The sequence below is a fragment of the Elephas maximus genome, chromosome 20 (genome assembly GCF_024166365.1).
Source record: "Elephas maximus indicus isolate mEleMax1 chromosome 20, mEleMax1 primary haplotype, whole genome shotgun sequence".
Lineage (NCBI taxonomy): Eukaryota > Metazoa > Chordata > Mammalia > Proboscidea > Elephantidae > Elephas > Elephas maximus.
This window is the reverse complement of record NC_064838.1, coordinates 54,890,432-56,043,864: the sequence shown is the minus strand read 5'-3', so window position 1 is coordinate 56,043,864 and position 1,153,433 is coordinate 54,890,432. Positions and strand designations below refer to the sequence as shown.

At 43.0% G+C, this 1,153,433-nt stretch overlaps 14 protein-coding genes and 1 long non-coding RNA gene across 39 annotated transcripts; 5 read left to right on the top strand and 10 right to left on the bottom strand.

Annotated features, from left to right (window-relative positions):
• Positions 1 to 60: 60 nt before the first annotated feature.
• On the bottom strand, positions 61 to 1,458 carry IQCF3 (IQ motif containing F3). Its single transcript, XM_049862073.1, has 3 exons — positions 1,441 to 1,458; positions 1,240 to 1,290; positions 61 to 450 (listed from the first exon to the last, which is right to left on the bottom strand). The coding sequence occupies exons 1-3, from the start codon at positions 1,456 to 1,458 to the stop codon at positions 61 to 63; spliced, it is 459 nt and encodes a 152-aa protein (XP_049718030.1).
• A 21,770-nt stretch (positions 1,459 to 23,228) lies between these two features.
• LOC126063636 (IQ domain-containing protein F5-like) lies at positions 23,229 to 52,379 on the bottom strand. The gene is made up of 3 exons (XM_049862072.1): positions 52,212 to 52,379; positions 24,678 to 24,785; positions 23,229 to 23,687 (listed from the first exon to the last, which is right to left on the bottom strand). The coding sequence occupies exons 1-3, from the start codon at positions 52,377 to 52,379 to the stop codon at positions 23,229 to 23,231; spliced, it is 735 nt and encodes a 244-aa protein (XP_049718029.1).
• A 14,931-nt stretch (positions 52,380 to 67,310) lies between these two features.
• On the top strand, positions 67,311 to 67,908 carry IQCF6 (IQ motif containing F6). Of its 2 annotated transcripts, none has more exons than XM_049863563.1 (2): positions 67,311 to 67,325; positions 67,540 to 67,908. In XM_049863563.1, the coding sequence occupies exons 1-2, from the start codon at positions 67,311 to 67,313 to the stop codon at positions 67,906 to 67,908; spliced, it is 384 nt and encodes a 127-aa protein (XP_049719520.1). The 2 variants fall into 2 exon arrangements, with proteins under 2 accessions (XP_049719520.1, XP_049719519.1); XM_049863562.1 differs by having other exon boundaries at positions 67,311 to 67,382.
• A 77,042-nt stretch (positions 67,909 to 144,950) lies between these two features.
• GRM2 (glutamate metabotropic receptor 2) lies at positions 144,951 to 155,965 on the bottom strand. The gene is made up of 6 exons (XM_049862387.1): positions 155,892 to 155,965; positions 153,631 to 154,213; positions 150,352 to 151,189; positions 147,728 to 148,803; positions 145,615 to 145,795; positions 144,951 to 145,367 (listed from the first exon to the last, which is right to left on the bottom strand). The coding sequence occupies exons 2-6, from the start codon at positions 154,075 to 154,077 to the stop codon at positions 145,294 to 145,296; spliced, it is 2,616 nt and encodes an 871-aa protein (XP_049718344.1). The 5' UTR covers positions 154,078 to 154,213; positions 155,892 to 155,965; the 3' UTR covers positions 144,951 to 145,293.
• Positions 155,966 to 158,728: 2,763 nt separating this feature from the next.
• TEX264 (testis expressed 264, ER-phagy receptor) lies at positions 158,729 to 196,219 on the bottom strand. Of its 2 annotated transcripts, XM_049862499.1 has the most exons (6): positions 196,122 to 196,219; positions 195,122 to 195,188; positions 192,351 to 192,642; positions 176,010 to 176,231; positions 162,812 to 162,980; positions 158,729 to 159,311 (listed from the first exon to the last, which is right to left on the bottom strand). In XM_049862499.1, exons 3-6 carry the CDS (start codon positions 192,606 to 192,608, stop codon positions 159,022 to 159,024), a joined length of 939 nt encoding a protein of 312 aa, XP_049718456.1. In that variant the 5' UTR covers positions 192,609 to 192,642; positions 195,122 to 195,188; positions 196,122 to 196,219; the 3' UTR covers positions 158,729 to 159,021. The 2 variants fall into 2 exon arrangements, with proteins under 2 accessions (XP_049718456.1, XP_049718457.1); XM_049862500.1 differs by lacking the exon at positions 196,122 to 196,219 and having other exon boundaries at positions 195,122 to 196,110.
• Positions 196,220 to 203,350: 7,131 nt separating this feature from the next.
• Positions 203,351 to 330,695, bottom strand: RAD54L2 (RAD54 like 2). Of its 3 annotated transcripts, none has more exons than XM_049861906.1 (23): positions 330,479 to 330,695; positions 327,846 to 327,985; positions 282,240 to 282,432; positions 230,293 to 230,494; positions 229,224 to 229,363; positions 228,646 to 228,762; positions 228,119 to 228,345; positions 227,104 to 227,286; positions 226,827 to 226,960; positions 225,337 to 225,533; positions 223,965 to 224,307; positions 221,900 to 222,077; positions 220,432 to 220,683; positions 220,094 to 220,212; positions 218,577 to 218,695; positions 214,699 to 214,798; positions 213,812 to 214,017; positions 213,055 to 213,227; positions 212,360 to 212,556; positions 210,257 to 210,456; positions 209,031 to 209,120; positions 206,977 to 207,069; positions 203,351 to 204,741 (listed from the first exon to the last, which is right to left on the bottom strand). In XM_049861906.1, exons 3-23 carry the CDS (start codon positions 282,376 to 282,378, stop codon positions 203,747 to 203,749), a joined length of 4,404 nt encoding a protein of 1,467 aa, XP_049717863.1. In that variant the 5' UTR covers positions 282,379 to 282,432; positions 327,846 to 327,985; positions 330,479 to 330,695; the 3' UTR covers positions 203,351 to 203,746. The 3 variants fall into 3 exon arrangements, with proteins under 3 accessions (XP_049717863.1, XP_049717862.1, XP_049717861.1); XM_049861905.1 differs by lacking the exon at positions 327,846 to 327,985 and adding an exon at positions 299,766 to 299,886; XM_049861904.1 differs by lacking the exon at positions 327,846 to 327,985.
• A 33,435-nt stretch (positions 330,696 to 364,130) lies between these two features.
• Positions 364,131 to 459,231, top strand: DCAF1 (DDB1 and CUL4 associated factor 1). Of its 8 annotated transcripts, XM_049861734.1 has the most exons (25): positions 364,225 to 364,416; positions 379,941 to 380,065; positions 382,633 to 382,750; positions 399,541 to 399,617; positions 402,130 to 402,203; positions 404,494 to 404,607; positions 409,425 to 409,562; positions 410,580 to 411,092; positions 411,399 to 411,500; positions 422,492 to 422,650; positions 423,943 to 424,122; positions 424,625 to 424,834; positions 427,399 to 427,568; positions 430,321 to 430,445; positions 431,380 to 432,643; positions 433,173 to 433,371; positions 435,080 to 435,162; positions 435,696 to 435,780; positions 438,283 to 438,516; positions 439,142 to 439,235; positions 439,626 to 439,730; positions 440,128 to 440,201; positions 440,742 to 440,843; positions 452,497 to 452,749; positions 457,670 to 459,225. In XM_049861734.1, the coding sequence occupies exons 2-25, from the start codon at positions 380,029 to 380,031 to the stop codon at positions 457,726 to 457,728; spliced, it is 4,569 nt and encodes a 1,522-aa protein (XP_049717691.1). In that variant the 5' UTR covers positions 364,225 to 364,416; positions 379,941 to 380,028; the 3' UTR covers positions 457,729 to 459,225. The 8 variants fall into 8 exon arrangements, with proteins under 8 accessions (XP_049717689.1, XP_049717691.1, XP_049717686.1 ...); XM_049861729.1 differs by having other exon boundaries at positions 452,497 to 459,231; XM_049861730.1 differs by lacking the exon at positions 364,225 to 364,416 and adding an exon at positions 364,846 to 365,152 and having other exon boundaries at positions 452,497 to 459,231.
• A 2,966-nt stretch (positions 459,232 to 462,197) lies between these two features.
• Positions 462,198 to 467,534, bottom strand: RBM15B (RNA binding motif protein 15B). The gene has a single exon (XM_049861738.1). It carries the CDS (start codon positions 465,199 to 465,201, stop codon positions 462,523 to 462,525), a length of 2,679 nt encoding a protein of 892 aa, XP_049717695.1. The 5' UTR covers positions 465,202 to 467,534; the 3' UTR covers positions 462,198 to 462,522.
• Positions 467,535 to 467,621: 87 nt separating this feature from the next.
• Positions 467,622 to 471,191, bottom strand: MANF (mesencephalic astrocyte derived neurotrophic factor). Its single transcript, XM_049861739.1, has 4 exons — positions 471,037 to 471,191; positions 470,286 to 470,413; positions 469,355 to 469,496; positions 467,622 to 468,054 (listed from the first exon to the last, which is right to left on the bottom strand). The coding sequence occupies exons 1-4, from the start codon at positions 471,119 to 471,121 to the stop codon at positions 467,870 to 467,872; spliced, it is 540 nt and encodes a 179-aa protein (XP_049717696.1). The 5' UTR covers positions 471,122 to 471,191; the 3' UTR covers positions 467,622 to 467,869.
• Positions 471,192 to 473,899: 2,708 nt separating this feature from the next.
• DOCK3 (dedicator of cytokinesis 3) lies at positions 473,900 to 1,021,535 on the bottom strand. 6 transcript variants are annotated; one of them, XM_049861907.1, is made up of 54 exons: positions 1,021,455 to 1,021,535; positions 911,671 to 911,754; positions 853,563 to 853,603; positions 842,420 to 842,475; positions 800,256 to 800,352; positions 712,980 to 713,128; positions 699,387 to 699,471; positions 691,280 to 691,321; positions 690,523 to 690,677; positions 650,572 to 650,653; positions 642,259 to 642,319; positions 640,876 to 641,023; positions 609,585 to 609,673; positions 604,673 to 604,798; positions 594,564 to 594,688; positions 592,887 to 593,049; positions 592,263 to 592,369; positions 591,566 to 591,737; positions 591,079 to 591,176; positions 587,028 to 587,111; positions 585,907 to 586,007; positions 584,717 to 584,798; positions 561,642 to 561,812; positions 557,435 to 557,627; positions 554,293 to 554,420; positions 552,123 to 552,269; positions 549,605 to 549,703; positions 539,586 to 539,680; positions 537,641 to 537,716; positions 537,161 to 537,261; positions 536,849 to 536,907; positions 534,442 to 534,590; positions 518,357 to 518,442; positions 515,921 to 515,947; positions 515,690 to 515,785; positions 510,776 to 510,836; positions 510,160 to 510,253; positions 506,901 to 507,049; positions 502,423 to 502,509; positions 500,932 to 501,036; positions 497,120 to 497,261; positions 495,936 to 496,102; positions 495,696 to 495,782; positions 495,053 to 495,232; positions 494,343 to 494,426; positions 494,110 to 494,226; positions 491,636 to 491,757; positions 490,309 to 490,447; positions 489,644 to 489,791; positions 482,145 to 482,263; positions 480,920 to 481,007; positions 477,119 to 477,241; positions 476,465 to 476,544; positions 473,900 to 475,738 (listed from the first exon to the last, which is right to left on the bottom strand). In XM_049861907.1, exons 1-54 carry the CDS (start codon positions 1,021,489 to 1,021,491, stop codon positions 475,229 to 475,231), a joined length of 6,213 nt encoding a protein of 2,070 aa, XP_049717864.1. In that variant the 5' UTR covers positions 1,021,492 to 1,021,535; the 3' UTR covers positions 473,900 to 475,228. The 6 variants fall into 6 exon arrangements, with proteins under 6 accessions (XP_049717864.1, XP_049717865.1, XP_049717867.1 ...); XM_049861908.1 differs by having other exon boundaries at positions 482,145 to 482,245; XM_049861910.1 differs by having other exon boundaries at positions 552,165 to 552,269.
• LOC126063564 (uncharacterized) lies at positions 552,213 to 594,524 on the top strand. Its single transcript, XR_007514391.1, has 4 exons — positions 552,213 to 552,446; positions 580,009 to 580,167; positions 585,918 to 586,100; positions 593,919 to 594,524. It is a non-coding gene; the product is annotated as an uncharacterized LOC126063564 (long non-coding RNA).
• A 35,081-nt stretch (positions 1,021,536 to 1,056,616) lies between the features above and the next one.
• MAPKAPK3 (MAPK activated protein kinase 3) lies at positions 1,056,617 to 1,089,580 on the bottom strand. Its single transcript, XM_049862723.1, has 11 exons — positions 1,089,466 to 1,089,580; positions 1,088,933 to 1,089,209; positions 1,065,523 to 1,065,662; positions 1,064,276 to 1,064,340; positions 1,063,743 to 1,063,822; positions 1,061,828 to 1,061,951; positions 1,060,589 to 1,060,664; positions 1,060,117 to 1,060,241; positions 1,059,072 to 1,059,157; positions 1,058,702 to 1,058,782; positions 1,056,617 to 1,058,028 (listed from the first exon to the last, which is right to left on the bottom strand). Exons 2-11 carry the CDS (start codon positions 1,089,155 to 1,089,157, stop codon positions 1,057,876 to 1,057,878), a joined length of 1,155 nt encoding a protein of 384 aa, XP_049718680.1. The 5' UTR covers positions 1,089,158 to 1,089,209; positions 1,089,466 to 1,089,580; the 3' UTR covers positions 1,056,617 to 1,057,875.
• Positions 1,089,581 to 1,096,147: 6,567 nt separating this feature from the next.
• Positions 1,096,148 to 1,101,978, top strand: CISH (cytokine inducible SH2 containing protein). The gene is made up of 3 exons (XM_049863108.1): positions 1,096,148 to 1,096,371; positions 1,099,948 to 1,100,171; positions 1,100,396 to 1,101,978. Exons 1-3 carry the CDS (start codon positions 1,096,352 to 1,096,354, stop codon positions 1,100,926 to 1,100,928), a joined length of 777 nt encoding a protein of 258 aa, XP_049719065.1. The 5' UTR covers positions 1,096,148 to 1,096,351; the 3' UTR covers positions 1,100,929 to 1,101,978.
• A 26,422-nt stretch (positions 1,101,979 to 1,128,400) lies between these two features.
• HEMK1 (HemK methyltransferase family member 1) lies at positions 1,128,401 to 1,138,784 on the bottom strand. 6 transcript variants are annotated; one of them, XM_049862856.1, is made up of 11 exons: positions 1,138,357 to 1,138,784; positions 1,136,921 to 1,137,318; positions 1,136,444 to 1,136,535; positions 1,136,096 to 1,136,189; positions 1,131,728 to 1,131,862; positions 1,131,347 to 1,131,411; positions 1,131,038 to 1,131,087; positions 1,130,337 to 1,130,445; positions 1,129,482 to 1,129,577; positions 1,129,194 to 1,129,307; positions 1,128,401 to 1,129,025 (listed from the first exon to the last, which is right to left on the bottom strand). In XM_049862856.1, the coding sequence occupies exons 2-11, from the start codon at positions 1,137,146 to 1,137,148 to the stop codon at positions 1,128,965 to 1,128,967; spliced, it is 1,044 nt and encodes a 347-aa protein (XP_049718813.1). In that variant the 5' UTR covers positions 1,137,149 to 1,137,318; positions 1,138,357 to 1,138,784; the 3' UTR covers positions 1,128,401 to 1,128,964. The 6 variants fall into 6 exon arrangements, with proteins under 6 accessions (XP_049718813.1, XP_049718816.1, XP_049718814.1 ...); XM_049862859.1 differs by having other exon boundaries at positions 1,138,361 to 1,138,784; XM_049862857.1 differs by lacking the exon at positions 1,138,357 to 1,138,784 and having other exon boundaries at positions 1,136,921 to 1,138,350.
• A 1,199-nt stretch (positions 1,138,785 to 1,139,983) lies between these two features.
• C20H3orf18 (chromosome 20 C3orf18 homolog) lies at positions 1,139,984 to 1,148,015 on the top strand. Of its 4 annotated transcripts, none has more exons than XM_049863078.1 (5): positions 1,139,984 to 1,142,571; positions 1,142,750 to 1,142,899; positions 1,145,523 to 1,145,548; positions 1,146,226 to 1,146,373; positions 1,147,594 to 1,148,015. In XM_049863078.1, the coding sequence occupies exons 1-5, from the start codon at positions 1,142,338 to 1,142,340 to the stop codon at positions 1,147,672 to 1,147,674; spliced, it is 639 nt and encodes a 212-aa protein (XP_049719035.1). In that variant the 5' UTR covers positions 1,139,984 to 1,142,337; the 3' UTR covers positions 1,147,675 to 1,148,015. The 4 variants fall into 4 exon arrangements, with proteins under 4 accessions (XP_049719035.1, XP_049719034.1, XP_049719037.1 ...); XM_049863077.1 differs by lacking the exon at positions 1,147,594 to 1,148,015 and having other exon boundaries at positions 1,139,984 to 1,140,386; positions 1,142,200 to 1,142,571; positions 1,146,226 to 1,147,574; XM_049863080.1 differs by lacking the exon at positions 1,142,750 to 1,142,899.
• The last annotated feature ends 5,418 nt before the right edge of the window (positions 1,148,016 to 1,153,433 follow it).

Below are 1,153,433 nucleotides of genomic sequence, written 5' to 3'. Positions count from 1 at the left end.
ACACAAAACCCGGTCAGACATTTATTGAGGCAGGGAGCCCATTCACCACTCTGTAGGCCTTCAGGCTGATAAGATTTCGATGTGGAACTCCAGCTGTTTGGATGAGACTTCCTTGTCTACCTGTAAACGGTCATTGGTCTGGAAGGTGAGGCAGCTCTTTGGCTCCTGAATCATGTAGACAGCCTTGCTCATTTGGCAGTAGCATTGTTGGCACCTACACATGCGGACCCAGGACTGCAGCTTGACTGCTGCCTGCTCTTGGATTACATAGGCCTTCAACAGCTTATGCAGTTGCTCATGCACCTGCCTCAGCCTGAGCGTCCTCCACCAGCACTGAATCATCCAGGCCCTGAGGGCAGCCACCAGCAGGGTCCGACGCACCAGGGTGCCACGCCACCAGGCCTGGATCTTCCTGGCCGCCCTTTCTCTCTGGAGTTTTGCACGAAGCAACTGGCCAAGCAAAGCAGAGACTCACAATGAATTTTTCACCATCAACCGCAGCCCCAGGGTCTGCCACAAAGGGGCTCTGATCCTCAATCTTAACAGTCAGCATTCATACCCACGTGGTTCTGAGGACCCAGGAGACCCAGGTGGGGTTTTGTCTATGCTACCGTCTTGTCCGTGACCATGGACACATCCACTCACCCTCTGAGTTGCAGTCTCCTTGTCTATAAAAAGGGGATATGTTTGCCCTGTGGACCTCACAGGCGCACAAAACCAGGTGAAGCACTTTCTGTTCCAGACAACTGGACGTGGGTATGAGGAACCAATGGGGTCCCTATAGGTCCACTAACCGCTCCACTCTTGCAATGCTCCCATACTTATGAGGACAGTCATCTTCATTTATGACCTGAATCTCAGCCTACATTTCAGCCCATGATGCTGCCTTCTTTTGTAAGTGGTGCCAGAGCCCTTTGGGGTCCTCCCCACCTCACATTTTTTTTATTTCCACCACTTACCTCTCAGCCATTCTCATGTGGTTCTAAGCCCAGGCCACCCCTTCTCCAACATCCCATTTTCCACTGTGCTGTGTCCCACCTCCTGTGTGGCCTGTCTGCACACTGATTCCGAGCCTCTCCACACCTAACTCAGCTCACCCAGATGGGGACAGGGTTACTGAGACAGGAGAGCAACACTGCACTGTCCCCTGTAGAACCTGAGAGGGATCCTTCCTTCCAGGGACCCTGGAATCAGAGGATCAAAGATTTTTGGGTTTTGCACATTCCAGGGCCCACCTACCTTCAGCCTCTCTCTCTCTAGGGCATCTGTATCTGGACCAGGCCTAGATTTCTGCAATCAGAATGTAGGGGAGAACATAGGTGGGGACTATCTTCTGTGCCCAGTCCCCACAGCCCCAGCTCCCCATTCTTTCCTTGGGTCCTATGAAGTTGTTAGAGTTCCCACTGTCATAGGGCAACTTCCCACCCTTCTGAGTCTTACACAACATTTACTGCCCATGGTTTGGGGACAGTGATTCAGGTGTTCACAAGCCCTTTGGTTGCTGCTCCTCCAGCCCTGGGAGGGGCAGAATGATGATGGAAGAGGAGACAACCATGATGTCACAAGGGCATCTGTGACCAGGGACCAGGTTGCCCACTCCAGCCTCAAAGTTGTTGGATCAAGAGGAAACACCTGTCCATTTCCTTCCTGCCAGTAAAGCGCTAGAGCCCTCAGTGGAACCATAGTCCCTGTGAGACTTTCTTGCCCCGAGGATGACCTCTTGTCTGGCCTGCCCCAGGACCTTCCTGTCATCCACCACTGAGGACAGTAGTTCCTGCCATGCAGAGGAGAGTGCATAGGGCTTCCCACTGCACTGGCTCCTGTGGGCACCCCCCCCCACCCCATCACCATGCTCTCCTGCCTTCTTTGCTACGGTTTCTGTTCCCAGGGAGTGGGAAAGCAGCTCTTTTAATGGAGATCAGTGTGCTTGTGGAGGGTGAGCAAAGAAGCTGAGGAAGGGTCAAGATGGGGGTACCTCAGTCAATTTCACTCTCTCCTGCCACTGTAACACCCTGTCTTTCTGTGGCTTTTTGGAGGCAATTAACTTACCATCATGGATTGAATTATGTCCCCCCAAAAATATGAGTATCAACTTGGTTATGCTATGATTCCCAATATTGTGCAGTTGTCTTCCATTTTGTGATTAGAATTTTATGTTGGGAGGGTTAGGGTGGGATTGTAACACCACCTTTACTCTGGTCACCTCCCTGATCCAGAGTAAAGGGAGTTTCCCTGGGGTGTGGCCTATACCACCTTTTATCTCTCAGGAAAGGGAAGTAAGCAGAGAGTTGGGGACATCATACCACCAAGAAAGCAGTACCAGGAATAGAGCGTGTCCTTTGGACCCGGGGTCCCTGTGCCTGAGAAGCTCTTTGACCAAGGGAAGACTGATGAGAAGGCCAAAACAGAGAGAAAGCCTTCCCATGGAGCTGACACCCTGAATTTGGACTTTGAGCCTACTTAACTGGGAAGAAATAAATTTCCCTTTGTTAAAGCCATCCACTTGTGGTATTTCTGTTATAGAAGCACTAGATGACTAAGACACTTACCAATACATGATCCTTAAAACAAACCCTTCTAACCCTGTATCTGAAATTCAGTGGAGTGGAGAAATTTTTCAAACTTACATCATTGTGTATGAGATGGTGCCCCTCTCCAGGGTAGACACTTCTGGTGTTGGCACCTGACTTATGGAGCACAGGGAAGCTGGTAGGACAAGAGTGAGAGAGAGAGTGTTGGAAGATGGTGATTGGCAGAGAGCAGAGGTCAGTTCATGTGCAATGTGTTTGTTGGCAGGGGCACTGGGACCTTGGGATCAAGATGCCCTCCGACAAGCCTAAGTTGAAGGAGCACCACCAGCGGAATGCAGGAGAGCTCACAATTCCTAGAGGCCAGAAACTGTGCTACCTGCTCCCTCTCCCTCTCCCTCTCCTGTTGCGCCTGTCTCCTACCTTTGCTTCTCTCTGTCTCTGCAGAGTATCTCCTTAAGGTCCTGTGTGCACGAGACTGAAAATGGCCATCCCAGCCATGGTGTCAGCATATCCTAGCTTCAGCAACACCTGCCAATTCGATCAGCATTGCTGACGCAAAGGCCCGGAGGAGCAAGAGGAGTCTGGTTGGCCCAGGACAGGCTCTAGATTAGAGAGCTGAGGGCCCAGCCTGGTGGTGGATGTGGAGAATGGAAGCACCGCTCTCAGAAAAGCCAGGCCTTTGGGCAGCATGTGCACCCATATGGTGACTTCTATTTCTACTCTTTGGCCACCTGTCTCCACACATGTCTTCTTCCCACGACCCAATGTTCCACCAGGAGTGTTCTCAGCCCCTGCTCATAGGGAGACTCCTAACATCACATCCTGTTGCCTCAAGACGTGGCATCAGGGGTTGCCAGTCTGGGCAATGCCCTTTTCTCCTCTAGTTCTCTTATCAGTTCCTTATCTAGTTGCCCAAGGGTAACTCCTCACCACCTTGCAGCTTGAGACCAAATGGAACATTCTTCTGCCATTAACATGTCAGTCATACAAGGAATGAGAAAAACAGAATCTGACATACAAGGAGTGAGAAAAACACCTATTTAGAAGAGGGTGAGAATGCAAGAAGTTGGCAGGGCAGAGCCATGGTGGGGTCTAGGGCACATGTAGGAGACACTGTAGAATCTGCGGATCTCTCATCATGGGAGACACCAGAGGTGCATGTGTCTTCAGGCTGAAACCAGACACAGATCAATGCCACTAGGCACAGAGGACTGGAAAGGCCTGTTACGGATTGAATTGTGTCCTCCCCAAATTTGTGATGTAAATTCTAACCTCTATGCCTGTGGTTATAATCTCATTTGGGAATGGGTTTTCTTTGTTATGTTAATGAGGCAGGGTTGAGTCAATCTCTCTTGAGATATAAAAGAGATTACACAAGCAAAAAGGAAAAGCAAAGATGGGGGATGTTAGATGTCACACCATATGACGATCACCCAGAAGCAAAAGCTCAAAGAGACAAGGACTTTCCTCCAGAGCTGACAGAGAAAGCCTTCCCCTAGGGTTGGCACCCTGAATTTGGACTTCTAGCTTCATCAACTGTGAGAAAATAAAATTTTGTTTTTTAAAGCCCCCAATTTGTTATATTTCTGTTATACCAGCACTAGGGAACTAAGACAGGCCCCATGGCCTGGGACAGGAAAAACAGGGGTCTTCCTAGGAGAGAGAGCTTCACCTGGGTCTCTTTGTTTGTTTTTATTTATTTGTTTCCATATACATGAGTCCATGTTTTAAATCCACCACCTGCCTATCAGTTTGTTGTACTGTGGTGACTCGTGAGTTGCTTGCAATTCTGGAAGCTATGCTGCCAGTATTTCAAATACTAGCTGGCCACTGAGGGTAGACAGGTTTCAGCAGAGCTTTTAGACTAAGACTAGGAAGAAAGGCCTGGTGATTCATTTCCAAAAATTAGCCAACCATATGAATCTCACAGTTATGTTTTTGTTAGGTGCCACCAAGTTGGTTCCTACTCATAGTGACCCTATGTACCACAGAATGAAACACTGCCTGGTCCTGCACCACCCTTACAATTATTGCTATGCTTGAGCCCATTGTTGCAGCCACTGTGTCAGTCTACCTCGTTGAGGGTTGTACTTCTTCCAAGATAGATTTGTTTCGTTCTTTTGGCAGTCCGTGGTATATTCAATATTCTTTGCCAACACCACAATTCAAAGGTGTCAATTCTTCTGTCTTCCTTCTTCATTGTCCAGCTTTCACATGCATATGATGCGACTGAAAATACCATGGCTTGGGTCAGGCGCACCTTAGTCTTCAAGGTGACATCCCTCCATTTCCAACTTTAAAAAGATCCTTTTGCAGCAGATTTACCCAAATGCAATGCGTCTTTTAATTTCTTGACTGCTGCTTCCATGGCTGTCAATTGTGGATCCAAGTAAAATCAAATCCTTGAAAACTTCAATCTTTTCTCCTTTTATCATGATTCTGCTTATTGGCCCAGTTGTGAGGATTTTTGTTTTCTTTATGTTGAGGTGCAATCCATACCAAAGGCTGTGGTCTTTGATCTTCATTAGTAAGTGCTTCAAGCCCTTTTCACTTTCAGCAAGCAAGGTTGTGTCATTTGCATAATGCAGGTTGTTAAAGAGTCTTCCTCCAATCCTGATGCCCCATTATTCTTCACACAGTCCAGCTTCTTGGATTATTTGCTCACAGTTATAAATACTTCTTAAATATAACCAAATACCTTGAGGGACTACATTTCTGGATTTGAAAGATTAGGACGATAGCCTCGTGGGACTTCTTGGTCACTTGGCATAAAATAGTTCATAAAATTATGTCCTGGATTGGTGAATAGTGTCTGGGATCTTAAAAACTTGCAAGTGTCCATCTAAGATACAATTATGTTTCTTTTTTTTTTTACTCATCCGGAGCAAGAGAAAGAAGGAAATCAAAGACTCAAAGAAGAAATTACTGTATTTTTATGCAAATAACTCATGCCATATGTGTTTCTTTGCCACTCGTGCCCTCCCCCCTTGAGGTATTTTCATAATCACACTAAGCTTTTTTTTTTTTTACAGCAACATCTAAAAAAAACTGGCATAGTGGTGCTTATGAAAATACCTCGTGGAGGAGGATGTGGTTAGCAAACAAACATAAAAGGCACACATTTTTTGTGTAAAAGTACGGTAGTCTACAACGCAAATAGTCTACACAAACCACATCCTCATTTATCCTTAGACCAGAAGAACTAGATGGCACCTAACTACCATTCTAATCAGGGTCACAATAGGTGGACCTTGGTAGAATGGGAGAAAAATGTACAACAGAACCTCAAATTCCTTTAAAAAACAAAAAACAGACTTACTGGACTGGTTCAGATTGGAGGACTCCCTGATACTATTGCCCTGAGATACTCTTTAAACCTTGAGCTGAAACAAATCCTTAAGGTCACCTTGTAGCCAAATAACAAATTGGCTCAAAAAATAATGAATATCACCCGTAAGTACTTTTAAAAATCACCTATATGAGACCAAACAGTCAAGAACTACTTTAAAACAAAGGTGAGAAACAGGGAAACTAGATTAATAAAAATGAAACACGCAAAATGGAAATAATGAGAATGTTCAAGCATTGAGAAGAAAGCAATCAATGCCACTAAACAACTTGTGTATAAACTCTTGATGGGAACCTAAACTTGTGTAAACCTTCACCAAGAACACAATAAAGTATTATTAAAAAAAAAAAAAAGCCCTTATGAATCACTACAGGACATTGTCTGACTCTTGCTTCGGATACTTCACGAGGAGAGATAAATTCCCAGAGGAGGACATCACGGATGGTGAAGTAGAGGTGAGGGAGACCGTTGGTGAGATGGATTAGCCCAATAGTTATTGCAAGGATAGATTCAAACATGCTGGTGATCACGAAAATGGCTCAGGACCAGGCAACGATTTGTTCTGTTGTACATAAGGTCACCATGAGTCAGAGTTGACTCAACAGCAGCTAATAATAACATATTTTAAAGAGTCAATTAGTTATTCTGGCTTGTTTAAAAGCCAGCCATCTTTAGCAATCCCCACCGCATTTCCCAGCAACGTCCATTTTTCTGTCCCTGTGCATCTGTCAGTTTGTCATACTGTGGTGGCTTGCATGATGCTGTGATGCTGGAAGCTATGCCACTGGTATTTTGAATACCAGCAGGGTGACCCATGGTGGACAGGTTTGAGCAGAGCTTCCTTCCAGACTAAGACAGACTAAGAAGAAGGACCTGGTGGTCTACTTCAGAAAACATTGGCAGCAGAACATCCTCTGGTATAGTGCCAGAAGATGAACTCCTCAGGTTGGAAGGAACACAAAATACGACTGGGAAAGAGTCATCTCCTCAAAGTAGAGTTGACCTTAATGTCTCGGATGCAGTCAAGCTTTCAGGACCTTCATTTACTGAAGTGGCACAACTCAAAATGAGAAGAAACAGCTGCAAACATCCATTAATAATCAGAACATGGAATGTACTAAGTATGAATCTAGGAAAATCGGAAGTTATCAAAAATGAAATGGACCACAAAAAGATAGGTATATATGCTAGATATTAGTGAGCTGAAACGGACTGGTATTGGCCATTTTGAATCAGATAATCATATGGTCTTCTATACCGGGAATGACAATTGAAGAGGAATGGTGTCACATTCAACATTAAAAAGCACATTTCAAGATCTATCCTGAAGTACAATGTTGCCAGTGATAGGATAATATCCATATGCCTACAAGGAAGACAGGTTAATAAGACCATTATTCAAATTTACACACCAACCACTAATACCAAAGATGAGGAATTGAAGATTTTTATCAACTTCTCAGTCTGCAATTGATCAAAGATGCAATCAAGATGCACTGATAATTACTGATGATTGAAATGTGAAAGCTAGAAACAAAGAAGGATTGTTAGTTGGAAAATATGACCTTGATGACAGAAACGATGCTGGAGATCGCATGGTAGAATTTTACAAGGCCAACGGCTTCATTGGAAATACTTTTTTTCAACAACATAAACTGGGATTATACATGTGGGCCTCACCAGTTGGAATACACAGGAATGAAACTGACTACGTCTGTGGAAAAAGACTATAGAGAAGCTCATTATAATCAGTCAGAACAAGGCCAGGGGCCAACTGTGGAACAGACCATCAATTGCTCATATGCAAGTTCAAGTTGAAGGTGAAGAAAATTAGAACAAGTTCGCAAAAGCCAAAATATGACCTTGAGTATGTCCCACCTGAATCTAGAGGCAATCTGTAGAATAGATTTGATGCATTGAACACTAGTGACTGAAGACCAGGCGAGTTGTGGAATGACATCAAGGATATCATATGTGAAGAAAACAAAAGATCATTAAAAAGGCAGAAAAGAAAGAATAGACCAAAATGGATATCAGAAGAGACTTCTACATTTGATCTTGAATGTCAAGTAGCTAAAGCAAATGGAAGATTTGATGATGTAAAAGAACTGAACAGAAAATTTCAAAGGGCAACTTGAGAAGACAAAGTATTATAATGAAATGTACAAAGACCTAGAGTTAGAAAGCCAAAAGGGAAGAACACACTCGGCATTTTTTTAAACTGAAAAGTGAAGAGAAAATTCAAGTTTTGAGTTGCAATATTGAAGGATTCAACTGGGAAAATATCGAAACCACACAAGAAGCATCAAAAGAAGATGGAAGGAATACATAGAGTCACTGCACCAAAAAGAGTTGGTTGACTTTCAACCATTTCAGGAGATAGCATATGATCAAGAACTGACGGTACTGAAGGAAGAAGTCCAAGCTGCGCTGAAGGGAATGGCAAAAAATAGGCTCCAGAAATTGACAGAATAACAAATGAAATGTTTTAACAAACAGATACAGTGCTAGAAGTGCTTACTCATCTATGCCAAGAAATTTGGAAGACACCTCCTGGCCAAGTGACTGAAACAGATTCATACTTGTGCCCATTCCAAAGAAAAGTGATCCAACAGAATGCAGAAATTTTCAAACAATATTGATAATATCATGCACAAGTAAAATTTTGCTAAGAAGCATTCAAAAGCAGTTGCAGCTGTACATCAACAGGAAACTGCCAGAAATTTAATCCAGATTCAGAAGAGGACATGGAATGAAGTACATCATTGCTGATGTCAGATGGATCTTGACTGAATGCAGAAAATACTAGAAAGATGTTTACCTCTGTTTTATTGACTATGCAAAAACATTTGTCTATGTGAATCATAACAAACTGTGGATAACATTGCAAAGAATGGGAATTCCAGGACACTTAACTGTGCTCCTGAGGAACCTGTGCATAGACCAAGAGACCGTTGTTCAAACAGAACAAGGGAATAGTAAAATGGCTTAAATGCCCATGGAAGCAGCAGTGAAGAACTCAAATGACATATTGCACTGGGCAAATCTGCTGCAAAAAGACCTCTTTCAAGTGTTAAAAAACAAAGATGCCACTTGGGGACTAAGGTGTGCCTGACCCAAACCATGGTATTTTCAGTCATTTCATACGCATGTGAAAGCTGGACAATGAATAAGGAAGATCGAAGAAGAATTGATGCCTTCAAATTATGGTGTTGGCAAAGAATACTGAATATGCCACGAACTGCCAGGAGAACAAACAAATCTGTCTTGGAAGAAGTACAGCCAGAATGTTCCTTAGAAGTAGGGATGACAAGACCTCATCTCATGTACTTTGGACATGTTATCAGGAGGGACCAGTTCCTGGAGAAGGACATTATGCTTGGTAAAGCAGAGGGTCAGTGAAAAAGAGGAAGACCTTCAACCCTCAATGAGATGGATTGACATAGTGGCAGCAACAATGAACTCAAACATAGCAATGATTGTGAGGATGGCACAGGACGGGGCAGTGTTTCATTCTGTGGTACATAGGGTTGCTATGAGTTGGAACCAACTCTACAGCACCTAACAACAACAACCACAACCAACTCTATGAAGAGTTGGGTAAAGTGTGACCATCACCTCTTTCAATGCCTCCGTCTCAGGGTATTATCCATCAGCCTTTCAGGGAAGTTTTCTGCCAAAAAGTCTTCAACAATTTTCTCTGTATTTTATGTTATCCCTCCCTGTTCTGGTACTCCAATCACTTGTAGGTTATTTCTCTTGATAGAGACCCACATGATTCTTAAGGTTTCTTGTTTTTTTAAATTCTTTTATTTGATTTTTCTTCAAATATATTGGTGCTAAGTGCTTTATCTTCAAGGCCACCAATTCTGCCTTCCACTTTCTCAATTCTGCTCCTCTGACTTTCTATTGAGTTGTCTAATTCTGTAATTTTATTGTTAATCTTCTGAATTTCTGGCTGCTGTCTCTCTATGGATTCTTGCAGCTTATTAAATTTTTCATTATATTCTTGAATAAGCTTTTTAATTTCTTCAACTGTTTTATCTGTGTGTTCCTTGGCTTGTTCTGCATATTGCCTGATCTCCTTCCTGATGTCTTGAAGAGTTCTGTACATTAATCTTTTGAATTCTGCATCCAGTAACTCTAGGAAGGCACCTTCATCCAGAAGATCCTTTGATTCTCTGTTTTGAGAGCTTGTCGAAGTGATCATGGTCTGTTTCTTTATGTGGTTTGATACTGACTGTTGTCTCCAAGCCACCTATAAGTTATTGTATTAGTTTATTTTATGTTTGCTTACTGTATCCTAGTTTCTTGCTTTGTTTTGTTTTGATATACCCAAATGGGTTGCTTGAGTGAGCTAGCTTGATTATTTTCACCTTTGGAGCTTGGACGTCCTGTAACCAGATGGCTAGAGCTATTATCAAGTATATGAGCTTATGAGTCCATTCACTTTTCTTGTGTGGATTCAGCTCAGGTGTCCAGGTAGCTGGTCATAAAGTGTGTGGTACAGGCTCTGTCCTACAGTCTTAGAGGGGCAGGGGTGTTTGGTGCAGGTACCAGTATCTGGTTGCAGCAGGGGGTCACGCTCTGAACAAGGCAGGGGGTTGAGAACTGTCCCCCGAGTGTCTCTGAGGAAAGCACGTCCCTGATCCCTAAAGTGTACAGGTGGGTGGGTTCTGCAGATGGACCATGGGCACCCAATGCTTTTAGTTGTAAGGACTGGGAGGTACCTGTTATCCTTGGACTCCTTTTGTGGGTGGCTGGGTGCCCTGAGTGGAGCCACCAGTCCTTATGCCTCTTACGTGGGTAGGTGAGGACCCTGTTTAATAGGCAAAGCAGTACCAAATTATCAAACACCCACCTCTTCACCACACAACTTAAACAGTTGCAGTCTGCCAGCAAGGGCCTATTCTTCTGAAATAGGCCCACACAGGTCCATTCAGGGGGGAAAGGTATTCAAAGTCCATGGACCATTTATGCCTGGACAGAAGCTGCTTCTATCCTGAGTTCCCAGGTTAGTGGAGCAGGCAAATTATCTTTTCCCCCTGTTGTGAATTTGTTCCTTCTCCAAGTCCAGGAATATGCCTCAGGGTGCTCAAATGGACCTATCTCAGGCCCAGGGAAATCAACAGCCACTGAAGCCAGCTTGGGGGCGGGGAACCTGGTAAAATATACTCAAATACTTAGCTTTTACCAAGAGCGCCATTCTTCTCTGGTTCCGGAGGTGTGAGTAGGCTGTGCAGCTGGCTGCTTCACTCTAAGGAAACTGCGGCTGAATGCTACCACCAACCTGCCGCAGCTGCTTCCAGGAATGGTGCCTGAGGGATCCCAGCGATTCAGGTCTGGCAACTCCTCTCTGCTTCTGAACTGTCTCTCTCGCCCCCTGCCACTCAGTCCATTTTCTAACTTTGCCTTTGAAGTTCAGGGCTCCTAGCTTGTCATAAATATAATTGTTTCACTTGATTTTTTGGGTCTTTGTTGTAAGAGGGATCGTCAGAAGCTAGTTTGTTCTGTAAGCCTTCATCTAAAGTACAATAATAAATAAATAAAAATTAAAAAACCAAACAATAGTTTAGGTTAACTAGTAAAGAATGTCTGCCTTGAGCATGGTGCTCTTTTAAGACATATCTACATGGGATCAAGGAAACCCCGGTGGCATAGTGGTTAAGAGCTACAGCTGCTAACCAAAATGTCCATGATTTGAATCCACCAGGCGCTTCTTGGAAACTCTATGGGGCAATTCTACTCTGTGCTATAGGGTCACTATGAGTAGGAACTGACTCAACAGCAACGTGTTTGGTGGTTTTATATGGGATCAAATTGACAACAACTTGAAAGATAAGAAACTTAGGGAGCACTGAGATTATGTTAATGGGGGAGGGAAAACTCGGAAAAGGAGAGTAGGAATGGTTGCACAACTTGACAAATGTAATCAAAGCCACTGAATTGTACGTGTAGAAATTGTTGAATTGATATACGTTCTGCTGTGTATATTCACAACAAAAATAAATTATACGTAAGAAAAGAAGTTAAGTTCTGATCATGCTGCAACATGAATTGAATCTTGAAAACATTATGCTAAGTGAAATAAGTCAGACACAAAAGAACAGGTATCATATGATTCTACTTACCTGAAATATCTAAAATAGGCAAATGCATAGAGACAGAAAGTAGATTAGAGGTTACCAGGGCCTGGAGGTAGGGGGAATGGGCAATTTTTGTCTGGTTTCTGTTGGAGTGATGAGAAAGTTTTGGAAATAGTCATGATGGTTGTACAACATTGTAAATGTAATTAATATCACTGGATTAAAAAAAAAACCAGCGCCGTCAAGTCGATTCGGACTCATAGCGACCCTATAGGACAGGGTAGAACTGCCCCATAGAGTTTCCAAGGAGCACCTGGCGGATTCAAACTGCCAACCCTTTGGTTAGCAGCCATAGCACTTAATCACTACACCACCAGCGTTTCCATCACTGGATTGTACACTTGAAAATGGCAAATTTTACATTATTATACTACTTTATCACAATAAAAAATAAACAAACAAAAATGACCTCCATTTGTCTTGGATATAACAGAGATCTTTGTACTAGGATTTGTGGCATTAGAGGTGCTAGGGGAAGAATGAAAGTCCCTGTGCCCCAAAGGCACAGGGAAGGAGCCCACATGTGGAGCCCAGAGAAATTGGGTGCTAGGGCCCAGGAAGGAGGGAGACCCAAACAGTGGGGAGGCCCAGGGTCTGGGGGTGTTGGCAGACCTGGCAACACAGGGTGAACGGCCTGGGGCAAGTATGGTGGGGGTGAGATGAGGTAAGGGACACAGCACAGGGAACGAGATACAAAGGCCCCTCAGGGCCACCATAGCTGACCCCCAGCTGCAGAGGTGCCAGCACTCTGGGGTCTCTCTCCATCTCCCCCCACCCTTCATCCTCTACCACTTTTCCTGGAGTTCCCCCTAGAGGTTCTCAGTATACGATTCAGGGAGGAGTGGGAAGGAGAGCAGAATGGAGGGGGCTGTGAGCATCTTAATGAGATCAGCACTCTCCATATGCCTTCAGTTCAACAGCCAGCAGAAAAGCATGTCTCCTGGGAGTGGGCTGTGCTAAGAAGGATCCTCCCCATTAGTCCCTGCCTCCTTCATTTTTTCTGCCCCTGCCCCCACATGCCAGGTAGGTGACCCTCAAATGCTGATCTTGGCACAGCTGTGCTCCCAGCAACCCCGCTAGGGGTGATTTGGTGGATCTGCACCCTGGGAAATCCCAAACCCCCTATTATAGATCTCCACTGTGGGACTATCAGATGCTATTTTAGTCACCTGTTTGCTGACCGGCTCTTCCTTTACTGGCTCCTGAGGGCAGGGCCTGAGCATTTTTCGTGTTTGTGACCCCAGAGGCTGCACAGAACTGGGGCATAATGACAAATAATTGCTCGTTGAATGAATGAATGCAATATCCACCCCTGGCCCTCTTCTCTGGGAAGACCTGAAGTCCTCAGGGCCTGAGACCCTTCTCTCCATTCCTGGCAACAGATTCTGTCATTCCCTTCCCTCCACCCTCTTTCTCAGTAGGGATTGAGGGTGGACATGGGCTGGAGCTGAAAGTCCCCAGGTCTGATGTGAGGATGCAGGCACACTTTGGTGCTGGGGGAGAGGTTGTGACACTAGAAAAGCAGAGGAAGAAAAGGAAGAAGAAACCTGCGGGAGAGAGGAGAGAGGGGAAACCTGGGGACTTGGGGGCCTGAGAGAGAAATGTGGGGAGCAGGAGAAAGAAACCAAGACAATGTGGTTTTTCTAGGCTTCAGACAGTGGCAGCCCTGAACCTTCGGGATCTCCCCACTAAAGAGTATGGGCCCTCTCTTCTACCTGCAAATGTCCACAGCCCCAACCAGGAGGTCTTGGCATGTGGATTTTGAGAATGAATCCAAGACCCTTGAGTGGCCCAGCTGGGATCCACTGCTTCAGGGCTGTGGGTGGAGTGGCTGCCCACAAGAGACCCTTCCCTCTCTCCTTCCTGGTGATCCCAGCCCCACCCTGTCCCACTGAAGCCTCAGCAAATCCTACAAGGATTTTTGGAGCTGGGATCGCCCTTCAGAGTTGTTCCAAACTGAGGTGAGGGGACCTGGCCTTGGTAGCTGCCCAGGGCTTCGACTGGTTCATTCCAGTTCCAACCCCTGCTGATAATTTGCATTTCCACCCTTAGATATACTGAATCAGAATCTACATTTTAACAAGATTCCCAGGTGATTCTTATGTATAATAAATTTTGAGAACCACTGCTCTGCTAGCGGAGCCCTGGTGGCACATTCAGCTGCTAACCAAAAGGTCAACAGTTCGAATCTACCAGCCACTTCTTGGAACCCTTATGTGGCAGTTCTACTCTGTTCTATAGGGTAGTTATGAATTAGAATCAGCTCTGTGGCAATGGGTTTGATTTTTGGGCGGCTCTACTAGTGGTTCTTGGAAACCCTGGTGGCTAGTGGTTAAGAGTTTGGCTGCTATCCAAAAAAGGTCGGCAGTTTGAATTCACCAGGCACTCCTTGGAAATCCTACGGGGCAGTTTTACTCTGTCCTATAGAATCACTATGAGTCGGAATTGACTCGATGGCAACAGGTTTTTTTTTTGGTACTAGTGTTTCTTGGAAGCCCTGTTGGCATAGTGGTTAGGTGCTATGACTGCTAACCAAAAGGCTGGCAGTTTGAATCCAGCAGGCACTCCTTGGGAACTCTATTGGGCAGTTCTACTCTGTCCTATAGGGTCATTATGAGTCAGAATTGACTCGATGGCAACGAGTTTGGTTTTTTTTTTTCTTTTTGGGTTTAGAGGTTTTCAGAATTGTTCCCTAACCAACAGCATTAGCACCACCTGGGAACTTGCCAGAAATGCAAATTTTCAGCAGGGGTTTGAACCAGAATGAACCATTCAAAGCTCTGAGGCTGTCCCTTAGAAGAGAACACAACCTGGTCAAGTCTCTTTCCTGTTGCCAAAGGCACTTCCCAATATGAGACACAGTTGTGATCCAGCAGCACCCAATACTCCCAACAGCTGTTAGTCATAAAGAAGGGATCTGGACAAAGCACCATATATCCACTACTGTCCATCCCTTTATACCACTCAGATTCACCAGCTTTCCATAGTAAGTTTCTCCCATCTGGCATCAGCTTCTTCAAGATTTTGGTTGGCCTTGTTTCCTGGGAAAACTTAAAAGAGAAGGGTCAGAGAGACATATTACAGAACCTCATGCTACAATTGATCTTGAGGCCATTACACCCCTTTTCTTCTTCTTCCACCACCCTTTCCAGATTCCCTCACCCTCTACTAGCATCTTTGCTGATCTAGCTGTTTGACTTGGGGGCAAGTGGGTGACACAAACCCTCATCCCACAGGATCTGATTCCATGGTTACTGTGCACTTCTCTGCACATGATTGCTGTGGTTGCTGTACTTGTTCATCTATCCTTACACCTGGGCAGGGGAGCTCCAAGAGATGTCCCAGTGAATTACCTGAGCAGCATTCATAGTCTGTATCAGCCCGCATAGTGTGTATAAGCAGCCCCACCTCCTCCTGATAATCAGGGTTAATTACACCTGCCATTTTTGCATTACACCCCCTTTCATTGCTTGCTTTTCTCTTGGCACAAGCAGTCTGTAGTGACCAGTTGGCAGCCATAACTTGAAGTTCAATGGGACTCTTACTATGTTCCCTGATGAATGTGTTCCCTCTCTAGAAACCAGGAGCTTTAGCGAGACAGACTGAAATTGTGAGGATGGAAAACACAAATTCCCCCGAAGAGGTACCTGGGGCGAACAGTAAGCAGGAATATTACCACTTGCACACATTGGTTCCAAGACCCATGTCTTCTACTTATTACAGACTCAGCAACATGTAATGGGCATTAATTTAGGGTGATTTAGGATAGCAGAAGAGGACATGGAACCAGGGATATCATTGCTGATGTCAGATGGATCCTGGTTGAAAGCAGAGAATACCCTACCAGAAGGATGTTTACCTGTGTTTTATTGACTATCCAAAGGCGTTCAACTGTGTGGATCATAACAAATTATGGATAACATTGTGAAGAATGGGATTTCTAGAACACTTCATTGTGTTCATGAGAAACCTGTACATAGATCAAGAGGCAGTTGTTCGGACAGAACAAGGGGATATTATGTGGTTTAAAGTCAGGAAAGGTGTGCATGAGGGTTGTATCCTTTCACTATACTTATTCAATCTGTATGCTGAGCAGATAATCTGAGAAGGTGGACTATATGAAGAAGAATGGGGCATCAGGATTGGAGGAAGACTCATTAACAACCTGTGTTATACAGATGACACAACACTGCTTGCTGAAAGTGAAGCGGACTTGAAGCACTTACTGATGAAGATCAAAGATCACAGCCTTCCATATGGATTACACCTCAACATAAAGAAAACAAAGATCATCAGAACTGAACCAATAAGCAACATCATGATAAACGGAGAAAAGATTGAAGTTGTCAAGGATTTCATTTTACTTGGATCCACAATCAATACCCAAGAAAGCAGCAGTCAAGAAATCAAAAGATGCATTGCATTGCGCAAATCTGCTGCAACGGACCTCTTTAAAGTGTTGAAAAGCAAAGATGTCACCTTCACGACTAAACTGTGCCTGACCCAAGTCATGGTATTTTCAATCACCTCATACGCATGTGAAAGCTGGGCAAGGAATAAAGAAGACCGAAAAAGAATTGACTCCTCTAAATTGTGGTGTTGGTGAAGAATATTGAATATACCATGGACTGCCAAAAGAACAAACAAATCTGTCTTGGAGGAAGTACAACCAGAATGCTCCTTAGAAGCAAGGATGGCAAGACTGCGTCTTACATACTTTGGACATGTCAGGAGGGATCAGTCCCTGGAGAAGGGCACCATACTTGGTAAAGCAGAGGGCCAGTGAAAAAGAGAAAGACTCTGAACCAGATGGACTGACACAGTGGCTGCAACAATGGGCTCAAGACTCGGTCACTCTGATGATGAAGTCCTGGGCCTGGCCCTCAGCTTTCTCTGCCCTTTAATAACAACAATTGTGAACATGGTGCAGGACCAGGCAGTGTTTCGTTCTGGGGTACAGTGGGTGGCTGTGAGTTGGAACAGACTCGACAGCACCTAACAACAACAACAACAGGGTAGCATCCCATTCTGTAGAGTCTCAACTTTAAGCTGGTACCTCAGCTGTATCTTCATATGGCCTGTCAATGTCTTTATCACATAAATAATATTTTCATATATGAAGGAAGGATGCTGGTGCCACAGTGGTGGATTGCTTGAGAGTCTCGGCTACCTGCCTATATAATTTACTTCTTCAGTTTCCTGCTGTCCCAGTTGCTATCAATGGGTTTAGGGAGAGGTGTCATACTTCTTCAGACTCATAGGGTTCAGAGAAATCTAGGAATTCAAGATCTGGGGGTCAGGAGGGTGGCATCAACCCAAATGATCTCATCTCATTTGTTAGGATTCCATTCTTTCTCCATCATGGTCCTGATCTTGGCATATCAGACCTGTCTTGGTTGAGAATTTAACCTTCTCAAGAAGTCGGTCACTCTAAAGATTAAGTCCTGGGCCTGGCCCTCACCTTTCTCTGCCCTTCACTTGCAGATGAGAGCTTCTTTATATGCTACCAAGGAGGTCCTCTGGCTTTCACATTTGGATTTCAACTGCCTGTTACTTGACCGTAGTCTTTGTTTTCTTTTCCTATAGCTTCAATAGAACAACAACAACAAAAACCAGTTGCCATTGAATTGATTCCAACTCATAGTGACTCCATGAGTGTTAGAGTAGAACTGTACTTGTCATAGAGTTTTCAATGTCTTATATTTTGGAAGTAGATTGCCAGGCCTTTCTTCTGAGGTGCCTCTGGGTAGTCTCAAATTGCCATCCTTTCAGTTAGCAGCCGAGCGCATTAACCAATAGAGCCTAGCAATAAACGTCCAATCCTTTTGCCATTGTAGTTAATTACCCTCAAGTTCTTTAAGGAGACCTTTTTGCCCTTTGCTTTTGCCTTTTCTTTCCTGAAATGCTGACATGATGGCTAGCTCTCTGGTAGCCATTTTGAGAGTATAAGGACTAGGCTTACATCCCTAGGATGCGGGGTGGGGTAGATGTGGGGAGAGGAGTGAAGAGGTGGGAAGATAGAAGAATATTAGTTCCCTAATGATAATATTAGAAACTCTGGTGGCGTAGTGGTTAAGTGCTATGGCTGCTAACCAAAAGGCTGGCAGTTTGAATCTGACAGGCGCTCCTTGGAAACCCTGGGGGGCAGTTCTACTCTGTCCTGTAGGGTTGCTATGAATCAGAATTGACTCATTGACAATGGGTTTGGATTTTTTTTTTTCTTTAATGATACTGTGGGCTACCACACCAGTTCTGAACTGCCTTCTTCCAGACTTTTTCTACATGAGATAAAAATAATCCTCTAACACTTATACACTGTTGGTGGGAATGTCAAATGGTACAACCACTTTGGAAATCGATGTGGCGTTTCCTTAAAAAGCTAGAAATAGAACTACCATACGATCCAGCAATCCCACTCCTTGGAATATATCCTAGAGAAATAACAGCCTTTACAAGAACAGATATATGCACACCCATGTTTATTGCAGCACTGTTTACAATAGCAAAAAGATGGAAGCAGCCAAGGTGCCCAACAAAGGATGAATGGATAAATAAATTATGGTATATTCACACAATGGAATACTACGTATCGATAAAGAACAGTGAGGAATCTGTGAAACATTTCATAACATGGAGAAACCTGGAAGACATTATGCTGAGTGAAATTAGTCAGTTGCAAAAGGACAGATATTGTATAAGACCACTATTATAAAAACTTGAGAAATAGTTTAAACTGAGAAGAACACATTCTTTTGTGGTTACGAGAGGGGGAAGGGAGGGAGGGTGGGAGAGGGGCAGTCACTAATTAGATGGTAGATAAAAACTACTTTAGGTGAAGGGAAAGACAAGTACAATACAGGGAAGGTCAGCACGATTGGACTAAACCAAAAGCAAAGAAGTTTCCTGAATAAACTGAATGCTTCGAAGGCCAGTGTAGCAGTGGCAGAGGTCTGGGGACCATTGTTTCAGGGGACATCTAAGTCAACTGGCATAATAAAATCTATTAAGAAAACATTCTGCATCCCACTTTGAAGAGTAGCATCTAGGGTCTTAAACGCTAGCAAGCAGCCATCTAAAATGCATCAGTTGGTCTCAACCCACCTGGATCAAAGACGAATGAAGAACACCAAGGACACAAGGCGATTATGAGCCCAAGAGACAGAAAGAGTCACATGAACCAGAGACTACATCAACCTGAGACCAGAAGAACTAGATGGTGCCCCGCTACAACCGATGGCTGCCCTGACAGGGAACACAAGAGAGAACCCCTGAGGGAGCAGGAGAGCAGTGGGATGCAGACCCCAAATTCTCATAAGACCAGACTTAACGGTCTGACTGAGACTGGAGGGACCCTGGTGGTCATGGCCCCCAGACCTTCTGTTGGCCCAGGACAGGAACCATTCCCGAAGCCAACTCTTCCGACATGGATTGGACTGGACAATGGGTTGGAGAGGGATGCTGGTGAGAAGTGAGCTTCTTGGATCAGGTGGACACTTGAGACTATGTTGGCATCTCCTGCCTGGAGGGGAGATGAGAGGGTGGAGGGGGTTAGAAGCTGGCGAAATGGACACGTAAAGAGAGAATGGGGGGAGAGAGCGGGCTGTCTCATTAGGGCAAGAGTAATTGGGAGTGTGTAGCAAGGTGTATATGGGTTTTTGTGTAAGAGACTGACTTGATTTGTAAACTTTCACTTAAAGCACTGTAAAAATTATTAAAAAAATAATAATAATCCTCTAATTTATTTGAGCAACTATTGCCTAGGTTTCCACTGTAGCATCCAAACACAATTCCCAATTGATACAGAAATTACACATCTTTTTTTTCTTCTAATACTTAAAATTAAATATTAACATATATTTTATTTTATAATTTGCTATTAACATCTAGAGCAAACGTCTATCACCTCCCTCTAAATAAGGCAAGAACTTTAGTCCAATTTCCTTCTTCCTCTCACTCCCCCCAATAGCCTCCAATGTTCTTATCATCTTAAGCATTATTTCTAAGTTGATATTAAAATTTTTACAGTCATATCTTGCTTACACTTGAGAATAAATTTTACTGGCTTCTCTACTCATCGCTGCTTCTTGTGTTATTCCCTAGATTGATCTTTCATTGTCACGGAGTTCATTGCCCAGTAAATCTTTCTGGGTGGTAGAGTAAACTTGTGGGTCTTTGATGTATGAAATGATCTTTCCTTTGCTCATACAATTGAACAACATTTTGGGTGAGTTTATAATTCTGTGCTTAAAAAGATATCTCTTCAGAAAGTTGGGGATGCTTCTCCACTCTCTCCTCGCACCCAGTGTTGCTGCTGAGAAAGCTGACGTCATTGTGACATTTGCTCCTTAGTAGGTAAGGTGTTGGCTTTATCTCTTCTTTCAGTGTGTATGCTTTACCTTCATCAGTTATGGGATTGTACTGTGATGTGTTTGGAGATCTGTTTTCCTTTATCTCTGGGGGCAGTTGTGTATTTACAAAGCTCTGGGAAATCCTCTCTCCCCAATGATTTGAGTGTTTCAGCCTCTGTCCTTCCTCTCTCAGGAACACACATTTGATCTACGCTGGAACTTCTGCATCAACGCTCCCTTTGTTTACTTTTTTACTCTTGCCACTTCTCTGCCCTTTTGTGTGCATTTCAGGAGAATTCCTCACGTCAAACTTCCCACTGTTAATCTGCACTTCAGTTATGCCCCTTCTGCTCTTCATCCATCTATTGGGTTTTGATTTTGTTCCTCTCTGAGACGCATTCTTACATCTTTTTAATAACGGCTTGTTCTTCCTCCCTGGAGAAGAGGTCATTGCCTGTCCTTTGAATACACACTTATTAGGCTTCTTTGGCATCGCTGTTAGGGCTCTTCAGTCTTGTTCTTGGCCATCAGAGATTCTGCTTCTTTAGCTCAAGAATTCTTTATCACAGTCTTAGTTGCACACACATTAGTCCTGAGATTTCCGCTCGGCCTGAAATGTGAGTCTCTACCTCTTTCCTGGGGTTACAAGTGGGCACCTAGCTGGCTTCTGAGCATGGGGTTTCCCAGGGAGTGTGGCCTTGCTGAAGCCAGCTCCCTGGGAATTCTTGCACTACAGCTGGTGGCCATGAGACCTTGTATAGACCCTCACACTGCAGGAGGACGAGCCTCCTGTCTCAGCTGGAGCCTAGAGTCATTCCACCAAAAACCCTAGGCCCCTCTCTGCACCACACAAACAATGCAGGGATGATGCCCCATCCAGGACTCCTTAAGGCCCAAGTAGGAGAGGTTCTCTGAGGCATACACCAGGGACGGAAGCACTGGGTCATAAACTATGGTCGATTGTTCTCTGCTATCTCTACACCAGGACTGCCACATACACTTGGCAATCATGTTCTGCACACAGGTGCTTGGACCAGGAAGTGAGTGGGCCCTGAAATCCAGCACAATGCCCCACTGAGCTGTGGGTCTGGACCTGGACTGCACCTTCCCAGAAGAAGAGATGCCTTATTCCAATCTCCCTGAGGTCCCTGTCAGCTGTAAGGGGCTGGGTGGTGCCATTGTAACTTCCCCTGGTTGCCCCAATTCCCCCATCACTCTCTCCTACCCTCCAGTTGGGGTGGAAGGGTATAGCGATTCCCACTGAGTTTATTTCTCTCCAGATTTTGGTGATAACTGTGAGAAGTCTCAGAAAAGGGAGGGTTCACATCATGACTTCTTTAGGATGGGAGCTGGGTCTTCATTTTTTCACTTACAAATTCTGCCTTGAAATCTTATCCAATGGTGCCAGTCTGTTAATATACTTTTTTGCTGACCCTGTTCATCAGGTGACAGTGTTTTCAACTCTTTGCTATTACAAAACCAGGGCTGCCTCTTTTATAGCTTCTTAAATCAGTTTCCTTACGAACACTGCATGATTCAAAACCCAATGTAATATTTTTGTCTTTGTGGCAACAGTATCCCCATTCTGGTACCATTTCTGATTCAGCCAGCTTTTGCAGCATAACAAACAAACTAGAATCTTCAGTGTTGTACAATAATAAGCACTTACTTTGTTGCTGACATGGCTGGCTATTGGTCAGTTGGAGTTCAGGTGAGCTGACTAACACTAAGTGAATTTCATCAGGCATAACAGGGGAGGGTCTGATATGCTCAGCATACCTCTAGGCCAGGAAAACAGGCATGTCTTGAAATAATGTGGCTCAGAATCTCAGAAAGATCCTGTCATTAGGACATGGAAGGACTGAACCAGGAAATATAGTGCTCACACCCATGTGAGACAGAGAGCTGGAGCCTGTCAGGTCCAGAGAGCATCTCAGGAACTCTGCAAGCCAACGGACCACCAGGGCAGAGGGGAGAGGGCAGGACTAGGGCCCAAGGCTTCTGAGCTTTTATACATGATGGGGCAATGTTCCAAGTTGCAGATCCTATCTCCTTTGCCTAGACCAACCTTTTGGATGGGGTGGGCTTGGGGAGAGGATGAGAGAGACAAGGCCAATGCCAACGTGGGACCGTGATGCCTTAGGTCCTGACACTTGCCAGAGAGCTCCAACCAGCATGGGATATGCTTTTCCTCCCCACCCTAACTCCCAAGGAACTGCCCACACTGCCAAGGTTTGAGGAACATGAGTCCCCACTCAGGAGGAAAAGGGACAGGTGAAGTTTGAAGAAGGAGCAAGGACTCCAGCTTATGATCTGTACCACCTTGGAACTAAGGGGTCATATTCCAGTTTGGAGGCTGAGTGTGAGGAAAGCAGCCCCCGAGATGGACAGGAAAGTAGCATCATAGGGTTCCTGTGGGGGGACCCTTAAACCTGTTTCCGTGGGTACAGGTGGGAAGAGAAGCAGGGCCTGAGACACTACACCAGATGGGCAAACGGTAGGGGTGTCACCACACCCCACCCAAGCCCTTATGCAGCACAACTCCAGGGGGCGCCATTTACGTGGACCTCAGGTGAATAAGGACCCCTGGAGTTGGTGGACATGGTAGCCCTGCACTCCCAACACTTCTGCCTATGGCAGACATCACTAGTCAATCATAGCTCCTGCTCATTTTGCACTCAGCTTTCAGAGTCCTTCTCCACAAGGGATTCTGGACAGCCCTTTCCAATTCCTGGTAGCTGGCATGTTAGATGTCAGGCATCTGCCATCATTTTCCTTGACCGGCTGCGGAAACAAGGACCTCCTGGAGCTTGTCAGAAAGAGATCTAGTGACACAGAGTTGGAGCCGACCTGGTCATTCCTTTATTGGGAAGGGAATGCAGTCCGTAATTCGACAAGTCAGTGAGCCCAGAAGGATTTCAAGCCGAAGTTGTAGCTGGTTTGCTGTGAGTTCATAGCTACCCTGGAAATCGCCACGGGTATGGCAATGACGCAACCTCCACCGCCACCGCCAATAGGCCTGGATGATGCGGACAGCGTTGAGCAGGCGGCAGTAACGCCGGCGGATGCACAGCATGCGGAACCAGGCCTGAGCGCTGGTTGCTGCCCGTTCTCGCCGTGCAAAGCACTCCAGCGCCTCCTGCCGCTTCTTGGTCTGTAGCCTCGCCAATGTCTGCCGCCACCAGCACTGAATGATCCAGGCCTGGAGGGCTGCGTGCAGCAGAGTCCGGCGCACCAGGGTGCCGCGCCACCAAGCCTGGATCTTTATGGCTTCCGCCTCATTGTCAGGGGGTTTCTTTTTCTTTTGCGGGGGCTGCAAGGAAAAAGAAGTGACACTCAGGAAATATTCCCCACCCACCTCAGCCCCAGGGTGTGCCAGAAAGGGACCCTGATCTTCTATCAACAATTGCCACTTCCTCTGAAATTCAGGAGCACTCAGCAGGGCACTGACTGGAGCCAGGAGCACAAGCCTCCCTCTACCACTCTCTGGTTCATGGACGTGGATACATTGCCTTGCCCAGTTTTACATGGATCAGGTTGGCCAGTCTACAGCAAGAAAACCATGAACTGTAGGTAGAAGGGTTACCATGTTCCTCTTGGGGTTGCCCACCTTCTTGGGATCCCTGTGGTTTCCCTTCAGACCCCACCCACCTGCTGGAGAAATGGTAGCCTTTGCTCCCACTGCCCTCTCATCCCTGACACCAGCTCAGATCCACAACCTGCTCCCTCCCTCTGCCACGTAATTGTGTTAAAAGTTTCCCTGCTCCATACAGCTTGAGGTCCTTCTTATCTATTTCCAACTTTCACCTTTTTTGATTCTCACATCTTAAACTTCAGTTAACACACACATACACATGTGCAAACACACACACATTGGCCATGCATTCTCCACACACAGCCCTCACCACCCTACTCCTAAACTTTGCATGGTCTGGCTCCCAGTTTTTAGAGTTTCTCCTCCCTACCGCCAACTCTCCATGTCTCAGCACTCACATTTCTCAGACTGAGAAGGAAATGGAAGAAGAGGATACCCAGGGAAGAGTCAATTGCTATTAATTCCAGCTCTGAATAGGAAAGCTATTGGTCTTGGCTGGCTTGGGACATTCTCAATTTATGACTGTTGCTTCTAATAATTAATAGCACCACCATTCACTGGCCAATGGATCTTGGTTTGGGTGATAAACTCCATGATCACTCCATGCTATGGGCCACAGAGAATACAACCCAACATTGATGATGACATCAGTCAGAAAGGTCACAAATCAGGGCTCCCTGTCAACCTTGAGGACATCCACTGACCTACCTTTGGTGGAGGGGGTGGAGGTGGAGGATTTTCCTTCTCTGGTCTTTGCTTCATCACAGTGTTTTCATCAACATTTCTGATTACAATTTCACAGAACTGTCCATCTTTCTGTAATCAGAGTTTAGGGGGGAAGGGTGTGGGTGAGGTTATTCTCTGTACAAACCAGTGCCAAGTTCCCCATATGCTCAGCCTCCTGTCTTGTCCAGAGACTTTAGTTGTAGGGCCCACGTCTGGAGTTAACTGTGGAAATCTGCCCTGCTTTTCCTGCAACTTTGGGTGGACTGGCTGACTCTTACACAAAATCGAATGCCCATGACTTGGGGATGGATGGTTCAAATCCCTTTAGGTCTCCAAACCCCTAAATTGCTCATGGTTAGGGGCAAGACGGCTCCATTGCTCTCAGGTCTGCTCTCCTCCTGTGGCTCCAGCAGGAAGAGCGGAGGAGGGGAGAGAGCTGTGATGTCATAAGAGAAGCTGTGATTGAGGCATCAAGATGGCTTCCAACAGTTGAAATCTTGAGGACAGTGATAATATGGAGGTCTTGTCCATTCTTTTCTACCAGAAATGTCCAAAATTTATCTACAAATGGAGGATGCTGGAAATGTGTTATATATTTTTTGGGGTGGTAAAACAAAAGAACACAGAACAGTAAAAACTCATCAAACTGAACACTTTAATAAAACAGTGAAGAATGAGTTTGCTCTTAATGTCCTGACATGGAAGAGAACTTGAGTAGAGGAACAATATCGTCCCTATCTAGCTATATAATTTATATGAATGTCTTACGAAGGTATTATTTTAATAGATGCAGGGAGAGATTAGAAAGATATAAACAAAAATTTAATGAAACAATATGCGTACCTCACACCATGCACAAAAACTAACTCTAAATGGATCAAAGACGTAAACATAAAGCCTAAAACGATAAAAATCATGGGAGAAAAAACAGGGACAATGCTAGGAGCCCTAATATATGGCATAAACAGTATACAAAACATTACTAACAATGCAGAAGAGCAAATGGATAACTGGGAGCTCCTAAAAATCAAACACCTATGCTCATCTAAAGACTTCACCAAAAGAGCAAAAAGATCGCTTACAGACTGGGAAAAAGTTTTCAGCTATGACATTTCTGATCAGCGCCTGATCTCTAAAATCTACGTGGTACTGCAAAAACTCAACTACGAAAAGACAACCCAATCAAAAAATGGGCAAAAGATATGAACAGGCACTTCACTAAAGAAGACATTCATGTAGCTAACAGATACGTGAGGAAATGCTCACGATCATTAGCCATTAGAGAAATGCAAATCAAAACTACAATGAGAGTCCATCTCACTCCAACAAGGCTGGCATTAATCCAAAAAACACAAAATAATAAATGTTGGAGAGGTTGTGGAGAGACTGGAACACTTCTACACTGCTGGTGGGAATGTAAAATGGTACAACCACTTTGGAAATGGATTTGGTGCTTCCTTAAAAAGGTAGAAATAAAACCACCATACGATCCAGCAATCCCACTCCTTGGAATATATCCTAGAGAAATAAGAGCCTTTACAAAAACAGATATATGCACGCCCATGTTATTGCAGCACTGTTTACAACAGCAAAAAGATGGAAGCAACCAAGGTGCCCAACAAAGGATGAATGGATAAATAAATTATGGTATATTCACACAATGGAATGCTACGCATTGATAAAGAACAGTGACGAATCCGTGAAATATTTCATAACATGGAGGAATCTGGAAGGCATTATGCTAAGTGGAATTAGTCAGTTGCAAAAGGACTAATATTGTATGAGACCACTGTTATAAGAACTGGAGAAATAGTTTAAACAGAGAAGAAAATATTCTTTGATGATTACAAGAGGGGGGAGGGAAGGAGGGAGAGAAAGGGGTTTTCACTAATTAGATAGTAGATAAGAACTATTTTAGGTGAAGGGAAAGACAAAATACAGGAGAGGTCAGAACAGCTGGACTAAACCAAAAGCAAAGAAGTTTCCTGAATAAACTGAATGCTTCCAAGGCCCGCATAGCAGGGGTGGGGGGTTAGGGACCATGGTTTCAGGAGACATCTAAGTCAATTGGCATAATAAAATCTATTAAGAAAACATTCTGCATCCCACTTTGGAGAGTGGCATCTGGGGTCTTAAATGCTAGTAAGTGGCCATCTAAGATGCATCAATCCACCTGGAGCAAAGGAGAATAAAGAACACCAGAGACACAAGGTAGTTATGAGCCCGAGAGACAGAAAGGGCCACATAAAGCAGAGACTACATCATCCTGAGACCAGAGGAACTAGATGGTGCCCAGCTACAACCAATGACTTCTCTGACAGGGAACACAAAAGAGAGCCCCTGAGGGAGCAGGAGAGCTGTGGGATGCAGACCCCATATTCTCGTAAAAAGACCAGACTTAATGGTCTGACTGAGACTAGAAGGACCCAGAAGGCCACAGTCCCCAGTCTGTTAGCCCGAAGCCGGCTCTTTGGACAGGGATTGGACTGGACAGTGGGATAGAAAATGATACTGGTGAGGAGTGGACTTCTTGGATCAAGCGGACACATGAGACTATGGGGACATCTACTGTCTGGAGGGGAGATGTGAAGGTGGAAGGGGTCAGAAGCTTGCCAAATGGACCTGAAAAGAGAGAGTGGAGGGAGTGAGTGTGCTGTCTCATTGTGGGGAGAGCAATTAGGAGTATATAAACCCAACCCAGGAGTATATATATATATATATATATATATATATATATATATATATATATATATATATATATATATATATATATATATATATATATATATAGTGAGGTGTATATAAGTTTTTGCATGAGAGACTGACTTGATTTGTAAACTTTCACTTAAAGCATAATAAAAAATTAAAAAAAAAGAAATAACAGGAAAAAATTTAACAACGATCATCTGACGGCACTGAGTTTCTGAGTATCTCTGATGAGGATAGTGGAATTGGGGGGATAGGGTAAACTACCTCACTGTGGCTGTATCCCCCCATGTCTGGCCCATCCATAGGACACCCAGTTACCAGCTTGCTGGGACAGGAGGACACACACAGGTCAGAAAACCCCATGAGACCCCGACTACCAGCTGGGGCCCCAGCTCAGGCTCAAAAGACCTCAACTGTTCTCCTGTCTTCCTTTGCCGGCAAGGGCCTCAAGGCCACAGTCAAGAAATGGATGAGGGGGTGACCTGGAGCCAAAAAGTCAGTGCTGATCAGAAGGGCTTCTGGCCAAAGCCCAGGGGTAGGTATAAGACCCTGGCTCCCCTCAGAGTCACAGCCCCAGGGACCACTGAGAATAATGTCTAATATATATATGTATATTTGGGAAAATTTGATATTGTGTTTTTTTCCCTAAGAATCTTTATCTGAATATTTAATTAATGCTGAAATGTTTAAGACACAATATATGATGCCTGAAATTTGCTTCAAAATAATCTGGAAGGGGAGCTATTACTGAAACAAAATTGTCCATGAGTTAAGAAATGTTGGAAGGCAGTAAATTTTTTGTGATACATGTACTCACCACAATAAATAAATTAAAAAAAAAAAAAGAGAGAGAGATTGCAGCCAGAAAACCCTATGGAGCACTTCTACTGTGTAACACACAGGGTTGCCTTGAGTTGGAATTGACTCAATGGCAACTAACAACAACTACTCATCATTGCTTCTTGTGTCGTTCTCCTAGATTAGTTTATCCTTGTCATGGAGTTCATTGCTCAGTATGTCTTTCTGAACAGTACAGTAAACTTTCTAGGGTCTTTGGATGCTTGAAATGGCCTTTCATTTGCTTTCATACTTGCTTAAAAAGATATCTCTTCAGAAAGTTAGGGATGCTTCTCCACTCTCTCCTTGTACCCACTGTTGCTGCTGAAAAAACTGATGTCCATCTGGCTTCCTACTTGGTAGGTAAGCTGTTGGTTAAGTATTTTATTTTTATCAGTTGAGGTTGTGCTGCGACATGTTTTGGATTCCATCTGTTTTCATTCATCTTGGCATAGTTGGTCGACTGCCTTAAACTGTAATTCTTTCTAAAGAATCTCTTCAGAAATTCTCTCATCAATGATGGGCAACTGTCTTATCAATGCCTTGAATCATCTTCTTTTTTATAATTTATTTTATTTTGTTGTTGTTATGCATATACCCAGCAGAACATAAACCAATTCAACAATTTCTACAAGTACAATTCAGTGACATTGATTACGTTCTTCAAGTTGTACAACCATTCTCACCCTCCTTTTCTGTTCATGTCTCATGAACATAAACTCACTGCCCCCTAAGTTTCCTATCTAATCTTTCCAGCTGCTGTGGTCACTTTGATCCCATAAAGATGTTCTTTTTTTTTTTAAATGATTTTTATTGTGCTTTAAGTGAAAGTTTACAAATCAAGTCAGTCTCTCACATATAAACTTATATACACCTTACTACATACCCCCACTTGCTCTCCCCGTAATGAGTCAACCAGCTCCCTCCTTCCAGTTTCTCCTTTCTTGACTGTTTTGCCAGTTCCTAACCCCCTCCACCCTCTCATCTCCCCTTCAGGCAGGAGATGCCAACATAGTCTCAAGTGTCCACCTGGTCCAAGAAGCTCACTCCTCATCAGCATCTCTCTCCAACCCATTGTCCAGTCCAATCCATGTCTGATGAGTTGTCTTTGGGAATGGTTCCTGTCCTGGGCCAACAGAAGGTTTGGGGACCATGACCGCCAGGATTCTTTTAGTCTTAGTCAGACCATTAAGTCAGGTCTTTTTATGAGAATTTGGGGTCCGGATCCCACTGTTCTCCTGCTCCCTCAGGAGTTCTCTATTGTGCTCCCTGTCAGGGCAGGCATTGGTTGTGGCTGGGTACCATCTAGTTCTTCTGGTTTCAGGATGATGTAGTCTCTGGTTCATGTGACCCTTTCTGTCTCTTGGGCTCATAATCGCCTTGTGTCCTTGGTGTTCTTCATTCTCCTTTGATCCAGGTGGGTTAAGACCAATTGATGCATCTTAGATGACTGCTTGCTAGCGTTTAAGACCCCAGACGGCACACTTCAAAGTGGGAGACAGAATGTTTTCTTAATAGAATTTATTTTCCCAATTGACTTAGATGTCCCCTGAGGCCATAGTCTCCAAACCCCCACCCCTGCTCCACTGACCTTCGAAGTATTCAGTTTATTCAGGAAACTTCTTTGCTTTTGGTCCAGTCCAGTTGTGCTGACCTTCCCTGTATTGAGTGTTGTCCTTCCCTTCACCTAAAGCAGTTCTTATCTACTATCTAATCAATAAATAACCCTCTCCCACTCTCCCTCCATCCCCTCTCTTGTAACCACAAAAGAATGTGTTCTTCTCAGTTTAAACTATTTCTCAAGATCTTATAATGGTGGTCTTATACAATATTTGTCCTTTTGCATCTGACTAATTTCACTCAGCATAATACCTTCCAGGTTCCTCCATGTTATGAAATGTTTCACAGATTCTTCACTGTTCTTTATTGATGCGTAGTATTCCATTGTGTGAATATACCGTAATTTATTTATCCATTTGTCTGTTGATGGACACCTTGGTTGCTTCCATCTTTTTGCTATTGTAAATAGTGCTGCAATAAACATGGGTGTGCATATATCTGTTCATTTAAAGGTTCTTATTTCTCTAGGATATATGCTGAGGAGTGGGATTTCTGGGTCGTATGGTAGTTCTATTTCTAGCTTTTTAAGGAAACGCCAGATCGATTTTCAAAGTGGTTGTACCATTTTACATTCCCACCAGCAGTGTATAAGTGTTCAATCTCTCCACAGCCTCTCCCACATTTATTATTTTGTGTTTTTTGGATTAATGCCAGCCTTGTTGGAGTGAGATGGAATCTCATCGTAGTTTTAATTTGCATTTCTCTAATGGTTAACGATTGAGCGCATTTCTTCATGTATCTGTTAGCTGCCCGAATATCTTCTTTAGTGAAGTGTGTGTTCATATACTTTGCCCAATTTTTAATTGGATTGTTTATCTTTTTGTCGTTGAGTTTTAGCAGAATCATATAGATTTTAGAGATCAGGTGCTGGTCGGAGATGTCATAGCTGAAAATTTTTTCCCAGTCTGTAGGTGGTCTTTTTACTCTTTTGGTGAAGTCTTAAATGAGCATAGGTGTTTGATTTTTAGGAGCTCCCAGTTATCTGGTTTCTCTTCATCATTTTTGGTAATGTTTTGTATTCTGTTTATGCCTTGTATTAGGGCTTCTAACGTTGTCCCCATTTTTTCTTCCATGATTTTTATCGTTTTAGACTTTATGTTTACATCTTTGATCCATTTGGAGTTAGTTTTTGTGCATGGTGTGAAGTATGGGTCCTGTTTCATTTTTTTGCAAATGGATATCAAGTTATGCCAGCACCATTTGTTAAAAAGACTATCTTTTCCCCAATTAACTGACACTGAGCCTTTGTCAAATATCAGCTACTCATATGTGGATGGATTTATATCTGGATTCTCAATTCTGTTCCATTGGTCTATGGGCCTGTTGTTGTACCAGTACCAGGCTGTTTTGACTACTGTGGCTGTATAATATGTTCTAAAATCAGGTAGAGTGAGGCATCCCACTTTCTACTTCTTTTTCAGCAATGCTTTACTTATCTGGGGCTTCTTTCCCTTCCATATGAAGTTGGTGATTTGTTTCTCCAACACATTAAAAAATGTCATTGGAATTTGGATCAGAAGTGCACTGTATATGTAGATGGCTTTTGGTAGAATAGACATTTTTACTATGTTAAGTCTTCCTGTCCACGAGCAAGGTATGTTTTTCCACTTATGTAGGTCCCTTTTAGTTTCTTGCAGTAGTACTTTGTAGTTTTCTTTGTATAGGTCTTTTACATTTTTAGTAAGATTTATTCCTAAGTATTTTATCTTCTTGGGGGCCACTGTGAATGGTATTGATTTGGTGATTTCCTCTTCGATGTTCTTTTTGTTGATGTAGAGGAATCCAACTGATTTTTGTATGTTTATCTTGTAACCTGAAACTCTGCCAACCTCTTTTATTAGTTTCAGTAGTTTTCTGGTGGATTCGTTGGGGTTTTCTGTGTATAAAATCATGTAATCTGCAAATAGAGATACTTTTACTTCTTTCTTGCCAATCTGGATGACCTTTATTTCTTTGTCTAGCCTAAGTGCTCTGGCTAGGACCTCCAACACAATGTTGAATAAGAGCGGTGATAAAGGGCATCCTTGTCTGGTTCCCGTTCTCAAGGGAAATGCTTTTAGACTCTCTCCATTTAGGATGATGTTGGCTGTTGGCTTTGTATAAATGCCCTTTATTATGTTGAGGGATTTTCCTTCTATTCCTATTTTGCTGAGAGTTTTTATCATGACTGGGTTTTGAACTTTGTCAAATGCCTTTTCTGCATCAGTTGATAAGATCATGTGGTTTTTGTCTTTTGTTTTATTTATATGGTGGATTACATTAATTGTTTTTCTAATATTGAACCAACTTTGCATAAAACTTTGCATACCTGATGTAAATCCCACCTGGTCATGGAGGATTATTTTTTTGATATGTTTTTGAATTCTGTTGGCTAGAATTTTGTTAAGGATTTTTGCATCTATGTTCATGAGGGATATAGGTCTGTAATTTTCTTTTCTTGTGGTGTCTTTACCTGGTTTTGGTATCAGGGATATGCTGGCTTCATAGAATGAGTTAGGTAGTATTCCATCCTTTTCTATGCTTTGAAATACCTTTAGTAGTAGTGGTGTTAACTCTTCTCTGAAAGTTTGGTAGAACTCTGCAGTGAAGCCGTCCGGGCCAGGCCTTTTTTTTTTTTTTGTTGGGGAGTTTTTTGATTACCTTCTCAATCTCTTTTTTCGTTATGGGTCTATTTAGTTGTTCTACTTCTGATTGTGTTAGTTTAGGTAGGTAGTGTGTTTCTAGGAATTCATCCATTTCTTCTAGGTTTTCAAATTTGTTAGAGTACAATTTTTTATAATAATCTGAAATGATTCTTTTAATTTCATTTGGTTCTGTTGTGATGTGGTGCTTCTCGTTTCTTATTCGGGTTATTTGTTTCCTTTCCTGTATTGCTTTAGTCAGTCTAGCCAATGGTTTATCAATTTTGTTAATTTTTTCAAAGAACCAGCTTTTGGCTTTGTTAATTCTTTCAGTTGTTTTTCTGTTCTCTAATTCATTTAATTCTGCTCTAATTTTTATTATTTGTTTTCTTCTGGTGCCTGATGGATTCTTTTGTTGCTCGCTTTCTATTTGTTCAAGCTGTAGGGACAGTTCTCTGATTTTGGCTCTTTCTTCTTTATATATGTGTGCATTTGTCAATATAAATTGACCTCTGAGCACTGCTTTTGCTGTGTCCCAGAGGTTTTGATAGGAAGTGTTTTCATTCTCGTCGCATTCTATGAATTTCTTTATTCCCTCCTTAATGTCTTCTATAACCCAGTCTTTTGAGCAGGATATTGTTCAGTTTCCAAGTATTTGATTTCTTTTCCCTGATTTTTCTGTTATTGATTTCTACTTTTATGGCCTTATGGTCTGAGAAGATGCTTTGTAATATTTCGATGTTTTGGATTCTGCAAAGGTTTGTTTTATGACCTAATATGCGATCTATTCTAGAGAATGTTCCATGTGCACTAGAAAAGAAAGTATAGTTTGGCTGCTGTTGGGTGGAGTGTTCTGTATAAGTCTATGAGATCAAGTTGGTTGATTGTAGCAATTAGATCTTCCATGTCTCTATTGAGCTTCTTAATGGAAGTCCTATCCTTCTCCGAAAGTGGTGTGTTGAAGTCTCCTACCATAATTGTGGAAGTGTCTCACTTTTCAATTCTGTTAAGGTTTGTTTTATGTATCTTGCAGCACTGTTATTGAGTGCATAAATATTTAATATGGTTATATCTTCCTGGTAAATTGTCCCTTTAATCATTACGTAGTGTCCTTCTTTATTCTTTGTGGTGGATTTAACTTTAAAGTCTGTGTTGTCAGAAATTAATATTGCCACTCCTGCTCTTTTTTGATTGTTGTTTGCTTGATATATAATTCCCATCCTTTGAGTTTTAGTTTGTTTGTGTCTCTAAGTCTAAGGTGTGTCTCTTGTAGATAACACACAGACAGATCGTATTTTTTTATCCACTCTGAGACTCTCTGTCTCTTTATTGGTGCAATTAGTCCATTTACATTCAGTGTAATTACCGATAAGTATGAGTTTAGTGCTGTCATTTTGATGCCTTTTTTGTGTGTTGTTAACAATTTCATTTTTCCACTTACTTTTTTATGCTGAGTTTTTCTTTGTAAATTGTGTGTTCCTCATTTTCATAGTAGTTGAATTTATTTTTGCTGAGTTGTTATGTTTTTCTTGGTTTTTATTTTGAGTTATGGAATTGTTAGACCTCTTTGTCGTTATCTTAATATTTACCCCTATTTTTCTAAGTAAAAACCTAACTTGTATTGTCCTATATCACCTCGTTTTCTTCTCCATGTGGAAAATCTATGCCTCCTGTATTTAGTCCCTCTTTTTGGGTTATTATAATCTTTTACATAATGACTTCAATGATTCCCTGTTTTGAGCATGTTTTTCTTCTTTAAATTAATCTTATTTTATTTTTTGTGATTTCCCTATTTGAGTTGATATCAGGATGTTCTGTTCTGTGATCTTGTGTTGTGTTGGTTTCTGATATTATTGGTTTTCTGACAAAAGAATTTCCTTTAGTAATTCTTGTAGCTTTGGTTTGGTTTTTGCAAATTCTCTAAGCTTGTGTTTATCTGTAAATGTTTTAATTTCACCTTCATATTTGATAGAGAGTTTTGCTGGATATATGATTCTTGGCTGACTGTTTTTCCCCTTCAGTGCTCTATATATGTCATCCCATTGCCTTCTTGCCTGGATAGTTTCTGCCAAGTAGTCTGAACTTATTCTTATTGATTCACCTTTGTATGTGACTTTTCTTTTATCCCTGGCTGCTTTTAAAATTTTCTCTTTATCTTTGGTTTTGGCAAGTTTGATGATAATATGCCTTGGTGATTTTCTTTTTGGATCAATCTTGTATGGGGTTCAATGAGCATCTTGGATAGATATCCTTTCATCTTTCGCAATGCCAGGGAAGTTTTCTGCCAACAGATCTTCAACTATTCGCTCTGTATTTTATGTTATCCCTCCCTGTTCTGGAACTCCAATCACATGCATGTTATTCTTCCTGATAGAGTCCCCCATGATTCTTAGGGTTTCTTCATTTTTTAAAATTATTTTATCTGATTTTTCTTCAACTGTCAATTGCCTTATCCTCCACCTCCCCCACTCTGCATTCCAATTCCTCGATTCTGCTCCTCTGACTTCCTGTTGTCTAATTCTGTAATTTTACTGTTAATCTTTTGGATTTCTGAAAGATGTCTCTGTATGGATTCTTGCAGCTGATTAATTTTTCCACTATGTTCTTGAATAACCTTTTTGATTTCTTCAACTGTTTCATCAGAGTGTTCCTTGGCTTTTTCTGTAGATTGTCTTATTTCATTTCTGAGGTCATCCTTGATGTCTTGAAGCATTCTCTATATTAGTTTTTTATATTCTGCATCTGGCAATTCCAGGATTGTATCTTCATTTGGGAAAGATTTTGATTCTTTAATTTGGGGATTTGTAGAAGCAATCATGGTCTGCTTCTTTAAGTGATTTGATATCGACTGCTGTCTCTGAGCCATCTACAACATATTGTAATGATTTATATTTGCTCACTGAGTCTTATCTTCTTGTTTTGTTTTGTTTCAATATACCCAGATGGGCTACTAGATTGCACTGTCTTGATTGTTGTAGCCTTTGAATCACTTATGTCCTATTACCAGCTGGTTTGAGTTGTTACCAGATATATAAGCCTCAGAGTCCATTCACTATTCTTGAATAGAATCAGCTTAGGTGTCCTGATTTTGGGTCACCAAGTGTGTGGTATAGGCTGTCACCTATTAACGTAGAGGAGTAGTGGTGATAGTTGTATGCACCAGATTCTAGTAGCGGCAGGGGGTCACACTCCGAGGAGGGCAGGATGCTGACAGCCTTCCTCCACATGCCAGTGAGGTAGGTATGTCTCTATTCCTAGAGCACTTTCGTAGGTGGGCTCTGCAGCTGTACCTTAGGCACCCAGTGCTTGTACCTCTAAAGATTGGTAGGCGTCACTATCCTCAGACCCCTTTAGCAGGTGCCTAGGTGGTTTGGGTGGAGCTTCAGCCCTCAGTTTCCTGCTGTGGATCAGTGAGGGCTCTGTTTAATAGGTAGAAAGATATCAGGCCTTGAAAACTTGTCTTTCCACTGCTCTGCTAAAACAATTACAATCAGATCTCTATCAGAATTGCCTTTGCATTATAATAGCCACCTTGTTCCCTGTAGGGATGAAAGCCAACGACTATGGATCTCTTATGCTTGTCTGGAGCTGGTTCTGTATTTTTATTCCAGTTTAGGGAAGTCAGGGAAGGATTTTTCTCCCCTGGGCTGTTAATTGCTGCTTCTCTCAGGCCGGGAGAATGGGTTAGGGAAAAAAAAAAAAATCCTGCAGAGTCCTTCGCTCCCTGGCCCAGGAAATTCCAATGTTAATGAAGCCACCTCGGGCAGGGAGGGGAGGGATCAGGTAGGGGAGAGTAGCACAATATAGACAAAGTTTCTCACCTTGCTTTGTGATGACTGTTTTATCTGAGATTCCAGAGGGGTGTGTAGCCTGTGTGCGCCAGCTGGGTAGAGATTACCCCGAGGGTCAGGCCTGTGTCCCATGCTTGCACCGTCTCAGGAAGCCTTGATCAGCTCCTCCGTTCCTAGTCCAAAGCCCAGCACCAAGGTTTTCTGACTGGGATGCTGCACTCCAGGCTCCAAAACCAGTTGCTACTTCTCCGTGATTTCTCCTTCTGTCAGCCGGGTCGTTGTGCAGACTGCGTGTGCTGGCTGGGTTTCCGCCGAGGTTGCTTTAGGTGGCTAGGGCTGCGTCCCATGCTTGCGCCATCTCAGGAAGCCATGCTCAGCTCCTCTGCGCTTAGTCCAAAGCCCGGCGCCAAGGTTTTCTAACTGGGACACTGGCTCTAGGCTCTGAAAACAGTTGCTGCTTCCCCATGGTTGCTCGTTCTCTTGTCAGCCACATCAGTGTGCAGGCTGCTTGCACTGGCTGAGTCTCTACCAAGGTTACTCCAGGGAGTTAGGGGTTAGGGCTACATCCTGTGCTTGCCCTGTCTCAGTAAGCCGTGATCAGCCCCACCACTCTGGCACCTGGGAACCTCAAAGTCTCAAGGCTGTAGCACGGGTCGCCGGTTCCAGAAGCGGCCGCTGCTTTAGGGCACAGCTTTTCACTCCCCTGTCACTCAGGTCAACTCCTTAGTTCTGTGTTTGACGGTCAGGGTTCGTAGATTGTCATGTATGTGATTGATTCACTTGTTTTTTCCGAGTCTTTATTACAAGAGGGGATCTGCAGTAGCTTCTACCTAGTCAGCCATCTTGGCCCTGCCTCTAGATAGTCCTTTTTTTATTCTTTTTGTAGTATTTTATTGAGGTTTTGGTGAAAATTTGCACAAGTCAGGCTCCTCTCTTAGTTATCTAGTGCTGCTATAACAGAAATACCACAAGTGGATGGTTTTAACAAAGAAAAATTTATTCTGTCACAGTTTAGGGGGCTAGAAGTCCAAATTCAGGGTGCCAGCCCCAGGGGAAGACTTTCTCTCTATATTGGCTCTGGGGGAAGGTCCTTGTCATCAATCTTCCCCTGGTCTAGGAGCTTCTCAGCACAGGGACCCTGAGTCCAAAAAACATGCTCTGCTCCCAGCTCTGCTTTCTTGGTGGTAGGAGGTCACTTCCCTTCTCTGCTGGATTCTCTTTTTTATATCTCAAAGGAGACTGACTCAAAATACAACCTAATCCTGTAGATTGAGTCTTGCCTCATTAACATAACTGCCTTTAATCGTGCCTCATTAACATCATAGAGGTAGGATTTATAGCACGTAGGAAAATCACATCAGATCACAAAATGGTGGACAAACACACAATACTGGGAATCATGGCCTAGCCAAGTTGACACACATTTTTGGGGGACACAATTCAATCCATAGCAGGTCCCGTTTGACAATTTCCACACAAATTGTTCAATGATATTAGTTACATTTATCACAAAGTGTCAACATTCTCCTTAATTGTGTTCTCTTTGTTCCATTTCCAGTACTCTAGTTTTCCTGCCCCCTTATCTTCTCATCTTTGCCTTTGAGTAATTGCTGATGTTTTGAACTCACATAGATTATTTTTAAGTAGATCACTGATCTTACAGGTAATATCCCTCATTTTGTGGGTCACTCTGCTATTTCACTAAAAGCCAATCTCAGGGGATAGGCTGGGTTCTAGGTCTAGAGAGTGTCTCAGGGAGATAGCCTCAGGGAGTCCTCTGTTCTCTACTGTTCCAGTTTGTCTGCTTTTTTTGGTTTATTTTTTAAGAATTTGAGTTCCACTTCACATTTTTCTCCCAGTCTATCTGGACTATCTATTGTGACCCCAGTCAGAATGGCCAGTGGTGGTAGCTAGGCACCATCTAGTTCTTCTGGTCTCAGGGTAGATGAGGTTGTGGCCCTTGCAGACTTGTTTCTTCTCTGAGTTTTTGGTTACCTTCTTACTCTTTTGCTCCTGGCTAGTAGAGAGACCTGTAGTTGTGTTTTAGATGGCCACTTGAAAGCTTTCAAGATCCCAAATGCTACTCACTTTATTAGGATGCAGATCATGATTTTTGTGAACTATGTTATGCCAAAAGGGAAGAGCATGCTCAGCATTTCTCAAGCTGAAAGAACTGAAGAAAAAATTCAAGCCTCGAGTTGCAATATTGAAAGATTCTATGGTCAAAATATTGAACTATGCAGGAAGCTTCTAAAGAAGATGGAAGGAGTACACAAAGTCACTCTACTAAAAAGCATTGGGTGACATTCAATCCTTCAGGTGGTAGTGTATGATCAAGAATAGATGGTACTGAAGGAAGAAGTCTAAGCTTCACTGACCCAAAAACACCAAACCCATTGCTGTCAAGTTGATTCCAACACATAGCGACCCTATAGGACAGAGTACAATGGTCCCATAGGGTTTCCAAGGAGTGGCTGGTGGGTTTTAACTGCTGACGTTTTGATTAGCAGCTGAACTGTAACCACTGCACCACCAGGGCTCCACTGAAGGTACTGGAAAAAAACGAGTCTCCAGAAATTGGCAAATACCAATTGAGGTGTTTCAACAAACGAGTGCAATGCTAGAAGCCCTCATTCACTTATATAAGCCAAGAAATATTGAAGACAGCTACCTGGCCAACCAACTGGAAGAGATCCGTATTTGTGACCATTCCAAAGAAAGGTGACCCAACAGAATGTGAAAATTATTGAACAGTACCATTAATGTTACACACAAGTGATGAAGATCATTCAAAAGTGGTTGCAGCATTACCTCAACAGGGAACTGCCACAAATTTAAGCTGGATTCAGAAGAAGACCTGAAACGAGGGATATCATTGCTAATGTCAGATGGATCTTGGCTGAAAGCAGAGAATACCAGAAAGATATTTACTTGTGTTTTATTGGTATTTGACTATACAGATCTTAACAAGTTACGGATAACATTGTGAAGGACGGAATTCCAGAACACTTCATTTTGCTCATCTGGAACCCCTACATAGACCAAGAGACAGTCATTTGAACAGAACAGAACAGAACTGTGTGGCTTAAAGTCAGGAAAGGTGTGCGTCAGGGTTGTATCCTTTCACCATATTTATACAATCTGTATGCTGAGCAAATAATCCGAGAGGCTGGACTATATGAAGAAGAATGGGGCATTAGGCATTAACAACCTGTGATATGCAGATGACACAACCTCGCTTGCTGAAAGTGAAGAGGACTTGGAGCACTTACTGATGAAGATCAAAGACTACAGCCTTCACTATGGATTATACCTCAATGTAAAGAAAACAAAAATCCTCACAAATGGGCCAATAATAAGCATCATAATAAACGGAGAAAAGATTGAAGTTGTCAAGGATTTCATTTTACTTGGCTCCACAATCAACACCCATGGAAGCAACAGTCAAGAAATCAAACGATATATTGCATTGGACAAATCTGCTGCAAATGATCTCTTTCAAGTGTTACAAGGCAAAAATGTCACTTTGAAGACTAGGGTGCACCTGACAAAGCCATGGTATTTTCAATTGCCTCATATGCACGCAAAACCTGGACAGTGAATAAAGAAGTCCAAAGAAGAATTAGTGCATGGCATTGGTGAAGAATATTGACTCTACCATGGACTGCCAGAAGAATGAACAGATCTGTCTTGGAAGAAGTACAGCCAGAATACTCCTTAGTAATAAGGATGGTGAGACTTCATCTCACGTATTTTAGACATGTTATCAAGAGGGAACAGTCCCTGGAGAAGGACATCATGCTGAACCCACCAGCCACTTTGTGAATTAAAGATGTGGCAGTGTGCTTCCATAAAGATTATTGCCTTAGAAACCCTGTGGGGCAGTTCTACTCTGTCTTATAGGGTCGATATGGGTTGGAATCAACTCAGCAGCAATGGGTCTAGATATTCTGTCTGTTCTCACCTATGAACACATCTGTACCTACCTGTATACAATATGTCTATATCCTAGATAGTTCTTAAAAGTGCACAATCCTCAAGGCATTTACCAGTTAAGCTAAACTATAGTTTGGTTTTAAGAAGACTTCAGGGGGATGCTTTTGGTTTAAGGTTTAAAGGTTATCTCAGGGCAATAGCTGCCTTGAATCTTCTTGCTCTTCATTCTCTCTGCTTCCTCTCTCATGAACACACATTCAACCAAGGCTGAAATTTCTGGGTCTATGCTCCATTCTTTTTTTCATCCTTTCCATTTCTCTGTCCTTTTGTGCTGCATGTCAGGAGAGGTCAAACTTGGCTGTCACTAATCTCCACTTTAGTTATGTCCATTCTGCTTTTCAGTCCATCCGTTAGGTTAAAAAAAAAAAAATTGTGGTGAAAATATACACAACAAAACACATCAATTAAACAATTTCTACATGTATAATTCAGCGACATTGATTACATTCTTCAAGTTGTATAATCATTCTCATTATCTTTTTCCAAATTATTCTACTACCATTACAGTAAACTCACTGCCCCCTAAGCAAAAACTCCCCTCACCCTCCTTCCTTCCACCCTTGGTAACCATTAATAATCTTTGGTTTCTAGATTATTTGCTCATTTCATATAAGTGAGATCATACAGTATTTGTCCTTTTGCGACTGATTTTTCACTCAGCATAACGTTTTCAAGGTTCAGCCATGTAGTGGCATGCATCAGAGCTTCATTTCTCTTTATGGCTGAGTAATATTCCACTGTGTGTATATACCCCCATTTTGTTTATCCATTCATCTGTTGATGGGCATTTCGATTGTTTCCACACATCTATTAGGCTTTGATTTTGACAAAAATGTTCCTTTCTAAGATCCATGGATAGCTCTTTTTAATAATGGTTTGTTCTTTGTTTACAGCTGAGAGAATATTAACTTTACTTCTTTAAATTGCCTTCTTAAGTGTTTTCTTTGGCTATTGTCTTCTGCCGTTGAGTTTAGGGATGCTTTTTCATGCTCTTGGTTTTCTCCAAAGCTTGGTGATTCTTAATTGGATGCTTATCTTTGTTTTGAGATTTCTCCTTAACCTGTTGTTGAATGCTAGGTCCCTGATTCCACGGATTGCTAGAGAGGAATGGGGTGGGCTGTCAGGGATTATATGTCAGTGGGGAGTCTCCTGGGCAGGACCCTTTTTGTGCAAGGGTGTCACGTGCCTCCTCAGGCCACTCACAGCTCCTCCTTGGGGACAGGCCCTCTTTTGCCAACTGTGTGGTTCAAATTGAAATAAATAGTTAGCTAAAGCTTGGCAGTTAAAACGTGCCCAGAGGTTCCCTTGAAGACAGGCCTGGTGATCCTGGTGATCTGCTTCTGAAAGGTCACAGCCTTGACAACCCTATGGAGCAGTTCTGCTCTGCACACATGGGGTCTCCATGAGTAGGAATTGACTCAACAGCAACTAACAACATATTCCAACCAGCCACCTTCGGCAGCCCACAACCCCTGCTGCTCCCCAGACCAACCGCTTCCAAGCTTGGAGTGACTATGTGACCAGTCTGCTTTATTATGAGATCTGTTTTTGAGATTTTATTTATTTTTTTCTTTCAGTCTTTTTACATCTGCCTTCTGTATTTTAGGGATTCCACATACTTTATTTAAAATTTTTAAATTTCCACCGAAAGCCCACTTCCTGTATTTTTAGGTACTACTAGGGATCTTTTAAATAAATGTATTCTTTTTCTGTTATTCCTATGAAGTTGTGGTAGGAAAGGAAAGCCTGAGCCCGTCTCAAACATTTTAACCCATTTTCTTACAGGCATTTTCTAAATTTTCTTTGTGGTTACACTCTGTAGAGGTTTGGGATGAAAACGCTGAAGCAGATTTTAACCAGTGACTGGGAATTTTCTTTTGCAGATGGTTTGCCTCTATTTTATTTTTTTAATTATATTTTATTGTGTTTTTGGTGAAGGTTTACAAAGAAATTTCTACACAATTGTTCACTGACATGGGTTACATTTTTCACAATGCGTGACCATTCTCATTATTTCTGTTCTGGTTGTTCTGTTTCTATTTTTCAATAAAAACCCAAAATTTGTTTCCTGTTGTCTTTCTCATCTTTTTCTTTCCTTCCCTTCCTGAACAATTCAGTCCACAAGTCATTAGCTTGGGCAGTGCCACGTGCATGCACCTGGAGGAGGGAGAGCCACAATGGCACAGAGCAGTGTGGATCCCAAGTGGGGTGAGGGAGGTGCCAGCATAGGAGAGCTCCCCAGCATGGGACCTGGACAGGGTGAGAAAGAAACCTACACAGGGGGTCCAAAGTCATACCAGTATTGGGTACTATACCTAGAGCAGGATGAAGAGGGCATGCTTGATGGTGTAGCAAGTCAGAACTTGAGCACAATGAGGAGACTATACATGTAGAATGCAGCCTGACAATTGGTGTCCACTCAAGTTGGGAGAGGAGGCATTAACACAGGACACAGACCAATGTGAGGAGCCAACACTGAAGTGAGGAGTCTGTTCACATATGGGGGCTGCCTGGCACAGTGTTGGAACCCAAGTGGGGTAAAAAAAAGTCATCCACATTATCGCGATGATGACAGAGCCTAAGAAGGGTAAGACAGGGTGTCCACATAAAGGGCCATCTTATATGGGGTGTCAGAGCCCAAGCAGGCTAAAAAGGGTGTCTGCATGGGAATAGAGCAGCAACAATGATGAAGGATTAGTCACATACAGGAGGGATTGATCCAATAAGAAAATTTAATAAGGATAATGAGTCAGGTATCTCATTCTCAGAAATAGGGGTTAGAAATATGCAAAGGAGAAACCTAGAATGAACTCTTTATTTTGGGTTAAGAGATTTCAGTATAGATAGATATAGAAATAAATATTAATGTGTGTGCTTGTGTATATACACAAACATATTCCCTACCTCTGTCTACTGAGAGGGGCTGGGAGCAGCAATGAGCACATCTAGTGCCAGAATTTGACTTCTAAATACCTTTTTCTACTAAAAGGAAAAGGAAGCATGGAGAAATGTTAATTCCTGATCTGGGACAGGGAAGTACAAGGTGAGCCTTTTGTGGCAGAAATCAAGAAGCGCTTTTAAACAGTAAGGGCATTATATCAAAAGAACACAGAAGTCATGGCCCCCAGACCTTTGTTAGCCCAGGACAGGAACCATTCCCAAACCAACTCTTCAGACAGGGATTGGACTGGACAATGGGATAGAAAAAGATGCTGGTGAAGAATGAGCTTCTTGGATCAAGTAGATACTTGAGACTATGTTGGCATCTCCCATCTGGAGGGGAGATGAGAGGGCAGAGAGGGTTAGAAGCTGGCGGAATGGACATGAAAAGAGAGAGTGGAGGGAAGGAGCAGCCTGTTTCATCGGGGGAGAAAAATTAGAAGTATGTAAAAAAAAATATAGCAAGGTGTATATAAATTTTTTTGTATGAGAGACTGATTTGACTTGTAAGCTCTCACTTAAAGCACAATAAAGATTTTAAAAAATTGAATTACTTAGCTGTTAATGTAACAAAGCACATACAGAATTAGTATGCTGAAAATGACAAAACACTGAATAAAAAAAATCAAAGAAGATCTAAATAAATGGAGAGACATACTGTGTTCATAGATTCAAAGACTCATTGTAATGTTTGTTTTTAGGTGTCTTCCAATCGGTTCTGACTCACTGCCATCCCACGTACAACAGAACAAAACACTGCCTGGTCCTGAGCCATCCTCGAAATCATTGTTATTTCTGAGCCCATTGTTATTCTTCAGCCCATTGTTGCAGCCACTGTGTCAATCCCTCTTGTTGAGGATCTTCCTCTCTTTCTTTCTTCTTTTTCATTTCATGATGTCCTTCTCTAGGGACTGGTCTCTCCTGATAACATGTCCAAAGTATGTGAGATGAACTTTAGCTATCTTTGCTTCCAAGGAGCTTTCTGGATATACTTCTTTCAAGACAGATTTGTTCATTCTTCTGGCAGTCCATGGTATATTCAATAGTCTTCACCAACACCATACTTCAAAGGCGTTAAATCTTCCTAAAAACCCAGATTTTTAAAGTTTCCCAGGTCTTCCTAATTCATTCTCCAGCTTCTGTATGCATATGAGGCAATTGAAATTACCACAGATTGGGTCAGGAGCACCTTAGTTCTCAAACAGACATCTTTGCTTTTTAATACTTTAAAGAGGTCTTTTACATCAGATTTGCCCAATGCAATGTGCCTTTTGATTTCTTGACTGCTGCATCCATGGGCGTTGATTGTGGAGCCAAACAAAATGAAATCCTTCACAACTTTGATCTTTTGTCCATTTATCATGATGCTGCTTATTGGCCCAGTTGTGAGGATTTTTGTTTTCTTTACGTTGAGGTGTAATCCTTACTGAAGGCTATAGTCTTTGATCTTCATCAGTAAATGCTTCAAGTTCTCTTCACTTTCAGCAAGCAATGTTGTGTCATCTGCATATCAAAGGTTGTTAACCAGTCTTCCTCCAATCCTGATGAAGCTTTTCAGATTACTTGCTCAGCATACAGATTGAATAAGTATGGTGAAAGTATACAACCCTGACACACACCTTTCCTAATTTTAAACCACAGTTTCCCCTTGTTCTGTCCGGACTCCTGCCTCTTGGTCTTTGTACAGGTTCTTCATGGGCACAATTCAGTGTTCCAGAATTCTCATTCCTTGCAATGTTATCCATAATTTGTTATGATCCATACAGTTGAATGCCTTTGCGTATTCAACAAAACACAAGTAAACATCTTTTTGGTATTCTCTGCTTTCAGCCAGGATCAACCTGACATCAGCAATGATATTGCTCATTCCACGTCCTCTTCTGAATCTGTCTTGAATTTCTGGCAGTTCCCTGTAGATGTACTGCTGCTACCGCTGAAGGTAATTAAAAAACGGTTGCAGCAGTACATTGACTCAGCAGTGGAGAGAAGAAGGCAGGCTGGCTAGGAGGCTCCGGGACTTGAGGAACAATGTGGTGAGTTCTCTGGGTTTTCTTTTTGTCTCATATATCCCAGAATTGGTGCTAAAGAAGCCAGCAACCTGGGAACATCAACAGGCACAGACCAAAAAAACCCCAACAAAAGCCTGCTCTCTAGTTAAAGAACCAGGAGGTGGGGAACCTAACAATACAGAATATTGTTAAACAATAACTGCTCTACTGCAGCCAAACACCACAGAAAATTGCATGGTCCCATCCCCAGCCACGACAGCAAAGGCAAAGTGGGAAGCCTAGACTTCCACCCTCACCAGGCTGTAACGAGGTACCCCAACTCTCCTGTTGACATCGTTTCAGAAAAGACTGAGTGGGGTGCTGTGAAGATCAAGTTTTTTTTTTTTTTTTACAATTTGGGAAGCACCAAGTCTGAAATTAAAAAAGGAAAAAAAAAAAAAAAAAACCATACCTGTTGCCGTTGAGTCTGGGCAAAAAAAAAAAAAACCCAGAAAACTCACTACATCATTCCTCAGGTCCTGAAGATCCTAGCCAGCCTGCACTCTTCTCTCCTTCCTTTCCAATTCTTATTTGGTTCATTTATGGAAGAGAAAGAATTGATTGACTTGACCTTGCTGAGTGCTTAAGTCCGGCAAAGCCCAGGTTTAAACAGCAAAAAAAAAAAATTTTTTTTTTTCCTCCCAGAAGGTAGCATACCCAGGGACTGGTCATGCAGAATTCCAGGCACGGCCACCCTACAGAGCTAGACAGTCAAGTGCAGGCACAGCTCCCACCAGCGATGGGAGGAGTAATAGCTCACAGTGGGGTAGGAGGAGCAGGGAGTTGTTCCCTAAACTCCCGAAGAAGAGGCTCCTTAGAGGAGCTGGGCCCAGTCAAAGACTCCAAGTCCTGGGCCGCACCTTGGCAACCTGCAGCTGCCAATGGTGTTGGGCATCAGACCAGACCCTGGACCCACAAATGTACCACAGCTGCTCTGGAGACCGCCCCCCGCCACACACACACTGAAGGGGCCTGGGGCAAGGGCAATGGTCACCCAGCTGTGAGGCCCAGACAGACCCTTGACATTCACACACCTTCTCAACTGGTCCTCCCACCCTTGTATAGGGCCCACCATCACCAGCCCCTGCGGTGGTCGCAGACCTCAGAGCTCTAAGACGGAGGTTCAGAGACACAGTGAGAATGAGGGACCTTGGGCATAGATGACAAAGCAGAGACTGTGAGAGACCTGGTACAGAGATGGTTAGGACAGAGATACAGAGAGAGAAGGAGACTTAGCAGAGCAGAGACCCATCAGCACCCACCCACGCGAGGCAGGCTCAGCAGTGGGTGGGACAGCCTGTGGGGAGGACAGAAGAGGGGGTCTTGGAGGATGGATGTGTAGCATAGCTGCTTCTGAATATGTGGTAGGATTTAGAGGTCACATTCCCAAACCATACCCTCTAATGGCAGAGGGTCAGCCTTCCCCCCTGCCCCTTAGCCTTCCCTGGGCTCCCTCTTCCCTCCCCAACCGTGTGCCTGGTTCTCCCAGGAAGTGGCCAGCACAGGGGAGGCAAGCCCTGCAGCTCAGCCCCAGGAGAGGGAGGCAGCAGGCCCAGCTGCTGCTCCTCAGCTCCTGCCTCGGCCTCCCCAGGGGCCGGCTGTGGCTGGCTGCTATGCACCCCCATCCGTGAGGCACAGCACTTACCCTGCTGTTGCTCATCTGAGGTGCCCTGTCCTCCTGGCTCCCTGCCACGTGCTGTGGCTGGCCCTGAGGGCTCTGCCAAACCCAGGTCTGTGGAATCCTGGCCTTTCCAGCTGGCCCTGCTGTAGCCAGACTTCCTGGAGAAGCCCAGGCAGGGGCTGCATGAAAATAAAGCCTAGTTTCTACACCCCTTGGGGAGTGAGGCTGGAACAGGCTGTTTATCTCCACAGGCATCTCAGGCAGGCCTGGGGCCTAGGGCCTCTTTTGGAGACAAGGTTTGCCACATCTGCTATTAGGAGCAGAGGCCTAGGGTAGCCTAGGGCCAGGCCTTTATCTATGGGATAGATTGCCCATAAGCCACCATCAGGTATGCTGAGTCTGTGAGTGAGGTAGGTTTTGATATAGCCAGGCCTGTATGCCATGGTGTACTCCATTTCATGGCACCTCTGGCTTGCTGTGGCTTTTTAGATCATACAGATCTGGTAGGAAATAAGAAGGAATCCATTAACATTATCTGGAGTCCTGCATTTAACTGTTTTTTTAAAGCCACATTTGCTCTTGGAGTAGGCCTAAAAATAGCCCCCCAAAAGATATGAACATCAAATTCCTGGAATTTTACCCTATATGCCAAAAGGTGTGATTAAAGACCTAGACAGGAAGAGCTTATCCAGATTATCTAGGTGGGACCTAAATGCAATCACATGTATCTTTATAAAGAGAGGCAAAGGGCGTTTTAAGAGAGACATGCAGAAGAGCAGGTGATGTGAAGATGGAGGCAGAGATGGGAGTGCTGTGACCTCAAGCCAAAGAATGCTGGCAATCATCAGAATGTGGAAGAGGCAAGGAACAGAACCTCCCCTAGAGCCTCTGGAGGGAACATGGCCCTGACCACACCTTGACTTCAGACTTCTGGCCTCCAGGACTACGAGAGGATACATTGCTGTTGTTTAAGCCACCACTTTCATGGTAATTTGCTTTAGCAACCATAGAAACTAATAAACCTCTTAACCTTTAGGTAAGTCAATCCATTCCCTTTTTTTGTTCATGCCAATATAAATCTGGGAACCCTGACTTCGTGTCCTGCATCTGCCACTATCTAGCTAATGATGACCATGGGTACATTCACACTCATCTGAAAATGGAGATACACTTGTCCTGTTCTTCTCATGGGTGCAGGATCTAGGAGAAAGCACATTAGAACCTGAAGGATACCATGTGAGTGTGAGGCCCCTGTTCATGACACCAAGATCCTTCAGGCTTCTTGGAAATTTGGAGACTTGAGTTTGTTTGTTTTTCCCCTGATTTTTTATTCTTTTTTTTTTTAATTTCTGTCCTTATGTCTACTATTGTTCTTTTCCACCTACTTAAATTGCTTTTGTAACTTCTTGAGACAAATAATTAACTCGCTGGTTTTCTAACTTTCTTTCCTAATGTATACATATGAAATAATAAATTCCTCTCTAATCCAGTTTTAGTTGCATCCCCAGTTTTTGATATGTAATGTTTTGCTGTCATTCAGCTCAAAATAGCTTCTTATTATCATTTCAAGTTCTTTCTTTGACCTCTGAGTTATATAGAAGTGTGTTTGCTTCATTTCTAAACATTTGGGAACTTTCTAATTGTCTTATTATTATTGATTTCTGGCTTACTTCAACTGTGGCCAAAGAACGTAATCCGTATGATTTAAATTCTTTGAAGTTTGTTGAGACTTGCTTTATGGCCCAGAATAGGGCCCATTTTGGTAAGTATTCCATATGTTCTTGAAGATAATGTGTATTTTACAATTGTTGGGGGCAATGTTCTATGTGTACTAAATAAGTCAGTGTCGTTAATCACGTTGTTCGAATATTTCATACCCTTACTGATCTTTTGTCTTCTTATTCTATCAGATACTGAGAGAAGTATGTTAAAATCTCCCACTGTAATTTTGGATTTGTCCATTTCTCCTTTTGTCTCTGTCAATTTTTGCTTCTTTTATCCTGGGTCTATGTTATTAGATGCCTACAAATTTAGAATTGTTGTGCCATCCCCGTGAGTGACTATCTATCATTATGAAGCAAGTCTCTTTATTTCTTGATGCTCTTTTCCTTAAAATTAACTGTGTATGATAAAGAGCTACATCAGTTTTCTTTGGTTTACATTTACATGGTTTATAATTTTCGATCTTATGGAATCTCTGTATTTTAGAAGTATCACTTGTAAGCAGCATGTCTTTTTTTTTTTTTAACTCAGTTTGACAATCTTTACCTTTTAAATGAGTGCTAATCCACTTAGATTTAATGTAATTACTAGTATATTAGTGTTTCAATGACTGTCTTACTACTTGCTTTCTACTTCATCTGTTCAGTATTTTTCCCTCTCTCTCCTTCCTTTCCTTCTTTTGGCTTAAGTGTTTTTTTTTTTTTAATTATTTTATTCCTCCCCTTACTCTATTATCTTAGAAGTTAGACATTCTCTTACTATTACAGGTAATCCCCAATTTATGACGTATTCGAGTTATGACAAACTGCACTTAGGGCCATCTGTTTTTTTGTATGTCTTATCATTAGTATTTTGTACTACATACAATGCTGCAGTGAGCAATTTGCTGTTGTTATCATCCTCAGATGTTCACTTGCAGATGTTTATATGTCATGTTTCCAACCCCTGAAGATCGAATTTATAAAGATACTGGTTAAAAAAAAAAAGGCAATAATAATGAAAAAAATAAGGTATTCGACTTATGTCATTATGTCATTGGAAGGATCCCCATTGTAAGCCAGGGACTACCTGTATATTAATTTAGACCAACATTGTCCAATAGAAATATAATGCGAGTCACAAATGTGAGCCACATACGTAATTTTAATTTTTCTAGTAGCTACATTAAAAAAAAACCCAAGTTTCAGAGTCTCTTCTGAAACCCATTTGGTCTTTTCCTTCTTTCCTGCCTTTTTAATGATCTTTTACTTTCTTCATGTAGATTCCTTTGATGTCTTCCCACGACTCTTCCAGTCTTTCGTCATTAGTGTTCAGTGTGTCACATCTTTTCTTGAGATGGGCTCTAGGTTCAGATGGGACGTATTCAAAGCCATGCTTTGGCTGTCGTGGACGTGCTTTTCCTTCAGCTTCAACCTGAGCTTGCACATGGACAAATGATGGTCTGTTTCACAGTCAGCCCCTGGCTTTGTCTTGACTGATAATACCGAGCTTCTCCATCGTCGTTTCTACAGATATAGTCGCTTTGATTCCTGTGTAATCCACTGGGCAAGATCCACATTTATAGTTGGCAATTATGTTGTTGAAAAAAAAAGAGCACAAATTAGATAAAACAAATGGAAAAAATGATGAAGTAAAAGAGTAAAACAGAAGATTTCAAAGGGCAGCTTGAAAAGACACCGTAAAGTATTGTGATGAAATGTGCAAAGATCTAGAGTTAGAAAGCCAAAGGAGAAGAATACAGTCAGCATTTCTAAAGCTGAAACAACCAGAGAGAAAATTCAAGCCTTGAGTCGCATCGCTGAGGGATTCTACGGGTAAACGACTGAATGATGCAGAAAGCATCAAAGAAGATGGAAGGAGTACACAGAGTCACTGCACCAAAAAGAACCGGTTGATGCCCAGACACTTCAGGAGGTAGGATGTGATCGAGAAGCACTGGTAATGAAGGAAGAAGTTCAAGCTTCACTGAGAGCACTGGCAAAACAAAGCTCCAGGAATTGGCGGAATACCAATTGAGATGTTTCAGTAAATGAATGCAACACTGAGAATGTTACTCATCTAAGCCAAGAAATCTGGAAGGCAGCTACCTGGGCAACTGACTGGAAGATATCCATATTTGTGCCTATACCAAAGAAAGGCAATCAAACAAAATGAAGAAATTATTAAACAATATAATTAACATCACATGCAGGAAAAATTTTGCTGAAGGTTAATCAAAACTGACTACAGCTGTATAGCAACAAGGAACTGCCAGAAGTTCAAGCCAGATTCATAAGAGAATGTAAAACGGGATAACATTGCCAGTGTCGGATGAATCTTGGCCAAAAGCAGAGGACAGCAGAAAGATGTTTACCTGTGTTTTATAAACTATGACAGGCATTGAACTGTGTGGATCATAACAAATTATGGATAACGTTACAAAGAATGAAAATTCGAGAACACTAAATTGTGCTCATGCAAAACCCGTACGTGGATCAAGAGGCAGTGATTTGAACAGAACAAGAAGATACTATATGGTTCAAAACGGAAAAAGTTGTGCAGCCGGGTTTTATCCTTTCAATTTACTTATTCAACCTGTATGTTGAACAAATAATCTGAAAAGCTGGAGTACATGAAAAAGAATGTGGCATTAGGATTGAAGAAAGACTCATTAACTACCTATGATATGCACATGACACAACCTTGCTTTCCGAAAGTGAAGGTGACTTAGAGCACTTACTGATGAAGGTAAAAAGCTTTAGCCTTTTGTATGGGTTATGCCTAAAAATGAAGAAAACAAAAATGAAACACTGCCTGGTCCTGTGCCATCCTCATAATTGTTGCTATGTTTGAGCCCATTGTTGCAGCCACTATGTCAATCCATCTCGTTCAGCGTCTTCCTCTTTTTTGCTGACTTTCTGCCTACAAGCTTGATGTCCTTCTCCAGGCATGGTTCCTCCTGATAACATGTCCAAAGTATGTGAGACAAAGTCTCGCCATCCTCACTTCTAAGGAGCATTCTGGCTGTACCTCTTCCAAGACAGTCTTGTTCGTTCTTCTGGCAGTCCATGGCATATTGAATATTCTTTGCCAATACCACAATTCAAGAGCATCAGTTCTTCTTCAGTCTTCCTTATTCATAGTCCAGCTTTCACATGCATATGAGGTGATTGAAAATACCATGACTTGAGTCAGGTGCACCTTAGACCTCAAAGAACAATCAGCAGTCTGTGACAAATGTACAAGAGTCCAACAATAACAGGATGGGGCTAAAGGGGATCATATCAGTGTTCAGAAAATTAACCTTGTTCTGTCATCTTAAGTGAAGACTGTTCCTTTCTGGAGTCAGCAGATGTTGGGAGGCTTTTGAGAGTTTTTAGATTAAGATTCTTTGTTGGTCAGCGGTCAAGTTTAGGGTGGCAGCAGCAACCTGGGTTAAATTGGCCAGATGCCCTGCAGACAAGAGTTGAGAGAGATTAATCTTCCCACCCTCCACCTCTGACCTTCCAGGGTCCAAGGAGATCTCTTCCCACCAGCCAGGGTTGTTCTTCTCCTTCTATAGCCAAAGGATCAGTAAGACCAGGCCCTGCATCAATTGCATCACCCTTTTTCAAATTCTCTCCATATCTTACCCACACCATATGCTCAAACTCGTCCTTGTTTACCTTGTACCGTCCTAGAACACCTCTCACCTCCAGACATGTAGGCCATGCCAGGACCACCTTAGCAGTTGTCACCTCATACTCATGCTCAGACTCTTCCTGAGGAAGTGGTCTCCTGAGAAGGCACGCGGGAGTCATCTTTGGAAGGAGGGAAGCCTGTGGGAAAGGTCTGCTTTTGTCCTTGATTCAAGAGGTCCTTCCTTCTTGCTGGACAATTCTCAACAATTCTGTCTAGAAATTTCACTTTCTGTAGTACCACACTGCTTAATTTAGCTTTCTGACTTCATCCCTTGCTCCTCTCCCCTGCCTTACGCTGCTTGTGCCACACTGGCCTCCTTGGTATTTCTCAAACAGGCCGGCCATGTTCCTGCTTTGGTGCTTTGACACTTGATCATCCCCCAGATGGCTGCATGGCTTCCTCCCTCCTTCCTTCACCTCTCAGTGAAGAGTTTTCTGATCTGCCATATAAAACTGCAGCCTCTTCTCCACCCCAGCATGCCCTTTTTCTTCTTCTCTGCTTGATTTTTCTTCATAGCAAGTATTACCATCTAAGCACTCTCCATATAACCATTCCATATGAGGAGGGAGCTTGCCTACCCTGATAGCCACTGGATTCCCAGCTCCACAATAGTGTGTGGCACATAGCTGGTGCTCCACGAATAAGTATTCAGTGAATGGATTTGGTCCAAGCCAGTTAGAAAATCCCACCCCCCGCTTAGCACAGGCCACTCAAACCCAGACCACGGACAAGTTCCCTTCCCTGGCCACAGCACCTGGTCATGGACTCCAAGCAACACTGAACTCAGAACTTTTGTTCAAAGGTCCGTTCATTTATTCAACAATTATCGAATCGCTACACTGTTCCAGGCCCTGTTATAGGCATTGTCAAAGCAAAGAATGACAGGCAAAGCCACTATGCACTCAGAGGTCACGTTCTGGTGAGGGAGAGAGAGAGAAAATAAATGTGCTTTCTGTGACCTGGGACAGACAAACACTTGTGTTGCTGTAAACTAACAAAGGGGTTTATGGGTCGCACTGTCTAGTTTTGACAATGTTAACCCTCGCCAACATGGGCAGGTGTACTAAAAAGATGCCTGCAAAAAAAAAAACCTAGACTACAATGTTACTGGATTCCTTGGGTGGTGCAAGCAGTGATGCTAGCGGAAAGGTTGGTGGTTCAAGTCCACCCAGAGGCACCTTGGAAGAAAGACCTGGCAATCTACTTCTGAAAATCAGCCATTGAAAACCCTATGGACCACAGTTCTACACTGACTGGCACGGGTTTGCCATGAGTGAGAGTAGACTCAAGGCAACTGGCTAAAATGTTACTAAGCCACTAGCGCAAGCAACCAAAAGAAACAGCGATGCTGATATTTTTCTCACCCCTAGAGGGAGCTCTTCATCAGCCAAATTAAGAGGCCATGGAAGCTGCTTTCAGAAAACAGGTGATTGGAAAGGTTTCATTCTTTTACATGATTTTGTTGTCAAAAATGGATGTGGTTCACTCATAAAAACTCCATTACAAAAGCAACGAGAATGAAAATACTTCCTATCAAAACCTCTGGGACACAGCAAAAGCAGTGCTCAGAGGCCAATTTATATCGATAAATGCACACATACAAAAAGAAGAAAGAGCCAAAATCAGAGAACTGTCCCTACAACTTGAACAAATAGAAAGTGAGCAACAAAAGAATCCATCAGGCACCAGAAGAAAACAAATAATAAAAATTAGAGCTGAACTAAATGAATTAGAGAACAGAAAAACAACTGAAAGAATTAACAAAGCCAAAAGCTGGTTCTTTGAAAAAATTAACAAAATTGATAAACCATTGGCTAGACTGACTAAAGAAATACAAGAAAGGAAACAAATAACCCGAATAAGAAACGAGAAGGACCACATCACAACAGAACCAAATGAAATTAAAAGAATCATTTCAGATTATTATGAAAAATTGTACTCTAACAAATTTGAAAACCTAGAAGAAATGGATGAATTCCTGGAAAAACACTACCTGCCTAAACTAACACATTCAGAAGTTGAACAACTAAATAGACCCATAACAAAAAAAGAGATTGAAACGGTAATCCAAAAACTCCCAACAAAAAAAAGCCCTGGCCCGGATAGCTTCACTGCAGAGTTCTACCAAACTTTCAGAGAAGAGTTAACACCACTACTTCTGAAGGTATTCCAAAGCATAGAAAATGACGGAATACTACCCAACTCATTCTATGAAGCCACCATCTCCCTGATACCAAAACCAGGTAAAGACATTACAAAAAAAGAAAATTATAGACCTATGTCCCTCATGAACTTAGATGCAAAAATCCTCAACAAAATTCTAGCCAATAGAATCCAACAACACATCAAAAAAATAATTCACCATGATCAAGTGGGATTTATACCAGGTATGCAAGGCTGGTTTAATATCAGAAAGACCATTAATGTAATCCATCACATAAATAAAACAAAAGACAAAAACTACATGATCTTATCAATTGATGCAGAAAAGGCATTTGACAAAGTCCAACACCCATTTATGATAAAAACTCTTACCAAAATAGGAATTGAAGGAAAATTCCTCAACATAATAAAGGGCATCTATGCAAAGCCAACAGCCAACATCACTCTAAATGGAGAGAACCTGAAAGCATTTCCCTTGAGAACGGGAACCAGACAAAGATGCCCTTTATCACCGCTCTTATTCAACATTGTGCTGGAAGTCCTAGCCAGGGCAATTAGGCTAGACAAAGAAATAAAAGGTATCCGGATTGGCAAGGAAGAAGTAAAGTTATCACTATTCGCAGATGACATGATCATATACACAGAAAACCCTAAGGAATCCTCCAGAAAACTACTGAAACTAATAGAAGAGTTTGGCAGAGTCTCAGGTTATATGATAAACATACAAAAATCACTTGGATTCCTCTACATCAACAAAAAGAACACTGAAGAGGAAATAACCAAATCAATACCATTCACAGTAGCCCCCAAGAAGATAAGATACTTAGGAATAAATCTTACCAAGGATGTAAAAGACCTATACAAAGAAAACTACAAAGCTCTACTACAAGAAATTCAAAAGGATATACTTAAGTGGAAAAACATACCTTGCTCATGGATAGGAAGACTTAACATAGTAAAAATGTCTATTCTACCAAAAGCCATCTATACATACAATGCACTTCCGATCCAAATTCCAATGTCATATTTTAAGGGGATAGAGAAACAAATCACCAATTTCATATGGAAGGGAAAGAAGCCCCGGAGAAGCAAAGCACTACTGAAAAAGAAGAAGAAAGTGGGAGGCCTCACTTTACCTGATTTCAGAACCTATTATACAGCCACAGTAGTCAAAACAGCCTGGTACTGGTACAACAACAGGCACATAGACCAATGGAACAGAATTGAGAACCCAGACATAGATCCATCCACGTATGAGCAGCTGATATTTGACAAAGGACCAGTGTCAATTAATTGGGGAAAAGAAAGCCTTTTTAACAAATGGTGCTGGCATAACTGGATATTCATTTGCACAAAAATGAAACAGGACCCATACCTTACACCATGCACAAAAACTAACTCCAAGTGGATCAAAGACCTAAACATAAAGACTAAAACGATAAAGATCATGGAAGAAAAAATTGGGACAACCCTAGGAGCCCTAATACAAGGCATAAACAGAATACAAAACATTACCAAAAATGATGAAGAGAAACCTGATAACTGGGAGCTCCTAAAAATCAAACACCTATGCTCATCTAAAGACTTCACCAAAAGAGTAAAAAGACCACCTACAGACTGGGAAAGAATTTTCAGCTATGACATCTCCGACCAGCACCTGATCTCTAAAATCTACATGATTCTGTCAAAAGTCAACCACAAAAAGACAAACAACCCAATCAAAAAGTGGGCAAAGGATATGAACACACATTTCACTAAAGAAGATATTCAGGCAGCCAACAGATACATGAGAAAATGCTCACGATCATTAGCCATTAGAGAAATGCAAATTAAAACTACGATGAGATTCCATCTCACACCAGCAAGGCTGGCATTAATCCAAAAAACACAAAATAATAAATGTTGGAGAGGCTGCGTAGAGATTGAAACTCTTATACACTGCTGGTGGGAATGTAAAATGGTACAACCACTTTGGAAATCTATCTGGCGATATCTTAAACAGTTAGAAATAGAACTACCATACAACCCAGAAATCCCACTCCTGGGAATATACCCTAGAGATACAAGAGCCTTCATACAAACAGATATATGCACACCCATGTTTATTGCAGCTCTGTTTACAATAGCAAAAAGCTGGAAGCAACCAAGGTGTCCATCAACGGATGAATGGGTAAATAAATTGTGGTATATTCACACAATGGAATACTACGCATCGATAAAGAACAGTGACGAATCTCTGAAACATTTCATAACATGGAGGAACCTGGAAGGCATTATGCTGAGCGAAATTAGTCAGAGGCAAAAGGACAAATATTGTATAAGACCACTATTATAAGATCTTGAGTAATAGTAAACCTGAGAAGAACGCATACTTTTGTGGTTACGAGGTGGGGAGGGAGGGAGGGTGGAAGAGGGTTTTTTACTGATTAATCAGTAGATAAGAAATGCTTTAGGTGAAGGGAAAGACAACACTCAATACACGGAAGGTCAGCTCAACTGGACTGGACCAAAAGCAAAGAAATTTCCGGGATAAAATGAAGGCTTCAAAGGTTAGCGGAGCAAGGGCGGGGGTCTGGGGAACATGGTTTGCGGGGACTTCTAAGTCAATTGGCAAAATAATTCTATTATGAAATCATTCTGCATCCCACTTTGAAATGTGGTGTCTGGGGTCTTAAATGCTAACAAGCGGCCATCTAAGATGCATCAATTGGTCTCAACCCACCTGGAGCAAAGGAAAATGAAGAACACCAAGGCCACAAGACAACTAAGAGCCCAAGAGACAGAAAGGGCCACATGAACCAGAGACCTACATCATCCTGAGACCAGAAGAACTAGTTGGTGCCCGGCCACAATCGATGACTGCCCTGACAGGGAGCACAACAGAGGACCCCTGAGGGAGCAGGAGATCAATGGGATACAGACCCCAAATTCTCATAAAAAGACCAAACTTAATGGTCTGACTGAGACTAGAGGAATCCCGGCGGCCATGCTCCCCAGACCTTCTGTCAGCACAGGACAGGAACCATCCCCGAAGACAATTCATCAGGCATGAAAGGGACTGGTCAGCGGGTGGGAGAGAGACGCTGATGAAGAGTGAGCTAATTATATCAGGTGGACACTTGAGATTGTGTTGGCAACTCTTGTCTGGAGGGGGGATGGGAGGATAGAGAGAGAGAGAAGCCGGCAAAATTGTCACGAAAGGAGAGACTGAAAGGGCTGACTCAAGAGGGGGAGACCAAGTGGGAGTAGGGAGTGAGATGTATGTAAACTTATATGTGACAGACTGATTGGATTTGTAAACGTTCACTTGAAGCTTAATAAAAGTTAATAAAAAAAAAAAACTCCATTACATTCACACTTATAACTTGGAAATATAATTCTTTCGCCTACTTATTACTTACGTATCACTCCAAAAAGTTTTATTGGTTTTGGATCCATTTGTTAAAAATATAAAAACACAACACCTTCTGATTGGTTTGCAGAACATCTGATTGTCATTAGGGAATATGGAAATTTCTAGCCACGTTTCAGTAAAAACCTTTGCAGAGTTGGTGGATGCGACTGGAAAGTGAATGCCTAAATTAGGAGGCAGTGCCAGCAATGCTCATCTTCCCTCTGAGCCACAGGTCTTTGTGAGGGTCTTTCCAGCTTTGGCAGCCACTAAAAAACCAATATCAAAGGAAAAGGAACTTAAACTCCAGGTCGTTAGCTCACTGGAGGACAAAGGGTTAAACCAAGACTTTTCAAAATAAACAAACATAAGAAGAAAAAACAATCATCCAATAGAAACACAGGCAGAGGTTCATAGAAAAAGAAACACCAGGGGAGAAGAGGATTCCAAACAGACACAAAGATGCTCAGTTCACTCGTAAAAAAGTTAAAGGTACAGATTGGTGATGACGGCAGGTCCTCTTGTCAAGACAAAGAGAAGCCCTGTGTTGTCGGCCAGAATGTACATTGGCAAAACCTCTTTGACTAGCAATTTGACAACATCCATCAAAACTAAAAATGCACAGACCTCTTGATTCAGCAATTCTACTGGGGGAATTTTTCCTGTAGAAATATTCTAAAATGTTAGCACCCACTTGGCACTAAAGTCAAATTAGGACAACATAACAATAGAAAACTATAGGCCAATCTGACTTACCAATCTAGATGCAAACATTTACAAATCAAATCCAATGATGACTTTGAATAATAATTGAACACATAGGATTTATCCCAGAAGTGCAAGTATATTGGTCATTGTTTTTAACTGCAAAAAAATTAACTGATTTAGATTTATTTAAGCAGAAAATAAATTTACTGAGACAATATTTAGTACCTCATCAAATTTTTAGGAGCCTGGGACCGGGCTCGGAAAATAGGCAGATCAAAGAGAAGCTACATATCCAGAACTGCAGCAAACACTAAGTGCTCCACCAGCTGCACAAAGAATGCTCTCCTCTCCCCGAATCTGTGATTCCACGCTCCAGAATGAAAATCCCTAGTGGGTGCATTTGATTGGGCAAACCTGGTCATGTGTCTACTCCAGCCAGCAGTCAGGGGAGTTGGGAAATGGAGATTCTAGCATTTTCAGCCATACAGTGAGTGGTGGTACAGTGGTTAAGAGCTTGGACGCTAACCAAAAGTGTGGCAGTTTAGATCCACGAGCTGCCTTTTGGAACCCTATGAGGCAGTTCTACCCTGTTCTATTGGGTCGCTATAGGGTTGCAATGAGCCAGAATCCGCTAGACAGCAATGGGTTTGGTTTTTGGTTTTAGCGAGAGGCAGGCTGTCTCCCATCAAGACAGATAAGGGGGAGATTCCCCAAACACAGGGAAGGGACACAGGTGCCAGGCAGCCAAAAATATGGCCAAGGTCCGCCACTATGGAAGGGTAGCGGCGGTTCAGTGGGAGGAGTCTTGACCTCCATGCTGGAGACTTGGGTTTGATTCTCGGATGATGTACCTCATGCGCAGCCACCACCCGTCTATCACTTCAGTGGAGCTTCTAGACTAAGACAAACTAGGAGGAAAGACCTGATGATCTGCTTCTGAAAATTAGCCAATGAAAACCCTATAAATAATGGTCCAGTCCATAATCAATCATGGGGATGGTTTAGGATTGGGCAGGGTTTCGACCCATTGTGTATAAGGTCACAATGAGTCAGGGGTCAATTCAACGGACCACAACTGTGAGGAGCTTCCATAGTAGCAGGTTGACCGAAGTAACTCACAATATTAACAGATCAAAGAGGATAACCATGTAATCCTCTCCACGGTTGTAAAAAGAAAAACATTTCATGAAATTCCTGATTTAAAAAAAAAAAAACATTAACACACCAGAATAAGAGGAAACGTACTTAATTTGAAAGGTTTGTTAAAGTAAACTTATTTACTGCAAACCTCCTCCTTAGGGGGAAAGTATTAGAGGCATTCCTGTTAGAGTCAAAGGGAAGAGCGGTGCCCACCCTGCCCCGTGCTTTGCAACACTGTGCTGGAGTCATTGGCCAACAAAAATAATGGCCAACAAAAAGTAAGAGAAAAAAGAGGAATACCTTTTAGGAAAAAAAAAAACCTACAAAGTTGTCAGTATTTACACTTGATACAGCCATCTAATTTAAAAATCCTAAAGGATCAACTGACAAACTACTAGAATTGTAAAATATAAAGAGAATGTTATTGTAAGAGATTTCAATATCCGTATCCAAGTGAAAGACTACTGTTAAGATGGCAGTACTCCCCATAAAAAAAATAGCACCCTACAAATTCATCGTAATCCCAATAAAAATTCCAACAACACTTTTAGCAAAAATGAACGAGCTGATCCTAAATTTCATATGGAATCGCAAGGGACTCAGAGTAGCCAAAACAATCTTAAAGAAGAAGAACAAAGTTGGGGGGCTCACTTCTTGTTAATCTTGTTAAGATTGTGTGTCAATTTGGCTGGGCCATGATTCTCAGTGTTTTGGCAGTCATATAACATTGTGATCACTTACCCGTTGAGACGCCATACGTGATCACATCTGCTGGGATCTGCTGTGAGTAGCCAATCAGTTGGGAGGGAGTCTCCTTGGGGGTGCGGCCTGCATCGAATATAAGCTAACATTCTGGCAAGGCTCCAGGGCTTTTTGCTTGTGCTGAATCCTGCAGCTGTCTCCTGTTCATCTGACCTCTGGATCTTGGGACTTGAGCTAGCAGCTTACCTGCGGTCCTGCCTGCTGATCTTGGGATTCATTGATCTTTGCAGCTGGTGAGCAAGAGCCCTGCGCTCTGACTTGCTGATCTTAGGTTCTCCAACCCCTGTAGACTTGGGACATTCCAGCCTGCCTTAGTTATCTAGTGCTGCTATAACAGAAATACCACAAGTGGACGGCTTTAACAAAGAGAAATTTATTCTCTCACAATCCAGTAGGCTAGAAGTCTGAATTCAGGATGTCAGCTCCAAGTGAAGGATTTCTCTGTAGGCTCTGGAGGAAGGTCCTTTTCATCAGTCTTTGTCTGCAAGCATCTCAGCACGGGAACTTCACTTCCAAAGGACGCGCTCTGTTCCTGGCGCTGCTTTCTTGGTGGTATGAGCTTCCACTCTCTGCTAGCTTTCCTTTCCTTTTTCTGTCTTTAGAGATAAAAGGTGGTGCAGGCCACACCCCAGGGAAACTCCCTTTACATTGCATGAGGAAAGTGACCTGAGCAAGAGTGTTACATCCCACCCTAATCGTTTTAACCACAGGCAGAGATTATGATTTATAACACATAGGAAAATCACAAAATGGAGGACAACCACACACGGCCTAACCACGTTAATACACACATTTTTTGAGGAACATAATTCAATTCATGACACAGCCTCTACAGTGACGTGAGCCATTTCCTTGATATAAATCTCTCTCTCTCTCTATATATATTTTTATATGCATTACTGATTTTGCCTCTCTAGAGAACCCAGCCTAAGATACCTCTCAATTTTGAAAATTTACTACAAAGTTACAATAATCCAAACAGTGTGGTACGGGCATAAGGAGAGACATATAGATCAAGGGAACTGAGAGTACATACATAAGCCCATACACCTGTGGTCAATTGATTTTTGACAATGGTATCGAGATCATTCAGTCTCTTCAGCAAATGGTGCTGGGGAAACTGAGTAACCACACGCACAAGAATGAAACTGGACTCTTAACTCACACCACATACAAAAATTAATTCAAAACAGATCAAAGACCTAATTTAAAAGCTACAACTATAAAACTCCCAGAAGAAAACAGAGGGAGTAAATCTTTATAAATTTGAATTTGGCAAAAAATATTCTTAGATATGACTCCAAAAATGTGAGAAATAAAAGAAAACAATAGATAAAACAGACTCCATATAAATTTAAAACGTGTTTTAAAGGACACTATCAAGGAAAAAAAAAAAAACCCACAGAATGGGAGAAAATGTTTGCAAAGCACTATCTGATAAGGTTTTAATATCAAGAGTATATAGAGAACTCTTGCAACTCAACAACAAACGACAAACTCAACTAGGAAATGTGCAAAGGACTTGAATAGACATTTCTCCAAAGAAGATATACACATGGCCAATAAGCGCATGAAAATTGCTCAATATTATTGGTCATTACAGAAATGCAAATCAAAACCATGAGATATCACTTCACGGTCACTAGGATGCAGAGAAATTGGAAGTCTCATATATATATTGCTGATGTTGTTGTTAGGTGCCGTTGAGTCAGTTCCAACTCATAGCGACCCTGTGTACAACGGAACGATACAGTGCCCAGTCCTGCGCCATCCTTACAATCGTTGTTATGCTTGAGCCCCTTATTGCTGGTAGGAATGTAAAATGGTGAAGTCACTGTGAAAAACAGTTGGGTGGTTCTTCAAAAATTTAAACATAGAGTTACCGTACAACCTGGCTATTTCACTTCTATGTATGTATATAAAACCAAATCCGTTGCCGTTGAGTCAATTCCGACTCACAGTGACCCTATAGGACAGAGTAGAACTGCCCCATAGCATTTCCAAGGAGCATCTGGTGGATTTGAACTGCTGACCTCTTAGTTACAGCTGTAGCACTTAACCACTAGCCACCAGGGTTTCCATGTATATATGTATGTATGTGTATATATGTATATACTCAAGATAATTGAAAACAGCTGTTGAAACAAAAACTTGTACACAAATGCTCACAGCAGCTTTATTCATAACAGTCAGAAGTGGAAACAACCCAAATACCCATTAACTGATGAATGGATAAACAAAATATAGTATAAACCATACAATAGAATATTATTCCGCCATAAAAAGAATGAAGTACTGATACATGCTATAACATGCGTGAGCCTTGAAAACATTCTCAGTGAAATAAGCCAGGCACAAAAGGCTGCATACTGTATGATTCCATTTATATAAAATGTCCAGAGTAGGTGAATCCATAGAGACAGAAAGCAGATTAGTGGTTACCGTGGCCTGGGAAGGAGGAAGGACTGGGGAGTGACTGCTTAATGGGTACTGGAATCTACCGAAGTAATTCACAACATTGGCAGATGAAAATGTTCTGAATTAGATAGCATTGACGGTTGCACAACATTATGAATGTAATAAAAGCCACTGAATTGTACAATAAAAATGATTAGAACAGTGAATTTTATATTATGTAATTTTACCTCAGTTAAGGAAAAAAGATACACAGGAACACACAAGACAATACTGTGTACTTCTTTGAGTACATGGACATATGTGTCTATAAACGCATGGCTGATTGTCCAGGATCCCCTCCAACCTGGGAGCAGTAATAATGTAGAGGAGGGAATAGGGATCACCAAGAGGGGAAATTTAGTTTTCAATGTATAAATTTTTACAAGGTTATATTTATGTTTTACGTGTTTCATTAAAAATAAATTACTTTTAACAGAAAATTTAAATCAGTATGTGTATGCTTTAAGGTCTGGAGGAATAGGTCTGGGGGCAAATTTCATCAGAGATTCATTTTCTGTCTTATATATTTCTGCATTATTTGAAATTTTAGCCACAGACATGTATTATGCTAATAATCAGAAAAAAATCCAATGAGAAGAAGAGAATAGGAAGCTGTGGAAGGCGAGTGAGGAAATAGAGACCAAGGACCATGGTCTGGCAGAACTGGGTAAGATTCAGGGAATTCGTCTTACTCCTCCCCCCACTTCCATCTACTGACACTTTGTGAATAACTGCAAAATGCTGAACATAAAAGGGGCTGCCAAGGCTTCTCCAGGGACACGTAAAAAGGGTACAAAGCCAGGATATTCCAGCAACTCCCAGTCAGGCCAGAGTGGGGATGGGAGGCGAGGTCCAAGGGGAATGTGGGAACTGGCACCTTGACAATGGAAACTGGCTGGATGGGCTGAGCCCGGAACGCGGGCCGTGCCTACAGCCCCTTCTAAGTGATCCCTTCCATGAAACCCAGAAGACGGGGCTGCAAGTGGACACCTGACTCCATGACTGATGGTTTCATGCAGGGATGAAGACTTTTGAAATGACTGGCACTGCTTACACAGATTGACAGCCATTTAAGGAAGCAACAGAATCCTCTCTCTTTTTAAAAATTGATGAATTAATGAATTTTCCTGAAAATACACACAACAAAATACACACCACTTCACCAATTTCTACTTGTCCAATTCAGTGACACTGATTACATTCAGGTTGTGCCCCCTTCTCAACAACCTTTTCCAAGTGATTTCACCGTCATTGACACAGACTCCCTGCCTCCCTAAGCTTCTCATCTACCCTTCTGAGTTGCTGTCGTCAATTTGATCACATATATAGATAATTCTTTGAAAGAGCATACTATTTAATGCAGACATTCTTTTCTAATTAAGCTAAACTATTCTTTGGTTCAAAGATGACTTCAGGGAATAGTTTTGGTCCAAGGTTTAAAGATTTCCTCAGGGTAATAACTTGGGAGTGGGGGTTATCTAGCCTCAATGGCTCGAAAAAGTCTGGAGAATCCACTCTCTTGAGGGCTTTTAACCTGGCGCAATGAAGGTTGCTTCGTTGACAATGGGGCCAGAACCTGTAACGTGCTCAGATGGACAGTGCCATGGTACCATGGCAATGGTATGAGGCAGCAGGAGCCTTGAATACACATAAACAGGGGCCACACACAGTGTATGGCATCACAAGCAGTGGGCACCCAGCAAGCCCCTGTGCAAAAAAATGAGCAGTAACCTGCATGCTAAAGCCAGAGTCAGAATGGCCTTCCGAATCCCAAAGGACTCCCAGCATCTCTGCATCACCTGAGTCTGCATTTCCAGTTCTAATTCTGAATCCCAGAAATGCAGGCCTTTGTGAGCTCCCAGGAGACCTGCCTGCACAGTCGCTTTCTTACGGCATGGCCGGGCAGATCCAGGTTTTGTGGGACCTGAAGCTTACACAGTTTGGAAGATGGCCAGCTTTAAGAAAAAAGAATACAAAATTACATTTATAAAATTAGGTACTCAAATGCGTATTTATTTAGACTGAGAAAAAGAAATCACATGAAATTGCGAATATTAAAAAGTTGACAGATAAAACCACAAACATAACATAATGTTTATATTAATTAACCGCCTATCACACCTCAATTATATTTTCCTACAGTTTTAGCTGCACAACCTCTGATCGCTTCTTCATGTGATGATTTTGCAGTATCACATCCATAGAAACTTTTATTTATTATTAACACTTGGGAGGCATAAGAAACATGATTTCTCACACTAGCTTACACACTGTTCATAGTAGTTCTACAGGTGTGTGCCCCATAATCACAGGAATTCTGATACATTTACTTCACAGAATTCCTATCCAAAAAAACAGTGTTCATAATTGTACTATTGTATTATTAAGTATTTTGTTGTTATTAGGTGCCATTGAGCCTGTTCCCACTCATAGCAATCCTATGTAGAACAGAACAAAGCACTGCCCAGTCCTGCACAATCTTCACAGTTGTTGTTATGCTTGAGCCCATTGTTGCAACCACTGTGTCAATCCACCTCATTGAAGATATTCCTCTTTTTTGCTGACCTTCTACTTTACCAAGCATGATGCCCTTCTCCAGGGACTGGTCCCTCCTGATAACATGTCCGAAGTATGTGAGACAAAGTCTTACCACCCTTGCTTCTAAAGATCTTTCTGGCTATTCTTCTTCCAAGACAGATTTGTTTGCAGTCGATTGTATATTCAATATTCTTCCCTGACACCCTAATTCAAAGGCACGAATTCTTCTTCGGTCTTCTTTATGCATCGCCCAGCTTTTGCGTGCACATGAGGTAAATGAAAACACCATGGCTTGGATCACAGGCAACATAGAATTATCAAGTATACTCCTGACAAAAAAGAACTTCAATTTTAATCAGGTCTGATAACATGAAGTATTTTCAACCAACTAGCTTCTGGTTCTATACCTCTCAAGCCTTGCTTTTCCTTCCCTGCCTACATATTTCTGGGTCGGACAATGCAGGACATGTTCCTGTCATGATAGCATTTCCGTCCCCACACCTTCTTGTCATGACACAAAGTGAATGAACACAGTAATTGGTGGGAGTACTCTTGGAAGCCATTTCTACAGCAGAATGGCTATCAAGAATGTATCTATCCCCCGAAACTGTCGCCTTGAGATAATCTTTAAGCCTTAAACCAAAAATAACCCCTGAAGCCTTCTTAAAACCAAACAATAGTTTAGCTTAACTACTAAAAAAATGTCTGCCTTGAGCATTGTGCTCTTTTAAGAGCCTCTACGTGGGATCAAAGCAACAATAGAGACTTGAAAGATTAGATAGGAACCTTGGGGGCAGTGAGTTTCTGTTAATGGAAGAGGAACAACTCAGAAAAGGAGGGCGAGAATGGTTGCACAACTTGAAGAATGTAATCAAAGTCACTGAATTGCATATGTAGAAACTGTTGGATTGGTATATGATTTGCTGTGTTATGTTTTCAACAACAACAACAAAACATATATCCACACACACACATATACACATAAGAATGTATCTATCCCCAGAGCCCAGAGGTGACTGTGAACCACATAAATCTATCCCACTAAACCCAGACTAAGTATACCCCAACTCACCTTCCCCTTAGTCACATTCCAAAAGCAGGCTGCAGCCATTCCGCACCACCCGACAGGAGGAGAAGGGCTACGGAGGGAAAAGAGATGGAGGTCCCCTCCAACTGCAGTTAAAACATCTTGCTTTTGCAAATTCTAAGCAAAAACATATGACCTTTTGAACATGCTGCTCGAGCCCCTCCCAGGGCCTCTAACGTTTAAGTGCCAGGAAATCCACACCAGCTATGGGTATCCTAAAAGTAAGAAGTCTTATTGAGGAAAAGCTGCATGGATCTCTCTTCCCTGCAAACAGGAGAAATAGAAAGAAATGACGGAAGTGTGTAGAAGAGAGTAAGTTGTAAGGTAACGGTTGGGCCTGAGAAATAAACTGAAGGCAAGAGATAATGGTAGGCCTTCAAAACGATAATAAAAATAAAAACCAAACTCATTGCTATCGAGTCGATTCCTATTCGTGGTGAACCCACGTGTTACAGAATAGAACTGCTCCATGGGGTTTTCTTGGTTATAATCTTCATGGAAGCAGATTGCCAGGCATTTCTTTCACGGCACCACTAGCTGGGTTTGAACTGCCAACCTTTAAGTTAGTAGATGAGGGCAAACCATTTGCCTCACCCAGGGATAAAAAAAAATAAAGTGATCCGTCAGACACAGTGAAGAGAAAAAAAGATAAGTGGTTAAATGTGGATGGGCAGGACCTGATGAAGTGGTGCCTTGGGTACAGGTGGGTGGGGTCTGATCATGAGGGTGTGGCTAACAGTTGAGGGTGGGGCTAAGACTAGAGTGACCTACCTGATAGATGAGTAGACTCTAAAGACCAGGGCCATGGACACACAAAATGTGAATGAGGCCCTTAGCAAAGGGAGCCAGCCAACAGATAAGGAGCAGAGTCTAAAGGTGAGGGGGGGGATTGGAAATATATTGGAAAGGTCCTAGAAATGAGAGATCAGGGGCACCCGGGCAAAGCCCCCTTTCCTCCCAAGCAGCCAGCAGTGGGGATGGGAGTGGGAGGATGCCCCCTGAGTATCTCCATGTTCTTCCTCCCCCCAATCAGTTAGAGAAGGCAGCCACAAGGATTCAGTCATGGTGGCGTGGCAACATGGTGCGCCGGACGTTACTACACGCAGCACTCAGGGCCTGGGTCATCCAGTGCTGGTGGAGGTCAATGCAGGCCAAGATGTTGGAGCAAAGACGGCGCCTGGCACTGAGACTCTACACCTGCCAGGAGTGGGCGGTGGTGAAGGTGCAGGCACAGGTTCGAATGTGGCAGGCCCGCAGAAGGTTCCTCCAGGCACGCCAGGCGGCCTGCATCATCCAGTCTCACTGGCGCTGGCATGCCAGCCAAACCAGAGGTCTGATCCGGGGCCGCTATGAGGTCAGAGCCAGCCGGCTGGAGCTCGACATCGAAATCCTCATGACCTAGGGGCGCTGGCAGAGCCAAGGAGACTGGATCTCCTGCCCAATAAAGACATTTACTGGCCACAGACTTGCCCACTGGAGATTAGACCCATGGAAGAGGGCTCAGCCCCTAACCTTCCTGCCTCCCACCCAGAAAAAGACCCCCACGTGTGGTCTGGAGCCTCCTTCTCCAGGGCACCCCCCCTAAGGCCCTGCTCCTGGTGGCAGATCTGACCTATTTGGGGTTCAAAAAAGACCCCAGGGCCCAGGCCAGGCTGGGATACCTCAGCCGGCCTGATCCCAGCTCCCTCCACAAGTCAGGATAGGAACTGGGCTTTTTTTTCCTGCAGCCCCTGCCTGGGCTTCTCCACTCAGCGAAGGACACCAGGGAGTCTGGCTGCAGCCAGGGCCAGCTGGGAAGGCCAGGATTCCACAGGCCTGTGCTTGGCAAGGCCCTCAGGGCCAGCCATAGCGCTTGGCAGGGAGCCAGGAGGACAGGGCACCTCACATGAGCAACAACAGGGTAGGCCCTGTGCCTCATGGGGGCAACCAACCACAGCCAGCCTCTGGAGAGGCCAGGGCAGGAGCTGAGGAGCAGCAGCTGGGCCTGCTGCCTCCCTCTCCCGGGCCTGAGCTGCAGGGCTTGCCTCCCCTGTGCTGGCCACTTCCTGGGAGAACCAGGCACAGGGTTGGGGAGGGAAGAGACAGCCCAGGGAAGGCTAGGGGGGAGGGCTGACCTTCTGCCATTGGAGGGCATGGGTTTGGGGGTTTGATCTCTAAATCCTACCACATATTCAGAAGCAGCTATGCTACAAATCCATCCCCCAAGACCGCCTCTTCTGTCCTCCCCACAGGCTGCCCCACCCACTGCTGAGCCTGCCTCTGGTAGGTGGGTGCTGATGGGTCTCTGCTCTGCTGAGTCTCCCTCTGTTTTTGCATCTATGACTTAACCATCTCTGTACCAGGTCTCTCACAGTCTCTGCTTTGTCATCCATTTCCAAGGCCCCTCATTCTCACCTGTGTCCTTCAGATGCTTGTCTCTGAAACTCTATCCCAGAGGTATGAGGTCTGAGACCCTCCCCAGGGGCTGGCAACTGTGGGCTTTGCACAAGGGTGGGAGGACCCTTGCACAGTTGGGGAGGTGTGTGGGGGACCAGGGGTCTGTATGGGCCCCACAGCTCAGTGAGGCTTTTCCCAACCCCAGGTCCCTTTCATGTGTGGTGGTAGGGGGAGAAGGCAGGGAGAGAGTGTCTCCAGAACAGCTGTGGCAGATGTGAGGTCCAGAGTTCAGTCCAAAACCCATCACCTCCAGTAGCTGTAGGTTGCAGTGATACAGCCGGGTACCTGGCCATTTTGACTGGCCTCCGCTCTTGGGGTCACCACGAGTCAGAATCGACTCGGCATCTAACAACAACAATCGTTCTTCCAAGGGACCCCCTTCAGGAGCTTCGGATACAGCTTTCTCCTCCCCTACTCTGAACGGCGGAAGAACAGACCCCTTCCATGGCTGGTGGGGACTGGTAGAACCTGCAGGCTGAACATGACTGGAACGCTGCTCTGTAGATGCCACCCCAGCAGTCGTTTACAACCTGAGCTAGAAGGGGTGAATTCTCTGGTTCTCAATCTACACAGGACATTGGTATTGCCTGCGAAACTAAAAAACACTGATGCCTGGGCCCACCCCAGAGATTTTAGTTTAATTGGGCTGGGGGGAGGTCTGGGCTTCGGGAATCCAGTGTGTGATCAAGGCTTAGGAACCACTGATGTAAGCCCTCCCTAACCCAGACTTTTAGGAGCCCTGGTGGTGCAACGGTTAAGGACTCAGCTGCTAATGAAAAGTTGGCAGTTCAAACCCACCCAGCAGCCTTGTGGAAGAAAGACCTGGTGATCTTTTTCCATAAAGATTAGAGCCAAGAAAACCCTATGGGGCAGTTCTACTTTGTCACATGGGGTCACTATGAGTCGAAATCAATTTGATAGCACCCAAAAACAGCCCAGGTTATACAGCCCCACACACACCTGTGCAGCCCCATCTGGTGATAGTGACATAGAATTCCAAGCTGACACTCATCGAGCACAAGGTCACTCATGCCACAGATAGAGCTGCTTTGGGTCAAAAACCTTTGCAAGCAGGAAGACAGAGTCCCTCTGGTGGATGGGGGCAGAAGGTAGGTGGGGCCTCTTGTTCTAGGTAGACAGAACCCCGGGAAAGATTGTACCTCCTACTAAAGTCACACAGGTGTGAGGAATGAAGACTCAGGGCACAGCCCAAGAAGGCCAAGCTTCATCCAAGGCCTTAGCTGCCACCTGAAAATGTCTCTCCAATCCTCAGTGGTCTGGAGGAACTGGGGAAGGTCCTGGCCTCTGAGTGGTGGGCATTAGAGAGCCCCAAGGCAAAGGAATGGAGGTCTTTAACCTGTCACCAGCTCAGTGGAACCACCCTTCCCTCCTCAGCAGGAATGAAGCTGCAGGTGGGGCTTTCAGAGGCAGACTTGTCAGACCCTCACAGGCCCTCTCTTCTCCTCCCTGCCAGCAATAAGAATCCAGCTGCGTAAGGGACTCTGCTGAGAATGCCTGAACTAAATACTAGAAGTGGGAATGGGGAAGGGGCGCTTGCAGCTTTGGGGCAGGGGTGAGCCTGAGAATGTTCTAGGGGGACCTGGTGTCCCCACTCTTGCTCCTCCCCTAGAAGATATGGTTTTCCTTAAACAAAAAAAAAACCAAACCCATTGCCGTCGAGTCAATTCCAACTCATAGCAACCCTATGGGACAGGTAGAACTGCCCCACAGGGTTTTCAAGGAGCGGCTGGTAGATTGGAACTGTTGACCTTTTGGATAGCAGAAAAACACTTAACCATTGAGCCATCAGGACCCCATGGTGTCCCCAAGCCCAATCAATAAAGAAATGCATTGACCCTCAGACTGGCACAGCCTAGTGGGCCCCTAAGAAAGTAGATGAGGGCCCATTCCCTGAGGTTCCCTTCCACCCATGGAAGACCCCCAGATAGCATCTAGTCTCCCTGTCCCCAGAGTACCCACCCCATGCTCTCAAGCCTTTATCTGATGCATCACCAACCTTATCTCTGATCCTGCAGCTCCAGCATCTCCACCTGCCTGGTCTTCTGCCTCTCTCTCTCCCACATGCCAATTCCAAGATGAGATGGTCACCGACACTGCCCTGCCACACCAGGCTGACCAACATCCCTCCGACCACCTGCACTCTCTCTCTCTTTCACACACAGATACACTCATATTTGTGGAGGGCATGGACCCTCACCACCACCCTACTCCCACACCCACCCTACCAGTGAACTCGAGGGTAGATGCTGCCTGGCATAAAGAAGTCTTTGCTCTGCTTTGGTTCTGGAGATTGAGTTTGTTGAAGTCCACCACAAGTCAGTAGTCTGGAAGCAAGCACTTACATAGAAGAGCTAGAGTGAGTTAAAAGGAAAAAATGTTTTCTGGGCACTTGCCCAAAGCTAGACTTTCATATCAAGTGTCAAGAATGAACTTAGCATAGGATTTGACTCTAAAGAAGTGATCATACGATTTAGTGTCCAAACCCTTTTAAGTGTTGTCTTTGTTATCTAGTGCTGCTGTGACAGAAATACCACAAGTGGATGGCTTTAACAAGCAAGTTTATTCTCTCACAGTCTAGTAGGCTAGAATTCCGAATTCAGGGCACCAGCTCCAGGGTGCAGCTTTCTCTGTCAGCTCTGGGGGAAGGTCCTTGTCATCAATCTTCCCTTGGTCTAGGAGCTTCTCCACACAGGAACCCCAGGTCCAAAAGACATGCTCTGCTCCCAGTGCTCCTTTCTTGGTGATATGAGGTTCCCATGTATCTCTGCTTGCTTCTCTCTTCTATATCTCAAAAGGAATTGGCTTAAGACACAATCTAATTTTTGTAGACTGAGTTCTGCATCATTAACTTAATTTGCCACTAATCCCATCTCATCACATCATAGAGATAAGATTTATAACACATAGAAAATCACATCACATGACAAAATGATAGACATTTCACACAATACTGGGAATCATGACCTAGCCAAGTTGACAGATATTTTGGGGGGACACAATTCAGTCCATGACAAGAGTGAAAGAGGAACTGGTAATAAGTATGTTGGAAACAACAAGCATAAACCAGGACTGACCTTCCTGGACACACTGAGACATATTATCAGTTAATAATAAGCCTTGGTATGCAGAGGATGGCTGAGGGTGCTGGGGGCAGTGGAGGTGGGATATAGAGAATGTTCCAGCCACACAGGAAGAGACAAAAGGCCATCCTGGGAAGGAGCCTAGTATCAGACAGAGGTGTGTGAGGGGCTTATTATACAATTTTCTCCCAGCCTTCCAGTCTTTCCCCTTGGATTACCCCAGCAGGCATAAGGGGGTCTGAGAACATAACCCGGCGAGACTGTGTGGTTCATAGGTGAGAAGTAGCAAAAACTAAGGTAGGTGCGTAGGTGAGTGGGTCTGAGGGCTGCCCCCACTGAGCCCTGCAGAATCCCTCGTAGGGCTGAGAATTAGCCAAGAGTCCCTGGATATGCAAAATGGGGGAAACGAGATGTGTCAAAAGGACTGGTGGTTCTGAGAAGGCCTGAGATGGGGACAAGAAGCCACAGACTATGGGGACCTCATTGCCTGAGGCCAAATCAGGGACCAGGGGCATCACAGCAGTTGGGTCTAGGTTTGTGGGTTGGGAACATGAATGAGTTCAGTTGTGACGGGTAGGCTGGGGGCAACACAGAACCCATGAAAGCAGACAGGAGCAGCTATAAGAACAAACAGAGGACGCCCAGGGACAAAACAGTTCAGGTCATACCACAGAGGAAGCTGAAGCCCAGAGACTGAGTGAGGCACACTTCTTTAATCGACATCTCAGCCAGAAAAGACCAGATGTCCTTTCCTTACAATCAGGACAATATTCAAGCCCTCTCCCCCTCCCAAGAACTTACAGCACCCTTAGGGGAATGGAATGGTAGGGAGAAGACCTTGAAAGACCAAGTATTTATCCTGGAGAGACTGAGTGAACCTCGAGGAAGCTGCAGTAACATGGAAATGAGTAAAATTGAACAAGCAACTCCAAGAACTTCTCTACTATACAGTCAGTATTGGGGCTCTTGAGAAAGATGAGCCCAGTATAGAAGATAAAAGAAGTCTCATTCCGTGCTCTCCACTTTGTTGTGGTCTACTTTACACTGATGTGAGTGATGACCTTGGTTTCTAAATTTTCCTTTTTAAATAAGTAGAGGCAAACCATCCACAGAGCGACAGTCCCAGTTACAGGCTAAATCCCTCTTCAACATTTTTATCCCTAAGCATAAGGAAACTAATCACGAGGAAAACTTCTGGGAAAGTCCATGAGAATCACTCACGATATTATACTGAACACAGGCTCAGGCCAAACTCTATCACTAAAAATTCATGGAAATAATAAAATTCACAGGAAGAATAAAAAATCTTATTTTCACAATGACTCTCTTGATGCATCTCAAGATCCCAGGCACACTCCCACCTCAGGGCCTTGTCTCTGGCTATTCCTTCTGCATGGTACGCACTTCATCTAGAGATTCTCATGGCTCACTCCCTCAAGAGCTTCAAGTCTTTGCTCAAATGTCACCTCAGTGAGGTCAACTTTGACCACCTTATTTAATATTGTCCTTCCCATCTGCCTTTTCCTACTCTGCTTTTCCTTTGTTCTGCAGCAGTTTTTTTACCTTCTAACATACTATACAATTTACTGACTTATTATGTCTATGTTTATTGTCTGTTGCCTCAACTAGAATATTAGCTTCAAGAGGACAAGATTGTTCTGTTCACTAATGTTTTCCAAGTGCCCAAAACAGTGCCTGGCACATAGTACTGTTGTTGTTAGTTGCCATCAAGTTGGCTCCGACTCATGATAACCTTATGTATAACAGAAAAAAATGTTGCCCAGTGCTGCACCATCTCCATCTTTGATATGTTTGATTTCATTATTGTGGTTATTGTGTCAATCCATCCATTGAGGGTTTCCCTCATTTTCACTAACCTTCTACTTTACCAAGCATGATGTTCTTTTCCACCAATTGTTTTTTTTCTGATGACACTTCCAAAGTAAGCAAGACAAGGCCTTGCCATTCTCACTTCTAAGAAGCATTTCAGTCGTATTTCTTCTAACTCTGATTTGTTCATTCTTCTGGAAGTCCATGGTACATTCAATATTCTTTGCCAACATCATGAGAGTAGAGGCTCAGTAAATATTTGTTAACTTAATGGTTGTAAGATTATACATTCAAAATCAAACCAGACAAAAAATCTCAAACAATGTCAGCATGGGAAATTGTTGTGGGGAATGGAGTAAGGACATAAATGCGTGCACATATTCTTGACCAGTTTTGGAGGAAATACAGATACTAATTTGTTCTTAACGTTAATAGCAAAATATAAATTCAGATACATGCTAAATGTTTAAGTGTAGTATGCAAGAGCTTGGATATTGCTTAAAAATAATCCAAAGGAGGAAAGGAAGGGGGGAGGTAATCAAAGAAACATGACTGGCCATGAGTTGGTTATTGTCAAAGCCTGGTGATGACTACTCTCTCTACTTTTAGATATGTTTGAAAGTTTCCATAATCAAAATATAAAAAAAAATCTTAGTGTAAATACTAAAAGAATAAAAATTACTTTAATAACCTCCGTAATAGTTAGGAATTATATTGGGCTGTTAGGAACAGAAACCTGAAAAGTAGTGGCCTAAACAAAATAAAAGTTTTTTCCTCTCTCCTATAAATGAAACAGAGCAATGGGAAGTCCAGGGTTTGGCAGCTGCAAAGTATGTACAGGGTCCCATTTTCTTCCCTCTGTCCATGTTGCATCCCTGGGATGGGGCCCTAGTCCTCATGCTCTCAAGATGACTCCCAGAGCTCCAGTCATCATGTCTACATTTCAGACAAGAAGCGGAAGGGCAAGGAGAGAAACTGCTCATGCCAGCTGAGGTCATTTCTGTTAAAAGTCTTTCCCAAAAGGCTCACTCGCCCAGTGATCTCCACTTATATTTCATTGACTAAAATTGTTACCTGACTCTTCCAGCTACAAGTATGCATATTGCCACCCAGACTAAGCTCTGGCGTATCTGAACAGGCTAGATTCTGTTTCAATACAAACAACTTCCAAATCTCAGTGGCTTAGCCAAAGTGTATTTCTCACTTGCATAGTCTGCTTGGATCCAGACAACTCCCCATGGCAGCACCCCTCCATGTGTTTGCTCAGCATTCCAGGCTGCTCCACTCTCATACTATCTCCATGTGGATATGAGTTCCTGTGTTTGTGTTTGTCATGGCAGGGGAAAGGAAGGCTGGAGAGAGGAGCACCAGCAGTTATAGCCTTTCACCTGGAAGTATCACATTTCTCTCCTGCTCCCACTTTATTGGCTAAATTAAGCATGTAGCTGTGTCTAACTTCAAGGAGGAGGGAAGTGCAATCTTCCCACATGCCTAAAAGGGGAGGAGAACAAGAATATTTGTGAACAGATCAATGTCCCCCACACTATGGTTCTATTTATAAGGTAAAAGAGAGAGTGGCTACTGGGGAGGCAACCAGCAGCTCTGCCACAACTACTAAAACATCAGAGTAAATACATTAAAAAGAAAATTCAATCAATTCAACAGATGCATAAAATAGAAGGAAAAAAATAAGCATAATAGAAAACCCAAAGAGGGAAACAAATTTGTATTAAATGAGGATGAGTGAAATGCATCTATTAACAGAATCTTACACCAAGTGAAAATAAAATCCAATCATTTATAATGGACAGGCTTGAGATAAAAAGAAGCTGGAGTTTGAAATTAAAACAACAGAAAATGATACAGCAGGAGAGAAGCTGGTTGTGTAAAGATACATTTAATATCCTCTCTCCTGAGACCCAAGTAAGACGAAATTAAAGCAATTACCTTCACAAAACAGCTCACAATTGTGAGGAGGGTGGGAGAAAGGCTATCAGTGGCTGAGAAGACCACTATTCTGGAAAAAGGAAAGCAAGAGGAGAGTGGTACCAGAAGAAGCAGGAAAGAGGAAGCTGAATAACAAAGTGCTCAGAGGAGGAGTGACGTCATGGAAAATAATGGAGTAGGAAGCTCTGGGAGTTGGTCCCCCCACTGAAACAACCATTAAGCTGGAAAGGGCAATTAGAATCAACTATTTAGAACTCTGGGGCCTTATCAGACACCTACAGCAACCAGGAGAGTGCTTGATGAAGAGACAGGCTGCCGAACTTCAGTAAGAGAACAGCGTGCACAAAATAGCTGCCATCCACATTCCTCATCACCACAGCTATAGGGACAGAAGCCCACATTCCTAGAGCATCTGGATGGTGCCAGTAATGACCTTGTCCTCCAAAAATTTGGGGCTCTGCATTTTGATCAGTCTGGTGGTTCCCAGGGGGACCAGTGCAGATGCTTGTCTTCGTTTCAGCCTTCTCAGATTGCAGTGGCTTTCTAAATGAATAATTTATTTTATAAGGATCATCACAAAGCTGGTTCCTATGAGGTTAAAGATGTCCCAAATGTCCAGCTTTTCCAAGCTAATGTACCACTCCATCATCTCTAACATCAACTACTATCCTTCCCCTCAGTACTCTCCCTCCTGTCTTTGGGTTTGGTAACTCACTGCAACATCTCACAGAAGTCACAAATGGTGATTACAGTTAAGTGGTTTATTAGGAAACTAACAGAGTACAACTTGGGATCAGGACCCACTTGGAAGTAATGGGAACAACAACTCAGGAGTTTCCTGGTTAAGACAGCTTCTTCTCACCCTGTGCTGCTGGGCCCTACTGGTTCCTGGCTGCCACCAAGCCCTGCTGAGGGCCTTCTTGGGCAAGTATTACACCTCTTTGCTCTGTTGGTTGACAAGCCCCACAACAGCCATTTCATGCTGGTCTACTGATTCCTGCTGTCTCACACTGCCATCTCTCCCTGTCTTCCATTTTACAACTCCTCTCTCTCTCTCCACATCCCACTTTAAGCCTAGTGAGATGGCAAAATTGGCCAATCCCCTTTTTTCTTGTTAGGGTTCCATGTACCTTATTTGCCTGAGCCCACACCCACAAGGGTGTCATGCACCTCATTTACATTATTACAAAACTATCCAATCCCCTCGGTGGGCCACAAGTACGTCATTTGCATAGTCCCACCCAGTCATTTGGTGAGGTTTTCAAAACCATTGCAAGAAAGGCCATGCAAAAGCAATCCATCACACTGCACTGTCCTGGTAGTGTCTACTGGAAACATAGACAACTCTTTTTTTTTTTTTTTTATTCACACATTTAAGGAAAACTCTGTCAGGACACAGGATGGCAACATAGAAAATAAAACAGAACTTCAGTAACCACATACAGCAAGGAATACAGACTTTGCAAAAAAAGTTTGAAAAACTACTATACAAATGGATGACTACAGCCCTCAGCAAGTAACAAAAGAAATCCCTGAGAAGTGGAAAATCTAATTTCCAGAGTTACCACATTATATACTATCTCAATGTCAAGTTATCAAGCAGCATACAAAGTACGTGGAGCATACAAAGAAACAGAAAAGTATGGCTAAACTAATAAAAAAAAAAATTTTTTTTTTTTAATCCCTGAGGAAGCACATATGTTGGAATTACTGGTCAAAGACTTTAAATCAATGGTCTTAAATATGTTCAATGAGCTAAAGGGAACCATGGACAAAGAACTAAAGGAAATCAGGAGAATAATATACAAACAAATAAAGAATGTCAATAAAGAAATAAAAATTCTAAAAAGGAACAAATAGAAATCCTGGAGCTGCAAATCGGTGAAATAAAAATTCACTAGAAGAATTCCATGGCAGATTTGAGTGAGTAGAAGAAAGAATCCATGAACTTGAAGATATGGCAATTGAAATTATCTACCCTGAGGAGCAGAAAGATAAAAATGACAAAGAAAAATGAACAGAACCTTGATGGACTTATGTAACACCACCAAGTTTACTAACATATGAATTTGAGCACCCCAGAAGAAGAGAGTCAAAATGAGACACTATGAAAAATGAACTAAATTAAAAAAAAAAAAAGCGATAGTGTAGGAATTGAAGAACAAATATGTACATTGAACATACATAAAACAAATAGCTAAATGGCAGAAGTAAGTCCTTTCTTATCAATAATTGCAATAAATGTAAATGGATTAAATTTTCTGATTAAAAGACAAAGATTGGCAGGAGAGATTTTAAAAATGATCTATCTATATGGTGTCTGCAAGACACTCACTTTAACTCACTTTAGAAACAAAGACACGAACAGGTTAAAAGTAAAAGGATAGAAAAAGATTTCTTATGAAAATAGTAACCAAAAGATTGATGGAAAGGCTATTTTACTACCAGACACGCTATATTTTAAGTCAAAAGAGGTTACAATAATGTTAGTGGGGGAGAAACAACTCAGAAAAGGAGGGTGAGAATAGTTGCACAACTCAAAGAATGTAACCAATGTCACTGAATTGTACGTGTAGAAATAGTTGAACTGGTGTATATTCTGCTGTATATATTCTCAACAACAACAAAAATAAAATAAATTACTAAAAAAAAAAAAAAAGAGATTCCAAGAGAAAAGAAGGACATTATATACTGGCAAAAATTCAATCCATCAGGAATATATAACAATAATAAACACAGAAGTACCTAGCAACAGAGCCTCAAGATATATGAAGCAAACGCTGACGGAATTGAAGAGAAAACCAGACAGTTTCACAGTAATAGTTGGAGACTTGAATACCCACTTTCAATAATGGAAAAAACAACCAGTCAGAAGATCAGTAAGTATACAGATGACTTGAACAACAGTATAAACCAACTAGACTTAAGACATATTCAGAATACTCCACCCAACAATAGCCTTATTCTAAAGTGTACACGGCACATTCTTCAGGATAAACCACAAAACAAGTCTTAATAAATTTTAAAAGACTGAAATCATATAAAGTATCTTCTCCAACTGCAATGGATTTCAACTAGAAATCAATAACAAAAAGAAACCTGGAAAGCTCACAAATATGTAGAAATTAACAACATACTCTTAAACAACCAATGGGTCAAAGAACAAACTACAAGGGAAATTAGAAAATACTTTAAGACAAATGAAAACAAAAACACGATACACCAAAACTTATGAGATGCAGCCAAAGTAGAGCTCAGAGGGAAATTTATAGCTTTAAATGCCTACATTTAAAAAGTAAAAAAAAAAAAAAAAGGATATAAAATCAATAACCGAAGTTTATACCTTAAGGAATTAGAAAAAGAAGAGCAAATTAAAACGAAAACTAGCAGTAAGAAGTAAATAATAAAGATTAGAGCACAGATAAACAAAATACAGAATAGATAAAAAAAATAGAGAAAATCAACCAACTAAATCTCAATGATGACAAACAAAAAGTTGGTTCTTTGAAAAGATTAACAAAATTGACAAACTTTTAGCTAGATTGTGGAAACCCTGGTGGCCTAGTGGTTAAGTGTCATAGCTGCTAACCAAAAGGTCAACAGTTCAAATCCACCAGGTGCTCCTGGTAACTCTATGGGGGCAGTTCTACTCTGTCCTATAGGGTCGCTGTAAGTTGGAATTGACTCGATGGCAGCAGGTTTGGTTTTTTGGGTTTTTTGTTTGTTCGTTTTTAGCTAGATTGACCAAAAAAGAAAAAGAGGAGATTCAAATTACTCAAATCAGAAATGAAAGAGGAGATAATACCACCAACGTTATAGACATAAAAGGGATTATAAAACAACACTGTGAACACCTGTATGCCAACACACAGAAAAACCTAGGTAAAATGAACAATTTCCTAGAAATGTGCAAACTACCAAAATTGAATGGTGAAGACATAGAGAATCTGAACAAACTCATAACAAGTATGGACATTGAATTAATAATCAAAAAACCTCCCAGAAAATAAAAGTCTAGGATGGGATGGCTTCACTGGTGAATTCTAGCAAATATTTAAAGAATTAGCACCAATCCTATTCAAACTCTTCTAAAAACTGAAGAGAAAGGAATTCTCCATAATTCATTCTACAAGACCAGCATTACACTATACTAAAGCCAGAGAAAGACACTATAAGAAAAGCTACAGATCAATATCCCTAATGAATATAGAAGCCGAAATCCTCAACAAAATACTAGCAAACCAGTATCAGCAGCATATTAAATGGGTTACGCACTGACCAAACGGTATTTGTCCCAGGAATGCAAGAGTGATTTGACATAAGAAAATCAATGTAACCTACATGAACAACTGCCTTCTTTGCCATGAGACCAGAAGAACAGGATGGTGCCCAGCTATTATTACTGAACATTTTGATCAATGATTCTATAGAAGAATCCTGATCAAAGAGGGGAAAATGTAGGATAGAATTTCAAATTCTCATGGAATCCCTAAAACTATTCCCCTGAGACAATCTTTAAACCTTAAACTAAAAATATCCTCTGAAGTCTTCTTAAAACAATAGTTTAGCTTAACCAGTAAAGAATATCTGCCGTGAGCATTGTGCTTTTTTAAGACTTATCTCTATGGAATCAGATCGACAACAGTAACTCTAAATACTAGATAGAAAACATACAGGGGCAGTGAGTTTACTTTAATGGCAGAAGAACAACTCAGAAAAGGAAGATGAGAATGGTTGCATAACTCAAAGAATTTAAGCAATGTCATTGAATTATACATGTAGAAATGGTTGAATTGGTGTATGTTTTGCTGTCTATATTCTCAACAATAAAAATAAATGAATTATTTAAAAAATCAGCATAATATCATCCATTAATAGAAAGAAGGAAAGAAAATGGCCTGATTATGTCAATTGATGCCAAAGAAGCATTTGACAAAATCTAACACCCTTCCATAATAAGAACACTCAATAAACTATGAGTAGAAGGGAACTTCCTCAACATGATAAAGGTATATGAAAAACTCACAGTTAATATCACACTCAGTGGTGAAAGTCTTATTCCCCTAAGATGGAAAACAAGACAAGATGCCTGCTTTCAGCACTTCTATTCAACATAGTACTAAAAGCCCTAGCCAGAGGAATTGGGCCAGAAAAAGAAATAAAAGATATAAAAATTGGAAAGGAATAAATAAGACTATTTCTATGCACAGACGATACGGTCTTATATGTAAAATACCCAAAAAATCCACACACACACACACACACACAAAATTGGAGCTAATTAACAAATTCTGAAAAGTTAAAACCAAAAAAATCACACAAATCAGTTGCATTTCTATACACTACCAATGAACAATTCAAAAAGGGAATTAAGAAAACAAATTCATTTACTATAGTATCAAAAAAAATAAAATACTTAGGAATAAATTTAACCAAGGAAGGGAAACACTTATACACTAGACCTACAACACATTGCTGAAAGAAGTTAAAGAAGACCTAAATAAATGGAATGACACCTTGGATTGGAGGATTTAATATTGTTAAGATAACAGTACTACTCAAAGCGATATACAAATGGAATGTAATTCCAGCCAAAATCTCGATGGCATTTTTTTGCCAAAATGGAAAAATTTATCCTAAAATTCAAATGGAATTTCAAGGGACTGAGAATAGCCAAAACAATCTTGAAAAGAATAAACAGGTGGAAATTCATACTTCCCTATTTCCAAATGTACTACAAATCTACAGTAATCAAAACAGTGTGCTCCTGGCATAAGGAGAGACATAAGACTAATGGAATAGAATTGAGAGTCCAGAAATAAACTACAGTCAATTTTTAAAAAATATTTTTGTTTTTTTTTGTTTTTGGTGAAAGTATATACAGCCAAAGATACACCTGTGGTTAATTTATTTTTGACCAGGGTGCGAGACAATTCAGTTGGAAAAAGCCAGTATCTGTAACAAATGGTGCCGGAACAACTGGATAACCACATGCAAAAGAATAAAATTAGACTTACCTCACGCCAAATACAAAAATTAGCTCAAAATGGGTCAAAGCCCTACATTTAAGAACTAAAACTCTTAGAAGAAAGCATAGGAGAAAGTCTTTATGATCTCAGTAATGGTTTCTTAAATATGACACTAAAAGCATAGACAGCAAAAAAAACATAGATGAGTGGAACTTCATTAAAATTAAAAACTTTTGTGCATCTAAGGACACTATCAAGGCAATGAAAAGACAACCACAAATGGAAGAATATTTTCAAATCATATATCTGATATGGATTTAATATCCAGGTTATATAAGAACCCTTACAACTCAACAAGACCAACAACACAGTTTAAAAATAGGCAAGGTAGGTGAATAGAGATTTCTCCAAAGAAAATATACAATTAGTCAATAAACACATGAAAAGATGCTCAACATTATTAGTCATTAGAGAAATGCAAATCCAAACTACAATGAGATACCACTTCACGCCTACCAGGATGGCTTTAGTTAAAAAAAGAAAGAAAGAAAATGAAGCATTGATAAGGATGGAGAAACTGGAACACTTTTGCACTGCTAATAGGAATGTAAAATGATGCAGCCACTATGGATATTTGGCAGTTCCTGAAAGAGTTAAACATAAAATTACCATAAAAAACAAACAAACAAAAAAACCCAAACCCATTGCTGTCAATTCAATTCTAACTCATAGCGACCATAAAGGACAGAGCAGAACTGCCCCATGGGGTTTCCAAGGTGGGCTGGTAGATTTGAACTGCCGACCGTTTGGTTAGCAGCTGTAGGTCTTAACCACTATGCCACCAGGTTCCCAAAATTACCATATGCCCCAGAAATTCCATGCCTAACTATAAACCCCAAAGACTTGAAAGCAGGGACTCAAACAGATACTTGTACAACAAAGTATATTGCAGCATTATTCACATTAGCCAAAATATGGCAATAGCCCAAGTTTCATCCACAGATAAATGGGTAAACAAAATGTGGTATATCTATATAGTGGAATATTGTTTTTATTGTTAAGTGCCCTCAAGTCAGTTCCAACTCAGAGTGACCCTACGTGCAACAGAATAAAACACTGCCAGGTCCTGCACAATTGCTATGTTTGAGCCCACTGTTGCAGCCACTGTGTCCATCCATCTCATCGAGGGTCATCCTCTTTTTCACTGACCCTCTGCCTTACCAAGCATGACGTCCTTCTCCAGGGACTGGCCCCTCCTGATAACATGTCCAAAGTATGTGAGACAAAATCTCACCATCCTCACATCCAAGTAGCACTATGGCTGTATTTTAGGTATAAAAAGGAATGAAGTTCTGTTACATGCTACAACATGGATGAGCCTTGGAAATGTTATGCCAAGTGAAATAGGCCAGACAAAAAAAAAAAAGCCAGATAGAGTTGGGGCCGAGATGGCTGAATAGCCAGACACTTCCAGCAATCCCTCTTACAACAAAGAACCCAGAAAACAAGCAAACAAACAAGTGAAACGGTTATATTTATGACAAGCTAGGAGCCCTGAACATCAAAGGCAAAGTTACAAAAAAGGAATGAGTGGCCGGGGGAGGGAGAGATGGTCCAGAAGCAGAGGGGAGTTGCCAGACCTGAATCACCAGGATCTCACAGGCACCATTCCTGGGAGAGGCTGTGGCAGGCTGGTAGTAGCGTTCGGCCTCAGTTTCCTCACAAAGAAGCAGCCAGCCACACAGCCTACTCACGCCTCTGGAACCAGAGAAGAACAGCACTCTCGACAAAAGCTAAGTACTTGTGTATATTTTACTATGCTCCCCAACCCCAAGCCAGCTTCAGAGGCTGTTGATTTCCCTGGGCCTGAGATAGGCCCACTGAAGCACCCGGAGCTTTGGAGAAGGAATAAATTCACAACTGGGGGGAAAGATAATTTGTCAGCTCCACTAACCTGGGGAGGTCTGGACAGAAGAGGCTCCTATCCAACCATAAAGAGTCAGCGGACTTTGAATAGCTTTCCCCCCTGCATGAACATGTGTAGGCCTATTTCAGGAGAATAGGCCCTTGTTGGCAGACTGCAACTGTTTCAGCTGTGCTGTGGAGAGATGGGTGTTTGATGATTGACACCTCTTTGCCTATTAAACAGGGTCCTCACCTATCCACGTCAGGGACCTAAGGACTGGTGGCTCCACTCAGGTCACCCAGCCACCCGCGACATGGGTCCAAGGATAATTGGTACCTCTGAGTCCTTACAACCAAAAGCATTGGGTGTCCATGGTCTGTCTGCAGAACCCACCCACCTGTACGCTCTAGGGAAGAGGGATACGCTTTCCTCAGATTCACTTGGGGGATGTTTCTGAGCCCTCTGCCTTGTTCAGAGCGTGACCCCCTGCTGCAACCAGATACCGGCACCTGCACCAATCACCTGGCCCCCTAAGACTGTAGGACAGAGCCTGTGCCACACACTTGATGACCAGCTACCTGGATGCCTGAGCTGAATCCATACAAGAAAAGTGAATGGACTCCTAGACTGATTTACCTGATAACAGCTCTAACCATCTGGTGACAGGACGTCGGATCTTCAAAGGTGAAAACAATCAAGCTAGCTCACTCAAGCAATCTGTTTCGGCATACCAAAACAAAACAAAGCAAGAAGCTAGGATACAGTAAACAAACATAAAATAAACTGGTACAGTAACTTACAGATGGCTCGGAGACAAGAGTCAATATCAAGTCACATTAAGAAACACACCATGATCGCCTCAACAAGCTCTCAAAACAGGGAATCAAAGGATCTTCTGGCTTCCTGGAATTCAAAAGGTTAATATACAGAACTTTTCAAGACATCAGGAAGGTGATCAGGCAATATGCAGAACAAGCCAAGCAACGCACAGATAAAACAGTTGAAGAAATTAAAAAGGCTGTTCAAGAACATAATGAAAAATTTAATCTGATTAAAAGTATCATGGCGAAGATGGCGGACTAGGTAGACGTTACCTCAGATCCCTCTTGCAACAAAGACTCGGAAAAACAAGTGAATCGATCACATACATAACAATCTACGAACCCTGAACAACAAACACAGACTTAGAGACGGAGAACGAACAAATATGGGGAAGCAGCGACTGTTTTCAGAGCCTGGAGCCAGCGTCCCAGTCAGGTAACCTTGGCGCTGGGCTTAGGTCTGGGCCCAGAGGAGCTGATCTCAAAATCTTGTGACGGCGCAAACAAGGGGCGCAGCCCTACCCCCTGAACTGACCCCGGGAGGGGGCCCAGCCAGTCTGCTCAGGGTGGCGTGGCGACGCGGCTGGTGGGAGAAGTCCCCGGGAGGCAGTGACTGGATTTGGAGCCGGGAGCGCAGCGTCCCAGCAGGGGAACCTTGACGCTGGGCTTTGGACTGGCAGTGGAGGATGTGACCACGACTTCAGCGGGCCAGACCCTCGGGGACAATCTCCACACAGCCAGCACACATAGGCGACATGCCCCTCGGGAATCTCAGATAAAATAGTCGTTCCAAGCAAGATAAGCAACTTTGGCTATATTCCGGGGTGTTACTCTCCTGTTTCTCTGAACCCTCCCCCACCCTTCCCAAGCGGCTTCATTAACATTAGAATTTCCTGAGCCAGAGGGAGAACGGCTCCAGCTCCGCGGAGGCTTTGCTTTTTCCTTTTTTTTTTTTTTGGTCTTTTCTTAACCCATTCTTCCGGCCTGAGAGAAGGAACCACAAAAAACCCAGGGACCAAAAATCCATCCCTAATTGGACTAAAAACACAGAACCAGCTGCAGCCAAGCATATATGATCCAAATCTCGGACTTTCATCCTTACAGGGAACATGGTGGCGGTTATAATCCAAAGGCAGTTCTAATAGGGATCTGACTGCATTTTTTTTTTTTAGCGGATATTCTGGAAAAACAGGTTTCCCAGGTCTGATATCTCTGCTTATTCAACAGAGCCCTAACTGACCCACAACAGGGAACTGAGGGCTGAAGCTCCCCCCAGACCACCTAGCCTCTTGCCTTAGGGGCCTAAGGAGAGTGACACCTACCAATCAGTAGAGGTACTTGCATTGGGGGCCTAAGGTATGCTGCAGTGCCCTCCCACCAAGGTGCTACAGGAATAGAGACACACCTACCTCACTGACACTTGGGGGAAGCCTGTCAGCATCCTGCCCCCCCCGGAGGGTGAACCCCAGCTGCTAATAGAATCTGGTGCACACAACTATCACCACTACTTCTCGAGGTGGATCAGTGTTAGGGCGCAGCACACACTTGATGACCCAAAATCAGATTCTACTCAAGAATAGTGAGTAGACTCAGGCATATATATCTGGCATCAGCCCAAACCAGCTGCTAATAGGTCATAAGTAAGTCAAGGGCTACAACAAACAAGACAGCACAATCTAGTAGCCCATCCACGTATATTGAAAGAAAACAAAACAAGATAAGACTCAGTGAGCAATTATAGAATAAACCATTTTTAGTGATGGCTTGGAGACAGCAGTCAATATCAAACCACATAAAGAAGCAGACCATGACAGCTTCTACGACCCCCCAAACAAAAGAATCAAAATCTTTCCCAAATGAAGATACAATCCTGGAATTATCAGATACAGAATTTAAAAAAACTAATTTACAGAATGCTTCAAGACATCAGGGATGACCTCAGAAATGAAATAAGGCAAACTGCAGAAAAAGCCAAGGAACACACTGATAAAAGAGTTGAAGAACTCAAAAAGATTATTCAAGAACATAGTGGAAAAATTAGTAAGTTGCAAGAATCCATAGAGAGACAGCATGTAGAAATCCAAAAGATTAACAATAAAATTACAGGATTAGACAATGCAATAGGAAGTCAGAGGAGCAGACTCAAGCAATTAGAACGAAGACTGGGACATCTGGAGGACCAGGGAATTAACACCAACATAGCTGAAAAAAAATCAGATAAAAGAATTAAAAAAAATGAAGAAACCCTAAGAATCATGTGGGGCTCTATCAAGAAAGATAACTTGAGTGTGATTGGAGTCCCAGAACAGGGAGGGAGCACAGAAAACAGAGAGAAAATAGCTGAAGATCTGCTGACAGAAAACTTCCCTGACATCATGAAAGATGAAAGGATATCTATCCAAGATGCTCATCGAACCCCATTTAAGATTGATCCAAAAAGAAAAACACCAAGACGTATTATCATCAAACTTGCCAAAACCAAAGATAAAGAGAAAATTTTAAAAGCAGCCAGAGATAAAAGAAAGGTCTCCTTCAAGGGGGAATCAATAAGAATAAGTTCAGACTACTCAGCAGAAACCATGCAGGCAAGAAGGCAATGGGATGACGTATACAGAGCACTGAAGGAGAAAAACTGCTAGCCAAAGATCATATATCCAGCAAAACTCTCTCTGAAATATGAAGGCAAAATTAAGATATTTACAGATAAACACAAGCTTAGAGAATTTGCAAAAACCAAACCAAAGCTACAAGAAATACTAAAGGAAATTGTTTGGTCAGAAAACCAATAATATCAGATACCAGCACAACACGAGGTCACAAAACAGAACATCCTGATATCAACTCAAATAGGGAAATCACAAAAACAAATTAAGATTAATTAAAAAAAAAATGCTCATAACAGGGAATCTTTGAAGTCAATACGTAAAAGATCACAATAACCAAAAAGAGGGACTAAATACAGGTGGCATAGAACTGCCATATGGAGAGTGATACAAGGTGATATAGGACAATACAAGTTAGGTTTTTACTTAGAAAAATAGGGGTAAATATTAAGGTAACCACAAAGAGGTATAACAACTCCATAACTCAAGATAAAAGCCAAGAAAAACGTAATGACTCAACAAACATAAAGTCAAACACTATGAAAATAAGGATCTCACAATTTACTAAGAAAAACGTCTCAGCACAAAAAAGTAAGTGGAAAAATGAAATTGTCAACAACACACAAGAAAAAGCATCAAAATGACAACACTAAACACTTATTTATCTATAATTACACTGAATGTAAATGGACTAAATGCACCAATAAAGAGACAGAGAGTCTCGGACTGGATAAAGAAACACGATCTATCTATATGCTGCCTACAAGAGACACACCTTAGACTTAGAGACACAAACAAACTAAAACTCAAAGGATGGAAAAAAATGTATCAAGCAAACAATAAGCAAAAAAGAAGAGGAGTAGCAATATTAATTTCTGACAAAATAGACTTTAGACTTAAATCCACCACAAAGGATAAAGAAGGACACTACATAATGATAAAAGCGACAACTGATCAGGAAGATATAACCATATTAAATATTTATGCACCCAATGACAGGGTTGCAAGATACATAAATCAAATTTTAACAGAACTGAAAAGTGAGATAGACACCTCCACAATTATAGTAGCAGACTTCAACACACCACTTTCGGAGAAGGACAGGACATCCAGTAAGAAGCTCAATAGAGACACGGAAGACCTAATTACAACAATCAACCAACTTGACCTCATTGACTTATACAGAACTCTCCACCCAACTGCTGCAAAGTATACTTTTTTTTCTAGCGCACATGGAACATTCTCTAGAAGAGACCACATATTAGGTCATAAAACAAACCTTTGCAGAATCCAAAACATTGAAATATTACAAAGCATCTTCTCAGACCACAAGGCAATAAAACTAGAAATCAATAACAGAAAAACTAGGGAAAAGAAATCAAATACTTGGAAACTGAACAATACCCTCCTGAAAAAAGACTGGGTTATAGAAGACATCAAGGAGGTAATAAGGAAATTCATAGAATGCAACGAGAATGAAAATACTTCCTATCAAAACCTCTGGGACACAGCAAAAGCAGTGCTCAGAGGCCAATTTATATCGATAAATGCACACATACAAAAAGAAGAAAGAGCCAAAATCAGAGAACTGTCCCTACAACTTGAACAAATAGAAACTGAGCAAGAATCCATCAGGCACCAGAAGAAAACAAATAATAAAAATTAGAGCTGAACTAAATGAATTAGAGAACAGAAAAACAACTGAAAGAATTAACAAAGCCAAAAGCTGGTTCTTTGAAAAAATTAACAAAATTGATAAACCATTGGCTAGACTGACTAAAGCAATACAGGAAAGGAAACAAATAACCCGAATAAGAAACGAGAAGGACCACATCGCAACAGAACAAAATGAAATTAAAAGAATCATTTCAGATTATTATAAAAAATTGTACTCTAACAAATTTGAAAACCTAGAAGAAATGGATGAATTCCTGGAAAAACACTACCTACCTAAACTAACACATTCAGAAGTGGAACAACTAAATAGACCCATAACAAAAAAAGAGATTGAAACGGTAATCCAAAAACTCCCAACAAAAAAAAGCCCTGGCCCGGATGGCTTCACTGCAGAGTTCTACCAAACTTTCAGAGAAGAGTTAACACCACTACTTCTGAAGGTATTCCAAAGCATAGAAAATGACGGAATACTACCCAACTCATTCTATGAAGCCACCATCTCCCTGATACCAAAACCAGGTAAAGACATTACAAAAAAAAGAAAATTATAGACCTATATCCCTCATGAACATAGATGCAAAAATCCTCAACAAAATTCTAGCCAATAGAATTCAACAACATATCAAAAAAATAATTCACCACGACCAAGTGGGATTTATACCAGGTATGCAAGGCTGGTTTAATATCAGAAAAACCATTAATGTAATCCACCACATAAATAAAACAAAAGACAAAAACCACATGATCTTATCAATTGGTGCAGAAAAGGCATTTGACAAACTCCAACACCCATTTATGATAAAAACTCTCACCAAAATAGGAATTGAAGGAAAATTCCTCAACATAATAAAGGGCATCTATGCAAAGCCAACAGCCAACATCACTCTAAATGGAGAGAACCTGAAAGCATTTCCCTTGAGAACGGGAACCAGACAAGGATGCCCTTTATCACCGCTCTTATTCAACATTGTGTTGGAGGTCCTAGCCAGAGCACTTAGGCTAGACAAAGAAATAAAGGGCATCCGGACTGGCAAAGAGGAAGTAAAATTATCTCTATTTGCAGATGACATGATCTTATACACAGAAAACCCCAACAAATCCACCGGAAAACTACTGAAACTAATAGAAGAGTTTGGCAGAGTCTCAGGTTATAAGATAAACATACAAAAATCACTTGGATTCCTCTACATCAACAAAAAAGAACACCGAAGAGGAAATAACCAAATCAATACCATTCACAGTGGCCCCCAAGAAGATAAAATACTTAGGAATAAATCTTACCAAGGATGTAAAAGACCTATACAAAGAAAACTACAAAGCTCTACTCCAAGAAATTCAAAAGGACATACTTAAGTGGAAAAACATACCTTGCTCATGGATAGGAAGACCTAACATAGTAAAAATGTCTATTCTACCAAAAGCCATCTATACATACAATGCACTTCCGATCCAAATTCCAATGTCATTTTTTAAGGTGATAGAGAAACAAATCACCAACTTCATATGGAAGGGAAAGAAGCCTCAGATAAGCAAAGCGTTACTGAAAAAGAAGAAGAAAGTGGGAGGCCTCACTCTACCTGATTTCAGAACCTATTATACAGCCACAGTAGTCAAAACAGCCTGGTATTGGTACAACAACAGGCACATAGACCAGTGGAACAGAATTGAGAACCCAGATATAAATCCATCCACATATGAGCAGCTGATATTTGACAAAGGCTCAGAGTCAGTTAATTGGGGAAAAGATAGTCTTTTAAACAAATGGTGCTGGCATAATTGGATATCCATTTGCAAAAAAATGAAACAGGACCCATACCTCACACCAAGCACAAAAACTAAGTCCAAGTGGATCAAAGACCTAAACATAAAGACTAAAACGATAAGGATCATGGAAGAAAAAAATAGGGACAACCTTAGGAGCCCTAATACAAGGCATAAACAGAATACAAAACATTACCAAAAATGATGAAGAGAAACCCGATAACTGGGAGCTCCTAAAAATCAAACACCTATGCTCATCTAAAGACTTCACCAAAAGAGTAAAAAGACCACCTACAGATTGGGAAAGAATTTTCAGCTATGACATCTCCGACCAGCGCCTGATCTCTAAAATCTATATGATTCTGTCAAAACTCAACCACAAAAAGACAAACAACCCAATCAAGAAGTGGGCAAAGGATATGAACACACACTTCACTAAAGAAGAGATTCAGGCAGCTAACAGATACATGAGAAAATGCTCTCGATCATCAGCCATTAGAGAAATGCAAATTAAAACTATGATGAGATTCCATCTCACTCCAACAAGGCTGGCATTAATCCAAAAAACACAAAATAATAAATGTTGGAGAGGCTGCGGAGAGATGGGAACTCTTATACACTGCTGGTGGGAATGTCAAATGGTACAACCACTTTGGAAATCTATCTGGCGATATCTTAAACAGTTAGAAATAGAACTACCATACAACCCAGAAATCCCACTCCTCGGAATATACCCTAGAGAAATAAGAGCCTTCACACAAACAGATATATGCACACTCATGTTTATTGCAGCTCTGTTTACAATAGCAAAAAGCTGGAAGCAACCAAGGTGTCCATCAACAGATGAATGGTTAAATAAATTGTGGTATATTCACACAATGGAATACTACACATCGATAAAGAACAGTGACGAATCTCTGAAACGTTTCATAACATGGAGGAACCTGGAAGGTATTATGCTGAGCGAAATTAGTCAGAGACAAAAGGACAAATATTGTATAAGACCACTATTATAAGATCTTGAGAAATAGTATAAACTGAGAAGAACACATACTTCTGTGGTTACGGGGGCGGGGGGGGTGGGAGAGGGTTTTTTACTGATTAATCAGTAGATAAGAACTGCTTTAGGTGAAGGGAAGAACAATACTCAGTACATGGAAGGTCAGCTCAACTGGACTGGACAAAAAGCAAAGAAGTTTCCGGGATAAAATGAATGCTTCAAAGGTCAGCGGAGCAAGGGCAGGGGTTTGGGGACCATGGTTTAAGGGGACTTCTAAGTCAATTGGCAAAATAATTCTATTATGAAAACATTCTGCATCCCACTTTAAAATGTGGCGTCTGGGGTCTTAAATGCTAACAAGCGGCCATCTAAGATGCATCAATTGGTCTCAACCCACCTGGAGCAAAGGAGAATGAAGAACACCAAGGTCACACGACAACTATGAGCCTAAGATATAGAAAGGGTCACATGAGCCAGAGAGCTACATCATCCTGAGGCCAGAAGAACTAGTTGGCGCCTGGCCAAAATCGACGACTGCCCTGACAGGGAGCGCAACAGAGAACCCTTGAGGGAGCAGGAGATCAGTGGGATGCAGACCCCAAATTCTCATAAAAAGACCATACTTAATGGTCTGACTGAGACTAGAGGAATCCCGGCGGTCATGGTCCCCAAACATTCTGTTGGCACAGGACAGGAACCATCCCCGGAGACAACTCATCAGACATGAAAGGGACTGGACAGTGGGTAGGTGAGAGATGCTGATGAAGAGTGAGCTAATTATATCAAGTGGTCACTTGAGACTGTGTTGGCATCTCCTGTCTGGAGGGGGGATGGGAGGATAGAGAGAGTTGGAAGCTGGCAAAATTGTCACGAAAGGAGAGACTGAAAGGGCTGACTCGTTAGGGGGAGAGCAAGTGGGAGCATGGAGTAAGGTGTATATAAACTTATATGTGACACTCTGACTTGATTTGTGAACGTTCACTTGAAGCTCAATAAAAGTTAATAAAAAAAAAATTTAATCAGCTGCAAGAATCCATAGACAGCAATCAGAAGATTAACAATAAAATTACAGAATTCCACAACTCAATAGAAAGTCAGAGAAGCAGAAGTGAGCAAGTGAAAGGCAGAATTAGTGAGCTTGAAGATAAGGCATTTGGGACCAATATATTTGAAGAAAAATCAGATAAAAGGATTTTAAAAAATGGAGAAACTTTAAGAATCATGTGGGACTCTATCAAGAGAAATAACCTACGAGTGATTGGTGTTCCAGAATAGGGAGGAATAACAGAAAATACAGAGAGAATTGTTGAGGATTTGTTGGTAGAAAACTTCCCTGATATAGTGAAAGATAAGAAGATATCTGTCCAAGATGCTCATTGAAATCCATATAAAGTAGATTTTAAAAGACGGTCACCAAGACATATTATAATCAAACTTGCCAAAACCAAAGATAAACTTTAAGAGCAGCTAGGGATAAAAGAAAAAGTAACCTACAAATGACAGCCAGAATAAGCTCGGACTACTTGGCAGAAACCATGCAGGCAAGAAGGCAATGGGATGATTTATACAAAGCACTGAAGGAAAAAAATTTCCAGCCAAGAATCATATATCTAGCAAAACTGTGTCTGAAATATGAAGGTGAAATTAGGACATTTCCAGATAAACAGAAGTTTAGATAATTCATAAAAACCAAACCAAAACTACAAGAAATACCAAAGAGAGTTCTTTGGTTAGAAAATCAATAATATCAGGTATCAACCCAAGGCTAGAACACTGTACTGAGCACTCAGAGGTCAACCCAGACAGGGAAATCATGAAAATAAATCAAGACAAAAAAAATGCTCCAAACAGGGAAACAGTCATGTTATTACGTAAAAGAAGACAACATTAAAACAAGAAAGAGAGACTAAGAAATGTAGTCAACATAGATCTTTCAAATGGAGAAGAAGACAAGGCGATACAAAGAAATAAAAGTTAGGTTTAAACTTAGGAAAATAGGGGTAAATATTAAGGTAACCACAAAGGAGACTAACTATCCTACTCATCACAATAAAACATGAGAAAAAAATAGAGAGTCAGGAGAAACAAAATCAACAACAATGAATAAGAGGAAAAGACAATATATAAAGATAAACTACTCAGCACAAAAAATTAAGTGGGAAAAAGAAACTGTCAACAACACACAAAAAAAGATATCAAAATGACAGCACTAAACTCATACCTATCCATAAGTACACTGAATGTAAGTGGACTAAATGCACCAATAAAGAGAAAGAGAGTGGCAGAATGGATAAAAAAACATGACCCATCTATATGCTGCCTACAAGGGACATACCTTAGACTTAGAGACATAGACAAACTAAAACTCAAAGGATGGAAAAACATATATATCAAGCAAACAACAATCAAAAAAGAGCAGGAATGGCAATGTTAATTTCTGACAAAATAGACTTTAAAGTTAAATCCACCACAAAGGATAAGGAAGGACACTATATAATAATTAAAGGGGCAATATACCAGGAGGATATAACCATATTAAATATTTATGCACCCAATGACAGGGCTGCAAGTTAAGTAAAACTACTCTAACAGCGTGGAAAAGTGAGATAGACAGCACCACAATTATAGTAGGAGACTTCAACATTCTACTTTTGGTGAAGGACAGGACATCCAGAAAGAAGCTCAATAAAGACACAGAAGATCTAAATGCCACAATCAACCAACTTGACCTTATAGACATAGATAGAACACTCCACCCAACAGCAGCCAAATTATACTTTCATTTCTAGTGCACATGGAACATTCTCTAGAATAGACGACATATTAGGTCATAAAGCAAGCCTTAGCAGAATCCAAAACATCGAAATATTACAAAGCATCTTCTCAGACCATAAGGCCATAAAACTAGAAATCAATAACCGAAAAAGCAGGGAAAAGAAATCAAACACTTGAAAACTGAATAATACCCTGGTCAAAAAAGACTGGATTATAGAAAACATTAAGGATGGAATAAAGAAATTCATAGAATTCAATGAGAATGAAAACACTTCCTAACAGAACCTTTGGAACATGGTGAAAGCAATGCTCAGAGGTCGATTTATATCAATAAATACACACATCCAAAAAAGGGCCAAAATCGAAGAATTATCCCTACAACTCAAACAAGTAGAAAGAGAGCAACAAAAGAAACCCACAGGCACAAGAAGAAATCAAATAATAAAAATTAGAGCTGAATTAAACGAAATAGAAAACAGAAAAACAATTGAAAGAATTAACAAGACCAAAAGCTGGTTCTTTGAAAAAATTAATAAAATTGATAAACCATTGGCCAAACTGACAAAAGAAAAACAAGACAGGAAGTGAATAACTCAAATAAGAAACGAGATGGGCGATATTACAACTGACCCAACTGAAATGAAAAGAATTCTATCAGATTACTATGAAAAATTGTACTCTAATAAATTAAAAAATCTAGAAGAAATGGATGAATTCCTAGAAACACACTACCTACCTAAAGTATCACAAACAGAGGTAAAACAACTAAATAGACCCATAACAAGAGATTGAAAAGGTAATAAAAAAAACTCCTAACAAAAAAAAGCCCTGGCCCAGATGGCTTCACTGCAGAGTTCTACCAAACCTTCAGAGAAGAGTTAACACCGCTGTTACTAAAGGTATTTCAGAGCATAGAAAACGACGGAATACTCCCAAACTCATTCTATGAAGCCAGCATATCCCTGATACCAAAATTAGATAAAGACACCACAAAAAAAGAGAATTACAGACCTATATCCCTCATGAACTTAGATCTGAAAATAGTCAACAAAATTCTAGCCAATAGGATTCAACAACATATCAAAAAAATAATTCACCATGACCAAGTGGGATTCATACCAGGTATGCAGGGATGGTTCAACATTAGAAAAACAATGAATGTAATCCATCATATAAATAAAAGACAAGAACCACATGATTTTAACAATCGATGCAGAAAAGGCATTTGACAAAGTTCAACACTCATTCATGATAAAAACTCTCAGCAAAATAGGAATAGAAAAAAAATTCCTCAACATAATAAAGGGCATTTATACTAAGCCAACAGCCAACATCATCCTAAAGGGAGAGAGTCTGAAAGCATTCCCCTTGAGACTGGGAACCAGAAAAGGATGCTCTTTATCACCACTCTTATTCAACATTGTGCTGCAGGTCCTAGCCAGAGCAGTTAGGCTAGATAAAGAAATAAAGGGCATCCACATTGGCGAGGAAGAAGTCAAAGTATCTCTATTTGCAAATGACATGATCTCATACACAGAAAACCCTAAAGAATCCTCAAGAAAACTACTGAAACTAAGAGTTCAGTGGAGTATTAGGAAACAAGATAAACATACAAAAATCAGTTGGATTCCTCTACATCAACAAAAAGAACATTGAAGAGGAAATTGCCAAATCAATACTATTTACAGTCACCCCCAAGAAGATAAAATACTTAGGAATAAGTCTTACCAGAGATGTAAAAGACCTATACAAAGAAAACTACAAGACACTATTACAAGAAACCAAAAGAGAACTACGTAAGTGGAAAAACATACCTTGCTCATGGATAGGAAGACTTAACATAGTAAAAATGTCTATTCTACCAAAAGCCATCTATAGATACAATGCAATTCCCATCCAAATTCCAATGACACTTTTTAATGAGTAGGAGAAACAAATCACCAACTTCATATGGAAGGGACAGAGGCCCCAGATAAGTAAAGCATTACTGAAAAAGAATAACAAAGTTGGAGGCCTCACTCTACCTGATTTTAGATCCTTTTATACTGCCACAGTAGTCAAAACAGCCTGGTACTGGTACAACAACAGATACATAGACCAATGGATCAGAATTGAGAATCCAGACATAAAACCATCCACATATGAGCAGCTGACATTTGACAAAGGCCCAAAGTCAGTTAAATGGAAAAAAGACAGTCTGTTTAACAAATGGTGCTGGCATAAGTAGATATCCATCTGCAAAAAAATGAAACAAGACCCATACCTCACACCATGCACAAAAACGAACTCAAAATGGATCAAAGACCTAAATATAAAATCTAAAACGATAAAGGTCATGGAAGAAAAAATAGCGACAACACTAGAAGCCCTAATACATGGCACAAACAGTATACGAAACATTACTAACAATGCGCAAACACCAGAAAAGAAACTAGATAACTGGGAGCTCCTAAAAATCAAACACCTATGCTCATCAACAAAACAGTAAAAAGATTACCTACAGACTGGGAAAAAGTTTTTAGCTATGACATTTCTGATCAGCATCTGATCTCTAAACTGTACATGATATTGCAAAAACTCAACTACAAAAAGATGTATAACCCAATTAAAAAATGGGCAAAAGATATGAACAGGCACTTCACTAAAGAAGACATTCAGGCAGCAAATAGATACATGAAGAAATGCTCACAATTATTAGCCATTTGGGAAATGCAAATCAAAACTACAATGAGATTCCATCACACTCCAACAAGGCTGGCATTAACTCAAAAAACACAAAAAAATAAATGTTGGAGAGGCTGTGGAGAGATTAGAACTCTTATAACACTGCTGGTGGGAATGTAAAATGGTACAACCACTTAGGAAAACGACTTGGTGCTTCCTTAAAAAGCTAGAAATAGAACTGCTATATGATCCAACAATCCCACTCCTTGGAATATATCCTACAGAAATAAGAGCCTTTACACGAACAGATATATGCACACCCATGTTCACTGCAGCACTGTTTACAATAGCAAAAAGATGGAAGCAACCAAGGTGCCCATCAACGGATGAATGGATAAATAAATCATGATATATTCACACAATGGAACACTACGCATCGATGAAGAAAAATGATGAATCCGTGAAACATTTCATAACGTGGAGGGATCCAGAAGGCATTATGCTGAGTGAAATTAGTCAGCTGTAAAAGGACAAATATTGTATAAGACCATTATTATAAGAACTCGAGAAATAGCTTAAACAGAGAAGAAAATATTCTTTGATGGTTATGAGAGGGAGGAGCGCGGAGGAGGGTTTTCACTAACTAGGTAGTAGATAAGAACTATTTTAGGTGAAGGGAAAGACAACACACAATGCAGGAGAGGTCAGCACAAATGGACAAAACCAAAAGCAAAGAAGTCTCTTGAACAAACTGAACACTTTGAAGGCCGGCATAGCAGGGGCAGGGGTTTGGGACCATGGTTTCAGGGGACATCTAAGTCAACTGGCATAATAAAATCTATGAAGAAAACATTCTGCATCCCACTTTGGAGAGTGGCATCTGGGGTCTTAAACGCTGGCAAGCAGCCATCTACGATGCATCAATTGGTCTCAACCCACCTGGAGCTAAGGAGAATGAAGAACACCAAAGACACAAGGTAATTATGAGCCCAAGAGACAGAAAGGGCCACATAAAGCAGAGACTACATCAGCCTGAGACCAGAAGAACTAGATGGTGCCCAGCTACAGCCGATGATGGCTCTGACAGGGAACACAACAGAGAACCCCTGAAGGAGCAGGAGAGCAGTGGGATGCAGACCCCAAATTCTCATAATAAGACCAGATTTAATGGTATGACTGAGACTAGAAGGACCTCAGTGGTCATGGTCCCCAGGCCTTCTGTTAGCCCAAGACAGGAACCATTCCCAAAGCCAACTCTTCAGACAGGGACTGGGCTGGACAATGGGATAGAAAATGATACTGGTGAAGACTGAGCTTCTTCGATCAAGTGGACACATGAGACTATGTTGGCATCTCCTGTCTGGAGGGGAGATGAGAGGGTGGAAGAGATCAGACGCTGGCCGAATAGACCCAAAAAGAGAGAGTGGCGGGACGGAGTGTGGTATCTCATTAGGGGGTGAGCAATTAGGAGTATATAGCGAGGTGTGTATAAATTTTTGTATGAGAGACTGACTTGATTTGTAAACTTTCTCTTAAAGCACAATAAAAATAAAATTAAAAAAAAAAGCCAGATAGTGTATGATTCTCCTTATTTGAAATACCTATGATAGGCAAATTCAGAGAGACAGAAAGCTGATTAGTGGTTACTAAGGCTGGGATGAGGGCAGAATGGGAAATTATTGCTTAATGGTACAGAGGTTTTGTTTGGAGTGATGAAAAACTTTTGGAAATTGATAGTGGCGATAGTTGCAAACATTGTGAATATAAGTAATGCCACTGAATTGTACACTTAAAATTGTTAAAATGGAAAATCTCACATCATATATATATTGCCACAATAAAAAAAAATCTAGATGATATTTTGGTAATGGAAATTTTATTTCCTTTCTTTCTATTTGTGCTTTCTAACTTTAATAAAATAAATAGAATTATGGTACTTATATAATAATTTTGAAAGTGCTCTAATACGCAAAAAGACAATGTGACTCAAATGCAGGCATATGGCTCCAGATCTGGGCTCTTAATGAGTGTGTTAAACTAAACTAACTCTGCAAGGTGACCTGTGGCTGTAGCTGGGAAAAAAAGCCCTAATTTAAGGGAGATTTTGAAGAAGAATAAAGATGTCAGTACTGTTGACATGGCAGTGAAGAGTTTATGCTGAAGGGGGCTGCATGATTTTCCCCCTTTCTGCAGGTGCAGGTTTGAGAGTCCTGGGCTTCCTTTATACAATCATGGCATTTGAAGGAAAGGATTATGGCTTCTTTAGCAATACAATCCTTTAAAACTTTGTAGGCTTCCAGTCTATTTATTTTTGTCAGTTTCACAAGCAAATAACCACAGCTAAAGATATTCCCTAGACAGATTCTTTTTTTTTTTACCTTGGAGTCTCTGGTCTTTTCTGTTATTGGCCTCAGTGCCTATGCCAATTCAGTGGTGATTTAAGGCGGCTACTTTGATTCCATCTGAAACAATAGACATGGGTGGGGAGGCAACACCCTTAATAAATCTCAGTTGTGTGACCAGCTCCCATTGTCCAAGGATTCTTGATACAAGCTTGGGGCCATAGTGTTTCTCCTAGCTACACACACAGAGTAAAACACAGACATAAACACTAATGAGATAAAATGAGCATTGGGGGGGCCCATCCTCATTAATAACTTCATTGGTAAAATGTAAAGAAAAAAAGCATTACACTAGAGGTACTAGGCAGTGTAGTAAAACAGGAAAAATAAATAAATGCTATGAATATTGGAAAGAAAAGTATATTTGCTGACAGTATGACTTGATACCTAGAAAATACAAAGGAATATACTGCTAACTAGTAAGAGAGTTCAGCAAGATGGTCAGATACAATATCAACATAAAAAAGTCAAAGGCTTCTGTGGACATCAACAATGTGCTCTATACATAGTGATATAAAATTTTTAATTATTAATTGAGGTCTCTACTTCCACATACAAGTTACACCAAGACCTACAGTCTCTTAGAAATAATTTACAGTGTGGGCTCTTTGGTAGGCATAATTCTAAGTTGGCTCCCAAGATTCTCATCCCGTTATAAACACACTTTTTCCCAATTATTCAATAAAATACTACTCTAAGTCCTGTCGTGAAGGGGTTTTACAGATGTAATTAAGTTCCCAAATCAGTCGACTTTACGAAAGGAGATTGTCCTGCATAAACCTGACCTAATCAACCGAGCCGTTAAAAATGACCACGCTTTTCCTGAAGAAAGATAGTCAAAGTCAGAGGAGTATTATGGAGAGGACCACATGGCAAGGAAAGTGGGTGGCCTCTAAGATACGAGAGTTGCCCCTTTTGAAAGCCGTTAAGGAAAACAGGACCTCAGTTCTACAACTGCAAGGAACTGAATTCCGCCAACAACCTGAATGAGATCAAGAGCAGACTCTTCTCCAGAGTCTCCAGAAAGGAATTCAGCCTGGTCAACATCTTGATTTCAGCCTTGTAAGACCTTAAGCGGAAAACCTGGACACATCGTGCATAGAAATATGACCTACAAAACTGAGCTAATGAATGGAAGTTTTAAGCTGCTAAATTTGTGGTAATTTGTTACACACAAGTAGAAAACGGTTAAAGACTCTAGAACCAAATTTTCTGAGCACAAAACTAAGTTTCACTACTGACTAGCTAAGTGATCTCGTGCAGGTCACTTAACTTTCATGTGCCTCAGTTTCCCCTTATGTAAAAGGAGGATGATAATTGATCTACTTCATAAACTCATTATGAGGACTATAATAATGCACATAAAATACTTGGAACAGTGTCTGGCACAGAGTAAGTGCTCAAAATATTACCTGTTATTAAATTAGCTGCATGCATTTCCTCAGAAGACAGAATACCAGCAAAGAGCCAAAGAACAAAAAACCAAATACTGGCTTCTAATTTCTAAACTAGTTTCTAGAAGCTCGTGGCAGAGACAAAGTCTTGAAAGCCAAGGCTTTTGATTAGCAAGAGCTATGCTTTTTTAGAGGAAAAAAACCCCAGAATTTTGAGTTTGGAAAAGCTCAGCTCTCAAGGAAGCGAGGACCTAAGCTCATAACATAAATATTAGATGGGAACTCAGAGGGCAAGCTAGCAAGCTTAGCTGAAGTGTGTTCCTGAGAAAGAGGCCTGTGTCCAGCCCATCCTCCACAACAACCATGGGAGGTGGTGAAAACAACCTCTAGACAATTTGGAGAATATTAGAGCAAAAGGCATCGGTGCTATCTTCCTAGATAGGCCCCCAATAAGAAATCAAGATCTCAGTATTTACCATGCTTAGCTAGCAAACAGAGGCAGCAACAATGTAGAAATAAACACATGGTGTGGCCTCAGCAGAGAAGGCCTGGGCCACCCACCTACCCACCCCCACCTCTCTATTCCCTTTCTCCCACCCCTCCCCCCTCCCCCTCGACTCCCTTGGCTCCAGAATGCTGCAAGAGGCATCTAAATGTTTCCCATTCTCTTGAAAGGGATTTTGTGGGGCTCGACACTTAACTACACACGTGAATGTGCAGATACCCAGAAGCCAATGCCGATATTGTGGGGATGTGACCAGCCAACAGCCAGACACTCTTCCCCTCTACCAGGAAGCTGCTTTGGCTCCCAGTACTTGAATGCCAACCTGGGGAGGAACAGGGGGAGGGAAGAAATTCTGAAATGACTGAGAAAAGAAAAAGAAGTGATTGAGGAATTCACTGGGTTAGAATTTTAGCCGAGAGAATATAGAGTTAAACCTGAGATTAAATTTAGTTATGGAAAAAGGAAAAGTGAAGTTTGCTTGTTTGTCTGATTGTTTGAATTGTGGTCTTGAAATAACACCTGCTCTATGTTCATGTATAGCCATGCATTGAAAACAGTCTGGAAAGTACGTGGGAAGCTGTGAAATGCGGTACGCTCTGGGGAGACATCTAGAATTAAGGAGTTCAAGAGACTCTTTAGCTCTATTTGAATTGTTAGACCTCTATGGAAAGAGAAAAAATTTAGGTATTATTTCTAAAATTAAAAATAAGTTATTTAGTAAGTCAGTATCATGAAAAAAATGTTGGAGGAAAATCTTTTAGAGAAAAACAAATGTCAAAGCCAGAAAAATGAAATGCAAAACAACCAAATGCAATAAAGATATGGACCTGTTTGGATCCAGATTTGAACAAACCAACCATAAACAGATATTTTGGGTAAAATCAAGGATATTTGAATATGAACTGTATATTAGATGATATTAAGGAATATTACAATTTTGGAAGAAAACGTTATTGATTTTTAGAGATTCTCACTGAAGTATTTAAGAGTAAAATATCAGAAAATCTAGGGTTTACTTTAAAATACTTCAGCAAAGATATATACACATGAAGCAAATTTGGCAAAATGTTAATTATTAAATGTATATGGTGGGTATATGAGATTCACTCTTCTGTTCTATTTTTACATGTTTGAAATGACCATAATAAAAAAATTTTTAAATTTTATATGAAAGGGAAATGGAAACAGATATGCTTAGTTCAGTCATTCAGCATAACAGCTTTCTTCCCCCAAAGCAATTATAAAGCTGGACAAAACTGTCAAAACAACAATTTCAACACTTTGGAAATTGAACACAGGCATACAACAAACTGAGAAATGTTTATTCAAGAAAACTGCTGAATTTTGGGAAAGAATGGTGTGAATTTGTGCCATTCTTGTTTGGGGCTGCTCCCAAACCAACCCCTCACCTCCTTCACACGCATACTCAGATGTCTGCCATTGTAGTAGCTCGACCACACCAGGACAGATCACAAAAACTAGCAGCTTCACTGCCACTGCCAGCAGGGGTTCACTTGACTTGCAGCACTGTCAGTTAAATTGGTGATCTTGATAGAAAAGGAAGAGGGAAGATCAGTGGCTCTGCTAGCCTGAGGTTGTGATCTTGTTCAGCACAAGCAGCAAACTAGCAGACTAGGAGAAGATCTAACAGGGAATTTTTGAAGGGGAGACTGCCATAAGGAGCTTGATAAGCTCTCCACATATCCCAGGTGGACAGGAGACTATGCATATGTATTGCACAGACTGAAGCAAGCCCAAGCCACCCACACGTCCTTGGCCCGTGGAGCTTATGTGATCATACAGATGATATGCAGGAAAGCCCAGCAGAAAGTAAAATCTTGGGCAGACTTGAAAATGTTATAAAGCTTACACACCCCCAATCCATACATGTCAATCAGCAGAGAGTGGAAGCCTTACTGGCTCCAGGTGTTTGAGCACAAGGCCTGACCAATCTTTGGTTGAACACTAAATTATGGAGACACAAGGGCAGCATCAGATTTAAAAATAAAAATGAGGGGGGAAACCTGAGCAGAGATAACAGTGGCCACATATTCCAGGGGAGACAGGCTTTACGGATTTAGTCCAGGTAAGATACTAAGGATAGTTAACAGCTGAATTCTCATCAGAAGCAATGAAGTCTGCCAATAGTGGATGGCATATTCAAAGAGCTGGAAGAAAGACAGGCAACCAAAAATTCCCTACCCAGTGAAACTATCCTTCACAAATGAAACAAAATAAATATATTCTCAGACAAATGAAAACTGAGAGAATTCGTTGCTATCAGAGCTGATTTACAAGAAATACTAAAGGAAGTCCTTCATGCTGAAAGAAAGTGACACCAGATAGTACACAGACAGGGAACTGCCAGAATTTCAAGCCAAATTCAGAAGAGGACATGAAAGGAGGGATAGCATTGCTGATGCCAAATAGATCTTAGCTGAAAGTAGGGAATACCAGAAAGATGTTTGCCTATGTTTTATTGACTATGCAAAGGCATTTGGCTGTGTGGTCATAACCAATTATGGACATTTTGAAGAATGGGAATTCCAGAACACTTGATTGTGCTCATGCAGAGCCCATACATAAACCAAGAAGCAGTCATTCAAACAGAATAAGGGGACACTGCATGGTTTAAAATCAGGAAAGGTGTGTGTCAGGGTTATATCCTTTCACCATACTTATTCAATCTGTGTGCTGAGCAAATAATCTGAGAAGCTGGACAATCTGAAGAAGAACTAGGCATCAAGATTGGAGGAAGACTTTCTAACAACCTTCGATAAGCAGATGACACAACCTTGCTTGCTGAAAAGCAAAGAGGTCATTAAGGACTTACTGATGAAGATCAAAACTACAGCCTTCAGTAGGGACTGCACCTCAACATAAGGAAAACAAAAATCCTCACAGCTGAAGCAATAAGCAACATCATGACAAACGGAGAAAAGACTGAAGATGTCAAGGATTTCATTTTACTTGGATTCACTGTCAGCGCCCATGGAAGCAGCAGTCAAGAAATCAAACGACGTATTGCATTGGGCAAATCTGCTGCAAAAGACCTCTTTCAAGGTCTGAAAAGCAAAAATACCACTTTGAGGACTAAGGTGCACCTGACCCAAGCCATAGTATTTTCCATCGCCTCACATGCATGCAAAAGCTGGACAGTGGATAAGTGTCTTAGTCATCTAGTGCTGCTATAATAGAAACATCACAAGACAATGGCTTTAACAAAAAGAGAAATGTACTGTCTTACAGTCCAGGAGGCTAACTAACGTCAGCATTCAGCTCCAGGGAAAGTTTTTCTCTCTGTTGGCACTGGAGGAAGGTCCTTGTCATCAATCTCCCCCTGGTCTGAGAACTTCTCAGCACAGGAACCTTGGATCCAAAGGGTACACTCTGCTCCAATATTGCTGTCTTGGTGGTATGAAGTCCCCCCACCTCTTTGCTCACTTCTCTCTTTTATATCTCAAAAGAGATCGATTTAAGATAAAATCTAATCTTGTAGATTGAGTCCTGCCTCATTAACATAACTGCCTCTAATCCTGCCTAGTTAACATCATAGAGGTAGGATTTACAACTCACAGGAAAATCACATCAGATGACAAAATTGTGGACAATCATGCATTACTGGGAATCATGGCCTAGCCAAATTGACACACATTTTGGGGGGACACAATTCAATCCATAACAGTAAGGAAGACCAAGGAAGAATTGATGTATTTGAGTTATACTGTTGGCAAAGACTATTGACTATACCATGGACTGCCAGAAGAATGAACAAATCTATCTTGAAGGGGGTACAGACAGAATGCTGCTTAGAAGCAAGGATGGCTAGACTTTGTCTCACATACTTTGGACACGCTGCTAGGAGGGACCAGTGCCTGGAGAAGAACATCATGCTCGGTAAAACAGAAGGTCAGTGAAAAACAGAAAGATCCTTAATGAGATGCATTGACACAATGGCTGCAAAAATGGGCTTAAACATAGCAATGATTATGAGGATGGTGCAGGCTGAGCAGTGTTTTGTTCTGTTGTACATAGAGTCACTATGAGTTGGAACTGACTGAATAGCACCTAACAAGATACTAAACAAAATAAAGAAGCAAAAATAAAAACATCTTTCAAAGGATAAAGTTAGAATCCAGAGTTGTCAAAATGTCCAGTATTCAACAAAAAATTAGAACACATGCAAAGAAAAAATACTATACTCGGGTAAAAAGCAGTCAATAGAAAGTGTTTCTGAGTGTTCCCAGATTTTGGATTTAGGAAGTTTCAAAGCAACTATTATAAATAGGTTCAAAGAATAAGAGAAACCATGTTTAGGGAATTAAAGGTAAGCATGACAATAATAACAAATAGATAATCTCAATGAAAAGATAAAAAGTTTAAAAAAGTAGAAATTTTGGAGTTGAATAGTACACTAACTGAAGTGAAAAATCTACTGAAGAGGTTCAACAGCAGATTTGAGACAGCAGAAGAATCAGTAAACTTGAAAACAGATTTAAAAGAATTAATCTGATGAACAGAAAGAAAAAAGATTGAAAAGCAGTTAACAAAGTCTCAGAGAACTGAGAAACATCAAGCATACTAAAATATGTGTAATGGGAATTCCAGGAGAAAAGAGCAGAAAATTTTTTGTTAAAAAATAATAGCCGAAAACTTCCCAAATTTTGAGAAAAACATTAATCTACCAATCCTAGATAACACAAGAACACAGGTAGCATAAATACAGAGATCCACACCTAGACACATCACAGTCAAATTGCTGAAAGCAGAAAGAGAAAAATGATTCACCATGTATAGAATAGTTAACAGCTGAATTCTCATCAGAAACAGTAAAGTCCAGACAACAGTGGATGGCATATTCAAAGGGCTGGAAGAAAGACTGTCAACCAAAAATTTTGTATTCACTGAAGCTATCCTTCACAAACGAAAGCAAAATAAACATATTCCCAGCTAAACAAAAACTGAGAGAATTCATTGCTAGCAGAGGTGACTTACAAGAAATACCAAAGGAAGTCCTACATGCTGAAAGGAAGTTACACCAGATAGCAACTCGAATCCACACAAAGAAGGGAAGAATGCTGGAAATGGTAAATATATGAGCAATATAAAAGTTTCTATGAATATATTTTTCTATTAACTTTACTAAAACATGTGAGATTATATAAAGCAATAATAACAATTGCTGTCGATTTTATAATATATATAGATGTAACACAATAATAGCACAGAAGAGAAAAAGAGAAAAAGCATTTATATTGGATAAGAAATTTAAGACAGATGGGCCACAAGGCAAGAGGACTCTGGTGAGAGATGGGACTCAAAGGGCCTGTATTTCCATCCTGGGCTCTGGTCCATTTCTGGTGGAAGGAAAATGGATAGATGTTACTTCCTGCTCCGTGGCACTCATTCTACCAGACTCAATGGTGTGGTAGGTGTAATAACCCCTGTGCCATAATAGTGATTATGATCTCATAGCTCACCTCTCCTTTTCTTTCTGCCTGTGCCAGAACTCTCAGCAACCACATGGGTGTTAGATGTCATTCAGAGACATGACCAGACCTACCAGGGCATTTTCCTCAAGACTGGGGATATCATGTGCCTTCTCAAATCTTGAACAGGTTAGGAAAGAAATCCATAGGAAGTGAAGCACCATGTCTTCTACTCATCCATGTAATGATTACAGAAAAGTAGCCAGTGTATTATGATTAGAAATGAGGATACTGAAGACACAGTCCTATGGCAGTAAGAGTAGGTAAGTATATCCATTGAAACAGAAGTAAAAAATACATGGTGGCTCCACAGAGATAAATAAAATCTTGACTAAGCATGGACCCTTGGTATCCCAGAGCATATAAACCCCCAAAAAACAAACCCATTGCAGTTGAGTCGATTCTGACTCATAGCAACCCTGTAAGACAGAGTAGTACTGCCCCATATGGTTTCCAAGGCCGTAAATCTTTACAGAAGCAGACTGCCACATCTTTCGTCCATGAAGGGGCTGGTGGGTTTGAACCACTGACCTTTTGGTTAGCAGCCAAACACAACCACTGAGCCACCAGGGCTTTTTCCAGGACATATAATCATATCTTTTTGTTAGACCTGGAATCTTCTACAAACAGGAAGCAGCTTAACATTGGCCTCTTGCCTCACACTACTTCTCATCCTCCCCTTTCTAGACTGGGGTAAATATGTCAGATGAGAGATGAAGAATGGATTGTGGGCAGAGGAGCCAGCAAAGTGTGAACAAAGAGTGAGAGATGTAGAAAAGACCAGGGATTAGAAAGAGCTGGATATGGAAGGCCTGGACTAGATATATGTGGTGAAGGAATGAGAGTAAAAGGGTGAGGATCAAGAAAAGAGAATGTGGAAAAAAGAAAGACGCGAAGGCTTCTGGGTGAAGTCTGTGGTGCAGCGTATGGTAAACCACATATCTTGGGCTGGGACTGATTGGGTTAGTCATAAAAGAGCAGCTGCAAATAAGAGGGCTACTTTGTTGGGTAGAGTCTAGAGGAAAGGAGTGTGACCTATAATTATGAAGCCTGGCCCAAGAAAAGTCCTCACATTCATATAGTGTCCTCCAGATCCATGTACCCAAAAGGTAGAACAAGAAAATAAAACTCAGATGACAAGTTGATATACTCACAGTGGAAGAGGAGAGCCCATCCAGGTCTGCTGGCTCCCAGTTAGTGTCCTGATAACTTAGCTGAACTCTACAAGGAAAAATTGACTGTTAAGAGAAAGAATCCAGGCCCTTCCAGGGAGACCTGGGGGCTGATACAGGAAGCGGAATATTCACTGCATGGTTTCTCTTATCTCTGTAGAAGAGAGCACCAAAAGAGCAAGGACAGTACGAAGATACAAGCCTGGTGGTGTGGTACCCTGGTGTGCTGGACACAAGTGCATGCAAATCTCAGGACATGGATCATTCAGGGGTGGTGGTAGTTGATGATGGTGAGACATCTCGAGAAGAGATGGGAGCATCTCTGATTGCATACGTGCAGCAAGAGAGGCCAGAGGTCAAGCTGCAGCAATGGTCCACATATTGGTTCATCCACTGGCAATACTGCCAGGTGCTCAACACCATCTACGTCATCCAGTGCCACTGGCAATGTCACATCTGCCAGACTTTCACTCTCCTCCATTACCACAGTGTGGTCACAGCCACTCCTCTGTAGTTTTGCATTGAGATCATCAACTCCTAAGAGCAGCTGAAAAGGGGCACCGTGTCTTCTGCACCGTTAAAGGTCTAACTTGGTCTGGCGTGACTTAATTCAAGGACTAAGGTATCTCTGGCTCCTCTTCTTACTTGGAAAGGGCTTCAATGTGGACATCCCACTATATCCATTGCTCCTGCTCTCACCTGATGATGGCCCTACGCCACTGAGCCAGTCTCGAAATAAAAATTGAGGTTCCCTCAAGTTCTAATTAATGGCAGAGCCCAAAACACAGTCCCACACTCCCTTTAGCCTCTAGCTGTAGGTAGGTGTGGGGGTACACATATTTCTAAAGTCTATAGACTTCTTGTGTTGCCTGGATGGCCTTTGAAGTCCTGTTCTTCCAGACAGAGGGTGCGGTATCTGAAATACCTGAGAGGTGAAGTATGAGTCTTCTAGAAAACAGTGCATTCCTGGTACATCCCAGGACAAAAGGCAAGCAACTGGTCTTTGTAGAAAGTGGGTAAAGGGTATGTCTTAGGCTGGGTTTTATATATACACATGGGATGTCATAGGACCCAAGAGAAGAGAGGTGCTTTGTTTTGTTTAGGATGGACTGGGCTACAGTAACAAACAGCCTGAAAGTTTCAGTGGCTTTAAACAAAAAAGGTCTATTTCTTGCTCATATTACTTATCCATTTCAGGTCATCTAGGGATCTTCTCCATGTAATCTTCACTCTGGAACCCAGGCTGATTGAAATGTCTTCACCTGGAACATTGCTAGTCATCAAACGTATGTAGTGAAGCATCAACTGGCTCTTAAAGCTTCTGCCTAACAGTAAAACATGTCATTCTGCTCATGTTTCATTGGTCAAAGCAATCATATGGCCAAGATCTCTTCAATGGAGCTGAGAAATATAATGTTCCCCTAAGAGGGAATGGGAAGTGGATATTGGGGAACAGCAATATAATCTACCACCAGATGAAAATTGAATTACAATTACTGACATAGAGAAAGGGCTTGAGACAATCCATTAAATAGAAAAGAAGAATATAAGGAAATAAAGCAACATAAGAAACACTAATACAAATTGGGGACGCACAAAGAAAACTCAGAGGCTGAACATTTTTATCAACCCCTATGAACTGAAGCAGCTTCACCAGCAACACTGGAGAGAATTTAAAGAGACAGATAAACCTCTTTTACTTCTCTTTCTTCATATTGGATCCAGTTCATTTAAAGAAACTCTGTCAGGTCACTGGTTGACCATGAAGATAATGGAACAGACTTCAGTGACTACAGATGATGAAAAATATAGTCTTTATAACAATAGTTTAGAAAAGTCACTGAACAAACAGATGACTTCAGCTTTCATCAAACAAAAATGACAATCCCTGGAGAGAGGGTAGAATCTGATTTACAAAATTAACACATTACACTATTCAAAATATCCAGTTCACAGCGAAAAAAAGGACAAAACATACAAAGAAACAGGAAAGTATGGCCCAGTCACAGGAAAAAAAGAAGTGGAGAGAAACAATTCCCGAGAAAGCAAAGACAATGGACTTAATAGATATATATTTTATTTAACAGTCAAATATGCTCAAAATCTGAAGGAAACCATGGATAAAGAACTAAAAGATATTAGGAGAATTATGTATGAACAAGTAGAGAATATCAATAAAGATAAAAATTATAAAAGGGAACCAAATAGATACTCTGGACCTGAAAAGTAAAATAGCTAAAATAAAAAAAATCCACTAGAGGGTCAACAGCAGATTTGAGCAGGTAGAAGAAATAATCAATGAACTTGAACAATAGTACTATTAAAATTACCCAGCCAGCAGAAGAATGAACATAATAAAGATTAGAGCAGAAATAGAGAAAAGAAAAACGATACAGTTACTGCAAGGCAATGAGTTTCTTGTATATACGGCCTTTCTGGCCTTGGGTTTATAATTCTGCCAAAAATAACTGGTTGAGCCACAGCCTGCCCTGTGATTGCTCTATTTTATACACCTATATGCAAATAGGGTGTGTAAAACCACCGAATAGCATTAAGTGCCCTTGTGGGAACTGGTCAATTAACAATAATACTTCTCAAACTCTTCCAAAAAATAAAAGAGGAAGAAATACTTCCTAAAATTCTATGAAGTCAGCATTACCCTGATATCAAAGCCAGACAAAGACATTACAAGAAAGAAAAATACAGATCAGTATTGATATAGATGCAAAAACCTCAACAAAACAGTAGCAAAGTGAACCCAAAAACCCATTAGAAGAACTATACTCCATAACCAAGTAGAATTTATCCCAGGAATGCAAGGGTGGTTCAATACAAGAAAATCAACCAATGTAATAACACCACATTAGTAAAGGAAAAAAATACATTATCACTTCAATAAAGGCAGAAAAAGCAGTTGACAAAATTCAACGCACTTTCCATGATAAATACACTCAACAAAGTAGAAATAGAAGAGAACTCAAAGAGCATTTAAAAAACCACAACTAACATCATATTCAATTATGATACTTCAGTCTTTACTGAAAGCTTCCTCCCTAAGATCAGGTACAAGATGAGGGTGCTCATCTTCACCACTGTATTTAACATTTTATCGTAAGTCCTAACCAGAGCAATTAGGCAGATATATATGTATATATATGTATGTATGTATGGCCTCAAAATTAGAAAGATGTCACTTTCAGATGATAGATTCTACATAGAAAATCCCATTAAATCTACAACAAAAGCTATTAGAACTAATAAACAAATTCAGCAAAGTTGCAAGGTACAAGATCAATGCACAAAAATCATAGCATTCCAAAAAGGAAATTAAGAAAGTAATTCTATTTACAATAGCATCCAAAATAATAAAATACCTAGGAATAAATTTAACCAAGAAAGTGCAAAACCTGTACACTGAAGACCACAAAACATTGCTGAAAGAAATTAAGAAGTCTTAAATATATGGCAAAACGTTCCATGTTCATAGAATGGAAGACTTAATATTGTCAAGATAGAAATAAACCAAAAAAACCAAACCCGTTGCTTTTGAGTTGATTCTGACTCATAGTGGCCATATAGGACAGAGTAGAACTGCCCCATATGGTTTCCAAGGAGCAGCTGGTGGATTTGAACTGCCAACCTTTTGGCTAGCAGCCAAGCTCTTAATCACTGTGCCACCAGGGCTCCAATACACTCCTCCAAATTAGTCTGCAGGTTCAATGCAATCTCTATCAAAATTTCAATGGTATTTTTGCAGAAATGGAAAAGCTGGTTCTCAAATTCATAAGGAACTACAAGGAGCACTAAACAGCCAAAATAATATTGAAAAAAGAAAAACAAAGTTGGAGAGTTCAAGCTTTCCAATTTTGAAACTTATTACAAAGCTACAGAAGACAAATAATGTGGTACTGGCATGAGGATAGACATATAGACCAGTGGAATAGAATTAAGAATCTAGAAATAAAACCAAACGTTTATGGCCAATTGATTTTCTACAAGGTGCCAAAACCATTCAATGGGAAAAGAAATCTCTTCAATAAATTGGTGCTGGGACTACTGGATTTCCACACACAAAAAGATGAAATTGGACCCCTCCATCACTACATATACAAAAATTAACTCAAAGTGCATCAACAAACTAAATATAAGAGCTAAAACTACAAAACTTTTAGAAAGAAAACATAGAGGTGAATCTTCATGATCTCATATTTGGTCATGGATTGTTAGACTTGACACCAAAAGAAGGAGCAACAAAAGAAAAATAGATAAATAGGACTACTTAAAATAAAAAACTTGTGTGCATCAAAGACATTATCAAGAATGTGAAAAGCCAGCCTATAAAATGGGAGGAAATATTTCCAAATCATATATCTAATAAAGTTGTAATATCAAAAATATATAAAGAATTCTGTTAAATTGACACCCACACAAAAGGCAAACAATCCAATTAAAAACAAGCAAAAGACTTGAACAGACATACCACCAATGAAGATAGTCAAACGGCCAACAGCCACATAAAAAGATGTTCAACATCATAGGTTCTTAAGGAAATGCAAATCAAAACTACAATGGAGATACCACTTCACACCCACCAGGATGACTTTAAAAAAACAGAAAATAACAAGTATTGACGGGGATGTGAAGTTAGTAGAACACTGATACGTTGCTATATTGATGTTGGGAATGTTAAATGGTGTAGTTTCTGTGAAAAACAGTTTGGCAGTTCCTCAAAAAGTTAAAGAATTGTCATATGATGCAGCAATTCCACTCCTAAGAATATACCCAAGAGAAGTGAAAATATATATTCAAACAAACTTGTACATGAATGTTTATAGCAGCATTATTCATAATAGCCAAAAGGTGGAAGCAACCCAAATGCCCTTAAATGGGTGAATGGATAAACAAATTGTTGTATATATATACAGTGAAATATTACTCAGCTATAAAGAAGAATGAAGTTCTGATCCATACTACAATTTGAATGAACCTCAGAAACATTATTCTAGGTGAAATAAGCCAAGCACAAAAGGTCACATATTATATGAATCTCCTTAGATGATATGTTCTGAATATGGAAATCCATAGAAATAGAAAGTAGACTAGTGATTACCAGGGGATAGACAAAGACGATAGTGGGGAGTGATTACTTAACGGGTATAGGACGCTCTCTAGGGTGATAAAAAGTTTTGAAACTAGAGAGAGATAGTGGCTGCACAACATTTTGAATACACTAAATGCCACTGAATTGTACACCTTATAATGGTTACTTGTATGTTATGTGAATTCTATCTCAATAATTTTTTTTAATATATAATACAACAAGATCAAAAGTGCACACAATGTTTTGAGAAATTTTTATATAAATGGGTAACAAGATAAATCCTGATTAAGTTATTGAATTTCTAGAATAAAGAAATAATTCTTTAGCCACCCATGCAGGGAGAAAAAAATCATTTACAGTGTGTTATGGTATGAATTGGGTCCCCAAAAAATGTGTGTCAGCTTTACTAGGCTATGATTTCCAGTATTTTGTGTGATTGCCCACCATTTTGTTATCTGATATGATTTTCCTATGTGTTGTAAATCCTACCTCTATGATGTTAATGAGGCAGGATGAGAGGCGGTTATGGTAATAAAGCAGGACTCAATCTACAAGGTTAGGTTTTGTCTTAAATCAATCTTTTTTTGAGATATAAAAGGGAGAAGCAAATAAAGAGACAGGAGACCTCATACCACCAAGAAAGCAACTCTGGACCCAAGGTTCCTGTGTTCCTAGACCAGGGGAAGATTGATGACAAGGACCTTCCCCCAGAACCAATAGAGAGCCTTCCCCTAGAGCTGGCACCCTGAATTTGGACTTCTAGCCTCCTAAACTGTGAGAGAATAAATTTCTCTTTGTTAAAGCCATCTGCTTGTACTATTTCTGCTATAGCAGCACTAGATAACTAAGATTCAGTGGTTTAGAACAATCAGGGTTCCAGTTCTAGTAAAAGCTATGTAGCTTGTGTCAACTAACTCTCCTGTTTTAACAATTATAAACAGTAGATAAAATTTAAAAAAATAACTGTTAAAAGACACTAGGGAGCAACCAAAAGCAGATAAAAATGAGAGAGAAAACAATCCTGAAAAGAAAAAATTCAAACTACATGAGTGCTACATTTTAGCTGGCTTTTCCATTGAGGACAATTCCCAATTTGCAGAAGCACACAAATGAGAATAGAATTTGGTCAGAAAGCAGCAGTCTTACTGCACTGAGAAGACAGACTTTGGAGTTTGGAGCTGCCAAAGCAGCTGGAAATTGAGAGAGGGAATTCCAGAATGGAAGGAGTGTCCTAAACTGTGCATACAAATTTCCTTGGCTGACTCCTAAATTACACATGTACAAGGAAATACTTCAAAGAACTTAGCAGAAAGTAGCAGTTGGATGACTAAGAGCTCAGCAGAGATTTGAGCAGTTGCGATGGAGAAAGCATTTGGAGTTCAAGTCCAAACAAGCTAGAGAGACTCATTAACATTTTGGCCTTTCCACTGAACCTCAGAAGGACCATGCTTTGAGAATAAGAAGCGCATCCTAAGACCGAGTCTTTTTCAAGTTGAAACAGGGTCATTCTAACAAAGCCTAAAACCAAGCCTCCAGAGAATTAAGGTGATCCACCAGCAATTTACCTGCCTCTCAGATTAAAACTCAATATTCTTCAGAGGAAAATTACATTAATACAGAGTTCCTACAACATATCATCTACAATTTCTAAGATAAAATATAAAAGACATTAAAAAAATCAGGAAAATGTGACCCATAGTAAGAAAATAGTGAATCAATAGAAGCAGACCCTCAGATGACTTAGATGTTGGAATTAGCAGACGAGAACTTTAAACCAGCTAGTATTAATATAAAAAAAAAAAATTATTATTTTTTATATATTAAATAATTTACAGGAAAAGATGACAGAATGATGAATAGCTGGAAACTCTCAACAGAGAAAGGAAACTAAAAATTAACCAAACGAAAATTCTAGAATTGAAAAATAAAACATCAAAAATTAAAAATTCATTGGGTGGGCTAAGCAACAGACTGAATACAGCAGAAGAAAAAAAAAATTAGCTCGAAGACAAATAATTATCAAAATCGCAGCACAGAAAGAAAGAAAAATCACAGAACAGCCCCATGATCTGTGGAATGATATCAAATAAACTAACATATGTTAAGTTGGAGTGCCAGAATGAGAGTAGAGAAGGGGTGAAAGAGATTTTTAAAAATACAATAAATGAAAAATTTCCAAAATTGATGAAATACCTCAAACCACAGACCCAAGAACCACAGTAAGCATTGAGAAGGATAAAGACAGAGATATTATAGCTAGGCACATCACAGTCAAAATGATGACCAAAAATAGAGAGTAAAATTTAAAGACAGCCAGAGAAGAAATACAGAATATATTTAAATTTATGTGGACAACAATAAGAAGTATGGCTGACTTCCCATCAGAGACACTGGAAGACCGAAGACAGTGGAATGGTGTTTTTAAAGTACATAAAGGAAAAAAAAATTCAGCCTAGAATTCTATATCCAGAAAAATATCTTTTCAAAATTAAGGTAAACAAGCAGATGAAAAGGTGCTCAACATCATTAGTCATTACGGAAATGCATATCAAAATCAAAATGAGATACCACTTCACACCCGCTGGGATGACTATTATAAGAAAAGCAGAAACAAAGAACAAAAACCAAGTGTTGGAGAGGATGTGAAGAAATTAGAACCTCACTCCTTGCTGGTAGAAATGTAAAACGGTTAAACCACTGTGGAAAACAGATTGGTGGTTCCTCAAAAAGTTAAATATAGAATTACCATGTTGTTGTTATGAGCTGTCAAGTTGATCTCGACTCATAACTACCCCATGTCATTACCATATAGCCCAGCAATTCTACTCCTAGGTATATACCCCAAAGACTTGAAAGCAGGGACTAAACAGAAACTTGTACATGAATATGTTTGTAGCAGCATTACATATAATAGCTAAAAGGTGGAAACAACCCAAATGTCCATCATCAGATGAATGAATAAACAAGAAACACTGTATCCATACAATGGGATATTATTCAGCCATAAAAAGAAATGAAGTTCTGATATATGCTATGATACAGATGAACCTTGAAAACATCATGTTGAGTGAAATAAGTCAGACTCAGAAGAACACATTATGATTTCACTTATATGAAATATCTAGAACAGCAAATGCATAAAGTCAAAAGTTGATCAGTGGTTACCAGGGAAGAAGGAGGGAAGGAGTTAGTGCTTAAGGGATATTGGGTTTCTGTTTGGGGTAATAAAATTGTTTCTTGGGAAGGGGTAGTGATGACAGTTGCACAACATGGCAAATGTGATTAATGTCACTAAATTGTACACTTAAGATTACATGGTTGAGAGAATAAATTTTTGCGATATATATTTTACCACAATAAAAAATGTAAAGCAAAAAAAAATTAAGGTGAAATAATAATTGGCAGACAAATAAGAGCTGACTTAATTTACTGCTGAAAGAATTTGTCACCAGCGGACCCAAACTCATTGCTGTTGAGTCAATACCGACTCATAACGACTCTACAGGACAGAGTAGAACTGCCTGATAGGGTTTCCAAGGAGTAGCTGATGCCACTTGGTGTGCAGCCAGACTTTTGGTTAGCAGCCAAACACAAATTCACATTACAAGAAATCCCAAAGAATGTTTTTTGGCCACCAGGCTAAAAGGAACTGATCCCAGGTGGAAACCTAAGTTTACAAGGAGGAATGAAGAAGGTAAATATGTGGTTAAACATAAAATAATATTTTATTAATTTTCTTAAAATGTGGTTGACTATTTAAAGCAAAAACAAGTATTGTGGAGTTTATAACATATAGATATAAAAGGTTGACAAAAATAGCACAAGTGCTGAAGGGAGGTAAATAAAATTAGGCTGCTGTAAAAAAAAAATTTTTTTTTTTTAAGGCTGTTACATCAATTTAAGATGGACTGTTCTAAATTAACAATGCATATTGTAATCCCTAGAACAATCTCTTAAAAATAATCGGTAGAAGAGATCAAATTAGATACTAAAATTACTCAATTATCCAAAGAGGGCTACAAAGTAATCAAGAGCAGTTGGAACAAACATAAAACAAATAGCGAGAGGTGGAGCCAAGATGGCAGAATAGACAGACATTTCCGTCGAGCCCTCTTTACAACAAAGACCCAAAAAAACAACTGAAAGGAGTATATTTGTGACAAGCTAGGAGCCCTGAGCATCAAAGGCAAGCTTAGACAAGGAACTGAGGGGCAGGGGGAGGAAGGGGCTATTCAGAAGTTGAGAGGAGTTACTGGACCCGAATTGCAGGGAGCCCTCAGGCACCATTCCTGGAGCAACGGAGGCGGTGGCGGCAGCGGGTTGGTCCTAGCTTTCAGCTGCAATTTCCTCAGGGAGAAGCAGCCAGCCACACAGCCCACTCACACGTCCGGAACCTGAGGAGAACGGCGCTCTCGGCAAAAGCTAAGTACTTCCGTATATTTTACCGTGCCCCCCCACCCCCAAGCCAGCTTCAGTGGCTGAATCCCTGGGCCTGAGATAGACCCTGGTGAGCACCTAGAGCCATCCTCCCGGCCTTGGGGAAGGAAAAAATTTGCAACTGGGGGGAAAAGATAATTTGCTAGCTCCATTAACTGGGGGAGCTCAGGACAGAAGTGACTCCTGTCCAGGCATAAACCGTCCATGGACCTTGAGCACCTTTCTCTTCTGCATGGACCTGTGTGGACCTATTTTGGGAGAATAGGCCCTTGTTGGCAAACTCCAACCATTTCAGCTATTGCAGTGGAGAGGTGGGTGTTTGACGTCTGACATTGCTTTGCCTATTAAACAAGGTCCTCACCTACCCACAACAGGGACCTAAGGACTGGTAGCTCCACTTGGGTCGCCCAGCCATCCGTGACAGGGGTCCAGGGATCACTGGTACCTCCCAGTCCTTACAACAAAAGCTTTGGGTGCCCATGGTTCCTCTGCAAAGCCCACCTACCAGCATGCTCTAGGGAACAGAGATACGTTTTCTTCAGAGACAGTTGGGGGTTGGTTCTCAGACCCCTGCCTTGTTCAGAGCGTGACCCCCTGCTGCAATCAGATATGGGTATATACGCCAATCACCCCTGCCCCTCTAAGACTGTAGGACACAGCCTGTACCACACACTTGACATCAGCTACCCGGAAACCTGAGCTGAATTCATACAAGAAAACTGAATGGATTCCTAGACTGGTATACCTGATAACAGCTCTAGCCAGCTGGGGACAGGACACCAGAGCTCCAAAGGCAAAAATAATCAAGCTAGCTCACTCAAGCAACCCACAGGGGTATACCAAAACAAAACAAAGCAAGCAGCTACGGCACAGTAAGCAAGCATAAACTAATACAATAACTTCTAGATGGCTCGGAGACAACAGTCAATATCAAGTCACATAAAGAAACAGACCATGATCACCTCAACAGGCTCTCAAAACAAAAAATCCAGGGATCTTCTAGATGAAAGTGCATTCCTGGGATTACCAGATGCAGAATACAAAAGTTTAATATACAGAACCCTTCAAGACATCAGGAAGGAAATGAAGCAATACACAGAACAAGTTAAGGAACACACAGATAAAGCAACTGAAGAAATTAGAAAGATTATTCAGGAACATAATGAAAAGTTTAAAAAGCTGGAAAAATCCATAGACAGACAGCAATCAGAAATTCAGAAGATTAACAATAAAATTACAGAATTAGATAACTCAATAGAGGAGCAGAATTGAGCAAGTAGAAGCTAGAATTTCTGAACTCAAAGATAAATCACTTGGCACTAATATATTTGAAGAAAAATCGGATAAAAGAATTCAAAAAAATGAAGAAACCTTAAGAATCATGTGGGACCCTATCAAGAGAAATAACCTATGAGTGATTGGAGTACCAGAACAGGGAGGGATAACAGAAAATACAGAGAAAATTGTTGAAGATTTCTTGGGAGAAAACTTCCCTGACATTGTGAAAGATGAGAAGATATCTATCCAAGATGCTCATCGAACTCCACATAAGGTAGATCTTAAAAGAAAGTCACCAAGACATATTATAATCAAGCTTGCCAAAACCCAAGATAAAGACAGAATTATAACAGCAGCAAGGGATAAAAGAAAAGTCACCTACAAAGGCAAGTCAATAAGAATGAGCTCAGACTACTCAGCAGAAACCATGCAGGCAAGAAGGCAATGGGATGACATATTTAAAAAATTGAAGGAAAAAAATTGCCTGCCAAGAATCATATATCCATCAAAACTGTCTCTTAAATATGAAGGTGCAATTAAGACATTTCCAGATAAACACAAGTTGAGGGAATTTGTAAAAACCAAACCAAAACTACAAGAAATACTAAAGAGAGTTCTTCGGTTAGAAAATCAATAATATCAGGTATCAACCCAAGACTAGAACCCGGGCAGAGCAACCAGAAGTCAACCCAGACAGGGAAATCCAAAAAAAGAAAGCAAGATTAAAAAAAAAAAAAAAAAAAAAGCCCAACGCAGGGTAACAGCAATGTTATTATATAAAAGAAGACAACTTTAAAATAATAAAGAGGGACTGAGAAATGTAATCATACACCTTCCATATGGAGAGGAAGATATGGCGATACAAAGAAATAAAAGTTAGTTTTAAATTTAGAAAAATAGGGGTAAATAAGGTAACTACAAAGGAGACAAACTATCCTGCTCATCAAAATAAAATTCAAGGGAAAAATACAGACTCAGCAGAAACAAAATCAACAACAACAAATATGAGGAAAGGACAATATATAAAGAAAATCTACTCAGCACATAAAATCAAGTGGGAAAAAGAAACTGTCAACACACACAAAAAACATCAAAATGGTAGCACTAAATTCATACCTATCCATAATTACCCCGAATGTAAATGGACTAAATGCACCAATAAAGAGAGAGTGGCAGAATGGATTAAAAAAACAAGATCCATCTCTATGCTGCCTACAAGAAACACACCTTAGACTTAAAGACACAAACAAACTAAAACTCAAAGGATAGGAAAAAAATATATCAAGCAAACAACAATCAAAAAAGATAAAGAGTGGCAATATTAATTTCTGACAAAATAGACTTTAGAGTTAAATCCATCAGAAAGGATAAGGAAGGACACTATATAATGATTAAAGGGACAATACACCAAGAAGATATAACCATATTAAATATTTATGCACCCAATGACAGGGCTGCAAGATACATAAAACAAACTCTATCAGCATTGGAAAGTGAGATAGACAGCTCCACAATAATAGTAGGAGACTTCAACACACACTTTCAGTGAAGGACAGGACACCCAGAAAGAAGCTCGATAAAGACACAGAAGATCTAAATGCCACAATCAACCGACTTGACCTCATAGATGTATACAGAACACTCCACCCAACAGCAACGAACCATACTTTCTTTTCTAGTGCACATGGGACATTCTCTAGAATAGACCACATATTAGGTCATAAAGCAAGGCTTAGCAGAATCCAAAACATTGAAATATTACAAAGCATCTTCTCTGACCATAAGGCCATAAAAATGGAAATCAGTAATAGGAAAAGCAGGGAAAAGAAATCAAACACTTGGAAACTGAACAATACCCTGCTCAAAAAAGACTGGATTATAGAAGACATTAAGGACGGAATAAAGAAATTCAGAGAATCCAATGAGAATGAAAACACTTCCTATCAGAACCTTTGGGACACAGCAAAAGCGGTGCTCAGAGGCCAATTTATATCAATAAATGCACGCATACAAAAAGAAGAAAGGGCCAAAAGCAAAGAATTATCCCTACAACTTGAACAAATAGAAAGAGAGCAACAAAAGAAACCCATAGGCACCAGAAGAATGCAAATAATAAAAATTAGAGCTGAACTAAATGAAATAGAAAACAGAAAAACAATTGAAAGAATTAACAAGACCAAAAGCTAGTTTTTTTTAACAAATCAACAAAGTTGATAAAACACTGGCCAAACTGACAAAAGAAAAATAGGAGAGGAAGCAAATAATCCGAATAAGAAATGAGATGGGTGATATTACAACAGACCCAAATGAAATTGAAAGAATCATATCAGATTACTATGAAAAACTATACTCAAACAAATTTGAAAACCTAGAAGAAATGGATGAATTCCTAGAAACACACTGCCTACCTAAACTAACACAAACAGAGGTAGAACAACTAAATAGACCCATAACAAAAGAAGAGATTGAAAAGGTAATCAAAAAACTCCCAACAAAAAAAAAAAGTCCTAGCCAGGAGGGCTTCACTGCAGAGTTCTACCAAACATTCAGAGAAGAGTTAACACCACTACTACTAAAGGTATTTCAGAGCATAGATAAGGACGGAATACTAACAAACTCATTCTATGAAGCCACCATATCCCTCATACCAAAACCAGGTAAAGACACCACAAAAAAGAAAATTATAGACCTATATCCCTTCTGAATGTAGATACAAAAATCCTCAACAAAATTCTGGCCAATAGAATTCAACAAGATATAAAAAAAATAATTCACCGTGACCAAGTGGGATTCATACCAGGTATGCAGGGATAGTTCAACATTAGAAAAACAATTAATGTAACCCACCACATAAATAAAAAAAAAGGCAAGAATCACATGATTTTATCAATTGATGCAGAAAAGGCATTTGACAAAGCTCAACACTCATTCATGATAAAAACTCTCAGAAAAATAAGAATAGAAGGAAAATTTCTCAATATAATAAAGGGCATTTATACAAAGCCAACAGCCAACATCACCCTAAATGGAGAGAGCCTGAAAACATTCCCACTGATATCAGGAACCAGACAAGGATGCCCTTTATCACCACTCTTATTCAACATTGTGTTGGAAGTCCTAGCCAGAGCAATTAGGCTAGATAAGGAAATAAAGGGCATCCAGACTGGCAAGGAAGAAGTTGAAGTAACTCTATTTGCAGATGACATGATCTTATACACAGAAAACCCTAAGGAATCCTTCAGAAAACTACTGAAACTGATAGAAGAGTTCAGCAGAGTATCAGGATACAAGACAAACATACAAAAATCAGTTGCATTCCTCTACACCAACAAAAAGAACATCCAAGAGGAAATCACCAAATCAATGCCATTTACAGTAGCCCCCAAGCAGATAAAATACTTAGGGATAAATCCTACCAGAGATGTAAAAGACTTATACAAAGAAAACTACAGTACACTTCTGTGAGAAACCAAAAGAGACTTACATAAGTGGAGGAACATGCCTTGCTCGTGGATAGGAAGACTTAGTATTATAAAAATGTCTGTTCTACCAAAAGCAATCTATACATTTAATGCAATTCCGATCCAAATCCCAACGACATTCTTCAATGAGATGGAGAAACAAATCACCAATTTCATACGGAAGGGAAAGAGGCCCTGGATAAATAAGGCATTAATGAAAAAGAAGAACAAAGTGGGATTCCTTACTTTACCTGGTTTTAGAATCTATTAGACCGCCACAGTAGTCAAAACAGCCTAGTACTGGTACAACAACAGATACATAGACCAATGGAACAGAATTGAGAATCCAGACATAAATCCATCCACACAAGAGCAGTTGATATTTGACAAAGGCCCCAAAACAGTTAAATAGGGAAAAGACAGTCTTTTTAACAAATGGTGCTGGCATAACTGGATATCCATCTGCAAAAAAAATGAAACAAGACCCATACCTCACTTCATGCACAAAAACTAACTCAAAATGGATCAAAGACCTAAATATAAAATCTAAAACGATAAACATCATGGAAGAAAAAATAGGGACAATGCTAGGAGCCCTAATACATGTCATAAACAGTATACAAAACATTATAAAGGCTGCAGAAGAAAAACTAGATAACTGGGAGCTCCTAAAAATCAAACGCCTATGCTCATCCAAAGAGTTCACCAAAAGAGTAAAAAGACTACCTACAGACTGGGAAAAAGTTTTTAGCTATGACATTTCTGATCAGCCCCTGATCTCTAAAATCTACATGATACTGTAAAAACTCAACTGCAAAAAGGCAAATAATCCAATTAAAAAATGGGCAAAAGATGTGAATAGATACTTTACTAAAGACGACATTCAGGTAGCTAGCATATGAGAAAATGTTCACGATCATTAACCATTAGAGAAATGCAGATCAAAACTACAATGAGATTTCATTTCACGCCAACAAAAACCAACAAGGCTGGCATTAATCCAAAAAACACAAAATAATAAATGTTGGAGAGGCTGTGGAGAGATTGGAACACTTCTACACTGCTGGTGGGAATGTAAAATGGTACAACCACTTTGGAAATCAATTTGGCGCTTCCTTTAAAAACTAGAAATAGAACTACCATAGGATCCAGCAGTCCCACTCCTTGGAATATATCCTAGAGAAATAACAGCCTTTACACAAACAGATATATGCACACCCATGTTTATTGCAGCACTGTTTACGATAGCAAAAAGATGGAAGCAACCAAGGTGCCCAACAAAGGATGAATGGGTAAATAAATTATGGTATATTCACACAATGGAATACTACACATCGATAAAGAACAATGACGAATCTGTGAAACATTTCATAACATGGAGGAACCTGGAAGGCATTATGCTGAGTGAAATTAGTTGCAAAAGGACAAATATTGTATAAGACCACTATTATAAGAACTTGAGAAATAGTTTAAACTGAGAAGAAAACATTCTTTCATGGTTATGAGAGGGGGGAGGGAGGGAGGGTGGGAGAGGGGCACTCACTAATTAGATAGTAGATAAGAACTACTTTAGGTGAAGGGAAAGACAGCACACAACACAGGGGAGGTCAGCACAATTGGACTAAACCAAAAGCAAAGAAGTGTCCTGAATAAACTGAATGCTTCGAAGGCCAGTGTAGCAGTGGCAGGGGTCTGGGGACCATGGTTTCAGGGGACATCTAAGTCAACTGGCATAATAAAATCTATTAAGAAAACATTCTGCATCCCACTTTGAAGAGTGGCGCCTGGGGTCTTAAACGCTAGCAAGCAGCCATTTAAAATGCATCAATTGGTCTCAACCCACCTGGATCAAAGACGAATGAAGAACACCAAGGACACAAGGTGATTACGAGCCCAAGAGACAGAAAGGGCCACATGAACCAGAGACTACATCATCCTGAGACCAGAAAAACTAGTTGGTGCCCGGCTACAACCAATGCCTGTTCAGACAGGGAACACAACAGAGAACCCCTGAGGGAGCAGAACGAGCAGTGGGATGCAGACCCCAAATTCTCATAAGACCAGACTTAATGGTCTGACTGAGACTAGAGGGACCCCGGTGGTCATGACCCCAGACCTTCTGTTGGCCCAGGACAGGAACCATTCCCGAAGGCAACTCTTCAGACATGGATTGGACTGGACAATGGGTTGGAGAGGGGTGCTGGTGAGGAATGAGCTTCTTGGATCAGGTGGACACTTGAGACTATGTTGGCATCTCCTGCCTAGGGGGGAGATGAGAGGGTGGAGGGGGTTAGAAGCTGGCAAAATGGACGCGAAAAGAGAGAGTGGAGGGAAAGAGCGGGCTGTCTCATTAGGGGGAGAGTAATTGGGAGTGTATAGCAAGGTGTATATGGGTTTTTGTGTGAGAGACTGACTTGATTTGTAAACTTTCACTTAAAGCACAATAAAAATTATTAAAAAAAAATGACAAGATAGTAGACTTACACCCAACAATACCAATAATGATAATAAATATAATAAGACCAAACACGCCAATTAAAACAAAGGAATGTTCAGACTGGTTTGAAAACAGAAAACAAAACAAACAAAAAAGTCAAGACCGACCTATAAGCTGTTTAAAAGAGACACATTTTAAATATAAAGTCACGGATAGATTGAAAGAAAAACAATGGAACAAGATGTACTATATGCCTTAGTTATCTAGTGCTGCATTAACAGAAATACCACAAATAAGTGGCTTTAACAAAGTTATTTTCTCATTGTTTAGAAGTCTGAATTCAGGTGCTGGCTGTAGGGGAAGATTTCTCTGTGTGTTGGCTCTAGAAGAAGGTCTTGTCTCTTTCCAGCTTCTTTTTCTGGGTTCCTTGGAGATCTCATGTATGTAGCGTGGCATCCATCTTCCCTCATCTGTGCCTGCTTGCTTGGTTGCTTGCTCAATCTGTTCTTTTATATCGCAAAAGAGATTGATTTAAGGCATACCCTACACTAATACCACCTCGTTAACCTAACAAAGAAAACCCAAATGGGATTACAACCACAGGTATAGGTGTTAGGATTTACAACACATATTTTTGGAGGACAGGATTTAATCCCTTATACTACTCAATCAATAATCACAAAAAACACATGTGGCAATATTAGTTCAGACAAAGTTGACTTCAAGGCAAGAAGTATTATCAAACTTAATGGTGGACATTTCATAAATGCTAAAAAAGAAAAAAAAGTAATTTCATCAGGAGGACATAACAATCCTAAATACAATCCTAAATGTGTATGCACCTCAGGTCACTGTTGGCGAGCAAGGCTGATTGTTTAGAACAAAAACAAGAACAATATAAACTGGAACCCAGGAAGAGCTCTGTGTCTGAATCTCACCACGTCTAACCAATGACAATCTTCAAAGGGTAGCATCTGCTGCTTTACTTCCACCTCCCAAATCTGTGCAATTTTGCTTTTCACCAACTCTAATCTGGAAGCATAGAGGTAAAGAGGTTCTGGGAAACATAACTCTCAATGAAACTGAGTTGACAGTAGAACAACCCAGCACAGCAAGATTGAGTTAACACTAAAAATCAATCAAGGTAATTCAACAAATCAGTAGAATGAAGAAGAAAAATCATATGATCATCTCAATAGATGCAGAAAAGTATTTGAAAAAAAATCAACACCCCTTAATGATAGAAGATCTCGGCAAACAAGAAATAAAAGGAAACTTCCTTAATCTGATAAAGCGTATCTACAGAAAACCTACAACTAATATCATATTTAAAGGTGAAACATTGAATATTTTCTCTCCAGGATCTAGAGGAAGGCAAGGATATCTACTTTCACCACTTCTATTCAATATTGTACTGAAGGTCCTAGCCAGTGCAGTAAGGCAAGGAAAACAAAAAGGTGTAATAATTAGAAAGAAAGGTAAATATGTCTTTGTTCCAAAACAGCATGACTGTGTACATAGAAAATCATAAAAAATCTACAAAAAAAAAAAAAAAACTCTACGAGAGCTAATAAGTGAATTTAGCATGGTCATGGGATATGTCAATATACAAAAATCAACTATTTTTATGCTCTAGCAAGAAACAACTGAAAGAGAAAATGTAATTTGAATACTCGTTTGCAGTAGTGTGAAAAAAAAAAAAACCTAAGGGTCTCTATGAGTCAGGACCAACTTGATAACAGCTAACAACAAGAAGAATAAATTTAACAAAATATGTACAATACCTCTACCTAAAACTACAAAACATTGCTGAGAGAAATGAAAGATCTAAATAAATGAAAAGACATGCTATATGTGATATTTAAGGTTGTGTGTCAACTTGGCTGGGCCATGATTCCTAGTGGTTTGGCAGTTATAATGTAATTTGGCAGCTGTATAATGAGATCTCCATGATGAGATCTGATATAACGTGATCACAACCATGATGGTATATGCTGTGAACAGCTAAATCAATTGAAAGGGTGTTTCCTTGGAAGTGCAGCCTGCATATATTGGTAGACTTTCTAGCAAGGCTCTTGGGCTTTTGCTCGCTCTGGATCCTGCAGCTGGCTCTTGTTCATCTAACCTCCAGTTCTTGGGACTTGAGCTAGCGCTTACCTGCTGATCTTGGGATTCATCAGTCTCCACAGTCTGTGAGCCAGTGGCCTACTAGTTTATCTGCTGATCTTGGGATTTGTCGGCCTCCCCAACCTGTGAGCCAGAGGTCTGTTGTCTGACTTACTAATCTTGGTTTTGCCAGCCCCCACAGCTACACGAGTCAGGAGAAGCCTCTAGCTTGACCCATGAACTTGGGACTTTCTAGCCTCTACAACAACATGAGCCATTTTCTTAATATATGTATATAAGCAAAGCTGTCGAAGCAGATACTTCACTGGTTTTGCTTCTCTAGAGAACTGAGCCTAAAACGCCATATTCATGGATTGAATCACTTGATATTGTTGAGGCTACAATTTTCCACAAATTAATCTATATACTCAATGCAAACCCAAACAAAATTTCAGCAGATTTTTTTAATTGAAAGGCTGATTATAAAATTTATATTGAATTACAAAAGACCTAGACTACCAAGACAATCTTGAAAAAAAAGCAAGAATAAAGTTGGAGGGTTTACACTATCTGCTCTTAAGATTTACAATAAAGTTGTAGTAATTAAGACAGTATGGTATTTCCCTTTATTAAGATAGACAAGTAGATCAATGAAACAGAAAGTCCAGAAATAGACCAACATTTATGGCCAACTGATTTATGACAAAGGTACCAATACAATTCAAAGGTGGAAAGGAGAGTCTTTTCAACAAATGATGCAGGAACAACTGAATACCCATATGGAGAAAAAAGAATCTTGACTTCTATCTCACATCACACAAAGAAATTAATACAGAAGGAACAAAGACCTAAATGTAAAAACTAGAAGTACAAAGTTTCTAGAAAAAAAAAAAAAGGTGCAAATTTTCATAAACTTGAAGCAAGCAAAGATTTCTTGGACACACATAAAAGGCACTAAAAATAAAACAGTGGTAAATTGGATTTCATAAAAATTAAAGTCTTTACCCATCAAAAGACTGTTAATAAAAGCAAAGCTAAAGATATTTGTTTACAACATATCTGAAAAAGGAGTCATTCTGAATATATAAAGAATTCCTATAAATCAATATTAAAAAGAAAAATAATCCAATATAAATTAGCAAAAGACTTGAACAAATACTTCAAAAAAGAAAATATATGAATAGCTAAAAGGTATAAAATACTCAGTACAGTTGGTGTTAGGTGACGTCCAGTTGATTCCGACTCATATGTACAACAGAACGAAACACTGCCCAGTCCTGTGTCATCCTCACAATAGTTGCTGTGTTTGAGCCCATTGTTGCAGCCACTGTGTTAATCCATCTCTTTCAGGGTCTCCCTCTTTTTCACTGACCCTCTGCTTTACCAAGCATGGTGTCTTTCTCTAGGTGCTGGTACCTCTTGACAATATGTCCAAAGTATGTGAGATGAAGTCTCACCATCCTCGCTTGTAAGGAGCATTCTGGCTGTACTTCTTTCAAGACAGATTTGTTCATTCTTCTGGCAGTCCATGGTATAGTCAATATTCTTCACCAATGCCATAATTCAAAGCCATCAATTCTTCTTCTGTCTTCCTTATTCATTGTCCAGCCTTCGCATGCATATGAGACAACTGAAAAATACCATGGCTTGGGTCACGCCCACCTTAGTCCTCAAAGTGACATCTTTGCTTTTAAACACTTTAAAGAGATCTTTTGCAGCAGATTGCCCGATGCAATATGTCCTTTGATTTCTTGATTGCTGCTTTGATGAGTGTTGACTGTGGATCCAAGTAAAATGAAATCCTTGACAACTTCAATCTTGTCTCCATTTATCACGATGTTGCTTATCGGTCCAGTTGTGAGGATTCTTTTCTTTACGTTGAGATGTAATCCGTACGGAAGGCTGTAGTCTCTGATCTTCATCAGTAAGTGCTTCAAGTTTTCATTTTCAGCAAGCAAGGCTGTATCATCTGAATAATGCAGATGTTAACGAGTCTTCCTCCAATCCTGATGCCTTCATTCTTCTTCAGATAGTTCCGCTTCTCAGGTTATTTGCTCAGCACACACACTGCATAAGTATGGTGAAAGGGTACAACCCTGACACACTCCTCTTCTTTATTTTAAACCACTTGTATCCCCTTGTTCTGTATCATTAGTCACCAGGAAAAAACAAGTTAAAACCACAACGAGATGTCACTACATAGTCACTAGAATTAAAAAGACTGACGAGTAGCGAGGAGGTGGAGTATCTGGAATTCTCACACATGGCTGTAAAATGGGACAGCCACTTGGGAAAAACATTTGGCAATTTCTATTAAAGTTAATTAAAAAAATTGGCCCTTTGACTGAGCCACTGCACTCTTAGGCACTTATTGCAAATAATTAAAAAGCTGTATCCATAAAAAGACTTGTGCAAAAATGTTCATAATAGATACATTTATAATCACTTTAAAAATGGAAACAACCCAAATATACATCAACAGAAGGATGGATAAACAAATTATGGTGCGTTTGTGCAAAGGAATACTACTCAGCAACAAAAAGGAGCAAATATCTGATAGACATATCCACGTAGATTAATCACGTAAACATATTGACAGAAAGAAGCCAGACATATCATATGGTATATGTCAGGAATCATACATTTAAAGCAGTTCATTTATATAAAGTTCTGAAACCTACAAAATTAACCCATGGTGATTGAAATCAGAATAGTGGTTGTCTCTAGGAAGAGGAAGTATTTAATGCAAAGGGGCCTGAGGGAGCTTCAAGAGTGTTGGGAAGTTCTAGATTTGGGTGATGTTTACATTAGTGTATACATTCGTCAAAACTGCATGCTTAAAATCCATGAAGTCTATAAAAACCAGCCAAAACTCTCTTAAGGAAAATGTCAAGAGGCAAACATTCTTGTCATTAATCTGGGTGTGTTCACTTCATGAAAAAATGTATTGAGTTTTACCTTTATGAATTGTATGCATTTATTTGTTGTTGTTGTTGTTGTTAGGTGCTGTCGAGTTGGTTCCGACTCATAGCAACCCTATGCACAACAGAACTAAACACTGCCCAGTCCTGCACCATCCTTAAAATCGTTGTTATGCTTGAGCCCATTGTTGCAGCCACTGTATCAATCCACCTCGTTGAGGGTCTTCCTCTTTTCTGCTGACCCTGTACTCTGCCAAGCATGATATCCTTCTCCAGAGACTGATCCCTCCTGACAACATGTAAAGTATGTAAGACGCAGTCTCTCCATCCTTGCTTCTAAGGAGCATTCTGGTTGTACTTCTTCTAAGACAGATTTGTTCGTTCTTCTGGCAGTCCATGGTATATTCAATATTCTTCACCAACACCACAATTCAAAGGCATCAATTCTCCTTCAGTTTTCCTTATTCATTGTTCAGCTTTCACAAGCATTATGATGCGATTGAAAATACCATGGCTTGGGTCAGGCGCACCTTAGTCTTCAAGGTGACATCTTTGCTCTTCAACACTTTAAAGAGGTCCTTTGCAGCAGATTTACCCTATACAATGTGTCTTTTGATTTCTTGACTGCTGCTTCCATGGCTGTTGATTGTGGATCCAAGTAAAATGAAATCCCTGACAACCTCAGTCTTTTCTCTGTTTGTCGTGATATTGCTCATTGGTCCAGTTGTGAGGATTTTTGTTTTCTTTATGTTGAGGTACAATCCATACTGAAGGCTGTGGTCTTTGATCTTCATTAGTAAGTGCTTCAAGTCCTCTTCACTTTCACTTTCAGCAAGCAACTTTGTTGTTAATGAGTGTTCCTCCAGTCCTGATGCCCCATTCTTCTTCGTATAGTCCAGCTTCTCAGATAATTTGCTCGGCATACAGATTGAATAGGTATGGTGAAAGAATACAACCTTGGCATAAACCTTTCCTGACTTTAAACTATGCAGTATCCCCTTGTTCTGTCCAAACAACTGCCTCTTGACCTATGTAAATGTTCCTGAAGTGTACAATTTAGTGTTCTGGAATTGCCATTCTTCGCAATGTTATCCATAATTTGTTATGATCCACACAGTCGAATGCCTTTGTATAGTCAATCAAACACAGGTAAACATCCTTCTGGTATTCTCTGCTTTCAACCAGGATCCTTCTGACCTCAGCAATGATATCCCTGGTTCCAGGACCTCTCCTGAAACCGGCCTGAATTTCTGGCAGTTCCCTGTCGATATACTGCTGCAGCCATTTTTTTTGAATGATCTTCAGCAAAATTTTGCTTGCACGTGATATTAAAGATATTGTTCTATAATTTCCACATTCAGTTGGATCAGCTTTCTTGGGAATAGGCATAAATATGGATCTCTTCCAGTCAGTTGGCCAGGAAGCTGTCTTCCATATTTCTTGGCATAGACTAGTTAGCACCTCCAGCTCTGCATCTGTTTGTTGAAACATCTCAGTTGATATTCCATCAATTCCTGGAGCCTTGTTTTTCACCAATGCCTTCAGAGCAGCTTGGACTTCTTCCTTTAGTACCATCGGTTCCTGATCATATGCTGAAATGGTTGAACATCGACTAATTCTTTTTGGTATAATGACTCTGTATTTCTTTCATCTTCTTTTGATGCTTCCTGCATCATTTAATATTTTCCCCAAAGAATCCTTCACTATTGCAACTTGAGGCTTGAATTTTTTCTTTAGTTCTTTCAGCCTGAGAAACGCCAAGTGTGTTCTTCCCTTTTGGTTTTCCATTTCCAGCTCTTTGCACCTGTCATAATACTTCACTTTGTCTTCTCGAGCCGCCCTTTGAAATCTTCTATTTAGTTCTTTTACTTCATCAATTCTTCCTTTTGCTTTAGCTGCTCGATGTTTAAGAGCAAGTTTCAGAGTCTCCTCCAACATCCATCTTGGTCTTTTCTTTCTTTCCTGTCTTTTTAATGACCTCTTGCTTTCTTCATGTATGATGTCCTTGATGTCGTTCCACAACTTGTCCAGTCTTGGTCACCAGTGTTCAATGTGTCAAATCTATCCTTCAGATGGTCTCTAAATTCAGGTGGGATATACTCAAGGTCATATTTTGGCTCTCGTGGACTTGCTCGGATTTTCTTCAGTTTCAGTTTGAACTTGCATATGAGCAATTGATGGTCTGTTCCACAGTCGGCCCCTGGCCTTGTTCTGACTGATGATATTGAGCTTTTCCATCATCTCTTTCCACAGATGTAGTCAATTTGATTTCCATGTGTTCCATCTGGTGAGGTCCATGTGTATAGTCACCCTTTATGTTGGTGAAAGAAGGTATTTGCAATGAAGAAGTCGTTGGTCTTGCAAAATTCTATCATTTGATCTCCAGCATTGTTTCTATCACCAAGGCCATATTTTCCAACTACTGATCCTTCTTCCTTGTTTCCAACTTTCACATTATAATCACCAGTAATTATCAATGCATCCTGATTGCATGTTCGATCAATTTCAGACTGCAGCAGCTGATAAAAATCTATTTCCTCATCTTTGGCCCTAGTGGTTGGTGCGTATATTTGAATAATAGTCGTATTAACTGGTCTTCTTTGTAGGCGTATGGATATTATCCTATCACTGACAGCATTATACTTCAGGATAGATCTTTTTGATGATGAATGCAACACCATTCCTCTTCAAGTTGTCATTCCCAGCATAGTAGACTATATGATTGTCCAATTCAAAATGGCCAATACCAGTCCGTTTCAGTTCACTAATGCCTAGGATATCAAAGTTTATGCTTTCCATTTCATTTTTGATGATTTCCAATTTTCCTAGATTCATACTTCGTACATTCCAGGTTCCGATTATTAATGGATATTTGGAGCTGTTTCTTCTCATTTTGAGTCATGCCACATCAGCAAATGAAGGTCCCGAAAGCTTTACTCCATCCACATCACTAAGGTTGACTCTACTTTGAGGAGGCAGCTCTTCCCCAGTCATCTTTTGAGTGCCTTCCAACCTGGTGGGCTCATCTTCCAGCACTATATCAGACAATGTCCCGCTGCTATCCATATGGTTTTCACTGGCTAATACTTTTCAGAAGTAGACTGCCGGGTCCTTCTTCCTAGTCTGTCCCAGTCTGGAAGCTCAGCTGAAACCTGTCTTCCATGGGTGACCCTGCTGGTATCTGAATACTGGTGGCATAGCTTCCAGCATCACAGCAACACACAAGCCCCCACAGTACAACAAACTGACAGACACGTGGGGGATGCATTTATTTATTTAATATAAATTACTTCATTTTTAAAACGGGCATATTTATAGTATGTACCTAATATGGCTGGAAACCCTGGTGGCATAGTGGTTAAGAGTTACCGCTGCTAACCAAAAGGTAGGCAGTTTGAATCCACCAGGCGCTCCTTGGAACTCTATGGGGCAGGTCTACTCTGTCCTATAGGGTCGCTATGGGTAGGAATTGACTGGATGACAATGGGTTTTTAGTATGGCTATTGAATTAAATGAAATAATCTATGCAAAATACAATAACAGTGCCTACTACACAGCACATGCTCCGTAAATGTTAAATGCTATTTAAATTAAAGGAGTAAGAGTGCCTCCCTGGATTTACATTTTATAACTTCTGAATGAACGGAAGGAAAAGGATGGGGTATAGATGAAAAACTATTGTTGTTGATAATTCTAAAAGCTAGTTGATGAATTCATGGAGATACGTATATACATACGTGTGTATATATGTATATATATACACACATACATATATATGCATGTATACATATATATGGGTGAATGTATACATATATATGGGTGCATATATATATATATGTTAGAGTGAATAATATAATATCTTCATGAATCCATCAACCAGCTTTTAAAATTGTCAATACCAGAATTTCATCTCTACTCCCATTCTTTCCCTTACACTCATCCAGAAGTTTTAAAATGTAAATCCGGGGGGGCACTCTTATTCTTTTAATTTAAATATAATGTTGAAGCCCTGGTGGTGCAGTTCTAGTCTGTCCTATAGGGTTGCCATCTTAGGCTGGGTTCCCCAGAGAAGCAAAACCAGTAAAGTGTATAAATATATGTAGAGAGAGAGATTTATAACAAGGAAACAGCTCACTAGATTGTAGAAGCTGAAACGTCCCAAGTCTGTGGATCAGGATAGAGGCTTCTCCTGATCCATGTAGCTGCAGGAGCTGGCGAACCCAAGGTCAGCTGGTTGGAGAGCAGGGCTCTTGCTCACAGGCTGTGAAGGTCAATGAACTCCAACATCAGCAGGCAAGACCATAAGACTTCTGACTCACATAGCTGCAGGGGCTGGCAAACCCAAGATTGGTAAGTCAGAGAGCAGGACTCTTGCTCACGTGCTGTGAAGGTTGACAAATCACAAGATTGGCAGGTAAGCTAGCTCAAGTCCCAAGAACCAGAGGTCAGATGAACAAGAGGCAGCTGCAGGATCCAGAGAGGGCAAAAGCCAGAATGACCACTTATATTTGGGTGCAGGCTACACACCCAATGAAACTCCTTTTCAACTGATTGGCCACTCACAGCAGATCCCATTGTGGGGGTGATCACATGTAAACACTGAGATCCATGGCCCAGCCAAGATGACACACAATCTTAATCATCACAGTTGCTATGAGTTGGAATTGACTTGATGGCACCAAACAACAACAACATATATAATATATATACAGGTTATATATTATATTGTATTATATGTTATAACATTATATATAACCCGTTGCAACTGAGTCGATTCTGACTCATAGCAACACTATAGGACAGAGTGAAACTGCCCCAGAGCATTTCCTAGGCTGTAATCTTTATTGAAGCAGATTCCTACATTCTTCTCCCACAAAATGGCAAGTGGGTTCAAACTGCCAATCTTTCAGTTAGCAGCCAATCGCCTAACCACTATGTAACCAGGGCTCCGTTATATATATGTTGTTGTTAGGTGCTGTCAAGGTGCCATCAGTTCCGATGCATAGAGACCCCTACGCATAACAGAACAAAACACTGCATGGTCCTGTGCCCTCCTCAAAATTGTTACTATGCTTGAGCCCATTGTTGCAGCTGCTGCGTCAATCCATCACATTGAGGGTCTTCCTCTTTTTTGTTGATCCTCTACTTTACCAAGCATGATGTCCTTCCCCAGGAACTGATCCCTCCTGAAAACATGTCCAAAAGACGTGAGAAGTAGTCTCACCATCGTTGCTTCTAAGGAGCATTCTAGTTGTACTTCTTCCAAGACAGATTTGTTCTTTTCTTTTGGCAGTCCATGGTATATTCAATATTCTTCGCCAACACCACAATTCAAAGACGTCAATTCTTCTTCAGTCTTCCTTATTCATTGTCCAGCTTTTGCATGCATATGAAGCAATTGAAAACACCATGGCTTGGGTCAAGTGTACCTCAGTCCTCAAGGTGACATCTTTGCTTTTCAACACTTTAAAGAGGTCTTTTACAGCAGATTTGCCCAATGAAATGCGTCTTTTGATTTCTTAACTGCTGTTTCCATGGGTGTTGATTGTGGATCCAAGTAAAATGAAATTCTTGACAACTTCAATCTTTTCTCCATTTATCATGATGCTGCTTATTGGCCCAGTTGTGAGGATTTTTTGTGTGTGTGTGTGTGTGTTGAGTTGTAATCCATACTGAAGGCTGTGGTCTTTGATCTTCATTAGTAACTGCTTCAAGTCCTCTTCACTTTCAGCAAGCAAGGTTGTGTCATCTGCATAACGTAGGTTGTTAATGAGTGTTCCTCCAATCCTGATGCCCTATTCTTCTTCATATAGTCCATCTTCTCAGATTATGTGCTCAGTATACAGATTGAATTGGTATGGTGAAAGGATACAACCCCAATGCACACCTTTCCTGACTTTAAACCATGCAGTATCCCATTGGCCTGTTGGAAGAGCTGCCTCTTGGTCGATGTACAGATTCCTCATGAGCACAATTAAGTGTTCCAGAATTCCCATTATCTGCACACAGCCAAATGCCTTAGCATAGTCAATAAAACACAGGTGAACATCTTTCCGGTATTCTCTGATTTCAGCCAGGATCCATCTGACATTGGCAATGATATCCTTGGTTCCATGTCCTCTTCTAAATCGGCTTGAATTTCTGACAATTCCCTGTCGATACACTGCTGCAGCTGCTTTTGAATGATCTTCAGCAAATTTTGCTTGCATGTGATATTAATGATATTGTTTGATAATTTCCACATTCGGCTGGATCACCTTTCTTGGGAATAGGCATAAATATGGATCTCTTCCAGTCAGTTGCCCAGGTAGCTATTGTCGAAATTTCTTGGCATTGATGAGTGAGCACTTCCAGCACTGCATTCATTTGTTGAAATATCTCAATTGGTATTCTGTCAATTCCTAGAGCCTTGTTTTTCGCCAATGCCTTCAGTGCAATTTGGACTTTTTCCTTCAGTACCATCAGTTCCTGATCATGTTACCTCCTGAAATGGTTGAACATTAACCAATTCTTTTTGTTATACTGACTCTGCATATTCCTTCCATCTCCTGTTGAGGCTTCCTGCATCATTTAATATTTTCCCTGTAGAATCCTTCAGTATTGCAACTAAAGGCTTGAATTTTTTCTTCAGTTCTTTCAGCTTGAGAAATGCTGAGCATGTTCTTCCCTTTTGGTTTTCTATCTCCAGATCTTTGCACATGTCATCATAATACTTTACTTTGTCTTCGCAACCCAAGCCACCCTTTGAAATCTTCTGGTCAGCCCCTTTACTTCACCGTTTCTTCCTTTTGCTTTAGCTACTTGACATTCAAGAGCAAATTTCAGAGTCTCTTCTGACATCCATTTAAGTCTTTTCTTTCTCTCCTGTCTTTTTAATGACCTCTTGCTTTCTTCATGCATGATGTCCTTAAAGTCATTCCACAACTCATCTGGTCTTTGCTCCTTAGTGTTCAACTCTTCAAATCTATTCTTGAGAGTCTCAAAATTTAGGTGGGATATACTCAAGGTCATACTTTGGCTTTCGTGGACTTGTTCAAATTTCCTTCAGTTTCAACTTGTACTTGCATATGAGTAATTGATGGTCTGATCCACAGTCAGCCCCTGGCCTTGTTCTGACTGATGATATTGAGCTTTTCCATCGTCTCTTTCCACAGATGTAGTCGATTGATTCGTGTATGTTCCATCTGGCAAGGTCCATATGTACAGTTACCATTTATGTTGGTGAAAAAAGGTATTTGCAATGAAAAAGTTGTTGGTCTTGCAAAATTCAATCATGCAATCTCCAGCATCGTTTCTATCACCAAGGCCATGTTTTCCAACTACCGATCCTTCTTTGTTTCCAACTTTTGCACTCCAATCACCAGTAATTATCAGTGCATCTTGATTGCATGTTTGATCAATTTCAGACTGCACAGTTGATAAAAATTTTCAGTTTTTTCATCTTTGGCCTTAGTGGTTGGTGCGTAAATTTGAATAATAGTCGTATTAACTGGTCTTTGTAGGCGTATGGTTATTATCCTATCACTGACAGCATTGTACTTCAGGATAGATCTTGAAATGTTGTTTTTGACGATGACTGTGATGCCATTCCTCTTCAAGTTGTCGTTCCCGGCAGAGTAGACCATACAACTGTCTGATTCTAAATGACCAATACCAGTCCATTTCAGCTCACTAATGCCTAGGATATTGATGTTTATGCATTCCATTTCATTTTTGATGCTTTCCTTTTTCCTAGATTCATACTTCGTACATTCCAGATTCTGATTATTAATGGATATTTGGAGCTGTTTCTTCTCATTTTGAGTCGTGCCACATCAGCAAATAAAGGTCCCAAAAGTTTGACTCCATCCACATCAATAAGGTTGACTCTACTTTGAGGAGGCAGCTCTTCCCCAGTCACATTTTGTGTGCCTTCCAACCGGGCAGGCTCATCTTACGGCACTGTATCAGACAATGTTCTGCTGCTATTCATAAGGTTTTCACTGGCTAATTTTTTTCAGAAGTAGACTGCTGGGTCCTTCTTCCTAGTCTGTCTTAGTCTGAAAGCTTAGCTGAAATCTGTCCACCATAGGTGACCCTGCTGATATTTGAATACCAGTGGCATAGCTTCCAGCATCACAGCAACACAAAGCCCCCAAAGTACGACAAAGTGACGGACACGTGGAGGATTATATATATAGTATATACAATGTTATAACACTTAAATTTCCATAATAAAAAAGGGGAGAAGAGTAAGAATTAGTGGCAAGGAATACTTTTTATTAAGGTGAGTTGTATTAAAATTTGGTAAAATAAACTAATAAAACATAATCTTTGTAATAATATACATAATAACCCATTGTCATCGAGTTGATTCCGACTCATAGTGACCCTACAGAACAGAGTAGAACTGCCCCATAGGGTTTCCAAGGAGGGAAAAGGAACATTCTCAAACATAAAAGAGCTCAGAATATGGAGTCCACGAGATCTTCTCGAAAAAAAACTAATAAAATTCCAACAATCAAAAGATAAATAAAAATTGAGAACTCAGAAAAGGAGAAGCTGAAGAAAAGCATTCGTAATGACCTGTGACCACATTAAATATAGAATGAATATTAAATAAGTAAATGACTGTTATGAAACAGGATTTAAATGTGATAAACTTGATATAAAACTAATAACTAATGCTAAGTCCTCAATTTCTTAGTAAGAAATCAATCAGTATTGTCTAAAATGAAAATGTGATCTTAAAAAAAAATCATAATAATGCTGCAAGACCATCAGACTGAGTTTCAGATTTGGATTGTCAACCAAACTCACAAGACACAATAAATATGGTACGTACATACACGCAATGAAATACTACTCAGCCATAAAGAGAATGAAGTCTTGGTACATGCTATAACATAGATGAACCTTGAAAACAACCATGGATGCTGAGTGAAGTAAGTCAATCACAAAAGGATAAATATTTTATGAAATATTGAGGATAGGCAACTGTATAGAGACCAAAGTTATTAGTGGTTAAAAGGACCTGGGGAAAGGAGGGGAAAGAACTCAATGCTTAGGGCACACTGAGCTTCTTCTGATACGGGTGATCCAAAAATTAGGAAATGGGTAAATGTGATGGCTCAACAACATGATGGGCATATGTTATAATGTCACTGAACTGTACATGTGAAGAATGTTGGAATGGCGAATGTTTTCTTATATATATGTATTTACCATAATAAAAACAAAAAAAGACACAATAGGCTGGCCCAGCACCAAGTTTATTTAGCTTAGAGAAAGATACAGAACAGGGCACACAGCATCCCAGGGGCCTCAGAGATCAGCACACAGCATCACACGTGGCAATCCCTGAGGGATGAGAACCCACCTAAATGTAGACCACAGCACGGACAAGTTGTAAGACCTGAGATCCCTCCGTGTGAATACTGCTAGTCACGAAGCACCTGGGGGGGCCTGCCTAGCCACCGTCGTTGAGTACAGCTGCAGTGCATGGTCGACAGGTTGCAGAGCCAACAAGCCCAAGGACCAGGTGCAGTGTAGGTAGGAACAGGCTTGGATCAACAGCCCCCACAGTTTTCCCTTTGGATGCAGTCTTCTCTTTCATGTTTCAAGAAGGCTGATGAAGGGTCAACCTCGCTTCAGATTCCCTGGGACTGGAGGAATGTTTACCTCTAAATGTCACTCGTCTCTTTCCTTAAACTTGAGGGATCTTTCAGAGGGAAAAAATATCTTTTGTGGTGACGAAATGTATATGAAGTTCAAGAATGTCTTCAGTTTCACTTCAGATTCATTTTCTTCAATTAGATTCAAGCAAAATTAAACCCTTTTCACTAAAAAAATAGACATATGGCACGATCCCATTTTTATTAAAGTATTTCTATCTCTCCTTCTATCTGTAAAAAAATGCATAGAAATATGTCTAGGATGCTGTACCAGAAATGTTAATGATGGTTATATTTGAATGATGGAATTCGAAGTAACACTTTTATTTTCTTTTTTGTACTTTTATGCAATGCTTAAACTGTTTATAGGGAGCATATACTGTTTTCACAGAAAGAATAAAGTCATTTTTCTTTAAAGGAAAAAAAAAGAAAGGAAAAACCAAAACTGACATCTTGAGAAGAGCCCTCAAGATTTCAAGCTGTCTTAATTTACTTGTTCTTCCTGCTCTTCTCTGCTGCCCAAGCCCCCCCAGCTCCCCAAGGCCCCCCATTTCCCCCTTCCCTGCCTCCCTCCCTCCCTCACCCTCCCAGCTTTTCACTTCCCTTTAACCCCCGCCCTGATCTCTCAGTGCAGACCTCTCGCTAGCCTTCAAGGGTAAGGTGAGCTCCTTTCCTTCTTTGGCAGGAGGTTGGGATTGGACATTTTCAGAGGGTTCATGGCCGTCATTGACCCCTCCTCTCCCTCCCACATTCTCCCACACCAGGAGAGGAGGTGAGAGCATCCAGTGTTGGGGAGAGGGAATCATGGGAGAGCCGCAGGTGAATGCGGCGCTTGGGCGAGGTTCAGGTTTACCCACAAGATCCTGGGATGTAGAGGAGCTTGGATATTATTCGCTGTTCCCTGTAATCCCCCAGCTCCACATGAACCTCTTCCCCACCTTTTGCCTCTAACACGTCCACCTTTGCCTAACACATCGACTTCTGCCTGGATTGTGGTAGCTTGTCAATCATCTGCCCCTGGAGAGGGCTCGAATGGGGGATGGCAGTCCTCCTCGGAGCTGCCCTTGTAACATGATAACCCCTTCTTCCCACCCTTCACTCCACACCGCCCTTGTGTTGGGACTGGGGGAATAGTGAACAGAGTGGCCTGACCATTCTCACTCAAGCCACAGGGACTCACTGTAGAGTAAGATAGAGTCAGGCCCACCAGACAAAGTGAGGGCTATCCTGCAGTTTTCACAGGACCAACGCAAGGGATGGGGAAGGAAGGGAAAGAAAACCATGCCCCAGGGTAAACACTAGTTACCAAGTAAAGCAAATTGCTGGTCACACTCACAGACAGTCCATTCAGAGGGATGGGTGGCCCGCCAGGGCGGGAGAGAAACCCAAATGCCTGGGGTTATAGATTGAATTGTGTACCCTAAAAATACACTTTGTAAATTCTGCTATTCCTATGGTCATAACCACATTTGGGAATAGGATTTTCTTTGTTATGTTAATAAGATAGTATTAGTGTAGGGTGTGTCTTGAGTCAATCTCTTTTGAAATATAAAACGAGCAGATTAAGCAAGGAAGCAAAGAAGCACAGTTGGTGGAAGATAGATGCCACGCCACATGAGGATCACCAAGGAGCCAAGAAACAAGCTAAAAAGAGACAAAGACCTTCCCCAGAGCTGACAGAGAGAGAGCCTTCCTCTAGAGCTGGGTGCCCAGAATTCCAACTTCCAGCCTCCTGAACTGTGAGAAAACAAATTTTTGTTTGGTAAAGCCACCTACTTTGTGGTGTTTCTGTTGTAGCAGCACTAAATAACAGAGACACCTGGCTTCTCTGGTTCTCAGTCCCCAGAAGGGGCAAGGCTTTCTCATTGAGGACTCCAAGTCTAACATAAGCAGGGTCAGCCCAGCAGGGATCCCTGACCGCCATCTTCTTCTCAGGCAGAGGTGTCAGGGCTTTGTGGGACTTGGACCGCGGTGTTGGAGAGGAGAGGAGAGGTGAACCCAGGCCACTCAGCACTGGGAGGTGGATGAAGGGGCTGGTGCTGGAGGGACCTGTTGTTAGTAATACGTGGTTGGGCTTAAGAGTTGTGGAGTGAAGGTTGAGAGATGTGTGTACAGAGAGTTAAGGGGGCTAGGATGCCTACAACACTGGGGCAGAGGAGGGGGAATAGGAGTCATGTGATGTGGTGGTGGGAGCAGTGGGCTGAGGAAGATGCTGAGAGGACAAGACAAAAAATGAAGAGGCCCTGTCCCACAAGTGGAGTCCCTGGATGACACAAATGATTAACCCTTGATTACTAACCAAAACGTAGGCAGTTGGAACCCACCCAGAGAAGCCTTGGAAGACAGGCCTGGAGACCTTTCAAAAGGCCACAGCCTTGAAAACCCAATGAAGTAGTTCTGCTCTACATACATGGAGTTACCATGAGTTGGAATTGACTCAACAGCAGTGGGGTTGCTTTTTTTTTTTTTTTGGCCCCACAAGTGAGGAGGGGGCCAGAAGGAAAGGGGGTGTGCTGATAGACGTGAGGAGGGGCCCTTAGGAATTCTTCACTCCCTTCCTAAACCTTCCCTCCAGACTTCTGGGTCCTTTCCCTTGGATGAGCAACAGAGGTGGATCAAGCTTATTCACCAAATAACCTTTGAGACCTGTTAGCTGTGAACCATGTTAATCTCCTACTTAGAAAAAAGAAAAAACTGAAGAAGAGCTGCTTTCTGGGCGTGAGGGAATCAGAGCCCCCTTGGCCTATTCAGGGCTAGGGAGGGTGGGCAAATGTTCCCTCGGTTCAGTTTGGCAAGAAGACCCAGAAAAAAAAGGCCACAGTGGAAGCAGGGGCCAGTGCCACAGGTCCCATAGGGCACAGTGCCCTGGTGTCTGGCCTTCCCTGCCGGCCACACCCAGGCCTGGGTCATTCGGTGCCATAGAGTTAAACCAGAGACCACCCCAATAGGGTTCCCAAAATTAGCAAATGAAAATACAGTATGCTCAGTTAAATTTGAATTTTAGACAGATACATGAACACCAATGTTCACTGCAGCACTATTCACAATTGCCAAAAGGTGGAAACAACCTAAATGCCCATCAACAGCTGAATGGATAAGCAAAATGTGGCATATACATACAATGGAATACTACCTAATCAGTAGGAGAAATGAAGCCTTGATACAAGCTACAGTATGGATGGAGCTTGAAGACATTATGCTGAGTGAAATGTCAATCACAATAGGACAAATATTATATGACCTCGCTTATATAAAAAGACAAGAACAGGCAAAGATATAGAGACCAAGTGTATTAGTGGTTATGGGGGCAGGGTAAGAGGGGTGAAAGGGGACAGCTTATTGCTTACGGAGTAGTGAGTTCTGGTTTACGGATGGTGATGGAAAAATTGCATTGATTAAGGGTCGGGTTGCACAGCCAATTAATGTAACTGCTATCAATAAGTTGTACACTTGTAAAAAATTGAATTGGCAAAAGTTGTGTAATAGATATATTCACAATAATGACAAAAAAGAGCAGCCGCTGAGGCTGCTTATGTACAACCAAACACCTCATGGCATTTGGTTCCTTTGTTTGGCTGTTTAGGGTCATAGTTTCATGGGACAGTCCAGTTAATCGGCCCAGTAACATGTTTAGTGCTTCTGGTTTACTTCCTAGTTCCCTGCCTAAGCCTAGAGTTTTAAAAGCTTGCAAGTGACCATTCAAGATACAACAATTGGTCTCTATTTGCCTGGAGCAACAGATGAAAGAGAGTCAGGAATAGGAGGAAGAGAACTGTCTCCATGAACACCTGCTTCCTTTGCCATGAAACCAGAGGAACCGGATGGTGTCTGGCTACCATTACTGAACATGTTGATCAAAGAGTCTATAGAAGAATCCTGATGAAAAGGGGAAAAATGCAGAGCAGAATTTCAAATTCCTATGGAATCCAGGCTTTCTGGAGCCATAGAGGCTAGAAGAACCCCTGAAACTATTACCCTGGGATGATCTTAAACCAAAAATATCCCCTGAAGTCTTCATGAAACCAAACAATAGTTTAGCTTCACTAGTAAAGAATGTCTGCCTTGAACATTGTGCTCTTTTACGATTTATCTCTATGGAATCAAACTGACAAAGGCGATTAGTTAGGAATCTTGGGGGGCAGTGAGTTTATGCCAATAAGGGAGGAACAACTCAGAAAAGGAGGGTGAGCATGGTTGCACAACTCAAAGAATATTACCAATGTCAATGAATCGTACATGTAGAAACTTGAATTGGTGTATGTTTTGCTGAGTATATTCTCTACAACAAAAATAAATTAAAAAAAAAAAACCCGTTGCCGTCGAGTCGATTCATAAAAAAGAAAAAATTGAATTTTAGATAAGCCAGGAACAATTTTTTAGTTTAAGTATGTCCCAAATATTGCATGGGACATACATATACTAAAAAAATTATTCCATGTTCATATGAAATTGAAAGTTAACTGGGCATCCTGAATTGTATCTGGCAACCCTACAGTGCAAGTGCTGGCTGGGGAGAGGGAACCATCCCTGTGACTTTCTTTTTTCATTTTTGTTTTCATTTGTCTAATTATTAACCCAACTTACACAGCCTTGCCAGCCTTTGGAAACAAATGAGCCCTGCTAACGCAGGTCCTCATCTTTCTGAGATACCACAGTCTGGGGGCTCCCCAGAAGCTGCTTGTTCTTCTATGTAGGTTTGATGTCCACTGCCCTCTAGGCCACATGAGGGTAGCCATTCCCTGGCCTGAGACCTGTGGCCGAGAGCCTGCCTCCGCGCCCTCTACTGGTAAGCCCTAGATTGCAAACATGGGGATACCCAAGGGTGCTGGGCTCCACGCCCCCACCAGGGGACCAGAGCTACTCCAGGGACTGAAGAAAGGTCCCCTTCACCCAATTTATCGCCAGACCTGATAGCAGCTGGCCTCTCCAACTGCCCAGCCTCTGACCTTCCTGCTTCCCCAACCTCCCTCTCAGGAGCTCTTGCTGGCTTTGTTCATTCCATGAGAACAGTCGACCTTTGACCTCGTATCTCTCTTGGCTCCCTCCTCACCAAACGCTCAGCCTGGCTGGGTGCTGACCAGTGGTTCCTCCAAGCACCAGGCAGACCAGCTGCAGAAGAGCCCACGTTCCCAGGGCTCACACAGAATGGACCGCCTTCAGCTACTCTTCCTGCCCCACCCCCCTGCGCCCATGCCATCCCCACTCCCAAGGAAACCTCTCCCCTGAACAGCCGATCTCTGGTGGCTCTTTTAAGGGAGGGTGGTTTATTCATTTTCCATCTCCCTCCCCTCCACCCCGCCCCAGGCAGAAGTGGGTCTGTCCTGGTGGGCTTCAGGAGCCAGCATCCAGCACAGAGCCTGGCACAGGGCATAGTCAATAAGCATGATTGAAGGAAGGTTGGGGGCTGGGGCGGGTGTGAGGGGCCTCCCTGGGTTAAGGGCAAAGAGTGATTTTTTTTAAATAAAGACACTTTATTTACAGATAATACAAAATAAACCACAGGACTGACTACCGTACAGGAGAAGAAAGGGCCACCCACTAATCTCCCCCAATCCCAGAATAACTTATATAAAAATAAAAAAGGCCCTAGAAGGGGGAAGGGGCAGGGCTGGAAGCACCTTTGCTGACTGGGGGTTGGGGCCTGCAGTCCTCGGCCAGAGCGCCCCCTCACCCACCCCACACCCCACTCCAGGGCAGAGAGGACCCTGGCTGCTTCCCTCTGAGCCCTGGGCCAGTGAGGAGGGGACACAGCGGCAAGGGAGGTCAGTGGCCGTGGTAGAGGCCCCAGGACGAGGACCCTGACTTCTGACTCTGAAGGCTGGGGCAGGTAGGTGGGTCATGACTCTGGTGACTGGGTGAGGGGTAGGCATTATTGCAGTGCTTCAGCCAACTTCCTCCTGGCCCTGGACGCGGAAGCTGTCGGCGCAGGGGTGTGGGATCCTCAGAGCGACGAGGTCGTGGAGTCCACCACCTCACGGCCGTTACAAACAGTGGGGACAAACTGGGAGCCACACCCTAGGAGAAGGAAGGTGTGTTTGAGGCCTACCCCAGGTCCTCCATGTAGGGCAGGCAGCAAGAAAGCCGAGCTGCTGAGGGAGGCTTCCTCCCGCCTACTCCTGTCCAGCCTCATCTGGGGTACCACCACCCCACGCCCCAGGCCAAGGAATCTTAGCAAGCTGGGGAGTGCCCCAAAATGCCTGAGGGGCTGGGCAGGGAAAGCGGGGGGGCCTAGGTGGAGGAGGTGCTCAGGACTGACGCTGACCTTGGCTGAGGCTGGATCCGGTCCTGGCGGCGGCGCTGCTGAAGCGGCTGGTGGGCGCACGGTGGCTAACCACGTTTTTCTGCGGCTGGAAGAGGATGATGTGTAGCTTGGGTGCAAACAGGCAGCCAAGTACCACAGAGCCGCTGAGGCTGACCGACACACACATGGTGGTGGTCTGTACCTAAGGGAGGGGGAGCAGGCACCGGTCAAGGATGAGTCTGTGATCCCAAAGGCCAAGGCAGGCAGTGTGGGGCAGGGAGGACTACGGTAAGCACCCAACACTGGGCCCTAGTCCATTTGCCAACCCCCAGAGGATTTCTAGGACGGTCCCGGGGTCAGGCCCAGTGGACCATTTTTCTAGGGAGCCCAGAGTTCCAGCCCCTAGGGGTGAGCAGGCAGGCATGCATGTATGTGCAGGGGCATGGGGGTGTGCAGGTGTGGAAAGCACGCATGGAGGTGCATGTGTATCTGTGTGGGTACATGGGTACACACGCCTATATAGGAGTGGTGTGTGCGGGTGTGTGTGCGCAGGTGCAAGTGTGCAGGGTGTGTGCACATGTGTGCATGTGGAGTGCATGCATGCATGTCTGTGTATGTGTGTGTTCATATACACACAGATGTGTGTGTGCACGCCCATGGGTGGGTACAGTGCATGTGTTTGTGAGTGTGTGTGTGTCTCCTTTGAGTCCTTAGCTGCCTAGGACTGGTATGTAAATCATATGCAAATACAAGCTGAGTCAGAGCAGATTCCCTCCCAGCCCTGGCCTCCACCACAAGGGCAGGTGGCCCAGCAAGTGCAAACAGAGCAGCCAAATCCCTGGCCCCCAGCAATGCACCACCACACCTCTGTCCTGGGGGAAGAGGCCTTTGCAGGGGCTCTCCTCTCACTTTTCCTGCTCCTTTAATTAAGGTTGTCAGTTCAGACCCTGCTCTGCACTCCCAGCTGGGTGACCTTGGGCAAGGGATTGAACCTCCCTGAGTCTCCATTTCTTCGTCTGTAAAATGGGGAGAGCCACAGAGCTTACTCCAGAGTAGTGATGATTGACCAAGATGATCCTCTTATCATCTGGAGTTCAGCTCACCTGTCACCTCCTCAAAGAGGCCTTCTCTGACTGCCCCATCTGAAGCAGCCATTTCCCCTTACAGACCCCATTGAGAAACTCAGTGCCAGCTGGACCTTTGCTTGGAAGCCACCAACTAGGGTACAGTTTTCACCTGCTTTAACCTCCTCAGCACTAACCTGAGACCTCCCCCACCACCCTCCTAACTTCACATTTCCTACTTCCTCTGGCTTCATCTCCCCTCTCCCAAGCTGCCATGTCGCACAAATTCAGGGGGCACTGTGCTGCACTGAACAACTGCAGGGGGCACTGGAGCATGGTGGCCTCCGGAGCTGCGTGGTTTGACAGCCCTGGCATCCTGCTCCACCTTCACCTCTTCCCATCTTCTCGCCACTGTGCCTCTCCTCCCAAACATAGGAGGCCAAAGTAGACCCCTTGCTCTAATCCATCTCCTTATTGGCTGCCCTCCTCCACTTCCTTGACCGTACCTCTTCAAGCCTGCCTGTCCACAGAGCCCAGTTCAAGAACTCCTCTTCCAAAAAGCCCTCCCTGATCCCCTGTGTATACATACCACATAGATACTTACACGCCTCCCTCTTCTGCACTGTCACTGGGGGTCCACCCTTTGTCACCCCAAACCAGTCAACAGCATTTCCTGACTTAACTCTTTAGTTAATCCCCTGGAGACCCCAATCAGCTCGGGAGCTCCCCAAGAGCAAGGGCTCCATCTCCCCTTCCACAGCTGACCCCTCAGTTGAGCAGGACAGCGCCCTTGCTCATTGGAACGTATCTCTGCACCCCCATCTCCTCCCAGCTTAGGGAATGACATCTGAGTCCTGAAATTTCTTCTCAGTTCTCTCTAACTCCTCCACCTCCCTGGCCATTTCCCCAAGCCCCACTCAGCCTCCCACCTTCCCCTGGGGTCCAGTCCCAACTGGGCCACTATAACCTATGTGCTCTGAGTGAGGATTTAACCTGTTGGAGATTGAATGAGACGCCAGGAAGCAAAGTGTTCAGCATCCTGCCCCCTCTCTCCATGGCAGGCGGCTCACCCGGTAGTCACTGGAGGTGACGTAGAAGATGGGCAGGAAGGCAAGCCAGATGATGCAGGTGGTGTACATGGTGAAACCGATGAACTTGGCCTCGTTGAAGTTCTCGGGGCACTTGCGGGTCTTGAAGGCATATAGAGTGCAGAGTGCAATGAGGAACACATTGTAGGCCAGCGAGCCTAGCATGCTTGCATCGCGGTGGTTGCAGCGCAGGGTCACCACCTCCCGCCGCTCAGGGGCTGTCTCCTTCCCCGTGCCCGGGGCCTCCACCACCAGCCAGGCAGCCACAATGAGCAGCTGGCCTGAGATCAGTGCCAAGCAGATGGCCACCTGTGAGGTGGGACTGATGAAGCGTGGCCGCTGGGCACCCTCCCGGGCCCCACCAAAGATGCGTGCAATGCGGTTGGTCTTGGTGAGCAGAGCTGAGTAGCAGACAGAGAAGGCAGTGCCCAAGCCAAGGCGCCGCAAGGTGCACACTGCTGTGGACGGCTTGGCAATGAAGACAAAGGTCATGCAGTAGCAGAGGAAGACACCGCCCAGCAGAATGTAGCAGAGCTCCCGGCCTGAGGCCTTGACCACTGGTGTGGCGTTGTGCCGCACAAAGACACCCAGCACAAAGAGGGTGGTCAGGGCGCCAAGGCAGGCGATGGTGACGGGCCCCACAGCCCAGGCGTCGCCCCAGCGGATATACTCCTCGGGCAGCTCGAAGCAGCCAGTCAGGCTGGCATTGGGCCAGTAGCCCAGGCCACAGTCGGCGCAGGTGAACTCGTCCAGCCGGTACTCATAGGGCTGGCAAGGGATGCAGAGCCAGCAGCAGACCTCGCCTGGCTGCACACTCTTCACCTCGTTCTGTAGGCAGGGCTCGCTGCAGCGAGAGGGGGGCAGGGGGCCGGCCGGGGGTGAGGCCCATGGGATGAGGCTGGTGTCCAGGGTCAGGCCTTCTGCCCAGTAGCCCACCTTCTGGTAGCGATAGCGCCCATTGCCTGCCCGCAAGTAGGTGAAGATGTTGTAGCGGCCAATACCGTCGCCAAAGCGGTCAAAGCGGACCTCACTGTGGGTATCAGTTGGGCGGAAAGGGGCTGGGAGTAGGGGAGGGAAGTGAGAGAAAGTTGAATTAGTGGATTGCTCTGTTGTTACTTCAACCCTTATTCTAACATGGAATCCAAACCCCAGAGCTCATGCCACCACTGGATTTTCTAATCCTCACTCCAAACTAAAGCCGTGCTTGATCCCAGCTGTTTTTCCAAATGAGATGCTATAACAAATTCCTACCACTAAGCCTCAACGTCAAACCCCAAGCCTCACCAACATGACCCCAAATATAAACCCCACCTTAAAGCCAGAAGTCTCCCTAAACCTAATGGCTACACTGATTCCCCAACTGTGCCCCCCTAAACCAAATCTTAGACCTAGTCTCCAACCATTTCCAAGTCAAACACCAACTCAGGTTCCAAACCCTTTCATCACAACACGTATCACAGTCTTCTCCCCAAATTTAATACAGAGACTCCAAGCTAAACCTAGCCTTGGGTTCAGCCTGGTCCCACTTAATCCCATAAATTCCAACCCCAGCTCCAGCCCCCACCATTCCTAACACGGATCCCAGTGAATCCCAACCTCAGCAGTCACCTGCAACCACTGACGTTCACCAGAATGTGTTTAGCAGCTCACAAACCCCATTCACTCCCCAGCCACTCATCCCCTGTGAACCTCATATCTCCCCGCCAAGCTCTGGAGCAAAGGCTACCGTCATCCCGGGTCCCAGTGAGAAATCAGGCTCTGAGCAGGCAGATGATGTGCATGAGGCCCTGTGAGTGAGTGATGTCACTTAGATTCAAAAACCCAGGTCCCCTCCAAGCACTTGCTCTTTCCATCCAACCCCAAAGTGCTCAAAATCCAACTCTAACCCTACCATAAACTCCACCCAAGCCCATCAGACTAAATTTAACTTTGCTCTAACATCAACCAGTCAGACCCCAGACTCCAGCCCTAGCCCCTACCATGACCCTATCATAACTCTGAATGTTAATCTTACTGAAATTATTATTAAGTCTTAGCCCTGGGCCTGTGCTTGCTAGCCCTTCTGAGCTCTTGGCTCCCCCTCCCACTGTTCCCACCGCGACTTCTTCCCGAAGGTGGTGATGATTCTGGGTCATTTTTTTTAAAACTGGAATTTTAATTAAAACAACCTTTGCACTGAGGAAACTGGCCCTCATGAGAGGGAAATCAAGATTAGGAGTAAACATTTTCCCTGGGACTGGAGCGTCATCCTGATGCTCACCCTCAACCCACCCTTATTCTGGCTGTCAGAGAACAGGCTTGTGCTCCCCTGGCCTCTACCCCTGGCGTGATAAGGAGGCAGGAGGGAGAGGGCAAGGCACAAGCAGGAGCCAGAAACCCTGAGTGGCAGGACCAGACCAGATGTCTACTCTCTGAAAGGACCTCAGAAGATTGAGCCCCAGCCATGGCTCCAGTTGGAGCCCTCTCTGCCTGGCCATCCCTGGCCTCCGACACCAGTCCCCTGGGCGAGTCGTACCCTCTCTAGGCTCTGTGGATGGCCATCCTTAGCCAAGTAATGGGACCTAAGCCTCTGCTCCCCCTCCCCCTCCGAGGGCCAGCACCACTACCGTCAAACTTGACATTAAGCACGAAGTCCTTGTAGAGGCGGCGCCCGTTGACAGGCCGCATGGCATCACAGAGGCGGGTTGTGTTGGGGCAGAGTGCATGGTGCATGTTGTGCAGTGCATGGGCCATGGCATACACTGCGTTGACCACGAACATGATCTTGGACTCCTGCTCAAAGGGCACAGCCCGCAGCGAGTGGGCTGCGCAATCCCGCTGTCGGAAGCTGCAGCGGAACCTCTGCTCCCAGAACTCACGAAACCAAGGGTTCCGGCTATTGTTCCAGGGGTCCAGGCTCTGGAAGTAGGAGGCAAAGTCGTTGATGGGGTAGGAAGCCAGCTCGATGGTGATGGCACCCTCGGCAGCCCCCTCGCTGCCTGCCACCACGCTCTCTAGGGCTCCCCAGCCATCACTGGCCACCCAGGTGAAGCTGGCGTTGAGGCGCTGAGTGGCAGCGAGCAGTTCACGGGCATCCTCAGAACGGGTGAACAGGACGGCCACGCGGGCGCTGGGCTTCTGCAGCAGAGCTCGCACCACTCCCTCAAAAGCTGCCCGGCTCATGGCACGGCCTACCTTCTCCGAGGTGGCCACGCAGATGTTTCGGGCACGGGCCTCTAGCTCAAAGGCCTCTATGCCTGTCTCACCGTAGTCCCCCTCAGATGCTACAGTGGACACATAGGTCCAGTTGAAGAAGCGGAGAATCTCTGCCATGGCCTTGGCTTGGAAGAAGTCAGGGGGCACAGTGCGGGCAAAGTAGTCATAGCGTGACTTGTCACTCAGTTTGGCACTGGTGGAGGCGTAGCTGATCTGTGGGATCTGAAATAGCCGGAGGAGGTTGGCCACCTGGGGGAAGTATAGAGAGACCAAAGACCTGAGACCAGGCCAAACACTAGAGACAGATGTGTCCCCTAAGCTAGTGGACCTCTGGGTCAAGGGTCCATGAGGTCAGCCCTGAGGCCACCCTCTCCAAAAAGACCTGCCATCCTGACTTGGTATGTCTTTCCCATGAGAGAAAGGAGTTTTCTATCCCTTCTCAAAGGCTTGGAGGGAGAAGGTCCAGGGCGCAGAGCCTGAGCCTGAGCTACCCCTGAGCTCCTCTGCTGTCCGTCTCCAGGCCCAAGGAAATGGCAAAGGTGGAGCCAAGGGAAGGCTTGACTGCTGGGACAGAGGGAGCTGACATCTGGTTACACAAGGGCAGGAGGAGGCACTCAATGGCTTCTGGGATGATCAGTGCTCTTGTGTTCTCTACCTGTCTGGGGGCAGATAACCCCGAATGATGGGCTGATGGAGAGAGTAGACGGAAAGGACTACCCAGGAAGGGAGACCCAGACATGAGCAGCCCATGGCACTTGGAACCCAAGGACTGGTCTCCTGTGGGTACCAGAGTCTGCAAAAAAAAGGCTTCCTGCTCTACCACCGACTGCCTGGCACCCACCCCCCATCCTCAGGTCTCTGGGGCCCACCCACAGAGATGGGGTCCTGCTAAGGACCTGGTAGGATGGTGGGTGGGCAAGAGCAGGGCATGACCAGTCACACAGGAAAGGGCTAGGTCCTGGATTTGCGGCTGGGAGGACAGGCTCTGACTATGCTGGGCAAGTTAGAAAACTCCTTTGAGCCTCAGTTTCTCATCCCTGCCTCACAAGGCTGCTGAGAGGATGGAAGCAATCATGCACAGTGCCTGGCATATGGAAGATGACAGAGGCATGGGCAAAAAAGAGAGGCAGAAATGGAGGGGAGTCAGTAACGGGCAGGCACAGCCTACAGATGGAGGGCTGGGCCTTGCACATTGACCAGGACAAGGAGAAGGTAGGTCGATCCCCAGGTATGGACCCTGCTACAGGAGATGGGCAGCTGAGGTGGAGGAAGAGGGAGGGCAAGGGGACATAACTGGGCCCCTGGAGAAGAATGCATGGGTCCCTAAAGAGAATTTCTGGGAAAGTGCCCCAGAATCAGCAGGTGGCAGGCCGCCCACCTATCCCTGACCTCTGGGCAGGGCTGCAAATGTCAGTACTGGCACAGCCACACCTGTCCAAAGCTGCTACCTGGCCACCTCCAGTAGCTTGGACTGGCAGGGCAGGTAATTCTTTCCCCTCTCTAGGCCTAAAGCTGACTCCATGGTTCAGACTCCTGCTTCATTTCTCATGAACAAGTGTTCTAAGTCTAGGTCTCTGGCCTTGCCTCTGATGGCAATGCCCTCAGCCAGCCTCCTAAAGGAAACAGGCCCCATCCAAGCTTCTTCTGCACCTCCCCCGCTCCAGGTCTGGCCTCATCTTCCAGCAACCTATGCTGAGCACTGAGCAGGATAAGAGTCTGGGCCTGGAGAGGTGGAGCCCAGACTGAAACGGGCAACCCCACCTGGGCTAAGGTAGCCAGGCAAGCCAGAGAACTGCCTGGGAGTTGCAAAGGGACATCCGCTACAGGGCGCCCTCTGCTGACCCTTTGTGGGAGAGCAGGAGGAGGGGGCCGTCATTGCACATGCAGGGGCTTTAACCCCAGGTCTTAGGGGTTTCTTCCTCACCCCCTCAAATCCTGCACCCCAGGGGCCTTGGGGTAGCCTTCCTCCTTACCCCCATACACACTCGGGTTCCCTTCCTCCTGGGACCCCCACCCCCACCCCTCTGCTTCTCTTCTCTGAACTGCTTCTGGCTTCTATCTGTCCACCCTTCTCCGATCAGGGAAGAGATGATATGATAGATGGGGAGGGCCTTGGCTGAGAGCCCTAGGTTCACATCTCTGCTTTGCCACCACCTTACCACCAAGCCTCTGTCTTCTCGCCTCTAAAATGGGTTAGTAACAACAATAGCAGCTACTATTAAGTCCTTATGACTTGCCAGGCCCTGTTAACATGCTTTACATATATTATTTCATTAAATTTCCACCACGACCCTATGGGTGGAAATATTATAAGTCTCATTTTATAAGGAGGAAACTGAGGCACAATTTGTGAGAACTTACCGGCCTAGAGCCATGCAATTAGTGGGAGGTCAGGATTCAAACCTGGAGTCCTGGCTCCCAAGGCCTAGCTATTAAGCCTTTCAGGGCTATTTAACAGTCAAATAAGAGTAAATAAAAGGGGGGTGGGGGGTGGTCTTCTCACACAGTCTCTAAAAATTGACCCTCATTAAGTGAGGGAGCAATTGCTTACCCTTCTGTAAAAAGCTTCAAAGGAAGCTTCAAGTTCCCCTTCCAGTGCATGGCAGCCTGGGAGACCCTGCTTGTGGGAATTCCGGGCCTCTGCCTCCTGCCTCCCTCCCCAACCCTTGTTCAGGCGGCTGCCACAATACCTGGATGGAGACGTCGCTGTAGGAGCCGCCAATGACACCAGTGATAGCAGTGGGAGCATCGCCATGGGTGGCGTAAGAGCCGTCGGGGCAGATGTGGCGTGAGCCATCACCGCCGCGGCTGAGGGAGGCCCGCACGAAGTCGAGCGCCTGCTCCAGGGCGTATGTGTCCTTGGAGCAGCTGTCGAGGATGTGTGCGCCCAGGCGCACACCAGGCAGCAGGTGCGGGTCGCGGTTGATGCGGTCCAGAGCGAAAAGCATGGCCTCCAGGCGCTGGATGCCGCGATGCTCGTTGACAGGACCGCACTCCTCCGCCGGGCCGCCCTTCTGGTGCACAGGGAACAACCCACCCAGCACCAGGTCCCCCTCCAGTGTCAGCGCCTTCTTGGCTGGGCCCTCAGCCACAGTGCCCCACAGCAGCAGCGCCAGGAGCCCCAGCAACGATCCCATGGCCCAGAAGGGGACAGATGCGTCCAGCAGACCTGGACCTCCACGGGATGAGCGTAGAAGCAGCAAAGGCAAAGAGTGGGGGAAGCAAGGGCCAGGAAAGGACAGGCAGGAAGAGAGATGAGAAGGGGCCCAGCTCCTGCAGAGAGAGAGAAAGACAGACCGGGCGAAGTGGAAACTGACAGCAATTGCACTTTTGACTCTGCCTCCCGCCCCCCACCCCCAGTCCCTTCCCAGGGATTCGGGAGCCAGGGAAAGAGTAGTATCATTAACTAGACTGAGCAGCTCATGGAGCACCTCCAGGGCCTGTCTCTCAGCCCTGACCTGATCTGGGGATGGAGATAAGCCCTGTGCCCATCCTAAACTCAGCAGAGGGGGAGGGAGGCAGGGAGTGGGGGCCAGACAGTGGATGAAAGACCCCAGCCAACATTAAGCCCTCTGTGAATCAAGGGTGTCTGAGATCCTGCACAAAATCCCCAGAACCCCCAAATCAATGCCTTTGCAGCAGAGGCCATATCAAACAAAATTGGGGATCAGTCCCCATCCTGATTTCCAGAGAGGGAGCATTGCTAGCTAAGGACCTATCAGGGAAGAGGGAGGAGAGAATCTCTAAGGGACAGTCTCCAACCCCTGGGGAGACTGAAACCTAAGTAAGCACCAAATGGTCCTAGTCTCTGATTCTTCAAAAGCCATGCCCAGAGCCTCCTGATGAAGGGATGACTACAGACGTTAGGCACTTGGGGGTAAGACAGCAAAGTGCAGAGGATGGCCTCTAGGAGGGATGCCCAATTCGCTACAGGTCCTAAGTCAACAGGGCAAGCAGATGTGAGTAGGGAGAGCGTTTGTGTGGTCAGAATCTCAAAGCGGTGCTGCAGGTGACTTCTGGAGTCCCTAGCTCTATATAGGATGCTGTTCGAGACTTTATGCCTCAGTTTTCTCTTCAGCTGAGTACCAAGCAGAGAAAGACACCATCTCCAATATCCCCATCCTCAGGGCCTGTCCAGTCTGGCCCTGGTCCTCAAAGACACCCTTCCTCCCTCTTCCACTCTGCACCCCCATCATTTTTGCCCCAGTTGCTCTTCCAGACACCGACCCCACACAGGCTCTCACAATCATGCAGGTTTGGAAAGAGGGATGTATATCTTTCCTCAGAATCAAAAAGGAAAGTGAGGCTGAAGAAAAACAAAAAGTAGTTCAAGGGCCCCAGCTCCTGGCCACAGGGACTGGGGCGCCTCACTTAGCCCCCTCAGCTCCTCAGGGCTAATCGTTCTGTTGGTGCCCAGATCAAGGGGGCCCACCGAAAGGAGCCGCTCAACCAGGCAAACAGGAGAGAGGCAGGGATGGAAACCAGCACAGAACGGGACAGAGACAGAGATGGGGCCTGACACCAAAACCGGTCAAGACCACAAGCTCTCCACAGGGGAGGTCTGGTCGGGAGCTCAGAGGCGCAGAAGGGGACAGAACCCGGGAGGCGGACAGACCCGGTGCCAGGGCCACAGAATGCCGGCGGGAAGCAAGGGAAGCCGAGAGGCTGAGACAAAGACTAGGGACACAGACAGAATGACAGTCCAAAAGACCGAGGAGCAGGAAGACCAGGAGGAGTGAGGGAGTGCGATGCAGGGCGCGCTTCCTCTGGGGAAGAAAGGCGGGACGCCCGGGGATGCTTTCTCGCTTCCCGGAGCTCCCGGCGAGCGCCGTCTGGACGCCCCGGCCAGTCCCGGCCCGGGCGCCCCGAAACTCGAGGGCCCGCAGGTCCCCGGGACTCGGGTCTGGACCATAAGGTCGGCTGTAGCCTAGGCACCACCGACTCACCCTACCTGGCGCGCCCGGCTCTGGCGCGGAGAGAAACAGAGGAGCCGGAGGCGCGGGGCTTCGGCTCCGGCTCGCTCGGCGGCTGTGCGCTCTCCGCCCGCTCGCTGGCCCTGCCGCTTTCAATCGCGGCCGCCCCGCCCCCGGCCCCGGCCCACCCCCAGCCCCTCCTTCGCTCCCTCCCCACTCCGGGTCTCCGGCTCCCAACCCGGCCTCCGCCTCCCTCCGGACCCCTCCACCGCCCCTCGCCCCGCGCTTTTCAACCGGTTCCCGCTCTTCGCGGGACCGCCCGGCCCGGAGCTGTCCGCCGCGTGGTGCTGAATCCCCGGGCACTCCTGCTCTGCGCTGGAACTGGTGCCTTGCGGCCCCCTGCACCCCGCGGTCTTCGTCCGGGAGAGCAGCAGGCACGGGGCACTGGGTTGGGAAGGTCGGGGCCACTGAACCCCGGAAGTGCGCACCGTGTTGAGTTCCATCTGTGAGAACAGAAGGGCTGGTCCTAGGGTTGAGGGTTGACATTGGAGGACAGGCAGAGGGGTCATGTGGGAGATAGGTGAGAGCTTAGCCCAAAGCCCGCGAGTCTATCGCTGTCCTTAAATCCATCCTCCCCACCCAAGGACTGCGGCTGGATCCCCGTGCCGGGTCTGGGGTGGGGGCATGTCCTTGCCTCCCTGACCCCTCCCCATCCCCGTGAGAACTGCAGCCTGAGTCGCTAGAAGGAAGGTATTGGGGGGCGGGGTGTCAGAGGATGGTGCCTCCCCTTCCTTCCTGTAGATGACCTTTAAAGCTGCGACCCTCCCCCAACACACCCACCTCGTCCTGACCTCCCTAGCTTGCCCTCCAACCCCACTCTCATGTGCAAAGTGTATTTATGGCAGAGAGGTCAACCTGTGGGGGGGGAGGTGGCAGGGCCAGGGGCTAGGTAAGGTCAACCCTGTGGGACATGTTGGGGTTGGCAGGGGGATCTGCGAGGGGAGGGGCTGGGGAAAGGCTGCTGGAACTAGCTGCTGCGTGGGAGGAAGCCAGGCTGGAGCCAGAGCAGAGGGAGGACAGCTCTGAGAAGACACTCTTGACTCCTCCCTCCCACACTGGGACGGGACGGGGAAGGACTCCCCTGGGCAGGGGACGCTGGGTACTCCAGCTGTAGTGCCAGAATGCTGAAGGATTTGGGAAGGGGACCGCACCTAGATCCAGCCTGAGCCTGTGCTATCTGCCCCCCAGTGTCACACGCACAAGTACTGAGGGGCACAGCATCCTGACGAACAGTCCCCTGGCACTGCCCATTCTTCCACAGGTGTCAGTGGAGCCAAGGCCAGCTCAGATGCATGTTAATGAGCACATGCCAAGCCCAGGCCTCTCAGGCACACACACCCACATGTGCATGCGGCAGCTGGGGGAGGGGGTGACCATCACCAAGGATGAGCTTTTTGCCTGGACAGAGAAACCCAATGCCCCACTGCTCTGGAAAGAATAGCTTTCAAACAAAACAGACACACCAAACACAAACCTGATCGCTAATGGGAGGTGAGGTGACAGCAAGATAAAGGTTCGGAGTTGTCAGACAAGGCTAGGGAGACAGACACGCTGTCTTCCAGCTCTGGCTTGCCACCGGCTGCTCTCCCCTCCCTGGATGGTGCAGAGTGCCACTCCCTCGGGTAAGTGAGTAACGGGCCCCAGCAGCAGAGGGATTGACAGCAGGAGGGTGCCCAGGTTAGAGGAGCGGCTCAGCCATCCCAGCCACGCTCCAGCCCACTCACCGAGGCAGCCTCACAAAAGACACAGGGCTTTATAAACACAGATACGGTTATGCACAGCCCCAGCAAGTGGGCTGCACAATCCCCCCACAGCTCACGGACATGCAGTTAGACACAAACTATACACAGCCACCATTCCCAGCTGTACACACAGACAAGGACATAAATCCAGCCTCACACACATAGCTATACATGTGGACATGGCCACACACACATAGCAGTACACATAAGCACACAACCACATACACAGCTGAACACATGGACACAGCCATAATACATAGCTGTACATGTGGACATGCCCACATACATGGCTGTATACATGGACACAGAGCAACACACACAGCTTTACGTAAGAAAATGCAGCCTCATGCACACAGCTGTAGAGACACAGCCACACACACGTAGCTGCATACAATCAAAGCCACTACAGAGACGCTCCCGACTAGCCAGGTTTACACACCCCTATAACACAACCACACAGATACACAAAGCACAACAACACATGCACATGGCCACACAGCCATGCAGCCACCCACACAGATATCACATCCATCCACAATCACATCCTGCTGTCCACTTGGGCACAGACTCACCCAGAACACGGACGGCAGCCCCAAACATGGCTGCCTGTACTAAATGGAAGAAGACATGTACGTGTGTGCATCACACGTGCAAGAACATGGCACCCACAGGCACAGCAGGGACGTCCTCGACAGCCAGGAAGGTATCGGTTGAGAACCAACACACCGCCACAGACACAAAGGCACTGCTTGGAAGCAGACAATGGCAAGCTGTGAGCTCCCCACTCCTGAGTCCAAGGCCATTCTCCACTCAGCTCTCGCACCCCCTGCCCCTGCCTGCCCTCCAACAGCCCCCAGGGAGCCTCTGGGGCTGCTGCAATGCAGGGGCAGCTGTCAACTGGGGCCACAGAGCAAGGGAGTGGGGCACCCCTTCTCTCCGCCCCCCTACCCCTCAGGCACCTGGCCACATTCCTTCCTCTCCTTGTATTAGGGGGGGCTCCTGCCTGCTCCTGGCTATATGCATAGGATTCCCCAAGGTAGAGCAAACAAATAAATGCACAGCACAGATCCAGGTGAAACAAGAAAACCATCTGCTTTATTCTGAGTCCTGGAAGCTCCATGTGAGTCTGAAAAAACACAACAGGGGCGACAGGCCCCGCGGGCTGGTGCAGAAAATAGCCCTTGGCTCCTTTGGCCCTGGTAGCCAAGAGGGCAGTGAAGAGAAGGCTTAGCTAGAGGCCTGGGGCGGGGAAAGTAGGTCATCCTGGACCCTCGTGCCAGCCCAGGCCCAGGAAGTGAAGGAAGAAGAGGGCTGGAGTCTGTTCAGTTCCTTAGCATTTGCGCCCTGGGAAGGTGTGGGCCTTGGGTTACTCCTCGCCCTTCTCAGGGGTACTTGGCTCCCGGGGCCACTTGTTAGCCCCCAGAGGCTCCACCTCAGGGCCCAGATGTGGCTCCTCCAGGGGGCCCTCGCCCTCCAGGTCCAGCTCCTCAAAGGATGAGCCACTGGCACCTGACTCACTATAGCTATGCTCGCTGCGGGTGTCACCGTCGTCCCAGCAGCGGCTGCTGGCCCCAGGGGACAGTGTGGTGGCTGAAGTCTCCCGGCTGCCAGGCCCCACCTCCAGGCTTACAGAACTCGTGTCACTCGTGTCAGCTCCTGTAGCCAGAAGAGGGAGGGCAGGTTAGCAGGAGCCAGGACCCCCGACCTCCTCCAGGGAGAGGGCAGAGGCCCTTAGGCCAGGCCAGGCCAGCAACTCTGCAGGCGTCAGCTCATGAATAATACAGCTGCCCCAGCTCAGGAGGCTCCTCCCAGCTGCCCTCTCCCCTCTGTTGTGACTGGCTGCAGACAGAGGAGAGGGACACAACAGGGAGAAAGAAAGGGAGGAGGAAGAGATGGTGGCTGCTGTGGGCTCCTCCCCACACCCTGAATTAGCCTCAGCTCCCGGTACTCCCACAAAGCCCCTGCCTCCCCCACACCCCCATCCATTAAGGGCCACTCAGCCCTGAGGTGAAGGGTGGAGAGGAGAACAAAGAGGCCCAAGTAGTGTCCGTACCCGCCCCCCCCCACCACCCAGTTCAGGCTCAGAGGGCGGTGTGTCCATGGCCAGCTACACAGAACACTGCCAGAAGGCGAGAGGACTGGAGAATGGACCAGGAGGCCTGTGGCTATCCCCACCCTGCATGCCGGCTCCCAGGGGAGGAGCCATGTCCAGGAAGTCAGCTGGCCCCTGGCCTGGCCCATTGCAGAGGGGGCCCTCTGAGCCCTCACCTGAGGAAGGGGCTGGAACAGGAGACCCAGGGACAGGAGAAGGGTAGAGAATTCCTGAGAATTGCTCAACCAATCACGAGGAAGGAGGCACTGGAATAAAGAGTGCTGGCCCTTTAAGGGCTTTCTTCTGCTCTGCCTGGGGCAACCAGAGAAGCCCCTACCCACCCACCCCACCCACAGGTGGTTCCTGAGCCACAGGCAGCAGGAGGGGACGTTGAGAGCACACTGCCGCTGGCTGGGGAGTCCCTGGACAGGGCCTGGCCTGCACCTTCTGCCCCCAACACACCCTCAGTTCATCTCCCCCATTCAGGGGTGCTGAATGCTAGTTGGAAGGCGGGAGAGTGGCAAAAAGCTCAGCCTCACTAAGTGTAGGAATCCAGGCTGGGAAGGTTGATGCCCTCTCCCTTCCTGTGCAGAGGGTGGGCAGCTGTTGAACATCACAGAAGGTAAAGGGTGGGACAGCTTCTCCAGCTCCCATCTCCATGGTGATGGAGCCCTGAGCCAGGCACAGCTGGGACTGGGACTGTTTGGCATTTGGATTGGACCCTGGAGTTTCCTTGAGCCTCATCCGTGGCTTGCGGTAGGGTGGGGGAACTTGGGGTCTGCTCCTCCAGTCCCCTCAGTCCTGAGAGAATCTCCTCTGGTCCCTACTGGCAGAGATGAAGTGAGCCCAGGAAGTGCCAATCTGCTGGCCAAGGGCCCTCCTCTTGCTGGGGCCCCAAGAAGGGGGCCAGGGGCATGCAAAGTGGTGGAGACATGTACATGGAAGCCCAGGCTGAGCCTTGGGTTGAGAATGGTCACTCTGACCCTGGGGCAGGACTCCAGTCCCTTGCTCAGTCAACCCTTAAATGATAACCAGGGACCCGAGAACTGCAGGCCTGGAAGGAGGGGGATAGCTTCTCCCTGGCCCCATTGAACTGTCATTTCCTGCCTGATCACCTATCCAAAAGCTCTCCTGGGACCCCATACAGGAACCTGGCTGCCTACCAGCCAGCCACCTCCTCCCACCCAGCTGCTGAACTAGGAATGCTCAGAGGACAGCCCAGGGGTTCCCCTTCAGGTCAGGACCCAGCTAGCTAGGACACACCCTAGGGACATGTAGACACTTCTGACAAAGGGGCCCCTGACAGAGAAGCAGCATCCCTGCAGCCCATCAAGGTCTGCAGAGGAGCAGGTCCTGTGTCTCAGGGGAGAGGACACCAGACAAGGCAGGGCACCACTTCAATCCCCAGGGCTGCTGGAGCAGGGACGTGATACTGCCACCTTCATCCCGGTCCCTCCCTTCCCCTCTGCCCACAGCCGATGCAAGAAGATCAAATATTCATCGCCTCTCTGCAGCTAAATAATACATCAATGTAATAACAGGAGCAAGGCAGCTAATCACCCTCTTTCACCTCCTAGCCCAAGCCGGGGCCCCAGCGGGGAGGCAGGCAGGGACAGGCCAAGCCTTGGGCAGGCCGGGCACCTGCCACACACTGCTGTGCAAGTGGCATGCATCTGGTGGACAGACACTCAGGCCCACCCTGGGTGTCAGGACATATCCCATGAGATGGGCAGACCTCTTGGTCCCCACGCCAGGAGTGGGCGGGTAAGGCTGGTGGGGAGGACAGGCCGAGGAGGTGGGGGTGGGGGTGGGGGGGAGCTGTGGCTGCAGCCAGCTGCAGTGGATGTCAAGCAGTCCTTCAACACCCCTGGCAGGCAGTGTTTGGAAGGAAGGAAGCTGGGTGGGTGGGTCCAGCAGGGGGTGGCAGGCAGCAGAAGGAGGTTGTAGGAAGGTCAAGGCTCACCCCCTTCCTGCCCTGTCTGGGCCTGCTGACCTTGTGCCATGTCCTGTGCCCACAGTAGTGGCACTGAAGAGTGTCTGCCGGGCACAGCCAGGCGGGTGGGAGTAGCCCCATGGAGGTAATTAAGTGGCAGATGAAGTTAACTCTGTTGGACATGGGCCCTAGGGAGTGGTGACTGCCTCCCAATACCTCCCGCCCCTGTTAACACATGCCCCTCTAGGGTGACCTTGGCTGCTGAAGACTGGATGGCCAAGGAAGTCTCCTAAAGGAGGAGGTGAAGGGGGACAGCCCGTCTCCCCCCAGCCCTTACCACTCCCAGAGGTCACGGACCTCAAGGAGTCATACCAGGTTCCATCAGGATGGCCAAGAGTTGGGCTCCCTGGCACCATCTGGGATGTCACCAGCAGGGCCCCTCACTCCTGGGGACAGCCATGAGGTCACAAGAGGTCATAACAATAGCAGACAGGTGGGCTGAGATCAGGCGGGAAACCTGCTGGCCTGCATCCGGGGTATTAAGGCTGCCAGTAGGTAGGCTGGCTCCCCTGGAAGGAGCAGGGGTCTGATCGCCAGACTCACTCTAGGTCAGGCCATTGCCCAGCAGGCTTCACCTGGCTCCCCTCTTTCTGGTATCTGGCTGGGGGCTTGCCCCTGCTTGTACCCATTAGCTTTGACAGGGAGAAAGCAGCTGGCCCTGGGTGGGACCCTACACTGGGACCAGGAGGACACCTTGTTCTTCTCCTTACCTTCTAGATCCAGTGCTAATTTTACTTCCTGATGAGCTCCACTCAAGTGATTCCTTCACTGAGCAGTGTCAGCCTCCCACTCCCTGAGATCTGTGTCTCTAAGGGTGCCCCTGTGGCATCTGAAGAGAACCTGGGCAGGGTCTTTGCATCTGTGTTGCTAGGGGTAATGTGTGTGAATCCACATCTATGTGGCTCCACGCATCTGGGAAGAGATAATTCTGCACGTGGGCCCTAGGAGTAGGTGTGTCTCCTTCTTCCACCTCTGTCAACCCAGACCAAGAGAGGGGCCTCCTCAACCACGCCCCTGGCTCCAGGAGAGGGCTGCAGGCAGGCCCCACCCTCACTCCCCGACCCCCTGTACCTGTGCCATCCGTAGGGATGTCACTAGCCTCCACAGGCCCCCGGCTTTTCCGCTCTGTCTCCTTGACCTCGGGCACATAGAAGTCCCCCTGCCGTGCTAGCGGGCACATGAAATGGATCTGGTCTTGCTGGTAGATCTCCAGCCGGGGGTGAGCACACAGCTTCCGCTCCTAGCCAGAGGGTGGCAAAAGGAAGAATGAATTCTACAGGGCCCCCAGCCCACTTGTCTCTTAGGTGACTCCAGAATCTGTCGACAGCCTCCTCCCTCCGGGGGGACTGGCCCTACCCCCGCCCCCCGCCCCAATCTCTCCCAAGCCCAAACCTCTGCTGAGGAAGCCCACCCAGCGCACCCTAACAGCAGGGCCCCACACTTCAGGGAGCAGTGGTCTGAGGACCCAGGAGTCCTTGGGACAAGACCTAGGGCAGGTGTGAACCCAGAAAACTGCCACTGCTAATTCTATACATATGTCTGTGACTAAAAGGTTATTCCAAAAAGCACTGGTCTCACAGAGGCATTAAGCTTAGCATCCCTGGACCACCCCAGGACAGAGACCCACGACTATGATCCCAGGAGCCTAAGCCAAAGCAAGGTGTGACCTGCCACACTTTCTTTTCCAGTACTCCTTTCTGTGACCTCCTCTCCACCCTGGACAATGCTGACTGACCAACAGATGTCAGAAGAGGCCAGTGCCCTGACCTCTAGCCCCTACCCTTGCTGACATGTTACCGACAGATCCAGGACAGGGGTTCCAGGCCAGCTAAACCTCCCTTCTGCTCCAGGCTTGTACCAGTTTCTGAGGCTATTACATGTGGTTGGTCTTCCCTCTCCTCACACCTGGGCCCAGGGTTTCAGCAGCCCGGCCCCTGGAGCAGCCATAGAGGAGGAGGCCAACCCTGGGCTGAAGAGGCAGGCAGACCAAGTAGGTCTAGCAGTGGGCATTACCCTGACTACCCTCTGGGCTGAAGTACTAGCGTCTAGGGAAGCCCTCGAGTTTTGAGACAGGCATTCCACTCCCCTCTGCCTGGACACAGCCTGATACTCCCCAGCCTGGGGTGTGTGGAGGTGGCACAGAGATGAATGCCAGAGCTGCCCTAGGGCAGGCAGGAGCAACCAGAACGGGGGTCAAGTGTCTCCTGCTTGGAGCCCGCCCTCCTTTCCTGTGATGGAGCGCAATTACCCACTAAGATGACTGTGCGGCTCCTGCCCTGTCAAGGCTCACCCGCCAACCTTCACAACACAGCTATTTATAGCACCCGCCCGGCTCTCACCATGAGCTCTGAAATGAGCCTTCCACTTAGTGGTAATGAAAGACTTATCGCCTGGTGGGGAGAAGCCACTCCAGGCCCTCCACTTGTCTGCCCACCTGGCCAACCTAGGATTAAGGGAACCCCCCAGTTAAAGTGAAGAGGGACAAGAAAAGGAGGCCACAGGGAAAGAGGGAAGGAGGAGTGGGCCCGAGCAGCCAGCTGGAGGGAAGGTTCCTCCAGGAAGCCATGTGGGGTGGAGGGCCTGGCCCCAGGTCTAGCAGCAGCTTGGCCGTAACGCCATGGGTGTCCCAGACAAGGCCTTTCGTCCTCAGTCTGTGTGCTCACTGCAGAGTGGGGTGCCCTAGTCCTGACACCTCCAGGGTCAGTGAAGGAAATCATTTTTTTTTATATAATTTATTTTTGTTGTTGAGAATACACACAGAACATACACCAATGCAGTAATTTCTACATGTACAATCCAGTGACACTGATCACATTCTTCAAGTTGTGCAGCCATTCTCGTTCTCCTTTTCTGAGGTGTTCCTCCCTCATTAACATAAACTCACTGCCCCCCTAAGTTACCTATCTAATCTTTTGAGTCGCTGCTGTCAATTTGATACCATAGGAAGTCATTATTTTTCATGTTTGAAGCCAAGTGTTGTTGCCAACCTGGTACCAGCTCAGGAGTCCACCTCCCCACTCATCAAGGGCAGCTGTAGGGGCCTGGAGTACAACAGACACAGGTGGTTTTTCAACAGCACTTCCTAGCCTCAGGGAAGGGCCAGCCACCCCCAGCTCTTCCCATCTCTGAACACACCGATGGCTGCCTAAGGCTGCCTAGGCTTTTCCACCTACTCTGTGGCTATGTGGATACCCACCCAGCCCTGGCCCAGAGGGGAGGCTAAGCAAGAACACAACATCAGGAAGCAAGAGGTACTCAAGTCTAGGGAGCAGGTAAGAGACGCTGAAACATCAAGACCCCTCTGCTGCCAGCAATTGGGAGCAGGCACCTGCCTGTTTGCTGAACCCCACTCAGCAAACTGGGCCCAGTCACCAGGGCCAGGATCAAGGCAGTTCCCTGAAAAAGGTCCAGGTCCTTCCCTGGTGGCCAGAGGGAACAAAAGGTCCCCTGAATCCAGTCAGAGAATGGCCATCACCAGCATCCCCATGTTCTGGACATTCGAAGGGTCCAAAGGCTGCAGCTGAGCAGCTGTTGGTCACCTGGTGGCCCACCATTTCAGGGCTGTAGATGACGGGCTCTTGAGGATGTTCTAGGGACCAGAGCCTGTGTCCATTCAGAGTCCAGGGATACTGGACTCTAGCACAGCCCCCCGTTGGTGCTCAAGCTACCTCCCCAGCGTCCGTTCTGGATGAACTTGGCAGGAGCAGGATAAGAGGGAGTAGTGCTCTTTCTCCCCTCCCTTTTAGGCCAGGAATCAGGGTGGGTAGCGCTCGGCAGCCACCCTGTGCCACCTGCTCTGACAGCCCCCTCATTGGCAGGCAGGAGGCAGCTCTGCGGCTGCTCTGCGCATCTGCCTCCTCCGGAGAGAGCCCAGCTCTGAAGTTGCCTGGCTGTGGACAGCCCCGTTGCCATGGAAACTGCATCCTCCATCCTTGCCGTTGCCTTCATCTCAAAGCCATCGGGAGAACAGAGGAACGGGGGAAACAGAGGAGGGAGAGAAAACTGTGGCCCGGCTACACAGCCTTTCCTTCCCTGCCCAGCCCTCCCTCCTCACAGCATCCCACACAGGGAGCGCCAGCTGCCTAAGCCTGCCCCCAGGCCCCTGGGAACAGCCTTGTACCCAAGCTCAGCCTCCCTGCTGCCACCTTGGGGCCCCTGACCCCCCCAGTGGACAGGGGCATGGAGCTAATTAAAATCTCATTGACAGTTCAGCCCCAAATCATAACACGTGCCAGTGCCAGGTCCTGACAAAATTCAGACTCAGAGAGAGGGGAGAATGGGCAGGGAGAAGGCAAAGGGGCAAACTTCAGCCCAGGCCTGCAGGCAGGAGAAAGCTTATACTTGACCCTGTACCCCCTCATGGAAGACCTCTCTCCCCTCTCCATGCTCTGCCCACTAGGCAAGAATGGGTCTGGTGGGGGTTTGGGATGGAGGGTGAGGGACAGAACTAGTCATATGCCCTGTCCCTGAGTGATCAGGCAGAGAGGACAAGCCCTTCCCTCCCAGCCAGGTACAGCCTCACAGGGAGGAAGGACAGCCACAGCCAGGTCTCAGGTCATCACTGCACAGAAGGAGCGATGGCCCCAGGGCAGCATGTCGAGGAGGTGGTAAATATTGGAAAATCGTCAGAGGAAGGCAAGGCCAGCTGCCTCTCACTCAGCTAGCCCCAGGGAGCCCTTGGTGAGCCAATGCAGATGGACAAGGACACCAGCTCAATGCCATACTGGGCTGGTACCGCTAAGGGGCTTGAATGGGCCTGGAGTCCTCCCAGCCCTGAGCACACTGCCTCCTACAACCCAGGTAGCCAGGGGCTTGAGGAAGCATTGCTGGGACAGGGGAACCTGTTCTGGCCACTGAAGCCACTGGCCATCTGACAAGGCCAAAGCCCAGAGCAGTTACAGAGACTCAAGGAAACTGTAAGAGTCCTCTCCAAAGTGGGGGAGATGCAGACACCCACAATCCTCCCCACCTAACAGGAAGAAGCCAGAGCAAATCACGCCAAGGTGGTAAGAGGAACTGCTGGAAACTAGACTCAGGAGTTCCAGTCCCTCAGACACACCTCCAGGGCTTCCCTCCCACTACCCTGCACAAAGAAACAGAGGGTGACTTGAGATACTACCCATGATGCAAGTGTTTCCTCGGCCACCAACACTGGCTCACCCACTCAGGGATGCTGGTGGACAAGGGAAGGTGCAGCTCACCAAGATCACACAAGGCTGCCGCAGTGCCACTGCCTTGGCCACCTTGGAAACATACCACACTCCTTCCTTCCCTCAGGCTGAGCTCACCTCCTGGGTGGGGGTGGGGATAAGCATTCAGCCCATAAGCTCAGGGCTCTGCAAAGGGTCAGATCAGTGTGCTAGGCCAAGGTCTCCCCACAGGACCCATGGCGCCTCTGCCAGCTCATCTTACTGAATCAGAAGGAGGTGAGGCAAGAGAGATGAACTGGGCTTGCTCTCAGAGTATCGGCCTGTATCCTGGCTTCACTGGGCGTGGCGCAGGAAGGCAGAAGAGGTCAGGCCCAGGCTGGAGACTGAGTGCAGATCCTGGCTCCAGGCTGCCCAGAGGCTGGGTCTGCTCAGAGCTAGGTGACCTCAAATCCCCAAAGGGAGGGGGCAATGAGTCTGGGCCAAGGACCGGGACACACAACTATACAAGCTCTGCGTCCAGAAAGGGATGAGGTCTGCCCGACCTGTCCCTGTCCCCACCCCACCACAGCCCCTCACCTCCTGCCTCAGGGTGAGGGCCCCTGGACTTCCCTCACCCACCCTGAGCTGCCCAGTCCTACCCATCCCTCCACACTCCAGGCTGGACAGCAGGGCAGCCACCCAGCCAGCAAACAGCTGTTGCATCCCACCCGAGGTGGTGGCCTCTCCTTGCTGGGTGAAGCGAAGCATGCTGATTTTTAATTACACAGATACTGACATGCCTCCGCCTGCACTCGCACAGCGGTCCCTGAGAGTGGGGGCTCAGACCCCCAGGCAGCCGATCTGCTTTGCATGTGCAAAGTGCACGCGGGAGACGGCACAGCAGGGAGGCTGTGGCTAGAACGTAGTATGTTGTTATTATTCTGCCCAGGAACTTCTGTCAACTTCCTTCTCCTGGGCTCCCTCTCTTCCCCATTAGACCTCCCAAAAGCCTTTGGCCCAGAACCAGAGCTTGTCTGTTGGGCAGGCAAAGACAGCACTGGGAGCCACGCAGTGCCAACAGGGAGAGCCTTCAGAGGGGCTGGTGAACACCTCTGGCCTCCTCCCCATATAGGAGGGCCCAAAGCCCTGAGAACAATGGGCAAAGGAGACAGAGAGCAAGAGATGGGGCCACCTGGGAGGGAGAGAGGGAACAGGAGGTGGCAGAGGGCCCCAGGCAGGAGTTCAGAAACTTGGCCTGGCTACTGACAAATGGGTGGCTTCCCTCTGGTCCTCAGTTTCCCCAACTATGAATTAAAGGGGTTGGAACAGATGATCTCAAAAGAAATGAGGAAATGGAAAAGATGAATAAAAACATCAATTATTTAAAAACAGAATGAATGTATGTTTGGAAAACCCAAAAAGAATCAACGATGAAACTATCACAAACACTAAGATCACAAAATCAACAAAAGGCCAGTCCATTTTTCTGTGCAGCAGTCAGCCAGTTAGAAAATATAACAGAAGCAAGAGATGAAGGCCCTCTCAGAGTTGGGTCTAGCCCAGGGCTGGTCTGGGGACTCCACATTCAGGGAACAGAGGAGCCAGGCAGGCTGAGCAGGTTGGGTGGGAGCCTGGGGAAGTCTGCAGTAATGGAAGGTGTGAGGCAGAGCGGGGCGGGAGAGCGGGGTGCTGAGCCTGGCACCCCAGCCTGCTGTGCCTGCTGCTGCCACTGCCTGGGGACTTTTCATTTTCACCTCAGAGCCGGCAGCTCGCCATGCAATTTACACCTCTGCTCATCTCCCTGGCATTACCTAGGCCCTGGCTTCCTGGGTAGCCTATAAGGGGGCCTGGGAGGCAGTTAAGCACCAGGGTTGGCTGTGGCACTGAGAAGCTGGGGGAAAGAGTCCCTTGAATCAGGCGCAGAGGCCACAGGTCCTCAAGTGCCCTGGTGCCAGGTGGCCTGAGAAGCCCCTGACCCAGCAGCCATGCCCAGCCCTTCCTTGCCCCAGACCCAGATGGCCAACCCCAACCCCAGCTCAGCCAGCTCTGGCCTTCCTGGGCCCTCATGGAGCAGGACCAGAGGGCAGGGGAGCACGAGGGTAAGCACCCTATGGGGAAATGGGCTAGAGAACAGGGGAGTCAGCCCCAGGACGCTACCGCTCTCCCTTCCAAACCTGGGGCAGGGAGCCACAGCCCTCCCAGACGGCCCTCCTACCACAGCAGGCTTCTAGCCCACCCCTCTCCTAGGTCCAGCCACTCTTCGTCATGTCTGTGCAGACAAGGACCTTGAGCCCTGTCCGGCTCACAAGCTGACAAAAATGTTGCTGACTGATTGATTATCCAGCAGCAGGAAGGCTGCTCGGTACAGATGGAGCAGTGAAGCCAAGCACCTGGAAGCCAGAGGAGTCCGGAGGTGCCAGAGGGGAAGGACAGGTGGGCAACTGGGAATGGAGAGGTGGGGGGAGGAAAGGATGAGGTGGAAGGTGAAGGCTCTGAATTTCATCTCCCACTGGCCAATCTCTGATGGGCCGCTCCACCCCTCCGGAAAGCCCTTTCCTGTCTTGGAGCCCCAGGTTTCCTGTCTGATAACTCGACAGATAGCCTCTCCTTAGCTGTGGGATCTGCTAAAGGGCAAGGTCCTTCTGTCACCTGCTCAGAATCTCTCCTCCCTCCCTAGCCCCCGGAATCCCAAGCTTTGGGAGAAGAGCAACAGTTCTTGGTAAGTCCCATCTGCCTGAGGACGAAGGCTCCCTCTGGGTTGTTGATGGCTCAATCCTACAGCACTAACCAGACAAGTCTCAGCCTCCAGGGTCCTACAGGGCTGCCAAGCTACGATATCCGAGCTGATATTTCGAGAGTGGTGGCTCCCACGCCCGCCCCAGCAAAGGCTGGCCTTGTGCTTTCAGTCTTGAGAATGGGGGTGGGAGGAGGGAAGCCAGAGAGGCTGGAGAGCAGGTGTGAGTGCCTGGGCCAGCAGAAGGAAGAGGCCTGGGGCCCTCTCCTCAACAGTCATGGGGAGCTCCCTAAGGTGTGCCAGGGAAGCCAAGCCTTGGTACAGTGGGGCGGGGGGGTTAGCTCCTCCTGGCTTGGAGGTATCTGAAGGCTACTCTCAGCTAACTTCTGGTACCCTCTGGCTCCTCTTCCTCCTCTCCCTATGCTTGGGAGTCCTGTTTTGAAGCTCAGGCTGAACACCATCACTCATCTGCTCAGACATTAGCTGTGGTTCCTAGCGCCTGGAGGACCCAACCCAATCTCCCGGGCCTAGATTCAAAGTCATTGATAGCTCCTCCCAACTCTTGCTCTTCTCCTGCCCTGCTGCCACTTTAGATACACAGCCAGGGCCCTCACCAACCCTCTGCTCATGCCAGAGCCTCTGTCTGACCTGCCTTCCCACCTGGTGAATCCTTCAAGGCTGACCCCAAATGCCACCAACTCAGAAAGGCTGCTTTGCCTTTCCCAGTGAATCTATCCCTCCTCTCCCCAGGCATGGTCAAGTCCTGTGGCCGGGGACGATGGGAGTGGAAAGTGTTCTAGGGGCTGTCACTTGGCCCCAGGCTCTGGCAGTGCTGAAGATGCCCTCCTCCCTGTGCCATGGCAGGCCAATTAGCAGGTGGCAACACTGGCACATGAGCCAGTCCTGGAGCTCCAGTGAGGGAAGCCTGGGAATGTAGCTGCCTCCACCTCACTAAAGGTGAGGACATGAGTACCGGGGAGGCACCTGCAGCAGCTGTTTCCTTGCCTGCAACAGCTGCCTAGACCTCCCTTAACAAGGGCTGGTTGGGCAAACAGACAGGCAGGCCCTGCCTCAGTCTCCCAGACTGGCAGCCTATGCTCCCGACTCTGCCCATGAGGGCTGGAGACAAATGGTCAAGTGGGTATTGCTCTACGTGCTGCCATCCCAGACCCACCCAAATTGTGGGCACTACCCCATATTCATGACCAGTGAGTCTCTGTCTCCTGGGCCTGGCCCCACTCATGAAAGGGGCAAAAGGCAGGTAGCTGTCAGAATGATCCTCAGCTCAAGGGGCCCAGTCTGGATTCAGCCACTGCTTCACTCTTTAACCTTGGGTAACCTCCCCTCCCCAGGCCTGTCTCTCGGTTTGTAAAACGATGGGGAAGCTGGCTTTGATTAGGCCCCTCTGACTGCCTCCTCACTGGTTTCCCCCATGACCAGAGTAGTGCTGCAAAGAAGAGGCCGTGGTCAATAACTCTGAATAAGTGACTAGACTGGCAAGGGGGCTCCCCTTATTAAAAACAAAGCTTGGAACACCCTCCCTCATTAGCTCAGCAGATGTGACACGCATGGGGGAGGGGATGATCCCAAATCTCACATTACCCTTAGGGCACCCTCACCTGGGCTCTCACTGCCAAGGCCATGCTGCTCCCCACTGGTGTTCTGGCCCCAGCATGGACTTAGACCCCTCACTGGCTGCCTCGGAGTCAGTGAGGCAGGCTAAGGGGAAACAAACACAGGGGCTAGCTTCTGAAGACCAGGGAAAGGATCCAGGTTCTGACCTGAAGCTGCACGCTTCCTCGGGCCCACAGCTCGGCAGGCGGACCCACTTCCACAGGCCCGATGCTCCTTCGTTCCCAGCTGGCTGCCCCCTAGCACTGCCTCTGATCACCCATCACTCAGGAACTCAGCCTCAACCACCCCAGAGGAGTCTGCACCCTGTGGCTCCCAGGGCTCCCCTCCAAGCCCAGCTTCAGTCAGTCATGCTCCCCCAGACACAACCGCCTCTTCTGGGGGCACCGCGCCTTCCTGTGCCTTCCAGCTCCACTCACTCTGCAGCTGCCACAGCATCCTCAGGCCCTGGGACAGACAAGCAGCTGACTGCCTCTCTCAGGACAGAGGTTTTCAAACCGATTAAGCCCCAAAGCCCTCCTGCAAGCTAAAGCTCGTGAGGTCATCTGGTTTGTACAACCCAGAGGCAGAGCTGTTCTATTTGAAGCAGGTAATGGTCTGAGTGCGGCCCCCACCCCTGGCTGCCGGTCACAGGGGCACCTCAGCAGAGCCTCTAGGCTCCCTCCCCAGCAGTCAGGGGTCCTTGCCCACTTCAAACTCCTGGCATAACAGCCCAAGTCAACCCAGCAGTCTCAGAAACTGCCACCACGGTTCTAGTCACCACCTCACTATACTCCTCTCGGCAACCGCTACCCACTTCGTTCTAGTTCTATGGATAAAGGGCCAGGTCTGGCCTCCAGGGCCTGCCTGCACTCCTAGAGCCTGATGGAGCAGTCGCCACATGGACAATGCCCTACGTCTCCCTGAACATGGGAGAAAATGCCTAAACTGTTTTACAAGAACCCTTCCCTGAAAACTCCCAGAAAGCAAAAACCCCGGTAAGAGGGAATATAGAAAAGATCCTGCATCCTGTTGTGTGAAAAGTCAGGCGTGGGGAGTTTGGCTGAATCAGTCTAACACTCAAACTAACTCCTCCCCCAATTGCTACAGACAGACATGAGCCTGATACCTTGCTCAGGGGACCTTTCACACATGGTCCCCAGGCCTGCCACTGAGTCCTGGCCTGCCCTACATGCCCAGAGCCTTCCCTGGACACTTGCTGAGATTGGTTCCACCCTGAGGTGAATTCCAAGGGCTCTGCAATTGCTCTGAGCTGACATTCAGGTCCTCTCAACTCTGTGACCCTGAAAGCTCAAGGAGCTCAGCTCCCTCCTGCTCCCTCCTGCAGCTGCCAGAAGAGGGCTCCTTCCTGGGGCTTAGGGAATGGTCTCCTTCTGCCCTAGAAGCCACCTCCCGCACCAGTAAAGTGGCCTGACAAAGCTGTGGTATCTTCCATGTAGAACCACAGTCACATAGTACCCAGGACCCTTCATACACACACTGTCCCAGGGTGCTTGGCCTGGGGCCCCTAGTAGTTTATGCAGAGAAAGACAAAGTTCCAGGCCCTGTAGCTCAGTTTGCTGGAGAGCCAGGGGGTGTCATGCAGACCACAAAGCTGGGTTCCAGTCGTCCCTTCCAGAATCCCCACACAGGCTTCTCTTTGGGCTCCTCAAAGTGACACCCCAGGCCACTGATGTCCCATGAGGCCAGCTCTGCCCCAGCTCAGGCACATCTGCAGCTGTAGGCCATTAGCTGCTCCCCACCTCCCCCAGCAAAGCTCTCTGAGGCCCATCACCCCCTCTCCTGGCCCCAGCCTCTGGAGCAGCAGGCAAGCCTGCCAAGCCCTCCCACCCATCCTCCTGGCAGTAGGGCTCCTGGCCTCCCTCACCCCTCCTAAAAAAAAGCTAGCAGCTGCTGTCATTCCATTTGAAGCACCTCCACGGCAGGCCTAGCCTCAGAGCCAGAAAGAGGCGAGAGTGCGCATGCACACACAGTCCGCTAAGGGCAGCCAGCTGTCAGGGCTGGGAGAGTCAGAAGCGCCCAGAGCCTCATTAGCAGCCTCCTTTCTCTGACCCTAGGGCGGTGGGGAAAAGGGCAAGGGTGGGAAGGAGCCTTGTACTCCCTTCTCTCTGACTCCTAGGCTGAGAGGCACAGGGCCAGCCCCCTGTCCACAGCAGGCAGAGACTGGCACACAGAGCCAGCCTCTCTCTCATTGCTTACCCGACTTTGTTTCCCAGGGTACAAGGTTAGTCTAAACACAGGGGCACAGAAGGAGCAGAGGACCCTGGGCCATCCCTCTACTTTGGGCAACCTGGAGTCCCTCGCCCTTGCAGCTGGTGGCCAAGCCCACACAAGCACGCTTCCTAGACATTTGGAGAGAAGCCCCCTGCCTTCCCCCTATATCCCTGGTTTCCTCATCCCAGATACAAAGAGGATGGTACTGTCCCTGCTCCAGCCCCCACCCGAGGAGTCTCAGCCCAGAGCATGGCTGATGGCTCCCACAGGAGGGGGAGGAAGGAGGAAGGGCTTTCATCAAAAAGGTGACGTCAAAACTAGGCAACTTGTGAAGCTGTCAGGGGCCGGGAAATTTGGACAAAGGTGTCTAAAAATAAACCCCTGAAGCCAGGAAAAGGCTTTGGTGGCTGAGTTGTTTGCAGCCACACCACATGTCCATGGTCTGTTCTGAGGTCTGGAACCTGGGAAGTCTCTTCCCAGGGGTCCTCTTCCAGATTGGCCCCTAGGGTTGAGGATGGCACAAATGGGACCCAAGAAAACATACACCAGCCGTTCCTTGGGTGAGATGAGTGAGGCTCACCCTCAGGAGGCATGCTGAGCAGGCCTAGGACACTGAGGTCTCCCTGTCCTCACTGCCAGCCAGCTCCCCCAACTCCTGCCTCACCCTACCCCTCAGCCTCCAGCCCCAACCACACACCCAGGCAAGCACACCCCTGCCCAGCTCCCGTTCTGGCTGCCACCCTTCAGCTCACAAAGGAGACCCGTCTCTGTCCTCTCAGCCCCCTGCCCTCCCTGCCACGACAGCCCTCCCATTTCCAGGTCTTTTCACCCTGTTTCTTCCCTTCCTGTCCTTGGCCACCAAAGCCACAGCTGGTGTTTCAGGCCCTGTCTGAGGTCCCATTTCCATCAAGGCCAGACCCTCTCCCCCAAGCTGGTCTGGAGAACGAAGCCACGAGTCTCCTCCAAGTTCCACAAGCTCCCACCCATTCTTTCTTTTCCTGTTCCCTGACCCCAGCCACGCTGGCCACACCCTCTGCACAGCCCTGCCTGCCACAGGCCATCAACCACCTGCCTGGCCCTAAAGAGACTAGGAGGCTCAGGGCAGCCTCCCAGTTAAATACCAATGCCCACATCCAACCCTTTCTAAACTCCAGACTCTCGGTACACACGTCAGTGTTGACCCCACACCACCACCTGATGTCTCTCATCAGGCAGCTCCACTGACACAGCCCACAGAGCTGATATGCCCTCCAAACCACGTCTTCCCTCAGTTCCCCACATCTCAGTGAAAAGCACCACTACCTGCTTACCCATCTGCTCAGGCCAGAGGGAACTGGAACCTTCTGTGACTCCTCCTGTCCCTCCCCTCCCACAAAATCCAACCCACAAGTCCATCAGCTCTACCCCCAAAACAGATCATTAATCTCCCCACTGTCTGCATCTCTATAGCCACTACACTAGCCCAGCCACCACCATTTGTGGCTAAGATTCACAACAGCCTCCTAAGCACCCTACCCAGCCCCTCTGATTCATAAACCAGGTCCACCCTGGCCAGGGAAGGGGTAGCCCATCTTGTAGAGACGTGGCTTGGATCCTGGTACTTTCCTGGATGGAAACCTACAGTGACTTCCAATGCCCCTCTCCCTGCTCTGCCTACAACCAACTCCCCAAAGGTTCTTTTAGGACTCTGCCTTAGAGGGTCCTCCTCAGAGATGCTACCGATGACCACTCTGTCCAAGCTGGTCCCCCTGGCTTTTCTCACCACTGCATCCTGTTCTCTTCTAGCCTGTCTCCCATTTGTCTGACATCCATTACCTATCTCCACCACCTATTTTATGCCTATTTCACGCACCAAAGTCTCGTTGCGCCCTGCACAACACGTGGCACACAGACATTCAAGTCGAATGAATGAATAAACAATGATTTCCAAGTCCAACCTGAGGTCATTTCCCTGGTACCCAAGTTTACAAAAGGTTTTCAGAGAAGGGATATGCAACAGGGTAAGTTTTTTAAAAAAATCTGTGGACAGAGACCCCCATCAGACCTCCTATAGCTGTCTTTCCTCCTTCCTCTAGGTAGGTCAGGCTGCCAGTGTTACCACTGACCAGGCCAGAAAGTGAAGGAGATAGGGCCTGACATTGCTGCCCTACTCCTGGGTTCAGGGAACAGACCTGGCTCAAGGGCCTCAGGCCCAGGTGCCCTGAGCCCATGCAGCATATGGACACCTAAGACCTGCCTAGCAGCTGAGAGCCTCAGAGCCCTTGCTCTGCAGTCTCCAGCAGGATGGGGACAATGTGGACCTGCCCACCCATCTGAGCACTAAGAATGTCTCAGGTAGAAGACGGCAGGACTGACAAGCCAGCTTTCTGAGCAAGCTCCCTGTGCTCTTACGAGATGCTCTGGGGAGACACAGTAGCCTCTGCTCATCTTCCCAGCTCCACATGCAACTAGTCCATAGGATGCCCAGGGCTCTATCCTCCCCAGGCCTCTTCTCCTCACAGTGTAGGCAGCCTGGGCAGTCCTCCCCAGCTCCCACCTATACACCAGGCCTGTATCTTACCTTGATGTAAGCATCCAGGGCAGGATGGACACGGCGGATAGCCAACCAGATGGACAGGGGGGTGGTGTAGGGGAAGGTAGCTGTCACCACGTGGCTGGGTGCCGGGAAGGAGAACACCTTGAAGCCAAATTTCTGGTAGAGGTGGATGAGCTCAGGGGAGGGCGACTCCTCACCTTCACTCAGGATGCTGCCCACGGCACAGCGGCACTTCTCAGGGGACACCTGGGGAGACAGAGGAGTGTCAGGTTTGGGCAAAGGAAGGGGGTCCCCAGGCCTCTTGCCTCTGTGCCACCTTGGGCCTGGGAGAACCACCAGCTCTGATAGGCCATGCAGGCCTGCATACCAGGACTGAGTAATTTCTCTATGGAAACACGTTCGTGGTCCCTGCCTGAGGCATCCTGCGGCAGGACTCTCATCCAGTTCTTCGTTTATTCCTTCACCAAACATGCTGGAGACCTGGGGGTCATGGCAGGGAATGACCTCGTCCCTGCCCTCCAGGAGCCTGGGTGAGGGAAGGATGAAAAGGACCTTTGAACCCTCATGCCCCCACACATACTCCTACCCCACACAGCCCATCAACAGCATCACTGAGGAGTCCTTCCTACCCAGTGATATGACCCTCTGCCAACCATTACCCCTACTCCCCGCCCCCCCCACCGCCACCCCACAATGCCCATAGGCCAGCTGATCCTCAGGCTTGGATCCATCCCAGCTCTTAGTTCACTTCCCTCCTATCTCCTAAAGGAGAGCAGCCCTCAATGGCACAGAGTAGGTCCCAGCAAAACTGGAAGGCAGGAGCAAGGAAAAGAGCCCAGAGCTCTTCAGGGAAGGAAAAGTGTGTGAGTGGGCTCAACAATGAAATGAAAAAATTTAGGAGAAAAAAAAGTTTGTGTGTGCCTCTCTGATTTTCAGGGATAAAGAGGACCTGGCTGGAGAGGGGTGCTGTTGGGAGCACTGGTCAGGACAAGGGATCACACTGAACTCTGGGTTACTGATGAAACTGCAAGGGCATCCTCCCTCAGTCCCTCAGACAGGGCCAGCCACCATCCCTGGGCCTCCAGACCCCTTCTCTAATCCAAGCCCATCCCAGGCCCTACCCGACACCCAAGTAGCTTCCTGGCTAAGTCTGAGAGCTGGCTTCCCTCCCAGTCTCTCTGGGCCTCTGGCACCTGCACTTCTGCTTCCCTCCTTACCTCCCCGGGCTCCCAGGAGCCAGTGGGCTCCTATGTGAGCCTCCAGTACTTTCCTAGGCCTGACCCAGGCCTGCAAGGCCTAGCACCCACTTCTCCTGGCCTCAGGAAGCCCCAGCGGTTCCCTCTTCCCACTGTGTCCCATGTCAGCCTTCCTGCAGCTTGAGTCTGTGAGAGCGCTCAGGCTGATCCCCCGGAGCACCAGTTCCTGAATCCAGGAGACTCACACAGACCTTGTGCTCTCAGTCCTTGATTTGAGGACCCCTTTCTCTTCTGCCCCCAGGGGCCACTGACCCCTAAATTTAAACAGGTCACTCCCTCTGCCTCCACCTTCTCTTCTCAGCCCACCTTCCCAGCACTATAGTCATTTTTACCTGTTCTCACTTCTGCCCTCCCATTCCATCCCTTTCCAAGGTACTACAGTAATCCCTTCCCAGCCCTGCTCTGCTTCCTCTATCCTGACCAATTTGGCCCTGTCCTTGGAGACACATTTTGCCTGGGACTTGGGCACTAACTGAACCAGTGAGAACCAACTGCCATCAAGTTGACTCCAAGTCATGGTTACCCTATATGTTTCAAAATCAAACTGTGCACCATAGGATTTTCAATGGTTGATTTTCCAGAAAGACTGCCAGAACTTTCTTCCAAGGGCCTCTAGGTGGACTCAAAGCTCCAGCCTTTCAGTTTGTAGCTGAGCACGTTAACCATTTGCACCACCCAGGGACGCCAGGTTCTCAAATCTGCACACCCCCCGGGGTTATCCCCGGCCCCCATTTCTCTTGTCCCCTTCCTGCCCCCTTGAATCCAATGACATCAAGCCTAGTTTAGGGCTTTAGTGGCAGGCAATACGGTACAGTGGTCAGGACCACAACTTCTGGAGAATGGCATGCCTGGATGTGATCCTGGACAAGTCACTTGGCTTCTTGCAGCGTCAGCTCCTTGATATCTACTTACAGAATTGTCATATTAAATGGTGGCACAGTGGTTAACCACTCAGCTGCTAACCAAAAGGTTGGAAGTTTGAATCCACCAGCTGCTCCTTAGAAACCTTATACAGCAGTTCTACCCTGTCCTACAGGGTCACCATGAGTCAGAATTGACCTGATGGCATTAGTCAGTCAGTCAGTACATGAGGGCTCAGCCTGGGTCCAGCACTCAGCAAATGCTCCATGATTGTTGGCAGTCATTGGCAGCCGTGACACAGACCAAATGACTGTCCCTTGGCCTAGAACACCCATCCACCCAAACCTCTGAATAGTCCTCCCTGCCAATCCTTCAGGCTCAAACACCCTCTTAGGGAACCTTTCAGAATGGCCAAGTGATACCTCCCCCCGTCCCCCACACACGTCAACATTTCGCTGTGAACACTCTTGCCCACATCAAGTCTACCTTGCAGCACAGTCACTTACTTCTCTTGGCCTCAAAGCTCCTCCCGCCCCACCCACCCAGAGGGGATAGCTGTAGTACCATCTCTCGTCTCTAGATGGTGCAACTGCCCCACTCACATCCGAAGAAGAGGCTGGACAGATTTGGGGATTGAAAGGAGGTTCTGGCAGGCCTCCCACTGACAGACCAAGGGCAGTCACCCGCCTGCTGCAAAGCCCATCTTCATGTCCCTGACCTTAGCAAGCTGCGCAGTACAGAAGATACATTCAACAGATGTCAGATGGAGAAACAGATGCAGGGCCACCTGGCCTCTCTCCACCCCTCGTCCTGCCTGGGTTCAGGTGACAGAGGCTTTCCCGGGATCACTTCAGCAGTCCTCACGGGGCTCCCAAAAGGCACCAGGAACACACATGATCACTCACACTCCTGCTCAGAACCTCTCAGAAAAAAAAAAAAAAACCCATTGCCATCAAGTCAATTCCGACTCATAGCAACCCTAGAAGACAGAGTAGAACTGCCCCGTTTGGTTTCCAAGGAGTGCCTGTTAGATTCAAACTGCCGACGTTCTGGTTAGCAGCTGTAGCTTTTAACCACTATACCACCAGCGTTTCCCTAGAAACTCTCAATGGGTCCCAATTCACCTTCAAGATGAGACTGAGCTCCCAAGCCTGGCACGTAAGGCCGTCGTAGCAATGGCCCATACAATGCTGCTGGATCTGCCCACACCCTCACCTCGCACTCCCTCTCCACAGCCTCAGACCCCAGCAGGGGCCAGAGCCCAGGTGGGCAGGCGCCCACTGAGCATCTGTGTGGCAGAGGGAGGAACAGATCCAGGCTGTGGCCCAGCCCGCCTTGCCAGCCTCCTCTCCGCCACACCCCTGCAAGCGCCCACATGGAACTATTTGCAGCTTCCCAAACATGCCACGTCCTCCCATGCTTCCTGCCTTTGCGTAAGCTACTTCCTCTGCTCGGAATGTCCTTCTTCACCCTACTCCAGAGTCCCTTCTGCCTGGGAAACTCCTGCTCATCAGCTCAACCCTCCTCCTCAGAGCCTTCTGCTCCTCCCCGCCAAGCAGCCCCTCCTCTCTGATCCCAAATGCCCACACAAGGGAGGTATTGTGCTGCACTGTAATCAATGGCTCCCTTTCAGACTCCAGGCCTCTAGGCAGGAAGGTTCAGGGCTCCCTAGGATGCCCCCCACACAGAAAGTTCTTGGGGTATGCTCAGCAATGGCTCACACATGCACACATGGGTCTTGCGCTGTGAGAAAACCTCGTCTCCTTCCACCTAGAGAACCGGAGGGGCTCTCGTCACAATGGATAGAGGCAGCTAACAAGGAGACGGGACCCTTGGGATCTTAGAGGTTATGTTGGGCACGTCTCCCTTCCTGTCTGAGCAATCCCCAACTACACAGGTGAGGACTAACTGCCCCCCCCCCCCACGCCAGTGACTAAAAGGGAAGCCCAGGAGGTTACTCAGCAACCCCACCACCTGCCAAATAACCCCATGCCAGGCTGGAGCTGGGAGGCAGCTGAACTAGCCACCAGCAAGGAGCTAGGACAGGCTCTAAGATATGCCACAGAGTGGCAAAGCTGGCTCAGGAGCATGAAAAGGCTTCCCTGGACTCCCAGGAGAACACTAAGGCTACCCGTGAGGGAACGGCCTACTGAGGTTGTCAAGGGCCCAGAAGGTGGGGGTATCCTGATAAGACCCTACCCACTCTGGTCTAACGCAATGTTTTAACTTGGCCCTAACCCTGGGATGCCAGCCTGGGCCTCCCGGTTCCATCTGCCTGCTCCCTTTCCTTCCCATTTAGTCATTTTTGGATGGTGCCTGTCATGGATTGAATTATGTCCCCCCAGAAATGTGTGTATCAACTTGGTTAGGCCATGATTCTCAATATTGTGTGGTTGCCCTCCATTCTGTGATTGTAATTTTACGATGAAAGGATTAGGGTGGGATTGTAACACCACCCTTACTCAGGTCACCTCTGTGATCCAAGGTAAAGGGAGTTTACCTGGAGTGTGGCCTGCACCACCTTTTATCTTAAGAGATAAACGGAAAGGGAAGCAAGCAGAGAGTTCAGGGACCTCATACCACCAAGAAAGCAGCACCAGGAGCAGAGCGCGTCCTTTGGACACGGGGTCCTTGTGCCTGAGAAGCTTCTCGACCAGGGGAAGATTGAGGACAAGGATCTTCTCCCTCCAGAACTGAGAGAGAGAAAACGCCTTCCCTGGAGCCGCCACCCTGAATTTGGACTTGTAACCTGCTAGGTTGTGAGAAAATAAATTTCTCTTTGTTAAAACCATCCACCTGTCGTATTTCTGTTATGGCAGCACTAGATAACCAAGACAGTACCTGTGTCCAGAACAAAAGCTGGACCAGAACTAGCAGCAGCAATGATCCTTGCCAGGAAGACAAGGCAGTGGCCAGACCCACCACCACTTTGGGTGAAGGTAAGGGCACGCAGGATCTGCCTTCAGTGCCAGAGTACTAGGAAGGAGATAGGGGCAGGTCAGGCCACAGAGCATCTCCTTCAGGGCTGCAAGGCCCCTCGAGTCCTAGCACTGTGGAAAGGGAGAATCTGCTTAGAACGTGAAGCTTCCAGGTATGAGCTAGTCCTAGGACTGCCCCCGATATCCCTTTCAGAGGGACCTCACAGTGGTCTGCCAGCCCTATCATGTGAGGCTACAGTGGAGAGAGCCACCCGAGGGCCTGCCCACCCAAGAGCTCAGTGAATCCAGGAACTAGACAAGGTCAGTATCTTCAAGGATCCAGGAAGGAGAATGGATATCAGCTGGCACAGACCAAACCTAGCCCTTGGGTTCAGTAGAAATGGCCAGCCCCAGGCCCAGAACCTACATGGACAGCTGCACCACCTGCCAATGCCAGGCCCCAGAGGGCTGCCTTGACCCCCAGCCCACCCAGTCCGGAGCTGCCAAGGTAAGGAGAGAAGTAGGAGTAGTGCCTTCCATTTCCACTGGTGCCCCCCAGGGGAAGGAACAGCTATACGTGCCCATTATTAGCAGGTGGACACCAGGCCTCCTATGTGCTGCAAGTCCAAGCCCTACCTGTCCCCGAGTACCCAAAGACACTGAAGCAGACAGCAGACAGGACAAGAGCCAACAAAGACAGCCAGGCCAGGGGACAGGACCAATAATGCAGGATCAGGAAGAGGGGAGGAGGAGAGGGGCAGCAGTAGGATGCCAACCCCCACAGGGTGGTCTGGGGGATATCTGGGAGCTCCCACCCAAAAGTGTTTCAGGAACCTTCCTCATTCCCCCTGGAAGCATAATCCTAACAGCTGGTATCTGACAAGGTGCTGACCACCTGCCCCAGTTGCTGCCTTCCATTCAGCAGCTCATAAATCCCAACAGGTCTGTGCAGTAGGTCTTGTTATCAAGCCTCTGCCTGAGGTTCAGAGAGCCAAGCCACCCAGCAAAGGTCACACAGCAAGGCAGTGTTGGAGCCACGATTTGAACCCAGGCAGACTGGCTCCAGAGCTGCACCCCACAACTCAGGCCAGTTGGGGCCCCAAGAAATGGGCCTTCCTGGGAATGGGCTGCACGAGGGCTTCTCCCTGCACTGTACCTCCCCACTTGGCCTAGGTGACCTGCAGGAGGCTGGGACTAGGCCGGACACACATGGGCAGGGTTCCTAAAAGTGCGAAGCCCCAGTGGCAGAGGCAGGGTTGGATGCCTAGTGTGTTAAGCACCTACTACGTATCAGGCAGGCACTGAGCCTTATCATTTAGTCCCCTCAAAACCAAAAACCCTGAAGTAGGCATTCTTCTATCCCATTTGACAGATGAGGGGACAGATTATTAGATGCCAAGTGACTCACCCAAGTTCACAGAGCTGGTAAGCAGTGGAGTCTTGATTCACGCCCAGAAGAGCAAATTCAAAGTCCTCTCCTCCCACACCCCATCCCACCTCTCTCCCAAGGGCAGCTCTCGTGGGCAGAGAGGGAACCACCTTTCCAGAGTTGTGCTACATGGTTACCCTAACTCCAGAGCAAAAACCTGACCTCCTCCTGGCAGAAAACAGCCACCAGGGTAATGGAGGAAGGGAATGGCCTGGGTCCTCAGGAAACCTTAGCCCAGTCATCATTCCTACTGCTCTTGTTGGGGGGGGTCACTTCCTCCTGGGAAATCCTACCCCTTTGTCTTGGTTATCCAGTGCTGCTATAACAGAAATACCACAAGTAGATGGTTTTAACAAAGAGGAATTTATTCTCTTACAGTCTGGGAGGCCACAAGTCCAAATTCAGGGTGTCAGCTCCAGGGGAAGGCTTTCTCTCTCTGTAGGCTCTGGGGAAAGGTCCTTGTCATCAATCTTCCCTGGTCCAGGAGCTTCTCAGCACAGGGACCCTGGGTCCAAAGGATGCACGCTATTCTTCTGGTGCTTCTTTCTTGGTGGCTTGAGGTCCCCCTGACTCTCTGCTGGCTTCTCTCTTTTTTTATCTCAAGAGACTTACTTAAGACTCAAGCTAATCTTGTAGACTGAGTCCTGCCTCCACATAACTGCCTCTAATCCTGCCTTATTAACATCACAGAGGTAGGATTTACAACATCCTTCACACCTTCCTGGCCTCTGATCTCCCTGCCTGTGGGGAGCGCAGCAGGGCTCATCTCCATACACAGAGGGGATGGGGGTGGAGCACAGGCCTAAGTCAGAGCTCTCAGCAGATAAGCCTCTACCCCTGTAGACTTAGGGGAGCCTGGGCCTTGGCTCTCATGGACTGAGGGGAAAAAAGGAGCTTCAATGGCAGTCTAGCTTTTGTGACCCCAACAGCTCCTAGCATGTTTTCTCCTTTTTCAAAATGGGCAACTGAGAGCTTAACAGGACTAAAGCCATGATAAACCTGTAAGTTGTTCTTCCTCTGCCTGCCTCCTTCACATACCTCCGTTAATGACTTTGCTCTTTGTTTTAAAACTGATGCAAATAAACTTTTGTTCTGTCTGGACTACCTGTGGCATACAACCTCCACAGGAAAGTTGGAGCCCAGGTATCAGACATCTTTAGCCTAATAAAAAAATGTCTGGTAGGGGACTATGAAGACACTTGTAACCCTTGTAAGATTCTATATAAGCTCTAATATAAAACTGCTCTTTGGGACTCCACAGAGACAGGCTGTGTTGCTGCCGGGTCCCCGGTGATGTATGCATCTCCTTAATAAACTTTCTCACTCCCCCTGACTTGGAGTATGTTTCATTGGTTTGACTGCTCCAGGGCATGGGCCCTCATCAGGTAACAAATTTTTGGCACCCAACGTGGGGCTCAAATTATTCAGGCCCTGGTTCCGTCTCCCTAAGGACCGAGTCCCTGGGATGGACCCGGGAAGAGAGAAGGTGCACCCCTCCTTGAATTGTGGAGCTCTCTCAACCTGTGGTGGCCCAGAGGTCTGGTGACAGGGGAGGACTCCACGGCAGCGAGCTCCAGACAGAAGGAGAAAGTTTCTGTCAGCCATGGTAGGTAACTGGGCATCGAGTGGTAAATCCTCTGTAAAAGCCACAGGGGCATCGGTTCTCACAGACTCCCTCTAAAAACGGGTGACTAGGTCCCATGAGGTTGGACTAGAGACAGGAGAGGTTCCCCGTTGCCAGTGGATACGCAGGACGTAAGGTGCCAGCCAAGAGTCCACTAAGAACTGGACTTATTTAGGATAGGATTCCCTAACTAGGAGACGTCTTAATATTTTGTGTAATCAAGTGTGGTCTGTAAACGGTTCTGGAGATTTTGGTACTACTGTAAAGCTTGATCTGTTCTGTACTGGAACTGACAAGTGAGATAAAACGCTGTATGTGAAATGTTTTATGACTTTATCGCATGGAAAAAGGATAAAGCCTCTGTTTTAGCCCCTCTTGTGCAGGTGAATGATGACAACGAGGTATAAGATGAAGAACCTGAGGATGTTCTTATTCTCCCACCTGGAAAAACTCCATTTGTGACCCCTCCCAGGTGGTATCAAAAGATGAGAATGGGAAGGCCTTGAAGGGGGGGCGGAGGAGGTGGGACAGATACGGTCTCCCCACCCCTTATTAGCAGTGGGCTACAATTCGGCCCAGTTCCCCTGGGGGGGCTTTACCCACTCCAGGGGGTGCCAGTCCCCGCTGCAGAAGGGTCACCTCAGATAATGTGAGTCTATAATCCGTCCCTGGCATCTGAATGCATTTAAGGCCTTTACCAACAGAGATCAGGTAAAGAGGTCGAGAAGAAGAAAGGAAAAGACCAGGACACGAAGAAACTGGCTGCTGTTCTAGGATCATCCGGAGGAAGACAAGGAGACCAAGATAAGGACAGGCCCTGACTAAAAGAAAAACCAAACTGCATTTTGCAAACAGGAGGAACACTGGAAAAATGAGTGCCCCACAAAGAATAGAAAAGGCAGGCAAGATTGAAACAGGGGGAAAGCTTTTTCAAAGAATTACGGAAGAGCAGGAGGAGGACAGTCAGTAGACTTTTTGGTTGATACTGGAGCAGCCTTCTCGGTACTTACCCAGAAGCCTAAAGGGACTGCCTCAGCCAGCAGTACTCAAGTTGTGGGGGTGACTGAAAAAGAGGTGACTAGATCCTTTTTGCGGCCAATAGACTGAAATAAGAGAAACTAAGCTATCTTGCCAGTTTCTACACAAGCCCAAATGCTCAGTCTCACTTTTTGTGACAAGATTTCCTAAGTACATGCTGAAATCTCTTGATAAAAAAAGGCCTGTCTATGACAGTACCACCAGTGAATACCTGGAATGTGGAAACAGCTCTCAGCACTCACCCAGTGCTATCCCACAGTTCAAAGAGTGGTTGATGCTGTGACCCGGTGGGTTTGGGCCAGTGGCTGGCCAGGATAAGCTCAGACTGTCTTCCCTGTGACTATGGAGCTGTTATTCAATGTCATGCCTCCTCAGATTAAACAAACTGAGGCTGCTCACCTGGGGCTGCAGGGACTGACCACCGGATACCTAGAGTGACGACTGTTGCTGGACTGCGAATCCCCATTCAACACTCCCGGTCTCCCGTGAAAAAGACATCAACTGGTGAGTACCGTTTTGTTCAAGATTTGCGGGCTGTAAACAAAGTTGTAAAGACCTTATACCCAGTAGTCCTGAACCATACATGCCTTACTATCAGCCCTTTTACCGTCCAGTACTCAGTTTACTGTTTTGGATTTAAAAGACACTTTCTTTGGAGAGCCAGCTAATCTTTGCTTTCAAATGGAAAAGGGACAAAAGGGAAGAAACAATTCTGTTAGACTGTGTTACTTCCAGGGTTTAAGAACTCTGTCACTATTTCTGGAACAGTGGTGGCCCAAGGTCTAGAGCGATTACCTCCCTTCAGCTGAGGAATATTCCTGCAATATATGGACCTCCTGATAGGGAATAAGTCTGAGAAAGACTCTTACAAATACTGTGACTGTCTTAAATTTTTGGACTGAGTGTCTTTAAGAAAGTTACAAGCTAACCTCTATCAGGCTACCCATGGGGCAGAGAGAGATCCTTTCAAATGCAGTCAATGAGCCTTTTGTGATTTAAAGTCCTGGTTAATCAAAGCCCCAGCCCTGGGGCTGCCAGGTTATCAAAAATCCTTTGAATTATATAAATAAGAGGAGTAGCTGTTGGTATGTTAACTCAGTTCTTGGGACCATGGAGACACCCTGTCGCCCACCTATTTCTCTAAAAATCTGGACACAGTCTCAAAAGGCTGGCCGGCCAGGAGTTGCCACCACTAACATTATCAAAGGTGGCTGAGTTAATTTCTTTGGGACATGATACTATCCTGTTTGTCCCTCATGCAGTGACTGTAGTATTGGAACAAAAAAGACATTTGTGACTCACCTCCAGCCAACTAACAGTGTATCAAATACAGCTTTTGAGAGAAAATCAGATTTAACTTTTGTGAAGTGTTCAAAACTAAACATCGGATGAAATATTTACTGGTGTGTGTAGATTCTTTTTCAAGATGGTTAGAGACTTTTCTCTGCCAGACCAAGATGGCTAGAGCGAGGTACAACAGCTTTCAACTGCTTTAAGAATAAAGTGGCAACTCCACACAACATGGAGACCTCAATCTATCGGAAAAGGGTGAAAGAATGAATCAGACCATAAAACGTCATTTTAGTAAACTGTGCCCTAGATAGACAGATGTTCTGCCATCGGCCCTCCTCTGAGTCTATACTGCACCCTGGGGAAAACTTAAAATCAGTCCTTTTGAGATACTTTATGGGAAATCATATTGTCTCCACCAACTCTCCCCATAATCCTCCACCCAGCCCCTAATGTAATAATGTCTAAATATTCGCTTTCTCTAACCAAAATTCTTTCCCATTTACATCAGACAGAAGTTCCTTCTTGAGATAGCAGTGACCAGGTGCTCCTCCGAAAGTAGAAGGGCCTCCTGTTACAGCCTAAGTGGACTGGACCCTTCACGGCACCACTTAGCACTGGTAAAGCTTGCAGGAGTCAAACCATGGACCCGTTATTCCAAGTCAAGCCTTGCCTGGTCTACAGTGACAAGGAGTAGAAAGCTCAGCCGATCGATGGCCTGAAGTTAAGATTCTCTGGGGTTAAAAAAGTAAAAATGTTTTTAATGCTAGCTTAGATGAGATTACTATTAGGGGCCAGAGAGACTTTTGCCTGGAGAATCTTTGCAACTGAATAAACGTCCCTGGAGCCCTTGTTAAAAGATAAAAATTTTTACATCTATATTGCTAGAGAAGTGTCAAACATTACTGATTTCTGTCTGCCCTGTCTGGACAGAGGGTTGCGTGCCTAACTCGGCCCTCATGTTCTGTCTCATCAAGGTTTGTACTCTTGTACACAGAGTTAATATTCTGATATCTATAGCTGGGGACCTGTAACAAGATTCGTGAACGATTTGATTTTTCTTGACTGTCAGATTTTACCTGCCGTTTTTTTAAAAACCTTATTTATTAGTGGAATTAGATTGGTTGTCACAGGCCTGTTAATCTGTTACCATCTCCAATTTATGCTTATATGTGCGATTACATTCTCTGTCTAACAGATGGCTCAAACCTGTTGCAGGCAGAAGGCACTTTCACCTGAAAGTGTTCTATAAAGAATAGTTTGAAACTCGGGATAGGTGAATATAGTCACCCAAGTTTCAAAGGGGGGAATATGTGACCCCAATACCCCCCAGCATGTTTTCTCCTTTTTCAAAATGGGCAACTGAGAGCTTAACAGGACTAAGGCCATGATAAACCTGTAAGTTGTTCTCCTGCCTGCCTCCTTCACATACCTCCGTTAATGACTTTGTTCTTTGTTTTAAAATTGATGCAAATAAACTTTTGTTCTGTCTGGACTACCTGTGGCATACAACCTCCACAGGAAGGTTGGAGCCCAGGTATCAGACATGTATATCTTTAGCCTAATAAAAAAATGTCTGGCAGGGGACTATGAAGACACTTGTAACCCTTGTAAGATTCTATATAAGCTCTAATATAAAACTGCTCTTTGGGACTCCACAGAGACAGGCTGTGTTGCTGCCGGGTCCCCGGTGATGTATGCATCTCCTTAATAAACTTATGTTTCATTGGTTTGACTGCTCCAGGGCACGGACCCTCATCAGGTAGCACTTTCTAAAGGCAGAATCAAAAGAGGTCTCCAGTCCCCCAGCCACTGCATACGCCCAGGGTAGGCGCTCCCTCCAGGTAGGTGGTAGATGTAATGACAGATTGATGCAGGCCCATCCTGGCCAGGTGAACTGAACTGGCTTCCCTGCCCTTCTTGCCTCAGCCAGGCTCACTGAGAGGGCAGGCGGGCAGGTTGCACAAGCCCCAAACAGCAGTGGAGGTGGTGGCAGCAGAAGGTGGGGTCCACGGGTATGGTGACAATAGCCTGGCCATGAGGGGCTGTCCACAGGCCAGAGAAAGTCAAGAACAAATGAGGAGCTCAGGGCCCTCCCAGCTCGTTCCTGCCCTCCAAGACCCAAGACACCCAGAAGCACCAGGCCCAGGAGGGGGCGCTAAAGTCGCTTTCTGCGCCTCAGACTCCACCTCAGAAACAGGGCTGATGGCAGAGCAGTTTCCCACTCAAGTGGGCATGGGCAGGGCTGAACTGGACCAGAGTGTGTGTGTGCATGTGCAGATCTGTGAAGAAGAAACCACCTGCACTGCATGGATTCTGGGCCCTAGAGCAGAGAAGAACACCTAGGAGATGCTGCCAGATCTGTCCACTTCCTGCCACATGCTTTGTCCCATCCCTCCACCCCCACCAACCATGCCAAGGTCCCCAGGGATGGGCAACGGACTCCTTCCTCCCATCCCACAGGAACAACTTGGCCCAGGCCTTGCAGCCTCTTCCCACACGGGGCTCCAACACATAAGGCTTAGTAGTTTAAGCAGCATCCAATATGAGAGGGTCGACAGCAACCACCACTATCCTGCCTTCTGGTGTGCCCTTTCCTGTACCACTTCCTGGAGTGGGGAGATTCCAGCCCCTCAGCCAGACCAGGTAGGGCCTCAGCAGCCCTCTGCCAGCCACCAGTCTACCCCCTGCCCAGCTGAGGTCAGGTGTGGGGTGTGGCTAGGGAGCTGTCAGGCCATACCTCACGAGGATGGCAGCATCCAAAAACACACAGTCACCACTAACCTGGCCATCGCTACCCCACACTGAGCCTGCAACAGCCTCACTTTCTCTCCATGCTCAGAGAAGCAGATTCTGGCTTCTGTTGTGCTAGGCCGAGGTGGGAGAAGGTGTGCCAATGGGGCACTCTCAACAGCCCAGGTTAAATCCTGTCCCTTCCTTCTGAGAACCAGAATATGCAGTACCCCATGCTGGACACTACAGAGGGAGGCAGCCTAGAGGGCAGAAAGCTTAGGTTCTCAGGCTTCGCCAGGACCAGGATGGGGCCTCTTCTCCAGGCTCTCCTGTCCACAATGTCCCCTGTCCATATCCATATTGAGAGGTCCTGGGGGCTAGGTCCCATGGTCCCTACGACGCCAGAGCCTGGCACAGATTAGGTGCTCAAACAGTTAAACGAAAACAAAACAGCATGCGTGAACTGTGTGAGATTGGTTCTTCACTCCTAAACTTCAGTCTTCTCTATAAAATCTGCAGGGTGGACTCGGAGGCCTTGGGTCCTTGCAGATCAGACAGTCTGTGATAGCCACAAGCACCTGAGGCCTCGGAGTCCGTGGCTCCCTGGATCTTTAAGGATCTACACCAGGCACAGAATGTACTGCCCAGCTCCCAGAGTAGGCGAGGGCCCAAGTGTCTCTGAGCTATCCCAGGTGTTAGGGTGTGGCCCAACCATGAATGGGGACACAGGAATATCCTGGAGTGACCCAAGAATGGGAGGGGCAGGATCACAGGGGCCACCCTGTCCTATTGGTCCATCCTCCTGCCAACTAGATGGCCATAACCAGGCCAAGGATCAGGTCTGGATCACAAGAGCTCAGCCTGATCCCTCAGCACTCCCTAAGATGAGCATTTTTCCACCCTTTTTTGCTGTTGTCAAACATCTGTTGAGGGTCAGGTGGTGGGATGAATGCCTCACCTATGTCACTTCATTTAATCACCAGCCTACCTATGAAAAAAAAAAAAACTTTTTTTTTTTTTTTTGAAGCAGGTATTTTACCACCACTCTGCAGATGAGGAAATGGAGGCTCAGAGAGGTTACATGATGTGCCCAAGGTTACACAGCTGGAGAGTGACAGGATGGAACTGGAACCCAGGACTGGCAACCCTGAGGCTGTGCCCTTAGGCTATGGCCCCTCAGAATGGCAACCAATTCAGGCTGTGCTCAGCCAATCTTGGACACCGAGGGCCCGCCCTGTTGGGTCCTTCACACCTCTGGGGAAGCTGCAGAGTAGGCTTTCTGGAGGCAGGGGCCAAGCCAGGACACCACAGGGAAATTGCCAGACTCAAGGGTCCTCCATCTCACACATCCCTGGATCAGCCTCCAGTGCTGACCCCAGAGTATTCTACTGCCTCGGCCGTTTCCCTCCTGGAATTAGCACCTCCAACCCAAGAGGCAGCATGCTGCTTCAGTAACAGGAAGACATACCAGTGAGGAAAGAGGCAGCCACAAGTATTCTCCTCCCTTCCACTGGGGCCTGGCAGAGGGTTCCTCCTGGGCCAGGTATGGAAGGAGGGACAGAGGAAGGACAGGAACTTATACAACAGACCCCTGCAGGGGTAGGGGTTGGGCATCCGCTCTAGGAACTTCCCACACCCCAGTGCCTGCCCCATCCCACTTGGGCCCCAGTGTTCTTGACTCTATCATCATCACATGACCTCAAAACCTCAGGCAATGTCCACTCACCCCTCAACCAGCCAAATGCTAGCTCCTGACCCCAGCCCACATCACCCCTCACCTGGGCCTGGCCCAATCTCCTGGCCTCTCTGCCTCGTCTCCTCCCCTCCTCCACCTGCTCTCCATTTAGCTTCCTAGAATGAAGGCAGCAAACTGTGCCACACCCTTCTTCCCAATCTGCCAGAGCTCCCCACAGCCTGACCCAGTAAACCATTCTACCTCTTTCTCCACCTGCCACCCATCCACTGGCCACACTTCCCCTGTCACCCCATGTCTCTGGGCCTTTCCTCTTGCAGTTCCCCTAGCAGGCAAAGCAAAATTCCACTCATATGAGAAGGTCCACCTCCTCCCTAACCCTCTCCAGCAGGCTTAAGGCACCATCCCTAAACCCGCAATTCAAAGCTCTGTGGGCACCGAGCAGTGTCTTGGTAGACAATCGACATTTGTGTGGAGCTGACTCGCCAACCACAAGCTGCTTCCTGAGGCCAGGGCCAGGTCTGATCCATCTCTGGAGTGCAGGTGTCACACAGAGTCTGGCACAGAGAGGGAGTCAGTACACCCGTGTTTCAAATGAGTGTCCCAGGGAGGCCTGGGAGGCCAGTGAGCAGTCAGTGGGTGAACTGTAGGGCTTGCCTGCCTGAGTTCTCCAGGCAAATAACCTGGAGCTGGGGATGCCAAATGGATGCTTGGCATGGCTTGGTGCCAGGCTAGGGGCTGGGGCTGGAGAGGTTGAGGAGCCCTTGGCAGAGCTGTGAGCCCATCCTGCCGTGTGCAGCACCACCCCCACAGCATGGCAGGCAGCCACATTGGCGAGCCCTGACTCACTACAGGCTGTAAGTGTAGCCAGACGCCCACAGGGTGCCAGTGATGCTGCTGGGTGAGTCTCTGGCCCCAGCATCCTGGGCATGTGGGCAGCTCCCCAGGGTCCCCTTGCCCTGAGGCTCTCCCCTCGCAACAAGGCACCTTGAGGCCCAAAGAAACACCATATCACGGGGCCAGGGACCACCAGAACAGCTAGAGGTAGGATTCTAAGCCCATGACCAGGTGCTGCCCTCTCAGTCCTCACGGGCCTCCAGTCACAGCAGGAGAGATAAAAACCAAAGACTTGACCCCAAAGACGGCAGAGTCTGAACAACCTGGCTTGGTGCACTGGCCCCAAATAAGGACGGAAGAGAGAAAGACAGCAAGAAAAGGAAACATGGGACCACAGCCCAAGCAGAGACGAGGAACTCACGGTGGTGTGGCTACTGCACTCAGAGGTCCATGGGTAGCCATGAGCCAGGGGAACCAGACCTGCACAGTAACAAGCCAGCACATGGATGCCTGGAGCAGATGCTTAGGCTAAATCTGGAAAGGAACTCGAGCCACATGGTCTGCAGACCCAATTAAAATGTGTTCCCACCTTTTCCTCAGAAACCAAAACTCCCCTCCCCCAACAAGCCCCATCCCAGGTCTGTCCATGGGGTGGAACCCCAGCCCAGGCCCAGAAGGCTCCTTACCATGTGGGGGTTGTCATAGTAGACGGCAATAGAGCGGAGCTTGGGGGAGACGCTGCAGCTCTCGGTGAAAAGGTGCCCAGTCTCGCCATAGGACCCCTTGTGGAACTTGTAGGCCACAGTGACGTTCCGGATAGGGGGTGAGCCAGCACTCACTGCCACCTCAGCCAGCAGCCCTGAGTACCCGGCGAAGGCCAGCAGCGTCAGGAGCAGTAGCAGAGTCAGGGCCCCAATCAGGCCCAGCAGCAGCAAGTCCGACATGGCTCTGGGCCCCCCACGCTGTGCCCCAAGGCAGCTGCAAAGGAGGCAGAGGTGAGAGGAGGCTGGCAGCCTGCTTTAATCAATGCACCCACCTGCCCTTCAGCTGGCTCTGGCCCAGTCTCAGCCCTGCCTTGGGTACTCTGACCCAGGAGGGGAGGGGCCGGAGGTGTTTACACATATAGTGACCTAGAAGAGAGCTACAAAGCAGGACAGAAGCCACAAGCCTCTTTATTTCTTAATCACAATAGTTGAGGCTCTCAGAGCAGCTCTGCCTGTCAGCTGGCAGCCCTGGTCACACCTGGGGAAACTGAGTCATAGATGGGCATAAGGGTGAGTCAGCCAGGAAGCCCTAGACAGCCTCCCCCCAAGATGGGCCAGAGGCCAGACAGCCTGCCTTTTCCCCTATCGCTTCTTTCTACCCACAGCTGAGCCACACTATCAGCCCAGCCTCAAGCTTCATGGACCACTGGCAGAGGTAGGACAGGCTAACTGCCAGGGTCCAAATGCTTATTAACAAAGAAACCATGAACAGCAAGACCCCAGGGGAAAATGAGCCACTGAAAGAGAATTTCATAGGAAACTCTCCTTTGCTAAGCATATTGGCCTGCAGAGACCTTGCTACCCAGCAAGATCATCCATCTGGAACCAGGGGAGACCAGATGGAAACAGCCTCAGCAGCTGGAACAAAGTCCAGCACTAAGCTTCCCATACTTGAGCCACCGGGCTAACAAACTTCATCCCCTTCATTACAGATTGAATTGTGTCCCCCCAAAATATCATTTGGAATCATAACTTCCTTATCTGTGGATGCATTCCCATTAGGAATAGGGTTTTCTTTGTTATGTTAATGAGGTCATATCTGTGTAGGGTGTGTCTTAAACCTAACGACTTTGGAGATATAAAAAGAACAGGCCAATGCAAACAAGGGAAAGATAAGATGCCACACAAAACTGAGGAACAGAAGCTGAAAGAGACAAAGATTATCCCCCAGAGCAGACAGAGAGAGCCTTCCCCTAGAGTTGGTGCCCTGAATTTAGACTTCTGGCCTCCTAAGGTGTGAGAAAATAAATTTCTCTTCCTTAAAGCCATCACTTGTGATATGTCTGGGACAGCAGCACCACCTAGATAACTAAGACAGCAATTTTCCAGCCCACAGAAGATTAGAAGCAGCAAGAAGGAAAGAGGAAAGATACGCAAAGCAGCAACAGTTACCCATAAGAGGCAGAGCAGCTACACAAGTGCAGACCCAGCAACACAACACAGAGCAAGTATACAAGCTACTCAAGGCAGACGGCCCAGCCCTCCACACAGCATGGGGTCAGAGGCCTGAGCCCCTTCCAGAAAACTTGACCCAAGTAGCCCAGGGTGAGGAAAAACACAGCACAGAGAAGAATCTTAGGAGGCAGGGAAACAGGTGAACCACTGGGGAAACATTTTCTTCCCAAGCATTTAAAATTAATATTTAAAATCTAAAAGGTTTTGGAGCTAAAAAGGTTAACACTTCAGCCTTGTGGAAAATTTAGGTCTATGTAATTTGTTTTGCATGGGTTTCTGGGTGTCATAATTTCACGCTAAAAAATTGTCTTTAGCATCATCAATAAGTACACAGTGTTTGCCTCACACAGGCAAAGTAAATTTCTAAACCTTCTTTGGTATCATCACATAGAGGTGCCTCTCATATTTGTCCTCTCAACCATCGGTGCTCCTGCCTGTCAACTTCATTATCCTTTATATACCCACTCCCTGTCCTACTCATTTGCGTTGTTAGTTTCATTCCTGTCTTCTTTGATGATGACACATCTTTCACTGAGCGCTTACTATCTGCCTCTTGCCGGCAAGTCAATTCCGACTCATAGCAATCCTACAGAACAAAGTAGAACTGCACCATAAGAATTCCAAGGAGCAGCTGGTGGATTCAAACTGCCAAACTTTTGGTTAGCAGCTGAGCTCTTAACCACTGTGCCACCAGGGCTCCTGCTATCTGCCAAGCACTGTCTAAATGTCGAAACACAGCCACTTCATTAATCCTCACAGGGATCCAGTGGAGTAGGTACAGGAAATGAGTGGTTAGAAATTAAGAGACGTGCCCAAGGTCACACAAATATTAGAAGAGCCAAATGGATCAAAATGCATGCAATGGGAACCCAGGCAGTCTGACTCCAGGCCCCCATTTCCACTTTTTCCTTCCTTGTGGCAGGGTTCCAGAATGACCCAAGCATTTAAACCATGTTGGACATCTCTGAAGCCAAGGCTAGAAGCTCTCAGCATCTAGGCTCCCACTTGCCCTGGGAGTAACTGATGGACCCTCCTCCCAGCTACACACTTCTTGTCCCCTTAAGGGAACTTAGTTCCTACCTTTCTCTTCCTCTCATGCCCTAACTACTTAGAAAAGGGGAAAAAATCCACCTTGGGGGCCCCAGAGCCTTGGTCAACACATAAAGGAGGAGGAGCAATGTGAATGAATCTCTTCCACATTCAAGAGAAAAGAGAGGAGAAAGGCTAGGGAGGCTCACCCGAAAAGCCAGGTTCCCTTTTAGCAGCTCATGGTGTCCAGTCCTGCAGAGGCCAAGTGCTCCGGTGCTGGGGGCAGAAAGGAACAGTCAGTCAGTGACAACCGACCTCCCCCAGGAATAGCCACTGTGCTGGGCACTATGCCTTGCTTCTCCTTTTTCAGGGAAAGTCCACCGGGGCCTCTACACTGCCCCTCGACCGGTCCTCAGACCCCTTAAGGGGGTCAGGAGACCGAACCAGCCTCATAATGTCAGACTTGTCGTGAAGTCCCTGCTCAGGAAATCCGCAGCCACTCCAACTGGCCCGGAGAAAAAGGCCCACGCTGTGCTTCCTCTCAGGCCTCGGTTTCCCCTCGGGTCCGGTGCAGGCGTCGGGTAGCTCGGTCCCGCGCCAGCTTCCTGGTGCCGCTCACGGGCGCGGCGGCGGGCTCCGCCCTTAAAGGGACCCGCCGCGGAGAAAACTTCGGGGCCAGCGGCGAGCGGGAAGATCGCGACTCCGAGGGGCCGGGGCGGGGATGACGGCGACGCTGCCCCCAAACTCGGCTCCCAGCCCCTGGTCATCCAGCTCCGTCCACTTCAGCCGCGACCTCACGACGCCCCACACACCTCCGCCAACAACTGAAGTAAAGCTAAACTTTGCAGCCCGTGCTGCGAGGCGCGGCCTCTGGTGTCTGGGTCGGAGTTAAAAAGCGCAGCTCATGCCTCAGCTTCCTCCTGCTGCGCGGCCCCGGAGCCAGCCCTGCACCCGCCGCCGAGACAGCGGGAAGAGGGTCCCGAATGGTAGGGGCTGGCCCAAGGTCGCGTCCCAGCCCGGACCCTCGGACCCGGCCGGGACCAGCTGTGAGGCAAGATGAGCTGCAAAGGGCGGTCCGGGCCGCTAGGAACACGGAAGGAGCTCCCGCGGGGGGCCCTGAGACCGCGCCCCGGCGGCCAAGGTCTCCAGGTGCGCCCCGCGCTTAGGGCCGCCGCGGCAGAGACGCCTCCCCTCTGGCCCAGCCCTCACCTCTGCGGCCGCCCGCCGCCGACGCCAACCCGCTCCGGCGGCTCCCGGCTGGGTCGCCGGGCCTGCGCGCGATCGCCGCGCACGCTCGCTCCGCCCCCTCTCACGACGGAACGTGGCCGTGGCCGTGGCCGTGGGCGCGTGCGCCCGGGACCCGGAGGGCGGAGGCCTGCTGGGGCTCCTTTCCATAGCAACCGGCGTGCGCCAATCCCCGGGCGCTGGCAGGGGCGGAGCCCGCCGCGTACCCTCCCGCCTCCAACAAACTTCAGGGTCGCTGGGGGAGGGGGGCGGTGCTCCTTAGCAACAGCGCCCTGGCTTGTGGGTTGGCGGGAGCACCAAGACGAAGATCTGGCCCCAGGAGAGGAGGAAAGTCAGCCCGGTGGTCCGCAGCGGAGGCTAGGGTGAGGAAGCCGGGACCGGGGAGGAGTGTCTGTAGGGGTTGGGGAGGGGCAGCACAGCAGTAAAAGCCTCTTGACATTTGTACTACCCGTGGTCCTGCCATTCGCTCGCCAGGTTCCCGACAGTCCTGGGAACCAGGCAAGGCAGGGCCACTTGCTTCCGTGTTACAGCTGAGGAAGCTGAGGGCCAACCTGGGTTCAGGGAAGACGCTGGTGGACCCAACCTCTGGACAGAGAAATACGGGTTTCCTCCCTCCTTCCCCTCCACTTCCAATCAGAGCACCAAAAAAAAAAAGTTGCCGTCGAGTGGATTCCAACTCATAGTGACCCTATAGGACAGAGTAGAACTGCCTCATAGAGTTTCCAAGGAGTGCCTGGTGGATTCGAACTGCTGACCTTTTGGTTAGCAGCTGTAGCTCTTCACCACCAGGCCACCACGTTCTCCAACCAGAGCACGGGGTGATAGTTCATCCACCCAACACATGTTCAGTGCCACTCCCACCAGCACAGTTCTAGGCGCCGAGGTTACTGAGTGAACAAAACCAAGGCCTTGCTCTCCTGGAGCTCATGTTCCAGGGAGATGACCCTCTTCCAGGCTCCTCCCTTGGTGCCCTGAATTTTGGTCACTTGACCTGGAGGATGGCTGGAGGAGGCTGGTCTGCTCTTCTGGCTTAACGTACTGTAGGTAACTCTCATTTCAGCCTTAAGTTCTTTACAAACACAATCTTCAGCTGTATCTGAGCACTTACAAACTACAAAGCACTCTGCTAGGGCCCCAAAGATAAAACTCAGCCCTCCTGAGTGGCCCAGTCCTGTGGTGGTGGGGGGTTGGGGTGAGGACAGCCATGCTCACAAGCTCAGCCACAAGAAAGGGCCAAGAGCCACCTTGGTGATCTGATGTGGAGCCATGATGTTTGAGAGGGAGATCACTCTGATGGAATATCAGGATGGCAGCCGTGAAAAGAGTCAGATGCCATGAGTTGGGTACATCTTGGGGATCCCCCCCTGCCCCACCACCACTAATGCACTAGCAAGACAGGTGAGGCACTCCTAATCCTGGCTTCCTTTCTATCTCTCTACTTCACATTCTTCCTTCCACAGGCAGGCAAGATTGATCCTTTTCCTCTGGGCAGATTGGGCAGCTGGTCCTTCACAGGCACTCTGGGCTGGGCGGGCATGGTCACGGCAGTTCTGTTTTGCCTGTGAATGTCAGGCACAGGATCAAACCCTTTGGGTGTTCCAGGATGGTGGGCTATAGCCCTTCCTGTGACACAAGGAGGGGCCAGGGCACTGGCTCAGAGATCAACAGCCTCTGCCTGAAGGGTTTGCACATTTAACTCTTCTGCTTCTCAGAAGCTGATGAGCTTTTCTGGGAAACTGTTGTCTGGAGCTGCCCTTTCCTCATCTTGTCCTCTCTGCTCACTTTGTTTAGTCTGGTTGGGGAGCGCCAGCGCCTCCATTAAAAGGGAGTCTGCTTGTGACCAGGGCTGCAGGCCGTCAACCAGCCAGGCATCAACTCAGGCTGCTCCCAACAGTGGAAGCACAGCCCTTGGCAGGATCCTTGTAAGGCCTCGACTGGCCACCAGAAGGCAGCAGGCTACTTTGCAAGGCACTTTCTTCTTCCCCTGTAGTCCAGTAGTTGGAGTTAACTGTCTGCCTCACCCACACTTTACTCCCAGTCTGGTCTCCCAATAGCACAAATTCTCCTCTCATCCCCATGAGCCCAGACTTGGCCTTTGTCTCCTCTTGCCGCCTTCTCTTCAAAGAATCCCCACAGAAACTCTTTAATCCTCCCTTAGTAAATATACAGATAATCTGTTTCCCCAGGGCCTGTCCCATTAAAGGAACTGTTGGGAATGGACTATGCCTTCCCTCCCTTACTCCCCCTACTCTCCAAAGCCTTGGTTAGCTCTCTGTGGGCCAGTGGCTAGATCCTCCATGTTGGATGATAACTGGAGAACACACATGCAGTTTAGATCGCTCTGCAAACCCTGCCACTGGACAATCACAGACACACCACCCCCTGCCCTCTGAAGGCAGTGATGTGCACGTAATGCCCGGACACTCACAGCCCAGCCAGGACTGTGCCTGCAGGACTTGCCAAGGCTGAGGGCCAGCTCACTGCAAGCCACTCTAGCAGGCTTTGCCGTTTCCCCTACAGCCTGGAAATGTGGTCCTCTTCAGGTGATCAAAGGCAGAAAAAGCCTAGTGAATCCCACGGCACCAAAGAGCCTGCCAGCAATGTGCCTTCTCTTCCCACCTATCCTACCCCCCAAGTGTCATCCAGTGCCCACTACGTTCTAAATTATATCCCTTCCACCACCACCCTGCCAAACCACTGCGCAGACAATTCCTTGATCAAACAACGCTGCCTTGAGTTTAAATTTTATTTTACAAAAAGAGAAATAAAGAAAACTGATAGGCAGTTATACTGACTTACAATTGTTCTGTTTGCTTTTTTAAAAAAGTGACATGAAACACAAGTAAAAATAAATACGTCATAGAAACAGCCAGTTGCCCAGTCTCTGGGGCAGGAGCGCCTGCTCTGCCAAGAGAGGAGGGAAGCCCATGATCACACCAGCAGCTGGTACACCCAGCCAAAGACACTCCTCAAAGCTAGGTGCAGGTCCCAGGCCTCAGGGGGCAACCTGAGGAAAGAAGACGGAAAACCAAAGCCAGGTGCCAGGTCCCTAGGCTACCTCATCACCTCCTACTCCTCCTGGCAGCAGTGTGGCCTTAGTGGTTATCCATTGCAACCCCCTCAACACACCTGGACCCCCTTTCCCCTGACACCTATGGAGAGGGAACAGCAGAAAACCAGTCTTGGGCAGGTTGAGGAGATACTCCTGGTGAGTCCCCAGCCCACCCTGAGTAACACAACCAGATAAGTCAGTTTACCCAAGGCGCACGTACGTGTACACACACACACACACACATACACACACACACCGTGTGGGCTAAGCTCTCTTCCAGAGAGGGTCCTGGGTCAGGTCACAGTATGAGGTCCCCTCTTCTGAACATCACCCCGGTAGTGGAAATGGAGAGTACCCAAACCTCCCCAGCCTTCTGCACTGCACTGCACTCTGTGGCCAGCCTGGCTACCCAACACACTGGGTTACTACAGTATCAAATGGACCTGTGAAAGGGCAAAAAGGTAGACTCAGGACCGTAAAGAGCAAAGTTGACACTGCCTACTCAGAAAGTTCATTGTTTTAAGACTCAGCAATTCATAAAAGGCCCAGGGCCAAGGTAGTGGCACAAAACAGACAATAAGGTCACAGAGGAATACACAAGGCAGAAGAGACAGAAAAAGGAGAACAGAGTTGGAAGGTAACTAATGGAGGGCAGGGCATTCTCACAGTCAGGCCATGAGGTACCAATCTCCTGGGAACAGTGAGCAAAGGATTGGAAAATCTCCTAGGGGTCCTTTGTGGGGAGGACCTCTGTTCCTGGGAATTTTGGTGGGTAAGAGCCACTTTGCTGGGTGCACAGGAAGCGATGGCTCAGAAGGGAGAGACTAGTCTCCTGAGAAATCACAGGGAGCTGGAAGGCAGAAGGAAAGGGGCCAAATCCAAGAACACTAGGAATGAGGAATGTGAAGCGTCCAGAAGACCTTCTCTGTGGGATGGGGGACTCAGTTCCAGAGCGAGGCCAGGCTTAAAAAGACTGAGGAGAGGGTCCTACTCTGCTGACCCAGATCACTGAAGCTTGGGTGTGTTTCAACCAATCTGCAAAACTGGACTTTCAATATTACCCCAGCTCTTTGCTTCATGCTCCTGGAGTGGGGAATTTCATATTGAACTGAAATAAGTATATAAAGACTCTACACGTTAATTCCCAGGGAAGAGAATTCCAAGGATGAAATAGATATCCTTAAGTCAGGAGATCATGAGATGAATGCCTAAGAGGCACACTCAAGGGGTAAGGACCTTGCAGATATCCAATCTGAAGGAACAGTTCTGATCCAACGTGGTTCACTTATTTTCTTACTTAAATGGCTACCTTGTCCCTGTCCAAATTATATCCATGAAGACACTAAGAAAAGGAAATCAAGCACTACTACAAATGGTATTCCTAAATCATTCCAATAGTCCTGTGGCCTCTAGGCTGAGAACCTAGGCTAAACCAGATGGATGGGGCTTGAGAGGCCCTTGAAAACAGCCTGTAGAAAACAATAGTGAGGAAAAATGCCTAGGCCTGGTCTTGTGCCTTTTCTCCTATCACCATTCTCCCCTCACTCAGGCCTGGATGGTGGGTGGAAGCCACCACCACGTGTTCCTGATCAAACCTAAAACATGGTTCTTAGGTTCTGAGCCATCTCCTGCTTCCCTCACATACTCGTTCATGTTCGGTGTGCGTGCACATTTGCCTACCAGCACACAGAGACAGCAGAAAAGTCAGGGAAGTGTTTTCAGGTTCATTAAAAAATGAAACAAAAATCCCCAAACATGGAAATAGTAGCACTCCAATATCCCATGTTTCCACACCCCCCCACCTCCCCCCAACCCCGCCGCAACCCCCAGTCTCTCACACACACACACACACACACACACACACACACACACACACACACACAAACTGCATATATCAGAGAAAGCCTTTTCTAGCCAGGTCAGCCTCCCAGAATTATGGCCGCTTCCAAGCTGAAGGAAAACCCAGCCCCTGGAACCACCGGGTATAGAGAGTGGGCCTCTCAGAATACCCATTCACTTCCTGGCAATTTCAAAAGCCCCTCTATGCAGTGACTGGTTTCTGTTCCCTGCTGGGAAGGGTTCTGGATCCTCAGAGCCTGCTGTTATGACTTCCTAGAAGTGAACACAGAAATATCCCTCCTTCCCTTGTTCATACACACACACACACAAACACACATACATACAAACACACACACACACACACCTCTGGGATCCCAGTGTTCCAGGGCCTTAAAGCAGTGTAGTCCAGGTTGTGAGTGTGCTCTGTAGACCAGAGATCCAGACTAGCTCACTGTTATGTACCAGACTAACCCTGAGAGCTCTCCAACTGAATCCCATCACCCTCCATCCTTAGGATGCATCTTAGAAAGAAAGCACTGGTTCAAACTGCTATTTTTTAATTAAACAAGTAATTTGCATAGCTAAACTGTGGATGTAAGGCTTCTATGAGTAGCAGTTAAGGGTCTGACAGGGTGGTTAAGAAAACAGAGAAAGAAAGCTCCGTAAGTTCCACTTTTGGTGTTACTGGACAGCACACAGACACACACGCACACACCCCATCAGCCATCTCCTTGTCTCTTTGGGGACAATATCCCAGGAGTATGTCAAGACCCTCCAACAATACAAACAGGGGCTGGTCAAAGAGCTGTAGAAGCAGCTACTACTGGGTAGGCTGCCTCCTGGGCTGGGAAGGGGCAAGTGCAGCAGCTTCCCAGACAGGTTATCCCCAGTAGGTGGTAAAGCTCTAAAGCCAAACAAACCTTGTTCACCATGAAGCATGCCTGCCGAACAAAGTCTCAGTAGTGGGGCAAGGGCAAGGGAAGAAAGCCAATAGGAAGACAGCCAGTGTTTATGCTTAAGGACTAGATGTCCCACCCCCTGGCATCAACAAGAAAGGGGAGACCCAGAATGACTGATGTGTTAAGAAAAATCAAGACTTAGGGCTCCTACATGTAAAGGGCTCCTCTGTGGAGGATGGAGGTAGCAGACACCAGACACACATCGATCATCTGATAGGCTGGGGAGGCCAAGATATCTTCCAACAGGAAATCAATAGTCTGTTCCCTCAACCCAGTAGATTCCTTTCCCCAGCTTCACTACTAAGTATAGAGAACCTGCCTCTAGGGTTATTCCAGGGATACACAGCTCCAAATTTGTTTTTGTCTTTGTGGGAGGAGCTTCACTCCCACTAACCACCCAGTCCCAGGATTCTCTGATCTTCTTATGAGGCCATCTCCCCAAAACGCAATTGTTTAGTTCAAACTTTGGTCAAATCTAACTTTCTATCCCTAGTCAAGTCATCATCCACCCTAGGTTTTTTTTTTTTACCAGCAGCTATGGGGCCTGGAATATCTTAAAACTTCTCCCCTCCTACCATCCTTACCCCTGATTCGCCGCCCCCCCCACCAAAAAAAGATACATGAAAAATCCAAATAATAAATAATTGTCCATTAGAAATAAATTAACATGGAGCTCTCTAAGAGGGAAAGAGAGGGATAAGGAAAAGCCATCAGGATAGGCAGTTGGGAGTTCAGTTCCATCCCCATGAAGAATGTCTCTTCCAGCTACAACTCCCGGGCACTCACTCACACAGGGCAGTACTCTCCCTCCCGGCCTCCGCACACAGACAATCTCACACCCTGGAAAGGGAGAGCTGCTCAGAGACAGCCACTGGGGAAAGAGACAGAGATTGGTAATGCCCGTTTTCTCTCATGATTTCCTCCAAATTTTAAAATAAATGTGGCTCTGAAAACCAGGGACTTGGGTTAGCTGGGCCTTCTCTTTACTCAACTAGAAGGAAACTTGTGGTTTCCATGGCTCTTCTCCTGGGCTCACCCTGAAGTTCAAACGAATACTTGCCATGAACCACCATGCTCTGATTTCCACTTAAAAAAGATAAACTCATTTTCAAGTTTCCCCCTTAATCCCTCCCCTCCCTCCCCTCCCCTCCCACTTTCTACCCTGGCCTGTTACATACATGTACATACTTACATAAACATACACACACACATGCGCACACACACACAAACACATATACCTGGTCTGCTTCCTTCCCACCCCCTAAATAGACCCCACTTCACATGGAATCTCAGTCTGCTCCCCTGCCCACCCTCTTTCTCCCACCCTCCCTCCCCTCCCCAGGCCAAGCTAAGTCACCCAATAAGGCAGATCTCTCGGGAGAGAATGATTCCAAAGACAGAAATGGGATGTGGGTCTCTACACTCAGATGAGCAAGCAAGCAAGCAGAGAGCGTAAGCAAGGCAGGCAGGAAGAGAGGCAGGCTGCCCTGCCCCGCCCCCGTCACTATTTGGGTCCCTGTTTCCCTGCTATTGCTGCTCTGTTGGGTTTTTGCCTCTTTTGTTAAACAGCAACAGAGTACTGCTACTATGGTCAACCACTCTTCTTTGTCCTCTTCCTTTTTTCCCTTTTCCCTCCTGCCAAGTACCCTATTCTCAGAGCGCAGAGCCCAGATCACTGCCTTCCAGTTTGATGGGCAACCTGCTGAGGACCCCGAGTAAGGTGGGGAGGGGCTCCTCAGCTATTTCCCAGTGACCTCTATCACGTCATCGTCCTTATCCTCATCGTCATTGGAGCTGAACCCCACCTCGGCAACCTCATGAGAATCAAACGGAGGCACCTGGGACCGAAGGAGGCCACCAGCTGAGTAGCCTGCATGTGGGGACATATAGCCTGGGTAGACAGACATGCCCCGCGAAAGACTGCTGGGCAAGACAGGGGAAGGAAAAGGCGCAAACATCCTGGGCTCGGAAAGGAGTGGCTGTGAGAATGGGAGTGAGTAGCTGGGTAGTATCCCTGGCACAGAGGGGTTGAGCATGAAGGAGGGGGTGCTGGCAGTGACTGAGGTAGCCGTGGAAGAGGAACTGACGGGGCCTGCTGGCACCAGAGGGTCAGTAGTCACTGGAAACACCAGGCGAGCATCTGCCAGCAAATTGGACAGCTGGTAGTAGGAGGGAGAACTGCCCATAAATAGGGAGTTCTCCCCAGCCTGGGACGTGAAGGGGGGGGTGAGGTTATGGTTTAAGGAGACGGGTGGCATGGCAAACCCGCCAGAAACTGGATACCCGTGTTCATACGGCTGCACGGGGGCTGGCAGATGGCCCTTCCTGGATCGTCGGCGGACTGACTCCTGGGCAGCAGGTGGTGTGGCCAACTTTCGTTTGTGGCCCCTTAAGTCCAGGACTGAGTGCCTGTCACCACAGGGCTGGCCAGTCATCAGGAGGGAACTATTGAGGCAATGACCCCCAAGTCGAGGCTCAGTCCCAAGAGCTGTCCCCGGACCAGCGCTATTGTCCACCAATTGGGCTGGGGGGCCAGGCAGGGTGGCATTGGTGCCGGGGGAGCTCTGACAGGATTCCCGGGCAGCAGCCACATCTGCATACTGCTGGAGCTCACTGATGATCTCTGGGCTGTCAGGAGAGACGGGCCTGGCCAGCCCCTCAGGGTCTGGGGCTTTGGGTGATGAGGCACTGTGTCTGCCGTTGCTTGTGGAATCACGAGAAGGCCCCTGAGAACCTGGGAACAGAATGTAGATATTAAGTGAGAACCAGAATGGCCAGGGAGAGAAGGAGGATATAGAAAAAAATTCCGTTAAAAAAAAAAATATCCGGTCCTGTGTTCCTCAAAATTCTAGTTTAACATCCAAATAGAACTATCCAATCAATCTTTCACAGTCACAAATAAAGAAATCCTTTCTCAGATTATGCATCTCTTTTTTGATTTAGAAAACACATCTATTCATGGTAAGACTTGTAATTTCTCTGCAGCCCAGTTTCCTGATCTGTCAAACTCCAAGGTCTCTGTGAATGCTGTGAGATGATGGATACGACACGCTAAGAGATCATTCTTTTAACTAGTCAGGCTCTTTCTAGGGGCAGGAGGCGGTGAGTGACCATGGAGAGTGAAAAAGAAAGATGACATGAAAAAGCAGTCCATCCTAGTTTAAAAAACAAACAAAATGGACAGCTATGGAAGACATTTGGGACAAGTGGAGAAATCTGAGCATTGCCTGGATACTAGGTGCTAGGGAGCTGTTGTTTACTTTTTCAGTGTGATAACTGTGTTGTAGTTAGGGGGGAAATGTCCTTAATCATAGGAGATGCAGAGTGCCATAGTATTTAGAGATAAAATGATACGCTGTCTTCAATGTACAAATGGCTCAAACAATAAAAAGGGAGGAAGGGAGAGAGGAGGGAGGCATATGAATTAAAAACGGAAAAATGTTAACAATCATCAGATCTAAGTTCAGGGTATATGGGTGCTCACAGTGCTGTTTTTTCCTCAACTTGTCTGTGTGTAGGGGAATCTCCATTAACTGTAATTGTCTAGCTCTCATACCATGGTGGTGGGAGAATAAATTAGAACCACTACATAGAGAGAAATTTGGCAAGAGTTCCTAACATTGTTAATGTGCTATGTGTATAGCACTCTTGACCTGGAAATCTCACATCTAGGAATTTATGTTATAGAGAGACCCACACGTCTGTGAAACAGTACTGTCAGTAACAGTGGAGTAAAACAATCTAAGTGTCCACCAACAGAGACCTAGCTAAGACATTGTGTTATACCCTTCTACAGCATCCTGTGCAAACCTCCAACGGGGCACATCTAAAAGGATTAAGGAACAAGGACTGAGATATTCTGATGAGTGAAAAAAGGACAAAAAAGTATATTATAGGATGCTACCATTTTTTTTAAAAACACCAAAAAAATTTATGCACACACACATCCCTGTACCACTTATGCAAAAACAAGCTGGTAAGAGCTGTACCTCCAGGGAGGCTCAATGGATGGCTTGGGGTCCCGGTGGGAGGAAAATTTACTTTTCACTTTACCCCCTGTTGTGCCTTTTGAATTTTGAACCATGTACACATTATCCATTCAAAAAATGAATTAATTACCATGGTTTCAGGGGACATCTAAGGCAACTGGCATAATAAAATCTATTAAGAAAACATTCTGCATCCCACTTTGGAGGGTGGCTTCTGGGGTCTTAAACGCTAGCAAGCAGTCATCTAAGATGCATCAATTGGTCTCAACCCACCTGGAGCAAGTAAGAATGAAGAATACCAAAGACACAAGGTAATTATGAGCCCAAGAGACAGAAAGGGCCACGTAAACCAGAGACTATATCAGCCTGAGACCAGAAGAACTAGATGGTGCCCAGCCACAACATATGACTGCCCTGACAGGGAACTCAACAGAGAAACCCTGAGGGAACAGGAGAGCAGTGGGATGCAGACCTCACATTCTCGTAAAAAGACCAGACTTAATGGTCAGAGACTGGGACTGGAGGGACCACGGAAGCTATGGTTCCCTGACTTTCTCTTAGCCCAAGTCACGAACCATTCCCAAAGCTAACTCTTCAGACTGGGATTGGACTGGTGAAGAACTCGCTGCTTGGATAAAGTGGATACATGAGACCGTGTAGGCATCTCCTGTCTGGAGGGGGGTTTAGAGGGCAGAGGGGGCCAGAAGCTACCCAAATGGACATGAGGAGAGAGGGTGGAGGGAAGAACTGTGGTGTCTCTTTGGAGGAAGAGCAATTAGGAGTGTATGGCAAGGTATACGTAAATTTTTATATGAGAGACTGACCCAATTTGTATACTTTTACTTAAAGCACAATAAAAATTAATTAAAAAAAAAAAAAAAAAACCCTATGGATCACAACAACAACAAAATAATTAATTAATTACAAATCAAATAAAAATAATTGCTGTGTAGGTCAATGGAAAGTAGAAATTACCATACCTGAGGCAGCTGTCCGACCATCTTCAGGGGCTTTTGGTTTGCCAGTGGCCCGGACAGCAAAGATCCGCCCATCACTGGTGCGAATATACGTCCCTAAGGAGAAACACGAGGAAACTGCTAGAAGCAGACAGGCAACACAGCCAACCCTGGGAAATTCCAGGCCTGGCACTGTGGCCTGGGACAATGCTATAAAATTAGGTTTCAAGCCCTCTCCCAAAGGTGGAACCTTAATTATTCATTCATTCCACAAACACTGATTGCATGCCTACAATGTACCAGGCACTGGAGGTACAAGAATACACAAGACAGATAAGGACCCTGTCTCCTAGAGCTTAACCTGTAGACGGGAGATAGACGGTTACACTAGAAAACATCGAGAAGGGTTAAATATGATGGAGAAAATAAAGGGAGTGCTGCCAATGAGAGTAAACTGGGCCCTCTGCTCTCAGGTACTCTGGCCCTGCTGCTCCTAAAGATCTTCCTCTGGAACTGGGAGGAAGGAGCCAGATTGTCTCAGTACCCTCTCTGCCACCACAGGAATAATTCAAGACCTGCTTTTCATTCTGACAAGGCACTAACCCACCTTCCCTTAGGTATTGGAGTGTGTCTTTTGATCAATCTCCTGGTGTTTCAGGGCTGCCTCTAGGCCAGAGGTAGGCAAACTTTGTTTTTTTGCTTTATTTTGTTGTTGAGAACATACACAGCGGAACATATACCAATTCAACCGTTTTTATATGTACAATTCAGTGACATTGATTGCATTCTTCGAATTGTGTAACAATTCTCACCCTCCTTTTCTGAGTTGTCCCCCCCATTTATATAAACTCACTGCCCCCTAAGTTTCCTATTTAATTTTTCCAGTCGCTGTTGTCCACTTGATCCCATTTAGATAGATCTTGAAAGAGCACAATGCTCAAGGCAGACATTCTTTACTAGTTAAGCTAAACTATTGTTCAGTTTTACCATGACTTCAGGGGATATTTTTGGTTTAAGGCTTAAAGATTATTTTGGGGCAATAGTTTGTGGGGGTGGGGGGAGGACTGGCAAACTTTGTTTTAAAGGGCCAGATAGCAAATATTTTCAGCTTTGCAGGCCACAGACAATGTATAAATAAATGCGCATGGCTGTGTACCAATAAATCTTTATTTATGGACACTGAAATGTGAATTTCACTTAATTCTTACATGTCACAAAATACTATTCTTTTGAATTTTTTCAACAATTGGAAAATAGAAAAATGATTCTTAGCTCACAGGCTGTTACTATGGGCAATAGGCTGGGTTTGGCCTGTGTGCCATAGTTTGCCAGCCTGGCTCTAGGCTAGGAAGAGCTCAATAAAGGAACTGGTTAAGATCTTCTCCGTGTGTCCTCCTATCCCTGGGCCTAAAGGTTCTTTGCCTCAAGAATGACTAGGGGAAAAATCTCCTTACTAAGCAAAGGGCCTCAGGGAACCTCACAAAGTGATGGGGCTTAAAGGCTGATATGAAAGAAGGGCCTAGCTTGTGTTCTAACACTGTCCATTCCAGGTTTCTCATTCCACTAATCTCATCTTCCTCTAAAAGGAGGCCAAAGGCAGATGTGGACTTTTTAAATTACCACGTTCAAAAATTCTATCATGGAACCAATGTGTACTAATCCATCCACACAGTACAGTTCCTATTTGGGAAACACCCTCCCCCCTTGCAAGCAGGTAAAGATGACACAATAACATACATGTTGGCATATAAGCGATTCCATAGTTCTTGCCCACCAATTTCCATCTTCCTGTGTTCAGCCATCCCCACTCTAAGATTCTCCATAAAACTTATGGGAAGATATAAGAACTCAGGAGCCCTAACTCCCTCTTCTAAGCCACTGACTGATAGCCTTTGGGCCCAACCCAACTCTGCTGCGCAACTAGAAAGGTACTCTTCTCAGGCCTCCCCCACATGTGACATTCGTGTAGTTGATTCCTCTTTCCCCTCTAGCTTGAGCCATACGTATTATTCAGCTTCCCAGATCAGCACTCTCAAGCAAAGGCAGGACGGGAATGGGCCCCTCGGTTAGGCTCTCACCTTTCGTCCCACGTATGATGTGGATACTCTCACCAGCATTAATCCTTGCCTGTACATCTGTGGAGCTGTTTAGTCCGGGAATAACAATATCTAGTGAAGACACAGATCTCCAATTTAGATTACACAGGACCAACTGAAGGAGGGAAAGGAAATACTCTACATCCACTTCAGCTCCTCACTAGTTTCTCTAGAAGCCTCTCAGTAGGCCAGAGGTTCAGACCCAAGACAGGTGAAGAAGGCAGGACCTCTCACAATTGTCTAAACAAAGAATATTATAAAACCAAATAACTTTTAAGAAACCTGATCAGCTTTCTGATTGATATCCCTTGATTTGATGAAAAACACATCGTTTTTGGTTTGGAAATAACTTTAGTTCGAATGATTATTTCTATGTATTTCCTTCTCCCTAAACCACTTGCTCATATCTGCTTCACACCACTTAGGCTCCAAAAACAGCCTCACTCTCTTCCTTGCCGGTGTTCCCGAATGCCTGCCTAAAGAATGATGAGCATTTTCAAGAGTCAGCAGAAAAGTGGGATTAGAAGAGGCTCTCCTTTTCTTTTTATTCATTTCCAATGTTTTATAATGGAAATGAATTATTTTCACACTCAGCAAAATCAATTAAAAGATTTTCATGAAAATTTGCATATCACGAATATTTCTAAATAACAAGATAAAAAACAGGAGCATGAAATGCTTTCCTTCCCAATCACCCTGAGTCACAGAAGCAACCACAGGAGTGGATAGGCTGCTCGGATCTACTGACCCACCTCCAGGCTCTGGGTGGGATGATGCTCAACCCACACCAAACTCACTAAGAAAGAAGCAACTGACATCCAGGTCTTCTAATGACTAGGGAGGTGGATGGCTGGCCTGGCCCCTGTACCCAGCTGACCCCAGTCAGGCAGGGCTCAGAACTTCACGCCGTGTCTACGAGACCTTCTGAGACCAACTGTGTGTCCCAGTAACATTTCTGCAATCCCTGTAGTGCTCAGAGTCTATCCCACACACCACACGCAAGAAAACTTGATTCTGTGTTATTCTGGAACTATTTCACTAAAATGCAAATTCCTCAAGATAGGAATTGCTGTCTTCTCTATTTTTACCTACAGCACCAAGTGTAGTAAGGCCTAGAATGCAAGAAGTATTTAATAAATACTTCCTGAATGAACAAAGGAATTAAAACCAAGACAGTGCCCCTGGAACAGAATCCAGGAGTCCCTGACCTGTTGTGGTGACCACCTTCTGCACGAGGACTCCCGCACGTTGCAGGTAGTTGATCGGGAAGTTCATAGCTGGATTTGTGCTGGAGGCAGAGCTTACACTGCCTCCCAGTGGGACATGCCGAGGCATCATGGGGATGGGGGTGGACTGCACAGGACGCACACTGGCCACAGGCTTTTCATCACTCTTCAGTGCTGGTTGCCTGTGAGAGAAAGACAAGCACACTAAGAGAGATCAGCAGAACGGCCCTCACTTCCCTGTCTCTAAAGGCTATGGAGTCTCTTCAGATTCCCCAGTTTACATCCTTAGTTGCTTCTGAGAAAGGAGAGAGATAGAAGATATCTGCGGAGTCTGGCCAATTCAAAAAAAAAAAAAAAAGACTAGGGGCAGGACCAAGAAAGAAAGGTAGAGTCTAAGTAGAATCCAATGTCTGTGGAATAACAACTTTCTGGAGATGTCAGGAGATATATGCTCCTCTAGAATTTAAACTGTCTACATTAGGAGTCCCTGGGTGGCCCAAACCGTTAAGTGCTCAATCACTAACTGAATGGTTGGCGGTTCAAACCCACTCAGCGATGCCTTGAAAGAAAGGCCAGGTGATCTGCTTCCAAAAGATCACAGCCTTGAAAATCCTCTGGAGAAGCTCTACTCTGCACACACAGGGTGACCATGAGTCGGAACTGACTTGGTGGCAACTAACAACAACAACATTAGGAATTATTAGACCCTGCAGGGAAACCAGGAAGATGCGAACATATGATCAGGAAAGAAAAGTTCTTCAGGCCACAGTGCATGATAAGTTGAAAACAAACGGGTGGAATTTTCCCATTCATTCAAGGAAAAAGGGCCGCATGATGTGTTTGGTGATCTTGAGAGACCTCATATCCCAACATTTTAACCACCTTAACTCTCTCTGCAACCTTAAGTCTCAATAAGTGATGGAAGCACCTCTCTCTCCTCTGCATTAGTTTCATCAGGCTCCCCCTGCCTCCTGCTTGGCCAGTCTTCAGAGGGCCTCTCTGGTCATGACCACCACATAGCAGCAGCCGCCAGAGCACTGTGCACAAAGGCCAGCCTTCTAAACGGCACGGTTCCTCAGCCAGCCTGGGCTCTGGCTCTGCATCCTAGGCCCACATTCTGAAATGTTACACCACGCCAACAACACACTCCTCACTGTAAATTTCACTGTTGATACCTTGAAAAAGCTGCTCCTGACTAAAGATTTTTGAAATCAGGTGTCTATAAGCTTTCTAAAGTCAGCTGACCATTTCTTCCTCAGCTGACTGAAGTCTGGAAGACACTTGACACTTTGCTGTTGCTCTCAGGTTGCCATAGGCCACTTTGGGCAGCCCCCTGGACGCTGTGGACTCTCAAATCCCCAGAGAGGCCAAACAGTCACAGAGAGCTCCACCAGGTCTTTCTGGGTACACGTGAGGACCCCTTCTCACCCAACACTCAGTCAGGCAGCTATCTGGTTATTAAGTGAGAGAGTGAGGGCAGTGAGGCACCTTGTCTCAAAACAAGAAAAAACAAACATAGATAACATCTGTATTTTCTTTTAAAAAGCCCCTCTCCCTACTGCTTTGCAGTCAACTTCCATTCTGTTCAGGTTCTGAACAAATCTAAGAAGCTGTACACAAGAGATGTTCTACCCAGGACTGTGGCACAGTCACAGAGTGAACTCCCATTAGGAGCAGCTGAATTTTCTAACTGCAATCCAAGACCCAGAGAAGACCTGTTTTCACCCTTGAACCTCACTGCTAAGGCAAGGTCTAGGGCCAAGGTACTAGAAGTAGGAGGCAGCTGTGCGGAGGGGCTGGGCCTCTGTGTTTGGGTAAGCTATGTCCCCCCAACCCCCAGGGTCCAGAGGAGTCCTCCCGAGTCACAAGGCCAGCAGCTCACTCCTCCAGCCAGTGCAGTAAAAACCAGAGCCACTTAAAACTCCAGTGATGCTGAATGGCTTCAGTACCTCACCCAAGAACAGGACCTGTTAGTTCACAGCAGCCAAAGCATAAGTTGTAGGCTCTCCTTTTGTTTAAAAAAAAAAAATAGTCCAGAGGTTTGAGCTTGGTCCAGGTGCAGAGCCTCCCCTTTCGGTGACTCACCAGTTTCTTTGACTGAAAGCAGGGATGCTGGTCAGGCTCTGGTCACTGGCGGGGTAATACTGTGCGTATGACGGGCGGGTGTAGGGGACAGATGTGCGTTTGTCTTCCTCATAGCTTTTCTTGGCTGCTTTTTTCTCGGCCTTGGTCAGCTTGTGATCCTTTCGGTTAAGAAGCAATGACTCATGCTCGAAAGGCTCCTGGGGACACATGAGGATGTTGATTTAATTACCAATATTTGTGCCAACATGACTGATGCACAGTGAACTTTACTTTGAAACCAAGAAAAAGATGTCTGCAGTGCTAGCAAAACATCGGCTCAGACACACAAGCAGGTTTCCTTTTTTACTGTTGAGAGCATAATTCACAACGCTAACTTTGTACCAGCTTCAGATAAGCTAAGCCTGCCTTCCATACCCAAAGGATGGGGAAGAGTTCAGAGAAGTAATGAACTGCATTTTCAGGACTTTCCCCTCCATTTCTGCTAGGAAAACTCACACTAGCCAAATTATTCCACATGGCTGAGCTCAGCACTCAGACTTTGTGTGAGGATGGGGGATCAGGGGAAAGGAAAAGAACCAGTTGAGTCCAAGTTGCCTGCATAAAACAAGACCTCAATGGAGGGAAAGGAGTTTGCCAGAGAAGCCTCCTCTGACAGAGAGTGCCCCACTGGGGGCTCCATGACGCCAGGTCTTCACCTTGGTGATGAGGTGAGGGTACTTGAGACAGGCAAGCTGCAGGACTGACTCCTTGATCCCCTTTATGTTCAAGGATGATTGGGGTGCTGGCTCCTTCTCAACAAAGTGTAGTAGGTTCTCCACCTCCTTCCGGGTGAAGTTCAGCATTGGATTCAAATCATCCACTACCCGGTCTAGAAGGCAGAAGACAAGGGAAAGTCAGTAGATGGCAAAGACGACTGCAAAAAACACAAGTACAAAGGTCCGCTGGGCGAAGGGCAGTTTTTGGTGGTCTCTAAACCACCTCAGGGCACCCCATATCAGAATGTCAAAGGCCAGAACTGAGGCCCTGGGGAAATGGAGACATCATTTAAAAAAACCTGCATAACCAGCTTGGCTCTAATCATAAAAGCTGCCTTCAGTAAGTAGAGGTCACCCTCTCTTAAGCACTCACTGAACTCAGAATGGAGCCCTGGTGATGCAGTGGTTAAGAGCTCGGCTACTAACCAAAAGGTCAGCACTTTGAAATAACCAGCCACTCCTTGGAAACCCTATGGGACGGTTCTACTCTATCCTATAGGGCCATTATGAATCAATTTAACAGCAACAGGTTTAGTTTTGTTTTGGGAATCAGAATGAGATGGGAGAACTGCTGACTTTTCATGATTCAAAGCCCTCTGGCCTGTGTTCCCATGTCCTCCCCCCATCCCCTCATTGATACTGTAAGGATGGTAGCCTATATAGATGTGCCTCTCCCTGAGCTAGGACGATGGCCCACCTGACATGCCCTGCTTGGAAATCTGACGGTCATAGATCTTCTTTTCGAGGGTAAAGTCAGCCACAAGACGATAGATGTGACAGGGCTTTTTCTGGCCATAACGGTATACCCGACACACTGCCTGGGCATCATGGCAAGGGTTCCAGGAAGCATCAAACACCACCACTCGATTGGCACCGATAAGATTCACACCCAAGCATCCAGCCCTTTAAGATACAAGTCAACAATCATAGAGCCTTTTGTTTTGAAGATGGTTTTTAAATCGGCTTGCCCACTGTGACTCTTACCCCAACATTACCCTCTTTATCCTGTATGTTCCTCAAGCACTGAGGTGTGCCCTGAAAATCCAACACAGAACTGCCTACCAGCTCGGGAAGAAAACCCACTCTCTGCCTCTCTGTAACAAGTAAGGCCTCACGTCCTAGCCCTACAGCCACTGTCCCTTGGCAAGAAGAAACTTCTGCACACAGGTGATGTTTTTAGTCCAACAGCTTTGGAGAACAACTGGCTCATACCCTGCCAAAGGGACTGTGATGGCAGAATGCAGCATAGGCCTTAGCTGCTTGGCATGAGACAAATAACGCCACCAGGCTTTACAGTTATATTGTTTCCTACTTTTTCAAGCACTTCACGTTCATCACACTGGTCTAAGCTTCAGAACACTCCTGAGAGAAAAGCAAGTTATGCTCATTGTTAATGAAGGTCTCAAAGAACTTCATGCCACTATCACGACTGCCCTTCTAACACAATGGAAACCTCCCTTTGGTCCCCACGCAGAACAGCAGACCTGTTCTGACTGAACTTGGGTAAGTCTTTGGGGTCCCTGCCCATGTGGCCAATTGCCCTGAATACACCCCCTAGGACCTCCCCTTTTGGGTTCCACTCACCTAGTGGAGAGAAGGAACAACCAGGTGGTGAGGTTGCTGGGATCATTGAACTGATTAATGAGTCGCTCCCTCTCAAAGGCAGGGGTGCTACCATCTAACCCTAGGAAGGAAAACCACAAGAAGTGGACAGATGAGGGCGGGGTACACAGCAGTATCATTGGGAAAACGTGCTTTAAAAACAAACAACACACAGTGGGGGGAAGGAGTGTGCTGTCTCATTAGAGGGAGAGCAACTAGGAGTATACAGCAAGGTGTATATAAATTCTTTATGAGACTGACTTGGTTTGCAAACTTTCACTTAAAGCACAATAAAAATAAATAAATAAATAAAACCACAATAAAGCCCACTATAGTGCTCAGGCCTCACCCCAGACATTCCATCAGTCTACACTGAGGTGTAGGCATCAAATACTCTCAGGTCATTCAGATGTGCAACAAGGATTATCGGGTGAGTAGTGGTTAAGTGCTACAGCTGCTAACCGAAAGTTCAGCAGTTCGAATCCACCAGGTGCTCCTTGGAAACTCTATGGAGGAATTCTACTCTGTCCTATAGGGTCACTATGAGTCTGAATCGACTCGACGGCAACAGGTTTGGTTTTTTCGTTTCTTTTTTTTCTCTTCTTCAGTATTTTGGGTCAATTCTAAGGTGAGGGGTCCTAGACTTTACAGTACATAAGAATTACCCACGGAGCTTGGTAAACACTGCCTCAAGGTGATCCCTCTCTCTCAGCCCTGCGGAGTGCACGAGGGCCAAGGGTGTTTGTTTGGTATGGCTGATGTCCCCCCACCAGAAGCGTGCATTTTTAACACACTCTGCTCCAGAGGCCAAAAACTTGCTATAGAGAGATACAAAAGCAATAGCTAGAGAACAGTGGAATGAGACATACGAATAAAAGGAGGAGATCTCAAAAGAGAGAGAAAATAAAGCTGCAGTTAAGAAGCATGAATAAAAGGGGGGCAATATTTGTCTCTGGTGAAGTAGAAAAAATGGCAAAGCTAAGGGCATGAAATATCACATGGAGAAGTGAATTGTTATAGTTGTATTGTTGTTATTAGTTGCTATCCAGTATGCATTCCAACTCATGGTGACCCCACGCATTACAGAGTAGAACTGCTCCATAAGGTTTTCTTGGCTGTAATCTTAACAGAAGCAGATCTCCAGGATTTTCTTCCTTAGTACTGCTAGGTGGGTTAGCTGTAGAGTGCAAAGGGTTTGTGCCACCTAGGGACTTACTACAGGCTCTCTCAGTCAGTACCCCAGTCTACCTTTCCAACATGAGTTCCCACAATTTCTGAACACAGTTCACCAATGACTCACTGGGCAGGCCTAACTGAACACAAGCTCCAGGCCAGACCCTGTCCTGGCAGTCTCCACACCAGTCCCTTGAACCTCCAGCTCTCTAAATCCTTCCTCTAGGCCAGTGGCTGTCAACCAAGGATTATTCTGCCTTCCCCCCAGGAGACATGTGGCAATATCTGTAGCCACAGGGTCACTATGAGTCAGAATTGAGTTGAAGACATTGTTGGTTATTAAATTGGAAGGGACAGGGACCTTTAGTGATTGGAGACCAGGAATGTTGCTAAATATCCTACAACACATAGAACAGCCCCCACAACAAAGACTTATCTAGCCCACATGTCAACAGTGCTAAGGCAAACGTTTCTCAATCTTCTTTTTCATTATTGTGCCCATGGAAGCAGCAGTCAGGAAATCAAACGATGTACTGCACTGGGCAAATCTGTTGCAAAAGACCTCTTTGAAGTGTTAAAAAGCAAAGCTGTCACTTTGAGGACTCAGGTGTGCCTAACCCAAACCATAATATTTTCAGTCGCCTCATATGCATGCAAAAGCTGGACAATGAATAAGAAAGACTGAAGAAGAATTGACATCTTTGAATTACAGTGTTGGTGAAGAATACTGAATATACCATGGACTGCCAGAACAACAAACAAGACTGTCTTGGAAGAAATACAGCCAGAGTGCTCCTTGGAAACAAGCACAGCAAGACTTTGTCTCACATACTTTGGATATGTTATCAGGAGGGATCAGTCCCTGGAGAAGGACATAATGCTTGGTAAAGTAGAGGGTCAGTGGAAAGGAGGAAGACACTCAATGGGATGGACTGACACAGTGGCTGCAACAATGGGCTCAAATATAACAATACTTCTGAGGATGGTGCAGGACTGGGCAGTGTTTCATTCTGTTGTACATAGGGTTGCCGTCAGTTGGAACTGACTCAACAGCACCTAACAGCAACAAGAAACCTTCTTTTAGGTCCTTGGGTGGTGCAAATAGCTTGTGCTCTACGACTAACCTAAAGGTTGGTGGTTTGAGCCTACCCAGTGGGGCCACAGAAGAAAGGCCTGGTGATCTGCTTCTGTAAAGGGTACAGCTAAGAAAACCCTATGGAACGCAGTTGTACTCTGTAACACATGGGGTCGCCATGAGTTGGAATCAACTCGATGGCAACAGGTTTTTTTTTTAAGGAGCCTTTTTAGACACCTTTTTCTCCAATTAAGACAGGTAGCAAAGGCCCTGAGATCGGAGGGTGCCTGTTTGAGGAACAGCAAAGAGACTGGTGTGGTTAGAGGGGAAACACGTAAAAGAGAGATAGGCTGTACTATCAGGGAGGTAATAGGGGGTTGGCTGTGGAACCTAGGGACTTAGTAAGAGGAGGACCAGAGAGGCCCCCAAATCTGCAAACAAAGTAACAAGAAATGGGCCAGGTCACAGAAACAAAGCCATTCCCCAGAACAATGGGCAGGTTATCTAAAAATAGCCCACAAACTTCTTTAAAGTTGCCTTTCAGAAGCAGCTGGAGAAAACCAAACCCAGGGTCATGTGCAGAACATCCACCTGTGACCGCTGTGTGACCTTCCACCAGGGACAGTGAGGGGCTGCAGCCCCAGCCAGGGAATCGGACCTGGGGAGCGAGAGACTGCGCAGGCGCAACACCCCATAATAAGTCCCAATACGAATCCCAGAGGCCTCCGGGACAGGAGCCATCTTGGAAAGCTCCTGCACATGCACCTTAGTTAACATATCCCTGCCTGTATCTCAATAAACGTGAATTTTTTCCTGCCCAAAACTTTAAAAAACCCAGGCCCGTCTTTTGTTCTGTGAGATGAGGGTGAGCGTTGCTCTAGGCCCTCCTGGTCTCCACTTGCAAGCCTCTTCGATAAAGCTTTGCTCATGTGGAAAAATCTACGTGCCTTACCTGCCCATTCTTGACCAGTGGGAGACAAGAACATTATTCCAGTAACACAATCACTGCCCGCCTTGAAATTTTAATAACACAGGTATACTTATATTTTATGTATACCTGTGCCTTATACATAAAAAGAGTTAAGATTCTTTCACATACCCCCTCCTAGAATCAATTCTCACCCCCTTGTGGGCCATATCACCCCACTGAAAATGCATGCTCTCGGCTCTGTGTTCACTCTGGTCGTTCCATCTGGAATGATCTTCTGGCCATACTTGCTCTGTATTATTCAAATTATCTCCATCTTTGTGAGTCTGACTCAAGTCCTGTCTCCTCAGGAAGCCTTCAACCACCCTCACCATGATGATTCTGTCCTCCTTAGAACTCTAATTAGGGCACTGCATCAGTGCCATTCTGTATTTGTCCTCAACTTGTCGCATCTCAGATGAAGACAAGGCCTATGCTTTCCACTTCTCTGTACTCCCCCTATCTCCCCAGGCTCCCCAGCCCCTAGTTCAGTGCCTCGTACACAGCAGCTGGCTCTCAGGATTCCCCGGCTCTGTGGTTTGATGGAGAATGGTGTAGGAGAAGAGAGAAAGAGAGAGAGAAGGAAAGGGAAACCCTTAAGAAGACCTTGCCAAGTCTCCCGGAACAAAGCAGCAATAAACTCACGGAAGTAGCTGACGTTTCGAACCCACTTCTGTGCTCCTTGCCCCTCAGCACCAGGCAGATAGGGTACTTCTCGTTTCCCAAGGAACTCCTCAATGAGAGCCAAAGTGGAAAGGCTCTGGCTGAAAGGGGTAGAAGTAGCTTTTGGTTCAGAAGGCTCCCAGACCCAAGGGAGCCTTGTTCCCCAACAGGCCCACACTCACGTGCAGCAACTGTCAGTGAAAGCTCCCACACCCGACTCCCCTCACAAGGTAACCCACAAAGGGCAACCAAGGCTGTTCTCCCCAGCTCAGAATATGAGCAGAGTTGGCTACATACTTATTACCATCGCCCCCTCTTAAAACATTCTCTAGTCTTTTAATTCCTTGCTTCCTCTATTGAAAAATTCTGGCATTTAGCTCAGTGCACAGTAAGAAATAGCATTTGGCATTAAAAACCAACACCACGTGAATATACAGTTAAGACCTGCAAAAGCCAGGACCTGTATAAGGCAGAAACCTGTCAGAGAAGGAAAAAACGCAAATATTTTCCACTAAAACGAGTGATAAAAAAGTGGTAAGACCGCACCTTGTGAAAGGTGGGAAACATGGAGACCCAGAAAAACAAGGCAGTCCTCCTGTCAAGTTCTGGCTCACACAGGTTTCACTGTACATTAGATCCGGCCATCTTAGGGGTCTTGTTAGAGAGACAGATCACTGGGCTGCTTCCAAATTATGCAGTCAGTCACCCCAGAAGTGATCCGCAAAACCAGGGCAACCCTAGGCTCTCCCCAGTTAGAATCGCTGCTGTCATCTCAAAGTGTGTCGCAAGTGGAAGCCCTCACTCTGAGGCTCCTGAGCTGGGCTCCTGTCACCTAGCTCTCCTTGGAGCTAAATTTGGTCAGAACAAGTTAAGTCATCTCCTTTATGTCTGCTTCCCTGAGAAGTCAGGCCTTGATGAGACTCAAAGCCTCAGCCTGACTGAGAATGTGACTCTGGAACAAATCTCATCACTTAAGTGAGCCTTACATACGAAACTTGGAAGAAAAAAAAAAGTCGCAGGAGGGGAGAAAAACAGATTATAGCAGGGCTCAGCAAAGAGTTCTGTAAAAGGCCAAATTGTAAATATTTTAGGCTTTGCAGACCACATATAGTCTTGATGGCATATTCTTCATTGTGGGTTTTTTTTTTTTAATGTAAAAACTATTCTTAGCTCTCAGGTCAGATCTGGCCTGGGTGATAGTTTGCTGGATTAGACTATGATCTCCTCCTCTAAGACATCCTCCATTTCTAACGTTAGCCAGGGTTCTAAATTGTTCTCTGTGTAGAAACTACATTGGGCAAAGAAACTCCCAGAAAGTGACACAAATGCAAGAAGGTCCTCACAATAAGCACTGGGTTGCAGAGAGAGAGAGAGGGAGAGGGAGAGAGAGGGAGAAGGAGAGAGGAGGGCCGACGTGGCCCTGGTTGATCTCACTCTGGAGGGGTTGTGTCACTGTTTACCATAAGATACACAACCTTACCCGGAACTTCTCCTCCTACCTGAACACCAGGATCTTGTCCCCAAGCTTCACACTTTCCTCAATCAAGTGGAAAAGCAGTACCATCTTGGGAGAATTCTCTAAGACTCCAGTCTGGTAATTTGTCAGAAGGTCCTTGGCCTGCAAGAGAAAACAAGGCAAGCTGGAGCAGGTCCAAGTCCAGATCACTAGAAATAAAATCCTCCCCTCAGGGCAGCAGCTCACCAACCCCCTTTATAGTTCTCTGCAAAGACCTTGGCAGTACAGTGCACTGTACACTCCCCACCCTCTCCCTAGGTAGGCCTCACACTGTCCCTTCCCATCTGTGGTTTATGCCTACAGAAGGCCTGCTCGACTCACCCATTCATACGTGACAATGTTGTTGCCTCGCTCCTGGAAAGGACTGAAGCCGACCCCCTGTAGGAACTTGCTATTGGTTGCCTCTCCCATTGAAGAGGCCAAGGCACTGTCCTCCCCCTTGTTTTTTGTCCCCTGTGATGGGCAGCGGGTGCTGGTCCCTGCTGAGCCAAGCTCTTCCACATCTAGGTCCTGCTCGTTGGCTAGGCTCTCCTTCTGAAGGGCTTCGTAGAGCACATCAGGGTGATTCCAGATCTGAGGCCCAAGGAAAAGCAGAGATGGCACAGGGTAGGGAACACTCCAAGGGTGTCCCAGAGTTTGGAAACATGCACCTGCTCAAGCACACACCTCCCATAGCACATACTATCACATCAGAAATTAAAGTATCTTCAACCCCTTCACAGCCAAAGAGCTTGCACACTTTCTTTCCCCAAATGGCTCTAATCATCATGACACGATGAATGGGAACACTCAGGTGAGGGCCATGCCAGTGGGTTTGGTACATAATCAAAGCGGCTGCATCAGAAGCCTTGCATTCTTATTCAAAGGAGTAAGAAAGCTCATGTTTCACAGGCAGCTACTCAACTATTGAACAAGACCCATCTCTCCCTGCAGATGAAATATATCTCACTTATGGATGACCAACCAAAAGTCATTTCAAAGATTATTCCTGACAGGAGCTGAGAATTACTCATGGTGGGGGTGGGGGGGGGGTGGCATCAGCACTGCAGCACCCTCACAGACCATGTCTGTTTCAACTGCCTAGTCCTGGTCTAGGACTGTGGCTACAACAGAAATATTTTGAAACCTCACCTGTCTCTGGATACACACCTTCAGCTGACTTAGTGAATCCATAGTCAATCAGAACTAAGGCCTAACAGGTGTGCTGAGAGCTCAGCCAGAGGTACCAAGTCAAAGAAACAGATTCCTCAGGAGGCAACAGGAAGCACTTGGCCAGATCAGGCCCAAGTCAGGGTTTATCAGCCTGCTCAGGGGGCTCAAGGGCACTGGGTTTGTTGGTCAGGAGGCTTTGTGCTAAAGACATCTCACTCTTGTCCCCGACACCTGAGTCTTATTGTCCTCAAATCATCTCAAGCAATATGAGGATGAAAGAAATCTCAATCTGATTAAATCTAGAGCTAACTGGGTGCTATCCCTAATAGCCTAAGCTACATATTTCTTGAATCCTTATTATGCTAGCAGTAAAAACTTCTGCTCCACAGTGTTCCTCCATCAGTCCTCTTTTCCAGGCGGAAAATAAAAGATCAAGAAAGGAAGTGTCTTCTCAAGTTTGGGACAGCAAGTTGTACAGCTGAGGTGTACAATTAGAACATCTCTCCCTCAAGCCCCCAGTCCTCCAAGGCAGTGGCTCACTCTCACTTCATACTTCCCTTATCAAAGATAAAGAGCTCCCTCAGCACCATACACTTCCTTAGTTCTCATCTCAGTCTTCCTGGAGGCCCCAACTCACCTTGCAGCACACACAGAAAGCCTTAAGGGGGTTCAGCCCCAGCCAGCCACTGCTACCACAGTCCCGGAACCGGTCCATGAATTGTGTGTACAAGTCTCGCTGGATCTTGGAGAGCCGCACCAGGATCACATTTTCTTCCTTGGCAGGGAGATGAATCTTCAACACAGTGTGGCCTCTCCTACAGATGCAAAGAGGTCAGCAGTGGCAGGCAGTGTGGCCAGGAGGGGTTGATGCAGGATAAAACAGAACCGCTGCACTCCTGCCAAAACATCCCTCTCGATGATTTTAAGGCATATCACAGCCTTGCAATAGTGAAGACTGGTTCAGTAACCACCAAGCAGAAATTGAGCCCATCAACAGATGAATGGATGAAAAAAAAAAACTATGGTAGATACACACGATGGAATACTACTCAATGATAAAGAACAATGATGAATCCGTGAAACACCTCACAACATGGATGAATCTGAAGGGCATTATGCTGAGTAAAGTAAGTCAATCACAAAAGGACAAATGTTATATGAGACCACTATTATAAAAACTCATGAAAAGGTTTACACCCAGAAAGAAACAATCTTTGATTGTTACTAGGGAGAGAAGGGGTGGGGAAGGAAAAACACTAACTAGACAATAGATAAGTGGTAACTTTGGTGAAGGTTAAGACAGTACACAATACTGGGGAAGTCAGCACAACCTGACCAAGGCAAGATCTTGGAAGCTTCTTAGACACATTCGAACTTCCTGAGGGACTGAATTACTGGGCTGTGGGCTAGGGATCATGGTCTTGGGGAATATCTAGCTCAACTGGCATAATGTAGTTTATATAAAGAAAATGTCCTACATTCCACTTTGGTGAGTAGTGTCTGGAGTCTTAAAAGCTTGTAAGCGGCCATCTAAGATACTCCACTGGCCCCACCCAGTCTGGAGCAAGACAGAATGAAGAAAACCAAAGACACAAGGCAAAGATTAGTCCAAAGGACTAACGGACCACATCTACCACAGCCTCCACCAGACTGAGTCCAGCACAACTAGATGGTGCCCAGCTACCATCACCGGCTGCTCTTACAGGGATCACAACAGACAGCCCCAGGCAGAGCTGGAAAAAATGTAGAACAAAATTCTTACTCACGAAAAACAACCAGACTTACTGGTCTTACAGAGACTAGAGAAACCCCTAGAGTATAGACCCCAGACACCCTTTTAACTCAGTACTGAAGTCACTCCTGAGGTTCATCCTTCAGTCAAAGATTAGACAGGCCCATAAAGGGAGAAGAGACTAAATGGGCACACCAGCCCAGGGGCAAGGATGAGAAGGCAGGAGAGGATAGGAAGCTGGTAACTGGGAACCCAAGGTCAAGAAGGAGAGAGTGCTGACATGTTGTGGGGCTGGCAACGAATGTCACAAAACTATGTGTATTAATTGTTTAATGAGAAACTAATTTGCTCTGTAAACCTTCATCTAAAGTACAATGAAATGAATAAATGAAAAGAAGAAGTTGATTATTTTAAGCATGAAGAACTAAAGCAAGGCGACAGACTAATCTGTCCCAGGTCACTGACTGACTGGCAGAAACCAGGGTAACTCCAGGGTCTTGCCTTGATTCAGGGCTGCCTCTGAGCTTTCTCTACAATGCTATCTGAACAAGGTAAGCTGAGGGGACAGTTGTAAACTAGCCTGAGCTACACCTACTGAGATGCTGAAATCTGGTGAGGTCACACTCCCTAGAGCCACCACCTCTATTCTTTCACTGAAGTCAGCAGAATGTTAGCTCTCTCTCTCACTTCGCTCAGCAAGTAAAGCAGGTGTGCCTAGTGACTTCAAAGATTAACTTCTTAGAGAAGCACTTCTAGGTCAAACTTTCAGGGGAATGAAACAGCGGACATCCATCACCTGTTAGCTATTCACACACAGGAAACTTTTACTACTGCCCCACTAGGAAGGGGTCCTCCCATTGTAACAATATCCCTCTCCACCCCCCATCCCCCCACCCCTTATAATAGCCTTGATACGTCCACTGCACTGGGGGCTGAGGATTCAAAATGCAGGGCCCTGAGGATTGCTCACCGCTGCACAAAGCCCTCCAAAAGGCTATGCAGGACATGGCTCCTGTACCGCATGAGACGGACGTCCTGAGGTGTACTGTCAATACATTGTCCATTCAGGATGGGGCGTTCAAACATGTTGCTGAACTCCTGCCGGGTTCCAAGGAAGTCTGGGCGCACAAAATCCACCATGCACCAGTACTCAATGAGGTTGTTCTGCAGGGGGTACCCAGTCAGTACCACCCGGCGGCGAGAGCGAATGTTCTTCAGGGCCTGCGAGGTGCTGGCCTGGCAGTTTTTGATGCGGTGTCCCTCGTCACAGATCACCACATCAGGGCCAGGGCGACATAAGGCCTTCTCAAACTCTAGGGAGGGAAGAGGATCCGGAGTCAGAGGGTAAGAGGGCCTGCTCTTAGTCAATAATATGAGAAGTAGGGGTGCCCTGGAGGAGACAGAAGAAATGAAGGAAGCAGGAAAGCAAGAGTCAGCCCCCAGAGGTGAAAGGGAGCCAACCACACAAGCTCCTGTGCATCTGGTGTGAAGCTAACCTGGACTGTTGACTCTTGCACTAACTACCCCCTTTTTCCTCCTTTCCTTCCCTTACTATCATTATTGTTATTCCTTTTGGCTAAGAGTAAAACTGATTTGAGTTCCTAGGGTTTATACCAACTGGGCAGCAGAGGGGTACCAGCCTAGGATTAAAAATTCATTCCTGGATGAAACCTGATGGGAATAATCCAGACACTTCAGTGGGCTCTCGCCACACCCGAGGGCTGGCTGGTGGGAGCCAGCTAAAGGACAAAGTCTTCCCGCAGTTATTTGTAAGTCATTAATAAATGGCAAATTCATTCCACAGAAGCAAACTAGAACATAGCCTGAGAGATGAAGAGACCTATAAAATGAAACAGCTACTGTGCCCTTAAAAAATTCCTTCCCAAAAGGAGCAAAGGCCCCTTAGAAGAGGAAAGAGAACTAGAACTACACAGGAATGGCTTTGACTAAAAGCAATTGGGATCAACTCTACTCTGTCTTTAGCGATTATAACACTTTAAAAATATTTTCTTAATGTTTTCTCACCACATCTCTAGGAAGTGATAAAGAGAGTGGTTACTCTCCCAGCTGTTTTGTGAGAGAAACTGGGCCAGACTGGCAGGGGAATCTCCCCCAGGCCAGTCCACGGCCCAGCCTAAATGGGGACCCCACTACCTGCAGAGGGAGCAGCATCGCTGAGAGCCAACGGAAGTCATCTCACCCATCCTGGGGACCACAATTTCTGGTTCATGACAACTCACATCAATAAAACATTTCACACCTGACCAGGTACTACTGGTAGGTAGACACTATTTCTTTTTTCCTGAAACGCCCTGACAGCATGCCCAGGATAAGCCGCCCACCTCTCCGAAACTCCTGCTGCCGATCTTCCTCATCCAGATCAATGATGACCGGGTGAGAACGTTTCTTGGTTTTCTTCGGTCTACCTGTGGCAAAGGATTTCTTCAGGGTGAGGAGTCTGTACATTTCATACCCCATCAGCAGCACCCCACCCTCTGACACCCAATCAGCCATCACTTTAGCACGAGCTGCCATTGTCCTGCAAGAGTGAACAGAGACAATTGTGTGATATGTGAGTTCTATCTTGTGAAAGCTGTTTTTTTTTTTTTTTAAAAAAAAAAAGTAAACAGAAAGTATTACTGCTTCTGCTGCTACCCAGGAAGAATTCCTCCTAATCTAAGCTGCGTTGATATGCATTCAGAATTCTTTACTGCCAAAGATGGCATGTAGCAGCCCTCACAGGGCTGGCCAGCTGTCCAGGGACTTTCCCTAGCATCTTAGAGATGCTAACTGCACTGAGGATGGACTGGGTCATGGATGATGGTTAAACACCAAGAAACACAGTAATTCAACCGCACAAGGCAAGTGAAAACGACGACCCTCTTGGATGTACACATATTTAACTACAGTTCTGCATTTGAAGGAGACTTTTGAGTTATTCTTATGATAAACACAAGGTAGTAAGAGAAATGGCGACATTCTGCATTTCACGTGCCCAAGCTCCAGTGAGTATAGAGCCAAGGACACACAGTAAAGGAAGAAGAGCAACAGAAACCAAATGACCCTCTGCACAGTCAGTCCACTCCTAAATAACTGAGCCCTGGCTGTATTAACTGAAAGTGGCCTAACGGTCCCGAAACCTAAGCAAAGCAGAGCAGGTGACCGACAACCTATGAGACCACTCACAGTCTCCTCACTTGGAGGTACATGGCCAAACATCACAAAAGGCAGCCTCTGCAGAAAAGTCTACCTTTTCAACTATCCATGCCAGCTAGGAGAAAGGGTAGCATGCATAGCTGGCTTGGACTAAGAAACAGCTTCAGATTTTTGGAAATCAGGTTGACTTTATGGAATGGAAACATAAATATTTTTATTTAAATCAAAATCAAAAACAAAAACACGATTTGCACCTTCCAAAGTTTGGAAGCTGTACCACTAAAGTCAACTGTAGATCAGTGCTTAAGAGACTAATGATTAGGTTTCTAAGAGAAGAAATATGTAAAAGGTAAAAAGTTAGAAGATGGAAAGTTCCATTCTATCATGCTGAATTTTATTACTATACATGTGGGAAAATGTGACCATGCACATAGATTTTCAGGATATAAAAGCATCTTCAAACAAAACACAAAACATTTCCCGGGCTATATAACTGGCTTTACTGAAAAGCTAGGTAGAGGGAAATAAAAAAGAGCAAGAACAGAGAGAGGGACACGCAAGAAACCAAAAGGAATCTGGGAGGATAGGGCACATACCCCAACAGACCGTCTTGGCATCTGGGTCCCCGATGAAGTCTAAAAGGAAAGGGGCAGAGAGGAGAGGGTGGGCCACCTACTTGTGCTCATCATTCAAGATGTGGACTTTAAAGAACCGGGGCTGAACTTCCTCAGGCTTGTTGTCAGCTGGAAGGGCTTCAGGAGCTGGAAGCCACATGTTGAACTCTGCCAGCCAATTCTGAAGAGTATTCACCTGTCAGAAAGCCACGTCCAAAAAGAGGGTTTTAAGGAACAAACTCAGAGCTGAGCACATAATACTTTTTTTAGCTCCCAGTAAAGGCATCGGCCTAGAGCTCTTCAGGGGGTTTACTAAGTGGAATCTTCCCAAACTCTTACCGGCACAATGGCAAGGACTGTTTTGGCTGGCGTGTGGCGGAAGAGGACATCGATGAAAGAGATCACCTGCAAAGTTTTCCCTAGACCCATGCTGTGGGCTAGGATACAGCCAAAGCCACTGCTGGTCTTAAATCTCTCCAGGGACTCCACGAGGTTATCATACAGGAACCGAATTCCACCAATCTGACAAGGGACAAACACAGACAAATGTCAGAGGGCTGGCAAACACCAGGGCTCTAGATTTACTCTCTTCAGTATTAGTCAGAATCAAGTAAACAAGCAGGCATTGTAACAGACAGCTAGTGTGGACAGCTGCTACAGAAGTTTCCCTGCACCCTAATTGGTCTATTAGATGATGATGGTCTTCTTGGAGAAAACACAGAAAAACACTCACCTCGTACAATATTCCATCTGACGCAAGAATCTACAGTACCAAATTCCTGGCAGCGTCTTTCACTCAGCCTTGGCTTGGCTGCTCTTGACCTTGGGGACCTCATCTCCTCAAGGCCATCCATTCCATGAGGTGCAGTTCTTGTTAGAGTTATTATGTTTAGTCAACCTCTGCCTTCATGGAACTTCCACTCCCTCGTCCTGGTTCCAGGCTCTGGATCAATGCATACTAACTCTGCTCCCTCCTCTCTATTGCAAAGTCCCCTAGACACCTGACTCTCATGTCTCTTCTGGAGCTACAACTTCTTAATCAAAACACTGCACTTGAGAGAGTTATCTCCACCAGCTTACTGATCCCACAGAAGGAGGTTCAAGATTATTAAGCCAAGAAATCCAGAGCCTCCTACATGACAGAGCAAACCTGAGGCTTGTCTCTTCCCTTTCATCAGCCATTCCTACTTGTCAGAAATCTTGAAGTATCAACTGCTAGGGGGAAGGATCAGGCCTTTCCAATAGCTCTAGGTACCAAATAAGTACTTCACAGGCTGTGTTGCTAATAACCACTAGCAGGCAGTGCCCACAGCAGGGGAGCAGAAAGGAAAAGTAGAGTCGAGATTAGTTATACCTGATGAGGCTTCACTGCCCGTGCCAACTGTGGGGCCAGGAAGACATTCTCCTCCTCTGGAGGGTGGTTCAAATTGACAAGGACCCTGCCCAGAGCATCACGCTGGTTTAAGACATCGTTCACATGGGTGCCACCCTTCTCCTCTTCCTCATCCTCCTCACTGACAGACTCACTGCTGTCCACAATGTGCAGTGTGTCCTCATCTCCAGAGCTCAGCTCAATCACCTCTGAGATAGCCAAAAAAAAAAAAAAATTATCCCAAGGAGTAAGGAAAGCATAGAAACTTAAAGTGAGAGCTTGTCATCACTTCCAAAAATTCTGATTTTTACCTTTTCTCTCTTCTAGCTTCAAGACAAGACAAGAGAAAAGCTTCACATTTACTAAAGAGACTCAGGGAAATTTGTGAAAGCCAGACCCTAAACTGAATGAGAAATGGCTAAACTCTTTTCTATTTAAAGGTACAGCTGATCTCTCAGGGCAAGCACTGGGTCAGGAGGAAGAGAGGAACCTCTAGAGCTCGATCTTACCATCTCGACTGCTTTTTTCATCCTCACTGCCACTGCTACTGTCCAAACAAATGACTTCCTGGGCCAAGACCCGAGGAGGCAGCTGGGGACCATCACTTGCTCTTATGACAATTTCTTCTAGAAAAAGAAAGGTAGAAGGGAATGTCGAAAAGACATTTTACTCAAACAGATCTTCCCAAAATGATTCGCCACCCCCTCCTCCTTTGCGGCTCTCATGGGGAATATCCCCTGAGGAGAGAAGCAGAGGCCATCTCAAAAACTGTGGCTCTCTTTCCATATTCCCCTTTTTCTACTGGTTCTTATTTTCTGGTACCCACCTGGCTACTAGGAAAGGTCCCAATCTCTTGGCATATTAAGATCCAAAGTTATGGGAAGAAAATCTAAACAAAAGCAATTTGAGGTGTACATTTTTATCCATCTTAACTTTTAAAATGAAATCCTTCTGATCACATACTCCCGAGAAGCTGAATGACTCTAAAGGATTCCCAAGAGGCCCACAACCTTATCCCAGCTCTGTGTGTGCCAAGGGCCTCTGCCCCATGAAGCACAGGGCCTCTCCTGCCACCTCCACTGCTTACCAGGGAGGAACTCCAGGGGAACGGTGGGAATGGGGGCTGCGTAATCTTTCCTCTGCTGCTCCAGGCGTTTCCTTCTTTCCAACTCTTCCTGCTGTGCTGCTTTGGTAACTGGCTCCAATTGATCCTCCCGGAGCAGCTTTCTAAACACGAGAGTGCACACTTGGGTTCACTTGAGATCTGGGCAAAGTACTGTCAAGTCTAAAGAGGGAAATCACTGTTGCCAAGCTCAGAGTGGGGAGGAGGCAAAGCCCTATTAATCCTTCACACTCTGCAATGAGCAGGAGAAAAAAATGGGACTTCAAGGCACAGGTGGTTCTGGGCTAATACACTTTCTATATTATTTAACCTTCTGATAGATGCCCCTCCCAACCTGTCTCCGCACATAACGTGTCAACGGTAACACAGTTATACATGTGATTTCTAAAGCCGAAATGAATTATTAAAAAAACAGAGTTGTTACATGGGGAAGTAGGGTTATGGGTGATTCTACCTCCTTATTTCCCAAACTTGGGGTAATACTGTCAAGTTATTATGTTAAAAAATAAGTGGGGGCAAAGCGGGGGGAGATAATATCTATCTCCTTCCAACTGCACAAGTTGTTATTTGGCAGAAGGAAGGACTGCTAGACATTCAGGAAGTTAAGGAAGTTCACGTTTGCTCATGTCTTAGCACAAGGAAAAAGCCATCCTTTGGGCCAGACAGTCTCCTGCCATCTGCAGTTGACTGCTAAGATGAGAACTCAGATTACTTTTATCTCTTCTTATTGTAAGACAGAAGGAAAAATACAGGAAGAAACAGAGAGTCTAACCCAGAGCACCCTATCATCCTTGGGTTGCCTCCCAGGGCCTACGGAGAGTAAAACATACCCCTAGTGGTCAAGGGCCACCCACATCCTCCCTGTACCCTCTGACAGCCCAGGCCCACAGCGCTGAGATGCATCTTCACTATTATTGGGGACCCACGGCCTGCACTTTTCTCCTTTGGAAGGAAGACTCTCCTGCTCAACAGTTCTCCTGCTATCAACAGCCTTAAGATGAAGATATTACACCTTTACACACGCAGAGCTTACCGTATGTTTCTCCTCATGTGGGAGGGCTTCTGAGCTCTCTTCTTCTTGGGGTCCTCAGAGGCTAGGCTCTTGCCTTGGTGGCGCCTGAGCAGCTCCGGAGGCTCAGACTGAGATGAGGTAGTTGAAGTGCACCGTGGCGGCTGCTGCCCATCTTCCCCCAGCTGGGCACACTCAGTGCCACACATGCCTTCCAGGGATGGGTCTGAAAAGACAAGGGGAAAGAAATGCCAAGGACCAACTTACTGGGGGTAAAATGAGTTCTGATGTCAGACACACCTGTGTTCAAATCTCACCTACAGACTTACCAGCCGGTGACCTAAGGTATTATTGAAGCCTCTCTGAAACTGAATGGGCTTATTTACAAAATGAGGATAGTGATGCCCACATTTCAGAGCTGTTGTGAGGACTACTTTGCATGCCTAGAACTGAGCCTGAACCCAAGCAGGCCCACAACAATGATACTCATCACTCTTACAATAACTTAGCAGTACCATCAGAGCAAGGAAGCTTCATGTCCTCTGCTTGCTCAACAAGAGACACAGTTGAAACAGCTGGGTTCCCAATACAGCTCGCACTCCTTGTATGCCTCCAGACAAGTCCCTTCACCTTTCTTCTGTAACCAGGGAGAATAATCTCCCTTTCAGCATCTCAAAGCATTCATTTATTCAGCTCACCAATCATTTAATGAGGGTTTACCCATACGGCAAGTGCTACTGTAGATGCTTCAAGGAATATTTATAAGACTTCTTTGCTTCAAGGAGTCTGTGTCCTATTTAGGGAGATAGATCATGTATAAACACAGATACAACAATGCAAGGTGTGTTACAAGAGGGGCAGGCCAAAAGACCTAAAGAGTTTTGAGGTTTGACATCATTTTTCCCACCAGAGGTAATTAGCTAAACCAAGAATAACCGTGTTAGGGTCCCAAGAATATGAGAGACACTACCCATTGGATAATCACACAAGGAATTATATGGGAGGCAAAATGTGAGTTAAACCCTGAAAGATGAGCAGACTGTCTAAAGGTAATGCCTTGGCCTTGAGGGAAAAAAATGGAAGGGATTTCCAGCAGACGAGATGTCATTTGTAGGTAGCATCAACCACCAACAAGGTCTGGGCTGGGGTGGGAGAGGTCCATGTGCATACCATTCTTCTTGAACTGCTAAGCAGTATTCTGTTCACTGGGTGGGCAGGCCTTGACAGCCACACAGACTATAAGCCTGTCCCTAAATCCTCCAGGGCCTCCTAGATGCACAAATCAAAAGGTGTTTTCCAAAGGTAAGAAGAATTCAAAATTAGAATATAAATGTTATAACCAAGATGCCTAGTCAATGCCTTTTGGTTCTCAGGCAAGAAGGAGCCAGGAAGGTTTTCGTTTGTTTTTTAACTGAACTATTGACTTTATTCAGATTTCATCAGTTTTCCACTAATGTCATTTTTCTATTCCAGGATCCAAACCAGGACACCAGGTTGCACTTAGTCATCATGACTCCTTAGCTTCCCTTAATCTGTGGCAGTTTCTCAGTCTTTCTTGTCTTCCATGACTTAGACACATTTTTGAAGACTAGTCAGGAATATCCCCTGAAGTCTTCTTTAAAACAAAACTTTAGCTTAACTAGTAAAGAATGTCTGCCTTGAGCATTATGCTCTTTTAAGAACTATCTATATGGGATCAAACTGACAACAGCAACTCTAAAGTTTAGATAGGAACCTTACAGGGCAGTGAGTTTATGTAAATGCAGGAGGAACAACTCAGAAAAGGAAGGTAAGAACGGTTGCACAACTCAAGAATGTAATCAATGCCAATGAATTGCACATGTTGAATTAGTATATGTTTTGCTATACATATTCTCCATAACAACAACAAAACAAATAAATTATATATATTTTTAAAAGAAGTTCTGGTGAGGCATTTTGTAGAACATCTCTCAATTTGGGCTTGTCTGATGTTTTCTCTCATGGTTAGATTGGGGTTACTTGGACATGTTACCAGGAAAGACCAAGCACTAGAAAAGGACATCATGTTTGGTAAAGTAGAGGATCAGCAAAAATGAGGGAGACACTCATAAGATGAACGGACAACAATCATGAGGATGGTACACGACCGGGCAATGTTTTGCTCTGTTATACATAAGGTTGCCATGAGTTGGAGCCAACTCAACAGCAACTAATAACAACAACAATGGATTTTTTCTTTCTTTTTTTAGAACTAAACTGCCTGTGACGGTTAAGATTGTGTGTCAACTTGGCTGGGCCATGATTCTCAGTGTTTTGGCAGTCTTATGTTGTGATCACTTTCCTGTCGAGATTTGATATGTGATCATCCCCATGATGGCATCTGCTGTGAGTAGCCAATGGGCTGAAAGGGATTTTCCCTGAACATATATATGCCCTGCATCAAATATAAGCGGCTCGGGGGCTTTTTGCTCCTGCTGGATGCTGCAGCTGGCTCCTGTTCGTCTGATCTCCGGTTCTTGGGATTTGAGCCAGCAGCTTGCCTGCAGTCTTGCATGCTGATCCCGGGATTCGTCAATTTTATTAATCCATGCGTGAGCAAGAGCTCTGCTGTCTAACCTTCCGATCTTGGGTTCGCCAGCCCCTGTGGCTACGTGAATCAGAAGAAGCCTCTATCCTGATCCACAAACTTGGGACATTCCAGCCTCTACAACCACGTGCGCCATTTCCTTGATATAAATCTCTCTATATTTATACTCTTTACTGGTGTTGCTTCTCTAGAGAACTTAGTCTAAGGCAGTGTCCTTCTTATCACAGCATATCAGAGGGTACATACATAACGGCAGCATGACCTATCACTGGTGGTGTTAACCTAGATAAGTTGGTTACGGTGGTATCTGCTAGGTTTCTTCACTGTCATTATTTTTCATTTTCCACAGTCTATTCATCAGACCAAGTCACTAAGTCAAGCCCACATTCAGATGAAAGAGAAATAAGCTCCATCTCCTGGAGGTAAGAACATCAAATAATTTCTAGCAGCCTGAGGAGGTGGGCCCAAGATGCTGGAGTAGTCAGATGCTTCCTATGGTCCTTATTATAACAAAGACCCCAAAAAAACAAGTGAATTGATTATATATGACAATCTAGGAGCCCTGAACATCAAAGACAAAGTTGAAGAGTAGGGCTGAGCGGCTGGGGGAGGGATAGACAGTTCAGAAGAAGAGAGGGTTTGCCAGACCTGACCCGGCCAGCACCCTGCAGGCTGGATCGGCCAGCATGCACAGGCTGTGGCAAGCACTACTGCTCAGGACATATTTTCCACACCAGGAGAAACCAAGTCGCAGAGAAACCGCAGAACCAGGGGAAAGCAGCGCTGAATCTGTGAAAGTTAGGTGCAAGGGTCTAACCTACCACATGGGATCAAAAAGAAACCTTCACTCCTCCAGGAAGTACCTCTCTCCCATTTACTCACCACCCCCACTCTGCTCCAGCCAGGTCCAGCTTCAGTAATTTCCATGCCCCCCGAGCCAGAAGTGGACCAGTCATGCACCCTAAGCCATTCTCCTGCCTTTGGAGAAGGAACAAATTAACAAACAAGAAAAAATAATCTGCTAGCTCTGCTAAACCAGGAACTCAGGGCAAGCACAGCCTTTTGCCTAGGCACAGGCAGAAGGGGTCCATGAACTTTGAATGCCTTTCACCCCTGCCTAGATCGGTGTGGGCCCATTTCAACAGCATAGACCCTCATTAGCACAGTACAACATGGTATATACCCAAAGCTTATTTTCAACTGCAATAGCTAAGGGAGAGCGGCGGATTCGTGGCATTGGATACCGCCCTGCCCATTAAGCAGGGTCCTCCCCTACCCACATCAGAGGCCTGAGGACTAGCGGCTCCATTCACTCTATCTAGCCACCCACAACTGGCATACAAGAGTAAGTGGTACCTCCCAGTCCTTACAGCCAACAAATTGGGTGCCCAATGTCCGGCTGCAAAACCCACCCTCCTACGTACTCTAGGAAACAGGGACACACCTTCCACCCAGGCACTCAGGAGCAGCCGTCAGCCCCCTACCACGATCAGAACATAACCCCCTGCTGCAGCCATATATCTGTGCCTACTCCAATCACCCCTACGTAGTCCTTCCCATCTAGGACTACAGGTGAAAGCCTGCACCACACTCAGTGATCGATGACCTGGACACCTGAACTGAATCCAAGCAAGAAAAGTAAACGGACTCCTGGCCTCACATACCTAGTAACAGCTTTAACTACCTGGCGACAGGATGTGAGAGCTTCAAAAACACCAATAATCAAAGCAGCTCACATGACCAGCCTATTTGGGTATATCAAAACAAAACAAGAAGCTAGGACACGGTAAGCAAACATAAAATAAATATAAGAACTTACTGATGGCTCAGAGATAATAAAACCAAAAACCAAACCCAGTGCCACTGAGTCGATTCCAACTCATAGATAATAGTCAATATCAAATCACATGAACAGGCAGGCCATGATGGCTTCAGCAAGTGACCAAAACAAAGAACCAAGAAATCTCCCAGAGAAAGAGAAGGTCTTAAAATTACTAAAGGTAGAATTCAAAAGATTAATATACAGAGCTCTTCACGAGATTAGGCAAAATGCAGACTAAGCCAAGGAACACACAGACAAAGCAACAGAGGAACTTAAGAAGGTTATAAAAGAGCATAATGACAAACTTAACAGGGTGCAAGAATCCACAGAGATGGCAAACAGAAATCCAAAAGATTAACAATAAAATTTCAGAATTAGACAACTCAATGGAAAGTCATAAGAGCAGAATTGAGGCAATGGAAGTCAGAATTAGTGAGAATGAAGAAAAATTCAGATTGAGGAAAAATCAGATAAAAGAATGAAGAAACTAACAATTATGTGGGGCTCTATCAAGAGGAATGACCTATGAGAAATTGGAGTACCAGAACACAGGGGAATAACAGAAAATACACAGAGAATTCTTGAAGATTTGTTGGCAGAAAACATCCCTGGTACCATGAAAGACAAGAAGCTCAATGAACCCCACACAGGGTAGATCCCAAAAGAAAGTCACCAGGACATATTATAATCAAGCTTGGCAAAACCAAAGATAAAGAGAGGATTTTAAGAGTAAAATAGGGATAAATGAAAAGTTATCTACAAAGGAGACTCACTAAGACTAAACTCAGACTACTCAGCAGAAACAACGTAGGCAAGAAGGCAATGGGATGACATATATAAAGACTTGAAGGGAAAAAAGTGCCAGCCGAGAATTATATACCCAGCGAAACTGTCCCTCAAATATCATGGTGAAATTACGGCACTTCCAGATAAACATAAGTTAAGGGAATTTGTAAAAATCAAACCAAAATTAGAAGAAATACTAAAAGGAGTCCTCCAGTTAGAGAATCGATAACATCAGGTAACAACCCAAGACTAGAACACAGGAGAGAACAACCAGATTATCAACCCTGATAGGGAAGTCACAAAAATAAAGCTTAAACACCAAAAACAGGGAAACAGAGACGTCAATATGTAAAAGATAACAACATTAAAACAAAAAATGGGGACTAAATAATGCAGTCATATGGAGAGGAAGTCAAGGCAATATCAAAAAGTAAGAGATTGGTTTAAACTTAGAAAAACAGAGGTAATTATTATGGTAACCACAAAGGAAACTAACAATCCTATACATCAAAATAAAAAACAAAAAAAACATAAAAACTCAGCAAATACAAAATCAGCAACAATGAAAAAGATGAAAAGGGAGGCTAGTTGCTATAAGTCTTGACGAGTGAAGCAGTGAGCTAGCGTCCCCACGGTGAAAGACATACCATGGGTCATCATCCTACGCACCCAACTGCACTCACAAATAACAAATGTGCTATCTCACCAGTCAGTGGCTAAGCTGGGGAATCAGGATGCTGCAGACATTCTGTACTGCTCACCTTCTGAAACTCAGTACGGCTTCCTCCTTGTCCTGTTATCATTCTGGATCCCCTATGGTCCCTTTTCATACTGGTACCAGATTCTAAAACAGCATGGAGTTGGAAACTAATGTTTTCTAAGAGAACGAACAGAGTGTAGGGGATAACACTATGAAAACTGGTGCCACACTGCTGGGGTGGGAACTCCAGTGCTGCCCCTTATTTCACCTTTCTGTTCTTCAATTACAAAAAGGGAATGACAACTCTAGTGGCCTCAAAGCTGCATTAACAATTATATAAGATAGGCTAAATAAAACGCTAAAACAATGCCTGGCACATAGTAAGCACAATATAAAACAGGGTGTTTATACTATGACTACTACTATTCCAGGTAAAAGGCAGAGGTTTGGTTTCTTATACGTATCATCTTCTTTTCTCCTTACAATAACTCTACAAGGTGAGTTTTGTTTCCCTTATTCTAAATACAAGAAACTGAAGTTCTGAAAACTGAAAAAGGCTTGCCCATGGATACATAGGAAATAAGTAGGAGCAGGCAGTTAAGAATATAAACTTGGCAGTCTTGGCTTTGAATCCTGGCTCTGCCACTCCGTGTTCATGGGCTCAACTTCTCTGAGCTATAATTCCCACATCTGTAAAAACAGATTTTAGCACCCGGAGGATACTATTCCTCAAGCCCTGGTAGGCCTAACTCCATGGAACTCTACACTTCCAATCACACCGAACAGCCCAGGAGCACACAGAGCCCCAGAACTCAGTCAACCATGCTGGAAGGCAGTATTTATGTGTGTGGGGAACACAAACTTCGATTATATATTCTAATTGAAGATTAGAAATAAGAAAACAAAGGGGGAATCAGAAATGGCATGTGCAAACTGCATCTTGTTCAGTCACAGACAAGTGTCCCTTACACAGACACACATCACATGAGATTATAGACCACATCTTTATCTTAAACCTCTCCACATGAGACTGCCACAAACCAGACACTTGTTGCCTCTCCTGCTCCCTGCTTGCAGTTGAGCCTAACACACATTTGAGCATCTGCTGTATACCAGGACCTGAGCCAGGGCAAAGTGGCCTGGACCACAAGGGAAGGTTACAGGTATGCAATCTTGTGAGCGGCTACTAGCTAAAGCACTTGGGGAAAGGACACCTAATCCAGCCTCACCTAGGGCTGGGGGTGAGTTGCTTCCTTGGGAAGGGTGAGACTTGGGTTCAGTCTAACAGAATGGATAGAAACCAGCTAGTAAAGGAGGAAGAAACGGAATTCTAGACAGATACAGGAGCACAGGCAAAAGGCACAGAGACTTCAAACAAGGTAGAATGGCTAGGAAAACACATGCAATTGAATATCGGTTAAAAAAATGAAGTAAGCAACACTGCAGCAGGAAGGGCCTTCCCACCTGGCAACCACCTCCCTCTCTCTTCCCAGGAGCCCTTCTTAGGTCTTCTCTGGAGGCTGGCACAGAAGTCAACCCCCATCCCGGGGAAGACTATTTTCAAGGCTTCTTCCTCCTAGCATTCTACATTCCATTGCCCTTGTGTTTGGGGGCAGGGGAAGTAGGAGCAGCTAACATGGTTATCATAAAAGTGTGTCTGTGTGTCCGTTTGTAAGCACACACACTTAGACATGTGGCTGCCCAGGGTGATTCACTCCCTGCAGCAGCACTGGCAGCACCTTCCTCTGCCTTCACACTGAGAGCTCACCGAAGATTTCAAGTAGACAGGCTTTTTGAAAAGCAAAGGGGGAGCGGCCAAGGAAGGCACCAGACAAGGAATGCTTGTGATGGGACACTACAATACCATTAACATGCACAAGAAGTTAAAGCATAACTCTCTGCTCTATTACTACTGGATCCTCAGCCGGCTATTTACAAAAGGCCTCCCAGAAAAAGCAGAGTCCAGGGCACTAAGCATTGGGAATGTGGTATGAGCCTGGGCTCATGGGTGTGTTCCCCCTGCTGAGGAAGAGAAGAGCTGTTACTCACGTGTTCGGCCAGGCATGAGAACTACAAAAGCAGCTACAAAATGGAGCTGGAAGTGTGCTGAGCTGCCCTCCCAAATTCACTACCCTTCTAAAACAGCCCTCTCCAATTTCTGCCTGAAACACTACAGGAAAAAAGCTCAGCAATTCTCTGTTGTCCTTTAGAACTATCATTCCCTTAGGCACCCACCTCTTCAAAGAGCTAATATTTCTATTTCTACATCATTGTCACATAATACTGCAATCACCTTCCTCCTAGCTCAGCCCAGAATTCTTCCCTCCTAAACTGCTAAAAAAAAAAAAAAAAAAAATTCTTTTTTTTTTTTTTTTTAAACTGCTATTGATGAGTCGACTCATGACTCATGGGGGCCCCATGCACAACACAATAAACACTGCCCAGTCCTGCACCATCCCCATGATAAGTTCATTGCAATCCCTAGTGTTTTCGTTGACTGAATTTCAGAAATAAATCACCAGGCCTTTCTTCCTAGCCCATCTTAGTCTGAAAACTCTGTTGAAACCTGTTCAGCATCACAGAAATACACAAACCACCATTGACAGATGGGTGGTGGCTTTGCAAAAGGTGCACTGGGCACAAATCAAACACGGGTCTCTCCCGTGGAAAGTGAGAATGCTACCACTGAAATCACCAATGTTAAAGGAGAGGCCAAATTCCTCCTCCAATAAAAACATCAGGCTAGAAGCAGACTCCCCAAGAGGTGATAAAACCAAAACCAAACCAAAACCCAGTGCTGTCGAGTTGATTCCGACTCATAGTGACCCTAGCCATTACCAAATGGCCATTTCCACCAATACTGCAGCTTGGCCTACACACCAAGTACACTTGGAGTGAGACTGGCACACTTCAGCTTGGTGTTTTGTTGGGTCCTCTGGCCTGGTTCTGATAATGACCTTTGAAACTTTCCTGGCCTTAAGCCCTTTTTTTTTTGCTTGTTTTTGTTTTGTTTTCCTATAACACAAGCAAATTTATTGAGCAACCATTTGAAGAACAGTTGTAGGTGGATAGGACAGAACCAGAGTATAAAGGGCAGGCCTTGAATGTCAGGCTGAGGGGTTTGAACTGTCGGGCCATGGGAACTTATTGTCAACTGTTCTATTTCATTCTTCTGACTTCTGCCTTGCCCGTGTGAGCTGTTCTTGGGAGGAGGAAGAAGAGAACCTGATGGCCTTTCAATATCACAGACAGATTTCACTACGGAACATCCCAAGTTGTGAGACTTGGTATGGGGCTAAATGTGGCCAAGTGTTTAAAAATGATCAGACATAGTAAGCGTATACAATTCCCTAGTTCAAACACAGAGTTCCCCCTATCCTTTATACAGAGATAGAGGTCTAAACCAGCTCCTTATCACCAAGCCATCTTTAAATGAAGCCTCAGCTTCTGGGCCCAACAAAGACCATTTGCTTGTTAAAGTTTTTCCTTTAAGGTTCACTGTCATATAAATCAAGGAGCGCTGGTGGCACAGTGGTAAAGTGCTTGGCTGCTAACCAAAAGGTCAGCGGTTCAAACCTGTCAGCTGCTCTGTGGGAGAAAGATGCAGCAGTCTGCTTTTGTAAAGATTAAAGCCTTGGAAACCCTATGCAGCAGCAGTTCTACTCTGTCTAACAGGGTCACTAAGAGTCAGAATAGACTTGATGGCAATAGGTTTGGTTTGGTTTTGGTCACGTAAGTGAGTGTTTTCCAAGTGCTTCATTGCTGCTTACGAAGTTGCTGGTATCTACGTAACATTTTATGTATCACGCCTTAGTAAACTAACTATTCTTAAAAATAAAACTGTTATTTCAAAAATCCTATAATTATTTTTTCCCTAAGTCAAAATTCACTATGTGCTCTTCTGTACCCTCTGAATACTGAATCACGTGAACTTACAGCTGAATCAAAATAATAAACTTTTTCAAATAATAGCTCTCCTTTCAAATAATATTTCTCCTCCAAATTCTGTAACTCACCAGCAGCCACTGAGGAAAAAAGGCAAAAATGTCAACAAGGAGGTAAAGAGACACGGGCTTTGACAAGTACCTGAGGTAAATTACTGTCTGCACAGCTTAAGAATCAATGGCTATTACTGCTCCATTCAGGATCACAGAATCAGACCGGGTCACAAATACCTGCGAACTTTCTCCTTCACGTGGGCCAGCTGTGAGCAGTCATCACCAGAGTTACATAAACATCAAAGAACACTTACATAAGCTTCTTGGGAGTGAGTTCTGAACACCACCACCACCACCATAAATTCAACTAGACAAATAACTAGCTTTGAAACAAAATCCTCTACATTTCATTCATTGTGGGCACAAGGTACAAATATCTCCAGGGTCCTTTTTTCAGCTGTTCTCTCTTCTTCCTCCACAATCCCATCTGTGTAAATGAAGATCAGTGGATTCCTCACTGTATGCCTCCTGATGTGACAGGATGTTACACACCATAGCCTATGAAGTACACATATCCCACATGTGGAACTGAATCTGAACATGCCTTAAAATCTCATTCTCAGTATACAAAAATACAAGGGACAGAAGATGATATAAAACAAGACCACGGTGATGCAATCAGCAGAATCTAGAATGTGGAAAATCACAGGACAAGTATGGATTTTATTCTTCTATAAATAACTTGAAAGGAAAAAAATAAAATGAAAACAAAGGCAGGAAAGCTTAAAGATAAAAGAGATTTAAAAGACATAGCAACTAAATGTGGACCTTGTAGGGAATGACTGAATTAACAGTAAAAGCAATCTTTAACAGATAATTGGGGATTATCTGCCTATTTGGCTATATTAAGGAATTATTGTTTAAAACATTTAGGTGTGATAATGATATTGTGGGTTTTTTGTTTTGTTTTGTTTTTTAGGTCTTTATATTTTAGAGAATATAGTAAATACACTCCATTTCCAAATAATCCAGGTTTGGAGGGAATACAAACTAGCCCTGTATTCGTAACTACTGAAGGAAGTAATGGGAACACAGGTTTCATTTTACCATTGTCTCTATTTTTTATTATGTTTGAAATTTTCCATAATAAAAAATACACAATATTTTTAATTTTCAAAGTTTTAACAAAAAATAAAATTTAACAGGCGCTAACCTCTAAATGGAAACCCTATGAGAGCCCTGGTGGCACAATGGTTAAGCACAGTGCTGCTAACTGAAAGGTCAGCGGTTTGAACCCACCAGTACCTCCTTGGGAGAAAGATGTGGCAGGCTACATCCATGAGGATTTATAGCCTTAGAAGCCGTATGGGGCAGTTCTACTCTGTCCTATGAATAGATGATTCAGAATCAACTTGAGAGCAACAGGTTTGGTTTAAAGAGCCCTGATGGCACAGTGGTTAAGTGCTTGGCTGCTAGCCAAAAGGTTGGCAGTTCAAACCCACCAGCCACTTCACTCCTTGGAAGAAAGATGTGGCAGTCTGTTTCTGTAAAGATTACAGCCTTGAAAACTCTTACACGGCAACTCTACTCTGTCCTATAGGGTCACTGTGGGTCAGAATCGACTTGACACCGACGGGTTTGGGTTTTTTTTTTTTTACCCTCTAAACTGGAGTCCCTGGGTGGTGCAAACAGTTAAGGGCTCGACTACACATTGGTGGTTCAAGCCCACGCAAGAGGTGCCTCAGAAGTAAGTAAGGCCTGGCGATCTGCTTCCTAAAAGTCACAGCATTGAGAACCCTATGGAGTAATTTACTCTGCACACGTGGGGTTGTCATGAGTCAGAATCAACTCCACGGCAACTAATAAAAACCACCTCTTTACTATTCAGAGCTCAATTTCTACACATTTATTACTACGGTGAAACCTGTGAGCACTGGAACTCAGTGGGACTGCCAAGTTTTCTGCCTTTGACAGGGTGCAGCCTACCACTTTTCTATCACTTTCTATTAGTGGAAAATATTTGAGCTTTCCTTCTCTGACAGGTTTCCATCTTACACAGGTTCCGTCTTTTGCAGGTTTTACCGTATACATTTGTATGTTTTGCATACTGGTAGGAAACCTTGGTGGCGTAGTGGTTAAGTGCTATGGCTGCTAACCAAAGTTCGAATCCACCAGGCGCTCCTTGGAAACTCTATAGGGCAGTTCTACTCTGTCCTATACGGTCGCTATGAGTCGGAATCGACTAGACGGCACTGGGTTTGGTTTTTGGTTTTGGGTATACTGGTAATCAACGAATGCGTATCATTTTGCATCTCCTTTTGGCCACTGGTTACATATAAATATGTATTTGACACAGTTCACATAATTGTCATTTTAATGGCATGTTGTCGATATATTACATATTACTAAGTATAGAATCGCTATGAGTCTGAATCGACTCGATGGCACTGGGTTTGGTTTTGGTTTGGTTTAAGTCATTCGCCTGCTGTTGGACATCTGGGCTCTTTCTTATATTTCATTTGTGTCTATAATGCCACAAATATCTTTGTACAAAGTATTTTCCCTTTTAACTTACTTATTTGTGGTATTATCCACTATAGTTGATAAAAAGCAAAAGAGTTCTAATGCTTAGCTCAGTGATAGGCAAAATTTTTATGTAAAGGGCCAAAGAGTAAATATTTTAGGCTTTGTGAGCCATATGTTCTCTGTTGCAACTACACAATTTTGCCATTGTAGTACAAAAGCAACTATATATAAATGAATAAGTGAATGAGCATGGCTGTGTTTCAATGAAACTTTATTTACAAACACAGGCAGTAGGTCGGATTTGACCTGCAGGCTTTAGCTTATCATCCACTGGTCTAACTTCCACAATAGGGATAAAAACAATTCTATTTTCTCCTACGTTTTCTATACACTGAATAATCAACACTTAACCACTAGCAATGTGTTACTTAATATAACTTACACTTCACAGATATTAATCAAAGAAGCACATAAATAATTGTGAAATTAAAACTGTGATAAAGAAAAGTAAATAGAGTTTTAAGAGCATATCATAGAGAAGACATTTTCTAGCAAGGAAGGTCAGGAAAGCAGAGGAAATAATGATTGAGCAGAGATCTGAAGACTAAACACTGATAACTAGCTGAAAGGGAGAAATAATGACGTTTCCAGTAAACAGATGGACAAATGCTTTGTGGCAGAAGGAGCAAGTAGAGTTCAAGAAACTGAAAAAAGGCTACATCTTCATCTTGTATTCTCCCAATTTTTCAGATGTCAGAAATTGAGAATAAGTTTGAAAAAAATATGGAATGAGAAGGATGAAAATTAGAGCGGGTGCCAGAAGCCTATGATTTATTTGAAGTTAGAACTTTAGACACTGCTGGCAATACCGAATTAGGATGCCAGTAACTTATTAGCTTCAACGTCCTACTGCAGTTTTTTAAAAATATTACTTCAAAAGTTGACTTGGATATTATGCTAGTGAAAGATGCCAGATACAAAAGGCCACACATCGTATGATTCCATTTATATGAAATGTCCAGAACAGGCAAACCCATAGAGACAGCAGATTAGTGGCTGCCAGGGGCTGCAGGAAGTGACTACTTATGTGTATGGGATTTCTTTTAAGGATGATGAAAACTTTCTGGAATTAGACAGTGGTTATGGTTGCACAACCTTGTGAATACACTATAAACCACTGAATTAACTTAGAAACGGTGTATTTTATGGTATGTGTTTTATATTTTAATAAAAAGAAAAACTTTTAAGCTGGCTTAGTGCTTCAGTTTCCAGCTATGATGAAACAGCTTGAGGCAAACCAATGCTTGCATCAAGAACTACAAACATTTTATCGAATAAACCAAAACCAAAACATCTTCTGAAGGCATTAAAGAGCTGCTGAAGCAAATAGGACTTGAAGGAACAAGATCTTAAGAGAAGGGGAAATCACGAAGAGATGAGCCAGCATTCTACGGTCACTTTTTTCCTCTTTTACCAAGTCTGGGTGCTGGGGCAAGAAGTTGAGAATCCAAGACCCCCAAACAGAGGGGTATTACTAACAGGCACAGAAAAGCAGCAGAGCATTCTCCTGTGTGTGTGGTGTAATATACATATAACAAAACATTTGCCATTTTAAGTGTACAATTGAGCGACGTTAATTTTATTTATCATGTTGTGCACCCATCACTATTTATTTCCAAAAGTTTTTCATCACTACAAACAGGAATTCTGTACCCATTAAACCATAACTCCCCATTTTCCCCTCCTCCCAGCCCCTGGTAACCACTAATAAGCTTTTGTCTCTGCGTATTTGCCTATAGGTCATTATGAGTCTGAATCAATGTGACGGCAAGGGGTTTGGTTTTTTCTTTAATTTCACCCAGCATAACGTTTTCAAAGTTCATCCATGTCGTAGCAGGTATCGGAACTCCATTCCTCTTTAGGGCTGAATAATATCCTATTGTATGTAAATATCACATTTTGTTTATCCATTCGTCTGTTGAAGGGCATGGCTGGTTGCACCTTTTTGGCTATTGTAAATAATGCTGCAATGGACATTTGTGTACAAGTATCTGTTTAAGTCCCTGCTTTCAATTCTTTTATGTATACACCTAGGAGTGGAATTCCTGGATCATATGGTAATTCTATGTTTAACTTTTAAAGGAACTGTCAAAGCTTTCTCCACAGAGGCTGTACCATTTTTATATTACCATCAGCAACGCACAAGGGTTTCAATTTTTCCATATCCTCACCAACACTTATTATTTTCCATTGTGTATGTGTGTGTGTGTGTGTGTTAATAACAGCCATTCTAACAGGTGTGAAGTGACATCTCATTATGGTTTTGATTTGCATTTCCCTAATGACTAATGATGCTGAGCAGCTTTTTCTGTGCTTATTGGCTGTTTGTTTATAAGCTTTGGTATAGAAGTATCTATTTGAACCCGTGCTTTCAATTATGTTGGGTATATACCCACAAGAGGATATGACAGTTTCATAGGGCTACCAAGGAGAAAATTAGAGACATGAGGAGTCAAGATCCTGGTGAGAGGGGAAAGGAAGAAGTAAGCCAAAAACTCAGGCTGTTTTCTGCTCAAGTCATTTGCTGCATTCTAAAGCTCAGTCAGGTGGAAGACTAAGAAGTTAAGCAGAAAGCCACTGAAAAGCAGAGCAGATATTTCTGCAATCTCAAGGTGCAGAAAGACAAAGATCAGAATTTAGGATTCACCAGAGTAGACGGGCCAATCAGTTAGGACTTCTGGATGGCTATGTCCTAGTACCAGGGGCGTAGCAGAAGTGGACAAAGCCTTACAGACTATAATCTAGCTTCTATTCAACTTCATTGTGTGAAGGAGCCCCAAAAATCTAGGTGCTTGGCATAAGGGTAGACTTCTGCCAAAGATGTAGGCCACTGTAAGAATGGTGTGGTAGGGGCATCTGACCTCCTCTAACTTCACACACACACACAAAAACCAAACCCATTGCTGTTGAGTTGATTACAACTCATAGGGACCCTACAGGACACAGCAGAACTGTCCGATATGGTTAACTTCACAAAGGGGAGAGAGGATCACCATCACCGTCAACAGCTCCAGGCTGTTGCTTGAGGTGGAGGTCAGATATACTTCCCCTCTCCAAACTTTTTACCCATGCTGACACTAACCATCCCTCCCACAGCACTCTCTACTTTTCTGCCGGGTTTGATAGTTCTTTGCAACGGCCACACAGTACTCAGACAATACTCATGATTATGGGGGTTTATTAGGGAAGTTAACAGGTTACAATTCAGGATCAGAAATGACTCAGGATACAGTTCTTCAATCAGGAGAGCCTCTTCTCAGCCGTGCCCACAAGCAGCCCTCTCTCTCCAGCCCTCGGCGCCTCAGCCCGGCCTCTGCCCTGCTCAGGCAAGTGTTACAAAGCTTTTTAGCTCCACCAGTAAGTGCTCAGAGACATCCCACTCCACCACTAAGCCTTGGCCTGAAGGTATTCGGCTCTCTAGCTCGATGGGTCAGCAAGCCTAGCTCTGCCAAGTGCCTAGAGACACCCCACTCCGCCAGCAAGCCTCCTGCCTGAAGGCACTCAGTTCTCTCGCGCTATGGGTTAAGAAGCCCGCCACACCATCTCCTGACGGTCTCCTGGTTCTGTGCCTCTGCTGCTGCCATTTCTCTGTCACTGCTTCTTGCCGTCTCCAGTATTACAGCTCTCTCTGTCTCCTGGGAGTAGGAGGTTCTCAGCATAGGGATCCTGGTTCCAAAGGATGTGCTCCACTCCTACTCTTCTTTCTTGGTGGTAGTGAAGTCTCCCTCTCTCTGCTCACTTCTCCCTCCTTTTATATTTTCTAAGATAAAAAGCATGACAAGTAAGGGCATGATTTGAATAATGATGTAAGGGTGGTGACTGAGTAAGAGTAGTCACTTGAGTCATACCCTCTAATAAGTTGGTGTCTCAAGATACATCCCACTCTAATCCTGCCTCATTAACACTATGGACAACTAACTCCCAAATGGGGACTATAACCACATGCACAGAGGCTAGGATTTACACACAACACAAAATGAAGGATAATTATATCAGATCACAAGATGGAGGATGACTACATCATTACATAACTGCCGAACTGCATCATTACATAACTGCCAAACCACTGAAAATCACGGCCCAGCCAAGGTGACATACAACCTTAACTATCACAGGTTCCATATAACTTATTTGCATACCAAACCAAAAAAAAAAAAACAAATCCACCGCCATTGGGTTGATTCCAACTCATAGCAACCCTAGAGGACAGAGTAGAACTGCCCCATAGGGTTTCCAAGGAGTGGATGGTGGATTCAAATCGCTGACCTTTTGGTTAGCATCCCAACGCTTAACCACTATGCCATCAGGGCCCACCCAATCATTGTGTGGGAGTCACAAAGACTATGGCTAAAAGGGCCATATTAAGTAATTCACTGCACCTCAGCTGGACTCCATTTTTGTTGTTTACTGCTCATTCTGAGCAGACTCTCAAAAAATCAGCTAGCCAGAATACCTTAGGAGGGCTTTGGGCTCCCCTCCCCTCCCTTCCTCTCACAGCATGCTCCCAGGGAGGCTATTCACTCAGGCTGGTCCTCAAAATATCCACAGATTAACAAGATGTTAACTGACCCAAATTTAATGATTAACAAAACAATGCTTAGGGGATGTTGTCACTGTATGGTGTCTGTTAAAGCATGATTTTGTAAATGTCAACCAATCACAATTTTTCCTTGTAAATTCCTGGATTTTTTGTACTTAAACTCTGTAAAAAATTCCTTGAGCCACAGTACAAAGGGCTGCCTGATTCCTTCAATAAATCTCTTTGCTTTAATTTTGACAGAGACTCCAGTTTGCTCTTTGACAATCCCCAACTGAATTATGCTGATTATCCCCCACTCTATCTGCCTAGAAGAGGAAAGGGAAACTCTCTCTAAAGAGATCATCCATAGACCCTACAATTTTTTTTTATGTAAAATGTCAAGCATTCAATGAAAAATTACCAGGTATAGCAAGAGACAACAGCAAATTATAAAAAACTAGGAGGGAAAAACATACAGCAGAACCAGAACTATTGGTAATCTAAAACCCATTGCCGTAGAGTGGAATTCTCACTCGCAGTGACTCTATAGGACAGAGTAGAACTGCCCCATGGGGTTTCCAAGGTTGTAATCTTCACAGAAGCAGATTGCCATATCTTTCTCCCATGGAGTAGCTATTGGGTTCAAACCGCCACCCTTTTAGTTAGCAGCTGAGTGCTTAGCCAGTGCACCACCAGGGCTCCTATTGGTAATCTACATAATGAAAAATTAACTCTTGATAAAAAGTGTAAGAAAACAAAGAAAGAAATAGAGAAAATAAATGAAGAGATGGAGGATTTCACCAAATAATTAGAATATGAGAAAGAATCAAAGAGAATTTTGAGACAAAATATATAATAACTATAAGCCCTGTGAATGCCAAGTATTTTATTATATATATGTCATAAGACATTATATGTATAACCAAGAAGCCCTGTGAATGCAAGCAAGATAAATACAAAGAAAACATCCCTGGGATATTTCCGCAAAATCACTGAAAACCAAAGATAAAAGAGAGAATCTTAAAAGCAGCCGGAATTAGGGGAGAGCACGTTACCTGCAAAGGAACAGCAATAAAAATGACTTTTGAAAAACGAAAGGCACTAAAAGATAGTGGAAAATCTCCTAAGTACTGGGGCAAGAAAAAACTGCTAATCTAGAATTTTCTATCAGCTAATACAGCCTTCAAAAATGAAGGCAAAATAAAGACATTATCAGACAAACAAAAACACAGAATTTGTTGCCAGAAGACCCACAGTGAAACAAATAGTAAATGGGAGTTTTTCACACAGAATGAAAATGATCTCAGACAGAACACAGGAATACAGGAAGGAATGAAGAACAAAAAGGGTGCAAGTATAAAAAATATAAATATTAACTATAAAAATAAAAACAATAAACCTCATAGCATTTAAAACATGTAGAATTGAAATGCATAAGAACAATAATAATAAAATAAAATACATGAGAATAATGGTGTTAAAGCACTCTAAAGTCCTAATATAGCAGGTGAAGTTAATAAAAGTAATACTTTATATTAGACAAGGATGCATACTGTAATCTAGGATAACCACTAAAAGAATATATAACAAGCTAGTACGAGAAAATGCAATCATTAAAAAAATTTTGATTAATCCAAAAGAAAGCAAGAAAGAAACAAAGATGACACAGAAAAACAGTAAGCTGATAAATTTTAACACAACTATAAAAAAAATTTTTTTTTCAACTATATCAGTAATCAAATTAAATGTAAATGGAATATTCCAATTAAAATGTATCAGACTGAATAAAAAACAAAAGCCAACTATACCTTGCTTGCCAGCAACACAACTTAAATAAAAATATTAAAGTTTGTAAGTAAAAGGGTTGTTGTTGCTAGATGCTGTTGATACAATTTTAACTCCATGTGACAGAGCAGAACTGCCCCAAAGGATTTTCTGGGCTGCAATCTTTATTTTAATCTTTACCAGGTCTTTCACCCATGGAGCCGCTGGGTGGGTTTGAACTGCCAACCTTTTGCTTGGCAGTTGAGCGTTTAACCATTGCGCCACCACCTATAGGACAGAGTAGAACTGCTCCACATGGTTTCCAAGGCTGTAAATCGTTACAGAAGCAGACTACCACATCTTTCTCCCGCAGAGCAGCTGGTGGGTTCAAATCACCAACCCTGTCGTTAGCAGCTGAGCGCTTGACCACTGTACATGCCATCAGGGCTTCCTAGACCTTCCCTAACAAAGTCTGCCACATTCTAATGTCTTCTTTCCTCCAGTTTCCAGTAACATTTCCCTTTAAGTCTTCACTGATAACCTTCACTGATAATAGTCTTTTCAAAGTCCTTCCAGCTTCCACTTGATCCCAAATAAAGGGCCATAGTTTAATTTTTTATTGTGGCAGTATCCCAGGTACCAAATTTTTGTTTCAATTACTATTATTGTATCATATATCACCGCAAACTTAGTGATTTCAAACAACATTCGTTTTATTATCTCTCACAGTTTCTGTGGGTAAGCAATTCAGGAAGGACTCCACTGGTAATCTAACACCTAGGCCATGCATGGTTAGGTTTCTCTTAACTGAATTTTGTCTTGAGTATGAGTCACATTTTCCTGTTTCTTTGTATGTCTAGTGATTTTTCATTAAATAAGGGACTTTGTGAGTAATACATTGTAGAGACTTGGCATTCTGCTATCTTCTTCTGAAGTGTGTTCAATTACTGTTTGGTCACCTTGAACTTGTAAAGCTTTAGTTTTATGCTTTTTTTAATATGAATCTCTGAAAAGCCCAAAGTGTCTCCCAAATCTAATTTGGCAGGAGTCTCTGGGTAGCACAAACAGTTAAGCAATTGGCTACTAACCAAAAGTATGGCAGTTTGAATCCACCCAGAGTACCTCAGAAGAAAGGCCTGGTGATCTGGTTCTGAAGGGTCCTGGCTACAAAAACCTATGGAGCACAGTTCCACTCTTCAACACATACGGTTGCCATGAGTCAGAACCACCTTGATGGCAATCAGTTGGTTGATTTTTGTTTTTAACCTCTAAATTCTGTCTCCCTGAAGATCTTGTAAGGGATTGGTTTTGGGGATTCTACTCTGTCATATGATGATCAAAGAGTAATTGAGCATTTCAGAAGATGATAACAGAATGCTAAGTCTCTACCTTATATTATTCACAAAGTCCATTATTTAATGAAAAATTACTAGACATAAGAAGAAAGAGGAAAATATGACCCATACTTAAGACAAAATTCACATAAGAGAAACCTAACCCTGCATGGCCTAGATGTTAGACTGCCAGCCGAGCCCTTCCTGAATTGTTTACCCACAGAAACTGTGAAAGATAATAAAATGTTGCTTGAAACCACTAAATTTGGAGGTGATATATGACATAACGGAAACCCTGGTGGCGTAGTGGTTAAGTGCTACGGCTGCTAACCAAAGGGTCGGCAGTTCGAATCCACCAGGCGCCCCTTGGAAACTCTGTGGGGCAGTTCTACTCTGTCCTGTAGGGTCACTATGAGTCAGAATCAACTCAACGGCACTGGGTTTATATGACATAACAAAAGTAATCGAAACAAAAATTGGTTCCTGCAGTACTGCCACAATCAGAAATTAAACTATTAAACCAATGGAAGAGAATTGAGAATCCAGGTGTAAATTCATCTACGTACTGTCAGCTGATCTTTGACAAAGGCCCAAAGTCCACTAAATGGGGAAAAAACAGTCTCTTTAACAAATGGTGTTGGCAAAACTGGATGTCCTCTTGTAAAAAAATAAGCAGGACTTATACCTCACACCATACACAAAAATTACTTCAAAATGGACCAAAGACTTAAATATAAAACCTAAAACTATAAAGATCATGGAAGAAAAAATGGACAATGCTAGAGACCCTAACATACAGCATAAACAGAATACAAACTGTAACTAACAATGCACAAACACAAAAAGAGAAACTAGATAACTGGAAGCTCCTAAAAATGAAACACTTATGCTCATTAAAAGACTTCACCAAAAGAGTAAAAAGAGAACCTACAGACTGGGAAAAACAATTTGGCTACAACATATCCAACAAGGGTCTAATCTCTAAAATCTACAAGAGACTGCAACACCTCAACAACAAAAAGACAAATAATCTAATTTAAAAATGGCCAAAGGATGTGAACAGGCACTTCACCAAAGAAGACATCCAGGCAGCTAACAGACACATGAAGAAACACTCCTGATCATTAACCATTAGAGAAATGCAAATCGAAACTACAATGAGATACCATCTCACCCCGACATTACTGGCACTAATCAAAAAAAAAAAACAAAATAACAAGCGTTGGAGAGCTTACAGGGAGATTGGACCTCTTATGCACTGCTGGTGGGAACGTAAAATGGTACAACCACTATGGAAAACAACATGGCACTTCCTTAAAAAGTTAGAAACATAAATATCATACGATTTAGCAATCCCACTCCTAAGAATATATCCTAGAGAAATAAAAGCCATCACGTGAATGGACATATGTACAGTCATGTTCATGGCAGCATTACTCACAATAGCAAAAAGATGGAAACAACTATACTGCCCATCACCAAATGAATGGATAAACAAATTATGGTACATACACACAATGGAACACCACCCAACAATAAAGAACAATGATGAATCCATGAAACATCTCACAACATGGGTGAATCTGGAGGGCATTATGCTGAGTGAAATGAGTCAATCACAAAAGGACAAATACTGTATAAGACCAGTATTATAAAAACTCAAGAAAAGGGTTACACACAGAAAGAAACAATCTTTGATGGTTACAAGGGAGGGGAGGGTTTGGAACAGGAAATCATTAACTAGATAGTAGATAAGAGTATAAGAGTTAACTCTGGTGAAAGGAAAAACACTACACAACTTAGGGGAAGTCAGCACAACTGGACCACTGCAAAGACATAGAAACTTCATAGACATATTCGACCACCCTGAGGGTCTGAGTTATTAGGGCTGAGGGCTGGGGACCATGGTTGCAGGGGTCACCTAGGTCAACTGGCATAACAAAGTTCATAAAGAAAATCTTCTACATCCAACATTGATGAGTAGCTGAGTAGCGTCTAGGGTCTTAAAGCTTGCAAGTGACCATCTAAGATACATCTACTGGTTCCACCCCATCTGGAGCAAAGGAGAATGAAGAAAACCAAAGACACAAGGGAAAGATTAATCCAAAGGACTAACAGACCACAAGCACCACAGCCTCTGCCAGCCTGAGCCTAGAACTAGATGATGCCCAGCTATCACCACCAACCCTGTTGACAGGTATCACAATGGAGGGTCCTAGGCAAGCCGGAGAAAAAGGTAGAACAAAATTCAAATTCACACACACACAAAAAAAACCCAGATATTGGTCTGACAGAGACTGGAAGAACCCCGGAGACTATAGCCTCCGCACACCCTTTAAACTCAGAACTGAAGCTACTCCCAAAGTTCACCCTTCAGCCAAGGAATAGACAGGTCTATAAAACAAACAATAGTACACATAAAGAACACACTTCCGGCTGAGGGCTATGGGGACCATGGTCTCAGGCAACATCTAGCTCAACTGGCATAAAAGAGTTTATATATAAAATGTTCTACATTCTACTTTGGTGAATAGCGTCTGGGGTCTTAAAAGCCTGTGAGCAGCCATCTAGGATACTCCACTAGTCTCACTCCTTCTGGAGCAAGGAAGAATGAAGAAAACTACAGACACAAGGGACAGATTAGTCCAAAGGACTAATGAACCACATCTACCACAGTTCCAACAGACTGAGCCCAGTAAAACTAGATAGTGCCCGGCTATCACCACTGACTGCTCTGACAGGGATCACAATAGAGGGTCCCAGACAGAGCTGGAGAAAAATGTAGAACAAAATTCTAACTCAAAAAGAAAGATCAGATTTGCTGGCCTGACAGAGACTGGAGAAACACTGAGAATATGGTCCCTGGACACCCTTTCAGTTCAGTAACGAGGCCATTCCTGAGGTTCGCCCTTCAGCCAAAGATTGAACAGCCCCATGGAACAAAACAAGACTAAACAGGTGCACCAGCCGTAGGGCAGGAACTGGAAGGTAGGAGGGAACAGGAAAGCTGGTAATAGGGAACTCAGCATTGAGAAGTGAGAGTACTGACATGTCCTCAGGTTCTGAATGTCATACAACGTATGTATTAATTATCTGATGAGAAACTAGTTTGTTCTGTAAAACTTCATCTAAAGTTCAATAAAAAAAGAATGTAGGATGGCGAGGCGGGGCCAAGATGGCGGAACAGCCAGATGCTTCCAGCGATCCCTCTTACAAACAAGACCCGAAAAATCAAGTGAAATGATTATATTTATGACAAGCTAGGAGCCCTGAACATCAAAAGTCAAGTTAGAAAACAGGCTGAGCGGCAGGGGGAGGGAGAGTCGGTTCAAAAGTGGAGAGAAGTTACCGGACCTGAATCGCTGGAATGCCTAAGGCACCATGCCTGGGAGGGGCTGCAGCGGGCTAGTAGTAGCATTCCGCCTTAGTTTCCTCAAGGAGAATCAGCCAGCCACACAGTCTACTAACACCTCCGGACCCAGAGAAGAATGGCGCTCTGAACAAAAGCTAAGTGCTTGTGTATTTTTTTTTACCACGCTCCCCGCCTCCAAGCCAGCTTCAGTGGCCATTGATTTCCCTGGGCCTCTATGCCCCCAGACTTGGAGAAGGAATAAATTCACAGCAGGGGGAAAAGATACTTTGCCAGCTCCACTAACTAGGGGAGCTCAGGACAGAAGCAGCTCCGGTCCAGGCAAAAACAGTCCATGGACTTTGAATACCTTTCCCCCCTGCATGGACCTGTGTGGGCCTATTTCAGGAGAATGGGTCCTTGCTGTCAGACTGCAGCTGTTTAAGCTGTGCAGCGCAGAGGTGAGTGTTTGATATTTGACACCGCTTTGCCTATTAAACAGGGTTCTAACCTGCCCACATCAGGGGTATAAGGACTGGTAGCTCCACTCAGGTTACCCAGCCACCCACAAAAGGGGTCCAAGGGCGACTGGTACCTCCCAGTCCTTACAACCAAAAGCATTGGGTGCCCAAGGTCCATCTGCAGAACCCACCAACCTGTATGCTCTCAGGAACAAGGACATGAACACTTTACTCAGAGACACTTGGGGGACGGTTCTCAGCCCCCTGCCTTGTTCAGAGCGTAATCCCCTACTGCAACCAGATACTGGTACCTACACCAAACACCCCTGCCCCTCTAAGACTATAGGACAGGGCCTGTACCACATACCTGATGACCAGCTACCTGGACACCTGAGCTGAATCCACACAAGAAAAGTGAATGGACTCATAAGCTCTAGCCATCTGGTGACAGGACGTCAGTGCTCCAAAGGCGAAAATAATCAAGCTACCTCACTCAAGCAACCCATCTGGGCATATGAAAACTAAACAAAGCAAGAAACTAGGACACAGTAAGCAATCATAAAATAAACTAATAAATAACTTATAGATGGCTCAGAAACAACAGTCAATATCAAGTCACATAAAGAAACAGACCATAATCACCTCAACAAGCTCTCAGAACAAAGAATCCAGGGATCTTCTAGATGAAAGTATATTCCTGGAATTACCAGAGGCAGAATACAAAAGATTAATATACAGAACCCTTCAAGACATCAGGAAGGAAATGAGGTAATACACACAACAAGCCAAGGAACACACCGATAAAGCAATTGAAGAAATTAAAAAGATTATTCAGGAACATAATGAAAAATTTAATGCGCTGAAAAAATCCAAAGACAGACAGCAATCAGAAATTCAGAAGATTAACAACAAAATTACAGAATTAGACAACTCGATAGAAAGTCAGAGGAGCAGAATCAAGCAAGTGGAAGGCAGAATTGGTGAGCTTGAAGATAAAGCACTTGGCACTAATATATTTGAAGAAAAATCAGACAAAAGAATATTAAAAAAATGAAGAAACCTTAAGAATCATGTGGGACTCTATCAAGAGAAATAACCTACGAGTGATTGGAGTACCAGAACAGGGAGGGATAATAGAAAATACAGAGAGAATTTTTGAAGATTTGTTGGCAGAAAACTTCCCTGATATCATGACAGATGAGAAAATATCAATCCAAAATGCTTATCAAACTCAACATAAGGTAGATTTTAAAAGAAAGTCACCAAGACATATTATAAGCAAACTTGCCAAAACCAAAGATAAAGAGAGGATTTTAAGAGCAGCTAGGGATAAATGAAAACTCACCTACAAACGACAGCCAATAAGAATAAACTCACTCTACTCTGCAGAAACCATGTGGAAAGAAGGCCATGGGATGACTTATATAAAGCACTGAAGGAAAAAAACAACCAGCCAAGAATCATATATCCAGCAAAACTGTCTCTCAAATATGAACGTGAAATTAGGACATTTCCAGATAAACAGAAGTTTAGAGAATTTATAAACACCAAACCAAAACTATAAGAAATACTAAAGGAAGTTCTTTGGGTAGAAAATCAATAATATCAGGTGTCAACCCAAGACTAGAACATGGGACAGAGCAATCAGATGTTAACCCAGACAGGGAAATCACAAAAATAAATCAAGATTAAAAAAAAAAAACACTCAAAACTGAGAAACAGTGATGTCATTATGTAAAAGAAAACAACATTAAAATAATAAAGACGGACTAAGAAATGGAGTCATAGTTCATTCATATGAAGAGGAAGACAAGGCAATATAAACAAATAAAAGTTAGGTTTAAACTTAGAAAAATGGGGGTAAATATTAAGGTAACCACAAAGGAGACTGACTATCCTACTCAACAAAATAAAATACAAGAAAAAAATGAGACTCGGCAGGAAAAAAATCAACAACAACAAAGAAGAGGAAAAGACAATATATAAACTACTCAACACAAAAAATTAAGTGGGAAAAAGAAACTGGCAACAACACACAAAAAAAGACATCAAAATGACAGCACTAAACTCATACCTATCCATAATTACGCTAAATGCTAATGGCCTAAATGCACCAATAAAGAGACAAAGAGGGGCAGAATGGATTAAAAAAAAACACGATCCGTCTATATGCTGCCTACAACAGAAACACCTTAGATATAAAGACACAAACTAAAACCCAAAGGATGGAAAAAATACATATCAGGCAAACAACAATCAAAAAAGAGCTGGAGTGGCAATATTAACTTCTGACAAAATAGGCTTTAAAGTTAAATCCATCACAAAGCATAAGGAAGGACACTATATAATGATTAAAGGGACAGCATACCAGGAGGATATAACCATATTAAATATTTATGCACCCAATGACAGGGCTGCCAGATACATGAAACAAACTCTAACAGCACTCATCAGTGAGATAGACAGCTCCACAATTATAGTAGGAGGCATCAACACACACTTTCAGTGAAGGACAGGACATCCAGAAAGAAGCTCAATAAAGACACAGAAGATCTAAATGTGACGATAACCAACTCAAGCTTATAGGTATATATAGAATACTCCACCCAACAGCTGCCAAGTATACTTTCTTTTCTAGTGGACATGGACACTAAAATAGACCACATATTAGGTTATAAACCAAGCCTTAAGCAGAGTCCAAAACATCAAAATATTACAAAGCATATTCTCTGACCATAAGGCCATAAAAGTAAAAATCAATAACAGGAAAAGCAGAGAAAAGAAATCAAACACTTGGAAACTGAACAATACCCTGCTCAAAAAAGACTGGCTTAGAGAAGACATTAAGGATGGAATAAAGAAATTCAGAGAATCCAATGAGAATGAAAACACTATCAGAACCTTTCGGACACAGCAAAAGCAGTGCTCAGAGGTCAATTTTTAGCAATAAATGCATACATACAAAAAGAAGAAAGGGCCAAAATCAAGGAATTATCCCTACAACTTGAACAAATAGAAAGAGAGAAACTAAAGAAAACTTCCGGCACTAGAAGAAAGGAAATAATAAAAATTTGAGCAAAACTAAATGAAATACAAAACAGAAAAAGAACTGAAAGAGTTAACAAGACCAAAAGCTATTTCTCTGAAAAAATTAAGAAAACTGATAAACCACTGGCCAAACTGACAAAAGAAAAACAGGAGAGGAAGCAAATAACCCGAATAAGAAATGAGATGGGCGATATTATGATAGGACCAAGTGAAATGAAAAGAATCATATCAGATTACTATGAAAAACTGTGCTCTAACAAATTTGAAAAACTAAAAGAAATGGATGAATTCCTACCTACCTAAGCTAACACAAACAGAGGTGGAACAACTAAATAGACCCATAACAAAAGAAGAAATTGAAAAGGTAATCAAAAACTCCCAACAACAACAACAAAAAGCCCTGGCCTAGATGGCTTCACTGCAGAGTTCTACTAAACTTCCAGAGAAAAATTAACCCCACTACTACTAAAGCTATTTCAGAACATAAAAAAGGACGGAATACACCCAAACTCATTCTATGAAGCCAGCATATCCCTGATACCAAAACCAGGTAAAGACACCACAAAAACAGAAAACTATAGACCTATATCCCTTATAAACTTAGATGCAAAAATCCTCAACAAAATTTAGCCAACAGAACTCAATAACGTATCAAAAAAATAATTCACCATGACCAAGTGGGATTCATACCAGGTATGCAGGGATGGTTCAACATTAGAAAAACAATTAATGTAATCCACTATATAAATTAAACAAAAGACAAGAATCACATGATCTTATCAACTGATTCAGAAGAGGCATTAGACAAAGTTCAACACCTATTCTTGATAAAAACTCTCAGCAAAATAGGGATAGAAGGAAAATTCCTCAACATAATAAAGGGCATTTATACAAAACCAACTGAGCCAACATCATCCTAAATGGAGAGAGTCTGAAAGCATTCCCCTTGAGATCAGGAACCAGACAAGGATGCCCTTTATCACCACTCTTATTCAACATTGTGCTGGAAGTCCTAGCCAGAGCAATTAGGCTAGATAAAGAAAGAAAGGGCATCTGGATTGGTAAGGAAGAAGTAAAAAGATCTCTATTTGCAGATGACATGATCTTATACACAGAAAACCCTAAATCATCCTCAAGAAAACTACTGAAGCTAATAGAAGAGTTCAGTAGAGTATCAGGATACAAGGTAAATGTACAAAAATCAGTTGGATTCCTGTACATCAACTAAAAGAACATCGAGAGGAAATCACCAAATCAATACCATTTACCATAGCCCACAAGAAGATAAAATATTTAGGAATAAATCTAACCAGAGACGTAAAAGACCTATACATAGAAAACTACAAAACACTACTACAAGAAACCAAAAGAGACCTACAAAAGTTGAAAAACATACCTTGCTCATGGATAGGAAGACTTAACATTATAAAAATGTCTATTCTACCAAAAGCCCTCTTTAGATACAATGCAATTCCGATCCAAATTTCCAACAACATTTTTTAATGAAATGGAGAAACAAATCGCCAACTTCATAGGGAAGGCAAAAAGGCCCCGGATAAGTAGAGCATTACTGAAAAATAACAAAGTAGGAGGCCAACTCTACCTGATTTTAGAGCATATTATACTGCCACAGTAGTCAAAACAGCCTGGTAGTGGTACAACAGATACACAGACCAATGGAACAGAATTGAGAATCCAGACATAAATCCATCCACGTATGAGCAGGTGATATTTGAGAAAGGCCCAAAGTCTGTAAAATGGGGAAAAGACACTCTCTTCAAAACATGGTGCTGGCATAACTGGATATCCATCTGCAAAAAAATAAAACAAGACCCATACCTCATACCATGTACAAAAATAAACCCAAAATGATCAAAAACCTAAATATAAAATCTAAAACGATAAAGATCATGGAAGAAAAAACAGGAACAATGTCAGGAGCCCTAATACCTGGCATAAACAGTATACAAAACATTACTAACAATGCAGAAGAGAAAATGGATAACTGGGAGCTCCTAAAAATCGAACACCTATGCTCATCCAAAGACTTCACCAAAACAGTAAAAAGATTACCTACAGACTGGGAAAAAGTTTTTAGCTATGGCATTTCCAATCAGTGTCTGATCTCTAAAGTCTACATGATACTTCAAAAACTCAACTACAAAAAGACAAATAACCCAATTAAAAAATGGGCAAAGGATATGAACAGACACTTCACTAAAGAAGACATTCAGGTAGCTAACATACTTGAGGAAATGCTCACGATCATTAGCCATTAGAGAAATACAAATCAAAATTGCAATGATATTCCATCTAACTCCAACAAGGCTGGCATTAATCCAAAAAAAAAAAAAAAAAACACACAAAATAATAAATATTGGAGAGGTTCTGGAGAGACTGGAACACTTATATACCGCTGATGGAAATGTAAAATGGTACAACCACTTTGGAAATCGATTTGGCGCTTCCTTAAAAAACTAGAAATAGAACTACCATAGGATCCTGCAATCCCACTCCTTGGAATATATCCTAGAGAAATAAGAGCCTTTACACGAACAGATATATGCACACCCATGTTCACTGCAGCACTGTTTACAATAGCAAAAAGATGGAAGCAACCAAGGTGCCTATCAATGGACGAACAGATAAATAAATTATGGTATGTCCACACAATGGAATATTACGCATTGATAAAGAACAAAGATGAATCCATGAAACACGTCATAACATGGAGGAATCGGGAAGGCATTATACCGAGTGAAATCAGTCAGCTGCAAAAGGGCAAATATCATATAAGACCACTATTATAAGAACTTGAGAAATAGTTTAAACAGTTGTTGTTGTTGTTAGGTGCGGTCAAGTCGGTTCCGACTCATACTGACCCTATGCACAACAGAACTAAACACTGCCCGGTCCTGCGCCATCCTTACAATCGTTGTTATGCTTGAGCTCATTGTTGCAGCCACTGTGTCAATCCACCTCCTTGAGGGTCTTGCTCTTTTCCGCTGACCCTGTACTCTGACAAGCATGATGTCCTTCTCCAGGAACTGATCCCTCCTGACAACGTGTCCAAAGTATGTTAGATGCAGTCTCACCATCCTTGCTTCTCAGGAGCATTCTGGTTGTACTTCTTCTAAGACAGATCTGTTCATTCTTTTGACAGTCCATGGTATATTCAATATTATTCACCAACACCACAATTCAAAGGCGTCAACTCTTCTTCGGTCTTCCTTATTCATTGTCCAGTTTTCACGTGCATGTGATGTGATTGAAAATACCATGGCTTGGGTCAGGCGCACCTTAGTCTTCAGGGTGACATCTTTGCTCTTCAACGCTTCGAAGAGGTCCTTTGCAGCAGATTTGCCCGATGAAATGTGTCTTTTGATTTCTTGACTGCTGCTTCCATGGCTGTTGATTGTGGATCCAAGTAAAATGAAATCCTTAAACAGAGAAGAGAATATTACAAGAACGGGGAGAGAGGGAGGGAGGGAGAGGGATTTTCACTAATTAGATAGTAGATAAGAACTATTTTAGATGAAGGGAGAGACAACACACAATACAGGAGAGGTCAGGACAAATGGACTAAACCAAAAGCAAGAAAGTTTCCTGAATAAACTGAACGTTTCCAAGGCCAGTGTAGCAGAGGCAGGGGTTTGCGGACCATGGTTTCAGGCAACATCTAAGTCAACTGGCATAATAAAATCTATTAAGAAAACATTCTGCATTCCACTTTGGAGAGTGGCATCTGGGGTCTTAAAAGCTAGCAAGTGGCCATCTAAGATGCATCAATTGGTCTCAACCCACCTGGAGCAAAGGAAAATGAAGAACATCAAAGACACAAGGTAATTATGAGCCCAAGAGGCAGAAAGGGCCACATAAAGCAGAGACTATGTTAGCCTGAGACCAGAAGAAATAGATAGTGCCCGGCTACAACCGATGACTGTCCTGACAGGGAACACAACAGAGAATTCCTGAGGAGCAGGAGAGCAGTGGTATGTAGACCTCAAATTCTTATAAAAAGACCAGACTTAATGGTCTGACTGAGACTAGAAGGACCCCGGAGATCATGGCCCCAGAACTTCTGTTAGTCCAAGACAGGAGCCATTCCCAAAGCCAACGCTTCAGACAGGGATTGGACTGGACTATGGGATAGACAACAATACTGCTGAAGAATGAGCTTTTTGGATCAAGTAGACACATGAGACTATTTTGGCATCTCCTGTCTGAAAGGGAGATGAGAAGGTAGAAGGGGTCAGAAGCTGGCCGAATGGACACGAAAAGAGAGAATGCAGGGAAGGCGTATGCTGTGTCATTAGGGGGAGAGCAAGGAGTACATAAAAACCAAAAAACCAAACTCTCTGCCGTCGAGTGGATTCCGACTCATAGCAACCCTATCTGACAGAGTAGAACTGCCCCATAGAGTTTCCAAGGAGCGCCTGGCGGATTCGACCTGCCGACCTTTCAGTTAGCAGGTGCAGCACTTAGCCACTATGCCACCAGGGTTTCATAGCAAGGTGTTTATAAATTTTTGTATGAGCGTCCAACTTGATTTGTAAACTTTCACTTAAAGCACAGTAAAAACAACAAAAAAGAATGTACTTCTTGTTAAAGCATGTATATGAGACCAATGTGCTAACACCTGCCCAAAAGCAATGACGAGAAGGCAGTAAGGGACAGAAAAAATGGACGGATAGAAACATGTAATTGGGGTGTGGAAGGGGAGAGTGTTGACATATCATAGGGACTGCAACCAATGTCACAAAACAATTTGTGTATAAACTGTTGAATGAGAAGCTAATCTGCTCTGTAAAGTTTCACCTAAAGCACACATACACACAAAGGATAAATATAACAAATGTGCTACTGAAAAAATAAATTAAACTATGGCATTGTATTTGGGATCAAAGAGCAAGTGGAAACTGGAAAGACTGTTATCAGTGAAGATCAGTGAAGGCTTAAAAGGAAATGTTATTGGAAACTGGAGGAAAGGAGACATTATAATGTGGCAGAAAGTTTAGCAACCTTGTCACTTGCAGTAAAACAGAAATCAAATCCAGGGTGGGCCTATAAGATCCTTTGTTTAAAAAAAAAAAAAAAAAAATTTTTTTTTTTTTTTTAAGATCTTAGTAATACTTAAGATAATGTCTTATATAGACTTTTTTTCAAACAGGCAAACGGTCTTCTGAAGATCTTAAATGCATGCCTAACAGATATTCTCTGTTAAACAACAGAGCTTCTAAGATTCTCAGGATACTGTTCCAAAGCACCTCCCAAGAAAGCCAAATAGAAAAAGGATTACCTCAAGGATATGTGTAAGGTATCTAATGAAGTAGACCATATACTGATACATAAGTTTATGCAGGAATTCTATCAACTTGAACGGAAAGAGACAGAAACAGTACAATATGAAAAAAGGGTTTGGACCCTCAAACTTCTATGGGCAGTTCGCAGGCTGAGAAGATGACTCAGCTGTAAACTGACTACTTTTGTGAAAAGGAAGGATTACTCGGAGGGTGGAACTAACAGCCCAGAAGGCAGAGCCAAAAACTTCTGGAGAATCAGTCCCAGTGACCAATACTGAACTCTAATCAAGGAATTAGGAACGTGTGCTCAGCTAGGGATTTCAGAATTGCTATGGACCAATGACTGCTGTGTGCTTCTCATCCTCCCCTACAAACACATCTTTTGAATGGGAGTGACTATCATGCCTGTATCAACATTTTATGTTTGCGGGGGAGTAAGAACAGATAACTTGTCTCTTTGTTTCATAAAGGTTTTCAGATCAAGAAAAGTTGTATTTAGGGACTGAACCCAAGGAACTGTACCTGAGAGCCATATCCACACTTGGATCTGACTTAGATGACAAGACCTTGGACTTTAAGCTGATGCTGTAATGGTGTGAGACTTTGGGAGTTTGGAGGGGAGGAGACAGTATATTATGCATGTGAGAGGGATATGAATTGCTGTGGCTAGAGGGTGAAATGAGACGGGTTGGATTTTCCAAAGATGAATGCAACAATATCTCCAATCCCACATGCTTATTCTAGAGTATGACCTTGACACTCCTCCTATCAAGGAGTGGATTCTCATTTCTGTCCCTTGAATCTAGGTAGGTTTGTGACTTGCCTGTAACCAAAAGAATGAGGCAGAAATGACACAGGGTAACTTCTAAGGCTGGATCATAAAATGAAATGCAGTGTTCATTTTTTGCTACTCTAGTTAGAGGCACTGTCTGACAGCAACATCATGAGAAACCAATAAGCCTAAACCATCCAAAACATTACTGAGATAAATTTAAAAGGATAAAAATCAATAGAGATATGCCATGTTCATGGAATGGAAGACTCAATAATGTTATGATGCCCATTCTCCCTAAATTGATCTAGAGATTTTTCAGATCACAATCAAAACCCCAGGATTTTTTAAAAATACAAATTGACAAGATGCGTCTACAATTTTTATAAAAATGCAAAGGTCTGAGAATAACCAAAATAATTTTGAAAAAGAACACAAAGTTGGACTTGAATACCTCATTCAAGCTACAGTATCACTGTATTACATAAGCATAGACATAGAGATCAATGGAATAGAGTTCAGAAATAGACCAACATTTATGTTCAAATGATTTTTTAAAAAGGTACGAAAATAAATTCCATGAGGAAAGGACAATCTATTCAACCTATCCATCTGCAACAGATATCCACAGAAAAACAATAAAGCTTAACCCTTGCCTCACTCCACTCCATATGCAAACATTAATTCAAAATGGATCAAGGAATTAAATGTAAAATCTAAAACTATAAAATTTCAAGTAGAAAACATGGTAAAAAATATTTGTAACCTTAGGTAGACAAAGATTTCTTAGGTAGGACACAAAAAGCTCAAATCACAAAGGAAAAAGCTGATTAAAATGTGCTTCGTCAAAATCTAAAACTTCTGCTTTTCAAAAGATATTTGTCATGGATTGAATTATGTCCCCCTAAAAATGTGTGTATCAATTTGTCTGGGCCATAATTCCCAGTATTGTGTGGTTGTCCTCCTTTTTGTGATTGTAATTTTAAGTTAAAGAGGATTAGGGTGGAATTGTTAACACCCTTACTTACTGAGGCCACATCCCTGATTCAAGGTAAAGGAGTTTCTCTGGGGTTTGGTCTGCACCATTCTTTCCCTCTCAAGAGATAAAAAGGAAAGGGAAGCAAGCAGAGAGTTGGGGACCTCGTACCACCAAGAAAGAAGCACCTGGAGCAGGGTGCATCCTTAAGACCCAAAGCTCCTGCGCAGAGAAGCTCCTAGTCCAGGGAAGATTGACAAGAAAGACCTTCCTCCAGAGCAGAGAGAGAGAGCAAGCGTGCAAGCCTTCCCCTGGAGCTGATGCCCTGAATTTGGACTTCTAGCCTACTAGATTGTGAGAAAATAAATTTTTCTTTGTTAAAGCCACCCACTTGTGGTATTTCTGTTATAGCTGCACTAGATGCTAAGATAATACTCTTAAGAAAAAAAAAAAAGGGCTGATGGTTATGAGGGTGGGGAGGGAGGGAGTGGGGAGTTAACCAACTAGATAGTAGACCAGTAACATCTTAGGTGAAGGGAAGGGCAACACACAATAAGGGGGAAGTCAGCACAACTGGACTAAACCAAAAGCTAAGAAGTTTCCTGAATACAGCCAAATACTTCGAGGGACAGAGTAGCAGTGGCAGGGGTCTGGGGACATGGTTTCAGGGAACTTCTAGTTCAACTGGCATAACAAAGTGTATTAAGAAAATGTTCTGCATTCCACTTTGGTGAGTGGCGTCTGGGGTCTTAGAAGCTAGCAAGCTAGCAAGCGGCCACCTAAGATGCATCAATTGGTCTCAACCCACCTGGAGCAAAGGAAAATGAAGAACACCAAAGACACAGGAAAATATGAGCCCAAGAGACAGAAAGGGCCACGTAAACCAGAGACTCCATCAGCCTGAGACTGGAAGAACTAGATGGTACCGGGCTACCACCAGACTGCCCTGACAGGGAACACAACAGAGAATCCCTGATGGAGCAGAAAAGTGGGATGCAGATTTTAAATTTTAGTAAAAAGACCAGACTTAATGGTCTGACTGAGACTGGAGAGACCCCAGAGGACATGGACCCCGTACTCTCTGTTAGCCTAAAACTAAAACCATTTCTGAAGCCAACTCTTCAGACAAAGATTAGACTGGACTATAAGACCTATAAGACATAAACTGATACTGGTGAGGTGTGTGCTTCTTAGCTCAGGTAGACACATGAGACTATGTGGGAAGCTCCTGTCCAGTGGTGAGATGAGAAGGCAGAGAGAGACAGAAGCTGGTTGAATGGACACAGGAAATAAAGGGTGGAGAGGAGGAGTGTACTGTCACATTACAGAGAGAGCAACTAGGGTCACATAACAATGTGTATAAGTTTTTGTATGAGAAACTGACTTGAATCGTAAACTTTCACTTAAAGCACAATAAAAAAAGAAAAAAAGACAAGTCATAGTCTTGAAGAAAACATTAGCGATACATATATCTGACAAAAGATTTGTATCTACAATATATAAAAAACTCTTACAACTCGATAAGTTGTTGTTTGTCAAACAACGCAATAAAAAAGAACAAAAGGGGAGGAACACGTACACACACACAAAGACACACAAATGGCCAATTAAAACACATCTTTAAAAACGAGATCTGAGGGCTAGGGGACTACGTAATACCATTCTGACTGACCTGTGAAACAACCGAAGATACGAAGAAAAGAAACAGCCAGCCTTCTACTCAGCTCTCACAGGGAAGGGAAACAACAACAAATCATTTTTAAAAGATGCTGTGCCTGCACAGGACCTCTCAACATCAGCACTATTGACATCTTGGGCTTCATAATTCTTTGCTGGGAGAGGCTGTCCTGTGCACTGTGTTTAGTGGCATTCCTGGCCTCTACCCACTAGAGGCCAGTCGCACCTGCTCAACTGTGACAACCAAAAATTTCTGAAGGTCTCCTGGGGAGCTAAACGACTCCTGATTGAGAACCACTGGTTTTAGCAGAAAGAAAGCTAAAGATAGTAAAGAAACTAAATCATCTGTAAACACAACTACACATCTTTACAACCCATCTGACGTTCTAGCCGTGTGCTACAGACAAATTTAATTTTGACCTTGCTCAGCATCATGATGGAAGATTTTTGGCCATCTCTGCAACCACAGGCAAGAATTACTGAGTTCTCAGCAAACCAGCCACAAAAAAGGAACTTCTGAGCTAAAGGCAAAAAGAAGAAAGACTAAGGCTGGCCCCTTGATAATTTCTGAATGACATGTATGAGAAAATGTGAAGCTAATGCTTGGTTCGACAAGAATCTTACAGATAAGGTAATGTCCAGAAGAATCTCACAAAGTCAAAATAAAAAAAAAAAATAAAGTCAAAGACACTGATGAAAATCATGTTCCAATGTTTAAAATATGCCTATCCTATGTCCTCTTTTTCCCCTCACGATGTAAATTACAATCAAATAATGGAAAAAATATTGCTTAAATTGGCTACAAAACAGGTTTCTTTACAACAAAGAACACCATGAACAAAGTTGAAAGATAAAACAGCCTTTTATATTACAATATAATTAACAAAGGATTAGTACATTCAGAATATCACACAGAACACTTAAAAATCACTTACAAATATGAAAAACATCACTGCAACCTCAAATAGTCAAAACTGACATCACTACTTCAGAAATTTGAATTAATTCTTGTAGTCCCCTATCTCCAATCACTCAACTTCACTATTCCATCAGCCATGAAAAATGGTCAACAAAGCTTGTCTTTGTGACTGCTGAATTACATAACTGTATTTGAATTCCCCCATTCCTTCCATCCCCCAGAATTCCAGAAGCAACCCCACTAGCCATCACCACACATCAAGGAAGGGACGCCCCACTGCCTAGGGAGCAGAAGGTGGAGAAACTGCTGGGTCCTACCTGTGAAACGGCTGCAGCTCATCCAGCAACATGTTGCCTGTGGCACCTGGCAACCTACAGCCAGTTTCCTGGGGGCAGAGCCCTTCCTTTCAGGCTCTGTCAAAGGACTCAAATGACAATGCGCTAGCCACTCTTTCAGGAGCTCCCCTTCCAATTTTACTTCCAAGGGTCTCTTGTCTCTCCAGTAGAGATCTTTTAAAAGGAATGGGATAGGGATCTGAATGAGAAGACAGAAATAATGGAGTGTTTTCTTGCTTATTTCCCTCAGGATGAATGATCCAAACATGGGAGAAATAAAAACGGAATTAAAGACTTAACTATAATTATTCTCGGAACCTTCAGAATCACTAAAGGGCAGTGCTTTCCCCACCTGCCATTCAGCATTGCAGGGAATAAAGTGGTTCCAGGCACCACAGCTGCCTGAGGTTACATAACCAGGGAGAGATGCTAGGGCTGGAGCTGGTACATGGACCGTGTCTATCGGTGCTGGCTTTCCTGCCCTGCTTAGGGGCTCCAATTGGCAGCCTCTCCTGAGGAGGTCCAGAAAGCAATGTGGCATCTCCAGTGAGCCCGGGAGCTGAGAGTTAGAGGACAAACGGGATCTCTGCAAGGATCAAGAAAACCAGCCTGCTGGTAGCCTCTGGGGAGTGTGGCTGCTCAGGAGGGTCAAACCCCACATTGTTGCTGTTCAGTCTTGCCTGTTCTCCCACCTGGAAGCCCATTTTTAATGGTGGCAAAGGTACGAAGTAACATACAAATCTTTTCATAACATACAAACTCCACTAGGGCCCCATGTAAGGATGGCCACAGCAAGCAAGAGGAAAGGAGGACAGCAGAAGTGCTGTCACACGATGCCTTTTAGGCAGGAGGCAAAGGGCAAGAAGAAACATCAACAGTTTATTCTGTCTTTTATGCAAGAGAGAGGACTGGGATACATACACTAAGGTGATAATCTCCAAAATGTTACTATTTTATCGGTTAACCTAAGGACATAGAAGAGAGTAAAACAGGTCCTGAGGACAAAAAACAGCATGCTAGTGGACTGTGGGGGTTAATCAATTTGCTTTACTCTTCCATTTTATTGAACACTTGGAAGCACTGAGCTACTGTTGAAAACAAAACCACAAACTCCCAGAAGGATTCAGTAGCTGGGAAAGGGCTGTGAACATAGACCAGGGTTTCACAAGCAGAGCATCAGGATTCGTAGTAGACATCATGCTGGGAAACACAGGAGGCAAAGGAGAAGTAAGAAGACACCACTGCAAAATCCCAAATGAGAGAGAGTACTGCGATAGCATATGACTTCCCCCATAAGACACACTCAAATATAACTGAAAATTTTAAATGGTCCCTTTGGACCCTTAATGGAGGTAAGAATTTCTGATATGAGAGTAGAGAACAAGGCAGGTGGAAGGGCAGATGCTGAGGAGGACAGGGCTTGAGTATCAGTTCCCAAATGCTGGCCTAACGTGAGCATCACTTAAAGTCATGGCTTTCCGAACTGTCTCACTAAGTGAAATTTTAAGTGTTAACTAAAGGTCTGGAGAGTAAACTCTGGTCAGAGAAAAACAAGTAAAGCCCCTTCTGACTGTCCATATTAAAAATAAAACAACAAACCTTTTCCTGAGGCCACAGAAAATTCAGAGAAAATATGTATCATCTGGGAGCGCAATGCAGCTTACTCTGTGATGGGTTAAAAGAAAACAATGAAAAGAAGAGTGGCTTGAACAGAGAAGAACAAAGTCTCTGAGCTGGAAGAGTCGTCATAGTGGCTTTCCCAAGACCTTGCACACCACAGTGTGGCAACTCCATGCAACCTTGCCAGCCTCAGTCACCACAAAAAGAATCTCATCCTTGCCTGCCCTCCCCTCCCCAGATCCAGTGACAGATTCTGAACCTGAAGAGTATACCAAAGTACTCTGTTACCCCAATCTACATCTCTCCATACCACTGCTACTACCTGGTCTAGATTCCTGCACCAACCTCCCATGGTCTCCCTGACACCTGACTTGTTCCCCCTCCAATCCATACTGCGGACAGAGTGAGCTCTCTGAATCTGAGCATGCCACAATCTTCACCCACCCAGGCTGCTTTAAAGCACTTTAAAGCTATCCCTTCTGCCCTTAGGATAAAATCTAAAATGCTTAAGGCCTTTTCTCACTACTAGCCTCCAGCCTTCTCTCCAGAGGGAGAAACCACCAAGTTCTTCTCGCCATCCACCTCCACCCATACACCCTCTGCTCCAGCCTCAAAAGCTCAGTGCTCTCAAGGGTCTCCAGGCCTTTGCTGATGCTATGTCCCTCTTCGCCCTCCTCTTCATCTAACGGTTAGGTGTTAGATTCTATTAACTTAATTCTAACTCATAGTCTCCTTCAGGTCTCAGCTTTTATAGGTTGTTGTTGTTCTTAGCTGCTGTTGTCGGCCTCCAACTCATGATGGTCCCTGACCTTCATCCAAACCCAGGCACTTCCTGCTTCTGTATTCAAAATGGGTCCAAAGATCACTTGAAGATTTCAGAGGACAATGATTCATAAAACACTTAAAGGTCAACACTTCACGAAAGCTTGTGCGTAACCATGAAGCCAGGGCAGGCATAGCAACTGATAAATAGCTGCAGCTCTAGCCCCAGGTCTGTGGTGACCTCACACCATCCCCAGTCATGTGTTAGGCCACCCAATAACTGCTCCAGTCACTACATCTACTCTCAGGAGAACTAGGGCCCGGCCCACCAGCAACATTTGTTATCCTTCTTCAGAGCTAGATTTACCTTACAAATATTAACTCTGTCTTCAAAACAGCCCTATTAAGTAGACAATGCTATAATTATTTCCACTCTACAGATGAAGAAATATGGTTCATAAAGCTTTAAGTAGTAAAGATAGAAATTGAACCCAGGTGGTTGACCTTTCCCAGAGTCCAAGCTTTTAACCACCACACAGCACTCCATCCACATTGCTCTCATTTCCTTGAAAACTACAGGGAAACAAAATAGAGTTCAAAGACAGACCTATACATGCACAGAGCCTTGGTTTACAACAAAGGGTAAAACAAAAACGCAGTACAGAATGCTAGATCAAATAGAAAAACCACATTAGGGGAGGAAAGGATGAACTTTGACCCCTTCCTCACACCATACAAAAATCAATTCTAGATGGATCACAAACTTAAATGTGAAAAGTAAATAAAACATCAAAGCTTCTATAAGGCAATGAGAGAATATCTTCATGATCATGGGTTAAACAAAGATTTCTTAAACAAGGCACAAAAAGCACTAACCATAAAGGGAAAAAAATGATAAATTTGATTTCATTAAAATTAAAAACATCTATTCATTAAAAACATTAAGAGGGTGAGAAATAAATCAATATAGAGGGAGAAGATATTTGCAATACAAATATCAACAAAAGATTTATGTCCAGATATAAAGAATTCCTACACATCAATAAGAAAAAGACAATGGGCAAAATAAAAAAGCAAAATGGGCAAAAGATGTGTTCAGACACTTCACAAAAATGAAAATGGCCATAAGCATATGGAAAGGGCTCAACATCTTCAGCAGTCAAGGAAATGCAAATTAAACCACAATAAGAAGCCAATACAGATCCTCCAATAGGCCAAAACTACAAAAACTGACAATATCAAGTATGGCACAGATGTGAAGCAACCAGAACTCTCATACACCGCCCCCTAAGGAGTGTGCGCCGGTAAACCACTTTGGAAAACTGTCTGGCAATGTGCACTGAAGCCAACTGAGCTCATGCATATCCTTTGATCTAGCAGTTTCACTCCACAATATGTACATAATCAACAGCAATGAGTGCATATGTACACCAAAAGACTCTTTACAACAGACAAAAACTGGGAGCAACCCAATTACAGTAGAACGGCTCAGTACATTCACACAACAGAATAAACAGAATACTATACAACAATAAACATACCACTGCTAAACACGACGCCACAGATGGACTCCGGTGGCGTAACGATGAGTGAAAGAGATCAACACAAAAGAGCATGTTTATTAATATATGATGTTAAAAAAAAAAAAAAAAAGGGCGGGCAAAACTAATTTATGGTGATTGAAGTCTGAACAATGATTACCTTTTGGAGGGTATTAATTGGAAGGGGAGCATAAGAGAAGCCTCTGGGTTCCTAGAGATGTTTTACACCTTGACCTGAGTGGTGGTAAGATCGGCGCAGTCAGTGTCTACAGGAGCTGTACACTTCAATGTGTGTACTTTAGGTATATAACACTGCAACAAAACGTTTCAAAAAATAAATCGTATTCCTTGGGATTAGGCCATTTTCAAAAACCCCCTAAAAGAGGGTGAGCAGAGTTACCCAAGGAGGCTCCCTGAAATGATGCCCAGCTAACCAGGCAAAAAAAACAAAAAGCTGCTGTCTGGTAAGGCTGCAACAAGCAAGAAGAGATATTTGTAGAAACAGGAAGTAGAGGTAAAGGAATTCATTTACCCAAGAGAAATGAAAGCTCAGGTCCATAGAGAAGCTCGTGCGTGAATGTTCACAGCACCCTTCTCTGTATCAGTCAGGAGAAATGAAAGCTCAGGTCCGAACAGAAGCTCGTGAGTGAATGCTCCCAGCACCCCTCTCTGTGACAGTCAGGAGAAATGAAAGCTCAGGTCCGTACAGAAGCTCGTGAGTGAATGCTCCCAGCACTCCTCTCTGTGACAGTCAGGAGAAATGAAGGCTCAGGTCCGTACAGAAGCTCGTGCGTGAATGCTCACAGCACCCCTCTCTGTAACAGCCAAGAGAAATGAAGGCTCAGGTCCGTACAGAAGCTCGTGCGTGAATGCTCACAGCACCCCTCTCTGTAACAGTCAGGAAATGAGAAGAGCCTCCTCTCGGAAACAAAGGGGGTGGGTCAACGTACTGGAGGTACGTCCACACAACAGATCATTACTTCGTGATGGAAGGGATGAACTACTGAGACACACAACGTACATGAATCTAAAAATAATTACGTCGCGTAAAAGAAGCCAGACCAAAAAAATAAAGAGTGCACACTGTACGGTTCTATGTATATAAAAAGTCTAGAACATACAAACTAAACAGTAACAGCAGCAGAGTGGTCGTTCCCTAGGGTTAGGGGTTAGGTGGCAGGCAGGGGAGGGAAGGACTTCAAAGGGGCATAAGGAAACTTAAGTGGTTACGAGATGTTCATTATCTTGATTTTGATGACGATTTCAGGAATGCATACACAGTGTACAATCATACCTGGAAAAAAACACGGAAAAAGAATAATCAAATAATTTTTAAACACAGTACTCTAACTATACAGGCTCAGTGCGATAAACGTTACTAGGGAAAAAGAGAACTGCACAACAACTTGACCTTTACCTAGTAGATGCATGATCTGTAGTACAACCGGTGCAGTTCTTTGAAACCGTTTGGAGTATATTGTAGACTGAGCAAACGAGTGAATATATTGACGCTGTTCAGAACCAGGTTCTTATTGTGAGAGAAGGGAGATACAGACATGGAATAAGAGAAGGACTGAAATTGAAGGTATTGTTATAACACAGAAATTTTTAAGTAAATGTATTTCCTAGCTCCATCTACCAAAACAGCTTATAATCAATGATACCCCTGTAGTAGTGAACACATGGAGAGACCAGATCTTAGTTTCTAAATACCGTTCCTCACAAAACAGGATTCCTTAGAAAAAAAGGCTGATTCCCAGGTTGGAACAGAGAAAATAGAAGCTAAGCCCAGAACATCTTATTGTGACAGAACAAAGGGAAGTACCCCCAAATTATAAGGGTCATGTCAAACGAACCCAGAATCCAGTTGGAAGGTACTCCCACTAATCAAATCTGGGACAATTTGAGCATCAAAATGAACAATGACCAGAACGGATTCTACCACACTGATGTTTAAAAAAAGAATCCATGAGACCCTATTAACACTTAAAAGAGAAAAACAAAGTGAGGAGGGAAAGCTAATCTTTACAGAAGATGTAAATAAATGTAAGAGAAATATAGACTGAGAAAAATCACCATTTTGCAGCCACCATGTTAATGATTGGTTCAGGCAAGAATCACAAACGGAAGCTGAAACCACTGGCTGAAAGACTGGGGAACAGGATATCAAACCCTACAACATCACCCTGCAGATCACCTATTAATTACGAAATACCTTTTCAACAGAGTAGTAGACATCACCTCAGCCAAACGCTCAAGCTTAGCATCTCCAAGCTGGCACCGCTTCCGATGTAAAGCACTACGTGTCTTCCGATACAGCGCACTAAGGACACAACATCATTTATTCCTGCCCCAAATACTTCCCCTGAGTCTATCATAAGGAAACAACCAGACAATCCCAAATTGAGGAACATTCTGAAAACAAAGCAGAAATTGGTCAGGACTCTTCAAAATGTCAACGCTATGAAGAGAAAAAAAATGCTGAACTATTTTAAAACCAACCAAAAACCAAAACCATTGCTGTCAAGTTGATTGTGACTCATAGTAACCCTACAGGACAGAGAGAACTGCCCCACAGGGTTTCCAAGGAGCGGCTGGTGGATTCAAACTGCTGATCTTTTGGTTAGCAGCCAAGCTCTTAACCACTCCTCCAGCAGGGCTCCATTCTAGAACAGAGGTTGGCAAACTTATTCTTAAATGGCCACAGAGTAAATATTTCAGGCTTTGTGGGTCAAACAGTCTCTGTCACAACTATGCGACAATGCCACTATAACACGAAAGCAGCCACAGACACTGAATAAATGAGTTAACACGGCTATGTTCTAATAAAATTCTATGTACAAAAATTGGCAGCCAGCCCTGTTCTAGAATAAAGGTGACTAAAGAGACATGACAACAAAATGTAATGCATGATCCTTGACTGCATCCTGGATCAGCAAAAAGCAAAAAAACAAAAGTAGCTACAAAAGACATTACTACAGACACCTGGTAAAATCTGAAAAAAATATGAGATAATAATAGTATTATGTCAACGATAAATTTCCTTGTTGTGATAATTATATTGTGGTTATGAAGGAAAATGTCATTTTTCTCAGGAAAGACAAGCTGAATTATTTAGGGGTGAAAAGCCTTAATATATCTGCAATTAACCCTCAAATGGGTAAGAAAAAAAAGTGCAAATGTGTCTGCACATATGTACATGTGTATCTGTACTGTGTGTGTATGGGCGGAGTTAGCGCGCATATGGCAAAATGCCAACTGGTGACGGTGGGTACCAAGTATACAGGTGTTACTGTACTTTCCTTGTAATTTTTCTATAGGTGTGAAGGTTTTTAAAATAAAAGTCGGAAAAATAAAAATAAATAAAATGCCACTAAATTACAAAACAAGTCTGATTTTGAAGAATTTTAAATGCCATGTGCAAAAAAGGATAAGCTGTAGGATTCCAATTTTGTAAAAATATTCATATGCACAGGAAAAAGACTGGAAGCAATACAACAAAATATTGCTCTCTTGCTATCTCTGGCTGATGGAATTATGGGCTTTGTTTTTTTGTTTGTTTTTTTTTCATGGGTTACTTTTGTGTTCTTTACAATTTTCTGTATTTTTCCAACTTTTATTTAATAAGTACATATTACAATCAGAAAGTGGTTGTTAAAATCAACAAGCAGGTTGGTGTTACAGATTTTGAAATATGATCCAAACCCCAGGTACATTCTCCAAAGAAGGATCTGAGACACTAGGAAATCACAAGGTTCATAACATTTACTTGGAACTATTTTTAGAACAGGAAGAAATCTAGGTTCAAAAAAGAAACACATAATGTGTACAGAAAGGTCATAACAAAGGGTGAAAACTATAACCTCCATGACCTTCTGCTGCCTTGTGAGGGGCCCGCAAGTTCCACAGGAAGGAGAAAACTGGCTAGGATTCTCATTAGATTGCTGAAACTAAGCCTTCTCATTGCAATTCTTTATAAAACAAAAACCACCACTGCCCCTGCTTGTCCATGCTATGTGGCCCAAATTGTGGACGGCCTCATTCAGGTAAGGCAAGGGTAGGCTTTATTTTAATTAAGTGATCTTAGTTAAAATTCTAGGGGTTCCCCTATTCTTCTTTCACTTCCAGCTGCTCAGACAGCATGACTTTACCTGCAAACCGCTGGTATTTACCAATGTATCCAGAACTCAGAGCAGGAGTCTGAAATAACACCTATCAGAACCCAGGGAAATAAACCCAAGTTTCCAGGCATATCTCAAAATACTGTCACTGGCCCTATGTGCTAAGGCCCCTGCCTATTTCATCCCAGACTACTCTGCCCTTTGCCCTCTACACTCCAGCCACAATGCCTTCTACCTTCCTGATTTCTTAAACAAGCAAATTTGTTCCCACCGCAGGGCTTTTGCCCTGGCCCTCTCCCTAGAACACTTTACCCCTGATACTTCGTATTGCAAGCAAAGAGGACAAACAGAAGGGAGTCAGAAGAAAAGCAAACTCCCTACAGGAGAGTCAGAGGCCAGGGATAGAATGCAACCAGCTTTCCTTACTCAGAGGTCCAAGCTGAAGGGAGTTAGGCTGAAGCCAAAATTGACATCTATCAACCAAATGTCTAGGAAGTAGGTTCTGGAAAGGACTAAGGATGCCACACACCTACCTCCAATTCCAGAAACCTAGTATCCTTGAGCCCTGGGAGCCCAGTGGTTAAACATTTGGCTGCTAACCAAAAGGTCAGCAGTTTAAATCCACCAGCTGCTCCTTGGAAACCCTGTGGTGCAGTTCTACTGTCCTATAGGGTCACTATGAGTCGGAATCGACTCAACAGCAGCTGGTTTGATTTTTTGTTTTAGTATCCTGATAGGAGCCCTACTGGCACACTGGTTAAGCAATCAGCTGCTAACTGAAAAGTCAGTGGTTCAAACCCATTGGCCACTCTGTGGGAGAAAGATGTGGCAGTCTGCTAACGTAAAGAGTTGGCCTCCGAAACCCTACGGGACAGTTCTGCTCTGTCCCATAGGGTCACCATGAGCTGGAATTGACTTGACGACAATGGGTTTTGGTTTGGTTTTAGAATACTGATATACTATGAAAAACAGACATGGATAAAATGAAGAAAAGAAGACCTATATGTTCTAAAAAGATGTGTGCATCAAGTCAGTCTGTGTCCACACTTTGGTTAACTTAAGCCAGTGCTTCTTCAACTTTTCCAGTGAAAGGACCTAAACACCACAGAAAATGTTCTCGTCCCTTGGTGCTCTCAAGGTACCATCCATAGCACTCAAACCCTACTCTAAAATTTATTTGAAGAAAAATCTCATCTTAAAAATGTGTATGAATTCTAATTTCTATGCCCTAATTTTGGCTACAAAAAAAAAAAAAAAATTTTTTTTTTTAATTCCTTACTAGTTAAAGTGCTGAATTCCCAAATCCTGATAGCATTCCACCAATCTTCCAGTGAAAGTGACACTCCAACAAAGTTGGTTATTCTCATGCTGAAGCTCTGTGAACTCCCCAGTACCTCCTCAAATCAAGGACCCAAATTTGGAAATAAAATGGATATAAAACCCTTGGCAGGCAATCATTCTTATGATCAACGGATTGTTTAAATATGTAGTTTCTGGCTTGAGCTTTGGTTTGTTTTCCAGTAAAATTCCTTTAACTAAAGTCTACCCTTGCCTTACCTGAATGAGGCTGTCCACAATTTGGGCCAAATAGCATGGACAAGCAGGGGCAGTGGTGGCCCTAGGATCCCTGCTAGAGAACCAGTCAAAGACCAGAGAAACCAACACAGGTAAAGAAGAAAAACACCAGAGGGAAAGAAGCAGGGCATCTGACTTTTCCTTGCAAATACTCAGACAAGAGTAAGTATAGCCTAAAAGAAAGCACAAGTGGTAGAGGGAGGGGGAATCTCGTTATTTAAGCTTTATTCTACACCTGGAGAACAACTGAAATTTAGGAGTGAAACCAAGAACTGGATCCATTAATTCAGATGAATGTTAATGAGAAGCGTATGAAGGGCTTGCTAAATATATTCAATTCCAGGAATCTTTCCCCATTTTAGTGCATATCCGGACCAGGCTTAGGCTTCTTCTAGCCATTTTTCTCCCATGACTCCCTGCTACAAGAGGGCAAGAAACTACCTTGGGGAATGATGTTAGTATTTTTGCCGTTTGTACAAATGAACCAACACTTGGTAGTATCTACCAGTCCAGGCTCTCTGTCACCTACAATTGCCGAGGCCATCAAAGGAAGAATCTACCACAGGCTTAAAGAGTGAAGTGGCATCAAGGAAAACAAATGTGCCAATGAACGAGCAAGGTACATCCCTTTATAAGGCAATGAAAACATAAGATTCTGTGACGTAAGACTTAACCCTGACCCAAATCAGCCATGCCACTCTTTCACATCCACTGAAACACACTGTAAGTAACAACTAGAAACAAACACTTTTGGTAAAGGCAAGATTACTCCAGGGGCTGCTTTCATCCAAATGTTTCTAAGTACCTTCTCTGGGGCAAGAGATGGAATCTGAACCTGAGCTAGAAGAAAATACTGAGCCAAAAACACTATTGTATAAGAAAGCCAAATCCAGAGGCATCAGGTTTTGAATCCCCACCTCCAATAACAGACCCCAAAAGTGCTGACACCCAACTTTCTCCCCTATCACAAAGAATCGAGAGAGCCCAGCAGAGACATCAAGAGAAAAGAAAAAGAGGGGAATGAATAGCCAAAGCCAGAATGTCTCACAATGTGCCATGGGCCCCCTACCATGTTATAAACAAAAAATACGCTCTTCTCCCCACTCCCAGGCTGTTCTAAAGACAAATAATGTCAAATAGCCAAAGCCTCCATGTTCTATCATGGCCAGGTCTCAGACTAATATCCCACCAGTCAATGTTCAAAGGTCAGTATCAAGGAGGGGACAACGCCCAACTTATTGTAGCAAAGCCGGCAATATTGTTAACTGTCTCCATTCACTCCCCATCCTGTACTTCCCACCTTTGTAAAGGTTTTTTCATCCTTCCAGGCTTTATTCATTCCCTCTTCAACCTGCCTCACTCCTTGTAAGTCACTAAGTCCTATAAATTCCACTGCAACAAGCTGACCGTTGACTCCTCTGTGGATGTCAACTGCCCTGAACAATTCAGGTCCTCATTACACCACCCCATGGAGTTCTACCACAGACCTAACTGATCTTCCCTGTCTACAGGTCATCTCTTTTCTACACTGACACAGTAACATTCCTAAATCAAAGGCCTGATGAATGCTCCTCAGTAAAAACTTCCAATGAGTCCATGCTGCCTATAAAAACAAATTCTAAAATCCTCCCTAATCCGACCACAAGCAATCACTCCAGTCTTGCTCTGGTCATCATCCTAACGTGCCCAGTGCTACAGCAAATATGGCAGCCCATCATTCTCTAGCATATGCCATACTTTCTCTTCTACTTTGCCTTTATTCATGTTGCTCCCTCTACCTGTCACCCATCGCTGCTTGACAATATCAGCAATTAACTTCCTCCCTCAAAACGCCAGAAAAGAGGGCAGACACATCACAGGCGACGGTGTTTATGGTCTCAGAAGTAACATGAGTTTCAATAAGGAGCACCACCTGGAGAACAAGGCCCAGCTTTGCCACTTTCTTGCTAGGTTACACTTAGCAAGCCCTTCACCTCTCTGAGCCTCAGTTTCCTCATCTGTAAAATGTATCTGCCCTACATAATACACAGGATTATCAAGATAATCGAGTTTAACATAAAAGTGTACCAAAATGCTTGTGAGCGGATGAAGCTAAAGTGGTACTTGGAGGGGAGTGTATAACTTTAAATGCTTATATTAGAAAAAAATTGGCTGAAAATCAGTGAGCTAAGTATCATCTGAAGTTTGAAAGTACAACAAAAGAAACACAAAAGAAGCAGAAGGAATAAAATTATAATGTAGAAATTACAGAGAGAAACACAAAACAGAGGGGATCACAAAAGCCAAAAGGGAGTTCTTTAAAAAAGCTAATAAAAATTGTTCAAATACTTGTGTAAACTATGAGGAAGCAACAAAAAGTAAGCTGTTATTATCCAACAGAGATGTGACTTCAAATAAAAGGGGTTGAAGTAACAGTTTCTTTTATAAAAGGGTTTCTCAATCTCAGCACTGTTGACATTTTGAGCCAGATGATTATTATGAGGTCAATTCTATGCATTGGAAACCCTGGTGGTGCAGCAGTTAAGTGTTCAACTGCAAACTCAAAGGTCAACAGTTTGAATCCTCCAGGCGTTCCTTGGAAACCCTTGGGGCAGTTCTACTCTGTCCTATAGGGTCGCTATGAGTCAGAATCAACTCGATAGTAATGGGGTTTGAATTCTATGCATTGTAGAATGTTTAGCAGCATCCCTGGCTTCTATCTACTAAATGCCTGTAGCACCATCACCCCAGGAGTCATGACAAACAAAAATGTCTTCAGATACTACAAAATGTCCTGAGGGAGGCAAAATCATCAGAACCTCTGATCTAAGAAAACAAAAGGGTCACATCACACTATACCAGATAAGATAGATCATCCATAACTGTTCCTATCTTTAGAATAGCTGGCTATTCTTTCCATTAGGACTGCGGGAGACTAGTAAGCCAAAGCAGCAAAAGCAAGACAGATGAAATTGTGTTTCATCAACAAATGCACAGTGTTCAAGAGGAGAGAACCAGAAAAGCTTTAAGAGCTAAAATAGCGGCAGAGTTGCCACAAGAAGCAGAAGTACCACTTTCATTTCTAGTATAGGGGGAGAAAAAAGTACACAGCTTTAACATAAAAAAATAGTAAAGTATAAAAATGGCCCTTGAGGCCTTAGAAGCTTGCAAGCGGCCATCTAATATACAACAATTGGTCTCTTCCTGTCCGGAGCAAATAAGAGTGAAGAAAACCAAAGGCACAAGGAAACAATTAGTCCAAAGGACTAATGGACCACATGAACCACATCCCCACTAGCCTGAGACCAGAACAGCTAGATGGTGCCCAGCTACCACTACCGACTGCTCTGACCTGGATCACAATAGTGGGTCCTGCACAGAGTGGGAGAAAAATGTAGAACAAAATTCGAATTCATAAATAAGACCTAACTTACGGGTCTAACAGAGGCTGGTGGAACCCAGACTACGGACCTTAGGCACCCTTCAAACTTGGAATTGAACCCACTCCCAGAGACGATATTGTAGCCAAAAAATAGGCTTATAAAGTGAATAATTATACCGAGAGGAATGTGCACATCAGAACAATCAACTATACAAGACTAAAAGGGCACCATTTGCTCAAAAGCAAAGTTCAGAAGGTAGGTAGGGGCAGGAAAGATGGGCAAATGGAAATAGAGAACTCAGGGAGGAAAAGCGAAGAATGCTGGCACATTGAGGGATTGCAACCAATGTCACAAAACAAGCTGTGTATAAACTGTTGATAGGAAACTAATTTGCTCTGTAACTTTCACCTAAATTACAATAGAGTTATTTTAAAAAAAAAAAAGGCCCTTGAGTCAAATTCCAATAAATCAGGTACCCTAGCAAAACAAGAAAAGTGCCTAACAGAACATATTTTTTAAATTACTCTGAACTACATAAGCAATAAAAACAAACCATTTCAAATTAAAACATACATACACATACATATACATATACGTGTATATGTGTGTATGAATATATATATACACACATATATATTTAATCTGGAAATTGTGTAAATAATCTTAAGAAAACCCCTACCTGCACAGCTAAACTTTTCTGAGACAAATCACAATTAAATTCTTGCCATCTCTAAATAAGTAACAGTAAATTCCCCAGAACCATATAATTTTCAAATAATTAAGAATCTGACAAGAAGAAGATTCCAAAAAGCCAAGAGGGAAGACAGTGTGCATATATCCATTGTATTCACCATTAGCATCTAAAATCCAATCTAAACCCCTCAGGAGTTCTACGAATGTCTGAAAATATGATTCTGAGAAGCCAAATGATGAAAAGCAAAAAGTGGTGCAGACACCTGCGGATTCTGACGCCATCTCAGGAATGTGAGAGCCAAGCAGGACAGCCTTATGGTGGGCCCTCACATTTCTACTCATTCTACTCTATAGAAAAACTTTTCTTTACAGAAAGAATTTTATTTTATAGAAGCAGCTAGGAGAAGACCCCAGCTGAATAAGCCAGCAGGGGATAGCAAATGCCGCTGTCAGGGGGAGGAAAAAGTGAAACGGCAATTTTCCTGCCAGAGGTGAACTGGAAATGGGGCAGACACTCCCAGACAGCGTAGAGGAGGGAAAACTGATTCCTGAGTCATGTGGCAGTTATTAGGATGAATGAGAACTGAAGAGAGTAACATCAGCAAGGAAAGAGGATCGATGCTCATCCTCCTGGAACTAGACGACTTCAGGAGTGCACCTTCCTAAGTCCCTTCAAACCCAAGTAATAAAAAAAAAAAAAATTTATAGTGATCTAAAAAAAGGCAGTGTTCAATTCCACTAGGGTAGACTGTTACAAACACACAAAAACTCTATTCTCAGTCATTGGGAAGCTTACAAACAACTAAATCTCATGCCATGCAAGGCCAAAATTGAGAGGCCCTGTGGCCACTTCAGCAGGTTGGGGTAAAGGAGTGGGCAAACCCAGCAAACCAAATAAGAGGAGTCCAGAGGGCTCTACCAGCAATGGCAGTGCAGTCCCCTCCCAGAGAAGTTTATAGTCACGGGAAGGGGCGAGGAGGCAGAGCAGCACTCCAGGAGGTACAGTAAGTTTTCCGGGGTCATGAATCTCTCCCCAGAAAATTCCCTTGGGGACACACACAAAGTCGTGTCATTTCAAGATGCTCACAGACCACTCATGGTTACCCCCCATGCCTACCCATGGCCATCAAGGGTCCACAGCCCCCAGACCACCGGGTCCTACCACGGGGGCAAGTATATTCCATTCTCATGTCTCTGCACATCTGTAAACGTGAGTTAAATGCCAAAGGCCCTTTCAGCACTGAAATAAGGCTTCTGTGAAGGAACAACAACCCCTTCCTGAGAATGAACACGTGAGTTCTTAGTGGATATGTTACCCACCTGTGCCTTCTCACTATGGATGGCCTAAGAAATCCAACTGGAAACACGACACTCTCCAAACAAAACTGCCATTAGAAGAAAAGACAAGGCAGCCTCCGCTGCTCACTAGAGCCACTCACCATCCAACAAATCTTCCTCATCATCCCTGTCGTGCTCCTCCACTGCCACCTCCTCCTCCTCCTCCTCCTCTTCCGCATCCTCCAGCTCCACGTCCGGGTCCAGGTCTGGATCGCTCCCTGAGGCGGATTCGTCTGACATGGCTCCCAGAGGTCCTCAGTGGGCATTACCAACTCATGGTCCACTGTAGGGGTCCTGAGGGGAGGACAAAAGGGGTCAGAATGCCAAGGTTCACTGAAGAATGCAAATCTTCCAAAGAGAAAACGCCCACACTGAATTCCCTGGAGCCTTCCTAGGTAAGGCAAGCTAACCTGATCCAAATCTCAACCTTCCCCACAAGTACACAGACCCTGGGAAATGTTTTGGCAATTCTCTCCCCAGCCCAAGCTTTTCTCAACTGCTTGGACTAGAAAATACCTTAGAGAGACCAAAAAACAATAACAAAACTACATATCTCAGAGTTCTCATTTGTTCAATCCTTCACGCAGTGATTATTTTTATAGATATGCATACATAAAAAAAATACGTATATATAATTGCAGGTGCTGTTCAAGGCTTTGGGAACACAGCAGAAAGCAGTGCTAGGGGGCTGGGAAGTACCAAGAGAGGCTGCTATTTTCTATAAGGGTCAAGGGAGTTCTCACTGAGAAGAGGACAAAAAGGAGTGAGGGAGTCACACAAACGTCCGGAGGAGAGTGTTCCAGGCAGAGCTCTGTACTGGGAGTGGCTGGGAGTGCTCAAGGAATAGGGAATAGGTCCTGCCTGGAGCACTACAAGGAGGACAATCCACTCTCCAAACACTTGAACGAAGGGCTTTCAGTGGGCAGCTGACTATTCACCACACTGTCGCTCCTCCCAAGTATGCGGGGTGGCTAGCCTCAGGCTCACCCCAGTTTGGATTGCCCCTGTGGGAATCTCTACTCTTGGGCCTAGCCCTTCCTCTTGGCCCAATTCCAAATCCATCTCTTCCAAAAAGCCTTTGCCAATTGTCCCAGTCTTCTGGGACCATATTTCCTTGTGGTAGCCCTGCTGACCACACCAACGACCTTCAGTGAAGGCTCCACATGGGCTACCTGGCAAAGTGGTTTGCCTTCTATGGCCTCACCTCCTGCCCCAACATTACAACCCCAGGAGCAGGGACTGTGTTTTTGCATCACTAGAGCTAGGAGGATGCGAATTATTCATTCATTCACTCCCTGATTCGCTGACCTGCTCTGCTATGTGCCAGATGCTATGCTTGATCTAGGCACTAGGGATAAAGATGAATGAAACCAAGTCCTCAAAAAACAAATCACCAACTTCATATGGAAGGGAAAGAAGCCTCGGATAACTAAAGCGTTACTGAAAAGAAGAAGAAAGTGGGAGGCCTCACTCTACCTGATTTTAGAACATACCATACAGCTACAATAGTCAAAACAGCCTGGTACTGGTACAACAACAGGCACATAGACCAATGGAACAGAATTGAGAACCCAGATATAAATCTATCCACATATGAGCAACTGATATTTGGCAAAGGCCCAGTGTCAGTTAATTGGGAAAAAGATAGTCTTTTAAACAAATGGTGCTGGCATAACTGTATATCCATCTGCAAAAAAATGAAACAGGACCCATACCTCACACCATGCACAAAAACTAACTCCAAGTGGATCAAAGACCTAAACATAAAGACTAAAACGATAAAGATCTGGAAGAAAAAATAGGGACAACGTTAGGAGCCCTAATACAAGGCATAAACAGAATACAAAACATTACTAAAAATGACAAAGAGAAAATAGATAACTGGGAGCTCCTAAAAATCAAACACCTATGCTCATCTAAAGACTTCACCAAAAGAGTAAAAAGACCACCTACAGATTGGGAAAGAATTTTCAGCTATGACATCTCCGACCAGCGCCTGATCTCTAAAATCTATATGATTCTGTTAACACTCAACCACAGAACGACAAACAACCCAATCAAAAAGTGGGCAAAGGATATGAACACACACTTCACTAAAGATATTCAGGCAGCTAACAGATACATGAGAAAATGCTCTTGATTATTAGCCATTAGAGAAATGCAAATTAAAACTATGATGAGATTCCATCTCACTCCAACAAGGCTGGCATTCATCCAAAAAACACAAAAGAATAAATGTTGGAGAGGCTGCGGAGAGATGGGAACTCTTATACACTGCTGGTGGGAATGTCAAATGGTACAACCACTTTGGAAATCTATCTGGCGTTTTCTTAAAAAGTTAGAACTACCATACAACCCAGAAATCCCACTTCTCGGAATATACCCTAGAGAAATAAGAGCCTTTGCACGAACAGATATATGCGCACCCATGTTTATTGCAGCACTGTTTAAAATAGCAAAAAGCTGGAAGCAACCAAGGTGTCCATCAATAGGTGAATGGTTAAATAAATTATGGTACATTCACACAATGGAATACTACGCATCGATAAAGAACAGTGACGAATCTGTGAAACATTTCATAACATGGAGGAACCTGGAAGGCATTATGCTGAGTGAAATTAATGAGAGGCAAAAGGACAAATATTGTATAAGACCACTATTATAAGATCTTGAGAAATAGTATAAACTGAGAAGAACACATACTTTTGTGGTTACGAGGGGGGGACGGGGGGTGGGAAAGGGTTATTTACTGATTAGTTAGTAGATAAGAACTACTTTAGGTGAAGGGAAGGACAATACTCAATACATGGAAGGTCAGCTCAACTGGACTGGACCAAAAGCAAAGAAGTTTCCTGGATAAACTGAATGCTTCGAAGGTCAGCAGAGCAAGGGCGGGGGTTTGGGGACTATGGCTTAAGGGGACTTATAAGTCAACTGGCAAAATAATCCTATTATGAAAACATTCTGCATCCCACTTTGAAGTGTGGGGTCTGGGGTCTTAAATGCTAACAAGCGGCCATCTAAGATGCATCAATTGGTCTCAACCCACCTGGAGCAAAGGAGAATGAAGAACACCAAGGTCACACGATAACTATGAGCCCAAGAGACAGAAAGGGCCACATGAACCAGAGACTTACATCATCCTGAGACCAGAAGACTAGATGGTGCCCGGCCACAACCGATGACTGCCCTGACAAGGAGCACAACAGAGAACCCCTGAGGGAGCAGGAGATCAGTGGGAGGCAGACCCCAAATTCTCATAAAAAGACCAGACTTAATGGTCTGACTGAGACTAGAGGAATCCCAGCGGTCATGGTCCCCAAACCTTCTGTTGGCCCAGGACAGGAACCATTCCTGAAGACAACTCATCAGACATGGAAGGGACTAGACAATGGGTTGGAGAGCGATGCTGACAAAGAGTGAGCTACTTTTATCAGGTGGACACTTGAGACTGTGTTGGCATCTCCTATCTGGAGGGGAGATAGGAGGGTAGAGAGGGTTAGAAACTGGCAAAATTGTCACGAAAGGAGAGAATGGAAGGAGGGAGCGGGCTGACTCATTAGGGGGAGAGTAAGTGGCAGTATGGAGTAAGGTGTATATAAGCTTGTATGTGACAGACTGACTTGATTTGTAAACTTTCACTTAAAGCACAATAAAAATTATTAAAAAAAAAACCATTTTCCATACAGTCCACATCTTCAGAGACAAGGATTCTCCCACTATCAGATAATAAAGCAAATTATACAATGCTTGATTTGATCACAAGGGAATCACTTTTCCAGCATTCTCAGAAAAGGAATGTCCCTTCTGTATAGGAGGAACTAAGAAAATAAAATCACACTAAAATAACTAGGTAATTAAGGTCACATTATAGTTCCTGACAGAAACAGAAGGTAGAGTATGTCTCTGTCAACCAGTGCCTCTCTCTCTCTCTCTCTCTCTGTCTCAGCACTTTACTATTAGCTACTACAAAGGTAATTTCTTTCTGAGGGTAAAAAAAAGAGATGGATAGCTATGTGATAAAGTATAGCAAAATGTTACCATGCAGATTCACTGACCGATTCTTTCGATTTTTCTGTATGTTTCGAAGTTTTTATAAGAAAATGTTGGAGGGGCAAGGTAAATAATCTTTTACAAGACAAGCAGTCAATAACAGCAATAATCAAGTCATCCTCAAATTCCTCCCATCTCCCAAAATAAAAACCTAAAGCACAAGCCCCTAATTATTCAACACAAAAACTACCACAAACTGAAATCTTTCATTAAGGCCCATACACAATTTGAACCAACTTCTATATTCTCCTAAACAGAAACAAAGAAAACAAAACATGAAGCAAACTGGATCTTTTAGAGTTTTGAAAAACCAGAACTTAAGTTTAGGACTGCTAAGAGTTAAAATAACAATTTTAAGTGTGTGTGTCCAGATGAGTCAGGTACTTAGCCTCTCAAGACAAGCCAAGCAAAAAATAGCTATGAAATGGCTTAGTAATAAAATTAAAATTTTTGCATTATAACACTTCCAAAAGCATCTGCAAAGGGCATTAAGGCATAAGGGAAGCAAGGCAATCTACAAATACAAGTCAATATTACTAATGCTGGGCTACCTTCACTTAGTGCCAGAGCAGATTGGGAATCTTTGTAGGAATGATTATCTTGTATCTTCGGTTCATTTAGGAGGTTTTAGGAAGGAAATAATAAATCAATTAGATATAAGCAGCTTAACCCAAAACCTAGAAGGCAGAATTTATTTCTAAATATTAGTATGATGATAATTCATCAGCAACTGCTCTGTGTTTGGAAATCAATCTTCATGATTAGCACGGTCCCTCTCTTTCATCATCGCCTGCTTGAGATGAAAGTGTTTTTTGCTTGCTTAGCTGATTACGGAGTGGCTTTTACATAACAATTTTTAATTAGCAAGTACCTTCAAGTCATCTGAATACCAGTCATTCCAGAGAAGAAATTGTGTGGTGGTAGAAGAATGAGAATCACTTAGAGATCAGCAGTTACAAGGAAAAGCCTTCTGAACACCCCTAGGTAACAACATCTTCAAAACCAACCTCAATCCCATGCTCCTGACAGATAGAAGGAAACACCCACCAAACATTGGACAACCACACATATGGTAGTAAAAATACGAGACACATGGGGACAGCCCCCCACTCAAAACCTTTTAAAAAACACAGGGCACTTTAAAATAGTACCCAGACCACCAGATGCCCATAAGAGAGAAGGAGCTGGAAAGGGATGGAGTTCTTAAAGTCCCATCAGATTTGGTCTTCTCTTTCTCTTCTTTCCACAGACCACTAAATTTCTTAAAGATAACAAATTCTTTTCTCAGTTCTTTAGAACCATACCAGCTACTTAGGGGGCAAGATTTGCTGCTAGTGATCTCCTCCAAAAAGGCAGCAAAGGGAGACAGCAGGCGAAAGCTGGCCTTCCGGGCAGCAGCATGGTCAATTACATCCCGCCTTTAAGAGGCTACACTCACACACATGCATATACACACACATGCATATACACACACATGCACACGCATACACAGATACTCCATGTGGGCACAACTTTTCAGAACACAGTAACGGCAGCCCTTGTTCAAGAACTTAGCTCTTAGTAGAAATGTTATACCGAAATGAGGAAAAACATTGATAAAGAAAAAACTACATCTCCCATGTTTGCTCCTCATTCCATGTGAAACACTGCCTCAAACTCTAGCGAAGAGGAGCTCTGCCTCTAATACAGAGAAACCTGGCAAGTAATTATGGGCGTGCCGCACCTTAATGAGGGCTTGTGTTCCTAAGAAGCAAATTCTGGGAATCAAATTCTATTTTAATGAGCCTGAAGAACTAGATATTTAAAGGAACTCTAAGGAGAACCACTCTAAAAAGCAAATATCCAACCCCTAAGTAACATGTTAATATATTGGGTTTGCTAAAAAGAGGCTAAAATTATGAAGAAACCCACAGCCAGTCCCAGTCCAGCTCCTCACAGCAATCTTGAGAGTAAAAGAAAAGGTTGTTCTGTCCTGCTAAATTCAAAACAAAAACACCTATCTGTAGAATTAACCATAAGTTCACAGCCCTTAGAGACACTCCTGGGGGGGAGGGGGCACAGCAGGAAAAAAAATACACACAACCTAGCAAAGTCACTGTTCACAAAGTAGACTCGGATGTGGAGAGACCACACTGAAATCAGACAACCATGGGCACACATAATGCCTCCTTACTGCTGGGCCATTTCAGAGATGGCCTCACAGTCCTCGGCAGCATCCTGATCTTGCCTTTTAAATAAAAGAATTTTTTCCAAATCACCATTTCCTCATTAATTCCAGTGACCTTGAGCAATATTAAATGTCCTCAAATGATCTTAAAGCAATTTCATAGCAAGTGCCATTAAAAAAAAAAAAAAAATTTCCATGAAGAATATAAATGATTCCTGGATTTAAGCTCATTTCCTGGGAGAAAAAAAATCTTTTGAGAACAGGAAAACATTCAGTCTAAAGCTTTGGGCACCACCCCTTCAAAGAAACCCATTAGTCAAAGAATTTATATAATTCAAAGAGAAATGGAGTTCAATCTATACATTGCACTCATTGAGTATCCACAGGATCCTACCGGCCTGCTAAGAGATCCACTAGGGACCTCTAAAGTTATTTCAAAACTCTGTACCTGTGTAAGAGAAACACACTACTCCAATCCCACCAGATGTGTACTTCAAACTTCCATGTAGCCCAAATACCTTTCATTTACCTGTCAAATACTTACAAACACATTTAGATACACGCATAGTAGTCACAGAGCTAGACATAGTTCAACCTATTTCACTTGGAAATATAATAAGACTTTGGAGATATTGAACTTAACACAAAGTAAGGAAGGAAAGGTGGATAAAAACAAGACAATTCTCTCCTAAGAGGCAATGAAGCTGTGCCTGGCCCAAGAAACTGGCACAAACCACAGTGAAGGGCACTGGAGGCAAGAAACCTAAATTCTAGCCACGGTTCTGCGGGTTACCAGTTATGTAACCTTGGACAAGCCAGTTCTCCCTCGGCTTCAACAACCTCTCTTATTTCAGTCAAGATGAGAGATGAGCCTGAGCTAATCTTCAAGATACCTTCACGATTCTAAAATAACAATTCTCATAGTATGGTCTGGGGACCCTTGAGGCCCCTTAAGACCGTTTAAGAGGTCTACAAAATAAAATTCATGCATGAGTTAAAGATCCACTCAAAATGCAGGATCGACTAATAGATTTTCATGTAATGGAGCACAAAATATTTTTGATATAGTTTCAAATTTCATATTGCAATTAACGTTTAAGAAACTACCACTTGCCTGAGTTTTGGTATAGGTAGCAAAGAAAATCCACAATTATTTGAAAAGGCTGAGAAGCTGTATCCTCCAGATACAACTATTGTTTTCTCCTCATCCAGAGCAAAAGAGAAAAAAGGAAACAAAGACTCAGAGAAGAAACTAGTCTGTAGACTATCAGTCTAAACGAACCACGGCCTCATCTACTCTGAGAATAGAAGAGCTAGACAGTGCCTGGCTACCACTCACAACCTTTCTGATTAGGGCCACTATCAATGGATCCTAATAGAAAGAGAGAAAAATGTGGAACAGAAGTCAAATTCTTAAAAGGTCCAGACTTACTGGACCAGTTGAGACTTGAGGACTCCCAAGATTATCACCCTGAGATACTCCATAAATTTTGAACCAAAAACACCCCCTAAGGTTACCTTTCAGCTAAATAAAAGATTGGCTCATAAAATAAAGAATATTATCAGTAAGTACTGTGCACCTTTAAAAAAAATCATCTATATGAGGCCAAACGGTCAACAATTACTCTAAAGGAAAGATAAAAGGGTAAGGGGATAGGGAAACCAGATTACTGGAGGCAAAATATCCGGAAGGGGATTAATGAGAAGGTTAAAACATTGTGAAAAATGTAACCAGTGTCTCTAAACACTATGTGCAATAATTGTTAAACGAGAGCATAACCTGCTGTGTGAACAGGAACCAAAAACAAATATTACTTTTTAAAAAACGGAACAGTTTCATATTATACTCAAATAAAAAATTATAAGAGTAATTTAATATATAAGTGATATGTTGTTGTGTGCCATCAAGTCAATTCCAACTTATAAATACCCTAGAGGAGAGAGTAGAACTGCCCCATAGGGTTTTCTAGTTTGTAATCTTTATAGTCACCACTTGCCTATCAGTGTGTCATATGGTAGTGGCTTGCATGTTGCTGTGATGCTGGAAGCTATGCCCGGTATTTCAAAGACCAGCATGGTCACCCATGGTGGACAGGTTTCAGCAGAGCTTCCAGACTAAATAAGACTAGGAAGAAGGACCTGGTGGTCTACTTCTTAAAAAAATCTGGCCAGCGAAAACCTTATGAACAGCAGTGGAACACTGTCTGATATAATGACAAAAGATGAGCTCATCACTGGAGTCAATTCTGACTCATGCTAAAATTTGGAAGAATTCAGTTACACCAATGAGTTCCATTCAAACACAATCCCTTTCCTCTCAAGGTGGCAACACCGTTCCCTAGAATGCTATGAGGTCAGGATCATAACAAGAACTAGCAGACAAGCTCCTAGGACTAACTGTAGATATCCTCACCATATATGTAAAATTATCCTCTAAGAACTGATTAAAAAAAAGCCCAAGTCACTTCCAACCCACGGTGACCCCACAGGACAGGGAAACCTGGTGGCGCAGTGGTTAGGTGCTACGGCTACTAACCAAAGGGTCAGCAGTTTGAATCCGCCAGGCGCTCCTTGGAAACTCTATGGGGCAGTGCTACTCTATCCTATCGTGTCGCTATGAGTCGGAATCGACTCGACGGCACTGGGTTTGGGTTTGGTTTTTGCAATAGGACAGAGTAGAACTGCCCCACAGGGTTTCCGAGGCTGTAAATCTTTACAGAAGCAGACTGCCACATCCTTCTCCCACATGATTCAGATTAGAGGAGATATAACAACAAAATGCAATGTGTGATCCTAGGTTAGATCCTGTACCTGGGGGAAAAAATATCTATCAAGGCCAGTATTGGGGCTTTAAAGTATTAAAAAGCAAAGATGTCACTTTGAGGACCAAGATGTGCCTGAGCCAAGCCATGGTACTTTCAATTGCATCATATGCATGCAGAAATTGGACAACGAATAACGAAGACTGAAGAACTGATACATCTGAATTATGGTGTTGGTGAAGAATACGAATATACCATGGACTGCCAAAAGAGCGAGTAAGTCTGTCCTGGAAGAAGTACAACCAGAATGTTCCTTAGAAGCAAGGGTGGTGAGGCTTCATCTTACATACTTTGTACACATTATCAGGAAAGACTACTCCCTGGAGAAGCACATCATGTTTGGTAAAGCAGAGGGTCAGGAAAAAAGAGGAAAACCCTCAACAAGATGGAGTGACACAGTGGCTATGACAATGGGCTCAAACAAAGCAACAATGTGAGAATGGCACAGGACCAGGCAGTGTTTTATTCTGTTGTACATCGGTGAGTCAGGACCAACTTGATAGCACCTAACGACAACACTGTATCGGTATTAAATTTCCTGATTTTGATAACTGTTCTGCGGTTATGCAAGAGAATGTCCTTAGGGAATACAAACTGAAGTATTTAGTCACAAAAATAAATAACCTTTTAAAAAACGGTTAGCAAGGAAGAGAATTGGTTCTTCTGTTCCTGGTTCTCCAAAGATTTCAACACTTGAGAAGTACAAAAGTATCTTATTTCAAAGTACAAATCTGAAACATTACCTAACTGACTATTCTCTATAAAAAAAAATTCTCTATAGTTACAGTTAATTAGTAACTAATTAGTAACAAACTCCCTTTCCTTTAAGACACAATGACTTAGGGTTAAAAAGGTTAATTAAGCCTTCCAGCATTCCCCAGCACAGACACTATGCTCTCTTACTAGGGGGAGGGTCTTGCCCCCTCTTTCCCTGGGCCCAACAGGAATTGGAACCATGTCTGAAGTAAAAACCTCACTTGGGGTCTCTCAGGAAGGATCAAGGCCTGATCCATGTGAAACAAATGGTACCCCACAGGGAAGTAGAAATTGGACTCACTTGTGCAGATGTGGCCCAGATCTGAACAGTCTCCTAAGGAGATTTATGTAATTTAATCTAGATTATTTCACTATTACTTTATGGCTAAAGTTATACTAACTTGTCCCCGATTCTGACTTGGGCTCTTTTATACACACACACATGCACCCATGCAGGCAGGCACATGCACTGTAGAAGCAACAGCTTAAGATGTATATCATTCAGAATTATTTTGTGTGCTTGCACTATCTCACATCAGGTCAGCCTATGCATCTCCCTCTAGTCTAATGCTGGACATAAATGCTGAAGAAAACAGTGACATCTGAGTATTAAGAGAGATAAGTGGGAAAGAAAGTATGAGTTCCATGCCATGAAGTCAAGATCAGAAAGAGAACTAGAAGACAAGCTTGACCTAAAGCCAATACAGTGAAGTAGAAAAAAAGGCTTCTTCTTTCAAAGTAATACTCTCTATTAACCCTTCTGGGGAAAAGCATATGGAGTCTGGACAAAGTCCAGGCCATAGATTTTGCAAGTAAGATAAGAGTCTGCAGGAAAACTCCATTTCTGTAAAGAGAAAATAATGGAAGTTAACCCCTGGGAAGAAGGGTCATCTGTCGAAGGCTGGAACATGGCCTGTGTGTGTGACACGCCCAGCCATGCACCTCTCATCACTCTTCAGATAAAGAGGCTAGTCCACGAAAACAAGGCCGAATTTCATCATACCAAATGAGAGGTACAGCAGTCAAAATAATTGACACAGGGCCCTGTTCGCTTAGAAGGTATTGTCAGAGTGGAAGGGACTAGGGGCAAAGGCTGGGATGAACTAAAAGCTTGAGGAAATATTCTGAAGAAAAATGTGTCACTTTGGAGAAAAAAATGATCAAATGGAAAAGCCAACTGTTGCTGTTAGGTGCCATCGGGTCGGTTCCAACTCATAACAACTCTATGTGCTACAGAACAAGACACTTGCCCAGTCCTGTACCATCCTCAAAACTGCTGTTATGCTTGAGCCCATTGTTGTAGCCACTGTGTCAGTCCATCTCGTAAAGGGTCTTCCTCTTTTTCCCTGACCCTCTACTTTACTAAGCATGATGTCCTTCTCCAGGGACTGATCCCTCCTGATGACATGTACAAAATATGTGAGACGCAGCCTCGCCATCCTTGCTTCTAAAGAGCATTCTGGTTGTACTTCTTCCAGGACAGATTTGTTTATTCTTTTGGCAGTCCATGGTATGTATATTCAATATTTTTCACCAACACCACAATTCAAAGGCGTCAACTCTTTTTTGGTCTTCCTTATTCATTGTCCAGCTTTCACATGCATATGATGCGATTGAAAATACCATGGTTTGGGTCAGGCACACCTTAGTCTTCAAGGTGACATCTTTGTTTTTCAACACTTTAAAGAGGTCTTTCACAACTCATCAGACATGAAAGGGACTGGTCAGCGGGTGGGAGAGAGACGCTGATGAAGAGTGAGCTAATTATATCAGGTGGACACTTGAGATTGTGTTGGCAACTCTTGTCTGGAGGGGGGATGGGAGGATAGAGAGAGAGGGAAGCCGGCAAAATTGTCAAGAAAGGAGAGACTGAAAGGGCTGACTCAAGACGGGGAGAGTAAGTGGGAGTAGGGAGTGAGATGTATGTAAACTTATATGTGACAGACTGATTGGATTTGTAAACGTTCACTTGAAGCTTAATAAAAGTTATTATAAAAAAAAAAAAAAAAAAAAAGAGGTCTTTCACAGCAGATTTGCCCGACGCAATGCGTCTTTTGATTTCGTGATTGCTGATTGCACGGGTGTTGATTGTTGATCCAAGTAAAATGAAATCCTTGACAACTTCAATCTTATCTCCATTTATCATGATGCTACTTATTAGTCCAGTTGTAAGGTTTTTTGTTTTCTTTATGTTGAGGTCTAATCCATACTGAAGGCTGTGGTCTTTCATCTTCACCAGTAAGTGCTATAAGTCCTCTTCCCTTTCAGCAAGCAAGGTTGTACCATCTGCATAATGCAGGTTTTTAGTGAGTCTTTCTCTAACCCTGATGCTCCATTCTTCTTCATCCAGTCCACCATTTGTTAAAAAGACTGTCTTTCCCCCATTTAACAGACTTTGGGCCTTTGTCAAGTATCAGCTGCTCGTAGGTGGATGGGTTTATGCCTGGATTCTCAATTCTGTTCCATTGGTCTATGTATCTGTTGCTGTACCAGTACCAGGCTGTTCTGACTACTGTGGCAGTAAGATATGTTCTAAAATAGGGTAGTGTGAGGCCTCCCACTTTGTTCTTCTTTTCAGTAATGCCTTACTTATCCAGGGCCTCTTTCCCTTCCACATGAAGTTGGTGATTTGTTTCTCCATTTCATTAAAAAATGTCATTGGTATATGGATCAGGATTGCATTGTATCTATAGATCGCTTTGGATAGAACAGACATTTGTACAATGTTGAGTCTTCCTATTCATGAGCAAGGTATGTTTTTCGACTTATGTAGGTCTCTTTTGGTTTCTTGCAGTAGCATTTTGTAGTTTTCTTTGTATAGGTCTTTTATGTCTCTGGTTAGATTTATTCCTAAGTATTTTATCTTCTTGGGGGCTATTGTAAATACTATTGATTTGGTGTTCATACAGACTAGCTTCTTGGATTATTTAATCTGCATACAGACTGCCCAAGTATGGTGAAAGTATACAAACCTGATGCACACCTTTCCAGACTTTAAACCACACAGTACCCCCTTGTTCTGTTCGAACAACCACCTTCTGATCTATGTACAGGTTCCTCATGAGCGCAATGAAGTGTTCTGGAATTCCCATTCTTTGCAATGTTATCCATAACTTGTTATGATCCACACAGCTGAATGCCTTTGCACAGTCAATAAAACACAGGTAAACATCTTTCTGATATTCTCTGCTTTCAGCCCGGATCTATCTGACCATCAGCAATGATATCCCTGGTTCCACATCCTCTTCTCAATCTGGCCTGAATTTCTGGCAGTTCCCTGTTGATATACTGCAGCTGCTATTGAATGATCTTCAGCAAAATTCTACTTGCATGTGATATTGATATTGTTCAGTAATTTCCACATTCAGTTGGATCACCTTTCTTGGAAACAGGTATAAACCTGGATCACTTCCAGTCAGTTGGCCAGGTAGCTGTCTTCCAAATTTCTTGGCATAGATGAGTGAGCACTTCCAGTGCTGCATCCGTTTGTTGAAACATCTCAATTGCTAGTCCATCAATTCCTGGAGCCTTGTTTCTCGCCAATGCCTTCAGCGCAGTTTGGACTTCTTCCTTCAGTACCATCAGTTCCAGATCATATGCCACCTCTTGAAATAGCTGAACGTCGACCAATTCTTTTTAGCATAATGATTCTTCATATTCCCTTCCTTCTTCTTTTGATGCTTCCCGTGTGGTTCAATATTTTCTCCATGGAATCCTTCACTACTGCAACTCGAGGCTTGCATTTTTTCTTCAGTTCTTTCAGCTTGAGAAATACCAAGCGTATTCCTCCCTTTTGATTTTCTATCTCCAGTTCTTTGCACATGTCGTTACGATACTTTGTCTTCTCAAGCCACCCTTTGAAATCTTCCGTTCAATTTTTTTACTTCTTCATTTCTGCCTTTTGCTTTAGCTACTCAACATTCAAGAGCAAGTTTCAGAGTCTCTTCTGACATTCATTTTGGTCTTTTCTTTCTTGTCTTTTTAGTGACCTCTTGCCTTCTTCACAGATGATGTCCTTGATGTCATTCCATGACTCATCTGGTCTTTGATCATCAGTGTTCCACACATCAAATCTGTTCTTGAGATGGTCTCTAAATTTAGGTGGGATATACTCAAGGTCATACTTTGGCTCTCATGGACTTGTTCCAATTTTCTTCAGTTTCAACCTGAACTTGCATGTGAGTAACTGATGGTCTGTTCCACGGTTGGCCCCTGACTTTGTTCTGACTGATAATATTGTGCTTTTCCATTGTCTCTTTCCACAGATGTAGTCGATTCGGTTCCTGTGTATTCCAACTGGCAAGGTCCACATGTATAAAATAGCCACTGTTTATGTTAGTGAAGAAAGGTATTTGCAATGAAGAAGTCATTGGTCTTGCAAAATTCTATCATTTGATCTCCGGCACAGTTTCTATCACCAAGGCCGTATTTTCCAACTACCAATCTTTCTTCTTTATTTCCAACTTTCACATTTCAATCACCAGTAATTATCAATGCATCCTGATTGCATGTTTGATCAATTTCAGAATGCAAAATTTGGTAAAAATATTCAATTTCTTCATCTGTGGCCTTAGTGGTTGGTACACAAATTTGAATAATAGTCGTATTAACTGGTCTTCCTTGTAGGTGTATGGATACTATCCTATCACTGACAGCGCTGTACTTCAGGATAGATCTTGAAATGTTTTTTGATGATGAAAAGTCAGAAAGGTTAGCAATTTATTCAACCAGTAAGTCTAATAAGCACTTTCTATGACAAAGACACCATGCCAGGCACTGTGGGGTGGCAAAAAATACATGCTTTAAAGAAGAAAACTCAGCTGTAGAACAAGAAACGATGAGACCACCTGACTCCAAAACAGAAAGAATCAAAAGAAATGTCACTTTAGCCACCAAAGAAGCCTTCATCATTTGAATAAATATCAAATCAAATCTAATTATAATGTAAAGTGATAACAAAATGAAAGACAATGCTAAGGGCCCATCAGGAAATTCACAAAGCGTTTTCTCCCCTGAGTACACTTAACATGTGCCCTGAATATATCCATGCTCTCTCACCTGAGCCCCTGGTGCCCAAGGACATTCACTCACCCTAGTGCAGTTAAGGGTGTAGTCTGGGGCTGCATAGTTTCTCTCTAACCAGGGCAAGGCTGCAACCAGGAATTAAACCCCAATCTCTGCCTCATCAGCACTCACTATGCCAACCTACAACTGCTGGCAACCACTGTCCAAGACAATCTAGTTGACTGAGAGCAAAGAAAAAGGATAGAAGTAGAACTCCTAGAGACGACTGCCAAATCTCAAAGACAGAGACTCCAGGACTGTGTTTGCGGGAGGAGCGTTAATGAAGTTTCAAGCTTCTGGTCAGTCAACAAGTAGTTATTAAACATTCTTGTGACTTATTCTCAAGTGGACATTTCACTGGGGCTGCAGCCAAAATAAAAATGTCTGCCCAAAAAAGGGAAGGGGAGTGAGTGATAGAAAAAGGACAGCACAGGGAGCTAATCCTCCCTCCTGCCCATCACATCACCACAGCAAACAAGACTGAGAAGTGCAACTCACTGTTACGTAACCGTGAAGTTAACAAAAGCCCCAGCTAAGGTGATGGTGGAATCTGCAGGCTGGGGGCTGCCACTTAGCCATGCTAATCCATAAACTGCTAAACACCCTACAGTCATTTCCAGAATCTCCTCCTCACCCCTCCAATTAAAGACAGACCAAAAAACGTGAGCTTCCACAACAAACAATTCTGACAGGATGGGCTCTTCACATTCAAGTGTCCCCATTTTAAAATGTTCCTGTTCTTAATGAAGTTCACATCATTAAGACCTTTTTGCACTAGGTTGGGTGGGAATGAGGGGCAGGCCTCTTAAGATTTCTGCCTTCATATTTAATATCATATAAACTGAACTTCACTCTTTATAATGAATAAAATATAGAGAGTGTAAGAATATATAATTTGAGCTTGACAGGATTCTAACGAATGTCACTTACATAAAAGAATGAAAAGGATCCATGCAGTTTGACAAATGCCTTTAGGGTGGCTGCTTCCCAGATCAAGAACTATGAAATACACCACTTTTCAAATCTCAGGATTAACACAAACCAAGATTAACCATGCCATTTTATGGCTTCCTCACTGATTGCACCTTTACAGAAAAAGCCTCTAAAATTATCATTTGCAAAAGAAACTGTTGACTGAGAGCCAGTACTTAAACATTGGGTGTACCAGAGTCATGAAACACAGTACCAGAAAAAGATTACAGACCAACAGCTCTAGAAACTAACCAGTGAGAAATGACAAGATAGTACCACAATGAACAAGGTATACCTATCAAGTTGGACAAGGATTTCCTGCACCTTGGCAGACTGGAGACCCTGCAAATTCTCCCACTGCAAAACACCTAGAAATGTGAGTAAAATTATAATAAACATCCCGTTTAAATGCACAGCTGGGCTAACAAAAAAAGTAACAAATCCTAAAGGACCAAAGATGAAAAGCAAACAGAAAACACAGACCAATACTCTTGAGAACTGATACTGCAGAAGTCCTAGGGGAAGAGGAGGGTGCCAACCCTGGGAGAGGGGAGAAAACAAGAGACAATGCCTTGGGCCCAAAGAAGCTAAAAAAGTAGGACTGCCACTTCTACATAAAGCCAGGACCTTGAAGAGATACACTCTCATGAAAGAGCAGACTACAAAAAAACCTGCCTATTAACACATAAGACCACAGGAAAGCTTGCATCAACCAAGGCTGAAGGAGGGAAAAAAGGTATTCTATGGGAGTCTGTAACCATGAGTCTGCCTTCAAACCAGTTTAAGCTTAAATTTACACTTACTTACATGATCTGACCATGACTCGTCTGTCAATTTGTCATATTGTGGTAGTTTGCATGCTGTTGTAACGCTGGACGCTATGCCACTGGTATTTCAAATACCAGCAGTGTCAACCGTGGTGGACAGGTTTCAGCAGAGCTTCCAGACTAAAAAAACACTAGGAAGAATGACCTGGAGATCTACTTCTAAAACAACTGGCCAGTGAAAATCTCAGGGACAGCAGCGGAAGACTGTCTGATATAGTCCCGGAAGATGAGTTCCTCAGGTCGGAAGGCACTCAAAATACAACTGGGGAAGAGCTGCCTCTACAAAACAGAGTTGACCACAATTACGTAAACGCAGTAAAGCTTTCAGGACCTTCATTTGCTGATGTGGCACGAGTCAAAATGAGAAGAAACAGCTGCAAACATCCATTAATAATCGGAATACGGAATTTACGAAGTATGAATCTAGGAAAATTAGAAGTCATCAAAAATGAAATGGAATGCTTGAAGATAGATATCCTAGGCATTAGTGAGATGAAATGGACAGGTACTGGCCATTTTGAATTGGACAATCATGTGGTCTACTATGCTGGGAATGACAACTTGAAGAGGAACAGCATCACATTTATTGTCAAAAAGAACATTTCAAGATCTATCCTGAAGTACAACACAGTCAGTGATAGGATGACATCCACAGGCCTGCAAGAAAGACCACTTAATAAGAATACTATTCAAATTTATGCACCAACCACTAATGCCAAATATGAAGAAATTGAATATTTTTACTAACTAATGCAGTCTGAAATTGATCAAACATGCCATCAAGATGCAGTGATAATTCCTGGTGATTAGAATGTGAAAGTTGGAAACAAAGCAGAAGGATCAGTATTTGGAAAATATGGCCTTGGTGGCTGTCTTAGGCTGGGTTCTCTAGAGAGCAAAACCAGTAAAGCATATAAATATACACACAGAGACAGAGATTCACATCAAGGAAATGGCTCACGCAACTGTAGAGGCTGGAAGGTCCCAAGTCCATGGGTCAGGATAGAGGCTTCTCCTGATTTACGTAGCCACAGGGGCAGGCGAACCCAAGATCGGCAGGTCGAACAGCAGTGTTCTTGCTCACAGGCTGTGAAGATCAATGAATCCCGAGATCAGCAGGTAAGCTACGAACTCAAGTCCCGAGAACTCGAGGTCAGACGAACGGGAGCCAGCTGCAGGATCCAGAGCAAACAAAAGCCCACTAGCATTGCCAAGGAAACTCCCTTTCAACTGATTGGCTGCTTACAGCAGATCCCATCATGGAGGTGATCACATTGTATCAAATCTCATGGAAGTGATCATCATCACACAACTACCAAACTACATTAAAACTGCCAAACCACTAGTCCAGCCAAGTTGACAACACGATCCTCACAATCGCAGCAATGGAAATCACGCTAGAGATAGCATGACAGAATTTTGCAAGACCAACCACCTACTTATTGGAAGTATCTTTTTTCAACAACACAAATAGCAACTACACACATGGACCCTGCCAGATGGAATACACAGGAATCGAATCAACTACATCTGTGGAAAGGGATGATGGAGAAGCTCAATATCATCAGCCAGGGGCCAACCAATGGTTCATATGCAAATTCAGGTTGAAGCTGAGGAAAATTAAAACAAGTCCCTGAGAGCCAAGGTATGAACCCATCTGAATTTAGAGACTGTCTTGGTCAATACCACAAGTGGATGGCTTTAACAAAATGAAATTTATTTTCTCACAGTCCAGGAGGTTACCAGGCCAAATTCACAGTGTCGGCTCCAGGGGAAGGCTTTCTCTCTCTGTCGGCTCTGGAGGAAGGTCACTGTCCTCAATCCTCCCATGGTCAAGGAGCTTCTCAGGCGCATAGACCCTGGGCCCAAAGCACATGCTCTGCTCCTGGTGTTGCTTTCTTGGTGGTATGAGGTCCCCAACTTTCTGCTCACTTCCCTTTCATCTCTCGAGAGATAAAAGGTAGTGCAGGCTACACCCCGGGGAAACTCCCTTTACCTTGGATCAGGTGACCTGAGTGAGGGGGGTGTTACAATCCCACCCTAATCCTTTCAACATAAAATTACAATTATAAAATGGAGAACAACCATACAATACTGGAAATCACGGCATAACCAAGTTAGTGCACACATTTCTGGGGGGAACCAATTCAATCCATGACAGAGACCATCTCCGGAATAGATGTGAGGAGGCGGGACCAAGACGGCAGAGTAGTCAGATGCTTCTTACAACAAAGACTGGAAAAACAAGTGAACCGGTTACATATATGACAAGCTAGGAACCCTGAACATCAAAGGCAAAGTTAAGAAATCGGACCGAGTTACGGGGGGATGAAGACGCACGCAGAAGCAGCAAGGAGTTTCCGAGTCGGCGGGAGCACCTCAGTCCCAATTCCCTAGCGTGACTGTGGTGGGGCTGGCAGTGGTGTCCGGGGACACAGCTGCTTCAGCGAAATAAGGGAAGCGAGGTAGCACATGCACCCCTGACCCCCTGGTGCGACCATGGCAGGGCTGGAGGTGGTGTTCAGGATATGACTGCATCAGCGACAGAAGGCACGCAAGGTGGCACAGCCCCAATCCCTGGAGCAACCGCGGGAGGGCCGAGCCAGCACACAGAATCTACACATGCCTTCAGAATCTGAGATAAAACAGCACTCTTGGCACAAGACACGTGATTTTGTCTAATTTACCGCATAGATGTAATAGTTCCTCCTTTTGAAAGAACTCTCTCCCATCTATCTGATCTCTCCTCCCTCTGTCTGAGGCAGCTTCAGTGAGAGTTGATTTTCCTGGGCCTGAGATAGGTCCTGCTGCACTCCCTAAGCCATCCTCCTGGCCTTGGAGAAGGAACAAATTAACAAACGGAAAAAATACTCTGCCAACTCCCCTAATCTGGAAACTCAGAGCAGAAGCAGCTCCTGTCCAGGCACAAGCAGTCCACAGACTTTGTCTTTCATCTCCACATGGATCCAAGTGGCCCCATTACAGCAGATGGTATCTGGCTGTTATACTGCAAGGGCAAATCTGCTTGAGGTCTGACTGTAACTGTTTCAGCTGTGTGGTGGAGAGGTGGATTTTTGATGTGTGATACTGCTCTGCCTATTAAACAGAGCCCTCACCTACCCACGGCAGGGGCCTGGGGACTGGTAGCCCCACTCACGCCACCTAGCGACCCGTGATAGGGGTCCAAGGATAAGTGGTGCCTCCCAGTCCTTACAGTTAAAAGCATTGGGTGCCTATGGTACTGCTGCAGAGCCCACTCATCAGAGAGCTCTAGAGAAAAGGGGCACACCTCCCTCACAGACACTCAGGGGAAGGTTATCAGCCACTTGCCTTCCTCAGAGTGTGACCCCCTGCTGCAACCAGAAATCTGTCCATACACCGGTCACTACTGCTCTTCTAAGATCGTCAGTGAGAGCCTGCACCACACACTAGGTAACCAACTACCTGGACACCTGAGCTGAATCTATACAAGAATAGTGAACGGACTCCTAGGCTCATATACCTGGTAACGGCTCTAGCCATCTGGTGACAAGACATTAAGTGCTTCAAAGGCTCCAATGATCAAGTTAGCTCACTCTAGTAGCCTATTCGGGTATACCAAAATAAAACAAAACAAGAAGCCAGGATACAGTGAGCAAACATAAAATAAATAAATACAATAACTTACAGATGGCTCGGAGACAACAGTCGATATAAAATCACATAAAGAAGCAGACCATGATTGCTTCAACAAACTCCCAAAACAAACAATCAAGGAATCTTCTGGATGAAGATGTATTCCTGGAATTACCAGATGTAGAATACAAAAGATTAATATACAGAACTCTTCAAGACATCAGGAAGGAGATCAGGCAAAACAAAGAACAAGTCAAGGAGCACACAGATAAAGCAGTTGAGGAAATTAAGATTATTCAAGAACATAATGAAAATTTAATAGGCTGCAAGAATTCATGGAGAGACAGCAATCAGAAATTCAGAAGATTAACAAAATTTCAGAATTAGACAACTCAGCAGAAAGTCAGCAGAGTAGAATTGAGGAAATGGAATTCAGAATTAGCGAGACTGAAGATAAAACACTTGGCAACAATATATTCAAAGAAAAATCGGATAAAAGAATTTTTAAAAATGAAGAAACCCTAAAATTCATGTGGGACTCCATCAAGAGAAATAACCTAAAAGTGACTGGAGTACCAGAACAGGGAAGGATAACAGAAAATACAAAGAGAATTGTGGAAGACTTGTTGGCAGAAAACTTCACTGACATCATGAAAGACAAGAAGATCTGTATCCAAGATGCTCATCAAATCCCATACAAGGTAGATTCCAAAAGAAAGTCACCAAGACATATTATAATCAAACTTGCCAAAACCAAAGATAAAGAGAAAATTTTAAGAGCAGCCAGGGATAAACGAAAAGTCACCTACAAAAGACAGTCAATAAGAATAAGCTCAGGCTACTCGGGAGAAACGATGCAGGCAAGATGGCAATGGGATGACATATATAAAGCACTGAAGGAAAAATATTGCCAGCCAAGCATCATATATCCAGCAAAACTGTCTCTCAAATAGGAAGATGAAATTAGGATATTTCCAGATAAACAGAAGTTTAGGGAATTTGCAAGAACCAAAACAAAACTATAAGAAATACTAAAGGGAATTCTCTGGTTAGAGAATCAATAATATCAGATATCAACCCAACACTAGAACACAGGACAGATCAACCAGATATCAACCCAAATAGGGAAATCACAAAAATAAATCAAGACAAAAAAGGGTTCAAAGCAGGGAATCAGTGATGTCATTATGTAAAAGATGACAACATTAAATCACTGAAGAGGGACTAAAGTAGTCATAGATCTTTCACATTGAGAGGAAATCAAGGCAATATAGTTAGATAAAAGTTAGGTTTAAACTTAGAAAAACAGGGGTAAATACTAACAAAACCATAAAGTAGACTAACAATCCTACACATCAAAATAAAATACAAGAAAAACAAAGACTTAGCAAAAACAAAATCAATGACAATGAAAAAGAGGAGCACACAATTTACAAAGAAAAACTACTCAGCATAAAAAATTAAGTGGAAAAAAAAACTGTCAACAACACACAAAAAAGACATCAAAATGACAGCACTAAACTCATACCTATCCATAAGCACAATGAATGTAAATGGACTAAATGCACCAATAAAGAGTTCAAGAGTTGCAGAATAGATTAAAAAAACATGATCTGTCTATTTGTTGCCTCCAAGAGACACACCTTAGATTTAAAGACACAAACTAAAACTAAAAAGATGGGAAAAAATATATCAAGCAAACAACAATCAAAAAAGAGCAGGAGTGCCAATACTAATTTCTTACAAAACATACTTCAAAGTTAAATCTACTACAAAGGATAAGGAAGGACACCATATGATGATTAAAGGGACAATATACCAGGAGGATATTATCATATTAAATATTTATGCACCCAACGACAGGCTTCAAACACCTTTGCTCATCCAAAGACTTCACCAAAAGAGTAAAGACTACCTACAGACTGGGAAAAAGTTTTTAGCTATGACATTTCTGATCAGCATCTGATCTCTAAAATCTATATGATACTGCAAAAACTCAACTACAAAAAGACAAGTAACCCAATTAAAAAATGGGCAAAGAATATGAACAGACACTTCACAATAGAAGACATTCAGGTAGCTAATAGATACACGAGGAAATGCTCACAATCATTAGCCATTACAGGAATGCAACTCAAAACTACAATGAGATTCCATTTCATTCCAACAAGACTGGCATTAATCCAAAAAACCCAAAATAATAAATACTGGAGAGGATGTGGAGAGACTGGAACACTTATATACTGCTGGTCAGAATATAAAATGGTATAACCACTTTGGAAATCAATTTGGCGCTTCCTTAAAAAGCTAGAAATAGAACCACCATACGATCCAGGAATCTCTCTCCTTGGAATACATCCTAGAGGAATAAGAGCCTTTACAAGAACAGATACATGCACACCCGTGTTCACTGCAGCACTGTTTACAATAGCAAAAAGATGGAGGCAACCAAGGTGCCCACGGACAGAAGAATGGATAAATAAATTATGGTATATTCACATAATGGAATACTATGCAAAGATTAAGAACCATGATGAAGCTGTGAAACATTTCATAACATGGAGGAATCTGGAAGGCATTAAGCTGAGTGAAATTAGTCAATTGCAAAAGGGCAAATTTTGCATGAGACCACTACTATAAGAACTCCAGATAAAATTTAAACACAAAAGAAAATACTCTTGGATGGTAACACACGCGAGGAGGGAGGGAGAGGGATATTCACTAACTAGATAGTAGACAAAAAAAATTCTAGGTGAAGGGCCTAAACCAAAAGGAAAGAAGTTTCCTAAACACATCCAAACGCTTCGAAGGCCAGAGTGCAGGGACAGGAGGTTTAGGGACCGTGGTTTCAGGGGACATCTAGGTCAACTGGCATAACAAAATGTATTAAGAAAACATTTTGCATCCCACTTTGGTGAGAGGTGTCTGGGGTCTTACATGCAAGTGGCCATCTAAGATGCATCAACTGGTCTCAACCTACCTGGCGTAAAGGAGAATGAAGAGCACCAAAAACACACGGTAAAGATGAGCCCAAGAGACAGAAAAGGCCACATAAACTGAAGACTCCATCAGCCTGAGACTGGAAGAACTAGATGGTGCCCAGCTACCACTGATCACTGCCCTGACAGGGAACAAAACAAAAATCCCTGATGCAGCAGAACAGTGGAATGCTGATCTCAAATTCTCGTAAAAAGATCAGGCTTTATGGTCTGACTGAGACTGGAGGGACCCTGAGGACCATTGTCCCTGGAACCTTTGTTAGCCCAAGATTGGAACCATTCCCGGAGCCAACTTTACAGACAGGGATTAGACTGGACTGTAAGACAGACAATGATACTGGTAAGGAGTGAGCTTCTTGGCTCAAGCAGACACTTGAGACTAGGTGGGGAACTTCTGACTGGTGGGGAGATGAAAAGAAAAAGGGGGACAGGAGCTGGCTGAATGGACATGGGGAATACAGGGTGGAGAAGAGGAATGTGCTGTCTCATTAAGAGGTGAGCAGCTAGGAGTACATAGCAAGCTGTGTGTAACTCTTGGTATGAGAGACTGACTTGATTTGTAAACTTTCACCTAAAGCACAATAAAAATAAATAGATTTGATGCACTGAACACTACTAACTGAAGACCAAATGAGTTGTGAATGATATCAAGGACATCATACATGAAGAAAGCAAAAGGTCATTAAAATGACAGGAAAGAAAGGAAAGACCAAAATGGATGTCAGAAGAGACTGTGAAACTTGCTCTCAAATGCAGAGTAGCTAAAGAGAATGGAAGAAATGATCAAGTAAAAGAGCTGAACAGAAGTTTCACAGGGCAGCTAGAGAAGACGATAATACTTTAAGTATTATAATGAAATGTGAAAAGACCTGGAGTTAGAAAACCAAAAAGGGAAAATACGCTCAGAGTTTCTCAAGCTGAAAGAACTGAAGAAAAAATTTGAGCCTCAAGTTGCAATACTGAAAGATTCTCTAGGCAAAATATTGAACAACACAGGATGCATCAAAAGAAGATGGAAAGAATACATAGACTCCCTTTACCAAAAAGAAGCTCCAGGAGACAGCATATGACCAAGAACCAATGGTACTGACGGAAAAAGTTCAAGTTGTACTGAAGGCGTTGGCGAAAAACAAGGCACCAGGAATTGATGGAATACCAATTGAAATGTTTCACCAAAGGATGCAATGCTGGAAGCGCTCACTCGTCTATGCCAAGAAATCTGGAAAACAGCTATCTGGTCAACTGACTGGAAGAGATCCAAATTTGTACCCATTCAAAAGAAAGGTGATCCAATGGAATATAGAAATTATCGAACAATATCATTAATATCACATGCAAGTAAATTTTGCTGAAGATCATTCAAAAATGGCTGCAGCAGTATATCAACAGACAAGTGCTAGAAATTCAAGCCAGATTCAGAAGAGGACGTGGAACCAAGGATATCACTGCTGTTCTCTGACAGATCCTGGCCGAAAGCAGAGAATACCACAAAGATGTTTACCTGTGTTTTACTATTTAAAGCCGTTCGATTGTGTGGATGATAGCAAATTATAGATAACATTGTGAAGAATAGGAATTCCAGAACACTTAATTGTGCTCATATAGTCTGAGAAATAAAGAAATTAAGTAAAAATAAAGTGGTTCCAGCCAAGTGATACACCTTTGGTGCTTAGAAGCAAATGCAAAACATCTATGCAAAACACCTCAAACCAGGTCACAAAAGATTCTCTTACAGAAAACCTTGTGAAAGATGAGTTTATAATCCAGAAGTACAAACACCTGAAAGACTAATCAAACATAACCAGGAACTAGCAAGATCAAACCCCCCAAAAGTTCTGATAATAGAAATGTCAGATTAAAGTATATAAACTACATGATTATCTCAAAAGATACAGGAAAGGCTTTGATAAAATTAACAACCTATTCATGATTTTGAAAAAAACGGAAAATAACAAGTGTTGGTGAGGAAGGGAAGAACTGGAACCCTCATCCACTGCTGGTTGTTGCTGTTAGGTACCATGGAGTCGGTTTGGACTCACAGCAGACATTTTACATTGTTGGTGGGAATGTAAAATGGTTCAGCCACAGTGGAAAAAAGTTTAACTGTTCCTCGAAATGTTAAACATAGAATCACCATATGATCCAGCAATTCTACTCCTAGGTATATACCCAAAAGAATTGAAAACAGGGACTCAAAAAAAATGCACATGCATGCGCGTTCACAGCAGCACTATTCACAATAGTCAAAAAGTAGAAACAGCCCAAATGTTCATCACAAGCAAACAAATAAACAAATCGTGGTATATACATACAATGTAATATTATTCAGCCATAAAAAGGAATGAAGTGCTGATACATGTTACAACATGGATGAACCTTGAAAACCTTGTTAGGTACCATCAAGTAGATTCCAGTGCATAGCAACTCTACACACAACAGAACAAAATATTGCTTGAAACATTATGCCGAGTGAAAGAAGTTAGAAACAAAAGGTCACAAATCATGTGATTTCATTTATGTGAAATGTCCTGAATGGTAAAGCCATGAGAGAGAGAGCAGAATGGTGGTTGCCTGGGGCTGAGGGTAAGGAGAGGGCGAGGATCAATGAGCAACTGCTTAATGGCTATGGGGTTTCCCTTGGGGTGAGATCAATATGGTGGTTGCATGGCACATGAATGTACTAAATGCCACTGAACTGTTCACTTTAAAATGGTTAATTTCATGGTAATTTCCTCTCAATAAAAAAATCTAATTTAAAAAATTAAACAAACTCTTAACAAACTAGAAGGAAATTTCATTCACCTGATAAAGGGAGTCTACTAAAAACAGCCACGACACTCAGTATGAAAAGACTGGGATCATACCCTTTAAATTCCAGAACAAGATAAGGTTGCACACTGCTGTTTCTATTAACATCTAGTTAGAGATCATAACCGACAGGTAAGACCAAAAAAAAAAAAATGGGTATAAGGATTGGAACAAACAAAGAAAATTATCAATGGTCAAGGTTTACAAAGATTGTAGTATTTCAACACAGAAAATCTACAGGCAAACTGTTAGAAATAGTGCAGTAAGGTGGTTGGACACAAGATCAGTACACAAAAAGCAATTATATTTCTATATGCAGTCAGTAACTACTTAGAAAGTGTAATTAAAAAGATACTATTTGTAAAAGCTATAACCCCGGTGCCATAGTAGTTAAGTGCTATGGCTGCTAACCAAGAGGTCGGCAGTTCGAATCTGCCAGGCGCTCCTTGGAAACTCTACGGGGCAGTTCTACTCTGTCCTACAGGGTCGCTATGAGTTGGAATCGACTCAACGGCAGTGGGTTTGGTTTTTGTTTTTTTATAATAACTATATGATATCTAGTGATAAATCTAGCAAAATATATTTAAGACTTCTGTGGTGAAAAGTATAAAATTTTATTGAAAGACATGAACCAAAACTAAACCATTGCCATCGAGTCGATTCTGGCTCATAGTGACCCTATAGGACAGACTGGAACTGCCCCATAGAGTTTCCGAGGAGCGCCTGGTGGATTTGAACTGTCGACCTTTTGGTTAGCAGCTGTAGCACTTAACCACTATGCCACCAGGGTTTCCAAGACATGAACAGAGACCTAAATAATCAGAAAAGTGTCACATGTTCATGGATGGGAAGAGATCAGAAACTGTCAATTTCCCCCTATGAATTCAATGCTATACTAATCAAAATCCCAAGACACAAAATGTGTAAACTATACAAAACAGATAAATTTTACATAAACATCAGAAATGAAAATGTCTGCACAAGAGAATACCATAAACAAAAGAAAAAATGATACCACCATCTGGGAGAGGATATCTGTAAGCACAGAACCAATCAAAGGATTAATATCCAAAATATATAAAGAACTACCCAAATGTCTATCAACAGATGAATGGCTAAATAAAATGTACTATATTCATACATACTCACAGGCAATGGGTTTGGTTTTTGTTTTGTTTTATATTCATACAATCGAATGTTATTCAGCCATAAAGAGAAATGAAGTTCTGATACATGCTACATGGATAAACCCTGAAAACATCCTAAGTGAAATAAACCCAACACAACAGGACAAATATTGTATGATCCCACTGGTATGAACTATCTGGAATAGACAAATACATAGAGAAAAAGTTTCTTGGTGGTAACCAGAGGTGAGTAAAGGGAAAAAAAAAAAAAAGGAGGTGCTGTTTAAGGGGCACTGAGTTTCTCTCAGGGGTGGTGAAAAAATGTGCAAACAGCGGTGATGGTTGCACAACATGGTGAAAGTAATGGAAAGTAATGAACGTCACTGACTTCCACAGATAAAAATGGCTGAAATGGCAAATGCTTTATCATATATATATCACCAGAATAAAATTTTTTATATATGTGTAAAAAAAAAATCAGTACGAAAAAGATAAGCCTGGCAGAAAATTAGTCAATGAATATGACAAGGCAATTCATAACAATTGCCTCATCATACAACCCGTTAATTTATGCCAACCCATTAACCTATGGCTGTCAAGTTGATTCTGACTCACAGCGACCCTACAGGACAGCAGGACTGCCCCAGAGGGTTTCCAAAGCTGTAAATCTTTATGGAAGCAGGCTGCCACATCTTTCTCCTGCAGAGCAGCTGGTAGGTTTAAATCACCAACGTTTCCGTTAGCAGCCAAGCATTTAACGCTGTTTCACCAGGGCTCCTTATATATGTGTGAAATAAACAAATAAAAGAAACAATAATTCCCCCCAGTAACACAGTAAATAAAAGTACTAGAAGGCAGTGACCCCCAAAAGTCGTTCTTTGGCATTAAAAATTGGTTCTAGCTCCCTGACAGAAACTTGGATAGATGGAGGCTCACACTATTCCAGCAACCCTTTATCACCTTTGTCAACTACTCAAGACACATGGTTGTGGCATTCTGATCTGCGGAGGCAGAGTCCCACATGAATGCTATGTTTTGTGAATTGTATTACTTCTTAAAATTGTACCACGTCACGCTAGCTCTGACTGGATTTTTTTTTTTTTAAAACAGGAATCAACATTTGATGGACATAAACACAATGTGAAGGAAGCACATCCTTGAAAGGGTGCAACAGAAGGACACCAGGCTTTCCTTCTCTGCTTGTGCTACATACAGCCAGGGGCTACTCCTGGAGAAGACCGGTCCTGTCACCTGCACAAGAAACTGACAGTACTGCTGCTTCAAAGCCTCCTTCCCTCAAAACAGGAGGAGTGGGATCATAGGCCCTGGTATTAAACAACTACATAGACAAAAGGTCCTAATCTCAACCAGGAAAGAATATGAGACACCAGGGAAGTTCAATATTTATACACGTTCCTGAAGCTCGATCCTGGAGACTCATCTAGGCTTCCCAAAAGCATCTGAGGTCTGATGATTAGACTGAGTAGTGTACAGGAGTGAAGGGCCTTGTAGTTCTAATCTCAGCTCTAGACACTGACTTCAGGACTCAGATACCCTACACTGTGCCATCAATAAAATGAGAAGAAATAAGGCTTCTGTTATTTGGATTTGTAGAAAGGCACCAAACACACAATCCTCAAATAAAAAGCTGTCCCATAACAGCATCCTATTATGAACATATAAGAAACATGCACTATGTGCTCCCACAAAGCTGTGACTGCCCCCTCTTCTCTTTTTTTCCCTATTATAATATCACACTTGAGCTAATTTCTTCAATAGGTCATATCTGGTTTAGCCAAGAAGCCAATGTCTACGCTTTGCTGAATCTTAATAATATTAATTAACCCCTTCTTTAGGGGGCCAAAGGCAAGGGCAGATCCCAAGAGCCCCTCCTATAGCTTTCACCCAGCCCCTGTATTTCTCACTCTACAGATAAAATGTTTATATTTGGTTAGGCATCCTGGATAACATCAGACGTAACTCATATCTTCAGTTACATCTAATTGAGGACCCCAAACTTAACACATTCTGTTAACTACGTTAACTGTGGCCCAGAGTGAGGCATTCCTTGTTTTCCTGTGTAAGGCAGAGACAAATTGCTTCACTTCTTTGGAGAAGACACTGCTGGCCTGTGGGTTTCCTGAGGTCTTACCAGGCCCTGGTAGCAGCCTCAAACACTTCAGAAGGCTTATACCCACATAAGCCATTAATACCAGGATAAAGATGCTATACAGCCAGCAGGCTAAAAACCCTGAAAAGCCCACCAGCAACTGAATCAATTATTTGATTTTGTTTTCCAAAAGCTGCCTCCCTCTGAGCTGCCTCTAAACTTGATAGGAAGTAACAGATTTTTAAGGAAGATGTGGATATAACTACAGTGTGTTTAGGGAACTATGTGACAGGAACTTCACTGAACGGAAAGGAATCATGATCTCTGGGGGACAAGCTGATACCTTACCACCTAACGGCTAATCCTCCCACACCTGGGCCTCTTCCAATGTCAGGGAGAATCAACACTTTCATTATTTGCAGACTTAACACTCAGTTAAGACTCACTAGATGTACTACAAAACGCTTACGTACAGAAAACGGTTTAAAAAAAAAAAGAGAGAAATAAACCCTTCTCAGCAAAATGATAAAGCAAACGCTAGGCATTACTACGTTCTAACTGCTGACCCTGATAGTTTTTGATAAACACACTGGGGGGGCGGGGGGGAACCATGACATACAAACCAAGAAGTTCTTTTACTAAAATGCACATTTTCTGTACTCTGACATAAAGAGGCTCTGTGCTCTACGATTGTTCTATGACGCTTCAGAGAAAGTGCAGAAAGCTCTTGCACCATATATGAAACCAAAGCCATCACTTAAGGATCCAGCTTCCGAGGGTACTAGGCAGCAGAGAATACCACACAGCAGCAGAAGTCCCATTAGGAAAAGGAGGAGGAAGATGGTTCTACAAAGACAGCTCTAATGCATCAAGTGCCAAAATCAAAAACACCTCAGGCCCTCTTGTTAACAATAGGTTAACAAGTTACTCCAAGTTGCTTAAATTGACAAAAGACATCACTTCTGCGGAAACTTTGGTGGTCTCTGGAATGTCGGCTTTTCAAAGTCACAGCTCCAAAAATTCAGTTCAGCTCAAGAAAGACTTACTAAACAGTTACTATATATTGAGGACGCAAAAATAAAGAGAAAACACAGGTCAGGTCAGAAAAAGTGTTAAGAGGAGTGATACCCAAAGTGAGTTTTGAAGAAAGACTTGGAGAGAGTTAGGTAATGTAGGGGGCAGAGGGTGGGGGATGCAGAGGTATTGACTGGGGGTGGGTGGTGACTAAAAAAGAGGGAAGGGTTTAAAGATAGAGAATACCATAAACAATGATTCTAAGACATGAAAGAGCAGAATGAGTTTAAGGAAATTCAAGAAGTTTATGTTACTGGAGCATAAAATAGGAAATGTAGAGGAAGTGTAGTAAATGCACCTAGAGAAGCAACAGGGCCAAGATCATGGAGTGTTCTAGATGCACGTTCAAAGAGATCAGATTTTAACCTTCAAAGCAATGACTCTTAACCTTTTTTGAATCACAGATCTTACTGAAAATCTGACAAAAAGTCATAGATTCTTTCTCTAGAAAAATGTGTACACACACACAACCTTTTTCCCTTTATAATTTGGGGATTCACACAACCCCTAAAGTTCAATTATGGGTCCCTGCTATGGAAAAAGTACTTGGTCCCCAGGAGTAAGGACTCGTGCAACCGACTAAGGAAGCCACTGAAGGGTAGAAAAAGCACAGTGACATAAGCAAATCTGTCTTTTATAAAGATCATAACCACTATAGAACGTTAGTTAAAAGCACAGGTGTATACAGTTTCGAACTGAAATCCCAGCTCACTTTGCTGTGTGACCCTGGGCAAGTCACTTAATCTCTCCAGGCCACAGTTGCCTCATCTGTAGAAGAAGTATTAAGCAAGCGGTGAATGAATAGAAATGTGAATTATATTTTCTAGATACATGGCATGTTCTAAATATTCAAAACACGGTCTAAAAAAATTACTGGAAGAAATGTGGATGCTAGAATAAGAGGGTACAGCAAAAAAAGGCCAGTTAACAAGGTGGAGGAAAGGCCAGACTGAGGAACTGTTTTGGAGATAAAATAAACAGGGCAAGTAGAGTACCATTCCTCAAGCCTCAATGAAAGACTAAAAAACACAGGAATGAGGCTTTCCTGACCAGGGCCTGGGGTGCTGCTAACACCTCCTCCCCAGACACCCACCAGGCCACAGACTAGATGGCACACATATCACAGCTTTTACTATCAGCACCAGTGCATATCACAGGGTAGGAGCTCTTTGGTGTCAGAGACCTGGTTTGATGTTACCACTTAACTGGAGCAAGTTACTAAGGTTCTCCTCATCTATACAACTGGGGAAGTGGCACCTCCCTCAGGTGCTGTGAGGGTCTTGAGCCAACATGACCCAGTGTCTTAGTCATCTAGTGCTGCTATAACAGAAATACCACAAGTGGATGGCTTTAACAAAGAGAATTTTACTCTCTCACAGTCCAGTAGGCAAGAAGTCCAAATTCAGGGCGCCAGCTCCAGGAGAAGGCTCTCTCTGTCAGATCTGGAAGAAGTTCCTTGTCATCAGTCTTCTCTTAGTCTGGGGGCATCTCAGCGCAGTAATCTCAGGTCCAAAGGACATGCTCTGCCCCTTGCACTGCTTTCTTGGTGGTATGAGGTCCCCCACTCTCTGCTTGCTTCCCTTTCATCTCTTGAGAGAGAAAAGGTGGTGCAGGCCACACCCCAGGGAAACTCCCTTTACGTTGGATCAGGGATGTGACCTGGTACAATCCCACCCTAATCCTCTCTAACATAAAATTACAATCACAAAATGGAAGACAATCATGGAACACTGGGAATCATGGCGTAACCAAGTTGATACACACATTTTTGGGAGAAATAATTCAATCCATGATACCCATCAACATAATAAACAATGACATGGCCCAACACAAATCCTACATAGTTGTAAAACTTATTGTAATAGCGTCTCTCATGAAAATACTGTACAGCCTTATGGTGGTCCCAGTCCGCATGGAAGCCCTTGCAGCTGACACCGCCCAGCACACATCACTAGGTTGGCTCTCATACAGGCAACCAATATTCCATTTAGGGAGAGCCTGTTCTTATTCCCAATGCGTGTCTAACATCTTCCACCACGATATGTACTATCTGGTTCCTAAACAAATAAAACTGGTTTCAGAGAGCTCATCTCTGGAGAGAGCAGCTAGGATACTATAGTTTTACCCAAAAGTTAAGTAAAAAATTGGCACCAAACCCAGAAAACAGGCATTCCTCCAGACAAAACTGGATAAACCAAGTATACAAAAATGGAGTGGATACAAAAGCGTGGCGGGGGGGTGGGGGGGGGGGACACTGACACAGCCAGAATAACCCAAAGAGAAAGGCCCACCCATAGTCAAGAAGGGAACCAAGTAGGACTCTAGAATGCATTAGTTCAGCTCTGAAGCAATCAAGTGAGGCAGAGTTGCCAAGTGTAAGTTACCAAAGTTACTAAATGTAAACTGTTATCTGGGCCGTAGATATTCCTCTTTATTTAAGCCAAAGGAAAGACTTACGGGTACAGTAAAAGTCAAATGCTCTACCCTCATTGAGATCCCAGATCCCTTCTGAGAGGCTAAGAAGCTGGAAAGAGGTTATCTTGGGAAGAAGAGTATCAGTGGAGCCAAATTTAGACACATTAAATGTGAAAGAGTACCAGGCTCTGCTTCAACAGGCTATTTTGTTGATGCTGCGATTGTTACACAGATTTGATTTCTCATAAGAAATGTACTGAATGTATACTTCACAAGGCATTCTTTGCTACCTCCCACTTACGAATAGGAAGAGAAGTGAACCTTCAAAGAAAACTTACCACAATGCCCTCAGCGTAGAATTGCTCCTTAAGATGTTGCTAATGGCACATAATTTTGATTTTTTTTTTTAAATCAAGCCTTCCTCTAAACATATAAAAAGTTTTTTTTAAACATTTAATCTGAAATATCCACCGCAGAGTCAGTAGACGAAAGGCAAGTCTAATAGGCACCAATGACAGGTGAGACCTGGTCACAAGTCTCTGATGGAGGAATTTGGGCTGAGACTACTGGTTAGGTCAATGAGTGAGTTCTACAAATACTATAAGCAATGTGATAAGTATGATAATATAAATAACTAAGCTTCTACCATCAACTGATGAACAGATAAATATTATGTATTCAAGCAATAAAAAAGGTATGACATTCTAGAAAAGGAAAAAACTACAGAGAATAAAAAGACCAGTGGTTGCCAGGGGCTCAGGGGGAGTGAAGGAAGAATGAGTAGATGAAGTACAGGGCATTTGTAGGGCAGTGAAACTATTCTGTACAATGCTGTAATGATGGACACACGACATCATACATTTGTCAAAACCCATGGGACTGTACAACACAAAGGGTGAACCCTAGTGTAACTATGGACTTTAGTTAATAACGGTGTATCAATATTAGTTCATAAATTGTAACAGAAGTACCACAGGAATGTAAGATGTTAATAATAGGAGAAGCAGCGGCGGGGGGATATGGGAACCGCGTACTTTCTGAACAATTTTTCTGTAAACTTAAAACTGCTCTAAAAAATAATCTATTTTTTAAAAACCCAATCAAATTTTTTAAATGAGCAAATGATCTGAATATGCATTTCTCCAAAGCAATATACAAAAGCACATGAAAAGATGCTTAATATCACTAGTCATTAGTCATTAGAGAAACGCAAATCAAAACTACAATGATGGATCACTTCACACCAACTAGGGTAGGTAGAATCAAAAATATGGAAAATGACAATTGTTGTTAAGGATGTGGGAAATTGGAACTCTCATGTATTGCAACCGCAAGAATGTAAAATAGTGTGGTCCCTCAGGAAAACAGACTAGCAGTTCCTCAAAAAATTAAACAGAGTTACCAAATGACTCAGCAATTCCACCCTTAGGTATGTACCTGAATTGGAAACATATCCACACAAAAACCTGTACTGATGTTAACAGCAGCATTATCCACAGTATGCAAAAAGTGGAAACAACTCAATGTCCACCAATTAATGAATGAATAAACAAAAGGTAGTACAATGGAATACTATTCACCCATTAAAAAGAATGAAGTTCTGATACATGCTACCACATGTATGAACCTTGAAAACTTTATGCTAAGTGAAATAAGCAAGACAAAAGGCCAGATACTGTAGGATTCCATTTACCTGAAACACCCAGAAGAGGAAAATCGGTAGAGACGGAAAGTACGTTAGTGGTTGCCAGGTGAGGAAAAATGGAAAGTGATTGCTAATGGGTATGGGGCTTCTTTTAGGGGTGATGAAAATGTTCTGGAATTAGACAGCTGTGATGGTTGTATGACCTTGTGAATACAATAAAAACCACAGAATTTGTGTACTTTAAAAAGGTGAATTTTATGGTACGTGAATTATATTAATATTGAATGAAATAATAAATAAGGGAGGCAGGTAGAAAGACCAAAAATAAAATACCAAACCCACTGCTGTCGAGTCGACTCTGACTCACAACGACCCTATAGGACAAAGTAGAACTGTCCCACAGGGTTTCCAAGGAACAGCTAATGAATATGAACTGCCGACCTTTTGGTTAGCAGCCGAACACTTAACCACTGCACCATCAGGGCAGAAAGAAAGTTCTAAAAAGAGGACAAAGAAGGAAATAACTTTCCCTGGAAAGGCTGGCAAAGGCTTCCCAGAGGAGGTAACAGACCTAAGTGTTAAAGGACAAATAGCTTTCCTTAAGCAGAAAAAGATGGAGTCATTCAGGGAGGGGGAATGCATTATGCAGAAGTATGGAGCTCCATGGGGCTGAAGGTTGAGGGGTAGGTAAATGAGGGGTTGCCAGAGATGAGAAATGGATAGGCCAGATCCTGATCCTGCAGTACCCTGGAGACCTTGCTAAGGAGTCTAAACTTTATCCTATACAAGGATTGGCAAACAGGTGGCACTTGGCACCACTTCCCTGCCTGTACCTCTGGCAGACGTAACTATCGTGCCTTAGAGCCCTTCCCTGCTGAACACCGAGGTGATCTCAGTAGCTGTCTCCATGCAATGCTCTCCACAGCCAATGTGCCCCCAGTGGGAGCCACTGAAGGATCTCAAGCAGGGAAGTGGTATCATCAGAATTCTCAATTAAAAGAACACTCTGGTGGACCTGTGGAGGCAAGTAGATCAGGTAGGAGACTGTTCTAACAATCTGGGCAATAGATGATGAGACTCTGAACTAAAGTAGTGGCAGTGAGAAGGGAGAAAAGAAGAAACATTAGACACTAAGGAGGTAAAACTGGTAAGACTTCAGTAGCAACTGAAGCCCCACAAAGACACCTTGCTCACCACTATCTCCCCAGCACCGATCACAGTACATGGCACACAGGAGAAATCCACTGCTGTGAAGTCAATTCCAACTCATAGCAACTCTGCAGGACTGAAAAGAACTGCCCCCTAGGGTTTCCACAGAGCAGTTGATGCATCCGAACTGCCAACCTTTTGGTTAGTAGCCAAACTCTTAACAACTACGCCACCAGGGCTCCATAAATATTAACCAAATCACTGAGTGTTTTACCTACATCCTCATACTGAATTTTTGAAATAATAATAACAGTAATATTATCCCCATCTCACAGATAAGGAATCAAAGGTTTAAAGAGGTTAAACGACCTGCCCTAAATATATCCAGCTAGCAGTGGCAGAATTCAATTCTAACCCAGACTTCTAACTCTAGAGTCCAAGCTCTTATCCATGTTTCCAGCTTGAACAATAAGGCAGATATCAGTGTTACTACCTGTGAAATGTCAGAGACAGCTGGAAAATGGATTTGGGTTCAGATTTGGGTGTATCTGCCACATTCAGGTAGGTGGTAGCTAAACCTTAGATACAGAAGTTGCTCAGGGAGTGTGTGTAGTGAGGGAAGGGTAGCCAAGGATGGGCCAACCCATGAGGGTGTAACAAAAAGGAGTCTCCATAAAGAGTAAGAAAAGCAGAGAAAGAACCAGATAGGGGAGTATGCTATTAGGAAAGAATCAGCAACGTGGGCATGATCAAGAGAAATGTCAAGTTCGTCAGGTGCGGAGTTACTGGAGTCACAAAGAAAGACAACACGTAGGGGAGAGATTTTAAAAGGTGCTGAAGGTTTCCTGGTGTTTTCCAAAACTGGCAGAGCATCAGAATCTAAGGAGCTTGTTAAAATAGAGTCTTGGCTCCCACCAATAGTGACCTTGTACAAGTGACTAAGTCTCTTAAAGTCTCTGTTTTCTCAACTGTAAACTGGAAATAATAGCACTGACCTCATAAGATTATAGTGACAACTTTACTACATATACTTTAAAGAAACTCCCCTAGTGACTGTGACACTACGCGTCTGTGACTGGCTTTCAGGAATCACAGCTACAGAAAACATGAAAGGAGTTTGTTTTAGCTGGAAAGGGTGAAAGGCAATCCTTCCCACTACAGAGATGAGAGAATGGAAAAAGGAAAATTGGTTGTCATAATCCAGGACTAGACCTGGAGGGCCTGGGTAAAGAAAAAGGCAAAGAAGCCAGAGAGAATGGAGCAGGTGTTAGGTGTTAACAAGGAAAAATCAACAGCATCTTCTGTTCAAGGAAGGAAAGTATACTTTCCACTAGTCCTCATGGCACACAGAAATGACCAACAGCCAGGGTGAAACGTAGGGTTGTTGGCCTGGTAAAGAGTCCAGGGTTAGAGTTACAGAATTGAGTCATCTGGATAGCCTGAAGCTATGGGAGTAGAAGAGATACAACTCTAAGGACCAAACTAGAAATAAAATCAAGCAGGTAGTGAGGAAACGGTGATAAAATGGCACCTTAGCTAAAAGAGACAGAGAAAGGAAGAAGGCGGCCAGGGGAGCACAACAGGTCCCAGAGTTGAGCAAAGTTACTGTGGTTCTACCTCGTTTGTAGATAAAAACAAAAATGGAAGAGAGGAAAATAGGTGATAGAAGAGGCTAGAAAGAAATTAATTGTTGACTCAAGGTTAAAGAAGAAACAGGGATAGATGGAACCCAAACCGAAAGGATTAACTTGGGAGGGAAAAAAATGAAGATCATCTTTTCTTCTGGGAGGATGAATAAAGAGAAAGTAAAATTCTGAAAATGAAATGCATGAGGAGCCACTTAATGTGACAATTATGGAGGCAGACTCAGGCATTCAACCATGCGCCTTGAAATCCCAGCTTGTCACTGGTCAACCTGGTGACCTGGGGCAAGGCTTTTATCCTGAGGGCTCCAATTTCCTCATCTGTAAACTAGGCTGACAATAATAGTACACCTTACAAGGTTGTTAAGAGACTCACCAGAGTCAATACAATTAAAGTGCTGATGTCTGGGAGTAAGTACACAATATATGAGTAATAATAATAATAATAGGTAAAGTTAATCTCCCTAATAGTTGAGTAATTCTCATAGGTCAACAAAAACATATTAACCTAGCAAAAAAGTTAGAAAGGACATGAAGATAAAATTTTATATATATGTATGTATATATAACCAAGAGAAACAATCAAACCCCCATTGCCATCAAGTCAATTTCAAAGTATAGCGACCCTATAGAACAGAGTAGAACTGCCCCTATAGGGTTTCCAAAGAGCGCCTGGTGGATTCGAACCACCGACCTCTTGGTTAGCAGCCGCAGTTCTTAACCACTATGCCACCAGCAGCCCTGATGGCACAAGGGGTTAAGCATTGGGCTGCTGACCAAAAGGTCTGCAGTTTGAATCCACCAGCCGCTCCTTGGAAACCCTACAGGGCAGTTTTACTCTATCCTATAGGGTTGCTATGAATTGGAATCCACCTGATGGCAATAGGTATGGTACTGTGAGTGGGTGTATACGCACATGCGCATCACATGAAAAGATGCTTATCACCTTAGTAAGAAGTAAATAAAAATGACTTATCTAGGCTTCAAATTGGCAAGACTAAAAATACTGATAACTTTCTGTGCTAGGTAAGTATAAATTAAGAGAACCTTTTGAGAGTAATTTCATAACATCTAGCAAAATTTTAAACATGCATAACCTCTGACACAGAAATTAACTTCTATGAATTTATCCTAACAAGTACACAAACTATACAAAAAATGTATACAATGTATACAAAGAAATACACAAAGATACTTGTAACTTCAAAGAAATGGAAACAAATGTCCATCACCAGGGACTAAATGATGATGCAAATGTACAATATTATGTAAAAAAGGTATGAAAGATATGTGGGTCCTAAAGATGGAAATATGCCCAAGATAAAAGTGAAAAAAAAAAAAAGCAAGTTACCAAAAGTACGTATATCATGGCCCCATTTTTATAAAGAAGAATTATACACACACGCACACCTGTGCTAGTATACACAGTGGAAAAAGTCTAGATAACTACAGACCAAATTCTTAACGACAGTTAACACTGAATTGTGGGATTGTGGGTTTCTTTCACTATTTAAAAATCTCCGAATATTTTACTGTGGCCATATACTATTTGTGTAATCGGGAAAAAAAGTCAAGGACTTTGTAAAGCAAGAAACTCTGAGTCATGAAAACGTGGTGATAGAAAGCAAAATAAGAAAAGATAGGAGCACAAGCCCTAAAGTGAGGTCACAGGTCAAGAATAAGGGAGATGGTGGAACTCTCATCCACTGCAGGCAGGAACGCAAAACTGTACACCCACTGTGGAAGACAGTTTGGCAGTTCCTCAAAAAGTTAAACATAGAACTACCATATGACCAACCCAGTTATTCCACTCGTAGGTATGTGCCCAGGAGACTTGAGAGTAGCAACGCAAACAGGTACTCGTACATCAACGTTCACTGCGGTACTATTCGCAACAGCCAAAAGGTGAAAACAACCCAAGCGGCTATCAACAGATGAACAGATAAGCAAAATGTTGTATAGATATACAAAGGGATATTACTCAGCCATAAAGAGAAATGAGGTCCTGATACATGCCACAATATGGACAAATCTTGAAAACAACCATGGATGGATGCTGCGCAAGGTAAGTCAATTACAAAAGGACAAATATTGTACAACCTCAAGAGATATCTACAATAGGCAAATACATAGAGATCAAAGTTTATTTGTGGTTACCAGGGGCAGAAGGGAGGGAAGGAAGAGGAAGCCACTGTTTAGCAGGCCATTGTTTAACTGAGTATCTGTTAATGGTGACAGAAAATTTGTCAACAGATACGGGTGATGGTTGCACAGCATGGTTAATATAATAACTGTCACCCACTTGTTCGTGTAAAAAATGTTGAGGTGGCAAATGTTCTGTTATTTTTATTGTCATAGGTTGAATTACGTCCCTCCGAAAAAATGTGTGTATCAATTTGGCTGAGCCATGATTCCCAGTATTGTGTTATTTTCCTACACGTTGTAAATCCTGCCTCTATGATGTTAATGAGGGAGGATGGGTGGCAATTGTGTTAGTGAGGCAGGACTCAATCTAAAGATTGGATTGTGGTGTCTTGAGGCAACCTCTTGAGATACAAAAGACTGGAGCAGAGAGACAGGGACCTCATACCACCAAGAAAGCAGCGCCAGGGGCAGAACACATCCTTTGGACCTGGGGTTCCTGTACAAAGAAGCTCCTAGTCCGAGAGAAGATTGATGAGAAGGCCAACGGAGAGAGAAAGCCTTCCCCTGGAGCTGACACCCTAAATTTGGACTTTTAGCCTACTATACTGTGAAAAAATAAACTTCTCTTTGTTAAAGCCATCCACTTGTGGTATTTCTGTTATAGCAGCACTAGATGACTAAGACATATATTTTTACAACTGAAAAAAAAGAAGAATGAGGGAGATGGAAGGCAGATCTGGAGGAAAATGTGAACAAGTCCTGGGAAACATGCAAGTGGCTGCTGTGAGAGGACTAGGACGCTGAGGGGGCAGCACAGGAGCATCCTGAAGGGCAGAGAGGGTGCAACTCAAGTGAGGCAGTGGGAAATGCCAGTATCCAAGACAGTCCATTTTCCTAACTCCTTAAAACACAGAGCAGCCTAGAGGCAGAGAATGCAGCCGGGAAGGAGAATTCCGAGATAGCAACCAGAGAGGGCAAAGTAGAAAGTCGGGCAGGCATCCAAGCCAAGGTGGGGAGGTGGGTGAAACCCTGGGGGAAAGGAAGGTGGAGGGATGGGGGAGACAGTGGAACTGGAGAACACAATGAGAACGAAGAGTCCAAGCTCAGGCTAGAATTACACCAAAAGAATTCTTCTCAAGCTTGCATTTTTCTTCCAATTTCTATACAACATTATGTTAGGAGGAAGACCCCTGTGTGTAATGGCAGTGCATGACACAGATCCTGGGCTTGTGTCCAGTGAGTAGGGGTCACTGGGACTCAATTGCAAAGCCATCTCCACCTGGGGGTACAGAACTCAAATTATAGTAAAAAGACCAGGCTTAGTGGTCTGTCTGAGACTGGAGGGACCCTGACCATCATGGTCCCCAGACCCTTTGTTAGCCCAAGACTGGAACCATTTCCAAAGCCAACTCCTCAGACAGGGATTGGACTGGACTATGGGATTGAAAATGATACTGGTGAGGAGTGAGCTTCTTGGGTCAAGTAGACACATGAGACTAAGTGGGCAGCTCCTGTCTGGAGGTGAGATGAGAAGGCACAGGGGGACAGGAGCTGGTTGAATGGACCGGGGAATACAGGGTGGAGAGAAGGAGTGTGCTGTCATATTGTAGGGAGAGCAACTAGGGTCTCATAACAATGCATGTATAAGTTTTTGTATGAGAAACTGACTTGAATTGTAAACTTTCACTTAAAGCACAATAAAAAAAAAAGGAAAAAAAGAAAGCCATCTCCACCTGGTTCTGGCTCTTTCTCTTGACCACTAAGTGAGCTGCGAGGAGAACAGGGCTCCATCGAGGTCCACCCCCATCCAGCTCTTCCAGGGGAGTTACTGGGCTGCTGTTAACAGAGCAGAGACTCTGCCCCCCATGTGGCTCTTGACCTTCTTTGTGTGCATCCTTTACTGGCCAGAAGCTGGGGAGAAGGGGTGACTGTCACCCCAAACTGAAACCCTAACAATATCCTGTGAGGACATAAAAAGGTCCCTAAACTTAGAATCAAAAAACCTGGTGTCGGGTCCCAGCTTTTCTTCTTATTGGCTTTGTGTACTTGAAATCAAGCCATTTAATCTTTTTGTGTTTGCTTCCTCATCTGTAAAATGGGGATTTTCTTCTGCCTTCCAGAGTTGTTGGGAGGATGAAGTAAATTTATAGGAAAGTTTTATAAACTGTAACATCATGCATATGCAAAGTATAATTATCAGAATAAAGCAAGCATTTTTTTTCATATTCATCGATGGTGCTGTAGAACCATAAGTGGGTGCTGCTGCTGTTGTTGTTAAGCGCTGTTGAGCCAGTTCCGAGTCACAGCAACCCCACAGAACAGAGGAGAACTGCCCCATAGGGTTTCCAAGGAACAGCTGGTGGATTTGAACTGCCAACCTTTTGACTAGCAGCCGAACTCTTAACTGCTACGCCACCAGGGCTCCTCTGGCACTAGTACCTCCAAAAGGCCTGTGCTGGCTAAAACCTTCCATGTTTTTATTTCTTCTCACCTATACTATAACAACAACTTCCTCCTCAACGTCTTGACACTACTCACAAAATGTCTTCAATTTAACAACTGCTGTAAAATTTAAAGCACCTCAATAAAATCTATTAAGAAAATACTCTGCATCCCCACCTTGAAGTGTGGCGTCTGGGGTCTTTAACACTAGCAAGCGGCCATCTAAGATGCATCAATGAGTATCAACCCACCTGGATCAAAGGAGAATGAAGAACACCAAGGACACAAGGTAATTATGAGCCCAGGAGACAGAAAGGGCCACATGAACCAGAGACTACATCATCCTGAGACCAGAAGAACTAGATGGTGCCTGGCTACAACCGATGACTGCCCTGACAGGGAGCACAACAGAGAACCCCTGAGGGAGCAGGAGAGCAGTGGGATGCAGACCCCAAATTCTCATAAAAAGACCAGGCTTAATGGTATGACTGAGACTAGAAGGACCCCTGCGGTCCTGGCCCCCAGACCTTCTGTTGGCCCAGGACAGGAACCATTCCCAAAGCCAACTCTTCAGACATGGATTGGACAGGACAACGGGTTGGAGAGGGATGCTGGTGAGGAGTGAGTTTCCTGGATCAGGTGGACACTTGAGACTATGTTGGCATCTCCTGCCTGGAGGGGAGATGAGAGGGTGGAGGGGGTTAGAAGTTGGCAAAATACACACGAAAACAGAGAGTGGAGGGAGGGACTGGGCTGTCTCTTTGGAGGGAGAGTAATTGGGAGTATATAGCAAGGTGTATTTAAGTTTTTGTATGACAGACTGACTTGATTTGTAAACTTTCACCTAAAGCCCAGCAAATATTATAAAAAAAAAATTTAAGTGCCTTATGCTTTGCCTCAAGGAGCTCTGGTAGCACAAACGGTGAAGCACTCAGCTGCTAACTGAAAGGTTAGCGATTCGAACCCACCCAGTGGCTCTGCGGGCAAAAGACCTGGCAATCTGCTTCCATAAAAATTACAGCCTAGAAAACCCACAGGGCAGTTCTATTTTGTCACATGGGGTCACTATGAGTCAAAATCGACTCGACTGCACCTAACAACAAAATACACTGCCTCAGCTTTCCTTTTTACCTCATATCAATTTTTATCTTTAACCCTAGTACAGTTACTTTTCATGCTTTCCTTTTCTGAAGTCTGCTGTTAGTCACATACCTGAAAGAATAACTGCATTATTACGTAGGCACCTAACCCCTGTCCTTCGATAGGATTCCTATGCGGTCTGATCCACCATGAAAACTAAATCAATGTAATTTGGATAGTGTACTCTCAAGTTATTTTACAACTAAGAAGAACCAAGAAGATGACTAATGAATTGGCACTAGCCTATAAACTTCTGGGTAAATAACAGAACTCACACCCTCCTGACAATTAATTAATTCATCAGTTTCAGTGTTAATACAGATTAGGCCGAGTGGAGAACTGGTTCAGATAACTCTGGAATCACTGGGCTCAAATTCCTGAATAAAGTTTGGGCAAATAATCTTATTTTCTGAATATGATGATATTAAGCCCGGCTGGATCTCCCAAAGATCCACAGCCAGCAAAGGTCACAATATCCTAGTGTTAAATCCATTAACCACTTCCAAGCAGGTGGCAGCTGGCCAGTAGTTGTCTGAAGATACTGTGGCACAAACTGACCAACCAGTCATTCCTCTTCATACATGAGGACAAAGTACTCCGAGCAGTAAATGGCCAATTGAAGATCTAGATAATACCAACCAAGACCTGTCATTCTTTTCTAAAGGAAACTTTGGCAAAACCCAAAGAGAGCAAAACACAGTCTTAAATCACCATAAACATAGGGAATAAGGAACATGTTTTCCCAGCAAAGTAAAGGGCATGGCCTTTAGCAGCCTGGAAATACAAAGGTAGAGGCACTGCTTTAGCTGGGACCACACGAGGCCACAAAGTCAGAGTTCTCATCATGCCACCAGCTCCACCAGGAGTGATCTGTCATTTCACAAGCAGGGATCATTCATTTGTTCACTCAACAAACATTTACTGAGTAGCTTCCTCTGTGCCAGAAATGGTTAGGTGCTGGGATACAGGGATGAACAAGACAAGGTCTTGCCCTCAAGTAGGTCACATGTAGGCATCAAAAACAGACAAAATACCAAAACTCAACAGTACAGTGCAGACTGCAATGGCCATACAAAGGTAAGGCATTCAGCTTACCTGGAGGAAATCAAGGAAGACTTTTAAGAGAAGGTGGTACCTAAAAGCCTGAAAAATTCAAGCGCTGAAGTCAGCCAAAAAGCAGAACAGGGAGGAAAATCCGCAGAAGGAATAGCCTGAGCATGCAAGGACCTTCAACGAATTCACTGAGTGCCAGAGAAATTGCAGTAAAAGAGGGGCTTGAAAGAAAGATACAGAGGGGCTGGACCCTAAGGGTCCTTGTGAGACGCTGGAGCAGAAGCAGGCCAGGATCAAGATGTGCACAGCGTTCTGACGCCAGAAGAATGTTACTTACCCTCAACTGGGGTTAAAAGACCACCCTGAATGGAAGGAGGATTAGGCTAGGGCAAAACTGGAAGAGATTTAGAGGCCAGTTATTTTCAATCACTTCTGGTTCCTACTTATATTTTCCCTTGAATATTAGCGGAAATTTTTTCCTTACAGGGGAATAATAAACTGAACAATTCTATAACAAAGCCTGTGACCCTTCTGTTCATCAAAAACATATCTGAACAGAGTGCTAGACTCTATTAAAGTAGACCAAATTAGAGAAAGACAACAACTTGCTTCAGCACCTGCAGCCTTCCAGCAAGAACAAAGCCAGGTTTCTGAGGCCAACAGGAGAAAGCTAGAAAAATGTCCTATAAGGGGCCACATAGCAGACAATGTTGCCTGGCATACTCCAGCACTCTGTCAACAGGAATGCCCACTCTTCCCAAAACAGTTACCTCCTGGCTTCTCCACAGAAACTTCCACAAAAAAAAAACCTATCAGTGCCAGGAATGACCTTGGACTTTATAGAGTGTGGACTCCTGCCCACCAGGACTGGATAAAGATTACCTTGACAATTCTCTTACCTGTCCAGCCTGCCAGCAAGTACATACAATGCTATTGGTTGTCTTTCTCAACAGACAAGGAAACTGAGCCTCCATATCTCTGCATAGCACCCAGCCATACTACTAGTACGGAGAATAGTGCCCCTATATAATAATACACATGAACTACTAACAACAAGCACTGACCACCCATGAAGGACTAGGCCCTCTACATCCTCTCCAGTCCTCATTACAACCTTGTAAAGAAAGTAGTATTAGCCCCACTTTACAGATTGCAAAAAAAAAAAAAAAAAAAAATTGAGGCTGAGAGACAAACAGCTTATGCAAGGTCAAAAGGTGAGCAAGAGGCAAGAATGAGATGACGCCAAATGCCATGCTATTCCCATTGTACTAGGCACCTCTGAAAATTTTTCTAAAGAAAAAACTTTGAGCCTTCTTTCCAAGAGTTTCTGAAGTTGATCCACTTAACAAAGAGGTAGTCAAAAACATTTGTTTCAGTCATCACCTTGCTTTCAAAGCAACATATGAACCAGTTTTTATTCTTTCTGAATAATCAAATATTTCAGATGGAAATGAGGGCTATCTTAAAGAATATATTTATGATCCAACTGCCTTGATTTTAAATTTCCTCTTTTTTTTTTTTTTGTGCCACGATATATACAAAGAGAGGAGAACAGAACAAAGGACAGAATTTCATTTTACTAGATCAGAACAGATTAACAATTCATGCAAAAAATATTCAGGCTTATATTTGATACATTAAAAATTAAGAGGCAAGGGACTTCAAAGAGACTGAGCCTTACCTCAATCTTATTCCCCCTGCCCATGGGGCCAGCACTCCAAGCCATCAGCAGCCACAGTGAACCAGACAAAGGGGATAAATAATGCCTTCATGCTCCGAAAACCACTGTGGGAAGGGAAGAGTGGTAGCTTCCTGGGGAATCTGAGCACACATACAGTATTTGTAAGTCACTGCTCATCCGGACACAAATAGAAGCAAAATGTTTTACCTTGTAGTTTGTCTACAGGAGTACACGTTAAAGTTAACAGGTGGTGCTTAATTAAAATAATGCAAAAACAATCCCATACCAATGTGAACACACAGTTGTAGCTAAACTTTTCCCATAAATAAAATTTAAAAAACTCTTCCCATAGACACCTGTAATCAATTGTCACTAACGAATACTTAAACAAACAAAAAAATTATTCAACGGTTTAGATTAAAAGCTTGATATTCCTGAATCACTTCTTTCTTCATACTATAGCCACCTCTTAACTAAGAACTACCACGATTAAAATACCAAAAACACCAACACCATGTGGGGTCACCCAGCACAGTGCCTGGCATAATTCAATAGATGTTCATTTCTGAAAGAACGAATGACTTAGAATAGAAAATTTTAAGAGCAAGAGAGAGAAAAGAAAACACTATCCAAGGGAACTAGGTAAATTTTTTTTTCCTAAAGATTAAGAAAAATAAAATAAAACAATTCCTAGAATAACTAGAATGATCAGTACAAGTAGTCAGAACTCCTCTCATTTCTCACCTGAAAATTCCTACCAGACTACAATTAGGCAGTGCCTCCTACCATGCTAAACAAACTCAGAAGGTACAATGATTCTGACAGTTTTTCTTCATGTGGGGCTCCCTTTAATATCTCATCTCCAGACAACACACCAACTTTTGCCTGAATAATACATACAGAACTCTGGCACACAGCTGCAGGCCTGAGCTGGAGTTTCCATGCTGCCTTTCAATGATTCAGATTGTCACAGGAAAACAGTACACAGACAAATTCATTGAAGACAGTTAAGACTTCTGGTGAAGAAAATGTCCTGTGAGTGCTAGCTAGGGGCGCTGAAATGACAGTCACTAAGATTCAACAGACTCAAGATAATCACTTCCTAGCATGAGGAGAAAATGCAGTTTCACAGACTTAGAGATGTAAAGAACTTATAACAACATAAACTGTTAAGGTTTTTATCATTCTCTAGACTTGCACATGGAGCCCTGGTGGCACCGTGGTTAAGTGTGGGGCCGCTAACCAAAACGTCAGCAGTTCAAATCCACCAGCTGCTCCTTGGAAATCCTATGGGGACAGTTCTACTCTGTCCTATAGGGTTGCTATGATTCGACATCAACTGGACAGCAACCAGTTTTGGACACTGGCACATATTAACCAACGACACACAGGTTAGTGAAAACAGGCTTTTAAATCAATTTAGAGTCATAGAATTAGACGGAAAATCCCTAGAATTTACATGTTTTATGGTGTTCGTCTATCATCGCAAACAATAGCCATGGTGCAGAAAAGAAGAATGAGTCATAATTCAAAAACAAAGTAGAAAAAAAGAAATGTAGAGGAAAGCTTTGGATCCAGATATCACAAAGAATTCTTTATTTAAAATATTGTCAATGACAGGTGGCATTCTGACTTGGAGTAAAAAGGAACTGTCTACACTGTCTTCGGCTCAGGAACAAATTCATTCAGCCCCCAAACGCCCCTTTCGGGCCCATCCATTGCACTGCCCAGCACCAACCTAGTCAGCCACATCCACTATCAAGAGGCAGGAATTCTAACAGATCTGAGTCACCCACTCCTCCGCAGTAAGAGGTCATTCTCTATCAGAGAGCCCACTCTGCAAAGTTCCCTTGTTCCTCTCCCAGGCAGCCACCACCATGGCTCACGAAAATCTGATTCCCCAAGCTCAGCAGCCTACCAACTCTCCTCTACACTCCCCAAACCACAACTCCCACCGGCCCCCACTAACGCCAAGGCAGCCAACATTACTCACCGCGACATTCCTATGACCAGTTCCCTGCCTGAGCACCGCTCCACGCCAGGGTGCATCTGGGCCCCAGAGGACCGAGCTCTTTGCCCAACTCTCCCGAGCCCAGCTGAGCTCCTGCCTTTCCAGGAACCAATAATCACCGGTCACCTCAGAGAAGCTGAACTCTCGATGCCTCTTCTCCACACAGCGGACGCCAGCATGCCAAATTCTCAGACCCCAGAAGGACAGAGAGACGCTTCCGATTACCCTTAGGGATCAGACACACAGAGGCCCCTAGAGTCCAATCGCAAGCCCCCCACCCCCACTCCCACCCCGCGCCACGGTCAGCCTCCACGACGCCAGCATCCAGCGCCAAGAGAGCGCACAGCCACCAGATTTAAGTCTCCACGCCCCTACAACTCCCTTCCCGGCCACAAAAATCTCCAATATCAAGCCACCGAGGCCCCGGGGCGAGGCCAAGACCCCCGCCAAGCCTCCAGGCACCGGAGTTGCCCACGTTGGTCCCAGAGCCCCCCGGCCCGGGCCGCCGGGACCCGTGTGCAGCCCCAGGCTGCCGTGCGCCAGGGCCCTGGGCCGCGTCCCCGCTCGGCCCCCATTGTTGCGGGTCCCGACGGCCGGGCGGGGGACGGGTGCCGGCTCTCACCTCCCGCGCCGCGGCTCCGGGTCGCGCCGGACCGGGCAGGGCCGAGCGGCCACGGGTTCCGCTACGCAGACCTCGGCGATGTCCGCGGCAGCGAGGACTAGAGCGGCGGCCGCGGCGGGAAGCAGCCGGCCAGGCCCGGGTGCCGCGGGCTGGCTCCAGCCGATCGTCGGTCTTCTCCGGCGGCGGCGCTCGCAGCCTCCGCTCGCGGTCCGCTCCAGAAAGCGTCCCCCTCCCGGCCCGCGCGGCGGGCCGCCCGGACGGGAACATGCGCCGCGAACAGAAAAGTTCCGCTGCGAGCCTCCTGGAGACCCTTCTTCCCCTGCTCTGGGTAGACCGCGATTCCTCCCAGGGCAGAACCGTATATCTGCTATAGAGGATCGTTTCGAGTGTGAATGCGGCACATAAATCCCAGGCCAGAACCCTCCGGAGAATAGTTGCAAGGATGGGTCCGACAGAATGGGTTTGCACACCGCCAGCCACTAGCAAGACTCCCTGGCCACTAAGTGGTCAGCTAAATCTGGGTTCCTCCGCATCCCCTACTTGATAATATCGGAGAGTTGTTCGAATTAAGATGATGCAAGAGCCTAGCTCAGAGATACGAGGTTCACCATTAGGGCGCGGTCACTGCTGCTGCTGTTAATGATTGCTACTACCACTATAGCCTCCTACAGAGATTGTGGGCAGCCCTCAAGGCCCCCTGAAGTTTTTGCGCACCAAGTAACTAGGTTTTCCGCTCTGCCCGCACCTCCCGTCCTTTTTCCTACTGAACTGAAGCTGTCTCTAGAACGGAAGCAGGGGCCAGAAGAGTCTTCCTTCATCTCTGACGCTTAGGCAGAGAATAAGGATGCAGATTCAAACCCTCTCCTCCCCCAAGTTGAGACTGGCTGCCATGTGGCTTCGGTTCACTGGTGGGAGTTTACTGTGTCCGCTCTGTCTCTCTCTACAGCCCCCGGTTCTCTTCCTTCTCCTCCTCCCAAGAAGCAAATATTGGCGAGATGAAAAGAGTTCAGAAAGGGGATCTTTTTTCTGAAGGTTTCTGTGGTTTTCCTCATAAAATCAAGAGAAAAAAATCCTTTCTCCTCACCACCTCCCTTTTCTTCCGGACACCGGACATGGTTATTTTGGGAACAAATTAGGTTGTAAAAATATAAGTGTGTTCCCAGCTATCAATGGGAATTTGAATCTGCAGAAGGTGCTCCAGAAAGTGTCATAGCTTTCACACGTTCTTAATTTTTCCATTCTCACTTATTCCCTTGGCTTCTGAGACTCAGGAAAGTTCACCTCAATACTCTTTTCGGTTGTCTGAAGCTACCCTCCGAAAGGCTGTGATATCAGTCACTTGTACCTCAGTGAAAGTTTGTCTCTGTCTCTTGCATGCACAATTTATAAGTAGATTTCCATTTGGGATTATCCTTTAGAAGCAGCTCTGTCTATCTAAGGGCAATTTGGTATCTGTCTGGGGAGGGCAGGCTTTATGGTGTAGAAAGTGTGCTCTAAGTCTCTGAAGGCTCTCTCATTCAAGTAAACTTCACCCTGGGCTATTAGAAGGCCAGGGATTCCTCTAAAGTTTGTTTCCCTCAGCATCCTGGGATCAGCTCTCTTAGATTGGGTTCCCTGGGTGAAATACAGAGGGTTGAAGCAGGTTCAGAGGAGAGTCCCAAAGATGACTAAATGAAGGAGAAAAAGACTAAGGAGGTTGCCGAGAGACTGGGGAGGGAAGTCTTGTTTATTCCTGCAAAAGACCCAAGGTACTTGCATGGATATAATCAGCCACCCACACTTACCTTCCTCCCCTGTCACTGAGGTGGGAGCAACAAGGACTGGGCCAGGGCTGACTACCCCAGTGATGGAAGTCTCTTCCATTCCCTCCTCCCAGTAGGCCATTGGCCTCTATGACATCATCACTTCCTTGCCCTCCTGGAGCTCCCCCGACTACTCAGGTGGTGTCATTACTGTCCATGAACCTGAATTCACCTACAAGAAAATAGACCCTATTTGGGGGGCGGGTGGTATCCCTAAGGTGATTTACACATATACTTGCCTATGGATGGCTCTGCCTTCAAGGGAAGAAAACAAAGCTCACCAATGACTAATTAATCAGAAACTAGGACAAGGCCTCTTCATGACCGTGAACTCACACATGGAAAAACACCCTGTGATGGTTAAGGTTGTGTGTCGACTTGGCTGGGTCATGATCCTCAGTGGTTTGGCAGTTATGTAATGATGTAGTTTGGCAGTTATTTAATGATGTAATTTGGCTGTTATGTAATGATGTAGTTATCCTCCATTTTGTGAAATAATGTAATCACTTCCATGATGTGATCAGCCAATCAGTTGCAATGGGAGTGTGTGGCCTGCATTCAATATATATGGACATTTTGGCAAAGCTTGCTGGCTTTTGCTCACTCTGGATCCTGCATCCAGCTCGTCATCATCTGACCTCTGGTTTTTGGAACTTGAACCAGCAGCCTGCCATATTGCCTGCCAATCTTGGGATTCGTCAGCCTCTGTAGCCTGTGAGCCAGCAGCCTGCCATCTGACCTGCCGATCTTGGGCTCATCAGCCCCTGCAGTTGTGTGAGTCAGGAGAAGCCTCCAGCCTGATGTCTGACCCATGGACTTGGAACTTGCCACCGTCTACAACCACATGAACCATTTCCTTCAGATAACTCTTTCTCTATGTGTGTGTGGGTGTGGGTGTGGGTGTGTGGTTTTGCTTCTCTAGAGAACCCACCCTAAGACCCACCCTCTTCCTTTCACCTGTTTCACCTTCTTCTCATTCCACAAGAGTCAGCCCAGCCCTTCCCCTGCCAGCTACACTTCCAGCCCACTCCCACTTCAGAATGCCAAAACCATGTTTACTCTAAATCAGAATCCAAGATGACAGAAGATTGTACTGGTTTCTTCAACAGTCATCCCATTCTTCAGATTTTTTTAAGCTTTCTGCTTGTACACCACTTCTCTAATCACCCAGACTGTAATCTGGAGTGCTTTTTTTTTTTTTAAATCCACTCCAGTGTGTAATGAAGGACTGGCATAATTTCTGTACTATCAAGTACCCCATTAAGCAATTACTACTGAGTACATACCTTGTGCCAGGCACTGTGTGATGCTGGAGAATAGCAGTAAGACATGCCAGGCGTGACTATGAGTATTTTACAGGAATTAACTCATTTAATTCTCACATTGACCCTGTGAGGTCTGCACAATTATCATTCTACTTCAAAGATGGAAAAACTGAGGCTGGGAAGTAACAGGAACAACTCAGGAGACAGGATATAGTACTTCAATCAGGACAGCTTCCAACCAAGACAGCTCTCAGCTCCTTCTCACCCATGCCAGTAGGCAGGCCACCCTTGTAGGCTGGGCTGGCCACACTCTCAGCCTGGCCTCCACTGCCAGGCCTCTGCCCTGCTTGGGCAAGTGTTACAGCTCTTTAATTCCACGGACAAGTGCCTGGAGGAATCCTACTCCATCAGCAAGCCTCCTGTCCAAAGGTGCTCAGCTCTCTCTCTCCATGGACTAGCAAACCTACCACAGCTGCCTTGCTCCATGGGCCAGCAAGCCCACCACAGATGTCCTACACCAGTCTCCTGGTTCCCACAGTCTCACACCACTGCTGCTTATGCTGCTGCTGCACCCTCTCACTACTTTCAGTGTTACAGCTCTCTGTCTCTCCTGGGTCTAGGAGGTTCTCGGCAAAGGGATCCTGGATCCAAAAGACACTCTCTGCTCCAGGTTCTTCCTCTTGATGGTAGTGAGGTCCCCTAAACATCTGTGGGATTCACTCTTTCATAAACCTACTCCTTCCACCAAGACTACAAACTGACCAATACCCATAGTAGGCCACAGTCACCTAAATTTCACGGTAAACTGTCCAATCCCTGCAAGGGTTTTATGCACTTTAGTTGCATAGTAACCTGCCCACTCCCTTTGCAAGATGTGGCCTAGCAAATCATCTTGGAAGAACTACAAACCCAAGGCCAGGAATGCCACATGTAAAGAGGAATCTGTTGCACTGCAAATCATTTCCTAATTCATTCTATGAAGCCAGCATCACCCTGAGGCCAAACCCAGAAAAAAAATGACAACAAAACTACAAATATTCCTTATGAATGTAGATGCAAAAATCCTCAACAAAATAACAGCAAACTGAATCCAGCCATGTATTAACAGGATTATACACCATAACAAAGTGGGTTTTATCTCAGGAACGTAAGTGCGGTTCAACAAATAAAAATCAATCCATGTTATACACCACATTAGTAGAATGAAGGGAAAAAACACACGAGCATCACAATTGATGAAGAAAAAAGATTTGACAAAATCCAACAGCCTTTCATGACAAAAGTGTTCAGCAAACTAAAGATAGAAGAGAACTTTCTTAATATGATAGATTGCATTTATGAAAAACTCACAGCTAACATCATAATGGTGAAAAACTGAAAGCTTTCTCTCTGAGAACAGCAACAAGACAAGGATGTGCGCTTTTACCACTGCTGTTCAACGTTTGTCATGGATTGAATTATGTCCCCCCAAAAATGTGTGTATCAGATCAATAACAGAAAAACTAGGGAAAAGAAATCAAACACTTGGAAAATGAACAACACCCTCCTGAAAAAAGACTGGGTTATAGAAGACATCAAGGAGGGAATAAGGAAATTCATAGAAAGCAACGAGAATGAAAATACTTCCTATCAAAACCTCTGGAACACAGCAAAAGCAGTGCTCAGAGGCCAATTTATATCTATAAATGCACACATACAAAAAGAAGAAAGAGCCAAAAGCAGAGAACTGTCCCTACAACTTGAACAAATAGAAACTGAGCAACAAAAGAATCCATCAGGCACCAGAAGAAAACAAATAATAAAAATTAGAGCTGAACTAAATGAATTAGAGAACAGAAAAACAATTGAAAGAATTAACAAAGCCAAAAGCTGGTTCTTTGAAAAAATTAACAAAATTGATAAACCATTGGCTAGACTGACTAAAGAAATACAGGAAAGGAAACAAATAACCCAAATAAGAAATGAGAAGGACCACGTCACAACAGAACCAAATGAAATTAAAAGAATCATTTCAGATTATTATGAAAAAATGTACTCTAACAAATTTGAAAACCTAGAAGAAATGGATGAATTCCTGGAAAAACACTACCTACCTAAACTAACACATTCAGAAGTTGAACAACTAAATAGACCCATAACAAAAAAAGAGATTGAAACGGTAATCCAAAAACTCCCAACAAAAAAAAGCCCTGGCCCGGACGGCTTCACTGCAGAGTTCTACCAAACTTTCAGAGAAGAGTTAACACCACTACTACTAAAGGTATTCCAAAGCATAGAAAATGACGGAATACTACCCAACTCATTCTATGAAGCCACCATCTCCCTGATACCAAAACCAGGTAAAGACATTACAAATAAAGAAAATTATAGACCTATATCCCTCATGAACATTGATGCAAAAATCCTCAACAAAATTCTAGCCAATAGAATCCAACAACACATCAAAAAAATAATTCACCCTGATCAAGTGGGATTTATACCAGGTATGCAAGGCTGGTTTAATATCAGAAAAACCATTAATGTAATCCATCACATAAATAAAACAAAAGACAAAAACCACATGATCTTATCAATTGATGCAGAAAAGGCATTTGACAAAGTCCAACACCCATCCATGATAAAAACTCTTACCAAAATAGGAATTGAAGGAAAATTCCTCAACATAATAAAGGGCATCTATGCAAAGCCAACAGCCAATATCACTCTAAATGGAGAGAACCTGAAAGCATTTCCCTTGAGAACGGGAACCAGACAAGGATGCCCTTTATCACCGCTCTTATTCAACATCGTGTTGGAAGTCTTAGCCAGGGCAATTAGGCTAGACAAAGAAATAAAAGGTATCCGGATTGGCAAGGAAGAAGTAAAGTTATCACTATTTGCAGATGACATGATTATATACACAGAAAACCCTAAGGAATCCTCCAGAAAACTACTGAAACTAATAGAAGAGTTTGGCAGAGTCTCAGGTTATAAAATAAACATACAAAAATCACTTGGATTCCTCTACATCAACAAAAAGAACACCGAAGAGGAAATAACCAAATTAATACCATTCACAGTAGCCCCCAAGAAGACAAGATACTTAGGAATAAATCTTACCAAGGATGTAAAAGACCTATACAAAGAAAACTACAAAGCTCTACTACAAGAAATTCAAAAGGACATACTTAAGTGGAAAAACATACCCTGCTCATGGATAGGAAGACTTAACATAGTAAAAATGTCTATTCTACCAAAAGCCATCTATACGTTTAACGCACTTCCGATCCAAATTCCAATGTCATATTTTAAGGGGATAGAGAAACAAATCACCAATTTCATATGGAAGGGAAAGAAGCCCCGGATAAGCAAAGCACTACTGAAAAAGAAGAAGAAAGTGGGAGGCCTCACCTTACCTGACTTCAGAACCTATTATACAGCCACAGTAGTCAAAACAGCCTGGTATTGGTACAACAACAGGCACATAGACCAATGGAACAGAATTGAGAACCCAGACATAGATCCATCCACGTATGAGCAGCTGATATTTGACAAAGGACCAGTGTCAATTAACTGGGGAAAAGATAGCCTTTTTAACAAATGGTGCTGGCATAACTGGATATCCATTTGCAAAAAAATGAAACAGGACCCATACCTCACACCATGCACAAAAACTAACTCCAAGTGGATCAAAGACCTAAACATAAAGACTAAAACGATAAAGATCATGGAAGAAAAAATTGGGACAACCCTAGGAGCCCTAATACAAGGTATAAACAGAATACAAAACATTACCAAAAATGATGAAGAGAAACCCGATAACTGGGAGCTCCTAAAAATCAAACACCTATGCTCATCTAAAGACTTCTCCAAAAGAGTAAAAAGACCACCTACAGATTGGGAAAGAATTTTCAGCTATGACATCTCCGACCAGCGCCTGATCTCTAAAATCTACATGATTCTGTCAAAACTCAACCACAAAAAGACAAACAACCCAATCAAGAAGTGGGCAAAGGATATGAACACACATTTCACTAAAGAAGATATTCAGGCAGCCAACAGATACATGAGAAAATGCTCTCGATCATTAGCCATTAGAGAAATGCAAATTAAAACTACGATGAGATTCCATCTCACACCAGCAAGGCTGGCATTAATCCAAAAAACACAAAATAATAAATGTTGGAGAGGCTGCGGAGAGATTGGAACTCTCATACACTGCTGGTGGGAATGTAAAATGGTACAACCACTTTGGAAATCTATCTGGCGATATCTTAAACAGTTAGAAATAGAACTACCATACAACCCAGAAATCCCACTCCTGGGAATATACCCTAGAGATACAAGAGCCTTCATACAAACAGATATATGCACACCCATGTTTATTGCAGCTCTGTTTACAATAGCAAAAAGCTGGAAGCAACCAAGGTGTCCATCAACGGATGAATGGGTAAATAAATTGTGGTATATTCACACAATGGAATACTACGCATCGATAAAGAACAGTGACGAATCTCTGAAACATTTCATAACACGGAGGAACCTGGAAGGCATTATGCTGAGCGAAATGAGTCAGAGGCAAAAGGACAAATATTGTATAAGACCACTATTATAAGATCTTGAGTAATAGTAAACCTGAGAAGAACACATACTTTTGTGGTTACGAGGGGGGGAGGAAGGGAGGGTGGGAGAGGGTTTTTTATTGATTAATCAGTAGACAAGAACTGCTTTAGGTGAAGGGAAAGACAACACTCAATACATGGAAGGTCAGCTCAATTGGACTGGACCAAAAGCAAAGAAGTTTCCGGGATAAAATGAATGCTTCAGAGGTCAGCGGAGCAAGCGCGGGGGTCTGGGGAACACGGTTTGCGGGGACTTCTAAGTCAATTGGCAAAATAATTCTATTATGAAATCATTCTGCATCCCACTTTGAAATGTGGCGTCTGGGGTCTTAAATGCTAACAAGCGGCCATCTAAGATGCAGCAATTGGTCTCAACCCACCTGGAGCAAAGGAAAATGAAGAACACCAAGGCCACAAGACAACTAAGAGCCCAAGAGACAGAAAGGGCCACATGAACCAGAGACCTACATCATCCTGAGACCAGAAGAACTAGTTGGTGCCCGGCCACAATCGATGACTGCCCTGACAGGGAGCACAGCAGAGGACCCCTGAGGGAACAGGAGATCAGTGGGATGCAGACCCCAAATTCTCATAAAAAGACCAAACTTAATGGTCTGACTGAGACTGGAGGAATCCCGGCGGCCATGCTCCCCAGACCTTCAGTTGACACAGGACAGGAACCATCCCCGAAGACAACTCATCAGAAATGAAAGGGACTGGTCAGCGGGTGGGAGAGAGACGCTGATGAAGAGTGAGCTAATTATATCAGGTGGACACTTGAGATTGTGTTGGCAACTCTTGTCTGGAGGGGGGATGGGAGGATAGAGAGAGAGGGAAGCCGGGAAAATTGTCACGAAAGGAGAGACTGAAAGGGCTGACTCAAGAGGGGGAGAGCAAGTGGGAGTAGGGAGTGAGATGTATGTAAACTTATATGTGACAGACTGATTGGATTTGTAAACGTTCACTTGCAGCTTAATAAAAGTTATTAAAAAAAAAAAAGTGTGTATCAATTTGCCCATGACTTCCAGTATTGTGTGGTTATCCTCCATTTTATGATTGTAATTTTATGTTAAAGAGGATTCAGGTGGGATTGTAACACCTTTACTAAGGTCACACCCTTGAGCCTATGTAAAGGGACTTTCCCTGGAGTGTGGCCTGCATCACCTTTTATCTTACAAGAGATAAAAGGAAAGGGAAGCAAGCAGAGAGTTGGGGACCTCACACTACCAAGATAGCAGTGCTGGGAGCACACCACATCCTTTGGACTGGGAGTCCCTGTGCCAAGAAGCTCCTAGTCTGGGGGAAGATTGATGAGAAGGCCAACAGAGAGAAAAAGCCTTCTCTTGGAGCTGACGCCCTGAATTTGGATTTTTAGCCTACTTTACTGTGAAGAAATAAACTTTTCTTTGTTAAAGCCATCCACTTATGGTATTTCCGTTATAGCAGCGCTAGACAACTAAGACAACATTGTATGGGAAGTTCTAGCCAGAGCAATTAGGCAAAAAAATAAATATCAAACCCAAACCAAACTCATTGCCAGTCAAGTTGATTCCAACTTACAGTGACCCCGCAGGACAGAGCAGAACTGCCCTACAGAGTTTCCAAGGCTGTAATCTTTACAGAAACAGACTACCACATTATTCTCTTGCAGAGCACTGGTGGTTCGAACTGCCAACTTTTTGGTTAGCAGCCAATACTTAACCACAGTGCTAGAAGGCCTCTTTAAAAAAAAAAAAAATGCATCTGGATAAGAAAGAAGTAAAAGTCACCACTATTTGCTGATTACATCTTACATATATATTTAAAAAATACAAAAGAATCCACACACAAAAAAAAGATTTTAAGCTAATAAATGAACTCAGCACACTTGCAGGATACAAGATCAGCACACGAAAATCAGCTGCATTTCTAGACACTAGCTATGAACAACCCGAAAACAAAATTTTTTAAAAATTCCATTTGCAATAGCATCTAAAAGGATAAATGCTTGGAGGTAAATTTAACTGTGGAGACAGAAGACTCGAACATTGAAAACTAAAACATTGCTGAAAAAAAGAAAACTGAAATAAATGGCAAGACAACCACTGTTTATGGATTGGAAACTTAATATTGTTAAGATGAAAATACTCCGCAAAGTGATCTACGGGTTCCACACACTCTTCATCAAAATTTGAGCAGCGTTTTTGCAGAAATGGAAAAGTTGATCCTAAAATTCACAAATAAGATACCAAGTGGCCAAAACAATCTTGAAAACGAACAAAGTTGGAGGACTCACACTTTCCAATTTCAAAACTTACCAGAAAGTTACAGTGATCGAAACAGTGTGGTCCTGGCATAAGGATAGACATATAAATCAATGGAATGGAACTGAGAGTCCAGAAATAAACCCATTCATCCACAGTCAATTGATTTCGACAAGGGTGCCAAGACCCTTCAATGGGTAAAAGAATAGTCTTTTCAACAAATAGTGCTGGAACGACCGGATGGCCACACGTAAAAGAATGAAGTTGGACCCTTACTTTATACCACATATAAAAATTAACTCAGAATGGATCAAAGATCTAAATGCAAGAGCTAAAACTGTTAAAAAACAAAAACCATTCTTGTTGATTCAATTCATAGCGACCCTATAGGACAGAGTAGAACTGCCCCATAGGATTTCCAAGGGTGTAAATCTTTATGGAAGCAGATTGCCACGTCTTTCTCCCACATAGTGGCTGGTGGGTTGAAACCACTGACCTTTTGGTTAGCAGCCAAGGGCTTTAACCACTACACTACCAGGGCTCCTCTTAAAAGAAAACATAAGGGTAAATCTTCATAACATTGGATTTGGTAATGATTTTGTAGGTATGACACCAAAAGCACGAGCAACCAAAGGGGAAAAAAAAATAGGTAAACTGGAATTCATCAAAATTAAAAATATTTGTGCATCAAAAAACACTATAAAGAAAGTGAAAAGACCACCCAGAGGATGGAAAAATATTTACAAATCATATATCTCATAAACGTCTAGTGCATATTCAGAATATATGAAGAATTCTCACAACTCAGCAACAAAAAGACAAACAACTCAATTAAAAATGGGCAAAAGACTGGAATAGACATTTCTCCAAGAAAGATATACAAATGGGCGTTAAGCACAAGAAAAAATACTCAGTATCATTGGTCCTTAGGGAAATACAAATGAAAATCACAATGAGGTAGCAGTTCACATCTACTAGGATGGTTACGGTAATAATAATATTATTAGTAATACAGAAAAAAGTGTTGGTGAGGATGTGGAGATTTGGAACCCTTGTATATCACTGGTGCGAATGTAAAATAATGCAGCTGATACGGAAATTAGTTTGGTGATTCCTCAATAAGTTAAACATGGGATTACCATAGGATTGTTGTGTTAGTTGCTGTCAAATCTGTTCTCAGAGCTGCTTCATAGAGTTTTCAAGGCTGTGTGACCTTTACAAAGCAGATCGCCAGACCTAACTTACAAGGCGCCTCTAGGTGGGTTCGAACCGCCAACCTTGTAGCCAGTAATCCAGCACTTAACCGTTTTCACCACTCAGGGACTCCCAGGATTACCATATGACTTATCAATTCCACTCCTGGGTATATATCCAAAAGAATTCAAAACAGGTGGTCAAACAAAAACTTCTACGTGAATGTTCATAGCAGCACTATTCACAATAGCCCAAAGGTAGGAACAACCAATGCTTAGTAATTGATGAATGGACCAAGAAAATGTGTTATATCCCTAGAATTGAATACTATTTTGTCATAAAAAGAAGTGCCATTCCCAAAGACAACTCATCAGACATGAAAGGGACTGGACAGTGGGTAGGAGAGAGATGCTGATGAAGAGTGAGCTAATTATATCAGGTGGACACTTGAGACTGTGTTGGCATCTCCTGTCTGGAGAGGGGATGGGAGGATAGAGAGAGTTGGAAGCTGGCAAAATTGTCACGAAAGGAGAGACTGGAAGGGCTGACTCATTAGGGGGAGAGCAAGTGGGAGTACGGAGTAAGGTGTATGTAAACTTACATGTGACAGTCTGACTTGATTTGTAAACGTTCACTTGAAGCTCAATAAAAGTTAATAAAAAAAAAAAAGTGAAGGATTAATACATGCCACAAGATGGATGAACCTTGAACACATGCTAAGAAGCCAGACACAGAAGGCCACACGTGGCCAAATGATTCCATTTATAGGAACTCTCCAGAATAGGCAAATTGAGATAGACAAAAAGTAGATTAGTGGTTCCCAGGGCTGGAGAAAGTGGGGAATAGAGAATGACTGCTTAACGGGTTTCCTTTTAGGGTGATGAAAATGTTCTGAAAATAGAGGGTGGTGGCGGATGATGGCCACACAACATTGTGAATGTCCTAAAAGCCCCTAATTTTTTAGACTTTAAAATGGCTAAAATGCTACATTTTATGTTACATGTATTTTACCACAGTAAATTAAAAAATAATAATGACATGGTCTATAATGGCAGAAAGAAGGACTCTAGACCTGTGGTGCCAGCTGAGGACAACTGCTCTCTGCTCCAGTGAGCTAGAGAGATTTCTGGCCTTAGAACAGGAGGAAATCATTGAGTACACCTGGTCACAGGGGTGCCCATATGTCTCCTGGGCCTTCACACTTGCACAGGCCCACCACCTGGGTCTCTCTCGTTTCCACCTCCCTCCAGTGACCCTCCCAAGCTGCTTCAACCGAAAGGAATCCAGAGCTTGCCGTGGTCTCTGCTGAGTCAGTTCTCACTCAAGCTCTTCACAGTTCTTCAGTTGTGAACAGTTCTGTACTAGAGGCAGAGAGGCAGCTCCATAGATAGATGCTCACCCAGGCTCTCAGGAAATGGCTCTGGTTCTCTTCAGCCTCTGCCAAGAATCCCTTCCAAAGACGCAACCTTTTAATGCTATAACTGTTAATAAACATGCACAGTACGCCAGCCACTCTGTTGTGTGACTTAGATGCAATCTCTCATTTGCTTACCACAAGTTACCATATCCTTCCTTTTAAAATGCGAAAACTGAGGTTCAGAGAGGTTGAATTGTATCCGATCTCACAGTCAGTAACTTGCGGAGTCAGAATTTGAACCCAGGCCTGAGAATTCAAATATAGTATATATAAATACATTGCACAATGAGAAATTAGGAGCATTTACTTTACCTTAGGGGTAAATAACTGTTATGCTGGTGTTTTTCTGAGAGTAGGCTTCAATGGGCGGGGGGGGGGGGGGAGCTGTGATGTCTTATGTACAAAAGGTGCTCAGTGCTAGTTTTGCCTGAGTAGGGGAGGAGAAACGGTTCCCACTTACAGGGCTCCTAGGTCTGGAAAGAACCTGAGGTGTCTGGAAGGGCCTTTAGCTCCTTCCAAGCAATGAAGTCTCTTTCTGTCCCTCTCCCTTCATCTGGGATGGTATGGAGGGACCAGCTGTACTGACATGCTGTGTGACCTGGGGCAAGTCCCTTAACCACCCTAAATCAGGCTGTTCATCTGTAAAATGGGAGTACTGTGCCTTCCTTTTAGTGGTGACAAAGAAATGGAAAGTGGCTACAAACACTGAGTGTGCTAAATATAAACCCCCCCCCAAAATAAAAACCCGTGCCGTTGAGTCCATTCCAACTCACAGCGACTCTATAGGACAGAATAGAACTGCCCCATAGAGTTTCCAAGGAGCGCCTGGTAGATTCGAACTGCCAACCCTTTGGTTAGCAGCCGTAGCACTTAATCACTACGCCATATACGTGAGGTTTATTTAGTAAAGAAAAAATTCAGCCAACATCATAACTGCTTGAAGTCAATTCCATCGTCTCCTCCTAGAGAAGATTACAGGCTCTTAGTCTCCTCTCTATGAGGTTGGCTGGGGTTTCCCAGCCTCAGCTGCACTTTTGCAATTTTCTTGACTGTATCACCCATATCATTCTTGTTGGAATTGTGTCTGGCTCCTCCAGGTGGGACCAGGTTGGTCCATCTCAGTAGCCCCAAAATCTGGCACAGTGTTGGCTTCCATGAGCATGTATTAAAGACAGTCTTAGGGTTTTGTGTTGCCCACCTCCTTGCCATGAGGGGATTCAGTTTCATTCAACAGATGCTGGGGATTTGTTATGCAAAGACGAAAACCACACAGCCCCTGAGGCTCCTAGGGGAGACAGGCACACAAACATCATTATAACACAGACTCCACTCCTGTGAGAACAGATCAACAGGAATTCAGAGGAGGAAGTATTTGTCTCAGACACTTTAGGGGTCTAGTTCTCCACTCAGCTATGCCTCACCCATTTCCAGGTAGACTCACTCCCCTTTAATATCTAGACCAAAAGTTACCTCCTTTGTGATGCTTCTATGGACCCAAAGGCCTGTCCTTTTTCTGAGCATCCTTGGTACTTCATCCCACAAAAATTTGTTGGGCATGTTCTGTTTTGTCCCTATTGACAGAGTTACATGACTTGGCCTTGTCCTAAGAGTTCTATCCACTGACAGAGGCAGACCAATAGTAGGCAGTTACACCACAAGAGGGAAGCATGGGGTGAATACTCTTGAGAGCTGCAGGAGACATCTTTGGGATCTTCTTAGCCCATATACCCCTTTCCAAAACTGCCCACCCACTTAGGGGTGAAGCCCAGAGATGATGTTTGTGCTAAATCTCAGGCCCCTAGCAGTAGCTGATTGACTCAGGGAGAATACCTGATTACAGATAGGCCAATCAGAATCTCTATCCCAGGAATTTGGAGTCAAGATTCAAAGAGGCAGAGTTGAAGCAGCCAGACAGAGGGCTCTGGGATGAGAGTCCCTGAAGTCCCAGAGAAGAAGGGGAGTGAGGAAAGGACTAGCCTTCTTGTCAAGTCCAAGAAACACCCCCATCTCTCCTTACAATCAATTCCTGGTTTTGCTTAAAGGAGATCCAGGAAGTTTTAGGAATAACTACAACGGTCCTGACTGAGGCAGGAGCAGCCAGATAGGCTCCCAATCTAGACTGAGGTGAAAGGAGGGGAGAGAGCAAGTAGGCTAGGTCATAGGCTGAAGCCTGGAGCAGGACTGAGAATTGGGTCAAGGCTGGACAGGAGGATTCTGAGTAGGAGGAACAGCATAGGCAAAGGCCAAGAGATGGGAACCGCAAGAGTGTGACGGGAAGTGATGAAGCTGGAGAAGTGTGCAGGACTAGGGCCATGTTGAAAGTCTGAGACAACTTGCAATTTAGATGGATCATAAGGACACCAAAAGCGGAGGCCAAGTGATCACACGTAGGGGAGGGATTCAGCAATGGTCCAGGCAGGGGTTGGTTGGTGCTGACCTAAACTAAAGGTGAGAGGACATAGGTGGACAAACGGAGTTAGAGTCATTTAGGAAGTAGCATTGTTAAGTCTTGGTAACTGCAAGTGGGGATAACGGAGGGGGGGTGTCAAGGTTGTCACTCTCCTACCTGGTGGTGCTTTTTGCTGAGAAGGGAACACACCTTGGAAGCAGAGAAGCAGGGCTACAGAGGGCATGCTTGTTTAAAGCCTCATTGTTCAGTGTGGACCAGAGCCAGCAGCTCCAGCCTCCCTTGGGAGCTTGTCAGAAACACAGATGCTCAGGCCCCGACCCAACCATTAGAGTCCCAGAGGCTCTCACTGGCTCAGCAGCTGATGGGCTGCCAGTATCTGTCCCCTTCCTTTGCAGGGGAGCCTCTACTGCCTGAGTCCCTTTGCCCTGCTCTCTACCCAGAGAAAATGATTGCAGGGTCCCTGTCCAGTTTATTCTTTCAGACACCATTAGGAATTTTGAGTCCTTTGGCACCAAAATTTATAACCTGGGGCCCTTGAAGCCCCTGGAAGTGTGTCCAGACATTGGTGGACATGAGCAGTTTTCTGGAGAGAGAATCCATGGGAAAGTAAGGACTGACAGGTAAGAATCACTGGGATCCAGGAAAATGCTTTCAGGACTGGATGTGGGGCTTGCAAACAAAGTGGAGCACTCAATATTGTTTAAATGCAAAGTAACTTTTTTTTCCCTGTAAAAAGCATTAATTTTCTATGTAAACACACCTGGGGTGTGAGAAACGTAGATTTGACCCTTAAAGAGCCACATGTCAACCACCTTGGATGCCCTCATCTTCTAAACAGCCTTTGGGGTCCCAGAGCATATGATAAAGGGTCCCAGCCTTTATCACATTGTGAGGCTGTTTGCATGTCTGTCTCCCGTAGGAGCCTGTGAACCTGAGTCAGGATCCTGTTTCCCGCCCAGCACATGGTGCTCAAATAATGAAGGAATGAAAGGACCAATGAGCAACCAGCAGGGGTGAAATGCCCTGCAGTTCTAAGAAGAGGCTGAGAGAAATCGTAGTCTTGGTTCTTATCATGGTTCCCTCCATCTATTCCTCTCCCATTATTTGCAGCCTACTACCCAAAGTCACTGCCTGCAGGAAGCCTTCCCAGATTATGCTTAGCCACAGAATGTAAGGTCTGAACCTCCAGCTAATTCCTTTTCCCCATCTTCCTTTCACCTGGGGCAGGAGGCAGGGAAAGGGTTCACAATGAAGGCATGAACTGCTTACAAGGGATCTGATGGGGGGAGGGAGAATGGGCAAAGGTTATAGCCTGGTTGCATAGCAATGAGACTTAAAATGGGAAAAGAAATGAGCATGAAAACCTGAAATATGAACAATGAGAGCAACCGAAAGGAAGAGCAGGGGGAGATCAGAGAATAGGAGAGAATTCCTTGGATCCCATGGGAAATGGGACCTCCTGCTTCAGCTTCCCCAACCCCAGGCCCCAAGAAAGGACACTGCTTCCTCACCACTCCCTGGGGCAGGTGTACCAACATACAGGTGGAGGCTGCACTGGCTGCTCCAGCTGCTCCGAGAAGACACTGTCTTCCAAGGTGGCATCTTCATTAAGCTGCTGGGGGGTGCTCCTAGGGAGAAGGGGGAAGGGGTGCTCATAGGCCAAGTGGTCCTGGGGTGCTGGCTGAATACCCCCCTCCTGCCTCCTTTCCTAATGGAGGAGAGAGCAGGGGCTCTGGATTTTGCCCTTGGAGCTGAGTGGCCTTAGGCAACTTATTTAACTCCTCTGAACCTCAGCTTACTCTTCTGTTAAAATGGAGCATGACGTCTACCTGTAGGACTGTTGAGAGGATTCCTTGAAAGGCTGAGCATAGGACCTGGCACAAAGTAGGTACTCAATGCCTGTCAGAAGTCTGGGCTGAGTACAGAACTCTGGTCCGGCAGGGGGGTCAGCAACTGTCACCAGAGCTGGGGCTGCAGAACCTCCAATTAAGCCACGTGGCCGAGTCAGCGACAAAGGCTCTGGTGCCTCAGCATCCTGAGATAAAGAGCTGAGGGGCCTCTTCCCACCATCTCCCTCCCGTGAATGGTGACACAGAAAGAACCACTGGACAGTGATGATTTTGGCATAAAACACGAAAAGCCAACTCATATTGAGCAGTCACCTGGGCCAGGCTGAGCCCTTTACATCCATCAGCTCCTATAATCCTCACAAACCCCATGCAGTTGGCACTATTATCCCTGTATGTCAGTTTTACTTTTCAATACAATTTTATTTTTATCAAAGTAATGCATGCTTAGTGGCTTAAAAGTCAAAGACTACAAAAAAAGTCATATCTGAAAAAATGACTAGGTCTCTTCCTGCTGTCCCCAGCCTTCCTAGCCCCCAGGCCCAGGCCCCAGAGGCAGGGGCATCCTTCTTATTAATCTTCAGTCCCAGGGTGGCCATATCTTTGGTACCAAGGTAATGAACCCTCTTTGTGACAGGAATGTCAAAAGGGACTGGGGACCAAATAGCCCATTTGGGCCAAATGGCCAGATTGGCTGCAGGGTCTGCAGACCCCTTAAGGGTCTAAGAGGGAGCTCAAATAAGACATTTTAAAAGGTGTTTTTAAATCCAATGCTTGCTTCTAGAAGTCCCAAGCAGGATGACGAGAATTAAAGCTCAGCTCAGGTCACTGAGAGGCAAAGCCGCTGGGTGGAGGGAGATTCCAGTTCCGGCTGGTTGCATGGCCTAGGAAAATCTCTTCCCTCTGGACTTGGACGTTTCCATGTGAAAAACACAGAGTTGGACATCTGATCCTTAGGGCCTGTCTGCACTGACAGAATCTGTGCTGATGCTGCTGCCAGCAACCCCATCTCTGGAGTGCTTCTTGTGTGCCAGGTGCTTCCTGGTTGCCCTCCTTGCAGCCACCCTCAAAGTGGGCATTAGTACTCCCATTTTATAGATGAGCAATTGAGGCTTAGAGGAGTTGCCAGGGCCACGCAGCCAGAGAGGGGCAGGGCCAAGATTCTAAGCCAGAGACTCTGGTGCCGGAGAGAAGGCTCCTTCCATTCCCTGTGCTGGCTCCCTGAGTCTGCTGTCCTGTTTTCCTGTAGTGGGTCCCATAGCCTCCAGGAGCAGCAGGACCCAGGTTCCTCATCACCCAGGACCGCAGCCCACTAGGCCCAAAGTTTGGTGATTTGGACCCACCCAGGGGCACCTCAGAAGACAGGCCTGGCCATCTGCTTCTGAGATCACGGCCTTGAAAGTCTTCTGAAGCAGTTCTGCTCTGCACACATGGGGTCGCCATGAGTCAGAATGGACTCAACATCCACCAGTAACAACAACAAAGTGCCACCTCAGTGTGTAGGCCATCATGCCCACATCCTGTTTAATGCCCATCTCTCCTCTTAAACCGGTGCTCTCAGCCTTGGCTGCATATTTGTTACTTGAGGAGCTTTGAAAAACACTCATGCCGGTGCCTGACCTGTAGAGATTCTGATGTCACTAATCTGAGGTGGGAGCCAGGCACTGGTATGTCATATAAGCTCCTCAGGTGATTGTAATGTGGAGCCAGGATTGAGAGCCTTGTGCTAGCCTATCAGTTTAGTGAAGGGCTTTGTGATGGTCTTGTTCATTCACTGTGACTGGCCCTGGGAAATGTTTACGGAGTAAATGAATGAGTGAGTCAGGTGCAATGAGAGGTTGTTTGGGGGTGATATGGGCAGAATGGGCATTTTGAGAGTTTGGTAAGGGCTGAGGTGTCCAGGCTCTGCAGGACCACTTTCAGGGAAAACGTGATCTTGGTCTCCTAGAAAATGTGATCTTGTTCTCCCTAGCAGTTCTCAGGGAAGAAGGGGGAGGCTGCCTAGCTGCCCTGGTTTGGGACAGTTTAAGACAGAGACGGGAGTGAAAGTTCAGTTTCTGTTCACTGCCTTTGTGTTCAATGCCCTTCCTGCTCAGCCCCAGCCCAATCCACACTCCATGTAACTTTAGTCAACAAATTAATGAACCTGACTCCTCATCATCCTGCAGGCCTAGCTCATGATCTACTTTCTCCAGGAAACCTTCCCAGTCTCCTGTTCCGAACTCCCTTAACCTTTAGTCAGTTGATGCCACGCAGCCTGGCACTGGCTTGGTCCTTCAGTGTGATGTCCTGTCTGGGAGTCTCGTCTTTCCAAACAGGCTAATACTCCTAAGACTTGACATTTTGAATGTCTCAAGGTCCATCAATATAATGACCTCACAACTCTGGTTCTACCCCAGGTAGGAGAGGGTGACCTGTTTTCCCATAGGCTGCCATTATCATCATTTGTTGCATCCATCATGTTGAGTTATCATCCCTGTGGGGAGGGCCTCCTTTCTTCCCTCTTAAATAAAGGTGGAATGATGTGGTCAACCACAAGGGTTTTGAAGGACCCAGACTTGGGTAAGAATCCCCATTCCTCTGCCCATCTGTCTGACCTTGGGCACGTCACTTCACATGCTGTAAAATGGGGGTAATTATTATTCCCACCTCAAAGTTGCTGTGAGATTAGAGAAAACACATTTGAAGTGCTTTACATGGGGCCTGGTATAGAACAGGCCCCAGAAAATTAAAGCTATCATGTATTATTTGATTTGTCATTTATGGCAGGTGTTATAATCTGATTTACTTATCTAAGGTGACAAGGTAGGTGGTATTATCCCCATTTTACGTAAGAGGAAACGGAGATTCAGAGGGCTCAGGGGATGTGGCCACATCACCCAGCCAGGAAGAGTGGAGCCAGGGCCAGTTTCCAGCCCCATGCTTACTTCACCCTGTCTTCAGGTTCCTGTTTTCCCCAACAACGTAGTCATGAAGATCAAGTGAAAGGACTCAATAAGGGCACTTGGTTGTTTAAAGCCAAATACCCCAAAGCTAGAAGGTGGGAAGGGTTTGACCCTGCCTTAAAGATCTAGTGTTGCTATAACAGAAATACCACAAGTGCGTGGCTTTAAGAAACAGAAATTTATTTTCTCACAGTTGAGGAGATTGAAGTTTGAGTTCAGGGCACGGATTCTAGGGTAAAGCTTTCTCTTTCTGTCTGCTCTGGAGGAACGTCTTTGTCTTTTTTTGACCTTCTGCTCCGGGGCCATCTTCATGTGGCTTGGTATCTCTCTTCCCCCATCTCTGCTTCTAGCTTGTGTTTCTTTTAAGTCTCAAAAGACAACAACTCAAGATACACACTATGCTAATCCTGCCTTATTAACATAACAAAGACAAGCTGTTCCCAAATGGGATTATAACCACAGGCATAGAGGTTAGGATTTATAACATATTTTTGGGAGGTAGAATTCAATCCATAACAGACCCGCGACTCAAGACTAGGGTGCTTTGCCCTCCCTCCCCGGCCACTGGGGCAAAGCAGCCTTCGTTCTCACTATGGTACAGCACATTTCCCTGTAACCAGGCCCACAGCACTGTTGCTCTGCTCTCCTAAACTTGTCTTCAGAGTAAACCAAGGCCATGATGCTTCTCAGGGATTTTTTTGAAACAAAAAGTCCTGGATTCCAGACCTGCTTGGCTTGTGCGACGGGGAGCCCATCTTGCCCCATGCTCTATATTTTAGGGGGAAAGAAAACAGAGAGTGCAGTCTTTGCTCTGCACCCAGACTTCCCTGGGCATAGGTGAGGCTGTCAGCCCCACAGAATCAAATATGTCCTGCATTTAAAACAAAACACATTGCCATCAAGTCATTTGCGACTCATGGCGACCCCATGTGTTACACAGTAGAATTGCTCCATAGGGTTTTCTTGACTGTAATGTTTACGAAAACAGATTGCAAGGCCTTTCTTTCATGGTGCCTGTGGAGAGCAGACTAGCTGAAAGCAAATGAAGAAGTAAACAACATGTGAAGAAAGGAGATAAAGAAGATGATGCAACCTAGAAGAGAAAAATAACCTTATCAACAGAAGACACCTGCTAAGTCACAAACAAGGACTTATCAATATCAACCAAATGGGTTCAAAGAGCTCCTGCTAAGTCATAAACAAGGACTTATCAGCACCAACCAAAAGGGCTCAGAGAGCCCCAACGTGTATAAAAGAAGGGACACTAAGACTCAGCTTTGCTCGGAGCATATCAGAGCCACCCTCCTTCGGACAGTGGAGAGGTGGTGTGAGACCTCTCACCTGCCAGAGGACTCCCTGTACGAGAGGCTGATCGACTGAGGTCCCAGAGCCAGCTGAGTTTGGAAGTAAGGGCGATTGGCCTTCGAGCCATCCCAGTTTCCACTCAGTCTGAAGGGAAGTCAATCCCTCTGCGACCCTAGCTTGACGAAAGTCTTGCTGAGGTAGAGGCCTGACATAGTGCTCCTGACCCCAATGAGACAACGCGGTCAAGAGTGACGGAAGTTTCTGGACTTTGGACCTTGGACTTTGGATTTTGGAGTTTGTTTGCCATAAGCTTGCCCTTTTGGTGACTGAGGCTCTGTCGTCTGGGGTAGCCAAGAACCTGTGTGCTTAATAATTAATAAAGACTTTGTGGAAAGACACAAATCGTATGGAGTAGTCGGTAGCAACCCTGTCCTCACGACAGTGCCGCCGGGTAGGTTCAAACCATCAACATTTAGATTAATAGTTGAACACAAACCATTTGCACCGCCCAGGGATCACTGCATTGAAAAAAAGTCAAGGACAATCCTAGAGGCTACAAGATTCTTAGAGGAGAATAAGGCAAAGCTGAATGTTACTTGGAGAAAGAGAGTCTCCTGTCTCTTGCCCACTGGATTCAGGTATGGACGGGTGCCTAATGAGTTCCTGACTTGGATGCCCATGTGAGCTGTGGGCCACAGAGCCCTGGATTTCTGATTTCAGAGCCTGAAAAGAAGAGCGAAGTTGGGAGCAGAGGGCCAGGGAGATGTGGGACTGGGGATGCACTGGCTGTTGGAAATAAGCTGAACAGGAACTAGTAACTAGAACTGGCAATTTGAGCAGTACTCTGAGGTGGCCAATAAAACCCGTAAACCTCTCGTTGTCGAGTGGATTCTGGCTGATAGCGATCTTATAAGACAAGGTAGAACTGTCCCATAGGGTTTTGAAGGAGCGGCTGGTAGATTTGAACTGCTGACCTTTTGGTTAACAGCCATAGCACTTAACCACTGTGCCACCAGGGCTCTGAGGTGGCCATTAAATATGCATAAATGCTGGGCATTGTGGTAACAGATTCGTGGTAGGTCAAACCTAGAAAGGTCTGGAAGCCATATGATGCATGGTTTTCAAGCTGAGTTCCTTGGAACCCTAGGGGGTCTTCAGAACTGGTAGGGACCCTAGTATACCATGCCCTCACCTCCAACCCTCTGCATAGCTCTTTTTACCGACTTAATGAACAGGCATATGAGACTTCACTGGAAAAAAAAATTCTGCGGTAAAAAAAGTTACTAATTTGAAAACCAGCCAGCAGAGATCTAATCAAATCATCCTCACGCTAGGCCTGTTCCCATAGCACATCTGCTGGCCCCATAGAGCAGGCAGCAGCAGAAGGCCCTCTGTACAGGCACGGTTTGAATGCAGTCCCACAAAACGGGCAAGACAGGCTCTTGGCTGCAGGCTAAGGCCTCCTTGCATGGGATCACATGGGGGAGGAACCACTCTCAACAGAATAAACAACCCCAAGACCCCCAACTTGCAGACCCTGAGAGATAGTGGGATGCTGCCTTCGCTCAGCTGCCAAAGGCCCTTGTGATCCCCATCTGATCTTACCTTCAGGAAAATGTTGGGCTCTGGACTGGGAGGTAGGGCTCCTGGCTTCCAAGATGCCCCACCCCCTCCTGGGACAACAGCTTTCTCTTTAAGGGAGGCAGCTGGGCAGTCACTCAGTCCCTAGACTGTGGGCCCTTGAGGGCAGAGCCTGTAATCACCTTGGTGTTGTCTCCTCCGTAGCACGAGGCACACGAGGAAAAGGGCCAGGCACAGAGCAGAAGCTCAGAAATCCTTAAATTAAATCACAGCTTTGTTCACTTGTTTTAAAATAAGGCTTCCATCAAGTGGCTCTCCCCATCCCTGACATACACACTGGAACCTTCCATGGTAATGACCAACTTCCCACACTTTTATGGAATGAAGCGTTCTCCTGTTTTCTCTCCTGGGTTGGCTCCTCGGGAGGTGGGAGCCTACATTCTGGAAAGAGTGGGTGCCAGGCACTCCCACTACTTCTCCTGGCATTGTTCTCTCTCTGGGCATCCCAGCAGATGTCTGGGCTGCTTGTCACTGTAGCAGCATTGGTGGCATGTGCTTGCCCAGGAAGCAGGTGGGATGTTCAATAAGTGGTTAATCATGGAGGGATCATAGTGAAGGGAAGAGCTGGTCCCTGCCTCAGAGCCTTAATCCCTTTGCCATGGAACACCCAAAACGTCAGTGATCAGGACCCTTTTATGTATTCAGGCAAGGCAGGGCTCCTCCTTCCTTTCCTCCCTGCTGGGTCACTGGGGATAGGCCCACGGTCAAGGATCACAGCCCCAGGCCCCAACTGTTCTCACTTCCTGGCAATGATGTAGACCTGAGAATCTGTCCTCATCCCCGGATCCCCAGCCCCTACAGCCTGAGGTGGAGGGAAGCTGCTCTCCTTCAGCAAATCCCTCTAGACCCCTTACTCCCCTCAAGAGTCCAGAGGTCAGTCCTGAAGCTGTTTCTCCCCCAAAGTCATGCCCACTGGGCCCTGGTTGCCCTGGTCTTTGGTCCTATAGGGAGGCAGCCGGCATTGTGACTTCATAAACAGCTGTCTCTGACAAGTTTGAGCCCGGTGAAGTAGTAGCTGGGCGGAGGGAGCTTCTGCCAGAAACATCATGTGACTTTTCATAGAGCAACACCTGTACCCCTCAGGGAACGTAGAGGAGCTGCCTCACGGTAAGAGCCCAGAACACCCCTGCCCACCTAGAAAGCCTCTCCTTGATGACTTTGGGTCCCAGGCGTAAGTGGGCACTCCAGGCTATCTCTGGCAATACCTCTCAGCGGTCCAGGCACTCGGCAGCCAGGCTTCGGAGGGTCAGGAGGTGGGTTACTCCAGATGGTGGTGTTGAGTCTATGACCTATAAATTGGGGGTTGGATCAGCATCCCTTATTAGACAAAGTCACAGTGCTCTAGACCCTTTAGAAATGAAAGGATAGAATGGGAAGCTTTATCTGACCTGAATCTCCTAGGTGAGGGTCTGGCCCAGCAGTCCCCAGGGTACCTTCAAATGGATCAGGCCAGAGAGCTCTGAAACCTGCAGAAAGCTGTTGTGGTTTCAGGCATTGCCTAAAAAAACACCCCAGAGTTGTCTGGGAGCTTAGGGGCCGGGCCAGTATGGATTTGCAATCTCAGGAACCTGAGGCAAAGGAGACCAGGGATGGGGTGGGGAAGGGTGAGGAAGCTCAGAATCCCTCAGCTCTCTGTCTGCTGCTCCTTCCTTATCTGTCCTGCACCTGTTTCCCAATCTCTAAGCCTTACCTGGAGCACGACCTCTGAGAGGGCATGGTCCCAGGAGTCACCAAAGATGATGACTGGTGGGCCAGGCGGGGGGATCTGACAGGCACTGGGTTATCTAGAGGCCAGAGTTTGGCCGTCTTTGTGCTTCAGCCTCTGCTTTGTGCTGTACCATCTCCAACCACCCACTCTGACCTCCCCCTCTGGCCTCTACTTGGTCACAACATCGCTGTTCTACCAGAGGTTCCCAAGGAAGTCAGTGTGCTCTGGGCAAAAGTTCTAGATGCAGCCTTGGTCCAGTAGAGAGGCAGGTTCAATAGGTTGGCTTGGGGAGGGCAACACATCTGGCTTCACGTCCCAGGGGCTCCTTGACCTTGACTGCACTTTACCCTCAATCAGCTGTAGCCCACTCAGGCACAAGGAGGCCTCGGAACACAGCCTCCTGCCTCTACCCTCTCACCCATTCAGTTTTCACTTCTCTGCTGGGGTGGAGAGTGGACAGGTGACCTCCAAGAGTGGATACTCTACTACTTGTTATTGCTCCTGAAAATGGTCCTAGAATTTTTCTGGTTATGAGCTTTTTTCTCATTTAAATGTGGAGAGCTTCAGCCCCTACAGCAGCCAGTACCGAGGGCAAAGAGAAACCAGCCAGGACTAAGGTTGTCCTGGACTGACAATAATCAAAATAGGAGTAGCCAGCACTTATCTGGCACTTCCTGTGCGCCAGACCTCAAGCTAAGCACTTTAATGCATTGTCACATTTAATCCTCATAATGCTGGGAAGAAGGTATTCCCATTTTCCAGGCAGAGAAACTGAAGCTCAAGAGAGGTAAAGTAACTAGGCCAAGCATCCACAGGTGGTAAGTGGGGACACCAGTGTTGGGACTCAGGTCTGTTTACCAGCCAGCAAAGCTGGACTCAACTGCTGAGCTGTCTCCTGCTACAAACTCTTCCCAGTAAAAGGAAAAGAAACTATTTTCTCATCCCTGACCATCAGTGCTAGGGTTAAAGAGAAGAGTGTAGAAGGGAGGATTTTCAGCCTGATATCACCCAAATCGGAGCCTTGGTGGTGAAGTGGTTATCAGCTTGGCTGTTAATCAAAAGGTCAGCAGTTCAAATCCACCAGCTGCTCCTTGAAAACCCTATGGGGCAGTTCTACTCTGTCCCACAGGGTCGTTATGAACTGGCATCAACTTGATAACAATGGGATCACCCAGATCATCAGTTTTTGAATAAAGGTGCCTTGACTGCTTGGATTGTCTCATTTGTAATGAGACCCACTGGGAGGTGGCTGTTCTGATTTGCTGCTTTCCATTTTACACATGATTAAAGTGAGGCCCTGGGACCACAGGAGGGGAGTCCTTGGGGTCTGTGGATGAGCAGTGGCTCTGGTAGGGTTGTCACATCAAATACAGGATTCCCAGTTCAATTTGAATTTCAGATAAACAAAATGTTTTTGGTATAAACATGTCCTAATATTGCACGGGCTCCTCACTATTGTTGGGGCTCCAGTATGTTGGAGCTGGGGTAAGGATGAGAACTGCTACCTCATTTCCCACCTGGGCCTCAGGCCCCTCTATGAAGTTGCACCTGTGGGGCAGGAGGCGGACACTGACTTCTGAAGACTGCAGCTACCGTGGCCACTGGGCCAGGCGGGGGTTTAAGCTTTTGCCTCTGCGGAGCCTCAGTCTCTCTCTCTGTAAAATGAGTACAGCCGTAGATGTGGGTGTAGTCAGATAGGAGTGGTTGCTTTGCACACCTCTTGGGGAAGGCCGTAATGTTCCCCCCCTATTTTCTGGGGGGCTGCAGGGGACCCCAAACAGAGGTGGGGCACCAGGTGATTGATGGGGATTTCCTCTTTGTCCAGGCTGGGATCCTCAGAGGCTGTCAGCTCTGAGACTCTTCTTGGCTCCTGTGACACTCCTTGGTGCAGCAGCAGTCTTGTCTAGCCAACAGAGAAATCAGAGTGTTTGTGAGACAGCTGGCCTTGCCTCCCAGCCCCAGGGAGTTACAGGAGGAAGCACAGGAGTTGTTGGGTGGCAGCAGGGTGAGGATGGGTTGGCTAGAGCACCTGGGTTGTGTGAGCCAGGAAGGAGGTGCTGGAAGAGAAGGGATGGGGGTAGGAAGGGAAGGGGAGCAGCCTGGAACCCCAAGAACTTGGCACCAGCAATTTTCCTACCCCAGGGAATGGGCACGCTTGGGGGTAGGGGCAAGTGGAGCCCTAATGCTGGGGCCAGGCTGGGCTGCTCTTGCCCTGTCTTTGAGGCCAAGCAGCCCTGCAAGACAAGGTCCTCACCCATTCGGAGGGGGCTGCTTCCTTCTCAAGTCCACGGAGAACAGGGAGGGCAGAGTCCAGAGACATTCTACCAAAGAGGCCAAAGAATCTCTTTCTCCATGATTCAGGATTGATGTGCCAGAATCAAGCTGGCCATGTGGGCCTGGCCTATCTATGGCTCTATGCTTGCATATACTCAGGTGTGTAAGCCTTGGTCTTGAGCAGCGGTGCCTAGTGCATGTGGGTGCATGGGAGCATGGTGTTGGTGGCCATGTGCATAGGTGGGTTAACGCCTGTCCTGTGAAGGTGTCAGTGATCATGCCTGAAATGTGTGTGTGGTCTGGAAGGCCTGGGTGCTGCCCCTTCTTGGGGGCACCTGCAGGTGTGTGGCTGTAGGGGGCGGTGGTGGGGGGCAGAGGAGGGTAAGGAGCTGCAGGGGTTGCAGGGCAGGGATTCTGCATGAAGTAGCCCTGGACAGCTCCTGCTCCTCTTCCCCAACCTCCTGTGCTCTGGCTTCTCCAAAGTCCTTCCTCAACACCCCGTCACTCCCAGTGCCACCATCTAAGGACCCCAGGCAGGGCTCCTGAGGGGAAGCAGTGCCATCTGGTGGCAGACCAAGGTAGTGGCAGGAAGTGGGTAAGTTGGGACCCCAGGCAGTGAGAAAGTCCATGGTGACAGAGGGAGTGTACGGAAGCCTTGAGTGCTCTGTCCCCATGCATTTTGGAGCCACGGCCCAGGGAAGTATAGCAGGAAAGTTGGCCGAAGAAGTAAAGAGGATGAGAAAAAGTATAGGACCAATAAACCTGGTCTCTATTCCCGGCTCCACTTCTCTGGGCTCAGGTTTCTCATCTATACAGGAGGATTAACCATATCTGGGAACCCTGGTGGGTGTAGTAGTGAAGAGCTATGGCTGGTAACCAAAAGGTCAGTGGTTTGAATCCACCAGGTGCTCCTTGGAAACTCTCTGGGGCAGTTCTACCCCGTCCTATAGGGTAGCTATGAGTTGGAATCGACTCAATGGCAGTGGGTTTGTTTTGTTTTGTGTTGTTTTTTAACCATATTTACCCTGTCTGGTGGTAACAAAGGGTACATGAGACACTGTGGGGGTGGGCCTGCTGTAGGGTCAAAGTAAAAGGCAACCAGTAATCACTTGTGGTTGAGCTGGTTCTGACTCCTGGCAACGCTACGTGTGTCAGAATAGAACTGTGCTCCATAGGGTTTCAATGGCTAATTGTTTGAAAGTAGATCATCAGGAGTTTCTTCTCCTTAAAAAAAAATATTTTATTGTGTTTTAGGTGAGAGTTTACACAGCAAATTAGGTTCTCATTAACAGTTTTTATACAAATTATTCCATGACATTGGTTACAATTTTCACAATCTGTCAGCCTTCTCATTATTCCCTTTCTGTTTGTTCTGTTTCCATTGATCTTGCTTCCCTTCCCCTCCTTGCATTCTCATCTGTGCTTTTGGTTGTGTTGACTGTTTGGTCACATTACTTACAGATGACAGTTTATTTTATAAGCCAATCTATTATTTGGCTGAAAGGTGACCTCCAGGAATGGCAGGCCTATCTTCTGAGGTGCCTCTGGTTGGCCTCGAACCTCCAACCTTTCAGTTACCAGGCAACTGCATTAACTGTTTGCAGCACCCAGGGTCATGGCCATTAGAGATATAGGCAAAGCTCCAGAAACACAGACAGCAGTGAATTTTGGGTGTCGTGGTGGGAGAAAGGATTGCAGAGAGGTGATATTTCTGCACTGTTGCCACTGCACATTCTAGAATCTTGTACCTTGAAGAGCTCTCCAAATTAATTTTTAAGTGAAGGAGAAAGTTCTCTTTTCTAGAAAGAGGGGGATAGGGTTCAGTGGGTGTTATGGACTGAACTGTGTCCTCCAAAAATTCCTGTCAACTTGGCTGGGCCATGATTCCCAGTATTGTGTGGTTGTCCTCCATTATGTGGTCTGATGTAATTATCCTATATGTTGTAAATCCTAACCTCTATCATGTTAACGAGGCAGGATTAGAGGCAGTTACATTAATGATGCAGGACACAATCTACAGGATTAGGTTGTATCTTTAGTCAATCGCTTTTGAGATACAAAAGGGAGGGGTGAGCAGAGGGGAGAGGAATTTCCTACCACCAGAAAGAACAGACAGGAGTGCAGTGTCCTTTGGACACGGGGCTCCTGCACTGAGAAACTCCTAGGCCCAGGGGATGACTGATGACAAGAACCTTCTCCCAGAGCCAACAGAGAGAGAGGCTTTCCCTGGAGCTGATGCCCTGAATTGGGACTTCTAGCCTCCTAAGCTGTGAGAGAACAAATCTATTTGTTAAAACTATCCACTTGTATTTCTGTTATAGCAGCACCAGGTAACTAGACAGAATTTGGCCCTGGGAGTGGGGTGCTGCTCTAACAGATGGCTGAAGTGTGGAAGCAGTTTTGAAACTGTGAATGGGTAGAGGCTGGAAGAGTTTTAAAGTGCCTAATAGCAAAAGCCTAGGTTGACTGTTGGTGAAATTATGGATGTCAGACAACTAGGGTGAGAGCTCAGAAGGAAGAGAGGAAAGCTGTAACACTGGAGATGGCACAGATGGTGAGAAGCAGTAGCAGAGAAACAGCCACAGCAGAACTAGGAAACCGGTGTGAGACGGCGTGTGAGCTGACCCAAGAAGCAAGAAAGCTGAGAGCTTTTGGGTAAGAGATTTCCTGGCAGAGTACGGCACCTCTGGGCACTTGTTGGAGGAGGTAGGCTTTCTGACACACGGAGCGGGTGAGCTGAGTGCCTTTGGGCTTAGGCTTACTGGTGGAGTAGGGTGTCTTGAGGCACTTATTGGTGGAACTAAAGAGCTCTGTAGCACTTGCCCAAGCAGGGCAGAAGACAGGCTGGCCCAAGAGGCCCAAAGTGCTGAGAGGACAAGGAACCAGGAGAAAGAAGCTGAAGAGACAAGGAGGACAGGAAGCAGAGCTGCTTCAGTCTCAAAGGGTGGGGCCACAGCCTCCTAGGTTTCAGAGAGTCAGATCTTCACCAGTTCAGTTCCGGAGAGTGAGGCTGCTGCTCCTCTGTGCTGGGGGATGGGGTGGATCCACTGTCCAAAGCTGAGGGGATGGGGCTGCCATGCCCAAGGGACAGAAGAATGGGGACCGCTGGGTCTGAGGGGGCAGGGTCGCCACTCGGATGGACTAGGAGAATGGGGCCGCCAAAATCCAAGAGAGCAGAGTTGCCGTCCCAGTGGGGCTGAAAAGCAGAGTTGAAGCCCAGGGCTCAGGAGCCTCCACCCAGAATCCAGAAAGTGTGGCCAACACCCAGAGTTTGGAGGGCAGGGTCATTGCCTAAATTGTCCCAGGGAATGGATTATTTTCAAGTCTTGAGAGCTAATGTAATGTGTTCTGATGAGTTTTGGACTTGATTGTTCCCTGTTATCCCTTCCTTCCAATTTATCCCATTTGTAATGGAAATGTCTACCTTGTGCCTGTTCCACTGAGCTTTAGAAGCAGGTAACTTGTATTCTAAATTTCACAGATGAAGGGGAATTTTGCAGAAGATTTTTGGGATAATATGGGGTGAATGTCTTTCACATGTGGCAAGGACATGAATTTTAGGGGGCCAAAGGGTGGAACGTTATGGATTGAATTGTGTTCCCCAAAAATTCACATCAATTTGGCTGGGCCCTGATTCCTGGTATTATGTGGTTGTCTCCAACTTTATGGTCGGATGTAATTATGCTTTGTATTATAAATCCTAAGCTCTATGATGTTAATGAAGCAGGATTAGAGACAATTACGTTAATGAGGCAGGACAAAGTCTATAGTATTAGGTTGTACCTTGAGTCAGTCTCTTTTGAGATATAAGAAGCCAGCAGAGAGGAGAAAGACCTCCTACCACCAAGAAAGAAGACCTGGGAGCAGAGTTCAACCTTTGGACCCATGCTGACAAACTCCTAGATCTAGGGGAAGATTGATGACCAAGAGCTTCACCCAGGGCTGACAGAAAGAGAAAGTCTTTCCGTGGAGCTGGCACCCTCAATTTGACTTCTAGCTTCCTAGACTGTGAGAGAATAAATCTGTTTTTTCAAGCTATCCACCTGTGGTATTTCTGTTATAGCAGCACTAGATAACTAAGACAGTGGGGAATGCAATCACAGGCTGAACATCCAGGCCCTGGCTAGTTATGGGACCTGAGCATGGCAGCAGGCTCACTGTGTCTCCTTTTCTCCATTTAGAAATGCATGGTTAGACCAGGAACTTGCTCAGGACTCCCAGAGAGATAATGAGTTGTGTTGGGCCTTCAGGCTGGACAGGATTTTGTCAGGTGGAGAAACCACTCAACTAAGGAGTTATGTTTATCTTTCATATCCCCAAAGAGGGATCTTTGATTGAGAGTCAGGATTCATTCTGGTTCTACTGTTAAATTTGTTTTGCAATGTTTAGGCAAGCCACTCACCCTCTCTGGGCCTCATTTTTCTCAACTGCAAAATGAAAGAATTGAATGAGATGGCCTCTGAGGTCAGTCCAATCAAAAGTCCTCGGCTTCTGATTTTTCCTTTTCTCTGCCTCACATATAAACCTGGGAATACATATTTATTGACGTCTTGAACAGAAAGATAAAGAGCAAACAAACAAACGAAACAGTGCCTTCTGTTTAATGAGTGCTGTAATTTCTGGTATTTATTCTTGCAAGAAATATTTTCTTAGATCCTGGTATGTTCTAGGTATGATGGGGGGAAATGGGACAGAGGCTATACTGACACACAGAGTAGAATATAAAACACAGGAGACGTTGGGGGAGTGAGCAGCCATCTCAGATTGGAGGAGAAAATAAAGGAAGAAAATAGCTACTGAATGAAGCCTTTAAGGACAGGTGGAATTTTTTTAAAGACATTACAAAGGATACATAAAAAATTTCTTGCATTAAAAGGACAAACAATACAGAAGTACATGTAGTAAAATACACAAGTCCCCTTCACTTTTTCCCATCTGTAAAAATGGCACGGCCATGGCACCTCCTCTAACTTCACAAGGTCAAAGGAGTATCATGATCAACAGCCCAAGGCTGATTTCCTACGAGGCAGGGTCAGGCATGCTTCCTCTCTCTGCCGTCTTTACCTCTGACAGCATTCTCTACTTCTCTGCTGGATGCAATAATTCATTGTAATGGCCATACAGAACGCACAGACGATACTCACGATTATGAGGTTTATTAGGGAAGCAACAGGTTACAATTCAGGTCCAGGAACGCTCAGGATATAGTTCTTCCATCAAGACAGCCTCTTCTCAGCCATGCTCCCAGGCATGCCTCTCTCTGGTTCCCTCACCTCTTTCCTGCTTGGGCAAGTGTTAAAAAGATCTTTTAGCTCTGCTGTTAAGTGCCCTGAGGCACCCCACTCCTCCAAGAGGCCTCCATGGGTAGGTGCTTAGCTCTAGCTCTGTGGATCAGCAAACCTAGCTCTACCAAGTGTCTGGAGGCACCCTACTCTTCCAACAAGCCTCCTGCCTGAAGGTGCTCAGCTTTCTCCATCCGTGGGCTGGAAAGTCCACTGCACCGTCTCCTGCTGCCTTTTCTCTGCCACCACTTCTTACCATCTTCAGCGTTATAGCTCTTTATCTTTCTTGGTCACCTGGTTCTACAAGTTTCTCAGTGCAGAGGTCCTGGGTCCAAAGGACGCGCTCCGCTCCTGGTTCTTCTTCCTTGGTGGTGGTGAGAGCCTCTCTTCCCACCTGTGGGATGGCTCATTTTAAGCCTAGCGGGATGGCAAAGCCGATCAATCCCCTTGGTCAGCCACAATTACCTTATTTGCACAGTCCCAACCAATCACTTGGGTGGGAGTTATAGGACCATGGTGAGGAAGGCCACGCTAAAGCGGTCTTTGCACTGCACTATCCCTAGGGATAATCACCGTTAAACATTTTGGCACATGTCCTTCTTAATCCCTTTCCTATACACTTATATACAAAAGTCTACATTACACGTTTAGGATTTTTTATAAAACATATATATGAAATCATGAGGAATTATCCACCTTGCTTTGTTTACTTACACTAGGTTTTGGACATCCCTCCAGTCAGTAGTACCTTGTCTATTTTAAACAGCACATGTTTCTATAGGGTGGCGTTTCAGAAGCAGAACAGTGGGGTCATGGGGTACCTGCGACTTAAATTTTGATAGGCAAATTTTGATAAAATCCAACCCAACCCATGGTTCTTGAGTCGATTTTGATTCATAACGAACTTACAGGACAGAGTAAAACTGCCTCATAGGGTTTCCAAGCCTGTAAATCTTTACCGAAGCAGACTGCCACATCGTTCTGCCGGGGAGCAGCTGGTGGGTTCCAACTGCCGACTTTTGCTTAGCAGCGGCACTCTTAACCACTGGGCCGCCAAGACTCCTTCAAATTTTGATACTACTGAATGACCTTTGGTCGAATGCCAGCATCCCCAAATACTGGGGGTCGTTTGTGCTTTGTAGTCAAAGGAACTCTGAGACCATGACTCACGAGACCTAGTTCAGCACCCTGAGCCTCAGTTTCTCCATCTGTAAAAGGGGATGTTCTACCAGGTCTCTGAGCTCCTTCGGTGACTGGAATTTACATGAAGTTCTGGGGTTGACCATTGACCCATCACCACGTAATTACTGAACCGTACACAAGGAAACCCTGGTGGCGTAGTGGTTAAGGGCTGTGGCTGCTAACCAAAAGGTCAGCAGTTCGAATCCACCAGCCGCTCCTTGGAAACCCTATGGAGCAGTTCTACTCTGCCCTATAGGGTCGTTATGAGCGGGAATCGATCGACAGCGATGGGTTTAGTTTTGGTTTTACCGTACATAAGGTGCTGAGAACTGCGAAAGTATCAAGCTGTCACAGCCTTGCCTTGCCGGACGGTCCTTCACTTCACTTCCGCCTTCCCCAGACGCCAATGAGTCCACAGCAGTTCCTGCCTACAGTAAAAACTACAAATCCCAGAAAGCAATGTCACTGTGCGTCAATCAGGATGGGTGGGCCGCGCCCCTAAAAGCAGAACTACATTTCCCAGGCGGCCTCGGGACCCGCCGATTTTCCTCTGCTTGCGTTGCGTTAGCGTTCTCCCGCCCCTTATCCGCGAGCCTGGCGCCAACTCGGCGCGCGCGCGGGGTACGTAGCCAGCGAGTGACGTATAATATGTGGGCCGCTCAGGAGCCGTGGTCGCGCTGTGTGTGTCTGTGTGTGTGTGTGTGTGTGTGTGTGTGTGTGTGTGTGAGTGAGGGAGAGTGTGAGTGCGGGACTTGAGGCGGTGCGTGTGTGAACTGTGGCCGCTGGCGGGGTCAGGCGGGAGCGGCGGAGCCGCCCGGGAAGGTAAGTGAGGAAGGGAGGGATACGGCTCTCCCAGAGAGGGGCGGAGAGACAGGACGCGCGGGCGGGAGAGTGGGCGCCGGGCTGGGGGAGGGGCGGCACCTGCCTGGGCCGCGGGCGGGGAGGGGGCGGGCCGGCGGAGAGGCTGGGCCCAGGGCTTGACAGTCCCTTTTTCTCCTCTTGATTCTTGACCCGGGGGCGGGGCCTCCATAGTCTTCCTCTAGTCCCCAAAAGAAGCTTCCCGAGAGTACTTTTCCGCCCGGAATAGGGGGCAGGGGCATGCCCGCCCCTACCTGGAGAAGGGGCGCCGCTCATTCCCTTCATCACCTTTTTTCTCAGTCTTCCCAGCCTTCGTTCCGTACGGGCCGGGGGTCTCCATCTCCCCTGCCGTACGGCGGCCCCCTTCCCGGACGGTGTCTCCGCCTCCAGTCCCAGTCACCTGGGCGGTCTCTCCCTCCCTCGGCCTCGTGCCACCTCCCCTTCCGCCCGCCCTGCTCTCGGACGGGGCGGGGGGCGGGGCTTTCCGGGCATTCCTCTCACTCCAGCGGTGGAGGGGAGGGGCCTGGAGAGGTGTGCGGGTCCCTCAGCGTGGGGCCGACTTTCCGGCAGCCTGTTTCCGGGTTTACAGTTTTCGACAGGGTGTCAGAGGTGTTCGCTTAGCTCTTTTCTTTCTAAACGCTCTCCGTCTCGCTTCCTCTTACTGCGGTAGTAGCGCTCTGGGTTCCCATTTGTTGAGAAAGTAGGTTTGGAGTGTTTGTAGTACTTTTTGAGCCCCAAATGGCTCGTCTTTGTCTGCTTTGTGTTGGTCTCAGTCTTTCGTACTTTATCTTTTCATTGAAACATTTTAATTAGCCTACATGTTTTAATTATTAATTCATGTAGCAGCATCTTCCTGTTCTAAACGCTTCTTTAATGTACAGGTTGAAGGGTTCATTGGTAGTAAAAACCACTGCCGTCACCCTGTCATTTGCAGGCGTTTACCTTTAAGGTTTGTGAAGCGTGTATATTTAGACTCTTTAATTAGAAATTGATTTGATATTTTTCTACTTGATGTTGTCAAGATTTGGCTTTGTACGTAGCAGTATTCATTACCCACTTTCGAGTGGCGATAAATTTTTGGATGTTGAGATAATAAGGAGTCCTGGTTGCACAGTAATTAAGCTCTGTGCTGCAAATTGAAGGTCGGAAGTTCGAACCCACCAGCCACCAGGGGCTCCTCAAGAGCAGAGAGTCAGCTCCCGTGAAGATTACAGCCTAGGAAACCCTATGGGCCAGTTCTGCTGTGTTCTATAGGGTCTCTGTGAGTCTGACTCGACGGCACACGACAAGAAAAGAGATAATAGACACAGAATTGGTGGGAGTTTAACGGAGTCATCTTACGCTCAACATCTCTTGGGTAGTTGCTGAATAGTGTTTTACTGTTCTACCTGTTGTATAGCTGTTTAAATAGGGGAGGAATCTGGTAGAATGAACCACTCGTTAATTTGAAGTGGTTGGAGTTGGTTTATTGCCAATTTTCTTGTGTTGTTTTTGTAAAGGAGATGGTCATGGACGGTACTAAATAGGTTATATGTTCTCGTATTTTAATAGTAATTATTCCGTAAATTTTTACTTGAAGCTCTAAACTTGGATTCCCCCCCTCCCCCACAGATGGTTGTTTCAGTATTGTAACGTTTTAAGGGACCTGTCTTTAACATGAGGAGCCTAGTGGACAGTGGTTAAAGCGCTTGGTTGCCAACCAAAAGGTTGGAGGTTGCAACCCACCACCACTTCATCAGCTGCTCTGTGGGAGAAAATGTGGCAGTCTGTGTCCATAATGATTTATAGCCTTGGAAAACCCCGTGGGCAGTTCTACTCTGTCCTATATGGTTGCTGTGACTCCATGACAGTGGATTTAGTTTTTTTGGTTTTGTCTTTAATATGGACTTTATTTTTGGCTTTGGGATAGTTTCTGCAGAATAGGCATTTGCTATTGTGTATTAGAACTAAGAACAGATTTTATGGTTATATTAAAAAGTTACTGAAGGTTATAGTGGGAAAAAGGTAGAGCTGGAGTAAAAAGTGAAAAAATCTCTCTCCTACCTTTATCACCCAGAAAGTTACCTGCCAGAAGAGTAATAGATACAATTAGTTTCCTTATTCTTCCAGGGGCCTTTTATCCTAGAAGGAAGAGAGACAGGTAGGTAGATGTAGATATACACTTGTACACACACCCACCTTTCTCATTCACAATGATAGCATCCATGGGTAGCGCATGTGATTAAGCACTCAGGTACAGTGTTAGCTGAAAGGTTGGCCGTTCAAATCCAACCAGAGGCACCTCAGAAGGCAGGCCTGGTAATGCGCTTCCAAAGGTCACAGCCTTGAAAACCTTACGGAGCAGTTCTACTCTGCGTACATGGGGTTGCCGTGAGTCCGAATTGACTCGATGGCAACTAACAACAAATATGTTTATAGAGTTCTGCCCCTTGCTTTCCTCTCTTGACATGTGTTTGAGAGTTGATCCAATTCAGGAAAGAAAATGCTGCTTAGTTTTTTCCAACTTTTTACTGAGAAAAATTTCAAACATACAGGAAAGTTAAAGAATAGTAAAATGAATACATTTCTACCCATCCAGATTTTTATTTATGTACTGTATTTTTTTTTTTTAAATGTGTTTTCAGTGAAGGTTTACACAGCAATTTAGGTTCCCATTCAACAGTTTTTGCACAAGTTGTTCAGTAACATTGCTTATGTTCTTGACAATGTGTGAACATTCTCTTTTCCTTCTGGTTGTTCCCTTTCTGTTTATTTAGTTTTCCTGCCCCCTTACATTCTTATCTTTGTTTTAAAGTAATTGTTGACCTTTGGTCTTATATAGGTGATTTTTTTAAAGGAGTATAGTGCTTACGGGTGGTAGTCATTATCTTTTTGAGCCAGTTTATTATTTAGCTATAAGGTGACCTCAGGTTAATTTCAGTTCAAGGTTTGCAGAGTATCTTAGGGCAGTAGTCTCAGAGAGTCCTCCAATCTCAATGAATCTAGTAGGTCTGGCTTTTGTTTCCTTTTTTGTAGGAATTTGGGGTTCTGTTTCACATTTCTCTCTATTCTACCAGGGTGCATCTATTGTGGCACCTATAAGAATGGTTGGCAGGGTAGTAGCCAGGCACCATCTTCTGGTCTCAGGGTGGATGAGGCCATGGTTTGCGTAGACTATCCTGTAGACTAGTTTCTTCTTGAGTCTTTGGTTTCCTTCTTTCTCTTTTGCTCTGAATAGAGACAAATAGTTGTATCTTAGATGGCCTCTCACAGACTTTTAAGACCCCAGACACTACTCACGAAACTAGATGACATAAGTTTATGAACTGTATTATGCCAATTGACTGAGATGATGTTCCCTGAGACTGTAGTCCTAATTCTTCAAACCCAGAAATCCAGTCACGCGAGTTGTTTGGTTATGTTTAAGGAGTATCCATAACTGTGCCCCCTAGGTACTTTATTATATATGTGAGTATATGTGCGTACAGTCAGATACATTTACATATGTGTATATCTGTATATACATACCTGTACACATGTATATGCCTACATACATGCATATATATATTTGCACATACATTTTTTGGTTGTTTTTGCCGTTGTTTCAAAATTGTATATGCCATGGCAGTTACCAGCGGGTTCTTTTTTTTTCTTATACTTTTTAGTGACATCATTTACCTTCATCAAGCTGTGTACACTTCACCCTCATTTGGTGTTATATATTGTTTTTATATGGTGCTTTAAGAAATTATAATCTTAGACATACTCATGTAGGTTTACATGCACTGCATGACCACACTAAGAATAGAAGCTCTAAACATTAAATAAAATACAAGTTTCGTATCCACAAATACAAGTGAAAGATAAATTCACTTAATGGCAGGTAAGCATCTGTTTCATTCTCAGTGCTGCACTAAGTCATGTAGGTTTTTTTTTTTTAAAACCCTTTCCATTTTACAGATAAGGAAATTAAGATTTGGAGAGGTTAACTTGACCAAGCTTTTAGAACCACTTCAGCAGAGCTGGGATTTGAATCCTTGAAAGTCTTTTCTACTGAGTACCAATTGCTTGTTCTTGGGGACCTTTCTGAGCCCCAGTTTTTTTCTCTGTAAAAAAGGGCAGTGTGGTTGTGAAAATTCAGAATAATGTAAGTTACTTAGCCCAATGTCTGTCACATACGGGGTATTTTCTGTTGTTGTTGCTGTTGCATTAGCTCCAGCTCATGGCAACCTTGTCTGGAGGTATGTTTGAATTCGTTGTTGCGGCTGTTAATGTCAAGATATTCACTAATTGGTAACTTATGTGTCACTACATGCCATTTAAAGAACTCGCTTTAAACATAGTGAGTTGAGTAATGCACCCTCATTGTCTTGTGCATAACAAGATGGCTGCACCCTTTACATTTTGTGTTATTAATAGTCTTTCATTGATAGTAAAGTGAATTAGCATTGATGCTGTATTTTCTCTGGGCATGTGGTTATTCCCAAAATTATAATTATTTTCAGGAATAGATTAATTGGAAGTTCTGAGAGTGATACTGGAAGTACATATGTGTTTGTAAATTGAAATTTAAAATTTTAGTATTTTAATGCCCCGCAGTTAACCTTTATTAGAGGTAGCATTTTCTTTAAATTTTGCCTTTATGTGCTCCGCTAAACTGAATACCTAAATTATCCAAGAGACACTCCCTTTTGTACCTTTTTTGTGCCTTTAAAAAAAAATTGAGGTAAAATTCACTTAACATAAAATTAACCACTTTAAAGTATACAATTCAGTGGCATTTAATACTTTCAGTGTTGTGCAACTGTCACCACTATTTAGTTCCAAGATGTTCTTATCCCCGAAAAGGAAACCTTTTACCTATTAAGTAGTTGCTCTTCATTTGCCATGCTGTCCCCGTCTCACCTCCCAATCTGTGGTCTGTTTATGAATTTACCTGTTTTGGTTATTTCATGTAAGTGAAATACTATATGTGACCTTTTGTATCTGTCTTTTTTCACTTGACATAATGTTTTCAAGGTTTCATCCACGTTGTAGCCCGGATTAGTATTTCATTCCTTTTGGTTATTGAATAATACTCCATTGTGGGATACACCACATTTTGTTCATACATTCATCAGTGGATGGACGTTTAGGTTGTTTTGACTATTGTGAATAGTGCTGCTGTGAACGTTTCTGTACAAGTGTTTGAATACTTGTTTTTAGTTTTTTGGGTGTATACCTAGAGGTGGAATTGCTGGGTCATGTAGTAATTCTGGAAGCCCTGGTGGCGCCGTGGTTAAGTGCTGCGGCTGCTAACCAAAAGGTTGGCAGTTCGAATCTGCCTAGGTGCTCCTTGGAAACTCTATGGGCAGTTCTACTCTGTCCTATAGAGTCGGTATGAGTCGGAATCGACTCGATGGCAGTGGGTTTGGTTTTTTTTGGTTTAGTAGCAATGTACATTCCGGTTTCTCCACATTTTCCTTAACATTGGTTATTTTCTTCTGTTTTTGATTATAGCTATCCTAGTGAGTCTCTGGGTGGCTCAAATGGTTAAGCATTCAGTTACTAACTGAAAGGTGATTCGAGTCTACCTAGAGGTGCATCAGAAGAAAGGCCTGGCAACCTACTTCTGAAAGATCACAGACATTGGAAAAAAACCTACGGAGCACAGTTCCACTCTGAAACACATGGAATTGCCATGAGTCAGAATAACTCATCAACGGCAACTGGTTTTTGGTTTTAGCGGGTGCGAAGTGGTATCTCACTGTGGTTTTGGTTTGCATTTCTCTAATGATTAATGATGTTGAATGTCTTTGCATGTGCTTATTGGCCATCTGTATATCTTTTTTTGAAAAAAATGTGTTCAAGTCTTTTGCCTGTTTTTATGGGCTTGTTAGTCTTTGTTGTGTTGTAGGAGTTCTCTGAATATATCTGGATATTAAATTCTTATCAGATAATATGATTTGCAGATATTTTCACCCTCTCCGTAGGTATCCCATTTTCACTTTCTTGCTAGTGCCCTCTGATGCAAATTTTTTTTTAATAATTTTTATTGAGCTTTAAGTGAACGTCCACAAATCAAGTCAGTCTGTCACGTATAAGCTTATATACACCTTACTCCATACTCCCACTTACTCTCCGCCAATGAGTCAGCTCGCTCCCTCCTTCCAGTCTCTCCTTTCATGACAATTTTGTCAGTTTCTAACCCTCTCTACCCTCCTATCTCCCCTCCAGACAGGAGATGCCAAGACAGTCTCAAGTGTCTACCTGACACAAGTAGCTCACTCTTCGTCTGCATCTCTCTCCAACCCATTGTCCAGTCCCTTCCATGTCTGATGAGTTGTCTTCAGGAATGGTTCCTGTCCTGGGCCAACAGAAGGTTTGGGGACCATGACCGCCGGGATTCCTCTAGTCTCAGTCAGACCACTAAGTCTGGTCTTTTTATGAGAATTTGGGATCTGCATCCCACTGATCTCCTGCTCCCTCAGGGGTTCTCTGTTGTGCTCCCTGTCAGGGCAGTCATCGGTTGTGGCCGGCCACCATCTAGTTCTTCTGGTCTCAGGATGATGTAAGTTTCTGGTTCATGTGGCCCTTTCTGTCTCTTGATGCAAATTTTTAAAAAATTTCGGTGAAGTCCAATTTATTTTTTCTTTTGTTGGCTGTGCTTTTGGTGTCTTATCCAAGAATCTCTTGCAAAATCCTAGGTCATAAAGATTTACCCCTATGTTTTCTTCTAAGATTTTTGTAGTTTTAGCTCATACATTTAGGGCCTTGATCCATTTTGAGATAATATTTTATATATAGTGTGAGGTAGGGGTCCAACTTCATTGTTTTGAAAGTGGATATCTGGTTGTCCGAACACCATTTTTTGAAGAGACTATTCTTTCCCCATTGAACGATCTTGGCACCCTTGTTGGAAATCAGTTGGATTTATTTCTGGACTTGAAATGCTATTCCATTGGCCTATGTGTATCCGTATTTACACAAGTACCATACTTTTGATTACTGTAGCTTTGTGGTAAGTTTTGAAATTGGAAAGTGTGAGTTCTCCAACTTTTTCTTCTTTTTCAAGATTGTTTTGGCTATTTAGGGTCCCTTGCAATTCCATATGGATTTTAGGATCAGTGTTTCCATTTCTGCAAAAAGGTTGTTGAGATTTTGATAGTGATTGCATTGATTCCGTCCATCCCTCGGGGAATATTGCCATCTTAGTAATACTGAATCTTCCTATTGTATGAATACAGAATATTTTTCCATTTATTGACCAAAACGAAACCCAGTGCCGCTGAGTTGATTCCGACTCACAGCAAACCTATAGGACAGAGCAGAAGTGCCCCATAGAATTTCCATGGAGCGCCTGGCGGATTCGAACTGTTGACCCTTTGGTTAGCAGCTATAGCACTTAACCACTATGCCAACAGGGTTCCTCCATTTATTGAAATCATCTTTAATTTCTTTCAGCATTGTTTTGAAGTTTTCAGTAAAACTAGTAACAGCAAAATTAATCTCAGAAAATGCATCCTAGAGGAAGAGAGAACTTTACAGGAGGAAGGGTGGCTTGTGTTTTTATTCCTAAGTATTTTATTCTTTTAGACTGTGAATTGAATGTTCTTAATTCAGTTTTTGGATTGTTCATTGTTAATGTATACGAATGCAGGGTTTTTTTTTTTTTTTTTATGTTGGTCTTGTATCCTGCAACTTTGCTAAATATGTTTATTAGCTCTTTTTTTTGTATATTCCTTAGGATGTCTTATATATAGGATCATGTCATAAAGGTAATTTTACTTCTTTTCCAGTTTGGATGCTTTTTATTTCCTTTTCTTATCTAAGGCAAGGGAAACTTAGAAATTATACCACAAGCACAAGCACCAAAAGGAAAAAAAAAAAAAAGTTAAACTAGACTTCATAAAGATTAAAACCTTTTTGTATTTAGCTCTGGCTAGAACCTCCAGTACAATGTTGAATAAACCAAAAAAACCAAACCTGTTGCCATCAAGTTGATTCCGACTCATAGTGATTATAGGACAGGTTAGAACTGTCCCCCATGGGGTTTCCGAGGAGTGGCAGGTAGATTCGAACTGCCAACCTTTTGGTTAGCAGCTGAACTCTTAACCATGGGGCCACCAGGGCACCGCAGTGTTGAATAGCAGTGGCAAAAGCGAGCATCCTTGTCTTGTTCCTGATTTTAGGGGAAAACTTTCACCATTGATTATGATGTTAGTTGTGGGCGTTTCATAAATGCCCTTTATCATGTCAAGGAAGTTCCCTTCTATTCCTAGGGAATGTATTCTTTTCCAACACACATAAAAGGGTGTTGAGGTTTGTCAAATGGTTTTTTCTGCATCAATTAAGATGATCATGTTTTTTTTCCCCTTCATTCTATTAGTGTGATGTATTATATTGATTTTTATATGTTGAGCTACCCGTGCATTCCTGGGTTGAATCTCACTTTATAATGGTGCATAATCCTCTTAATGGGCCGCTAGTTTGCTGGTATTTGTTGAGAATTTTTGCATGTATGTTCATAAGGGATTTTTGTAGTTTTCTTGTGATGTCAGTCTGGCTTTGGTATCAGGGTAATGCTGGCTGCATAGAATGAATTATGACATATTTTCTCCTTTTCTAATTTTTGGAGGAGTTTGAGAAGGATTGGAGTAAATTATTCTTAAAAAGTTTGGTAGAATTCACCAGTAAAGCCTCCCTTCCTCTTGCAGAGTTCTCTCTTCCTCTAGGTCGTGTTTTATGAGATTAATTTTGCTGTTACCATATGTTACTACCTTCCCCAGCCTCTAGATCTTTTAGTTTAGCATGAAATTGTATTATTGTTGAAAAAATTTGAGTTACTCTCCCCTCCTCACCTTCGTCATCCCCACTCTTCCCATTTTGGACAAAATTGGCGAATACCCATGGTTTTGGGACCACATGTACATGATGAACATTTTAGAACAATGCCAGTGGTTTTGCTGTCTGATTAGTCTTGGGTGCCCTTTGAAGAAGAAATGGTGTCCATGGTTCAGAAAAATTACAATCTTTGCATGCATGTAAAGAGTCTGGATCATAGAGGCATTTTAAATCTTCAGAGAGAGGTATAAAGAGTATCATTCTTTGTCTTTGTTGTGATGTCAGGCTGACCAGTTGCCACCCTCCTTTCCAGTATTTTGGCTTTGATTGCTAAGGGAGGAGTTGAACCAGAAGGAATACAGTAATTTCTAAATAAGTTGCAGACTCCCTATTGAGACTGGTAAATACCATGTCCTATTGACACTGATATTTTGATTGGCTTAACTTCCCTACCACTACAGGTTATAGCTTATGAGGACTTAAGATGCTTTGGAGTAAACTTGGTATATTGTTTGGAGAAATAAGAATAGTATTTGAGAACATAGATTAGTGTGACTGGATAACAAAGATAGCTGCTGTAATGTTTCAAACCTTTCGGGATATGAAAGAGCAGAAATAATTAAAAAATATTAACTAAAATTTTATTAAAGAAATTCTGTTGAAGGATGCCCTGGTTTGAAAAGTTTTTTGTGGATGGGCTATGATTTATAAATTTTAAAGTATTTTATAGTATTTAAAGTGTTAGAATTCTGTCAGATGCTTTGAAATAAATTCCCAATTCTAGGTGACAAATGCTTTTCCTATCAATAAATGTGTAGAGTGAGTCCAGTAATACATAATTTGAAGCATAGAGTAAGTTATACTAGAGAGGCAGCCAGGGCTTTGGAATTTTTTTAAATTTAATTTTGTGATCAATTTGCTTTATAGCCTTAAGCAGGCCATCTATAAGTTTCTTATCATGTGAATCTTTGCTGGCCCCTGATCAACTAGATAAGGGGGACAGAACACCCAGACTCTTTGTCCGTGGTTAAGGTGGTTAGTTACACAGTATTAACATTTTACATTATTATATGTTTGTTACAGTTGATGAGCCCAAATTGATAGAAACCTTGGTGATGTGGTGGTTAAGAGCTATGGCTGCTAACCAAAAGGTCGGCAGTTCTAATTAATCAGGCGTTCCTTGGAAACCCTATGGGGCAGTTCTGCTCTATCCTATATGGTCTCTATGAGTCGGAATCGACTTGATGGCAACAAGTTTTTTGGTTTATTGGTAGATTATCATTAAAATCAGTACTTCACTCAGATTTCCTTAGTTTTTATCTGATGTCCTTTTTCTGTTCCAGGCTGTTATCCAGGATGCCATATTACATTAATTCTCATGTTTCCTTAGGCTCCTCTTAGCTGTGACAGTTTCTTAGACTTCCCTTGTTTTTGATGACCTTGAGAGTTTTGAGGAGTACTGGGGAACTGTTTTTTAGAATATCCCTGCATTGGGATTTGTCTGATGTTTTTCTTGTAATTAAGACTAGGATTATGTGTTTTTTGGGGAGGAAGACCACAGAAGTAAAGTGCCATTCTTTTTATTTATTTATTTATTGTGTTTTAAGTGAAAGTTTACAATTCAAGTCAGTCTCATACAAAAACTTATACACACCTTGTTATGTAACCGTAGGTGCCTCCCCCCAATGTGATAGCACATTCCGCCTTTCTACACTGTGTTCCCCGTGTCCATTCAACCAGCTCCTGTTCCCCTCTACCTTCTCATCTTGCCTCCAGACAGGAGCTGCCCACATAGTCTCATGTGTGTACTTGACCCAAGAAGCTCACTCCTCACCAGTATCAATTTCTGTCTTATACTCCAGTTCAATCCCTAGCCGAAGAGTTGGATTTGGGAATGGTTCCAGTCTTGGGCTAACAGAGGGTCTGGGGGGTCATGACCTCTGGGGTCCCTCCAGTCTCAGACTGTTAAGACTGGTATTTTTACTAGAATCTGAGGTCTGCATCCCACCGTTTTTCTCCATCACGGATTCTCTGTTGTGTTCCCTGTCAGGACAGTAATCAGTGGTAGCCGGGTACCATCTAGTTCTTCTGGTCTCAGGCTTATGGAGTCTCTGTTTTATGTGGCCCTTTTAAAGTGTCATTCTTGTCACATTGAATCAAGGGTACGTGCTATCAACATGACTTATCACTTTTTTAAAATAATTTTTATTGTGCTTTAAGTGAAAGTTTACAAATCAAGTCAGTCCCTCACACAAAAACCCATATACACCTTGCTGCACGCTCCCAATTACTCTCCCCTGAATGAGGCAGCCCGCTCTCTCCCTACCCTCTGTCTTTTCGTGTCCGTTTCGCCAGCTTCTAACCCCCTCCACCTTCTCATCTCCCCTCCAGGCAGGAGATGCCAACATAGTCTCAAGTGTCCACCTGATCCAAGAAGCTCACTCCTCACCAGCATCCCTCTCCAACCCATTGTCCAGTCCAATCCATGTCTGAAGAGTTGGCTTTGGGAATGGTTTCCTGTCCTGGGCCAACAGAAGGTCTGGGGCCATGACCACCGGGGTCCTTCTAGTCTCAGACCATTTAAGTCTGGTCTTTTTACTTGAATTTGACATCTGCATCCCACTGCTCTCCTGCTCCCTCAGGGGTTCTCTGTTGTGCTCCCTGTCAGGGCAGTCATCGGTTGTGGCCGGGCACCATCTAGTTCTTCTGGTCTCAGGATGATGTAAGTCTCTAGTTCATGTGGCCCTTTCTGTCTCTTGGGCTCATAATTATCTTGTGACCTTGGTGTTCTTCATTCTCCTTTGCTCCAGGTGGGTTGAGACCAATTGATGCATCTTAGATGGCGGCTTGTTAGCATTTAAGACCCCAGATGCCACACTTCAAAATGGGATGCAGAATGTTTTCTTAATAGAATTTATTTTGCCAGTTGACTTAGATGTCCCCTGAAGCCATAGTCCCCAAACCCCCGCCCTTGTTCCGCTGACCTTCGAAGCATTCAGTTTATCCAGGAAACTTCTTTGCTTTTGGTCCAGTCCAGTTGAGCTGACCTTCCCTGTATTGAGTGTTGTCCTTCCTTTCATCTAAAGTAGTTCTTATCTACTATCTAACCAGTAAATAACCCTCTCCCACCCCCCCTCCCTCCCCCCTCTCGTAACCACAAAAGAATGTGTTCTTCTCAGTTTAAACTGTTTCTCAAGATCTTATAATAGTGGTCTTATACAGTGTTTGTCCTTTTGCATCTGACTAATTTGACTCAGCATAATGCCTTCCAGATTCCTCCATGTTATGAAATGTTTCACAGATTCGTCACTGTTCTTTATCGATGCGTAGTATTCCATTGTGTGAATATACCATAATCTATTTATCCATTCATCTGTTGATGGACACCTTGGTTGCTTCCAGCTGTTTGCTATTATAAACAGTGCTGCAGTAAACATAGATGTGCGTATATCTGTTCGTGTAAAAGCTCTTATTTCTCTAGGATATATTCCAAGGAGTGGGGTTGCTGGATCGTATGGTAGTTCTAGTTTTAGCTTTTTAAGGAAGCGCCAAATCGATTTCCAAAGTGGTTGTACCTTTTGATGTTCCCACCTACAGTGTATAAATGTTCCAATCTCTCCACAGCCTCTCCAACACTTATTATTTTGTGTTTTTTGGATTAATGCCAGCCTTGTTGGAGTGAGATGAAATCTCATTGTAGTTTTGATCTGCGTTTCTCTAATAGCTAATGATAGTGAACGTTTCCTCATATATTTGTTAGCTACCTGAATGTCTTCTTTAGTCAAGTGTCTATTGATATCTTTTGTCTATTTTTTAATTGGGCTATTTGTCTTTTTGTAATTGAGTTTTTGCAGTATCATGTGGATTTTAGAGATCAGGCGCTGATCAGAAATGTCATAGCTAAAAACTTTTTCCCAGTCTGTAGGTAGTTTTTTTACTCTTTTGGTGAACTCTTTGGATGAGCATAGGTGTTTGATTTTTAGGAGCTCCCAGTTATCTAGTTTTTCTTCTGCATTCTTAATAATGTTTGGTATACTCTTTATGCTATGTATTAGGGCTCCTAACATTGTCCCTATTTTTTCTTCCATGGTCTTTATCGTTTTATATTTTATATTTAGGTCTTTGATCCGTTTTGAGTTGGTTTTTGTGCATGGAGTGAGGTATGGGTCTTGTTTCATTTTTTTTGCAGGTGGATATCCAGTTATGCCAGCACCATTTGCTAAAAAGACTGTCTTTTCCCCCATTTAACTGTTTTTGGGCCTTTGTCAAATATCAACTGCTCATGTGTGGATGGATTTATGTCTGGATTCTCAATTCTGTTCCATTGGTCCATGTATCTGTTGTTGTACCAGTACCAGGCTGTTTTGACTACTGTGGCGGTCTAATAGATTCTAAAATCAGGTAAAGTAAGGCCTCCCACTTTGTTCTTCTTTTTCAGTAATGCCTTATTTACCCGGGGCCTCTTTCCCTTCCATATGAAGTTGGTGATTTGTTTCTCCATCTCATTAAAGAATGTCATTGGGATTTGGATCAGAATTGCATTAAATGTATAGATAGCTTTTGCTAGAATAGACATTTTTATAATGTTAAGTCTTCCTTTCCACGAGCAAGGTATGTTCTTCCACTTATGTAAGTCTCTTTTGGTTTCTTGCATAAGGGTATGTAGTTTTCTTTGTGTAAGTCTTCTACATCTCTGGTAAGATTTATTCCTAAGTATTTTCTTGGGGGCTACTGTAAATGGCATTGATTTGGTGATTTCCTCTTGGATGTTCTTTTTGTTGGTGTAGAGGTATCCAACTGATTTTTGTATGTTTATCTTGTATCCCGATACTCTGCTGAACTCTTCTATTAGTTTCAGTAGTTTTCTTGAGGAGGCTTATCACTCTTGATGTTCACCTTGATCACCTGACTGAAATAGTGTTTGCCGGGTTTCTTCCCTATAAAGTTGTGAATGTTGGCACCTTTTCTCCCCCTTTGCGTGGCTGTGCTCTTTGAAAGGATGTCACTATGTGCAGCCCTTGCTTAGAGGCCACAGTTATGCTCCATTTCCTGGAAGTTAGAGCTTCACCTCTTCATCCCTGATTTTCTTCCTAGTTTACCTTCCACCAGGCTAATTTGAGTGTGGATCTTGGTGAATTTTTCTCCTTTGTTGTGCCCCTGTGGAGAGCTTTGCAGTTTTTCTGGCAAATAGCGTATTAATGGATTCTCAGGTATTTTCCCTCCTTTTTGCCCTGTGGAGAGGCACTGCCATTTGTATCTGGTTGATAATTTGGAAAGGCATGTACTTACTGCTCTGTTTCTGCCCTGGTAGTGCAGTGGTTAAGCACTCAGCTGCTAACTGCAAAGGTTGATGGTTTGAACCCACCAGCTGCTCTGCAGGAGAAAAGACCTGGCGATCAGCTCCCATAAATTAAAAAACTAAACCTGTTGCCGCAGTGTCGATTCTGACTCATAGAGATCCTATAGGACAAAGTAGAACTGCCCCGTAGGGTTTCCAAGGCTGCATATCTTTATGGAAGCAGACCATAATGTCTTTCTCCTGAGGAGTGTGCTGATGGCTTTGAACCACCAACCTTTCAGTTAGCAGCTGAGCTGTTTAGCTACTGTGCCATCAGGGCTCCTGCTGTAAGACTACAGCCTGGAAAACCCTGTGGGGCAGTTCTACTCTGTCCTATAGGGTTGTTATGAGTTGGAATCGACTTGACAGCACGTAGCAACAACTGTCTTTGTCTTAGAATTTAGGTGTATTTAGAACTATCACTTGCCCTCAGTCATTTCTAAGGGTTGAAATGACTTTTTAAATTGAACACGTTAAAATTAGAATCGCCTTTCCACGTGCTACTCTGATTTGGCATACCTCAGATTTACACATTCAAGCTCTAGAAATCAAACCCTGCAGAATGAGGAGCCTTCATTTCTTTCTGTGGATCCTCATTAGGAATCTTTGGACTGCTGTCTTTTCTTACCTGTCACAGCTTCTTTGGACCCACCTGCTTTTGCTTAGGTTGAGAATGTGCAGGTATGAGATGGCGATGAAGTTTTATATGTATTTTTTAATTGTGCTTTAGATGAAAGTTTATAGTTCAAGTTAATTTCTCATACAAAAATTTGTACACATATTGTTATGTGACCCTAGTTGCAATCCCTGTAATGTGACAGCACACTCCTGTTTTCCACCCTTGGTTTTCCGTGTTCATTTAACCAGCTCCTTTCCCTTTCTGCCCTCTCATCCTGCCTCCAAAGAGGAGCTGCCCATTTAGTCTTGTGTATCTACCTGAACTAAGAATAAAAAGCACACTCTTCACGAGTATTTTATGTTTTATAGTCCAGTCTAGTCTTTGTCTGAAGAGTTGGTTTCAGGAATGGTTTTAGTTCTGGGCTAACAGATATGTGTATGTTTCTTGTATCTGAATTTAATACTTCATGGTAAGATTACATTTAAAACGGACGTCTATTCTGCTTACCTCAAATTTTGTTTTCGTTGTTGTGTGCTGTTGAGTTGATTCTGACTCATAGCAACCCTATATGACCCCATAGGGTTTTCTAGTCTGTAATCTTTATGGGAGCAGATCGCCAGGTCTTTTCTTCCACGGAGCGTCTAGAAGGTTCACACTGCCCATCTCTCAGTTAATAGCTGAGCGCTTAACCAACTTCTTTTTACTTTTTCCATCACTTGTTTGCTAAAGTTGACTGCTATTGAGTCGATCCCGACTCCTAGTGACCCTGTAGGACAGAGTGGAACTGCCCTGTGGGATATCCAAGGCTATAATCTTTATGGAAGCAGACTGCCACATCTCCCGAGGAGCAGCTGGTGAGTTTGAAACACCGACCTTTCGGTTAGCAGACAATTACTTTAACCATGGAGCCACCAGGGCTCCGTCTAAAAAGCTGCCTGACAGTGATGCTGATCCTGTGATACTGCATCCAGTCTTGGTAATGCTCAGTGTTTACAGAGATTAATCTTCAGAAGATCCGAGTTCGTTGCTATTCAGGTAAACAGTTTATAATCTTTATTAGGGAAGGAAGCCCAGTGCATGCCACAAAGACTTTCTGCGTTATGTTTTTCCTAAGTTTATTTAATGTATCATGTTGGTATACTTTACAATAAAGAAAAATGTTGCTATAATATAAATTTTACCATGTATGTTAAGTATTTTTATCCTGGCAGTAGACATTTTGTACTGCTTTTTACGCAAATAGTTTAAAGGCACTGACATGCTCAATTTTCATTACTCTCATTGTATTCCTCTAAGTGGCTTTAAGTCCCTGGGTGGTGCAAACGGTTAAGCGCTCAACTACTAGTTTAAAGGTTGGCGGTTCGAACCTACCTAGCGATGCCTTGGAACACAGGCCTGGTGATGTGCTTTGGATAGGTCACAGACTTGGAAACCCTGTGGAGCAGTTCTGCTCTGCACACATGGGGTCGCCATTAGTTGCAATCAACTCCAAGGCAACTAACGACAAGAAGTGGCTTTTAGTCCTATGTGTTTGTAGCTAGGTTAGACCTTTGCTGTCTCTACTGTTGGTTGACAGAGAAAAGGACTAGAATCTAACCTCCTGGTTTCTGGTTTAGTATTCCTTTCATTGGGCCCTGTTGTTCTTTCAGAAATTACAAAAACAAAACAAAGCTTCCCAAGTTTAATTATTCTTGCTGCTTAGGTGTTTGAATGAGTAAGTAAGTGGAAGCATCTCCTCTTAGGGCTAAGGAAACTAGCTGCGTGGTATTATGTACACAGTAATTAGTGAGATAACTTTTAGTGGTGATCACTTTTATGGCTGTTCAAGAGCTTATGTGAAGCAATGACTCCTCAGTAGCAGTGAGCACACCTAGCACCCAGATCTTGATTTCTAATGCCATTCCCCAATAAAAGGAACTAGGGCTCCTTGGAGAAATAACTGATTCTAGGGCTTGGGCAGGGGAGATATAATATGAGCCTGAAACCAGAAGCATTCCTGGAATAAGGAAGTGCTCAAAAAACAAAAGGATGGAGCATTTCAAAGGGACGCAGGAGCCAACCCAAAAGAGCTCTCAGTGACCAAAACTGGAACAATTTAAGCAACAAATGAAGTATTGGATTGTAACCCAAAGTATAAAATAAATATGAGTCTGTATTTGTATATGTAAATGACTAAATAAGTAGTTAAATGGGGGAGCAGAGACAGACCTTCCTTAAGGAATAATACCAAGTAATAGATGTACGTACTTACCGCTCCCCCCCGCCCCCATAAATAAACTTAAGCCCCTTGTCCCCCCCAACTTCTGCCCTGGTTGGCTAAATTTAGTGACTCGCTTCCTAAGAATATAGTAAGGAAAGGGGAAAATAGTAACTTTACGGGGGAGAAAGACCTGCCAAAGTGATCAAGGTCGCCAGTGGTGTCATGTAATATGTATCCTGTGATGCAGTGGTTAAAGGCATTTCGCCTTCATTGTATTCTTTCTGAAATCTTATAATCCCAGTCTTTGTCATGAGATAAACATCAAACAGACAGACTGGGGGACTTTCTACAGGATTACCTGGTTTGTATTCCTCAAGACTGTCAAGGTCATGAAAAATAAAGAAAGATTCAAAAACTGTCACAGACCAGTGGACACTAAGGAGACATGACAACTAAATGCAGTATAATATCCTGGATGAGATCCTGGAACAGAAAAAGAATATTAATGGAAAAATTGGTGAAATCTGAATCAAGTTTGGAATTTTGAGAACAAAAGGTTTTTTGCCCCATTTCGTGTTAAAAAATGATAGCCTTGAAGTTTTGGGCCTCAGAGGTCTTCAAAACCAGGGTTTTATTGTATTTTCATAGGTATGTGTGTTTTTGAGGGAAGAAACCCATACTCAAACCACATCCATTGCTATCGAGTTGATTTTGACTGATAGTGACCCTATAGGACAGAGTAGAACTGCCGCGTAGGGTTTCCAAGGCTGCAATGTTTATAGAAGCTGACTGCCACATTTTTCTTCTACAGGGCAGCTGGTGGGTTTGAACTGCTGACCTTTTGGTTAGCAGCCGAGCGCTTAACCACTGTGCCATGAAAGAGGCTTCCTAGTATGGCTTTTGTCTTATTCTCAAAGGGGTTCCTGGTCCTAGAAAAGTTAAGACTCACCAGTTTGATGCAGCTCCCTGCCTCATTTGACAGTTGAGGAAACAGGCTCAACTTTCTCATCATGACTTGATGACTATCCAGGCTCCCAATCCAGGATTTCCTACTGTACACAAATAAAATTACCTAGCGGGTTCACAGGTTAAATTTCCTTGTGTTTGAATTATTTCCCTTGCTTGCTTATCCCCTTTCTCCCCACTTCTCACTTTTCCTTTTGCAGGAAGTATGTCAGATAATTGCGTGAGTTCATTTACTGTTAATTTTTGTTTTCTTAGGTCAAGCCATGACTACAGTAGCGGTACATGTGGACTCCAAAGCCGAGCTGACTACCCTGTTGGAGCAGTGGGAAAAAGAACATGGCAGTGGGCAGGACATGGTCCCTATCCTTACTCGGTATGAACAATTAAGGTCTTTTTTTGTTTGTTGTTTTAAACTAGTTTTAAAACAAAAATTGATATGGGGAATGATATAGGAACATTTTTACCTAGACTGTCAGTAAATTCTAAATCTGTTTTTCTTCTCTTAGAACTAGTCTTTATCTCCCTTCTCAGGCCCTTTGTCCTTGGTCTCCTTGGTAGGTTCTTCTCATGCCTGTCTCTTAAAGGTTGGTGTTCCAGGATTTTGTTCGTGTTTTTCTTCACCCCGTATATTCTACCTAGACATGCATCCCTATTTATGGTTTCAACCATCATTCTTATGCTAACTTCCAAGCTCTGTTTCTACCTGAAACTGCTTTTTATTTTTGATTTCAGACCCATTTCTCAGCTGTATGGTGTACATCTTTACCTGGCTATTCCAGAGACACCTGAAAACGTGTCCAAAATAGAGCTTATCGTTATCTTCTTCTTTACCTCCTTCCTGACCCCGAGCTTGTGCTTTTTGTATTTCCTGCTTTGTTGTAAATGGTTTTAAGTGAAGAAACTGAAAACTGTCCTCTCTGATGTTCACCCCCACCAACATGGTGTCAGTTACCAAGCTGTGGATTTCTGCTTCTTCCTCTTCCCTCTTTCCCATCCTCACTGCCACTTCCTTCTTTAGTCTTGATCATGTCTCGACTGGCCCGTTAGGCAGTGTGCCTTATCCCTGTCTCCAGTTTACCTTCTTCTAATCTATTCTCTCCCTTGCTGAAAGATTCATCTTTCTCATGTACATCTTTCTCATGTCTCTGCTCACAATTCTTCCCTGGCTATGTGTTTCTAAGAGTAAAATATAATCTTATTAATGTGGCCTTTGAGGCTGTTTATGATTTTGCCTCTACCTTTTTCTGCCTTATGGTGTTGGTCTTCTTCAGGATGGAATAGCACCATATTTTCTAATGTCTGTATACCTTTGCACTCACTGTTGCTTTGGCCTGAAATGCCTTACTTTGGCATATCTACCTGGCAGGCTCTCGTCCCTTCAAGAAGTAGTTCTGTAAAACCTTCCCTGACTTCGACTTCCCTAGATAAAACGTTTCTAGTCCCTTGGACATTTTTTTTTAATGCTTTTATCAGTCATATATATGTGTATCTGTGTGTGTGTGTCTGTGTATATAATACTGTGATTGTCTTTTTATATCTGTCTTCCCTCCCTCTTTAAAGGCAGGGACTTCATGTTTTTATTGGTACATCCTCAGACAATACCTTGACTGCTACCTGATACATAGTAATTACATGGTACGTTTTTATTGAATTGAGCCTGTTAAGAAGGAGAGAAAGTGAAAAGTAAAGGTGGGAGAGAAAAACCATGAATTTGGATGTTAGAAGTCCAAATTCATGGTTTTTCTAAGGAGGAAGTCACTGGGACATAGAGATTTTTAACGTACAATCGTTGATGTCATAACAGTGAAAAGACCTTATTTAAGCAGTGATCTGTTTAGGAATAAAGAGAACTATGGTTTTATGAAAGTTTAGGGAGGGATAATGCTTTATTCATAATTGCTCTTGATATATGGGGAACATGTAAAAGTACAGTGGTTTTTTAGGGACAGGATTATTGCTGACTGGTAGAAACTGTCTTTTAGTTTATAGAGGAAGTGGAGATTAAGAACATTTAACACAAGATACTTGAAATGTCACCACAGTGAATTAAAGAATCTAAATATTTTGCAGTTAATATGTGGATTATTGATGTAACTGTGAAAGGAGAGGGTCATAAATGGGGATGAGTTCAATTGTTTAAGAAATATTTTTGAGCATTTATTTTACTAAATAAATTCAGTGTTCATTTTTCAAGCCTATTTTACATTTATTATCATATTTGATCCTCGACTTTTTCAGTATGCTGTGATATTCAGTAGTGCAAAGCCTGAAATACAGGGGTGCTGTAAAAACGGTGTGGCGGTGGGTCTGACCTCCAATCTCATGAGGGGGAGAGAGAATCGTTAGCAGCATCAACAGCCCAAGGCTGATTCCTGTGAGGCCGAGGTCAGGCATGCCTTCACCCTGCAAACTTTTTCCAATTCTGACACCGTCCCTCCCATGGCACTGCTCTGCTGTGTTTGGCAATTTGTTGTAATGGCCATATAGAACTCTCAAACCATGCTCATGTTTATGAGGTTTATTAGGGCAGTAACAGGTTACAATTCAGGTTCAGGAATGCTCAAGGTACGATTCTTTGATCAGGACAGCCCCTTCTCAGCTGCGTCCAAAGGCAGGACTCTCCCTGACCCTTGGCCCCTCGGCCCCTCAGCCTGTTCTCTGCCCTGCTTGAGCAGATGTTACAAAGCTCTTTAGCTCTGCCAATAAGTGTCTGGAGGCACCCCATTCTGCCACCAAGCCTCAGTCTGAAGGTACTCAGCTTTCTCACTCTGTGGGCTGGGAAGCCCACTATGCTATCTCCTGCCAGTTTCCTGGTTCTGCTGCTGACGTTTCCCTGCCACTGCTCCTCACTGTCTCCGGTGTTACAGCTCTCCCTCTCTGTTCTGGCTCTTCTGTCTCTGCTTCCTCTCTCTGTCTTCCATGTTACAGCTCCTCTCTTGGTCTCCTGGTTCTAGGAGCTTCTCAGTGCAGGGCTCCTGGGTCTAAAGGACAGTGTCCGCTCCTGCCTCTTCTTTCTTGATGGTTGTGAGACCTTCCCTTCCTACCTCTGGAATGACTCATTTTAAGCTTAGCAGGATGGCAAAACTGACCAATCTCCTCGTTAGGGTTCCATACACCTTATTTGCATGGCCCCACCTCCACAATTATTACTTATGTTATTAGCAAGCTATCCAGTCCCCTTGGTGAGCCACAAGTACCTCATTTGCATAGTCACTCCCAGTCATTTGGTGGGAGTTACAAAGACTATGCCTAGAAGAGCCGTATTAAGTATCTGCACTGCAGATACAGTCCTCAAGGAGATAACCAATGAGACTAGCAAATAAACAATGGGGAGTAGTCAAAAACAATATAGTGCTAAATCAGACAGAATGGTTTGTAAATATTATAGAAGTTATAAGAATGAAAAGAACTTGAATGAGTCAGCTTCTTTTATTTACTCAACAACTACTTGAGTTCCTCTTATGTGTCAGAGCTGTACCAGGTAGGCACTTCTCTTTTGTGAACCTTTGTTTCTGAAATTTGTCTCCAAAAGTATCACTGAAGGCTACAGCGTTAAAAGATAGCCATTCTCAGAGCTGCTTGCAAAAGACTGCGTAGCCAGGCAGTGGAGAGCTAAAGTCAGAACCCTGGGGTTTGACGCTATTTCCAGTGAGCTTTCTCTACAGTATGCGGTGAAGGTTCCTTGGAAGAGGAACTTGAAGGATCACAGGATATAGCTTGATGAAAAACAGAAAAAGGCGGGGTGGGGAGGAGAGGTAGTGAAAAAAAAGTGTGACTGCAAAAGGCATGGAGGGGAGAAGGATTTATTTTACTCAGCATAAAGTTTTCAAGTTTCGTGCATGTCATAGCATGTATCAAAACTTCATTTCTCTTTATGGCTGAATAATAGCCTGTCATATGGATATACCATATGTTGTTTTATCCATTCATTTGTTAGTGGACACTTGGATGGTTTCTACCTTTTGTCTATTGTGAATAATGCTGCAGTGAATACTGGTATACAAGTATCTGTGTCTCTGTGCTTAAGTCTTTTGGATACAAACTAGGAGTGGAATTGCTGGGTCACATGGTAATTCTATGTTTAACTTTTTGAAGAACCGCCAAACAGTTCTCCACAATGGCTGCACCATTTTACATTCCCATGGGCAGTGGATGACTGTTTCAGTTTTCCACATCCTTGTCAACATTTATTTTCCATTTTCCCGATAGTTGTCACCCTAGTCAGTATGATGTGATTTGCATTTCTCTCATGACTCAGCATCTTTTCACGAGTATATTGGCCATTTGTATCTTTGGGGAAATGTCTATTCAAGTCCTTTGTTTTTTAATTCATTGATTTATCTTTTTGTTGTTGAGTTATAGGAGTTCTTTATATATTCTGGATATTAAGCCCTTATCAGATACATGGTTACCAAATATTTTTCCCATTCTGTGGCTTATCTCCTCACTTTCTTGATAAAGGCTGTTGTTGCAAAATGTTTTTAATTTTGATTAAGTCCAAATTACTTATTTTTTCTTTTGTTGCTACATGCTTTTGGTGTCATATCTAAGAATCCATTGTCAAAAACAAGGTCTTTGAAGGTTTACCCCTGTTTTCTTCTGAAAGTTTTATAGTTTTAGTTTTTATATTTAGGTCATTGATCCATTTTGAGTTAATTCTCCTGTACGGTGTAAGTTATGGATCCAACTTCTGTGTGAATATCCCGTTGTTCCAGCATCGTTTGTGGAAGAGGTTGTTCTTTCCCTAGTGAACGGACTTGGTGCCCTTGTTGAAAATCACATGGCCATAGGTTTCTGGGTTTATTTCACACTCTCAATTCTGTTCCATTGGTTTATATATATTCTTTTTTTTTTTTTTCCTCATACTAGTACCACACTGTTTTTATTGTAGCTTTATAGTATGTTTTGAAATTGGGAAGTGTGAGTCTTCCTTCTCTTTCAAAATTGTTTTCGCTATTTTTAATTGATCCTCTATTAACTTTTGATTTGATTATATGCAGAGGGACTGGCTTTGAGACAAGCTGCGTCAGCTTAACCCAGGTTCTGTGGGTGTTGTTGTTTTTTTTTTAAATTATTGAGGCATAACTTACATGCTGTAAAATACTCAGCCTGATAGTCTTTTTAAACCACCACCCAGATCAATTTATAGAATTTGAGCACCACCTTCAGAAGGCTCCCTGCTGCCCCACCCCAGTTAATATCCACCGCAAAGTAGTTGTTTTTCTATTTGTTTTTGACTCCCAGCATTCAATAATGGTAACATTAACGCCTAAATAGCTCTCATGTGCCAGGAACTGTTCTAACCATGGTACATATATTAATTAGTTCAAACTTCAAAGAAACCCTATAAGGTAGGGACTGTTATCCTTTTTTTTTTTTTAAATAAATGATGCACAGAGAGGTTAAGTAACTTGCCCAAAGTCACAGTTAGTGGAAGAACTGTGATTTGAGCCCTGTCGATCTGGCTCCAGAATCCATATTTTTAACTTCTACCGTGCTTAGTTTCAACTGAGGATACTAATAGATCTTATAATACGTAATTGTAAATACATTTTTGTGTGCTTGCCCTCTGTGGCAAAGAGAATTATTTCAGAGTTTGGAGGGAAAAGAAGAGGAAGCACAAATAGTTTAAAGGCTTGATGAGAAAAATATGAGCAGAATGGGTCAGGAATTTTTGCAGGAACCCTTAAGACCAGGCAGTAGGGTTTTGTGAAAATAAAGTATATAGGAGAATTTGACTTGGACAGGACAGAGTATGTTAGATGTTGGAGAGCGTGATAGTCGTGGGTTTGATTGTTGTTATTATAGATTAAAATGTCAATCTTATCTAAAGCACTTGTTTCAAAAAAGAATGCATGACCAGAAGAACTAGAAGATACCCGCCTATCATCACCAACTGCTGACAGGGATCACAATAAAGGGTCCTGGATAGAGCTAGAGAAAAATGTAGAACAAAATTCAAATTCACAGAAAAAGACAAGACTTACTAGTCTGCTGGTCTGACGAGACTAGAGGAACCCCCCAAAGACTCTGGCCCCCCGACACCCTGCTAACTCAGAACTGAAGCCACTCCCAAAGTTCAAAGATTAATCTTTCAGCTAAAGATTAGACAGGCCTATAAAACAAATAATAATACATAAGGAATGTGCCTCTTAGGTCAGTCATATGTATGGGACCAAATGGGCAACGCCTGCCCAAAAGCAAAGATGAGAAGGCAGGAAGGGACAGGAAACCTGGATGAATGGACACGGAACCTGGAGTGTAAAGGGAGAAGGGGAGCTGCTGACACATTGTGGGGATTGCACCCAGTGTCACGAAACAATTTAGGTAAACGTTTTTGAATGAGAGACTTATTTGCTTGGTAAACTTTTACCTAAAACATAGTAAAATAATTTAGAGAATACATGAGAAAAAGGAACTGTTGTTATGTGCAGCAAAATGTATGACTGAAAACATGCTAAGTGAAAGAAGCAGCACATAGAAGAATATATATTATTCCATTTATTTGAAATTCTAGAACAGACAGAATTAATCTGTAGTGAGAGAAAGCAGATGAGTGGTTGCCTGGGGCAGGGGTAGGGGAGATTGACTTCAGAGGGGGCAGGGGAACTTTTTGGGGTGGTGAAAATGTTCTATATCTTGATTCAGGTGGTGGTTATGGGAGGTATACATGGATAAGCGCTGGGAAACTAACATAAAGGTTGGTGGTCCAAACCCACCTGGAGGCCTCAAGGTCTGCTTCCGGGTCACAGCCATGAAAACCCTATGGAGTGCAATTCTACTCCATACACGTGGGGTCGCCATGAGTTGGAATCGGCTCAAAGGTAGCTGGTGCTAACATTTATTAAAACTCATTAAATAGTTCACTTTAACTAAAATGGCTTCATTTCATTTTATATAAATTTTACCTCAAAACATTAATTAAAAAAAAGAAAAGGAATTTATGGTCATTACAGAAAAAGAACACAGAGAAATATAAAACAATGGAATAACCTAAAATAACCACTGCTTTTAAGACAGGCTGTCTTTTTAATTACTACATTGCTTTCCTCATTAAATGTTCTTGACTACTGACTGAGATTATGTGATTTCAAACCTTAATTTGAGTGACTATATTGGCAGGAGTGTGTGTGTGGGGGGGGGCAGGGAGTTGATAATTTCCAGTCATCCCCCCTTCAGGTTTTAGAAGTCTTTTAATACCCTTTTTAAATTTTTTGAAAAGCAATATACAGACCTGGTTTTAAAAAGTCAAATAGTACCTCAAAGCTTTTAATGAGAGATAGCTCCTTACTTCATCTGTCTCTGATACCCCCTCTCCAACTCTCTTAGAATAGGGAGAGAGGTTGCAGATAATTTTATTTCTAATTACATACGTACATTTGGTTTTTGTTGTTGGTTTTAATTAAGACATAATTCACATGTTACAAAATTCACCCATTTATAGTGTACAATTCGGTGTTTTTTAGTATATTCATGAGGTTGTGCAACCATCCTCACTATCTAGTTCCAGAACATTTTCATCACCTCAAAAAGAAACTCTGTGTCCATTAACGGCCACTCCCCATTATCCTCTTCTTCAAACCCCTGGCAACCATTCATCTATTTCCTCTCTCTCTTTGTCTTTTCTGGACATTTCATATAAATGGAATCATGTAATATGTGGCCTTTTGTGTCTGACTGCTTATATTTATAATGTTTTCAGGTTCATCCATGTTGTAGCATGTATCAGTACTTCATTCTTTTTACACCTGAACATCTGGGTTGTTTCCACTCTTTTGCTATTATGAATAATTCTGCTGTGAATATTTGTTAAAAGTATTTGTGTGAATATGTTTTCAATTCCGGTATATACCTAGGGGTAGAATTGCTGAATCCTATGGTAACTCTAAGTTTTTGAGGAACTGCCAGACTTTCCCAAAGCAACTGTACCATTGTACGTTCCCACTGGCAATGTATGAGAGTTCTGGTTTCTCCACATACTTGACAACATTTGTTATTGTCCATCTTTTTGATTCTATTTACCCTAGTGGGTGTGAAGTGATACCTTATTATGGTTTTGATTTACATTTCCCCAATGATTGATTAATCCAAGAAGCTGGACTCTATAAAGAAGAATGGGGCATCAGGATTGGAGGAAGACTCATTAATAACCTGCGTTATGCAGATGACACAACCTTGCTTGCTGGAAGTGAAGAGGACTTGAAGCACTTACTGATGAAGATCAAAGACCACAGCCTTTAGAATGGATTACCCCTCAACAAAAAGAAAACAAAAATCCTCGCAACTGGACCAGTAAGCAGCGTCGTGATAAATGGGGAAAAGATTGAAGTTGTCAAGGATTTCATTTTACTTGGATCCATGGTCAAGACCCATGGAAGCAGCAGTCAGGAAATCAAAAGACGCATTGCATTGGGCAAATCTGCAGCAAAAGACCTCTTTAAAGTGTTGAAAAGCAAAGATGTCACCTTGAAGACTAAGGTGTGCCTGACACAAGCCATGGTGTTTTCAATCACATCATATGTCTGGGAAAGCTGGACAGTGAATAAGGAAGACTGAAGAAGAATTGATGAGTTTGAATTGTGGTGTTGGTGAAGAATATTGAATATACATACCATGGACTGCCAAAAGAACGAACAAATCTGTCTTGGAAGAAGTACAACCAGAATGCTCCTTAGAAGCAAAGATGGCGAGACTATGTCTCACAATCTTTGGACATGTTGTCAGGAGGAATCATTTCCTGGAGAAGGACATCATGCTTGGTAAAGCGGAGGGTTAGAGAAAAAGAGAAAGACCCTCAATGAGATGTATTGACACAGTGGCTGCAACAGTAGGCTCAAGCATAGCAATAATTAAGAGGATGGCGCAGGACCGGGCAGTGTTTCATTCTGTTGTGCATAGGGTCGCTATGAGTGGGAACTGAGTCAACAGTGCCTAACAACAGCAGCGACTAATTGTGTTGTACATCTTTTCATGTTTGTTGCCCTTTGTATATTGCTTTGGAGAAGTGTCTATTCAAATCATTTGTCCATTAAAAAAAATTTTTTTTAATAGACTATTTTCTAGAGTAGTTTCATGTTTACAGAAAAATTGTTCAGAAAGTACACAGTTCCCGTATGTCCCCTCTCCCCCCGCCGCCCCGTGCACACAGTTTCTCCTATTGTTAACATCTTGCATTCCTGTGGTGTAATTGTTACAATTGATGAACTAATATTGATACATTATTATTAACTTAAGTCCATAGTTTACATTAGGGTTCAGGCTTTGTAATGTACAGTCCCATGGGTTTTACAAATGCGCAGTGTCATGTGTCTACCAAGACAGTATCATACAGAATAGTGTTTTTGCCCTAAAAATGCCCTGTGCTCTATCTATTCATCCCTGTCAGTACCCCTGAGCCCATGGCAACCACTGATATTTTTACTATTTCCATAGTTTTGCCTTGTTTCAGAATGTCATATATTGGAATCATGCAGTATGTAGCTTTTTCAGACTGACTTCTTCTACTTAGCAATATGCATTTTAAGGTTCCCCCATGCAGGAAACTGCCAGACTGTCTTCCAAAGTAGCTGTATCATTTTGCATCCCCACCAGCAATGAATGAGAATTTCTGTTGTTCCGCATTCTTGCCAGCATTGGGTGTTGTCAGTGTCTGATACCCTTTTAACTCAGTACTGAAGTCAGTCCTGAATTTCACCCTTCAGCTAAAGATTAGATGGGCCTATGAAACAAAGAATAACACGCGTAGTTCAGCTGTATGATACAAGACTAAATGCGCATAGCAGCCCAAAAACAAAGAGAAGAAGGCAGGAAGGGACAGGAAAACTGGACAAATGGAAATGGGGAACCCAAGGCCAAGAAGGGGAGAATGTTGACACGTCATAGGGTTGGCAACCAGTGTCACAAAACAATTTGTATATTTTTTAATGAGAAACTAATTTGCTCTGTAATCTTTCACTAAAGCACACAAAAAGAAAAAACTAAAAACATGTTCCAGAGGACACAGGAAAGTGACGAGACAGTTAACAAAATGCAAGAAAATATGTACAAATCAATACCTGATAAGAGATTAGTATCCAGAATATATAAAATCACTTATAGTTCAACAATAAAAAGACTAACTCAGGAAATTTATTTTTATTAAGATGCCAGTTCTTCCTGAAACTATTACCCTGAGATAATCTTTAAACCTTGAGCTAAAAATATCCCCTGAAGTCTTCTTAAAACTTAACAATAGTTTAGCTTAACTAGTAAAAAAATGTCTGCCTTGAGCATTATGCTCTTTTAAAAACTAAAATCAAACTCACCACAGAAACTCGAAAGATTAGATTGGAACCTTAGGGGACAGTGAATTTGTTAATGGAAGAGGAACAACCCGGAAAAGAGGGGTGAGAATGGTTACACAACTTGAAGATTGCAATCAGCGTCACTAACCAGTATATGTATAAACTGTTGAATTGGTGTGTTTTGCTGTGTATATTCTCAACAACAAAATAAAAGTATATTAAAAAAAAGATGTCATTTCTTCCAGATGGTCTATGGATTCAGTGCAATTCCAATGAGAATCCCATCATGCTATTTTGTGGGTATCGATAAATTGATTCTAAAGTTATACGGAAAGGCAAAACACCCCAGAATAGCCAACAGGAAAGAACAGAGTTGGAGAACTGACACTACCCAACCTCAAGGCTTACCCTGTACTATAAAGCTGTAGTAATCAAGACAGTGTAGTGTTAGTCAAGGAATGGACAACAGATCAGTAGAATAGGGAGCCCAGAAATAGACTCACAAAAAATAGTCAACTGATCTTGGACAAAGTAGCAAAGGCAACTGAATGGAGAAAAGCTAGTCTTCTCAACAAATGGTGCTGGGCGTCCACACGCAAAGAAAAAATGGGTCTAGACACAGAGTTTACATCTTTTACAAAAATAAACTCGAAATGGGTCATAGACATAAATATAAAACAAAAACTATACAACCTCTAGAAGATAACAGGAAAAAATCTCGGTGATCTTGGTTTTGGTTTTGATCTGATTTCTCTAATGGCCAGTGATCACGAGCATTTCCTCACGTGTCTTTTAGCTGCCTTAATGTCTTCTTTGGTGAAGTGTCTGTTAGCATCCTTTGTCCATTTTTTAGTTGGATTATTTGTCTTTTTGTTGTAGAGGTGTTAGATTTTCATATAGATTTTAGAGATTGTACCTTTTTGGATGTGTCATAGCCAAAAATTTTTTCCCAGTCTGTAGGTTCTCTTTTTACTCTTTTGGTGAAGACTTCTGATGAGCATAAATGTTTACTTTTTAGAAGATCCTGGTTATCTAGCTTGTCTTCTGGTATTTGTGTATTGTTGGTTATGGTTTGTACCCTATTTATGCTGTATATTAGGGCCCCTAATGTTGACCCTATTTTTTCTTCCATGATATTTATAGTTTTTGGTTTTTTATTTAGTCTTTGAACGATTTTGAATTAGTTTTTGTGTATGGTGTAAGGTAGGGGCTCTCTTTCATTTTTTTTACAGATGAACATCCAGTTTTGCCTGCACCATTTCTTCAGAAGGTTGTCTTTTTCCCATTTAATGGACCTTGAGCTTTTGTCAAAGATTGGGTGATCGTAGGTAGACAGATTTACATCTAGGTTCTTATTCTGTTCCATTGGTCAATGTGTTGGTCGTTGTACCAGTACCAGGCTGTTTTGACTATCACAGCTGTATAGTGTGTTCTGAGGTCAAGATGTTTGTAGTTTTGATGAAGTTCAATTTATCTGTTTTCCTTTTCTTGATTGTGCTTTTGATGCTGTTTCTAAGAATCCTTTAGCCAAACCAGGGGTCATAAAGATTTACTGATTTGTTTTATTTGAAGAGTTTTATAGTTTTAGCTCTTAAATTTAGTGCTTTGACCCATTTTGAGTTAATTTCTGTGTACTGGGTTTTCGCCCATAACACCCCACGTAAATAATGTGCACACATAAATAACGCCTACCCGTGTAACGTGCACAGCATGCGAGGAAAATAATACATGAGGGGGTTGTGTAGCTGGTAAAAAAATATGTATTGTGTGCATTTTTTGTGTAAAAATAAGGTATAGTGTGAGGTAGGGGTACAACTTCGTTGTTTTGGAAGCGGATATCACCATTTATTGAAGAGAGTAGTCTTTCGCCATGAATGGACTTGATACCCTTGTCAAAAATCAGTTGACCATAAATGTAAGAGTTTATTTCTGGATTTTCAGTGCTATTCCATTGGTTTATGTTTATCCTTATGCCAGTATCATACTGTTTCAAACTCCTTCTAGCAGTTTCTTCTGGTGCTTAATGCCTTATTTCAAAACAGTATGCTTTTCTTCCTTTTTTTGATTAATGTTGAACATTATCATCGGATGGACTGCTGTAGGAGATCTATTTCTCCTACCCCTGTTCTCCAGCGTAGTTATCACAAATTTCGTTTTAAATCAATAAAACATAGGCATTGTTTAATATGGATCCAAATTATTAAGTCAGATTCCATTCCTGTACCACCTTTCATTCTTCTAGAATTTAAATTATGCTTTTTATTCATTTGCATATTTTTCTACAACCTTCTTACTGACTCTTTTCACATTGTCCATTAGCATTGTGGAAACTCTGGTGGCGTAGTGGTGAAGAGGTATGACTCCTAACCAGAAGGTTGGCAGTTCGAATCCACCAGGTGCTCCTTGGAAACTCTTTGGGGCAGTTCTGCTCTGTCCTTTAGGGTCTCTGTTGGGATCGACTCGATGGCAATGGGTTTTTTTTAGTAGCATTGTGAAACACCTCAGAATATTATTTTTCTCATGTTAAATCACCTTAAATATTTATCAGTGTTATTTTTCCTGGAGATATCCCTTCTGGAGCCCTCTGTCCTCATCCAGTCTGCTCTGGTTGCTCTCCAGGCCTGCTTTATAGCTGTCATCCTGAGATGGCGAGGTGTCTTTTCACCTTTCCGCTGTTTTGGGTCTCTTATTTCTTGGATCTCATATCTTTCTCTTCCTTTCTTTGACACTCAAATGTTTTGTGGAAGCATGTTGTTGTTGTTAGGTGCCGTCGAGTGGGTTCCGACTCATGGTGACCCTGTGCACGACAGCATGAAACGCTGCCCGGTCCTGCGCCATCCTTAGAATCGTTGTTAAGCATATCTCTAGTAATTTCCAGAGAAAGGGTGGTTGGGAGGTAAATATTTTGAGACCCTGCAGGGTTGAAAATGACTTCAGCTTACCCTTACTCTTAATTGATATCTGGCTTAGTGTAAAATTACAAGTTGAAAATAATTTTTTTTCAGGTAATAGAAGGTATTGCTCCAGTGTCTTCTGTGCTGCCATTGAGAAGTCTATTGTTGTATTAATTCTCTGAGCTTTTATATATGGCTTCGGTAGAAGAATCCCCCAAATTCCTTCCTGGTAGGGTATATATCTGGCAGTTTTGGAACTTTACCTATATAGTTGGCTAGAGTTTTTGTTCAATATGTATGCTTTCATTTAGTTTCTTATGTTTTAGTAAGGACAGTTTCTCCCATTGTGCCTGGTATCCCTGGATCTAGAGCCTCTCTTGTCCAGTTTCTTTTCTGAGTAACCCTCTAGTCTATTGCTGTATGTTCCTTGTAGACTTGCGGTCAGTCCCCTTTTTTCAGCCCTGCACCTCGTTCCCTCCTTTTGTAGTTCCTGAACCTCAGCCTGTTAGGGCCACTGTGGCCTGAACTAGCTTGATTCCTGTTGGTACCACCTTTCAAGCATTTAGTGTACAGCTTTCTCAGCTTTGCTGACTCTTCCATCCACTTTGCAGCTTCCAAAATTTTGGCGACATCTCTTATCTATCCTGAATTTATCTTTTAGATTTACTCTTATTTTAGGGGAATTTTGGGAGAGAATAGAGATAAAATCTGATGTTCACTCTGCCTTGTTGAACTGGAGAGCCTTTTAAATAACTCCTTTAGCTTTGGTGTTTATGCTGCTTGGAAGGAGCTGTTTGCTTTGTTTAGTATTCATACCTATTACTGTTCCATGATAAAGGGTGGATCAAGTAGCATCCCTTTTACCTTTTGTCCCTTTGTGGTGAAAAGAATATACTTTCTAAGTTTTGAGGCCGAGGCCTTGTTTTTAGAGGAACCAGAGGCTAGGAAAGGCGCCCTAGTGGTACAGTGGTTGAAGTGCCCAGCTGCCATCCTAAAGGTCGGTGGTTGAAACCACCAGCCGCTCCACAGGGAAAAGACGTGCTAGTTTGCTTCCATAAAGATTTACAACCTTGGAAACCCTATGGGGCAGTTATACTCTGTCCCAGGGGGTCCACTATGAGTCGGAGTTGACTCGATGGCATAACCGGTTGTTTTAGTTATCTAGTGCTGCATAACAGAAGTACCACAAGTGGTTGGCATTAACAAAGAGAAATTGATTCTCTCACAGTCTAGTAGGCTAGAAGTCCAAATTCAGGGTGCCAGCTCCAGGGGGAGGCTTTCTGTCTCTCTTGGCTCTGGGGGAAGGTCCTTGTCATCAATCTTCCCCTGGTCTAGGAGCTTCTCAGGTGCAGCGACTCTGGGTCCAAAGTATGTGCTCTGTTCTCAGCGTGGCTTTTTTAAAAAAAAATTTTTTTTTGTACTTTAAATGAAGGTTTACAGAACAAACTAGTTTCTCATTAAACAGTCAGTACACACATTGTTCTATGACATGTCAACACTCTCCCTTTGCAACCTTGGGTTCCTTATTACCAGCTTGTCTGTTCCCTCCTGCCTCCAAGTACCTGCCTCTGGGCTGGTGTGCCAGTTTAGTCTCATTTTGTTTTATGGGCCTGTCTAATCTTTGGCTAAAGGGTGAACCTCAGGAGTGACTTCGTTACTGAGCTGAAAGGGTGTCCGAGGGAGCTAGCTACTTTCTTGATGGTATGAAGTCCCCCTGTCTCTACTCACTTCTCTCTTTTATATCTCAAAAGAGATTGACTTAACACAAAACCTAATCACTTAAATTGAGTCCTGCCTCATTAACATCATAGATGTAGGATTTACAACACATAGGAAAATCACATCATATGACAAAATGGTGGACAGTCACACAGTACCTGGGAATCATGGCCTAGCCAAGTTGATACACATTTTGGGGGGGGTCATAATTCAATCCATAACACAGGTTAAACAGGAAGAGGCTAGGAGAGAGTGCAGAGGAGAAACTGGACATACTGAAATATGCCTTCATGAAGACAGACCATTCAGGTTCTTGGGCTGAGTATAGGTGAATGTAGCGTTTTGAGGCTAGGCATTACTTGATGAGCCCTAGTTAGAACCATGTCTTGGCAGAGTGAGAGTGTTTTACAGTTGTCTGTGCTTGTTTATGGTCTGCAGTGAAGTTCTGAGATGGAACAAACTTGTTGTAGCTAATTTTCTTCTACCCCCCCCTTTTTTTTTAGCTTACTTTCTTCTCAAAGTCAGTAAAATATTAGATGGGTGCTGATATCTGGTACAGGGAGGACAAATGTTTAAGCACTGGACTACTAACCAAAAAGTTGGTGGCTTAAACTCACCCAAAGGGCCCCTTGGAAGACAGGCCTAGTGATCTGCTTCTGAAAGGTCACAGCCCTAAAAACCCTGTGGAGTGAAGCTTTACTTTGCACACTTGGGGTCACCGTGAGTCAGAATCGACTTGACAGCAGCTAACAACAACATCAACATATGGTACATTCTAAACGAGGAGAAATGTTATTCTTTCCTAATTTGTTAATTAAAAATTAAATACATTGTTTTATCATTTATCATTCCTGTAGGGTTGCTATGAGTTGAAATTGACTCATGGAAATATTTTTATTTTTTTTGTTCCTTTGCATCAGTATGCTTTGTCAAACAAATGACTCCTTATGAAGGGACAGGACAGACTTCATACTTTGCATAGGTTGTTGCTTTCTCTCTACTTGGGACACACTTTCTGACATAGAAGATTACTGGTTTTGGGTATTTTCTCCTTTCCTTGTACTCCCTGCTAGGGTTGCTTTCTGTCCTTCTGCCTCATTGCTACTTTTACCGTTGGTAGTTAAGTGCTCTCTGTGTGAGTGTGTTGACTCTAAAGAAGGCAAAAAAAAAAAAAAAAAAAAAATTTTTTTTTTTTGTATTTATTATTTCAGTATTTCTATATTTAAGAGGAAATAAATGTCAAACATACCATTACAGTTTTGGTGAGCCTGTTCTTTTATTTACTCAACATCTTTATCGAGCATTTTCTGTATGCCACACCCTTTCCTAGGTGCTGGGGATGTATCCATGAAGAAGACAGACTAGGTCCTTGCTCTTGTGGAGCTTATTTTACAGTGGGGTTGGGGGCAGAACAGTGAACAAGTAAGCAAATTCATATAGTAATTTCAGATATTGATAAGTGCTCTGAAAAGAAAAAAAAAAAAACCAAAAAATCAATCAGCCGACCAACCCTCTGTGTCAGAAAACATGTCCCTAGTAGAGAGAGAACAGTGAGGATAATAAGCCAGAGAGTGAGTCAGGAGAAGGCCTAGCTGTGGGGAGAACGTTATAGGCCAAGGTAATAGCACACAGGAAGGCCCTGAAGCAGGAATGCACTTGGGCTGTTTGAAGAGCAGAGAAGGCTGTGATTGAAGCTTTTAATGAAGGAGGGACAGAGGTGAAAGCAGTGATCAGAGGAGCAGGCAGAAGCCAAATTGTTGGGGCCCTGTACCTCATAGTAATCACTTGAATTTAATTCAAGTCATTGTGGTAAGTCATTGAAGTTGGAGAATGAATTGTGTCACGTCAAGCATGGAAGCAGGAAGTAAGGAGACCAGTAGTCCAGGTAATTGGTAATGGTAGTCTGAAAAAGGGTAGGAGAGGTCAGGAAGTGAAGTGAGTCAGGAGGTGTTTTGTGGGTAGAGCTAATAGAAAATGTTACGGTGGATGAGGAGAAAAAGGAGATTTTAATGATGACTCCTAAGCTTTTGGCTTAAGCCTAGGAGGGGATGTTGGTGCTGTTTTTTGAGGCAGGGAAGGTAACGAGAAGAATGGGATTGGGAGTGGAAATTGTTTTACGAGATGGTTGCTTAGCTCTCTGTTTATCAGGAAAAAACCCTTTTCTAAACTGTTTGCTTTTATTTTACACCTATGAATTGACTGTTATAGATGGTAGTGCATTTTTTGTATGCTTGTCCAGAGTTGACCCTTTCTTCCCTTTGTGCTAGGATGTCTGAATTGATTGAAAAAGAAACTGAAGAATATCGTAAGGGGGATCCAGACCCGTTTGATGATCGTCATCCTGGTAAGACCTATGTATTTTTAAGCTTGGATCTTTTTTTTTTTTTTCAAAAGTAAATTGCTAAAAGGAATATTTTTCAATTGAAATAGTATCTTTTCATAGTAAGTTTTAAGATATTTGTTAAAATATTGTCCAAGGTGGGGTCAATGAGGAAAAATAAATTCATGGAAATTTGAAATATTTACAGATCAAATAGAACAGACCTAACTTAAAGGAACTAAATTAATTAGGTGTACCTTAGATGGGTCAGAATCAACTTGACGGCAACTGGTGAAAAAAAAACAAAACCTTAACTGACTCAGTGGTATAAATAAAAATCAAAGACTTGAAAAGAAAAAAATATCCTCCTTTTCTGACTTTTTAAACCACGAAGGTGTTTTCCTCTTTCTAACAATGATAACTGTTCTTACTTTACTGATGGGAAAATTTGGTCGAGAATGCATTAAGTGGCTTGCGTTATCATTGAGTTTGTACTTGGAACCTGGGATAATAAATAGACTTCTTGATGTCTGAGCTAATTTAATAAAAGCCATGACAACTCAGCCTTTTTAGGCATGGAAGTTGATATACTACAGGACTATATAGAACTTGAGACTTTGCGATTTTATGTTCTGTCTAAGATAGATAGGGCTCAAGCGTAACAACAATTGTGAGGATGGAGCAGGACTGGGCAGTGTTTGTTTCTGTTATATACTATGTCTTGAAACTGACTTGACAGCCCCTAACAACAACAACAGCAATGAGGTAGATTGGAGCCCTGGTGGTGTAGTGGTTAAGAGCTCTGCTGTTAACCAAAATGTTGGCAGTTCAGATCCACCGGCCGCTCCTTGGAAACCCTGTGGGGCAGTTCTGCTCTGTCCTGTAAGGTTGGTATGAGTCGAAACCAGCTCGACGGCACCTAAAAACAACAACAAGGTAGATTACCAGTGTCAGAGCTTAAGTCACGTATAAGACCGCCAAAAAAAAAAAAAAACCAAACCTGTTGCCGTTGAGTGTATTTCAACTCTTAGCGACCCTGTAGGACAGAGTAGAACTGCCCCATAGAGTTACTACCCATATAGGGCCACGTTGCATGTAAACTCTCTAGCTAAAAGCAGTCCTTTGTGGAGAGAGTAGTCTGAAATTTTGTGTGTCAATAATGAGGATGAGTGGGAATTATAAAAATAAGAATGTTGTGTACTCACCTCAGTGTTCTAAGTTTTATTCTATTTCTTGGACTTCTGTTCTCAGATGTAAGTAAGCTAGTCATTTCAAATTGAGTGTCTAACAGTTTGTGATGTTAGCTGCTGCTTTTGTCCTAGACATTCCTACTTGTGACTTCAGAGGAGTACCTATTTAACCCACATCTTTGTTAAGGGCAATCAGAGCATGAAGTACAAAAGTGGATGTGGGAAAAAAGTTAATGCAGAATCCATGAAAAGAATTAAAAGGGAGATGAGTATGCTTAGTGATGTTGCCTTGGAAAGGATGAAATGGAAACGAGCAAGAAGGGAGAGACAGAATGATACACCTTTTTTCAGTAGAAATTTAAGAACAATTTTTTTTCCTCTTTACCTCTTCAGGCAATACTTGCCATTGGCATACTTTCTATTAGTAAAATAGGGCCTCAGTTTAATCATTTATGAAAATATGAAGGTAATCTAAGGTCCTGGTTTATTTTTATGATCCCATTTCTCTAAATTCTGTTAGTTACTTTGCTGTACTAATTATAACGTGGTGAAAACTTCCTATCAGCAGCTCACATTTTTTTCTTCATCCTAAATTGTTTCCTTTGACTGAATTTGCCCCTCTGATCTTCTGAAAGGAAATGCAGTAAAATAATTCATATCTCTTTAAAAACAAACCAATAATTCTCCAATTATTAACCAATCATTTTACTGTACAATGAGTAGATCCTGGGTCCCTGACCTCCTGTCTTTCCCCCGGAGCCTAGGAGTTAAAATGGTCCAGGTTACTGTATCTTCAGGGTTGGTGATTGCTTAGTGGGATTTTCCCCCTACCTGGATCTCCTTGCCGGTTTGAGGATACATGTCTGCTGTTGTTGTCATTGTAGCTGAAAGAGAGATTAGACTTGGAGACTATCTTCTTCAGGCCACCCATCAAAGGCAGCATTCTTCCTGCCCTTCTCTGTTTGGCTGGGAAGTCAGGGTTTTTCTGTTTCTTAGGCTCTTTCGTGATTCTTTTGTAGACCTTGTAGACCATTGATGATGCTAGTCTGGGTTCAGTGCTCCTTTAATTTAGCATCACTATATAGGCCTTTTTTTTTTTTTATATATAGGCCATATGCTAGGTGATGGGAAAGTTAGAGAGCAGTTTTTATAAGGCAACTTTTAATGTTAAAGAATGCTTCTTATGAGATCTATTCCATTAAAAGATTCTATCCTTTGTTCCTGTTTGTTTTTGCTGGCATTTTAATAGTACTCATAACAACCTAGGTGTCTTTCCAGGTCTTGAGTTGTTTGACTGGGATGACTCACTCATTCCTCTGTTTGTTCTTCCCCTCTTCTTTTGGTAGGTCGAGCTGATCCAGAGTGTATGCTGGGCCATTTGCTGAGAATACTCTTCAAGAACGATGATTTCATGAATGCAGTAGGTTTTACTTCGTACTTGTCTTCAGAGATGCTGTACCTTTATTGTTTTTTGTAAATAGTTTGCTTTCTCCTAAGGCCTTGGCAAAGTTGGGGGTAGAGTTGGTAATTTTTTTATTAGGTTTTGGTTTAATTGAAATAAAAGTAATCATGGGCTTCTTTCTTGCCAAAGTCCTGCTTGTGGCCAGGGTGTTTTCTTTTTGCTGCATGCTTTTAGTTGAAAATTAACGAGGGCTCCCAAGGCATCTTTGCTCATTCTTGGGCAAGAATGTTTTGAGTTTGGGAATATAGGAATCCTCTTGGGTTCCTGAATGAAAAAATAAGAGTGATGCGTATAACATGATTCTGCACTGACACTGTGGTGTGTGTATTGGGCAAGCGGAGGGATAGAAAGATGCCTGGGGATGTTGTGAGGAATAAATTATGAGAGTATATATGTATGTAGTTTACGCATATGTGTATATATAGCACCCAACAGCTCCTGTGCATAACGGTTGCTCAATAAATGGTGACTCTTGGTTTGTTTTTGGAGGCAGAATGGCATGGTGGTTGAGAGCATGGGCTTTTTGGGGTCCATTGTTTTGTGTTTGAATCCAACTCTGTCGTTTCAATGACAGTTTGACTTTTGGAGAAGTAACTTAAGCCTCCCCAAGCCTTATTTTCTGTAAGCCTTATTTTCCTCACTTATAAAATGGGGAAAACAGTACTTACCTCAAAATGTTTTTGTAATTGTTGAATGGAATTAAGCATGAGAAGTGCTTGGCACAGAGCCTGGCATATAACAAGGGCTCAGTAAGTATTAGCTGTTATTATTATCTGTCTTGTATTGATCCCCAGTTTTGTTTCTTTATCATAGATGTCTCTTTTCAGCTTCAGATCACCTCTGGCTGTCTTTTAGACATTTCCACCTGGATATTCCCCCCGCCCCACACAAAAAAAACCTGTTACTGTTAGGTTGATTCTGACTCATAGCAACTCTATAGGACAGTAGAACTGCCCCATAGATTTTCCAAGGAGCACCTGCTGGATTCAAACTTTTGGTTAGCAGCCATAGCTCTTAACTACTATACCACCAGGGTTTCTGAATATCAGTGGGATATCCCCCACAGGCATCTTGAATACCACATGTCTAAAATGGACTCATTGTTGGCCCCCAGATCTCTTTTTCTTGTTCTCTAGCTCAGTAATGATGTCCTTGTCTAGCCAGCTAGAAATTATTCTTTACTTCTTTGTGTTCTCTCCTCCAGTAAACTTACAGGTCTTAAAATTCACTTGCCCTTAAACCTCATAAATCACTGTACTCTCTATTCTTGTTGTTAGACCTTAGTTTAGCCACTACCATTTTTCACCTGGTTACCGCCTTTTAACTGGTTTCTCTTCCTCTTGTCTTCCTCCAATCCAGTTTTCATTTCATAGCCCAGAAAGCTTTCTAAAATGCAAAAACTGATTGTGGCGCTCTCATGCTTAAAATCTGTAAATGGTTTCCCATTGTCCTCAGGGTTTAAGTTCCTTAGGTTGTCACGTAAACTGATTTTTCTCGGGCCTTTCTTCTCTCCAGCTTCAGTTCTTGCCCTTTGGCCTTCCCCTCCTTCCTTCCCACTCCTCCTTAGCTACTTCCTACTTGCCTTTTACTTGTATCTCGGAATCCCTTCTTCCGTAAAGCCTTCTCTCTTTCCTCTGCAGGGGCTTGTGTGACCTCTGAGGGGCTTCCATACACACTGTACTTATGATATTATCTGTTTTCTCAACTGTCTCCTCTGTTGAGTTAATCATTCTGTGTCTTACTCACTGCTGTATACCAGTTGGAGAACACAGCACTGCTTATAGAGAGATTCAGCAATTATTAGATGAGTGCCAAAAGGAAAGTTTTATTAATGCATTTTTCTATGATTTAAAAAAAAATACATACTTTGAATTTTTTTCTTAACCCATGTCAGGAACTGGGGCTTATCTCACCACGTTGAATCTTTCTGAAAAAGTGTATGTATGCAAGGGTGGAGGGTGAATTCTTTGTGATACCCTTATTTGAGTTTTAATTTCAGTGGTTGTTGAGTTGTTGTTTTGGGGGGATTTAGTCTTAAGGCTGCAGAAGAAACTATGTATGATATTAACATGGCTTAGCAGGATCATAAATATTTATAATAGTTAAAGGTTTAATTAGTAATTGTGAAGTACAGACTTGTCTTATAACTCTTTAAGAAAGCAGTGGGGGTGTATTAAAGATTTATTAGACTTCATTAATTTGACTAGATTGGATTTCGGAACAGAAGTATTCCTCTTTCTCTGTACAGTTGGTGAATGCATATGTGATGACAAGCAGAGAGCCCCCTCTAAATACTGCAGCTTGTAGACTCCTACTGGACATCATGCCAGGGCTGGAAACTGCTGTTGTCTTTCAAGAAAAGGTACTTACTAAAAAGGATAGTCATCATTTTACTTTCTAATTGAATGGGGTATCTGTTTGATGTTTTTTTGTTATCAAATTGTAGTTTTTTCTTATTACAATAGAAATATATATGTAGAAATTTAAGAAATCCAGACAAGCAATAAGAAAATGCAAATATTACTATTTTAATGAGTCGTTTCTGCTTGGGCGCTATATAGTATTTTTAAAAATCTTAGAATCATATCGTGGTGCAACGGATCACTTTTATATGGCCATTCTAGCCATGGTCTTATAACTCCCACCAAAAGATTGGACGGGACTGTGCAAATAAGGTGCTTGTGGCCCACCAGGGGGATTGGACAGCTTGCTAATAATACAAATAAGGTGCGTGGCACCCTTGTCGGGGTGGGGCTGTGCAAATAAGATATATGGAACCCTGACTAGGGCATTCGTCAGTTTTGCCATCCCGCTAGGCTTAAAATGAGCTATCCCAGAGGTGAACAGGGGGACCTTGGCACCACTAAGAGGAAGAGCCGGGAGCAGAGTGCATCCTTTGAACCTGGGGTCCCTGCACTGAGAACCTCCTAGACCCAGACCCAAGAGACAGAGAGAGGGAGCTGTAACACTGGAGACGATGAGTATCAGTGGCAGGGAAACGGTGGCAGCAGGACCAGGATACTGGTGCGTGATGCACAATGGGCTTCCCAGTCCACAGAGTGAGGTGGTTACAGTGGGTGTGCCAACCCATAGAATGAGAGAGCTGAGCACTTTTGGTGGAGTAGGGTGCCTCTGGGCACTTATTGGTGAGCTAAAGAGCTTTGTAACACTTGCCCGAGCATGGCAGCGGCCGGACTGAGGGGCCAAGGGCCAGAGAGAGGCTCACCTGCGGGCACGGCTGAGAAGAGGCCGTCCTGATCAAAGAACTGCATCCTGCGTCGTTCCTAATCCTGAATTGTAACCTGTTACTTCCCTGATAAATGCCATAGCTGTGAGTAGGGTCTGAGTTCTGCGTGGCCATTGCACTGGATTATCGAACCTAGCAGAGCAGTAAGAGAGTGCCATGGGAAGGACCACTGGTGTCAGAATTGGTAAAAAAGGCTTACAGGGTGGAGGTATGTCTGACCGCCACCTCATGGGAACCAGCCTTGGGCTGTCAGTGCTGATAATGGTTATCCTCCTCCCTGGCAAAGTTAGATGAGGAGGTCTGATGCCTGTGCTGCAATTTTTACGCAGAGGTTTTTAGGTGAATTTATGGCCTCATCTGTACTTGTACTCTTAGTGGTGAGTGATCTTTCCCAATGATGAAGGACTTTCTGCTCTTTGGGGAAACCCATTCTATTTTTGGTGGTATTTAATACTCAGTCAGCTAATATTTGAAGACCTGTTTTGTACTATGTTCAGTGCTAGATGCTGGGCATATTTTGTCAGCAGAATGAGGGCTTATATGTAAGTATGCATTTGGGAATAGGCAGACAAAAGTAAATTAATAATTTCAAATAATAAGTGGAATGAAGACAAGAAAAAAATAGTTTGATGGTGACGGTGTATTTCAACTGCCAAAAATAAATTGCTCTGTTTTTAGAAGTAATATAAATATTTTGTCTCTTAGCTTTAAGATTTTTTCAGTGTAAATTGAGTATGCCACACAACTCACTTTATTTTTAAAGATAATAAAAATTTAGTCTTTGAAAACATTCTGGAAGTCTTAATATAGTTTATGAACCAAATGAAAGATCTGGAAATAGATTTTCATTTAACTTTTGATTAAATTCATGTTAACTTTTCCTATAGAATTGTACCGTGTAAGGTATTTTTTTTTTTTGGAATTACATTATAATTTATGCTATAATTTGTAGTATTAAAAGCAAGCTAAATTTAAAAATCTCCAATTAGCTGTCACTGGGGAGCCAAAATACTCTATATTCTTGTCAAAAATATTTCAATATGACTTGAAAATCATGATGATAAAAGAAGCAGTTATAGCAGTATATTTGTATCCGCAAGGTTTATAGAAGGCTGCAGATGACTTCACTGTGCTTTGTGAACATTTCCTGTTTGTCATTGTAGGAGAACAGTCTTTGATATCCTTATAAGTTTAGTTTTTGTATATCTGGAACGAAGCGAATTCCCTTTGGAGGTCAGGAAACACTAAGGGACATTTTGAATAATAAAGCTTTCTGTAAGAATAGTTCTATCATTTCTTAATGATTTTAAGTCTCTTTTTGAAGTCAGTAGTTGACAAGCATCCTAACTTGTATTGATGAATTAAGGTGGGAGATAGTGCCTTATTTAAGAATAATCGTGTATCAGATTGGAAATAAAATTGCCTTGAACCTAATATAGTAAAGCACAGATTATAAACTTCGTTGGCATTGTGATAGCATTGGATCCCGTGAGGATCTTTACTCTTCAGAGGTATCCTCTGGCAATTTTTTTTATATGAGTCAATATTCTTTAAAAAAGAATTTAATCATAGCTTTTAAATTAATGAGTCAGAAATCATTATTTCTGGACAAATTGGTACTGGTGTTTCACAAAGCTAGGGAGAAGACTCATTGTTTTAGAGCAGTGTTGCTGAAATTTTGTGACCCACAGTAACATCTGATATTTTTTTATATTGCAACCTAGTCCATACATTGTATTTGTGGGAAAAAAAAGTTTCTTCAAACAGACTTGTGTGGTACAGTCCGATATTTTCTATTTCATTTTTATTTTAGAGCTGATTGCAATTCGCTAAATCGATTTTACTCTAATTGTTTTAGAAAGTTACTGACTTGTACTTTCAGAGATACTTTATTAAGCTTCAGATATTACTTTTATTTAAAATTATTTGGCTGTGTAGTTTCTTCATTATGTTAAGTATGCTGTAGAGCTGAGCGCTTTATCTGAATATTGTTTAGGTACTAGGTTTTTCATAATGTGAAGTTGATCAGTGTATGCTGTTAATCCAGTCAGATCAGGGCTATTACAGATTTACTTATCTGCTTGAATATGTTTCTCTTTGAGATTGCCTTGATTCTTTATAGTTTCAAAACGTTTTCTTCAGGTGGTAATTAAAAAAAGTTTGGAATGGAAATATAAAAGAGAATGTCTCCATGACCCTAGGAAGAATTTATTAAGATATAAAATATATAAACTACAAAAAAATTGTTAAATATGGTTACATAAAAACTAGGAGTTTACACCTCCCTAAAGGCCCTGGCAAAAGACGTGAATGTTTCACAGAATCTTGACTGGTCAGCAAACACAAAGAATGCCAAACCTCATTAGTAAGCAAAGAATTGAAATTAGATGAAATACCGTTTTTGCACCATGAGACTGCAAAAAATAAAAAGTCTGATAGTGGTCTGTTGTTGGCAAAGGTGTGGAAAAATGTGAACGTTTATTCACTGTTGGTAAAAATGAATTGTTGCAGTCACTTTGGAAAATAGTGTGGCCTCATCTAGTAAAGCTGAGCATGAACATATCCTACGATGTAGCAGTTCCATTTCCCTTAATCTACCTTAGGAACATGCTTGCACAAGAGTAGTTTACAAGGTGATTGTTGGATAAGCCAACAAAATTGTGGCAGCAGGGTTTGGAGGTGAAGAGCATTGGAGGTAGACTGCTTAAAGCCAGACCCGTGCTTTGCCAGTTAACTAGTTTTGTGACCTTGAACAAGTTACTTAACCTCATTGTGCCTCAGTTTTCTCATCTGCAAATAATAGTACTTACCCAATCATATAAGATCCTTGGGTGGCGCAGGTGGTTTGCACTTGACTCCCAGTGGCAGCATGGAGGAAAGACCTGGCTACCTACTTATTTAAGATTAACCAAAACCAAACCAAACCCACAGATGCTGAGTTGATGCGACTCATAGCACCCTATAGGACAAAGTAGAACTGCCGCATAGGGTTTCCAAGGAGCGCCTGGTGGATTTGAACTGCCAGCCTTTTGGTTAGCAGCCGTTGCTCTTAACTATTATGCCGCCAGGGTTTCCTCTTTAAGATGACGGCCATTGCAGACCCTAAGGAGCAAAGTTCTACTCTGACACACATGGGTTGTTGTGAGTTGGATCTGACTCGAAGACAGTGGATTTTTTTTTTTTTTAACCCGATCATATAGATTGTTACGAGGAGTAAATAAATGAGTATTTGTAAAGGCTGTTTTATGTTAAGTGCTATTTAAGTGTGACAACTACATGCAACAATAAAAAAAACAAGTTGCAGAAAAATATATACAATATCACTCATTTTATACAGTTAAAAAAATATATCACTTAACAATAGTTCAACAAGAAAATTGTTTGGGGAGGGAGGAGGCAGGCGGCGGTGGTGGTGGAGCATGCGGGAGATTCTGTTGAAGTTGGGTGATGGATTGTAGGTGAATTTTTATTTTCTTTGGACCATACATATTTAGATGTGTTATATTTCATAATAAAAATTAATTAAAAATAAGTTTGGGACATGTTGTGGAGTTAAATACTTCTTTGAAAGAGGGCTTCTTAGAGCATTAATGTCAACTGCATTGTGAACTTCCAAGAGGGCTATGGAAGTTTTAGTGCTCCCTAGTTAGTTGGCCATGGAAGCTTTTGGGTCTTAAGATCTAAACCTGAAAACCAAACCAAACCTGTTACTGTTGAGTTGATTCCAAGCATAGCGACCTTATAGGTCAGAGTACAACTGCCCCATAGGGTTTCCAGGGAGGAGCTGGTGGATTTGAACTGCCAACCTTTTGGTTAACATTTTTTATTATGAGCAATGTTAAGGTATTTTATAAAAAAAAAAAAATTTTTTTTTTTTAATTATGAAAAAGGGGCTTTTTCGGAATTGTACTATTTCATTTCCTTTATTACAGGAAGGAATTGTTGAAAATCTTTTCAAATGGGCCCGAGAGGCTGATCAGCCATTGAGGACATATTCTACTGGACTATTAGGAGGTGCTATGGAAAATCAAGACATTGCTGCCAATTACAGGGATGAAAATTCACAGCTGGTGAGGACCATGTTTGAATGACATTTTGCATAGGCTGGGAGAGTATTAACAGGTTCTTTCTTGTTATCTGACTGAGTCAGAATCAAGGTAGATCCTATTTGTTACCTTGTACTGGAGCGTAGTTATAATTTTAACATTTCAAGATTTTCATAAGGGTTTTGTTTTTACTTTTTAATTTAAAAATATCTGTTTTGCATCTTGCTAAAGATCATGACAGTTTGTGTCAGATACAGAATAGTAGTGTTCCCTGTGTCTCATTTCCTCTCTTCCCCTGCAACATTTGTATTACAAAAATTTTCAGACATACAGCAAAGTTGAGAGAATTTTACAGTGAACATCTCTGTGTACATCACTTAAATTGATCATGAACATTCTAGTATGCTTACTTTATTACATATCCACCCAGCTGCCCTTCCTTCTGTCCAGCTACCATTCCATCTTTTTTTTTTTATTTGGATGAATTTCAAAGTAAATTATAGATATAGTCTCTCTCTATTCTTAAAAATAAGCACAATGCCACCTTTTAGGGTTTGCTGAAAAGTAAGTACTTAAGAGAAAAAGCTAAGAATAAATGATGTACTTGAAAAATATATAATTATATATAATATAGAAGACAATATCTAACAAAATACAACTTAAAACAAATACAAGTTTGAGAAATCTTCATGTTTGGCTTTCAGAGACACTTTTTAAAGATCATGACTATATCTAGTGTCTGCCTGTTCAGGTGTGATGATTAACCCACCTTGATCTGAACAGATTAGTTAGATTAGTTGTAAATGATGTTTATATGTACAAATCTGCTTTGGATTCTCTGGAAATTTTTACGGGGAATAAGACTTTTAGCCTTGCATATTTCATCAAGCTATAGGAATCAAGTCAATATATTTATCACATTCTTATTACCAGGCATTGGGCTAAGTTCATGAATACACAGTTCTCCTTCAGTGGAAATAAGAATTATTTAAATTAAGACATGGAAAAGACAACCCTTCTTACTCCAGTATCTTTTGATAGGTGGCAATAGTGCTTCGAAGACTGAGGGAACTACAGCTTCAAGAAGTGGCTTTGCGGCAAGAAAACAAGCGTCCCAGCCCACGAAAGCTCTCCTCTGAACCCCTTTTGCCTCTGGATGAGGAAGCTGTGGATATGGACTATGGAGACATGGCAGTAGATGTAGTGGATGGCGAACAAGAGGAAGCCTCTGGAGACATGGAGATCTCTTTTCATCTTGATTCAGGCCACAAGACCAGTAGCAGAGTAAACTCAGCAACCAAACCTGAGGAAGGAGGATTGAGGAAAAACAAGTCAGCAAAACAGGGAGACAGAGAGAGCTTTAGGAAGGCTAAGCAAAAGTTGGGTTTCTCATCTTCTGATCCAGATCGCATGTTTGTTGAGTTGTCTAATAGCAGCTGGTCAGAGATGTCTCCCTGGGTGATTGGCACAAATTATACCCTTTACCCTATGACTCCTGCTATTGAGCAGCGACTCATTCTCCAATATTTGACTCCTCTAGGAGAATATCAGGAGGTAAGCTTATTGAGAAGAGTACTGTTCACACTTGGGGACTTTTGTGTTTATGTCTGGGGTACTCTGTGGTAGCATTTTATATATTGATTATGTTCTTACCCTAGTACAGAAAAGTGTTGGCTCCCAACTGATGTAATCTTAACTAGGTTTCGTCTGATAAAGCCTATTTGATCAGAGTGTGTTCATGTTTATCTTCATAAGGAAAGAGGAGAAGAGGTGCCTCATTTCTTTAATCTTCTCATAGAAAGGATTTGGGAATGTGAAAATAAGCCAAAATTTAAGACTTGTTTTTGGTGTTCATTCTAGTTGCTCCCCATATTCATGCAACTTGGATCACGAGAGCTGATGATGTTCTATATTGACCTGAAACAAACTAACGATGTCCTCCTTACTTTTGAGGCACTCAAGGTAAATGTCTTAAAAATATTGGGTTGCTGAGAATTTTGTGTGTTTTGGTATAGCATCTCTGGGTTTTATTGCTCAGGGCATTTCTATTGCCAGAGGAGTCAGAATAGTAACAAACAAAAACTTCTTAGAAGAGATGAGATTACCAAATACCTCCACAGAAGTTTAGGGGTCAATCCTAAAGGACTGAATGTCGAGGTAGAAAGTAGAGATAGCTTTGGGATTGGCCTCAGTTATCCCTGGATGAGGCAGACTGCTAATGCATTTGCCTGGTAACCAAAAGGTTGGAGATTTGAGTCTGTTCAGAGGTGCCTCAGAAGAAAGGCCTGGTGTTCTACTTGCAAAAAATCAGCCATTTGAGACCCCTGCAGAGCGCAATTCTACTCTGGCACACGTGGGGTCACCAGGAGTTGGAGCCAACTCAATGGCAACTTTTTTTTTTTTTTTTTTAATGTCATACTGCTTTTAAATATCCCCCTGTCAGGCAACGACACTTTTGTTCTAAACTCTTAACTATTAATACGTAAATACTGTATGATGTTAGATGATCTGGGGCAAACAAAATATAAACCAGAAAATAAGTAAAGAAATAGGCGGACTACAACTCAGTAGAGATAAATGATTTCCTAGGTTGCAAAGGGCCTGACCACAGGAGGGCAGGCAATTCTGTCCCATGAAGTACATGCCTATCAATGGCAATTAAGATAATCTGAGTGGAAAGAGATAAGTTGGATGAATAACACTGTGGCTGTCTTACAGTTGTACCCAACAGGTGACTGTTGGAAAAAGTACCATAATGAGATGTTGTTGTTAGGTGCCGCTGAGTCGGTTCTGACTAATAGCAACCCAGGTACCCCATAGAACGAGACACTGTTCAATTCTGTGCCATCCTCATAATTGTTGTTATGTGTGAGCCCGTTGTTGCAGCTACTGTGCCAATCCATCTCACTGAGGATCTTCCTCTTTTTTGCTGACCCTCTACCAAGCATGATGTCCTTCTCCAGGGATTGATATACTAGAGTACAATTTTTCATAGTATTCTGTTATGATTCTTTTAATTTCAGTTGGATCTGTTGTGGTATCGCCCATCTCATTTCTTATTCAGGTTATTTGCTTCCTCTCCTGTTTTTCTGTTGTCAGTTTGGCCAGTGATTTATTGATTTTGTTGATGTTTTCACAGAACCAGTTTTTGGTCTTGTTAACTCTTTCAGTTGTTTTTTCTTTTATTTATTTCAGCTCTAATTTTTATTATTTCCTTCTGGTGCCCATGGGCTTCTTTTGCTGCTTTCTTTTTGTTCGAGTTGTAGGGTTAATGTTTTGATTTTGGTCCTTTCTTCTTTTTGGATGTGTGCATATATTGCTATAAATTGATCTCTGTGCACTGCTTTTGCTGTGTCCCAAAGGTTTTGGTAGAATGTGTTTTCATTCTCATTTGGTTCTGTGAATTTCTTTAGTCTGTCCTTGATTTCTCCTATAACCCAGTAGTTTTTGAGCAGGGTATTGTTCAGTTCCCATGTATTTGGTTATTTTTCTTTGCTTTTTCTGTTACTGATTCCTACGTTTATGGCTTTATGGTCAAAAAAGATGCTTTGTAATATTTTGATGTTTTGGATTCTGTGAAGGGTTGCTTTGTGGCCTAATATGTGGTCTATTCTGGAGGATGGACCATTGCGTGTTAGAAAGTATGCTTGGCTGCTGTGGGTGGAGTATTCTGTATATGTCTATGAGATCAAGTAGGTTGGTTGATTGTGGCATTTAGATCTTCCGTGTCTTTATTGAACTTCTTTCTGGATGTTCTGCACTTCACCGAAAGTGGTTTGTTGAAATCTCCTACTATTATTGTGGAGCTGTCTTTTTCTCTTTTCAGTGCTTTTTGTGTTTGCTTTGCGTATTTTGGAGCCCTGTTATTGGGAGCGTAAATATTTATTAAGGTTATGTTCTCCTGGTGTATTGACTGTTTAGTCATCATGTAGTGTCCCTTTATCCTTTGTGGTGGATTTTGCTTTGAAGTCTGTTTTGTCAGAGATTACTATTGCCACTCTTGCTCTTTTTTGGTTGTTGTTTACTTGACATATTTTTTTTCCATCCTTTGAGTTTGTTTGTGTCTTTTCAGCCTAAGGTGTGTCTCGTCTTTTCAGCATATAGATGGATCATGTTTTTTAATTCATTCTAACACTTGTCTCTTTATTGGTGTGTTTAGTCCATTTACATTCAGTGTAATTATTGATAGGTGAGTTTAGCGCTGTCATTTTGATGTCCTTTTTTGTGTGTGTGTGGTTGACAGTATCATTGTTCCACTTAATTTTCTGTGCTGAGTCGTTCTTCTTCATGTATTTTCTTTTTGCCTTTTTCGTTGTTGCTTTGTATTTGCTGAGTCTTTATGTTTTTCTTGTTTTCTATTTTCACGTATAGGATTGTTAGTTTCCTTTGTGGGTACCTTAATATTTACCTCTATTTTTCTTACATTTAAACCAATCTTTTATTTCTTGATATTGCTTTGACTTCTTCTCCATATGATAGGTCTATGAGTACATTATTTAGTCCCTGTTTTTTGTGTTAGTGTTGTCATCTTTTACATATCAACATCTCTGTTTCCCTATTTTCAGGGTCTAATCTTTGATTTATTTTTGTGACTTCCTTATCTGGGCTGATAACTGGTTCTGTCCTGTGTTCTAGTCTTGGGTTGTTATCTGATGTTATTGATTTTCCAACTGGAGGACTCCCGTTAGTATTTCTTGTAATTTTGGTTTGGTTTTTACAAATTCCCTTAACTTGTGTTTATCTGGAAATGCCCTAATTTCACTGTCATATTTGAGAGACAGTTTTGCTGAATATATAATTCTTGGCTGGCAATTTTTTCCGTTCAAGGCTTTATTTATGTAATCCCATTGCCTTCTTGCCTGCGTCGTTTCTGCTGAGTAGTGCTTAGTTTTACTGACTCTCCTTTGTAGGTGACTTTTTGATATCCCTAGCCACCCTTAAAATTCTCTCTTCATCTTTGGTTTTGGTAAGTTCGATTATAATATGTCTTGGTGACTTTATTTTGGGATTTACCCTGTGTGGGGTTTGATGATCTTCTTGGATAGATCTCTTCTTATCTTTCATGGTATGAGGGAAGTTTTCTGCCAACAAATCTTCAACAATTGTTTCTGTGTTTTCTGTTACCCCTAGTTCTGGTATTCCAATCACTTGTAGGCTATTCCTCTTAATAGAGTCCCACATAATTCTTAGGGTTTCTTCATTTTTTAAAAAGTTCTTTTCTGATTTTTCCTCAAATAAATTGGTGTCAAGTGCTTTATCTTCAAGCTCACTAATTCTGACTTCCATTGCCTCAGTTCTGCTCCTGTGACTTTTTGTTGAGTTGTCTAAATCTGAAATTTTACTGTTAATCTTTTGGATTTCTGTTTGCTCTCTATGGATTCTTGCAGCCTGTTGAATTTTTCATTATGCTCTTGTATAACCTTCTTAATTTCCTCTTTTGCTTTGTTTGCTTGTTCCTTGGCTTGGTCTGCGTTTTGCCGGATCTCCTTTGTGATCTCTTGAAGAGCTCTGTGTATTAGCCTTTTGAATTCTACCTCCAGTAATTCCAAGACCATATCTTCCTCCGGAAGGCTTCTTGGTTTTTTGTTTGGTCGCTTGCTGAAGCTGTCGTGGTCTGCCTGTTTATGTAATTTGATATTGACTGTTGTCTCCGAGCCATCTGGGTTAATTTTTTTGAATCTCAACTGCTTAGAACAGGGACTGGCATATGGGGGGCAGTCAACAAATAGTCTTTTAATAATTAAAGAATCACCTTAATGCTTGTGGATTGAACTGTTGAAATAAGACTTTTTATGAAAAACTGATGTTACAGAGCTTTCACTACTAGGTTAAAGTTTAGTTTTAAAATGAAATTTCAATTTAAAAAGGAAAAAAGCACGAGGAAGCCAAACTTTCAGTGATGTCCTGAGCATTCAGACGTCAGGGAAGAATGAATGAATATAAAACAAGCAAAAATTAATAAAAACTAAAAATACAATGCAAAAATGAAGTTATTTTATTTTTTCAAATTGTATGTCATACGTATGATTGGATTACTAGTGTCTGTTTCTCTGTTTTATTTCCTTTTGAAAATGTTATACAAATAACACCAACTTACAAAAAATAAGATCTGATAAAGCTTTTTTCACATACTGGTCTGGATTAAGGAGTCCTCTGTGTGGTCGAGGGCACTGGGTTGAGTGGTGCTAATGGTTAATGCATGAAGCTGTTATCTGCAAGGTTGGAGGTTTGATTCCACCCAGAGACACCTCAAAAGAAAGGCCAGGTGGTCTCTTTGTAAAAAATCAGCCATCGAAAACCCTGTGGAGCTCAGTTCTACTCTGACATACGTGGGATCACCATGAGTGGGAATCAACCTGACAACAACTGGCTTTGGGTGGGCTAAATATGTTCTGTGGATTGTTGAAGTTATCTTATGGTAAGCGTGATTGTGAATGTTATTTTGTTTTGGGTTTCCAAGATTGTTACGATGTTGTTCATGTTATACATTTTCTTAAAAAGTAATTTTAATTTCTTTGTCTCTGAATGGTACTTTTTTCAACAGTCACCTGTTTGGTTGAACTGTATGATAGTCACAGTGTTATTCATTCAACTTACCTCTCTCTGTTTCGATTACCTTAGTTTTCATTACCTAAGTCTTGTGGGCTAGGCTTACCTTCTCTCCTATGTTTAGCTCCTTTGTAACCTAAGAAATCCTCGATCGAGTTTGTGTCTGCCTGCTATTTCTTTACTCATTTCCTGTTTTTTATTTTCCCTTTGCCAAACTGCTTATTTTTCTACCACCTGACAACCATATTTTTGCCTTCATTCTTTGGTGAACATTTTTTAATGCTTTCTATGAGCTGGGTATTTTGTTTAGGTGTTAAGGATACAAAGATGCCAATAAGTAAACACTGTAGTTATACAGTTCTAGCCAACAGGTAACTATTGACAAATAAGTCTTTGCCCTTTATGATTTGGTTAAGAGAGACAGACGAGTAAACTTATGATTTCTTTTAAATGTTACAGATTTTGTGAAAGAAGCATGGAGGCACCAAGGAGGGAGTATGGTCTTATTCTTCCTGAGAGATGGTAGTTTCCAGATAGGATTTCATAGAAGAGATAATGCATTCTGGGCTTTTAAAGTCAGAATTTCATTATTGATATTTCAGAGCATCACTGTCTAATAAAACTTTCAGTGGTGATGGAAATGTCCAGTACAGTGGCTTCTAGCCATATGTGGTTGTTGAGCACTTAAAATGTGGCTAGTGCCACTGAGGAACTGAGTTTTTAGTTTAATTAGCCACACGTGGCCAGTGATAACTACATTGGACAGCACAGTTCCAGAATATATTTAAATGAAATAGAAATGAGGAAATTTACCTTTCATCCCCAAGAAATTTTAAGTTTGGAGGAGGTCAGACATGCATTGGAGGAACCTGTGTCCCTCAGTGTGGGATGCTTTGTGTGTGTGTGTGTGTAAGCTCATGGTTATACTTTGAACTGTAGGATGAAGGTGGAGGTCAGAGCTATCTCCAGTGTCCAGAAGTATTGTTTTCAGATGTAGCATTTGGTCCTGAACATGACACAGTGGAAGAAGAAATCGGAGCTCTTGCTATTTCTATAGGTTTTTGTGTGGGGAATTATAATGGGTGCCATTATTCAACTGTTCCCATTCAAAGTCCTATAAGGGATTAAAGAAAATGAAGTAAGGATAAACAGGGGGAAAAAATCACAAAAGAGATTCTTTTTTATAGGGAAATAAAAGTGTAGAAAGATATGTGTACCATTTTCTTCAAAAGGAAACTCATTGCATAGGAGAAAGTACAGATGTCGAAGCTAGTAGAAACAAAACAGGTTAAAATAGTAAATTCAGGAGGAAGTAGACCTTAATATAGAAATACAAAATAAGGAGAGAAAACATGTAGAATCTTTGCGCACAGGAGTGAGGTGAGCTGGGATGTAGGGGGTATTGAGCCAGGTAGAATTAAGGTTCTCAGTAAAGATTGAGCCTGCTTCTCCATTTCTCCACCTATCCATCCCAGTAGTGGAACTCTGCTACTTTATGGTAATGACATAATGAGAAAAATCACATGCAGTGTTAGAGGGGAACCACACATGGTTTAGCTGCTGCTTGGAGGAAGGACAGAGTGGAAGTGTGGGAGAGGCCTGTATAACAGACAATGAGTAATGAGGGAAGAGATTTGAATTAGAATTATTAGAATTAACCTGAGTGTGGGCGTTGAGAGAACTTCTGAAGAGGGCATATACCTGTTGCTTTTGCCAGTGATCTTGAATGAGATATGTATAGGTGTCAAATCATGTAGTTGCCAATCTGTGTTGTCTGTACCTTGAGTCTGAGTCACTACCAGGAAGATACCTTGGTGTGGGAAACAGGAGGGGGAGCTCTAGCTCTAGCTTTCTGAAGCCCAGTCCACATTGGCTTGGATGCAGAGTCATCCAGCAGCCTGTGCCGTACGCTGAACTCCCTGCCCCTTCATTGCCCAGGAGAGCGGGTCCATCAAGAGAGAGTACAGGGAGTTGAACAGGATATTAACAAAACTTAAAATATCAAAAACTTTTTTTTTTAAATATTTTTATTGTGCTTTAAGTGAAAGTTTACAAATCGTCACTCATTCATACAAAACCTTATATACACCTTGCTATATACTCGTAGTTACTCTCCCACTAATGAGACAGCACACGTCTCTGCGCCCTGTATTTCCGTGTCCATTCAGCCAGCTTCTGTCCCCCTCGGCCTTCACATCTCCCCTCCAGACAGGAGCAGCCCACATAGTCTCATGTGTCTACTTGATCCAAGAAGCCCACTCCTCACCAGTATCATTTTCTGTCTTATAGTCCAGTCCAATCCCTGGCTGAAGAGTTGGCTTTGGGAATGGTTCCTGTCTTGGGCAAACAGGAGGTCTGGGGACCATGACCTCCCGGGTCCTTCTAGTCTCAGTCAGACCATTAAGTCTGGTCTTTTTGTGAGGATTTGAGGCCTGCATCCCATTGCTCTCCTGCTCCTTCAGGGATTCTCTGTTGTGTTCCCTGTCATGGCAGTCATTGATGGTAGCCAGGTACCATCCAGTTCTTCTGGTTTCAGGCTGATATAGTCTCTGATTTATGTGACCCATTCTGACTCTTGGGCTCATACTTACCTTGTGTCTTCGGTGTCCTTCATTCTCCTTTGCTCCAGGTGGGTTGAGACTAATTGTTGCATCTTATATGGCCACTTGCTAGCTTTTAAGACCCTAGATGCCACTCTTCAAAATGGGATGCAGAATATGTTCTTAATAGATTTTATTATGCCAGTTGACCTAGATGTCCCCTGAAACCCTGGTCCCTAAACCCCTGCCCCTGCTACACTGGCCTTCAAAGGATTCGGTTTATTCAGGAAACTTCTCTGCTTTTGGTTTAGTCCAGTTGTGCTGACCTCTCTTATGTTGTGTGTTCTTCCCTTCACCTAAATTAGTTCTTGTCTACTATCTAATTAGTGAATCCCCTTCCCTCTCTACCTCCCTCCCCTCCTTGTAATCATCAAAGAATATTTTCTTCTCTGTTTAAACTGTTTCTCCAGTTCTTATAATAGTGGTCTTATACAGTATTTGTCCTTTGCAACTGACTGATTTCACTCAGCATAATTCCTCCATGTTACGAAACGTTTCACGGATTCGTCATTGTTTTTTATTGATGCGTAGTATTCCATTGTGTGAATATACCATAATTTATTTATCCATTTATCCGTTGATGGGCACCTTGGTTGCTTCCATCTTTTTGCCATTATAAACAGTGCTGCAGTGAACATGGGTGTGCATATATCTGTTCGTGTAAAGGCTTTTATTTCTCTAGGATATATTCCAAGGAGTGGGATCGCTGGATCGTATGGTAGTTCTAGTTTTTTAAGGAAGTGCCAAATTGATTTCCAAAGTGGTTGTACCATTCTACATTCCCGCCAGCAGTATGTAAGTGTTCCAGTCTCTCCACAACCTCTCTGACATTTATTATTTTATGCTTTTTGGATTAATGCCTTGTTGGAGTGAGGTGGAACCTCATTGTAGTTTTGATTTGCATTTCTCTAATGGCTAATGATCGTGAGTGTTTCTTCATGTATCAGGTAGCTACTTGAATGTCTTCTTTAGTGAAGTGCCTGTTCATATCCTTTGCGCATTTTTTAATTGAGTTATTTGTCTTCTTGTTGTTGAGTTTTTGCGGTAACATGTAGATTTTAGAGATCAGATGCTGATCAGAAATGTCATAGCTAAAAACTTTTTCCCAGTCTGTAGGTAGTCTTTTTTACTCTTTTGGTGAAGTCTTTGGATGAGCATAGGTGTTTGACTTTTAGGAGCTCCCAGTTATCTAATTTCTCTTTTGCTGTTTGTACTGTTTTAGTAATACTTTTTTGTACTGTTTATGCCATGTGTTAGGGTTCCTAACATTGTCCCTGTTTTTTCTTCCATGATCTTTATCATTTTATATTTTATATTTAGGTCTTTGATCCATTTTGAGTTGGTTTTTGTGCATGGTGTGAGGTATGGGTCTTGTTTCATTTTTTTGCAGGTGGATACCCACTTATGCCAGCACCATTTGTTAAAGAGACTGTCTTTTCCCCCATTTAACTGACTTTGGGCCTTGTCAAATATCAGCTGCTCATGTGTGGATGGATTTATGTCTGGATTCTCAATTCTGTTCCATTGGTCTATGTATCTTCTGTTGTACCAGTACCAGGCTGTTTTGACTACTGTGGTGGTATAATAGGTTCTAAAATCAGGTAGTGTGAGGCCTCCCACTTTGTTCTTTTTTTTCCTGTAATGCTTTACTTATCCGGGGCCTCTTTCCCTTCCATATGAAATTGGTGATTTGTTTCTCCATCTCATTAAAAAACATCACTGGTATTTGCATCGGGATCTATAGATGGCTTTGGGCAGAATAGACATTTTCACAATGTTAAGTCTTCTTATCCATGAGCAAGGAATGTTTTTCCACTTATGTAGGTCTCTTTTGGTTTCTTGCAGTAGTGTCTTATAATTTTCTTTGTATAGGTCTTTTATAACTCTGGTTAGATTTATTCCTAAGTATTTTATCTTCTTAGGGGCTATTGTAAATGGTATAGATCCGGTGATTTCTTCTTCGTTGCTCTCTTTGTTGGTGTAGAGGAATCTGACTGATTGATGTATGTTTATCTTGTATCATGATACTCTGCTGAACTCTTCTATTAATTTCAGTAGTTTTCTTGAGGATTCTTTAGGTTTTTCTGTCTATAAGATCACGTCATCTGCAAACAGAGATACTTTTACTTCTTCTTTGCCAGTTTGGATCCCCTTTATTTCTTCATCTAGCCTAATTGCTCTGGCTAGGATCTCCAGCACAATGTTGAATAAGAGTGGTGATAAAGGGCATCGTTGTCTGGTTCCTGTTCTCAATGGGAATAGTTTCAGTCTCCTTTTAAGATGATGTTGGCTGTTGGCTTTTTATAAATGCCCTTAATAATGTTCAGGAATTTTCCTTCTATTCCTATTTTGCTGAGAGTTTTTATCACGAATGGGTGTTGGACTTTGTCAAATGCCTTTTCTGCATCAGTTCATAAGATCATGTGGTTCTTGTCTTTTGTTTTATTTATATGATGGATTACATCGATTGTTTTTCTACTGTTCAACCATCCCTGCATACCTGGTATGAATCCCACTTGGTCGTGATGAATTGTTTTTTTAATATGTTGTTGAATCCTATTGGCTGGAATTTTGTTGAGGATTTTTGTGTGTAAGTTCATGAGGGATATAGGTCTGTAATTTTCTTTTTTTGTAGTGTCTTTACCTGGTTTTGGTATCAGGGGTATGCTGGCTTTATAGAATGAGCTTGGGAGCATTCCATCCTTTTCTGTGCCCTGAAATGCCTTTAGTAGTAATGGTGTTAACTTTCCTCTGAAAGTTTGATAGAATTCTCCAGTGAAGCTGTGAGGGCTAGGGCTTTTCTTTGTTGGGAGTTTTCTGATTACTTTTTCAATCTCTTGTTTTATTATCGGTTTATTTAGTTGTTATGCCTCTATTTGTGTTAGTTTAGGTAGGTAGTGTGTTTCTAGAAATTTGTCCATTTCCTCTAGTTTTTCAAATTTGTTAGAGTACAACTTTTCATAGTACTCTGTTAGCGATTCTTTTAATTTCAGTTGGGTCTGTTGTGATATCACCCATCTCATTTCTTATTCGGGTTATTTGCTTCCTCTCCTGTTTTTCTTTTGTCAGTCTGGCCCATGGTTTATGGATTTTGTTAATCTTTTCAAAGAACCAGCTTTTGGTCTTGTTGACTCTTTCAGTTGTTTTTCTGTTTCATTTAATTCTGCTCTGATTTTTCTTATTTGCTTTCTTCTGGTACCTGAAGATTTCTTTTATTGCTGTCTATTTGTTCAAGTTGTAGGGATAATTCTTTGAAAATATAAAAAACTTTTGAAGGTCTTTTTAAAATACTTTCTGGTTAGAGTTTACTAATTTTGAGAATTTGCTGAAGATTGTTCTTTTGAGATATATTGACGGTCAATTTAAAATAAGGCACACTTGAACACTTCATGAGTTGATGAGTCAGTCACTGACTGAGCCAAAGCTAGAACATAGAGCTGATTATGTTAAACGGATTAACATGGGAAGGTTGATTAAAATCCCTTTAGGGATGCTATGTAATAATAACATGGTTGTGGGATTATATCCTTACTTACAGCAGTATTTTTTATTTTTGCTCACCTTCATGAAAGCCTTTGGGGATGGGAGGGAAGAGAGGAAGGAATGTTACAGAATCTCTGGCTTTGGATTTTTTTTTTCTTTTCTTTTTTTCCCTTGAGTGTTACTGATTTTGTTCTTGGACGAGGCGGGTGGTTGTCTGCTTCAGAGAACTCGTTGTATGTAATAGCTTAATTTAATATTTTGAGAAGAGGTTTTGTGATTGTTCTAAATTGTTCCATAGTAACTTGTGTCTTCTTTGTTTAGCACCTAGCATCTCTTCTGCTCCATAACAAGTTTGCCACAGAATTTGTTGCTCATGGTGGAGTACAGAAATTACTGGAAATCCCTCGGCCTTCTATGGCTGCGACTGGTGTATCCATGTGCTTGTATTACCTGTCCTACAATCAGGATGCCATGGAAAGAGTAAGTCTAGTCCATTCAGGAGTGTGGGAGTGGGGGTGGAGCGGGGGTGGTCTCTTTAAAAGAGTATATTCACAGAATTAACTTTTGGGTAAGAAAAACACCAGTAGTCAAAGGAGTAAATTACAGTGCAAGAGCAAGGAGCACAAAAGCCTGGTCTTCACAAAGCATTCTAAAAATTTTAAATTGTTTTGAAAAGGTTTTGTTTTGTTTCTGATGCTACAGGAAAAATGCAGGATGAATTGAGGTCTAGGAGCTTTATTTAGTTGTTGCTATTTTTGTTGCATTAGAATGAATCCATCAGGCACTTTTCAGATGTTCTGTAGTGGAATTATATTTTATATTTTTTAAGTCAATCTATTGTAAAATCATCAACAAATGCTTTGTGTGTTAACAAATAGTTTGTGGTGGAGGTAGTAAAATCATTCCAGCTGTTCTCAGGGCTATAGAGTCTCACCCATTTGGTTCTCCTGTTCTAGTCCAGTTGAGTCTTTTTTATATTTAGTAATTTTTAAAAAAAGTATAAGTGGGTTATCCATTTGAAAACTAACAGACCCTTGGGGATCCCTAGGGATGCCTTGTCATTTCTATGCCTGGACCATTTTTCTAATGTTGTCTGTGTGGCATAGCTTTTCTGGTAGAGGGAAGATGGCAAGTGCTTCTTGAGGTACGTCTTCATCTTTGCTTATTTGTCAATAAGATTGATAGTAATTAAAAAAAAATTTTTTTTTCCTTTCTGAGTTCAATGTTATGCTAGGGTAGGTAATCTTTTGAGAATAGTCAACTAATTTTTTTGTGTGTGTACATAACTAATTATGGCTAAGATACAGAAAAATGTCCTAAGCTGACTTGGAGAATGCTTTACAACTTATTGTCTGACCCACAGTGGACATCAAAGAGCATGTAAATGATTTGGTAAGCAACTGGATACTGACCTTCTAGACTTTAGGATGAGACTCAGCCACTTCTATCACCCTTTCCTCTCTGAGCCTCTTCCTCATCTGTTAAATGAGAATCCTTTGGCACAGAGCCATTGTATCAAATCATGTAAATATTTGTAGAAACTGGCACCCATTAAGTATAGGTTGAACTTCAGTATTTATCTAAATTTTAGTTGCTTTCAGGTTTGGAATGTGTTCTGAAATTTCATTTGTAGCTTAAACTTATTAAACTTTGAATGATTTGATTAGAATGATCAGTGTATTCTGCAAAAGTATCTACACTGGTGAATTTTTTATCTCTCTTAAAGGTTCTTTTGCCCAACATTTAAAAAAATTCTTTTTTATTTTTTGCAGGTTTGCATGCACCCCCACAATGTTCTGTCTGATGTGGTGAACTACACCCTGTGGTTAATGGAGTGTTCTCATGCCTCAGGGTGCTGCCATGCTACCATGTTTTTCTCAATTTGCTTCTCCTTTCGGGCAGTCTTGGAGCTCTTTGACCGCTATGATGGTCTTCGTCGTCTAGTGAACTTGGTGAGCTTCTTTCTGTGGCTTCTCCTTGTGAGGAGTAGGGACCCTGCTTGTATTGGCAGCACATCACTGAAGAGAGAAAGCTCTTCCTGGAAGCATTGTCGTGATCACTTTTTGTGGATGAAGTCTTTTTTCCCCTTTCATTCACAAGTTTCTTTTAAGTGGTTAGGGAACTCTGTGCCACGATAGATGTGCCTTGGATATTGCAATCTTGTAGAAGGAATTGCTGTGGAGAATCTGAATCTTTCCAAAAACACCAGTTTCATGCGTGTATATATTCCAACATGAACTGAAAGCTGTGTGATTTTTCAGTATGGGTTTAATATTTTCCATGCATATGTCTACTGTTAGCATGTTATACAGATGTACTTTGATGTTTGTCAGTCTTACTGAGCATGAAAGTTTACCAAAACCTTTTCCCCTTTTATTTCCTCCTTTTACTTCTTTCTTCCTGCTTGTTCTTTTGTCCCCTTTTGCCGCATTCTTTTTGCCTCTTTCTTAACAGATAAGTACTTTGGAGATTTTAAATTTGGAAGATCAGGGTGCCCTTCTGAGTGACGATGAAATATTTGCTAGCCGCCAAACTGGGAAACATACTTGCATGGCCTTGCGCAAGTACTTTGAGGCTCACCTGGCCATTAAATTGGAGCAAGTGAAGCAGTCGCTTCAGAGGACTGAAGGTGGTATTCTTGTCCATCCTCAACCCCCGTATAAGGTGAGTGGAACATGTCTTAAACGGGAAAGTTCTGTTAACACTCTCTGTAGCATCTCAGGCCTGAAACTCACTTTCAGGATATACATTGTTGGGTTATACTTGTCCTGTGTGGAGGCAGAACAATGAAAACTGGACTTAATAGGTGAATTTCAAGGACTTAACTTTGCTCACAGTTGTAACTTGCTATTTCTTTTCTCTGCAATACTAGAGCTAAGTTTAACTGAAGTGTGTAAATGAGAGTTTTAAGAAAAGTGCTAGATGTCCTGCCTTCTTCGGTGTGGGATTTCTTTTCTGAAAGAGTATGTCTACAACTCCACTTCTTTTTCATATTTATTTTATTTTTGATGAAAATATATACACAACAAAACATACACCCATTCAACAGTTTCTGCCTGTACAGTTCAGTGACATTGGTTACATTCTTCACGTTCTTTACCCAGATTATTTCATCACCATCAACCTTGCCTCCAGACCAAATCCAAACCCACTGCCATTGAGTCGATTCAGGCTCATAGTGACCCCATAGGGTTTCCGGTGCTGTAAATCTTTACTGAAGCATACTGCCACATTCTTCTCTCATGGAGCTGCTGGTGGTTTCAAACTGCTGACCTTTCAGTTAGCAGTCAAGTGCTTTAACCACTGTGACCGGGGCTCCTTAACCTTGCCTCACTGCCCCCTAAACTTCTTATCTATGTTTTCGAGTTACTGTTGTCAGTTAGATCTCATATAGATAATTCTTTAAAGAAGCAAAATGCTCAAGGGAAACATTTTTTTACTAATTTAGCTAAATTGTTGTTTGGTTTAAAGATAACTTCAGGGATAATTTCTGTTCAGGGCTTAAAGGTTATCTCAGGGCAATAGATTCAGAGCTTTCTACAGTCTCAGTGGGTTCAGTAAGTCTGGATTCCATAGGAATATGAAATTTACTTCTACCTTTTTTTCCCTTTTGATCAGGATCTTCGGTGCAGTGAATTACTTAATATGGCCCTTCTGGCCATGCATGGTCTTGTGACTCCTACAAAATGATTGGGTGGGACTATGCAAATAAGATTCTTGTTTCCCACCAAGGGGATTGGATAGAATTGCTGATAATGCAGATAAGGTACATGGAATCCTTTGGGGGTGGGACCATGCAAATAAGTTGTATGGAACCCTAACGAGGGGATTGGTCAGTTTTGCCATCCAGCTAGACTTAAAAGAGAGCCAATCCCAGAGCAGAGGAGGACCTCACTACCACCAAGAAGGAAGAGCTAGGAGTGGAGCACGTCCTTTGGACCCAGGATCCCTGCTCTGAGAACCTCCTAGATCCAGGAGACAGAGAGAAAGAGAGAGCTGTAACACCAGAGACGGCAAGAGACAATGAGAAGCACTGGCCGAGAAACGGCAGCAGCAAAGGCAGCAGAATCAGGAGACCAGCAGGAGACGGTGGAGCAGGCTTCCCGACCCACTGAGCAAGAAAGCTGAGCACCTTTGGGGAGGAGGCTTGCTGGTGGAGTGAGATGCCTCTGGGCACTTATTGGTGGAGCTAAAAAGCTTTGTAACACTTACCTGAGCAGCACAGAGACCGGGTTGGCTTGGCCCATGGGGCCAAAGGCCAGGGAGAGGCCTGCCTGTGGGCATAGCTGATAAGAGGCTGTCCTGATCCAAAAACTGTATCCTGAGTTGTTTCTGATTCTGGGTTGTAACCCTAAGCCCTTGAAGCAAGAAAACTAATCCCATGAGGTGTTTGGTTATACCTAAGTAGTATCAACATCCTTTGTTTTTTTAGGTTTTGTTGTTGCAATTGTTGCTGCTGTAAAATTACATGTAACACAACATTTGCCATTTTGCCCTTTTTCTGATACAGTGTTTAGTGATCTCAGTTACATTGGTCAAGTTATATAACCATTGTTCTTAATGGATTTCAGTTTTCCCATCACCATAGACAGAAACTCACTACTTCCCAGAGAATGATTCCCTCTCCCTTCCCTCTCCTGTTCCTGCTAACCACTGATAACCCTTGGTCTCTCTATATTTATATTTTCTTGTAATTTCATATAAGTGAGATTGTACAGTATTTGTTCTTTTGTGATTGACTTACTTTAGTCAGCATGATGTCTTTGAGGTCCATCTATGTCGTAGCATGTATCAGGACTTCATTTCTCTTTTTGGCTGAGTACGTAGTATTCCATTGTATGTATGTACCACATTTTGTGTATACATTCATCTGTTGGTGGGTACAACTCCACTTTTCTATCTTTTTTTAACTTAATATGTTTTGGGATCAAAATCATATATGTATCTGTATGGTTTAAAAATCACAAATTAAAAAAACCAATATGGATCAATAAGTTGAACACTATTCCCTTTTGGGGCAAAATGTAATGCGAGTCTAGTTATAAATAAAATAAAAGATTGAACATTATATATTCATTATTTCATATGTAGGCTATTGACTCAAGTATTGTGGTATTTAAAAGCTGTTATTACTTAGCTTTTTTAAAAACCCGTTGCCCAGTGAACCATGCTAGGGAAGATAGCAGGTAGATGATAGAGTATTTAATACTATATATCTCTCCTTACAGGCATGTTCGTATACTCATGAACAGATTGTGGAAATGATGGAATTTTTGATAGAATATGGCCCAGCACAGTTATATTGGGAACCAGCTGAAGTCTTCCTCAAACTTTCTTGCGTGCAACTCTTGTTGCAGCTTATTTCTATTGCCTGCAATTGGAAGACCTATTATGCAAGGTGGGACCGGAGAGAGATTGCAGATGAAGCTAGATCCTGCTTTTTGCTAAAGTTGATGTTGGTTTGCACATGGTGTATGCTGAACAGTTATTGCTTTAACTGACATTTTGGGCTTGAATCTGAGAAACTAGATTAAACATGATAATACCTTTCTAATTTACCAGGGCGCCTGTTCATATTTATGGTCTTGGTAGTTGTAAATACTGCACGGTAGGCCAGGATCAACATCAGTACTCTCAGAGAGGTTTCCATAATTTACAGGGCCAAGGCTGCGCAGCTGGGGTTGGTGTCTTGTCTTAAGACTGGAGTCCAGTATTCTTTGATACCTAGGTTTGAAATGTCTCCCTAGTATTTGATAACCAGATATAATTTATCTTACTTTCATAAAAAACTGTGTATTTGCTTTTGGAATTCAATACGCTGTTATGATTATTACAGTTCAGTTAAAAGGCAGTCAGGGTAGAGCCGGACGAGGCTCAGAAAAGGGCAGCTGATGTAATCAAGAGGTTGGATGGCCTCTATTTGAGGATCAGATAAACAGAATGAAGACTATGTTTTGGGAAAGATGGGATCTGAAGAGAAGATAGTAACAGTTTATAAACAGCTGTTCTTGACCTTCTCTTCTTACCCACTCACTGCCATAAAGACAAGAGGGGCTTTTTTGAGGGTGAATATAGCTTGTTTGCTAAGTCCCAGGATATTAAATCTTGGGGGGTATTTTGGGGGCAGGTTTTCAATTTTTCTTTTTGGTCCCAGGACCCTTTATTGTATGAAAACTTGTTGACAACCACAAAAAGCTTTTGTTTTTGTGTTATAGTTATTGGTATTTACCATATTAGAAATTAAAACAGAGAAAAATTTTAAAATATTTACCAATTCATTTAAAAATAATATGAACCCATCGCATGTTAGCATTTTTTGTGTTAGCAAATTTCCAAAACGAAAATCAGATGATTTTAGCAAATTTTTAAAATGCCTGGCTTAAAATCTCCTATCTGCTTTTGCATTCAGTCTGTTGTGTCTTCATTCATCACGTAGCCTCTGGAAAACTCCGCTATACACTTGTGAGAGGATGACAGTGAGAAAGGAAAATAACCTCTTAGTGTTACTGTGAAAATTCTTATTACCTCACAGGAGCTTCTGACCACACTTTGAGAACTGCTGTTTTAGAGTATTGAAAAGAAGTAGGTTATTATATTTACTTGGAGAACTTTGCTTAAAAGGTGATGAAAGCTCAAAAGATAACTAGGAAAGGTATAAATACATTTTTGACTGATAAATTTATATTTAGATTACTAAGAAAATATAAATATATTTGGAATATGTCCTTTTGTTTAAAAGTTTATTTTTTAAAAATTAATAAATGTGTGTTTCTGCTTTAGAGTATACAGAAACTTGAGAAAATTACTTAGACACTGCTCATTTCCTCCCAGTCTTTTTTCTAATTCATGTGACTGTTCTTAATTGAGATAATACTATTTAATCAACTTCATCTTTTTAATGAAGTATTTCAAAATACAAAAAGGTATACAGAATAAGGTAACAACTACTCTGTACCCAAGGTTAACCAGGGTTGGCATTTTGCTGTATTTGCTTCTTCCTCAGCGTCTTCCCGTCCCTGCCTCCCAGAGCACTAACCACTCTCCTCAGTTTGGAGGGCATTCTCTCCATCCATGCCCTGCGGTTGTATGTGTCCAGAAACAGTTATATAGAGCTGTTTCGTATGTTTTTATATAAATATTATCCTGTATGCAGCTTTTGCAGCTTTGTTTTTTTCACCCTGTTTTTGAGATTTATACTTGTGTGCTATTCATTTAAACTGCTGTGTTTCTAGACTGTGGTTTATCTGTTCCCCTGTTGATGGACATTTAGTGTTTTTTTTTTTTTTTTTGCTATTGAAGAAATGGTATCACAGACCTCCTTTTGGAATCTCTCTCAAGGATATGACCTAGAAGCCGGCTTATAGAGTGTCTGCATTTCTCCTTTATTGGATATTTGCCAAATTGCTTGTAAAATAATCATACTGTTTTCTTTTCCCACCAGCACTGTGTGGGAGTTTTCATTTCTCTCCCTACTTGTCAATACTTGGTATTGTCAGATTTTTAGTTTTACGTCTTATATTTTTATTTCATTAATGTATTTTGATTGAACCTTTTCCCTTGTCCTTTAAACAGTTGTCAGTGGCTGCAGAGTAGCTCATCATATGAGTGTATCATAATTTAACACAGTTATTCCTGTTGGCTGTGTAGGTTTTCTAATCCTTTTGCTGTTTTAAATGATGTGGTAATAGACATCTCAATACATAAGTACTTGTTTGTACTACGGACTATTTCCTTAGGGGACCTATTCCTAGAGGTGAATTCCTGGGCCTGGGGTTATGAATGTTTTAAGAATCTTGATTCCTATTTCCAGATTATTTTCTAAAACGGGCATTCTGATTTCTGTTCCCCAAAAACACTTGAGAGCATTCGTCTCTACAAAACCTCATCAGCACTGGGGATTATCTTTTTTTTTTTGAATCTTAGCAGTTTGGTAGGTAGAAAATTCATTGCTCAGTTTTTTTGCTCTGTTTTTTAAAACTAATGTCATTGTGACTTCCAAATCCTCTCTTGCTGCCATGGCTGGGGACAGAGCTGCACAGGCAGTGGTTCTGATCCATTGTATTTTGTTTTTTGTGTTTTTTTTAAAGACTATTGTTGTTTCTTGTGACTGTTCCCTAGTTTCACTTTGACTAATTCTTCTTCCTGTCCAGGAATGACACTGTGCGCTTTGCTTTAGATGTCCTGGCTATCCTCACGGTAGTCCCCAAAATCCAGCTCCAGCTGGCAGAATCAGTGGACGTGCTGGATGAGGCTGGCTCTACTGTCTCCACTGTAGGTAGGTTGTACCTTGCAGTTTTTGTTGTTGCTTGGTTTGGGTTTGTTTTCCTTTGCTGTCTAGTTTTGGCTACTTACCTGATATAATTTTGCCATGTTAGAACAGAAGTAGCAGAGGAGGGTACCTTGTCTCTGCCTTGTAAATGGTGTCATACAGTTTTATATAAGGGAGTCGTGCAAGTAAGCGCCAGTTTTCTGAGTGGTATAGATATTTCTGCTATGATGGTACACGTGCATTCTTGAAAACCTCACACTCTGCAGGGTCTTGCACTAAAAATAAGGTTTATTGGAAAAATGGGTTGGGGCAGACAGTCAGAATCTTAACACGAGTTTGTAACCTGAGCACTAAACAACAACAGGAGTAGGCAAGCAGCTCAGAATGGGTAGAGGCTCCGTACACAGAAACAGAAGGAAAACTGGCAGTGTTTTATTTAGAGCAGGAATGGTGTGGGCTGCTGCTGAGGGAGCATGGGACGAGGTGTGACTGGCTATGCGTCCTGAGTGCACCACTCTGGGGAGGAGCCCTAAGGTGCAGACGCCTGGCTTTAATTTTAATATGTAGTGGAAAGGGTTCCTGTTGCCACTGCAGCAGTCAAGCTGAGGGTCTCTTCCTAAGTAAGGTTTTTATTCCCATTACTTGTGTTCTCCTTACCTAGGAAAAATTGCTCAGGAACCGTGGTGACTTCCACATAATACTGACATCATTCTCCCGTTTAACAACTGCATATGAGGTGATGTGTTGTAAAGATACAGTGTAGTGGAACTGATTGTATTTTATACAGACAGTTCCTTGCACTTTTTTAAAAAAATGAGATAGTTTTCTTGTAAATAGAACAAAACGAATAGAACTCCAAATTTCGACTCTGGGACATGTGGTGAAGTTGGCCATTCATTTTATGAGGAATAACATAAAAATTATTGTTTTTTCCCAATAGGTATCAGCATTATTTTGGGAGTGGCTGAGGGTGAATTCTTTATCCACGATGCTGAAATTCAGAAGTCAGCACTTCAGATTATCATCAATTGTGTGTGTGGCCCAGATAACCGAATCTCCAGCATTGGCAAGTTTATCTCTGGAACACCTCGACGAAAGCTGCCTCAGACTCCCAAAAGCAGTGAGCACACCCTGGCTAAGATGTGGAACGTGGTCCAGTCCAACAATGGCATCAAGGTGCTTCTGTCTTTACTGTCCATCAAGATGCCCATCACAGATGCAGACCAGATCCGGGCCCTGGCCTGCAAGGCCCTAGTGGGCCTGTCTCGCAGTAGCACTGTCCGGCAGATCATCAGCAAACTGCCCCTTTTCAGCAGCTGCCAGATCCAGCAGCTGATGAAGGAGCCTGTGCTGCAGGACAAGCGCAGTGACCATGTCAAGTTTTGCAAGTATGCAGCTGAGCTCATTGAACGGGTATCGGGAAAGCCACTTCTCATTGGCACCGATGTGTCCCTGGCACGACTGCAGAAAGCAGATGTTGTCGCTCAGTCAAGGATCTCCTTCCCTGAGAAAGAGCTGCTTCTGTTGATACGAAACCATCTCATTTCTAAAGGGCTCGGAGAGACAGCAACCGTGCTGACGAAAGAGGCGGACTTGCCTATGACTGCTGCCTCCCATTCCTCTGCCTTCACTCCAGTCACTACTGCTGCTTCCCCTGTCTCTCTTCCCCGAACTCCTCGCATTGCCAATGGCATTGCAACCCGACTGAGTGGCCACGCTGCTGTGGTCCCTTCTGCTGTCCCTGCCCCCGCTGCCCACCCTCAGCCACGGCCCCCTCAGAGTTCATTAGCTCTGCCTGGCCCATCTTATGCAGGCAGTTCCCCTTTGATTGGCAGGATCAGTTTTATCAGAGAGAGGCCGTCGCCCTGTAATGGCAGGAAAATCAGAGTGTTGCGGCAGAAGTCGGACCATGGCGCCTATAGCCAAAGCCCAGCCATAAAAAAGCAGTTGGACAGACATCTTCCTTCCCCCCCCACACTGGACAGTATCATCACAGAGTATCTTAGAGAGCAGCATGCCCGCTGTAAGAACCCAGTTGCCACCTGCCCACCTTTCTCTCTCTTTACTCCTCACCAGTGTCCTGAGCCAAAACAGAGGCGGCAAGCGCCAATAAACTTTACCTCAAGGCTAACCCGCAGGGCATCATTTCCAAAGTATGGAGGGGTGGATGGCGGATGCTTTGATAGGCACCTTATCTTTAGCAGGTAAGGAGAGGCCTCCTTATGCCCTGTGAATTAGAATGACTTTTGTATTTAAATCTGTGTTTGGGCAGTTTCAGCATAGAGTGATTAGTTTGGAAAGCTGTTTATTGGCCTGCAGCAATTGGCCTGATTGTTAGTTTGTGTGATTACATGAACAATGTAAGTGTACCCCTTTTGTCCACCATGGGTTCCTTGTATGTGTGTTGACACTACTGATAGGATATTCTGTGTACTTGTACAACTCTGTCTTCTAGAGTCCATTCAGCAGCTGTTCCTAACAAGGCTCCTAGTTCCTCTTCTCATTCTCTACAGATCTTACAAAAAGATCATAGAACCACAAGTTTTAAACATGGAAATTGTTTTTGTTGTGTTTTTCTCTCATTTGAAATGAAAACGGACCACTGAAGATCACTGTGGTGTTTTGTAAGAACTCATTTAAAACAAATGCTCTATTTTTCTCTCATCCTTCTAGCAAAGTTAGCTTTTTCTGAGCCCCTGCGCATTCTTTGTCTGTAATTCTTTTCTTGCCTAGGTTCCGTCCTATTTCAGTATTCCGGGAAGCCAATGAAGATGAGAGTGGCTTCACCTGCTGTGCGTTCTCAGCACGGGAGAGGTTCCTGATGCTTGGCACCTGCACGGGACAGCTGAAGCTCTATAATGTGTTTAGTGGACAGGAGGAGGCCAGCTATAATTGTCACAACTCGGCCATCACACACCTTGAACCTTCCAGGGTAAGGGCCTTCTTAGGTCACCCTTCATTTTTCTAAGGCAAGTAGGTAAGCTGTAGGTCCATGAGCTGGCTGCCTTGTTTTTGTAGATAAAGTTTTATTGGAACACAGCCATGCTTATATGTTTATAAGTATGCTCATACTTCTGTGGGTGCTTCCACACTAAAACTGCAGAGATGAGTAACCACAACGGATACCATGTGGCCCGCAAAGCCTGAAATATATACTATCTGGCCCCTTAGGTTTGCCAGCACCTGGAGATACACAGACAGACACATACACATATGTCTATGTCTATATGTATACATACTTGTTTTGTTTTTGGTGTCTAAAGAAATAATTTATAAGGATCAGCACAAAGCTGGTTCCTATGAGGCGGAGGTTAGAGATGTCCCAAATGTCCAGCCTTTCCAAGCTGCTGCACCACTCCATCATCTCTCATATCAACTACTCCCTCTCCCGCCAGCACTCCCTCCAGTCTTTGGGTTCCCTCATTCACTGCAGCAGCTCATAAAACTCAGGAGCTGTATAAAGGAATGGGTCACGAGACTGTGGAGGCTGGAGGCTGGCAACTCCCAAATCCCTGGGTCAGACATAGGCTTCTCCCAGCACTGGTGGCTGCAGAGGCTGACGAACCCAAACCGGCAGTTCAGACTATGGACTGCTCACTCACCAGGCAGCAGAAACTGGCAGATCAGGTCAGATGATGGAGGCCAACGAATCCCAGAATCAGCAGGTCAAACAGCAGGCTTCTGGCTGAGGTACCAGGAACCGGAGGTGAGTTGATCAGATGCAGAGAAAGAGAGCCTTGCCAGGACACACACATATATCTTAGATACAGGCCATAACCCAGGGAAGGGTGTAGCTTTAGTAAGGGCGGGACTTGCATCATGCCCTCCTGCAAGACACGCTCTGTAGCTGTCCTGCCTTGTCAACATGTAGAGGTCAGGATCCACAACACATAAAATGTAGGACAGCTATACAATATTGGGAATCATGGCCTAGCCAAGTCGACATACAGCATCAACCATCACAGGTTCCATATACCTTATTTGCATAGTCCCACTCACTTGTTAGGCATGAGTCACAAAGACCGTGGCTTTAAGAGCCATATTAGGAAATTCATTGCACTGCAGTATCGTAAAAAAGAGATCTCAAAGTACTGTGAAGTTTTGGGGAGACAGGTGTTCATGTGATTTCACCGGGTCATAGTTTATGGGTACTGTTCTCCAGATGGAACTGACATCTTAGTTATTTTTAAATGTCAGGACTAGGTGACAAGGATAATTTTTTTGATTATTGGGCTTTGTTTTGAAAAACAGAGTACTCAGTTAGAAAGTTTAACAAATGTTTTTACTTGACTGATACGTCAGATATGGGAGACTGAAGAATATGGTTAAATATTAAGAAAGGAACCATCTTTGACATCTTTCCAAGTTTTTTTTCCCACTGCCCTGAAACGATGGTATTTGATGTTACTGCTAGTTCAGGAGGATTTATTACTCTTTTAAATTCAGCCGTTTTCTAGGATACTGTAGGGATAGTGTACTTAAAGCCTAGCTGCTTTTGACCGTTTCTGCATTCCTGGGAATTTTCCTGTCTTCTCTGTAACGGTATTTTTTATGTGTTTATCTTTAAATGCTGGTGGCAGATAGCAACATCTGCATGTATGTAAACACATGGTTACCTACCTTAGACCTTCTTCTTTTAGGATGGGTCCTTGCTGCTGACATCTGCTACTTGGAGCCAGCCTCTGTCTGCACTTTGGGGAATGAAATCAGTATTTGATATGAAGTATGTATCTGCTTTTCCAGTCTAGTCCTGCTTTGTTTTATTCACTTAAACTTGTAGTTCCCTTTATCCCATTCTTAGAGCCTTTGGAGAAATGAGGAATACTGTAAGTTATTAGTAACTTCTCCCTTATCTCAGGCTTATGTTTAATAAGATTTTATCTTTCTTAATTCCTAAATATTCTTACCAGGTGTAAGAATATTTAGTCCTATTGTGCAGCAGACCCTTCAGTAATCCAAAAGGAAACATCTGTGTATTGTCTCATCTTCACGTACCACACCTGCGCTCTTTCCTGGGGCGTATTTCAAAGTCACTTGTGCCCTATTAGCCATTTCTGTAACCAAGTAATTCCTGTTTGTTCTCTTGGGTCTGCTTGGACAAACTGAGGAAGGCAGTTTTCCTTTTAATCTTAAGGGTACCTTTTTCCTATCTGTGATCTGGTGATCTTCAGGTGAGCATTTTTGGGCAAGAGCATTTTCAGTCAGTTGAAGGAGTATGTTCTGAAAGCCTTTAGTATTTCTGTTGTTTGTCCATAGGCATTCCTTCACGGAAGATCACTATGTTGAGTTCAGTAAGCATTCTCAGGATCGGGTCATAGGCACAAAAGGGGACATTGCCCACGTAAGTACTTAAGAATCCACTGCGTTCAAGCTGATTATGTCATTTGTTCACACCGAGTCTTCTGGATTGTGAATGTTAGGGCATAAGTCAATGATATTACCTCCAGTTAGAGTCCAGAAGGGTGATAAGGTAGTTCTGAGCTATACAGGAAAGATGTAAAAGGGCTGAACATGAACTTAATCTGGCAATTTGAGAAAGATGTTATTAGAACAACAGGTATTTTCAGCACATACAAATTTTAGATGAAATAAAGCACCTGCCTTTATGGACCCTCACTGTGGGAGACAGACAATAAAGGAGCAAATATGTGGTATGTCTGGTGGTAAGTGCTGCAGAGAAAAAGAAAGCAGGGTAAGAGATAGGAGATGCTTGATGGTGGTGGGGACTTCTGTTTTCTCTAGGAGAATCAGCCTCAGCAGATTGGGTAACATTTAAGCAGAACCTGAAGGGAATGTGGGTGTCGTGCAGATACCTGGGGAAAGAGTGTTCCCTGGCAGAGGGATTAGCAAGGGAAGAGCCCTTGTTTGGGATGTGAGAGGGAGAGGAGAGGAGGGTAAGGGCTGAGTCAGTGAGGGGACCATCTCAGGTAGTATCTTGCTGGCTGTGGTAGGACCTTTGCTTTTCTTCAGAGTGAGATGAAGCCACTGGAGGGTGAGTAGAGGATACATGACTGGATGTAAAGTTCTTATAGTATGACTGTACTGGGAGAGAGGCAAGAGCAGGCCATCCAATTAGGAAGGTGCTGTGTCAGCCCAGTGCCGGTGGTGATAGGACTGCACCCGGTGGGCATGGTGGAGGCGATGAGAAGTGACGGGGCTGGGCTCTATGGTTTTGGAGCCATGAAGCTTGAGATTCTATTAGACATGCAGGCAGGGAATGGGCAGTTAAATATACAAATTGGGAGTTCAGGAGAGCATTCTAGGATGGGAGATAGGAAAATGGGAGCTTCCCACATGTTGATCCAGGTGAACCTGAGTGAGATCACCAAGGAGGCTAGAGAAGAGAAAAAGTATGGGGATGGAGCTCTGGCTTGTACCAATATTTAGAAGTTGCTAAGTGAGGAGGGACTTGGAAAGAAGGGGAAGGAGAATGGCCAGTAAGACAGGAAGAGACGCCAGGAGAAAGCGACTCCCTAGGAGCCAAGTGAAGACTGTTTGGAGGGAGCGTGACTAGGTCAGAAGCTGCTGACGAGACCTGAGAGGTGGGCTTTGATTTAGCCAACCCGGATGTCGGCGTTAACCACGCCAGGAGCTAGTTCTGTGGAGCTGATCAGAGTGGTTTCATGAGAGAACAGAGGAGAGAAGTAGAGACAGTCAGTATAGACAACTGTTTTGAAGTGTTTCGTTGAAAAATGAAGGAGAGAAGTGGGGTTGTAGCTGGAAGGGGGGAGATATGGGGTGGCGAAGGGAGAATCTCCCCATAACTTTTCACTTGAAAATGTTAAAATGTACCAAAAAGTTGAAAGAATAGTACATATATTCATCATTTAGATTTCATCAGTTAATATTTCCCATATTTTCTTTCTGTGTAAATGTATTTTGAGTCATTGGAACGTAAGTTGCAAACACTGTATTTTTATCCCTAAGTCCTATAGCATATATCTTCTTATAATAAACATTTTATTACATAATCACACTACTGTTACCAAATTTAAGAAAATTTATAGTAATTCCCTAACATCATCTAATAATCCAGTCCCTATTCATTTTTCCCAGTTGTTCCTGATGTGTTTGGTTTCAAATGTTTTTTTTTTTTTTTTGAACCAGGATCCAGCCAAGCTTCACATATTGCATTGGGTTGTTATGTCTCACTAATGTTTTAAAGCCAAGAACCATTTCTTCAGTTTTCATGACATTGACTTTTGAAGAGACCAGGCTAGTTGTCTTGTCCCATGATCTGAATTTGTTTCCTTGTGGTGTCTCCTTACTTGTTCCTTTATAAAAGGAAGATCCTTTTAAAGATTGGAAATATTACAGCATGTCTGTAAGCTGATGGGAAAGATCTGGTCTCTGCATGGGCTACACAGTGTAGATTTCAGAAACTTTGAGTCCTGGGGGGTAACATACAGACATTGGGAGATTTTAAAGAGCAAAGGGTATCTAATTGATCCCCCTGCTCCCTTAAAAGTACCCCTTAATGAGTATTCTGTGGGTAATCGTTGATTGAACTGTATGGAGAATTTCTCAGTTTTAATCTTAAAACATTTCCTGTTTCTGGAAAAGGGGAGGGGAAGAGAAGGTTTTCTTGTCCTTATCACTGACTCACTTCTCATTTTCTTACTTGTGGGAGAGGGAGTTTTCAAACCTTGAATGGGAACCAAAGCACTTAAATTTTGCTTAGATAGGTGTGGTCTTCCTGCTTTCCTGTTACTTTAGAATATTAGGGCTTTGTTAATTTTGGGGAGACTTGGAAAGCACGGGAGAGAGATTTTACTAGCTTCTCTTTGAATGTCACCAGATGCATTGGTCTGATTTTTCTCTTCCCACCCCTTCTTCTCTAAAGATTTATGATATTCAGACTGGCAACAAGCTGTTGACTCTGTTTAACCCAGATCTTGCCAACAACTACAAGAGGAACTGTGCCACCTTTAATCCTACAGATGATCTTGTCTTAAATGATGGCGTCCTCTGGGATGTCCGCTCTGCACAGGCCATCCACAAGTTTGACAAGTTCAACATGAACATCAGTGGTGTTTTCCATCCCAATGGTCTGGAAGTCATCATTAATACTGAGATTGTATCCTTTATACTCATGTCTGTCTTTCAGTTGGTTATCTGTTTTATTAAAAAAAAAAAAAAATTTTTTTTTTTAATTTGTTTTATCTTCCACCAATACTTGGTTAAAGTATCCACACAGGTGCCTTCTCTTTTGGAAGAGAAGAGTTTATGAATCTCCAGTGGACTCTTGTGGGCTACAATCCTAATGGTAGATTGTAATGATAACGGTGTGCACATTTTCTCTGTATTGGGAACAATGACCAAAACTTCTGCCCCTTCCCCGCCTTCCCAAGTAGTGAATTGAATTTTACTTATTTTCAGAAGGCTTTTACTTTGCTTTATAGAAATCAGTTGCTAGAAATCAGGGTAAAATGAAGGGCTACCATCCAGAGGAGGGGAGCTCAAGTAGCTTTTGTGTATCTGAGGGTCCAGTAGGATATTTTCTGGGACATTATTCAGTAATATGTGTTCTGTATGCTTTTGTTTTACCTTGATCTCATCAGCTTTTCTGTCTCTTGAATGAAGAGCCTGTACTGATCAGCATCAGTACCTAGTAGGAAAAATAAAGTGATATTTCAGCATTTCCCTCATGAGGTCAGTTAAGAAGTTTTGGGTAAAATGTTTCCTTGACCCCTGCCCCCTAGTGGGACCTCCGCACTTTCCATCTTCTACACACAGTTCCTGCTCTGGATCAGTGCCGCGTGGTGTTCAACCACACAGGGACAGTCATGTACGGGGGTAATCAGCCTTTTACTTTTCTTCGTTATTCTCCCTTCCTCTTTTCCCCTCTCACTTAATTTTGATATTTTTTTGGAAATATGTCACTTTTGAGTTGGAAAGAAAGATAAAATGATTGTACAAATGGTGACAGAAGAGAAGATGAAAATGTTTAAACCTTCAGCTGTAATAGTGGTTAGGAGCTGGATGACAGGTGGAGGTTCCTGTTTGCCACGATCACAGGGATATGTAGGGAGAGTGCTTTGGGGAACTAACTAGATGCAGAGTGAATTTATTGCATGGAAACTCACCAAGTCTTGATTGGCCATTAACAGTTTCTGCAGTTGTAAATAGGGGATGTTTCAGATTCTAATAGTATTTTGTCCCCCCATCCCTCTCCCCCTCAACTAGCTATGTTGCAGGCAGACGATGAAGATGACTTAATGGAAGAGAGGATGAAGAGCCCTTTTGGATCATCCTTCCGAACATTTAATGCAACTGACTACAAACCTATAGGTGAGCATGAAGGGGCAGACATTGATCATTGTGTCATGTTTGGTGTTCCTTATTTAAGCTCCTCTTTTATTTTCTGTGAGGAAACCCTAGTGGCATAGTGGTTAAGAGCTACGACTGCTAACCAAAAGGTTGGCAGCTCAGATCCACCAGGCACTCTTTGGAAACTCTATGAGGCAGTTTTACTCTGTCCTCAAGGGTTGCTATGAGTCGTAATTGACTCAACGGCAACAGGTTTGGTTTTGGTTTTTATTTTCTGAGAGGACTGCAGTGTGCATTGAAAAGCAGAGAAATTATGGAAGTAGTTATGAAAAACCACTTAGAATTCCTTTAGAGGAAAAGAAAGCTTTAAGGTCACAACAATGGTCCAGTTTCAAGTCTTGGCACATCTATTTTCCAGCCACCATTGATGTGAAGCGGAATATCTTTGACCTGTGCACAGACACCAAAGACTGCTATCTCGCTGTCATTGAGGTAAAGGGTGTTTGTAGAAGCCCTGCTCTTCAGTTCTGATGTTCAGAATCATTTTCAAATTGTACTATAGTCATTTTGTCTGGTATAAGACATGCTCTAAAGTCGATACATTCCTGATGGTAGATTATTGTGACGATAGCCTACCCATTTGATGGGGTTTGGGAAATACAAAGAACAGCAGAAATAGCAAGAAAGTCCCAATATAAGACAGCTTGGAGTGGCCCATAACGTCCTGTTACCCTGGACTCACTGCCATCCCTGTATCAGAGGAGTCCGTCTCTCGCCAGAGCAGGACACGTGTGGGTTCCCAGGATGGTGGTCTTTCTTGTGCCTCTCTCTCCACTGCCCAAACCCTCTCATCCTGTTTTTCTTTCCCTCTCTGTGTCCTGGGCACAACATTTTCAGAATCAGCTCAAGAATTTGGGGTATCAGAAGCTTTAAAAGTTTCAGGGTCAAGGTTCGTGGGTCTCAGTCAGCTGAGGTGTGGCTGCGGGCCTTCTGAAAGCTAAGTGGTCCTGGGCACTGGGTGTTCTATTTCAGAATCAAGGCAGCATGGACGCCCTGAACATGGACACAGTGTGCAGGCTGTATGAAGTGGGCAGGCAGCGTCTGGCAGAAGATGAAGACGAAGAGGAGGACCAGGTCAGTGGTTTTGGAGATTGCTTTCTGCTGTGTTTATGATGTTCTTCTGCTCTCGCTATTGGGGTTTTCTAAGATTAGCCTTTGCTACTTGCTGCTGTATTTTGAAGGCTTGTCATGTGCCCTTGATCACTGAAACTCACCGTCACCCAATTTTAGAACATTTCTGTCACCCCAAAAAGTTCTCTTTATCCATTTGCAGTCGCTCCCATTCCCAGCTCCAGGTCCAGGCAACTACTAATCTACTTCCTGTGGTAGAGAGAAATTTTGAGTTTTTTGAGAATTTAAACATTTATAAAATCTGGGTAGATAGTATGATGTTCCAGTCTTAGCTTTTTCTTTTTTGTCTTAGTTATATAGTGCTACTATAACAGAAATACCATGACCAGGTGGCTTTAATAAACAGAAATTTATTTTCTCACAGTTTAGGAGGCTAGAAGTCCAAATTCAGGATGCTGGCTCTAGGGGAAGGCTGTTTTTCTCTTTTGGCTCTGGAGGAAAGTCTTTGAGCTTCTGCTGCTTGGGCAATCTTTATGTGACTTGGCATCTCTTTTCCCCCATCAGTGTTTGTTCCACTTGCTTGTTTAATCTCTCTTATGTCTCAAAAGAGATTGACTCAAGACACACACTACACTAATCATGCCTCGTTAACATAACAAAGACAACCCATTCCCCAATGGGATTATAACCACAGGCATAAAACCAAAAAAAAAAAAAAAAATCCAAACTCGGTGCCCTGGAGTTGATTCTGTTCCATAGCGATCCTATAGGGCAGAGTAGAACTGCTCCCTAGGGTTTCCAAGGAGTGCCTGGTGGGTTTGAACTGCTGATCTTGTTGGTTAGCAGCTGTAGCTCTTAACCACTATGCCACCAGGGTTTCTAAAACACAGGCATAGGGGCTAGGATTTATAACATGTATTTTTTTGGGACACAATTCGATGCATAACATTCCACCCTTTGGCCCCCCCCCATTCATGTCTTTGCCACATGTAAAATACATTTTACCGTTATCACATCATTCATCTCCGAGTTCATCTGAATCATCTGAATCAAATATGGGTGAGACGTTAAGTGCATTCTGTCTGAGGCAAACTACTTAACCTATGAACCTGTGAAATCAAGGATACAAGTTATCTTTCTAAAGTACAATGGCGAACAGGCACAAGGTAGACATTTTCATTACAAATGGAATAAATTGGAGGGAAAGAAGGGATAAAGGACACCAAACAAGTTCAAAACCCGGCAGAACAATTTACATTGTCTCTCAGGGCTTGAAAATAATCCTCATTCTCTGAGACCATCTAGGCAATGGCCCTGCCCTCCAGACTCTGAGGGTTGGCCATGCTTTCTGGATTCTGGGTAGAGGCCTCTGAGCCCCAGGCTTCAGTTCCACCTTCCAGGCCCACTGGGACATCAACTCTGTTCTCTTGGCTTTTGGTGGCCCTGTTCTCCTAGTCCATCTGTGTGGCGACCCCACCCCCTCAGCAAGCCCTGTTCTTTTACCTGTTGGGCATGGCAGCCCCACCCCCTCAGCTTTCCCATTCTCTTGGCCAAACTGAATGGCAGCCCCAGAACCCAGTTGGTGAAGATCTGACTCTGAAACCTAGGAGGCTATGGCTCTACCCTTTGAGATTCCAGAGGTCATGGCCCCACCCTTTGAGACCGAGGCAACTCTGCTTCCCTTGCTCCTTCCAGTAGTTCTGCTGATCTCTGTGTCGTTCCAGGGATGGTCCTGTCCTTTTTTTGGAGGGCAGCAGGTGTAGCTCCCTTGACCTTTTTCCTGCCTGTAGAATTCCAAGAGGCAGACAGCACTCTTTCTTTTCATTCTTTCTCTTCCCCTTCAGTCTAAGCTGATGGGTTTTCTGTTATAATAGTTGGTAAGTCTATCAGTCACAGGCTTAATCTCTTTAACAAAAGATTGTGTAGCCATGTCCTTGGTGAACATTATAGGACATGTGTCCTTAGCTTGTACAACAGAATTTTCACTTTGTACAGTTCATTTTTTTTTTTTTTGCACAAGTAATTTTTAAGTCCATCTCTTTGCTTTGGCATTTTACTATAAGCAGCAAGAGGAAACCACGCAACCCCTTTAAGATCTTGCTTAGAAACCGCCTCATCTAAATATCCAAGTTCATCCCTTAAAAGTTCTACCTTCCACCAAACATTTGAACACTGTTTAGACAAGTTCTTTGCCACTGCGTAAAAAGCATCATCCAGTCACATGGTTTGGGATCTGTCTTCCCCCATCAGTGCTTCTCTCGCTTGTTTAATCTCTTTTATATTTCAAAAGACATTGACTCAAGACACAGCCTACACTAGTCCTGCCTCATTAACATAACACAGACAATACATTGTCCCAAATGGGATTATAACCACAGGCGTAGAGGCTAGGATTTATAACACATTATTTTGTGGTGGGGGGACACATGTAATCCGTAACACTGTCAATAAACCAAAAACCAAGCGCATTGCCATTGAGTCAATTCTGACTCATAGCGACCCTATAGGACCGAGTAGAACTGCTCCTCAGGGTTTTCAAGGAGCGCCTGGTGGATTCAAACTACCGACCTTTTAGTTAGCAGCCATAGCACTTAACCAGTATGCCACTAGGGTTCCTAACTTTCAATAGGGGATTTTAATTGTGGTCATCTTACACTAGGCGCTTGCTTGTGTGGTATATCAGTATTGGTTCTGAAGAGTTTCTCAGTCTGCTGAGTGGTTGCCCTCACCCACATTCTTTTTCTGAGAGTACATTCTCCAGGCCGGATTCTTTTGTCTTGTTTTCTGAGAAATAGTTATTGCTGAGTGAGTAATATAAAGTTGAAAATGAATGTGATTAAGATCTGATTTTTTTTTTTTGTTTTAGATATTAAAGCAGGTAAAATGTCGTTTTTCCTAGATCTTGGTTTCATGTCCCATCCCCTCGCCCCCACTATGGTGTTGTTTAGCCTTGGTGTTCCGTCTCCTCTTTAAGGGCACAGAGATGCTCTGGGTGATGGGGGTGCGGGGATGGCACTGTGAGATGAGAGGGGGCTTCTCTCTGCTGCCATTGCCACAGCCTTGCCCTGCCCTGGTAAATGTCTCAATTGTTAGGGCCGGTGGAATAGCTTCTGTTAGCATTCTTCCCAAACAGCTTGTACTTAAAATTTGAAAGAATTCTTTAAAGACGCAAAGAAAATTGTAATTTTGTAAACATTATTGGATGCTAGTCTAAATACTATGGGCAAAATAGGACTTGGTACTGAGTAAGCAAGGGTGTTTTGTTGTACCACTTTGAGATTCAGAAGTGTGTCACATTGCCTAGCTTTCCAGGTCATGGGCATTTCGTTTATCCTCTAAGTGGAGTCTGCCTTGAATACTGTGTCACCTGGGATCAGAAAGATAAAACAGACTCAGCTAAAAATCACTGTGTGTGCTTTCTTGGTCACTACTGTTCCTGCTATGTTCCCACTGGCTAAGCGTGCGTTTTATTAGAGCTCAAAGATTGCTCGACCCCCAGAAACGGGTTTCTGAGCAGAGTGAGGAAGGAGAGCCTCTTTGTACGTACGTGGGGTAGATGGCCACCATCAGCTTGGCTGCTTCCTGACCTAGAAGCCCTGTGTCACTCCTTCTGTCCGAGGGAGGGCACTTTCCCAGTCCCCTCTCCTCCCTGCACACACATGGACGAGGCTAGGAATGGTCCTTGTTGAATACCATGGGAATATTATTTTGTAAAGAACTTTATTGAAAACGGTATTCTCTGTGCCATACTTTTTTAAATACCATCTTTATGATAAAGAACAATTAGCCTCTGGAGTTTGAGATCAGATGCCCCCAAGGATTTCCTAGTGCAGAAGAACTGTCAGTGATGCTTTTCAGGGGGATGGCCTGGAGGGGCTCGGAGTCTCCTTGGCGTCAGGGTGAGAGGAGCTGGCAGTGGTTAAAGCTCACCTATGTTAGGAGATATGGGTAAGAGGGAGGGGTCTTCAGATGCCTTTCAGATGGATACTTGATATCTTTGCTTCATTTGTGATGTGGATTTCAATGTTGTCTTGAGTGCTTAACTTATTGTTTAGCTTGTACATGTTGCTAGTCTTTTTATACCAGAGCTCACAAGTGGTATTAGATTCTCCAAACTTTATCTGGTTGTCTTGGGTGGGCTTCTTACTAGTAAGTATCTCTTATTCTTGTTTCCTTATAATACCTTAGATACACCCCTCCCACTTTAAATGTATACTCTTTTCTGCTTTAGCTGCTGTGCAACAAGATGTAGTTTATCTGTGAGTAGGTCTAGAAGGCGTAGTTGTCAAACCCTTTGTACCTTACACTGGTACAGGCGGCTACAGACCATCCCATCCTCCATGGGTTCACTCATCAGTACTGGGCTTCACTTCTGTCTCAGGCTTCTCAGATGTTACATGTTGACCTGTAAATCTGGAGGAAAGTGGATTTATTTTATTAACACTGTTAGCGTCTTCTCCCAGATCCTGGCAGTTTACGAGGCAGTAGGGAGCAGTCGTCTTGGGTAACCACCACCGGGCTCCGTGTGATGCCTGATGTCCATCTTTGAGGGGAGGTCAAAAAAAGGAAAGCTAAGATTTTGGGAGGTGGAAGGCTCTTCTGTGGGTTGGCCTCGTTCTTCCTGCATACGTGGAGCGAATGGTGAGAGCGAAGGCTGGAGATGGGTGGCTGGCTGTGGAAGCAGGGGACCAGTGGAGCAAACAAGGTCAGTGCTCCTCTTCCATCAGTTCCCTGCCTCCATGGTTTTCTGTTTAACTTTCCCTTTGAGTAGTTAGGGGAGAAAGATACTAAGGGTTAGGGAGGTGGTTAGAACTTCTGACTCTTTGGTATAGGAAGAAAAAACATGGCTATGTCAGGATGGACTGCCAAGACTGAGAGGCTCAGCAGGGCCCCACTAGGTGGCTCTGGGGTACAGTCTACAGAAGAGCCTAAAAGCTCTCTAGCTCTGACAGGACTAGATGTCCAGTTGGATCTGCACTGTGGGTAACTTAGTATTGCTTCCTGATTACTCAGGATCCAGGCACACTCTTCCTGCAGCAGTGACCCCACAGTCCTCTGGTCACTGGGTACATGTCATGTTTGGAGGACACCCATTAGAGAACCGCTCGTACACTCAAGCTCCTGCATTTCCAGTCTTCATTTAGAGATCTTTCAGGTGGTATAATGCTATATCTATTTAAGTAAGTCTCCGTTGTAACCTTAATTCTGTTGGTTTCCATGCCCTCCCTGAATCCTGCAGTGGTGTTTGCCGTATTTATTATTCCCATCTGATTCCTCCACACTGCCTCTTTCTGTGCCAGTTTGATTTTTTTTCTTAGTCTTCTTTGTATGCTCCACCTGATTTTAAAACCAGATACTTTTCATTTTCATATGAATCATTTGTTATTCAGAGTTTTTTCCTAGTTTAGATATCTGCTCTGAGGTCTTCTCAGATGTTCCAGGTATGTCCTGCATGGCCAGGGATGCAGGTACCTGTGACCAACACCTTTGAATCTGCCTTTTCACTTCAGCAAAATAAACTCAGAAGTCTAAGTGGTCAGCCACCATTTGATCAAATGGTGCAGCGTAAAGTGTCAGCATAAATGATTATTATTTATTTACTTAAGCAGGTTTATTGAGATATAATTTATACTCCTTAACAATGGATGTCTTTTGTTTGCCCTTGTGTTTAAATAAACTTGGAGAGCAACAGGAAGGAACTGTAGCATTATATTGGTGAATGAACCGTACCCAGTGTATTTGACAGCCACGAATATTTGGTCTGCTGGTTTGCCTGCCTTCAGACATTTGATGTTAGCAGAGCTAAGCCAATCACCTGTCAAAACTCCTATACATTGCAATTTAGTATATCCATGTGTTATTTTTAGAAATCACTTCAGTCAACTTTGATGTTGGCTTTTAGGAAAATGGAAAAGCCAAAGATTAATTGATCACTGTCCCCAGATTTTGAAAAGCCGTACCTTTCAATTAGTTAAATTTATAAAAACCTCAACAAGGGAATAATGCTGTCTTTTCTCCACTCCATTGTGGAATCTGGGACACACTATATGCTGTGCTTCCTGTGTGTTCTCCATTGCCTAGCAGCTGGGAGGCGTCTTCACTGATGACACACCTACTGTGTGTCTGCTCAATGCTGAATGTGGTGACTCCCAAGAGTCCCTTGTTTTTCCCCATAAAATTAAAAATGTGTATGAGTTACAGTCTGCCAGTGACAAGAGAAAAATACAAGTTTTATGATCCTGAAATGAACCTATACCTTTTAAAAAATTTTTTATTTTTGTTGTTGAGAATATACACAGCAGAACATACACCAGTTCAACAATTTTTACATGTACAATTCAGTGACATTGATTACACTCAAGCTGTGCAACCATTCTTAACCCTTTTTTTCTGAGTTGTTCCTCTCCCATTAACATAAACTCACTGCCCCTTAAGTTTCCTATCTAATCTTTAGGGTTGCTGTTGTCAGTTTGATCCCATAGAGAAAGTTCTTAAGAACCTATAGTTTTAAAGACAGTTAACACCAGAAACGAGTTAAAAGGAGAAGCAGGAGTTTAAATTTTGCAAAAGATGACATGTTGAAGTGTTAAGACAGTAGGTTCAGGTTTGAATTAACTTTTTTTTTTTTTTCTTTAAAAGCTCTCCCAGTTTTTAGATTCTGCTCTTAAAGTATGACTAGAATTGGGTTTCCTAAGAGATCGGTCATATTTTTGAAGAAAATATAGACTAAAGGCTGTTTCTCTTGAAAAACAGATATGTATTCAGGAAGAATTTTGAATGATCCAGGAAATGCTCCACTGATTTAAAAAAATCAAATGCCTGTCATAAAATAAATCTTGAATTATCTACGGGGAAAGCATATAGGAGTCATTCTGTTGAAGTCCTAAAGAACAAGACAATTTGGTGTAGCAGAGAAGGTCAGAGGGAATGCTTGGATTTACCTTTTTGGTTTTGTCATCAGTTTACACCTCTGTGGACAGGAGCGTGTTGTTACAGAAAGTAGAACTTCAGAACTGGCAGGTACTTTAGGGCTTATCTTGTCCTGGAGCTCTTATGGGGGGTACACTTCGCAATTCCTGAGGAACCTTTCCAGAATCCGCTTGTGTGTGAGCGTGATCTGTGAAGATGCTGCTTCTATCAGTCGGACCCTGGATGAGATTTAGGCACGTGTGTTTGGAAAAAAAAAAGTTTTTGCTGTTGATTCTGATAGTCATATCTGATTAAGAGCCACTTACTTAATTAGACCACCTCATTTAACAAGAGATTGCAATTCAGAGAAGTTGGCATATGATAGATGTTCAGTAAATAGTCGTTGCTTTGTTCTAATTCTTAACGTGGGCAGCAGTAGAGAGCCCCTGTGGACTTCTTATCCAGGATGGCTCAAGACCATAGAAAGTTGGAGAGACTAGAGGTTGGCAGAGAAGGGACCTGGGAAAGAGCATCAGGAATTCCAGATATGTGGGACGTAACAGTTGATTGGATGTGAAGCCGTGGAAATAGGAGAAGGGAAAGATAGTTTTGAGCTTTTGACTTGGTAACTAGGGGAAGTGTGGGAGAGTTTCTAGGTTTAAGGGTGGTTTGAGTTCGGTTGTGGAATTACAGAGTTTTGAACTCTGTGGAACAGATGGATAAAACCAGTTGCCACTGAGGCGACTCCGACTCACGGCAACCCTGTGTGTGTCTCCACTGTGCTCCACAGGGTTTCCAGTGGCCGATTTTTCAGAAGTAGATCACCAGCCCTTTCTTCTGAGGAGCCTCTGGGTGGATTTGAACCACCAATCTTTTGGTTAGGAGCTGAACAGGCTAACTGTTTGCACCATCCAGGGACATAGAACTTTCTACTAATGAGACTTCAAGGTTTATGAATGAGAGGAAATACGAAGGCAGAAATAAAAGTTGGAGGAAGCCCTGTGCCTAGAGGAGATGAACAGGAAGAGACCAAGGAAGGCTCAGGCAGCAGCACAGTGTGGAAGCCGGGGTTGCTTGGTGTCAGTCGCTGCAGAGAGCCACAGAAGAGGAGAAGTAGCAAGAGTCCTCGGGGTGGCCATTCAGGACTTCATATTTCTTTAGGAGGGGTTCTGTAATTGTACTAATAAACACTTGTTGAACCTTACTATATGCCAGGCACTTCCCAAAGATCTCATATACACATATGTACACCCATTTTTTCCCCTTTATGTCTCAGCAGCAACCCCATGAGGCTAAATAAATTGCCTAAGGTCAATGACAGTGCTGTCAGAGTTTGGGTTCAGCTTAGGCAGCCCGGCTCTGGGGCACATGCCCGTGACTGCTGCACTGTGGAGAGTGGTGTGGGCAGAAGCCATGCTGCCAAGTGTTAGAGGAAGGGAGTGTGGGCGAGTGAGGCCCTCAATGCCAGGAATAGGGCTTAGGCCACACTCCTCAAAACTCGATAGGTGGAAGGAATTGGCAGTTTGTGTAGATTGAAAAGGTGTTAGTTTTGTATAGGAGCCAGTAGAGAGAGAGGGTGCATGGAGTGGAGACAAGGAGGGTGGGTGCACCTGTGGTAATGAGGTCCCATGGTGGACTGAGGTCTAGAGCAGGAGGGATGTCCTCCTCAGCCAGAGGTGACATCAGGGCAGCCGAGGGAGCTCATGCCAGCTCACCTGACCTCTATAAAGGCGAGTGCTGGTCCATCTGCAGGGATTTGGGCCTTTAGGTAATGGTGAAATCAGCTTAAGGTAGAGTGGAGGTGAGTAAGTGACATTTGTCACTAGAGAATCTTAAATACGCACTACACAGTGCTCAGCCCAGTGTGTCACAAACAGAACAAACGTGGAAACTGTTTCGAACAGAGCTGGCTGTGTGAGTAGCTCACCACAGCTTTGCCAGGCGGATGGTTCACACCGTGGTGCCTCTAACGCACTAGTTAGTACAGATGTGGGACATGGTGGTTAACAGTTGTGATAGATAAATGGAAATTTATTTGTTGTTTTAATTTAAAATGGCCCTGCCCTAAATTCCTCCAATTTAATTCTTAGAGAATTAGAAATAAAAAACAAAACAATATTCCTAGGTCCAAAACATCATCTAAATAGTGCTGGAGTTTAGTCAGGATTCTAGCAAAATTTGTTTCATTACATCATTGTTCTTACCCTTTCTGGCCTCTCATGGACGCTTTACTCTTTAGATGCGGAGGAGAGGGGCTCATGCTGCCAACCAGGTAGTTGAACCAGGAGAGAATGCTCCTAAAATTGTCTCCTGCAGTGTCTTTTGCGCTGAACCACAGGATTAGATTCTACCACAGCATTTTGGACAGGTCTTGTGAACCTCCGCTTCGTGATCAGGCTTCAGATTTAAAATTTAGGAAGTGAGTTTATGGCTGTATCCATGTGTGGTGTAGTTGTGGTAAACCAGCACTGGCCACGAAGCACTGAGTATAGATGGGGATGTGATGGGCTCCCCTTGGGGTTCGGGTGGCTCTTTCCTTCCTACTCATTTTCCCTCCCCGTCCCGATCACATACAGTGTCCTCACAGCCGTCCTGGGTGAATACACATACAACTGTGTCTTCTGCTACAAGAGTAGAATAAAGGTTAGGTCTGTAGGCTGCTGGAAGAATTTGGAATGGTATCTGTAGTTCAAAGCTTAGACCCTGGTTGACCTATTTTCCAGAATTGCTCTTAATTTTTTCTCAGTTCTCCTGCATCAGCTAAGTTTGATGTTTTTAGAAATGAAAGAGAACTGGTTAATAAATGTTTGAACAGACATTGGTTTTTTACATACTCACTCAACTATGGAGCTTTAAAAGGTGTGATCTTACCTTTTCAGTGTAATAGTTATACTCCATAAAGGCTTAAGTGACACAGGGCCCTGGATACTCCCTTCTTTAATGTATGTACTTGTTTTTAATGGTGGTACTTTGTTAATGGATTAGAGCTAATTAAAAAACCCGTTGCCGTCAAGTCAAATCCAACTCCTAGCAGCCCTACAGCACTGCCCTGTAGGGCTTCCGAGGCTGTAAGCCTTTATGGGAGCAGATTGCCATGTCTTTTTCCCACAGAGTGGCTGGTGGGTTTTAACTGCCGACCTTTTGGTTAGCAGCTGAGCGCTCTAACCATTTTGCAACGAGGGCCCCCTTATAGCTAATTAGGGCGTGAAAATATTCCTGAAAAAAAAGGGCAGAAGTTGTAATCTGATAAGCAGTGATTTTGGATTCTTCTCCCTGAATTTTGTGTGCACCGATGTGCCTGTAGGGGCTGTGAGTCTGCCCCGCCTCGCTTTCTCGCTGCTGCCTCCCAGCACTCTCAGCTCCTTCCCTGTGGGCCGTGGAGAGGTGAAGGCTGTGGAACCGCAGTCTCAAGCCATTGTACACACAGGCCCCCACAAAACCTGGCACAGACCTTATATACACACCTGTGCCAGCATTAGGAGTACTTTGTGTTTAAAGTGGTCAGTTTTTCCCGTATAGCTGCTAGAAATTGTTGGGAAGATCTTAAGTCATGCCTGGATAAAAGTGTCTAAAGGGGATTCTACAATTATCAAAAGTCCATGAAGCAGAGGTGCTTTCCCGGATGAGGCAGATTCCGTCACAGCTGGAGAAAACAGTGGCTGGTCAGCGCCAACGTTTGTTTTTTAAGCAAGTGGCAGGCGGTAACAGCTCCCCCTCCTCTGCTTTTTTTAAATTGACAGTGGTTTTTTTCTATCTTGAATTTTAGTGGGCTGGTGTATTAAATAAAGTTCTATCTTACTGTAGCAGGAATTGGATTCCTTTTACTTTGGCAAGGCTCAGTTGACGTTTGATCAGAGGATAAGTGATTGAATATTGATCACGCTTAACTGGGGGATCCTGTCATCTTTATCAAAGCCGTGAGGTATCTTTGTGCCCTATCCCACTTAGAGGGAAACAGTTTGGATTCTAGTGGAAAGTTGAAATCTGTGGGAAGATGTCAGAATGTATCGTTTACAAAGCCCAGAGTACCTAGAGCCAAGTACTTCCTTGGTTGTCTGGTAGCTTTCCTGCCTTTGGGAAGTTCTCTTAAAATGGAAGGATGGACAATTTCTAGCATACCTTTTTTTGTGGCTTGGAACAGAAAATGTGGCTCTTAGTGTTTATATTGTAAAGTCTGTTTTGGTGCAGTGCTCATATCATTGATGCTTATGGTAGTGGTGTCAGGGGTTTACTACTTCTGTGGTTACAGGAGCTTGAAGGACTTAGAGCTGATGATCCAGCAGCTGTGTTCTTCAGTTTTGTTAAAGCTTTGCTTTTTAGATTCCCGGTAGAAGCTTTTGCTGTAGCAGTTCCACTGATTTCACTTGCTTTGGTTGATGCAGGAGAGAAAGGAGAGCCCTCACGGGTTCGTTGTTACTTAACTTGGAACCTACAATATTGATGGCAGAGACCTGTGTTTTTGAAGCAACTTGTCTGCTTCCTGGGACAAGGGCTGCCTGAGCAGTGTTCGCTTTGGGAAAGACCAGTAATCCTTATTTGAGGGGTGCTCTGACTGTCCTGGGGGACACGTGTGCTTGTCTTAGCCATCACTGACAAGTCCACCGGCCTGTGAAGTCTGTGCTAACTTCAGGTTACCGCCCTCTTTACTGACGCATCTCTCCCCTATCCTTTTGGGAAAGACTCACCATGTGGCCCTTGTGGTGAGGCTTCCCTTTGTGTCCTGATGGGCCTCACACTTTCTCACCAGGAAGAGGAAGAGCAGGAGGAGGAAGATGATGATGAAGATGATGACGACACTGACGATCTCGATGAGCTTGACACTGACCAGCTGCTGGAGGCAGAGTTGGAGGAAGACGACAACAACGAGAATGCAGGGGAAGATGGGGACAATGACTTCTCTCCTTCTGATGAGGAGCTAGCAAACCTGCTGGAGGAGGGAGAGGACGGGGAGGACGAGGACTCTGATGCAGACGAGGAGGTGGAACTGATCCTGGGGGACAGTAAGTACAGGGCGGACCACCGGGCCAAGCCTGGGCAGCGCCTGGGAGAGGTCTCTTCTGTTGGGCCAGCCCAACCCAGAGGGCAGCACAGCAGGGTTCTGTGCCCCTGGCCGAGGACTTTCCACCCCTTGCGCCTTGAGGAAAAAGAGACTTATCTTTGATCCTTTGCTTGCCTGGCAGATGTGTAACCAACTGGCTGTCATCTGTTATATTTGGAGTTAGGGGGTGGGCAGACTTCTTTTACAAAGGGCCAAGCAGTAAAATTGTAGGCTTTGCAGGCCATATGGTCTCTGTTGCAGCTACTCAGTTCTGCTGATGTCGCACAAGAGCCGCCATAGACGATAAGGAAATGAGTGAATGTGGCTGTGTGGCAGTGAAATCTTTACAAGAACAGGCGGCAGGCTCGATTTGGGCCTTGGGCCATAGTTTGCCAATCCCTGGTATATAGGCTTTGCTTTAGAATGGATGGCCAAAGTGTAGTTCTCCCCCAGGGGCAGAGCAGCAATCAGCCGGGTGTTCCTTACGGCCATTGGACCTCGTCCGTTCTAAAGTGATGCAGAAATAAAGCCCCTCTTTTGGAGGCGTCCTTTCCTGTCTGCTTGTGGCTAATCCCTCTTAAAAGCCGGGAGACAAGTGTTTCTCTTTGGTTTCTGTTTTGGCCACTTCCTTTTTTTTCTGCTGCTTTCTTACTCCACGTTATGGAGCACAAGCCTCCAGTTTCTATAGTAATTTCACATCAGGACAGGTTTGACTGTTCCGTGGCTCTGACTTTGCTCGTGACCCTGAGTAAACGAGCGACTAGACCTGAGGCCGCTTGCTCTGCAGCTGCACCTTACCCATCTCAAGAGGACCTGTCGCTAGCGACAGACTCCTGGCCACTCTGGGTCTGCTTCCACCTGGTGTTGCCCTGCCTGATGGGAATAATCCCCCGGATAAAAAGCTCGCCAGTTTTCCTGTGGCTAACCCAGCCACCATCTAACCACCAGGGCAGGTACTGTGTCTAAAACGGTAGTCACTGACCACAGGTAGCTACTTAAATTAACTGAATTAAAAATTCGGTTCCTTATTTTCAAGACCATATTTCAAATGCTCAGTAGCCACACGTGGCTGCCATATATCAGATATAGAACATTTCCATCATCACAGAAAGTCCTGTTTTACTGGAGTATGCCCACTGAACGCCAAGCCTCTTCGTAATGGATGCTTTTTTAAAACAAAATTGTGGTAAAATATATATAACAAATTTATAATTTTAACTATACAATTCACTGGCATTAGTTACAGTCACAATATTGTGTGACCATCACCGCTGTCTATTTCCAAACTTTTCATCACCCCAAACAGCAGCTCTGTATCCAATAACTGCCCATTCCCCCGTTCCCCCAGCCCCTGTGACCACTAACCTACTTTCTATCTCTAGTAATTTTTCTGGACATTTAATAGAATCGTACAACATGAGGCCTTTTTGTGTCTGGCTTATTTCACTTAGCGTAATGTAATGTTTTTAAGGTTCATCCATATCATAGCATGTTACCAATCAGTACTTTGTTTTTACAGCCAAATAATATTCTCTTCTGTGTATGTACCACATTTTGTTTATCCATCCATCTGTTGATGGCCATTTTGGGTGGTTTTCTCTCTTGGTGGGGGGAGAAAGTATATGTGTGTGTGTATGGTGGAAGGAGGGCAGGTGGCAGTGTGTATTAAAGAAATGTGTGTGTGTGTGTGTGTATGTGTATATGTATATATAGAAACCCTGTGGCGAGGTGGTTAAGAGCTACGGCTGCTAACCAAAAGGTCAGCGAATCCACCAGGAGCTCCATGGAAACGTATGGGGCAGTTCTGCTCTTCCCTGTAGGGTCACTATGAGTCGACAGCAGTGGTTTTTTAATACATATGAAAGAGTTTCCTATTCCACAGTAACCTGAGTCCATTTTCTTGGGTTAAATCTTACACATGCTTCCAGCCCTCCAACCTGATGGCTGGCTGGCCTAGGGGAGGCTTTCTTACATTAGGTCCTCTTTCCAAAGTTGTTTTCTGAAGATGCTCTGTGGATGTGGGGGATAGTGCCTCATAGCTGCCATCTACTGTTCATCTGCTTCTATACTTGGAGTAGGACTTGCCTTATTTCAAGCCACAGTCATAGAGGCTAAGGGGCAAGGGACAGCTACAGTACAGGTGCAAATAACAGGCCAGGTTTTACTAAGGCTTTTTGTCATATGTGAGTAGTGAGATGAGGGTCATAACGTCTACCTCCCTTAGTTACAGAGGTCGGTAAGCTGGTCAGGAGGGGCGACCACCTGCAGGCCAGCCTGGGGTGGGGCCCCTGATGCAAGAGCGTTGCTCTCATTTTTCATTCTTAATTTGAGTATAAAGCCACCAAATCTGGATTCGTTCTAGAAAACTACAGCCTCCTTTTAACCTTCACCTTTAGCTTAGGAAATTGCCTCTCTCAAGCCCAAGAAGCAGTCTGGGAAACTTTGAATTCTATCAGTCATGAGAATGCTGCGGCTTTAACTTGGGTGGCAATCTTTATGCTGTGAAAATGCCTAGTAGATGACCACTTAGTGACATTTCAGCTTGGACCCCAGCGTTCAGGTGGAGACGTAAAGGTGGAGCTGCAGTGTCAACTCCACCACTCTGTGCTTAGGGGAGATGGGCAGCAGCTCTGCACAGCAGACAGAACGTTCTCTGCACCCTTGGCTTGCTAGTAGGTCTCAGGAATCCTCTGGAGTCATAGCTCTTAACCTTATTGGGGTTATGGGCCCCTTTTAGGATATGATGAAAGCCTTAGATTACAGAAGACCATGCCCACGTGCCTGTAGATCACTTTGCGTGGGGCACAAGGGCTCCAGGTGCTGACCCCACCCTAGGAAGAGAAACAGCTTGACTCTAAAGTGTTTGTTTCTCCATTCCAGTTTAAAAATAAAAAGAAAAAAAACCTGTTAAATGCCACAACACATTAAACCCTTCAGGGATTATTTCAACCTAGACTACTTTTGCCTCAAAGGGCCTGGGATTGGGTCTCTTTAGCACTTGGAGGATGACACAAAAGGCTAGTTAGGAAGCCAGAGAAAGGAGTCCTACCGCCTGTCCACTGGAGGGACGTCAGTACCCAAGCCCTGAGGGCTCTCTCTCAAATTGAGCCTGGCAGTTATTTGCTTAAAGAAGATTGTGCTGTGACCCTCATTAAGCTGCATTCACAGCCCTTAGATGTGATGCAGAGCTGCTAAGACACTTAGCTCTTAAACCGAAGCAGCTATGGTCAGACACGGCTCAGGCCGGTGGGTCTGCCGTAGACAACCGGGGAGCCTCAGGACCTGTGCTGCGCTCGGCTCTGGGCAGGAGCCACCCCTTCCCCCACTGGCGCTTCCTCTTAGAGGTCTTGAAGCGGAACGCTGGTGATGTGTAGTTGGTATCAGCTTTGTCATGCCCTTGTTTGTTCTTTGGTTTCTTCATGCTGTCCTCTCATCCCTCCCCAATAGCCAGGCTGTGCTTGTGCCCATTTAGTCACAGGAACGGTGGTTTTTTCCAGGCATCTCATTTGCTTACTTTCAGGACTTTATGTCACTGCGATGGTTTTCTTGGCTTTACCTTCACCACTTCTATTTTCTTCCTAAAGGAGAAGGTAGTGAATGAAGGGAAAGTTGATGAACACGCATCACTCTTCCTTGTCTTTGCTGAGTTCGTTCTCTCAGGTGCCTGGGAAAGGCTGATGAGGGTCTTTGGTGCTAGTGGCTGCCCCTTCCTGCAGGGGAGCCCCAGAGCCTGTGGGCCTTTGCAAGGCTGCAGCTCAAGGTTTGTTCACCCACTTTGTTGGGGACCTTATTAAAATCCACATTCACAGCTTCTTGGGTTATGAGTAACTAGAGTGGACACCATAGCCTTTCTCTTTCACGCAGCAAATATTGAAGTCTTATGAGCTAGGCACCATGTTTCTCATCCTAGTCAGCCACACATGATGTCAAAACCAAAAACCAAACCCACTGCCGTCGAGTCGATTCCGACTCATAGCGACCCTATAGGACAGGGTACAAGTGCCCCGTAGAGTTTCCAAGGAGTGCCTGGTAGATTCGAACTGCTGACCTTTTGGTTAGCAGCCGTAGCACTTAACCACCACGCCACCAGGGTTTCCACACATGATGTAGCGACCTCATTTTGAGGATTCTTTTTGCTACCACCTAGTTTTAACCTTTAATAGGTCCTTCCAGAGGTTAATGCGTTCCGTTCACTGCCTGAGGCAGATGGCCAAGCAGAGGGCTTCTCGTGTGGCAGGCACGGTGCCCCTTCCAGAACGGCTTGGCTGCTCCCTGCTGGCCTCCCTCCCACAGAAGAGTTTCTGGACAACTCCTCTGTGATGTGGCTGCCAGCTGGCCAGTACCTTTCTGGAAATGTATTCCCTGCAGGTTCCATTCAGGAATAACACAGGCATGAATCCAAGGTGGACTGTATGGCTGCCTTTGTGAGGTCTTCTAAGGAATGGAGAAAGGAATGGCTGAGGAGCTTAAGACAAGACAAACTCTCACCCTTGCTTTGGCCCAGCTGTCTTATTCCATGAGGTCAGGCAGGCCTGACTGACTCCAGAGGCCCAGGGTGCTCACTGCTGCCCTCAGCAGCCATTCTGAGCAGGCGGTCCAGGTCCCAGCAGGTGTCGCAGGCAGGAAGAAGAGCCTCCAGGAGGCAGAGGGCACCACGCCCAGGCCCTTTGAAAGGTAAGCGCAGGCAGTCCCAGGGGCGACCACCGGTACCAGCAACAGGTATAGTCTCCAGGGCCAGCTCCACAGAGTTAATTGGTGTGTTTTCTTCTTTCTGGAAGCTGGTAATTAACCTTGCCCAGGCCTAAGTGTGTGCGGGTGCTTCCTTTCTGAGAGCATCCCTTCAGCCTAGTGCCTAACCTCTCTCTCTCCTCCTACCTTTCAGCTGACAGCTCTGACAACTCCGATTTGGAAGATGATATCATCTTATCTCTGAACGAGTGAGGCCATCACCACATGGAAGAGTCTTCACAGGCGGGGAAACTGAGTCAAGTGAATTCAGAACACCTCCCCTTCCCTTCCCTCAGGGGTGTCTGTCTTTTAAGGAACTGCACACCCTGAATTCAGATGCTTCTGGCTTACAGAGTCTCATTTGAATCTGAGGGTCCTTCCAAAAACAGTACCACCACAAAAAGACAACAGGGTTAGGCCCTATTCTGCTTCACCGCCCCTGCTAGGATGGACATACACTTCCTCAAGGGAAAAAAAAAAAAAAGGAAACATGTCTCTGGGGCTATTTCACAATATATTTTCTTTGTATAATGTTCTTTACTTAAAGAACAAGAAATAGTTTTTTAAAAAACGTAAAAAAAAAAAAAAAAGCATTTATAACTGAGGGCATGAACTTATATCCACCAGGTCTCATCCCTACACTTCATTTTTTTGGCGGAGAAAATGATGTCTAAAGAACAAGAGGCATTTTTACATATTTAAAGGAAAAGGAAAATCGTGGTTTCTTAAATTGATAAGGATTAAGACTATTTTATTATAAATATAATATATGATTTTTTTTAACCTGTCTGGTTGCCTCACACACTGTCAGGTTAATTTGTCTTCCTTCCTGCAGAGGTGGGAGAAAGGCAGTGCTGTTTGCCGAGTGAATGCATCAATTCAGCCACCTTCACGGCTCGGGGGCGGCAAGGTCATTGTGGATATTGGTTTTGTGGAGTTGAGGGAACTTAGGAGATATAAGTTCACTCCCTCTATTTTTCTTTGATTCAGTTTTTCAAAAATCTTTTTTTCTTCCCTTTCTCCCCAATGTGGAAATTACAAATCAAAGGCCTTTTTCTTTAATGTAAAGTGTATTTATTTAAAAAAAAAAAACAAAAAAACAAAAAAACAAAATAAACTACAAGTCTGTCTTTGTTTATGGCCTTTCCCTGTTCTCTTTTACCAAAGGGGTGTGGCCTCTCCACGGAGTGTCCGGCCAGGCAAGAGAGCCGCCTGCCAAGAGGGCCGACCAGGAGGGGAATGTGTTCTGCCCAAATAAAGCCTCGGGGAGAACAGCAGCGGGGTCAGTGTTTGCCCTTGGTTGGTCTGCAGCTCTCCCTCTGGGAGTGCCTGCCTTAGGAGACGCTGTCAGAGAGCAGCCTATGGGGCTGAGGGAGGCGCCCAGCGCTTTGTGCACTGTGGACGCATCCCTCTAGCCCCACGTTCTGAAGCGAGGTGGCAGCTCCTGAGTACAGATTGGGTGGAGCTCTGGACTAAAGGGCTGGCAAAGCTAAGCAGTGAAAGCATTTTGGCCGTCCGTTTGTTGGGGTGACTGTCCTTACTAACAGTGGACTTGAGCAGTTGTCCAGTCCTGGAAGTTTAGGGGCTGACTGGCAGTTCCGGACCACCCGGAGGTGCCTTGGAAAGGCAGGCCTGGTGACCTGCTTCCGAAAGGTCACAGCCTTCAAAGTCCTATGGAGCACAGTTCTACTCTGCACACATGGCTCACCATAAGTTAGAATTGACTTGATGGCAACTAACAACAGGGCCTAGTCAGGCTGTGTTGCAGAAAAATACTTCAGAGGACTCAAAAATTGGCCTGTGGCTAAACTGCTACCGCTGGGTAAGCACCAGAGCTCCCACCTTTTCACTCAGCCCACCTTACCCCTTTCCTTCCCACGGTAGATGTCAGACCCTAGTCTCTGATTTTTCCCCCCAAGTAACAGCTTCTCCATCTCTGTTACAGCGCTATAGAGAGAAATCTGTTTCCTGAAAGATGGGACAAATTTGCTGGTTATGAAGTAAACAAGACAGCTAAAACTCTCCAGGGGTTGGTAAAAGCTCTGCTGGGCTAGGAGCACCACAGGCTCATCATCTGCACTCAAATGGGCCTGTGTCACACACGTACCTCCTGGCCCTCTAGAGAACACAGGTCTCTGCTCTGAAGCCGCTTCACGCCTTAATTTAAATGGGTAGTTAACACCTAACCAGGGGGATAGTCTGACTGCTGGTACCAAATGTGTTACAAGAAATCAGGTGAAAAGTCTAGCAGTAGTCAGAGAAAGCACTGGACTGTTCTCAACTCTCTGAACTCTGCCCAGACCCCTTGGGAGCCCTGACGGGGCCTCCAATAGGAATGCAGAATTCTGGTTGACTTGACAACACACCCTGAGGAGAGGGTCCTAAGAGACTAAGAACACATCCAGCCCTATTCCTTATTCTTAACAAGGCTCAAAATCTGGCTCAATTAAGAAGAAACACGTCAAATAGTAGGAAACCACCAATGAGGGTAATTTCCCTGGGGAGTGCCTTTTTGTCTCTAAGCAACCTCAGTTAGGAGCGGACCCCCAGGTGGAAGCACTGGATACGGTTAAATAGCTTCCTCCTGGGGGCAGCTTCAGATCTGCCGGCAGGGCCTTGGCCACCACCTTTCTGAGGTGGTCACAGAGCCTGCTGCTGTGTCTTAAGATCAGAAGGTTGGAAGTGTCTGAGAACAGGGCACTGTGCGCCAGCCTAGTTGGAACCCACCCCTGAGAATTTGCATTTCTAACAAATTTTCAAGGAGTTATACATAAGAATCACCTGAGGGTCTTGTTAAACTGTATACTGATTCAGTATATCTGGGGTGGAAACAATATCTCAGCAGGGGTTTGAACCAGAACCAACCAGTTCAAAGCCCTGGTTGTAAAGAGGGTCCAGGGAAGAGAAGAAGGTCACATAGTGGGATGTGGCTCTTTGAGGCCAAGAGGGCACTGTCCCTGTACGGAGGAAGGGTCTTCTCTAACCAGCAGCTCAGAGAAGTTTTAAACATAACGTGCTGCCAAGGCGGCTCTGGTTGATTTGTTGATCTGCCATCTCGCACCTCATTTTAGATGAGACCTATTGCTGAGGTCTCCGGCAGTTAACCGTGGCCCTGGGAGGGCGCAGGTGTGGCTCTGCGGTGCCCCCTGACTTGCTTAGATCCCGGGCAGCTGCGGCCACAGCTCAGGTAGAAACAGGCGAATAAAGATGCTAAGGCTTTCTTGCAGTAACGTAATGTGCTTGTTCTCTTGTGTGTGCCAGCTGAAGCTCAGTGAGCAGTGCTTCCCCTGTCCCTCCCCCACACAGCCCAAGTCTCATCTCTAAATGATACAGCGGGTGCCCCCACCCCCATACAGCCCGCAGAGCCCCAGCTCACAGCTCACAAAGGGGCTGTCAAAACACCCCGGCCGATCATGTGTTGAGGAGGGGGAGGCAGGGCCAGCAGAACCTCAAGTTCCTGGTCACTCGGGGGCTGCTTACAGCAGTCAACAAGCAGGGACCCATTTCTCCTACTGGAGCTTCCATTTTCCTCAGCCCTGACAACAGTCTCTTTTGGAACATCCAAGGTGCCACACAAACATTCTGAAGAATGGTACTTGGGCCGTGTTCTATGGCCGCAATCACTGTATGGCTCTGGTTTCCCTCCCTGTCCACGCACTGCTGGCCCAGCCAGAGACAAGCAAAGAACAGAACTAAAGACCCCTTTCCCCTGCGAGAGGATGGCTCCACATCCCTCCCCAGCTTGGCTTGAATGACTTCAAGCTCTAGACCTGCCCAACACAGTGGCAGCTGTGACCACACTCCCTGCAGAGAAAGCCTGTCCTCCCATCGGTCCCCACTCCTGTTAGGGCAAAAGGCCTGGGCCTATGCTCTTTGCACTGGGAAACTGCTGTTATCCCAGTCATCAAATCAGCATCCTAACTCACTGCACTCCCCTGTGCCATCACTGAAGTACTTCAATCCTCGGGCCTCAGTGGGCCCCACAAAGCTCTAGGTGTGACTGTGGGCACAGGCTACCGAGCCAAAAAAGAGCCAACATTTACAAACGTCTGGGTAAAGCAGTTCAAGAATTAGGTAATGAAGGCCGCCCCACCTTCCCAGTACTCCCCTCAGACCCCCACTCCAGACTCTGGTGTCTGACGCAGCTATGTCTCCAACATGGGGGTATCCCTGGGCTGAATAAGGGCTAGAAGGGAGGCTGACCAAGAGGAGAGGGAGTCCCAGGCAGGCCTGTGGCACAAAGACCCCTTGGCACTGATACTGTACTGCTCTTCCTGCCTCTGCAAGACAACTGCCAAAGACCAACTGCTTTCAAACAGCCCTTAAGATGGGACGTTTTGTGTGACAGCTACAGCTCAAACCAAAGGACACACACGTTTAGGGCAGGAAAACACACCTACCAGTAACTGCTGGTGTCACACCCCAGGCTCACCCCTTTCCTCTGCACCGGCTCTACTCTGCTGCTGCTGGTGTAGGTGGGTCCAGAGCCCTAAATGAAGCCCATCCGCCCACAGCAAAGATGAAAAACGAGTACAGCCCTGCCTCAGCCCCAGAGTGAGGGGCCGAGAGCCCCCTGTGCGCAGGACTTCTGGAAAGAGAAGTGGAGCAGCTGCGTGCACGCGGGGGAGGGGGGCAGTTGTTCTTTGAGAAGAAACTTGATTAAACCAGGACTCTGGACAGAATTAAAAATCCATCCTCTGACAAAGGCTTTACTGACAACTTTCCATACAGTTAGTCAAAATATAAAAAAATACAGAACACAGCAGACAGAATCTCATACACTAGAAATCAATGTAACAGGCGTCCCTTCTCATGGCTGTGAAACAAAACAAAGCCCACAAATTCAGTTTTGGTGGTGAACTGGACCTCTGCCCCCTCCCCCCCCCAGATGAACCAAAATAACCCCGGAGAGAATGTAAATCTAGGGTGTAGGGCAGGGAGAGGATGAGACATGAAAATAACTGCTTCTGTGACATAAACATGGGAGTTGGAAAAGACAGGTCTGGGCTAGGCAGCGTCTCTTACTATAACTATCACCATGTGTTCTTCTTCTAGTTTGCCCAGTGTCCTCAGTGCTGACTGGAGGTACTGCTGTGAGAAGTCGCAGGGTGGGAAGGCATAGAGCATGCCTGTGCTGTCTCTGCCCTTGGACCCACCCACTGGCAGGCTGATCACCCCTGCGGCCTGCTTCTGTTTCAAGTAGGAGACCAGGTTCCTGAGAAGCCGCCTCTGTAGGCCTGGCTCCACCGTGGGGAGCCCCTCAGTGCCAGGCCCACCGGGGGCTGCCTGGGTGGCTAGGAGCACCGCATAGCCATTGGGGCTCCCCTGCTTGATGCGACGCGTGACCTCGTCAAGCTTGGGCTGGTCCAGTCGAAGGCGCTGGGCGATCTTTAGCTGGGTCAGCTTACTCCCAGAAGTGTGGTCTTTGAGGAGGCCGCTGATGACCCCCTGGTCCCCCTCTAGGATGTGCATAGATGTTGGGAAGCAGCTGTTTTTCAACACAAGAAGCCCATTCCAACCCAACTGTAGTGTCTGGGCATACTCTGAAAGATTCTTAAGCTTTTTGGTCTCATGTTTTGGCTCTTCCAGCGGCTTGGGCTCAGCCTCGGTGGTCCGATGATTGCGCTCGCTGTCTCTGGCCTTCTTCCCGTGGGAAGAGTCTGGAGCCTCGTGGTGGTGGTGGTGGCTCCGCTCCTCAGCCCCATGCCTGCTGTTGCTGAGCGAGTTGCTGCTGGATTCCTTGGTCCCTTCGCCGGAGTGGTTCTCTTTGCGGCTGCGCTCAGGGGTGCGCTCAGAGCCTCGCTCCAACTGCTGCCCACCGCCCTTGGTCCTGCTCCGTTCCTCATAGGGGGAGTGGGTTGTACGCCCTCGGTCGCTGGAAAGGCTCCTGCGCTTCCGCCTCTCTTCCCAGGGCTTGGGCATGCCCCGGTCCCCATCTCCTCCCCAGCGCTCCCCACTCCGGCTGCGCACTGAGCGGCTGTAGCCCTCCAGGCTGTTTCGGCGATCCGAGCTTTTACTGGGGCTAGTCCAGTCCCCTTCCAAAAAGGTCCGGTCTCGGTCTGAGTAGAGGAGGTGCGGGGGGGTCCTATCCCGAACCCTCAGGTCAGGATCCAGAGTTCGATGCCGGGTGTATCCATCCGGCAGGAGCTCATAATGCACAGGCAGTGGTGAGGGCTGGTACTGCTGGGGATACCGGGGCTCCTCTGCTTTGGCAAAATCCACGCGGAGCCTGCGGTCTGGCCCACCCAAGGGAAAGCCCCTCATTTTAGCACAGGCTGCCTGGGCTGCATCCAAGCTCTCATACTGAATATAGGCAAAGCTGTCTCCCTTGACATGATCGATGGTCCGAATGCTTCCAAAGCGATCAAACTCCCGGGCCAGAGCAGCCAGTGAGGTGTTAGGTCCCAGGCCACCCACCCAGAGGCGAGTGGTAGGGTTGGCCTTGCCATAGCCTATCTTAATGGGGTTGCGGCCAATAACCCGGCCCGACATGGCCACCTTAGCCCTGTGGGCCATGTCCAGGTTCTGGAACTTGAGGAAAGCATAGGCACCACCCTGGCCACGCGCAGGCCTCTTGATGACCACCTCCTCAATGATACCATATTTCTCGAAGGCGCGCCGCAGCTCCACCTCCGACACGCTATGGTCCAGGTTCCCAATGAAGAGATTGCGAGTTGCCCGCTGGTCGTCCTCGGGCATCAGGTCCTCCTCGCACACTGCGGGGTAGCCGTAAGGGCGCCCACGGTCGTCATACAGCCCGTAGTAGTCCAGGGCTCGCTCGCGGGAGAGTCCTATGGCAGCGGCAGCGGCAGCAGCATCCAGGGCGAAGGCCGCGGCAGCGTGGCGAGCTCGGGGTTCCCGTAGTGGCGGGGCAGCTACAGGGGACAAGGAACGCTGCTTGTACTGGTAGCCTCCGTGCAGTGGCAGGTAGCCCAGGGGGTCAGCTGGCGCGGGTGGCCCTGGGGGCGGCGTGGAGGCAGCGGCGCTGCTGCTGCTGCTTCGCCGGCTGCTCCCACCGCCGCCGCCGCGAAGGTACACGGGCTCCACCTTGAGCGGGCGGTCGTAGAGCAGCAACTGGCGGGCCAGGGCGTGCTGGCGGGCCTCGCGGGCGTCCTGTGGGTGCCGGAAGTTCACGTAAGCCACACGGCCCAGCTCGGGCGTGTGCGACAGGCGCAGGCTGATCTCGCCGAAGCGCTTGAACTGATGGAAGAGCCGGTCCTCGAGGTGCTCGGCGGGCAGCGCGGGACTCAGGCTGCTGATGAGTAGCGTCTTGTACTCGGGCGCGGCCGCCGACGAGCCGGGGCCCGCAGGCTCCGCTCCAGGCGGTGGCGGAGGCGGTGGCAGCGGGGACGCGCGGGGTGACGCGCCCGAGGCTCCCGGGTCCCCGGAGGCCTTGCCGCCGCGCCCCCCGCCGCCGGCGCCCGAGCTGGAGGAGCGGCCGCTGCTCGCACGGTGATTCACGTCCCCCGCGCCGCGGCCGTCGCGATGTCCGCCCCCTCCGCCGCCGCTGCCGCGGGGCTTGTCGCGGGCCCGCGCCGGAACGGGGTGCTTGGCGCCGCCCGAGGCCTTGTGCGCCGCCCGCCGCCCGCCCGCCTCCGCTTCCCGCTCGCGCTCCCGCGGTCGCTTGGCCGACGATGACGAGCCGCGCCCGCTCGGGCTCGAGTCTCGCTCGCTCTGCCGCTTCATGGCGCTGGCGCTGCAGGCGGGCGGGCGGCCCGCAGCCCCTTCACAGCGGCGGCGGCGGAGGCTGAGGAGGAAGCGCCCCCGGCGCCGCCATCTTGGACAAAAGGACTCGCTGCGGCGGTGGCGGCGGGGCGGGGCGGGAGAGGCACCGAGGGGCTGGACGTTGCGTTATCAGGCCGCGCCGGCAGCGTCACGTGACCTCATGGCGGGCGGGGAGGAAGCCGCGCCGGGCGTGCGTCATCAGGCGACGTCGTCTGTACCACGTGACCCCCGCGGCCAGTGGGTAAGCGGGGTCCAGGAGCGCGCTCTGGCGCCACCACGCGGCCGAGACTGGGGCTACCTAGAGCGATCAGAGCCGTGGAGACAGTCGGGCTGACTCGCTCCGCCTTGAGTCCCAGAGAATCCGGCCGGACGTCGGCCTCACATGTCGCGCCGGGTCTGGTCTCCTGTCGCCGGCGCTGATTGGAGCATGAGTGGCAGCCTCCGTGGGTGCTGGATTCCGGGGCCTTGACCTAGCAGACTCTTTACGTGGTGGTCCCGAATTCCGGGACTAGGCTTGAAAAAAAGGCCGCCCCTAATCCCCGTCACGGTGACTTCTGCCCACCCAGGTGTCCAGGTTGACAGCCCGAGGGCTGACGCATACCCTTACCCAGAAGGAGCCCACAGCCTACATCCTGCGCACTCAGGTTCACCTGCAGCGCTTTCAGGAATGGTCATGTGGCCCATGGCTGTGGCTGCAGGAGGCAAGGCCGGTCTTGAGTTCAGGCATAGAAACCACAGACCCACAAACCTTCGTTTCACTGATCGAAATAAACTCTTTGGCGTCACTGGGCCCCACCCTTTGCTTTGGGCCTCCCGGCAGACAAAGAGCTAAAAAGGCAAGGCTACCCTGAGCCTAAAAACAGGAGCCTCGCCAAACCTGCAGGGAGTTCCAGCACTTGGCAGAGCCTTCTGTCCTGACTTCACCTGGCCCGTGCCCTCCTGTCCACCTTGTAGGGCAGAGCCTCTTTTCCTTCCCTTGTGCCCAAGCCCATTGGGAAAGCTTTCATTCTCCAGGAATTGTTGCTGGAGCTATCGCTGAACCTGACGCAGCCTCAGCCACAGAAACTGTGGTATGAGGAAACTTGCACTTCAGGCTTTCCCTCTTTCCCAACCAGAAAGCAGCCTCTGGAGTGGCTGATGGGGAAAGTAGGGGATGGGGGTAGGAGCAGGACACCTTTAGTGGTGCATAGTCTCTTAATACCTGCTTCCAAAAAGAGCGACACCAACATTCTCCACAAATAACCCTGGGGCCTGTGAGGCTCCGTTTTCTGTTCCCATATTCAGTGTGGCCTGGAGGACACGGAGGCTGCAGGCACACATCAGATCTGGGGTGGTGGCCTAAGACAAGTCCACCAGCTACAGCCACACTTTCCCAGCACCTCTGGGGGGCTGGGGACACTTACTGTGCTAGTCAGACCTCAACAGCCCATGTAATTCCCCCAAACAGGGGGATCTGGGCCCTGAGAAGTGCCTTAACTTTCCCTTCCTCTCACATGTGCCATTGCAGAGCTACAAAATGTGGGAGGTGTACTGCCAAGCAGTAAGAAGCACCCTTCAAGCAAACTGAACTTAGACACCAAAGACCTCATTTCTTGGAAAGCACTGCTTCTTATTCTCTCTTCAGGCATTCTCTACAGCAGCAGAGGTGCCTCCACTGAGCCAAGCTCATGCTGGCAGCTGGGTTTCCTAAGTGCCAACCCCACACAGACAGCAGCTAAAAAACCATACTCCAGGGGACACCATGAGGGCAAGTCCTCAGAATCTCAACTGTTAAACAAGGCAAAAGGCAGCTGCCCACTGCCTCTGTTCAAATCAATCTCCGCAGGTCTTGCAAAATCCCAGTTAGGCATCAGAGGCTTGGAACTGGCACCAGACCACAGACCCGGACAAGCACGTTCGTGGCCAGCCCAAGAGTACCTTTAGGAATGTCAGTACTGAATAGACGGCGTTCGAAGTCACCATCAGAGAAAACCAAACTCCAAGTACCCTCCAGCCTGCTCATACTGAACCCAATGCAAACCCCCTCCTATGTTCATCACACTCATTTCTCCCCTCCCCACTCCCGCACCCTCCCAGCAACAGCTGTGCAGCCTCCAGCCCCTCTCATTGGGTAAAACACTGGGAGGTGGGGTGCCAAGCCCAGCCTCCTCCCCAGGCTCCATTTAGCTGGGAGGGGGCCTGCTACCCTCCAGTCCTTCAAGACCCAACACATGTCAGCTGGCCTCAGCCCATGTCCTGCCTTGGTGCTTCCAACACTGGTTAGTGGTTGAGGAACAGGTGGGAATATATTAGAAAATTTTTGGCAAACTGGAAAGCATCTGCTGGCGAGGTCCTCATTATGGAGTGAAGCCCTACTTCAATATTCGCGTTAATTCTCCAAGAACTAGAAATTTTTTTCCTTTAATAAAAAAATCCCAGACACACTTTCAAGTCCTAGAGTAAACCAGCAACAGAATGAAGTGAATCCCCCCACAGGGGTGCTGTCGAGCCAGCATCATCAGGAAAGCTCCAGGCTTCATACCTGACATTGTCAGGAGCCCGATTAAAAAATAAATTACAAAAAGGCTGCTTGGGAAGAGACAGAGGAACTGTTTTTTTCTCCCCTCCAGTGCAGCAGGGGTCAGGCAGACTACAAATCAGTCCGTGAACTGGCTGCCTTGGGGGCGTATTTAGGCATTAGTTCGTTAATCTTCCGGATATAGTCGGACTTTTCTGCACAGCCTTTGCACGTCTCCCCCCAGTCGTCCAGGATCTTTTTCAGCTCTTTAACTCGGAGCTTCTTCAGGTCCGCTGTGCTCAGGTCGATCTGCTTGTCTGGAGGAGAGAGCAGGGAGAGTGACCGGCTGGTGAGAGTGGCCACTACCCCACAGTAGTCCCAGGTCAGGTCATTCCTGCAAGGCCAACCTATCCCTTAGAACATGCGGCCCTCCTGGTTTGTAGGGGGAGAGAGATTCCCAGACACATACAGGTGTGTCAGTGCCCACTGCCCCTGAGAGAAGAGGCTCAGGCCCCTTCATCAGGAAGGCTGGCCTCATGTCGCAGCGTCCACCAGACACGCAGTGTTGCCAGGGACAGGGATGGAGGCTACACGGTCCTTACAGGAGGAGCACGGCTCCCACCCCAAGTGCCTCTCACAGTCACAGGAGAGATCAAGTCTCTGCAGAATGGCAGTACCAAGCTATGATGGAGCAGGTAGCTCTCCTAGCCCTGATTTCCCAACATCAGTCTGGTTAGGCCCTTGAGGCAGGAGCTATTCTCCATGACTGCTGTGTCCACGACCCAGATGGACCTCTACCAGGATGACTCTCAGGACCAGGCATCCCTGACACAAGCAGGTAAACACAGACCCATGGACGTTCAAGTCATAATAAAATATGTTGGCGCCGTCACAGAAGAGGACAACTATCCTTGGCTCTGACTCTTTCATACTCAAACACAGGCCTGGCTATGTTTGTGCAACCAGACTGACTCAACAAGAGATGCTGTGGTTCCCCCACTCTTGGGCTTGCCATGCCTGTGTGGACAAGAACAATGGGTCTTCAGCTCATGTTCCTTCTCTGATCAAAAATCTCTAATGGTCCCTACTTCACTCAGACTTGAAGCCCAAATCCTTTCAGACCTGCTCACTCATCTGTCACCCCACTTTGATCCGCTAACTAGCCTCATGCTAATCCCACACCTCCTTCAGAGCTTTGCCGAAATGTCACCTCCTCACTGACATCCTGCTGTGATGAACAGATCACCTCCCTCCCCCAGCATTTAGCACCATCTATGTTTTTTTTTATGGTGGTACAAACGGTTAACACGCTCGGCTGCTAACTGAAAGGCTGAAGGTTTGAGTCTACCTAGAGGTGCACTGGAAGAAAGGCCTGGTGATCTACTTCTGAAAAACAAGCCACTGAAAACCCTAGAACGCAGTTCTACTCTGACACACATGAGATTGCCATGAGTCGGGTCAACTCGATGGCAGCTGGTTTACATGTTTACCATACCGTATAACCCACTCACCATGGCTCTAGTTTATGATGTGCCCCCTCAACTACAAAGTAACTCAACGAGACCTGGCTGCAGAAGCTGTGCAGTGTTTGTTAAATAAGGCCGGGAAAGCACTCACCATACTTCAGCTCGCAGATCTGGCTGTCTTTCTTCTTGAGCTTCTCACAGATCTTCTCCACAGGGATGTGGTGGGCTAGGGGCTTAGACACCTCATTGATGATCTTGGTGGCTGCATCATCCGTTGCCCCTATGTAGTAACACTGCAGCAAGAAAGGACAACAGCCTTCAGGAGATGTCACATGAGAGCCATCTCCTCCAGAACATTTTCCTTCTCTGCCAGGGCCTCATTTCCTGGTGCCTGCCTGCACTGGCACTCAGATGCAAGCCAGTATAAACTCCAGACTCTTAACACCTGTTTGGTCCCAGACCTGATGGCCACCGGATGAGCTTAAAAGTCACCAGGGTTCAAACTTTTTAACAGACAAACCACATGCTACCCAAAAATAAATAAGTAAATAAAGCTACAAAAGCCACTGCTTCACTAGGGGCCCTTGCTCTCAGTTTGGGCCTGGCTGACCCTGTTTACACCTCATTACCTTCTCCTTCCATCCTCACACATGGTAAGCCCATTCTGGCCTCTGGGCACTGGCAATGACTGTTCCCTCTGCCTGAGATGCTCTTCCCCAACTTCAATGATGAGCCTTCCTCAGAGAGCTACTTCTTGACCACTCTGTTTAAATCAGTACCACCCCCTCCACTGTACCACCTGGGTCCATTCTCTTCATGGCATCCAGCCCAGTCATTGTTTGTCTGTCCAACTGTCATCTCTCCCCCAGTAATCTCAGTGACCAGCACATAGTGGGTGCTCAGTAAATACTAAGAGGAGAAGATATCTCAACGGCAGAATACACTTCAGAAAGTGCTTGGGTTCTGTGTTCTGACAGACAGCTCTCCTAGCACACAGGTGGGTGGGGCCTTCTCAAGAGGCCTGTGAAGCCAAGGGTTAAACAGGGGCCAGGACCAGCTTGGGAGGGTCACCAGCTACTCACCAATCGGTTTTCTTTCCCTCTTGCTTCACGGCAGAAACTGATAAGTTCTTTTTCAATAGTGGCTGGTGAAAATGCAACATCTTTGTTTTTCAGATCCTGGTAAAATCTTCCCAGATAAGAAATGCAAACTGGAAAAAAAAAAGGGAAGGGAGATGCTCAGCAACCACCAAGGGCACCCCCATCCACCAACAAGTAACTGTCAGCAATTCTAATGGGAGGCACGGAGATGAATCACTAGAGGTTCGTGTTTCTATCACCGAGTTTTCTCAGGTGGACAGAGTCCGGCTCGAAGTTGCTGGGGTTCCCTGATCCACCTGGGGCATGTGGGGTACGATCACCATCCCAATGACCCACAAACGATCTATGACCTCATAAACGGACAGGCTGGAGGCCAAGAAGAAAAACGATCTTGATGCATCTTATTTCCAAATACAACACCGAACCCCGTAGTGCAGCTTCCTGACCCCAACTCACGGGGCCCCGACTCGGGAGTAGCCGCTCCCGAGAGCATCTGACCAGTGATGGGAAGGACAAGAACTCCAGCGTTATTGGAATTTCAAGCCAAGTTTTCAGGGCTATCTAGTCCCAACTTTTGGCCGTCGGACCAATCAATGTTCTGTAGGCCCGGGAGTGTCTGCCCCTCCTCGGGTGGACCTCGCAGGGATCGGCCGCCCCCGCCCCTTCAATGGTCTTGTTGGTGTCGGGGCCGCCGCTAGGCTGGACACGCCGCGCGGACTCGACCCCGCCGCACCTTCGCAGTCTCCGGGCCGCAGCGCCCCGCTGCCCGGCAGCACGCTCAGAGCCAGCGCCACCGCCAGCCCGTGCGTGGCCCACATCCTCCGCCTTCGTTGCCACCACTGCCGCCGCCGCTGCCCGACTAACCGCGCCCGCTGCGCTGCGCTGCGCTGCGCTGCACCGCCTCCAGGTCCCGGCCGCGCGCCGCGGCTCCCCATTGGTGGGTGGCCATCGCGCCCTCCCACACGCCGCGCTCCCATTGGCCCAAGGGCCTCGGAGCCCAGACGGTCGGCTCCACGCTACCCTTCCCCATTGGTTGGCAGCGCCGCCCGCCCTAGGCCCAAGACAGTTGTCCGCCGCTGATTGAACCAGGGTCTTCCGCAGGAAGCAGCGGCGGAGGCGGCGGAAGTGGGATGAGCCGCCATTTTGGACAGGGGCAGTGGCCTTACCGGCAACCGGGCGTTCCGGGCGGAAGTGGGATTTTGTGCCGCCCAGTGCATGCTGAATTGGGCTCTGCCCTGGGCTCTAACCTCGCCCTAAAAACTTCGGGAATTTCCTCGCCCAGGGCCCAGACTCACGGAAGGCTCAATAGGCTTCGTTCCTTTTTTTTAAACAAGCACGTGAGCGGAGGAATCAGCCTTTGAGTAGCAGCTGGGGGGCAGAGGGGGGGGATCAAACACCTGAGCCATTTCCGGATTTCCCCACCAGCCTCAGGGTTCCACCTGCTTTACGCCCGGGTGACCTGGGCCCTCCTTGCATGGCCGAAAGAGACCTTCTTCTGCGGGAGGACCTCCGCTCGAGAGGGCTGTGGACTCGCTAACCTCCGGGCTGCCGTCCTTGAGCTATGAGGGAAGCGCCTGAGCCCGTGCTACGTGACGAGGCTTTGGGGGTCAGAGAACCAGCCTGCCTCAGATGGGAGAGGTCCGGGAACCTTAGAAGTATGTCCCCACTCTCGGAAAAAAAACCAAAAACGAAACCCACTGCCGTCGAGTCGATCCCGACTCATAGCGATCCTATAGGACAGGATAGAACTGCCCCATACAGTTTCCAAGGACCGCCTGGCGATTTGAACTGCCTACCTCTTGGTTAGCAGCGGTAGCACTTAACCACTACGTCACCTTGGAAGAGGTCCCTATTTCCCCACAAGCCGGGAAGCGTAGTCGAAATCTCTGGTCCGCCTCCAGCTTCCCAGCTAAGCTCTTAGGGCCTCTGGCTGCCCATAGTGCCTCCAGAGTAGGGGCCTGTGGGTTCCCCAAAGAAGCCTTGAAGGGTGTTTCCTCTGTGGCCGCCCTCATTTCAAATCCAAGGCAAGGCAGGATGCAGAAGGGACATGTGCGTAGTGCTGAAAGGGCTTGGAGCCCAGTACAAGGGCTGGAGGGGCACCTGCGCTCTTCCAGTCAGTGAATTCAGTGGATCGGTATCAGGTATTCATCTTTAATTCACATCACAGCAGTCAAGGGAGTGGGGAAAAACCAGGTGGCAGATATTTACATCTAAAATTCACATACTTACTTGTTGGCTTTAGAACATGCTACCACAATATATACAGTCAAACACCTCTTGGGACACGTACAAATTTTTTTCTTTTAAATTTGCTTTCTGGTACAGGTAAGATCATTTTAAAATCACTTTTTCTTTAAACATGAATACACAAAAGAAATGGTTAGTTTTCTTGTTTTAAATAAGCACAGAATGCCAGAGGTTAAAAACACGTTTATAGGGCTGAATACCAATTGGACATCACACTCTATACATTTTTTGCTCAAATTCCTGTACAAATACACAGCATTCAAATAAGTATTTACAGGTAAGCTTGAAAGAGTGAAAATCAGTATTTCACAATCTTTTCAAAGGAGTCCCATCTCTGGCCTCCCACTTTCCCCAAACTGGCTGATTCTCCAACAAAAGGGATTTGGAATGTGCCCTTTTCATCTGGTTAGGGAAAATGAAGAGGGAAAGCACAGACCTGTCTCACCTTCCAAAAGCAAGGACAATCTCACACTCTCCTCACTACCCTGCCCCCCTACCCCAACCCCCACCCCCACACCACCAAGTGGAGCCAGGGATGGCTGCCTTGTCTGGGGACAGAGGTTCAGACTCAGCAACCCTATAGGACAGAGTAGAACTAACTGCTCCATAAGGTTTCCAAGGAGAGCCTGGTGGATTTGAGCTGCCCACCTTTTGGTTAGCAGCCAAACTCTTAACTGCTCTGCCACGGCTATGCCACTAGGGTTTCCAAGGTGCCTTCAAATCTAAACATGCCTTCCTACGCAAGGATCAGGTTTGAAGCTGGCCCCAGGCCTCTTAACACTTGTGAACACCAGATGGTCCAGGGACTGAAGCTTGCAGATGAATCTAGGCTTAGAAGCAGGCCTGCCTCCGGGTTCAGGGGCTGCCATGATTGATCCATACCCTCAACAATCTCCTGCCCCACTCTGCCTGGAGTAATCCTTCTAGTGTCAGAAAAGGACCCACGCTGGTGATAAACACCCCTAGGTGCCCTGAAGGGAGCACAGCCCTCCGTCTTTCCCAGGAAGTTACTTGCTAGCATTCTTGTTAAACAAACTGGTGTTTGTTTATAAGAGAAAAACACCCTGACCATGGCTTTTTCTGTTTGGAAAGAGGGGGGTTGTGGGGAAAGGATGCGGGGTAAAGGCCCAGAGCCCAGCCATGGAGGTCTGACAGGCCAGCAGAAGAGGAATTAGGGGGCAACATGCCTGCACAACAAGAAGGCAGTCTTAAAATAACCATCCAAGGCCCTGGCTCACACTAACATGAACTCAAGCAAATGAAAGAAAAAAATATTTTGTAGATTTTTTTTTTAAAGTAACCTAGAAGCACCCTGGTAAAATACTACTACTACACCCACCCAGCCCCTACACCCTCAAATAATAAACCCAGAGGAAAATCAGTGCCCTGACCTGAAAACGTTTCCTATAAAGATACCACTGCATTCTGCCCAACAGACTGGGGAGGCTGGAGAAATTTCCCACTTGCCCACCCTAACCCTGAGTGGTGGTCCCCACAGGCCTGGAGCAGGGCGCTACACTTGGCCACTTGGGAGATGACAATCCTACCTGTGTGGCCCTCTGCTTCCAAAAGGAGCGGCTCACTCCACCCTCCTCATCCAGGAGCTTGCCAAACGTGACCACATGTCCTCAGGCCAGGAAGCCTCGGAGGTAGTGCTGAAAATCCCTGATTGTGGAGCTGGGTGACAGGCATTCTGACCACTTCTGAAAGCTCAGAGGATTTCTGGCCCTTGCAATACCTCAGCTTCACTGCTACACCAGTCTGTCCCTCAACAGGTAGCCTCTTGGGCTCTGGGGAGGGGCCCAGGTTCCCCCAGAAGGAAGATGGCTGGGGGAGCCCCTCTGTCCTCTGCACTCCCCTCTGAGGCCCCCGAGGGTAGAAGCTATCCTTGCAGATCCATTCACCATGGGGGCTCCTGCGGGTCGTGAGATGTACTGAGAGTGGGAGGGAGCAAATGGTCAAAAATAAAAGTGATGGAGAGAACAATCCAAGGCGGCGGAGGAGACAGGGTTGGCCCACAGAAGCCTGGCAGTGTGCCCCGGGCTTAGGGCTGGGCCAGGTCACACACCTGGGCTGGCAGGTTGGCTGGCCAGCCCCGTGGTCACACACTCCTGGACTGGAAGAGTGGGCAAGTGGGCAGGTATTTGTGCAAAACAGCTTGCAGCCCCTCATCCACTCATGACATGTAGTCCTGGGAGTCCTAGCAATCCCTGAATGCAATCATGAGCTTTTCTGTCCACACAGCAAAGAAAGAGGTCCTAGTGCAATTTCCATTCTGTGCATGTCTACCCTGGAGGGAGGGCCTGGGCTCCTGCCCTGGGGGCCCTGCAATGCTGCAAAGCGATTTTGTCTGTGCAATATCTCTGTATAACTCCATGTGGTCTGCAACTGCAGGAGGAAAGCATCTACTGCACGAAGGAAAGAAAGGAAAACCCAGAGAAATGGAAATGTAGAAAAGGAAATAAAAAGAGAAGCCACAACCCTCATGCTGCTGCGGCCTCTGGACATGGCAACACACGAGTTCACGGCAGTAGAACGGAGACAGGGTGGTTCTCTCCTGAGTGCCAGGCCTCTCTGGCTCCCTGGGGTGAAGGGGCAGTGGCGGACTTGCTTTTCAAACCTGGAGTGGTTGGGCCAGCTGCTCACTGAGGGTGGCGTCTCAGCCACCTCCCTGCCCCTCACTGTTCCCCTCGGCTGTGCTCCCAGGCCATACGTGCCTGCTCCTCCTTGATGCTCCCAGGAGGCAGCGAGGCCTTGCGGTGCAGGGCCCGAGGCCTTTCGGCCTCTTCGCGCAGTAGCATGCCCTCATCGTGCTCCAGGGCTGGCAGGCGGGGATGGTAGGGCTTGGGTGGCAGCGCAGGTGGGTCCATGGGGTCCTGAGGGATGACGCACCCCGGGGCTGAGTGGCTTCGGCATGGCTGGGCCTTGATGGAGTCCAGGACGGCGGACTCGGAGAGGCTGTAGTGGACGGGGAGGTAGGGTGGCTCGAGATCTTCATCAGCATTCCATGCCTGGCTTGGCATGGAGTCCATGGTGTCGATGCGAGCTGGGGCCTCCGAGGAATGCCCAAAGTTACTCTCGCTCAAGGAGGACACGCCGCTGCTGGCACTGCCAGACAGCGTAGAGTTGCTGCCATCCAGGCCAGACTGGGGGCTTGTGGGGGAGGCCGGGATAGGGTGGAGAGGAGACTGTGCAAAGGAAAGGGTGGGCATGTTAGAATACCTCCCCCCAGATAGGCCGACTGGCCCACCATGTGAAGGGAAGGCCGAGAGTCTGCTGCTTACTAAACTTGAAAATAACCCTCATCAACAGAATGTTCTTCAGCAGTGACCCCAAGCCTGCACCCCACCTTCACCAACCCGCAAGCCAATGGAGCCTCAGAATCATATGCGTTTCTGTGGGGGCCCTGGGGACTGAGGAAGGGTTGGGTGGTCAGGCCAGCTAGAACCCTGTTGGGACCCTGGTGGGCCAGATGAATGCATTCCGCTGATAAAATCTGTGATAAAGGCAGTCTTTCCATATTTGCAGACAAATTAACAGGCAGGACTTAAGGTTTTCTCTCATAAAGCTTTGGTGTCTGATGCGTCTATGCTCTATTACCCACCACAGGTGTGTCTACCTACGGTGTCAGCCAAGAGCCCCCAGGCTTCCCAGTGCTTGTTGCCCACGCACTCTTGGCACTGTGTGGTGCTGTGTCTAGGGCCCTCCGATCCCTCTGTCCCCACTGCAGGGAGAGAATGTGTCACACAGAGGATGCAGTGGTCACCCCCAGCTTCTGCCAGGCCGGGCCCTCAGGGACAGAGGAGCCGCAGGGGAGGGGGCTCAGGCCCCTTCTGCAGACCCAGGGAATGATTCTAGAGCAGATGAGATGATTCATCTCATAGCCTGGGGGGGCCATCACTTCTCTACATTACCTTTCGCAGGGTCCGGGCAGGGAGGGCAGGTGGGGTGTCACCCAAGGGGTGGTGGAAGGCGTCAAAATGTAGGTAATGACCTGCAAAGGGAATAGAACAGAGCCTCATCTGGGGACCCTTAGCTGCGGGCTCTCGGGCTGCACGCCATCACCATCTTGCTGAGCCAACTGGACAGGCCTGGGAGAGTCTCTTGGGGATGCCTCAGCATTGAGGGCCACAGAAAAACCTCTTTTTACATTGAAGTTCTCCAAAACACAAGCTGCTGGGTTAAAAGACACCCAGAGATCACAAAGTTCGAGTGCATCAGGGCCTGTGGAACAACAGGCTGCAGGCAGTGGCAGCTCTCCAGCCCACTGCTGGGTGATGACAGACCGGGGAGCATCGGGCCTGGCACAGGCCAGTCATCATTTCCACCGTCTTCAGCCTCCCCGAAGTCTCAGATTGGGATGTCCTTGCCGAGCTAACCTGCTGTACTCAGAAACCTCACTGACCCCAGAGCCCAGCAGGATCCTTCCTGCGGTGAGGACGTTTGTTCCTTGTCTGAGTCAGCCCAGAGAATGGCCCATCTTCTCAGCCTGGATGACTGCCGCCCTTGCCCCTGAGCAGAGTCTGAGACCAGGGACTATCTGGGGGACCCACTGGAGGTCTCCTTACCATGCGGCAGGCTTCGGGGAGGTACTGGGGGGGCCAGGATGTGCCCCACATGGGCAGACAGGAAGGGCTGGGCCTCTCGAGCTCCGCTATCCAGGCTCCAGCTGCTGGGGGCTGCTGGCACCACTGAAGGGTGGAAACAGATGGCATGAAGAAGGGAGGTTACTTCTTGAGAAGCTCATCCTACGGCCTGTGGCTTCTCCAGGTATGCACCATGTACCCAGCACACATGGAAGTGGCATGCCGACCCCTGGGACTAAAAGCACTGGCCAAGCAAGGCGCTGTGGCCCAAGGACAGGAGAGTGGCCAGAGATGGAAGCAGCTCAAGAAGACGGCAACAGACAGAGTTAGCTGTTGTCTGAAGAGTATTTGGGATGAGGCAAGCTGAGAAAAAGTGCAGCATGGCGTGAACATCTGCAGCTTCCAGGGCTTGCCAGTAGGAAAGAAGAAGAAACAGAAGAGGAGAGAAGAGGAAACAGGAGAGGAGAGGATAGGAAAGCAGAACAGACTGATGAGACCCAGAGAATAGAGACAGGATGGGCCAGAAAGTGGCTGACTGAAGTCAAGAGCCAGGGCTCTCTACTGCCTAGGCCCAGTTGGAAACACAGGGAGGAGGGTAGGTGGGGCAGGGAGATGGAGGCAGAGACTCCCTCCTTCCAGAACTGGGTGCATGGCCAGGAAGTGGGCAGGAGCTCTCCCTAAAATTGGGCCCCCTGTGGGAATGGGCAAGCTTGGGCCATCTCCATTATTCCCCCACCTCCTGGATGGGTTTCGGATGCACAAGAGGTTTTTCTATGTGAGAACTGGGGTTCAAAGTACCCACTGGAGGAAAGTGTATAAAGCCCAGGCATTGCAGTCCAGGTCCAGCTGGACCCACTGGCCCACTGCTTCCCAAGAATAGGGAGGGCTCAGGCCCCCATGTGTTTTGGGCATCCAGAGAAGCCCAGTTCAGGGTACCCACATGTCATGGATGCAGACTAGAGTGCGTCCTAGGCTAAGGGAGGAGTCCGGTGCTGAATCAGCCCTAGCTGGGATGAACAACTTTGCAGGAGGAGAGAGGAGAAAAGGAATGGCTGGACCTTGGGGTCTGAGGGTGCCCCTCTGCAGAAGCAGCAGGGGACATGTGAATTCTGTGGGCCAACCCCTCCTAGAGGATGAATGCCACCAAGAAATATGTTCTTCTCAGGGCAGTCAGCAGCACAGAGGACGCTCACAACCCAGGTGCTAGCCACTGGCATTGTTCTAAAACAGTTGTAGCTAAAGTGACCTTGAGTAGCGAGGGTTTGGGTTCTTCCTGGTCTAGGCACTGAGTGAGGAATGCAGGTCCTAATGCGACCTGGGAGGCTCCAGAAGGGAAAGAGCTGGAGTCTGACCGTCAAGGAGGATGAGGTCAGGAGGGGCTGGGACCGTGTGGTCCAGGGATAAAGAGGTGACATCCACCTTCCTCTTCATTGGCCAGGAACTGGCATGGGCTTACAGCAGAGCACAGGGCAAACCTCAACTAAATAAACATTCTCTGTTCTAAGGAGGATTGCCCAGTCTCATGGTATGGTTGATGGCTGGTGGCAGGAGGGAGAAGCGTGACAGTGACTAGGTAGACAGGCACTCAGCTGTTGCTTGAAGGGAGGAAGGAATTCTGAATCTCTGGTGAGCATCAGGTAGGTTCCACCAAATGGCCTCAAGAGAGCCTGAGCTACTCCGAAAACTGAGGCCGAATCTCACTCAGGCTCTCTCCAAGATGTGGCATGAGCTTGTGGGTCCTCTGCACTGAGGCACCCTCTACCCACAAAAAGCCACCAAATCTCAGGAAATGAGCAGCTTGGAAGTGAGGCTGGGCAGCTTCCCTCGCTCAAGATCTCAGAGGCACTGGAAGAACTGCAGGGCTATAAAAGCTCACCCACAAGGGCCCAAAGGAACTTGAGAGCAGGAAGGCTATGGGGAAAGAAGTCTGGTCAAGGCTGCAACAGTTTCCAAAAGGGCTCCTGCCTGAGCCACTTCATGTGAATCATTCTGCAGTCTGATGTTTCTGATCAGTGAGACCAGTAGACCCTTGCCATGCGGCACACATGCACTGAGGCCAGTGGGGACTCTCAAGAAGGAACTTATTCTGGAAGAAGAAGCACAATCCCCACTGTGTCCTGTCTGCATTCCCGTGTTAGCAGCTATCTATCACTGGCCTGGGGTCCCCAGTGCACAGTCCACAGCCCTGAGGGCAGGCTTGCCTGTCTGGGAGTCACTGCATGGCAAAGAGAGAGAGCTGCAAGTGAAGAGGGGGGCCCTCGTGAGACTCAGTAACCTGATGGACAAGAGAATGGTGACGAGTACATACAGTTCCTGCCCTGGAAAATCCAGGTAGAGACTTAAGGGATTAGCACTCTGGCCTAGGTGTTCCTACTGGGTACAAGTATAATTTGCTGCCCACTAAACACAGCCTTTCGGAGTAGACATGCTTGGTCTGGGCTCAGCCTCTGTCCTGAGACTACCTCTTTACTCCCCACACCTGAGGGTGGGCATGTCCAGCTTCTTGCTGCAGCCTGGCTGAGGCCTGAAGCTCTTCTGTATCCAGCTGATGTAGGGTCCTGCTCTGGCCACCAGCACCCATCCTCAGCTCTGAGCCGATTTGGGCTCTTGGCTAGTTCTGAGGATGCTCCACATGTCAGAAAGAAAAAGGCCACTGTGGATTCTAGCCCTTGAGGGTCACAGGTGCAGGGGTCCAAGCAAACCGCATGTTTCTGGGATGTGCAGCCTTGAGTCTAGAAAGGCTTCTTCAGCCAGAATCTCCAGGCCCTTTTGTGGCTGAGCACCTGGTGCCAATGCTCACTAGGCACTGAGGCTGTGAACCCAGTGTTTGGTCTCCTTATAGAGGACACAAAGGTTTGTCTTCCACGATGAGCAAGCGAGGAGCAATGACAGTGCAGACTGTAGACAGCACTTGGTGAGGTGGTGCAATGACAACATTGATGATAACTCTGGAGGGCCATTTTCTAATGGACTAGGGGGCAGCAGGCTGTATGAGTGGGGACTGAGTTGCCCTAAACTCCAACAGGAGGAGGACAGGCGAGGTGAACCTCTGGGGAGATACAGGGTCAGGTTTCACATGGGAGGAAGGGTCAGCACAGTACTCATTAGGTATTACTCTGTGTGGAAATTCACTCAGGTCTCCATATTGGCAGCTTCAGGCCAGGGTCACAGGTTGGAGCCTGCTTCTTCCATCGGCTTGCAGAAGCAGAACACAGGGCACAACCACTCTCCATGGAGCCCGTTTTCTAAGGGGGACTGGCCAGTCTGTGCTGTGGTTGATGGCCTTGCAATGCAGAAGACGGACTCACAGCAGCTGCTGGCCAGAGTGACTATGGGAGGACTGGACCCAGGGCTTCCTTTGGAGACGACTGTCTTTGGAAATTCAGTTGGCCCTGTTTTGAGCTCCTACGAGAGGTCCCTGAGGGACCAAAGGGGTCACAGGGTCTGCTGCCCAGGGGAGTAGTAGCCACAGTTTGCACACAGCAGCCCAAGTTTCCATAAATTTGAGCTCAGGGTAGGTGGCAACTGACACCTCTCTGAAGGGTGGCTCTGTGGAGGGAGAGATCCGGACAAACTATGAGATCCAAGCCTAGCACCAAGTCAGATGTAGGTTAAGCAGTGAGCACAGGGATCAGTCAGGACTCTGGACAGACAGACAGACTCTGGTGTTGGAATGTGGCTCAGCCCTGGCCAGCTGGTGCTCAGAGATAAGAGTCAGACCCTCAGGATGGGGACTGACATGGGAGAGTACACCTTGAGGGAGGGCGGGGTAGAGAACAGTACCTTTTTCGGCCACAGACAGATTGGGATCACTGCAGGGTTTGCAGGCTCCGACCACTTGCTGGAACAGTGCCCGCTGGAAATTTGGCAGCTGAAGGAAGGTGACAAATGCAAAAGAGGGTGAAAATGACCAGTTATATCTTGGGAGCACAGTTTTGTGGGCCCTAGGAGCATGGGGGAAATCAAAGCAGTGGTATGGTTCATGCGAGCTCCACCCCAGCCCTAGGGAAGCCCATCACAGGGGTCTGGCTCAGAGTGTCTCCCTGTGCACTTTAAGCCTTTGTGGCACGTTCTCCAGTGTCTGGCTGGGCTTCGGGCTGCCCTGTGCAGGGCCCAAGAAAGAGGACAGAGGCACCTCAGAGTGTCCAACTGTCTGCCAGGGAGGCCCACTGCCTCCTTCTGTCCTGCCAGGGAGACCCACTAGCAGAAAGGATCTAGGGAGCCCCTTCATCCATGAACACTGACAGATTCAGCCTCCTAGAGAGGCCCCCACATAGGCCCACATTAGCAGAGGGTAGGGGAAAAGGCAGCACCCAGGCCTAGCATTACAGACAGGACCTGCTGTCCTAACAGGCACCTGCCAAGCAGCCCTATTCCCTCAGCATGGCAAGGCTGATGGCACAGAGGGGCTAGATAACAGTCACTTGGAGATGATTTACATGGACTCTGATATAGGCACGGGGCAGAATGGACAGGGGAGGGAGTTAATCCCTGCAGCTTTTTGCTCAAGTCCCCCAGGGAGGGTATTTAGAGAGCTGTGTAAATGGTGGAGGGCAGCCCCAGCAGGTAGTGAAGGCTTTAGGTGGGTGGATGGATAAGAGAGGCAGAGCTTGCCCCAGTGAGGATGCCCCTCACACACACAGGGAGGAAGGACATCCTCTAAACCCATGTCCACCACTGTCCTCTTGGGAGGCTGCAAAAAAGCAATGTTCTCTGCCAGACTGTTTTTAGGCATGAGGAGCTAGGAGGCTGGTCAGAAGGACAGGCAGTCACACAGCACTGGTGGTTCCAACCCTGCTGCCATTCTGCCCACACCTGCACTTCGTCAAGATCACTGGTCCTCAGACTGACTGCCATCCCCATCCAGGAGCCCAGCAGCCTGCTCAGGGAACTTATGGCACAATTAGGGAGGCACTTAGGATAATGCTGAAGGCCTCGCAAGTGCAATGAGGGAAACCCAGGGCAACACACTTGCAGCAGAGAGCAGTCGATAGGGTGGGTCCACTACCTGTCCATTCTCCAGGATGGCAGCTGGATACATGGCACTGCTTGGGCGGTCCCGGTGTGTGGGCAGCAGTAACATCATTTCTCGGGCATGGCGGTACTTATCTGGCAGAGAGGGAGAGCCTGTAACCAAGTGAGAACAATCACGCACAGATGACAAGCCACAGATGGTGGGCCAAGTGGGCAAGTGTCCTTAGGGCTGGGGAACCGGAGTAGGTGTCCCCTCGCAGCTGGGGGGAGATGAGCTCAGCAAGCACAAAAGGAATGAGGCAGAGAGCCTGGTGGGTAGATGGTGGTGGTGGCAGCACCTCGCGTCCCAGCCAAGGCAGATACACGGAAGGCCGGGGCACTGCAGACCCACTGACAGAGTGCCCTCACCACACCCAGAGGCAGAGTTGAGGACTGGTTCCAGGACCCTAGAGGTCCCCTGAGTCCAGCACTCTCATGAAATGGGTTTGGCCTGGCTGCCGGGCTCTCTCAGGGGCCCAGGCATAGGCACAGGCTAGCCTGCAATGGAGCCATCACACACAGATACTCAGATAACAGTCACGAGGCTCTTACTTGACACACTGTCTCCGCGCACTTACCTTATCTCCTGACACCATTAGCCCTGTGCTCAGCTGGCCCCTTACGACCCTCTTCTCAGAGGTTTCTCCCTCCCAGGTACTAGGCTCCTGGCAGCTGGCCTCTGCCTTCCTGGCTGTCCTACTGTTGCAGCCCTGGAATCAGGCTGGCTGGGGGCTAGGGCCTTGCACACAGGGCCTCTCTGGAATTTTGTCCTCTGAGACTTGCTCTTCAGTGAACTCAGGGGTCTTGGAGCTAATCTGGGCGTCATAGGACGTTAACACAGGATCTTCAGTCAATTTGTTCCATGCTCTTCTCTTGTGAGGTCTCTGTGGTCATCTCCCTTGCGCAGAGGTGCTGTTATGGAGGCCAGACCATGTCAGACGTGGGGTGGCCTAGTCCCCATTAATGCAGGCCAGGGACCTGATAACCTGTGGTCTTTGAGGGAGCCTTCCAAAGAAACAATGAGAATAACCTGCTGGCTTCCCTGGGGAAATGGTTAATTTGGAAGACCTTCCAAATGTGCACCGCTCATTGTACCAGACACTAGCGTGTCCATGAGAAACCACTGGGGGCATCTGGACCCCTCACAGAAGGGTCATCTGGAACACAATGCCCTCTACTTGTCCAGGGATAGCCCTTGGCTGGCATGAGAGGTTTGAAACCCTCTCTGTGGTGTGGCCGAAATGAAGCTGGAAGGTCAAGACCAGCCCATGAGCTCTAGCTGAGAGGTAAATCTGCAGCCCCTGGAGGCTTTTTGTCACTGATGTCCACGGTCTCTGGAACTTTCCTTTGAATATGTGATGCAGCCACAAAGCACAGCTAAAAAAAAGGTCTCCTTCAGCCAGTTTTCCCCAAGTGTCCTTAAGAAATTTTCCTTGTACTCATTTTGGTCCAAGAATATGAGGCTTAAATACTTTGAAAAAGTCAGAGTAAGAAACACCAATAAAGCTGTTATTATTTATGTAACTTCTTCCACAGCTAGTCTGAATGGTCTTGTTTGCAGAACCGGAGGGCTGGCTTTAAGACATTTAAAAAAGTCTTTCATTAATAAGAGAATGATTTTTAAAACACTGGGCCTGAATTGCTACTCTGTGGTGATTTTACTGATTTCAACGTTCTCTTTTAGAACCTGTATTCTAAGGCCATCTAAATAAGATGGCCACATAAAGAAGGAGGAGAAATATTTTCTAATCCCACTGATTTCTATAGTGCCTTCTCAGCCAGGAATTCAGATTGCTCCCTGAGCTCCGCCTCCCACAGCTCTGGGCAGGGCGACCTTCTGCTCAGAGACATGGTGCCTTTATATCAACTCGCTTACATCAAACTCCTACTGAATGCCCACACCAGGACAGCATATGGCTGGAATCTTTTATACTGCCTTGCTCAGGCTGGCCTTGGTCTCTGACCTCACGGAGCTCACAGCCTGGCTCACAAGCCAACTCAAATCTGTACACTCAATATCCTGATCTGTGTTGGACTATGATGGAGGGACCACAGCTTACAGGCCCTAGTCGAGGCCCAAGGGCTCCACTGAGGGTTAGGATCCATGTCTTGGGGACCCCTCTGGTGTTATAACAAAGGGGTGCTTCGAGCTACGACTGAGTTTTCCAACTCTACCACCTCACTTCCCTTCCACTGCCCTCTGCACTGGGCAGCCAATCCCACAATAGGAGAGGGTGATGGCTACTTTTTTTTTTTTGAAGGCTACTTTTCATGAAAACATTTAAACACCGCAAGGGCCCCAAATGAGGAGAAACAGCTGCAAACATCCATTAATAATCAGAATGTGGAATGTGCGAAGTATGAATCTAGGAAAATTGGAAACTGTCAAAAATGAAATGGTACACATAGAACATCAATATCTTAGGCATTAGTGAGCTGAAATGGACCAGTATTGGCCATTCTTAATCGGACAGTCATATGGTCTACTATGTTGGGAACGGCAACTTGAAGAGGAATGGAGTTGCATTCATCTTCAGAAAGAACATTTCAAGATCTACCTTGAAATACAATGCTGTCAGTAATAGGATAATATCCATACGCATAAAAGGAAGACCATTAATACAACTATTATTCAAATTTACACACCAACCACTAAGGGCAAATATGAAGAAATTGAAGATTTTTACCAACTTCTGTAGTCTGAAATTGATCGAACATGCGATCAGGAAGTATTGATAATTATTGGTGATTGGAATGCGAAAGTTAGAAACAAAGAGGGAGGATTGGTAGTTGGAAAATATGGCCTCGGTGATAAAAACTATGCCGGAGATCGCAGGGTAGAATTTTGTAAGACCAACGACTTCTTCATTGAAAACACCTTTTTTCAACAGCATAAACGGTGACTACACACATGGACTTTTTTTTGATACACATGGACCACACCAGATGTCATACACAGGAATCAAATCTACTATATCTGTGGAAAAAGACAATGGAAAAGCTCAAAATCATCAGTCAAAATCAAAATCATCAAGCAAGGCCTGCAGCTGACTGCAGAACATACCATCAATTGCTCATATACAAGTTCAAGCTGGATAACAGTGTAAAGAATGGGAATTTCAGAACTTAACTGTGCTCATGCGGAACCTGTACATAGACAGTCATTCAAACAGAACAAGGGGATACTGCATGGTTTAGAGTCAGGAAAGGTGTGAGTCAACGTTGTATCCTTTTACCATACTTAATGTGTATGCTAAGCTGGACTATATAAAGAATGGGGCACCAGGATTGGAGGAAGACTCATTAACAACCTGGGATATGCAGATGACATAATCTTACTTGCACTTACTAATGAAGATCAAAGATGAAAGCCTTCAGTATGAATTCCACCTCAACAAAAAACAAAAATCCTCACAACTGGACCAATAAGCAACATCTTGTTAAACAGAGAAAAGACTGAAGTTGTCAAGGATTTCATTTTACTTGGACCTACAATCAACACCCACTGAAGAAGTTGAGAAATCAAAGGATGCATTGCATTGGGCAAATCTGCTGCAAATGACCTCTTTGAAGTGTTAAAAAGCAAAGACGTCACCTTGAAGACTAAGGTGCTCCTGACACAAGCCATGGTATTTTCAGTCTCCTTATATGCACGTGAAAGATGGACAATGAACAAGGAAGATGGAAGAAGAATCAGTGCCTTTGAATTATGGTGTTGGCAGAGAATACTGAATATACAATGGAGTGCCAAAAGAACGAAGAGATCTGTCTTGGAAGAAATACAGCTAGAATGCTCCTCAGAAACAAGGATGGCAAGACTCCGTCTCTCATACTTTCATACTTTGAACATGTTACCAGCAGGGATCAGTCCCTGGAAAAGGACATCATGCTTAGTAAAGTAGCGGGTCAGCAAAAAAGAGGAAAACCCTCGATACAGTGGTTGCAACAATGAGCTTGAGCATAACAATGATTGTGAGGATGGCACAGGACTGGGCAGTGTTTCGTTCTGTTGTACACAGGGTTGCTATGATTTGGAACCCACTTGAAGGCACCTAACAGCAACAACCACAGGGCTTCTGTGTTCACTGAAGTTTTGAACTGCTTGAGTTGTAGCCTGGTAAACTCCAGGGAGGCTGAGCCACAGCATGACTGAGCTACGCGAAAGGATCGTTCAAAATTCCTATTTCCTAGTTCCAATCAGCCTTTAGACCACCAGAGGGAGCTGCCGACCTAAAAGAGTTTAGATTGAGCCTTGCAGGTCATTGATCTCAGTTTTCCAAAGCAAAAGGAACCAATGGTCAATGGGTATGACAAGGAAAGACTTGGTCTCATGACCACTCCTGGGAGTGGAGGAAGTGACACCAGTACAAAGGACCCCTCTCCAGATCAACTTCTCCATGAAAGCCTTCCCCTCACCTGCCCTACCAGACCTCAAACTCCAAGAGTGGACTGCTCCTCCCCTCTGTGACCCTAAGCATCAACTACTGCATCTCCCACATTCACCTGAAAATGTCAGTCTTCCTGTGTGCTGCTGTGCCACAGCATTTTATGTTTTCTCATAGGGCCTGACACTGTGCTTGACAGACAGATGTTGGGCCCTCAGCTTTCTCCAGATGGGCCTGTACTCAGATTACATGGATGTTGTGGCCTGGAAGTGACTTTCTGCTCTTTCTAATTGCCTCTGCCCTTGTCACCATTCTCTGCTCTGGGACCCAGCTCTATTTTACCATTTTGTTTACTTTTGCCCTGAATGTCTACCCCAGAAAGGGAAGGGACTTCTTTCAGCCTTCCTCTACATGGCATTGTAGAGTCTGGCCATTGTGGTAGCTTGTCTCCAAAGACAGGGATCATCAATGCCTTCCTTCCCATAAAGCTCATGCCATTCCCTTCATCGTGAGGCAGATTCTCATTCCCCTCCCTGGAGTCTGGGTTGGCCTTAGCTACTGACTAGCCAATAGAATGTGGGAAAAGGGACATTCTGGGACTTGCAAAGCCAGGTAATAAAAGCCTTGCAGCTTCTGTCGGGGTCTCTTGGAATGCCTGCTCTGAGGAAAATCAGCTGCCATGCTCTGAGAAGCCCAAGCCACATGGAAAGGCCATATATGTAGGTGCTCAGGTTGACAGCCCCAGCTGAGCTCCTGGTCGACAGCTCCTCAACTGCCAGCCATGTGACTGAGCTATCTTGGATGTCCAGCTCAGTAGAGCTTTTAGATGGTTCCAGCCCCAACAGATGCATGACTGCAAGTTCATGAAACTCCAGGTGAGAATTGCCCAGTGAGCCTCGTTAACCTACAGAATAGTGAGAGATATACTAAATTGTTTTCAACCACTACGTTTTGGGGTGGTTTATTATGTAGCAACAGATAACTGGAAGGGCCATTAACCATGCCATTGGAAATAGAGGGGTTGCTACCAAACCAGGACAAAATCATTTCTCTCTGTTGTGCTTCCTGAGGCAGAAGTCACGTGGATTCTTCGCTAAACACTCAACAAATGTTTGATGAGTGAATAAATCAGTAAATGGATAGCAGGAAGGACAAAGGTGGTCACAGTTAGTCTGTGAAGTACCTGACAGCAGGGCCTGCTTGTTCCTCATCTTTGTTTCCTCCAGGGCACTGAGAACCAGGCACAGCCTAGAGAAAGCATCTAAGAAGTGTCAGGGTGGAATTTAGTTAAAATGTCCATCTTCGCTGCCCCTGTCTTTATCAGCAATCATGATTCAGAGATGTCTTCAGTAAGAATACCCAGATAAAGACTTCAACATGGCTGAGCATATCTTAGAGAGATGCTGTATCAGAAAAATGAAACAGACTGGATTACAAAATCTGTTTCTGCAGCTCTATTCAGGAGCATTTACCTGAAAACACTGCAAATGCCAACCTCCACTACATCCTTCACAGCTAACTCCCCAGGAACTCCTTCCTTTTTATTCCCAAAGCCATCCCTCTCGACCTCTTTCTAACACAAATCCCTGTTCCTTCTCTATATTTGCAGCCTTCACATATTGACAAATCTTCAGCAAGTACCAATTTGCTGGTTCATTTGTCTTCTTGAACCCTTCAGTAGAAACGCCTATTCCCAAATGCTGGCTCCCCTTTCCCGAATGCCACAGTCCATGTTAGGAAGGCAGCATGGGTAATGGGATGGGCATCGGACTGCGGGCTGATGAGTGTAATGCTATGTACTCCAAATCCAGTTTAGCCACAGACTGGCTTAACCTGAGTCAATTCCGACTCACAGCGACCCTACAGGTCAGAGCAGAACTGCCCCATAGGGTTTCCAAAGAGCAGTTGGTGAATTCAAATTGCCAACCTTTTGCTTAGCAGCCCAGCTCTTAACTACTGTGCCACCAGGGCTCCACAGCCTGGCTAGGTGGCCTTAAAGTCTCTCTCACTGGACCTGTTTCCCACATGGAAATGAGGGGCTGGGCTGGATCCTTCAGGGGAGAGTCTGTGACTGTGCCTGTTGCAACCTCACCCCTCTTCCCTCGACCCTCAGCCTAGGCTTCTCCCAGGTGGCCACTCATCTCTCCACCATGCCACAGTGCCCGTTCTCTCCATCACTGCTACTCTGGGCCTTATAGGTGTGTGTGTGTTTCAGAGAAGGAGCTTTTCTTTCCTTAAGGACCCTCTGAGTCACAGTGTGTGGTATTTCTCTTTGTCTTCATAATGATGAGAAGAACAACGAGGAGACTGCTCCTCCCCCCTGAAGCCTGGATGCAATGGCCAATGCTGGCAAGCTCAAACCACTCTCTCCTGTTACCTTCCTGCAGAGCCAACCCTGGGAAGCATTAGATCTTTGTTACCAGGATTAATTTCCATTCCACTGCAAGTGTTTCTATCTGAACAGACAGAGAATCAAATTCCACTGCAGGAACTAGGATCAGAATGTGAAAAAGATGCCAGCTCTCAGAGAACAATATTTATTCAATTGAATAAGAAATCAAGCAGTAATTGGCAAAGTAAGTAGCTTTCTACAGAGTCTTCTGTCCTAATTTAGCTTTTCCCAACTGGAGAAGGTTGTTTCGGTTGTTGTTATTGTTTTAGGGTAACATTTTTCAGGGTTAATTTTAGCTTTCAAATTTACTTTTCATATTCTGTCATCATGCTTGATTCCTCAAGACAAAAGACTCACTTTTTGTCCTAATTTTGACCTTTATTCTTGCAAACATTTCAATGGGAAAGAAGTGAGGTTTCTCCCAGGCTGTGTGTCCTCTTACTGAGGTGGAGATATGATAGCTGGTATCTAAAAAAACTGGGTTTTTTTTTTCTTATCTAGGCACAGCTCCAACCGCTGCTCAGTGCAGGGTCTGAAGCCAGCCAGAGAGAGATATGGAGGCAGGTACTGTCAAGTTCCTTAGTGCCGAAAGCACAGGTGAGCATTCTTTAAGTCGTGGGCCACTCTCAAAGGTACAGCCACAGGTGAGAGGAGGGTGAGTGGGGCTCACAAGGCCCTCTCCTGTCCCCTCTGCAAGCTCTGCCCTGCCATCCTTACCTCGGGCACTGGAAGGGGCAGAGGTAATCATCTGAGATGGTGCTGAGTGAGTGGAACTCAGGCTGGAGGAAGAAGGGCTTGCCTGGGATGAGGACAGAACAGATACGTTGGTGACTGAGCCCTGGTACCTGGGGTTGGGATACACGAGCTGCAAAGGGAAAAAAGTCAGCAGGACAGAGGTATGAGTGGCCAGGACTCTAGAGCTGGCTCAGAGTCTGCTTCTTCATGCTCCGAAGTGCCCAGACCTGGTGTCTCATGCTACACCCTGGGCCCTGGTAGAGGCCAGCCTGATGGCCAGCACAAGCGGTCACCTCCCCCACCCACACAGGCCATGGCTGTTGGGTGGGCCCTGCTGATGGTGCTCATGGAGGAAGCAGGACTCAGCTGTTACAACTGCCAGACAAGAGGGCCATCTGGCAGAGGAGCTTTCCCAAGGGATTTCAGAGAGCAGCCAGGGCTGCAACTGAGTTCCCTTCTTGGGAGTAAGGCCTGGGAACGGACACTTGCGGTAGTGTGGAGGTTTGCTAGTTCCAGTAGGGAGTATTCTGCATTCAGGGACTAGAGTACTAGGCAGCACTGCCAACCGTCTGACCAGAGCAGCCAGCATAAAGGCGAGTCCTCCAGGCCTGGTACCCTGGCCCATTCTCCTTGGACAGCTTTGGTACCTGCATGTGGTGGTACAGGTCCTCGGGAGCCTCGCCCATGGTGTTGTCGCCCAGCATCACCATGTTTCCCGCTTCACTAGATGCATGTGAAGAGAGAGAGGATGATGAATGGCGTCCTGTTCCCATCAAGTTCATGGGGCTGCAAGCAAGAGAGAATAGGCGAGAGTCAGGCCTGGAGCAGAGACACCATGCTGGGTGGTGGGGCACAGTGGAAGGCAATGTGTGAAAAAGTCATTCCCAGCCTCAGACACAAATCGTTTGGAGGGTTCCTGGCCAATGCTCAGGCCCATCTGAGCCCTGGAGCAGTTCTGAGCATCACCCTGCTGCTTGGGGGCCCCTGTTCTAGGAGGGTCAATGATGGCTGGACTGGCATGGCCTCTACCTGGAGTTAAATGGTACATGGCCACTCAGTCTCACTCAAACCATCAGCAGTTTCTGAGAAGGAATGAAAGAGAGATACGCTGAACCAGGTCAAGGATCTCAGGTCTTCCTTGCTATGGGCTGTCAGTCTGAGTCAGTGCCCGTACCCGGCCCACACCATGATAGGATCTGCTCCTAGGTCAGAGGGGAAGCTATCAAAATAGCTGGCTGTGAACTATCTGCGGGCTTCCTTCCACATCTGTAGCCAAAGGCTTACCAACAGCTCTCCTCTGCCTGTCAATAGCAGGTAGCCCCTCATTCATTCATTCTTTCTCATGTAGTGAGTGGCCACTCTGTACCGACTTGCTGCTCACAATGGACAATAAACCCAAGTGAGGGGCTCCCCTCAGTGGCCTTCTCCCCTGGCCTGGCCTTTACTGAGTCCAGAGCAGCCATACTTGGATGCCTATATTACCAGATTGTCCTTTTTCTTAAAACCTTCCTCAAGACCAAAAGCCTAAAAGGACAAGGCACATTCAGAGCTGGTTCTGGCCCCCTCCCAGGCCCTGGAATCCTGAGCCTTAACCACTCGGCTCTATGCACAATGCTGACCAGGCTGGCTTGCTCACATCTGGAAGCTTCTGCAAATGTCAGTTACTCTCCCTGGATCTCCATCATGTTCCTAATCCGAACTCTTCTCTGCCTTACAAACTTCTACTTTTCTTTCAAGACTTACTCCAAATGGCCCGTTTCCACAATACCATGTGTACCCTTCTGTCACCCAGACTAGTGGCTGGCTGGATGTAGAGTGTGAGTCCTGTGGCAGGAGTTGGGTAAGTGTTTGCTGTGTGCAGTAAGAGGGCACTTGAGTGAATACACACAGCGCTATATAGGACTTCCGTACTCTGACCCTTGACAGTCAGACTTACCTCTGTGGAGGGGACCCTCCCTAGTTCTGAGGCCGTACCTGTGCCGGTGGGTCATTTTGATGCTCTCAGGGCTCATGGGACTATGGGATGCCAGAACATTTCCCCGCGGGGTGCTGGTGCCTGAGCATGCAGGACTTAGCTTGTCCAAACCTGGAAATTCCTGTTAAGAAATAAACGTCCCTTCAACAGAAAGTAAAGAATAAATATGTAATTAAAGGGCAGGAGGGAAGAACTGGCTGGTGGGAGAAAATCTAAATGGAAAAAAAAAAGAACCATATACTGTTGGCTGAACCTGAACTGCTAACTTCTTTTGGGCAATGACCCCTTCACAACTGAAACACCCTTCTAACCACACAGTGGAGCCTAGACCAGAGGCCATGGGGCCCTGAGCTGACCCATCAAGAGAAGCTGAAGTTGGTCTGAGCTCACAGGAATGCTGTCTATAGGCTCCCTCACTGCGGAATAGGTAGAACAAGAATCAGAAAGCAGGAGAAGAAGGGCTGATTGTCTCCTGTCAATCAGTGCCATCTCTTACATAAGGCTTGGGCTGGGTTTTACTGGATTGCTAAATGGCCCAGCTCTGAGTGACCTGGGTTGATTTGACTGTGGCACAGTCTATGGGGAGATAAGATGCAAAAACCTGGTGTCAGTAATTGAAAAGGAGCACAGTTCTATTTTAGCATAATTAAACTCTTATAAAGTACACAGATTTCTTGGCAGAAACTTCTGATTTCACGCCCTTCTGGGTGACAACAGGTTGGTTTATGTTCCTGTTTGCAACTCTGAGGAAAGGAAACACAACTGTCCACGTTTCCTCAAGTCCTTCACAATCCTAAGTGCACTGGGGCTGTTTCTGCATTGGTCGTTGGTCTGAAGAAGCAGCAGGTTTTCCACCCCCTTCTTTCAAAGCAGGAGGAGGGCTCAAATGTCCTTCTACAGCCAGAGAGGAGGCCTCCATGTGTGCACACTGGAGATCTCCATGTGAGTGGATGAACCTTTGTCCTAACTGTCTGCCTGGGAGGGAACCTTTGCAGCAGCCAGGTTCTAACCGGCCTGGGCCACCTACTGTGACAGGAAGCTGCAGAGAACAGGGATCAGACAAGCACTGAGCTCTCACCTAACTACCAGTAGGAGGCGCAGTGGCATGAGAGATAGTCAGATTCGGTGACATTACCCAGGTTCTTCACTAAATGGATACGCTAATTTTAAGAGGAAACCTAAGACTTTGCTGGCATGTTTCACCTTGACGTACTATGGGGGAATCGTTACAGAAGGGTGAAATGTCTCCACCTTTCAAACTACAGACAAGCTCCTCTCTGTCTTTACTTTTCAGGCTGTCCACACTTGTGGAAACTGGCCAACATCTATACTGGGGGCCTGGAGATGACTAGAACCTCTAGCATCCAACAACAAGGCAGGTCAGCCCAAAAGAGGTCAGGCTTCTGAGCCTGTGTGGTCCAGACTCCACAGAGTCTCTGTGGCCAGTGGCCATCCCTGAAGGAGAATTTCATGTCCAATAGCCTGGCCCAGCATGGGACAGCTCTATTCCCTTGCCTGCTTGCCATTTCTACCCACTGGTCATGGGAAATGAGGAGAGGGCTTTGTCTGGGTGCTAAGTGGCAGGAAGTAACTGGGCTTACAGCCCTTGAGGCCTGGGAGCCAGCTGGTTTAGCAGGAAGACTTCTCTAGAAAATACTTGGAGTCAGCCCTATGGCTGTAAATGGGGTTAGAGTATGTGAACAGGGGGCTCAGGACCACTTAAACCCTATTCTCAGCCAGTCTGCATTGTGTGCAAGACCCCCCCTCCCAGGGGGGAGGGCAGGAATTTGTCTTGGCATATAGGCTCTCCCTGTGTGCTTAAGTCCTTGGGCCAAATCCTGCTGTGGATGCCTCAGAGCAAGCAGGTTTTCCACCCCACCAAGTCAGGGAGATCTTCTGGGGCCTGGATCAGGCCTGGAACCTGTCTGATCCCTCAAAGAGCAACCAACATCGAAGTACTGAACACCCTAGGCCTTCTCTGATATGAGCCCGGGGTTACCAGACATGTTGGAGGAAGTTGGGTGGAAGAGGGTGGGAGGAAGAAAGGGAGTTAGAGGAGAAGGGTGAAGAGATGGGAAAGAGAAAGGAGAAGAGAGTATGAAGAGGGAGAGATGGGAAGGAAGGAGACGAGGAGAAAGACATGGGTCAGGTCATGCTTTATCTCTCTAGGCTTCTGGGATAAAAAATACCCCCAAGAGGTCCCTTTACGTGGGCTATAAATTTTAGCTCTTTTCTTCCTCATGTGCCTTGAAACATGTTCTTGTTCCTTGAATCTGACTCTTCCTCAGACAGGGAGTGAGGGACAGTTATCTGTTCCCTGGATACAGCACCCACCCTGCCTCCTGCCCCTCTGTGGCAGGGAATAGCTTCTCCTTCCCATGCCCTGCAACACTTTTCTTTGGTTTGTTGCACGGGTCTGGAGGGAGTGATGCCTGGTTGTAACACAGTGCGGGCAGGACAGGGATCAGCTTACATGGTAGAGGCTGGACCGCATCATCTGAAACTGATCAATCAGCTTCTTATGCAGAGGCCGCATTTCTGGGTGCACAAACTTCTCATGTACTGCCAGCCCGATGCCAAGGATGTGGACCTAGCAGGGTAAGAGGTTAACTCTGTTAACTGGGCAGCAGCCAGAGAACAGCAGGTATTCTACAGTGCACGGCCTTCGCCGCCTGGTCCCTGGCCTCCAGGCTGTGTAAGATGTACCTGCTCCTGCATGAGCTCCTTGAGCTGAGCGATCTTCTCGGCGTCTCCTGGGTGCTTGGTGATGTAATCTTTATCAAAGAAGGCCTGTGAGAGGAAAGGCTGAGTCAGGCAGACTTCACGGGCTACTACTTAGATGGGGCCTAGGAGACTTGAGTACGAAGGGGCTGCCTCCTGACAAGAGTACACACTAGCACACCCCTAGCCTGTTTGAACCTTCTGCAATCAGAGCTGTGCTTTTTGTGGCTGAGAAGGACTGAAGGTGGCTGAGTCATCTAAGCCTAGATGCTTGTCCCAGTCCCTCATGGGGCCTGGATGGCCCGGGTAGGGCAGACAGAGCTGGTGGCCTGGGAATGAGGGCTGGCCTCTTAGCTAGCCCACAATTCGCTTCCCACAAAGGGCTGGCAGGGCTCCAGGGTTCCCCTTGGAGGTCACTAACACCCTCCCATAATTAGATGGATTACCCAGCTGTTATAGTGTTCAGAAAACAAAAAGGAAGAAAAGACCCCCACCAGAGAGCTATGGTACAGAAATCACGAGTGGCAGGGAGACTGGGCCTTATCCAAAGCCATCCAAAGTTGGCCAAGCCACGGCGAGGAGAAGGCAAGTTGGGAAGGCTTGTGGGGAGGAGGCTGGAGTCTCAAAAGAGGAACTTGAGAACAGCCTTCCCAGCCAGGCTCCCTGAATAGGTTGGGTCCAGGGCTCCAGCTCACCTCCTGGTAGCGCGCAATGCCCCCATTGACGGCTGCATCGATGACACCATTCAGGCACATGCTGAGTAGGTTGATGTTGCTGTGTACCTGCTTGTGCTGATACTGGCTAATCAGGGCCCGCAGCTCCTGGTTCTTATTCTCAACCACTTGGATGGCATTCTCCAGAGGGCTCACCTCCACCTGGGGGCACACAGCACACGGTGTCAACCCAGGGATGACGACAACTGCTTATGACATTCCTGAAAGCAAAGATCTAAGGCTTCGATGCTAAATCTTCTTCCTTGTTCCTGTGGACCTGAGACTCCCTGGGCCCTTTCTACTTTTCTGACTTGTAGGCACATGGAAGTGCAGCAAACTGTGAAGAGCACCAGTTCTGAAGTCAGAGAGCTCTGGCTTCCCGAACCTCAGAACTAGTTTTCCTCATTTGTAAAATGGGAGATTAAAAATACTTGCCTTCAGGGGTGTTGTGTGGATTAAATGAGAGAAGATACACAAAGCCCCCAGCATAGCACTAGTGTGTGGGAGTCTAGGCCAGACAGGTAGCCCAAGATCTCTTTCGTTCTTCAGTCCTTAGAGAGGGGTCCCCAGAGCTCGGGCTGCGGGAGCAGCTGTGAAGCTCAGCCCTAGCCAAGATGCATCTCACCAGTTCCCTCCGCTCCACTTCGAACCATCGAGAGATGCCAGGTAAGCTGTGGGTCAGGGTCAGTGTGGTGCGCTCGATCCACAGGCTCTGCAGGGAGGGCACAGGCAGGTGCAGGCTGTTAGGTAAATTCCAGCACATCCCACCTGCCTGAGGGATGCTACAGTGATAACTTCCTGAGAATGTGGGGCTTGCCCTGGGGCTTGCTGTGGGCACAGCCTCTACTTTCCTCAATTTGCTCACCTTGAATTCATTCTCCTTGTCCTTTGGGCCTTTGTGAAAAGGCCTGTCATACCGGAATTTCCTCACATTGTTGACACGGTAGAAGCTTTTGACACGATCAGGGACCCTATCCATGTGCAGAACATCCACATAATCGGGAATGGGCGTCACTGCATAGATCTGCAAGTCTGGGCAGGAAGTGAAGGGAAAACCCAGACTTGCCAAAGAGAAGGATGCTGATTGGCTGGCCTCTGCTGACTTCACAAGGGAGAGAAGAGCACCATAGCCCTTGTTTCCTCCTGGCAGCAATAGGTGAGGCAGGGGTATCTCGAGGGCAGATCAGACCCAAGCACAGTTAGACCAAATCTCCCCATTCTATTCCCGCCAACCCCACTCCAGTAGTGAGTGTCTTGAGCACTCAGCCAAGGTGAGATGTCAACCATCAAGTGTTCTCCAGTACCCTTTTAACAAAGAAGGGGAGGAGGTCAGGAGAATGTGGATCCTAGCCCAAAGAAGTGAGAGGAGGTTGCAAGGGACTGGGCCTGCCCACTGTATTTACTGCAAAGCAACCTTTTAATAAAATACTATTTGGAGTCTTTGTGAAGACAGCAGATGGGTGTCTGCTTGTCCTCACCTCTCTGGAACAACTTTGTCACAGTCATGGCAAGTGCCATTTGGTCTCCAAGGAGACTGTGAGAGGAGGTGAGGGGCAGGCATTCAGACTCAGAAGTGCCACCAAGATCACAGGCAGTCACCATTCCCCCAGCCTTCATCCCTGGGCTCTGCCCCAGTCTACCTGACAAAGACTAGAGACAATAACAGTATACAGGAGAATGGAGCAGGGTACTGATGGGATCCCTGTGGCAAGAGCCCTGGTTTGACTCCTATTCACAATGACTGCTCCCAGCTGGCTGGACAGGCCTCTCAAAGGGCTGCGTGGGGCTAAACTGCTGGTAGCAGTCAGCCCGAGTGACGGTCTCAGCCTTGCCAGTAACTAGGCCGCCCAAGGCTAAGGGCATGCTACTGCCTCTATGAGGCATGAATGCCTTGTGAAGTGTGGGCTCTGTAATGAGGACACATTCTGGCTTAGGATTTATGGGTGGTGCCTAGCCTGTAAGGCTGACGACATGGCTGGGGGTAGCTGGCTAGGTGGGCTTCTTCTCCCAGGGCCCAGACCCCCTCCCCCACTGAATGTCAAAAGATACACTGGGCGTCGCACTGAAGGATGGCGTCATCAGGGTGGTTGGGGTGCTGCATGGCGACGGCCTGTGGGAACTCACTGAGCATCCTCTGCTGGAAGGCCTCCAGCCGCTCGTAGTCATGGCCTCGGCACACATACTCTTTGTTCTGCCACAAACACGAAAGCATGCTCTACACTTTGCCCCACAGCTCCCCATTTCCTCAGGGGAGTCAACAGTTGCTCACCCCACAGATACCCTAGGAGCTCCCTCCATACTAGGCCCTATGGCAGGCATGGGGCACAGTCCTCAGTGGCTGCCCCGCGGGAAATGATGCTGGAGAAGGGGAACTGCACTGTGTGGCAGCCACGGGGTGGGGTGCAGGCTGCAGGGAAGCTCAGAGGTGGTCGAGGCACGTCGTCTAGGAAGGGATGTAAGGTGGGGGTGGGATTTTGGGAAAAGCCATGCTTGAAAAGAGTCCTGAAAGGACAACCTGGGTTAGCTTGGTAGAGAAGAGTGGGCAAGGGCAATTCAGGTGGGTGCAGTAACAACCAGGGCGGCAATGCCAGGACAGGAAAAGGTGCAGTTGGGGAGAAGGTGCGTGTGGAGAACTGGTAGAAGGATGGCTAAAGAGGACTGTGAGGCTAACCACAGAGATATTGTGCGCCAAAGAGTGATTTCCATGAGTCCTGTGGAATAATTTTACGCAGGGGAGTGCTCAGGTGCGTGTTTTTGAAGAATCACTTTTGTCAGCTGGGAAAAACAGCCTAAATATTGCCCAGAACCAAGCAGGCATTAGGTAATTGGTTAGTGCATTAATAAGTCCCCTTGGCAACAAATTCCTTGGCAAATGTGTCAACAGAACATGCTGACATCATTCTAACTAAACATTAAAGCCTTGCTTTACTTCACATTTGGTGTGGATTAGGTCTCAGTTTTTCTCTTTGTGGAATGAAGTCATGACAAGGTATCCCCAATCTTGCTGCTCTGCCTGCCTCACAGATGGACCTGAGTGCGTGGCTAGAGGAAATCCCTCTGAAGCCTGCTGGTGACATCTGTCTGTCTGCCCAGCTGCCTCACCAGTCACTGTGACATAGTAGTGTCAGCATTGGCAGCCCCTTCTAACATGTCTTCAGAAGGGGGATAGAGAGGCTCCACAGGGCCAGCTGTATGTTTTCCAGGACAGGGCTGATCACAGCCAGGCCTCAGAGGACTCCAACCTTCTCAGGAATAGGATTTCCGCCCTCTTCCTATGGGAGAACTTGGCTAAGCTGTGCCACAGTTGGGATGGGTCAGAATGGAAGGGCAAGACCAGAGGGAAGTCAAGGTTGACAGGACCAGGCTCTCCAGTGTAACAGAGCACTTGAGTCAAAGGACAGACATTTCTCAGGTCTCTGCTTGATAAGCAGCACTGGCCAAGAAGGTAATTGTGAAGAACATGCTTTTTGTGTTCACTCATATATACACAGCCCTCACTAGTGTCTGTTCATGGATCAAATGAAGAGAAATAGAAATGCCCCTAAGAAGGGAGGGCCGTATGTTTTTCTCTCCAGGCAGATTAGTAGATAATCGCATTTGTGAGGGGAGGCAGGCAGATGGTCCAGAGAAACCAAGCTGACAGAGCTAAAGTAATAGATGGCCTGCATACTCAGGGATGGTGAGGGAGTAGCCTAGCCTTCTGGGGAAGGCCCAGCAGAAGGTAGGCACACAGCACTGACCTTGAAGCTGGCTGTTGGGCTCACCTTCACCTGGACGAGGGTCCCAGCACACCACAAGAGACAGATCTGGCTGCCACTGCTTTGTACTTTGACCTTGCCATCTATAAGGCAAACAACTGCCCCTGACTGGGACTTATTCCATTTCCCACAGATGAATCCAGAAAGGCAACGAACGGAAGGTAACATGTGGTCAGACAGGGGGATCTGTATGCACAAGTCACAGCTGCCAGAGGCTGCTCCTTGTATGGAGATGAGGAGGGACAATTCCTAGTACCCTTGTTATTCCTCTTCCATTCCCGAAGCCCCTTAAAACCACGTTTGAACATTCAGACTGTTACCTGTGAGCAATGCCTATCAGGTTCTACTTGTCCGAAAGCTCTGAGAGCTCTGAGACACTGATGTACCTTGATGTGAGCATGAGGAGTAAGGACTGGGCTGGACCAGGAAGGAGTGCTCCTGCTTGGAGGGGACAGAAACAGAGACCTGGCTTTGTAATATCCAAAATAATGATGTTGTTGAGTAAAAATCTAGCTTATGGTGTACAAACTGTTGGACGAGACAAGGAGAGTAAAATGACAATAAAGATAAAATGAGAAAGGAGCAAGTTACAGGGCAGAATCATTAGTCTGACGAACGACTTTCTAGAGATGCTTCTGATTTCTAATTCTCATACAATTCCTTACTCCTCTTCTGCTGCCCTTTACCTCTGTTGCTGTTTTATGATCTCTGCTGATGAGGCTGGTCAACATGTCACTTCTGAAATGCCTGGGCTGGTTGGCTACTACAGAATGAAGTAGGCCCAGTTCTCCTGACAAAGTTCCTCTACTACTTTCCATTCTGGTACTAACAACACCCCTCTGGAGTACAACTAGACCTAACTGGGGTCACAATTAGGCAGAGTGTGCTTGCTGTCCCTGTCAGCAGCACTAGTTCTCACACAAATCATTTTTCCTTTTAGCCAAGGATGATTACTGCTAGGAGAAGGGCACGATGACCTGCCTTACATTTGAAATGTGGTTAGCCTGGACTCTGTTGCTAGCAGACCAGCTTTACTGAAGGAGTCATTAAACCCAGTTGACCCTCAATGTGATAAGAAGCTTGTATTGCTCATTGGATAAAGCAATTTCTCCAAAAAGATGGGATCCCAGCATATCATAGGGGTCCCTATGAATGTTCCCAGCAGCTCCCTTAGACATGTTAACGCTGCTCATAGCTTTAATAAGAAACTGCAACTGGGAACAATCAGAACTCCTCATAGGTCTCAACTGTAGCCCTAGGGACCCTTCACACACAGTGGCATTTAGGTCATCTGAGAACAATGCCCTCTGGGCTCCAGCCTACAGGCCCAGCCTAACTCCTCCCAGAGCCTCTAAAATGTGCTGAATGAAGAAGAAAATCACTACAGTTTGGCTGATGTCAGTTCATCATGCTCAGCCATTCCTTCCACTCTGCTTACATCTCAGCCAAGCCTTCCAGGAAATAAATGGTGTAGAGAATTGGCTGTTGCCATCCTGAGTCAGAGAACTGACTTCTTAGAGGCTTTTCCTGCTTGGCAGCCCCTGCAGAGATCCAGGGGCCAAGTGGACTGGCCTCTGTTTTCTCTTAAGCCAGCAGCTCTCCACCCTGGTGGTGCAGTGTGCAGTATGACCAGGAGGAGAACCACTGTCTTAGATGACAAACCCCAACAGCCAGCCTACTGTTCAGGTCAGGGCTGTGCTGGCACCCAGTCTGGCTGAGAATAGCCATGATGGAGGATTCTAGGCACTGGTGGCAGAAACTAGAAGGTTTCTAAACATACCTGTGGGGCATTCTCAGACTCTGATCACTTCCTGCAGGAACTCAGTTGATTTGGTAAGAAGCCCTCTCCCCCCGCCATCCCTAGTAGCTACAGAATAATACAACATTAAAAAAAAGTCTAAGGTTGGCAGCCTGTTCAGTCAAATAAAGTCATCTGTTGACTGATTAGTCCTTTGAAAAGAAATATTCAGTAGAATAAGCAAAAAGGCAGAGAGAGAAAGAAGGAAGCAGGGAGGGAGGGGGAGAACATGAACAAACACAGGATATAAATAAATTTTGTGTAAAATATGATGTAAGTTTTCATGGCTGTCTGAATGGACTCACCCGAAGGAAGAAGGGAAATTTCCTGCCATAGAAGCCGACACGAAAGAACTCAGGCTCCAGGCGCTGCTGCTCCATGATGTTGTCATAGTAGCTGGCTTCCATTTTCTGTGAATGAGAAAGGCAGTTGCCTTTAGGTTGGCTTGACTATTGTTGGCATCCAAAGCAAGTTCTCCTACTCCCAAGCGGTCACTGTCTTCTGGAAAGGGATCATGGTAACTAGATAAGAAGGAAGTGAGCTCCTAGCCATGATCAGCCTTTGTTCAGGAAGCCGCATCATGGAAGAGGAAGCCCGCCTTCTCCATCACCATCTGACAGTGGGATTGGGAAAAACTGCCTGCTGTAACTGAGTCCAGCTGCTTGACTATCCTTCCCAGTGGGTGGACCAACCCCTGTTCCTGGGGCCACATGTTTACATGGACTTTTTCTGCCCAGGGATTCCTGGGTTTGACTGACACTCACTACATGGGTTGACTCCTGGCTAGTATTGTTTGTAGCTGGCTAACGGCAATTCTCAGCTCCAGTGTGCATCAGTCCAACTGCATCTGCTCTTGCTCATCAACATATGACTAAAGATACTAACGGCCTGAGTGAGGAGGGCTCCTTTGCCAGCATCACTGGTACTGGTCCCAGTTTTTAGCTTTGAGAATAAACTAATATCCATGATGCCTGGCGTTATCAGGGTAGGTAAGTTTTTCAGTCTTGACTGACTTAGCTTCTGGTTCAGAAAAACTCTCTGAAACTTTGGGAAGTTTCTACTGCATTCAATCAAGCCAGCCTGCCAGGAAGCAGCAGTCTCCAAAGACTGGTCAAGAAGCTACTTCTAGAGGTCCATACCTGTCATCTAGGTACAAATTCAAATCACTGATCAGGGAACAGAGGACAGTTAGCCACATAGACGAGGGTGCAGGGGGAGGGTCAGCTGAGGCTGCTGAGCTCTCGGCCAATGAATTCAGCAGCTGTTATGATTTTGAATATCGCACCAGCAACCAGAAATAAATTTGGTGGAGACCTTCAAAGTCTAGGGGACATTTGGCTTATCTTTTGAATATTTTGCTTCAATGAAGCAAGGAAAAGGTGCTTTAAAGTAACCACAAGCCAAAGCAGGGAAAGCTCTAATAGTTTTTTTAGTGAAGTGTCCCTGAACAAAGCCATGTAAGAAAAAATGAAGACATGATGTTGAGCTTCATGATGTCACCTCTTTCTTGAACACACCTCCCTCCCATCCTATCCTGCCTATGCTGGCTCTCCCTTCCCTGGGCACCAGCAACTCTTGGAGTCTAGATTATATAACTCTTTGGCAGGCGTGTGTTTTGGTTCCTTAGCCAGACCATAAGTGCCTTGAGGGCAGGAACCTTAGTCTCTGCTTCTGCTGTACAACCCACAGCACTAAACCAAAGGCTGGGCCTATCGTGAATGCTCATTCAGAAACTGATGCCAGGAAGGCCTGGCACCTTGCAGCAGGGCTGGGGTGGGGGAAGGGGCAAGGCTCACCCGGATCCAGCTGAGGCTCTGATAATCGTAGAGGCTCTCGTACTGACATGCCAGCTCCCTGCACAGTGGAATCCCAAACTCCCAGCTCTGTGTCATAAACAGGAACAAGGCTTCAGCACCTCAGGCATCCTCAGAATGGCACAAGCCCACATCAAACACAGGAGAGGACATAATAAAAGGCCTCCTGCTAGCTCCAACTCACATCACAAAGAACAAATGCTCAAAATCAATTTGTGGAGTATGACATCCAGAACTATGGTCATCTAACTGAAGGCACATCTTTTAGGGCTCTGTTCAAAAGTCTCCACCTCTAAGAGCCCTCCCTGACCACCTCTCTGCCCCACTGCTCTGAACTTGTCTTATCTAAAAAAAAAAATTTTTTTTGTTGTCTCAGTCTCAAGGAGATAATCAACTACATGAGGGTAGGAACCCTGTTCATTTTATTTACTTTATCCTCAAAGCCTAGAGCAGTACCAGGCATGTAACAAGTACTCAATAAAGATTTATTTAAATCTTTATTAATTTAATGAGTTAATAAAGGAGATGCTGACCTCTAAGCTAAGACCACCTGATTTCAAAAACAGGTCTGGAGACCAAGCAGGAAGTGACTACTCAAGGACTTGGTAGCAGGCCTGGCAAATGTCCTTTTTGGAAAGATTCAAACCTTAAACTAGGCTTCAGAAGATCTTTGCCTAGTTAGATCCCAGGCTGCTTCTGTGGTGTGGTGTCTGTTATGGCAACAGGCCCAGCCTAGGGCTTTCTGGGGAGAGTTGCAGTAGCCTTCATTAAGGGACAGTATGGCCCATTTCCTTCTTCTCTTAACTTAGTGCCTTTTCTCTTGGTTAGATTTGGAATCATCAGTTTACTTGATATTGTCCCTCCAGCTTTTAAATAATAATTATTACTATTATTATAGGGAATCTCAATCATATAGAAAAATAGAGAGAACAGAAGAATGACCCATCACCCAGCCTCAACAATGACCAATTCATGGCCAATCCTGCTTGTATCATTCATACCCTACCCACTGGCTGGCCTCACAGTTTTTGAAGCAAATCTCAGATATAATTTCCCCCATAAATTTTTCCACGTGAATCTTTAAAAGGACTATAATTTTAAAAATACTGTTTGAGATAGCATCAGGGAAAAGGACAACATTGTTTCATTTGTGACTGTTTTTTCTCAAAAAGAGCATATTATTTCCATCCTCTGAAGAAATTAGTGCCATATGGATTGAAACTGCAGGACCAATTAAAAAGATTGAAACAAACCAAGGAAAATTTTAAATATGTAGACCCTGATTCCCTGGCCCAACACAATGCCCCTGCCTCAGTCAGCTGGAAAGGATCTTGCCTCCCCGCATTGTCACCTTTCAAGGAAGCACACATCAGTCCCCTCTCCTGCTCCTAGTGCTGCTTGGGCAGGTTTCAGCTTAAGAACCCATAACAGGGTCTGCCTGGCAGGCAGTCTGCGGGGGCTGGCTAAGCAGCTGAGCTCTGTGCAACTTCCGGCCAGCCTGCCAAGAGCTGCCCCATGGGGGACTGTTCATTTAGGTTATGAGGGCCCCATGTGCAGCGAAAAGCACTCCGCCTGCCAACAGCAACTCCCAGTATAAACGTGTCTTCTCTCCCATTGGGATCAATGCTTATGTCTTGCTGGCATCACTGCCCTAACTTGCAGGGCCTTCCCAAATTATCTTTAGAGTGAGCCAGGACCAAGAGTTTTAAGACACTCTGCCTGCCTTGAGGGGTTGTGCTGGAACACTGGTGGGACTGGGGCTTTGAGAGCTGCCTCTGCACACAGGTGAAGAATGTGCTGCAGATACAATGCATCCCCATCTGTAGCTTCTCCTTCTTTCAAGCAGGAGGCAGAGCCAGCTCTCACACTCCTTACCAGTGTCTGAAATCCCACAACTCCTATCAGCTCTGGCAGATGAAGGCTTTGACATCTTTGTCACACGCTCTCTACCCTCCCTCCCCCATAGGGATGGTACAAAAGTTGCATTGACTTAGGGATCACTCTAATCGGAAGGCAAAGATTTGGGACTCTAGTTTGCAGTCTTTGTACCTCTGCATGTTTACAGCATATTGGAAGCAACAGACTTGGCATTCCTTCAAAGGAATGTGGGCCACAGAAAACTCAGGCAGGGAGCCCAAGCCCACCCCCACAGAGAAGGCTGGTCTAGCACTTAGGGTCTGTATTCCGGGTGAACACAGGCCTCTGTTCCACCTTCCCTCTAGTCTGCCATGCGAAGAAAGACCACCTTCCATCCGTGCTCCTCTCCCTCCTTCTCTCAACTCTTACTGGGCCACCCCCCGTTTTTCTGGAGTTTCTCTTCCTCCTTGTCTGGCCCGGGATAGTTGACCCTCTGTCGACCGAAGCCCAGCCCACCTCAGAGCAGGTTCCTAGATTAACCACTGGAGAGAGAAGAAAATGGCCTAGTTGAACTTCCAACCAATCCTTTTGTGTATCCCGGTAATGAACATGGAACCAAAGTTGACTGAGTCATCAATCTGTTTAAGGCAGACAATACAGATTTTGGGGAGTGTGTGAAGGAAAAGCCAGGAGTCTGGCTTCTGGAGCAGGTTGTTCTAGCAGTGTTGAGAGCTAGAACACCTTTACCTGTCCTTCCCCTAAATCTTCTCCTTTCTGCCTTCCTCCTGCTGCCAAAGTAGCTTTTCTCTTGACATCAAGTATTCCTGCCCTACAGGAGCACTTTTCTTCAGCAACCAGATTTTGCCTTCCTGGAGCCATTAGAAAACCCTGAATCCTTTCAAGAACTGGTTAGTCTTACCCACTGGTTCCACTGGGTGCTGAGGCATGGGAACAGATTTGAACCTTCTGTATGAGCCCAAGAGAGTAAAAAAAGAGTACATCTGATAAATGCCCCTGTGAGGATGAGCTCATATGAAGTGGCTCAGTGAGTGGTCTGTACTCAGCACAGAACACGCTCCCCCCAGCAATTACAGCAAAGGCAGGGTTGCTAGAAGGAGTGGGAAGATTCCAAAAAGGTGGCCTATGGGGCTTCCCAGTCCTTCTCCCCTTCCTGCCCACTACAACACTTAAGGAGGCTCTGTGTTTCACTTCCTAGTCTATAAAATGGAAACTATCAAAGTTTAAATCTGCTTTTGTAAGCACTACCATAGTGTGGGATGAGGAGAGGGCCATTAACACTCACAGGTCCCATTGGCAGGCTCAATCATTCTGTATTTGTGCCCATGGAAAGAAAAGAGGAAAATGAGTACATTACAATCACTCATGCACCCTCACATTAGGCTTATGTCCTTCCCTCTGAGCTGGGATGGCTTGCTGGGCATGTGTGTGAGTGGCAGCTCTGGGATGGGCTATGTGCCAGGAAGACTGGCTTACAAGTATGCTGGCAGAAGGCCCTAGATTAGGCCCTGGTCCAGTAAGGGGAGGAGGATTTGGGCTGTGTTGGGGATACATCATGTGTGGCTGCTGAGAGCTAAGCATTGGGCCTCTCTTCTGGCCTAAGTTACAAGAGAGCTCCAGCAGTTTGGGAAGGTTCTTGGTTACCAGTGGCATTCCCTGCATGAGTGAATGTTAAGTTTTCCACGTGGGTGTTTTTGACAAACACAGAAGCCTCCTGTGTTATGTAAAACTGAAGATGGTTTTCTGATTTATGGGCACAAGTCATTAATGATTAAATCTTCCTTTTTTAAGATGAAAAAACTCACTTTGTAAAACCAGTTTCCATCCATTTGAGTCCAGGGCTCAGTTATTACAGTTCCCTGAATGACCCTACTTCAGCTTTTTCAAATCTGTTCAAAAGCTGGATGATGAGAGAATGGTGTCACCAAGTTATACAAGCCCCAGCCTTTCCAGTGCATGGGCCACACCCAGTTCTAGATGGTCAGAGGCCCCCAGAGGAGCACTCCCAGAGATGAGAATGAAGCCGCTGGGGAGCTCCAAGGAAGCCTGCACCAATGCTGACAATACCTGCCAGTCCCACAGAGGGGCTGCTGATGGAGAGTAATTCCAATGACAGAAGCCCAGGCTGTTTGGAGAGGAAGGGAAACCCGGGACAAGAGCACATACCAGTGAGAGGCAGTAGAAGCCTCCTTGTGCCTACGGCTAAAATTCACTAATTTTAACAGCTCGCATCTTCTATGGCAGCTTAGAAAGCACATCATCTTTAATTCTTTAATTCTAATAAATACAAACAGGGCCCCAGAAGCCCCTTCTGTAAGAGTATTAGCATTTATAGATGGGCAAAGCTGGTATGTGGGGCTGCTTCTCTCACCCCTGATCTAGAACCAGCTTCCAAGCCACAGAATTATGCTGCTGCTTCTTTTCTCTCCAGAGAAAATCATTCTGCCTCCGAAACCGATGCTCATACATGTGGTACCTACCCACTCACTGCCCCCCACGCCCTCTCTACAGCTGCTGTCATCCCTATAGTGTCAAGATGCCATGTGTCATGGCAAAAGCTGAGGGACACGCCTAATGACACCCACCTTGCCTTTGTTGAAGTAGTGGATGATCTTCCGGCACAGTCCCTCTTTCCGCTGCCACTCTGTCTGAGATGGGTAGTGGAGGAATTCTCGTAGCGGCCGGTCCTCCCACTGTAGCAGCTCACAGTAGAGGAGCAGGGTGAATGCAGCCTCTGTGGGGACAGGCAGTGTGGAGGCCCAAGGGCTCCCCCTCAGGGGCCCAGGAACAGCCTAGTGCCAGAAGACCGGGCTGAGCAGTATGCCAGGGAAAGGTGTGTGCAGCCCAGATCAAGGACACTGGATACCAAAGTTGAGTGAGGGGAGACGCACAGAGAGACGGTGGGGCTGCCCAGCCAGCAATAACCCTTGTCCACAGCACAAAGGAGCCAAAGATCCAGGTAGACACCTCCCCCCACCCCTGTGGTCTGGTTAACTGTTATGGGCTCCAGATAAATAACAGCCCAGCTACCAGGGCATCTACACGATCACTTCTACAAGGGTGCACAGGTTGCCTTGCCTTCGGAAACACTCTCCCATGAGAGACAGCTCTAGGGTTCCGTTTTCCTCATCTCTATCAATACTAAGAGGCACTAGAGCGGTATGAATCGTGGCAACTGCCTGATGGGCCTGAAGGAAACTAAGTTGATGTTGGACCCAGAGTGGAAGCCTGGCAATGCCTTACTCTATGTGTGGAACAATTAGAGCGGGTTACACAAAAAAAACAACAGCTAAATGCAGTGGCTCTCTAAATTCCAAGAGATGAGTCACACGAATTACAGCAGCTGCCCAGGGTCCTCATTACACAGTCTGTTCTTTCCTGTTCTACTTGCTCATTTTTAGTAGGCATCTCCTACTGGCAAATTAATTAGTTCTAGCTTCTGCCTGGCCTTCAAGATCCTACTCAAACCTGCTCTCTGTGACTATGAAGAGTCTAATTTCTAATTATTTCGTGACCCACTTCCAGTTTTAGCCAGGCCTACTTGCTTGTGGCCACTTTCCAGGCTCCCCGTTCTGGCCTCTCTGCCTGTGCCCTCACCACTGGATCCTCCTGCCCAGTGAGGCACACGCCTCCTCACCAGATCCAGGAAGCCCTTTCTCTCTGCGGACAAGCTCCTGTGGCCGTCAGGGCCTCCCTTGGGAACGTAGGGCATCACGTGAAATCTTTTTTCCCCTACCTGTATTCTTTTCAGATGTCATTCCCAGGGCCACCAGAGACGAGGTTCAGCACCTGCTCTCTGTCCAAATCTCTGACCCAGCCTCTCAGTCATAGCCCATTCTTCCAGGAGTTTAGCAAATGCCTTTACTGATATATGGAATTTATCAAAGTCTCGCTCTTTTCTGCTCTCTCAGAGGGTTGCTGAGATTATGGGTAGAAGTAGGGAATTGCAGACTCAGTCCAGTCATGTTAGATTTAATTCTTGCCAAGCTGTGCTATCAGAAAGAGTGGTATCTGTGCCAAAGACTCTCTAAGATCTGGAGATAAGGAAGGAGATTCTTTGTTTCTATAAGCCCATCTAATTGGAGTAATGTTTGAGGACAAAGATAGCCTGATTCCTGGTCTATCACAAATTATATCACAAATCAAGGGCTAAAAAACAGTGGCTGGTCACCACAGGGAGAAGGTAGGTTTTTTTTTTTTTTTAATTTTTATTGTGCTTTTAAGTGAAAGTTTACAAATCAAGTCGGGCTCTTACATAAAAATTTATAAACACCTTGCTATATACTTCCTAATTGTTCTCCCCCTAATAAGACAGCACAATCTTTCCCTCCACTCTCTCTTTTCATGTCCATTCAGCCAGCTTCTGACCCTCTCTACCCTTTCATCTCCCCTCCAGACAGGAGATGCCAACATAGTCTCATGTGTCTACTTGAGCCAAGAAGGTCATTCTTTATCAGTATCATCGTCTATCCCATAGTCCAGTCCAATCTCTGTCTGAAGAGTTAGCTTTAGGAATGGTTCCTGTCTTGGGCTAACAGAAGGTCTGGGGACCATGACCTCCAGGGTCATTCTAGTCTCAGTTAGACCATTAAGTCTGGTCTTTTTATGAGAATTTGGGGTCTGCATCTCACTGCTCCCCTGATCCCTCAGGGGTTCTTTGTTGTGTTCCCTGTCATGGCAGTCATTGGTTGTAGCCGGGCCCTATTTAGTTCTTCTGGTCTCAGGCTGATGTAGTCTCTGCTTTATGTGGCCCTTTCTGTCTCTTGGGCTCATAATTACCTTGTGTCTTTGGTGTTTTTCACCCTCCTTTGCTCCAGGTGGGTTGAGACTAATTGATGCATCTTAGATGGCTGCTTGCTAGTGTTTAAGATCCCAGACACCATTCTCCAAAGTGGGATGCAGAATGTTTTCTTAATAGATTTTATTATGCCAATTGACTTAAATGTCCCCTGAAACCATGGTCCCCAAACCCCTGCCCCTGCCACACTGGCCTTCGAAGTGTTCAGTTTATTCAGGAAACTTCTTTGTTTTTGCTTAAATCCAGTTGTGCTGACCTTGTCTGTATTGTCTGTTGTCTTTCCTTCACCTAAAGTAGGTCTTATCTACTATCTAATTAGTGAAAACTCCTCTCCCTCCCTCCCTCCCCTCCTCATAACCATCAAAGAGTATTCTTGAGAAGGTAGGTATTTTTGATGCACTACAGTACAAGGTGATCAGGCAGGACACACATGCATGTACACACACCCCTGAATCAGAGTGGCTCTCAGTAAACAGAGCATGACAAGCACTTTGGAATGCTTTTAAATTTGTTCTAGTTAGAGAAAGGCCTTAGTAATAGATGACATAGTAACTACAATTAAACGGTACCCATCTCCTGTCAAAACCCCCAATGAACACTCTCCATTGGGAGCTCAGTCTGAGGCTGCTGTGCAGTTGCCAGGGAATAGCCTAGGCGGCAAGGTAAGTCTGCCAGGGAGTTCCGGAAGCTCTAGAGTCAGGGATAATCCTGTATTACAGTATCACTTAGTTCAGGCTTTAAAGGTCCTAGGAAAGGCTCTGTTCCTGAGAAGTGACTGTGAGCTCAGGATGTCCTGAACCTCAGAGGGGTGGATGGGAGGGAAGGAGAGTAGAATAGCCTCAGGCAGCAGAGGACAAGTGAAAGTTTTGCCTGCTTTCTGTCCACATGCCACAAAGGAGTTGAGGAAAAGGAACGAGGTGACGGGGGCAGCAGGGGCTCCAGCACTCTAATGGGATGTTGCAGGCATCACTCAGAGCCTTTCTCTGCCTGCTGTACATACCCCTCCAGTCTGCCCTCAGGGGCAGGGGTGCCCCCCCTCCACTCACCTGTGTAGTTTTCAGCCTGCAAGTGCATGTCACAAAGCTTATGGATATAGCGGATATACATCTCTTCTTTGTTAATCTCAGATTTGTAAAAGTTCTGCAAGGGAGAGAAGGAAAAATATAAATATGAGACAGGCTGCCACCTTTAGAGGTCACTTACTTGAGCTCTGGGCAACTGGCCAAATCCCTGGGTGTGCCTGGCAGGAGATGGAGGCCAGAAAGAGAAGACAGTGCCAGAAAGAGAAATGACCAGTCAAAAGAAATACGTGCTGGGTTGGAATCACTGGCAGATCCGTGGGAGCTCTGAGTGGTGGGAAAGACGAAGGGCACCAGGTATACCAGGGATCAGGGCAGATGGGAACTAAAAGACATCAAGGTCAGTGGGACCTTGCCAAGAGGCCAGGCTAGAGCTCTGCTCAAAGAGAAGCTCATTTTATTCCTTTCCCAAGGGGAAATGTATCTGATGAGGTGCAGGCCTCCAAGGTATCTGTAACAGAGCTGATGTCCTGGCTCAAACCCTTAGGCAGTTGCAGGCATGTACTGATGAAAGGCCAAGCCAATCACAGTGCAGGACAGAAACCAGTCCACTGGGTAGATGGAAGAGCCCATGTCCTCTCACCATCAGGTTAACTGTGCAGCCGATCTTCTTATTCTCTGTTTCCTCTCCTTTCATGCAGTCCCTGGAAGGGAGAGCACAGAATGAGGATCCCATGATGTGAAGAGGTACCCCTGGGACAACAGAGCTGCAGTATCACTAGGGTGCTAGAATAACTGCACCCTAGGCAAGGATGCCCACCAACGGGAACTAGCTTCAAGATCCTGTGATCACAAAACCCCACAGAATGGCCCACATGCTCACACCCTACTTGGCATTTCTCCTCTGGAGCCTCCTCTCACCAGTCGCAGTGAGTCTGGAGCTTCCTTCTGATTCTGGGGCAGCTTTAGCAAGGGCTGAGCTGCATTCATGTCGAGAAGGGTCTGAGCATGGGAGGGGTCAGAAATGGCCTGTGAGACACAGGACAATGGCAACACCGAGAACTGATCCTTCCCAAGGAAGAGAAGGGGGCTGGTCAGAGCCAAACTCCTCTGGGAGGGAGCAGAAGCCTGACACAAGGAGATGAAGGAGAATGAGAACCACGTGTGAACTGAGCAAGAAGCCTCCTATACACACAACTAGCCAGAATCCCAACTGCCTTCTGTCTCTCCTTTCATGGCACCCCACATTGCTCTGGAGAAGATACAGTTCCTTGTGAAACAGTCTGTTAGCAGCTCAGGAAAAAAGCTACAGTAGGGAGTTTTCACCCTGCGAGGGTCAGAGTGGAGAGAATGTCTCTGGCTTTGCTTTACAGACAGTCAAAGGGCCCAGTGAAGAGTGGCAGAGCTGGGAGTCAGGAGCCCTAGGCCAAGTCTCCTAGCCTCTGGATGGTCATTTGACAAACCCAGCTCCCCCCACCTTCCCAGCTGCACCCCAGCACACAGAGGGGGACTCTGAGGTGACTTACTAGAAGTGGGATACTGAAAACCCACACCACTCTCACGGCACTCTGCAAAGCCAGGTGTCCTTCCTATGATGGTCTACTGTCAGAGTTGGCAGCTCTGTGGGTTTGGAACCAAAGCCCTCCTTTCTGGGGTTTACCACACCAGCACATTTACCCCACAAGGAATTTGAGCCCTTTGCAGACAGACGTCCTGAACATGCCTCTGCAGAACCTGTCTTTTAGTATTAGGAGAGTCAGGAAATTGCTGTGATTTTTTAAAGAGTAAACCTAGGGGCCACATGGCCAATTAGTTCTAAGCAACTCACAGGGTAGTAGGAGGCCTCTGTCCCTCCAATAAGCGACTCCAGGGAGGGCAGCGAGGTCTTATCTACCCATGTTGGCATGCAGTGGTTTGTATTTTCTAGAAAGCATCTAAAATGTTCACCAGGCATCACCTTCTGTTTGACCATAACCAGAACTTCACAACCCAATCAATTAAGCAGAAAAGCACTGGCTTTGACACTTTTTTTTCAGGGGCATTCCTACACACCTTTGTTCCACAAATGCCTCTCCCACGCACTGCTAACGGCAGACTCCACAAACACCTCTCCCATGAGCTGCTAACAGCCAACTCACTTCTCTGCGAAATTTTTACATCAGTTTTGAGTGGTTACTCAACAGAGAAGATGCTCCTTACAGCCTCTCACTGGGCACGGTCATTGTTCTCCTTTTTGCTCCTTCTTTGGAACATTGGCAGGGAAGACTCTTTTTTTTTAAAGCTAAAAGGAAGTTTTATTCTGCATATATTCAAAAAGGCTAAAGTGGGAAAATGGACAAGCATGCTGCTATAACCATGTAGGGAATACTCTTCTTAAAGAGGCATCTGAAGCATCCTACCTACGTGTGTATACTGAGTTGGATGTGGCCCAGACTAGTGGCCTGACAGCCCTCAGTACAACTGGGGGGCCTGGGAAAGGAAGGCTCTACAACCTCGCCTCTTCCAGGTGGAGGTCCCACTTAGAGCCTTGAGGCCTTGGCACCCGTAGCAATGTCCCTGTCTGTTCCAGGATATTAAGAAAGCCCTTCTAAGGGCTCTACTTCCTAATCTCGGAAATACAGTTGCTACCAATAAGCATCGTATACCTGTCTGGAATTAACAGGAAATTTAACATTGCCAGGTCCTCGGTGTCAGTCTAAAATTCAGTCTCATACTGTAGCTTTGGGTCATTTTGGTCATTCTGGAGTATAGCCTATTAATTATTTTCAGTTGAGATGTATATATATATTTTATCTTTCAAAAAGTATTTTCTTATTTTTTGTTGCTTATAATTTTAACTTTTTAAATTGTACTTTAGATGAAGGTTTACAGAACAAAGTAGCTTCTCATCAAACAGTCTGTACACACACTGTTCTATGACATTGACTAACAACCCCCACGACATGTCAACACTCTCCCCTCTCAACCCTGGGTTCCCCATTACTAGCTTTCCTGTTCCGTCCTGCCTTCCAGTCCCTGCCCCAAGGCTGGTATGCCCCTTCAGTCTTGCTTTGTTCCATGGGCCTGTCCAATCTTGGCTGAAGGGTGAACCTCAGGAGTGGTCTCATTACTGAGCTGAAAGGGTGTCCGGGGGCTATACTCTCAGGGTTTCTCTAGCCTCTGTCGAGCCAGCAGGTCTGGTCTTTCTTTTTGAGTTAGAATTTTGTTCTGCATTTTTCTCCAGCTCTGTCCAAGACCCTCTATTGTGATCCCTGTCAGAGCAGTCAGTGGTGGTAGCTTGGCACCGTCTCGTTGTTCTGGACTCGGTCTGGTGGAGGCTGTGGTAGACGTGGTCCATTAGTCCTTTGGACTAATCTTTCCCTTGTATCTTTAGTTTTCTTCATTCTTCCTTGTTCCCGAAGGGGTGAGACCAGTGGTTAAATTCTTGAACTAAACTGCATTGGGGTAGAGGAAGAGACTTACTTGGTTTCTGTATGGTCTCCCTAGTAAGTTCATCCAATCAATCAATATTTACTGATGCCCACCAGGGGCTAGGCCCCATGCAAGGGACAGAGAGATAAGGACAAGTTCCCTGCCCTAAGGGAGGTGATTTTCTTCTGTCAGAGAGACAGAGAGGTAACAAATGATCATCATCCAAGAAGACATATGCTCTGAAATAGGAGTGCCCAGAGACCCAGATAAGCTCACAATGGGGAAAGCCTTGCTGATGGTGGTAGACTGGAAAGCCAGTCTTGGATGGACACACAGCATGTAGAGATGCCTGAAGGGAAAAATATGAGTGGTAACAGTGTGCCTAAGAAGACTGGGCATGGCTCTTGAGTCAGAAAGACCTGGGTTCAGTCTTGGCAATGGCACTTTCTATTTGTGTTTCCTCATTGGTAAAAACAAGCACAACTGTGTAGGGCTGTTTATGGAATTAGAGATATTGTATATAAAGCACATGATACATAGTAGAGTCTCAATAGATGGGAGCCATCATTTGTTTCCTCTCATGTTAACAAGGAGCTATGCTGTGAGCGTGGGGTGCAGGGTGTGGCCTTCAAGGGCTGGCAGGAGATATGGCTTAAAAAGGAAGGTAAAGGCCAGTTTATGAAGGGTCTTTGATGCCATGTGAGGAGTTTGGAATTTGTTTTGTAGGTACCATCACTGAGACAAGAAATGGAGAAGGAAATTAATTTTGGCCATGAGTTTGAGTTGGTTGTGTAACATCCCAGTAGAGGAATCAAACAGGCAAGCAGAACCAGGTCTTGGAACCTAAGAAATTAAATTCTGCTCTTTCTGGTAGGCCACAGAAAATGAAGGCAACCTTTCTTTAGTAAATGTTGCAGTAAGGATGAGGTGCAGGTCTTTGCCTACCTCCCTGCTCTGTCTAATGGCAGGTGCAGGGGAGGCTGGAGACATGATATGAGCAAAGGAGTTTCCTGCTCTAAAAGGGGCCCCAGAGGGCCATCTGTGACTTTGTAAGGTCTGGGAAAGATGGGCTGAAGTTTGCACAAGCACAACTGTGCTACAGGAAGGAGGGATGCTCAAGATGTGAGCACATTTCTCAGAAACTCCATTTCTATGTCTGGGCTGGTACACTGGACCCCAGAGTCTTCTATATAGCAAAAGTCTTGGCATAGTAGCAACTGTAGGTGGCCTAAACACCCTCATCTCCTGATGCACAGGCTGAGGAGGCTTTCCCTTGGGGTTTGCACTTCTTGTGGCAAAGAGGAGACAACTATTGCTTGGGGCTGGGTTTTATGTCTTTATCCTTCTTCTTTATTCCTTATCACCTTCTTCCAGGCTCCCAAAGGGCACCCTTGGCTACCACCTGGACCCTACTGAGAGGGCAACTAAGGTTTCAGTGGCAGCTTCATTGTCATGTTTGGGCTACTCAAAATCTACAATATGACTGGGAAGGCAGGCTTACATGAAGAAAAAAAAAAAAAAAAAGAACAACCCTCTAATTCCACGTTAACTCTCAGACTGACCACAGCATAAAGATCTATGCCCATACCAGCTGCTTCCTCTAATCACTCATGGCCAGGCCCAGGGAAATAAACAGACTTTAGACAAAGAATGGAGGCATGGAAAAGTGGGATCCTCAGTCCCTGGAAAAGTCAACTGAAAGTTCTCCTGGAGGTCACATTCTTTACAAGGTGACATGTCCCTGCCCATACGTCACATGGCTGAGGAAAGTCTGCACTAAGGACCTGCACCTGTCCCTTGTCTTGCTCTAGAGACAGCTTTTCTTTTCCTCCTTGCTGTGCCTATTCCTCTGAGCCTTGCCCCGTCTGGATGGAAAGCCAGATGGCTGCATATTTCTAGACGCTTACTGGGTGTGTGTCTGCATCTTGAGGTAGGGAATCCCAGGCAGCCCCAGTCCACCTCTGGCAGAAGGCTCTCTCATTCTCTCTCCTCGGCCATCAGCAGATTCCTAATGACTCAATACTCACTTCCGGGAACAGTCCTTTCCCTGAAGGGTGTACGGTCTCAGTTTTAAGGCCAGAGCATGCCCTTGCTTGGGAGAGTATCCTTAACAGAGAGGAGGCTGGGTAGATGCCTGAAGAGATACCTGTAGTCAAGAAGGCGTTCCATGAGGCGGGTGACTGAGGTCACAAAGGAAATGCCGGTCTCACGCCATGTTTCCTGTTCAACCTTCTCCAGCAGGCTATTGGTGAAGGGTTGAGGGAAGCAAACACAATTCATGAGTCTTCCCTGGGCATGTGAGTGAAGTCCCAGTCCCAGAGCCCATGGGGGCTGTGATGGGTCTGGAGATAGTAGAATCACCACACTGCAGTCTTACCTGGGGTAGGGCCCAAACAGCTGGGTTCTACTCCATGCAGCAGAAAGCAAAGACAAGGAAATTACTGAACTGACAGCAACAAATAGAAATGTCTCCCACTGTCCTGTGCAAGCTCCTAAGGATGCCATTGTGCTGGAGGAGGGATTTCAATGTCCCAGCTCTCTTAGGCATACACTGTTCTGAAAGAATGCTGAGTAAGAGCCCACTGAGGGGTAGGCCTGGCTTTGGCAACTGGCTGACTGTCTCTACCACTGTTCAGAGCCATCCTCAACAAACACACAAACCAACCTCTTCAGACAAACTAAGGAAGAAACCCCCACTGACCTGGGGGGCCCACCACAAGTGGCAGTGAGAATCCAGGAGCTGCACCTGGCCATACCTATTGTCAAAGGATGCTCCCACTCAAAATGTGCCAGTGCCAAGGGCTAAATGTCCAGGGCTTTTTCTCACTTGCCAGGCCTATGCTCCTGGCACCTCTGGGCAGCCTTCAGTTTCTTCAAAGAGCCTGGTTTCTGAGCTCCTCTGCCTTCCTACAGGTCTTTTGTTGGGGGTGATAACTCTTTCTGTTTGCTCCAGTCATGGGCCCAGGTCTCATTCCACGCAACTCTGTTCCTGATTCCTTTTCATACTCTTCCTTGAGCTTCTCCCTAGGTCCATGACAGCCACCTAGAGTGGCAAGCCCAGAAGCACCAGGGACTCACACCATAGCGTAGCTGCTGTTAATGCTGCTGCTATGATGACAACTGTTGCCCTGCACAGAGCATCCTGTCTGGGCCAGGGCTTCTGGGAAAGTGAGCGCTTCCTACATGACCTGCAACTGTGGCCTCTGAACTGTGTGAATAAACTCACTGCAAAGAAACTCAAGTGTGTTCTGCAGAGCTCTGGTGTCATGGAGGACAGGGAGAGGTGTTCTGTAAACAAACAAGCATGGGAAATGGTGCTCATTACACCCTCCTTTTGGAAACTTTTCATATCCATTCACACATAAAAGCCTTTGAGAAGTCCTATCATAAAGAGGCTTGCTCAGTTTTGTCTGAGTCTTTTCTATACTAATTAGCCCATGAGCCTCTCTTTTCTTCCCCAGTATACCTACAAACATCTACCTCAAAACACGAAATGGCTTCATGTTACCAACAGCTCTCAGTTCTCAGACTGATCTTTGAAGAGTTTATGAAACACTATTTGGTCAGGTAATTAGGAATTCCAGGCTATTTTTGTACTTTTTCTATTGTAGCAATGTCATTTGTTACTGGCTAAGGAAGAGATTTCTCTGCCTTATTTCCACGGTTAGAAACAACCTCAGCTAAAACAGAAATATTAAAGGCTGGATTTATTTTTCACAAATTATTACAAGTATTTAAATTTCAAATAAATTCACATTTTATTGTGTGACTCATCGAGGGACAAAGTGGGGATAGAATGGCTGAAAGTTCTCTCTCTTGAAGCCTCCTAGAGCTGCCTCTTACCGGTTGCCTGACTGAAGGCATGCCAACACTTCTGTGAGCTCAGTTTCATCACCTCTAAAATGGGAATGAGGATAACCTTTGCTTTTCCCTGCTCACAGGTGTTTGTGAGGATCAAATAAAATAAGACATGTTAAAACATTTTGTACTTTGTAAAGTTCTAAGCAAATGTAAAGCATCATTACTAGAAAATACATTATAGGTTTGTCTTCAAAATGGCATTAAAACAAAGAAAATCTCAAAGCTAGAAATGGTGAGTGAGATGGGAGGGGACTCTAGTGCCATAAATGTCTCAAAATTTCATTTTTTAGGAAAATAACATACTAACATCAGTATCTACCTAGAACCATGGCTACACTGAGTCCCTCTCTTAACTTTGCCCTGTGACAAGTCTTTTGAGGTTTCCTGGCCCCCATAAACCAGATAGGGGCCTTGGAAATGTGGCCCTGGGAGAATCCTTGGTGTCATTCAGTACAACAACCCCATTTTACCAACAGGGAAGCTGAGGCCTGGAGAGGGGGCTTGACTTGTTTCAGAGCCCATGGCAGTGTTTTTCAAGCTGACTGTGCTGTCTTACACAGCAGGGCAAATAGGAGGCTCACTTTCAGAAGAAGATTTACATTTTTTTCCCCAAGAAATGCCAGCATTGAACCCTAAACTGGTTGAGTCTCCATCCATCCCAACTGGAGGTAGTGCATGCTATGAAGACACATGACGATCCTCTTCCTGTCAGCAAGTCTAGGAGCTCAGAGTTATTACCTCTTTCAACCTCTTCAGCTTTCTATGGAGATCCCTGAAAGCCTTGATGTAAGGCACCATTTTCTTGTCAACACAAGGTGAATACTGCTACTCCCAGGAACAACCCAGGTCTCTTCTGATACCTGCCCAGTGCAGGTATCACCCCACCCTTCACTGGCCCTCTTCCCCCACTCTCCAGCCCTTGCATGGGGCCCCAGGGCCTAGAGCAGCTTACAGCAGGCCAAAGAGCTCCCTGTAGCTCTCGTCGCCTTTCCCTTCCGAAACCATGCTGTCCAGCTTGTCAATCAGCTCGGCCTCCACCTAGAGGGAAGAAGAGACTTGGTAAACCCCAGCCACCCTCAGAGGAAGCATCGGAAATCCCGCCCCTGCGACGGGTGAGGATGGTGGGGAGCTGCTCCAGAGGGCAGGGGATTTCCTGCATCTTGGTGTGCTTCCTAGTTTTGTCCTGGCTCCAGATAAATTTCAGGGAAGAAAGATCTTACCTATAGCACCAAGAAACCACAACCGAAAATCAGAGGTAGGGCCTACAAGTATCAGATCTCCTTCTCCCAATCTAAGGCAAAAGGTAAGGATTCCCTGGAGAGGAAAGTATTTTAGATCCGAAAGAGGACTTTGTCAAGTGTGTTTCTTTTTTAAAATTATTGATTCAAAAGTTTTGTATGTATAATATGCATTTGGTTAGAACTCTGCCCTCTTGACAACCAGTCACACAGGAAGCTTGCTGGGGGACTGGTTCTTACTCTAATGGCTGGCATTAGTCTGGGTGGAACGAGATACAAGTGTCTCCTTCAAGAGCACAGACTCCGCCGATCCTGCCCTGTCCCGTTGCTTGTTATTGAATTCTCAATAACACATTTGTTCCTACTCCACGGACCTGTAACGGCATTCAGCAGTGCTCAGCCACTTTTCTAACAGGCCTCATTGGATTTACTTTGAGGTGAGAAATTAGTTGTAAGTTATGTGAGATAAAATCTTTTTAACCTTTCTTTAGCCTTTAAAATGTGGTATTGTGAATTATTTATACAGATAATATAATAAAAAACACAGCATGGCTGCATTTAATAACAGCTATGATAGAAGCATTTTCTCACACCACATAGGGCCAAAGAATCCTAAGGCAAAGAAATAATACAAAGGATAACTGAATTAGGAAATTCACTGAAGGCAGTAAGGGTCTCTGAAGTCCCATCAGGAAAAAATGAGAACAGATGAGTAAATATGACCCTTTTTATAGTGGTCTGCTACATGGCCAGGGTGGGGACCAGAGGTGGATTATCCAATAGGCAAGGTAAGCATGGGCTTACTTGTGCTTATTTACTAATCTGTAGTGTACAATTTCACATGGGTTTCACCACATGTGTTAGTCATCTAGTGCTCCCATAACAGAAATACCACAAGTGGATGGCTTTAACAAAGAGAAATTTATTTTCTCACAGTCTAGTAGGTTACAAGTCCAATTTCAGGGTGCTGGCTCCACGCGAAGGCTTTCCCTCTCTGTTAGCTCTGGAGGAAGGTCCTTGTCTTCAATCATCCCCGGGGCAAGAAGCTTCTCAGGCATAGGGACCCGGGCCCAAAGGATGTGCTCTGCTCCTGGTGCTGCTTTCTTGGTGGTATGAGGCCCCCAACTCTCTGTTTGTTTCCCTTTCCTTTTATCTCTTGAGAGATAAAAGGTGGTGCAGGCCACACCCCAGGGAAACTCCCTTTACCTTGGCTCGGGGAGGTGACCTAAGTAAGGATGGTGTTACAATCCCACCCTAATCCTCTTTAATATACAATTACAATCACAAAATGGAGGACAACCACAGAATACTGGGAATCGTGGCCTAATCAAATTGATAAAAACATTTTTTGGGGGACATAATTCAATCCATGCTACTACATCTTTGATGTGGGGAAAAATAGGTGAAATTGTGCACTATAGATCAGTAAGTAAGCACGAGTAAGCCTGAGCCTACCTTGCTTACTGGGTCATTGTTCCTGTCAGGGATTGCAAAATTGAAGAGGCTTTGTTTCTGTAGGAAGGTGCTGTGGAACTGGGAGAGAGACAAATGCTAGCCACATGAGCAGCATCTTGGTGTGGTAAAAAAATGTGAAACTGTTCACTACAGATGATCTGGTAAACAAGGTAAGCACCGTGCTTACCTTGCCTATTATGGTGCTTACCTTGCCTATTATGGTGCTTACCTTGCTTACTGGATAATCTATCCCTGGTGGGGACCATTAACACACCATTTACTGTCTGACCTGGTAAGTCAGCTGCTTAAATACATATACTTCAGAGGAAATACAAAGTCTGAGGCCAAGGGTCCTTAGAGATGGATGCAATTGTGCTCTCTGTATTGAGAAGATGCATCAGCGAGGACTTTTGCGGAGTTGTGTGAAGTCAGATGGAGCTGAGCCTAAAAGTCTAGAAAATAAGGTGCCTCACTCCCAGTTTAGAGCTCATTCCACCATGCTGGGTCAAACAGCTGGCCACAAACCTCCAAAGGAAGAAGGACCTGATTATAACAAGGGATTTCGCTTCACATATGTAGGTGCAGGTAATTTGTGGTACCCAAGACAGAACGCAGGTGGAGAGAGAACTTGGAGCACAGAATACAACAGTGCAGACAGGGGTGGAGCAGTCTACTGGAGACCGAAATGTTCTCAATGTGGGTTCCTGGGCCAGTAGCATCAGACTCACTAGACATCTTATAAAAATGTAAATTCTCAGCCCCCTGGCCTACAAAATCAGAAACTGGGTTGGGGAACGGCTGTCATCTGTGTTTTAACAAGCCCTTCAAGTGATTCTGATGCCTTCTCAAATGTAAGAACCAAGTGATTCTGATGCCTTCTTAATGTAAGATCCACTGTACTAGGCAAAGGAGCTAGTGATGGGAGAATATGGGGACATCACTTCATCCCTCTTACAGTACTGAAAAAAGAATAGGTTATTAGGAGAAACTGAGAAATTTAAAAGAAAAAAAAAAGGACCCTGAGGATTGCTGTTAGGTGCTGTCAAGTCAGTTCTGACTCACAGCGACCCCATGAACAACAGAACGAAACACTGCCTAGTCCTGCACTATCCTCACAATTGTTGTTATGTTTGAGCACATTGTTGCAACCACTGTGTCTATCCACCTTGTTGAGGGTCTTCTTCTTTTTCGCTGATCTTCTACTTTATCAAGCACAATATTCCTCTCCAGGGACTGGTCCTTCCTGATAACACGTCCAAAGTACCTGAGACAAAGTCTTGCCATCCTCACTTCTAAGGAACATTCTGGCTATACCTTTTCCAAGACAGATTTGTTTGTTCTTCTGGCAGTCCATGGTAGATTCAAAATTCTTCACCAACACTGTAATTCAAAGGTGTCATTTCTTCTTCCGTCTTCCTTATTCATTGTCCAGTCTTTGCATGCATATGAGGTGACTGAAAATACCGTGGCTTGGGTTAGGCACACCTTAGTCCTCAAAGTGACATCTTTGCTTTTTTTTTTTTTTTAAATAATTTTTATTGTGCTTTAAGTGAAAGCTTACAAATCAAGTCAGTCTGTCACATATAAGCTTATATACACCTTACTCCATACTCCCACTTACTCCCCCCAATGAGTCAGCCCGCTCCCTCCTTCCAGTCTCTCCTTTCGTGACGATTTTGCCAGTTTCTAACCTTCTCTACCCTCCTATCTCCCCTCCAGACAGGAGATGCCAACGCAGTCTCAAGTGTCCACCTGACACAAGTAGCTCACTCTTCGTCAGCATCTCTCTCCAACCCATTGTCCATTCCCTTCCATGTCTGATGAGTTGTCCTTCAGGAATGGTTCCTGTCCTGGGCCAACAGAAGGTTTGGGGACCATGACCGCCGGGATTCCTCTAGTCTCAGTCAGACCATTAAGTCTGTTTTTTTTTTTATGAGAATTTGGGTCTGCATCCCACTGTTCTCCTGCTCCCTCAGGGCTTCTCTGTTGTGCTCCCTGTCAGGGCAGTCATCGGTTGTGGACGGGCACCATCTAGTTCTTCTGGTCTCAGGATGATGTAAGTCTCTGCTTCATGTGGCCCTTTCTGTCTCTTGGGCTCATAGTTATCGTGTGACCTTGGTGTTCTTCATTCTCCTTTGATCCAGGTGGGTTGAGACCAATTGATGCATCTTAGATGGCCGCTTGTTAGCATTTAAGACCCCAGATGCCACATTTCAAAGTGGGATGTAGAATGTTTTCAAAATAGAATTATTTTGCCAGTTGACTTAGAAGTTCCCTTAAGCCATAGTCCCCAAACCCCCGCCCTTGCTCCGCTGACCTTCGAAACATTCAGTGTATCCCGGAAACTTCTTTGCTTTTGGTCCAGTCCAGTTGAGCTGACCTTCCATGTATTGAGTATTGTCCTTCCCCTCACCTGAAGTAGTTCTTACCTACTAACTTATCAGTAAATAACCCTCTCCCACCTTCTCTCCCTTCCCCCCTCGTAACCACAAAAGTATGTGTTCTTCTCAGTTTATACTATTTCTCAAGATCTTATAATAGTGGTCTTATACAATATTTGTCCTTTTGCCTCTCATTAATTTCACTCAGCATAATGCCTTCCAGGTTCCTCCATGTTATGAAATGATTCACAGATTCGTCACTGTTCTTTATCGATGCGTAGTATTCCATTGTGTGAATATACTATAACTTATTTAACCATTCATCTGCTGATGGACACCTTGGTTGCTTCCAGCTTTTTGCTATTGTAAACAGAGCTGCAATAAACATGGGTGTGCATATATCTGTTCGTGTAAAGGCTCTTATTCCTCTAGGGTATATTCCGAGGAGTGGGATTTCTGGGTTGTATGGTAGTTCTATTTCTAACTTTTTAAGAAAACGCCAGATAGATTTCCAAAGTGGTTGTACCATTTTACATTCCCACCAGCAGCATATAAGAGTTCCAATCTCCGCAGCCTCTCCAACATTTATTCTTTTGTGTTTTTTGGATTAATGCCAGCCTTTTTTTTTTTTGTTGGAGTGAGATGGAATCTCATCGTAGTTTTAATTTGCATTTCTCTAATGGCTAATGATCGAGAGCATTTTCTCATGTATCTGTTAAAAAAAAAAAAGCAATTTTTTTTTTTGTACCTGCCTGAATATCTTCTTTAGTGAAGTGCATGTTCATATCCTTTGCCCACTTTTTGATTGGGTTGTCTTTTTGTGGTTGAATTTTAACAGAATCATGTAGATTTTAGAGATCAGGTGCTGGTCGGAGATGTCATAGCTGAAAATTCTTTCCCAATCTGTAGGTGGACTTTTTACTCTTTTGGTAAAGTCTTTAGATGAGCATAGGTGTTGGATTTTTAGGAGCTCCCAGTTATCTGGTTTCTCTTCGTCATTTTTGGTAATGTTTTGTATTCTGTTTATGCCTTGTATTAGGGCTCCTAACATTGTCCCTATTTTTTCTTCCATGATCTTTATCGTTTTAGTCCTTATGTTTTGGTCTTTGATCCACTTGGAGTTAGTTTTTGTGCATGGTGTGAGGTATGGGTCCTCTTTCATTTTTTTGCAAATGGATATCCAGTTATGCCAGCACCATTTGTTAAAAAGACTATCTTTTTCCCAATTAACTGACACTGGGCCTTTGTCAAATAATCAGCTGCTCATATGTGGATGGATTTATATCTGGGTTCTCAAATCTGGTCCATTGGTCTATGTGCCTGTAGTTGTACCAGTACCAGGCTGTTTTGACTACTGTGGCTGTATAATATGTTCTAAAATCAGGTGGAGTGAGGCCTCCCACTTTGTTCTTCTTTTTCAGTAATGCTTTACTTATCCGGGGCTTCTTTCCCTTCCATGTGAAGTTGTTGATTTGTTTCTCCATCACATTAAAAAATGTCATTGGGATTTGGATCAGAAGTGCATTGTATGTATAGATGGCTTTTGGTAGAATAGACATTTTTACTACGTTAAGTCTTCCTATCTATGAGCAAGGTATGTTTTTCCACTTATGTAGGTCCTTTTTAGTTCCCTGCAGTAGTACTTTGTAGTTTTCTTTGTATAGGTCTTTTACATCTTTGGTAAGATTTATTCCTAAGTATTTTATCTTCTTGGGGGCTACTGTGAATGGTATTGATTTGGTGATTTCCTCTTCGATGTTCTTTTTGATGATGTAGAGGAATCCAAGTGATTTTTGTATGTTTATCTTATAACCTGACACTCTGCCAAACTCTTCTATTAGTTTCAGTAGTTTTCTGGTGGATTCCTTAGGGTTTTCTGTGTATAAGATCATGTCATCTGCAAATAGAGATCTTTTTTACTTCTTCCTTACCAATCTGGATGCCCTTTATTTCTTTATCTAGCCTAATGGCTCTGGCTAGGACCTCCAGCACAATGTTGAATAAGAGCGGTGATAAAGGGCATCCTTGTCTGGTTCCTGTTCTCAAGGGAAATGTTTTCAGACTCTCTCCATTTAGGATAATGTTGGCTGTTGGCTTTGTATAAATGCCCTTTATTATGTTGAGGAATTTTCCTTTTATTCCTATTTTGCTTAGAGTTTTTATCATAAATGGGTGTTGGACTTTGTCAAATGCCTTTTCTGCATCAATTGATAAGATCATGTGGTTTTTGTCTTTTGTTTTATTTATATGGTGGATTACATTAATGGTTTTTCTAATATTAAACCAGCATTGCATACCTGGTATAAATCCCACTTGGTCATGGTGGATTATTTTTTTGATCTGTTGTTGAATTCTATTGGCTAGAATTTTGTTGAGGATTTTTGCATCTATGTTCATGAGGGATATAGGTCTGTAATTTTCTTTTTTTTGTGGTGTCTTTCCCTGGTTTTGGTATCAAGGATATGGTGGCTTCATAGAATGAGTTGGGTAGTATTCCGTCATTTTCTATGCTTTGAAATACCTTTAGTAATAGTGGTGTTAACTCTTCTCTAAAAGTTTGGTAGAACTCTGCAGTAAAGCCGTCCGGGCCAGGGCTTTTTTTTTTGGGAGTTTTTTGATTACGTTTTCAATCTCTTTTTTTGTTATGGGTCTATTTAGTTGTTCTACTTCTGATTGTGTTAGTTTAGGTAGGTAGTGTTTTTCTAGGAATTCATCCATTTCTTCTAGGTTTGCAAATTTGTTAAGAGTACAATTTTTTGTAATAATCTGATATGATTCTTTTAATTTCAGTTGGGTCTGTTGTGATGTGGCCCATCTCCTTTCTTATTCAGGTTATTTGTTTCCTTTCCTGTATTTCTTTAGTCAGTCTGGCCAAGGGTTTATCAATTTTGTTAATTTTTTCAAAGAACTAGCTTTTGGCTTTGTTAATTCTTTGAATTGTTTTTCTGTTCTCTAATTCATTTAGTTCAGCTCTAATTTTTATTATTTGTTTTCTTCTGGTGCCTGATGGATTCTTTTGTTGCTCGCTTTCTATTTGTTCAAGTTGTAGGGACAGTTCTCTGATTTTGGCTCTTTCTTCTTTATGTATGTTTGCATTTATCGATATAAATTGGCCTCTGAGCATTGCTTTTGCTGTGTCCCAGAGGTTTTGATAGGAAGTGTTTTCATTCTTGTTGCATTCTATGAATTTCTTTATTCCCTCCTTAATGTCTTCTATAACCCAGTCTTTTTTCAGCAGGGTATTGTTCAGTTTCCTAGTATTTGATTTCTTTTCCCTGATTTTTCTGTTATTGATTTCCACTTTTATGGCCTTGTGGTCTGAGAAGATGCTTTGTAATATTTCGATGTTTTGGATTCTGCAAAGGTTTGTTTTATGACCTAATATGTGGTCTATTCTAGAGAATGTTCCATGTGTGCTAGAAAAAAAAGTATACTTTGCAGTTGTTGGGTGGAGTGTTCTGTATAAGTCTATGAAGTCAAGTTGGTTGACTGTAGCAATTAGGTCTTCCGTGTCTCTATCGAGCTTCTTACTGGAAGTCCTGTCCTTCTCCAAAAGTGGTGTGTTGAAGTCTCCTACTATAATTGTGGAGGTGTCTATCTCACTTTTCAGTTCTGTTAAAGTTTGTTTTATGTATCTTGTAGCCCTGTCATTGGGTGCATAAATATTTAATATGGTTATATCTTCCTGGTCTACTGTCCGTTTAATCATTATGTAGTGTCCTTCTTTATCCTTTGTGGTGGATTTAACTTTAAAGTCTATTTTGTCAGAAATTAATATTGCTACTCCTGCTCTTTTTTGCTTGTTGTTTGCTTGATATATTTTTTTCCATCCTTTGAGTTTTAGTTTGTTTGTGTCTCTAAGTCTAAGGTGTGTCTCTTGTAGACAGCATATAGATGGATCGTGTTTCTTTATCCAGTCTGAGACTCTCTGTCTCTTTATTGGTGCATTTAGTCCATTTACATTCAGTGTAATTATAGATAAGTATGTGTTTAGTGCTGTCATTTTGATGCCTTTTTGTGTGTGTTGTTGACAATTTCATTTTTCCACTTACTTTTTTGTGCTGAGACGTTTTTGTTTGTCAACTGTGTGTTCCTCATTTTTATAGCAGTTGACTTTATGTTTGCTGAGTCGTTATGTTTTTCTTGGTTTTTATTTTGAGTTATGGAGTTGTTATACCTCTTTGTGGTTACCTTAATATTTACCCCTATTTTTCTAAGTAAAACCTAACTTGTATTGGCCTATATCGCCTTGTTTCCCTCTCCATATGGCAGTTCTATGCCACCTGTATTTACTCCCTCTTTTTGATTATTGTGATCTTTTACATATTGACTTCAATGATTCCCTGTTTTGAGCGTTTTTTTTCTTTTTAAAATTAATCTTAATTTGTTTTTGTGATTTCCCTATTTGAGTTGATATCAGGATGTTTTGTTCTGTGACCTTGTGTTGTGCTGGTATCTGATATTATTGGTTTTCTGACCAAACAATTTCCTTTAGTATTTCTTGTAGCTTTGGTTTGGTTTTTGCAAATTCTCTAAGCTTGTGTTTATCTGTAAATGTTTTAATTTTGCCTTCACATTTGAGAGAGTTTTGCTGGATATATGATCCTTGGCTGGCAGTTTTTCTCCTTCAGTGCTCTATATATGTCATCCCATTGCCTTCCTGACTGCATGGTTTTTGCTGAGTAGTCTGAACTTATTCTTATTGATTCTCCTTTGTAGGAGACCTTTCTTTTATGCCTGGCTGCTTTTAAAATTTTCTCTATCTTTGGTTTTGGCAAGTTTGATGATAATATGTCTTGGTGATTTTCTTTTTGGATCAATCTTATATGGGGTTCGATGAGCATCTTGGTTAGATATTCTTTCGTCTTTCATGATGTCAGGGAAGTTTTCTGCCAACAGATCTTCAACTATTCTCTCTGTGTTTTCTGTTATCCCTCCCTGTTCTGGGACTCCAATCACATGCAAGTTATTCTTCTTGATAGAGTCCCACATGATTCTTAGGGTTTCTTCATTTTTTTAAATTTTTTTATCTGATTTTTTTCAGCTATATTGGTGTCAATTCCCTTGTCCTCCAGATCCCCCACACCGCCTTCCAATTGCTCGAGTCTGCTCCTCTGACTTCCTATTGAGTTGTGTAATTCTGTAATTAAACTGTTAATCTTTTGGATTTCTGAATGCTGTCTCTCTATGGATTCTTGCAGCTTATTAATTTTTCCACTATGTTCTTGAAGAATCTTTTTGAGTTCTTCAACTGCTTTATCAGTGTGTTCCTTGGTTTTTTCTGTAGATCGCCTTATTTCATTTCTGAGGTCATCCCTGATGTCTTGAAGCATTCTGTAAATTAGTTTTTTATATTCTGCATCTGGCAATTCCAGGATTGTATCTTCACTTGGGAAAGATTTTGATTCTTTAGTTTGGGGAGTTGTAGAAGCAATCATGGTTTGCTTCTTTATGTGGTTTGATATCGACTGCTGTCTCCGAGCCATCTCTAAGATATTGTAGTGATTTATTCTATATTTGCTCACTGAGTCTTATATTGTTTTGTTTTGTTTCAGTATACATAGATGGGCTACTAGATTGCGCTGTTTTGATTGCTGTAGCCCTTGAATCACTTATGTCCTATTATCAGCTGGTTTGGGCTGTTACCAGATATATAAGCCTAAGAGTCCATTCACTATTCTTGAGTAGAATCTGATTTTGGGTCATCAAGTGTGTGGTGCAGACTGTCACCCATCCACCTAGAGAAGTAGTGGTGATAGTTGTGTGTACCAGATTCTAGTAGCAGCAGGGGTTCACGCTCCAGGGGGGGCAGGATGCTGACAGGCTTCCCCCAAGTGCCAGTGAGGTAGGTGTGTCTCTATTCCTAAAGCACTTTGGTGGGTGGGCTCTGCAGCTGTACCTTAGGCCCCCAATGCAAGTACCTTTACAGACTGGTAGGTGTCACCCTCCTTAGACCCCTGAGGCAGGAGGGCTAGGTGGTCTGGGTGGAGCTTCAGCCCTCAGTTCCCTGTTGTGGGTCAGTGAGGGCTCTGTTGAACACACAGAGATATCAGACCTGGGAAACTTGTCTTTCCAGTAATCTGCTAAAACAATTACAGTCAGATCCCTATCAGAATTGCCTTTGCAGTATAATAGCCACCTTGTTCCCTGTAGGGATGAAAGCCCAAGACTGTGGATCACATATGTTTGGCTGGAGCTGGTTCTGTATTTTTAGTACAATTAGGGAAGGATTTCTGGTCCCTGGGTTTTTTGTAGCCGCTTCTCTCAGGCCAGGAGAATGGGTTAGGAAAAGACCAAAAAAAAAAAAAAAAAGAAAAACCACAGCACACTTCACTCTCTCGCTCAGGAAATTCCAATGTTAATGAAGCTGCCTGGGAAGGTGAGGGGAGGGTTCAGATAAATAGGAGAGAGTAGCACCCTGAAATATAGACAAAGTTACTTATCTTGTTTGGTGATGACCGTTTTATCTGAGATTCCCGAGGGGTGTGTAGCCTGTGTGCGTTGGCTGGGTCAAGACTGCCCCCGAGGGTCAGGCCTGCGTCCCGTGCTTGTGCTGTCTCAGAAGCCATGGTCAGTTCCTCCACTCCCAGTCCAAAGCCCAGCGCCAAGGTTCCCCGGCTGGGATGCTGCACTCCAGGCTCCAAAACCAGTCGCTGCCTCCCGGTGACTTCTCCTCCTGTCAGCCGCATCGCTGCGCTGCCTGCGTGCACTGGATGGGCTTCCCCCAAGGCCACTTCTGGGGGCTAGGGCTGCGTCCCGTGTTTGTGCTGTCTCAGGATGCCGTGCTCAGCTTCCCTGTGCCCAGTCCAAAGCCCGGCGCCAAGGTTTCCTGACTGGGACACTGGCTCCAGTCTCCGAAAGTAGTTGCTGCTTCCCCGTGGTTGTTCGTTCTCCGTCTCTGTCACTCAGGTCAACTCTTTAGATCTGTGTTTGATGGTCAGGGTTCGTAGATTGTCATGTATGTGATCAATTCACTTGTTTTTCCGAGTCTTTGTTGCAAGAGGGATCCGAAGTAGCTTCTACCTAGTCAGCCATCTTGGCCCTGCCTCCATCTTTGCTTTTTAAAACTTTAAAGAACTCTTTTGCAGCAGATTTGCCCAATGCAATACGTGGTTTGATTTCCTGACTGCTGCTTCCAGGGGTGTTGATTGTGGAACCAAGTAAAATGAAATCCTTGACAACTTCAATCTTTTCTCTGTTTACCATTATGAGTTCAGTTGTGAGGTCCAGTTGAATCCCTTGGGCACAGTCAATAAAACATAGTTAAACATCTTTCTGGTATCCTCTGCTTTTAGCCAAGATCCATGTGACATCAGTAATGATATGCCTTGTCCCACATCCTCTTCTGGATCCGGCTTAAATTTCTGGCAGTTCCTCATCGATATACTGCTACAACTGTTTTTGAAAGATCTTCAGCAAAATTTTACTTGTGTGTGTTATTAACGATATTGTTTGATAATTTCTGCATTCTGCTGGATCACCTTTCTTTGGAATGGACACAAATATGGATCTTTTCCAGTCGGCTGGAAGATCCATTGATCTTCCACTGATCTTCTGAAGATCAATGCATGGAAAATCAATGTCTCTAAGGTAAACAAAGTTCTTCAAATATGTCATGGCATAATTAGCAATACTGCTTATTTTAGGTTTCTGGAGTTGCTTTTATTCTATAGAACCAACATTCCTGAAGTGACACCTTGTTACTCATTCAACAGATATTTGTCCTGTGACATACCAGCTGCCTACTTCTAGACAAGAGATTTAGCTCTCTTAGCCTAACTTTTCTCATTTGTGAAATGGGAACAGTGGCAGTATTTCTCTCCAGGGTCACTGCACCCTGCCTGGCTCTTGGGAAGTGTTCAATGAATGTTAGTTTTGATTTGCATCTCTGTGAGCCTGCCATGTTCCAGGTACCATGTCCGGTTCTGAGAAATAAAATTCACAAGAAACAGTCCTAATCCCTGAGAGTTCATCATCTGGTAGGGGGAGCAGAGACAACAGTCGACACAACGCTGTGTGGTCAGTGCTCAGATGGTGCATGCACAGAGAGGGTGGCCTAGGGTCTGAGAAATAAATGGATGACAGGGTTTTGAGAAACGCTGCTGTTTACTTGGCTTGCTGTACATTAATTATTCATGATAGTCTTACTGAGAAAAAGAACATAGTTTATCAGCTCTGTCTTGAAGTGTGCAAGAAAGTAAGCTCCAGCTTAATCTTCCACAAAGCTAAACCTCTTTCAGTGTTTGTGATGGTGGGATGCAGTTCAGCCTCTTTTTCAGTAGACTCGGATGACCCATGGTACAGATGTGCAATGTCACCCACTTCTTGGCAACTGGGTATCTGTCAACTTGACTAGGTCATGATTCCCAGTACTATATGATTATCTACCATTTTGTCATCTGATGTGATTTCTCTATGTGTTGTAAATCCTATCACTATGATGTAATGAATGGATTAGTGGCAGTTATACTGATGAGATCTACAAGATCAGATAGTGTCTTAAGTCAATCTCTTTTGAGATATGAAAGAGAGAAGTGAGCAGAGAGACATGGGGACCTAACATCACCAAGAAAGCCTTGCCAGGAGCACATCACATCCTTTGGACCGGAAGCTCCTGTGCTGAGATGCTCCCAGACCCAGGGAAGACTGATGCATCACAACGATCTTCCTCCGGAGCCGAAAGAGAGAAAAAGCCTTCCCTTAGAGCTGGTGCCCCTGAATTTGGGCTTCTAGCCTACTGGACTATAAAGGAATAAACTTCTCTTTGTTAAAGTCATCCACTTGTGTGGTATTTCTGTTACAGCAGCACTAGATGACCAAGACAGGATCTCATCAGGTAGTCGGTACATTTTGCACAATTAGAAGGCACAGGTTGTGACAACAAAGAAATGCATAGTTCTTTTCTGTTTGAAGTTATTATCTCCCACAGTTACACAGGAATTAGAGCTGCACATTCCTACGCAAGATTTCTTATCTTAAATTGTATTTACCTGTAATAAAAAGCATCTCTAAAAATACCAGAGGATCATTGTGTAAAAGACTGAATTCTCTTCCCCTAAGATCAAGAACAAGGCAAAATGTCTGTTCTTGTCACTCTTATTTACATCATAATGGAGGTCCCAGACAATGCAATAAGGCAAGAAGAAGAAGTAAGAGCAAGACAGATTAAAAAGGAATAAATAAAACTGTTTTTATTCGCAAAAACATGACTGTCGAACTAGAATCCCAAGAAATCTATAAAAAAAACTCTCAGAACTAAAAATGAGTTTAGCAAGCATACAAGATAGGTCAATACGTAAATATCAACTGCATTTCTAAATATTAGCAATGAACACTGAAAAACAAAATTTAAAAATTGGAATAATCTATAATAGTACTAAACCCCAGGGAATACTTACTTAAAAATATAACAACGTATGTGTAGGATCTGTATGCTGAAACTACAAAACACCGATAAATCAAAGAATATCTAAACAAATGGAGAGATATACTGCCTTCATGGACTAGAAGACTCAGTATTGTTAAGATGTTGATTTTTCCCAATGTCATCTATAGATTCAATGCAATCCCAATCGAAATCCCAGAGGGAATTTTTGTAGATACTGACAAGCAGATTCTAAAATTTATAGGAAACGGAGAAAGAATTAGAACAGCTAACAGCATATTAAAAAAAGAAAAAAAGAACAAAGTTGGAGGATTCACACTACCTAATTTTAAGGTTAAAGATAAATAAAGCTAACATAATCAAGACAGTGTGATATTGGTGAAAGAATGGACACATATATTAACAGAAAGAGACCCACATACATATGATGAACTTAACTTTGGCAAGGGTGCAAAGACATTTCAAGGAAAAAGTCTAGCTTTTTCAACAAAAGGTGCTAGAACAACTGGACATACATATGCAAAATAATAAGTCTTGACCCATACTTCATACTTTATTCTAATATTATCTCAAAATGGATCACAGACCTAAATGTAAAATTATAAAACTTCTAGAAGAAAACATATGAGAAAATCTTTGTGACCCTAGACTAGCCAAGGGATTTTCAGATATGTCTCCAAAAGTATGTTCCATAAAGAAAAATATTGATAAATTTATCTTCATAAAAATTAAAAACTTTTGTTCTGTCAAAGACACTGTTCAGAGAATGAAAAGACAAACTAGAGACTGAGAGAAAATATTTGCATATCACATATTCAGGACTTATATCAAGAATATATAAAGAGCTTTTAAAACTCAACAATAGAAAAACAAACAATTGAAAATGGGCAGGTCTGAAGAATCACTTCATCGATGAAGATAGAAGGGTGGTAAATAAGCACATGAAAAGATGCTAAACATTATTAATCCTTAATCATTAAGGAAATGACTAATGAGAGAAATTAAAACCACAATGAGATACAACTACACACCTACTAGAACGGCTTAAAAAAATTGATAATACTAAATGCTGGTAAGGATGCAGAGCAACAAGAACTTTTATACATTGCTGGTGGGACTTCAAAATGGTACAGTCACTTTGGAGGAGTCTAGCAGTTTCTTATCAAGTTAAACATACATTAACCACAAAACCAAGCAATCTTATTCCTAAGTTATTTATTCAAGAAAAATGAAAGTTTATGTTCATAAAAACCCTCTACACAAATGTTTATAGCAGCTATATTCATAATCACCAAAAAGTGAAAATAACCCAAATGTCTTTCAACTGGTGAATGGATAAATTGTGGGACAGCCATATAATGGAATACTACTCAGCAATGGAAACCCTGGTGGCGTAGTGGTCAAATGCTAGGGCTGCTAATCAAAAGGTCGGCAGTTCGAATCCACCACATGCTCCTTGGAAACTCTATGGGGCAGTTCTACTCTGTCCTATAGGGTCATTATGAGTCGGAATCGACTCAAAGGCAGTGGGTTTTTGGGTTTACTCAGCAACAGAAAGAACAAACTACTGAAACATGCAACAACATAGAACTTTTAGGAATTTAAAAAATCTGTACTGTGGTAGTGTTTACATGACTATGCATTTGTCAAAACGCATAGAACTATGAATCAAAAAAAGTGAAATTTACACTATGTAAATTTTAAATAAATAAAAATTTAAAAAATTTCTCTTTGCCTGGTTCCCTCCTCATTGTTACAGTTATCTACTTTAAGACCACTGGTTCATCCCAGAATCACGGGGCTGGGCAGGAGTTTAACAGAACTGGTACAATATCAAAGTCAACGCAGAAATTTCCTCTAGATCCCTCCTGGGAGCTTCTGTTTGAGGACCAGAAGCAAAGAAGAACTCCTTACCTCCCAAAGCAGTATAGCTAGCAGTGGACAGTTCTTGTTGCTAGCAAGTTATTTTTTATTAGCTAAAATTGGCTTCCCTACTATGGACCCTTATTGGTCTTAGTTCTATTCCCCAGAGCTACAGATATAAAGGCAGAAGCCATGTCCTCCACCTTAGAGGTAGCAGAAATGCACAGGGGGGTAGCCTGAAGCCACTTAGTCAAAAGCCAAGGGCTTGCACCTCCTGGACCTGCCCCTCTGTATAGGAGCCTGTGAAATCCTAGGCTACCCTGAGCCATGGGAAGTCATCTGGTCTGGTCTCTGGTCTTAGAAATGCCTGCACCATACTGTTTGGATCCATAGGAGAGGAAGAACAACAAGCTCCTGGGGCCCTCTTCTGAGGCAGCTGGGAAGTTACAGTTATAGTCACTCTCTCCTTGATCAGAAAGCTCCTTTCATATGATGTTCATTCTTCTGATTCTCTTCTGGCTTCTAACTTCATTAAGAAAATCCACAAATTAGTTCAGGCCAGCAAGTTGGGGGAAAGCCTTGAACAGGATTCAAGATGGCCAAGCCATACCTCATCCCTACTGGGACTATGGCCTGGCCATCTGGGCCACCTGCCTAAGCAAAAGGGGTACATCCTAGAGAAGGGCACCCTGAACACTGCCAGGTGTCATCTCACCTGTTTGAAGTTGCCATTTTTCCTCTGCTCCCAGTCCATCATGTCATGGAAGATGGGGATCATGATATTCCGCACTTCTGGCTGTGAGACCAGTGTCACACCCAAAAAAGGACCAATCATTCCCGGAATAAAGTGGATCTTATGTTCACCTGAATGACAAAAACCAGCATGTATTAGTTCATGCCAGCTTTGCTCCTTTCCAAGAGGGGCCACAGTACATGCTATGATCTCACTGAAAGCTTCTGAGAGCAAAGCAAATTTTCCCCTATGGCTTTTTGAGACACTCCTATTGGCCTTTTAGAGTTCATGGATGAAATTGGCCCACCCCAGTTAAAGCAAACGTTCAACAGGCACAAAACTGCCTTTCCAAAGCTGCCTCCCAGGGACAATTACCTGGAAATCTCTCCACAGTAAAGGAACAGAATTCTCTATTCTTAACAGAATGGGATTTCTGAGTAACCAGAGATAGTTTCAGATGGTTTGTTAGAGTATTTATTTAGCAAGGAAATCCACATATTTCTGCTTAAACACAATGTGCTGTCCCTGGGGTTTCTAGCTTAGACACATTTAAGTGATGAGGGTATCTAGTCTCTGGTCTACCCATCAGAGGTCTGCTTTCCTGGATGCCTAAGAGGCCCTCACCTGAGCTACCAGGAGCCTCCTGCACAGTTCCACCCCAAAAAGCTGGCTTAGAGACTCTCTCTTTGCCACCCTACCCCTTGTCTTCACATTGCATTTCCGATGGTGGCTCTATACCTACTCAGATTAGTTTAGTTCATCCTTCCACTTTCTTCATGAGGCCCTTCTATGGGAAGTGGTTCATACAGGTTTCCCTTCTAACTGGCCTGCCATTTGTTTCCAGAGGCTAGGGCCACCTTGAGGGCAATACCAGTTACCAGTTGCCTTTGAGTCAATTCTAACTCATGGCAACCCCATGTGTATCAGAGTAGAACTGTCCTCCATAGGGTTTTCAATGGCTGTTTTTTTGAGAAGTAGATTGCCAGGCCTTCCTTCCAAGGTACCTCTGGGTGGACTCAAACTTCCAACCTTTTGGTTAGCCAAGTGCATTAACCATTTACACCACCTAGGCACTCCCTGAGGACCATAGGACAGGACTTTTCTCTCACTTGCAATGGTGAAACTGAGTGAACCATTTTTCAGGAGCTCTACTTTTTAATCCTTCAGAGACTAAGAAGGACACAAAATTTGGGGGGTGTGCAATGATTGCTACATCCAAGTAAAGCCAATTGTCAGGGACCAGAGAATGCCATTTACACCAAAAGTGATGAGGCAGGAATGGCTTTATCAGGCAAATTTGGCATGTTTTTTGATGTCTTCCATTTTGAAAGCTTATCTAAGGAGTAAACGTTAGCCCTGAGACTGATTCTGCATATTTCCAATCTTGGTACTTGGTACAGTTGCCAGTCTCTTGCATTCCTGGGAATTTCAGAGTCAACTTCAGGATTAGAATCCATACTAAAGTTCAGACGCATGCCAGGAATAAGAGTACTGAAGCTGGAAAGGCTGCTTAGGGAAATGGATCCCTACTCAAGGATGGAGAGTCCTAGCACCAGCAGGGATGTCTTGCAACTTGCTTGCTGCCTCTAGGGTTGGTGGCTAGAGGATCTAAGATTTTACCATCATAACTCGTAAGTCTTCAAAGCCATGTGCTCAGCTGAAAGCTGACCTCATTTGGAATAGTAACAGCAGCTTTTCTGGCCTCCTCACAGGTCATTCAGAACCCTACAGTTTACCATAGCATGGCCCACCCAGTCTTGAGGGCAACCCAAGGATTCTACCAAAAACACTGCTCTGACACTTTCAGACCCAAAAGCAGTTTTGTTAGAGAAGCTCTGACGAGAATCTGTGGAAGCCAAAATTAACCTCACCCAGAGGCTGCTATTCCCTTAGCACGTGTTCCTTGATGTAACTGGTGCCAGACACCTGACCTGGATGCCTGAATATCAGAGACCCAAGAAGCATTTCAAGTTTTATTAAAATTAGTATCTGCCCTTTTGCATGTGCTGGGTATCTCCAAGATCTACCCTTTTGAGCCTGCAACATCCAGCCTGAGACACGAATTGCAGAGAGGATCTCACAGGCCTGAGTTTTCAAACTTCAAAAAACTACTAGAGCCCTCCTCTTCTTACTCACCTCTTGACTTTCATTCTCAAAAAAGAGACTGTACATATGTATTGCTGGTGCCTGATTTCTCAGCCAAGCTCTCCCTGCCAAGGGCTTTGTGCACATCTACTACACTGCCCATCTGAAGCGCTATATTAAAGATATGTAAAAATCTCTTGAGTCTGAACTGACATTCATAAAACCTGGGGAAAGTTACCAATCTTGTCATTTTTTATTTGGCTATAGAATACGTGGACGGTAAGAGTAGGGAGAAAAGACCTACCCAAATTCTGCCACATGCTGAACAGTTCATAAGCCATCATTACACGCATGTCCCCATACCTGGGAAAAGTAACACAGAGGCCAGATGTTAGTGGGAGAAGGTGCAGAGGCTGCAAACCCAGTAAGGCTAGTAGTTTTGCTTCTAATGCTTCCCAAAATGCTAGGTTATTTGGCTCTTGAATGAACTCTCACATTTGGCCCCCTGGGAAGCTACCCTGGTGAGAAATTTGTGGACTTCTGATGCAGCCTCTCATGTAAACATAACACTACCTGGGCATGAGGTAGGGAGGTGAATAGAGGATATTTGTCTTACTTATCTAGAATCTTCTTCCTCTTGGCTGACGTAACAACTTCTAGCTGGAGACTTGGCTGATTTATGAACAGAACTGCCAGGCTAAAATAAGAATTCCACACCTACAAAGGCAGAGAAAGAGGAAACATGTCCTTAATCTTGCAGGGAAAGTTCCTAAATACATACATGTAGTATTGATCCCATTTTACAATCTTAAGACACTAACTTTTTTTTTCTTTTTTAAATATCCATTCCAAGAAGACTTTTTCTTTTGGGATTCCTCTGAAGCCAGTGGTATTGGCTCTGAGCTAGAAAGCACACTCATGGCTGTGTGGCTCCCAGCACCTCCAACAGAGGAGCTTCCAGGTCATATTCTAATCATTACCAGGTTTGAAAGCTGTTTGATACTAAGAATATACTAATAAAACAAAAACCAGTGAGCTTGGATTTTGGTTTTCTAGGGTTATTACAAAGCTAGTGACAGATTTATGGAATTCCTACCTTAAAGTCAAAGTCTGTCTCTGTGAAATTCTTGTGCAGCGCTGAGGACAGGTACTGGACAGTAGTAACTATAATACTGCGGTAAGGAAACAAGGTGTTAGCAGAGTTAAAAAACTCACAGTGGCATCTGACAGCTCAGCAGCAGTTGTCTAGGGCCTGTGTGCAAATCTGTCAGGTACAGTTCGCGTCCATGGAAGATGTGACTATAAGGAAAGAGACTGATGGCACGAATCCCACAGAAAACCAGTCTCAGAGAAATGCCCCATAGTTGGTGGGATAGCACAGGGTATCAGTGTGTTCTAGACTTAGCTTGGCTATTACCTGGCCTCAGTGCTTCTTCTTTCTGGGCCTCAGTTTCCCTGCCTATAAAAGGAAGGTTTTTAAAAAATTTTATTGTGGTGAAATAAATATAATAAAAAATTTGCTATTTCAACCATTTTTTTATGTGTACAATTCAGTGACATCAATTATGTTCACTATTTTGAGCAATCATTACCACTATTTGTTTCTAATTTTTTTTAACACCCTTAACAGAAACTCAGTAAGGGGGTGGGGCTTGACAGTTCCCTACAGTGTCCTTCAGTTCGAAGAGTGATTCTAGTACTTTTGGGACCTATGTGTTATCAGCAGATATTATGACTACCACGTAGGACTAAAAGCATAATTTTACTATTTGATAATACGAGTTTATAGTTATTAAATCCCTGATTTTGTGGTATGCCATTACTTTTATTTATGAGTCATCTGATGTCAGCCTTTGGTCTAGAATAATACCCTGGCATACATAAGGGGCAAAAGAAAGACTGGGCTGCTGGAACCCAGGAAAGGGATGGAGAGGAAGTGAAGTGGGACAGGCAGGTAAGAGCTTGATTACAGATGAACATGGCTGCTCGGCAAAGGTGTTACGTCTAACAGTGGCCACTGGGGCTTTTTTGCAGAAGGACAGGCAAAAACAGAGTGACTAGTTCACCAGTAGAGGGGTAACAAAATTGAAGGGTAAAAATTTTGGAAAGGGCTGCTTCTGCAGGATAGGCTAAAGTGTTCTGCGTGGAGTTACGAGACAGAAACAAGAGGGATTTAAATAGAGAATACATTATTTGATGAAGTATCTGTGTAACTTTGTTTATAACCACTTTTCTGTTCTGTATAAAATGTTTGCAGTTTTGAAAAAAAAAAAAACAACAGAGCACACTTCAAAATGTTCAAAGTGGAAAGACCATTCCGGTACCATGTCTAGTGTAAATAATTCCACTACATTCTGTATAATGCCAACTTAAAAGGCAGATCAGTGCAAGGAGGCAGCTGACTAGAAAGTAGCCTTCTCCTGAGTGGAGGGAGACCAGATAAGTCAGCCACCTACTATATCAATCACTCATTTACTTTGCTAAGAGGAAGCACAGGCTGGGAATATGAATGGGGCAGGCAGGTTGGGGTTAGAGTGAATCCTGTGGCCACAGTCAGAAGTGGTCAGAGCTCCACAGCTAGGTCTCAGGTAGGTAATTAGCACTAACGGTGGGAGGTAAGCACTGTCTAGTGACAACACAAATGGAAAGAGGGCTTGAGACACTGATTAAAGCTACAGGGCAGCAGAGGTCAATTGCCCACAGAGCAGCACTTCCTCGAGGAGGTCTCCTTCATTGGGTACTATATTTTATATCCTTAATGTTTCCATTTCTATCCTTACTATGAGCATCACCACAATCTGCCAGGCACTTAGGCTCCATTTCTGAATCATCTCTAACTCTTTCCTCTCCTTCTACCTATGGCCAATGGCCAAGTCCTGCTGATTATGCCTCTCAACATTTTTCATATCCACCCTCACTTCTCTGATCTCAGAGCCTTAGCTCTCATCTCGGACTGATTTTCTTTCTCTCTCACACACACGTACACTCCTTGGTCTGAGAATAGCTCTGTGGATGTAGGTGCAGTGTGCTTCCACACTCACTTGCTTGTAAGCAGTCTCATCACCATCCAGTCACGAGGGAAGACACTCATCTTCATCAGGTTCCGGAACACACAGAAAATCTTCAGCAGGAACTCCTGACACAACAGGAAGAGGTGACATGAGACACTACCACCACCACCACTGCAGCATGCACTTCCTCCTGGTCTCTAGGCCATGAAGTGGTTGGGACCAGTGGATGAGATTCTGGTTCCTTATGTGAGTTGCTCCTTTCTCAGAGGGCTACATGACAGCGATACCTGGGCACTCTCACAGGCCAACAGAAGCAGCCTCAAATTGGGCGGATCAGAGGCAGCCCTGTACCCACTCAGGCCAGTGTCCAGAGCCCAGGGAAGGAGAACATAACTGGTATCCAACTGAATCAGTGAGTCTCATTCTCTGGGGTATGGCTCCTGAGTGCTTGATTGCAATAGCTCTTTTCCTGGATATTAAGACTATATTAACACGAGAAGCACTTTGATAATGGTGGAATAAGGACTTCTACAGACCCATTCCTCCATGAAAGCAGTGAGAACAATGACAAAACTGTCAAAACTCTAAAAACCAAAAGGCTTGCAATAATCTGAGGAGTATTTACTCTATAAAAATGGTTGGATCTCAGTAATAATAGCAAGCTTTTCTTGCTATCTAACAGACCCTACTCCCAACTCTTCTCGTCTTAGCTCCACAATAGCCTTGAAAATCAGCAGTTGCAGAACTATGATAGCTGTAAAAACCAAGAGCCAAGCAACCACTGGAGGAGACAGAATGGTTTTAGAGGTCTCCAAAAAGCTCCATACCCAGAAAATTGCACTATTTAACCTGTTTGGAGCTTGCTGGAAAATCCCCATTCACAGGGCTTGTCTTTACTGAGGAATTCCCTATCCCTAGAATGTTTGTTTAAAAAAAAAAAAAAAAAAATTCAACCCTAATTGTTTAACATTCCAGCTGCATGAGGCAACTGTATCATTTGGGGCAAACAAGTGACTGGACAAAAAAACTTAAATGGAAATTAGATGTTTATACGGGGCCTTGATAAGCTTTGAAGTATTTCTGAATTCCAGGAGTCATGCACATGTGCAGGGTTGTGTACTTTCCCAGGAATGACCTGACCTCTGCTTGACCTTGAGGTTCTATGCAAGAAGGAGGTGAAAGCTAAGGCAGAGCTGTAAACTGCTAGAGCACTTAAGCTAAGCCCTAACACAGACACAGAGCCCCTTGATAAAGTGTGGGAGACTTACTGATTCAGGCATCTAAGAAAATCTCTGTCCAATCATTAGCTGACGATTAAGCTATCAGTGGCTGTACATGACAAAGACTAGACACTACAGAATTGGTCCAAGAAAGACACTAAACAAACAGCAGCAGCAACAACAACAGAAAGCAAAAACAAACACTGGGGAAGCATGAGGTGGGGGCTGATTTCCAGAGTTGCCATATTATATTATTTATAATGTCCAGTTTTCAATAAAATATTAAAAGACATAAAAAGAAACAGGAAAGAATGGCAAACACATTGGAAAAAAACCCAGTCAATAGAAACTTTCCCTGAGAGAGTTCAAATGTTGGACTTACTAGGAAAAGACTTTAAATTAACTATTATAAATATGTTTACGGAACTAAAGGAAACCATGCCTAAATAATAAAAAATATGAAAACACTGTCTCACCAAATGGAGAGTATCCCTCATTGAAGTGATAGGAATTATTAAAAAGCATCAAATAGAAATTCTGTAGGTGAAAAGTACAAACACTGAAATGAAAAAAATCACTAGAGGTGCTCAACAACAGATTTGAATTGGAAGATGAAAGAATCAGTGCATTTGAAAATAGGTCAATTGAGAGTATCCAGTCAGAGGAACAGAAACAAAAAGCATAAAGAAAAATGAACAGAGCTTCAGAGACCTATGGGACACCATCAAGTGTACAAACATATACATAATGGGAGTGTCAGAGAGGAGAAAGAGAAAGGGGAAAAAGAATATTTGAAGAAAGAAGGGCCCAAAACTTCCCAAATTGATAGAAGAACACTAATCTACAAATCCAAGAGTTCAACAAACTCCGAATAGGATAAACTCAAAGAGATCCACACATAGACACATCATAGTCAAACCTGAAAGACAAAACCAAAGAGAGAGTTTTGAAAACAGTAAGAGAAGAACAATTCATCATGTACTTCTCAGCAGATAAGGAGTCTAGAAGGCAGTGAGTAAGTAGGACAACTTATTCAAAGAATTGAAAGAAAAAAAAAAAAAACTGTCAACCAAGAACTCTATGTCCAATAAAACTACCATTCAAAAATGAAGGTGAAAAATAAGCCATCTCCAAATAAACAAAAACTGAGAGAATCTGTCACTAGCAGTCCTGCCCTACAAGAAATACTAAAGGGAATTCCTTAGATCGAAATCCAAGGACATTAGACAGAAACTTGAATCTACATGAAGAAAAAAAGAGCACTGGGGAAGGTGACTAAATATAAAAGTCAGTATATATGCATGTTTGTTAGTAACTCTTCTCTCCTATGTGATTTATAAGACAACTGCATAAATAATTATAAAACTGTGTTGATGAGCTTATAATGTATAAAAGATGTAGTCTGTACGACAATAATAGTAAAAGGAGGGGGAGGGAACAGAACTATATTGGGACAAAGTTTTTGTATTAGTCTGGGCCAGATCATTTTAAGGTAAGATGTTCACTGCAATTCCCATGCAACCACTAAGAAAATAACTTAAAAAACATGTAGTAAAGGATTACGATACATACACACAATGGAATACTATGCAACAAATAATGAATCTGTGAAACATCTCACAACATGGATGAACCTGGAGGGTAGTATGCTAAGTGAAATAAGTCAGTCACAAAGGGACAAATATTGTAAGAGATCACAATTATAAGAACTCAAGAGAAGGTTTACACACAGAAAAAACATTTTTTGATGATTATGAGGGTAGGGAGGAGGGGGAGAGAAATCACTAACTAGGTAATAGACAACTGCCAACTTTGGTTAAGGGAAAGACAACACACAATATAGGGGAAGTCAGCACAAGTGGACCAAAGCAAAAGCATAGAAGTTTCCTAGACACATCCAAATGGGTGAAGGGTAAATCCGTCTGGAAGACATAACAATTGTAAACATATACGTATCTAAAAGTGGAGTCCTGAAACACATAAAGCAAAACCTGGCAAAACTGAAGGGAAAAACAGACAATTCAACAATAATAGTCAGAGTCCCACTTTCAACACTGGATAAAACAACTACACGGAAAGCCACTAAGGAAAAAGAATACTTGAACAATATTATAAGCTAACTAGACCTAACAGATACCTATTAAACACTCCATCCAACAACAGCAGATTGTACATTCCTCTCCAATGCACAGAGAACACTGTCTAGGATAGGTCATATGCTTGCCCATAATGATTGAATTTCTCTAACTACAATGGAATGGAATTAGAAATCAGTAACAGAAAAAACACTTGGGAAATTCACAAATATGTGGAATTAAACAACATACTCCCAAATAACCAACGGGTCAAAGAAATCACAAGGGAAATTAGAAAATATTTTGAGATGAATAAAAATGAAAACAACATACCAAAACTTATGGGATGAAGCTAAAGCAGTGTTTAGAGAAAAAATTATAGCTGAATGCCTATGTTAAAAAAGAAAAATAATCTTGAGTCAATAACCTAACCTTCCAACTTAAGAAACTAAAAAAGGAGAGCAACTTAAATCTAAAGCAAGTAGAAAGAAGGAAATAATAAAATTAAAGCAGAAATAAATGGAATAAAAAAAATTTTTTTAAAGAGAAAATCAATGAAACAAAAAACTGGTTCTTTGAAAAGGTAACAAAATTGACTAACTTTTAGCTAGACTGACCAAATTACTAAACTTAGGGGTGAAACAAAGCAAATCATTGCCCATCTCACAGAGCTAAAAAGGACTGTAAGGGAACATTATGAACAACTGTATGCCAGCAAATTAGATAACCTGGAGCGAAATGAACACAAACTACTGAAATTGACTCAGGCAGAAACAGTAAATCTGGACAGATCTGTCACAAGACATAAATTAGTAATTAAAAAGCTTCCCACAAAGAAAATTCTAGGACCAGATGGTTTCACTGGTAAGTTTTACCAAATGATTAAAAAGAAGTATTAATACTAATATTTGTCTTTTTTATTATATTCACTTTTGATGTGATATTTCATTGTGGTTTTGATTTTCCTTCTACTCATGTGGAACTTGTATATAGATCAGCAAGTAGTCGTTTGAACAGAACAAGGGGATACTGTGTGGTTAAAATTGGAAAAGGTGTGTGGCAGTATTGTATCTTTTCACCATACTTATTCAATCTGTATACTAAGCAAATAATCTGAGAAACCGGACTATATGAAGTCATAAATCTCCCTAATAAACTCCTTCGCTGCTGTACTGGAGTTGCCCGCCTCTTTCTTTGGTCTCTAGGCACAGTCCACTTTTGGAGGCAAGTTTCATGTTACCAGTCCATGTCTGGACAATTGGCAACCCAGTCAGGAGAACAAGGACATGGTGAGCAGGAGTGAGGCATCTGCGGGGGAAATCCTGGGTTGGCCAGCAACCTCCATGTGGGGAGGTCCGGCCTGTATGCTCGATGTGAGTGGATCACTGCTTGCGTACGTGGAGGCCCGGAAAACACCAAGCAGCAAAGTCCAGTTGTGGGCAGATGGGTGCCTTCATAAACGTAGAGAAGAAGCTAGGAAAGCAGTGGTGGCTGTGGGACAGCTGCTGCTCTGGGCTGTTCAGCAGGCCACTAAGCCCAGCTAGCTCCTGAAACGCACTTAAGAGCTTTGTTGGAAGAGTTAACAGTTAAAAAAAAAAAAAAAGAGATGTGCGGCAGTTATGTGTGGACATGACTGATGTATTGAGCAGCCATGTCTGAGACCAGGATGAGCAATTAGAAATGCTCACCTGCAGGTTTGTAAAGATGGGGGATTCAGGGGCTAGGGGAACAATCCCCTAGCCATTGCTCAAAGCCCTCCAAAGACAGGACTGAAGATAGCTGGAGGGACTAAGCAGGTCATTGGTGCTGAAAACACCCTGCAACACTCAGCTCAAAGCAAGAGTTAAAAGAGCAGAAAAAAAGAAATAAAAAGCCCTTCAAGATAGCTCTGTTGTGTGGCCTTGAAGAGAACTTAGAGGCCCACTCTGGAATTCTCTGCTAACTGCTCCTGCCAAGATGATCAAGCAGCAACATAGCTGCAGCTGCAACAGTGAGGGGAAAACTAAAATATGAGGGCCAGCCTTCTAACTACCACGCAACCGGGCTAAACCCAGGCTTGCACTTGGTATGGTGGAGGCGTGGTTCCACAAATGACTGACGCTCTGCCAACCTTTCCCAGATCGTCTGACTTGCAGAAATCATTAAGATTGAAGATTAAGCCTAGGTCTCTCTGTCACCAGGGAGGACCAAAGGCTTTATGTTAAAATTAAAATTCAATGAGAAAATAAAAAGAATTGCATGTCTTGGATTTTTAGATACCATTGCACAGGTGACTATAATCTCTACAACATCTGGCACCAAAATGAGGAAAACTTTTGGGTCTGAGGTCACCAACATTGAGACTCTTGCCTAAGCTTGACTATGGATAAGTCCCTCCGGGGCCCCTACAAACCTGTATTATATGTATTGATGATGCTGAGGTATTACTGTGCACCTTTGTTAACATCTGCCTTCATGCCCTGACAGGAACTGCTGCCATTACAGCCATTTTTAGCAGGGCACATAGAAACTATGACATGGGCTATAGCTAATAGCCTAGCCATTCAATCTGGCTACTGACAACCCACAGATTGCCATATAAAGTAAGCCCCTAAGGGGATGAGACATCTGGACAAAAATAATAATAAATATTACTTCTGCTCCTGATAAGCTGTTGTTACTCATGTGGATGGTCACCAGAAAACTCTCTATGCTGAGACGGGAAAACAAACAACAAGCAGACCACTCTTGCCAACTGACTGCAGAAGGTGAAGCATTCTCTGCTCCAGAGCAAGAGATATGCAACTGACCACCTCCTGGATTTAAGAGAGGACGGCCCATGGAGATTCACACACCATCCTAGACTGGGCCTACGTGCATGGAGTGCTACTGTCATCAGAAAACGCTGAACAGCACAGAAAAGCTGACGTGCCTGTAAGACCCTGGTCAAGGCTAAAACCTGCCCAGGGAAAGATTCCCAGTCCAACAGGCCAGGGTGCTCTTGGCAGGTAAGTCATATTGGGGCCTCTTAACATATATAGAGGCTTCCACCAGATCTTGAATGAACTCTTCATGCTCTATACTACCCCCAAGCCGTAGGGGAGACTAAGCACTTCTATGGACAGGCTTAAACAACTGATGAGAGGGGACAAGACAACCTGGACTGAACCATGCAGCTTAGGCAAGCAGTCTGGGGTCTCAACGCAGCACTTCTCTGCAAGGGCATTTTTTATTTGCACCATATGTTTGATCAAACTGCCTATTCTATAAAATGTGTTACTTTTGTATAAACTGTTCCTGACAAAAGATCTGGGTCTCCACGAAGGTTGCTACCTCAAGACTAGGACAGACAGCCTGTGTAGCTATACCCGGTCAACCCTCACCTCAAGTCCATAGGAGATAAGAGGAGGGAAGGGGGAAATTGTTAATGTTGTCCCTTTTTCTCCCCAGATTATCTCACAGTGATGGACAGGCCCCTCATCCACGGGCCCCAATGATACAGGCTTTTGCTAGAGCTACCCATCAGACCAACTGCTGGCTCTGTCAACATTTGAACCAATACAACGAGTCATCTCCTCACATTGTTCCAGCTGGTCTGTCAACATGGAGGACACCTCGTGGACTAACTCAGCGTGTAACCTGGTGTACTGAAGAGATCATATGGTAAACGAATACAAGAACATAAAAAAATAAATTTCAAGAAAAACAAAAAGTTTTACAAGAAAGAAAATGTAACCATAATATAGCTCTTAGCTCACCATAGTACTTACCTAGCTGTAATAAAGAAAATGATTAACAGTTTAAATAAAAATGTATGAAAACTTTACTGGAAATGGTATATAAGAATAGACATATAGATGAATGGAATAGAATTCAGATTCCAGAAATAAACCCATACATCTATGGCCAAATGATTTTTGAAAAGTGTGCTAAGTCCATTCAATAGGGAAAGAATAGTCTCTTTAATAACTGGTGCTGGGACAATGAAATATTCAAATGAAAAAGAACGTAGATGTACAAATATAATACCTTACACCATATACAAAAATGAACTCAAAATGGATCAAAGGCCTAAATGTAAGAACTAAAACCATACAACTCTTAGAAGAAAACACAGGGATAATACTTCAGGACCTAGCTTTTGACAATAGATTTTTAGATATGACACCAAAAGCATGAGCAACAGAAGACAAAATAGATAAAGTGGACTTCATCAAAATTAAGAACTTTTATGCATCAAGAACTTTATGAACAAAGTGAAGAGACAACCTACAGAACGGGAGAAATATTCAGACATCATACATCTGATAAGGGTTTAATAACCAGAATATATAAAGAACAACAAAAAGACAACCCAATTAAAGATTGGGTAAAGAACTTAAACAGACATTTCGCCAGAGAAGATTTACAGATGGCCGGTAAACACATGAAATGATGCTCAACATCATTAGTGATTGTTTTTGTTGTGTGCTGTCAATTCCAACTCATATGACCCCATATGACAGAGTAGAGCTGCTCCATAGGGTTTTCTAGGTTGTAATCTTTACGGGAGCAGGTTGCCAGGTCTTTCTCTTGCAGAGCTGATGCACGGGGTTGAACTGTCAACCTTTTGGTTAGCAGCCAAGTGCTTAACCATTGCACTACCAGGGCTTCTTCATTAGGGAAATGGAAATCAAAACCACAATGAGATGCCATTTCACAGCTACTAGGATGGCTATCATTAAAAAACAAAAGGGAAATAGAAATTATAAGTACTGGTGAGGCTATATAAAAATTGGAACCCTTTTCTGTTGCTGGTGAGAATGTAAAATGGTGCAGCTATTGTGGAAAACAGTTTGGTGGTTCCTCAAAAAAAGTTAAGCATGAATTACCTTATGACTCAGCAATTCTACTCTTAGGTATATACCGCAAAGAAATGAAAGCAAGCACTCAAACAGATTCTTTTATACCAATGTTCATAGCAGCATTGTTCACAACAACCAAAAGGTGAAAACAATCCAAATGTACATCAACTGATGAATGTATAAACAAAAATATATACAATGGAATGTTATGCAGCCATAAAAAGGAATGAAGTTCTGACACATGCTATAACATGGATGAATCTTGAAGACATTACGCTAAGTGAAATAAGCCAGACACAAAAGAACAAATGTTGTATGACTCTATAAAGTACCTCCCAGTGCCGTCCAGTCAATTCCGACTCTAGAATAGGCAAATTCATAGAGACAGGAAGTAGAATAGCTATTGTTTAATGGATATGGAGTGTGGGATGATAAAAAAGATCTGGAACTAGTCATGATGGCTACACAACATTGTGAATGTATTTAATGGCATGGAACTGTATACTCAATAATGGTTAAAATGGTAAATTTTATGTATACTTCAGCACAGTAAAAGTGTACCCTAAAAAAAGGTATACCGGAAGAATGGGAAGAAGGACATATGTGTGATTTAGGAGAATCATCCTCCTTTTCTTCGGGAAGAAGAATATAGATAATAAGTAATGATTTAAATGTAAAAAATAGTAACGGAAGCTTCCTGAAATATAGTAAAAGAGTTGAAAGTGGCTGCCTTTGGGGAATAGGGAGTGGGCATGGGTAGGCTGAGCAAGGGAACACTGTTTTATGTTATATGCTTTGTAATATCATTTGGCTTTTAAAATTATGTATACATATTACTGTGACAAAATAAACATTTAATTAAAAAGTAAGAGAATGATGCCAGCCTGAGCTTCTGATTGAGAGTCAGTTGGGTAACACGTGCACAGGATGAAAATGATCTCGAGCAGTCACACTGGGACTTTCAGGCTCTGCACCCGGCTCATGCACTTCTTGGCCTGAATGTGGGTTCTGGGCTCTGGCTGTCTTTTGGCTCGCTTCAAGGGCTGTCAAGATTCATCCCTCCAAGTGGACAGACTGGCATCACTGTAACAAGTTAATGACACCAATCTTCAGAGACCCATGTCTATGGAAAGGCAGGCAGGATCAGAAACCAGAAAGGGACGGCTGATATTTGATTGACACAATATGATTAATAAAGATCACACAAATGAAAACCAGTGGAATGTATTACTATGAACTTAAGTGGCTCAGCTCTGAATCAAGGCAGAGCACAGGCCAAAAGGTTGAAATAACCGTTCTGCCTAGGGACGAAATAAGTAGCACATTCTAAGGCAGACACAAGCCCCAGGAGCCTGTCAGGCAGCTGACACCATGCATGCACAGCTTGGGCAATGTGCTCCTGCTGTCTGAATCACAGGCCTATTTCTCTGCACTATTGGCCCCTCAGTCCTCTGGAACCAGTGTCTGGGGGCCAATGGACAGTGCTTACCTTTGCTCTCTACAAGTATCTTTCAGAAATACATTTTAATGAAGAAAAGTGGCCAGCATTATTATCAGTGTCATTAAACAGCAAATAATGGTTTGCAGGGGCAAAACATAGGGGGGCGATCAAGTTCTTGGATCAAGTTCATACAAAGGAAGGAGTCCTGGTTTGTTGATAACCAGTGTGGCCCAGAGTAGCCTCTCATAGAGGCACATGGTCACAGGGCTGCTATCAGTCAGGGAAAACTTGTCCGTGTTACCGTGTGGGAACACTGTTGGCTTGCAGCTTCTGGAGGCCACACACTCAGCTGTAAAGTGGGGCTGCTGAATTCTATACCATTAGCAGTGTCGGTCGCTTGCACTCGTTCCCCTAGCAGGGGAAAAGCCCCTGGGTAGTCTTGGCCACATACTTCCTTTTCTGGGTGAAAGGCCAGTACTCTGCTGCCTACCTTTAGTTCATCTTTGCTCTGAAAGTTGTCCAAAAGGTGTTGATAATGGGTGTCAGACATCTGACGGAGCAGCGACAGAAGGCAGGATACGTATTCACCCTGGGGACCAACCCAAAAAATACTTAACGCAGCCAACCACAAGGGCTGTGTCCCCCCAGTCCACAGAGGGCGAGGAAAGAAGGGAGGGTCTGAGATGGCCCTGATGACGATGGAAGGAAGGTGACAACTCTGGCTCTGAAAATGAACTTTCTTTTCTGCTAAAGAAAGTCTGGAGGACTGAGAGTTTTAGTAAAACCCCTGCAGCGTGGGGCCACTGAAAAACTTTAACCTATACCAGAGAACTACTGTCAAGTGAGACAGAGATATTCTCATTTTTTTTCCCTAGGAAAGTTCTGCTTAAATTGTCCTTTGTCACTATATGCTGCCAGGGCTCTGTGCTAAAGTCTACAGGGATTTCTTGGAACGGGGCACCTGGTCTTCTCTGGACAGAATTTGGACCCTGCCCATCCTGCTGGGCTGTAGCAGCCCTTCTATTAGGGTCTCCTTGGGGACCTCCCAGTACTTACATGGGGTTACATGACTCTCTGGAAGGCAGAGGAGTCAGACTGACTTTTTTAAGAGGACAAGCTATGGGCTTTAAGAAAAGTAGAAATTTAAGAATAAAAATGAACCTTTAAAAATTTTTTTCAAGTTCCAACTGGGGTATACAGAAGAAGAACCTGTTTTAAGGACTCCAAAGACATTCACTATCTTACAGAAGCTTTTGGAATGGGGCAGCCAAACATGACCTCCTCTCGGAAGGTTGCCTCCTCAGAAGGGAGGGAAGAAAATTTCGTCACTTGGATGATTTTCAAATGCTTTTAACTTGTGGGAATTTGGACAACAGGTTTTTAGTCCTTCATATCCTTTCTAAAAAAACAAACCAAACCCATTGTCACTGAGTTGATTTCTATTCATAGCGACCCTCTAGGATAGAGTAGAACTGCCCTGTAGTGTTTCCAAGGCTGCAATCTTTACAGAAGCGGACTGCCACATCTTTCTCCTGTGGAGCAGCTGGTGTGTTCAAACTGCTGACCTTGTGGTTAGCAGCTGAATGGTTAACCACTGCACCATCAAAACCAAAACCAAACTCGTTGCCATTGAGTCAATTCCAACTCATAGCGACTCTACTGGACAGAGCAGTGCTGTCCCATAGGGTTTCCAAAGAGTGGCCGGTGGATTCAAACTGCTCATCTTTCAGTTAGCAGCTGAGCTCTTAACCACTATGCTACCAAAAAAAAAAAAAAAAAATGCTACCAGGGCTCCTTAAATCCTTTCTAGACCCCTGGAATTATTACATATATATGTATGCAAAATATACACATGTACATTAACCTTAGCTCAACAGACATACTAAACCAAAATTCGTGGATTTATTATGAGGAGCAGAAGAGTTAATGTATATGATACAGTTATGCAACCAAAAAAGTACTCAGTAAATTGCAGTTATTATCATCCTTATAATCCACATAAAATGAGTGGTTTCATTAGTATTGCTAAATGAATTAATATTTGTAAACTGCTTAAAACAGGGTGTGGCCTACAGCACGCATCACGTGCAGGTACTGGTTAGAAGGACGATGCCAGGGTGCATACATGTTTTACCTCCAAGGCTGCTCTCAACAGGGGCTCCTAAGGGAGCAGACACTCTTTCCAAGCCCCAGTGCTCCAGAACACATGCCTGCCCCTGTGCTGCCCCTGCCCTTCCTAGCATGCTGGAGCCTGACTTGCTCCCACAGAGGGTTCACTTCAAAAAGATCGTTGTAATCTCCCATCTGCTCGCTGGAGGATTCCACACAAACTATTTATCGTGTTCTAAACATCTTTTTTTTTTTTAAACATCAGGGCTGAGTTTACTCTGAGTTTGAGAGTAGGGGCACTGGGGGCCCAGGGTGCTGTCTCTCTGCCCCTGAGAGCCTTTCCCAGCCTGTTTCTCTTCTAATTAGGTCCACACACCATTATTCAGTTAATACCAGTGCAATTCTACCTCATCACATTTTTCCTGATGCTAGGAATTTAGATACAAATGGTATGGACAAAAGCAACTAACTTGTAGACACACGTAAATTCTGAGGGAATTATTCTGTCCTGCACATCATTTAGGAGATCCTTCTAAGAGGGTTCCTAGAAGGCATAGTCTAATTTTTCACCATCAGCCTCTTACTGCATAGTAAGAGCAAACACATTCCTGCTTCAATCCACATAGTAGAAAATGACTTGCCTCAAAGGCAAATGTCAACTGAGATAGTGTCCCGGAAACCAAGGCCAAAAATAGACCCTGAATCTGCCCTCAAGTGGGTTAGTGGGAGTGTGAGTCTAGAGGTTTCAGAGTGCAGAGGGGAGTCTGACACGGGAAGGGAAGAAGGCAGCATGCTGATGGACATGCAGGAGGGAAGGCTGAGATGAATAACGGTGGGGTGGCGTGGAGGAGCCCCAGGTTAGAAAAGAAGGCAAGAAAATCTGAATGTTAGTTACTAACAGTGATCTCAGCTGTGCACTGCGGGCATCGCTGCCCTCTTACCGCCTCCTGAGCGTGCGATTTGCTCATGATGGTGAGCAGAGTCTGCAAGAGCACATCTAGGAGGCTCTCCACCATCATCTCCACCTCCTCCATGACATCTGTCTCCTGGAGCAAGCAGTGAGAGAGCACACCATTAGCACCAGGCTGAGCCGATGTGCAGCTGGCGGCCTTTACTGATGCAGTCACATCAGAAGTGGTCTTCTGGCTAGATTTCCAACACCGAGCTCTCAGCCTCACCAGCGCACAGTGTCAAGGAACCCAGGACAATCACACTGACAGGAGGTAAGTCACACCTGCTGCTGTTGCCCTGGTATGGTGGCTGGGGCCTTACCTTTAAGTCAGCACCACCCTGAATCTCATGAAGAATACATTAATTACAATATACAAGATAGAAGCAAAGAGTTATTGATTTCTCTAGAAGAGTCAAGAGAAAGCATGACACTGGCTAACACTTTGAGAAATCGTGAAGTATTCAAACCACAGGGTGTGGCAGCAGCACCTTCACTATTGCTAATACACACAGAAGCATCTAGGTCTTTCTGGCATCTCCTTGGGTGATCTCAATCTTCATCAGCTCTCACTGCTGCCCAGATATGCCTGGATCCTATTTCAAGCTCTCCAGTTCTGTTGTTCATGTTCCCTGGTGCACCTATAGGAGTCTGGTCTTCTGTGTGTCTTTCCTGGCAGCCTCACAAAAACAACAGAGAAAGCCTCCTCACTAAGGTCTGTTACACAGACACTAGGCTCTGAATTTACAGTCTATGCTATCCTTTTATATGCTTCTCACATTCAATATCAAATCCTGTTGCTTGACTTCTCCAGCCTCTTTATACTGTCACTGGCCCAAATGTCTTCCTTGCCTCCCTCCCTTCAGCATTTGCCATGCAGCAGTCACTGTTTGAGAACTTGAGTATACAGACAGGTGAACAAGACAGACAATATCTCTGCTCTTATGGAGCTTAAATCTCATCCACCCTCTACCCATCCATCCAATATAATTATACTCTGCTTAATTTCACATGAAGGATTTGAGCAGCTCTTGGACTATATACATACATTTGTCGTCTTTCTTATTTGTTGAGGTGATCACAACACTTATAAAGTCTCTGAGTAGTTATAAGCAACTAACTGCACCTGACTCTCTAGTGCCACAAATATAATCAGATCACCTCTTTTGGTATTTTTTTTACCTATTCCCCTTTCTCTCCTATCCTCTCCCTTTTATTTTTTTGCTTCCATTTTCTCTCGTCTGGCCCTGGGTTACTAGTAGAACCTTTTATGCCTGGTTTTGCCTCTCTGGGGCCTGGTGGGAAGGAGAACTGTCAAGCCTTGCCTGGATTCAAGAGCAAATGATAGGGACACCATCACCATCATCACGGTCACTCTGCCTGGATCCCCAGCTCCAAATGGTACTTTAAGTCTGGATACCAGAGCACCCTGTTGATCCCTCTTCTCTGCTCAAAGATTAAGCCTACTCTTTCTTTTAGGTACTTCTCCTGCTCTACGTGGATAACCTAACCTCTTAGGTCCTTATCACCTGGCCACTGGCCTTCTTTTTAAATGCACTTGAAATTTTATCCTCCAAGGACCTTATCTCAGCTTAATAAGATGGTGTAATAAAAAAACCATTGCTATTCTGGGTTTTTTTAAACTTCTTTCTTTATACTTTCTCATAGTTTCCAAATTTTCTATAATAAATGTATATTTATTTTATTATCATAAATATATACAATAAATATTATCAAAATAAATTTCTACCTTCATTCTTACCTGATAGAATCTTTCCTTCACTCCTTTCCCTCCCTCCCTACTGTCCCACCAAAGACTTCTTAAAAGGAGAGAAATCCGCAGAAGCATTGTCAGTTGAAACCTCACTCCTAAAGTACAATTCCACCATTCACAGGCTCAAAATTCTCGAATACATTTGTCTCTCACACATCCTGACCTCATCTGGCATGGTGTGGGAATGCCATATGGGTGGTATCAAGCTGTTAAGAAGCTGACAGGCAAGATGAAAGCATCTCGCATTAGGAAGTGTACAAAGTGATCGTTGTTGGTCTGCCTCTGGCTAGGGTCACATGAGACTAGGGCGGAAGTGAGTTGGGTGCAGTGGGTGGGGGGCCACTACCAGAGAGCTGGTCTTGACGATGGAGAAGATGCTGCCGAGAATCCCTGAGCAGATTAGCAGCTCTTTCTGCTGTCTCAGGTGAAGGTGAATGTGATGGAGAACCACAGGAAGCAGGATGCGGCGGGATTCTAGGAGAGAAAACACAATAGAAGCCCTTCAGAGAACTAGTTACTGCTGGAAGCCAGTGGCACTGTGGGACTTTGCTGGGCTCAAAGAACATGGGACTGGAACTGGAGCCAAGGTGGAGGACACCTTCTTCCTTTACAGTGGCCTAAAAGCTAGTTGCCTGAGATTATAAAACATCATAAAGCATCCCATAGCACTGTTTATCCACCTCTCCTTCTTTCTCATTCCCTACTAGTATCCATGGCGTTTGGTGCAGGTCAGTGTCAGGAGGCTGCTTCCAAATGAAATCTCTTGAATACCTAGATTCCAAATTAAAAACAGGGCTTATAGTGACATTCTACTTAAAGGGCAATCTGGTATGAAGTACACCGACTGAGCTTACAGACTTGATAAGGATTATCAACTGTCCTTCTCCAGGCCCTGGCTAGGTGGCCTGGCATCCCCACCCTTGTGAGCCCCTCAGGCTTGTTAGATTGTTGGTTGATGTGTCCATAGCAGTGAATGAAATGGAGCATAACCTTTGTCTTGTCACAAAGCCCCGGACAATCTGGGCGCTACATCACCAATCCTACTGCACATATTCCGGTGTTTTTCTTTTCTCCCCCACGTTACTGGACAGCATTTTCACCAGGAAGTGGCTATAGTGAGAACTCTGAATTCAGGAAGGCTGAATCTTAGTTCAAGCTCCTTTACTAACTCACTCTGAGACCCTGGACATATTCAACTCCTCCTGGGATGGAAGTTATCCCCAGCTGTAGGATGGGTGCTAGTGGACTCTTCTATATTTACTGCATGGGAGATATGAAAACAAAGTGAAATAGAAGCGTGAACATGTTTCTGACACCCTGCTCTCCTATGTGGTCAACGATTGTGTAGCCCTGCAGGCCCCACATAACCTGGCCAGCTTGACTCACTCAGATTATCAGTGACATAAACAAGCCATGACATTTTTGATTTATTGTTCATATGTGACCATCAATAAGTATCCTAGATGAAATTCAGAATGAAAATATTTTTTAGCCAAAGACAAACTGCATGACATACAAGAGATTTGGGGACTACCTTGTCAAATACTTAAATATGTTCAAATAAAATGGAATTACAATTATCCTAAGCTTGAAAGCTGCTTGGATAGAAGAAAAGTTCATACTATATTTTGCAGACCAAAATGTCAAAATGTAGGATTTGTAACAAGCAATAGCTGCTTACAGACAAAACAGTAATTTGTTACTGAGACTTGCTGAAAGAAGAGACCAAACTGATATGCCTGAGAATATAAATATTGGTTAAATGATGCCACTGGTAAAGATCCTCCTGTCACCCTACTCCAGGGAAGATGCTGTGACTTGGTGCATTCAATGAAAGCGAGATGCAAATGAAAATTTGGTGGTGGTTTTGTCACCTCAAGATCCAATTACATAGCTCCGTTGCCACATACAGTTTAAGAACAATTTTTCTTAAGTGATGGTGTGAAGCAGCAAGTACATGCAAAAATACTAGAAATGAAGTTGGCCAGTGAGGGCAGTCTGCTGTCCCCCTTCCCATACATCCAGAAAGCATCTTCTTCAAGCAGTGCACAGTACGTCCGTGTGTGTAACCGCCTCAGTGACAGTGCCTCCAAACCACTTTAGTCTAGGGGCTGGAGAAAAGTGTTTACCATAGACAGTTACCAGTGAAGAAAAGCTGACCTTCCTAGTGGCAGCATTACGATCAGCAGAGTCTTACACTGGCAGAGTTAGTAAAAGAGAACACGTGTTTAGTATTGCAAATGTATGCCGCACTGGACTGAGAAATTATTGTTCCTGTATTTAAAAAGTCAAACTTACAAAATTTAACTACCAAAATTTTAATTATAAAAATTCTAATAATTGTTTTGCTAGTGTTTCAGATTTACAGGCAGTCCCTGAGTTACGAATACCTGACTTACAGACAACTTACAACTAGTACTTGCCCTTTAATGTTGTATAAATTTGCCCTCACTTTGAAACCAGTGAACCAACCCTTACTTGCAACAAATTCTTCATTGCAATCACCTTCACTTGCTGCACATGCAGCTTTTTAAATCAGTGAAAGGCTTCCAGCCTTTTCTTGCACTAAAGTAAGGCTAAGTAAGAACCCTATGCATCTCTTCCGACCTAACTACAAATTCTTAAAGACACACCCAGGAAGGGATCTCTTTCGTAACCCGGGGAACTGCCACCTTATTCCTGTGTCCCAGAAGTTCATTCTATGATAGTGATATTCCACTAAGGCATCAGGCTCATACTGACCTTAACGCTTGGACACTGACTATGTGGTGCCCCTGCAAGGCCGAATTTGATCAATATACAACTGATCACATACAAACTTGTTCCAGGGATGAATCTGGAGGGTCTCTCTGAAAGGCAGTCTGAGCTGCTGGTGGCATTTGTTAGGATGTTCTGACTTCCTGGAGAACAGGGAGGGCTCTCTGTCCAACTCTCTTTCTACCACTTAGAAGACTCTCTTAAGGGAGGAAGAAGAATCTATTTGACTGGTAAGACAAGGAACCAGGAAAGCGCAATGTGTCCTCAAGGACCTTTTCAGGGACCCTTATTTTCTTGAGTCAGAATTGACTCGATGGCAATGGGTTTTTTATGGGTTTTATTTTCTTGGCTTATCCTTATCACCCTGGGATGGGCCTTTTTCTCTTGCTCCCCACACCTTTCTCTCTACACTCCCATCCTGTTAGGGATGTGAGAGGCCCCATTCTTGGAAACTGGCTAAACTTGTGGGCCTGAAGGCTGCTCTGCAGGCCACCTGGTGGACATGACCTAGGGTGTGGGCTTCTAGGAATAAACTGTGAGTGAGAAAGGAGCCTTAGGTCTTGGTCGCATACTCTAACACAGCAGTCTGCTGTCCCCCTTCCCATACATCCATTTTAGAGGCACTGGCTTCTTGCATGATGGTTGATAAAACCAACCCTTTGATTGCTACTTGGCTATCTCACCTGGAAAGGAAGAAAGGCAAGTTCGATTTTCACCCCAACTTGATTTACCTGAGAAAGAAAACAGGCGACTATCCACAGTCCTGGCGATGGACTGCAGCTTCACCACATCCATCGACTGCCCAATGTGCACAGTGCTGGGCATGCTCCCCAGCGTACCCCTCACAAACTCTGCCACCTCCTGCACGGTGAACATCTGCAGCAGCTCATCAAAGATGGCTGGGAAGGAATTGAGAAGTGCAGCCTGAAGAAGCAAGTAAAGCTGTGGTTAGCTCAGAATTAGGCATGTGTCTATCTTGCGTGATCAGACAATGATACTATGTGGCAAGAGGTTGAGAAGGCACTGTAGCATCCTTGCCTCAGGTAGGCTCCCCCTTTGGCCTCAACAGTGCCCAGCCCTGCAGCACTCTTGGTGCATGGAGCAAGACGAGCCAAGAAACAAGAGAACTTACTGGGGCCCAGGCCACTTGAAATTTTCATAACTTGCCAAGGCATTTGCTGACAAGGGAAGGGAGTACAAAGAGAAACTTGCTCAATGTGGCTTAATATCCATAGCTATTTTTACTCATAAAATGGATTTAGATTTTTTGTTTGTTCTATGATCAAGCCCTTGACTTTCCAATTTTGGTTCCAAGCTCAAGCCAGGAACCTCTCAAAGAATGCATGGCTGGAGAACACCGAGCATGTCCAACAGCACTGGCTGAACCCCATTCACAGCCCTGCAGCCAACGATCCAGCTCTGAGAGCTGACCATGCCCCTAGGACAGAGACATTTATGTACAATCATAAAATCTGAAGACTTTGTAAGTTATTTCCTTCATATGTGGTGCCTGGCAATCTAAAGTATAAACCCAAAAGTATGGAAAATGTATAGATTAAGTCAGTCACAAACTGTTGAGGACTGCTGATGGTTTAGAGAGTTCAGTGATGTGGGTGACCCTGGCAAAGAGATCTGGTGAGTGTGTGCGCATAGGCTTCTCTTCTAGGATCTGAGCTTTTCCAGGTGGCCTCTGGAGGACAATTTGATAACAGTTCCACAGTCTTTGGGAGCAGAGTGGTGTAGGAGGGAAAAAAAAGGGTTTTAGAATTAGACATAAGTTTAAATCCCAGCGTTACCACTTACGTGCCATGTAACCTTGAGCAAGTTACTACCTAATCCTCAGTTTTCTCATCTATAAAATGGGGATGATGCTATTACTTGTATCCTGGTATTGTTATGAAGAAAAATGAAGTTCATAAAGGTTTCAGTAGAGTGTCTGGCACACAACAGGCCTTCAATAAAGGTTGGTTTTCTTTCTTTTCTTGTCTAAATCAAAGTAGCCTGAAGGAGGCTTTTTTCACTTCTAGTCCTCTTATTATACCAAGATTTACAAAGTCTAGAGGCAAATAAAATGTCAAGTTGAAGCAGAAAATTAAGAGCTCACTCTTCCAAAGTGGCAGGTGGGAGAACAGGGTGCTTTTTGGACTGCTCCATCAAGCAGCAGACACTGGCCTGAAGTAAGTGACAATTTAGGCCATGGAGAAACAGGCCTGTCACACTGTGGTCTTATGTTCAGGCCAAGCCTGAGTGTGGAACTTATATGAGTTCTATCTGCAGACGTATAAATCCCTGGGATATCAAGGAGATTGTTTTGCAGTGATTAGAACCAGTACTAAATAGCTAGATACAAAGACAAAGGGGAAAAGCACACACTTCCTAATCAATAACAAACAGTAGCTTATTATATTTTTATCCTTCCATGTTTGTTTGCCAACTGCCCCACCCCTCCAGTTATTTTTGTTAAGTGCAGCTATGCCAACTTTTTTTTACATGTTGCTGTCAAAAAATTAGCATAGCGTGCTTACGAAAATACCTCACACAGGGAGAGCATAGTTGAGAAACAGAAGGTGTACGTTATTTGTGTAAAAATACGGTATTTGCTCTGTTAAATGGTGAAATTTCCTATACTTATGCATCAGAACAGAAGGATACCTGCACCCTAATATCTTCTAGTGGTCAAAGACAAAAATCTTGACTAAATAATGTACTTGCTGAAACTTCTGAACTCCTGAAACACAAACCTGGCAACAAAGAAGATGGCCTGATCCTGATTCAGATCTAAGTTGAGACCAGGTCTAAGCTATTTATCCTGATGTGGTAGGAGTGCGTCATTCAGTACAGAGCATTGAGAAGTTCTCTGAAAGCGTATCTGGCTTGCTCTACTATCTACCTCTGAGCTCCCCATATCTCTTTGCTGGCTGAGGGGAGAATTGGTGTCATGGGCCCCTTTGGCAGGAATAAATGGGTTAGGGAAGGAGCAGGTAGAGGAAGACAGATAATTTGGAGTCCTTGGGAGAGAAGACCATGGAAGGAGCCTTCCTAACAGAGGCACCTAATGACCTCAAGGTAGCCCCACTCCTTTATACAGTCTAGCTCCCGGTTTTGCTCCAGGCCTCCAGACCGAGGGCTCTACAGGCAATTGGCATCAAGGGGCAACACAGACAAAAGTGGAAAACAAAAAGACTTCTAATTTTAAATAAAACAGTTTAAATGCACTTGCACTAAGGAAGAAACTGGCAGCACCAAATAAATGGACATGAGAGAGGCTGTCTGGTCTTTGCTTAGTTTTTGGTGTAGTAATAATAATAACAGGCTTCAAAAAATCAAAGAAGTACAATCCATTAGATAAAATGCTGACATTCATTTTATAAGAGGAAATAAGTGCTTATGGTGGGGAATAAAGAACAATATCCTTGATTCTTTCTAGGGCAAGGCTGTGTGGAAATGGTAATAGATTGACTAGCCAGGTATTTTTAATATAAGGAAGGAAATTTCTGTCCCACACTGATTTTTTTTTCCTAATCTAACATTTTTATTTTTTTTTAATTGTGCTTTAGATGAAGGTTTACAGAGCAAATTAGTTTCTCATTAAACAATTAATACACACATTGTTTTGTGACACTGGTTTCCAATGATGTGTCAATACTCTCCCTTTCTTGACCTTGGGTTCTCCATTATCAGCTTCTCTGTCTTCTTGTCCTTGTCCCTTGGCTGGTGTGCTCATTTAGTCTCATTTTGTTTTAGGAACCTATCTAATCTTTAGCTGAAGGGTGAACCTCAGGAGTGATTTCAGTACTGAGTTAAATGGGTGCCCGAGGACGATATTCCTGGTGTTTCTCCAATCTGTCAGACCAGTAAGTCTGGTTTTTTTTTTTTATGAGTTAGACTTTTGCTCTACATGCTTCTCCAGTGCTGTCCAGAACACTCTCTTGTGATCTGATCCGTGTCTGAGCAGTCAGTGGTGGTAGCCGGGCACCATCTACTTGTGCTGGACTCAGTCTGGTGGAGGCTGTGATAGTTGTGGTCCATTAGTCCTTTGGAATAATCTTCCCCTTGTGACCTTGATTTTCTTCATTCTTCCTTCCTCCAGATGAGGTGGGACCAGTGAAATATCCTAGATGGCTGCTCACAAGCTTTTAAGACCCCAGACACTACTTGCCAAAGTAGGATGTAGAACATTTTCTTTATAAACTATTTTATGCCAATTGGGCTAGATGTCCCCTGAGATCATGGTCCCAGCCCTTAGCCTAGTAATTTGGTCCCTCAGGCCATTTGGATGTGTCTATGAAGCTTCCACGATCTTGCCTTGGTCAAGTTGTACTGGCTTCTCCAGTCTTGTGTACTGTCTTACCCCTCACCAAAGTTACCACTTACCTATTGTGTATTTAGTGTTTTTCTCTTCTCACATCTTCCCCCTCCTCATAACCATCAAAGATTGTTTCTTTTTGTGCCACACTATATTTCTAATAGAATCTAATCCTAATTCTTAGTCATAACTTTCTAGCTATTCCTGCTGTTTGTCAACCTATTTCACTCTTCTGGAATGGACAAACACTAAAGTTTCTTTAATTAATACAGTGACTAATAAGGAAGTAAAATTTCCCATACATTCTGAAAATCCTCTATGAAGATGTTCATAAAAACTAAATAGTATGATAGCTAAATAAATTTGTTCTAAAGAGGGCTCACAAGAACTAAGCTGTGTTCCTTTTCTACCATGAAGCCACTGCACTGTTTTATATCTGGCAGCTGAGGCATACCTGGCTGTGAAGTAAAAGTAGTATTTTGTTCTGTCAGGTGTTTTCTTGTAAATCACCCCTTAGCCAAGACACAGGATCCTGGCAGGGCTTCACTGACTCTCGAAGCCTGAGCACAAAGAAACTACTTGCTAAGACAGACAAGGAATTCAGCAGCAAAGCTTCCCAGTAGTTCACAGACCTGAGTGAAAAGGAGTGTTTCTGAGTTTCTGCTGTCCAGACTGAGCACAAACCGGATGGACTGGAAAAGTTCTTGGATGCTGGACCGGAACTGCTCCTCCTCCATCCCACATGTGGCTCTTGAGTAGAGGATCCTCGACTGCACAATGAACTTGAAAAGGTACTCCAAAGCCTGGAGGAGTGGGGGAAAAGTAATGGAGAGGGGTGTTGAAGGTGGCCAGGAACTCACATATCAGGGGATGAAGGGCAAAGTAACAGCAAATTCTATACTAAAATCAGGCAATGGACAATTCCAGCTATGGAGACAGGTACTTCATTTTTATTTAACTTTTTCTTAAACATCCAAATGGTTACTGAGCAGCAGCTGCTTCTTACTGAGAGAATCATCAAATGATTTCAGAACAGTTTTCTGAAGTTCTGGAATTAAGGATCCATGTATTGTTATGGGAACAGTTTAATTCAAGAACATTAGGGATCAAAGAAAAATGAAGCGTCTCTGCATTTTTTTTCCAGGTTTGGAAATAAGTGACTCCAAATGATGTAAGAACCTCTCTTGAATTTATTCCAAGAAGGAAGAGTTCTTTAGGAACTCTTCTGCAACTTTGAGATACAGCTGGGGCTTGGCACAGTGCCTGCCTTCTTACCAGGGATCACAGAAGCCTGGAGAAAACTTGCCCCAGGTTACCCAGCAGCTGGTGGACCTCATAAACCTACTCTCTGGTCCTTTACAGGCCAGGACACCTGCCACAATCAATTCATAAACAATACAGAGGAGAAATCTCCCATAAAATGGTTTGGGAGAAGAACCTGATTCTGCAGAGTCCCTGAAGTTTGGTCTAGAATAAATTATCTTTCAGAGAACAGAGTCAAGACCCAGGACTATGTTTTCTAATTAAAGAAATGCCACAGATTTCTCAGACACTGAAAAGGCAGAAACATGGGGGAGAAACTTAACCAAGGATGAAACAAATGGAGCTTAGTTACTTGAAACACACAAAAGAAAACAATTCCCGAACTACCTCTTATGATATATTCATCTGTCAGAAGGTTTGGAAAAGGAAAGCTTAACACACAAAATGTAACAAAGGGCTCAAACATAGCAATGATTGTGAGGATGGCACAGGACCTGGCAGTGTTTCGTTCTGTTGTACGTAGGGTCACTATGAGTTGGAACCGACTCAATGGCACCTAACAACAACAGCCTACACAAAAGTCGGTGCTGGTTTGCACCAGAAGATTCTGTAGAAGAAATTACAGTATGTGGCCTAATTTCTATAAATGCTACTGCCTCTGTTCCAGCAGCCTCTTCATGCCTGGTCTGTAAAGAACCTCGTGTAATGACCACCCAGGGAAAGAAACAGAACCTTACGAACACCCTGGAAGTCTCTCACAATCCCCTGCCTTTTTCTGGATGTGAGCACTCTTCTGACTCTCACAGTAATCACATTCTTGCTCTTCTTCTTTATCCTTTTACCATCCAAATATGCATTCCTAATCAATATAGCTTATTTTTTATCTGATTTTGATCTTTATACAAATGGAATCACACTGTTCTTTTGTATTTTGTCAGCATTTTTTTTTTTTATGCTAGTGTTGGTCCATGACTACAGTTTATATTAATTTTGTCTAGTTTTCCACTGTACAAATACAGAATAATTTAGCTTCTTTTTTACTCTCGATAAATATTCTATCCAGGCTTTTGTTTAACTTTTTCATTGTGGTAAAATACATATAACATAAAAACTTGCCATTTTAACCATTTTTAAGTGTACAATTCAACGGTGTTCAGTAAACTCACAATGTCGTGCAACCACCACTTCTATCTGTTGCCAAATTTCTTTTTTATCACTCCTAACAGAAACTCTGTGCGGATGAGGCAGTTAATTCCCTAGTCTCCTCCTAACCTCAGCCCCTGGTAACTTTTATCCTACTTTGTATCTATAAACTTGCCTAGTCTAGGTATCCCGTACAAGTAGAATCACACAATATTTGTCCTTTCTATCTGGCTTATTTCACTTAGCATATTGTTTTCAAAGTTCATCCATGTAGTAGCATGGATCAGAATGTCATTTCTCTTTATCGCTGAAGAATATTCTATTGTATGCATATACCACATTTTGTTTATCCATTTGTCAGTTGGTAGACATTTCAGTTATTTCCACTTTTTGGCTATTGTGAACAATGCTATTATGAACACTACTGTGTAAGTATTTGTTTGAATACCTGTTTTCAGTTATTCTGGATGTATACCTAGGGGTAGAATTACTGGTTCATTTTTTTTATGGTAATCTTATGTTTAACTTACTTTTTTTAAAAAAAACTTTTGAGGAACTGCCAAACTGTTTTCCACAGCAGCTAAACCATTTTACATTTCCAAAAGTTTCAATTTCTCCACATCCTCACCAACACCTGTTATTTCTCATTAAAAAATTTTTTTTGTTAGTACAGCCATCCTAGTGGGTGTGAAGTGGTATCTCATTGTGGTTTTGACTTGCATTTCCCTAATGATTAATGGTGTTGATCATCTTTGCATGTACTTGTTTGCCACTGTACATCTTTGGAGTAATGTCTATTAAAGAAGTCCTTCACCCACTTTTTAAGTGGATTTTCTTGTCTTTGAGTTAAAAGAATTCTTCACATTTTCTGGATATTAGACCACTAACCAAAGGGTCGGCAGTTCCAATCCGCCAGGCGCTCCTTGGAAACTCTATGGGGCAGTTCTATTCTGTCCTATAGGATCGCTATGAGTCGGAACTGACTCAATGGCACTGGGTTTGGCTCTTTTTGGTTTATCAGATAATATAAGAAGCCCTGGTTGCACGATGGTTAAGTGCTCAGCTTCTAACTGAAAGGTCACCCTTCCGTTCTAGTTTTCTGAATGTTTTTATAATCAGAGGGCATTGGATTTTTTTTTTTTTATTTTTATCATGCTTTAACTGAAAGTTTACAAATCAAGTCGGACTCTCATACGAAAATTTATAAACACCTTGCTATATCTTCCTAATTGCTCTCCCCCTAATGAGACAGCACACTTTTTCCCTCCACTCTTTTCGTGTCCATACAGCCAGCTTCTGACCTCCTCTACCGTCTCATCTCCCCTTCAGACAAGAGATGCCAACATAGTCTCATGTGTCTACTTGATCCAAGAAGCTCACTCTTCCCCAGTACCATTTTCTATCCCATAGTCCAGTCCTATCCCTGTCTGAAGAGTTGGCTTTGGGAATGGTTCCTGTCTTCGGCTGACAGAAGGTCTGGGGACCATGACCTCCAGGGTTCTTCTAGTCTCAGTCGGACAATCAAGTCTGGTCTTTTTACAAGAATTTGGGGTCTGCATCCCACTGTTCTCCTGCTCCCTCAGGAGTTCTCTGTTGTGTTCCCTGTCAGGGCAGTCCTCAGTTGTAGCCGGGCACCATCTAGTTCTTCTGGTCTCAGCCTAATGTAGTCTCTCCATTATGTGGCCCTTTCTGCCTCTTGGGCTCATAATTACCTTGTGTCTTTGGTGTTTTTCATTCTCCTTTGCTCCAGGTGGGTTGAGACCAACTGTCGCATCTTAGATGGCCGCTTGCTAGCGTTTAAGACCCCAGATGCCACTGTCTAAAGTAAGATGCGGAATGTTTTCTTAATAGATTTTATTATGTCAATTGACTTAGATGTCCCCTGAAACCACAGTCCCCAAACCCCTACCCCGCTACACTGGCCTTCGAAGCATTCAGTTTTTTCAGGAAACTTCTTTGCTTTTGGTTTAATCCAGTTGTGCTGACCTCTCCTGTATTGTATGTTGTCCTTCCCTTCACCTAAACCAGTTCTTGTCTACTATCTAATTAGTGAAAACCCTCTCTCCCTTCCTCCCTCACTCCCTCCCCACTCTCGTAACCATCAAGGAATATTCTCTTCTCTGTTTAAACTATTTCTCGAGTTCTTATAATAGTAGTCTTATACAATATTTGTCCTTTTGCAACTGACTAATTTCACTCAGCATAATGCCTTCCGGGTTCCTGCATGTTATGAAATGTTTCACAGATTCATCATCGTTCTTCATCGATGCATAATATTTCATTGTGTGAATATACCATAATTTATTTATCCATTCATCCGCTGATGGGCACCTTGGTTCCTTCCATCTTTTTGCTGTTGTAAACAGTGCTGCAACGAACATGGGTGTGCATATATCTGTTCGTGTAAAGGCTCTTATTTCTCTAGGATATATTCCGAGGAGTGGGATTGCTGGATCATACGGTAGTTCTATTTCTAGTTTTTTAAGGAAGCGCCAAATCGATTTCCAAAGTGGTTGTACCATTTTACACTCCCACCAGCAGTGTATAAGTATTCCAGTCTCTCCATAGCCTCTCCAACATTTATTAGTTTGTGTTTTTTGGATTAATGCCAGCTTTGTTGGAGGGAGATGGAATCTTATTGTAGTTCTGATTTGCACATAGGGCGCTGGGTTTTGTCAAATGCTTTTTTTTGCATCAATGAAATGATTATTATTATTTTTCCTTTGTTCAATCAACATGGTATGTTATATTGATTGTCTTTTGTTAGATTACCCATGCTTTCCTAGGATAAATCCCACTTGGTCATGGTGTGTAATCCTTTTAATATGGTGTTGCATTTGGTTTGCTAGTATTTCGTTAACAATTTCTGCATCTGTATTTATAGCAGATATTGGTCTGTAGTTTTCTTGTGGCATCTTTACCTTGCTTTGTTATCAGGGTAAAGCTGGCTTCGTAAAATGAGTTAGGAAGTGTTTCCTTTTTTTGTTTTTTCTTTTGGGAAGAATTTGAGAAGGATTGGTGTTAATTCTTTAAATGTTTGGCAGAATTCCCCAGGAAAGCCATTTGTCCTGGGCTTTTCTTTGTTGGGAGGTTTTTATTATTCGGTCTCTTTACTTCTTAGAGGTCTGTTGAGATTTTCTTTCTTTTTGAGTCAGTTTGGAACTTTATGTGTTTCCAGGAATTTGTTTATTTCATCTAGGTTATCTGATTTGTTTGCATTTAATTGTTCATAGTAGTGTTTTATAATCCTTTTCATTTCTGTAAGGTTGGTAGTTATGTCTCTACTTTTCTGATTTTAGTTATTTCTGTCTTCTCTCTTTTTTCAATCTAGATAATAGTTTGTATATTTTGTTGATCTTTTCAAAGAACCAACTTTTGGTGTAATAGAGTCTTTTTTAATTGTGCTTTACGTGAATATTTACAAAGCAAATTAGTTTCCCATTCAATAGTTTAGACACAAATTGTTTTGTGACATTGGTTGCAATCCCTGCAATGTGTCAGCACTCTCCCCATTACCACTCCGAGTTCATTTCCATTTCTCTGGTTTTCCTGACCCTTCCTGCCTTCTCATCTTTGCTTTTTGGCAGATGTTGCCGTTCTGATCTTATATAGATGATTGCTCTAAGGATCATTTTCCTTACTAGTGTTGTTTATGTTATAGGCCTATTATTTGGTTATAAGTGATCTCCAGGAATGGTTTCAGTTCCAAGTTAGAAGGCTGTCTAAGGGCCACAGTCTTGGAGGTTCCTCCAGTCTCTCTCAGACCACTAAACCTGTTATTATTATTTTTTTTACTTGATATCACCTTGCCTTCCTCTCCATTAGAAAGTTCTATACATACACTGTTTATTCCCTCTTTTATTGTTCTGACCTTATTGTCATTTACAGATTAACGTCTCTGGTTCCCTGTTGCAGTTCTTTTGGTTTTGGATAGTCCTTGAGAGTTCATTTCCTACACTTGTATCTGGCTGGTACAATCTTGCATTCTAGATTCAGGCTGTGGTCTGATGCTGTTTGTTCTCAGACTGAAGGACTCCTTTAACAATTCTTGTAGGTTTGGTTTGTTTTTTACATATTCCCTTAATTTCTGTTTATCTGGAAATGTCCTAATTTCACCATCATATTTGAATGAGGGTTTTGCAGGATATGTTATTCTTGGTTGGCAATGTTTTTCTTTCAGGTTTTATATATATTCTCCCATTGCCTTCTTGCCTGCATGGCTTCTGGCAAATAATCAGAGCTTAGTCTTACTGTTTCCCCTCTGTATGGGACTTTTTGTTTTTCTCGAGCTGCTCACAGGATTTTTTCTTTGTCTTTGGTTTTAGCAAGTGTGATTATGATATGCCTTGGTGTTTTTCTTTTGGGGTCCATCCTGCATGAAGTTCATTGAGCTTCTTGGATGGTCAGCTTTTCATTATTCATGGTATTAGGGAAGTTTTCTGTCAGCAATTCTTCAATGATCCTCTCTGTATTTTTTGTTTTCTCTCCCTGTTCTGGCATGCTGATCACCCGCAAATTTTTGCTTTTGATTGTATCCCACATAACTCTCAGGGTTTCCTCATGTTTCTTCATTCATTTTTCTGATTTTTCCTCAAACAGAGTTGTTATTCAAGTGTCTTCAATTTCACTGATCCTGTCTTTCATCATTTCAAACTGTTCCTCAGTCCTTCTATGCGACTGTCTATTTCTGAAATCTTGTTGTTTATCTTTTGGGTTTTTAATTTTTGTTTTTGCATGATTTCTGGTTGTGAATTTATTTTTGCATTTTGTTCCTGTATTATTTTCCCAAATTCTTCCCTTCTGTTTTTATTTTCCATGAATTTGTCTGCTTTTTCCATAAATTTGCCTACTTTTTCCTCATTTTTGTCTGCTTTTCGCTTCAACTCTTAGATAGCTCTGAATATTAGAGATTTGAATTCTCGGTCAGGTAATTCTAATGCCTTTTCTTCTACTGGAAAATCATCTGTTGTTTTATTTTGGATGCCTACTGAAACCAAGCTGTCTTTTTTTTTTGTTTTTGTTTTGATATTGTCTGTGGTTTTTGGGACATTCAGGAATTATTTTCTTCATTTTCTGATTGTAGATTTGTTTGTTTCATCCTGCTTTTTTATTTTACTTGGTTATGTCTGAGTAGGCGCGTTGTGTGTTCTTTGTTGTTGGCTTGTCTGTAGTTGTGATACTTTTCACCTCCTTGTCCAATGGGTGGGGCCAGTCACTCAGCTATGGTGCAGCAGGTCAGGTCCAGCTGAATGTGAGGGGCTGAGATGGGTTATTTGTGGCATGTACTTGGGCTGACAGGGAAGTCCAGGAATCAGTGCTGGGCAGGTTCCGGTAGGCTGTGCCTGTGCTGCTCGGAGGTGTGATGTTCAGCGCACAGTGCAGGCAGGCAGGACCGTGGGAGGAGGCTGCGATGTATGGAGCTAGTACGGGTGTGGGAAAGAAAAGAGAGAAACAGGAGCCAAAAACAAACGAAGGAAAAAAAATACTCCCCCCCTCAAAAAAAAAGGGTATAAAGGGAGCTTGCCATTGGAATGGAGAGAGGAGAAACCAATAAATAGTGAGAAGAAAAAGAAAATGGTAAAAAGAAAAAAAAAAAAAAACTAGGTAAAAATTTGGAAAAGAAAAAAAAAGGTAGAAAGGAAAAACTCCCAGGGGTCCCCCACCAGTGTGGCTGCGAAGACCGGGGAAGCCTCCCATGTTGTGCAGTATAGCCTGACTAGAGGGGGTATAGATGTCACACAGCACCAGGTATTTAGGAGACTGGAAAAGAAGATAAGTATAGATAGATGAGAAATGACAAATGAAGAAAGGGAAAGAGAAGGAAAAAAGAGAAACAAAGAAAAAAAAGAAATGCCCCCAGGGATGCTGCCTGTGTAGCTGTGCAGATTGGGGGAGTGGCTCCTCAGCTGTGCAGTACAGCCTGGCTATAAGGGGCTCCCAAGTGCAAAAAGAAAAAAAAAAAAAAAGCCGCAGGGATCCCACCAGCAGTAGGGCGGGACTTCACAACCTTTAAAGAAGCAGCAAAGATGGCACACGGAGACAGGTGCTCGAGAAAAAGGTCGTGGAAGTGGTAGGAGGCACGGAAGAAACCAGTTCAGAGACCCCGCCAGTGTGGTCGGGGTGATTCCAAGTGGCCTGAGACAGAAGCAGTTGCCTCCTGGCCAGCAGCTGGTGGGAAGCTGAGGAGGCTGAAGGGGGAGGGGAAGAAGGGCGAGGGTTAGGAAAGTGTATATCACTTGTTACCGGGTGCTCTGTCTCCTGCTGGGAACTTTGTGAAGCTGCTTTCCCATATTCCCTGTCTGCTGATCTGTGATGTGGGTGTAGCAAATCCAATCTGCATGGACACTGCATTTCCTGGCTGGCTAAGCCACTGCAGCCAGCCAGGAAGCTCAGAGGTAGAGCAGCAGGAAGAGAATGGGTGGTGGGAAAGCGGGTATCACTAGTTACTGGGTGCTCTGTCTCCTTCTAAGAGCTCTGTGAAGCTGCTTTCTGGTGCTTCCTGTCTGCCGATCTCTGACAGGAGTCCAAGATGGCAATCCATGCTGCATTAGCTGGTAAGGAACCTCGGCAAGTATCTCTCCTCACTATCAGTCTTCTGTCAGTTTTTTATCCCATTTGGTGTTTGGCTGAGTTCTTTATCTCTTCGTTTGACACTTTGGGTTCCAGGAATGATGTTTGTCTCTGTTTTACTTAGTTTTTCGGGTCTTTGTTGTGGAGGGGCAGTGTGGTACTTCTATGGTGCCATGTTGGCCAGAAGTCCAGTTTTTTTTTTTTATGACTTTGAATTTTTTTCTACATTTTTTCCCCACTCTAACCAGGACCTTCTATTGTGATACTTGTTTGAGCAGTTGGTAGTGGTGGCTGGGCACAATCTACTTCTTCTAGTTTCAGGCTAGTGGAGGCTGTGGTTCCTATGGTCCATTATCCCTTTGGACTAATTGTTTCTTTGAGTCTTTGGTTTTCTCCATTCTCCTCTGCTCCGGACAAAAAGAGAACAATGGCTTTATCTGAGATGCCGCTCGTAAGCTTTCAAGATCCCAGATGCTATGCACTGAAGTAGGATGTAGAACATTGTTTTTATGAACTATGCTATGCCAACTGACCTAGAAGTCCCCCAGGACTATGGTCCTTAGCCTTCAAGCCCAGTAACGCAGTCCCACAAGGTGGTTATGTCTAGGCTGTTTCCATGACCATGCTCCCTGTGTGCTCTATCACACATACACACACACATATATGTGCTATGTGTAGCACATTCAAATATGTATGTAGAGATATCCACAGTCAAACCTATATATGCATGTGGGTGTACTCCCATATGCCCTCCCACACCTATTCAGCACACATATCTACCTATGTATTCAAATTATTGCTCGTTATTACTGTTGTTGCAGAATTGTATGGGTTATAGTATTTACCATTGTTGCCTTTTATGCTTGTGTACCTATTAGTGTCTTTCTTTGTCTTGGTCATGTTTTGCTGACTTCCTTCATATTATGTACTGCCTTTCCCTTCACCAAAGTCAACATATATCTACCCTCTAGTTAGCGATTTTTCCCTCCCTCCCCCTCTCATTCCTGGTAACCATTTAAAAATGTTTCTTTCTGTATGTAAACCTTTTATTACTACTTATAATAAGTAGTTGTCTTAGTCATCTAGTGCTGCTGTAATAGAAATACCCCAAGTGGGTGGCTTTAACAAAGAAGTTGATTTTCTCACAGTCCAGTAGGCTAGAAGTCTGAAATCAGGGCGCCAGCTCCAGGGGAAGGCTTTCTCTCTCTGTCAGCTCTGGAGGAAGGTCCTTCTCTTCAGTCTTCCATTGGTCTAGGGGTATCTCAGTGCAGGAACCTCAGGTCCAAAGGACATGCTCTGCTCCCGGCACTGCTTTCTTGGTGGTATGAGGTCCCTATGTCTCTCTGCTCGCTTTTCTCGTTTGTATCTTTAAAGAGATTGGCTTAAGGTGCTACCTAATCTTATAAAAAAAAAAAAATAGACCTCATCATTGTAACTGCAGCTAATCCATCTTATTACATCATAGTGATAGGATTTACAACATATAGGGAAATCACAGAAGATAAAATGGTAGACAATCACACAACCATATAAGGGAATCATGACCTAGCCAAGTTGACAGATATTTTTGGGGGACACAATTCAATCCATGATGGTAGTCTCACACAATATTTGTCCTTTTGTGACTGACTTATTTCACTCAGCGTAATGTCCTCCAGATTCACCCATTTTGTGAGATGTTTCACGGATTCACCATTATTTTTCATCGTTGTACGGTATTCCATTGCATGTATGTACCATAGTTTGCTTGTCCATTCATCTGTTGATGGGCACTTAGGCTGTTTCCACCTTTTTGTTACCGTGAATAATGCTGCAATGAACATGGGTATGCATATATCTATTCGTGTGACTGCCTTATTTCTCAAGGATATATCCCTAGGACTGGGATTGCTGGATCACATACTGTTTCTATTTCTAGCTTTTTAAGGAAGTGCAATACGGTTTTCCATAGTGCTTGTACCATTTTACGTTCCTACCAGCAGTGTGTAAGAGTTCCAGTCTCCCCATAATCTTGCCAAAATTTGTTGTTTTCTGTTTTTTTGACCGTGCCACTAATGTCAGGGTGAGTGATATCTCACTGTAGTTTTGATTTCTATCTCTCTAAAGCCCTGGTGGTGTGATGGTAATGCATGTGGCTGCTAACCAGAAAGTTGCCAGTTCGAACCTACCCTGTAGATTTCTTCTTTTGTTATGGGTCTGTTCAGATGTTCTACCTCAGTTTCAGTTAGTTTTGATAGGTGTAGTGTGTCTAGAAATTTGTCCATTTTGTCCAGGTTTTCAAATTTGTTGGAGTATAATTTTTCATAATATTCTGTTATGATCCCTTTTATTTCCTTTGGTTCTGTTGTAATGTCACTCATCTCATTTTTTATTTGCATCTTCTGTTTTTCTTTTGTCAATTTGGCCAACAGTTTGTTGATTTTATTGATCTTTTCAAAGGACCAACTTCTAGGCTTCTTGATTCTTTTGATTGATTTTCTGTTCTCTGGTTTATTTATTTCTGCTCTAATTATCTCCTTTCTTCTGGCAGCTGTGGACTTCTTTTGTTGCTCTTTTTCTATTTGTTTGAGTTGAAGGGTTAAGGTATTGATTTTGGCCCTTTCTTCTTTTTTGATGTGTGTGTTTATTGTTATAAGTTGACCACTGAGTACTGCTTTTGCTGTGTCTCAAAGTTTTTGGTATGTTGTGTTTTCATTTTGATTCTCGGAATTTTTTTTTTTTCATTTAAAATTTTTCTATTACTCAGTGTTTTTTAAGCAAGGTGTTATTCAGTTTCCATGTATTTGATTTTTTCCCCTTGTTCTTCATGTTACTGATTTCTAATTTTATAGCATTGTGACCTGAGAAGACACTTGGTATTATTTCAATATTTTTGAATTTGAGGCTTTCTTTGTGGCCTAAAATATAGTCTATTCTGGAAAATGGTCTATGTGTGTTGGAGAAGAATGTGTACTATGCTGCTGTTGGGTGGAGTGTTCTGTACACGTTTTATGAGGTCAAGCTGCTTGATTGCAATGATTAGATCTTCTGTATCTTTGTTGAGTCTCTTTCTACTTGTTCTGCCCTTCACGGAAAGTGGTGTGTTAAATTCTCCTATTATTACTATGGAATTGTCTATTTCTCTTTTCAATACTGTCAGGATTTGTTTTAGGTATTTTGTAGTTCTATCGTTGGGCACACAAATACTTATTATGGCTATGTCCTCTTGGTGAACTGATCCTTTAATCATTATATAGTACCCTTCCCTGTGTCTTAAATGTTGAGTTTTGCCTTAAAGTCTATTTTATCAGAGATTAACATTGCCACTCCTGTTCTTTTTGGATTCTGTTTGGTTGGTGTATTTTTTTCCAGCCTTTGATTTTAAGCTTATTTTTATCTTCACATCTAAGGTGTGTCTCTTGTAGGCAACATATTGATGGGTCATGTTTTCTTAATCCATTCTGTTATTCTTTGTCTCTTGACTCGTCATGCATTTAACCCTTTAATGTTCAGTGTGATTACTGACAGTATGAATTTACTGTGGAACAGACTATCAACTGCTTATATGCAAGTTCAAGTTGAAGCTGAAGAAAATTAGAACAAGTCCACAAGAGCCAAAGTATGACCTTGAGTATACTGCACCCAAATTTAGAGGCCATCTCAAGAATAGACTTGACTCCTTAAACACTAATGACTAAAAAGCTGACAAGTTGTGGGATGACATCAAGTACATCATACATGAAGAAAGGAAGAGGTTATTAAAAAGAAAGAAAAGACCAAAATGGATGTCAGAAGAGACTCTGAAACTTGCTCTTGAATGTAGAGTAGCTAAAGTGAAATGAAGAAATGATGATGTAAAAGAGATGAACAGAAGATTTCAAGGGTGGTTCGAGAAGACAAAGTAAAGTACTATAATGAAATGAGCAAAGATCTAGAGTTAGAAAACCGAAAGGGAAAACATGGTCGGCATTTCTTAAGATGAAAGAACTGAATAGAAAATTCAAGCCTTGAGTTGTAAGATTGAAGGATTCCATGGGGGAAAATATTGAACAAAGCAGGAAGCATCAAAAGAAGATGGAAGGAACACACAGAGTCACTGTACCAAAAAGACTGGTTGATACTGAACCATTTCAGGATGTAGCAAATGCTCAGGAATTGATGGTACAGAAGGAAGAAGTCCAAGCTGCACTGAAGGCACTGGTGAGAAACAAGGCTCCAAGTATTGACAGAATATCAATTGAGATGTTTCAAGAAGTAGATGCAGTGCTGGAAGTGCTCAATTGTTTATGCCAAGAAATTTGGAAGACAGCTACCTGGCCAACCAACTGGTGGAGATCCATATTTGTGTCCATTCCAAAGAAAGAAAGAAAAAAAAAAAAAAAAAAAAAAACCCAAGAGGAAGTGGAAATTATCAAACAATATCATTCATATCACATTGTCATGGATTGAACTGTGTGCCCCCCAAAATATCTGTCAGCTTGGTTTGGCCATAATTCCCACTATTGTGTGGCTATCCTCCATTTTGTGATTGTAATTTTATGTTAAGAGGATTAAGGTGGGATTTCAACACTCAGGTAACCTCCCTGATCCAGTATAAAGGGAGTTTCCATGGCGTGTGGCCTGCACTACCTTTTATTTCTCAAGACATAAAAGGAAAGGGAAGCAGAAAGTTGGGGACCTCATACCACCAAGAAAGCAGCACTGGGAGCACAGTGTGTCTTTTGGACCTGGGGTCTCTGCACCTGAGAAGCTCCTCAACCATAGGAAGACTGAGGACAAGGACCTTCTTCCAGAGCTGACAAAGAGAGAAAACCTTCCCCTGGAGCTGACACCCTGAATTTGGACTTTTAGCCTACCTTACTGCGGGAAGATAAACTTGTCTTTGTTAAAGCTATCCACTTGTGGTATTTCTGTTATAGCAGCACTAGATGACTATGACACACATGCAAGTAAAATTTTGCTGAAGATCATTCAAAAGTGGTTGCACCAGTGTATCAACAGAAATTCAAGCTGGATTCAGAAGAGGACGTGGAACAAGGGATATCATTGCTGATGTCAGGTGGATCTTGGCTGAGAGCCCATCTGAATACCAGAAAGATGTTTACCTGTGTTTCATTGACTATGCAAAGGCATTCGACCATGTGGCTCATAACAAATTATGGCTAACACTGTGAAGCATGGGAATTTCAGAACACTTTATTGTGCTCATGTAGAACCTGTACATAGACCAAGAGGGAGTCGTTTAAAAAGAACAAGGGGATACTGTATGGCTTAAAGTCAGGAAAGGTGTCCGTCAGGGTTGTACCCTTTCACCACATTTACTCAATCTGTATGCTGAGCAAATAACCTGAGAAGCTAGACTATATGAAGAAGGCAGTATCAGGATTGGAGGCAGACTCATTAACAACCTGCGATATGCAGATAACACAATCTTCCTTGCTGAAAATGAAGAGGACCTGAAGCACTTATTGATGAATCAAAGACTACATACAGCCTTCAGTATGGATTACACCTTAGCGTGAAGAATACAAAAATCCTCACAACTGGACCAATAAGCAACATCATGATAAACGGAGAAAAGACTGAAGTTGTCAAGGATTTCATTTTACTTGACTCCACAATCAACACCCATGGAAGCAGCAGTCAAGAAATCAAAAGATGCATTGATTGAGCAAATGTGCTTTAAAAGACTTCTTTAAAGTGTTAAAAAGCAAAGATGTTACTTTGAGGGCTAAGGTGCGCCTGACCCAAGCCACAGTATTTTCAATTGTTTCGTACACATGCGAAAGCTGAACAATGAATAAAGAAGACCAAAGAAAAATCATGGTGTTCAATCATGGCATAGGTGAAGAATATTCAGTATACCATGGACTGCAAGAAGAACGAACAAATCTGTCTTGGAAGAAGTATAGCCAGAATGTTCCTTAGAAACAAGGATGGCAGGACTTTGTTTCACATACTTTGGACATGTTATCAGGACAGATCAGTCCTCGGAGAAGGACATCATGCTTGGTAAAGTGAGGGTCAGTGAAAAAGTGGAAGACCCTCAACAACATGGATTAACACAGAAGTTGCAACAACGGGCTCAAGCATAACAACGGTTGTAAGGATGGCAAAGGACTGGGCAGTATTTCATTCTGTTGTACATGATGTTGATAGGATTTGGAACTGACTTGATGGCACCTAACAGCAACAACATGAATTTACTGCTGTCATTTTGTTGTGCCTTTTTTTTGTGGTGATGGTTCTTTTTCCCCCCCCGCTCTGCTTACTTTTCTGTGCTGAGTTCTTTTTGTTTATGGATTTTCTTCATTGTTGTTGATTTTGTGTTTACTGAGTCTTTATGGTTTTCTTCTTTTTTATTTTGGTGAGTAGGTTTATTAATTTTCTTTATGGTTATCCTGAAATTCACTTTTATCTTCCTGTTCAAAACAATTTGTTATATTTTAATATTGTCTTGACTTCCTCTCCACATAGAAGTTCTGTCCCTAACCCTAGTGTCGTTGAGTCAAGTTCTGTAGCTACACCATTTAGTCCCCTTTTCATTTTGAAGTTGCCATTTACAGATTGATGTTTCTGGTTCCCTATTCTCAGACTTGTTAGTTTAATTTTATTTTTGAGAATTCTTTATCTTGTTTGGCATCTGGGTGAGGTTGTCATGTGTCTTTATCTCAGGATGTTGTCTGATGTTGTTGGTTCTTTGTCAGGAGGTACTGTCTAATATTTCTTGTAAGGTTGGTCTAATTTTTACAAATTACCTTAATTTCTGTTTATCTGGAAATGTTTTAGTTTGACCATTATATTTCAGAGACAATTTTGCTGGCTATATAATTTTTGGTTGGCAGTTTTTTCTTTCAGGGTTTTACATGTCATCCATTGCTTTCTGGCCAACATGGTTTCTGCCACAGAATCAGGGCTAAGTCTTATTGGTGCCCCTTTGTAGGTGACAGTTTGTTTTCTCTGAGCTGCCCTAAGGATTCTTTGTGTTTGGTTTTCAGAAGTTTGACTATAATATGTCTTGGTGACTTTCTTTTGGGTTCTACCCTATATGGGGTTCGTTGAGCTTCTCAGATGGATACCTTCTCATCTTTCATGATACTGGGGAAGTTTCCTGCCAGCAAATCTTCAAAAAATTTCTCCATGCTTTTTTTTGGTCTCCTCCTGTTCTGGAATTCCTGTCACATGTAAATTATTCCTCTTGATAGTGTCCCACACAACTCTTAGGCTTTGTTTTTCTTCATTCTTTTTTCTGAACGTTTCTCAAACAAATTAGTATCAAGGGATTTGTCCTCTATTTCTGTGATTGTCTTCCATTGATTCAATTCTACTCCTATATCCTTCCATTGAGTTATCTACTTCCGAAATTTTATCATTAATCTTCTGGATTTCCAGTTGCTGTTTTTATACAGTTTCTGCTTTGCCATTTTTTTCTTGTATTATTTTCCTGAATTCTTCTAGAGTTTTGCCTGTGTTTTCCTTATTTTTGGTGTTTTCCTTGATCTCTTGGAGGGTCCTAAATATAAGTCTTGTGAATTCGTTATCAGGTAGTTCCATTATCATTTCTTCCTCAGAAAGGTTTTCTGGCCCTTATTTTGTTCACTTGCTTGAGCCATCTTGTCCTGCTTCTTTATATGACCTGATATTGTCTGTTGTTTCTGAGACATGAAGGTGTTTATATTTGTTTATTGATTATATATTTGTTTGCTTCATCCCGTCTTTTTGTTATGTTTTGATACATCAGGGTGGGCAAGGGTGGGCGTGCTACTTGCTAGTCTGGTAGCACTGGAGTGCTCACCACCTGTTTTCGGGTGGGTGGGGCAGTGGCTGCGAGTGTGAGCGTGGGTCTCTGATGGTCAGGTAGGGCAGCTAAGGGCGGGCTGGGCAGGCACTGGCCGCCGTCTATTGTCAATCCGGTGGCACAGGAGCAGGTGGTGGTACTCGTCAAGTGGTTGATGCAGCCTGTGTGGTGGGTGTGGTGAGTGATTGGGGGGCACAGTCATCACTGCTTACCGGATTGGGAGGTGGTGAATGACAGGTGGGTGCACATGTATTTGTGTGGTTGACACTGTTTGCCAGGTCAGGGGATGTGTAGCGGACAGGTAAGCATGGGGGCATGTGGTCACCGCTGCTTGTTGTTTTGGAGGGGGAGTGGGTGGCGTGTGGTCAGTCACTGCCTCTCACTGGGTCAGGGACTGGAAATGAGTGACCGGTGGGCATGCGCACAATCAAGTGGTTGTTGCTGCTACTGTGAGTGGTGGTTGTGAGTGGTGAATAGGTGAGCACGCGAGACTGTACTTACAGCTGCTCTTTGGGTGTAAAGTGGGGGTGGTGGACAGGTCTGGATGACGGCAGGAGGAGGCCTGTATTATAGTCTCCAGTCAGGAGGGATGGCTGGGGTATGGGACCCCCTGCCGCTTCTGATCAGGTGGGTCTGGGGAGGGGTAGTGTCCCCTTCAGCTACCAGGCATGTGTGCCCAGGCACTTCACATCTGCTGCAGTCACCAGTTGGGACCTGCCCCCAACTAAGTGTGAGCAGGCGGTCCACCCCAAGTCCAGTCGGGTGAAGAACCTCTCACTGATACTTCGCTGGTCCACTGTTGAATGTGCGCCACCCATCCTGTAGGTCAGGGACCCCCACTCATGCACATACCTGACTGGATCCTGGCTCCCTCCCTGCTCTGTGATGGCAGGATCCCTGGAATTCTCACTCACCTTTCTCTGTTCTCCTTCTTTAGATCCAGACCATGATCCAATCACCTTGCTTCTCTCTGGGAGTGCTAATACAGTTTCTCTGTCTCTCCTAAGAATGCAATAAAGTTGCCTCCTTGTGCTCTTCACCTGATATCACTATTGGCTTTGTCTCAAGATGGCCACATTGAGCCAGGACAGCTGGCAGAGCCCCTTCACTCCTTGTCACTCCTTTCGCTGCATTTATTCAATTTTTTTCTTCCAGTTGATGCTAGATTCAATTCTTTATCCTTCCTTTTTGATGTTCAGGATTCCAGGATTTTTATCTGCATCTGTTTCACTTGGTTTCTCGGATCTTTGCTGTAGAGAGATGGTATGATGTGCCTGACTAAACTGCTCTTCCCTGTAATAAAACCAAAAACCAAACCCAGTGCCGTCGAGTCTATTCCGACTTATAGCGACCCTATAGGACAGAGTAGAACTGCCCCATAGAGTTTCCAAGGAGCACCTGGGAGATTTGAACTGCTGACCCTTTGATTAGCAGCACTTAACCACTATGCCACCAGGGTTTCCCCTCCCTGTAATAGAGTCTTTATATTGTTTTTCTATTTTCTACTTCATTTATGCCTACTCTAATCTTTATTATTTCCTTCAGTTTGGTGGTTTTGGACTGTTTCCTCTTATATTTCTGGTTCCTCAAGGTATAATGTTAGGTTTATTGATTTGAGGTCTTTTGTCATTTTTAATGTAGGCATTCACATCTATAAATTTCCCTCCGAGTACTGATTGTGCAGCATCCCATAAGTTTTGGTATGTTTTCATTTGCCTCTAAGTATTTTCTTATTTCCCTTGTGATTTATTCTTTGACTCATTTAAGAGTGTGTTGTTTAATTTCTACATATTTGTGAATTTTTAAGTTTTTCTCTCTTATTGATGACTAGCTTCATTCATCATGTTAGGAGAAGATACTCTAAATGATTTCAGTCGTCTTAAAGTTTTCAATACTTGTTTTGGGCCCTAACGTATAGTCTATCCTGAATAATGTTACATAATGTGTATTCTGCTGCTGTTGGGTGGAGTGTTCCATATGTATCTGTTAGGTCTGATGGGTTTATGGCATTGTTCAAGTCCTCTATTTTCTTACTGATTTTCTGTCTAGATGGTTTTATCCATTATTGAAAGTGGCGTATCAACGTTTCCAACTATTCTTGCAGAACTGTCCATTTCTCCTTTCAGTTGTCAGTGTTTGCTTCATATATTTTGTGGTTCTGCCATTTGGTGCATATATAATTGTTATATCTCCTCGATGAATTGAACCTCTTAGCATTATATAATACCCTTCTTTGTCTATTGTAGGAAGCGTTGGTGGTGCAGTGGTTAAGAAGCCTGGCTGCTAACCAAAAGGTTGACAATTTGAACTCACCAGCCGCTCTGTGGGAGAAAGACATAGCAGCCTGCTTCCATAAATATTGCAGCCTTGGAAACCTTATGGGGCAGTTCTACTCTATCTTACAGGTTCGTTATGAAATGGAATTGACTTGATAGCAATGGGTTGTCTATTGTAACATTTTCTGACTTAAAATCTATTATAGATTAAATTGTGTACCCCAAAAATGTGTATTAACCTGGCTAGGCCATGATTCCCAGTATTGTGTAGTTGTCCACCATTTTGTGATCTGATGTGATTTTCCTGTGTGTTGTAAATCCTAATCTCTGCCTGAGGTTAACGAGGCAAGATTGGGTTATGTTAAAAGAGGATTAGGGTGGGATGCAAAACCCTTACTCAGGTCATAGCCCTGATCCAATGTAAGGGGAGTTTCCCTGGGGTTTAGCCTGCATCACCTATTATCTTACAAGAGATAAACGGAAAGAGAAGCAAACAGAGAGAAGGCACCTCATACCACCAAGAAAGCAGCACTGGGAGCAGAATAAGTCCTTTGGACCCAGGGTCCTTGCACTGAGAAGCTCCTAGACCAGGGGAAGATTGATGAGAAGGACCTTCCCCAGAGCTAACAGAGAGAGAAAGCCTTCACCTGGAGCTGGTGCCCTGAATTCAGACTTCTAGCCTCCCAGACTGTGAGAGAATAAATTTCTGTTTGTTAAAGCGATCTACTTGCGGTATTTCTGTTAAAGCAGCACTAGACAACTAATACAAAGACTATTTTGTTTGATATTAGTATAGCCACTGAACTCTCTTTTGGTTACTATTCGCATGAAATATCTTTTTTCATGCTTTCACTCTCAACCTATTCACATTTTTGGGTCTAAAGTGAGTCTTGTAGACAGCATATAGTTGGAACTTTTTAAAAAACATATTCCGTCAATCTCTGCCTTTTGAGTGGAGTTTAACCCATTCACATTTAAAGTAATTACTGGTAAGAAAGAACTTACTTCGGCAATTTGCTATTTGTTTTCTGTATGTCTTAAACCTTTCTGTCCCTTATTTCCTCCAATACTGCCTTTTTTTGGGGGTGGTTGATTTTTTGTAGCGACCCATTTGATTTCCTTCTAATTTCCCTTTGTGTAATTAAAAAAAATATTTCCTTTGTGGTTACTATGAGGATTATATTTAATATCCTAAATATATAATGATCTAGTTTCAGCTGATACCACTTTAGCTTCAATAGCATACAAAAGCTGTCCTCCTATAGCTTTATGTTGTCACAAATTACATCTTTATGCCTTGGGTGCCCAATAACATAGGTCTATAATTATTTTCGGGAAACTCTGGTGGCGTAGTGGTTAAGTACTACAGCTGCTAAACAAAGGGTCAGCAGTTTGAATCTACCAGGCGCTCCTTGGAAACTCTATGGGGCAGCTCTACTCTGTCCTATAGGGTCACTATGAGTCAGAATCGACTTGATGGCACTGGGTTTGGTTTTGGTTTTTTATAATTATTTTTATGCATTTGTCCTTCAAATCATTTAGGAAATAAAAAGTGAGTTACAAACCAAAAATATAATACTGGCTTTTATGTTTGCCCATATAGTTACCTTTACCAGAGACCCTTATTTCCTCATACAGCTTCAAGTTACTGTCCAGTGTTCTTTCCTTTCAACCTGAAGGACTCCCTTTAACATTTCTGGTAGGGCAGGTAACCAATTCACTCAGCTTGTATTTGGAAATGTCTTACTCTTACTCTCATTTGAAGGCAGTGTTGTTGAATACAGAATTTGTGTTGACAGTTTTTTTCTTTCTGCACTTTAAAGATCTTAATGCCTTCTGGCCTCCGTGGTTTCTGATGAGAAGTCATCTGTTACTCTTGTTGAGGATCCCTTGTACACGACAAGTAGCTTCTCTCTTGCCACCTTCAAGATTCTGTCTTTGTGCTTGTCTTTCAACAGTTTGATTATAATTTGTCTTGGCATGGGAGTTTATTCTGCTGGAAGTTCAATGAGCTTCTTGGATTTGTAGATTTCACATCTTCCATCAAATTTGGGAAGTTTTCAGCCATTATTTCTTCAAATACTCTTTTTGCCCCTTGTTTCTCAGTGTTGCTGTAACAGAAATACCACAAGTGGGTGGCCTTAGTGAACTGAAATTTATTTTCTCACAGTTCATGAGGCTAGAAGTTTGAATTCAGAGCACTAGCTCTAGGAAAAGACTTTCTCTGATAGCTCTGGGGGAAGATCTTTGTGTCTTTCATCTTCTATTCTTCGGTTCCTTGAAGATCTTCATGTGGCATCTATCTTCTCCCATTTCTTCTTGCTTGTCTCTGTGTCTAATCTACTCTTTTTGTATCTCAAAAGTGCCTGGGTTTAAGACACGCCCTACACTGACACTGTCTCATTAACATAATAAAGAAAATCATATTCCAAATGGAATTACATCCACAGGCACAGGGGTTAGGATCCAAACACCTATTCTGGGGGATACAATTAAATCCATAATAGCCCCTTTCTTTCTTTTTTCCTTATGTGGGTCCACTTAAATGTTTCCCACCGATCCCTAACGCTCTGTTTACTTTCCTTCAATCTTTTTTTCTTTTGCTTCTCTGACTAGATCATTTCTATTTTCTATCTTCAAATTTGCTGATTCTTCTGTCTGCTCAAATCTGCTGTTTAACCCCTCTAGTAAAATTTTTATTTCCGTTATTGTAATTTTCAGCTCCATAATTTCTGTTTGGTTCATTTTTATTATTTCTGTCTCTTTACTGATATTCTCATTTTAATCATACACCATTTTCCTGATTTCCTTTAGCTCTCTGAACATATTTAATAGTTGTTTTAAAGTATTTGTCTAGTAAGTCCAATATCTGGGCGCAAGCAAATTTTAAACATGTGGTTTTCTCTGCCTGAATAGCTAGTCCCCAGTTATTTCCTCAGTGAGGCCTTCCCTAACTAGTTCACCTGATGTCATTCCTTCCTCCCCAGCTAGTCTATACCATGACCCTGTTTATTAACTTCATAGTGCTCATTATGTTCTTTACTGACTTTGTGTTTTATCTCCTTTATGTGTTTATTGTCTTTCTTTTATCACTTTAATGGGAGTGCCAGGAAGACCCAGCTTTTTCTACCTGAGTCCCTGTTGAATTTCCCATGGCTAATACAGTGTCCTATGCATGACAGGTATCAAGCAATACTGAATAATTGACTGAATCATTCTTTGAAGAAAATATTTTCCTTTGTGATGCCTTTTCCAGTATCCTTAAGCAATTAACTTATGAGATAACATAGAATTTATTGCATTTAACTCAACTTTAATTCCCTCAAATATTGCACTAAGCACCTTACAGGTACTGGGGTTCAGAGACTAATAGAACCCAGACCCTACCCTCACAGCACACCCATCACACTACTCTACATCTCTCTTTGTGTGTCTGCCTCCCCTTAGGACACTGGGGATGTGTTCTTCAAGAGGATGGGCTGGTATTACTCATATTTCCATCTTAGCACCCAAGGCAGGGGCTGACTCCTCAGTAGACATGTATTGTATGAAGGAAGACAGTAATGATACTTGTGGCCTCAGATATATACAAAATGTACAGAGAAAAGGCATGGGAAACACTGACCTATGACTTATTTTACCCCTTCAATCTGACGATGCTTGGGGAAATATCTGTAACACCTACTGCCATGACGACAGGAAAAACAAAAATATAGGCCCAGTACTTAGGGCAGATGACCTGATATGAAATGAGGACACAAAAAAAACAGAAATACTCTATTACCATTCTTCTCTTACTGGTAACTGGAAAGGGTGGAAAAAAGATGGTTAAAAAACAACTAAGGGAAAAGTAACTCACGTACAAGAGAAGACAGCAACAGAAAGAGAGAAAGCATGGACTTGCTCTAAATGACTTCCCAAGGAATTCAACAGCTTTCTTCAAATGGTTATCTGGAGAACTGTGATGCAAAAGAGGGATCAACTTTCTCATAGGTGGTTCCAGACAGCAAAAGCAGTAGCCATGGAATTCATCAGAAAGTAGAGTTAACTTGCAATGAGTACAGTCCCTTGTCAACTGGAACGGCCCAGCAATGCAACAGGCTGTCTTGTCATGGAACCAGTCCAAGCTGGGGTGGTGTCTATGGTCTCAACCATGGATGACATGGCAATGGAGGATGCAAACACAGAGGACCCCAGAATCCTCTCAAGACCAAACTTTTGAGATTCTCTTCTTCTCAACATACAGTGCATGCACTGAGGCCTTTTTACTAAACACAGTTCTAGAAAATACTCTTTAGTAACTACTGAAGAAGGGAAAAGTATTTGGAAGATCTTAAATCAAGTCATTGTTGCCACTGACTAATACACAGCTTAGATGAAGTTATGAGACTTGGCTAGTGGAAGGAAGGGCTGACACTATCGGTAAAAATCAACCAGGGGAGAACGGCCAAGAGCCGTGTGCTTATCATCCTGCTTTAGCATAAAATTATCAGGAATAAAGGCCTTCTGGGGCAAAATCAAGATGAAGGAAGGGCAATAACACGGATTGAGGTGGTCATTCCTGAAAACAGGCCAGCTTACTGTGATGTCTACACTTGTCCTACACATATGATATTGATATTACTCACACATAACTGCAGGAGTGGTCCCCTTATGTATGGTGAGCTCAGTACATTACCCGCATAGCTTCCTGAATGTGGTCCTGTCGAATCAGTTCTGCTGAGCAGTCCATGTACCACTTCAAACAGCGAATGAGCTCCCTGGGAAAGAGCACAGTTCCAGAAACCCTACTTTAAGCCAAAAGCAATGCAGCCTAAAATGTCTGTATTCCTGTATTTGCCGTATAGGAAATAATATCTTGTTGATGAGCTAGAGTGGACTGATGGTTCTATTACAGCCATGAAACCGTCATGTCATCTGAGATCAGATAACATCCATTGTCTCTACAGAGTTATCACCTTTTGATCAGCAATTACGACCTTCCCAACCCCACCCTGACACACATTTCTTCTTTCATTACAATAAGGTTTGCTCAAAGACTTAGACTGGATGCATATTTTTGTTTTGTTTTAAACTGCTGTATCTATAGAACCTATAACAATGAATAGCAAATCGTAGGCTCTGAAAAAAGATGTACAGTCCCCCATCCCCGAATTTCTTCATCTACCCTATTTCCTTAGGACTAACTTACCTGAGTGGAATAAGGATTACTCGGTAAGGTCTTCATATTTACATGGCAATGAGTGGTCAGGAGTTTAGGCCCTGATCACACAGCAGGATTTATATGTGAGACCTATCAGTTTCTTGCTCTGTGTCCTTGGGCAAGTTATTTAATTCCTCTGTGTCTCATTTTCATTTAAAATATGGAGGAAATAATAGTACTATCTCAAAGTTATCATGAATACTAATGAGATGACACACGTAAAACACATAGCACCATGCCCGCTCTCTAAAGTGACATAAAAAATAAGAGTTCCACAGCCTCACCACTTTTGGATTTTATTTATGTTTTAAAAAATGGTGCTACTTTCATAGAAGAAAATGGTGATTTCTTATTGCTTTAATGGTCTTAGATAACCTGTGTTTCCCATATTTTTTCTACTATTTATATTATTTTTTTTATGGAATATCCTTTTATTTCCTGTGACATTTATTTTTCGGTACTGTATTTAGCTATTCACGTTTCTCATACAAAAAAGTAAGACTTATTTTTAGCAGCTGTGCCTCCATTTCTGAGGATGAAAAATATGGCAACTATGTAGTAAACTATGATCTGAAATGTCACCTAACTGGTTGCAGATAAACTTTTTTTAAGCCTATATTTCTGTTCAAATACAAAGCTTGCTGATGATGTGAAATGCAACTTACTTGTATGCTAGGGCTCCAGCAAAGTGCTTCTGGATGTATGTGTCCATCACAGGCCGGAAGTGGAAATACTTGATGTCTCGGAGCAGATTGATGATGAATACCTACAAGAGATCGAAGGCAGGCCACCAAGGTTCACTGGAAGCCTCAGACCGATCACGTGCAGGGAAAAGAAGCTCTTGCTTCTTCAAAGAGTGGTAAGCTGTCAGTGTTTTCTCTAGTGTTCCTGAGGGTAGTGAACGCAAGATTTCCATTCTGTATCTGTATTTCTGTCTTGTTTGTTCTCTTCCTACTACTCCAACCCCCTAACCCAGACCAGGAGCTCACAAGTCTGTGCCTGTGCTACTCTGAGCCTCTCCCTTCATAATAATGTTGGGTGATGCGATGCAGAAAAGGGAAGACAAAATAATATGTATGTAGGTGGCACAAACATTAAGTGCCCCCAAGAACCTAGAAAAGAGAGAAAAAAGATTTTTCTGTGGTCCAAATCAGATCCTGACCCTCCCCACAAAAGGCTTCACCCTTCGGAAATGGGGCTGGCCAGCCAGAGAAGCAACGAATAAAGATAGCCAGAGGGGTATACTATGCAAGTGCCCATTCCAGCTCTTGCCTCTTCCCCCCATCTGTCAGGTAGAGTGGAGTATCTGGTTCTAAAATATACAGACCTATTGTGGGACTGAATATATCAAGCAAAATGCACTAAACATTCAAATCACTGTCCATTGTCATTATGGTGAGAGTCTGGTTCCTAAACAGATGCATAAAGGGACAGAGTGTGATGCTCAGACTAGCACAAGTGAGTCTCTGCTTCTCCTTATGGTTGTAGCCTACTTTGGAAGTAGGGGACGGGAAACCCTGAAATACTAATGAGACTCAGTATCCAAGACTGCCAAGCCATGATCCAGAGCTGACCACATTGAATTCTTCAAGTTTGACCTTATAGGGGTCTGCCTGGTAGCTTAGTTGGTTGGTCTTTGCTGGATGACACTCCTCAGTCCCTTTTCCACTGGAAATATCTACATCTTGTGCTGAATCACTCTAATAAATTGCTTCCCTTAGATTTTTTGAAATATGTGACAGAAATAATCATGAAACAATGAAAAGTCAGGAAGGGTGAGTCTTACCAGAGACTGAAAAACCAGCAGGCCGTACTTCTCTGTATTATCATCCAAAATCACAAACAGTGTATCTAAGATGTCCTGCAGAAACTGAAACCACATAAAAAGAAAAGGGCTCAGGTCTCAGGATCTTGCACACATGGTCAAACTTCCATATACCAATGTATTTAGCTCCCAATAATCGACAAAAAGACTGGAGGGTGGAGGTATATCTGAACTCCACCTCAAAGGAATCAGCCTTGGGCTGGGGATGATCTTGACCCTTTCTCCTCCCCATTGTGAAGTTAGATGTTGTGGTCTGCCACCACACCACCATTTTTACAGGCTCTAAATAGCCAAAGCAATCTTGAAAAAGAATAAAGTGGGAGGACTCACATGTCCCAAGCTCAAGGCATACGATAAAGCTACAGTAATAAAAACAGTCTGGTACTGGTATAACAATAGATATGCAGATGAACAGAATAGATTTAAGAGTCCAGAAACCTGTACATCCACGGTCAATTGATTTTCCACAAGGGTGCTAAGTCCATTCAATGGGGAAAGAATACTCTCTTTAATAATTGGTGCTGGGACAACTGGACTTCCACATGCAAAAGAATGTGACTGGGCCCATATCTCACACCATATACAAAAATTAACTCAGTATAGATCAAGGACCTAAATGTAACAACTACAACCACAAACTCTTAGAAGAAAATATAGAGGTAATCCTTTGGATTAGATATGACACTGAAAGCACAAGTGAAAAAAAAAAAAAAAAAAGACAAATGGGACTTCATCAAAATGATAAATTTCTGTTCATCAAAATAGAGTTTTATCAACGAAGTCAAGAGCAACCTACTGAATGGGAGAAAATATTTGGCAACCATGTACCAGATGAGGGTTTAATATCCAGAATATAGAAAGAACTCCTACAACATAACAAAAAGACTGACAACACAAACCAAAAATGAGCAAAGGACTTGAACAGACATTTCACCAAAGAAGAAATACAAATGGCCAACAAACACATGCAAAGATGCTCAGTATCATTAGTCATTAAACCAAAAACAAACAAAAAACCCATTGCTGTCGAGTTGATTCTGATTCATAGCGACCCTATACGACAGAGTAGAACTGCCCCGTAAGGTTTCCAAGGAGCAGTTGGTGGATTTGAACTGCCAACCTTTTGGTTAGCAGCCAGATGCTTAACCATTGTGCCACCACGGCACCATTAGGGAAATGCAAATCAAAACCACAATGAGATATCCCTGAGTACGATAAAAATAAAATAAAATAAAGGAAAACAACAATGTTGGCAAGGATGTGGAGAAAGTAGAACCCTCATCCATTGCTATTGAGATTGTAAAATAAGTACATCCACTGTGGAAAACAGTTTGGCAGTTCCTCAAAAAGTTAAACACGGAATTACCATATAATCCAGCAATTCCACTCCTAGATATACTCAAAAAGAACTGAAATCAAAATATAAATAAATACTTGTATAGTAATGTTCATTGCAGTACCACTCACCACAGCCGAAATGCAGAAATAACCTACATGTTCATCAGCAGGTGAGCAGATAGATAAAATGTAGTATATACATACAATGGAATATTACTCAGTCATAAAGAGAAATGAAGTCGTGATACATCCTACAACATGGGTGATCCTTAAAAACATCATGCTGAGAGAAGCCAGTGTGTCACAAAAGGACAAATATTGTACGATCCCACTTATACAAAATATCTAGAATAGGTAAATGTATAGAGATCAAAGTTCATTAGTGGTTACCAGGAGCAGGAGGGAGGGGCAAAGGGGAGTTCATTGTTTCGAGGACACTGAACTTCTGCTAAGGATGTAAAATAATTAAAATATGAATACTGGTAATGGAGGCACAACATGATGGACATAATTAATGTCACAGAATTGTACATGTCGAAAATGTTGAAATGGCAAATGCTCTGTTATATATATATGTGTGCAACAATTTAAAAAACAAAGTGAAAGATCTCCTAGGCTCTCCAACCATCAGTTAAAAACAATTAAGTACTTCTTCCCTAACCGGATGAGTGGGATGAGTGATAACGTGGACTTGGGGTGTTTGCTTACAGCATCAAGTGCCTGAGGAGACCTAGGGAGGCTCTTCCTGATGAATAAGTGGTAAACTTCTAAGGAAAGGGCAATTACCTAAAAGACTACGGCACACACGTAAAGCGGCAATTTTGAAATAAAGAAAATCTAAGTTATCCTGATACAAAATACATTTTGACAGAAAGAGCTCACCTTCCCGGGATCCCAAATAGTTAAGTCACCCCTTATCCCCCTACCATAGCTGAGCCATAGAGGCCATTTGGATGAGGTTGTGGCAAGCTACAAGTTTTTACCTACAGAAGGTATTTTTTGGTTTAGAAAATAAGGGTTCCAGGAAAAGGGGGTACATAGTAAATGAAGGCTGTGAATGAGGATAAAAGATCTGGCAGGATCTTTTTATTTTAGCACATGCTTTTCTCTTTCTGAAATGTGAAAAGCACGTGAGAGAATAATAAATACTGAGGGATTATGGTAGCCTTTAAAAACAAAATCTAAGATTCTGCTGGTCAAAATTCAACTGAAATGATAAAATAATATGAGGTGGAAGAGATGAATGCGGGTGTTGATGGGGAAGGATTGGCCATGGGTTGATGATCATTGGGGCTGAGTGATGGGTACATGCAGCGTTCATTGTACTATTCTGTCTACTTTTGTGCATGTTTGAAATTTTCCAACAAAAAGTACAAGAATATTTCAAAATGCCAGTACATTCTCTTCTGGCTGGCTTGAGACAAATTATTGATGCTAAAACCAGATATGCTAGTAGGGTGTGACTGTTCTCTTATCAGGATTATGACAACTCAGCCTTAAAAAGACTAGAGACTTTTCTTGTCTGCTTACAGGTTGATATTTTTCATATGTTTAGAAGGAAAAATGCCAAGTATGAACTTATCTTAAGTTTAAAAAACCAGTATTAGCTTATTCATAAAGAGTTTTTAAAAAATTTATGGTAATCTGATCAACTGATTAATTTTTTTTAACTGATTAAAACAGAAAACAAAATACTTTTATTAAAATCATGAAAGTATGCAGTGGTACAGACTTTAAAACTGTTTTTCATTTGGAGACTCAGTGTTGTGCATTACTGAGTCAAAGGAACGGTAAATTGGAAGTCTGGACAGTGTATCTGTCCTAATTGATTTGATACTTGTAATGGTGGAGTTAAGAATGCTCACTGATGGACAGGATGCCTTCTTGAGATTTAACTCCTATCCTACATTCCATTGCTTTTGCTGATCACCGAAAGTGCTTTCACTTTCCTTAATAGAGTCCGGTCCACGGTACGGGATTCACGTACTGGGCTTTCACCATCACGAAGTGCCTGGGTTTTTCTTGAGCTAATGCAAGTGGGCAAACACTGTACAGTGCAGGGAAGACCTACAGAAGACATCTGGGGACAGACAGGACTGCTGTTTGCCTGCTAAGGCCATTAGATGGGAAACGTCACAGACACCTGGAGAAGCAGATGAGCTGGGGGAAGGGGTTTCACTGTATGTACTCCAAGTGAGAGATTAGACAAAATCAGCAGCTACAAGTTAATGGCAAGTCTTTAGAATTCTTATAGGTAAATCAGGAGAGATAATCAGGCTGAGTTTGTGATAGAAGAGTTACAAAGTAAGAAGGATGAGAAAGAGACCTAAGGAAGAGAGGGGAGACCTAAAGGAATGCAGGCAGTATAAAACACTGGGATTCTCTCTGACTGGACATTTTCACCACTATCCTTACTTATCATTTTGCTTTCTGGGAAGAAAAACAAGCCAGAAAACTTTTATAACTTAATGTTTTAAAAAGGCAATAAATTAATATGTGATATGATACCTACTTTTTAAAAGAAGCTAATTTAAAATAATAGTTTACTTTTATTCATTTATTATATATTTGGAGAAATGGTCTTAGAGGCATTACTGGCAGAAATCAGGGCAAGTAAGACCTTCTGCCTACGTTAGCCCTCAGGATGCATATAAGAATTGTGTGGAAGACATACCTTAACAATTTCTTCCCCACTAACATGTCGCAGTCGCCCTAGGATATCCATGATTCGGTCTGGAAAGGCCTTCCATTTCAGCAAAGCAAGGAGATCCACTAGAAAGCAAGCACAAAAGACAGTGACCCTAGTTATGCCATGGACAAGTAAGGCTCAGACTCTCTCAGCCAATGGCAGGTGGGATCTGGAGTAACAGAACTAGCTGTGAGTATCGCAACGGCCTCTTTAGTGCTGAAATCAAGGCCAAAGACACATCTATGAAGCCTGGATGACATTTCCTGACACATGCACTTTGGAGCTGCTGGAACCACGGAAAATTTCGTAGGCTGCTACTGCCAAGTTATTCCTTCAACTTCAAATGAAAAGAAGCCCCTTACTATAGTATGAGGAAAGCAATAAATTCTGTGTCCCTTAACATGGCACCAGCAGTGTGGGCCCAGCAACTGACAACAGTGAAGGATACCACCTTGCCGGCACCATTACCTACCATTCTGGGTGAGTTTGGTGGAGGAGAGCTGTGTGGAAATGGAGAAAGACTCTTTGGTGCTGCGCTGGAAGATGAGGCTAGAGGGGATGTTAGGACAGCCATTGTAGTCCTCTTTGCAGCAGGGCAGACCCAGGTACAGAGCATGGTTGTTAAACGTGCTATTCTCATCGCACTATAGGCAAAAGTAGAGAACAAAGAGTGCTTCCTGAGTTGTGCCATGTGTAAAAACCAGGTTCCAAGGAGTCTGACACACTTAGGTATCAAGTCCTCCTGCAAGAGTGCTTTCTGTTCAGAAGCTACCCAGAACAGCTCACATGCCTTCTGAAGAGAACATGGCAGGGCATAAGGCTTCCACCTGCAGTTGGAAGCTATGCTGTGACAGCTGGCAGTACCAAGAGCTCAAATAGCAGGTCATAGAATGTACTACTCAAGGCCACAAAGGCATAGAGGGGTTGGTAATGGATTTCCGAGTGGAGGTGGAAAACAGAGGGTATGTTGGCATTAATTGTGGGAGGAAAGGACACCGCACTTAGAAGACAAAAGCCTGCTTACGCAGACTAGCTGCCCTACTGTCAACCACCAGCCCACTACCCTGGATTCTCTGGCCTGCCCCACTGGGCACCACTTGACTGGGAACTATGTGTGACAGTTGCTTCAGGGGTGAGGGACAGGAGTGAAAGACAGCCAGATCCCATACCTTGTACACATAGAGCTCATGAATATCATCTGAGAGGGTGGTGCCATCATCTCGCATCAGGGGAGAGAATGCAAAGCCAAAGAGTTTCTTTTCCCCTTTGTCCTTTGCTGCAACCAGAGCCAAGTGTTAGTTGGTTTTGCCCCCCACTTTGCAGAAATTCCTCTTGTGTTCATCACCCATGCTCCTTTGCACCTAACTTCTTTCATTAATTAGGTAACAACCTGAATGCAGGAATGATGAGCAAGGTACTAAATTTCAATTTATACCCCAAGGTATACAGGCTACCTAGACCTAAATAGAATCTTATTGCTGGTCTTGATAAACCAGTGGCTCTTTAAGAAGCAGTTTAACAGATACAAAAGGGACATGCAAAGGAGAATGACACTGGTGTTTATCTACCCCAAGAATCCTGAAGGGCCAATTCCAGACCCCATGGTTTCGGATTACTGCTTTTACAGTCTTCAGAACAGCCTCAATTACATCTCATCTCTGAGCACCCAAATGACTCACAACTCCTTATTTTCTTGCTCCAGTAATAAGAGGTAAACTCTTTACCAGAGAGGAGAGGGGTGGAGAGAGTTATACTCATATCCTAGAGGGAATGAAGAGGTAAGTCTTACTCACTGGAACAATGTCTGAACTCAAAGCGCAGGTGGGAGCCCCGGAACCGGTCTATGGGGATGGGCAATTTGATGATTTCTCCCCACCGAGGACTATTGCTGTGGTAGAGAACGAAGGAGTGATACGAACTCCTATTTGGCTCTCCTGAACCCAAACTGATGCAATCCTGGAAAAGAGAAGCAAAGCAAAATGTGATCTTCCTGGAGGGAGCCCTTTGATTTCTGTGTTACTAGGACACTTTACTTTCTCTGTATGCAGGTCTCATTTTCCCACCAGCCCAAATCTATAAGATGAGAAAATTCCTTTGACTTAAACTTAATACTTTTGGAAACAACTGTGTAGATGGTGTAAGGAATTGGCAGTCACAATCCTTGATGTCCTTGGGATCGAAGTTAACACATATACTGTTCATTAAACTGGAGGGAACTGGGTGATGCCTCTGAATCACTAACAGAGGCTCTTCATCCTCACCAAGGCAGTTAACAATGAGCTCCACTGGAGACATCAACTGTAGATGAAATTTTACCAGATCAGGGGGGAAAAAATCAAATTACAAAGTGGAGAGGGCCTGTATTCTAATCTTCCTCAACCCAATGCTGCACTGGCATTTTAGGCTGCCTCACAGCAGGGGAAAGGTGCCTCTGATTGACTTTCCTTGGATATAAACAAGATGAACTGGATTTAACTTGACCACAGCTCCCCAGTATTGCCATGAAGATGCAGTTCCAGGACTGCTTGTACCCGTTCTTTGGAGGACAGAAAGCTGCAGCCGACACAACCAGGAGCAGCTCCCTGTCCACACAGGTGGGGTGTCACTAGCTGATGGCTCTGCTGTCCTTAGCACTCTCCATATAAAAAATGGACATACCTTGGCCGGTGAGTTGCGTTTTTAAAAATGACACACAAATCATTGTTTCTATCACTGTTTCAACATTTTCCTCCATTTCTATCTTGCTTTAGAATACGATTTTGACTAATTATACCCTCCTTCTCTGTAAAATGTGAATGCTCATTCCTGTTCTGCTTACTTCACAGGGCTGTTGCCAGTACACAAGAATGAGGTTTGTAAAAAGCTGATTTGCCTTCTACCAAGTGCTCCGCAAATGCTGCCTTTTTTACTCGCCAAGGACTTCATTATGGCACGACTGAGGGAAAACTGACATACTGACAAAAGAAAAACAGCACACTAGATCTTCACTTTCAAATGAAGAGTAACAGAGGGTCCTTGCACTGCATTGGCTGGAAATTATCTTCCAGGGCCTGAATTTGCTATTCCTCGTCACATAACTTAGTGCCAGCACATGAGTCCCTAAGTTCCACCCTTAGTTTCCTACGTTAGCTCAAGGAACGGAAGGGGAGAATGGGACCTAATAACAGTTACCTGAAGTAGGTAGCTCTATGCTAGATAGACATGTAGGACAGAACTAGAGGGAATAGGTCTAAACTGGAGCAGGAGGGATTCAGGTCAGACACTCAAGAAGAACTTCTGTAAAGGTTGTATGATGCTGGAAGTCTTTATCAAGGCACAGTGCCGGGTTCCCTTGAAGAAAGAAAAAGGCAAGGAACAAATAGGTGATTTGAGTTCAGTCCTGCCTGAGGGGAACAGGCCTCTGGATGAAGTCCACAGAAGCACTAGAATGCTTACAGGGTCAGCTTTAATGGCTGACTGGTTTGCCTTACCTTTAAGATTTCTCCATCCGCGTAAAGCACATACATGGTCACTTCAATATTCTTTTGTACACTCTTTCCCCCTCTCTCAAAATCTCCCTTTTCCAGGGTCAGGTACAGGTCATTACGGATATCACCTGTGGGGAAAGAAACGGCGTGTTCTCGTGACCACAGAAGCTACACCGCTCAGTGCTCATGGAGGACTGGGCTAGCGTTTGGATCCTCCAAAGTTTGGGTCGGTGCTCAGGGCATTCCAACCTTGGTTACGATGGACATTCTACCAATATCAGTGCAGCAGTATTCAGGTGGGTTAGTTATGTACTCTCTGAGTCTGAATTCTAAAGGTGTTCCATTGCCTCTTGGCTGGGGTGGGAAAAGGCAGAGCAGAGAATCTTTCCCCAGTTTGTAGGTGACAGGTCAATCTTTGCTCTCTAGGAGAATGGCTGTAATCTAAGCCTTCAAAAGAGTAAAGATTTTAGAATTAACAGGATTAACACATATCTTAATCAGGTCTATGTCTTAATCTATAAATCTTTACTTCCTTAAAAAAAAATTTTTTTTTTTCCTTTTAGAGATTTATTTTTTGCAAACCCCAACCCTTCTGAGTCTGACTGGAGAATACACTACTTCTCCTTCCTTCTGGAGGTTTGGCTCCAAACCCCATTTCCTGCTGGAGTGCTAGGCAGAGGTCACTGGCCTAGCTGTCAGTCTTCTTCACCTCATTTACCAAAAATTTTTTTTTTTTCTGGGAGCAAACGGCTCTCCAAAAGCACAGGTGCTAAGGAGCTGGGGCAACAGTCTGTTGTACTCTCGCTGCCTCTCTGCGCTCTGACTCCAGCCCACTCTGCCCATCTCTGCTGCTTCAGACTACGCAGGAGAGGCTCAACCTGCAAGCTGAAAATGACCCAAGTCACACCTGCCATCTTCAGGGGGATGAATTGGTGGTGGTGGGGGGGGGGTCATGTATAAGAAGAGCTTATGTAGGTTGCTCTAAGGTTCTGAATCTGTAACACGACCAATTTTATTCACAGTCTAAAGAAGGGATTTTGGCTTTCAAAAAAAACTTAGTAAACGCTGTGGGGGAAAAAAACTCTTCAGAGGAAGAAAATAGCAAACAAAAACAGATTAAGGGCAAAGTGAAGATGTGTTAGCAGCCTGAAAAAACAACTGAGGTGATAAAACAATTAACTTGCAAAGTGAGCTAAGTCAGAAGCCAGATATTCTTTCCACTCTACTTCTTAGAAAAAGTGGTACATCTCAATATGTGTTCATTACTGGAAACCACAATGACAGAAACCTGTGTGGCTGTAGTTTTTGGTTAGCAAGTGAATTCTGCGGTTTGGTCAGAGATACATGACAATGGCCTCTCTTCTGCCCTGACTACCTAGCTAATTGTGGAGTGTCTGTCATGCATAAAATCGTGTTAGACCAGGGGAAGGCATATATCTGGGGCTTTTGGGGGCTTCATGATCATTCTTCACTTCAGATGTGCGATCTTGAAATTGCTGTTCTTTGATTGCATAATGAAGGTTCTCAAAATGTTTCAGCTCAAGTAGGGAAGAATAGCCCCTGAGAAGAAATTAATTGTTGTCTAAGAGCCCTGATAACTTCCCCTAAGGCTTGAAAGCCATTCTGGGCCCAAACAAGCAGTGCTGAGGCTACCATGAAGTGATGGGGAAAATATGTTGTGAAAATCACACAAAAATGCAATTGCTGGGTAGGTGGGACAGTCTTGAAAGATGTCCATTCTTGCAGTCTGCACAGACTTTCCTCTTGGGTTGGATAGAGCCTGTGCTTTGAATTTTGATGAGTCTGGAACCTTAATCTGCTTTCTTTGGGCAATCCTGCTTGGCTCTTCCTTAGCAAGACTGTCGACAGCACCTGGGTGTGCAGGTGGGGCTGGGGAAGGCATGTAGAAAAAAAAGAGGAGAACTCAAAAGCATCACTTTGTTATTGTCAGGACAGACGCAGAATAAAATCATTCCTGAAAGCAATGTTGAAACTTAACTGCGGACCTTCTATGTGTTACTGCTATTATAATGGGATAAGTCAGAGCTGTTACAACCTGTAATTTGTAACAACTGAAACAGATATCACAGAGCCTTCTTCTGCTCAAGGCCTTTTAGTTGTACATTAGCTTTCCTATGGAATTTAAGTAATTATCCAATTTCTAGACTGATGTAGCCTAAAGTGAATGCTCTAGAGAATTTTACGGTATAACTTAAAGAATAGGTGCTCTATTTAAATATTACCCTGGTTTGTATCCTCTGGAAGTTAATTCTCAAGACAATCTGTGTGGCTTTTAAAAGCAGACGATGGCTACCAGCAATAACCTTCTAGCTTGTACAAACGCTTTTAATTGCTGTGGCTCTATACACAGATTAATGACACTGCAATTACCATAAACTTTAAATGAAACATTTTCAAACTTTTCCTGGATATATATGATCTAGAACACTAATACCAAAACTAGTCATTGCCTTATATATCGTTAATGACCTGTGTTGGTTTTTATAGAGTGCGTTCATAGTTTCTGGGCACCTCCTCTAGGGCATTTTAAGCCATTTCAAATCAGATGGCTTGAGGTAGATATTCCTACAGTTTTCTTTCTTGTTTAAATTTTCTACTAAAATAGAACGCCTTTGATTCTCGTATCTTTAGATACGAGCTGAGAATCTTTATCAATACGAGTAACACTGCCCTGCGAGTTATAGATTATAACAGCTTGATTTCATCAGGCCTTTGGTTGGTCTTTATTTGGAGGACAGACCTGCCTAGACCAGGGTCATTTTCAGTTAGAATAGGTATTTGGAGCCTTAGGAGTTGAAATTTTTAGAGTGGCTCTTTGTGAAAGTTAATGTTGCTGATGCCTTCTTGTCAAAACCTTTCTGAAAAATAATTTAAATCAAGGTCTTTATTAATTCTCCTGAAACTAGAAGAAAATTTAAAAAGAAGCAAATGTGAAACATTCCAGGATCTAATGACCCAGGTCTGCCTTACAAACAGCCTTCCAGGGATCCCCAGCTCTTCAGCTGTTCCTACTGCCTGCCACACAAAAGCTACCAGTGGAATCACGCCTTTGGGTTAAGGCACTGTCTCCAGGAGGCTCCTGTAAACTTTAGCACCAATTGCTAGGAAATATTACCTAAGAGAGGGATGAGCACAGGCACGTTACAATGAGGGCGGGGAAAAAGAAGGCATGGGCAGTGGCTTTTGGAGGTTTGTCTGCAAACCACTACCTGATTGTATGTATTTGAATCACCTGAGGTCTTGGGTGGGCCCTACATACATTGAAAAAAAAATCACCAGATGATTCCGATGCTCCCGAGGGTTTAACATCAGGGACCAGATCATGGAGGTTCTACTGGGAGGACACTGATGAAGTTTGGCTGGGGGTCTGGGCTGCACAGCCCTTAGGCAACATGGAGGAATACTGAGAAGGGTGTGGGAAAGAGAGGCATTTTTTGCAGGAAGTGGGAGCAGGTATTGCTCAGGGTGGCCCTGCTGATGGGCTCTCTTTAGGAAAGGAATGGGCAGCCCTGCCTCCCTGGATACCCTCTGCTTCCTGAGGCTGGCAGAGCATCTCACAGCACCATCAATGCCTTACACCCCTGAGGACCTAGTACTTGGTTGTCAAGCAGCAGAGTTTCTTGAATGGAAAGATGAATGAGTTTGTTCTCATAAGAGGACCTCAGAATAAATATACTCTGTCCCTCTCACGATCTCACACAATAGCCAGTGCCAGCTGTTGTTAGTATAGCTGCAGGTCAGAGAAATGGGTCCTTACAGCAGGTAAACCTTCTTCTGTAAAAGGCCAGATAGACATAGGTCTTTGTCACATGTTCTTTGTTTTTGCAACCCTTTTAAAATGTAAAAAAAACATTCTTAGCTGGCAGGCAGTATAAAAACAGGCTGTGGGCTGGATCTGTCCAGTGGGCTATGGTTTTTCTCTCCCTGGATTGGCATGTTTATTTGTGATGAACAGTTTCACTACACTGCAACTACACATCGAAAATCCAGATTCCTGTGAGCCTACCTACCATAAAGAGCTGCTGGGAAGGGGCAGAGTAATAAACACGAGCTAGTTTAGTATTATGGCAGGGATTGGCTTGAAATACTCGGGGGTCCTTATGGAGTGAGACATCTTTGAGGGAAACAGTGCTGTTCATCTACCAGAAATCTTAGGAGGGTAAGGAGTATTCTGATAGAGCTGCCACTGCCATGGCCACAGCATCCAGCAGAGAAGGAGAACTACGTGCTTCAGTGGCCAGATCTGACCCTCTGAAGACCTGCATTTTAGTATGACCTGGAGAACGAGAGCTCACAGTGTGTGTGTGCACGTCTCTCTGAGATTACTCATTGTAAAGGGCTCAGAACCTCTGAGGTCCAGCTCAGGCACCAAAGTACCTGTTAGCCAAGAGATCTCTTGACAGATACACCAGGCTTGCTTTGAGTTTTGGGTCAATCTGTCTCACAAAGTTCCACCGTACATGGAATTCCAGCCCAGCAGAAATGGTCCAGGACAGCCCACTCAGGTTTGGGCCCCCAATCTTGTTTGGATTCTTTATTATATTCATGTTCCTTCTGTATAAATGACTTACACCACATATTAAGAGGTTTTGGGTTCAAGAATAGTAGTAGTTAATATGACTTACAAATACTCTTGTCTATTTCTAGATAGGATTAGAAAGGGCTCCTGTGGATAGTGCTTTCTTTCCTTTAAAACCATGTAAAAGTAGAACTAGCTCTCTACCAGCAGACACAGCAGCCTATTGAGGACGGCCCCAATTCTATATTGGTGGCAAAGGAGTGAAGTCTCCTGAGAGCATTCAAGGAGATACAAAGAAGTTTATTACCATTAAGCTTGGACAGTTTTGGGCATGTGACCAATGCTTTATTTTATAGCAGTTGTTTTCTTAAGAAGAGACAAAAAAAAATAAGAAAGGACTCTTAGGAGGACTTTTTAAAGTACCCAGGAAAGATGGGTTCTTTATTTTTGTAACCACATGTCTTCAGTGTCATATTTCTATTGGCTTCTATTGCTACAAAGTCAGTGATGCCCTCACTCCATCTGGATGACACGTATGAGCATAGTGTGACATCAGTATACATGGTTATTCCTTTCTTGGGCCGGGGATGAGATGTTCTTCCCACCTCTTATGGAACCAGATGTGACCATTCCTAAATCATTCCTCAGAGATAGTCCCAAAGCCTTATTTGAAACTCTGACTGACTACAGTTCTACGAACTCATTTGTGGCAAATCATGTCATCACTCCCCTTGAGGACAGCTTTCTTCCAAAAGCCACATCTCTTGTGTTTTTGCCTTTCATACGCTTTATGTCCCAGGGAGCTGAAAGGAGAGGCTTTCTGAGTCTCTGTGGCTTGGGACAAGCACTACTCATTTTCTTTTAAATGTGAGTAGCTGATGTCTCATAAAAATCCTTTTCTGTATCTATACTGTTCTATTTTACCTCGTGGTTAAGGTTTTCTAAACATTCCAATAGGTCCTCAATTTCCTTGAGTCTTAATGAATACCTGAAGTTATGCTTCTTACAATCTTCTAGGCTGGGCTAGTAGCTTCTCTTTTTGCACCTTGTCAGTTATCCACAAAAGGTGAAGATTATGAAGGATTAATAATGTATATGGCACCCCACCCCATAATGCAACATTCCATGAAATAAATGAAGATGGAACAAAGCAGGCAATAAGCAGACAGGACACACAAAAGCAGAAACTTACACCCAACTATCTTCATCTCTGCATCAGAAAGAAAGGAGCGAGAATGAGGGGACAGCACAGAGAGAAACAAGAACAATTAAGACAAACAGGAAAAGAGAAAGAAACATCACTCGCAGGTCAGTGATGATGCATGCATTTTTTATCAGGGATCAAAGCAAAGGATTGAGTGTAATTCTGAGCACAAGGGCAAGAGTCAGAGGGTCCCCTGTAGGGCTGTCAAGTCTGTATAGCTACCTTCTAACGGACAAGTTCAGGGCAACCCAAGAAAAGCAGCACATGCCCCAGGTCTAACTCAGGGACAGCCAAAGCATCCCTAAAGCAGAATACTTTCTAGGACATGGGTCTGAAAAGGGGTCCAAGACCAGGAGCATCACCATCACCTGTGAATTTCTCAGAACTGCCAATTCCCGGGCCCTAACCCAATCCTACTGAATCAAAACTCTTGGGGTGGGCTCAGCAATCTGTGCTTTTCCAAGTCCTTCAGGTGATTCTGATGCACACTCAAGTAAGAGAAGCACTGTTTTAATCCACTGCGGTCAAGGTGATTCTGACTCATCGCAACCTCACAGGACAGAGTAGAACTGCCCCACAGGGTTTCCAAGGAGCGCCTGGTGGATGTGAACTGCCAACCTTTGGTTAGCAGCCGTAGCTCTTAACCACTACACCATCAGGGTTTCCAGCACTGCTTTAGGAAAGGCTTAATCATCAGCTACAACAGCATATTAAAACACAGGGCCAACTGAGCTAACTTCTTACAAGACAGGAAAACATTCAGCTAATATGAAACTTGGCCCATATCACACACAATGACAACCTCAGAAATTCAAGAATTGGAAAACAGGTTAAAACATTGTATTGCCCACAGAGCCATGCCAGAGCCCTGTATCCCCACTGACCCCAGGCCAGACTTTCCAGAAAAGTTAAGAATTAGAGAGGGACATAAAAGGTGGTGGCACATCTCTGCTGGCTTAGACAAGGTCAAGAGAAGGGTGAAGCTCCTTCTTGAGTGAGAGGTTTTAAGTCATTGCTGCCAGGTATAATCTTTTGGCTTATAGTTTTTTTTGAAGTTTTATTATGGCTAACTCTGACATGTGAATCACAGGAACAATGTTAACTACTTTTTCACCTGGCACACCTGTCCTGCTCGAGTCTTTCCTACCCATATTCTTGGAAAAAATCTGGAAAAGACTAAAATTGTGCTTCAGAGTTATTAGTTTTTGTACTGAGCTAAAATGAGTTTGGAGGAAAGGTGCAAGTACCCACAGAAATATGGTGATCAACCAACAAAAGGCTGTATATGCTCAGTCTCGAAAAATGGCTTAAATCCTCAAATTTGTTCATTCTTCTGTAATTCAGGATGCCAATTCTTGGGTTGGCATGCATTCCCTGGCTTGCCATTCAGTAGTAATGGCTCCCAGAACACCAGCAATGCCATTGTTGCCTCCTGCTCATTACCTTGGGTCACGAGTACAGCTGGGTGGTTGTGTAGCCAGGCCCTCTGTTGGGCACAGAGAAGGACATCTCCTGTTCGCAGCATCCATGGAAAGAAATCCCACCCAATGGAAAGCAATGGTAGGACATCAGAAAGACCTTTTTAGAAATGGTATATTGTATACTTGTGTGCATAGAGCTTGTCTGAACTCTTTCATACAGCTCCACCAATATGTTTTGACAAGGTCCTACCTGGGCCATCTGACAAAAAGACCCTTTTCAAATGAGTGGCAGTTTTTGCAAATAATGGGTAGTTTTAAAATAAGGATTACAGTTTATGAGTAATGCTAATTTTCCCAGTTACTCTCGTTTCTCAGACTTATTAAGTGTCGAAACATTCACGGCTACTAACATAATTTCTTTCCTGGTTCTTTCCCCATGTGTCCATGTATCAAGATGACAAAGTTGCAACTTCTTGTAACTTGGTCACATCACCACTGTGAGGGCTGAGGGGCTAGAGGGGCTGTTGCAGCCCAGGTCAATATTCCCACAGGTGAAGGGTAGACCAGCTGTAGGTGGAGGGGTGGCCAGGGCTTGCATGACTCATCAAGGGACTTCTTGCCACAGTCATCATTTCCCAAAACAGGCTGACCGCAACATGAAATTCTCCTGCACACTTTTCTGGTTGCAAGAGCCAGCCCTATCACCTTGCCCGAGGATGGCAGACCCACTCTGACACTATCTTGGGGTGCATTAAGGGGCTGCCCACAACCCTAGGAGCGGCCTTCTGGGGAAAGAGATTTTTTCCTTAGGTGGAGGCTGAACTCTCTCTACGAACTGAGGAAGGGTAGAGAAGGGGATAGATTATACACAAAGGGCTGCTGCCTGCCTGTGAATCAATCCCTACTGTCAGCCAGCACTTAGCACCTCAAAGGCAGACAACTTAGACAGCAGCACACTCACAGCTTCAACCTGGATCTCTCAGGATTCCCCAGTGTTTACCTTGGGGAACAAATCCTATAATGATACCTTAGCAAGCCTGGAGAGGGCAAACCCCCTTAACAAGCTCACTGATGAGCTTACCTCATCAATGCCCAACACTGCTGCCTATGTAGAGTGTGACACAAAAGATCTCTTTCCGTGGATGGTTTTGACAATGTAACTCTTGAAATCAAATTTCACCTAAGTGCCTATCTGACGGAAGTTTGTTCCTTTCTAATTTCTGCTCACTTGGTTTTAATCCCATGTCTGTGTGGAGGCTACCAAGAAGGAAATTTCCAAATCTTAGACAAAAAGTTCTTAGAAAAAAGAAGGGCTTCAAGTGTCTTTCTCTTAGAATATATTCCCCTCCACATGAGCCCAGATAGCTAAGTAAAAAATTAGCTATCAATTTTGGTACCCACCCATTTTTCTTCAAAGTCACATCTCCAAGAAGCCAGTGAATATACTTTTCCTGCTTATCAGTCCCAGAGTGGGCTGAGGAATGGTGTCAGGACCAAAAAAAAAAAGAAAAACCAAACCCAGTGCCGTTGAGTCGATTCCAACTCATAGCGACCCTATAGGACAGAGTAGAACTGCCCCGTAGAGTTTCCAAGGAGCACCTTGTGGATCTGAACTCCCGACCCTTGGGTCAGCAGCTATAGCACTTAACCACTACGCCACCAGGGTTTCCGGACAATATGGGAGAAATCTGTGGAGGGTGTCATCTCTACAACAGTCAGTTGGGGCCCTTTTATAAGCAAGATATTTCCTTAACATTTAAAACATGGAATTGAGTGAGTGACCTGGGTTTCCCACTGAAAAGACCCTCCTGTATGTACAAACAGGAGATGAAGGCTGTGCACAGCATCTTGCTCTGTGTTTAGTGCCTGTGAAGACAGAGTGAGAGTAACAGAAAACAAAACTGGGCATAATCTTGGAGGTCAGAAAGCAGCTGGAGTCCCTCACATGGGCCTTCTTTATGCTCAGGCCACACTCCCCTTTGAGTACACGCTGGAAAATATAAATGAAGCACCATGAGGAACTCCGAATAGGTGATATCTGGAGTGGCCACAATCAGTTCAGTCTAGCCTGGCCTGGCCTTTTTAAACTAAGGGAAACAAGCTTCTAGCAGAGCATTCAAGCTCAATTGGAAGGGTTTGTCTACTCCCCCTAGAATCCATCCAGACACACATTTGTCGGTTTTGATCTCCCTCTCCTTGTTCACATCTTCTCTGGTTATCAGACCACCTGCCATCCATCTGAGCCATGCCTCTACTCCTCCCTCACGGCCTGTTTGGATCTACTTCTCCAGCTCTGCCTGTGTCCACCTTACTAGGAAACACGCACCGGGTATTCACCTGCTGGAACCACACCTGACGGTCAAAGCAGTGCTACTTTCTGCCCTAGTTGTCCTTTGGGCTTTAGGTGAGGAGAACGAGACGATTCCTGAGAAACTAGCCAGGTAGTACTATTCACAGAGTCTTATCTACATAATTTGCCTGATAGATTAAAAAATATCTGCCATTCCTACATGAGTTGGGATTTACGAATACTGCAGGTACACATTTTGATATTTTCTTCCCCTTAAAGAAGAGGTTCTTGTGAGGCAACTCTCCTCAGAGAAATGTGATGGCAGAGAAAGGGTGTAAAAAGGCATCCCCATGCAGAGTTTCTTGTTGGTTCCTACTACTCAGCTTCCACAGGACACATCAAAGCCCATCTGATGGATTATCAAGCTGCACTGGTGAACATGATGTGGGGGCTTTAGGAAAAGGACATATGCCTCAAGAGCCAAAGGGGCCACTTGCTACAGACTGCAGTCAGCAGCCTGACCTAGGTTGCAGAGGCTTTTAATTGCGGCAAGGTTCCTCTACAGCACAATTCATGACCTGCTCAGAAGAGGAGCACTGGACTCCGTTCTCCTAAACCCCCACCCCACCCCACCTCACCCAAAACAGTTCTGCCTACCTGGCATGATGACATCAGGAAATCCCAATTTCCTTGTAATTGCCAATCCCCTATTAAATATCATGGGGTTTTCTCTCCGAATATGTTCCATGTCTCCACGAAGAAGCTGCAGAGAAATGATAAGACCTGCAAAAACAAAAGCATTTCCATACTCAGAATCACATGTCCTCTCTGCTATGGAGTACCAGAAAAGGCGCCAGAGTCACATTTTCCTCTGAAATGTGCGCAAAGCTCAGCATTTTTCTTGAGAAAAATTTTAATGCCGAAAGTATGTTATTTTGAAGAAACTTTCTAGAAAGTAAAAGGAATTTATGTCAAGATGACCTCAATGATCCAGAGAACTAGTCTACTAAACATAGCCTGAGGTCTGGTATCTGAGTTGCCTTTCTCTCTGCTGCCTAGTGTCTAGTCTAGGGCCAGCATACTGGGATGAGAGGGCTGACCTACAAGAACTGTACATTTAGGGGCCCAGAGAAGTCTACAGAAACAATATAAAGGCAGACTAGAAATACGCGTGACATAAGAAGTCTCAGGGTCAGAATGCCCCACAAACAGAAAACGAGCAAGCTAAGCGGTACTATATTTTATTGGTATCAGTATGCCAAAGTGTGGGAAGCAACATGCTGGTTCAACCTTGCAATGGTTTGTAAAGACAGCAATGGAGAAGATAACACATTCTCCTTGCAGGGAACCATTATACTACAAGGAAAACAAGTGATGTGTTTTGTTTGTGACACTAGCTAAGCCTTGCCTCAGATACAGTGAGAGTTTCATGCCCTCCAGATGACCCTAGGGGCTCTGTTCAGAATTTGGAAGAATATGTAATGTCCCCACAGGTGAGTCGGCTTCTGGCTCATTACTTGTACCCTAGGAGTTTTGCACAAAGTTAGAATCTCCAGGAATTTCTCCTTAGTGTTGCCACTGCAGCCCCTGAGTAGGTTAAAAGATGTAAGAGGTCAAGTCTAGATGGAGTTAGGAAGTACCATGGCTGCGACTTTGAATGGGATTAGCTGTTAACAGGATGATGAATTTAGATGGTGATCTACGGGTGATCAGGAAGTACTCTCAATGATCTGAAAACTTGGCAATTGAGCAGAAGATGAACATCTATAGAAATGATGGAAGAAGGTATTGTGATAATGAGGACAATCAGAAGAGTGATGGCTGGAAAGTAGAACTGTAGAATAAGAATGGTCTGGGAATGGAGGAGGGAGAGGAGGAGGGGAACAGAGGGAAGTCGGAAAAGTCACAGATAATGTATCTGGCAGATATAAGCATTCCAGTAAATAGGAATGGGTAATCTCACAGAAGGATCAGGAGGAGAAACAGGGTTCCACTGCAGCCCAGACAAAACCTCAAGATAATCTGATTGCTTTTGCTAAACTTGTGCTCCCCAAGAAACCCTGGCATTATACACGTGTCCCAGGTATCGTTAACATCAGGATCTCAATGACCTGAAAGATGGACACTTGGCATTCCAAGGATTAGATTCTATATTTGGAATTTTGACCACTCTAAAATAATTTTTAACAGCCTGATCCCTTGGTGAACTAAACTACAATTAGTTTATGAACCTGAAAGCCTGAGGGCCAGACCCCTAGATCACAATGATTTCTGCAAAGGAGAGCCCTTTGGGAGACCCATCCATTACCCATAGCTACAGCTCATTCATCTGTGGTATCTTTAGACACCTATCAAATTTTCATACTCTGGATGAACGAGAAACCACTGATCTAGGAGACAGCCTAGGTTTAAGGCAAATACCTGTAAAGGAGAAGGCTCATGTACTCCAGAATTTGATGGTGTGAAGGTTTGAGGGCAAGGGAAAAAAAATTACTCATCATTTTGCATTGCCCAGGACTTATTCAAGTACTCAATGACTGGCTATCATCTCTGCATTTTCTGAGCAACCAAACTGGCCTCAAGATGCAAAGCAGAATTTTCAAGGAAAGACTTGAGCTGTTGGGAGAGTCATGGCTAACTTCCAAGCTACCCAAAGAGATCCTGAACAGCTGCTCTCCTCTTGAATTAGGAAAAAATGAGGACCAGGGCTTCAGTTTATGCAAAAGATCAAGCAAATAAGCACACGAACAACAAAGAAACCACCAACGGAGGCTATAAAAACTTCATCCCCTTTTGCAGGGGCTAGGATCCTGAAACTATGGCTCTCCTTCCTGGTCCTGAAACCCTGGGAGATTGAGACACATGTCAAATAATGCTAAGGCATGGTCCTCGGGGAGAGAGAGCCTCTATTAATAGGTCCACTTGCCCATGCAGTATATGGCCAGTCCTTTAGTAACTCAATGGGGCTCTCAAGCCAAAGAATTTAAAATAAACCAGTTATACAAAATTCTTCTGTTGATCTGATCCCTCTAGTTACTTGATACACACACATACACAACAAAAACAAACAAAAAACCATTTTCTTACTGAACTTCATCTCAGGTTAAAGATTATTCTATTAAAATATAACTGGACAAATTACCACTTGTATGGAATATTGGAGGGTCAGCAACCTGGCCTTCTCCCTACCACCCCCACCTATGGAAGAGCTGGATGAGAATTAATTAGGTAAATTAATCTCAGCCCACAATATCAAAATAAAGCTATAGTTAATAGCCATTTAAAATACATAGAAATCCTGTGTGCCAAATTTTTATTGTCTTACTTGGTCTTTTTTTAATTGCAGTAAATACATATGTAAGAAAAACTTGCCTTTTCAACAGTCTTTCACTTGTTCTTAATGACCTTTATGCTACTAGAATTGCTAAGAGTTCAGTCAATGTTGGAAATAGAAAGCCACATATATTAAAGCTACACAAAACAAAGTTACTGCTAAATGATACTTTTGCTCTTAGCATTCAAACCAAGGTAGCAATTCCTCCTGCATTTTAATGATTTAAGGAAAAGCATTAATGACTTCTGAAAAAGAATTGCCAAGGCAATGAATTGTTCATAATGTCTAATAAAGATGGGTGACAGTTTATAGGAAAGTAAACTAGCTTTTTAATAAGGATATATTCTTAATTGAGGAGACTAATAAAGCCTTAAACTATAGTAAGTAAAATTCCTTGAGCAATTTATGAAATTATCTGACATGAAGACCCCAGTCCAGCAGTGGGAAACCCATGCTCAGAAGTTTTTCCATAGAGTAGAAAGGCCAGAGTCCTGGAGTCTGGAGACCTGGGCTCAATCCTTCATCAGTTAGCAAGTCACTTCACTGAGCATCAGTTTCCTCATTTATTTAATGAGGGGGTTGAAACAGGTAATTTCAAGGTCTCAACCAGCTTCCAAATCAAGCCTTGTCAGGAAGCAGTCAGACACACGTTTCAAAGAAAAGCAGCCCATTTCTCTTCCAGGCTTTTCTACAATTGCACAGAGACTTCCTCTCACTAGAGCCACCCTAACTGCGGTTCTCTTAAGTCTGTGGTGCCCCCTCCCACCCCCAGCACAGAGGGATGAGTACCTTCTAACACTGTTTAAATGGCCAGTGTCTGTGAGTTCTGGACAAAAATCAGACACTGAAGATGGCATGGTCCCTACTCATTCTAGAGAATAAGACAAAACTCATCATCTTAACCTGGTGAGGGGGTGGTGGCAACTGCTCTTTCAGTTGCTCCTTTTAATGTATTGTTACCACCATCACTCTTTCGAAATGTTCTCCATGTTTTAGCGATAACATGACCCAATAATGTAGTCAATGGTACCTCTATGTAAGTCAAATAAGTAAAATAAAGCAAAGAGGTGCCCTTGGCTACACATGCTAATGCAAACAGCATTTTCCAAAGTTTCACTAGTAACTTTTCTGTATTTTAAAAACAAGATTTTACTTGTCTCTTGCTTTTGCCTAGTTTTAGGTGTGGAATATGCACTCCATCTCCACAGAGCAAATTACGCACAGCTTCTTGGCACGCAGGTACATACACAAGGGAAAACAGTCATTTATAGTGAGAGAGGCCCAAGCACTCCCAGGGTCTCAAGCTCTGTTGAGCTGCTCTGAGGACTCTCCTAGTTGAGTATCTGCTGACTCTGATAGAGAAAAAAATTTCCTCTTGACAAGTACTACTGTTTTGAAACCATCATGCCTTTATACTGCTACTCAAGGCCAACTTTTTATTTCTAATGATGTCCATGAAAGTTAAAACAAAGTAGGTTATGTAAAAGAGGTTATGAAATGATTTAGTCCCTGTCAGGAGAAACATGGCTCTATATAAATTTGATGGCTATCTGCAAGAGTATATAAAGGCTCATAGGCTTTTAAACAGTGCTTCTAATTTAATCAGACAATTAATTTTTCAATTTAGAAAACACAACTCTTTAATGTGTCGGTTAGCATCAATATTTAGATAAAAATTATTTAAACAGACCTTTAAAAGAAAAGGAGATTAAAGGGAAAGGAGAAGTTGAGGTAAGATGAAAGCTGTTTTGCAATAAAGGTTTTCTGTTCTAGTTCCACAATGATACTGGCAGACTAATCATTGATTCTCATTAGTGTCAGACTCTCTTGGTGATGCTAACACTGAATAGAAACAGAACGGGAACAGATATTAATATCTGTCTTTTTTTTGGCTGGGTGTATAATCTTTGTTCAGGAAAACACAGGCTTCACAATGGGACAAACCCTGCAACACTTTTGCTTACTCTGGATTTAAATTGGGACTCAAGTTATCTATTAAAGCATGTGGAATCCACCACAAATACAAAAGAAACTATATTTTGGTCAGCAGTAATTAGGAAAGGCCTCAAATCATCACAAGAAAGAAACAGGAGAAAGTACCCAGGCAGGAGAATAAACCTCTGTAGGGAATTGGACTTTACATACTGCAGCCAATCAGCACCAACCCATTGAGGTGCTGTATGATCAACAACTGCAAAAGCAATTCAAAGTTCTCTAGCAAGAGAAGTACGTCACCATGGCTGGCGCTGGGGGCAGAGTACTTGGCGCTGGACTTTCGGATGATGTTCTCGTGGATCTGGGACCACTCGCTTTCATTGTTGCACCTGCAACAGAAGGACAGGTGTTATGGCTCTCAAGGTTTTAAAACATCCGTTTGACTTTCCAATGTGGAACACCAAATTTAGAGGTGAAAGGATTCCTCACTTTCTTAAAGAAATGACTTGATAATAAATTAAGACAAAGCTTGCTTCCTGTTACGGCACACTGGAGATTCACACTTGTGGAAAGGGTAAAAACTCTAAAATGAACCTCTATAAACATTTTAAAAGTGGTAAAATATGCTCTTCTCTGAAGAAGCACTCTGCCATGTGACAAGTTCTTCCTTTTCAAACCCCCCTTACACACACACACACACGCACACACACACACACAACCAGGCCCCAGAGAAAACGCAAATGCCTAAATATGTAAGAATAAACTCCTTTCCTAGGTACTCTTTGGGATTGGGGCCAAGAAAAAAGGAAAAATAACACTGTACTTCAACGGTGAGGTTCTGAAATATTAGTGTCCTCATCTGAAGGGTAAGTCCAAGAGAGCTGAAAACACAGTGCAGTACAGTGAACTACTGATTATGGCCCTGGAGAAGGACATCGTGCTTGGCAGAGTACAGCGTCAACGGAAAAGAGGAAGACCCTCAACGAGGTGGATTGACACAGTGGCTGCAACAATGATCTCAAGCATAACAACGATTGTAAGGATGGCTCAGGACCGGGCAGTGTTTCATTCTGTTGTGCACAGGGTCGCTATGAGTTGGAACCGACTCGATGGCACCTAACAACAACAACAACAGCCGTAATCTTTGTGATTCCCAAACAATAATTGGGTGGCACTATGCAAATAAGGTGTTTGTGGCATACCAAGAAGACTGTACAGTCTGCTAATAATGCAAATAAGGTGCATGGAATCCTTATGGGGGTAGGACCATGCAAATAAGGTGCATGGAACTCAAACGAGGGGATTGGTCAGTTTTGCAATCTCGCTAAGCTTAAAAAGAGTTCATCCCAGAGGCGTGAGTGGGGACCTTACTACCATCAAAGAAAGAAGAGTTAGGAGTGGAGCTTATCTTTTGGACCCAGGATCCTTGCACTGAGAACCTCTTAGACCCAGGAGACAGCTGTAACAATGAAGATGGTGAGAGATGGTGCGGTAGTAGCAAAAAGCAGCGAGAAGCGATGGCAAGCATAGCAGAGTCCCAGTGGTAGAGAAACAGTGGCAGCAAAACCAGAAGACCGGAAAGAGATGGTGTGGTGGGATTTCGGGCCCACAGAGTGAGGTGGCTAAAGTGGCTGTGCTGACGCCAGAGCAAGAGAACTGAGTGCCTTCAGGCAACAGTCTTGCTGGTGGAGTGGGGTGCCTCTGGGCACTTACTGGTGGAACTAAAGAGCTTTGTAACACTTGCTTGAGCAGGGCAGAAGCGCAGAGGCCGAGAGTCCGAGGGCCAGGGAGAGCCCTGCCTGCAAGCACAGCTGAGAAGTTGTCCTGACCAATGAACTGTACCCTGAATCATGCCTGACCCTGATAAACTTCTCTAATAAACCTTATACCTATTACTTCTCTAATAAATCTTATAACTGTGAGTTGGTCAATGAATTCTGTGTGGCCACTGCAATGAATTATCAAACCCAGAAGGGAAGCAGAGTGTGCTGTGGGAAAGATAGCTCATGTCAGAATTGGTAAAAATGTTGGAGAGAGGAGGTATCTCTGACCTCTGCCTCATAGAAATCAACTTTGGGCTAATGTTGATCTTAATTCTGTCCTCCCCCTTGTGAAGTTAGACAAGGTCAGACATAATCAATGCCACACCATTTTTAGAGTAAGGAATTCCTCATCCTGATGGAGACGTCTCGATGAAACAGCTGAAATGATGTGAGTGGCCATCTAAGATACTCCCCTGGTCCCACCCCATCTGGAGCTAGGGAGAATGAAGAAAACCAGATTGCAAGAGAAAGATTAGTACAAAGGACTAATGGACCACAACTACTACAGCCTCCACCAGACTGAGTCCTCCAAAAGTAGATGGTGCCTGGCTACTACCACTGACTGTTCTGACAGGGATTACCATAGACGGTCCCAGACAGAGCTGGAGAAAAATGGAGAACAAAATTCTAACTCACAAAGAAAAGACCAGACTTACTGGAGAAGCCCCAAGAGTATGGCTCCTGGACACCCTTTTAACTTAATACTGAAGTCACTCCTGAGGTTCACCCTTTAGACAAAGATCAGACAGGCCCATAAAATAAAACAAGCCTAAATGAGCACACCAGCCCAGGGGCAAGGATGAGAAGGCAGGAGGGAACAGGAAAGCTGACAATGGGGAACCCAAGGTGAAGAAGGGGAGAGTGTTGACACATCATGGGGTTGGCAACCGATGTCACGAAACAGTATGTGTATTGTTTCATGAGAAACCAGTTTGCTCTGTAAACCTCCATCTAAAAAAAAAAAAAAAAAAATTAGCACAATAAAAAAGAAAAGAAAAACAAGAATCGGAATGAGACCGGGGTAATCTCTTGAAAATTCCATTTGACACTCAGGGAGTCCCCACAACCCTGGTCTCACCCCATCCCCTACTGGTTAGGGAGGTAATGGACCTGACCCAAGAAAACAGGACCCATTCACAAAGGAAGGCACCTAGAATCTTTTCATGGTTACTCAGAAGTGCCCAATCCAAGGACTGTTTTCAAAAGGAAACCCCGGTCACAGTTACAGCATGTTCTATCCAGCAGTATGAAGTGCTATAGGTTTTTAAATAAAAAGATTTACATACAGGCCAGAGATAAAAGGAGTGGGCCAGTATGTTAACTCTATTACTTAGTTTATACTGGCTCTGCAGACTCCTTGGCCAGCATAAACAAGCTTCACTTACTATTGCATTAAACTGTTAAAGGTGAGATTCTCATAGCCCAGAGCTCTGATAATAATTTCCTACTTGCAGAATCCCTTTCAAACAAAGAAAGGGGGAGGCTGTCCTTCAAAATGATCACTTGTGATTTAGCAACTAAATCAAAAGTGAGAGGTGCTGACAGCACGTCCAAGCCTCCCTGTCTGACATACACACTGTCTCATCTCATCAAACCAGTTAATGTATCACAGAAGGACCCACATGGTGGGGATTCAAAGACTTGCCTTATCAGTTTTTTTTTTTTCTTGTCACATTCTAGGTTTATAAGATTAGTAGTCACATTCTTTAACTTGGAGTCCTGGTGGCATAGTAGTCAAAAGCTAGGCTGCTAACCAAAAGGTCAGCAGTTCGAATCCACCAGCCACTCCTTGGAAACCCTATGTGGCAGCTCTCTCTGTCCTGAGGTTGCCATGAATTGGAATCAACTCGACAGCCGCAGGTTTTTTAACTGAAATCTGACTATATTTTGTCGTAAATAATATACTCTCCTTACCTCCACTACAAAAGAGGCTTAACAATTAAACTCCCCCACCTTAATATCCTAGGCATTAATAAGGTGAAATGTACTGGTTTTGGTCATTTTGAATTGGATAATCACATGGTCTACACTGGGAATGACAAACTGAAGAGGAATGATGTCACATTCATTGTCCAAAAGAACATTTCAAGATCTATCCTGAAGTACAACGCTGTCAGTGATAGGATAATACCCATATACCTACAAGTAAAACCAGTTAATACAACTATTATTCAAATTTTTCCACCAGCTGCTAACGCCAAGGATGAAGAAATTGTAGACTTTTACCAACTTCTGCGGTCTGAAATTGATCAAACATATGCAATCAAGAGGTACTGATAATTACTGGTGATTGGAATGCAAAAGTTGGAAACAAGAAGGATCAGTAGTTGGAAAATATGGCCTTGGTGACAGAAACAATGCTGGAATTATAATCAACTCAATGGCAATGGGTTTAGTTTGTTTGGAACTAAATGTTTACCGCACTCTAAGTCCTTAGAAGGTAAGGACTGTGTCTTGTTTATCACCTTAATATATAGCAAAACTTGTGGCACATAATATGTGCTTAATTTAATACATGTTGAATAAATGAACAATTTCCTAAGGCAGTTGGCTATTTCTTACAGTTTAAGTGTTATTAATTGGTATTCTGCCAACATTTTCTACCAGAATTAGAATAACCAAAGTGAAAGCAAATCATGAGGAAAACATTCTGGATTATGGCCATCTTATGGAACCATGAAAAGCTTTATCTAGATTTAAAAGGAAAAGAAGAAAAGGTAGAGAAAAATCACATTTCTCGGGCAAGTGGGATAGAAAAAGAATGCTCATATGCACCTGTCTGTTTGAGCCAACAGAGGTAGGAACATTAGTGAATGAAAATATGCTTAGACAGAAGCTCATGGTAGCTCCAGAGGAAAGACTGAAACCAAATTTCATGCAGGTTCATTTGCAGTTTGCAGAGAATGAGCTCCTGAAATTTTAAAGTTTACTTATGACTGCCTATAAATAATACTTAGCTCTACTGAATGGTCAGGTTATTATTCCAAAGCAATCAATTTACCTTTGATATTACCTTTAATATGCTTCCTTTCAAATATGTTAACAATGAATTCAATTGTTTAGTTATTAAAATAATTAGCATCTTTAGCCCTAACCCAATGACAGACTTTATCATTTCACGCCCCTCTGTCTTAACCCTCCCATTCTTCTAGCAGCATCCTCATGTTATGCCTGATATAGTTATTAATGGCATGTTTAGGTAAAATTGCTTTTTAATCCAAACTGACCAAAAATCTCATTATGAGGTGATAGATGAGCACCTTCTATGGCCCTTCTTGCCCACAAGTTCTTAGTTTGGATGAGTATAAAAAGCAGGTGGGTTTCCAAGCCCACAGAAATGCACATATATTGGCTTATTCTCTCCATTCCTCCATTTCCCCCATCTGCTCTGTGTGTGGCTACAAATGGTCTCTCCTTCAGCAGTTAATAATTCATATGATTATATTCAAAAGAAATTTTTCTTTTTCTTTCACATCATTGAACACCTTAGGAAAAATACTTCTGCAATCTCTTTTCAAGATTAAAATAAAACCTAGATCATTTTCTTCCTAAGAATTAGCAATTTAAGCTACCTTCAGTATAATCTATGCAAATAAGTAATGTTGTTTTAGCTTTGAATTGTCTAGAATAATTAATAAACTTTATTCACCCCTAGAATAATATTATTTCTCTGCTTTTTACTTGGTAATAATGTACTTCCAAGATATAAGGGCTTCTCTCCAAGGGGATGGGCAAAGGAAAACCTCTCTATTCATCTTGAGTCTGGCTCTTTCCTTTTCTACAGCTTACAAGTTACTACTGTACACTCTGCCCGTGTTCTCTACCACAACCATGTGATGCACCTGATGGCAAAGCTTGAGAAACCCTTCTGACATTTGTTGTTGTTGTTAGGAACCACTGAGTCAGTTCCGATTCACAGTAACCGTATGTACCACAGAATGAAACACTGCCTGGTTCTGTGCTATCCTTACAATCGTTGTTATGCTTGAGCCCATTGTTGCAGCCACTGTGTCAATCCATCTCACTGAGGGTCTTCCTCTTTTCTGCTGACCTTGTACTTCACCTAGCATGATGTCCTTCTCCAGGAACTGATCCCTCCTGATAACATGTCCAGAATATGTAAGACACAGTCTCACCATCCTTGCTTCTAAGGAGCATTCTGGTTGTACCCGTTCCAAGACAGATTTGTTTGTTCTTTTGGCAGTCCATGGTATATTCAATATTCTTTGCCAACACCATGATTCAAAGGCATCAGTTCTTCTTCGGTCTTCCTTATTCATTGTCCAGCATTCACATGCATATGATGTGACTGAAAATACCATGGCTTGGGTCAGGCGCACCTTAGTCTTCAAGGTGACATCTTTTCTTTTCAACACTTTAAAGAGGTCCTTTGCAGCAGATTTGCCCAATGCAATGAGTCTTTTGATTTCTTGACTGCTGCTTCCATGGCTGTTGATTGTGGATCCAAGTAAAATGAAATCCTTGACAACTTCAATCTTTTCTCCATTTATCATGATGTGGCTTAACTGGTCCAGTTGTAAGGATTTTTGTTTTCTTTATGTTGAGGTGCAATCCATACTGAAGGCTATAGTCTTTGATCATCAGTAAGTGCTTCAAGTCCTCTTCACTTTCAGCAAGCAAGGTTGTATCATCTGTACAACACAGGTTGTTAATGAGTCGTTCTCCAATCCTAACGACTTGTTTTTCTTCATATAGTCCAACTTCTCAGGTTATTTGCTCAGTATACAGATTGAATAGGTATGGTGAAAGGATACAACTCTGACACACACCTTTCCTGACTTTAAACCACTCAGTATCCCCTTGTTCTGTCCAAATAACTGCCTCTTGGTCTACGTATACATTCCTCACGAACACAAGATTAAGTGTTCTGGAATTCCCATTCTTTGCAATGTTATTCATAATTTCTTACGATGCACACAGTCGAATGCCTTTGCATAGTCAATAAAACACAGGTAAACATCTTTCTGGTATTCTCTGCTTTCAGCCAGGATCCATCTGACATCAGCAATGATATCCCTGGTTCTACGTCCTCTTCTGAATCTGGCCTGAATTTCTGGCAGTTCCCTGTTGATATACTGCTGCAGCTGCTTTTGAATATCTTCAGCAAAATTTTACTTCAGTGTGATACTAATGATAGTTTTTGATAATTTCTGCATTCAGTTGGATTACCTTTCTTGGGAATAGGCATAAATACGGATCTCTTCCAGTCAGTTGGCCAGGTAGCTGTCTTGCAAATTTCTTGGCACAAATGAGTGAGCACTTGCAGTGCTGCATCCATCTGCTGAAACATCTCAATTGATATGCCATCAATTCCTGGAGCCTTGTTTTTCGCCAATGCCTTCAGTGTAGCTTGGACTTCTTTCAACAAAGTAATGCAGTTATCTGATAATCAAAAGCTTTATTGTTTTAAAGGAAAAACAAGATAGGGCATAGTCTTAAAATATAAATTGGCAACTCTAAGCATAATTTTGTTTGATCTTTATTATTTCATTATTTGGTGCCTGCAGGCTACTTGGTAGATGCCCATTCTGACATTATATTCAAGCAAGGGATCCCTGCACATTAGTATAGACGGACCATTATGCTGGACAGTCTTTTCCTATTTATTTATTTATTTAAATAAACTTTTTATTTTAGAACAGTTTTAAATTTACAGAAAACCTACCTGGGTAGTATAAGAGTTCCCATATATCCTACCCTCCAGTTACTAACATCTTATATTATTGGTACCTTTGTTATAATTGAGTGGATGTTGATTCTTTATTAACTGAAGTCCATACTTTATTCAGATTTCCTTAGTTTTTACCTAATACCTTTTTTTTGTTTCAGGATCCCACCTAGGGTACCGTATTACATTAAGTCATCATGTCTCCCCAGGCCTAACAATTTCTCAGACTTTCCTTGTTTTTGATGACCTTAACAGTTTTGAGGCATTAGTGATTGTCTTAATCATCTAGTGCTGCTAAAACAGAAATACAAATGGATGGCTTTAACAAACAAAAATTTATTCTCCCATAGTCTGGGAGGCTAGAAGTCTGAATTCAGGGTGCCAGCTCCAGGGGAAGGCTTTTTCACTCTGTTGGTTCTGAAGGAAGGTCCTTGTCATCTGTCTTCCTTCAGGTCTAGGAGCTTCTCAGCACAGGGACTTGAGGTCCAAAGGACATGCTCCTCTCCTAGTTCTTTGTTCTTGATGGCACGAGGTCCCTCTCCTCTTGGCTCGCCTCTTTTATATCTCAAGAGATTGACTCAAGATACAACCTAATCCTGTAGATTGTGTCCTTCTCATTAACATAACTGCCTCGAATCCTGCCTAATTAACATCATAAAGGATTTACAACACACGGGATAAATACATCAGGTCACAAAATGGAGGACAACCACATACAACACTGAGAATCATGGCCTAGCCAAGAAGACACACATTTTAGGGGATACAATTCAATCCATAATAGTGACCAAGGATTTTGCAGAGCCCTAAATTGGGATTTGTCTGATGTTTTTCTCATCATTAAAACTGGGGTTATGTGTTTTTGGGAGGAAGACCAAGAGGTGAAGTGCCATTCTTATCACATCATATCAAGGGTACATGCTACCAACATGACTTACTACTCTTGATGTTAACCTCCATCACCTGCTGAAGTATTGTCTGTCAGGTTCTTCCACTGTAAAGTTATCTTTTCTCCCTCACTTTTCATGGTGTACTCTTTGGAAGGAAGCATTTATAAGTATGTAAATATGTGTAGCCCATACTTAAGGAGTGGGGAGTTAAACTCCATCTCCGTAAAGTGGAATATATTCTTAGCAAGAGATTTGTCTCTTCTCCCCCACTTATTTATTCAATATTTATATCAGTATAGGCTCATACATATTTTATACTTTGAGCTAAAATACAATAGTATTTTATTTATTTTGTTGCTTAAATTATTCTAGCTTTGGCCACTGGGAGCTCTTTAAGTTGGCTCCTGTGTCCCTTTGATCTCATCACTTGAACATCGTAGTGTTTTTTGTTTTATTTTTTAAGCACTTCCTTACTTTCTGCATTACAAGAGGGTCTAAGCTCATAATGTATATTTTCTGCCCCAGTCCTAGAATCAGCCATTTCTCCAAGGAGCCCTGGTTCCTTTTACTGGAGAACAGAAACCAAGATGTGGGCACTAGGTGTCCCCATAGCTACTGGGGTATCATTTTAGCCCCTCTCGGCTGATAGAGCAAGGAAATACCTGTGTGTATGCTAACCTGTGTATATAGACGTAAGTACATGTAACTACCTGTATCTGTATTAGGCTAAACATGAGTTCATACTGATGTCTCCAACTCTATTCCATTATCACATGGATCATTATAGCCTTCTCCCCTTGCTTATCTGTAACCTCTCACTCCAAGATGAGAAACTGGGCTTCCACCATCCATTATCTATTTACTGCCCTTTTTTTTTTTTTAAAGCTCTTTCCTCTGTTTTTAAGTTGTGGTGAAAATACATATAACAAAACATTTATCATGTCAACAATTTTTACATGTACGATTCAGAGGTATTAGTTACTTTTATCATGTTGTGCAACTATCACCACTATCCATATCCGAATTTTCCATCACCCTTAGCTGAAACTCAGTGCTCCTTACCAATGACTCTCCTTTTCCCATGGTAACCACTAATAAACTTCAGTCTCTGTATATTTGCCAATTTTAGATTATTTCATATAAATGGGATCATATGACACTTGTCCTTTTGTGACTTATTTCACTTAGCATAATGTTTTCAAGGTTCATCCATGTTGTAGCATCTATCAGGACTTCATATCTCTTTATGGCCAAGTAATATTCCAATGTGTGTATATGCCATATTTTGTTTATCCATTCATTTGTCGATGGAAATTTAGGCTCTTCCACCTTTTGGCTATTGTGAATAGTGCTGCACTGAACATTGGTGTACAGAGTATCTGTGTGCATTCCTGCTTTCAAATCTTTTGGGTATATACCTGGAAGTGAAATTTCTAGGTCATATGGTAATTCTATGTTTACTTTTTTGAGGAACCATCAAACCATTTTCCACTGTGGCTGCACCACGTTACAATTCTACCACCTGTGAATGAGGGTTCAAATTTCTCCACATCCTCACCAACATTTGTTGTTTTTTATGTTTATAATTATACTTATCCTAGTGGAAGTGAAATGGCATTTCATCATGGCTTTGATTTGTATTTCCCCTGATGATGCAATGGGTAAGTACTTGGCAGCTAACTGAAAGGTTGGTGGTTCACACCTACCAGTGGCTCCATGGGAGAAAAGACCTGGTGAAAATTTTCTGTAAAGATTTCAGCCTAAGAACCCTATAGGGCAGTTTTGCTCTGTCCTACAGGTCATTGAGTTGGAATTGACTTGACGGCATACAACAACAATGACCAATGACACTGAGAATCTTTTCATGTGCTTACTGGCCATTTGTATATCTTCTATGGTGAAATACTTATTCAAGTCCTTTGCCAATTTTTGGATTGGGTTGTCTTTTTGTGGCTAAGCTGTAGGAGTTCTTTATATATTCTGGATATTAAACTCTTATATGTAGTAACCAAAAATTATTTCCCCATCTATAGGTTTTCTCTTCACTTTGTTGATAAAGTCCTTTGATGAACAGAAGTTACTAGTTTTGATGGGATCCCATTTACATATCTTGACTTTTGTTGCTTGTGCTTTCAAGTGTCATATATAAGAATCCATTGTTAAAAACTGGGTCCCAGAGCATTACCCCTATATTTTGTTCTAAGAGTTTTATGATCCTTGACGCATTTTGAGTTAAGTTTTGTATATGGGATGAGGTATAGATTCAGCTACATTCTTTTTCATTTGGATATCCAGTTGTCCCAGCACTATTTATTAAAGATACCATTCTTTCCCAAATGAATGGACCTAGCACCTTCGTTGAAAATCAACTAAGCATACATTTACAGATTTACAACTGGACTCTCAATTCTATTTCATTGGCGTATATGTCTATTGTTATGCTAATATGAGACTGTTCTGATTACTGTAGCTTTATAGCATGTTTTGAGATTAGAAAGTCTAAGTCTTCCTACTCTGTTCTTCATTTTCAAGACTGCTCTGGCTATTTGGGGCTCCTTGCAGCTCCATATAAATTTGAGGATTGGCTTTTCCATTTTCTGCAAAGAAAGGCTGAAATTTTGTTGGGGACAGCATTGAACCTGTATGTTTCTTTGGGTAGTGCCGACATCTTAACAATATTAAGTCTTCCAATCCATGAACATGGAATGTCCCTACATTTATGTAGGCTTTCTTTAATTTCTTTCAGTAATGAGTTACAGTTTTCAGTGTACAAGTCTTTCACTTTCTTGGTTAAATTTATTCCTAGTATGTATTTTATCCCTTTAAAAAAAATAAATAAATGGAATTGTTTTCTCAATTTTCTTTTCAGAATGATTATTGCTGATGTATAGAAATCTGATTGGTCTTTGTGTGCTGAACTTGTATCCTGTCACTTTGCTGAATTCATTTTTTAGCTCTACTAGCTTTCTTGTAGATTTTTAGGGATTTTCTGTTTATAGGATCATGTCATCTGTGAAAAAGGACAGTTTTATTTCTTCATTCCCAATTTGGACATCTTTTTTTTTTTTTTCTTTTCCTTGCCTAATCACTCTGGCTATGACTTTCAGTATAATATTGAATAGCAGTGGTAAGAGCAGGCATCCTTGTTTTGTTCCTGATTTTAAGGGGAAAGCTCTGCCTTTCTCCATTGATTATGATGGCAGCAGTGGGTTTTTCATAAATGCCCTTTATGGTATTGAGGAATTTCCCTTCAATTCCTAGCTTGCTGAGTGTTTTTATCATGAAAGGGTATTGGAAATTGGTCAAACGCATTCTCTGTGTCAACTGAGAAGATCATGTGGTTCTCTTCTTTTGTTCTATTAATGTGATGGATTAGATTTATTTTCCAATGTTGAACCACCCTTGCATTCCTGGGATACTTTTCACTGGATCATGGTGTATAATCTTTAATACGTTTTTGCATTCAGTTTGCTACCATTGTTGAGGATTTCTGCATATACATTCATAAGGGATACTGGTTTGTAGTTTTCTTTCTTTGTGGTGTCTTTGTCTGGATTTGGTATCAGTGTGATGCTTGCTTCATAGAATGAGTTAGGAAGTGTTCCTTTTCTATTTTTTTAAAGGATAGATTAAGATGATTGAAGTGAGTTCTTTTATAAATATTTGGTGGAATTCCTCAGTGAAGTCATCTGTTCTAAGACTTTTCTTTATTGGAAGGTTTTCAATTACTAATTCTATCTCTTCATTTGTTATGGGTCTGTTGAGATCTTCTATTTCTTTTTGGACCAGTGTAGGAAGTTTATATGCTCCTAGGAATTTGTCCATATCTCCTGAATTATCTAATTCGTTGATGTACAACTGTACACAGTATTCTGTTATGATCCTTTTTATTTCTGTAGTCAGTTGTAACGTCCCCAACTTTGATTTCAAAATTTAGATGCCTTTTATATCACGTTTTCCTTGTTAGTCTATCTAAAAGTTTTTTTTTTTTTTAGTATTTTCAAAAAACCAACTTCTGGTTTCATTCATTCTATTATTTTCTATTCTCTATTTATCTGTGAATGAAATTCGGTCTTTGTTATTTCCTCCCATCTGATAGCTTTGGGCTTAGTTTGCTCATATTTTTGTAGTCCCTCAAGTTGTAAAGTTAGGTTATTGATTTCAGATCTTCTTTTTTAACACAGGCATTTACTATAACTTTCTTTCTGAGCACTGCTTTCACTGTGTACCATAAGTTTTTGCATACTGTGCTTTCATTTTCTTTCAACTCTAAGTATTTTCTGGTTTCTCTCTTGATTTCTTCCTTTTTCATTGGTTGTTTAATTTCCATATATTTGCATATTTTCCTTCTGATATTAACTGTTAATTTCATGTCATTGTGACCAGAAAAGATATTTCATATGATTTCAATATTTTTAAATTTATTGCTAATTGCTTTGTGACCTGACAAATGGTCTATCTTGGAGAACGACCCATGTGCAGAAGAATGTATATTATGCAATTGTTGAGTGGAGTGTTCTATATATGTGTGTTAGGTCTAGCTGGTTTATAGAGTTGCTGAAATCCCCTATTTCTTTATTGATCTTCTTTATAGATGTTTTATCCATTATTCAAAGTGGTATATTAAAGTATCCAGTTATTATTATTTTGTCAGTGTGTACTTCATACATTTTGGGGCTCCAGTGTTAGGTACATGTATGTTTATAATTATTACATCTTCTTGATGAATTGACCCTTTTATCACTATATAATGTGCTTCTCTTTTATAACAGATTTTGACTTAAAGTCTATTTTGTCTTACATTAAATTTGCTACCCCAGCTATCCTTTGGTTATTTATTTACATTAGACAATTTTTCCATCCATTTGCCTTCAACATATTTGTGTCTTTGGGCCTAAGATGTACCTCTTGTAGACGGCATATGTTGTTGTTGTTAGGTGTCTTTGAGTCGGTTCAGACTCACAGTGACCCTATGAATGAAACACTGCCTGGTCCTGTGCCATCCTCACAATTGTTGCTATGTTTGAGCCCTTTGTTGCAGCGACTGTGTCAATCCATCTCACTGAGGGTCTTTTTTTCACTGACCCTCTACCTTACCAAAGCATGATGTCATTATCCAGGGACTGGTCCCTCCTGATAACATGTCCAAAATACCCGAGATGAAGTCCTGCCATTCTCACTTCCAAGGAGCACTCTGGCTGTAGCTCTTTCAAGATAGACTTGTTCATTCTTCTGGCAGTCCATGGTATATTCAATATTCTTTGCCAACACCATAATTCAAAGGCATTAATTCTTCTTTGTCTTCCTTATTTGTTGTCCAGCTTTCATATGCACATGAGACAATTGTAAGTATCATGGCTTGGGTAAGGTGCACCTTAGTCCTCAAAGCGACATCTTTGCTTTTCAACACTTTAAAGAGTTCTTTTGCAACAGATTTGCCCAATGCAACACCTCGTTTCATTTCTTGACTGTTGTTTCTACGGGTGTTGATTGTGGACTCAAGTAAAATTAAACCCTTGACAACTTCAATATTTTCTCTGTTTATCATGATGTTGCTTACTGGTCCAGTTGTGAGGATTTTTGTTTTCCTCATGTTGAGGTGTAATCCATACTGAAGGCTGTAGTCTTTGATCTTCATCAGTAAGTGCTTCAATTTCTCTTCACTTTCAGCAAGCAAGGTTGTGTCATCTGCATAATGAAGACTGTTAATGAGTCCTCCTCCAATTCTGATGCTGTGCTCTTCTTCATACAGTATAGCTACTCGGATTATTTACTCAGCATACAGGCTGAACAAGTATGGTGAAAGGGTACAACCCTGGAGTACAACTTTCCTGACTTTAAACGGCATAGTCTTGGTCTGTTTGAACGACTGCCTCTTGGTCTATGTAACAGGTTCCTCATGAGCACAATTAAGTGTTCTGGAATTCCCATTCTTCATAATGTTATCTATAATTTGTTATGATCCACACAGTCGAATGCCTCTACATGTCAATAAAACACAGTTAAACATCTTTCTTGTATTCTCTGCTTTCAGCCAAGATCCACCTGACATCAGCAATGATATCCCTCATTCCATGTCCTCTTCTGAATCCGGCTTGAATTTCCTGCAGTTCCCTGTTCATGTACTACTGCAACCACTTTTGAATTATCTTCAGCAAAATTTTACTTGCACATGATATTAATGATATTGTTTCATAATTTCCACATTCTTTTCTATCACCTTTCTTTGGAATGGGCACAAATATGGATCTCTTCAAGTTGGTTGGCCAAGTTGCTGTCTTCCAAATTTCTTGGCATAGATGTGTGAGCACCTCCAGTGCCACACCCATTTGCTGAAACATCTCAACCAATATCCCATCAATTCCTGAAGCCTTGTTTTTTACCTATGTCTTCAGTGCAGCTTGGACTTCTTCCTTCAGTACCATTGGTTCTTGATCATGTATCACCTCTTGAAATGGCTGAATGATGACCAGTTTTTTTTGGTAGTAACTGTGTGCTTCTTACATCTTCTTTTGATGCTTCCTGCCTTGTTCAGTATCTTGCCCATAGAATCCTTCAGTATTGCAACTCTGGGCTTGAATTTTTTCTTCAGTTCTTTCAGCTTGAGAAATGCCACGTGTGTTCTTCCCTTTTGGTTTTTTAGCTCCAGGTCTTTGTACATTTTCATTATAATACTTTGTCTTCCCAAACTGCCCTTTGAAATCTTCTGTTCATCGCTTTTACTTCATCATTTCTTCCATTCACTTTAGCTATTCTACATTCAAGAGCAAGTTTCACAGTCTCTTTTGACATCCTTTTGCTTTTTCCTTTCTTTCCTGACTTTTTAATGACCTTCTGTTTTCTTAACATATGATGTCCTGGATGTCATCCCACAACTGGTCTGATCTTTGGTCTTTAGTGTCAACGTGTCAAATCTATTCTTGAAACAGCATGTAGTAGGATAATATATATATATTTTTATCCATTCTGCCACTCTCTGTCTCTTGACTAGAGGGTTTAATCCATTTACATTTAAAGTAATTACTGATAAGGAAGGACTTACTTCTCTCATTTTTTATTTTCTTGGTCGTATTATGTTCTTTGCCCCTCATTCTTCCAATATTGCCAATATTTGTGTTGTTGATATTTTGTAGTCAACCACTTTGATTCCTTTCTCTTTTCCTTTTGTGTATACTTTTTAGTTATTTTCTTTGTGATTAACATGAGGATTACATTTAACATCTTACATTTATAATAACGTGGTTTAAACTGGTATCAATTTAATTTCAGTAACATACAAGAACAATTGCTACATCATCTCTCCCTCCTCTTTGTTAACGTAGTTATCATCAATTTAATTTCAGTAACATACAAGAACAATTGCTACATCATCTCTCCCTCCTCTTTGTTAACGTAGTTATCACCCATTACACCTTTATATATCATTTGCCCTGCAACAAAACTTTATACTTGTTTTTAAAGCATTTGTCATTTTAAAGAATGAAAAACATAACATCAAGAATTACCAACCAAAAAATACCTTAAATCTGGCCCTAATGCTTGACCATGAAATTATCTTTAATAGAGATCTTGTTTCTTCTGTGTACAGCTCTGATGTGCTGTCTAGTGTCCTTTGTTTTCCATCTGAAGGACCCCCTTGAGCATTTCTCATAAGGCAGGTTTAGTGGTAAAAATTCCCTCAGCTTCTGTTTATCTGTGAATGTCTTAACTTCAGCCTCGTTCTTGAAAAACAGTTTTGCTGAATATAGTAGGAGCCCTGGTGGCACAGTGGTTAAGAACTCAGCTGTGAATCAGAAAGTTGGCAGTTTGAATCCACCAGTCGCTCCTTGGAAACCCTATGGGGCAGTTCTGTCTTATGGGGTCAGTATGAGTTGGAACTGACTCAATTGCAACAGGTTTGGTTTGGTTTTTGGATATATAGTATTTTTGGTTGACAGTTCTTTCAGCACTTGAAATATGTTATTCCACTAACTTCTGGCTTCCAAGGTTTCTGAGGAGAAATCAGCATTTCAACTTACTGGGATTTTTTGTATGTGACAATCCCTTTCTCTCCTGCTGTATTCAGGATTATCTATCCTTAGTTTCTGAGAGCCTGATTATAATGTTTCTTGTTGTGGATCTCTTTGGATGTATCTTACATAAAGTTCATTGAGCTTCTTGAATTTGTAGATTCATGCACCTTGTCAGATTAGGAAAGTTTTCTGTCATTTTTTCTTTGAATATTCTTTCTATCCCTATCTTTTCCTTCTGGATTCTCATAATATGTGTGTTAATACACTTGACTATGTCCCATATTTCCATTATGATATTTTCAACAGTCATGATTCTTCTCTTTGTTGCTCTTCTGATTTCACAATTTCGATTACCTCATCCTCTAGTGATTCTTCTGCCAGCTCAAATCTGCTGTTAAATTCTTCCAGTGAGCTTTTCATTTTTCTTATTGTATCTTTTCATTCCAATATTTCTGTTTGGTTTCTTTTTATAGGATCTCTTTATATTTTCATTTTGTTCATGCATCATTCTCCTGATTTCTTTGTACTTCTTTAATTTAGCTCTTTGAGCATGTTTAATATTACTGTATTATATTATTCAAATCTGTTCATTATTAGGGCTTCCGTAAGAGTGATTTCTCTCCCTTCATTTTTGTTCTTTTGAATGATCCATCCTTATTTGATTTATTTTGTTTCTTGTAATTTTTTGTTGAATCTGGGACACGAGAATATTATTATTAGCTTTCTCAAACCCTCACATACATAGTGCTTTGGGAAATGTTAATTTCTGCAAGAAACTCTTAGGTGGGCACAGCCTTCAGTCTTTGTTGATGACTCCCTTTTCCAACCTATGATAACTCTGACTCAGGCTAGACTGATACTTCTCCAAAACCAAACAGAAAAGACACACTGATCAATCCATCCTTAAACAGGCACAGTCTTCAGTCTTTCCTTACTGCTCCCTCCCCTGTCCTCTGAGAGCTCTGTTTCATGTCAGACTGAGGTTTCAATCCTTCAGTCTGATCCAAAGATCTGCCCTGTTTGCTTCCGATCCAGAAACTGATCCAGGCCTTTCTTAGTGCACAGAGATCCATAAGTCAGCTGAGGCTGCAGCTGTGGCTCCCCTGTAGCCATGTGTCTGCTGTGCTTCAAGGGGTGAAAACGGGACAGTGGAAAAAGAGATTTTCTTACTGTTTAAATTTCATCCTTTTCTTGTTTCAGTTTGCAGTTTCTTGCTGCCATCCTTTGCTTACTTTTTCAGAGTTGTTACAGGGTTGAGTACAGATTTATAGCAAGTTTTCTTGGTATTTGTGCGGGGAGGGTTGGGATCTTAGACTTGCTCATGCTACCATGTTCCCAGAAGTCACTCCTCTATTTAATACTTTGATTCCAAAGACTTGATGAAGTATTGGTAATATTTGAAAGAATAAGTACCTCTGGGAAGAATCTGCAAATAACTTACGCCATTTAACTCAAGAAGAGGTTCCTCCCACCTTTCTTTATAGGAATTGTTTTAAAAAATTCTCTGTATGAAGCTATCCCTAACTCCACTGCCTGGAATGAACGGCTCTTTCTTCTTTATTTCCATGACACTTCATTTTTACTTCTATTTTAGCATCTATCTCATTTTACCTCGTGTTATAATTAATTTGTGTGCTCTTCCCAACTAGATGGAAAGGATGATGTATTTAAACTAAGAAGAAAGGAATCTTAGAAATCTAGAGAAGTAAAGGGACATGGCCTATCTAGACTCTGCAGAGCCTCGAGTCTCAGTCCTCTTAGGTCTATCCCAGGGACCCTTCCACTGTCCCCCTTACTCTCACCCTAGATGAGTGTTTGCTGAATGAGTAAAAATACCACTGGCGTCTCACTCTTTTTTCATGCTTCAGAAATTAAAGAACATATCACAGTGTACAGTGTTAATTTCTACAATGCTGTGCAGAGATTATTATCCATGAATTCATAAAGCTGTATTCAATAAAACTCCTGTGATAATGTTAGCTGAAGATCACAAATCTGCAAAGATTACAACCTTTTTTGCCTCAAAACTCTCCTACAGGGTTCTAAAAAAAGAAAATAGTTTTAAAATAAAAGTGAGAAAAAAGCAAAAAAGAATATCTCAAGAACTTCAAGCCTCAGGGCACTGGGCATGAGAAAGAAGGAATTGGCACTGAAGATGAGAGGGCAATGGTTACCCTGAAGGTCCAAATGAAGGCCAAACCACTCAGAAATAAAGTAAAATATTGTTGTGCCTTGAAAGTGATAAAAAAAATAACTGTGATAGGGGAAAGTGAAATAGTAATTAGTAGATAAAAAAATATTTACTTCCATTTACATAGGCTTATAACTGTGGTTCTTAACTGGGAGTGATTTTGTCCCTAGGGACATTTGGCTAGGTATTTTTGATTGTCACAACTGGGGGCAGGGGGATGAAGATGAATTACAGGGTGAGCAACTGCCAATAAATATGCTTAACCTGAATGTGAGGAGGGGGACATGAACGTTAATTAGCATGGGCTGAGTACAAAGTGGGGTTGCTCAAATCATCTGAAACTAGGGGGATGTGATGTCATTGGCATATTTTAACTAATCACTAGGATAGTTTGTAAGGAAAAATTATAAATGTAAGCATTTATTAAATAATCAAATGAGTTCTGATTATAATGAAGCATGGTTATGTTACATACAATCAAATTAATATTTACAGTTTGATTACTGATGTCAATAGTTTGTTCTCAATCTTAAGATGCACAGGGATTTTGTGATCTAAAGAGCTCTGAGCACCTCTGTGGTGGCCCACTTTCTTCATACAAGATATAACAAGCACAGCCAAAGAAATACCAGTTCAACCACTACATATCCAGGGATTTTACTCAAGGAAGACAGGGGGATGAGAGATCTCTGATTTTGTATTGAGATCTCCAAGCATTTGGGAGCACAGAGAAGGCATGCATTTTCAACTATAAAAAACAGAGTTCAGAATACTATTCTCACTGACTATTCACCCATGCAATGGAGCATACGTTAACATTTGCCTCTTTCCTACTCCTTTCTTATCATCTTGGTTTCTGTGTTTCTGACTGGTATTTACCCCATTTTCTTCTCATCTTTCCCCAAAATGGGCTACCCAAAAAAGCATTCAAGAAATTTTAAAGGTTTGTTTTTAAGACCTTAAAGTTTTCATTTTTGGAAGGGTGCTGACTATAGGTAGGGAACTGTTGTGTTGTTTTCCCATATTTTATTTCACTTAATTCTCATAATTCTACAAGGTGGGTATTATCATATCCATTTCACAGACGAGGAGAGTGAGGTGAAGTTGGAGTCTAAAGGCCCATGGTGAGCAGAAGAGGGGAGGTTGCAGAGTACTGTGACTCTGAAATCCCTACCACTGCACCAGGCTTCAGGATACTTGTCTCCTTGGTGTCAGTCTGTATTTCTATCCTGTCTTCTTTCACAAAGGCTGCAACTATTCAGTTGTGACCATGGCTTAATACTTAATTTACTGCTAATACTCTGTATCTCTGTATTAAAATTATTTTTCTTTGGGTGTGGCCTACTTTATTTTGGCCTTTACTTGGTTGAAAGTTCTAATAAGCCAGAAACAGACAACAGCCCACAGATTTAGGTGTGCCACTGATGCTGACCACTGCTTTATGCTGTCTCTAGGTGTAGTGCAAAAGGGAAACATCAAGGAGGATAAATGAAAACAGCACATATTTTTATAAAAGTGGACTGATTAAGTGAATGAAGTCTCCAAGACCAAATCAACATAAATTGACCAATCTGATTCAATCTGGGTAAGTTCCCATGGGCCACATCTGTCCACTATCACGCATATGGGAGCTGCGTAAACCCTGAATGAGTTTACTTCAACATCTGTCCTGAAAATCTCGTAACAAGGAAATAGTTCTGCTTTCCTGTTAGAAGCTCCAACTTCTGACAAATCATATCAAATACTTTGGTTCACAAGAAGCATGGATAGCTGCAGTTTGAAAGGCTACCACCGAGAAGGGCATGATCAGGCAGAATCCTTCCAGTTACGACTGAACAGAAACTAACATTGGCTGAATTTGGTGGTTATCATTCCCTTGCTTTTCTTCATAGCTCTCTCATATTTTTGATTCCATAATCAATATACTGTTTGTACAGTGCTTAATCTACAGTTACGCATTTCTGAATAAGGTTCTTAAAGTAGTTAATTCATAAGAAACATGAAAAGTTTTCTTTATATCTATGAAAAATTTGAACTATAAAAGAAAGACAGAAGAATATTTGAGACAGATAGGAGAGAAGAAGACAGAAAGAAGAAGAGAAGGCAATGTGACTATAGAGATGGAGAGTGGAGTTATGTGGCCACAAGTTAATTAAACAATGCTGACAGCCAACAGAAGCTGGAAGAGGCAAAAAAAAAAAAAAGGATTCTACCCTACAGCCTCTAGATGGAGTGTGACCTACTACAACACCTTGATACTGGACTTCTGGCCTTCAGAACTATCACAGAAAGCATTTCTGTTGTTTTAAGTCACTAAGTTTGTGATATTTTGTTACAGCAGCCACAGGAAATTAATACACAAGTCTACGTGGCTAACAGAACTAAACCATGATTTTGAATTTCAACTTTGTTGCTAATAAAAGTGACATGGTTATTTATAACACTTACTTATATACACAGGCTACATATTTGTATCTACTATCCTACATTGTATATCTATTTTTATCTATACCTGCTTGACCTATGTTTTGATTGGTTCTAATCTTTTTTTTTGTTGTTGTTGTTGGGTAATCTCAGGTGGGGAAATCTACTAATATCTATTCGTCCTCTCAAACTACAACAAATAGCATTTTATTCTTAGTTTACTAACTAGAAATTGTAAAGTAACTAGAAATGAGGTTGATCTTTGTCAAATATCTTTTTGGATATCAGGATGATTGTATGATTTCCCCCCTTTGGATGACTGATATGATGCATTATATGCTAATTGCACTGTGATCTGAGAATGTGGTTCATGCAATCTCTGCCTGATGGAATTTATGGACATTTTTTCTATGAACTTTTTTTTAAGTATTCTATGGACACTGGAAAGGATGTATATTCTGTTTGTTGGAGAAAACATTTGTTTAGAGCTGAGAGGACCATATATGGCTTGGCGTGCAGTGATAAGGGATACTTTCAGTTTATACTTGTCCTGACATCAATAGTGGTTTCCTCTGACTATCAGGATATCCTGGTTTGGACAGTAAATTATGCTCACCCTATATAGAAGAGGTAGAGTAGAGGCTAAGAACATGGGTTTATAACAAGGTTGGCTTAGGCACATTCTTTACCACTGTTTTTTTGTTTCCTTATCTATAAAAGATAGATAATAAAGGCCTATGGTGAACGCTCAATGAGGCTATTAGTACCTGTCAAACCAACCTTATTCATTATGCAAGTAAGATTCTCCCCTTCCTTACTGATTTTTGGCTTACTTGTCAAGCCAATTGTTAAAATTCTCTTTTACTGTACTTTTATCTTCTCTTTGTATTTCTAATAAATTTGCTATAATAATTTTGAGTCAACATTATTATATGCATAAAGATAATTAAAATTAGATCTTCACTATAAATTCTACCATGTATTGGTATAAAAAATAAACTACAATAGAAAATCCCTGTGGAAGAATAAAGGGGCTTTCTGGAACACTAGAGAGCTGCAGCAAAGACATTTCGAAGGACACCTGCCTTGGCTCTGCTTTCTCTCCCCAGCTAAGAAGGTGGTTGTGTTAAGGCTGAGTTTAGTCAACATTCCTTTAACCAGAAGTGCACGGACTGTTAGGCAAATTCTTCTGAAATGGGGATGTGAGTCACAACCTAATGGGTAGCAGAGTAGCAACCCTCTACTTTGCAAAGACCAAAACAAACACTCCTGGGCTGATCCTACTGGGGATTCTGGGGCTGAGAAAGTGGTGCTGTCACATACCACTGTCTGTCTGTGCTGGCCTGAGAAGTCACTTTGCTTCCTGTGAGATCATATGCTCTTCTTGCAGGATGAAACAGAAAGCTAAATATAACCTTATAGTGTGTAATCTATAGGGTGTATTTACATGCGTGTGTGTTTGTGTGTTCTCTTCCCACCAATCCCTGATCCTCCTTAAATAATATATATATTTCACACTTTTTACCCTACAATTTAATTTTTACTTTTAATATTGTGACATTTGTTTTCATTTTATTTGTATTTTATTATTAGATTTAGCCTGCTTGTTTTTAGTCTTTTTGTGTCTCATTACCTTTTTAAGTCTCTTATTAATATCATATAGATGGATTTTGTTTTTGGATTCCATTTTGAGAATTTTTATCTAACAAGGTATTTTTCATCTCATTTACATTTATTATTATGACTGATATAGATGGGCTTTCTCTGTCCTTTGATCTAGGCTCTCCAATTGTTTAATGCCCCTTTTCAGTAGCTTTAGTACTCTATGGTCTGTGTTACCATTGTTCTTATGTTCACCTTTGTGGTGGATGATTAGATATCCTGTGTTTATTTCTATGAGAGGTTAACTTTAGGTTACAAATGGCCAAATTTTTACTAACAGAAATATTAATGCAGTTTAACCAAATTCTGCTTTTACTGCTATTGGTTAATAAAAAAAAATGATAACCCAACAGCAAGAAAGACTAAATGTTGACCATGAAGAATAACACTTTAAAAAATAACATGTGCTATGGTTCTACAAAACTTGTAATATGGCTTCTGCTCCTAGCATTTTTTTATGTTGCTGCCTTTGAATCATTACAGATATATTTAGTTAAGGTTAAATAAAAGGTTAATTTTAAAAGAAAAACACGTTTACCATTCTGCCGTTCTTCCAAGAAATGCCATTAATTTTCTGAGTCACTTATTTAGCTGTGGTGACCATCACCACCTCTCTAAGATGGTGAAGTCCCACACAGTGCACAGGGTTGGTATAAAGTTTCAATGTGATTATACATCCAGAGGGCTCTGAAAGCACACAGAGAACTAAACAAATGTATGCTGACATTATCACTGAAAACATGACATTTTATGTCTATGGAGTAATTAAGATACTGTGGATGGATTTCCAAATTTGGATTCTTTGGAGCAAGATGGTAGTATAATCACCTCCAAGCTTCCACCCCACCCCTCCCCCCAGCCTCCAGCACCCCTGAGCCCCCATTCCCTGCCCCGCCGGCCCACACACACAAAGCAGAAATTGGCAGAATGAACCCTGTCAGAACTCTGGAAACCAGCCAAGGAGGTATAGCAACTAAGTGAACACTAAATCAAGAAAAAAGTGATGTCAAAATGGAAGCAAGTCTTCGGTGTTCTACGTGTCCACACCACACCATCTCCCCAGCTTGGCAGCTGTCTTAAGGCTATGGCAACCTACATTCCCAGAGAGGTATCCTGATTTCTGGCTCCAGAGGGAGCAGAGCAGACTTAATTCACAAATAATCATGTGTGTCTGTTTTAACTTGTCTTGGGGAACACTGACTAGAGGATCGCTGTAAGTCAGAACTGACTTGATGGCAATGGGTTTTCGTTTGTTTGTTTTTAGGGGAATGACTAGAAGGCTGAAGCAAGGCACTCATCTCTGGCCTGTCACAGGGCTCATGTAGGCAGAAAAGCAGCAGGCAATGCCCAAGAACTGTAGCTGCCTATAGTCATTTGAGGCTACAGAGTGCAAATAAGGCATATAATAGACACCTACGGACCAGAAGGAGAATCCTGGGAGAGAGTTTCCTTGGGAAATTAATGCACTCAAAAGCACTGTATATACAGGAAGCATGATGAAGTCACATGTATGTCCAGGGAAAGATGCATGCTCAGAAAATACCTGAGAAGAACCTATGCTTTCACTCTGAGCTGATTCCTAGGGTCAGTGCAAGCTTGGTTAAGTGTTCAAGGAGGGCCTAAGAACAGAACAAATTTGCGAAGTCTGGCATTGAAGGAAATCTCTGTCAAAACACTAGCTAAGCACAAGTTAAGAAACAGAGACACATGACTGTAAGGAGAGTCTTTGAAAAAATAGTTAGGAGAAGTCACTAAACTGAACTACAGCCTTCAACAATTAAAAAAAGAAAAAGAAAACAGAATACACTGAGGAAAGGGGTTAGAATCTGATTTCCAGAGTTATGACATTATATTTTAATGACCAGTTTCAGTGAAAAATCACAAGACATACAAAGAAACATGAAAGAGGAAAGGATGGTTCATTCAAAAGAACAAAATAAAATGAAAGAAACTGTCTCTGTGAAAGCCCAGATAATGGACGCCTTAGACAAATACTTTAAAACAATGGAATTAAATAGGCTCGTAGTGCTAAGGGAAAACATGGATAAAGAACTAAAGGAAATCAGGGCAACAATGTATGAGCGAAATGATAATATCAATAAAAAGATATAGATTATAAAAAGGAACCAAATAGAGAATACTGGAGCTGAAAAGTACAATAACAGAAGTTAAAATTCACTGGATTGGTTTAAGAGTAGACTTGAGAAGGCAGAAGAAAAAATCAGCAAATTTGAAGATATGATAAATAAAATTTTTGAGTCTGAGAAGCAAAAAGAAGAAGAATGAAGAAGACTGAACAGAGCCTATGGGACTCATGAAGGCACCAGCAAGCAGATCAACATATGTATTATGGGAATCCAAAGAGAAGAGAGAGAAAGAAGCATTACCATGATACCATAGCGAGATAAAGAAATCACAAGAAAACTGCAGATCAATATTCCTTATGAATACAGATATAAAAACCCCCAACAAAGTACTAGAAAGCCAAATCTAACAGCATATTAACAGGATTATACACTTTCATCAAGTGGGACTTATCCCAGGAATGCAAGGGTAGTTTAACATAAGACAATTATTCAATGGACTACACTGCAATAATATAATGAAAGAAAACAAAACACGTAAGTCAGCTCAAGTGATGCCATAAAGGCATTTGATAAAATCCAACATCCTTTTATGATAAAAACACTTAAAAAACTAGGACTAGAAAGGAACTTTACTCAACATGATCAAGAGCATTTAGGAAAAACCCACAGCTAACATCATACTCAATGATGAAAGACTAGAACTTTCCTTCCAAGATTAGGAATAAGACAAAGATGCTCACTTTCACCACTGCTATTTAACACTGTACTGGACTTCTAGCTCAAGTAATTAGTCAAGAAAAAGAAATAAAAGGTATCCAAAAATAGAAAAGAAGTAAAATTATCTCTAGTCGCACATGACATGACCCTAAATATAACCAAATCAAACCCAGTGCCATCGAGTCGATTCCAACTCATAGGGACCCTGATAGGAAACCCCCCCAAAAAAAATCCACAAGAAAGCTACTAGAGAGAATTTTTAAAAATTCAGAAAAGTTGCAGGATACAAGGTCAACGCAAGAAAACCAGCTAGATTTCTATTCATCAGGAATGAGCATTCTGAAAAGGAAATGAAAGAAGTAATTTAAGCACACATACTGGTACACCAATGTTCACTGTAACATTATTCACAACAGTCAAAAGATGGAAACAATCCAATGTCCATTAAAAGATGAATGGATATATACATACAATGGAATATTATTTAGCCATAAAGAGAAATGAAGTTCTAATATACGCTATCACATGAACCTCGAAAACATTATGCTGAGTTAAATAAGTCAGCCACAAAGTACAAATTTTGTATGATTACCTAAAATAGGCTAATGCATAGAGACAAAAGTGTGTTCGTGGTTACCAGGGCCTGGAGGTTGAAATGAATGATAAGTTATTGCTTAAGGGTTAGTAAATTTCTGTCTGGAGTGATGTAAAACTTTTGGAAAGGATAATGATGATGGTTACACAACATGGTGAATATAATTAATGACACTGCATTAAAAAAAAAAAACCCAGTTGCATACTTAGAAATCATTAAAACTGGCAAATTTTTTGTTCTGTTTTACCACAATAAAAAAATTTTTTTAAATGAGAAAAGACTTGGATAGATATTTCTCCAAAGAAGATACACAAATGACCAAAAAGCACATGAAAAGATGTTCAACATCATTAGTCATTAGGGAAACGGAAATTAAAACCACAGTGAGATACCACCTCATGCTGACTAGGATGGCTACTAGCAAAAAACGGAAAATAACAAGTGTTGGTGACAATGTAGAGAAATTGGAACTGTTGTCCATTGCTGGTGAAGATACACAATGTTTCAGCCACTGTGGAAATCAGTTTGGTGGTTCCTCAAAAAGTTAAACATAGAATTATCATATTATCCAACAATTCTATCCTTGGGTATATACCAAAAATAAGTGAAAGCAGGGACTGAAACAGATACTTCTATGCCGTTTTTCATTGCAGCACTATTCCCAATAGCCAAAAGGTGGGAACAACCTAAATGTCCATCAACAGATGAATGGATAAACAAAATGTGATGCGTACATACAATGGAATATTGTTCAGCCATACAAAAGAATGAAGCTCTAATACATGACATGAATGAACCTTGAAAACATTATGCTAAGTGAAATAAGCCAGAGAGCAAAGGACAAATACTGTATGATCCCATTTATATGAAATAGCTAGAATAGGCAAGTACATAGCGATAGAAAGTAGACATAGGCGTGGAGGAGGGCGAATGGGGAGCTATTACTCAGTGGGTACAGAGTTTCTGTGTGGGATGATGAAAAAGTTTTGGAAACAAATAGCAGTGATGGTTTCACAAAATTGTGAATGTAATTAATGCCACTGAATTGTACACCTAAAATTGGCAAATTTTATCATAATAAAAATATTCTTAAAAAAAAGAAATCATAGATGGAATTATGTAGGATTTATGGTTTAGGTGTAAAAGTAGACCTTATCAAGGACCAATGGTTACCTGGGAAAAAAGACAGGAAATCCTTTTTAGACAGCATCATGTAGCATACCCATTATTTGGGTATACCTCATTACCTTAACCAGTAGTTCTCTCATTGATTTCTTCACCTCTTTCCTATTTGTTTCACTATGGGTTCATATGAGTTCTCTTTTTCTGTCTCTCTTATATTACCTTATCCGTTATAAGTCAGCTAACAAAACTATTATATGAAGGCAGCACAATTGATTCAGACCCTATGCTGTCTACTCTTTGAGCCAGCATTCTTTCATGTCACTCTTCACGGAGGAGTGGCAGAACCGAAAAGGGAAGAGAATGTAGATGTGTTTTTCTGATCCTGTGGCAGACAGTATTTGGAACCTCTTGTGCCAACACTTAGCTCTACGTTAAAGACTCCAGCTGGGAGCCCCTCACTCTTGCATGAACAGGAGTCATCCTCACCTGACTTTCTTTACTCTGGCTCATTATTTAACACAACAGCACAAACAAACCCAATTAGGCACTGAGGCGAGAGAAAGTGGTCAATGAAAGTCAAAACAGAGCAATTCCACAAGCCTAGACCTACTGGATCTGAGTCCTCTTGAGCAGACATTTGATGCAAATGCTTAAACAATGCATGTCTGTTTGATAATGGACAAAGTAGATAATGGTCTTGGGTGGATGATGATACACAGAAAATTGGGAAGGACGAGGCTAGGAGAGAAATAAATCTGAGTCGTTTTCAAGTAGGAAGCAGTATTTTCATTTAAAGTAATTTATATAAAGGTCTGAGCCTTCCTTTCTGGGTACTAAAAGGAGAATAGCCCAGTGGGTGGCCCTTTACCATTTAAGGATGGGCCTTCCATTTAAAAATAGCTCCTCAACAGCTATCCTCAATTTAAGGCAGTTTCATGAATAAGGCAGCTATGAAGCAAAGAACCTAAAGGCAGTATTCTGAGAAAATGCCTGAATGGGCCTGGTGTCTATCCCAAATATAAGGAGAGGTTTGCCGCCAATTAATCATCCCTCACAGAAGAGGCTGCCATCTTATATTTCTGTCCTCACAAAGCTTTTCATATTGTGGGGCATTCTCTGAATCCCTTTATTTTGAACATCACAGCGCTGTTTGGGTAAGTTACATTAGCCTGAAGTAACTTCCACCAATGTGAGTTTTAGATGTGTATAAAGGTTACCTGACAGAATTGATTTCTTTAAAAAAGAGCAAAGTTGCATATTTTAGTAACTATTCTTAGGGTATGACCTCTAAATTGAAGTACTGGATGTTATTATAAACAAGCCTTTTAAAAATCACCTTAACAGCAGCATGTTAAGTGGCTGTATCTTGAAATCACTAACATGGGCCTATAGGACAAATGAAAACACAGAAACAAGTGTCCACTGTTAAGTAAATATGTAATTGTGCCTCAGGATGAATTTTCAGTGAAAGTATCATCATAGATTCAACAAAAGGTGTAGCAGGACTAACCGGATGGAAGTAAAAATAATGTGAACAACTATGTCAGATGACTCTGAAAGTAGCTCTAGCGATGATGCATATAAACAATTTGAATAAAAAATCTTATGACGTTAGAGTGGGGAAACCCTGGTGGCGTAGTGGTTAAGTGCTACGGCTGCTAACCAAAGGATCGGCAGTTCGAATCTGCCAGGTGCTCCTTGGAAACTCTATGGGGCAGTTCTACTCTGTCCTATAGGGTTGCTATGAGTTGGAATTGACTCGACAGCACCGGGTTTGGTTTGGTTTTTGGTTTTAGAGTGGGGAAAAGGCATTATTTCTAAATTTTACATAATACGTGATCGTGTACATAATTTATAATACACATTTTATATGTGATTTAAAATGTTGCAACTAAAATAATAAATTTAATAAAAACCCATAACCCAGTGCCGTCGAGTCGATTTCGACTCATAATAAATTTAATATTCTAAGCAATTATTTATCTAACTTCATTTGGGTAACCCTAAAAATGCTTATTTGGATTTTTTTCACTGTGGAGTTAGACAGCGGTCATCACATATTCAGAGTCATCTGTTTTAGGTCACATACATTATTTGGGGGCCAGCTCTGCTCCCCATATTGGCTTCAGTTCCTGGCATGCCTTTTTTTCCCTCTTTCGTGTCCTAAGCTCCAGGTTCAGCAAGCACTGTGTCTGCTTGTGACCCTTGTCCCTATGGCAAGGAAGAAATATACTGGACTGAACTGTACGTAGCGGTTATTCATTGCTGATTTTTAAGGCTTTTGGCCCTATTAGGAAGCCACCTAGTTTTCGCGCCTCAGTTCTTGTTGCGATTTTCTTTAAAAATGTGGTGCGTCTCATACATTTGTGGTATTAAACAATAGTTACAAAGCCAGAGTAGTGGTCTTGGCAGAGACAGAAATTTGAATCTGCTCTGGTTGAGGCTGACTCTGGATAATGAAAGAAATGATGAGAATATCAGCATCTAAGGAGATCTTTTGTCAATTCATCTATTAAACTGTACAAGAGACTTTTATCCTTGCAAAATCCTGTCCTCAGCAATGGCTAAAGTACTATCAGTTGCAATTAAGTAAACCCTTTAAACTTCCAATGCAATCTACCAACAAACACATCCCCTGAAACTCATTGGAAAATACTGCTTCTCCTGAGGGCTGGATTTACTGTGCTGATGAGGATTTAAATGACTATCATAGAGGAATTCCATATTGCACACAAAATCAACTTCATAAACATGCATTTGGAAGTCTAAAGGTCTGTTAATATTTTCAAGTGGAAAGATTATCCTAAATTTTAACTATTAATTCTTGAAAATTAAAAAAAAAAAAAAAACTTCTTTACAAAAACATCTTTCTTTGGCTTTTTAGAACTGATGTATTAGACACAGCCGGCAGGAAGAAGCTCAGAAAAAGCTTTACAGGAATTCCCCTCCTTGCAAAGTGACACACTGGTACGGAAAACTGTTGTTTTAGAAGCAATTAGGCCAATTAAACCTGGAAGCATGATTTTAAGCCCAACCCACAATGAGAATCTCAACTGGAGGGAGGAGCAGTTGATACATGCAAAGAGACGCAATTCTGGAGTGCTATCCATAAGTCCCTTGGAAGAGACAGAGTGGAGTAAGAGGACTAAAATGATGATTCTGGATTTCTGTTTAGTCCTTTTCAAAGGGAGGAAGGCATTATAGAGAACAGGGTTCCACCAACCATAAATGAAGCCATTTGGTACATGGAGAAAGCCTATGACTGATGCATGGAATGAAGAGAAAACCAGCTAAATTTTCTTTGCAAGTTATTATTCCTAAGGAAAATCCTCATCCCATAGAGTGCACAATCTGAACAGAACAGAGCTTAAGGTAAAACAGGCAAAGAGATCTGGGTTTTTATTCTGAATTAATCAAATGTGGATGATTATATGAAGGCCCAAATTAAGTGTAAATATGAATTAAATTCACTTCATGTTTGAGTCAGAACAACAGGTAATACAGGAAAATCTCCATACAATACTAAAATAAAGATATATTATCATGGTGATTGACAGTTTTATTATATTTAATTTGGAAGAATAATATTGGGTTAAAATCAGAAGAGGACAGTTTTTTTTTTTTTTTAATTCTCAGAGTTAGAAATACACTTGCTTTAAAAACTCACTGAACTCACCACTGAGCATTTTTTCCAGCACTACTATTTGTGTCTTAAGTCTGTACAAGCAAAGACACTCCATATTACTGGATTCAGTGTTTCTTTTATTTATTTATTTACTTTTCTATTGCTTAATAAGAGTCAGGAAGCTATACACCACTTCGGAAAGGCAGACCCCCTGGCGATGAACACTAAAAATAATGCCATGCCTGGTGGATGTGATTTATAGATTTTTGGTGGCAGAAGTGAAAAGTGAGACCATTGCTCCTCAGAAAAACTGACTTTTCTTCAAAGACAGAGCAACTTGACTCATGATCATCCTTTGAAGCTATCTCATCAGTAGTGAGCTCAGGTACAATAGCTGATGGGCAAGTATCTGACACAGAATACTCTTTTATATCCAAGACACATATGTAATTCGTTATTAGATTTCTGCAAACATATAAAAAGGTTGTTTAATCCTGGAGAGAAAAGGAAATGCCTACTACCAGACTTTCAGGATAGAGGGTTCCAAATTCAGTTGTTTCACAATCACCTGGAAGTTTACTAAAAATACAGCTGCCTCAGCCTTAACCCAGACCTTAGATCTACATTTTAAAAAAACTCACTATGCTACATCCTGGTGATTCTGTGTACCACAAGGATTGAGAACTGCATAGGGGCAGTGCTGGAATGTCTATGTTGTAAATTATAAATATTCCTGATGTCTATTACTCACGTGTAAACCTTAAGGACAAAATCCTTTTCTTCCTTTACTTCTGTAAGTGACTGTAGGACATCCAGGATGCTCAGGACTGCACAGCCATATGGTCGCCGGTAGTGCAGATGGGCTGGGCCCTTCTTTGAGTCATTCAGGAGCATCCGGCCTGGGACATAGCAGAAAACACCAGTCAGACTGAGAATGCCATACTCCTTGCCAGCATCACCTTGACTGCCACTGAGAATGCCAGAGCTACAGGCACCGTAGAGATCCTCTAAATTGGAAGACTAAGGCTAGAGGGCTGAAGGCAGACTTCCAAGGGTGCAAAGATATTTACGTGGAGGAACTCAAACAGGCCTCTGGCCAGGGCACATTTAGTCAATCACCCTTATCAGCTACCCCTGAACCAACATCAACAGTCCATTCATTAATCATGTGAGAATAAATCACTGTGCCTCATTAATTTTTTAGAAAACCAGTATGCTAACAGATTTAAATTTGCTAAGCATATTAAGGATCCAAAGTTTAGTATTTTAGTTGCCAGGTATAAACTATGTATGCACAGATAAGGATGACAATGTGCTGTTCTTCCAACCAAATCCTGGTGCCAAAGCTGTTCCTGAACCACTGTGGAAGCGAGAGCATCTCAGGAATTGGAAGGGAACTTGATTTTCCTGCTTACCAAAGGCTGTGCAAACAAAACTAGAGCCTTAAACAAATGCTTTATTAAGTATAGCAAAACAGTTGTTTTGTTGGCAAGTGATTAAAAAATATTCTTTGACAAAAATGTGTAAGATACTCTAGAACCCAAGCCTATGAGGGAAGATTTTGTTAGTCATAGCCCTCAAAATTATGTCATAAACTTGAAATAAGGCTGGGCAAACCAACAACAGAATAATAACACAAATCACTTCCTTCATCTTGGGTGGGGCAGAGGTGAGATGCCATCCATCTACCGGAATGATAAGAGTAACTCTAATTTTGTAGAAAATAACACAGATATATAATTTTGAACATACACCAAGAGAAAGGGTCATTTGCTCCCCTCCCCTACCCCCAGCAACCCACTATAAGATCTCTGAGGGAGAGGGTTGGTACAGAGGCAAGACAATGTGATGAAGTGATGGAGAGAATGTAAAAAAAACAGACCATTTAAATAAAGAATCTAGGTCCACAACCAAGAGGTAGCAGAAGGTTTCAAGAGAGGGAAAGAAAAAAAAAACTATTTATATCAAACTCAGCTACCTCAGCATAAGACAGAGATACAATTCAAGCTAGACTCTAATCTTCAGACCCAAAATAACAGGTAAGAGCTGAGGAGAAGACAAAGCTCATGGACAGGAGATACTTATTCCAAGTTGGGCAGATCTTAGTCACGTGAATGGATAAGGTGAACAGTACCTATTCGGATCACATGGGCAACTATATATAAATCTCTCTTCATATCTTTGCTGCTCAGATCCTAAGAAAAGAGAAAACATAAGTAAATTAAAGCAAGGAATACACAGAAAACAATTAAAATTCCATTTTGAACCTCATAATGATTTGCTTTTAGCATGTTACAGGTGGAGGAGGGGGACTAAAGCACACAGTTTAGTGCTGGAGTTTCCTGTAGTAAAAGTTTGGATATCTTGTATGTTTTTGGAAGCTTATTTTCTTGATAATATTTTTCCAGCTCTTAGACCACCTAAGAAATCACCTATCTATAAGAATTATCACATTAGAAATGTTTATGCTGTTGCCTTATCCCACGTTTATTCTAACATAAAAAATTCTGTAACAAAAGGAATATTCAATGCAGAAAAAATAGGAAAACATCAAAAAGTTCATTAGTGACTTCAATTCTAAAAGTTCATTTTATTTTATTTTTGAAGCAATTTTTGGGTTTACTGATATATTCTCACAATAAGTACATGCTTAATTAAAACTGAATGTAAGGAATTAAGTACGTTTAAATTCAGCACGAGTAATCACCTTTGGATCCATTGCTCAAAATGCTATATACCAAATAACGTAATGATGCCAGAGCCAGGCTTGACCTATAATTACCATTGTCTAACAGGGAGCCGGAATTGCACATATGGAATTTTACTGAGGCGGGTCTTGCCTTGGGATAGTGACCAATCTGAAACACTCCTGGGGGAAAGGTCGTGCTGCTTTTGTTTTTAATTTGGCCTTTAGAAAACTTTCCTTAATTTTTTTTTTTAATCGTGCTTTTTTTTTTAGGTGAAGGTTTACAGCTCAAGTTAATTTCTCATACAAAAATTTATACACATATTATTATATGACACTAGTTGCAATCTCTATAATGTGACAACACACTCTAAAAGTTTATTTTCTATATATTTTACATTTATTTCATTGTCCATAAACGATTAGTATACACTAAGACTGTTCCCTTGAAAAGAAATTAATTTGATCTAAGTGAAACCTCAACAATTTGATTTCCATTTCTAAACTTAGACATGTATAATTTATACTAAAGTATAAAGCTGAAAATAATTTTATCTGGAAAATCTTAACAGTTTACTTTTGAGTACACAAATCTGATCTAGAATCAGAAACTTTCAAACCAAGAGTAATGTAAATACTTTCACATTAAGTATTTATGTTTAGAACACATTTCAGAATAAAATGTTTGTTCACGAGTATGTATTTATACTTAATGCGTTATCCTTGAATTAAAAAAAAAAACTTCCTTAAATATGCATTGTTTCAGACTTTTCATCATGTCATCTACTAGCCCCTCACTCCCATCCATGGTAGTGTATTAGTGAAGGCTGATGGAGTATCTTCTGTCCTAAATGGAAAAGGTTCTCATGATCTCCCTTTTGTTTCTACGAAAGGGTCCCTTAGCTCCATTTCCTTAGCATCTTTCTTTTTATTGGTCCAAGACGCTTGTCTCTCTTCAGTAAAACAGGGAAAGGGGCAATCAAGTGTTTTTTTTTTTTTTTGAGATCCAGAGTGTCCATTGTTGCTTTATTTTTATACCCTGTTGCATGGTTAGGACTAACGTGAGGCAAGCAACATAGTAAATTGCAAAATTTAAGAAGGCACTCACTCTCAGTGTCACATGCCTTGTTTGCCTCACGCTAGACCCAGCCTTGCCCTGTTGAATGGTCCTGAACATGTGAAAGGAAAAGGGACACTAAAAGTATGTAAATAGTGTTACAGTGAACATTGGTGTATAGATCTTCGTCTGAGTCTCTGCTTTCAAATCTTTTGGGTGCATACTGCTGGGTCATACGGCAGTTTCATTTTTCATTTTTTAAGAATGAAACCACCACACTGTTTTCCACAATGGCTGTGTTATTTTGCATTCCCACCAGCAATGGATAAGGGTTCCAATAATCCATTGCAGCAGTATTCACAATAGTGAAAAGGTAGAAACAACTTAAATGCTTATCAACAGATGAATGGATAAACAAAATGTGCTACATACATACAATGGAATACTACTCAGCCAGGGGAAGAAATGAAGTCTTGATACATGCTACAATGATGGAGCTTGAAGACATTATGCTGAGTAAAATAAATCAATCACAAAAGGACAAATATTGTATGACCTCACTTACATAAAAACACAAGAAAAAGCAAATGTATGGAGACCAAAGTTACCAGAAGAATTGATGCCTTTGAATTATGGTGCTGAATATACCATGGACTGCCAGAAGAACAGCCAAATCTATCTTGCAAGAAGTATACAGCCAGAATGCTCTTTGGAAGCAAGGATGGAGAGACTTTGGCTCACATACTCTGGACATGTTATCAGGAGGGACCAGTCCCTGGAAAAGGACATCGTGCTTGGTAGAGGAGAGGGTCAGTGAAAAAGAGGAAGACCCACGATAAGATAGGTTGACAACAGTGGCTGCAACAATGGGCTCAAGCATAATGATTATGAGGATGGCACAGGATCGGGCAGTGTTTCATTCTGTTGTAGACAGGGTGGCTACGAACTGGAACTCACCCGATAGCACCTAACAACAATAACAACAACAAAGGGGTATGGGAAGGGAGTAAGGGGAGGTTAACAGTGATGGAAAAATCACATTGACTAAGCATAGGGTTGCACAGCTGATTATTGTAATTGCTGTCAATAAGTCATACACCTGTAAAAAACTGAATTGGCAAAAGCTGTTTGATAGATATATTTATCACAACAATGACAGGAAAAAAAAAAAAAGCAACTGAGTAACTGCTGAGACTGGTTATGTACAACCAAAAAACCTCATGTAATTTGGTTTCTTGGTTTGGAGGTTTAGGGTCATGGTTTCCTCGGACATTCTAGTTAATTGGCCTAATAATGTGTTTAGTGCTTCTGTTCTACCTCCTGGTTCGCTGAGTAGTGTCTGGGGTCTCAAAAGTTGCAAGCAGCTATCCAAGGCAAGACAACTACTCTATTTGCTTGGAGCAACAAAGGAAGAGGGAGGGTCAAGAATAGGAGGCAGATATAAAAAGTGTTGCTAACTGCCTCCGTGAACAACTGCCTCCTTTGCCGTGAGACCAGAAGAACTTGATGGTGTCCAGCGTCCATTACTAAACATTTTGATCAAAGATTGTATAGAAGAATCCTGATCAAAAGGAGGAAAATGCAGAACAGAATTTCAAATCCTCATGGACCCTAGACTTTCTGGAGCCATGGGGGCTGGATGAACCCCTGAAACTATGGCCCTGAGATAATCTTTTTTTTTTAATTGTGCCTTAAGTGAAAGTTTACAAATCAAGTCAGTCTCTCATACAAAAATTTATATACACCTTGCTATATTCTCCTAATTGCTCTCCCCCTAATAAGACAGCACACTGCTTCCCTCCATTCTCTCTTTTCGTGTCTATTTGGCCAGCTTCTGACCCCCTCTGCCCTCTCATCTCCCCTCCAGACAGGAGATGCCAACATAGTCTCATGTGTCTACTTGATCCAAGAAGCTCCCTAAGATAATCTTTAAACCTTAAACCAAAAATATCCCCTGAAGTCTTCTTAAAACCAAACAATAGTTTAGCTAAACTACTAAAGGATGTCTGCCTTGAGTATTACGCTCTTTTAAGAACTATCTATATGGGATCAAAGTGACAACAGCAACTAGAAAGATTATATAAGAACCTTAGGGGTAGTGAGTTTATGTTAATGGGGGAGGAACAACTCAGAAAAGGAGAGTAAGAATAGTTACACAACTCAAAGAATGTATTCAACGTCACTGAATTGTGCAAGTAGAAACAGCTGAATTGGTGTATGTTTTGTTGTGTATGTTCTCAACAACAAAAAATAAATTAAAAAAATAAGTAAAGACATATAGGCTTTAAAAAATAAAAAGTAATACGTAATGGTAAAACTGAAGCTTTTAGATTCTCATTGGTTATATTACTGTTCCAAGTTCTTAATAAAATAATAAAATATGCTTAAAATGAAATAGGTTACAAAATAATTTAATATAAATTAGTATCTCTGGAACTACAAAAAGGAGCCCTGGTTGCACAGTGGTTAAGCACTCAGCTGCTAACCAAAAAGTTAGCTGTTTGAACCCACCATCTGCTCCGTGAGAGTAAGATACGGCAGTCTGCTTCTGTGAAGGTTTACAGCCCTGGAAGCCCTACAGGGCAGTTCTACTCTGTCCTACAGGGTCGCTATGAGTTGGCATTGACTTGATGGCAATGGGTTTGGATTTGGGTTGGAATCACAAAGATACATTTTCACAAGAAAGTTGTTTTTTAGTATTGAAAAAAAGATATTTCAGGCTCCATTTTACAATTCCTTTCATTTAAAAGTGGAATTTAAAATGATATTCTCAAAGTAGCACTATATTTTGACATTTAAGATGGCAACTGAATAATAAATAGAAGTTAAAAAAGATGTACCATTTTTATACTTTTCTGGAATTAAAACTCACCAAACCCAGCGCCATCGAGTCGACTCCGACTCATAGCGACCCTACAGGACAGAGCAGAATTGCCCCATAGAGTTTCCAAGGAGCGCCTGGCGGATTCAAACTGCCGACATGTGTATTACAGAAGGATACAGAAATATTTGACACATTTCAAGGTGAAATGGCTCCTTGCACATAGCTTGGATTGTGTTAATCTAAACTATCAAATGGCTAGGTAATTACTAACTCCAGTATACCTAGAGAATTAAAAACCAGTGATCAAAGATAACCAAACATTAACAAGATGGGCTGTATATAAGAACACTGGACTTTTCCTTTGGCTCTGGCTGAGTGAATAAAAGGAGTAAGTCTTAGGTGTAATTCATGGTATTTTACAGGTGCCTGGGTAGCGGTTCTTTCTGATCATGTTGTACATGGTACCCAGAACTCTAAGTGGCATTTATTTGAGATTAATACAAATAAGACAACAATAATATAAGAAAACATTTTAAGAAGAATTATTATTTGTGAGTTCTACATAATTCTCAATATAAAATTTCAATGTCAAAGCTATCTTACTAAGCATAAATGTATGGTTAAACACAGTTAAGATAGGCTTATTAAAAACATGCTCTTCAAGACTAAGTACCGAGTGTGACCATCCATGTAAAAATACTCACAAGACCTGTAAAATAGAGATGGGAAGAGAGATGACTCACCTACCACTCATCTGGTGCACAAGGTTTAAATTCCAATTGCATGGCAGGAATTAGATTTACTCACTGGACCAAACCCTCTAATCTTACATAACTAGGAAAGATGGTCATCAACTACAGTGAGCAGAGAAACAAGTAAGCCAGCATCTTAGGCTGTTACTGAAGTTCCATTTGAAACACAGAAAAGCCAATTTACTTCCCTGTTCCTGGGCTACCCTTCTTCTGTACGAATAATAGAATTTACAAAAATAAATTAAAGCCAATTTATTCAAATTTAAGCTGTAAAAAACAGGCAATATTTTAACACATGATGTTACTGTAGTAATAATCAAGTTCAATTCTTGATTCCAAGAAATCACGAGCTAAAATCCAATTTTGGAATATGGAAAAGTATAAATAAATGTAGAAAATATAACTTCAACTCATGCAGGAAAAACAGCACAAGTTCTCCAAGTTGGTCACTCAAATATAATAGCAAATAGGCATATATTCATTTATTTATATAAAAATTATTATGATATTAGTATTTACCAGGCACAGTGTGAGGCTTTGGCAAATTTAGCCAAATGTACATACATATGCTGTCACACATGCCTGCACATAGTCACTGTGTATTACGAAAGTCAGAAAAATCCTCACTATATTGGAGACTCAAGTAAATATAAAACACTTCCTTCTTGGATAGAATTCTTCATTCTAAAATCTAGTAAGGTCAGAAAAATAAGGCTCCACAGAGAACCCGGTTGTTCCGCGGACACTGGGACTGTCTGTAATCTAGCTCTGAAGTCTCCTTGGTAAAGCATCTTTCGAACTGCTGGATTTGTAAGGTCTCCTTTTCCCAACGGTAATGCTAAAAGGAAGCTTACAGGTTGGCACTGATCACAGCTGTGGGTGCATTTTCTTTTTTCAGATTCCATGTTGGAACCATTCTTCTTTTTTTTTTTTTTTAATTGTACTTTAGATAAAGGTTTGCAGAACAAACTAGCTTCTCATTAAACAATTAGTACACATACTGTTTTGTGACATTGGTTACCAACTCTGTGACATGTCAACCCTCTCCCTTCTCGACCCTGGGTTCCTATTGCCAGGTTTCTCGTCCCCTCCTGCCTTCTAGTCCTTGCCCCTGGGCTGGTGTGCCCCTTTAGGTGGCTGCATTTTCATGCATTTACTCAGACTTTGTAGCACATGTGCCAATCCAGAAAACTCCTTTAGCCCACAGGAGAAAGTCTTAAAATAACAAAAAAAAAACAGATTTTACCAGAATTATCTCATACAGCTTTAAGTAAAACATGAAAATCCTGGCTAAGAGAATCTTGTTAAAAAATCTCATGTGATTTGTAAAAACTCCTCAAATCATGTTTGGGACCTTTAAGAAACCACCCAGGACTGTACCTCAAATGGAACTAAAGAAGCGGTTCATTTAGCAGCCCTGCACCTTCCCACTGTGGGAGGACAAGAGCACGCCATGTTACACATAGCTTTCCTTTAAGGAGCTGAGGCTACAGTTTAAGCCTCTGGGTCCATACAGATAATTAAAATGCTGCTAAATGAAATTTTTGATTTACTGTAATTACATTCAAATACCTATCATAATTAAGTTCATTTTTCAGGAGACAAGGACCGCACTCATCATATTCAAGGACAGCTCTGTTGTCACAATGCAAAGGAATAAGTCATCAGCGATTTCTTTTGCTGCCTTACTGGATAATATCAGAGGATCAGAATCTAGAAAAACCTCCTAAGGTCACTGTGTTCATTCATTATTCTAGACAGATGGAAGTCTCATCTCTTTCTAACTCTGCTACAGAAAGGAAGCCCCACAGCCTCCCTAGAGTACCAACCTAGGTACTAACTTAACATTCCATTAAGTACAATTTAGACTCTTTCCCTTGTTCTTTCCCTACTAAAAAGAAAGGGCATTGATTAGTTTTCTCTCACCGGACTGACCTCCTTTCACCATCTTCATGGATCAATTTTCCCTTCTCTTCCTTCCTGTATTATCTCCTAAGCCTTACATGCTGAGCTCACAGATGGGCACCAACACCATCTTAACTTAGCTAGGTTTATAAGTTAGTCTTTCTGTGTATCTGGACACTGTCAATAAAAGCTATCCCTGTGAAGGTGGTTTCTGACTGCAGTGATACCATCTGACATTTTGAAAGGCAAAGTTGTAGTAAGAGAACTAAAAAGTCAGGTGAACAAATACGGTTTTATCTTTCAGATAAAGTTGCATATTAGATCCCCAGATAAATTCCATTCATGTTTAAGAGGCTCACTGTAAGCTTCAAGATATCTGACTAGCAACCATTAATCATGTGCCACTTAAGGGCCGTGGCACTGTGTGACCATCACAGCTCCCTGCACTGAACAGGTTCTGATATATCTCAGTATCACTGAAGCAGATCAAAGAATTCATGAGAGTCAAAATTGGTTTAAAATCGTGATATATTCTTGTTTTCTTCTTTGACACACAAATTAATTCATATAAATAAAGTTAGGCAGTTAATTTTTTTAATTGGGTAAAAAAATAATTACTAAATCTGAATCAACTTTAAGAATACACATGGCAAAATGGTTACTGTGAGGTTTAGCACTTTCCAATAAGCAGGATACTAAGCCTTCTCTGAACTGATTGGTCTGTGGTGGCATAGACCATGAGCAGCCACATTTGAAAAAACGAAAGTACCACAGATAGCAGGAGGCAAAGACCCTCCACTTATATTTGGAAGAGAAGGACTGTTTAGTTTGTCTCTCTTTATATGCACTCACTAACAAACTGCAAAGTTACAAAATTGGTAGATGCCTTTAAGAGAAAACTGTATTTACACATCATAGAAATTCCCAGTGGCCTTGGATAAGAATAGTAAGAAAGACTTCTTAGATTTTAAGTGTCTACTATATGAAATAGCTTATAAAATCTACATAAGGAAAACGCAATAGAAATTTTAATTAAAACCTGTAGCTGATTTCAGGTTTCTCTAAATATTTCATTAAAACCTGATAAAAGAAATAAATCAAGATCTATTCTCCTCAGCATGTGAGAAATAAGAATAAATATTCATTTCCCGGGTGACAAAATCCACATAGCAGCCCCCTGGTTAGAGTCAACAGTGGAGATGGGAAAGAGAATTTGCACATACTGTAAAAAGGGCACACATTCGTTCTATCTTCTCTGGGTTCCTTGGCCCACCATTCTTGTTCAGTCTCACCAGAAACCGTTCACTGAAATGTAGGAGAGAGAGAGAGAGACAGAGAAATGTAAAGGACCACATGCTCCAGAACAAATAAAAAGGGCATATACAGAGAAACCCTAAACACTCACAGAACTGCTTGCAGCAAGAGGCAAGACCAAAAGCACATGTCTAGTGGCAAGATATTCTTTCTTGCCAAGTAAGATGCAATGGACACTATACACTGCCTGATAGGTGTTGGTGCTTACTTACTGGCGGTCTGTGCCTTATCTCTCAGTAAGTGTGTGTTCCTGGGCAGCAAAGAGGACTGTGTCTTATACATCTCCCAAATACCCCTAAAGTGACATAATGCTAAACCCATAACAAGCATATATATTCTTTGATTAGAACACTTAGGTGATCATAAAAATATTGGTCATACTAGATCCAAAAGAATTTATATTACATAATTTACATCTTCCTATTATATGACACTCAAGAACCACTTTAGGGATAAGAAGAAAAATGTTATAAAAATCTAGGTAAAAAGTCAGAGACACATAACGCATTATAGCTCAAAGAGCATTCAGAATCCAACAGATCAATTAAAATATTTTATTCCCCAAATAATATACTTCTTGAAGGAAATTAATGGACTAAACAAATAAACAAAACAAAAAACCTTAGAAACAGTGTTTGCAGCATTTGGAGAATGCAATATTTGGAGAAATGTCTCCTTGCTCTCTCATATTCTTCCTGCCCCTGCCCAGGATCTCATTTCCATTTCTTCATCTCAAGGTTCCCTACTGACTGTAAGAGGAAAAATGAGTCATGGGAAAAACAAAGCATGAGATTTAAAAGTACTTTACTTCTCCTGTGCCCTCCCTCAGGTACTCATGGAATACAGTGTAGTATTTGTAAAAGAACTGATATTAAAATACTATATTAGAATTATAAGATGTGTTACAAAAGCAACTACACAGGGTGATTACTTTGTTCATGCATTTATTTGTTCAGTCACTCAAGAAATAGTTATTGAGTTCTAACTGTGCTAAATGTGAGAATACAGATGCAAACAAGATATATAAAATACTTGTCTTTATAAAGCTTATGGTCCTGATAGGCAGTTCGATATGCAGAAATAACACTCAGAAGAGACCTGGGTTAGATATAAACTTAGGGGAGCCCTCGTGGTACAGAGGTTAAGAGCTATAGCTGCTAAACAAAAGGCCGGCAGTTTGAATCCACCAGCATCTCCTTGGAAACTGTATGGAGCAGTTCTACTCTATCCTACAGGGTTGCTATGAGTCACCATCGACTCAACAGCAACAGGTTTTCAGTTTATAAATGTGAAATTCTTCAGCCAGGAAAGTGGACGTGACTAAGGAGGGAATGTGCATAGAAATGAGAACAAAAAAGGACTTTGGTCAAAATCCTGAGGGACATCAATATTTAAGAAATGGGCAGAAGAAGAATTATCAAAGTAGATATACAGGGACAAACAGAAAGAAGGAAAATGAGGATGATGGGATGCTGCATTCGTCCAGAGAAGAGTGTATGAAAGAGGAGAGTGAGGTCAACAAGGTCCAAAGCCACTGAGTATCACATCAGACAAGGATAAAACAGTGTCCACTGAATGTGAGAACAGAGATCACTAGTGATTCTGGCAAAAACTGTTTTAGTGGATGGTAGAGAAAGAGGCCAGTGTGAGGAGTAGAAACAGTGAGTCTAGACCACTCTTTAATGAATGGGTGTGAAGAGGTGGAAGTGATTTGTTTCTAGCTAAATGGATATGTAAGGTTGAGGGAGTCTTTGTTAAAAAATGGGATAACCCACACATTTATGGTCAATTGATAAGTCAAAAATGGTATCAAGGCAATTCAGTGATGAAAGCATAGTAGTTTCAACAAATGGTACTGAATAATCCAATATGCAAAATAAATAAATAAAGGAACCCTGACACTTGTTTACAAAATAATAACTTGAATGGATCATAGACCTAACTATAAGAGCTAAAAAAAGAAAACACAAGAAAAAATTTTAAAAAGTATCTTGCATATCTTGTTCACATTTGTATTTCTGTATTTAGCACACAACAGAAAAATCTTTGTGACCTTGGATTATTAAGCAAATATTATAAACCAAAGAAAATAATAAATTGAACTTTACCAAAATTTAAACCATCTGCTTTTTGAAAGACAGTACTAAGAAAATAAAAAGACAAGCTCCAAACTAGGAGAAAATGTTTATAAAACATTCATCTAAGAAAGGATATGTATCCTGAACACATAAAGAACTCTCAGAACCCAATAAAAAACAACTCAATTAAAAAAAACAAGGAAAATATTTGAAAAGACACTTCATAAAATAATACACAAGGATGACAAATAAGCACAAGAAGACATCATTAGTTACTAGGGAAGTGCAAATTTAAAAAAAAGATAGGGTACCACTACATACCAACTAGAATATCTAAAATTAAAGACTAATCATACCAAAGGCTGGTGAGAATATGCAGCAACTACCACTCTCATACACCGGTGGGACTAGCAAAATGACACAGCTACTTTGGCAACAGCCTGACAGTTTTTTATAAAGTTCAATATACACTTACTTCATGCACTTATATGACCCAGCAGTTCCACTCCTACGTTATTTATTCAGGAGAAATAGAAACACATGTTCACATGAAAAACTGTATATGAATGTCCATAGTAGATTTATTCATAACAGCCCCAAAGTATAAAGAATAATGGATAAACAAAATATGATATATCTTTACAATGGAGTACTACTTCATAATAAAAAGAACTACTGATGTATAATAATATGGATGAATCTCAAAAGCATTATCTAAATGAAAGAAGCCAATCACAGAAGACTACATACTATATGTCTCCATTTACTTGAAATTCTGGAAAGGCAAAACTATAGGAATAGAAATCAGAAGCCATCAGGGCTTAGAATGTGGGGTGCGACAGGGAAATACAAATCAAAGCCACAAGGAGATACCATTTCACTTCGTCTTAAATGGCTTTAACTAAAAAAAAAAGAAAAGTAACAAATGTTGACAAGCAGGTAGAGAAATAGGAACCCTTGTATATTGCTGATGGGCATGTAAAATGGTTCAGTTGCTGTTGTAAAAAATCTGTGGTTCCTCAAAAAGTCATGGAATTAGCAAGACACAGAAATTCCACACCTAGGTATATATGAAATGAAAACATATCCAAACAGAAACTCGTACACGAGTTGTTTACAGCAGCAGTACTCATAATGGTCAAAAGGAGTAAACCACCTAAATGCTATCCAATAGATGAAAGGATAGATAAACTGTGCTATATACATACAATACTTGCCCGTGAGTTTGTTATACTGTGGTGGCTTCCATGTTGCTATGATGCTGGAAGCTATGCCACTGGTATTTCAAACACCAGCATAGTCAGCCATCATGGACAGGTTTCAGTGGAGCTTCCAAACTAAGACAGACTAGGAAGAAGGACCTGTCAGTCTACTTCTGAAATATTTAGGCACCAATCACTAATGCCAGAGATGATGAAATTGAAGACTTTTACCAACTTCTGCATTCTGGAATTGATCAAACATGCAATCAGGATGCACTGATAATCACTGGTAACTGGAATGACAAAGTTGTAAACAAAGAAGAAGGACCCATAGTTGGAAAATATGGCCTTGGTGACAGAAATGATGCCAGAGATCACATGATAGAATTCTGCAAGACCAACAACTTATTCATGGCAAATACCTTTTTTTTATAACATAAACAGCAACTATACATGTGAATCTCACCAGACGGAATATGCAGGAACCAAACTGACTACATCTGTGGAAAGAGCAGTGGAGAAGCTCGATATCATCAGTCAGAAAAAGGCCAGGGGCCAACTGCAGAAGAGACCATCAATTGCTCCTATACAAGTTCAAATCAAAGCTGAAGAAAATCAAAACAAGTCCACAAGAGTCAAAAGATGACCTTGAGTATAACTCACCTGAATTTAAAGACCATCATAAGAATAGATTTGATGCACTGACAATTAATGAACAAAGACCAGAGGAGTTGTGGGATGACATCAAGGACATCATACATGGAGAACACAAAAGGTAATTAAAAAGAAAGGAAAGAAAGACCAAAATGGATGTCAGAAGAAACTCTGAAACTTGCCTTTGAACGCAGAATAACTAAAGCAAATGGAAGAAATGATGAAGTAAAAGGGCTAAACAGAAGATTTCAAAGGGTGGCTCCAGGAGACAAAGTAAAGTATTATAATGAAATATGCAAAGACCTGGAAAACCAAAAGGAAAGAACACCCTCAGATTTCTCAAGATGTAAGAACTAAAGAGAAAATTCAAGACTTGAGTTGCAATTTTGAAGGATTCTATGGGCAAAATATTAAACAACAGGGAAAACATCAAAAGAAGATGAAAGGAATACAAAGAGTCACTGTACCAAAAAGAACTGGTTGATGTCCAACCATTTCAGGAGGCAGCACATGATCGAGAACTAACGGTATTGAAGGAAGAAGTCCAAGCTGCACTGAAGGCATCCCCGAAAAACAAGGGTCCAGGAATTGATAGAACACCAACTGAGATGTTTCAACAAATGGATGCCGCGTTGCAGGTGCTCACTCATCCATGCCAAGAAATTTGGAAGATGGCTACCTGGCCAATCGACCGGAAGGGATCAATATTTGTGCCCATTCCAAATAAAGGTGATCCAACAGAATGCGGAAATTATCGAATAATATCATTAATATCACACACAATTAAAATTTTGCTGAAGATAATTCAAAAGCAGTTACAGCAGCATGTCGACAGGCAACTGCAAGAAATTCAAGCCAGATTCAGAAGAGTACATGGAATAAGGGCTATCACTGCTAATGTCAGATGGATCTTGGCTGAAAGCTGAGGATACAATAAAGAAGTTTACTTGTGTTTTAATGACTATGCAAAGGCATCTGGCTGTGTGGATCATAGTGAATTATGGACAACACTACAAAGCGTAGGAATTCCAAACTTAACTGTGCTCATGAGGAACCTGTACACAGGCCAACAGGCAGTCATTTGAAAAGAACAAGGGGATACTGCATGGTTTAAAGTCAAGAAAGGTGTGTGTCAGGGTTGTATCCTTTCACTATACTTATTCAATCTGTATGCTGAGTAAATAGTCTGAGAAGCTGGACTATCTGAAGAACAACCGGTATCAGGATTGGAGGAAGACTCATTAACAATCTGCGATATGCATATGACACAACCTTGCTTGCAGAAAGCAAAGAGGACTTGAAGCACTTATGAAGATCACGAACTACAGTCTTCAGTATGGATTACACCTCAACATAAAGAAAACAAAAATCCTCACAACTGGACCAATAAGAAACATCGTGATAAATGGAGAAAAGACGGAAGTCGTCAAGGATTTCATTTTACTTTGATCCACTATCAATGCCCATAAAAGCAGCAGAAGAAATCAAATTTGCAAAGACCTCTTTAAAGTGTTAAAAAGCAAAGGTGTCACTTTGAGGACTAAGGTGTGCCTGACCTAAGTCATGGTATTTTCAGTCGCTTCATAGGCATGTGAAAACTGGACAATGAATAAAGAAGATTGAGGACTCTGAATTATGGTGTTGGTGAAAAACACTGAATATACATACGATGGACTGCCATAAGAAGGAACAAATATGTCTTGGAAGAAGTACAGCCGGAACGCTCCTTAGAAGCGAGGATGGCGAGACTTCATCTGATGTACTTTGGACATGTTATCAGGTGGGATCAGTCCCTGGAGAAGGACATCATGCTTGGCAAAGCAGAGGGTCAACAAAAGAAAGGAACACTCTCAATGAGATGGAATGACACAGTGGCTCCAATGTTGGGCTCAAGCACAACGACTGTGAGGATGGTGGAGGACCAGGCAGTGTTTTGTTCTCTTGTACATAGGGTTGCTATGAGTTGGAACTGACTTCATGGCACCTAACAATAACTACAACATATATATACAATATCGCTCAGTCAAAAAAGGAATGAAGTATTGATACATGCTACAACTTGGATTAATCCTGAAAACGTTATGCTAGGTGAAATAAACCAGTAACAAAACATGACATATCACATGGTATCTTTTTTATGATATATCCAGAACAGGCAAATTCGCAAAGTCAGAAAGCAAATTAGAGGCTTCCAGAGGATGACGGAAGGGGAGAATAGGTTATGACTACTTAATGGGTACAGGCATTTTTATGGGGTGATAAAATGTTTTGAAACTAGAGAGAGGTAGTTGTTGAACAACCTTGTGATTATGCTAAACACCATTGAACTGTACACTTTATAATGGTTAACTGTATTTTTGTGAATTTCACATCAATTAGAAAAAAATGGGATACACCTAAGAAACTTTATACAATGCTAGTATAAGGGGAGAGATTAAAGACAGAGGAAAGAGAGGAAATAATTGGTAAAGGAAAACCTCGGAGATGCTGGGAACTAATAGAATTCAGGGAGAAAAAAAAAAGAAATGAATGGAGGAGGAAATAATGGGTGTAGATACAAATAAGTTTGCAGTTCTAGTAATGCAAAGTTGAGGTTTATCATAGAGACAGGAAAATAAGAACAGCAAAGTTGAAAAAAATTTAAAGAAGCATGACATCCAAACATATCAGGAAAAATTCTCAAAACTATTTAAAAGAAAATGTAACAAAGCACAAAATACAGCTGTGACATGGACAAGTGAAAAGGTAGCAAATTGCCCCCAAACAAAACAAAAAACAGTCAAGTCAATTCTCCCTCCAAAGTACATCTTGAATCTTTATAAATTTCTCCATCTCCTTTACCACCACTAGTCTAGGCCACCACTGTTGTTAGTTGCCATTGAGTTGGCTCCATTCACAGCAACCTTATGTATAACTGAACAAAATGTTGCCTGGTCTTGCACTTTCTTCATGATCCCATATGTTTGATTCCATTGTTTTGGCCACTGTGTCAATCTATCTCACTGAGGACCTCCCTCACCTTCACTGACCCTCCATTTTACCGACCATGATATCCTTTTTTAGTGATTGGTCTTTCCTCATGACGTGTCCAAAGTAAGCAAACTGAAGTCTCGCTATCCATGCTTCTGAGGAACATTCCAGTTGGTCACTAGATTGGATTATTACAACAGCTTCCCAACTGATCTCTTTACTTCCCTTTTTTGGCTCTCTAAATTTTTTTATAGCCCATTCTTCAGAGAGACTGATCCTTTGAAAATCTGCATCAGATCATGGCACTTCCCATGTTAAAATATTTTCATATGATTCACTGATTTCTGACAAGGGTGTCAAGACAATTCAAAAGGAGAAAGAACCGTCTCTTCAACAGTGGATGCTTGGAATACTGGATATTCACATGCAAAAGAATGACTGGACCCCTGCCTCACTCCATATACAAAAATTAACTAAAAATGGAACAAAGATTTAAATGTAAGAGCTAAAACTATAAAGCAGAAAACGTAGGCATAAATTTTCACAACCTTGGATTATGCAATGTCTTCTTTGATATAACACCAAAAGCAAAGGCAATAAAAGAAAAAAGTAGGTAAAGCTGGACTTCATCAACATTAAAAGCTTTTGTGCTTCAAAGAATACCATCAAGAAAGTTAAAGAGAATCCAAAGAATGGGAGAAAATATTTCCAAATTAAATATCTGATAAGGGACTTATATCCAGAAATATAAAGAACTCTTACAATTCAATAATAAAAAGATAAATAAGCCAATTTTAAAAACGGGCAAAGGACCTAAATATATATTTTGTCAAGCCAATTTTAAAAATGGGCAAAGGACCTGAATACATGTTTTGTCAATGAAGATACAGAAATGGACAGTAAGTACATGAAAAGATCTTTCACTAAACATGAGAGATGCAAATCACAATAAGATACCCATTAGAATGGCTAGAATAAAAAAGGTAGTAATAACAACCAATAATGAGGAAGTGGAGAAACTGGAATCTTCATACATTGCTGGTGGCAATGTAAAATGGTCCAGACACTTTGGAAAATGGTCTAGCAGTTCCTAAAAAAGGTTAAAATAGAGTTGCCATGTAACCCAGTAATTCTACTCCTAGATAAATACCTAAGAAAAATGAAATCATGTTCACAAAAACTTTCAGGTGAATGTTAATCGCAGCATTATTCATAATAGTCAGAAGGTAGAAACAACTCAAAGGTCCATTAACTGATGAATGGATACATAAAAGGTGATGGATATACCATATAATGGAATACTATTAAGCAATAAAAGTACCAAACTATTGACACGTGTTACAACATCGATGAACCTTGAAAACATTATGCTAGAGAGAAGCCAGTCAGAAAAGATCACATGTTGTATGATTCCAATTATACGAAATGTCCAGAACAGGCACATCTATAGAGACAGAAAGTAGACTGGTGGTTGTCATGGCTGGGGGCTTAGAGGAAAATGGGTGACTGCTAAAGTGTATGTGGTTTCTTTTTGGAGTGATAAAAATATTCTAAAATTGATTGTGGTAACGCACAACTCTGTGAATATAGTAAAAATTACTGAACTGTACACTTTTAATGGGCAAATTGCATGGTATATGAATCACATCTCAATACAAAAAAATAAAACGAAAACTTATCATGGTTTATTCTTGCCCTCAGATAAAATTTAAACTCCTTTCAATATCTGCAAGGCCTTGTGTGGAAGACCTGGCCTATCTTTACAGCCCCATCTCACTTGGCGCTTTATTGCTTTCTACTCTTCACACACACTGGTTTCCTAAATACAAGTTTCTTGAACACGTCAAGCTAATTTTTGCCTTAGGATTGCTGCACTTGCTGTCACCTCTGTCTGTAATGCTGTTCCTTAAGCTCAACTGGTTGGCTCACTGCTGGTCTTCCAGGCTCAGCTCAAACACCAGTTTTCCAAAGAGGCCTACTCTCATCATATTAGCTACAGCAGTGTTCCTCCTTCCCTCTCCACCACGCTCTCTTTACAGCACTTGGCACAAAGTATTTTGTTTCTTATTTACTATCTTTCTCTTACACAAGAGAATAAACTCCCTAAGGGCAGGGACCTTGTTCACTCTGTATCTCTAGTACTTCCAACAGTCTGGCTTACAATAAACCAAAAAAAACCAAACCCGTTGCCGTCGAGTTGATTCCGACTCATAGTGACCCTATATAGGTCCTCAAAAATTTGAATAAATAAAAGTGGAAAATTCTCTAAAGGACAGCTGTGTGGGGTGTGAAACCTTGCTGATAAAGGTCACTATCAACTGGACGGATAAAGTCATTATCATAGTATGCAGAACATCCATGAGCCAATAGGGAACAAAGAAGGTGGCTGGCATAAATAAATCTTATAAATTGGTGGCACAGGGCTTAGAAGCACCAAGTATGTTGTAGCAGACAAAAGCTCCCAGCTGCTCACTTAAGATCCATGTTTTCTGTTTCTTCCTGGGCACCCAATTAGATCACACTTCTCAACCCCACTTGCAGTTGGGTGTGGCCATGTGACTGAATTCTAGACATTAAAATGTGAATGGAACTGATGCGTACCACTTCCAGGCCTAGCCATAAAAACCTCCTACATGGGAAATCGATTTGGTGCTTCCTTAAAAAGTTAGAAATAGAACTACCATACCATCCAGCAATCCCACTCCTTGGAATATATCCTAGAGAAATAAGACCCTTTATACAAACCGATATATGCACACCCATGTTTATTGCAGCACTGTTTACAATAGCAAAAACATGGAAGCAATCAAGGTGCCCATCAACGGATGAATGGATAAGTTATGGTATATTCACACAATGGAATACTACGCATCGATAAAGAACAGTGAAGTATCTGTGAAACATTTCATAACATGGAGGAACCCGGAAGGCATTATGCTGAGTGAAATTAGTCAGTTGCAAAAGGACAAATATTGTATAAGACCACTATTATAAGAACTTGAGAAATAGTTTAAACTGAGAAGAAAACATTCTTTTGTGGTTACAAGAGGGGAAGGGAGGAAGGGTGGGAGAGGGACATTCACTAATTAGGTAGTAGATAAGAACTACTTTAGGTGAAGGGAAAGACAGCACACAATACAGGGGAGGTCAGCACAATTGGACTAAACCAAAAGCAAAGAAGTTTCCTGAATAACCTGAATGCTTTGAAGGCCAGCGTAGCAGGGGCAGGGGTCTAGGGACCATGGTTTCAGGGGACATCTAAGTCAATTGGCATAATAAAATCTGTGAACAAACATTCTGCATCCCACTTTGAAGAATGGTGTCTGGGGTCTTAAACACTAGCAAGCAGCCATCTAAGATGCATCAATTGGTCTCAACCCACCTGTAGCAAAGGAGAATGAAGAACACCAAGAACACAAGATAATTATGAGCCCAAGAGACAGAAAGGGCCACATGAACCAGCGACTACATCATCCTGAGACCAGAAGAACTAGATGGTGCCTGGCTACAACCGATGACTGCCCTGACAGGGAACACAACAGAGAACCCTGAGGAAGCAGGAGATCAGTGGGATGCAGACCCCAAATTCTCATAAGACCAGACTTAATGGTCTGACTGAGACTGGAAGGACCCTGGTGGTCATGGCCCCCGGACCTTCTGTTGGCCCAGGACAGGAACCATTCCCGAAGCCAACTCTTCAGACATGGATTGGACTGGACAATGGGTTGGAGAGGGATGCTGGTGAGGAGTGAGCTTCTTGGATCAGGTGGACACTTGAGACTATGTTGGCATCTCCTGCCTAGGGGGGAGATGAGAGGGTGGAGGGGGTTAGAAGCTGGCAAAAAGGACAAGAAAAGAGAGAGTGGAGGGAGAGAGCAGGCTGTCTCATTAGTGGGAGGGTAATTGGGAGTGTGTAGCAAGGTGTACACGAGTTTTTGTGTGAGAAACTGACTTGATTTGTAAACTTTCACTTGAAGCACAATAAAAATTATTAAAAAAAAAAAAGTACATGCAAAATGATTCCATTTTATCAAGTACAAAAATAGGCGAAACGAATCTATGCTGTCAGAGGCCAGGACAGTAGTTACGGGAGTAGAGGGTGGTAACTAAAGGGGGCACATCGGGGTCTTGTGAGGGCTGGGAAAGCTGCCTCATTATGACCTGGGTGCTGACTGCATGGCTTTGTTTAGTCTGTGAAAACTCTGAGCTCTGCTTATGAAATGTGCACTTTTCTGTATGCATACCACACTTCAATAAAAAGTAAAAAAAAAAAAAAAGAAAGAAAAAAAAACCTCCTACATGTGTACCTTCATGCTCTTTTCCCCTTTCAGATGCCTGGAGTAGAGCTGACCTCCATGGCAACCTTGGAACCATGTGCTGATTATGGGACAATGTCCATCAGTCTAGATCCCTGAATGATTGTGTGAATGAGGTCCACCCTACTGCAAAGTCACCCACACAGTGTCATTTACATAAGCAAGAAATAAACTTCTATTGTGTTCAAGCCATTATACATTTTTCTGTTTGTTGCAGTAGCTGATCTACCCTAGCTAATACGTATGCTATCCACATTAACAACTACCCAACTGGCTGTTAACTTAATAATAATCTTCATGGATATAGAAATTTAAACCAAACCAATTTTAGAAAGTGTACGTCTTTTCAAGAGATTCTATCATTATTTTTGCCCTCTTCTATATTATAGAAAGAGAAACAATACCTTTTGCCATCACATTACTATTGTCTGCGAATCTATCATTTTGAACCTGCCAGACACCCACAGAGTGGACTGCTGTTTAGAGGAGCCACGCCAAACTCTCCAAAAATAAAAGGGTAAATAAAAATAATATTTTTGGACCAGAGTTTGGTAGATGAGGTGAATTCCTAGGTGGACAGGGTTACTGGCTCTATCAGACCCCAGGAATTTCTCTTTCTCCTCAATAGTGAGAGAAGGCCTCTAAGGCTAAAGTTCTCCCATGCCTTTCATACTTCTGGTTTCATCTGGCTTTTTTCACAATTTGCAGAACTCAAGATAAATGCTTTTGCATTTCAAAGGACTCTAAGTATACATTTAAGTATTTCTTCCAATGGTTCTGATAAAGAAATGCTGCTTTCTGCTAACATTAAAACTATCTGAAGGTAAGTATCTAATCCAGTGTTTCCATAATGTGGCAACAGCTGTTCTGCCAAAGAGTCCAAATACTGCATTAAACTCTGTTAGGTTTCTACCCTCTAGGGCTTTTCAGAGCCTTTAACAAGCTGAATAGTACAGGTTATACTTTACAAATCTCTGTGACTCCACAACCTGCTTTTGTAAAAGGTAATGAATTTTGGAGGAACACAGTTTGATAAATGCTGATTGAATCTACCTGCTAACTAGCACTACAGCAACTGCTCACATTCTCCAAAAGTGCAAAAGGAATTGTGGCCAAAAGAGTAAAATTTATTCATGGGATTTTACAAATATTCAACACCTCTACACAAAAGCAACAGGTCACGTTCTCTCTTAAATACTCTGGGTAAGAAATCCCTTTTTCTAATTTACTATCTTATCTCTTTCAAGAGAAAAAAAGACAGTGTTAAAGCACTTCGGTAGGCAGTGTTACGAAAGAATGCTCTATATTTAGTTGTCTTTTTTTTTGAGTTTTCCTTTTTTATTGTGCTTTAAGTGAAAGTTTACAAATCAAGTCAGTCTCTCCTACAAAAACTTACATACACCTTGCTATGTACTCCTAGTTGCTCTCCCCCTAAGGAGACAGACAGCACACTCCTCCTCTCCACCCTGTACTCCCCGTGTTTTTTTTTTTAATTCAGCCAGCTTCTGTCTCCCTGTGCCTTCTCACCTACCTCCAACAGGAGCTGCACACATAGTCTCATGTGTCTACCTGAGCCAAGAAGCTCACTCCTCACCAGTATCATTTTCTGCCTTATGGTACAGTCCAATCCCTGTCTGAAGAGTTGGCTTTGGGAATGGTTCCTGTCTTCGGCTAAGAGAAAGTCCAGAACTGTGACCTCCGAAGTCCTTCCAGTCTCAGTTAGACCATTAAGTCTGGTCTTTTTACCAGAATTTGAGGTCTGCATCCCACTGTTCTCCTGCTCCATCTGGGATTCTCTGTTGTGTTCCCTGTCAAGGTAGTCATTAGTTGTAGCTGGAAACTATCTAGTTCTTCTGGTCTCAGGCTGATGTAGTCTCTGGTTTCTGTGGCCCCTTCTGTCTCTTGGGCTCATAATTACCTTGTGTCTTCAGTGTTCTTCATTCTCCTTTGTTCCAGGTAGGTTGAGGCCAATTGATGCATCTTAGATGGCTGCTTGCTAGTGTTTAAAACCCCAGACACCACTCATCAAGGTGGGATGCAGAATGCCGTCTTCATACATTTTATTATGCCAATTGATACAGATGTCTCCTGAAACCATGGTCCTCAGACTCCAGTCCCTGCTACTCTGGCCTTCAAAGCGTTCGGTTGTATTCAGGAAGCTTCTCTGCTTTTGGTTAGCCCAGTTGTGCTGATCTCTCCTGTGTTGTATGTTGTCTTTCCCTTCACCTAAAATAGTTCTTGCCTACTATCCAATTAGTGAATACCCCCTCCCTCCCTCCTTACCCTTGTAACCATCAAAGAATATTTTTTTCTGTGTTTAAACTATTTCTTGAGTTCTTATAATAGTGATCTCATGCAATATTTGTCCTTTTGCAACTGACTAATTTCACTCTGCCTTCCAGATTCCTCCACGTTCTGAGATGTTTCACGGATTCATTGTTGTTGTTCATCATTGCACAGTATTTCTCTGTGTGAATATACCATGATTTATTTATCCATTCATCCATTGATGGGCACCTTGGTTGCTTCCACCTTTTTGCTTTTGTAAGCAGTGCTGTAATAGACATGGGTGTGCATTATGTCTTTTCATGTGAAGGCTCTTATTTCTCTAGGATATATTCCAAGGAGTGGGACTGCTGGATGGTCTGGTAGTTCTATCTCTAGTTTTTTAAAGAAGCCCCAAATCGATTTCCAAAGTGGTTGTACCATTGTACATTCCCACCAACAGTGTATAACTGTTCCAGCCTCTCCACAACCTCTCCAACATTTATTTTGTGATTTCTGGATTAATGACAGCCTTGCTGGAGTGAGATGGTATCTCATTATAGTTTTGATTTGCCTTTCTCTAATGGCTAATGATCGTGAGCTTTTCCTCATGTATCTGTTAGCTGCCTGAATGTCTTCTTTGGTGAAGCACCTGTTCATATCCTTTTCCCATTTTTTAATTGGGTTATTTGTTTTCTTGTGGTTGAGTTTTTACAGTATCATGTAGACTTTGGAGATCAGACGCTGATTGGAATTATTATAGCTAAAAACTTTCCCAGTCTGTAGCTATTTTTTTTTACTCTTTTGGTGAAGTCTTTGGATGAGCATAGGTGTTTGATTTTTAGGAGCTCCCAGTTACTTAGTTTCTCCTCTGGTATTTCTGCATTGTTACTAACATTTTGTATACTCTTTACACCATTTTTTACACCATATATTAGGGCTCCTAGCGTTGTCCCTATTTTTTCTTCCATAATCTACATTGCTTTAGACTTTGTATTTAGGTCTTTGATCCATTTTGAGTTAGTTTTTGTGTATGGTGTGAAGTATGGGTCTTGTTTCATTTTTTTTGCAGATGGATATCCAGTTATGTCAGCACCATTTGTTAAAGAGACTGTCTTTTCCCTATTTAGCAGACTTTCAGCCTTTGTCAAATATCAGCTGCTCATATGTGAATGGATTTATGTCTGCATTCTCAATTCTGTTCCATTGGTCTATGTATCTGTTGTTGTATCAGTACCAGGCTGTTCTGACTACTGAGGCAGTATAATAGGTTCTAAAATCAGGTAAAGTGAGGCCTTCCACTTTGTTCTTCTTTTTCAGTAATGCTTTACTTATCTGGGGCCTCGTTCCCTTTCATATGAAGTTGGTGATTTGCTTCTCCATCTCATTAAAAAAGTCACTGGAATTTGGATCGGAATTGCATTGTATCTACAGATCGCTTTTGGTAGAACAGATAGTTTTACAATGTTGAGTCTTCCTATCCATGAGCAAGGTATGTTTTTCCATTTATGTAGGTCTCTTTCAGTTTCTTGCAGTAGTGCCTTGTAGTTGTCTTTGTACAGATCTTTTACATCTCTGGCTAGATTTATGCCTAAGTATTTTATCTTCTTGGGGGCTACTGTAAATGGTATTGTATTTGGTGATTTCCTCTTTGATGTTCTCTTTGTTGGTGTAGAGGAATCCAACTGATTTTTGTATGTTTATCTTGTATCCTGATTCTCTGCTGAACCGTTCTATAAGTTTTAGTAGTTTTCTTGAGGATTCCTTAGGGTTTTCTGTGTATAAGATCATGTAAAATGCAAAATCTGGATGCCCTTTATTTATCTAGCCTAATTGCTCTGGCTAGAACTCCAGCACAATGTTGAATAAGAGTGGTGATAATGGGCATCCTTGTCTGGTTCCCGTTCTCAAGAAGAATGCTTTCAGACTCTCTCTATTTAGGATGATGTTGGCTGTTGGCTTTGTAAAAATACCCTTTATTATATTGAGGAATTTTCCTTCTATTCCTATTTTGCTGAGAGTTTTAATCATGAATGGGTGTTGGACTTTGTCAAATACCTTTTTTGCATCAATTGATAAGATCATGTTGTTCTTGTCTTTTGTTTTTTTTTAATATGATGAATTATACTGATTGTTTTTCTAATGCTGAATCATCCCTGCATACCTGGTATGAATCCCACTTGGTCATGGTGAATTATTTTTTTTGATATGTTGTTGAATTCTATTGGCTATATTTTTTAAAAAATAATTTTTATTGTGCTTTAAGTGAAAGTTTACAAATCAAGTCAGTTTCTCACATATAAACTTGTATATACCTTATTCCATACTCCCATTTACTCTCCCACTAATGGGTCAGCCCGCTCCCTCCTTCCAGTCTCTCCTTTTGAGACTGTTTTGCCAGTTTCTAACCCTCTCTACCCTCCCATCTCCCCTCCAGATAGGAGATGCCAACACAGTTTCAAGTGTCCACCTGATACAAGTAGCTCACTCCTCATCAGCATCACTCTCCAACCCATTGTCCAGTCCCTTCCATGTCTGATGAGTTGTCTTCGGGAATGGTTCCTATCCTGGGCCAACAGAAGGTTTGGGGACCATTACTGCCGGGATTCTTCTAGTCTCAGTCAGACCTTGGCTAGATTTTTAAAAAAATTTTTTTATTGTGCTGTAAGTGAAAGTTTACAAATCAAGTCAGCCTCTCATACAAAAACTTACATTCACCTTGCTATATACTCCTAGTTGCTCTCCCTCTAATGAGACAGCACACCCCTTTCCTCTACTCTCTATTTTCGTGTCCATTTGGCCAGCTTATGCCCCCACTCTGCCCTCTCATCTCTTCTCCAGACAGGAGCTGCCCACATAGTCTCATGTGTCTACTTGATCCAAGGAGCTCACTCTTCACCAGTATCATTTTCTATCCCATAGTCCAGTCCAAACCCTGTCTGAAGAGTTGGCTTTGGGAATGGTTCCTGTCTTGGGCTAACAGAATGTCTGGGGACCATGACCTTTGGGGTCTTTCTAGTCTCAGTAGGACCATTAAGTCTGGTCTTTTTACGAGAATTTGGGGTCTGCATCCCACGGCTCTCCTGCTCCTTCAGGGGTTCTCTGTTGTGTTCACTGTCAGGACACTCACTGGTTGTAGCCAGGCACCATCTAGTTCTTCTGGTCTCCGGCTGATGTAGTCTCTGGTTTATGCAGCCCTTTCTGTCTCTTGGGCTCATAACTACCATGAGTCTTTGGTGTTCTTTATTCTCCTTTTTTTGAGGTGGGTTGAGACCAATTGATGCATCTTAGATGGCCGCTTGCTAGCATTTAAGAACTCCAATGCCACTCTTCAAAGTGGGATGCCTGAATGTTTTCTTAATAGATTTTATTATGTCAATTGACTTAGATGTACCCTGAAACCATGGTCCCCAAATGTCTGCCCCTGCTACACTGGCCTTCAAAGCATTCAGGTTATTCAGGAAACTTCTTTGCTTTTGGTTTAGTTATTGGCTAGAATTTTGTTGAGGATTTTTGCATCTAAGTTCATGAGGGATATAGGCCTGTAATTTTCTTTTTTTGTGCTGTCTTTACCTGGTTTTGGTATCAGGGATATGTTGGCTTCACAGAATGAGTTTGGGAGTATTCTGTCCTTTTCTATGCTCTGAAATACCTTCAGTAGTAGTGGTGTTAACTCTTCTCTGAAAGTTTGGTAGTATTCTCCAGTGAATCTGTCCCTGCCAGGGCTTTTTTATTGTTGTTGTTGGGAGTTTTTTAATTATCTTTTCAATCTCTTCTTTTGTTATGGGTTTATTTAGTTGTTCTACCTCTGCTGGTGTTAAGTTTAGGTAGGCAATATGTTTCTAGAAAATCATCCATTTCTTCTACGTTTCCAAACTTGCTAAGAGTGCAATTTTTCATAGTAATCTGATATAGTTCTTTCAATTTCAGTTGAGTCTGTTGTGATATCACCTATCTCATTTCTTATTCAGGTTATTTTCTTCCTCTTCTGTTCTTCTTTTGTCACTTTGGCCCATGGTTTATCCATTTTGTTGATTTTTTCAAAGAACCACCTTTTGGTCTTGTTAACTCCTTCAATTGCTTTTCTGTTCTGTATTTCATTTAACTCTGCTCCAATTTTTCTTATTTTCCTTCTTCTGGTGCCTGAGGGTTTCTTTTGTCACTCTTTCTCTTTGTTCAAGTTGTAGGGATAATTCTTTGATTTCGGCCCTTTCTTCTTTTTGGATGTGTGCATTTATTGGTATAAACTGACCTCTGAGCACTGCTTTAGCTGTGTCCCAAAGGTTCTGATAGGAAGTGTTCTCATTTTCACTGGATTTACATTTAGTTGTCTTTATAATGACATGCTATGAACGAGCAGTATATAAGTTATATTAATTTCATACTATCGAGCAAAGTTCTTACAAATGAATTCTATAATTTGAATTTGTGACAAGTCTAATGACATCTTAATTTTAAAATCACTTGCTTTTATCAGAGTTCTAATTCCCGGGTGGCACTGCATTTCACACACTTCTCCATGGATGGCAATTAGTGCATCTCTTCTGCAAACATTTGGTGACTGTCAACGAGGCGCTAGCCTGTGCCAGGTGCTGAGGCAGAGAAAGAGCCTCTGATTCTCTGGGAATATAATTCCTAAAGACAGTCTCGGAAATAGAAGCAGCCTCCCCAAATAATTCAGAGGAATTCTCCCAATTCTTTCAATTTAATCTTCTTAATTTTCACTTGGTCCTCATGGAGACGAATGCCAACTGCTTAGCATCTCTCTTACCTGCCTGGTACTTCAAAACAGGCAAGTAGCCCCAAAACCATACTTCACTGTACAATCCAACCTGTCAAATGTTTCCTCACAGACTCACTTTCCAATTTAGATCACTTGGCTTTATTTCTCAAGTTCTTCAAGTTTTCCCAATTCATTTAAAGCACAGAGATGTAAACTGCACAAAGAGGTTCCATAAAGACAAACTGGGGCCAATGCTATGTTTTCTAAGTGTATTTTTAGTATTAGTTTTCACCTCTTTCAACAAACTCTTACACTGTTCACCAGATATGAAGCATATAAAGCAGAGTGCCAGGACTGTCTTCCAAGGCACCTCTGGGTGGGTTCAAATCACCAACTTTCTGGCAAGCAGTCGAGCACTTAACTGTTTGCACCACCCAGGCTTGCCTGCTGTAAAGATTACAGCCAAGGAAACCCTATGGAGCAGTTCTACTCTGTAACACGTGAGGTCACCACGAGTCAGAATTGACTTGACTGCAACTTTTTTTTTTTAATTGTGTCTTTAGAAATCATGCTCTTCTCATGAAAATTAACTATGTGGTAGCTTAACAATCAGGTTTGTGGGGAGCTACAAACAGCTGTTTTTAATTTAATCATTTCTGCATGTGAAAAACAAAAAAGCAGAGCTGCTGTGGTTGAATCAGAGTGGAAAGAGGGCTCTGTTCGAATTACTACTACCCCTGAGAACTTCATGTCTCCCAGTCAGGTTCCCAATGCTAACAATAAAATGTAACAACAGAAACTATGTAGATGGATAAATGGGGGTGAGGTTAGGGTGAGGGCCTGCTGATAGGACAGCACAATGTTCAGTCAGCCCATCTTTGCCATCTCCAATATTCAGGTCATAATGTACCCACGTGGGGAAGCTGGGAGAAAAAAGGGAGCTGTGTCACAATTTTTTACTTCTCAGCTGAAGGTCAAGCAATCTGAAGTATTATAGAAAAGTAATGTTGCTTAATGCCAAAAAAGCAATCCTAGAACAGCAGCTGTTTCTTTGTATGCAGGCACAGCTTTGCATTCAGATACAGCTCTTTTACCTGGTATAGACAAATGGACCCTTCCTAGATGGGTTCTTTGCAACTTCCCGAGAGTAGCCCATATCTAGAAATTCTGAAAGAAATGCTGAACAAATGAATTAAGGCTGAAAAAACCAATTTAGCTAAGAGCTTTTTCAACAAGTGCACAGAACGCAGTCACTCAATTTATCTGACTGCACTTAGGTAAATATATAAAAATATATATATATATAGCCAAGTATTATCACAGGAAAATAAAACATTTAAGAGAAAATCACTGATAATATGACTGAATGTTTTCCAATTTATTTACTATGCAAATAAGAATGATGTTTAAACAAATGCTAACTTATGTTTGTTCTCTAAAATCTCATTGAAAAACATTTTCTAGGCGATAATAAAATTAAGGAAATAGTCTTTTATGAAAGGTCATGACTTCATACCCAACCTAATCTTGCTGTTGTTGTTAGGTGGTGTCAAGTCACTTCTGACTCATAGTGACCCTATTCACTACAGAACGGAACACTTCCCGGTCCTGAGCCATCCTTACAATCGTTGTTATGCTTCAGCTCAATGTTGGAGCCACTGTGTCAATCCACCTTGTTGAGGGTCTTCCTCTTTTCCGCTGGCCCTGTACTCTGCCAAGCATGATGTCCTTCTCCAGGGACTGATCCCTCCTGACAACATGTCCAAAGAATGTAGGACACAGTCTCGCCATCCTTGCCTCTAAGGAGCATTCTGGCTGTACTTCTTCTAAGACAGATTTGTTCGTTCTTTTGGCAGTCCATGGTATATTCAATATTCTTCGCCAACACCACAATTCAAAGGCGTCAATTCTATTAATTGCCCAGCTTTCACATGCATATCATGCGACTGAAAATACCATGGCGTGGGTCAGGAGCACTTCAGTCTTCAAGATGACATCTTTGCTCTTCAACAAGTAAAATGGAATCCTTGACAACTTCAATTTTTTCTCTGTTTATTGTGATGTTGCTCATTGGTCCAGTTGTGAGGATTTTTGATTTCTTTATGTTGAGGTGCAAGCCAGACTGAAGGCCGTGGTCTTTGATCTTCATTAGTAAGTACTTCAAGTCCTCTTCACTTTCAGCAAGCAAGGTTGTGTCATCTGCATAATGTAGGTTGTTAATGACTCTTCCTCCAATCCTGACGCCCTGTTCTTCTTCATGTAGTCCAGTTTCTCGCGTTATTTGCTCAGCATACAGGTTGAATAGGTATGGTAAAAGAATACAACCCTGACGCATACCTTTCCTGACTTTAAACCAATCAGTATCCCCATGTTTTTTCTGAACAACTGCCTCTTGATCTATGTAAAGGTTCCTCATGAGCACAATTAAGTGTTCTGGAATTCCCATTCTTCGCAATGTTATCCACAATTTGTTATGATCCACACAGTTGAATGCCTTTGCATAGTCAATAAAATGCAGGTAAACATCCTTCTGGTATTCTCTGCTTTCAACCAGGATCCTAATCTAGTAATCAGAAAATGATACCAACTAAGAAAATCCACTCTTTCACCAGTAGGATTTGACTGCAAATAAAACAGACTTTGAAGGAGCAAACATTTTTCTCTCTAGGAGTTCAATGCACAGGGCTTCCGAAGTCTTCCTGGTAAAGTCTTGGAGCTTCAACAAAGCATAATGGAAATGAAACAAAAAAACAGTGCTTTGAACGGGACAACAGCAATCACCAACATGTGCACTACACGTTAGAGTTTATCAGCACTTTCTCATCCAGTACCTCACGTGATAAGCAGAGGCCAAGCAGAAAGACTCCCAGTTTTTCACAGAAAAGAGTGTCTTCCTGGTCTTGTTCCCCTTTCATCACTACCTACACTGATATTGATCATCTTTTGTTCTGTGTGTTTCGGTTCTTTATTTGGAATGTGACTTTTTTTTTTTTTAATTTCACTTTACTCACTACACTAGTTTTTTCTGTTTGGCAAAAGACAGGGTGATAGAAATATTCCACACGGGGATGAAAAATCAGTTTGTTTTTTTTTTTAAGGTTTTTTTCCTGGTCTCCCATACAATACACACACACATTCCTATAGCTTTGGACCGCTGTAACGACAGAAGTACTCTGACTAAGGATACCAGAATATACACTATTTATATATGCTAACTTCTTGTCACTTTCTGCTGCTGTTTCTGTGCCTCAAAGAGGCAAAGTCTTGCTGTTTAATCTGATATATATCTCAGCACAAGAGACAGCTACTTATAAACTTACTCTAAAAATAAGGGAGTTCTGATGAGAGTGGCAGAGCTTATAGAAACCAAAACAAAGACACACAAGGGAAATAGCAAAATCTTGATCACTTCCTGAATGGAAGCTAGAAAATTCAGTCAACTTGAAAGCCAAATTAATATTTAAATCTGTCAGACACGGGGGTGAGGTTAGGGTGAGGCCTTGCTGATAGGACAGCACAATGTTCAGTCAGTCTATCTTTGCCGTTTCCAAACTTTCAAACTGTTAGTACTTAACCCACTGCCGTTGAGTCGATTCTGACTGATAGCAACCCTACAGGACAGAGCAGAACTGCCCCAGAATTTCCAAGGAGCGCCTGGCAGATTCAAACTGCCGAACTTTTGGTTAGCAGCTGTAGCACTTAACCACTATGCCACCAGGGTTTCCTGTTAGTACTTAAGAACTCTAAAAAAAAAAAAAAAAAATTAAATACAGGAACAATGTCTACTGTACTGTGTCAAATTCTTTTTTTACTCTTGCTTCATATGAAGAATTGGAGACATTACTTTTTAAAACAGTATTACAGTAACACAGCTAGTATAGAGAGCTAAGTCTGGCTTCTCCAAAGCCTGTACTCATTCTAATTGTCTTTTACGATACAGTATTTAAATGGTAACAATGAAATTTAATATTGATCAAAAACACATAAAATAATTTGAAAGTAGCTACATCTCCCCTGAATACCTACACACATGCACAGATACATCCAAGCCTACAAAGGACTCTCATTCTCTAGTCCCCTCTTTCATTTCACATCTTTCCCTTCTCCTCCTATCCTGTGCGTAAGAACTCAATCTACCCTTTCTGGCATGTCCTGCACAACCAGTTATGAGATCACTGTCTACTAGGGTCTATGTTGTACTGCCCAATACATTAGCCACTAGCCACATGTGATTATTTATACTTAAATTTAATTCAAGAGAAATTAAAAATTCAGATTATTGGTCACACTAGTCACATTTCAATGCTAAACAGCCACATGTGGCTAGTGGCTACCATATTGACTACCATACATACCCTAATGTCCTGCCCTGTATGGAGCATTTCCAGCATCATAGAAAGTTCTACAGAGCAGAACCACTGTATAGGGTTTATGGGGCGGGGGTGAAGGGCAATGGATTTCTCTTTATGTGGCCTTTCTGGCCATGGTCTTGTAACTCCCACAGAATGACTGGGTGGACTATGCAAATAAGGTATATAAAACTCTCGCTGGGACTGGCTGGGATATGCAAATAAGCTGCTTGTGGCCCACCAAGGGGATTGGTCAGTTTTGCCATCTTAGGTTTAACAAGAACCAACCTCAGAGGCTGAGGGGTGTAAAAATGGCATGGGGGCAGTGTCTGACCTCCTCTAACTTCACAAGGGGGAAGGAGAATCAAGATCAACAGCCCAAAGCTGATTCCTATGGGGTGGAGGTCAGACATACCTCCTCTCTCTGCCATCTTTACCAATTCTGACACCAACTATCTACTTCTCCCACAGCACTATCTACTTCTCTGCTGGGTTCGATAATTCACTGTAATGGCCACACAGAACTCACAGCCCATACTCAAAATTATGGGGTTTAATAGGGAAGTAACAGGTTACAATTTAGGCTGAGGAATGCTCAGGATACAGCTCTTCCATCAGGACAGCCTCTTTTTGGCTGTGCCTGCAGGCATGCCTCTCTCTGGCTCCTCCGTCTCTGCCCTGCTCAGGCAGGTGTTACAAAGCTCTTTTAGCTCTGCTGGTAAGTACCCAGAAGCATCTCGCTCTGCCAGTAAGGGTGGTTCCAAAGGTGCTCAGTTCTAGCTTCATGAAGCAGCAAACCTAGCTCCACCAAGTACCCAGAGGCACCCTACTCTCCCAGCAAGCCTCATGTCCAAAGGTGCTCAGCTTTCTTGCTCTATGGGCTGGAAGCCCACTGCTCTATCTTCTGCCAAACTCTCCTGCCACCACTTCTTGCCTTCTTCAATGTTACAGCTCTCTCTCTCTTTCAGTCTCCTGGTTCCAGGAGCTTCTCAGCACAGGGATCCCAAGTCTAAAGGAGGCACTCTGCTCTTGGTTCTGCTTCCTTGGTGGTGGTAAGATTCTCTCTTCCCACCTCTGGATGACTCATTTTAAGCCTAACGGGATGGCAAAACTGACCAATCCCCTTGGTGTGCCACAATTACCTTCTCTGCACAGTCCCACCCAATCACTTGGGTGGGAGTTACGGGACCATGTGAGAAAGGCCACACAAAAGTGATCCACTGCAACACAAGGGAGGACCTCACTACCATCAAGAAGAGCCAGGAGCGGAGCATGTCCTTTGGACCCAGGGTCACTGCGCTAAGAACTTCCTAGATGCAAGAGAGAGAAAGCTGTAACACTGGAGACAGCAGTGGCACAAGACAGCAGTGGCACAGGACCGGCAGATGGCTGCAGTGGATCCGCTGACCCACAGAGCAAGAGAGTTGAGTGCCTTCAGGCAAGGAGCTTCCTGGTGAAGTGGGGTGCCTCCAGATTCTCATCAGTGAGCTAAAGAGCTGTAACACTTGCCTGAGCAGAGCAGAGGCCAGGCCTGGGCAGGCCTGTGGGGATGGACAAGAAGCAGCAGTCCTGATCGAAGAACTATATCCTGAGTTGTTCCTGTTACTTCCAATTTGATCCTGATCCTGAATTGTAACCTGTTACTTCCTTAATCAACTCCATAATCATGAGTATGGTCTTTAAGTTCTGTGTGGCCACTGCAACAAATTTATCACACCCAGTAGAGAAATAAAGAGTGTGGTGGGAGGGACGGCTGTTGTCAAAATTGGCAATAGGGTTGAAGAGTAGATGTATGTCTGACCTCCATCTCTTAGGAATCAGCTTTGGGCTGATGGTGATCTCGATTCTCTCTCCTCCCCCTGAAGTTAGGTGAGGTCTGATGGCCCCCCTTCACAGGGGGTCATTGAGACAAAGGGCTCCGTACTACTGCATAGTAGCACTGTTCTCATGTTATAAAAGACCATTTTCATTCCCAAAGTATGAAATTATAATGCTGCCAATGCCAGGGTCAAGATATACAGCTGGAGTTCTGGGGATGGAGAAAGGGTATCAGAGGGCCAGGTCTGGGAATGGCACTCTCTGGGGCAGACATTCTGGGTCTCCGAATCTTAGAAATAGGCATGTCAGAGGTAAGTTGACATCTGAAAACCTGTCAATCAAATGAAAGATTAAGAAGTCTGTCATCTGCATGGTCAGGATGGTCCAAAATTCTGTCAGCCAGGAGCTTAGGGCTCAAGTGAGTAGCTATGGGTCTGGGCCAAGAATCTATGAGGTCAGATAGAATACAAAGAACCACCAGTAAACAGGTCCTGTGTGTTCTGCCCTTTCACCAGTCTAAACTTCTGCTGAGAGTGGGCCTGCCCAGAAACCCAGACATGTGCACAGAATACTTGTAGCTTTATGAAAGCATATTAAGTTTAGAGGCTTGTTCCACCTGTGCTTGGGGCTGGACAAGACAGATACTTGTGCCGACTTGGAACGGACATTTGTCTGTTGTAAAAATCGTATAAGGGCAGTGTCTGACCTCCTCCAACTTCACAAGAGGGAAGGAGAATCAAGATCAACAGCTCAAGGCTGATTCCTATGAGGTGGAGGTCAGATACGCCTCCTCTCTCCCCCATCTTTACCAATTCTGATACCAACTGTCCCTCCCACGGCACTGTCTACTTCTCTGCTGAGTTCAGTAGTTCACTGTAGTGGTCACACAGAACTCACAGCTCATACTCACAGTTACAAGATTTATTAGGGAAGTAACAAGCTACAATTCAGGTTGAGGAATACTCAGGATATAGTTCTTCTATCAGGCAGCCTCTTCTCAGCAATGCTCACAGGCATGCCTCTCTCTCTGGTCCTCAGCTTCTGCCGTGCTCAGGCAACTGTTACAAAGCTCTTTTAGCTCTGCTGGTAACTGCCCAGAGGTACCCCACTCCACTAGTACGCCTGGGCCCAAAGGGGTTCAGCTGTAGCCCCATGGGTCATGGGTCGGCAAACCCCTAGTTCCACCAAGTGCCCGGAGGCACCCTATTCTGCCAGCAAACTTCCTGAGTGAAGGAACTCAGCTTTCTTGCTCGTGAGCCTGCCATCTCCTTCTGGTCTACTGCCTTGCTGCTATTTCTCTGCTGTCACTTCTCACCATCTTCAGTGTTAACAGCTCTCTCTATCGGTGTCCTGGTTCCAGGAGCTTCTAAGCACAGGGACCCAGGGTCCAAAAAAATGCTCCACTCCTGGGTCTTCCTTCTTGGTGGTGGTGTGATCCTCTCTATGTCTGTATTACGACAAAACTGACCAATCCTTTCATTAGGGTTTCATATACCTTACTTGTATAGTCCCACTCAATCATTGTGTGTGAGTCACAAAGGCTATGGCTAGAAGGACCATATTAAGTAACTTATTGCACTGCAAAAGTTTTCTGAATACTCGAATCAACGTAGGCTGCATAACATTTGTAAGCAAACATAACTTCTCTGAGTTTAGAATGTTGTAGCAGTTGGCACAAACTCACTGCACATGTTAAATGGGCTTGGACATCTTTGGGCCTGCCAGCTGAGGTACTAAAGGGCACTCTTTTAATACAGACATAGTCAGAGACTACATTCTCTGTTTTATTTATTTCCTATGAGTTGAAGCAGACCATAAGTGAATGAGCATCTTCAGTGGCTCAGGTCCTCTGGGACCCTACATAGGTGTCCTCAGTAGACTTCTATCTCTGGGTGCTCTAATCCCCAGAGCAGCCTGTCTACTATACCAAGATACATCTTCAGCAAATATGGCTTGAACTATACAACTTCCGCTCTTGAAGTAGAAAACTTTGGTGGTGCTCCATCACTGCAGATGAAGTTTGGCACAACCTTCACCTGGCAGTCCAGCAGCAACCACATCTCTAGATCCTATTAATATAAAGTAAGTTTATAGAGGAATGTTTAGACAAAATACTCTCCAATGTTTTCTATCCAAGAACTGATTTTTTTAAAACTCAGAACTGGATACATTATATATTTGAAATTCTAAATTCTCACTTTCCTCCCATACCATTTAACTTTGTCTAAACAGTCGTTAACTAGGGATTCTTGGTTTCCATGCAATGCTGAGGATCCACTTAGTCTCTCTGATGTAAGAAAGGGCAGAACTACTGGACAAAGTCCTCAAAGTTTCCTCTCATTTGTGCTATTTCTCCACTATCTCTTCTCTTCCTTACTGCCTCATTTCCAGTTACTTTAATAACAGCCACACAGCTTGCTCCATGGACACCAAGCCAACACATTCTGAAGTTCAGTTTTCTATTCTCTTATGAGTCTCCAGCCTTTGCATTTAAATAGCATATAGCACATTCTTCAAAACACAAATCTGCTGCACTGGTGACAGGACCCAGTACCTTCTGTTTTTCTAATTCCACGTGAGGATTCAAACATCCAGTTTTTAAAATCTTACTCTGTCTTAAGATCATCTTTAACAACTCCATATCTAAAACCAGGCAGATTATCTTACACTGCCTTGTGAAGGTGGAAAAAATAATCCCGTATCTGTGAGGAAATGCCTCCGGCTCTAAGAAATGTCTCTTAGTTCCAGAAGCTATGTCTCAGGGAAGCCAGGCTTAGAGATCCTATGGATTGTGACATGGGCACCTGCCACAGACCTTACAAGTCAAGCTGTTTCTCTAAGCCCTGGGTTTCCAGAAGAACACAAATCAGTTGCAATCTCCTCCAACTAAATACATTTTAAGAACAAAATTTTGAAAGAAGCACAAGAAAGTTTATTTTGTTAATTTCTTAGATCTCTTGATACTTTCCTTTATCCACTACTCTGTAATATCTTTCATTGTACTTTGCAAATTTGAGACTTAAAATCATGAAAAAAATTTGTCTGCATTAGTGCCAGGGTTGACAAGAGCAGCAGGAAGAAGGGAGCCTCCCATAGCCTCAGGAAAGAGCTAACCTCAACTGACACCTCCTCCTTCTAAAGGAAAGGTCTCCTTGCCCTCTGTGCACCTCTCCTGAAAAGGGCTGTAGTCCATTCATTGCCAGTTCACTGAAACATGGGACTTCTACTCCCACAGCCTGCAGCCTTTGAATGCTTCTTGACAGCTATTTTCTGAGGTTTATTTCCTTAACCTTTGCTAATCACCTGGCCAAAAAAGTTCACAAAATACTCCGGCTTTGGATCTTCCTCTTAAAAAGTAGTCTCCTTAGCTCTAATGGTACTTGAAATAATCTTATTTGTTTATATATAAGATAGGAACACAGTGCTGGATTGACACCTGCTGTCCCACTGATGGAAAAATGTTCTTTAGCCAAACCCAGACAGTAAATTTTGAGAAGGATGCCTTTACCTCAACCCAGGCCAACTCTGATAGCTCCAGCAGGTGCCCTCTGCTGATTTTTGCTTATAGTTTATTGGTTTAATCAATTAAATGGCCACTCCTAACTGCAGAAAGGCAGAGAAATGTAATCTTACCAAATTCCCATATTACCGAGCAACACTTATTTCTAACACCCTCAACGTGGTCACTGAGTATGTTTGCTGATAATTTTACTGATACTTGTGCCTACAGAAGTCTAGTGATCCGTGCTGGTTTTTAACAGATTGAGATCAGTACCTGGTGGGAACGAGCAGTTCGTGGCATGAAGCCAAGCAGATGCTGGGGTAGGGGTAGGGAATGAATGGCTGCCTGCTTGAACCACCCTACCTGTGACTCTGGCCTCCAGGCAAGGGCAAATGGGGGAAAGGAGAAAATGCTTTTAATCTGAGTACAGCCAGATTCTACCAAAGTCATTTTTGCAAGTATAGACTTAATGCTGCAATTCCATCTTGAGAGTTTATAACAAGTAATTTATTCATCTGATAAATGTTACTAGCTCACTATACCTCTGTAACATTTTTGCTTACATACATAATACTCTAAGGAAGACCTGACGGAGGAATTAGTGTGTGAATATTATGGCAATTTTCTAGCTTTCAATTTAAGTTGAAAAGCTTGTTCACCTTCACTGCTAATTTATTTACAAAGGGTTTTCCTTCTTCCACAAATTATGTTTTCTTCCCTAATATCTTTACGATTTTGACCCCTACTGCCTAGCAATTTTCTATCTAAGAAAGACTAAATTTAAGTCACTGCTTCACTGAGGTAACATTTGTTTTCCATTCTGAAATAATATTCCCTTACTAATAAAAACTTGGCTCTTAAGACACCATGAATGTGTACTTTAGAATGTGAGGAAAGAGAGCCAAAAACAGTTCCAGGAACCTCTCATTATTTGGCGTATTTCAGAATTTCATCTTAATCTATTTATTGGCTTTTTAGCTATACCTCTTTGCATTATTTTATACATTCTTAACATTTCAGTCATTTACAATTAATATCTTCTAACTTCACATAAAATGTAGAAATCTTGCAACCGTGGAGATAAAACTACTCCCCTACCACCATCCTTCATGCTATAGTTGTCTTACGTATTACATGTACATACAGTATAATACCTTTAAGATGTTTTTTGCTTTATATAGTCATTTTTTTAATTAAGAGGATAAACAGTCTTTCATATTTACCCACACATTTACCATTTCCAATGCTCTTCATTCATTCCAAAGATCCTTCCTTTAGTGTCCTCCAGTATTCTTTCTTTTAGCCCAAAGAACTTCCTTCAGCATTTCTTGAAGTGTAATTCTGCTGGTGAAAAATTCTCTTAGTTTTCCTTCATTTGAAAAAATGTCTTTATTTCATCTTTATTCTTGAAGGATTTGTTTCATTGGATATAGAAGTCTGTGGGGTTTTCTCCCCCCTCTTAGAGTTTTAAAGATATTTTTCCATCATCTTCTGGCCTCCATACTTTCTGATAAAAAGTCCATGATCATTTGAATTGTTACTTTCCTGTATGTAATACGTCATTTTTTACTGGCTGCTTTCAAGATTTTCTTTTTTTGTTGGTTTTCAGTCCTTTGACTAGGCAAGGTTTCCTGTTTGGTGTTTGATGAGCTTCCTGGATCTGTAAATTAACTCTTTCACAAAATTTGGGAAGCTCTCTGCCATTATTTCTTCAAATATCTTTTTCTGTCCCATTCTTTATCTCCTTTCCTTCTGAAATTCCAATCACACATTTGTAGACCTTTGTAAACTGTCTCTCTACCACTCTGTTGTTGGTTTCAATCTTTTTTCTCTCTCTTCTTTAGATTGGATAATTTATATTGATCTTCAAATTTACTGATTCCCTCCTCTGTCATCTCATGGTTCAATGAATCCTACTCAGTGATTTTTTAAAATTTCAGATATTGTATTTTTAAGTTCTAAAATTTCAATTTGGCTTTTTTATATTTCCTATTTTCTGCTGAGATTTTTCTGTCTTTTCATTCATTGAACATAGTTATAACACCTGGTTTAAAATCTGCGTCTGATAATTTCAACATCTGCGTCATCTCAGGATTGGCCTCCACTATTTGTATTTTCCCTTGAGAATGGATCACATTTTCCCGGTTCTTTTTATGTTTCATAATTTTAGATTGTATCCTGGACATTGTGATTATTTTGTTAAGAAAACTCTGGCTTCTGTTACACTGTTCTGAAAAGTGCTGATATTTTTGTTTAATAGGCAATTTGGTGAGACTTTATCTCTAGTGTCTCCTGCAGTGGGCAGCAGGTCAAATCTCCGTTTTTTTTTTTTTTTTTTAAGCCTCAGTTGCTGTTTTGAGTGTTCCTTGCAGATGTGTGGTTCAGCATATAGCTAGTGACGTGGGCAGAGTTTACATACAGAATTTGGGATTCCTCATTTCCTGCTCTCTCTCCTTCAGTATTCCTTCTGGTTGCCATGCTTACCTCAGGCTCCCTCTCTTGGTTCCACAGGCTAAAAATATGGCTGCTTTCTATTGGAGTTTTTGCTATCCCAAGCTACGTAATGACTGTAGCTCATTCTTGCCAAACCCACGAAAACACAAAACTCACTCTATGCTGGTCCCTTTCTCTAAATTTTGACTACCCTCCAAAATCTGCCTGCTTTTTTTCATTTTCCAGAACGCTTATATAGTTGTGTTTTTTTGGAATTTTCCCAGTGTTAACAGTTAATTGTGGTATGGCCAAGCCATCAGGAGCTTACTCCAACATACCAGAAATGGAACTAACACAGTTCTACCTTTAAAAGCTGGCTAGAATTCAAGCCACCATCACCGCTTACCTGGATTTTGCGAAGCCCTCCTATATATAAAAAAAAAAAAAAAAACTTTTTTTTTTTTTTTTTTTTTTATATAGCTTCCTTATTTATCCTTAAGTGACCAAGGATGACAAGGCTGCTTGTAATTTCATCCCTTGGCCTCACCTCATTAACTCAGAAGTCATTTTGAGATCCGAGGATGAGAGGACAGAAGAAATGACGTATATCCCCTGGAAGATAGCCCCGTGGTATTTAAAATACCAAATTCTCCCTCATACTTTACTTCTCCTATTCGGTAACACTTATCCCTTCAAATACACTATGCAATTTACTTATTTATTATATTTATTGACCATCTGCCCCTACTAGAATGTAAGCTTCATGAGGGCAAAAATTTTGTTTTATTCACTGCTACATATCTAGAGCCTCTAACAATACAAGCACATAGTAAGTGTACAAAAAATGTTTGATTAATAAATAGCTATCCTAATCACTATAACTTCTGCCTATAATTTTCCTAATTCTCCACATTCTTCCCCAGTCAGAGGATTTTTATGATGTTATATCAGAAGCATCAGCCATTCTGTTCTAGTATGTACTGTGTGTTATGGCCTAGGCAGGGCAGGAGGCAAATTTCTTGTAAATAAAGAATGTGAAGCTTCTTAAAAAAACTCATCATTCCTTTCACTATTTTCATCCAGATCCTATAAGACATTACATTAAAAATTTCTCCAGGCTGACGGCTTGAATCAGTACATAATGGGAGATAGCATAAACAGGAAAATAATTTCTAACCTTGTTCTCAGATGAAAAAAAACATCAGTTTAACCACTGGCCTATCTAAGGTAAGAGTTTCACTCTGTCTCTCAGCACCACCTGTCAGTTTGTTGTACTATGATGCCTTGCGTGTTGCTATGATGCTGGAAGCTACACCACCAATATTTCAAATACCGGCAGGGTCACCCATGGTGAACAGGTTTCAGCTAAGTTTCCAGATTAAGATAGACTAGGAAGAAAGAGCTGGTGATCTACTTCTGAAAATTAGCCAATGAAAACCTTATGGATCACACAGAACATTGTTTGATACAGTGCTGGAAGTTGAGCCCCTAGGTAGGAAGGTACACATGATACACAGTGCCCTTGACAATGAACTTGAGCATACCAATGATTATAAAAATGGCTTAGGACAGGGTAATGTTTCATTCTGTCACATATAGGGTTGCCACGAGTCAGAGCTGACTCGATGGCAACTAACAACAACAACAATCTCTTAGCAGACTTTCACTTTCATGCTTTTAAGCAAGATCTGAAGCTTTGGGCATATATGTAAAGCATGTCATGTTGGCCTGGCTTCTAGTATGAAATATGTTTAACTTTAAACCCTGTTTGCATTCATTCTACTTACATTTTAAAATTTATATTATATTAAGAACATATACTGATGAGAAAACTTATCAAGGCAAAAGCGCTAAAAAAGTTCCACTTAAATATCTGTCTGTTGGCTTCCTCATTTCACAGACCACAGATCCCTGGCTTTCATTGTGGGAGAGAGAGCTGATTTTTATTTTCCCTAGATCCTTGTAATTTTGAGAAGATATGCATTCCGACAGTGACAGGCCAGAGAGCAGGGTAGAAAAAGAAAGTGTTACTGACAGTCACCATAGCTAGGATGCTAGCTCCTTTAGGAGCTCACAGAAAATTCGTAGCGGGGATGCTGGTCAGTGGGCTGGAGTCTACACGCTAGATCAAGTGTCAAGAGAGGCTAGACCATACCAAGGGGTCCAAGGACAAGGGACCAAGGCTGAACTGCAGATCTATCACTGACTGTCTGAGCTCCTGTGAATATGCTTCAGTTACACTGTAGCGTATGACCTCTTCTGCAGGAACAAAACTGTTTGCTTTAATCAACAAAGAGCTCACCCATCATTTTAAAAAGAAAATTTCTCGCCAGGGGCTCCTGAGATTTTCACAGATGCAGATGATCTCATCTGAGTAGACTGACTGACTCAGGCAGAGCCTTGTACTTCAACTGTGGAAGCAGCTAATTTTCAAGAAAAAGTTTATTCTACACAAGGGCATTTTGAATGCTGACTAAACTCCACGAGGGTAAGAAAGTGCGGCTTTTTAGCTTGTTTTGCACAGTATTCATGCAAAGGTGGCTAACATAAGTGTTTTCACATGATAATCCAAAGAGTTAAATTTTTGAGAGCAATTTTACATTCCCAAGGCCTAGCAGAAAAGCCTGCCATACAGAAAGAAGGCTCTACAGTGAAAGCTGGTTGAATGATGGAATCAATCATTGGCATGCTGAGGCTTCAGAGCACCCTAAATCTGTAGGTACCCAGTAAGAGAACCAGGCATATTAACTGGTATGTCAGTGCCAAAGAAAAATAAGATAGTCACACAATACTACTACTCTTGTGAATAAGGAAATTCATATATAAAAAAAAAAACAACTGGTGTTTCCAAGCAGAACCAAATAGAGATCATAAGACAAATGCTATTCTAAAAGAAGATTCTTTGTTACTATTTTGGGAAGGTGATTATGTGGTAATTATTAAACAGATTTAGATAATGATTAAAAATGGTAAAGGTGTCTACAGAATTTTTTTTTTTTTTAATTAAACAAAGCCAATGAATTCCTTACAGAAAGGGGATTTCACGATATTAGAAAAAAGACAGAAAGGATATTTTAAATTCTGGCCATTCTTCTTCTCTTACGCCATTATCCCTGGAAAGCAAAGCAGACCTTTGTTCTCCACTGCCTAGCTGGTCGTGTAAAGAAAGGGGAGAGGTAAAAATGAAAAATATTTTGGTGTATTTTCCTCCACACAGAGAAAAGTCAATATTTGTTATAATTTGCTACAACTGTCTTTCCCTTAAGACAGCTACTTTAAGAAAGTATTACCAAAAACTTGAAAAGTCTGTCAGTTAAAGGATTTTACAAAAAATTTTAGTATTTAAAAAAAGGCAAAAGATTTTAAGCTTCTTAAAATGCATATACACTATATGCATATAAATGTATATAGTTTTTCCCACAAATGAGGTCATATTATAATACAGTTACAAACTTGCTGTTGTCACTGAACAAAATCTCATAAACTTTCTTTTATACATAGCAAATGTTTATTTAGAAATGGTCCCTGAGGTAGGCAGAATTCCAAGATAGGCTTCAAAATCTTCCACCCTCCACTACACAATCCCTGGGACTGTGAATATGATGGATTTTACTCCCATGATTAGGTTATACGGCACAGTTGACTTTAAAATAAGGAGATTATCCTGGTGAATCTGGCCTAATCACGAGTCCTTTAGAAGCAGAGAATTTCCTCCCATGGTGGAAGAAAGGAAGTCAGAGATTTGAGGCAAGAGGAAGAGTCACTCTGTCTTGCTGGCTTGAAGATGGAGGGTGCTACATAGAAGGGATGCAGGTGGCCTTTAGGAACTCAGAGTAACTAACTTCCAGCTAACAGCCAGCAAGAAAATGGGAACTTAGTACTACAGTTGCAAGCAACTGAGTTCTGCCAAGAACAATCAATGAGCTTGGAAGTAGACTTTTCCCCAGAGCTTCCAGTTGAGAAGGCAGCCCAGCTGACACTGATTTCAGCTTTGTGATGTCCAGAGTAGAGAAACCAGAAAGTGACTGTCTTGCCAGACTTCTGGCCTACAGAATTGTAAGCTAATGAGTTGGCACAGTGTGGTGAATTACTTAATATGATCTTTCTAGCCAGTCTTTATGACTCCCACACAATGATTGGGTGGGACTACGCAAATAAGGTGCTTGTGGCCCACCAAGAAGACTGGACAGCCTGCTAATAATGCAAATAAGGTGCATGGAACCCTTGAGGGGGTGAATAAATGTAACTAAGGTGTATGGAACCCCAACGAGGGGATTGGTCAGTTTTACCATCCTTAAAGGGAGTTAATCCTATAAATGAAGAGGGGACCTCACTACCATCAAGAAAGAGCCAGGAGTGGAGTGCATCCTTTGGACCCAGGGTGCCTGTGTTAAGAACCTCCTAGCCCCAGGAGACAGAGAGAGCTATAACACCGGAGAGGTTGGCGAGGTGGCTAGACGTCAAGAGGCAAGGCAGAGAAACAGTAGCAGCAGAACCAGGAGACCTGCATGAGATGGTGCAATGGGTGATCAAAGCGGTTACAATGGACGTGCTGACCCACAGGCTGAGACAGTTGAGTGCCTTCAGGCAGGAGGCTTGTTGGCAGAGTGAGGTGCCTTCGGGTACTTGGTGGAGCTACGCTCCCTCACTCACGAAGAGAGAGCTGAGTGCCTTCAGGCAGGAGGCTTAGTGGCAGAGTGTGGTGCCTCTGGGCACTTATTGGTGGAACTAAAGAGCTTTGTAACACTTGCCCAAGCAGGGAAGAGGCCAGGCCAAGGGGCGGAGGGGCTGAGAGCTGAGAGCCAAAAGAGAGGCCTGCCTGCAGGCATGACCAAGAAGCTGTCCTGACTGAAGAACTGCATCTGAGTTGTTCCTGACCTGAACTGCAACCTGTTACTTCCCTAATAAACCCCATAACTGTGAATATGGTCTGTGAGTTCTGTGTGGCCACAGCAATGAATTATTGAACCCAGTAAAGAAGCAGAGTGCTGTGGAAGTGACTGCTGGTATCAGACTTGGTAAAAAGACTGGAGGAGGTTGGAGGTATGTTTGACCTCCACCTCATAGGAATCAGCCTGGAGCTGATGCAGATCTTGATTCTTTCTCCTTCCCTTTGTGACGTCAGACGAGGAGGTCTGATGCTGCCATCACACCATTTTTTACAGTGGGTATTGTTTTAATCCGCTAAATTTGTGGTAATACGTTACACGGCAATAGAAAGCTAATACAGTCTCTCTCTTCTTTCATCTCATTCCTTTTAAAGGTTTGACTGTTATTCATTAAGCCATCTCTTTACTCATAGGCATTTAGATTGCCTTCAGAAGCTTGCTCTCACAAAAATAACATCCTTATACATAAAAGTACAAATTTATTGCAATCAAGTTGTTCACAGTAAGTGTATACAATTTTTTAAATGTGTCCATTTGGCTTTTCTGCCCAGCTTGTTTGGTACTGAAAATTGGGAATAACATGTTTCACATCTTTTGGGATCCTAGAGTGCCCTATTCAGATCTCTGCAGGGGAAGGGATACTCTTTTTTAAACTCTAGATCTCTAATACCTATCACAGGGGCTCACAAACAAAGAGGCCCTGAGAGAGTACATGTTTATTAAACTACTAAATAAAAATTTTGATTCGTACATGATTAACTGGTACTTATTTGATAGATTTATTTACTCATATCATCAATGAATATTTCTTTAATGCCCATGATATTCCAAGTCTTGTGCTTAGCAATGGGGAAAAATATTCCAGAAGATACGCAAGGAAGCTCCCATTCAAGTGGGGGGAAACTGACATGCATGTGCACATACAATTAATATATAATGTCTAAGTAATGGGGTAAAGAAGCCATCGTGGCACAGTGGTTAAGAGTTCAGCTGCTAACCAAAAGGTCAGCAGTTCGAATCCACCAGTCCGTTCCTTGGAAACCCTATGGGGCAGTTCTACTCTGTCCTGTAGGGTCGCTATGAGCTGGAATGTACTTGACAGCACCAGGTTTTTTTGTTTGTTTGTTTAATGGGGTTAAGTTAGATATAGGATAAATGAAGTCCTAGGGACTGATTCTACCTCTGAATACTGAGGAAAATTTCATAAATCAGAGTTTTAAAGGATGGACAGGAGTTTACAAGTCAACAGAGTAGAGAGGCATAAAAGAACAGTGAATGTTTAGGAAAAGCCAAATAAGTCATTAGGGGTGAAATAGGATATATAGCATGAAATAAGATTTGAGAAATAGGCAGAATCATATCATGCTGAGCCGTTTATGCTACACCAATAGCAGAGCTTTAGGATAAATGGGAGCTGACATGAACAGATTTACATTTTTAAAAGAGAAGCATTGTAGGAAGACAGTGGAGTCAGAAAGCCTATGTTCAGGGACAAATGCGGAGGATCTGTAGTGACAATGGAATGGAGTAGGGGTAGAATGACTTGACCGATGTGGAAGGAGGTGGAAGTTCACAGGACACAGTGACTAACTGAGAGGGGAAGCAGAATGAGAGGAAGAAGCCTAAGAGGACTCCTAATTTCTGATATGGGTCTTTGAACAAACAATAATGCCTTTTACCTGATTTAAAAAGAACAGGAGAAAGTATATGTTTGAGGCAAAGAAGATGAAGATAGTTTAGATACATGGAGGTAGAAATGTCTAAGGGACATCCAAAGGCATACGTCTGAGAGGAAAAAGAAAATGAGGGCCTGAAGTTCAGGGGAGAGATCTCCGCTGGAGATTTAGATATCAAGGCTAAATATATGTGATTCTATTTTCAATGGTGAAATGTCACAAAAACTAATTAGAGCTACCAAGGACCCACCAGCTGCTGCTCCTTCCCTCCTGTCCCCATTGCTGTTGAGTGGATTCTGACTCATAGTGAACCTATAGGACAGAGTAGAACTGCCCCATAGGGTCTCCAAGGAGTAGCTGGTGGATTTGAACTGACAACCTTTTGGTTAGCAGCCAAGCTCTTAACCACTACACCACCAGGGCTCCTTCCCTCCTACAGATCATCTAATACTCAACAATCAATATATATCAGGATGCACTACGTGGATTTGCAATTTGTCACTCATTTTAGCACCTCTAGGTTTGGAAACCCTTGGAAACTCTATGGGGCAGTTCTACTCTGTCCTATAGGGTTGCTATGAGTTGGAATCGACTCAACAGCACTGGGGTTTAGGTTTGCTTGTGGGATCAGAAATGACATTTAAAGTGGAGGAATACCTGGTCTTAAGTCTAATCCCCCTGCTCGTATGTGTTATTTGGCACACAGGTAAGAATATCATGACAGAGCTGAACACTAGACTAGCATCATTTGATTGGATACTAGACCACCAATATTTGATTGAAAAGATAGTTGCTCAAGGAGTTCTCTTGATGAAAAGCAACAATTAAACCAATTGCTCTGTGTCAAATACTCTGTGTATCTGATGTAATACACTCCTAACCTTTACTGATTTCTGACAACTGCTTTGAGAAAGTAATATATGACCAATGTAATATCTAACCATAATGAAAGCATAACTTCCTAGTAACTGGGGCTCAATGCCCTAAAAATTTTCAGTTTATATAACGATACAAATCCTAATGGAAAGAAAGAACACTTATTAATTTTAGATCTAGATACAAAACTCTGCTCATTAGGTAACTCTTAACTAAGCAAACTGGATATTTTCAAGTAAGGACCTCATAATCTTCCTATTTTAGTAATAAAAAAAAATAATAAGGTGGTATAATTCTTTAATATTCAGGAATTTTTAAATGACCAAAATTTTTCCAGAAATGCTGGAGAATTTTTTTTTTTACCGTTCTTCTTTAAAAATGCTTTATAGTTTCTTGAAACTAAATTATAAAATAAGTTGAAAGACAATACAACTGAACAACTGATACACTGAGGATCCCCCATGGATTACAAACAGGGGCAGTGGGGTGGCTCTACTAGGCTTGGATCTTCTCAGTTCAATAAACCCAATAAACTATGTACTGAGCACAGGTACTATGTGAGGTGCTAGAATTACAAAGTAAGAAGACACAGTCCCTACACTCAAGATGGCAAAGTGCTGTGCTCTGCTTTTCAAACTACAACCCATGGACCTTCAGTGATTCCATAGGGTATAGGTGGAGCCAGGGGCATAGTGAGGTTGCTGTTACCTCCTCTCCACTTCAACAGTAGAGTAGTTCCATTTTACCTGTTCATATGCCAGACATTCCCATAAAATTCAGCTTGAAGAAAGGATCCTTTTATACACACACACAATAAAAAAGTTTACAAACCATTGGTCTAGTAGAAAAACAAGAGCAGCCAGAGCTTATATTCATGTAACCCTGGCCTGTGGTCTTGACTGTGTGTAGCAGCTGCAGCTGCTGTCACCAACACTACTTCCCTCTCTACCACAGCTTTTCCAGGGGCCCACACTGACAGCCACTGATGACAAGGGAAACCCTTATCAATAGATGGTATCATTTTATTTCTACCCCAGTGTGAAGCATGGTGCTTTGTTTTGTTTTGTTTGGTTTTCTTTTTTCTTTTGTCAATATCAGAGACAGCATGGGGCATGCAAATGAACTGTTTTTCTTTTGTATTCGGTTGTATCCTCCATGCTTAGTTTTCCTACATGTAACACGCAACTGTAAAAAGTAAAACAGCTTTTTTCAAACATTAAAAGAAAAAAATCTAAACAAAACAAACACAAAAAACACCCTTAACAAAGGAAAATCCAAAGCAATATAAAAAGAACCCAAGATTTATTTTCACTCTGTGCAACCTAGAAGATAACCACAAAGATATGTTTGGACTCCCTAAAATTGTGTGTTGGTTACAAAGGTCATCTCACTCCCATCAGAGCCTGCTGGCCTCTAGAGGAAGGGAAGCTAGAGAGTCTCTTAGATTCCTCCCTACCCTCAAGAGGGAGAGCACTGCTATAGCTGCTCATCCTTAAGGGTCTCATCACTCTGCCAAGACATGTGGTCTACTGCATGTGGGACCCTTCTGCTGCACCTCCTTCAACCTAGGAGGAATGATGGAGGCAGGCCAGCCTTCCTCTTTGTTCAGAAGATGCCCTGTCCTTCACAGGGATGGAATGGCTTCAAGGGCTAGGTGTCCTCAGACAAGAGGAGGCGCCATCAGCCTATGTCACTGGGAATTCTCTCTCCTACATTCGGCAAGCCAGGCCCAGGGCTTTCTGTGCTCTGCAGCTGGCCCTCTCTGCTGCATTTGCTTTGCTCTGTTACTTATATGCCTTTTCTTCCAGCACTGAATGCCAGATGCATCCTTCTCTCTCTCTGAGGTGGTACTAGCTAAGGCTTGAATTTGAGCTTCCATGTGGAAATAGGCATAGAAAAAGAAAAAAAGAGGTTTCCATATGGTATGGCTTTGACAACTTTGGGTTACGCTGGGAGTTTGGCACCAAACTCCTAGCTAATTAGAGCTTACTTTGTCTTGTTTTGCCCCCTCTGTGCATCTATCTTCTCTGAAGACCAGAGATGCTTATGACCCTGGCCATACCATCCTAATACAGGCTCAACTTCACCAGAACTTCCAATAACTCTTACCTTATCTGCTTGCCTTCTCTCATGTCATACAAGCAAAAGAAGACATCAGTATCTTCCCCAATGGTATTGTAGGTGAAACTTTTCAGACTAAGGAAGAAGTGATGTGGCACTGGCATCCGACAGGTTTCCCCATGACGTGGGCGCATTGTATCTACCTGATGAGGAAGTCAAAAACAGTGCTTTCTATTTTAGTTATTCAGTATATTAACCATAAATATGAAAACTAAGTGACTACCTCTCCTCACACTGCTGAAGAGGGTTATTTTAAAGAGACTGGAAGGATTTTCTCTGCTGGTAGGGGGTGCTGTATGGATAGGCTTAGGTCGAGGTGGGCAAGCATGCAGCTGGAAGTATTAAGCAGAGCGCAGGGATTATGGGAATAGTAATTCCAATTACAAGTGAACTCAAAATCTCCAGGGAACCATTTTCAAAGTTATTTACTGGAGATGCTGTCATGACCCTGATGCAATTGATTTATAGTGTTAGATAAAACAGTTACATTTTAAATAACATTCTGTTTCTCCCAGACTGATTTATTTTAGCCTAAGTCTACTTTCTTTCAATTGTGCTTATGTAAATTTGCACAGAGGAATGGAGACTGGCCAAATGTGCTTGAAGGCCAGGGCTCCTTAGATGAAAGGCACCACGCAATCAAGAAGTCAGTGGTATCTATCATTTCTTGGTACATCCGTATGTTGTGATCTCTTAAAAGAAAAAGTTGGGGGAAAAGGCTAGGAGGCCTGGTCAAGCTGCTTACCTGGGATGTACTTTGCTGTACACTCTGCCGGCTAGATAAATGCTATAGAAAGAAAACAAAAAAATTATATGTGTGTGTATATGCCTATATAACCCCCAAAAAACCAAACCCGCTGCTGTAGAGTGGATTCCAACTCACAGCGACCCTATAGGACAGAGTAGAACTGCCCCATAGAGTTTCCAAGGAGCGCCTGGCGGATTTGAACTGCTGACCTTTTGGTTAGCAGCCGCAGTACTTAGCCATTATGCCATCAGGGTTTCCAATATATGTATATATATTTTCTCTCAACTGGGGAGAAAACTAATGTTTATTAAGCACCTTCTATATATATATATTTTTATATTACTAACAGTGTGCTGAATCTTTTATATCTATTATTTGGTTTAGTTCCTGTAACTTCATTATGTGTTATTCATAATTTATGGAGGCGATTAAGGCTTACAGTAATGAAGTGATTTGCTGAAAGTCACATAGAAAAAAGGTGGCAAAGTCTGGATTCCAACGTGAGTTCATCAGCCCCAAGTACCAGCCAAGTCACAGGTGGGTGCTTGCTACAGGATTTTTGCTTTGGCAATCCTCCTGCTCCAGCCTCTCCAGGCTCTCAATACTGGAGGGGGTGTAATCTTTAATGAAAACGGGGTCACTCTTAAATGCCTCTCCATGCTGCTCCTCTGGTGTGGCTGAAAGTTAGAAGCAGATTCCAATCCCGGCTATGACACTCATGAGCTGTGAAGCCTCAGACAAATTGCTTAATCTCTCCTAGAAAGAGTTTTCCTCAGCTAAAAAAAAAAAAAAAAAAATTTTTTTTTTTTTTTTTAATAAAATTGAGATAAAAGCCTGTCTTGCATTTCTCATAGGGTTATTGTGAGTTTCAAATTAAAATTTGGGGCAGCTTGATATAGTTAGGGACATATGTATTGTAGTCAGGATGCCTGGTTTTGAATCTTGACTCAAACTTGCCACCTATGTGCCTCAGTTTCCTCATTTCTAAAATGGGGATAAAATTCTGTACCTATCTCCACGTTATAGGGTTTTGTACAAATTAAATCAATACGTTATCTATTATATTTTAAGTGGTTGGTAACTATTACCTATAATTTTTTTTTTTTTTAATATTTATTGTGCTTTAAGTGGAAGTTTACAAATCAGGTCAGTCTCTCATATAAAAGTTAACATACACCTTGCTATACACACTTCTAGCTGCTCTCCTCTTAATGAGACAGCACTCTCCTCTCCACCCTGTATTGCTGTGTCCATTCAGCCAGCTTCTGTCTCCCCCTGTATAACTGGTATTCTTTACAATTAGCTATTAGAGAAAAGTCAGTCAAATGTAGAAATAACCCCTGGCCAGGAAGAATGATGGTTCACAAACATTGGGTCCCTGGTCTTGGTAAACTCAATGAGAGTTTCTATCCTGCTCCTTTTTGGTCCCGTTTGGATCCATGTCATAGGGGTAAGAAAGGCTGCTGCAGGGGAATGGTTTCACTCCTTTTCCAAATATACAGATTTAACCCTAAATACAACTGAAGTAAAATTAAACATTAATCTAAATGTGTATCACTAGCTATACTTGCTAATTATTCAATATTTGTGTGTATCATTGGCTATATTAGCTAATTACTTTAAGTATCAATACACATTCATGGACTTTATGTTCCCATGATATATATTAAATACAATAAAATCAGGTCTCCACCAGCTGAGGAACTCATCACATGAAATGTGTATGCACAAAGAAAACTTCATATATAAAACAGGTTAAAAGAAAACTTTTAAAAATTAGACTTGTAAAAAAAAAAAAAAAATTGGGCTTTCCCCGGTTTACTGTCCCATATGCCAGTGGCCTAAAATGTGCTTCATTGTTTTGTTTTATATTCAGGAACTGCACTAAGTTCTGCTCAAGTAGACTTACTATCTCTTAAAAATGACTACCAATTTTAAACATAAATTTTCAATTAAAACTAGGTACAGAAGAAGTTTACAAAACACAGCTAATTTCAGTATAAAATAACTTCAAAGGCATCAAATTTTGGGAGAACTTTTGAATTTAGTCTAAAAGCATACCACACTGGAGCCAGAAAAAAGGAGCAGAACTGGCATTTGGAGCCTCTTTCATGGGACTGTAAGGAAAATCCTCTGCCCTGTGGTCAGGGAGCATTCTGCTGTCCAGCTAATATCTCCCTCTTCAGAGCTCCCATCACCTGTATTAGGACTATAATGTATTATGTTTCCACATCTGCTACTTAACTCTGGACTTCGTTCTCTCAGAGAGCAAATTACCTGTCTTCATATCTCTGGTAAAAGAAAAAAAAAAAATTTTTTTTTTTATATCTCTAGTACCTAGCAAAAAATCTACATTAATCAAGAAATGAATGGCCTACATTATTGCCTCAATTTTTTTTCCAGTACAAAAGTAGTTTTCAGTCCTCTGAGGTCTCTAGTTCACTTAATTTACAAGAGTCTAACAATATGGAAAAAACCATGCAGCTTTAAACATGTTCAACTGAATAACACAATTAAGCCCACTGTCATCGATTCCAACTCATCGTGACTCTATAGGACAGAGTAGAACTGCCTCATAGGGTTTCCTAGGCTGTAATCTTCACGGAATTGGACTGCCACATCTTTCTCCCTTGGAGCTGCTGGTGGATTCCAACTGTTGACCTTTTGGTTCGCATCTGAGCGCTTTACCACTGTGCCACTGGGGCTCCTCTAACAACTGTATTAGGTATTCTGGGTCTTAGAAAGGAAGTATAAGACATATCTAATCTGAATTACCAATGAAATGATGCTTGATTATAGTAGTCTAATCAATTGATTTATTCCAGAAGGGAAGTACATACATTGATCTATTGGAAATACTAACTAGCAACAGAAGATAAAAAACTGTTATGTAGTTGGAGGATCTTTTTTTCCTGATTATTTTCTATTACTTAGCATTTAGACCTCACCAACATCCAAAGATATCTGAGATGGCTTTCAAAATAAGCCCTGATCTTTTAAGAACAATCTCCCTCAGTAGCATGAGAAGGGCTACTTCTCACACCTTAATGTGGAAGGATAACAATGAAGCAGAAGATTCTAGTGTGAGAATTGTTAGATCTTGCCACAATTTAGAAGCTCATATATGATGTAATTTCTGAGTGCCAACATTTCAAAAGATTTTGCTAATTAAGATTAATACAAACATTTTGTTGTTTCTTTTCAAAATGCTTTTTATTTTGGGCAGCACCAAGTCTCTACTGCTAAAAGTGGGTTGGTTTCGAGTTATTCTGCAGACCCAAGAACTGAGGTGCACTGAAGCTTCCTGCGGTTCCTGTCATATGGAACAGAAAATCGAACTGTGTATTTAGAGAGGTTTTTACCAATGATAATCATTCAACACTTGCACAGGAGCTTGGTTTTTTATGGAAAAGAAATGGGTATTTAAGGTTAATCTTATTTATAAAGCTTTATTTTTTACTTTTAGTGTGTGATAAGTATTATTATAATTAGAATGTTTCATACTGAGTTTGTGTAACAGGCAGTGACAAATTTAAATGTTAACATGAAGAAGTTCCAAAGGTTATTCCTTTGGATTTCACCGACAATGTTAAGATTTAAATGAAACATTTACCGTATAGAATTTAATGCAAAAATCTTAAGAGGTTTTCAATAAATTTATGGACTCTCAAAATTGGTTTTACTCCATCATCTCTAATTCTTTCAGTTCAAAAGTAAATACATGGCATAAAAAGAGAGAACTTAGCAGAAAATGAAATAAAATAAAAAGAACTTGACCTTTAGGCATTTTTAATAAAATTTAAATGTAATAAAATGATACAAGCATGTAGTTGTATTTGTTACCATTAGTTGCCATAAAGTTGTCTCCAGCTCATGGTGACCTTATGTACAACAGAAACATGGCCCTGTCCTGTGCCATCTTAACGGTCCCTGGTATGCTCGAGCCCCTGCTGCGGCTCCTGTTTATTCCGGTGCCTTCCAGTCTAAGGGGCTCATCTTCCAGCACCACATCAAACAATATTTTGTTGTGATCCACTGAGTTTTCATTGGCCTTTCTTCCTAGTTTGGCTTAATCTGGAAGTTCTGCTGAAACCTGTCTACTATGGGTGAACCTGCTCGTATTTCAAAAACTGGTGGTATAGCTTCCAGCTTCAGAGCAATACAAGCCGCCACAGTACAACAAACTGACAGGCAAGTGGTGGTTAAAAAGTTAAATAGCACTAAAAGGCTTGCAGGAAAATTGTCAGTCCTCTGCTCCTGTTTCCCAGAGATAACTACTTTGAATTCTTTATGGTGTTTCTTCTAGAATTTATCAAATATTTCTAAATTTCATACTTAAATTTCTTTCCCTTTATCCAATTTTAGAATTATTTATTGGTTTCTTATTATGGCAGAAGATTTTTCCTTTTGTTTATATCTACTCATCTCCCCAGTGCATCATAATTTTTTTGGTTAAAACTAATGTTTATACTACTGTAACTTTTAAGTATTGTTCACTGCTGAGCCAAGTAGGGTACTACAATAACAATTTCTTTCTTCTGCTACTTTCTGCTTTTTTCCCACGATACTTGCTTTTTTTTTTAAATGATAGGGTCTCTTTCTACGCCCTCCAACAACTCTATAAAATATCTTCTAAGAGTATTTTCCACATGGTGAAAACTGCCAAATAGTCTATGAGGTCTGCTATTTTCTCCTGGAGATAACTCTCCTGGCGTTCTTTGTCCTTCTGCTTTAATCCAGACTGGTTATTCTCTAGGCCTACTGCACAGCTACCATCCTGGGAGTTCCCTCTGCTGCCACCCTGCGAATTCTTTGCACCTATCACATGTGTCAGAATCCCTTTTCTGAATGGCATGTAGTAGTATTTTAAAGGAACAATTCATTCTTCAGTAGTTTCCTGAAAAGGATTTCATAAGACAGATTTTATTTTTTAGACTTTGAATAACCTATTTTTCTTTAGGCTACCCTCCCACCTGATTGATGAGGTGGCTGAATTTATTTAGAATTCTAGGATGAAAATTTGTTTTCCCTCAGAATTTTGAAGGCAATGCTCCACCGTTTTCTAGATTTCAATGTTGCTATTAAGAAATCAAATGCTGTTCTTAAACCAAATCCTTTGTATGTTACCTGTTTTCCTTTCTGAAAGCTTTTAGCCTCAACTCTTTATTTCTGGTAAGCTGAAATTTCACAATTAATTGCCAAATGTTTGGAAGGATCTTAATATGACTTTTTTTTTTTTTTTAACATAATTCAAGTCAGTTTCTCATACAAAAACTTATACACACATTGTTATGTGACCCTAGTTGCTCTCCCTATGATGTGACAGCACACTTCTCCTCTCCACCCTGTATTTCCCATCTCCAATTAACATGATTTCTTCGATAATTTCCTTCATTTGTTTCTCTGTTCTCCCTTCTGAAACTCTATTATCTAGATACTGGATCTCCTGGATTGAACCTCTGATTTTTGTAACTTTTCTCTCCTATTGTTAATTTCGTTGTTATCATTCTGTTTTCAGGGAGAGTTTCTCTATTTTATCTTCTAACCTTTATACCAAGTTTATTCCAGTTATGTCATTTTTAATTTTCTAATACTCCTTTTTTTCTTGGATTGCTCCACTTTGTTTCCTAACTGCAGCTTTGTTTTTCTTTCTACAGAGAGCAATCACCATTTTCTTCTGCCAGAGTTTTTGCATTCTTTCAAGTTCTATTCATAGGTTGCTTGTTTTGCTCTCTAACCTTCATGTGAGAAGTTTCCTCCAAATGTCTATTGATGTGTGGCTATTTGCTCCTATTTAAGAGTTAGGCAATAGAAAGCTTCCTGAAGTGTTCTATGGGATGACAGTGCCTACTGACCACTGGGTTTCAATGTACAGACTTTTCAACATCTCTGTTCGGATATTTAAAAGGTATCTCAAACTTAAGAAGAAAAACCAGAACTACAGATTCCCCACTGCTCAACTCTCAAGCCTGCTTTACACACAATGTTCCCTGTTCTACTTTTACCCAGTTGAGGAGGTCAAAAACATAGGACTGGTGTCATTTTTTCTGACCTTTCTCTTTCTTGCACAAATACAATTCAGTCTATCTACAACTGTGGTTCTAACTTCAAAAAATCTAGAATTCAGCAACTTCTTACCACTTGCACTGTCCTATCTCTAGTCCAAGCTACTAAAATGAAAATCTCTTGCTTAAACAATTGCTCCCTGCTTCCATTCTTGCCCAACTCCAGTCCTTCTCTACATAGCAGCTCAAGGAACGCTTTTAAAATGTAAGACACATTGTATGAGTCCCTTGTTCAAATTACTCCAAAGGCTTTCTGTCACACTCCCAATAAATTTGTAAACCCTTAAAAAAAAAAAAAAGGCATCCTTTAAACCATCATTCTGAGAGGAATTCTTTGCCTCAAATGTTCCTTCTCCCTTCACTTCCTACAATTAATTGATCATCACAATTCATCAACTTTATTTTAAAACATCTGTATTTCTTTATTGTATTTCTTGTCTATTCTCATCGCTGCTTAGGTAGAACATCATTATTTCTTGGCTGAATCACTACCGTGGTCTCCTTTCTACCTGGTTTCAATCTTTTCTGCATTTTACATTCTCTACAGACTGAGTCAGCATGTGAAACACACGTTTGATCATGTCACTCCAAAGGTTCTATCAGACAACTAAAGAGTCTGATTTTTGGCATATAAAGTTTTTCACAAACTGGCTCTTGTCTCCTTCTGGCCTCATCTGCCACTTGCTAACAAATACCTACATGCCGAAGTCACCAATTGTGTTATAGTTTCCTAGAAATACTACCCTGCCACTGCCTTATGCTGGGTGCAATTTTGAAATGTCTTTCCTTTTCATTTTTCTACCTGGTGAGCCCCTGCTTACCCTTCAAGACTCACATACATATTACTGCCTCTGGAAACTTTCACTGATTTTCCGAGTCCATTCCTTTTAAAAGGATCAGTGTATACCTTAATTATGGTATATACCACATATACGGCAGTTATTTGTTTGTGGTCTATTATCTCATTAGAGACTCAAAACAAGGGGTTCATGCATAGGCTTGAGGAGTAGCCAGGGGGAGGAACTATCCATCAATTCCCTAAAATTGATTATAAAAATTTGTATGAAAAATCATAGTTGCTTTGTCCTTGGCAGGGGAGGGGTTCATCTGAGCCTCCATGACCTAGAAAGGGTTAGGAGTCATTACCCTAGATGGCAAGATTCTTGAGGTAAGGGATATATCTTGTTCATCATTAATCTCTATATGTCAAGCCTATCATTCTGCATAGTTAAAGCAATTGTACACTTACCTGAGTATACCAGTAACTATACACAAGCAAATATACAGAAGCAATTGATAAGCTATTTGGATATTATTTAGGCAATTTCCTAAGGTCCTCAACTAGGCAACATCCTTGATATCATCTGTTTCCTAAAAATACTACGTTTTCTTAAAGAGACCCTAAAACTTTGAATTCTCAGCAATATATATTACTCAAATATATACTTCCCCCAAGTGGGGTTTTACCTAGTCCCTTGGTCTAAGCTTAACAGTAACCTTAGGATACTTCTATCTGTTTTACTTTAAAAATTTTATACCTTCTTTTCAATTACTTCTCATCTAGTCTATAAAATATAATCTTGGTTGGCAATCAATGCATTTTTATAATAATCAACAGACAGCTAAGGATCTATCAGGTTCTGTATGTCTATGAACTGGTACATGAATTCTAGGTTCAATCACTACATTAATCAATAATGGGCTCTTTGTAGTTTCGACTACCTTCTATTCTTAAGGGTGTGGGGAAAGAGACACAACTTTAGTAACCGATGTAGGCTGAAGAAGCTCTGTTCACCAGCAGAATGAACAGAGAAGTGACCCCCTAGATATTACAGTAAGCCCAGCAGCCCTACATTGCAATCATTTGAAAAGCAAGCGTGCTATGTGCTGTCAAAATAAAGAAAAAAAAAAAAAAGAAGACCCCTTAAATAAAAAAAAGACAATTTTTGCAATGTTGTTTCATAAATAATTAAGGAAAATAAACAAAAAGGAAAAAATGAGATGTGCAGGAAAAAGCCACCTCATATTAGGTTTCTTACCATTTTATAGAGATCTGAGACACTAATCTGATCCGAGTCTACTACTTCAAAGTCCTTCCGAGGCACCAGGTCCAGACCCAAATGTCTAGTAAAGAGAAAGATCACACTCAGCACAAAACGTCCTCAGATCACTCATTTATCTATATGACATCCTGGGAGCCCATACCTGCCATGATATTGTGAACAGGTGTCCAGACACTGTACAAGAAAGAACATACCTGTATCTGGCAACACCTGATTGTGTTTATCTTTGGGTAAATAGGTAAGGCTAGGAATTTAAGACTGACACCATTCCAGTCATCAAGCAGTTTCAGTTGTGATGGCAAAAAGGGCCCCTTCAACACCATGTTTAAAACAGATTGTTTGAGTTCACTAAAGATGAGTTTTGTACAGATCATTAATAAGAAGTCATGTTTACTTGTTTCTTCCCCTCCTACAAGTATATTCAAGGCTCAGCCATGTATTACTTTAATTAGGATGAGAAATTATTCAGGGTCCAAGTTAATCTGTAATTAAAAATCAAAACAAATAAAAATCACTGCCTAAAGATAATAAACCCAAAGATGTGTATCTTAGTTGTGTTTTATTTCACTTTCAACTTTATATTGGCACTGGGTTATAATAAAGACCTTGTCACATATTACCAGCATCCCAAGAAACTCTAGATGGAAGTTGAACCAAGGAGTACTCTACTCAAAAAACAGCATTTAGAAGATCTGGTAAATTTGAGCAGGAAGGAAGAAGTGATGGTAATTAATGATTGATTGGCAGTATAAGGCAATGGAAATAATTCTGGATACAGAACTCTTGGATTCAAATATGGTACGTAATCTATATTCAATAAATATTAGCTTCCTTCTTACTCTCAAGAACAACCACTTTAAACCTGGAGACCAGTGGAGTGGAGGGGCTTGTGGACCCCGAAACTGCTTACAACGTTGTGAGTTATATGTGCATGTGTTCGTACCTGATTTTTTTTGAGGAGAATGCACACAACCATGGAAGTTTCAGAGATTGTCTGTGACCATCTTATCCCAAAACAAGGGTTATTATCTACTGCATCTAGCAAAAGTATTCCATAGACTAAGAAGGAAAACTATATATTCTTTTTTCTTTAACTAGACTGTGAACTACTTTTAGACCATGCTTGTAAAACTAATTCTATAGGCTTTTTCTATGCATAAAACTCCCACTCATTTAAAATAAAGCCAGGTATACATACAAAATACAGATTTATTTATTTTATTTATAATTTACAGCCTGTTTACAGGAAAAGAGCTGAGGTTAAACAAATTGCAAAAAGATTTCTAAAATAAAAACAGAAAATTAAACATTATGAAGAAAACATATTGATTGCATAAGCTAACACGATTACCATAATTAAGAATTAAAATTTTGATGTGCAGTTTTAGCAGGCAAATAAAAGGAGAAACATTTTTCTATTAAACATTAAAAACTGAAGTTTTTCTATTAAGAGACAATGAAAATTATCCTTTTAGCACTGAAAAAACCCTCACAATTTTACATAAGAACTACCATACTTTATGGTTTAATGATAAAACAATGTCATGAAATCTGTCTGATTATTTGTCAATCCATTTAAATATATGAGATATATTGTTTTTCTACCACTGGGATGTCTTCCTATGCCAAAGAAAGGCTATTCCATCACTTCTTACAAGCTATTCTGAATTTCTCTAAAACAGTACCAGGCCTCTGGCTTCTAACACCTACAGCATGCCAAGGCAGCAGTGTCAATGGAGAGCAAGAGAGAGCTACAGCACATCTTTTTTACCCCTCTTCTCAGAAAAAAGCAATTTACATTATAAAGATAATTTCGTATATATGATTTCAAGTATTTAAAATACTTTTTATATGCAGTGGAAAGATCACAAAAATGATACTTGTATTTGTATCAGGGAAGTGAAATTATAGTTGATTTAAAAAAATATTTTCCGTATTTTCTATACTCATGTTATTTAAGCTTTTTGAAATAAACAAGTGAAGAAACAAAATTTCACACATATTCTTTAACCACTGGAAGTTACAAAATATATATGGACTAGTCAACATATTATAATTAGGAAGCAAAAGAGGATCTGAGCAAACAATCCAATCAAAATGTATGATTTAGATAAAACAGTTTAAGAAAAAAATCCAACCATCATCTGAGTTAGCAGGGTTAGGATCGTATGTGTTCTGTGGCAGAGCACCACACACAGTACCAGCTTCTTTGGAGACTGACCTCTATGCAAACTACATCCTAGCGCTGTGGCACCCTTAGCTTTCTTCCCATTCAACCATACACCTACCCCACAGATATTTTCTGAGGACCTATCATGTCCCAGACGAAGAGTGCTGGATGCAGGAAATAAAGCAGTTTTGAGTCAAGCAAATGTCCTTATTCATTGTCTAATTGTCCCCTGAGAGCAGAGTGTTTTTCCTTCTCCTAGAAGTCCCTAAACACTATACCCTTCAGTTTCTCAATTTCATTATCTTGGAAAATAAGAGAACGATTAACTTATCTGGTGAAACCGAAGACTTCCTTCTACTAAAATTGCCTTCAACAGAGGAAGAGTATTAGTTCTCAAAAGCTAAATTAGGAGACTGTTCTCACTGGGAAAAGGCACAAATGCTGGACCGTAAAAAAAAATAATGTTCCCTATACTTTTTCTCTGAAAAAGACATGCCCGGCTATTTCTTCTTACGCTTTACTCTTAAGAACAGTGAACAGTAAGTGCAGGGAACCGTCAACAGTCTCTTCTTTATCTTCACAGCAAAGGGAGGCAGTGCAGCAGAACTGTTAGGAATGTGGGTACTGATATCAGATTGTCTGGTTTGTTTCCTGGCTCTTCCGCTAAGCCACACTGTCTTCTCTACGATCTTCAAATAATAAACACACTTCCCTCATAGGCTGTTTTAAGATTGATCCATGAAAACACTCAGCACAGTGCCCAGAACTATGAACTGCTGCTGCTATTAATAATAATAATTATTACTATGTGTTATATCATTAGCTAAAATATGGCTTCAAGTACAGGGATTGTGATCAAAGGAGTGTAGTATCTGAATAAAAGACTCTGAACAGATGGGCACGAGGAGGAGGCATACATATACATATATCTACATACAAATGTACTGCAGAGCCGAGTTTTTAAAAACAGTTTTACTAATTGCTTAGGTGAGCAGATTTCATGAAAATATTTAGTCTTCACTTACCCATCACTGATCACTCATTCGTTGATGCTAATAATTCAATAAATATTTATTAGCACCCTAGTACTCTGTGCCAGGAAACCCTGGTAGTGTAGTGGTTAAGTGCTATGGCTGCTAACCAAGAGGCTGGCAGTTCAAATCTGCCAGGCGCTCCTTGGAAACTCTATGGGGCAGTTCTACTCTGTCATATAGGGTCACTATGAGTTGGAATCGACTCGACAGCAGTGGGTTTGGTTTTTTTTGTTTCCCTGTGCTGGGCTGATGCTGAGTTTGGGGACATAGTGAATGAGTGTTAGTCATTCTTCCTCTTTTTTCAGGTGGAACTCTTTCAGGGTCTTCAATCTTTGTTAAAAAATTCTTTGAATTTTACATTTCTTTTGTATTTTCTATATTATATCCTGTTTTCTATTATATACTTTCCTTCTGCAGTCTGTCATCGGAGCCACAAAACACAGAAAAGAATCTGAAGTTTATTCATTATATACAATGGATGTTATAGCACACCAGGACTTAGTCCACTACTAGAAATAGGCTGAGAGAGACTGGAAGTATTACCATTTCATGCAGGCAGTGGACCCTTTCTACTGATTATAGTATAGTCAGCATATAGGTAATAACTATTCTAATGAAAGCATTAGACCATGCATCTGTCAGTTTGTCATACTGTGGCAGCTGGCACGTTTCTCTAATGCTGGAGGTTATGGGATCGGTATTTCAAATACCAGCAGAGTCACTCACGGTAGACTGGTTTCAGTGGAGCTTCCAGACTAAGACAGACTAGGAAGAAGGACCTGGTGATCCAATTCTGAAAAAACTGGCCAGCGAAAACCTTACGAGTGTAACATTGTCTGATATAGTGCCAGAAGATGAGCCCTCAGGATGGATGGCACTCAATATACGACTGGGGAAGAGCTGCCTCTTCAGAGCAAAGTCCACCTTAATGATGTAGATGGAGCCAAGCTTTCAGGACCTGTATTTGCTGATGTGGCACAACTCAAAATGAGAACAGCTGCGAACATCCATTAGTAATCAGAACATGGAATGTACAAAGTATGATACTAGGAAAATTGGAAGTGCTTAAAAATGAAATGGAACACATAAACACTGATATTCTAGGCATTGTTGTTGTTAGGTGCCATTGAGTCGGTTCTGACTCATAGCGACCCTATGCACAACAGAACGAAACACTGCCCGGTCCTGAGCCATCCTTACAATCGTTGTTATGCTTCAGCTCATTGTTGCAGCCACTGTGTCATTCCACCTCCTTGAGGGTCTTCCTCTTTTCCACTGACCCTGTACTCTGCCAAGCATGATGTCCTTCTCCAGGGACTGATCCCTCCTGACAACATGTCCAAAGTATGTAAGACGCAGTCTCGCCATCCTTGCTTCTAAGGAGCATTCTGGTTGTATTTCTTCTAAGACAGATTTGTTCGTTCTTTTGGCAGTCCATGGTATATTCAATATTCTTCACCAACACCACAATTCAAAGGCGTCAACTCTTCTTCAGTCTTCCTTATTCATTGTCCAGCTTTCACATGCATATGATGGGATTGAAAATACCATGGCTTGGGTCAGGTGCACCTTAGTCTTCAGGGTGACATCTTTGCTCCTCAACACTTTGAAGAGGTCCTTTGCAGCAGATTTACCCAATGAATGCATCTTTTGATTTCTTGACTGCTGCTTCCATGGCTGTTGATTGTGGATCCAAGTAAAATGAAATCCTTGTTAACTTCAACTTTTTCTCCATTTATCACGATGTTGCTCGTTGCTCCAGTTGTGAGGACTTTTGTTTTCTTTATGTTGAGGTGTAATCCACACTGAAGGCTGTGGTCTTTGATCTTCATCAGTAAGTGCTTCAAGTCCTCTTCACTTGCAGCAAGCAAGGTTGTGTCATCTGCATAACGCAGGTTGTTAATGAGTCTTCCTCCAGTCCTGATGCCCCATCCTTCTTCATACAGTCCAGCTTCTCGGATTATTTGTTCAGTATACAGATTAAATAGGTATGGTGAAACAATACAACCCTGACGCACACCTTTCCTCACTTTAAACCAATCAGTATCCCCTTGTTCTGTCCAAACAACTGCCTCTTGATCTATGTAAAGGTTCCTCATGAGCACAATTAAGTGTTCTGGAATTCCCATTCTTCCCAGTGTTATCCATAGTTTGTTATGATCCACACAGTTGAATGCTTTTGCATAGTCAATAAAACACAGGTAAACATCCTTCTGGTATTCTCTGCTTTCAGCCAGGATCCATCTGACATCAGCAATGATAACCCTGGTTCCACGTCCTCTTCTGAAGCCAGCCTGAATTTCTGGCAGTTCCCTGTCAATATATTGCTGCAGCCATTTTTGAATGATCTTCAGCAGCATTTTCCTTGCATGTGATATTAATTATATTGTTCTATAATTTCCACATTCAGTTGGATCACCTGTCTTGGGAACAGGCATAAATATGGATCTCTTCCAGTCCGCTGGCCAGGAAGCTGTCTTCCATATTTCTTGGCATAGACGAGTGAGCACCTGCAGTGCTGCATCTGTTTGTTGAAACATCTCAGTTGATATTCCATTAATTCCTGGAGCCTTGTATTTCGCCAGTGCCTTCAGAGCAGCTTGGACTTCCTCCTTCAGTACCATCGGTTCCTGATCATATGCCACCTCTTGAAATGGTTGAATATTGACTAATTCTTTTTGGTATAATCAGTCTGTGTATTCCTTCCATCTTCTTTTGATGCTTCCTGCGTCGTTTAATGGAATCTTTCACTATTGCAACTCGAGGCTTAAATTTTTTCTTCAGTTCTTTCAGCTTGAAAAACGCCGAGCGTGTTCTTCCCTTTTGGTTTTCCATCTCCAGCTCTTTGCACATGTCATTATAATACTTTACTTTGTCTTCTCGAGAGGCCCTTTGAAATCTTCTGTTCAGTTCTTTTACTTCATCAATTCTTCCTCTTGCTTTAGCTGCTCGACGCTCAAGAGCAAGTTTCAGAGTCTCCTCTGACATCCATCTTGGTCTTTTCTTTCTTTCCTGTCTTTTCAGTGACCTCTTGCTTTCTTCATGGATGACAGAAACAATGCCAGAGATCGAATGATAGAATTATGCAAGACCAATGACTTCTTCATTGCAAATACCTTCTTTCACCAATATAAATGGCGATTATACACAGGGACCTCACCAGATGGAACACACAGAAATCATATTGACTACATCTGTGGAAAGAGCCGATGGAAAAGCTCAATATCATCAGTCAGAACAAGGCCAGAGGCTGACTATGGAACAGACCATCAACTGCTCATATGCAAGTTCAAGCTGAAACTGAAGAAAATCAGAGCAAGTCCACAAGAGCCAAAATATGACCTTGAGTATATCCCACCTGAATTTAGAGACCACCTTAAGAATAGATTTGACGCATTGAACACTAGTGACCGAAGACCAGAAAAGTTGTGGAATTCTAGGCATTAGTGAGTTGAAATAGACTGGTATTGGCCATTCTGAATCAGACACTCATATGGTCTACTATGCCAGGAATGACAAAGTGAAGAGGAATGGTGTCACACTCATTGTCAAAAAGAACACTTTAAGATCTATCCTGAAGTACAACACTGTCAGTAATATAATATCCATACATTTTTTTTACAAGGAAGACCAGTTAATATGACTGTTATTCAAATTTATGTACCAACCACTTACAGCAAAGATGAGGAAACTGAAGATTTTTTACCAACTTCTGCAGTTTGAAATGGATCAAACATGCAATCGAGATGCACTGATAGTTACCAGTGATTGGAATGCAAAAGTTGGAAATGAAGAAGAAGGACTGGTACTTAGAAAATACAGCCTTGGTGATAGAAATGATGCGAGAGATCGCAGGACAGAATTTTGTAAGACTAACAACTTATTCATGGCAAATACCTTTTCTCAACAACATAAATGGTGACTATAAAAGTGGACCTCACTGGATGAAAAACACAGGACAAGTCGACTATATCTGTGGAAAGAGATGATAGAAAAGCTCAATATCATCTGTCAGAATAAGGCCAGGGGCTAACTGCAGAATAGGCCATCAATCGCTCATGTGCGTGTTCAAGTTGAAGCTGAAGACAATTAAAACAAATTCATGAGAACCAAAATATGACCTTCAGTATATCTCACCTGAATTTGGGGACCATCTCAAGAACAGATTTGATGCACTGAACGCTAATGACCAAGACCAGGCAAGTTGTGCAAGGACATCATACATGAAGAGAGGAAAAGGTCATTAAAAACACAGGAAAGAAAGAAAAGACCAAAATGGATGTCAGAAAATACTCTGAAACTTGCTTCTGAATGTAGAGTAGCTAAAGCAAATGGAGGGAATGATGAAATAAAAGAGATGAACAGATTTCAAAGGGTGACTTGAGAAGACAAGGTAAAGTATTATAATATGTACAAAGACCCGGAGTTGGAAAACCAAAAGGGAAGAGCATGCTCAGTATTTCTTAAGCTGAAAGAACTGAAGAAAAAATTCGAGCCTCGAGTTGCAATTTTGAAGAATTCTATGGGAAAAAAATTAAACAACATAGAATGCTTCAAAAGAAGATGGAAGGAATATACAGTCACTGTACCAAAAAGAATTGGTCAATGTTCAGTCATTTCAAGAGGCAGCATATAATCAAGAACTGATGGTACTGAAGGAAGAAGTCCAAGCTGCACTGAAGGCATTCAGAAAAACAAGGCTCCAGGAATTGACGGAATACCAACGGAGACGTTTCAACAAACGGACACAATGCTGGAGGAGCTCACTTGTCTATGCCAAGAAATTTGAAAGACAGCTACCTGCCCAACCAACTGGAAGAGATCCGTATTTGTGCCCTTTCCAAAGAAAATCAAGCCAACTGAACGCGGAAATTATCGAATGATATCATTAGTATCACACACAAGTAAAATATTGCTGAAGATCATTCAAAAATGGTTGCAGCAGTGCAACAGGAAACTGCCAGAAATTCAAGCTGATTTAGAAGAGGATGTTGAACAAGGGGTATCACTGCTGATGTCAGATGGATCTTAGCTGAATGCAGAGAATAGCAGGAAGATGTTTACCTGTGTTTTATTGACTATGCAAAGGCATTTGACTGCATGGATCATAAAAAATTATGGATAACATTGCGAAGAATGGAAATTGTGGAACACTTAGTTGTGGTAATGTGGAATCTGTACCTAGAAAAAGAGGCAGTTGTTCAAACAGAACAAGGGAATGCTGCATGGTTTAAAATCAGGAAAGGTGTGCTTCGAGGTTGTGTCCTCTCACCATAGGTATTCAATCTGTACGCTAAGCAAATAATCCAAGAATCAGGACTACATGAAGAAGAGTGCAGCATCAAGATTGGAATAAGACTCATTAACAACCTGTGATATGCAGATGACATAACCTTACTTGCTGAAAGCAAAGAGGGCGTGAAGTACTTACTGATAAAGAGCAAAGACTGCAGCCTTCAGTATGGATTGAACCTCAACGTAAAGAAAACAAAAGTCCTCACAACTGGACCAATGAGCAACACCACGATAAACAGAAAAAAGACCGAAGTTGTCAAAGATTTCATTTTACTTGGATCCACAATCAACACCCATGGAAGCACAGTCAAGAAATCAAACAACACATTGCATTCGGCAAATCTGCTGCAAAAGACCTCTTTAAAATGTTGAAAAGCAAAGATGTCACTTTGAGGACTATGGTTCACCTCATCCAAGCCATGATACTTTTAATCATCTCATATGCAGGGGAAAGACTGAAGAAGAATTAATGGTATTGGTGAAAAATACTGAATATACCATGGACTGCCAGAAGAATGAACAAGTCTGTCTTAGAAGAAGTAGAGCCAGAGTGCTCCTTGGAAGCAAGGATGGCATGACTACATCTCATGTACTTTGGACATGTTATCAGGTGGGAAAAGTCCCTGGAGAAGGAGATCATGTTTGGTAAGGTAGAGGTTCAGCAAAAAAGAGGAAGACCTTCGATGAGATGGGTTGACACAGTGGCTGCAACAATGGACTCAAATGCAGCAATGGTTGTGAGGATGGCACAGGACCGGGCAGTGTTTCATTCTGTTGTACACAGGGTTAACTATGAGTTGGAAATGACTTGACAGCAGCTAACAATAACAAAAAAAAGAAAGCATGGTGTATTTATAATAATAAAAGATAAGATATAACTAATACTGTTACCCTTTATTGAGTGTTTACTTGGAGCTAGGTACTTTATGTGCATCATCTCTAAGCACTATGTGAGGCAGACAGTATTAGACCTATTTTATAATTGAGTAAACTGAGGGCCAGAGAGGTTAACTAGTGACCTATTAAGTGAACAGAGCTGGGCTTATCTCTTGCTAGGTGTGCCTCACTCCAAACCTATGGTATTTCCAGCACACCTGCTGCTTCTCTACTAATAACTGTGACAGTTAAGCACTAATGGCTACATGTGATTGCAATCAATTCAGTCATAATAGTTTGAGGGATGATTTGGAAACCCTGGTGGCACAGTGGTTAAGTGCTACAGCTGCTAACCAAAGAGTCGGCAGTTCGAGTCCGCCAGGTGCTCCTTGGAAACTCTATGGGGCAGCTCTACTCTGTCCTATAAGGTTGCTCTGAGTCGGAATCGACTTGATGGCACTGGGTTTGGTTTTTTTTTTTTTGTACGTAAGTCCAGACGGAAACAAAAACCAATTGTTGAATGAGTGGCCACCAGGCATGAGAATAAATCCATTTTATTACTCAGATACATTCATGTGGTATCTACTAAGTGCAGGGTATAATGATGAACAAAACAGATGCAGAAAGTGTGTTCATGTGTGAAAATCAGTCATTTGAACCCAAATACCTGACAAAAGGAGACATACACTTTAAACACAGTTATCCCAGACTCCTTGAGTAGTGCAAGACATTGATTAGCGGGCGCAACACCCTTTATCAGAAGAACCCTAACTGAGAAGTCACTAGAAACTTTTGCTAATTTCAAAATGTTCTGAAGCTCAAAATTATCACTATGCCCTTAAGAGGGATGTACTGAGCCATAAGCCTTTCTGGTTCCTAGCTAGAAATCTACATGAGAGGAAACTTGCTGGGGAATATTTTCTGCATACTACAACTTAAACCGCTGTTTCTATTGCTTCCTCCAAAAGCAATTCCCTTGGTGAGGGACATGAACTACGTGGGAAGGAAGGGATATGGGTGGGTAAGGATATGTGAAAATCTGTGAGAAAAGGTACAAAAATAAAGAGGAAGAGGGAGAGAAAGTGATACCGGGGAAAGAAGAGGGAGAAAAAGAATACTAAAAGAACTAAAATTATATATTAGGGAGCTGTCTTAGACTGAGACATCACAATAAAAAGATACCAACTATTTCATTTGATGCTTATAATCTATAGCAATGTCATTTTAATTAAAAAAAAAACTTAATAAAAATACTTATATTCAAACGCACTTTCCACCTGAGAAACACAAAAATTCTTAAATTATTCTAAGAATAAAATATTCCTTTATTTAGATAATTTTTGTAAGGCAGAGATCAACTAGGCTACAACAACAGCAACAAAACCAAACCCGTCACCACGAAGTCGGTTCCAACGCATGTAACAGTTCTGGGTTAATGGAATTTTAACTCAACTATGTTATATTTGGAAACCCTGGTGGCATAGTGGTTAAGGGTCGTCAGTTCGAATCTGCCAGGCACTCCTTGGAAACTCTATGGGGCAGTTCTACTTTGTCCTATAGGGTCGCTATGAGTTGGAATTGACTCAACGGCACTAGGTTTGGTTTTTTTTTTGGTATGTTATATTTAAGAAGCCCCTAGTGGTACAGTAGGAGCCCTGGTGGCACAGTGGTTAAGGTGATCGACTGCTAAGCCAAAGGCTGGCTGTTTGAAACCACCAGCAGCTCCACAGGATAAAGATGCTCTTGGCAGTCTATTTCTGAAGAGATTGACAGCCTTGGAAACCCTATGGGATTGCAAAGAGTTGGAATAGATTCCATGGCAGTGGGTTAGTTTTTTTTTTTTTTGGTACTGTTATGTACTGGTTAAAGCACTTGGTTGGTAACTGAAAGATCAGTCATTCAAACTCAACCAGCTGCTCTGTGGGAGAAATATGTGGTAGTCTGCTTCTGTAAATATTACAGCCTTGGAAACATGATAGTGCAGTTCTGCTCTGTCCTATAGGGTCACTAAGAGTTGGAATAGATTCAATGGCAATGGGTTTGGCTTGGTTATATTTACTGCAGTGATGCAACTCAAAACAGAAGAAACTTTTATCAACATCTTTATGGGAAGCGTGTAATTAATTAAACATTAAAATTTACATTGCTAGGCAAATTCCTTTGCACTGGATGTAATTCACTGACTTATTCCTTATATAGGAGATCTGTGGTCAAATCTCCTATACAAAGAGAGGATGATGGCTAGCTAATAAATTTGAACACAATTTTGTTTATCGCCTTCCTGTATTTTAGTTCCTAAAAATAAAACAGCAAAATATTATAAATGTTGATTTCTACCTGATGTAATTTTAATAATTTTTACTTATGGACTGAGTCTAGAGATATGCAAATAAGCCAACAAGTGTACCACATAAATTAAATGCCCTGAATCATCAAATTTTTGACCAAATAAATAATAATTCCTAATCTCAGGAAACAAAACTAAAATTGCTGTTAAGTAGATATGGAGAGTTCTGCACTGTCCTATGGTACACGTGACTTATGCCAGCATATGAAGGGCTTTGCTTTAAGGTCCCAGTTCACACTCAGGTTGACCATATTTTTCCCCAGACAGTTGGTCCTTGTATTTGTTTATTTCTCTGAAGAGGAAACACCTGGCTGCCAGGCTTTCCTCCAATGGAGGTGGATCATTCCTTATACATACTTTTAGGCAATCACTCTTTAAGCACAAGGCCCACTTCCACCCTTCACGGTTTTGGGAGCTGCAAGGTAGGCCAATCCCTCGTTATCTAAAGCTTCCTCCACACATACTGGGCTGCTTCTGTCACTAATCCTCCATCTACTTTCCAGCTTTTGGAAATGCACTGATATGTACATCTCATTCAACTGGTGACTCATTCTTTTTTTTTTTTTTTTCCTTATTTTTGCTATAATTTTCCTGTTTATTTGTATTTTTGTGTCTCCTTTTTATTGCATTAAATACATATGTAACAAATCAATTGCTACTTCAACATTCTTTACATGTACAATTCAGTGACATTAGTTATGTTTATCATGTTGTTGTCTTCTGTCATTCCAATGACATCTCAAGAGGGAGAGGAGCTTAAGACATCCACTTGAATATACTTAAGATATGTGTATATCTTAAATAGAAAGCAACCTGGTCACTTCAAATTTCAATGGTCCTGGTTTTAAAAAAATTAGAAAAAACTACATGAGAATTACATCGATTATTAATCTAGGAAGAAATAAAATATGAATATTATCTACCCTACATTCCCATGCCAAAGTCTTAGATTTTGTACTTGTTTGACAACAGCAAATTATCATACCCAAAGGACTAGTTTTGAATGACAAAGTGGTTAAGAATGTTCTGAAGTACAGATGTGGACAGGTCCTGCTTTTATTGTATGCTTATTCATATTCATTGCATGGCTATGAAATGTAAAGAATACCAAGTTCACCTGAAAAAAGAAATGCACTGGAAGATGGAAACAAGTATATTCTGATTATTGAGATCTGTTGTTGTTAAGTGCCATCAAACCGTTCTGACTCATAGTGATCCTATGGACAACAGAGTGAAATCCTGCCTGGTCCTGCACCATCCTCACAATGGTTGCTATGTTTGAGCCCAATGTTGCAGCCACTGTGTCAATCCATCTCGTTGAGGGTCTTCCTCTTTTTCACTGACCCTCTACTTTACCAATGCATAGGAAGACTGAAGAATAATTGATGCCTATGAATTATGCTGTTGGCAAAGAATACTGAATATACCACGGACTGCCAGAAGGATGAACAATCAGTCTTGGAAGAAGTACAGCCAGAATGCTCCTTAGAAGTAAGGATGGTGAGACTTCATCTCACATACTTTGGACGTTATCAGGAGGGACCAGTTCCTGAAGAAGGGCATCATGCTTGGTAAAACAGAATGAGGTCTAGAATTAAGGAATTTGAGTAGAAAAAAATCTCAGAGGATAATCTAGTCCAACTCCTTAATTTTTCAGAATAGAGTTTCTGTGACTAGAGCCGGTATCTTTTGGTAACTACAACAAAGAACTACTCCTAGCAAATATGATTACAGCTTGGTGGAGAATATAATATTGTCTTTTAATTATTAAAGATGAGGTTCAACTCCACTAGGACTGGGTTATCATAAATAAAACTGAGAGATGCCCACATAATATCCATACTTACTCATTACCCCAGTCCAGGCGCACGGTGATATGCCGTTTAACTTCCCGCACCTGATCCTGAGTCAGGTGACCTGATAGTAGTTGCCTTCGCAGGTCAATAAGTTCATTCATCACATGGCGTAGTTTGTAGAAAAGATCTACTTTGTGCTTCTGTAAGGACATTTTTTGGAGTTGGATGAAGTAAAAAAGGGATATGGAAAGGGAATGAAAGAAAGAGAGAAAAATGGTTAAAATATAAAAAGTGGTCATTTCTTTGAACCTCTTAAAAAAGGCAATGTAAAATCTTATTTAAAAATCTTAAAATCCTTAGTTTCTACTGTCTAAAAATCTCTTCTTATGACACCTAATAAGCAACGTAATTGACCTGGATCATGCACAGTACCATTTGTTTATCAACACTTTAACTCATTCTGGACTACTCCTTTCACAGTAAATCAAAGTTAGTAAACTTCTCATTCAAACCCCTGCTGAGAATTTGCATTTCTAACAAGTTCCCAGGAAGTTATACATAAGAATCACCTGAGGATCTTGTTAAATGTAGATTCTGATTCAGTATATCTGGGGTGAAATGCAAATTCTCAGCAGGGGTTCTAAGGGAACGGAAGGGAAGAACTGGTTTGAAGCCCTGAGCAGAACAGTAAGTTACACAGAAGCCAAGTGCTGTTTCTTCTGACAATAGTTACTAGGCATGTAACAGCAAAGATTTCAACCATCCTGCAGGGTCTCTGGCTTTCCCAGGAGAAATACTCAAGGTAGGGGAGGAGTTGGGAGAATCTTATTTCCTGTTTTGAGGGAACTAAAGTTTCAATATAAAGCCACAGTCTTTGGAATAAGATTCACTCCTGGTTTCCAAGCCTCATTAAATTTTCTAATTAGCTTTTTCTAAATGATGTGTGTCCCTAGTGTCATAGATTTCTACCCTTTTCAGTATAAAAAATGGTGCTACCTTTATAAGAATTAAATAGAATCATAATGAATTTAATTATGGACATCATAGTGGTTTTGATCGTACAAGTAAGAAATATAAGTGCCATGAGAGTAGATGCTTGAGCAAAACAATGCACAGGCAGTCTGCGGTTACAAATATCCAAACATCCGAGTAACAGACAACTCCTACTTGCCCTTTAATGTTATGTAAGTTTGCCCTCATTTTGAAACAATTCATCCAATATCTACATGCAACAAATTCTTCATCACAATAGCCTTCATCTGCTGCACATAAAGCTTTTAAGTCATTGACTTAAAGAGATTCGAGCCTTTCCTTGCACTAAAAACCAAAACCAAACCTGTTGCTGTGGAGTCAATTCTGACTCATAGCAACCCTATATGACAGAGCAGAACTGCCCCATAGGGTTTCCAAGGAGTGGCTGGTGGATTCGAACTGCTGACCTTTTGGTTAGCGGCCGAGCTCTTAATCACTGCACCACCAGGGCTCCTTTCTAGAACTAAAAGAAACCAAAACCAAACCCAGTGCCGTTGAGTCGATTCCGACTCATAGCGACCCTACAGGACAGAGTAGAGCTGCCCCATAGAGTTTCCAAAGAGTGCCTGGTGAATTCGAACTGCTGACCCTTTGGCTGGCAGCCGTAGCACTTAACAACTATGTCACCAGGGTTTCCTTTTAGAACTAATGTAAGGCTAAATAAGAACTGTATGCACCTGTTCTGACTTACCTACAAATTCTTAAAGACACACACAGGAACAGATCTTGTTTGTAACCCAGGAACTGCCTGTTTTTAAGAATATAGATTTAAAAACCAAAATCCTATCTGCTCACAAGTGAATTCTTAATTTCAGAACCTTTGTTTCTATTTCTGTTACAGAGAAACATAATTTTGTATGGTAATTAAAATTCTTGGAATATAACCTATCTATAAAGAATGCTTTTAAAGACAGGTCAACCTGTACTACAGTGTTAGTACAATCTCTACCTGGCATTTCCCCTAGAAAGATACTTACCAAAATAACCTTGATTCAGGTGGCTCTAAATAAAATTGATTATAAAGCAAATCACAAACCAGTAGAATCAGATGTTTTTAGGTAGCAGTGATCTTATGATTAAAACGTTAGGAACATCAATACGACTTAGAAATCATCTAATGGAGCATTAGACCTTTTTTTTTGTTGTTATTGTAATTTAATTTCACATTCTGTTTATTTATTGTTGCAGTACAGAACTGCAATTGATTTTGGTATATTGACCGTGTACTTAACACTTTGCTGAATTCACTTTTTTTTCTTTAATTGTACTTTAGATGAAGGTTTACAAAACAAACTAGCTTTTTATTAAACAATTAGTGCACATACCATTTTGGGAAATTGGTTACCAACTCCATGACATGTCAACACTCTCCCTTTCTTGACCTTGGGTTCCCTATTACCAGCTTTCCTGTCCCCTCCTGTCTTCTAGTCCTTGCCCCTGGGCTGGTGTGCCCCTTTAGTCTTGTTTTGTCTTATGGGCCTGTCTAATCTTTGGCTGAAGGGTGAACTTCAGGAGTGACTTCATTATTGAGCTAAAAGGGTGTCCAGGGGCCATACTCTCAGAGCTTCTCCAGCCTGTCGGACCAGTAAGTCTGGTCTTTATTGTGTGTGTGAGAGTTAAAATTTTGTTCTACATTTTTCTCCAGTTCTGTCCAGGACCCTCTATTGTGATCCCTGTCAGTGCAGTCAGTGCTGGTAGCCGGGCACCACGTAGTTGTGCTAGACTCAGTTTGCTGAAGGCTATAGTACTTGTGGTCCATCAGTCAGTTGGACTAATCTTTCCTTTGTGTCTTCAGTTTTCTTCATTCTCCCTCATGGAGCGTTAGACTTTTAAAGAAAAAATTATTTTTAAATGGAAGACCTTAGGAATCATGCACTCTAATTACATCACTTTCAAATACTCTGCTGTTCTTTCTGTAGTCGATGAACAAATGAAGAAAAGTTAAGCACCTTAGTGGTACACAATGCTGGCAGAACTCACAAATTTCCTACCAGCTCAAAAAGCGGCAAGGCCAAAGCAAATTGTATCATCTGGAAAACTGAAATCTTGAATACAGGCAATGTAGTGTGTGTTTCTAGCACGTACATTTATTTGTTATTGATAAAACAGGACTATCTAAGTTTACAACATATGCAAAGAGCTGGAGATAGAAAACCAAAAGTGAAGAACATGCTCGGCATTCCTTAGGCTGAAAGAACTGAAGAAAAAATTCAAGCCAAAAGTTGCAACAGTGAAGGATTCTATGAGGAAAATATTAAGTGATGCAGGAAGCATCAAAAGAAGATGGAAAGAATAATACACAGTCATTATACCACAAAGAATTGGTCAATGCTCAGCCATTTCAAGAGGTAGTATATGATCAGGAACCGATGGTACCGAAGGAAGATGTCCGAGCTGCAATGAAGGCACTGGTGAAAAACAAGGCTCCAGGAATTGACGGAATACCAATTGAGATGTTTCAACAAATGGATATAGCTCTGGAAGTGCTCACTCATCTATACCAAGAAATTTGGAAGACAGCTACCTGGCCAACCTACTGGAAGAGATCCATATTTATGTCTATTCCCAAGAAAGATGATCCAACCAAATGCAGAAATTATCGAACAATATCACACGTGAGCAAAATTTTGTTTGTAGATCATTCAAAAGCGGCTGCAGCAGCGTATTGACAGGAACTGCCAGAAATTCAGGCTGGATTCAGGAGGGGACGCGGAACCAGGGATATCACTGCTGATGTCAAATGGATTCTGGCTGAAAGCAGAGGATGCCAGAAGGATGTTTACCTGTGTTTTATTGGCTATGCAAAGGCATTTGACTGTGTGGATCATAACAAATTATGGATAACACTGCAAAGAATGGGAATTCCAGAACGGGCTTAATTGTGCTCATGAGGAACCTGTATATAGATCAAGAGGCAGTTGTTCAGACAGAACAAAGGGACACTGCGTGGTTTAATGTCAGGAAAGGTGTGCGTCAGAGTTGTATCTCTTCACCGTACCTATTCAGTTTATATGCTGAGCAAATAATCTGAGAAGCTAGACTACATGAAGAAAAACAGGGTGTCAGGATTGGAGGAAGACTAATTAACAACCTGCATCATGCAGAAGACACAACAGCACTTGCTGAAAGTAAAGAGGACTTAAAGCACTTACTGATGAAGATCAAAGATTACTGCCTTCAGTGTGGATTACACAACATAAGGAAAAGAAAAATCCTCACAACTGGACCAATAAGCCACATCATGATAAACAGAGAAAAGACTGAAGCTGACAAGGATTTCGTTTTACTTGGATCCACAATCAACACCATAGAAGCAGCAGTCGAGAAATCAAAGGACGCACTGCACTGGGCAAATGTGCTGCAAAGGACCTCTTTAAAGTGTTGAAAAGAAAAGATGTCACCTTGAAGACTAAGGCCTGCCTGACCCAAGCCATGGTATTTTCAATCGCATCATATGCATGTGAAAGCTGGACAATGAATAAGGAAGACGGAAGAAGAACCGACGCCTCTGAATTATGGTGTTGGTGAAGAATATTGAATAGTCCATGGACTGCCAAAAGAACAAACCAATCTGTCTTGGAAGAAGTATAACCAGAATGCTCCTTAGAAGAGAGGATGGGAGGCTGCGTCTCACATACTTTGGACATGTTGTCAGGAGGGATCAGTCACTGGAGAAGGATATCATGCTTGGTAAAGTACAGGGTCACCGGAAAATAGGAAGACGCGCAAAGAGGTGGATTGGCACAGTGGTTGCAAGAATGGGCTCAAGCATAACAACGACTGTGAGCATGATGCAGGACAGGGCACTGTTTCATTCTGTGGTAGACAGAGTTGCTATGAGTCAGAACCAACTCGACAGCATCTAACAGCAACAACATCTAAGTTTAAAAAGTTATTATTTTTCCTGTTAAAACATACACAATAATCCATTGCATACATATACAAGCATTCATTCATTCACTCAATTAAAAAATGCTTATGGAGAACCTACAATGTCACTGTTACTCTGTCCCTGCTCTCGTGATGCTTTGACTCTAGACAGCAGAGACAAACCATAGGCAAATAATTAATGATGGTGAAAAGTTCTAGGAGGAAAAATTTAAAGGGACAGTGAGTGGCTAAGGGTCGGTTAGGAAGTGGGGAAAGGTACTACTTTGGATAGCATGGTTAGGAAAAGGCTTTTCTGACAGCCAAATTACGCATATAGATATGAGTGAAGTGAAGCAGCAGCATTTGGGGAAATTGGGAACGTTTTCGAGGTATAAGAAACAGAAAGTGCAAAGGCCTTATTTAATGTGGAAGTGGACTTGGCACATTCAGGAAGTCCAGGGAGGTCAGTGCACTTGAAGCAAAGTGAACAACGGGGGCAGTGATAACGCAGTCAGAGAGGCAACAGGAACCAGATTTAGGCAGAACCAGGCTTAGGCAGAGCCTCTGTAGGTCCTGTTATAAGGGCTTTGGCTTTTATTACTAGCAAGATGGAAAGCCACTGGAAGATATGGAGCATAAGAATGACATGATATGACAAGTCTTGAAAGTACCACTGTGGTACATGAAAAGGCAAAAGAGGAAGCAAGAACTCCATTCAGGAGATTATTTATTGCACGAATCCACAGGATGACAGTTGCTTAGAGGAGGTTAAGAATGGTGAAGGTAAGACGGACTTGGAGTCTTGACATGTTTTGTTGACAGACCCGCCAGGATCTGCTGATGGATTAGATGTGAGATATGAACCGAGTCAAGATCACTCTTATTTTTTGGCCTTGGAAGCAATTCTGGAAGAGGAAAACAAAGTAAAATTTTGGACATACTAAGTTTGAAATTGAGTTCAACATTCAGAGGTCAGGAAGGTGAGAAATATGTAGCGGAAGAAACTAAAAAGGGGTAAGCAGTGAAGTGAGGAAAAGCAGGAGAGTGTAGTAGCATGGAAGTCAAATGAAAACATGGTTTTAATGACAGGTTTGTCAAATGCACTGAGAGATTAAATAAAACCTGGACTGAAAGTTGGCTGCTGGATTTGGCATTGTGGTGCACATTACTGACCTCTACATGAGCAGTTCTGATGGAATGGTTAAAGTTAGTTTCAAAGAAAAATGGGTGGGGAGGAAGTGGAGACAGAGCACAAACAACTCTTGAAGAATTTTGCAGTAATTGGAAGCAGAGACATAGGGTGGCAGAACAGGGTTGTGGGGTCAAGGGAGTTTTTTGTTTTTTAACAGGACAAACAAAATTTCAGGCTATCTGTGTACTGAAGGGAATGACCCGGTAAAGAGGAAAACTTTGACGATGCGGGTGTTAAATCTTTGAGTAGGTAAGAAAAGATGGGATCCAGGACACAAGGGGACAGGATGGCTTTAGATAAGAGCCGAGATACTTTACACATTCTCATAGGGAAGAAAAGCACAGAATATGGATAATGACACTGTAACATCGTGGCGCCAATTTCTCTTTCCAGGGCAACCTAACAACCTCTTTGAGGAGAAGCTCTCACACTCCAGGCTCTACCAGGATTCCTCAGAAATGCGCTGCATGCTTCGCCTACAACTGCCTGATGCCATGGGACAGCCGGAAACCCTACTCAAGGGAAATACTTATTTTCTACTGAGAATTCAGCTCCTCAGTGGATTGAAATAACAATATAATTAGATTGGTGCTGCAGGTTTAGCTTTCTTGCATAATTATCCCTAGTTCCTGCCACTGGTAAAATAAAAGCAGGAAAATTATGAGAGAGAGAGAGATAGAGGGGGGGAAGGAATGGAGGGATGGAGGAAGGCAGAGAAAAGGAAAGAGGAAGGGAGGGAGGAAGACAGAGAAAAAGAAATCTGCAGCCCATCTTCGCAACATATTCAGTCACTCCATAGCTCTACAGTCTAATATTTGTCAAGAATGGCCACAGAGTATTTGGACAATATATTGAAGAATCATCAGAAACCATCAATTAAAATGATTAAACCCTTTGCAGCCACACGCCAAGGAGAATTTGCTTTATCGTTGTGAAAGAATCACTATGTTTCTTCAGAAGGAACTTTGAAGAAGAAATTTGAATGATTTTGATTTGAAATTTTTATTAAACTTCTTATAACCCAATGTGGAAAGAAAGGTTGTGCCACAGTGATGCTTCTGAGTTAGTAAATGAGCAAAGTTGTAGAGTACCCACCATAAAGTATGCTACCTTTTTTTTAAGGTACAGATGCTTAAAGACTGATTAATAGAAGCTAATATAAGACTACAAAAATTGAATTAGAATAAAATTATATTAAAAATATTGCTCTTCTCAAAGAGAATAAATAACCTGCCATGAGTACTAAAAACATTAGGTGAAACTCAATTTAATGGAAGTTAGAACACTGCATCTAAATTTCAAGATTCGCAGCTCTCCCCCACTTTACCTCTTATTATTCTTTAATTTTTATTGTGCTTTAAGTGAAAGTTTACAAATCAAGTCAGTCTCTCACACAAAAACTTATATACACCTTGCTACATATTCCCAATTGCTCTCCCCCGATGAGACAGCCTGCTCCCTCCCTCCGCTCTCTCTTTTCCTGTCCATTTTGCCAGCTTCTAACCACCTCCACCCTCTCATCTCCCCTCCAGGAAGGAGATGTCAACTTAGTCTCAAGTGTCCACCTGATCCAAGAAGCTCACTCCTCACCAGCATCCCTCTCCAACCCATCGTCCAGTCCAATCCCTGTCTGAAGAGGTGGCTTTGAGAATGGTTCCTGTCCTGGGTCAAAAGGTGTGGGGGTCATGACTACCAGGGTCCTGCTAGTCTCAGTCAGACCATTAAGTCTGGTCCTTTTACGAGAATTTGGGATCTGCATCCCACTGCTCTCCTGCTCCCTTAGGGGTTCTCTGTTGTGTTCCCTGTCAGGACAGTCATCAGTTGCAGCCAGGCACCATCTAGTTCTTCTGGTCTCAGGCTGATGTGGTCTCTGGTTTATGTGGCCCTTTCTGTCTCTTGGGCTAGTAATTATGTCGTGTCCTTGGTGTTCTTCATTCTCCTCTGATCTGGGTGGGTGGAGACCAATTGATGCATCTTAGATGGCCGCCTGCTAGCGTTTAAGACCCCAGACACCACTCTCCAAAGTGGGATGTGGAATGTTTTCTCAACAGATTTTATTATGCCAATTGACTTAGATGTCCCCTGAAACCATGGTCCCCAAACCCCCGCCCCTGCTACACTGGCCTTCGAAGCATTCAGTTTATTCAGGAAACTTCTTTGCTTTTGGTTTAGTCCAGTTGTGCTGACCTCCCCTGTATTGTGTCTTTTGTTTCCCGTCACCTAAAGTAGTTCTTATCTACTATCTAATTAGTGAAAACCATTCTTGAATAGATAAAATTATAGAAATTGAGAACAGATTAGCAATACAAGGCGGTGAGGCCTGGAGGGAAGTGGTGTGTTATAAAAGGGCAACATCAGGAATTCTTGCAGTGATGGAACTGCATCTTGACTATGGTGGTGGACACATGAACCTACACATGATAAAGTCTGGACAGAATTAAATTACAGACATATGAGTTCAACTAAAACTGGGGAAATATGAACAAGTTTGGTGGATTGTATCAATGTCAATATCCTCCTAGTCATGATATTGTAGTATAGTTTTGCAAGATGTTATCACTGCGGGAAACTGGGTAAAGACTATATGAAATATCTCTGCATTTTTTCTTAAAACTTCATGTGAACCTATAAGTAACTCAAAATAAGTTTAATTCAAAAAGAAAGGAGGCCATGAAATAAAATACTCATGGTTCAAATGAATTGACATTGTAAAGAAATTAAATATCCCCCCAAATTAATCTCCAAATATAATGTTACTCCATTATCAATTCCAGGATATTTTTAATAAAGGAACTCTATAAACTGAAATATAATATTTATATGGATGAATTAAGGCCCACAGACAGATATAACAACTTTAGAAAAGAGAAGAAGTAAGAAAAAACCTGTCCTACTAAATATTAAGACTTGTCAGGTATTAAGACACAATACAAAGCCATTTTGATAAAAACTGACACATTTCAGACAATAAAAAGGAGAGCCCAGAAATGAGCTAATGCATAGATGAGAAACTCGTATAGAAGAGAGATGGCATTGCGAATCAGTGGAGAACGGACAGACTGATTAGTAAGTGGTGAGGGAATAGCTCACTTACTATATCAAGAAAAAAAAGTGGATTCCAAATTTCCCATCTGGAGAGTAAGTTCCAGATGGTTTAAAGATATGAATGTGAAAAGTAAAACTACACAGAGTTAATAAAATAAAAAGTTGTAGGACTATCTTTGTGACTTTGAAATGGGAAAGGATCTGTTAAAAAAGACCCAAATCACAAGCCATAAGGCAGAAATTGGAGAGATTTAATTATACTACTCTTCACAATTTTTGTACAATGAATGATTTACATGACAGACTGGGAAAATAGAGGCAGATATATACAACTACTAAAACTGACAATAAAAGATCTAAAAATTATAAGGAATTGCTATAAATCAGTAAGACAAAACTCAAAATAGACAAAGAATATGAATAATAATTCACAGAAGGAGAAATTCTAATAAATGCATGAAGTAATGATCAACAATATTACTAATTATATAAACACAAAGGAAAGTAACAGCAAGATACTACTTTTTACCCACGAGAATTACAAAAAAGCGTGGTACTGGTGCAGTCCAGTCAGTAATTTGGGGTAATAATCTGCTGAAGTTAAATAAGCATGTACCCTACAATCCATCAGTCTCACTCTCAGTGATATCCTAGAGAAACTCACACACAGGTCCTTTAGGAAATGTCCATAATGATGTTTATCACAGAACAATTAATAGTAGCAGGGAGCTGGAAGCAAATTAGGAGTAACAGTGAGTGCCTTTGTACTCTAGGTGTACATAGAATAACATTGTATCATGTAAAGAAATAGATATAAATTGTAATTGTAATAATTTTTACATAAATTTAAAACATGCATAAAATATTTGGGGAATAATCACATATCAATATCATACATATCAAACATATTACAGTAAGTGCCCAAAGTAGTGGTGGCGGGGGAAAAGGGGTAAGGATGGGTGAAAAAACATACCAATAAACAAGAGGAGTCTTGAATGGACTGATGATCAAAGTGTGCCATGAACCAGGGAGTATGAATACTCCAACCCTTACATGAGGTCCAAATGAAAATATGAACAAAACAATATGCTAGGTTATCACTACACAGTGAGAAACAGTAAGAGAGCCCCATGTTGGCACTCGCCTTACCAACACTGTTCACAGAAAGCCAAACCATCAGAAGGTTGCACACTGGGAATGAACTCTAACAAGGGGAATTGGATGTTTCATTTGAATGTTCAAAGGAGCCTGATGTCTGATCCCTGCATCTCCACAATATAATGAAAAAAGATCTCTTTCTGCCATATAAATGTTTCCCCTTTTCCTGCAGGCTGGGGCTCATGAAATCTCTGTTGGCTCTGCTTATTCTGAACAGTTGATTTCTACTGCAGTGTCTGGCTCTTACCTCTTTCTGGCTCTCATCTTAAATCCACAGTGTTTCATAACTGACTCCTACAAAATCAGTTCTCTTCTGCCTGTGTCCTGGAACCTTGCCTACCCACTGCACCGTACCACATATATATTCCAGATACCAGGAAGAATGTGCCCCTGAAATGGAAGGGGTAGGGTCAGCCTAACAGGGTGCCTTTTCCCTGTAAACTACCTGGGTAGGCAGTACAAACATTTGCCTCTTTGATTCTCCTTTGTTCTATGTTTCAATCATTTTTAAATCATTCTTTTGGCTGGCATATTTTTTCCTTCGGACAAATTCAAACTAGCTCCTAAAAAGTCTCGTAGGCTGCATTCTATTTTTAAGGTAATTGCAAGTATGCTGTGAACAATTATATATTGCCTTTGTAATTAACTTCCAAACTTATTTCCTTATTTCAAGAGTTCTTGAAAGTGGAACCTTATTTTTGCCTTCTTTTACTGCCTACTATAAGGCCAGATCTAGCATTTTAAATTAGGCTTGACTCTGAATTGCCTTTTACTGACATTCCCTGGAGTCACTGACTTCCTTGGTAGAAAGAATTCCTCCTCAGTTCACATCTTTTCTCTTAATCCTCAGTACACACCTCTTATGGGACCCCTGACTCTGATCAGCATTGGTTAAGCTTATGGCAGCTTTATGTCATAGCTCAAGGGGCAAGGGAAAAGTGTCAGAGTTTCCCTTTAGTTGAAAGTTCAAAATTCCTTGGGACCAGGAAATTGGTAAGATGAAATGATATTAATTGTTATGAAACTGTCATTTCAAAACCAGTGTGCTATTGGGTGAGAAGCAATACAACATATAACAATACACTCTGAAATATTATTGTCAGCACTGGTCCTTATTTTAGTGACAGAATCAATCTACTTGCATCTTAGAGAAAAGAAATCAGGGTATGTTATGATTTTCCACACAAAATAAGTTCAATTCATCAGCAGTACCACTTTCAAATACAAAGGAGAATAAATAAAAATCTCCTTTGTAGTTATACCTGATAAAGCTATTTCAGGATCAATTCCAAAGGAATGGTATATGAAAAGGAGTGGTACTGCAAAAGTTCTTAATTTTTTGAAAAATAGCCTTTTCTTCATTCATTAAGAGCTATTGTCAAAGACTAGCAGAACAGTGACTAATAACCAAACCTGTTATCACTATACACCATAATTAACAATGAATCAACTTAGGCCCAACTTCTTACCTCCCCTCAGATATTTAGTAAGAGAAAAAAGGTTCAAGAGATGTATGCTAAGAAGGTGTTGGAATTTTAACAGGTATTGCATGAGTCGGAATCGACTCAATGGCAGTGGGTTTTTTTTATTGCATTGAATCTACAGATTTCTTTAGGTAGTATTGACATCTTGACAATATTAAGTCTTTTGATCTGTGAACACAGACTGTCCTTCTATTTAAAAAATATTTATTTATTTATTTTATTTAGATCATCCTTAATTTCTTTCAGTAATGTTTTATAGTTTTCAGTGTCTAAGTCTTTCACCTCTCTGGTTAAATTTATTTGAGGTATTTTATTCTTTTAGATGCTATTATAAATGGAACTGTTTCCTTAAATTCCTTTTTATATTGCTCATTGCTGGTGTACACAAATGCTACTGATTTTTGTGTGCTGACTTTGTGTCCTGCCCCTTGGCTGAGTTTATTTATTATCTCTAATAGCTTTCTTGTTGATTCATTGGAGTCTTCTATACATGGGACCATGTCATCTGTGAAAAGAGATAGGTTTACTTCTCCCTTTCCAATTTGGGGAGCCCTGGTCACACAGCAGTTAAGAGCCTGGCTGCAAACCAAAAAGTCAGCTGTTCAAATCCACCAGCCGCTCCTTGGAAACCCTATGGGGGCAGCTCTACTCCATCCTGTAGGGTCGCTATGAGTCAGACTCGACTCAACAGCAACGGGTTTGGTTTCTTTGGTTTCTGTGGGTCCCAATTTGAAAGCCTATTATTATTATTTTGCCTAATTGCTCTCATTAGAACTTTCAGTACAACATTGAATGGTAATGGTGAAAGTAGGCATCCTTATCTTTTTCCTGATTTTAAGGGGAACACCCTCAGTCTTTCACAGCTGAGTATGATGTTAGCTGTGGGTGTTTCACAAATGCCTTTTACTGAGTTAAGGAATTTCCCTTCCGTTCCTGTCTTGTTGTTATCACAAAAAAGTGTTGGATTTTGTCAAAAGCCTTTTCTGCGTCGACTGAAACAATCCTAACTTTATACGGAACTGCAAAGGACACCAAACAGCCAAAGCAATTTTGAAAAAAGAAGAGTAGAGTAGGAAGACTCCCATTTTCCTATATAAAAACATATTATAAAAATACAGTAATCAAAAAATCTGTTATAAGTATAACAATAGATATATAAACCAATGGAACAGAATTAAGAGTCCAGCGATAAAACCAATGGACTAGAATTAAGAGTCCAGCGATAAGCATGTGTATCTATGGTCATTTAATATTTGACAAGGGTGTTAAACCCAACAAATAGGGGGAAGAATAGTCTCTTTAATAAATGGTGCTGGGACTACTGGATATCTACACGCAAAAGAATGCAGGAAGAACTACACCTCACGACCATACAAAAAACTAACTCAAAATGGATCAAGGACCTAAATGTACAACTTAAAACCATAAATTCTTAGAAAACATCAGGACAATGCTTCGGAACCTAGTCTTCAACAACAGATTCTTAGAACACCAAAAGCATAAACTACAGAAGACAAAATACATATACAGGATATCATCAAAATTTTTAAAATTCTGTACATCAAAGAACTTTATTAACAAAGTGAAGAGACAACCTACAGACTGGGAGAAAAATTCTGGGAACTATATATATTGGATAAGGGCTTAATTTCCAGAACATGTAAAGAACTCCTACAATATACCAAGAAAAAGAAAAAGAACCAAACTGAAAAATGGGCAAAAGATCTAAACAGACATTTTACCAAAGAGGATTTAAAATAGCCAACAAACACAAGAAAAAATGCTCAAATTGATTAACAATTAAAAAAAAAAAAAAAACCAAACCTGTTGCCGTTGAGTTGATCTCGACTCATAGCGACCCTATAGGACAGAGCAGAACTGCAGCCAAGCTCTTACTTAACCACTGTGCCACCAGGGTTCCGATTATTAGTCATTAGAAATATTTAAATCAAAACCACAATGAGATACCACTTCACCCCACTAAAATGAAAAAAATAGTAACAAGAAATGTCGGGGAAGATGTACAGAAATTGGAATCCCTGTCCACTGCTGGCGATACTACAAAATGGTACAGCCGCTATGGAAAACAGCTTGGGGGTTCTTCAAAAAGTTAAACATAGAACTAGCATATGACCCAGGAATTTCACTAACAGGTAAGTACATACCCAAGAGACTTGAAAGCGGCAATGCAAACAGAGACATGTATACCAATGTTCATTGTATCACTATTCACAACAGCTTAAAGGCAGAAATCATCTATATGTACATAAACAAAAGAATGGATGAACAAACCATGGCCTATACATACAATGGAATATTGCTCAGCCATAAAGAAAAATGAAGTCCTGTGACATGCTACAACATGAATGAACCTTAAAAATGTTCTGCTGAGTGAAGTAAGTCAATCACAAAGGACAGATATTGTATGATCTCACTTATACGAAATAATGACAATGGGCAAGGCAATGTATACAGATCAAAGTTTAATAGTGGTTAATAATGGTAGGAGGGAGGGGGGAAAGGGTGAGTCACTGTTTAGGAAGCATGGAGTTTTTGTTTATGGTGATAGAAAAACGCAATGGATATTGGTGATGCTTGTACAACATGATTGATGTCATTTGTTTTATCGAATTATACACGTGAAAATGTTGAACTGGTAAATGTTGTAATATATATATAAAATGAAACACTGCCCACTCCTGCACCATCCTCACAACAATCACTGTTGTTCTTGAGCCCACTGTTGCAGCCACTGTGTCAATCCATCCACTTGAGGGTCTTCTTTTTTGCTGACTCTCTTCTTTACTAAGAATTATGTCCTTCTCCAGGGACTGGTCTCTCCTAATAATGCGTCCAAAGTATGTGAGACAAAGTCTCACTATCCTTGCTTCTAAGGAACATTGTGGCTGTACTTTTCCCAACACAGATGTGCTCGTTCTTCTGGCAGTCCATGGTATGTTCATATTCTTCACCAACACCATAATTCAAAAGCATCAATTCTTCCTTATTCATTGTCCAGCTTTCCCACGCATGTGAAGCAATGGAAAATGCCATGGCTTCAGTCAGGCACACTTTAGTTCTCAAGGTGACATTTTGCTTTTTAACACTTTAAAGAGGTCTTTTGCAGTGGATTTGCCCAATGGAATACATCATTTGATTTCCTGACTGCTGCTTTCATGGGCAATGATTGTGCACCCAAGGAAAATGAAATTCCTGAGAACTTCAATATTTTTTCTGTTTATCATGATGTTGCTTTTTGGTCCAGCTGTGAGGGTTTTTGTTTTCTTTATTTTGAGGGTGCTTCCATACTGAAGACTGTCGTCTCTGATCTTCATCAGTAAGTGCTTCAAGTCCTCTTGACTTTCAGCAAGCAAAGTTGTATCATCGGCATATCATAGGTTGTTAATAATTCTTCCATTTACATATATATGTATATATGTTTACAACAATAAAAAAAAGCAATGCAAGGGAAAAAAGATCTGCACTATGCTGCTTTTCTTTTCACATTAAACAGAGGAGTGCTATTTCTCTTTACCATTCTTTTTAATTTTTATTGTGCTTTAAGAGAAACTTTACAAATCAAGTCAGTCTCATACAAAAATTTATATACATCTTGCTATATACTCCTAGTTGCTCTTCCCCTAATGAGACAGCACACTCCTTCCCTTCACTCTTTTTTTTTGCATCCATTCGGCCAGCGTATGACCCCCTCTGCCCCCTCATCTCCCCTCCAGACAGGAGATGCCCACATAGTCTCATGTGTCTACTTGATCCAAGGAGCTCAGTCTTCACCAGTATCATTTTCTATCCCATAGTCCAGTCCAATCCCTGTCTGAAGAGTTGGCTTTGGGAATGGTTCCTGTCTTGGGCTAACAGAAGGTCTGGGGACCATGACCTTTGGGGTCCTTCTAGTCTCAGTCAGACCATTAAGTCTAGTCTTTTTGCCAGAATTTCAGGTCTGCATCCCACTGGTCTCCTGTTCCCGCAGGGGTTCTCTGTTGTGTTCCCTGTCAGGGCAGTCATCGGTTGTAGCCTGGCATCACCTAGTTCTTCTGGTCTCAGGCTGATGTAGCTCTTTACCATTCTTAATGGTTTCCTTTTCACTGACCTAAGCAAATTCCCTATCTCTATCCAATATTCCCCCATGTCTGTCAGTTTGTCATACTGTGGTGGCTTGCATGTTGCTGTGATGCTGCAAGTTATGCCACTGGTATTTCGAATACCAGCAGGGCCACCCATGGTGGACACGTTTCAACTAAGCTTCCAGACAAAGACAGACTAGGAGAAGGACCTGGTGGGTCTACTTCTGAAAATTAGCCAGTGAAAACCTCATGAATAGCAGTGGGACACTGTCTGTAAGTGCAAGAAAATGAGACCCTCAGGTTGGAAGGCATTCATAATAAGACTGGGAAGACTACCTCCTCAAAGTAGAGTCCACCTTAATGATGTGGATGGAGTCAAGCTTTCAGGACCTTCATCTGCTCATGTGGCATGACTCAAAATGAGAAGAAACAGTTGCAAATATCCATTAATAATCAGAACCTGGAATGTACAAAGTACGAAACTAGGAAAATTGGAAATTGTAAAAAATGAAATGGAACACATAAACATCAATACCCTAGGCATTAATGAGATGAAATGGACTGGTATTAGCCATTTTAAATTGGCCAATCATATGGTCTACAATGTCAGGAATGAAAAGTTTAAGAGGAATGGCATTGCATTCATCATCAAAAAGAACATTTTAAGATCAATCCTGAAATACGATGCTGTCAGTGATAGGATAACATCCATATGCCTAGAAAGAAGACCAGTTAATACGATTATTATTCAAATTTATGCACCAACCACTAAGGCCAAAGGCTAGGAAACTGAAGTTTTACCAACTTCTGCAGTCTGAAATGGATCAAACATGCAAACAGGATATATTGATAATTACCGATGATTGGGATGCAAAAGTTGGAAACAAGGAAGAAGGACTGCAGTTCGAAAATATGGCTTTGGTGATTAAACACAATTTCTTTTATAAGGAAGTTGTCGTGGATTTCATTTTACTTGGATCCACACTCAATGCTCACAGAAGCAGCAGTTAAGAAATCAAACAGAGTATCGCATTGGGCAAATCTGCTGCAAAAGACCTCTTTAAGGTGTCAAAAAGCAGAGATGTCACTTTGAGGACTAAGATGAGCCTGACCCAAGCCATGGTATTTTCAATCACCTCATATGCATAAGAAAGCTGGACAATGAGTAAGGAAAACAGAAGAAGAATCGATGCCTTTGAACTATGGTGTTGGCAAAGAATACTGAACATACCACGGACTGCCAGAACACGAACAAATCTGTCTTGGAAGTACAGACAGAATGTTTCTTAGAAGGGAGGATAGTGATACTTCATCTCATGCACTTTGGACGTGTTATCAAGAGGTACCAGTCCCTGGAGAAGCATATCATGCTTGGTAGACAGTCAGTGAAAAAGAGCAAGACCCTCAATGAGACGGACTGACACAGTAGCTACAACAATGGGCTCAAGCATGGCAACAATTGTGAGGATGGTGCTGCACTGGGCAGTGATTTATTCTGTTGTACACAGGGTCACTATGAGTTGGAATCAACTGGACGACACCTAACAGCAAAAACATCCAATATTCAATCTAAGAATTCATTTATTTACATATTTGGTACAATACTGTTGCTTTGAATGAGTTCATCTATGGTTAAGGACAAAGCAGAATAATATGAAGTCAATGTTTATTTACATCATAAGCTAAAAAATTATTTAGCTCAACATGTGTATGATAGATTCATCTTATGCTGTTAAGACAGTTCGGGGATCATTCTTAACCTGTAAATTTTCTCTAAGGAAAAAAACCCTGTTCCTTTACCAACATAAAGAACCCTGGTGGTGCAGTGGTTAAGCATTCGGCTACTAACTGAAAGGTCGGTGGTTTGAACCCACCAGCTGCTCAGCGGGAGAAAGAAGTGGCAGTCTGTTTCTGTAAAGATAACAGCCTTGGAAACACCATTTGGCAGTTCTACTCTGTTCTATAAGAGCACTATAGAGTTGGAACTGACTTCGAAGTAAAGGGTTTTTGGTTTACCAAAATAGAATTCATCTAATCTAAAAAGAGAAAGAAAAAAATAGACTAAAAAAATAAAATAAACAGAGCTTCAGAGAACTGTAGGATAATTTCAAAAGTTCTAACATAATTTAGAACCCCAGAAAGACAGAAGAGATATAATGAGGCAGAAAAATATTTGTAGAAATAATGGCAGAACATATTCCAAAATTGGTGAAAGTCATAAACTTAGAAATGAAGTAAGCTTAGTAAGCCTACAAAGAGACTAATGGCCTAGGTCCACCATAGACAAACTGCTAAAATAAAGAGAAAACTTGAAAAGCAGTTGGACAAAAACAATAAATTAGCTACAGTAGCATAATGGTTCACATTTACACTGACCTCCCATCAAAAACTATGGAGGCCAGATCACAATGGAACATATTTAATGTACCCGAAATAAAAAACATCAACCTGAATTCTATATTCAGAAAAATATCTTTCAAGAATTTAAAATGAAATAAAAATATTTTCAAAAAAAGGAAAATTGAGAGTCTACATCACCAAACTCATACTACAAGAAATGCAGTTCCCCTTATACTGAAGGGAAATGACACCAAAGTAAAAGTCCAAGATTTACAGGAATGAATAACATTAGAAATGGTAAATATAAAAGATTATGTTTTGCTGTTAATTTCTTTAAGATACTTAAAACTGTTTAAAGAAAATGGAAGTCATAATATATGTAGATGTAAGGTCAACTATAACAACGAACGGTGGTGTGGTGTGTTTTTGTAAATACACTTATAGTAACATAAGGTATGTACATTTCACGTGATACAGAACATTAATTTTAAATATACAATGCAAAGTTATGAATATATAATTCCTAGAGGAATCATCAAAAACTAATGCAAAGAAGTAGAGCTAAAAAGCCAACACATAAAATACAGTTTAAAAAATTTAAATGATTCAAAGGAAGACAAGAAAGGAAAAAGAGAAGATAAAAGATGCAATAAACAAAATAATGAAAGTGGTAGATTTAAGTCAAACATATATTACTCCTCAATAGAAGTTTTTTAAAAGTAATTCAGTATCAATAAGCACTTAAGGAAAGAGAGTGCCTGTTCAGGATTGGTGCAATAACATGAAAACAGGCTAAAACATATGATGGCTTAAACTTTTAAAATACACAATTTTCAATTTTTGTCAAAACTACAAACTAGTCTGAGATGCCAGCTACTCCCCCAAAACAAATTCCAGAAAAACTATTGAAGCAAGAAAAGTAGTAATTTCAATAACAAATGAACAAACGAACTAACAAACCAGGCAACCAACACATGCACACACACAAACACACACACTTTAAAAACACTTGAGGACGGTGAAGGCTATCTTAAACTGGTGTGTGTGTAGCAAATGGATGACTGTAGCATGAGGTAATCATTTCAGTTCTTCTTTTCTCCCTACCAAATATTGAGAATATTACTGCTGATACTTTCACTAGAAAATCAGTAGGAACAATTAGGGTTGCCATATCTGCAAGTTAATATCAGGATAAAAGGCAAGCTTTGCTGGGGAAAAGTAATGATGAAAACAAGTGTTGCCACAGATGACTCTATTCCCTTGTTCCTCGATCAGACATCCCTTACCTCCAAGGCTGATGAATTAAAACCTAAATATACAGCTTCCTGCCAATGCTGCTTCTCCCTAAGTGTTTAAAGGTACAAGCATGACGAGAGGTTGCCTGGAAAAGTAACACCAAACTGAAATGATCTATATTGGTGTTGTGGCTCTTGCACTCTCCTTCCTAAAGCCCATCACCACTTGTGATAGTTAAGGTCGTGTGTCAACTTGGCTGGGCCATGATTCTCAGTAGTTTGGCAGTCATGACGTAGTTTCGTAGTTGCATGATGCTGTGATCACTTCCATGATAAGATTTGATATAATGTGATCACTTCCATAATGGGATCTGCTGTGAGTAGCCAATCAGTTGAAAGGGAGTTTCCTTGGCAAGGCTGGTGGGCTTTTGCTCACTCTGGATCCTGCAGCTGGCTACTGTTCGTCTGACCTCCAGTTCTTGGGACTTCAGTTAGCAGCTTACCTGCCATTTTGCCTGCCAATCTTGGGATTCATCAATCTTAGCAGCCTGCAAGCAAGAACCCTGCTCTCTGACCTGCTGATTTTTGGTTCACCAGTCCCTGTGGTACCTCAATCAGAAGTCTCTATCCTGACCCACAGACTTGGGATGTTCTAGCCTCTACAACCATGTGAGCCATTTCCTTGATATAAATCTATATATGTATATATTTATATGCTTTACTGGTTTTCCTTCTCCGGAGAACCCAGCCTAAGACACCATTCATCCTTGAGCTTCTATTAAGGGTGATGAAAAATTTAGGAATGATTAATAGTGATGGTTGAAAAACATGATAAACATAATTAATGTCACTGAATTGCACATATAAAGATTGTTGAAATGGCCAAGTTTTGTTACCTATATATTTACCACAATAAAAAAAATTGACCAGGATAGAAAGGCACTGAGGTCTAGATTTCAGCTCGAACCTACACCAAGACATATTTCCATCAGAGTAACTCATCAAGAAAAAAAAAATGAGTAAACAAAGCACAGAAGAAAAACAAAAGTAAATGATTACAGACACCTTTAATTTAAAAGTATTAAAACATCTGCCTTCTAGTGATGAGGCGGTAGCTTGTAGCAGATCAATACTCCTTTGAATACAACTAGAAAAGCTGGGAAAAGTACAAAATACATTTTTTGAAGCTGGAGAGTTTTTAACATATCCAGGCCTGAAAGGTTCAAGATATGGGAAAAGAAGAAAAACTCAATGAAGCCAGCCCAACATTCTTCGACCCTTTCCTCAGACATTTAATGATTACTGGGTTAGAGAGAAAGGCTAAGAAGCCAGACACAGGATGGCCACTAAGAGACAGAGAAGCCAGAAAAGAGATTCTGGCAGTCACACAAGACTGTGGAGATAAAAACTGGAGTTTGTGCTGCCAAGGCTCTCAGGACTTGAGGGGCCAAGATTTAAAAGAAAACCAGAACCTCAATGAGGTATGTTCAATGCTTTTAAAGCTGCTTTTCCTCTTGAGACATTTGCTGATTCTTAAAATGCGGTCTCCAATGCTAAAAAGCCTAAAAGGAAGCAAGCTAAAAATAGAGCACAGATTTGGTAGAGTTTTGGGGACGCAAATTGGCTTCAGGACTCAACAAGGAAGAAGAGCCTTAGAAAACAGCCTTCTCTCTCAACTGATACTACTAATGAGTACATCTTAGGAATAGGTGTGAATCAGAGGTACATCACATCTTACCAAGACTGTAACGCAGCCTCATCAGGTGATCTGCCCATACTCTAAGTGCCTACCTACCAGAGGATAAGGTCAATCTTCTCTGGGGGAAGAAGACATCATGGAAAAGTCTCTACAATTTTTCATACACATTATCCAGTATTGAACATAAAACGATCAGGCTAACTAAGAAACCTGACCAACGGATAAAACAGTCAATAGAAACAAGCCCACAGGAGGCTTGGATATTGAAGTTATCAGCTATGGCCTTAAATTAGCTATAACTAATGTAGCCAAGAAAACACAGGTGACAAGATGGGTAATTTTACCATAGAGCTGGAATCTATAAAAATCAAATAAAAAGTCTAGCACTGAAAACATGTAATAGGTGAAACTAAGAACTTAATGGATAGGGCATCATTTAATTAGATTTGTGATTGTTGTTGTTAGCTGCTGTCGAGTCAGCCCCCGACTTGTGGTGACCCCATGTACGACAAAAAAAACCACTGCCTGGTCCTATGCCATCCCGATAATTGGTTGCAGATCGTTCTGTTGTGACCCATAGTCTGGAAGCTCCACTGAAACCTGTTTGGCATCATACAACACCCAAGCCTCCACTGACAGATGGTTGCTCATGAGGTGCACTGGCTGGGAATTAAACCTAGGTCTCCAAGTGGAAGGCAAGAATTCTACCACCGAACCACCAATGTACTCTAATTAGAAGATAAAAAAAATTAGAAGATAGGTCAGTAGAAAATATCCAGACTAAAGCATGAAGAGAAAAAAACTGGAGGAAAAAGCAAGTAAGAAACAATTACCACATATATGTAGTGTCTTATAAACATTTTTTAATAAACATGTGACATACATGTCACCACAGCATATAACACACACGTTAATGTCATTTTCAGTAAATACCTGTAACTACCATACGTGTTAGTAATGTTCACATAACTGTATGTATGTTACATGTATCCAGCATACATGAAACTAGAGTCCTAGAAGGGCAGGAGAGAGAGTGGAGCAAAGACAATATTAGAAGACTGAAAAGCCAATGAAAAACGTCAAGTCATAGATTCAAGTAGTGCTAAGAATACCTATCTGCTTAGATACAAAGAAAACCAGACCTAAGCATATTACAATAGGGTTGAAAATTAAGACAAAGAGAATTTTTTTTTAATTATTGTTATCACCAACAATGTGACTATATGCACATAACTTCCAAAAGAATCTTCAAATAAACTCTTATAATTGATAAATGAATTTCATGGGGTCACTAAATACAAAGTCATTCTATCAAAACACATGCAGTCTATACACCTGTAACCAGCAACCGAAAACTAAACTGTTAAAAAAAATTTTTTTAATTACAAGAGCAAAAATAAACACCAATATCTAAAGAAAGTTAAAGCTAATGAAAGAGAAGCGAGACTTCTCAACCAACAAGTACAAAACGTTGCTGAGAGAAATTAAAGCAGACCTACATAAATAGACCACCACTCATCTGTCAGTTTGTCATACTCTGGTGGCTTGTGTATTGCTGTGATGCTGGAAGCTATGTCACCAGTATTTCAAATGCCAGTAATGTCACCCTTGGTGAACAAGTTTCAATAAGGCTTCTACACTAAGACAGACTAGAAGAAGGACCAGGCAGTCTACGTCTGAATAAACTGGCCAGTAAAAACCTTATGCATAGCAGCGAAACATTCTCTGTCAGTGTATTGGAAGATGAGCTCCACAGGCTGGAAGGTTTTCAAAAAATGACTCAAGGGGAGCTGTCTCCTCAAAGTAGAGTCAATCTTAAAGACTTGGATGGACTGAAGCTCTTGGGACCTTCATTTTCTGATGTGGCATGACTCAAAATGATCAGAAAGGTGCAAACATCCATTAATTATTGGAATGTGGAACATATAAAGTGTGAATCTAGGAAAATTGGAAGCTGTCAAAAATGAAATGGAATGGATAAAGATTGATATTCTATGTACTGCCGTCACTGTTGTTAGATGCCATTAAGTGGATTCCGACAAGCAGCGACCCCATGCACAAAAGACCCTATGCAGCGCCGAAAGTGCTCACCCGTCTATGCCAAGAAATTTGGAAGACAGCTACCTGGTCAACCAACTGGAAGAGATCCATATTTATGCCTATTCCCGAAAAAGGTGATCCAAACGAATGTGCAAATTACCGAAAACTATCATTAATATCTGAAACCCTGGTGGTGTAGTGGTTAAGTGCTACAGCTGCTAACCAAAGGGTCGGCAGTTTGAATCCGCCAGGCGCTCCTTGGAAACTCTATGGGGCAGTTCTACTCTGTCCTATAGGGTTGCTATGAGTTGGAATCGACTCGATGGCGCTGGGTTTGGTTTTTTTTGTTTATCATTAATACCACACGCAAGTAAAATTTTGCTGAAGATCATTCAAAAACGACTGCAGCAGTATATCGACAGGGAACTGACAGAAATTCAGCCAGATTTAGAAGAGGATATGGAATCAGGGATATCATTGCTGATGTCAGATGGATCCTGGCTCAAAGCAGAGGATACCAGAAGGATGTTTACCTGTGTTTTATTGACTATGAAAAGGCATTCAACTGTGTGGATCATAACAAATTATGGGTAACATTGTGAAGAATGAGAATCTCAGAACAATTAATTGTGCTCATGAGGAATCTCTGCATGGATCAAGAGGCAGTTGTTCGGACAGAACAAGGGAATATTGCATGAGTTAAAGTCAGGAAATGTGTGCATGAGAGCTGTATCCTTTACCACATCTATTCAATCTATATGCTGAGCAAATAATCTGAGAAGCTGGACTATATGAAGAAGAACAGGGCATCAGGATTGGAGAAAGACTCATTGAACAACCTGTGTTATGCAGATGACACAACCTTGCTTCCTGAAAGTCAAGAAGACTTGAAGAACTTACTGATGAAGATCAAAGACCATAGTCTTCAGTATGGATTACACCTCAACATAAAGAAAACAAAAATCCTCACAACTGGACCAATAAGCAACATCATGATAAATGGAGAAAACACCGAGGCTGTCAAGTATTTCATTTTACTTCGATCCACAATGAATGCCCATGGACTACAATGAATGCCCATGGACTCAGCGGTCAAGAAATCAAAGGACGCATTGCACTGGGCAAATCTGCTGCCAAAGACCTCTTTAAAGTGTTGAAAAGCACAGATATCACCTTGAGGACTAAGGTGTGCCTGACCCAAACCATTGTGTTTTCAATAGCCTCATTTGCATACAAAAGCTGGATGATGAATAAGGAAGACCTAAGAACTGATGCCTTTGAATTGTGGTGTTGGTGAAGAATATGGAATATACCATGGACTGCCAAAAGAACAAACAATCTGTCTTGAAAGAAGTATAACCAGGATGTTCTTTAGAAGCAAGGATGGCGAGACTACGTCTCACATACTTTGGAGATATTATCAGGAGGCATCAGTCCCTGAAGAAGGACATCATGCTTGGTAAAGTAGAGGGCCATCGAAAAAGAGGAAGACGCTCAATGAGAAGGACTGACACAGTGGCCGCAACAATGTGCATAAGCACAGCAACAACTGTGAGGATGGCACAGGACAGGGCAGTGTTTTGTTCTGTTGTGCGTAGGGTTGCTATGAGTGGTAACTGAATCAATGGTATCTAACAGCAATAACAACAGATAAACAAATAACTGGTAAAATATGAAGAGGTATTCAATTTTATTAGTCATCAAAAAAACTAAAATCACACTGAAATATTACTACATAATCACCAGCGTAGCTAAAATGAAAAAGACTGATAAAACCAAGACTTTTAATAAAAAAAAGATATAGACTAACTAGAATTTTCATTCACGCTACACTGGGAGAGCAAATTCATATGACTATTTGGAAAATTGTTTGGCAGTGTCTATTAAAGTTTAACATATGCATACCTTATGATCTAGCAATTCTAATCCATCTGGCAAAAATTATTTACCACTTATATATACTTTGCAAATGCCCTGAATATGCTCATGGAAATGTACTAAGTAACCATAAAAAGCAGCTTTGAATTGACCTATTCCATCCTATTTATTCCACCTAATATTCCATCCAATTTTTCAACCATCCTCAACCAGTCTTCCTTGCAGGTGCCATTCTATTATATTTCCTTTACTATACTGGACAAAACAGAGATTTGAGGAATTAAAGTACTGTCATTTCTTGGGATCTTTTTTTAGAGTTCAGAGGCAGTTATTTTAGTCCTCTGCCACTGTCTCTTTCCTATTCCTACTCCTGCCTTCAAAAATTATCTGGATTTCACAAATCATCAATGTTTCTCAGAGAACAAAATTACCAAAATAGTCCTTACATGAAGGGACTAGGAATAGGTGATGCGGGTTAGAGTCTCTCATCAGCCTTCCAAGCAGACCACTTGAAGTTCAGCCCTGGATGGCATGAGTTTGTGGGAAGAGATTAGAAAGCCCTTGGTATGGCTGTTCAGAAAGCAAATGTCTTGAAAGAATCAAGAGATAAATTATGTCCTATGTTCTTAAATAGAGGACAGGGTGCCAGTTACAGAGAACACAGTGCAGAAGTCCAAGGTGAGGAAAAAAAAAACTCAAAAACCTCCCAACTCCCTCCACTGTGTGTCTACTCCTAGAATATACCCCTGTGTGGCTGAAGCAAAAGCAATTTTATGAATACAAGAAGTAAATGCAAATTTGCAAGTCTGGAGAATGTATGCATGGAATGGGCCTAGGCTTTTAAGCGCACAACACTGCAAGTCCAGAGAGATAACTATGATTCAAATCAGTACATAAGGAACATGAGCTTTATGGGATGAAGTAAAATACTCCCTGGGAAAAAGGGAGTTTCAGAAGGGTCTATAAAAGCTGGGAATATAGGAAAAATGCCTTTTCTAGAAAAAAAAAAACTATGATTTTTTTTTTTTAAGTACTTGCATGAATTGAAAATGGCAGAAAGATTTTGCTATTCCCAAGAACACAGACTGAAATAGAGAAGGAAAGCAGTGATTAAGTAATAGGGAACATGAAGGAAGGAAAAAGAGAATATCTAGGAAGCTCCTATTACATTTCAGACACCGAGCTCTTACAAAACCTACCTTAAACAATCCTCACTACAAACCAGGGAGGAAGACACTGTTATACTCTCCTTCACTCGACAGATGAAGAGTCAGAAGGGCTAAATAACTCACCTGGACCACTGCTTAGACACAGCAGATCTAAAACACAGAGCTCAAACAAGTTCCCTAATGTGCATAATCCCTATAGCGGCACTGGGAGATAGACGTATTATCCCCGTGCACTGATGAGGAAACCATTTGGCAGAGAAATCATGTGACTTGATCAAATGTTCTTTCACTATACCATGATGATCATCCATTAGTCTAACATTACTATGTGCCACATCCTATGCTAAACATTGTGGATAAAAAGATGAATTAAAAAAAAAAAAAGTTCTTAGCCTTAAGTGGAGCCCTGATGGCAAAGTGGTAAAGAGCTTGGCTGTTAACCAAAAGCTCAACAGTTCAAATCCACCAGCCACTCCTTGGAAACCCCATGGGGCAGTTCTACTCTGTCCTATAGGGTCACTACAAGTTGGGATCGACAGCAACAGGTTTTTGTTTGTTTTTTTTTTAACCTTAAAAAGCTCAAACTTTAGAGGAGTTGGTGATGAGGTCAGATGAATGAACAGAAAGTTATAATACACTCAAGATAAGCTGTATTATAGAGAAGCAGCCATGGAAGCTGGGCAATTAATCTGGTAAGTTTTCATAGAAGTGGACATGCTAGAGCAGGAATTAACCAGATGAATAAAAAGATCACAGAGATACAGAAGAAATGGCATCTTCAGAGAATGGGAGTCATTTAAAAAGGTTTACAGCACTAAATGCTTACGGGGAGATGAGGAGAGATTAAGCTAGAAACGTAAGATGAATCAAATTATAAAAGGCTTTTTGAATACCATGTTAAATGGTCTGGAGTGCATCCTGCAGACGGCAGCAATTCATTGGAGGCATTTAATCAGGAAATGATATGATCATATTTGTGATTTAGGAAAGTGACTCTGGAAGCAGTGTGAAGAATGGTGGGTACAAGTGTTGAAGGAGGTGGACAGTGTAAGAGAGAATGGGTCTGGAGCAGAAAAACTAGGCAGGAAGCTTTTACAGAAACTCCAGGTAAGAAATAATGAACATCTGTAGAGGTAGAGCTGGAGAGGAAGGGATAGATTTGCAAAGTATTTAGGAAGTAGAACTGATGATACTTGATCATCCAAACAGGTGAGGAAAAGGGAGAAGCATACAATGACTTCCCCAGGTTTCTTCATGTGATGTCTGTGGGAATTTTATTCAGGAGTAGGGGAGAAGTACTTTAAAACATGTTGATTTGAAGTTGATGGGATCTAGTAGAGAAGTCTAGTGGGTAGTTAGTCGTAAGAGTCAGAAAGTCAAGACAGCAGTCTGGGATGGAGCTGCGACATATGGGGGGAGAAATACTGCAATTGTATGAACATTTTGTTATTTTGTGGCAAAAACCATACAGAATATTCTAGATTGAGGCATCACAGAAGCCTCTCAAAATGAGCACCCTGCAGGCCCTCTTCCTCAATACTGACTGTTAGACCCTATTTACTCTGAAGCTACTTTCTGGATGTTTATTCTTCAGCAAGTGTCAACAAGAAATGTTAAGAGCCATTCTACTACTTATCAATAACAAATGCCTCTGATATCCAGCTAGCTACAAAGTCTCTCAGCACTGACAGCCAAAAAGGAAGAATACACTTATTAATGTTACAATATATTGATTAGCTAGCCTGTAGAATACATAGATGGGAAAATTTTTTAAGTAACATAAAAAAAGGCATAAATAATAGAAAATTCTTGTTAACAGGGATCTTAAAAGTCATATTCATATGAGGAGTGTATCTGTATATTTTAAAAATATCACTCAGGGTGCTATGGAGAAGAAAACAGAACGGGAAAGGGAGGAAGGGGGAAACCATCTGGGAGGATGCTATAGTAATCACATGAATGAAGACCAGGTTTCAGCTAGGGTGGAAACAGTGGAGGCAGGGAGAAGTGGTCAAATTTAGTTGTGTTTTGAAGACAGAGCTGCTAGAATCTGCCGAAGGACTGGAAGTAGGGTATGAGAGAATTAAGAGGCTTTTGGTTAAGTCACTGAGATGAAGACTGAAAAAGGAGTTTTGGAGCTAACACGGAGTTAAGCAGATGAGTGTCAGATGAAAGTATGTATTAGAAAAAGTTATTCTTACTGTACATTCTGAAAAGGATTATTAAATCTATCCAGTATGATCTGACATCAAATACAGTAAAGGCCTTGCTCTTCATATACAGGGCATAGGGTTTAGAAACATAAAAAGAGGTAAACTTGTGAACATTTGTTTCCTACACAAAGTGATGTTTTAGATAGGGCCTCTCCATAGCTCTCCAGAAAGGAGCTACAGGAGCCAATAAGAAATTTGGTTTGGGGACTATTGAGTCTGAGGTGCTTCTTAGACATCCAAACAGAGATAGATGCAGTTGAATACGTTAAGTGTGGAGTTCAAGAGAGAAATATGAGCTGGAGATCTAAGTTTGGAAGTCACTGGTATACAGGAGACTGGGTGAGATCACTGGGCGACTGAGTGTAAATGGAGGAAAGAAGAGGTCAAGAATTAAACTTGAGGGCACTCCAGTGTTAGAAGTTCAGATAGATGAAGACGAGTCAGTACAGGGTGATCCAAAGGTAAACTGGAGAAAGAATTTCAAAGAGAAGGGAGAAATCAGTTCTTGAGAATGAACTACTACTGGACTCCACTTAGAAGTAACTGATGAAACACAAAAAGATTTCAAATTTCTCTCTACTTCAAAAGTAACTTCTTTGAAATGCAACTAAAAACACAGTATGATATGGCATAATGAGCAGTATTTGCTCTTAAAATTAAGAAATGTTACATTATATATATTTCATACTAGGTCAGTATAACATACAAATTAATTCTCAAATCTCAACAAACAACATAATTTAAAAATGGGCGACTGACTTGAACAGACACTGCACCAAAAACGATATGTAGATGACAAACAAGCACGTGAAAAGATGTTCAACATCATTAGCCAGTAGAGAAATGTAAATTAAAACCACAATGCGATACTACTAAATACCTATTGTTGTTGTCATTGTTAGTTGCCATTTAGTCAATTGTGACTCATGGTGACCCCATCTGTGTAGAGTAGAACTGCTCCACAGGGTTTTCAAGGCTGCGACCTTTTGGAAGCAGATCACCAGGCCTACCTTCTGAGGTGCCTTTAGATGGGTTTGAACCACCAATCTTTCAGCTAATAGTGGAACACTTAACTATTTGTGCTACCGAAGGACTCCTAAATAGCTATTAAATGGCTAAAATAAAATATACTGACAATACCAAGTATTGGTAATGATGCAGAGCAAATGGACTATCACACATTGCCGAAGGGAATGTAAGAATGGTACAATTTTGGAAAGCAGCCTAACAGTTTCTTGTAATGTTAAATACACACTTACTATATAATCTAGCAACCCCACTCCTAGGTATTCACTCTAGAGAAATGAAAAGATGTGCCTACACATAATTTTTTCAAGATATTCATGACTGCTTTATTCTTAAAACCTCCCAAAAAACCAAACCCACTGACAACAAGTCAATTCCAATTTCATAGTGACCCTATACAGAATTTCCAAGGCTGTAAATCTTTACAGAAACAGACTGCCACATCTTTGTCACACAGAGCAGCTGGTGGGTTCAAACCACCGACCTTTTGGTTTGCAGCTGAGCACTTAACCACTGCACTACCAGGGCTCTGCTTTATTCTTAATGGCCCCAAACTGGGAAAAACCCAAATGTTTACAAACAGGTAGATAAACCAGTTGTGGTATATCCACACAACGGAATACTCAGTCAAGCCAAGCCACTGTGTTGAGTCAATTCTGACTCATAGCAACCCTACAGGACAGAGTAGAACTGCCCCACTGGGTTTCCAAGGAGCAGCTGGTGGATTCGAACTGCCAACCTTTTGGGCTGAAGTCGTTGTTAACCACTGCGCCATCAGGGCTCCGATGGACTACTACTCAACATTAGAAAGAAACAAATTACTCTTATAAGCAACGGCGTGGATGAACATAAAAACACTATGCTCAGTGGAAGACGACAGACAAAAAATAGTATATATTGTATGAATACTTTAATATGAAATTCTAAAAAAGGCAAAATTAATCTAGTGACAGAAAAGAGAAAGCAGATTAGTGGGTGCTTAGAGTTCAGAGGGAGCCCTGGTTATACAGTGGTTAAGAACTTGGCTGCTAACCAAAAGGTCAGCAGTTCGAATCCACCAGCTGCTCCTTGGAAACCCTATGGGGCAGTTCTACTCTGTCCTATAGGGTTGCAAGGAGTCAGAATCAACTCAATGGCAATGAAATTTTAAAAAACTTTTTTGAGTTCAGAGGGAGCATCAGATGCTAACTGTAAAAGGGAAAGATATAATATTTTCATTGATGGAAATGTTCTATAGATCTTGATTGTGGCAGTAGTTCACAATGTGTGCATTTATCAAAATTCACTTAACTGTACACTTGAAATGAGTACAGTTTATTCTATATAAATCACACCTCTCTAAGGTAATTAAAAAAAAACTATGTACTACTGTGATGGTTAATGTCATGTGTCAACTTGGCTACACGTGATTCTCAGTGGTTTGGCAGACGCTGGACTGGGTGCTCTTCCATAATGTAATATAGCGTTATCACCTTCCATTATCTGATCTGATGTGATCAGCCAATCAGTTGAAAGGGGAGTTTCCTTGGGGTGTGGCCTGCTTCCAGTATATAAATGGATGTTCTGGCAAAGCTTACTCTCAACTCTGCACTCTTCTCATCACCTGAGCTCCAATCCCTGGAACACAGGGATTGGAAGTCTCCAGCCTACTGCCTGACCTGCAGATTTTGGATTCGCCAGCCCCCGCAACTCCATAAGCCAGTAGAGGTCTCCAGCCTGCTGCCTGACTCACAGATTTGGGACTTGCCAGCCCCTACAACTGTGTGAGCCATTTCCTTAAAGTAAATATGTATTTATATATATGTTTCACTGGTTTTGCTCCTAGATAGAACCCAGACTAAGACAACTACTTCAAATACTGTAAAGGTATAAACAAAAATATCTACAATAATTATATATAAACTCCAACTAAGTACCTGGTTTAGTGAATTAGCTAATTTTTATAGTATAATAAAAGTCTCAAGTTCTTTGTATAGGATAACAATGCTCTACTATTTAACAACAGAAAATGTTTATTGAGCAACAAGTCTGTGCTAGGCAGTCTTCTGTGTTTTGGGGACACAGGAATGAATAAAACATGAAAAAATATATGTACCATAGAAATAACATTCTGAGTGGTGAGGAAGGATTGAAAATAAGTAAAAAACATACAATGTAAAAATTGATAAATGCTTCGGAGAAAAATAAAGCAGGAGTGGGTGACAGGAAGTGCCAGAAAATGGGTGCAATTTTAAGAAGGGTAGTCTAGGAAGACCTCATCGACATATGAGTAGAGTGCCAAAGGTGGTAAGTAGGTGAGTCAATAAATATCTGTGGAAATAGCCAGTGCAAAGGCCCTGGGATACGAGCATTCTTGGAAAGGACAAGGAACAGCCTGGAGGCCACAGTGGTTGAAGTATAAGGAGTGAAGGTGAGAATAGGAGTTGAGATCAGAGATGTAACTGGGGACTATATCATCCAGGATTTTATGAAAATCTTTAAGGACTCTGGCTCTTCCTCTGAGTGAGACAGGTAGCCCCTGGTAGACTTTCAACAGGAATGACGCAATACTAGAGCTGCTGCCTAACTAGTCTGAAAAAGGGAAGGGTGGAAGCATAAAGACCAATCAGGAGGGTTCTGCAGGGGCCCAGGTGCATGGTGGTAGTGGACTGGACCAGAGAGATAGTGGTAAAGTCTGGATGTACTCAGAAGGTAAAGCTAACAAGTTTTACTGATGGATTGAGTGTGGGGGGTGAGAGGGAGAAGTGAAGAGACTTTAAAGTTCTGGGCCTGAGCTACTAAATGGACAGAAGTGCTATTTACTAAGATGGGGAAGATAAGGGCGGGGGTGGGAGGGGGTTAAAGTTTGTTTTGTAGATGTTAAGTTGAGATCCCTATTGGACATCTAAGTGAAGATGTTAGGTAGATAGTTGGATATCTGAGTCCAGAGTAGAGAAAAGGTCTGGCTGGAGATTTGTGAGTCATCAGTATGAAGACAGTATTTACACTGACTGCTCTGACAGGGATCACAATAGAGGGTCCTGGACACAGTGGGAGAAACACGTAGAACAAAATTCAAACTCACAAAAAAAAGACCAGATTTACTGGTCTGATAGAGACTGGAGGAATCCCTGAGACTATGGCCCCCAGACACCTTGCTAACTCAGAACTGAAGCCACTCTTGAACACCACCTTTCAGCCAAAGATGAGACAGGCTTATAAAGCAAACAATAACACACGTGAAGAACGTGCTTCTTAGTTCAATCAAGTATAGGAGACCAAATGGGCAACACCTGCCCAAAAGCGAAGACAGGAAGAACAGAAAAACTGGACGAATGGACACAGAGAACACAGGGCGGAAAGGGTGAAAGTGCTGACACATTGCAAGGATTGCAACCAATGTCACAAAACAACTAGTGTATAAATTTTTGAATGAAAAACTAATTTGCACTGTAAACTTTCACCTAAAATTAAAAAAAAAATAATGCTTCATATAAGAAAAAAAAAGGGGGGTATTTAAATCCACAAGGCTGGATAAAATCTAAGGAATAAAGAATACGTCTGAGGACTGAGCCTGCGGTGCTCATGATTTTAGAGGTCAGAGGGTGTCTGTTTCAGGGATCATAACTGGGTTCATATTTGGGAAAATACATAATTACTTGAGTAAAAGCAAGAGCTGGGTGATGTCTCCTTTGGGTCTCCATCATTCCCAACCAACATAGTGCCTAGCCCTAAATACCCACCACGTGAGTGAACTAATAAATTATGATCTATGTCACAGACTGAAGAGGGTATGGTCTTTCCCCCCTTCTGTTTGGAAATTTCAGATCTAGCTGAAAAACTAACATTAAATTGACCAAATGGTTATTTGTACTTATATTTTAACAAAGATTGGGCACAGATTTTCTATTTTGGTTGTCATTTTCTACTAAATATGAATTAGGTGCATGGTCTCTGTGGGTTTTTTAGCAGAAAAATTCTTTAAAAATATTTGTTCAATTGATAGCAATAATTGCTATACCATAAGCTGTAATTTTAACTTCTATTTTTAATTCTGAAAGAAAACTTGTTGTTATCATTAGCTGCTGTTCAATCAACCCGAGTCATAGCTACCCTATGCACAATGGAACAAAACACTGCCTTGTCCTGCGCCATGCCCATGATCAGTTACAGGTTGGACCACTGTAATTCACAGGGTTTTCACTGGCTGATTGCAGAAGTAGATCACCAGGCCTTTCTTCCTACATCTTATACCCAAAGATATGGAGGGAAAGCCTACATCCTCTTCAGTCTATGACACAGACCATAACTTATTCATTCACTCATGTGGTAGGTATTTAGGGCTACGCACTATGTTGTTCAGGAATGGTGGAGATCCAAAGGAAGACAGATAGACATGTTGAAAGTGAAACTATGGAAAAAAACATATTTTATGCGAATACTAACTAAAAGAGAGCTGGGGTAACTATACTGATAGCAGAAAAAATAGATTTCAAGTCAAAATCTGTAATAAGTGGCAAAGAACATTATATAATGATAAAAGGATTAATTCATGAAGGATATACAGCAATTATAAATATATATACACCTAACAACAGAGTCCTTTGGTTCCTAACAGACAAGTCTAAACCCTTAAAATTTCCTGAGTAATTAAGTGGTTTTGTTATCTATAGTCCTCTATATCACACCTCAGAGTTTATGCTAATGAGATGACTCTTGGGTAAGAACTGGCCATGCTCAGGCCAGAAAGACCAACGTGTGCGGTGATATCACAGACCTTGGAGGTGGGATGCACATGATTCAATCAAAACAGCCCATGCAATGAGGCCCCCGTAAAGGCTCTGGACATGGTAACTCCATGTGCTTCTTGGTTGGTGAAAGACATCTATGCACATGGGAGGGTATCATGTTCATTTTTGGGCATCAAAACTCTGTGTTGGGGACCCTCCCAGACCTCATCTTATACATATCTTCATTTGTATTCTTTTTTGTAATAAAACTGTAATCATAAATGTAGCACTTTCCATGAGTTCTATGAATCATTCCAGTGAATTATCAAACCCAAATGAGTAATGGTAGCCAACGGGACAGAAGTGAAGGGGGCTGTGAACCCCTAAGCTATTGGCTGGTAACTTGAGGGAGTAGAGAGAACACTGAATTTGTAGTCAGCAGATAAGAAGTGAGGGGGAACCTGAAGACTCCCAAGTTTATGGCTGTCATCCTGAAAGTGTAATAGGAAAACCCTGAATTTTTAGACAGTAGGTCAGAAGTGAGGGTGTCGTGGGGACTCCCCAGTGTTGAGGTCTTGGACATTTGGCAATCTAGAGGAGTGTGCCCTTTAACTAGCTCAGGGGAGGAAGTGCTGCACAATGCAGCTGGTGTCAGAATAGAAGGGTAACAAAGTGGAACAGAATTAATAATGAACTGAATTGAGTTTATCCTGATACACCAAAACGAAACTACACACCAAAATCCCTTATGAATATACATATGAAAATATTAAACAAAATACTAGTTTCTGAACATATGGAGTTTTGAACACATGGTCCTTGAACAAGGACCATTTTAATGTCTTTGATAATTCTAGTATCTGTGCAAGTTCATGACTGACACATTGATTTCAATTGATTCTTCTTTTGGATCATGTTCAGGTGCTGAATACTTCTACATTTCTATAAATATTCTTGAGTTTTATTTTGGAATTCAGTTAAGCTATTTGGAAACAGTTTCATCCTTTCAGGTCCTGCTTTTATGATTTGTTTTATGATCTGCAGTGATGAGGTTAGGGATAATAACTCCATACTACTGATGCAAGACCTTCGAGTATTCTACCTAATGCTCTTAGAGTTATGTTTTTTTAGTGTGGCTGGTGGGAATAGGTACTATTCCTGGCCCCATGTAAGTGCCAGGCCCTATACAATAATTCTTTCCAATGGTTTTTTCCCCAGTCATGGGCAGTTTCCTCACACAGATGCACTGATCAGTACTCTGCTTCATATTCTGAGGGAACCCTCTGCAGATCTCTAAGGCTTTTTGCAGTGTTCTCTTTGGTAGTCTGTCCTGTCAACATTAGTTGCTTTGTTCTTGCCAGAATTTCAGTTCTGTGTGCTCAATTTATCGAGTCCACTGGAATTCACCTGAATTCCACCTCTCTGTGATGAGATTTGGAAACTTTCTTAAGTCAGTAAACTGAGGCAATCATAGGGCTCATTTCACTTGTTTCCTGTCTCTCAGGGATCACTATCCTTTTCTGCCTGATGTCCAGTTTCTTTAAAACCATTGTTTCATATATTCTGTCTGGTTTGTTGTTGCTGTTCAAGTGGGAAGGTATATGTTATAGATTGAATTGTGTCCCCCTAAAACGTTTGTCAACTGGGCTAGGCCATGATGCCCAGTATTGTGTGATTGTCCACCATTTTGTCATCTGATGTGATTTTCCTATGTGTTGTAAATCCTACCTCTATGATGTTAATGAGGTGGGATTAGTGGCAGTTATGTTAATGAGTCAGGACTCAATCTACAAGATTAGGTTGTATTTTAAGTCAACTTCTTGTGATATATAAAAGACAGAAGTGAGCAGAGTGACAGGGGGACCTCATATTACCAAGAAAGAAGCCCTGGGAACATAGCGTATCCTTTGGACCTGAGATCCCTGCACTGAGAAGCTCCTAGACCAGGGGAAAATTGATGACAAGGACCTTCCCCCACAGCTTACAGAGAAAGAAAGCCTTTCCCTGGAGCTGGCGCCCTGAACTCGGACTTCTGGCCTACTAGCCTATGAAAGAATAAATTTCTCTTTGTTAAAACCATCTGATTGTGGTATTTCTGTCATAGCAGCACTAGATAACTAAGACAGTATATATGGTCCCAGTTACTCCATCTTGGGCAGAAATATACATTGATTTTTAAATGTTATGCCAACTTTGTATTCTTGGAATAAATAACACTTGGTCATGAAGAGTTATCCTTTTTGTATAAATAGATTCGATTTGATAATATTTTGTCTTATGTCTAAGTTTATGAAACAAAATCAATATAATGACTACCACAAGGGGAGGGATGAAGAAAACTGCCATTCTGTCACACTTACTATTAGTAATCAGAATAAGAGTAGTTCAAAGACAGTCATGTAAGTACAAAGCTTACGCAAAACTTTACAGTCTTTCAGGTAACCTGATAAAAAGAACCTAAGATTTGCATACAAGATATTTTGGGTGTACATTATGACATGTTTTATAAGAGGATTCAGCAAACAATTACTTTTGAAAGCAAGTTTGATTAATGCATTTAAAACTGAGATTAATTTGCAAAGCTATTACATAAAGTGAGGATATTTATATATTCTGTATATGACTGCAGAGACCCATAATTGAAAAGAATCAGGTAGAACGTAGAAGAGATCAAAGAAGGTACAAGGAGGAACAGGATCCTAAAAAAAAAAAAAAAAAAAAGTGGCCCTGCCATTAGCAATGTTCTCTGAGCTACCGGTGCTCACTGGATCTAATTGTCCCCTTGCATAGTAATGGCATTTTCCTGCTAATCTGAGTTTTTACTAAAATCTGGTTTAAATACTGAGAACATACATGGGCTGATTTGAGCTCTGGGAAAGTAACATAGCGTAAGCCATTCCTGCTCTTAGAGTGACCTGGATATTTTCTATACTCATCTAGGAGTACAGCTGTCTTCTGTGGCAGGTAACTTATTCTAAATTCCCATGGCAACTAGGAAGTGAAAAATAAAATCTCACACAAAATAAAGCCACAGTACCTCACAAGATTCACTTAGATGTAAAAAGTGGGGGTAGGTCACTTTAATACCAAGATCAGGGAGCTAAAAACAGTCCTTTAGACTGTTTTTTTAGGTGTAGTGGTCAAGTGCTAACAGCTGCTAACCAAAAGGTCGGCAGTTCTAATTCACCAGGTGCTCCTTGGAAACTCTATGAGGCAGTTCTACCGTGTCCTATAGGGTTGCTATGAGTCAGAATCGACTTGATGACAACAGGGTTTCCTGTCACTTCCCTCCAGGTACATATACCATGATCTTATCACCATTCCTGGAAACAGTCCAATGTGTTCCTAACTTGGAACCTTTGAAGCTGTTCTTCCTCTTGCAGGGCTACCTTCCCCAGATACCACCATGGTTTGATTCCTCACCTTCTTATGTCTCTGCTCAAATGCCACCTTATCAATAAGGCCTTTCTTGACCACCCTATTTAAAATAGGAATGCAGCACCAACCTAGGACTTCCTATTCCTCTCACTGCATTCTTTCTCTCCTTAGCATGTATCACTATTTGATATATCACCAATTTCCTTGAATCTAAGATATCATTGAGTGTAAGTTACAACATTATGAAAGAAAAAACACTTCCAATTACAATTGTAAGAAGTCATTAACTGTAAAATGTTCCCAACTTCTTTGACAAGCCCATCCTAAAATTTATAGGAAATGTAAAGGACCCAGAATAGCCAATAACAATTTTGAAAAAGAAAAACAAAAGTAGAAAAGTAACATTTCCTGATTTTAAAACTTACTATAAAGCTTCAGTGGCATTGGCAGAAAAACAGGCATATTGATCAATGGAACAGACCTGACAGTCCAAACAATTTCCGTTAAACTTTTGGTCTGCTGAGTTTCAGCAAAGGTGCCAAGGCAATTCAGTGGGACGAAGGATAGTCTTTTCAACAAGTGATGGTGGAACAACTGCACATCTTTGTGCAAAAAGTCAGTTTACACCTTTACCTCGCACAGTATACAAAAATAGGCTCAAAATGGATCATAAAACTAAATATAAGAGCTAAAACTATAAAACCCTTAGAAAAAAGCACAGGAGTGATCTTGGGTTGGCAAGGAGATCTTGTTGTTGTTAGGTGCCGTCGAGTCAGTTTCGACTCATAGTGCCCATCTATGCACAACAGAATGAAACTCTGCCCGGAGATCTTAGGTATGACACTAAACGCATGATTCATGAAAGAAAAACTTAATAATAGACTTCATCAAAATTAAAAAAAAAACTTTTCCACCTCAAAAGACATATAAAGAAAGGGAAAAGATGAACCACACACTGGGAGAAAATATTTGCAAATCATATATCTTATATCTAGAATACATACACAATTTTTACAACTCATTAAGAAGACAAACAGCCCACTGAAAAATGGACAAAAAAGTAAGTAAATATTTCACCAAAGAAGACATATGAATGACCAATAAGCAGTTGAAAAGATGCTTTGACATCATTAGCCATTGGGAAAATGCAAATCAAAACCACAATGAGATACTATTTCTCACTCACCACAATGGCTGTAATAAAAAAGAAAGTAACAAGTTTTGGCGGAGATGTGGAGTAAATGGAACTCTCATGCCTTTTTGTTGGGGGTTTGGGTTCATGCTTTGCTCTCAGGAATACACAACAGTACAGCCACTTTGGAAAAGTTTGGCACTTTTTTAAAAAGTTAAACATAAATTTACCATATAACCCAGAAATTTTACTCTTATCTACCCAAGAAAAATGAAAACATCTGTCCAATGTCCACAAAAAGATTTGTACATAAATAGCAGCATTATTCCTAATAACCAAAAAGTGGAACTGATTCCAATGTCCATCAACTGTGAATGCATAAACAAAATGTCTTTCTGTAGAATATAATTAAGCAATAAAACGGAATGAACTACTGATATAAGCTACAACATGGATAAGTCTCTAAAACATTATACTAACTGAAATTAGCCACATGCAAAAGACTACATATTGTATAATCCTATTAAAATTAAATAACCCAGAAAAGGCAAATAAATTCAGACTGAAAGCAAAGATATTGCCTGGGGCTGGGAGTGGAAGTGGGACCTGAATGTGTTATGGATTGAATTGTGTCCCCCGCAAAATGTATTTTGTCATCTGATGTGACTTTTCTGTGTGTTGTAAATCCTACCTCTATGACGTTAATGAGGCAGGATTAGAGGCAGTTGTGTTAATGAGTCAGCATTCAATCCACAAGATTAGGTTACGATTTTTTTTTTTTCTTTTGAGATATAAAAGAGAGAAGCAAGCAGAAAGACATGGGGACCTCATACCACCAAGAAAAAAGAGCCAGGAGAATATCGTGTCCTTTGGGCCCAGGGTCCCTGCACTGAGAAGCTCCTCACTGCAGAAGATTGATGACAAGGACCTTCCCCAGAGCCAACACAGAAAGCCTTTCCCTGTAGCTGGCATCCTGAAATCGGACTTCTAGCCTCCTAGACCATGAAAGAATAAATTTCTCTTTGTTAAAGTCATCCACTGTGGTATTTCTGTTATAGGAGAATTAGATAACCAAGACAGAATTTGGTACCAAGAGTGTGGACTGTTGCTCTACCAGATACCTAAAATGTGGAAGCAGTTTTGAAACTGTGAATGGGTAGAGCACTCAGAAAGAAATGAGAGCTGTTAGACACTGGAGATGGAGCAGATGGTGAGAAGCAGCATCAGAGAAACAGCTGCAGCAGAACCAGGAGACCAGCACCAATACAGCACTGGAGCCGACCTACGTAAAAAAGAGAGCTGAGTACCTTCTGGCTGAACTATACTGTTGGAGTGGGGTCCCTCCAGGCACTTACTGGTAGAGCTACAGAGCTTTGGGACACTTGCCCCAGCAGGGCAGACACAGGCAGAAAGGCCCAAGGGAGCTGAAAGGCCAAGTAACCAGGAAGCAAAAGCTGAAGAGACAAGGAACACAGGATGCAGAGCTGCCTCCGTATTAAACTGCAGAGTCATCATTCAGATGGACTAGGAAAACGGGGCTGCCCAGGTCCAAGGGAGCAGAGTTACCTCCCAGTGGGCCTGTAAGGCAGAGCTGAAGCCCAGGTCCCAAGGGTCTCTACTCAGAATCCAAAGAGTGTCGCCAGTACCTAGAGTCTGGAGGGCAGGACCACTGTGTAAATGGTTTCAGAGAACAGGAATTTATTTTCAACCCTTGAGGGCTAACATAAGTATTCTGTTGATTTGCTTGGTGCCTGTTATCCATTCTTTCCCTCCAATTTCTCACATTTGTAATGGAAATATCTAGCTTGTGCCTGTTCTACCACTGTACTTTTGGGAGTAGATAATTCGTATTCTAGGTTTCACAGATGAAGAGGAATTTTTGGATTTTGGACTTGGACTTGAATTAAGACTTTTGCTATGATAAGATGGAGTGAATGTGTTTTACATGTGGAAAGGATATGAATTTTGACAGACCAAAGGGTGGAATGTTATGGATTGAATTATATCCCCCTAAAATGTGTATCAATTTGGCTAGGACATGATTCCCAATACTGTATGATTGCCCACCATTTTGTCATCTGATGAGATTTTCCTATGTGTTGTAAATTCTACCTCTTATGAGGTTAATGAGGCAGGATTAGAGGCAGTTATGTTAATGAGTCAGGACTCAATCTATGAGATTAGGTTGCATCTTAAGCCAATCTCTTTTGAGATATAAAAGAGAAATGTGAGGAGAGACACATGGGGATTTCATACCACCAAAAAACAAGAGCCAGGAGAATAGCGCGTCTTCTGGACCCAGGGCTCCTGCGCTGAGAAGCTTCTCCACCGGGGAAGACTGATGACAAGGACCTTACCCAAAAGCCGACACAGAGAGAAAACCTTCCCCTGGAGCTGGCACCCTGAATTCAGACTTCTAGCCTCCTAGACTGTGACAGAATAAATTTGTCTTTGTTAAAGTCATCCATTTGTGGTATTTCTGTTACAGCAGCATTAGATAATAGAGACAAAATGGAAATCTTTTTTGGTGGGATATAACGTTTTAAAACTGGATGTGATGATGTTTGCACTGTATTATAAATTTACTAAAGATCATTTAACTGTATTCTTAAAGTGGATGAACTTTATGATATGCAAATTATAAAGCTGATTTTAAAAAGCTGCTTCCCAGTTTTGACATAAAATCAAAAATGTGAAAAAAGGTGCATCTCAGGATATATTAAATATTTTCCTCATTTTCTTATTATCTGTTTTTCCCACACTAGAATGTGAGCTCTGAGAGGGCATGGGCTTTATCTGTTCTGTTTACTATTGCATCCCCAGAAGCAATGTGGGGTACACTGCAATCCACTGATCAATGAAAACATTATTTGGTGAATGAATGATTGAATGAATAGATTATTGTTTTCTTCTGGTGAGAATAAAAATGTGGCTCTTGTTTTATGCTCAGTACTGCCTGCCACTAACCACCCATGCTTAGCAATGATTATTCAGGACTTACATTTGTATTATCACAGCTGATCTTAAGTGCCTGATGACACAAAAAAGATGAGGGAGCACCAAGGCTGTATGTAATGTGCCTGTTGGCCTTGAGCTATCTGCAGTACGTCCAGGCAGAAATGACTAACAGGCCAGTATGCAACTGCAAAGAATGGGAATGATCTGACTCATCATACTTCAGGAATCATCATTTTTATGAAGCCCTAAGGCTAAGTGAGCTGAGGCAGTGTATACAGAAGGAGAAATGAGGTGCAGCTCTTCTTCCTGCAGAAAACAAGTCAAGGATGGCTTGTGAACAGAGGAATGACATCATAAAACAAGAGTGATATGAATGGTTTGGAGGAAGAAAGAAATTAAATCTTATCAGAGGGAATAGATTTCCAGATGACAGCAGTGGGACTGGACAGAAAGGGAAGCTGAAAGACATTTCAAAGGAAGAATAGCTACGAGTGAGAAAATATACGATGCCTGCAGGTGGAAAGTGGAGTGAAGAGGAATCTACAAAGAGAAACCAACTGAGAGGCAAAATACAAAAAAAAAAAAAAAAAAATCCTACATTACAAATAAACTTTCAAACAGATGAAAACAGAATAAATTGGGGAAGTTATGGAGTAAAAAAGGTAATTTGGCTTTAGGTAATTTAAGTAATTTAGGAATCCTTGGTCAATGAACAAATGAAGAGAACCACAATTATTCCAATGCTTGTTGCTCAGCTGTATGTTTTAATACAAATATTGGAAATTTAACAAGACATTTGGAGAATAGTACAATCTGTCATGTACCAGCTTCTGGATGAAAGTCAGTCTGGTCTATTCTGTCTAGTGTTCAACATTGAAAGCATTCCTTAAAATATTTACTTAAGTACCACAGACTTAGTAAACAGAAATGCTACTGTCTAAAAAATCTACCCCTCCCTGAGATGTCTGGTTCTACTTTAATACTGTATCACCGTATAAATACTTAGAATGAGAAGACAAAAAGAAGCTAGTACTCTGTGTTTAGTGGTAGTAAGACCCAAAGAAAAATTCTCCCAGCATTTAGTTCTGATGCATTAGGAGATCATTTTCAGAGCAAGGCAGTCCTAAGAACGTCTAAGATTTGGAATAGCAATTAGGTAATTCTAGATTATGGAGGCCAAAGGGGTAATTAGAAATAAAATCTAATGCTTATTAAATGTCATCTTTTAAAAGAAAGCATCTTCCAAGGAGTGGCTGGTGGATTTGAACTGCTGACCTTTTAGTTAACAGCCTGAACTCTTAACCACTGTACCACCAGGGCTTCAATATCAACACTCTGTTATGTTTTCCTCTCTATTGGCAGAAAGGTTTTGTTTTTCAACAATAGCTATTTGTTTGCAATATTATGGATCTAAAATTTTAAATACTTCAAACAGATATATACTTTGAATATTATAATCTGTCCATGTATTAGCATTATCCAGATGTTTCAAAAAAAACTGATTAATATAAAATATTCATCAACTTTCTAATTTTAAAATCCTTACAAACAATGCTTGACAAGTACTGTGAGTTTGGTTTTGTTTTTGTTTTTTTTTTTTTCATTTTATTTTATTTTAGGTGAAAAAACACACATCAAAACAGGCAAAACATGCTCCCATTCAACAATTTCTACACAATATCGTTCAGTGACACTGGCTACATTCTTCACATTTTGTCAAAATTTGTGTTATTTTTGTTCTAGTTGTTTCACCAACATTAGACTCACTGTTCCCTAAACATCCTATCTGTGCTTTACTGTTGTCCCTTTTGTCTCTTCTAATTTTTTAAAAGCACAATATACTTAAGGGTGACATTCTTTACTTTTTTGAGCTAAACTGTTTCTTTGTTCAAAAATGACTTCAGGGGACAGTTTCAAGATTTGAAGAGTATCGCAGGGCAATAGCCCTGCAGGTTCCTCCAGCCTCAATGAGTCCAGTAAGTCTAGGTTCTTTGGGAATTTGAAGTTCTGTTCCACATTTTTTCCCTATTAAAAAAAAATTTTTTTTTTTATTAGAACCCATCTATTGTATCACCATCAAAATGTTCGGTAATGGTAGCCAGGCATCACCCAGTTCGTTCAGTCTCATGTGAGAGAATATAGTGGTTCATTGGGGCTATTAGTCCTGCAGGTCAGTTGCTTCTCTGATTTTTGGGTTTCCTTCTTCCTCTGTTGCTCCAGGTGAATAGAGACCGATTGTTGTATCTTAGACGGCTGCTTGCAAGCGTTTAAGACCCCAGACACTACTCACCGAACTGGGAGGGAAAAAAGAAACTTTAAAAACAGTATTATGCCAATTGACTGGATTGCCCCACAAGACCATGACCCTAATCCTTCAGACCAAGAAAACTTGTCTTGTGAGGTGTTTGGTTACCTGCAAGTAGCATCAGCAGCTGTAGCCCTCCTCTCCCCCTTTTTCTGGGTTGTCGTTATTGTTGTTCCAAAATTATATATAACATACACCAATTTGTCCTTTGTGTTATGTGTGGTAGCGCTTACATTAGTCAAGCTGTGTGATACGTGATTTTCACCCACATTTGGTGCCACCTTTCCCATCGCCATAAACAAAAAGTAACTACCACCTAGAGAATGATTCCCCCTCTTCCATTAGTACTCATTGGTCTCTATATCTTTACCTATTCTTGTCATTTCATAAAAGTGAGATCATACAATATTTGCCTTTTCGTGACTGACTTATTTCACTCAGCTTAATACCCTCAAGGTTCATCCATATTGTTGCATGTATAGGGACCTGATTTTCCTTTATGACTGAGTAGTAAGTATTCCACCGTATGTATGTACAATATTTTGTTTATCCATTCATCCGCTGATGGGCACTTAGGTTGTTTTCATCTTTTTGATATTGTGAATACTGATACAATGAACACAGGTGTGCATATATGTATTTGTGTCACTACTTTTAGACCCCTAGGGTATATACCTATGAGTGGGGGTTGCTGGGATATATGGTAGCTCTATTTTTAATCTTCTGAGGAATCACCATACTGTTTTCCACAAGTTGTACTATTTTACATTTCCACCAGCAATGGATAAGTGATTCGATCTCCCCACATTGCTAGCTAGCATTTGTCATTTTCTGTTTTTTTTAATCACTGCCATTCCAGTAGGGGTGAGATGCTATCTCGCTGTAGTGAGTTTGTTCATTTTAACTGGGTCTAAATTTCTCTGAATGGAAAGCCCGGAGTCAGTGACGGATACTTAGATTTCAGGTCCATTTTATCTACTAACGATCTCCTTCAGCTTGGCCATAAAATTCATCTTCTATAATCCTCAATTAACAAAGAAGGAAGACAACAGCAATCTTCCCTGCCTACTTCCCTATCCAATTCTAGGACGTAGTAAGGATAAAATGGAAAAACAAATGTAAAAGCATTCAAGCTGCAACATACCAATCAAATGTATGATGGCATAAACATTACCAAAATTCAACCTGTATTTCACAAAGTTATACACTAGGCTGCTTATTTTTTTTCAATCTCATATTATAAATAGCCAAAACAAATTAAACCTAACTCCATAACTTGAACGGTAAAGATAAAGGACCTAATTATACAAGGAGGTGCAGCTTGACAATCTTAAGTTCTTAAGTATCTGTGCTCACCAATCCAATCTTCTAACACACAGTCCATAGGTACTTATTTCTTATTGGAGTTACTCTCCTACCATGGACTTTTTCCTGTTCTCTCAGATTTCCCTAGAACATCATCTGTAAAAAGTAATTTGAAGTTCAGATGTATGTGGCATATTGCTAAGAAGTCAGTTAACTTCTCAAATTTCAAACTGAATGCAAATGGAACAGTGGCTAATAGGCTGACCAGTTTAAAAATTTGTGCACAGGGAACAAGAAGCAACTAACTCCAGTGAAATTTAGAATCACAGTCAAAGGAGGCTCAGCTGCAGGTGAAGGGAAAGTGTCAGGAATGCCTAAATACTGACTTCAAATGAAAATTTACGGCACAAGTGTCATCATCATTAGAGGACATGATAAAGCTAACAGTAGAGACACACGAGAGTCATCATTTAAAGGTGATGGTAGGACAAGGGCAACTGTTCGTCTTGACTGAGTGCTTTTATGAGCCAGTCACTGTGTTGGGTGCTTTACATAAACAATGTAGTGTATACAACAACCCTGTAAGACAGGTTTTGTTTTCATTATTTTGTAGATGGAAAGACTGAGAATCAGAAAAATTATAAATCTCCATCAAGGCCACAGAGCATGTGGTGGTCTAAATAGGATTTGAACCCAGGCACATTTAACCCCCAAATCTCTTTTGCGTATTGTTATTTTTTTTCCGTATTGTTTTTCCTCATATATATATATGAGGGCTTACATACTCCAGGTAAAATAAGGAAAACATATTACAAATAAAAAATATTACATGAGAAATACTACACTTTTCTGGTGCAAAGACACAAAACAAAGACAAACCTACTGGAACATTAGTTAGGAAGCCTAGTGAACAGAGAGAATCTGAATATGAAGCAGATATTGGTAGCTAGTGGATCCCAAGGGATTCAGAGAGAGCAGCCCCTGAAGATCCCACCACTCTTGACGAGCAAAGCTTCTGAAAACAGCTGCCTCTATCATGTACCCCCAGAAGTTACGAAGGCAAGATGTTCTGACAGCTGCTGCCACCTGGCCACATGTGAGACAGTGTGTGCACATTCTCTCCAGCAATTATTCCCTCATCTTGCAGATTCAAGTGGCCAGTTTCCAATAACTAAATGGTACTTAAAGATGGTCAAGTGCTATTTTTGAACAGTTATGACCAACTTTTTTTACAAATAATTTTTACTGAGCTTTAAGTGAAAGTTTACAAATCAAGTTAGTCTCTCACACAAAAACCCCTATACACCTTGCTACACACTCCCAATTAGTCTCCCCCTAATGAGACAGCCCACTCTCTCCCTCCACTCTCTCTTTTCCTGTCCTTTTCGCCAGCTTCTAGCCCCCTCCACCCTCTCATCTCCCCTCCAGGCAGGAGATGCCAACATAGTCTCAAGTGTCCACCTGATCCAAGAAGCTCACACCTCACCAGCATCCCCCTCCAACCCATTGTCCAGTCCAATCCATGTCTGAAGAGTTGACATCAGGAATGGTTCCTGTCCTGGGCCAACAGAAGGTTTGGGGGCCATGACCACCGGGGTCCTTCTAATCTCAGTCAGACCATTAAGTCTGGGCTTTTTATGAGAATTTGGGGTCTGCAACCCACTGCTCTCCTGCTCCCTCAGGGGTTCTCTGTTGTGTTCCCTGTCAGGGCAGTCATCAGTTGTAGCCGGGCACCACCTAGTTCTATATGACCAACTTTTGACCATAACAGCTTTACTCAAAAAATAATGCAGAGAAGGTCATTCCTAAGTTGTGCTTGGTGATCCTCAGGTGAAGAAGGTTATATCTGACACATATAGTCAAGGGAATTTAACATTTAGACTAAGCTAGAAAACGACCAAATGGCTCAGATGTTGCTTCATGGGAGGAGTATCTTCACCATCAGCAAATAAACCAGAGCACAGAGTGCTGAAATTTCAGAGTTGAAAGTTCTTAAAATGGAGAAGAACCTGCACTACAATAGAAATGTAATGAAGATAGCATTTGCCATCTCTTTAAAACATACTGGAAAAGAATTATGCTGCAGAAAGCCTTTCAAGTTTATTTCTCCTAGCTCTGAGCACATAAACACATTTGTTTATATCAAAAGAAGTGGTTCCCTTGATACCAAACAACCCAAAGATAGATTAGGAGCCATGAATGATGTTATGCCAACCATTTTGTCAGGGCAGATTTTCTTTAAAAAAATTAATAAATAAAACCAAATCCATACATCTATGGTCAACTAATTTTCAATAAGGTTGCTACACCCATTCAATGGGGGAAGAGTCTCTTTAATAAATGGTACCAGGAAAACTGGATTTCCACATGCAGAAGAATGAAGCAGGATTCATGCCTCACACCATATACAAAAAAAAAATGGATCAAGGACCTAAACGTGAGAACTAAGACCATAAAATCCTTAGAAGAAAAACAGGGCTATGGCTCTGGGACCTAGTTTTTAACAATGGATTGAGACATGACATCAAAAGCATGAGCAGCAAAAGACAAATCAGATAAATGGGACCTCATAAAAATTAAATACTTTTGTTCATCAAAGGACTTCATCAACAAAATGAAGAAACAGCCTACAGACTGGGAGAAAATTTGGAGAACCATATATCTGACAAGGGTTTAATCAATATATATATATATATATATATATATATATATATATATATATATATATTTTTAAGTCTACAACTTAACAACAAAAGACAAACAATGAAAAAATGGACAATGGACTTGAATTCAACATTTCAACTTGGAGGATATACAAATGGTCAACAAGTACATGAAAAGATGTGCAATGTCATTAGCCATTAGAGAGCTGCAAATCAAAACTACAATAAGATACCACCTCACCCCCACTAGAGTGGCTATAACCAAAAGAAAATGGAAAACAACAGGTGTTGGCGAGGATGTGTAGAAATTGGAACCCTCATCAATTTCTGGTGGGAATGCAAAATGGTACAGCCACTGTGGAAAACAGTTGGGCAGTTCTTCAAAAAGTTAAACATAGAACTACCATATGAGTCAGCAATCCCCCTCCCAGATACATGCCCGAAAGATCTGAAAGGGAGAATGCAAACAGAAACCTATATACTAATGTTTATTACAGCACAATAGACAATAGCCAAAAGCTGGAAACAACCTAAATATCCATCAACAGATGAGTGGATAAGCTAAATGAGGCATGTACATACACACACACACACTCCATATCCAAACCAAAAAACCCAGTGCCGTTGAGTTGATTCCGACTCATAGCAACCCTATAAGACAGAGCAGAACTGCCCCGTAGAGTTTCCAAGGAGCGCCTGGTATATTCAAACTGCCGACCCTTTGGTTAGCAGCTGTAGCACTTAACCACTATGCCACCAGGGTTTCCAGCCATATATATATATAATAAAAACCAAACCCACTGCCGCCGAGTCCATTCTGACTCATAGCAACCATACAAGACAGAGCAGAACTGCCCCACAGGGTTTCCAAGAAGCAGCTGGTAGATTTGAACTGCTGACCCTGGTTAGGGGCCTAAGATCTTAACCGCTGTCCCACCAGGGCCCCAACACACAAAAACACAATGGACTATTACTCAGTCATAAAGGGAAATAAAGTCCTTATACATGTCACAACATAGATGAACCCTGAACACATATGCTGAGTGAAATAAGTCAGTCGCAAAGCAACAAATACCATATGATTTCACTTAATATGAAATAAGCAAATATACAGACACCAAAGCTTATTAGTGGTTACCAGGGGTAGTAGGAAGGGGGAAAGGAGGAGTTACTGTTTAGGAGGCACTGAATTTATGTCAATGGTGATGGAATCTATCAGAAAAGAACAGTGACAATGGCTGTACAACATGAAGATTATAATCAATGTCACCGAATAACATATGTAAAAATTGTTGAATTGGCAAATGTTTTGTTATACATATTATTACCACAATAAAAAATAAAATACAAGCCAAACCACAATACTTGGATATTTTAACTGTGCGAAAACAAGTTTCCAGCATTAGTTTTGCCAAAGATACAAAATCTTTCTTTCAGCTTCAAATAGTGTCTTCTGCCCCACTCTCTCTCCTTCCCAGTCTTTCAGTTCTTTTTCCTTATCTTTAATTCTGAGTTAAAAACTTTGAAGAAGTCCTTTTCTAATCTAGACACTCTCTTGGGTATTTTGGTCATACGTAGCATTATCACCACCTGTTCAAAAACAAGTTTAATTTTGTTTTTTCCTGGCTTCTTTATTTCTTTGATCTGTTCTTTTGTTTCCTGAATCATTTCTCTGAGTTGTACACAGTAGGAATTCTATGAACTAGTGTAAACCAAATGACAACTGCTTTTCAAACTCAAACATTCTAGATAAGGCTGAGTGGTCTCCAAGTGTAAGACAGCAACAACACTGAGTAAGTAAGAGAATTAGTCAGAACCGACTGCTCATTGATATGGTTTCCAACTGCTAAAATTCCACTGAGAAAACAAAAAACTTAGAGCAGGAAACAAAGACGATACAGACCAAACAGATGTCTACTGCAGTATCATCCAAAGTTCCAAATAATGAGAAACCATGCAAATACTCAACATAGAATAGTTGAAAAAATTCTACTATAGCCACTGTAATGGTTAAGGTTGTGTGACAACTTGGCTGGGCCATGATCCTCAGTGATTTGATAGTCATATGATGGCGTGATCACTTCCATGATGAGATCTGATATTATGTGGTCACATCCATGATGTGGATCTGCTGTGAGTAGCCAAGTAGTTGAAAAGGAGTCTCCTTGGGCATGTGGCCTGCACTGAATGTAAGGGGACATTCTGGCAAGGCTCAGGGGCTTTTGTTCACTCTGGATCCTGTAGGGGGCTCCTGTTCATCTGACCTCTGGTTCTTCGGACTTGAGCTAGCAGGTTACCTGCGGTCTTGCCTGCCGATCTTTGGGATTCGTCAATCCTCACAGCCTGTGAACAAGAGCCCTGCTCTCGCTGATCTGCCGATTTTGGATTCACCAGCCCCTGTGGCTACGTACATCAGGAGAAGCCTGACCCAAGGGCCTTGGGACATTCCAGCCTCTACAACCTCATGAGCCATTTGCTTGATATAAATCTCTCTATATATACATATTTATAAACTTTACTGGTTTTGCTTTTTTAGAGAACCCAGCCTATGACAGCCATTAACAAAAATAAATTGGAGCTATAAACCCACTCTCTCTGAGGAATTTCACAGGTACGTGCACCGTAAAATTCTAGTGGTAGTAATAGTATAGCATCATAACCTACCTAACTTCAGGGGGGATAATGACCAGGATCAGGCCAAAGCAGATCCCTATGAGATGGAAAAGCTCAATATCATCAGTCAGAACAAGGCCAGGGGCCAACTGTGGAAGAGACCATCAACTGCTCATATGCAAGTTCAAGGTGAAACTGAAGAAAATCAGAGCAAGTCCATAAGAGCCAAAATATGACCTTGAGTATATCCCGCCTGAATTCAGAGACCATCTGAAGAATAGGTTTGATGCACTGAACACTACTGACCAAAGACCAGACGAGTTGTGGAATGACATCAAGGACATCATACATGAAGAAAGCAAGAGGTCACTGAAAAGACAGGAAAGAAAGAAAAGATCAAGATGGATGTCAAAGGAGACTCTGAAACTTGTTCTTGAGCGTCAAGCAACTAAAGCAAAAGGAAGAATTCATCAAGTAAAAGAACTGAACAGGAGATTTCAAAGAGTGTCTTCAGAAGACAAAGTAAAGTATTATAATGACATGTGCAAAGAGCTGGAGATGGAAAACCAAAAGGGAAGAATACGCTCAGCGTTTCTCAAGCTGAAAGAACTGAAGGAAAAATTCAAGCCTCGAGTTGCAATAGTGAAGGATTCCATGGGCAAAATACTAAACGATCCAGGAAGCATCAAAAGAAGATGGAAGGAATACACAGAGTCATTATACCAAAAAGAATTAGTCGATGTTCAACCATTTCAAGAGGTGACATATGATCAGGAACCAATGGTACTGTAGGAAGAAGTCCAAGCTGCTCTGAAGGCACTGGCGAAAAACAAAGCTCCAAGAATTGATGGAATATCAATTGAGATGTTTCAACGAACAGATGCAGAACTGGAGGTGCTCACTCATCTATGCCAAGAAATATGGAAGACAGCTTCCTGGTCAACTGACTGGAAGAGATCCATATTTATGCCTATTCCCAAGAAAGGTAATCCAACTGAATGTGGAAACTATAGAACAATATCATTAATATCACACGCAAGCAAAATTTTGCTGAAGATCATTCAAAAATGGCTGCAGCAGTATATCAACAGGGAACTGCCAGAAATTCAGGCCGGTTTCAGAAGAGGATGTGGAACCAGGGTTATCATTGCTGATGTCAGATGGACCCTGACTGAAAGCAGAGAATACTAGAAGGATGTTTACTTGTGTTTTATTGACTATGCAAAGGCACTCACCTGTGTGGACCATAACAAATTATGGATAACATTGCGGAGAATGGGAATTCCAGAACACTTAATTGTGCTCATGAGGAACCTTTACACAGATCAAGAGGCAGTTGTTTGGACAGAACAAGGAGATACTGATTGGTTTAAAGTCAGGAAAGGTGTGCGGCAGGGTTGTATTCTTTCACCATACCTATTTAATCTGTATACTGAACAAATAATCCGAGAAGCTGGACTATATGAAGAAGAACAGGGCATCGGGATTGGAGGAAGACTCATTAACAACCTGCATTATGCAGATGACACAACCTTGCTCGCTGAAAGTGAAGAGGACTTGAGGCACTTACAAATGAAGATCAAAGACCACAGCCTTCAGTATGGATTGCACCTCAACATAAAGAAAACAAAAATCCTCACAACTGGACCAATGAGCAACATCATGATAAACAGAGAAAAGACTGAAGTTGTCAAGGATTTCATTTTACTTGGATCCACAATCAACAGCCATGGAAGCAGCAGTCAGGAAATCAAAAGACACATTGCATTGGGCAAATCTGCTGCAACAAAAAAAAACCAAAGGACCTCTTTAAAGTGTTGAAGAGCAAAGATGTCACCTTGAAGACTTAGGTGCGCCTGACCCAAGCCATGGATTTTCAATCACATCATATGCATGTGAAAGCTGGACAATGACTAAGGAAGACTGAAGAAGAATTGGTGCCTTTGAATTGTGGTGTTGGCGAAGAATATTGAATATACCATGGACTGCCAGAAGAACGAACAAATCTGTCTTGGAAGAAGTGCGGCCAGAATGCTCCTTAGAGGCAAGGATGGCGAGACTGCATCTTACATACTTTGGACATGTTGTCAGGAGGGATCAGTCCTTCTCCAGGGACTGATCCCTCCTGATAACATGTCCAAAGTATATCATACTTGGCAGAGTACAGGGTCAGTGGAAAAGAGGAAGACCCTCAACAAGGTGGACTGACACAGTGGCTGTAACAACAAGCTCAAGCATAACAACGACTGTGAGGATGGCGCAGGACTGGGCAGTGTTTCGTTCTGTAGTGCACAGCGTCGCTATGAGTGGGAACCGACTCGACGGCACCTAACAACAACAACATGAGATGGAGGTCAGACGTACCTCTACTCTCCAACCTTCTTACCAATTCGGACACTAGCCATCCCTCCCGTGACACTCTCTACTACACTCTTCTTGGTTCAATAATCCACTGCAATGGCCACACAGAACTCACAGACCACAGTCATAGTTAAGTGGTTTATTAAGAAACAGGGTACAATTTGGGATCAGGATCTACAGGCTACAACTCAGGATAAGATCAGGAAGCATACAGGCAAAGTCTCCCTTCTTCAGTGCAGGGCAGCTCTCTCAGCTATGTAGGTCTCTCCCTCTCTCAGGACAGGATCTGCAGCTGGGCTCCTTCCAGACCTCTCACTGTCTTCAATATTACAGCCCTTTCCCCGTGTTATAGCTCTTTTAGGACATTCCTTCCCTCCTCTGTCTCTCTGCTTCTTCTTGAGATAGGCAAGAAGAAGGGATTGAGCCCCTAGGCAAGGAACTCTACGACACGTGCAACTTGCAACTTACTTATAAAAATTATGTGCTTGGCTAATGATGCAAACCCCCCATCCTTGAATGTGTGATAAGGGAAGAACAATGTAACCCCTTGTAAGACGTTTTTCAGAGGAACCGGCCCTGGAGCACACGCAGACACCCGCAAGGTAACTTATAGATGACTTCTACCTGATGCAAGTACCCGAGACAGCAATCAAACTGGTACCACAGGAGGGACTGTGCAGGCGTGACACCCCACAATAAGTCCTGCCACCTAGTCCCAGGAGTCTTTGCTGAAGGTTCCATCTTGGATTCCAGATGCACATGCAACCTAATTTAGTATGCACCGCCATTCTGAGAAGTACCTGCCCGCTGAAAGAAGCCTACTAAATATTCATTACTCTGTTATCCTCACCAAACCCATATAAGCCCCAGCAAAACCTCTGTGCAGGGGAACAGAGGCTAGTGTTGCTTGGTCCCTCTCTGTTTCCCACTCAGGAGCCTTCACTCTTTCTGCTGCTAATAAAAGGCAAGAACCTAGGCAGGGCTTAGTCCGAAGCTGAGACGCCTTGCCCTGCAACATTCTCTCTTCTTTCTTCCTTTTGCTACTTCCTGTTGCTTCTCTTCCTGCTTTCTTCTGTCTCCCTGCTTCTTTCTGTCTAAAAAACCTCTGCGGAGTTGGCTGGGTGTATATATAAAACTCCTTGTCAATTTCAAGGCATGGCCCCTCCCATGGAGCCACAAACTGACCAATCCCCTCTCTGCAGGCCACAGACACTTCGTTTGCATAGTAGGCTACCAACCAAAACCAAACCCATTGCCACTGAGTCAATTCTGACGCATAGCGACCCTACAGGACTGAGCAGAACTGTTCCATACAGTTTCCGAGGCTGCAATCTTTAAGGATGCAGGCAGCCACATCTTTCTCCTGTGGAACAGCTGGCGGGTTTGAACTGTCGACCTTTCAGTTAGTAGCCAAGTGCTTTAACCACTGGGCCACCAGGGCTCCTATAGCAGGCTACAACTCACCTCATTTGCGTAGTCTATTGGCCAATCTCTGCAAAGAACATACCAATCACAGGGCAGGCTGCAGCCCAGAACCAGACATAAGATATCAAACCAAGTTATTCACAGCTTATCCAGAAAATGTCAGTCAACCTTGCAAAAGTAAGAGATTCTCTGGGTAGAAAACTAGGTCAAAGATAACTCCTCCAGGCTTAGAGAAGAAAACTCTCAAGCTGTTTTTCCAAAGAAGCAAGGCAAAAGGTCACACAAAGGAACTCATTTCACCACATGTATGTATACCTACTTGCACATATGTGTATACACCCATACATGTACATGGTTACATAAGCAAGGAGAATACTACTGTTCCCCCAGTTTAAAGAACATATACCCAAATAAACAAGTATAAAAGGATGTGGCCTCATAGTGTAAGTTAAGAAATATTTGAAGAGTCTACTAAATTTTATCACCAAAAAAATAATATCTCAAAAAAAAAATCTATTACTAATTCGGCATACATTTACCAGTGCTTGAATTGTGGTGCTGGAGAAGAATATTGAATATATCATGGACTGCCAGGAGAACAAATAAATCAGCCTGAGAAGAAATGCACCCAGAATGCTCTTTAGAAGTGAGAATGGCAAGGCTCACTTACCTTGGACACATTATTAGAAAAGACCAATTGCTGGAAAAGGAGATCATCATTTGTCAAAGTAGTGGATCAGCGAAAATGACAGAAACCCGCAATGAGATGGACTGACACAACAGTCACAACTATGGTCTCAAACACCCTGACAATCACGAAGATGACACAGGGCCAGGCAATGTTTCATTCTGTTATACATAAGGTCACCATGATTTGGAGCCAACTGAACAGCAACTAATACAAGTGTGTGCAGTCACTGGGGATACAGAAGAAACTTCCCATAACTGCATTTGTTTAATAGCTTTAAAAGCTAAATATCAAAAACTAATTCTGACCTTTATGCTGTCCAATTACTTATAAATATCTCATCTAGAATATCTGAACTTGAATATTTATCAAACGACTTGATAATAGTAAGTACCACTTTTGTTCACTGCTCCAAAACCACATGTTCATTTTGGCAATGAATGCAACTACTAAAATGACTATCATTTAAGAACTATTTCAAATCAACCCACTGCCATACTTACCTAAATTTTGTGATCCTGAAACAGAAGTGGGGAACAGCTCATTCACTTCTACTTGTTGAATTCCCAGCCATCCATCTTCTAGGACCTATCCTAAATGTTGTAGTTTACTTGGAGTATTCCCAAATTGCCCCTATGCCATTGCTGTTCTTTTCCTATCGGAAGTAACCTCTTCCTAATATGAACTGACACTTTACCAAAGAAGGCATTCAGACGGCTAACAGACACATGAGAAATGCTCACAATCACTAGTCATTAGAGGAACACAAACCAAAACTATAATGAGATACCATCTCACATCGACATTACTGGCATGAATCAGAAAAGAAAATAAATATTGGAGAGGCTTTGGAGAGACTGAACTCTCGTGCACTCTTGGTGAGAATGCAAAATGATACAACCATTTTGGAAAACGGTAAGGCGGTTCCTTAAAAAGCTAGAAATAGAAACACCATATGACCCAGTGATTCCACTCCCAGGAATATATCCTAGAGATGTAAGAACTATCACACGAATAGACATATGCACACCCATGTTCATTGTAGCATTATTCACGATAGGAAAAAGATGGAAACAACTAAAATGCCTATCAATACATAAATAGATAAATTATATGGTACATACACACAACGATAAAGAACAATGATGCATCTGTGAAATATCTTGCAACATGGATGAATCTGGAGGGCACTATGCTGAGTGAAAGTCAATCACCAAAGGACAAAGATTGTATGAGACCACTATTACAAAAATTCATGGAAAAATTTACACACAAAAAAACAATATTTGATGGTTACGAGGGAGGACAGAGGTGAGGAGGGGATAACACTAATTAGACAATAGGTAAGTGGTAACTTTGGTGAAGGGTAAGACAGTATAAAATACTTGGGAAGGCAGCACAACTTGACCAAGGCAAATTCACTGAGGGACTGAATTATGGGCTGAGGGCAGGGGACCATGGTCTCAGGGGACATCTAGCTAAACTGGCATAACATAGTTGATAAACAAAATGTTCTACATTCTACTTTGGTGAGTAGCATCTGGGGTCTTAAAAGCCTGCGAGCAGCCATCTAAGATACTTCATAGGTCCCACCCCATCTGAAGCAAGAGAGAATGAAGAAAATCAAAGACACAAGGGAAAGATTAGTCCAAAGGACTAACGGACCACAACTACCACAGCCTCCACCAGACTGAGTCCAGCACAACTAGATGGTGCCTGACTACTACCCACCAACTGCTCTGACAGGGATCACAGTAGAGGGTCCTGGACAGAGCTGGAGATAAATGTAGAAAATTTTAACTCACAAAAAAAGACCAGACTTACTGGTCTGACAGAGACAGGAGAAACCCTAAGAGTATGGCCCCCAGACACCCTTGACCTGTCAGTCAAAGATCAGACAGGCCCATAAAATAAAATAAGACTAAATGGGCATACCAACCCAGGGACAAGGATGAGAAGGCAGGAGGGGGCAGGAAAGCTGGTAATGGGGAAACCAAGGTCAAGAAGGGGAGAGTGTTGACAGGTTGTGGGGTTGGCAACCAATGTCACTAAACAATATGTGTAATAATTGTTTAATAAGAAACTAATTTGCCCTGTAAACCTTCATTTAAAGCACAATGAAAAAATTAAAAAATAGCATCTTTCTGCTTCAAAATTCCACAGCGTATCATGATTTTTTTTTTTTTTATCATGCCACTGTTATCACATGCCAAATTCCAGCTTTCCCTAACCTCTCGAAGTGGTCTGTGATGTAATGGAGAGCACATGCAGGCTGTAATGCTAAAGCATTTGTTCTACTATTAACCAGGGAAATGACCATGAGTCAGCATTTACCTCTTTGAAACTCAGTTTTCTTTTTTATAAATGTAGAGGAATGATGATGTTGTTGTGCGCCACTGAGTCAACCTCGACTCACAGATACCCTACTAGGACAGAGTAGACGTGCCCCATAGGGTTTCCTAGGCTGTAATCTTTACTGGAGATGATCGCCAGGTCTTTTCTCCCACAGAGCAACTGGTGAGTTCAAACCGCTGACCCTATGGTTAGCAGCTGAGCACTTAACCACTGTGTCACCAGGGCTCCTTAGGGTAATAATACCCATTTAACCTCTTGCCATTCAGTTGATTATGACTGACAGCAACCCTACAGGACAGAGTAGAACAGCCCCATAGAGTTTCCAAGGCTTTAAATCTTTATGGAAGCACACTGCCATAACTTCCTCCTGCGGAGTGGCTGGTGATTTCAAACTGTCCACCTTTTGGTTAGCAGGCTAACCGCTGCGCCACCAGGGCTCCTCCAGAGTAACAATAATATCACCTACTCTCACAGGGTAATTGGTTTTGGACTCTCTCAGGGTGGTGGTATCAAGTAAGACAATGCATGTAAAATGTTTTAAAAAGTCCTTAATTCAAATCTAAATGGAATGCCTTGAGGGCAGAGGCTGTACGTATTCAATTCTCTATCCTCAGGGCACAGCCCAAAATTTACTAAATTAAATCATTATCTGTTATTATAATTCACTTAGAACACCAGAGAAATCAGGCCAACAGCAGGCAAGTTTAAGCAGTGACTGTGTCTAGCAAATGACAGTGGAGGAACAGAATTCATCATTATTAAGCAAGTACAACCTTTCTGAAACATAATGCGGAGGTATGAGTTTCGTACACGTCAAATATCACTGGCAGCCGTAATATGCTGTATGGTATCATTTATCCTATTAGACCTAGTTACCTGATATACTCAGGCTGGTGGAGTAATTATCCACAGGAAAATCAGCAAGCCTGAGTTGTATTACCTAGTCTCTACAAATTTCCTAAATATTGTTCAGTAAAAAGATCTTTAAATGTTTAAATATTTCTTAATGAAATGGATTTACTATATAATAAAATGGATAGAAAAGTGAGAATGATTTTTTTAAAAAAATCCAAAAACTTAAGTTTCATTTGTTTGAAGTCAAGTTTGGGTCTAACCCAAACTCAACCTGAGAATCTATAACCAAAATGGTTTACATAGTAACATTCGCTTTTATGGAGCTAGGTAAAAAAAATGGTTTGGGGCTTGTTCATCATAGGAGGGGAATTTTTTCAGAATATAGATCATAGGGATTAAGTGTTCTCCAGGGACAGAATCTAGGTACTGTATTAGAATACAAAAAGCATTCTGCAAACGAAGACAGGCTGTCTTTATGTTACATCACGAGTCATAAAATAAAATTTTATTTCCACTTCTGCAAATGACCATGGAAGTAATTTCACTTCTCTGCATGTCAGCTCCCTTGCCACTAAAACAGAAACTGGCCACCTACCGTAGGGGTGGTGTGAGGGATTGATGAATTCACTTCTACAAAGTTAGCTTCCTTAAGGAACACATAAGAGATATATAGGCTAACAAAGATCATCTATATGTATCCACATTTAATGTTACATGACCTTTCACATTGGGCAGTAACATGACTTTTGAGGTAACCAAAATAAATAATTCTTGTGTCCTTTAAAATCAATAAGCTACCACATATATACAGACAACCTATAAAAATAGAAAACATTTGAAATAAGAAAACTAAAACCACTATCTTCATTTCAAAAATATTTTTGATCAAAATATCTTTCTCTGAGGTTTATATCAACATTCTCTTTCATTTAAAATGTAAATTTCTGAAGGACAGGAAAAAACCAACCAACCAAATAAAAAAAGCCAACAAAAAACCCCACTGCCATCAAATTCAATTCCGACTCAAGGTAACGCCATGTGTTACAGAGTAAAACTCCTTCATAGGGTTTTCTTGACTGTAATCTTTGCAGAAGCAGTTCGCTAGGCCCTTCTTTCACAGAGCTGCTGGGTGAGTTTGAACCACCAACCTTTAGGTCAGCATTTGAGCGCAAATCATTTGCATCACTCAGGGACAGGAGCCATATTATAAACTTTGGTACTCTATCACCTAGGATCAAAAATGCATGGGTATCTAATGGGGAGAATTTATTTTCAATGATAAGTAAAAATATTCTGATAAAGTTTTACAAATCATAAAGCATAAAATATACATATCATGTTATGTTAAGTCATTCTCATTCATTAATTTATTACAATTTATAAATATGGTTTGAAATATTTGGTAATAGTATGAGATGAATTTTAAAAACTTACCAATAACTGTCGCCAGTTCTGTTAAGAACATCACAATACGAATTGATGAAACTCTATATACCAAGAGTTACTTTTTTTTTTTCTGTTGTACTTTAGATGAAGGTTTACAGAACAATCTAGCTTCTCATTCAACAGTTAGTACACACATTGTTTTATGACACTGGTTAACAGCCCCATGACACATCAACACTCTCCCTTCCCCACCTTGGGTTCCCTATTACCAGCTTTCCTGTCCCCTCTGCATCTAGTCCTTGCCCCTGGGCTGGTGTGCCCCTTTAGTCTCCTTTTGTTTTAGACCTGTCCAATCTCCGGCTGAAGGGTAAACCTCAGGAGTGACTTCATTACTGAGCTAAAAGGGTGTCTAGGGGCCATACTCTCGGGGTTTCTCCAGTCTCTGTCAGGCTAGTAAGCCTGGTCTTTTTTTTGTGAGTTAGAATTTTATTCTACATTTTTCTCCAGCTCTGTCCGGGACCCTCTATTGTGATCCCTGTCAGGGCAGTAGGGGGTGGTAGCTGGGCACCATCTAGGTGTACTGGACTCAGTCTGGTGGAGACCGAGGTAGTTGTGGTCCATTACTCCTTGCTCCTGAAAGAGTGAGGCCAGTGGAGTATCTTAGATGGCCACTCACAGGCTTTTAAGACCCCAGATGCTACTCACCAAAGTAGAATGTAGAACATCTTCTTTATAAACTGTTATGCCAATTGAGCTAGATGTTCCCCAATTGAGATCATGGTCCCCACAGCCCTCAGCCCAGCAATTCATTCCTTCAGGGAGTTTAGATGTGTCTATGGAACTTCCATGACCTTGCCTTGTACGAGTTGTGCTGGCTTCCCCAGTATTGTGTATTGTCTTACCCTGCACCAAAGTTATCACTTATCTATTGTCTATTTAGTGTTTTTCCATCCCCACCCCACTCCTCCCTCATAACCGTCAAAGATTGTTTTTGTGTGTAAACTCTTTAATTTTTATAGTAATGGTCTCATACAATATTTGTCCTTTTGTGATTGACTTATTTCAAGAGTAACTCTTCTTAATTAGCATCTGATGCAAACTGTCTCACTTTTTCCTGCTTGTGGGGAAAAAAATAAAGGGGGCTACAAATTACATTAAATTAGCCAACGCAGTGCAGTGGATCACTTTTGTGTGGCCTTTCTTGCCATGGTCTTTTAACTCCCACCCCAGTGACTGGGTGAGACTGTGCAAATACGGTACTTGGGGCCCACCAAGGGGATTGCTCAGGTTTGCCAACCTGCTGAGCTTAAAAGACAGCCAATTTCAGAGAGGGTGCACCACCACCAAGGAAGAACAGTCAGGAGCGGAACGCATCCTTTGGACATGAAATCCCTGTGCTGAGAAACTCCTAGAACCAGGAGACGGGCAGAGAGAGGAAGACAGTGAGAAGGAAAGGCAGGAAGGTGTGGCAGGAGAGGGTTTCTCGGCCGAGGGAGCTTGAAAGCTGAGGGTCTCTGGGCAGGAGGCTTGCTGGCAGAGTGGGATGCTCCCAGGGCACTTATCGGCAGAGCTAAAAGAGCTTTGTAACAGTTGCCTGAGCAGGGCAGAGGCCAAGGACCAGGGAGAGGCCTGCCTTCAAGCACGGAAGAGGCTGCCCTGATGTAAGAATTGTAGCTGGTATGTTCCTGCACCTGAATTGTAACCTGTTAAAAAACCCACTGCTGTCGAGTCGATTCTGACTCATAGCAACCCTACAGGACAGAGTAGAACTGCCCCAAAGGGTTTCCAAGGAGCACCTGGTGGATTCGAACTTCTGACCTCTTGGTTAGCAGCCGTAGCACTAAACCACTACGCCACCAGGGTTTCCTGTAACCTGTTACTTTTCTAATAAACCCCATAATTTTAAGTATCATCTGTGTAGCCATTGCAATGAATTATCTAACCCAGCAAAAAAGTAGGGAGTGTCATGGGAGGGAGAGTTGGTATCAGAACTGGTAAAGATGGCAAAGAGAGGAGGCCTGTCTGACTTCTGCCTCATAGAAATCTGCCTTGGGCTGTTGATCTTGATTCTCCTTCCCCTTTGTGAAGTTAGAAGATGTCAGATGCCGCCCCATACCATTTTTACAACTGACAAATCTCCATTCCAAGTCTGCACAAATATGTCTTGGCCCAGCCCCAACCACAGATGGAGCAAATCTCTGACCTTAGTATGCTTTCTTTCATAAAGCTACAAGTACTCTGCCCAAGGCTGGGTTGTGCCAAAACCAAAGACCAATGCTGGATCCTCGATATAGCACCATTACCTGTGGAGACCAGTCATCCACCTGGCGGCAGGCTGATTATATTAAACCTCTTCCATGATGGAGGGAGCAAAGATCTATCCTCACTGGAATAGACACACATTCTGGATATGAATTTGCCTTCCTGTACTGCTTTTATATGCTTCTGTAATGCTTCTGCCAGCACCACAATCCATGTATTCACTGAATGCTTTATCCACCATCATAGCACTTCAGTTACATCTGATTGAGGAACTCACTTCCTAGTAAAGGAAGTGCGGCAATGGTCTCATGCCCGTGGAATTAACTGGTCTTACCACATACTTCATTAACTGGAAGAAGCTGGCCTAACTGAAAGGCAGAATGGTCTACTAGACTTAGTTACGGTACTGGCTGGGAGAAAATATCCAGAAAAATCTATTTTACAGAATGGAGTATATGCCTTGAGTCAGAAACCATTATACGGTATGGTCTCTTCTACATCTGGAATACAGAGATCTGAGAATGAGGGGGACAGAAGCGGGAGTGGCTCCTCTCACTATTACATGTAATTATCCACTCACAGCATTTCTGATTCCTCTCTCAGCAACTCAGAGCTTTGGTGGCTTGGAGATCTCAGTCCCCAGTAGGGGGAAGAGTTTCACCAGGGGACACAACAATGGTTCAAGTGAATTAAAGGATAAGATTTCCACCTGGCTATTGGGGCTCATTATGCTATTAAACCAACAGGCAAAAAAATCACTACTGCCTGGAATGACCGATTCTAATTACTAAAGTTCCAGAAAATCAGGTTGCTTCTGCACAATGGACACCAGAAGGACTATGTCTAGAATCCAAGGGATGCTCTGGGGACACCTCTCAGTATTTCTATGACCTATAGCAAAGGTTAATGGAAAACTATAACAACCTTAAAAAAGACAGGATAATTAAGGGCACAAGCCCTTCGGGGATGAAGGTTTAAATCACTCAACCAGGTAAAGAACCCCAACTAGCTGAGGTCCTAGCACAGGGCAGGAGAAACACATACTGGATAATGGAAGAAGGAAGCAATAGATAACAATTATTGATTAATTACAGAAATGAGGACTGTTGTAGGTTTGCTATTTTTTCTTTGTAACGTACATGTGTTTATTTGTATCTGTTAACCATTTTCTTTTCTCCTTCCTATACAAATTACTGGAAGTCAACTGTACTATTTAGTCTTAGTTAACGGAATATTCAGTAGGACTGTACTTTAAATTTGAGGAGTAATTAATACAGTCAGCAAGAGATAAAATGATTCTTAGTATTGTGCATCTATTCTGAGACAGCTTCATCACTTGTAAGGAATATAGGTAGAAATGTATAGCTGTTTTGTTATCGTATGGGAGTACAAATGTGTTTAAAAAAAAAAAAAAAACCTTGCTATCGAGTCGACTCCTACTCATAGTGATTCTATAGGACAGAGCAGAACTGCCATATAGCGTTTCCAAGAAGCACCTCTTGGATTCCAACTGCCAACCTTTTGGTTAGCAGCTGTAGTTCTTAAGCACTGTGCCACCAGGGTTTCCACAAATGTGTAAGGCAAAAAAAAAAAAAAGGCAAGGTGCATATAAAAGCTTAGTAGTGACTGGAGTATATTGTGCTAGTTACCAATTTGCTGTCCCTCAGCTCCAAGTTCACTTTTTGCCTGCCCTAAAAAAATGAATGTGGGCTCTACAAATGTTTCCTGTGCCAGCTGGATGATGTTAAGCTTCCTCAGTAGATGGTACTAAAGAGACATTTTAGGAAGAGTTTTGTTCAAGGTTCCAGTGTGCTCACTTGGCAGGTTCCTACAGAGTGTGCAGAACCCTGGTGGCTCAGTGGTTAAGAGTATGGCTGCTAACCAAAAGGTCGGCAGTTTGAATCCACCAGCTGCTCCTTGGAAACCCTATGGAATAGTTCTACTCTGTCGTATAGGGTCGCTATGAGTCGGAATGGACTCAATAGCAATAGGTTTGATTTTGTTGCAGAGTATCCAGCTCTCCAGAGCTCCTGCAGTTCACACAGCTTCTCCATACGCCAGCTCCTGTAGCATGCAATAGCCAGTAGCACCCAGCAGCTTTCCTTGGTATCACCCCCTCCACCCCCACCCAGAAGGCTTTTTATTAGAGACCCTACCATAAGGCACCTTCCCATGAACAGCTTTTCCAGGAACCCTAGAGTAGGGGTTGGCAAACATTTTCTTAAAGAAATACAGTAAATATTTTAGGTTTGTGCACCATACGGTCTCCGTCACAACTACTCAACTGGCACTGCTGTGAGAAAACATCCATAAATAATTCATAAACAAATGGGGTGTGGCTGTGTTCCAATGAAACTTTATTTACAAAAACACGTGGCCAGCCCATGGGCTACACCCCTGCTCACCAAGCGGTTAGCTGGCTAACCTGTCTACCCAAAGGTTAGTTTGCTAATGCCCTGCCCTAGAAGACAGATCTCCACCAAGTTCTTGGGGACAGATTTCCAGCAAGTTTTGTCAGCACAGCACCACAGTAACCTCTCTGCCATCCAGTGAGCTATGGCCATGCCCTCTCCAACAAGGTCTGAATCTCTGCCCTGAAGGGGTCCTCTTCCTTAGGCCCTCTATCTCAGTCCCCAGGGTAGTACCTGATCCTCTACCTATTTTTCCTATATTCTTTTGCCTTCTCTTTACTTCTTGCTAGCCAATCACTTGTTACTCCAACCCCTTTTTAGTTAATACTTCTATAAATAACACTTTCTCTGTTCCAATTACTGTCTCTCTCCTAGCTGGACCCAGCCTGATACACAGACACAATGCTAAGTGCTGTATATCAGGATTAAATAAGGCAATCTCTGGCCCCTTGCTTTGACAGACCTAAAAGTCTAGTGGGAAAAAGACAACAAACATATAAAGACATACTGTGATAGGTGCTAACAGGAAGAAACAGAATGAACAAAGGAGAGGTAAGGGTTCTTGAGAGAAGGTGCTCAGGGTAAGCCTCTTTGGGGAGGTAAAATTTAAGCTGACAAATAAAGAATAAGGCAGCCAAATTAACTAACAGATTTTCTCTTTCATTATCCCCAAAATATATCAGGAAGAACATATCTGTGTATGTACATATATACTTAACATAATCATGTTTATTTTATTTCTTTCAGAAATACATTCTTCACCTGGGGATTGCCCTCATACACTCTGTATTAAATGTACTAAATGTTCTAGATGTTTCCAGTCATTCAAGAAACTACCCTTTTCTGCTTCTAGGAAATGAGCTCTTAGTTGGCAGGCCAGTGTTCTGTGTGGATGGCTGAATAATTGGGGATGGAAAGTGGAATGGGACCATTCACGATACTCCTGAAGGATTCTCTTGGAAACCAGAAAGGACACATGTTTTGCTATGCCCAATCTCAGAATGTACAGGCTATGTCTACTCTATTTTTTTTTTTTGCACCTTAGTTATCTAGCGCTGCTATAACAGAAATACCATAAGTGGATGACTTTAACAAAGAGAAATTTATTCTCTCACAGTCTAGTGGGCTACAAGTCTAAACTCAGGGTGTTAGCTCCAGGTAAAGGCTTCCTCTTCTCTGTTGGCTCTGGTGGAAGGTCCTCATTATCAATCTTCCCCTGGTCTAGGGGCTTTTCAGCGCAGGGACCCAGGATGCAAAGGAGAAGCACTTCTGCTCTTCCTTCTTGGTGGTATGAGATCCCCATGTCTCTCTGCTCACTTCTCTTTTTTATATCTCAAAAGAGACTGGCTTAAGATGCAATCTAATCTTGTAGATATCATCACTATAACTGCCGCTAATCCATCTCATTAACATCATAGTGATAAGATTTACAACACACAGGAAAATCACATTATATGACAAAATGGTGGACAATCATATACTACTGGGAATCATGGCCCAGCCAAACTGATACACATATTTTGGGGGAACAAAATTCAATCCATGACAGCATCTTAGTAGATTAATCAGCATTCATGGACTATCCTAGAAATTGAACATCTTTTTCTAAATAGGAAGAAATCTGAATTTTCTCAAAAAGTTTTTAAGACTAGACTCTTTTCCTTTACCTTATAGATGTCTTCATTCGAAATGTTTTTCTTGAAAAATTCATCGAGTTTTAAAGAAACAATTACTGAGTATGTCTCAACACTCAAAAAATTTTGAAAATTTCAGTTAGGGACTAAGAAACCAGAGAATGGCTTTATGAACTATGACATGAAGCAGTTAGACTTTCTCTTCTGAACAAGAGTCACTTAAGCAAAGTAAAAGTCTTAATAAAATTACTTAAGTCTGATCAACTTTACATGAGGGGAAAAGGAATGAAGTTTCTTTAAGCACCTCCTACATGCCAGCAGTATTCCAGAAAAAGCCTTTATATACTTATATCATTTATCTTCACTATAACCACATGTGCGGGCTCTTGTCTCAATCTTACAGATAAGGAACTTAAGGCTTCCAGTGTTTACGTAGCTCAGGAGTCTAAAAATTTGGTAAGCTGAGATTCTAGGCCACGTGTTTAATGGCAAAGACCAAGTATTTGCCACCCCTCCCAACTACTGTTGTTTTTGTGGGGTACCCTCAAATTAATTTTCAACTCACAGCAACCAATGTGACAGAAGAGGACTGCCCCACAGGGTTTTTTTTGTTTGTTTGTTTAATATTTTACTGTGTTATAGGTGAAAGTTTACACAGCAAATTAGCTTCCCAATTAACAATTTTTACACATATTATTCTGTGACATTGGTTATAATTTTCACAATGTGTCAGCATTCTCATTATTACCATCCTGTTTGTTCTGTTTCCATTCATCTAGGTTCCCTTCCATTGCTTGCCCTTTCATCTTTGCTTTTGGGTAAATGTTGGCCATTTGGTCTCATATAGTTGATTGTTTAAGGTACACATTGTTTACGGGTGACACTGTTTATTTTATAAGTCAATCTGTTATTTGCCTGAAAGGTAACTGCCAGGAGTGACTCCAGTTCCAGGTTCAAAGGGTATGTTAGAATGATAGTCTTAGGGATTCCTATAGATTTTAATGGTCCAGTCAGTCTGGCCTTTTTTTAGGAATTGGACTTCTACATTTTTCTCCCAGGCTTGCTATTGTGTCCCTGGTCTGAATGGTCTATTGCAGTAGCTGGGCACCATCTAGTTCTTCTGGTCTCAGGTTAGAAGAGGCCATGGTTGGTATGGACTGTTAGTCCTGTGGACTAGTTTCTTCTTTCAATCTTTGGTTTCCTTCATTCTCTTTTGATCCACACAAGTAAAGACCTATAAGTGTACCTTAGATGGCTGCTCACAAGGTTTTAAGATCCAGATGCTACTCATCAAACTAGGGTGCAGAACATTAACTACATGAACTAGGCTATGACAACTGGCTAAGTTAAACCATGAGGCTAAGGTCCTTAGTATTTTAACTCGGTGAACCAATCCCATGAATTGTTTGGATATGTCTAGGAAGTCTCTGTGACCCCCACGTGCTTTATTATATATATATATGTACTATAAATACATACATACATATTAAAAAACCAAACCCAGTGCCGTCGGGTCAATTCCAACTCATAGCAACCCTACAGGACAGAGTAGAACTGACCCACAGAGTTTCCAAGGAGCACCTGGCAGATCTGAACTGCCGACCCTTTGGTTAGCAGCTGTAGCACTTAACCACTACACCAGATAATATATGTATTATATCGTATATATGTATATATACACCCAACCCCAAAACCCAGTGCCGTCGAGTCGATTCCAACTCATAGCGACCCTACAGGACAGAGTAGAACTGCCCCATAGAGTTTCCAAGGAGCGCCTGGTGGATTTAAACTGCTGACCGTTTCATTAGCAGCCATAGCATTTAACCACTAGGCCACCAGGGTTTCCTATATATACATGGCACACACAAATAAAAAAAATACACAGCACACACAAATATGTGTGTGTATATATATATATATATATATATATATATATGTATGTATATATACACACATATGCCTACAGATAGACTTTAACCACTCGTGGGTCAGTTTGCAGTACTGTGCTGGCTTGCATGTTGCTGCAATGCTGGAAGCTATGGCAACAGTATTTCAAATACTAACAAGGTCACCCACGGTGGACAGGTTTCAGCAGAGCTTCCAGACTAAAACAGACTGGGTAGAAGGACTTGGCAATCTGCTTATGAAAAAATTTGCCAGTGAAAATCTTATGGATAGCACCAGAACACTGATACAATGCCAGAAGATGAGCCTGTAAGGTTGAAAGGCAATCTAAATATGACGGGGAAAGAGCTGCCTCCTCAAAGTAGAGGTGACCTTAATAATGTGGACAAAGTAAAGCTTTCAAGAGCTTCATTTTCTGATGTGGCATTACTGAAAATGAGAAGAAACAGCTGCAAATATCCATCAATAATCAGAACGTGGAATGTGCAAAGAATCAAGGAAAACTGAAAGGTCTCAAAAATGAAATGGAATGCTTGAAGACTGATATCCTAGGCATTAGTGAGCTGAAATGGACTGGTTTTGACCGTTTTGAATCAGACAATCATATGGTCTCCTATGCCAGGAATAACAAATTGAATAGGAACTGTGTCACAGTCACTGTCAAAAAGAACATTTCAAGATCTACCCTGAGATACAATGCATCAGTGATAGGATAATACCCATATACCTATACAAAAGATCAGTTAATACAACTAATATTCAAATTCATGCACCAAACACTAATGCCAAAGATGAAGAAACTGAAGATTTTTACCAACTCCTGCAGTCTGAAATTGATCAAACATGCAATCAAGATGTATTGATAATTACTGATGATTGGAATGCAAAAGCTGGAAACAAAGAAGGACTGGTAGTTGGAAAATATGGCCTTGGTGACAGAAACGATGCCAGAGATTGCATGACAGAATTTTGCAAGACCAATGACTTCTTCATTGCAAATACATTTTTTCACAAACATAAACTATTCACATGGACGTCACCAGATGGAATACACGGGAGTCAAATCGACTAAATCTATGGAAAGAGACAATGGCAAAGCTCAATATCATCAGTCAGAACAAGGCCAGGGGCTGACTGTGGAACAGACCATCAATTGATCCTACGCAAATTCGAACTGAAACTGAAGAAAATTAGAATAAGTCCATGAGAGTCAAAGTACAACCTTGAGTATATCCCACCTGAATTTAGAGATCACCTCGAGAATAGATTTGGTGCACTGAACACTAATGACCGAAGACCAGACGAGTTGCAGGATGACATCACGGACACCATACAAGAAGAAAGCAAGAGGTCATTAAAAAGACAGGGAAGAAAGAAAAGACCAAAATGGATGTCAGAAGAGACTCTGAAACTTGCTCTGGAACTTCCAGGAGCTAAAGCAAAAGGCAGAAATAATGAAGTAAAACAGCTGAGCAGAAGATTTCCAAAGGCGGCTCAAGAAGACAAAGTAAAGATTTAGAAGCAAATGTACAAAGACCTGGAGTTAGGAAACCAAAAGGGAAGAACACACTTGACATTTCTCAAGCTGAAAGAACTGAAGAAAAAATTCAATCCTTGAGTTACAATATTGAAGGATTCTATGGGTAAAATACTAAATGAATGCATGAAGCATCAAAAGAAGACAGAAGGAATACACAGAGTCACTGTACCAAAAAGAATCGGTAGATTTTCAATCATTTCAGGAGGCAGCATATGATCAAGAACTGATGGTACTGAAGGAAGAAGTCCAATGTGCACTGAAGGCATTGTCAAAAAACAAGGCTCCAGGAATGGACAGAATACTGAGATGTTTCAACAAATGGGTGCAACACTGAAGCACTCACTCGTCTGTCTTAGCATGAGTTCTCTAGAGAAAACAAAACCAGTAAAACATGTAAGTATACATAAAGAGAGATTTATATTAAGGAAATGGCACACCAAGAAAGGCCATACTAAGTAATTTATCACACTACACTATGTCTCACTGAAAGAACATCTTTGGGTATAATTTAGACTCCCCAATGCTCTACACACAAATATAAGAGGACATGCAACTCTACTTGAGCTGCCTCTGAGAGAACTCAAGCTCCTCAGCCAATCCACTACTGTTTCCCTAAAGATTGTATGCGTTTTTATTGAAAGTGTGCTTAAAAGAAGCCTAATAACTCAGCCCAAAATACATTTAAACAGGAGAATGTCCTTTCTCACTATAACTTCATTTTTACATAATGTTGAAAATGAACACTGGATATACCTACCACAGGTCATAATAATATCCAAGGATAGATATGTATCATGTGTTATGGCAAAGGCATCATTTGTTCAGTCATATTTTAACAATGTATAATCTCCTTTCGTAGATCTCATGAACAGTGTTCTCAAGATTGTTTTAAATCAGGACAACAGTCTAAAACACTCTCCCTAAATTATGGAAAACTATCAGGGAAATATCAGACACCCCAAAACAGTCTGTGGAATCCCAACTATGTATGAAATAAAATCTCTAAAGCAAAGTACACAGACTCATGTATCATTAAGCAATTTTTTATGTCCATTGTTCTACTGATATAGGTCAGGACCAAATGCTTGCCTGTGGATCAAGACTTTAATTTTTTACATTGATAGTGCCTCTAAATTAGTTTAACAAAAACCCATGATGTAATTCATAAAGAATTCATTTGGGAAGTATATGCCTGTTTTTGATTTGTGAACTCATATGAAGCCAAACGTGAAGAAGCAATGAGGATTAATTAACTCAGTAATACAGTAAGTCTGTCTCAGCTTTGGCTGGAAAAAAGGTTTCAGGCAAAAAGAACAGCACAGGTTTATTCACTCATCAACTCCTATTCAGTAAAATTTGGTCCATGGGAGAGGCAGAAAGAGGGAGGCAGTCACCTTAGTCACTTCCTAGCTGTATGATTTACCAGATTTGAAGTAAAGATATCCATGTCACAAGGCTGCTGTGAGGATGTAATGGATGTAAATGTATATAAAGTGTTGAGTTTACAGAAGACCATCAATAAATGAGGGTCACTGTTATTTATGGAAGAAAGAGGACCCTTGAAGAGAGCTGTTTTTAAAAAGAAAAAGAAGCTTCCAAGAGCAAATAGCACTTATTCTAAAATTGAGGAATATCACAGACAAGACAGAAAAAGGAACCCCTACAGGTAAAATAACACCTAAAAAGCCTGAATAACATTAAAGCAAAAACAAAACATCTTACGTAATATAGACCTGAGTAGGTAGAAAAGTAAGACCAGAATTGCAATAAGGGAACGTAATCAGGTACTATACCTGCGCTTGCCCTGTGGATACCTAACAATACCTGATTTTTAACCAAGCAAAGCAAGAGGCCAAGTCTTAGGCTACAGATAGATGCGAAGTGGGATCAAACCCTGGAAGGTTAAAATTCTAGAATGCATATACTCTCTTTGGATGAATTAGGGGTAAAAAAAAAAAAATTTCTACCAGGCACAGAGAGACAAATTAGGTAAAGGAGGAAAAAACGGACATTAACTGAAAATGAGCACTTTTATGGGTTTCAGGAGAGAATTCACACTACTGTAGTAGCCTAAAACACCTCTATCCAAATTTTAATGTTTCCAGGTAGGTAATGCCCCAAGCACCTGGCAAAACCAAATGTAAACCCTCTCTGGAGAAATGTTTTAGCCCTGGCTTCAAGGAATTCCTACAGTTAATAGTTCCATGCAACATCAGTTCAAAATTAAAAACAGGATTAAAACAAGAAAATATGAACAAGTATCGGCAGGTAAACAAACAACTGAATCAGAATGATGAAGACTGAAGATAATGATTTTATCAGATACAGAATATAAAATGACAATCTGTTTTGGACTGAATTGTGTCCCCCCAAAATGTTTGTCAAACCAAGATTCTCAGTATTGTGTGGTTGTCCACCAATTTATGATCTGATGTGATTATCCTATGTGTTGTAAACCCTAACCTCTATGATGTTAATGAGGAAAGATTGGAGGCAGATATGTTATTGAGGCAAGACTCAATCTACAGGATTAGGTTGTATCTTCAATCTCTTTTGAGGTTTATAAGAGAGAATCGAGCAGGGGGGAAAGGGGACCTCCTACCACCAAGAAAGAAGTGCTAGGTACAGAGGACATCCTGTGGATTCGGGGTTCCTGAACTGAGAAATTCCTAGACCAGGGAAAGATTGATGACAAGAACCTTCCCCCAGAGCCGATAGAGAGTGAAAGGCTTCCCCTGAAGCTGGGCACCCTAAATTTGGACTTCTGGCCTCTTAAGCTGTGAGAGAATAAATATCTCCTTTTCAAAGCTACCTACTTGTGGCATTTCTGTTATAGTAGCACTAAATAACTTAGACAGTAGCTGTAATATATTTCAAAAAACAAATGAGGACACTCAAAGTATATAATAGAAAGGATTGTAAAAAATTAACACAGAATACTTGAATAACCAAATAGAATTTCTAGAAATGAAAAACGTAATCAATGAACTATGAAACCGGATGGCTGGTTAAAAAAGCAGATTAGACATGTCTGAAGAAAGAAATAAACATTAATAAGTATCCAACTTAAATAATAATTGGATAAACCCACCAAAATGAATAAAAAAAAAAATAGAAAACCGTAATGGAGGACCAACAATGTCAAAAGATATTCCTTAAACAACTTAATAAAATAAACAACCTCTGGTAAGATGAAGTGAGAAAGAAAAAATAACTAACGGTGCAAATAAACAATATTAGAAATGAAAAGGGGAGATAACTATTGATATTGCACGGGTGAATACCGCAGAAGGCAATTTTATGTCTTTAACGTTAAAAACTTAGGTCACATAGAAAAATTCCTAGAAAAAAATTATCAACATTGATCAAAAACCCTGAATAATTCCAAAACCATTAGAAAAATGAAATCAATAATAAAAAACAATTACCTCATAAAGAAAGGACGGCCCTATAGAGTTTAAAGGTGAATTCTACCAAATAGTCAAGAAACTGATAATCACAATCTTACACAAACTCCCTTGTTGTTGTTGTTGCTGTGTGCCACTGAGTCAATTCTCACTGCAACCTAACAAAACAGCGTAGAACTACCCCATAGGGTTTCCTAGGCTGTAATCTTTACGGGAGATCACCAGGCTCTTTTCTTCCGCGGAGTGATTGGTGGGTTCGAACTGCCAACCTTTCAATTAACTATTGCCCTGCCAGGGCTCCTTCAAACTCCTTTAGAAAACAGAAAAAGAGGGAACCCTCTAACTCATTTTATGAGGTTAATATAACCTTGATACCAAAACCAGACAAAAGAAGTTTGAGAAAGAGAAATTATAGATCGGTTTCTCTCCTGAACATGGACAAAAAAATTGGAATTAACCTTAATGTCAACCAACAATGGAATGGATAAACGGTATAATCATTACAGTGGGATACTATATAGTCATGAAAATGAATCAATAACCACTACATATATCAAGATGAATGAGTCAAAACACATATTCTTGAAGGATAAAAACAAGTTGTTAAAGAATATACACAGAATGATTTCATCGATATATAAAAAAAAAAGCAAACGTATATAGTTTATGATCATATACATGTTATCCAGTGCCATCAAGTTGATTCCAACTCATAGCGACCCTCTGGGACAGAACTGCCCCATAGAGTTTCCAAGGAGTGCCTGGCAGATTCCATCTGCCGACCCTTTGGTTAGCAGCCATAGCACTTAACCACTACGCCAATACATGTTATACAATTAAAAAGAAACAGAAGGTGGAAATTAATGCAAAATTCAGGGGATGCGATCATAAACTAAAAACCAAACACACTGCTGTTGCGTCGAATTGCGGCTCATAGCAACCCTATAGGACAAAGTAGAACTGACCCATAATTTCCAAGGCTGTAAATCTTTACAGAAGCAGACTGCCAGATCTTTCTCCCACAGAGCGGCTGGTGGGTTTGAACTGCCAATCTTTCGGTTAAAACAGCCAAGTGCTTAAAAACTATGCGTGCCACCAGGCTCCTTCATGTGATCATACAAAATAAAACAAAAAACCCATTGCCGTCAAGTTGATTCTGACTCATAGTGACCCTACAGAACAGAGCAGAACTGCCCCATAGGGTTTCTAAGGAGCAGCTGGTAGATTCGAACTGCTAACCTTTTGGTTAGCAGCTAAGCTCTTAACTACTGTGCCATTAGGACTTCGATGTGATCATAAAAACCCCAAACCAAACCCATTGCCACAGAGTCGATTGTAACTCATAGCGACCCAAAAGGACAGAGCAGAGCTGCCCCACAGAGTTTTCACGGACTGCCTGGTGGACTGAAACTGCCAGCCTTTTGGTTAGCAGCCATAGCACTTAACCACTGTCCCACCAGGGTTTCCTGATGTGATCACAGAGGGGCATAAAAAGGGCTTGAGAGATTTTTGAATTGGTTCTTTTCTTTAAGGTGAGTAGTACTTAGCAGTCTAAGGTGTACTTAGACTGTTCATTTTATTATTGTTATTATTATTTAAATTGGATATAGGATATACATATTTTTGTAGGTATGCTAAATCACAAATATAAAACAACAACAAAATGGATGTGTACTCAAAGATGACAAAGTAAGAAGGTTGCTGCTTTTGACCCGGATGGGCAATATGAAGACTCATGATCCCCAAAGGGTGGAAATAAGGTAAATAGGATTAATTTTTGAAATTTCTAATAGTAAAAGTAATATTTAATGTTTGGGGAATGACATGCAAATTTATTCTAAAGAAAATGGTTCCCTAACCAAAATTGTATTCAGCTGTATCCAAACTAATGGTAGTAACTTAAATAGACTGAGACGTTAATTAGGAGAGTTCATCAACTCGAATGTCTTATTTCCTCTGATTGAAACTGGTACCCCCTGCTTTTTACAAATTCACTTTATACCACTTCACTTTTACAAAAGACCTACATTAGTACTGTCATTGCTAACTGAAAGAAATCCAAAGAGGGTTTTCACTTTTACAAAAAAAAGGTTAAAAGCGAAACAGCACTCAGCATTTGTTTTGCAGCAAGCTGTTGAAGAGGCAGCACGCACCCTGAGCACTGAGAGCAGAGTCACTAAGCTCCTTCCCAGGGAACTATACTCACCATCTCAGTATCAAGCTGCACAGCTTTGAATTGTGCTTGTGAGCGTCTGTGCTTTATCTACAAAAGAACACACAGGGGGTACCAGTTCATGGAAACTTCTTATACATAACCAAATACCTTGGAGAACTGAATCACTGGACTTGATGGCTTAGGACCACAGCCTTGGGGATCATCCAGGACAATTGGCATAACATAGTTCAAAAAGTCAACGTTCTACATCCTACCTTGGTGAGGGGCAACTAGGGTCTTAAAAGCTTGCAAGCGTTCATCTAGGATAGAATTGGTCTCTTCTGTCCAAAGCAAAGAAGACTGAAGAAAATCAAAGACTCTAGGAAACAATCAGTAAAAAGCCTAGTGGATTACATGAGCCACAGCCTCTACTAACCTAAGACCAGAAGAACCAGATGATGCCTGGCTACCACTACCGACCACTCTGACTCAGGTGACGATAGGAGGTTCTGGACGGAGTGAGAGAAAAATGTAAAAAACTCAAATTCATAATTAAGACCTAACTTACCAGTCTCATAGAGCCTGGTGGAACTGCAGAGACTATGGCCCTTAGACACCCTTCAAATCTGGAAATGAACATACTCCCAGAGATCACATTATAGCCAGACAATAGACAGGACTATAAGGTGAACAAGAATACTTGAGAGGAATGTGGACCTCAGAACAATCAGCCAGATGAAACCAAAAGGGTACCATTTGCCTCAAAGCAAAGTTCACAAGGCAGATAGGGCACCAAAGATGAGTGAATGGAAACAGAGAACTCAGGCAGGACAAAGGAAGAGTGCTGGCCTTTGAAGGGACTGGAAGCAATGTCATGAAACAAGCTGTATGTAAACTGTTGAACAGGAAACTAATTTGCTCTGTAAACCTACACGTAAATCACAATCAAGTGTTATTAAGAAAAATAAAAGATAGAAAGGAATTTGATTATTTATTCATCTATTATTGCACCTGGGGATTGTTTCCAGTTTGGGATATTACAAAGAAAGATGCTATAAACATTTATGCCTTTGTGTTGATATGTGTTTTCATTTCTCCTGGTAGATACTTTGGGTAGATGTATAGAAACTGCCATATTCTTTCCCAAAGCATTTATACTATTTTACATTCTCACCAACAGTATGAGTACCAGTTGTTCCACATCCTTGCCCACAATTGAAACTGTCAATCTTTTTAATTTTAGCCATTGTAATGGGTACACCATATATCTCATTATAGTTTTAATTTGCATTTTCCTAATGACCAATGATGTTAAGTTTTGTTTTGTTTTGTGCATGTGTGTGTGTGAGAAAGTATACACAAAGATACACCATTTCAACAAAACACGAATGTTAGCCACACCAGCTTTCAGTCCCTTTGCCTATCTTGCAGACAATCCTGGAAGGTAGGTACCATTAATATCTCCTTTTAATAGAAGGAAACTAACATTCACAAATCATGTAGCTAGTAAGGGGTAGTGGCAAATTGGAACTCAGGGAAGTCTCACTTCAGTCTCCCTGAATTACATAATTTCTATGAAGATTTCTTGGTTGCTGGAAAATTATCTTTTTCTCATCGCTGTGATAACTCTAAAAATGAATAATAAGGATGATCCTGGGTAATAATTTCTTTTTCTGTCTACATTAATAATAGGCATCAATTGTTACCTTGGTAAAAGAAGAAAGGTAACTTTCTGAATGTGACTTCTAATGTGCTCTGGGTAAAACAATATACAGTAAAACCTGTGAAAACCAGAACCAGTATAAGGTAGAGACCTGTCAGAGAAGGAAAACTCAAATATTTTCCACTAATAGAGAGCAACAGAAAAGTGATCAGGGTGCACCCTGTCAAAGGCCGAGAACCTGTGAGACCCAGAAATACATGGCAGTCCTATCGAGTTCCATCTCTTACAAGTTTCACCGTAGTATTTGAAACATAAAATCTATTTAAAATTTGACAACCTTGTTTTTTGACAGGAATGCCTAATGATGTCACCATTTTCCACAATTACGGTTCTCAGATAATCTATTTCACATCAAATAAGATTACTAAATGGGGAGATTATGGTTTTAATAGCCTCGGGGGGGATGGGTTTTTTCTATGCTGTCTCAAGTATATATATACACTCTTGCCCAAATATCCCATTATACAAATGAAGTCCATTTCATTGTGCCCACTTATTTCTACATATAGAGAAGCCTCTGAAGTGGTGAAACTGCTATCGCTCTAAATCTCACCCGCATCAACAACTAACTGCCAATTATGCATATCTGGAGAGACACATAATTCACTTCACAAAGCAGAATAATGCAAGTAACACTGAGTGCTTGAAGTTTTAGATCTTATTTAATCTCTAACAACCCTTTTGAAGTAGGTTTATAAACTGTGTTTAGAGCACAAGAAATTAAAGCCTAATAACAAGCCTAAGAAATAAGGTGGTAGAGCCAGACTTAAGTCCAGGTCCAAAGCCCTTTTCTTTTCCACAAAACCACTCTTGGAATTTAATGAATACGTTCTGATGGTGTAATAAAAGCTACATATAACCAATTAAACAGTCACAATCTTCATCATTTACATATCTTAATCATTTATTACTGATGGTATTATTTCAGAGTATCACTTATTTTATTTTTAATATGAAAGTTTTATTTTTCTGCTAACAAAATAATACATATTCACAATGGACATTTTTGAAAAGAATAAGAAAACATCTAACATCTTGGCCCCTAAACCACCATTATTATTTTGATGTATTTTCTTCATCTTTTTTTCAAATATGTTTTCAGAATGCAGGAAAGCATATACTTTACATATAATTTGTACATATTTTTCACTTTAATATATAACATGTTATTTAAATTTGTTCTAATGGCTCTTTAAATGTAAGCTCTACTTTATGTTTTAACTGGAACACACAATACACAGGGAAGAAAAATTATACTTACATTTGCTACAGCAAATAATACTTCTATGGATGTGTCTGTGAAACAGCGATTCACCCCACCCATATTTAGTAATATTATCATTAAATGAATACACACAATTAGGATTGTTGTTGTTGTTGTTAGGTGCCGTAGAGTTGGCTCCGACTCATAGTGACCCTATGCACAACAGAACGAAACACTGCCTGGTCCTAAGCCATCCTCAGAATCGTTGTTATGCTTGACTCATTGTTGCAGCCTCTGTGTTAATCCACCTCGTTGAGGGTCTTCCTCTTTTCCGCTGACCCTATACTCTGCCAAGCATGATGTCCTTCTTCAGGGACTGATCCCTCCTGACAACATGTCCAAAGTATGTAAGACGCAGTCTCGCCATCCTTGCCTCTAAGGAGCATTCTGGCCGCGCTTCTTCCAAGACAGCTTTATTCGTTCTTTTGGCAGCCCATGGTATACTCAATATTCTTCGCAAACACCACAGTTCAAAGGCGGTCTTCCTTAATCATTGTCCAGCTTTCACATGCATATGAGGCGACTGAAAATACCATGGCTTGGGTCAGGCACACCTTAGTCTTCAAGATGACATCTTTGCTCTTCAACACTTTAAAGAGGTCCTTTGCAGCAGATTTGCCCAATGCAATGCGTCTTTTGATTTCCTCACTGCTGCTTCCATGGGTGTTCACTGTGGATCCAAGCAAAATGAAATCCTTGACAACTTCAATCTTTTCTCCTTTTATCATGATGTTGGTCATTGGTCCAGTTGTGAGGATATCTGATTTCTTTATGTTGAGGTGTAATCCATACTGAAGGCTGTGGTCTTTGATCTTCATTAGTAAGGGCTTCAAGTCCTCTTCACTTTCAGCAAGCAAGGTTGTGTCATCTGCATAATGCAGGTTGTTAATAAGTCTTCCTCCAATCCCAATGCCCTGTTCTTCTTCATATAGTCCAGCTTCCGGATTATTTGTTCAGCATACAGATTGAATAGGTATGGGGAAAGGATACAAGCCTGACGCACACCTTTCCTCACTTTAAACCAATCAGTATCCCCTTGTTCTGTCCAAACAACTGCCTCTTGATCTATGTAAAGGTTCCTCATGAGCACATTTAAGTGTTCTGGAATTCTCATTCTTCGCAATGTTATCCATAATTTGTTATGATCCACACAGTCAAATGCCTTTGCATAGTCAATAAAACATAGGTAAACATCCTTCTGGTATTCTCTGCTTTCAGCCAGGATCCATCTGATATCAGCAATGATATCCCTGGTTCCCCGTCCTCTTCTGAAACCGGCCTGAATTTCTGGATTACTAGGGTCTAAACATGGCACAGTGGTTAAAAGCTCGGCTGCTAACCAAAAGGTTAGCAGTTCGAATTCACCAGCTGCTCCTTAGAAACCCTATGGGTAGTTCTACTCTGTCCTGTAGAGTCACTATGAGTCTGAATCGACTCGATGGCAACAAGTTTGGGCTTTTTTAAAATAATTTTAAGGCTTTCTTATTTTCCAAAGGGCTAACCCAAATTTGATATCTACTAGCAAAATACGAAGGTATCCATTTCAACAGAAATTCAATGACAGAATAATTTCCACTGTTTTATCTGTTAATTTGAAAGGAAAATTTAGTATCCCATTGATTTAATTTCCATCTCTTTGATTACCAGTAAGACTGAATGTTTTCCTTAATGTATTGTCTTGTAAAGGGCTTGTTTGTATTCTCTTCCAATTATATACTGGGGTCTTTACTGGTTTTCTTACTGATTTTTATGCACTCTTTATGCAGAAAAGTATTAATCTTTACAGTCATGTATGTTGAGATTCGCTTCTTACAGTTTACTGTTCGTCTTTTATTCATATTATTTTCAAAATCAGATAAATTATACTTCAGAAGTTGTCAGAAGATGGATTCGTTCTGGCTCTAATGTACACTCCTCAGAGGGCAACCAGGTAACAAATCGCCTCTCAGCAGTAGTTAGGCTAGAAAAGGAACTATGAGGTCTGGAATTAAGTAGGGAAAACAAAGTAATAACTGTTTCATTCTCTGACTGATTTTAGTAATAGAACGGATTTTTGTTCTTTCCCAGTAGAAAGAGTAATTTGGAGATGACTTTATTCATCCAAATCACTTCTTAACCTAAACCAATAAAACCTTCTTAACCTAGATTAGTTTATTTAAACTGTGCCTACCTGGTAATCTCTGGGTAGTCTGTCCAGTGAAATTTGAAAGACTGAAAAATATTGCTTACAGTTATCTTTTTACTGTAATTCAACAGTAGAATGACTATATGTTGTGTTTTGAAGCTAAATGGCTATATTTCTGACTTTCCACATGCATAACAGAGTCAGAATCATTTGCTACTTGTCACATCAATAGGTTAATAAGAACTAACCAGAAACTCTGTAACCTGTTAAAATGACAAAGGAAGACAACATAATTCTATTCATCAAAAGGAAAATTTTAAAGTATAATGACAATTTCAAACTTTAGGAAGATGGTATAAAAATGACTGTTTTCAACAGCCCGCTTTCCAATATAGCCTCCCACTTTCGATTTTTTACTTTTTCTTTTATGGATTGTTCCTTTAATGTCATGTCTAAAAACTTTTCACCTAAGCCTAGATCTTGAAGATTTTTCCTCTATTTTCTTCTAAAACTTCTATAGTTTTACATTTTGCATTTAGATATATGATCCATTTTAAGTTAATTTTTCATGTAACAGAAAATATTTAGGTTACGGTTATTTTCATTTTTATTTGTCTATGAATGTCCAACTGTTCCAATACCATTTGGTAAAAAGATTATCTTTCCTCCACTGAATTGCTTTTGCACCTTTGTCAAAAATCAGTTGCCCATACTTGTATGGATCTATTTCTGGACTCTATTCTATTCCATTGATCTGGGTGTCTACCTCTCCACCAAATACCACTCTGTCTTGATTATTTTAGCTATGTATTTTTTTTTTTTATAGTAAACCTTAAAATTAGGTACTATAGTATGACTTCTCCAACTTCTTGTTTTTTTCTCAAAGCTCTGACTATCCTGATTCCTTTGTATTCCCATATAAATTTTAGAATCATTTTGTCTAATCCAAAAAGAATCCTGCCAGGATTGTTTTAGGAATTATATCAAACATATTGGTCAATCTGGGTAGAACTTAAATCTTTAATATGTGTGACTTCTAACCCATAAACCTGTTATGTCTCTCCATTCATTCAGGTGTTATTTGATTTCTTTCATTAGTATTTTATAGTTTCAATAAACAGATTTTTTACAGTTTTTGTTAGATTTATACTTAAATATTTCACTGTTTTTGAACAATTTTAAGTGGTACTGTGTTTTACATTTTCATTTCTAATTGCTCACTTCTAATATATGGAAATACAATTGACGTGTGTATGCCTGAACGTTGAAGTGATATCCTGTAACCTCACTGTAAACTTACTTATAAGTTCTAGGAGGCTTATTTGTAGATGGTAGTGTTTTGTTTTTTTTGTAGATTCCTTGGCATTTCCTATGTAGCCAATCATAAAATGTCTGCAAAAATAAAGAGCTGTATTTCTTAATTTCCAATCTGTATGCCTTTTCTTCCCTCACTGCACTGATTAAGTCTTCTAGCAGTATGTTAAATTGGAGTGTTGAAAGCAGACATTCTTCTCTTGTTCCCGAAATCAGACAGTCTTTTACTACTGCATATGATGTTTGCTGTAGATTTTTATAAAAGTCTTTTACAAGGTTGAGACAGTTTCCTTTTTAATTTCCTGAGAGTTTTTATCATGAATGGGTATTGAATTTTCTCAAATGCTTTTTCTGAATTAATTTAATTGATATGACCGGGTGGTTTTTCTTTTCTACATTGTTACTATGATGGATTTCACTGATTGATTTTCAAATACTGGACCAGTCTTGAATTATTGGGATAAAGCCTAAGTGGCCATGATGTATTGTTCTTTTTATTGTATCACTGGATTCAATTTGCTAACATTTTGTTGGAGATTTTTGTGTCTAGATTCATGAGAGATGTTGCTCTGCAGTTTTATCTTTTTGTACTGTCTTTGTCTGTTTTGGTATCAGGCTATCTCCCCCAACAACAACAACAACAAAAAGAACCTGTTGCCATCAAGTCAGTTCCGATTTTTTTTTTTTTATAGGACAGAGTAGAACTGCCCACAGGGTTTCCAAGGAGTGGCTGGTGCATTCAAACTGCCGACCTTTTGGTTAGCAGCCGAGTTCCTAACGACTGCGCCACCAGGCTCCATCAGGGTATCAGTGGCCTCATAAAATGAATTGGGAAATTTTCCCTCTTCTATTTTCTGGAAAAGATTACATAGAATTGTTATTTCTTTCTCAAATGTTTGGTAGAATTCAGCAGTAAAACTGTCTAGGTCTGGACATTTTTAGGGGGTGGGGGAGGTTTTAATTAGAAATACAATTACTTTAATAATTTTAGGGTATTCAGATTATCTATTTTGTTGGCTATTTGCAATTTTCAACATTTGGTCCATTCATTCAAATTGTTATTTATGTATATAGAGTTGTTTATCATATTTTCTAATCACCTGTTTAATATATGTGATGTCTGTAGTGAAATCCTTGTCTTTACCCTTGATACTGGTAGTTAACATTTTCTCTCATTTTGTCAGTCTTGCTAGACATTTATCAACTTTACTGATCTTTTCAAAAACTGGATTTTGGTTTGACTGATTTTTCTCTATTGCTTCTCAGTTTTTAATTTATTTTTTACTTCATCTGCTTTGGGGTTACAATTTCTTAATGTCATGAAGTAGAAGCTGGTATTTATTTAAGACATTTCTGTCTTTTTTTTTTTCTTCCTATGATAAGCACTTAATGCCATAGATTTGCCTCTCAGCACACTGCTTTAGCTGCATCCTACAGGCTTTGGTGTCATCTTTTCATTTTCACTCACTTCAATATATTTTTTATTTCTCTTGAGATCTACTTTCTCACCCTTAGATTATTTAGTAGTGTATTGTTTAATTTCTAAATGTTTTGAGATTTTCCTGTTTTCTTTCTGTTATTGATTTCTTGTTTGTTTATAGTCAGAGAATATCCTTTGTATTATTTCAATTATTTAAAATTTGGTAGGATATGTTTTACATATACCATATATCTTGGTGAAGATTCCATGTGTGCTTGAAAAGAATCTGTATTCTGATTTTATTGAGTGGAATGTTTTCTAAATTTTAATTCAATCCTCTTACTTGATGGCTTTGATCAGTTCTTCCATATCCTTGATGACCCTTACTTACTGTTATATCAATTACTAACAGACCCGTTTCCATCAAGCCGATTCTGACTCATAGTGACCCTACAGGACAAAGTAGAACTGCTCCATGTGGTTTCCAAGGAGTGTCCAGTAGATTTGAACTGCCGTTAACCGAAAGGTATACAAATCTTCAAATTTAATAGCTGATTTCTCTATTTCTCCATTCAGCTCCTTTGGTTTTTGCTTCACTCATGTTGTAGCTCTGTTGTTTAGTGCATAAACATTTAATACTGCTATGTCTCCTTGGTAAATTGACCCTTTTATCATTAGATAAAGTCCCTCTTTGGCAGTTTTCTTTGCTCTAATGTCAAAATTTTTCTTATATTAATATAGCCACTCTATCTTTCTTTTGATTAGTGTTTGCATGTTATGTATTTTTCTATCCTTTTACCTTAAAAAAAAAAAAAAAAACCACTGCTGTCAAGTCAATTCCAACTCATAGTGACACTAGCAGACAGAGCAGAACTTCCCCACAGGGCTTCCAAGGCTTTAATCTTATGGAAGCAGACGGCACATCTTTCTCCCATGGAGCAGTTGGTGGGTTCGAAGCACCAGCCTTTTGGTTAGCAGCCAAGCACTTAACCACTGCACCACCGGGGCTCCTCTTTTACTTTTAACCTCTTTTTATCATTATATTTGAAGTGAGTTTTTTATAAACAACATATAGGTGGGTCTTTTTTTTTTTTTTTTAATTCATCTTTGTCAATCTCTCTTAACTGGTGTGTTGTGATCATTTACATTTAATATAATTATTCATATGTTAGGACTTAAGACTGCCATTTTAGTATTTTTTGTTCATTTGTTCCCTCTGCTTTATATTTGTCTCTCCTTCCCTACTTTCCTGTGGCCTTCTTGAACATTTTTAGTATTCCAGTTTGTTTACAGTATTTTTTTATTATATGGCTTTGTATAGTATATCTAGTGATTTCTCTAGAGATTACAATATATATGCATAGGTTATTAGTTTACTAGCATCACCATTTTACCATTTCAAGTAGAATACAGATATTGTTGCTGTTGTTAAATGTTGTTTTTAGGTCCCATCAAGTCAGTTCTGATTAATAGCAACCTTACGTACAACACAATGAAACACTGCCTGGCCCTGCGCCATCCTCACAACTGTTGCTATGTTTGAATGTAGATACCTTACCACAATTTGACTCTTTATCCTCCCTACTTTGTGATAGTTTTCTTTTTAAATATTCTCTCTACATACATTCAGAACCACATCAATGATATAATTTTTGCTTATCAATTTTTTTAAATTGAAAAGAATAACTTATTTATGCTTCCCACTTCCTATATCATTCCTGATGTTTTACGTTTTCTTCCACTATCATTTCATTTCTTTTTGAAGACCTTCCTTTACAGTCATTCTTTTTAGAGCTGGTCTGCTAACAATACATTTTCTTAGCTTCCTTCATCTGATAATGTCTTGATTTCTCCTTCATTCCTAAAACATATATAGATACACTTTTTTTTTTTTTTTTTTTTTGCTGGATATATAATTCTGGAGTAACATCTGTTTTTGTTATTGCTGTTTTTCTTTTTTCTTTCAGCAGTTGAAAAATGTTGGGCCACTTCCTTCTGTCTTTCATAGTTAATGAGGTGAAATTTGCTGTCATTCAAATCACTGTTTCTCTAGAGGTCATGTGTCATTTTATTTTGTTTTTAAGACTTTTCTTTGGCTTTAGTTTTCAGAAGGTTACTACAATATGACTGGGTTGGACTTCCTTGAGTTTACCCTGTTAGGAGTTGATTCAGCTTCTTGAATCTGTAGATTTATGTCTTTCACCAAATTTGGGAGATCTCCAGCCATTATTTCTTCAAATATTTTTTATTTCCACATTCTGTTTTCTCCATAGTGCACTAAGGCTACAAATGTTGCATCATTTGTTATTGCCTCACAGGTCTCTGAGGCTAAGTTCACTTTTTTAAATTTATTTTTTCTCTGTATTCAGACTGGATAAACTACATTGATCTATCTTGAAGTTCACTAATTTTTTGTCATTTCCATTCTGCTATTGTACCTATCCAGTGGTTTTTAAGTTTCTAGTTACTACATTTTTAATTCTAAAATTTTCATTTGACTCTTTATGTCTTCTGCTTCTCTGCTGAGGTTTTCTATGTTTGCAGCACTTGTTTCAAGAGTATCTGTAATTGCTCACTGGAGATTTTCATAACAGCTGCTTTAAAATCTTTGATCATTCCAACATCTGTGTCATATCAGTTTTGGCAACTACTGATTGTTTTTTCTCATTCAAGTTGAGATTTTCCTGAATTTCATATGACAAGTAACTTTGGGCTGTATCCTAGACATTTTAAGTATTATACTATGAGGCTATGGTTCCATTTAAATCTTTATTTTAGCAGGTGGTCAACCTTTTTAGATTCTGAATTCATTCGCAGGCTCATTTTATAAACTAAATGTCAATTTAGTTTACAAAATCTCTGCAGTGCTCATCTGATTTCCCTGACCTGTGTGTTACCCAGATGACAGGACTCCACCCATTGACTCCTCAGCAATGTTCTTAAGTGGGGAGGAGTCCTACCTATCGTAAGTGAAGAGGGGTCCTACTAGATTTAGCAGAGTAGGGATGAAAAATAAGGTTTTATCCACAGGGTTCAGTAGAGAGGGATACTGTCTCATTAAGGCAGGGAGAATTTCAGAATCTGTCCACAGTCTCAGCTGGAGAGGGTACCATGTCATCACTAGAAGTAATTAGTGGAAGACAAGTCATTCCATTAGTAGAAGTCAGAGTTTTGCCCATAAAACTCTTCTTGGTAAGGACACTGCCTTGTTAACAATGGGTGGCAGTGAAATCCACAGTCTTGCCTACAGACTCAGCTGAGAAAGGTGCCACCTCTAAGTGCTGGTGGGGGAAGTCAGAATAGCAATTATAGACTGCACTGGAGAGGACATCTCCTTGTTACTTCAGGGGTGATGGGGTAGAAGACATGGCTCTGGCCATAGACTTCACTGCTGTAATGCCCACTGGGTGAGAGAGGGGTACAGCTTTTATTGTGGTGTTCACCCAAAGAATAGGAAGGTATTGTTAGAAGATTTCCATCCTGTTGGGCCATGCTTCAGCTTTTCTTGGGGCTATTTTTTATCTGCACCCATTGGCATTTCCAGGTTTCAGGCTTCTTTAGCACCCAGGCCAGAATAAATATGAGGCAAGAAAAAACTCCAACAAACTCACCACCGGGTCGATCCTTGAGTCACAAGGTCACTAGCCATTCTAACTTCTTTTCTTCACTTTTTACAGTTTTCTGGTAGATGACCTATATATTTTGTCCAGGATTTTTCATTGTGATTAGGGGAAAAAGCGAAACGGAATGTGTTTATGCCAACTTGTGTGGAACTAAAACCCTGTCACTTACTTTTACTGTAAGTATTATAATCATTTGTGTGTCCTATCACCCTCTACCCTCTAAGTTTCCTGAGGATAGTGGTTTTTATTATTCTTTCTATTAATTGTCCTAGCAAAGCGTCATGTCCTTATGACATATCCTTTAAGCTAAATTGCCAGGGGCAGGTTACCCAATAAGCAGGATATGCATGGGCGTACTTGTGCTTACTTATTAATCTGTAGTGGACAATTTCTCCTATTTTTATCACATCAAAAATGTGGTGAAACTCATGTAAAATTGGTCACTTCATATTAGTAAGTAAACACGAGTAAGCCTGTGCATACCTTGCTTAATGTAAACCAATGAACACTTCGCTTACTCGTTAATCTACCCCTGTAAATAGATACAAAGACACTGTTAACACATCCTCTTTGCCTTTACCCACCATCAGGCTCCCAAACACAAAGTTAAGTGACTCTCAAGTTTGTTCACCCATTCCGTAAATATTTATTTTGCAAAAGTATCTGGGCAGACAGCAATAATAAGACAGCTAAGGTCTGGGGTGTTATAAAACTTACATTCTAGTGATTGAGGTGAAGTGAGGAATCTGCAGACATATGAATAGCATATTTTCCTCAGGCAGGACAAAACTCAGCCTTCCATATTTCAGTTAATATGAGAAACATACATTTGAAAAACTGCAAATATTTAGAAATCTACACATGCAGAATTGGTATAGGTTAGAAAAGTATTTTCACTCGGTACCATGGAACTTTAATGATCCAGTAAACTAGTTATCAACTACTTACCACATATAGTTGTTTCCACAGACTGGCCCATTCTTGTAGAGTTGCTGTAACCTCGGTCACAATAGAATCTTCGAGTGGAACCACAGTTTCATACTGCCTACAACCAGAGAGGAGAGACAGCCATATTATCTTTGATAAGATCTCAGAACACTGCTGTCTTTTTCAATGTGCTTAATTCAAATTTTAAATTTGCACAATTATAAATAAAGGTACATTTGATTGTGCTTTACATGAAAGTTTACACAGCAAATTATTTCCCATTCAACAATTCACACACAAATTGTTCTGTGACATTGGTTGCTGTCCCTGCAATGTGTCAGTACTCTCCCTCATTTCCACCCTGGCGGCCCTATTTCCATCCCTTCAGTTTCTCTGCCCCTTTTGCCTTCTCATCTTTGCTTTTGGGCAAATGTTGACTGTTCAGTCTTGTATAGCTGATTATTTACGGAGCACATTCCTGCCACATGTCATTGTTTATTTTATAGGCCAATCTATTATTTGGCTGAAAGGTGACCTCTGGGAGTACGTTCAGTTCCAGGTTAAAACAGTGTTTTACGGCAATAGTCTCAGGAGTTCCTTAGGTCTCTATCATTCCACTAAGTTTGGTCTTTTTTTATGAATTTGAGGTTTGTTCTACATTTTTCTCTCATTGTAACCAGGACCTTCTATTGTGTCCCTGGTCAGAGCAGTCAGTAGTGGTAGGCGGGCACCATCTAGTTTTTCTGGCCTCAGACTAGAGGAGGCTGTGGTTCATGTGGCCCATGAGTCTTATGGACTGATTGTTTTCTTGAGTCTGGTTTTCTCCACGCTCCTTTGCTCCAGATGGAAAAAGACCAATAACTGTATCTTAGATAGCTGCTTTTAAGACCCTAGATGCTATTCACCCTACTAGGATGTAGAATGTTATCTTTATGAATTATGTTATGCCAATTGGCCTAGATGTCCCCTGTGACTATGGTCCTTAGCATTCAAGCTCAGTAATTCAGTCTTGTGAGGTGTTTGGTTATGCCTAAGTTTCCATAACTGTGTCCCCTAAGTACTCTGTTATATATATATGAATACACATGCAGCACACACAAATATGTATATAGAAATATTCACAACTATACCTATATATGGAAACCCTGGTAGTGTAGTGGGTAAGTGCTACATGGCTGCTAACCAAAAGGTCGGCAGTTCGAATCCACCAGGCGCTCCTTGGAAACTCTATGGGGCAGTTCTACTCTGTCCTATAGGGTTGCTAGGGGTCGGAATTGACTCGATGGCAACAGGTTTGGGTGGTTTTTATACCTATATATACACACAGGTGTACTCCTATACAACCTCCTACACCTATTTGGCATACATATATACATATGTTACATCCACTCACAGATTATCGTTATTACTGCTGCTGCAGGACTGTATATGTTATAGTAAAAAAAAAAAAAAATTAGTATTTACCTTAAAAAAAAAAAATTTTTTTTTTTTTTTTTTATTTACCTCAGTTGCCCTTTATTCTTATGTACTTCTCAGTGTCTTCCTTTGCCTTGGTCATGTTGTGCTAACTTCACCCTTACTGTGTACTGTTTTCTCCTTCACCAAAATTAACACATGTCTACTATCTAGTTTATGATTCTCCCTCCCAGCCTCCCTGCCCCAGTAACCCTCAAAGAATGTTTCTTTCTGTGTGTAAATCTATTCTTGACTTTTTATAATAGTGGTCTCATATAGTATATTTGCCCTTTTGTGATTGACATATTTCACTCAGCATAATCTCCACATTCATCCATGTTATGTTTCACAGACTCATCATTATTCTTCATTGTTGCATAGTATTCCATTGTATGTCTATAACACAATTTATCCATTCGTCTGTTGGACACTTACGCTTTCTCCAACTTTTTGCTATTGTGAATAATGCTCTAGTAAACGTAAGTGTGCAGTGAACATGGGTCTATTCATGTCATTTCTCTAATTTCTTTAGGATACTGGATATCTCTAGAATACTGGATAGGATAGTGGAATTGCTAGATCATATGGTATTTCTATTTCTAGCTTTTTGAGAAAGTACCATACCATTTTCCATAGTAGTTGTACCATTGTACAATTCTACCAGTTGTATATAAGAGTTTCAATCTTCCCACAACCTCACCAACATTTGTTGTTTTGTTTTTTAGATCAGTGCCATTTTTGCAGGGGTGAGATGATATCTCACTATAGTTTTGATTTGCATCTTTCTAACGGCTAATGATCATGAACATCTCTTCATGTGTTTGTTGGCTCCCCAAATGTCTTCTTTGGTGAAGTGTCTATTCATGTCTTTTGCCCGTTTTTTTTGACTGGATTGTCTTTTTGTTGTTGTGGCATTAAAACTTTTCAATATACTTTAGAGATCAGACCCTTGGCAGATATGTCATTGCTAAAATTTTTTCCAAGTCTGCAGGTTCTCTTTTTACTTTTTTGATGAGCACAGGTATTTAATTTTTAGGAGATCCCAGTTATCTAGTTTATTTTCTGTTGTGCATTTTTAGTTACATTTGAGAGTCTATTTTTGCCATAAATTAGGACCCCTAGTTTGTCCCTAACTTTATATTTTTAGGTTTAACATTTAGGTCTTTGGTCCATTTTGAGTTAGTTTTTGTATATGGTGTGAAGTATGGATCCTGTTTCATTTTTCTGCAAATGAATATCCAGTTCCGCCAGCACCATTTGTTAAACAGACTATTTTTCCCCCACTGAATGGACTTCAACCCTTTGTTAAAGATCAGCTCTCCATAACAAAAAACAGGAAGGATTTATTTCTGGGTTCTCAATTCTGTTCCACTGGTCTATGTGTCTGTCATTGTACCAGCACCAGGCTGCTTTGACTACCATGGATGTAGTCAAACAAACTTCTGAGATCAGGAAGTGTGAGACCTCCTACTATGTTCTTCAACAATGCATTAGCTGTTTGGGGCCTCTTTCCACATAAAGTTAGAGATTAGTTTTTCCATTTTGTTACGGAACATTGTTGGGATTCGGATCAGACTGCATTGTATCTATAAATTGCTTTGAGTAATATTGACATTTTCAAAATGTTAAGTCTTCCAATCCATGAGCCTGGTATGTTTTTCCATTTATGTAGGCGTCTTTGGTTTTCTCATCTTTGGTGCCACTCGTAGTGGTGTTTTTTGGTTTTCTTTGTATAAGTCTTTTACATCTCTGGTAAGATTTATTCCTAATGTTTTATCTTTTGGAGGGCTATTGCAAATGGTATTGTTTTCTTGTCAGTGTAGAGGAATCCAACTGATTTTTTGTATGTTGATCTTGTACTCTGCCACTTTGCTGAACCCTTCTATTGGTTCCAGTAGCTTTCTTGTGGCATCTCTGGGATTTCCTATGTATAGGATCATGTCATCTGCAAGTGGGATAGTTTTACTTCTTCCTTCCCAATTTGGATACCCTTTATTTCCCTTTCTTGTCTGACTGCTCTGGCTAAGACTTATAGTGCAGCACTGAATAGGAGTGGTGATAATGGGTATCCTTGTCTAGTTCCTGTTCTCAGTGGGAACACTTTCAATCTCTTTCCATTGAGTATAATGCTGGCTGTTGGTTTTGTTTATATGTCCTTAATCATGTTGACGAATTTCCCTTCTCTTACTATGTTGCTCAGAGTTTTTGTCAGGAAAGGGTGTTAGATTTTTATCAAATAGCTTTTCTGCATTGATTGAGATGATCATGTGATTTTTTTCCTTGGTTTTATTTATGTGGTGAATTATGTTGATTGTTTTTCTAATGTTGATACACCCTTGTATCACTGGTCTACATCCCACCTGATTGTAATGTATTATTTTTTTTGACATGCTGTTGTGTATCCTCCTGGCTAAAATTTTGAGAATTTTTGTGTCCATATTCATGAGGGATATTGGTCTGTAATTTTCTTTTTTAGTGGTATCTTTGCCTGGTTTGGTATCAGGGTTAATGCTGGCTTCATGGAATGAATTAAGGAGTATTCCTCCCTTTTCTACAGTCTGGAATTGGTGTCAACTCTTTTCTAAATGTTTGTTATAACTTTCCAGTGAAGCCACCTAGGCCAGGTTTTTTTTTAATGTGCGGAAGTTTTTTTAAGATATCTTAAATTTCACCTTTTGTTATGGGTCTGTTTAGGTTTTGTACCTCTGTTTGTGTTAATTTAGGTAGCGTGTTTCTAGAAATTTTTCCATTTCTTCTAGAGTTTTTCAAATTTGTTAGAGTATAATTTTCCATAAGCTTCTGTAATAATCCTCTCTATCTCTGGTGGTTTTGTTGTAATGTCACCCATTCCATTCCTTATTTTGTTTATTTTCAACTTTCATTTTTTCTCTTTGTTGATTTGGCCAGTGGTTTGTCAATCTTATCGATCCTCTCAAAGAACCAACTTCTAGTCATCTTGATTCTTTCTATTGTTTTTCTGTTTTCCAGTTCATTTATTTCTGCTCTGATCTTTATTATTTCCTTTCTTCTGGTGACTGTGGACTTCTTTTACTGTTCTTTTTCTATTTTTTCAAGTTGTCAGGTTAAGTTATAAATTTTGGATCTTTCTTCTTTATTGACCTGCATTTATTGTTATAAATTTTCCTCTGAGCACTGCTTTCACTGTGTCCCAGACATTTTGGTATGCTGTCTTCATTTTCATTTGATTCTAAGAATTTTTTTTATTTCATTTTTAATTTCTCCTATGACCCAGTAGTTTTTAAATAAGGTGTTATTTGGTTTCCATGCATTTAATTTTTTCCCTTTCTCTTTCTGTTACTCATTTCTAGTTTTACAGTGTTATGGTCAGAAAAGTTGCTTCGTATTACATCGTTTTTGTATTTATTGAGGTTTGCTTTGTGGCCTAAAATATGGTCTATTCAGAGGAATGTGTGCACTGGAGAAAAATATGTACTGTGCTGCTGTTGCATGGCGTGTTCTGTATATGCTTATGAGGTCCAGTTGGTTGACTGTGTTATTTAGAGCTTCTGTGTCTTTATGGATTTTCTTTGTAGTTGTTCTGTTCATCATCGAAAGTGGTGTCTTAAAGTCTCCTATTATAGTACTATCTATTTCTTTTAAATTCTGTTATAGCTTGTTTTATATATTTTGGAGCTCTGTCACTGGTGCACAGGTATTTATTATTGTTATGTCTTCTTGGAGGATTGACCCTTTACTCATTATATAATGCCTTTCTTTTTCTCTTATAATGGATTTTGACTTAAAGTCTATTTTGTCTGAAATTAGTATTGCTACTCCTGCTTTCTTTTGGATACTGTTTACTTGATATGTTTTTTCCATCCTTTGATTTTTAACTTATGTCTTTGTGTTTAAGGTATGTTTCTTTGTAGGCAACATGTTGATGGGTCATTTTTTTTTTTTTTTTTCTTAAACCATTCTGCCACTCTCTGTCTCTTAACTGGTGAATTTAATCCATTTTCATTCGGTGTGATTATTTATAGATATGAATTCACTGCTGTCATTTTGTTATATATTTTTTTCTTGTTAGCGGTTTCTTCGTTCATCTTAATTTTCTGTGCTGAGTTCTTTTGTGGTACGTGGATTTTCTTTTCCTATCAATCACTGCTGTTTTTGTATTTACTGAGTCTTTTTGGTTTTCTTCTTCTTTACTTTTGTGAGTAGATTTATTATTTTGATTTGTGGTTACCCTGAAGTTTACATTCTTCATTTTAAAACACTGTGTTGTGTCTTGAAATCAACTTGCCTTCCTTCCCATATGGAAGTTCTATATCTTTTATTCTCCCTTCATTTCTAAAGTTGTTGTCATTTGCATCTTAATTTCTCCAGTTCTCTGTAGTCAGTTTTTTAGCTTTATTTTCCTTTTGTGAAATCTTTATCTGGGTTGATATCTGGCTGATGTTGTCATGTGTCTTTATCTCAGGTTTTTGTCTGATGTCACTACTTCTCTAACCAAAGGGTCCCTTTAATACTTCTTTTAAGGCTGGTCTGGTTTTTACAAATTCCCTTATTTTCCGCTTATCTAGGAATGTCTTAGTTTCACCATCATTTCTGAAAGACAATTTTACTGGATATATAATTCCTGGTTGGCAATTCTTTTCCTTCAAGATTTTATATACATCATCCCATTGCCTTTTTGTCTGCATGGTTTCCAATGATAAAACCAGCACTTAATCTAATTGGTGCCCCTTTGTAAGTGATAGTGTCACTATTCACAAACTACTTTCAGAATTTTTTCTTTGACTGTGGTTTTAGAAAGTTTGATTATATGTCTTAGTAAAATTTTTTTTTTTTTTTTTTTTTTGGTAGTCTATCCTGTATGGGGTTGGATGAACTTCTTGAACGGTAATCTTCTCATCTTTCATATTTGGGAAGTTTTCTTTTTTTCCTCCTCTTCCAGAATTCTTATCACACATAAATTATTCCTCTTAATGGTGTCCCGCATAACTCGGGCTTTCTTCATTCTTTTTTCTGATTGTTCCTCAAACAAGTTAGTATCAAGGGATTTGTCCTCTATTTTGCTGATTCGTTATTCCATCCATTCAATTCTACTTTTATGTCCTTCCACTGAGTTATCTGTTTCTGGTATTTTACTAGTAATCTTCTGGGTTTCTAGTTGTTTCTGTATGATTCCTGTCTGTCTATTTTACAATTTTGTTCTTGTATTATTTTCCTGAATTCTTCCATGGTTTTGTCTGTGTTTTCCTTAAACTCTCTGAGGATCCTGCATATAAGTCTTTTGAATTCCTTACCAGGTAGTTCTATTACTATTTCTTCCTCAGGAATTTTCTGCCCTTTTATCTTGCTCATTTATTTGAGCCAACGTATCCTGTTTCTCCAAATCATTTGTTATTGTCTGTTATCTCCAAGGCATTAATGTGTTATTTTATTTATTGATTGATTACAATTTCATTTTGTTCTGATTTTTGTTTTGTTTTGATATCTCAGGGTCGGTGGGTTGGCATGCTTTGCTGATTGTTTATCTGGTGACATGGGAGTACTCACCACCTGTTTCCGGGTGGGTGGATATCTCAGTCATCTGGTGCTGCTATGACAGAAATACCACAAGTGGACGGTCTTAACAAAGAGAAATTTTATTCTCTCATATTCTAGGAGGCTAGAAGTCCAAATTCAGGGTGCCAGCTCCAGGAGAAGGCTTTCTCTCTGGGCTCTGCAGGAAGGTCCTTGTCATCAATCTTCCCCAGTCAAGGGACTTCTCAGCGCAGGGACCCCAGGTCCAAAGGACATGCTATTCTCTCGGCAGTATGAGGTCCCCCAGAGCCAACAGAGACAGAAAGTCCTCCCTTGGAGCTGGCACCCTGAATTCACACTTCTAGCCTCCTAGAGTGTGAGAAAATAAATTCCTCTTTGTTAAAGCCATCTACTTGTGGTATTTCTGTTATTAAAGCACTAGATGACTAAGATAGAATTTGGTACCAAGAGTGGGGTGCTGCTCTAACAGACACCTAAAATGTGAAAGCACTTTTGAAACTGTGAATGGATAGGGGACCTCATACCACCAAGAAAAAAGCCCTGGGAGCAAAACATATCTCTTGGACCCGTGGTCCCTGTGCTGAGAAGTTCCTCAACCAGGGGAAGACTGATGACAATGTCCTTCCTCCAGAGCCAAAAGAGAGAGAAAGCCTTGCCCTGGGGCTGGCACCCTGACTTTGGACTTTTAGCCTACTAGATTATGAGAGAATACATTTCTGTTTGTTAAAGCCATCCACTTGTGGTATTTCTGTTATAGCAGCACTAGATGACTAAGACAGTGGGGCAGAGGCAAGCAGTGTGAGCCCATGTTATTGTTCACTGGGTATGTGAAATGGCTGACGGCAGGCTGAGTGAGGGTAGGCCACTGCCTGTCATTGGTCCAGTTGGCATGGGAGAGCTCACAGCTATTCACGGTGTGAGCATGGCTGTGGCCAGGGTGTGGGGCAGGCGACCAGGTGCCTGGGATCATTTTCTGCCACCCAGCTGGTGGGCAAGTGGGGGGGTCGGTGGGTGAGGAAGGTGGCCAGGAGTACAGGAGCGCTCTCTCGCCATTCAGTGGGTCGGCAGGTAGGGGGTGGGGCAGGGAGCCAGGAGACACTCGCTAGGTACACAGGGAGTGGTGGCGGATGGGGCTAGGTGGAGGGGGGAAGAGGGATCTAGTACTGTGATTCCTGGCAGTCAGGGCTGCAGGGATGGGGTGGCTCATGCCACTAATCACCAGGAGGGTGGGGAGATAGGGAGTGTGCTCCTCAGATAACTGGGTGAGGGTTCCTGGGCATCTCCCGTTGGATGCAGCCAGCAACTGGGACCTAGCCCCGATCAAGCGTGAGGTGGAAGAGGCTGCCCATAGTCCAATCAGTGGGGGACCTCCTGAGGACACTCTAGATCTATTACTCCTTGTGCGCACATACCCCAGTGGTCAGGGACCGCTGCTGGTAAGTAGCCCTGTCTCTGGGTCCTGGCTCCCTCTCTCCTCTGTGGATGCTGGGATCCCTAGAGTTCTCGCCCCTCTTCCTGTACTTTCCCTGTTTAAACCCAGTTCATGTCCTGCTCACCTTGTTTCACTCTAGGTTTGTCTACACAGTTTCTCTGCCTCCTGTTGGGAATTCCATGAACTTGCCTTCCTGTGTTCCTCACCCGAGATTGCTGCTGGCTTAGTCTCAAAATGGCCATGCTGTGCCAGGCCAGTTGGCAGAGCACCTCCACTCCGTACCTGTCCTCATTCACTGTTTTGGATTAGTTTCTTCTCCCGAGTGGTAGTCAATCTAGTTCTTTATTCTTTCATTTGATGCTCAGACTTCCAGAATTGTCATCTTTATCTGTTTCACTTGGTTTCTCGGACCTTTGCTGTAAAGGGACGGCACGGTGTATCTGACTAAGTCACCATCTTGACTCCTCCTTCAATATATTACAATTTTACTTTTAGAAATATCGTCTGTCTTAGAGCTTTTTTCTTTAAGGAAAGACCATAACACCCTCCAACTCCTGCACAGATAAACTTAGAAAAATTATGTCTTTAACATTTTTAAGTTATGCAACTTAGCCCATACCTTCGGTATAAAAGATTTGATGGAATCGGAAAAAATAAAGCCCAGACCCTGGTTTGTAAAAGTTTAAAAACCTCTCCTTTATGTTGGTGTTACATCTTCTTAGAAACTAGTGTCAGTAAAGGAATTCTGGGCCTGATGGAGGTATACTGAACCTGAGAACAGAAAGGATTCTCTTAGTCTACTTCATGAGCAGCATTATGTGGTGCCAGTCCCACCTTCTGCTAATTGCCAAAGATTTATCAGGGAACAATTATGCACAGGGACCCTATCTTAAAAGAGCTGTTAGTCTGGATAGGTTGCCAGATAAACAAATAATCACAACAAATAGATAGTGATAAATCTAAGATGAAAATTAAAAGGTAAAATGAGAGATTTTAGCTGGGGGACATTACACATGACAGGATCAGTGAAGGTTTCACTAAACAAGTGGCACTGAAACAAAGGCCCAAAAGATACAAAAATGACAAGACAGGAAAAGTGTGTGGGGAGTGGAGGGAGAGAACCAGGTATGCTGTCACCTGCAGAGGAAAGAACACAGGAAGTCACTGAGCTAGAACAGTATTTCACATATTCAAGAACTGAAAGAAGACTGGTATGGCAGGGGTCACTTCTCAAGAGGCCTTTCAGATGACAGTAAAGATTCTGGATCTTAACATAAGTACAATATATGAAAACTTGTTGAAAGGTTGTTGCATCAAGTCAGAGGTATGACTTGATAATATTTTTATAATGTTTACACCAATTTTGTGGGATAAAGAAATATTTTCTGGGACTAAAGATTTTACATATTGATATGCTAAGGTGATTGAAACCCATATTCTCATTTTTTAGACAGGGAACATCATCCACTTGGAAATAGCAAGGAAAATGTATTTCACAAAATTAGCATTACGCATCATTTTTTTCCATGAGAACACAGCTGACAGAGCACCTCTGTGTTCAAAATGACTCAGGCACTGATACTGATATACTGGATAGCATATGGCAGAATTTTGCAAGACCAATGACTTCATTACAAATACCTTTTTTAAACAACACAAACAGCAACAATACACATGGGCCTTGCCAGACAGAATACAAAGGAATCAAATTGATTACAACTGTGGAAAGAGACAATCGAAAAGCTCAGTATTATCAGTCAGAACAAGGCTGGGGGCCAACTGCAGAACAGACCGTCAACTGCTCATAGGCATGTTCAAGTTGAAGTTAATAAAAATTAGAACAAGTCCATGAATGCCAAAGTACAACCTTGAGTATATCCCACCTGAATTTAGAGACCATCTCAAGAACAGATTTGACGTGCTGAACACTAATGACCGAGGACCAGATTACCTGCGAAATAACATCAAGGACATTACACATGAAGAAAGCAAGAGGTCGTTAAAAAGACAGGAAAGAAAGAAAAGACCAAAATGGATGTCAGAAAAGACTCTGAAACTTGCTCTTAAACATGGAGCAGCTAAAGCAAAAGGAAGAGATGGTGAGGTAAAAGAGCTGAGCAGAAGATTTCCAAGGGCCATTTGAGAGGACAAAGTAAAGTATTATAATGAAATGTGCAAAGACCTAGAGTCAGAAAACCAAAAGGGAAGAACATACTTGGCATTTCTCAAGCCAAAAGAAGTGAAGAAAAAATTAAAGTCTCAAGTTGCAATACTGAAGGATTCTATGAGGAAATATTAAACAATGCAGGATGCATTAAAAAAAGATGGAAGGAATACACAGAGTCACTGTACCAAAAAGAACTGGTTGACATTCAGCCATTTCAGGAGGTACCATATGATTAAGAACTAATGGTACTGATGGAAGAAGTCCAAGCCACACTGAAGGCACTGGTGAAAAACAAGGTTCCAGGAATTGACGGAATATCAATTGAGATGTTTCAACAAACAGAAGCACTGTTGGAGGTGCTCACTCACCTATGCCAAGAAATCTGGAAGACAGCTCCCTCGACAACTGACTGGAGATCCATATTTATACCCATTTCCAAAGAAAGGTGATCCAACGGAATGCAGAAATTATCCAACAATACCATTCATATCACACACACACAAGTAAAGCTTTGCTGAAGGTCATTCAAAAGCGGTTGCAGCAAGTACATTGACAGGGAACTGCCAGAAATTCAAGTCGGATGCTGAAGAGGATGTGGAATGAGGGATAGCACTGCTAATGGTAGATGCATCTTGGCTGAAGGCAGACAATACCACAGAGATATTTACCTGTGTTTTACTGACAATGTAAAGACATTCAACTGTGTAGATCGTAACATATTATGGATAACACTACAAAGGATGGGAATTTCTGAACAGTTCATTGTGCTCATGAGGAACCAAGAGGCAGTCGTTTGAACAGAATGAGGGGATACCGTGTGGTTTAAAGTAAAAAAAGGGTGTGTGTCAGGGTTGTATCTTTTCAATTCATATGCTAAGCAAATAACCCAAAAAACTCGACTATATGAAGAAGGACGCTCCATTAGGATTGGAGGACAACTCATTAACAACCTGAAATATACAGATGACACAACCTCACTTGCTGAAAGTGAAAAGGACTTTAAGCACTTACTGATAAAGATCAAAGACTACAGCCTTCAGTATGGATTACACCTCAACATAAAGAAAACAAAAATCTTCACAACTGGACCAATAAGTAACATCATGATAAATGGAAAAAGATTGAAGTTGTCCGGAATTTCATTTTAATCAATGCCCATGAAAGGAGCAGTCAAAAAATCAAATGACACACTACATTGGGCAAATCTGCTACAAGAGACCTCTTTTAAGTGTTAAAAAGCAAAGACGTCACTTGAAGGACTAAGGCGCACCTGACCCAAGGCATGGTGTTTCCAACTGCCTCATATGCATGTGAAAAGCATTGATGCCTTTGAATTATGGGGCTGGCTGAAAATATTGAATATACCATGGACTGCCAGAAGAACGAACAAATCTGTCTTGGGATAAATATAGCTAGAATGCTCCTTAGAAGCAATGATGGCAAGACTTCATCTCATATGCTTTGGACATGTTATCAGGAGGGACCAATCCTTGGAGAAGGACATCATGCTTGGTAAAGTAGAGGGTTAATGAAAAAGAGAAGACTCTCAACAAAGTGGACTGATATAGTGATTGCAAGAATGGACTCAGTCATATCAATGATTGTGAGGATGGTGCAGGACTGGGCAGTGTTTCATTCTGTGTACACAGTGTTGCTATGAGTAAGAACCAACTCAACCGCACCTAACAACGACACGGTTTAATTTTTTAGTTAAGTAAGTCATATTGAAATTTTTATGAGATAAAACAGAACAAGCAAATGATAAATGCTATCTTTAAGAAAAAAGAAGTCATAAATGACATTATAAGAAACTAAACTGAATGAGAAGACATCTTTTAGTTCTTCAAGCTACTAGATAACTTGACATAAGTGACAATTTCTGAAGTTATTCCTATACAGTATGTCTTAAGAGTGCTGCAATGATTAATTATGAGATTTACAGAAACAAACAGAAAGATCACAATCTTAATAACAGAAATTAAAGTACAAATAATTGCTAATTGTGTGACATCAGCTATAAAATCTAGTGTTGTTCTGTAGAAGGAGGGTCACTGAAAGCTGCTACAGTCAGATAAAGCACCATGAAGAAGTGTGGCTTAAACTAGTGTTTTAAGGAGGGCTAAGTTTTAAGGACATGGAGAGAAGGCCCTGTAGGCTGTAATATGCTATGAAAAGAGGTATGTAGAAAATAAAGAGCAAAGCATATTAATGAGCATTCATGCTAGTGACAAATGGAGATACATTTGAAAAGACAACAGTGTCATTGGTATAAGGCTAAGAGATTTACACTTGTCTCTTATGAAAATGGGGAGGCATGGGAAATGTTATAACTGAAGTGTTACATTTTACTAAAATTAATGCAAAATGATATACAGGATAAACTAGAATAAAAATTTGAAGGGTCTCACCTATTAGGTATTCAGCTAGTTTAATCATTGAGATGTATGGAAAAAAACACTGTTCCTACTTTATAATAATAAGATATATGGCTTACCTTAAACTATACTAACCCTAGCCTAAATCAATACTAATTTATTTCTCTCAGACTCTAACACAAAAATATCCTGAAATTTCCTAAAATTAACAGATATTATTTACAAACACATTGTTTCACAGAATAGAATGAAGTCAGAACACTAAGAATAATACCACATAAGATGGATTTGTAAGCTAATTTCTGAAAGAATCTGGGGTTCATATAGGGTAAAGAGTTTTACGAGAAAATGTGACAGAGAGGAGAGAAGATCCTTTAAATCTATGCATGTTGCACAGCAATGTAGCTAAGAGTATCACACATGTGGTAGGATAACTTGGACTCAGCTGCTAGTTCTTCTACTTCCTACCCATGCTACTTTGGTAAAGATCCTTGAAGTTTCAAATTCTTGCCTTCTTCATCTGAAAAAATGGATAATTCCACCTACCAATTTGGGATTCCAAGTATGATGCCATGGGTTTTGTCATGGATTGAACTGTGCTCCCCAAAAATGTCTGTCAACCTGGCTAAGCCATAATTCCCACTATTGTGTGATTGTCCACCATTTTGTCATCTGATGTGGTTTTCCTATATGTTGTAAACCCTATCTCTATGATGTTAATGAGATGGATTACTGGCAGTTACGTTAATGAAGCAGGACTCAATCTACAAGAATAGGTTGTGCTTTAAATCAATCTCTTTCAAGATCTAAAACAAAGAATTGAAGAGAGACTTGGAGACATACCATCAAGAAAGCAACCCTGGTTTGGGGACCACGGTTTCAAAGGACATCTAAGTCAACTGGCATAATAATATCTATTAAGAAAACATTCTGTATCCCACTTTGAAGAGTGACGTCTGGGGTCTTAAACGTTAGCAAGCAGCATCTAAGATGCATCAACTGGTCTCAACCCTCCTGGATCAAAGGAGAATGAAGAACACCAAGGACACAAGGCAATTATGAGCCCAAGAGACAGAAAGGGCCACATGAACCAGAGACTACATCAGCCTCAGACCAGAAGAACCAGGTGGTGCCCGGCAACAACCGATGACTGCCCTGACAGGGAACACAACAGAGAACCCCTGAGAGAGCAGGAGAGCAGTGGGATGCAGATCCCAAATTCTCGTAAAAGGACCAGACTTAATGGTCTGACTGAGACTAGAATTAACTAATTCCTTAGGATCCTGAAGCCACTGTACGGTTACTTCCTCAATTTAGTAATGTAACACTGGAAGACATATACTCAGCAACTAGTAGAATCCCAATACTGGCTCCTGGACATGGTAGTTAAAGGCTATCGGATAAGCAGGGGCCAAGAAAAATCACTTGTAGTTACCCCAACCCCTCACCAAAACAGTAGATGAAATCTGTATCCTTTTAAGAACTACAGAGATTAGTGCTACCATATTTAAATTTATTTTAAAAAAGCAAGGGTGTATTTCTATCACAAACCAGTTAAACTGGCATGTTTGCCAGGTGTAGAAAACACATGGAGAATAATAGATGGCTGTACGTTTAGTCAGGCGCTAACCCCAAACACAACTGCTTTTCTAGATGTCCTCTCATTATTAAGATGAATCAAAATATATCTCATTAGAAGACAACATTAAAACAATAAAGAGTAACTAAGAAATGTAGTCACAGATCTTTCAAATGGAGAGGAAGACAAGGGGATATAAAGAAATAAAAGTTAGGTGTAAACATAGAAAAATAGGGGTAAATATTAAGGTAACCACAAAGGAGACTAACTATCCTACTCATCAAAATAAAATACAAGAAAAAAACAAAGACTCAGCAGAAGCAAAATCGACAACAACAAATAGGAGGCAAAGACAATATATAAACTACTCAGCGCAAAAAATTAAGTGGGAGAAAGAAACTGTCAACAACACACAAAAAAAGACATCAAAATGACAGCAATAAACTCATACCTATCCACAATTACGCTGAATGTTAACGGACTGAAAGCACCAATACAGAGACAGAGTGGCAGAATGGATAAAAAAGATGATCTGTCTATATGCTGCCTGAAAGAGACACACCTTAGACTTAGAGACACAAACAAACTAAAACTCAAAGGATGGGAAAAAAATATATCAAGCAAACAATCACAAAAGAGCAGGACTGGCAATATTAATTTTTGACAAAACAGACTTTAAAATTAAATCCATCACAAAGGATAAGGAAGGACACTATGTAATGATTAAAGGGACAATATACCAGAAGGATATAGCCATATTAAATATTTATGCACCCAATGACAAGGTGGCAAGATACATAAAACATACTCTAACAGCACTGAAATGTGAGACAGACAGCTCCACAATTACAATAGGAGACTTTAACACACCACTTTCGGTGAAAGGCAGGACATCCAGAAAGAAGCTCAATAAAGACACGGAAGATCTAAATGCCACAATCAACCAAATTGATCTCAAAGACATACACAGAACGCTCCACCAAACAGCAGTCAAGTATACTTTCTTTTCCAACGCACACGAACATTCTCCAAAACAGACCACATAATTAGGTCATAAAGAAAGCCCGAGAAGAATCCAAAACATCGAAATATTACATACAAAGCATCTTCTCTGACCATAAGGCCATATAAGTAGAAATCAATAACAGAAAAAGCAGGGAAAAGGAATCAAACACTTGGAAACTGAACAATACCCGGCTTAAAAAAGACTGAGTTGTAGAAGACATCAAGAATGGAATAAAGGAATTCATAGAATCCAATGAAAATGAAAACACTTCCTATCAGAACCTCTGGGACACAGCGAAAGCTGTGCTGACATCAATTTTAGCAATAAATGTACACATACTAAAAGAAAAAAAAAAAGAAGGCCCAAAATCAAAGAATTATCCCTACAACTTGAACAAATAGAAAGAAAGCAACAAAAGAAACCCTCAGGCACCAGAAGAAAGCAAATAATAAAAACTACAGCAGAATTACATGAACTACAGAACAGAAAAATAACTGACAGAGTTAAAGGCCAAAAGCTGATTCTCTGAAAAAATGAACAAAATTGATAAACCACTGGCCAAAGTGACAAAAGAAAAACAGGAGAGGAAGCAAATAACCCGAATAAGAAATGAGATGGGCGCTATCACAACAGGCCCAACTGAAAAGAATCATATCAGATTACTATGAAAAATTGTATTCTAACAAATTTGAAAACCTAGAATGGATGAATTCCTAGAAACACACTACCTACCTAAACCAACACAAACAGAGGTAGAACATCTAAACAGACCCATAACAAAAGAAGGAATTGAAAAGGTAATAAAAAAAAACTCCCAACAAAAAAAAGCCCTGGCCTGGACAGCTTCACTGCAGAATTCTACCAAATTTTCAGAAAAGAGTTAACACCACTACTACTAAAGGTATTTCAGAGCATAGAAAAGGATGGAATACTCCCAAACTCATTCTATGAAGCCAGCATATCCCCGATACCAACACCAGGTAGAGATACCACAAAAAAAGAAAATTTCAGACCTATATCCCTCATGACCTTAGATACGAAAGTCCTCAACAAAATTCTAGCCAACAGAATTCAACAACATATCAAAAAAATAATTCACCATGATCAAGTGGTATTCATACCAGGTATGCACGGATGATGCTTCAACATTAGAAGAATAATTAATGTAATCTATTATATTTTTATTATATAAATTTTTAGAAAAATTTAAAATTTTATAAAACAAAAGATAAGAACCACAAGATCTTATCAATTGAAACAGAAAAGGCATTTGACAAAGTTCAACACCTGCTCATGATAAAAACTCTCAGTAAAATAGGGACAGAAGTAAAATTGCTCAACATATTAGTAAAGGGCATTTATACAAAGCCAACAGCCAACATCATCCTAAAGGGAGAGAGTCTGAAAGCATTCCCCTTGGGAATGGGAACCAGACAAGGATGCCCTTTATCACTACTCTTATTCAACATTGTGCTGCGGGTCCTAGTCAGAGCAATTAGGTTAGATAAAGAAATAAAGGACACCTAGATTGGTAAGAAAGAAGTGTTTAAGTATTTCTATTTGCAGATGACATGACCTTATACACAGAAAACCCTAAAGAATCCTCAAGAAAACTACTGAAACGAATAGAAGAGTTCAGCAGAGTATCGGGATACAAGATAAACATACAAAAATCAGTTGGATTCCTCTACACCAACAAAAAGAACAACAAAGAGGAAATCACCAAATCAAAACCATTTACAGCAGCCCCCAAGAAGATAAAATACTTAGGAATAAATCTTACCAGAGATGTAAAAGACCTATACATGGAAAACTATAAGACACTACTGCAAGAGACCAAAAGAGACCCTACATAAATGGAAAAACATACCTTGCTCATGGATAGGAAGACTTAACACTGTAAAAATATCTATTCTACCAAAACCCATCAATAGATTTAATGCAATTCTGATCCAAATTCCAATGACATTTTTTAATGAGATGGAGAAACAAATCACCAACTTCATATGAAAGGGAAAGAGGCCCCAGATAAGTAAAGCATTACTAAAAAAGAACAAAGTGGGAGGCCCCACTCTACCTGATTGAAGAAACTATTATACTGCCACAGTAGTCAAAACAGCCTGGTACTGGCTCAACAACAGATGCATAGACCAATGGAACAGAATTGAGAATCCAGACATAAATCCATTCACATATGAGCAGCTAATATTTGACAAAGGCCCAAAGTCAGTTAAATGGGAAAAGACATTCTCTTCAACAAATGGTGCTGGCATAACCGGATATCCATCTGCAAAAAAATGAAACAAGACCCATACCTCACACCATGCACAAAAATGAACTCAAAATGGATCAAAGACCTAAATATAAAATCTAAAATGATAAAGATCATGGAAGAAAAAATAGGGACAATGCTAGGAGCCTAATACATGGCATAAACAATATACAAAACATTTCTAACAATGCAGAAGAGAAAATAGGTAACTAGGAGCTCCTAAAAATCAAACACCTATGTTCATCCAAAGGCTTCACCAAAAGAGTAAAAAGATTACTTACAGACTGGGAAAAAGTTTTTAGCTATGACATTTCCGACCAGTGTCTAATCTCTAAAATCTACAAGATACTACAAAAACTCAACTATAAAAAGACAAATAACCCAATTCAAAAATGGGCAAAGGATATGAACAGGCGCTTCACTAAAGACGGCCTTCAGGTAGCTAACAGATACATAAGGAAATGCTCACAATCATTAGCCATTAGAGAAATGCAAACCAAAACTACAATGAGATGCCATCTCACCCCAAAGAGGTTGGCATTAATCCAAAAAACACAAAATAATAAGTGTTGGAGAGGTTGTGGAAAGACTGGAACACTTATACACTGCTGGTGAAAATGTAAAGTGGTACAACCACTTTGGAAATTGATTTGGTGCTTCCTTAAAAAACTAGAAATAGAACTACCATACAATCCAGCAATCCCACTCCTTGGAATATATCCTAGAGAAATAAGGGCCTTTACAAGAACAGATATATGCACACCTGTGTTCACTGCAACACTGTTTACAACACCAAAAACATGGAAGCAACCAAGGAGCCCATCAAGGGATGAATGGATAAATAAATTATGGTACATTCACACAATGGAATACTACACATTGACAAAGAATAATGATGAATCCATGAAACATTTCATAACATGGAGGAATCTGGAAGGCATTATGCTGAGTGAAATTAGTCAGTTGCAAAAGGAGAAATATTGTATGAGACCAGTATTATAAGAACTCAAAAAAATAGTTTAAAAAGAGAAGGAAATATTCTTTGATGGTTAACAGAGTGGGGACGGAGGGAGGTAGAGGGGCTTTCACGAATTAGATTGTAGATAAGAACTATTTTAGGTGAAGGGAAAGACAACACACAATACAGGAGAGGTCAGCACAACTGGACTAAACCAAAAGCAAAGAAGTTTCCTGCATAAACTGAACGCTTTGAAGGCCATCGGAGGAGGAGTGGGGGTTTTGGGACCATGGTTTCAGGGGACATCTAAGTCAATTGGGATAATGAAATCTATTAAGAAAACATTCTGCATCCCACTTTAGAGAGCGGAGTCTGGGGTCTTAAACACTAGCAAGCGGCCATCTAAGATCCATCAATTGGTCTCATCCCACCTGGAGCAAAGGAGAATGAAGAATACCAAAGACACAACATAATTATGAGCCCAAGAGACAGAAAGGGGCACATAAACCAGAGGCTACATCAGCCTGAGACCTGAAGAACTAGATGATGCCTGGCTACAAATGATGACTGCCCTGACAGGGAACACAACAAAGAACTCCTGAAGGAGCAGGAGAGCAGTGGGATGCAGACCTTAAATTCTTGTAAAAAGACCAGACTTAAAGGTCTGAGGCTAGAAGGACCCTGGAGATCATGGCCCCCAGGCCTTCTGTTAACCCAAGAGAGTAACCAATCTCAAAGCCAATTCTTCAGACAGGGATTGGACTGGACTATGGGATAGAAAGTGATACTGGTGAAGAGTGAGCTTCTTGGATCAAGGAGACACGAGACTGTGGGCAACTCCTGTCTGGAGAGGAGATGAGATGGCAGAGGGGGACAGAAGTTGGCCGAATGGACACGAAAACAGAGAGTGGAGGGAAGAACTGTGCTGTCTCACTAGACGGAGAGCAACTGGGACTGTACAGCAAGGTGTATATAAATTTCTGTATGAGAGACTGACTTGATTTGTAAACTTTCACTTAAAGCATAATAAAAATTAAAATATATATATCTTATTAAATTTAAAATATAGCTACTAATCTGGCAAATACTATTTTCTCTGTATCAATAAGAGGAAACATGAGAAGTAATTTCCTTTCACCTGACCAGAGCAGCAGTGTATCTTCAACCACTAGTTCTGTGCCAGAATATTTTCTGGAGAGGCATTGATAATTTTACCATCCCACAGGATACCATGTTGGTCCACTACACTGATGATGTCATGCTGAAGGGACAATGAAAACAGGAATTCACCAGTATTCTAAACGTCTAGGTAGGAAATGTAAATGCCAGAGGAAGCAGATGATAAATCCCACAGTTCAGGGCCCCACCAACTCAGCGAAATGTCTAAGGATACAGCGTCTGAGGCATGTCAAGTCAACCCTTCCGAAGTGAAGGACAAGCTGTAGCAATCTGCACACCCCTACCACTAAGAAGAATGTAGAACACTTGGTGGGCTTCATTGCATTTGTAACACATTTAATGTGATGCTCTGACTCATTTACTGAGTGACCCAAAGGACTGTCAGGTCTTTTTAGGGTCCAGAGCAAGAGAAGACTTTCCAGTTGGTGCACAATGCAAAGCAAGTAGCTATGAATTTGTTCTTATGACCCAGCATAAGGTCATAAGTAATCAACGGGTGTTTAGCAGATTAGGATACTATACAGAGCAGGAAACATTAAAAGCAAAGTCACAGAGGAGGACATTAGTTCTTGGGAACAAAGACATGTTCTTTACAACGACTAAGTATTCTTCTTTTGACAACTAGCTCTTGGAATACAGCTGTGTCTTGGTAGACAATTAATGCTAACCATGATTTACCAGGCAACCACATGACCTCAACTACTCATCATGAAGTTACCTAATTAGGGTGCTACCTAATTAGTTACCTAATTAGGGTGTTACCTAATCCATCACCCATAAAGTTAGGGATACTCAGCAATGTTTCATCCTAAATGGACATGGTCCATATGGAACTGGAACAAAGGAAGTCTTGCAGGTACAAGTTGTATAGAAAGTGACTCATTCTCCAAGCTTCCTTATCCCTTTCAAACTGTCAATACTATCTGAACTCATTCCTATAGTCTCATGGGGGAGTTCCTTATGATAAACAACTAAGAACAAGGAATACTAGAGTCTAGTTTATAGATGGCTCTGTACAATAAGCAGGCACCAGCTAGTGAACTGCTGTCAAACTAAAGGTGACTCTGAAGGACAATGGCAAAGGCCAAACCTTCCAGGGGGCTAGGGGAAGGTAAGAAATTTGAACTGCACATCTCATTCTCTATTTTGTCTATCTACTGCATCACTTCTCTGGCATTAAAAAATAAAATCCCTAAAAGGTGCTTAAAAAATTTAGGCAACTAAAATTGTCTATTAAGAAAAAGGAGAAAATTAACAATGGCAACCTAAATTTAGAAGCCAAGATGCACCCAGTGCCTACAATGGTTTTATTATAAACTTAAAATAAGAGCCCTGAAACAAGTAATAAATGCTTCTCCTAAATATTACTTCTCATAACCAGGAAAGGTACTTTAAGCACGTAAGGCAGAGAGGTGCATGTTGTGTGATCTACAGGTGCTATTAAGACTACAAAGATTAAGATGTACAGAATCTATTTGTTTACTATGCAAAAGCAACATTTCAATTCATGACTGTCACCTCTATCAGACCCAACAGCACTTTTTATAATACACAAATATTTGATAATGCTACTTTTACTATACGGCAATAAAACTAACAGATTAATACAGCCTAATTTTTTTTTTAATTAAATATAAGCAAATTCAGTCTTGTAATTCAAAATTCAAGAACTACTTCATACCTTCTAAATCAGTAAATTATTTCGCAGGTTTAACAGCTTCATCTCTTTGAAACAGTTAATTCTCTGTATGAATATTTTCTAAAACTTAATTGATCGGAGATAAAAACAACAACTAGCTTAAGGAGTAATTTTATTCATCAACAACTTTCCAAGTTAGCTTTTTATAATGCTGTTGCTACCTATTTGTCTTCATAAAACCAAAGGCTGAGAAGCTTCTTTAGATGCACCAGAATCCCTTTAAAAAGGAGAATTAATTTAACAGTAAAAAGTTTGTTATAAAATAGTGATCTCAGCATAAGATCACAGTTAGAAATGAGGATATGGACATAAAGCCATGAGAACAGGGAAGACTGAAATGAGACAAGGAGAGCAGACTCAGGATGCTATGGACACAAACAACACCAGAAGCTGGTTAAGCTAGAAAATCCTACCATGTTGCAGTTCACAGTTGGACATATGTTATAAGATGTACAGAAGTAAGCTTCTGGTAAGCAAATTAATCTTAAAACAGTCAAATGAGCCTTGAAAGTCAGAAACAATGGTCAGGAATACTGAATTAGGATTACAAGTAAGAAGGAAAAACAAGTGAGAAACTGAATATACAAATGAGCAATGGCCAGACCATTTACAGTTATAGAACTCTGACCCACAATCTCTGCAGCAATTAGCCCGGAATAGTCAGAACTTGGCCAATGACTACCAGTTGCCCTATTTCTTGCCAACTCTTCTAACTCCAAATCAACCAAAAAAGCGAAATATGCTTCCCAATCACATTAGATTCCCCACTTCTACTTAAACTGACACCAGCTTCCCAAAGTCAACAACCTTCGATCAGAGCATAACTGAAGCCTGCCTGCCTCCCACTTTTTTTTAACACAAAGCTTTCCCATTCCCCTGCTTGCCTTTGAATCTCTGCTAAACCCAAGTGATGGTGGTTGACTCCCTTGCTATATCAAGCTCTGAATAATAATGCGAACCTTTTGCGTCTTTTTTACTCAGTTTGGACATGGCTAAGGATTACAACCCTGTTTCTTGTCCAACAGAAGTCTCCTATATCCATCAAATCATTAAAGACTCTAATTTACTGATTCATCCATCATATGTTTCCTGAGTATCTATTATGTGTCAGGCAGTGATCTGAAAATGAGGATCACATAGGTACTAACAGGAGTATTACGGAGTAGTAGCACAAAGGAATAAGTGATGAACATCCTCTGATAGATTATCAATCAACTATAAACCCATTTAATCTTGTTAGTATCTTGCCTATATATCTATCTAGGTACACAGTGGGAGACTTTCTGTCATATGCTTTGCAGAAATAAAGACATGCTATATCCTCTGCATTTCTCTGAAATGCTGATTTGGTGAACTCATGTTGACTTTTACCAAGAATCATGTTCTTTCCTAAAATGTTCAAAAATCATCTGTTCAAATTGAAGCACTTCTAAAACATTCACTTAACTTTAATGCACCTCAGTTATTTTCAAGGTGATATCTTCCTGAACACTAGGCACTAAAGTAGTGAATTAACTGGTTATCTTAATCTGAGCAAAGAGATGTGAAATTTAATCGACAGTTTAAAAGACTGCTATCTTTTCATCTGCAATAATATGTTCTAGTGTGTCTAAGTGTGTATACATATACATTTCATTCTAACTTAGACATCCTTCAGAAAATATCTGCTAATCATGGCTCAGTGAGCTTTGCCTATTTTACTCACAGTATTTAGTATAACTTCTATTACAAAATTGTATTATATGTATGATTGTAAAAATTAAAAATATAAAGAAGTAAAAGCAAAAATAATGTACCAAAATGTACTACTTATCCATATACTGCTGTATAGCCTACCCTTGGGAAGTTTTGCTATGAAAAAGCATAAAGAAATGAGTGGTAATGGGAGGGTTTTCAGGAAATTTTAAGTTCATAAAAATGACTCAGCAGAGAGAAAAAAATTGAAAATTTAGAAGGAATTGCTGCAAAGGGAATTTTATAAAAATCACTGTTTTCATGTGCATCTCTAATGAAAAAAAGTTACTTTAGTAAATACACCAGCAAGTTAAGAATAAAAATGCCAGAGAAATGTTAGACAGGAACTAATATTTATTTATTTATTTATTGTACTTTAGATGAAGGCTTAAAACACAAACCAGCTTCTCATTAAACACTTAGTACACATATGGTCCCCCACATGTCTGTCAGTTTGTCATACTGCGGGGGCTTCTGTGTTGCTGTCATGCTGGAAGCTATGCCACCGGTATTCAGATACCAGCAGGGTCACCCATGGAGGGCAGGTTTCAGATGAGCTTCCAGACTAAGACAGACTACGAAGAAGGACCCAGCAGTCTACTTCTGAAAAGCATTAGCCAGCGAAAATCTTGTGAATGGCAGCTGAACATTGTCTGATATACTACTGGAAGATAAGCACCCCCCCAGGTTGGAAGGCACTCAAAAGATGACTGGGGAAGAGCTGCCTCCTCAAAGTAGAGTCAACCTTAATGATGTGGATGGAGTAAACCTTTTGGGACGTTCGTTTGCTGATGTGGCACGACTCAAAATGAGAAGAAACAGCTGTAAACATCCATTAATAATCGGAACCTGGAATGTACGAACTATGAATCTAGGAAAATTGGAAATCATCAAAAATAAAATGGAATGCATAAACATCGATATCCTAGGCATTACTGAGCTGAAATGGACTGGTATTGGCCATTTTGAATCTGACTATCGTATAGTCTACTATGATGGGAATGACAACTCGAAGAGGAATGGTGTTGCATTCATCGTCAAAAAGAACGTTTCAAGATCTATCTTGAACTATAACGCTGTCAGTGATAGTATAATACCCACACGCCTACAAGGAAGACCAGTTAATACGACTATTATTCAAATTCACGCACCAACCACTAGGGCCAAAGATGAAGAAACAGAAGATTTTTATCAGCTGCTGCAGTCTGAAATTGATCAAACACGCAATCAAGATGCATTGATAATTACTGGCGATTGGAATGTGAAAGTTGGAAACAAAGAAGAAGGATCAGTAGTTGGAAAGTATGGCCTTGGTGACAGAAACAATGACGGAGATCAAATGATAAAATTTTGCAAGACCAACGACTTCTTCGTTGCAAATACCTTCTTTCACCAACATAAACGGTGACTATACACATGGACCTCGCCAGATGGAACACCAGAAATCAAATTGACTGCATCTGTGGAAAGAGACGATGGAAAAGCTCAGTATCATCAGTCAGAACAAGGCCAGGGGCCAACTGTGGAACAGACTATCAATTGCTCATATGTAAGTTCAAGCTGAAACTGAAGAAAATCAGAGCAAGTCCACAAGAGCCAAAATATGACCTCGAGTATATCCCACCTGAATTTAGAGACCATCTGAAGAGTAGATTTGACGCATTGAACACTAGTGACCAAAGACCAGACAAGTTCTGGAATGACATCAAGGACATCATCCATGAAGAAAGCAAGAGGTCACTCAAAAGACAGAAAAGAAAGAAAAGACCAAGGTGGATGTCAGAGGAGATTCTGAAACTTGCTCTTGAGCGTCAAGCAGTTAAAGCAAAAGGAAGAATTGATGAAGTAAAAGAACTGAACAGAAGATTTCAAAGGGCCTCTCGAGAAGATGAAGTATTATAATGACATGTGCAAAGAGCTGGAGATGGAAAACCAAAAGGGAAGAACACGCTCAGCATTTCTCAAGTTGAAAGCACTGAAGGAAAAATTCAAGCCTCGAGTTCCAATAGTGAAGGATTCCATGGGCAAAATATTAAATGATGCAGGAAGCATCAAAAGAAGATGGAAGGAATACACAGACTGATTATACCAAAAAGAATTAGTCGATGTTCAACAATTTCAAGAGGTGGCATATGATCAGGAACCAATGGTACCGTAGGAAGAAGTCCAAGCTGCTCTGAAGGCACTGGCGAAAAACAAGGCTCCAGGAATTGACAGAATATCAATTGAGATGTTTCAACAAACAGATGCAGTGCTGGAGGTGCTCACTCATCTATGCCAAGAAATATGGAAGACAGCTTCCTGGACAACTGATTGGAAGAGATCCATACTTATGCCTATTCTCAAAAAAGGTGATCCAACCAAATGTGGAAATCATAGAACAATATAATTAATATCACACGGAAGCAAAATTCTGCTGAAGATCATTCAGAAACGGCTGCAGCAGTATTTCGACAGGGAGCTGCCGGAAATTCAGGCCGGTTTCAGAAGAGGACGTGGAATCAGGGATATCATTGCTGATGTCAGATGGATCCTGGTTGAAAGCAGAGAATACCAGAAGGATGTTTACCTGTGTTTTATTGATTATGCAAAGGCATTTGACAGTGTGGATCATAACAAACTATGGATAACACTGCGAAGAACGGGAATTCCAGAACACTTAATTGTGCTCATGAGGAACCTTTACATAGATCAAGAGGCAGTTGTTCGGACAGAACAAGGGGATACTGATTGGTTTAAGGTCAGGAAAGGTGTGTGTCAGGGTTGTGTTCTTTCACCATACCTATTCAATCTGTATGCTGAGCAAATAATCCGAGAAGCTGGACTATATGAAGAAGAACAGGGCATCGGGATTGGAGGAAGACTCATTAACAACCTGCATTATGCAGATGACACAACCTTGCTTGCTGAAAGTGAAGAGGACTTGAAGCACTTACTAAAGAAGATCAAAGACCACAGCCTTCAGTGTGCATTACACCTCAACATAAAGAAAACAAAAATCCTCACAACTGGACCAATGAGCGACATCATGATAAATGGAGAAAAGATTGAAGTTGTCAAGGATTTCATTTTACTTGGATCCACAATCAACAGCCATGGAAGCAGCAGTCAAGAAATCAAAAGACACATTGCATTGGGCAAATCTGCTGCAAAGGACCTCTTCAAAGTGTTGAAGAGCAAAGTTGTCACCCTGAAGACTAAGATGCTCCTGACCCAAGCCATGGTATTTTCAATCGCATCATATGCATGTGAAAGCTGGGCAATGAATAAGGAAGACCAAAGAAGAGCTGACGCCTTTGAATTGTGGTGTTGGTGAAGAATATTGAATATACCATGGACTGCCAAAAGAACGAACAAATCTGTCTTAGAAGAAGTACAACCAGAATGCTCCTTAGAAGCAAGGATGGCGAGACTGCGTCTTACAAACTTTGGACATGTTGTCAGGAGGGATCAGTCCCTGGAGAAGGACATCATGCTTGGCAGAGTACAGGATCAGTGGAAAAGAGGAAGACCCTCAATGAGGTGGATTGACAACAGTGGCTGCAACAATGAGCTCAAGCATAACAACAATTTTAAGTACGGCGCAGGACCGGGCAGTGTTTCGTTCTGTTGTGCATAGGGTCGCTATGAGTCGGAATAGACTCGACAGCAACTAACAACAACAACAACACACACACATTGTTTTATGACATTGGTTAACAACCCCAGGACATAACAATACTCTCCCTTCTCGGCCCTGGGTTCCCTATTACCAGCTTTCCTGTCCCCTCCTGCCTTCTAGTCTCTGCCCCTGGGCTGGTGTGTTTTTAGTCTTCCTTGTTTTATGGGCCTGTCTAATCTTTGGCTGAAGGGAGAACCTCAGGAGTGACTTCATTACTGAGCTAAAAGTGTGTCCAGGGGCCATACTCTCAGGGTTTCTCCAGTCTCTGTCAGACCAGTAAGTCTGGGTTTTTTTTTTTTAGTTGAAGAGTTTTGTTCTACATTTTCTCCACCTCTGTCCAAGACCCTCTATTGTGATCCCTGTCAGAGCGGTCAGTGGTGGTAGCCAGGCACCATCTTCTTGTACTGGACTGTCTGGTGAATGCCATGGTAGTTGTGGTCCATTAGTCCTCTGGACTAACATTTCCCTTGAATTTTTAGTTTTCTTCATTACCCCTTGCTCCCGAAGGAGTGAGAACAGCGGAGTATCTTAGATGGCTTCTCTCAGGCTTTTAAGACCCAGATGCTACTCACCAAAGCAGAATGTAGAACATTTTCTTTACAAACTTGTTGCTGTTAGGTGCCATCGAGTTGGTTCCTACTCATTGCGACCCTATGCACAACAAAACAAAACACTGCCTGGACCTAAGCCATCCTTAAAATAGTTGTTATGCTTGAGCTCATTGTTGCAGCCACTATGTCAATCCACCTCATTGAGGGTCTTCCTCTTTTCTGCTGACCCTGTACTCTGCCCAGCATGATGTGCTTCTCCAAGGACTGATCCCTCCTGACAACATGTCCAATGTATGTAAGATGCAGTCTCGCCATCCTTGCTTCTAAGCAGTATTCTGGTTGTACTTCTTCTAAGACAGATTTGTTCGTTCTTTTGGCAGTCCATGGTATATTCAATATTCTTCACCAACACCACAATTCAAAGGCATCAGCTCTTCTTTGGGCTTCCTTATTCGTTGTCCAGCTTTCACATGCATATGATGCAATTGAAAATACATGGCTTGGGTCAGGAGCATCTTAGTCTTCAGGGTGACAACTTTGCTTTTCAACACTTTGAAGAGGTCCTTTGCAGCAGATTTGCCCAATGCAATGCGTCTTTTGATTTCTTGACTGCTGCTTCCATGGCTGTTGATTGTGGATCCAAGTAAAATGAAATCCTTGACAACTTCAGTATGGACTGCACCTCAACATAAAGAAAACAAAAAATCCTCACAACTGGACCAATGAGCAACAGCATGATAAGCAGAGAAAAGATTGATCTTCATAAATTACATTATGCCAACTGAGCTAGACATTCCCTGAGACCATGCTCTCCACAGCAATCAGCCCAGCAGTTCTGTCCCTCAGGGAGTTTGGATGTATCTATGGAGCTTCCATGACCTTGCCTTGTACAAGTTGTGCTGGCTTCCCTAGAATTGTCTACTGTGTTACTCTTCTCCAAAGTTAGCACTTATCTATTGTCTTATTTAGTGTTTTTCCATCCCCACCCCTCCCCTCCCTCATAACCATGAAAGATTGTTTTTTTCTGTGTGTAAACCCTTTCATGAGGTTTTACACTAATGGTCTCCTACAATATCTGTCCTTTTATGATTGACTTATTTCACTCAGCATCCATGTTATGTGATGCTTTGCAGATTCATCATTCTTCACTGTTGTGTAATATTCGATTGTGCGTATGTACCATAGCTTGTTTACCCATTCATCTGTCAATGGACATCTAGACTGTTTCCATCTTTTTGCAATTGTGAACAATGCTGCGATGAACATGGGTGTGCGTATGTCTATTCATTTGATGACTCTTATTTCTCTAGGATAGCGGGACTGCTGATCATATGGTATTTCTATTTCTAGTTTTCTAAGGAAGTGCCATTACCATTTTTCCAAAATGATTGTATCATTTTGCATTCCCACCAGCAGTGCATAAGAGTTCTGATCTCCCCACAGCCTCTCCAACATTTGTTATTTCCTGTTTTTTTGTTGTGTGCCAGTAATGTCAGGGGTGAGATGGTAACTCAGTGTGGTCTTGGGATTTGCATTTCTCTAATGGCTAATGATCACGAGCATTTCCTCAACTATCTGTTAGCCACTCTAAATGTCTTCTCTGGTGAAGTGTTTGTTCATTTTCTTTGCCAATTTTTTAATTGGATTATTTGTCTTTTTTGTTGTAGAGGTGCTGGATTTTTCTATAGGTTTTAGAGATTAGACCTTTGTCTGATCTGTAATAGCCAACAATTTCTTCCCAGTCTGTAGGTTCTCTTTTTACTCTTTGGTGAAGTCTTTTGATAAGTATAAGTATTTAATTTTTGGAAGATCCCAGTTATCTAATTTATCTTCTGCAGTTTGTGTGTTGTTGGTTATGGTTTGTATCCTGTTAATGCCGGGAATTAGCATCTTTAGTGCTGGTCCTGTTTTTTCTTCTATAAACATTATAGTTTTGGGCTTCATTTTTAGGTCTTTGGTCCACTTTGAATTAGTTTTTGTGCGTGGTGTGAGGCATGGGTCCTGTTTCATTTTTTTGCAGACGGACATCCAGTTCTGCCAGTACCATTTGTTAAAAAAAGACTGTCTTTTCCCCATTTGATGGACTTTTGAGCTCTTGTTAAAGATCTGGTGACCGTAGGTGAATGGGTTTACATCTGGGTTCTCAATTCTGTTCCACTGGTCAATGTATCTCTCGTTGTACCAGTAACAGGCTGTTTTGACTACCATAGCTGTATAGTAGGTTTTGAGGTCAGGTAGTGTGAGTCCTCCCTATTTTATTCTTCTTCTTCAATACTGCTTTACTTATTCGGGGCTTCTTCCCTTTCCATACAAAGTTAATGAGTTCTGTCATCTCTTTAAAGAATGTTGTTGGTATCTGAATCAGGATTGGAAGCAACTAATATTTAAATGGGTGCTACTGTCATGTGCTCTCTGCAGCACACATGTATCCCTGATGTGCATCCTCACACACACACTCACCCCAATTTGAAATAAGACTCTCAAATATGAGAGTGAAGGCAATATCCAAAGAATAATGTAAGCATAAATAATTCCTGCAGCGGACACTGATAAGGGGAGTATGTCACTGGTCTATCTGTAATACGTGCTATCTCCTAAGATGAATTTGGTCCGTTGTAAGACATTGCCCTGGATTTATAGGCTTGTTTTCTGGGGCAAAGATTTGTTTTTTCAATTAAACGGAAACTTGACAGGAGATGAGTGAAACTGACAACTCTTGAACCTACTGGAGTTAGTTATTCCTAATTCAAATCGTATCATTAATTTCCCACAAGTTAAAACAACATACTATGTTTCATAATGCAATATGTAATTTTCTCACTGAAACTGTACTAAAAGTAGCAACTACACTTAAATCATTTTTAAAATGAGAAAATCAGGTATCAAGAAACACGTTAAAAGGTAACTGGAAGTATGAAAATAAATTTCCAAATGTAGCCTATTTCAGCAATTTCACACCCCGGCAGACAATCAAAGAAAAAAAACTACAAGCTCTTCAGCACCAGAGCACAAGTTTTTCAAGAACAAACCCAGTGCCATCGAGTCAATACCGACTCTTAGTGATCCTATAGGACAGAGTAGAACTGCTCCATAGAGTTTCCAAGGAGCACCTGGTAGATTTGAACTGCTAACCCTTTGGTTAGCAGCCGTAGCACTTAACCACTAAGCCACCATGGTTTCGAGAAGCAGCTGATATACCCTAAGAGACACTGAGTACTCAAGGTCACATTCTCTACAAGTGTGGCCTGGTGTAATGGATAAGGAACATGACAGAAAACACAGTAAATGGGCTCTGATTCGGAGGTTCTCGTTCCTACCAAAACATTGCAAGAGTCCCAAAGTCCCGGTCCTGCTGCTTTAACCAAGTATTGGAAAGACATCCAGGAAAACATAACCATTTTAATCCACAGCACCACCTATGTAGTATTCCTGCCCAAAATTTGTAACCTGAATTTAATCATAAGAAAACAATTAGACAAACACAGGCTGAGATCCCTGCCTGTTGTCTACAGAACAACTGGACTGGGCCAACAATGTCAATGTCATGAAAGGAAAAACAAAGGCTGGGGAACTGTTGTAAATTTTAAAAAGGATTATAAATTACATGACCATCAAATACAATAAATTCTTGACTGGATCCTGAATTCTCCTCAAAAAAAAAAAAAAGGCTATAAAGGGCATTCTTGGGACAATTAAGGACATTTGAATATGGACTGTTATAAATTGAATCGTGTCCCCCTAAAATGTGTGTTGTAAATCCAAACCCCTATACCTGTGGCTATAATCCCACTTGGGAATGGGTTTTCTCTGCTATGCTAATGAGGAAGTATTAACGTATGGTGTGTTTCAAGTCAATTTCTTTTGAGATATAAAAGAGCAGATTCAGCATGCGAAAAAGCACAAACAGAAGGGGAGACACATGCCACATGATTGCAACCTAGGAATAGAAGCTGAAAAGAGAACAGGACCTTCCCCGAGAGCAGGCAGAGAAAGAGAACCTTCTCCTAGAGCTGGCAACCTGTATTCGGACTTCTAGCCTCCTTAACTGTGAAAAAAAAATTTCTGTTCGTTAAAGTCACTCACTTCTGGTATTTCTGTTACAGCAGCACTAGATAACTAAAACATAGACTACATATTTTATAATACTATTGTATTCATGTTAATTTCCATTAAGTGTAATAATTATACTGTGGTTATATAGGAGAATATCCTTTTTCTTAGGAGATATATACTGCAGTATTTAGCACTGAAGTGTTAGGCTGTCTGAAACATGCTCAAGCGAAAAAGGAGGGGGGTGAGCAGAGAATGTGAATACGATACGGCAAAAATATTGACGACTGGTGAAACTAGGAAGTGTATGTTTATGGACGTTCTTTGTTTTATTCTTGTAACTTCTCTGTAGATTTGAAATTTTTCAAAATATAAAGTTGGATAAAAAGAGTTCAGAGGATATTTTTGCAAAAAAGATTACACAGACGAATTATCCCCAAACCATAGATATTGTCATTTGCCATTCAGTTACAGTCATGAGGGCCATAACTTTAGTCCTTTACATTGTTCTCTACTTTTTTTTCTTTCATTCTCTCTCAAATTTCTTCTAATCAGGCTTTTACTCCAATCACTCCATTCAAATTGTTCATATCAATATCTCCAATAACCTCCTAATAGTCAATTCTTTGTCCTCATCTTACTCAACCTCAAAAGTACCAGACATGTTTGATTAGTCTCTTCACTTGGCCTCTAAGACATTATTGTCTCATTTCTCTTTTTTTTTTTCCTCTATCTATCTCACTGGCCACAACTTTTCAGCCTCTTTTGATTGATTTGCCTCTTTCTCCTACATGTAAATACTATATAGGTCCCTAGGATTCTGTCTTCACCTAACTTCTCCATCTATACTAACTCCTTTACTGTTCTCTTCCAGCCCATAGCTTAAAAAAAAAAAAAGTTGCCACAGAGCTGATTCTGACTCATGGTAACCCCATGTGTGTAACAGAAGAACTGTGCTGTATAGGGTTTTCAGTGTCTGATTTTTCAGAAGTAGATCATCAGGCCTTTCTTCTGAGGACTTGAACCTCCAACCTTTCAGTTAGTAGCCAAGCATATTATCATGTCTCTAGCCACAATGTTTCCCAAAAATCTCCAGATTCATATAGCCAACTGCCTATGTAACATCTCTAGTTGGATATCTAAGAGTCATTTCAAATACGACATGTCCAAAATTAAATTATTTGATTTCTTCCCCAAAACAGGCCGTTTCCCAAACTTCCCCATCTCTAGGAATGGCAACTACATTCATAGAGTTTTTCAGCCTAAAAACCCTGGAGTAATCCTCAATTCATCTATATGCTACCAGGTCTATATGCTACTTGATAAACTATTGATATCAACAGGTTTGCTTTGGCTTTATATATTTTAAAAAAAAAAAAAACCTGTTGATTCCAACTCATAGCAACCCTACAGGAGAGAGAATTGCCCCAGAGGGTTTCCAAGGAGCAGCTGGTGGATTCAAACTGTCAACCTACTGATTAAATGCCAAGCTGTTAACCACTGACTACCAGGTCTCTTGGCTTTATATACCATCAGCAAATCCAATCAGCTCTAACTCCTAAATATATAAAGCACGTTACCATTTCTTACCACCCCCACTAAACACCTGAGTCAAGCCATCAATATATCTTGCATGGACTACTGGAATCTCTCACATGATCTCTCTGCTTCTGTCCTTGCTCCACTATAGCTGTAGTCTCAACAAAGCAGTCCAGAATAACTTTTAAATTTATTTAACACCATTTGTCTTCCCTATCTGAAGGCCGTTAAAGGCTTCCTGGCTCATAAAATTAAAAAAAAAAATGCTAAATAAAACCTAAAGCCCCTAACACGGGCTACAAGGCCCTACAACATTCAGCTCCTTGTTACCTCTCTGAGTTCATCTCTTTTTATTGTCCTCATGCCACATACTCCATTATAGCCAAACTGCATGTGCCTTCCTATGTTTTGAACACGACATGCATACCCCACATGTAAAGCAAGAAAATAAGGTAGAGAAAAAAAACAGGAATTAATAGTATTCAAGGGCCTGATAGAGAAACAAGAGTCTAAGAAGGAAAATGACAAAGTCAGGTCAAAGAGGAAGAATGAAAATAATACTCACATAAACCCAGAGAGAAAAAATGGTTATTAAAACGAGAAGCATCATCAAAGGAATATTAAGAGTGGAGAAAAGAGGAAGGAGGAGACCATAACTTACAAATACCATAAGGAAGAAAATAAAAACATCATGAATAGATAAAACACGAACTACATTAACTGTTACAGTGGCTATTTCAGGACGGGAGTATTATGAATGCATTTAATCCTTCTTCAAATTTCCTTTGTATTTTCAGAGGTTTGTTTCTGCTTTATAATGTTTTATAGAAAAATGTTACTTCTTAAATAGAAAAAAAAAAACAGAGAACAGTCAACATTATCAAATGCATCAGTATTTCGCAACATTATTTTTACATCAGAAAAATACAATCTAAAAAAGGAGAAACTGGATTCGCAAATTACAAGATCACTGATCATCTTAGAGTGAGCAGATTTTATACTTAGTAGGTCTGATATAATGTTGACAATGTTCCACTGCTATTCCTAAGATTTTCACTGGCTAATCCTTTTCAGAAGCAGACTGCCGAGTCCTTCTTCCTTATGAATAGCAGCGGAACACTGTCTGATATAGTGCTGGAAAACGAGCCTCCCAGGTTGGAAGGCACTCAAAAGATGACTGGGGAAGAGCTGCCTCCTCAAAGTAGAGCCGATCTTAATGACATGGATGGAATAAAGTTTTCAGGACCTTCATCTGCTGATGTGCCATGACTCAAAATGAGAAGAAACAGCTGCAAACATCCATTAATAATCGGAACCTGGAATGTACTAAATATGAACCTAGGAAAATTGGAAATTGTCAAAGATGAAAACGAACGCACAAACGTCAACCCTAGGCATTACTCAGCTAAAATTGACTGGTATTGGTCATTTTGAATCAGACAATCATATAGTCTACTACGCTGGGAATGACAACTCGAAGAGGAATGGTGTTGCCTTCATCGTGAAAAGAACATTTCAAGATTTATCCTGAAGTACAATGCTGTCAGTAATAGGATAATATCCATACACCTACAAGGAAGACCAGCAATACAGCTATTATTCAAATTTACGCAAGAACCACTTATAGCCAAAGATGAAGAAATAGAAGATTTTTATCAGCTGCTGCAGTCTGACATTGATCAAGCATGCAATCAAGATGCATTGATAACTACGAGCAATTGGAATGGGAAAGTTGGAAACAAAGAAGAAGAATCAGTAGTTGGAAAATATGGCCTTGGTGACAGAAACAACGCCGGAGATCTAATAATAGAATTTTCCAAGACCAATGACTTCTTCGTTGCAAATACCTTCTTTCACCAACATGAACGGTGACTATACACATGGACCTCGCCAGATGGAACACACAGAAATCAAATTGACTACATCTGTGGAAAGAGACGATGGAAAAGCTCCATATCATCAGTCAGAACAAGGCCAGGGGCCAACTGTGGAACACACCATCAACTGCTCACATGCAAGTTCAAGGTGAAACTGAAGAAAATCAGAGCAAGTCCATGAGAGACAAAATATGACCTTTAGCGTCTATCACACCTGAATTCAGAGACCATCTGAAGAACAGATTTGACACACTGAACACTACTAACCAAAGACCAGACGAGTTGTGGAATGATATCAAGGACATCATCCATGAAGAAAGCAAGAAGTCACTGAAAAGACAGGAAAGAAAGAAAAGACCAAGATGGATGTCAGAGGAGACTCTGAAACTTGCTCTTGAGCGTCGAGCAGTTAAAGCAAAAGGAAGAATTGATGAAGTAAAAGAACTGAACAGAAGATTTCAAAGGGCCTCTCGAGAAGATGAAGTATTATAATGACATGTGCAAAGAGCTGGAGACGGAAAACCAAAAGAGAAGAACACGCTCGGTGTTTCTCAAGCTGAAAGAACTGAAGGAAAAATTCAAGCCTCGAGTTGCAATAGTGAAGGATTCCATGGGGGGAAATACTGAACGATCCAGGAAGCATCAAAAGAAGATGGAAGGAATACACAGACTCATTATACCAAAAAGAATTAGTCGATGTTCAACAATTTCAAGAGGTGGCATATGATCAGGAACCTATGGTACTGAAAGAAGAAATCTAACCTGCTCTGAAGGCAATGGTGAAAAACAAGGCTCCAGGAATTGATAGAATATCAATTGAGATGTTTCAACATCAGATGCAGCGCTGGAGGTGCTCACTCGTCTATGCCAACAAATATGGAAGACACCTTCCTGGCCAACTGAGTGGAAGAGATCCATATTTATGCCTATTCCCAAGAAAGGTGATCCAACCAAATGTGGAAATTACAGAACAATATCATTAATATCACACACAAGCAAAATTCTGCTGAAGATCATTCAAAAACAGCTGCAGCAGTATATCGACAGGGAACTGCCAGAAATTCAGGCCAGTTTCAGAAGAGGATGTGGAACCAGGGATATCATTGCTGATATCAGATGGATCCTGGCTGAAAGCAGAGAATACCAGAAAGATGTTTACCTGTGTTTTATTGACTAAGCAAAGGCATTCGACTGTGTGGATCAAAACAAACTATGGATAACACTGCGAAGAACGGGAATTCCAGAACACTTAATTGTGCTCATGAGGAACCTTTACATAGATCAACAGGCGGCTGTTCAGACAGAACAAGGGGATACTGATTGGTTTAAAGTCAGGAAAGGTGTGTGTCAGGGTTGTGTTCTTTCACCATACCTATTCAATCTGTATGCTGAGCAAATAATCCGAGAAGCTGGACTATATGAAGAACGGGGTGTCGGGATTGGAGGAAGACTCATTAATCTGCATTATGCAGATGACACAACCTTGCTTGCTGAAAGTGAAGAGGACTTGAAGCACTTACTAATGAAGATCAAAGACCACAGCCTTCAGTATGGATTTCATCTCAACATAAAGAAAACAAAAATCCTCACAACTGGACCAATGAGCAACATCATGATCAAAGGAGAAAAGATTGAAGTTGTCAAGGATTTCATTTTACTTGGATCCACAATCAACAGCCATGGAAGCAGCAGTCAAGAAATCAAAAGACACGTTGCATTGGGCAAATCTGCTGCAAAGGACCTCTTCAAAGTGTTGAAGAGCAAAGATGTCACCCTGAAGACTTAGGTGCGCCTGACCCAAGCCATGGTACTTTCAATCGCATCATATGCATGTGAAAGCTGGAAAATGAATAAGGAAGACTGAAGAAGAGTTGACGCCTTTGAACTGTGGTGTTGGTGAAGAATATTGAATATACCATGGACTGCCAAAAGAATGAACAAATCTGTCTTAGAAGAGGTACAGCCAGAATGCTTAGAGGCAAGGATGGCAAGACTGCATCTTATATACTTTGGACATGTTGTCAGGAGGGATCAGTCCCTGGAGAAGGACATCATGCTTGGCAGAGTACAGGGTCAGCGGAAAAGAGGAAGACCCTCAACGAGGTGGATTAACACAGTGGCTGCAACAATGAGCTCAGGCATAACAATGGTTGTAAGGATGGCTCAGGACTGGGCAGTGTTTGGTTCTGTTGTGCACAGAGTCGCTATGAGTCGGAACCAAATCAACAGCACCTAGCAACAACAGGTCTAATATAGATTAAACTGTGTCCTCCAAAAAGATACGCTGAAGTTCTAACCCCTGCACAGGTGAGTGTGACACTACTTGGGAAAATAAGGTTTTTCTTTGCAAATACTATAGGTAAATTAAACAACGTCATGCCACAGTAGGGTGGGTCCTAATATTCTAATCCCTTCAGAGTGGTTTCTTATAAAAAGGGAGATGCACACAGAGAGGGTGATGGAAGACAGACGCCATGTGATCACAGGGTTAGATGCATCTATAAGCAGCACGGGAAGGCCATGGATTGCCAGTAGCCACCAGAAACAGGAGAGAGGCAAAGCCTCCAGAAGGAATCAACATTACTAACACCTTGATTTGGATTTCCAGCCTCCAAAAATGTGAGAAAATTTCTGTTTTTTAAACCACCCACTTTGTGGTATTCTGTTATGTCTTACTAGGAAATTATGGCAAAGTTAAAATGGATGGAACTGATGAAAGCGAAGGAAATTTACAGCATTTCAACACCGTGGCAAAGTATAACCTGTCATATCATCTATTCACAATGCTGCAAAGCATCAGTCTATGAAGAGTTGTCTTCTCTATCTTTTTATTTATTTCTCTCTCTTAGTTCATGAATAGAGCAATTAAGTATTTTGGATTTTGGTATAGTTTCTGATAACTAGAGAAAACTGAGATAAGGTACTTCAAAAGAATTATTCAAGTAAGTCAGGTAAGATAACAAAGTACTTTGAAAGGATAAGGAAATTTGCTTAAAATAATTTGTAGCTTTAAAAAACAGACTTTTGTTTTCTTTGCAATTTAGAGTGATAAACTTACTGTTTTTATAAAAATAAAATAGAATCATTATTTTCAAAGTTTGCACAGTACAGAAAAATACAAAGACAAAAAACAGTAATCACAAAATTCCACCAGAAATAATTATGAACATTATTTCCAAATTCTCCCTGTGTGGGGGCATGGCATAGGGTAAAAAAGAGAGGGAAATACATCCTATTTTAAAAGTAAATTATTAATCTACTGGACTGGTTGAGACTGGAGGACTCCCTGAGACTGCTGCCCTGAGACACTCTTCATACCATGAACCAAAACTAACGTGAGGTCACCTTGTAGCTAAATAACAGACTGGCTCACAAAATAATGAATATCACCCATAAGTACTGTGCTCCTTTGAAAAACCTGTATGAGATCAAAAGGTCAATAAGTACTTTAAAAGAAAGATGAACTAGATTAATGGAAATGGAACAACCAAAATGGAAATAATGAGAGTTTCATGCACTGTGAAGAATGTAACCCATGTCGCTGAACAACCTGTGTAGGAACTGTTGAATGGGAACCTGTTTTAGATTGCACTGGTCCTCCAAAAATATGTGTCAACTTGGCTAGGCCATGATTCCCAGTATTGTGTGACTGTCCACCATTTTGTCATCTGATATGATTTTCCTATATGTTGTAAATCCTACTCTCCATTATATTAATGAAGCAGGATATAAGGCAGTTATGTTAATGAGGAAGGACTCAATCTAGGAGATTAGGTTGTGTCTTAAATCAATCTCTTTTGAGACATAAAAGAGAGAAGCGATCAGAGAGACATGTGGACCTCATACCATTAAGAAACAACAGCCAAGAGAATAGCACATCCGTTGGACCCGGGGTTCCTGCACTGAGAAGCTTCTAGACTGAAAAAGATTGATGACAAGGACCTTCCTGCAGAGCTGACAGAGAGAGAAAGCCTTTCCCTGGTAGTGGTACCCTGAATTCAGACTTCTAGCCTCCTAAACTGTAAGAGAATAAATTTCTCTTGTTAAAGTCATCTTTTCTGCTATAACAGCAGTAGATAACTAAAACACAATGTAAACAGCTGTGTCAACATTCACCGAAAACACAATAAAATATTTTAAAAAATTAAACTATTAAACTTCTACTTCAATATAACAGAAAAATTAAACTCTTAAACTTGAGATAAGCCTCCAATCTCCAGAAGAGAAAGGATTACTAAAAGATCTCTGCATGGTTTAAAAAAAAAAGTTTGTAAAAATCATTAAGACACTTGAATCTTTTAATCTTAACTCCATTTCTACTTCAGTCAAATAACTCCATAGAAGATGAGACAGTTTTCATTTTTAAACTTCTTCTCGTTTTTCCTCCCATCACCTTCATATTACTTTTGATTACATTAATTTTAATTTATCAGGGTTCATAATCATAGTCGACCCAGTTGCTAAGTCTTAGCTCCACTTTTAAAAGAATTCAGTGATCATCACCACACAATTTACAATGGGTTCTCCAATCCAGTCCTGTATTTTTTAATTTATCTTTTGACCAGCTGAACTCATATTTAAATAGCTTTTTGTTTCTGTATTTATTTTTCCAGGAAGGGCTGAGGGATAGTATATGATCTGAGTATCTTTTTTTTCCCCTGTTTGAAAATATCTAACTTAGGCTTTAATATGGACAATCTGACTGAATACAATATTTACTTTTCTTCATTCTTTTTTCTATTTGCTCCTCAGGCTCAATTGCTCTATCTTCAAATTCACTAATTTTTTTCTTCTGCCAATTTGAATCTGTGGTGAGCCTCTCCAGTGAATTTCTGTTATTATACTTCTCAGTTCTAGTATTTCTGTTTAGTTCTTTTTTAAAACTTCTACCACTTTATTGGGTTTGGGACCACTTTACTGACATTCGTGTCTTGTTTCTGTATCATTTTCCTAACTTCCTTTATTTCTTTGTCTGTTTTCCTTTAACTCTTTGAGTATATTTAGTATTGTTGCTTTAAAGTCTTTGTCTAATAGTCCACTATCTGTCCTTCCTCAGGGATAGTTCCTATCACTTCATTTTGGTCCTATGCATGGGCCATCTTCTCCTGTTTCTTCATATGCCTTGTTACTTTTTGTTGAAAAGGGGACAATTAACTATTATATTGTGGTAGCTCTGGAGATTAACTTCTTATCCTTCCCTAGGATTTTCTCTTCTTCTTTATTATTGTTGTTGTTATAAACTGCTGAAGGTTGAAGTTTTCCACTTCAACACCAGACTCCCTTGCCTTGGTGCACCTGCTGTGGCCACTTCACCACTGGCCTCACTGCTTGGAGATGCAGGCTGTCACTTTTCACAATTACACTCCTTGAATAAGGGTGCTGGCTGTGTTGCTCCAGCGCCAGAGTGTCTACCTTGTAGTGCCTGGTATGGCCACTTCACCACTAGGCTTCCTGACTGGTGATGCCAGCTATGCCACTCCAGCAACAGACTCCCCACTGGGAAGTACCCGCTGTGCCACTCCAGCACCAGACTCCCTGTCCAAAATCACCAACTACCACCAACTCACCACTAGACTCTCACCTGTGAGTGGCCGCTGTTGTAGATTCTCCATGAGAATTCCTGCCTTGAAGTGCCAGCTCTGCTGCTCCAACACCAGACACATCACCTGGGAGCATCAGTTGTGGAGTTCTGCATCAGACTCCCCTCCAGGAAGCAACATCTGGTGCAGAATCACCACAAGACTCCCTGCCTGGGAGTGCCAGCTTTGGAGCTCTAGCACCAGACTATCCACCTGGGAACAGCAGCTGTCTCAGATTTACCATGGGACTTCTCTCCAGCCCCAGACTCCCCACTCCCCACCAGGGAGCTACAGCTGCTGTATACACACCATGAAACTCGCCATCCAAGAGCACAGCTGTGGAGCTCCAGTTCCAGACTCCCTGCCTGGAAGTGGCAAGTGAAACAGACTCACTTCCGGTGTCCTCACCTGGGAGCGCTAGCTGTAGCTGTTTCACCAATAGGCTCCCTGCCTGGAGGCATTGGCTGTGCTGTTCCTATGAACATTTTCCCACTAGTGGCAATTGGTTCCAGCCTCTAGTTTCTATCGGCAGTCCTATAAACAGCTTCATTGCCTTTTCTCATACATATCAGCAGCAACCATATGATGTCCCCTCCTCAGATGTTTGACCTCCAGTGTCTCAAAAGCCATCCTTCAAGCTCCTAGGTTCTGGTATCCAAGACCCTTATCTTTTGCATTCCTGGCCATGAGAACTTAGGCTACTTTTTGCAATTACTGTCTCTGGGTTACATCAGTATATTCTCTTTCACTCCACAAATGTGTAAACAATTCCGTATATTAAATCCCACTTCTTAAAATCACCCATATAGTTTCTATTTTCTTGACTAAACACTGACAGATAAGAAGATTACTCTGATGCTTCTTTATCCTCTGGTCAAAAAAAATTATTTCTCATACAAAAAGCTATCTTAGTTGAAAATTATACATACTTTAAAATTTGTGATTTAAAATGATGAGTTTTTTAAATAAAATAATTTTATTATATATTTCTTATATTTTAAAATAGGAAAAAATCATAAAGGACTAAAAAAATCACATTATCAACACACAAAGAGTTAACGTTTCGATGCATTTACTTTTTGTCTCTTTTCCATGCAGAGGGATCTTTTATTTTTTCACATCTGTGATCATACTGATTATCCCCTTTGTATACCATCTTTCATCCTTAAAGTATGCCTTTTTTTCAATGTCTACTACTAAAAAAATTTTTTTAATTAAAAAAGCCCCCTTATTTTGACATACAAGAAAAAAAACAGCACATTTATTTCTAACTCTTCTACTATTCTAAATGGTTATGCTCAAAACGGTACATACTAAAAAAAAAAAAAAAATTCACACCAACTCAGGTTATTTCTCCAGTATACAGAAAAACAGGTTAAAGCTGTCATTATTTTAAGAAAAAGGGATTTTCTCAGAATAATACATAATAAAGCACGCATATTTTTGCCAGAAAATAATGTCAATGCCATATTTTACCCAATCAACAAAAATAAAATAAAAAAAAGCTTTCCTCTACAACCCATAAAAATTGTAAATAAGTTTATAAAGGCCAACTACTCACCCCCTATTACTAACAATTGCCTTTTTCAAGTGAATGTAATTTGCAGGAAAGATCCCCTGTAAAAGAGAAAAAAAATTTCATTAGAAAAAGGAAATTGTGATTAATACCTCATATATACAAAAATAGCAGCCAGATCTCTACATGGAAATACTCTACCATCAATATACTAAATCTCTTTACTGTAGCAACCACTTTGAATATTAGTGAAAATGCAGAGTTCCACAATGTACATTAGATAAAAACTGCATTGTAGTGGGTAGAGTCTGTCCTCAGGAGAAAACTGTGACCTTAAGGATGCAAAAAAAAAAAAAAGCATTTTGGAGGTATTCCATTAAACCACTCCCAGAACACAGTTTTATGTACACAGCATGGTATGTATCTCTGAAACCAACATCATCATCTAACCAACAAATTACCAATTACCACCTCTGTGCTGCAGCAACAATTCTCAGACCTTGGCTAGCATTTAATTAATCAATTTGGGAGCTTTGAGTCTCTGCGTCTTTCCAAACTCTTTCTGCTTTCGTATTTGCTGTAATTTCAAGTCCTAAGGCATAAAAAGTGCATTCATTTTTAACAACCATTTCAGTTTTTCAATCATTGTTTCACTCCTCGTCCTAATGCATGAAATTTCCCTTCCGATAAAACACAAATGGCCTAAATATTTTTTATACTCTTTGGGCCACAAAACCACCAATAACGAACTCAACTGGTAATACCAAGGCCATTCATTACCTGGATTACAGTAATGCATTATATATAGTGGCTCAGAGTAAAAGAGAACCTATACCAACAGGGAACCCTGTTACGGGAGAATAGAAGTTAAAATAGGATAAAGCACTTAATTGCCTGAATCTGTAACTTAGTTATCTGTAAAGAAAATTTTGATAATATAAATATAAAAACAGACTGGATCAGCAGATGCTTTTGGGAAGACAGAGAAGACATACTTTTTCCTATTTCTCGTGGTAAGTACAATTAAAAAGTCTTGACATTTAAAATCAGAAAACCCGAAAAGGTTACGAGAAGAAGGCAGGCCAGCTAGGGACCTTGACACACAAGAAATAACATGGTGGTGAGTTCCCTGCATTTTCTTTTTGCCTTATATATCCCCTACTTAAAGGTGAAAACACTAGAAACCTAGAAACAAATGAGCTAAAAGTTTGAAAGAACAAATAACTAAAGGAAGTCAGAAGAATGATGTCTGAGCAAAATGATATCAGTAAAGAGATAAATTAGAGAAATGAACCAAAGAGAACATATGGAACTGAAACACACACCTAAAATAAAAAACTCACTATAGGGTTTCAAGAGCAGATTTCAGGAAACAGAAGAGTCCACAAATATGAACATAAGACAATTGAAAGTATTCAGTGTAAGGAGCAGAAAGAAAACAGAATGAAGAAAAGTTAATATAGCCCGAGGGACCTGTGTAACATTATCAAGCATACAAACTACACATTACTGGAGTCTTCAGAATGAAGAGCAAGGAAGAAAGGGGCAGAGAAAACTTTAGAAGAACTAATGGCCAGAAACTTACAAATGTCATGAAAGACGAGAAAATATACATTGAAGAATCTCAACATAGTTGAAACAGGATAAACTAAGAGATTCACACCAACAAATACCAAATTGTCAAAACCCAAACACAAGAACCAAATTTTGAAATCAGCAGCAAGAGGCTTGTCACATACAAAGGATACTCAATTAGATTAACAGTTGATTTCTCCTCAGAAACTATGGATGCCATAAGGTAGCAGGATGACATATTTAAAGTTCTGAAAGAAACTAACACTCAATTAAAAATTCTATATCTATCAAAACTGTATTTCAAGAATGAAGCAGAGAAGCAGAGCCAAGACGGCAGCATTGTTACACGCACCATAACATCCCACTGCACCAAATACCAAAAAAAAGCAACGAAAAAAGGCAGATAACAATCTAGGAACCATGAACATCAAAAAATAATGTCTAAGAACTGATTGAATACTGACTGGGAGGAAAAAGTGAGTGAACACAGTGAACAAGGAGCAGCACAGAACAGAGGAGCTCAGCCAACCATCCCCAGCCTGATGCAGCCACCTTAGGACAAAGCCAGAAGCAAGACTGGGTGAAGAAAACAGCAAGGCAACTTCACGACATTCCCAAAAGGGACAGAGAAATTATACAGACACACACAGAGACAAGCAGAGGCAGAGAGGGAGCCAGGAACCAGAACCAGACATACTCAGGAGAGGTAGCCCCTGACCTTTGAGGCAAGCGGTGTGCACGAGACAGTGGACTTGCAGAGTGTCAGCAGGATGTCCCCCACCTAATCAGTGCAAGGATGGCCTCCATTCCTTGCACTCAAACGGGGAAAAGCACCACTCACTGGTTGCAGCAAACATGAGGTGCCCCGGCACCCACATATTCTAGCCAGGTAGACACACTAGCCTCACTCCATTCCCCTGATCGGAGACAGCAGAGGGTTCCATACCCTGAATGCCTCATCTCACAAGGGGACCACAACACAAGCCTCTCCTCTTTTGCCCTACTCCATCCAATCCCTCCACTACCCCGCCTTGCACATTTGATGAGTGGGTACTACATACGTTCCCATGCATGCACCCAACCGCTATCTACACCCCCTCTAAGAGCCCAGTGGGGGGCAGAGGTGTCAAGACAGCAAGAAAGCCACTCATCACTCCCTCATCCTTGCCCTGCCCGGCAAGGGACAGAGGAGACATGACTACACATGTACCCCCCCTGTGCCACCTCTTTTTCCCTCCCCATGCCCAGCGCAAGACAGAGGAGGCGCTACTGCTAACACATCCACCCAAAATGACTCCCTCCTTCAACCTGCCCAGTGAAGGGCAGAAGAGGTATGACTGCCCTACACCCCTCGGAAGCTCCTTCCACTCTCCCCTCACTAAGCACAAGATGGGAGCGCATGATCGTATGAGCATCCTACTACCACCCCTCCCTCTCTCTCCCTACCTAGTGTGGGCAGAGGCAGGAACGACTCTAAGCACATCCACCCAGTGTGCCTCCATCCCTCACCGCACCCAGTAAGAAGCAGAGATGCCACGACTGCGCGTGTATCCCCCAAAGGCCCTTTCCTCCCTCCCCCTGCCCAGCACAAGGCAGAAGTGGCGCAAGTGCACATACGCCTGCTGCACCTTCCTCCCTCTCCCTGCCTACTAACAAGTGGATGTGTGGTCACTAAGCACACATCTGCCTGTCATTCCTTCCTCCCTCCTCCAACTCAAAAGTATGCGGAGGTAGTACAACTGTGCACACATCAGTCCACCATCCCTCTCTACACACCTCCCCCTTCCAACCAGCAAGGTGATGACCACACCCCCACTTGCCTGCCACACTCACCACACCACAAAAACCACCACTCCTTGCTTCTGACACACCAAAACAAAGGCGGATGGAAGCCAAAGCCCAATCAACTCACCCTCAGCCACCCAGCAAGGCTGGTAAACAGATACCTGAGCTCCCACACTACTCGCCACCCCACAAGCCCAGAGACAGGTACGGGGCACTCCAGTATAGTCAGTCCAGTGACCAGAGCATCACACCAACCATGCTGTCAGGAGTCATCAAAACACACACACAAAAAAACAGGACTCAGCAAACAATTATACAATTAAAAAATAAATGCAATAACCCCTTAATGTCCCAGAGACAAGGGACAATAGCAAACCACCTAAAAAAAGCAGGGCAAGATGGCCCGAGCAAGTAAACAAAATAAAGACCAAGAAAACCTCCCTGAGAAGGAAATGGTAATGGAGATACCTGGTAAGGAATTCAAAAGACTTATGTATAGGGTCCTCAAAGAAATCATAGACTAAACTGTGGAAAACAAAGACAAAACACTAGAATAATTCAGGAAAACAACATGAGAACAAAATGACAAAATGAACAGAAAAATGAAAACCATACTAAAATAACAACTAGAAATCTAGAACCTTAACAATAAAATTTCAGAAACAGACAACTCAATGGAAAGTCATAGGAGCAGAACTGAAACAATGGAAGACATGATCAGTGCAACAGAAAACAAATCCCTTCACACTAATTTGTACAAGGACAGACTGAAGAAAAAAAAAATGAAGAAAGCCTTACAGTTATGTGTGACACTATCAAGAGGAATAATTTACCCATGATTGGAATTCCCAGAAGGGGAGGAGACAACAAAAAGCACAGAGAGAACTGTTGAAGATTTGCTAACAGAAAACTTCCCTAATATCATGAAAGACGAGAAGATAGCCATCCAATAAGCACAATGAACCCCATACAAATAAACAATCCTGAAAGCAGCTCAGGAAAAACGAAAGATCACCTACAAAGGGGCACAGCTAAGACTGTTGTTCTTGTTAGGTGCCGTAGAGTCAACTCCGACTCATAGAGACCCTATGTACAACAGAATGAAACGCAGCCCAGTCCTATGATCATCCTCAAGTCACTACTATGTCTGAGTTCACTGTTGCGGCCATTGTGTCAATCTTTTGCAGATCTGCCTAGTGCAATGTGTCTTTTGATTTCTTGACTGCTGCTTCCATGGGTGTTGACTGTGGAGCCAAATAAAATGAAATTCTTGAAAACTTCAATCTTTTCCCCATTTATCATAATGTTGCTTACTGGTCCAATTGTGAGGGGTTTTGTTTTATGTTGAGGTGTAATCCATACTGAAGGCTGTGGTCTTTGATCTTCATCAGTAAGTGCTTCAAGTCTTCTTCACTTTCAGCAAATGAGGCTGTGTCATCTGCACATCGCAGGCTGTTTGAGTCTTCCTCCAATCCTGACACCATGTTCTTCACATATTCCAGCCTCTCAGACTATTTGCTCAGCATACATACTAAGTATGGTGAAAGGATACAACCCTGACGTACCATTCCTCACTTTAAACCACGCGGTATCCCCTTGTTCTGTTCAAACAACTGCCTCTTGATCCATGTACAGGTTCCTCATGAGCACAATTAAGTGTTTTGGAATTCCCATTCTTCACAATATTATCCATAATTTGTTATGAACCACACAGTCAAATGCCTCTGCATAGTCAATAAAACACAAGTAAACTTTCCGGTATTCTCTGCTTTCAGCCATGATCCATCTGACATCAGCAGTGATATCCCTTGTTCCACATCCTCTTCTGAATCCAGCTTGAATTTTTAGCAGTTGCCTATGTACTGCTGCAACTGCTTTTGAATGATCTTCAGCAAAATTTCACTTGCATGTAATATTAATGATATTGTTTGATAATTTCCACATTCTGTTGGATCACCTTTCTTTGGAATGAGTACAAATATGGATCTCTTCCAGTCAGTTGGCCAGGTAGCTGTCTTCCAAATTCCTTGGCATAAATGAGTGAGCACTTCCAGCACTGCATCCATTTGTTGAAATAACTCAATTGGTATTCCGTCAATTCCCGGAGCCACGTTCTTCATCAATGCCTTCAGTGCAGCTTGGACCTCTTCCTTCAGTACTATCAGTTCTTGATCATATGCTACACCTCCTGAAATGGCTGAACACTCATCAATTCTTTTTGGTACAGTGATTTTGTATATTCCTTCCATCTTCTTTCCACGCTTCCTGCATCGTTTAATATTTTCCCCCATAGAATCTTTCAAAAGTGCAACTCCAGGACTGAATTTTTTAAGTTCTTTCAGATTGAGAAATGCTGAGGGTGTTCTTCCCTTTTGGTTTTCTATCTCCAGATCTCTGCACATTTCATTATGATACTTTACTTTGTCTTCTCGAGCTGCCCTTTGAAAACTTCCGTTCAGCTCTTTTACTTCATCATTTCTTCCTTTCCCTTCAGCTACTCTATATTCACAAGCAACATACAGAGTCTCTTCTGACATCCCCATTTTGGTCTTTTCTTTCTTTCCCGTCTTTTAACAACCTCTTGCTTTCTCCATATATGATGTCCTTGATGTCATTCCACAACCCACCTGGTCTTCGGTTATTAGTGTTCAAAGTGTCAAATCTATTCTTCAGACGGTCTCTAAATTCGGGTCGCACTTTGGCTCTTGTAGACTTATTGTAATTTTCTTCAACTTCAACTTGCATATAAGCAACTGATCGTCTGTTGCACAGTTGGCCCCTGGCCTTGTTCTGACTGATGATATTGAGCTTTTCCACTGTCTCTTTCCATATTTGTAGTCAGTTTGATTCCTATGTATTCCATGTGGCGAGGTCCACATGTATAGTCACCATTTATGTTGTTGAAAAAAGGTATTTGCAATGAAGAAGTCGGTCTTGCAAAATTCGATCATGCAATCTCCAGCATTGTTTCTATCACCAAGGCCATATTTTCCCACTATAGATCCTTTTCTCTCTTTCCAATTTTCACATTCCAATTGCCAATAATTACCAACGCATCTTGATTGCATGTTTGATCAATTTCAGACTGTAGAAGTTGGTAATAATCTTCAATTTCTTCATCTTTGGCTTTGGTGGTTGGTGCATAAATCTGAATTATAGTCGGATTAACTGGTCTTCCTTGTAGGCACATGGAAGTTGTCCTATGACTGACAGCACAATCCATGTAATTACAGTCAACTCTACTTTGAGGAGGCAGCTCTTCCACAGTCGTATTTTGAGTGCCTTCCAATCTGTGGGGCTCATCTTCTGGCACTGTAACAGACAATGTTCCGCTGCTATTTATGAGGTTTTCACTGGCCAGTTTTTTTAGAAGCAGACTCCCAGGTCCTTCTTCCTAATCTTAGTTTAGAAGCTCCGCTAAAATCTGTCCACCAAGGGTGACTCTGCTGGTATTTGAAATACTGGTGGCAAAGCTTCCAGCATCACGGAAACATGTAAGCCACCACAGTATGACAAAATGACAGACACATGGTGGGTTAACATAGGAGGCCTAAACTGCTATTCCTGAAAAGACTGCTCGCAAAGTTGGCCCTTGACTGGTGTCTGGTAACTTAGATTTCAGCAGGGTTCCCACCATTACGTGGTAAGAATGGCTCACTGCACCTAAACGGTTTGAACATCAATATGGTTTATGTTGAATATTGGCTTTCTCTCTGGGAATCAGGACTTTTCGGTATGTTCTAAGTGTAGTCTGCCTACGTCACCAAAAAAAAAAAAAAAAAATTCATTGCCATCAAGCTGATTCTGACTCATAATGACCCTACAGGACAGAGTAGAACTGCCCCATTGGGTTTCCAAGGAGCAGCTGGTGGGCTCGAACTGCCAACCTTCTGGTTAGCAGCTAAGCGATTAACCACTGCATCACCAGGGCTCCCTTACATTACTGTTCCCCAATAAAAACCCTGAGCACTGAGTCTTGAATGAGCTTCCCTGCTCAGCAACATTTCACACATGTTCTCACAACTTATTACTGGGAGAATTAAGCATGTCCTGTGTGATTCCACAGAGAGAGAACCCTTGAAAACTTGCACCTGTTTTCCTTTGAACTTCGCCCCACATACCTCTTCCCTTTACTGATTTTACTTAGTATCTTTTCAATATAGTAACTCATAGCCATGAATATGACTATATGCTGAGTCCTATAAGTCCTATAGGGTCACTATGAGTCGGAATCAACTCAAAGGCACTGGGTTTGGGTTTGGGTATGAGTCCTCCTATCATCAAACTTGGAGAATCATCAAATCTGGGAATGGTCATGGGAACTTCCTGATATAATATCAAAGAAACATGACACCATATCACCTAGTCCTCACTCCCTTGAACTCCCACCATCTTCTCCCCACCAACCCCAACACAAACACACTAATAGGGGGCCCATCCACAGAGCACAATCAAAATGTGATTAATGGGTAAATTCCAAATCATAAACACACAAAATCCCAATACTGCATAACAATCGACTTTTGGAAAAGTCAGTTTTCAAAACGTTTTCAGTTAGGAGAATGCTTACTGGGGGATACCTAGAGTTTTCCTTTATTTAAAAAAAAAAAAGGTATAGGAATATGCCTCAGTATTGCCTGGTTTTGTACCAAATCTGTATCAAAATGAACACGGTATCAAAATGAACACGCTGCAGCTTAGAAAGTAAACTGAAAAACTGAAATTATAACTCCCAAATAAAGGGAATGCAAAATCAAATCTTCAGGGTTTGACATAAAAGACCTTGTATTTTCTAGATTCTGTATCTCCTTCCTTTCTTTTACCCACAATCTACTGTGGCAACTTCTCTACCTTCTGAACCACTCATAAACTCACTGGACTCTGGTGTTCACTCATGACCATCGTATTGAATGGGATTCTCTTAAAAATCATCAATGGTCTTCTAATTGTCAAATGTATTGACCTCTATTCAGTGCCTACTATACTAGGCTACTCCACAGTACTTAAAGCCATTATTTCCCTGTCTTTTTAGCTATCTTCTCCCTAGCCAACTTTAACCTCCATTTCTCAGACTCTTTTTATTAGTTCCTCTTGCTATGCCCTCCTGGGCTTAGCAGTCTTTACAGTCTCGTTCTCAGCTCTGTGCTGTTGTAGTGGAAGTTGTAACAGCAGTAGCAGCAATTATTCATTGTACTCATATCATGTGCTAGGCACTGTGTTAAAGGCTTCATATAAGCTCACCGATTCCTCACAACAATCCTATCAGATATATAATTGTGCTGTCCCCATTTCAAACACACACAAGAGAGAACAGTAAAATGAACCTCTAAGAACAATTCAACAATTATAAACGTTTTGCAAATCTTGATTCATCTATCCCACACACATTTTTTTTTTTTTTTTTTTTTTTTTGTCTATTGCAGTATTTTAGACCAGATTTTAGGCATCATATCAGTGTGTCCATAAATATTTCAATATGTATCATTAACAGATGTTTATTAGTCTTTCTCTGACAAACTGTATTTTATAGTTATACTGTACTGTATGGAAGGAGCCCTGGGGGTGCAGTGGTTAAGCATTCAGCTGCTAACCAAAAAGTCAGAAGTTCAAAACCACCAGTCACTCCATGGGAGAAAGATGTGGCAGTCAACTTGAGGGCAACCAAACCCAAAAACCAAACCCAATGCCGTGGAGTCGATTCTGACTCACAGGAACCCTATAGGACAGAGAAGAATGGCCCCATATGGCTTCCAAGGCTATAAATCTTTGTGGAAGGAGACTGCCGCATCTTTCTTCCACGGAGCAGCTGGTGGGTTTGAACCACCCACCTTTCAGTTAGCAGTCAAGCACTTTAACCACTGCACCACCAGGGTTCCTTTTAACACCAACGGGTTTGGGTTTTTTGGGTACTGTGTGGTGATAATGTATCCATGCCTCCTTTGAATGACAGATTCTTCGTTGCCAGAGAGACGAAGTTCAAATTCCTAAGCATTCTTTGTATTTTCTGACATATGGGATTCTTTAGCTATGGATTCAACCTACCTTTCTTGTCCTACCATCTATCACTCTCCTACACTATGCTCTAGCCATCTTGGACAAATTGCCATGCCCTGAACATGTCTTGCAATTTCATGCCACTTCACCTCTGCTTTTGCTATGTAAAATGTTCTGTAAAGCCCTGTTTCTGTCTGGAAGAATCCTAGGTGCCCGGTTGACCTTTCATGTATAAATCCATTTCCTCAAACCACAAAGTGGGAATTAATATAAATTCTGCTGAATTTCATTAGTTTTATGTTGAGCATGTTTTCTAAAATGTACAAAATTATAATCAAATATTTGTCATTTTCTTAATTTTATTTCATTCATTTACTCTTTAATGCTTATTCATGTTCTTAAGACACTCTTTTGATGAGTCTAACATATGTCTGTGTGTGTATATATATGTCTCTCTGTGTACATACACACGTCTGTGTGTACATACATATATATGTTAGACTCATCAGACATATATGTTAGACTCATCAAAAGAGTAGCTTTCTTAACATAAATAAACACTGAAGAATAAACAAATAAAACATACACACCCAGACATATATACACGCACACATACACATCATGACATTTCACCAACAGAAGAATAATACTATGTCTCAAAAATCTGCTTTGGTCTCTAAAATTATAAAGCGAAGGTAAGTTTTACCCTAGAAGTGTATGCTGTAAAATAAAACATTGCTCAAGAAGAGTAAAAAAAGAAAAGAAAGTATCTTTCTTAAAATCATTTAGCAATGCATATTTTCTTATCATGCTTCTCTTTAAAAATGAAACAATTTTAATATGTAGCCATGAAAATATATAACTAAAAGAATTTCTTGCACATGTACAGGAGGAGACATTGCAATAATGTTTACAGCAGTTTTGTTTATAATAGCCAAAAATCTGGGAACAACTTAAGTGTTCATGAATTACAGGCTGGATAAACTGTGGTTATTCATACTAAGGAATGCTATAAAGGAGCAAAATTTAATTGTAACTACATATTCAACACTGATAAACCACAGAAACATTTATGTAAAAAACAAGTCACAAATACTGTAGGATCGAATTTTATGAAATGACAAAACAGGTGAAGTTTTTCCTTATAAATGATATTTCTTACCACAAACTATTATAAAGAATAAGATTAAGGTTTGAGCATTTTTTAAAAACTGTTTTATAGAAAGAAATGGTTTCTCGTTTACTAGTATTTCTGAATGCTACAAGTGTTATCTAGTCAGAGTCTAAATGTCTCTAAGTGTATTTTAAATGCTAATGAAAATATATTTCATTTAATCAAATTAATCCTAATTAGTAACAGAATAAACACAAATACCAGTATATAAAATCTGTATTCTGAGCTTGAAAAAATTCTTGTTTAAATTCATATTTTAACAAGAATACTATGCTCAGCAGAGAAATATCTAAACATTACCTAATTTTTTTCTTCCATTTTGCACTGTTGATATAAATTCACCTAACTAATCACATGGTTCCACAGTACTAGGCTTATGAATAATTCAATTTATTTTTATCAAACTATTTGAAGGAAAAAAGTAGGACTTTTCAACCTAAGTCATGAAGTTATGACCATATTTGCATTTTCTGTCCCTTTAGAAAAACCGTTTTAATGCTGATATGTCAGAGAAGAATCTGATACAGTACTGTAGGAAAAACAAACTGTGCTGTTGAAAAAGACTAAAAGAAGACCCATGAGAATTGTTTTTGTATAAAACAAATGTACTAGGTAGCTCCTCCCCTACATTAGAAAAAGTAACAATAAACTTTTCATTACCTTTACATTTGGCTTCTTTGTTGCCACACCTCTGTACCAACCTAAAACAAAGCATACAGAGGATATTAAAATCACAGCTGTCATTTTCGGTAAGACATAATATGAGTATTTTTAGAAAAAGTAGGCGAATGCTAGGCTTTCCTTAAAACACCACTACAGCTTTATTAGGTGGTTTACTCTCAAAGGAACAGTCTTACTTGAACACAACATTCCCAATTTTCATCACAACCCAAAAAGCCTTTCAACAGAATAAGACATAAATGTTAGAAAAGACCTTGAGAACAAGTAATTCAACTCCCAGATACATACGTACAGGGACAGAGAAATACCATAATCACATGACTTTTTTGGTGGCAAAGAGGGAAAACAGCCCAGATTTTGTCTCCTGGTTTCATTTGCGCTCCCACACACTCTAATACTTGCATAAAGTCAACACCCCCACCAGTACAGATGGCTCACTTCGTTTATTTCCTTTCACATTGATATACTTCAATAAAGAAGTTTCTATTATTAACACGATAAAAATAATTTTCAGAGATACCAAATTTTATTGCCAACTTTTCTCAATTATAATCTATAATTTTTAGAGTTTTGCTATAGTTTTTCTGCTTGGGGGGTTAAGTAGAAGAGGCTATAAAAGGGAGAAGGGGAAACCAGACTTTTGCTTGACGTAAGAGGGCAAAGAAAATAAAGATGAAAAAGAGGCTGTTAATATTAGCTAATAGTAATTGAGAGCTTAATATTCTATACTCACTCCATATATTAACTCCTTTAAATCTCACAACAAACCTATGAGAAATAATCTGTTTTCTCCCTTGAAATAAAAAAAAACAATAAAAGCAGAAATATCCCTGCTTCTGTTTAGTCCAACAGCTGATATCATAAATTTGAATAACTTAATTTATACCTTGAGAATCTCAATTTCTTCATTTATGAAAAAGAGGGGATACTCTTATCAAGCCATAGCTTAGAGTACCTTGAAAAACAGATTAGAGAGTGACAGCAGCAAGTATGCAGGAATAAGAGCATCTAAAAAGCTTCTTCTCCATTAAAACAATGTGAACACTGACAAAAATTGTTGAGAGCAGCTTTTTTAGAACTTGGAAAATTAACCAAATGCTTGCAACAATCCAAAGACAGTTTATTATGAAGAAGAGCTGAAAGAGCCAAGTATAAAAACTAAAATGATAAAGATCATGGAAGAAACTATAGGGACAATGCCAGGAGCCCTAATACATGGCATAAACAGTATACAAAACATTACAAGCAATGCACAAACACCAGAAGAGAAACTAGATAACTGGGAGCTCCTAAAAACCAAACACCTATGCTCATCCAAAGATTTCACCAAAAGAGTAAAAAGATTACCTACAGACTGGCGTAAAGTTTTTAGCTATGACATTTCCGATCAGCGTCTGATCTCTAAAGTCTACATGCTACTGCAAAAACTCAACTACAGAAAGACAAATAACCCAATTAAAAAATGGGCAAAGGATATGATTCGGTGCTTCACTAAAGAAGACATTCATATAGCTAACAGACACATGAGGAAATGCTCACTATCATTAACCATTAGAGAAATACATATCAAAACTACCATGAGATTCCATCTCACTTCAACAAGGCTGGCATTAATCCAAAAAACACCAAATAATAAATGTTGGAGAGGTTGTGGAGACACTGGGAACACATACACTGCTGGTGGGAATGTCAAATGGTACAACCACTTTGGAAATCGATTTGGTGTTTCCTTGAAAAACTAGAAATAGAACTACCATGCGATCCAGCAATCCCACTCCTTGGAATATATCCTAGAGAAATAAGAGCCTTTACACAAACAGATATATGCACACCCATGTTCACTGCAGCACTGTTTACAATAGCAAAAAGATGGAAGCAACCAAGGTGCCCATCAAGGGATGAAGCGATAAATGAATTGTGGAATATTCACACAATGGAATACTACCCATCGATAAAGAACAATGATGAATCCGTGAAACATTTCATAACATGGAGGAATCTGGAAGGCATTATATTGAGTGAAATTAGTTGCAAAAGGAGAAATATTGTATGAGACCATTATTATAAGAACTCAAGAAACAGTTTAAACAGAGAAGAAAATATTCTTTGATGGTTACAAGGGTAGAGAGGGAGGGAGGGAGACGGGTATTCACTAATTAGAGAGTAGACAAGAACTATTTTAGGTGAAGGGAATGACAACACACAATACAAGAGAAGTCAGCACAACCGGACTAAGCCAAAAGCAAAGAAGTTTCTTGAACAAATCAAATGCTTCAAAGGCCAGCATAGTAGGGACGGGGGGTTGGGGGCCATGTTTCAGAGGACATGTAAGTCAACTGGCATAATAAAATCTAATAAGAAAACACTCTGGAGAGTGGCACCTGGGGTCTTAAACGTTAACAAGCAGCCATCTAAGATCCACTAACTGGTCTTAACCCACCTGGAGCAAAGGAGAATGAAGAACACCAAAGACATAAGGTAATTATGAGCCCGAGACAGAAAGGGCCACATAAATCATAGACTACATCAGCCTGAGACCAGAAGAACTAGATGGTACCCAGCTACAACCGATGACTGCCCTGACAGGGAACACAACAGGGAATCCCTGAAGGAGCCGGGGAGCAGTGGGATGTAGACCTCAAATTCTCATAAAAAGACCAGACTTAATGGTCTGACTGAGACTAGAAGGACCCTGAAGTCATAGTCCCCAGACCTTCTGTTAGCCCAAGACAGGAACCATTCCCAAAGCCAACTCTTCAGACAGGGATTGGACTGGACTATAAGATAAAAAATGATACTGGTGAGGAGTGAGCTTCTTGGATCAAGTAGACACATGAGACTATGTGGACAGCTCCTGTATGGAAGGGAGGTGAGAAGGCAGAGGGGGTCAGGAGCTGGGTGAATGGACACAGAAATACAGGGTGGAGGAGTAGAAGTATGCTGTCTCATTACAGGGAGAGCAACCAGGAGTATATATCAAGGTTTATATAGATTTTTGTATGAGAGACTGACTTGATTTGTAAAGTTTCACTTAAAGCACAATAAAAATTAAAAGAAAAAGAGCTGAATATCAGTAAGAATACTGATCTTTTTGGCATTTTATTTTGCCCTAGTCTCATCCCCTTCTTCAAACCCCATGTTAGCCTTAAAAACCAATGACCCTGCAATTATGGTGAAAATCACCAGAGTAGTGGGCTCTGAAGAGGGCAGACTGGGGCTGGAGCTCCTCCAAAGACCAATTCCTAGATAGCTGTCGTTATTTGACCTGTCTGGTAGTCCCCTGGAAAATCCAACTCTCACAGCTTCTCTCAGACATCACCAAATATAAACAGCATTTTGCCTGGGATATGTGTCAAAAACAATCAGTGACAACTGTTTGACATGATACCTGCCTATGGTAGTGTTAACAGTTGGATCAGATAAAAACTTGACAAAAAGCTTCAAAAGAAAAATCTGGTTAATGGGACCATGCATGCAAAGGCTATATGTGCACGCCCGGGAAAAATCGATGAGGCCTTAAGGCTCTTGTCTCTGGCTGAGATTCAGTCTTGTCACAAAGAGGAAGTGAAGGCTAAGGCAAAGTTATTAACTGCCTGCCTGGGCATTAAAGGCATATTCCAGGCAAGATTAGCCTCTCTTACTCTGTACACTCTTATTCACCCTTGCACTGCAGACTCCAGGACACTAAAAAAAAAAAAAAACACAGGCAGAAAAAAAGAAATAACTGGCATAGCAATTGAAAAGGAAGATATAAAATTGTCTCCCTTCACAGATGACATAACTGTGTAGGCAGAAAATCCCAAACAATCTACTAGAACAAATGAGCTTAACAAGGTTGCAAGACACAGGACCAATATACAAAAATGTCTATATACCAGCAATGAACAATTAAAAAGTTGAAATAAAAAAAAGCGATGTCCTTACAACAGCATCAAAAATATAAAATAATTCAATGTAAATGTAACAAAGTATGTGCAAGATTTGTATTCTGAAAACTACAAACAATTTTGAATAATCCGGAAGAAATCATTCACATCAAAAAACATTTATTGTTAAGTGGTGAATGCTGAGGACACAAAGGTGAGTCAGACCACCCCTTAGGGTAATTAATAGTCTAGCAAGATATGACAGTCATTCCTGTCAAACCGGGAAGGCACACTATAGTTAAACCACCATAACTGTGTTGTACAAGAAAATTTAAGAAACAACATAAAGACAACTAATGTACATAAAGAACTTTAAACTGAATTAGGAAAACTAAGCATAAAATGACCTAAGAACAAACATTAACCCCATACCAATAAATACAAAAGGACAAATTTAGAGTGCAGGAAGCAGTTCTAGTCTTGTCTTTCATACATTATTCCCTTCCACGCCATATACTGTATATAGAAACTTGGTCTCATTCTTGGTCTTCCATGGTGCCTTTCTATCACACAAGACTGGAAGCCAAAAATAGTTCCCAGGCTTCTTGTCAGTTGAATCCTAGATGCAGGAGGTAAGAAAGCAGGAGAAAAAGGGAAGTCATTCTACTTCTGGCTCCTGCCATAGCAGCAAGTGACTGCAGGCTCATGCAACATAATCCACACCAACAACAACAGATGATGTGATTCCTGTTCATGTGCAGCAAGGGTAAGTAAACCTTCCCAGCATCAGCTACGTGATAACTGAATAATGGTGCCTTCTTCATTTCCTACTTCACCCACCCTGATCCCTGCCCCAGCACCTTCGTAACTATTTTTCTACATTAAAACCCTCTCTGAGACATCAGCAAAAAATGGCAGAATAGGTAGCCCCAATGGTCTGTCTGTAAAAATGACATAGCGGCAGCAACCGACCTCCTCTAACTTCACATGGGGAAGACAGAATCAAGACCAACAGCCCAAGGCCAATTCCTACAGGTGGAGGTCACCTATGCCTCCTTCCTCCGCTATTTTTACCAATTCTGATGCCAACTATACCTCCCATAGCACTCTCTACTTTTCTGCCAGGTTTGATAATTCATTGCAATGGCCACAAAGAACTCACAGACAATACTCATGATTATGGAGTTATTACAGAAGGAACTGGTTAGAATTTGGGTTCAAGAACACTCAGGATACAGTTCTTCCATCAGGACAGTGGTCTTCTCAGCTGTTCTTGCAGGCACGCCTCTCTGGCTCTCAGCCTCTGCCCTCCTTGGGCAAGTGTTACATAGCTATTTTAGCTCTGCCAATAAGTGCCCAAAGGCACCCCACTCTGCCAGTAAGCCTCCTGACACTCAGCTCTAGCTCTGTGGATCAGCAAACCTACGTCCACCAAGTGCCCGGAGGCACCCTACTCTACCAGCAAGCCTCCTGCCCAAAGGCATCCAGCTTTGTCTTTCAGTGGTCCAGGAAGCCTGCCAGGAAGTCTCCTGCCAGTCTCTCCTGCTGCTCTTTCTCTGCCACTGCATCTCACCATCTTAAGTGTTATGGCTCTCTCTCTCTCAGTCTACTGGTTACAGGAGCTTCTCAGCACAGGGGTCCCAGGTCCAAAGGACATATTCTGCTCCTGACTCTTCTTCCTTGGTAGTGTTAAGAACCTCTCTTTCCACCTCTGGGATGGCTCGCTTTAAGCCTGGTGGGATTGAAAACTGACCAATCCCCTTGGTGGACCACAATTACCTTATTTGCACAGTTCCACCCAATAACTTCAGTGGGAGTTACAAGACCATAGCAAGAAAGGCCACACAAAAGCGATCTGTCACACCACACTATCCTTCCCCAGCAACACAGAAAAATCAAGTAAAAACTGTCAGAATCAACATTATCAGGACAGTGAAAAGCCAGTCAACATAAACCAAATGAACCCTGAAAAAAAATAATAAAAGCAATTTTTTTTTTAATGAAGAAAGCCTTGGAGTTTTTTACTGGTTTTTGTCCCACCCTCCTCTCCTTTGCTTGGTGTCAGTCTTGATGAAAGCAGTGCATATTCCCAGTGTGAGACCCTGGTTGAAAAGAAAGTACAGCAGACCGTATTCTCAAAGAATTGGGTTCACCTGTTCTAACCTGTCAGTGACTACCTAAAGGACTGACACAAGGCGCTTGCCTCTGTTTTACCTAACTCAGAACTCACTAAGGGAGGGAAAATGGTAGGCTTCCTTGTAATCATTGTGAGGTAAATGAACAACAAATGAACAACATGATGCCACCTGAAGGAAAAATTACAGTTAAGGCAAAAACAGAGTGCCAAAAGCCTAAAAGAAAAAGCTGGACAGAGTGTTTCCTTAGGACATTAGGTCATTCAAAAGCATCCACGAATACTGGGAAATTTAGAAAGCTAAGTACATGCCCAGGGCAGGAAATATGCTCAAAAATTTCTGAGAAGACCCTAAGCTTTCATCTCTGGTGGATCTCTAGGCTCAGTGCAAGCAGAAAGTAAAGGAAAATCAGAGCTGTATTGGCATGACTAAGCTTTGAAGGAGATCCTCAGCACAGAGGCAATATGCAAAGATGAGAGGTTGATTTTTTTCTTTCCTCTCTCTCTCTCTCTCTCCTGGTGTTCAATGAAAGCTCCATCAAAACACTAGCTGAACACAAGCTAAAGGAACAAAGACTTCAGAGACGAAGTATGACAAAACATACAGACGTTACTAAAATAGCTTAGAAAAATCACTAAACAAACTACAGTCTACAGCAAGCAACAAAAATTAACCCCAAGGATGGGGAAGAATCTGATTACCACAAAACGTTCAATTTTCAAGAAAAAAAAAAGCCATCCAAAAATGCAAGTATGCCCCATTCACAGAAGAAACTAACAGAAACTGTGTTCCTGAAAAAGCAGAGATGTTGGACTTACTAGACAAAGACTTTAAACTACTTCAATCTAAAAAATCAAACTCACTGCCATTGAGTCAATTCTTACAGCAACCCTACAGGACATAGTAGAACTTCCCCATAGGGTTTTCAAGACTGTAAATCTTTACAGAAGCAGACTGCCATGTCTTTCTCCTGCTGAGCGGCTGGTGGGTTTGAACCATCGACTTCCTGGTTAGCAGCCAAGTACTTTAACCACTGTATCACCACAGATCCTCTTAAACCACTTAAAAACCCAGAAAGAGCTCAATGAAATCATGGATAAAAAGCTAAAGGAATTTTTAAAAAACGGTGCGTGAACAAATACAGAATAACAGCAAAGACACAGAAATTATAAAAACAAACCAAACAGAAATTCTGGAGTTGAAAACTACAATAACTAAAATGAAAAACCCACTACAGGGTTTCAATAGCAGATTTGAACAGGCAGAAAAAAGCATCATCCAACCTGAAACTGGGTGAATTGAAATTTTCCTACTGAGCAGAAAGAAAAAAATAATGAAGAAAAATGAAAGAGCCTAAAAGACCTGGGGGATATAATCAAGTATATCAACAGACATATTGATAGCCCCAGATAAAGAGGGTTGAAAGTGACAAAAAGAATATTTGAAAAAATAATAGCTGAAAACTTCCCAAATGTGACAAAGGACACAAATCTACACATCCAAGAAGCTCAATGAATACCAAGAAGGGTAAGTTCACAAAGACTCACACTAAAACACACTATATTCAAATTGTTGAAAGACAAGGACAAAAAGAAAAGGCTTGAAAGCCACAAGAGACAAGTGACCTATCACACACAAGAGATCCTCAGTAAGATTAACAGCCAACTTCTCATCAGAAACCATTAAGACCAGAGAGAGTGGGATGTCATTTTTAAAGGCTGAAAGACAAAAACTGTCAACCAAGGATTCTACATACAGCAAAACTGTCTTCCAAAAATGAAGGAAAAATTAAGATAATCCCAGATAAACAAAAGATGAGGGAGTTCATTTGAAGTACACCTGCCCTAAAAGAAACATTAAAGGGAGTACTTCAGGCTAAAGTGAAAAAGAACACTATATACCATAACTCAAAGCCATATAAAGAAAAGCAACTCTGTTAAATGTAACCTCTTAGGTAAATTATAAAATCCACTATTGCTGTATTTTAGGGTTTTAATCCTTTTTTTATTTCCTAGATGATTTAAAAGATAAATGCATAAAACAATAATTACAAATCTATGTTAATGGGCACACAATAAAGATGCAATTTATGAAAATAATATCAAAAGGAGGAAGTACAGAGCTGTATATGAATGGAATGTTTGAATTAAACCTAAACTGGTATCAATTTAAATCAGATTGCTGTAAATTTCAGAAAATATCTCAAAAATATACACAAAAGGAAATGAGTAAGGAATCAAAATGATACACTATAAAAAATCAACCAAATACAAAAGATGGCATTAAGGAATAAATGAGGAACAAAAAAGGTATAATACATAAAGAAAACAAATAGGAAAAGGTCAAAATTAAATCCTTCCTTATCAATAATTACTTTTAACTATAAATGAATTCAACTCTCCAACCCAAAGAATGGCAGAACTAAAACATTAAAACAAACAAACCTTGGTCCAACTACATGCTATCTACAAGAGACTCACTTTATCTCCAAAGACACAAATACATTTAAAGTAAAAGGCTAGAAAAAGATATCCCATGCAAATAGTAACTGAAAGTGTTGGGGTGGCTATACCAATATCAGATAAAATAGACTTTAAGTAACTAAACTATAATAGGAGACATAGAAGGACATTACATATTGATAAAAGGGTCAATTCATCAAGAACAATTATAAACATATATGCATTAAACAACAGAACCCCAAAATATAAGAAATGTTAACTGAATTGAAGAAATAGAAAATTCTACAACAATAACTGCAGAACACCCCGCTTCCAATAATGGGGAGAACATCTAGACAGGAGATCACAATGAGGGAGTAGAGTACTTGACACTAAAAACTAACTAAACACAACTGACTGACATAAAAACAGAAGAATACACATTCTTCTCAAGTGCACATGGAATATTCTCCAGGTAAGAGCATATATTAGGCAACAAATTTTGAAATTAAAACTTAATTTCAAAAGACCGAAATTATACAAAGTATCTTCTCTAACCACAATGGGATGAAAGTAGAAATCAGTAACAGAAGGAAAACTAAAGAATTGACAAATATCTGAAAATTAAACAACACAGTCTTAAACAACCAATGGGTGAAAGAAGAATTCACAAGGAAAATTAGAAAATAACTTGAGATAAATGAAAATGAAAATACAACATACCAAAACTTATGGAATACACTGAAATCTAATCAGATCTCAGAGGGAAATTTATAGCTGCAAATGCCAATATTAAAAGAGAAAAGATCCCAAATCCAAAAGCTAGGTTTCCACATTCAGGAACTAGAAAAAGATGGGCAAACTAAACCCAAAGCTAACATAAGGAATACAAGAATAAAGATTAAACCCAGTAACCCAGTTCTTCGAAAATACCAATAAAATTGACAAATCTTTAGTTAAACTGATTAACAAAAAAAGTGAGAAGATACAAATAACTAATATCAGAAATGAGAGTGGGGATATTATCACTTACTTTACAGGAATAAAGAGAATTATAAGAAACCATGAATAATTCTACCCTAACAAATTAGATAACCTAGGTGAAATAGACAAATGTCCAGAAACACGCAAATTACCAAAACTCACTCATGAAAAAATAGAAAATCTGAACAAACTATATAGAGCAAGTAAAAAGATTAAATCAGTAATCAAAAACTTCTCAAAGAAAAACCCAGGATCTGAAGGTTTCACCGGTGAATTTTAAAAATTAGTCAAAGAAGAATTAATGCCAATCCTTCTCAAACTCCTCCAGAAAATAGAATAGAAGGGAACACTTCATAACTTAGTCTATGATGACACCATTAACTCAACAGCAAAAGCAGACCAAGACATTACAAGGAGGAAAAAACTCCACACCAGTATCCTTTATGAATATAAATGCAAAAACCCTCAACAAAATACTTGCAAACCAAATCCAAAAGCATGTTAAAAGGATTATAAACCATCACAAAATGAGATTTATCCCAGCAATGCAACAGTGGTTCAAAATAGCAAAATGAATGCAATACATTATATTAATACAAAAGGGGGGGGGGAATTATCATCTCAATGGAGAAAAATCATTTTACAAAATCCAACACACTTTTATGATAAGAAAACTAGGAATAATTTTCACTCAGAAAACCAGGACAGAAGGGAACTTCCTCAACATTATGAAGGGAATTTATGAAAAACCCACAACTAACATTGTAATCAATGGTGAAAGACTGAAGCTTTACACCTGAGATCAGGAACAAGACAAGGATGCCCACGTTCACCACCACTATTCAACACTGTACTGGAAGTACTAGTCACAGAAATTCGTAAAGCGTAAGAAATACAAAGCGTTCAGACTGGAGAAAAGAAGTAAAATTATCTCTATTTGCAGATGGCATAAACCCACGTATGGAAAGCCCAAAGAACAAAAAATGAGCAGAGCTAATGAACGAATTTAGCAAAGACACAAGTACACACAAAAATCGGCTGTGCTTCTATACATGAGCAAAGAACAATCTGAAAAGAGAATTTTAAATGCAATTCCATTTACAATAGCATCCAAAAGAATAAAATACCTAGGAATAAATTCAACCAAGGAGGTAAAAGACTTATACACGGAAAAACTACAAAACATTGCTTAGAGATATCAAAGAAGACCTAAATAAATAGAAAGACATCTCCCATTTATGAACTGGAAGAGATGGCATTACACCACAAAGTGATTTATAGATCCAATCCAATTCCTATAAAAATTCTAATGGTCTTTTCCACACAAATGGAAAAGCAGAATCTCAAATTCATATGGAATTACAAGGGACTCCAAATATCCAAAACAATCTTGAAAAAGAAGAACAAAGTTGGTGGACTCACACTTTCCGATTTCAAAACTTACAAAGCTACATTAATCAAAACAGTTTAGTACTGGCATAAGGATAGGCATATACACCGATGGAATAGAACTGACAGTCCAGAGATAATCCCATACATCTAAGAATAATTCATTTTTGACAAGGGTGCCAAGCTATTCAATGGAGAAGGAATAGTTTCATCAATAAAAGGTGATGGAATAACTATGGGAATGGAACAGAATGAAACTGGACCCCTACACCTCACACCATACAGTGAAATTAAGTTAAAATAGACCTAAGTAAAGAGCTAAAACCATAAAACTCCTACAAGGATACTGATGAAGAGTGAGCTAATTAAATCAGGTGGACACGGGAGAGTGTGTTGGCAACTCTTGACTGGAGGGGGGATGGGAAGATAGAGAGAGAGGGAAGATGGTAAAATTGGCACGAAACGAGAGACTGTAAGGGCTGACTCAACAGGGGGAGAGCAAGTGGGAGAAGGGAGTAAGATGTATGTAAACCTAGATGTGACAGACTGATTGGAATGGTAAATGTTCACTTGAAGCTTAATAAAAATTAAAAAAAAAAAAAAAACTACAAGGAACCACAGAGGTAAATGTTCAAGACCTGGGTTTTGGCAGTGGATTCTTATAAATAACACCAAAAGCAGAAACAACAAAGAAAAAAAAAATATATATATATATATATCAAACATTTCATCAAATGACATTATCAAGGAAGTGAAAAGACAACCTAAAAAATGGGAAAAAAAAAAAACCATTTTCAATTCATGTATCTGATAAAGTTCTAGTAACCAGAATATGTAAAAACCTCTTACAACTCAACAACAGGAAGACAAACAACCCAATTAATAAAGGGGAAAAAGACTTGAATAGACATTTCCCTAAAAAGATATACAAATAGCCAATAAACACATGAAAAGATGCTTATTCCTCTTAGTCATCAGAGAAATGAGAATCAAAACTGCAATGAGATACCGCTTCACACTCACTTTTTGATGTTGTTAGGTGTTGTCAAATGGGCTCCGGCTTATAGTGACCCTATATACAACAAAACGAAACACTGCCCAGTCCTGTGCCATCATCATGATCTTTGTTATTCTTGAGCCCATTGTTGCAGCCACCCTCAACCCATCTCATTGAGGGTCGCCCTCTTTTTCACTGACCCTCTACTAAGCACGATGTCCTTCTCCAGGGACTGGTCTTTCCTGCTAACATGTCCATAGTATGTGAGACAAAGTCTCACCATCCTCAATTCTAATGAGCATTCTGGCTGTACTCCTTCCAAGACAGATTTGCTCGTTCTTTTGGCAGTGCATGGTATATTCAACAGTCTTTGCCAACACCATAATTCAAAGGCATCGATTCGTCTTCAGTCTTCCTTATTCATTGTCCAACTTTCACATGCATATGAGGCAAATGAAAACACCATGGCTTGAGTCGGGTGCACCTTAGTCTTCAAGGTGACAACTTTGCTTGTTAACACTTTAAAGAGATCTTTTTGCAGCGGAAATCCCTGATGGCGTAGTGGCTAAGAGCTTCGGTCGCTAACCAAAAGGCTGGCAGTTCGAATCCAGAGGGTGCCCCATGGAAACTCTATGGAGCATTCTATTCTGTCCTATAGGGTTGCTATGGGTCGGAATCAATTTGATGGCAACGGGTTTTTTTTTTTTTTTGGCAGCAGATTTGCCCAATGCAATCCGTGGTTTGATTTCTGCTCCTCCCACGGGTGTTGACTGCGGATCCAAGTAAAATGAAATCCTTGACAACTTCGATTTTTTCTCCGTTCAACATGATGTCCCCTGCAAGGATTTTTTGTTTTCTTTATGCTGAAGTATAATCCATATGGAAGGCTGTAGTCTTTGATCTTCATCAACAAATGCTTCAAAGTCCTCTTCACTTTCAGCAAGCAAGGCTGTATCATCTGCATATTGCAGGCTAATAAGTCTTTCACCAATCCTGATGCCACGTTCTTCTTCATATAGTTCAGCTTCTCAGCTTTTGCTCAGCATACAGACTGAATAAGTATGATAAAAGGATACAATCCCGATGCACATCTTTCCTGATCTTAAACCACGTAGTATCCCCTCATTCTGTTCAAATGACTAACGCCTTTGCATAGTCATTAAACCACAGGTAAACATCTTTCTGGTATCTCTGCTTTCAGCCAAGATCTATTTGGCATCAGTAATATCACTGCTGATATCATTGCTGATTATCAGTACAGTGCTTACTGATCATGGTGGATCATGGTAGTTACCGATTATGGTACTTGCTGTTATTGGCATGGTACTTATTCATAGGAATATCGCTGCTGGTATCATTGCTGATTATCAGTGTGGTACTTGCTTTGTATCTGGTACGATTCTAAATAGTTATAATTAATATAAACACACACACATATATATGAATGAGTGGAATAGGGGTTAGCAAACGTTTTCTGTAAAGAGCCCAAGAGTAAGACCTTAGGCTTTGCAAGCCAACTGGAAAATCAAGCCTGTAACACACATACCAACATCAGAAAAAAAAATCTCCACGTTTTAATTGAAGAAATTAAAAATAACACAGTAATGACTGAGAGTCAATTCTTGTAATACAGATCTACTAATGAGAAGATAGAATTCTCTCCTGCAGTGGTTATAACATTTCACTTAACTGGTGTTCAAAGTTAGTGTTTCTGCAGTGTGATGGATCACTTTTGAATGGCCTTTCTCGCCATGGTCTTGTTAACTCCAACCCAAGTGAATGGGTGGGAGAATACAAATAAGGTAACTGCTACCCACCAAGGGAGCTGGACGGCTTGTTAATAATGCAAATAAAGTTCATGGCACCCATGTAAGGGTGAGACTGACAGAATTGGTCAGTTTTGCCATCCCACTAGGCTTAAAATGAGCCATCCCAGGGACAGGAGGAGAGGATCTCACTACCACCAAGGAAGAAGAGTTAGGAGCAGAGTGCATCCTTTGGAACCAGGATCCCTGTGCTGATAAGTTCCTGGAACCAGGAGACCGAAAGAGACAAAGAGAGACAGACTGAAGGCAGCAGGAAGCAGCAGCAAAGAAACAGCAGCAGGAGAGACTGGTAGGAGATGGTGCAGTGGGCTTCCCAGCCTACGGAGCAGGAAAGCTAAGTGCCTTTGGGCAGAAGGCTTGCTGGTGGAGGAGAGTGCCTCTGGGTACTTGGTAGAACTAGGTTTGCCAACCCATGGAGCTAGAGCTGAGCGCCTTCAGGACAAGGCTCACTGGCAGAGTGGGGAGTCCCTGGGCACTTATTAGCAGAGCTAAAAGAGTTTTGTAACACTTGCCCAAGCAGTGCAGAGGTCAGGCTAAGCAGTCGAGGGCCACAGAGAGACCTGCCTGTGGGCACTGCTGAGAAGAGGCTGTCCAAATGGAAGATCTGTATCCTGAGCATTCCTGAACCTGAACTGTAATCTGTTACTTCCCTAATAAACCTCCATAATCGTCTGAGTATCGTCTGTGACTTCTGTGTTGCTGCTGCAATGAATTATCGAACTCAGCAGAGAGGCAGAGAGTGCCATGGGAGTGACGGTTGGTGTCAGAATTGGTAAAGATGGCAAAGAGAGGGAGGCATGTCTGACCACTACCTTACAGGAATCATAGGAATCAGCCTTGGGCTGCTGATCCTGATTCTCCTTCCTCCCATGTGAAGTTAGAGGAGGTCAGCCCCCTATCATCAAGTACAAATGTTCATCTGTTAATGTTGATCTGTAATGAGGTTTTACATACTTTATGTTTGAAAGTATCTTCTCATACAGGTGACACCAGCTTCTGTCAAGTCAATTCCAACTCTGGGTGACCCTATGTGTGTTAGAGTAGAACTGTGCTCCAAAGGGTTTTCAATGGCTGAATTTTTGGAAGTAGATTGCCAGGCCTTTATTCCAAGGCATCTCTGGGTGGATTCAAATGCCCAATCTCCAACCTTTCAATTAGCGGCCAAGCATGTTAACCGTCAGCACCACCTAGTGACTTCTTCACAAAGACTTTAAAAAAAAAAATCAAACCTGTTGCCATCCAGTCAATTCTGACTCACAGCAACCCTATAGGACAGAGGAGAATTGCCCATAGGGTTTCCAAGGAGCAGCCTGATAGATTCGAACTGCTGACCTTTCAGTTACCAGCCGAGCTCTTTACCACTGCACCATCAGGGCTCCCTTCACAGAGATAATCTAAAAACCAATCCCGATGCCATCGAGTCAATTCCGATTCACAGTGACCCCGAAGGACAGAGCAGAACCGCACCACAGTGTTTCCAAGGACTGGCCGGTGGATTCAAACTGTGGACCTTTTGATTAGCAGCCAAGCTCTTGACCCACTGCACCAGCAGGGCTGATGGACTGATATCTGTATTTAGCAGTATCTCTTTCTTTTTTTTGCCTCTATTCACACAGATTAAAAAATAAAAAACCAAACCTGCTGCCATCACGTCGATTCCGACTCAGTAGAACTGCCCCATGTGGTTTCCAAGGAACAGCTGGTGGATTCAAACTGCCAACCTTTTGGTTAGCAGCCAAGCTCTTAACCATTACACCACCAGGCTCCATTCACACAGATACTGCTAAATACTGGTAACAATCCATGAGCATATGATTGTAACTGAGTTTATTCATCACATGGAAGGTATTTCTAGAATTCTATTTTTCTCTTGATATTTGTTATTCAACATGTGCTTACATTGCAAACTAAGTGTTTCAACTGAAGGTTAGTTGGAAGCTCAACTGCACAGTTAAATGGAATTTGAAATATGGAAATTTCCTTTGCACTGTCAACAAGATCTGAAAAACATTCCTGGAACTTTAACTTGGGCTAGGAGAATATATACACCACAAATTTGTGTGAGAACAGAGATATCACTTCTTGTTTGAATATTTAACAGCATGGGCCATGTATAAAGCATCTTGACATTACCTGTGAATCAAACTACGTTAGCTGTCGTTGAAATGACTTTACCACAGGATAAATTTCACTTATTATATTGTCTTGCCTTTTAATTTCAATTTGAATTCATTCGATTGCTGAATAGATAAACAAAATATGGTTCAATTCCATAGAATGAAATAACAGTAATAAAGAGGAACAAACCTCAGATACATGCAGTAACATGAACACACCTTGAATACATTATGCTAAATGAAAAAAGCTAGACACAAAAAGCTATACACTGTTTTATATTTCTTATTTCATGACATTCTGGAAAAGGCAAAATTATAAAGGCAGAAAATAGATGATTAAGTGCCAGGGCAGAAAACTAGGGCTGACTACAAGGAGCATGAAGTTACTTTTAGAGGTGATAGAAACGTTAAAAGATTATGCGTTTGTCAAAATTCACAGAATTCATTGAAATGTACACCCAAAAAAGTGACTTGCACAGTATACAAATTAAACTTCAATAAACCTGGCTAAAACATACACACAACACAATGGGATAATATTTCACACCTACCAGATTGGTTACAATTTTGATTCCAAGTGTAATAATATAGATTGTTGGCAAGATAATGTAGAACGGTAAGATAATGCTGGTGAGAGTGATAATAAATGGTCACTACTTTCACAAATAATCCAGTATTACTTCACATCCTGAAACAGTGAAACTCTACTCCCATATATAATCTCTTAAACAAGTGGCTTTGAATGGGGATATTATTGCCCTCTAGTTATGAGTTGGAATTGGGTTGTTTTTTTGTTAAGGCGAATTTCTGTAAATCTGTGGGGTAGTTTGAGATGCCAGAGTAGACCTTACAAAGAGCAAAAAAAAAAATTTAAGGCAAGGACTCTTAGAACAAAATCTAAGAGTAAATTTTTGTGGCCTTGGGCTAGTCACAAAAGACCACATATTATGTAATTCCATTTACATGAAAGGTCCAAAACAGGCAAATCCAAAAGAGACAGAAAGTCAATTAGCGGTTGCTAGGAGTAAGGGGGAAAGAGGGGAATGGAAAGTGACTGCTAGTGGGTACGAGGTTTCTTTACTGGGTGAGGAAAATGGTCTAAAATTAGACAGTAGTGATGGCTGCACAACTCTGAACACACTACAGAAACCACTGAATTGTACACTTTAAATGTATGAACTGTGTGATACGTGAATTCTATCTCAATAAAACTATTATTTAAGGAAATGGAAAGGAGTGCTGAATCTGCAAAGATTGAGGATCACCATCTTAGGGAATTTCTTGCACATGTGCACTAGGAGACATTTCAAGAATGTTTACAGCAGTTTTGTTTGTAATAAGCAAAAATCTGGAAACAAGCTAAGTGTTTCATGAATTGCGGACTGGATAAACTGTCATGTACTCATACTACAGGATGCTATACAGAAGCAAGATCTAATTATACCTACGTGTTCAACACCGATAAATCACAGAGGCATATTTATTTAAAAAACAAGTCACTTTTATGAAATAACAAAATAGGTAAAGGTACAGAGACCAATGATTATTAATGATTACCAGGGTTGGGGAAAGAGGGGAAATCATTCTCTAGGTAGTAGTGATATATTGTTCATGGTGATGTAAAGGTGGCACCAAATGTGGGTGAAAGCTGCTCAACTTAACTAATGTAAGTGACATTACTAAGCTGTACATAAGAAAAAAGATAAATTAGCAAATGCTATGCTATTTAAAATTTTAAAACCACAACAAAAAAATATGGGCTACAGCAACAGATACTACTTGTTTTTAGTTGTTAGGTGCCATCAACTCAGTTCTAACTCATAGTGACCCTATGTACAACAGAAAAAAAACACTGCCTGGTCCTGCACAATCCTCACAATTGTCATATTTGAGCTCATTATTGCAGCCACTGTGTCAATCCATCTCATTGAGAGTCATCTTTTTTTTCGCTGACCCTCTACTTTACCAAGCATGAGGTCCTTCTCCAGGGACTGGTCCCTCCTGATAACATGTCCAAAGTATGTGAGACGGAGTCTCGCCATCCTTGCTTCTAAGGAGCATTCTGTCTGTACTTCTTCCAAAACAGATTTGTTTGTTCTTCTGGCAGTCCATAGTATACTGAATATTCTTCGCCAACACCGTAATTCAAAGGAATCAATTCTTCTTTGGTCTTCCTTATTCATTGTCCAGCTTTTGCATGCATATGAAGTGACCAGAAAAACCACGGCCTGGGTCAGGCCCACCTTAGCCCTTAGTGTGACATATTTACTTTTTAACACTTTAAAGAGGTCTTTTTCTTGACTGCTGCTTCCATGGGAACTGACTGTGGAATCAAGTAAAATGAAATCCTTTACAACTTCAATCTTTTCTCCATTTATCATGATGTTGCTTATTGGTCCACTTGTGAGAATTTTTGTTCTCTGTACACAGGTGTAATCCATACTGAAGGCTGTGGTCTTTGATCTTCGTCAGTAAGTACTTCAAGTCCTCTGAACTTTCAGCAAGCAAGGTTGTATCCTCTGCATGACGCAGGTTGTTAATGAGACTTTTTCCTCCAGTCCTCTATATTCTTCTTCATACAGTCCAGCTTCTTGGATTATCTGCCAGCAAGTTTCAATAAGTATGGTGAAAGGGTACAACCTTGACATATACCCTTCTCTTTTTTTTTTTTGATAGTATTTTCCTTCCTCCCTCCCTCCCTCCCTTCCTTTTTTAATTGTGCTTTAGATGAAGGTTTACAGAGCAAATCAGTTTCTCATTAAACAATACACATATTGTTTTGTGACACAGGCTGCCAATCCCACAACCTCTCAACACTCTCTTCTTCTCCACCTTGAGCTCCCCATTATCAGCTTTCCTGTTCCATCCTGCCTTCTCATCCTTGCCTCTGGGTTGGTGTGCCCATTTAGTCTCATTTTGTTTTACGGGGCTGTCTAATCTTTGGCTGAAGAGTAAACCTGAGGAGTGACTTCAGTACTGAGTTAAAAGGGTGTCCAGGGGCTATACCCTCAGGGCCATACACTTTTCTTGACTTTAAACCATGTAGTATCCCCTTGTTCTATTCCAACGACTGCCTCTTGGTCTATATACAGGTTCCTCAGGAACACATTTAAATGTTCTGGGATTCCCATTCTTCACAATGTTATCCATAATTTGTTATGATCCACACAGTCAAATAAAACACAGGTAAGCATCTTTCTGGTAGTCTCTGCTTTCAGTTAAGATCCATCTAACATTAGCAGTGATATCCCTTGTTCCACATTCTCTTCCAAATCCGGCTTGAATTTCTGGCAGTTCCCTGTTGATATACTGCTGCAACAATTTTGAAGGATCTTCTGCAAAATTTTACTTGTATGTGGTGTTAATGGTATTATTTAATAATTTCCACATTCTGTTGGTTCACCTTTCTTTGAAATGGGCACAAATATGGATCTCTTCCAGTCGGTTGGCAAGGTAGCTGTCTTCCAAAGTTCTTGGCATAGACGAGTGAGCACCTCCAGCACTGAAACCATTTGCTGAAGCACCTCAATTGGTATTCCATCAATTTCTGAAGCCTTGTTTTTCGCCAATGCCTTCAGTGCAGCTTGGGCTTCTTCTTTCAGTACCGTAGGTTTTTGATCATATGCTACCTCCTGAAACGGCTGAACGCAGACCAATTCTTTCTGGTACAGTGACTCTATTTCTTCCATCTTCTTTTGAAGCTTCCTGCATCATTTAACATTTATCCCATAGAGTCCTTCAATAATGCAACTTGATGCTTGAATTTTTTCTTCAGTTCTTTCAGACTGAAAAACGCTGAGCGTGTTCTTCCCATTTGGTTTTCTAACTCTACGTCTTTGCACATTTCCTTATAATTCTTTACTTTGTCTTCTTGAGCCACCCTTGAAAATCTTCTGCTCAGCTCTTTTACTTCATTATTTCTGCCTTTTGCTTTAGCTCCTGGAAGTTCCAGAGCAAGTTTCAGAGTTTCTTCTGACATCCATTTTGGTCTTTTCTTTCTTTCCTGTCTTTCCAATGACCTCTCGCTTTCTTCATGTATGATGTCTCTGATGTCATTCCACAACCCACCTGGTCTTCGGTCATTAGTGTTCAATGAGTCAAATCTATTCTTGAGATGGTCTCTAAATTCAGGTGGGATATACTGAAGGTCGTACTTTGGCTCTTGTAAACTTGCTCTAATTTTCTTCAACTTCAGCATGAACTTGCTTACTGTGCCCAAGCTTCTTGTTTTGTTTTGTTTTGATATGCCCGAACTGGCTGCTCGTGTGAGCTACTTTGATTACTGGCGTCTTGAAGCTCTCATCTCCTGTCACCAGGTGGTTAGAGCTGTTACTAAGTATGTGAGCTCAGGAGTCCATTTACGTTTCTTGTATGGATTCAGCTCAGGTGTCCAGGTAGCCAGGCACCAAGTGTGTGATGCAAGATCTCACCTACAGTCCTAGACAGTTAGGGGTGATCACAGTAGGCACACGTATCTGACTGCAGTAGGGGCCATGCGCTAAGAAAGGCAGGTGGCTGACAGCTGTCCAAGTATTTGAGAGGAAAGTGTATCCCTGTTCCCTAGAGTGTGTAGGTGGATGGGTTTTGTAGCCAGACTATGGGCACCCACCCAATGCTGTTGGCTGTAAAGACTGGGAGGCGTCACTTATTCTTGAACTCCTGTCGCAGGTGGCTAGGTGGCATGGGTGGAGCCACCAGTTCTCAGGCCCCAGAAGTAAGTAGGTGAGGACCCTGCTTAATGGACCAGGCGGTGTCAAATGTCATGAATCTGCCACTCCTCCTTACAGCTGATACAATTAAAAATAGGCTTCAGGTATATACCCTTGTGTACTGTGCTAATGAGGGGCTATACTGTTGAAAGGGGCCCACACAGGTCTATGCAGGCGTCGAAGGCATTGAAAGTCTGTGGATCCCTTATGCCTGTGCCTAGGCAACGGGGCTGTCTGTGCCTTTTCTGAGTTCCCGGCTTAGGTGAGCTGGCAGATTATTTTTTCCCATTTGTTAATTTGTTCTCTCTGCAAAGCTGGGAGAATGGTTCAGGGCACACGATGGGTCTTACTTCCTGCCCAGGGGGTGCAGCAATCACTGAAGCGAGACCAGGATCCAGTGTAGAGTGAGGGGGAGGGAGGTAAATGGGAGAGAGGTTCTTCCCAAACGGGGTGTTTCTTTGATCCGCGTGGTAGGTTAGACACATGTACTTATTATCTTTTGCCGATTGGGCACCAATACTTGCTGGTTCTGGAGGCTTGAGCAGACTCTCTGCTGCTCAATACCTCCCAATGCAGAAACGTGTCCCAAGCGCAACTGCTTGCCTCACTATGCACACTAGCCAATCCAGCCTGCAGCATGCCAGTGCTGGCCAGGTCAGGTCTGGCAACTCCTCACTGTTTCTGAATCTTCTCTCCCTCCCCCGTTGCTCAGTCCAATTCCTCAACTTTGCCTTTGATGTCCAGGGCTCTAGATTGTCATATATAATCGATTCACTTGTTTTTTCGGGTCTTTGTTGTAAGAGGGACCACAGGAAGCATCTGACTACTTTGCCATCTCGGCCCCGCCTCTTCGACATGAACTTGCATAAGAGCAATTGGTGGTCCGCTCCACAGTCAGCTCCCGCCCTTGTTCTGACTAATGAAATTCAGCTGCTCCATTAGCTCTTTCCACAGATGTAGTTGATTCCTGTGTATTGCACGTGGTGAGGTCTATGCGTATAGTTGCCATTTATGTTACTGAAAAAAAAGGCATCGGCAATGAGTAAGTCATTGGTCATGCAAAATTCTATCATGCATTCTCTGGCACCACTTCTATCACCAAGGCCATATTTTCCCACTACAGATCCTTCTTTGTTTCTAACTTTCGCATTCCAATCACAAGTAATTACCAATACATCTTGACTGCATGTTTGATTAATTTCAGACCGCAGAAATTGGTAAAAAAAAAAAAAAAAAAACCTTCAATTTATTCTTTGCCTTTAGTGGTTGGTGTGTAAATTTGAATAACAGTTGTATTAACTGGTCTTTCTCGTAGGCATATGGAAATTATCCTATCATTGACAGTGTTGTACTTTCTGGAGAGATCCTGAAATGTTCTTTTGACAAATGAGACGCCATTCCTCTTCAAGTTGTTGTTCCTGACATAGTAGACCGTATGATTGTCTAATGCAAAATGCCCAATCCAGTCCATTTCAGCTCACTAATGCCTAGGATAATGATGTTTATACATTCCATTTCATTACTGACAATTTCTAATTTTTCTAGATTCATACTTCATACATTCCATGTTCCTATTACTAATGGATGTTTGCAGCTGTTACTTCATCCAACTTTTTCAGAAGTAGATCTCCAGGTCCTTCTTCCCAGTCTGCCTTAGTTTGTAAACACCACTGAAACCTGTCCACCGTGGATGACTCTGCTGGTATTTGAAATACCAGTGGCATTCCTTCCAGCATCACAGCAACACACTAGCCACCACAGTACAACAAACTGACAGACATGATACTACTTAGACATAACCAAACACCTCATACGGCTAGTTTTCTTGGTGTGAAGGATTAGGGTCATAGTCTCACGGGATAATCCAGTCAACTGGCATAATACTGTTTTCGAAGGCTCTGGTCTACCTCTCAGTTTGGTTTCACTTCAACTAACAGATATTTTTATGCAAATGTTCTTGTTGACAGTTGTCATTCAGTGAGCTCTGACTCAACAACAACCTTATGTATAACAGAAAAAAATGTTGCCCCGTCCCATGCCATCTTCATGATCGTTGCTATGTTTGAATCTATTATTTCACCACTGTGTCAATCCATCTCACCAAGGGCTACCCTCAACTTCACTGACCCTCCATTTTACCAACTATGATGTTCTTTTCCAGTGACTGGTCTCTCCTGATGACATGTCCAAAGTAAGCCAACTGAAGTCTCACCATCCTCACTTCTAAGAAGCATTCTGGCTGTAATTTTTCTAAGATTTATTTGCTCATTCTTCGGGCAGTCCATGGTATATTCAATATTCTTTGCCAACACCACAGTTCAAAATGCATCAATTCTTCTATCTTCCCTTTTCATTGTCCAGCTTTCACATGCATATGAATATGACTACATTCACCATTTTTATGTTTTTATAAAATGAGAGTGGGAAGATAAGTGGGACGAAAACATAAGAAAACTAAGCACAGCCTCAAGATTTCCTAATATATGTTTATATAGGTCAATAATTTCTCATCAAATAAACTCTCCTAATATTGCTTATCAAAATACTGTTTTCTTAGGGATGGAATATATACAAACACTTGCTTCTTACTGGAAGGCTGAGGGCTGAGGAAGGAAGAATTTAAACCAGTTTTGCTGAACACTAAGTCCTTACTAAAGCCACCCTGTCCTTCATGATCAGGCCAACTGGTCTGCTATATGGTCTGCTGCACCTCAGCTCCTACCACTTTCTCTGCCACTTTCCTTCCCTCCCCGACAAATGCAGCCATACTGGCCTCCCTACTATTCCTCAAACTCACTAAGCAAGCTCATACCTCAGGGTCTTTATACTTTTTTTTTTATGAATAGATGTATTTATTAGTTGGTTTACTTAATGGTTAGAAGGCTGTGGCATACTATTTGGATATTCCATAGTTAACTAATGGAGACATCCAAAAGTGACTGATGAAGACCTTCCTGGAAAAAATCAACTCCATTTACAGCCCCCTGCCCCCAATTTTAAAAAAAATAAAGAATAAGGCAGTTTTTGCTGTTGAGCAGAAATTCATGTTACATCAGTTTTTAATCCTAGGTATTAGCTCTCTAAGGCAGAAGGGCTCACCAAGCCTAAGGCCTCTGAGTCCCTGTTGCTCCCTAAACACTCTCTCAGGTTCAGAATTAAGACAAAGAGCTTCCATTAATGGTCTCTGATGGTGCAGCCACGGAGATGAGAGATATCATCAGGTGGGTGACCTTGTTCAAGGCCTTCGCCACATGGGCCACAAGGCCCCAAGCAACTCTTGCCAAATCATACTGAGATTTGGGAGAAAAGGATGAGCTCAAAGGGGAGCAATTTTACTCTGGGTACATGAAAAGGATATAATTCATGGATAAAATAATGTAAGCTTATTGTATTTTTCCCGAGGTTTTATTTTGAAAATTTTCAAGCACACAGAAAGTTGAAAATAATGAACACTGATTTACCTTTCTCCTTGATTCACCAGTTGCTAATGTTTTGCTTTATTCTCTTAATCTCTTTCTCTCTCTAATTTTACACTGTTTTATTATTTTTTGCTAAACTATTTGAAAATTAGTTACAAATTTCACATTCTACCCCTAAATACTTAGACATGTATTTCCTAAGAACTAGAACATTATCCTAAATACTCATCTTTTGCTTTCTCAAGAAATTTAACTCCCAAAACACTGATATAATATTATCTAACATGCAGGCCACACATAAATTTTCTTAAACTTCTTAGTAACGTGTATGTGCCATCTTCCCCTCTCTCCAGCCCCTAGTAACCACTAATCAACTTTTGTCTCAGTGCAATTGTCTACTGCAGATATTTCATGTAAGTGGGATCATACACATTTGTCCTTTTGCGTCTGACTTATTTCACTGAGCATAATGTTTTCAAGGTTCATCCATGTCGTAGCAGGTATCAGAACTTCACTTCTCTTTATGGCTGAATAATATTTCATTGCAAGTACATACCACATTTTGTTTGGTCATTCATCAGTTGGTGGACAGCTGAGTTGTAAAAATGATGGTGGCAGAGGTCCTCACCTAACTTCAGGGGAAGGAGAGAGAATGACCATCAGAAGTAGCCCAAAGCTGATTCCTATGAGGTGGAGGTCAGATACATCTCCACTCTCCAAACTTTTTACCAATTCTGACACCAGGTGTCCCTCCCACAGAACTCTCTACACTTCTTTGTTGGGTTTGGTAATTTGTTGCCATGGTCACACAGAACTCATAGGCTATATTCACAATTATAGGGTTTATTAGGGTAGTAACAGCTTATAATTCAGAATCAGGATCAACTTGGAAGTAACAGGAATGACTCAGGATACAATTCTTCTATCAGGACAGCCTCTTCTTGGTCATGCCCATAGGCAGGCCTCTCTCTCTGCCCTCGGCCTGGCCTCTGCCCTGCCTCGGGCAGGTGTTACAAAGCTCATTAGCTTCACCAATAAGTGCCCAGAGGTACCCCACTCCTCCAGGAAGCCTCCTGCCCAAAGACACTCAGCTTTCTCACTCCATGGATCAGCTAGCCTATCCTGCCAGTTCAATGCCACTGCCATCTTCAGTGTTCCAGCTGTCTGCTGAGTCTGGAGGTTTTCAGCACAGGGACCCTGGGTCCAAAGGATACATGCTGCTTCCGGCTCTTCTTAATGGTAGTGAGGTCCCTAGCAGGATGGTAAAACTGACCAATTCCCTACAAAGGTGCCATACACCTTATTTGCATGATCAAAACTGTCCAATCACTTTGGTGGGTGGGCCACAAGTACCTTATTTGCAGAGTCCCACCCAAACATTTTGTTGCAGTTTCAAGACCATGACTAGAAGGGTCATATTAAAGCAATTCACTGCACTACATGGGTTGTTTCCATCTATTGGCTTTTCTGAGTAATACTACAATGAACACTGGTATACAAATATCTATTTAAGTCATTGCTTTCAATTCTTTTGGATACGGGAACTGGGTTTATGGTAATTCTGTATTTCCTTTTCAAGAAATTGTCAAACTGTTTTCCACATCGACTGCACTATTTTACATTCCTATCAGCAGTGGATGAGGATTCCAATTTCTCCTTGACGTGTTATTTTCCATTTTTTAATAGTAGCCATCCTAGTGAATATGAAGTTATAGCATGGTGATTTTAATTTGCAGTTCTCTAATGACTAATGATGTTGAGCATCTTTTCATGTGCCTGTTGGCCATTTTACATCATCTTTGGAGAAATGTCTATTCAAGCATTTTGTCCATTTTTTTAAACTGGGTTGTTGCATCTTTTTGTTGTTGAATATGAGTTCTTTATATAATGAATACTAAGCACTAATATGATACATGGTTTCCAAATATTCTCTCCCATTTTGTAAGTTATCATTTCACTTTCTTGCTAATGTCATTCGATAAACAAAAGGTTTTAATTTTGATGGACTGCTTGTGCTTTTGGTTCATATGTAAGGATTCACTGCCAACAACAAGGTCATGACATTAACCCTTACATTTTCTTCTAAGAGTTCTGTGGTTTTACATTTAGGTCACTGATCCATTTTGAGCCAACTTTGTATACGGTGTATGGTAGGAGTCTGACTTCATTTTTTTGCATGTGCAGATCCAGTTGCGTCAGCACCATTTGTTGAAGAAATTATTCTTTTCCTATTGAATGGATTTTGTACTCTTATCAAAAATCAGTGGCCATAATGTTTGGGTTTACCTCTAGACTCTCAATTCTATTCCACTGGTTTATGTGTCTATCCTTATACCAATACTACACTATCTGGATTACCATATCTTTATAGCACATTTTGAAATTAAGAAATCTGAGTCTTCCTACTTTGTTTTTCCTTTTCAAGATTGGTTTGGCTATTCAAGGCCTCTAGCAATTCCACATGCAACCTCATTTCTGAAAAAGGCTGCTGGAATTTTGATAGAGAATTTTGTTAAATTTATAGATCACTGGGTAGTACTGACATCTTAACAATATTAAACCTTCCAGTCTATGAACACAGAATGTCTTCCCATTTATTTCGGTCTTCTTTAATTTCTTTTGGAAACCCTGGTGGCGTAGTAGCTAAGACATACGGCTGCTGACCAAAAGGTCAGAAGTTCGAATCCAGGTGCTCTTTGGAAACTCTACAGAGCAGTTCCACTCTGTCCTATAGGGTCGCTGTGAGTCGGGATCGGCTTGATGGCAACAGGTTTGGTTTTTTTTTTTTTGTTTTTAATTTCCTTCAGCAATGTTTTATATTTTTCAGTTTTCAAATCTTTCACCTCCCTGGTTAAATTTATTTATACGTATTTAATTCTTTCAGATTTTAAGTTGAGCTGTCTTTGTAATTTCCTTTTCAGACTGTTCACTTCTGGTGTATAGAAACATAACTGATTTTTGTGTGCTCTGCATCTTTGCTGAATTCATTTATCACTAGTAGTTTTTTTGTGTGGATTCTTTGTTATTTTTCTCTATATAGGACCATATCAACTGCAAAGAAACAGTTTTACCTCTTTCTTTCTGGTTTGGATACCTTTATTTCTTTTCCTGGCCTAACTGCTCTTACTGGAACTTCCAGTACAATGTCAAGTGGCAATGATGAAAGTGGGCATCCTTGTCTTATTCTTAATCTTAGGGAGAAAGCTTTCAATCTTTCTCCACTGAGAATGAGTCAGCTGTGGGTCTTCCTTAAATGTCATTTATTATGTTGAAGAATTTCCTTCTATTTCCAGTTTGTTGAGTGCTTTTATCATGAAGAGGTGTTGGATTTTATCGAACGCTTTTCTGCATCAATTAAGAGGATCACATCATTCTTCTTCTTTCTATTAACGTAGTGTATTACATTGGTTGATTTTCTTATGGTAAATCACTCTTGCATTCCTAGGATAAATTCCACTTAATCATGGCCTATAATCCTTTTACATGCCATGCTAGAACTTTTACATCTATATTCATTAAAAAAAAAAAAAAAAATTCGCCTCTAATTTTCTTTCTTGTGGAGTCTTTGTCTGCTTTGGTATGTGAGTAATGCTGACCTCACAGAATGAGGTAGGAAGTGTTCCCTCCTTTTCTATTTTCTGGAAAAGTCTGAGAGGACTGGTGTTAATTCTTCTTTAAATGTTTGATAGAATTCATCCATGAAGGCACCTGGTCCTGGACTTTTTCTTTGTTGGGACAGTTTTTTATCAGAGGTTCAATCTTTTCATTTATTATACATTTCTTAACATTTTCTATTTCTTCTTGAGTCTATTTAGACAGTTTGTGTGTTTCTAGTAATTTGTCTATTTTATCTAGGTTATCTAGTTCGTTAAGGAACTCTGGCGGTGCAATGGTTAAAATGTTCTGCTACTAAACAAAAAGCTGGCAGTTTGAAACCACCAGCTACTCCATGGAGAAAGATGTGGCAGTCTGCTTCTGCAAAAATTTCAGCCTTGGAAACCCAACTGGGCAGTCCTACTCTGTCCTATAGGGCACTATGAGTCGAAATCAACTTGACAGCAACGGGTTTGGGTTTGGTATCTAGTTTGTTAGCATACAATGATAGTATTCTCTTGCAATCATTTTTATTCCTGTAAGATCTGTAGTAATTTCCCCACTTTATTTCTGATTTTAGTTATTTGTGTCTTCTCTCTTATTTTGTCAGTCTAGCTAAGGGTTTATCCAATAAGTTTGTTGAAATGTTCAAAAAAATCAACATTTGGTCATTTAAGTCAATTGTTTTTCTAGGCTCTCTTTATACCTGCTCTATATTATTTCTTTCCTTCTGGTAGCTCTGGACTTTGTTTGCTCTTTATTTTCCAGTTCCTCAAGATGTAAAGTTAGGTTACTGATTTGAGCTCTTTTGCCTTTTTTAATGTAAGCAGCTATAAATTTCCCTCTGAGTAGTACTGCCTTTGCTATATCCCACAAGTTTTGATATGTTGTGCTTTCATTTTTATTCATTTCTAAGTATTTTTTTACTCCCTTTGTGATTTCTTCTTTGACCCATTGGTGTGTTGTTTAATTTCCATATATTTCTGTGATTTCCAATTTTCCTTCTGCTACTGATTTCTAGTTTCATTCCACTGTGGCCAGAGAAGCTACTCTGTGTGATTTATATCTTTTAAAATTTACTGAGACTTGTTCTGTGACCTAGCATATGGTCTATCCTGGAAAATGATCCTTGTGCACTGAAGAAGAATGTGTACTGTGTTGTTGGGCAGACTGTTACATAAATGTCTATTAGGTCTAGTTGGTTTATAGTGTTCCTCATGGCCTCTATCTCCTTATTGATAATCTGTCTAGATGTGTTATCCATTAGTGAAAATGGAATATTAAAATTTCCAAGTATTATTAAAGAACAATCTCTCCCTTCAATTCTATCAATGTTTGATTCATATATTTGGGAGCTCTGTTATTAGGTGCATATATATTTGTAATTGCTATCTCTTGTTCTTTTATTCTCTTATCTATAATGACTTTTTTTTGCCTCTTAGAACACTTTTTGACTTAAAGTCTATCTTATCTGGTATTAACACAGACACTCTAGCTCTCTTTTAGTTTCTATTTGCATGGAACCTTTTTCCCATTTTTTCATTTTCATCCTAGCTGTTCTGGATCTAAAATGGGTCTCTTAAAGACAGCACACTGCTGGATCATGTTTTCTTTTCCATTCTGCCAGCTTCAGCTTTTTGACTGGGGAGTTTAATCTGTTTACATTTAAAGTAATTACCAATACGGAAGGACTTACTCTTGCTGCTTTGCTATTTGTTTTCTGTGTGTCTTACACTTTGTCTCTCGTTTTCTTGAATACTATCTTTTTTGGGTTCAGGTGATTTTTTTGTAGTGAATCATCTTGATTCCCTCTTACGTTTCCTCATTTTTTTGTTGGTTTGTTTTTAAGACATTTTCTTCATGGTTACCACGGGGATTATATTAAACATTCTAAATTTCTAACAACCTAGTTTGAATTGATACCAACTTAATTTCAATAACATACAAAAATTCTGTTCCTATACACCTCCTCCTCCTTACATTGTTGATGTTACAAATTACATCTTTATACATCGTACGCCCAAGATCGTTTCTATCATTATTCTCCATGAATTTTTCTTTTACAACATGTCCAAACCAAAAACCAAACCCACTGCTGTTGAGTCAATTCTGATGATATAACAAATGGAATCACAAAGCAAAAATACAACAAAACTGGTCTTTATATCTGCCCATAAAATTACCTTTACTAGAAATCTTTATTTGTTCATACAGCTTTGAGTTACTATCTAGTTATCCTCTCAATTCAAACTGGAAGACTCCCTTTAACCATTCCTTTTTGTAGGGCAGGTGTTGCTGTAATGAACTCTCTCAGCTTTTGTTTATCTGGGAAATGTCTTGATTTCACCCTCACTTCTGAAGTATAGTTTTTCTGGGTACAGGAGTCTTGATTGATAGGTTTCTTACTTTTTTCTTTCAGCACTTTAAATACGTCATCCCACTGCCTTCTGTTAGCCACGTATTTTGAGGAGAAACTGACACTCTTAAGGAAGGTTCATTATATGTGATGATTCTTTTCCTCTTTCTACTTTCAAGATTCTCTCTTTCAACAGTTGATTATAAAGGAAAAAGAGGTAAACACACTTTATAAAGAAAAACTTCTCAGTGCAAAAGATTAAGTGGGAAAAAGGAACTGTCAACAACACACTAAAAAAGACATCAAAATGACAGCACTAAACTCATAACTACCCATAATCACGCTGAATATAAATGGACTGAACGCACCAATAAAGTGAAGAGTGTTGCAGAATGGATTAAAAAACATAGCCTGTCTATACGTTGCCTACAAGAGACACACCTTAGACTTAAAGACATAAACAAACTAAAACTCAAAGGATGGAAAAAATATATGAAGCAAACAACAACCAAAAAAGAACAGGAGTGGCAATACTAATTTCTGACAAAACAGACTTTAAAGTTAAATCCACCATAAAGTATAAGACACTATATAATGATTAAAGGGACAGTATACCAGGAGAATGTTACCATATTAAACATTTATGCACCCAATAACAGGGCTTCAAGAGACATGAAACAAACTAATGGCACTGAAAGGCGAGATAGACAGTGCCACAATAACAGCAGGAGACTTCAAAACACCACTTTCAGTGTAGGACAAAACATCCAGAAAGACGCTCAATAAAGACACGGAAGAGCTAAATGCAACAATCAACCAAGTTGATCTCATCAACATATGCAGAACACTCCACCAAAAAGCAGACAGGTATACTTTCTTTTCCAAAGCACATGGAACATTCTCTAGAATAGACCACATATTAGGTCATAAAGCAAGCCTTAACAGAATCCAAAACATCAAAATATTACAAAGCATCTTCTCCGACCATAAAGCCATAAAACTAGAAATCAATAACAGAAAAAACAGGGAAAAGAAACCAAACATATGAAAACTGAACAACACCTTGTTAAAAAATGATTAGATTATAGAAGAAATTAAGGACCGAACAAAGAAATTTATAGAATCAAATGAGAATGAAAACACTTCCTATCAGAACCTTCAGGACGCAGCAAAAGTAGTGCTCAGAGGTCAATTTATATCAATAAATGCATACATACAAAAAGAAAAAATGGCCAAAATCAAAGAATTATCCCTACAAAGGAAGCAACAAAAGAAAACCTCAGGCACCAGAAGAAAGCAAATAATAAAAATGAGAGCAGAAAAACAACTGAAAGAGCTAACAAGACCAAAGGTTGGTTCTCTGAAGAGATTAACAAAATCAATAAACCACTGGCAAGAATGACAAAAGAAAAACAGGAGATGAAGCAAATAACCTGAGTAAGAAATGAGATGGGCGATATCACAACAGACCCTACTGAAATTTAAAGAATTATAACAAAATAGTATCAAAAATTATATTCTAACAAATTTGAAAACCTAGAGGGTATAGCCAAATTTCTAGAAACACACTACCTACCTAAACTAACACAAACAGAGGCAGAACAACTAAAGAAACCCATAACAAAAGAAGAGATCGAAAAGGTAATTAAAAACTCCCAACAAAAAGCAGCCCTGGCCCTGACGGCTTCACTGGAGAATTCTACCAAACATTCAGAGAAGAGTTAACACCACTACTGCTAAAGGTATTTCAGAGCACAGAAAAGGATGGAATACTCTCAAGCTCATTCTATAAAGCCAGTATGACCCTGATACCAAAACAAGGTAAAGACACCACAAGAAAAGAAAATTACAGACCAATATCTCTCATGATCTTAGATGCATAAATCCTCAACAATATTCTAGCCAACAGAATTCAACAATACATCGAAAAAATAATTCACTACAACCAAGAGGGATTCATACCAGGTGTGCGGGGATGGTACAACTTAGAAAAAAAAATCAACGTAATCCATCATATAAATAAAACAAAAGAACCACACGATCTTATCAATTGATGTAGAAAGGGCATTTGACAAAGTCCAACACCTATTCATGATGAAAACTCTCAGCAAGATAGGAATAGAAGGAAAATTCCTCAACATAATAAAGGGCATTTATACAAAGCCAACAGCCAACATCATCCTAAATGGATAGAGTCTGAAAGCATTCCCCTTGAGAATGGGAACCAGACAAGGATGCCCTTTATGACCACTCTTATTCAACATTGTGCTGGAGGTCCTAGCCAAAGCAATTAGGCTAGACAAAGAAATAAAGGGCATCCAAATTGGCAAAGAAGAAGTAAAAGTATCTCTATTTGCAGATGACATAATCTTATACACAGAAAACCCTAGAGAATCCTCAAGAAAACTACTGAAATTAATAGAGTACAGTACAGTATCAGGATACAAGATAAACATACATAAATCAGTTGGAATCCTCTACACCAACAAAATCACCAAATCAATACCATTTACAATTAAAAAAAAGTAGCCCCCAAGAAAATAAAATACTTATGACTAAATCTAACCAGAGACATAAAAAACCTGTACAAAGAAAACTACAAGATACGACTACAAGAAACCTAAAGAGACCTACATAAGTGGAAAAACATACCTTGCCTGTGGATAGGAAGACTCAACATTGTAAAATTGTCTATTCTACTGAAAGTGATTTATAGATACAATGCAATCCTGATCTAAACACCAATGACATTTTTTAATGAGACAGAGAAACAAACCACCAACTTCATAGGGAAGGGAAGGAGGCCCCAGATAAGTAAAGCATTACTGAAAAAGAAGAACAAAGTGGGAGGCCTCACTCTACCTGATTTTAGAACATAATATACTGCCACAGAAGTCAAAACAGCCTGGTAGTGGTGTAACAACAGACACATAGACCAATGGAACAGAACTGAGAACCCAGATATAAATCCATCCACATATGAGCAGCTGATATTTGACAAAGGCCCAAAGTCAGTTAAATGGGAAAAAGACGGTCTTTTTAACAAAAGGTGCTGGAATAACTGGATATCCATCTGCAAAAAAATGAAAGAAGACTCATACCTCACTCCATGCACAAAAACTAACTCAAAGTGGATCAAAGACCTAAATATAAAATTTAAAACGATAAAGATTGAGGAAGAAAAAATAGGGATAATGCTAGGAGCCCTAATACATGGCACAAACAGTATACAAAACATTACTAACAATGCACAAGCACAAAAGAAATTAGATAACTGGGAGCTCCTAAAAATCAAACACCTATGCTCATGCAAAGATTTCACCAAAAGAGTAAAAAGATTACCTACAGACTGGGAAAAAGTTTTTAGCTATGACATTTCTGATCAGCATCTGATCTCCACAATCTACGTGATACTGCAAAAACTCAACAACTAAAAGACAAATAAGCCAATTAAAAAATGGGCAAAGGATATGAACAGGCACTTTGCCAAAGACATTCAGGCAGCTAACAGATACATAAGGAAATGCTCCTCCATCATTAGCCATTAGAGAAATGCAAATTAAAACTACAGTGAAATACCATCTCACTCCAACAAGGCTGGCATTAACCCAAAAAACACAAAATAATAAATGCTGGAGAGGTTGCGGAGAGACTGAAACACTATACACTGCTGGTGGGAATGTAAAATGGTACAACCACTTTGGAAATCGATCTGTGGCTTCCTTAAAAAGCTAGAAATACAACTACCATATATCCAGCAATTCCACTCCTTACAATATATCCTAGAGAAATAAAAGCCTTCACACGAACAGATATATGCACACCCATGTTCACTGTAGCGCTGTTTACAATACCAAAAGGATGTAAACGACCAACGTGCCCATCAACAGATGAATGGATAAACAAATTATGGTATATTCACATAATGGAATACTATGCCAAGGATTAAGAACAACGATGAATCTGTGAAACATCTTATAACATGGTGGAATCTGGAAGGCATTATCCTGAGTAAAATTAGTCAGTTGTAAAAGGACAAAAATTGTATGAGACCACTATTATAAGAACTCTAGAAAAAGTTTAAACAAAGAAGAAAATATTCTTTGATGGTTACAAGGGTGGGGAGGGAGGGGGAGGGTAATTTATTCACTAATTAGATAGTAGACTAGAAATATTCTGGGTGAAGGGAAAGACAATACACAACACAGGAGAGGTCAGCACAGCTGGAATAAACTAAAAGGTTTCCTGGAAACAACCGAACGCTTCGAAGGCCAGAGTAGCAGGGATGTGGGATTGGTAACCATGGTTTCAGGGGACATCTAGGTCAACTGGCATAACAAAATGTATTAAGAAAGCATTCTGTATCTTACTTCGGCGAGAGGCATTTGGGGTCTTAAACGCCAGCAAGCAGACATCTAAGATGTATCAATTGGTCTCAACCCACCTGGAGCAAAGGAGAATGAAGAATACTAAAGATATATGATAAAGATGAGCCCAAGAGACAGAAAGGGCCACATAAACTGGAGACTCCATCAGCCCGAGACCAGAAGAACTAGATGGTGCCCAGCTACCACGGATCACTGCCTTGACAGGGAACACAACAGACAATCCCTGATGGAGCAGGAGAAGAGTGGGATGCAGAACTCAAATTCTCATAAAAAGACCAGGCTTAATGGTCTGACTGAGACTAGAGAGACCCCAGAGGTAATGGTCCCTGGACCCTTTGTTAGCCCAAGATTGGAACCATTCCCGAAGCCAACTCTCCAGACAGGGATTGGACTGGACTATAAAATAGGTAACAGTACTGAGGAGGGAGCTTCTTGGCTCAAGTAGACATATGAGACTATGTGGGCAACTCCTGTCTGGAGGCGAGATGAGAAGGAAGAGGAGGACAGGAGCTGGCTGAATGGACACAGGGAATACAGGGCAGAGAGGAGGAATGTGCTGTCTCATTAGGCGGAGTGCGCTAGGAGTACACACCAAGATATGTATAACTTTCTGTATTACAGACTGACTTGATTTGTAAACTTTCACTTAAAGGATGATAAATAAATAAATATTCTTTATAACAACAAATTCATCAACACAAGAAATAGAGCCACTACTGAGAAAAGCTCTAAGCGGAAAAGAGCCAGGAAAAGAACTAGTACCAAGTAAGTGAAATAAAACATAGGTTGTAATCCCACCTAGAAACTACTAAAAGAAATCATAATCTCACTTCAAAAACTAGCCAATTCAAAAAAAAAAACACCCAAATAAAATAGAAAATGACAATGTAATTTGAAAAATGGAAAAAACAGCAGTAAAGCCGAAGGTTCTAAAATATTAACTGAGCCATGAAAAATTAATTTTGATACTTGTAACCAGGTAAGAGCTAAAAGTGATATTGTGTTACAAATGTCTAATAAAATGTTTGCTTGTGGAATTTGTATCCTCTGACCTTGACCTGATTTGATATAGAAATATCACATGCTGTGGATAAATTTCTTTAACTTTTGGTTAGTGGATAAATTTCTTTAACTTAAACATTTTAAACCTAGTGGAGATCACTGAAAAATGATAGATTTGCATCTTGTCATCTTAAACATTATTGATTATATTTAATAAAATTGGTAAATTCACCTAAGGAAATTTAAGAATTATACAGTAGTAAAAAAAAAATTTTTTAAAGATAGAAAATTCAATAATATAATATATCTAAAAAGTCTCTATTAAAATATTATAAACTCGGACTCTAAAAATGCCATTTATTACAAAATGTGATTAAAAATTAAGATAATGAAATTAAATTTCTAATTGAGATGTGACTTTTAAGTTCTACTTTATGCTGAAACCATTAGGGATTTTAGAATTTCAGAGTTATTCAAAATGAACTCTATTTAAGCAATTAGTCCACAGAGGAAATGAAAAAAAAATACAGGGAAAAGTTCTAAATAGAGAAAAAAGAAAATTGTATATTTTAGAAACACAGAAATTCACTATACTTGCAAAGATAATAAAAGTCAGAGAAATTATATATTGTTTAAAGGTAATCAGCATACAAAAAAAAAAAAAAAAAAGAAACTGAGAACACTATATAACTGTCATAGAAGTAAAAAAGTAGCACCCTAGCATGCATGTGTGCTTACCATCACTGTGTAAATGCTCAGTAATTAATTTGTATTTCCCATTTTACTGACCTGCCTTTCCAACCTGATGGGAGTAAAATTTTCTTAAACCATTTTAGGCACTTTAAGGAACTTTTACTCCCATCAGGTTGGAAAAGCAAGTCAGTAAAATGGGAAAGACAAACTAAGACGAAAAGCTGTTCGGGAAAATATTCTGAGACTTGGGTGTAAATATATGTATTTAACATTAATTCATTTGATAGATACAGTTATTTAAACATACACACAAAAAAATGGTCACCTGCCCTTGAGCCATGCTCTGTGCTAGGTTTTTTCACATCTATAATCTCAATTACTCCTAAATACCACTTTCTTAAATATGCATTATTTAGTTGTGAAACACCCTTGCCAGTCACCCAACACAAACGAGGCTATACGATCCGAAAGAGCCAACAGTACCACTATAATTGCTACTGACAGAAAGGCTACAAAACAGTGTCTGCAGTGTTAACCCCAAAGAATGAAGCCTCTATATGGTCAAGCCATGTGACTGTCAATAATCAGCAGCTCTTTACAAAGATTCTGGGTGCAAACCAATCAAGTCAGATCAAAAGCACCAAATGCAGTTCAGCGAAAAGTACCCTTCAACAAGGAGTTTCAAGCTTTTTCTTTCAAAGGTGTAACAGATTCTTCACTGACAAAAGGGAGAAAAAAAAAAAATTTATTTACCCCTCCAACCCTTAGGCTACCAGGTGCATAGGAGGCAGAGGAAGCCCAGGGCAAGCACAATTTCTTTTCAACTCCATATCATAATTTAAAACTTCAATAAAAAATCATGGTTCACTCTGAAGGACAGATCCATTTAAATTCAAGGATAAAAACAAAGGTCTCCAGCCTTTCAAAAATAATAAGATTTTTCCTTCGGTGTATCAATAAAAATATGTACAGTCCATCTAATCATTATCTCTTTTCTAATTATATAACTAATAATTGGTAGGAAACAAACTGCAACTACTTGTAAAAAAAAAAAAAAAAGAAACCATGAGAGAATTCAGCCAAAAAATGGGGGAATACAATTATATAAAATCTTTTCCCATTATTTTCACGGAAAACTTTTAAAGAATGATCTTGTGTATTTATTTACATAATTTAATGCTATTTTAAATCTTCATTTATAAGCTATAAGTATAAAAAAGAATAATCACCAATGAATAAACATATATTAAAAAGTTAAGAACTTTTACTTCCAAATTAGTTACTGTCCCCTGTTATAAGCTGAACCATGTCCCCCAAAAAATATGTGTCAACTTGGCTAGTCCATGATTTCCAGTATTGTGAGACTGTTCACCACTCTGTCATCTGATATGATTTTCCTATGTGTTGTAAATCCTACCTATGTGATGTTAATGAGGTGGGATTAGCAGCAGTTATGTTAATGAGGCAAGACTCAACTACAAGATTAGACTGTGTCTTAAATCAATCTCTTTTGAGATATAAAAGAAAGAAGCGAGCAGAGATACATGGGGGACCTCGGACTACCAAAAAGTAGCGCCAGAAGAGCGAGTCTTTTGGACACAGAGTCCCTGTGCTGAGAAGCTCCTAGTCCAGGGGAAGACTGATGACAAGGACCTTCCTCCAGAGCCGACAGAGAGAGAAAGCCTTCCCCTGGAGCTGATGCCCTAAATTTGGACTTCTAGCTCCTACACTGTGAGAGAATAATTTTCTCTTCATTAAAGCCATCCACTTGCCGTATTTGTTTTAAAAGCACTAGATAGCCAAGACATTCCCTTAAAATTTGCCACTCTGGGCAGCCATAAACAAATGTGAACAATACTACCACTTTAAAGTTCTTTTGGAATTCAAATATATAGAAAATATATGTATGAACTTCAGGTTCTAGCCCTGACAAGACACTTAGCACTAAGCAAATATAAAAAAAAAAAAAAAAAGCAAATATAAAAGCTGAACAATTGTGTAAGGGCACTGGAAAGCAGCTATCATGGGTGCTAAAATCCCAGAGAGAAAGGAACCACACACACATCAAGGTGAGCTTCACATTCATTCACCTGTTTCCCTAGGGGAACCCTACCACAAAATGATAGTTCCACTGAAATAAAGAGAAAAGGGGAGACACCAATGCAACCAAGCTCTGAGGGACAAACTCCCAGAAAGATGACTCCTTGCACTCTACACACACGAGGTTACAGTGATGAAACGAGTATCCTCAGCTAATACAGGCAGGAAAGCATGGAAGAAAGCATGTGAACTTTGTCAAATAAAGTCAAGTACGGGTAAAAATCTGGGTCAAGATCAACTGGGCATTCTGTCCTCATATTTAAACATCAAGAACAGCATGGAATATGGTCAAACAGCCCTCAATATGTCTGTCTGTCTCTTGAGCCACACAGCTCTAATTTGTCCTGATCATCTTGTGTGTCTCACTGTTGTTGCTGTTGTTGTTGTTGTTGTTAGGTGCCGTCAAGTCAGTTCCGACTCATACTGACCCTATGTCCTACAGAACGAAACACTGCCCGGTCCTGCTTCATGCTTACCATCATTTTTTTCCTTGAACCCACTGTTGCAGCCACTGTGTCAATACATCTCACTGAGGGTCTTCCTCTTTTTCACTCACCCTGTACTTTACCAAGCATGATGCCCTTCTCCAGGGACTGATCCCTCCTGACAACATGTCCAAAGTATGTAAGATGCAGTCTTGCCATCCTTGCTTCTATGGAGCATTCTTCTAAGTTTCTAAGGAGCTCTTCCCCAGTTGTCTTTTCAGTGCCTTCCAACCTGGGGGGCTCATCTTCCAGCACTATATCAATGTTCCACTGCTATTCATAAGGCTTTCACTGGCTAATTCTTCTCAGAAGTAGACTGCTGGGTCCTCCTTCCCAGTCTGTCTTAGTCTAGAAGCTTAGCGGAAACCTGTCTGCCATGGGTGACCCTTCTGTATCTGAACACCGGTGGCATAGCTTCCAGCATCACAGCAACACGCACGCCTCCAAAGTACAACAAACTGACAGACACATGGGGGCTATATCTGATAAAAAAAAAAAAAAAAAAATCTGATACTCAGCTGTTATTCTGATTATTTCCTTTTACATTCATCCTGGGGATTACCTTCAGTAATCTCCCCTATGCTGGATTCTCCTGTTTCTTGTTGTGAAGGTTAAGATTGTGTGTCAGCTTGGCTGGGTCATGATTCTCAGTGTTTTGGCAGTCATAAAATGTTGTGATCACTTCCCTGTTGAGATCTGACATGTAATCATCCCCATGACGGGGTCTGCTGTGAGCAGTCAATCATTTGAAACAGAGTTTGCTTGGGCATGTGGGCTGCATCAAATACAAGTGGACATCAGGCTAGGCGTGGCAGCTTTTTGCTCGTGCTGTATCCTGCAGCTGGTCTCTGTTCATCTAATCTCCGGTTCTGGGACTTCAGCTAGCAGCTTACCTGTGGTCTTGCCTGCCAATCTTAGGATTCATTGATCTTCACAGCCTGTGGGCAAGAGCCCTGCTCCCTGACCTGTTGATATGGGGTTCACCAGCCCCTGCGGCTACATCGATCAGGAGAGACCTCTATTCTGACTCATGGACTTGGGACATTCCAGCCTCTACAACTGTGTGAGCGATTTCCTTGATATAAATCTCAATCTCAATCTCTCTCTCTATATATACATATATATATGCTTTACTGGTTTTGCTTCTCTAGAGAACCCTGCCTAAGACACTTGTATTCCTTTTCTTCCTAGTCCTTGATTTACCACCTTGTTTTGTAAGAACATATTCCCTAGTAGCCTCTTGAGAAATATGGGAAGAAAACTTAGACTTTTGTGTGTTAGAAAATATCTATAGTACACATGCATATTCAATTCATAGTTTGGCTGGGTTACAGAATTCTAGATTGGAAATCATTTTCCTTCAGGATTTTGAAGACACTCTTCCAATGTCTTCTAGTTTCCAGTGTTGTTAAAGTCCAAGGCCATCCTGATTCCTTGTATGTAACATGCTTTTTCTTGTCTCCGGAAACTTGTTGATCTTGATCCCAAAATTCTGAAACTTCAAAGTAATACGGGACTATTTTCATTCATTTCTGTTAGGTATTTGCTGGGTTCTTCCAATCTGAAAACTCGTGTCTTTCCATTTGGGGAAATTTTTCTGAAATATTTCAGTTGATTTTTTACCCCTTTGTTTCTCTCTTTTATGCTTCTGAATTTCCACCAAATGATGCACCTCTCTTGAAGGAGACCTCTAATTTTCTTATTTTTCTTGTCTAATTTTCTATGACTTTGTCTTTTGTTCTACTTTCTGGGAGATCTACTCAACTTTACCTTCTAACCCTTCTATTAAGATTTTTCATTCCTGCTACCATTTTTTATTTTCCAAGGGCTCTTTTCCATGGTCCAAATGTTTCTTTTTTATAGTATCCTGTTCTCATTTTATGGATGCAATACCTTCCTTTATGTCTCCGAGCATATTAATGACAGGCTGGTTTTTTGTTTTGTTTTGGAGTTTTCTTCACCCCATGTAGTCTGTTTGCTCTAGTTGCTTTTTCCTATCCCTCCTTCTTGTCTTCCTTTCTTTGGTAGCTAACTTTCACATTAGAGCATCTTCAAATATCTTGTATCCTTGGTTGTCTGCCCATATCTAAGGGAAAGGAAATAAAAACAAAACTGGGAGCTCTAAATGCATGAGTGAAGCTTGCTGACCTGAGATCTGAGTGTACCGTTTGTTGGAGAAGCTCTGATATCAATGTACAGATTAGGGTCTAGTGAGGAGACAGAATCCACACCAACCATTTGCACAGGGAAAATTTAATAAAACCAATTGTTAAATAGGTAAAAGGTGGTAAACAACTAAGAAGGTAAAAATAAACTCTAGGATATAAGAGAGGTAGCAAATGCAGAAAGCAACTGCCACAGTAAGGCTGAAGGAAAAGTAAACAAAGAACTTAGCAATTTAGAAAAGGGATCTCACAAGGCTAAGATTCAAATTTCTGAGAAAATTTCTACAGGCTACTGCAGAAACATGTTATCCACTGCTGGGGTCAAGAAGAATGTTGCTGGAAGTCACTCATCAGAACCAAGACCATCACTGTGGTACCTACTGCAGAGAACACTGTCACTGGAGTCTGCCACTGGGAAAAACAAAAACAAGAACCAAGTCCCTTCTTCCTCCTCCAGCCTCGTAGCCTCACTACAACACTCCTTTATTGGAATATTCTAACAAAGATTCAGCTGGCAACGAAGAAGTATGGTTTGCAGAGTCTAGCTCCAGCATCATACAAAACAGCTAAGAAAGGAGCTCAGGGGCAATAAATCAATAACTGGCACAGTCAGCATCTTTAGGTCCTTCCTCTTACCTGGCCAGACTGCCCATAAAAGATTCTTCTATTCTGCTTGGAAGGTGAAGGCATGGCTGCCAGGATTTCAAAAGTCAAGTGAAAGATAAAGGCTGCAAGTTTTTGGCATTCAATGTTCAGTAGACATATCGCCACTTGTTGGTAGGTGCCATCGAGTCAGTTCCGACTCATATCAACCGTATGTACTACAGAACAAAACATTGCCCAGTCCTGCACCATGCTCACAATCATTCTTACGCTTGAGCCCACTGGTGCAGTCACTGCATCAATCCATCTCATTGAGGGTCTTCCTCTTTTCCGCTGACCTTCTACTTTACCAAGCATGATGTCCTTCTCCAGGGACTGACCCCTCCTGATAAAATGTCCAAAGTATGTAAGACACAGTCTCATCATCCTTATTTCTAAGGAGCATATCTGGCAATAATTCCTCCAAGACAGATTTGTTCGTTCTTTTGGCAGTCCATGCTATCTTCAATATTCTTTACCAACACCACAATTCAAAGGCATCAATTCTTCTTCAGTCTTCCTTATTTATTGTCCAGCTTTCACATGCATATGATGCAACTGAAAATACCATGGATTGGGTCAGGCGCACCTTAGTCTTCAAGGTGACATCTTTGCTTTTCAACACCTTAAAGGGGTCTTTTCCAGCAGATTTGCCCAATGCAGTGCATCTTTTGATTTCCTGACTGTTGCTTCCATGTGCTGATTGTGGACCCAAGTAAACTGCTCAGCATACAGACTGAACAGGTACGGTGAAAGGATACAACCCTGACACACATTTTTTCTGACTTTAAACCATGCAGTATCGCCTTGTTCTGTCCAAACAAATGCCTCTTGATTTGTGTACAGGTTCCTCACGAGCACGATTAAGTATTCTAGAATTCCGATTCTTCGCAATGTTATCCGTAACTTGTTATGATCCACACAGTTGAATGCCTTTGTATAGTCAATAAAACACAGGTAAACATCCTTCTGGTATTCTCTGCTTTCAACCAGGATCCATCTGACATCAGCAATGATATCCCTGGTTCCACGTCCTCTTCTGAATCTGGCCTGAATTTCTGGCAGCTCCCCATCAATATACTGCTACAGCCACTTTTGAATGATGTGCAGCAAAACTTTGCTTCCATCTGATATTAATGTTATTGTTCGATAATTTCCACATTCAGTTGGATTACCTTTCTTGGGAATAGCATAAATGTGGATCTCTTCCTGTCAGCTGGCCAGGTAGCTGTCTTCCAAATTTCTTGGCATAGATGAGTGAGCGCTTCCAGTACTGCATCCATTTGCTGAAATATCTCAACTGATACTCCATCAATTCCTGGAGACTTGTTTCTCACCAATGCCTTCAGTGCAGAGTGGACCTCTTCCTTCACTACCATTGGTTCCTGATCATACGCTACCTCTCGAAATGAATGAACACTGACCAGTTCTTTTTGGTATAATGACTCTGTGTATTCCTTCCATTTACTTTTCATGCTTCCTTCATCGTTTAATATTTTCCCCGTAGAATCTTTCAGTATTGCAAATCAAGGCTTGTGTATTGTCACTTAATTCCCCAATTTTCAATATGGGACCTGTTACAGATTGAATCGAGTTCCCCAAAATATGTGTTGTCAATTCTAACCCCTATATTTGTGGATGTAATCCCATTAGGAAGCAGGGTTTTCTTTGTTGGGTTAATGAGGGCATATCAGTGTAGGGTATGTTTTAAGTCAATCACCTGTTAGATATAAAACAAGCAGATTGGGCACAGAGAAGCAAGCAGAGATGGGGAAGACAGATGTCATACCACATGAAGATTACCAAGAAACTGAGAAACAGAAGCTAAAAAGAGGTAAGGACCTTCCTCCAGAAAGTGTTCCCCTAGAGCCATCACCCTGAATTCAGACTTCCAGCCTCCTAAACTGTGAGAAAATAAATTTTTGTTGTTAAAGCCACGCACTGTGGTATTTTTGTTAGAGCAGCACTAGATAACTAAGAAAGAATTCATTCTCTCAATTGTGTCTGAAGTCTCTCATTCAAGAGATGTTTTATTTACTCTCTACAGAGAAAAACCTCAAGACTTCTAACAGAATAAGAAAGGAGCAGTCATCAAATGAGATGGTGTAAGGGAGAAGACCTACATATCTAACTACTACTTCTTAAACAGCTTTCATTCACTTTCTGTTTATTTTAGTCCCTCTGGCTTCATTCTGGTGGCATAGTGGTTAAGAGTTCTGTCTGCTAGCGAAAAGGTCGGCAGTTCAAATCTATCAGGCACTCCTTGGAAACTCTTTGGGGCAGTTCTACTCTGCCATGAGTCAGAATCGACTCGACGGCAATGGACTTGGGCTTGGGCTTCATTCTTAGTTCCAAAGGTACTTAGTTTGTAATCTCCTATTTCCTTTAAGGATCTGCTGTGTAAATAAGGTTGGTCCTTGGCTATTCCCACTACCAATTTGAGAGTCAGCTATCTCAGGTCTGCTAAGTCAGTTTCTATCCTTCTAACTCCTTGACAACTTTTCCTGTCCTTGTAGATTTATTATATTTTTTAAATCTGTCTTTTCATTTTTGTAGTGTTTCAGAAAGAAGCAAAATCAGATGCAGACATACAATACTCTATCTTAACCCAAGAGCCCCTGGGTAGTGCAAATAGTGAATGCACTCAACTGCTAACCAAAAGGTTTGAGGTTCAAGTCCACTCAAATGCACCTTGGAAAAAATGGCATTGAATCAACCATTGAAAATCCTATGGAACACAGTTTACTGTGACACACGTGGGATCACCATGAATGGAAATCAACTCAAAGAAAACTGGGTTTTTTGTTTTGTTTTATTTTCCCTTAATCTGAACACTCTCACACATTCTTTTTAACATGGTACTCTTTTTAGAGTTCATCAACTTACTCTAATGGGAATTCTAATAATTTTCTGAAAAGAGCCTAATATTATTACAGTAATTATCTGTTCAGGTGACTAATCTAAGGACAACATTCATCTAGATGTGTAGGCTATATAACAGTTGTTTTTAAATTGTCTGTTAATTTATGGTCACATTTAATATTAAACAAAACTGAAGAAGGATAAAGATCTGACACGAAGGCACATGTTCTTCTTTGAGTACTAATAGCAGAATTCAAATAAGCTGTTAATGAAAAACTTCAGAGGAACATCATCCATCACACATCTTGAATATATACTGTGATTTTTCTGCTAAAAGCTCAAAGGATATTAACAACCTGCAACATGCAGGTGACACAACCTTGTTTGTTGAAAGTAAAGAGGACTTAAAGCACTTAGTGATAAAAATCAATGCCTACAGCCTTCAGTATGGATTACACCTCAATATAAAGAAAAAAAAATCCTCACAGCTGGACTAATAAGCAACATCATGATAAAACGGGGAAAAGGCTGAAGTTGTCAAGGATTTCATTTTACCTGGATCCACAATCAACAGCCATGGAAGCAGCAGTCAAGAAATCAAACGACCCATTGCACTGGGTAAATCTGCTGCAAAGGACCTCTTTAAAGTGTTGAAAAGCAAAGATGTCACCTTGAAGACTAAGTTGCACCTGACCCAAGCCATGGTATTTTCAATCACATCATATGCATGTGAAAGCTGGACAATAAACGAGGAACACCAAAGAAGAACTGACACCTTTGAATTGTGGTGCTGGAGAAGAATACTGAAAATACCATGGACTGCCAAAAGAACAAATCTGTCTTAGAAGAAGTACAGCCAGAAATGCTTCTAAGAAGCAAGGATGATAAGGCTTCGTCTCACATACTTTGGAAATGTTATCAGGAGGGATCAGTCCCTGGGGAAGGATATCATGCTTGGTCAAGTGGAAACTCAGTGAAAAAGATGAAGACTCTCAATAACATGGACTGACGCAGTGGCTGTAGCAATGGCTCAAGTGTAGCAATGATCATGAGAATGGCGCAGGACCAGGCAGTGCTTCATTCTGTTATACACCAGGTTACTATGAGTTGGAACAGACTCAACGGTGCCTAACAACTACTATTGTTCAAGAGTCCAAAAATAGAAGACCTCATAAATACAACAGTAAAGTGTTCACTCATTCACTTATGAAAGTAGCCTACTAGGGAAACATCAAGCCACACACAACCCGATAGCCTTTTGAAATGGATCTCAAGAAATACTGTTTTGGACTATCCGTGGTCTTTCTGAAATTAGTCTTTCAATGAATTCCAAGTAGCAACTCAAGGCAAAGAGAACCCTAGCTCAGTGACATACCAGCTATTTGCACTTCAGTCTCTCTAAGCTTCAGTTTCTTCAACTAAAAGTGGAGGCAGAAATGTTTCACAAGGTTATTGTGAGAATTAGCTGAAATAATGTATAATTACTACTATTGCATACAACGTGGTAGGTACTCAGCAAACAATAACTACTATAAAATCTTTTTTCACTTTTAAACATTAAGTTGTAAGCATGATGGAAAATCTGTCAAAGGCATTTACAAGTAATAGTGTTAAGTGTTTAGAATTACATTATACAAATGAACACTAAGTACTCTGATTTAAAATTCTGTACAATTTTCATACATAAATCATACCCTAGAGTTAACAAAAATAAAGTCCTTATAGTTAAAAGAAGTCTTTCTTCCAGACTTAATGGTCTGACTGAGACTGGAAGGACTCCAGTGGTCATGGCCCCCAGACCTTCTGTTGGCCCAGGACAGGAACCATTCCCAAAGCCAACTCTTCAGACATGGATTGGACTGGACAACGGGTTGGAGAGGGATGCTGGTGAGGAGTGAGCTTCTTGGATCAGGTGGACACTTGAGACTATGTTGGTATCTCCTGCCTGGAGGGGAGATGAGGGTAGAGGGGGTTAGAAGCTCGCGAAATGGACACGAAAAGAGACAGTGGAGGGAAAGAGCGGGCTGTCTCATTAGGGAGAAAGTGATTGGGAGTGTGTAGCAAGGTGTATATGGGTTTTTGTGTGAGAGACTGACTTGATTTGTAAACTTTCACTTAAAGCACAATAAAAATTATTAAAAAAAATGAAGTCTTTTTTGTTATCAAAAAGATGCAATCTTTCATTACTCATATATCATTAAAACTCAAAATTTCATGAGATAACATATTAATAAGTGGTTTAAAATGTTTAGCCAACAAAATTCAGTAGAGACTAATAACAATAGTACCCAACCTAGAACTTTATAATTTTCCTTAATTCTTTATTATATAATTTTCAATGACATTAGTAATGAAATTCTTTATTTCATTTTCTGTATGTGAATCAGAAACTTAACACTATTTTGCTGATATTGATTCCTAGTGTGATTATCATAGCAAGACAAAAAAAAAAACATTAAAGAAAACTAAATTTAAACAGAAAGAAAACTGGCAGAAAATAGTCTTACTGGTTGGAATATGCCTGAATAAAAAATGAGAAAAGGGAATCAGGAGATTTCTAGATGACTAAACCGTGACTGACCTTTCTACTAACTGATGGATTCACCTTGAGAAACATGAAAACTCAATTATTTCTTTTCTCCCTCTGCAAACAAAATGATTATGGCAATATTGGGATTCATTCTGCTCACAACGAGGCTGAAAGAACTAATCAATATTCATAATGCTTAGATCCCTCTGGATAAAAGATTCTGTTATTTTTTAAACTTCAGCTAATTTTAGGAATAGATCACTTTTAAAAACCACTTTAAAAGAGACCCCTGTTATTAAGTGTGTGTGAACCTGTATCTAGGGTACAGGTAAAAATCAGATTTATATTGTCTAGCTTGATAGTAGAAATGTTCTTACAAAGAGTCAGTATCAGTTTCAGGGCTATCGGTACCACAGAAGTGGGCAACTAAGTCAAATCAGACTAAGAGAATGGGAAAGCAGAAAGAAGAAAAAGGTGTTCAAGATAAAATAGAAGCTGGAATCCAGTGAGAAATTTATAGCAGTAATACGTGCAAGCCCAATGTTAAAGCAGGCTCTGGATCAAGAATCTAGATAGTAAAGCAGGACATGAATAACATGGCTTCAGAGAGGTATAAACCCGCTGCTGTTGAGTTGATTCCGACTCATAGCGACCCTATAGGACAGAGTAGAACTGCCCCGTAGAGTTTCCAAGGAGCGCCTAGCGGATTCTAACTGCTGACCTCTTGGTTAGCAGCCGTAGCACTTAACCATACGCACCAGGGTTTCCATCAGAGAGCTATGCAGACAACAAATCAACAAAGGGATGTAATTTGAACAACTGGCATGAGTCTTCTAACACAAAGCATATGTCATGAGCAACAAACAGTATCTCATATTAAAGCCATGAACTTTTTCACACTTTCACTTAGAAGCAAGTGAAGATACGTAGAACTCCTGGCTAAGAAGTAATTTAACGAAGACAGGGTACACACTTGAACTGGCTCTTGAAACAATTAGATTCTGAAATGACTCATGACAGAGCAAATGACATCAACAAGCCAACCGGCATCAAGCAACAGTCTGAGGTCACCTGACCACTGCCATAAAAGAATTTCTAAATACTTTAAGTATTCATCAACCTCTCAGGTCTGGTAAACTCATCTTTCAAGGCAGCTCAACACCAAATTATTTATAACTTTCCTACTCCTATACCTACCCCTTCCTGTCCCAATGAAGTCAATGGCTCAGATCTGGGTGTCGCCATAACACCTTCCACTTGACCTCTACCTAACATGCTCTAGTGTAAATACATGTTCACATTATGTCACCCCAAGCAGACATGCACTCCTTGCAGACAGACAGAGGAACCATGCATTGTATTTTTCTATTACTAAAGCCAGCACAGCAAGGGACTGTACGCAGTAAGCATCAGTAAATGACACATGCTACTACTCAGTTCTATAGGGTCACTATGAGTCAGAATCGACTTGATGGCAACGGGTTTGGTTCGGGGGCAAGGGGATAAGGTCGCTTTAACAAACTTATTTTCTCACAGTTCAGGAGTCTAGAAGTTCAAACTCAGGGTTCCAGCTTGTCATAAATTGAACTGTGTCCCCCAAGAATTCATGTCAACTTGGCTAGGCCATGATTCCCAGTATTGTGTGGTTGCCCTCCATTTTGTTGTCTGATATAATTATGTGTTGTAAGTCCTAGTCTCTATGCCTGTGGTTATGGTCCCATTTGGGAGTGAGTTGTCTGTTATGCTAATGAGGTATGATTGGGTTATGTTAATGAGGATTAAGATGGTATACACCACCCTTGCTTTAGTCACACCTTTTATCTTACAAGAGATAAAAGAAGAGAGAAGTAAGCAGAGAAGAGGGACCTCCTACCACCAAGAAAGAAGAGCTGGGAGAAGAGCACATCCTTTGGACCTGGGGTCTCTGAGCTGAGAACCTCCTAGACCCAGCAGAAGATCAACACCAAGACACATGGACATCTCCAAGGATTGCTGGGCCCACAGATGTTGAAAGGAAACAAAGCCTGCCCCTAGAGTTGGGTGCCCTGAATTTGGACTTCTATCCCCCTAAACTGTAAGAGAATAAATTTGTTTCTCAAAGCCATCCACTTGTGGTATTTCCACTATAGCAACAGTAGATAACTAAGACATGTCTCCAGGGCAAGGCTTTCTCTCTCTCTCTCTCCTGACTCTGGAGGAAGGTTCTCATCTCTTCTGAGCTTCTTTTCCTGAGAGACCGTCATGTGGCTTGGCATGTGTCTTCCCCCCTCTCTGCTTCCTTAATCTGCTCCTTTTAAATTTTGTAAGAGACTGACCTAAACACATCCTACACTAATTCTGTCTCATTAATATAACAAAGACAACTCATTCCCAAACCACAGGCATAAACATTAGGATTTACAACATTTATTTTTGAGGGCCACAATTCAATCCCTAACAGCCTTAATACAGCCACACAGTATTATTTGGCATGTTTTTGCATCTTACAGAAAGGGTTTCATATACTGAGTACTCTGAAAATTGTTCTTTTGATTGGTATTATGAGATCTATATTGATATGTGTAGAGTTCATTCATGTTCATTGTTATATAGTATTTCACCGTAAAATACATGCCACAATTTATTTCTCCAACATTCCGTTACTGGTAGGCAATTATGATGTTACCAATTTTTTGTCACTACAAACAATGTTGCAGATGTCTTCATGAGTTCATATGTGAAAGTTTCTCCAGAACAATGATGTTCATTTTTCCCCCCCATCGCCCATACTTAGAAATATATTTTATATTACAATCCCATACACATAAAATTGAAGCAAATCTCATTTTTTTAAAAAATTAATGGTGCTATGTTATGTGCAGTTGTGCCAGCTATCAATTTATTGCCCCTAAGCAACAAATCCACTTTTCTTTGCCCTGCTTTGTAATATTGGAGCTGGACCATGTAAATATTTCTTGTTTACCAGGTGGCTCAGTGTTAGGCCTTGTCAACCGAAAGCAGCGAGGGTGCATTGCAAGCCCACAGCAGGAGGAAAGGGCTTTCTTCTCTTATTAGTTCCGGTGCGATGTTGAGGTTGTTTTTTGTTTTTGTTTTTAAATAAACTTCCTAGCCAGTGTACCGGCATATCTGAGGCCCAGTAGTGTTTACCTCATCCACCCTCACGGACCAACCTCAACCCTTACTCTCAGGCAAGTGTCTCCACCATCTGGTAAGTTACTCCTACAAACCAGCTCTGACTCATCCATGACCTCTTGCAAGTTTCTCCACCACCCACTGGGTTGTTCCTATAGGCTAGATCCAATCCATATCCTCTGACAAGTTTCTCCCCAGCTGGCAGACTCTCAGTTTGTCATACTGGGGTGTCTTGTGTGTTGCTATGATGCTGGAAACTGTGTCACTGGTATTTCAAATACCAGCAGGGTCACCCATGATGGATGGGTTTCAGCAGAGTTCTCAAACTAAGACACACTAGGAAAAAAGGCCTGACAATCTACTTTTGAAAATTAGCCAACGAAAACCCTATGGATCACAACAGTATAATGTCTGATATAGCGCAGGAAGATGAGCCCCTTAGGTTGGAAGGTACTCAAAATACACAGTGGCCACAACAATTAATTCAAACATCATTAATGTCTGGTAAGACAGCATAAGGCCAGCCAACATTTCATCCTGTTGTACATGCGTTTGCCATGAGTAGGCGCCAACTCAACAACAACTAACAACAGTAGACTGCATGTTTCTATGGAAGACATGCCCTCTTTAAATGGATCTGAATCTCAGCCTTAAAGTGGGGAGGGATTTTCCTAAGTTCTTAGTACCTTCCTTGTCCCCTCTTCCTCAGTCCTAGATGTAGTAGCTGGTTTCTGCATTTGCTACTTTTATATCTCTTTGAGTTTTCTTTTACTCCTTTTAGTAATTAACATCTGTTCAGAATAATGCCCCTCCCTTCCCCCCATTTAAACACAACTAACTCTGAACCCTTCACAGAAACTAGAAACTCATAATGAAGACAACTCCAGGAAAAGTTTAAGTAATTAAATAAGCCGTAATTAGCCTACAGAATGCAGACACGCAAACTTAATAAACTAATCCAAGCTGATTACTGCCAATTAAGTGAATAACAACCAATTATTTTAAATTTAACTATTAAGAAATCCCCTAACAGTTTGTACTACATATAAGTTGATCAAGATTATAATGTGACAAGCTCATCTCTTCAAAGGGGTGCTCCCTAGTCAGGAAAATATTTTTCGGCCCAATGCATCCTTTTAACACAAATTCACTTATTGACCAGATTTTTTCTTTCGACAGTTCTGGTGTCAGAAATGGGATCCAGAGACAACCCCACTCCCTGGCTGGTGAATGAATAGGGCCAGTGCCCACAAGGACCCTTTGTGTCCACTGTTTCCCTCACCAATCTCATGGTGTCTAAGTGATCAGTCTCTCCTGGATGTGAACTCCACTAACTTTGTGTTTTGAGCTCCCAGTTTTATTGGGCAACTTGGGCTAGGCCCAACTCAGGTATGGAGTCCAGATGTCATCTTTGTAAACAACCTTTTTGTTCTTTTTAGGGTAAGGTATGTGAATCCCTGTGCCTTTAGACAGCCGTCTGACAGGGACCTCAGTTTAGATATAGTCATTTTAGGGATTCTAAGTACGGGCTCTTTCTGTTTTCACTCTGGAGCCATATGTTTCTTGGAAGTGGGTTGACTATACCAGGAATTACTCAAATTCTGAGTGGCCATTTTGGGGAAGAGGGCTCCCATTTGCTTTGTTTTGTGTTGTGCTATTCAAGAATGTTGTTTGAGCCAGCCTCACAGTGAGTCTGTGGTTCTCCTTTCTGTCTCGCTTTTGTCTTGAGAGCTTGGCTTTGACCTAGAAAGAGCATTTTGTCTAGGGTTTTTTCACCCACCAGCAGGTACCATGGCCAATGCTAACTCTGGCAACTTTTCACGGGGTAGTTTTAAGTCTCAGTTGTTTCTCTTCCAAGAAAAACTGCTTCTTGCACCTGATTTATGATTTGGACTTTCACTAGCTACTTTGAAAAACTCTTTCAGATACACTGGTTCATTCAAATTTAAATGTGCGTAGACCTGGACATAGAAAAGGAAAGAATATACTTGGCATTTCTCAAGCTTAAAGAACTGAAGAAATAATTCAAACTTTAAGTTGCAATTCTGAAGAATTCTATGGGCAAAATACTGAATGACGAAGGGAGCACCAAAAGAAAGCAGAAGAAATACACAGAGTCACTGTACCAAAAAGAACTGGTCAATGTTCACCCACTTCCGGAGGGTAGCATACGGTCAAGAACTGATGGTGCTGAAGGAACAGATCCACGCTGCACTGAAGGCATTGTCAAAAAACAAGGGTCCAGGCACTGATGGAATACCAACTGAAAAGTTTCAACAAATGGATACAGCGCTGAAGGTGCTCATTCATCTATCCCAAGAAATTTGCAAGAAAGAAACCTGGCCAACCGACTGGAAAAAATCCATATTTGTGCCCATTTCCAAAAAAAGGTGATCCAACAGAACGTGGAAATGATTGAACAATATCATTAATACCACCCAACCAAAAACCCAGTGCAGTCAAGTCAATTCCAACTCGTGGCATCCCTATAAGACAGAGGAGAACTCACCCACAGAGTTTCCAAGGAGCACCTGGTGAATTCGAACTGCCGACCTTTTGGTTAGTAGCCGTAGCACTTAACCACTATGTCGCCAGGGTTTCTATTAATATCACACACAAGTAAAATTTTGCTCAAGATTATTCAAAAGCAGTTGCAGGAGTACATTGACAGAGAACTGCCAGAAATTCAAGCTGGATTCAGAAGAGGACGTGGAATAAGGGATATCACTGCTGAGTTAAGATGGATCATGACTGAAAGTAGAGAATACCAGCAATATGTTTACCTGTGTTTTACTGACTATGCAAAGGCATTCGACTGTATGGATCTAACAAATTATGGATAACATTCACAAGAATGGGAATAACAGAACACTTAATTGGCTCATGTGGAACCTGTACACAGATCAAGAGGTAGTGGTTCAGAGTAAGGGGCTACTGTGTGGTTTAAAGTCAGGAAAGGTGTGCGTCAGGGTTGTATCCTTTTACCATATTTATTCAATTTGTATGCTGAGCAAATAATCCCAGAAGCTGGACTATATAAACAAGAATGAGGAATCAGGATTGGAGGAAGATTCAAGTACTTACTGAAAACCTGGTGACATAGTGTTTAAGTGCTACAGCTGCTAACCAAGAGGATGGCAGTTCAAATACACCAGGCGCTCCTTGGAAACTCTATGGGGCAGTTCTACTCTGCCCTATAGTATCGCTATGAGTCGAAATCAACTCAACTGGGTTTGGTTTTTTTTTGGTGATGAAGATCAAACACTACAGCCTTTAGTATGGATTACATCTAAATATAAAGAAAACAAGAATCCTCCCAACTGATCAATAAGCAACATCATGATAAATGGAGAAAAGATTGAAGTTGTCAAGGATTTCACTTTACTTGGATCCACAATCAACAGCCATGGAAGCAGCAGTCAAGAAATCAAAAGATGCACTGCATTGGGCAAATCTGCTGTTAAAGACCTCTTTAAAGGGTTGAAAAGCAAAGATGTCACCTTGAAGACTAAGGTGCATCTGACCCAAACCATGGTGTTTTCATTTGTCTCATGTGCATGCAAAAACTGGACAATGAATAAGAAGACCAAAGAATCAATGCCTTTGAATTATGGTGTTGGCAAAGAGAGTAGTAAATATACAATGGACTGCCAAAAGAATGAGCAAATCTGTCTTGGAAGAAATACAGCCAGAATGCTCCTTAGAAAGATGGCGAAATTACATCTCACATACTTTGGACATGGTACCAGGAGTGACCAGTGCCTGAAGAAAAGACGTCATGCTTGGTACAGTAGAGGGTCAGCAAAAAAGAGGCTGACCCTCAATGAGATGGACTGATACAGTGGCTGCAACAATGGGCTCAAGCATAAAAACGATTGTGAGAATGATGCAGAACCAGGCAGTGTTTTGTTCTGTTGTACAGAGGGTCACTATGAGTCAGAATTGGCTCCACAGCACCTAACAACAACAACTATCTAATGAATGTGAAATTGTTCACTCTAGTTTTAACTTGCTATTCCTTAACTATTAGCAAGATTGAGCATCTCTGTGAAGTCCCTGATCATATTTTTGTTCGTTTTTCTATTCACCTGTTATCTATTCTTATTAGTTTGCAAAAGCTCTTTCATATTCTGGTTGCTTATCTTTTGTCATTTAAATTACAAAAAGGGGGGAAAAAACTTCTTCCAATCTTTGACCTGATCTTTCACCTTTTTTTTTAACATTAACCCATTTTACTGAGGCATAATTTACATATAATAAAGTGTACAAACTTTGACAAATATAATACTCATGTAACCCACACTTCAAGACAGAACTTTTCAATAGCCCTGAAAGTTTCCTTGTGCCCCTATCCAGTCAATCCTCTCCCAAAGGCAACCACTGTTACTTCTATCACCATAGACTTATACTATTGCTTGTTCTTGAACTTCATATAGATGGAATCATACTGAATGTACTCTTTTATATCTGGCTTTTATGAAACATAGTATTTTTTAGATTCATCCATACTGTTGCATCTTTATGCTTCTATTGATTTTTTTAAAGTTCTTTTTATTTTTTGAGTAATTTTTTAAATTGATGTGAAACATATACAAAATGTCCAAATCATTATCATACACCTAAATAAATGTTCAAAGAATATACATACACATGGAGTCCCTGGGTAGAGCAAAGAGTTTAGTGCTGGACCACTAGCCAAAGGTTGGTGGTTCAACACAACCAGTGGCGCCTCTACTCTGCACACATGGGGTCCCCATGAGTTGGAATCAACCCAACAGTAACTAACAACAACACACACACCCATATGCCCGCATTCCAGATAAATAAAACACTGGCAGCATCCCAAAAGCCACCTTTGTCTCCCAGTGTACTAATTACACTCCTTCCTCCAAAAGATAACCACTACTCCAACAAATAACTTGTTGCCATTGAGTCGATTCTGACTCATAGTGATCCTACGGGACAGAGTAGAACTGTCCCATAGGGTTTCCAAGGAGTGACTGATGGATTCCAGCTGCCGACCTTTTGGTTAGCAGCCGTGCTCTCAACCACTGCGCTGCCAGGGCTCCTATCCAAGGACACTTAGGGAGAAAGAAAGTGGCAGAATGGAACTGAGGCCCAGAGCCCTGCTCCTCCCTCCAATTCAGTGACATTGATTACATTCTTTAAGTTGTGCAACCATTCTCGCCCCCCTTTTCTAAGTTGTTCCTCCCTCATTAACATAAACTTACTGCCCTCCTAAGGTTCCTATGTAATCTTTAGAGTTGTTGTTGTCAAACTGACCCCATAGAGATAGTTCTTAAAAGAGCATAATGCCCAAGGCAGGCATTTCGTTTAAACTAAACTATTGCTTGGTTTTAAAAAGACTTCAGGGGATATTTTTGGTTTAAGGTTTAAAGATTATCTCAGGGCAACAGTTTCAGGGGTTCATCCACCCTCCACGGCTCTCAAAGTCTGCAGTACATGAGAATTTGAAATTCTTTTCTGCATTTCCCCCTTTTGATCAGAATTCTTCTAAGGAATCTTTGATCAAAATGTTCAGTAATGGTACCCAGGTACCACCCAGTTCTGGTCTCACAAAGGACAGTTGTTCACGGAGGCAATTAGCTGTGTATTCCATTTCCTCCTCCTATTCCTGACCCTCCTTCTTCCTCTGTTGCTACAGGCAAATAGAGACCAATTGTTGTGCCTTGAATGTACTCTTGCAAGCTTTTAAGGCCTAGGAACTAAACAAGGAACTAGGAGGAAGAGCAAAAGCACTGAACACATCATTAAGCCAATTAACTGGGGTATCCCATGAACCATGACCTTAAACCTCCAAATCAAGGAACAAAATCACATGAGGTATTTGGCTATACATACTCTTTTTTTGGTCATTATTGTAAATACATGTATCACACAACTTTTGCCAATTCAACTTTTTATAGGTGTACAACTTATTGACAGCACTTACACTAATCATGTGTGTAACCCTACCATTAATAAATGCAATTTTTCCATTTTTATTTTTTATTTGTAGTAGTTCTTTTTATAGGAGCCCTGGTGGCCCAATGGTTAAGCGCTCAGCTGCTAACTGACAGTTCAAACCTACCAGCCATTTCGTAGGAGAAAAGACCTGGCAATCTGTTTCCATAAAGATTACAGCCTAGGAAACCCTATGGGGCAGTACTACTATGTCATATAGGGCTGCTATGAGTCAGAATGAACTCTACAGCACATAACAACAGTAGTTCTTTTTATGCTCTAAATATCAGTCTTTTGTAGGATATCTTTCTCATTCTGTGGCTCTCTATTTCACCCTCCTTAATGATGTCTCTTGAACAACAGAAATTCTTCATTTTAATAAATTATAACTCATCAATTTTTTCCTATATGATTAGTACTACCTAAGGGATCTTTGCCTGTCCCACAGGCAAGAGAAATATCACCCTATGCTTTCTTCAAGATGGCTTATTGTTTTATACTTCACATTTACATCTATCATCCATCTGGAATCGAGTATGGGGTATACGCTGTAAAGAAAGGATCAAGATGCATTGTTTTCAATATTGACCCGGAACAATTTATTGAATAAGCTGTCATTTCTAATTTCAATTATTCCAAAATCACTTGTAGAAAAGGTCATCATTTCACCCACCGCACTGCAATATCACCTGTCTCATAAATCAACTGATAATACGTGTGATGATCTGTTTCTGGATTCAGTTGTTTCAATACACTGCCTTTGCCCAAAAGCCACACCGTCTCAATTTATAATAAATCTCAATATCTGGTAATATAAATCCTCTAGCTTTGATTATTTTCTTCAAGACTATCTTGGCTCTTCATAACCTTTTGCATTGTCATACAAATTTCAGGATCAAATGTTCAATTTCTACACCAAAAAACAAAAACTCCATAAACATGGTATAACCCTCTACTTATTTAGGTCTTCTCTAATGTCTACTAATAATTTTTGTGTGTGTGTGTGTGTAGATGTCTTCCATTTCTTTCATTACATCTGTTTTAGGTATTTGATGGCTTTGATACAAATAAAAGCGGCATTGTTTCTTTAGCTAATTTCTAATTCTGTGTTGCAAACAAAGAGAAAAATAATGCACCTTTAAGATACTGACCTTGTAATCAAACTTGCTAAATTCACTTATTCACTCTCAGAGTTTTTCTATAGATTCTATTGAATTATTCTGTTGGATTTTCTACAATTTTGCCTTTCCATTTCTTATATTTTTACTTTACTTTTGTTATTTTATTGCATTACCTAGTACCTCTAATACAATTGAAGTGGTGATAGCAAATATCCTTGTCTCATTTTCAACAAAAGTGGTGACAGCAGGTCTCTTCGTCTCATTTTTAGATCTCTTAGTTGGCAAGTTTTCAATATTTCACAATTAAATATGATGTTTGCTGTAGGTTTTTAGTAGATATCCTTTATCAGATTAAGGAAATTCCCTTCTAGTCTTATTTTACTATGGAGTTCTTATCATGAAGGGGTGCTGATTTACCCTTCTGTTTAATGAATATTCAATTTTTTTTTTTAATATTTAAAATGAGTGCTGCATCTAGAGGTCCCTTTCAAGAGAAGTATACCCCCAAACTTTTATCTCCCAAGGTACAAATTTTGTTAGCATTTATGCTCTGATTTTGCATGATTCCTCCCTAACTTTATTTTTCCCATAAATCCAGCTGATTTTTCTGCACGATTTTGACATACATTGTATTTTTCAGTAATGCATAAATGTTATAGCAAAAATATCCATATATGTCACAGTAAAAAGTAGTCATCAACTCGATTTTCATTTAAGCATATTTACTGCCTTGTTTTCATTATGACTGAGCATGTCTAGTCAATCAGACAGAAACATGCAAATGAACTGATTCAAAGTCCATTACAGTTCATTATTCAAATTCTATTCAAATGCAGTTAAACACAGCTGGAAGATTAGATTACCTACTGGATGTAAACAATCGATAATAATCACTTGACATCACATGTAAAATCATGTTCTGACAACTAACGATTAGTTATTTAATTGTTGATATCAGATTATGTACGGCCAAAAAAGCTCATACCTTTTTGTCAAACATATATCAGGAAGAATTTTATAATGGTCTTTCATAATGTGATGAAATACGGCCTCGAAATGATTGCTTATAATCGATTAGCACAAAATATAATACTGCCAGAAATGATCGCTAGTTATGTGTTTTATAGGTTGCTACTCACTTTTTTTTACTCACGGCGCTGGGTTACTCACCTTCACACTTCTCAAGAATCTGGACCGTTTCTCCTATTTCTAGGACCAAGCCTTGAGGAACAGATCCTCGAAAGCTGCATATCACTAGAAAAGCAAGGATAAACACATCAATTAGTATTTTTAAGTACCAAGACAGTGTCAGAGTCACTAAAATTAAACACTAAATTTTCTTAAATATAAATTCTCCTTACTTGACTAACTTTGAAGAAAAACCTGGCAATCTACTTCCAAAAAATCATCCACTGAAAACCCTATGGAGCACAATTCTACTCTGACACACTCAGGGTCACCACGACTGGGAATCGACTCTACAGCAACTGGCTACTGGTTTCTTGACTAAATTCTCTTTCTAATATTTAAGTCCCTTTTTTTTTTTTAACATAGTTAATCTATATTTTGATAGGTAATATTAAGTAGTTCAGACCACTTAAGTACATTTTAACAAAACTACTCTTCCTGAGTGGTGTGTGTAGGTATGTTGTTGTGTATGAAAATATTTTTCTAAACAAAGTCTCTCTGTTCTTAAGTGTGACCTTTATTCACGTGTCCTTTATGGGGAAGTATGGGTCAAAGTCTTGTGTGTGTGTGTGCGCGCGCACGCGTGTGTGTGCACGCGCTTTAAGTGAAAAGTTACAAACCAAGTCAGTCTCTCATACAAAAACTTATATACACCTTGCTATATACTCCTAGTTGCTCTCCCTCTAATGAAACAGCACGCTCCTTCCCTCCACTCTCTATTTTTGTATCCATTCAGCCCCTGACCCCGCTTCTGACCCTCTGCCCACTCATCCCTTCTCCAGATAGGAGCTGCCCACATAGTCTCATGTGTCTACTTGATCCAAGGAGCTCACTCTTCACCAGAATCATTTTCTATCCCATAGTCCAGTCCAACCCCTGTCTGAAGAGTTGGCTTTGGGAATGGTTCCTGTCTTGGGCTAACAGAAGATCTGGGGACCATGACCTCTGGGGTCCTTCTAGTATCAGTCAGACCATTAAGTCTGGTCTTTTTACAAGAATTTGGGATCTGTATCCTACTGCTCTCCTGCTCCCTCCGGGGTTCTCTGTTGTGTTCCCTGTCAGGGCAGTCATCGGTTGTAGCCAGGCACCATCTAGTTCTTCTGGTCTCAGGTTGATGTAGTCTCTGCTTTAAGTGGCCCTTTCTGTCTCTTGGTCTCATAATTACCTTGCGTCTTTGAAGTTCTTCATTCTCCTTTCCTCCAGGTGGGTTAAGGCCAATTGATGCATCTTAGATGGCCACTTGCTAGCGTTAAAGTCCCAGACGCCACTCTCCAAAGTGAGATGCAGAATGTTTTCTTAATAGATTTTATTTTCCCAATTGACTCAGATGTCCCCTGAAACCATGGTCCCCAAATCCTCCCCCCCACCCCCCACCTACTATGCTGGCCTTCAAAGCATTCAGTTTGTTCAGGAAACTTCTTTGCTTTTGGTTTAGTCCAGTTTTGCTGACTTCTCCTGTATTGAGTGTTGTCTTTCCCTTCATCTAAAATAGTTCTTATCTTTATTACCTAATTAGTGAAAACCCCTCTCCCTTCCTCCCTCCCCATTCTCGTAACCATCAAAGAATATTTTCTTCTCTGTTTAAACTATTTTTTGAGCTCTTGTAATAGTGGTCTCATATAATATTTGTCCTTTTGCAACTGACTAATTTCACTCAGCATAATGCCTTCCAGGTTCCTCCATGTCATGAAATGTTTCACGGATTCATAATTGTTCTTTATCAATGAGTTGCACTGCATTGTATGAATATACCATAATTTATTTATTCATCCATTGATGGGCACCTTGGTTGCTTCCATCTTTTTGCTATTGTAAACAATGCTGCGATGAACATGGGTGTGCATATATCTGTTCATGTAAAGGCTCTTATTTCTCTAGGATATATTCCAAGGAGTGGGATTGCTGGATCATATGGTAGTTCTATTTCTAGCTTTTTAAGGAAGGGCCAAATCGATTTCAAAAGTGGTTGTACCACTTTACATTTTCACCAGCAGTGTATAAGTGTTCCAGTCTCTCCACAACCTCTCTGATATTTATTATTTCGTGTTTTTTGGATTAATGCCAGCTTTGTTGGAGTGAGATGGAATCTCATTGTAGTTTTGATTTGCATTTCTCTAACGGCTAATGATCATGAGCATTTCCTCATGTATCTGTTAGCTACCTGAATGCCTTCTTTAGTGAAGTGGCTGTTTATATCCTTTGCCCATTTTTCAATTGGGTTATTTGTCTTTCTGTAGTTGAGTTTTTGCAGTATCATGTAGATTTTACAGATCAGGAGCTGAACGGAAATGCCATAGCTAAAAACTTTTTCCCAGTCTGTAAGTAATCTTTTTACTCTTTTGATGAAGTCTTTGGATGAGTATAGGTGTTTGATTTTTAGGAGCTCCCAGTTATCTGGTTTCTCTTCTGCATTGTTAATAATGTTTTGTATATTGTTTATGCCATGTATTAGGGCTCCTGGCATTGTCCCTATTTTTTCTTTCTTGATCTTTATCGTTTTAGATTTTATATTTAGGTCTTTGATCCATTTTGAGTTCATTTTTGTGCATGGTGTGAGGTATGGGTCTTGTTTCATTCTTTTGCAGATGGATATTCAGTTATACCAGCACTATTTGTTAAAGAGACTGTCTTTTCCCCCATTTAACTGACTTTGGGCCTTTGTCAAATATCAGCTGCTCATATGCAGATGGATTTACGTCTGGATTCTCAATTCTGTTCCACTGGTCTATGTGTCTGTTGTTGTACCAGTACCAGGCTGTTTTGACTACCGTGGTGGTATAATAGGTTCCAAAATCACATAGAATGAGGCCTCCCACTTTGGTCTTCTCTTTCAGTAAATGCTTTACTTATCCGTGGCCTCCTTCCCTTCCATATGAAGTTGGTGATTTGTTTCTCCATCTCATTAAAAAATGTCAGTGGAATCTGGATTGGAATTGCATTGTATCTATAGATGGCTTTTGGTAGAATACACATTTTTTCAGTGCTAAGTCTTCCTATCCATGAGCAAGGTACATTTTTCACTTATGTAGTTCTCTTTTGGTTTCCTGCAGTAGTGTCTTGTAGCTTTCTTTGTATAGGTCTTTTACCTCTCTGGTAAGATTTATTCCTAAGTATTTTATCTTCTTGGGGGCTACTACTGTAAACGGTATTGATTTGCTGATTTCCTCTTCAATGTTCTTTTTGTTGGTGTAGAAGAATCCAACTGATTTTTGTATGTTTATCTTCTATCCTGATACACTGCTGAACTCTTCTATTAGTTTCAGTAGTTTTCTTGAGGATTCTTTAGGGTTTTCTGTGTATAAGATCATGTCATCTGCAAACAGAAATACTTTTACTTCTTCCTTACCAGTCTGGATGCCCTTTATTTCTTTATCTAGCCTAACTGCTCTGGCTAGGACCTCCAGCACAATGTTGAACAAGAGTGGTGATAAAGGACAATCTTGTCTGGTTCCCATTCTCAAGGGCAATGCTTTCAGACTCTGTCCATTTAGGATGATGCTGGCTGTTAGCTTTGTATAAATGCCCTTTACTATGTTGAGGAATTTTCCTTCTATTCCTATTTTGCTGAGAGTTTTTATCATGAACGGGTACTGAACACAGTCAAATGCCTTTTCTGCGTCAATTGATAAGATCATGTGGTTCTTGTCTTTTATTTATATGATGGATTACATTAATTGTTTTTCTAATGTTGAACCATCTCTGCATACTGGATCAAATTCTAAAAAGAAAAAATTAGAGGCTTCTTATCTGCTATAAACAGACAATTACATATTTGTTTAAAAGGATCACCAAATAAATTTGGATCAGACTATAATGACTATGGAGCCCTTGTGGTGTAGTTTTTAAAGAGCTTGGCTGGCTAACCAAAAGGTCTGCAGTTCAAATCCACCAGCTGCTCCTTGGAAACCCTATGGGACTTGACTGCAACGGGTTTTAACAGGTTTATGATGATTACAGTCTGAGAAACAGAATTTCATCCTATTCTAACAAATGACAAAAAATAATGAGTTACTTCCAGAATGGAAGGTCAAGAATTACATTAAACTCAGAATTTACAAGAGTGTTAAATGCTTTCTGATATAACAATACAGATGCTATTTATTCGAATATTATCATCTCTTATTAGAAGTAAGTTAAGAGTAAATGCTATGCAATGCCTAAAACTATTCCTGACGGTCCTAATGGATTTTCGTACCTACATTTTGCTTTTATTCTGGTCTCATAAGAAGAAAGTTATTACCACCACTTTCCAAGAGAGAGCAAACAATAAGGTAAAACTCTATATAATCTCTTCTCCTCCCGTTTTCAGAAAAGGAAAAATAAGCCACCAGTTCCACCAGTTTTATTTTACAACCACTGAAAACTTCTTGTGGTAGGTCCAACTTTCACTTATGATCAAAACAGTACCTTATAATATTCATTGGCTTAGGAAACTAAATTATCTTGTTGTTTGGCATTTTGTGCATATAATGATAGAGCCAATTTAGATTGATTCCTTACTCTTAAAGGCAGTCTAGTTCCAGATCTGGTGGCGTAGTGGTTAAGTGCTACAGCTGCTAACCAAACGGTCGGCAGTTCGAATCCGCCAGGCACTCCTTGGAAACTCTATGGGGCAGTTCTGTTCTTTCCTATCAGGTCGCTATAAGTCGGAATCGACTCGACAGCACTGGGTTTTTTTTAGTTCCAGATCAAATTATCAAATCAGGATAGGCGTATAGAAAGCTTCTCCAAAGACCATGCATAAGAGACAGAGCTGTGAAACCTCATCTGTGGGAGCCAGGAAAGCCTTAGCAGGAAATCTATAACCTCTGGAGGTGCGCATTATTTTTGATGCCGACTATGAAGCAAAAGGAAACAGAAAATACAATCTTCACTGGGGCCAATCAGTGCCAAAGCATCCAAAGAATCCAGTTCAAATGAAAAAGACAAAAAACTATTCTGCCATATGCTCAGCAATAAAAGCCAGTGATTAAAAAAAAAAAAAAAAAACACATGGTTAAGGAAACAAAGATTTTCCTTAAGGAAAGAGTAAACATATATTTGTAGGTTAAGATCAGTCTGGCTACCCTGTCACCATTTTAGTGGGATTGGAGCACAAAGAGGTTTACCTATTTTTAAGATAGTCTTCTCAAGAAAGTGGTTTTACAAATTACTAGTTTCAAATACAGTGAGTGCTTTCCTTCTATTAGCCATCAGTTTATTACTTTTCCTTCTATTAGCCATCAGTTTATTAAACAGTGTCTATCTCATGACTTTCATATACTTTTTCTAGTATTTCCCTTCTTTAATTTCTCATATAACAATTGAATTGACATTTTGTCATCTTTTTTAGGAATGAAAAATCCAATCAATCTGAGATCATATAAGAATTGCTCACATTTGAATGGCTGACTATATGTAAACACTTCGTTACTATACATTTCTTCAGCCTTCTAACATTAAGTACAATAGAGCCCAAGGACATGTTGAATTTTACATTCAATCATTCTCCATCCAAGATCACAATCAATAAAGCTAATTTAATTTCTTTATAAACTTAAAAAAACTTAAAACATAAAAAATTTCTAGACGTAATCTAGAGCTACTTTACAACAACTTCATTACCTTACCTAAGAAACACTAAAACTAGAAAAAACCCAAACCCCCTGCAGTCGAGTTGATTCCAACTCATACTCTAGTCAATGAAAAATTGATAGGGAAAATAATCTTAAATGCTATTTTGTTAAATATACACTAATCGTTTGAGATTCTATAATCTAAATTAATCCACCTGAAGTTCACAAATCAAACAGTGGATACAGAATGCACTTCCCTAGAATAGAACTGTAAGTACCTGTTAATGTCATGATCAAATACAAATCAAGGTGTTTGGGATACCGTACCAATTTATTCCACAAAAATTTATTTAGCACCTACAATGTGCCAGGCTCTAAGTTACAGCAATAAAAAGAAACAATGTACCTGACCTCATGAGGTTTATACAGGTAGTATAAACTGTAATCTGATATCATTTTTTATTTGTTAAAAAAAAAAAAACTCTTATCTTGGTCAACATAGTCTGCCAATTCCATGTGAGGTAGCCAAGGCATTACAATATCCTAATTAATATTTCCAATACTCTACTATGGATTTTCTAGTATAGATTTATGTGTAGTCTCAACTTTCTAAAAGCTCCTATTTAATCCCCTCTTCTCTACCCACTCCTTTGCAAATCTCAACATGTTTGTCAGTCTTCCCTTGAGAGTATTCTTCCAGTGCACACATATTAGGATAGTATCTTTACTTGGAGGCAGTTTTACTCTGTCCTACAGGGTCGCTATGAGTCGGAAACAACTCGACAGCAGTGGGTTTAATCTTTACTTGAAGCTCTGTTATTGTATGCATAAAAGTACTGTCACGTGCTCCTGATAAATTTTAATCCCGATATTATTATGAAATGTCTTTATTTCTGGTATTGTTCTCTGCTCTGAAATTCGATATGCCTATACTTTATTCAGAGTTCCTCAATTTTTCCTTAACGTCCTTTTTCTGTCCCAGGAATCTATCCAGGATACCACTTTACATTTAGTAGTCATGCTTCCTTATTTTTCTCCTTGTTGTGAAGGTTTCTTAGGCTTTCCTTGTTTTCAATGATGTTGAGTTTTGAGGATTACTGGTCAGTTGTTTTGTAAAACCCTCAACTGGGATATGTCTGGTGTTTTTGTCATGATTCAACAAGGGTAATATGTCTTTGAGAGGAAGACCATAGAGGTAACGTGCCATTCTCATCATAAATAAATGACTGAATAAATAAATAGATGGGGAGAAGAGACAATCTCCTCTACAAAAGAATTCCAAATAATTTATATGGATTTTTTTTTCTACCCTTATGGTGGTAAAGCATCCTCCCCACTCTTTAAGTTTGGGCAGCATATAGTGACTGTCTTCCAAAGAGTACACTATGGATAGGGATTAAAAAAAAAAATTACAGTAGAGAAACCAAACACTCTCGCACAACAAGGTGATCAACATTCACATTGAACAGTGATGTCATCTTGATAGTATGCATCCTTGATATAATACAATGAGAATGAGTATTACAAAAGAAAAGTAACCACAGCTCATCAAAAATAAAATGGATAAATTATGATTTACTGATACAATGGACACTGTGGTGGTGTTGCTGCTGTTGTTAGTTGCTATCAAGTCAGCTCCAACTCATGTTGACCATATGTATAACAGAAGAAAATGTTGCCTAGTCCTGTACCACTTTCACAATCCTTGCTATGTTTGAGTCCATTGTTTTGGCTACTGTGTCAATCCATATATCACTGAGGGTTTCCCTTGTTTTTGCTGACCCTCTACTTTACCAACCATGATGTTCTTTTCCACTGACTGGTCTTTCCTGATGAGATGCCCAAGGTAAGCAAACCAAAGACTTGCCATCCTTACTTCTAAGGACCATGAGGGTTGCACTTCTTCTAAGACTGATTTGTTTGTTCTTCTGGCAGTCCACAATATATTTCTATTCTTAGCCAATACCACAGTTCAATTGTATCAATTCTTCTCCTGACTCCCTTTTTCATTGTTCAGCTTTCACATATGAGGCAACTGAAAAGACCATTGCTTAAGTCAGCCGTACCTTAGTCATCAAAGTGGTATCTTCGCTTTCTATTGGACACTATGCAGCTATTAAAAAAAAACAAACTAGAGCTACATACAACATGGATTAATCGACCTAATATTGAACATTGTATTTCACAGTGACACTAGTCAAAAGACAGCTGGAGTGGCTATGTTAAAATCAAAGCACATTTCAGATCAAAAGAACATTACCAGAGGTTAAAAAAAAAATTATTTCATAATAATATAAAGAAAGATCAAAATTCATCAAGAGGATGTGACAAACTCAACTTTTATGCACCTAATATTAGAGCTCCAAAATTTTTGAGGCAAAACTGATAGGACTGCAAGGATTATACACAAACCCATGATTATAGTCAGGTATTTCAATACTCCTCCCTCAATAACTGATTAAAAAAAAGGAGCCCTGGTAGCACAGTGGTTAAGGACTCAGCTGTTAACTGAAAGGTCAGCAGTTCGAACCCACCAGCAGCTCCATGAAGAAAGATGTGGCAGTTGGCTTCCATAAAGATTATGGCCTTGGAAACCCTATGTGGCAGTTCTACTTTGCCATATAAGGTCACTATGAGTTGGAATTGACTTTACAGCAACAGGTTTGGTTTTAATAATTGATAAAACACACAGATGGAAAATCAGTAAGGATAAAGGAAGATCTAACTAATGCTATCAAACAACTTGACCTAACTGACACTCTATAGAGCACTTATGAAGCACTCTACCCAACAACAGCAGGATACAATTCTTTTCAACTGCACACAAAACTTTAACCAAGATAGACTCTGTTCTGGCCATAAAAAAAAAGTCTCAAATTTAAAACCAAGTCATACAAAGTAGACTCTCTAACACAATGGAATTAAAGGTCAAAAAAAGAGAACAGCAAAACAGAAATTATGAAGTATTTTTAATTTAGTGAAAATGAAAATACAGTATACCAAAATTTGTAGAATATAATTAAAGCAGTACACAGGGGAAAATTTACGGCACAAAGTTCCTAATATTAGAAATGAAGAAAGGTTTCAAATCGGTTACCTCAGATTCTAGCTTAAGACACTAGAAAAAGAAGAGCAAATTAAATCCAAAGTAAGCAGAAGATAAAAATCTCTCTGGAAAGAAAGTCTCAGTGAGACTCTGAATTAGCCTGGGGTGGATAGTTCAGAAGATAGCTATGCAGACAGTAGTTAAAGACAGAGTCCTAACTCATGAAGACCCAACTCTGGATGGTTGGTGGTCTAGGAAAGGCTGCAGAGTCAGTCAATTTTTGAAGACCCAGCTCTGGGTAGCTGGGTGACAGAGAAAGGCTGCATGGGCAGTCAGAGAAGGACAGAGTTGTTCTAGCTTGTGTCCTAGCTCCAGGTGGCTACAGAGAGAGAGAAAGGACAGCTAGTCTGAAGAGAGGGGAGCTGTATCGACTTCTAGGCCTATGGCTGGTACCCGATGACCTGGCCCTAGTTGGCTACAAATGTTCTGACCTGTGTCAGGGTGGCCGGGGATGAAGTCTTACCTAACTCTATGTGGTTAGGGTCAGAAAGAATAAGTACCATGAAAGTGGCCGATGACAAGGAATGGAGCAGTGGAGAAGTAAAGTCTGGATCCACTTTCGGGTGGGAATTGGGTTCATATTGTTCCTTGCCATGCAGTTAGCAATGAAAGTGGGGTTTGTCCACCTTGCCTCTTGCTTAGTGCAGGTGGTACAAAAGCAAACAGAAAGATGGTAAGTTTCAACTTAACTACATGAAAATTTACATTAGATTTAAATGAACTATACAGTCAAATTAAAAGACATGGATTTTCAAGTTGGACAAAAAACAGAGAGTCTCTCAGGTCACTCCACACACACACACCCATTGCTGTCAAGTCGATTCTGACTCCTAGTGACCCTATAAGACAGACTAGAACCCCGCCATAGAGTTTCCAAGGACTACCTGGTGGGTATGAACTGCTGACCTTTTGGTTAGCAGCCACAGCTCTTAACCACTATGCCACCAGGGTTTCCAGGTCACGTCAGGCACCCAAATATTAACGAAGAGAGAGCTGGTTACACATGCTAAGGTCAAAAGTATAAGATCTCTAAGCCATGGCTCATAAGAGAAACTACAGTGAACTGCATGAGCACTTAAAAGTTTAACATAAGCAATTCTTCTACTCCCTAACAAATTCTTTATAGGAGCCCTTGCTACTAAATCTCAGGAACACTCGTCACTCCTGTCTCCTTAACCGTTGTCACTAATTGCCACGAACATTAAAATTAACAACAGCTTTCACTGTTTGAAATTGAGTGTTTCATGCATATTCAAATGTCCTATGCAAACTTTTCATTTTAATAACTATCTTCCTTCTAGACTTGTTTTCAAATAATTTTGAAAAAAATATAAAAAGAATAGGGAGAAAAAAAATTATATTTCCTAGGAAAGCAGGGGACGTCACAGAGAGTAGAGCTCTCTCCCTATAATCATGGATTTATTTTTAGGCATATACTCTATTCGCAGGACATATAACAAAGAATAAACCTTCTAATTAATAAATAGTTTGGCTTTGCTCCCCACTGTGTCTGTCAGATTATTAGAAGTTACTAGACAAAATGTCAGCTTCAAAACAACTAAATCCTTTACCATTATTCTTTTAGTTCTATACCATCTTTAAGTAAGAATTCAGTAGCAGCAAAATAAGATCGAAGATCTCTAAAACAACTTATTAAAAGACAAATTTTTTAAGTTTTATTGATATATATTTATCAACTTGAAAATTTTTCATACTACATCTAGTGATTATATATACTAAATTGTACATACATATTAAAGATTATAAAGCTCAATGAAAAATATTGTTGCCATTTTGACCAGACTGCATCAAACCTATAAACTGGTTTGAACATGAAAATGTGACAGGCTTTACTACATGTAAAACTTTTTTTTGATATCTATATAAAAATCTAACAAATTTTAAAAGCAAATGGAAAATGAGCAAATCAGTCAAAAATTTCTATAGTTCATATGTAAGTAGTTTTTACAATCAAAACGGAAAACTTTTCCTCAAAAGAAAACTAGGTAAAAGCTACACATAGTCGAGTAAATACATGAAAATATACTAACACTAACCACAGTAGTAAGAAAAGAAAGTGACAAAAGGTATCATTTTGTATTTTGATTTATCAGATTGTCAAAGACTAATGCCCTGCCAGTGTTGGTAAATGTGTGCATAAATGATCAGAATGTAAACTATAAATTAAAAAAAAAAACAGGTAGAAATACGTTCATTTCAAAATTTCACACACACAATTCCACTTCTAGAAATTAATCCTCAATAATTACCAAGTACAAATATGTAAGGAGTCCCTGGTGGTGCAAATAGTTAAGCACTCGACTACTAGCTGACAGGTTGGCGATTTGAGCTCAGTCACCTCAGAAAATAGGTCCAATGCTCTGCTTTCAGAAAGGTCACAGCCTTTGAAAATCCTATGGAACAGTTCTACTCTGATATATGTGGCATTGCCATGAATCGGAATCAACTCAACAGCAACAACAAAATAAACATAAATATATCATAATCTGCAGCACGGTGCTCTCTTCAAGAGAAAAAAATTATAAATTAACAAAGAAAAGACAATCTTAAAAAGAGAACGTAAAATGAAACCAAGATGTATATCCATTTAGTGGCATAACCACACAAAGAGGAATTATTCTAAGTGATTTTGAAACAATAATTTGACTGAATACTGCTAAGGCAATATACTCCAACAATAAAAATAATTTTTAAAAATCTTTATTTCCTTTTACTAACCATACTGTTCTGTTGGTAGTGTATTCATACGCTATTTTCAAACTGTTGTATGAGTATCGTAAAATAAGGTAAATAAGTAATTGGTTGGAGATATTCAGAAAAGGAGGGTAAATGCATATGTAAGATTCATGAAGTTAAGACCCTTTAATCCTGCACAGATCTTGACAAGGCCTGGAAACAATGACAAACAAATGGCAATAAACACGCCCTGCAATGAAATTGTACTTCTAAATATCACTTCCCACTAAAATGAACTGGTTTTAACAGGTTTTACTGTATTATGGTCAGTTCAAAAGGACTTTAAGGAACCGACACCAAAAGACTCCAACTACCCAATAAAAGGATGATACATAAATTATGTTTAAATCCTTGAGTTAATAATGACAGTTCAAAAAAATCTCTTTGGCCACCTATGGAGATTGGTAGGAAACCAATTCACTGTTGTAAAAGCTGATATAACAGGGAAAAGATCAAATATATATCACGCTTCTCCTATACAAATATGCCTGAGGATATACAAATACTTGATCAAAGTCTCTCTTCATGAAAGTATTCCAGACAATAAATAAATAAAGGATAGCAGAAGGAGAATATCATCATTTTGACAACCCCTAATAAATTAATGGACCTAGGGAATGATTATCAACAGCTCCTAACTTCACAAAAAGAAGCAATCAGAAATTAGGTGCCTCCTGAAGAAAGCACAAAATGCCATCTATGAGTTAATCATGCCAAATAATAAAATATATCCAACCTAGAATGATCAAACCTCTAGAGCTAACTGCCAATTTAAAGGAAATACTGAGGCTAGAGAACATATTAATGCCATGATTAGCAAAATTCAGATTATGTGAGAAACTCTACAAGACAGAAGAGCTAGTTTCTTTACCAAGCACTGAAAGGAAAAAAAGAAGAACTTATTAAAAGAAGTGAATACAGACACAAGGTGAATATTTTTAAAAACCTATATAGCAACGAGAAAGTGAAATATGTCAACCAACCGATATATATCAATTGCTTGAGGTATAGCAACCAATTACAATCTACAGAGCTTATAACGGCCCTGATTAAAACAAATAAATTGCTACCAAAAAAAAAAAGTTTGTGTGTGTGTGTGTGTGTGTGTATTAACTGGTCTTCCTTGTAGCAGTATGGATATTATCCTGTCACTGACAGCTTTGTACTTCAGGATAGATCTTGAAATGCTCTTTTTTGACAATGAATGCAATGCCATTCCTCTTCAAGCTGTTGTTCTTGGCACAGTAGACCATATGATTGTCCAATTCTAAATTGCCAATACCAGTCCATTTCAGCTCACTAATGCCTAGGATATCAATGTTTATGCATTCCATTTCATTTTTGGTGATTTCCAATTTTCCTAGATTCATACTTCATACATTCCATGCTCCGATAATTAAGGGATGTTTGCAGCTTCTCATCTTGAGTCGTGGATGCCATGTGAGTAAATGAAGATCCCAAAAGCTTGACTCCACCCACGTCATTAAGGTCGACTCTAGTTTGAGGAGTCAGCTCTTCCTCAATCCTCTTTTGAATGCCTTCCAACCTGGGAGGCTAATCTTCCCACACTATATCAATGTTTTGTTGCTATTCATAACGTTTTCACTGGCAAATTCTTTTCAGAAGTAGACTGCTGAGTCCTCTTTCCTAGTCTTAGTCTGGAAGCTCAGCTGAAACCTGTCCACCATGGGTGACCCTGTTGGCATCTGAATACAGGTGGCATAGCTTCCAGCATCACAGCAATACACAAGCCCCCACAGTACGACAAACTGACAAACACATGGGGGGCATATATATATATACACACTTGTGTGTGTGTGTGTATATATAAGTATTTGGAGAATATAAACATTATTCTGATATTAAAGGGATTACTGTTAATTTACCTAAGTGTGGTGCAGGACAGGAGCCCTGGTGGAGCAGTGGTTACGTGCTCGAATGCTAACTAAAAGGTTGGCAGTTCAAAACCACCAGCCACTCCTTGGGAAAAATATGTGGTAGTCTGCTTCCAGAAGGATTACAGCCTTAGAAACCCTCTGGAGAAGTTCTACTTCTGCCCTATAGGGTCGCTATGAATTGGAATCAACTCAATGGCAACAGGTAGTAGTGGAATTCCTTATTTTTGGAAAAACAAAATAGAAAAATAATCAAGCAAAAATCAAAGTTTAAATATTTTTCTAGATGTGGTTTCAATTATCCAATTACGATTGACTGAAATCCACTGTTTACTGTGGTGTGAGGAAACAAATCTTCTTTGCTGTGAACAAAAACTGCTGTAATGTCAACTCTAAAACTGGACACGCTTTTTTTTTTTTTTTCTTGTTTCATGGGCCTGTCTAATCTTTGGCTGAAGGGTAAACCTAAGTGGTGACTTCATTACTAAGCTATAAGGGTATCCAGGAACCACACTCTGAGTTGTTCCAGTCTCCGTCAGACAAGTAAATCTGTTTTCTTTTTTTTGGGTTTGATTTTGTGAATTAGAATTTTGTTCTACATTTTTCTCCAGCTCTGTGTGGAATCCTCTATTGCTATCCCTGTCAGAGCAGTCAGTGGTGGTACCATCTACTTGTGCTGGACTCAGTCTAGTGAAGGCTGAGGTAGTTGTGGTCCATTAGTCCTCTGGGTTAATCTTTCCCTTGGGTCTTTGATTTTCCTCTTTCTCCCTTGCTCCAGATGGAGGCGAGACCAGTGGAGTATCTGAGATGGCAGTTCACAAGCTTTTAAGACCCAATATGCTACTCACCGAAGTGGAATGTAGGACACTTTCTTTATAAACTATGTTATGCCAATTGAGCTAGATGTTCCCTGAAACCATGCTCCCCAGAGACCTCAGCCCAGCAATTTGGTCCCTCAAGGAGTATGGATTTGTCTATGGAGTTTCCAAGGCCTTGCCTTGGACAAGCTGTGCTTCCTTCCCCACTACTATGTACTGTCTTACCCTTCACAAAAGCTACAAATTATCTATTGTCTATTTAGTGTTTTTTCTCTTCTACCCTTCCCCCGCCTCGTAACCATCTAAGATTGCTTCTTTTTGTGTGTAAATCTTTTGTAGGACTTCCAACACAATGTTAAATTGGAGTGGTGATAAAAAGCATCTTTGTCTTGTTCCTGTTCTCAAGGGAAATGATTTCAGCCTCCCTCCATGAAGAATGATGTTGGCTGTTGGTTTTGTACAGATGCCCTTTAATGTGTTAAGGAATTTCCCTCCTATACCTATTTTTACTGAGAGTTTTTATCAGGAACGGGTGTTGGACTTTGTCGACTGCCTTTTCTGGTCAACTGAGATGATTGTGTGATTTTTTTATTTTATTTGTGTGGTGGACTACATTGATTGATTTTCTAATGTTGAACCATCCTTGCATACCTGGTATGAATCCCACTTGCTTGTGGTATATTTTATATATATATATATACACACACACACACACACATACATAGATATAATGAATTCTATTGGCTAGAATTTTGTCGAGAATTTCTACATCTATATTCACAAGTGATATTGGTCTATAATTTTCTTCTTTTGTGATGTCTTTGCCTGGTTTTGGTATCAGGGTTATGCTGGCTTCGTAGAACAAATTCAGAAGTATCCCTTCCTTTTCTATGTTCTGAAATAGCCTCTGAATGTTTGGTAGAATTCTCCAGTGAAGCCATCAGGGCCAAGGCTTTTTGCTGTTGTTGGGAGTTTTTTTTTTTTTCATTGCCTTTTCAATCTCTTCTCTTCTTACGGGTCTGTTCAGATTTTCAACTTCAGTTTGTGTTAGTTTGGATAGGTAGTGTGTTTCTAGAAATTTGTCAATTTTCTCTAGGTTTTCAAATTTGCTGGAGTATATGGTTTTTCATAGTTCTCTGTTACGATCCTTTTTATTTCAGTTGGATCCCCCTTTTCATTTCTTATTTGGGTTATTTGCACCCTCTCCTGTTTTTCTTTCGTCAATTTGGCCAATGGTTTGTGGGTTCTGTCCATCCTTTCAAAGAACCAACTTTTGGTCTTATTGATTCTATTGTTTTTCTATTCTCTATTTCATTGATTTCTGTCTGATCTTTATTATTTTCTTTCTTCTGGTGGCTGTGGGCTTCTTTTGCTGTTCTCTTTATATTTGTTCAAGTTGTGTAGCTAATGTTTTGATTTTTTCCCTTTCTTCTTTTTTGATGTGTGTAGCATCTACTGCTATAAATTGACCTTTGAGCACTGCTTTTGCTGTGTCCCAAAGGTTTTGATATGATGTGTTTTCAATCTCGTTTCATTGTAGGAATTTTTTTATTCCATCTTTGATTTCTTCTATTACCCAGTGGTTTTTAAGCAGGGTGTTATTCAGTTTCCATGTGTCATTGTTGAATTGTGTCCCCAAACAATATCTCTCAACTTGGCTAGGTCATGATACTCAGTATGTATGACTGTCTACCATCTTATCATCTGATGTGATTTCCCTATGTGTTGTAAATTCTATCACTTTGATGTAGTAAGACAGATTAGCAGCAGTTATGAGATCTACAAGATTAGATAATATCTTAAGATAATCTCTTTTGAAATACATAAGAAAGACGTGAGCACAGATACAGGGGAACCTTGCACCACCGAGAAAGCAGTGCCGGGAGCAGAGTGTGTCCTGTGGACCCAGGCTCCCTGTGCAGTGAAGCTCCTAGTCTAGGGGAGGACTGAGGAGAAGGCCAAGACAGAGAGAAACCCTTCCCCTGGAGCCGACACCCTGAATTTGGACTTCTAGCCCACCAGACTATGAGAAAACAAATTTCTCTTTGTTAAAGCCATCCACTTGTGCTATTTCTGGTACAGCAGCACTAGATGACCAAGACAGCGTGTATTTGATTTTTCTTCCTTGCTCTTTCTGTTGTGAATTTCTACTCTTGATGGCATTGTGATCAGAGATGTTTGTATTATCTCACTGTTTGGGATTTTGTTGAGGGTTGCTTTGTGGCTTAAGATGTGGTCTATTCTGGGGAACATTCCATGCACACTGGAAAAGAATGTATACTTTGCTACCGTTGGGTGGAATGTTCTCTGTATGTCTATGAGGTCAAGTTGGTTGACTGCGGCCCTTAAATCTTCTGTATCTTTCTGAGTTTCTTTCTAGGTGTTCTGTCCTTTACCGAGTGGTGTGATGAAGTCTATTACTGTGGAACTATCAATTTCTCTTTTTAGTGCTGTTAGAGTTTATTTTATGTATTTGGATCCCTGTCAGTGGGTACATAGATATTTATTATGGTTATGTCTTCAAGGTGGATTGTCTCTTTAATCATTATATAATGCCCTTCTTTGTCTTCCATGTGGATTTTGTTTGAAAGTCTATTTTATCTGAGATTAGTATTGTCACTCCTGCTCTTTTTTGGTAGCTGTTTGCTTGTTATGTTTTTTCCATTCTTTGATTTTTAACAAATTCATGTCTTTATTTCTAAGATGTGTCTCTTGTAGGCAGCATAGTGATGGGTCTTGCTTTTTATTTCCATTCTGTCACTCTCTATTTATGTATGCATTTAAGCCATTTACATTCAGTGTGATTATTCATAGGTGTGAGTTTACTGCTGTCATTTTGTAGAGCTTTTTCATTTTTTTCATGGTGCTGACATTTTCTTTGTTTCTCTTATTCTTCTGTGCTGAATACATTTTATTTTTTTCATTTTTGTAGATTTTGTGTTTACTGAGACTTTATGTTTTTCTCCTTTATTTTGATGATAGTTTTGTTAACTTTGTGATTACCTTGCAATTTACCCCATCTTCCTAAGTTTAAACCAGTCTTTTATTACTTGATAATGCCTTGACTTCCTCTTCATCTGAAAGTTCTGTACCTATACCATTTATTCCCTCTTTTATTGTTGTGATGTTGTTGTCATTTACAGACTGACGTCTCTGGTTCTCTGCTATGAATTTTCTAGTTTTGTTTTATTCTTCAGAGTTCATTATCTCTGGCTGATATCTGCCTTGTGTGCTAGATTCAGGTTGTTGTCTGAAGTTGTTGCTTCTCTAACCGAAGGACTCCCTTTCATAATTCTTGTAAGTTTGGTTTTTACATATTCCCTTAAATTCTGTTGACCTGGAAATGCCCTAATTTCGCCATCATATCTGAGTGAAAGTTTTGCAGCATGTATTATTCTTTGGCAGCTTTTTTCTTTCAAGATTTTATATATGTCATCCCATTGCCTGCCTGCGTGCATGGTTTCTGCCGCATAACCTGAGATTAGTCTTAATGTCTCCCCTCTGTATGTAACTTTCATTTTCCTCAAACTGCTCTCAGGATTATTTCTTTGTCTTTGGTTTTAGTGAATGTGATTATGAAAGCTTGGTGTTTTCCTTTTGGGGTCTAACCTTGTCATGGATTGAACTGTGTCCCCCCAAAATATCTGTCAACTTGAGTAGGTTATGATTCCCAGTATTGTGTGACTATCTACCATTTTGTCATCTGATATGATTTCCCTATGTGTTGTAAATCCTGTCACTGTGATGGTAATGAGCTGGATTAGCAGCAGCTATATTTTTATACTGATGAGATCTACAAGATTACATAGTGTCTTTAGCCAACCTCTTCTGTGATACAAAAGAGAAAAGCAACCAGAGAGACATGGGGGACCTTACCACCAACACAACAGTGCCAAGCACGGAATGTGTCCTTGGACCCAGGGATCCTGCGTAGAGAAGCTCCTAGTCCAGTGGAAGACTGACGAGAAGGACCTTCCTTCAGAGTGGACAGACAGAAAGCTTTCCCCTGGAGCTGAAGCCCTGAATTCAAACTTCTAGCCTACTAGACTGTGAGAAAATAGATTTCTCTTTATTAAAGCCATCCACCTGTGGTTACTTCTGTCATAGCAGTACTAGATAACCAAGACAATCCTGTATGTGGCTCGCTGAGCTTTTTGGATAGTTGGCTTTTCATCTTTCATGATACTAGGCAAGTTTTCTGTCAACAAATCTTCAGTGATCCTCTCTGTGTTTTCCATTTTCTACCCCCATACTGGAACTTTGATCACATGCAAATTTTTGCTTTTGATGGTATCCCACATCATTCTCAGGGTTTCATTTTTCTTTGTTCTTTTCTTTGATTTTTCCTCAAATGCAGCGGTATCCAAGGATTTGTCTTCAAGTTCGTTGTTCCTGTCTTCCATTGTTTCAAATTTGCTCCTAAAACTTTCTATTGCACTGTCCATTTCTGAAATCGTTTACTTTTTTTTTAATTGTATTTTTTATGATTTCTAGTTGTTTATTTTGACATTTTGTTCCTGCATTATTTTCCTAATTTCTTCCATTGTTTTGTCTGTCTTTTCCATAATTTTGTCTATTTTTTCCTTACCTTTGTCTGTATTTTCCTTCATCTGTTGGAGAACTCTGAATATTAGAGTTCTGAATTCTTTATAAGGTAGTTCCAGTGCCTTTTCTTCTAGCAGGAGGTCATCTGGTATTTTTATTTTGGTTGCTTTCTATAGCCATTCTCTCCTATTTTTTATATGTTTTGATATAGTCTGCTGTCTCCAGGACATTCAAGAATCATTTTCTTTGTTTATTGATTATAGATTTGATTGTTTTGTCCTGCTTTTTTGTTTTATTTGGTTATGCCTGGGCAGGCAGGCTTAGTGTGTTTTGTTGCTTGTTCACCTGTGGGCACGATTCTTCTCACCACCTGGTCCACGTGGGTAGGGCTGGTCACTCAGCTATGGTGCAGCAGTGCAGGTCCAACAGGGGTGGAAAAGTGGGGTGGGTAGTTTGCAGTGCGAACTGGGGGTGACAAGGTGGAGCTGGGGGCAACGCAGGGCAGGGTCCAAAGGACCGTGCTGGTACTACTCAGAGGCATGGCACTTGGAGCATGGTGTAGATAAGGAGAAAAAGGAGAAGATGTGATGTGCAGAGCTAACTGGTTAGGAGAAAGGAGAAAAACAAAGGCAGAAAAAGAAAAAAAGGCCAAAAAAGAAGATAATAAAAGAAAGTAAATAAAATGATGGTGCGGTAGGATTTGGCAGGTGGGGGTGGGGCAGACCCAGCAAAGCTGTGTGCTGGTAGCTCTCCAGCTGAGTAGTGTAGTTCAGCCTGTCAAGAGGCAACATGGGTGGAGCACGAGGATAGGTGGGCAGGAGAAAGGGAAGAGTAAATAGAAGAAACCAACAATCAAACAAACAAAAAATAAAAACAACAACAAAAAAATGGTGCTGGGTGAACCACTGGGGGCACGGCAGAATTGGGGTGATGGTGAGCCGATGTCTCTCTTGCCAGGTGGCGCAGCAAAGCCCGTCAGGAAGGGGCATAGGCAGCAAAGGGCCTAGGCAGGAGGGAGAAGGAAAAGGAGAGGAGAAAAGACAGAGAAAAATACAAAATATGGCACTGAGGGAGCTGGCCTGTGAAGGCAGCGCAGACTTGGGGAGACCATGGGCCAGAGGCTCTCCAGTCAAGCAGTACAGCACAGCCCGCTAAGAAGTTGGGACTGGCACATGGGGCTGGGTGGATGGGAGAGAGGAAAGGAAGGAAGGGAAAGAAAGAAGAGAAACAGTAACAAAAAAAGACCAAAAACCAAACAAACAATAAATACAATGGCACTGAGGGAGAAGGTTGGTGATGGCGGCACAGACACGGAGGCTGCACACAGTGACTCTCCAACCATGCTGTGCAGCATGGCCCCTCCAGAAGAGGAGGTGGTGGTGCACAAGGATGGATAGGCAGAAGAAACGAAAGGAGAGAAAAGAAGCAGAAAAAAAAGAACAAACAAACCAAAAAATCACAGCCCGTCAAGAAGGGGAGGTGATGGCACACAGGGCTAGCTGAGTGGGAGACAGGGAAGGAAGGAAGGGAGAGAGAGAGAGAAGCAACACAAAAGGCCAAAAAAAAAAATCACAAAAACAAATAAAAAAATCACAGCTGTCAAGAAGGGGAGGGGATGGCACACAGGGCTAGCTGAGTGGGAGAAGGGAAAGGAAGGAAGGAAGAGAGAGAGAGAGGCAACACAGAAGGCCAAGAAAACAATATCAAAAAACAAATTAAAAAAAAAAAAACCAAACCAAGAAAAAACAAAGGAAACAAACCAAACGATCACAAACAAAATCACAGAGGCAGAGGGATGGCACATGGGGCTAGCTGGACAGGAGAAAGAGTAGGAAGGAAGGGAGAGAAAGAAAAGCAACAACAAAAAAAAATCTCAAAAATCAAATAAACAAAAAAGCAACCAAACCAAACCATCACAGCCTGTCAAGAAGGGGGAGGAGATAGTACAGGGTGCTAGAGAAACAAGAACAAAAAAGCCAAAAAAAAATTTTTTAAGCAAACAAAAATACAAACCGAAAAATAAAAACCAAAAAATGGGGCTGAAGGGGCCAGCCAGTAGGGGCAGGGCAGACCCCTGCGGCAGTGAGCTAGTGTCACTCCTGCTGAGCAACCATGGCCCAACAGCAAGCAGTGGAGGCCTCACAGAGGTAAGAAGGATGGGGGGCAGGGGGTAAAGCTTGTATCCCTGGTTACCAGGTGCTCTGTCTCCTGCTGCGAGCTCCATGAAGTTGCCTTCTCATACTCCCTGTCCAGAGTGCTTTGGCGGCTGTAGCCCAAGATGGTGAATCCGGGCAGCAGTGAACTGGCATCTTTCCGGCTGAGTGACCGTGGCCTGCTGACAAGACATGGAGGTCTCGTACAAGGGAAGAAAGGTGTGGGGTAAGAAAACATATATCCCTGGTTACCAGGTGCTCTGTTTCCTGCTGGGAGCTCCATGAAGTTGCCTTCCCGTACTCCCTGTCTGAGTTCTTTGGCAGCTGATCCCCAAGATGGTGAATTCAGCCATGTTAGCTGGTAGGGTACCTCCATTCCATAGCTCTCCTCGTTTTCTGTTCTCAGTCAGTTTCTTATTCTATTCAGTGCTTGATCAAGTTCTTTACTCCTTCATTTGGCACTTAGGGTTGCAGGACTGACGTCTGTATCTATTTTACTCAGTGTTTTGGGTCTTTGCTGCCAGAGGGATGGCATGCTGCTTCTGCTTCTGTCTATAGAGCCATGTTGGCTCTGCCTTTAGGCTGTAATGGGCACACTTTTTTAATATTTCTATTCTCATTTCAGCATTAACACAGGTTTTATAAATATATGGAACTATACAGAAAAATAGCTAATAACCAAAGCAGAGAAGTGTCTTAATTTTAATTACATTGTTTACACATCTGAAAGCTACTTAATTAAGCTGTCATTAGTGCTTGCTGTAAATAATAAAGTACATAAAAAATTTAAAGCATGCTTATGTGATTATTGCTTTTCATTTCACACCATAAAAAATAAAAAAAGACAGTGAAATTTAAATTTCAAAAGGACTTATTCATTAAAAACAAAGAAAGTCTGAGAAACTAAGAAACTGTTAACAGCCAAGAAGAGCCTAAGGGCACATGATCACTAAATGTAATGTGGAATCCACAATGGGATCCTGGAATCAAAAAGGACATTTAAAAAAATATATGGAAACTTTAATGAAGTATATGCGTTAGTTAATGTATCAACATCTGTTCATTAATTGTGACAAACAGACCCTTTTAATACAAGATGTTAATAATACGGAATACTGGGTATGGGGTGTGTAGGAACTCTGTACTCTTCTTCAAAATTTTTCTGTAAACTTAAAGCTATTCTAAAATAAGTTTACTAAAAAGACTTAGGTTCAGTTACTAGCCTTGTCATTTTGCAGCTGTGGCTTTGGGTAGGGTACTTATTCTACCTGAAGCCCTACTTTCTCATCAATAAAATGGCCATCAAATCATTTAAGTTGCACTTTCTATGGCACTAATGGGGAAAAAAATTATCAGTCTAGCACAAAGTCAGGAATAAAGGTGGCATGCAACAAATTAAGACCATTATTATTTGCAGGATAGAAACAGCTTTCATGTATATAAAAAAGACTTCATGCCATGACTCGGTCACTGAGTATATACTAGTTTATTCTGTTGAAGGTAAAATATTGGGAGTTCCCCCACATTCTGGATAACATCCTATTCTCACAGACTTGGAGTCAACAAAAACCATATGGATCAGCCAATATATGCTCTTAAACGTATATTCACTGACTTCCTGTTAGGCTATAGAAGATTATGACAGACCATTGTTCCTGCTGTAATTTTTATAATAATTGAAAAAAAAAAAGCCTTAGGATCTGTACAGATATGAAAGACCTACGAACATAAGGAGGTTTAAAAAAAAAAAAAAAACTAAATTCCAAACAGAGATTAGCCTCTCCTAGGTAAGCAAAGAGAAGCAACTACTGGGGACATTTGGGACAAGGGCAGATCAAGCCTGCCACAGACAGGATGGCACTACCGGGATGTCAAGAAACTAGTGGAATTTTCAACAAATATGTGAAATGACATAACAAACTGGTATCTGGAGGACTCCAAAATGCAGAGCTGGTTCTACCACATATTGCTTCTCCTCTACAAGACTTTTACTAAGAGGGTCAGGGGCCACTGGCAGAGGAAACTTGGGGGTAGGTTGGAAAGGAAAAAAAAAAAAAAGGTCTCTGTAGTTTCAGGTGGTTAGATACCAAAGTCCTACTAGAAAGAGACAAGCATAATAAACACATACACAACCGATCACACCCTCAAGATAATTTTAAACTATAGGTGAACTTAAAGTAATTGAAGCTAAAACCCCAACAACAGATCATAACATAAATCAGCTTAAGTAATCACACCCTTATCTTAGTTGCAAGGCATGCCTCTACTGAGGGAAAATAATATTGACTTCAGCTTCTATTATTTTGTTAAACACAAGGTCCAGCATACAAAAGAAAAATTTATTAAAAGAATCAGAAAAATGTACAGTAGAAAAGTCAAAAGAAGCACACTCTCATATGTTCCAGATATTGGAATTAGCATAAGAGAACTTCAAATGATTAATAAAATATACCAAAGAATTCAGAAAAAGATGAACTAAATGACAGATGAAAAATTTCAACACAAAAATGAACTCTACCTAAAAAAAGTAACTAGACACTTTAGAACTAAAAACTAGAATATCAGAAATTACTTATTCATTGGATGGGCTTAGTACTAGAATGGATAAGGCCAAAGAAAGATTGAGTGAACTCAAAGACAGTGATAGAAATTACCCAAACTGAACCTCTAAAATAAAAACAAATGGAATAAAAAATATATTCGATCATAAGAGACACGTGGGATAATAGTCATCTAACACATAACTGGGTTCACACAGGAGAGGAGAAAATAGGACAGAAGAAACATTAGAAGAGATAATGGCTAATAATTTTCCAAAGGTGGTAAAGGGTGTCGACCCAGATATTCAAGAAAGCTAGCAAAACTGAATAAATTGACATGTGAAGAAAACCACATTGAGACACATCACAGACAAACCTATAAAAACAAAAGTTAAAAACAAAATCTTAAAAAAAGCAGCCAGGGGGAAGAAAAACATTGAGAATAAAAAGAATGATGGCTTATCTTTCATCAGAAACAATGAAAGCCAGAAGACAATGGGATGACATACAAAGAACCAAAATAATAAAACAAATGTCCACCTAAAATTTTAGACCCCGAAAAAAAAAATTTCAAAAATGGAATTAAAACAAAAGATGTTTTTAGATTAACAAATGCTAAGAGTGGTCTCCAGGACATGCGCACTACAAAATAGAAAAAAAAAGCCTTGAAGAAATAAAGTTCTTCAGGCCAAAAGGAAATGACTAAAGATGGAAGCACATGAACTTCAGAAACAATAAAGAGCATCAGAAAGGGTAAGTATGAGGGTTTTATACATATATATACACACACATACACACATATACATATACATATATATACACACACATTTGAAAACAATTCTAAACTATTGCCTATTTAAAGCAACAATGTCAACGATGTACTGTGGGGTTTATAATATACTGAACATGAAAGTAAAATACATGACAACAAGAGTAAAAAGGTAGGGGGAAGGTTAATGAAATTAAACTGTTGTAAATTAGTTATACTGTACAGGAAGTGCTAAAATACTAATTCAAGCTAAGACTATACAAGACTTCAGTAATACTACTAATTAACCTGCCTAGTTGACATTTATAGAACTCTACACCCAAAAACAGAGTATGTATTTTTCAAATCCAAATACAACATTCACCAAATGAGACCATATGCTTGGCCATAAAACAAGTCCCAAATTTAAAAGAATTTAAATATTATAAAATGTTCACTGACCATAATGGAATTAAACTATAAATTGGTAACAAAGATATCTGGAAGACCCCCCAAATATCTAAGAATTAACCGACATGCATATGTCAAAGAACTCACAAAGAAAACTAGAAATATTCTGAACTAAATGATAAAGAAAAAATATATTGCGGGATGCAGCTAAAACAATGCTTAAAAAGAAAGGTATGGCTTTAAATTTTTACATTAGGAGAAAAGATCTCAAATGATCTAAAATTCTACCTTAAGAAATTATAAAAGAAGCAAGTTAAACCAAAAGGATACACAAGGAAAATCTTTAAAAGCCAAAATAAATGAAATTTAAAACAACCAATGGGGAGAGGTTTAAATAAAATCAAGAGTCAGTACTTTGAAAACACTGATAAAATTGAAAAGCCCCTATCCAGAGTGACCAAGAAAAAAACAGAGAGAGCACAAATATCAGGTTTGAAAAACAGAATATCATTAGGGATCCCAACAAACTGAAGGAACAGTTAAGGGGACAGTCTAACTTTATGCTAACACGTTACTTCAAGCAAAATTGACAAACAAATTAGCAGAACTGATACATTCAATCCAGTGCCGTCCAGTCAATTCCGACTCATAGCTACCCTATACATTAACTGATACATTAAGAAATTAACTGATACATTAAGAAAACAAAATCTAATAGTTATTGGATTTATTCAAGAAACTGAATTTGTAATTTAAAAACTTTCCTCAGGCCAAGAAAAAAATAACAACAACAAACCATGTACAGATGGCTACACTGCAAATTCTGTCAAACACTTAAGGAAAAAGTTAATACCAATCACATATAAACTATGTCATAAAATAGAGAACACTTTCCACATATTTTATGAGACCAAACACAAAGACATTAGGAAAAAAAAAAACCTCATGAACCAGTATTTTAATATTCTTAACAAAACAACACTAAATCAAACCCAGAAATATATCAAAAGGACAATACAACCCAACCAAATGGACTTTATCTCAGAAGTGCAAGGTGGTTTTAATACTTGAAAAGCTATCAGTGTCATATACCACACTAACAGATACAAGATAAAAATTGTGCAAGTTGTCTACTGCTAGTCATCAAATCATGTCAAAACTTAGTTCAAAACAACAAACATTGGCTATGTCTGTTTCCGTGGATCAGAAATCTGGATGCAGTTTAGCTGGGTGTCGCTGGTTCAAAATCTGTCATGAGGTTCCTTGTCAAGTTGTCTGACAGGACCCCAATTTCATCTGAAGGCTAGACTGGGGGCTGATCCACTTCCAAGCTCACTCATGTGATTACTGACAGTATTCAGTCATGGGCTGTTGTATTGAGAACCCCAGTTCCTCCCTGGCTGTTGGCTAGAGTCTTCCCTTAATTCCTTAATATATGGGCCTTTCCAAAAGGCGGCTCACAACACGGCAGCTGGCTTCTCTCAGGGTGAATGAGTGAGTGAGGACACCCAAGATGGAACCTACAGTCTTTCTGTAACCTAATTGCAAAAGTGACATCTCATCACCTTTGATACATTCTACTCATTGGAAATGAATCACTAGGTCCAACTCACACTCAAAAGCAGGGTATTAAAATTGGCATGATTACCAAGAGGCAAAAATCACTGGAAGTCAACTCAGAGGCTACCTATCATGTGATAAAAACCATGCAATCATATAAATCAATGCAGAAAGTTCAACACCAATTCACAATAAAAACTCTCAAAAAGCTAGAAACGACATTTCCTCAATCTGATAAACGGCACTAAGGTAAATTTACAGCTAATATGGTACTTACTGATGCAATATTGAGTATTTCCCTTAAGATTAGTAACATGAAAAAGATGTGTGATCCCATCACTTCTATTCAATATACTGAAGACACCAATGCAAAAAGGCATTAAAAGAATTAAAAAGCATACAGACTGAAAGGCAAAAAAATTGAACAGATAATTCACAAAATACAGAAATGACCAATAAGCACAGGAGAAGGGGATCAAAATTGTTATTCATCAAAGAAATGCAAATTAAGCCACAATGATATAAAAATACACAACCAGTACAATGGTTAAAAGAGGAGAAAAAAATGACAACAAATTTTGGCAAAGATGTGGAGCAGCCAGAATTTCTACACTTATTAGTGGGAATGTAAAATAGCTCAAACCATTGTGGAAAGTAATTTGATAGTTTCTGATAAAAGTTAAACATATGTGCACCTTTTGACCCAGCCATTTCACAACTAGGTTTTTATTCAAGAAATATGAAAACCTGTACAAAAAGACTTCCACAAGAATGTTCACAGCATCTTTATTCACGACACCCCTAAGCTGTAAATAACCCAAATGCCCATCAAGAAGCAAATAAACAAAATGAGCAATATTCATACAATGCAATACCACTTATCAATAAAAAATAAAGATTAATAAATAGAACATGAATGAATCCCTCAGTCACTATAATGAACAAATGAAGGTATATACAAAAATATACGTATTATATGACTCCATTTACACAAAGATCTAGAAAAGCCTAAATTAACCTAAAGTGAAGAAGAACAGAACAGCAGTTGCCTCTGGAGGCACGAGAATCGACTGGTATGATGGTTAAGATTGTGTGTCAACCTGTCTGGGCCAAGATTCCCAGAGTTCTGACAGTCATATAATGCTGTGATCACCTCCCTGTTGAGATCTGATATGTGATCACCCCCATGATGGGATCTGCTCTGAGGAGCCAATCAGTTGAAAGGGAGTTTCCTTGGGTATGTGGCCTGCATCAAATGTAAGTGGACATACTGGCAAGGCTCAGGGCTTTTTGCTCAAGTTGGCTCCTGTTCATTTGGCCTCTCTGAATAGGTGAAAGAAGCTATTTGTGTCTCATGTGAATGCTCAGCAAAGGGTGACCTCAGCAGAGGAGGATTTTAACAATCAAGTGGGTAAGATGACACATTCTGTGGAAACCAGTCATCCTCTTTGCCTAGCTACTCCCGTCATTGCTCAATGGGCTCATGAACAAAGTGGCCATGGTGGCAGAGATGGAGGTTATACATAGGCTCATCAACACAGACTTCCACTCACCAAGGCCAACTTGGCTACAGACACTGCTGAGTGCCCAATCTGTCAGAAGCAGAAACCAACTTCAAGTTCCCGATATGGCGCTATTCCTAGGGGTGATCAGCCAGCAAGCTGGTCACAGGTTGATTCCGTTGGACCACTTGCATCGTGGAAAGGGCAGCGTTTTTTTCTTACTGGGAGAGACATTTGTTCTGGATATGGATTTGCCTTCCCTGCACACAATCCTTCAGCCAAAATTACTATCCATGGACTTACGGAATACCTTATCCACTGTCATGGTACCCCATACAGCATCACCTCAGATCAAGAAATTCACTTCACACCAAATGAAGTATGGCAACGGACCCATGCTCATGGAATTCACTGGTCTTACCATTATCCTAAGGCAGCTGGCTCGACAGAACAATGGAATGGCCTTCTAAAGACACAATTATGGTGCCAGTTAGGCAGCAATACCTTGTAGCATTGGAGCCATGTTCTCCAGAAGGCTGTATATGCTCTAAACCCGCACCCAATATATCATACAGGATACGTGGGTCGAGGAATCAAGGTGTGCAAATGGGAATGGCACCACTCACTATTACCCTTATAACTCACTCGCAAGATTTTTGCTTCCTGTCCCCACAGCCCTACGCTCAGTGCATCTAGAGGTCTTAGTTCCAAAGGAAGGAATACTCCCACCAAGAGAGACACTTATTTCACTGAACTGCAAGTGAAGAATGTCATCCAGCCACTTTGGGCTCCTCATGCTTCTGGATAAACAGGCAAAGAAGGTAGTTACCAAATTGGCTGGTGTGATCGATCCTGATTAAATAAAAAAGTAAATCAGACTAGTATCACATAATGGCGGTAAAGAAGAGTATGCCTGGTAGAACTGCCATATGGAGAGGAAAACAAGGCGATATAGGACAATACAAGTTAGGTTTTTACATAGAAAAGTAGGAGTAAATATTAAGGTAACCAATAAGAGGTCTAACAATTCCATAACTCAAAATAAAAACCAAGAAAAACATAACGACTCAGCAAACATAAAGTCAACTACTATGAAAATGAGGAACACACAATTTACAAAGAAAAACGGCTCAGCACAAAAAAGTAAGTGGAAAAATGAACTTGTCAAAAACACACACAAAAAGGCATCAAAACGACACCACTAAACACATTAAAAAAAAAAAAAAACACATACCTATCTATACTTACTCTGAATGTAAATGGACTAAACGCACCAATAAAGAGACAGAGAGTCTCAGACTGGATAAAGAAACACGATCCATCTATATGCTGCCTACAAGAGACACACCTTAGACTTAGAGGCACAAACAAACTAAAACCCAAAGGATGGAAAAAAATATATCAAGCAAACAACAAGCAAAAAAGAGCAGGAGTAGCAATATTAATTTCTGACAAAAAAGACTTTAAAGTTAAATCTACCCCAAAGGATAAAGAAGGACACTACATAATGATAAAAGAGACAATTGACCAGGAAGATATAACCATATTAAATATTTATGCACCCAATGACAGGGCTGCAAGATACATAAAACAAACTTTAACAGAACTAAAAAGTGAGATAGGCACCTCCACAATTATAGTAGGAGACTTCAACACACCACTTTCGGAGAAGACCAGAACTTCCAGTAAGCAGCTCAATAGAGACACGGAAAACCTAACTGCTACAATCAACCAACTTGACCTCATAGACTTACACAGAACACTCCACCCAACAACTGCAAAGTATACTTTTTTTCCTAGCACACATGGAACATTCTCTAGAATACACCACGTATTAGGTCATAAAACAAACCTTGGCAGAATCCAAAACATCGAAATATTACAAAGCAACTTCTCAGACCACAAGGCCATAAAAGTGGAAATCAATAACAGAAAAATCAGAGAAGAAAAATCAAATACTTCGAAACTGAACAATACTCTGCTCAAAAAAGATTGGGTTATAGAAGACATTAAGGAGGGAATGAAGAAATTCATAGAATGCAATGAGAATGAAAACACTTCCTATCAAAACCTCTGGGACACAGCAAAAGCAGTGCTCAGAGTCAATTTATATCGGTAAGTGCACACATACAAAAAGAAGAAAGAGCCAAAATCAGAGAACTGTCCCTACAACTTGAACAAATAGAAAGTGAGCAACAAAAGAATCCATCAGGCACCAGAAGAAAACAAATAATAAAAATTAGAGCTGAACTAAATGAATTAGAGAACAGAAAAACAATTGAAAGAATTAACAAAGCCAAAAGCTGGTTCTTTGAAAAAATTAACAAAATTGATAAACCATTGGCTAGGCTGGCTAAAGAAATACAGGAAAGGAAACAAATAACCCGAATAAGAAACAAGAAGGGCCACATCACAACAGACCCAACTGAAATTAAAAGAATCATATCAGATTATTACGGAACATTGTACTCTAACAAATTTGCAAACCTAGAAGAAATGGATGAATTCCTGGAAAAACACTAGCTACATACACTAACACAACCAGAAGTAGAACAACTAAATAGACCCATAACAAAAAAAGAGATTGAAACGGTAATCAGAAAACTCCCAACAAAAAAAAGCCCTGGCCCGGACGGCTATACTGCAGAGTTCTACCAACCTTTCAGAGAAGAGTTAACACCACTACTACTAAAGGTATTTCAAAGCATAGAAAATGACGGAATACTACCCAACTCATTCTATGAAGCCACCACCATCTCCCTGATACCAAAACCTGGTAAAGACATCACAAAAAAAGAAAATTACAGACCTGTATCCCTCATGAACATAGATGCAAAAGTCCTCAACAAAATTCTAGCCAATAGAATTCAACAACATATCAAAAAAATAATCCACCATGACCAAGTGGGATTTATACCAGGTATGCAAGGCTGGTTTAATATTAGAAAAACCATTAATGTAATCCACCATATAAATAAAACAAAAGACAAAAACCACATGATCTTATCAATTGATGCAGAAAAGGCATTTGACAAAGTCCAACACCCATTTATGATAAAAATTCTCACCAAAATAGGAATTGAAGGAAAATTCCTCAACATAATAAAGGGCATCTATACAAAGCCAACAGCCAACATCACTCTAAATGGACAGAGCCTGAAAGCATTTCCCTTGAGAACGGCAACCAGACAAAGATGCCCTTTATCACCGCTCTTATTCAACATTGTGCTAGAAGTCCTAGCCAGAGCAATTAGGCTAGACAAAGAAATAAAGGGCATCCGGATTGGCAAAGAGGAAGTAAAATTATCTCTATTTGCAGATGACGTGATCTTATACACAGAAAGCCCTAAGGAATCCTCCAGAAAACTACTGAAACTAATAGAAGAGTCTGGCAGACTCTCAGGTTATAAGATAAACATACAAAAATCACTTGGATTCCTCTACATCAACAAAAAGAACATCGAAGAGGAAATCACCAAATCAATACCATTCACAGTAGCCCCCAAGAAGATAAAATACTTAGGAATAAATCTTACCAAGGATATAAAAGACCTATGCAAAGAAAACTACAAAGCTCTACTACAAGAAATTCAAAAGGACATACTTAAGTGGAAAAACATACCTTGCTCATGGATAGGAAGACTTAAAATAGTAAAAATGTCTATTCTACCAAAAGCCATCTATACATACAATGCACTTCCGATCCAAATTTCAATGTCATTTTTTAATCTGATAGAGAAACAAATCACCAACTTCATATGGAAGGGAAAGAAGCCTCGGATAAGCAAAGCATTACTGAAAAAGAAGAAGAAAGTGGGAGGCCTCACTCTACCTGATTTCAGAACCTATTATATAGCCACAGTAGTCAAAACAGCCTGGTACTGGTACAACAACAGGCACAAAGACCAGTGGAAGAGAATTGAGAACCCAGATATAAATCCATCCACATATGAGCAGCTGATATTTGACAAAGGACCAGTGTCAGTTAACTGGGGAAAAGATAGTCTTTTTAACAAATGGTGCTGGCATAACTGGATATCCATTTGCAAAAAAATCAAACAGGACCCATATCTCACACCAGGCACAAAAACTAACTCCAAGTGGATCAAAGACCTAAACATAAAGACTAAAACCATAAAGATCATGGAAGAAAAAATTGGGACAACCTTAGGAGCCCTAATACAAGGCATAAACAGAATACAAAACATTACCAAAAATGACGAAGAAAAACCAGATAACTGGGAGCTCCTAAAAATCAAACACCTATGCTCATCTAAAGACTTCACCAAAAGAGTAAAAAGACCACCTACAGACTGAGAAAGAATTTTCAGCTATGACATCTCCAACCAGCGCCTCATCTCTAAAATCTATATGATTCTGTCAAAACTCAACCACAAAAAGACAAACAACCCAATCAAAAAGTGGGCAAAGGATATGAACACACACTTCACTAAAGAAGATATTCAGGGCAGCTAACAGATACATGAGAAAATGCTCTCGATCATCAGCCATTAGAGAAATGCAAATTAAAACTACGATGAGATTCCATCTCACTCCAACAAGGCTGGCATTAATCCAAAAAACACAAAATAATAAATGTTGGAGAGGCTGCGGAGAGACTGGAACTCTTATACACTGCTGGTGGGAATGTAAAATGGTACAACCGCTTTGGAAATCTATCTGGCGATATCTTAAACAGAAACAGAAGTACCATACAACCCAGAAATCCCACTCCTCGGAATATACCCTAGAGAAATAAGAGCCTTCACACAAACAGATATATGCACACCCATGTTTACTGCAGCTCTGGTTACAACAGCAAAAAGCCGGAAGCAACCAAGGTGTCCAGCAACGGATGAATGGTTAAATAAATTGTGGTATATTCACACAATGGAATAGTACGCAGCGATAAAGAACAGTGACGAATCTGTGAAACATTTCATAACATGGAGGAACCTGGAAGGCATGCTGAGCGAAATTAGTCAGAGGCAAAAGGACAAATATTGTATAAGACCACTATTATAAGATCTTGAGAAATAGTATAAACCGAGAAGAACACATACTTTTGTGGTTACGGGGGGGAAGGGAGGGAGGGTGGGAGAGGGTTTTTATTGATTAATTAGTAGATAAGAACTGCTTTAGGTGAAGGGAAGGACAATACTCAATACATGGATGGTCAGCTCAACTGGACTGGACCAAAAGCAAAGAAGTTTCCTGGATAAACTGAATGCTTCAAAGGTCAGCGGAGCAAGGGTGGGGGTTTGGGGACTATGGCTTAAGGGGACTTCTAAGTCAACTGGCAAAATAATTCTATTATGAAAACATTCTGCATCCCACTTTGAAATGTGGCATCTGGGGTCTTAAATGCTAACAAGCAGCCATCTAAGATGCATCAATTGGTCTCAACCCACCTGGAGCAAAGGAGAATGAAGAACACCAAGGTCACAGGGTAATTATGAGCCCAAGAGACAGAAAGGGCCACATGAACCAGAGACCTACATCATCCTGAGACCAGAAGAACTAGTTGGTGCCCGGCCACAATCGATGACGGCCCTGACAGGGAGCACAACAGAGAACCCCTGAGGGAGCAGATCAGTGGGATGCAGACCCCAAATTCTCACAAAAACACCACACTTAATGGTCTGACTGAGACTAGAGGAATCCCGGCGGTCATGGTCCCCAAACCTTCTGTTGGCCCAGGACAGGAACCATTCCCGAAGACAACTCATCAGACATGAAAGGGACTGGACAGTGGGTAGGAGAGAGATGCTGATGAAGAGTGAGCTACTTGTATCAGGTGGACACTTGAGACTGTGTTGGCATCTCCTGTCTGGAGGGGGGATGGGAGGATAGAGAGAGTTGGAAGCTGGCAAAATTGTCACGAAAGGAGAGCCTGGAAGGGCTGACTCATTAGGGGGAGAGCAAGTGGGAGTACGGAGTAAGGTGTATATAAACTTATATGTGACAGTCTGACTTGATTTGTAAAGGTTCACTTGAAGCTCAATAAAAGTTAGTAAAAAAAAAGAAAATTCAATAAGCTGCAAGAATCCACAGAGAGCAATCGCAAATTCAGGAAATTAACAATGAAATTACAGAAATACACAACTCAACATAAAGTCAAAAAAAAAGCAGAATTGAGCACGTGCAAGGCAGAATTGGTGACACTGAGGGTAAAGCACTTGGCACCAATATATTTTGAGAAAAATCAGATAAAAGACTTTAAAAAAATGAAGAAACATTATGAATCATATGGGACTCTACCAAGAGAAATAATCTACAAATGACTGTAGTACCAGAACAGGGAGGGATAACAGAAAACACAGAGTGAATTGTTGAAGACTTGTTGGCAGACAACTTTCCTGATATTGTGAAAGATGAGAAGATATCTATCCAAGATGCTCACTGAACTCCACATAAGGCAGATTTTAAAAGAAAGTCACCAAGACATATGTAATCAAACTTGCCAAAACCAAAGATAAAGACAGAATCTTAAGAGCTGCCAAGGATAAACGAAAAGTCACCTACAAAGGAGAGTCAATAAGAATAAGTTCAGACTTACTCGGAAGAAACCATGCAAGCAAGAAGGCAATGGGATGACTTATATAAAGCATTGAAGGAAAGGAATTGCCAGCCAAGAATCATATATCCAGCAAAACTGTCTCTCAAATAGGAAGGTGAAATTAGGATATTTCCAGAAAAACAAAAGTTTAGGGAACTCGTAAAAACCAAACCAAAACTACAAGAAATACTAAAGGGAGTTCTTTGGGTAGAAAATAATATCAGATATCAACCCAAGACTAGAACACTGGACAAGGCAATCAGATGTCAACCCACATAGGGAAATCACAAAAATAAATAAATAAAAATATTAAAAACGCTCAAAAAAGGGAAACAGCCATGTTATTATGTAGAAGAAGATATTAAAATAATGTAATCATAGATCTTTTACATGGAGAGGATGACAAGGCGATACAGAGAAATATGTTAGGTTTAAACTTAGAAAAATAGGGGTAAATATTAAGGTAAACAAAGGAGACTATCCTACTCATCAAAATAAAATACGAGAAAAAAATAGAGACTCAGCAGAAACAAAATCAACAACAATGAATAAAAGAAGGCAATATATAAACCACTCAGCACAAAAAATTAAGTGGAAAAAAGAAAATGTCAACAACACATAAAAAAGACATCAAAATGACAACACTGAACTCATACCTATCCATAATCACGCTGAATGTAAATGGACTAAATGCACCAATAAAGAGACAGAGAGTGGCAGAATGGATTAAAAAAAACACGATCCGTCTATACACTGCCTACAAGAGACACTAACAAACTAAAACTCAAAGGATGGAGAAAAACATATCAAGCAAACAACAATCAAAAAAGAGCAGGAGTGGCAGTATTAACTTCTGACAAAATAGACTTTAAAGTTAAATCCACGACAAAGGATAAGGAAGGACACTATATAATCATTAAAGGGACACTATACCAGGAGGAAATATGGCCATATTAAATATTTATGCACCCAATTACAGAGATGCAAGATACATAAAACAAACTCTAACAGCACTGAAAAGTGAGATAGACAGCTCCACAATTATAGTAGGAGACTTCAACACACCACTTTCAGTGAAGGACAGGACATCCAGAAAGAAGCTCAATAAAGACATAGAGGATCTAAATGCCACAATCAACCAACTTGACCTCATAGACATATACAGAACACTCCACCCAACAGCAGCCAAATATACTATCTTTTCCAACGCACATGGAACATTCTACAGAATAGACCATAGGTCATAAAGCAAGCCTTAGCAGAATCAAAAACATCAAAATATTATACAGCATATTCTCTGACCATAAGGCCATAAAAGTAGAAATCAGTAACAGAAAAAGAAGGGAAAAGAAATCAAACACTTGGAAATTGAACAATACCCTGCTCAAAAAAGACTGGATTATAGAAGACATCAAGAATGGAATAAAGGAATTCAGAATCCAATGAGAACGAAAACACTTCCTATCAGAACCTTTGGGACACAGTGAAAGCAGTGCTCGGAGGTCAATTTATATCAATAAATGCATACATACAAAAAGAAGGGCCAAAATCAGAGAATTCTTCCTACAACTTGAACAAATAGAAAGAGAGCAACAAAAGAAACCCTCAGGCACCAGAAGAAAGCAGATAACAAAAACTAGAGCAGAATTAAATGAAATGAAAAGCAACTGAAAGAGTTAAGACTAAAAGCTGGTTCTTTGAAAAAACTAACAAAATTGATAAACCATTGGCCAAACTGACAAAAGAAAAACAGGAGAGGAAGCAAATAACCCAAATAAGAAAAGAGGTGGGCGATATTACAACAGACTCAACTGAAATGAAAAGGATCGTATCAGATTTCTAAGAAAAATTGTACTCTAACAAATTCGCAAACAGAGAAGAAACGGATAAATTCCTAGAAACACACTACCTACCTAAACTAACACCAACAGAGGTAGAACAACAAAATAAACCCACGACAAAAGAAGAGATTGAAAAGGTAATCAAAAAACGCCCAACAAAAAATGCCGTGGCCCAGACGGCTTCACTGCAGAGTTCTACCAAATTTTCAGAGAAGAGTTAACACCACTACTACTAAAAGTATTCACCATCTGATCTCTAAAATCTACATGATACTGCAAAAACTCAACTACAAAAAGGCAACCCAGTTAAAAAGTGGGCAAAAGATATGAACAGACACTTCACAAAGAAGACATCTGGGTAGCTAACAGATACATGAGGAAATGCTCACAATCATTAGCCATTAGAAAAATGCAAATCAAAACTACAATGAGATTCCATCTCACTCCAACAAAGCTGGCATTAATCCAAAAAACACAAAATAATAAGTGTTGGAGAGGTTGTGGAGAGACTAGAGCATTTATACACAGCTGGTGGGAATGTAAAGTAGTACAACCACTTCGGAAATCGATTTGGCACTTCCTTAAAAAACTAGGAATAGAACAACCATACCACTCAGCAATCCCACTCCTTGGAATATATCCTACAGAAATAAGAGCCTTTACATCAACAGATATATGCACACCCATTATCACTGCAGCATTGTTTACAATAGCAAAAAGATGGAAGCAACCAAGGTGCCCATCAACAGATGAATGGATAAATTACGGTATATTCATACAATGGAATACTACACATCAATAAAGAACAATGATGAATCTGTGAAACATTTCATAACATGGAGGAATCTGGAAGGCATTATGCTGAGTGAAATTAGTCAGTTGCAAGAGGACAAATATTGTATAAGACCACTATTTTAAGAATAGTTTAAACTGAGAAAAAAAAAATTCTTTGATGGTTATGGGGGGGGAGGGAGCAAGAGCAGTTTTCACTAGACAGTAGATAAGAACTATTTCAGGTGAAGGGAAAGACAACACACAATACAGAAGAGGTCACCACAACTGGACTAAACCAAAAGCAAAGAAGTTTCCTGAAAAAACTGTACGCTTTGAAGGCCAGTGTAGCAAGGGCGGGGATTTGGAGACCATGGTTTCAGGGGACATCTAAGTCAACTGGCATAATAAAATCTATTAAGAAAACATTCTGCATCCCACTGTGGAGGGTGGCTCCTGGGGTCTTAAATGCTAGCAAGCAGCCATCCAAGATGCATCAACTGGTCTCAACCCACCTGGAACAAAGGAGAATGAAGAACACCAAAGACACAAGGTAATTATGAGCCCAAAGGACAAAAAGGGCCACATAAACCAGAGACTGTATCAGCCTGAGACAAGAAGAACTAGATGGTGCCCAGCTACAACTGATGACTGCCCTGACAGGGAACACAACAGAGAACTCCTGAAGGAGCAGGAGAGCAGTGGGATGCAGACCCCAAATTCTCATAAAAAGACCAGACTTGATGGTCTGACTGAGACTAGAAGGACCGTGGAGGTCATGGTCCCCAGACCTTCTGTTAGCCCAAGACAGGAACCATTCCCAAAGCCAACTCTTCAGACAGGGATGGGACTGGACTATAGGAAAGAAAATGATACTGGTGAAGAGTGAGCTTCTTGGATCAAGTAGACACATGAGGCTATGTGGGCATCTCCTGTCTGGAGGGGAGATGAGAGGGCAGAGGGGGTCACACACTAACCGAATGGACACGAAGACAGAGAGTGGAGGCAAGGAGAGTGTTGTCTCATTAGGGGGGAGCAATTAGGAGTATATAGCAAGGTGTACATAAGTTTTTGTATGAGAGACTGACTTGATTTGTCAACCTTCACTTAAAGCACAATAAAAATTAAAAATAAATAAATAAGTTCGGTCTTTGGGTTTTTTTTAAATATAGTTGTTTTTCCAAGGTGAACTGGGAGAGCTCACTTTCACTTCCAGCCAGTTAAACTGCCAGTCTTACAAAGAAGAAAACAGGCAACAGATTGCTCATTTAGCCTGCCCCAAGTCACAGAACTAGTAAGAAGTAAAGCCAGGATTCAAATCCAAGACTGTGTAGTACCAAAGCCCTTCCTCTTTACACTTGTTTTGAAGGAAAAGAGGCATATGAATAGATAAGAGATTCATTCAACAAGTATTTATTTTATATCAGGCACTCCTCTAGGCTTGGGAATATGTTGTTGTTGTCAGGTGCCGTCAAGCTGGTTCTGAATCATAGCGTCCTCGTGTACAACAGAACAAAACACTGCCCAGTCTTGCACCATCCTCACGATCACTGTTATGTTTAAGCCCACTGTGGCAGCCACTGTGTCAATCCATCTCATTGAGAGTCTTCCTCTGTTTTGCTGACCCTCTACTTTACCAAGCACCACGTCCTCCTCCAGGGACTGGTCCCTCCTGATAACACGTACAAAGTATGTGAGACGAAGTCTCGCCATCCTTGCTTCTAAGGAACGTTCTGGTTGTACTTCTTCCAAGACAGATTTTTTTGTTCTTCGGCCTTGGGGATACAGCAGTGAATAAAAGATAGAAAAATTCTTGCCCTCAAGGAGCTTAAAAATTCTGAGAGTAGAAGGTTATGAGCAAACAAGAAAAATATATGGTATGTCAGATGGTCAGATAAATGCCAGGGAGAAAAAAAATAAAAGGCTGGGAATGGGTGGCTCAATTTTTTAAAATAGAGATGTTTGAAGTGAGATACGCAGAACAATGCAAAAGACACAATTATTAATGTGAAAATGACAAGTGAAAATGGAGAAAAACCCAAATACAGTCACGCACCACATTAACATCCATTCAGACAACATCCAACTGCGTATACATCTGTGGTCCCGTAACTTTATAACAGAGTTCAGAAATCCTGATAGAGGAACAGGACACAGTAGACATAACCAGACATAGAGAAGAACGCAACAGCTTCCCACACACAACATGTCTATCTCATGTCTCTTGTATACAAATGATTGCCCTCCCAGGCATATAAAGTACATATACAACCTATAACATATATGTCTTGACAGCCATTAATAAACGTCTATGTTATTGGCTTACTTACGTATATATTGTACTTTCTATCATCATTTTAATGTGAACTTTCCCTACTTAAAAAGTTTACCATGTGTGATGGTTAATATTGTGTGTCACCTTGGCTGGGCCATGATTCTCAGTGTTTTGGTAGTTGTATGATATCCTGATTCACTTCCCTGTTGAAATCTGATATGTGATCACCCTCATGATGGAGTCTGCTAAGTGGTAGTGACAGGGGTTGGGCCTGTGGCTGCTTACCACCCCCTCCGCCTTCTTCATCTCTCCTTCCTCCACCACCTACTTCCTTCCTGTTCTCCCTGCCAAGGTTTTTGGCTTGTTCTGGATCCTGCAGCTGCCTCTTGTTCATCTGACTTCTAGTTCTTGGGACTTGAGCTAGCAGCCTGCCTGCAGTCTTGCCTGTTGATCTTGGGATTCACTGACCTTTGCAGCTTTGTGAGCAAGAGCCCTGTTCTCTGAACTGCCAATCTTGGGTTCGCCAGCCCCTGCGGCTATGTAAATCAGAAGAAGCCTCTATTTTGACCCACGGGCTTCGGACTTTCCAACCTCTACAGTCACGTGAGCCATTTCCTTGATATAAATCTCTCTCTCTCTCTCCCCTCCATATATATGTATTTATACACTTTACTGGTTTTGCTTCTCTAGAGAACCCAGCCTAAGACACGTGTAACAGTGTATGCTTTGACTCGTAGGCAGCAGCCTCCAATCTCATGTATTGCATGTCTCTTGAGTGTTGTAGCATTATCCTTCCGTTTCATTTTCTATTGAAAATATTATCATGAGTACATCATAGCTCCCAAATGCAGCAAAACCAGTGCCAGTGCAAGAGACAAAGGAGAAACACAGATTTGCAAGTGAAACAAAAAGTATCCATACAGCTTCGCTAAGTATATAATAAGGTGTTCACACAACGTCCAAGTCCAAAACATCCTATTTCACAGAACATATCGTGGTTGTTAAGCAACACATGACTGTAACTTGGCCAGTTCAAAAAAATAAAAACTGAGTTAAGGAAGTGAAAGATTAACTTCATCCTATGCAAAAAAAAAAAAATTAATTTCGTATAACTCACTGACATATACCCCTGCTGTATAAGACCGTTGTATCATTCCCCATAACAGGTCAATGAGATGGCAAGACAGCAAGATGAGACCAATAAAAAAAAAAAAAACTGGAAGATGTATATCTTAGAAAAAATTAGTTGGTTACATTAAAAAAATTTTTTACTATATTAAGTATAAATAAAACCCCCAAAACCTCAAGTGGAAGAAGATGACCCAAAAAGTTAGTACAACAGTAACAGTATATAATTTCAACCTGCTGTTTATTTAGCTGGAATACTGCCACCCTGCAGTAGAATAATTACAGAGGATTGTTTCTGTCTGGAAGTAGAAAAAAATATGACCTTAATAAAAACCCTAACAATCACACACTGAGATCTGAAACATGACAGTTTAAGACCACTGATGTTAAGTTAGAAACCTAAAAAAATTAACACAAACTGGGCTCACTAGGCACAGTAGATAAACTGAAAACAGGTGAAAAATAGTGATGCTTTAAGGCAGAAAAAGAAAAAAGAGCAATTGAGATTTGGAAACGGATCCTCACTATACCTGACTGTAAAAAAAAAGGCCAACATTGACAAAATGCTGGGAGCCAAAGGGTAAACCTAATCTTCCACCTATTATAGAAAATATGATAAAGCCCGTAAGTGATTTAACTGCCCTTAAGTTCATCCCTCAAGCAGAGAAACTGCCTGAGAATTTGATGAAAGTTGTAGCCACTTTTTGAGAAAGATGTTCCTAAGATCACGGCGGTCCGTGGAAAAAAAGGTTAAAAGCCACTGCTTTCTAAAGGATTCCAAGTATTTAGCACTCCTGATCCTAAATTCCTGGGTCAAGCATCCAAAAAACCCAAAACCAAATCCGTCCCAGTCAAGTCGATTCCGACTCATAGCGCCCTCAAGGACAGAGCAGAAATGACCCCCTAGGGTTTCCAAGGAGTGGCTGGTGGATTTGAACTGCCAAGCTTTTGGTTAGCAGCCGCAAGTTTAACCACTCTGCCACCAGAGCTCCATTCCAAAAACAGGGCTTCGTAATTGTTAATGGGGAAAAATCTCTTCAGATCCTGCATTCACTGACATTAGGATGAAGCCTCCCAGTGCCTGAGAAAGAATTCCTTGATGAACTATTGGGTTTGTTAGGTCGAAAGTGTTAAATTCACCACTCTCTACTCCACCAGATAGCTGAGCCATAAAATTTAAAAATATAAATTCCGACGGAAGCTAACTAAATACAAGCATTTAATTTCGTTCCTCATAAAACCAATTAAGGAAAATATGTATGTATTTTAATTCTATGACCCACAGGATGGTGGAAATCGGAAAGGAAACAAAGAATTTGAAAAGCTAAAAATCTGACAGGTAAGCCTGAGAAAACCAAACTCTTGTACCACCAGCAGAAATGACCAAGAGCCAGTCCAATTTACACTATAAAATCCTTGTGCTGTTGTTCTTATTGTTAGTACTGTCGAGTAGGTTCTGACTCACAGCAACCACATGTGCAACAGAACAAAAACACTGTCCAATCCTGAACCATCCTCACAATCGTTGTTAGGCTTGAGCCCACTGTTGCAGCCACTGTGTCAATCCATCTCATTGAGGGTCTTCCTCTTTTTCGCTGACCCTCCACTTTACCAAGCATGACGTCATTCTCCAGGGACTGATCCCTCCTGATAACATGTCCAAAGTATGTGAGACATAATCTCACGATGCTTGCTTCTAAGGAATGTTCTGGTTGGACTTCTTCCAAGGCAGATTAGTTCGTTCTTCTGGCAGTCCATGGTATATTGAATATTCTTCAGCAACACCACAACTCAAAGGCATCAACTCATCTTCAGTCTTCCTTACTGATCGTCCAGCTTTCACATGCATATAATGCGACTGAAAACACCATGGCTTGCGTCAGACGCACCTTCATCTTAAAGGTGACATCTTTGCTTTTCAATACTTCAAAGAGGTCTTTTGCAGCATATTTGCCCAATGCGATGCGTCTTTTAATGTCTTGACTGCTGCTTCCATGGGTGCTGATTGTGGATCAAAGTAAATTGAAATCCTTGACAACTTCAATCTTTTCTCTGTTTATCATGATGTTGCTTACTGGTCCACTTGTGAGGATTTTTGTTTTCTTTATGTGGAGGTGTAGTCCATACTGAAGGCTGCAGTCTTTGATCTTCATCAGTAAGCGCTTCAAGTCCTCTTCGCTTTCGTCAAGCAAGGTTGTGTCAACGGCGTTAACTCAGGTTGTTAATGAGTCTTCCTCCAATCCTGATGCCCCATTCTTCTTCATATAGTCCAGCTTCTCAGATTATCTGCTCAGCATACAGATTGAATGGGTATGGTGAAAGGATACAACACTGACGCATACTTTTCCTGACTTTAAACCACGCATATCCCCTTGTTCTGTTCAGACAACTGCCTCTTGATCTATGTACAGGTTCCTCACGAGCGCAATTAAATGTTCTGGAATTTCCATTTTTCACAATATTATCCATAATTTGTTACAATCCACACAGTTGAATGCCTTTGCATAGACAATAAAACACAGGTGAACATCTTTCTGGTATTCTCAGCTTTCAGCAAAGATCCATGTGACACCGCACTGGCCAGGACCAAAAGTACAATGTTTAGTGGGAAGACAAAATGGACATCCCGGCTTTCTTCTTAATCTTAAAAAAAAAAAAAAAAAAACCCACTGTTCTTGATCTTAGCGGGAAACAATTCAGGGTGTCACTATTATGTATGATGTCAGCTTTAGACTTTCACAGATAATGATCTTAGACGGAAAGCACTGAGTCATTCACTATCAAGTACGATAATAACTTTAAGATTCTCATAGATATTCCTTAATCATGTTATAAAGCTCCCTTTTTTCCTGTTTACTAGAGTTTTTATCATGAATGGAAGTGTAATTGTGTCAAGTGCTTATTCTCCATCTATGAAAATAATTACATGGTTTTTCTCATTTATTCTCTTAAGATAGTAAATTACACCGAGTGATTTTCAAATGTTAAACCTACCTTGCATTCCCAGGATAAATGCTACTTGTTCCACAGTATATCATCCTTCTTAGATGCTACTGGATTCAATTTTCTAAAATTGTATTGAGGAATTCTGTTCAGTGGATTTTGGTCTGTATTTCTCTTTTCTTGGGATGTGTTTCTCATGCTTTGCTATCATTGACTGCAAATAAGATGGACGTGTTCCCTCCATTTTCTGAAAGAATTTGTTTAGTATTAGTATCACATCTTCGAAAAACTTTTGATATCATTCACTGGTAAAGCCATATAGGCCTGGAGTTTCCTTTGTTAAACAGTTCTTAATTACAAATTCAGTGTCTTTAGGCTATTCTAGTATTACTTTTTGAGTCAGTTTTGTTAATATGTAGTTTTCAAAGAATCTGTCCATTTCACTCAGATTGCCAAATTTATTGCATACAGTTTCATATAATTTTCCCTGATTATCCTTCTAATGTCTGCACGATCTCTAGTGATATACCCCTTCTTTTATTCTTGACACTGGTAATTGGTGTCTTCAACATTTTTTCCTACATCAGCTAGTTACTAGCTTATTGATTTTATTTCTCTTTTCAAAGAATCTGCTTTTACTTCCATGGGTTTCCCCTATTGTCCTTTTTTTCATTTCATCAATTTAGGCTCTTATCCTTTTTCTGTTCTTTTATTTTCTTTGAGCTTACCCCTTCTTTTCCTTTTCCTAATTTCTTAACTCAGATAACTGATTTTAGGTCTCTCTTCTTTTCTAACATAAACAAAGTTATAACTTACCCACTAAGCACTGCTTTGGCTGCATTCCACAAATTTTGATGTGTTATATTTTCCTTACCATTCAGGTCCAAATATTTCTTAATTTCTTTTGTGATTCCTTCTTTGTTCATAGATTATATATTTAAGTGTTATTTAATTTTCAAAAGTTTCATTTTTCCTAGTTATCTTATTATTATTGATTTCTAATTTAATTCTATTGTCAGAAAACATACTCTATATTATTTTAAATATTTTAAATTAAGTCCTATTTTAAGACCCACCATATGGTTTATCCTGATAAATGTATCATGCGCATTTAAAAAGAATGTGTATTCTGTCATTGTTGGATGCAATGTTCTATAAACACCCAATAAGCAAGGATGGTTGGTAATATTCAGATCTGTCTTTGCTTTTTTTTAATTTTATCAATTGTTGAAAGGAGGCTAAAATCTCCAACTATAACTGTAAAACTATTTTTCCCTTTTTTTTTGCTTCTTGTATTTTGATGTTCTCTTATTAGGTTCCCAAAGGAATGCTGGTGGTGCAGTGGTTAAGTGCTCGGCTGCTAATCAAAAGGTCGGCATTTCAAACCCACCAGCAGCTCTGCGGGAGGAAGATGTGGCAGTCTGCTTCCGTAAAGATTACAGCCTTGGGCCAATAAAATAAATAACACCCGAGAGGAACATGTTCCTTAGAACAATCTATTACACAAGAACAAGAGGTCAATACTTGCTCAAAAGCAAAGACAAGAAGGCAGAAAAGGGTAGCAATTCAGGACGAAAGGGAACAGGGAACCTAGGACAGAAACTTGGGAGGTTAGGCACATTGTGGAGAATGGAACCAATGCCATCAAATACTTTGTATACAAGCTATCAAATGGGGAACTAATTTGCTCTGTCAACTTTCTGCTAACGCACAATAAAAAAAAAAAGAAAAAAATCAAAACTGCGTAGTTTAGTAAAAATGTGAATTCTGTTTTCACGGGTCACTGAATTAATATAATCTCATTTTAAAAAAATTGCAGCTTTGGAAATCCTATGGGGCAGTTCTATCCTGTCCTATACGAGCTCTGAGTCATAAATAAGTCAAGAGCAACGGGTTTATGTATATTAGGTTCACATAACCTACAATTATGTGTTTCTGACAGATTGGTCCTTTTATCATTATGAAAATCCCTCATTATTTCTGGTGATATTTTGTCATGAAATCATTTTTATGATATTAATATAGCCATTCCATCTTTCTCATTCTTCCTACTATCATAGTAAATCTTGGTCCATCTATTTACTTTTAGACAATCTATATATCTTTATATTTAAAAGGAGTCTAACACAGACCTTTAGAAAGACAGCATACAGTTGGATCTTGCTTTTTAATTCATTCTGCGTTTTAATTGGACTATTTAGTGAACATTTACTAAAATTATAGCTGGATATGGAATTGTCGTTTGTCATGGATTGAATTATGTCCCCCCAAAAAATGTGTGTATTAACTTGGTTAGGCCATGATTCCCAGTACTCTGTGGTTGCCCTCCATTTTGTGATTGTAATTTTATGTTAAAGAGGATTAGAGTGGGATTGTAACCCCCTTACCAGGTCACATCCCCAACCCAATATAAAGGGAGTTTCCCTGGGGTATGGCCTGCACCACCGTTTATCTCTCAAGAGATAAAAGGAAAGGGAAGCAAGCAGAGAGATGGGGACTTCATACCACCAATAAAGCAGTATCAGGAGTAGAGTGCGTCCTTTGGACCCAGGGTCCCTGTGCAGGGAAGCTCCTAGTTTGGGGGGAAGATTGATGAGAAGGCTGACAGAGAGAGACAGCCTTCCCCTAGAGCTGATGCCCTGAATTTGGACTTTTAGCCTACTTTACTGTGAGAAAATAAACTTCTCTTTGTTAAAGCCATCCATGTATGGTATTTCTGTTACAGCAAAACTAGATAACTAAGATATCATTTAATTATTTGTTTTCTACTTACCTCCCCTGTTTTTTTCTTCCTCTGTTTCTCTTTTCCTGCCCTTTTTTTTTTTTTTTTAATGTGACTCTTTTACAGAAATACAACCAGAAAGCTCCTTAGAAGTGAGGATGGCAAGACTCTAACTTTGGACCCATCACCAGCAAAGACCAATCACTAGAAAATGACATCATGGTTGGTAAGGTGGAAGACTGGAAAAGGCAAGGGAGGGCCCTTAGTAAGATGGACTGACACAGTAGCCAAAACAAGGGATTTAAACATAGCCAGGAACATGAAGATGGCACAGGACTAGGCAACATTTAGTTCTATTATACCTAAGGTCTCTATGAGTAGGAGCCGGCTCGACAGCAATAACAATATTTTACAGAATTCCACTTTAATTTCCATTAAATTGTATTATACTTCTATTATTCTGCTGGAAATACCCTGTCATTCATTTAAGCATATTTTGACGAGGACAGGTTTTTGTTTTTGTTTTTAACTGTGCTTTTTAGGTGAAATTTTACAGAGTAGTTTCTCATTAAACAATTAATACACAAATTGTTTTGTGGCATTGGTTGCCAACCCCACAAAGTGCCAACACTCTCCCCTTCTGCACCCTGGGTTCCCTGTTTCCATCCCTCCAGTTTTCCTGTCCTTTCCTGCCTTTTCATCTTTGCTTTTGGGCTGGTGTGCCCATTCAGTCTGCTATACGTGATTGAACTACGAAGCTCCTTCCTTACCTGTGTTGTTTGCCCTATAGACCTGTCTAATCTTTGGCTGAAGGGGGAACCTTGGGAATAACTTCAGTACTGAGTTAAATGGTGTGGGGGGGGGCATCATCCTCTTGGGGTTTCTCCAGTCTCTCTTAGACCAGTAAGTCTGGTCTTTTTATTATTAGCATTATTCTACTTTTCTCCTGCTCTGTCCAGGAGCCTCTATTGTGATCCCTGTCAGAGCAGTTGGTGGTGGTACCCAGGCACTATCTAGTTGTCCTAGGCTCAGACTGGTGGAGGCTATGGCAGTAGTGGTCCATTAGTCCTTTGGACTAATCTTTCCCTTATGTCTTTGGTTTTCTTCATTCTCCTTTGCTCCAACCAGGATGGGACCAAAAGATGTATCTCAAATAGTCAGGCTTTTAAGACCCCACTCGCTACTCACCACAGTCAGATGTAGAATATTTTATTTATAAATTATGTTATGCCAATTGAGCTAGATGTCCCCCAAAACCATGGTATCCAATCCTCTGCGCAGTAACTTGGCCCCTCAGGGAGTTTTGATGTGTCTGTGAAGCCTCCACACCTTTGCCTTGGTCACGCAGTGCTGCTTTCCCCAGTACTGTATACTGTCTTATCCTTCACCAAAGTATCAACTATCCAGTCAGGTTTTTCCATCCCTACCTCTCCCCTCCCTGGTAACCATTAAAGATTGTTTCTTTCTGTGTGTAAACCTTCTGTGGCATTTTTATAATAGTAGTTTCATACAGTATTTCTTTTTATAATTGACTTATTTCACTCAGCATAATGCCCTTCAGAGTCATCCATGCTGTGAGATGTTTCACAGATTCATCATTGTTGTTTACCGTTGCATAGTATTCCACTGTTTGTATGTACCATAGTTTGTTTATCCACCCATCTGTTGATGGGCACTTAGGCTGTTTCCATCTTTTTTTCTATTACGAATGCTGCAATGAACACGGGTGTGCATATGTTTATTCGTGTGACGGCTCTTACTTCTCTAGGATATATTCCTAGGAGGAAACCCTGGTGGCATAGTGGTTAAGTGCTATGGCTGTTAACCAAGAGGTTGGGAGTTGGAATCCGCCAGGCACTCCTTGGAAACTCTACGGGGCAGTTCTACTCTGTCCTATAGGGTCACTATGGGTCAGAATCGACTCGACACCAGTAGGTTTATATTCCTAGAATTGGGATTGTTAGATCCTATGGTATTTCTATTTCTTTATATATATATATATGATTTTTATTGTGCTTTAAGTGAAAGTTTACAAATCAAGTCAGTCTCTCACACAGAAACCCATATACACCTTGCCACACACTCCCAATTACTCTCCCCCTAATGAGACAGCCTGCTCTCTCCCTCCACTCTCTCTTTTTGTGTCCATTTTGCCAGTTTCTGACCCCCTCCACCCTTTCATCTCCCCTCCAGGCAGGAGATGCCAACATAGTCTCAAGTGTCCACCTGATCCAAGAAGCTCACTCCTCACCAGCATCCCTCTCCAACCCATTGTCCAGTCCAATCCATGTCTGAAGAGTTGGCTTCGGGAATGGTTCCTGTCCTGGGCCAACAGAAAGTCTGGGGGCCATGACCACCACGGTCCTTCCAGTCTCAGTCAGACCATTAAGTCTGGTCTTATGCATCCCACTCCTCTCCTGCTCCCTCACGGGTTCTCTGTTGTGTTCCCTGTCAGGGCAGTCATCAGTTGTAGCTGGGCACCATCTAGTTCTTCTGGTCTCAGGATGATGTAGTCTCTGGTTCATGTGGCCCTTTCTCTTGGGCTTGTAATCGCCTTGTGTCCTTGGTGTTCTTCATTCTCCTTTGATCCAGGTGGGTTGAGACCAATGATGCATCTTAGGTGGCTGCTTGCTAGCATTTAAGACCCCAGGCGCCACTCTTCAAAGTGGGATGCAGAATGTTTTCTTAACAGATTTTATTAAGCCAATTGACTTAGATGTCCCCTGAAACCATGGTCCCCAGACCCCTGCCCCTGCTACTCTGGCCTTCGAAGCATTCAGTTTATTCAGGAAACTGCTTTGCTTTTGGTTTAGTCCAATTGTCCTGACCTCCCCTGTATTGTGTGTTGTCTTTCCCTTCACCTAAAGCAGTTCTTATCTACTATCTAATTAGTGAATGCCCCCTCTCACTCTCCCTCCCTCCCTCCTTTCATAACCACAGAAGAATGTTTTCTTCTCAGTTTAAACTATTTCTCAAGTTCTTATAATAGTGGTCTTATACAATATTTGTCCTTCTGCAACTGACTAATTTCACTCAGCATAATGCCTTCCAGGTTCCCCCATGTTATGAAATGCTTCAGATTCCTCACTGTTCTTTACCGATGCGTAGTATTCCACTGTGTGAATATACCATAATTTATTTACCCATTCACCTGTTGATGGGCACCTTGGTTGCTTCCATCTTTTTGCTATTGTAAACAGTGCTGCAATAAACATGGGTGTGCATATAAAGGCCCTTATTTCTCTAGGATATATTCCAAGGAGTGGGACTGCTGGATCGTATGGTAGTTCTATTTCTAGCTTTTTAAGGAAGCGCCAAATTGATTTCCAAAGTGGTTGTGTCATTTTACATTCCCACCAGCAGTGTGTAAGTGTTCCAATCTCTCCACAGCCTCTCCAACATTTATTATTTTGTGTATTTCTATCTTTTTAAGGAAGTCCCATATTGTTTTCCAAAATGGCTGTACCATTTTGTACTCCCACCAGCAGTGCACAACCTCGTCAATATTTTCTATTTTGTTTTTTTGATTAGTGCCAGTAATGTTGGGGCGAGATGGTTACTCATCATAGTTTCGATTTGCATTTCTCTAGTGGCTAGTCATCTCAAGCATTTCCTCATGTGTCTGTTAGTTGTCTTTATATCCTTTGCTCATTTTTTAACTGGATTATTTGTCTTTTTGTTGTAAAGGTGTTGGATTTTCCTATAGGTTTTGTCGCAACCAAAAAATTTTTCCCAGTCAGTTGGTTCTCTTTTTACTCTTTTGGTGAAGTCTTTTGATGAGCATATATGTTTAATTTTTAGGAGATCCCAGTTATCTAGCTTATCTTCTGGTGTTTGTATATTGCTAGTTATGGTTTGTATCCTATTTATGTCCTAGCATTGACCCTATTTTTTCTTCTAAAATCTTTATAGTTTTTGGTTTTACAGGTCTCTGATCCATTTTTAGTTAGTTTTTGTGTATGGTTTGAGGTTTGGGTCCTGTTTCATTTTTTTTACAGTCTTCTAGCATCATTTGTTAAAAAGACTATCTTTTCCCGATTTAATGGACTTTGGGCCTTTGTCAAAGATCAGACGGCCTTAGGTAGATGGATTTACATCTGGGTTCTTGATTCTGTTCCATTGACCAATGTGTCTATCATTGTACCAGTACTGGGCTGCTTTGACTACTGTAACTATATAGTCGGTTCTGAGGTCAGATAGTGAGAGGCCTCCTACTTTGTTTTTCTTCAATAATGCTTTACTTATTCGGGGCCTCTTTCCTTTGCATATAAAGTTAATGATTAGTTTTACAATCTCATTAAAGAATGCTGTTGGTATATGGATCAGAACTGCACTGTATTTGTAGGCTGCTTTGGGTAGAATGGATATTTTCACATTTATTCTACCTATCTGTGAGCACGGTATCTTCTTCCATTTATGTAGGCCTCTTTTGGTTTACTGCAGTAGTGTCTTGAGTTTTCTTTATATAGGTCTTTTGTATTCCTGGTTAGATTTATTCCTAAGTATTTTTAAATTTTTTCAGGGGCTGTTATAAATGGTATTGCTTTCATGATTTCCTTTTTGTAGTTCTCTTTATTGGTGTATAGGAATTCAACTGATTTTTGTATGTTTATCTTATATCGTGCAACTCTGTTGAATCTTTCTATTCCAGTATTCTCTTGCGGAATCTTTAAGGTTCTCGATATATAGTGTCATATCACTCGTGAACAGCAACAGTTTTACTTCTTCCTTACCAATTTGGATGACCTTTATTTCTTTTTCTTGCCTCACTGCTCTAGCTAGGACTCCCAGCACAATGTTAAAACAGGAGCGGTGATAAAGAGTATCCTTATCTTGTTCCCGTTCTCAGGGGGAATGTTTTCAGCCTCTCTCCATTCAGAATGATGCTGGCTGTTGGTTTTGTATAGATCCCCAAGGAAGACTATTTTTACTGCCTTTTTAATCTTTGTTACCAAATCTGGTTCATCTAAGGCCACATTTGGCTTTCTATTTCCTTTTTGGTTCTTCATATGTCAAGTAATTTTGGATTGTGAAGATTCTAGATCTCTGATGAGTGTTCTTTCGTTTTAGCAGGCAATTTATTGAATTGACCTGAACTATAAACTCATTTCCTGGGCTACAGCTCCTATCACAGATCAGATATACTGTTAGCTGCATGGCAAGGTCAGTTCTGTGCATGCTTGCTTCAGAGATGAGTCAGAGCTGCCTACAGATAGAAATTAGGGATCTCTTCTCTGGCTCACTCCCTTTTGCCATTTTCTAGTCTATTCAGTGGCTATGATTATCATAACTTCCTTTTTCTGTTCTCTCTAGCGAGAAAGACTGTGGATTTTCCAAAGGCATCCCCACCATCCTACTAAAAATCATGGAACAGAAAACTTACTTCATACAGCTCTCTTCTCCAAGTACATACTCCCCAAAAGAGTTTATTTACTCTCCAATTCCATTAGGCAGCTTTTTTTTTTTTTTTAATCTAGATTTCATCGCTGTTTTCTGTAGAGGAGTCATCTGGGAGAATCTTATTCCGACATTACTGGAAGCAGAAGTTCTGAACTGCCAATCCTCTAGTTTTTAAAATGATTCATGGATGTTTATTTCATTACTATGGCCCATAACTTACATATATTTACATATATTCTTTTGTGTTTATAATTTGACAATTAGAAGATTTTAAAAAGAAAAAGTAAACGTGGGAAATGTTTTAAAAATACGGTGTTATAGTATGGGATCAGAAATGTGAAATCAAACAAAAAGACAAAGATTATTTCACAACTTGAGAAATAAGTAAAATATTTCATCATTTACTACAACAGAAGTCTAAGGTAGAGGGTCTTTAAAAAATTTTATGCAATGTAACCCATTGCTGTCTAGTCAATTTTGACTAATATATTCAAAATTAGATCTATTTCCTACCCATCAGAAGAAACAAAAACCAGTAAGATTGACTTTAGTGATCGTCGTTGTTACAAATCTAAATTCATTTATTATATTTAGGTCAGCTTTACCTGTTACTCATTTACCACTGAGCTTATTAGTGCTAAGTGAATTACATGCAATTGTGACATGACTTTAAAGGATTATCTTCCTCTGGTCCCACTTTTCCTAGTCAAATTTTAAAGCTTTAACAAGGATTTCCCAACTCAGTTGTAACATGTAACTGTGAGCACAATATGAAAGAATAATATAATCAAGGGAATCTAAGGAAGGAGCCTAAAATAGGTTAGTTTCTGGATTCATCAAGTATCAAATGATTCCATTTCAAAAGTAATTTTACTTCACAAGGACATATATATCTGCCTTAAGTATTCTTATCTCAAGATGGAAAAGTTATAAACATTTTAATTCAGTGCAAGATTATATTAAAAAGCATAATATCTGCGCCTATCTCTATTATTCCTAAGTAACAAGTATGTTAGCATTAGATATTTAATTCACTGAGTATATTTTCTAGGTTATCTGTAGTGAACAACTGTATGCAAATACCTGTGGCAGCATAAATGACACATAAGTTATGGTTTCTACTTTCAAAGAACTAAGAATTAAATTCAGGAACCAAAGAAGTTAGAAAAAATAGTATTACATTTCATCTTGTTTAGTCTTCCCCTTCTATATGCAAGAAAATTCTTTAAAAGCTGAATTCTGGGGTCAATCCAAATCCAAGATTGACCACTTTCTAGCTGTGTGGACTTATGACAGTTACTTAAAATCTATAAGCCTCGATATCCTCAACCTCAAATTGAGAATAACAAAGGCCACCATCATCTGTCAGTTTGTCATACTATGGTGACTTATGTATTGTTGTGTTGCTGGTGCCTATGCCACCAGTATTTCAAATCCAGCAGGGTCACCCATGATGGACAGGTTTCAGCGGAGCTCCCAAACTAACATAGGAAGAAGGACCTGGCAATCTACTTCTGAAAATTTGGCCAGTGAAAACCTTACAGATAGCAGAACATTGTCTGATATAGGGCCAGATGAGCCCCCCAGATTGGAAGGCACTCGAAATACGACTGGCGAAGAGCTGCCTCCTCAAAGTAGAATCAACCTTGATGACATGGATGGAGTAAAGCTTTCAGGACCTTCATTTGCTAATGTGGCATGACTTAAAATGAGAGGAAACATCTACAAACATCCATTAGTAATTGGAATGTGGAATGTATGATGTCTGAATCAAGAAAAATTGGAGATCGTCAAAAATGAAACGGAACACATAAAGATCAACATCCTTGGCCATTAGTGAGCTGAAATGGACTGGTAACAGCCATTCTGAACTGGACAATCATAATATCTACTATGCTCAGAATGACAAACTCAAGAGGAATAGGGTCGCATTCATCGTCAAAAAGAACATTTCAAGATCTATCCTGAAGTACAACACTGTCAGTGATAGGATGATATCCATATGCCTCCAAGGAAGACCAGTTAATATGACTATTACTCAAATTTATGCACAATCACTAATGCTAAAGATGAAGAAACTGAAGTTTTTTGCAACTTCTACAGTCTGAAATTGATCAAACATGCAATCAAGATGCATTCATAACAACTACTGGTGATAGGAATGTAAAAGATGGAAACATAGAGGAAGAATCAGTAGTTTATGTTGTTGAAAAAAAGTATTTACGATAAGTGTCATTTAGTGCTGCTATAACAGAAATACCACAAGTGGATGGCTTTAACAAGGAGAAATTTATTCTCTCACAGTCTAGTAGGTTACAAGTCCATATTCAGGGTGTCAGCTCCAGGGGACGGCTTTCTCCATCGGCTCTGGAGGGAGATTCCTTGTCATCAATTTTCCCCTGGTAGAGGAGCTTCTCAGGCACAGGGACCCCAGGTCCAAAGGAAGAACTCTGCTCCCAGTGCTGCTTTCTTGGTGGCATGAGGTCCCCAGCTCTCTGCTTGCTTCCCTTTCAATTCTTGAAAGATAAAAGGTGGTGCAGGCCACACCCCAGGGAAACTCTCCTTACATTGGATCAGGAAGATGACCTGAGTGAGGGTGCTGTTACAATCTCACCCTAATCCTCTTAACATAAAATTACAATCAAAATGGAGGACAACCACACAAATACTGGGAATCATGGCCTAACCAAGTTGATACACACATCTTTGAGGGGACATAATTCAATCTATGACATAAAGTAAGTCATTGGTCTTGCAAAATTCTATCATGGCATCTCCGGCATCGTTTTTATTGCCAAGGCCTTATTTTCCAACTACTGATCCTTCTTTCGCATTCTCATCATCAACTTTTTTGCATTCCAATCACTAGTAATTATCAACACATCCTGACTGCATGACTCCATTTCATTTTTAATAATTTCCAATTTCCCTAGATTCATATCTCATACATTCCATGTTCTGATTATTAATGGATGTTTACAGTTGTTTCTTCTCATTTTGAATCCTGCCACATCAGCAAATGAAGGTCCCAAAAGCCTGACTCCATCCAAGTCATTAAGGTCAACTCTACTTTGAGGCTCTTCCCCAGTCTTTTGAGTGTCTTCCAACCAGAGGGGTTCATCTACAGACACTATATCAGACAATGTTCCTCTGCTATTCATAAGGTTTTCACTGGCTAATTCTTTTCAGAAATAGACTGCCAAGTCCTTCTTCCAAGACTGTCGCAGTCTGGAAGGTCAGCTGAAACCTGTCCGCCATGGGTGACCCTCCTGGTATTTGAATGCCAGTGGCATAGCTTCCAGCGTCACAGCAACATGCAAGCCCCCTCAGTACAACAAACTAAGACACACACAGGGGCAGTTTACAATAGGTGAAAAATACCTCTGGAAGAGATCATTCTTTACTTCTACAGAATATGGATAGATTGAAAGATGAAACAACAAATGTGCTATTGCATTTTTCTTTCAACACTTGGCTTTTGCAGTTTACTCAAAATCTGTACATGTTAAATAAAATGGAGGAGAGGAAATTATTTTTAAAAAAATGGAGGAGAGGGATAATCCACCTAATCATACCTCAATTCTTAACATATCAACTTTATGGATTCTCTTTTATGCATCAATGCAACCCAAGATTCAATCTATCCCACCTCCCACTATCACCATCACCACCATTCAAAAAATAGTTGGGAGATTCACCAAAAAAAGGGCTAATAATGTACACCTGAAAAGCAATTCAGAGATATGTATTTTTAAATAGAAAAAACCATACAAAACAGGATAAAATAAACAGGAGAGACTGAAACATACATCTCATTTCCAATTGTCCCAGGTTTTATTGTCCTTTCTTGTTGTGGGCTGCAGTTGTTTCTTTAGTAGCTTTTCTAAACCAATTTTGTAGACTGTATTCTTTGCTGTATGTGGTCGATGAAGTCTCTGTTCTGTTAGCTTAGTGGTCAACCTGTGATGTGATAAAGATTTCCTTAAACAACTGGGGCCAAAAAGGTGGGGGGGGGAATACTCTGTCTTTGCAGATTGGCTCTAACTTGAGGCACTCCAACACTTAGCCAGACCACTTACAATTCTGCCTTAGCCTTCACTTTCTGCTTACGCAGAACCTAAAGAACAGCCAGAGGTGCAAGCTTAAGTCTTCTCAGCTCTTTTCTGAGCACTAACTACTGCACCACTAGGACTTGGATGGTAGGCAGGTAGGTTAAAAAAATGCCACAATGCCCTCTTACCAAAATTTAGCAGCCTCTTTCTTCATTAAGCACTCTCCTGGTTGTTTTAAGTTTTTATTAGATTCCAGAATTCCAAAAAAGTTGGCTCCAACAGTTATTTCTAGCTTAACTGTTGTGAAGGACGGGATACCTGGCACTCCCTACTGTCATTCTCGGTGATATCGCACCTCTCCTCTGACTTTGGATAAAAGAAATTTTTTTTTACAATTCCACCTACCTCATCTATTAACTTTTTTAACCTATACTACTTAGTGTTTTGGGGGGTTTTTGGTACTTTATTAATTATAGTATGCAACCTTAATTTATCCATCTCTCTCCAATTAATATTTTACTACCTCAGAAACAACGTAGAAGTCTTATTACTTCAGTATGCCTATTTACCCACCATTTGTTGTCATATTTTACTTCTACGCATGGTACAAACTCCACAATATATTATTATTCACTCTTGTTGTTCCCCTTTGTTAGTTGTTGTTGTTAGATGTCGCCGAGTCAGTTCCAACTCATAGCAACCCTATGTACTACAGAATGAGACACTGCCCAGGCCTGCCATGCTCACAATCATTGTTATGCTTAAGCCCACTGTTTCAGCCACTGTGTCTATCCATCTCATTGAGGGTCTTCCTTTTTTTTTTTTTACTAACCCTGTGCTTTACCAAGCATGATGTCCTTCTCCAGGGACTGCTCCCTCCTGATAACATGTCCAAAGTATGTAAGACACAGTCTCGCCATCCTTGCTTCTAAGGAGCATTCTGGTTGTACTTCTTCCAAGACAGATTTGTTCGTTCTTTTGGCAGTCCATGGTATATTCAATATTCTTCACCAACACCACAATTCAAAGGCGTCAACTTTTCTTCGGTCTTCCTTACTCACTGTCCAGCTTTCACATGCATAAGATGTGATTGAAACTACATGGCTTCGGTCAGGTGCACCTGTCTTCAAGGTGACATCTTTGCTTTTCAACACTTTAAAGAAGTCTTTCACAGCAAATTTGGTTAAATGCAATGCATCTCTTGATTTCTTCACTGCTGCTTCCATGGCTGTTGATTATGGATCCAAGGAAAATGAAATCCTTGACAGCTTCAAACTTTTCTCCGTTTATCATGATGCTGCTTATTGGTCCAGTTGTTAGGATTTTTATTTTCTTTATGTTGAAGCATAATCCATACTGAAGGCTGCGGTCTTTGATCTTCATCAGTAAGTGCTTCAAGTCCTCTTCACTTTCAGCAAGCAAGGCTGTGTTATCTACATAATGCAGGCGGTTAATAAGTCTTCCTCCAATCCTGATGCCCCGTTCTTCTTTATACCATCCAGCCTCTCAGATTATCTGCTCAGCATACATATTTAACAGGTATGGTGAAAGGATACAATCCTGATGCACACCTTTCCTGACTTTAAACCACAAGTATCCCCTTGTTCTGTTCAAATGACTGCCTCAAGTGTTCTGTATTTCTGTCTGTTTTTAAGATTTTCTTTAACTATGACTTGCTTAGGTGATCCTGTCCCTGAGTATGTTAGATCTGTGGGTTGGCATCTTTCATCAATACTGGGAAATTCTCAGCCACTATCTTTTCAATTATTTTTTTCTTCCATTTTCTCTCCCTTCTCCTTTTGGGACTGCAAGTACCTGTACGTTAGTTTGATTTAGCAGATTGCAAATGCTCTGTTCAGTTTTATTTTCATCTTTCTTTCTCTTTATGGTTGAGTTTAGATAATTTCTGTGGATCTGTTTATTTAAGTTCCCTCATTCTTTCTGCTCCTGTGTACTGCCTGCTGTTAAGCCCACCAAATTAATTCTTCATTTATGATATTATACTTTTTGGTCCTAAAATTCCCGTGTCATTCTTTTTCATAGTTTCCACTTCCCGTTTGCTCATACATTTTGTCCACCTTTTTCACTAGATCCTTTAACATACTTATCAGAGTTATTTTAATGTCTCTATCTGATAATATCAACATCTGGTTCATCTGTGAGAATTCTACGGACTATTTTGTCTTGATTATGGGCCACGTTACCTTCCTTCTTTCCATGGCTCATTAAATAACAGTGCAACTAACAGTAAACTAAGTAACATTTATCTCCAGAAAAGGGCATGTATCTGTTCATCTATCAGGTCACTAGGCTGAGAGGCTGAGTCAATCTAATCAGTTAAGCTGGGTCTTGCTTTGTTTCAGCTTCAATTTCATTTAGTTCACCAAAGCTTCACAAATACTTTGTACAAAACTTTTCTTCAGCAGGGTTTGGGATCTGGGCACCACCAGCCCAGCCAAACCATAACCATAGGAGATCTCTTTCTGCTTCACAAACCACAGGAGAACTCATTCTGTATCTCTGTCTGTCTTTCTCCTGCCACTACCACCACCTCGCTCTGCTTTACAACCCAGCAGTCAACCTTGCAGGCCCCTGGCTTTTTGCACCTTGGGAAATCGCCGACTACCCTGGTGCCCTGCCCCTAGTCTTCAGTAAGCTTCTGCTATGCACTTGGTTATATCTCTGTGTTCCTCAGCTCTCCTTGCCTGTCTTCAATCTTTGAAGTATCGTAGCCATCCACTTTGTGAAGGCCCTGGAAGCCTGGAAAGGGGAGGTAAAGAATCTCTCTCAGCTTTTCTGCCCTTCCCTCAGCCTTTGGAACACCACAGATATGCACTTAGTAAAGAATCCATGAATCTTGAGGGTTTCCTCTCAGTCCCCCTTGCCCTGCCTTCGGCCTCTGACATACTTCTACCCACATTCAGAGAAGGCCCAAAGGAAAATAAATGGCAGGTATGTGCACTCACTCTGTGACTGGGGCTCCTGGGATTCTGACCCATCATTAAAAATTCATAAAAAGTTCAGGTGGCTTCTCCTTGCTACATCTATGGCAGATTCTCTCCTTCACCATTCCCCCTGGGATAAAGTCAGCCTGCAATGGCTCACCTTTGTCTTAGGAAGAATTCATGCCTTTCTGGAATTTGGTACATTTACCAATACTACTCAGCAATAAAAAGCAAGGAACTGTTGATATATGCAACATGGATAAATCTCAAAATAATTATGCTGAATAAAAGATGCCAGGGGGAAAAAAAAGAATACATGATGTATGGTTCCATTTATACAAAATCATGGAAAATGCAAACTAATCTATAATGACCAAAAAAAGCAGAGTACTGTTTGCCTAAGATGAAGGGGAGATGAGGGAGGCAGGAGGGAAGGATTACAAAGGAAACAAGAAAACTTTCAAGGGTAGTGGATATGTTAATACCTTGATTGTGGTGATAGGCTCACAGGTTGATTGTGGTGATAGGCTCACAGGTATATACATACGTCAAAACTTAACAAATGGTACATTTGTTTAAGTATCTGTAGTTTACTGCACATCAATTGTACCTTAATAAAACTGTTTTTAAAAAAGCAGCTGGAATAGCATTGACATAAAGACACTGAATGGTACACAACAGCAGCAAAACTTCCAAAAGACAAAAAATATTCAGTGCAGCAGATAAAAAGTAGGATCAAACGCTTCACCATTAATTTTAAAAACATAACGAAGCCTCTACGAAAAAAGATCACAAGGCACAAATACAAGAACTCAGGAAACGATTGATGATACAACAGAAGAAAATGAAACAAATTGGCACAACTCAAGAAAAGACAAAAGAAAAAAATAAGCCATCACACAAATCAACACAAAATTAGAAGGATCACAAGAAAGAACAAACACTATAGAATGCACAATAAAAGACAGAGGATAGAAATTAAAGAAGTGAGCATACATACACAAACAAAAAAAAAATGTGTAATTGAAGCAGGAAATATTCCCACAACAATTAGAAAAGCTGAATAAATTACGAATACCATATTTCCAAAAGCATTAGACAACTGTGAAAGCAACGAGCACCAAGTGACCCGAAATTCCAGAAAAGAGAGAACCATTCCAAGATAAGCTAACCGATGCCAGCTGTTTTTCTTCCTAGAAGTGTGTGCCAATTCTTGATACAGGTTGAATTTTGGGATTGATCCAGGCATAGGGCTGCTGCTGAAAGAAAAAGAATCCAGCAAAGCTTTTAGCAGTCACACAGGGCTACTACAATAAACTGAAAATATGAGAGGCCTTAAACCCATAATCCTGCAGGACATTTGCTAAATTCTGAAGCTACACGGAAGATGGAGATGCTGAAAGCTCTCTGTGGGAGAACGAAATCTCCTGCAGTCTTCCAGTGCTTTGCAAACAAAGACCTGCCAAGAAAAGGGGTCTGCTTTAAACAAGTAGGCAGCCTTACTCTCAAAGGCATTAGCCAAATTTCGTGGTGTGGCTAAAAGACTAAACAGCTAAGCTCAAAAGCTCTAAAGGGCATAACTGAAATCTCCTACAGTATTTCAGGGCTGAAAAATTTATGATCTAACAGTCTCTCAACCAAAAGCCCAACAAGGCCATTCCATAGGAACAAGAGGGAACCAAAATCAAGTTCTAAAATTGTAATGCAGCTCTGACCTGGATTAAGATGATTTAACTTTTTCCCTATCTGCTTAACATAGGAGAAGGAAAACTCTTGTAGCTGAAGTTTCTACTGTTTTTCTACACAGTGACTAGCATACAATAAAAACTTACTAGATATGCAAGGGATATGCAACGGGGCAGAAAATATGACCAATAATCAAAAGGAAAAACTAGACAACAGAAGACAACCCACGAATGATACTGGAGTAACTAACAAGGATTTTTTTAGTTATGATCAGTATGTTAAAGGAAACAAAGAAAAAAATGGATAAAACAGATGACAGGTTGCAGAACTCAACAGATTAAAAAAACAGATTAGAACTTATAAAAAAGAGCCAGATGGCTATTCTAATACTGATAAATTCAATACCTGAAATTAACTCAACGAATGTTTAACAACAGATTGGACACAGCAAAATACAGAATCAGGCCACTTGAAGATGGATCAATATAAAATACCCAACTAAAACACAAAAAACAGAACAGGGGGAAAAAAACAGATACGAATATAACAAAAAAAAAAAAGACACTTGAAAACACATGTTAGGTGAAATATGCCACACACAAAAGGACAAATATTGTATGATCCCATTCATATGAAATAATCTAGAACAAATGTATACAGATAAAAAGTAGATTAGTGGTACCATGGGCTGGGACAAAAGAGAAACGGGGAGTTATTGCATAATGGGTACAGTGTTTCTGTTTAGAGTGATGAAAAACTTTTAGAAACAAACAGTGGTGATGGTTGCACATTTTCCGTGTGAATAATGCCACTGGATAGACACTTCAAAATGGTTAAAATGGCAAATTTTATGTTGTATATATTTTACCACAAAAAAAAAAAAAAAAGACATAACAGGCATGTGGGACTTGCTCAAAAAGTCCAGAAAACTTATAACTGGGGTCCTAAAAGGAAAAGAGAAAAAGAATGGAGAAGAAACAATCTTCAAAAAATATAACGGGTGACATTTTTATAAAACTGACTAAACACATCCACCCGCAAATCTGAAAGAAGATTAGAGCAAATGACAGCTAGAAAAGACAGGCAAAAGATTTTTTTTATACTTAGAATCCCTAAAGAAATGCAAACTAGGGAGTATAGTTCAAGAAGATTTTCCTGTGGGGATAGGGAGAATGTAAGATTTTAAGGTATAAATTTAAAGGACACCCTTTGTGCCAGGGAACACTGACGCAGAATGCTCAACAGAAGACAAAGCTTAGAAAATTTATTATACTTTATAGATGAAAAAGAAGAAAAAAATAGGGTTAATATCATGCTGGCCTCAGACTTATCCATAGGAACACTCAATACTGAATGACAGTAGAGAAACATTTTAAAGACACTGAAGGAAGTAAAGGCTGAGCCAAGGATTTCTATTCAGCCAATGTGTCCTTAAACTATAAACTATACAAACAGTTATGAACAAGCAAAAACTCAGGGAATATTGTGCCCATGATCTCTTTGCAAAGAAACTATCAGAGAATAAAATTTTGAGAAAGCTCCAAGAAAAAAACTGACAATGAGCACTAAGGAAATTTAACAGTAGAACTAAGAATAAAACAAATGTGGGGGTTAGGGTGACAGTACAGGATATAAATATTACATGCCCTGACAGTGTAGGAATGACAACAAACAAAACTGGAAGGGAAAGAAGGTGAGAGATAGACTACATTCAACAATGGTCTCATCTGTAATCACTGGGAGTCAATGTATTACCACCTAAAAAAAAAAAATTTAAGAGCATACAAATCAAGTAACAAATGTAAGATTTAACAATACAAAGGGAAACACTAAGAAAGAGGCTTTATTACTAAAATCGAGTGTGACAAGGAATGAAAAAATAATCACTATTCTACAGGAGATTTTACATATTTAGAAAACCCAAGAAAGTCACCCAAAAAAAGAAACATTAAAAATACGAGTAAGATTATGAGATATTTTACATACACAATACAAATATACATACACACACATATGGAATCAAGAGAAATACAGTGACAGGATAGATCCCATTACATGAACAAAAAGGTAAAAATCTAGGAATAAACTTAGAAAATGTGCAAGATCTATGTAAAAAAGAAAACTTCAAAACACCATGAAAGGACACATGCATATAGACCCAATACCTTAAATGCAACATCTCCACGTTGGCTGCACAGTGTGAAATGAAGGGTTGGCAAGTATGTACAAAGTTATTCACTGCAGCATTATTTGTATTAGCAAAAATACGGAAACAATCCAAATATCCATTAAATAAGGAGCCTTCAGTATGGATTACACCTCAACATAAAGAAAACAAAAATTCTCCCAACTGGACCGATAAGCAACATCATGACAAACGGAGGACTGAAATTGTCAAGGATTTCACATTACTTGGATCCACAATCAACACCCATGGAATCAGCAGTCAAGAAATCAAAAGATGCACTGTATTCAGCAAATCTGCTGCAAAGGACCTCTTTAAAGTGCTGAAAAGCAAAGACGTCACCTTGAAGACTAAGGTGCGCCTGACCCAAGCCATGATATTGTCAACCGCATCATATGCATGTGAAAGCTGGACAATGAATAAGGAAGACTGCCTTTGAGCTGTGGTGTTGGCGAAGAATATTGAATATACCATGGACTGCCAAAACAACAAACAAATCTTTCTTGGAAGAAGTACAATCAGAACGCTCCTTAGAAACAAGGATGGCGAGACTGCATCTTAAATAATTTGGACATGTTGTCAAGAGGGATAAGTCCCTGGAGAAGGACATCATGCTTGGTATAGTAGACGGTCAGCAGAAAAGAGGAAGACCCTCAACAAGATGGACTGACGCAATGGCTGCAACAATGGGCTCAAGCATAACAACGAGTTTAAGGATGGTGCAGGACTGGGTGGTGTTTCATTCTGTTGTGCATAGGGTCACTATGAGTCGGAACCGACTCGACAGCACCTAACAACAACAGTGAAATTATGGTATATCATATATTGTAACACTACACAGATGTGCCATAATCTCAACAGTCCTTATTTAGTAAGTACTTGGACTGCATTAGGCAAATTGGTTCCAAAAGTGTTAAAAGGCAAAGATGTAACTTTGAGGACTAAGGTACACCTGACACAAGCCATAGAATTTTCAATTGTCTCATATGCATTCAAAAGCTGGACAATGAATAAGAAGACTGAAGAATTGATACATCTGAATTATGGTATTGATGAATAATATCAAATATACCACAGACTGCCAGAAGAACAAGCAAATCTGTCTTGGAAAACGTACAGCAAGAATGCTCCTTAGAAGCAAGGATGGCAAGATTTTGTCTCACGTACTTTGGACATGTTATCAAGAGGGTTTATCTCTGGAGAAGGATATCATGCTTAGTAAAACAGAGGGCCAGCAAAAAACAGGAAGACCCTCAACAAGATGGACAGAGAGACACAGTGGCTGCAACAATGGGCTTAAACACGGCAACCATTGTGAGGATAACACATGACCAGGCAACATTTTGTCCTGTTATACATAGGGTTGCTATGAGTTGGAACCAACTCAACGGCACCTAACAACAACATGCAGATGAAAAAGAGTAAAGAAGCTCTTTATGAACTGTATGGAAAGTTCTACAAGAAACATTGAGTTATTTTCTAAAAAGTGCTCAACAGTGAGTATGGTATGCTATCTTTAGTGCAAAAGAATAAAGAAAAAATATTATTATGCATTAGTATTTGCTTGTACCATGCGTGCACAGAAAAACTCTGGAAGGACACATATCAAAAAACTCTGGAGTTGAGAACCGAGTGGGCACAGGAAACATGGCAGTATATAGCCCTTTATATCTTGGAATTTTTAAGCCATGTGACTATTAGCTATTCAAATATATAAATTAAAAGAGATCCAAGAATAAATGCACAAACAAAATGTGGTACGTACATACAATGGAATACAACTTGGCTATAAAGAAAAATGAAGTCCTGATCCATGCTACAATATGAATGAACCTTGAAAATCTCATGCTCAGTGAAATAAGTCAATGACAAAAGGACAAATATTGTATGATCTCACTTATATGAAATAACGAGAATAGGCGAATGCATAGAGATCAAAGTTTACTAGTGGTTACCAGGACGAGAAGTAGGGGGCCAAGAGACGTCATTGTTTAGGAAGCAGGAAGTGTTTGTTCATGGTGATGGAAATTTGGCAATAGTTATGGGTAGTGATTGCACAACATGATTAATGTAACTGATATCACTAAATTGTTTACCTAAAAAATGTTGAGTTGGCAAATGTGTTATACATATTCTTACAACAATAAAAAAAAGAGAGAGAGAAATCCAAGCAGATTAATAAATTAGAATTAGGCACTAAAACCAATTATTACAGGTTGAATTCTATCTTTCAGTACCTATAAATGTGAGCTTATTTGGAAATAGGGTCTTTGAAGATGATCAGTTAACCCGAGGTCATACTGGAGAAAGGCGGGCCCTAATCCATAATGAATGATGTCCTTCTTCAAAGGGAAAAGAGACACAGAGAGATACAAAGTGTGATCACTAAGGTTATGTGTCAACTTGGCTGGGCTGTGATTCTCAGTGGTTTGGCAGTTATGATGTGGTTGGGCAGTTGTATGATGATGTGATCACTTCCATGATAAGATCTGACATAATGTGATCACCTTCATGATGTGGTCTTCTGCTATGAGTAGCCAATCAGTTGAAAGGGAGTTTCCTTGGGGGTGTGGCCTGCACCAAATATAAGGTACTTTCTGACAAGACTGGTCGCTTTTGCTCATTCTGGATCCTGCAGTTGGCTCCTGTTCATCTGACCTTTGGTTCTTGGGACTTGAGCTAGCACCTTACCTGCTGTCTTGCCTGCCAATCCTGGGATTCATCGATTTTCACAGCCTGTGAGCAAGAACCCTGCAGTCTGACCTGCTACGTGAATCAGGAGAAGCCTCTCTCCTGACCCACGGACTTGGGACACTCAGACTCTATAATCATGTGAGCCATTTCCTTAATATAAATCTCTCTATATCTATTTATACGCTTACTGGTTTTGCTTCTCTAGAGAACCCAGCCCTTAAGACACAGAGATAAAATGACAATGTGAAAAAAGAGGCAGAGAATGGACTGATATAGCTACAAGCCAAGGATTCCCAGGAACCACCAGAAGCCAGGAAGAGACAAGGAAGGATCTTCCCCTAAACCCTGCAAAAAAAACACGGTTCTGCCAACACCTTGATTTCATCAGACTTCTAGCCTCCAGAACTTGAGACAATAAATTTCTGCTGTTTTAAGCCATGACATCCAGCATGTGGTACTTTGTCACAGCAGCCTAGAAAACTAATACGCCAACAAAATAAAGTTTAATCAGAACAAAGATGGAAATCGCTAATTTAGACTCCAAAGAAAAGGTCAACTAAACAAATACAAAATAGCTTAAAAGTAGTTCATATAAAAAGCTTGGCTAGCTTTGGTGATTTAAACTTAATACAAACAAAGAGCATGAACTGGTTACCCCAAAAACATTGTCAACTTAATTAACAAAAGCATAGGGCACAGAACACAGCAAAAACTCTAGTCTACTCTGAAACAAATGATCAGGATACAAAGCTAAGCTGGGAGACATTTTAAGAGAGGCACTGATAAGGTTTAACCAAAACCAGAGATACAAATAAAACTGTATCAAAACTGATCTAAAGTCTCTGTGGGACCTAGAGAAGCAAAATACAGAAAACCTAACTTCAAAGTATGATCATCCTACTTAGGATATAATTATAAACACTGTTTTGATGAGATGTTACACTGCGTAAAAAGTTTCTGCAGTAAAAATCATGGATGGATGCTAAAACTACTGACAGTTTTATAAGAAACGGGATACTGACGTATACTCATATTATCTCCCCACCAAAAAAAAATCCCACTGCCATCGGGTTGATTCCGACTCATAGCAAGTAAGATACTTAATAATTATTAAGGGGAAAAAGCAACTTTACAGGAAGAAATCTGAAGACATCACCTTAACCAAGTGATCAAAGTTAACAACACCAGTAATGTGACAAACAGATATCATGTGTCACCTGATATGATGCACCAAGAAGAATACAGCATCACTTCTACAGTATATCTGCTAAAAATACAAAAACTAAATCTAATCATGAGGAAGCATTAAACAAATCCAAAATAACTGACCTTTGCTCTTCAAGGAGGAGTCTCTGAGTGGCACAACTGGTTAAGCACTACTGTCAAAAGAATGAACAAATCTGTCTTGGAAGAAGTACTACCAGAATGTCCCTCAGAAGCAAGGATGGCGAGACTACGTCTCACCTACTTTGGACATGTGATCAGGAGGGATGAGTCCCTGGAGAAGGAGAGAAGGACATCATCCTTGGTAAAGTAGAGAGTCAGGGAAAAAGAGGAAGACCCTCAACGAGATGGACTGACACAGTGGCTGCAAAAATGGACTCAAGCAAAACGATTGTGAGGATGGCGCAGTGTTTCGTTCTGTTGTACACAGAATCATTAGGAGGTGGGACCAACTCAAAGACACTTAACAAAAACAATAAGATCTTTATAAATCTTGCAGTGTTTTGAACAGTTTATCATAAAACTGACCATCTGTGAGTAAACATCTGAGAATGACAACATCAGCAAATTACATGCAACATAGTACTGAACGATAAGATGAACAACAACAAAAAAAAAAGAGAGTCCTAAGTACAGTTTGTGGTAATTCAAGTATATCATAAGTCAGGAACTGCCTGTATTTTCCACTAACAGACAGCAATAGAAAAGCGGTAAGGCTGCACCCTGTCAAAGGCAGAAAACTTGCAGGGTCCAGGAAAACAAGGCAGTCCCACTGAGTTTCAGCTTTCACAGGTTTCACTGTATTAACTTCTATGAAAACTGAGAAGGACACTCTAAAACTCATTTTTACTATTTTTATAGCTTCTCTGTAAGTGTGAAATCATTTCAAAACAAAAAATATTTTAAAGTTTCTGAAGTCTTTTTTATATAGCTTCTCTGTAAGTGTGAAATCATTTCAAAACAAAAAATATTTTAAAGTTTCTAGAAGTCTTCCTAGGAAAGATGGTGCCATGAGTTCAGATTTACAGGTTATCTCTCAATGCTCAAAAATAACATTTACAATAGCTCCAAAAAGTGAAATACTTAAGTATAAATTTAACAAAACATGTATACGATCTACATGCTGAAAATTATAAAACTCTAGTAAGAGAAATCAAACACGAACATGCTGTGTTCACGGATTAGAAGTCTCAATGCCATAAACACGTCAATTCTTTCCAAACTGAGCTGTAGATTTAACACGATTTTAATACAAGTCCTACCAGAACTTTTTGTAGACATTGATAAGCTAATCCTAAAATTTATATAGAAAGGCAAAGAAACTAGAACGGTAAAAATCATTTTAAAAAAATAAAATTGGAGGACTCATAGTATTCAATTTTAATTAAATTTACTATAAAGCTCCAGTAATAAAGACTGTGGTATTGGCAATGGGATAGATAAATAGAACAGAACAGAATATCCAGAAATAGACCCCCACAAACATGGCAGTTGACTGATTTCTCACAAAGGTACAAGGCCAATTCAGTGGAGAGAAGAAGACAGTCTTTTCAACAAATAGTGTTGGAATAACTGGGCATCCATATGCAAAAAAGAAAATCCTCAACCTAAACCTTACACCCATTCAAAAAGTAACTCAAAACGGGATCACAGATCTAAATGTCTAAATGTAAAACTTAAAACATTTAGAATAAAACAAAGAGGATATGATTCATCATCTGGGATGAGGTAAGAAATTCTAACACCAAATGATGACCCATTTAAACAAAAAAAAAGGTAATTTGGACTTTATCAAAATTAAGAACTTTTCCCTGTAAAAAACACTGTTAAGAGAATAAAAACCAGGTTTATTATTATAAAGTGATGGATCAGACTGTGAAAAATATTTGCAAACCATATATCCAAGAAAGGATTTATATTCAGAATATACAAAGAACTCACAAAACTCTATAGTAAGAAAAAAAATCCCCATTTTTAAAACGGCCAAAAGACTTAAACAAATAACTCACCAAAGAGGATATACACAGATCACAAATAATCACCTGAAAAGATGTTCAATTTCATTAGCCATGAAGGAAACTGAGATACACATCTACTACAATGAGTAAAATAAAAATATACATACACTGGCAATACCAAGTGCTGATTGGGATGTGAAGCAATGGGAACTCTCATAATTACTGCCGGAGGGAACAAAGACTAATAGAGCCACTCTGGAAATCAGTTTGGCAGCTTCTTATAGAGAAAAACATGCACTTACCATACGACCCAGCAACCTCATTCCTAAGAAAACTTCCATTCAATGCAAAAAAAATTTTTAAATCCTCTGCACAAATGTTTATAGCAGCTCTATTCATAACCACCAAAAACTGTAAGCAACCCAAATATCCTTTAGTGAGTAAATGAATAGACAAACTGTGGTATATCCATACAGCAGAATCTACTTAGCAATAAAAAATAATGACCTATTGATACAGGCCACAACTTGGATGAATCAAAGACATTTCAATGAGTGAAACAAGGCAGTTTTGTAAAAAGGTGCGTTTATATGACAGTCCTGAAAAGAAAAGATAAATAGTTGAGGAGAAAAGAGGTCAGCAGTTGCCAGGAGTCAGGGTTGAGGGAAAGATGTAATGATAAAGCATGCAAAAGATAAACATCATGGAAGAAAACTTACTGCAGCAAGCAGAAAGAAATTTTATATAACTGATTTTCACCTCAAAAAATTGAACAGACTTCAGGGTATAAGATCAAAGACAGCATTAAGTGAATTATCAGAAAACAAAGTAAGTGATAGCAGATGTCTCTAAAATCAGAGGAAAACCCTCACGCAGAACTTTGAAATCATTACTGTCCTCAGATAAATAAATCAAGATGTTGGCTCCATGATTTATTACTCTAGCTGCTCTCCAGCCCTCTCCCTGCTGCTTGCACATGCTGAGTTCTGCCACGGTTCAATACCCTTGCAATGGGAGTTTCCTTCCCTCGATCTTCAGAGTCCCTGAGTGGCACAAACAGTTAGGCGCTCAGCTACTAAAAGGTTGGTAAATCAAGTCCATCCAGAGGCACTTCCAAAAAATCAGCTATTGAAAATCCTATGGAGCACAGTTCTATCCAGACGCACATGGGGTCGCCATCATGAGTCTGGTTCCACAGCAACTGTGTATTTTTCCCCTAGATCTTCACATGGTAGGCTCCCATCGCTGCCTCAGTGAGGGCTTTTTCTGTAAAGAGCCACACAGTAAATATTTTAGGTTTGTGAGCCACATATGGTGTCTGTTGCAACCAGCCCTGCTGGCACAGTGGTTAAGAGCTTGGCTGCTAGCCAAAAGGCTCAGCAGTTTGAATCCACCAGGTGCTCCTTAGAAACCCCATGGGACAGTTCTACTCTATTCGCTATGAGTTGGAATCGACTCGACGGCAACGGCGAGTTCCAACTACTGAACTCTACCCACGCAGCACAGAGGCAGCCATAGAAAATACAGAAACAAATGACTATAGCTATGTTCCAATAAAACTATTGATGGACTCTGGGAAAAAAATCATTAGAACAATTAGAGGATGACAGTGAAACCTGTGAAAGCCAGAACTCAACGAAACTGCCTTGTTTTTCCCACGTCTTGCAAGTTTTCCACCTTTGACAGAGTGCAGTCTTACCACTTTTTTATTGCCCTCTATTAGTGGAAAATAGTTTTCCTTCTCTGACAGGTTTCCACCTTCCACAGGTTCTGAATTTCACAGGTTTTACTATACAATGATAAAGAATAATTGATTACATCAAATGGAAAAAGTAAAAATCCATGAGTTCATAGTGTTTGTTTTTTTTTTAAAGAAGAAAAAAATGGCAACACAAGAAGTATAAAATAAATCAGTAGCATAGAGGGCAGGCTAAAAATAAGTATAAACAAAGTAGAGAAAAAAGACAAGTTAAAAAGTTTAAAGATACTTAATTAACCTGAGTCAAGAGGTCCTTAAACACCCTAACACTATTGGTAAAATTTTATTTTTGTGTGTGTGGATTTTCCTGAAGAGATGGTCCACAGCATTTATCAGAGTCTCAAAACGGAATTCAACATATTCCCTCCTCAAAAAAATAAGTAACGCTCGATTAAAGAGATAGCTGTAAAAGACAAATGATACATTTAAAAAAAAATGATTTAGGAAGTATAAAAAGCAAAATCAAGATTTGGTTTCTCAAGTCCACATGCTGGGACAAGGGTAGATTGTTTCAATTTTGTGGCCACGAAGAGGTAGGAACCTTCCTAGTAGAGCCAGCAGTTGAGGCCACGCACAGACTCCGAAGCCAGGCTGCCTCATCTGAATCTTGGCTCCACTACTTACCGTGATTGTGTGACCTTACGGAAGGTGCTTAACAACCTTCCTGCATCTCAGTTTCCTCATCTTTAAAAATGGGGATAATAATAGTATCTACCTCAAAGGATTACTCACCAAAAGAAAAAAACCAAACTTATTATTACTTTGAGTTGATTCTGACTCATGGCAATCCCACGTGTAACAAAGGAGAACTGCTTTATAGGGCTTTTTTGGCTATTATCTTTACAGATTCAGATCACCAGGTCTTTCTTCTGTAATACCACTGGTTGGTTTCAAACTGCCAACCTCTAGGTTAGTAGTCAAGCACAAACCAGAGACCTTTCAAAGGATTATAGTGAGGATTAAATGAGTTAATTTAAGTGCTTAAAATACAGCCTAGTACAAAGTAAATGCTATGTGAGTGTTTGAAACTATTATTCCATTTTTTATTTCAAAAAATTATGTACATACACACATTTTTATATACACACAACAGCAGTTCAGAGGAGGCTTTCACAAGTATTACTTACATAAATTTTTATAATAGTTTATTGTGTTTTCAGTGAAGGTTCACCCAGCAGTTTAGGTTCCTCTATACAAGTTGTTCAGTGACAGTGGTTACTGTCTTGGGCTAGGTTCTCTAGAGAAGCAAAACCAGTAAAGCATACAAATATATATACATAGAGATATTTGTATCAAGGCAACAGTTCACATGATTGTAGAGGCTGGAACATCCCAAGGCCATGGATAGAGGTTTCTCCTGATTCACGTAGCCACAGGGGATGGCGAACCCAAGATCAGCAGATTGGAGAACAGGGCTCTTGCTCACAGGCTGTGAAAATCAACAAATCCGAAGACCTGCAAGTAAGCTGCTAGCTCAAATCTCAAGAACTGGAGGTCAGACGAACAAGAGGCAGCTGCAGGATTCAGAACAAGCCAAAAACCTCGGCAAGGTGAGCAGGAAAGAATTAGGCAGTGGAGGGTAGAGAGATGAAGGCTGAAGGGGTGGTGAGCAGCCACAGGCCCTGCCCCTGCTGGAACCATTCAGCAGATTCCATCACAGGAGAGATCACATATCAAATTTCAACAGGGAAGTGATCACAACATTATACAACTGCCAAAACACTGAGAATCATGGCTCAGCCATGCTGACACACAATCTTAACCATCACAGTTACATTTTCCACAGTGCATGCACATTCTCATTATTTCTGTGCTGGTTGTTCCATTTCCATTAACCTAGTTTCCCTGCCCTCTCACATTCTCTGTTTTAAAGTAACTGTTGACTGTTTGGTCTTATATAGGTAACTTTTAAAGGCGCACAGTAATTCACATAATTTTTTAAAAGCCAGAAAGATTTTTTTTAATTAAGTATATATTGTATTTGCCTGTACCGCGTATAATCATAATGCATCAGCATAAGCAGATGTACCCTTTTCAGTATAATTCTACTAATATAAAAATATCACAGAATTAAATACTAAAATCTATTTCTCTCTATGTGAAACAAATCACCATTGCTAAATCTTTTAATACAAACACTAGTCCTCAGAATAGAATTCTGAGTCTCCACTTTAAGATGAAAACCAGCTGCTTTAAAACTAGATATACTGGGTTACCTTTTTGCATTTCTAGAAAAGAACACTTCAAATTAGACACTATATTTTTTAAATGTGTTTGAAATACACTACAAGCCAAAAGAAATTTTAAAAGGGGTAAGTATACCTTAATTTAAGAGATAAACCGGGGGTCCCAACTGAATCAGAAATAGGTCTCAGCCATGGGATAAGAAGGGGGCAGGTAATGACTGATAAGTTGGGAGAACAATGACTTCAAAGAGGTGGTTTGCAGAAGAGGGAAAGAGGAGACTAAGGGTACAGACATGGAAGACAGATGGAAGGACAGCAAGGGGTCTGCCTCCCATCCCGGCCACAGAGACTAATAAGGGAAAGATGCAGGCAGAGGAGTTGAAGGAGCTTTCTCTCCAAGAATTTGAGACCTGGGAGCACAAGCAGTACTATAAGTAGTTCTAGCACTATTTTAGGGTCCAGATGTCAAAAATCTCAGTTACACAGACAATATTGGGAATTCTTAGTAACAAAAAATATATATTTATAATGCTGGAAATGACAAAGAATATTAACACATAGCACCAAAGTCTAATTTCACAACTTGTTTCTGTCTTTTACCTAACTGAAATTTATGAACTAATAAAATGTTATTGCTGTTTCCTCAATCAATAATCTATTTCCAACTTAAACGATCTCTAATACCACAGAGATAAAAAATACCCTCTCATGTGTATCAAAGTTAAAAAAGTCATAATGCCTACCACAACACAGTATTTTCTTACTGAAATTACATATAAACTCAGATCTCATGTAAGGAAAGTATATTTTAGTAAAGAGGCAGATACAAGGTAGTTAGGTGATTTGTTCTGGATCATTATAGATTTTCCATACTAGGAGTAGTACCGCCTAGTTCCTCTGATAAATAAATTTCATTCGTCTTTGATCATCTAATTTTTTCAGAATGTAAGACTACTTACATTCCTTCATTACACTTAAAAAAAAAAAAAACTCATTGATGTCAAGTCAATTCCAACTCACAGGACCCTACAGGACAGAGCAGAATTGCCCCATAAGGTTTCTGAGGAGTGGCAGGTGAATTCGAGCCGCTGACCTTTTGGTTAGCAGCTGAGCTCTTAACCACTGCACCACCAGGGCTCCTCATCACACTTACCTTCCTAAAATACTTGTTTTCCTTGATCAAATTGTTTCAAGGGTTTCCCACTGCCTACAGAGTCCCTGGATGGTGCAAACACGCTCAGCTGCTAACCTAAAGGTTGGAGATTTGAGTAGACCTAGAGGTGCCTCAAAAAAAGGTCTGGCAATCTACTTCCAAAAAATCAACCACTGAAAACCTTGGGGAGCACAGTTCTACTCTGACACACATGGGGTCACCGTGAATTAGAAACAACTCGACAGCAACTGGTTCACTGCCCACAAAATAAAGACCAAATTTCTTACTCTCTCAGGGCCCTTCACACTCTGAATCTATCTTCTCATAATGCCACAGGACTTGATCTATTCACAGTCCTCCAAGAACACTTTGTACAAATCTCCCTTTCATACTTCACTGTTTCCTGCTGCCTGGAACCCCTCACATACTTCCTCTTCACTCACAGAATCCTATTCATTCATCAAGGTTCAATTCTAGTTTCACTCTTAGGAATGTTTCCTGATGCTCCCAGCCTCTGAACTCCTAATGGCACATTGTACGTCTACCATATGTCTAACATTTACTATACCTTTGTGCACATGGTGTGTATGTGTATCACGCAGTCTTATCTCCTTACTGTTCTGTGTGCCCAGCATCTTCAGTCCCACATCTGTTATGGAAACTCTCCCAGTCTATAAGCTTTCAGTCTATGGGGGTATCAATCAAACCTCCTCAACCACAGATGAGCATGTGAGGAAGGCTGAGCCACACCATTCATTACCTGAACTTTTCCCAACTGGACACAGCTCTTTCCTATTCCACTGTACACTATAAGGATATAATCCAAGCTGCCAAGAACTATATTCCACAATATTTAAATGAGTAAATTCTGAAATGTTATTGACTATAAAAAAAAGAGTCCAACATACAGACAGAAGCCAAAATATACAATGGAGTCATAGAGGTCCTGATGTTTTGAGGCTCTGATCCTAGTGTATCCTGAGGCCAGACCCCAAGTCTGGCTTTTTGGAGTACATAAACTGGTAAATTCTCCCTTCAACTTCAGATAGATTTCTTTCATTTACAATTGAAAATTCCATCAAACTGTGATGGTTAAGGTTATGTGTCAGCTTGGCCGGGCCACAATTCTCAGTGATTTAGCAGATATTATGTAATCATCATCCATTTTGTGATCTGATGTGAGCAGCCAATCAGTTGCAAGGGGAGTTACTTTGGGGATGTGGCCTAATCCCACATATGGATGTTCTGGCAAAGCTTGCTCTCTTGACCCTGCATCCAACTCATCATCCTCTAACTTCCAGTTCTTGGGACATGAGCCAGTAGCCTGCCTCCTGTCTTCCCAAGTTTGGGTTTGTCAGCCCCTGCATGTAAGCTGGCAGAAAACTCCAGCCTAATGCCTGACCCAAGGATTTGCGACTTACCAGCCTCCACAACTGTGTAAACCATTTACTTGAAATAACTCTTCACTGATTTTGCTCCTCTAGAAAACCCAGCTTAAGACATCTGGTACCAAGAATGGTTCTAGAGGAACCAAATCGTAAGGATGAGTTTTCTGAATTCTTTCTCAAATCTGGCTACTCTTTAAAGGCGCTGATGACTCTGCCTCAAGCAGTAAAGATGGCACTGTTAATCTGCGGCATGAGGTGGCAACAGAAATCGGCAAAATATCACCACCAATGGATCAAATATTTGTGAGAGACAAGGCTCTAGGTGACTGTACATCTGATACTCTTCTACAACTCTGTCTGAATAAGAAGGGTAAGCAAGCTGGTTATTTGGTCCTACTTTCACTAGACAAAGTGGTGGAAGAAAGGGATACGCTGAAAGCTTTGGAGTCACGGATCAAACAACACATACAAGACCTGAAAGCTGCCACTTGTGTCCTGAAAAAAAAAGCATTATTTCTTCTAGTAACAGAGATGATATTGCTGAAAACGAAACCCAGTCTCATTGTAAAGACTAGCTGAATTTAAATGCCGACTGAATTCCCAACCTCGTCAGGTGTTTGAAACTAAAGTGAGGGTGTGGATTGGGAAGAAATGGGATTCTGAAACCTGGGATGGGGACAAATGGGCAGATAACCAGGAAGCTGGGGACAATAAACCCCTAAATTCCATTGAAACACTCCTGCCAACAGAGCCAGCCTCTTACTTTCATCTGAAGAAATCACTACATCTTTATCTGCTAAGCTACCCTCCCCAGTAAAACCATTAGTCCCTCCACCCCCATCTGATGAGATTAACCCAGCTGTGTCTGAAGAGCCTTTGTCTGAATTACTACCTGAGACAAATGCCTTACATTTCCGAATGTCCTCAGGACCCAAACCCACCACCCATTTTTGCTTCTAAACCTATAACAAGACTTAAGTCCCAGAAAGACCCAAAAGGTGAAACAAAGTGTAACCCAGGAGGAGGTACACTATACTCTGAAAGCACTGCTTGACTTTTCTAATATGTACAAACAGAAACCTGGGGAATATGTGTGGGAATGTCTATTAAGGGTGTGAGATAATGGTGCAAGGAACATAAAGATGGATTAGTCTGAGTTTATTGATATGGGCTCACTAAGCACAGATACTTGATTCAATATTTAAGCTCAAGAAGTTAGGGAAGATCTAATAGTTTACTTGATTAGGTTGCTGAAGCATGAATTACACGGTGGCCTACACTAAATCAAGTACCAGACCTGCCTTGGTATACTGCAGAAGGTATCTATAAAAAAAAAATAGGCTTAGGTAAATTTGCAAGTTAGAGCAGATTCATCATATTGGACCCACAGACCCACCCATGGAGTGCCCAGAAGACACACATTTCACCACAATGATGAGGAGCAAATTCGCGAAGAGAGCCTCAATATCCTTGAAGACTGCTATGAATGCAATTTTATTTAAGTCAGATTTGACAGTAGGAACTGCCCTAACTGAAATAAGACACCTAACTGAAATGGGGCTGAATGGACACCAAGGTGGTAGGTGTGGTTACCATAACGACAACAGTGTCAAAGGAGTAATCAGAAGACTCTGACTCATATGGACTTACTGCATTGGCTACTTAGTCACAGTGTTCCTTAGGAGTGAAACAGATGGGAAAGCTACCAAATATTTACCTGATCTGTACAAGCAGAAGAATTCTAGGTCAAGTGAACAGTAGTCTAACTCAATTTGCCAGAACAGTATCGGCCTCTCAATCAATTCCCAGACTTCAGCCAGTTTACAGACCCACAACCCCTGAATGAAGGGGAGGCTAGGCTCCCTTGAGAAAGGACCCACTACACTGACAATCCTTCTCCCAGCCTTCCCCAAAGGGGTCTACAGGCTTTTACCAGAGTGACTGTTCATTGGGGAAAAGGAAATAATCAGACTTTTGGGGGATTACTGGACACTGGCTCTGAACTGACACTAGTTCCAGGAGACTCAAAACATCACTGTGGCTCACCAGTCAGAGTAGGGGCATATGGAGGTCAAGTTATTATTGGAGTCGTAGCTCAGATCCATCTCACAGTAGGTCCAGTGGGTCCCCGAATCCATCCTGTAGTGATTGCCCCAGTTTCAGAATGCATAATTGCAACAGACATATTCAACAACTGGCAGAACCCCCACAGGGGATTCCTGACATGTGGAGTAAGAGCTATTATGGTAGGAAAGGCCAAACGGAAGCCATTAGAACTGCCCCTACCTAAGGAAATAGCAAACCAAAAGCAACAGCACATTCCTGGAGGAACTGTACCAATTAGTGCCACCATCAAGGACTTGAAGGATGCAGGGGTGGTGACTCCCATCACATCCCCATTCAGCTTGCCAATTCTGCCTGTGGAAAAAACAGATGGATCTTATAGAATGACAGCAGATTATCATAAACGTAACCAGGTAGTGACTCCAATTGCAGCTGTTATTCCAGATGTGGTTTCATTGCTTGAGCAAATTAATACATCTCCTGGCACCTGGTATGCAATTTTCTAGATTCCAGTTTCCAAGGAACACCAGAAGCAGTCTGCCTTCAGATGGCAAGGCCAGCAATACACCTGGCCTACCTTAGGGTTATATCACCCCTCCAGCCCTATGAGATAATTTAGTCCCTAGGATCTTGATTGCCCTACCCTTCCACAAAACATCACCTGGTCCATTACACTGATAACATTATGCTGATTAGGCCTAGTAAGGAAAAGTATCAATGACTCTAAACTTATTGGTAAGGCATTTTCATGCTAGAGAGTGGGAAATTAATCCAACAAAAATGCAGGCACCTTCCACCTCAATGAAATTTCTAGGGGTCCAGTGGTGTGGGGCATGCCAAGATGTTCCTTCTAAAGTGAAGGATAAGTTGTTACACCTGGCCTCTCCCACAACAAAAAAGCAGAACACCTGGTGGGCCTCTTTGGATTTTAGAGGCAACATATCCCTCTTCGAGTGTGCTACTCTGGCCTATTTATCTAGTGACTCAAAAAGCTGCTAGTTTTAAGTGGGGCCCAGACCAAGAGAAGGCTCTGTAACAGGTTCAGGATGCCGTGCAAGTCACTGTGCCACTTGGGCCATATGATCCGGCTGATCCAATAGTTCCTGAAGTGTTAGTGGCAGATAGAGATATTGTTTGGAGTCTTTGGTAGGCCTCTACTGGTGAATCTCAGTGGAGAGCCTTAGGATTTTGAAGCAAATCTCTGCCATCCTCTGCAGATAACCACTCTCCTTTTGAGAAACTTTTGGCTTGTCACTGGGCCTTAGTAAAGACTAAACGCTTAATCATGGGCCACCAGATCACCACGCAGCCTGAGCTGCCCATCATGAACTGGGTGTTGTCTGACCCACAGAGTCACAAAGTCAAGTGTGCACAACAGCACTCCATTATTAAATGGAAGTGGTATATATGAGATCAGGCTCAGGCAGGACCTGAAGGAGCAAGTGGCCCAAATGCCCATGATCTCCACTCATGCCACATTACCTTCCTTCTCTCAGTCTGCACCTCATAGGGAGTTTCTTACAATCAACTGACTGAGAAAGAGAAAAACTCTCATGCCTGGTTTACAGATGGTTCTGGGTAATATGCAAACTCCACTAGAAAATGGACAGCAGCAGCACTACAGTCCTTTTCTGTGACCTCCCTGAAGGACAGCTGTTAAGGGAAATCCTCCCAAAGGGCAGAACTTCAAGCAGTGCACTTTGTTGTTCACTTTGCTTGGAAGGAGATATGACCAGATGTGCGACTGTATACTGACTCATGGGTTGTGGCCAATGGCTTAGATGGATGGTCAGCGACTTAGAAGGAACATGACTAGAAAATTGGTGACAAGGCGGTATGGGGAAGAGGCATGTACACAGACCTCTTTGAATGGGCCTAAGAAGTGAAGATATCTGTGAATGCTCAGCAAAGGGTGACCTCAGCAGAGGAGGATTTTAACAATCAAGTGCGTAAGATGACACATTCTGTGGAAACCAGTCATCCTCTTTGCCTAGCTACTCCCGCCATTGCTCAATGGGCTCATGAACAAAGTGGCCATGGTGGCAGAGATGGAGGTTACGCATGGGCTCATCAACACAGACTTCCACTCACCAAGGCCAACTTGGCTACAGACACTGCTGAGTGCCCAATCTGTCAGAAGCAGAAACCAACTTCAAGTTCCCGATATGGCGCTATTCCTAGGGGTGATCAGCCAGCAAGCCGGTCTCAGGTTGATCCCTGTGGACCACTTCCATCATGGAAAGGGCAGTGTTTTTTTCTTACTGGGAGAGACATTTATTCTGGACATGGAGTTGCCTTCCCTGCACACAATCCTTCTGCCCAAACTACTACCTGTGGACTTACAGTATGCCTTATCCACTGTCATGGTACCCCATACAGCATCACCTCAGATCAAGGGATTCACTTCACAGCAAATGAAGTGTGGCAATGGGCCCATGCTCATGGAATTCACTGGTCTTACCATCATCCTGAGGCAGCTGGCTCGACAGACAATGGAATGGCCTTCTAAAGACACAATTATGGTGCCAGCTAGGCAGTAATACCTTGCAGGGTTAGGGCAATGTTCTCCAGGAAGCTGCATATGCTCTAAACCTGCACCCGATATATGATGCTATTTCTCCCACAGCCAGGATTCATGAGTCTAGGAACCAAGGTGTGAAAATGGGAATGGCACCACTCATTACCACCCCATGACCACGTGCAAGATTTCTGCTTCCTGTCCCCACGACCCTATGCTCAGCACGTCTAGAGGTCTTAGTTCCAAAGGAAGGAATGCTCCCAGCAAAAGACACACTGATTTCACTGAACTGGAAGTTAAGAATGTCATCCAGCCACTTTGGGCTCCTCATGCTTCTGGATCAACAAGAAAAGAAGGCAGTTACCAAATTGGCTGGTGTGATTGATCGTGATTACCAAAAGTAAATCAGACTGGTATTACATAATGGAGATGAAGAAGAGTATGCCTGCAATATAGAAGATTCTTAGTACATCTCTTAGTACTACCATGCCCTGTGATTAACAGTCAACAGAAAACTAAAGCAACCCAATTCCGAAATGACTACTAACAGCCCAGGCCCTTTGGGAATGAAGGTTTCGGTGACCCCACCAGGCAAAAAACCATCATCACCTAAGGTGCTTGCTGAGGCCAAAGGGAATACGGAACGGGTGGTGTAAAAGGTAGCTATAAATACCAGCTAGGATCACATGACCAAGTACGGAAAAGAGGACTAATCGTTTTGAGTTATAGGTGTACGTGTATAGGTATGTGCGTTTGTATACATACATGTATATGGTGTATGTGTGTGTGTATATATGTATACGTACACGCATACATAGTAAACATCTTTTTTATTCTTACCTCCCTTATTCCGTTACATATTATAAAATGTAAGATATAAACAGGGCTACTGCATTTTCAGTTGTACACATATTAGTTTTATCATGTTAGAAGCAAGTATATCTTTATAACTGTCTTTATTCAGAGACTATATATGATTTAATGAGATGTGTACAGATGCCAAGTTGACAAGGGGTGTACTGTGATGGTTAAGGCTATGGATCAACTTGGATAGGCCATGATTCTCAGTGGTTTAGCAGATGTTATGTAATCATCCTCCATTCTGTGAGCTGCTGTGAGCAGCCAATCAGTTGAAAGGGTTGTTTCCTTGGGGGTGTGGCCTGAATCCAATATATATGGATGTTCTGGCAAAGCTTGCTCTCTTTCTCGATCCTGCATTCAACTCGTCATCCTCTGACTTCCGGTTCCTGGGATGTGAGCCTGCAGCCTGTTGCCTCAACTGCAGATTTTAAGATTCATCAGCTCCCGCAACCCCGTGAGCCAGCAGCCTTCTGTCTGACCTGCCCATTTTAGATTCATCAACCCCTGCAACCACGTGAGTCAGGAGAAGCCTCCAGCCCAATGCCTGACCCATGGATTTGTGATCTGCCAGCATCCGTAACTCCTGGAGCCACTTCCAGGAAATAAATCTCTATGTACATATTTATATATACGCTTCACTGGTTTTGCTCCTCTAGAGAACCCAGTCTAGGACACAAATAAACTCCCCAACTAGATTATAACATCCTCAAGACCTTATATATGCTTGTTTCCTCCACCGAATCTCATACGTAGCAGGTATCCAATAAATATTTCTTGACTAATTTCTAATCTCTGGTGGCTTTATCTAAGATTCGGTGGTATGGAAGAAAAAAGCCCTGGACATAGAATCAGGATCTGAACCCACAACCCAAATAGCCAACCTGTATTACCTTGAGCAAGTCACTATACTACTCCAACCTTCATGATCCTATCTGAAAAACGTGGAGGCTAAACTACATTAACTTTATGGTCCCTTCTAGACATGAAATTCCATGAATATATAATTCTTAGCTATGAATTCTTGCTGACTGGCATTGTTTCAACCACCATCTTCATAAAATCCAACTTCCCAAATCTAATTTTTATAATCCTCTAGATTAAGAGCCTTAAAAGCAGATATACCTGTGTTTTCTTCCTTCATTTTTCCGCAGTGCCAAGCACCTATCAGATCTTCAATAAATGTTTACTGAATCAATAAAAGAACTCAATGAGATATCTTAACTTTCCAGATAGACTTATGTTTTTAACTCTATATTATTACCTGTTTTTCATTACTGTAAAAAAAAAAAAAATCTATGGAGTTTCTCTCCTTCTCTTGCTCTTCCACTCTTGCCAAGAAACAAAGTTTGACTTTCATTTTCTCTTGTGGTCAACTATAGATACCACCCTGCAACCTCTGTAACATGTAATTTCAGTACCAGTTTCATCATCCACCCACCAAGATCATCTCCTAATTGCCACTAAATCATTTCAAATTCTCTATTTTCAAGGGCTGACTTGTTCTTCAACAATTTCTATGAACTTCAACAATTTCTTTCTCCACATTAAATCTGCTTGAAATGCTCCCACCAATCTCTAGCTGCTACTTTTCTCCCAATATTAGAATTTATTTTAGTCTACATGGTCTCTGCCTTAGTTACCTAGGGCTGCTGTAACAGAAATACCATACGTGGATGGCTTTAACAAGGAGAAATTTATTCTCTCACTGTCTAGGTGGCTAGAAGTTCAAATTTAGTGTGCCAGCTCCAGGGGAAGGCTTTCTCTGTCAGCTCTGGGAGGTCCTTGTCATCAACCTTCCCCTGGTCCATGAGCTTCTCAGTGCAAGGACCACGGGTCCAAAGGACATGCTTCCCTCCTGGTTCTTCATTCTTGGTGACAGGAGGTCCCCCTGTCTCTGCTCGCTTCTCTCTTTTATATCTCAAAGGAGATTGACTCAAGATACAGTCTAATCTTGTCAACCAAGTTCTGCCTCATTAACATAAATGCCTCTAATCCTGCCTCATTAACATACGGAGGTAGAATTTCAACACACAAAAATTACATCAGATGGCAAAATGGTGGACAATCACATAATACTGGTAATCATGACCTAGCCAAGTTGACACACATTTTAAGGGGACACAATTCAATACATGACAGTCTCTATGGAGTAAACAATTAGGGAATACCCAGCTAGAACATCCCTAAATTGAAGTATAGGTGAACTACAAGATATGTGAGAACCATTCTATTGTGTGTCAACTCAAAAAAATTAGACTGGCTTTAAATAATTTATCTTCAAATTCCACTTTTAAAGCATTTTCATTTGCTTAGGGGAGCCTGTAAGAAAAAATAAAATAAATGTCTCTGATTGGTGAGGTTTGAGCTAATTTTTTTTTCTGTTTGCTCATCTCCAACTTCTATTTTTCCCATAATAACCACATGTTAACTTGTATAATTTAAAATTGTTCTTAAAAAATAAATAGGCTTTTAGTGCCCTGAACCTTGAGTAATTAATATGGTAAGAAATAATCAACCAACCAGGTACCACCACCAACTGCTATGATAGGGGGTCACAATAGAGAGTGCTGGACAGTAGAAGAGAAAAATGTAGAATAAAATTCAAACTACAAAAAAAGACCAAACTTACTGGTCTGACAGAGACTGGAGAAACCCCAGAAGTATGGCCCCCAGACACCCTTTTAACTCAGTACTGACGTCACTCCTAAAGTTCACCCTTCAGCCAAAGACTAGACAGGCCTGTAAAATGAACAATAACACGTACAGTTCAATCATATGTATTAGACTAAATAGGCACATCAGCCCAAAAGCAAAGATGAGAAGGCAAAAAGGGACAGGAAAACTGGACAAATCGAAATGGGGAACCCAAGGTGGAGAAAGAGTGTTGACACATCACAGGGTTGGCAATCAATGTCACAAAACAATTTGTATATTAATTGTTTAATGAGAAACTAATTTGTAAACTTTCACCTAACGCTCAATAAAAAAAAAAAGAAAGAACAAATCAGGATTGGGGAAGAACACAGAACTACTAGCAAAATAGGGCATGACTACTGAGAGGCAAGAAGAGATAAAATGCCCATATTTAAGTGATACATACTTTTATAAATACAAACAACACCGAAAGCAGGGCCCTAAGCAAGAGGTAGCTTGGGCTAAGTGTAACAGAAACCAGTCCTGCTACAGAAGAGAAAATTTGAGGTGAAGAGTTAAATTGAAACAGGTCATTAAGCTACAAACCTAACACAGAAATCTGCTACTACAGAAGCAAATCAATAAAAACAATGAGCGCTTTGCAGAACTATAGTATCATTACCTACATTCCTATACCACTGTATCATTAAAAAAAAAAAAATCAGAGCATAAATATTCCCATATAACATTTAAGTGTATAATTTTTTTTTCTTTTCAAAGGGTTTCTTCCCTTCACCCATACTGCTTCAAGCATCCCTAAATGTTTTTCCCTTCAACATATCAAAAAGCAAAATAAAACCCACTTCTTCTTGGTTCCTACCTCCCTAAGACCTCAATCTCCCCATTCTACACTGTTATGCTTGTCTTCAGTCATTTCCTCAGATATTTTTATCCTTGCTGTCATGGAGGCTGAATCTGTTATGATGCATCTAGCTATAAACAGTAGAAAAACTAAGTAAAAACTGGCTTAAACAATTAAAGGTATTTTGGGGGCTCATATAATTAGAAGGCTCAGTGATAGGGCAGGATTTAGGGCGGGTCTTATTCAGTGGCTTAAAGGCATCACCAAGAAACATGCTCATTTCCATCTAAGCACGCTGCTTTCTGTGGCATCATCTTCATCCTAGGGATGGCTTTCCTCATGACAGCAAGACGGTTATAGTAGTGCTGGACGTTCGTATCTACATGCACCCATCCATGAATGCATTTATAATGTCATAATTTCTAAAAACTAAGTATTACTTCTATATTCAAAGCTTGCCTTTTAAAATACTGTACAGCATTAAAACTCTTCACTAGATTGTACTCCTAATTTAAGCATTTATTGATCAATGACTGTGTGTTAGTTCCTGGGGACACATACACCTACTCCGCCCAGACAAAATCTGCATCAGGCTGCGTCACCCCCGAGCGCTGCTTCTATTCCAAAGACAGGCAGTTCTACAGGGTCTAGTCTTGACCACAAGTCAGAAAGTTCTTTTAACAGGACTAAGTCTATCACAAAGGCTTTGAATCTGACTCCAAAAGAGAGGAAAGAAGCCACTTTAAGTTCTTATACGTTTGATTACCCAACTTCCTTGACCTAGTTCAAATCAGTTCTACATTAAAAATGCATGGCTTCCCAAATTCTCATAAGACCAGACTTAATGGTCTGACTGAGGCTAGAAGGACCCCAGTGGTCACTGCCCACAGACCTTCTGTTGGCCCAGGACAGGAGCCATTCCCGAAGCCAACTCTTCAGACATGGATTGGACTGGACAATGGGTTTAACAGGGATGCTGGTAAGGAGTGAGCTTCTTGGATCAGGTGGACACTTGAGACTATGCTGGCATCTCCTGCCTGGAGGGGAGATGAGAGGGTGGAGGGGGTTAGAAGCTGGCGAAATGGACACGAAGAGAGAGAGTGGAGGCAGAGAGCGGGCTGTCTCATTGGGGGAGAGTAACTGGGAGTGTGTAGCAAGGTGTGTATGGGTTTTTGTGTGAGAGACTGACTTGACTGGTAAACTTTCATTTAAAGCACAATAAAAATTATAATAAAAAAGTTTTAAAAAATGCATGGCTGGGGAGGGAAGAAACGAACAGCAATGAGCGGCTGGCAAAATGGAAAAATAAAATGAAATAGTAGCTACACAGAAAAACATACTGAGATAGAAAGAATACCAAACAAAAACAAAAAAACCACTATTCCAAGTCACTGATAATGAGTCAAAGAGTTCCACATACACTCCAAATTCCCTAAGAGCATCACAGCCAGATGTGAAAGGGAACAAGAGAACAACAGAACCACTAACTGGAGTTAGTGACTTTCCAAGGGATTTCAGAGATGAGGGATTTCAGTGATGCAGCAAGCAAACATTACTGTATTACCATCATACTCATTCATATTAACAATGTCAAGTCATCAAAAAGTTCAGTTAATCGATTAATGCCCAAGAAGTAGAAGTGGTAGCAGGGGACACTTTATATTTGAATGCTTGAGAATTTATTACTTTCAAGTATGTACCAATTTTGAAATTTTTGAAAATGCAAACTTGTGGAAGAAATAATGCCTTGTACTGTACTGACAAGGGTGGAGAGAAACAAGTACCCTCACAGTGCTGGAGGACAACTGGCAATAGTTAATTTCAAACAACCAATCACTCAGAAGAGGTCAGGTAAGAGATGAAACAGTATGCAGATTAATACATCCATATGATGGAACAGTATGCAGTCATTAAAACAATGAACAGTCGAGATATAAGAAAATGTTCATAGTATAGCAGGTTTTAAAATAAAAGTAGATTATAAGACAATATATATACACCATGATCCAAAATTTATTTTAAATGCCTATATATATACAAATATATATACATACACACACACACACACACACCCACTCCTCACTTACCAACATGATTAGGTTCCAAAGACCAGGTCACTGTGCAAAAATCTGCACTAATGCGAAAGTGGAGGATTTTTTTCTGTTTCTCAGACGATCCACTTGTCCAATTTATTTAGAAAATATGATCATAGAAATAATAACAGCTAAGATTTACTGATGCGCTCGTCACTGTGACAAGTCCAAATAAAGAACATAATAAAATAAAACCTGCTGCTGTTCAGTCGATTCCAACTCATAACGACCCTATAGGACAAGCCAGAACTGCCCCACAGAGTTTCCAAGGAGCAGCTGGTGGATTCAAACTGCCGACCTTTTGGGTAGCAGCTGTAGCCCTTAACCACTACACCACCTCCAGTTATGGATTATTCCTCTGTGGAGAAGGCTTGGAGGAGACAAAACTGGATAAAGCTGGGCTGTGTGACTCAAGGGCTCGTGGCTTAACCACTTCACCTTCCTCCTGTGCTGGGTCAGAGCTTTTCTCATGGAGCCACCTCCAGGCTCCACTCCCACCCCTGCAAGCGCTGTGTTCATGATCCTGGAGCCTGCTCTGCCCTCCCGGCCTGGCGAGTCACTGAGGCTCAGGGCTACAGGGGTGATGGGAGCCTGGCTGTGTACCCGGCCCCACTGAGCTGGGGAATTCAGACCCAGTTCGGCTCACTTTGGGAGATCATTAAACTCGGAACATTTCTTACAAACACCTTCTCCAATGCCTCTTTCTTTCCTCCCTTCCTGTCCCACAGCAGTTTTGAGCTGCAGGGTGTCAGGCCACACAGGAGCTGGGAACCCAGAATAGGTACGTGCTGGCTCGGTGCTGCCTGCACGTCTGCCTGGAGCTAACGGACACACAGGAGGCTGGCCAGCACTGCATACTGATGTGGCACCCCCACCAGCAGGAGGGAGCAGAGGGTTCAGGGGAGCAGCACGGCCAGCTTCCCAGAGGCCACCCGGAGACCCTCCTTGAGGGAGGGAACATGCTGCAGCCACTGCTGCCATGCCCATCGCCTCATTAATGCACAAAATAGTCAGATAATAGATTTTTTACTATTGTCATCAATGTGAAATGTTGGATAATAAGATAGTAAGTGAGGTATACACACACACAGGAAGAAAGAAAGACTGGAAAAATATGCCAACATGTTGAGAGTGGCTATCTTTGGGTAACAAAAATAAGACAGCATAACCTTTTTCTTCTTTGTGCTTTTCTATATTTACTAACATTTCTATAATGACTATGTATCTTATGTAATCAAAGAGAAAATGTTACATAGAAAAAGAAAAATCTCAAATGTATTCAACATACTGTATTCACAATATAAGTGAAGCATAAAATACGTTACAATCTAGAAAAATTTCCAACAAAAAAAGACAAAATATCTTCTTGATGCTTTTAAAGGTTTAACCTTGAGTTCTCCGGAAAAGTCACTCATACAGAACACAGCATTCCCCAAAGATGTTAAATAAAAGAGGTATCGTTGGGTGTCATGGACCGAACTGTGTCCCCCCAAAAATGTGTATCAATTTGGCTGGGCCATGATTCCCAGTATTGTGTGGCTGTCCTCCATTTTGTGATTGCAATTTTCCTATGTGTTCTAAATCCTAATATCTGCTTGTGGTCAATGAGGCAAGATTAGAATACGTTAAAGAGGATTAGGGTGGGATTGTAACACCCTTACTAAAGTTACATCCCTGATGCAACATAAAGGGAGTTTCCCTGTGATGCGCCCTGCACCACCTTTTATCCTACAAGAGATAAAAGGAAGGGAAGCGAGCAGAGAGTGCGGGACCTGATACCACCAAGAAAGCAACTCTGGGAGTCGAGCGCATCCTCGGGACCCAAGGTTCCTGTGCAGAGAAGCTCCTATCCAGGGGAAGATTGATGACAAGGACCTTCCTCCAGAGCCAAGAGACATACAGCCTTCCTCTGGAGCTAATGCCCTGAATTTGGATGTCTAGCCTACTAGACTGTGAGAGAATAAACTTTTGTTTGTCAAAGCCATCCACTTGTGGTATTTCTGTTACAGCAGTACTATAAGACTAAGACACTGGGGGGTAAGTTCAGACTGCATCCCAATTACCTGATGCAAGACTTCTGAATCACTGTTATGAAATGTGTAAGTCTCTAGATGGAATAGATTCTGTACTGGAATCCTAAGGCTCTTACCCAATTCAGGGGCAGTAAACCTCCCCACCAGGCTCAGGAAAGAGAAAGGCCAAAGGAAAAAAATGCAATCATAATGTCACAAATTTCTAACAAATGAAGATTATTACTAGATTTGCACCCTGCCTTTTAAAATACTGTACACGGCTAACAAAGTAAAATAAAATTCCTCACTAGACTAGGCTCCTAATTTAAGCATTTACTGATCACTCATTTTGTGCTAGGTCCTGGGGATACAAACATGAAGACAAAGTTCCTCTTCTACAAGAAACTTAGTCCCCTGGGACAAAGAGATGCAATTAAACATGACCTAATGAGATAACTGACTACCAGAGATTGGTACCAACTGCAGCAGGAGAAAGCAGCAGCACTCACTTATATGACAGAGCTGCAGAAGGCATCAAAGAAGAGACGACAGTTGAGCTTTTTAAGCTGGCATTCCCTAGACAGAGAAAGGTAGTCATGGCATTTGTCACATTATAACAAGCTAAGCAAAGTGGCAAAGCAAAGTTCTAGACCTATCTGGACAAGGGTGAGTTATCCAGCATACCTAGACTGTAGACAGCTTGGAGAGAATGTCTGAAAGAAAAAAAAAAAAACTCAAGAAAAGTTTGGTGCCTTGCCTTTATTCTTGTACGTGAAGATAAAAATGGAGTTAACACCTTTTCATTGCTAACACTTGTCACTCCCCAGAGTTAAAAGTAAGATCATGAAAACTTCTCAGCGGCCTCTTTCCTCCTTGCCAGAATGCCTTAGAATAGACCACAATCTGACCAGGCGCCCCAACCTATTCCCAAACACTATCAGGTTCAAAAGGGTGGCAGAGGTGGCATGACCATGAAATATTCAATAAGTCACCCAGACAATCTGAATTCAAAATAAAATATAGCAAAATCTACTTGTTTATACATAGGACACTTTCCTCTAAGCAATAAAATTATTTCCTGTTCAACCTTTTTATCAGCCACTTGGAAAAAGACAGAAGATAGGCTTATGAAATGCGTAGATGAAAGATTCAAGGAAAAGACAGTATGTGAGATCACAGACTTAAGCTTCAAAAAGACTTCACAGGTTGCACTGACATGCCAAATACAGGAAGTTTAAATGCAACAGAAATAAATGTTAAATCTTTTTAAAATGGAATTAAAATTTTATGTTTATGTTTAATATCAATTGTACAAGTTCAGGATAAAGGAGATCTAGCTCGACTTCAGTTAATACAAAATAAAATCTAGGGTTTAGTTATTACAAACTTAACATAAGCAATTAGCATGAAATGGCAGCTCAAAGGCCTCCAAAAAGCAGGTTTTACACCACGTTAACAAAAAAGTCCAATTCAATGCTATGAATATATGTATAAAATCTTCTACATACCTAGTGGTATGTCTACCAAGGATACAAAGATAAATATGGCACAATCCCCACTTTTAAGAGTATATAGTCTAAAGCAGTGCTTTTTAAACCATGGGTCACAAAATCAATTTAGTGAGTTGCCAGCAATGTTTTTTAACGACAGACATGAAAAGAAAATATCAGCATACACTGCAAAGAGTAACAGTAAAAATACTATATCATGAAACTTTTAACTTTTATATATGTAAACATGCATGTATATTTACATGCATATACATACACATAACAGATAACAATTTTAAAAGTATTTTATGTGGTAGATTATAGTCAAAAACTGGAAAGGTATTAGTCTAATGGGAAAGGATAAACTAACTATACCATTACAGGGTACGAGAAGAGCCCTAGCGGTATAGTGGCTAAACACTCAGCTGCTAACCAAAAGGTCAGCGGTTTGAACCCAGAAAGATGTGGCAATCTGCTTCCATAAAAATTTACAGCCTTGGAAACCCTATGGGACAGTTCCACACTGTCCCGTAGGGTCACTATGAATCAGAATTGACTCTACAGCAATAAGTATATATGTACACATAGGGTACAAAGTACCGTAAATCCTGCGAAAAGCCAGAACCTGTTAAAGGCTGAAACCTGTCAGAGGAAGAAAAACTCAAATATTTTCTACTAAAATGAGTGATACAAAAGTGGTTAAGACGGCGCTCTGTCAAAGGCAGAAAGCTTCCAAGACTTGGAAAAACAAGGCAGTCTCGTCGTCCAGTTCCAGCTCTCACAGGTTTCACCGAATTACAAGAGTTAAAAGAATACAACACATCCAGTTGGAACAGGAGAGCAGTTTAGGATCAAGGTTCTAGAAAAGTATTTACAAAGATGGCAATATTTGAGAGGAGCCTTGACAAGGAAGAATTCAGGAGATCAAAAAAACAGGTTAAAGGCAACCCATACAAAAGGAATAATATGAAGAAAGACATGATGCACCAAAGAACAAGACATGTTCTGTTGTTGTGAGATGCTCCAGAGTCCACTCCAACTCACGGAGCCCTTATTTATAACAGGATGAAACACTGCCCTGTCCTGTGCCATCTTCATTATCGCTGGTATGTTGGAGTCCACTGCTGTGGCTATTGTGTCAATCCATCTCATTGAGGGTTTCCCTCATTTTTGCTGACCTTCTACTTTACCAACCATGATGTCCTTTTCTAACGATTAGTCTTTCCTGATGACATGCCCAAAGTAAGTGAGCTAAAGTCTTAACATCCTCACTTCTAAGGAGCATACTGGTTGTATTACTTCTAAGGAGCATACTGGTTGTATTTCTTCTAAGACTGATTTGTTCATTCTTCTCGCAGTCCAAGGTATAATTGGCAGTAAGCAGTCCTGGTGAATGGCAGCACTGGTATATAAGTCAAGACAGGGACTTTGCAAAAGCACAGTTTGGCTTAAGTGTAAAGTACAAGTAGGTCAGCAGATGAGGCTGAAAAAGCAAATCTGAATCATAATACAGAAATGCTGGACACATATTAAACAATAAATGTTAGCTATTCCAACTAGTCTTCGCTCTGGAGCCTTAAACCATATTATCTCTAAGATCCTTTATAGTTCTAAAATTTCATTAAGGGTTGCCATGCAAACTAATTTATGTGTAGCCACAGAACAAGGACTTGTGAGAAATTCCAAGGAATCAGTATTCTATTCAAAAAGGAAGAATGTTCTAATCATAGCTGTCTAACAATAAAATTGGCCATACTAAAAGTGGTGAGGGCACTGTCCCTAAATGTATTGAATAAAGGTCAAAAGCACATCTATTGGAGGCATGATACTAAATCTATACCACAAAGTTCTATATTTATCATACTCTAGTTCTTTCATCACGCTGGTTCTCATTCATTGGCAAGAGCTCATGTATGAGTTTTGAAGGAACAGGGAGGAACAGATGGAAGCAAGAGGCTGGGATTTTATCCCATTGCAGATAAGTATGAGAAAAGGAAGCTTCTGAATGACATTTCTCAACCTAGTAATTATCTTTACCAAAGTATCCTAATGTGTGAAATAGCAAACCAACAATAAGTACTAGGGCCACGGCTAAAACAATTTTGTACTGCATTTATGCAAATTTTAAAGGATTCCAGAGCATTTATGTGCAAATATACATATATATACACACACAAATATATATTGCTTTTCCATACAAAATTTGTCAAGAGAAAATATGCAAGAGACATGAAACCACAATCATAAACAGGTTTGTTCATTACAGTAAAAGCGTAACACTGGAATTAAAACCCTAATATAGCATATTCAGTAATATATACATACTGGGAATAATTTCAGTTCATACTTATAATCAGTATCTATCAGTTTCTCATGTTGTGGTGGCTTGCATGTTGCTGTAACCTGGTAGCTATGCATCGGAATTTCAAATACCATCAGGGTTACCCAAGGTGGACAGGTTTCAGCAGAGCTTCCCAACTAAGACAGACTAGGAAGAAGGACCTAGCAAGCTACTTCTGAAAAAACTGGCCAGTGAAAACCTTATAAATAGCAGAAGAACGCTGATACAGTGCAAGAAGATGAGCCCCTCAGGGTGGAAGGCACTCAAAATACAACTGGGGAAGAGCTGCCTCCTCAAAGTAGAGTCGAACTTAATGACTTGGATGGAGTCAAGAGTTTGGAACCTTCATTTGATGATGTGGCACGACTGAAAATGAGAACGTCCGTTAATAATCAGAATGTGGAATGTATGAAGCACGAAGTCAGGAATACCAGAAATTGTCTGAAATGAAATGGAACGCATAAACATCAATATCCTAGGCCTTAGTGAGCTGAAATGGACTGGTATTGGCCATTATGAATTAGATAATCATACGGTCTACTACGCCAAGAATAACAACTTGAGTGTCATTGCATTCATCATCAAAAAGAACATTTCAAGATCTATCCTGAAGTACAGCACTGTCAGTGATAGGAGAATATCCATATACCTACAAGGGAGACCAGTTAATGACTATTACTCAAATTTATGCACCAACCACTAAGGTCAAAGGTGAGGAAATTGAGAATCTTTATACCAACTTCTGCAGCCTGAAATTGATCAAACATGCAATCAAGATGCATTGATAATTACTGGTGATTGGAACACAAAAGTTGGAAACATAGAAGGATGTTCCACACTACAGAGTGGAAAAATATGGCCTTGGTGATAGAAACAATGTCAGAGATCACATCACAGAATTCTGCAAGACCAACGACTTATTCATTGGAAATATCTTTTTTCAACAACATAAACAGCAACCTCAACAGAGAGAAAACAAAGGAATCAAATCGACTATTATCTGTTGAAAGAGACAATGGAAAAGCTCAAAATCATCAGTCAGAACAAGGCCAGGGGCTGGAAGCGGAAAAAACCATCAATTGCTCCCAAGTAAGTTCAAGCTGAAGCTGAAAAAAATTAAAACAAGTCCATGAGAACCAAAGTACAATCTTGTGTATTTACCACCTGAATTTGGAGACCATCTCAAGGACAGATTTGACTCACTGAATGCTAATGACCGAAGACCAGACAAGTTATGGAATGACATCAAGGACATCACATATGAAGAATGCAAAAGGTCACTAAAAAGACAGGAAAGAAAGAAAAGATCAAAATGGATGTCAGAAGAAATTCTGAAACATGACCTTGAATGTAGAGTAGCTGAAGCAAAAGGAAGAAATGAGAAAGTAAAAGAGCTGAGCCAAAGATTTCAAAAGGCAGCTGAAGAAGACAAAGCAAAGTATTATAATGAAATGTGCAAACACCTGGAGCTGAAAATCAAAAGGGAAGAATACACTTGGCATTTCTCAAACTGAAAGAAATGGAGAAAAAATTTAAGCCTCCAGTTGCAATTCTGAAGGATGGGCAAAATATTGAACGTCGCAGGAAGCATCAAAAGAAGATAGAAGGAAAACACAGAGTCACCGTACCAAAAAGAACTGGTCAACTTTCAACCATTTCAGGAGGTAACATACGATCAAGAACTGATGGTACTGAATGAAGAAGTCCCAAGCTGCACTGAAGGCACTGATGAAAAACAAGGCTCCAAGAACCAAGAGAATACCAATTGAGATGTTTCAACAAATGGATGCAGCACTTGAGGTGCTCACTTGTCTATGACAAGAAATTCGGAAGACAGCTACCTGGCCAACTCTCTGGAAGAGATCCTTATTTGTGCCCATTCTAAAGAAAAGTGATCCCGCAGAATGTGGGAATTACCGAACAACGTCATTCATATCACACACAAGTAAAATTTTGCCATTCAAAAATGGTTTCAGCAAGTACATCAACAAGGAAAAGCCAAAAATTCGAGCCAGATTCAAAAGAGGATGTGGATCGAGGATACAATTACTGATGTAAGATAGATCTTCACTGAAACAGAGAATACCATAAAGATGTTCACCTGTGCTTTGTTTTTTTTTTTTTTTTATTGACTATGCAAAGTCCTTCAACTGTGTGGATCATAACAAATTATGGATTAACACTGCGAAGAACTGGAATTCCAAAACACTTCATTGTGCTCATGTGTAACCTGTACATAGACCAAGAGGCAGTCATTCAAACAGAACTAGGGGATACTGCTTGGTTTCAAATCAGGAAAGGTGTGTGTCAGAGTTGTATCCCTTTGACATATTTATTCAATCTGTATGCTGAACAAAATCCAAGAAGCTGGACTATATGAAGAAGAAAGTGGAATCAGGATTGGTGGAAGACTCATTAACAACATGCAATATGCAGATTACACAACCTTGCTTGCTGAAAGTGAAGAGAACTTGAAGCATTTATACCGATCAAGATCAAATACTACAGCCTTCACAGTATGGATTACACTTCAAGATAAAGAAAACAAAAATCCTCACAACTGGACCAATAAGCAACATCAAGATAAGTGGAGAAAAGATCAGAGTTGTCAAGGATTTTATTTTACTTGGATCCACGATCAACACCCACGGAAGCAGTGGTCAAGAAATAAAACAATGCATTGCACTAGGCAAACCTGCTGCAAAAGACCTCTTAAAGTGTTAAAATGCAAAAATATCACTTTGAAGACTAAGATGCACCTGACCCAGGCCATGGTATTTTCAATTGCCTCTGTCATGGATTGAATTGTGTCCCCCAAAAAATATGTGTATCAATTTGGCTAGGCCATGATTCCCAGTACTGTGTGACTGTCCACCATTTTGTCATCTGATGTGATTTTCCTATGTGCTGTGGGTCCTTACTCTATGACATTAATGAAGTGGAATGGGCAGCAGTTATGTTAACGAGGTAGGACTCAATCTACAGGATTGAATTACATCTTGAGACAATCTCTTTTTAGAATAAAAGAGAAGAGCGAGCAGACACATGGGGGGACCTCATCTGACCAAGAAAGCAGCACCGGGAGCAGAGCGCATCCTTTGCACCCAGGGTTCCTGCACAGAAAAGCTCCTACTCCAAGGGAAGATTGACAACAAGGGCCTTCCTCCAGACCCAACAGAGAGAGAAAGCCTTCCCCTATAACTGATGCCCTGAATTTGGGCTTTTAGACTACTAGACTCTGAGAGAATAAACTTGTTTGTTAAAGCCGTCCACTTGTGGTATTTCTATTACAGCAGCACTAGATGACTAAGACAGAATTTGGTACCAGGAGTGGGATGCTGCACTAACAGATACCTAAAATGTGGAAGCAGTTTTAAAACTGTGAATGGATACAGGACTCAGAAGGAAGTAAGAACTGTTAACACCAGAGATGGCGCAGATGGTAAGAAGCAGCAGCAGAAAACCAGCAGCAACAGAGAACCAGCACCAGACAGTGCTGAAGCCAACCCACGGAGCAAGAGAGCTGAGTGCCTTTGTGCAGGAGGCTTCCTGGCAGAGTAGGGTGCCTCTGGGCACTCATAAGTGGAGCTTGGCTTGTCAGCCCATGGAGCAAGAGAGCTGAGTGCCTTCTAGCTTAAGTTTACTGGTGGAGTGGGTGCCTCCAGGCACTTATCGGTGAAGCTACAGAGCTTTGGAACACTTGCCCCAGCAGAGCTGACTCAAACAGAGAAGCCTGAGGGGCCAAGAAGCCAAGGAACCAGGAAGCAGAAGCTGAAGAGACAAGAACACCAGAAGCTGTCCTGCCTCAGTCTTAAAGGGTATGGCTATGACCTCTGGGGTTTTAAGGGGTAGAGCATGGCCTCTGGTGTTTCTAAGGGGAAGTCACCACTCAGATGGACTAGCAGAATGGTGCGCCTAAAGCTGAGGGAACAGAGTTGCTCTTCCAGTGGGCCTGGAAAGCAGGGCTGAAGCTGAAAGCCCAGGAGCCTCCACTCAGAATCCAGAGAGTGTAGCCAATAGCTACAGTCTGCAGGGCAGGGCCATTGTGTAAATGGTCTCAGAGAACAGAGGATTATTTTCAAGTATTCTAGATTTCAAGATGAAGAGGAATTTTTGGATTTTGGACTTGGAGTTGATTTAAGACTTTTGCTATGATATGATGGGCTGAATATGTTTTACATGTGGCAAGGGCATGAATTTGGGGGGCCAAAGGGAGGAATGTCATGGATTGAATTGTGTCCTCCAAAAATATGTGTATCAATTTGGCTAGGCCACGATTCCCAGTACTATGTGATTGTCCACCATTTTGTCATCTGACATGATTTTCCTGTGTTATGGGTCCTTCCTGTATGATGTTACTGAGGTGGGATAGACAGCAGTTATGTTAATGATGCAGGACTCAATATCTATAGAATTGGACTATGTCTTGGGCCAATCTCTTTTGCGATATAAAAGAGATAAGTGAGCAGGGACCAGGGGGTGGAGGGTCTCATACTACTAAGAAAGCAGCACTGGGAATAGAATACATCCTTTGGACCTGGGGTTCCTGCATGTAGAAATTCCTAGTCCAAGGCAAGATTGATGACATGGACCCTCCTCCAGAGCTGACAGACAGAGAAGGCCTTCTGGAGCTGATGCCCTGAATTTGGACTTCTAGACTACAAGACCATCAGAGAATAAACTTGTTTGTTAAAGTCATCCACTTGTAGTATTTCTATGCAAAAGCTGGACAATGAGTAAGGAAGATGGAAGAATTGATGTCTCTGAATTACTGGGTTGGTAAAGAATATTGCATATACAGTGTCGCTGAGTCAGTATCAACTTGACAGCAATGGTTTTTTTTTTTTTTTTTCTTTTTTGGGCCAGGAGAACAAATAAGTCTGTCTTGGAAGAAATACATCTAGAATGCTCCTTGGAAGCTGAATAGCAAGACTGCATCTCAGGTACTCTGGACATGTTATCAGAAGGGACCAATCCCTGGAGAAGAACATCATGCTTGGTAAAGTAGAGGGTCAGTGAAAAAGAGAAAGACCCTTGATGAGATACAATGACACAGTGGCTGCAACAACAGGCTCAAACATAGCAATGATTGTGAAGATGGCAAAGGACACGGCAGTGTTTCGTTCTGTTGTACACACGGTCACTGTGAGTTGCAACTGACTCGATGGCACAACTACACAAGAATTCGATAAAGATTCAAGATACATGCTATTTAAAAACTGAAATTCAGTACCAATGTAAAAATATGGTATGAATATAAAGTACTTTCAACATCCATGACCATTCTTTTGACTGTTGTGCTTTAACTTGTCTAAAAATGTCAGCTAGAAAATGGTGTCATGTTCACAATTTAGCTCAATGTTTCCAAAACACATTCTCTTATAGCACTGCATGATAGAATAGACTGTTGAATATTAGTTTATATTGATTTCTATTAAAAATGTTGAATACTTCCTGTTTGCTTTACAGAATCATAGATCAGAACAAATCCTTCTTGGTTTAAGAAGGCATTCAACAAATATTCGCTAACTTTAACCTCTTTCATCTCTGCTATGTCTTTAAAGAAGGCAACTGTACCCCACATACTCCTCATGGCAGTATAAAAACCTGCCTTCTGAACTTCCCAGGCCCTGTATCCATATGTACTCATTATCAATGCAAGTCTTTACATTCAGAAGCAGAAAGTAAATACTATGTAGTCTTATTTTCAAAAAATCCAATATAGAAATAAAATTCTCTAAATGTAACTATCCAGTTTAAACTGGGACGTCTGCAGTATATGTATCATCCTTTGAACCAGAGACATGTACTACTGACAAATTCCATTCAGAGGCAACATAGCACAATGGAAGAAGCTGTGGTTTATAATCCTGAAGGGCTGGGCTCAAATCTCAACTCAACACTACAGGCTTAAGGGCCTGATAAGTCAGTTACTTGTCTGAGCTAAGGCTTTTTTCTCAGCTGTTAAAAAGAGGGGAGATGTTATATTATGGTCTAAGGCTCAAATGGAATCATGGATATGGAAGTTCCCCGTACACATTAAACCCCTGATTATAAAACATCAAGAGGAAAACAAAAGAACATTCTCACTTCTCAGAACAAAATAAAGTACTGAGTACAAGACATCTTTCTACCTGTTATGAACACCTGTTCCTCTAAAAGAGGTGTGGTGCCCTCCCAAAGGCTTCAAGGCTTGGGAATCTCTCAAGGAGCAAAACACCTAAAGGGCCCACTACCTTCACGCTATTTCAGTGAGTTTACCTACAGATATAGTGAAATTTTGAGAATGCCGGTTCTTTCAGATCTCATTTCATGGGCCTATTCCCTCCCCACTTCAGATTCTTCTGCATCACCATTTCTTAACAAGTTAAATTTCTTTCAAGGATTATGGGCTTCAGGAAAAAAAAGAATGTTTTGTTTTTTTCTCGAACTGGGGAAAATCAAAGAAGAGAAAATCAAGCAAAATTAAAGGAGAAAATATGCATTTCTTTTAAAATTAGAAAAAAAAATTTAACAGAACTAAAATAAAGGTATTTTGGTTGTACATAGGAAAATTGTTCATGGTCTACTAAGTGGGGATTAGGAAAGAATAAGCAAAAAATGTCCTGAATTATTAAAAAATATACCTCATGACAGTAGAGATCAAACCAGATGACCTCTGAAGCAGCTTCCACTTCTAAGACAGCTACTGCTTTTCTATTAAAAGAAAATTACACACATCCCTGTCTTATAGTTGGCATTTACTGCTACTGCTGTTAGAGGGTGGGAGAAGTATTTTCTTGGTATTTGGTCTCTATTTTCCTACAGTTTTAGTATAAGCAACACAGGACAAAACAAGTGTTTTGAACAAATAGTTGCATTTTTCTCACCTAAAAAAAAAAATTTTTTTTTTTTTTTTAATTCACTTAGGGAAACCCTGGTGGCACAAAAGTTCAGAGCTATGGCTGCTAACCAAAAGGTGAGCAGTTCAAATCCACCAGGCACTCCTTGGAAACCCTATGGGGCAGTTCTACCCTGTCCTATATGGTCGCTATGAGTCAGAATCAACCCCATGGCAACACGCTGTTTTGGTTTTGGTTTAATGCACTTAGAACAAGAAGCTTCTGTAAAAGGTAAAATAAAGAATGGAACAATGCGGGGCTTTCCAGGCATTCAACGCAACAGAAAGGAAAGCAGGTACTCTCTAAAATGGAGAGAATAAGCAGTCAAAACATGAGCTAAAGGGCTCAGTAAACAGCAACCCCTTGTAACAGAGAGAAGCAGAGTAAGACAGTCAAGTGTATCACAAATTACTGCCCATTACCAAGGAGAAAACTAAGAGGAATATTTGATTGTTGAGGAACAAAAAAGGACTAACCATCTCTGAGGTAGTTTCATCTGTATAATGAAGATAACGTTAGGACTGCTCTGGGATCCTACATGGGATAACATAGGTGAGAGTCCCCATACACTGACTGGCCCATTACAGGATCTCAAAATAGGTGTCATGGATTGAATTGTGTCCCTAAAAAATATATGTCAACTTGGTTAGGCTGTGATTCCCAGTATTGTGCGATTATCTACCACCTTGCCATCTGATGTAATTTTCCTATGCGTTGTAAATCCTACCTCTATGATGTTAATGAGGCAGGATTACAGGCAGTTATGTTAATGAGGCAGGACTCAATCTACAAGATTAGGTTGTCTCTGCAGTCAATCCCTTTTTTTTTTTTAATAACTTTTATTAAGCTTCAAGTGAACGTTTACAAATCCAATCAGTCTGTCACATATAAGTTTACATACATCTCACTCCCTACTCCCACTTGCTCTCCCCCTCTTGAGTCAGCCCTTTCAGTCTCTCCTTTCTTGACAATTTTGCCAGCTTCCCTCTCTCTCTATCCTCCCATCCCCCCTCCAGACAAGAGTTGCCAACACAATCTCAAGTGTCCACCTGATATAATTAGCTCACTCTTCATCAGCGTCTCTCTCACACCCGCTGACCAGTCCCTTTCATTTCTGATGAGTTGTCTTCGGGGATGGTTCCTGTCCTGTGTCAACTGAAGGTCTGGGGAGCATGGCTGCCGGGATTCCTCCAGTCTCAGTCAGACCATTAAGTTTGGTCTTTTTATGAGAATTTGGGGTCTGTATCCCACTGATCTCCTGCTCCCTCAGGGGTCCTCTGCTGTGCTCCCTGTCAGGGCAGTCATCGATTGTGGCCGGGCACCAACTAGTTCTTCTGGTCTCAGGATGATGTAGGTCTCTGGTTCATGTGGCCCTTTCTGTCTCTTGGGCTCTTAGTTGTCGTGTGGCCTTGGTGTTCTTCATTTTCCTTTGATCCAGGTGGGTTGAGACCAATTGATGCATCTTAGATGGCCGCTTGTTAGCATTTAAGACCCCAGACGCCACATTTCAAAGTGGGATGCAGAATGATTTCATAATAGAATTATTTTGCCAATTGACTTAGAAGTCCCCGCAAACCATGTTCCCCAGACCCCCGCGCTTGCTCTGCTGATCTTTGAGGCATTCATTCTATCCCGGAAACTTCTTTGCTTTTGGTCCAGTCCAATTGAGCTGACCTTCCATGTATTGAGTGTTGTCTTTCCCTTCACCTAAAGCAGTTCTTATCTACTGATTAATCAATAAAAAACCCTCTCCCACCCTCCCTCCCTCCCCCCCTCGTAACCACAAAAGTATGTGTTCTTCTCAGGTTTACTATTTCTCAAGATTTTATAATAGTGGTCTTATACAATATTTGTCCTTTTGCCTCTGACTAATTTCGCTCAGCATAATGCCTTCCAGGTTCCTCCACGTTATGAAATGTTTCACAGATTCGTCACTGTTCTTTATCGATGCGTAGTATTCCATTGTGTGAATATACCACAATTTATTTAACCCTTCATCCGTTGATGGACACCTTGGTTGCTTCCAACTTTTTGCTATTGTAAACAGAGCTGCAATAAACATGGGTGTGCATATATCTGTTTGTATGAAGGCTCTTGTATCTCTAGGGTATATTCCCAGGAGTGGGATTTCTGGGTTGTATGGTAGTTCTATTTCTAACTGTTTAAGATAACGCCAGATAGATTTCCAAAGTGGTTGTACCATTTTACATTCCCACCAGCAGTGTATGAGAGTTCCAATCTCTCCGCAGCCTCTCCAACATTTATTATTTTGTGTTTTTTGGATTAATGCCAGCCTTGTTGGAGTGAGATGAAATCTCATCGTAGTTTTAATTTGCATTTCTCTAATGGCTAATGATCGAGAGCATTTTCTCATGTATCTGTTGGCTGCCTGAATATCTTCTTTAGTGAAATGTGTGTTCATATCCTTTGCCCACTTCTTGATTGGGTTGTTTGTCTTTTTGTGGTTGAGTTTTGACAGAATCATGTACATTTTAGAGATCAGGCGCTGGTCGGAGATGTCATAGCTGAAAATTCTTTCCCAATCTGTAGGTGGTCTTTTTACTCTTTTGGAGAAGTCTTTAGATGAGCATAGGTGTTTGATTTTTAGGAGCTCCCAGTTATCGGGTTTCTCTTCAACATTTTTGGTAATGTTTTGTATTCTGTTTATGCCTTGTATTAGGGCTCCTAGGGTTGTCCCAATTTTTTCTTCCATGATCTTTATTGTTTTAGTCTTTATGTTTAGGCCTTTGATCCACTTGGAGTTAGTTTTTGTGCATGGTGTGAGGTATGGGTCCTGCTTCATTTTTTTGCAAATGAATATCCAGTTATGCCAGCACCATTTGTTAAAAAGGCTATCTTTTCCCCAATTAATTGACACTGGTCCTTTGTCAAATATCAGCTGCTCATACGTGGATGGATCTATGTCTGGGTTCTCAATTCTGTTCCATTGGTCTATGTGCCTGTTGTTGTACCAGTACCAGGCTGTTTTGACTACTGTGGCTGTATAATAGGTTCTGAAGTCAGGTAAAGTGAGGCCTCCCACTTTCTTCTTCTTTTTCAGTAGTGCTTTGCTTATCTGGGGCTTCTGTCCCTTCCATATGAAATTGGTGATTTGTTTCTCTATCCCCTTAAAATATGACATTGGAATTTGGATCGGAAGTGCGTTAAACGTATAGATGGCTTTTGGTAGAATAGACATTTTTACTATGTTAAGTCTTCCTATCCATGAGCAGGGTATGTTTTTCCACTTAAGTATGTCCTTTTGAATTTCTTGTAGTAGAGCTTTGTAGTTTTCTTTGCATAGGTCTTTTACATCCTTGGTAAGATGTATTCCTAAGTATCTTATCTTCTTGGGGGCTACTGTGAATGGTATTGATTTGGTTATTTCCTCTTCGGTGTTCTTTTTGTTGATGTAGAGGAATCCAAGTGATTTTTGTAAGTTTATTTTATAACCTGAGACTCTGCCAAACTCTTCTATTAGTTTCAGTAGTTTTCTGCAGGATTCCTTAGGGTTTTCTGTGTATATAATCATGTCATCTGCAAATAGTGATAACTTTACTTCTTCCTTGCCAATCCGGATACCTTTTATTTCTTTGTCTAGCCTAATTGCCCTGGCTAGGACTTCCAGCACGATGTTGAATAAGAGTGGTGATAAAGGGCATCCTTGTCTGGTTCCCGTTCTCAAGGGAAATGCTTTCAGGTTCTCTCCATTTAGAGTGATATTGGCTGTTGGCTTTGCATAGATGCCCTTTATTATGTTGAGGAATTTTCCTTCAATTCCTATTTTGGTAAGAGTTTTTATCATAAATGGGTGTTGGACTTTGTCAAATGCCTTTTCTGCATCAATTGATAAAATCATGTGGTTTTTGTCTTTTGTTTTATTTATGTGATGGATTACATTAATGGTTTTTCTGATATTAAACCAGCCTTGCATACCTGGTATAAATCTCACTTGATCAGGGTGAATTATTTTTTTGATGTGTTGTTGGATTCTATTGGCTAGAATTTTGTTGAGGATTTTTGCATCTATGTTCATGAGGGATATAGGGCTATAATTTTCTTTTTTTGTAATGCCTTTACCTGGTTTTGGTATCAGGGAGATGGTGGCTTCATAGAATGAGTTGGGTAGTATTCCGTCATTTTCTATGCTTTGGAATACCTTCAGAAGTAGTGGTGTTAACTCTTCTCTGAAAGTTTGGTAGAACTCTGCAGTGAAGCCGTCCGGGCCAGGGCTTTTTTTTGTTGGGAGTTTTTGGATTACCGTTTCAATCTCTTTTTTTTGTTATGGGTCTATTTAGTTGTTCTACTTCTGAATGTGTTAGTTTAGGTAGGTAGTGTTTTTCCAGGAATTCATCCATTTCTCCTAGGTTTGAAAATTTGTTAGAGTACAATTTTTCATAATAATCTGAAATGATTCTTTTAATTTCATTTGGTTCTGTTGTGATGTGGTCCTTCTCGTTTCTTATTCGGGTTATTTGTTTCCTTTCCTGTATTTCTTTAGTCAGTCTAGCCAATGGTTTATCAATTTTGTTAATTTTTTCAAAGAACCAGCTTTTGGCTTTGTTAATTCTTTCAATTGTTTTTCTGTTCTCTAATTCATTTAGTTCAGCTCTAATTTTTATTATTTGTTTTCTTCTGGTGCCTGATGGATTCTTTTGTTGCTCAATTTCTATTGGCTCAAGTTGTAGGGACAGTTCTCTGATTTTGGCTCTTTCTTCTTTTTGTATGTGTGCATTTATCGATATAAATTGGCCTCTGAGCACTGCTTTTGCTGTGTCCCAGAGGTTTTGATAGGAAGTATTTTCATTCTCGTTGCTTTCTAAGAATTTCCTTATTCCCTCCTTGATGTCTTCTATAACCCAGTCTTTTTTCAGGAGGGTATTGTTCATTTTCCAAGTATTTGATTTCTTTTCCCTAGTTTTTCTGTTATTGATCTCTAGTTTTATTGCCTTGTGGTCTGAGAAGATGCTTTGTAATATTTCGATGTTTTGGACTCTGCAAAGGTTTGTTTTATGACCTAATATGTGGTCTATTCTAGAGAATGTTCCATGTGCGCTAGAAAAAAAAGTATATTTTGCAGCCGTTGGGTGGAGAGTTCTGTATAAGTCAATGAGGTCAAGTTGGTTGATTGTTGTAATTAGATCTTCCGTGTCTCTATTGAGCTTCTTACTGGATGTCCTGTCCTTCTCCGAAAGTGGTGTGTTGAAGTCTCCTACTATAATTGTGGAGGTATCTATCTCACTTTTCAATTCTGTTAAAATTTGATTTATGTATCTTGCAGCCTTGTCATTGGGTGCATATGTATTTAATATGGTTATGTCTTCCTGATCAATTGTCCCTTTTATCATTATATAGTGTCCTTCTTTATCCTTTGTGGTGGATTTAAGTCTAAAGTCTATTTTGTCAGAAATTAATATTGCTGCTCCTCTTCTTTTTTGCTTATTGTTTGCTTGATATACTTTTTTCCATCCTTTGAGTTTTAGTTTGTTTGTGTCTCTAAGTCTAAGGTGTGTCTCTTGTAGGCAGCATATAGATGGATCGTGTTTCTTTATCCAGTCTGTGACTCTCTGTCTCTTTATTGGTGCATTTAGTCCATTTACATTCAGGGTAATTATAGATAAATAAGTTTTTAGTGTTGTCATTTTGATGCCTTTTTATGTGTGTTGTTGACAATTTCATTTTTCCACATACTTTTTTGTGCTGAGACGTTTTTCTTAGTAAATTGTGAGATCCTCATTTTCATAGTGTTTGACTTTATGTTAGTTGAGTCGTTAACGTTTTTCTTGGCTTTTATCTTGAGTTATAGAGTTGTTATACCTTTTTGTGGTTACCTTATTATTTACCCCTATTTTTCTAAATAAAAACCTAACTTGTATTGTTCTATATCGCCTTGTATCAGTCTCCATATGGCAGTTCAATGCCTCCTGTATTTAGTCCCTTTTTGATTATTGTGATCTTTTACCTATTGACTTCCATGATTCCCTGTTATGTGTATTTATTTATTTATTTTTAATTAATCTTAATTTGTTTGTTTTTGTGATTGCCCTATTTGAGTTGATATCAGGACGTTCTGTTTTATGACCTTGTGTTGTGCTGATATCTGATATTATTGGTTCTCTGACCAAACAATATCCTTTAGTATTTCATGTAGCTTTGGTTTGGTTTTTGCAAATTCTCTAAACTTGTGTTTGTCTGTAAATATCTTAATTTCGCCTTCATATTTCAGAGAGAGTTTTGCTGGATATATGATCCTTGGCTGGCAGTTTTTCTCCTTCAGTGCTCTGTATATGTCATCCCATTGTCTTCTTGCCTGCATGGTTTCTGCTGAGTAGTCTGAACTTATTGATTCTCCCTTGAAGGAGACCTTTCTTTTCTCCCTGGCTGCTTTTAAAATTTTCTGTTTATCTTTGGTTTTGGCGAGTTTGATGATAATATGTCTTGGTGTTTTTCTTTTTGGATCAATCTTAAATGGGGTTCGATGAGCATCTTGGATAGATATCCTTTCGTCTTTCATGATGTCAGGGAAGTTTTCTGTCAGGAGTTCTTCAACTATTTTCTCTGTGTTTTCTGTCCCCCCTCCCTGTTCTGGGACTCCAATCACCTGCAAGTTATCCTTCTTGATAGAGTCCCACATGATTCTTAGGGTTTCTTCATTTTTTTTAATTCTTTTATCTGATTTTTTTTCAGCTATGTTGGTGTTGATTCCCTGGTCCTCCAGATGTCCCAGTCTGCATTCTAATTGCTCGAGTCTGCTCCTCTGACTTCCTATTGCGTTGTCTAATTCTGTAATTTTATTGTTAATCTTTTGGATTTCTACATGTTGTCTCTCTATGGATTCTTGCAACTTATTAATTTTTCCACTATGTTCTTGAATAATTTTTTTGAGTTCTTCAACAGTTTTATCGGTGTGTTCCTTGGCTTTTTCTGCAGTTATCCTAATTTCATTTGTGATATCTTTAAGCATTCTGTAAATTAGTTTTTTATATTCTGTATCTGATAATTCCAGGATTGTATCTTCATTTGGGAAAGATTTTGATTCTTTTGTTTGGGGGGTTGGAGAAGCTGTCATGGTCTGCTTCTTTAAGTGGTTTGATATGGATTGTTGTCTCTGAGCCATCACTGGGAAACTAGTTTTTCCAGAAAATCCGCTAAAAAAAAATGCAGTCAGATCCCTATCAGAGTTCTCCCTCTGGCTCAGGCTATTCGGATGTTAATGAAGCTGCCTGGGGAGGGTGGGGGAGGGAACAGAGAGATAGGAGAGTAGCACCTCAGAATATAGCCAGAGTTGCTTGTCTTGCTTGGAATGACTGTTATATCTGAGATTCCCGCGGGCGCGTCGCCTATGTGTGCTGGCTGTGTGGAGATTGCCCCCGGGGGGTCTGGCCCGCTGGAGTCAAGGTCAGATCCTCCGCTTCCAGCCCCACGCCCAGCGTCAAGGCTCCCCTACTGGGACGGTGCACTCTTGACTCCAAAATCAGTCGCTGCCTCCTGGGGACTTCTCATCCCTCCAGCCACGTGGCCGTGCCGCCCCCGCGAACCAGTTGGGCCGCCTCCCGGGGTTAGTTCAGATGGGTGGAGCAGCTCCCCGTGCTTGTGCCGTGACCGAGTGTGCCGGCTGGGACGCTGTTCTCCCCACTCCAATACCAGCCGCTGCCTCCCGGGGACTTCTCCTACCGGCTGCGTCCCACGCCACCCGCGCGACCCGGCTGGGCCCCTTCCCGGGGTTAGTTCAGGGGGGTGGAGCAGCTCTCTGTGTTTATGCCGTACCTGCGTCCAGTCCAAATCCCGGCAGGACGGTTCTCCGGCTGGGACGCTGCTCTTCCTGCTCCAAGACCAGTCACTGCCTCCCGGGGACTTCTCCTACCGGCTGCGTCCCACGCCGCACACGGAACCGGCTGGTCCCCTTTCCGGGGTTAGTTCAGGGGGGTGGAGCAGCTCTCTGTGCTTGTGCCGTACCTGACTGGTACGCTGGCTCCAGGCTCTGGAAACAATCGCTGCTTCCCCGTATTAGTTCGTTCTCCGTCTCTAAATCTGTGTTTGTTGTTCAGGGTTCATAGATTGTTATGTATGTGATCGATTCACTTGTTTTTCCGTGTCTTTGTTGTAAGAGGGATCCGAGGTAGCGTCTGCGTAGTCCGCCATCTTGGCTCCGCCCCCCAGTCAATCCCTTTTGAGATATAAAAGAGAGAAGCAAACAGAGGGACAGGGGGACCCTATACCACCAAGAAACAAGAACCAGCAGAACAGCGCATTCTTTGGACCCTTGGTCCCTGCGCTGAGAAGTTGCTCAACTGGGGAAGACTGATGACAAAGACTGTCCCCCAGACCTGACAGAGAAAGAAAGCCTTCCCTTGGAGCTGGCACCCTGAATTCGGACTTCTAGCCTTCTAGACTGTGAAAGAATAAATTTCTCTTTGTTAAGGCCATCCACTTGTGGTATGTCTGTTACAGCAGCACTAGATAACTAAGACAATAGAGTAGTTCCCTTCTCCCCCAAAGTCAATCACAGAACATTACAATGAAAAGGGAAAATCAAGCATCACCCAGTCCTAAATGAATAGGCCAAATAATTCAAAAAGTTATGCTCATACACAGAATTCCTATATTATAAAACATGGTTAAGGCAGTAAGACACTACTACTACAAAAAAAAAAAAAACCTGTTGTTGTAGAGTCAATTCAGGCTCATAGCAATCCTACAGGACAGAGTAGAACTGCCCCACAGGATTTCCATGGAGCGGCTGGTGGATTCAAACTACCGACTTTTTGGTTAGCAGCTGAGCTTTTAACTCTGCACCACCAGGGTTCCAGTCATTACTACTGAATCTCGAAACCCTCACTAGAGTCAAATACAGATGAACAGCTGCAGTGAAAAAAACTCTTTGCACTGCTGCAATAGGGACTTCTTCCATCACCAACATCAGGCAAAAGGAAGCCCTTCTCCTCACATTTCTCCAAATCGGTGGGAAATCGGTATAAGTTTTCCTCCTTGCTGTAAGGATTACGGGTTGACAAGTAGAGATAGAAACCTGTCCTCCAAACTGGTCATAAAAATCAAAGCTGAAACTCAAAACATTTCCTCCTGGTACAACAATCAAATGGCTGGATTTTCAAACTCGCCCTCATAGCAATTAAACAGATAATGCATCTAAAACGCCTTTTTTTTTAATTGACTGTATTTTCTCATTATAAATACAGTATATAAAATACATAATTTATAGACTGAACTGGATCTTATTAAAGGCCTAGAAGTGTAGCCCTAACATGCTTATGGGAAAAAAAATGTGTCCTGAATTTTAAACAACTTACACACTAACTTTTAGGCCATAATCAAGAGAAGGCCAGAAGCAAAAAGCTGTGAGATAAAGAGGGAGGGTGCGAGCGAGTTGCCTTAGTTGGCAGAAGAGGCATCTAGATTGCATTAAACCACAGTTGCTAAGAAAATGTCTTCACAATAACTGCCTCTTCATTTACTCTCTCATTTAACAAGCATTTAAGTCTTGCCCTGTGCCCAATGCTGTGCCCCTACACCAAAAAAAAAAAAAAAACCCACGGCCGTCAAGTCAATTCTGACTCACAGCGACCCTATAGGGCAGAGTAGAACTGCCCAGTAGAGTTTCCAAGGAGCGCCTGGCAGATTTGAACTGCCAACCCTTTGGTTAGCAGCTGTAGCACTTAACCACTACGCCACCAGGGTTTCTGTGCCCCTACACAGGGAATAACAATTGTTCTAAAACTAAACGCACAGTCCTAGGAATGAAAAAATTTCATTTCACCTTCCTGAGTAAACCACATATCCCATCCTAGTGCTCTGAGATCACAAATGCCTACCTTGATTACCTTGCATTGCCTCCTTCTCAGAACACTTGAGGAAATATCTAGTGTTATTATTACTCTACGTGCTGAGGGAAAAGAAGAAATTAACACTTATTAAGCAGTTGGAATGCTCTCATTTGATTTTTACAACCCTGTTAAGATAGGTAAATCTTATCTCAAATTTACACATTGAGAAAAACATGTTAAATAACTTGCTCGCGGCACCAATAAAGAGAAGCCAGGACTCGGAACTCCACCAACTTCACCACACCAGACTTCCTCCCCAGAAGGAAAGAAATTACCACTTAAGTGCCACTGGACAGATCAGTTTCAAATCAATGACTTGTTACTCTAGTTAAGCAGTTCTGAGAGCAAGTTATAGAGAAAACAAACCATCAACTTCTCATTTCACAGAATCTATTCAGTATTCAGAGAATGCTCTAAGAGAGAGGGTAAAATGTCCCCAGAGGTGAATCCCAGCTCTTCGCATCATTTCCCAATTCCTTCTCAACAGAGACTCTAGGACTCTGGTTCCTCTTAACACTTCCATCTTGTGCGTTACATTATTATGCTGTTATAAGCTAATTAAAATTTCAGATAGTTACCTTTCAAAATGAGATTTTCTACCAGCATAGAAGACCTCTCTGCAGATCCTTAAACGTAAATACATTCAATTTCACACACTAACTTGCCTGACGATTTTCCAAATCGTTTGTTACCACTGCCAGTTTAAAAAGTTATTTTGTAGTAAATTTTGAACTAAATCTTGATGGAACTGCAGTAAAAACGGGATATAAAAATCTTTGTTCCCATAGATTCCCTATCTATAATTTTCCATTACGAGCTCACAAAAGATTTGTACATTCAACATTTTAAATGTGTTTCTAACTGAACGAGATGACAAGTGACTTAATGAAATGCGGCTCAACTCTCTTATCCTGTAACTGCTACAAAACACATTACAGAAGTAAAACTAGCATTCAATCTCCTCTTAAATTATTAAGTATTCTTTGTAAAGAAGTGGGATGTTAAAAGAATCATTTAGCTGTTGGAGTTTAACATGAAGACCCCAAGGTGAATAACAGTCTCATCCAAAAACAGGTTTTCTAATAAAACTGTAACTATAAAACATACTAAACTCAACAATGATACAAGTTCAAAAACACTCTCCGTTGTAGGATCACTATTTCTACTTACTGAAGGCAACACCAGTTAAAACGGATCAAACATTTGCAGTCAACTGTCAGCAACACTTGGAACTGGGAAAATGATATCAACGTTCTTCATCTTTGTGTCAGGTTCCACCTCAAAAATAAACAGCCCTCGGGCTTATGAACTCAGGTGCGGAAACTCATTAAAATCAAGGTTTTGAAGCGGAGAAGACAGATTCCCAGAATTTGGCTTCTTGGGAAAAACCTCGCAACAAAAACCTCAGGCAGCTGTCCAGGCCCTGCCCGCCCCTCCCATGGGCCGCACCTGCCTAGGCCGAGCCGCCAGCGCCCCCTGCCGCCTTCCCTGCGCCCCAAGCCCGCCCCGAGCCCTTGGCCCACCTCCACGCCCCTGGCCCGCGCCCCGCGCCCCGCTTCCGCCGCGCACCCGCCCCCACCCCGCGCTCGCCCCGCGCCGAGGCCGCGCAGCCTGCGGGCAGCGTGGCGGGGGGGGCGCGCAGTCGCGAATCGAGGCGGGGCCGGCGTCCTCCGGTACCCCTTCTGCAGCCAGACCCGAGCCTCACCTACCTACGCCGTATTTCTCCTCCTCCGTGGGGGTCCACATGGCCGGACCGGGCGCGGCCCCGCGGGCGCGGCGGCCGGCCGACAGCGCGGCGGGGACAGCCGCGGGCCCGGCTGTGGCGCACCGCGAGCCGAGGCGGGGGCGGTCAGGCGGCGCGGGGCAGTGGGCGGTGCATCCTTCGCTGGCCGGCCGGGATGCCGCCGCTGCCGCCACGTTCGAGCCGCGAGGCTGCCCGGACGGTCCAGCAGCTTCAGCTGGTACGGGCGAGGGCTCGCCACCTGGCCGCCGTGGCCGCTCCCACGCCGCCGCTCGGTTCCTCACAGCTCCGCCGATCGGCTCCCGGCGCCGCCGCGGCTCGCCTCACCTCAGCGGGCTCGCAGAACGCCCGCGCATGCGCCACTTCGCGGCGCGCGGGGGCTCGCGCTGCCCGGGCTCGCGCCGCCCGAGCCCGCGCGCGAACCCACGCGCCTCTGCCGCGCGCCGGCGGAGGGAAATTTGCGAGAGGCGATTGGACGGCCCGGCCGGGGGCGGGGCAGGCTTCTCTGCCCGCCCGGGGCCCTTGGCGGAGGCGAGCAGGTGGCGGGGCCATCGCCCCGACCCGGAGACTCTCATCCTGGGTTTGACCTTGGAGCACTGCGCGCGCGTACACACACACACACACGCACGCACGCACACGCACGCACACACGCACACACACACTCGAGCTGCTCCGTCTCTCTCTCTCTCTCTCACACACACACACACACACACACACACACACACACACACACACACACACACACACACGAGCTGCTATGTCCCATGCCTCCTACCGGGGCCTCAAGAGCCCCCTGGTCAGAGACATTAGATCCTGTAGAGGAGAGGACGACACCGTCTCAGACGCCTCTCATTGTCAGCCGCAGCGCTATGACTGCCCCAAGCCTGGAAAGGTCCCCAAAGTCACCATGTACATCCCTGGACCCAGCGAGATGGGATCTCCGCAGAGGGGGATGCAGTGGTGGCATACTCATACTGCTCATTCCTGGGTTCCCAGAGCGCCTTCCAGGCCCGGATATTTGACGCCTCCTCTTTCTCACTTAACTGAGTTGGTCTGCGTGGTAAATGCCTGGGACCTGAACAATCACCCTGGACCTCCTTGTAAGGAAGCGCTTCCTCCTTGGACTCCATGAGTCCTGCCAGTCCCAATACCTCTGCCCCTCCCATGTCTCTGCTCCCACATCTTCTTGAATTCGGGCTTCTTCCCAAAACTTTTATCCTCTCTGTTTTTGTTTTTTTTGTTGTTGTTGTTATCCGTGGTTCCCTAAGAATCCATTCACTCTAATGCCTGCAAATGTCGCCTTGTGACCCTAGCTCAGCCTCTCACCAAAGATCAGAATAGAGTTCACCAGAACTGCAAGACTTCTTTCTACCTCCATCTGGACCACATGGTATTCCCAGCCCCGATCCCATCAGATTCATCTGTCACCGACATCACGAGGTCATTTCTCATTATTGTTCTTGAACACCCCCACTCTTCAAAACCCAGCTCAATATCTCATGTCTAAAAAGTCTTCCTTGATCCTGCAGCCGGACTGGATCCTTCCCTCTTTTCCTGGGATTCCAACTGTGTGTTTGTGTCTATTTCCCCCCATAAGACCGTCAGCTCCCAGAGGGCAGGCTCCAGGGCACAGTCACCTTTCTGGTCCCTCAGCCCCTTGCCCAGCACCTGAAATATACTTGTTGAATAGAAGGAAAGCCTAATCCATGAATATCTCGGTAATCAACAGATTTTGTTGGTTCTTCCTTCACTAAGTCTTTTGTGATTGTCACTCCTCCCAGGCCTAACTGTGTTCACCTGAATTATTTTGGTGGCCTCTCAGCTCCTGACCTCTAGGTTCCTCCCCCCACCAATGAAGGCTGATCGCTCCTAACCTGGGAAAATGTCTGTTCTGTGAATGACCTTCTCAATAGACAGGGCACTCTTTTTGTCCCAGAACATAACAGAAGAGATGTTCTTATTTATGTAGTTAGGTGTTCCTGAAAAACAGACCCCTGCCCAATGGCGACAAACCAAAAAAATCAAACCCGTTGCCATCAACTTGATTCCAACTCATAGAGTGACCCTATAGGACAGAGTAGGACTACTCCATAGGGTGCCAAGGAGCAGCTGGTGGATTCAAACTGCCGACCTTTTGATTAGCAGCCGAGCTCTTAACCACTGTGCTTTGTCATGTCATTCCATGGTGTGTGGCCAGTGGCCACAATGCTTTCCCCAGGGAGCTTTCCAGCAAGTGAGGCTGAGCTACCCAGATCCTATGAACCTAGGAGGGCTGTGGTTATTTCATCCTCCAGTTCTGCTCCCTTATCTCATGTGCATGATGACAGTAGGACAGTAGCAGAGCACAGGGCCAATATTCCCCAAGTTTAATCTCTTGTTCCCAGTCTGAATCCACCTTAGATGACAGCTTTCCCAGACAAAGGCAATCCCATGCTAGGACTGCTGGGAAGTGGGAGGGCACCAAGGTGAGAAGGAGAGCATCTAATAACACTCAGACTCCTACAGTCATGCTGTTTGTACTAAATTTAGATTGTTTTCTTGAGTTGAAGCAAAAGGGCACAGCATACATCGAGGAATATTGGTCTTCAACAGGACTATGCACCTGCTTTCCTACCCCCACAGCATCTGGTCTGAGCCTTTACTTGGGCCCCAGTTCACTTGACATCCCCACATATACTTCACCCAGCACGTGATTTGACCTCTGGCTTGCCTCTGAAAATTAGTGACCCTTGGCACACTGCCTTCCCCTTCTCTGCACCCATTCTTCCTTGTGTCCTCACCACCACCTGGGCTCACCACTTGCCCCTTCTCAGGGTCTCCAGGACCCCACTGCACGATTGTTGTCCCTCCCCCCACCTCCATTTTCACCCTGTCTTGTTCCACAGGCTCCTTTCATCATCCCAGGAACTCCCTTCCTGTTGGTGCCCTCATCCCTCATTCCTTCTCTTTCTCCTCTCTCCATCTGACATTGTAGGAGAATCATCCTCTCCATATTCCTTCATTTCAATGTAATTCAGTTGATTCTCAGCCCCTAAAGATCTGGTTTCTGACCCCACACCTCCCAGAAACTGCTCCTCCTGAATTCCCCATAGCCATCCCAACTCCTGACATTCCCTGTCATTCCTTGGCTGTGGATGGTTGCATACAGCATTCCTCAGCCCATGTCCTCTCCTCCCTCGGAATCCACAGATCCTTCTCACTTCCAAGGGCCTCCTTAAGGCCACTTTCCCCAGGAAGACTTCCCTCAATTGCCCTCACTCAGCTGAAGGGGATTTTTCTCTCCCATGAGGGCATTGCCTCTAGCTCTTACTCAACCCACCCTCCTCCAAGAGTTCAAATGTGCCCGCCTTGCACATTGACGAGCATCTGTTTCCTTTCTTAGTGGCAAGGATTGCTATTCATTTATTTTTACCCTACACAAAGACTAACATAGTGCCTGCCACCTAACAGGAATTCAACATATACTCTCAGGTAAATGATGCGCCTGTATCTTTACTGAGACCATAAGGAAATCCACTGGAAAAAAAGAACTGGGAAATTTATCTCAGCAAATCACAAATCTCCAAATTCAGAAACTTGAATTAATTAGGGTAAATTTTTTGAAATGGGCACACTGGTTTTAATTTAAAATTCATAGAGACATTTTTAGACCAATGAAATAAAATTGAGAGTCCAGAAATAAACCCAAACATCTATGGTCAACTGATTTTTTACAAGAGTGCCAAGTTCATTTGATAGGGAGAGAAGAGTCCCTTCAATAAATGGTCCTTAGAAAATTGGATTTCCACCTTCAGAAAAATGAAACAGGATCCGTTCCTCACACTGTACACAAACAAATTCAACATGGATTAAGGACCTAAATGTGCATACTAAAACCATAAAATTCGTAGAAGAACAAGCAGAAGCAAGCCTGTCAGGCCTAGCTTTCAACGATGGATTATCTAATATAATAGCAAAAGCACAAACAGCAAAAGACAAATAAATGGGACGTCATAAAAATTAAAAGCTTTTGTTCGTCAAAAGGCTTTACCAAAAAAGTGAAAAAACAAGCTACCAACTGGGAGAATATCTTCAGAAACCATGTATCTGACAAAAATCTAATAACCAAAATATGTAGAAAACTTCGACAACTTAACAACAAAAAGACAACACAATCATACAGTGAGCAAAGGACTTGAATGGACGTTTCACCAAAGAGGACATTCAAATGAACACCAAACACATGAAGACACGCTAACCGTCATTAGCCATCAGAGAGATGCAAATCAAAACTACGGTGAGATACCACTTCACTCCTAGTAGGATGGCTAGGGAAACCCTAGTGTCATAGTTGTTAGGTACTATGCCTGCTAACCAAAAAGTTGGTGGTTTGAATCCTCCAAGTGCTGCTTGGAAACTCTGTGGGCAGTTTTACTCTGTCCTATAGGGTCGCTATGAGTTGGAATCTACTCAACAGTAATGGGTTTGGTTTGTTTGTTGGTTGGTTGGTTGGTTGGTTGGTTAGGTGCCCTGGTGGTGTAGTAGTTAAGAGCTTGGCTGCTAACCCAAAGGTCAGCAGTTCAAATCTACCGCCATTCCTTGGAAACCCTATGGGACAGTTCTACTCTGTCCTATAGGATCGCTATGAGCCAGAATCAACTGGACGGCAACAGATTTGATTTTGGGTTTAGGATGGCTAAGATTTAAAAAAAAAAGAAGAAAGTAACAAATGTTGACAAGGATGTGGGGAAATTGGAACTGTCAGCCATTGCTGCTTGTGAGAACACAAAATGGTACACCTGTTATGGAAAACAGTGTGGTGTGGTGGTTCCTCAAAAAACAAAAATAGAACTACCATATGACTCAGCAATTCCACTTCTAGGTATATACCCAGAAGACTTGAAAGCAGACACTCAAAAAGAGATTTATACACCAGTGTTCATTGCAGCACTATTCACAATAGCCAAAAGGTGGAGACAACCTAAATGCCTATCAACAGATGAATGGACAAACAAAATGTGGTACAAACATACAATGAAATAGTACTCAGCCAGTAGAAGAAATGAAGTCTTGGTACCATGCTACAGTAGAGAAGGAGCTTGAAGACGTTATGCCGAGTGAAATAAGCCAACCACAAAAGGACAAATATTGTATGAACTCACATGTATAAAAAGACAAGAAAAGGGAAATGTACAGAGACCAAAGTTTATTAGTGGTTACCAGGGGCAGGAAGGAGGGTGGAAAAGCAGGTTAACAGTGATGGAAAAATCGCATTGATTAAGGGTAGGGTTGCACAGCCAATTATTGTAATTGCTATCAGTAAGCAGCACACCTGTAAAAAGTTGAATTGACAAAAATTGGGTGATAAATATATTTTCAACAACAATAAAACAAAAAGAGTAGCTGCTGAGGCTGCTTATGTACAACCAAACACTTCATGGGATTTGGTTCCTTGGTTTGGAGGTTTAGGGTCATGGTCTCATGTAACATCCCAGTTAATTGGTCTAATACCGTGTTTAGTGCTTCTGTTCTACCTCCTAGTTCATTGCATAGTCCCTGGGGTCTTAAAAGCTTGCAAGTGGCCATCTAAGTCACAACAACTGGTCTATTTACTTGGAGCAACAGAGGAAGGAAAGTCAGGAATAGGAGGAGGATATGGAATGTGTGGCTAACTGACTCCATGAACAAGGGCCTCTTTTGCCATGAGACCAGAAGAACTGGATGGTGCACAGCTACCATTACTGAACATTTTGATCAAAGATTCCACAGAAGAATCCTGATCAAAAGGGGGGAAATGCAGAGCAGAATTTCAAATTTTCATGGACTCTGGACTTTCTGGAACCATGGAGGGTGGATGACCTGCTGAAACTATTGCCCTGAGATAATCTTGAAACCTTAAACCAAAAATATTCCCCAAAACCATCTTATAAGCAAATAACAGTTTAGCTTAACTCATAAAAAATGTCTGCCTTGAGTACTATGCTCTTTTAAGAACTATCTATACAGGATCAAATTGAAAACAGCAACTCAAAAATTAGATAGGAGTCTTAGGGGCACTGAGTTTATGTTAATAAGGGTGGAATAACTCGGAAAAGGAAGGTAAGAATGGTTACACAACTTGAAGAATGTAATCAATGTCACTAATCGTACATGTAGAAACTTGAATTCGTGTATGTTTTGCTGTGTATATTCTGAAGAAGAACAACAAAATAAATAAGATTTAAAAGAAAAAATATTCATTGAGACATTTTATCAAGTAGCTATATAAAAGATAAACATGGTGGGGCAATTTATCTAATAAACAAAGAAGTCTGTAAACGGTTTGACATAACATGCTGCTATTACTTTTGGGTTAAACTCATTACCTCAGATGATAAATTACAGCTTGGTGAGTGAGGAAGGAATCAAGCCTTCAGCAAGAAATTCTTTTAAGACTGGTGCTATTAAAAATGTGCAACAAGGAGCAAGGGCGGGGGTTTGGGGACCATGGTTTAAGGGGACTTCTAAGTCAATTGGCAAAATAATTCTATTATGAAAACATTCTGCATCCCACTTTGAAATGTGGCATCTGGGGTCTTAAATGCTAACAAGCGGCCATCTAAGATGCATCAATTGGTCTCAACCCACCTGGATCAAAGGAGAATGAAGAACACCAAAGTCACACGATAACTATGAGCCCAAGAGACAGAAAGGGCCACATGAACCAGAGACTTACATCATCCTGAGACCAGAAGAACTAGTTGGTGCCTGGCCACAACCAATGACTGCCCTGACAGGGAGCACAACAGAGAACCCCTGAGGGAGCAGGAGATCAGTGGGATGCAGACCCCAAATTCTCACAAAAACACCACACTTAATGGTCTGACTGAGACTAGAGGAATCCCGGCGGTCATGGTCCCCAAACCTTCTGTTGGCCCAGGACAGGAACCATTCCCGAAGACAACTCATCAGACATGGAAAGGACTGGACAGTGGGTAGGAGAGAGATGCTGATGAAGAGTGAGCTATTTGTATCAGGTGGACACTTGAGACTGTGTTGGCATCTCCTGTCTGGAGTGGGGATGGTAGGGTAGAGAGGGTTGGAAGCTGGCAAAATTGTCACGAAAGGAGAGACTGGAAGGGCTGACTCATTAGGGGGAGAGAGTGGGAGTATGGAGTAAGGTGTATATAAACTTATATGTGACAGACTGACTTGATTTGTAAACGTTCACTTGAAGCTCAATAAAAGTTAATAAAAAAAAATGTGCAACAAAACACTAGGAAAAATATCAATACTGTAACCAAACAGATTTTGCACACAATGTACAATGCAGACAGCACCATCTTTTCTTCTTAAATGGAATTTAAGTTCATCAATTTTTTTTTTTATCATAAGCAAGCTCTATAATGGTAATTGCCCCATCACCTTTGGCGAGTGAGACCGGACCTCTACAAAGCTCAGCTAGCTACATTCCATATCTTCTCTCTTTGTTTTCTGCCGCCTGGAGAATCAGGCAGCAGCATTTAAGAAGCCAGCCAGTCTTATGACTCGGCTTATAAAACAATGTGTAGTCACAAAGATGATGTTTACCTAGGATCATTCCAGACGCTCTTGTTACTGAAGCCAGCAAGCAGTGGGCAAGTGGTACAAGATACTCATTCTTGCAAGAGTGTCTGGCAACGGTGCCAAAGCAGCACTCACTTCCTTCTCCCAGAATTGAGCTCATCTATGCTCTGTCCAAGTGGAAGGATGCTCCAGTTTCCAAACAGTAGGAAGAGCTCAGAGAAATGCAATGAGCATAGAATCAAATCCAGGCAAAGCGCAGCTGATGGTTGTGACATTCCATCTTCTCTTGATCAGGAGGTGCCAGCACCTAGAGCTTATGCCCATATCCAGCCCAGTTTCAGCTGGATGGAAGGCTCAGGAACAAGTATTACCCAAACCATCTCCGCTTGGCTGGGTTCCTCAAGGAGCAAGTCTGCCGTAGTTAATAAAGCACCTGCAGAACTGGTTTTCTTCATGGCAGAGAGACACCCCTCACTCCCCCTTGTATTCCCCCAAAGCAGCACTTTTTAGAAAAACTCCTAGGAGGCAACATTGGAATAAAAGGTTAACACAGAGTAGGTTAACACACAGATGGCTGGCAAAGTTAGGGTCCTTTCAGGTAAAGACCTAAAGTGACTAAGAAGATATTATTAGTATTTTGCTTTAGATTTGGTTGCATCTGAATATCTTTGTGGTGGGGAGGGAATAGGGAAAGTGTGAAAGAGAGACAGATTAAGCAGTACAATATTTCATTATTTTCCCTAAAATGACAAACTTTAACCATCTGCTCCTATTTTATCAACCCATTTAATATTACTAAAATGTGGATTCCTTGCAGTTAGCCAGGGTTTTCAAAAAAGAAATGACCAATGCTCCCATTTTCAATTGCTTGAGACTGATGTGTTGCTTAAGGATGGGCTGTAGTTATGGAGCCCCACCTCAAGAAGCACTCCTAGATATGTCAGAGACACCTCACAGGCGTGTCCAAGGTGGAACATTCATCTTCTCTCCTTGGGCAGCAGCAGCCTTGTGGCCACAGGCATCACGATGTCTTCCTATGCCTGAGACACTCCTTTGCAGACCAAGGGAAGGTGACATGCAGCAACAAATGGATTCCCCATTGGAAAGAAAGATACTTGCAGAAAATCTGAGGAACAGGGACAGTCAAAGGATAAGATAGTACCCACCCCATAAGCACTACAATTAACTCTTTTATCCAGAAAGGGTTGCTATGGATTGAGTTGTGAAGCCTCAAAACATGTAATCCATTTGGGAATAGAGTTTTCTTTCGTATGTTAAGGAGGCCACATCAGGGTGTGTTTTAAACCAATCAGTTTTGAAATACAAAAGGAGAAGATTAGGCACAGAAGCAAGCACAGATGGAAGATGATAGATACCATGCCACATGAAGATTGCCAAGAAGCCAAGGAACAGAAGCTGAGAAGAGACGAGGACTTTCCTCAGGGCCAACAGACAGAGAAAGTCTCCCCCTAGAGCCAATGCCCTGAATTCACACTTCTAGCCTCCTAAACTGTTAAGAAAATAAATTTGCATTCACTAAAGCTACCCACTAAGAAACTAAGACAGGGGTACAATGGTAGTCTTGTCTTAGTAGGCATCTCCTAGGACTCAGTTATGATCAACCGCTGAAAGAAACTTGCTGAGTTGATTAGGTGAGGGCCAAGACTCAGTGCTGGCATCACTTTTATAAAGCCTTTCATGAGCCTCTCACCCACCTGCCCCTGGTAGCAAGGCCACTCCCCACAGAGCCCTCACTGTACAGATACCCACTGTTTTTCCTCTAACGCTTTACTGTACTTTCTTCCTACCCAAGACTGTGAGTTACCTGGGGACAGCAGCCATGCCCTGTTCTTCTTTGCATCTTCAGAACTTAGCACACAGTGCCTGGCATGTAGTAGGTGCTCAATAAATATTGCTTGAATGAACACACTAGTGAATGAGTGCTTTTTTTTCTTTCTTTCTTTCAGAAATGTTTATCTTCGTTCCAATAAGGTTTTTGTGTGTTTGTTTCTGGACAAGGAAATGGGAGGAAATAGAATCAAGAACAATACCCACCCTCCCTCCGGAAGGAAGGGCAAGTAGATAGAGACTTAGCATTACTTAGTTCTCCTTTCCCTTTGGGGGAAATAACTATACCCTTGAATTTCTGCACTAAGTCACCAAAGAGTAATTGAAACTAAAAACCTTGGAGAGTAATTAGCAACAAAACATTCTAATGTCAAGAAGTGAATTTTATGAGACCATATCTGTAATATTAATTGGGCTTCTGCATAGCCAAATGGTGAAATTATTGCTCCAATACAAATACACCCAAAAGAGAAAAACAGCCAAAAATAGCACAGATATTGCAAATCAGAACAGAGGTAATCTCTCTACATATAAAAAGCAACCAATTGCAACGCCTTCACCAATTCACTTGAGTTAAGTGCAAAACAAAGCCTGTTTGGTTGGTGCAATCTCATCTACCCCATATCTGAATTGCTGTGGGGCTGGGGCTAGGAAGGGAACTGAGACTTTGTTCCCATCAGCTCTTTGTTTTTTATACCTTGAAGAGTAAGAAATTTGAATTACTCATTCATTAAATTCTTATTGAGTACCTATTATGGATGAGGTCCAGGACAGAAGATGTTCATGGACTTTCTCACCACGGAGCTTACCATCGAGTTGGGGGGAAGAGACATTGAACCAATTATCACACAAGTGAAGCTATATTTAGGGAGAGATGTAAGTACTAGGAAAGAAGAGTACAGTGTGCAAAGGGAGCACCAGCCAAGGGTCCTGACCTAGTCTGGCAAGTCAGGGAAAACTTCCTGGAGGAAGTGATACTTAAACTGAGACTTGAGGATACAGTCAAGTCAGCCAACTAAAGAAAGAGAGGAAGTATTCCAGGCAGAGAGAGCAGCATTTGAGGAGGTAGGAGGAAAGGTGCTTGATGTATCCGAGGACTGAAAAAGCCAGTGTGCCCAGGATGTGATAAGCCAGCGTGCCCAGGATGTGATAAGCCAGCAAGTAAGTAAGTGGAGGGAGAGTGAGGAGAGATGTGGCTGGAGTGGGAGGCAGGCCATGTCCTGGGTTTTGGTGCATCCCATGACATTGGATCACCAACCATTGCCAGGCCCTCAGTCAAAAGCAGAGACAAGAGAAGTGAGTAAAGAAAAGCCCTAAAACCAGACCACTCAACCAGACTGATGAGAACAGCAGCCTAAGGAAAGGTCCATCTCCTTGTGGGCTGGACTTAGAGGCACCACTGCACATTCCCCAATTGTCTGAGCACGACTCCTCACCTAGGACTGCCCCAGGCTTTCCTTTTCTCCTTGAGCCAATCCCTCCTTGATTCTCAAGGCTCCAACCCTCATCTCCCAGGCTCAGACAGCGAGAGCAACTTACCTTCCTGCAGAACCTGCTGTCTGGGATCTGTGAGGGGTTCTGGGACCTGCTGCTTCATCTGTAATCTCAACACCTTGCTTGCCACCCATAGCTCTGCCCAAGCTAAGGGTCTAGGGAAAGGACATCATGAAGCATGCCAAGAAGCAAATGGCTCTAAATCCCATCCTTGAAGAACGTTTGATAGAGGATGAGAGAAAAGCCTCTTTAAAGAAAAACTCTTATAATAGCACACCTTGGAAAAACATGCAGGGTGCTTAACCCCAGGAGTAGCAGGCCCAGTATTTACCCTGTTGCCAGTGAGGAAGAGCAACTCTAAGAAACTAAAACTACTCAGTTCTCCAATTAGCACTGAGGGTGATAGATCTGAATTTATAATACGCAGTCATGAATTATGGAGAGATTGGGGATGAGATCCAGATCGAGAGAATCTACCATCCCGGGAGCCATGTCGATTTTTTATGAGAACTCCTCACCAGGTAGCCCCTGCTGAAATCAGATCCGCATTCAGCCTGTCCTATCCCCCATTCCAGCCTGTCCTTGGGCTTTTTCAAGTTTCAAGTGATGGAGCAACAGAGAATAGAGCTTGAAGACTCTGAAGTCAGAGATGGGTTCACATTCAGCTTCAGCCAGTTCCCAGCTGGTGACCTTGGGCAAGTATTTTAATCTCTCTGAGCCCAATTTTTTCCCCTGTCAAGTGGGAATTATAATAACATCTACTTCAGGGATGCTTCTGAGGATAATGCCTGAGAAGCTGTCAACACAGGGCTTGGCACATGGTAAATGTTCACTAAACAGTGACTGAGGCTGGAAGGTTTGGCATCTCACCCCCCTTCCCACTGGTTCAGGCTGCTTACCAGAAATGCCGGACCTCTGGCATTTGGGGAGCCTGCTTCTCCCCTGAGCCAGCCTCTGAGAGCTCTTTTGATTACCCCCGCCCAACTGGGCTGGCCTTCCCACGTCCCCCTTGTACCAGCCAGCACTTAGCTCACCACCAGCCCCTTCTCTCTAACACCAAAAGATATTTATTTCCCTGAGCGATTTATGTAATAGAACACCCCTGAGAAACTTGGATCTCATCGATTCACCTCCACGGCCACCACATCCCCTACTTGCAGCCACACTCCCTAGAGCCACAGGGTCCTTAGCTGCCAAGGCATAGATTTGTTTCATTTTGCATTGGTTTAAAGGTCAAACATGACTTTCTCCCCATTATTGTACTGACTCTCTGTTTCCTGGATTAGTCACAGTCTTTGCTATCAAATTAAATATTCCTCGGTGGTTATTTTTAGGGAAATCTTTTTCTTAACTCTACACAGTGCAATGATGTGTGTGCACCCACAGCTCTGGAATCCATGTATTACCAGGTGGACTCCAAGTTGTGTGGGGCTCAAATTCCTCTAGAAAGCAGCAGTCAGCTGGTCCTGTGCTCCAGAGCAGTGGTGTTTGTAGCGTGACTCGGTAATCCCACACCTAGTTCAGAATAATTAATGCCCCAGACCTTGGATGATCCAATTATCCACCAGTCAATCTAGAAAAGACCCAAAGGAGGTTCTTAGCACAACTGGGAATTAAGCAAAGCACGTCTGTGCCATCCCAACCTCTTGTTTGGCTCTTTCCTCACTCCTAACACAAGGGCACTAAAGGCAATTGTGCCCTCACACCCTGCAACCCCATGAAATCCTGTTTCTCAGGAAAGGGCCTGTGTAAAAATGGTGTGGAGGTGGTGTCTGACCTTCTCTCTCTTCACAAGGGAGAAGAAGAATCAGCCTAAGGGTGATTCCTATGAGGCAGAGGTCACACATGCCTCCTCTCTCCACATCTTTACTAATTCTGACACCAACCGTCCCTCCCACAGCACACTCTACTTCTCTGCTGGGTTTGACAATTCATTGCAGTGGCCACACAGAGCTTAACAGACCATACTCATGATTATGGGGCTTATTAGGGAAGTAACAGCTTACAATTCAAGTTTAGGAATGCTCAGGAGCTCAGGATACAGTTTTTCCATCAGGACAGCCTCTTCCCAGCCATGCTTGCAGGCACATCTCTCTCTGGCCCTAGGCCTCTTCCCTGCTCAGGCAACTGTTACAACACTCTTTTAGCTCTGCCAGTAAGTCCCCAGAAACATCCCAGGCACTCAACTTTCTCACTTTGTGGGCCAAGAAGCCCACTGTACAGTCTCCTGCCACTGCTTCTCACCACCTTCAGGGTTACAGCTTGCTCTCTTTCTTGGTCTCCTGGTTCCAGGAACTCCTCAGCACAGGGATCCTGGGCCCAAAGGACGCACTCTCCACTCCTGGCTGTTCTTCCTCAGTGGTGGCAGGATCTTCTCCCTGCTCTGGAATTGGCTCTCTTTTGAAGTCCAGCAGGATGGCAAAACTGACCAATCCCCTTGGTGGGCCACAATTACCCCATTTGCACAGTCCCACTCAATCAACCTGGGTGGGAATTACAAGACCATGGCGAGAAAGACCATACAAAAGTAATCCATTGCATCGCAGCCTGTCACTCCTGACTGAGGCCTGAGTGAATGACAGTGGTGACACCCTGCCTTTTCCGTACTGTCCACATTTGCACAGGCCAGCATTGATACAGAAATGAGGTCCACACAACAAAATTTCAGACTGACCTGGGGTGGGTGTGCAAGAGAGGGGCTGGGGGTTGCTAGAAGGGAGCCTGCTTCACCTACTTAAAGGTACTGTGGGGATAAGAAGTTATGCAGACCTTGGCCTTAAGGAACTCAAGGTAGAGCTGAGGGACAGGACTCTCAGAAAGTGACTAGACAATAACATAAGATTCAGTGCTTCCCCCTGGAGCATACACTGTGGTGGGACTGTGGATTTCTCACTCCTAATGCACTCTTCCATGTGTGGGTCTCCACTGGCTGTAACACCCAAGCCTTACTTACCCATGACAAGTGAGACTCAGGGAGAAGCAGGAGGTCAGTCTAATTCTGGGGTCAGTTTGTAGGCCCATTTGGCCTCACACTAAGCTGCTTCCTACCTCCAGCCTTCATCAGTGACAAGGTGATGCTTTGGCCTGAGTATTATTTGTCACCTTATTCAGAAGTTGGATGGGGGGAAGGGATCCTCTCAGAGACCCCCTGTAGACTATAAATGCTATGAATGTTCTGCCATGTAGACCAGAAAAATCCAGAAAGGCTTGGCTGAGGAGGCCAGGTGTCAGAGGATGTATGACTCTACGCATCTCAGGAGTGAAGGGGCCACTCTTGGTGGAGGTCTCATGAGCCAAGGTACAGAGGCAGGAAGAAGCGGAGACCTATGGGAAGCAGCAACAAGGCCAGGGTCACCAGAGCCTGAGGTTTCCTAGGGGAGGTGGCAAGCGGGTGAAGGCAGAAGACAGAAGAGGCTAAATGGTTAGTAGAGACTAGACTAGCCAGTTGTCTAGGAGTGTTTTCTGAAGGCTCTGCAGGGATCAGGGCAAGTGATCTGGGGCAGAGTCAATGATGGGCTTGGAAGAGACTCTATGGGGCAGGAGGGAGGCTGCTGTGACAGTGCCATGGTTTTCTGGGGTGAAGGTGTGGGTCTGACCCAGGAAAGTGGCGCTGAAAACTGAGCAGTAGGGAGCACATGGGATCCTCAGGAGGAAGTATGTGACTGTGGAGTGGGACTGGTTCTGGGGGCCACAGTCCAAGAAGCTTAACTGCAGATCACTCAGGTGCATGAGGATGGCCTTGGCAGGGCCTGGTAAGCCATTCGGGGAGCCCACTGGGAAAGGTACAAATGTGGTTCATCCAAAGGAAACTGTTTCCTCTCTTTAAAGGAAATAGAACCAGTAAATGAACAGTTGGAAAAACTGCACATCTCTAGGGCATCTCCTCTGACTATCAAAAAAAAGTAGGTTGAAGCTACAGTGAAATCCCTTCTTTGGCCCATGATAGGCATAAATGATTTTTAAGTGACAGTATACAGGCAGTTAGAAGTGTGAGGGCAGGCTACCTCATGTGGCATTTCCCAGCGGGGCGGGTCCAGTTCCACCCTCCCACCAGCAATACGGCAAGTAGGTATCAAGAGCCCTCAAAATATTAGTTCTGTAAGAATGGATCTGGGGAAAGCATCACTCACATAGATATTCAATGCAACACTCACTATAAGTCTTGGAAATAATCCAAATGACCACCAGAGGGAATGAGTTGACGGAACATGGGCTATTACCTCATGCAAATTTATGAAGTCAGTAACAACCTTGAAAACCATATATCAACAAGGAGAATGTTTATTATGTAACATTCAGGCTGAAAAACTCTGATCACAGCGTGGTTATAATTATGCAAGAACAAATAAATACGTATAGAAACAAACCAGAGTAAAATACACCAAGAAGTGAACCTTTTCTTCCTTTCAGTATTTTCCCAATGAATGTGTGTTGCCTTTATGACAAACCTACCTGTATAAAGATTTCTTAGGAGAATAACACACATAGGCAGGACATAAGAGAATAATGACAGGAAAGGAAGATGTAAAACTGTTTTTATTCATGTTGTCAGATGCCATTAAGTCAGTTCCAACTCATAGCGACCCTATATACAACCAAACAAAATATTGCCTAGTCTGTGCCACCCTCACGATTGTGATACTTGAGTCCATTATTGCAGCCACTGTGTCAATTCATCTCATTGAGGGTCTTCCTCTTTTTCACAGACCATCTACTTTACCAAGTGTCTTAGTTATCTAGTGCTGCTATAACAGAAATACCACAAGTGGATGGCTTTAAAAAGAGAAGTTTATTTCCTCACAGCAAAGTAGGCTCAAAGTCCAAATTCAGGGCGCCAGCTCCAGGAAAGGCTTTCTCTCTCTGTCGGCTCTGGAGGAAGGTCCTTGTCATCAGTCTTCCCCTGGACTAGGAGCTTCTCCGTGCAGGTCCAAATGAGACACTCTGCTACTGGCACTGCTTTCCGGGTGGTATACGGTACCCCCTCTCTGCTCTCTTCCCTTTCCTTTTATCTCTTGTAAGATAAAAGGTGGTGAAGGCCACACCACAGGGAAATTCCTTTACATCGGATCAGGGATGTGACCTGAGCAAGGGTGTTACATCCCGCTCTGATCCTCTTCAACATGATCCAATCTTGTCTCATTAACCACAGGCAGAGATTAGGATTTACAACATACAAGAAAATTGTATCAATCACAAAATGGAGGACAATCACACAATTCTGGGAATCATGGCCTAACCAAATTGACACGTATTTTGGGGGGACACAATTCAATCCGTGACACCAAACAAGATGTCGTTCTCCAGGACCTGATCCCTCCTGATAACATGTTCAAAGTATGTGAGACGAAGTCTCACCATCCTTGCTTCCAATGAGCATTCTGGCTGTACTCCTTCCAAGACAGATTTGTTCATTCTTCGGGCAGTCCACGGTATAGTCAATATTCTTTGACAAACCATAATCCAAAGGTATCAATTCTTCATTTGTCTTCCTTATTCATTGTCCAGCTTTTGCATGCATATGAGACAATCGAAAATACTAAGGCTTGGGTCAGGCACACTTTAGTCTCAAAATGACATTTTAATACTTTTATATTTAATACTTTAAAGAGATCTTTTGCACCAGATTTGCCCAGTCGTTTTGATTTATTGACTACTGCTTCCATGGGCATTGATTGCAGAGCCAAATAAAATGAAATCCTTGGTAACTTCAATCTTATCTCCATTTATCATGATGTTGCTTATTTGTCCCGTTATGAGGACTTTTGTTTCCTTTTTTTCTTAATTTTTATTGTGCTTTAAGTGCAAGTTTACAAATCAAGTCAGACTCTCATACAAAAACTTATAAACACCTTGCTATATACTCCTAATTGCTCTCCCCCTAAGGACACAGCACACTCCTTCCCTACACTCTCTCTTTTCATGTCCATTCGGCCAGTTTCTGACCCTCTCTACCTTCTCATCTCCCCTTCAGACAAGAGATGCCCACATAGTCTCATGCATCTACTTGATCCAAAAAGCTCATTCTTTACCAGTATCATTGTCTATCCCATAGTCCAGTCCAATCCTTGTCTGAAGAGTTGGTTTTGGGAACGGATCCTGCCTTGGGCAAACAGAAGGTCTGGGGACCATGACCTCTGGGGTGCTTCTAGTCTCAGTCAGACTACTAAGTCTGGTCATTTTTCGAGAATTTGAGGTCTGCATCCCACTGATCTCCTGCTCCTTCAGGGGTTCTCTGATGTGTTCCCTGTCAGGACAGTCTTTGGTTGTAGCTGGGCACCATCTAGTTCTTCTGGTCTCAGGCTGATGTAGTCTCTGGTTTATGTAGCCCTTTCTGCCTCTTGGGCTCATAATTACCTTGTGTCTTTGGTGTTCTTCATTCTCCTTTGCTCCAGGTGGGTTGAGACCAATTGATGCATCTTAGATGGCGGCTTGCTAGCGTTTAAGACCCCAGACGCCACTCTCCAAAGTGGGATGCAGAACGTTTTCTTAATAGATTTTACTATGCCAGTTGACCTAGATGTCCCCTGAAACCATGGTTCCCAAACCCCTGCCCCTGCTACACTGGCCTTCAAAGCATTCAGTTTGTGAAGGAAACTTCCTTGCTTTTGGTTTAGTCCAGTTGTGCTGACCTCTCCTGTACTATGTGCTGTCTTTCCCTTCACCTAAAATAGTTCTTATCTACTATCTAATTAGTGAAAACCCCTCTCTCTCCCGCCTTCCCTCCCCCCTCTTGTAACCATCAAAGAATATTTTCTTCTCTGTTTAAACTATTTCTCCAGTTCTTATAATAGTGGTCTTATACAATATTAGCCCTTCTGCAACTGACTAATTTCACTCAGCATAATCCCTTCCAGATTCCTCCATGTCATAAAATGTTTCACGGATTCATCATTGTTCTTTATCAATGTGTAGTATTCCATTGTGTGAATACACCATAATTTATTTACTCATTCATCCGTTGACGGGCACCTTGGTGGCTTCTATCTTTTTGATGTTGTAAACAGTGCTGCAATGAACACAGGTGTGCATATATCTATTTGTGTAAAGGCTCTTACTTCTCTAGGATATATTCCAAGGAGTGGGATTGCTGGATTGTATGGTAGTTCTATTTCTAGCTTTTTAAGGAAGGGCCAAATCGATTTCCAAAATGGTTGTACCATTTTACATTCCCAACAGCAGTGTAAAAGTGTTCCAGTCTCTCCACAACCTCTCCAACATTTATTATTTTGTGCTTCTTGGATTAATGCTAGCCTCGTTGGAGTGAGATGGCATCTCATTGTAGCTTTGATTTGCATTTCTCTAATGGCTAATGATCCGAGCATTTCCTTATGTATATGTTAGCTACCCGAAGGTCTTCTTTAGTGACACGTCTGTTCATATCCTTTGCCCATTTTTTAATTGGGTTGTCTTTTTGTAGCTGAGTTTTTGCAGTATCATGTAGATTTTAGAGAGCAGGCACTGATTGGAAATGTCATAGCTAAAAACTTTTTCCCAGTCTGTAGGTAATCTTTTTACTGTTTTGGTGAACGCTTTGGAGGAGCATAGGTGTCTGATTTTTAAGAGCTCCCAGTTACCTAGTTTCTTTTCTGTATTGTTAGTAATGTTTTGTATACTGTTTATGCCATGTATTAGGGCTCCTAATGTTGTCCCTATTTTTTCTTCCATGATCTTTATCGTTTTAGGTTTTATATTTAGGTCTTTGATCCACTTGGAGTTAGTTTTTGTGCATGGTGTGAGGTATGGGTCCTGTTTCATTTTTTTGCAGATGGATATCCAGTTATGCCAGCACCATTTGCTAAAAAGACTGTCTTTTCCCCATTTAACTGACTTTGAGCCTTTGTCATATATCAGCTGCTCATATGTGAATGGATTTATGTCTGCATTCTCAATTCTGTTCCATTGGTCTATGTACCTGTTGTTGTACCAGTACCAGGCTGTTTTGACTACTGTGGCAGAATAATAGTTTCTAAAATCAGGTAGAGTAGGGCCTCCCATTTTGTTCTTCTTTTTCAGTAATGCTTACTTATCCGGGGCCTCTTTCCCTTCCATATGAACTTGGTGATTTGTTTCTCCATCTCATTAAAAAACGTCGTTGAAAAGTGAGCTAATTAAATCAGGTGGACACGGGAGAGTGTGTAGGCAACTCTTGACTGGAGGGGGGATGGGAAGATAGAGAGAGAGGGAAGATGGCAAAATTGGCACGAAACGAGAGACTGTAAGGGCTGACTCAATAGGGGGAGAGCAAGTGGGAGAAGGGAGTAAGATGTATGCAAACCTACATGTGACAGACTGATTGGAATGGTAAATGTTCACTTGAAGCTTAATAAAAATTAAAAAAAAAAAAAAACGTCGTTGGAATTTGGATCAGAATTGCATTGTATCAATAGATCGCTTTTGGTAAAATAGACATTTTTACAAAGTTAAGTCTTCCTATCCATGAGCAAGTACTTTTTTCCACTTATGTAGGTCTCTTTTGGTTTCTTGCAGTAGTGTCTTGTAGTTTTCCAAGTATAGGTCTTTTACATCTCTGGTAAGATTTATTCCTAAGTATTTTATCTTCTTGGGGGCTACTATAAATGGATTGATTTGGTGATTTCCTCTTCGATGTTCTTTTTGTTGGTGTAGAGGAATCCAAGTGATTTTTGTATGTTTATCTTGTATCTTGATAATCTGCTGAACTCTTGTATTAGTTTCAGTAGTTTTCTTGAGGATTTTTTAGGGTTTTCCTTATTATGTTGAGGAATTTTCCTTCTATTCCCATTTTGCTGAGAGCTTTTATCATGAATGGGTGTTGAACTTTGTCAAATGCCTTTTCTGCATCAATTGATAAAATCATGTGGTTCTTGTCTTTTATTTACATGATGGACTACATTAATTGTTTTTCTAATGTTGAACCATCCCTGCATACCTGGTATGAATCCCACTTGGTCATGGTGAATTTTTTGATATGTTGTTGAATTCTATTTGCTAGAATTTTGTTCAGGATTTTTGCTTCTACATTCATGAGGGATATAGGTCTGTAATTTCCTTTTTTTGTGGTGTCTTTACCTGATTTTGGTATCAGGGATATGCTGGCTTCATAGAATGAGTTTGGGAGTATTCCGTCCTTTTCTATGTCCTGAAATACCTTTAGTAGTAGTGGTGTTAACTCTTCTCTGAAAGTTTGGTAGAGCTCTGCAGTGAAGCCATCCAGGCCAGGGTTTTTCTTGTTGTGAGTTTTTTTTACTACCTTTTCAATCTCTTCTTTTGTTATGGGTCTATTTAGTTGTTCTACCTCTGTTTGTGTTAGTTTAGGTAGGTAGTGTGTTTCTAGGAATTCATCCATTTCTTCTAGGTTTTCAAATTTGTTAGAGTACAATTTTTCATAGTAATCCGATATGATTCTTTTCATTTCAGTTGCACTATTGTAATATCACCCATCTCATTTCTTATTTGGTTATTCGCTTCCTCTCCTGTTTTTCTTTTGTCAGTTTGGCCAATGGGTTATCAATTTTGTTATTTTTTCAAGGAACCAGCTTTTGATCTTGTTAACTCTTTCAATTGTTTTTCTGTTTTCTGTTTTATTTAGTTCTGCTCTAATTTTTATTATTCCCTTTCTTCTAGGGCCTGAGGGTTTCTTTTGTTGCTCTCTTTCTATTTGTTCAAGTTGTAGGGATAATTCTTTGATTTTGGCCCTTTCTTCTTTTTGGATGTGTGCATTTATTGCTGTAAATTGACCTCTGAGCACTGCTTTCGCTGTGTCCCAAAGGTTCTGATAGGAAGTGTTTTCATTCTTATTGGATTCTATGAATTTGTTTATCCCATCCTTAATGTCTTTTATAACCCAGTCTTTTCTGAGCAGGGTATTGTTCAGTTTCCAAGTGTTTGATTTCTTTTCCCTGCTTTCTCTGTTTTGATTTCTACGTTTATGGCCTTATGGCCAGAGAAGATGCTTTGTAATATTTCAATGTTTTGGATTCTGCTAAGGCTTGCTTTATGACCTAAAAAATGATGTGGTCTATTCTGGAGAATGTTCCATGTGCATTGGAAAAGAAAAGTATACTTGACTGCTCTTGGGTGGAGTGTTTTGTATATGTCTATGAGTTTTTTATGAGGTCAAGTTGGTTGATTGTGACATTTAGGTCTCTCTTGTCTTTATTGAGCTTCTTTCTGGATATCCTGTCCTTCACCGGAAGTGGTGTGTTGAAGGTTCCTACTATAATTGTGGAGCTATCTATCTCACTTTTCAATGCTGTTAGAGTTTGTTTTATGTATCTTGCAGCCCTGTTACTGGCTGCATAAACATTTAATATGGTTATATCCTCCTGGTGTATTGTCCCTTTAATCATTATATAGTGTCCTTCCTTATCCTTTGTGGTGGATTTAACTTTAAAGTCTATTTTGTCAGAAATTAATATTGCCAATCCTGCTCTTTTTTGATTGTTGTTTGCTTGATATATTTTTCCATCCTTTGAGTTTTAGTTTGTTTGTGTCTCTGAGTGTAAGGTGTGTCTCTTGTAGGCAGCATACAGACGGATCATGTTTTCTTTTAATCCATTCTGCCTCTCTCTGTCTCTTTATCGGTGCATTTAGTCCATTAGCATAGTCCACTAACATTTAGTGTGATTATGGATAGGTATGAGTTTAGTGCCGTCATTTTGATGTCTTTTTTTGTGTGTTGTTGCCAGTCTCTTTTTTCCACTTAATTTTCTGTGCTGAGTAGTTTATCTTTATATATTGTCTTTTCCTCTTATTCATTGTTGATTTTGTTTCTGCTGAGTCTCTATTTTTTTTCTTGTATTTTATTTTGATGAGTAGGATAGTTAGTCTTCTTTGTGCTTACCTTAAATGTTTACCCCTATTTATCTAAGTTTAAACCTAACTTTTATTTCTTTATATAGCCTTGTCTTCCTTTCCATATGGAAGATCTATAACTACATTTCTTAGTCCCTCTTTATTATTTTAATGTTGCTTTCTTTTACATAATGACAACACTGTTTCCCTGTTTGGAGCATTTTTTTATCTTTGTTTATTTTTGTGATTTCTCTGTCTGGGTTGACATCTTATTGCTCTGTCCAGTGTTCTAGTCTTGGGTTGATAGCTGACATTATTGATTTTCTAACCAAAGAACTCCCTTTAGTATTTCTTGTAGTTTTTGTTGGATTTTTAAGAATTCCCCAAGCTTCTGTTTTTCTGGAAATGTCCTAATTTCACCTTCATATTTGAGAGACGGTTTTTCTGGATATGTGATTCTTGGCTGGCAATTTTTTTTCCTTCAATGCTTTATATAAGTCATTCCATTGCCTTCTTGCCTGCATAGTTTCTGCCAAATAGTCAGAGCTTATTCTTATTGACTCTTCTCTGTAGGAGACTTTTTGTTTATCCCTAGCTGCTCTTAAAATTCTCTCTTTAGCTTTGGTTTTGGCAAGTTTGATTATAATATATCTTGGGACGTTCTTTTAAAATCTACCTTATGTGGAGTTCGATGAGCATCTTGGATTGATACCTTCTCATCTTTCACGATATCAGGGAAGTTATCCCTCCCTCCTCTGGTACTCCAGTCACTCGTAGGTTATTTCTCTTGATAGAGTCCCACATGATTCTTAAGGTTTCTTCATTTTTTTTAATTCTTTTATCAGATTTTTCTTCAGATATATTGGTGCCAAGTGCTTTATCTTTATCTTCAAGGTCACCAATTCTGCCTTCTACTTGCTCGATTCTGCTCCTTTTACTTTTTATTCCGTTCTCTAATTCTGTAATTTTATTGTTAATCTTCTGAATTTTTGACTGCTGTCTCTCTATGGATTCTTGCAGCTTATTAAATGTTTCATTATGTTCTTAAATAACCTTTTTAATTTCTTCAACTGTTTTATCTGTGTGTCCCTTGGCTTGTTCTGCGTATTGCCTGATCTCCTTCCTGATGTCTTGAAGAGTTCTGTATGTTAATCTTTTGTATTCTGCATCTGGTGATTCCAGGAAGCCACCTTCATCCACATGATCCTTTGATTCTCTGTTTTGAGAGCTTGTTGAAGCGATCATGGTCTGTTTCTTGATGTGGTTTGATATTGACTGTTGTCTCTGAGCCATTTATAAGTTATTGTATTAGTTTCTTTTGTGTTTGGTTACTGTTTCCTAGTTTCTTGCTTTGTTTTGTTTTGATATGCCCAAATGGGTTGCTTGAGTGAGCTAGATTGATTATTTTCACCTTTGGAACTCGTAGGTCCTGTCACCAGATGGCTAGAGCTGTTATCAGGTTTATGAGCTTATGAGTCCATTCACTTTTCTTGTGTGGATTCAGCTCAGGTGTCCATGTAGTTGGTCATCAAGTGTGTGGTACAGGCTCTGTCCTACAGTCTTAGAGGGACAGGGGTGTTTGGTGTAGGTACCAGTATCTGGTTGCAGCAGGGGGGTCACACTGTGAACAAGGCAGGGGGCTGAGAACTGTCCCCCGAGTGTCTCTGAGGAAAGCACATCCTTGTTCCCTACAGCATACAGGTGGGTGAGTTCTGCATACGGACCACCAGCACCCAATGCTTTTGGTTGTAAGGACTGGGAGGTACCAGTTATCCTTGGACCCCTGTAGCGGGTGGCTAGGTGACCTGAGTGGAGCCACCAGTCCTTATGTCCCTGATGTGGGTAGGTGAGGACCCTGTTTAACAGGCAAAGTGGTGTCAAATATCAAACACCCACCTCTCCATCACACAGCTTAAACAGTTGCAGTCTGCCAGCAAGGGCCTATTCTCCTGAAATAGGCCCACACAAGTCCATGCAGGGGGGAAAGATATTCAAAGTCCACAGACCGTTTTTGCCTGGACAGGAGCCACTTCTGTCCTGAGCTCCCCAGGTTAATGGAGCTGGCAAATTATCTTTTCCTCCCGTTGTGAATTTATTCTTTCTCCAAGTCCAGGATCATGGTTCAGGGTGCTCGAATGGGCCTATCTCAGGCCCAGGGAAATCAACAGCCACTGAAGTTGACTTGGGGGTGGGGAGCGCAGTAAAAGATACACAAGTACTTAGCTTTTGCCAAGAGCGCCATTCTCCTCTGGTTCTGGAGGTGTGAGTAGGCTGCGTGGCTGGCTGTTTCTCCTTGAGGAAACTGCAGCCAATGCTACTACCAGCCCGCCACAGCCACTCCCGGGAATGGTGCCTAAGGGATCCCAGTGATTCAGGTCCAGTAACTCCTCCCCGCTTCTGAACTGACTCTCCCTCCCCCTGCCGCTCAGTCCATTTTCTAACTTTGTCTTTGATGTTCAGCGCTCCTAGTTTGTCATAAATATAATCGTTTCACTTGATTTTTCGGGTCTTTATTGTAAAAGGATCACGAGAAGCATCTGGCTATTCTACCACCTCGGCCCTGCCTCCCTGATTTTTGTCTCATTTATGTTGAGGTGTACGCCATACTGAAGGCTGTAGTTTCTGATCTTCATCAATAGTGCTTCAAGTCCTCTTCACTTTCAGCAAGAAAGATTGCATCATCTGCATATCACAGGTTGTTAATGAGTCTTCCTCTAATCCTGATGCCCCGTTCTTCTTCATACAGTCCAGCTTCTTGGATTATTTGCTCAGTGTACAGATTGAATAAGTATGGTGAAAGGATACAACCCTGATGCACACCTTCCTGATTTTAAAAAAGATGGTGCCCCCTTGCGCTGTTCAAATGACTGCCCCATGGTCTATGCACAGGTTTCTCATAAGCACAATTAAGTGTTCTGGAATTCCCATTCTTCGCAATGTTATCCATAATTTATTATGATCCACATAGTTGAATGCCTTTGCATAGTCTCTTTCCATAGATGTAGTCAATTTGATTCCTGTGTATACCCTCTGGCGAGGTCTACATGTATAGTCTACGTTTATGTCGTTGGAAAAAGGTATTTGCAATGAAGAAGTTGTTGGTCTTGTAAAATTCTATCATGTGATCTCTGCCATCATTTCTATCACAAGGCCATATTTATTCATAGATAACATTATTGGGCATGTAGAAAACTAATAGAGCTAATATGTAAGCATAGCAATGTCACAGAATATAAGATCAATACATAAAAATCAATTGTATTTCCATAAACTAGTAATAAACTGTTGGAAAATTCAGTGTTTTAAAATTCCATTTACAGTAGTATCCAAAACCTAAAAATACTAGGGATAAGTTTAATGCAACATGTATAAGACTATAAAATATTGCTGAGAGAAATTAAAGGAAATCTAAACAGAAAGATAGGCCATGTTTATGGACTGAAAGTAATCAAGACAATAGGGTATTTGCAAATATACATACAACTAGGTGATTAATGGAAGAGAATAGACAGTCCAGAGCTAGACCCACATACATAAAGTCAATTCATTTTTTATAACGGTGCCATAGCAATTCAGTGTTGAAAGAAAAGCCTCATTTTTCTTTCAGAATGGTGCTGGAACTACTGGATACCCATATGTAAAAATATAAACCTCAACCCTGCACTTTTCACCGTACATAAAAATCAATTACTTTTCCTGAGATCACCTTTCAGCCAAATTATAAATAGGCTTATAAAATAAACAATAACACCCATGAGGAAAGTGTTCCTTAGAACAGTTATGTATATGAGACCGGAAGGGCAACATCTGTCCAAGAGCAAAGATGGGTGGGCAGGAAGGGCAGGAAAACTGGACAAATGGAAATGGAGAACTCAGGGTGGTAATGGGGAGAGTGAGGACACATTGCAGGGATTGCAACCAATGTCGTGGAAAAATTTGTGTATAAACTATTGTACAGGAAACTAATTTGCTCTGTAAACCTTCACCTAAAGCACACACAAAAAAAAAAAAATCAATCACAGATGGATCATGGCCCTAAATGTAAAACCTAAAATTATACAGATCCTGGGGGTGGGGGAGGGGGTGGGGAATAGGGTATCTTTGTGCTCTTGGAATAAGTAAAGATTTCTTAGAGAGGACATAGAAAGTACTAACCATAAAAGAAAAAAATTACAAATTAGACACCATAAAAACTCCTGCTCAGGGCGGGGGTCTGGGGACCATGGTTTCAGGGGACATCTAGGTCAACTGGCATAACAAAGGTTATTAAGAAAATGTTCTGCATCCCACTTTGGTGAGTGGCGTCTGGGGTCTTAAAAGCTAGCAAGCATCCATCTAAGATGAATCAATTGGTCCCAAACCTTCTGGAGCAAAGGAAAATGAAGAACACCAAACACACAAGGAAAATATGAGCCCAACAGACAGAAAGAGCCACATAAACCAGAGACTCAATCAGCCCGAGACAGAAAAACTAGACGGTGCTCTGCTATCAGCCCCCGGACTCTCTGTTAGCCCAAAACAAGCCATTCCCAAACCCAACTCTTCAGACAAAGATTAGACTGTACTATAAGACATTAAGTGATACTCATGAAGAATGTGCTTCTTAGCTCAAGTAGATAAAAAAAAAAAAGTAGATACATGAGACTAAATGGGCAGCTCCTGTCCAGAGGTGAGATGAGAAGGCAGAAAGGGAGCTGGTTGAATGGACATGGTAAACACAGGGTGGAAAGGAGGAGCACGCTGTCACGTTATAGGAAGAGCAACTAGGGTCACATAACAATGTGTGTATAAATTTTTGTATGAGAAACTAATGTAAATTGTAAACTTTCACTTAAAGCACAATTGAAAAAAAAAAAAAAAAAACTCCTGCTCATCAAAACACCATTAAGAAAATGAATAGACAAGACACAGTGTAGGAGAAAATATTTGCAATACATATCTATGGCAACGGACGTGTATACAGAATATATAAAGAACTCCCATAGTTCAATAATAAAAAGGCAAAGAACCCAGTTTTTTAAAATGGGCTAAAGACTTGAACAGATGTATGAATGGCCAACAATCATGTGAAAAAGTTCCCAGTATCATTACTCATCCACTACAATGAGATGCCACTATACAACGTTAATAATTAGAATTAGAATGGCTAAAATAAAAAAGATTGACAACATTAAATGTTGGTGACGATGTAGAGCAACCAGAAGCCTCATAAATTGCTGGCAGCAATGTAAAATGGTACAACCACTTTTAAAATCTAGCAGTTTCTTTAAAAATTAAATATACACTTAATGTAAAAACAAAACAAAACAAAAAAAACCAGTGCCATCGAGTCGATCCCGACCCATAGTGACCCCATAGGACAGAGTAGGACTGCCCACATAGAGTTTCCAAGGAGCACCTGGCGGATTCTAACTGCTGATTCCTCGGTTAGCAGCCATAGCACTTAACCACTACGCCACCAGGGTTTCCACACAATGTATGTCCCAGCAATTTCACTTCTAGGTCTTTAATAGCCATCTCAGCCCTGGGCATTTGCCCGAAAGAAATGAAAGCATATGTCCACAGATTCACTTATACATGAATGTTCATAGCTGCTTTACTCATGAAACTCAAAAATTGGGAACCCAACAACCATCAAATTGTGGTATATTCATAAAATGGAATGCTACTCAGCACTGAAAAAGGAACAATAAAAGGGAAAGAACTGCTAATAATCATAACAACCTGGGTGAATCTCAAAAATAAGCAAAAGAAGCCAGACACAAAAGGCTACGTACTTACACACTACATAATTCCATTTACATGAACTTCTAGAACAGGTAATAGAAATCAGATCGGTGGTTGCTAGAGTGCAAGTGATTGGGGAGCAGCACGAGAGAACTTTCTGAGGTAATGGAAATGTTCTATGTCCTGACTGAGATCCTGGTTATGCAGGTATAGCTATTAAAGATTATCTAACTTTACACTTAAGCTTTCACTTCATGGAAATTATACCTCAAAAACAAATTTTGGAAGCTACTTGTTTGACCATAGTAGTGGTCAAAAGACAGATCTGTGGGCTGTTCGTAGAACCCATCACAGACCCTACTACTGAAGACTGTCCCCCACGGGAACTGAAATGTAGATGTTTCTGGAGTAACCTCCAGGCCCCGCAGCCCCAGCACCACCCTCCCCCAGCCTGCCCTTCTCTCCATGCCACGGGCAGAGCCCCTTTTGCCTGCTTCCAGTGCCAACCACTGACACTCTCCTTACCCCAATGCCTCTGGAAAGGAGACCCAGAGACCTAGTTAAGACCATAGAGACCCCAAGCACAGTCTTTAATAAAGTCCTGTTTGGGAATAAGCAAAAATGGAAAACAGCTTTGCAGAAGGAGAAGGTGAGAGCCAGGAGGACCTGAGAGGGAACCCTGCGGCCAGGGAAGGGAAGACAGGCAAACAAGCAGAGAGGCTGCGTATGTGCGTAGAGACAGTCTAGGCTAAGAGGCCTTAGTTTGCTCATTTGTAAAACGGGAATTAACCGTGATAAGGCACTTTCCACTTCTGACCTTCTTGAATTCTAGCTAGAACCACCCATCCATTACAGCTCTCAAGGCCATATCTGGACCATGCCTGTGTCAACGAGATTCACTCCCCTCCTTGGAGGGCTGGGTTTGGACAGTCCAGGACAGAACACACAGAGGCAAGAAAGGGCAGAAGCCTCTGAGGAGGAAACATCAGAAGCCTTGAAGCTGGAAACCACAAGCTCTCCTAGGCGCTTCCAGTTCTGATGTCTTCCCTACCCCCAAATGTAGGGCCATCTCCAGACCACCTTCTCTTTTCCACAGGACCAGCTCCTAACCTTGTGTGTGCCCTGGACAAGTCAGCTGACCTCTGACCACCTTCCTCCAAGAAGGCAGAACCAGGTGATGTGTGTACCTGGCAGAGTCCCCAGCAAATGTGAACATTCCAGGCCTACCCCTTTGCACAGATCCCAGTCTCAGCCTGGGCACTCAGGTCAGGCTGACCTGGCTGCCTGCTCTTCCTCTGAGCCCCCTTCCACTCATTGCATCTTTGCCTCCTCCAGGCAGCCCTCCTAGCCTCAGGTGGTCAGAATTTACTCCGTGAAACTAGCTCTCTGAGGAAACCCACTTGAGCTCCAGAGCAGGATGTGAAGCTCCTCCCGAAAGACCATCATGGGAGAAGGAGTGCCTGTCCTGGGAGAAACACCTTGGTGTCCCCTCATTCCTTGGCAGTGCAACCAGCACACGCACCTGGCCTGCATTGACCCATGGGCTCTAGGGAGGAGGTTCTGGGCCTTGTCTCCTGCTAGCTCACTCCCACCCCAGGGCCTTCTGCCTAAGCATCCACATAACTCCAATCAGATCAACCCCAGTTGCAGGAGTTCGCTCAGAGGAACCATCTCCTTCTCTCCCGGGCCCAGAGAGCAGGGTCTTTTCTGCACAGAATCTGTCTCTTGAGGTGAGTTATATCTTATTGCATCTTCTCAGTGTGGAAATAGACACAGGGTGCTGGCTTTGCTGGTGTTAACAGTCCCAGAGAGCTTTATATCCATGGTTTAGTAGGTTCAGTTTATTGCCAACAATTAGCTACTAAAGCCATCTCAGGAGCTGATGTTCCATCTACAGAGTCAAGGTCCAGGTGAGGGCTGATCCACACCTGGCCAAGTCATTCCAAGTCATGGACCAGACCGTGTTCTGGATGGTCAGTGGCAGAGCCTGGAGACGGTCACCTCCAAACAGCCCAACTTTCTGACGCCCTCCCTGTAAGGCTCCCCACACTCACTCTGTCTAGGGGAGGCTGGACTAGACCACCTCTCCCCATGCATATCCGCCTCATTTTTGCTCCTCAGACACTCTGTGGTCTTTTAACCCCACAGCCTTTGCACTTGCCGATCCTCTACCTAGGATGCCCTTCATTTTGCTCTCCACGTAGCCAAGTTCTTGTCATTCACTCTCAGCTGCAGTAGCCTGTCCTGAAAGGCTTTCCCTGATCCCTCTGTCCCTCTGTCATTTCACTTCGGCTGTGGGCTCTGCCACTGGAGAATGAGTCTCATCTGCTTGGTTCACCTCAGCCAACAGCCCGCAGAGACCTGCACACAGTAGGCCAGCCCATCCCCTCACCCAGCCAGTGCATTGCCCAGCCCTTGCCCTACAGTCCCCAGCTCCCTTCATGACCCTGTGAAGAGGGGTTCTCTGGACCTGCCTGGCTGGCATAGGGCAGAGCCCCCTCAGCCTCACTTGTCTTCCCCAGCAGCCGGGTAGCCCCACTGCCCAGCCCATAAACCTGGGACTGGCAGGGATCTTCAGGGAGAGAGAGGCCCCAAAGGCAGGTGAGCAGCTCAGTCAGACAAGAGCTCTGACTGCAGCTTCACCCAGAAAGACAACCCCCTTCCTGAAGGCTTTTAACCTGCGACTCAACACTTCTCTGTACACCACAATGCCCCACATAGTCTCTTGTGGGAGGTGACATTTTTGAGGAGCTATTTTTTTTTTTTTTAGGGTCGCTACAAGTCAGAAATGACTCGATGGCAGTGGGGTTTTTTTGGTTTTGGTTTATAGGGTCGCTACGAGCTGGAATCGATTTGACAGTAATGGGTTTGCATCACAGCCCAAGGGGAACGCGTCGCTGCCCACATGTTCTAATGAAGAAACAGGGTTCAGAGAGGTTAAGAGAATTTACCCAAGGTCACAGAGCAGAGCTAGGAGGGGATCCTGGGCTGCATGACCTGAGCCCAACCTCTGTCTCATTCGCAGGGAAGTGCCCTGACTTTAAATCATCCTGAGAAGTGCCCAGCACTCTTGCCCAGGCTCAGGGACCAGAGGGCCTGGGAGGCTGCCCCCAAGGGCCCTTCCTCCAGCAGCCAGGCCACAGAAGAGCAGGGCAGGGCAGGGGTATGTTTGTGAAGCTTCCAGCAAGGCCAGATCAGGGTAGGGGTCTGATCAGGTTGGGACTCATTGAACAGGGCCGATTCCTATTACGGAGGGCATGTGGAGCCTCATGCTCCAGACCCTGGCCCTGCCATGCACCAGCTTTATGAAACTGGGCACTTTATCTACTTGGTGCCATTTGAGCCTCGGTGCCTTTGTCGGCAATATGGTCATAAGCCCTGCCTAGAATGGCTATTGGAAGAACAGAAATGTAAAAGAGGCCATGTATGAGATAAGCCTGACAGACAGCAGGTGATCAGAACCTGATAGTGCTGAGGGGATTGTCTGTTCTAGAGGCTCCAACGGGCAGTTGGGCCCAGAGTTAAGTAGCGCAGCCCCTCACTTACCTGGCTTTTCTTTGATGGCCCTGTGGCTCATGAAATAGAACCCTGACCAGACTTATTGGTCTAACAGAGACTAGAGAAACCCTGAGAGTATGGCCCCTGGACACCCTTTTAACTCAGTACTGAAGTCACTCCTGAGGGTCACCCTTCAGCCCAAGATTAGACAGGCCCATAAAACAAAATAAGACTTAATGGGCTTACCAGACCAAGGGCAAGGACCAGAAGGCAGGAAGGGACAGAAATGCTCATAATGGGGAATACAAAGTCAAGAAGGGGAGACTGTAGACACGTTGTGGGGTTGGCAACCAATGTCACAAAAAAAATACTTTTATTAATTGTTTAATGAGAAACTAATTTGCTCTGTAAACTTCATCTAAAGCACAATTAAAAAAAAAAAAGAATGATCTGTTCATGTGTACACAGAAAAACTGGCTGTGTTGGATTACTGACACACATCACCCATTGCTGAAAAAAATAGAATCCTAAGGGCCTCCAAGGAACCACTCCATTCAGCCCCAGCAGCCTAGGTAAGGAGACATGGCCCCTGAGTCAAGGTCCCATCATCCGGAAGTGAGGCTAGGCTGGGGAGGGTCTCTGCACCAGAAGGCTGCTCTAGCCGGTGCCTGAGAGGGCCTGCCTGATTCCTGCACGGAGCGTCCCTGCCAGGTCTGAGGACTGGCTGCTCCTTGGCTTGCTGTGAACACAGATGAACGCAGAGGCAGAGGCACAATCTGCTTCATTCACCTGGCCCTTGCAGCAGGAAATGAGAGACCTTTTGCCCGTGACTGCCTTTTGCCTATTAAACAGACTTGCTCTCCATTCACACCTGTACATGCCATTCCTGCCTCCTTACCTGCCTCACCCTGTGCCTGCCACCTGGAATGCCTTTTCTCCCAATCTTTCTCTATTCAGATTCCGGCTTTCCCTTTGAGTTCACACGTCACCACTTCTGGGAAGACTTCTATGATTGCCCCCAGCCAAAAATAGCATTTCCTTCCTCTGGCCTCCTCCAGCAGTATCTAAGAGCTTGGGCCTCAGTTTCTCTCTCTGTAAAATGCAACTGTGAGGACTAAGCGAGATGGTCCATGTAAAGCCCCAGCACAGTCCCATGGCACAGTAGGCGTTCAGCAAGTGGCAGCTGTTCATTATGATGTTGCAGTCCTCTCCCCTCTGCCCGACCTCCCCTCAGGCAGGACCACAGCTCCCTCAGGCTCTGGCACATAGTAGGCATCCACTGAATACTCACTCAGACAACCAGTAGATGGCCCTAAAACCCAATTAACCTTCCCTGTCGGCCACCTCCTAGCTGCTCTGAGTCTCAAGTCATGGAGAAAGGACAGAACAGAGTCCCGGACAGCTCGGCACACCTCCTAACAGACACTTGGGTCTCGTTGGTGACCAAGGCCCCTATCCCCTTCTCTACCCCAGCCCTGCCCCACCATTGTCAGGGTTATTCCCATTTAACAGGTAAGAAAACTAAGGCCCAGAGAGGCGCATGACCCCCCTGAGACCAAAGAGCATTCCTTACAATCCAGCAACCAGTGATGACATATCTGCAAGGATCTAGCCCTGATATCAGTGCCTTGTTTCACTGGTAGAGAACCTCAGAAAGGGGAACTGTCTTGCTCAAGGCTTCGTGTGGCCTGAAGCTCAGGTATCCTGGCTCTAAACAACTCCATCCTATCCCACATATAGGATGGAAGATAAAATTTCCAGACCTTTCCCTGCCTGTCAGCCTCAATGGTTCCAATGGTTGGGCATGCTGGCTGCCCAACCAGACAAGCGAAAGATTTTGACACTGCTGGGCTTGGGGGCAGCTGTGAAGACCCACCAGGGGTGCAAAGGCTCAGCCCAAAGCAGCCAGGCCCAAAGACAGCCACCCAGGGCCTGGTCCCATCTCCCCATGCCTGACAGAGACAAAGTTTCAAGCAGGCGTAGAGGCACTGAGACCCATGCAGAGGCTGCGTTTTGAGGATCAACTCTGAGGATGCAGTGAAGGTGCTGAATCGAGGGCTGCAAAGGGCTGGCATGGAATAGTAATGAGCCTGGCTCCTGGAAGCCAGCTGGCACCAGGTTCTCAGGGCAGGCCGGGTAGGAGGAGCACCGCTGGGAAGAAACATTCCCCATCCCCCCCACACACATGCACTCACACACGCACATGTGTGCGCTGCACACACTGCTCTTGGGATTCCTTATTAAAAGCTCCCAGGAAAGCTACTATGGAGCCAGTAGAAATGCCTGCGTGCCTGGACAGGCTGATGTGAACGTGCCGTCGCTTGGCTTAGCTTATCTGATTCCAGCTGCTTGTCAAGGATTTACTCCTATTTCACAGACAGCCGCTCTGAAGCCTAAAGAGGAGTGTGACTTGGCAAGGTATCCAGTCTCTCAGACCTGGCTTGTGAGAGCTGCACCTGATTCTGGAGAATGGGAACCAGGCTCTGAGCTGGGCTTGTCTCTGGGTCAGGTTCCTTATGGGTTCTTGGAAGCAACCAAGCAGACATGGGAGATGAGGAGGGCAATTCTTCTACCTTCTCCTCTGCTAACTGTATTTGCTGCCCACTCCTATCCCCCAGTCACAGAGAGGGCATGCTCCTTCCCCACCCCCACTCCCCACGCTGCCTACAGTGGCAACAGGCCAAATTCGATCAATCAGAATCCCTCCCTGGAACTGGCATGCAGACACCTCAGCAGGTGCCCCCCCAGCGGGGACTGCCACAGCCATGGACTTGCACATGGAGAAGGCCAGTGTGGGTGAAGGATCAAGACCAACCACAGGGAGAAGCACAGACAAGCAGAGCTGAGGCATAGATGAAGCCCTGCTGGGCACTCTTCCCAGCCACTGGGGTGTATCAATTCCCCCTTTGGCCTATGCTGCCCTATGACACTCCTCCTTTCCCCATGTCCTTCCTTCATAGACTGCACTAAGGTCATGGTTCAACACGTGTTTTGTGATGCTTTGTCCTTCTTCCTCATAAGCGTAAACTCCCCAAGGCAAGATCCCTGTCTGAAACTTTCACAGCTACCTCCCATGCACCCAGCAGGGGGCCTGAGGCACGGCGGGTGCCTGGTAGCCAAATGAGGGAGTCCATCAGTGCCTCAGCAACTTTGTGGCTAAACCTGCCTCGGGGCCCCCAGAATTCATGTGGGGAGCTCAAGGGCCTCTCAGAGGGGGTGGGCTGACCTCCTTAATGCCCAGGACTGGACCTGAGGCCCAGGAGGTCCAAGTGATGTTGCTCTGGAGAGCAGGCCCTTAGGAGTGAGACTCCATGTGGGGAGAAGGCCTGATTTCCTGGGGGAAAAGTCCCTGAGGTAGATTGGAGCCAAGTAGCTTCTCCCTTGGACAACTCTAGGTACTTCTCCAAGGATGCTGGGGTGGCTAATGGGTGCTTCCACGAGCACGCACCACAAACCCCACTGAGTACTTCACACACATCATCTGCCCAAATCCCCAGCTGACTCCTCGAGGTGAGTATGCTTATCATCCCCACTACACAGTGGAGGAACCTGGGACCAGAGAGGCTGGAGCTGTTGCTCAAGGTCACCAGGCTAGGAAGCAGCACAACATTTCAGAAATACTCGCCTCCCCTCCACCTTCTACCATCTTGGCACCCTCTCCCATGCTTTGAGGGAAAGGGGGCGAGGGAGGGAGTGCTACAGTTGCTAGATGAGCTCTTAGAAGACTGGGAGGTTTTAAGAGAGGAGCTGGGGAAAAAAATGCCATAGTCAGAGCCCCCCTCAAGGCTGCCCACGAGGGCTCCTGAGGGCTGAGGGCGCTCTGTTGCTGGAGTAGTCAAAAGACAGTCTTCCAGCGTTCCGCCCCCTCCCCTCCCTGACACTCTCGCTGCCAAATGAAATCTGGCAGCTTCTGAAAATAGCTCAGCACTGCAGCAGGCACTCCGCCCGCCCTTCAGCAGGCTGGCACGCAGCTGGGGGTGGCCGATGTGGGCAGACGCTGGTGCACACAGGCCCGGGGGTGGGTGTCACACACACAGTGCATTGGGGGTGGTGCGGAGCTGGGGGCATGTTGCAGCTGCCATCCTGCAGCTCCTCTGACCTTTCCGTTCCTGTCTAGGCCATGGTGACCTTAGAGTTAGCCTGGCATGTTTACCAGGCCCAAGGCACCCTCTCCAGCCAGGGTGAAATCACTAGTAGGTGTGAGCAGCTGCCCTTGGGCCAGTTGTGTCCACCCATTTAGAAAAAGAGAAACTCAGGAACCAGGGGGAAATGCCAAAATGGTGTTTATTAATATCCAGATATGAAACCCAGCAGTGTTGTCCTATCTGACGTGGTCTGGAGTTTCCCAGCCAGTGAGAGAGCAGCCAGGAAGCAGGCTGGGTGTCAGGCACTTGTCAGGCCCCTGTCAGGCACTTGGTGCTCTGAGGCTGCTTTGGAAAGGCTGGGGCTAGGTAGTTGGGGACCCAGAGGAAAGGTGCCTCTGCCCTGACTAAGGCTGAAGCCAGGGCCAGACCTTCTGAACATCGCTCAGTAGCCTTCCACCACCTTAGGTCTGACCCGGAGTGTAGAAAGGGACCTCTAATTAAAGGGGAGCCTCTTGCCTCTGCCCCTAGGGACCCACAGTCATGAGAACACCCACAAAAATGAACCAAGAGGCAGCCCCTGCCATCTCCCAGGACAGGGCGGAGAATGAGCCCTCACATGGAGGTGCCAAGAGAGGCTTGCCTACCTGGGATCCGGTAAGCAGGTGGGGACAGAGGAACTGTACTGGCTTCTGTCACAGTGGTATTTTCCAAAGTGGAAAAGGGTTAAAAGCACCCCCCTTCTCAGCTGAGACACCACCCTTTAGGCAGGGGGAGTGACAGGATAGCCGGGCCCAGGGACTCCATGTGAGGAGACCTCTGAGGGCCATCTGGGAGGGGAGTGCAGCAAGGCAGGGCTGGACTACCCAGGGAGGCCAAAGAGGGGCGAACCTAAGAGGAGCAATCCAGTGTGAAAGAGATCAGCCTCCCGAAAAGGCAGGGGCGAACCTTCGATATTACCCCGTCTCCCTCCCTCCTTCACTCACTCAGCATTCACAGACTGCAACACTATCCCCCATTACTACGGCAACCAACGGCCAATGTCTTTCCCAAGGCCAGGCCAGTCTGCCCACCCCTCAAGGGTGCTCCATTGAATAAGGGAGGCCTAGCCACAACTCCTAGTGGCCTAGAAGGCTGAGGTCATGCCCCAGGGTAGGAAAGAGCCAAGGTGCCACTGAGGTCACCCTGGCCAAAGGCATTGCAAATGTAGCAGGTGGCTCTCCAGACTTAGGCTCTAGCTCTTCCCTAGGGCCTATGCTAGGACTAGAGCACTGATGGAAGTTTGGGTCAGGGCCCCAATCCTGAAACTTCAAGTGAAAAATTAAAACACAACAAAATAATCCTTTTGTTAAAAAAATAACCCTGGGCCTCATGGCCAGGGCCTCAGCATAGTCCAGTCTATCCCCCAGGCTGAGAGGCCTGGCTTTTCCATGACCCCATGAGCTACTGGTTGTTGCAGCCCTGTGAAGCTGAGGAACTGCCTGCCTGTTTTTTCCTCCGCTTGTTGAGAAGCCGATTGTTAGAAGTCTTCAGGTCTTTGATCTTCACCTGGTCATAGTCCACCCGCATGGTGGCCAGGGCACTGGTCATCTCCTCCTAGGGACAGACAGTGAGCTCAGAGATTAGGATATAATGACTCAAAAGCCACTACTTTCCTGCCTGAGCAGCCCCTTAGTAACATCAGTGGTCACAATGACAGCTGGCACTGGGCCAAGACCTTTGTATCACATAATCTTCACAATAGCTCTTTGTGGTGGGCATGTACTTACCCACTAAGGCACAGAGAGAGAGGAGAATGGCCCCCCTGGGATCACACAGAGGGTAAGTGGGGCTGGGGCCTGGAGGCGCTATCATGATGGGTACTCAGGGTACTGGGGCCTGGAGCTTGTGCCCTAGGTGCCCCAGGGCTCCAAGCTGCTGCCTCATGTAGTCAAACCCAGGCCCTGCTGGGTCTAAAACCAGGCTGACTACCCTCTCAAATGTTGGTTATAAAAGGGGTCATGGCCAAAGCTTGAGGTCAAAGCCCCTTCACAAAGACCCTAGCCCAAAGCCTCCCTTGATTGAGGGAGTGAGCCAGGAGTACCACCCTGAATGGGCAGCATGACCCTGCGCTCTGGGAGCCATGGTTGGGTCACTGGGCAGTCACAGATACCCTGTGCTCCAGGTATGGGGAGGAGCCAAAGGCCCAGACACTGGGTAGCCACTGCCTTGGAGTCTCTCTTCCAAAAGCCCTGGAACCTATGGGGAGACTGAGGCAGGGCTCACCCACCTTGACTTCATCCCAGTGGTCTTTGTCCTCCTGCAGCACTCGGGCTGTGTGCAGTGGGGTCTGCGGCACCACCATCGATTGCTGGAAAGAGCCCCAAACCCAAGGATTAAAACTCGGAGGCGCTGGAGGTAGCATTGGCTCCCCTACCACCCACCTCTTCTCCTCTCAGATGGGGAAACTGAGGCTCAGGGAGGTGTAGGAGCCTGACTGGGGCAATGGACAACCAGGTTGTAGGTGGAATGCTACTATACTTCCATCCACACAGACCCATTCCAGCCCCATGCCAGGACCTCCAGGTCTGGGCATCAATGCCCTGGCAGCCCCACTCCTGCTTACCACCCCGCCTGCCGCAGGACAAGGAAGCACTCACGTTGATCCAAGGATGGTTCATGAACTGTGTGATGGTCAGCCTCTCTGTGGGGTCTGTCTTCAGCAGAAGGCGGATCAGTTGCTTGGCTAGGGGGGCCAGAGAGGAGAGGGGAGAGATAAAGTTGCAGGGTTCCTCAGAGCCAGTTGCCCCTCCTTCCCCACAGACCACAAGCTCTGTCGGGGCAGGGGCTGCCTGTGCCTCATTTCACCACTGCATCCCCTGTGCTCAACACATAACTGATTGACTGGGAGTGAGTGGGGAAATGTTTAGGCAGAGACCAGAGAAGAATCTCAGGGTGGTGGAGGGATGTGATAGTTGACTGGCTGTCATAGGAAAGGAGGGGTGTGACCACCAGCCTCCACCATGGTCCCCAAAGATCCCCACCTCCTGGTATTCAGGCTTTGTGTAGTCCCATTCCATGTGACACTAGGGTTGGTCTGTGACCAATAGAGTATGGCAGAAGCAGTGGTATGTTCCTCCTTGTTCACCTTGGGTAGCTGGCTCTGGGGGAGCCTGCTGCCATGTTGTGAGGACACTCCAGCAGCCTAGTGGGCCGTGAGAGTGAGTCACCTTGGCAGTGAACCCTCTAGCCCCCCTCAAACCTCCAGATGTTTGCAGCACCAGCTGACACCTTGACTGCAACCTCACAAGAGACCCTGAGCCAGAAACACCCAGCTAAGCTGCTTTCAAATTCCTGACCCAGTGAGCTAATAGATGTTTACTGTTTTAAGCCATTAAGTGTTTGGGGTAATCTGTTAAGCAGCAATAGGTAACTAATACGGGGCAGCCTTGTTTGTGGTCCCCAGAGGGGAAAATATGAGTGACAGATGAGAGTTAGAGGGGGCTTTGAGGAGGCAAGTTTTGCAACCATTTGGCAGACGTAGAAATGAGGCTCAAAGAGGTTAAATGACTTGCCTAGAGTCACACAGCTGGGCAGTAGGGGAGCTAGAATTTGAACACGGGTCAGTTTGACTCTAAAGTGGTGTCTCACAGAATGAAGGCCAAGGGGGCCGGGTAGGGCAGGCTGGGGCAGAGGTTCACTCACCATCCTCAGAGACCTCTGACCACTCAGGGTTGGGAAAGCCGTACTGACCCAGGCGGATCCTCCTCTTCATTCCTGGGGAGATGGCCTGGCCCGTGTTGGAGTAGAAGGGTGGGAAGCCGCACAGGCTGGGGGACGGTGGAAGTCATTTGGCACAGGGGTGGGGAGCAGTGCCAGGCAGACCCATTCTTCCCCCCACCCCACCCCCCAAAGCCCTTGACCAGGGAGATAGGCAGGCGGACACCCTGGCAATAATACTAGCTCTTGGGACTCCCAGGCACATCCTAGGAATGCCATCTGCCTTTGACCCTTCACAGGCAGCCTGAAAGAGGGAGGGTTCCGTGACCAGAAGAGAAGGATAGGCAAAATGAGGAACGACCCCCTCAAGCCCCTCACCAAGGGTGTGTGGGGGCAGGTACTGAGGGTGTGGAGTGGGGTGGGGGCAGGGAGTGGAGCAGGTTGGGGTGGCACTCACAGAATGTACATGATGACACCCAGGGACCACATGTCACACGACTTGTCATACTTCTCTGGACCCAGAACCTCAGGGGCTGCCAGAGCAAAGGGCAAAGAAAGATTCTTAGTCCCAAGGGTCCTGGAGCCCAGGCAGGAGCCTGAGGCCTGGGCAAGGTAGGGAACAGGTGCCCTGGCTGGGGGATGGGGCTGAGCAGACTGGTGTCTGGCACCTTCTGGGAAGGCAGCATATGTGTGAAGTTGGGGGAGGAAGAATGAGCCCGCTTCCAGGCTGGGCTATAAGGAGTAACAGCCCCTGGCTCCTTTGGGCTCTGAGCTCCCCAGGCAGTCTCAACCTTGTTGTGGGAAGAGAGGAGGAGGCCGCTCCAGGGCAAGGTGTGGTCCTACCAAAGGTGAGAGGGCAGCAGCCCGCCAGCTGCCTTGCCCTTGCCTCCCTGGGTCCCAGGAATGGAGGGGCAGGGTGTGGGGCTCTGAATTCCACTACAGAGCCTAAAGGCCTTGGTCTTCCCATCTGTGCGATGAGCTGGGTAGGCCAGAAGATTTCTAAGTTAAAATACTGCAAAATACATCCTGGCAAGCAAGGTGCCCTTTCAGCTGCCTCAGGGGGCTTCCCACCCCGTAAGCAGTCTTCAGGGAAGGCTTCTCCTGAGGGAGAAGAGTCCTCTATAAAGCAAGTCATCACCCCCCGCCCCTGTAGGTAAGGGGCACTTTCAGCAAGGCCTTTTCCAGACCTGGGGGCTGCCCACTTGCAGGGGAGCAGGGGGCTTTTCCAGAAAATGTATGTGCACACCCCAGACCCCATCTGTGCCTTGGCCTAAGGGACCCTCTCCCACAGGGCAGGTGGCTGGTGTCCTGTGTCCCTCTGATGTAGGAGGAAAGGTCTACCCACTTCCTGAATATGAATCCCAGGAAGATAAAAGCCAGAGAAAAACAACCACAGTTGGGCTCCTGCTGAGCTGATGGCAGCCTTTTATCACGTATATATTTAGAGCTGCTGTGATGTCATTCAGCTCACAGGCCACAGCCAGAATTTTTCTGGATCTATTTTCAAAAGCAGAAGCTGAAGTTTGGGAGAATATTTTTGCAGCCTCCGGCCCCCCACGTCACCCACCTCCATGCAGAAAGAACTTTCCCCCTCCCTCCTTGCTGGGCTTTAACCCTTTGGGTTCTACAACCCATCAGCTGTCTCACACCACAACAGTGTACAGCGGGGGTGCAGAAGTACAAACCAAGGACTCACCCACATAATAGGGAGTATAGCAGGGTGTCTGCAGGGCATTCTGGGTGGTTTCCTTGGCAAAGCCGAAGTCGGTGAGCTTGAGCACTGCATCTTTCTCCTTGGATGTATAGAGCAGGTTTTCAGGCTAGACCAGGAAGAGAAAATCTTGGTTTGGAGTCAGGCATGGGGTGGGGCAGAGGCCCAAGCTGATCTTCAGTTGGACTCCTCCACCACTGAACTTGGGAATGTGACAAGTTTATCTCATAAAAAGGCCTGGGCCTTGACGGCCAACAGCATGGGCCAAATGTAGAGAAGATCAAAGTGGCTGGGGGGTGATGCCCCCATTTACAGAGGGGAAAGAGAGGCAGGTGTTCAGCCAAGGCTGTGCATAACTGAGTGCCACAGAGAGCCCAGGGGCAGGGACTTTTGATCCAGAGTTCCTAAAGCTCCCATGAAATGCCAAAATGAGGGTTCTGGGAGAAGGCCAACTGCTAATGAGCCAGTGTAGCCAAGCACATGTCCCACACCCAGCCCATGGATCTGCATGAGGTTGCTCGGGGGGAAGGCCCCTCTGCTCAGACTCTAGGCGTCACATAGAAGTGGTTCTTCCTAGTCGCAGAGCAGAGAGAGGCCTAGGGCAAGAGGGTAGTTGGGAGGGCCGAGTGGAGGAGGCAGCTTTTAATGGATGGGCAGGACCTAGGACAATGGAGAGGAGGAGGTGGAACCCCCAAGCAAAGCTGGGGCGATAGGACAGGGCGTTGGAGGGAGCCCTAGTTCAAAGCCAGCAGAAGGTATTTCTCAGGTTCTGTTTGAGATAATCTGACCTTAGATTGGGAGGAAAACAGGGAAGTAGGTTTAGCCTATTTAAGGGTCTCTCTTCTCCAGAAGATTTTTTTCCCCTTGGGAAAAAAAGTCAGGGCCAAAGTAAAACAAGGGTTCTGATGGTGAGTCTGTCTGGTATCAAAGGATAACTGTACGGGTTGGTAGTACTCAGCCAGAGGAAGGGCCTAATGCAGTAGCTGAGCCCCCAGCTCTCCTCTGCCCAGGTCTCAGGAGGAAAGAAGTCAAGGTAGGTGATGCTCCAGGCCCAGAGCACAGGGCCCAGGAGGAACAGATTCTGCTCTGATGGTAGCTCACACACACACATATGTATACATGGGTGCATGCACATGTGTGTGTGTACGTGTATGTGTGCGGGGCTATCTTAGTTTATATCTCATCTACCTGATCCTGATGACCCCTAAGGCCCATCCTGCCAGGATATAAGATTTGGAGAACTGAGCCATCAGAACATCCTGAAAGCCCATCCACTGGAAGGGCACCCAACCCAGCAACTGGAGCTGCCTCCGTTCCTTCCTCCAGTGCCCAGCAAGTGGCTTCTTTCCCTTAAAATGTTGGCATTTAGGGGCCCAATCTGTCAAAACTACAGCTGTTACTTCACAGAAGCCCCATGAGTATCAGGCCTGACACAGTGTGAACACAAAAATCTTTGCTGAAAGAATGAGCAAATGAATGAATGAATCCCAGTGCAGTGTCTTACTAGCTGCACAGTCTTGGGCAAGTCACTTCGTCTCTCTCCAGTTCCTCATCTATAAAATGGGTCACCTAGGTGACAGGGCAGGGTGAGGGTTAAGCAAGATCCTTGTCAGGGCCTATTGGCTTGAGGTAGGCACTTAAAAAAAATAATATATATATATATTTTTTTTAAGTTTAATTAAGTCTTATTGCTATGGGACTACACAGTGTTTGAAGAAAACAAACAGACTCATTTGGCTAGAACAGAATGAGCACACTGGAACCATGGGAGAGGAGACTGAAAAACGTGGTCTGAGCCAAGGGGCAGACGCCTTGAATGCCAACCAAGGAACTTGGCCTCCATCCAGTGGGTGTTGGGAGCCACTGAAGGTTTTGGAGTGGGATGGTACCAACACCTTACCTTGACATCCCGGTGGGCAATATTCTGGCTGTGCAGGAACTGGATGGCAGTGCCGATGTCCCGCATGATCTCTGCAGCCTCTACAGACGAAGCAGGGAGCAGGTCAGTGAAGCCAGTCAAAGGTCAGGCAGCCTGGGGTCCCCACGCTCCCGTCATCCGCCTGGGCACACTCCAGTGGGCCAGCACAAAATGGTGACAGTGTTCCTGCCACCCAGGACTCCCATCCCAGATTCCAATCTCAGTCACCCCAGTTTCCTCCAGGGTTGCCTCCAGCCCACCCAGACCTCCTTCCTCAGACCTGGGCTAAATCTCCCCAGTTCAGCTAGCTGCTGGTCAGTACCAAGAAGCTTTGAGGCCTCCATTCCAAGGCCATGGGAGTCCATCTCTGATAGTGTCACAGGCACACAGAACCCTCTCTTGTTCAGATGGGGAGACTGAGGTACAGAGAGGGGCAGGCCTTGCCCAGTATCACACAGCAACTCTGGTCCATCCCCCTCACCCCAAATCCCCGTGGTCCAGCTGCATGCACATACCTCTCTCAGTGAAAGCCTGGTCACCACGCTCCTGAATCCTGCTGAACAACTCACCACCTTCCATGCTGCAAGGGAAGGTGATGGTAAGTGAGCAGGCTGGGAAAGTATCAGGCATGCCTTGGGGAAAAGCCACAGTCACCTTCCCTGGGTCTTGGAGAGCCTGGCAAATGGTGGGCCCTCCGCTTAGGTGGGCTGAACAGAATTCTTAGAACTGGTGGAGGGTGGGTGGATTCAGGTCTCCACCAGGCGCATCTGTGTTCCCATTAGTACTGCCTCGGCCTGGCTATGAGGCCTTGGGCATCCCCACCCCTACATGGATCTCAGTTTCTCCAAAAATGGAATGAAATTTCAATTATCATCATCCTGACCACTACTCTCTGAGCACCTACTGTGTGCCATGTCCCGGGCTCAGCACTTGTTCTGCACTGCTGTGTGACCTTGGACTTATCCCTTCCCCTCTCTGTGCCTCAGCTTCCTCTTCTGTAAAATGGGGATAACAGCCCCAACCTCACAGAGTTGTGAAGGATGAATAAGTGATGCACATAGAGCACTTAAAATGGAGTCAAGCACAAAATAAACATAACATGGAGACCTTCCTTCATATCTTACACATGAGTTATAGAAACTCAGAGAGGTCAGCAGCTGCCCAGGTCACATAGCTAGTGACAGAGCCAGGATCTGATGCCAAATCTACCTCAAAAGCTGACTAACATGGGTGTATGTGTGGTGGGCAGAGGGCAGAAGCTTGATAGGAGACAGGAAGGAGTTGGGGACCCAGGCACGGGGGCCAGGGTCTGAGGGAGACTGGAACTGAGAGCCACAGTGCTAGTGAGAGAAGCCCAGGAAGAGGAGACCACTGGCTCTTGACTCCAGCCTCCAATCACCCAGCATCTGGCAGGGCCACAGGAGTGCAGACCCAGGCAGGAAGGAGAGGGGCTGTGTTGTGTCCCGCCGTTCCTCAAATCTCCCCATCCTCCACATTCAGGGGTTGGTGGCCTTCCCTGACAGCTCTTCTAGCCACTCTTCACTGAATGGAAATCACACCCAGGGAGACCATAGTAGAGCCCCTTGAGGGAATTTCCCCTGGCTGGACCTACTGCTCCAAGGCAAACCCTGAGTCACCCCCTTTACTACCTCAGTAGCTGGGGTGGCACCAGAGCTGCTATCTCAAGAACAGAGAAGGCCCCTAGAAGAATGCTAGAAGCCTGTGGCACCACGGGGTGCTAAGGCAGGGTGAGCTGGCATACCATTCCATGACAATGAGCAGACAGCGCTTGTTGTGATGCATGTTCTCGTACACGTCCAGAATACGCACGATGTGGGGGCCGCCTGAGGCCTGCCAGTGATGGTCCACCTCCTGCCGGGCCTTGGGGCTGTCATACAGGAGCTGTGGGTGGGTGGGTACACAGACAGTCAGGCCCACAGCCCACCTCTCTGGCAGCCTCCCAGACAGGGCCACTGTCCTCATTTTGCAGACAAAGATGCAGAAGCTCAGAGAGGCCTGTGATCTGCCCAAGATCACACAGCTGATGAGGGGCAGAATGAGGATTCGAATCCAGGTTCCCCTGATTCGTAGTTCAAGGAGCCTCTGGACCTGAGGGTTGGCCCTGGGCTCAAGCAGCTTGTCTGGGGTCAGTAAGGTCCTGGGAGGTGGCTGACAGTCTAGAAGGGCTCAGAGATCAAAGAAGCCCCTGCCTCTCTTCTGGGGGGCAGCAAGTGAAGTGGTAATTAAGTGGGTTTCAGAGTCAAATCACATGTCAGCTGTGGGACCCCCGCCAGGGACTACAACCCTTGAGTTTCAATTTCCTCATCTTTACAATGGGATGACACAGTTATGACCAATATTGGAAGTCACGTGTATAAAGTCCACAGGATGACATCTGGCATACAGTACATCTTTATCCAGCACCTCTGTGTGAAACAAAGTGGAGGGTACCTGAGAAGGCTAGTGAAAGGCGACGAAGTGCTAATGTGGAAATCCACCCTACAGAGGTCCCGCTGGGACAGGAGAGTCGGAGCCTCAGGAAGCCTTCCGGGAGAGGTTGAGGCCTGCTGGGCCTCTCACCGGGTGCCCCTCAGTCCACCCCTCAACAGCTCACAGCTTCGAGGAACCGACCCAGAGTAGAGAGAGTCCAGGCCGCACTCCTGAAGGAGCAAGGCTAATTAAAACTTCAAATTCTCTTGACAGTTAGTACAGGAATAAAACTGCTGCTGTTGAGAAAAGTGCTTCTAAGATGAGTTGTTTGGTCATGACCTCTCTTGTGAGGCCCAGTTAGTGCCTGGCTTCCAAGGGAACTTCGCAGCCTCCCGGGGAACCACAATGCCATCCTCACTGCCAGAGAGGTGGGGCTGCCTCAAGGTGACCCAGCTGCCTAGGCTTGGCCCTCCTCCCATGCCTGCAGACCCTGGCATGCAGGATATGGACCCAGAGGTAGGGTCTGGAAGTAGGAAGAACCCTGATTTAAAGGAAGTACTTACTAGCCAGGCCAAGCGAGATCTGAGTTTGGAACTGAATGACTTGGTGAGACCTCAGACAAACCCCTACCCCACGGGGTTGCCCACCCAAGGCCCAGGCTCACTCTGTTTCCCAGGTGAGGAGGGCTGAGGACTGGGGTTGATGACCAAGACCAGGGCTCTGATTAGCTGCACCCTCTCAGTACCCACAGGACCCTGGGACGCCTCTCGCCTTGAGTTTTCGCCTCTTCAGGATGCGGACAGCTAAGCCACTTTACACAGGGTGCTATGTGGAACAGACTTTGGGACCAAGCTCTCTAGGCAAAGGTAAACCAGGATGGTGTCCAAGGGAGGGGAGAAGAAAACATGGCTTTTCCATGTCTGCTGTCGCTGGCTATCCCTCCATCCCTGGAGCTTCTTGCCTCCACCTTACCCTAGGAGTTTGGGAGTGCAGGGAGCCAGAGGCCAAGCAAGCCCTGGGGCAGACCCCTGCTCTATTACCCAGGCCAGGATGTGGGGTGTGTGGAGGCTGCTATGAGCAGACACTCCCCACCTGAACACCATGGAGCCCTTGCCTCCCAGAACACCTTTCAGTTCCATGCCCACACAGCTCTCCAGCACTACCAGCTGCTTGTCCCACAGTGCTGGGGCAGAGGCCTCAGTCACCCCACTCAGCCCACCCATACCATGTCCCAAGGTGGCTCTAGCCGGGGGTACCCCTGTCATTAGATCCAAGATACACCCTCCTCCCTCCCTGCTCTTATTACTATGACGAAATGAGATGGATTAGTGACAGTTATGTGGATGAGATATACAAGATTAGATAGTGTCTTAAGCCAATCTCTTTGAAAGAGAGAAGTGAGCAGAGAGACATGGGGACCTCATACCACCAAGAAAGTAGCACTGTGAGCAGAGCATGTCCTTTGGACCTGAGGTTCCTGCGCTGAGATGCTCCCAGACCAAGGGAACACTGATGTCAAGGACCTTCCTCCAGAGCTTACAAAAAGAGAAAGCTTTCCCCTAGAGCTGGCACCCTGAATTCAGACTTTTAGCCTACTGGACTGTGAGAGAATAAACTTCACTTTGTTAAAGCCATCTGCTTGTATTTCTGTTATAGCAGCCCTAGATGACTAAGACACCTTCTCTGGGAAGTCCTCCCAGCACCTCCCTCAAATCGGCTTTCAACTCTGTCCTTCCCACCAGGCTGGGAGAATCGAAAGGCAGGTGGAGTTGCCCCCGAGGTGGAGCCTCTCACTGCCTCCCACCTCACTCAGTCCATATTTAGGAACCCGTTTCCCACAGAGATTAAAATATTCCCTCCCCAAGTGCCAAGGCCCTAAAATAGCAGAGGGGCAGAGAGAAGGCCATCCCCAGAAAACAAGATAAATGCCCCACTGGCCTTGCTGCAGGGGAGGCCACAGGAGCCAGAGCCCAGCTAAGGAGCAAGATCCCCAGCCCTGGCCTAACTGCCAAGGCAATACCCTGGGCTGTCACCCCCGACTCTTTGGTTTAACCAAACCGCTCAGAGCCTCAGTTTCCTCATTTTTATCCCCCTCAATGTCACCTCATCTCAAAGCCCTCCCAGACCACCCTGTCTAAAGTGGACCTCAGGGGTCCCTCACTCTCTCTCCCCCTTTTATTTTTCCTTATATACATGTTTTGTCTATTGAGGTATAACTTACACACAGTAAAATGTACAGGTCTCAAGGGTCCAGTTAAATGAGTATTGACAACTGTACCTACCCCTGTGACAGTCCATACCCACATCAAGACATAAAACGTTTCCAGCTCCCCAAAAGCTCCCTCATCATCTCCCTTTTTACCTCCTATGCAGCACTTGCTTACAACCTGCAATTAGCTTGTTCCTTTGTTAAGTCTTCAAACAAACACACACACAGCTACTATACTTACAGGGTACCCAGCTCTGTTCTCGGCACTTTATAACTATTGGGAAGAAGGAACTTCATTATTGCCATTTTTTAGATGACAAACCAAGGCACAGAGAGGGGAAATAACTGGCCCCAGACCCAGTGGCAGATTATCCAATAGTCAAGGTAACCACAGTGCTTACCTTGCTTACCAGATCATCTGTAGTGAATAATTTCACATTTTTTCTCCACATCAAAGATTCTGCTTCTAGGTATGGCTGATACCATCTCTCTTCTAACCCTACAGCAACTTCTGACAGAATCAAAGCCTCTTTTCAAATTCACAATCTTTGACAGGGGCGGACGACTCAGTAAGCAAGGTATGCACAAGCTTACCTGTGCTTACTTACTAATCTGTAGAGAACAGTTTTACAGCTGCGGTGAAACTCATGTGAAATTATGCGCTACAGATTAGTAAGTAAGCACAAGTAAGCCCATGCTTACCTTGCTTACTGGGTAATCCATTCCTGCCCAGACCACACAGCTGTTCTCCAGCTAGGCTGGAGCCGTGCTATTTCCCTTATCAGACTGTGGGCCCACAGGGCAGGGCCAAGTCTGCCTGGTCACTGCTGGGTCCCAGTGTCTACACGGAGCCTGGCACAGAGCACTGGCTCAGGCAGTATTAGTAGATTTAATGAACAAATCTATGAAGTAGGGTGAGGGGAACAGCTCTCCATAAGTCATCATGAGAACAAAATAAGATTAAATTGAAGAGGCCCCAGAAAGGCTCAACAAATGGGAGGCATGACAACCTGGTCAAACTTGTTCCCCACTGCCCAGGGACAGACTGTGCTTTACCCACCCCCTCCGTAGTGAACCAGACTTTACCTCCTCTTCCAGGAAGCCCATCCTGACTGCTTTAGCCGTGAGGCTACTGCTACAAGCTGGCCTCACACAGGTACATGACACTTAACACAACACTGTGTCCCCTAAGCATAAAGCCCCATCTTCCCGGGCAAGGGAATAAGCACAGGGTCAGGAGGCAGTAGGCCCAGATTCTAACCCCATTCTCAGTATGACCTTGGGCCAGTCCCTTTGCCTTTCTGGGCCTCTGTTTCTCGAAGGTTAAACTTGAGGTCTTGGGCTAGACGGGGGCAGGCACATAACAGGGACCCCTGGACAGGGGCTCCTTGCTCCTAGCCCCACTCCCACATTACCTCCCTGCAAGCAGCAGCCAATGGGTTGCTACACACCTGCATCTGCATGCCTGCACCCACTGGGGGCCACTTGGAATGGGCAATGGTGTCTCAGTCCCCCGTCACAGCTGGGAGGATAGGGAGATGGGGGGCCTTCTGCCAACCCAACAGGCCCCTTGCTTCATTCCCATCCTATGTTCTCTGGGCCCTCCTAGGGTCCACCAAAGCTGAAGGATCTGTGATGGCACTTGGGCAGCTCCACAGCTCCTGCTTGTGCCTGATGGGTACCCCATACTCACACATCCGCAGGGTGGGACCCTGGCCCTTGTGAGACGGGCCTCCCAGCTATACTTAAGGTGTGGGGCCCAATTGAAGCTCAACAAGCATGGAATTTGAGATGACATTTCCTTGAACAAATGACACTTCTCTGGCCTGAGGCTTTGATGGGGTGGTTTCCACCTCTCCCTTCTCCCCTCACTCTCCTTTATCAAATTCCCCCATACCCAGCAACTTGATGGCTAAGGCTCCTGCTGACTCCACCAGCCAGTGAGCCCCAGCAAAGGCCTGCACCACCCACAGACACCTGCCCTCCAGGATCCTCCAGGATCACCAGGTGGAATGGAAGCCTCAGACAAAACCAGACCCCCTTCACCACCTCCATGCTGTGTCCCTTCCGTCCCGGGCTTTGTCCCTCAGGTGTAAACCCAAGGACAGGGCTTCCACATGGGTGGAGGAATTCTTAGTTTCAGAGCTGGGAAAACAATGGAAGCATCTGCCCGTTTGGAAAACAATTTGCCATCTACAAATCATTGTCCTCTTATCTCCTGGGAAGGCTAGGTGCCACCCTGTGAGGCAAGCAGGGTGGGGCCATCAGCCCCAATTTACAGATGAGGAAACAAAGGCTCAGGAGGATAAGTCATTGCCCTGGGGCCACGGGCTGGAGTACCGCAAAGCTGGTACAGAGAGGAGAACTGAGCTTTTTTTTTTTTTTTTTATTGTGCTTTAAGTGAAAGTTTACAAATCAAGTCAGTCTCTCATACAAAAATTTATATAAACCTTGCTATATGCTCCTTGGAAACCCTGGCGGCATAGTGGTTAAGTGCTAGGGCTGCTAACCAAAGGGTGGGCAGTTCGAATCCGCCAGGTGCTCCTTGGAAACTCTATGGGGCCGTTCTACTCTGTCCTATAGGGTCGCTATGAGTCGGAATTGACTCGATGGCACTGGGTTTGGTTTTTTGGTATATACTCCTAGTTGCTCTCCCCTTAACGAGACAGCACACTCCTTCCCTTCACTCTCTCTTTTCGTGTCCATTCGGCCAGTTTCTGACCCCCTCTGCCCTCTCATCTCACCTCCAGACAGAAGATGCCCACATAGTCTCATGTGTCTACTTGATCCAAGAAGCTCACTCTTCACCAGTATCATTTTCTATCCCATAGTCCAGTCCAATTCCCGTCTGAAGAGTTGGCTTTGGGAATGGTTCCTGTCTCGGGCTAACAGAAGGTCTGAGGACCACGACCTCCAGGATCCTTCTAGTCTCAGTCAGACCATTAAGTTTGGTCTTTTTACGAGAATTTGGGGTCTGCATCCCACTGCTCTCCCGCTGAGAGCTGGGTTTTTGAAAGAGCAACCTGACAACCCTTCCCTGAGGGGAAGTGAGAAGGGGGGTGGCCCCAAGCCAGAGAGGCATGGCCAAAACCACAACTTACACAAGACTCGGGAAACTTGTTCTGAAATAAATGTGTGCGTGGGTGCGTAGGTGTGTGCATGTGAAGAGGTATGTGGGTGAGGGAGAGTGTGAGGGTGCGGGGATGTGTAGGAGTATATGGGGGTGTGCACAGGGTGTGCATGGATGTGGGGGGTAGGAGAGAATAAACGTGAGGGATGTGGTGGGGGTGGGTGCATGGGTGTGCACATGTCTAAAGCCTCTATGATATGGATTGCAAACTCCCAGAGAATGGGACCCATTCACCTATCCATTCATTCATCCAATATTTCTTATCTCTCCAATGTGCCTAGTAGAAAGCTAGGCACAGAGAGGTACCCAAGAAAGACTGGATGGAGTCTTGCTGCCACAACTCAACCTGTGATAGCCTTGGCCAAGCAGGTGACCAAGCCTGGACACTTCCTCTCCCACTAAGGCCTCATCTCTGCTGTAGGGCCCAACACCTCTTGTCCACAGCTGGACATCAAACAGGGTTGGAATGCCTGCAGAGACTCTATAAAGACACAGCCTGGCAAACCAGCCCCAGCACCCTTCTCCAGCCACCTCCCAGCCCAGGAATGGCCACCTACCCAGGCTGCATGCCCACCCACACATCCAGTGTCCATGTCCAGGTTCTTCTCAAATAAGCGTTCACAGGATTCCCTATCTGTCTCTCATACACAGCAGGCACAAAAGCCACCAGTCTGGACAAGCAGCCTCCCCCAGTGCTATTCCCCTCCTCCGCCTCCCCTCCCCCCTTGCCAGTTACCCTGCAGCTCTGGCTAAGCTGCTCTGTGGCCTCAGCCTTAACACCCACTCATTCCGGGGGAAGAGAGCTGGCTTGCAATCTCTCCCATCAGTGAGGCAGTGGCAAATTAAGAAGCTGAAACTCTGGATTTCATGGCAACTCACAACCCCAGAGGCATTAGCCCTACAGCAAAGAGAACTTCCTGGACGCCAGCGATCCAGTTCCTCCCACCACCCCTGTGGGGCACACCAAGTCCCATTATTTCCACGTGCCTTGCTAATAACGACAGGATTTCAAATATTTTACAATTCTGAAGTATGATAGAAACCAAATGAAACAAAAATATCAGATTCTTATAGAATGAAGAGAAAAATAAAATGTACCAGAAACTCATGTGAGTTCGTAAGTAGAAATGAGGACAAATTTTAATTTTGAGCTTCCTGGGAGTCTTGGCAAAGAAGGAAACCAGGCAGGCTCTGCTGCTTTTATCACCTCATGAAGAGAAGCACAGACGTTCACTGAACCTTTCCAAATCCAAATTCTAAAAAAAATTTAACATCAGATCTTATATGAAGGAAAATGTAAGATTCTGGCAACACATTCAATAGCAGTTTTATAAAAGATCCAGAAAGATTCAAACGAATATATCTAATATGGATTCCCCCATAAAGACGGAGGCTAGTTTGTAGCCAGCTGGGACTGCTAAAATAGCATCATAAGGCCCTTTGCTTTTTTGGGATCCTAGCTTTGTTTTGTACCAGAGGATGGGGAGGAGAGAGGCAGGAAGGGCTAAGTCCCTCCAACATCTTCTCGCCTACCTCAGGGGTCTGACCCCAGCCTCAGGTAAGGATGAGCTGGAAGGCTAACAAGCTGCATTTCTGGGCTGTAGAATAAACTGCAGTGCACATGCTCAACGCCAAACGCTCAGGCAGCAGCAATGAACAAAATGTTACAGGAAAATTTAGGTTTCAACTCACATATTTTTCATGGCTGGGGCCCCCCTATTCTCTACAGATGAAAGCTAGTGGTAGGAAAAAGCATTTTGAACCTACCATACCCCCCTCTTTGATGAGAGTTTTCAACTCGGCCATCTCTAAGATGCCTCCTGGCTCTCAGTCCTGTGATATTGAGGGCTGTTTTGCCATGGGGACACATCTCTAGTTTTTAGGAGATCCCAATGGAACAGCAGGATTCATTTAACAGCTGTTGAGAACATCCTGCCTTGTGCTGTCAGCACCTGTGAGGATTATTAACACACTTCATCCTGCCCAGCCAGTGTGACCCTGGCTCTGCCCACTCACAGCTTGGGCTGCAGCCTCAGCCTCTGCTTTGGGAGCAGACTTCTGAGGTAAGAAGGTGTGACTGACCCCAAGGTCAGGGTTCAGGGGCTGATACTTCTTTCTCAAGGTCTCAGCATCCTTCCTTATACAGTTAGAGTCCCACCCTGCCCAACTCCTCTCCTTCCCCCCACGAAGGCACCACTGCATTTTGGAGAGATGCCAGTGGTGTCAAAGCTGACTTTGTAGCCACAGGTTCAAATTAGAGACTCGGACACGTGCCATTATTCTCTCCCACACTCATTTCCCCAGCTTTCGTAGCTCATTAAGGAAGCTGATGGAACCAATTTTGCAGCTATGGATTAGCTGGCTTCACGCCAGATCAGAGCTTGCTTCATTAAGTTCTGACCATGTCCCATCCTCCATATCACCCAGCCCATGTACCTCTCCTCCTCTGAGGCTCAGTTCCAAGGAGGTCAGCTCACGTGAAGCCACTGATCCCAATGCCGGGACCCAGCTGCGTGCTCAGGAACTGATGGTCAGGTCAGTGATGGAGACGCCTCTTTATAACATCCATCTCTCTCTCCCTGGTGCTCACCCAGTGGTGTGCCGGCCTCAGAGCTTGGTCATAGACGACACCTCATACAGTGCGCACCAGATCCCAAGAAGAGCTAGCATCATCCTTTTCACTATGGGGAAACTGTGGCTCTGCGGGGTTAAGTGGCTTGCCCATCGTCACACAGCTGGGTAGCAAAAGCTGAGATTTGAATCCAGAGACTTGAGCCTGTCAGCTTCCAGGCAGTGGGGGCCATGCAGACAGCTACTTCGCTCCTTTTCCACGCAGCTGTGCAGCTCGGTGGTGGATGCTCATTCCCACAACACTGGCCTGGGGAAAAAAACCTGGGAAGGCCCAGTGGCTCCTCTCCAGAGCTTGGCCTCAAACCCTAGGTCTGAACCAGGCCTTACTACTTGGTTGTTACTACAACAATGGTGGATATTCAGAGCCCCTGCTGTGTGGCATGCCAGGAATGATATACCCATTAGCTCTTGCCCTTGATCAACTGCATCATTAACCACTATTTTCAGCTGAAGCTCAGGGAGGTTTTGTCGCTCCCCAAGGTCACATAGTTTGCACATGGCCACCTCCAAGTCTAGGAGTCCTTTGGGAGCCAGGAGTCAACCCTCATCTCCAGGCAGGCCTGCCCATTTTACAGATCTCTTCCCAACTCCTGCCCAAAGTCCACAACCACAGCTGGGGCTGGAAATGTTGCCACTGGGACTCTGCCCTCAAGGATTATGGAATCTATGGATGAGTTACTGCCAAGTAGAACACTTGATGGGGACACACCTGGGGTAACTGGTCCTGACTCCTTCCGCCTCCTTCTTTCCAGAGCCAGAGCCTGGCAGAGCTGACAAAACAGGGAAGGGCAGTCCCTCCCAGGGAAACCCACAAAAAGGAGGACTTCCAAGCAGTTGCTATCCTTCTAGACCAAGGCCAGGGCACCTGACAGGGGTACCTGACAGGCTGGGAGCCTCCCCAACCACCTCCCAGTAGAGTCCGGTTGGGGTGGGGGAATGGCTAAGTCTCTAAGCTCGACATTGTCCCAGGAAGCTCTGCCAATAGGACAATCATCACACATTTTGAAACTGTCAAGTCTCAGGAAAACAAGACTCCTCCAGTTTGCTAAATTTTGATGGCCTCAGTTTGTCTGCTTCCTACCAGTAGTAGACAACCTGAAAACAAAGGCAGAAATACCTGGCCAGGGGCTTCTAGAAGAAGGGAGCTGAGCTGGGCCCTAAGGCAGGAAGGGGGAGGAACAGCAGGAAGAGGAGTGCTAAGTGGGACAGGTCATGAGGGGGTCATGAGGATGAAATGAGAACATACACACAGAGCTCACGTTAGCACAGCGCCAAGCACGTGCTGCATCCTCAGCAGGGACTGCTGCTTCACAGGTGGCAATGGGCCTTGAGGTTCGCTTGGGGATTCCCAACTCCAGGATTCTGCTGGGTGGCCTCACACTCTTCTTCTCCCTGCCCTCCAGAACTCAAGGATATTCAGGTACAGCCTCTGGGGCCTGGGGGCAGATGCCCTCCAACCCAGCTGGTCACAGGGAATGGTCTCAGATCCTGAGAGGGGCCGGGCCGGCTTCTCAAAAGTGAAACCAAAAATCAAGCATCTATGTATGGATTTTTAGACGGTACACACTTGTTATTTTTGGTGATGGGAAAAGTAACACCAAATGTGGGTGGAGTGGGCAAGGTAAATGATGTCACTAAGAAGTACACACACATACACAAAAAGATATTTTTTGGTAAATGCTAGAACATATATAATTTTGTAACAACAACCAAAAAATATATGTGTGGTTACATCTGTATGTATGTATGCATATATGTGTATAGGTATGTATATGTGTGTATGTATGCATGCATATATATACGCAGAATGAGGGATATTGTTGCTGATGTCAGATGGATCTTGGCTAAAAGTAGACGATACCAGAAAGATGTTTACCTGTGTTTTGTTGACCATGCAAAGGCATTCAGCTGTGTGGATCATAACAAATTATGGATAACATTGCGAAGAATGGGAATTCCAGGACACTTAATTGTGCTCATGAAGAACCTGTACATAGTCAAAGTGGCAGTCATTCAAACAGAACAGGGGATGCTTCATGGTTTAAAATCAGGAAAGGTGTGTGTCAGGGTTGTATCCTTTCACCATACTTATTCAATCTGTATGCTGAGTAAATAATCAGAGAAGCTGGACTATATGAAGAAGAACGCAGCATCAGGGCTGGGAGGAAGACTCACTAACAACCTGCAATATGCAGATGGCACCACCTTGCTTGCTGAAAGTGAATAGGACTTGAACCACTTACTGATGATCAAAGACTACAGTCTTCAGTATGGATTATATCTCAACATAAAGAAAACAAAAATTCTCACAACAGGACCAATAAGCCACATCATGATAAATGTAGAAAAGTTTGAAATTGTCAAGGATTTCATTTTACTTGGATCCACAATCAATGCCCATGATGCAGCAGTCGAGAAATTAAACGATGTATTGTATTGGGCAAATCTGCTGCAAAAGACCTCTTTCAAGTGTTTAAAAGCAGATGTCACTTTGAGGACTAAGGTGCGCCTGACTCAAGCCATGGTATTTTCAATCGCCTCATATGCATCCAAAAGCTGGACAATGAATAAGAAAGATTGAAGAAGAATTGATGCCTTTGAATTATGGTGTTGCTGAAGAACACTGAATACATATACATATACATATACATATACATATACATATACATATACATATACATATACATATACATATACATATACATATACATATACATATACATATACATATACATATACATATACATATACATATACATATACATATACATATACATATACATATACATATACAGCCAGAATGCTCCTTAAAAGCAAGGGTGGTGAGACTTCATCTCACATACTTTGGGTATGTTATCAGGAGGGACCAGTCACTGGAAAAGGACATCAGGCTTGGTAAAGTGAAGGGTCAATGAAAAAGAAGAAGGCCCTCAATGAGATGGATTGACACAGCGGCTGCAACAATGGGCTCAAACAGCAAGGATTGTGAGGACGGTGCAGGGCCAGGCACTGTTTCATTCTGTTGTACGCAGGGTCACTACGAGTCAGAACCAACATGATGGCATCTAACAATGACAACATATGAATATGTGTATTCGTGTGTGTGCACATATGTATATACAAACATATAATAAAGCACATGGGGGCACAGTTACCGATATTTCTTAGACATAACCAAACACTTTGCCAGATGGGTTTTCTGTGTTTAAAGCCTTAGGACCAGAGTCTCATGGTACAACTCAGTCAACTGGCATAATATAGTTCAGAAAGTTTATATTCTACATCCTAGCTTGGTGAGTAGCCTCTGGCATCTTAAAAGCTTACAAGTGGCCATCTAAGACACAACCATTGGTCTCTTCTCAACCGGAGCCAAAAAGAAAGAAGGAAGCCAAAGACACAGAGAAAAAACTAGTCTACAGGACTAACAGTCTACACAAACCATGGCCTCATCTACACTGAGACTAGACTAGAAGAACTAGATGGTGCGTGGCTATTAGTAACAACCATTCTGATCAGGGCCATAGTAGATGGATCCTGACAGAAGGGGAGGAAAATGTGGAAAAGAACTGAATTCTTAAGAAGTCCAGACTTACTGGACCAGTTGAAAGAGGACTCCTGGAGACTACAACCCTGATATACCCCAAAAACCTTGAACCAAAACTACCCCCTGAGGTCACCTTTTAGCTAGATAACAGATTGGCTTATAAAATAAAGAGTATTACCAATTAGTACTACACAACTTCAAAAAACCATCTATATGAGACCAAATGGTCATCAACTACTCTAAAGCAAAGATTAAAGGGTAAGGGGGCAGGAAAACCAGATTACTGGAAGTGAAACATTCACAAGGAAATTTACGAGAATGTTAACACATTTTGAAAAATATAATCAATGTCTCTGAACAATTTGTTTAGTAATTGTTAGATGGGAACCTAATCTGACAAAGATGTCACCTTGAAGACTAAGGTGTGCCTGACCCAAGCTATGGTATTTTCAATCACCTCATATGCATGAGAAAGCTGGACAATGAATAAGAAAGACTGAAGAAGAATTGATGCCTTTGAATTGTTGTGTTGCTGAAGAATACTGAATATACCATGGACTGCCAGAAGAATGAATGTATCTGTCTCAGAAGAAGTACAACCAGAATGCTCCTTAGAAGCAAAGATGGCGAAACTATGTCTCACATACTTTGGACATGATATCAGGAAGGATCAGTCCCTGGAGAAGGACATAATGCTTGGTAGAGTAGAGGGTCAGCAAAAAAGAAGACTCTGAACAAGATGGATTGACAAAGCAGTTGCAACAATGGACTCAAGCATAACAACGATTGTGAGGATGGTGCAGGACCAGGCAGTGTTTCATTCTCTTGTACATAAGTCACTGTGAGTAGGAACTGACTTGATGGCACTTAATAACAACACTTTGCTGTGTAAACTTCCACAGAAAACACAAGAAAATATTAGTTTTAAAAAAATGAGTCTATGGATCCTGCTTTGCTGTGAAAGGCTAAGTGAGGAGGGGGCAGATCCTCTAGGGCTGGGAGAGGGCGTCCTGGGAACTGTTGCTCTCAGTGAGGTGGGAAGCAGGGCTGAGAGCTGGGGGCCCAAGCCAGGGAACTAATCCAGCTCTCAGCTTTTCCAGATACAGGGTGGGCAGGGCTAGGGGGTGTGCGTCCTCTACTCCTCTGTGGCAGTCCCTGTTCCCCCAGGTGGGAGCCATCTTTACACCCCTCATATCCATGAATCCTTTGGAGCAGTGTCCTCTTCTACAAGGTGCGGACCATGGGCTAGTTGCTTAACCTCCCTAAGCCCCAGCTTTCCCTATCTGTGAAATGGGCATGTGCTCTCCTCCCACATGGTGGGGGCAGGGGCGGCTGGGACCATCAGCACTGTTTTACAGGCAGCTATCACCTCCCCCACTCCCCAAGATTATACAGTGAGTCAGTGGCAGGGTCAGAACTCCCTTTCCCCCATAGGTCCCCAATCCCAGCATCCCCCCCCCCCATCTGCCCACGCCTTCCTGCAGGGGCTGGAGATGCCTCACAGGCCCCTCGTGAGCTCCCTGAGCACAAACTCAGAGGGTCTGGGCTCTATCATCCTTCTCAAACGTCTCAGAGGGAAAAAGGATTTTTCCGTCAAAATCAGCTACATAATTTGTGAAACCTTACCCTGGTTCTATTTCTTCTATGACAGTACAAAAATAGAACATTTTCATCATAAGACTGGAAAATTTTAGGAAATAAAAGTGTTTTGTTCTAATCCCAGAAATACTGTCCCTTCAATGATTCCTCCTCATGGAGAGACCCCACCTCAGTCACAGCGTTTGCACCCCCAACTTACCAGCTGTGCCAGAGTAGTGCCTGTGTAGCCGACACAGGGCTGCAGAGGGCAGTGGCCACCTTCCCTGAGCAGAAGGTGACAGGACAGGTGACACCATGTCCAAGTGACCCCTGTTGTGGCACCCAGCACCCAGCAGACTGTGTCTCCAGCCAGCTCGGGAGACAAAGGACCCAGCACCCTCTAGCTCTCAGAATGACAGGGCTGGTCCCCCCGCTCCAGGAGATGTCACAGAGATAACAAAGGAATAAGAAGTGGGGGGCTGGGGGATGGGCTGGACCACCACCAGAGGCACAGCGCAGAGACCCTAGGGGACACCTTCCCCCCTCCTCCCCACAGGCCTGCCCTTCCGAGCCAATATCATGCCTGCTCAGCATCTCTCCAACCTCCATCTGCTTCATCCATGTCTCTGCAGCTCCCCACACAGGCCAGCCAAGCATAGGCAGCCCTCACTTCACTCAGGCTCCTCCCAGGGCTGCCTGGGGCACTGGCTGTCCAGGCCTCCGGCCTCCCTTGGCCCCTGGACCCTCTCTCCTCCTTGTTCCTGTTCAGCCAGAGGGCTCCTGAGGCCCCAACACTAGTCAGCTGCTGGAAGATTTTCCTGTCTCTGATCACACCATAGTGCCATGGCTACAGGAAGAGCTGGGGGTCGGGGGCAGGGTGGTGTGCCTCACAGTGCTGAGGGACACCCTGCCATGGGAATGGCGTTCCTAGGGTGAGGACACACCCTGGTACCAGCTTAGCCTGACTGAAGGATAAAAAAAAAAAAAATTTTTTTTTTTTTTTTTATGGAGTAGGGTGGGGAGAGGCCCTCAAACCTGAGCCATAACCCCAGAGCTCCTGTCCCTAGCAGAACACAGACCCTGCTGCGGGCATCACCGTGGCTGACTGTTCCACTGGCAACACCATTAACTAGCTGGCCTGGGACAGGCATCTCGGGACACCCTCTGGCCAGTCTTCACTTACCTGCTTCCCTGGCACTGACCACCAAAACAGTCTTCATACCCAGAAGGGAGGCCTTATCATACAGAGCATCCAGCCCCTGATTTTACAGATGGGCACACTGTGGCCTGGGAGAGGGGCCTGGCTCCTGATCCATGGCTGAGCGTGGCACGCAGAGAAGGGTGGCTGCGGCCAGGACTTGGCTGCCACCCAGGTCTGGTTTCCAGCCCAGCCTGGGCACCTCCCTGCTATGTGACCCTGAGTGAGTGACTCTGCCTTTCTGAACCTCAGTCTTTGCACCATGGCATGGGGGTGATAACACCCCTTGTCAGATTCTCCTATGTTTGTGCTTAAGGCATAGAAAGCACTCAGTAAGTAGGTGACCGTGTCCCTGCCCTGCCACCTCGCTGCCTGCAGGAGAGCATGGAGAGTACCTGCCAGTCCCTCTGCCACGTCCTGAAAAGGGGCTGTTTACATTGGGGGAGTGCCTCCAGAGCAAGCTATGCACCCCTCGTGGAGGCTGACGCCTTAGGAATGGGTCAACCGGTATGAAAGGTTGAGGCCATGGCCCCTCATGCCCCTGAAAATCATCTCTGAGCTGTACTGAGGTGAGGAGGTCAGGTGCAGAGTGTGGCACAGGATGGAAGGTGCAGGGTGCAAGCCAGAGTCAACTGTTCTCAGGTGCTCATCCCAGCTAGTGCAGGGGCAGCTCACCCAAAATGGACGTAGCTTGTACCTCATGTCTAGAGCCCTCCCAGTCCCTCCACAGGCCCCTCTAGCTGGCTCTGAGGCTCTGGCTCAGTTCATACCCAAGCCCTTCCCCCCAACCCGACCACAGCCAGGGTACCCTTGGAAGCCATAATGCCTCTGGTCCCATACTTATGTCCTAAGCAAACAGACCACTGGGCCATAAAAGGAGACTCAACAGCAAAGGCCGCAGCCCAAGCTGACTTCCTACCCTCCTCGGGTTACAGCCGGGCCTGGATGCACCTGACTCCTCTGCTCTGGCCGCCGAGGCCACCTGCGCCTGGTCAAGATTGGCAGCAGGAGGAGGGCACTTTGAGAGGCATGGCCACAGCCAGGCACTCCTGTCCTACCCCCATCCTACCTTCTAGGGGGAAGCCTGCAGGCTGGCAAGGGTAAATCCTGAGCAGCTGACCTGGCCCTTGGCTGTCCTTGCCTGCCTTCAGCCTGCCTGGCTGCAGACAAGGGGCCCGGCAGTGCCTGGAACACATGACACAGGCAGAGAGTGGCCAGCCCCAGGAGAGGAGGGACCGAACGGAAGCGAGGGAAACAGCCTTGGGAAGGACGAAATGAAAGAAACAAGGCAGGCAAGAAAGACAGAGAGAACACCATGAAGACAATGCCACAAGGACAAAGCTCTAGTCTAAAGAAAAACGCAACCTTAACACCAAATCCGGATCAAAAACAAAATCAATATTTTAGCTTCTCTGGCCCGTCCACTGCTGAAAAGGCCTCCTGAGGCCCCTAGTTCCACCAAACAGATGCCTCATATTCCTGCTCTAAGCACAACCCCCACTGTTCCCACACAACCAGTTTTCATCACAATTACACATGGCCTAATCGACTTAGTTCCAAAAGGGTGGGAGGGTGGAGAAGGGCCCAGGAACACAGCTCCCTTCACACCACTTCCCCCTGCCCCACCAAGGCTTGCTTCCCCAGGTGCAGGGTCCTGGGCTTGGAGCTGCCTTGGGAGCCTGGCAGCCAAACCCTCTTTGAAATCTACCTTGGGCCCACCTGGCCCAGCCAAGCCAGCATGGAGGTAACCATCGGAATGCCCACCTCACCTAAAAATGACCACCGTCCTCAGCTCTGGCTGTGGCTGTGGCTGTGGCTGTGGCTGTGGCTGTGGCTGTGGCTGTGGCTGTGGCTGTGGCTGTGGCTGTGGCCGGGAGAGGGTGGGGGCTGCAGAGTCAGATGCTTCAACTGCTACCCCACCTAGGGATGTCCCATGATGATGTCCCAAGGAGACCTCGGGAGAGGAAGATGGGGTCCAACTAGGAAAACCACTTCGTAAGTGCAAACCTCAGCAGATACAACAGAGACTTCCATTGTCATGGAAACCAGGCCCTTCCGACACAGCCTCACAGGCCCGGTGACCCAGTAGCCCCTGCAGCCCCTGGCAATGGTGTTCTACCAGGATCCTAGTGACACTAGGAGAGAAAGTAATGGGGAAGGAGGGAGGGTTTCTGTCCCACACAGTGAGACCCGTTGCCACTGAGTTGGGTGCCAAAGACAGAGACCTCTGGGAGGGGGTGAGGGTTGGGGGCTGGGGGAAAATGGAAAGAGTCACCATCATCCTTTTTTCTCATCCTTCAAAGCCCTACACAAATGCTTCCTCCACAAAGCCCTCCAGTCCCTCCAAAGCTCCCCATGACACTAGCCCCACTGAGCACAGCCACATGCTACAGAACACACCACCATGAGAGGGGAAATGGTACCCCACAGCAAGCGCCAAGCTAGCCAAACCAGGCATGCTGTCACACAGACCCTGTGCTCTCCTCTACCATCTGCATCCTTCTCAGAGTAGGACTGGATTAAAGCTGGCAACCTTTTCCAGGAAGCCTCCCCAGGCTGGCCCAGCCCAGACATGGTTTCCTCTTACCAACCTGCCAGTCTGACTTCTTGTATGTGGGACTCTGGGCTCTGCTGGGCCAGGCTTGCCTGGGATTTATAGAGCCACACAACCTTGCTGAGGTGGTCCAGCAGCCATCATGGTCCTCAAGTTCTGGCCTTATGGGATAGCTACCTGTCCATTCACAGCCACAGGGCCTTATATAGTAAGAAGGATTGGGCAGATGTGGACAAACACCACTAGCAGTATCACTTGGGGCCCAGCTGGGGTTGCCGGGATCCCAAGTGCTCTGACCTATGGAGAAGAATGCCATCATCCTTCCAGAAGCCAAGTCTCAGAGACCCTCTTATGTCCACATGGATTGGCACAAGGTATGGGGTGAGTTGGACACTAAGAGTCTGGCGTCAGACTAACTGGGCTTATATCCCAGGCCTGCCACTCACCAGCTATGTGCCTTGGGCAAGTCATTCACCTCTCTGAACCTCAGTGTCCTCACCCATAAAATGGGAATCACAGGAGTTAGGTAAGATAACACGAGTCATAAGTTGGGCACAAGGCCTGCCAGGCAGCATGCACTGGAAAACTGTTAGCCATTTATGGGAGTATTAGAATCCACAACACCAAGGCCTGGAGCCTGGAGAGCTGGCATTAGCTCCTGGATAGGGCAGGAAAAAGACCCCAGAAGCCCCAGCAGAGGAGATTCTGACAATATTCTCAGAACACATTTTCTAAATCCATGAACAAGGTCAGCTGGGCATGTGGTGTGAAGCATCTCAAAACAATCAACCCCTGTCTAACTTTCCACTATTGGACTTGCTTTCCTTAGGGTTTCTTAGAATTGATGTCCTCTCCAGGTTCCTCATTTAAAAACCAAACTGCCCACCCCTAGAAGTTCAGAAAGGAGCCCTGGTGGCACAGTGGTTAAATACTCGGCTGCTAACCAAAAAGTTGGTGGTTCAGAGAAAGATGTGGCAGTCTGCTGTAAAGATCACAGCCTTGGAAACCCTATGGGGCAGTTCCACTCTGTTCTATAGGGTCGCGTTGAGCCAAAATCAACTCAACAGCAATGGTTCGGGCAGTTCAGAAGGCTCCAGCAGCATGGCAGCACATGAGCTCCTCAGATTCTTCCCTGCCAGGTAGGTGAGGAGCCACCTGAGGAGGACCTCAGGTACAGTGAAACCACTTCCAGAGACTCTGTGGTGTAGGGCCGCCAGCCCTGCACATGGCTCCTGATTTGTTGACTGGGTAACAAGTGGCCCTGTGGAGGCTGATCTGACCAGTCTGGAAATGGCAGGTGAAGAGGTGCTGACTGCCAAATGGGAAAATACCCAGCCTGCCTGGCTACCCCACCCAGCCTCAAATCTAGTTTGGCAGCACCAGCCCCAACAGGCCAGCCCCACCCATGGAGCAATGGGCACTGTCCCCCCCCACCCAGGCAGGGTGAGGCATCCAGGGTACTGGGCTCCGAGTCCACTGTCCCTCAGTGTCTGTATCCAACTCACATTTTACCTTCCTCATGGCATTTTGGTTGGAGAGAGCCTCTCTGCCCACTTTTCAGAGGTGGGGCTGACACGATAGGCAGGGGAAAGAGATGGCCTCACCAACAGGCATTTCCTTGTGGCCTAGGCCTCCACTGTTGAATCCATTTGTGAATGCCCAAACCTCAGCACAGGTGAAATGGCCAGCATTTGTGGCTTATCTCTGAGAAGTAGTCAGAGACTCCCTCTCCTGTGGGGAAGAGACCAGTGAAAAGTCCAGCTCCCAGAGTTCCTTCCAAAACTCAGAGAAGCCAGCATTGATGAGCTTCTACTGGTGTCCCTGAGTGGCACAAACATTTAACAGTTGAACTGCTAGCCGCAAGGTTGGCAGTTTGAACCCGAGGCAACTCAGAAGGCACACCAGATGCCTGATGATCTGCTTCTGAAAAGTCACAGCCTTGAAAACCACGTGGAACACAGTCCTACTCTGCATACACGGGTGGTTATGAGTTGAAATTGGCTTGAGGGCAACTAACAACAACACGACCGTGGCAGAGAGGTGAGCCTCGCTCAGTTTCCAGGTATGCACCTTCCACCACCCAGAATGGCCCAGGTGCCACAAAGAAGCCTTGAACCAAGGGGGATATTACTGCTATGGGACCAAAGGAGTTTCCATTGTCCCAAAGACAGGGGCTCTGGACAGCTTCCTGGAAGAGGGGGCAGTGGGGCTGAGCCTTGATGGGCAGAAAGGGATTCTCTAGTGTGGGAGAGGGAAAAATGTCACCCAGGATACGAAGGGCAAGTGGGCTGTACTGTGAAGGCCACGAAAGCCAAACTTAAAGGCTCGAAATGTATGAAGACAAATCCTCAATCCCTCCTCAAATCCCTGTGTGACCACAGGCAAAGACTCCCAGTTTCCAGAGCTTAGTTTCCCATCTGCTAGGACAAATGTGCCTTCTTCTGCATTGTGTTGTTGGGGACACAGAGCAGAGCCTGGCTCCCAGCAGGCACATGGCATCAGCACTGTCACCAAGGGGAGGGGAAGTGTCATGAGCAAGGTAGCCTCCCCAGATTCTGGGGCCCAGAAGGAGGACACTCTGCAGGGACTTGGCTCAGAGGACTCTGCAGATATCTCCTGGGCATGTGGATCCTCCACCCACCAGTCCACTCTCAAGATATGCTCCAGGGGGCAGAGGTGGAAGAAGCCCTAGTCCCAGGGTCCAGAGGAAAGAAGCAGGAGAGAAGAGCCCACCTCTCCACCCACATGCAGACCCTGTAGCTCCTCCAGGCCTTTTACTGCTTTTATTTAGAGGTACTCAGTGCCTTGGCTACTTCTGCCTGCCAGGAAGCTGAGAACCACAAGTGGTTTGGGCAGGAAATCAGGAGGGGAGGGAATTATGTGTCTGCTGGGAGCTCTCCTCCCAATCAAGCCATGTGACTTCTGACCATTCACTGTGGTTCCAACTTCCACGTACAGGAAAAAGTTTGAGGGGCTGGGTCTCGGATGTGGTGGGACCGCTGATAAGTGACAGAGAGCTGTGTCCATAGGGTTGAAGATGAGTGGCGTCAACTAACCAGTTAGGCCTGGGAGGGGGCGCAGGCAAGAGGTTAGCAGGAGGCAGGCCCCTGCCCCCCATAAACCCTCTCCTGCACCAGACAGTTCAGCAATGCTCAGTACTCCAGTTCCTGCCAATCGGACAGCAGTGAGTGCTCAGGGTGGGGTGGAGGGTGGAATGTCTGTGGCAGAAGCTGTCCTCGGGAGGGAGGAGCTGAGTGTGAGTGATGTCTGAGTGAACCAAGTCAGCAATCAGGGGCTGAGGCAAAGGGGAAGAGGCCCAGGTCCCTGGGAGGGAGGGGCCTGCTCCTCCAGTGCCCACACAGAACAGTGAAAGCTACATGGACAGCGGCCACAGCTCTTCCTATTTCCTGAGTGCTTGCTACATTCCAGGTTCCGTGCTAAGCACTAGCTGCTACCTTGGGCAGCATGGCTGAAAGGATGGTCATGGAGAGAGGGCAGGGCACCAGGCCCGGACCACCAGAAGGGCAGCTTAACCTGGGCTAGAGACTAGACAGGCTATGAGATGAGGACAGGCCAACCAGGAGACCTGGGGTATAGCCCAGGGAGGAAGAAGGACAAGCAGAGTGCATGGCACCCACCCAGGCTGAGCTAGGGCAGCTGAGTAGACAGCTGGGACCCATTTGTGATCTGACCAAACTCCCTGGGCCCAGGCCTGCCCACATGCAGAGAACCCAGGTCCTGGCCAGGGGCACTTGGGCAGCACTAGGCAAAGGGCAGAGGCTACGAAGCAGGGAGATGGCATCTCCCTCCTCAGGGCCACAGCCATTTACAGTAAGGTACAATGACCGTGCCAGGCTGGTCCCCAGTCCAGGCCCAGAGTCTCCCAGCAACCCAGAGGTTGTGTCAGCACTGCTTTGAGAGGTGGGGAGGCCCTGGCCTAGCCGGGTGAGGCCTACCAGGCTTGGTCAGTGGAGGAGTGGAGGGGAGAAAACAGGAAGGTACTGGGGGGATGCCACATCTAATCCATGCCATATTTGAGGACCAACTTGAGGTTAGTACCTCCAGCCACGTTTACCTCTAAAACCTAGAGGAGGAGACACAGGAACCTACTCTAGGCCTGTCCCACTTTCCAGACCAGAACAGGGCCCTAAATTCAAGAGGAGGTGCTCTGGAAGTTGCTACAGTAGAAAAACAGAAGCTCCCCCAAGTCACTCACCAGATGAACAGATGGACACACACCTGTGGAGAAGGGGCTAGGATCAACCCTGCTTAAAGTTGGTGATGCCTGGCTCCAAGGACTCTAGCCTCCCACCCATTCCCCACCTCACACATGGCATCTGGAGTAGCATGGCGGCTGCTCAGAGGTTAGCCCTGACACAGGGCCAAAGTCTCAGTATTAAGAAGCAGTTTTCTGGCCTGAACTGGTCCTTCACCTACCCAGGCAGCCCCATGACCCCAGCACAGGAGAAGGGGCTAAGATGCGTATAGACTCCCAATCTCCTCTCCCTTATCCCCATAGCCCCTCAGAGGAGCCACTTTTTCCCTAAAGGACTCAGAGAATTCTCTGCTTGGGACTCCAAAAAGTCTCCCACCCTGTATCATTGCTCAGTTAGTGGGGTCTGGGGACCGCCCCACCAATCCAGCCCTGAGCCTCCCCTTGGACCCCTCAGATCCCCTCCAAGGCTATTCTGGAGAAACAAGCCCTCCATTGATCTTTGTACCCCTGGGAAAGACACCAAGTGTTGGGCCGAGGCCCATGCTCAGATACTGGCAGACCATGTGCCCTAAACAAGCCCTATGCCAGGCCCAGTACCAAGTACTCTGCCCTTATCATCTCATTTCAAGCTTACATCAATCTCTTATGTTTCCCCCTGAATAGAGGAGGACAGCTGGCTTCAAGAGTCCAGGACACTTCCCTGGCAAATGCAGGGCTGAGATTAGAGACGTATCCGTAGGACTCTGAGCTCAGGCTCATAACCACAGCTTCAGATCCTTTGCTGTACTTCTAATCTCCAGGAGCCACTCTGCCTGCCTTACTCCACCCATTCAGGTGGCTACTGGCACAAGATGCAGATGAGCAAAGTTCTCAGCTGACGACAGATTTGAGGAATTCTGGGTATGGGGTGAGGTCCTGAGCACAGAACTATGTGACTTAAATCAGAACCACACGGCTAGATCAGCCACCCCCAGATCCCCCTGATTCCACCAGTATCAGCAAGGCCTGGGCCAGGCCTCTAGATGGCTGGCCTGCTCTGCTGTGGCTAGATGGCTGGGCTCTCCTCTGTCCAGGAGCCAGGGTGGATCAGGCTGGGATCAAGGCCTGCCCCTTTTAACAGGGGGCCAGTGACTCAGCAGGAGCCCATCAGCAGCCTCCTGCCCACAGGCGTGATGGGCATCGGCCTTGTCCTCTGTCCAGCCCTAGGAGGCTCCTGGCCCTGGCAGGCAGTGGACCACCAGGAGAGAGCAGTCCCACTTCAAGCCCTGCCAGGACTCAACCTCAGGCAGAGGGAAACTCAGACCCATCACAGCCAGAGGAGCTGATCACAGAGGGAGCACCCAAGCTGAGTGAGGGCTCCCCTGGGGCCTGAACACACATAGGCCCAGCCAGAATCCCTGTGTGAGGAGGCACTCCTTCCCAGCTTCCGGGTATAGAGGCCCTAACCATATTGACTGCATCCCTTGCTCATTGGGACACCCAGAGCTTAGCTACACTAAGCCTCAGTTTCCCCATTTGTAAAGCAGGGAGTGCCATGGTCCTGACCACACAGGGGCTTATGAGGATGAAACGTGACGCTGAGCATAGGAGGCTTGGCAGGGACCTGGGCCATAGCCTGCACGCGCAGACCTCTGCTGTCGTGCCCTCTGGGATACCCCAAGCCGTGGCGAGGGGTCACTGACCTTCAGGGCACACTTCTGCCCCGTGCGCCGGTGGAAGCACTCAAGCACCTTGCCGTTCACGCCCAGGCCAAGCACCTGCTTGGACAACTGGTAGTCGTCTGTCACCGCATACTTCTTGGGCTCCCGCCGCCCCCCGAAGGCTGGATCGCCTCCGGAGCCGGGTCCGCCGGGTGCACCCGGAGGGGGCGTGGGCCCCCCCTGCTCCGCTGCTGTTTCGCCATCCATGGCCCCCGCGGGGCACTCAGAGGTGGCCCCAGCCTGGTGCGTCCAGGACCACCTGAGGGAGAGGGGAAGAGTGAGTCCCTCCTAGACTCTTCCAGCACCCCAGTCCTGGAGCCCCTGAGTTGGGCTGGGCTTTGGATCGGGGACAAGGCTGTACCGCCTGAGTACCTCCGCGCAGCAAGAGGCGGTGGTCGCGCAACCAGACACGAGCGAGTCCGCCCTGGGCACGTGTCAGGAAGGGAAGGGTCCGGGCGCCGAGTGGCCCCGAGGTCCCCAGGGCGGGCCGCGGAGGGGACCCAGCGAGGGCGTACCTGGCGGCGGTGCACCTGGCAGCGGCGCGGGACGGGGGCAGGGGCAGGGGCGGCGGTCGCGGGAACCGAGGACCGCGGAGCGCCCTGGGCCGAGAGTCTTGCGGCCGGCGGCCCACGTGACCGCCCCCCCGCGCGTCATCCTGACTTGGGGCCCCGCTCCGTGAGCCTTAAAGGGCCAGGCGGGACTCGGCTGGGGAGGGAAGCAGCCCTTGGCCGGCCCCGCCCCGGAGTCCCGGCAGAAATACGGGCGGGCGGGGCTTTCTGAGGGGCGGTAACCTCCCTGGCTCTGTGGGCGGTCCCAGGAGAACCCTGCGCCAACACAGCCCAGTCCCAAGTGGTTTGTGCGAGCCCCGAAATTTACGAGAGACCTAGGAGGTGACAGAGCAAGACGTCTTGTTTCTGTTGGAGCCTCAGATATCCACCTGAATGGGGTTGTTTTCTCTGCACGCTGCCGGGCGGCCCTCCAGTCTGGCTTGCAAGGCAGGAGACTTCCGCCTTCCCTACTTGCCGCCAACCGCCAGCATACCCAACTTCTGAATGTTCGCCAGCATGCTGGGCAAAGTGGCATCTCTTTGGTGTTTGATTTGCGATTCTTTCCCCAGTAACTCTGGGGAGTCTCTGCCGCACTGGAAACCTGTCTGCTTCTGTGCACCTCCTGCTCGTCCTTGGCTCGTTTTTTCCCTTGAGGTACAGAGTCCTTGGATCCGGTCAGATCCATCAATTTTTCAGCTTACGTTTGGGCTTTTGGTGTTGCGTTTTAGAAGTCGCCCCCTCCAGGTGACACGAATACTCTCTATTCGCTTTGTGGTTTTCCCTTCCACATTCAGGTCTCTATATCATTCTGAGCCTGCCTACTAAGGTAATCCCTTACGTATTTTGGTCCACTTTTCCCAATACAAAGGCTACCAAATAATCCCTACTTTACACATGAGGAAACTTGAGGCTCCCAGAGAGGAAACAACTCATCTAGAGGCACAGGGTAGGGGCTGCACTTCTCCTGCAAATCCTCCACCTTAACTTTGTACTGTTGCAGTCTATCTACAGGGAACTGCCAGAAATTCAAGCCGGTTTCAGAAGAGGATATGGAACCAGGGATATCATTGCTGATGTCAGACGGATTCTAGCTGAAAGCAGAAAATACCAGAAGGATGTTTACCTGTGTTTTATTGACTATGCAAAAGCATTCGACTGTGTGGATCATAACAAATTATGGGTAACATTGTGAAGAATGGGAATTCCAGAACACTTAATTGTGCTCATGAGAAACCTTTACACAGATCAAGAGGAGTTGTTCGGTCAGAACAAGGGGATACTGATTGGTTTAAAGTGAGGAAAGGTGTGCGTCAGGGTTGTATTCTTTCACCATACCTATTCAATCTGTATGCTGGGCAAATAATCCGAGAAACTGGACTATATGAAGAACGGCGCATCAGGATTGGAGGAAGACTCATTAACAACCTGTGTTACGCAGATGACACAGCCTTGCTTGCTGAAAGTGAAGAGGACTTGAAGCACTTACTAATGAAGATCAAAGACCAGAGCCTTCAGCATGGATTGCACCTCAACATAAAGAAAACAAAAATCCTCACAACTGGACCAATGAGCAACATCATGATAAACGGAGAAAAGATTGAAGTTGTCAAGGATTTCATTTTACTTGGATCCACAATCAATAGCTGTGGAAGCAGCAGTCAAGAAATCAAAAGACGCGTTGTATTGGGCAAATCTGCTGCAAAGGATCTCTTCAAAGTGTTGAAGAGCAAAGATGTCGCCTTGAAGACTAAGGTGCGCCTGACCCAAGCCATGGTATTTTCAATCGCACCGTAATGCATGTGAAAGTTGGACAATGAATAAGGAAGACTGAAGGAGAATTGATGCCTTCGAATTGTGGTGTTGGCGAAGAATACTGAATATACCATGGACTGCCAAAAAAACAAACAAATCTGTCTCAGAAGAAGTACAGCCAGAATGCTCCTTAGAAGCAAGGATGGCGAGACTGCATCTTATATACTTTGGAAATGTTGTCAGGAGGGATCAGTCCCTGGAGAAGGACATCATGCTTGGCAGAGTACAGGGTCAGTGGAAAAGAGGAAGACCCTCAACAAGGTGGATTGACACAGTGGCTGCAACAATGAGCTCAAGCATAACAACGATTGTAAGGATGGCTCAGGACCGGGCAGTGCTTCGTTCTGTAGTGCATAGGGTTGCTATGAGTCGGAACCGATTCAGGGGCACCTAACAACAACTTCGTACGGGGAAGGTGCGGCGCTGGGCAGTCCTCTGCTGCGCTAGCCTCTGCTGCCATCTACAGACAATCGGCAGGACTGCAGGTACCGGCCTCTGTCCCACCCAAAGGCTTCTCCAGTAATCCTTCTCAGGACTTCGGAATTGGGATCTGGCAACCCACCCCCCACCCCCCCCATCCTCTAGTGCGCGCGCGCGCGCACACATACACACACACACGCTTGCACGCACGTGGACACCAGGACTGCAAGAACAGGCTCATTCCTGAAGACAGGCATTTGTGCCCTTCTCCCCCTCGCATCTCCTCCGCATAGGGTCGCTGTGAGTCGGAAACGACTCGACCTCAAAGGGTTTGGTTCCCGCCCGCCCCCCCCAATCTCAGTTGCCTCCGCCAGAGCTTGATGATCTTTCCGTGAGTGAGAAGCAGTGCTATAAACTATTGGTGGGTACCTCCAGTGTGCAGGCATTGAGTGGGGCCGAGGATGCCAGGACTCTGTCCCTTCAAGCCTAGCAGAGCGCAGTGAAGCAGGTGTCTCCAAGGATGCTCTCAGCTAGCCATACTGAGTCTTTTTGGGGGCCAGACACTGGGCCCCATGATCTTCTCACTGCCACCGGAGGAGGGAGGGCTGTACCTATTCTGCGGCACTGCAGACAAGCCCAGAGAGGTGAAGAGACCTACGTGACCAGCGATCATGGCAGAGCCCCCATCCCAACCACAGAGCACAGCTCCAGGGCCCATCTCTTACTCTCGAACTGTATTCTCCTCTCATGTGTTTCCCCAACCCCCCAGACACATCCACGACTGCAAACACAAGCTCACATACCTTCACACATGTACATACATATGCACACTCATGTGTTTACACATGTGCACATGCACACATACACATGTGCTTGCATGGGCATGCACATTTCCAATACACAGGCATACATGCAGACACACACACACTTATGCCCAGCTGAATCTAGGACTTCTGTTCCTGAGCCCCACCTGAGAATCTGATTCAAGATCTGCAAGTCTGGGAGGAGGCCCTATAATCTGGGAAGTTCTGCTGCTTAGAGGCTGGAGAAGGAACTGCCCTCTGGAGGTAGTTGGTTTAGGCTAGGCAAAACCAAGGCTGAGCGAGGTCTCATTCTGGACAGGCAGGGTCCCATGTAAGCAAAGGGCTAGACAGCAGAGGGTGGAGACTGGCTCCTTGGCCCAGCCCAGGGCATCTGGTGCATGTTGTGGTCTCCACGAAGATGTCTTCTTTTTTAAAAAATGGAGTGAGATTACAATTGCTCTAAAATTTTATAAGTCTATTTTTTAAGTTGGTCTTTTTTATTCAAAATTTTTAATTGCATAAGTTCAACTTGTTTGTTGGAACAAATTCAAACCATATAGAAGTGTAAAGAGTAAGCAACGGTGATGCCTCTCCTGTCACAGGTCCTGTAACCACTGTCCATGCTAACACAGGCACGCACGTTCCCCACATAGGTCCAGCGTAGACAGATGTTCTGCAACTGCTCATTAACTCAAGACAGTCAGGACGTGGTTCACCCTCACTGCTTGTGTGGCATGATCTAGAAGGGCCATCATTCATTAGCCCTGCAACCATATGCCACCACATCCACCTTCACACTGATGGGAGGAGGTGAGATGTGGGATGGCTGGGCCTGGACAGGGGTGGGTTCATGGTGGCTGACTCTGCCACATCGCAGTCAATGATAGCTGTGTGTCTAAGGAAAAACGGGTCTGAGGCCTTGGGAACAGCTCAAAGCGGCCAAGGGGCCCAGTGAGGACTTGGGTGGGGGGGGGGCTAAAGATGGGGGAGAGGGTTGCACATGTGAGAGTCTAGAGACTAAATGAGCCTGACTTCGGGGAAGGCACTGCTGTGGATTCTTGGGGCCCCTACTGTGACTGTTCTGGGTGGGAAGGGGTAGGAGGATCCTGCAGCAAGGCCAGTCTCCGCCGTGCAGGGAAGGGGTTCTCATGGAAGGGAACATCTGTGGAGAGGGTGAGTGAGGCCATGTGAAGGAGAGCCGCTGGGTGGCAGTGTAGACCCAGCAGTCAGAACAGGGAGCAGCCAGGGCAAAAGGCCTGAGGAACCTGCAATGACTGGGGTGAGCAGGCGCAAGAAGGGCACACCAATGTTCCCAGTATGCAGGTGAGGTGCGCAGTGCTGTCAGATTCCCAAAGGGTCGTCGGTAAGGCCAAAATCCTTGAGACCCTTTGGTTTACATGCAGAACTGCCCAATCACTGAGCTCTGTAGGGGATACTCTACATTGACTGGACTAGGGGCAATGAAGCTTCACTGGGAGCCTTCAAGCTGGGTCCTGAAGGATATCTAGGAGTTGGCAGGTCATAGGTGCTGGGGAGGGGGGAGGAGAGGGTCCTCCAGCTCTGAAGCTCCAATCTACCACTTGCCAGTTGTGAGACCTGAGACACAATGTGTAATTGGGTAACTTCTGTGCCTCAGTTTCCTTGCCTGTGAAGAAGGGATAATGTCTGATAGTTGTGACAATAAAAGGAGTCAAGGCATGGAAATCGCTGAGAGCAGCTGGCACGTAGTAGGCACTCAGTAGGCTGTCAAAGTTAGAGGGAAGGGGTAGCGTCCGGGGATGGACAGCTTGGGCTTTGGCAACATACAGACCCAAATTCAGATCCCAGACTCATCTGCGTGGCAGCTGCAGGAGCCTCTTTGTCTTCATAGTAATGGTGCTGTGGACATTTCCTGGAGTCTCTGGGTGGTGCAGATAGCTAATGCACTTGGCTGTTAACCGAAAGGCTGGCAGTTGAGTCCACCCAGGAGTGCCTTGGAAGAAGGGCCTGGTGATCTACTTCCCAAAAACCGGCCACTGAAAACCCTATGGAGCACACAGTTCTACTCTGACACACATGAGGCTGCCATGAGTCGGAGTCAACTGGATGGCAAATGGACCAGCTGGACATCTCCTACTGGAGAGATAGCACCCCATTCAAGGGCCCCATGCCTGGTTCCATTTCCACCCACCCCCCATCTGAAGAAACCAGCTTCCTGCCACACCTCCTCAGGAGGGGGCTCAGTGGGGCTACACCAAAGCCCAGCTGCCCTTCAGGAAACTTATTGAGAAGTGAGTCTCCTGAAACCACACCTCATCTTAACCAATTACCTTTTCCTGTTTCGCAAAGTTTTGCTTTCCAGGATTCTCTGTTTCTCATCCCTGCCTGGGCAGGACAAACTGAGCTCCATCTGCCTTCTGTCAGGCCTGGGCACTCTCATTCAGGGCTCTGGACATTGCCAGGGGTCGACATTCCTGTCCAGGGAACCTGAGGGCACATGCTGGGCAGGCAAGGGGAGGGAGAAGAAGGACCCAGCACCCAGCCAGCCAAGGCCCACCCCCAGTCCTTCTGGTCCAAGGGCCTGGAGGAGGTGTACATAGCCTCTATAGCCTTATGAAGGCTGAGTCCAGTGAACTGGGAGAAGATGGAGGGTGCTAGAGAGTAGGCGCACAAGCTTCTGATTCAGAGCTAGAATCAAATCCCGGCCCTGCCATTAGTAAGGCATTTCGTTCCCTGGGGCTCAGTCCTCTTGCGTATATAATACGGCAGGGACAGCTGTTGAAGAGCAAACGTAGCAAGTACTCCGTGTAAATGGGAGCAGGTGTCACTGGCCCACACCCCCCCGAACTTCTATCACCCCACCCTCATATTATCTGTACGTATTTGGAGCTCCAGCTTTCTCTCCTGGCATTTTTGGGGGGTCCACCAACTCAGATACTGGACTCTCTCGGGGCTGACCACCCCAGCCTCCCAAGTCAGTAGTCATTTTTTCCCTGAAGCGCTGGTCAGGTGTTGGCGTGCTGGGGTCTAGGGCTGCCTCTGCACCTCGCCCCCCCGCCCCCAAACTCCGCTCCACCTTCCCCAACCTCCATTTCACAGAGGCCGGGGGTCAGGCGGTGCCCATAGGAGGCGCTCGCATCCCCGACAGATCGTTTAGAAGGAGCGGCTTGCTGGGACGCTGCTTCCGGTTCGTCGGTGAGATAAGGTTGCCGGTCCCCGAAGAGCAGAGTGCCAGAGGGAAGTCTGGGCTCGGGTCCGCAGAGCCCCGGCCCCTCCCTAGCCTCTGCGCCCCCGAGTCTCTGCTCCAAACTTTCCCTGAAGGTCTCCCGGTTCCGCCCCGCTACGTCTCGTTAACCCAGGGTCCGACCTTTCCAATTGGCCACCGCGGCCCCTCGGCTCCGCCCTCCGCTCTGAGATTGGCCGGCGCGCGGGACCCCGCCCATTTTCCTGGAAAGTTCTTGGAAATCTGTCGAAGGTGTTTCATTTCGCTGGCCTTGGTCCCTGACGCGGTCCCTACGTCCCCGCCCGCGCCCCCGCGCCCCCGCCCCCCTCCCCAGCCCCGCCGCGCAGCCTGCGGTTCTAGGAAGATGCGGCTTCCGGGAAAAGCTGGGACGCGGCGGACAAAAGATTAGGCGGAGGCTTGCCCCGCCCCGCCCGCCGGGCCCGCCCCCTGCGCCCTCCTCGGCCGTCTGCGCCGCGGCCTCCCAGTCGGTGCTGGCTGCCGAGGGCCCCAGGAGACCGACCTGCGCGCGCGCTCGCGCCCACCGGTTCCCTCCCGCCACCGCCTTCCGGCAGAACCCCCGCTCCGGAACTGCCATCGCCGCCGCGGCCTCCGGGACATGGTCCTCTGCGTTCAGGGGTAAATGCCATTCTTTGCCCCCACCCAGCCCCTGCGCCGGACGTCCCGGAGAGCACGGGCCTCGTGCTCACTGCTGGGCGTTGGGAGGGCTTATTGGGTCCCAACTGGCCAAGTGGAAAGGACCCTGGACGTGCGGGATTGTGTGAGACTGTGACAGCACCCCTCCCCCTTGACCTCTACTCACTCTATGAGTGGGGAAACTGAGGGCTGGCCTGCGACAGGAGGAACACGGGGTGGACTCAGCCACCAAGACGTGGTTCACCAGCCCAGATTCCCAGTGCCTCTTTTTTTTTTTTTTTTTTCTACCCTAGCCTGCCGGCCACCCTGCCTACCGGTGGCCTTGGGCCGGCCCCTGCCCCTCTCTGTCCCAGTGTCGCTATCTTAGGTAGCAATTAGAGCTTTCTTGGGAAGTCAACCTGAGATCCTTGCCTCTCCCCCAGCCTGGCACCTGCTGACCAGCGCCTCGGGGTTAACTTGGTCCTGCCTGGGGTACTCCCACTTTTGCCTCATTCCCTCATTCAGCCCAGCCTGGGATCCCAGTGGGAGAAGGACTTTGGCTCCTGCCCCCTTCTCTAAGTTTGGGGGGGGCGGGGGAGGGAGGGAGAATGCTGATAAGACAGAGTCATGGCCTCGGCCCTGAGCCTCAGCATCCCCTTAACCAAGAGGGCTCATGCTCTCCAGACTGATCTCACAGAAGCTCTGGAGGCTCCAAGGAGAGAGGGAGGAGGTGTGAGTGGGTGCTACATTCCCAGGTAGACTCCATAGCTGCTGTTATCAGAACTGGTGTGATGCCAGGTGAGTGGGAGGTGGGGCAAGGCTGATGTGTCCCTTGCTCTGAGTAGTCCTCACTTCAAAACACAAAACCAAACCCGTTGCCATCGAGTCAATTCCGACTCATAGTGACCCTGTAGGACAGAGTAGAACTGCCCCAGAGGGTTTTCAGGGAGAGGGTGGTGAATTTGAACTGCTGACGGTTTGGTTAGCAGCCAGGCTCTTAACCACTGTACCACCAGGGTTCCATCCTCAGTCCAGGGAAGAGGTACTTGAAGGTGCTTAGAAGACATGTTATAAGTTTCCATCCAGTCGATCTCGACTCATGGCGACCCTATGTGTTACAGAGTAGAATTGCTCCACAGGGTTTTCTTGGCTGTAATCTTAATGGAAGCAGGTCTTTTCTTCCACAGTGCTGCTGGGTAGATTTGAATCTCCGATCTTTAGGTTGGCAGTTGACTGCAAACTGTCTGGCCACCTAGGGGCTTAGAAGACTACTTCTTCTTGAGTGTCTCCTCTACTCCCCTTCCTCCTTTCTGACTTTTGGCACTCCTAAACACCTCCCCACCACTGCCTTCCTCTTCAGGAACCCCCTCCCCCATTCTGGGATCTCACAGTCTCTTTCACTTTGGCTCAGCTGAGGGTCCCCTGGGAACCTCAGGGCCAGTGTTAACTGCCGGAGAGCAAGGTTTTTAACAGGCACCATCCTACACATACATGCACACATACATGTGCGCGCGCACACACACACACACAGCCACAGTTCAGCTGGTACCCTCCTGGAGTGGGAGGCAGGAATTCCCAACTGTAGGTTTGGGCTGCCAGCTTTGCTGGGGGGTTCTCCCCCAGGACTGAGTTCTCCCCCACAGTGTATGTCTAGGCAGGACCCACAGGCTAGACTCCACAGCAGGCACACAGATGCATAGGCCACCCATGCCTGGAACACACCAGCCACCACCCCAACCATGAAGATGACACAGCTGTGGATACACCCTTGCCCAGAGTCATCTGACAGGAGCTTGGGAGGACTGACACAGCCATTCACAGACACACACCAGGTTGGCCCCAGAGGTGCCCATGCCCACTTACAGGACCTGTGCAGAGGCCCTGCTAAGCTGTCTGGTCATGGCCATGCCCACAGTCTTTGGCCTGGCCAGCCAGACAGCTACCATGCTCCTGGAAGGCGCCTGGGCAGAGCTCTGGGCCCCGGCGGGCAGGCCACCAGCCACTTCCTCAGAACTTGGCCTCCAGCTCCCCAAGCAGGATTCCAGAGCTCCCACAGTGCAGCAGGGTGGGTGTGGAAAAGTACTGGGCAGGCCATGGCATGCCAGGGTTATGTGACTCCTTCACCTTGTGGGTGGCTGTGGGGCCCTGCTTTATTAGACCCTTCTAAGGGTCACCTGTAACCTATACTGTCGGGCGTGGCATTTGAGGCTCCTGCCCACCTCTGCCTGCCTCACAGCTCATACCCAGCACTGCTTCCAGGGCTTTGCCCACTCTGTCATCTCTACCTGCAGTACTCTCCCCACTACTTCTTTTTGGCCTTCTTTTTCAACTCAGCTGAGGAGATTAGGGCGCTCCCATGACACCCTGTGCTTTCATGGCTTTGGGTTATAATTACTCTCAGTGCCGGCTTCCCCAGGCAATCTGGTTCTCATTGAGGGCAGGCCCAGGTTTCATTATCTGAGGCCCAGTGGGGACTAGACCCAGAACTGAGGCCCAGGGCATATATTTTGTAAGAAATGATCCCTTCTCAGAAGTCTCTTCCCTGGGAAACAGGACCCACCAGCCCTTGCCCCCAACTCCCAGGGAGAAAGCTCCAAGATAGCTGTGGAGGATGGGCTTCCCCTAGATGGAAGCTGCTGCTCAGATTGGGGCCAGCTCAGCTCCCCAACCCTGGCCATCTGAGGTTATGATGTTGCCAAACCCCTCAGTGTCTGAGTTGGTGGGACCTCTCACAGGGGGCTGGGAAACTGAGGCTCAGTGAGAAGCAGGGCCTGCAGAGGTCATAGGGCCTGGTATAGCAGAGCCGGCTTGCCAGGGCGGGGTCTGGAACATGGAATAAGTACCCTGGTCTTTAATGGAAGCTCATATTTACGGAGAGGTCAGACTGGCTGTTGCCTTCAGAGGCCATGGTCTACCCCAGACCTGTCTGCTTTGAAATTCAGGGGCCAGGCTGGGAGTCGGAGGCTGACCTGTGAGGGTAGAGGATTGTCCCAGCTGCCAAACCCAGGTCAGCATGGGCACAGTCTCTTCACCAGACACTCCCATCCATAGGAGTGGTAGGTTGTGATCTCAGGCCTTCTACCATTATCTTGGGGCCTCTCTGGAAGACCCCAGGCTGGCCCATCCCACCTGTCAACCAGGACCGGTGCTACTTAATCAGCCCACCTCAACCAGGAGGACGCAAACATGAGTTTTCTTTGCACTGGATCCCACTGGTGTGGCAGGGACACTGACTAGCCACTGCCAACTAGAAATGCTTCTAGGGAATGCTCTGTGTTTTTGGTTGATGCAAAACGGAGAAAGAGATCAAGGACTGTTCAATAAATGCAGCAGGTGGAAAGAATCTTTCAAAAGAGAGTTAACATGTAGGTGAAGTGATCAAGGGGGCTTTTGTGGTCACAGAACAGGGCAGGGGGGTGCAGGGCTCATTGAGCTCATGGGTGGGCAGAGGGGAAACTGAGGCTCATAGAGAAAAGGGCTGGCCGGAAGTCATACAGCCAGTCTGAGGCCTGGAGTATCTCTGGAAATGGGGGGAGCATGGGGCCTCCACTCACCACCCACCCACCCACCCCCTTCCAGACCTTGTTCTTTGCTGGCTGAGGAGCGGATCGGGCAGCAGACCCTGAAGGCCCGCTCCCTGGAGCTGCCTGAGTCAGCCATGCAGCCCTTGCCTGTAGGGGTCTTCCTGGAGGAGGTAGCAGAGGAGACCCCAGCCCAGCTGGAAAGTGAGCAGCCCAAGGTACTGGACCCCGAGGAGGATCTGCTGTGCATTGCCAAGACCTTCTCCTACCTTCGGGAATCTGGTGAGTCTGAGAGGGAAGGCAGGCCTTGTCCTAGGAAGTCTGATGGGGGAAGCTTGGTTCTGCTCTGATAAGTCTGAATAGGGAGACATGGCCTTGTCTGATGGGGGAGGTATAGCCTCCTGGGAAAGTGTGATGGGGAGGCATGGCCCTGTCCTGCCCTGGGTTGGTGCTCCCAGCTAATTTCCACTGTGACCAGTCTCTCTGCCCCATCTCCACTTGCCTAGGCTGGTATTGGGGTTCCATTACTGCCAGTGAGGCCCGGCAACACCTGCAGAAGATGCCAGAGGGCACCTTCCTAGTACGTGACAGCACCCACCCCAGCTACCTATTCACACTGTCTGTCAAGACCACCCGCGGCCCTACCAATGTGCGCATTGAGTATGCTGACTCCAGCTTCCGTTTGGACTCCAACTGCCTGTCCAGGCCACGCATCCTTGCCTTCCCAGATGTAGTCAGCCTTGTGCAGCACTATGTGGCCTCCTGTGCTGCCGACACCCGAAGCAACAGCCCTGACCCCGCTCCGGCCCCAGCCCTGCCAGCCCCCAAGGAGGATGCGACCAGCAACCCAGTGCTGCCTGCCCCCACAGCTACCGCTGTGCACCTGAAACTGGTGCAGCCCTTTGTGCGCAGGAGCAGTGCCCGCAGCCTGCAGCACCTGTGCCGCCTTGTCATCAACCGGGTTGTAGCCGACGTGGACTGCCTGCCGCTGCCCCGGCGCATGGCTGACTACCTCCGACAGTACCCCTTCCAGCTCTGACCCAGTGAACATCTCGCCTAGCCACACCCTGGAGGGGACACTGGCCCCAGCTGGACTTGGGCTCCCATTATCCCTCCTTCGGCTGTCCTGGCACTTGCATGCCTCTAGCAGCTGGACCAGAGGAGCCAACAGATGGAGGAGGGGTATCTCACAACTTGGAGGTCAATGCCCTCTTTCCCCATGTGGCTCCAGCATGGTGAGCCAGGTCTCAGAGGAAAGGGAGACAGGCAGGACCCCGTCTCACTCTGTGGGCTGGGCCCAGGCCTCCACTCGGTTGCCTTCCCAGCCACCTGCACTGTGTAGACTTTCTCAGCCCTGATTTCTCCATCTGCAGCATGGGGCAGGCCCCCTTCCTCCAGTCAGCCTCTGCCTCGGAGAGGATGGCGGCCAGAGGTACTGAGGTTGACAAGGACAGTCCATTAGTCGGGGAGCAAGCCAGGCTGGCAGACCACACGGTTATACAGTATTTATTTATTTATTCTCCTTGGGGTTGGTCTCGGGGATGACTTGACCCTACCTCTCTGCTCCAAGCCCTGGGTGGCCTGGAGTCCCCAGCTCTGCCATGCCTTCTTTGGTTCCTCCCAATGGAGAGCCATGTTCTGAGATGTGTTGCTGGACCCAAGTTAGTCCTGGATGTCCTGGCGCTAACCCACCTGTGAGTCTCAACTTTAACCTGGGAACGTGTCCAGCCCTCTGTGCCCCAAGCCTATCTTGGGAGAGTGGGCAAATGGACAAGGAAGCAGAGCCAAAGCTGCAGCCCCCGGCACAGCCTGCCACTCCCTGCCTGAGGCAGAGCTGGATCTGCACAGAGCTGGCCTCGCTAGGCTGTAGCCCCTGCCTGAGGACCTGGGCTGTGTTAGGAAGGGGGTGCTAGTTCAAGGGCTACCACTCTGCCTAGCTCCACTGGGCCTGCGTCCTACCCTTTCCCAGGATCCCATGCAGGTCTCTGCATGTGAGAGAAATACACGTTTGTTAACACTTTATATAAAGTAATTGTTATAACAAAAAAAATCCAGCTTGGTAGTCTTTTTTTCCTTCCATTGATTTTTCTGTAATCACAATAAAATTGTACCTTTTATTTACAGAGGCCTCGATGAGGCCAATGCTGAGTTCTGTATGCAGTTTATCCCTTTTGACCTTGTTACTAGCTCCCTTTTACAGAGAGGCCAGCCAAGGCCCAGGGACCTTACATGGCTCAGTGTTCTGCCCTTCTGGGGGTCTCATTGAAGAGTAGGGAAAGCAAGGAAGCAGCATTTCTCTTCTCATTTCTTCTCACTCCCCTTGGGGGATGGGAGGCTAGCTAGACTGCCTACAGGGTCACTGCCCAGGCCACTGCTGGGAGGCAGGTGGTGGCAGAGGGGTGCCATACCTGAGAGATGTGTAAACAGGAGGTGCCACTTCAGGACTGAAAGCGCAGAATACTGGGTGAAGGGAGGGTGCTATGGACAACTCCTGGATGGCAGTGCCTTTTCAGAGAGGAGGAGGCCAACAGTCAAACAAGTCATTCCAAGAAGGGACAGTGAGTACAAGGGTCATGTTCCCGCCCAGAGAGTTCTGGGGAGGGCTTGTTCCGTGCAGTGGGGCAGAGCAGTTGAGTCAGGGTAGTGGCCAGTGAGCTGGCAGGATCGAGCCTGAGTTGGGAGCTACTGGGATTGTGGTCCAGATTGGTTGGGTGGGGAACCTTCTCTTCTCACTCAAGGACCTGCAACCAGAAGTGAGTGGAAGAACAGTTAAAATGAAAACACCCTCTGTTATCAAGGGGTCTGACGTTAGAACAGTTCAGCTGCTGGAACCCCCTGTGTCCTGAGAGTTTCTGCACCTTTGCTCGAGAGCCTCACTCAGAAAGCTCCGCTGACCTTTCCTCATAGCTTCCTTACCCCTACCTTGGAAACAGTGCTAACCTTCCTGTTTTTCAGCCCTCAGAAGATTAGATGTTGCAGATTAGAAGAGGTGGAGGGTAGTGGATAGAAAGCAGGAAGGGGTGAGGAGTGGTGTGTTGATGACAAGAAAGAGGCAAGAAAAGGATAAAAATCAAAAACTGCTGGGGTGTCCAAGACCCTGGGTGCATGAAGGATGGTGGGACAAAGAATGGGGCTGACATTGGGTGGGAGTGAGCAAGAGATGGGCAAGGGAGTGAGGGCTGTCTTTCCTGGGAATGGTGCCCAGACCCAAGTATCCAGCCTGGCGCCTGCACTGTTGATAGCAGTAGCTTGGGCTCCTGGCTGGCCATGGGGCCCAATGGCACACCTCCTCCAGGTCACCATGGCCCTGCCAGGGTTGCCTGTGGTTCCTTGTTTCTTCAGCCTGGACCTCAACTTCTTTACTGCTCCCAATAAGGCCTGAGGTGACCCCTCCATCTGCTCCACTCCCAGATTTGAGTCACCCAGTGGTTATGTGGTGGGACACAGAGCGGCTGGAGGCAGGGTATCCCCAACCTGGGCCGCAGCCAGGAAAGAAACCTGCTGTGGCAAGAGAAAGCACAGAAAACTCTTCATTGTCCCCCAGTACCTGCAAGGTGCCTGCAAGGTGCCAGGCATTTGGTGTGGGCTTTGCAGACATCAACTCATACAGCGCTCACCACAACCTTGGAAAACCCAAAACCAAACCCATGGCCATCGAGTCAATTCTGACTCAGGGCCACCCTATAGGACACAGTAGAACTGCCCCCATAGGGTTTCCAAGGCTGTAATCTTCATGGAAGCAGACTGCCACATCTTTCTCCTGCAGAGCGGCTGGTGGGTTTGAACCACCAACCTTTTGGTTAGCAGCCAAAGTGCTTTAACCACTGCGTCACCAAGGCTCCTTACAACCTTGGAAGTGGGTCCAAATATAGGTAAGGAAACCAAGGTTCAGAGGGGGCAAGGGGCTGACTGAGGCCACCAAGCAAGGGGGGTGCAGTGCAGAGCTAACCCCTGGGAGTCCCAGCTGCCCATGTGCCCTCTGGACTGCTACATGAGAGGGGCAGGACAGACATTCCGGGCAGCAGCTCCCAGGCAAATTGCTCTTGGATGCTGAATTCTATGCCCTTGGCTTCCTGCTGGCCAAGCACTCACAAGCCATTGGCCTGGACAGCAGGGCCCTGCCCCCTGACCTCTGCCTCTGTGCCAGCCAGCGGCTAGCTCTTGCCTGGAAAGGGGCTGCCAGCTACTCCTGTGCCCCCCCCCCCCCCGCCGCCGCAACATTTTTCTGGTTCAATCTTCTTTACATGTTTCCCTACCAGAGAGTGAGAGGTGCCTGCTGAGAGTGGGGACAGTGATGAGCGAGTCAGAGACCCAGCCCAATAGATGCAATCAGCCTAGCTGGTGTGGTGCTAGTGGAAAGGGCACCTTCTGCTGGCACCAACCTGGGAGAAAGAGGTGAGCCATCTGATGGGGACACAGAATGCTGCACAACACACAGACGATAAGTGACAGTGGTCCTTTAACAGTAACTCCTTCACCAGCACAAACGCTCCTGGGGCATCAACTGGGCTGGATTCCGTCTAGGTCCTGGGGACACAGCAGGGAACAAGACTGACACAGTCCAATCCTCATGGGGCTTATGGCCTGGTGAGAGAGACAGTCAACACGTGAACAAATAGACACACAGGACAGGTTCAGAGAGCATAAAGAGAATATGGCAGGGTGGGGGACAGTGGGTGGCTTTGGATGTGGGTCTAGGGGCACCACTTCAGCTCATGGGGTCCGGGGAGGCTCTGGAGTGGGCTGGCAAATAAAGAGCAGGAGCTGGTCATGCAGACAACTTGGGGGAAGAGTGACCCAGGTGGCAAGAACTGCCAGTGCAAGGTTCCGAGGCAGGAAAAAACCTGGTATGATCAGGAGCAGAAGTTTGCGTTGCTGTCCAAGAGGGCTGGGGAGATGGAGGAGGGATGGGAGCACAGAGGGGCACAGGTCCGTGGATGCGCTCCTAGTGTGATGGAGCTCCTCTTCAGCAAGGCTTTGAACAGGGTTTATTCTGGCTCCAACCCCTGCTGAGAATTTGCATTCCCAATTAGTTCCCTGCTGAGAATTTGCATTTCCATCCCTGGTATACTGAACTAGAATTCATAGTTTAACAAGATCCCAGGTGATTCTTATGTATACCTTTCTGGAAACTTGTTAGAAATGCAAATTCTCGTCGGGAAACTTGTTAGAAACTGAAATTCTCAGCAGGGGTTTGACCAGACAGACCAGTCTGAAGCCCTGCTCTTCAGAGTTTAGCTGGGATGTGCCATGATCCAATGTTCATTTCTAAGGGGCACACCTGTCAGCTAGTGGGGCTGGTCCCCACAAGGACCTGGGGGGCAGGCAGGCCAGCCAGGAAATTGAGAGGTATGGGATTTGGAGGGGCGGGGTGCGGTGGGAGAAGGTGGAGGTGAGAGTGGCAACATGGCAATCCTGGGCCAGCATCTGCGCCTGATTAGCTCCCACTGCAGCCCTGCACACTGGCAGTGGTTGTCCCCATTTACAGCTGTAGAGAGTTTAGGCTCAGAGATGGATGGTGGCTCTCTCAAGGTCACACAGCTTGTGAGAGGCAGAGCCAGGGTCCAGTCCCTGACTCAAGACCTTGTTTGTGTAACCACTGCTCCACCTTGCCTCTGAGGGGCTGACCTGATAAAGCCTGGGTGCCCACAAGGTGCTGAGGGTAGGCAGAATGAGTAGGGAAATTCAGGAGAGCTTCTTGGAGGAGGAGCCTAGGGGATAGGCCCTGGAGGATTCTGCCAGGCCATGGGGAGATGGCTTAGAGATTGATCCTTCCAGTGTCCCTCCGTGGACTCGAAACTCCCCCTTTGGAATAACTTTGGGACAAAAATGCCACTAGGCCACCGAAGTTTCTCTTGTCAGCGAGAGGTTTAACTGGCCAGCGTCTTGCTGGGATGCTTCTTTTATGAACACTGAGTGTACCAACATACCCTGGGGCCCCTGAACCTGGACAAGGCTTTTAATCTGCAGCTGAGCAAATCTTGCCAGGCCAAGGCTGGACTTGGGTCTGAATGGGGCCAGGCCATGGCCGAGCCAGCTCCTCTCTCAGACAGGAGTCCTCTGGCCCTGCAAGGCTGCGCATGGTGAAGTGTGTGTGTGTGTGTGTGTGTGTGTGTGTGTGTGTGTGTGTGTCTGTGTGTGTGTGTGTGTCTGTGTGTGTGTGTCTGTGTGTGTGTGTCTGTGTGTCTGTGTGTGTGGAGGCGTGGGTCCCTTGTCCTGAAATAAAGCCTGGCTAAGAAGGCAGGAAGACTCAGGGTCTGTGCACAAGGCATCCTGCCCCTCCGGGGGCCTCACAGGAGAAGCGGGGCCTGTGTAGGCCTGGGCAGCCCTTTTGGACCAACCTGTCAGACCAGTTTGAATATAAAGCAAGTGTGAGCTGTGCAAGAAATTCAACAGCCTCTCTAAGCAAATGTTTCCTCCTCACTTCCCAGTGCAGGGGGTGGAGCCCCCTCCTGATTTAGGAGGACCACACACCAGCTGCCCAGGGTGTCACTTCAAAGGTCACTCTGGGACAGCAGGCTGGAGCTCACACATCTGACACTCCAGACAGAGGAGGCCCTGGAAACTGAATTCTGGTGAGCATGCTCCCCCTTACTCCCCACTCCCCCACTTTAACCCCCATTCCACCCCCAATCTAGATTGTGTAAGTGCACTCAGTTCTAGGAAGTTGCCCTCAAACTTACTGAGCCTCAGATTCCTCAGCTGTGAAATGGGGAGACGGACAACACTCCTGGGGGGGGTGGTTATGAGGTGATGCTGAGGAAGGCTTGATAGTGTTTGCTCTGGCAGCCGCTGCACTGTCTTTACAGCCATTCCTTGTCTATTACTTTAATCCCATCTGAGAGGTGGGCAGGACAAGGGCTGATGTTCCCTGAGGCACCCATGAAAGGCAGAAGGGAGCTGGGCTGGAGGTGCCTGGTGCTACGAGCTGCCCTCCACCCCATCAGTCCTGATGCTGCCCTCTAAGCCCCACCTTCCACCCTCAGGCCTCATCTGCCATCCAAGGTCTTGGGTTCTAGTCTTGGTGAGCCAACAGGCCCTTTGGTCTGATCTCTACATGGACTAGGGCAAGGCAGAGCCATTCCAATCTTCTAGCAACTTCTTCTCCAGTTACAGTAGAAACTAGGCCATCTGTCACCCTTGTCCCAGAGCCGGTGGTGTGTCTCCCTCAGGCCTGCTAACCTCCCAACACTCAGTGGTCTGTCTCCCACAAGGCAGATCACAGGTGAGGGGGGTGATTTGGACAGATGCCTCTGGGTCTGCCTCATTTCCAAGATGGAAACCTGAGAGTCAGAGAGGCAAAATCACTTGTCCATGGTCATGCAGGGAGGAAGAGGGCAGATGGAGTGGAGCCCAGGGCTTTGTATCCCAGGCCAGAGGGCTTGTCCCTCTCACCCTGGAACTCTTGAATGGGAGTCCGCTCCCTGTTCCCTGGCTCCCTGGACAGTCTGGTCCATACTGCCACCAAGATGTTCCCCATGCTTCTTCCATCTCAAAGGCAACCTCCAGGCTGTTGGTCTCCAAGTCTATCCACCTTGCCTTTTGTCCCTCCTAGGTTGCCCTCTTGCCATTCCCCATGGCCACCTTGCCCAGATCCAGCCTTATCCTCACTTGCTCACCTGGCTGGACCACTCTGATGAGCTCTTCATTTGCCCCTCTCAGCCTGCCACTATTACCAAAGTAAGACACCCGCAAACCCAGCCCTGCCCTGCCTTCCCCACTTAATGATATTTGCAGGTGCCTCCCATATTCTGCCGGTGTCCCCACCCAAGCTCCAAGATATGGCTCCCAAAACTGCCAAGGTATTCTACCCTGCTTCCCTCCAAATCGCCCACCACACTGTGTCATTCAGCCTGAAATGTCTTCTTCCTGGGCCCTGCCAGGGAAAACTCCTACTCACCCTTCGAAGCTCCACTTAAATGCCCCTTCTCTGAGAAGCCTTTCCAAACTACCTCGGCATTTAGTCATGCCTGCTCTAGGCTCCCACTGCATCCTGGGGAATCTACCTAGAGTCTGGGTTTTTCAGATCTTTCTAGTCTGGGGAGGAAAAAACACACTTTCCATTACAAATTGAAAAAAGTCATTCTTTGGCTTTGTCCTTGTGAAATTGCACACACATATAGGCAAGGTTCAAGTCTCAGCCCCTCCAAAATTGCTCTGGGATCTCAGGGATTTAACCTCTGGAAGCCTTAGTTTCCCCATATGCCTAACAGAGGTAGTGGTGACACCCATGTCACAAGGTGGCTGGGAAATGGCTGGGCCTGGCTTTGGGCGAATGCTGAGTGAGTGGAAGCTGATCCTCATCTATGAGTAAGAGGACAGGAGAGATGATAGGCCTGAGCAGGGGACATTTTTGGTGTGGCTAAAACCTTCTGCTCAGTGGAAAGACAGTTGCTCCTATGACCTAGGCCAAGGTGAAGCAGGTAGGGCCTGGAGTGCAGGAGGTAACCTCTGAGGACTAACAGAACTTGAGACTGCCACAATTCCTCCCAGCAGCCCTCCAGGACTGCTCTACCCACACAGTCCCTACTAGTGAAATGCTTACACTGGTGCCAATGGTGCCCTGATAGTGTGGCTGGAGCAGGGGAATGGTACCCAGCAAATGTGCTAGGGGCAGGGCCCTGGTCCAGGGGGTCCTTCGTGGCCTTTTCCCACTCCCAGCACCACTGAGCCAGACTGGGCCCTTAGTGTCATCAGAGCTGAGCTCTTCCTCCACCAGAGGCCGGGGTTTCACTCACAGTCTGGGCTGGGCCAAAGCTTTGTTCTCAAAAGGGCCTCTCAGCCCCAGCCTCCTCCCAGAAAGCACTTCATTGCTCCCACCCCCACCAGCCCCACCTCTGAACCACATGGCTGAGTGTGTGTGTGAGTGAGTGTATATGTGCGTGAGTGTGTGTATGTGAGTGTGTGTTTATATGTATGCGAGTGTGTGAGTGTGAGAGTGTGGGTGTGTGTATATAATGACTTTTCCACTTGGCCAACATTCCTTTGTTTTTCTCAACTCCTTAGGGTGCACATCCGGGGTAGAAGGAGCTGCTGGGAGAGCAGGTTCTCGGGAAACTTTTCCCCCAAAGCCCCAGAGACCAGGAGCCCAAGGAGACACTGGAAAATGAAGACTTATCCAGAAAGAGCTGAGCTCCAAGGGCAGTTCCGGGGGTGTGGGTAAGAGGAGGGACCTCCCAACATGGAGCAGTGTTAACACAATGGGTGCTGGGTGGTGTGCCCCTGGGCGTCCTTGCCAGGTCAGCATCCTCAGCCTGGCATCTAGCGGGCAGTCTTAGGCAGGCGAAATTGGATGACAGGTTGCTTTATCTCTCTGAGCCCCAACCAAAAAAAAAACAAACCCAGTGCCGTCAAGTCGATTCCGACTCATAGAGACCCTATAGGACAGAGGAGAACTGCCCCATAGAGTTTCCAAGGAGCGCCTGGCAAATTCAAACTGCCAACCCTTTGGTTAGCAGCCGTAGCACTTAACCACTACGCCACCAGGGTTTCCCTCTGAGCCCCAGATGGTTCAAAGTAGGCCAAGGTCATGGGTCTGATGTCAGTGGGATCAATCCACTTTCTCTCCTGCTCTAGAGGCTCCCAAACCAGATGTCTAGCCTTTCCTTCTTCACTCAGAGTCAACAGATGCCTGGATGGGGGCTGTGGGTTTTGGGGGTGGTAGCCCTACTCCCCCCAGTACCTTGACAATCACGCCCTTGCTACTCTGGGTCTCAGAAGGTGAACTGGGTGGTGGGTGCTAGGCCCCAGGAGGATCCCTGGACCTTGCAGAGGGTAGAGAAGGCCTGGTGTGGACACCCCCCACCCCCACCCGGGGTGAGGCGTTTTCACCAGAAGCACAGCAGCTGCGGCTAGGGGCCTCTTCCCAGGAAGAGCAGAGCACCTCTTCCAAGAACTCAGAGGAGGCCGCGGGTGGGGGAGGGAGGAACCAGGGAGTTAATTTTAAACCAAACAGCCTTCAGTGCTTCTCAGGAACTGGTTACCCAACCTGATCTGGCAGATCCCAGGCGGGTGAGCAGGACTGGCGCCAGCTCAGAGGTGGCAGAGGTGGCAGGGTGGAAGACACACCCAAGCGGGGGGGGCCTGGTGACCTTGAGGGCAGTTGGGCCTTGTCCTTGCCCACGTATCAGGGCCTGTCATCCTCAAACCCCACCTTTCTGACCTGACTTGTGGGGGTGTGTGTGGGGTGACTTCCTCTATTCTAACCTAGGCGAGGTGTTTTTATTTAATTATAACAGCGATAATAATACAGGTGTCACATCCTTCCAAGAGCATTAAGATTGACTGTCCCACCCCCATCCCATGTTCAGAACCTGCCACTCCTATCCCCTGGCCCTGTCCCTCCCAAGGTTATCTGATGAAGGGCCTTCTCTGAAGCCAGAGTCTGCCTGCTTTCAACAGGGGTAAAGTCTGTGCCCTCTCCCTAGGGGACAGGACCCTGGGGGACCCAGGCTAGCAGGGGAAGGGGAGAGGTAGAGAGGAGAGCAGACAGCTGGCAAAAATTCTGGGCCCAGGAAGGAAGCCTCCTGTGCCTACAGAGAGGCTCTGAGCTGACAGCACTAGGGCCACCCTCCACAGCTAACAGGGTGTCAAAGTGCCTTCCTACACACTGACCTCCTTCTCCACCCCAGTGTAGCCAACAGCATGGGTCCAAGAGTTTAGTCCATGGAGCAAACTCCATACAGATGCCCCTCCCAGACACCCCCGCCCCCACTACCTCCTCTGCTGCCCTGTGAGATCCCAGCAGCCCAGGCGAGGCGAGGCCTACGTTCTAGGAAAGGATCCCAGCAAGCGCTGCCAAGAGCTGCAGTTCTCAGAACTGGCACAACAGGGTGAGGAGTCACTTCCTGGAACTTGCTGGCGATTCCAGGGAAAGAGGCTCAGAGGACAGGCAGTGAGTGACCTGGGTGGGGGTGAGCGGGTGCTGAGGCCTTAGCTTGGATTTCCTCCACTGCTGGAAAAGACTCCCTGACTGCAGGTGGCTCCTTAGACTCCAGATTCCAGCACAGTGTTGGCTGGGCCACGCTGAGGCTCTGCCTGGCAGGCTGGGTCTGGTGCTGCCTATGCAGTTGCCCCTCACCCAACTTGGGCTAGGCTCAGAGTGGACAGCCAGCACTGATAGGCACAAAAGGGGAGAGCAGTGTGTGCGGGGGGCAGGGGGCAGCTTGCAGGGTGAGTACACATGTGAAAGTGGGCTATTAGGTGTAAGTGAGTTGCCCAGACTGGGGAGAAGCCTGGGTATGAGGGTACAAGGGAGAGCAGGAGCGAGAGGAAAGTGGGGCCAGCAATGCCGGCCTTCCTCACTGAGCCCCTCCTGCTGGGCACAGGCAACTTCTGGCCAGAACTCCTGTCACTCCCTGAGGTCTACCTTGTCCCCACTGGACCCTTCCCTCAGATCTCTGTCCTACAGCAGGGGGGACAGGCCCCAGCATGAGTACCAGGCCACCCAGAGCTACCCTGGCACCATCACCCAGCCATGCAGCCTTGAGCACATGTCTGGCCAGTTGGAGCCCAGGTTTCCCCACCTGGGGAATGAGGAAGAGACTAACCCGCCTCATAGAGCAGTGGAGAGGCTGCAGGTGCGTGGGCACTAAGCCCAGGCCTGGCTCCTCAAAGGCTTCCAGGAATGTCATGGGAAGTGTGACCACAGTCTGGGACTGGGTTGATGTCTGGCCACAGTTCAAGGCAGTGTTCCCATCGCAAGATCCCAGGGTCAACACCGTCACAGAGGGTGTCTTAAAGTATGACTAAGGGGGGCTGCAGTTGCAATACTGAAGGATTCTGTGGTGGAAATATTAAACAATGCAGGAAGCATGAAAAGAAGATGGAAGGAATACACAGAGTCACTATACCAAAAAGAATTGGTCGACGTTCAACAATTTCAGGAGGTAGCATATGATCAGGAACCTATGGTACTGAAGGAAGATGTCCAAACTGCACTGAAGGCACTGGCGAAAAACAAGGCTCCAGAATTTGACTCAGTACCAGTTGGGATGTTTCAACAAATGGATGCAGCAATGGAAGTGCTCACTCATCTATACCAAGAAATTTGGAAGACAGCTACCTGGCCAACCAATTGGAAGAGATCCATATTATGCCTATTTCAAAAAAAGGCGATCCAACTGAATGTGGAAATTATCAAACTATATCATTAATGTCACAAGTAAAATTTTGCCGAAGATCATGCAAAAGCAGCTGCAGCAATATATTGACAGGGAACCGCCAGAAATTCAAGCCAGATTCAGAAGAGGACACAGTACCAGGGATGTCAGATGTCAGATGTCAGATGGATCCTGGCTAAAAGCAGATAATACCAGAAAGATATTTACCTGTGTTTTATTGACTATGCGAAGGCATTCGACTGTGTGGATCATAACAAATTATGGATAACATTGCGAAAAGTGGAAATTCCAGAACACTTAATTGTGTTCATGAGGAACCTCTACATGGATCAAGAGGCAGTCATTCGAAAAGAACAAGGGGATACTGCGTGAAGTCGGGAGAGGTGTGTGTCAGGGTTGTATCCATTCACCATATTTATTCAATCTGTATGCTGAGCAAATAATCTGAGAAACTGGACTACTTGAAGAAGAATGGGGCATCAGGATTGGAGGAAGACTCATTAACAGATGCAGATGACACAACTTTGCTTGCTGAAAGTGAAAAGGATTGAAGCACTTACTGACAAAGATCAAGGACCAGAGCCTTCAGTATGGATTGCACCTCAACATAAAGAAAACAAAAATCCTCACAACTGGACCAATAAGTGACATGATAAATGGAGAAAAGATTGAAATTGTCAAAGATTTTCATTTTGCTTGGATCCACAATCAACACCCATGGAAGCTGCAGTCAAGAAATAAAAAGACACACTGCATTGGGCAAATCTGCTGCAAAAGATCTCTTTAAAGTGTTAAAAAGCAAAGATGTCACCTTGAAGACTCAGGTGCATCTGACCCAAGCCATGGTGTTTTCAATCACCTTATATGCATGTGAAAGCTGGATAATGAAAAAGAAAGACTGAAGAATAATTGACACCTTTGAATTGTGGTGTTGGCAAAGAATATTGAATATACCATGGACTGCCAAAAGAAGGAACAAGTCTGTCTTGGAATAAGTACTATCAGCATGCTCCTTAGAAGCAAGGGTGGTGAGACTACATCTCACATACTTTGGACGTGTTATCAGGAGGGATCAGTCCCTGGAGAAGGACATTATGCTAGGTAGAGAACAGGGTCAGCGAAAAAGAGGAAGACCCTCAATGAAATGGATTGACACAGCAGCTAAAACAATGGGCTCAAGCATAACAACGATTGTGAGGATGGCACAGGACCAGGCAGTGTTTCGTTCTGTTGTACATAGGGTCACTATGAGTGGGAACTGACTCGACTGCACCTAACAACAACAACAGAAGGGGGACTGCAGACCAGGTTAGGATTGGCATAAAGAGGGAAATAAGGGGTGGTCTGGGCAAATCCATCCAGGCCATCCCTCTCTGTCTGGCCAGGCTTGGGGCAGCCTCCTAACTGCTCAGGGCTTGTTTGCTTTCAGAAGGATGGAGGATGCCCCCTGGCCAGGACAGGACAGAGGTATGGGCAGGGACTTGCCACTCCCCTCCTGCCTGTAGGCCACTCCTTGGCCCTTGCTGAGGACAACCCCAAGCCTACTAACCACCCACCCTCATGTGGAGGTGGGGGACCCCAGCCCAGTTCTGGGATTGAAAAGGGCTGGGACTCAGCACCCAGATGGGGGCTGTGAGGTAGGTCTATGGCAGAAAGGTCCTTCCGCCCCTGCAGGAGGGCTGGCAGGAGCAGCCCAGGGATATGATCCATTAATGGGCCTCTATTTTGGAATAGCTGGTTCTCTGGGGCTACCTGGAATAACAAACAGTGGGTAGAAATGTTGCATTTGCCACCCAGAGGCCCTGGCACCTGTGCCCAGATCAGGTTGGCTTTGGCCAGAAAGAGTCTGCCACGGGAAAAGCAGACCTGGGCCCACCTAACCTAAGAAAGAAGAGCTGCTGGGTGGCACCTACCAGGTCTGCAGGAGACCCTGTGCCCTGGTGCTGGTGGTTTTGGATCTAGACAACCCACAAGACTTGAACAAGTAACATATCATTTCTGAGCCTCAGTTTCCCCCTCTGTAAAACAGTGACAATATTACCATCTACCTTACGGGATCATTGTAAAGACTGAATGAGAGAAAAGTGTGTAGATTTCATAATTTTTGTTTCTTCTTAGATCTCCTCTCCTGGTCCCACCCCATACCTTCAGCTCCCCTTTCACCATGAACCCCATGTAGACATGAAGTTTAGGTGGGTAGGAGAATAAAGATATACCTAATTCATAAAACATTGTATATTTCATAACATTCATCTATTATATTATTGCATTATTTGTTTTTACATAAATGATAAGTAACATACATATGTATCATAATATACATTCTAACATATGTTCTTGATACATAACATCAAGAATATTTATTGTTCTTACATTTATCCCAGTACAACCATTGGTTATGTTGTTATAATCAAGATTTTCACATAATTACTGTTCTACTTACAGTAATGATTTAAACAACTAAAAATAAAACATTCTAGGCAGTTGTTATAAGAGCCCTAGTGGTGCAGTGGCAAAGCTCTTGGCTGCTAACCAAAAGTCAGAGGTTCGAACCCACCAGACACTCAGTTAGAGAAAGATGTTACAGCCTGTTTCCATAAAGATTACAGCCTTGGAAACCCTGTGGGGCAGTTCTACTGTCTTATAGGGTCACTGTGAGTCAGAATTGAAGGCAATGACAGCAGGTTTAACACCCCAGGCACAATATTGGAACAATTTGGGGAAAATACAGTTCAATGTGTACTTCACACAGGGCACCACCATAAATTCTAGATGGACTAAATATTTCAGCTCTGATAATGAAGCCTTATGAGTCCTTCAAAAGGAGCCCTGTTGGCACAACAGTTAAGCACCCAGCTGCTAACCAAAAGGTTGATGGTTGGAACCCTACCAGTCGTTCCTCAGGAGAAAGATCTAGTGATCTGCTCCTGTAAGGATTACAGCCAAAAAAAAACCCTATTGGGCAGTTCTACTCTGTCACATGGGGTCGCCATGAGTCGAAATCACTTGAGAGCACCCAACAACAACAAGAGTCCTTTAGAGCACCTCCCCGAGAGTCGTAACAGTAACAATTCTGAGTGAGGAAACTGGCTGCTTTTACGTGGCTCTCCTGCCTTATTTGCAGGCCGGGTTCTGGAGAAAAGAGAGGAGAGTCACACCAGAAATCCCATTTAGTGTTGGCTCCCTATTTTGGTTCCCCCAGAAGCAGACTATGGGACAAGGATTTGAGAGCCAGCAGTTTATTTGGGAGGCGATGCCACAAAGCGCCAGTAAGGTGCTCCGAGACGGTATTCCATAGCCCTCTCACATTTCTGCACACTTGCAGCAGAGGCACTGACTGCTCTCTCTCTGTTTCAGAATAACTTTTCAAGAATGAGTTTTATAACACACAGTCTCCCTCCAGGGCAAAGGTCTGGTTTGTTTACTGTCAAATGTAATAAAGATACTACCAGAGACAAAGGTTGAGCAGGTTTGCTTGCAGCCTTTTATAAAAGATTTGGTTCCCTAAGCTCAGGTTCCACTCCTATAACGCAACCCACTGCATGTGCAGGCATCGCCTGGCCCTCATTGAGTCATCCTGTGGGAACTGGGGCTCAGAGCTGACACCAGGAAATGCTGATACTCTGCTTCAATCGCTGTGAGTTAATAAGCTGTCCTTTGTCTCTGAGCTAGGAGTCTTGTATCTTCTGTCAGCATCCATGAGACTATGGCAGGTAAAATCTCAGATTCTTCATAATTCTTGACATAGGGGAGACAGGAAGTGAGACAGGGAGGAGAAGGAAGACAAAATGTTAATTAGTGGGTTTTCTCTGTGGGCAGCTGAGACGCCATCCTACTGGGGAAATCTGTGAAACAGTGTAGAACACACCTCAGGGTTGTCCCACCCAGGGGGTAAGGAAGCTGAAGCATGTATCTACCAACTCCCACCCCTCATTGGCTTTGGGGTGCTCTAGGGAGTTAGCTCCCTGGCACTTTTGGTCACTAACTGAACTGACCTCTGCAGCAGAGAAAGTCTCAGGTTAAGCACTGCTGTACGGGACCTTGACTTTGAGAGGATGTGAGCTGCTTGGACCCCACCAGACTGTGAGCTCCATGTGAGCAGGGCCTTGCCTGAATACTGCCCATTCCTAATGCCTGGCACAGTGCCTAGCAGACAGTGATAGAATGTATGCCACAGGGCCTAAAGATAGGGGCCTATTTACTTGCCTGTATCTTCCATTAGTCCATGTGGGCATTAGTCCTTGTGGGCAGGGACTGTGTAGATTTTTCCTTCATACCCCAGGACCAAGTGTAGACCTGACAATCAGCACATGCTCACTGAAGGTTTGTTGCATGAATGAATGACACAAATAAATAAGTTTCTAAAATAAACAAAACACTGAGTCAGCCAGGACTAGACTGAGCCATCTTTAACTAGGGGAAGGCTATCTATCCAAAATCAATAGAAAGTGCCCTTTATGGAGAGGCACTAGAGACATCCCTGTTTAAGTCAGAATCAAGGTACAAATGCTGTTAGTCATTACTATTTTTTCAATATTATATTCACAATCTTAGCCAAGCTATAAGACAAAGAAAATAAATAAGAGCTATAAATATTACAAAGGTAGAGACAAATTTGTCAGTATATTTAGTGATGAAGTGTCAATGTAGAAAATCCAAGAGAACAACAATCAGCAAATCTTAGAAACCAAGAAGGCAGCCAGTTATAAGACAAGCCCACATAACCAAACAGCTTTCCCACGCACAAGCAAGAACAAATTAGGCCATCTCTCTTACAATTAATAAAAACTACGTAACACTTGTTAATAGGTAAGCATCAAAGCTAACTTTTCAGTAGGGGCAGGGCCTAGTGGAGCCAGGGAAGAGACAAGACGTGGTGAATTGAAAGGCACCTTCCTCTTGGCTGTGAGCTTTATCCTCCTGCCCTACCCCTTAACCCACCAAACCTTCTCTGGAGCCTTGGAGCCAAGTGCACGGGCAAGGTCCCAATGTCCTTCCCTGAGATGGACCCCTCTTCTAGGAGCAGGGGACTCAGCTGGACACAAACTGGCTGTCCCAGAGTGTAGATAAGCTGTGCCTGTTCTCTGACCAGAGACATAGCAAAGCCAAGGGCGGTGGCAGCATCTGTAGCCTGGACAGAGTTCATAGGCTCAGCCTTAGGCCCCTAGTGGGTGGGGTGGGGATAGGAAACAGCTACATAGCTATGGGGCTCAAAGCCTCATGGGTCAAAGGCAGCCTCTCCACTCCCTCCTTGAAACCAAATGGAAGGAGAGAGCTCTACAAACCAGCAGAGGACTTGGTCTGGGGCCATTTCATGCAGGGCAACAGCCAACAGACATGAGAGTCCTCTAGATGCTGTCCAGCCCCTGCCCTGCCAAGCACAGGCACAGACCTGGTACAAGTCAAGGGGTGCTCGGGGTGTGGGGGAATGAGCAAAAACTGAATGGTAAACTCCATGGAGTCATGCTTGCCTGGAGTGCAGTGCCCAGGGCTTCTCCACCAGCCCTGCAGTCTCCCCGCAGCCCTCGATGGGTGCATAGGGCCTGGTACAAGAGCAGGGCTAGGGGCACCTGGGGACTCCAGCAGAGGCTGTTTCCTCTCCCAACTCCAGGGCCATCCTAGTGTGACTGGCAGAGTCCGAAGGGCTGGGCTGGCCTGGGTGTGGCTCCAGTTGCCCCAGCCTCACAGAACCCTCCATCTATAGCCTAGAGCTTCCAGGGTCACTTTAAGCTTTAGTAGGTGGGTGAGCAAGGGGTGGGGGTGAAGAGAGAGGCTGCGAGGAAGCTAGAGATGGGAGAAAGTTCCACAGGGCAGAGAAGTTGGGAGCATTTAAGTAGAATTTGGAAGGCAATTTTATTTGAGGAATCAGAGAGAGAGCATTCCCCGTGGCCAGGATAGCCCTAGTGAAACCGCGGTGCATGGAAAGCCCCAGGAATGGTCAGTAAAGCTTGGGAGGATCCTGTGATTGGTCCCCAGGTGGGCTTGCTGGAAGAATCTCCAGCCTCATCTCCTAGGGGTCTACGGAGGGTGGTCCTTAGGGAGCCCCAGGCCTCAGCCCAAGTCCCAGGACAGAAAGGGGAAGGGTGTAGATGAAGTGCCCAGGTCCTCCCAGCCCTATACCAATTTGTTATGTGACCCTTGGCAAGTCACTGGCCTTCTCTGGGCTTCAGCCTTCTTTTCCATGAGATGGGGACACAGTGCTCAAGCTCCTATGACTCAGAGACAGTGTTCGGACTTTTTAGAGAGGGTGACTTTTTCTCTGCCCCAGCAGCTCTGACCTGATCCCCGGAACCTGAAGCTCCCCGTGTGTGGACACTGTGATCCTGGACCCAGTGCTCAAGCCCCACACCCCTGCCCACATGTCTACATGCCTGTGCCCATGTAGGGCTGTTCGGGTCTCTGTGATGTGCATGTGTGATGTGGCCTGGACTCCCCAGAGCCTAAAGCTTGCCTGGCTCCCCATCACTGACCAGAGCAAGGCCTGAGGACCCAGCTATGCACTAAGGGCCTCTCAGATGGTATCTCTGAGTCCATGAGTTTCTCAAGGGCAGGGCCCTACCTGACCCATCCCACCTCCCTGGGCCTGGCTTCCAGTTGGTGCTCAAAAAATGCTTGTGGATGAATGATGGGCCTGAGGATTGGAATGGAGACGGGACAGATGAGAGCCTTGTCACCCCTTCTCCAAGCCTGGGGAGGTGGCCTCAGCCCTCAGCAACCCCCAGATTGCACCTTCTCATGGAGGCTGTTGGCAGGAAAGGTGGACTTGACCCAGATGCTGTGTCCTCGTCTGACCTTGAGTTCCACCCCACCCCGGCAGCCCCAAGGGGAGGCTGAGATGTTGGGCTCTTGGCTGTGACTCAGCGGAAGGAAGAGGAGGGGGGTGAGGGTGACGCTGGGGCCTTAGGGTTTTGCTTCTCATTTCTCTCTTTCCAAAACATAAGCAGTTCCCAGAAATGAAGGTACCCAGAACCAGAGAAACTCCGGGTTTGCAGAGGCACCGGGTTCCCCAGTACTTCTCACCCCAGGAGGTACTGCCAAGGGCTAGGGGAAGCCCCTAGCCCATGTTCACTGCCTAGGGCCTTCTTCCCTGCCCCAGAACCAGGGACTGAGTACCTGGAGGGTCCATACCTGAGCCAGGAAGGGCCATGGAACCCCTGGGATCTCTCAGGAGCATGTGGCTCAGTTTCACTTGCTGTGACAGATGCTGGGTAGGAGGTGTCTCCAGGCCGTGGGGAGGGTCACATTGTTCGGGGTGGGCTTCCTGGGAGATGCAGAGGCTGCCTCTACCAAGAACCCAAGGGCAAGTGGCTCTGTGAGTGCATCAGGGCTCCCTAGGTTCCCACAGGAATTCCTTCTCTTTCTTTTTCCTTCCTTCCTTTTTTCCCCTTCCTTCCTTCTTTTTAACTATTGAAAAAACCCCAGTTAAAAAACACACACAGGTCTAATGGACCACGTCTACCAAGGCCTCCACCAGACTGAGTCCAGTACTAGATGGTACCCGGCTACCACCAGTGACTGCTCTGGTAGGGATCACAACAGAGGGTCCTGGACAGAGCTGGAGAAAAATGTAGAACAAAATTCTAACTCGAAGAGAAAGACCAGATTTGCTGGCCTGACAGAGACTGGAGAAACCCTGAAGAGTATGGCTCTCGGTCACTCTTTCAGCTCAGTAATGAAGTCACCCCTGAGGTTCACCCTTCAGCCAAGATTGGACAGGCCCATAAAAAAAAAAAAAAAACGAGACTGAAGGGGTACACCAGCCCAGGGGCAGGGACTAGGAAGGCAGGAGGGAACAGGAAAGGTGGTAATAGGGAGCCCAAGGTTGAAAAGAGAGTGTTGACATATCGTGGGATTGTTAACCAATGTCATAGAACAATGTGCATGCTGACTGTTTAATGAGAAACTAGTTTGTTCTATAAACCTTCATATGAGGTACAATAAAAAATTTTAAAAAACACACACATACGAAGACTCAAATGGGTACATCACCAAATTATGACACATTAGAACCCTCCCTGTGTGCCCAGAGAACAGGATTTGTGCTGAGAACAGGGTTTAAGACTGCCAAGTGGGCTTCAGAAACACTGCTCCCCTTTGTAACCACTGTGAGAATCAGGGGTCACTTGGTCATGGGTCACCAAAATTAAACACTGAAAGGAAGCTGAGGCTGACATAAAACTGTAGCTTCCGTCCCAGACCCCAGTTCAAACGTTTGTGTTCACTGCAACAGTCTTGCTGTCAGTCCTGATGGACTTTATGGTGTGTTGAGAATTTGAGCTTGTAAACTACATTTATGCTAATAAGATGGAGCTTTTATCTTTTCTTAAAAATAATACCTATTTGGAAAGAATGAGCCCCACAGCACGTGGGGAAGGAGGCCTGAGCAGAATGAGGGACAGTGGATTTCTGTGCCAGCTGTGGAGTGCCCTCACAAAGGGTTTTAGGCACATCCACCCCCATGCCCCTCCCACAGTCTCCCAGGCCTGGGGACCTTAAGCCCTCCCCTCTACCACATGGGAGACTGCATACCTCCTCCATGCTGAGATGGGGACTCACTCCCTTCAGCCACATGTCACCTGAGATGCAGGGTCAGTGCCTGGGTGTCTGTCGGACCCACCCACCCCGAAGGACACCAGAGTTTCATTTCAGTAGCAGCTGCTTTCACTATCTGCCCCACCCCCTCCGCCTGGCCCCTCTGCCTTGAGGGATGTAAATTAGGCACCAAGGGTGGCCAAAAGGAAGCTGCATGTGTCTGGTGCTTTCTGTTTGACCCAACATTTACCCTTCTCCCCCGAAGCTTACATCGTTCCTGGGGGCATCCTCTCAGCTGCCGGGGCCCCTATGGGGGTCGAGGCCCTACGCACCTAGTTAGGGAATTAGGTTCAACCCCCAGCACAGTCACTTGCTGGCTCTGTGACCTTGGGCAGGTTAAGCCTCAGTCTCTGCATCTGTACAGTGGGCCAAGGAAGGCATTCCTGATGTGCTGCCAAGAGTATTTACGATACAATGGGGTGGAGAGGGCTCCTGGCACTGCCTTACACATGGTGTGGCCAGTTACCGTTTTTGCCAGGGCTCAGGCCTGGGAGGTTGGCCTTCCCATCTCCACCTCAAGGGCTCCCTCCGGGCTCTTTCCCCACGTGGTCGAGTCTGGAGCTGCAGGTGCCCCTGTCCACTGCCCCCGACACCACACACCACATCTGGGATGTGCTGAGGGACCCCACATTCTCAAAGTCTCTGACTGATGCCTCTCCTGTCAGAGCTCTGGGCCCCATCGTGGTCCTGTCCCCACCCCACCCCACATCCAAGCTCTCAGCAATGGCTGTGAGGCAGTTCTATCCAGAATGCCACCTCTAGACCTTGAGCAGTTGCAGCCTCCTGCCCCCTACCCCACTTCAGCCCCCTCCTCCCGGTAGCCAGAGAGCATCCTTGGTGCCCACCTGACCCTATAATTCACCTCAGAACCCTTGTATTAGGCCCCTGGTGCCCAGAAATGAATTCAGAGCTCAGCTGAGAGTACTGCCCCCACCTGGCCAAACACATCTCTGCCCATGTGTCTCAGGCCTCCGGGCTTTTGCCCAGACTGTCCCTGCTGCCTGGTCCTCTGCTCTCCCCTCCTCAAGCCTAGAGTGATGACCAAGTGCGTGCCTCAGACCCTGGGGCCCTCAGCCTGCCCTGGAGTCCCAGCTCAGTGAGCATGTGAGCAAGTTCCGTTGTCTCCCTCAGCCTCAGCTTCCTTGTCTGTAAAATGAGAGGATTCACAGCCTCTGCCTTATCGGGTGTCACGAGGGTTGAGTAAAATCATCCCAGAAGCACTTGGCTCAGCATTTCCATTCAAGCTCTATCCTTTGAAGGTCCCTCCACCTGGTGTCATCTCCCCAGAGTCTGACACATAGGGCTTAGGAGAATGAGTCCCTGGCCCTGTGCGCCACCTACCCCAGGAGAGGGGCCCATCAGGGCAGCACTGGGCTTCTAGAAAGACTTCTGGGGGCAGCTCTTGGTCTTGTCCTGAGGGTTCACAGGCCTAGGTGAACCTCTACATGAGCTCTGCAGAAGGTGGCCCAGGACCTAGCTATGCCAGCCTCAGTGTCTCTGACAGTTAAACAGGCGCCAGTGACAGTGTCACCCTCCCTTCCAGCTCAACTGAGCAACGTGACCCATGACTGTACCCCACCAAGCCTTGGTTTCCTCAACCACAATGTGGTGATGATTAAAATGCTCCTCTGTAGAGCTATGTGAGGATTAAATCTAATAAATGCAGAGCAGCTGCTTGAGGCTAAGCACACAGCAGGAACTCAAGAAATGGTAGCAATGATGGGGAGGAGGAGGAAGATGAGGAGGAGGGGGAAGGTCCAGTGGGCCTGCCCAGATTCTTTACCTGGCTATAAGATCCAAAGGCAGGCAAGGCCCCCGCAGTGCCGGCTTGGGGTTCACTCTGCTTGCTCATGTAGCTCAGCCTCATTGAATTCCAGGAAACGGCAGAGGGACTTGGCTGCCTCTTCAGCAGGCAGGACTGTCCTTCAAAAGCAAGGCAGGGGTGGGAGTCTGCACCAGGGGAGGCAGGGCTGGTGGCTGAGAGCCAGAGAAGACACCTGGTTTGAGCTCCCACCCTGCCCCATCCTGCTGGGCCTCAGTGTCCTCATCTGTAGCACGGAGATCTTTGTGGGCACTTCCAGTCCCAAAAACCTGCTCCCTGGGCTCAAAGGGTGGGATGTCTGACCTCTCCATTCCCCCAGACACGTGCCCCAGAAGGGGGCTATAGACCTGGGACAGCAGGGGGCAATGAGGTGGCATCCCCCGCTCTGGGGAAAAAGGTGGGACTTCTGGAGGAGACCCCAGGCCCTGAGAAGGGGTCCATCGAACCAGGCCTGCCTGCCATGGGACAGAGCTGCTCTGAGGCAGCCCACTCTCTGCCCTCTGTTCTAGCTAGGACCAGGTGGAGAGCAGCCTGGGTTAGGGCTCCCTGTGAGACTGGCTGGTAGGCTTCCCTGGCCGCTCCTACCCTGGGAGCTGTGAAATGGGCCTTTCCTCACCATTTCCCTGCAGGGTGGTTGGGGCATCTGTGGGAGGCGAGGGGTACCACAATTTAAAGCTCCTACACATTTGATTCCTGATTATGGGGCCAAAGATGCCCAAAAGTCCTTCCAGATACCTCAGGAGGCTCTGGGGAACAGGAGCTGGGGTTGGGGGTACACAGTCAGTTCCCTCAGATGAAGAGATGCTTGCTCATTTTGAAAGGGGGGAACCCTGCTCTCTGCACAGCTACAGGGGCTTCAAGGGACTCAAGTCTGTCCACATACCCAGGGCCCAAGGTCAGCCCATGAACCTGGCCTGGAAGATTTTATGGGCCAGAATCCCAGGGTTTAGGGATTACCTGGAAAGCCATATGAACACCACCTAATTTATTGACCATGGGCCCTTGGAAGCAGTGGGGGCTGAGGGGAGCACTGGGCTGGGAGTCAGGAGGTGAGGCTGTATGACCTCAAGTAAGCCCCAAACAGAGGTTTGGGGAGGATTAAGGAACAGACATGGGTCTCACTAAGATCCACCCCTTTCAACACAAACAGGCTCTCTTGGCTTCATCCAAAGCATATCCAGGGGATTCAGCACGAAATTGATCCCTGAACCCAGGTGTCCAGACTGTTCGCCCCCCAGATTCTCAGCTCTTAGACCTAGCATGAGGCACATCAGTCCATGTCTGGCCTCCCAGTAGCTATGTGGCCCCTGGATCGGGGCTGTGTCTTCAGAAGCCCTAGGCCCTGGCAAAGTAGGATGGGGCCTCCAGAGGCCCCAAGTACCCCTCCTGTGGCGTGAAGTCCCAGTCCCAACCTGAATGGAGGCAGGGTTGAGGGCACCAGACTTAGATACAGGTCAACTGGTGACCTCAACTTGGGGGACTATAAGGCTGAGGGCCCTGGGGATGACCTGATCCCACCCCAGGAACACAGCGATGACACAGCCTAGCTCAGGCCTGTGGCAGGAGCCAGGTATGGCCTGCTGGCTGAAGGGAACCCAGTCCTCCAAAATCCATGGAAGAGTCAGGTCTTTCAGCTCTGAGGCAGGGGCTCCTATGTTCATTTCCCAGATGAGGTACCTATAACCTTGAGAGTGCAGGACTCCTGCTCTACTGCACACACTGAGGGAGCTGGGCAGCCACACGATCCCATGGAGGACCCAGTCTCTGAGGTCCTCTCTGAAGGCCTGGGTGGCCCCAATGCCACTGAAGATGGGCCATAGAGGCCAGTCTTCCTTCTTTCCCCTGCCAAATCCAAGTTCCATCTCTTAACAGCCTGTCTTGCCTGGGTCAGTCTCTCCGGGGCCCACACTGGGCAGTCCTTTGCTCCTTTTAAGAGAGGCCCAGTGCTGTCCAAACACAGTGAGCCACACAGGTAGGAAGTCTCGGCAGTGCAGGTCTCCAGGTTGAGGGGGTTTCTCCACCTCCACCCTGAGGGCCCCCAGGGGAGAGATGTTCAAGGCAAACCAGACTTTTTCTATCAGGCTACTCAAAATTCCTCATCTCTGCCCATTCCAGATTCTAATTCCAAAGCCACTTCCCCATTTTTAAGTTAATTGTTACATTAGCACTCCACTTTGGTACCAAAATCTGTATTAGTTTCCTATTGCTGCTGTAACAAATTACCACAAATTTAATGACATCAAACAACACAAACTTATCATCTCGCAGTTCTGGAGGTCAGAAAGCCAAAATCAGTTTCTCTGGACTGAGATTAAGGTCTTGGCAGGATTGCATTCCTTCTGGAGGCTCTAGGAGAAAACCGGTTTCCTTGCCTTTTCCTGCTTCTAGAGGCTGCCCGCATTCCTTGAGTCATGGTCTCTTCCTTCAGCAACTGTGTCTCTTCTACCTCTGCTTCCACCTTCACATCCTTTCTCACTCTAACACTCCTGCCCCCTCTTGTAAGGACTCTTGTGATTACACTGGACCCATCTGGATAATCCAATTTTAATATCTCAAGATCCATAACTTAAAGATATCTGCAAAGACTCTTTTGCCATATAAAGTAACATATTCACAGGTCTTGAGAATTAGGATGAGGGCATCTTTGGGGGTCATTATTTTGCTTACCACAAGAGGGAGGGTTGCTTTGCCGGCCCCAAGCTGAGCCCAGAGGGCTGGTCCAGGGTGACAGGTCATAAGGGGGATCAGGCTGCTGTGCTGGCCAACACCCTGGCTGGGGCCCAGAAATCCATGAAACCTGGCGCCGCCCTTGCCACTGCCAAGAACAGCCTGTTCTCCCAGCATGGCCACCGTGCAGGGATCAGGTGCACTTGAGCCGCTGAAGCTGGCTCAACTGAAACAGTTGCCTGGCTCAGGCTGGAGGCCCGACCCTCACAGGTTCCTGTCCCTGCTGGCCAGGGTGTATGTAAGCTGCCATTATGTCAGACATGGGCCATTCTAGAAAATGCTCTCACTGTCACCTTATTGGTAGATATTTACTGAGTCTGGGGTTTGCCAGAGATGCATAGGGTCCCAGAGAGATGAGGGAAAAAATGTTTCCAAATGCGGGGGACAGAATGTCATTGGTAGCAGAAGTATGGGTCGGGGCAGGCAGAGTAGACACAGACGGAGGACAGATGGCCCAGAGGAGATGGCATTTGTGTTGGAGCCTGAAAGAGGGACAATTTAGACTGGAGTGGTGGCCAGGGGGATTCCTGGTGCACTGCCTGGGCAAAGGGAAGAAGGTGTGCTCAGGGAGGCTGGAGTCCATGTCAGTGAAGAATCTGAAAGTGGATGGGGAAGAACAGGCTGGCCTACAGGGATTAAAGGACTTCCCACTCCAGGCCAGCATTTCTCAAACCCTGTCAGCAGTGAAACCTTCTGTTCTGATGGAAGCTTACTCAGAGCACTGACAGGGCCTTAAGAGGGGTCCCAGGGCTTTTCCCTTAGTTGCCCTCCGCTACCTCTTCCAATCGGGGCTCTGCAGGACACAGAAGCCACACTCAGGTTGGGGAGCCGGCTAAGGGTTTAGAGCAGGGATTGGGGGCAGCTGAGGTGGCCTGGGGACCAGATGGAAATGGGAAAGCAGAAAAGGTGCATTTCTTGTAGTTAGGGGTTTGGGACACTTTTCAGTAAAGCAGCTGGATAAGCCTATGGACAGCTGGGAAAAGCATCCAACTGCCTCCCCAGAAGAGGGGGTAGAACTGCTTTCCCAGAGTGAGTCCAGTCCAGCTGGGCCTCCTGCTCGCCCCGCCCACACTCTGGGGCTCTGGCTGAAGGGGGCTGGGCAGTCAGCAGGCAGAGCCTGGGCTCCACCATCAGCTCCCCGTGCTGCACTTCTGCCTCCTCAGGCTCCAGGACACAGGCAAAGGAAGCAGCTCAAGTGTGTGGCCCTAGCCCAGAAAGGAGGGAGGGAAGAAGGCAAACAGCTCACTGAGCTGGAGCCCTGGGCCTTGGGGCACTAGGACCTGGTGAGGAAGGGGAAGGAGGGGCTGAGGGGAGGTCCTGGGCTATCAGGCTATTAGCCTCTTGGTGGCTCCATCTCCAAAGGGCAGAGAGAAGTCTAGAGCCCAAGAGGGATACTCCTCCTTCCCTCCACCGACTGCTCTGTGTCTCTGCCTTGGGGGAAGGTGATGGTGTCCAGCACCAGACAGATGCCCAAGGGTGCAGAACTACCCCCGTGCAGACCCTCCAGGGCAGGCAATGAAAACACCCACAATGGCCCATGAAAGGAGCATCCCAAGGTCTCCTCAACAACCACCCTATGGTAAAGCACTTGGTCTCGTTTCAGGCTTGGGAGTCAGGGCTGAGGAAGGGGAAGTCATCTGCCCAAGGTTACAACCTGGCGAGGAGTGGAACTCGGATCTGAACCCAGGCTGGTATGGCTCCAACACAGTGTTCAGGCTTCAGACCCAGGGCCCAGGCAAGTTAGTAGCTGCGGGCTTGAGGCCCATCCTGCCAATCCACGTGGTCTGAACCTCTTTCCCCATGGAGTCGAGCCCTACAGTTTTCTAGAAACAAAGATGCCCCCAAGGGTGACTCCTGCTTCAGTGACCCCAGCTGCCCCTACACTGTCACTCTCCATCATCACAATCACTTGGGGTGTCACACCCACACGCTTGCCAAGGCTTTTCCTCAGTAACAGGCCTGAGGCTAGGAGGGTGAGAATACCAGGAAAGCCAGCACTGCCTGAGAGGTGACCCAGACTATGGGACAAGGGGACAATGGATCACCATGAGGGTCAGGCAGCCACCCTGAGATGCTGCTGAAGACACCAAGAGCTGAGGGGCGCAGGCAGGAGGGGAGAAAGGGCACTACTGTGATGAGCTTGGCAGGCTAAGGTGTGAAGGTCTCAGAGTACAGCGGGCTCAGGAAGTGGGGGGCCCCACCCTGCCTGTCCCATACTCCACCCTCCTAGGTGCCTTCTGGAGTACCCATAAGGGGGAGCCCCCAGCTCCTCCTCAAAGGATGCTGGGGACAGCTCAGGGTCCGTGCAGATGGGACTGGGCACAGGACAGGACACTACATACTTGGATGCTGCAGCCTGGCCTCTGCTGAAGCAAATGGGATGGCTAGCCACAACAGGAGAATAAGTCGCTCAGGCTGGGTATGAGCCCTGAAACACACACTCCCCAAAGACAGGGACCTAACTTCCCATCTCCACTTCACCACCTCCCACCATGGGACCCCAGGCAGGTCATATCTTGTCTTGAAGCCTCAGTCTCCCTGCCTGAGGAGTGGGCATTCAGAGGCCAGCCTACACACTCCACCTGGCTGACAGAGTAAACTGGGGCTGCTACCTTGTAATGGCCTTAAGCCAGACAGCCAGCTCCTCACAGGGAAAGGAGCTGCCTGAGGTTCCACTGCAAGGCATAGCCCTGGGCCCCAAGTCTCCTGGCTTCAGTAGAAGCTAATGCCTACCAGACTACACTGCCTCCAACCACCACACCACCAGGTCAGGCCCTTGAAAATGCCAGGACAGAGGGTCAGGCAGAATGAACTAGCTTGGTCTGCCATGCCCCACGGCACTCACCCTAATGTAGGCTCATACTGGCCCCTGCCAACCTGTGGGCTTCCTGGCACTGTAGACAGGAGGGCTGGGCCTTCAGGCCTCCTGGTGGCCTTGAGTCTGCACAGACCAGAGCTGAGGTGGAGGCTACAATCTAGAATCCATTCTGTTGGCTTCTCACTCTCCCCAATCCCAACCAGGAACAGATGGGTTACTTAAAACCTCAAGGTCAGCTGGAAGGGGTGCTTTAGCTGAAAGCCTTGGGAATAAAACGTCAGTAAGGGTCCTGCTCACTCGTCATTGGCTCAAGCCCTCAGATAAGTGACTGTGGCTATGTGACCCGAGAACTATGCAGCTAGGACTCTCAGTCTCAGCCCTCCAGGGAGCAGGCGGTCACCCATGAGCTGAAGCTCAGATGAAGTTTCTGTGCTCCATACCCAGGCCCTGTCAGGGGAGTGTGTGGGGGTACATCCAGGATGGCAGGGGCTAAGTCAAACCTCAGAAGTGAGCTGCTCAGTGCCAAGCCCCAAGAATCCAGGACCAGAAGCGAGTACCCATGGGCCTCTGTCCACATTGCTCCCTGCTGGGGCAGAAGAGGACCCACAAATCACAGCAACAAAAACATTAGGTCACCATTTATTGGTTTTTACTGGCCATATCTCCCAATACCTCCCCAACAATTCGGAGGGTAGGCCTGGGGCCTCCCCTATTCCATCAGCAGAGACATTGAGTGATCTGTCCTTACCCACAATGACATGATACAGCCAGGCTGAGAACCCAGGTCCATCCAACTCCTGAGCTGGGCTGGGGATGCCCCTGCTCTTTGCCACCCCAGGAAGGACACGTCCACCCTGGCTTCTATCCCCAAGTCTCCCAGAATTGTAGAGCATGGGGAATCACAGAGCCACAGGAAATGCCACGAGCATCTGGGATTTTGGAAGGCACCATCCACCTCCTTCCGGGCAGCATTCCAGAAAGGATGGAACCCTGGCTAGGTGTCCACAGGGCAGCCACACTGGGGTCCAGATCTCCGGATATGCAGGAATCGAGGCCTGAGGAGGCAGAGATGAGGGCCTGTTGCTGCCTGTGCCCTGGGAATGAGCGGGGAGTGGGAACAGCACCCTGTCCCGACAACCACAGCCATATTCTGGCCACAGCCACGGTGGGCAGCACAGGTGTAGATGGCCTGGGGGCTGCGGGGGGAGTGGGCAGAGTCTCACCTCCCACAGAAGTCCTTGCGCACAGCCACAAGATAAAGGTGCAGGTCAGGTCGGCTCCGGAGCCAGCTGCTGACAAGCTCTGGATGCCTAGGGTCCACTTCCAAGAAGACACTTCTGTGTGAGAGAGAGAAGCTAAGTCAGCTTAACCGGACAGGGCCAGTGCTTGCACTCCTGGGTTGCCCAGGCTGGGAGGGGTGGGGGCACAAGGACTGCCAGGACATGCCCAGTAACCACTGGAAGGGAAGGAGGCTGCTGGGGAGAGACCCAGGAGATACACTTCACCCATACCCAAAGTCCTTCAGGAGCTGGGGTGCTAGGGCCAGGATGTGGGTAATGACATCCATGCCCTCCTTCCCGCCGTCCAGGGCTGCCAGGTCTTCATACCTGAAGTGAAGACGATGATAAGTGAGAGCCTGGGTGGGGGGAGTGGTATCTGAAAAGTACGGAAGAAGGGGGCCCCGTGGAACTCACACTCTGGTTCGAGAGGCAAGTCTGAGGACCCAGAAGAGGTGGCTCCAAGTGGAGGGCAGCTCCTATCCCCCTACCTACTGTGGCAACACCCCCGCATGCTCAGTGAATCCCATCCACTGACAGCCCTGGAGCAGGAGTACCCCCTATTACCCCTCCCCCACCCAGGTCCTCTTGAGCTCCCTCTGGTTCTCAGTCCCTGTTGGGGAGCAGGGTGGCACAGTAGAAAGCTGGGAGTAGGGTTTTAGCCCCAGCTTTCTCACTAAACCCCCACAAGGCCTTGGACAAGGTGCCCTCCCTCTCTAGGCCTCAGTCTCCTGTAAAATGATGCTCTCTATGTGTGTGGGGGCACCCTGAGAGTGACAGTGACAGCTCCAATTTCCTGAGCACCTACTATGGGCTCTGCACTGCATCCCATGCTTCAGTCGTCACTTAGCCCTCACCACGGCCATGCAAGGCTCTGCTACTCCCCTTTCATGGGTAGGAAGCTAAGGCTCAGAGAGGCTCGGTGGCCATTCAGTGGTCTTAAGCAGGAAGGCATAAGCTAAACCCAGATAGGTCTTTGGGCTTTAGAGCGCACCCTTTCCATACCACTGCCCACTTTGGCCCCCACCCTCCTGCCCCTCCCATTAGACCTCCTCAGGCCTGGTCTCCCCGTCTCGTCCCACCCGGCACCTGCAGATCTCAGGAGCCAGCTGCTCCATGTCCTGGTGGAAGACGTAGGGAGGGTTGCTGATCACCAAGTCCATGGGGCCCCAAGGCAGAAGGTGTGTCCAGCTCTTCTCTGTGGTCAGAGAAGAAGACACATCAGGGACTGGCTCACTGGGAAAGAAGAGGTGGTTGTTCCATCTGCCACCATGCCCCCGGGTAGCCTCTCCCCAGGGCCATGCCTTGGTCCTGTCTCTGGACCTGATAAGCTAGCCTTGCAGATTAGTACCCAGGCTCCCCAGAAGGCAGCCTGACCAGAAGTATCCATACTCTGTCATGACAGCTCTTCATCTGGAATATCTGTGCCCTCTCCTCTTCCTATCAAAAACCTGCCACATCCAGGAAGCCCTCACTGATTGCCTGTATCCTCCTCCACGGCCTCACTGGCCTTTATAGGCAACATGGACTAGAGTGCCTGCAGGGCAGGTATTTTGGTCCTGAAGGCTTTCTCTGGAGCTTCTGTTTATCTCTTGCCAAGAAGCAAGCCTTAGTTAAACTCATTAGTTATGGGAGATTCAGAAGGTTTAAAAAAGACTCTGTGGCTGATCCCCTCACAGGTCAGCTCAGCCCAGGAGACACATGTGGCAACAGTGACTCGCCCATTCTTAGAAAGGAATGGTGCCTGTATCCAGGGCCCCTCCCTCAGGGAAGATGGGTGGGGAGGGTACCTAAGGTCACATCAAGGGGGACAATCCGAATCCTGTCCTGCAACTGAAGCCTGGAGAGACGGGGAGAGGGGAGGGGGAAATAAGCATGGTGGATAAGCCCCACCTTGGCTACCATGGCCCAGAGGGACAATGACCCCTTCTTGGGCCAGCAGGATACTTACTCATTCATAACGCTGTGGGAGTCCCACCCCCACTCCCCCACCCTTTTTTAGGAGTAGAAATTAGACATCCATGGGTTTGGTACCTGGATAGAGTCAGGCCCAAAGTCCGACCCCCTCACCCTGGCCCTCTGGCCCCCAGCCCTCCAACCTCTGAGCATTCTCCTGGGTCAGGCAGATGGCAGCGTCCTCCTTATCCACAGCAATAACTTGGCTCTGCCTCAAGAACAAAGAAGGGTACAAGGGCTGCAGGGTGCCTGAGGAGGCCAGGCTTGGGAAGCAGCGCCCTCCCAGCCCCCTTTCAGGAGAGGAGGGAAATGTCCGATAGCCCTTCTCACGCTGCCGTGGCCAGGGTTTGGCAGACAGATAGAGATGGGAGCCGGAGGCTGTGACAATGGTGAGCTGGTGGGGGGCCCTGTCATCCCTCCTCTGGCCCATTCCCCTCAGGTACTCCTGGCCGAGGGGTAGGAGGGACAGTGAGTAGTGGTCACGGTCTGCCTGGGGTGGGGTATAGAGCTACAGTGGGGCTTACCCGGGGGAGCCGACTCAGTAGGCTGAGGGCAATGGCCCCTGATCCGCAGCCCACCTCCAGGATGACAGGGCCATCTTGGGCACCTGCTGTACAGGGCCTCTGGGCCTCCTCCTCCAGCACCCAGTCAATCAGCTCCTGCAGGCCAGAGTGCTCGAGGTCAGAGTTGATGCTACACTGGCCCTGGAGGTCCTGGCACAGAGACCCAAGCATAGTTAACCCTGTGTGTATATGGAAAGGGGGAGTGGCCAAAGCCACTGAACTCCATTGTCAGCTGGGTCCATGGGCAGGTTACCCTGCCTCTCTATGCCTCAGTTTTCCCATCTATAAAACTGAACACAGTTGAGAATAACCCACCTCATCGGAGTGTGGTGGGGGCTAAACGGAACCACATTCATGAAGCACTGACCCCGTGCCTGGTACATAGTAAGTGCTCAATAAACCCCAAAACCAAAAAACTCAAACCCATTGCTGTTAAGTTGATTCCAACTCTTAGCGACCCCATAGGACAGGATAGAGCTGCCCCATAGGATTTCCAAACAGCAAAGAGTGGATGAAAATTGCTGATGTTTTGGTTAGCAGCCAAGCCCTTAACCACTGTGCCACCAGGGCTCCCAATAAACCCCAGGTAAGCCCTTTACAGCCATCCTTTCGTTTCAGGCTCACAGTGACAACAATGATCACAACAGATGAGGGTTGGACACTCTGTGTCAGGCCCTGCTTCCAGAGCTTTCCCTATATTAACCATGAGGAAACTGAGGCCCAGTGGTCAAGGCCCTGCCTGGAGCCTGGCCTGCAGCAGCTCCTGGTGGCCAGGAATCAATCTTGGGAAGGAAAGGAGAGCCCCAGGGCGAGGCCAGAAAGTCCTAGGCCAAAGAGTCAGGGAATTCCCTCCATGGCTGCAGGGACATAGCCCCGACTGAGCCCCGTTTCAGAAGGAGGCCGAGGGTACATGGAGTAAGGGGAAAGGGGCCTGGGCATGATGGGAGGAGCCTGACCATACTGTGCCTGCCTCAGTGCCAGGGGGACACTTTCAGACATTTTCACAAGAGGATTTCAAGTCTCTCCACCCATCTGCTGCCTGCAAGGACTATACATGGGAGCCATTATAGGACTGGCGGCCTGAGGGAGAGGGCTTCCATTCCCCAGGGGCTGCCACTACAGCAATGTTTCCAACCAGCAGTGGAGTACAGGGCCTGAGTGGCCAGGTGCGGGGCAGGGAAAAGGTAGTTCAGACCCTTCTCAAAGGAGTCCCCATGGATGGGGCAGGAGGGCCCCCCAAGAGGCTTCTGGGGCCCCAGTCCCCAGGCAGGAATGGATTAGAGACCTGGTGGGAGTTCAGCAAGTAGGTGCTTATCATCTGAAAAGAGGGCTACCTCCTCCAGAAAGCCTTCCTCGAACCTCCCACCAGGATGGCTCTACCACAGCTTTCCCCACCCTGAGTCTAAGGTCTAGGTTGGGGTTCACCTCTCCCACCAAACCAAAGACTCCATGATGGGAAGGGCTGCAGTCTGACCCATCACAGGGTGTTTCACACAGCGAAGGCTTGGCCCAGAAGAGCCTCTGGGCTACTTCACAAGTGCAGAGTAAGTTCTTGGTGGCCCCAGGAAGCCACCCTGCGAATCTCAGACTGCCAGGTCCCCTCAAACCTCCAATGGCACCAACCAGGCCCCAACTGACAGAGGTCCCCAGGTCACTCAGACCCATTTTCCAAATGTTCTGAGTCTCAAAAAGCTTCTCAGCCTTTGGGGTCTCCCAACCCCAGGAGAAAAGCTTCCCCAACTCAAGGGTAACAACTCTAGGGCAGCAGAACTTGGCTAGCAGGCCCGACCTTCCACACCCCTTCCAAGCCCCTTCCATACCAAATCAACTACTACCTGCAAGTGAGGGAGCCCAGCTCCAGCAGGTCAGGGCTTTCGCTCCCCTTCCCACCAGCCCTGTGATGGGCACTGCTGGAGACCACTGGGGCGCTCAGCAACCAGGACAAGCAGGGTTAGGACTGGCAGAGACAAGTAGTCTAGGGCTATAGCCGAGAACCTGTGGTCTCAGTGGTGAGGCCACGTGCAGACAGGCCATCAGGGTGGCTGGAACTTGTCAGGGGTGTGAGCATCTCTTGGTTTCCCAGCCACAGACAGACCTACCCTGGCTGGAGGAAGACCCCTTACTGGCCACACTGGCTAGCCACCTCACAGAGACACCCCTGACCTCAGACAGACAAATCACAGATGCGGATGGCCAGCCCACGCCAGGTATGAGGCAGAGAGATGGAGCCCCAGATCTGTCAGCAGCCCCCTGCCTCTTCCTTACTTGCCAGGCTCATGTTGGTTGTGGGTCCACTTGGGGAACAGGGGTGGTAATTACCCCAAGAAGACCAGAAACTCTTTTTCTCCTGCCCATTGAAGAGCCTCCCTCAGGCCTGAAGCTGGTGGTTCTTTGGGAGAAGCTGAGAGCTGAGCTGGTCAGGGGCCCAGGGCACCTTGTCCAGATGAACATGAGAAGAATCCAAGAATACATCAGGGTGGGGAGAGGGGTATGTGGAAAGGCGGCAGGAAGCATGCAGCTGTCGGCTCTGCCTAGAGTCCCAGCCCTAACGTGGACTCCAAACTCCTCAAGAGTTTGCCCCAAGGCCTCAGCAGGACCTGAGTGCCACAAGCACCCCTCATTAGGATGGTGACCCTGGCAGGGCAGCTTCAGGAAGGTGGCATTGCCTACAAATCACAGACAAAACACCCATGGGAAGCCTCACCTCACCAGGCTGGGCAAGAATGACTCACATCCCCAGCCTTGGGTTTCCCACTACACAAACTGCCAGGCCAGGGACTGGGCCATCTTCCCACCTTCAGGATAAGCCCAACTCGCGTGGCCCTCTTGCCGCCCGCAACTTTGCACTTCAGATTTCTGCATCCATCATCAGAAACACGACCCCTCCCCCCACACCCATCCTCCCCCCTCCTTGCCACAGGCCACGTCCTCTAGAGTTCTTGGTAAGGCATCCCTCGATGTGGCTTCACATTGGTGCAAACCTGGGCAAGTTCTCAGAAATGTCTGTACAGTGAGGGAGGCCCCAGCTGCCCAACCACAGCCCTTTCCCCTGCTGTGGGGCTGTTCTGCTGGCCAGACCCATCCAGGAAAGGGGCAGGCCATGTGGCGGCCACAAGTCCACACCTAACACTCAGAGCCCCAGAATATGTGGCTGGTGCCAGGTCAGCTGTGTAGGGACTTGGAGGTCACCATGGTGGCTGCCCTCCCATGCATTGACCCTTGGCTGCCTCAAGGGTAGTAAATGACCTCATGCCAGAAGTCACACATTCAGGGGAGCCACAGGTTGGCCTACTAAAAGGCTACAGGTGGCAGGCCACATCCTGCTCTTGACCCCATCCCAGCTCATGCCAATCCCAGATGGGGCAGCCCCATGTGAGGTGTGGGGCTCGGCCTGGGAACCCAGGAGCCACCCTTATGTGTCCCACCTGGCTGCCCTGTGACCTCAGCCCTGACATGGGCAGTGAGGCAAGAATCTAGCTTGCCAATCTCATGATGTGGTGGGGAGAGGGGCAGAAGGTCTCTTGGCTGGGCACAGAGGCTGAAGAGTAAGGGGCTCCGCGTCCCTGGTTAGGGCAAGTGGATGGGGCCTGACCTTTCCTAGGAAAGTTTGTGTGCCTGGGCACCTTTCCAGAAACTACCCTTCTCACAACCCACCCAACCTCTCTCATCCGCCTGACTTGGTCTGCTCTTTCTCACTCCCAGCTCTGTCACCTACAAGGTCAGCAGAAGCCCTAAAAGCACCACAGAAAGCATCCCTCCCAGGATCACGGGGCTCACCTAAGGACAGAATATCAGGCCACACATCCCTAGCCCTCATAATTTGGGGGACAAACACAGGTGATTACCTGACCAGAGACCGGATCTATGAAGACCACTGAATCACAGATCCTCTGGTCTAGATGTCCAGCCCGCTCATCATCTGACCCCAAAGAGGTTAGTGGCCTGCCCAAGGTCACACAGCTGAGACTGGACCTCCAGGTATCCAGCTCAAGCCCTCTCCACTTCGCCCATGCATCCTGAGAACTGCTGGAGGGTGTTTGTTTCCCATAGTTCAGGTAGGCCTTCGGGCCCTCCTGGACCCAGCGAAAGGATGGCTCCCAGTAAAATGGCAGGAACAGGCTGAACACTCAGTGCATAGGACTAGTGTGAGCACCCTGGGCAGGATGAGGACCAGAGGACAGTCAAGGGGGCCAGTGGGAGACAGACAGGAAGGGCACTGCCTCTGAACATGGCAGTCGTGGAGCCCCAGCGCCCCCTGGAGGAAGTCTAAGGAAAGACAGGTGCCCGGAATCACCCAGTCTTCAACCAGCCCTCCCTGGCAGCTCTCACCTCTGTCTCTGGCCGAGGGATAAACACCGGGGGCACCATCTTCAGATTAAGCCCCTGAAAGTCCCATTCCCCAAGGATGTACTGCACCGGCATCCTGCAGAGGGGACAGCCAGGAGGTAGTCAGTGACAGAGGTACTGGCACAACCACACCTGGGTTAAGGGATACCACTAGTGGCCAAACGTGTCTCCTGGGCCCTGGACTCCTATCCAAGGCCTTTTGTCCCTACCTCCATTCTCATGCACTGCCCTGACTCCCTTCTTGCCATTACTTCACCCTACACCTCCCCAGTCCTTGGACGCTTTCCTCCTCTCTGACAGAGCCCCACGTCTTGGCCCACGGGTCCTCACCTCTGCAGTCTGAGGCTACTCAGCTCCTGGATGCACTGTAGCTGCTGAGGTGTCAGAGGCTGGGTCCAAAGTGCCGGCCTCAGACTCTGAAACTGACCCCACAGAGGATGTGAGTAGCTGGTTCTATGAGCCCGGGGATCTCAACTGGGTTTCTAATGTGGACAATGCCTGGGGCTCAGATCTGGCCATCTGGTCATCCTTGAACCCCTAGTGCCCAACTGCCCTAATAGTTTGCTGGGTGAATGAATAAATATCTGCCTACTGTTGTACATAGTTATGAGTCAGAACCGACTCAACGGCACCTAATAAGACATTCCTTCAGAAAAATCCCACCAGTCTCAGCTATGCCAAGGGCTGTGCAGGTGGTGGCAGGTGATGAGCCCATTTCTCAAGGGGGCAGAAAAGCCTAGATGTCTCTTGCCCCAGGGTCCTCTCTTTCTTTACCCTTCCCACCCTCCTGACACTTCTGCACTTAACTGTTTTGGCTCCAAGGACATGAGCCACGATGTACTCACTGCTTTCCCGGGCCTCAGGGATGCCTCTCTCTTCAAAGACTGTTGTCCAGTGGCTGACCAGCTGTGTGGCACTCACCAACCCAGCCAGAGGTGAATGGGGTGGCCATGAACTGAAGGCCCAGCTCCGGATGCCTCCTTTCCTTCCTGGGCCAGACAGGAGGGCCCACAGCATTCGACCCCAAGACTTCATGCCTCAGAGAAAGGCTCTCCTGAGGACTCCCAGGTCCCCAAGTCTTTCTTGTGATGTCAGCCGCTGAGGTGGGCTCTAAAGGTCGTCACTAGCCCCAGACAGGTGGAAATAGGGAGATCACAGGGTCCAGCTTCCCAAAGTGGCTCTGGTCCTCAGATGTGGCGGCCACCCTGGGGGTTGGGGGGTGGACCAGGAGGGTAGCTGAGCTTTAAGTTGCTCCCACCCCCACCTCATGTGGGCCCAGTGTGCTATCCACCCACTGCCTGAAAGGGGCTTTGCTCTTGCTCCATCACCTCCTTGACTCCATTTTAGACCTTCACCCACCTATTCTTTTTTTGATCAGTTATGTTTTCTTCATGTTTTGAGTTAAAGTGGATGAACCCGTAGCTCAGTCCCTGCTAAGAAATGGGACTGGTGGTGGGTCAGAGCAAGGGTTTTGAGGTCAGATGGATCTGTGTTTGACCCAGCATGTGTGGCCTTGGGCAAGTCACTGAGTTTCAGTTCTTGCATCAGTAAGATGGTGAGAATAACACCACTCCCTGGTGAGCAGTGCATTTGCCAGTGAATGTCCGGGGCTCAGCTGGGAGCTCAGCACATAGCAGGGACTCAATTCTACATGCTCCTAACTCATATTGCAAGGGGGAGGAGAGCGCCTTTGCTCGGGAGCTTTGCTTCTGACATTTTGTATGTTCTGTCATTGTATGCTGAAACTTTTCCTCCAATTTAACCCATGATTCCAGATGTCAGCATAAACTGCCAGCCAAAAATTTTACAATTTTTGTTAATTTTATATTTGTCACAAACAAGCTTAACTAAATATTTAGTTTAAACAAGCATTTATCGAGCGCCTGCTGAGTGCCAGACCTTCAGAGACAAGCAACCTCCATTTCAGAAAAGGGAACAGAGGCTCCAAGAGTGGAAGCCAGCTAAGAACTGTCCCAGGCAGGACATGAACACGGGTCCGAAAGATTCCAGAGGCAGCTCTGTCCACCTGGGCGCTGCCCTGGAAGGGGCCGAGGCTTGAAGTTGAGGGCCGCGGCCTCCCTTTCAGCTCCGACAGGCAGCGTTAGTGACCCAGGAGGCGCGGCCTCCTACTCGGCCCTGTTTCTCCACTGTTACTACGAGAGACAGGGCCGACAGAGCCGGCAAGAGCTCAAGGGCACTACAGTCCGGGCGCGCACACCCCGATCCCCGCCTCTAGTTCGTACCTACCACCGGGGCTGCCCCACTCGCCCTCCGGCCGCCCCCCACCCTCGGGTGTGGAGAGAAGGCCCCGGGTCCGGCCCTCCGACGTGCGTCTGCAGCAGTGCGCTTTCTCGGACGCCCAGCTTCCGGGGTCGGCGCAGCTGAGAAAGAGCTCGGGCGGACCCCACCGCCACTGCTCCAGGGTTCCTAGAGCCGCCAGGTTTCACCCGGGAGATCCCACAGTCGTGGAGGCTATGAACGCCATGCCCACTACGTCCGCAAGTCGACGGGTGCGAAAGAGCCTGAATGTGTGTGTGTGGTTGCTCCCTGGAGCCGAGACTCGAAGATCTTTCCGAAGGTCACGGCCGGAATACAGCTCCAGCCCACGGTGGCAGCTCGGAGCTGGCGTTAGGGGCGGGGACTGAGAGGAGTGTAGGAGCGAACAGGGGCGAGTCAAGAGCTGGCCGTGGGTCCGGGGGCGGGGCCCGATGCCTAGGGGCGTGGTCTAGCACAGCCGTGATCCCTGCAGATCTGGCCTGGGCGGGGCCCGGCGGAGCTGGCCTGGGCGGGGCCCAGTGCTGGCCGAGGGACCTAATGTCCGAGAGCTGGCCAAAGGCAGTGGCCCGAGCCCAGCAGGGACCGGCGGCGACTAGATCCCAGGGCCACTCCAGTTCCTCTAGCTCTGAGCCCTGAGATTGGCCTTGGGTCAGACCGTTTAGGGTTTGGAGCACTGAGCTCGAACCCCCGACGCCGGAAATTTGGGTTCGAATTCTGACTCTGTTGCCAACTCGTCCTGCGGCTTTGTCCAGGTGCCCTGCTGTCTCTGGGCCTGTTTCTTCTATAAAATTCAAGGCATGGATGTGCCCTGTAAAGTGTGGACTGCCAACTCCCCTCACCGAAATCTACTGGGACAGGGAGTTCTTATTAAACACGTGGATACCGGGCTCGGTCCCAGACACCGGGAGCCGCGGGCATCTGCATTTGTAACAAACTACCCTGGGGATTCCCATAAGCCCCTTTGAAAAACCGAGGATTAGAGGGTGTCTGAGGGCCCCTCCCTGAGATAGCCGCGCCGTGCAGGGAGGATTCTGTGAGGGGCATACGCAGACCTTCCTGGGTCGGAGTGCCCAATCATAACACCACCCGACCCAACTTCTCTAAACTGAAGGTGCCTCAAGTCTAGCCTAGGGGGAGGGTCGTTTACCAAGAGTCCTGACAACCAAGCCCCATGTGAGCAGGAAGACAAGGCACTGGGAGAGGAAGCAGCTTGCCCAAGGTCACAACGTCAGTAGAGGGTCGAGCCAGAGTTCAACTCAGGTTCAGGGACTCAAGGTGCAGTGCTCTCCCCAGGTCTCCTCCCTGCGCCTGGGTTTAGGGGCGCGAGTCTGTCCCGCTGGGAGTGGAACCCGGGCTGCCTAGGAGCCTGACTTCTGGCGCGAGAAGATCCTAGCCACCTACCCTTCCCGCCCGGCTTCGACGCCCGCGCAGGGGCTGACGAGTGGTCCCTTAGGACTGAGACCCGGCTCCTGGCTCCCGGCTTCCGCTGGGGGCGGAGCCATATCCAAGTGACAGACTAGCGGACCAATGGAGCGCGGGCCCTAGGCCCGACAGCCAATCCTGAGAGGGGGTGCGGAGCAGGCAGGGAAGCGGGGCGGTGCGGGTCGCTGGAACGTCGGGGACCCCAGGAGACTGCTCTCCCGGCCCCACCCCCACCTTCGGTCCGGGCCCTGTCCACGCTGGCCTAAGCAGGCAGAGCGGGCGCTCGCAGCTGCGAGCAGTGCGCCGTAGCGAACCCGGCTCGCTGCTCCGAGCGTGCAGGGAGGGAGGACCTCGGGTCGGACCTGCCATCCCCCCACCAGCCCCAGGCCTCGGGGTTCCCCCCGCCCCGGCCTCCCGCCCGCTGCCACCACCCCCAGCCTTTCCGACTGAGCTCGGCGCCTCGGATTAAGTAAGTGCTGAGATCGCCGCTTCTGTGCGAGGATGGAGGAATCAGAGTGGCGGAAGCGGGAATGAGGACTGGGGCAGGGAAGACTGAAGGACCTGGAGGAGAACGGTACGCGGGTTTTCCGGGGTCGCAGCGCCGACCCTTTCACCTCACTATCCCTTCCTTACCCTTTGGACTCCGAGGTAGACCCGGGAAGTGGTGAGCAGGACCCCTTGTCCCCTTTGGATGGAGGAGTGAACTGAACCACAGAGCAAGAGTTAACAGTCCACCCCAAGGTCATGCCTGGGGCTAGTAAAAAAAAGCCAGAAAGAGAACCCAGGAGTCACCCAGCCTAGCTGGAGGGAGAGGGCAGAGAGGGATGAGTTTGACCCCGACTCCCTTGTCCCTCTGCCAGCCTTGCCCCTCTCTAAGGGGCCATCTGTGTGTGCACACCCCTCACACACCCATGCATCTGCACAGGGAGGAACCCCACACCCAGCCATGCGCCAGCACAGGGAGGTAGGTGTGCAGCCATGAGCTGTGGATCCTATCTCTTCCTTTCCCAGGCCTGCCCATCTGCAGCTTGCCTGGGACGCCTTTCCACCCCACCTTACCCAGGGCCCTCTGGCCTGGGAGGGCCTAAGCCACACCCTGGGCTGAGCACATCTCCTACCCTCTGCTTCCAGGGGAGAAGGGAAAGAGAGGAGGGGATACCACAAAGTGGTTATGGTCGCCTCACCTTTCTCCCTGTCCCTGGCAGCACCCAGCCCCCGCCCAATGGGGAGTCCAATGACCATAAGAGCCTGCAGAGAAGCTGTGTCAGAGAACCTGACTTTCTGCCTCTCTTTCAGCCACACCCCTCTCTCCACACCTGCCCACACTTTCTCGGAGCACAGCTTGGACCACATATCAAACTGGGTCCAGAGGTTTCTGTGGCTCTGCCTTCTCTGACTGTGTTGGCCAGAGGGAGAATATTTAAGTTATTGGGCACTTACTGTATGTAAAGGGAGGGGGCTGTGCTCTGTTAAGCCTTTTTTTAGGGACCAGCTCATTTTGACATTTCTGTAACATTATGGCCCTGTGAAGGCAGTGTTCTTAATATCCAAACTTTAGCCGCAGGAAAACTGAGACTCAGAGAGGTGCAGTGACTTCCCTAGGATCACCCAGCTAAGTGGTTTAGCTGGGATTCAAAGCCAGGTCTGTCTGACTGAGGCAAGTGTTTTCCTCCAGGAAAGCAAAAACTCTGGTGTGTTTTTCTCTAAGCTTCAAAGCAGGTGCAGGGGAGAGATTTCTTCTTGCAAACCTCTACTACCTTTCAGATCTTTCAGGTCTGATCGCTATGATCACTTTACCCACAAACAGAGTCCATATGGGGCATGAGGCATTGGTGATTCAGTTCTTGCCTTCCATCTGGGACACCCAGGTTCAATTCCTGGCCAATGCACTGCACGGGCAGTCACCACCTGTCTGACAGTGGAGGCTTGTGTGTTGCTATGATATTGAACAGGTTTCAGTGGAGCTTCCAGACTAAAGTGGACTAGGAAGAAAGGCCTGGTGATCTACTTCTGAAAATGAGCCAATAAAACCCCCATGGATCACAACAGGCTAATCTGTAACCCATCATGGGGGTGGCGCAGGACCAGGCAGCGATTCATTCTGTTTTGCATGGGGTGGCTGTGAATCCGAGGCTGGCTCACAGCAGCCAACAACAACAAATCCACACAAGAACCTTAGATACATAAAGCATGTGTCCTGATGTCGCCTGAACTTGCCCTTGCCCTTGCCCTTGCCCTTGCCCTTGCCCTTGCCCTTGCCCTTGCCCTTGCCCTTGCCCTTGCCCTTACCCTTCTATTTCCCCTGTGTCTTCAGAAACTTGAGGGACTTCATCCCATCACCAAGCCACCATCCTAAGCCTTAATGTTTTTTGTTCTTTCCTTTCCAGTACCCGGGGAGGCAGGGGACTCCCTTTATCCAAGGGGGTGGCAGGGGCCACAGGCTGGAGCACTCCTAATGTAGGGAGTGAGTGGGCAGACTGACTGACTACGGGCAGCCTCTCGACCAGGGCCCTCTCAGCGTCAGCATGAACTCCAGGATCTCATCTACTAGGGGCTGGTTCAGCAGCCGCCCGCCTACCTCTGACCCTGACCTGGAGCCTGCCACAGACGGGCCAGCCTCTGAGACCACCACCCTCAGCCCAGAAGCCACCAGTTTTAATGGCACTAGAATGCCTGACATGGTTGGTGGCCCAGCTGGCGTAGGCACAATGCTTCTGTCCTTTGGGATCATCACGGTGATTGGCCTGGCTGTGGCTGTGGTAAGAGCTAGGGCAGGCTGGGTTGCCCAGGTACCTTTTCGGTGGGGGGAGGGGTGGCCAGTATTTGGATTTACAGAGAACCTAATCAGAAAGCAAAAAAAAAAAAAAAAACCCAAAAAACAAACCCCTTGCAGTCAAGTCGATTCCAACTTATAGTTGTCTGTTAATGATAGTGTAGTTTCTCCCTCCGCTAGGAATTTGTACGTTAAGGTCCAGAGACCAGAGAGGCTGCCTCCAATTGGAAGAACCAGAGAAGATTCTGAGGAATACATGGTGTTTTGTGCTGGAACATGAAGGCCACGTAGGAGTTGGGAGGAGGGCATTTCAGGTGAAGGGTCCTGCTGGGCCTGTTTGGAGGGAGGCCGGAGGTTTTGAGAGCACAAGCAGCGAGGCAAGTGAGGACAGTGGGGCCTGGGGGTGCAATATGAGGAGGGGCAGAAGGAGACTGGGATGGATTGTAGGTTGCAGAGTCTGGGTTGGATGCTCCAGGCATGACAGGCTGCTGGCAGTGTTCATTCGTTTACTCACTTGACAGTTATTTACTGGTACCAGCTCTGGACCAGGTCTTTGGGACCCAACAAGGGCTGGGGAGACAAGGCCTTGCCCTGTACATCTTACAGGGATGGGAGACATAAAAACCAAGGGCTCCAAGGAAAGCCCCCAGAGACTGGGGTTGGGGGTGAGGGAAGGCTGTTCTATGCTGGGTGGTCAGGGACAGCTGAGGAAGCCACATGAGAGCTGAGACCTCAAGACGGAGGCCTGACCTCCATGCCATAAGGAGAGGCAAAGTTGGGTAGCCATCAGGACCAAGGTGAGCTGGGGTGAGGGCTGCAGGTGTCCCCTGATTATGAGGCCTCCAGATCTGCTGTCCACCCTGAGGATGTGGGTTCACCCCCTGAGATGACACAGGGACACTTGGAATGTCACTGGGGACCACTGCAGATTGTTCAGGTTGAAACCAGGGAGGGTGGAGTACACTTGAGGTCCCTCAGTGGGAATGTAATGCTAGCATCCTGCCCACTGCCCCCTAGGCTCTGCTCACTGGCCTTCAGCTCAGAGCGTGTTGCTCTGACAAACAGGGCTATGGGTGGACCATCCACAGCCTGGCAGGAGCTGCTGTTAAGACAGGGTTGCCATATGGTCCCTGCAGGCTCCAGATCACTGCCAGGGAATAACTACCCACCGGCAATCAGGGCCAGGATGCAGCATGGGGACAGCGAGACCAAGGCCTGAGAGGTCTGGCGGGCCAGGGGTGGGGGCAGGACACCATGTTGTACTTGAGCTGACTGAAGCACCCTAACCAGGGGCAAGCAGGGCCTAGAATCTGTCCTTGTAACTCTCGGCAGAATTTCCTCCCTCCTTCTCTCCGGCAGAACATTTGGAGGGTCCTAGTGGGCTGCCTTTTCTCCAAAAGCGGCAAGTTAGGGAGGTTTTAGGGTAAAGGGGGTGGAGGGCAGGAAACAGCTTCTGCGGGTCCAGAGGCCTCCTCTGAATGCTGCCTCCTCTTCCCTCACGCCAGCCCTGAGCCGGGCAATGCTGGGTACAGGAGCAAGTTAGTGCCAGGCTATGTGCCTCACCCGGGGGAAAAGCGGCAGGAACAGTGGGGGTGGGCTTCCTGGAGGAGGTGGCGCTGAAGCTGGAGAGTGAGGGGTGGGGAAGATTTGGAAAGGAAGGTGCGGGAGATGTCAGCAGTTGGGGCAGGGAGAGAGCAGGGGCAAAGGCATAGAGGTTGCATAAGCATTCTGGCTTCTCTTGAAGACCCCTCCATATGACAGGGTAAGGGGGAGGGAGGAGGGTGTGGGGCAAGGGTTGAGAGGCCAGAGAGCAAAGGGTGCTGGGGCTGGAGCCACTCATACAGGGTAAGTAGGGGCTGGGCCAGAAGACCCTGGAGCTCCTGCTGTATTCCACCCGCTGGAGAAGGGGTTCTCATGTGACCCTCCGGAGGGGGTGGGGGAATGAGGGGCACTCCTGGACCTCTTTGGGGTCCCTCAGGAGTGGGCAGCAGGAGGGGCTCTAGGCCAGGGTCAAGCTGTGAGTGGGGCACAAAGGACATGGGAGCTGCAGAGGGTTTGGGACAAACCCTGGGGCCATGGCTTTCCCCCAGGTAGAAGCAGATATGCCCGTGGTGGTTGGAAACTGCCAGCTTGGGGAGGAGCAAGATGGTGGCAGAGGTCCCTGGAGTCCCCTCCCTGGGCAGTTACCTGAGTCTTACCTCCTCCCTCCCTTCCCTCAGTGCTTCACAGCAGGCTTTCCTGCTCCAGCTTAGAGGCCCTGTTTTCTAAGACTGCCTAGGCCTTTATCTTCAAGCTGTACAATAGGAGACAAGACCCAGGGGCCTTCCAAGCAGCAGGGTTCTGAGAGGTCAGCCTGGGCTGATATCCAGGGGCTTAAACACCACACATCTACTGAGGGCCATCAGCCTCCCATGGGAGCCTAGGGATGCACCTTAGAGCCACTGCCCTGCCAAGTCTGGCCACTACCTGTCCCCCATTCTTTTTGCCCATATGTGACTCTGGGCCTGGGGAGCTAGGGTGGTTTGGGAGGATGTTGGGGAGGGATTCTGGAGTCTTCCCCTCCCCCTTCAGCTTTGATGAGTGAGTCACAGGCAGGTGCTGAGTGGCTGGGGCCACAATCGGCATGGGCAGAGGTGGGGCCCACCAGCCCACAGGACTGGGCTGACTGTGTGGTCTTCTGAGACTGGGTTTCCTCCAGGGCAGGCCTGGTCTCCACCTCTGAGTTCCCAGCCCTGGTCTGGGCGATGTCAGCACCTAATAAACATCAAAGGAGGGTGTGGATGTAGGATGCAGGGTCACTGGGATGAGGGCCCCTGAGGACATGGGGACCCGTAGGTCTCCCATTCATCAGCCTGGGCAGGCTTCCTGTCCTGAGGAACTGCTGGACCCACCAGAGCCTCCTTTCCTGGCCATGTGACACTGCTCCTTCTCTTGCAGGTTTTGTACATCAGGAAGAAGAAGAGGTAACTCCCCAGCTGTAACCCGAAACCCCAGCCCACAGTGCTGGGCCAGCCTCCAGGGGGTGGGGGTGGGAAAGGAAAAGGAGCACCCCTGCACCAGGGCCTCCTTCCCTGGTCAGGGAGTCAGGCCTCTTCTGCTCCCTCAGGGTTGGGGGTGACCACTTTCTCTCAGTGAGAGCTGCCTCTCCCTCCAGGGAGCTCACATGCAGGGCAGGCGGTTGTGAGGATTCTGGGTAACCCGGTAATCCTAGGACAGGATGGGTTAGAAGGGGAGTAGTTTGGGATTACCCCTCCCAATTGACCAGCCTCTCTTGCCCTGCCCTCCTGAGCTGCCTGCCACTGACCTGCCCCCCTCCGCCAGCCCCCAAAGGCTGTGAACCCTAGCAAGGCCCTGGCCTAGGCAGTCCCCGTGGGCCCCAAGGGTGACAGTCCCTTGGCCCCACTCCCAGGAGTGGGCAACTTCTTCCTCCCAGGCCACCTGTCTGAGGGATAGAGCTGGTCCTATAGGTGCAAAAACGTCTTTCATTGAATCTCGAGTGAAATCTTAGGACGCTAAACATAGTTGTGCACTGTGACTCAGCTGGTTGGCTGGCAGGACCTGGAGGGCTTGTGGGAGGAGAAGGGCCTGCCATCCCCAGCAGCCTCTGCTTCTCCCCATCCCCCCCGCCCCCGACACACAGGCTGGAGAAGCTGCGCCACCAGCTCATGCCCATGTACAACTTTGACCCCACGGAGGAGCAGGACGAGCTAGAACAGGAGCTGCTGGAACACGGGCGAGACGCTGCCTCCCTGCAGGCCGCTGCCTCTGTGCAGGCCGTGCAGGGCAAGGTGGGCACCGGCCAGACCCCCCACCCAGCCCGCAGCCCATTCATGCACCCTTCCACCCCATCCCCATCCATCCTCACCCAGCTTTCGAGCACCTGTCTTGTGGTCAGGTGGCAGCTGTTCGGTACACATGTTTTGACAGGTTTGTTTAGGAACTGGTAGAATTGCTCCGTGGTGACCTACAGACTTCCTTCACCAGGCCAGGCTGTGGGCAGCCCTAGGACCCAGCCTGGCTCTGCCCCTGACAGCCTAGTGATCTGGAAGCCCCACTGGCCTCTCTGAGCCTCAGTTTGTTCATCTGCAAATGAGGATCCTAACTTTTGTCCTGTGTACTCCCACATACGGGGGACCAGTGGGAGAGGTCATTGAAGGCTGGAACCCCAGGTCCCACCACTCCCTGAGAATTCCTGTACTGAGTGGGTCATGGGTGGGGTGAAACTCCTGGATAGTGGTGCCTCAAAGTAGGCCAGTGGGTTCCCTGTCATTGATAGACCCGAGGCAAGTAGACCCCAGCTGATCTCACCTCCTATTGTCTTAAAGGTCAGGCACCTGTGTGGTCATCCTGCTGGGGCCACTGGCTTACCTGACCACTTGACACCAGCCCCTCAAATCCCCAAGGGCCAGAGCTACATGAGAAGGCCTGACCTGTTCCAGGACCTCGGCCTCTTCATATCCCTCTTTGCCTTGACACCACAGGTTGCTAGAGGGGTCTGGCCCACCAGAGGCAAATTTGAGAGGCTGGACTCAGGAAAAGTCCATGCTGGAAGTCCAGAGACACCCTGGTTTTGTCACCAGTTCTCTGTGACTTAGGTCAGGACATGCTTGGGATATTCAGGAAGTTGGCCTGAGAAACTTGGTCTATCGAGCCCATGGGGCAACTGACCTTTTGACAATTGTTTCCTGCACCCCTTCCTTGTGCCAGCCCCTGTGCTAGGGCCTGGGGGTACAGAGGTGAACCCTTCTGCGGTAGAGGGTGGTGCATGCATAGTGAATTCAGTCCTGAGCCCACAGGAAACCTGGCCAGGCAAGCTGGGGGTGGCTGTGGGGGCTGGTGGGAGAAGTCATCTAAGCCAGGCTGAGCTTGGAGGGAGGGCATTCCAGCCAGAAGGTATAGCTCATGCCAAGCACAGTAGGCACCAGGAAGTGAGGGTGGAGGTGACTGGGCCAAAGGGCATATGTCCTTTTGGTCAAGGTCCCCGATGTCCCTGCACATTTCCCTGCAGACTACCCTCCCCTCCCAGGGCCCGCTGCAGAGGCCCAGTCGGCTGGTGTTCACTGACGTAGTCAACGCCATCCACGCGTGAGTGGCCTGGGGACAGGCCTGGAGTTCTGATGGTGATGCCCGCCACAGTGCCCACACAGCTGCCCATTCCCTGATCGTCAAGACCTACTCAGGACCTGCCCTGCTGAGGCAGGAAAGGGCCAGCCCGGGCCCCAGCTGTTCTCTGCACACCCACCTGCTGACTCTCCAGGCTCTAAGAGTGCCCCCTGGCTGGGCTGGTATCTCGCCACTAACCTCCCTTGGCCTGACCGCCCTGGTGGAGGGCAGTCCTCATGCCGGGAAGGTCAAGAGCCACTGCTGTCTTCCTTGTGTCCTGTCCAGGTCCTTCACATCAAGGTCTGCTCCTCTGAATGTGGAAGAAATGGGGGGAACATAGGGTGGGAGGGGGAAGGGAAGGAGAATGGGGGCGTGTTTTCCCTCTGGCAGGGAGAGGTCTGTGATTGTAATCTGGAGCCTTCTCTGGGGTGGGGAGAGGCAACCACTCAGGTCACAGGCACAGAATGGGCCTGAGATCCCCAGGAATGGAACTAAAACTGATAAGTAGGCAAAAATGCCAGGAGGGGGCTGCTCACACCCAGGGTCTGTCATATTACAGAGGTTTAGGAAGCCTCCCTGCCACCCCTCCCTGGCAGCCATTTGTTTGCTGGGCCCAAGCTAGGGTAGAAGAGGGGGAAGGGAAGTGAGGGATCGGGTGTAGAGGGATGCAGCCCCTAGACCTGCCAGAAGACCCCATGTGTGCATGAGCGTGCCCATGTGCAGATGTGTGCCTGCCTCAGCACAGGAGGCAGGGTGGGGACCCTCTGACTGGCCCCACCCTCCAAGTCTACCCCTACGCCATGGTGTGTAGAGGAGCAGCAGGGTGGGCCACCCCTGTCACCTTCAATGTTCAGGGGCTACAGGGAGGAGGGAGGAAAAGGAGGGTTCCACTGCCTGCCATGTCTCTTCACAGGCCCTAACAGCTGGCTTCTCCCGCCCCCAAACAAGGCTCCCGCCTTGGGCTGGATCCGGGATCTGGGTTGGGGAGAGGCTGCTGGTCAGAGGCTGCAGGCTGGGTGGGGAAGTCCTGATGGCCTGGAGAGGAGGGGATGGAGAATAACCCCGTGGGAAACAGACGCAAGAAACCTAGTCTGATTTTGGATTCCCCTCCCTCCACCCCATCTATTGGAAGGGGCCTCTCAGTGTTTATGGGTGAGGAAGGGGTCTCTCACTTGGCTACCCCCTCAGCCTTGGTGGGTCAGGGCCATCCAGGCAGGGCACTGGACAGAACCAGACCCCAGGAGCTGGGCGTTTCTCTACTTTGGGCAGATGTGTGCACAGGGGCATGTCGGTGTGCCCGGCCTTGCCACCATTGCTGTCTTCTGCTGGTTGGAGGGGGTGCAGGGTGGCGTGTGCACATCTTCTGTTGGGCAAACATCACATACCAGGAGGTGATGGCCTAGGACCTGCTCCAGGAAAGTTCTGGAGTTAGTCCCTCTTGGAGATTCTATAAATACATTAGCACTTGAGCGACTGAAGGGCTGTGGGTAATTTAGGATGCACAGAGCTGTAATTTAACTCGCAGCATCTCCATGTGAGAGCATTAAAGATGTAATTAAGATGTTTACACAAAGAGAATGTGAGCCTGTGACACTTGGGGTGTGAAACTCCAGGAGAGGGCAGTGGGTGAGGGGCTGTGGGGGGGCCCAAGGAGAGTTGCTTGGGTGCCAGCTATGAGGTGGCAGCCATTGGTTTTCCTCTGTCTCTGAGGAAGTGTGTCTGGCCCTGGGTTCAAGGCTGCTCTGGGGACTCATTGATTTAACTTTGGGCGAAGAGGCCAGGTGAACAGGACCTTGTGGGCCCACAGGAGGGAGAAGGCTTGAGCCCCAAGAGCCAGCAGAGGTGTGGCACCCCAGGACTCCCAGCAGTTGGGTCTAAAACATGAAAGGGTGCAAACTTATGTGGCCTTTCCCCAAGTGGGGGATGGGGGAGATGGGAAGCCATTAGGGGTTTGTGTGTGGAACCCACCTGTGGGCTCTGAAGGGTTTGGGGGAAATGACACTAGGCTGACCAACCATCTGGCTTTTCCCGGACTGTCCCAGTTTTAGCACCGAAAATCCCACAACCAGTACTCTAAGTGACATCCAGACTCACCCCCAGAGAGCTGAGCCTTTAGGCTGGCATCATGGAAATGAGGAGGGTGTGAGTCCCCCAGTTCCATGTGGAGGGCTAGGCTGCAGGTGGGGGCAGTGGGACATGGCCTTGGGTAAAGGTGAAAGCCAAGCGGTCCACGGGCCACCCACACCGGGGTCAGAGAGCTGGGCTGTCAGCAACAGCCGTGGTGTTGGGGAGGGGTCTCTTTCCCTCTGTAGACTGGCAGAAGAATTCCTGAAGGGCATGAAGGGGTGGTAAGCTGTGCCTTCCCATCCTATAGGGCAGCCCCTCAGCCCAGGAACTTGGGGGCTGTAGAAGACCCAGTGTCTGGCAGACCCTGAAGAAAGGGGGCCTATGAAGTAAAACTGGCTCCCAGGGCTTGGGATAGGGGCTCCAGGAGGACCTGTATTCCCATTCTCCTGTTCCATGCCCCTTTCCCAGCCTCCCAGTGGCTGGGGGGGGGGGGTCGGTGGCAGGGCAATGGACACAGGGCAGCTATCTCTGTGGGCAAAGGGGCTGCTTCCTCATCTCTTGTCCCCTCACAGCCATCTCCTCTTCCCTTCCACCTCACCTTCTTCTGTTCTCTAGCTCTTTCCTGGTCCTAGAGTAAAAAATTCCCCAAAGTCCTCAGATCTTCCACAAAGCGAGGCATAAATAAATCTTGAGGTGAAAGGTTCTGGTTGGCGTGTCCTCCTTCTGGTCTCCAGGCTGGTGGACGACCAGAACTCTCCTTACTGCCTCAGTCAGTCAGCGGAGTAAGATGGGGTTGCCCGCCATTACCGCTCCTAAAATTGACTGTCAAACGGGGCCCTGTGGGAAATACCTCCCCCACCACACACGCACATCAGTAAGTGAAACCTCTTCTCATGAATAGCAACCAGGGCTTCAGGTCAGAGGCTGTGGTGGTTTGCGGTGGGTGGTATCAGGGTGGACATGGACGAGTGCCTTCAAAAGAGGCTATCTTCTTCTTAATAAAGTGAAGTGTCACCCTCCAGCCAAAGTGAATAAAATAATCCCATTGCCTGGCTGCAGGCAGACGCCGAGGACAAGTTCAGAATATAAAGGAACGTTCTGGTGGGAGTGAGCCCAGAAACTCCAGCAGAGCAGTCTGACCTTGCTATGAATTTTTTCCAGAAACATTACTGAGCACCTACTGTGTGCTTGGCACCGTCAGTGAGCCAACCTGGTCCCTGCCCTGTGGCATTTCCATTCTAGATGAAAGGAGACAGACATCAACATACGTGTGTGTGTTTGTGTATATACACACATCCAAAACCAAACCCAGTGCCATCGAGTCAATTCCAACTCATAGCGACCCTAGAGGACAGAGCAGAACTGCCCCATGGAGTTTCCAAGGAGCGCCTGGCAGATTCGAACTGCCAACCCTTTGGTTAGCAGCCATAGCACTTAACCACCACACCACCAGGGTTTCACTATACGCACATATACACACATTATATGCCTATATCTTTATATGAAAAAGAAGGTGGGGACAGGGGCAGGATGTGCCTGAGGGTATTGAGAGGCTGGGAGCAGACACCCCCACCCTACCCTATCTAGCTGCACCCCTCAGCAGTCCTCGGTGTGGAGGGCCTTACCTGGGGGTGAGGGCAACAGGGCTGTGGGCACTGCCAGCCATTCTGTTGGCCATGATTCCTGGCCAGGGCTCCCCAGCACACTGACTTCTCAGCGCCTTGGACTCTGCCTCCTGGACATCTCCCACCAGGCCCTGCAAAGGCCACACAGAGCACTGTCCATGAGCACCCCGTCTCCCAGTAGTTCACGCCACGAGTCCTGCTTCTAGTTTTCTGGAGATGGTGACATGGATAGGGATGTGCCTGCCTTCTCCAAAGTCTTCCAACAACACCAGGCTGAGGCCCACCCATGCCCCTCATCTTTTCCTGTGCCCAGCTCTGCTGCCCCACTTCTCAGAAGCAGCCACTGGGACTCAGTGCTGAGCTGTCCCTGTGGTCTGGACTGGGAGGAAGTGGGGAGAGGGATGGCGGGTGTTCCAGCCCTTGGGGCTGACGGGCCTCCTATGCTCTGGCCACTGGCACTGGAAGATGAGGAATATGTCCACCCCAGCCATTGCCATCCATCCACCCAGCCCCTAATGCACCCCTGTTGGAGGCCTGGAGACCCACAGAGCCCTGCTGAGAGCTGGGGAGGTCCCTGATGAGCACCCCCAGCCCCTAGTGCAACTCTGTTGGAGGTCTGGAGACCCACAGAGCACTGCAGAGAGCTGGGGAGGTCCCTGATGAGCACCCCCAGCTCAGAATGCCAGCTCATCAAGGCTGCCTCATCTCAGCCTCAGCTTCTTCCTCTCCGAAATGGGAGACAAAACAGGCATCCCTGCTCATCCTAGTAAGTGGCCAGAAGGAGCCTTGGAATGGGCTTTGGTCCCAGTAACAGTTACCCTTGATTGGCGCCATCCTGGCACCATCTCGCTTTACTCCCAATGGCCCCCCACGTGACTGTCCTGTCACCCCATCTTACATTGGGAGACCCAGCACCCAGAGACTGGGGTTATCAGGCTCATCTCCCCTTCCGTACCATCCAGAAAGGATCCTCAGACAAGCCCCAGAGTCAGGGAGTGCTCTGGGATACGGTGGGGCACCCAGCAGGCCCATGAGGATCCCTGACCTGTTTTCCAGGAGCCCATGTTGCCACCTGCTGGCGGCTCCAGGCACTGCGGGCAGCCTTCCATCCTGCTGCCTCAGTCAGGACACCTGCCCGGTAGCCCCAGGGTTCTCCTCTGGCCCTGCCTTTGGATTCTTCCCCTGCACTCAGCCCCTTCCCCCATGTGGCATGGAAGGCAGTCCCCAGACTTCAGGCTTACCTGGCAGGACCAGCACTACGGTGAGATGAGTGAAGGGTCTAGGGTTCAAAATTTAAGGAGGCACTCATTCTTAGGTACTGACACTACATTTACACCAACTTAAGAGTGAGTGCCTCCTTAAATTTTTCACCCTGGTAATCCACCACGGTCAGGGTCCAGGAGGCCACATGGAACTCCTGCACCCCGCATCTCCACTTCTATGCCAGTAGGTTGGGGCTCCAGAGGGCCATACAATGATGGTGGGGGCCAAACCTTGCCCTGGCAGGAGCTCACTAAGAGGCTTTTTGCTGGGAGCAGGCTGAGAAGACCAGACTCTGAAAGTTTGAGTTTATCAATGCCTCGGTAATGGGTCAATAAAGTGACACTCTGAGGCCCAGGTGAAGGAGGAGGGCAGGATTTCTGCCACAAATCTCCACAGATGGGTCAGACTCAGAGTTTATGAATGTGAGTTCCCTGGAGCACTGACAGAGGGAATCAAATATGTACCCATTTAATCCCCCAACAACCACAGAGAGTGGGCACTACGAGTGGGCCAGATCACAGATGGGGAAACAGACATGAAGCAGTAGGGTTGTTTAGCGTGCGGCAAGGTTAACCAGGTGGGCTAACCCCAGAGCTCACTCCCAAAAAAGGAAAGAATGCTACCTGGAGCAGAGCTGCCGCCTCCTCACTACTCATTCATTCTCTTCAAACATCCCAACTCCTCTCCACCAGGCCCTCTGCTGGGCTCTGGAGCTGAGGGGTAACCCAGATGAGACTTCCCATAGAGGAGTCCCACCCAGCATGAGGGCCAGGACAGTAATTGCAACAGC

What these genes read in the sequence shown, in the direction of transcription:
- LOC126063636 (XM_049862072.1), bottom strand. Translation starts at nt 52,379, where the DNA reads ATGACTCCCGCGTGCCTTCTCAGGAGACCACTTCCTCAGGAAGAGTCT. An exon ending in AGTTTGAGCATATGGTGTGG is followed by an intron (nt 24,786 to 52,211) that starts GTAAGATATGGA and finishes CTCTGATTACAG; the next exon opens with AAAGATGGACAGTTCTGTGA. An exon ending in CTCCACCCCCTCCACCAAAG is followed by an intron (nt 23,688 to 24,677) that starts GTAGGTCAGTGG and finishes TTTTCCTTGCAG; the next exon opens with CCCCCGCAAAAGAAAAAGAA.
- RBM15B (XM_049861738.1), bottom strand. Translation starts at nt 465,201, where the DNA reads ATGAAGCGGCAGAGCGAGCGAGACTCGAGCCCGAGCGGGCGCGGCTCG.
- GRM2 (XM_049862387.1), bottom strand. Translation starts at nt 154,077, where the DNA reads ATGGGATCGTTGCTGGGGCTCCTGGCGCTGCTGCTGTGGGGCACTGTG. An exon ending in TCACCTCCAGTGACTACCGG is followed by an intron (nt 145,796 to 147,727) that starts GTGAGCCGCCTG and finishes CCCCTCCCTTAG; the next exon opens with GTACAGACCACCACCATGTG. An exon ending in CGGATCCAGCCTCAGCCAAG is followed by an intron (nt 145,368 to 145,614) that starts GTCAGCGTCAGT and finishes TCCTTCTCCTAG; the next exon opens with GGTGTGGCTCCCAGTTTGTC.
- MAPKAPK3 (XM_049862723.1), bottom strand. Translation starts at nt 1,089,157, where the DNA reads ATGGATGGCGAAACAGCAGCGGAGCAGGGGGGGCCCACGCCCCCTCCG. An exon ending in CTATACTCCCTATTATGTGG is followed by an intron (nt 1,060,665 to 1,061,827) that starts GTGAGTCCTTGG and finishes TTGCTCTGGCAG; the next exon opens with CCCCTGAGGTTCTGGGTCCA. An exon ending in ACCACTGGGATGAAGTCAAG is followed by an intron (nt 1,058,029 to 1,058,701) that starts GTGGGTGAGCCC and finishes GTCTGTCCCTAG; the next exon opens with GAGGAGATGACCAGTGCCCT.
- IQCF6 (XM_049863562.1), top strand. Translation starts at nt 67,311, where the DNA reads ATGGACACACAAAATGTGAATGAGGCCCTTAGCAAAGGGAGCCAGCCA. An exon ending in ATAAGGAGCAGAGTCTAAAG is followed by an intron (nt 67,383 to 67,539) that starts GTGAGGGGGGGG and finishes CCCCCCAATCAG; the next exon opens with TTAGAGAAGGCAGCCACAAG.
- TEX264 (XM_049862499.1), bottom strand. Translation starts at nt 192,608, where the DNA reads ATGTCGGACTTGCTGCTGCTGGGCCTGATTGGGGCCCTGACTCTGCTA. An exon ending in ACTATGACAACCCCCACATG is followed by an intron (nt 176,232 to 192,350) that starts GTAAGGAGCCTT and finishes CTGTCTCCCCAG; the next exon opens with GTGTCCCCTGAGAAGTGCCG. An exon ending in CATCCCTACGGATGGCACAG is followed by an intron (nt 159,312 to 162,811) that starts GTACAGGGGGTC and finishes TTCTGGCTACAG; the next exon opens with GAGCTGACACGAGTGACACG.
- MANF (XM_049861739.1), bottom strand. Translation starts at nt 471,121, where the DNA reads ATGTGGGCCACGCACGGGCTGGCGGTGGCGCTGGCTCTGAGCGTGCTG. An exon ending in GCGGCCCGGAGACTGCGAAG is followed by an intron (nt 470,414 to 471,036) that starts GTGCGGCGGGGT and finishes TTTTTTTTCCAG; the next exon opens with TTTGCATTTCTTATCTGGGA. An exon ending in GAGGGAAAGAAAACCGATTG is followed by an intron (nt 469,497 to 470,285) that starts GTGAGTAGCTGG and finishes TTCTTGCTGCAG; the next exon opens with TGTTACTACATAGGGGCAAC.
- DOCK3 (XM_049861907.1), bottom strand. Translation starts at nt 1,021,491, where the DNA reads ATGTGGACCCCCACGGAGGAGGAGAAATACGGCGTAG. An exon ending in ATGAGCTCTATGTGTACAAG is followed by an intron (nt 591,738 to 592,262) that starts GTATGGGATCTG and finishes TTTTGCCTATAG; the next exon opens with TGCGATGAGAATAGCACGTT. An exon ending in TGCTGGTTTTTCAGTCTCTG is followed by an intron (nt 586,008 to 587,027) that starts GTAAGACTCACC and finishes GATCTCTTGTAG; the next exon opens with GTATTCATCATCAATCTGCT.
- C20H3orf18 (XM_049863077.1), top strand. Translation starts at nt 1,142,338, where the DNA reads ATGAACTCCAGGATCTCATCTACTAGGGGCTGGTTCAGCAGCCGCCCG. An exon ending in TTGGCCTGGCTGTGGCTGTG is followed by an intron (nt 1,142,572 to 1,142,749) that starts GTAAGAGCTAGG and finishes ATGATAGTGTAG; the next exon opens with TTTCTCCCTCCGCTAGGAAT. An exon ending in TTGGGAGGAGGGCATTTCAG is followed by an intron (nt 1,142,900 to 1,145,522) that starts GTGAAGGGTCCT and finishes CTTCTCTTGCAG; the next exon opens with GTTTTGTACATCAGGAAGAA.
- RAD54L2 (XM_049861906.1), bottom strand. Translation starts at nt 282,378, where the DNA reads ATGTCAGACGAATCCGCCTCAGGGAGCGATCCAGACCTGGACCCGGAC. An exon ending in TCGAAACGTCAGCTACTTCC is followed by an intron (nt 214,799 to 218,576) that starts GTGAGTTTATTG and finishes TTTCCTTCCTAG; the next exon opens with GGTTAGATGGTAGCACCCCT. An exon ending in ACCCTCACCTCATCACCAAG is followed by an intron (nt 212,557 to 213,054) that starts GTGAAGACCTGG and finishes ATGTGTCCCCAG; the next exon opens with GAGCCTTTCGAGCATGAGTC.
- CISH (XM_049863108.1), top strand. Translation starts at nt 1,096,352, where the DNA reads ATGGTCCTCTGCGTTCAGGG. An exon ending in ATGGTCCTCTGCGTTCAGGG is followed by an intron (nt 1,096,372 to 1,099,947) that starts GTAAATGCCATT and finishes ACCCCCTTCCAG; the next exon opens with ACCTTGTTCTTTGCTGGCTG. An exon ending in CTCCTACCTTCGGGAATCTG is followed by an intron (nt 1,100,172 to 1,100,395) that starts GTGAGTCTGAGA and finishes CCACTTGCCTAG; the next exon opens with GCTGGTATTGGGGTTCCATT.
- HEMK1 (XM_049862856.1), bottom strand. Translation starts at nt 1,137,148, where the DNA reads ATGAAGTCTTGGGGTCGAATGCTGTGGGCCCTCCTGTCTGGCCCAGGA. An exon ending in ACCCAGGAGAATGCTCAGAG is followed by an intron (nt 1,131,088 to 1,131,346) that starts GTTGGAGGGCTG and finishes CCGTCTCTCCAG; the next exon opens with GCTTCAGTTGCAGGACAGGA. An exon ending in CAGCTCCTGAAGGACTTTGG is followed by an intron (nt 1,129,308 to 1,129,481) that starts GTATGGGTGAAG and finishes TCTCTCACACAG; the next exon opens with AAGTGTCTTCTTGGAAGTGG.
- DCAF1 (XM_049861729.1), top strand. Translation starts at nt 380,029, where the DNA reads ATGGAAGCAGACTGCCACATCTCCCGAGGAGCAGCTG. An exon ending in ATCAGGATGCCATGGAAAGA is followed by an intron (nt 422,651 to 423,942) that starts GTAAGTCTAGTC and finishes TATTTTTTGCAG; the next exon opens with GTTTGCATGCACCCCCACAA. An exon ending in AGGGACAGTCATGTACGGGG is followed by an intron (nt 439,236 to 439,625) that starts GTAATCAGCCTT and finishes CCCCTCAACTAG; the next exon opens with CTATGTTGCAGGCAGACGAT.
- IQCF3 (XM_049862073.1), bottom strand. An exon ending in TAGAGAGAGAGAGGCTGAAG is followed by an intron (nt 451 to 1,239) that starts GTAGGTGGGCCC and finishes TTGCTTGGCCAG; the next exon opens with TTGCTTCGTGCAAAACTCCA.